Source organism: Rhinatrema bivittatum, chromosome 2, assembly GCF_901001135.1.
Source record: "Rhinatrema bivittatum chromosome 2, aRhiBiv1.1, whole genome shotgun sequence".
NCBI classification, from domain to species: Eukaryota; Metazoa; Chordata; class Amphibia; order Gymnophiona; family Rhinatrematidae; genus Rhinatrema; species Rhinatrema bivittatum.
In genome coordinates, this window is record NC_042616.1 from 451,290,207 (window position 1) to 452,270,794 (window position 980,588).

The 980,588-nt window shown below is 45.3% G+C and overlaps 3 protein-coding genes and 1 non-coding gene across 13 annotated transcripts; all 4 read left to right on the forward strand.

Moving 5' to 3' along the window:
* The first annotated feature begins 27,231 nt into the window (after positions 1–27,231).
* Positions 27,232–32,727, forward strand: LOC115083327. Its single transcript, XM_029587128.1, has 3 exons — positions 27,232–31,057; positions 31,367–31,535; positions 32,696–32,727. The coding sequence occupies exons 1-3, from the start codon at positions 28,100–28,102 to the stop codon at positions 32,725–32,727; spliced, it is 3,159 nt and encodes a 1,052-aa protein (XP_029442988.1). The 5' UTR covers positions 27,232–28,099.
* An 8,292-nt stretch (positions 32,728–41,019) lies between these two features.
* Positions 41,020–299,691, forward strand: TTC26 (tetratricopeptide repeat domain 26). Of its 2 annotated transcripts, XM_029590355.1 has the most exons (18): positions 41,020–41,425; positions 47,184–47,321; positions 61,756–61,848; positions 71,949–72,063; positions 83,917–83,966; positions 88,887–89,032; positions 89,341–89,512; positions 104,629–104,703; positions 128,778–128,880; positions 138,499–138,554; positions 179,880–179,933; positions 213,464–213,527; positions 233,148–233,236; positions 246,148–246,231; positions 253,772–253,841; positions 260,485–260,591; positions 280,179–280,312; positions 298,619–299,691. In XM_029590355.1, the coding sequence occupies exons 1-18, from the start codon at positions 41,423–41,425 to the stop codon at positions 298,728–298,730; spliced, it is 1,665 nt and encodes a 554-aa protein (XP_029446215.1). In that variant the 5' UTR covers positions 41,020–41,422; the 3' UTR covers positions 298,731–299,691. The 2 variants fall into 2 exon arrangements, with proteins under 2 accessions (XP_029446215.1, XP_029446216.1); XM_029590356.1 differs by lacking the exons at positions 41,020–41,425; positions 47,184–47,321 and having other exon boundaries at positions 61,756–61,870.
* An 18,305-nt stretch (positions 299,692–317,996) lies between these two features.
* UBN2 (ubinuclein 2) lies at positions 317,997–904,369 on the forward strand. Of its 9 annotated transcripts, none has more exons than XR_003854673.1 (17): positions 317,997–318,811; positions 356,557–356,649; positions 395,964–396,065; positions 416,351–416,488; positions 440,420–440,532; positions 461,674–462,154; positions 518,833–518,951; positions 571,850–571,963; positions 606,975–607,118; positions 691,948–691,998; positions 698,817–698,859; positions 740,665–742,275; positions 823,034–823,280; positions 853,325–853,414; positions 875,584–875,631; positions 889,240–893,462; positions 898,564–904,369. XR_003854673.1 is itself a non-coding variant. In XM_029590350.1 (16 exons), the coding sequence occupies exons 1-16, from the start codon at positions 318,335–318,337 to the stop codon at positions 889,287–889,289; spliced, it is 3,921 nt and encodes a 1,306-aa protein (XP_029446210.1). In that variant the 5' UTR covers positions 317,997–318,334; the 3' UTR covers positions 889,290–895,673. The 9 variants fall into 9 exon arrangements, 5 of the variants coding, with proteins under 5 accessions (XP_029446210.1, XP_029446213.1, XP_029446211.1 ...); XR_003854671.1 differs by having other exon boundaries at positions 898,215–904,368; XR_003854674.1 differs by having other exon boundaries at positions 889,240–889,690; positions 898,564–904,368.
* Positions 904,370–967,247: 62,878 nt separating this feature from the next.
* On the forward strand, positions 967,248–967,320 carry TRNAR-CCU. Its single transcript has one exon. It is a non-coding gene; the product is annotated as a tRNA-Arg (tRNA).
* Positions 967,321–980,588: the final 13,268 nt, after the last annotated feature.

Consider the following 980,588-nt stretch of genomic DNA (forward strand, 5'->3'; position numbering starts at 1 on the left):
AATAAAAAGTCATAATCAGACATTTCTTGGCGTCTAACCTACTTTGTTTGTCCTCATGGCCTTCTTAGATAGCCTACCCTCCTGCTTTGTAGGTATTCTGTAGAGCAGGAAAGCTGAATGGCTTCTATTGAGGAAAGGCGGTAGTGGCCCAAGGGTCGGGATACACCATGTGGAATCCACAGTACAGTCTGTATATTAGAAGTCAGTAGAGATACTCACAGTAGATGGCTCCTGGAGAGAGATAGAGACCTGAGGAGCAGGGCTAGTAAGAGTCAGGCAGGAAGGCCCTCCGAGGAGTAGATAGCCGGGAACACAAGAGAGCCCCCGAGGAGCGGGTACTCAGAGCATCCGGATGCCAAGACCAAGTCAGGAACAGGAAGTCCTTGAATGTGGAGAATTCAGCAAGACAGAACTGCTTGCTAACTCGAGGAAGGCAAGGGCTGGTCAGATTAAATACGCTAGCGGGTTGACGTCATCGGGTGGGGATGCCCTGAGGTTCCCGCCATGACGTGTTCAAATGAGGCCCTTGCGCCATGCGTCTAGGTAACTCCGGGTCCAAGATGGCGGTCGGCAGCGCCCATGCTGTCCCGGGAATGCAAGAGAGGTCGCCGGGGACTGGCAGAGACCACCATTCTTCCAAGACTTGATGGAGCAGGGAAAAAAGAGGTGAGCATGAGAGGCCGCAGTCATCTGCGACCGACAGGCGTAACAGTACCCCCATTCTTAGGGCCTTTCCCCGGGGATTTCGGCTTCCTAGGATGTGTCCTGTGGAACTGTTGGATCAACTCCTTGTCAAGGATGTTACATGCAGGCTCCCAACTATTTTCCTCAGGTCCAAATCCATCCCAGGAAATAAGATATTCCCATCATCTGCCGTGTTGTCTTACATCAAGGATGTCTTCTACTTGATATGTGATGTCTTCTTTGGCAGAGAGAATCTGGGGCTCTGGTGTTTCCTGGAGAACTTCGACAGGATGAGTGGCTTCAGAAGGGAGAGTGCATCTGCCCGGGTATTCTTATCCGCTGGACGATACTTCAGTAAGAAATCAAATCGATTAAAAAATAGGGACCAGCGCACTTGCCTATGGTTCAAGCTTGCCAATGTTTATGCTTTATCCTATTTTCTTCTGTTGGATCCTTCTTCCAATTTTTGAATGAAGATCTTTTGGCTAAAATAGCTTCTTTCACCTCCCCTTTTAACCATGCCGGTAATCGTTTTGCCTTCTTTCCACCTTTCTTAATGTGTGGAATACATCTGGACTGTGCTTCTAGAATGGTATTTTTTATTAACAATGACCACGCCTCTTGGACATTTTTTACTTTTGTAGCTGCTCCTTTCAGTTTTTTTCTAACAATTTTTCTCATTTTATCAAAGTTTCCCTTTTGAAAGTTTAGCACGAGAGCCCACTTAGAAATTTTGCGGGGAAATGGCGTCGGGTCTGAAAAATTGATGGACCTGCAGCATCGCACAAACCCGCATAGCTGAAGTACACCCCTGTTAAAGGATCAGAAGGGGAGTGCTGGATCAGGAGAGTTTTGAATTGAAGTCTCTGAAGCAGCAGTATTGCGAAACGCGCGTGTCGGACGATTAACCCCGACAGCTACAGAAGGGAAGTTCATTTGTTTTAAATATATACGCTTAAAAAAAACCAAAAAAATGTTTTTGAACATTGAAAATTAATACATTGGATGCTAGCTGATTCGGACCAATGATTAAAAGTGACCCAAATGAAGTGCATGAAATACAAGTTTTAACTTGTGAGCACTATGGGTGGTATGATGGTCCTTAAATTTACAGTCTAAATACATATAAGCATTGTTACATACAGCTTTATAAGTTGAAAAAATTTTTCAGTACCACGTCTCTTATTTAGGTAATTGAAGACTCCCATTATTACTGCACTACCAATTTGGTTAGCTTCCCTAATTTCTCTTATCATTTCACTGTCCATCTCACCATCTTGACCAGGTGGACGGTAGTATACCCCTATCACTATAGTCTTCCCCGACACACAAGGGATTTCTACCCATAAAGATTCAATTTTGTATTTAGTCTCATGCAGGATGTTTATCCTGTTGGACTCTATGCCATCCTGGACAAAAAGTGCCACACCTCTTCCTGGGTGCTCCTCTCTGTCATTGCGATATAATTTGTACCCCGGTATAGCACTGTCCCATTGGTTATCCTCTTTCCACCATGTCTCTGAGATGCCAATTAAGTCTATGTCATCATTCACTGCTATACATTCTAATTCTCCCATCTTACTTCTTAGACTTCTGGCATTAGCATACAAACATTTCAAAGTTTGTTTTTTGTTTGTATTTTCATTCTGCTTTTTAATTGATAGGGATAAGTTAGAATTTTTTAGCTCAGGTGAGTTTTTAGTTACAGGCACTTGAACTATTTTTCTAATTATTGGAACCTCACTGTTGGGATGCCCTAATTCTAATATATAATTAGTATCCTTTGAAGATACCTCTCTCCGAACCATGAGCTGCTGAGCGACTGTCGAATTTCCCCTTTGTTCTAGTTTAAAAGCTGCTCTATCTCCTTTTTAAAGGTTAGCGCCAGCAGTCTGGTTCCACCCTGGTTAAGGTGGAGCCCATCCCTTCGGAAGAGACTCCCCCTTCCCCAAAAGGTTCTCCAGTTCCTAACAAAACTGAGTCCCTCTTCCTTGCACCATCGTCTCATCGACGCATTGAGACTCCGGAGCTCTGCCTGCCTCTGGTGACCTGCGCGTGGAACAGGGAGCATTTCAGAGAATGCTACCCTGGAGGTTCTGGATTTAAGCTTTCTACCTAAGAGCCTAAATTTGGCTTCCAGAACCTCCCTCCCACATTTTCCTATGTCGTTGGTGCCCACATGTACCACGACAGGTTGCAGCGGTGCCAGTGGTGTTGGCACGCAAGGAGGTAGAACAATCAAGGCCAGTGGTGGAGTAAAAGGTGGAGCTGCCAAAGGGGCATGTGGAACAAGCCCATGGGGAGGCACTATCCAGGGTGGTGGTGCAGAAAATGCTGGTGGGTGCTGCATCCAGGGACCCATATAATGCTAGGGAGCATTCCATGGTGGAAGCAGCTGGCAGGGTAGCATCATAAGAAAAGCTTTTTTAAATATATCCGAAGCAAGAAACCTGTGAGGGAGTCGGTTGGACCATTAGATGACCGAAGGGTTAAAGGGGCTCTTTGGGAAGATAAGGCCATTGCAGAAAGACTAAATGAATTCTTTGCTTCCATGTTTACTAATGAGGATATTGGGGAGATATCAGTTCCGGAGAGGTTTTCAAGGGTGATGAGTCAGACAAACTAAACCAAATCACTATGAACCTAGAAGATGTAGTAAGCCAGACTGACAAGCTAAAGAGTAGCAAATCACCTGGACCGGATGGTATGCATCCTAGGGTACTGAAGGAACTAAAAAATGAAATTTCTTATCTATTAGTTAAAATTTATAACCTATCATTACAATCATCCATTGTACCTGAAGACTGGAGGGTGGCCAATGTAACCCCAATATTTAAAAAGGGCTCCAGGGGTGATCCGGGAAACTATAGACCAGTGAGCCTATCTTCAGTGCCGGGAAAAATAGTGGAAACTATTCTCAAGATCAAAATCGTAGAGCATATAGAAAGACATGGTTTAATGGAACACAGTCAACATGGATTTACCCAAGGGAAGTCTTGCCTAACAAATCTGCTTCATTTTTTTGAAGGGGTTAATAAACATGTGGATAAAGGTGAACCAGTAGATGTAGTGTATTTGGATTTTCAGAAGGCATTTGACAAAGTCCCTCTTGAGAGGCTTCTAAGAAAACTGAAAAGTCATGGGATAGGAGGCGATGTCCTTTCGTGGATTACAAACTGGTTAAAAGACAGGAAACAGAGAGTAGGATTAAATGGTCAATTTTCTCAGTGGAAAGGATAAACAGTGGAGTACCTTAGGGATCTGTTCTTGGATCAGGGATCTGTACTTGGACCGGTGCTTTTCAATATATATATATATATATATATATATATATATAAATGATCTGGAAAGGAAAACGAAGCGTGAGGTTATCAAATTTGCGGATGATACATTTTTCAGAGTAGTTAAATCACAAGCGGATTGTGATACATTACAGGAGGACCTTGGAAGACTGGAAGATTGGGCATCCAAATGGCAGATGAAATTTAATGTGTCCAAGTGCAAGGTGTTGCATAGAGGGAAAAATAGCCCTTGCAGAACTTACACAATGTTAGGTTCCATATTAGGAGCTACCACCCAGGAAAAAGATCTAGGCATCATAGTGGATATTACATTGAAATTGACAGCTCAGTGTGCTGCAGCAGTCAAAAAAGCAAACAGAATGTTAGGGATTATTAGGAAGGGAATGGTGAATAAAACAGAAAATATCATAATGCCTTTGTATTGCTCCATGGTGAGTCCGCACCTTAGGTACTGTGTACAGTTTTATTTATTTATTTATTTATTTGAGTTTTTTCTATACCGGCATTCGTGAAGGGGATCGCATCATGCCGGTTTACAATTAACAGGGTGTGACAACAGAGAATAATAATAACATTAACAGGTGCAAAAAGAAAAACATAGCAGTTACAATAAAACAGGGACGAGATATAACTTGGAATAGTGAAGCGGTGATAGTGGTTAACAGAGAATAAAGAAGCCTGCCAACATGGCAAAGTTATTGGTTACCTTGTTAGGTAATCAGCGTTGCTTAAGGAGAATTAGGGATTCGGATTGGTGTCTGGAAAGGCTTTCATAAATAACCAGGTTTTAAGTCTTTTTCTAAATGTTGGAAGACTGGGTTCCTGTCTCAGGTCAGGTGGGATGGAGTTCCACAAAGAAGGTCCGGCTGCGGAGAAAGCCCTGTCTCTGAGGGTTTTGTGTTTAAAGGTTTTGGAAGGAGGAACCTGTAGTGAATCTTTGTAGGACTCTCTGATCGGTCTGCTGGAGGTATGTTTTTTGAATGGGATTTGAAGGTTAAGCGGAGAGAGTTGATGGATAGCTTTGTGGATGATGGTAATAGACTTATATAGGATTCTATAGTGGACTGGCAGCCAGTGCAGATCTTTGAGAATAGGAGATATGTGGTCTCTTCTTTTTGTGTTGGTCAATATTCTGGCTGTCGTGTTCTGAACCATCTGGAGGGGTTTAGTGTGAGAAGACGGGAGGCCTAATAGAATGGAATTGCAATAATCTAACTTAGAGAAGATTATTGATTGCAGGATTGTTCTGTAGTCGTGTGAGTGGAAAAGTGGTTTGATTCTTTTTAAGACGTGGAGTTTATGAAAACAGTCCTTGGTGGTTTGATTAATAAAAGATTTTAGGTTTAATCGATTATCAATGACAGCTCCTAGGTCTCTTACTTGTGATGTTTGAAAGCCGGTTGGAGGATTTGAGGCGAAGTTACTGTTTTCGGTGGAAATAAGAAGAAGTTCGGTTTTTGATGAATTTAGGATTAGATTTAGGCTGGATAGGAGGTTATCAATTTTTAGAAGGCAGTTATCCCAGAATTTGATAGTTTTTGAGAGAGATTCTTTGATGGGGATGACGATCTGTACGTCATCCGCGTATAGGAAGTATTTGAGGTTCAGTTTAGTTAATAGTTGACATAGGGGGAGGAGGTAAATGTTAAAGAGGGTGGGAGAGAGGGAGGAGCCCTGGGGAACTCCTCGAGTGGAAGGAAAAAAATGAGATTCTTTATTGTGTATTTTGACCTTGTATCCTCTGTTTCCCAGGAATGATTTGAACCAGGTCAGATTTTGAATCAGTCAGTTCTGGTCACCGCATCTCAAAAAAGAATTAGTTGCACTGGAGAAGGTACAGATAAAGGCGACCAAAATGATAAAGGGGATGGAACAGCTCCCCTATGAGGAAGGGCTAAAGAGGTTAGGGCTGTTCAGCTTGGAGACGAGACGGCTGAGGGGGGATATGAAAGAGGACTTTAAAATCATGAGAGGTCTATAAGGGGTAGATGTAATTTTGTTATTTACACTTTAGGATAATAGAAGGACTAGGGGGGCACTCCATGAAGTTAGCAAGTAGCACATTTGAAACTCATTGGAGAAAATTATTTTTCACTCCAAGCACAATTAAGCTCTGGAATTTGTTGCCAGAGGATGTGGTTATTGTGGTTAGTGTAGCTGGGTTTAAAAAAGGTTTGGATAAGTTCTTGGAGGAGAAGTCCATTAACTGCTATTAATCACGTTGACTTAGGGAATAGCCTCTGCTATTAATTGCATCAGTAGCATGGGATCTTCTTAGTGTCTGGGTACTTGCCAGGTTCTTATAGCCTGGTTTGGCCTCTGTTGGAAACAGGATGCTGGGCTTGATGGACCCTTGTTGTTAACCAGTATGGCAATTTCTTATGCTCTTATTGATGGACCTTCGGGGTCTGACCCATTATGGCAACTTCTTATGTTCTTATGAACTTGAACACTGACAAGCAGTATCCCAAAAATCTAATTTCACAATGATAACAGTTTCTCAGAATTTATGTATGTTGAAATAGATGTAAATGTGTTATCAAAAGATGTGATCCTTGTGTCCATCACAAAGCAAATGGGCACGTGAACAGAAAGACTGTGGTCATATTATTTCATGGATTTATGTCTATCAGCAAAATAGTACTTCCTAATGTTACTCCTAATGTTAACCACTATGCATGTTCCATGGATCCTACTAAAGAACTGAGCAATTATGAATTGCCTGAGGAAGGCATCTCTCTGCATCCTACATTTAGATCAGGGAAATAAATGGAACAGATTTTTAAAGAGGAAGTAAAGATATACTATCAAGTTATATTGTACCCAATAAAACCAGTACATTATTAACTAATATACCATCCATTTACAATCAAGAAATGTTATAAAAAGTAAACTTCCTTTTGAATCCATTCTTCTCCATCTGACTCATAAACATCATAAAAACTAAAACAAAACATGTTGATTTAGATCTTTAGATGCTCTAGGAGAAGTCTGAGGCAGTATGGTGACCATGTTGCTCCAGGCCCAATATCTCCAGTGACCTGTTCAGAGAAAATTGATTTTATGAAGCATCTGGAGTCTGCATTCTGTCAGCTCGAACAGGAAAATCTGTGCTAATAAGCTGAAGACCTATTTGTCAGGAGAACTCCAGAGACTCTGCTTTATCACTGCAAGTGTGACTTCGGGCGAGCCACTGACTCTCTTGTGTTTCAACAAAATTACATCTACCCCTTATAGACCTCTCATGATTTTAAAGTCCTCTTTCATATCCCCCCTCAGCCGTCTCGTCTCCAAGCTGAACAGCCCTAACCTCTTTAGCCCTTCCTCATAGGGGAGCTGTTCCATCCCCTTTATCATTTTGGTCGCCTTTATCTGTACCTTCTCCAGTGCAACTATATCTTTTTTGAAATGCGGTGACCAGAACTGTACACAGTACCTAAGGTGTGGACTCACCATGGAGCAATACAAAGGCATTATGACATTTTCTGTTTTATTCACCATTCCCTTCCTAATAATCCCTAACATTCTGTTTGCTTTTTTGACTGCTGCAGCACACTGAGCTGTCGATTTCAATGTAATATCCACTATGATGCCTAGATCTTTTTCCTGGGTGGTAGCTCCTAATATGGAACCTAACATCGTGTAACTTCTGCAAGGGCTATTTTTCCCTCTATGCAACACCTTGCACTTGGACACATTAAATTTCATCTGCCATTTGGATGCCCAATCTTCCAGTCTTCCAAGGTCCTCCTGTAATGTATCACAATCCGCTTGTGATTTAACTACTCTGAAAAATGTATCATCCGCAAATTTGATAACCTCACGCTTCGTTTTCCTTTCCAGATCATATATATATATATATATATATATATATATATATATATATATATATATATATATTGAAAAGCACCGGTCCAAGTACAGATCCCTGATCCAAGAACAGATCCCTGAGGTACTCCACTGTTTATCCTTTCCACTGAGAAAATTGACCATTTAATCCTACTCTCTGTTTCCTGTCTTTTAACCAGTTTGTAATCCACGAAAGGACATCGCCTCCTATCCCATGACTTTTCAGTTTTCTTAGAAGCCTCTCATGAGGGACTTTGTCAAATGCCTTCTGAAAATCCAAATACACTACATCTTCTGGTTCACCTTTATCCACATGTTTATTAACCCCTTCAAAAAAATGAAGCAGATTTGTTAGGCAAGACTTCCCTTGGGTAAATCCATGTTGACTGTGTTCCATTAAACCATGTCTTTCTATATGCTCTACGATTTTGATCTTGAGAATAGTTTCCACTATTTTTCCCGGCACTGAAGACAGGCTCACTGGTCTATAGTTTCCCGGATCACCCCTGGAGCCCTTTTTAAATATTGGGGTTACATTGGCCACCCTCCAGTCTTCAGGTACAATGGATGATTGTAATGATAGGTTATAAATTTTAACTAATAGATAAGAAATTTCATTTTTTAGTTCCTTCAGTACCCTAGGATGCATACCATCCGGTCCAGGTGATTTGCTACTCTTTAGTTTGTCAGTCTGGCCTACTACATCTTCCAGGTTCATAGTGATTTGGTTTAGTTCGTCTGACTCATCACCCTTGAAAACCATCTCCGGAACTGATATCTCCCCAACATCCTCATTAGTAAACATGGAAGCAAAGAATTCATTTAGTCTTTCTGCAATGGCCTTATCTTCCCAAAGAGCCCCTTTAACCCTTCGGTCATCCAATGGTCCAACCGACTCCTTCACAGGTTTCTTGCTTCGGATATATTTAAAAAAGCTTTTCTTATGAGTTTTTGCCTCTATGGCCAACTTCATTTCAAATTCTCTCTTTGCCTGTCTTATTAATGTTTTACACTTAACTTGACAATGCTTATATTTTATCCTATTTTCTTCAGATGGATCCTTCTTCCAATTTTTGAAGGATTTTTTTTTTTGCTAAAATAGCCTCTTTCACCTCACCTTTTAACCAAGCTGGTAATCGTTTCTTCTTCCTTCCACCTTTCTTAATGTGTGGAATACATCTGGACTGCGTGTCTAGGATTGTATTTGTAAACAATTTCCATGCCTGTTGAACACTTTTAACCTTTGCAGCTGCACCTTTCAGTTTTTTTCTATTTTTCTCATTTTATCAAAGTTTCCCTTTTGAAAGTTTAGTGTTAGAGCTGTATGATCACTATTGCCAAGTTGCCCCACCACCGTTACATCTCTCAGCAAATCCTGCATTCCACTAAGAATTAAATCTAAAAAACTCCCTCTCTCGTTGGTTCCTGGCTAACAATGTAAACAATGTAAACATGAAGTAGTCATTTATTCCATCCAGGAACTTTATGTCTCTAGCATGTCCTGATGTTACATTTACCCAGTAAATATTGGGGTCATTGAAATATCCCATTATTACTGCACTGCCAAATTGGTTATCTTCCCTAATTTCTCTTGGAATTTCATCATCTGTCTGAACATTTTGTCCAGGTGGACGGTAGTATACTCCTATCAATATTCTCTTTCCCAACACATATGGGATTTCTACCCATATAGATTCTACTGAGCATTTAGGGGCCGATGCTATGAAAAATGTGCAGAGAAATTGTGTTCATTCAGAACGCATGCGGTTTAAAAGCACGCACAATTTTTCTCCGGCACCACGGATGCAATATTTAAATTAATCTGAAATAAAAAGCGCACGAAAAAGGCACACATTGTTCGAAATGGAGCATCCATAGTGCCATCGTTATTATTGCATCGAACGTTCAATATTGCATCGTGCGAGCGATCAGCCTGCGTCTATTTGTCAAAAAAAGGTTTGGCAATTGTAAGACAATTGTTGAAGTACAAAAAACGATATTTTAAGTAGAAAAGCATATTTGAAATTGACTTTGCTCCCTCACTGTGCCTGTGATGTCAGCAAGCAGGTCATAAGCCTATCTGCAAGCGCGTCATAATCCTATCAGCAGCATTGTATATAATTTGCTTCAATGAGGCAAACTCCTCCTTTGTGCTGAGTTCGATTGGACCTATACTGGCTACAGACTGGTGGTAACTGGTCCCTTGAATTCAAGCGACTTGAGCTTCATTTAATTTCTTCATTTCCTTCTTTTTGCAAAGGTAAGATCTGGTTGCTTTCTACTTGTATAAACACTTATTATATATATATATATTTTTTTTTTGGCATATATAGTAAATGTACGTCCTTGAATACAGCATTTGAGGATAGAGCGTGTAAGGATCAACATCCAAAAATGGGGCATCACAGAATCAATTATAATGGGCCCGCTATGCAAGGGTATTGAAAAAGTAGATAAGAATGTTTAAAGTGTCCGGGGGCTATCTAAACCTTTTTCGGTGTCTTTACATTACTGTTCCTGGAAACCGCTCGTTTACATTTTTTTTCATTTTTCTCAGCATGTAGTAACGATTTTTATCGATGTCCTATTCCTGGATGCCCGGCTCACATCCAGTAATCGAACATCCATAAAATTGTGTTCTGCCAATCAACATCTCATGCTTGAACGTTTATAATACTGGGAGCTGGGACGCAGGAACATTCCGATTTTGGAAATGCTTTATAAATGGAGGGCAGCCACGGCCTGGCACCGACATTCTTATCCACTTTTTGAATGTCCTTGCATTTGAGCCCCTGGAAATCGATATTGCGACATGTAGTTAAGAACATCTGTTAGCTTCTTAAAGGACACTCAATCCATGTACGCCAGTGATTCCATTTTTTGCCGTCATTAAAGTCCGCCTTTTTTATGCTTCTTCTAGGGTAGCAATGTGGGAGGCCTTTCTCTGTCTGTCTATGCTCTCTGGGGGGCCTGTGTTTCTTTGTTTTTCTGTCTGTCCATGCTCTCTGGGGGGCCTGTGTTTCTTTGTTTTTCTGTCTGCCCATGCTCTCTCGGAGGTCTTTCTCTCTCTGAATCTGTCCGATCTGTTTTCTCATGTATCATTGCTGTTCTTGAAATTGCCAGTAACTGGTATATAATACTTTTGTTTCCTGTCTCTGTTTTGGCAGCTAGCAACTTGAATGGAGAACAATGGTCAAAACGCTAGTGGTCAACTGGACAGACAGCAGAATGAAAGAAAACGAATCTTGCATCTGGATGATAGACAAGGAACTGTGCAGGAAGAGCAGGCAGGCCTCAGTAGTGTCCAGCCTCCACAGAAGTGTGTATGTGATGTGCACTTCTCTGATGCAGAGAAGGAGCAGCTCTGCCGGAGCATCTGTGAGAACTACAGGGCACTCTTTAAATCAAAGTGTTCGCAATCTAACAGAAAGCAAATCTAGGAGCGCATTGCACGAGAGGTCAGTCTCCAGGAGGTCAGGACCAGGAATGTCAAGCAGATTCAGCACCACTGGCGTGATACCCGCAGGGATGTGTTATAATTAGTGAGGTTTGGGTGGACCCTTGAACAATGTGGCAGCTGACCACGCCCACGGGGGGAAGTTCCGTGAGGGGCCACAGGTCAGGTTCAGCTCTGCACACATAAACACAGATATTTCTTTATTTAGACAGTTTGAGAAGCCACCAGAGGTGGCGGTAGTGAGTAGAAGATGTAGCCCGGCTGGGCTAGTATTCCTCAGGGTGCTGGAACAGCGGTTCCTCTGGTAGCAGTGCTGTAGTGGAGAGAACTGAGAAAGTGAGTACAAGAGAACATTCACAGAGTCCCAAGTATGGAGAAGCCCCAAGATAGGGAGAGCTGGCCCTCGATGAGCGAGTACCAGATCCCTGGGAGCAGAGAGACTCGGCAAAGTACTCACACAGCGGTTCCACGTAGGAGATGGCATTGGTGCTGGAACGGAGGCAGGCCCTCAAGGAGCGAGTACCTGGTTCCAGGGAGACAGCTCTGAGGAGTGGACGATAGTAGTACTCACTGATGGTGTCTGTAGCGAATTCTTCCAAGTAGAAGAGGAGATAGATGCAGGCAGCGGATCAGGGAACATGGGCCCTCGAGGAGCGAGTAACGGTTACCTGATAGCGACCTGAAAGAAGCAAAAGAGGCCCCTGAGGAGCGGGTATCCCATTAGCAGAAAGAGTACAATGGAAGTTGGAAAGGCAGAGTAGCTGGGTACAGAGAGCGAATCCCATCCGTAAGAATCACCCTTGCTAACTCAATGGCTAGCAATAAATTGTAGGCTTAAATATCCGGGCAGCGTGACGTCATCACAGGGGGACGCCCCTGAAGAACGCGCCAATGAGGAAATAAGAATGAGGGCCACGCGGCGCACGCGCCCTAAGGTACCTGTAGAACATGGCGGGAGGCATCGCTCAAGCCAGTCCGGGGATGCTGGAGAGGACGGCAGGCGGACGCCGTGGCAGCCAAGTGTCCGTGAAGAGCAGGAGGAGCCGCAAAAAAAGGAAAGGTAGGCGGATTGAAGCCGTCGGGAAGTGACAGTCGCAACAGGATGTGAAGGAGAAAGCTGGAAAAATTGTGGCATCACGAAAATGGACGGGTGGGGACTTGCTTGTACTCTGATATTGACCCCCCCTGGAGGAGCTGATCCTCTCCACACTGCACCCAGAGGCGCTGGATGGAGTGACTGCACCCGATGGCTATGATTCAGGGCGACCAGAAGGTACAATTTTTGAAATGACTACCATGTTTACATTGTTTTTTTCTTTTTTCTGTGCTTGGGCGACCAACATAACTAATTATTGACTGTTTTATCCATTCCTGCAGCAGGTAAAGAAAGTAAGTGCTTTCTTGTATTTGCACATACTTTCAAAGCCAAACTACACTGTATTTTATAAACTGTGCAGCAGCTCGCTGTACAGTTTATACAATGCTAAGTTAAATCTCTGAACATCCACTTATGTGTACAAATGCAGTACTACAAATAGGTTTGAAAGTTAGGCTCCCTATATATATATATGAGAACACCACCTCAGTTCTCTGTGACCAGCATCATGTTCCAAACCATTCTCAGTAGGAAAGCAATACTATTAGTCATTCTGCTGTATTTCAAACATATTTATTTATTGTATGCTGGCCTGAGATCCAGGCTTGTTAGAATAGATAAGATACAAGTGCATTGACAGATGATCTGCTCACTAACACAAGTCATTTACAGCTCTTCTCAACATCAGGGATTTCTTCCTTTTTCTTCTTCCTCCATTCCCACATCTCCTCATCTGAGTCCATCTTTTTTGGTCTGCTAAGAAGTCAACTACATATTCTAATTAACTGTTTAGCTTTCACCAAGCTTTCACCATTAAACCGAGACAACAGTTTATTCCTCCATGTTCTGTCTCAGTAATACATACATCTGCTACAAAATGACAAATAAACCACAATCATAGCAACAATTAGGCATGTGCATTCGTTTTAGCCAATTGAATAAAGTGGGATGAATGAGGCCATTTTCAGTTTATTTTGAATGGAATGAATTGAAAATAGCTTTTTCTGAAACTACCCTATAATTTTTGAGTATTTTTGGTTTGATTAAAAATAAAAGATTAACTGAGCCTCCTGGAGGCCTTCCCAACCCCCTTCCTATCCACATGAAAGCTTCGGAGCCCGAGACTACCCAGCTGGACTAAGTGTGGTCCAAGCCAGGGCCTTCTTGGGCTCTCCAAATCCCCTTCCCAATTCATAAAAATAAAACCCAGAGCCTGGATCTACTCAGCTGGGCAACTTTGAGCCCCTCCCACCCTCCATGGAAACATTTTCCAGGGCCAGGGTCTTCTTCTCTGGCTCCCACTTATCCCATTCCTTGGGGTCCTTAAGCTGCAAAGGGCAGGAGCAATCTTGGTGCATTGATGTTAGCTTTAAAAATGGCATCTGCATGGAGTGAGGTGCCAAAGTGATGTCACTTTAGCACCTGTTCCAGGTATGGCCAGTATCTCTCCACTGTAGCAGACGCCACTTTTAAATATATCATCGATGGGGTAGGATCACTCCTGTCCTTTGTAGCATAAGGTCCCCATGGAAGGGGATAAGTGGGGCCGGGGAGGAGGGGCACGACCCTAGCAAATATTTCAATGAGACACAGTGAGGCCCGGCCAGGTAGGCCCGAGCTCCAGGCTTTATTTTTACAAGGCTGGAGGAGGTTAGAGGAGTTTGGGAAGGCCCCAGATGGACTTTGGATTAGCCCAGCTGGGTAGGCCTGGGACCCAAGGCTTTCTTGTGGGTGGGAGGTGTGTCATAGGGCTCCAGGAGGGCTGTTTCATTATTTTTGTTTTGCAGGATGGGGGGGTTTGATATTAATGGGTCTTTTTTGGTTTGGAAAATGAAGCCAACTGAAAAAACATTAAACAAACAAAAAAATGACTGCCCCCCCCCCCAAAAAAAAAAACAAAACAATGAACCAAAACAAATTTTTTTTATGCACATCCCTAGAACTGTGTTTATGGAACATGCATGAACAAACAATCTTAAGCTTATAACGTTATCAGGAACTAAAATGTATATGTCACAGTGACCAGAGACATCTTGGTGCCATCCAACAAGTAAGTTTTTGCTGAAGGTTTTTGGCCTGGATTCCATTTCTGCATAATTTTATTAATTTTTCACTTATAATTGCAGTTACCCCTCTCAGACCTGCAGGGATTCTTACACTTTCCATCATTTTTGAGGTAAAACCTCCAGAACTAAATACGGTATTCCAGAAGTGACTGCACCTATGATCTATACAGAGGCATTACCTCCTTTTTACTGCTGATTATACCTCTCCTTATGCACCCAAGTATACTGGCTCTTGACACTGGCATATTGCAGCTTAGCTACCTTGAAATCATTACCCTGAGGTGTCTCTTCTGGTTAATGCATATCAGCTCTTCATCTTTCAATGCATACCACTCCTTCAGATTTCTGCCCTGAATGCATGACTGTACTTTTTTGCATTGAATCTTAACTATCAATCATTTGACCACATCTCAAGCTTTTATACATCACTTCTCATTTTTTAACTCCACCAGGAGTGTCCACTGTGTTGCAGATCTTTGTGTCTGTCATCTGAAAAAAAGACAAACGTTTCCTTCTAATCCCTCTACAATGTCACTCACAAAGATACTGAACAGATCTAGTCTCAGGAGTGATCCCTGAGGAACTACTCTACTTTCCTGTCTCTCCTCAGAATGAATTCCATTTATCACTCCCTTCTGTCATCTATCACTCAACCAGTTTCTAACCCAGTCCACCTCCTTGGAAACCACCCCGAGGCTGCTCAGTTTGGGGCAAATCTTTAAAGGTACGCGCGGGCACAGATTTGTTCACACAACCCGGCGCGAACAAATCGAAATTGGAGCGGCCTCGGAGGGAACTTTACTTCCGCCTACCCCACCTTCCCCTCCCTTCCCCTATCTAACCCACCCCCATCCCTACCTAAATCCCCCTCCTAACCTTTATCAAAGAAGTTACACCTGCCTCCGGGCAGGTGTAACTTGCGCGCGCCGGCTCTCCATCCCCCGGCACGGCGGCTGTGCCAGAGGCCTCGGTCCCACCCCTGGAACGCCCCCTTTTGCAAGCCCCGGGACTTACGCGCATCCCGGGGCTTGCACACGCCGCCAAGCCTATGCAAGATAGGATTGGCGCGCGCAGGGGCAGCTTGGGGCAGGTTTTCGGGGGTTACGAGTGTTTCTTACGCGCATACCCCTTTGAAAATCTGCCCCCTTATTAATGAGCCTCCTTTGAGGGATAGTATTAAAATTCAAATCTAAGTAAACATTTAAGGGCAGATTTTTAAAGCCCTGCGCTCGTAAATACTGGCCTTTACATGCACTGGGCGAATCCTCCAAGAGGCCCGGCTACGCGTGTAAAGGCCAGGACGCGCTCAAGTGCCGGGCTTCTTGGAAGGGGCAGGCTGGAGGGGGCAGGTCAGGCCCTGAAGTAACTTGGAAAAAAAAGGTTAAAACATTTAAAATGGGATTTTAGAGGGTGGGGAGGAGAGGGGAAGGGGAAGGGAGATTAGAGTGGGGGGTAGGAAAGTTCCCTCCCAGTCCACTCATAAATTGGAGCGGACGTGAACACAGTGAGTTCTATTATATAGGAATTGGTACTCGCTCCACGAGTACCGATTCCTATGTAATAGAACTATGTAATATCGGTACTCGCGCCTATGAAGACTGCCTTCTGTCCAAGACGTTATCGCAGGTATAGAGATCAAGAGTTATATTGGCAAGATTGCAGATAGGAACCGGTACTCGCTCCACGAGGGCCCATGTTCCTAGAATCTTATACAGCAATTGTGAGTTCATATTACAGACTGTTTGTGGGAACCGGTGCTCGCCTACGGCTCCTGTTCCTGAATGTACTGAAGACTCTCTGTGGCATAGAGACCATTGCAGACATCTACTATTGTGAGTGTACCATCTTGTATCCAGAATACCCTGTCTACTCACTACTTCTAGTCTCTTTCTACAGCTCAGCGACCCAGAGATTATATTCCAGTATTTAGAAGGACTTCAGCCTTGCCGGACACAGCGACTCACTACTGCCACCCCTGGTGGTCCAGCTTCTAGTCTAATAAAGAACTATTGTGTTTATCTCATATTCTAGCCTAGCCGGTGGTTCCTCTCAGGATCTCCTCCTGGGGGCGCTGTCATTTGCCATCGGCCCAGGGATTCACCATTTCCTCCAAGTGGTCATTCCTTTCACTATTGTCACCTTGTGGGAGCCAACCACTACAGACCACTGACTCCGCTCACGGAAGTATTATATAGACATCTTCTCCTCTTTCTCTGAGACTTGCCAGCAGCTTATATATATATACAGATTGCTACTCCGTAGCGGGGGGGGGCATGATAGATTGCTATCTCTGTAGCAAAGTACTATATACCTTTTGCCAGCTCCTCTTCCTTGGAGAGTTGATCCATAACAGATTGCTACTCCTTAGCAGATTGGTATCAGATTGCTACCTCCTTTCCTTACAGGAGCAACTAACAGCAGTTTGCTAACAGATCTACAGATGGCTAGCTCCTCCCCTCTGGAGGAGCAGGTCATGTCATATCGCTACTCCTTTCCCTTTCAGGAGAACAGCAGTACAGCTTGCCAACTCCGCCCTCCTGGCGGAGTGAGCGACAGCAGATTGCTAACTCCTCCCCTCTGGAGGAGGAGAGCATAACACACCAAGGTCAGACTAACCAGCCTGTATTTTGCAATCTCCTTTCTGTTACCACTTTGAACAGGAACAATATTCACTCTTCAGTGGCATGGGATCACGCTTGTCTCAAAAATCTATTGAGCAGATCGTTCAACAAAACTGCTAGAACCTCTCTGAACTCCTTTAATATGCTTGGATGCATTCTATCCGGTCACATGACTTTATCCATCATGTAAATGATGCGGCATCTACCTACTCCCATATGTACCCTTGGTAACCTACATTGGTCTTTTTCCATGCCCTTCTTCAGTTAACACTGAACAGAAGTGTTGGTTTTAGCATTTCTGCTTTTAGCTCCTCTCCTTCTACACCTTTTCCCTTTTCAATGCAATCCAATGACCATTGACTGTTATCTACAAAATATGGCCCTTGTCTGAGCTTTCAAATGTTGGGAAGTAAAAGTACTTCCTCTCTTCTTGTCAGCATTAGTCAGAAACCCTGGGATTTGTACTGTGTAAAGTTCACAAGGCCATTAATCAGAGCACAGCATAACGTTAGACAGATAAAGTGACCCAAGAGTAATCAGTGATACACAGTTTAGAAGAAATTGTCAATGTTATTAATAATGGGCCCGACAAAATACTTTGTAACCAGAAATTTTTAATATTCTTTATTATAATAAACAATCAGTAAAAATTGTACAATCTTTTACTAATTAAAATTTAAAAAAAAATAAAAGTCATGATACTGGGACATTCTCAGTAATAGACAAGAACAAGAAAAAGGACAGAATGGTAAAGAGCGAGTAATGCAGAATAACTCAGACCTATGGACATACTAGTTTTATTGTTGTTAGAGGTTTGCAAGTTGTTGGCAGGGTATTTTTTTTGCCAATATGTTTGGATCTGTGCTCTCTGGTGATCTAGCACTAAATTTCGATCTGTGACAATAGGCCTGCTGCACCCGATGCCTTATCGATATTATTTGCTTGCATAATGGAGAGGAACACGTGTCATGAGGTCACAAGAGAGGCCAGGGTCTCTCCTCTCTGCTCTAGAAGAAAACACAGACAGTGGAGGGGCTTTTTCTTGCCAACTTTTTATTTCAGAAACATTTAAAACATAAATTACAATGAGGATTTAGAGATACACATTGGGGGATATAATTAAAGAGCCCGCAGGACTGTAAAGAGATTTTCAAAGGGAAACGCCCTGCAGAGATTCTCTTTGAAAATGTGGCCAGCAGGGAACAGAGGCTTCTATATCAGCCGTAGTTTTGCACCATGCTCTTTTTTTATGCCAGAAGTAAAAGTACCTTTCCTTGGAACACAGTGCAGGTCTTTATCCACAGAGGGGGATGATTTTCAAACTTCTCATTTCCACGGGTAAATTATAGAGGTGCAGGCTGAAAAAAATGTTTATTTTGTCTTTCATTTCATTTATTTTTATTTCATTTTGCTTTGTTAATCCAAAATGAAATAAATAAAATGAAAATTAAAAGCCCGAAAAACAAAAGGAAAGGAAAAGCCATCCCCTCCTGCCCACCAAACCTGCAGAAATAAAGGGTCCCCTCCAGCCCCACCTGGCCAACCCCCATCTGTGGGCAGACCCCATCCCCAGTCCCTCCTGTCCTGCAATTCCAGGTTTTTAAAATGGCCACCAGGCAACCCGAAGCCAGTACCATTGCATTGTATGGCAGATTGTACAGCATAATGGTGCTGGCCTAGGATCGGCCAGTGGCACATTTTAAAAACCCACAGCTGCCTGACAGGAACAACTGGGTGTCGTTCCTGCCTGTGGAAGTCTGTGGATGGGGTAAGAAGGGGTGGGGAAAGGTCAGAGGAGTCCAGGGGAATGGAAGAGACCCCCTTTTTTTTTTTTTTTTTTTTTTTTTTTTAATAGCAGCAGCGGCAGCAACTTCAAAACAAAACAAAATGAAACAAAGTTCAATAGAAGATTATAAAATCATGAGCGGTGGGCACAAGTTCTCTATTGTTATTTATCCTTTCAGATAGTATTTAGGATTAGGGGACGCCCTTAGGAAACTAACTAGTAGCAGATTTAAACAAATTTAAGAAAATATTTTTAATGCTAATGCACAATTAAGTTTTGGAATTTGTTGCCACCCCATGGAATGGGAGCAGGGGATGGATTTCCTATTAGGATCTGCTTGGTACTTCCAAGTAACCCAGATTGGTTAGAGAAAGGATGCTGGGTTTGATGGACTATTGGTCTGACCCAGAATGGAACAAGGGCCCAAAACTTGTCCTCATATGTTGCCCTGCAATCACCCTGACTCCTTCCTCAACCTTTTTAAATTCCTATGTGACATTGCGCCCACCACCCATTTTAAGAGGCTTCAGTTACCATGCAGAGGCCCCCCTCCCAAAAAAAAAAAAGGCTATACTGCTACTTTCTAGTGCAACCTGTAGGACCTTAGTCTCACCCAGCTAACCAAGATTCCCATATACAAGCAGGGGCATTCTCTTGACCTAATTTTCCATTCTTCAAATAGAAAGCTTGATAATAAGAACACAATTTCAGTCATCCCCATCTGGTCGGACAAGCTAATCTAGGCCAGCATTCCAATTCCTATATAAATCCCTTTCACCCTCACACCTAAACCTCCTTCCAGAAACTTATCTGCAGTAACTAGCAAAAACTTAAGCAAACATCTCCACATACCTGCAACTATTACCATTAGAGATCAATACAAACTCTTAATTCAGCAATGGAATAATGAATTCTCTTCAGCCATTAAGACACTGGTCCCTCTCAAACAGAACCCCACCAGACACCCCCAGAAACTCCCCATGGTTCCAAAAAGTCTATATTGACTTATACAATAATCCTATCAACTCGAATGCAAAAACAAAGAATACTCCAAAAAATATAAATCAGCCATGTGACAAGCAATCTTCAGACAACTTGAACTAGCCATGAACCATCTGAGTAAACTTTACTGAGTAAACTGTACAGAAACTCTCCAAAGCTGAACCCCAATCACCCTCTGCTACCACAGAACATCACATAGCAGAACACTTTGCACAATTCTTCACAGAGAAAATTCAAACTATTCGATCCTCCTTGGATACCACCAGCTCTACTTTACCCACTCCAGCTATTGCCCCCCCCCCCACTCCAAACCTTGAACACACCAACGTAACTCCTGTCTGATATTTAAAAAGGGCTCCAGGGGCGATTCGGGAAACTTTAGACCAGTGAGCCTGACTTCAGTGCCAGGAAAAATAGTGGAAATAGTGGAAACTATTCTAAAGAACAAAATCACAGAGCATATAGAAAGTCATGGTTTAATGGAACACAGTCAGCAAGGGAAGTCTTGCCTCACAAATCTGCTACATTTTCTTGAAGGGGTTGATGAACATGTGGATAAAGTATATGGATTTTCAGAAGGCGTATGACAAAGTCCCTCATGAGAGGCTGCTAAGAAAACTAAAAATACATGGGATAGCAGGCGATGTCCTTTCATGGATTGCAAACTGGTTAAAAGACAAGAAACAGAGAATAGGATTAAATAGTCATTTTCTCATTGGAAAAAGGGAAACAGTGGAGTGCCTCATGGATCTGTACTTGGACCGGAATTTTCAATATGTTTATAAATGATCTGGAAAGGGATATGAGTAAGGTGATCAAATTTGCAGATGATACAAAATTATTCAGAGTATTTAAATACATGCAGATTGTTATAAATTGTAGGAGAAACTTGCAAGTCTGGAAGATTGGGTGTCCAAATGGCAGAAGAAATTTAATGTGGACACATGCAAAGTGATGCACATAGAGAAAAATAACCCATACTATAGATACATGATGTTAGGTTCTATATTAGGAGTCACCACCCGGGAAAAGGATCTAGGTGTCATAGTAGATAATACATTGAAATTGTCAGCTCAATGTTCTACGGTGGTCAAAAAAGAAACGGAATGTTAGAAATTATTATGAAGGGAATGATGAATAAAAAAACAGAGAATGTCATAATGCCTCTGTTTCACTCCATGGTGAGACCGCACCTTGAATACTGTGTACAATTCTGGTCACTACATCTCAAAAAAGATATAGTTGCACTGGAGAAGGTACAGAAAAGGGCAACCAAAATGATAAAGGGGATGGAATGGTTGCCAAAATGAGGAAGCGCTAAAGAGGTTAGGGCTGTTCAGCTTGGAGAAGAGACAGCTGAGGGGGGATATGATAGAGATCTATAAAATCATGAGAGGATTAGAATGGGTAAATGTGAATCTGTTATTTACTGTTTCAGATAATAGAAGGACTAGGGGACACTCCATGAAGATAACAAGTAGCACATTTAAAACAAACTGGAGAACATTCTTTCACTCAATGCACAACTAAGCTCTGGAATTCATTGCTGGAGGATGTGCTTACAGCAGTTAGTGTAGCTGGCTTTAAAAAGAGTTTGGATAAGTTACTGGAGAAATCCATAAACTACTATTAATCAAGTTGACTTAGGAGGTAATTTTCAAAGAGGTTACTCACATAAATGTAACATACTATCATAGCAATTTTCAAAAGCCATTTACTTGAGTAAAGTGCATTTAAGCGAGTAAATTCTATGCCCAATTCAATGGTGTATATTGTAGCAATTTTCAAAAGTTCACTTTCTTGGTAAAATGCATTTACATGTGTAAACCCCAATTTTAAGTGTGTAAATGCTTTTTAAAATTAGGCCCTTTGGGAATAGCCACTGCTATTATTGGCATTAGTAGCATGGGATCTATTTAATGTTTAAGTACTTGCCAGGTACTTGTAACCTGGATTGGTCACTGTTGGAAACAGGATGCTGAGCTTGATGGACCCTCGGTCTGACTCAGTATGGCAAAATTTTATGTTCTTTTTTCTTACGCTTTCCACTATCTGACTTTAAAACAACCACCCTGCTAACTGATTCAAGAATCAGTCAGTCCATGAACCTATTAAACCCTCCCCCCCAGATTCATCTGCAATCTGAAACACGACCGAGCCCCTGTCAATCAACTATAATGAATGCTATTCTAACCCAAAGCTCCCTTCGCCACTCACTCAGAAAGACAATTATCAAACCAATCCTGAAAAAACCTGACTATAACTGGAAAATAACTGACAACTATCACACAATTTCTAGCTATTTCTTCTTGTCCAAACTAGTGGTAAAAGTAGTTTACCTCCAACTCCTTGACTTCCTAGAGGAAATTAACATCCTACACCTATCTGGCATCAGAAAAGGCCATAGAACAGAGTAGGCCCTATTGGCTATCTCAAACATCATCCACCTTCATGCTGATTTAGGCAGCGACTCCCTCCTTGCCCTATTATATCAATGTACTGCCTTTGACACTGTTGATCACCAACTCCTGATTCAGCATTTAAGAGACATTGATATTGAAAACACTGCCCTTAAATGGTTTCAGTCATTTTTCTCTAATAGAATACAATCTATTACCTGGGCCTACAATCCCTCCAAACCCAGAGAGTTCACAAGTGGAGTGCCCCAGGAGCCAATCGTTTCTTCAGTCCTTGTCAGCATTTACTTTCGTCCTGTGACCTCATTCAATCCTTCCACATCGAATGCCACCTTTTTGTGGATACAAAAAAATAAATAACTGAATGAAATATGGCAACCATAAGTTACAATCATTGAATAGCCATATGTCAGGAACTACCTTATTTACCGTTTACAAGACCTCATAAGGTTTCGGGTAATAAAAAGAGCTATGATTAGAAAGTATTACAGGTATATGATTCACTTGCAGTGACATCAGCCAAGCTTTAGAAGAATCACAAATAAGTGATTTTTATTACCTCAAACCTTTTTGTGGATTACATTCAACTCAGCATTAAAACTGGATCCAACGAAACTTCTTTCATTACTCATCTCAATAACTGTCTTGTGAGGAGTCCAATGGCTTAGCGACCATAAACCCAAATTGAACCCCTCCAAATCAGAACTTTAGGGGGACTGAGTACAGTGACAGATATTGAGGTAGATAATATGATTCATCCTCTCTCTGTCATATATTCATCATGTAAAGACTTCAGAATTACCCCCATCAGTAACGAGGAAACAATTATTTATACATATTCTTAAAGCTTGGAGATGGGGGAGGACTATGAGAGTGTCGGTGTTTTTGCCAATTAGAGGACATGCAACTTTTCATCCAGAATTAGATGGGAAGTGTATGGCCTAAGTACGATTGGTCAAGTCTTAGTAGAGACAAGATAGGGAGTTTTGACATTTCAGGAATTAAGAGATAAATATAGCCTAAGTAATAAAGACATCTATGCATACTTACAGTTGTGTCACTATATTGACTCAGAATTAAAAGGAAATAAGGAATGTTTTTCAGCAGGTAATTTTGAAACAGATGTTATTCACCCAATTTTGAGTATTAGGATACTTTCTAAATTATATAGAAATATGCTGGGTGAATGGAGCTCAGATCCTCTTTCTGAATGAGCATCAATGTAGGTAAAAGAACATGGAACAAATCTACTCTTCTTTCACCTTTCATCCCTCCAAATCACATTAAATCTTCACTGATGGTAACTGTGTTGTTCATACGTATAACTGTACATGTAAAATTGCACTCAGAACCTACCCCACCCCACAAACCTCACCCCGAGTTACTAGTGCCCCATCCCACAGTGGTATAAATAGTTAACTTTTTTGTGGGCCTCTTCAGAGGCGCTCTCTCTCTTTCTCTCTCAACAGCAGGCCAATTACCCTAACCACACCCCTTTTTTATCATGGGCGCTATTTCTGCAATATTTATAGCAGTTTGATGAATCTAGGCCTATGTTTGTTGGATATTTTGGATGACTGATATATCAGAGGCAAATTTGCTAGTGTTTATAAGAAAGACAAGTTGCATGATAAAAAAAAGTGTATATTAATACAATGGATATCTGGTGATTCTCCTATCTTGGAAATATAGCATAACTGTAAGCAGGTTTAGGGGTCCAGGGGTCTGTCTGCTACAAACTGCCAGCTGCTCTCCCACCTTACTTGTGATCCTAAGTCAGGGAAAAGACAACATGTATTCTCCTCAGAAATAGACTTTTATTTATCAGATTTGGCAGGACATAGCATAGAAAATGACAACAATTCCTATCTCTAACATCCTGGCCACTAAGCACCAGTTTTCCCTAGAGAAAGTTCTGTATCATGGGTGGTAACAACGGAGCCGGTTGCGGCTAAAGAACATTAGTTAAATCCCCTGAAGAAGGCGGGAACAGACGCTGAAACATTGTCAATGTTGGGAGTTAAGCAGTGCGTACAATGCGGAGGGCAGCATTAAAAGACAAAGAAGATAAGTAGAAAAAAATTGAAAAAAGAAAAAAAATTGTCTTTTTGGGTAAAATATTGGAACACTGTGGTGTCGGTGAGAGATGTGCATTTTGCATAAAGGTTTTTAAAGCATGGTGATTAATACAGTATATGACTGATGCAAAAATTTGGGATAAAGCAAATGTAGTGTTTTTCACGTTTGAAATAACTCATGTTAAAAAAAACATTGGGAAACGGTAAATGAAGTGATCTCCTGTGCAGCATACACGAAACTGGTTGCAGCCCTTTGTGGGCAAGAGCCAGACAACTGTATTTGTTAACAGCACACTATTATCTGATACTAATTCCCACATGTTATAAAAAAGTTTACATTTATTGATAAACATTGATAAAAATTGGGTTCCTCACAAGTGTTAGTTTATTGTTGGTAACAAAACATGCCATGAACTTTAGCCTGCTTAATATGTTAATACTTAAGGATAACTTACTCACCCTGGTCCACACTTTAGGTGATACCTCTGTTCACCTCTGAAGCAGGCTCCGGCTGGAGAGCTGGAGAATGTGGGCAGGGGGAGAGACTTGCTTCCTGGGCTTGGTACTGGGAGAGCAGGCAGGCTGTGCAGGAAGGAGGCTAGCTTCTGGCTCTGCTGCTTGCCGGCTGTCTGAGCTGGTTCTCACCCTTCCTCGTCTATGACTCTGTATCACTCTCCACACCCGAGTCGGGGTCTCCTCTCGCTGATCACCTGGCCACACCTAGTCTTCTCTCTTTTCCATAGCAGGGAGTGCTGGTCTGCTTCTGGCCCCCCCTTTTGCTTTCAGGGATGCTTTGGCACAGGTTTCAGGGTCGCTCTCCGGATCCACTCTCTGGGTTTTCTCCCAGGGTTTGCTTTCAGGGTTTGTGACTCCTCTTCTTCTTCAGGGGGTCCATTGCTTGCCTTTTTTTCTTCTTCCTTGCCCCCCATCTTATTCTGTCCAGTTGATGAATATTGTGATGTGGTGCAGCCCGGCCGCAGGCAGGAGCTGCCAAGCCACCTTAAAAGCAACGCGAGTACCAAACCCAGACAGCAGGGGGCGCAGGGAAAGATGAGAAGAACTACGAATCCCAGGTTTCCTGAAACACCACCTGACTTGGGAGGAGAGCCTGAAGGTGAACAGGTGTTAGACATAGACCATGATGAGCTAGACACTGATGAGTTCATGGAAGTGGAGGAAGAGGGTGTGCCCACTTGGTGGGAATGGCCACAAAAGCCCAACTCTTGGGAGTCAGAGGAGGAAGAGATGGAGGTAGGTTCAGGGGGAGAAGAGTCCTCCAGTTCGTATATGGATACTGAGTAAGTTGGGGGAGGGGAAGTACACTCCTGAGGCTAAAGGGAAGGCCAGGGAGGAGGGCTCTAGAGGGGCCTGTTATGTTAGATCTGGTAATAAGCGCCAGGCATAAGAAACAAATGGTTACTCCCTAAGAGGCCTGCTGGTAAGAAAACCGGAGGGCTGGAAGGGGATGGGAGGAAGCCTCATGTACAGGTTTGTGTTATGTTATAAAGTGCTTGAAAGGAACTAGCGAGCTCTCTGTGTTGTCTTTGGGGATTGGGGAAGGGGTTCACCTACCCCCAATCCTGCTTGAAGGGAGCCTCGGAGCCCCGCCAAACCAGGGCCAGCGGAAGCACGGACCCAGGGATTTGCGTGAGTCGTCCAACTCTCGAGGCCTCATTCGCTGGGACGGAAGGTGGAAGGGCGATACCCGAGGCCCCAAGGACGGTGAGCCGTGACACATGGTGGCAGCAGTGGGATCCACGGAACTCGCTGCCCGGAGGACCGCGAAGGGGCAGTTGGATATACCCAGGCACTCATTAACCTGGGGGAAGGTAATAGTACCTCAGCAGCGCTAAAATAGACTGCCTGTGGGGGGGTGGGGAGACGTATCCTAAACCCTTGCAGGGGCGCTAAAAAAAAAAAAAAAAAAAAAAAAAAGAAAAAAAAAAAAAAAAAGAGGGTTTGTTTTTGGTTTTTGTTTTTCTCACTCTCTTCCCCTGGGGAGGGGGGGGCTAGAGTGTTGAGCGGCCGCACTTGGGTCTCGCTGTTGTTGTCTTCCAGAGATGGCGTCAGAGGAGGTATTAAAGTGGCTAACCGCACAGATGCAGCAGCAGCAGGAGGGCATGCAGCAACTGATGAAACATATGATGGAACAACAGCAGCAGCAGCAGCGACCACTTCTACAACTTCTGGAGGAGCAGCGGAAGGTCACGCAGCTATGGGCGGCCCAGCTTACCACAGGACCCTCAGGTACCTCCCCGCCAGTTCCAGGTGCTCGGGGGCTCGCATGGACTGAACCCCCCTTGAACATTCACCTAGAAAAGATGGGGCCTGGGGATGATCCTGAGGCCTTCCTCGTCACCTTTGAGAGGGTGGCTAGCGTGGCGGGTTGGCCCCGCGAACAGTGGACTGCCCGACTAGCACCCTGTTTAACGGGTGCAGCACAGGCCGCCTACAGGGCACTGGCCCCGGAACAAGCTGTCAATTATTCGGTCTTGAAGGCTGCTATATTGGACAGGCTGGGAGTAACCCAAGACTGGTATCGCCGGCAATTCCGGGCTACATGTTTTCAACCCATGGATCGCCCTCGGGCCCTAGCTCAGCATCTGAAGGACTTGGCATATAGGTGGCTGGAGCCCGAGGGTAAGACTGTAACAAAGATAATGGACATGATTATTGTAGAGCGATATATAGACGCGTTACCTGCCCAGATGAGGAGTTGGGTGGTGCGTCAGGGGGTAACTGGGCTCGAGAAGGCCATTGTGAATGCGGAGAGGTACTTAGAGGCTGAAGCCGCAGTGACCGTTAGCCCCACCCTAACAAAAATAAAAACCTCTAGGGAGTTAGCTCGAGAAAAGGGAGAAGGCTCGGGGGGGTCCTGTACCCGTACGAAGCCGATCCCTGAAGCCAGAGGGGGCGGCTCGTCCGCTCGAGGGGCCGGGTCGAGGCTGGGAAACCCCTAGGAGGTCAGGGACTCTCAAGTGCTTCCATTGTGGGGAACCGGGGCACTTCCAAAGGGAATGCCCTCATGGGACGGTGGGTTATGTGCAACCCCCGAGGTTGAGTGGGGAGGAGGTCTCCAGGGAACCGGCCCCCTATTTTCAATGGGTTAGGGTCAATGGGCATCGAGTGCAAGCCCTCCTAGACACCGGCACAAGTCAGTCCTTGATTTCGGGGAAAACTGCGGCGCAAGTGGGGGTGAAGGCATCGCAGGTCCCAAAGGGAGAAGCGCAGATACGTTGTGTACATGGGGATGTACGAAAGCATCCGGTGTATGAGGTCCTTTTACAGTGGGGCCCTTATGAAGATAGGTTGGAAGTCGCCCGGGCCGAAGCATTACCTGTACCCCTCCTATTGGGGCGCGACTGGAAGCCGCTCGCAGCGGTATTAACTGATAAACAAGCCCTGGTGACTACTAGAGCCCAGACCCAGGCGCAGGGCACCTCAGACGCTGAACCCGGGATCGGGGAGGTATTTCCTTTCGAGGAAGCGGGAGTAGTGGAGGAACCAGGGGCAGGTCGTAGACCCCGCGCGGAGAGAAAGAAGGAGAGGCGAGGGCAGGTAGACATATGGGAGGGAGAAGAGGAGCCCCGCACGGATCAGATAGTGGGGACATTGTTGGGACGGTTTCCCGAGTTCAGAGAGGAACAGCTCCAGGATCCGGCGCTTAAGGAGGCGTGGAAACAGGCAAAAAGGCCCACACCTCCTGTGACTAATAAAGGAAATACATTGTACCCTTATTTCATGGTGGAAAAAGGCTTACTCTATAGGGTAGAAGAAGGGCTGGTAGGGCAAGGTGCTCACAAACAGCTGTTGGTGCCCATGTGCTTTCAGAACGATGTCCTGGCCCTGGCCCATGAACATCCCCTGGCGGGCCATTTGGGCATACATAGTACTCTAGCTCGGCTGAAGAGGAGGTTCTTTTGGCCGGGCATATACAGGATTGTGAGGAAGTATTGTTCTTCATGCCCCAATTGCCAATTAGTCTCAACAAGAACCCCGGCTCGCACCCCACTGGTACCCCTGCCCACAGTACAGGCACCCATGGACCGCATAGCGGTCGACATGATTGGCCCATTAGAAAAGACCAAGAGGGGACACCAGTACATTCTGGTGGTTTTGGATTACGCCACTAGGTATCCCTGGGCCATCCCCTTGAGGTCCACAAGAGCCTCCGTGGTGGCACCCGCGCTAGTAAGCATCTTCTGCGAGTTCGGGTTTCCCAGGGAAGTCCTAACAGATCGAGGTACCAACTTTATGTCACGGGAATTGGCGGCCTTGTGGAACCAGTTTGGCATAAAGCATACACGCACCGCGGCGTATCATCCCCAGACAGATGGCTTGGTTGAACGATATAATCAAACTCTAAAAGCTATGATGCGGGCTTGTTTGGAGAGGGATTCTGGGGACTGGGACAGGCTTATCCCCTTCTTATTGTTCGCCTCACGGGAGGTACCCCAGGCCTCTACGGGGTTCTCCCCATTTGAGCTAATCTTTGGGAGACAACCCCGGGGTATGCTGGACGTCATTCAGGAGAAATGGAGTGGGGAAGAGGCAGAGCCCCAAGACGTAATAAGTTACGTAGCCGGCTTGAGGCAACATGCAGAGGTGGCTTTACGTATGGCTCGCGATAACTTACTGCAAGCTCAAGAGAAGCAGAAGCAGTACTATGACCGAGGAGCAAGGGAGCGCGAATTCCATGAAGGGGATCAAGTCTTGATACTGGTGCCCACGTCCCCCAATAAGCTCCTTGCCAAGTGGAAGGGCCCAGGGGTCATAGAAAAACGTTTGGGACCCCTGAACTATCGGGTCAGGGTGGGTCATAAACGCCCGCAGGTCTACCACGTCAATTTGCTCAAGCCATGGATAGAGAGGGAGAGTCTGTCAGCGGGTCGGGTGCCCGAGGATGAAGAGGAACTGGGACCCCAGGTGCGGGATCTGGGTCTTCAGGAGGGAGTAAACATAGGGGTGGACTTGACCCCCTTACAAAGGGCCCAAATGGAGAGGATAGTGAGCCGGGCGGGGGATGTGTTTTCCCCATTGCCGGGCCGTACAACACTTGTCACCCATAGCATATCAACCCAAATGGGGAAGGTGGTCAGAAGGAGGCCCTATCGGTTACCTGAGGCTATGCAGGCGGAAGTTACAAAGCAAGTAGAGGAGATGTTACAGTTAGGGGTTATTGAGGAATCTAGCAGCGCATGGTGTAGCCCCATAGTCCTGGTACCCAAGCCCGATGGGACCTTGCGCTTCTGCATAGATTTTAGGCTGGTAAATGCCATCTCTAGTTTTGATGCATACCCTATGCCCCGAGTAGACGAGCTAGTGGAAAGGCTGGGGACGGCTCACTATTTAACCACCCTAGACCTCACAAAAGGGTATTGGCAAATACCTTTAGATCGGGAGTCCCGGGAAAAAACAGCATTCGCCACCCCGGTGGGCCTATATCACTTCGTGCGCATGCCTTTTGGGTTGCAGGGCGCTGCTGCCAGCTGTCAGCGCCTTTTGAATATAGTGCTACGCCCACACCTGGATTATGCTGCGGCATACATGGACGATGTCATAATTCACTCCACTGATTGGGCCTCCCACCTCGTGAAAGTCCAAGCGGTGCTCCAGTCATTAAGGGAAGCGGGTTTGACGGTTAACCCGGCGAAATGTCGCCTGGCCCAAAGAGAGGTCAAGTACTTGGGGCATGTAGTGGGGAAGGGGGTGGTCAAACCCTTGCTAGACAAGATCCAGTGTATTCGGGACTACCCTAGGCCGGTGACGCAGAAGCAGTTGAGGGCCTTCCTAGGTCTGGTAGGCTATTACAGACGCTTTATTCCACGGTTCGCTGACCGGGCATGTCCCTTAAATGACATGCTAAGGAAGGGAACCCCGAATCAGTTGGGCTGGGCACAGCCCGCCGCCTCCGCGTTCGAGTACCTTAAGGGAGCCCTATGCCGGGATCCGGTATTGAAAGCCGTGGATTTTGCTCTGCCCTTCGTATTACAGACGGACGCATCAGGGACGGGATTAGGGGCCGTTCTCTCCCAAAGTGAATATGGGGACGAACACCCAGTACTGTACCTTAGCCGTCGGTTGCATGAGCATGAGCGCAAATACGCCACTATTGAAAAGGAATGCTTGGCAGTGAAGTGGGCGATCGATTCTCTGAAGTATTATTTGGCTGGCCGCCCCTTTATCCTTGTTACGGATCATGCCCCCTTGAAATGGCTCCATGTCATGAGGGACTCTAACGCACGTCTAACCAGATGGTACTTGGCGCTACAGCCGTATTGCTTTGAGGTTCGCCATAGGGCGGGCAAGGACCACGTCAATGCGGACTTTCTTTCCCGCCTGGGGGAGGGGGTGGGAACGCCTGTCACCAAGAGTTCCAGGGTTTTTTTAAGGGGGGGGGTGTGTGATGTGGTGCAGCCCGGCCGCAGGCAGGAGCTGCCAAGCCACCTTAAAAGCAACGCGAGTACCAAACCCAGACAGCAGGGGGCGCAGGGAAAGATGAGAAGAACTACGAATCCCAGGTTTCCTGAAACACCACCTGACTTGGGAGGAGAGCCTGAAGGTGAACAGGTGTTAGACATAGACCATGATGAGCTAGACACTGATGAGTTCATGGAAGTGGAGGAAGAGGGTGTGCCCACTTGGTGGGAATGGCCACAAAAGCCCAACTCTTGGGAGTCAGAGGAGGAAGAGATGGAGGTAGGTTCAGGGGGAGAAGAGTCCTCCAGTTCGTATATGGATACTGAGTAAGTTGGGGGAGGGGAAGTACACTCCTGAGGCTAAAGGGAAGGCCAGGGAGGAGGGCTCTAGAGGGGCCTGTTATGTTAGATCTGGTAATAAGCGCCAGGCATAAGAAACAAATGGTTACTCCCTAAGAGGCCTGCTGGTAAGAAAACCGGAGGGCTGGAAGGGGATGGGAGGAAGCCTCATGTACAGGTTTGTGTTATGTTATAAAGTGCTTGAAAGGAACTAGCGAGCTCTCTGTGTTGTCTTTGGGGATTGGGGAAGGGGTTCACCTACCCCCAATCCTGCTTGAAGGGAGCCTCGGAGCCCCGCCAAACCAGGGCCAGCGGAAGCACGGACCCAGGGATTTGCGTGAGTCGTCCAACTCTCGAGGCCTCGTTCGCTGGGACGGAAGGTGGAAGGGCGATACCCGAGGCCCCAAGGACGGTGAGCCGTGACAATATGCATAACCTTGTGTTGGTGGAGGGTCTTTTGCCGCATTGCAGTTCTTTTTTCCGCTTCCCTATTACTTCAGGAGGGGTCCTGCCACGTTGCAGGTCCTTTTCCCCTCCCATTCCTTCTGGGGGAGAACTGCCACAACTGTATGCCAAGCTGTGTGTCAGAGTGGTTTTTCTCTGTCTCAGGCTGCCCCACCCCTAAGGATGAGGGTCTTTCTGACCTCTGCTTACTTGCTAGTCCCTGACACTTCCTTAGGATCTAAAGTTGTTGCCTCTCTGTCTGCTTTATATTTGCACAGGAACTGACAAACAGGCACATTTGATAAGGTATCCTTCAGTGAATCAGGACAAGGCCTCTTCATTTTCCATAGCGACAATGTTTTAAAGTTCACCTGGGCAAAGTTCCTTCTCTTGCTGTGACAGTGCCTTTTTGGGGCCTGTCAGAATTTGGCCTGTACATGGCTATTATAATTCATAATTGGTCCATCAGAGGTAAACATGAGATATCTCCCTACATAACTATATGCACAATGGAAAGATTAACTGTGCTTAAAAGTACTATAAGAAAACGTAAAAAGTTTCTAAAAATGTGGGCTCCATACCTAAAATTGCTTTCTACTAGAATCTGCAACATGATTGTAAATGCTTTGAGTATATGAAGATCATCTTGGGGGGATAAAGGTGGGAATTAAGGGCTGAGGGTGACCTGGGATGTTCTTTTTGAGGAAGATCCATAATATTTAATTGTTAGAAATTTCACTCTGTATTATGTTAGTAATGTTTATAACTGGAGAATTGTATTTGTTAACTTTGCAAAGCCTTTTGCTCAATAAACAGATTTTTTTCTAAAAATGACTTAGCTAGCCATTCTATGTGGGATATACAATACATAAACATAGTTCATAATTCAAACTATATAACAAAATAAAATAAGACACATAATGCATAAAACAGAATTTAGTTGAAAGCTTGTATTTAAAGATGATGTTTAAACTCTTTTATATCTAAAACTGAAAGTATTTCCAGTGGAAGAGAATTCCACAACAGCAAAAGTACAAAAAAAAAAAAAAATAGCCCTAGCCCCGACTATTAAATATGTTTGAGTGTTACTTACATTTTCTAAATATGTTTCCACCCCTGCTTTCTTTTCTCTCAGGACTAGAGGAGAAGATGAATAAGAAAAAGTGAGACCAGAAAAACTGTGTGAGAAAAAGCAGAAACTTTCAGTAGAGACTACAAAGACGTTTTGGAATGTATGGGAAATTATTAAGCGGAAACAGGTGAAGAGGAGAAGTACCAAGTCAACCAGGGGTACCAGAAGGAAATGTAGAGTTAGGTCTTGGACAACTAGCAGAACTAAATAGCACCTTCAGAAAATTGATTTCTTTATAAAACAAACGATGGTAGATCTGAAACAGTTTTTCAGTTACCATCCAATTCAACCGCATAAACTGCCAAACTTAAAAAAATCCCAGGAATCTATTTTATAGAAAAGATGGTTTAAATCAAAAGTGACTTGCATACAATGCAGAAAAAATGCTCTTCTTTTTTCACTATTTGAATGGCTTATGGGACTTCAGGTGACCAAAGTTAATTCACATCAGAATGGGGTTTCACATTGTTTGACCCTAGACATGTTTATGAAAGAATAGCAGAACAGGAAGACGGTAGCCACCATAAAAGATGCATTGATGCTCAGCTGATGCTTGATTTCAGTCATGATTTTCATTCGCTACTTTTTAATAAACAAAAAAATGTGCATAACATCCAAGCAGAGAGAGAGAGGCAAATATTGCTTCAAATTTTAAAAGTGATCAAATTAACCGAAAAGCGTGGTTTGAGCTATCGGGGTTAAAAATGGAATGAAAAAGCAAAGCATCTGCTGCAGGAGAATCTGGACCAGGAAAACTTTGTAGAAATCTTTCTTGTGTTATCAGAATTTGATAGCACACTATGAAAAATTACAAAATCATCTAAAAGGAAACAAGTAACACTTGAACTGTAAATCATATAATTGAGATTATTTCAAATTTAATGAAAGAGTAATTGCCAAGGAGGTTCATGAATCTCAAATATTTTTGGTTGAAATAGATACAACACAGATTATGAGTGTGATCGACCAAATGAGTATAGCTTTTCAGTATATGATACCAGAACAAGCTCTCTAAAAATGATTGCTGTAATTCAGTGCACTTCTGCAACAGGGCAAACTCTAAAGGAAACAGTTTGCAAGAGGCTGGAATAAATGTTGAAAAAAGCCTTTGTGCTTCCAGCTCAATCAGAATCAGGCTCTGGTGCCAGTAGCCTTCATTCACAACTACTGGGGGAGGGGAGGATTTTCCCCTTCACTTTAATCTCGATCCCAATTTAGCCCAGCTAGGGCGGCAACAGTCCTTGGCCAGGAGCCACAGACCACCGCTAGACCATTAGGTACCTCTGTTAAGACAATGGCTATGACTGACTCTCTCCCCACCAGGGGCCATGAATTCTCTCGCCTCACCAATGGCTTAGCCTGGGGAGTAGCAGCCAGGCCTGGATACTGAACCCAGGTCTTCCACGTGGCAGTGCACAGCGCAGCCACTAGGCTGGACATTTTTTTTTTTTTTTTATTACCAGGACTCAAGCTGAAAAGGTTAACTACCTCCAGTTATTGTCAAGCTCCTTGGGTACGGTGTCATATGAACCCTTAAAATAACTTAAGGGCCTGGTTTACTAAGCTTCCCCCTCCACCCCAACCTTGGACATGGGATAGAAACAAAGCCTTAGTAAGTCAAGCCTTAAATAACCAAGGAATGAGAAAACAGGAACTGGAAGCAATGGAAAATCTTTGACTATCGGCCACCTTCAATTGGTGGCAAATATTTTTGGGCAAATAAAGTGGGCAGGAAGGTTCATGTAAAGCGCGTGTCACCAGCTATTTATGTGGCATAATATTACTATTGTAGATCTGCAGGGAACAGCTAACAGCATGATTATCCATAATAAGCTTGTTCTATTGATATTGTGAGCTGCTATCATATTGGCATTGACGTGCTCGCACAGGGCTTATGCTTATTCAGTTATAATCATTTACCAGCCCTTCTGCTGCCTCCCTTATCTGTCTGATAGTGTTATTCTGTCTTGAAACACTTGTTTTTTTCATATACTTTTTTATATGCATTTAAAATAAAATTTAAAAATGTTTAGCAAGCACTTTTAATCCTCTTCATCGCTGATTTTCAATGTGAGAAAACTGGTCTTGAATTGTAAATTCCATTTTCTGTTCTTCACATATACCAAACAATCTTCAGTCTTGCTGCTGTTTCTTGGGCTCACTTGCTTAGGTCTCACATTTTGGGTAATACTTTTTATTTGCAATGTTTCAGCAGACACTACTGCCTTCATCAGGGGCTTCTTAAATCTGTTAAAAAAAATGTATCAGTTTTTGAATTGTGGAATTCAAACGTTAAATAAACGTATTGAAATTGGATAACTGCCTCATTTCTTGAAAATGATGAACTTTCCCCCAGATGCTGCGTTACTCAGTTTAAAAGCCCTATTCTACCAATCTCTGCTAACCACGCCCCAATCTCTCGAGATTTATGGGATATCCTATTCTCTGTGTGTTAAAGAAATATATTTGTATTTAGCTTGAAAATCTGCTCTTTTGCAGATCAAAACCAATTATTTATAATGCACTAAGGTCATTATCAAGGAACCTTAATAAAATCTGTTCAGTCAATATCTTTATTAAAATCCCTGAGGGAGGATGGTATTCCAAGAATAAATGTATCTTTGTTTTTTCCGTATTAAAAAATTGGGAAAAATCCCCACTTTGGGATTGACCCTATGGTTATTCTAACAGTGAGAACTTCAAATCATCTTCACCATAAGTCCCTTGTTTCAATGTGCCACCAAGGCCCAAGGATGCTTCTGCCTTTGAACAGCATATACATCTAAGATGTCCCTGTATCCTCATTTTTAACCTTCATGTAGTTTTTCCAAAGTATAGAAGCTTGCAAGGGCACCAAATTACATAGATTACTCCTGTCAAGTCACATGTTTTTTGCCTTAATATAAAAGGATGATGATCAGGAAAAATTAAAACATCTCCATTATAAGATTTTTCACATACATTGCATTTTCCACATGGGAAACGTCCCCCTTTGTTTGATGTTACTTCTATCTGGATTTGTAAAGAAGAAGTAGATTTCACTATGCTGTCTCTAATGTTCCATAGTTTTTTTTTAAAGCAAACAAAGGTGATTCTTGAAATTCCGGGAGGAAACTTAAAATATTCCAATGTTGCTGGATACTTCTTTCAACTTTTCACGTCACCAGTGAGTGTGGCAAAATACAGACTAAACGAGAATCCTTTGACTAGGCTGAAGATTTAAAAGTAAATCTTGATTGACCTATCTTTCTCTCTTATATGCTCGATGGATATCCTCTCACTGAAAATTTGTTTCATCTCACATGCCTGCCTTTTATATTTCTGTGTTGAAGAACAAAGTTTCCTCAAGCACAAGAACCGTCCATATGGTAGATTCTGACGAAGATGGTGTGGATGACAACTACTAAAATATAAAAGCATATTGCAGGCCATCGGTTTTATAAAAATTGATAATTCAAAGCCTCTACTAGGGAAGATAATTTTGATGTCCAAAAAAGAGACTTCTTTATAACTAATCATGGATGTAAACTGTAAATTCTCCTCTCTTGAACTGAGCCAATCAAGAAACTGTTCTAAAGTGTTACAACTCCCAGACCACAATAACAGTATGTCATCTATAAAGCGCTTCCAAAGGTATACATCATCCTTATAGGGACTGTTTGTGATTCAGATTTCTTCAAGTATCCCCATGAAAAGGCTTGCTATATCTGGGGCTTTCATTATACCTATTGCCACCCGCTTATGGGTGAATTTTAAAAGCCCGGTGCGCACCAAAACCAGGAGATATGCAAGTATGTCTGGCTGGCACGTGTCGAGCAGATTTTAAAAGCTGCCCGTGTACGTGCATATCTCCCAGTACATGCACAAGTGAGAAAGCCCAAAAAAGGGTTGGGACATGGGCAATCCAGAGCTTTAACAAAGAACACATGTGTAAGTATTTATGCGCACAAGCACACGCTAGGGTCCCCATGTAACTTTACTACTGCTATGGATGGCATGCAAATAATAACATTTAAAAATGTAGGCTAGTCAGTGGGGTTTTAAGAGTTGGGGCTAACAGGGAGAAAGGGAGACTATTAAACTAGGGAGGTTGGGAAGTCCTATCCCTTAATTGGGCGAACTGGGAACAAACTGGGAAAACTCCCTATGGCGTTAGTGCGCATTTGCGTGCACATGCGCATGTCCATATAAAATTGTGTGCACATGAATGCATGTACATACTATTTTATACCAAATGCGTGTATGTTATAAAATGGCTGTGTCCTTTGGCACAGCCAGCATACATTTGAACGTGCGCCCACACAGCTGTTTCAAAGTTACCGTCTTAACCGCGCACATCTTTTAAAATCCGGGGTCAGCACGCGCAAGGCTGCGCAAAATTGGCAGCCTGCACACGCCGAGCCGCGCAGCCTGCCTCCGTTCCCTCCGAGGCCGCTCCAAAATCGGAGCTGCCTCGGAGGGAACTTTCTTTCTGGCACCCCCCACCTTCTCTTTCCTTCCTCTAACTAACCCGCCCCACGGCCCTAACTAATTCTCCCCCTACCTTTATTTCAAAAGTTACGCCTGCCCAAGGTCCGGGTGCTGGTCCGGAGGCCGCGTCCACGCCCCCCCGGAACGCCCCCTGATGACGCGCCGGTTGCGACATGCCCCTCAACACATCCCCCCCAAGAAAGCCCCGGGACTTACACGCGTCCCGGGGCTTGCGCAGGGGGTGGAAGGTGCAACCTTTCGAGGGTTACGTGCATATCTTATGTGCGTACCCCTTTGAAAATCTGCCCCTATATCTTTATCTTCTTGTAGCTGATAATGTGCTCTGCCCTTTGCATGAGAAAAAAAATCAAACTCTTTTTTTGTCATTCCCTAACAAAGAGACCTTTGAGGTCTTGCTAGGTTATGTTATTTCATGGTTTCATAAAAGGTGCAATAAACCTCATAAATGTCACCTGAATGACAGCTTGAAATCTCTTTTTAATTTAAACACTAAAAACAACAGTTACTGTGTCACAGGGAGAATTACTAAAGAAAAGGAAATGAGCATCAGGGTTAGAACAACAAGGAATCAGCTGCAGGAGCTGGCAAGCTGCTTTTTTATTAGTATTGATAACAATAATGATAATATTTTGGACTTATATAGCACAGTTTATCCAGGCAGATCTAGGAATTATAGTGGATCATACATTGAAATCATCAGCTCAGTGTGCTGCAGGAGTCAAAAAAGCAAACAGAATTTTATAATTTATTAGGAAGGGAATGGTGAATAAAACGGAAAATGTCATAATGCCTCTGTATTGCTCCATAGTGAGATTGCACCTTGAGTACTATGTACAATTCTGGTCACTGCATCTCAAAAAAGATATAGTTGCACTGGAGAAGGTACAGAGAAGGGCGACCAAAATGATAAGGGGAATGGAACAGCTCCCCTATGAGGAAAGACTAAAGAGGTTAGGACTTTTCAGCTTGGAGAAGAGACGGCTGAGGGGGGATATGATAGAGGTCTTTAAGATCATGAGAGTCTAGAATGGGTAGATGTGAATCGGTTATTTACTCTTTCAATTAATCAAAGGACTAGGGGGCACTCCATGATATTAACAAGTAGCACATTTAAAACTAATCAGAGAAAATTCTTTTTCAATCAACACAAAACTAATTTCTGGAATTTGTTGCCAGAGGATGTGGTTAGTGCAGTTAGTGTAGCTGTATTTAAAAAAGGTTGGATAAGTTCTTGGAGGAGACGTCCATTAACTGCTTGTTGCAACCGTTGCGGCCCGACAGCTTCACTCCGCCTACCTTTCTTTTTCTGTTACTCCTGCTCCCTGTGACGTCTGGCTACCACGGCGTCTGCCTGCCGTCCTCTCTGGCGTCCCCGGACCGACTTGGGCACTGCCTCCCGCCATGCTCCGCAGGTACCTTAGGGCACGCGCGCCGCGCAACCCTCATTCTTATTTCCTCTATGGCGCGAACCTCAGGGGTGTCCCCCTGTGATGAGGTCACGCTGCCCGGATATTTAAGCCTGTTGTTTATTTCTAGCCTTTGTGTTAGCAAGGGAATTCCTACGGATGGGATTCGCCCTCCGTACCCAGCTACTCTGCCTCCAACTTCTATGTGGACTCTTTGCTGTTAATGAGGTACCCGCTCCTCGGGGGCCTCTCTGCTTCTTTCAGGTAGCTATCAGGAACCGGTATGCGCTCCTCGAGGGCCCATGTTCCCTGACTCACTGCCTGTGTCCTTCTCCTCTTCTACTTGGAAGAATTCGCTACAGACACCATCAGTGAGTACTACTAATATCTACTTCTCAGAGCTGTTTCTCTGGAACCAGGTACTCGCTCCTCGAGGACCTGCCTCCGTTCCAGCACCAGTGCCATCTTCTACGGAGAACTGCTGCGTGAGTACTTGCCAACGAGTCTCTGCGCCCAGGGATCTGGTACTCGCTCCCCGAAGGCCAGCTCTCCCTATCTAGGGGCTTTTCCATACTGGGGACTCTGTGAATATCTCAGTGTACTCATTTCCTCAGTTCTTCTTCCTACAGCACTGCTACCGGAGAAGCTGCTGTTCTAGCACCCTGAGGAATACTAGCCCAGCCGGGCTCCATCTTTGACTCACTACCGCCACCTCTGGTGGTTTCACAAACTGTCTAATAAAAGATAAAATCTGTGTTTGTGTGTCCAGAGCTGAGCCTGACCTGTGGCCCCTCACGGGACTTCCCCCCGTGGGTGTGGTCAGCTGCCACAGTGTCCAAGGGTCCACCAAACCCTACAAAACATAACACTGCTATTAATCCAGTTGACTTAGAGAACGGCGTCTGCTATTGCTAGCAACAGTAGCATGGGATCTTCTTAGTGTTTGGTAATGGTTACTTGCCAGGTTCTTGTGGCCTGGATTGGCCGCTGTTGGAAAAAGGATGCTGGGCTTGATGGACCCTTGGTCTGGTCCAGTATGGCAATTTCTTAAGTCCTTAAGACCTCAGATGGGGCAAAAGATCCCCCACACCTACTAAACAGATTAAAATAGGAGTGTGGAAAAGAAAAGCACTACACAAAAGTTGGGGAAGCAAACTTTCGTACAGATGATGTCATTCATTTGTCAAAAGTTCAAAAGCACTCACTGAGTAAGGGAACATTTGCACATAGAAAATAAAGATTAAAATAAAAGATATAGGGGTATCAAAACACATATTATGCTATACCATATACTCATATTCCTCAATATCAATCATTTACCCCTTGGGGAATAATTTATTTTGCAGTTATCTCTACATAGAAAATGTTTCGCAGAGGCAGCGTTTGGGTAGGGTGAGTTGGGGAGTCACCCAGGGTGCCGTGGATTGCAAACTAGTTAAAAGACAGGAAATAGAGAATAGGATTAAATGGTCAGTTTTCTCAGTGGAGCGCCTCATGGATCTGTATTTGGACCAGTGCTTTTTAATATATTTATAAATGATATGGAAAGGGGAAGGATAAGTGAGGTGATCAGACTTGAAGATGACAGAGTAGTTAAATCACAAGTGGATAGTGATAAATTGCAGGAGAACTTTGCGTGACTGGAAGACTGGTGTCCAAATGGCAGATGAAATATAATGTGGACAAGTGCAAAGTGATGCATATAGGGAAAAATAACCCATGCTGTAATTACACGATATTAGGTTTCATGTTCATTGTTACCACCCAGAAAAAAAGATATTGGCGTCATAGTGAACAATACATTGAATTTGCAGACTCAGTGCGCTGCAGCGGTCAAAAAAGCAAATAGAATGTTAGGCATTATTAGGAAGGGAATGGCGAATTGCAGTCCTCGAGTTCTACAAACAGGCTAGGTTTTCAGGAAATCTACAATGAATATGCATGAGATAGATATGCATACCATGGAAGCAGCGCATCACAATCTTTCTCATGCATATTCATTGTAGATTTCCTGAAAACCTAGCCTGTTTGTGGCACTCGAGGACTGGAGTTCATCATCCCTACTATAGAACTATGCTTTCTTTCCCTCTTCCCACAGGAAGCTAATCTTCATGCACAAAAAAGGCTTCCTCCTTTAATCGCACTGCTTTCCTCTGTTTCCCTTTCTCACTTCCCAGGCAGGAGTTAGGTTAGGAGGCATCATCAGGTAAAGTGGGGAGATCAGCAGCTTCAGGTTCAGAGCCCCGTTGAGGGTAGAATCCAGCAAGTTCAGAGATGAAAATATAAAGCTGTTTAATCAAAAGGTGAGAGCAGCACGTTGGAGGTATGCTGGAAAAGCTCTCCCTCAACGTTGCTGCCCACACCTCCCCCTTTCTTCCGTACTCTGCAGCAACAGTCGCTTCTGCACCTGCCCTGCTTTTCCTGTCACCTCTGATTGGCTGCTCCCGAGGCGACATCATTCTGCGACTTCTGGTGGGCTGCCCGAGGCAAAGAAAAAGGCACGAGCAACATTAAGGGCTGCTAGCATGTAGCTACTCACTCTGCACATAAAAACATTTTTTCCCGCATAACGGGAAGAAAAGTAACCCAGCTGGGCGTGAAATAGCCCAATCTAGCAACTGTCAGCGACGTGGAACGGCGGGAAGTGACTCAAGTGACACGGCGAAGAGCGCGCGACGCGAGGGTTGATCCCTGGCGGGAGCTTCCGGTAGCGCAGCGGTTGTCAGGGGAACCGAGTGGCTGTGGCGCATGAGGTCGTGTTTGGGGGGTTTGGTAGCGGTTCTTAGTGAAGCGCTGAGCTGCCGCTCTGCTGCCGACGACTGAAGGCGCCAAGATGGTGAGTGTGCGTGCAGTTTTCTGAAATAACCCAATCATGCGAAACAAGCGGTTAAAGGTCTTTGCACGTTCTTGCTTATTTATCGTCAGCTTCCACTAGTACTCGCTTTCCACGTTCTCCATTGCAGGTCTTTCACTGCAGTATATTTCCATGAGACGGTGATGAAGGGGAGCTGCTCTGTCCCGTGCAGGGCAAGACCATCATAGCTGGTAGAAAAATTCATTTTTAAGACCTTTGTCTAAGACTTTATATAAAAAATAATAATCTCCATCAGCTTTTATGGTGGTATCTGGGTGGTATGTATTATTCCTCATCAAATAATACATAGAAATAGAATGTGAGATCAAACAATCCTAAGATATATTAAAAAAAATAGAATGGGATCAGAGACGAGGACTGCAGAATACATCCAGTCTTTTTAAATTACTACCCCCCTTGCTATGCTGTTGACATCCCTTACCTCAGATTATTTCAGACGTTTTTTTTTTCTCTTTTTTTTGTACTTACAAACCCTCGATGTTTATCCCATCATTGTTTAAACTCTGCTATTGTTTTTCTCTCCACCAACACACCTCAAAGGCCATTCCAGGTAACCATCACCCTTGTTATCAAGTAGTATTTTCTGATGTTTCTCCTGTGTCTGCCCCTCTGGAGCTACTTATTGTCATCCATTCCTCTAGAATAGGGGTGGCCAAACCTCTACACATTGGGGGCCACAAAACCAGAATGTACAGAGGCAGAAAGCCGCAATTCGTTTCATGAACTTGGGGGGGAGGCACTGGATGCCTCCTCTACACTCAAAAGAAAAGGCCAACTCTCTCACAGATTTCACATACATAGTCACTCTCTCTCAGACAGACAGAGAGAGACACACACAGTGTTACTCTCACACACACACAGACACAGTGTCTCTCACAGGGACACATACGCATTCTGCTGTTGTGCTGCTGCTCATGTTCTCACCCAGTGATTGATCCCCAGCCCCAGTACTGCCACATTATATAAAGTTCTTGCTTGATGCCAGACCTTCCACAGCCTGGAGCAGAACCCTCCTTTTTGGCACCCCCGCTCTCCAGGAGACTTGATGATGCCACACCCAGTTCATGCAACTCGCAATTCACCAGTTGACCACCCCTGCGATAGCAGAAAACCTCACAAATGCAGAACACAGGAAATACAAAATAGCGAGATCAAAAAGTACAAATAACTTGCTGACAAAAATTGAACTGGAAACTGCAACAAGCTCAACGGTATTATGTAGTTCAAGAATGGAAAAATAGAATCATCATGCCTTACAAAACTTCAAGCAGTGAGATCAGATGTATTCCACGCATTAAGTAAGTTGGAAGGAAGGCAAAATGTTACCAGCATAGTTAAAAAGTGAGGTGAAAGAGGCTATTTTAGCCAAAAAAAAATCCTTAAAAAATTGGAAGAAGGATCCATCTGAAGAAAATAAGAAAAAACATAAGCATTGTCAAGTTAAGTGTAAAACATTGATAAGGCAGGCTAAGAGAGAATTTGAAATTAATTTGGCTGTAGATGTAAAAACTCATAACAACAACTTTTAAAAATATATTCAAAGTAAGAAGCCAGTGAAGGAGTCGGTTGGACCGTTAGATGGCCAATGGTTTAAAGGGGCTCTTAGGGAAGATAAGACCATTGCAGAAAGAATAAATGAATTCTTTGCTTCTGTGTTTACTAATGAGGATGTTGGGGAGGTACCGGTTCTGGAGATGGTTTTTAAGAGTGATGAGCTAGATGAATAGAACCAAATCACTGTTAACCTGGAAGATGGAGTATGCCAGATTGACAAACTAAAGAGTAGCAAATCACCTGGACCGGATAGTATGCACCCCAGGGTTCTGAAGGAACAAAAAAATGAAGTTTCAGATCAGTTAGTTAAATTTTTTAACCTATCATTAAAATTATCCACTGTACCTGAAGAATGGAGGGTGGCCAAAGTAACCCCAATATTTAAAAAGGGCTCCAGGGGCGATCAAGGAAACTATAGACCAGTGAGCCTGACTTCAGTGCTGGGAAAAATAGTGGAAACTAGTCTAAAGATCAAAATCACAGAGCATATAGAAAGACATGGTTTAATGGAACACAGTCAGCATGGATTTACCCAAGGCAGGTCTTGCCTCAAAAATCTTCATTTTTTCAAGGGGTTAATAAACATGTGGCTCCGAAGGCCAGCAAATCTTCACAAGAGACCACTGTTCTGTTCGTAGGTGTCATGTAGAATGTCAAAGTGGCCCCTAACACCCTACACACTTACCTAATCCCCACCTCGAGTTACTAGGTGGGCCTAGGGATACAAATACCTGCCAATGGGCCATGATATTATGGCCAGTCTCTCTCTCTCTCTCCCCTTCAAATTGTCTGAAATAAGACTTACGGGACACATCGCAAATGGTCACGGCCGCTAATGCATTTGAAAGAGGTGTAGTTAAAATCTGCGTTATGGCTGTGCAATAGCTCTTTGCAGACAGGCTAACCCAGCCCACTCTCCGCCCCTAACTCCTCCTATTTTTAGAATTTGCATCGCACCATACGATAAACACGTTTTCGCATGCGTTAAGGGCTTATCGCATGCGTTAAAGGCCTATCGCATGCGAAAACGCCTTACCACATTTTGAAAAATGACCCCCTATGTTAGGTGTTATATTTCTCTTTCCATTTCTCCAGGTTCGCACTGCATGTAGAGTGGCTTTTTTGGTTTTCCATTCCAGTTTCTGTCTCCATATTTATAATTTGTGGTTTTTCTGTACTTGGTGAAGGTCAGTTCTGGGTGTGTGACCGAGGTGAGGTATTTTACTAGGATGTAGGCATTTGTATCAATCTTATTTGTTGTGTTTTCTCAATAGGATATGCATTAGTGGTAAATTACTGTCTTTTCATAAGGAAGGCTATTTTGCCTGGTAGTAAAAGGAGTTTGTTTTGCTTTTACTGGGATGTCATCAGAACCAGAATATCTTTTTTTTTTTGTATGGCGAGTTGTATGGGTAATGCCCTAGCTCTGGTCTGCACTTATTGCTGGGGGTTGAGGGGATTCCTGTGGATGCAGAGTGCATGTTTACATTTAGCCCCGTGATGGTCACATGTTCAGTGTGTCACGCATGTGAGAACCATCTGTCAGGTGTGTCCCGGCCAAAAAAAGGTTGAGAACCACTGGTCTAGAGCACACACTGATGCACTCTCTCCATGGGATTTCTTGATATCTTTCCTTATTCCTTAAACATTTCGATTCCTTGTGATTTCGGTAATGCCTCACACAAAAAGGAAAGCAAAGGTGAGAGATTCACTCACATCAATGCTGGTTCAAGATTCTAGACAACCCCGGATTGAGACGCTGTTCGCGGGGCCTATACAAGCTACACCGGTGGGAGGTGCCGCAGGAAACAGTGACGAGGAGCAGACGCCGAGTTTCCAGGCCAAAGATGCATCTCTCAGGCCCGGTGCGCCGTTAGCCTCACTGCCTCCATTCAAAATTACCGAAATTTTGGATAATAAAAACACCAAAAAGGTGGAGGAGGAAATCGATCTAGCCAGAAGCTTTGCCCCGAGAAAGAATGGTGAGATACCAATTCCTTCAGAGATCCTTAATATACAAGGCTCCGCGGGTCCTTTGGTGGATAAACAGCTTCACCACGTAGGCAATGGAAACTCCATGGAAACAGGAAGAGAAGATCCAGAGGTACGTGTGATTTGCAGCTCTCCTCTAGTTAGGCCTCAAACTATTACTTTGGACACTATTTGGTCTGTTTTAGTATCAATGGATAAAGCTATAAATTCATTAACAAGTATATTGAAAGAGAATACTGCTAGATCACAGAATTTGGAACCTAAAGTTCTTTCTGTAGATTCTTCAGTGAAAGATATGGATACAATGATTTCTCGAGTTGAATTTGTTCAGAGCACCCTTGTAAGATCAGAATCTCTCTGTTTGAATAAAATGGAGAGTTTAGAGAATGCAATGAGAAGACCTAATTTGAGAATACTGAATTTTCCGATCTTGAAATTGGTGCCACCAAGGGATTTATTTAAGAATTATCTGATGAATATATTGAAATTTCCAGAACAAGCTATACCAGCAATTACCAGAATATATTGTCTTCCAGCACCTAAAGAAGTGAAATTAGAGCAGCAATCTCAGGAGCAACTTCATACTTCTCTAAATATATCAGAAGTCTTGGATTTAACACAAGAGATAATTCCAACAAGAGCCACCCTCTTGGTCTCGTTTGCATTTATTTCAGAAAGAGACTCGGTGTTGAAATTATACTTTCATAATCAGTCCCAGTGTTTTCATGGACAGAAAATTTGGATATTTCCAGATATCGAAGAAATACTCTGGAGCGAAGAAGAAAGTTTTTGATGAAAGCTGAAGTAATCTCGAGGGGGGCTAAGTTTAACTTGAGTTATCCGTGTAAATGCCTGTTAATGTATCAAAATACTAAATATCTATTCACTGAACCTACCCAACTCGTACATATCTGGATTCGTACTCCTAAAGTGATAGTTCATGGGGGGCATGGCAATTGAAATGTAACTATGGGATACTAGACTGTAATTATGGTTAATTTTCTTGTTATGATTGATTGGCTTCTATACATCTTGATCTCCCCAATATTCGATATAATAGATACTTTTGCCTAAACCTTGATACAGATTTCTTAAATTGTATTATGTTCCTATACAATAATTGTATCTAACTTTTTCTTGAACAGTTGTGTTCTGTTTATATATGAAAATTTAATAAAAAAAAAAAGTGTGCTGCAAAACATTCTGAGACATTACATCAAACTGAATGTTATGTTACCTCTGGTACAATACTGCTTAAGGGGAACGTTAAAAACAGTACACAGATGATCTCCAGTCCTCCTCACTAACTTCAGACATTACAGTTGGTGGTTCCAGCCTTTAAACAAACATGTCTTACTGCAACCCGTGCTCATGCTTTCTCTTTTATAGGCCCTGTTTTATGGAGTGAGTTACTTAGTCAGTTGCATTCTATTTTGGATATAAAAACTTTCTGTAAGCAATTGAAGGCACACTATTTATGAAGCTTTTAGGATTGTCAATTCATGAATATTGATAATTTGATGTTTTTTTATGCACTGACTAATGTACGTGTGACTTATGATGCTTGTGTCATATTGTTAACTGCTTAGTACAGTATTTTTAGATCAAGTGGTCTTTAAATATTTTAAATAATAAACTTTTGCTTCCAAATCTTCAGAGTTGCTCAAAAATCCATTTTCTGGAAGGAGTTATTTAGTTGTTCCTGGCTTTCGAACTTACGTCCTGTTACATTGTTCTACCATTTGAAATTGGCCCTATTAGTACCAGATGAGATATATTTGTGCAGGAGGGGAAGATATGTAATAGGGGGAAAATTCCAGTGTTGTTGTGAATGAAGGCTCATGAGGCCAACATCCCAGCCCCAGTTTCATTTAAGCTGTAAGTACAAAGGAGCTGAATGAAACTGCCTGACCAAAAAAGTTTGAGCACAGTGATTTTAAGTAACTTGCTCAAAGTTACACAAGGAAATTGAACAAGAGTCTTGTGCTTCTCAGCTATATGCTCTAACCATGACACTGTTCAGATTCTCTCTGCAGCTCTATAGCTAAATCTTTGTGTCAAATATTTTTCTTTTTTTTGGATGGTTACATGGAGAGGAATGAATTCACTCTTCTTAGGGAACAGAAAGGCTTGGGAGTCCTGCTTACATTCTCATTTGTTTTTCTCTGTGCAGATGCTTTCAAGAGCAAAACCTGCTGTGGGTGGTGACCAGCAGCAGAGTGATAAACGCAAGAAAAAAGGCAAGAAGATACCAAAGCTAGAAGAGCTGCTGGTGCAAAGGGACTTTACTGGTGCCATCACTTTGTTGGAGGTAATAAGGAATGCATTAATAGAATACTGCTGCACAGGACAGGGAACAGGAACAGTTGGAAATCAAACTTAATACAATTGACAACAGAAAGTCAAGAAGTTATTTTCTCACTGCCAACCAATAGGGTTTGTATGCAAAAGAATACAGATTCCTGAAAATGAAGAATATGACAAATTCATTCACATACCCATTGCCAGTACATAGATAAATTGGAGCAAAAGGAAAGCATACGTAATGGAGACCCCGCATTCAGGTTAAGAGACCACCACCTATCATTGTCATGATTGTGAGTCCTTGGGCTGTGGCATGGTTGATGCAGCCTAGTAGGCGATCCTACGAGGCCCACGCTGACAGCTGGCGGACACACCCTTACAGGGACTGGAGCTAGGGCTTTACTTATACCAGCCCCATTCCCCGCAGGTTGAGCCTTTGGGTTCCATGGGCGAGTGTCCCTAAAGCGGCGGTCAGAGGGAGTCCAGATACAAGCAGTGGTCAGGACTGGTGACAAAGAAGCTGGGTCCAGGTATGAGCCGAGGTCAGGGCAGGTGGCATGCGAGAATTAATCATTGTCTAATGACTGAGGAGAGTACCAGGCAGCAGGCAAGAGAGTAGGCAAGGACCATAGCAGAAGGCAGTACCAGGTGGCAGGCAAGACAGAACCGGCATGACAGAACAGACAGGAGCAAGGAAAGGCACAATGGAAGGTAAAGAAGAAGGCAAGACAAGGCAAAAGACAAAGTAAGGAAACATGACGATAGAAACTAGCTCTGTTGATAAGGCAGGGGACTTGTTGCTGAGGTGAGGAGAGGAGCTAAGTGGCGCCCCTGTTAGCTTTCCCGCATTGGGGCCTGCAAAGATCGGCTTGGGCCAGGCCAGCAGAGCAGGGAGGCCAAAGCATGGCAGGATTCCAGCTGCGGTGATTTTATGGTGGCATGCAGGTTGAATGCAGCCGGTTGCAGGGCTGTCCTGCGACCAGCCAACCATTACAAATATCACCATTGCTAAATATGTTTTCCACTTTAACAAGGGTCCAAATTGCTTTATGAGCAATAAAAAATAAAGATTTCCTAGCGTGTAGCAGATGGACTCAGGATCAGTGGTATAGTGTATTCCTGATAGCAGTTGGAGACGGATCAGATTTCAATCTGACGTCAGCCCTAGTACATATACCCCTGCAGGAAGTGCAGCTCTTTAGTATTTTCCATCTCCATAGCAGTTAGGGACTCTATGCACGCTCGCACAGCGTTAGAGTAAATTTACCAAAGAAAACCAAAATAAGAAGAAATCTTACCTCTACAGACGAGCCCCGCTCTCCTGCGGTGACACCCATTGAGTCCTTCCCCCAGTTGAGAATTCCCGAGGTAATTTCCGCAATCCCTCGGAGGTAAGCCTCGGTCCAGCGGCCGACCCTCGGCGGGGACCTAGCCCCCGACAGTGAGGCTGAGAGGCAGCGGGTGCAACTTCGAGCGCGGTGGTGAAGGTATTTTCCCTCTCCCCCTGCAGCCGGAGACTGCCCAGAACGAGACCGGGAAGCACCGAGACAAGGTAAGGTAAAAATCTATTTAAAAGTCTCCGGTCTCCGAAGCTCGAGGAGTCACACAGGTCGCCAGCCGGCACCAGTGCCACCGGGTTGATCTGCCCTAGTAGGGCTAGACCCTGGTCAGATCCGAGGTTCCTCACCCGTGGAGACCCTCCAAGGTGGTCGCCATATTGTCCGTGTGGTCGCTGTCACCTTTTTGATTTGTTCGCCGCCCTGTCCGCTGTTCCGATCCATGCGCACAGAGGCGAGCAATGCGCACAAATACCTTGTGCGCACAACGTCGCGCACCCAAGTACCGTGCTCACAAGCGACGCGCATAGCCATGTGCTTACTATGCTGGGCGCATAACTTCGATCTGTGCGCGCACCAAACCTAAGCGCACAACTTCGACGCACCGGAGCGCACAACTGTACTTTATGCGCACAAGCCATGGCACCACCGGAAAAGAAACTCAAGGCTCAGGGCCTTTGCCCAGCATGCCACATTAGAGCTGCACAGCATGAGGAGACCACGGCCCTGCGTATACAGTGCGAAGAGGCCCTAGGAGATCCAACTCATGGCCCTCCCCAGCTGGTACCGGGTTCCAGCCTCTCAAACAGTACGCCGGACCTAGCATTGCACAGTGGGACTCCCCCTCAAACGGGGCTCCCCAGGGACACGGCGCCCCTTAGTCTAGACCCAGCATCTATCTCCGGGGTGGAATTCTTCAAAGGTCTGCATACCTTCATCCATATGCAACCAGGGCCTCCTATAATACGGTCACAAGCTCCACCAGAGAACCTCTACATCCTGGGACCCTCTATGCCCAGGGAAGTGAACCCACCGCCCAGGAGCCCCACCTTCGGTGACACGGACAACTCTGATGAGGATTCAGAACCCCTGGAGGAAGGGGAACTCCCTCCGGGGACAGAGCTTCACCAAGGACGAAGCTCTGACCCCGGACGAGCTTCCAGACTTGGTCACACACAGCTTAAAAGAGCTTGCTATCCCGGACACAAGTGCCTCAGGGGAACCCAAGACGAACCTCCTAATAGAGGGACTCCGTCAGACCTCCTGTCATTTCCCACTATTACAAGCTGTCCAGCAACTAATTGACCTGGAATGGGATGCCCCAGAAACTACATTCAAAGGGGGGCGGGCTCTGTCAGCCATGTACCCTCTGGACCCAGCCGCCAAAGATCTCCTGGCATGTCTGAAAGTGGATGCCATGGTCTGCGCGGTCTCGAAGCGCACTACTATTCCGGTGGAGGGAGGAGCAGCACTCAAGGATGCTCAAGACAGACGTCTGGAATCTATCCTCAAACAGTCCTTTGACGTCTCCTCTTTGTCTTTGCAGATCGCGGCCTGCTGTGCTGTGGTGACATGCGCCTGCTTATCACAGACCAGGAACAACACTCCCGGGGAGGCCCTGGAACCAGCAGTATCATTCCTCGCGGACGCCGCTTCTGATCTGGTGCGCACCGCAGCTAGAGGAGTGTCGTCCACCATGGTGGCCAGAAGACAACTCTGGCTCCGAAACTGGTCGGCCGACGCATCCTCCAAAACGAGACTCACAAGGATGTCTTTCAAGGGAACACTCCTGTTTGGAAGCGAACTAGAGAAACTAGCCAATAAATGGGGCGAGTCCCCACTGCCGCGGCTACCGGAGGACAGGAATAAGAGAAACCAGCGATCCTTCCCCCAAACCTCCAGGGGCAGAAGATCACAGCGCTTCAACCCATATAGAAGCACATATCAAGCAGCCTGCCCCGCAGGCCGAAGCCAGTCCTTTCGGAACAAGCACAACAAAAGGGGAGCCAGCTTGGGCCTAGGCCCCAGCCGCACCCCACATTGAAAATCAGCCGACTCGTCCAAAGAAAGAAGCCATAGGGGGCAGACTTACCCTGTTCTACCAAAGATGGGTCGAGATAACTTTGGACAAGTGGGTCCTAGCCATCATTCGAGAGGGATATTACCTGGATTTCCATCACCTCCCTCCGGACAAGTTTGTGGAATCCCCCTGCCACGACCCTTCCAAGAGGATGGCAGTGGAAGCTACACTGACCAGATTGCTAGCCTTAGAGGCTATAACACTGGTGCCTCCACAACAAATAAATACTGGACATTATTCCATCTATTTTATCGTCCCCAAGAAAGAAGGAACGTTCAGACCCATACTGGACCTCAAGGCGGTCAACCGTCACCTGAAGATTCCTCGCTTCCGCATGGAAACCCAACGCTCGGTAATAAGGGCGATACAACCGGGAGAGTTCCTTACATTCCTGGATCTGTCTGAAGCCTACCTACACATTCCGATCCATCAAGAGTATCAGTGTTTTCTACGCTTCTCGATCCTGGACCGTCACTACCAGTTCCGGGCACTACCATTCGGGTTAGCCACTGCACCCCGGACGTTCACCAAGATCATAGTGGTGGTGGCAGCAACACTGAGGAAGGAAGGAATCTGCGTGCACCCTTATCTAGACGATTGGCTGATCAGGGCGAAATCCCCAGAGGAAAGCCACCAGGCAACCAACAGAGTCAAAACTCTACTGGAAAGCCTTGGGTGGGTGGTCAACACAAACAAGAGCTGCCTGCAACCCTCCCAATCTCTATAATACTTGGGAGTCCGGTTCGACACCAAACAAGACAAGGTCATCCTGACACCGACAAGGAGATCAAAACTGAGGACACAGTTACGAACCCTATTGAGTGAACCTCGCCCCACAGCATGGGATTACCTACAAGTCCTCGGCCTAATAGCATCCAAACTGGAAGTAGTGCCATGGGCATGAGCTCACATGAGACCCCCTACAACACTCACTACTATCATGATGGAATCCACTGTCCCAGAACTACACCGTATGTCTTCAGCTCCCGGACAGAGTTCGGGCCCAACTACGATGGTGGCTACAAGAAGGCCATCTGAGCCAGGGAATGAGACTATCCTCACCAACCTGGATCCTGCTTACCACGGATGCCAGCCTACGAAGATGGGGAGAACACTGCCAGGAGCTAACTGCCCAAGGGCAATGGAACAAAGAAGAGTCGGGATGGAACATCAATCATCTAGAAGCCCGGGCAGTCAGATTAGCCTGCCTACGGTTCGGTCACTGACTCCGAGACAAAGCGGTCAGAGTAATGTCGGACAACGCCACAACAGTGGCCTACATCAACAGTCAGGGAGGAACCAGAAGCCAACAGGTGTCTCTGGAAATAGACCTTCTAATGTCATGGGCGGAAGCGAATATTCAGGAGATCTCAGCCATCCACATCACCAGGAAAGACAATGTCGCTGCGGATTACCTCAGCAGAAAAAGTCTAGACCCAGGAGAATGGAGCATTCCATTTGATAGTAAACCGTTGGGGAACATCAACCATGGACCTCCTGGCAAACCGGTCCAACGTCCAAGTGCCCAGTTTCTTCAGCTGCAGGCGGGAACTCCAGTCCCAGAGAATCAATATCCTGGTACAGACCTGGCCACAGGAGACTCTGTTATACTCCTTTCCGCTGTGGCCCATCCACAAGATAGAACACTACAGGGGACCAGTACTTCCAGTGGCCCCGGACTGGCCAAGAAGACCGTGGTACGCAGACATGCGAAGATTGCTGACAGGGAGCCCCCTTCCGCTACCTCCACACAGAGACCTGCTCCAACAGGTACTGATCCTCCACGAGGATCCAGCTTGATTCTCTCTTACGGTCTGGCCATTGAGAGGATTTGCCTGAGGAAGAGCGGATACTCGGGGACAGTAATTGACACTCTACTCCGAGCATGCAAGTTCTCCACATCGCTTACATACATAAGGATTTGGAGAGTATTTGAAGCCTGGTGCGAGGACCGCGACATCATACCACGCTCAGTCAAAATTCCTGCGATTTTGGAATTCCTGCAGAACGGCCTACAGAAGGGATTGTCTCTCAACTCCATCAAGGTACAGGTGGCCACGTTGTCATGCTACGGAACCAAGAGTGAGAGCGGCAGTACAGCCTCTCACCCGGATGTCTCCTGCTTTCTGAAAGGAGTCAAGCAGATCCGACCACCCCTAAAGTGGCCGGTGCCTCTTTGGAACCTCAACTTGGTCCTAGATTTCCTAGCAGGAACCTCCTTCAGACCTCTCCGCTGCCTGTCTCTCCGACTATTAACATTGAAGACAGTCTTCCTGCTGGCAGTCTGTTCGGCCCGTCGTATATCCGAGCTACAAGCACTGTCCTGCCGAGAGCCATTCCTCAGACTCACACTGGGAACCATCTAGTTACGCACAGTTCCGTCGTTCCTCCCCAAAGTGGTGTCTCACTTCCATCTCAACCAAACCATCTCGCTACCATCGCCAGATGAGCATAAGAATTCGGAAGAGACTCGAAGTCTACGCCATCTCAACGTCGGCAGACTCCTAATCCGGTACCTGGAAAGGTCGGAATCCGTACGAAAGACGGACCATCTATTCGTCCTTCATAGCGGGAAGAAGCAAGGGGAAGTGGCCTCGCAAGCAACCATAGCCCGCTGGATCAAAGAAGTCATCAAGGCGGCCTACGTAGAAGCAGGCAAGCCACCGCCTTTAAAAGTCAAGGCCCATTCTACTAGAGCCCAGGCAGTGTCCTGGGTGGAAACCAAGATTCTGTCACCTGCCGAGATCTGCAGGGCAGTGACATGGTCCTCCATCCACACCTTCTCCAGGTTTTACCGCTTGGATGTTCAGGCTCGGGAGGACACAGCATTTGCAAGGGCAGTACTAAGTGGGTCACGGGCAGCCTCCCACCCGGTTCGGGAATAGCTTTTATACATCCCATGGGTCCTGAGTCCATCTGCTACACGCTAGGAAATGGAGAAATTACTTACCTGATAATTTCGTTTTCCTTAGTGTAGACAGATGGGACTCAGCATCCCACCCACGGCTGCCGTTACTCATGGAATTCTCGGGTGACATCCCTGAGAGCGAGTGATTCACGGGTAAGCCATGCTTTCCTTCAGCTAGGACACCCATCCTACCGGGTGTCGACGTTTCTCGGTTGAGGGCACTGGCGGTCTCCAGCTATAACCAATTCAATCGGTTCAAATTAATTAAGTTAACCAAGTTATTAAGTTAATCAAGTTATTCAAATTATTCAGTCATACCTATATCCGCAGTGCTTTTCGAGGAGAATACTGAAGAGCTGCACTTCCTACAGGGTTATATGTACTAGGGCTGACGTCAGATTGAAATCTGATCCGTCTCCAACTGCTATCGGGAGTACACTATACCCATTGGTCTTGAGTCCATCTGTCTACACTAAGGAAAACGAAGTTATCAGGTAAGTAATTTCTCCATTGGGTAATGGAAGCAGAAGAAGATACCTGAATAGATTTACCTGAAATCTATGCTATGAGCTAGGGTCCAATTCAATATCTAGGTCTTTTTTCCCAAACCTGTTCTGTCTCAACACACCTAGATGGTATAGCAAATTTGGTGGCTTATCTCTGACAACCTATCCTGAGGAGTTCCCCCGGAGGTGCCCGAATGGACAGTGGTGACCACAGACGCCAGCCTTTCCGGTTGGGGAGCAGTGTGCCTGAGGAAGTCTGTGCGGGAGCAGTGGTCCCAGGAAGAATGCTGTGGTGGCTACACTCCTCTGATTGCGCAAAGCATCCACTAACCTCGCCTATGTGCACGTGTGGAGAATCTTTGAAACTTGGTGCGTGGACCGAGCGGTTGTGTCTACTGGGTCTTCGGTGTCGGATATGTTAGGTTTCTTACAATCAGGGCTCGCCAAGGGTTTCTCGTATAGTTCCCTGAGGGTTCAGGTGACAGCTTTCGGTTGTTCACGTGGTTCCATTCAGGGCGTGGCGTTGGCTGCTCACCCCAATGTGGCTCATTCTTAAAGGGGACAAAGCATTTACGCACTCCGGTCAGGCACCCTTGTCCTTCTTGGAATCTGAACTTGGTTCTCTCAGCTCTGTATACGGTGCCCTTTGAGCCTCTGAGTACAGCTACTATAATGGATCTCATGTTAAAGGTGATTTTACTTTTAGCTATCATGTCTGCTTGCAGGATATCGGAGCTCCAGGTTCTATCCTGTAGGGAGCAGTTTCTGAGAATTTCGGATTCGGGAGTGTCCTTGCGGATGGTTCCTTCCTTTCTGCTGAAGGTGGTATCTGCTTTTCACGTGATTCAGTCAGGGGAGCTTCCGTCGTTTCCCGTGTTAGACTGGTCGAACCCTGTCTCTAAAGACATAAGGAAGCTGGATGTTTGTCGAGCGTTGTTGCATTATCTGGAGATTACAAATGCGTTTCGTGTGACGGACCATCTGTTTGTGTTATGGGCTGGTCCGCAACGAGGAAATATGGCATCTAAAACTCCGATTTCTTGCTGGTTGAAAGAAGCCATAAGCTCGGCATATTTGCTGCGTGGTAAGCCAGTACAGTTGGGTCTTCGGGCTCATTCTACTCGTTTGCAAGCTGCTTCTTGGGTGGAACGTTAAATGGTCTCTCTGCAGGAGATCTGCAAGGCGGCGACTTGGAAGTCTTTGCATACCTTTGCCAACCGCTACAGACTGGATGTTCAGGCACCGGGTGAAGAAGGCTTTGGAGAAGCAGTGCTTTGAGCGGGCCTCTCCAGATCCCACCCCAGGTAAGAAAGCTCTGGTACATCCCAGGAGTCTGGACTGATCTGGGTACATACAGGGAAAAGAAAATTAGTTTCTTACTTGATAATTTTCATTCCTGTATTACCACGGATCAGTCCACGGTCCCGCCCGGGGAAGGCATGGAAGTACAGGAGAGTCCGCTCTGTTGTTAATTGATTTGCTTTCAGGTTTGCAGACTTTTGATTGGCTGTCCTCCAGTGGTTCTGCAGGTTCGGTTCCTATGGGGTTTAGAGAGCTGGTTATGTTTTTTGTCGAAGGATTATTGTACATAGTTAAAGCTTTTGAGAATTATTCTGCTTTGACATTGCGTAATATTGCCGGACTGTAGGAGGACCTACAAGGCCTTCCCTGTAGTTTGAGTCAACCTCTCCACAGCAACAAGGGTCCACAATTCTTACACACACAACAGCCAGAGCAGAAGAGGCACTCCATATTGAGCCCTGTGTATAGGAATTTTGTAAGCATCTTCAGTGTGACTCACCCTCAAGGATGGGGAAGGTTAATAGCAAAAAGAAAAGTATTGAAATATGACATAAAGATGAAAAGAAATTAGCTTCTTGTTTATTTTCTACTTTTTGCCCTTTGTTTTTCCATCGATAAACAGGCTGAATTGGCCATGCTGTCTGAGTGACGTCATCTGATGGCACGAAGGCGGAGTCATCGCTCCAAATTTGAAGAGCTTTTGCTCTTTTGAGCATGTGTGGCAGTTCCCACGAGATTTTCTGCTGTTAAATCTCCTTAGTTCCATTTTTTTCATGCTATGCATGTGGAGAACCATCTCTCTATTTTTCTATTCTCAATTCTTTTTCTTCACCTCAGCGAACCCCAAAGAGCATTTTTCAGTGCTAATATATCAAGGAAATCTTGGTTACAGATAGACATAATTATTGTTATTTCTGCCTGAGGCCTGTCCACAACCAAGCCAGTTGTCATGTCTGTGGAAGGATGACCCTGCATGCTCAGAGGCAGAGAGCCCAGAAGATTGCCCGACTGTGCAAAGAAGAATCCAGATCGTCAGTGTGGAAGAGTGGCTATAGACTTCCTCCTTAACTGGTGCTGGACTCCTTAAATCCCACAGAGGGAGAGAGCACTGTGGGCAGGACTCTGCTGGGGAGATTAAGAGGCCGAGCCCAGCTGAGATCAGTAGACTAAGGCCAGGTCTCCAGGAGAAGGCAGCTCCTGTGCAGCATTACTGTCCTAAGGTGAAATCTGTACCTGAATGCTTTTGGTATTAGTGTTTACTGCTGAAGGTAAGCAGTTCTGTAAACTTAATGTGCATTGTAAATAAAATCACTGAACACTAACCTGACTGCTGTTTACACTACCACAGCAGAAGAAGTGGAAATTTCCTCAGCATTGGAGAGTTATGCTCCTCTTCTGAGGAACCTAGAGGGCTGATCGACACAGTCCTCACCAGGATCAAAGGTACATCGCCCCAGCCCCCACAGAAGTGCTGCATCTGTGGGCCTTACAGAGAGGCCATATGTGTTGGCTACAACTATGTCTAAACAGAGTAAGGTTGTGGTGCATACAATTATGAAGCAGACTGTTACAAAATCCGGGCTGCTTGGAAGTCCAGCACATACTGCATCAAAGGGCAATGCTCCGAAGCACTCGATGCACGATGCATTGAAGATCGTCACTTCAAAATACATGGCGAAGGTTGCGCCGAGAATCTATACATAAAAACATGCAATGCAGGACATGACAAAGTGAGAGGCACTGAAGCATGCATCGCACCAAGACGCAATGTGACCAAGCATACGTCAAAGCAAGATGCCCCGAAACATAGGAAAATGGCGCATGAACCACCAAAGAAAGCCTCTCTCGAAGCACTGAAGAAGATGATGCACACGACACAAAAGCTTGCATCAAAATCATTTCAGAACGCTGCACATGGCTCAGAAGGTCAGGGGCAGGATAAAAAATTTGGTACTGCTCCAAAGGAGGCAAGACGGGAGAAATCCAAGCGCCAGGCGCTGCAACAGACATTAGAGGTTCCACAGGCTACTAAGAAGTCAAAGGACCATGAAAGGAGCACTGTTGCATTAGTCCTTTCAAGCCATGTGGGTCCAGAACTGGATACTTTTTCTAACCACGACTGGTCATCCCTGTCACCCGCTCAAGTACATTCCAGTGCTGCCTTAGACTCTTCACAGTGTGGAAAACAGGTCTTCTCTGGCCTCTGATCAGAGTTGCTTCAAAGACGAGAGGCTTCTCATCTTCAGGAAGAGCTCTACACCAGATGCAAAGATAACTGGCTGGAACCCTCATCTTTTCTTCCAATCTGGCTGTCACACCTCCAGGAACCTATATCCCCTCCCCCCTGATAGTCCAATATCTCCACCATCAGGATCTTCATCCTTATACTTGACCCAGAAAGAAAACATAGCCCACTTCCTTCACCCTGATCGGAAGTTCCATCAGACAACTCGCCAGTGAATTCACCAACCAGCTTAACAGGGATTCCATCTGACTTTCCTGAGGAACCTCCCAAGCACTCCTCTTGGTTTGAAGATCTCACTTATTCCAGACCCATGCTAGGAGGTGGTAGGCATCCTAAAGATTCTGGATATTCCAGCAGAGCCCATGGCTCTACCCTCACATGCTGTTTTAGATTCAGTTCTGATGAAAACATCCTTTTCTGGGTTACTGGTGGCACGGAAGCTAGACTTGAAGTTTCATCTAAAGAAATCCCCATGCTATGGTATAGTACAGTTACCTCATGCCTCTGTTGTGGTGGAGTATTTATTGAAGAAGGCTAAAAAATCTAGACTCCATTCAAATGCACCATCCAGCTTTGTTAAAATATGGGAGTATCCTCAAGAAGTCATTAGCTGGCTGGTAAAATCTAGGGGAAGTAGAAGAGCAATGTGCAAAACTAAAAAGAGATACTAATCTTTTTGTTAGGAAAGGAAAATAGAAAAAAAGGTTGCAGTTGAGTCCCAAGGAATGATCTAACAGGACCAGATTTGGAGGTACTGGGAAGCTCATAGTGGAGCATCATGGCCAGCGCTGGAGAAGGTGGCATGGGCTGCCCAGAGGGGAACAGTACCAAGTGTTCTCCTGGATGCAGTGCTGATTGGCCTGTGGGAGATACTACAGAGAGAGGTGCTGTCGAGTGCCCAGATGTCTGCATTGGGAAGAAGTGCAGAGGAATGAGAGTCTGAAGAATATGACCGAGTTACAAGAGAGCCCAGAGAAAATGGCCATGGAGACCCCAGCAAGAGCAGCTGCAGAGGAGCCAAGGCATGGCATTACAGAGGAGGCTCTCAAAGTAGTGCAAGAATTATAAAACTTAAGTGGTGGGTTTGCAGATGGAACTGAAAGCAGAGAAGCAGTTGAGCTACCAAGCAGAGAAGCAAGAGGGGAGAATATGCTGAGCTTCAAACCCATGCACAGAAGGTAGCTCTCAGTAAGAATAGGGCTCGAAAGAGGGAAGAGGCAGCCCAGCAGAAGTGTGCACAACTGACTGAAGCTTATGCCATGCTGACACAATGCTGGACCAACACAAAGCACACAAGTGTACAAGAACATAAGGAGAAAGTGGCAGTTATGGAGAAACAGGTGGCACAGGCACAAGAGATGATCAAAGGAAGATTGCAGCTCTGCATGCAGCCACGCAGAGACAAAACCAGGAGCTGGACACCATCCAGGAGTGCATCTGCCTCAAGTACACTCCTGTGGTGAGCGCCCAGGAGCAACAACAGTGTCTCCAAGCCACAGTGAAGAAGCTCAGGCTGCAACTAAGCGAGCAGAAGCGCTGCAGGATGAAGTAAAAAACAGTGAATGAGAAGCAATGGGAGAAAGAGATCGCAGGCTGAAACGTCCATGCAGGAGCAGGCACTCATGCACCAGGTGCAGGAACTGAGCAATACTCTGCAGCAACTGCAAGAAGAAAAAGCAGCACAGATGGATCATGTGCCTCAGGAAAAGTTTGATGCCATACAGCAGTCACTGAAAAGAGCCATCAAAAACCCGCAGAAAGAACCGCACGTGACAACAGCAGGGCATGCACACATGACGGAAGTGCTAAGACAGCAGAAACAGCAGAAGACCTTTGAATACGTGCGGCTGAAGGAGGCACTGGAGAGAGACACTGCTGCATCCCAGAACCACCTGGCAGAGAGGGTGACTGCTGTCCAGGCCAAGGCCAAGGGGCTAGGCTTATACCTAAGCCTACAGCGGAGGAAAATACTAAAGTCTTAGCAGGACTTTGAATCTGCTACACTAATAGATGCTGGTTAAAGAAGTTAGCTGCATGCCTGACCAAAGTGCTCCACTGAACCAGGAGCATCAAAATGAGATCATCAGGCAAGAAAGTTTAAACAACGCTACAGAGTTTCATCGAAACAAATTTAATGCCCTGCAAATTAAAGTCAAAAGGATTTCTAGAGAGAAGGAATCTCTGGAAAACAAGCTTGAGTATGCTGACGAGGAGAATACAGAAGTGATAGAACTTTAACAATTAAAGCTGAAGTTAGAACAGTAAAATGTAATGAAAAGGGTAAAAATCAGTCAAGTTGCTTAGAGCTTTCTCCTTGCAAGAGAGACTGAGATTGGAGCCCTATGCATTTAAGCACCATGGAAGTAAAAGAGAGAGCTTTGAAACGCTAGAGGTCCAAGTTAGAAAGTGCAGAAAAACAGTATCTAATAAACATAAGAAATGTTGTGAACAGACTGCAGGAGGCAGCACAAGTAAAATAAATAAACATACAAGGGAAGTTGAGGATTCTGACACTGAAAGAGAAACTTGAGGCACCAGATATACCAATAAAGAATGTGGGCACAGAAAAAGTTTCTCAGAGAAGCCCAACATCTGAGGTAGCCAGACTGCTACCAGAGCTAGAGGAGAAGCTTCTTTCGTTTTGAGAATATGTCTACTGAAAGTCAGTTCTACGATCCCTCGGTGAAAGAGCTCCAGATTTGGAAAGAGAATTGGGAGCTAAGAGGCTTCAGGAAAGAGAGAAAATTTGTGAGACAACTAGAAGAAAAATACAACATCACCTAAGAGAAGCCACAAAAGTCCTACTGGGGCAAAAGTGGAACTCAGAGCCCCAGAGAAACTCAAATAAAGGACTATGGTTTGACACTGGGCAAAGAGCACAGGGGGTGGTGATCATAGTACTATCTGGGGTAACCCTAATGTATGGGGTTAGTGTGACCCTAGAACTCTGACCCCAAGCCCAACGGGGTTGTATGGTACTTCCCTGTAGGGGATCCAGGGGGAGTAATAATGCTCGGATGGATGTGTCCAAGCTGAGGGGGTGGTATTTATTTATTTGTTGATTTTAATATACCGACATTCGTCGGAACATCATGCCGGTTTACATTGTAACAAAATAACAAGAGAGAGAAATACAATAAACAGGGAAGGGAAAGGGGGAGCAGTAAAGAAAGAGGAGAGAGGACAGCAGTAGGAAGGATAGGGAGAGAGAGAAATTTGATTGGAACATTTGAAGAAAATAAATTAACAATAGACAATATGTACAGGTGGGCTGGTAGGTACCAGACCAGTGATGGCAGTGACAGGGAGAGGTGGGTGGGGGGGATGGTAGGGTAGGCTTAAAGGAGGGTGAGGGGACACTAATAACAGAATTTAGGCGTCATTGCTTAGGGGGGAGAAACACCATATTTTGGAGTCTTTGGGGTGAAGAAAGGGGGAGAAAAGGTATGTGGCAGAGTGCCCTTGTTTTCCCTTTTGAACCTGTGTGGGACCAGGCCTTGAGCTTGGCCCACCTTAAATCCCATAGAGGGAGAAGGCTGTATGGGCAGGACCCTGCTGGGCAGGGAGAGCTCTGTGGGCAGGACCCTGCTATGATGTTATGCGTGTGAGCCCAGCTGAGATCAGGGCCCCACATCTCTAAGTAATGGTATTGGAAGTATACTGCAAGAAAGGCAGTCACTATTACTTATTTTCTGGTTTATGTTAATAAAAGCTAAAAACTGCATGAGAACAGGCTGGATTCAGTGTGGTTCCTGTTCCAGCCCACAAAATTTACTCAGCCGCCCTCACCCTCCCATCACATTCTATGTTTCTATGATAAAGTGAGCATCTGTGTTGTGCAAGTTCAACCCTTGAGGTGCTATGTGGTAGAAGGTCTTCTGCAACTCTGATGGGTTTCAAATGATGGGAGGGTAGGGCAGTTCCTGGAAATGGTAACATTTTGCTTTTGTTCTGAATTTCATATAATGATGCTATGGTAGATCCTTCATTCTGCAGATAGATTATTGCATAATGATGACAATTAAGACTGCAGTGGAATATCATGTTCTGTCCTTCCTTTTAGTTCAAACGCCAGCTCGGAGAAGGAGATGAGGACTCTGACCTCTGGATTGGATACTGTTCCTTTCATCTGGGGGATTACAAAAGATCAATGGAGGTAGTGAAAAATCCTATAACACGTAAGAATAAATTGGAGATGAATGTTTGTTTTTATTTGTTTGACTGTCAATTTTAGCTTCACAATACTGCCATAGCAGTTTGTGGTGTTTGAGATTTTTTGGCCAAGCAGTTTCCTCCTGCTTCTTTGGACTTCCAACCCAGTCAGACCTGACCTCTACTGGGACTATAGTTGTATGAACATTTATGCACAACAATTTTTAACCCTTTCCTGTCTAGCCCAGCCATCACAGGAACAGTCCTCTGGCTGAGAAACATGGACCATGATTCCTGCTACAGCCCAGCATAAGCGCGCTATTTCTTAGCATTCAGACAGGTTAATCCATACCAGTGGGTTATGCACCTCTACCAGCAGATGGAGATGGAGCAAAGCTGACGTCACAGTATATATACCCCTGCACTGACATCAGCCCGCCAGTATTCGCCGTCTCAAGCAGATAGTGGACGTGCATCTCCCTACTGGGGATTGCTTAAAAAAAAAAATGTGTAGAAGGAGAAAAGAAGAAGAAAATTAATTTGCTTTTCTATCCTATGGTCATACCTTATAGTCCCTCCCTCAGTCGAGTTTTCCTGAGGTGATATCTGTGGATCTCTTCCTCAGAAGAGTGCCTCGGTGCAGAGACTGGTTTTCTGGTGCGGACTTAGCTGTAGAGAGACAAACAGCTGAGAGGCTAGTGGGTTTAGGAAGCCAAGCATGGCAGTGAATACCTTTGCCCTCTCCCTCCACAGCCAGAGACCGACTCTGTACCGTGTTGGGATGGGCTGAGCTCAGGTATAGACTATATAGTCTTTACCGAATCAAGTAGTCCTGACACTATGGACTCCAACAAGCAAGCAAAATCTGCAGCCATCCCAATCACTGGAGTATCTCGGTGTTTGTTTTGACATGAAGCAAGGCAGAGTGTTCTTGCCGGAGATCCGCATTCAGAAACTGATGGCGCAGATGCGACTGAGAGAACAATACGCTCGATAGTGTGGTCTTTATACGGTGCTTGGGTTGATGGCAGCCACCCTAGAGGTGGTTCAGTGGGCAAGGGCGCATATCAGCGCACACTGCTTGCTTGTTGGAGTCCATAGTCTCAGGGCTACTCGATTTGGTTTCACTTACCGGTGGAGATCACCATCCGAACCCGTGGCTGTCAGCGGGTTTGAGAACAGACGCCGGCAAAATTGAGCGTCGGCTGTCAAACCCGCTGATAGCCGCCGCTCCTGTCAAAAAGGAGCCTCCTTTTACCGCGCCTGTGTGTTTGTTGTGGCAATTTGTTCTGTGTGTAGGGTTTCCAAACTGCAGGCCTTGTCTTGCCGGGAACGATTTCTGCGAGTGACTCCGGGGGTGATACAGCTGCAAACTGTTCAGTCTCTTTTGTCAGAGGTGGTCTCAGATTTTCACTTGAATCAATCAATTTCCCTGCCGACTTTGGACAGGAAGAGAAATGTGGATGAATATTGCCTGTTACGGTCCTTGGTTGTCAAGAGGCATGTCGTGAGGTGTTTGGAGGTTTCTAAACCTCTCAGGAAGATGGATTGGACCACGGGCAGCCTCCCACTCTGTACAGGAGCTTTGGTACATCCCACTGGTGTGGATTTAAGAGAGGAGAAATTACTACTTACCTAATAATTTCCTTTTCTTTAATGAGGACAGGTTAATCTACCTTCCTGCCCTTGGCTGCCGGATGGTGGTGATATTGTCCTCTTGAGTGGCTGCGTTTCCGGAAATTACTGGTAAGTGTCAGATCCAGTCCCTAGATTAGTGATGTAACACTTTGTCTGAGCTCAGTGTTTACCTGTTAATTGAGTGCTTGAATGGTTGTCTATTAATAGTTATGTTCATGTATTGTTTAGTTGTCCACAGTTGGCTTTTGCAGAGAATACTAGCGGGCTGATGTCCATGCAGGGATATATATACACAATGATTTCAGCTTTGCTCCATCTCTGTCTGCTGATAGAGGTACATAAGCCACTGGTGTGGATTAATCTGTCTTCATTCATGAAAAGGAAATTATAAGGTAAGTAGAAATTTCTCCTTAGGTAGCCAGTAAAAGACACTGTTGTTTGACTGCTGGCACTTCCTCCTTCCTGGATTTTAAAATAGCTTCCTCTATAGAATCTATAGCCCTGGTGAGTTGAAGGACCAGAAGCTGAGCTTGGAAATCCAATATGAGTTTCCTGTACTGCAGTGCATACCACCTGCCACCTCATAGTAACATAGTAATGATGACAAAGACCAACATCCAGTCTGCCCAGCAAGCTTCTTACTGGTGACTGGCTCAGTATAGTAATTGTCCTCTTTCCTTCCCTTCTTTCCTTCCTAGCTCAATCCGTGATCTGGTTCTCTCTTTCTCTTTCTCTAACTCAACTTCCAGCACTCTCTCCCCTTTAATTTGCCTCATGGATCCAGCAGAAACTAATCCTTTCAGAGACATCAGATCCAACAGCAGTATTCTTCTGACAGTCGAGCTGCTTTTGGAGCATATACACAGCCATGAGGACTCTGAAAGAACTGTAGTTAGCCTGTGTCTTCAGTCTTCTGCTCTGCTTTCACGGAAATGATCCACACAGGTGCCACAGTAGGGAGAATGAGGTAGGCCACCGCAGGGCTGTTACATGCTTGGGGTGTTTGTAGATCCCCCTCTTTTCCCATGGCTTTGGTAGTGAGCACAAGCAGTTTATAAGAGATCTGGGGAATGTTTCCCTGAGGTAGGTTTTACCATCCTACTCTCCAAATAGTCAATTTTCTAATACCTAAGAAACATCCTTTTAAGTTTTATTACCAAAAACAAAAAAATTACCCAATGTAATTCATCTGGGATGCCTTTCCAAGAAAGGAATTAGATATCAGAAAAAGAATAAATCAGCTAATTTAATTTAGAACATAAATCTTCATTGTGAGCCATACACAAGATGGCTTTTTCTGGTATCTCTCTTCTTGTCTATTTTCTATTTCAGTTTTGTTTGCCTCTTTCCTTCAATCAATTTTCATTCTTTTTTATCCTGCTACACCAGTCCAGACAAGTGGGTTATTTCCTCTTTCCAGCAGATGGAGACAGAACTCTAATACTTTATCTGTGACATCATTGCTATATTCGTATGGTGCAAAAACAGTTAAAGCCAGTATATTCTGCCTCTAGCACAGGGGTGGGCAAGTCCGGTCCTCGAGGGATATCATTAAGGATATCCTGAAAACCTGACTGGTTTGCAGCCCTCGAGGACCGGAATTGCCCACCCCTGCTCTAGCAGATGGTTGGACTTACTAGTGGTGCAGCAGGACTTTGAAGCTGGGTTTGCCTTCCCTTGGGGTTTGATTTTTGGCAATTACATATTAGTTTTGTCTGATTCTCTTTCAGTAGTCAATGGGCCAGGCATCAGAAATTAATTTCTGGATTATGAGCCATGTTGTGTTAGCTCCTCCTTGTTACAATCTATCCAGGGCCGGATTCAAACATACGTTCCAATCCCCCGTGGCTACAATTGGATGAGACGAGAACCCGCCCAATAGTCACCCTCAAATGTGAATAATACATATTCTGGTTCTTATTGGCCCATATACATTGATTACAACCATAGGCTGCCCATACAGAACCCCCTCAAATAGGATAAATCTGCCATCAGGGTCGCTCTGTATTTTAGTGAGTTTCAAAGGAAGATCCCTATGCATCAAAATACAGACCCCCCTGCTTTTGGAATTGTATTATTTATTTATTTATTTATTTATTTATTTATTTATTTAGAGTTTTTATATACCGGCAATCATGAAAACATATCTTGCTGGTTTACATAGAACGGGGGTGCAATAAATACATAGAACTAGAACTGTGGTGACAGAAGGTACAGTTACATTTAACAAGGGTAGTCGAACTTGGAGAAGGAAGAAGAGAGGAGAGGATAGAAGTGGTTAAACAATATACAATTTAAATATAGTATACAAAATAAATGTTATATACAAATGGCAAGGTGTTTTAGGAGTCATTGGATTGTGTCATTGGGTTGTGTCCGGAAAAGCTTGCTTGAATAACCAAGTCTTAAGTTTTTCCTAAAAGTTGGGAGGCAGGGTTCCTGTCTGAGGTCTGTAGGAATGGAATTCCACAGTAGAGGGCCAGCTGTGGAGGTGGCGCGATCTCTTAGAGTAATGTGTTTGGTCGTTTTCGCTGGGGGAACTAGGAGGGAGCCTCTATAGGCATCTCTGGTAGGTCTAGTAGAATTATGTACTTGGAGAGGGAATTGGAGATCGAGAGTGGTGAGTTGATGTATAGTTTTATAGGTGATGGTTATGGCTTTATACATGATGCGGAAGTATACGGGTAACCAGTGAAGCTCTTTCAGGACGGGGGAAATGTGGTCTCTTTTCCTTGCGCCTGTCAGAATACAGGCTGCTGAATTTTGAACCATCTGTAGTGGTTTGAGGTATGATGAAGGTAGACCTAGCAATAGGGAATTGCAGTAGTCCAGTTTCGAAAAAATGACTGCTTGGATGATCGTTCTGAAGTCCTGAGCGTGGAAAAGAGGTCTTATCCTTTTCAGGACCTGGAGTTTATAGAAGCAGTCTTTGGTTGTTTTGTTGATGTGAGCCTTGAAGTTTAGCCGGTTATCTATTATCACTCCTAGGTCTCTAGTTTGTGTGGTAGGAAGATTGGAAGGAAGAGTGCTGTTGTTGGTGTTGATTTCAGGCGAGATGAGAAGGATTTCAGTCTTGGAGGAATTTAAGATGAGGTGTAGGCTGTTGAGTAGTTGTTTGATTTTTTGGTGGCATGATTCCCAGTAGTCAAGAGTATTAGAGTATGTGTCTTTGATAGGGATGATGATTTGAATATCATCTGCGTATAGGAAAAACTTTAGATTGAGGTCGGTGAGAAGTTGGCATAGAGGAAGAAGGTAGATATTGAATAGAGTCGGAGATAATGAGGAACCTTGTGGGACTCCTATGGCAGAGTCAAATCTTGAGGATTCCTTGTTTTGGAGTTTAACTTTGTAACCTCTATTGTTGAGAGAGGTTTTAAACCAGGAAAGGACAGTGCCGCTGATTCCTATGGATGACAACTGGTTTAGGAGGATGGCGTGGTTGACCGTGTCGAACGCTGCAGATAGGTCTAGCAAGATCAATAGGAATGAGTTTCCTTTGTCGAGGCCCAATAGGATATGGTCTGTCAGAGAGATAAGGAGAGATTCTGTGCCTCGATTTTTTCGGAATCCGTGTTGTGGGGCGAAGAGGAGATTATTGTCTTCGATGTAGTTTGAAAGTTGAGAGTTGACTAGTTTTTCCATGATCTTGGCGATGAATGGGAGGTTAGCTATGGGGCGGAAGTTGTTAGGGTCCTTCGGGTCGAGGTTGGGTTTCTTTAGGAGTGGTGAGATTGAGGCCATTTTGAGATCATCTGGGAAGGATCCTTGGGCTAGAGAGCAGTTGATGATGTTTGTCAATGATGTGGCTATTGAGTCTGGAATAGATAGGAGTAGTTTGGTGGGGATGTGGTCTGCAGGATGAGACGAAGGTTTCATTCTTCTCAGGATGGTTTGTATCTCAGTGGAAGAGACAGGCTCAAAAGTGTTTAGGCTGGAGTGTATGAAGGTCGGGTGTTGATATGTCGGGAGGGCGTCAGTTGTATTGGAAGGCAGTTGAGTTAAAAGATTGTTGATTTTATTTTGGAAAAACTGGGCGAGTTCTTCAGCTTTGGATTGTGCCATGTTGCCGGGGATTTCTCGCAGTATGGTTTGGGTGAGGCTGGATACATAAGCGAAGAGGGCTTTAGCATCAAAGACCAGGTTGTGAATCTTAGATGCAAAATAATCTTTTTTTGATTTTGAGGTGAGGGCTTTGTATTGGTATAGTGTGGATTTGTATGATGAAATGGTGATATCACAAGGAGTTTTACGCCAAGTCGCTTCTTTCTTTCTTAAGCTTTGTTTTAGTTTTCTGAGTTCATTGATGAACCAAGGTTGTCTGTTGGAGGCATTGGTGTGAGATTTTTTTATAGTTGAAGGGCAGAGCTTGTTAGCTATATTTTCTGTTATATTGTTCCAGGAGCGAATGGCGGTGTTCGGGTCGGTGAGATCTAATAGAGGGAGCTGTGACTCCAGCAGGTTGTTAAGATCATCTGGGGAGCATCGCCTCCTGTATTGGAATGAAGGTGAAGGGATATTAGGAGTGTTGGTTTCTTTCAATGCGAAAGAGGTAGAGATGAGAGTGTGGTCCGACCATGGTACTTTTTTGATCTTCAAATTGGATGTAGTCGTAATGCCTTTGTTGCTGAAGATCAAATCCAGAGTGTGACCCGCTTTGTGAGTGGGTTCGTTGACTAATTGTTGGAATCCTATTGCTGAGAGTGCTGTGAGGAGGGTTACGCAGCTATTAGATGGTGAAGGATTGTCTATGTGCAGATTGAAATCTCCTAAGATGATTGCTGGAGAATCCAGGTCGATGAGTGTGGTGGTGATTTCGAGGATTGGGGAGACGTCTGCTTCTAGGAGCCCTGGGGGGGCATAGACAAGAAGGATTTGAAGATGTTGAGATGTGAAGAAACCGACTTCCAATTTTGTGTTAGAAGTGAATGGGTGTTGGGTGAAATTAAGGCTTTTTTTGGTAGCTAGAAGGATTCCACCTCCTCTTTTTTTTCAGTCTCGGGAGTGAGAAGAAGTCGTAGGTCAGCGTAGGGAGTTGGTTTATTAAAGCTGTATCTGAGGGCTTGAGCCAAGTTTCGGTTACAGCGCAAATGTCAGGCTTGGCGTCGGTGAGATAATCATTGAAAATTAGGGATTTTTTTGTTAGGGATTGAGCATTGAAGAGTGAGAGTGAAAAGAGGGTGAGACCTAAAAGCTGGGTGATTGGTGCAATCAGAATAGGGGTGAGTGTTTTTAAGTTGTTGTGAAGGGCTTGTCTGGTGGATGGTCTTTTAGGTGGGAGGCGGTGTTGCAAAGTTGGTATTGGAAGAGCTGGAGACATTATGGATGGTTAGCTGGCTGTCGTGGTGGGTAATGGGGGGCCGAAGGGGGAGGCTAGGATGAGGAGATAATTAGTTGGGTGGTTAGGGCTCTGGATGAACGCTGGTTGGCTGCTTGCTGGAAAAGTTCAGGATGAGCGCTGGATGGTTGTTTGCAGGATGAGCGCTAGCAGGTAGGGTGCAGGATGAGCGCTGGATGGTTGTTTGCGGGATGAGCGCTGGATGGTTGTTTGCAGGATGAGCGCTAGCAGGTAGGGTGCAGGATGAGCGCTGGATGGTTGTTTGCGGGATGAGCGCTGGATGGTTGTTTGCGGGATGAGCGCTGGATGGTTGTTTGCAGGATGAGCGCTAGCAGGTAGGGTGCAGGATGAGCGCTGGATGGTTGTTTGCGGGATGAGCGCTGGATGGTTGTTTGCGGGATGAGCGCTATCAGGAAGGGTGCAGGATAGGCGTTGGGTGAGCACTGGTATGGTGCTGGTGGGGGTACTGCTCGGGAAGAGCGAGGGGCGAACCGAAGGGGCGAAACAAAGGGGCAGGCCCCTTTGTCGCGCTCCTTCGTGCGATGCATAATACATAATAATGCATAATACACCTATCCCACCCACTTTCTTCTCAACTTCTTGTGCTCCTTGTCTGTCAAGTGGGTCTCCTGCAAGAGCGTTATTTGAGCAGCTCGCTTCTTGAGAAACTGAAAATGTGCCTCCTTTTTATGGGAGAAATAATGCCCCTGACATTCCAGGATACAATATGAGCTTTAAAGTCAGCCATTAAATGGTGCAAAAATAATATATCCAGCATCCAGAGCATATGTGCTGCACACCAACCACATTGTTGCGCCACTATATTAGTGAAAAGTGAGTAATGTGTCTTCTATTTTTAGTTTTGCAACAAAAACTCCTGATTTCCCAAAACAATACCCACTCCCAACTGACCACCCTTACCCGCAACTTTCCCTTGCACTTCGCAAAGAGACACCCCCCCCCCCACTCTTTCTTGAACTTTTAAACAGCATTCCCTCTTTCTCCATCTAAACCAATCCCAGTCCCTAAAGCTAATAGGCAGGAGCACCTTTAGGGCCGAAGCTGTACCACCTCTAAACATATATAGCCCCCTCCCAAACCCCTTCCCACCTTCATTGCCCAACTCTCACCCTGCCAATCCCTCCTTCCCCAATTTCCACCCCTTTTTTACATACCACAACCACACATGTGAACAAACCAAACACCTTCAAGGCCATTCATCAGCCTCCCTCCCCCCACACTACACATCCCTCCATTATCTGCATTCTGCCTTTCGCTAATCTATTAGTGCAGTAGGTGAGGGTTACGAGGACCATGCACAAGCAGAACATTTGCATTGCTCAAATGCCTCAGACCAAAAATATAACATTAGCCAAGAACCCAGAAGAAAACCTCATTTCAGATGCAATGTGAAAACGCCAGCCTTTTGGCTGATAATCCTCAGTGCCTTCTCTGCCACAATACAGACCTCCGATTCATCGCACTCAGCAATGCCAACGCTTTCTGTTCGCACTGCATGGCAACTGCAAGGCCTCCGCCGTCCATCGCGCCGTGAACTGTGAGAGTTCGAAGCATGCCGGGCCAATTCATAGTCACCGAACACTTATCCCACATGCACATAATTGAAATAGGCTTCAAAGTAAACCCTCCAAATCTCTCTCCTAATGACATCGCCTCGAGTTGAAACTGCCCCGAACCCTCCCCCGACTCCTTCCCTCCTACAAAGACCCATCAGGTCATGCAAATGCAATTATAATACTAGAAAAATAAAAAGGTAAGCAGAAAAAATGCAATAGACAAAACACAAAAGACCACAAAATAATAAAAGAAAAAGTCAGTGTTGAGGGATCACATGCTACTCCGCACATTGCCGCCGTTACTGCTGCAGAGTTCCACCACTCCCCACTCCAGCCATACTGCGCACTCAGTCCTCGTGGTGTTCTGGACTAGGCCTCAATAGTCTCGCTGCCCCCTTGTGTCCGTGCTTCAGCAGAGCCTCCCCAGCTCACTCTAAATAGCTCTGTGCCTTCATTGGAGATCCAGAGATTCTCGACTTGCTATTGATCATTACTTTGAGCTGAGCCAGGTAAAGCAGAGCGTATTGGAAACCTCTCTGCTGCAGCGTTTTTTTTAATTGCAGCATATCCAGCCCTCTTTTTCTGCACTGAGGCCGAGAAGTCCTGAAAGACCATCAGCCTTTGATTTTGGTAAAATATTTCTCCCTTTACTCTCGCTGCATTTATAATTTTTACTTTATCAGGGTAGATGTGCGTCTGCATGATTACTGTGCGTGGTTGACCTCCTGCTCCTGGTACTTTCTTGAGTTTCATCTTCCCACGTTTCATCTCGAGCCAGAGTATCTCAGGGAGCTAGCATTCGAAGAAAGAAATTGGCTCTAGCCTTCAGCTCCTTCCAGGAAGCCCACTAACCTGATATTCTGCCTGCGACCTCTATTTTCTAGGTCTCTTCTCAGTAAGTTCTGTGAACCTGCGCTCCAAGCCCTCCCTTTTGGTGGCTTGTCTCGGTCGTGGCTATTTCAATGTCATCCAATTGAGTTTTGACAGCTTCTGTATGCACAGTGTTTTCCTGCACCGAAGCTACTAACTCAGCCACTTTTTCTACAACTGCTGTCTTTCTGTTAATTGTAGTCGTCAGCTAAGTAGAGAAGGGGATTCAAATAGATCAGTGAGATGTTGAGTGGCCTACAGGAGTCCCCAATGCAGGTCAATCCTCATCCAAATGCCTGCTCCTCAGCCTATTCCTTGTTGCCCAAGACAGCTGTAGACCCACTTTTCAGTGATTTAAATGGCCGATCAGCCCACATAGAAGGCAAAGACTTTGAGGGTACATCATGTGACATCTTCCAAACACACTCTATTTAGCAGGAGTGCTCAAGAGGGCAATGGATTAGATGTTAGAAATGCGGGAGCTGCAGCAAGACACATCTGCCCTGTTCAGCACATCACATGACCTCCCCCTCCCCTTTACCTCTGTTAAACGTTTCTTTTGTTCTTTGACTCTCTCCTTCTCTCTCTTTCTTTTTCTCTTTCTTGCCTGTTCTGTGTGCATCTCTTTCTCTTCTTTGCCACAGATTCTGGATACGATGAGACTTGACTTGTGTGTTGCAGGAATATGAAGCTATTAGCAAACGTGAGGTATGCAATCCTGATGTCTGGGTGAACTTGGCCTGCACCTATTTCTTCCTGGGAATGTATAAGGAGGCAGAAGAGGCAGCCACTAAAGGTGAGAAACTGTTTGTATAACTGGCCCATTCTGTGTGTGCATCAGGGTTTCTGTTCTCAACAGACTACAGGTTGTCAGCAGCCAGGTTGATGTGAAATGCCCTGAGCCTATTGAGTGTACTGATTTCTTGCTATTCATTACACCAAATGCACCAAACAGTAAACAAGCAGGATAAGGTTAGACTTTAAGAATAAAGAAAAAAGGGACTGATCTCTGCTCCCTTGGCTTTCTGGAATTGGGAACATTGCAGAAGCAGCATTCACAACCCTTGGGAGGGAATCTGGTCATAATTACTCAGCAACAATTAACCAGCTGACTTCAGAGTCTACTTCTACCAGTCTCCAAAGGAAGCTGCAGCCTTTATTGCTTAGCTGAAGACTTCCAAGACTAGCTGGAGGATAACAAGGGGCAAATACACCAGTTAGCTGCATATGGAGAAGTGGAGGAGTAGCCCGCACCTTGTGATCTTGAGCAAATCAATTCACCCTCCATTGCCTCAGTTATAAACTTCTTTTGTGAGCTCTCTGGGGACCGAAAAATACCTACCTGTCTGTAATCTGATTTAAAGTGTTGAAAAGCAGAATATAAATAAATATGAAGGCTCGAGGTGGCCTGAAATGGACAATTAGAAACTGCTGGGCAATTAAAGATTTTTTGAAAAGCATGAAGAGTTTGCTTATGTGCTGTACACGTACATGCTGTGCATTTTTCAGGTTAGATAGTTTTTATCTCTAGGAGTATTATGTTTCATGAATTGTCTTTCCCTCTTCCATTCCCAGTTCTGGCTCTCATTCTCTGATGCAGCATGATTTCTACCAATTAATCTAGTGCCTAAACTAAAGTTTACAAAAACTGTGAAACATTTCCAGCCTTGGTGATTTTACATTTACAGGCTGACTGCAGAACCTAGACTGGAATTAGTTCTTGGCATATTGCCATCCTCTGCATTCCAATTAATTAATTAATTAATTAAGCAGTCTATCATCATCACTAATATTGCAATCAGAGGAGCTTCCAACAACAAGTAGAAAAGACACCATTCTGCCTTTTCCAGCACTGTTAGATTATTACTCATTTGTACAAAACCTCTGGACAGATTTGTGAAAACATACATCATAGTGTTGCATCCGTCGGTGCTAGACGGCTTCGCCCCATTTGCCTCACCTTATTCACGGCTCCTCTCGCTTACCTAGGAAAGATGGCTACTGCCGCGTCTTCAAGCCGACTGCTCTGGCGTCCCCAGAACGGCTATGGTGCAGCCTCCCGCCATGCTCCTCTCAGGTACCTACTAGGGTGCGCGCGCGCCACCCACGTCTTTATTCCAACCTTGGCGCGAACTTCGGGGGCGTTCCCACTTGCTGACGTCACGCCATCCGGGTATATAGCCTATTCTAATTTGCTAGCTCGTTGAGTTAGCAAGGACTCGAATCCGTTCCTGTCTACGCTACTCTGCCGCTTCTGTGCTGCTGCTGGAAGCTCTCTCTCTCTGCCCTTCGGGGTAACTGCTAACCTGGGTACCCACTCCTCGGGGGCCCTCTGCTTTATTTCAGGTGCCTTACAGGGAACAGGTACTCGCTCCTTGAGGGCCTGCTCTCCCTGCCTTGGTGCCTGCACGTCCTTCTACAAGCTGGTGGAATCGCATATCTACAGCAAACACCTAGTGAGTACTCTAACTCTCAGTCTATCTCATCCATAGTACTTCATTGCTGGGAAACCTGCTTCGGAACCTCCCAAGACCAACGGGGTGAGAGAGGCTCCCTCTGCCGAGGTCCCTGAGACTGCAACTACCAGACTGCCTCACTACTGCCACATCTGATGGTACTCTTCAAGCTGTATAATAAAGAACTGTGTTTGTGCATTCTGAGTCTAGCCTAGTACTGTGGCTCCTCACAGGGCTCCTCCCCGTGGGTGTGGTCATTTACCACAGTACCCAAGGATCCACCCAAACACCGCTCAACCATAACAGATTGCTAACTTCATGGATCCGGCTCAGCTCACTGCATTGCAGGCCATTCCAGACCTGGCCCAGCGAATCTCCGAACAGCAGAATGCGCTGGAGGGTTTGACCACTGCATTCAACCTACTGCACACACACATGAACTTACCTACTACCACAGGTAAAGAAGCTACACCGTCTGAAGTGACGGTCAAGACTATTGTACCTCTATCTGCTCCTACCCGCTTCTCGGGGGAAGTTTGAAGATGCAGAGGTTTCCTTAACCAGTGCTGCATGCACTTTTCCCTGAAGCCCAGCCATTTTCCCACAGCTTATGCCAAGACTACTTATATCTTGTCGTATCTAGACGGACGAGCATTGTCTTGGGCCTCCTCGCTGTGGGAGCACGAGGATCTGATTCTTCATGACCTTGAAGGATTCCTCAAACTGTTTAAATCGGTTTTCGATGACCCTGCCCAATATACCACTGCAGGATCTTCTTTGGTTCATCTGAAGCAAGGTAATAAACCATTAGCTGACTTTGCTATCGAATTCAAGACACTGGCATCTGAATTATCCTGGGACCCGAAATGCCTGAGGACCCTCTTCTTTGAAGAACTGAACTCTCATCTGAAGGATGAGCTCGCCGCTCATGAGATGCCTGAGACCTTGGCTGAACTAGTGAAGTTGGCAACAAGGATTGATCACCGACTTCGTGACAAGGTTCAAGAGACCAAGACTCCCAGAAGATCCTTCCAGGGTGAAGCACGAGTTAAGTCCATACCCAGGCCGGTTCCTTCGGTCCCAGATGCTGGCGAAGAAGAACATAAGAAATTGCCATGCTGGGTCACAGCCTATGCAATTAGGCCACAGCCATCTGATGTCCAAAGAGAGAAGAACACGGAAGAAATTGGGGCTGGTTTTTGTACTGTGGACAAGCTGGCCATACTGTTCAATCATGCCCTATATGTCCGGGAAACTAGCAGACCTAAGTCCTGCGGGAGGACTCTTCTTAGGTCGTACTGCTCCTTCTCCGCTCTCTCTCCCTGTATCCTTGATCTGCGGACCTTTAGAATACCAGACTCTTGCCCTAGTGGACTCGGACAGGAGGCAATTTCATTCTACAACATTTAGTGGAACACCTATGGATCCCCACTACCGCTATGAAGTCTCCACTACTTCTGTCGTCCATTCATGGAGATCCTTACCGGGTGAAGTAACCCAATTCACCGAACCAGTATGTCTACAGACCGGTGCTCTCCATTCAGAAACGATCTCCTCCTTTGTTTTAGAGAAGGCCATGCACCCTATAGTGCTGGGAATACCGTGGCTGCAGCAGCATATGCCTGAGTTCAATTGGGCTACACTGGAACTTTCACATTGGGGGTCCAGACTGCCATGGTAAATGCCTGATGGAGGTCGCTCCTATACCCTGCATGCCAACCACCCTAGTAATGCCGGGGTTGCCGCCTCAATGGAGGCTGTGGATGTACTACCGCCTCACAGACCCTATGACTGCGCTATTAATCTGAAGCCTAACACTGAACCACCCAAGTGATGGGTGTACCCTCACTCCGTGGCAGAGAATAAAACCATGTTTGAATATATTCAGGAAAATCTCCAAAAGGGCTTCATAAGACCCTCCAAGTCTCCTGCGGGCACAGGTTTCTTCTTTGTGGGGAAGAAGGACGGAACATTGCGTCCATGTATAGATTACAGGGTTCTCAACAAAATAACAGTGAAAGATCGCTACCCCCTGCCTCTGATCTCAGAGCTATTCGACAGACTACAGGGAGCCAAGATCTTCTCAAAGATTGATCTGAAAGGAGCCTACAACTTACTTCGCATTTGAGCTGGCGATGAGTGGAAAACGGCCTTCAACACCTGGGACGGTCACTTTGAATATTTAGTGATGCCCTTCGGCCTGTGCAATGCCCCAGCTGTCTTTCAAAATTTAATGAACGACATCTTCCTCGAATCCGTTCCTGTCTACGCTACTCTGCCGCTTCTTTGCTGCTGCTGGAAGCTCTCTCTCTCTGCCCTTCGGGGTAACTGCTAACCTGGGTACCCGCTCCTCGGGGGCCCTCTGCTTTATTTCAGGTGCCTTATAGTGAACAGGTACTCGCTCCTTGAGGGCCTGCTCTCCCTGCCTTGGTGCCTGCACGTCCTTCTACAAGCTGGTGGAATCGCATATCTACAGCAAAACCCTAGTGAGTACTCTAACTCTGTCTATCTCATCCACAGTACTTCCTTGCTGGGAAACCTGCTTCGGAACCTCCCAAGACCAACGGGGTGAGAGAGGCTCCCTCTGCCGAAGTTCCTGAGACTGCATCTACCAGAATGTTTCACTACTGCCACCTCTGGCAGTACTCTTCAAGCTGTATAATAAAGAACTAACTGTCAGGTCTATCCAGTAAAGTGCGGCCGCGTTTACCCCGCTCCTAACCCGCGTTCTACTCACTTTCCGGCCGCGTTAGCCTTTCCTGCGATCCACAACCCCCTTTAACCTACCCTTACCGCGTCCTAAAATCCCCGGGCAACCCCTTCAGCACTCGGCATGTATATTGCATGCAAACGAGCGAATTAGCTATTCCCTAGCATCCAGTAACCCGCGCCCCGACTATCGCTATTTTACCCTGCCGTTTTGCCGCGCGTTTAACCTGCTAACTTACTGCCTACCCTTACCCCTGCGTTAGAGGCAGGGGTAAGGGTAGGCGGCAAGCTTTCCCCCAGCCCCCGCTCACCTGCCCTGGCCGCGTCCATGGATGCTGGTCTCCGGGGCAGCCCCAGTCCTCTCCCCTCCTCCCGAAGCAAAAAAAAAAGCGAAAAAAAAAGTTGCAAGAGAGAGAGGGGAGAGGACGGGCAATCCTATGCTCGGCGACAGTGTAAAGCGACGAAGCGGCGAAGCGACTTACTTTTTGCAGCCCCCTCCAGACATCGTGGCTTCCCCCGTGCCAGTCCCCCATTCCCTTCCTCCCGAAGCAGGGCGCGAAAAGCAGCCTTGCTCCGGGAGGAGGGAAGAAGGGTCTGGCAGTGTAAAGCGGCGAAGCGACTTACTTTTTGCAGCCCCTCCGGACATCGGACGACCTCTCCTGACTCCAGCTGCTCGTGAAGATGGACGCCTGCACGGCCGCTGAAGACCTGACATCACATGCCGTGACGCCAAACGTCGTGACGTCACGTCTTCAGCGGCCGTGCAGGCGTCCATCTTCGCGAGCAGCTGGAGTCAGGAGAGGTCGTCCGATGTCCGGAGGGGGGTGCAAAAAGTAAGTCGCTTCGTACTGCCAATCCCTTCTTCCCTCCTCCCGGAGCAAGGCTGCTTTTCGCGCCCTGCTTCGGGAGGAGGGAAGAAGGGACTGGCAGTGTAAAGCGACCTCTCCTGCCTCCAGCTGCTCGTGAAGATGGACGCCTGCACGGCTGCTGAAGACGTGGCATCACGGCATGTGATGCCACGTCTTCAGCGGCCGTGCAGGCGTCCATCTTCGTGAGCAGCTGGAGGCAGGAGAGGTCGTCCGATGTCCGGAGGGGGGTGCAAAAAGTAAGTCGCTTCGTACTGCCAATCCCTTCTTCCCTCCTCCCGGAGCAAGGCTGCTTTTCGCGCCCTGCTTCGGGAGGAGGGGAGAGGAGACTGGCACGGGGGAAGCCACGATGTCCGGAGGGGAGCTGGCAATCCCGACTTCCTGGTATCTGTCAATTCAAATGACATTTGAAATGACAGATACCAGCGTGGCCGTGAATCGTTAGGCCCGCGCACCCAGGATACTGTATAGGCGCTCTATACAGTAAAATGGGTTGCGCGGGCCTAACGCTTCACGGTCGCTTCTTAGACGCAGCTTGCATTTGCAAGCTATTTGCATACAGGATCGAGCGGTAGGTGAGCTGCACTGTGCGTGCGGCAACCGCAGGTGTGCCGGGCACTAACGCAGCTCTTCCTACCGCTCGTTACTGGATAGACCTGTCTGTTTGTGTGTTCTGAGTCTAGCCTAGTACTGTGGCTCCTCACAGGGCTCCTCCCCGTGGGCATAGTCATCTGTCACAGTACCCAAGGATCCACTCAAACACCGCTCAACCATAACACATAGAGATTAAGAGAAAAACTGAAAGCAAAACTTCTTGCATCCTACTCTGTAAAAGAGAAAGATAAACCATTGAAAGAAAACAAAAACCATTCAAAGAAAATATAAATGACAGTCTGCGTCATATGTAGACTCACTACCAGAGGATTCGCAAAATTCCTATGACTCCTCGGATTATATGTCAGAAGTTCAGTCTCCTGATCCACCAACTCATACATCCCCAGAGGTGGGTAGAATCTCAACACTACTGGAGGAAACCACTTATCCAGCATTCCTACAGAGCCGTAGCCAGGCAATTTGGCACTTATGGCCAAGTGAAAAACTGCACCCTCACCTAGTACACAACACATGATACCACGAGTTGGGAGACTCTGTTAAATGTTTGTACAGCAATGCCCATGGCCAGTATCAGGGTATTAGGTGCCTTAAGAAAACTTCACAGCCTTGCACCCCCCACCCCATCACACTCTCCTCACATTAAAAATGATGCATTTATAATAGGTTTGACATGCAAAACAGCCTTCTGAGGTATAAATATCACTTACCTTATGTATATTCCACTAAACGTCTGAGAATGAAGTTGCCTCCTGCCCCTGAGTCCACCAGGGCAGGAATCTGAACCGTTACTGGTCCGTGGGTTAAGGAGCCTTCAAACAAGCTCGCTTTCCATATCCCCATGATCAAAAACCTCTATTCCAACCACAAAAACTCCTCCACCCCCACCACTCATCAGCACAAACGATTGATCTCCATCATGGCCTCACCCTTAACTCAACTCCTTGGGCTTTCTATATTCTCATTAACTCTCTTCAACGCCCAAGCCCTCACAAAAAAAACGCATTTATTTAATGACTATCTCTTGGATTCACAACCAGATATCTGTGTCATCACAGAGACCTGGTTGAAAGCCACAGGTATAACACGTATTAATCAACTACCCATTCAACTTTATAATGTATTCTCTATTCCTAGACTGAAAAAAAGAGGGGGGGACTGATCTTAGCAGCAAAAAAAGAGCTAAGATTAACCTTACAGAACACCAATCATTCTTCCAAACTTGAATGCGCTCTATTCAACTCTAAACAGCTCCAGATCTGCCTAATTTACGCCCCACCTGGTCTTCTAGAATCGGACCCTTCTCCCCTAGTAGAGGTCATTGCCAAATATATCAAATCCGAAATGCCAGCCATCATCATGGGAGATTTTAACCTCCACATTGACGTGACCCCCCCACTCCACCAACTGTGAAGCGCTGCTTTCGTCCCTCAAGGCCATGGGCTTCACACAAATTGTTAATAGTCCCACTCACAAAGCCGGCCATACATTGGATCTAATATTCATAAATTCAGGCCTCACTCAAATCTCTCCGCCTCTTTGCTCTCCTATCCCATGGTCAGACCACCGAATGATCACAACTGAGCTATTCATTAAGGAAAACCCAGCTCCCTCCTTATCCAAAACTACAATCCATTACAGGAACTCCTGCTCCTTGGAAGACCTCAGGTCTCAGCTATCGACAGAACTTGTCAATATTGATCTCTCGGATGCAGATGCTGCTTTCTCCTCTTGGTACAACATTACGAACAAAGTAGTAGATAAACTATGCCCTTTAAAAACCAAAGAATTAGATCCCTCCAGCAAGAACAAAAAACCCTGGTTTACACAGGAATTGAAAAAAATCAAACAAGAACTAAGACGCAGGGAACACTTATGGCGTAAGAGACCCTCCACTTCTACGCTAACCGAGTACAAAACCTTCATGCACAGCTACAGAAACACCATCCTTCGTACAAAAAAAGACTATTATGCTAGCAAAATTCACAGTTTCTTTTTTGACTCCAAAGCACTGTTCTCTATGTCACAGAGCTCATGAAACCTAACTCTCCAGTCATCCCTGACGACCAAGCCCAATCTAGGTGCTCAGAACTCGCACAATTCTTTGAAAATAAAATCCTTAAACTAATAGCCCCATTGACATCCTCAAACACAGGACCACCTTTACCTTATGTTTCCCACTTAGACCAGAAAGCAAACCTAGAAGCTTTCGAAACAACCACCTCTCTCGAAATTGAAGCTATTCTCAAAAAGATGAAGCCCTCCTCTCACCCGACGGACTCCATTCCCTCAAAATTACTACTCTCCATCCCGGAATCTATTTCCAAGCCTCTAGCAAAGATTATCAACTGCTTTCTAACACAAGGATCAGTACCAGACGTACTGAAACTCGCCACCCTTAAACTATTACTCAAGAAACCGAACTTGAACCCAATGGACCCGACCAATTTTCGCCCCATAGCCAACCTTCCTTTCGTCGCCAAACTCATGGAGAAAATAGTGAACAAACAACTCTCGGAATACCTAGAGGAACATAAGATTCTAGCTCCTGCCCAATTCGGTTTCCGCAAATCCCTCAACACGGAATCCCTCCTAATCTCCCTGACGGACAGTATCCTCACAGGCCTTGAAAAAAAGACCTCTTACCTGTTGGCACTACTCGATATATCCGCAGCTTTCGACACGGTGAAGCACTCCATCCTCATTAACCGCCTCTCAGACATCAGTATATCAGGAACAGCCCTGGATTGGTTCACGTCATTCCTCAACAATAGGAAATGCAAGGTTAGAATTAGCAACAAAGACTCACACCCCGTCAAAGCCACATTCGGAGTCCCTCAAGGATCCTCGCTCTTCCCCACCTTATTTAACATCTACCTCCTTCCCCTATGTCAACTTCTCACAAATCTAAAGGTTACTCATTTCATTTACGCGGACGATGTCCAGATCCTGATACCAGTCAAAGAATCAATCGCTAAAACACTCAACCTATGGAATAGCTGCCTACAGTCTATAAACACCCTCCTCACCAGCCTTAATTTAGTACTCAACACTTCAAAAACAGAACTTCTGCTCATCACTCAAGAGGACAACAATTACGCTCAGGTGATCCACAACCTCCCCTCACCCCAAATGACCTCCACCACACATGTAAGAGACCTCGGAGTAACTATTGACAACCGGCTGAATTTAAAAAGATTCGTCAGTAACACAACAAAGGAATGTTTTCATAAATTACTTATTTTAAAAAATTTGAAGCCTCTCCTTGATCTTCAGTTCTCCAAGCTATTTTATTCTCAAAAGTAGATTACTGCAACTCCCTCCTAGTCGGCCTTCCAGCTATCACTACCAAACCACTTCAAATGCTTCAGAATTCTGCAGCCAGGATCTTAACCAATACCAGCAGAGGAGACCACATCACTCCCATTTTTAAGAACTTACATTGGCTCCCCATTAAATTTAGAATTCTGTATAAAGTGCTAACTATGATCCACAAAACTATTCACTCCCAAACCTCACTCGAATTAACTTGCCCTCTTCGACATCATTCAGCTTCCAGACCAATTAGAACAATGTACCTAGGTACTCTTTATGTACCCCCCTGCTAAGTCGGCACTTAAGAAACGAGCCTTCTCGATAGCTGGTCCCATGCAATGGAATAATCTTCCCTGGAACCTCGCCTAGAACCCTGCCTGCGGACTTTCAAGAAAAAACTGAAGACTTGGCTCTTCACAAGAGCCTTTACTTAAAGTCTTTATTACCTAATACCATAGTATCGTTCTTATGTTTGGATGTTTTGCCTTCTCGAGGTTCTTTTTAACCCTTATTATGTATCCCAGGTTCAATGTATTCACTCATTTTTGTTTGCTGTAATTTCCAGTTGTTGGTTCTCTGTAAACCAAAGCGATATGTACTAGTACATGATCTTCGGTATATAAGTCTTTAAATAAATAATCAGTTGGTCCCAGGCTTTTTTTCCCCACATTTCCTTTCTCAGTCTTTTCCCAGTTCTTTTTACAGGGTCTCTTTTTTTTCTTTCTTTCTTCTCTCCCCACCTGTCTTCTTCCCTTCCTCCCTCAAACACACACTCAGACTCTCATTCTCAAACGCTATCTTTCTCTCACATGCATGGCTCTCACTTTCAAATGCTGTCTCTCTCACAAACACAGACTCTCACTCTCACATGGTCTCACAAACATACACACTGTCACACACACACATGTTCTCTCTATCTCTCAACATACATGCTCTCACACACACACTCCACAGGGCCTCAGCCTCTGGGCCTCCTCTTCTCAAGCTGCCATGAGATGGGATCTGCAGCAGCTCTGCCACAGACCCTGCTCTTCTTCTGCATGCGGACTGATGCTTCTCCTCCTTCCTGCCTGCATGGCTCTGGGGCCACACAGGCAGGAAGGAGAAGGAGCACCTGGAGGGTTAGGGGTCTCTTGTTTTCTTCGGGCCATTTTGGGATGAACTCTACCACTGCCCTGCTGATATTCCTACATGGGGGAATAAAAGCTTAGAGGGAACAGTGCTCCATATCCCCCCCACCCCAAGGTTGATCCTGGTCTCCGCCAGCAGTCAGTTTTTTCTTTTTGGCCTTGGATGGTCTTTGCTTTTTGTCCGTTAGCATATTGAGCTCTGTCAGTGCGGGTAGGGTAGAGGCCTCCTGATGACACCCCCTTCTAGCTGTCACCCGGGGCGGACCGCCCCCTTCCTCCCCCTTAGTATGCTACTGCCTAAGGGGCCATGGGGCCGCTAACAGCTATAAAAGTGAGTTGGGGTGTGTGTAAGTGAATGAGAGCGGGAGAAAATGTGTGTAAGTGACAGAGGGAGAGGGGTATGTGAGTGAGAGTAAAACAGTGTGTCTGTGAGCATGAGTCTATGAGCAGGAGAGAGAAGGAGAAAGTGTGGGTGAAAGAGGGAGAGATCATATGACTGAGAGAGTTTTAAATGAGTTCAAGCAGCTCCAAGGAGGACCCCTCTTCCCCCATTCAAGCAGCTCCAAGGCAGATACCCCTATCCCAGCCCCGATACAAAGGGGAGCCAATAAAGTGGCCCCAGGTTAAAAAAAAAAAAAAGAAGTTTGCCGACCTGTGCTCTACTATCCTGTAATTTACACCTTTATCCCGCTAAGATTTGGGGAACTGAATGTGATAGTCATTTCTATGGAACATAAAGTTATCACTGAGCTATTGGAGAAACGGATGTGGTAGAATTTCCCTGACACTTTTAGGCAGAGCACTGATTTCTCACCTCACTTTCAGGCCAATGCTCCCTTAACGTGCTGATCTACCTCTCTGGTGTGCCCAATGCAAAATGAAATGGGCTGCTGCGGTAAAAAGGAGACACTAGGGGAAATTGCACGCCCCTAGTGCCTCCTCGGCAAAGAGTACCCGGGAGTTGTGGCTGTAGAGTATCCCTTTTCCTAACCTGACCGATGGCACCCTTTTTTTTTTTCTTAATTTTTTTTTTTTTTGGGACATTCTAATTTTTTTAGTTCCTCCTCCAAAATTAACGCCTGCTTGGGGCAGGCGTTAATTTTGGTGAGTAAAAATGTGCGCGTCAGGCACATATTTTTTTTTTGGCATCAGGGGGAGTAGATAATAGCCTCTTCAACATGCATTTGAATGTGATGAACTCTATTACCTGCGCACGCGATTGGATGCATGTTTTGGACGAGCTAACCCCTGTTTTACATCGGGGGTTATGAATGGGCATCCAAAATGCGCGTTCAATCACGGGTTGAGCCGTGCACTACAGCCATCGCGCGGTATTGCATTGGCCTGTTTGCTTTGACATTTCAGTCATCCAAAACTGGTGATGGGTCTAACTTTTGTGCACAGTAAGTTTTGTTATATTCATAATTGTTACAAAGAATGGGTGCTGTATTGTATTATGCACAAAGAAACTTCTTCAGAGGAGGTATAGTGAGTGATTGTTTTTCCATTCTTTTTTTTTTTTTTTTTTTAACTATAAATTTGTGAATGTTTTTTCTTTTAGCTCCCAAAAGTCGCTTGCAGAATCGACTGCTCTTCCACTTGGCACACAAGGTATTGCTTTCTTGTAAAATACTTCGCAGTAATTTTTAGTTATGCAGTGTAGGGTTGCCAACAAAAGCAGTACAAAACGCTACAATATACACAACCTTTTACATGGTAAATGCATTCTTACTTGCATAAAAACATAGCTTGATTATTAAAGTCCTTACTGCAGGTAAAAGTGTGCAGGGAGGGAAAGTCCACATGGTTGATTACATTTTCAAATCACTGCTTGTACATTGCACCATGTACTTTGCTTGTACTTCAGTACAGGTGTAAAGTACTCGGGTATTTTGTACCCATGGGATGCACACCAGCTCCCATTTTCAAAGGGAAATTCCATAGGAATTTTCACTTTGAAAATGAGCTTGCACTATCTCTGGGACTGCAATCTACAAGGAGGGACTCTGTACTGAAAATCAAGGGACCATTTTTGTTTAACATCTGCCTTCTATTCCCCCCCCCCTATACCTTTCTCACCAACTGCATAAATGAGAACTGGAATATTTTCAATCATAAATATTAAGGGACCTATTTACTAAAGGGCGTTGGTTGTAACATAGGCGTTTAGCATGTGTTAATGCCTGCATTGCCACTTAAATATTAAAAAGTCATTAGCACACAATGGGTTTGTGATAATGATAATGTGCAGATATTTTCATTAATTTATCAAATATATAAATGACCTGCTAAAATTCAGAAGTCATGGAAAGCAACATTTATCCTAGATCTTGGGGGAAGTCAACAGTTGCTCAACAGCACATGGTTTGGAGGGAGGTATCTTCAAAGGATCCTAAAAAATCAGGGGAGTTAGAACATCCTGATAGAGAGATTCCAATAAAGGCAAAAGTAGCCCAGGTGCCTTTAAGTAAAGAGCAGATTGAGTTAAAAGATTACAAATTATCCTAGTCAACTGCTAAGAAAGTTGCATATTCAAATAAAAAAATACACCTTGAAATGTCTGTATGCAAATGCCAAAAGTCTAAAAAGTAAAATGGGTGCATTAGAATATATAGCTGCTAGTGAAGAGATGCACATAATTGGCATCTCAGAGACCTGGTGGAAGGAGGATACCTAATGGGACAGTGCTATTGCAATGACAGGGTGAATGAACTTGGTGGAGGGGAGGGGGCAGGTGGCGCTTTGTTAGAGATGGCATAGAATCAAACAGGATAAAGATCCTGCAGGAGAATAAATGCATTGTGGAATCTTTATGGATAGAAATTCTATGTGTGATGGGGAAGAGTATAGCGGTGGGGGTATACTACCACCCGCTCGGCCAAAATGAGAAGACAGGCCATGAAATGCTAATGGAAATTAGGGAAACTAACAAATTTGGCAGTCTAGTAATAAAGGGAGATTTCAATAGTACAAATATTGACATTTTGGAAAATGGGGTTAACCAATCTGGAGCCTAGGGGGTGCTCTGGGCTCCACTAGACACCAGGGAATTCTTTGAAAGGTAAAGTTTTATGTAACTTTTTGAATGCCTCTGCCTTTGCCAGTTTTGTCTCTTATCTGCGGGAGTATGCCAGCAGGCTGTTCAGATGAAACATTTTCTTCTGTTCAAACCATTTCTCTGATTTGTAGAAAAATGTCTACATTTGATATTATATCTTCAGTTTCCCCTGACCATGTCCATGAAACAATTCAGTGGCTTCAAATTCTGTCTCAAGTGCAAAAAAGATGATCATAAGATTTTTCATAAGTCTCTGGGACAAGGCCACAATAATTTGAGCTCCAATATCCATACAAGGATGTCGCCAAGAGTGATTTGGCCCTGAAAGATGGGGCTTGAAATTTCCTTGCTGGTGACATTAAAGTCAAACGTGGCCTTGACAGCCTGATACAAGGACCAGTTGGGGGCTTTCAAGAAGCAACACCAGAGAGCTGTGGAGAATGTTCAGCTACTATAAGGATGATTCTGTTGTGGTCATCAGCCATTTTTGAAGCTGAGCTAGATAAGAGAATCATTGGGGCCTTCAGTCAGCATGACAGAAGAGTTGAGGTTCTAGCATCATGTATGAAAGAAGATGTGGGAGAATGCCTCACACTATAGTTCCTTCCGGTATAAAGGTGGATATAAAGCACTGTATCCTGGCAGTTGAGGGATTCAACTAGCTTTAATTGCCGCAACAAAATATGGCAGTTGAATTTGCCCTCAAAAAAGCTAAGAAGTCCAATCTGTACATCTTAGTAACCCCTAGGTGAGATTGCAGACTCTAAAACGTTTTGGGAGAAGACATTGCCAGAGCACTATTCCACCCTGCATAGCTTCGTACCAGATCTATATAATGCAGTACTTGCATATAATGCAGGAATTTTCAGAGTTTCTTCCTCAAAATAGGCTGAGCATTATCGCCTAAAAGGAACTAGTAAGGCATGTGAAAACACATGACCTAAGATGTTTTTGAGATTGTATTAAGAGCCTCTGCCATGGTTATTAATGCCCATAGATTCTTATGGCTGTATACCTCAGGCCTTCATGATGATTTACAATAGGGACATGGCCCAAACGTATTATATGAAAACCATTCCTACAACACAACCTAGAAAAACATCCTCTTGTATATGCCATGCAGAGGTGGCAGTCTTGTAGATAAGTTGAAGGAAATGATAGAGTCTATGAAAGATCACCATTCCATAGTTCAAGCCGTATCCACTGCTACCTCCAAACTACTGTCAACATCTTAAAGCTTCATGGTAAGCCAGCTAGGAAGCAGTTTTTCCCTCCAAAGAAATGCATCACCATCATCATTTAATTATGACATACTTTCTACCAAGAGTTCAAAGTGAGTTACAATTAGTTAAATATTAATCACATACAATACATTAGATCAGAAAGTAAAAAAGCTTTTAGTTACAAACTCTGAAAAAGGGATATAATCAGGTGGGCTGTGCGCGAGCAACACGGATTTGAAAAAGCCACAAAATACGTGTGTATGTAGCCATGCGCACGTGAGGAATAAGGAGGCTGAAAAGGGGCGGGGCAGGGCCAAGACTTATGCATGTAACTACGAATTTTAAAACTGGAGACTGTGGTGCACGTCGGCTTGTTATCCATATAATTTTACTGCTGCTCCATATGAGAAGCAAGTCTGTAGATCTCGAGTTTTAGGGCTTACAGGACAGGGTAAGGGGTTTGGGTCAACTGGGGAGTATGCAGGATGAAGAACCAGAGGGGTCTGGAAGACCTCGATATTAACTGAACAAAGTAGTAGACTAAGGGGAAAAACTTGGTTGTCCCTCATGCAAGCATGTTTTAAAATTTGCTGACATATGCACGTAAAAGCCGACATAGTCCTACTCTCTCAGATAATAGAAGTTAGCAAGTAGCTCATTTAAAACAAATCAAAGAAAATTATTTTTATTCAGCACATAGTCAAGCTCTGGAATTCATTGCCAGAGGATGTGGTTACAGCAGTTAGTGTAACTGGTTTTAAAAAAGGTTTGGATAAGTTCATAGAGGAAAAATACATAAACTGCTATTACAGTAATGAATAAGCAGTAGTAGCTTGTGATGTATCTAATATTTGGGTACTTGCCAGGTACTTATGACTGGATTGGCCACTGTTGGAAATAGGATGCTGGGCTTGATGGACCTTTGGTCTGACCCAGTATGGCATTTCTTATGTTCTTATGAAGACCCACGCGTGCTAGCTATGTTCAAGTAATCTCTTAAAATTAAGAGCATACTTATGTGTAGTTGGTGCATTTTAAAACATATGCGTCTAAGTGCGCAAACAATTAAAAATTGTAGCATATCCTAGCTCGCGCCGATATGTGCGAGTATGGGTGCACGTGCGCTTGTTTTAAAATCTGAGGAAAAGAGGCTATAATAGATTAGAATCAGTGATTCACTTTGTAGCTGTGCTTTGTCAGGTAGAGTAGAGCAATTCTGTCAGTGAAAAGCGTTCTAGATGTCAGGGGTCTGAGGGTGATGGGGTTACCTGCATATAGTGTGTTACAGTAGTCCAGAATGGAGATGACAGTGGTGTAAATAGCAGTCATGAAGACAGCATTGTCCAGTAATGGTGAGAGGTGGAATAAAGCAGTTTTAATTATTGTGAGAATCTCCTCATTCTAGTATTTTTTTTTATATTCCATCTTTTGTGACACTTCAAAGCATATTACATTCAAGTACTGTAGGTATTTCCCTATCCCTAGGATATGGATCGAAATTTGTACCTGAGGGTGAAGTGGCAGAGGGATTTGAACCCTGATTTCACTAGTTCTCAGCCTGCTGCTGTAACCACTAGGCTACATAGAACCCTGAGCCCCATACTATTGCCCTGGCAAAACCAGAGGCAGAAAAAATTCAAGTGGAATGAGATAAGAATGACAAATGCTACTCAGGGAACACAAACAGCATGTGATTTACTATTGCATGTAACAAAGGACTATGCCAAAAATACAGAAAGGAAACGCAGCACACACACAACTATAACATAGAGGGATGAAGAAGGGAGCACCATAGATAGTTTCCTTTTGTTTATTAGCTTGCAGGCTCATACAATATACCTGCAGGCTCCATGACCATTTTAAAAATTACCTCTTTGTATTTTTAGTACCTTTTTTACATATTCTTTTAAGTAGTTCTTACCAAGAGCAAGTATATTGGCAACAGTGTTATTAATGACATCCAACATTGGATAAGATCGGTCAGTTTTGTCAAGAGTGCCATAAATGACACCACACACTATGTAAGCGAATTAGAAATGTATGTGAAACCATTTGTAATCTTTGTACTAGCCTTACATTTCCCAAGAGAGCCAGGGAATGAAATAAGCATTATTTGTTCTTTGAAATTGTATTGAACTTGTTTCTTCTACATATGTTATTCACATACCAGCTTAGACCCATTTCACCTGTGGCTCTATGAAATGATTCAGAGTCTTGGTGCAGCTTGTCTCTTTCTCTTTTCTTTCCTAGTTCAATGATGAGAAGAAGCTGATGAGTTATCACCAAAACCTACAGGACATTACAGATGATCAACTAAGTCTGGCATCCATCCACTATATGAGATCCCATTATCAAGAGGCCATTGAGATTTACAAGCGAATCCTGCAGGAAAACAGGTGTGCCCTCCCCCCGGCTTCTATTTTATTTTAAACTGTCTTTATACTGACAAAAGTCAAAACAAGAACACCATCTTAGGTCTTCTGGCTTGTATGTATTTAATCAAAGAAATGCATGCTTTTTTTGAATTATTTAGGCCGAGAGCATGGCATTCGTTCCATGATCTTTATAAAATTCATGCTGAGCTGTGAGTTAATCTCACAGTGTTTATTGTATATTGTTTCACAGTGTTTAGTGTGTATTGCCCCATGTTTGGTGTTAGTTTTTGGATATTGTATAAAGTTATTCATCTCTTCTCTCCTTACAGGGAGTTTATGGCGCTCAATGTGTATGTAGCCCTGTGTTACTACAAATTGGATTATTATGATGTCTCTCAGGAGGTGCTTGCTGTTTACCTTCAACAGATTCCTGATAGCACCATCGCCCTCAACCTCAAAGCCTGTAATCATTTCCGACTTTACAATGGCAAAGCAGCAGAGGTACTGAACATAGGTCTTTCCATTTTTAATGAATTTTGTTGCCTGATAGCATATTGTCTTGTTTCCTAGCATGTAGCCAGATATACTCAGGAACAATGGGTATTGTGCTCTCCTGATAGCAGATGGGAGACAGAGTCAGATTTCAAAGCTGACATCACCCTACATATACCGTGCAGCATGCTTAGCTCTTCAGTATTTCTCCGTCTCCATAGCAGATGCGGACACTATCCCAAAGAGAATAGTGTAACATTTACAACAAGAAAGAAGAAAGAAAATTTACCTCTTAAGAAGAGAGCCCTGCGTCTCCTGCGGTGAAACCTAAGGGTCCCTCCCACAGTTGAGACTTTCCTGAGGTGATTCTTGATATCCCTCAGAAGTGAGCCTTGGTCTGGCAGCCGATTCCTGGCGTGGACTTAGCCCCCAGGGTGGCTGAAAGGCAGTGGGTGAAGATATTCCCCTCTCCCCCAGCAGCTGGAAGACTGCCTGGCACGCGACCAGTAAGCGCCGACACCAGGTAAGGTAGAAACCTTTACTTTTAAGTCTCCAGTCTCCAAGACTCGAATAGCCGTACCGATCTTCCTCCCGACAAGGTTTAAAATCGGGTTGAGCAGCCCTCATTTGGCTGCCCTGATTTCGTGCGAGGGTCCACATATGTGGAGACCCTCCGGGGGGGGGGGGCGCCATCTTGCCATCGGGGTCGTCTGCGCCATTTCCCCCCATCGACTGACGGTACGTGCGGGGCAGGCCAGAGGGCCGAAGCGCCTAACTTGAGCGCGCCCCTAAAGGCACACGCTTAGCTGCGTGCACATCTGAGCTGTGCGCACAGTGGCACGCACAACTGTGCACAGAACTGTGCCACATGCACAACAGCACACAGATCGGAGTCGGGCCCACAAACTCCATAGCCCATGCGCACAACTAAGTGCATCCGCACGTATAACTCCACACATGGACGAGTTTGAAGCTCTACATGCGCACAAATAATGGCACCGCCATCTAAGAAGGCCAAGGGCACTTCCTTTGCCCAGCCTGCCACTTAAGAGCCGTGCAACCTGAATTGGAATCCCTCCTATGCCAACAGTATGAACAGGCTCAGGGGGAACCAAAACAAGACCCCCTGCAGCCAAGAGAGGGATCCGGAACCACTAATGATGGCACCCCGGACCTATGTATTTCCAACTCTGCACCCCCACAGGAAAGTACCTCTGGGGCTTCCACTACAACCCCTCCTGGGATCAACATGGACCCAGGAACTTTCTCCTGAGTGGAATTTTTAAAGGGCTGCAAACCTTTGTCCAGGCACAACCAGCTCCTGCTGTGCACCTGACTCAACCCCTGCCGGAAGCACAAGCCCTTCCCAGCACCTCCCGAGTTCCTCGAGACATGCCTCTCCTAATCAAGAGCCTCCCTGATGGGGATCCAGACACCTCAGAAGACGAAACTGACTCCCTGGAAGAAGGAGAAATTCCCCCAGGGATGGAGCCATACCGAACCATGCTCCGATTCTTCCACAAGGACGAATTACCAGCCCTCGTGTCCCACACTCTGAAGACACTGGGTCTTCCAGGCACGGATCCTATAACGGAACCAAAGAAGAACCCCATTTTGGTGTATCTTCGTAAGGCCTCATGCTACTTTCCTATGTTGGAGCCCATCAAGGAACTGATTGTCCTGGAATGGAATGCTCCAGAGGCCAGCTTCAAAGGGGGGGGGGGAGGTGAACGGGCCCTAGAAGCCCTATACCCGCAGGAACCCTCGGCTAAGGAACTTCTACGCTTCCCTAAAGTGGACGCTATGATCTGTGCAGTCTCAAAGTGCACTACAATCCCTGTGGAGGGAGGAGCAGCACTGAAGGACACCCAGGACAGAAGGCTGGAAGCCATTCTTAAGCAGTCCTTTGACGTATCAGCAATGATGCTGCAGATTGCTTCCTGCTGCGCATTGGTGGCATGTTCCTCTCCAGAGACACAACTATGCCCGGAGAAACGATGGAGCCTGCGGTCTCCTTCCTCGCCGATGCTACCTCAAATCTCGTGCGCACCTCAGCCAGGGGCGTTGCTGCGGCAGTAGCAGCCAGAAGACAACTATGGCTCCGGAATTGGTAAGCTGACGCGACATCCAAAGCGAACCTCACGAGAATGCCTTTTAAATTATCTCTCTTGTTCGGAAGCGAACTGGAGAAGCTAGCCCTCAAATGGGGCGAATCTCCAGTACCCCGACTACCTGAAGACAGGAACAAAAGAACATATCAGCGCTCCTCTCTCAGAAGAACTAAGGGCAGAGGATCGCAGCATTTTAGACCTTACAAGAACACACAGTCCCAGGCACCTCGCCCTTCAGGAAGGTCTTATTCCTTTCGGAAAAGACACATTAAGAGGGGAGCAGTCTCAGGGGCAGACTCTGGCCGTACCCCACAATGAGAAGACGCAGACCCATTCACAGGAAGAAGACAAAGGGGGCAGACTTGCCCTCTTCTACCAAAGATGGGTCGAGATAACATCGGACAAGTGGGTCCTAACTATCATTCGAGAGGGGTTCTCTCTGGAATTCCAAAGCATCCTTGCGGACAAATTTATGAGATCACCTTGCCACTCCCACTCCAAGAGACTGGCAGTGGAAACCACACTAGCAAGACTACTCAGCCTGAAGGCAATAGCCCTGGTGCCCACGCTTCAACAAAATACTGGCCACTATTCCATTTATTTTATTGTTCCCAAGAAAGAAGGAACATTCCGGCCCATCCTGGACCTCAAGGCAATCAACCGTTACCTGAATGTACCACACTTCCGCATGGAAACCCTACGCTCCGTCATAATGGCATTACAGCCGGGAGAATTCCTAACCTACCTGGACCTATCCGAAGCCTACCTTCACATCCCGGTCCGTCAGGACCACCAGCGCTTCCTGGGCTTTGCGATACTGGGCCATCATTACCAATTCCGGGTGCTACCCTTCGGACTAGCTACCGCCCCCAGAACCTTCACCAAAATTATGGTGGTAGTGGCGGCAGCACTGAGGAAAGGAGGAGTCCTGGTACATCCTTCTTTGGACGATTGGCTGATCAGGGCAAAGTCTCCGCAGGAGAGTCGCCACGCGACCACTAGAGTCAAGAATTTACAGGAACTCGGGTGGGTCATGAACTCAGCCAAGAGCTGTCTACAGCCCTCCCAATCACTAGAATACCTGGGAGTCTGGTTCGATACCTAATAGAACCAGGTCTGCCTCCCTCCTCCAAGGAGAAGGAAACTGATGGGTCAGTTGCAAAAACTGTTGACCTCTGTTCGCCTCAAGGTATGGGACTACCTTCAAGTCCTCGGCCTCATGACATCAACTCTGGAAGTCGTTCCGTGGGCAAGGGCCCATATGCAACCGCTACAATCTTCCCTACAGTCACGATGGAATCCAGCGTCCCAGAACTACTCAATTCGCCTACGGCTACCGACAGAGGTTCGGGACCAGCTTCAGTGGTGGCTACAGGAAGTCCACCTAAGCAGAGGAGTAAATCTATCCCCACTGAACTGGATCTTGCTCACCACGGACACGAGCCTGCGAGGGTGGGTAGCCCACTGTCAGAAACTGACAGCCCAGGGACAATGGAACAAGGAAGAGGGGGGATGGAACATAAACCGCCTGGAAGCTCGAGCAGTCAGACTAGCCTGCCTACGATTCAACCACAGACTCTGAGGCGAGTCTGTCAATCATGTCGGACAATGCGACAACCGTTGCCTATATCAACCGCCAGGGAGGAACCAAGAGCCAGCAGGTGTCTCTGGAAATAGACCCCCTCATGGCATGGGTGGAAATAAATCTGCAAGGGATTTTGGCCTCCACATCGCGGGAAAAGATAACATCTCAGCGGACTACCTCAGCAGGGAGAACCTAGATCCGGGGGAATGGTCACTGTCGGACATGGCCTTCCAGTTGATAGTAAATTGATGGGGTCCCCCAGTCATGGACCTACTGGCAACTCGTCTCAATGTCCAAGTCCCCAGGTTCTTCAGCCGCAGACGAGAACCACAATCTCAGGGAATCGACGCTCTCGTCCAGAACTGGCCAGAGAAAGACCTTCTGTACGTATTCCCACCCTGGCCACTACTGGGCAGGATCATCCACAAGGTAGAGCACCACAGGGGGCTAGTTCTACTAGTCGCCCCGGACTGGCCAAGAAGACCATGGTACGCGGACAAGCGAAGACTACTGGCGTGGAATCCTCTGCGTCTACCGCCACACAAGGACCTGCTTCAACAGGGACCGATCTCCCATGAAGACCCGGCTCGATTCTCTCTTACGGTATGGCCCTTGAGAGGACTAGCCTAAAGAAGCGCGGCTACTCAAAAACCGTGATTGACACCCTGCTCCGGACACGTAAGTTCTCCACATCCCTGTCCTACATACGGATCTGGAGAGTATTTGATGCCTGGTGTGAAGACTGCGGTCTCCTCCCAAGGACAGCCAAGATTCCCATGATCCTGGAATTCCTACAGGACGGCATGAAGAAGGGGTTGTCTCTCAACTCCCTCAAAGCCTAAGTTGCAGCACTGGTCTGCTTCAGGTCCAAAGGGGCCGGTATCAGACTGTCAATTCATCCTGATGTGTCTCGCTTCCTGAAAGGAGTTAAGCAACTCCGACCACCCCTACAATGGCCAGTGCTTCTATGGAACCTCAACCTAGTACTAGACTTCCTAGCAGGAGATTCCTTCAGACCAACACGCAGTCTGTCTCTACGTCTCCTGACCTTTAAAACAGCATTTTTGGTCGCAATATGCTCAGCTCGGCGCATCTCCGAACTTCAAGCACTATCCTGTCGGGAACCGATCCTCAGGTTCACCCCGGGCACCATACAGCTGCGGTCTTTTTCTTCATCAAGAAAAAAAGGATGGTGGTTTACGCCCTTGTATTGACTACAGATGGCTCAACGCCATAACCCACAAAGACCGGTACCCCCTGCCCCTTATCAGTGAGCTGTTTGACTGCCTTCAAGGGGCACAGATCCTCACCAAGTTGGATCTGAGGGGTGTGTACAATCTGGTACACATCCAACCTGAAGATATCTGGAAAACCGCATTCAACACGAGGGATGGTCACTATTTATTTATTTATTTATTTATTTAGAATATACCGTGATGCCCTTTGGGCTATGCAATGCCCCAGCGGTCTTTCAACGCCTTATGAATGAAATCCTCCAAGACCTCTTGTACTCATTTGTAGTCGTGTATCTTGACGACATCCTGATCTTTTCCAAAGACATTGAATCCCATCGAGATCATGTTCGGATTGTCCTCCAACGTCTAAGAGAAAATCACCTTTATGCCAAGTTAGAAAAGTGCCTCTTCGAGCGAAATCGCTTACCCTTCCTTGGGTACATCATATCTGATCGAGGTTTCTCCATGGATCCAGATAAAGTCCAGGGGATTCGAGAGTGGGCCTATGGGCCTTACAACGTTTCCTTGGCTTTACTAATTATTACAGGAGCTTCATTGCCAATTATTCTACCCTAGCTGCTCCACTCACCGCCATGACCAAGAAAAGGGCTAACACTTGTGTGTGGACACCCAAAGCACAAACAGCCTTTCAGACGCTAAAGGAAGCATTCTGTTCCGGTCCTTGTCTTCAGCATCCAGACCCAAGACACCCATTCGTCGTCGAAGTCGATGCCTCTGCACTTGGAGCAGGAGCCGTCTTAAGTCAGTTTTCTCCAAAGGGTAAATTGATACCTTGTTCATTCTACTCACACAAGTTCTCTCCTACAGAGCAGCACTACACCGTTGGTGACCAAGAACTTCTAGCTGTCAAGCTGGCGCTCCAAGAGTGGCGCCCCGGGTTGGAAGGGGCGCAACATAAATTTACCATTTTCACCGACCATAAGAATCTTGAGCACCTTTAAAGAAGCTCAGTTCTTGAATCCTAGACAAGCCCGATGGGCGCTCTTCTTTGAACGGTTCAATTTCGTTTTATGTTATCGCCCAAGAACCTCTGTGCTGATGAACTATCAAGTTCCTTCGAACTAGAGAATGTTCCTAATGTTCCCAGATACATCATAGATCCTGCCTGCGTATCCCTTGCCGTGACCACTACAATTCCAGTTGGGAAAAATGTCGTTCCACGTAGATAACATGAATGAGTTCTAAAATGGGCCCATGATTCCAAGTTGGCAGGACACCCGGGTCGGAGCAGGACCCTAGAGATGTTGCGGAGATATTACTGGTGGCCCAACATGGTGCAAGACTCTCGTAACTATGTAGATTCATGTCCCATCTGCGCCCAATAGAAGCCACCTACCGGACGGCCTTGGGGCCTACTCCAACCGCGTCCAGCATCTCAACGGACTTCATCATAGACCTGCCTCCGTCCCAGAACAATACGGTAATCTGGGTCATCATTGACCATTTTTCGAAAATGGGTCACTTCATTCCCATGCCGGAGCCTCCCATCGGCCCCAGAACTAGCCAAGTTGTTCCTGAAACACATTTTCCATCTCCATGGACACCCAAAGGAAATCATATCCGACCGAAGACCACAGTTTGCTGCCAGGTACTGGCGCTCTCTATGTAAAAAGTTTAACATTGCCTTGAATTTCACGTTGGCCTATCACCCACAGGCCAATGGTCAAGCTGAAAGGACCAACCGGACCTTGAAAACATTCCTTCGTTCCTACGTGAATGACCAGCAGGACAACTGGTCTGATCTGTTACCCTGGGCTGAGCTGTCGCAGAATACCCACGTCGCTGCTGCCACTGATGTATCTCCGTTCTCTGTGGTATTTGGACGACAAGCTCAGCTGCCACTTCCAGTTCCCCTGACTGTTCCTTCTCCAGCTGCGCAATTCATGGCCCACACCATTCGCCAGGTGTGGAATCAAGTCAAAGAACGCCTTACTGAGGCCGCTGAGTGCTCCAAGCACACTTCTGATGCCCATAGACGTCCTGCTCCACTCTTCTGTCCTGGTCAGAAGGTGTGTTACGCCCCCAACACATAAGGTTGAGACTCCCTTGTCATCGCCTGGCTCCCAAGTACATCGGCCCATTTCCAGTGTGTCGAAGAGTGGGAGCAGTGTCTTATCAACTTCAGCTTCCTCGTGCCATGGGCATCTACAACACATTTCATGTCTCCCTGTTGAAGCCTTTGGTTCTCTCCTGGCCCTCCCGTAGAGATCCTTCACCTCCGCGGATCTCTACCGAACCAGATTCGTCACTCTAGGTAAGAGAGGTCCTCAACGTCCGTCGGCATCAAGGCAGATGGGAATACCTCTTAGCCTGGGAGGGTTATGGGGCCAAGGAGAACTCATGGGAACCATCTCACAACATTCTTGATAAAGAGCTCCTCAGGACTTTCCATAGGACCTATCCTGAAAAGCCACGGCTGCGTAGAGGGAGGCCTAGAAGGTGGGGGGAGGGGGGGGTGCTGTTGCGTGCCCCGTCCACGCATGGGCCTGCTCACCTCGCTAGCTCCTCTGCAGGTCACGGGTTGGCTTCCCCAGCGGCAGCCGCGAGCTCCTCCCTTGTATCCATTACCATTTGTTTGAGCATAGCCCCTTGGAAGGCATTCACTATCTCTCTACTTCTCATAGATTCTGCAGAAGTGCTACATCTGTCTATATCCGGCAGATTCAAATCTCCAATGAGCAACACTTCTCCCTTCTTTCCAATCTATTCGATCTCTTCGATCAGATCTCTGTCCAGCTCTTCTGTCTGAATTGGAGGCCTATAGACCACACTGATGTAAATGGAAGCATCATCATCTTTTTTTAGGCTAGCCCATAATGCTTCTTCCCTACCCCACATCCCTTACATTTCAGTTTCTTGGATATTGCCTCTGACATAGTGCTACTCCTCCTCCTTTCCTGTCCTCTGTCCTTCCTTAATAACTTAACCAGGGATGCCTGTATCCCAGTCATGTGACTCTGTAAACCATGTTTCTGTAACAGCAGTGATGTCCAGATCTGCTTCCACCATTAAAGCCTGCAGGTCTGGGATTTTATTACCCAGACTAGGAGCGTTTGTGCTCATAGTTTTCCAGCTTCTCTTCAGGTTACTGCTCTTCTTGGACTTCTTTTGTGCCTTATTCAGCTGATGTTTGTTATCCCCTTCACCCATTTCTTTGAGATTTGGGGGGATGACATTCCAATTTCTTTCTGCCACACCATCCTCTAGTTTAATTGCCTCACGGCACAGGATTTGAATTCATCACTTAGGCTCTTTTTTCCTGCCACAGACAGATGTATGCTATTTTTGACATAGAGCCTTTTACTGTTCCATACTTGGCCCCAGCCCCTAATAGATCCAAAACTTTGTTCCTTACCCCAGGTTTTAAGCCATGCATTGTAGTTATCTATATGGCTTAGCCTCTCTTTCCCCATTCCATGAACAGGTAACACTTCTGAAAAAGCAATAGTATTTGCCATGTGACTAATCTGCTTCGTCGGAGTCTGGAAATCTCTCTGTACCACTTGGATGTTGTTTCTAGCAAGGTCGTTGGTTCCCAGATGGATGAAATATCAACTTCAGAGTCCTTACTTTCTTCTTTGATTGTATGGACTATCTGAATAGCATTTCTACCAGCTGATGATCCTGGAAGGCTTTTAACTATAGTGTTTCCCTCTGCAATTTCTCCTTCAAGAAAAGTCAGACAATTTGATGATATAGTGGACAAGGGTTAAGGAGTGCAGAAAATACTAGGTCAGATTAACCAATGATGTTTTCAAGATGGTATCGAAAGCCTCTGCCATAGGAATTGGTGTCCATAAACTCTCATGGCTACATGCTTCAAACTTGAGGTTAGATGTGCAACACAGGCTTTCTGATTTGCCCTGCAAGGTAGAAAATCTCTTTAGAGAAGTCAACAAAGTGGTGGCTCAAATTAAGGACCATTGTTTGATGCTTCAGACACTCTCTGCAACCACTTCTGACCCATCTGTCAGGAGTTATTTGAGTTGGGCATAGAGGAGACACTTCTATTCTCCAAAAGGGCATTATCCTCTGCCTCTTCCCCCAACCCTCTCGCTCCCAAAAATAACAGTGGCCGTGCTCTCATCCAAGTCAGTAGAGGACATGTAAACCACAGACAGTTTCTCAATCAGAACCTGGTTGGGTTTGAATGGATCCAGGAAAACATAGTAGGTGTTCCAGTATCAATTCTGGAAGATCTCTCTTTAGGTGGAAGGCAGATGTTTTATGTAAACTATTGGCCCACTATAATCTCGGACTGCTGGATTCTAAGCATAATATAAATGGATATGGACTTTGCCTACTAGAAATCCAAACAAATTGCTCACAATCGGGCCGATACAGTACAGTGCGCTCCGATGGAGTGCACTGTTAACCTGCCATTGGACACGCGTTTTCCCTTACCCCTTATTCAGTAAGGGGCGGAAAACGCGTGTCCAACCCGCCGAACCTAATAGCGCCCTCAACATGCAAATGCATGTTGATGGCCCTATTAGGTATTCGCGCGCAATTCAGTAAGTAAAATGTGTAGCCAAGCCGCACATTTCTTCGGGCACTGGGAAAGTGCACAGAAAAGCAGTAAAAACTGGTTTTCTGTGCACCCTCCGACTTAATATCATGGCGATATTAAGTCGGAGGTCCTGAAGGGTAAAAAAAAAAAAAAAAATTGAAGTCGGCCCGCAGCTGTCGGGTCAAAAACCGACGCTCAATTTTGCCGGCGTCCGATTTCCAAGCCTGTGGCTGTCAGCGGGCTCAAGAACTGATGCCGGCGAAATTGAGCGTCGGCTGTCAAACCCGATGACAGCCGCTGCTCCGGGCCAAAAGGAGGCGCTAGGGACGCGCTAGTGTCCCTAGCGCCTCCTTTTGCAGTAAGGAGGCGCTAGCAGATTCAGTAAAGTCTGCGGGAGAGCGGGGGAGCATTCCCCCGCTCTCCCGCAGACTTTACTGAATCTGCCTGAATGAAGGTAATTTTCAAAAAGATTTACATGGCGTAAAACTGGGTTTTATGCATGTAAATGGACTTTTGAAAATTGCTAGTTTTCATGCCAATTCACTCAGAGGATATCACTACGCCTTTCAGCATCAGGATCTACTACTTAAGGAACTCACCTCCCTTTTGGAGACAGACGGTTGAACCCATTCCACCAGGGGAAAAAGTGCATGGATTATATTCCTAGTAGTTAAGAACGTAAGAAATTGCCATGCTGGGTCAGACCAAGGGTCCATCAAGCCCAGCATCTTGTTTCCAACAGAGGCCAAACCAAGCCAGAAGAACCTGGCAATTACCCAAACACTAAGAAGATCCCATGCTACTGATACAATTAATAGCAGAGGCTATTCCCTAAGTAAACTTGATTAATAGCCATTAATGGGCTTCTCCTCCAAGAACTCATCCAAACCTTTTTTGCACTAACCACATCCTCTGGCAACAAATTCCAGAGCTTTATTGTGTGTTGAGTGAAAAATAATTTTCCCCGATTAGTCTTAAATGTGCTACTTGCTAACTTCATGGAATGCCCCCTGGTCCTTCTATTATTCGAAAGTGTAAATAACCGATTCACATCTACTCGTTCAAGACCTCTCATGATTTTAAACACCTCTATCATATCCCCCCTCAGCCGTCTTTTCTCCAAGCTGAACAGCCCTAATCTCTTCAGCCTTTCCTCATAGGGAAGCTGTACCATCCCCTTTATCATTTTGGTTGCCCTTCTCTGTACCTTCTCCATTGCAACTATATCTTTTTTGAGATGCGGCGACCAGAATTGTACACAGTATTCAAGGTGCGGTCTCACCATGGAGTGATATAGAGGCATTATGACATTTTCCGTTTTATTGACCATTCCCTTCCTAATAATTCCTAACATTCTGTTTGCTTTTTTGACTGCTGCAGCACACTGAGCCGATGATTTTAAAGTATTATCTACTATGATGCCTAGATCTTTTTCCTGGGTGGTAGCTCCTAATATGGAACCTAACATCGTGTAACTACAGCAAGGGTTATTTTTCCCTTATGCAACACCTTGCACTTGTCCACATTAAATTTCATCTGCCATTTGGATGCCCAATCTTCCAGTCTTGCAAGGTCTTCCTGTAATGTATCACAATCCGCTTGTGATTTAACTACTCTGAATAATTTTGTATCATCCGCAAATTTGATAAACTCACTCGCTGTATTCCTTTCCAGGTCATTTATATATATCTTGAAAAGCACCGATCCATGTACAGATCCCTGAGGCACTCCACTATTTACCCTTTTCCACTGAGAAAATTTACCATTTAATCCTACTCTCTGTTTCCTGTCTTTTAACCAGTTTCTTAACCCAAGGAAAACAGGAGGACTCTATCCCATCCTAGACCTGAAAGCTTTGAACAAATTCCTTGTAAAAGAAAAAGTTGCTTTCCCTGGACACTTTAATAGCCTTCCTTCAGAAAGGAGACTGGCTGTGTTCCTGGGATTTAAAAAAATGCTTACACCCACATAGAGATACTTCCTGTGACTTGCATGTATCTCAGAATTTTAATAGGAAAACACCCAGTATCACATACTGGCCTTCATCCTAGCATGGATTTAAGTTTATTTATATATTGCCTATGCAAATGCCCCAGGTGGCTAACAAACAGTATTCATAATAAAATAACAACACAAAATAACACTATGAATTACAAGTGATAAAATATAAATACATAAAACAATTCAATTGCATTAAAAATTAATTCTGGTAACAATGTATTTATTTCTCCTAGGACAAGCAGGATGGTAGTCCTCAAACATGGGTGACGACATCACTTGGAGCCTGATACGGAAAACTTATGTCAAAATTTCTAGAACTTTGACTAAGTATACTGAGCATGCCCAGCATGCCCTATACCATGCGTCCACATGGGGTCCCTCTTCAGTCTCTTTCCGCGGAGCTGTGAGCCTCACGTTTTGATTGAGTTCTAAACTTGGCTTTTTGCCTTGTGGAAAACGTCTTTATTCATGGTTTTTTCTCTTCTTTCCATCTCCAGGTCCCTCTCGGTGCCCTCCCGTAGTGTCCCCAGTCAGGGTTTTTGGCTATTCGCTAAGTTTTCTTTCGTGGTCAGTTTCCCCTGTGGTAGCGGTGCCTCGGTGCCTGCCAGCCATCGATGTTTCTCCCCATCATGGCCTCGTCCGGTTTTCGCCAATGCTCCCAGTGCCTGAGGAACATGTCCATCACTGATCCTCATGAGGTATATATCCTCTGCCTCGGGACATATTAAGTTGCTATTTGTGAGCCCAGATGACCCTTAAGGGACGTCGGCTTCAACTCGACAAGATGAATCCGCTCTTTGGGCCGAGGAAGTCCAGGCCATTGGCATTGGCATCGAAGCTGCTCCGATGGACACCATACCATTGGCATTAGCGGAACCATCGGTTCTGTTGAGGGTACTGGTGAATAGGGACACTGGAGACTGACTGTTGTTGATCTTCTTTAGGCAAAGGATGCCGGTTTTGTCATCTTCGACCTCGGCGCCGGGGAAGGACCAGGCCGAGCCTTGAGGGAAGACTAAGAAGCATCAGCACCGGTCCTCATTGATGCATGGTGCAGGGCATGGGGATGCACTGTGTTTTGCCGCAATGACCCATCCTCCATCCATGCCTGGGGTCTGTAACGGTTTTCACTAGTCCTGTTGCCAGTTGTCAATCCCTCTCGCGGGTCCAAGGAAGATCTAGCCACCCCCTTCCTCCTCCCAGTTGGTGTTGGGATTGGCAAAGTTCGAGGAGGAACTGGAGCACAGAGTCCAGCTGGTGGTGGAGCAGGCGCTGCAGAGCTTCGGTCCTGTGGTTCCGAAGGCACTGGAGCCGGTGCCATCCGTCCTTGTACCATTTCTAGAGAAGCTCAATGTGCTCATCAGTGCATTACCGACCTGGCTGGCTTCTTTTCCCAGGATGGCACCAATACCCAGAGGGGCACCGAGGCCTCCCCTTACTGATACATGGTTGTCGCTGGTTCTTACGAGGTGGAAGTTCCACTGGGGCCAGCAGAGGCACCGAGGCCTGTAGTCCCACATCCAGTTCCACTGGTGAATGAACCTCTGGTCATTGGCCGAGCACCCAGAGCCCCATCCCCTGTGGCATACAGTGAGAATGAGGGCCCCTATGACCACTGGGGAGGTAATCAGATGGAGTCCTCCTCCAAGGTCTTGGATGATCTCCCATCAAATCATTCTCCTTCAGATGAACGAAGAAGATCTCCATCTGAGGATGAACCTTGCAAAGGCGGAGGCCATCCCATTCCAGCTTTTGACAAAGGAAGATGCCAGGCACAAACTGCTTGAGATCCTCCAGTTCATGGACCCTCCTAAGGAGATCGTGATGGTCCTGGTATATGAGATCCTTAAGGGTTTGCTGCTGAGGATTTGGGAACACTCCCTCACAGTTCCTCCCATTAATAAGAATATGGATGGGGTTTACTTCGCCCAGAAGGCTGCTGGATTCGATAAGTGTTGGCTGCTTCACTAGTCTGTGGTGGTCAAATACGCTCTCAGCGCCCCAGGGGAAGGACCACAAAGCGATGGATGCTCTTGGGAAGAAGGTGTCCAGGGTGCCATACCTATTGCCCACATCGCTGCCTACCAGCTCTACATGAGCCAATACTCGCGGGACATCTGGAAGTAGATGCAGGAGATGGCTGAGCAGCTGCCTCAACAGCAGCAAGACACCCTAATATCGCTGGTGCACAAGGGTCTGGCGTGCGGGAAACACGAGGTTCATGCAACCTCCGATGTTTTCGAGATGGTATTGAGAATCTCTGCAGCAGGAATCAGTGGCTGCAGAATGTCATGGCTGCGGGCCAGGAACAGGAGAGGTACAGGAACAACTCGCTGACATGCCGTGTTCAGGAGAGAATCTTTTCGGAGATAGTGTGAGGGATGCTGTGGCCCAACTTAGGGACTATCACGAAACCCTTCAGCAACTCTCCATCAGTACTCCGGACCCACCTTCCTCTTCCAGGAGGCTGTTGAGACCTGGGCCAAGAAATTCTTTTGCTAAAGGAAGTATTATCCTCCACCTCTTCGCTCCCATCAACACGATCAAAACTCCTGTGGCTGTCCCAGGCAGCAGAGAGCTCCCAAATCCCAGCTGGCTCCTCAGTCGGGGATGGGGTTTTGACTGGGCCACAGGGAGCATAAGCCAGTCTCTCGTACCTGGGGCGATGGATCCTCTGGTCAGGGGCACGCTGCAGTTCTTTGCAAACCAGTGGCCCAGTGTAATCTCGGACCAGTGGTTTCTGTCCATTGTCCATCAAGGGTACCAAGGCATGATTTTAAAGACTGTTCCTGTTCCGACTCTGGAGATCCAAGGGGTAACTTGTCCTGACCTATGTCCATGTCCAGAGCTTGCCCGCTCCTCTTGTGGTCCATGACCAGCCATCCGGCTGAGTAGTGCGCACAGAGTACAGCGTGGTCTGTGACCAGCCTACGGGCTGCGTAGGGTGCCTGAGGGACCTTGCTCGCCTTGTCTCATCCCCTGTGTTCCAAGCTCCACGTCTTGTCTCCGGACTTCCAAGCTCCAGTCCCAGACTAGGCTTAGTCTTGCCTCAAGGGCACACATTCCTTGTCCCACTATAGGGAGCGCCCCCTAGAGCTCCCTTCCACCGCAGCGCAACAGTGATGTCAGTTTGCTCTATCTCCATCTGCTGGTAGAGGTACATAACCCACTTCTTCTGGATTCACCTAACTGTCATAAAGAAAAGGATGTTATCTGGTTAGTAGTAATTTCTCATTGTGCTCATAAGTTTGCATACCCCTTGCAGAATTTGCAAGATGTGTAGCATTTTAAGAAAGCATGAGTTATCAGACAAAACACGCCTGTTATTTTTAATTTGTTTCAAATTAAACTATTATGCATCATAGAATGAATACTCTTAGTTCTAGATGATGAGTTCTGATGGTTAAATATTGTGAAAACTATCAACTGGAAATGGAGCGAGACCAGATTGTTTTACATATACCATATTGATGTCTGATTACTATACATTTGAAATTTTCTCAGTTTAGTGTCAAACTTTTCAGTCACAAGCATTCTTTATAATAAGAATGCCCTGCTTCCTAAGTTTGTTTATTTCTATGTAGTTGTGCCTGTTGGGGCATAATTAAGTTCTTGTAGTCTAACTACTTTTGTAACTAATCATAATTTTTCTATTCATCTAGGCAGAGTTAAAGAGTTTGATGGACAATGCCTCATCTTCTTTCGAGTTTGCTAAGGAACTCATCAGACATAATCTTGTGAGTCATAAATCTGTCACCTAGAAGCTGTCATTGACACATTTTCTCCCTGGTTTAGTGTCACTGAGCTTGTTCTTGTCTTTTCTTTTCTATTCCTATCTTGCATGTCCTGATTCTTTCTCATTGTCTCACTTCATCACTCTGTCACCCATCTACTGTAAGTGGGTTTGAAGGAAAACACATAAGAGAGAAGATGAGTTTCTATTGCTGCTGAGCAGGCAGTCTTGCACAGTCAATGGAAAGAAAGGGGATGTGTTGGTGTTTACCAGTGAACTGCCAGCCTACTGTCAATTTGGATAGATCTGTGCCATAGTGGGGGTGGATAGAGAATGTGTGTAAAGGAGATAGTTAAAATGCTTCCCTGAAGATTTATATCATCAAATAGATTTGGAAGGTATGGAGAGAAGGAGGTCTGAATCTGTGGTTCTCAGCTTTTCATGACTCCACTACCAGATATGTTGTGTAGCTTCAGAGTCACACAAATTCATAATTCACAGCAAATATTTCAATACTTTCAGTATAATATGTGGACCTTTTTTCAATTCAGTATAATATGTGGACCTTTTTTCAATTGACATTTAACTGTTAATTAACAAGAACACATTTATTTATTTATTTATTTAAAATATTTATATGCCGTTTTACCAACACAAGGTTGACCAAAGCGGTTTACAATAATAAAAATCTAAGATAAAATAATATTAATTAAAACAAAAATAAACAAAAAAATAAAAAAAATACAATCAGTTCATGATCAATATACAATAACAAATAAAAATATATAATAAAATAGATAAAATACTATAAATAATTAACCTTATTTTAAACAAAACTAGAACAGATAGAAAACAAGATATGCAAACCTGACAGTCAAAATGGTAAGTATGCTCTTTGTCATACAACAGAAACACTCAAAATATAAATTGACTTCATAATTATTGTGAGAGATTTATTTATTTATTTATTTATTTATTTATTTATTTAAAGTCTCTTATATACTGATGTCCGTTCGCACATCGCATCGGTTCACATTAAACAAAAACTTTTGGGCAGAGCCCTTACATAAAACTGAAAAATATACAGGTAACTATAGGGAGGAGCCCTTACATATAACCAGCGAAGAACAAGAACCATGGGAAGGGTAATGGGTGGGGGGAAGGGTAAGGGGTTAGGGGGTCATGGGTATAATGCATAAACAGTGAACTGGAGAAACTATAAATTATATACAAAAACTAACAATAAATATTTTCAATAAAGTACAATGTACAAAATGGGGATATAGCGTATTCCGTATTCAGACCGCTTTCATAGACGTACATCACCAAAATAACAATAAAAGGGTATTTATGTAATGGGGGGTGTCATGGTGTAGGCCTGCTGAAAGAGCCAGGTTTTCAGTTTTTTCTTGAATATGGGTGTGTGTGTCTCCAGGCGAATATCATGAGGTAAGGAGTTCCAAATGGTGGGGCCTGCTAGAGAGAAGGCTCTGCTTATGGTGGAGGAAAGTTTGAATGATTTGATGGATTGGGCACTTAGTGTTCCTTGCAGAGCTGGGCGTGTAGGTCGGTTGGATGTGCGAGGAAGGAGTGGAGGGTTGATCCAATTGAGGTTGGAGTTTAGCAAACTTTTGTGGATGATGGAAAGTGCTTTATAGAGAATTCGTGATTGTATTGGGAGCCAGTGTAATTCGATCAGTATGGGAGTGATATGGTCCCTTTTTTTGGAGTTTGACAGTATACGAGCGGCGGCATTTTGTAATAACTGTAACGGCTTGGTGTGAGAAGCGGGGATGCCAAGGAGGAGTGCGTTGCAGTAGTCTATTTTGGATAGAATAATAGCCTGGAGAACTGTGCGGAAATCCGAGAAATGCAGCAGAGGTTTAAGTTTTTTTATTGTTTGCAGCTTAAAATAACATTCCTTTATGATGGAGTTAATATACGATTTAAAAGTAAGATGGTTATCAATAAGCACCATTATCAATAAGAGATTATCAATAAGAGATCACCATTATCAATAAGAGATCATTATTTCTGAAAGCTTCCATAAAGTAATACGTTTTTAACTCCTTCTTAAAGTCATTCCTGCTTGATATTTGCCTTAAGGAATTGGGTAGTGAGTTCCATAAAATAGGACCAGCCACAGAGAATGCTCTTTGTCTGATGCTGATGAATTCAAACCAAGTCTAGAGAAAGAGACATCAGTGCATTAGAACCAGTGGGGCTGAGAAAGCTGGAGGACACATTTCTTGCAGTGCTTTATTACCTTTTTCTGACAAATTGGAAAGAATGACAGAGCTGTGGTAGAGGGGGAGGGAGTGCCAGACAGCCCTAATTCACAATTGCTGATTTAATGGAAATGGTGATTTAAGGAATATTACACCGCCCTACGCACCTCACTTCTTCCCACATAAAAAAAAAAATGCCAGAAATAGCATATTTTAGGCATATAGACTATATGAAGAAAGTAGAAGACAATACAACCATGCTATTTGTTAATACTTAAAATATAATTCCCAGTACACTGGTTGTTCACAGTAACATTGCTGCAGCTTCTCCAGCCAAGTTGGCTCTGCAGGGAGAACTCCAAAGTTACAGTTGAAAAAGCAATTGCAGTTTCCCCCTCCCTTTCTCTGGCTCAGTATTGCAAGTTAAAAAAAAACCCGATGCTCAGTAATTCCAGTTAAAAAGCAACTGCAAGTTCTCTCTTCTTTTCCCTGGTTCAGTATTGCTCCTATATAAGTCCCTGCTGAGACCTCATTTGGAATACTGTATACAGTTCTGGAGGCATCTACAAAAGGATATAAACTGGTTAGAGTCGGTCCAGAAGGTGGCTACTAAAGTGGTCACTGGTCTTCCTTCTTTTTTTTTTTTTTTGTAATTAAAATTTTTGATTGAAGGTCAGCATGCAAGACAAGCAATAAAGTTTACAATTAAGAAATATGATACAGTGATTAACTTTCACTTTTATTTAAATCAATGAGACCCTGCCCCTCTTCCCCCCCCCCCCCCACCTGCAGCCAATACTAGCAAAGAAATGTTGCACTAATCACTTATTATAATACATTAATTCAATGGATAGCCCAGACATCCTGTAAAAGGTACAGTTTTCCAAAATGAAAGAGCGCTATCCATTATATGACATACAGAGTTACCCAGCTTATAATTGAATAGAGGAGAATAGTCTTGAAGTAAATGCACAAAGTCAGTTCGACCCAATTGATGATAATGATTATTCTGCTACATACCACCAAAATGCTTCTGCACCTGCACTACAAAAACAATAGAAAAGTGGGCTCATGTATAGAACAGAAAAAAATAGTGATAAGCAAAGCATGAAAGAGATTAGAAATTTCAAGAAAGAAGTGAACTATGCAAAACTAAGAGTGAGATCCCTCCCACTTAATAAAGGGTCCCCAAATTTTCTGGAACAACGGTTTATGTCGATGCCTGGCAGCAGTAATAGAAGCCATTCGACAGTAGAAGCGCACTCTTTGTTGTACCATCTGTAAGGATGGAACCGCAGGGCGTTTCCAATATAATGCAAGGTCACATCTAGCCACTATAAACATTTGTTGGCAGAATCATTGATGGTATTTCCCTAAAGAAGGCAAAGACACATTAAGTAAAATAAAACCCGCATCACACAGGTTAACAACTCCTAAAATCACCCCTAGCCATGTTGTCACCGCTACCCAAAATAATGAGACCTTCTTGCAACCCCACCAAATATGGAAAAAAGTGCCCACTTCACCACACGCTGTTCAGAGAGATTTCTAAAAGAAGGATACTTGCGATGCAATCTGTGCGGCGTAAGGTACCACCGCACAAGAAGTTTATAACAATTTTCTTGTAGTGTCGCAGAGATATGGAACATGTCTGCACTGACAGAAACACCTGATCCCACATTTCTGGTGAAAGCGTCCTCCCCAAATCAGCCTCCTAAGAAAAGAATATACTTTTGAAACCAAACCTCTTTTTTTTTTATCAACCTCGGCACAAAGCTGTCAAAAAGGGTTTTCCCTTGAGCCAAAAAGGAGGAGATCTCCAGAGATAGGAGGAAATGGCACATCTGGGAATAGACAAAAAGTCCAGCTTACCCAAATGATTCTTGGCAGTGAGATCTTCGCTGGACATAAGGGAACCCCAGACAACACATGCTCAAGTCATACAATTCTCCGAAGCTGCCATTCCTGAAAGGCTTTGTTAAGGTGCCTTGCTGGGAAGATCCTATTGTGAAAAATGTAGGAGGAGTAGAAATAATCTCTCCGCACAACTAACTGAGCCTTTCATTTGGACCACACTCGTAACATGGTATGTAGGGAAACGGGAAGATCCCCACACTGGTACCAGGTGTCTTGTGATTGCCATGCCATGCCGCGGGCATCCCCCCCACTATATGCTGTTCAAACTGAACTCACTGTTTAGTGGTAGTTATCCTATGTATGTCTAGAATTACTCTAAGTTGAGCAGCTGCATAGTACCAGGCCAGGTTAGGAACCCCAAACTCCCCCTAACCCTGGGCTGATACATAAGAAGATGCGAAACCCTCCTCCAAATAAAATCAAAGATCTTTTTCTGCCAGGTGCAAAGAATGGCAGAACTAATGAAAATTGGAAGAGTAATAAATAAATACAAGAAACGAGGAAGAACATTCATTTTTATAATAGCAATACGACCCAGCCATGAAAATTGTTCACTATCCCATCTAAGGAAATCTTTTGCCACAACCTTCACTAACGGGCGGTAGTTTAAAGCAAAAAGATCCCTGCATATCAGGACCAATCTGAATCCCTAAATATTTAATAGAGATATTAGCCCACTTAAAAGGAAAAGCAGTTTTCAATTGAAAAACTTCACCTTCCGCTTGAGTAACATTTAATATTTCGGATTTGTCTAGGTTGACTCTAAATCCAGAAACCGCACTGAAGAGTTTGAGTTCACTTGTAATGCCTCGCAGTAAAAGCAAGGGATTGGTTAAGGTGAATAAAATATTATTCACAGAGGGATATTTTAAGATTCATAGCCCCCCTCTGAATCCCAATAACCCCGTCAGAAGCCCGAATTCTAGAAGCAAAAGGTTCTAAAAATAAAGCAAAAAAGAGCAGGGATAAAGGACACCCCTGTCACGTTCCTTTCTCCACAGGAAATCTGCTACCATAGCCCCCCATTAACTTTAACACATGCCTGCAGATCATGGTATAGTTGTTTAATCCAGTTTAAAAAAAAAAAGGGCCAAATCGCATTTTCTCTAAGGTTTGAAAAAGAAATGGCCAATGGACCATGTCAAATGTTTTTTCGGCGTCAATGGATAGAGGTAAGAAAGGGATATTTTCCTTCATTAACCCACCATAAAATATCTGTAACTTTACGGACATTGTCCACCGCCATACGTTGGGGAACGAAACCCACCTGGTCCATGTGCAACAAACCTGAGAGAACCACATTTAATTGCCCCACCTGTTGTGAGTGAACTGTTTAGTAGACCCTTGGGCCGACCTGTGAGAGACTGGGGAGAGGTATACTATAGTCTCTGGTGAGTGACAGGTCGGGAGGCGGATACCAGGCAAGAGCTGGACGTGAGCTTCACCCTGGAAGCGGTATTCCCCCGGGAGGAGCCCGTAGGAGCCCAGCCGCTGGGACTTAGGTGATTCACCCTGGAAGCCGGTACTCCCCCGGGAGGAGCCCGTAGGAGCTCGGCCGCTGGGACTTAGGAGATCACGGAAGCTGGAGCTGGAGCAGGCAGGCAGGGATCAGGAGACAGGCAGGAACTGAAGCAGGACTGGCTACTGGAACCAGACAGGAGCTGAAGCAGGACTGGCTACTGGAACCAGACAGGAGCTGAAGCAGGACTGGCTACTGGAACCAGACAGGAACTGAAGCAGGACTGGCTACTGGAACCTGGAACCAAGCTGGAACTGAAGCAGAACAGGTTACTGCAAGCAAGCCAGACAAAAGCAAGACTTGGGCACAGAGCGAAACAAGTCTCAGGCAGGAACGGAGTTGCTAATGCAATAGCACACTCCGGGGCACGGAGCAACAGAGAACCGCAAGGAACCCTGTTGCAAAGCAAAGTCCTGGGCTCCGTGGAGGCCTTACATAGGCCGCGGCGTCTGATGTCATGGATAGGGCGGAGCTTCCAGTGGCAGGAAACGGCCTTCATAAGTGCGGATTGCGCGCGCGCCTAGGGAGAAGGCGTCCAGGCAGGGCTACTCGGCGGCGTCCCCCTCCCGGGGATGCCGCGAAACAGGCCGCAGACCCTTGGAGGCGGGCTGGGACCAAGGAGGTAAGGGCCTAGTCGCGGCTGCTGCGACTGGGACCGCAACAGTACCCCCCCTCTTACGCCCCTTCTTAGCAGGCCCGGGTTTACCTTGGTGGTCTTGATGGAAGGCTTTCAATAAGTCCTTATCAACAATGTTGTGGGCTGGCTCCCATGTGTTGTCCTCGGATCCACAACCTTCCCAGGCGATGAGGTACTCCCAGCGACGTTGATGGAATCTGGCATCTAGAACCTCCCGGACTTGGTAGGTAGTGTCTCCTGGCACGGAAGGATCTGCAGATTCAGGAGCTCGGGGATGGTATCTGGAGAGGATGAGAGGCTTCAAAAGCGATACATGGAAGACATTGTGCACATGCATCGAGGAGGGTAAGCGTAAGCAATAGGAAACGGCTCCTACACGCTCGGCAATGCGGAATGGTCCACAGAATCTGGGGGCGAGTCTGCGGGAAGGAATCCGAAGTTGTAAATTCTTTGTACTCAGCCAAACACGGTCCCCAGGGGGGTAGACTGGTGCTGGCTGACTGTGGCTGTCTGCCCATCTTTTGGCAGCAAGGGCAGCTCTTTGCATCTTCTTTTGGATAGACGTCCAGATGGCAAGTAGCTGGCGGGCAGAAAGTTGCACTGCTGGCAGTGCACTGGGTTCAGGCGAGGGCAAGGGCAGCCGAAGTTGCTTCCCATAGACAGCTAAAAAGGGAGAATTTCCTGTAGCGGAGTGTGTATGATTGTTGTATGAAAATTCCGCCCATGGGAGAAGTTTGGCCCAATCGTCTTGTCTTTCGTTTACAAAGGAGCGCAGGAAGGTATGCAGAGTCCGGTTCGTACGTTCAGTCTGCCCGTTACTCTGAGGGTGGAAGGCTGATGAGAGACTCAACTGGACCTTGAAGCGTTTACATAACGCCTTCAAGTAGCGGGCGGCGAATTGTGGTCCTCGGTCTGATACTATGTCCTGGGGAAGACCATGAAGTCGGAACACATGCTGAACAAATAAATTAACCAAATCGGGCGCTGAAGGTAATTTCGACAGGGGAACAAAATGTGCCATTTTGGAGAACCGGTCCACAACAACCCAGATGACCGTGTTCCCGTCAGATGCTGGGAGATCCACCACAAAATCTGTGGAGATGTGCGTCCAGGGCTCCACCGGGATAGGCAAGGGGTTGTAACAACCATCTAGGTTTCCCGCCAAGCGGTTTTTGCAATGCACAGGTGGGGCAGGAGTCGACGAAGAGACGAACATTTTGTCTTACCGTTGGCCACCAATAGTACCGGGTGAGGAGGTCTAGCATACCGGTACAGCCCGCATGCCCTCCAGTGAGGGATTCATGGGCCCATGCCAGCACGGCCCTACGAGAGCAGCGTGGGAGTACGATCTTTTCTTCGGAAGACACGGAGGTGGTGGCGAGACATACTTTCCTGAGATCCAAAATGTACTGGGGCGTCTCAGGGGTTTCCTCAGTCTCGGTGGACTGTGACAGGGCGTCTGCTCGCACATTTTTTGAGCCAGGGCGATATCGTAGAGTGAAGTCAAATCGGTCAAAAAACAAAGACCACCGGGCTTGTCTCGGGTTCAGGCGCTGGGCTTGGCGGAGGAAAGAGAGATTTTTATGATCCGTGTAAATGGTGAAGGGATGATTGGCTCCCTCCAACCACTGCCTCCATTCTTCTAGGGCGAGTTTCACGGCGAGCAGTTCTTTGTCGCCGACTCCGTAATTACTCTCAACCGGGGAGAACCTCCTAGAGTAAAAGGAACATGGGAGAAGCTGTCCAGTGTCGGAATGCTGGCTAAGCACCGCTTCAACAGCTACATTCGAGGCATCGACCTCAACCATGAACGGCCGACTGGGTTCAGGATGGCGGAGGCATGTGTCTTGTAAGAAGGCTCTTTTCAAATCTTCGAAGGCTTGGCAGGCTTGGGCAGGCCAGTCCACCGCATTGGCTCCCTTCCGGGTGAGCGCAGTCAGAGGAGCCACGATGCGAGAATAGCCGGGAATAAAATGCCTATAAAAGTTAGCAAAGCCGAGGAAACGTTGCAACGCCTTGAGACCCCTCGGCTACGGCCAGTTCCTAATTGCAGCGACTTTCTCCGGATCCATCTGGAAGCCGTCAGCCGAAACAATATACCCCAGGAACGGCAAAGAAGTCTTTTCAAAGCTGCATTTCTCAAGCTTAGCGTATAAGCTGTGCTCTCTGAGAATTTGGAACACCTGGCGAACATGCTGGTGGTGCGTAGGCAGGTCACGGGAGTAGATCAGGACGTCGTCAAGGTAGACAATCACACAGACAGGCGTGAGGAACTGCGGGCAGGGCTGTGCTTTGTCGTGCGTAATTCTCGTGCTCGCTGTTGCAGGCGGCGATCGATGCGGGCAGCCATGTCAATGAGGGCATTAAGATCTTCCGGGAGATCCCGGGCAGCAATCTCGTCCTTGATGCGCCCTGACAAGCCTTCCAAGAAGATGGCTTTAAGGCTATCGTCCTGCCAACCTACTTCCTGAGCAAGAGTTCTGAAATCCATTGCATAGTCCGCCAGGGAACGGGATCCTTGGCGAAGCTGTAGCAACTCTGACGTGGCTGAGGCCTGGCGGGCGGGTTCGTCAAAGGCTTGACGAAGTTGGTGACAAACTGCTGCAAGTCATCTAAGGAGGAGTCGTTACGCTCCCACAGGGGGGAGGCCCACACCAGGGCCTTTCCATCGAGCAGGGAGAGAATGTACGCTACTTTGACGGAGTCCGTAGGAAACTGCCGGGGCTTTATTTATTTATTTATTTATTTATTTATTTAACATTTTTATATACCGACCTTCATGAAAAAAATTCATATCAGATCAGTTTACATGTAACAAGGGGTAAAAAACTTAATCAACCATATAACAAGAGGCGAAAGATACATATAACAAGGAGGTATTAACTTGGAGGGCTAGGATAGCCGGAGATATAGGACAGCATAACTGAATAAATTAGATAATGCAATAATATAAAGAAGGGAGGCATAAATAATGCATAAACTTGGAGGGGCGTTTAGTTAGGAGTCAGTGTCCGGTCTGGTGGAGAAAATTGTTGGATATGCCAGTTAGGGGATGGCTTGGAGGAAGAGCCATGTCTTGAGTTTTTTTCGGAAGGTTAGAGGGCATGGTTCTAGTCTGAGGTCTGTGGGTATGTTGTTCCAGATGGCTGGGCCAGCTGTAGAAAAAGCTCGTTCTTTGGTGGATGATAGGCGAGTGGATTTCGTTGGGGGGGTTTGCAAGGTGCCTTTATATGCTTCTCTGATAGGTCTAGAAGATGAGTATAGTTTGAGAGGAATCTGGAGGTCTAGTTGTTGCTGATTATGAACGGTTTTGTGAATTATGGTGAGGGCCTTGTGTAATAATCTGTATTTTATTGGCAGCCAGTGAAGGTTCCGAAGTATGGGGGTGATGTGTGCTCCTCTGTTGGTATTGGTCAGGATTCTAGCTGCAGCGTTTTGAAACATCTGTAATGGTTTGATAGATGAGCTGGGGAGCCCGAGAAGGAGAGAGTTGCAGTAATCTGTTTTGGAGAAGAGCGTGGTTTGGAGCACGGTCCTGAAATCCTGGAAGTGAAGGAGGGATTTGAGCCTTTTCATGACTTGTAATTTATAAAAGCAATCCTTGGTAGTGTTATTGATGGATTTCTTGAGATTCAGATGGTTATCGATGATTACTCCTAGGTCCCTTACTTGCGTGATCTGGGTGTTGTAAGTTGGTGGATTGATTAAGGCCGAGTGGTTGGGGGAGATGTGTAGGAGTTCTATCTTGGTTGCATTGAGAACTAGATTCAAGCTGGTGAGCAGGCGGTTAATGGATTGGAGGCAGCTTTCCCAAAAGGCGAGGGACTTAGGGAGGGATTCTGTTATGGGAATCAGAATCTGCACGTCGTCTGCATAGAGGTAGTGTGTTAAATTTAGGTAAGTGAGCAATTGACAGAGGGGCAGGAGGTATATATTGAAAAGGGTGGGAGACAAGGAAGAGCCTTGTGGTACGCCTAGTGTTGATTTGACGTCTGAGGATTCATTGTTATTGATTTTTACTTTGAAGCTTCTGTTGCTGAGGAAGGAGTTAAACCATCTGTGGGCAGATCCTGTTAATCCGATTTCTGAAAGGCGATTTAGTAGGATGGAGTGGTTCACGGTGTCAAAGGCTGATGAAATGTCAAGGAGGACATTAGCGAGAAGCGCATGTAACACTGGTTCAAGAACCCACGGCAGATACTAGCATCTCCAGCGTAGTGAGCAGGCGGCGGCAGCTGAGTCACAGGTGAGGCTGCATCCTCGGTCTCGAACCCACAACAGGCGAAGAACGGGTATCGTGGGCATCCTTTTGGGCAGCCCATTGCCCAACGGATCCAGCCAGGACATCCAGGTATTGTTGTTGCTGTTGTAGCTGCAGAGCCAACCCAGGAAGATCCTGGGATCCTGGTACCTCGGCCGAGTCCATGGCCTTGCAATCTGTTGTGAGTGAACTGTTTAGTGGACCCTTGGGCCGACCTGTGAGAGACTAGGGAGAGGTGTACTATAGTCTGGTGAGTGACAGGTTTGGAGGCGGATACAAGGCAAGAGCTGGACGTGAGCTTCACCCTGGAAGCCGGTACTCCCCCGGGAGGAGCCCGTAGGAGCCCGGCCGCTGGGACTTAGGAGATCACGGAAGCTGGAGCTGGAGCAGGCAGGCAGGGATCAGGAGACAGGCAGGAACTGAAGCAGGCTAGGACTGAAGCAAGCAGGAACTGAAGCAGAACTGGCTAATGGGACCAGACAGGAGCTGAAGCAGGACTGGCTACTGGAACCAGACAGGAGCTGAAGCAGGACTGGCTACTGGAACCAGACAGGAGCTGAAGCAGGACTGGCTACTGGAACCAGACAGGAACTGAAGCAGGATTGGCTACTGGAACCTGGAACCAAGCTGGAACTGAAGCAGAACAGGTTACTGCAAGCAAGCCAGACAAAAGCAAGACTTGGGCACAGAGCGAAACAAGTCTCAGGCAGGAACGGAGTTGCTAATGCAATAGCACACTCCGGGGCACGGAGCAACAGAGAACCGCAAGGAACCCCGTTGCAAAGCAAAGTCCTGGGCTCCGCAGAGGCCTTACATAGGCCGCGGCGTCTGATGTCATGGATAGGGCGGAGCTTCCAGTGGCAGGAAATGGCCTTCATAAGCGCGGATTGCGCGCGCACCTAGGGAGAAGGCATCCAGGCAGGGCTTCTCGGCGGCATCCCCCTCCTGGGGATGCCGCGAAACAGGCCGCAGGCCCTCGGAGATGGGCCGGGACCAAGGAGGTAAGGGCCTAGTCGTGGCTGCCGTGACTGTGACCGCAACACCACCAACATTCTAGCAAGAATTTTAAGGTCTACATTAATTAGAGAGATTGGGTGATAGGACCTGCACAAAGTGGGATCCCTGCTTGGCTTAGCAATAATCGTGATCCCTTCAATATTTGAATGCTTTGGAAGAGAAGCTCCATCCCTAATACTATTGAAAAAAATTGTTAAAGGTACCACCAATATGGAAGAAAACTGTTTGTAGTAGCTTCCTGTAAAACCGTCTAGCCCTGGGGATTTCCCAGTTTTAAACGACTTAATTGCCTGTAAAACTTCTATCGAACTAATAGGCTCATCCAAATATTGCATTTGATTCTCTGATAAAAAAGGGAGTGACTCAGAGTCTAAGTACCTTGGAATAGTGGCATTATCAATGGCCCCATCCCTGCTATACAGGGAGGTATAAAATCAGAAAAGCATTCCTGTATAGCAAGAGAGGAAGTCACTATTTTATTTATTTATTTATTTATTTAAAAACATTTCTATACCATCGTTTAGTAATGTACCATCACAACGGTTTACAATTAGGCACGAAATAGGTTTGGTTTTTAAGTTATCCATAGTGTGCCAATATTTACGGTTACATAGTTCAATAATATACTCTAAAGGCCTGATTTTAAAAAGCATTTACTCGAGTAAAACAGGGTTTTACTCGAGTAAATGCACTTTACTTGAGTAAGTGGGCTTTTAAAAATTGCTATAATATATGCCATTGAATTGTCCATAGGATTTACTTGTGTAAGTGCACTTTACTCCAGTAAATGGCTTTTGAAAATTGCTACAATAGTAGTTACATTTACATTTTATTTATTTATTTATTTATTTATTTTAAATTTTTATATACCGGAATTCCTGTATGCAATACAAATCAGTCCGGTTTACAAGTAACGAAAGAGGTTGCCCTGGTCTGGGAAGTTAGACCTGGGTTTTTTTACATAGAACATGGAACAATAACAATAAACCATTGAACATTATTACAAGTAACATAGAATGTAACAATAGCATTTAACAGATTTAACCTTTTTTTACAAAGAACTTTAGAAGCGAATATGGTCTGCAGTAGACGGTTATATAAAGGTGAATAATGACTGTTAGAATTGCGAATAAGCAAGTACGGTATGAAAATTAAGTGGCAAGGTGTTGGTGACACCCTGCAATGGTTACATGTGTAACTCCTTTTGAAAATTACCCCCTAAATGAGAACTGGGTTGGGGTTACCATTTATATGATTGTTGGGATAATCATATATGTGTTTGCTGTTTTTAATTTAATATTTAATTATGAGTAAAATAATAAAATAATAAATTCCACTTTTTATATATGGATGACTTTCAGCTGTATTTATTCAGTGTCTTCACTGTGAAATGCGTTTTTGAAAAGCCAAGTTTTTAAGCTTTTTTTGAAGAGTTTTAATTCTTTCATTAGTCTTAGTTCAAGTGGTAATGTGTTCCATAATAATGGTCCTGCCAAGGATAGTGCTCTCTCTCTAACTTGGATCAATCTTGCTGTTTTGACTGAGGGTATGGTTAGCAGTGCTTTATTGGCCAACCTGAGATTTCTTTGAGGGACATGTAATCGTATGTTTTGCCATTAGCAACTTTTATTTTGGCAATGTGTTGTGGGTCCCGGCTGCGGCAGACCACGGCTGGCCCCCCTACCTTTCCGCGGCGAGCTGGCACTCCCCCCAGTCGGTGCGGTGTTCCCCACTATGGGGCCGACTGAGTGCGACCTTCCTCGCGGCTCGATCGCCGCTGCCCTGCTTCCTGTGGAGCTCTCCGTAGGCACGCACGCCCGGGAGGCTCCGCCTCTTAAAGGGGCCGCAGCGAGAAACTTCTGCCCGACCCCGACCGATGACGTCTGGACTGAGGGGTATTTAAATCCTGCTTCAGTCCCCAGTTCTTTGCCTTAGCAACATGTCGTCTCCTCGGAGTGCTAGTTGCTGCGTTCCTTCGCTTCCTGAGCCAGCACTTGTTCCAGTTCCTGATTCAGCTCCTGTTCCGGTTCCTGATCCAGCTCCTGTTCCGGTTCCTGAATCAGTTCCTGACCTTGCTCCTTCCTTCGTACTCCAGTTCCTGAGTTCCTCTTCGGCTTGATCACTTGGTACCGACCCCTGGCTTGTTCCTCGTCTTCGCTTGTCTGCTGCCTGTCTCGACCCCTGGCTTGGTTCCCTCATCTCTACTTGCCTGCTGCTTGCCCCGGATTCTCAGATCGGACTCTCGTTCTGCTTCTCTGCTGCCTGCCCAGAGCCGGATTCCTGACCTCGTCTTCATCTCTCTGCTCCTGCTTCGCCAAGGCAATCCGCACCTACGTCCTGCCAGCCCTGGGAGCCAAGGGCTCAACCTGCAGGGAATGAGGGCTGGTATAGGTGAAGCTCCAGCTGGGTTGACCTCACCTTCACCACCTACCGACGATGGGAACCACTGAGGGCCTTCCCTCTGTGGTGGTGCTAACGCTCGTCCCGGCTCAAGGGTCCACAACCATAACAGTTTGCTAAGGCCATGGACCCAGTGGACTTGTCCGGTCTTCAGGCCATCCCTGGCCTGGCTCAATGCTTGCAACAGCAGTGCCTAGATGTTCTGGCAGCCACCGTGGAGCGTCTGGCCAATCACTTGGACTCTCCTGCCACATCCGGGATCTTGGCTGCCCCGCCGGTGCCTCCCACGTCTTCTTCCCCACTGTTGCATCTACCAGCTCCACCCAGAATCGCCGGGGACCCCAAGCAATGCTGGGGGTTCTTGAATCATTGCTTCATGAGATTCTCCCTCCTACCGACTTAGTTCCCCACCGACCAGGTTAAGACCACTTTCTTCCTTTCCTTACTGGATGGGAGGGCCCTGGCCTGGGCCTCCCCATTATGGGATTGTGGAGACAACATACTGGGAGATCTGTCTTGGTTCGTCCAGACGTTCTGACAAGTCTTCGATGAGCCAGGATGCTAGTCCACAGCCACCTCGGAACTGCTCCATCTCCGCCAGAGTTCTCGTACTCTGGCCAAGTACACCGTGGAATTTCATACTTTAGCCTCCAAACTGGGCTGGCGGGCTGACAGCCTGTGGCGTATCTTCCTAGAGGGGCTGGCTTCCAGAATAAAAGATGAACTGGCAGCTCGAGAATTGCCTGAGGAGTTGGAAGCACTCAATGACCTGGCGGGCCGGATAGACTGGCACCTTCAGCAGCGCACGAAGGAGCTGAGACCTGGATGCCGAATGGTTCCTCTGGCCCCATCGTTCTCTCATCTGCTGACCTCCCCAGCCGCCGAGGCCCCCAGGGCCACGGCGAGGAGCCTATGCAGCTAGGCCGAAGCCATTTAAAGCATGAGGAGAAGCAATGGCGCAGGACTCTCGGACTCTGTCTGTATTGCGGCAAAAAGGGCCATCTACTAGCCCAGTGTCCAGAGTGTCCGGGAAACTCTCGGGCCTAGGTGTCTCGGGCGAGCTGACCCTAGGCTGTAATGACCATGCTTCCCAATGTACAGTACCAGTAACCCTTCAATTCTCCAGGGAATCCCTCACAACTCTGGCCTTGATAGACTCCGGAGCCGGAGGAAATTTCATCCTAGCCGAACTTGTCAAGCAGCTACAACTTCCGGTGCTCCCATGTAAACCTCCACTTCTGATCTTCTCTATCCACGGGGATCCTCTGCCTGGATGAATATCTTCCTGTACAGCCCCTGTGATCCTCTGGACTGGAGTACTCCACGAGGAAAAGATCTCCTTCCTGATTCTCGACAAGGCCATCCATCCGGTTGTGTTGAGTCTCCCGTGGCTGCGTAAGCACTCTCCTACCATCAACTGGAAGACCCTCCAGATTGCCACGTGGGGGGCTGAGTGCTTCTCCACTTACCTTCAGGATCTGCCTTGTCCACGGCTCCTGCTTGCTGTCACTACTCTGCCATTACCACCTCAGTGCGCAGAGTACGCGGACGTCTTTTCAAAGGAAAAAGCAGAGACGTTACCCGAGCACCACCCTTTTGACTGTGCAATCAATCTTCTTCCTGACACAGTTCCTCCCAGAGGCCGGGTATACCCATTGTCTTTTCCGGAAACCCAGGCGATGTCCCAATATATCAAGGAAAACCTACATCGGGGCTTCATTAGACCATCCACTTCCCCTGCAGGCACTGGATTCTTTTTTTGTAGCCAAAAAGGATGGCTCATTGAGGCCTTGTATTGATTATTAGGGTCTCAACTCCATCACTCTCCGGGACCGCTATCCTCTCCCCCTCATCCCTGAGCTCCTGGATCGCCTTCAGGGAGCCAAGGTCTTTACAAAATTGGACCTTCACGGGGCCTATAATTTGGTCCGAATCAAGCCTGGGGACGAATGCAAGACCGCCTTTAATATGCGTGATGGCCACTACGAGTACCTAGTGATGCCTTTCGGCTTATGCAACGCGCTGGTGGTCTTCCAAAACCTAATGAATGAAGTGTTTCGGGACATGCTCAACAAGTGTGTGATCATCTACCTTGACGACTTCCCGATCTACTCCAAAGACTTGAGTACCCATTGTGCTGAATTTTGCCAAGTCCTTCAGCGTCTTAGAGATAACCATTTATTCGCTAAATTGGAGAAATGTCTCTTAGAGCGGGAGTCATTACCCTTCTTAGGGTTTATTGTCTCCACAACAGGCTTCCGAATGGACCCGGACAAACTAGCCAAAATCCGGGAGTGGCCTCAACCTATGGAACTCTGCTCACTCCAATGATTCCTTGGCTTTGCCAACTTCTATAGGAACTTCATTCCACAGTACTCTCGCATCATGGCACCACTCACCGCCCTAACTAGAAAGGGTGCAGTCGCCAAATGGTGGTCCCCAGCAGCTGTTACAGCTTTTGAGGAACTTAAAAAGGCTTTTCTACAAGAACCTTGCATTCGCTACCCGGACCCTTCTTGTCCCTTTATTGTGGAGGTGGATGCCTCCGACATAGCTGTAGGGGCCGTACTCAGCCAACACTCACCCTAAGGAGCCCTGCTACCATGCTCCTTCTTCTCCCACAAATTCTCCCTGGCTGAGAGGAATTACGGAATTGGAGATAAGGAGCTCTTGGGCATAAAACTGGCATTCGAGGAATGGAGACAGTGATTGGAGGGGGTGCAACATCCCATTATGGTTTACACCGACCACAAAAACTTGGAATACCTTAGTAAAGCACAGTGTTTGAATCTACGCCAAGTCCGCTGGTCTCTCTTCTTTAGCCGATTCCACTTTACCCTATGCTACTGACCGGCCATAAAAAACGCCAGGGCGGACGCTCTGTTTAGACTCCACGATCCTGGGGATACTCTGGACCAACCCTGTTTCATTCTGGATCCTGCCTAGGTCATCCTGGCCGCCACTCACACAATATCCCAGGGGAAGACAGTAGTTCCACTCCGCCTTTGGCTCAAGGTCCTAGCTTGGGGCCATGATTCCCTCACTGCCGGACACCCAGGTAGAACTCGTACCATGGAGCTGGTTCTCACTACTACTGGTGGCCCCGCATGGCTCAAGATGTGGAAGCCTACATTAGCTCCTGCCCAACCTGTTCTTATGGTTTCGAGGTGTTTGAGTAGATTCTTGGGTACTGCGGAGATGACCACTCCCACGGGGAGGAGCCCCTTGAGGAACCGCAGTACTAGGCTAGACTCTATACACACAGACACAGCGAATTCGTGTTTATAATACAGCTTGGTGGTACTGCCCAGGGGGTGGCAGCAGTGAGGTAACCCAGTAGAGTAGTCCAGGGATCCTCGGCAGAGGAGACCCATCCCACACTCCAATGATGATAGGCTGCGCTGGGTAGAGGAGAGAGTCCCGGATGTAGACTTGCAGCACTGAAGCTGAAGGTGAGACAAGCTGACAAGGTTAGTTTACTCACTGAATAGATAGCTGTATTTGAGGAAGATCCGGGCAGGCAGAAGTAGTTGGTTTGCAGACACCAAGGCAGGGAGAGCAGGCCCTCGAGGAGCGAGTACCTGGTATCCCAGATAGGTACCTGAAAGAAAACATAGGGCCCCCGAGGAGCGGGTACCCAGGTTAGAGGAGAATGGCCCCAGAGGGCAGAGAGAACTTCCAGCGGCAGCAGGGAAGCAGCAGAGCAGCTTAGACCAGAGGCTAATCCAATCCTTGCTAACTCAAATTGTTAGCAAATGAAGGGCAGGCTAAATACCTGGATGGCGTGATGTCACTTGGAGGGGACACCCCCGAGGTTCCTGCCATGACGTGGATAAAGACGTGGGTGGCGTGCGCGCGCAACCTAGGAGGCCCTCAGGAAATCCATGGTGAACACAGTCGCCGTTGCCATTCCGGGGACGCCGGAGAGAGCGGCATGAAGACGCGGCAGCAGCCATCTTCCCAAGGCTTGAGGAGAGAGAAGGAAGAAAGGTGAGGCACAGAGGTCGAAGCCGTCTGAGACCGATGGACGGCAACACCTGTGCGCAACAAAAACCATTACCAGGCTGTCCTTGGGTCCTTCTTCAACCTCTCCCAACTCTGGATGAACCCTGGACGCACATCTCCACTGACTTTGTGGTGGATCTACCTCCCTCTCAGGGCAATCAAGTGATCTGGGTAATAGTGGACAGATTCTCTAAGATGGCACATTTTGTTCCTCTCCCCAAGTCACCTTCTATTTATTTATTTATTTTTATTTATTTAACGGCTTTTATATACCGACGAACGTTGGGAACATCTCATCGGTTTACATGGAACAAAAATTAGCAACAGGCTTTACAGGGAACACTTAACTAAAGAGGCATATAAACTTAGAAGAGTGATAAATTAGTAAACGTTGAGTAAACATATAGTCTGAAAATTGCATGGAGGTACAAAGAACATGCTATATACAAGAACACTATAAAGAACATGTTACATACAAATAATGTACTGGTGTTAGCTCGCAAGGGGGTTGAGATAGAGTATGTTGAGATAGTTGCGATGTAGTGCATTGCCAAGGGCTACTAAGGATAGCCTGATAAGATGTGAAATTGTGGTGAGGTAAAGGTAAAGATAATGTAAATGATGCTGAGAAGAATGCAAAGGAAAAGATATACTGACGGGGTCAAGGGAGGAGGAAGTAAAGGTAGGGTGTTATGCGGAAAGCAAGGGCTGGGGGAGACTGGGGTAGCAGAAGAGAGCGTGGACAGGTTGGTGTAGGAATGCTGGGGAGACTGTGGTAGGAGTAGAGTGAGCGGTCAGTTAGGTGTAAGAATGCTTGAAGAGCCATGTCTTAAGGTTTTGCCTGAATATTTTTGGACAAGTTTCTTGGCGGAGTGAGGCTGGTAGTTTGTTCCAGAGGTGAGGCTCTGCTAGGGAGATGGCTCTTTAATTTGTGGCACGAAGCTTAGTCTGCTTGGGTGAGGGGGTATGCAGTGTGGCCAGGTACTGTTTTCTAGTGGGTCTATTATTGTTATGAAAGGTGAAATGCTCTTTAAACCAGTGCATGTTTTGGTTGAGAAGGGATTTGTGTATTAGAGTGAGAGCTTTGTAGGTAATTCTAGATGCTACGGGTAACCAATGCAGATGTTTGCGTACAGGGGTTATGTGTTCATTTTTGTGGGTGTTGGTGAATATTCGGGCTGCTGCATTTTGGAGAAATTGAAGCGGTTGGATGGTCCTTTTAGGTAAGCCCAGAAGCATGGAGTTACAGTAATCAATTTTCGATAGGATGAGGGCTTGTAGTATGGTACGAAAATCATTGAGATGTAACAGAGGTTTGAGTATTTTTAGCGTGCACAATTTGAAGAAGCAGTCTTTCAGAGTATTATTGATAAATTTTTTGCAGCTAAGATGATTGTCAAGGGTGACGCCGAGGCTGCGTACGTGAGGAGGGAAGGTGATATTAGTGGTTGGAGCATTGTTCGCTGGTAGAGAAGGATTAATGTTGGGGGGTGAAATGAGGATGAGATCTGTTTTAGCGGTGTTGAGGGTGAGAAAGTTGTTAGATAGCAAGCTGCTGATGACAGAAAGGGCGGAACTGGTGTGAATGTTTCTTGGAATGTGCCTTGGAACTGGCGTGAATGTTCACGCAGCATGTTTTCCGCCTCCATGGACTGCCTCGACAATTCACCAGCAAAAGCAGAACAAGTCATGGAAATCATCAATTGACATCGTCTTCTGGGAAAAGACCAGCAGAACCCTCGAGATATCAGATCAGACCGGTATCTAGCCCACACCTCTCGGGGCATTCAACATCGCCTATGGGTGAGGACACACATGACTCCCAACTGCAGTCAGAAGAGGAATACGTGTAGATAACGTCACGTTCATTTTCCTCGTCATCACCAAAACAGGTGTTTTCGGATCTCTCGTCCACCTCTGAACACCGAGCTTCCGATATGGGGCCCCAGGAGCTGTTACAAAAGAAAAGAAAAATAACAGGGGACTTACGCCCCTGACAGTGTCTCTGGGGCTCCAGACTCTGATATTTTGCTTGCGGCGTTGTCACCTGCGGGTTCTACACGACCTTCGAAGCCACGTATGCTGCCGCAAACTCAGCTGGCTTTTTCACAACTATCGTCAGCTCTCTCTGGCTTCTTTGAGACATTACAGTCCACGTTCACTCTACCTCCCTATCCAATGGGTAGTGAGCCTGCATCACCGCAACCGCAGTCCTCACCGGAACATCCAGGGAAACCTTCACCAAGGGACCCTTCACCCCAACCAGTTGCCCACATCCCTCTCGTGCGGGAGTCGACTTTGTCTGGTGATCCCGACTCCCCTCAGACATCTCCGGGCACATCTACCGGATACCCATCAGACCCTCCCGAGGATCAGCCTGAGCCCTACTCTCCTCCAGAGGATTTGTCGTATCTAAAATTCTTAGAGAAGATGGGCTCAGTCCTTCATCTAAAAGTGCAAAAGGTCCCAGATCCCCGGGCGGAGACACTGGGTCTCCTGAAGATTTTTGGTTTGCCAGCTAAACCCACCTCGTTACCATCACACAAGGTGCTAGATTCAGTTCTGGAGAAGTCGTGGAAAACGCCATTTACCATCCCTTCAGTCTCCAGAAAGACTGATTTAAAATTCAGGATGAAGCACTCCACCGTTCTACTCCACGCTGCAGCTCCCACACTTGTCACTGGTATTGGAATCGGCCATACAACGGGCAAAGAAATCCAGATTGCATGCATCTATGCCCTGGGAAAGGAACATCGTTTCCTGGATGATTTCACGAAAAAGGCGTACCAGTCGGCATTGCTCTCTGCCAGAATACATCAATATCAGTTCTATATGGTACAGTATTTGTACGAATGCTTGCAAACCGTAAAGAACGGGCTCCCTACGACTGATCAGTCTGCAACAACAATTACCCAACCTATCCAAGACATGGAAGAGGGCAACCGGCACCTTCTGCGCACAGTATACGAGGCCTTCGAATCTTCTTCCCGGGCGTCAGCATCAGCCATAGCGGCTCGGAGAATGGCTTGGCTCCTTGCCAGCGAGATAAGGGAAGATGTGCACGACAAGTTAGTGAACTTGCCGTGCAAGGGCGATAACTTGTTTGGTGACCGCTTCCAAGAGAAGGTGGCCAACTTGAAAGAACAATCGGTGGTGGTTGTTTGTTGGCTTGTCCATGAAGAAAGCAAAGTTGATTAACTGTAACTAGTGTTCTCCATGGACAGCAAAATAAACTGCCACGCAGTCCCTCCCTCCTTCCTGGGAAGTTTACCTGACTTGAAAAAAGACTGAGACAGAATCGTGCTCGGAGACACTAGCACTGGAAGTCCCATGCATGCTCAGCAGCAAAAGTTGAACTTTCTGAGCTATGAAAGAAAAAAGACCCAACTTTGCGCAGTCAGATGATGTCACCCATTTTGAGTGAGTGACTGTTTTGTTGTCCATGGAGAACACCTGTTACAGGTAAGCAACTTTGCTTTATATTTTATATTAATCTTGCATTAGGACTTTTGCCCTAATAAACCTCTGATTCCATTGTGCATTACTCTTTTTATTCTGTAATCAAAACCATCACTAGTAGCTATTTAGATCAGCGAGTCTGTAACAAAATCAGTCTTGCAACTTAATAACTGCCCCTCATGTGTGTTAGGAATCCTCTTAATCCTCTGATGTAATGTATTTCCAAGTAGTAAATATATAACCTTTTGCATTTCACATATCGTAACTGTGAGAAGATGATATAGAACATGTACTAAATATTTTCCCACAGACACAAAATGAGAGAAAACCTTTAACACACAAACCCTTATGGGTGATGTAATGACAGTGAAGAAAAAGGAGTGGAGTTATGAATATTGGAATAGCCATAACTGTGAGCATCCTGATCTTTGTGCATTTATCTCAGAACCACAACATTATTCTAAGAAAGCTTTTGATAATAATATAATCTGCCCCCCCCCCCTTAATACCAGTGAAATAAATGTGTGTGTATACTGTATTTATTTGATCATAAGAATCACTTTAAAAGTGTGGCCTAATATTGCCCTGCATTTTGTGAGCAATTTTTGATAAGCCATCTAATGGTGATATACATGACTACTTTGCACCCATTTGACTTTAGGAAGATTTTCAAACAAACTACCTGGGTAATTTCTCAATGAAAATCCACCTAAAAGTTGCAGGGTACAAAAATAGCCACCATACCTTGTCCTTGCTATATCTGCAGTTCAAGTTAACCTTTAGAAAGTACACTTATATTTGAAAATTTAATATGTATGCACATTCCTCCTTTCTACACCTGCTGAAATGACCAATTTTTGAACAGCTGAATATAGCTGCTTAGTGAAACTGCTCAACTGTGGACAATAATTGAAACCCCTTGATCTAGCCAGCTAATTCCTTAACCAGCTAGATCATTTTGAAATTTTATTTTTTTTATGTTCGATGCCCCTCCTGCCACACGTCTCCAAACTGATCCCAGCATTAGCAGTAGCTATCAACCATGTGGATTCCTGGGTGAAGGAGGCAAGTGGTGGCTATAGACCCACCAGGGAACAGACTATCAGACAGGCATAACCAGTCGTGATTTTCTGACAAGTCGCCAACTTGGAACCTTTCTGAACTTGTTTCCTTTTCCCCATGGGGAAACAGTGGAAGGTGGAGACCGATGCTGGACCTCACCTGGGCATCTTTTTTTATTTAGAAAATTACCACTGTACACACTCCTGTGGGAAGAAGGCGTACAAGAGGGAGGTGTTCTGGACAGTGCATGTGGGCCCTGTCACAGTGTAAGAGGCAGGTCTTGGCAGATGCAGCCCCCACAAGCCCAATGCAGCAGATATACAATGTACTGGACTATATCGATGCACCAAGAGAAGTGGATCCTTTTTGAGTTATTCATTGAAATTTATTTTCCTAATTTTTTAATTTCAAAACCTTGATGTGTCTAATAGTCTGGTAAATATGATATATATGTGTGCATTTATGTATGTATAAGTATGTACATAGAGAGAGAAAGATAAATAACTGTATTGGAAAGAAAGAGAAAGTGATTGAACATACATTATGAGTGCCTGTTAGAGAACAGTTTTGTTTTTGCTGTTCATAAATGAGGTGTATCTATAACTACTAGTAGTTTTTCTTTGGAAGCAAAGACATACATGAAACATAGTGAATTGGAACCCATAGCACTGGATTTGTATTTTTCTTATCAAAGTGCACTAAATACTTGATTTCTAATGTTATGACATTTTTTGATTGTCCTGCCAGCCAGGTCTGGATTTAGGCATAGGCTGAAGGCACCAAATATGCAGGACAAAAAGGAGTGCCACTGTTCCCAGAAATTGCCTGATCCAGGCAGCCTTCTTCAAAAGGGATCCGCTTTGGCACTCTGGGACTTTGGTGGGGGTGGTAGTGGGAAAGAAATTTCTCCCCACACACACTTTCTGATTTCCAGCATCTCCCCTACTCCTCACTCTACCAGCCTGCCTATGAGTGCAAAATACTTAAATCCGGCCCTGCATCCAGCATGATCTCCTTGGCAGGGCTGTTTTATCTAGTGCAAGTTTTAGGTATGTTCTTTTGGGCTACATACTTTGTTCTGCACATAACATTGATAGCGATCTTGTAGGTGGGTCCTTAACCATTTTTTGCCTGCAAGGAATGAAATTAAAGACCAAATTTAATAGGGAATGGGAAGTCTCTAGCTTGAACCTCCTGCTACACCTCCATCACATGACTCCCTGGCCTTATGATCTTTATCTGCCATCATGTTCTATGATTCTGTTTGCACAGTGTGATTATTTTCACTTAATAATTTTGTGATTAGTGCAGGCCTAAATTGAGGGAAAGGCAACATAAGCAACTACAAAGAGTGCCAGTTTTTGAAAACTCCAAATACCTGGGCAAAGAAGACCCTGCTTGCTTTATAAACCATGGCACTCTGTTCCCCCTTCCTGCTCTTCAGTCCTGCCTATAGGCACCAAAATCTTAAATCCAGCCCTTCTGTCAACACACACAGATGGATCATCTTCAGAGTTTTGAAGCATACTTCTGGTAACTTCATTAAATGAGATGTATGTGTGTTTTTACACAGGTGGTGTTCCGAGGAGGAGAAGGTGCTTTGCAGGTTCTGCCTCCCTTGGTTGATGTTATACCAGAAGCCAGACTGAATCTTGTGATATACTATCTCCGCCAAGGCAAGGAATTTTTTTTCATCACTCTTCCACTTCCTATCACTTCCACGATCCTGAATTCATCTTGAATAAAGAATTTTTCCATCTTTAATTATAATGAAAGATCCCCTTCCGAAAGAAGCACTAATCTGCTTTGTCAGTGACTATTTATATTCCGTTTTGACTAATGCCCTCCCCCCCAATTGTAAAAATAAATAATAAATATCCCAGCCCCCAGCCCTTCTTCCCAGCTGACCCCCCTCCCACACTTAAAAATAGATCCTAAATCGGGGCCGGGTGCACCATTTTCCAAAATGGTGCTGATCTGACCTTGCCGCAGCGATGTGACTGGGGGTAAGGTTTGGGAATAAAACCAGGCCATGTGGGCAAAGTCCGATTCCCTGGCCCTTATCTCAGTCACATGGCTGGGGCAAGGTCAGGTCAGCACCATTTTGGAAAATGCCACCAACTGGGCCGAGTGTGAGGGTACACCTGGCGCCGATGCTGGAACTGTTTTTAGGTACCGAAGGCGTGTGTAAAGGAGTCAGGTAGGAAGGGGAGTGAAGGCTGGGACATTTTTTTTTCAATCAGGGGTGGCTGTTGCTGTCACTTGGGGGTGGGGTGATCGGGATCAGGGGCCAAGGCCAAATTTGACTTTTATGCTTTTAGGAAAGGGAAGGGGGAGTCGGGGGTCATTGCCACATGGGTCTTCTTTTATTTTTAATATTTTGGGGGAGTCGGGGCCATCTCGACTGCCCGCCCTGGGCACTGATCCCCGCTCAACCTCCTCATGTGGCCATGACTTTATTTAGGGGGGGGGGCCACGGCATTTAAGGCGGTGGCAGTCCCTTGAGAATGGGGATGCCATTGTGTTGAGGGGTGCTCAGTGTGTTCTTTTATTCCATGGTGTTTGGCTACAAGACAAAAGAATCCGCCATAAAGCTGTGATATTTTTTTCGGGTAAAGGGCCCTCAGTATCGTGCATCACCCTGCCCCGTTATAGTCAGACTTCTCCTGCAATTTTTTAGTGACAAAATATTAAAACTAAGAAACAAACTCCCAAAAAACAGCAAACAAGCAATCGTAATGCAAAAAAGAGATGTTAACATATGGTCCTCATTTATAGAAATATCAGAACAAGAAGTTGAATCAATGATAAAAAAATATAAACCCTGCTCTACACAAAATCGATACAATACCAACAACTGAGATAAAAAAGATTACCAATGTAGTAACCCCAACACTAACTAATATCATAAATCTATCCCTAACTGAAGGATTAATGCCAGATACACTAAAAGGGGCAATCATTTAAACCAATCATCAAAAAGAAAAACAGTGACCCACTAACCCTCATTAACTACTGCCCAGTCTCAAACCTCCCATTACTAGCTAAATTAATAGAGAAAACAATACAGAAACAGCTAGCTCAGGGGTCGGGAACCCATGGCTCGCGAGCCAGATATGGCTCTTTTGAGGGCTGCATCTGGCTCGCAGACAAGTTTTGCCACACTTTCCCACTGACCCAGCTGCTGCCTGGTCCTCCTCCGCCCGGGCTTAAAATGCTGTCAGCCCGGGCGGAACGCGGCAGGACAGCTGGAGTCAGCGGCACCGGCGTGCTCTCTTCTTCCCGCCCCCCCCCCCCCCCCCCCCCGCGGCCCGGAAGAGGAAGTGGAGAGTATCGGGTGCGTGCGCGGCAAGAAGAGGCCACGCTAGTGCGCTCGGCATCGGCCCGAAGAAAAGACTGCAGCGCGGCTCGGAGGAAAATGAAGAGCTTCAACCGCGGCCGATGGGACTCCGCCTCCGCGAGGGCTGAAAATGAAGAGGTTAGCGTTGGGAGGAGGCTGCTGCTGCCGCGAGTTCCCGGGGTGGGGGTGGGGGGGAGAGAGAGTGAATGAGCGAGCAAGCATGTGTGTTTGCTCGCTCATTCACTCTCTCTCTCCCCCACCCCGGGAACTCGCGGCAGCAGCAGCCTCCTCCCAATGCTAACCTCTTCATTTTCAGCCCTCGCGGAGGCGGAGTCCCATCGGCCGCGGTTGAAGCTCTTTATTTTCCTCCGAGCCGCGCTGCAGTCTTCTTTTCTTCGGGCCGATGCCGAGCGCACTAGCGTGGCCTCTTCTTGCCGAGCAGGCACCCGATACTCTCCACTTCCTCTTCCGGGCCGCGGGGGGCCTGTGTTTGTGTGTGTGTGAGTGAGTGAGAGATTGCATGTATGTGAATGATTGAGAGCCTGTATATGTAAAAGAGAGTATGTCTGTGATTGAGAGCCTGCCTGTGAGAGAGAGAGCATGAATGTAAGTTTACCATTGGGAACCTGTATGTGTAAGTTTGTGATTGAAAATCTGTTTGTGTGAAAGAGTATGTGTGTATGATTGAGATCCTTTGTGTGTGAGAGAAATCATGTGTATGTATGATTAAGAGCCTGTGTGTATAAGTAAGAGAGAGACCATGTGTGTCTGTGTGTGATTGAGAGCTGATTTAGGTGAGGGAGCATGTGAGTATGTGATTGAGAGCCTGTGTGTAAATGAGAGAAAGAGAGGACATGTTTGTAAGCATGTGAATGAGAGTCTGTGTGTGAGAGAAAAAGACAGCATGTATTTATGTGATTGAAAGCCTGTGTGTGTATGTGTAAGCGTGAAAAGATAGACAGCATGTGTGTAAATGTGTAATTAAGAGCCTATATAAGTGAGAGAGAAAAAACATGTGTATATGTGAGTACTGAGAGCATGTGTGTATAGATATGTCATTGAGAGCCAATGTGAGAGAGAGCGCTGGTATGTGACTGAGAGAGGAGAAGTTCCAAACAAACCACCCCACCTCCTGCTAATTCAGAACAATCTCAGGACACCTGGATATCAAACGTTCCCAGGTATGCAGAGCAAAAAAATGTTTGTATCCTTATTATTTTTCATTACTGGGTCTTTGTGTCTGCTATTTTGAAATATTTTGTTGGTATCTGGAAATGTTTTATATAGTTTTTAATTATTGGATATTCCACTCATCAGCTGTTTCGAAATATGTTCTTTTTGTTAGTACAGTTTTACTGCTGATGATTTTATATTTCTTGATTTGTTTTATAAAGATGGGTGATGTTTCTTTTTTCCTTTGTTACACTGCATACAAAGACTCTGGCTTGTTGCAGTTTCCAATTCAGTTTTTTCTGCATGCTTCTTGTTATGCGTTTTGGTCTCTTTATTCTATGTTAGGTGAGGGACAGCACGTGATTCAGTTGAGGTTTTCTGCTGGCGTGTAGTTTCTGTGTAGGACTCTATAGCAGCCTGACTTGGTCCGTTTTCCTAATCGGAGATGTATTGGTGTCTTAAGGCCTGGTGTAATATTTTCAGAGACTTATTGTACTTTAAAAGTGTGATCTTACATAAAATGCACACATTTACTTGTATTTAGTTTTAAACATATTGTATGGCTCTCATGGAATTACATTTTAAAATATGTGGCGTTTATGGCTCTCTCAGCCAAAAAGGTTCCTGACCCCTGAGCTAGCTGAACACCTAGACAATAATAACATACTGTACCCTTCACAACACGGCTTCCGAAAACACTACAGCACTGAGACATTACTTCTCTCACTAACAGACAACATACTAAGAGGTTTTGATAACAGTAAACATTACATCCTTATAATGCTCGACTTATCTGCAGCCTTTGATACAGTAAACCACAAAATACTACTAAAAAGACTTGAAGAAATTGGATTATGTGACAAAACAATAAACTGGTTCAGATTCTACCTAAACAACAGGTTCATTCAAGTCCAGATAAAAAACACATTATCAGAAAAATTTAAACTTGAAACAGGAGTACCTCAGGGTTCAGCGCTGTCTGCTACCCTCTTTAACAACTATATGCTACCCTTATGTCATTTGTTGGCAGGCCTAGGGATAATACATTACATTTACGCAGATGACATTCAATTAATTCTACCAATAGATGACACAATTGAAAAAACATTGTCTAGCTAACATGTACCTAGACATAATTAAACAACTACTAAACCAAATGGAACTGGTTATCAACATTGACAAAACTGAATTCCTTCACCTTGAGAGAAAACATACTGAAATCATTCAAACACCGATAACCCTAAGAAATAACAAAAAAATTGAGCTAGCTGAAAAAGTAAGGAATCTGGGAGTAATAATGGACCCAGAAATCAACCTGAAGCAACACATATCTATAAAAGTAAGAGAAGGCTATGCAAAATGTATGGTCCTCAGAAGATTGAAACCATTGCTCACACCTGCCCACTTTAGAACAGTATTGCAAATGCTTATCTGTTCCAGCACTGACTGCTGCAATGCACTCTTACTAGGACTCCCAAGCACATCGATAAGACCACTCCAGATACTTCAAAATACTGCAGCCAGAATACTGACGGGAAAAAAGAGGAGGGACCATATAACCGAAACTCTAGCAGACTTACATTGGTTACTCATCGAATACAGGATAAAATACAAGGCCTTATGCACCATACACAAACTAATATATGATAAAGAAGCAGACTGGCTAAACACAGCCTTACGAGTACACGTTCCACAAAAACGCTCAGCAAACAAAGCACTACTAACAATCCCTTCAGTAAAGTCAGCAAAATTAACCCACGTGAGAGAAAGGGCTTTATCATTGGCTGGGCCCATACTATGGAACATGATGCCCCCTGAACTCAGATTACAGAATAATCTCAAAACATTTAAGAAAAATTTAAAAACATGGCTCTTTAAAAAAGCCTTCACTAAAGAGTGTGGAGGGTAGAGAATGAAAGTACAGGGTAATGCAGATGAGAATGAATTTACTCAATCCTACATTTAAGAAGTAATATCTCAAAGAGATAGTAACTCAATAATATACCTGGACTTGACCAACATTACTCAAATAATGATTTTATTTATGAAATTGTAACCGAACTTTATTGGCACCTGTTAGAATGTACGATATCCTACATTTACTTACCTTGGTCTATGTGCCTATTTGTAAACCGTTGCAATGGTATATAACTTAGCGACGGTATAGAAAAGTTTTTAAATAAATAAAATAAATAAACAATAAAACATTGTGGCTTGATGCAGCTAGGGGTTAAATTGTACCTGAGGCAATGAAGGGTAAAGTGACTTGCCCAAGTTCAAAAGGAGCAGCATTGGGATTTGAACCTTGATTCATAGCCCACTGCTTTAACCACTAGGCTGCTCCTCCACTGTAAATATCAACTACTCTGTTCCTCTAATGAAACTTAGCAGAGAGCTTCCTCCTACAAAAGAGTGCAGGAGGATTCATTCTTCCCCAGACAGCCACACATATATACATCCAGAAGGAAATTATGTACCATATTTCATTCTCTGAATGTTTACTCTCCATTTATAAGCGATGATTTTATTTGAGCTATAAAATGTAGATGTAGAGCTGTGCTTTTTGGATTGGAAGGAAAACTGTTTCTCTGCAAATCTCCATGATGGATATCCTCTTTGCCTATTTTCTTTAGTCCGCGGGAGAGCGGGTGAACGCCCACTCTCCCAGCACGCGCACAGGCCACTCTCCTGTGCGCGCGATTCAGTATTCAAATTAGGGTCGGCGGTAAAAAGAGGCGCTAGGGACACTAGCGCATCCCTAGCGCCTCTTTTTGGATAGGAGCAGCGGCTGTCAGCGGGTTTGACAGCCGACGCTCAATTTTGCCGGCGTCGGTTCTCAAACCCGTTGACAGCCACGGGTTCGGAAACTGGACGCCAGCAAAATTGAGCGTCCGGTTTTCAAGCCGCGGGCCGACTTCCAATTTTTTTTTTTAACTTTTTTTAACTTTCTGGACCTCCGACTTAATATTGCCATGATATTAAGTGGGAGGGTTGCACAGAAAAGCAGTTTTTACTGCTTTTCTGTGCAGTTTCCCGGTGTCCGGAGAAATTAGCGCCTACCTTTGGGTAGGCGCTAATTTCTGAAAGTAAAATGTGCGGCTTGGCTGCACATTTTCCTTTCTGAATCGTGCGGGAATATCTAATAGGGCCATCAACATCAAAAAAAGAGGAGGCGGTCTGCTCTTAGCCGCAAAAAAGGGCTAGGCCTAACCTTACATCTCTCAAATGTCACATCTTCTCTGGAATTTGCCTTCTTTAAATCAAAGTTTCTTCAAATCGGTCTAATTTACGCTCCTCCAAGAACACTAGAAGCCAACCCTTCTCCCGTAATTGAACTCATCGCGAAACACTTCAATGCGGACAAACCTGCCATCCTGATGGGAGACTTTAATCTACACGTGGATGCCACGCCACTCTCTTCGAACTGCGAAACTCTACTCACCACACTCAGCCATTTGGGTTTCAAACAAATTGTTAACATTCCGACCCACAAAGCGGGCCACACTTTAGACCTCATTTTTATAAATGAGGGCATCTCGCTATCTGCCAACCCAACATGCTCTCCAGTCCCATGGTCGGGTCATCAGATCATTTCCACGGTCCTTGAGATTAAGGAACACCCTCCCCAGGCCTTCCCTAAAACATCGGTAACATTCAGGAAACCCTGCTCTAGAGAACTCTTCAGCACGCAGCTCACCAATGAACTAGCTCAACTCGACCTCTCTGACGCCAACACTGTGACCTCGTCCTGGTTCAACATCAACAGCAAAATAGCCCAAACGAACCTGCCCAACGATCACCAAAACCCTACAGCCGGATAGGGACAACAGGAAACCATGGTTCACACCTGAACTGAAGTCCCTCAAGCAGGATCTTAGAAGTAAAGAGCACAGTTGGTGTAAAAAACCCTCTTCTTCAACCTTAGCTGCTTACAAATCCCGCCTAAATGCCTACAGGAATGTCATCAACAGAACCAAGAAAGAATTCTTCGCAAAAAAGATCCATCATTTCATCTTTGATGCCAAAGCCCTGTTCTCCTATGTATCAGCCCTCACCAAACCGTCCACACCTCTCATTCCAGACGACAAAGCCACCAGTAAAGCCAAGGAACTGGCCAACTACTTTGAGAAAAAAATTGCCACCCTTATCGCGCCCCTCAAGGCACCCATTCCTCCGCCCCTGCCCACATTCTCCACTTGTCATCAACGAAACACATCACTAGCCTCATTCAAATCCACATCTTCTCTAGAAATAGAGAACATACTCAAGAAGCTTAAACCTTCTCACCCGGTAGACCATATTCCGTCCAACCTGCTTTTCACCATTCCAAATATCATCACTATGCCTATAACAGATGTCATAAACTGCTCCCTTGCTCAAGGGCTTGTTCCAGACCAACTCAAGGTTGCTATGCTTAAACCCCTATTAAAAAAACCTAACCTATCACCATCAGATTCAGCCAACTTCCGCCCCATAGCTAATCTGCCGATGATTGCCAAAATCATGGAAAAAATCGTGAACAAACAACTATCAGAATACCTCAAGGAAAATGATATTCTCGCCCCAACCCAATTTGGCTTCCGCAAGGCTCTTAACACTGAATCACTACTATCTTCTCTCTCGGACACCATCCTCCTAAATCTGGAAAAAGGCCAACCATATCTACGTGCTCTTCTGGATCTATCCGCAGCCTTCGACACCGTGAACCATTCTATCCTATTACAGCGACTGGCAGACATTGGCATCAAGGAAACTGCACTCAATTGGTTTAAATCCTTCCTTGAAAACAGGTTTTACAAGGTGAGGATCAACAATACAGAATCACACCCAGTCAGATCCGACCTGGGAGTCCCCCAGGGATCATCTCTCTCACCCATTCTATTCAACATCTACCTCCTCCCGCTCTGCCCTTTACTCGCCAACCTTAAGTTAACTCACTATCTCTATGCGGACAACATCCAGATCCTCATCCCCAATCACAGAGTCTCTCCACAAAACCTGATCTCATTGGAACAGCTGTCTTCTATCAATCAACCGACTTCTTACCAGCCTCAATCTCATCCTCAACACCAACAAGACAGAGATCCTCCTAATAACTCAGGACAACAACAATGTTCTTCTCAACACCCCAAGTTCCGACCAACTATCCAAAACAGCAGTGAGTCACGCAGCACATATGAGAGACCTTGGTGTTCTGCTCGACAACCAGCTGAACCTGAACAAATTCGTAAATAACACCTCCAAAGAATGCTTCTTCAAATTGCAGGTATTAAGGAAACTAAAACCATTCCTACATCTCCAATCAAATCAAGGGTATTAGCCCAGTTTTTCACATTGGGGACCAATAGTTGGATATCATCAGCATAAATGCAATATCGAACTCCAAGATTGTCCAAAAGTTTACATGCAGGGGATAAATGTTGAGTAAGATTGCAGATAAAGCCAAACCTTGTGGCATGCCCATATTCACTTGGAGCATTTGCAAAACTTGATTGCCCTGATGGACTTCATATTTCCTACCTTCTAAATATGAAGCAATCAAGAGAGGACAAGGTCTGATATCCTAAATCCTGTTAGATGTCTTAGCAGTATCCAATGATTTAGGTCAGCAGTAGCCAACTCTTCTGACCTAAATCAGGCCTGTTTGTGGCATGTTATCTACGGGGAGCCAGTATAAAGACTTTAATACTGGAGTAATGTGATTTCTAAGTTGAATTCCAGTAAGGATTAAGCAGTCCAGTAAGGATTGAGCAGGCCTGTTTTTGGCCTCCTTGAGAACCACAAACAGGCCTGGTTTTCAGAATATCCACAATAAATATGCATGAGATAGATTTGCATATAGTGGAGACGGTGCATGCAAATCTATCTGATACATATTCATTATCATGGTACTCGACTCACAGCTGGTGGCACCTCTCTTTTAGACCAGAAACTTTATAACTGACCAGGTTCTTAAAACCTATATTTTTTGTCCCCTCACTTAACATGACATTTATAAGGAAAACGTAAAATGAAAATAAAGTCCAGAGATATTACCCTCTGTTGCAAGGAAATAAATAATTTCTGTCTATGTTGAGTGGATCTGGCAACATCAGGCAAAACAAATATTTTAACCCCATGAAAAATACAAGATTTAGCACAGGTTCCGATACAAAAACCACCAATACGGTTGCACACGATTTAACATCCAGTAGAGAGTTCTGCAACATGGCTGTTAAATGTACATGATCTGTCATATTCCCCAATATCAGGTTATACTACCTTGTGCATCTACTTTTCTAGAAAAAAGAATACCCTAGAAATATCTGGAAGTAATTCCTCAGAGATTTTAAGTATTTCCTGAAAAGATTATCCTAAGAGATCAAGGGGAAATATATCTGATTTGGAAAAATTGAGAAATCTTAAATTTAGTCTTCTTGAATAATCATCAAAATATTCAAATTGATGATTAGACATTTCTTTAAAGACTACAATTATTATTTTTCATAAAAAAGTACCCAGATTAAAATAAGCTGCAAATTCAAAACAAAAGTTTGATGGTATTTTAGTTTTGAAAATTCAGAAAAATCTGCATGAGAAAAGTACCCACAGACTTTGTCCCAAACTACACAGTTTGAATATTGCCCCCAACATTTCAACTTGTGAATAAGTTGTTCCCTGTTTTAGTTTTTCTCCCTTCTCAGCTGTATTATATGCTGAGAGAATGAATGTGTCAACACACAGTTCACTGGTTAAGTGCTATTTGTTTCCTATGCTAACTCCTTCCTTTCTTGTGTTTTAGATGATATCCAAGAAGCTTATAACCTTATTAAAGACCTGGAACCTTCCACACCTCAGGTATGAAAAGATATCGGTTGCAGATTCTATATGATTGAATCAAATGGCCTTAAATCAAAAGTTCATGTTAAGTGGAAATATTTTCTGCTAGCAGACATTCTAGCATAAATTCTAGTAAAAATATCTACAGTACCTGAATGTAATCCGCTTTGAAGCTCTAGTTCTTCAATTTTCTGTAAAATTCTTAATTCTCTTTACTTCAAAGTTGCCTCGCTGCCTCAGCAGCCCTCAAACAGCACTTTTCAGTGCTATTTAAAAAAAAAAAAAAAAAAAAAAAAAAGAATTTTCTTCAAGATGTCCAGCAACAAAAAGCAAACTATGAGCGGCTTTAACAACTGTGTACTTAGTAGGAAAATATCCATTACAGATGGACATGATCTTTGTTTCTGCTGCCTTGGACCAAATCATGACTAGGCTAATTGTTACCATTGTGGCTGGATATCCCTGCTTTCTCAAAAGTCGAGGGCCTGGAAAATGGAGGACGTGCGTATGTATCTCAGAAGCCACAGTCTGTTCTCTTTCTGGAGTGCAGTCTCGACTACCTCCCTTTAGTGGAGCAAGCTGAATCATTGGGGTTGAGCAAGCATAAAAAAATTGAAGATTGCATCATAGAAAAAGAAGTGCTACGCAGCAGAGCCACTGGTGTAACTGGCGCCAAAAACACACAGCATCTCAGTATCACAGATTCACCCGACATAGAATTCTCTTGCACATTGGTGCCATTGATGCACTGTGCATCGGCACTGTTGACATACAACTTTGATGCATTGAGCCCGGAGCATGAAATGAATCGAGCCTCACCACTGTTAGCTCTTAGACCATTGGATTAGGCTGCTCCATCCTCCATGCATTGTACTACAGTACTTCCAATGCAGCTGTATGCTGACCTGCCCAGAGTTTTGCCAGGGGCAGAGTGGCACTGCCACCACCAATTACCAGAGCATTTACACCAATAAAGTTACTAGAGGAGGAGCTATGTCTGAAGATGCCAGACCCCATTTACTCTCTGGTAACTCTCACATCTAATAAGCCTCCAGCACAAATTCTGCAGAGCCCATAAGATATGCAAGATTCTATTCTAGTATCAGAAGAAAATGTTCCTCCACCCATGCCAGGACAGAGGGCACATCAGCCTGTTGACAATGGGCCAAAGATAAGGACAAGCAGCCAAAGATAAGGAGGGTACCTTCCAACCTCTCCTATCCAAAATATTAGATTTACTACCTTCAGAAGGAATCCCAGAATCTCCAATACAGAATGATACTCTGTTGGAACACCCGCAAAGTGGTTCTAGCCCACAATTTTACCTTGCAGCGAAGTCCAGCCAGTCAGAGAACATAAACTAGGATTATCCCCCTCCGAGGTGACCAAGGACCCTTCCTCAGTCATCTTTTTCATTTTTGGTGCCCTGGATTAGTGTTCCCTCATCACTAGGCTCCGAGGTGTTCCCTCACTACTAGGCTCAACATCAACAGGATTATTCGGAGTTCCCTCCGAGAGCTACACGATCCCAAACCTCCAGGAATCTCTAATTTTGAATTTATCATCACACACGTTATCTCCTTTACAGTTACAGATTTTGGAAAAAGGTTTCTCACAGGACAAGCAGGATGGTAGTCCTCACATGTGGGTGACATCATCTGATGGAACCAATCATGGAATACTTTTGTCAAAGTTTCTAGAACTTTGACTGGCACCCATTGGGCATGCCCAGCATGGCAACAACCCTACATCCAGCAGGGGTCTCCCTTCAGTCTCGTTTTTTCCATGCAGCTATAGCCATGTGGATTTTTGGAGCTCTTCACAGTTCCTGATTGGAATTTTTTCCTCAGGAAATTATCCTTAAAACTTGCAAAGGTTTATACCCCCTAGGGGTCTCCCTTCTTCGCCATCGAAACCCGAGTCGTATGATAAGTTTACCCCATTTTTCAGTCGATTCCCGGCGGGGACCTCTATGGGCCTTGTCGGCACCGACCGCGACTGGCCTAAAATTTTTCGATGGCCACGATGGCGACGGGTTTTCGTTGATGCCCTGACTGTCCGAGAACTAAGTCAATCACGGACCCTCATCTGGTCTGTGTCTTATGTCTCGGACTGTCGCACGACGTGGAGACATGTACCGATTGTGCCCAAATGACCCCGAAGGGCCGTAAGGCACAATTGGAAAAAATGGCACTGCTATTTCACCGCCCGTCTCCACAGGCGCCATCGACTCAATCCCCTGGCAAAGCATCGACGTCGATCCGAGGCTGAAGATTCACGATCGCTGTCTCAGTCCTCAGCGTCTCCGTCATCGATGCCGGAGCCGGGAAAAGTGGAGCGCCGAGAGAAGCACCAACACAAGCATCGAAGACCGGTGCCTTCCGCTTCCGCAACTTCGGTGTAACCATCGACTGAACCAACAAAGAAAAAGACCCGGGCCGAGGAGCGTCCCGTGCCCTCGAAGCCAGATGCATCGAGGCGTCCCACGCCTTCGGTGGAAAGAGCTACCGAGACTCCACCGGGACCGGTGGACCCTCCGGTATTGCCCGTGATGCTTCTCACTCCGGACCTGGGGCTCACCACCCCAGCTCTCCGAGAGGAATTGCACCGGATGGTTCAAGAGGCTGTGGTCCAGGCAATCAAAGGCCTCCTGTGACCACTGATGCCAGCATCGGTGCTTGTGCCGGAGCCGGCACCAATGCCTCCGGTGCTGCTGCCTCTCCTGGACAAGCTGAATTTACTCATCGGTGCCCTGCCAGGGGCACTGAGAAATCACCGTTACCCATGGTTCCATCGACTCCCATCCCGCTTTCATCGGGAGAAGAGGATGCGTCAATACCGGAACCCATCCTGGGACCGTCAGGAGTACCACCACCGAGGCCACTGGTGAAGTCAACAGACTCCCAGGACTCCACAGAAGTTCCACATCGAATCCCTTCTTTATAATGGAATTCAGCTGGTCTTGAAGCTGTTCTGGAAGCGACTCTCCAAACTCCTGTAGCTGTTTAAACAGGTTATGGTTGTACTGTGTCATATATAATTTATATGACGCAATACACGAGATAAGCATGGCCTCGTGAAATACCCTGTGGCCTAAAGCGTCGAAATTTCTGCTCCTTCCCAGGTGGCACCAAGGAATGGGACTTTGGACGCTTGGCCTTCTTTTGGGCGGACTCCACCACCACCAATTGATGAGCTAATTGCATCTTCTGGAACACCGGGGAAGGCTGGACTAGGTAAATAGTGTCCGTCTTCCGGTTCACTGGAGGAACCGATCCAGGATGTTCCCAGTTGCGCTGCATCAAATCCTGCAGCACCTCATGAACTGGGACGGACATGATGTCCTTTGGGGGATCCAGGAATTGCAGCACTTCCAGCATTTTATGTCAGCTGATTTATCATGGACATCATCACAAACTTCTTGGTCTCAACGAAACCATTTGGCATGAACTGATGGAAGATGATGAGGAGCGGCCCGTAGAATCAAAAAGCCTCGCAAATAGATTGAATAAGATGGCATATACACTCTTCCATATCTAGGGGTGGCTGTGGGTATCCAGAAATATATCACAATGGGAATCATAAAAAGCTGAACCCATATAAACCTACCCCACTAATTGCATCCCACAATGTACAATCTATCTTTTTAATTTTTTACACACACATTTTTATACACACAGATCATATATTTTAATATTATTTATTAGTTTATTGCATTTCCTCCTTTTGTAACAACGCACATATTTATTACAACAATATTATCATTAATTTATTACATTTCATGTTTATTACAAACATTTTTTAACATTCATAGTACATATCAATCTCAGCTAGAGTGGATATGTCAATATGATCAACTCATTGCAATTTAACACACATACAACAAATGGACATGTAATAACCCATAACCCCTATACATACAAACCACAATCATACTTCATTCATTCATAGTAAAAACCTTTATCCCATAAAATCTAGAGATGCTCGCATGTCTTCATCATGTCTTCATCATGAGTCCCTCTCAACCAGCTCAAAGCATCAGTCCATTAAACATCTACCCTATTATGCTTTTAAGCAGTCATACTTCCAGAGATGCCCCTTTTGGCAATTTTAGCTGTACCGAGTTCAGCCTCTGCTTCCACCACAACAACTTCTGGATCAGAGTCAACAGTGAACGACGCCAACTAAAAGCGACACAACAGATTCAGCCCAAACCTGGACCAAGTTTTTTTTACCATCCTCCAAATTCAGTACTTAATCTTTCCTGATAGGGGGGAGAATTCATCTTTACATGGAAGAATAGCACAAAATTGCCAAAGACCACTGGATTCTCAAGATTATAAAGTCTGGTTACTACTGGTGTTTCTCCCAGCTTTCCATGCTTCCTCATTGCTCACCCTTTAATCTAGTTCCCTTAGTGCAACTCTGCCTGGAGGTGGAGTCTCTCCTTACTCAGCAGGAAATAGAACTGATCCTGCCCAATCAGCACTGCCAAGGTTTCTAATTTCGCTATTTCCTGATCACCAAGAAATCCAGGGGGATACCTATGCTCAAATTTCCATCCATCTTTCCCATGGACATTATCTATGCTTTGTGATGGACCCTTCTCATTATCAGTACCAAGTACTCCCTTTTGTTCTCTCAGGAGCTCCAAGGACCTTTATCAAGTACCTAGCAGTAGTAGCAGTCATATGTATCTTCCCTTACCTGGTTGATTGTTTAGTGACCTTCCTACAGAAATTGATTCAGCTCCTACAGTCATTGGGATTCCTACAAAATTTTGAAAAATGGACCCTAATTCCATCTCAGAAAATCAAATTCACTGGGACATGGATAGACACGCTGCAAGAGAGAGCATTTCTTCCAATAGATTAAGCAAACACTCTCAGGTCTGTTGTTCATTGATTGCAAACGCCAAGGAAGTTCTAGATGATCTGGGCCTTGTAGCAGTGGCAGTTCATGTAGTATCACTAACCTGCCTCCACATGCAACTCCTATAGGAGGGCTTCCTCTCGCAGTGGGACCAGTTAATTCAGCCCTTGATGACCTTGTTGAATGTCTCTGGTGGTTAGACCTCTTCAAGAGGGGGCAACACTCTACTTCCTCAACAGGTGACATTAGTGATAGATGCCTCCACTGAGGGATGAGAAGCTCATTTGGGTCCCTTCCAAACTCGAGGGACTTGATTGTTAGCAGAAAGACAGTTTCAGATCAACCTTCTAGAACTGTAAGCAATCAGATATGCCTTAACTTTCATGTATCTTCTCGAGGGGAAGAGCATTCTCATTCAGACTGATAATCAAGTTGCCATGCTTTATATCAGCAAAGGAGACACAGGGTCATGGACATTCTGTCAAAGGTGAAAAAGATATGGGAATGGGCATGCAATCATCAAACTATTCTGCATGCATTCTACCTACTAGAGATTACCAACACATTAGCAGACCATCTGAGCAAGGTATTTCATCTACATGAATGTCCTATTAACAGTCAACAGACTGTTTGACCTCTGGGGACATCCCTCAGTCAACCTCTTCGTGTTGGAGGAAAACAGTAAAATGAAATCAGATCGGCTTAGGACTCTTTTATTCTCAGCAAGAGTGCAGATCTCATATAAGCTTTTCCATTGATTGCATTAAAGCCAGAACGATACAAAAAGTGCTCAGATCTTGGGCCCATCTGATTTTTATAGCACCAGCATGGCTCAGACAAGTGCAGTTCATGTATCTGATGCAACTATCCATCAATTCTCCAACTCAAGAGGAGGGATGTGTGTATCATCTGAACCTTCCCTCTCCCAACTTGACAGCTTAGATGTTGTGTGCTCACTGATCACCTCTTTCTCCTTACCCAGAGAAGTTAAGGACATACCCTCAACTAGTACAGCTTACAGCTTTAAATCTAAACAGATTTCCTGGTGTCAGCAAAGCTCCTTGGACCTGTTTCCATGTGAACCATAACAACTACTTCAACATTTGCTCTTTCTTTCTTCCTCAGGTCTCATCATCTCACCAGTGAGAGTATATCTCCGTGCCATAGTGACCTACCATATTGAGGGTAGGCCAATTTCCACTCATCCCTTGATATCAAGGTTCATGAAAGGTTTATAGCATACTAAATCTTCAGTTGTTAAACCATGTGTTCCATGGGACCTTAACGTGGTTCTGTAACAACTTATGAAGCCACTTTTGAACCACTGGAGTCAGCTTCTTTCAAAATTTCTTTCCACTATAGAGTGATACTTCATACCCATCCAAAGTTCCTACCAAAGGTGGTCTCAGCTTTTCATATTAACCAAGCCATTGAATTACTTACATTCTTTCCAAGGTCACATGCACATGAAGGTGAAACAGCCCTTCATTTTTTAGACTGTAAAACGTCATTGGCTTACTACCGGAAGAGAACTTAGCCACATCAACAGGGCTCGCAACTGTTCCTACAATCCTAACCAACTGGGCATAGCAGTTGCTAAACATACTTTGTCCAGTTTGCTAGAAGACTGTATTGTTCATTATTATGCCCTAGCAAGCCTCCACATTACAGATTCTATCAAAGCTACATCAATGGCTCATAAAAATATAAGACTTGCTATTCTGGGTCAGACCAAAGGTCCTTCAAGCCCAGTATCCTGTTTCCAGCAGGAGCCAAGCCAGGTCACAAGTACCTGGCAGGATCCCAAGGGGTAGAGAGATTCCAAGCTGCTTATCCCAAAAATAAGCAGTGGATTTCTGCAACTCTACCTTAATAATGGTTAATGGACTTTTCCTCCAGGAACATGTCCAAACCTTTTTTAAATGCTATACCAATAGTTTTCACCACATCCTCTGGCAACAAATTCCAGAGCTTAATTGTGTGTTAAGTAAAAAAATATTTTCTCATATTAGTTTTAAACGTATTACCTAGTAACTTCTTTATGTAGCCCTTGTTTGTTTGTACTTTTCGAAAGAGTAAACAAGTGATTAACATTTACTCATTCCATTCCACTCATTATGTTATAGACCTCTAACATATCTCCTCTCAGCTGCCTCTTCTCCAAGCTGAAGAGTCCTAACCTCTTTAGCCTTTCTTCATAGGGAAATTGTTCCATCACCATTATCATTTTGGTCGCCCTTCTCTGTACCTTTTCTAAATCTGCTATATCTTTTTTGAGATGATGTGACTAAAACTGCACACAATACTCACAAGATGAAGTCACACCATGGAGCAATACAGAGGCATTATGATATTCTCTGTTTTATTCTCCATTCCTTTCCTAATAATCCCTAAGTTTCTATTTGCTTTCTTGGCTGCTGCTGTACACTGAGCAGAAGATTTCAAAATATTTTCAACGATGACACCTAGATCCTTTTCCTGAGTGGTGACTCCTAATCTGGAACCTTGATTTTGTAGCCTTAATTTGGATTTCTTTTTCCTAAGTGCATCACTTTGCACTTGTCTACATTAAATTGTATTTTCCAGTTGCATGCCCAGTCTCCCAGTTTTCCAATGTCCTCTTGCAATTTTTCACAATCCTCTTGTGATTTGACAGCTTTGAATAATTTTGTGTCATCGGTAAATTTATCCCCCCTCACTTGTTATTCCCATTTCCAGGTCATTTATAAATATATTAAAAAGAGTGGTCCTAGAACAGATCCTTGGGCATTCTGCTATTCACCTTTTTCCATTGGGAAGATTTACCATTTAGCCCTACTCCCTGTTTTCTATCTTTTAACCAGTTGGCAATCCACAATAGGACACTACCCCCTATCTTATGGGTTTTTAATTTCCTAAGAAGTCTCTCATATGGGACTTTGTCAAATGCTTTCTAGAAATCCAGATGCACTGTATCAACTGGTTCACCTTTATTCATATGTTTATTTATACCCTCAAAAAAAACTGTAGCAAATTTGTGAGGCAAGACTTCCCTAGGCTAAATCCATGTTGGCTTTGTTCCATTAAACTATGTTTATTTATATGTTCAGCAATTTTGTTCTTTACAATAGTTTCTACCATTTTGCCTGGGTCAGATGTCAGACTCACTGGCCTGTAGTTTCCTGGATCACCTCTTGATCCCTTTTTAAAAACTGGCGTTACATTGGCAACCCTCCAGTTTTCAAGTACCAAAGCAGTTCATATTGAAGACATCTGCAAAGCTACATCTTGGTTGTCATTGCACACCTTCATGTCCCATTACTTGCTGGACAGTTTATCAAAAGGCAACAGTAAAGGTTGACAAGTAGTTTTGCATAGACTGTTCACCCAGTAGTTTATGCTCCACAGTGGGGTGCTGATTGCTTATTCAATAAATGCTCCCTACAATCTTCAGCGTAGGAGTCCATGAATGTCTTGCCTAATTAAGCCCTGCTTGTTGATGGAGAGAGCAAGTATGCATACCATAAAATGTATTCTCCGTAGACAGCAAGATGAATTAGCCATGCTAAATACCCTCTCACCTCCCTGAAGAGATGACTACTTAGCAAGACTTAGCTTTAAAATTGACTGAAGGGCTCACAATGCAATGCTCAAGTGGGAAGTAGGGATGTGCATTCGTGCTTCCATTTGTTTGATTAGTTTCACTGCATTTCGCGGTGAAGCGCATATCTAATGAATGGACAAATGGACACACAAAATGAATGGTGTGCACGTATGTGGGCGCCCATAGATATAAGCACACACTATTCATTTTGGGATAGATTTTCAGAGGGTTAAGCGCGTAACCCCCGAAAACCTACTCCAAACCCCCCCTACGCGCGCCGAGCCTATCTTGCATAGGCTTCCGGCGCGCGCAAAGCCCCGGGACGCGTGTAAGTCCTGGGGCTTTCCTGGGGGGGGGGGGGTGTGTTGCGACCGGCGCATCATCGGGGGGCGTGTTGGCGTGATGCGGCTGGCGCGTCATCCGGGGCAGGGCCGCGGGCGTGGTTCTGGCCCGGGGGCGTGGCCGTGGCCTCCGGACTAGCCCCTGGACAGGAATATGGTGCACCAGCAGCCGATCCGGCGCGCACAAGTTAAGCCTGCCTCGAGCAGGCGTAACTTTCGCAACAAAGGTAGGGGGGGGTGTAGATAGGGCCGGGGGTGGGGGGGGTTAGGTAGGGGAAGGTGGGGGGAGGCCGAAGGAAAGTTCCCTCCGAGGCCGCTCCGATTTCAGAGCGGCCTCGGAGGGAACGGAGGCAGGCTGCGTGGCTTGGCGCGCGCAGGCTGCCGATTTTTGGCAGCCTTGCGCGCGCCGACCCCGGATTTTTATGGATACGCGCAGCTACGCGCGTATCTATTGAAATCCCGCGTACTCTTGGCCGCGCCTGGTGTGCAAACAAAAATACGCGTGTGCACAACTTTAAAAATCTACCCCTTTGTGCGCTTATCGTACATTCGTTAGATACATGCTTAATGGTGAAATGAATTAAACGAATGAATGCATGAATGCACATCCCTAGTGGGAACTCCCACACATGCTAAGTAGAATAAAAGCTGTATGAGCTAAGAGAAAAGGGTACGTTTAGTGCCATCGGATGACAACACTCACATGTCATGGCTAATTCATCCTGCTATCTATGGAGAACACGGTTTACAATAAGCAAATTTGCTTCTTCATGCATATTAAGCTTTTTTAATGCACATTTTTGGGTTAGTACACATTTTTAAACTCATGCATTAACACAGGGGTGAGCAAACTGGGGGTCTTGAACAATTCTGAATGGGGCACACTGGTTGTTCAATCAAGGAAGAAAAAAAAAAGTCTATGCTATTGAGTCTTAGTAATGTGGAGGCACTATAAGCTCAAGAGGGAGGGAGCTGCCAGAATATAGTGACATTGTAAGCATGCCACAGCTTAGCCAAGCATCTCTTTTGGTGGACCAGGGAGAGGAGCTGCTTCTGATGTGGCGGGCCTGGGGGAGGAGAGATCCACTTATTCGTGGCAGAATTGGACATGGGAGTAGTCACTGCAGTATTCCACAATCCTGGAAGACCTGCCACCATAAGACCTCAGGGCAGGAGGAGTCCTGTGCTGCTGGGTCCCTACCCAGGGAGAGGGATTACAGCTATTGCCATTGGAGGAAAATAATTGTTGAGAAAGGGGAGGAAAATGAACAAAGAGGCCAGAGAGAATAAGAAGGTGAAGATGAGAGAGGCAGGAGGTGGGGAAGGGAGAATAAAGGCAACTATTAGTAAAAATTTGCAACCTATCATTAAAATCATCCATTGTACCTGAAATCTGGAGGATAGCAAATGTAACCCCAATATTTAAAAAGGGCTCCAGGTTAGCCTGACTTCAGTGCCAGGAAAAATAGTGGAAAGTGTTCTAAACATCAAAATCACAGAACATATAGAAAGACATGGTTTAATGGAACAAAGTCAGCATGGCTTTACCCAGGGCAAGTCTTGCCTCACAAATCTGCTTCACTTTTTTGAAGGAGTTAATAAACATGTCGATAAAGGTGAACCGGTAGATGTAGTATACTTGGATTTTCAGAAGGCGTTTGACAAAGTTCCTCATGAGTGGCTTCTAGGAAAAGTAAAAAGTCATGGGATAGGTGGCGATGTCCTTTCGTGGATTGAAAACTGGCTAAAAGACAGGAAACAGAAAGTAGAATTAAATGGACAATTTTCTCAGTGGAAGGGAGTGGGCAGTGGAGTGCCTCAGGGATCTGTATTGGGACCCTTACTTTTCAATATATTTATAAATGATCTGGAAAGAAATTCGACGAGTGAGATAATCAAATTTGCAGATGATACAAAATTGTTCAGAGTAGTTAAATCACAAGCAGATTGTGATAAATTACAGGAAGACCTTGTGAGACTGGAAAATTGGGCATCAAAATGGCAGATGAAATTTAATGTGGATAAATGCAAGGTGATGCATATAGGGAAAAATAACCCATGCTATAGTTACACAATGTTAGGTACCATATTAGGTGCTACAACCCAAGAAAAAGATGTAGGTGTCATAGTGGATAACACATTGAAATCATCGGTTCAGTGTGCTGCGGCAGTCAAAAAAGCAAACAATGTTGGGAATTATTAGAAAGGGAATGGTGAATAAAACGGAAAATGTCATAATGCCGCTGTATCGCTCCATGGTGAGACCGCACCTTGAATACTGTGTACAATTCTAGTTGCTGCATCTCAAAAAAGATATAATTGCGATGGAGAAGGTACAGAGAAGGGCTACCAAAATGATAAGGGGAATGGACAGCTCCCCTCTGAGGAAAGACTAAAGAGGTTAGGACTCTTCAGCTTGGAGAAGAGACGGCTGAGGGGGGATAAGATAGAGGTGTTTAAAATCATGAGAGGTCTAGAACGGGTGGATGTGAATTGGTTATTTACTCTTTCGGATAATATAAAGACTAGGGGGCACTCCATGAAGTTAGCATGTGGCACATTTAAATTTAAGCTTGATTAAATTTTCCAAAATCATGACATAACACTGTCATTCACAAAGTATGAGTATCTACAATTATCACTCTCCAACGGAAAGAGAAAAGAAACAAAGGAAAAAAGCAAATTCTTCTAAAATATCGTTCTTCCTTGTAAACACTCATATGTACAATGAAATTAGGAGGAATCAACCTCTCATTAGAGCAAAATCAAAGCAATATTTACTTTCATATATATACTGGTATCATAACCCCATTATCTCTATTATTTGCTGTTACCTTAGTCAGAAACTACTTCCCCCAACAAATTCTTAGCTTCTAAGAACTTTTTCAGATCTGAGGGTTCAAAATAGACATAGTTTACATTATTCAATTTTACCATATATTTACAGGGGTAACGAATTACCATCTGGGCCCCCACCTTATCTGCCGGTTGTTTTAAAGCCAAAAATTCTTTTCTTCTGCTTTGTGTTAATTTAGTTACATCTGGAAAAATGCATATTTGTTGATTATAATATTTCACCGATTTATTTCTCAGAAACAGTTTAAGGACCATGTCCCTATCTGATGGAAAAATAAATCTAACAAGGACTATTCCTCTCTTATATACTATTTCTTCATTTGATGACTCCAATAGTTCTGTGATATTCAATAATCCATGTTTTTGATCTTGCTGTTCCACTTGTTCTTTCTCTTTCCTTTTTCTTTCAGGTAAGAAATATATTTTTGCTAAAGGCAGGAGAGATTCTTTCGGTATTTTTAAAACTGTTCCCAGATATTGTTTGAATTGTTCTTGCACCGAAATTCCTCCCACCTGTGGAAAATTAATTACCCTCAAGTTCAAGTATCTCAGATCATTTTCAATTTTCTCCATTTTAATATGATTTTTTTAACTTTCCTTGTATTAACCCAGTCTGTATTTTCTCTATTTTTGAAATCCTCTGATCTAAGTCCTTCATTTGTATCTTCTGAATATCATTCTGTTGTTCTATATTCAACATTCTCTTGTTAACATCCGTAACCACATTTGTAAGAGTGGTAATAGACTTTTCCAAAGTCATTATAGCAGTCCAGACGTTATCGAGAGTAATTTTTGCTGGTCTTTCAAATTTTTGAGGAAGAGTAGGTTCAGACCCTATGATTCTGGCACTTACCACACTACTGTATTTGCCCTTTACCTTGTTTACAAGGTTCTACACCTCCTCCACCTTGTGTAGCCTTGTCCCCTTCTACAGAAACATTAGAATCACAAGAATCCAATACGGATATACCAACAAGGGGAGGTGAGGGGGTAACCGGCGCTCCCGGACTTAAAGATATTAGTGAGGCTGGTGATCCCTCTGTATGCTCACTCAAAGGGATCACAGAGACTACTACAACGGGAGTAACTTCTGGGGCTGAGCTAAAATACTTTTAAATTTTAAGCTGTGAAGGGGTTGCTGGGGAGGATGTAGTTGTTACCTCCCTCAGCTTCCCCTTTCGCTTTGTATGTGGCATTTCGATACACCAAAAGAAAAAATCTCAAGAAAATATAGAAAAGTATTAAACTCTAACCAGTAGCTTATAACGTTGATTCCTCCAGCAGAGGTTTCGGAGGGAAAAAAAGTAATATATTTCAGTCACTTACTTAAATGGTGGGTAGAATTAAATATGTGAAAGAAGTAATTGCAAGAGTTCCAGGCAAAGCCACGCGGCGCAGGGGGGACTGATTTTATCGTCCTTCTCACTGGCTCCGCCCTGTGACGTCAGACCTGGAAACTCTCTCCGTCGAGCAGGCTCTCTGCCCCGGTCCACCGTCGGGCAGTCTCTCTGCTCCGGTCCACCAGATTGAATTCGAGGTATCTTTTCCCTCCTCCGCCTCGGGTCTACGCCGCTGGGGGGACTGATTTTATCGTCCTTCTCACCGGCTCCGCCCTGTGACGTCAGACCCGGAAACTCTCTCCATCGAGCAGGCTCTCTGCCCCGGTTCACCGTCGGGCAGTCTCTCTGCTCCGGTCCACCAGATCGAATTCGAGGTATCTTTTCCCTCCTCCGCCTCGGGTCTACGCCGCAGGGGGGACTGATTTTATTGTCCTTCTCACCGGCTCCGCCCTGTGACGTCAGACCCGGAAACTCTCTCTGTCGAGCAGGCTCTCTGCTCCGGTCCACCAGATCGTATTCGAGGTATCTTTTTCCCTCCTCCTCCTCCTGCATGTGGCACATTTAAAACTAATCGGAGAAAGTTCTTTTTTACTCAACGCACAATTAAACTCTGGAATTTGTTGCCAGAGGATGTGGTTAATGCAGTTAGTATAGCTGTGTTTGAAAAAGGTTTGGATAAGTTCTTGGAGGAGAAGTCCATTACCTGCTATTAATTAAGTTGACTTAGAAAATAGCCACTGCTATTACTAGCAACGGTAACATGGAATAGACTTAGTTTTTGGGTACTTGCCAGGTACTTATGGCCTGGATTGGCCACTGTTGGAAACAGGATGCTGGGCTTGATAGACCCTTGGTCTGACCCAGTATGGCATGTTCTTAAGTGTAAAATACTTAAATAAGCAAATCAAAATATGAGAAAATAAAAAGATGAGCAAACTAAAAAAAATTTAAAACTCAAAAATAGGAAAAAGTTTTGAAAATGGTGCACTGGAGATTGAGTCAGAGGCAGGATTTGAGTCAGGCACCGCTCGTGGCAGGAAGTACCCCCATCTAGTCAGCTGAAGAGATCACGAGTCTACCTGGTGACAGTGCTGGAGTAGGCACAGGATTACCCGATAGGCAGGACATTGAGTTGGAGCTGTTACTGATGTTGGAGGCCGATGTGCATTGTCAGTGGGGCTGTGATTCGGTCAACTTGCCCAGTAAGGGTTCCACATAGAGGTTCTGAAACCTGTACTCATGGTGTCATCAGTCTAACGGAATACTGAATTTACATTTCATGGTCTCATCAATGAAATTTCCAGCAGCGCCAGTATCCGGGAAAGCCTAAATGTGTATCTTAGTGTCTCCAAGGGGGAAGCAAACAGGAATTAGCATCTGGAGAGAGATGCCAGAATGACCTGGGGTGGCCTTCCCTACCAACCCTAGGCCAGGAGTTTCCCGGTTTGACAGGAAGCTGGCCACAAAGTGCCCAGAGCCAACGCAGCACATGCACAGGTTGAGTTGTTGACAGTGCTGGCGTTCCTTAGGAGAGATCCGCAGACAATTTAACTGCATAGGTCCTTAGGAAGGCTCCCAAGGTTCTGGGGCCTGAGCCAGGGTTACTGGCACTGGAAGTTTGGAGCCAGGTGTACGGGGTGATACATCTTGCTCCTCTCCCTAGTCCACTCCCAAAACTGCAGGTCCAAGTGAATTGCCAGCCAGATAAGGTCTTCCAAGTTACTGGGGGGGGTTATCTCATTCAGCCAGGTCACCCTTAATGGATTTTGAAAATCCCTGCTGGAAGATCACAGTGACCCTGTCATCTCTCCACTGTAATTCAGAAGCCATTTTTCAGAAATGCACGGCATATTCCCCGACAGTGCGAGAACCTTGCCAAATCTGTAGGAGTTCTGAAGCAGCAGAGGCGGAGCAGCCTGGCTCGTTAAAAAGAAGACAAAACTCTCAGAATAAGCTGTCTAGATTTTCCAGCAAAGGATTCTCTTATTCCCAGAAAGGGGTCGCCCAGGCCAAGTCAAAACCCCTAACAGGGCAGGATGAATGTGACCTTGGTTTTATCTAGGGGAAGAATGCAGCCTGAAGGGTGAAGAGTATGCGGCACTGATTAATGAAATCTCTACACTCCTGAGGATCCTCATTGAAGCAAGGCAGAGGAGGTAGCCGAAGAACAGGCGTCACTGCAGGAGCAGGTGCAGGTGGTACTGCTAGGGTTGCGAAGGCGTCCATACAAACAGCAAGCCTTCCCAAGACTCCCATGACCTGGTCCAGGACCCCTTGCTGCTGAAGCTAGGTAGCCAACCCAGGAATGGCCTGCAATACTGCCAGATCCACCGGGTCTATGGCCTCGGCAATCTTTTAGATGAAGTGGACCCTTGGGCTGTAGTGTAACTGATTATAGCAGGTGGACATATACCAAGGCAGGATAATTGGATGTTGCCCCCATCGGTTGCAGACGGCTGCGCCCTCTCTGTCTCACCTCTTTTCTTTCTCTTTCCTCTCCTCTGGGCAAGATGGCTGCCTCCGCCTCTCTCCGCCGACCACTCCGGCGTCCCCGGACCAGCATGGACGATTGCGTTCGCCATTCTTACATGGAGGTCACTTAGGGTACGCACCGCCCTCTCTTTTGAATACGTCAAGGCGGGAACCTCGGGGGCATCCCCACTGCATGATGTCACTACCTCCGGGTACTTAGCCTCCGATCCAATCCAGCTACGAATTAGTAAGGATTCCGCTCCATCTAATTTAGACTTCTTCAGAGACACCCGCTCTGAATACTCGCTCCTACAAACCCTCCGGGGTTATGCTGGCTACACTAGGGCGTTCTAGGTACCCGCTCCTCAGGGGGCCTTATTCGCTCCTACCTACCCTCCGGGGTTTCGCTGTTCCAGCAAGGACGCTCAAGGCACCCACTCCTCAGGAGTCTTGCTTCGCTCCTATCTACGCTCCAGGTTTCCCAGCTCATCAGGATCCTAGGTATCCTTTCCCTGGGGCCTTGCCACACCCCTGCCTTCCTCCTGGGTTAACCTGCATCTACAGAGGATATCTTTGCTCTGGGCCTTGCATCATCTCTACCTCCGTTCTACGGAGACCATCTCTTCAGCAGCTACCAGCCTTCGTGAGTACATTCTCTCTGTCTCTCTGCCTTGTCTCACCACAGAATAGATTCTCGGCATCATACTACCGGATCTACCATCGCTGACTACGTCATCAATGACTGGGTTCTCGGCCTACCCCACTCCGCGGACCACTACCGGACCCTTCACTTCCAGCTTCTGGAGAGATCTTCTCTGCACTTGATACAACTCAGTGCCTGGACTGAAATATCATCAGAGACCTACTTTCACTGGCTGAGGAACGCAGCCCGCTTCTCGGGACTTGCCAACTGCTGTATAATAAAGCTTCTATTCTCTCTGTGGTCATTAGTGAAGAGTCAGCCTATTGCTGTGTTTTCCCCATGGGGCCCCTCTCCTTGGGAGGAGTCATCAATACAGCCAGGGGTCCACAAACTAGTCAAACTCACAACACTGGAGCTTCACATTTCCCAGCCGTCTGCACCTGTAGATTGAGTTTTTGGGTTCTGACAGTTAGCAAGTCTTTGGTGGGTCCCAGGGTTGTTGAAAAAATGAAAGTCAAAGTCCAAACAAGGGTTGGGCTGGCAACAGACAGCAAAACCAGTGGGCAGGCCAAGAGTCGAGGCAAGCAACATAATCCAGAAGGCAGGCAAGGGATCGAGGCAGGTAGCATTCAGCATATGATGGGTCCAAGCAAGGGGTTGAGTCCAGGCAGCAATCCAGAGAGGTCCAAGTACAAGCTAAGGTCAGAATCCAAATAAGCAAACCAATGACGTTAGCAGCTGCTACTTGCTCTTTTGTCACTCCACCTCAGTGAATTGAGAGTAGCTAATTATGTGTTTACCCGGTACCCCTTAGTTATAATACTTTCATTGAGTAGACTGATTCAGTTGTTGGTTATAAAATTGGCCGCAGCATTTATTTAAACATAACATAATAACTTTCGAAATACCCGCGCCGGCAGGGGGAGGGGTTCTCCTGCTGCCCGCCGCGTAGACCAAGCAAGGCAGCCAGACGATGCAGGGCCCCCCGCCATGTTCCCGAGCAAGGGGGCCCGTCGCCTCATGAACCTCCCGGCCCTCACGGCTACCCCGCCGTGGCGTGATGACCCCATCACCACCTGTAAGCCACCTGTAAGCCACCGGGTACCCGCCAAAACACGAGGTAGGGAAGTACCCTTGCCTCGTGTCCCCCACTACTGCAAAGCTGCGGCCATTTTTATGAGGCTAAAGTCTCAATGGCATCTTGCAACGTTGTATTGAAGATGTCATACCCTATATCTGAAAGATGGATGGAGTCAGGTCTGAAGAGACCTGGGGACATGTCGTCAGCCCACTGATGGCGTATCTGTAATCCTCCCAAATTTTGCAACCAGACCCCGATTTGCCTGTTAATTTTCTTCCTCCCCCGTCCCCACATCTTTGAAACTTTCCATTTTGGCCTGTGAATGATATCCGACCAGCACACCGTTGTAGCCGGGAATAATTGTAAGATGGCGGTAAGATCTCTTTTTGCACGCTGAATGAAGCATCGACCCGTACTAGCCAGTAAGTCATTGCCTCCTAAGTGAATTATTAAGATTGTAGGCGGTGCTCTGAGTTCTTGTAATTGTCGTAAGGAGGGCAATAATTGTTCCCATAACATTCCGGACTTGCCCATCCATTCGATGCGCCAACCTTTTGGTGCGAGACCCAAGTGAGGTCCGTAAGTTCGCTCGCTAGCTCTTTTTGCCGCCCATCGGACGTAAGAGTGCCCCACAATCCATGCAGTACGGTAACGGTCGTCTGAAAAAGAAAATGAAAGAATTAAAGATTGTTGTGAACTGTGTTAGCTCTGTCCAAGCGAACGTAAGAGTTCACTGCATTGGAACGCCAACGGCCAATTTTTTTGATGTCTTCGGTTTTTAGCCCTGCTAATGCCGCGCTTGTGGCTGCCCCAATACGGAACGAGTGGGTGGTGAACAGTTTAGGATCCATTTTAATCTGATGTATGGCAGCTCTTAGGATTGCGGAGAATTGGAACCTGGTGAGAGGCGTGCCATTTTCGTGTATTAACAGGTGAGCTCCACCGCTGGGACGGATTTGCAGGTACTTTCTCATGTTACGTATTGGACATGTACAGCAAGCAGGAACTTTGGTGAGCGAGGTGGTCATGCCCCGTCCTGCTTGGTCCGTCTTTGATTTGTGAATAGTCAGCGTGATTTTTGAAGGGGTGTAGATGATGTTTTTGAAAAGTAAACCGTTGGTTCCGCAGTCATCCTTGTTAGCAGCCACCAGTTCACTCACTCTGAAGGCACCAAAGAAGGCCAGGGTGAATGCTAGACGGAATAGGGTGGTTTCGAAAGGTGAAGAGCAGATTGCTGGCAACTGTGCCCATAACTTTGTGAGCATGGTGTGTGTGATGGGGTGCCTTCTGTCTGTGGTAGCGCTCTGTTTTCGTGCCCATCCCGCCATCATTTTTTTGAGAAGGAATGAATTGATGGGGTCGCCCCATCCACGAGCTTTTATGAAAAAGGACAGTCCGGCCAGAGATTTTTTTACGGTGAGTCTTGACGCACCCCGCGATTTTTCAGATGCTATGTAACTGGCTAATAAGTCCTCGTTTATTGGGCCTTGCTTCCAACCTCTGTCCTGTAGAAACTTGGCGACTACTTGGTAGCCTCTGCAATACGAGTTCCAAGTGGATGTAGCGAGGGAAGAACGTATTAAGTCGCGTGTTGTTCTAGGCCAATGTTCCATAATCGTGGTGGCAGAGGTGTTCCTTGTGCGTCCGCTGTTGGAACCTGCGCATGAAACAAAGGCCATTTAGCACGGGAAAGTGAATCCGCAGCGCCATTTTGTATACCTGGGACATGCCTAGCGCGTAGCGTGATGTTGTTGTGCAAGGCTTCTAACACTATTTCCCGAAGTAAATTGACCACCCTCGGGCATTTTGCCGATTGTGAATTTAATACGTGCACCACGGCCATGTTGTCAGACCAAAATATTATGTGCTTGTTTTTTAAAATGGAGCTCCAAAGAACCAGGGTCACCCAAATGGGAAAGAGTTCTAAAAATGTGATGTTCCTGGTCAAGCCTTGTGCTATCCATTCATCTGGCCATTTTTCGGCGCACCATGCATTTTGGCAAATTGCTCCGAAACCCCAGCCACCAGATGCGTCCGTGTGAATGTTTAAATCCACGTTGGATAATGGGGAGTCCTGCAGCATGGATATGCCGTTGTATTCGTTAAGGAAGGAGGCCCAAATATGGAAGTCAGCCCGGATATCCGCAGTCACTCGCAGGAAATGATGTGGTCTACGAAGTCCCCTGGTAGCCGCTGCAAGTCTCCTCATGAACGCCCTCCCCATGGGAATGACTCGGCACGCAAAGTTAAGGGAACCGAGAATAGATTGGGCGGCACGTAGTGTAATCTTCTTTGCAGTTGACACTTGTTGGATATTGATCCGTAGCGTGTTGATTTTGTTAGCTGGTAGTTTTGCAATCATCCGGGTAGAATCTATTTCAATTCCCAAGAAGGAGATAATAGTTGTGGGACCCTCTGTTTTTGTGGGAGAAAGGGGGACACCAAAATTCCGAGAAACGTTTCTGAACTCTGCTAGAAGATTGTAGCAGGAATTGGTATGGGCTGGTCCGACAAATAAAAAATCATCGAGGTAATGAGTAATATTATGTGAGGCGGTTTTTTGCTCAATAACCCAGTGGAGGAATGAGCTAAATAGTTCGAAATAAGCACATGATACCGAACACCCCATGGGCATACATTTGTCAAAGTAATAAAGGTGGTTAAATGTGAAACCCAGCAGAGGAAAACTGTCTGGGTGTACCGGGAGTAATCGGAAAGCCGATTCTATGTCCGCTTTTGCCATAAGGGCACCGTAACCGCAGGTGCGCACCAAGGTAATTGCGGAATCAAATGATGCGTATTGGACAGAACATTCGGCCTGCGGCAAATGATCGTTGACAGAACGACCTGGTGGAAAAGAAAGGTTCTGTATCAATCGATATTTTCCTTGCTCCTTTTTCGGGATAACAGCCAACGGGGATAGAAACATGTGTGGAAATGGTTGGTCCTGGAATGGACCTGCTATTCTACCGTGAGAGATCTCCTCCTGTAACTTGGATTGGACGATCTGTTTGTGTGTGGTTGTTGATCGTGCGTTCTTGGTGTGCAATTGTTCAATATTACCTATGAAGGGAATCCGGAAACCATGTTGGAAACCCTGCGCTATTTTTTGCGCCTTTTCCTGGTTTGGGTATATATCCAACCATGGAAGCATTGCCTGCAAACGAATGGGCGAGGTAGCTTTGTCAAAAAGGGGCACTGTTGTTAGTATTTGGCTTACTCCCTGCCGCTTGCTTCTTGGGGCATTTGGTGAAAGGGTGGGGCGCGGCACATCCCGTGCATATATGCTTGAACTTGCAGTCGGGAAAGGTACAGACTGTCTTATTGAATCTCCAGCATGTATTATCTTGTCCTTGCGTTCTTTGTCGGTATCGTCCCGGGGATGGTCGTCTTGCGAACCTGTTCCTAGAGGCATGCTCCGAGGATTTTCTGGTCATATTATTGATCCATAAACTCACGTCCTGGGTGCCCCAAGTCATGAATTTATTCTCCTCCATTTTGTCTCTGAATTGCTCATCGTAGTTGAGCCAGGACCAGCTGTCATGCTGTTGATAGGCACGCATAATATTTACTGCATAGCTCAACATGGGACCATATTGAGTGGGATCTGTATGTCCTACCACGCTGATCATGTGCATGAAAGACATGATCCAGTTTATGATAGTCTTCGGGATTTTGACCTCTTTAGATAAGGTTGCTGAACCAGCTCTTCTCTTCTTCCGGTCTCCGGGCTTGCGCCTCCCATGCAGTATGGCAAAGATGTCAATGTATTTGCGCTGCTTAATTTTCTTTCTTAATTTTTTGGGCACGCTTTCCCAAAGTTCAGACAAAGTGGTTAACGCTGGAGGACCTCTGGAATTTTCGTCCGTGTTGCTTGTGCGTGCAGGTATATCGCTGTCAGTAGAGGAGCCGGATGTGGAGGAGGAGGAAGATGTGGAGGTGCCTGAAGTGGAACTATGCCTGCGCTTGCGCTTGGACCTGCGTTTTGTTTGCTTGTGTGAGACCGCGCCTTGCGGCAAGTCTTGCTCTAGACCGCGTAACCCGCACGCGGCAACATCACGCTGCCGTGCATGCATCCCGCCCTCCTCATTCTGTAGCTGCTGATTAAAGTCGCACTCACCATTATAACACGGGTGTGGTCGTTGGTTTTTCTGAAAATTGGTGGAAGGTCTCCCTCCGTCAACTTGGTCATGCTGTGCGGAAACAGTATTGCCGTGGACGGGTAGGTGTAAACTCTTTGCCGTTAAGGAAGTATGAATGGGCGAAGGGTGCTTTGTCAATAAGTTGACGTGATCAAAGTGAGTGGTCTTATCTGTGTATTTTTCGTACCACCGAGGACGCTCGTATTGGGGAATAGTAGCCTTGGTCCATTTGTCATTGTAGTTTCGATCTGTTTGTGCATAAGGACCCGCAGCATCATTCTCAGGGTAATACATGAAATCATTCTCCGGGAAATACATGGGATTGCTGCCTCGACCCGCAGCCTCATTCTCAGGGTAATACATGGGATTGCTGTCTCTGTTATTTGAAGGCAAATCCCATGATATATCTCGTTCATGGTAAGTGGGAAAAGGCGTCTCTCTGTCGTAAAGTGTTGATATTCCGCGTGTCATGCCCCTTTCCTTGTTGATGGAAGAACTTTTGGTTCTGTTGTGAGGAGGATAATTATCCCATCTGGGTATTATGTTCCCGGAATCATCCATGGGCGTGTCGATACTTTGGAAACTGTCGTCGTGGATTCCCTCATACGGCAGAGGGGTGGTGTCCGGTGATACTTCTTGTGAAGGAATTGGTATGCCTGCGTCGGATATGAGAGAGGTGGATACGGTATCTGAAAGCGGGGAATTGGGTTTTTCTGGTGCAGGACGAAGAATTCCTCTAATGGTACGACTGCGACCTCTACTTCTTGTAACGGCTCTGCTTCTTCCCAAGCTTCTTGTGCAAATCGGGCTTCGCACTTTGGTCTGCAAATCTGTCGGTGTGGGTGATGGGTCCCGGCCAACAGAAGTCTTTTTCGCAGTTCCTCCTCTACGGCGGGTAGCCGAGATGTTTTTGCCGGATCTTCTAGGTGCCATTAGGAAAGAATGGGAATCCAGCTAGATTATGAAAATGGTAGAATAATGAAAAGATGACAAACCAGATAGCAAATGTTGCTTACCTGATGTAACAGGTGTTCTCACAGGACAGCAGGATGTTAGTCCTCACAAATGGGTGACATCGAGGATGGAGCCCTGTACGGAAAACTTTTCTGTCAAAGTTTCAACAAGCTTTGACTGACACTGGCACACTGGGTGCACTGAGCATGCCCAGCCTGCAATTATCCCTGTGAGCCACAGGTGTCTCCCTCAGTCTCGTCTTATAGCTAAAAAGCGCAAGCGAAACTAAAATAAAAGTATACAGACCCAACTCCGCGGGGTGGCGGGCGGGTTTCGTGAGGACTAACATCCTGCTGTCCTGTGAGAACACCTGTTACATCAGGTAAGCAACATTTGCTTTCTCACAGGACAAGCAGGATGGTAGTCCTCACAAATGGGTGAGTACCGAGCTGAGGATGCCCGGGAATGCACCAGATACACCGCAGATGCGCAAAGGCGTAACGACTGAGGTGGAAATGGGAACGGAGGGCATCCGCAACACCATAATGGGTTCGTGGAAGGATGTTGGGTAGTGAATTGAAAAAAGTAAGAGTAGGCGGACTGGCCAAACATGGAGCATGCCGGCTAGTCAAATGTAAGCAATAATAGGCTGCGAAGGTATGGAGAGGACTCCAGGCTGCAACCTGATAAAAAAGTACAAGCAGCAGTAACCAAAGGGAAGCTGTTAAGGCTAAGACGGACACAACAGTATGTGGATACCCACAGTGTTGTAGTGAAATGTCTGCTTGTTGGTAGGAAAGGAAATATAGACCACTTAATCAGAAGGATTAGGTCTGTGTGGCCACTGGAAGTAGCAGCTTGACCCTTGCATGAAGGAAAGAGTCAAGTGGAATTCACATGGAATGCAGTGCAATGTAGATAGAATGTAAGCGCAGCATTACTGTCCAGGAATGTGGAAAACCCAGTCTCTCCCTAGGGCGAGAGAGAGAGGTTAGGAAAAATTAATAGAGTATTTCCTGAGGAAAGGAGATACAACATCTACCTGAAAAGGATAGAAAGTTGAATGCGTAGAACTACTCAGTGGCAGAGGAACGGAGTCAGGTGAGTATGGAAAGAGTGCATAACTCACGGACCCTGCTGGCAGGAATGACATTAAGAGGGAAAGAAGTTCCCTTGCCAAACTGTGGAAGAGAGGAATGGAAAGGCTCAAACGTAGAATGTATGAGACTTATAAGGAGAATATATATGTTCATTCCGTGATTAGAGAAATAGAGGCGGCTTGATCAGTGGATAATCCATGGTAAGCCGACTCAGAGAGGATTACCGAAAACGGGAACCCAACTCCCAAAACGATACACCTCCTAAGAGAAAGGTGTATCTATGTGGAGGATGTCTGGAGAACAGAATCCGAGGGAGTAAGAAAAAATGGTGGAAAAGTAAAAGGGGTAATACCTCTTTTTTTTTTTTTTTTTTTTTGCGTCAGGAGGTAAAGCCTGCCATATTAAACGCTACCAGAACCTAAGAACATCAGTAAGTCTATGATTTGGGACTGACTGGTGAGGGAATAAAAGGTTACTGATATGATGGATTGAGAAGTATGGGAAGCATACTGATCTCAGTCAGGGAGTGGGGAAAAGAATACTGAACCCCATCCCAGTTCAACATTAGAAGAATGCTGGCTACGAGAGGCAGCAGAAGAGATATATTGAAGAGGCCTTTGATGGAAGAAAAGGCATCTAAGGGAACGCATAGGAAACATGTGTAGGGAGCAGAACCTGTGCATCGTATGGAATGATGCAGACGCAGAGGAAAGTTTAGTTAAACTCAGCGTTAAAAGATTTGCCCTGTACACATGTAATTGAGACCATTCGAGAGGATAGAACCTACGTGGAGAAGGTCAGATAGAGCGTTCATTAAATCTCTTAGATATGTGGCCCAAGGACGCATGAAGTGAACAAGGGCCAAGGGTAGAGCTGCGCAGCTGTCTAGCAGAGCAGCTAAGAGGTTGTGCGTGCTTATGAGTTGGAAAGCACATTGTCCCTATGCTGTCTGTCTGTATGCACAAAGAATTGTTGCAAAAGCAGTATTGGAAGGCATAAGGGCATAACTCATGGGTGCAACGTCCAGGAAGTTTATGAGAAACTATGCTGGAGTGCAATAGATGCATAATGGGTTGACAGCTTTCAGGAGAAACTTTATAACCCTAAGGAATTGCGAGCATGAGTCGAAGGAGACTAGGTCCTAGTTCGAACTGGGATAAGAATCAGGGACGAAAGCAATGAAACCACTTAGGTCCATTGAGTATAGAATGTCACTGAATATAACCCATAGCAGTTTTGAATTATGAGAAAAATGCATAGTGGGAAGAAACCCCATAGCCCAACCATGAAAAGTTGAAAGGTTGAGGTTATGGAAAATATGCGCAGGGACATATAACAATGTATCAGAATGTCTGTGCGCATGCTGGACAAGAGGGTCTTAAGACTGTGGTGTCCAGAAGTGTTACAGAAGGGATTTATGGCAGTGACAGTAATCCCAGTTAGAAAAAAGTGAGAGCTCCTTGCATGTACTGAAAGTGGTTAGCAGTAGTCTATGCAAGGAAAGTGAATGATGTTACACTCCGCAGAGAAAACAGCATTCACCAACAGTGATGCAAGAGACAGTTCACTTACCGAAGCTGGTGCCGGCGGCAGAGCTTGGGGTTGTAATGTTGACTCACCATAAAGCACATAGAAACATTAAAATAATGTACTTACTGCAGTATGGAGTGATGGTAACCAAAGATACCATTGTACCTGTGACGTCTAAAGAAAGTTGGATTTTCTTAGGTCCAGGATGTGCGGAGAGTAACTATTTTCTGTTAAAAGAAAGAATAGTGCAATTAAAAACTCCCCAACCCCCCTCCCTTCTCCCCTCTGCACTTCGTAGCGCCTGGGGGAGTGTACCGGGACTTTGGTACAAGGTGGGGTGGCCGCTCTGATATCTGACCAGATGGGAGACCAGGAGGTGTCCCAATGGAGGATATCATGTAGGCTCCTGCAGGTGTGTGAGCGGTAAGTGGTACCCGCATTTCTGTATGCTGTACAAGGAGACACTGAGACCTGTGGCCAGGCCTCAAGGTGGACTTGTACATGGGGCAATGGTTGCTGAATCTCATGTTTAGCAGATCAGCCAATGCAGCTGGACCTTGGTTGGGAGGGAACCAAGAGTCAGAGCATTGGTCGGCACAGGGACTTGTTACTGACAAGAGAAGAAGCCCTGCTGCAATCCCAAGAAGATAGAGGGGTTCTCCTGATATTGTGGCTAACATAGCTAACATAGTGATATGTGACACTAATACAGTTCTAAAAGGCACATGACCCAGAACTTTTCGAACCACGGTCCGAATGGGAGAACACAACTCTATGGGAATGCTGCCGAAGCGGGTACTTACCATCCGACGTGGATCGCCGCAAGACGAGCCGGTGAAGATTGTTGACCCCGACGGTCTCCGGAGTCCTCGAGGGTAAGGCCGGGGACGTAAACGTCCATCTCGCTCTGAAACCCGGTATGGTGGCACAGGTACAGAGGAGACAGGCCAGGCGTGAGTGGCGTTTAGACTGCTAAGTGTAACAGATGGCCATAGTCCCACACCACTTGACGGTGGGGCACGCCAGGAACAGAGGAGCCCTAACGGAACTCATGTTCCCTTCCCTCGTCACAGCGGCTCGATGTGTCGTGACGCCAATGCAGAAGCTGTCGGACCTGGATCCGGAAGTTCTGGATCACCAAGGACTGCCAAAACTGTAGGAACAGTGCTGATGGCAGTGGTGATGTCGCTCTGCCCGAGCGTTGTCCAGCCTGGAGAAGGATGGCACCGATGTGCTGGATGGCGTCAGCGGCGGACGATCACGATGTCGGCGATGACGGGTGCCACGGTGCTCGGCCCGGTCTTTCCCCAGCGCCGAGATGGAAGCCCTCGTCGTCCTGGAAGGCGATCGATGACGAACTGTCAGCACGCCTGCTCTGCTCCTGACACAATGGAGTGTCTTAAGCTAATACGGGGCTTAAAAAAGAACCCAAAGCGTGGAGCAATGTGAGGAGGCGAGGGTATTATGTGGCGGTGCTATGTCGGTATTGACGATATTGAAGGCAACCTAAGGGGCTTCGAGGATATCATCAAAATGGGTATGAAAAATCGTCGATGACTGGCCAGGAGAATGATGACAGTGACGGGCACTGACAGCAGTGGCATAGGTATCTTTGAAACGATGTGGAATCGAATAATCGAAAAACATTGCCGTTATTGAAAAAGATACCGGCATCGACTGAGTCGAAGTCGAATCAATAGGGCGTCAAGGACACCGAAGGAAAACGGAGGTGTCGAGGGCATCGATGCATGGAGGCGGGCATTTATGCCGTTTGTGGCATGGCCACGGGCATCAACTATAGGGCCACAGACGTTGACGGTATCGATTTGGACAGACTCAGATTTCCAAGTGTACATGGCATCGGTGCCCCAGACACGTGTGTCGGTGGCATCGATATGGACACGTATGGAATCGATGGCATGGATCTCCCAGTCGATGAATTCCATCCCGGCATCAACGCCAGTCCTGGAATCGGCATGGGCATCGATGCCAGCCATAAGGCTGGCATTGGCATCAACGCCCATCCACGGAATCGAGCCGGCATGGATACCCACCGATGGGACCCACCTGGGCATTGAATTTCACCGATGGGAGCAGCCTGGCATCGACTGCCCTCGATGGATGCATTCTAACATAGATACCCATGGATGAAACACCTGGGCATCGGTGTCCATCGATGCAAAAGGACCCGGCACCGATGCCATCGACGGACGGCCATCCGGCACCAATGCCATCGACGGACAAGCCATCCGGCACCGATGTCCATCGATGGGGACCATCCGGCACCGATGTCCACCGACGGGGACCATCCGGCATCGATGCCCACCGACGAATCGATGTGGCACCGATGCCCACCGATGGAAAAGGGCTGGACATCGGTGGGGAGGATGGGGCATCGATGGCATCCCCAAAAGGGGGGTGGCATCGATGAAGTGACCCTGGGATCGTTAAAAAGTGTCTCGGGCAGCGGTGGCGGCGACCCGAGTATGCATGGCAGTGACTAACAGCGTGTGCGTCAATGGCATGCATCCGGGTAGGGACGGCACCGAGGAAGCCCAAGGAAAAAAACAGTGCGTAGGAGGAAAAAGCCTGGTAGCACTGAAAAGCAAAAAACATGGATAAAGGCATCAGGGCACCGTGGGGGGAGGGGCGCTGATGACATATAAAAGCCCAGGGCGGTTTAGGAGGGTCCCGGTGTAGCGATAGGGTATCGACTGCGTGAGGGTACCAGGGAACGAAGGACTTGAAGCTACAGAAGTCCTAAAGTTAAGGAAAAAATCCCTACCCCACTAGCATAAGCAAGCAGAGTGTCACAGAGATACTTGCAAGCTGTTTAAAGCTAACTGAAAAATGGGGGAAGGGAAGGCTTCAGTCAGTTAACAGCCTTAAGATAGTGACAGGAACCGACCGAAAAATAAGAATTAGTACTCACCGAGCGTCGTAAAAATGTACGCGGAGGGAGACCTGTGCAGGGAAAAGTGTTTTTTGAAGTGAAAAGTTAAGTGTTTCCATGAGGTAATTAGTTAAAAAAACCTCACAGAGCTCCAACCGCTATGCTGACTGCAGAGCGGAAAAAAGAAGACTGAGGGAGACACCTGTGGCTCACAGGGATAATTGCAGGCTGGGCATGCTCAGTGCACCCAGTGTGCCAGTGTCAGTCAAAGCTTGTTGAAACTTTGACAGAAAAGTTTTCCGTACAGGGCTCCATCCTCGATGTCACCCATTTGTGAGGACTACCATCCTGCTTGTCCTGTGAGAAAATGTTTATATAAGCTTTCCCCCTTTTTTTTTTTTTTTTTTTAAGCAATAGTTGAGCCTTTGTCTACCTGTGAGCGAATCCGCAGGTGCACTGTACAATCAATCTGTGAAGGAAAATTGTAAAAAACCTGGGGGGAGAAAATTGGAAAGGTTATGTGAATAAACGTTGAATTTGTATTAATAATTTTTTTTTTTTTTTTTTTTTAAATATAGGGTAATATGTACCTGGCACATAATTTCTGACAAACAAACCATGAATAGTAAAATAATTTGTTGTCAATCTTTTTGATGTAAAAAAAAAAAAAAAAATTATATATATATATATTTCTTTTTTTTTTTTAAATATCCCACATATCTGGTCTCGAACCGTGGTCTCCTGGTTCATAGACTGTAGCTCTGACCAGTAGGCTATGATTGAATTGCTTAAGCAAGTGTTTCCAGCATGGCACTTGTTCTTTTCAATGAGGAAGAAAACGGAGAAAGAAAAAAAAAATATTAAAGAAACACTATTCCTGCGGCGTAACGGGCCCGCCAAGCCATCCACAGCAAAATTGATCCAGTTTTAATTTCAAAATTTTGGCGAAAAGGCTTCTTTCTTTCTTTTATTTTATTATTATTTATTTATTTATTTTTTTTTTTTTTTTTTTTTTTTTTTTAAACATAGTGGCCGGGGAATGCAGCGCCAAAACTTCTACGTCCCCAGTCCAAAAGGAAACTGACTCCACACAGGCCCGCAGCAGCGCCACATTTTGCAGACGGCATAAAAGTAAAATTTTTTAGGTCAGTGCCTTAGACCACGCAGCCAGGAATGGGCTGCCTATAGATGTTAGGAACGGGGGGGGGGGCCGCAAATAGGTCGCGAACTGCCCCCCCCCCCGAAGGCAAACGTCCGGTCCCTGCTGAAGGCCATGAAAGACCTGACCCCGCACCGGCTCGCAGCGCCGCATTCGCCCACTGCCCTGCTCCCCCAAACGGCCAGTCCCCGCTAGGGCCATGAAACACCTATCCCCTACACACGGAAAGCCTCCCCCCCCTCCCCGAAGGATAAAACACGTCGCTGACGGGACGCCAAGGGGCAAGGGCATTCTATGGAGACCAATGAGTGAGGGCGTATGCCAGAGCCCGCCCTCACTGAAAGTTTGTTCGGCTCTCCGCTTCATGTTGAGCTTTCCGAGCTCCGATAAGGGGACGTGTCTGGGGAAAAAGGAGCATCGCGTCCTGGACCGCGTTGGCGCGTGCTTAACCCGAGGGCGAGGAAAAACAGATAGGCGCGGCAAGATCCCGTGGATGAAACCCCCATCAGCGTGCCCTATCGCACGGGGCTAGCGGCGCGGCGAGAGGCCCAGGCTGTTCGAAGGGAACACGTGGCCATGTGCAAACGTGGCGAACAAGTTAATCGGATCGCGAAGGGGATCAGGAACGGTTCGCTATGATGCAGAGCGGGGGAACCAGGACGCCGGTAACCGTGGGGAAGAGGCAGCAAACTGAGAAACACAGCGGCGAAACGGAAAGGTAGCATAAATGGGTTTTTTTTTTTTTTTTTTATATATATATTTTCTGAAGGTAAAAATTTAAATTTAAAAAAGGGGAAACACCAACCGACCAACTGCAAGTGTATTCGCCGGCGAAGCTTGTTCGGTAATGCTTGCTGGTGCTTGTTCTCAGCTGCTGCTTGTTCTCGGCTGCCGATCCAAAAGGAACGCTCTCTGCTCTCGGCGGCCCATTTATGGGGCCGTTGACGTCATCATAGGGAGCCACAGTCGCACCCTAACCATCCCATGGTCGCCCCGCCTCCCCATCCCCGCCTAGCCCTCCCTGCGTGGTCGCTGCCGCTTTCGCTCGCGCGCTGCCGTCATGGGTGGGCCCGAGGTAGCAACCCGAGCCCACCTGGACAGATGAGTAATTCAGATAGACAGTAAGACAAGATAAGCAGGGCAATGGGAGACAACAGCAAGGCAGGGCAGGAAAGGAGCACTAACAAAGCATGAATTAAGATACAAGCAAGGAAGGGAGCGAAACAACAATAAGGAGCAAGACACGGACTAACCACACACACTGAGAGAAGATCTGAGGCATCCTTAAATGGAGAAGGTTGGCTGACATCATCCAGGTACACCGTAGAGAGTATCCCGCCATGACCCCTTTAAGAATCTGAGCGTGCTGCGCACACCTAGGAAGGGCTAAAATCTTGGCAGCGTCAGTGGGATGGACCGCTCTCAGCAGAATCAGCTGTCGGTTTTTTCCCTGCCGCATGAAGAAGCCGGCGAGGCTGAGGGTAAGTACAACAGCTCAAGGGGCAATGAATCATAACAAAGAGTAAAATTTTGCAGCCCTTGCCATAGCCCTCGAATTGCAGGAGACCAAGGATCTGATTATGAAGAAGCTGAAAAGGGCTTTGATGTTCAATGAGCTTGTTCTGACATCTGACACTGCAAATTAACTGGCAGTCTTATTTGGTTAAATACATGGACTTGCTGCTTTAGTTACTCTAAATTATTCTTCCTACTGTTGTCATGATTTTTTTTCTGAAATTTACAATTAACACAAACATCTTGTTTCAGAAACAGAGGTGTATTTAAAGTAATTACATTATCAATAAAAAGAGAATAAGGAAAAAAATATTTCCACATAAACCCCTGATTATTAAAGGAAATCGGGGGAGTCAAGAAAAAGAGTGGTCAATTAAGAAAGAAAATAGAGGCATAGAAGGAAGCTAACACCTCTATATATCAATAAACCAATACATTAAAAAATAATCTCTAAGTATGAGAGTCCAAAAAATCTTGAAGCTATAAAGGTTCAAAGAAAATATAATTGGCATTATGATACTGAATCAGACATTAACAAGGGTACCGTAAAATAAACTGTGCACCCTTTGATAATGCCTCAGGTCTCATGGTCAAGAATTTTTTTTCTCTGGTCTTGAGTCAATCGAGTTATATCAGGATATATCCACAGTTCTTGATTGAACTTGTTTTTCCATCGCCAAGATCCGATGATTAATGTCTAAGGAAATTTTTGTCAAAGAGGGAATAGAAGTCTCGAGAAACCAAAGTGTTCCATAGGGCATCCAGAGTTATAATTGGAGGCTTCAATAACAAAGGTTTCACAGCCACGGTTTCCTGGGCAATAACCCCTAGATTCAATGCATTAGCCTGCCCCAACATCTCAATGGGGGCCGGAATTGAGGCTTCCACCAGAGACCCACCAAACTAGACAATCCCACTAAAAAGGGACTCTTCTCTCCAACAGAGACAAAGTTTGTTGTGGCCAAAGGTAATACGGGGCTTCCGACTTCCACCTTGGGTGTCTGCTCTAATGCCAGTTTTGCCAGACTCACCTCTGGCGACATAGGCAAAGTTCTCCCAATGTTTCAATGGTTCCTGATGGGGAGGAGATGGTGTATTCAGCATGCTGGGGCTCAAGGAAATCTCCTCAGCCAGCGGGCTCGGCATTCGCTCCACAGCTCCTCCCTCAGCGGCACTTGCACCCGGCAAAGGAACCAGCATAGGCGTGAAGAACCACTCAATTCGGGGTTGGTGTAGAGCTGGTAAGGGAGAATTGGAAGAAATCGCCCTTACCTTAGCCTTCCTCTTGGTATGAGTCATGAAGATTAAGGAAAACAGTAAAAAGTAAATTCAGGGAGCAAGAATGTTCTTACACAGCTTCCTCAGATGGCAGCCCCTGTTATCATGATTTTGAAATACTTTGACTTTTTCTATTAAAACAGTTGTATGCCAGTCAGCAGTTGAAGCTTTCTGTCTTACTATTTCCTTTCACCATTGCTGCACTGGGTTTCTTTTCTGATCTAGGCGTCATAGTGGATAACACATTGAAATCGTCAGTTCAGTGTGCTGCGGCAGTCAAAAAAGCAAACAGAATGTTAGGAATTATTAGAAAGGGAATGGTGAATAAAACGGAAAATGTCATAATGCCTCTGTATTGCTCCATGGTAGACCGCACCTTGAATACTGTGTACAATTCTGGTCGCCGCACCTCAAAAAAAGATATAGTTGCGATGGAGAAGGTACAGAGAAGGGCAACCAAAATGATAAAGGGGATGGAACAGCTCCCCTATGAGGAAAGACAGAAGAGGTTAGGGCTGTTCAGCTTGGAGAAGAGACGGCTGAGGGGGGGATTTGATAGAGGTCTTTAAGATCATGAGAGGTCTTGAACGAGTAGATGTGACTTGGTTATTTACACTTTTGAATAATAGAAGGACTAGGGGGCATTCCATGAAGTTTGCAAGTAGCACATTTAAGACTAATCGGAGAAAATTCTTTTTCATTCAATGCACAATAAAGCTCTGGAATTTGTTGCCAGAGGTTGTGGTTAGTGCAGTTAGTGTAGCTGGGTTCAAAAAAGGTTTGGATAAGTTCTTGGAGGAGAAGTCCATTAACAGCTATTAATCAAGTTTACTTAGGGAATAGTCGCTGCTATTAATTGCATCAGTAGCATGGGATCTTCTTAGTGTTTGGGTAACTGCCAGGTTCTTGTGGCCTGGTTTGGCCTCTGTTGGATACAGGATGCTGGGCTTGATGGACCCTTGGTCTGACCCAGCATGGCAATTTCTTATGTTCTTATGTTCTTATTTTATTTTTTTAAAACTCTGCTAGGGGAGGACTGCTCTTGTGGACACTGGAAATTTATATCTAAAGATGTTCTGTTATAACACTTATTAATGTGTTGTTTGTGTAGTATATAATATGGTTTGCATAGGATATAAGTGTCTGGGATTCAGACTTTACTTCCAGAATGTTATATTTTTGGCGCGTTGCCTGATACGTTTGGTGTTTAGGATTTTATAGTTGAAGGAAATTTGTATGCGAGGTGGAAGCTGGTGACATCTTCCCTTATAAAATAAAAATGGAGTCTGTAAAGGTTTTATCTGAGTTGTAGGGAAGGGGTTGGGATTTGTGGTAAGGGGAAGTGGTGGGGAGATTTTTTTTGACACTTAGTACTAAGAAGTGCCAGTTCTTTTGGGTATTGTTCCTATGTACTTTTGCCTTATGCTGGGATACAGTGAGATTACATTGATTTTATTCTATTTTATAACACATCTCATGGAACATGTTGTTCAACTTTTATTATTACCAACATGGCACCCATGAAATTTCTATCTATAAACGTTAATGGGTTGAATTCTCCATATAAACGGAACATGCAGTTTAAGGAGGCAAACTGTTGTTTAAATGCTGATATATTATTTATTCAAGAAACTAATTGTTATGACCGTCAGTCGCAGATGACTGTGACCGCGTCTACTCATGTCCTGCACCGTCCTGCTTCCCTCTCTGGGCCTGCTTGCAGCGGGGGCTAGTCTCTGCCACCTCGTACCCCACGGTTCCTTGTGGTGGTCGGGACGCCGCCACCACCCAATGCCGACTCTGGGCCTTCCTAGGCACGCATGTGCGCCACTGGGCCCTCTTTTGAAGCTTCTACGGCAGGAACCTTGAGGGTGTCCCTGATTGATGTCATTGGATCAGGTTCTTATGCTCCACCTTCGGCCCCAGCTAACTGACTTGGCAACGAGCTCCTGTCTCCATTGGACCTATGGTGACACTACCGGGCCCTACTTGGAATCTGGACCCTGCCTGGTACCCGCTCCTCGGGGACCAGCATGCACGCTCTATGGAGACTTGGTCTCCTGGCTTCCCCTGTTCCTCGGGCTGGCCCTGCACCTTCCAGAAATCCTATCTTGCGGGCTCCCTGCTCCTCGGGGCTGCCTCTGGGAATGCCTTCACCACTTGGGAGTTCTATCTCTGTGCTTCCCCACTCCTCGTGGCAGTGCCTATGATCTATACAGAGACTGTCAGTGCTTCCCTGCTCCTCGGGGTAGTGCCTACGTTCTACACTTGGGACTGTCAGTGCTTCCCCACTCCTTGGGGTAGTGTCTACGTTCGATACCAGGGACCGTTACGCTTCCCTGCTCCTCAGGGCAGTACCCTTGATTCAACCACCTGTCACTACTGGCACCTCCCGCTCCTCGTGCTGGTCTACATCATCATCTGGAGACCTGACTCGGGCTTCCCTGCTCTGCGGGTTAGCCTACGTCATCGCATCACTACCTCCTTCGCTGCGCAGCTCCGCCCCTCGGGGTTGCCTCTACGGAATACCTCCTGCACGTCTTGTCTCGTGCTTCCCGCTCCACGGGCCTGCCTAGCGCCACCCACTTCGGAGGTCTCTGCTCAGGCACTGATCTCCAGCCTGCCTACTTACTGTGGGGATCCCTCCTTGCTGTGTCTCTTACCCTGCTTCTCGGGACCTCTCCACTCTTTCACCCAGAGCTCTCCGCTGTGCCTGACCTCGCCTCCTGACTGTGGGGCTCCTCCCCACAGGTGGTAACAACTCTCACCTCGGGCCAAGGGTTCACAAACCCACAAACCATTACTCTAATTTGTGAAAGAGAGATGAGAAGTTATTAACTTACAACAAAACTTTCCCTCAATTATTTAGCCTCTAATTCTATAAAAAAATAAATATGGAGGAATAGGCATTTTGATCCCCAGAAATATCTGTGTAGAGTTTAAGGTATTACACAGAGATTCAGATGGGAGATATATTGTGTTGCAAATGAGCACTATTTCTGGAGTTTATACCTTTATAAATATATATGGCCCAATGTTAGGAATTGTGGACCCTTGGCCCAAGGTGGGGTTGATGCTACCTGAAGGGTTGGGCCCCATAGGTCCCCACCGCCGGGAGGCGAGGCTGGCTGGGAACAGAGGCAAACTGGAACTTCGCCAGTACCGGCCCTCGTTCCCCACAGGTTGAGCCCTTGGGTGCTGGGGCCGGCTGGAATTAGGAGAACCTCTGTGTGGCTGGTCCCGGAGAGAGTAGATGACTGGATGCAAAGAGTGTCAGAGAGGTTAGGTACAGTCCAAGACTGGAGCACTCTCGGAGGGAGAAGGAGAGAGAGTCTTAAGGGTTGCAAGGCCACTGCAGCTCCGAAGAGAGTAGATCAGGACCATGTGGGAGTGGCCTCGAGATGAGGAGGTGCAGGTGCAGAGACTTTGGACTGTGGTATGTTGAATAGGGCTAGAGCGGGAAACCCGTTATAGCAGGTGCCAGGAGAGTAGCAGTGCAGAGATACTGCTCGAGACACGGCAATGCGGTGACAGGAATTTCTGAAGTGGAAGCGCTGGGGAGTGCCCTGAGGAGCGGGGGCACCGAGACATAGTCCGGTAGAGTTACAGCGCTGAGCCAGGTCTTGAAGAGAAAAGGCACTGGAACAAGATCCTCAATATAGAAGTGCCGTGGGAGTCCCGAGGAGCTGAGAACACTGTGGTAGGGACTCAAATGTAGAGGTGCTGAGCCAGGCCCCGAGGAATGGGAAGTGCTGCGGGAGAGTCCAGGTGAAGTAGCGCTGTGCCAGGCCCCAAGGAGTGGGAAGCGCTGAGAGAGTCCAGGTGAAGTAGCGCTGTGCCAGGCCCCGAGGAGCGGGTAGCGCTGAGAGTCCAGGTGAAGTAGCGCTGTGCCAGGCCCCGAGGAGCAGGAAGCGCTGAGACAGGAACCCGGGAGGAGACGCGCAGAGATCCGTAGCGCAGGAACTACAGGTCCATAGAGAAGGAACTGGCACTTATAGGGACCAAGGAACTTGATGCCAAGTCTGTTCGTGGTGGCTGGAGGTAAGGCTTACATTTCCTGGGCCTGTGATGTCATCAACTGGGGTCGAGCCTGAAGTTCCTGCCATTGGTCCTTTAAAGGGAAGACAGATGGCATGCTTGCCTAGGGAGGCCCAGGGTTGGAACGCTGGTCAGTGGTGTCCCAGCCGCCACGTGGAGCACAGGGAGCCAGGAGGAGTGCGTCTGCAGCGGCTGGCCACCGCTGCGAGTGTACCGGGGGTAGTGAGCCAAGCATGACATGACGTGAGTTGAGCCTGCTGCGGCCGGCGGCCATAAAACCCAAATTCAGACCATAATCAATGTTTTCAGTCTTTATCTGACATGCTTGTGATCACTATAGGAGGTCAGATAATAATTGGTAGAGATTTCAATATTACCTTGAATCCTTATATTGGTAACTCATTGGGTCAGAGTACATCTCTTGAACACTATTCCAGCTTGAAGAATATGATCACTAGGATGAGAGTGGTGAATATTTGAAGATTTTTCACACTACTGAAAAGATTATACCTTTTATTCTAGACCCTATAATTCCTGTTCTAGAATTTTATGTTTTTAATTAATAAGACTCTAGTCCCTAGTGCTTCAACTTCCATAGGGTCCATTACAAGGTCAGATCATGCACCTGTTCTATGTTATATAGATTTACAACAAAATGACACAGGGAGATGGCTTGGTATCAATGATGCTTTATTATAAGGTAAAGAATTGCGTGAAAAATTAACAGACATAATCAAGAAATATCTTGCTCTTAATGATGATGGCATCATCTTGGAGGTTATATTCTGGAAATGTCTTAAGGTTGTGGTTCATGGACATCTGATTTCGTGATCCAGCTATAAAAAGAAAGAAAAGGCTAAAAACAGGATAAAGTCTAGAAAATCAAATCAAGAGACTGGAAAATTCTCACAAACAGAGGGGCTGATGCAATAACGGCGCGTAGAAAGCAGGCACTGAACAGTCAGTGCCCACTCTCTTAACGCGCGCATGGTGCCCCAAAGGGGGGGGGGCGCCATGCAATATTTAAATTAAGGGGTCGCGCTAGGGCCGCTTGCATGACCTTAGCGACTCCTTCCTAGCACGACCCACCACGACTGCCTGTTTGCAGTAATGAAAACGGCCCCTAGTTTATCGGCCATTTTCATTACTGGCAGACCGCTGAGTTATGAAGACCAACACCAGTAAACTCTGTGTCTGTTTTCATAACCTGCTTGTCTGCCAGTAATGAAAACGGCCTAGTTTCGGCGGCCGTTTTCATTAGTGGTAGACAGACAGGCTATGAAAACTGATGCCGAGTTTACTGGCGTCGGTCTTCATAACTCTGCGGTCTGCCGAGTTATTTTATTTTTATACTTTAAAAAAGAAGTACAGAAAAGCAGTTTTTTCTGCTTTTCTGTACTTCTTTTCAATGCACTCAGCAGGCAGGCGTTAATATCTGAGCGATAAATGTGTGTCTCAGACGCACATTTATCTTTTTGCATTGGGAGTGAATGAGTAATAGGCTCATTCACATGCATTTGCATGTGATAAGCACTATCTCATTCACTCCACGTTAGGCGCGGGTAAAATAGGCGCTAATTCCCTTATTGCATTAGGAGGTTGATTAGTACCTATTTTACCCGTGTCTAACTTCTCGTTAAGAGTGCGCTCTGCATATTGCATTGGCCCCAGAGACAGGACACACAAAATTTACAAAAACTAATTGAAGCTAGACAGGATTTACAACAGCTTCATCTGAATGCGATATCACGTAGATCACTAAACAAAGATATTTTGAGAATGGGAAGGGAGTAAGGCAGGAAAATTGTTGGCTCAAGCTTTAAAAGCCCACATGATGCAGTGCCAAATTGTTAAAGTAAAAGATATATGATATATCTCATAAGAAAGAGATTTGCACAGTTTTATGAAGAATTATATAGTGCTGACTCTTCTATATCAATTTCAGAGATAGATAGTTATTTGGAAAGGGTAGATCTTCCAAGTATTGACAAAATAGAAACAAAGAGTTTTGAATAAAGAGATTACAGAAGCTGAAGTCTCTCCTGCTATAAAAGAATTGAAAACAGGCAAAGCTCCTGGTTTAGATGGTTATTCAAATACATTTTATAAAACCTTTACATCTTTGTTGGCACCTACTCTTACCCGGATGTATAATTTGTTACTGGGAAATCATAACTTAGCCCCCCTCTACAAATGTTGCTGGAATTACAGTTCTGCTGAAACCAGGGAAGGATGCCATGCTGTGGTTCATACTGTCCTATTTCTCTGATCAATATTGATCTTAAATTTTTAACAAAAATATTGGCTAGAAGGTTAGGAATTTTAGTACTTTATTTTGGTACTTAAAGATCAATCTGGGTTTATTCCTGGATGGATGGCTTCAGACAATGTTAGACAAGTGTTGGATTTAATTTGGTGGGCGAGATATCAAGCAACTCCTTCCATTTTGATGGCAGTAGATGCTGAAAAAGCCTTTGACATAGTGCATTGGGCTTTACTATTTCATGTTTTAGAGAAATTTGTGTTGGGAACTAATTTTATCTGTTAGATAAAAACTTTTATTACCAACCTGAAGCATGTTTAAAAATAGTGGTTATTCAGTATATTTTAAGGTAGGAAGGGGGACGTTATTGTAGTGATAGAACCATTTTCAAAGACAATTAGAAAGAATCCTGAGATCATGGGAGTTTCTGTGCAGGATGATCAATACAAAATCTCACTATTTGCTGATGATGTACTTTTTACTTTAGGTGACCCATGCACTCTTTGGAGATTTTAATTTTGGAATTAGAAAAATATGGGAGGGTACCAGGTTTTAAAATTAACTTAGACAAGTCTGAAATAATGGCAATTTAGCTGTCAGATATCGGGATATCTCAGTTGCAAAATAAGTTTTCCATTAAGTGAGCCAATAAACAAATTAAATACTTGGGAGTTTATTTAAGTAAAGAGAGAGAGAGGATCTTTTCAGTTGAATTATCCTCCCTTAATTCGTACTATCTTCAAAGATTTGGATATTTTGGAGTGACATAATCTTTCATGGTTTTGGATAAAGGCAACCATGAAAATGAATGGTCTACCTAGGTTGCTATTCCTATTCCAGACCTTGCCTATATCTCTGTCGGAGGCCTTTTTAAAACATTGCAATCCTACGTTTTCTGTTTCATATGGAGAAGGAGACCTAGGATAGCATGCCACATCTTATATTAATTAAAGTTATCTGGGGGGGTGCCTAATCTTAGAAAAATATTTTATTGCTGCTCACTTGAGAGCTGTGATAGTTTGGCACTCATTGGGAGATGGTAAACAGTGGGCAGCCATTGAACAAGGTATTGCTGAGGATGCTCCTATCCATTGGCAGTTTTAGTTGCCTAGTCATTGTAAGGTCACATTTCTCCTTATACTCAACATACTTTGCAAATTTGGGACAGATAGAAGGGTTTTGTCTTGGGAAACCATGTTTTTTCATGTGGAACTCCAATCCGCAATAATAAGGATTTTTTTTTTTTTACCTGGATTGGTTTTAGGGGTATTTAAGCGTTGGGAGAATATAGGTTTGGTGAATTTAGGACAGATTGAGGAGGATGTGGGAGTGATACAATTTGAAAAGGTGTGTGAAAAATTCAAACTATCACTAAAGGATCAAAATACTTATTTACAATTGTCTCATATACATTCCAACCACATTAGACAAGATATATCTAGAGGTAAATCTCTATTTGAAGATATGTGCCTCCAACCTAAGTGGCATAAGAAAATAATTTCTAAACCATACAGACACTTGTTGAGAGATTTAAAAGATAAACCTAAGCACATAATACCATAGGAAGAAGATATGGGACTTTCTATTGATGATACAGAATGGGATATTTGTTTTAGTTCTCTAAGACGAAGTTCAATTTCTTCACTCATGGTGGAAAATGGTTAAAAACTATTATACAGATGGTACTTAACACCAGAAAAACTCCACAAAATTTACCCAAATCTTTCAACAAACTGTTGGAGAGGTCGTGATGGTGTTGGTACAATGTTTCATGTATGGTGGACTGTGTAAAGGTTTCTATATTTTGGAATAAAGTTCTTCAATTTCTTTCTAATATTAAGAACTGTGCTTTTTCACGTAGATAAGCATCTGAATTAGCCATGCTGTCCGGGTATGTTTAACGTGCCACTAGGTGGCGGAGCTCTCTCTAAGTCTAGTAAAATCTTTCAGCTAGGAGCTCCCTCCTGCATGTTGCCAGTATTGCCTCAGGTTCCTCAGTCAATTTTTTTCCGAACGACTGTTAGGAGCTCCTCTCTCCTGAGAGAAACTGAAAATTGTGAGGAAAAAAAAAGTTTTCCTAAAGATCCTCAGTTTTTCTTTTCTTTTTTACCATTAGTTGTTTCTAAATATCAACAGTTGCTATTTACACAGATTGCTATAGCAGCATATTTGGTGATTCTTTCAAGCTGGAAACAACTATCTGTGTCATTAGTAGAACAGAAGTTGTATACATTGTTTTATCTAGGTTGGTTGACTGCAATCCATTTGGACACTGTGGAAAAATTCACAAAATTTGACAACCTTAAATTTATTGGATATAAATCCAATGACTGTGCTAGAGATGATCTAGCTATTGTTTTAACTTGGCTATTGGAGTTCTTTTTTATATATATACTTTCATTAATATTGGACATTATGCTTTCCGCACTCTTGGTACGAGCTATGGAGTAGATTTTAAAAAAGAGCGTGATCGTGTACTTTTGTTAGCGCAGCAGGCGCAAACAAAAGTACGCTGGATTTTATAAGATATGCGCATAGCCGCGCGTATCTTATAAAATCCTGGATTGGCGCGTGCAAGGCTGCCGATTTTGGGCAGCCTGTGTGCGCCGAGCCGCGCAGCCTGCCTCCGTTCCCTCCGAGGCCGCTCTGAAATCGGAGCGGCCTCGGAGGGAACTTTCTTTCGCCCTCCCCTCACCTTCCCCTCCCTTCCCCTACCTAACCCACCCCCCCGGCCCTATCTAAACCCCCCCTTACCTTTGTTCCTCGATTTACGCCTGCTAGAAGCAGACGTAAATCTACGCGCGCCAGCAGACTGCTGGCGCGCCGTCATCTGACCCGGGGGCTGGTCCGGAGGCCTCGACCACGACCCCAGGCCAGCGTCATGCCCCCAGTCCCGCCCCCGAAACGCTGCGTCATTCGGCCCCCGACACGCCCCCTTAAAAAAAACCCGGGACTTACCTGTGTCCCGGGGCTCTGTGCGCGCCGGCGCGCGTAAATCCGCCTGGATTTACGCGAGCAGGGCATTTAAAATCTGCCCGTATATGTAAAGTGGGGGTGGAGGGGAAAGTACGGATCATTATACGAGGGGTAAAATGTTTTTGATCTTTTGTTATAGTATTGTATACCATTGGTATTGTTATTGTCTATGGAGTCAATACATTTTAAATAAAAAAAAAAATTGATTTTCATCAATAACTTTGTTTAAAAAAAATGTTGTGATGTTACTATAATCCGTTTTGATTTTATTTAACCATATGTGATCTCTCCCTTTTACATACCATAGGAGTACATCCTAAAAGGGGTAGTGAATGCAGCTCTTGGACAAGAAATGGGTTCAGTGAGTATAACCTGGTTGTTGTAACTAACTCATACAATGTTGTAGTTTGGGTTTGGAGTTTTATATGGTGGTGGTAATAGAAATTAAAGTCCTTCTTTCTTCCCCTACAATGTCTCTTGTCATGAGAGATTCCTCATGTTGAGCTTCCACGGTTTTCCATTTTCTTCCATGAGCCCTTCCAAATAGCAGCCTCTTTTGGTAGATAGAGCAAGATTAATCTCCCTCTGAATAACTTCTGATATTTGCTTGTTACCAAGCTATCAGGCCGATACAGTAAAATCGCGGGAGAGTGGGCGAGCGCCTGCTCTCCCGGCGCACGCACAGGCCACTCTCATGTGCACTTCCCTAGGGCCTCTTTTTTGACGGAAGCGACGGCTGTCAGCGGGTTTGACAGCCGACGCTCAATTTTGCCAGCGTCTGTTCTTGAGCCCGCTGACAGCTACGGGTTCGGAAACCGGACGCCGGCAGAATTGAGCGTCCGGTTTTCGACCCATCAGCCTTGGGCCCATTTTAAATTTTTTTTATTTTTTTAAACTTTCTGGATCTCCGACTTATATCGCCTTTGGGTAGGTGCTAATTTCTGAAAGCAAAATGTGCGGCTTGGCTGCACATTTTGCTTTCTGAAACGCGCGGGAATAACGAATAGGGCCATCAACATGCATTTGCTATTAGGTTCAGGGAGGTTGGACGCGCGTTTTGGACGCGCTATTACCCTTTACTGAATAAGGGGTAAAGCTAGTGCGTCCAAAACCTTACGCACTATTACCCCTTACTGAATAAGGGGTAAAGCTAGCGCGTCCAAAACGTGCGTCCAAATGCCGGCTAACAGTGCGCTCCATCGGAGTGCACTGTACTGTATCGGCCCGTATGTGTTTTGCTATAAGAAAAGTATTTGTTGCAGTTATTCATCCCTTCAACTTGGTTGTGAGTAGTACTTCAGCTGCACACTCAACCCTAGCCAGCCTGAAGAATTTGAATATAGCAAGAACCAAGTTACTATAGATAGGAAAATCCCCATCCTCCATAGGATTACAGATGTGTTATATGAGGTTTTCTTTGCCCATTTTGTCAGAAGTCCATAGTATAGGTATAATTTTAGATTCAAATTTATCAGTGGTTCCCATGTGAAGAATGTGGCAAAATTTGCACTTTACAAGCTTAAAATGGTTAAGTCATTTAGATTGTTATTATCATCTGCTTTGTTTAGAATTGTGGTGCAAGCTCTTGTTCTGAGCCACATTGATTATTGTAATGGCATATTTATTGGGCTCCAAAAGAAATACAGAAAGCATAAAATTAAACACTTCAAAAGTGAAGAATTAAATACAGTATTGCACCCTAAGGCAATACAAAATGGGTGTCAGCAAGCCAGGACAACAGGACAATACCTCTTTACTCAAGAGGTAACCTGGTCCTCTCGATCATTCACCCATCAGTAACAATACATTTTTTTAGGAAAAACATTTTTTATATGACACTTAAATCTAAAAAACTTTTGTGATCACTCTCCCAGGAATATAAATCGTGTTAATTAGTCAAAATCAATTAGCAAGACCCAAAACAGGTAGAAACACTCAGAAACCCAGACGTCAACCAATGTTTCGTTGAACCTGCATTGGGGGGACTTATCTTTAGGCAGAAGTTGCTCGAAATGGATCTGATGATCTCCAGTAGTATAAGGACAGAGGGCTACCAGTTAAGATGTTTCAAACATTACAATTGATTCAATATGCAGCGGCAAGGATCATCATTAGAGAAGTAAGGTTCAACCATCTGACCGCAATATTAAGGGATCTCCATTGAAATTTCGATCACGCTTCAAATTAATAGTTACTTTACTCAAATTGTCCCACTCAGAAAATCAAAGCCTATTGGGAAACAAATTGCAGTGTTATGTTCCGATACACTCTGAAATCTGAAGATACGAAAATGTTAGCATTGCCTTCAAAGTGCGAATATCGCTCCCACTTTATATGTAAACGATCTTTCTCTTATGCTACCCCTGTAATGTGGAATTAGCTTCCAGTGCAATTAAGGAAAGAACATAATGTTAAAAAGTTTAGAAAAAGCCTGAAAGCCATACTGTTTCAGGATGCTTTTAATTAATCTTTATGTTTGGTCTGTAAATTGCATCTTATGAGTGTTTTAATTGTAACCCACCCTGAACAATTTTTTTGGAGGGGTGGGATATAAATTTTCATAAATAATTAAATAAATCAGACCCAGGTCTTCTGTTTATCAGTCCAGAGAGCTAAACTCTAGGACCCCCATTACTCTCTTATATTATCTATAAGTTTTATTTTGTAGGACATTTTCAAATACAATTACCAGTTCTGATGCCAAGGATATGAATTTGTTTAACAATCATCACAATATCCAAAGTTCAGATCATAAGCCCTGCATATAGAGTATACCTGTGTCATGCCCATGGAGTCAACGGAAGTAAAACCAGAATGCTTAGTTATAATATTTCACTGAAAGTGACAAGGAGGTTTGATTGTACTCCCAAATTTGCAGACATTCTTGAAACTTATCCAGACATGTGATTTACTTTCATTTCTTCCAGACAACTGATTGTGCATTTTTTTCTTTATTAAATGGCCTTTTTTCTTGGAGGGACAAGCAGAATGAATAACTATTCAAGCATTTCCACTGATTGTGAAAGCCTAGGAGACTTATGTGGGTATGCCACTTTCCAATCTAATTCCATTATAAGGGGTCATGGACTCTGGAGTAATCTTGAGAAATATTTCTTTACAGAGAGGATAGTGGATGCATGGAACAGCCTTCCAAGTGAAGGTGGTGGAGGCAAAAAATGGTATCTGAATTCAAGAATGGAGTGATGGGAGTTATAAGGGCTAGATAGATTGAATTGATGGGTAGACTAGATGGGCAGTATGGTCTTTTTCTGCCATCATGTTTATTATGTGCAGGACTTTCCACATAGCCACCACTGCACGGGCTTTCTCAATCATTTCTTTTTGTGTGGAGATATAAGAACATAAGAAATGCCATTCTAGGTCAGACCAAAGGTCTATCAAGTCCAGCTTCCTGTCTCTGACAGTAGCCAATCCAGGTCCCAAGTACCTGGCAGGTCCCAAAGAATATATTGAATCTTTCTCACTCATAACCAGGAATTTGCAGTGGTTTCCCCAAGGCTATATGACAAATAATGATTTTTGGACTTTTCCCTTGGGGGATGTTATTCTCAGTGTTAGTTGCTGATCGTTTTTTCAGTGTTTTTTTTCTGGTGATATGGGCTTCCTTTTAATTTAAATTTTTTTTTATTTATTTATTCTTGCATAATGTTTTAATTAATTTTCTAACAGAAAATAACAGAAACAAATACAAGAAGCACACAGGTAGCTATAGGCAGCCCTGAAGTGATACAATTCTAGTGTCAAATATCAACAAACAAACAACCTCCATCCCCCCCGCCCCCAAATCCCTAAGGAAGGAAGCAAATATCCAAAACATCTCATCTCGAGGACAAGGGAAACATTGGACCTAAAGAAGGTAGCACACATCAGTACTAAAGAGTTATAAAGACTCTCACAGGGAACCATTACTTGGTAGGGGTACATCTCTGTTCAATAATACGATGGATGTCCTTCGATAGACTGTTCAGAAAGGGTTGCCAGGTCTTGAGAAAGTGACGGAGATAAGAGGGAGGTTTCAATTTAACTGACTGTGATTCTAAACATCAGAATTCTACTTATTTGTTAGGCCACATAGCTTCCATAGGAGGATCCTCATCTACCCATTTTAACAAAAGATATTCTTTACCTACCATACAGCCTTTGTAAATAAACACCTTCCCCTCTTTTCCAAAGCCCTCCGCGTCAAGATCAATACCCAAGACACACATAGCAGCCAAACTGTCCAATGAATTATGCCACCAAACCCCCATAGTCTGGCAGATTGTCATTTTGGTACGGCAATTCTGGGAGACTTTCTCACAGCCCATGTACTAAAGTAATGTAACTGTATGCTCTGTATCTCTTGTTGATTGGTTAATTGTATATTCTACTTAGTTCATTGTAAACCGATTTGATTTGTATCAAGAAAGTCGGTATATAAAAGCCTTAATAAAATAAATAAATAAAATAAAAGTGGCACTATGGTGACAGCATTGTAAACCGTTCCCGTTATCTGTTATACCAGCTCGGAATGCTGGCTGGAGGGAGAAGATCAATCGGTGTAGCATTTTAAACTGTAATTCCCTGAGTGATACAGTCCAACCTTTTGTATAGAATATAGGAGCAGATAAAAATATCATCATCCACCAGGTCCAGTCCAATATCCACGCTCTACACAGCAGCTAAGGATGTAAAAGTGGCATAACTAGTAATGGAATGTAAAAATGTATACAGCCCAGACAAAGTATGCTTTTTCCAGGAGCACATCAAGTAAAACCATTGAGAGGCACCTGAAGTATACTGCTCCGACTGAAGGGGAAAAAATGAATTAATAAAACACTTAATCAGTATACCACAGCAGGTATACTAAATAATCTTGTGATCGTAGACTCAGACAACTAACACAATATTCAAAAGATTGCACTTGCTTTAAATGTAAATCAGTAAAAGGTAGCAGTAATGCCTTATGCTGCAGGTCAAGAACTCTATATTGTAGCAGAGATTCTGCAGGAATAAAATCAGGATTGCTCCTAAGTGGGATGAGATAGGATCGGTCCCATGTGAGATTTAATTGAGTTCTAAGAGCTCTCCATGCCAGCCGTGCAGCCATAACCCAGATAGAACTGGAAAGGTATGGCGGTAAATGAGAACCTGGCACATGTAGAATATACAATAAAGAAAGCGGAGCAACTATCACGGACTCCCAACGAAAAGTTCTGTTATACTCATGGCCCATGTTCCCCTGGCTGGGCCCTCTTCTGGCGCCATTCCCCAAGGCCGGAGGGCTTCCTTTGCTGCTGGCGCCGGCGCAGGTTTTCCCGCGTGCAGGACGCCGCCCCGGTTGACTCCCTGCCTTAGGCATGCACGTGCGCCTTCGACGAAGATTTAAAGGGCCCGCGGCGGGAAGATGCCGCCGGCCCTTCCCTCTGACGTCAGGGCTCTGCCCTTTAAAAACTCACTGCTGACGTCCCTCCAGCGACTTGGGAACAAGTTTGCTCTTGGTGTCCCTTGTGGTGCCATGCTCATTCCAGCATTCCTGTTCCTGTCTTCCCAATGCCTGTTCCTATCTTCCAAGTGCCTGTACCTGCCTTCCAGTCCCGTTCCAACTCCTGCTCCTTCTCCCTCGGATGGATATCCCTGGCTTTGACTTCGGACCGGAATTCACACCTCTTGCTCACCACCTTCCCTGGACTTTCGGATCAGACCGCATGCTTCTTGCTCGCCGCCTGCCCTGGACTTCCGGATCGGATTGCACGCCTCTTGCTCGCTACCAGCCCAGGACTTCGGATCGTCACCTGTCGAAGCTTCTTCACAGGGACCCACCTAAGTCCAGCCGTTCCCCGGAACCCAAGGGCTCAACCTGCGGGGAATGGGGTTGGTAGTGGTGAAGCCTCAGCCAATCGGCCCCTGTCGTCCGTCAGCCTCGCCTCATGACATTGCGAACCCGTGGAGGGTCTTCCTCCCAGGTGGTGTCAATCCCAACTCAGGCCAAGGGCCCACGACCCACGTCGAGGTCCCAACAAGTCAGAATATAAACTTACTCCTCCAATCCAGTCGCCAGCACACCACAGATTACAAGCAATATTGTAATACCTAAGATTAGGAAAGCCTCCACCCCTATCCCCTCTAGGGACCATCAGACCCTTCATCGACATCCTAGCACGTTTACCGCTCCAAATAAATTTAGACCAGACCTTCAGAAAAGCTGAAATAGTTTTGTTAGTAAGATGAAAGGGAATTATCTGTAAAACATAAAGTAGCTTAGGCAGGAGCATCATTTTTATGAGCACCATGCACCCCATAAAGGAAAATGAAAAATACATCCACTTCTCACATTTCTTCTGAAAATCCATCAGAAGCGGCTGAATATTCAAAGGATACCACAGTTTAGGATTCCTATGACGTTCAAGACCCAAATATTTGAGTCTATCCTGCTTCTAGCGTAAGGGAGATTCCAGCCATACACTGCAAATCTCCAGCTAGATTAAGAGCTTCCGATTTATCTAAATTCAGCTTTAACCCAGAAAAACTACCAAAGTCACCAAAAACAGTTAAAATATTAGACAACAATTCCCGAGCCCTGGGTAAAAATATCAGAATATCATCTGCAAAAAGAAGCACTTTAAGAAAAAGGGAATCCACTACCCCTCCTACCACTGCAACAACAGTGTTTAAGGTCAAGACAAGGGGTTCCAAGGACAAAATAAAAAGCGCGGGGGGGGGGGGGGGGGGGGATAAAGGACATCCTTGTCTCGTATCCCTCTGTATTTTATTTTTTATTTTATTTATATATATATCTGCATACCAGTTATACATGACACAGTATCAGAGAAATTTATGGAAGCAAATGGAAGAAATTACAAACTCTTTGCCTGAACAGCTTCAAGAACCTGCACAAGCCATAATACATAAAGGCCTGGAAGCAGGTAAACATGAAGTAAGAGCGGCCTACGACAGTTTCGACACTGCCTCCAGGACTGCAGCTGCAGGCATCGCTGCTCACAGATATGCATGGCTCAAGGCCTCCGACCTCAGGCCTGAGGTTCAGGAAAAACTTGTTGATCTTCCATGCTTGGGAGACAACCTATTTGGAGAAAAAGTACAAGAGGCAGTACAACAACTAAAGGATCACACGGAGACATTACGCCAACTGTCCCAAATGCCTCAGGATCCTTCCACACAGCCTCCTCGACGACTTCCCCGCAGAGAAACAAGGAGGCCTTACTACAGGCCACGCAGATACTACTCCCAAACATCTAGGGGTAGATCCACTAGGCCTCAACAGCAACGTGCCCAAACTAGACAACCCAGGGCACCTCGTACTCAACCTCCACCTCAGACAGGCCCCGCGACTGGGTTTTGAGATACTGCCCAGAGAACAAGCCACTCCTTTAAACCCTCACACACAACTTCCAGTGGGTGGAAGAGTATCCCATTTTTACACACACTGGCAAACAATAACAACAGACCAATGGGTGCTCTGTATAGTTGCTCAAGGTTACAAACTCAATTTCCTGTCAATTCCACCAGAATTTCCACCGAGAGTCTTCTCACAACAAGAATCTCAACTAATTCCTCTACAAGCAGAATTATCCACCCTTCTGAAAATCAGAGCAATACAGTTAGTGCCCCAATCTCAGAAGGGAAGAGGATTCTACTCCCGTTACTTTCTCATTCCAAAGAAAACAGGAGGCCTACGCCCCATCCTAGACCTAAGAAATCTCAACAAATTTCTAAAGAAAGAAAAATTCAGGATGGTTTCCCTAGGCACCATGCTTCCTCTTCTTCAAAAAGGAGATTGGCTTTGTTCTCTGGATCTTCAGGATGCTTATACTCACATCCCAATATACCCCCCTCATTGCAAGTACCTGCGCTTCATAGTGGGTCATCAACACTTCCAATACAGGGTACTCCCTTTCGGACTCGCCTCTGCACCCAGAGTGTTCACAAAATGTCTAGCAGTCATAGCAGCACATCTACGCAAACAAGGTGCTCATGTATTCCCATGCCTAGACAACTGGCTCATCAGAAGTCAGTCTCTACAAGGAGCTCTCGATTCTCTCAATCAAACAATTGCAACACTACATTCAGTGGGATTCCTGATCAATTATCAAAAATCCCATCTCACACCATTACAACTGCTTCAATTCATAGGAGCACAATTGAACACCAACCTTGCAAGAGCTTTTCTAACATAAGATCGGGCAGAAACAATCTCACTGCTAGCAACGTGGCTCAGCTCACAAACACAAGCAACAGCTCACCAGTTTCTAACTTTACTAGGCCACATGGCCTCTACAGTTCACGTCACACCCATGGCACGTCTAGCCATGAGAATAACACAATGGACTTTAAGATCACAATGGATCCAAGCCATTCAACCACTGCATACTCAAATTCAAGTAACCCACCAACTACGTTCTTCTCTGCTATGGTGGATGAGCAAGGACAATTTGTGCAAGGGCCTACCTTTTCAACAACCAGTTCCACAAATAACTGTAACTACAGATGCATCCACCTTGGGTTGGGGAGCTCACATAGACAATCTCCAAACACAAGGAACTTGGACAAAGCTCGAAGCAACATTTCAAATCAATTTCCTGGAACTTCGAGCTATACGTTATGCTCTACATGCCTTCAAGGACTGCCTTATGCACAAGACTGTTCTGATCCAAACGGACAACACAGTAGCCATGTGGTACATAAACAAACAAGGAGGGACAGGCTCGTACCTCCTTTGTCAAGAGGCAGCTCAGATATGGGGTTGGGCCCTGAACAACTCCATGTTTCTCAAGGCCACTTATCTGGCAGGCATTCACAATGTAGTGGCGGACAGACTCAGTCGTCAATTCCAACCACACGAATGGTCCCTGGATCCCTCAGTAGTGACCAGGATATTTCAACGTTGGGGACAGCCAACAGTAGACCTCTTTGCATCACATCTGAATCACAAAGTGGACAACTACTGTTTTCTATACAACCTGAACAACAGGCCAGCCAAGGACGCATTTGCTCGCCCTTGGAACTCAGGCCTACTCTACGCGTATCCTCCAATACCGCTCATAACCAAAACTCTAGTGAAGCTACAACAGGACAAGGGGACCATGATACTCATAGCCCCATCTTGGCCTTGACAAGTATGGTTTCCCACACTTCTAGACCTCTCAATCAGGGATCCAGTTCGGCTGGGAGTAGCTCCCACTCTCATAACTCAAGATCAGGGTCGGTTGCGCCATCCCAACCTCCAATCCCTATCCCTGACAGCTTGGATGTTGAAAGCTTGATCTTACAACCGCTCAATCTTTCATCCAATATATCTCAAGTGCTTATAGCTTCACGTAAACCTTCCACACGGAAGAACTATGCTTCCAAATGGAAGAGGTTCACTTTGTGGTGCAAGCAAAACAACCTCAATCCTTTCACTTGCCCTACAAATTCTTTACTAGACTACTTCAGAATCTGGTCTCCAGACTTCATCTGTAAGAGTACATTTAAGTGCAATTTCCGCTTACCATAATCAGGTAGCAGATGCACCTATCTCTACACAACCTCTTGTCAGCAGATTTATGAGAGGTTTAACTCACCTCAAACCACCAATTAGACATCCAGTCACACAATGGGATCTAAATTTGGTTTTATCAAGACTCATGCGTTCTCCTTTTGAGCCCATAGATTCCAGTGATCTAAAATTTCTTACATGGAACACTATCTTCCTCATAGCCATTACATCAGCTAGAAGGGTTAGTGAGTTACAAGCACTTGTCACATATGAACCTTACACTAAGTTCTTACATGACAGAGTGGTTCTCCGTACTCATCCTAAATTCCTCCCCAAGATAGTCACGGAATTCCACTTAAACCAATCTATAGTTTTACCCACATTCTTTCCAAGGCCTCACTCTCACCAAGGAGAAAGGGCCTTGCATACCTTGGATTGCAAGCGTGCTCTATCTTTCTACTTAAACTGCACTGCAACCCACAGGAAATCCAATCAACTCTTTGTTTCCTATGACCCAAACAAACCAGGTAAAGCAGTGGGTAAAAATACTCTATTCAACTGGCTAGCAGATTGCATACAATTTTGTTATGAAAAAGCAGGCCTTCCTCTCCAAGGGCGAGTAAAAGCACACTCAGTAAGAGCAATGTCAACTTCAGTAGCACACTATCGTTCAGTGCCAATACTTGACATGTGTAAAGCAGCAACATGGAGTTCTCTTCACACTTTTGCAGCTCATTACTGCTTGGACAAGCAAGGAAGACAAGATTCATCCTATGGACAATCTGTCCAAAAGAACTTGTTCCCAGTTTAATCCCAACTCCTTCTACATCCAAACTACTGTGATCTGTGGCTGACTCATATTAAGCAACAACGCTTCAGTAACACTTCACTACAAATTGACTCGGCCTTTAGCTTGCTAATCACCCATATGTGAGGACTACCATCCTGCTTGTCCTGGGATAAAGCAAAATTGCTTACCTTGTAATAGGTGTTATCCCAGGACAGCAGGATGTAGTCCTCACAGAACACACCCGCCTTCCCCGCGGAGTTGGGCCTCATACCTTTACTATTTTATTTTTGCTAATGCTTTTGCTACATACGAGACTGAAGAGAGACACCTGTGGCAGAGAATATCATAGCATGCTGGGCATGCTCAGTGCCCTCACAGGGCCAGTCAAAAGTTTCTAGAAACTTTGACAGAAAGCTTTCCCGCTCTAGGGCTCCGTCAATGACGTCACCCATATGTGAGGACTACATCCTGCTGTCCTGGGATAACACCTATTACAAGGTAAGCAATTTTGCTTTCCGCCGCTTCCCAATATACATTGGTCCAGTGAGGATCCCATGAGAACATCCATAAAATACTTCTTGAAAACAGCACATTAAAATGCAATTTAAAAAAACATTAAAACAAAACAAAAATCACATGATAATCTAAAAGTCAGTATCAAATAAAACCGTGCTCATCCATAAACTTTTATAAAATATAGTGGGCCAGATATTCAGCGCTGACTGTTTAAGTAACTTACCCCTAGATTACTCAAAATGCTATAATTTTGCATGGATAACGCCCGTGGTAAGAAAAAGGGGCATGTTTATGATAATTTTTTACTTACCACACCATGCGCTAACATAGTGCTTCGTGTAGGTAGTGTATCACAGAGTGCGTTAAAAGTTTTTGCACCCCACGATACTTGTACTTCACAAGCTGTGAAGTGCCCAGACAGACATTGAGAGAGAGAGAGACTCTTTAAAAGGCCTTTATAGTAGACAAGTATTTATATCACTATAGGAGGGCCAGCTAATAACTTGAGGTGAGGTTTTGGTGGTGGTTTAGGGTTTTGGGGCCAGTTTGACATGCAGAGTGAGATGTACGAACAGCACAGTACACCTTAGTGAAGATTTGACCATCATTTGGAGTGAAGAAAGTGTTGTGTCCGTCGGTCTTCGATGGCTTCGCCCCGCCTACCTCTCTCTACTCTCGGCACCTCCCACTCACCTTGGACTGATGGCCACCGTGGCATCTGCTTGCCGTTCTCTCCTGCGTCCCCGGACCGGCTTTGGTGCTCCCTCCCGCCATTCTCCTTCAAGGTACCTTTAGGGCACGCACGCACGCCTCCCTCATCTTTATTTCCACGTTGGCGCAAACCTCAGGGGCGTCCCCCTGTTTTGATGACACGACTCCAGGGTGTATCTGCCTACTACATTTGCTAACTCGTTGAGTTAGCAACGGAATTCGTACGGATGGGATTCGCTCTCCATTCCTAAGCTACTCTGCCACTCCAGCTCTAACTGGAAGTCTTACTACCCTTCGGGGTCACTAACGGCATACCCGCTCCTCGGGGGCCTCTCTGCTTCTTTCAGGTGCTATCAGGAAACCGGTACTCGCTCCTCGAGGGCCCATGCTCCCTGTGTCGCTGCCTGCAAACCTTTACCTTCTACTTGGAAGAACTAACTACAGTCACCATCAGTGAGTACAGAAAACATCTCTCTCTACAGTACCTCTTTGCCAGAATCAGGTACTCGCTCCTCGAGGGCCTGCCCTCTGATCCAGTGCTAGACCTCTCGTCTAGTGGAATCTCTGCTACTGCTAGTGAGTACAACGCTACCGAGTCTCTCTGCTCTAAGGGACCAGGTACTCGCTTCTCAAGGGCCTGCTTTCCCTGTCTCGGAGCTCTCCTATTCTACTTGGGACTCTGAATGCTAATTCTATTGTGTGCTCATAACTCTGTCTGTTTCCACTATAGCACTGCCGACAGAGGATCCGCTGTTCCAGCGTTCTGTGAGAGACGTGCCCAGCCGGGCTCTACAACCACTACTCACTACTGCCACCTCTGGTGGTTCCATATACTGTTTAATAAAAGATTCAAATCTGTGTTTGTCTGTCTGGAGTTTAGCCTGACACTGTGGTCCCTCACGGGACTGCCCCCCCGTGAGCGTGGTCAGCTGCCACAGTGTCCAAGGATCCACCCAAACACCAATAACCATAACAGAAAGTCTCTCAAAGATTAGATTTCTATAATATTCTCTCGCCCTAGGGAGAGAACTGACTTTTAGATTGTTACCATGGGTTTTTTGTTTTAATGTTTTTTTAAATTGTATTTTAATGTGCTGTTATAAAGTCTTTTTATGGGGAGGGAACTTCCCTACACCCCTGCCTAACCTTCCTCATTTTTCCCCTCTCCACTCTGACCCCTAATCCTCCCCCCCCAGCTATTTGATCTTCTTTTGTTTTAATACTTACTTCAACTTCCGAGTTGAAGTAACCTCCGTGTGCCAGCAGCCAGCCAGCATCTGGTACCCCGGGACAACAGTTAATGGTGCTATCTCGGCCCGCCCTCCCGCCCAGACCATGCCCCTGGCCCGCCCCTTTTGAGAGGCCCGGCACTTTGCCGCGTAACAAGAGTGTGCGCGTGGCCGGGCCCTTCAAAAAATGCGTGTGGTGCATGCAAGGCCTGGCCACACACATAAATGCTCATTTTTATGCACTTGGCCCTTTTAAAATTAGGCCTTTAGCCGAATAAGTCAACCCAGCTAAGTTCAGACCTGCTTTGGGGTATCTAAACTTAGAAGTATACTTATATGGCTAACTCCAGATATCGATAGTAAGGTGTATAAGTTATAAGTCCAACTCGCTCTGCCCCCGATTTGTCCACTGCATGCTCACTTTTTCTGTACATATATTTTAGCCATATAAGGGACTTGTACGTGTTGCGACTGCGACCTCTGCTGTTCACCTCTTTTCTCTCCGCTGCTTCTAGTCTGGGAAAGAAAGCCATCTCCGCTTCTCCATGCCAACCCTCATGGCGTTCCCGGGACGGCGTGGGCGCTCCTGGCAGGCATCTTACTTCCGGGGTAACCTAGGGCACGCGCACGTCTGGCCCCTTCTTGAGCACGTCATTGCGGGAACCTCGGGGGCATCCCCACCACATGACGTCACCCACTTCTACTACTTAAGCTCAGCTGACCTTCAGTACGAAGAGTTAGCAAGGATTCCAGTCCTGCTTTTTCCGCCATTCTGCGACTCTGGTAGCTGTTCCTGTCTGAGTGTTCTCGGTACCCGCTCCTCGGGGGCCTCACTCACTGCCTCTGCTCTCTTTCACTGAGTCCTGCATCATTCCTCGGGGCTATCCGCTCCTCGGAGGGCCTCTCTCACTGCCTCTGCTCTCTTTCACTGAGTCCTGCATCATTCCTTGGACGACCTGGCCCTGCTCCGTTCCAGGTCTTCTCAGTGTCTGGCTTCAATCTATTTCTTCAGTGCCGAGTGAGTACAGTGCCTGCTCTCCACCTGCCTCTACCTTCACTATGTGGATTCTTGCCCTGCGGACCACTACCAGATCTATACCATCTTGTGCAACTTGCAACCGACGTCCGGCCTACCCCGCGTTGCGGACCACTACCGGATATCGCCTGTACAGACACCAGCAAGAGAAGGTATTCTTCAGGGCACCCCGTGCTGCGGGTTACCACCGGCTCTCTATTTCCTTGTATACATCCATCTACTATCTCCGGCCTATCCTGCACTATGGTCTCTACCAGAGATATCCTACACAAGCACCACTGAGAGGAAGTATTTCCAGGACCATCCCATGCTGCGGGCTATCATCGGAAAAGACCTGTTTACTGGTCCTACATCTTGGACTAAGTTCATTACCCATCCCTCGGGTCACCATTGCAGTATAATAAAGTTATTTCTCTGTTGTCCATCATCACTGAGACTCTGCCTGTCATGGTGAGTCACCACAGGGCTCCTCCCTGTGGGTGGAGTCTACCCTTACCACGACTCAGGGGCCCACTGTCTAACTCTAGACACACAGAACATAACAGATTGCTAACTCCATGGACCCAGCTCAGCTCTCAGCCTTACAGGCCATCCCTGGCCTGGCCCAATGGATTTCAGAACAACAGAGGACTCTTGATACTTTGGCTGCCGCCTTTAATCAGCTGAATTCCAGACTGAGTGATTCTTATACCTCCAGCTTGAATGCATCATCTCCGGTGGTTACCGGATGGACTACAGTTCTTTTGCCAGCCCCTACTCGTTTCTCAGGAGATTCCCTGTTGTGTAGGGGCTTCCTAAATCAATGCTGTATGCATTTTTCTTTACAACCAGCGTACTTCCCTACAGCCGCTACCAAGACTACCTGTATTTTGTCCTTGTTGGATGGAAAAGCCCTGGCTTGGGCTTCGCCTCTGTGTGGAACGCAATGATCCAGTCCTTAAAGACTTGCCTGGGCTTCTGGCTCTTTTTAAGTCAGTTTTTGATGACCCCGCTTGCCAGTCCATTGCTAGTTCTGCACTCCTGAACTTACAACAAGGAGGAACCAAGCCACTCCCAGACTCCGTGATCGAATTCAAGACATTATTTTCCAAAGTCCTTTGGGATCCGGGTTGCCTGCGAGCAATATTTCTACGGGGGCTCAACCCCCGCATAAAAGATGAACTTGGAGTTACCTGATACCTTAGACTCCCTTATGGACCTCGCTGGGCATATAGACCATCGTATATGCGAATGCTCTCTTTAGGTAAAACCTCTTAAAAAGCAAGTATCCGGAGGAAACCATCCTTGGCCCATTTCGTCAACTCCGTTCCAGCCTTTATCTAATCCCTAAGAGGAAGATGAGCCAATGCAACTAGGCCCTAGCCACTTGACCGCCAAAGAGATGCTATCGCAAAAAGATGGGCCTCTGTATGTATTGCGGGAAGACCGGCCATGCAGTCCAAACTTGTCTTTTCTGTCTGGGAAACATGCAAGCCTAGGATCCACCGGAGGACTCTTCCTAGGTCTGACTGCTCCTTCTCCTCCACTGACCCTTCCTGTTTCCATCATCTCTGGGCCTCTCGAGTTTGCCACTCAAGCACTGGTCGATTAGAGTGCAGGTGGGAATTTTATTCTGAAGAGATTGGTAGAACACCTACAACTTCCTACTGAACCAGTACCTACATTGCTGCTCTTCTTGTCTATTCATGGTGAGCCGTTACCAGGAGAGGTTTCACTTACCACGCAGCCTATTTGCCAACGCACAGGATTCCTGCATACGGAAACCATTACGTTTCTGGTTCTGGAAAATGCCATCCATCCCATAGTACTTGGCATACCATGGTTACAAGACCACTCTCCCCAGTTCAACTGGTCCTCCATGGAACTGTCACAATGGGGGCCTGATTGCCATGACAGATGTCTAAAAAAAAATCACTCCACTGCCATGTATGGCGACCACTTCCTCACCTCTTGGGTTACCACCACAGTATGCTGCATTCCAAGACGTATTCTTAAGCAAGCTGTGGATGTACTGCCACCACATAGGCCGTTTGACTGTGCTATTAACCTAAAACCCGATTCTGAGCCACCCAGAGGAAGAGTTTTTCCACTCTCTGTATCTGAGACTGAGGCCAGGCCATGTCAGCCTACATCCAAGAAAATCTGCAGAAAGGATTTATTAGACCCTCTAAGTCTCAGCAGGCGCCGGATTCTTTTTTGTTGGCAAGAAGGATGGATCCCTTCACCCTTGCATTGACTACAGAGGGCTAAATGAAATTACCCTAATTTCTGAATTATTTGATCGGCTCCAGGGGGCGAAGCTTTTCACGGGGTTGGACCTGGGGGGCATCTACAACCTTGTCTGTATTCGAAAAGGGGATGAGTGGAAGGACGGCCTTTAATACCTGCGATGGCCACTTCGAATATTTGGTAATGCCTTTTGGCCTGTGCAACGCCCCGGCCATTTTTCAAAATATGATGAACAATATCTTGCGAGATCTGTTGTACCAGTGTGTTGTCGTATACTTAGACGATATCCTTATCTTCTCCCGGGATGCACAAACCCATGAAGCTGATGTCATCATGGTCTTACAGAGACTCCGGGACAACCATCTATATGCCAGACTTGAGAAGTGTGCTTTCCATAGCGAGTCTGTTCCGTTCCTTGGGTACATCATGTCCAGTAAAGGTTTTCAAATGGACCCTCAGAAAACTAAAAGCATACAAGATTGGCCTCAACCCACCGGAATTAAAGCTCTACGCCACTTTCTCGGCTTCACGAACTATTATTGCACCTTTATCAAGAATTACTCAACTTTAACCGCGCCTCTCACCGCTATGACTAAAATGGGGGCTGACCCTTCACATTGGTCTCCAGAGGCCATCTCTGCATTTCAAAAACTTAAGGAAGCCTTTCTGAAGAAGTCATGCTTACGCCACCCTGATCCACATTGGCCATTCATTGTGGAGGTCGACATCTCGGATGTCAGTGTGGGGGCCGTGCTTAGTCAGCACAGTGATGCTCATGTGCTGCACCCTTGCTCATTCTTCTCTAGACGCTTTTCGCCAGTAGAGAGAAACTACGGCATCGGCGATAAAGAATGGCTTGCTATCAAGCTCGCATTTGAGGAGTGGCGTCCCTGGCTAGAAGGGGCTCAACACCAGATAACCGTGTTCTCGGATCATAAGAACCTGGAATATCTCTGCTATGCTCAAAGGCTTAACAATCGCCAAGCTCAATGGTCACTGTTCTTCAACCGGTTCAATTTCCTGCTTAAATACCATCCAGTGGATAAGAATGTCCGGGCAGACGCTCTCTCACGCTCTTTTACTCCTGAGGATGTGCCAGATGAACCTCACCACATCATTGATCCTAAGAAGGTAATGCTGGCTGCTACCCATTCAGTTCCCATAGGCAAGACAGTGGTCCCCCAGACACTAAGGAAAAAGTTGTTGAATTGGGCTCACAATTCAAAGTTAGCAGTTCATCCAGGACAAGCCCGTACTCTCACTACTTTACAGCGGGTATTATTGGTGGCTGTCTATAAAGAAGGACGTTCAAACATACTTGGAGTCCTGCACTACAAAAGCTGCCTGCCAGCCATCCCTGGGGTCTTCTCCAACCGCTACCTATTCCGGATGAACCCTGGACTCACATTGCAACCGACTTTGTTGTCGACTTACCACTGTCCAATGGGAACAATACAATATGGGTCACTGTGGACCGCTTCTCAAAAATGGCACACTTTGTGGCCTTACCCGGACTGCCATCTGCCCCAGAACTGGCTAAACTATTTGTGCCAAACCAAATATATCAAAAGAATCACCACAAGTTTCAGCGATCCTCAATAATTAGACAAAAATCAAGAGAAGACTCTATCGCTGACAAAATGTTATAGTTTAAGATGACGTTTCTATGTGTCTTTGTCCATGTTATTTAAGGCTTTCGTGCACCTACACTCTGTGGAACAAATAATTTTCTATCAAACCCGTCTCTAAATTCAACAAATATATTTATGGAGAGGGAGGGAGGTTTCATATACAGTATAGGTGTCCCTGCACCAATGCTTAATTGGTTATAATCATTAACCAACCTCCTCCTCCGTAGTGGTTTTTTTTAAAACTAGAGAATTTTTTTTGTGACAGTCCCAATGGAACATCAGACTCTTCCGTGGTGCTGTGAACGTTGAAATTTATGTACGGAATAAACACTGTTCAAGCTGTCAAGCTTTGAAATAGATTTTAAAGAGGGTCCACATTCGACTTCCCGATTGTGTTGGTTAATAGTGTCTAACCTTTAATGATGATCCCGACATGAACCGTCCATGTTTCAGACGTTAGTCTTTCCTCAGGGGAATGTGCTGGCAATATGTAACCAACCTAGTGGGGTCCCAACTAGGGACCCCACTAGGTTGAGTCCCTAGTTGGGACCCCACTAGGTTGGTTAGCAAAGTCCACATGAGGTGGTAAACCCAAGTCAATAGACAAGAAGAATCATTGTGCGGAGAGGTTGGAGTGGACAGAATCCCATAGAAAGTCCAACCAGCTTTTTCCTGTCGTGTAGCCAGATGGACTCAGAACAAGTGGGTATAATGTGCTTGTGCTAGCAGTTGGAGACGGATCTGACGTCAGCATGGGTACATATACTCCCACAGGAAGTGAAGCTCTTCAGTAATTTCCGTCTCCAAAGCAGTTTGGAGAGCCTGCACGCTCGCTGAGCGTGTTTCCAATCTACTTTCTATTTTCTACTTTCTACTTACTACATTTCTACAGGAACATCGAGCCCCGCACTCCTGCGGTGATACCATTCGGTCCCTGCCCAAGTTGAGTTTCCCGAGGTGATTTCCGTGATCCCTTGGAGGTTTAGGCCTCGGTCCGGTGGCCGAATCGCGGCAGGGACCTAGCCCCCGAGCAAGAAGGGCTTGGGTCGGGCTGAGAGGCGCCTCGGTCCCGGCGTGGGCTTGGGAGGCAGCGGGTGCATTCCTCAAGCGCGGCGGTGAAGGTATTTCCCCTCTTCCTCCGCAGCTGGAGATCGCCCGGGTTTCAGCCGGGAAGCGCCGAGGATCAGGTAAGGCGCACTACTTTTACTTTTGGTCTCCGAAGTACGAGGATCAGCGGCGCTGCCTGTATGCGGCACGCCGCGGAGGTCGCCATTTTGTCGGCCCTGTTCAGGTATTGAGCGCCCATGATAGGCGCCTGTATCGTATTGAGCGCTTCTTATTGCCTTCCCCTGCCTCCGCTCAGGGACCTGCTACGTCAAGGTCCCATCCTTCACAAGGATCCATCTCAATTCTCTCTTATGGTCTGGCCATTGAGAGGGCTAGGCTGAAGAAAAGAGATTATTCGGAGCTGGTGATAGATACACTCCTCCGAGCTCGCAAGTTTTCCACATCCCTCACCTACGTAAGGATCTGGAGAGTATTTGAAGACTGGTGCGACACTCGCGGCACCAATCCGCATGCGACCACAATCCCTATTGTTTTGGATTTCCTGCAAGATGGACTTCAGAAGGGTCTCTCCCTCAGCTCCATCAAGGTTCAGGTGGCTGCGCTGTCTTGCTACGGTCCCAGGAGGGACGGCAAGACCATTGCCACGCACCCAAATGTTTCTCGCTTCCTGAAAGGAGTCAAGCACATTCGTCCGCCACTGAAGTGGCCAGTGCCTCTGTGGAACCTCAACATTGTTTTGGATTTCCTCGCGGGATCCACCTTTAGACCCTTTTGGGGCCTGTCTCTCCATTCGCTAACTTTGAAGATGGTATTCCTGCTGGCAGTGTGTTCAGCACGCCACATCTCAGAGCTACAAGCACTGTCCTGCCGTGATCCCTTTCTCAGAATCACTCCTGAGGCTATCCATCTTCGCACGGTTCCATCCTTCTTGCCTAAGATAGTCTCACAATTTCACCTCAACCAGACCATATCCTTGCCAACCACGGCAGGTTTGAAGAAATCTGAAGAAGGGCGTTTGCTACGCCATCTCGACATCGGCAGATTGCTGCCCAGATATCTGGACATGACAGACACAGTACGAAAGACTGACCATCTGTTCGTCCTTCACAGCAGGAAGAAACAAGGAGGAGCGGCCTCACGGCCCACCATCGCCCGCTGGATTAAAGAAGTCATCAGAGCGGCCTACGTAGAGGCCGGGAAGTCACCGCCTCTACAAGTCAAGGCTCATTCTACCAGAGCCCAAGCAGCATCTTGGGCAGAATCTAGGATGCTGTCGCCTGCAGACATATGTAAAGCGGCGACATGGTCCTCCCTCCATACCTTCTCCAGGTTTTACCGTCTGGATGTCCAGGCCAGGGAGGACACAGCATTTGCGAGGGCAGTCTTACACGGTCCTCAGGCAGCTTCCCGCCCAGTCCGGGAGTAAAGCTTTTGTACATCCCACTTGTTCTGAGTCCATCTGGCTACACGACAGGAAATGGTGAGATTACTTACCTGATAATCTCGTTTTCCTTAGTGTAGACAGATGGACTCAGCATCCCGCCCAGCTGCCAGTATACATTGGTTTCACCGATTCAAGGTAAGCCTTATCACTTCTTACATGAGTGCGTCCACTCTACCAGGTGTCGACGCCTTCCGGTTGGGAATGCTGGCGGTCTCCAGCTACTATCAGTCGGTCAGGGGAATCCTGTTTTCACTATTTCATTGATCGTCAGTACACATATATCCATAACAGCTTTTGCAAGGAAGATTACTGAAGAGCTTCACTTCCTGTGGGGGTATATGTACCCGTGCTGACGTCAGATCCGTCTCCAACTGCTAGCACGAGCACACTATACCCACTTGTTCTGAGTCCATCTGTCTACACTAAGGAAAACGAGATTATCAGGTAAGTAATCTCACCATTGGTTTCCTTTGATCAGGACAAGCTGGGAATCGCCATTGCCAAATAGGCGCTATCTAATTGGCTAGCAGATTGCATTTCCTTCTTTTATGCCCAGATGGGATTAATTTGTGTGGATAAATAAATAATATATAAATACCTGTGTATAATTTAACTCTAGTATTTATTATGAATCTTTTAATTTAATACACTTTCATAATCCAAAAATTCATTTTAAAACAACATCATCACGTCACTCATACCACATTCACACATGCACAATCACTTTACACAAGAAAATATTGCACCTAGTTCTAATACAACAGTTCACCTATTACCAACATATTAAAATACATCCATATATCATTTATCAAAAAATTATTATTACCATCAGATAGCACCAATTTTATGTATATATTACATTTATCATTTAATTAACAAATATCTTTCAGTTATTTATTATCTCCCTCTTAGTTCCCTTTCATGTTCTTTAGTTCCCTTTCATGTTCTTTAGAACATGAAAGGGAACTAAGAGGGAGATAATAAATAACTGAAAGATATTTGTTAATTAAATGATAAATGTAATATATACATAAAATTGGTGCTATCTGATGGTAATAATAATTTTTTGATAAATGATATATGGATGTATTTTAATATGTTGGTAATAGGTGAACTGTTGTATTAGAACTAGGTGCAATATTTTCTTGTGTAAAGTGATTGTGCATGTGTGAATGTGGTATGAGTGACGTGATGATGTTGTTTTAAAATGAATTTTTGGATTATGAAAGTGTATTAAATTAAAAGATTCATAATAAATACTAGAGTTAAATTATACACAGGTATTTATATATTATTTATTCATCAGAATTATACCTGTGGGTTACCCATATGGCATTAATTTGTGTGGGCCATGTCAAGGCTCATTCTGTATGAGCCATGGCAGCATTGGTAGCCCACTTGCAATCAGTCCCCATAGAGGAGATCTGCAAGGCTGTGACATGGAATTCCATCCACACATTCACATTGCACTACTGTTTCGATAAGGTTGGCCAATGTGAAAGCAGGTTTGGTCAGACTGTCCTCCGGAACTTGCTTGAGGTATAGAACCCAACTCTATTCTTACCTAGGGCCCATTGTTTTTGTTCAGGCTATTCCCCCCCCCCCCCCCCCACACACACACACACACACTTTTTAGGGTATATACCATTTTAAAAAGGCCTGTTGCCAACAAAAATATTGTTATTGTTGTGCCCGTTGGCACTGTTTTGTTGTCCCCTTTTTTGTTGGGAGTGCCATCTATAGCTAGGGATTCACCCATGTGTAAGGACTGCAGTGCTGCTTGTCCTTGAGAAAGTAGAGTTGCTTACCTGTAACAGGTGTTCTGCGAGGATATCAGTACTCATGAGAACCACCCACCTCCCAGTGGGTTTCCTTTCTTATGCTTATAGTTTCTTTTCTTATGCTTTATCATTAGACTGAAGGAGCCCTGTGTGCACACATGGTATAATGTATTCATGGACATGCAAAGTGAGGCTCAGTTAAAGTTCTAGAAACTTTGACAAACATTTTCTGTGCTGGGTTGCATCGGATGATGTCACCCATGTGTGAGGACTGACATTCTGCTGTCCTCAGAGAATACCTGTTACAGATAAGCAACTTTACTTTCCTTAGATTGCTCCAGTGTCTACACAATTTCACTCTCATCCCATGACCTCTCATTTTAAAGCCTCTTTTTTTATTGAAAGAAACCTGCCTCCTGTGCATTTATTCCTTCGAGTTATTTATGTCTCTATCATATCTCCCTTTTCTCTCCTTTCCTCCAGCAGATACATATTTAGATTTTGAACTGTCTTCTTATGATTTACGATGCTCACTGACCATTTTAGTAGCAATCCTCTGGACCAGCTGCATTTGATTTAAATCCTTTTGATGGTGTGATCTTTAGAATTGTATACAGTACTCCAAATGAGGTCTCACCAGAGATTTATACAAAGGCAGTACTGATTTTTTTTCCTCCTGGATATTATTCTCCCTGTGCACCCAGGCATCCTTCTGGCATTTGTCGCTGCTTTATCTATCTGTTTGACCACCTTAAGATCATTAGCAGATCCTGCTCTGGTTTTGTGTACAAAAGAACTTTATCCCAATGCTATATTGCTCTCTTGGGGTTTTACACGCCAAAGCAATGTCCTGCCCTTTTTTAGTATTAAATCTTAGCTGCCAAACTCTAGAGCATTCCTCAAACTTCACAAGGTCCCTCCTCATGTTTTCTCCACCTTTCAGTGTGTCTACTCTTTTGCAGATTTTGATATCATCTTCAGAAAGACAAACCTTTCCTCATAGTTCTTCCACAATATTGCTTATGAAAATAGCGAATAGAAATGGCCCAAGGAGTGGTGTCTGTGGCACACCACTGATAACCCTAATTTCCTTGGCTTGAACTCCATTTACCAATACCATTTGCTACCTCCCACTTAACAAGTTTTTAAACAAGTCTAGGATTCTTGGTCTGTTTATGCCTTGCCTGTAGAAACTGTGTTAAAGGCCTTGCTAAAATAAGAATACATTAATCTAACCCTTTCCTCTGATCTAACTCTCTGGTCACCTATTCAAAAATAATTGATTAGATTCATCTGACAAGTATGATCCGAGGCGGTATGGTAAAACCATACCGCCTCGGATCCTGTAATTCATTGGATTCCAGAAACGTCACTATTATTTGTTTTAGCAGTGATTCCATTAATTTACTCACTAAAATATCAGACTAACTAGCCAGTAGTTCCCAGGCTTCTCCTTACTTCTACTTTATGAAGAGGAACCACATCTGCCTGTTTCCAGACCTTGGGAACCACTCCTGACTCTAAAGAAGCATTGAAAAAATCAGACAGTGATGCTATCAGAGCTTCCCTATGGTTCCCTTAATTCTCCATGGACAAGTAGGACAAAGCCATCCACACAAGCAAAGGTGATGTCACCAACAGAGTCAATATGGGAAAAATTCATTCTTCTCAAAGCTCAGAAAGCATTAAGCCTTCTGAGCATTCATGGAAATTCCCATGCAGCCACCTCCCCACAAGCTCCTCAATCATGATTTTTCCATCAAGTTGAATGGATGCAAGTGCTTTTTTCTCCAGATGCTGATCAATTTTTGGGGGTTTGTCTATGTGTCATCTTTTATTTTTAGTTAATATTTGGTTTGGTTTTTTTTTTCTTTTGCTGCAAGCCTCTAAAAAAAAAAAAAAAAAAAAATTACCTTATCTCATTCAGGATGTCAGATAAAGAATCTCGATCAGGGGGAAAAATATTCAAACTTTGTATGAGTTTCAAATATAAAATGTCAAATCAAGACCTACATGAATTTTGTCTTAACCTTCTCATGATATATCCAACTGTTCTGTTTGTGGCCGTATTTCTCCAATAGACCAAATTAATAGAGAGTTCAAAGTTAAATATAGTTTTTCATTGCCTTCAGATAAATAAAAAATGTCTTTAGAGAGACCTTCATTGAAAGTCAAAATCCAAAGATCGAAGCTCTCATTTGTAGCATAAGGAGGCAAGGAAGAGGTCACCTTTGGTACTATCATCCTCAAAGAAGCACCACAAAGATTATTCATCAGTGCCATAGGCCCCGAAAAAACATTGTGTGGATCACCCATTGTCACCAAAAACTTCCTCAGTGCAGAGAATCATCAAAGCTCCATCAGCACAGACTGCACTTGAAGCATCGACACCATCATTATTGTCAACTTGGTTCTCATGGCATATAGAATACTGGCACCATAAACTCTCCTGGGCACAATAAATTCACCACTTCATATTTGCCAATTTTAGTGCCAGACTCAGATTTATAATAATTCAGAAATCACATCTAATAAATGCTGCCCTTTTGTCCAAAAGAATTGTCTAGAATTAATTCATTCATACATGAAGAACATTACTAATACTCCTTCAAATGAAATAGTACAATCTGTATTGGATTAATTTGTATCAGATTTACATATAAGATCTTAATCATTGCAGTATCAAAGTCAACTATCTCCTTCAACATGGGATGGATCATCTAGTGTTCATTTCAGATTCTGAAGAGGGGACTTTTTTGTTTCATCAGCTCCATTTCATTCTGTTTTAAGTTCTCTTGATTTCCCATTAGAGGCATCACCAGAACCAAAAAGGAGTAACACTCTGCCAAACATTTTGTCTTACCCATTGTTTATTCAAAAAAATGGCAGCTTCTATTCCATTTACTTTAGAAGATGAGAAGACAGCAACGAAAAATTTCCAGGTATAGTGCAATTCATTCAATCTAAACAAGCTATGGCTGTTGCAGTTTGATACTGCTGGAGAGATAGTGGACCCGTGGGCCGGCCTACCTAGGGAGACAGGGTAGGCCGGGGGGCGAAGCCACAAGCAGGAGGTGTTCACCCAGGAACCAGGGACCCCCCGGGAGGACCCCGTAGGGCACCGGGTCCTCGGGACTCGGAATTGAGACAGAAAGTCTAGGGGCTGAGATAGGTTTAGACCGGGACCAGAGCAAGCAAGAAGGATAGGAAGTCCAAGGTACCAGGAAGGCAGGGGACCGGCTGTACAGGACCGAGGGCCGGCTGAAGGCAGGGCAGAGGGAGGCTGTGGAGTCTGTAGCAAACCGGAGGCTGAAGCAGGCTGTAGGCTGAAGCGGAGTCGGTAGCAAACCGGAGGCTGAAGCAGGTAGCAAACCGGAGGCTGAAGCAGGCTGTAGGCTGAAGCGGAGTCGGTAGCAGGCCGGAGTCAGAGGCTGGCTGCAGGCTGAAGCGGAGTCAGAGGCAAACCGGAGTCGGAAGCAGGCAGCAGGCAGAAGCGGAGTCAGAGGCAAACCGGAGTCAGAGGCAGGCAGCAGGCAGAAGCGGAGTCAGAGGCAAACCGGAGGCAGGCAGCAGGCAGAAGCGGAGTCGGAAGCAGGCAACGTGGAGACCACCAGGAACGCAACTAAGAACAACTATGGAGTTGTGAACCTCGTTGCAAGGCGATGAGAGAGAGTTTGAGCGCCGGTTATATCGGGACTTGGGCGTGACGTCAGCAGCACGGGTGGGGCCAGGCTTCCGGGAGCTGAGCGCTCAAGACAGACGTCCTTGCGCGCGAGACTGAAGGGAAGCAGGCACGTAATGGCGGCCGCCACGTGGAGTGAGAGAAGCCCCCGGGGTCCGGAGCGGGCGGAATGCGGTGGTCCCTGAAGCGGAGGTAGGCGGGCTTGGGCCCTAACTGGAGGGAAGCGGTAGAGACCGCAACAATGGCTGTCCCAAAGCATAGTAGACTTCAAGATCTTTAATTAAAAATCTGGAATCAACCACTAAAAGTATCTCCAGTGGAAACAAAAATTGGTTTAAAATATAAATTACAGTAATGCCCAGGGCATGAACACACATAGCTACCACATGATTATATGGTTGTAAAAACAGCATTAAATAAAGTAAAAAGATCAAAATCTTTTTCTAAGGCACTTCCATGAAAGGATGTCAAACAGTTGGATATCCTAATTCCAAATATTTCCTAATTCCAAAGAAATCCGGAGGCCTTTTCCCAATTTTGGATTTGAGAAAATTGAACAAATATCTAAAAAGAAAAAAGTTCAAGATGAACTCACTAGGTACAATTCTACCTGTTCAATACTATATCTATTGTTTAATGTAACGCCTTACGGCGAAAGTTTTGTTCTTTGGAAACCGTCTTGATTTGATTTGTATATCGAGAAAGTCGGTATATAAAAACCCTAAATAAATAAATAAATAAATAAATTCTACCAAGTACAGAAGATGGAAATTAGATGATAAACCTAGATTGACAAGATACTTACATACACATACACTGGAAGCACAGAAAAGTATCTGTGTTATGTAGGGGATCAGAACCATTATAAATACTGCATTCTCCCTATAGTTCTCTCAGCAGCCCCAAGGGCTTTCAAAAAATGTCTTAACAGTTGTAACCACCTATATCTGAATAAACAATGTCTTTGTATCCCTTTACATAGACAGCTGGCTCATAGTGGGCCATTCTGCTGCACAAACTCATGCAGCAAAAAACTTCATGTTGCACATTTTCAGTTCTGTAGGATTTCTAATCTAATCTAATCTAAAACGTCCAGCCTGAAACCAACTCATCATCTGGAATTTATAGGGGTCTGTATATATACCAAACAAGGCAAAGTTTATCCACCATTACAAAGATTGGAAAATCTAGTACAATGAATCCACATTCTACAGAAACAGAAAAGTAACAGCCAGGTTCTTCATTAAACTGTTAAGCCAATTTGTAGCACAATGGGGCCATCCATAAATGACATCACACTATTTTGGCATGAAATGAACCTCCACCCCCCAACCCATCACACTTCATCTCAAATCTCCAAACCCCCTCAACTCAAAAGTGGTAATCTCCCTGTCGGAGCATGACATCATTTATGGACGGCCCCAATGCACAGGGCTACTCTAGTTTGCTTGTATATGAGAGACATCCAATGGTATTTGAAGCAGTGATGGAACCAAAAAGCTTATCCTTTGACTTTCAAAGTAAAAATTATGAAGTGACTTCTTCATTCATTACTTTATTATTTATTTGATTTATATTCCACTTTTAGGGCACTTGAAAGTGAATTACATTCAAGTACTATAGGAATTTCCCTGTCTCCAGAGGGCTCACAATTTGTACCTGAGGCAATGGAGGGTGAAGTGACTTGCCCAAGGTCACAAGGAGCGGCAGTAGGATTGGAAGTCTGGCTTCCCTGTTTCGCAGCCCGCTGCTTTAACCACTAAACTACTCCTCCACAATGGTGGACTCAACTATTCAGTTTTATGTGGTCAAAATTTCCAGGATACACATCCAGATCTAGTGTTGACAATATATTCTTCTAACCAGGCTTGGGGAGAAATCTTTCTATGTTAAGAGGGAACATGGATGCCACAATACAGGAAATGTCACATATATGTTCTGGATCTCAGAACAATATACAGTGCACTAAAGGTATTCAAAAGATGCATATCGAGTCAAATAGTTCAAGTACAGATAGGCAATTAAGTTGCTATGTATTATATAAACAAGCAAGTAGGCATGGGGTTGATGACTGTCTGCAAAGAAGGATGAGATATATGAAAATGGGCAATGGACAGGAAAATATATCTAAAAGCAACATATCTTCCAGAAAAGTTAAATATCTTAGTGGACAGCTTGAGGAGTTGTCTGGATCCTCATGGATGCCCTGTCTACTCAGACATTGTAGATCATTTTTTCAGCTATTGGGGAACACCAAAGATAGATCTTTTTGTATCATAAATGAACAAACTGTCCCTATTTTGTTCAAAGATACTGAACTAGCATGCACTAGCATTAGACGTGTTTCTGATTCCATGGAATATGGACCTGTTCTATGCATTCCTTTCAGTTCTATTAATTCCAAAAGTAATTTTCAAACTCAGAAGAGACAAAGAAAAAATAATTTGTCACTCTTTTCTGACCATGACAGATATGGTTTTCCTGGTTGCAGAGATTAGCAATAGCTCTTCTGATACATCTGGAAATATTTCCAACACGCATAACTCATTACAGCAGTTCCATGCTTCACCCAAATCTTCATTCTTTAGCACTCACATGGTGGATATTGAAAATAGATTAATTCAACAGTTGTTCCTTCCAGAAAACATGCAAACAAGTGATACTAGCTGCAAGAAAGCCATCTATGAGACGTTCTTATAATTTCAAATGGAAAAGATTTTCTATATGGTCTGCCAAATGTAAATTGGACCCTTTTAACTGTTAAGCATCTTTCTGATTTAGGGTTTGAGTCTCTCTGAATTAGGGCTAGAAGCTCATCCGGTCACAGTACTGTGCATAGACAGTAGTCCACATCATTCATCTAGGCAGAACAAAAGCCTTTCCACTCATGTTAGCGAATTGGGGTCGTCCGATCTCGTGAAGGTGCCGCGATTCTTCAGTCGGTAGTCCGAGAGTCAAAAAATTTCTGTGCTACCGTTCAGGTGTGGCCGTGGAGTAGGATATTGTAAGCCTTCCCACCAGGAATATAGATAGACAGCATCTTTCACAAGATTGCTATCCAGATTGCAGTCATACTTCTGATATCTACAGATTGGCTCTGGAGGCCGTGTTTGCTGATCTACAGAGGCTGCTAGTGGGCAGTGCCCCTCAGCCTGTTGTTCAGGACAGATCATTTGCTCCAGGGACACTTCTACTCAAAGATCTGGATCGATTTTGCCTTATGGTTTGGCCATTGAGAGAGTCTGGTTGCTGAAGTGTGGTTATTCGGCAGTGATTTCCACTTTGCTCTGGGCCGCAAGGTGTTCTATCTCTCTGGCTTATGTTTGCGTCAGGGACCTTCCAGGCCTGGGGTGAGGAGTGGGGTCCTCTCAGAGAGAAATTCATTTTCTTTTGGAATTTCCTGCTGAAAGGTTGGCTTAGAGGCTTGGTCTTTACCACCCTGAAGGTGCAGGTACTGACTCTCGCTTGTGCCAGAAGGCGAGTCTTAGTTGGACCAGAGGTGTCCTGGTTCTTGAAGGGAGTTAGCTAGTTTCAGCCTCCCTGTGGGCTGCGGTGCTGCTGCAGAACATTAATCTGATCTTGATTTTGGCAAGTCCAACCTTTCGTCCACTGTGTGGACGTTCCTTTCAGCTACTTACCTTTGCAGGCAGTTTTTGTCTCATGGCAATCTTTTCAGCACGTCTGGTTTCCAAGCTGCAAATTCTTCTTGCCATAAGCTGGCTTGTGCATAACTCCGAGGTGGTATAGCTTAAGGCTGTGCCTTCCTTCTTGCCAACAGTGGTTTTGGGAGTTTCATTTGACTCTCTCTATTCCCCTTCCCAAGCTGGAGGGGATTAGTGAAGAGAGTGGGTCTCTTTTTTTCTGTGCCTTGGATGTCAAGTGGCATTAGAATAGGTAGTTGTAGTTTTCTGGCTCTTTCAGGTAGTCTGATCGATTGTTTATACTTTATGATGGAGATAAACAAAGGGATCAGACAAAGCGGGCAGCTATAGCTCAGATGCCGACATTTCTTTCTCTAAGTAACTTAGAGCGCATTCCACTGGACTTCGGTGGAATCGTCTGCAGAGAGTTGGTTATTTTCTCCAGCTAAGATTTCTTGGGCAGCACAGGGATATTCCTTGCACTCCTTCCCAAGCATTGTTGCTTGGACATTCGAGCTCTGTAGGGCATAGCCTTCGTGTGTGTGATCTTGTCTGCACCGCAGGCAGCCTCCTGCCCTGTTTGGGAGTAGCTTTGGTACATCCCACTTGTATTGGCTGACCTGCCTGACTGCAGAGGAAGGAGAAATTACTACTTACCTGATAATTTCCTTTCCTCTAAGAAAGGCAGGTCAATCCATAACCTGCTCTCGGCTGCCTACTTGCTTTTCGTTCATCCTTTCTTGCAGATGATGCAGACTGTTATTCTGTTCATTCTTTGAAGGACTGGTAAGTGACATAACCAGCTCCTGAGATTAGTGCATGTTAATGCTTTTGGCTGAGCTCTGTGTAACCAATTGAGTGGAAACATGACTGGTTGACTGTTAATAATCATGTTCTCGTAAATCCAATTTGTCCACAGTTTGGCTTTTTCAGAGAATACTGGCGAGCTGATGTCAGGGTATGGCTATATATCCGTAACATCAGCTTTTACTCCTGTCTCCATCTGCTGGTAGAAGTGCATAACCCACTTGTGTGGATTGACCTGCCTTCCTTAGAGGAAAAGAATTATCAGGTAAGTAGTAATTTCTCCTTTCAGACAGTAAAATTGGCAAACAGTCTTAAAGAGTCTTTTTAAATAGAGCTTCAACTCCCATCATCCTCTTACTGAGTTGCAACAAACAAAAAATATATATATATAACGCTATTATTTGCAACCCTCAGCTAGGGAGTTCCCAATTGTGGGGATGGCTTTGTCCTGCTTGTCCACAGAGAAAGCAAAATTGCTTACCCATAACAGAAGTTCCCTTTGAACATAGGACAAACCATCCACACAATCTCATTCTTCTCTCCTGTAGCTGAAGCACAGCTAGGAGCGGGACTGAGGAGGCTTATGGGGCAATGGCAGCATGGGAATTTTTGCTCATGCTCATAAGGCTTAATGCTTTCCGAGCTTTAAGAAGAGCAAATTTTTACCATATTGGCTTTGTCGTTGATGTTATCTCATATGTGTGTTTTGTCATGCTGTTGGAAAACACCTGTTATAGATAGGTAATTTTTCTAAACCTTGGATGTTTCCCATCTGGCTTTATTGATTTATCTATTTTTAGTTTTGCTAGCTCTTTGTAAATACAGTCTTCTGAAAATTGTTTGAGATCTACCTTACTTCATTCCTTATTTGGGGCACTTTTCTGTGAACCTACTTCCAAGTCCTCCTTCAGTGAACATTGAACAGAAATATTTGTTAAGCCTGGGATCATTGTAAACAAACAAACTCAGATTAGTAGATAGAATATTGCATCTCCTTTTTCTATGCACAGGCAGGTCTGACTCTGGAAGGGCATCTCAAGGCTCATAATGTTAAAACCATGACTTATCAGTAGCCCATCATATAGATCATCTTCCATTGAGATATGCCAGGTTGCAATGTGGATTTCTGTACACACTTCCACATCTCTCTGTTTAGAGACTGACTGCTGATATGACTGTAAGTTTGGTCAATCTGTTCTCCAAGACCTTTTTGAGAGGTACAACTTAACTTCGCCCCACGTTGGGCCTCTTTTTATTTCAGGTTGTCTTCCTAAAAAAAAAAAAATGTACAAAATATTTGTAGAGATCTTTCCTCTTAAAAGCATGTTTACTGCCCATTGGCATCTAGTTGATTCTTGACTTGTCCCTTTTTTGTTGGAAAGCAACTCTTAACTAGGGAGCTCCAGTTGTGTGACTGATCATCTTGCTTGTCCCTCTGAGAAAACAGAGTTGATTACCTGTTATGGGTATTCTCCGTACACAACAGGATAATCAGCCACCCATAGCCTCCTGCCTCCCCTTCCGTTGGCTTCTCTCTTAAGCTATATATAAGACTGAAGAAGTCTTAGTATGTCCCAGTGATTTCATTAATGTCATAATGCCGCTGTACTGGGTGCAGTTCTGGGCACCACATCTCAAAAAGGATATAGTTGCACTAGAAAAGGTGCAGAGAAGACTGACCAAAATGATAAAGGGAATGGAAGGGCTCCCCTATGAGGAAAGGCTAAACATTTTCAGGCTGATCAGCTTGGAGGAGAGAAAGCTGAGGGGGGATATGATAGAGGTCTATAAAATATAAAATGGGTAAATGTGAAACAGTTATTTACTCCTTCAGGTAATACAAGGACTAGGGGCCTTCCATGAAATTAGCAAATAGCACATTTAAAACAAATTGGAGAAAATTCTTTCACTCAATCCACAATTAAGCTCTGGAATTTATTGCCAGAGGATGTGGTAAAGACAGTGTAGCTGGGTTTGAACAAACTCCTGGAGGAGAAATCCATAAATTGTTATTAATCAAGTTGTCTTAGGGAATAGCATTAATAGCATGGGAATTACAGTATTTAATGTTTGGGTACTTGCCAGGTACTTGTGTCCTGAATTGTCCACGTTGGAAACAAGATGCTGGGTCTGACCCAGTATGGCAACTTCTTATGTTCTTAAGTCTATGTGGTGGCGACAGCTGTGTAAGAAGTCCCAAACATGCCCAGAAAAGCCTTCTAGGCTTTTCCACACAGTTGTAGAAACACTCTATTTTTGTGCTCTTGGCGGATGTCACCCACTTGTGTGGCTGATTATCCTGCTACTTAGGGAGAACATCCATTAGTTGGTTTTATTTTGGCTATATATGACAAACCTAGCTTTCATCTGTACAATGGCCAAACACTTATCCATATTGTAATTTACATGACTACATGTCTGCATGGACTTTACCTCTCCTGTTTTTTCTAATGACACTTTGGAAACAGGACATTTTTCATATAGTTTGGTCCCAAAATTATATACAACCAGGCTTTTCTGTGCATGTTTGGAACTACTTACACAGCTTTTGCCACCACACAGACTTAAGAACATAAGAAGCTGTCATACTGGGTCAGACCGAGGGTCCATCAAGCCCAGCATCCTGTTTCCACCAGTAGTCAATCCAAGATACAAGTACCTGGCAAGTACCCAAACATTAAATACTGTAAATCCCATGCTGTTAATGCCGATAATAATCAGTGGCAATTCCCTAAGTCATCTTGATTAATAGCAGTTTATGGACTTCTCCAGGTGTTTGTCCAAAATTTTTTTAAACCCAGCTACTCTAACCACATCCTCTGGTAATGATTTCCAGAGTTTAATTGTATGTTGAGTGAAAAAGAATTTTCTCTGATTTATTTTAAATGTGCTACTTGCTAATTTCATGGACTATCCCTAGTCCTTGTATTATCTGAGAGAAAAAAATAACCCACCCTTCCCCCCAACAGCACACCTGATCCCTCTAACATCTCCCCTCTGCCTTCCTCTTCTCCCACTAGGATACTACCTCTCCTTGCCTGCATTCCTCTCTTCTTTCCCCCCACCAGCATACCCCCTGCCCCCTGTGCCCTTCCCCAACAGTCTATATCTCTCCTCTGCTTCCCCTATTCCCCACTAACATATCTGGTTCCCTTGTGTTCTCGTCTTCCTCCCTCTTCCCCTGCCATACCCAATTCCTCAGATTTTTTTTTTCTGGTTTGTCCCTGCTACAGTCACTTCTCTGTCCTGGCGATGATGCCAGAATGGTGATGTGAGCCACCAATCCCTGCTATAGTAGCGGTGTGGGTATGGTGGTGTGAGCCACACAGGAAACAAGATAATATGGCTTAAGTTTCTTTTTCCTGACTAGCCATTGTTACACGTCTCCATCCCACCCTATCTTTGCGCCTGTGTAGTACCACCCTTCCTAATGTAAAGACTGGGCGGGGGGACGGGGGGGGGGGACGACTTACCTCTGATGTGTGTGAGTTTTTTTCAAAATGGAAAAAAAAGTGAAACCTGTTCATGGACCAGAACAATGACCTTGGTGGGCTGGATTTGGCCCCTGCTGAAGAGCAAGTCCATAAATTAAAAAAAAAATTCTTACATGCCAGGAAAATGGTAAGATTGAGATTGAAGGAGGTGTTATGATTGGCTAGTGGCAGTAGAGGATTTGACAGGCAATGTCGAGGTGGCAGGTTTGAAAGTGATGGAGGTGGAGGATTTTGGTGGTAATTTTGAAGGGTTGAGGTCTGAGAAGATGACTTGGGGGTGTATTTGATTTTTTTTAATTCTCTCATCAGGCTATTTATCTGCTTGCCTTTTAGAGGGACCATGTAAAAATTGCACAGCAATTCTTCCAGCTGGTCGGAGGCTCAGCCAGTGAATGTGGTAAGTCAATAATCAATTAAATACCACTGATGTTTCAGAAGGACCATTATATATGATCCTTTTTATTTCCTTATAATTAGGGACCTTCATTTTCAGTTTTTATTTTTCTTGGGAATTTCAGTGTTATGGGGAAACAGTGGAAAAATGACTTTTCTGAGGATTTTTATCCTGCTTTTACAATAAAGTAATTTTTCCACTTTTTTTTATTATAAAAATAAAATTGAAATTCCTAGGAAATATAAAATAAAAACTGAAAACGAAGGTCCCTACTTGTGATATAACATTCAGTGAACCTTCATGTGTTAAAATGTTTTCTCCATATACAAGCAAGGACAAATTCTGCCACACAAGTCAGCACCAAGAGGGAAGTGCTCTCTCAGAGCTCAGAAAAATTAGGTCTTTCTGAACATGCATGGGAGTTGCCATACAGCCGCTCCATGCTAGTCTCCATGCTAGTCTCCTTAATCTGATTTCTTCTGCTGAAGCAAACAGATATGATTTTGCTCTCTGTGCAGCTTGCATTTTTCACATTTTTTTTTGTTACGTGTGCTAATTCTTTAGTTCTTGGTTATTTTTGTTCTTTTGAGTCTCAAAAAAAAAACCCCAACAACTTTTTTCCTGTTTTCAATGTCTGACAGAAGATCCTTCAAGCTCTGCCCTATCTGCAGACAATAGATGTCCTCTGCAGATTTGCTTGACATTGTGTCTACTGTTTGGGCCCCTTTCATGATAATAGCAATTCCCTGTACGTACCTGGATCAGTCCAGACCCTGGGTTATGTCACCAATCCAGCAGAGGGAGGCAGAGAAAACATTCTAATGACTCTGACGTATACCCTGGAGCACCACCTGCAGCCAATCAGTACTGACCAGTATTTCTCTGTCTCCCAGCAGAGGTGGACGTTCCTAACCCCTGCAGTCTGTGGTAGTTTGCATTTTTTAGTCAGGTAGTTTAAGAGTTAATTTTTTGCAGACTTTCTTTTTCTTTTGAAGACAGCCTGTTCTTTTCACTTAAATTATTTAAATAAATAAATAAATAAATAAAGGTTTTATTTTTCTTCACAGCCATTTCACTGCCTCCCAGGAGGTTGCCAAGTCCTGGGAGGACTATCCCTCCTGGTTTTTGAGGCTGCCGGAGTTGGGGAGGTTTTGAACCCAGCAACCACTCCTGGCAGAGGTGATACCGGGGGGCCCGGCTCACTCACCCTACTTGGAGCAGCTCCTGGAGGCCGTGGCGTTTCGGTCAGGTAAAAAATAAAAATAAAAATAATTTTTCACAGCTGAATCGTTGTTTACTTACCTTTTGGTGTTCGGTGGGCCCGTGCCTTTGTTTTTCGCTGCGGTTTCTTTTAGTTTTTCTTTTAGTTTTTTAGTGTATTTCATACTTTTTATTTTGCGCCATTTTTTCTTTATAATGCCGCGAGGCGTGGCCTGCCGCGCTTGTGGAGATGAGCGTGCGCGTCTCTCCAGGGAGAGTCTCTGTTCATCGTGTCTTCCTGGGGGGGAAGGCTCATCAAGTTTGCCGAAAACAAAAGGGACTCGGCCACTTTGCGCGGCCCCAAAACCTCGGCCCAGCTGCTCTCCTGCCCCGGACTCATTTCGCTGCAGTGCTGGAACTGAGGCACTCCTGTCTACTCTGAGAGTGGCAACACAACAAGCTATTCAGGGTGCTTATGACCCATTGCCGCAGCCGGCGGTCCCTGGGGGGGACAAGCCGCGTGAAACAGGGCCATATTTATCGGCTGAAAGCCTGGAGGAGATTTCAGATTCTTCTTCCTCTTCTCCTGCCTTTTCAGGGGATTTTCTTCATTTTCTTCACAAAGCTTACAAATCTAAGAAATTTCATAAGAGACATGAGTCTCTCATCTGAACAGAGGTTAAAGTCACGTTCCTCTAAAAGGGCTAGTTCCATGGATTTGGGAGTGGGATCAGCTCCGAAGCATCCCCTTCACCCGGGGTCCGGATCATACAATTTTTTCTTCTTCAGATGATTCTGAGCATGGCTCTTTACCTATCCCGGACAAGTCCTTGCTGGAGGGGGATTTAAATGAAGACCCTGCTTTGAGTATTAGTTCAGACCCTCATGTTGCGGATGGGGATGACTCCAAAGTAGTCCGCCTGTTTAGAAGAGAGGAACTTAGTCCCTTAATTCCAGCAATTTTACTGGAATTGGGTCTCGAGGCTCCAGTGAAGGATTCTCGGATGGGTGGCGTTGACCCAGTGTTGCTTGGCCTTAAAGTTCCCACAACATCATTTCCTTCTCATCTTTCTCTCACTGACCTTATATACCGGGAGTGGGATACTCCTGAGTTGGGGCTTAAGGTAGCACGAGCTATGGAAAAATTGTATCCATTACCCGAGGAAGCTTTGGAAATTTGAAAATTTCCTAAGGTGGATGCCGCTGTTTCAGCCGTCACTAAGAAAACAACTATTCCAGTAACTGGGGCTATGGCTCTTAAAGATCTTCAAGATCGTAAGCTGGAGGTTCAGCTTAAGCGAATTTTTGAGGTTTCTGCTCTTGGTGTGCGGGCGGCCATGTGTAGTAGCTTGGCTTTGCGAGCTGGACTAAGATGGGTCCAGGCTTTACAAAACAATTCTTCCCTCTCTGAAGAGGAAGTTGCTCAGGCTGGTAGACTGGAAGCTACAGTTGCTTATAGTGCAGATGCTTTATATGATCTCATTAGGACCCCGGCTCACTCTATCGTTGCTTCTGTATCGGCCCACAGACTTCTCTGGTTGAGGAATTGGTCCACAGACGCATCCTCCAAAGCTCAATTAGGGGCTTTACCCTTTAAGGGAAAATTATTATTTGGTAAGGAATTGGAAGATTTAATTTTGTCCCTAGGGGAAAATAAGATTCACAAATTGCCAGAGGACTGTCCTAGACCTAGAAGCTCTTTTTCATCTCGCTCTCATTTTCGGTCTAACAGAAGATTTCGTTCTTCTCATCCGTCGGCTCCTCCAGCTAAACAGTCTTCAGGTAGACAACAGAATTGGTCTCAGTCCTTTCGTGGCCGCCGCTTTGGTAGACCTGGAACTTCCCAAGTCTCAAGAGGCACAAAGTCTGTCCAATGAGATAAGGCCGGTCTTTTCTCCGGTTCCTGTCATAGGGGGCAGGATGTCTCTGTACGGAGAATGGGCCAGATGTACGTCGGATCAATGGGTTCTATCCAAGACTCGCTACAGCGTTTAAGCGACCTAGGGAGCTATAGTTCCAGTTCCAACATCGGAAAGGTCGTTATTCAATTTTCTTCGTCGTTCCCAAAAAGGAAGGAACCTTTCGTCCCATTCTCGATCTCAAAAGGGTCAACCATTGTCTAAGGATTCCATAGTTCCGGATGGAGACTCTTCAGTCTGTCATAGCTTCGGTTCACAGAGGAGAATTTCTAGCATCTCTCGACTTCACCGAAGCTTATCTTCATATCGGCATTCGATCCGATCATCAGAAGTTTCTCAAGTTTTTCATTCTAGGGCAACATTATCAATTCAGGGCTCTCCCGTTCGGATTAGCCACAGCTCCCAGAACATTTACCAAGATAATGATTGTGGTGGCCGCTCAACTCAGGAAGGAGGGCCTGTTGGTCCATCCGTACCTGGACGACTGGTTGATTCGAGCGAAGTCGGAATCTCTTTGTTATTATACAATCAACAGGGTAATCAGTGTTTTGCAGTCTCTAGGCTGGGTGATCAACGAAGACAAGAGTCACCTATTACCTTCCCAATCTCTGGAGTTTTTGGGTGCACGGTTCGACACTCTCTTCAAGGGATAGTGTTCCTTCCGGAGCATCGCCTTCTCAAGTTCAATCACAAATTTGAAACTTACAGTCTATTCCTATTTCTTGTGTGCGGGATTACTTGATAGTTTTAGGTTCAATGACCTCTACTCTGGAGTTGGTTCCCTGGGCCTTTGCGCACATGAGACCACTTCAGTCTGCATTGGTTTCACGTTGGAATCCGGTTTCGGAACTATACCACCTTCCCCTTCCTCTTACAGAGGCAGCTCATTCCAGCCTAGATTGGTGGTTACAGACAGCGAATCTGCAACAACGTGTACCGCTAGAGATTCCGGAATGGACTGTGGTCACTACCGATGCCAGTCTTTCAGGCTGGGGAGCAGTATGTCAGAATACATCTGTTCAGGGTTAGTGGTCCGAAGAGGAAGCGCAGTAGTCAATCAATCTTTTAGAGACCAGAACGGTTCGTTTAGCCTTAATCGCTCTTCAACCTCTCCTTTGTGGGAAGTCAGTATGGGTTCTTTCCGACAATGCGACCACTGTAGCGTACATCAACGGTCAGTGAGGAACCCGAAGCTTCCTGGTAGCTCAGGAAGCACAACAGCTGATCGCCTGGGCGATCAGCTGTTGTGCAACATCTGCTCAGCATCTGCAACATCTGTTCAGCATCGCAGCCTCACACATTGCCGGGGTGGACAACATTCAAGCCGACTTTCTCAGTCAGCATCATCTCGACCCAGGCGAGTGGGAACTGTGCGAGGAAGCCTATTAAATGATATGCAACAGATGGTCCACTCCAGCAATGGATCTCATGGCCACATTTCAGAATGCCAAAGCCCCTCTGTTCTTCAGCTGCAGGAGGGAAAGAGGAGCGGAAGGAGTAGAAGCTCTAGTACTTACTTGGCCAAGGGATGTTCTTCTCTACGTGTTCCCTCCCTGGCCTCTGATCGGCAAGGTTCTGCGTCGGATAGAAGTTCAACAAGTCGATGTTGTCTTAGTGGCTCCGGAGTGGCCACGCCATCCGTGGTTCGCGGACCTGGTCAGACTAGCACTGGACGGTCCCCTTCGATTTCGAGATTTTCCGTGCCTTCTGTCTCAGGGTCCGGTTTGTTTGGAAGAGGTCGAACGCTTCTCTCTAGCGGCATGGCTTATGAGAGGCGTCGGTTAAAGAATAAAGGTTATTCAGATGCTGTAGTGACTACTTTATTGCGTTCTAGAAAACCTTCTACATCTTTGGCTTATGCAAGGGTGTGGAAGGTTTTTTAATCTTGGTGTAATGAGCATCAAGTAGATCCAGTTCACTCTTCTGGATCCAATATTTTATCTTTTTTACAAGATGGATTAGCCAAGGGTTTGTCCTGTAGTTCCTTACGGGTACAAGTGGCAGCGCTTGGATGTTTTCGTGGTAAGGTTCAGGGATTATCCTTGGCTGCGCATCCGGATGTAGCGCGTTTTCTCAAAGGTGTGTAACATCTACGACCTCCATTTCGGAATCCTTGTCCTGCTTGGAGTTTGAATTTGGTTCTTAGGGCTCTGTGTTCGGCTGCCTTTGAACCCCTTAATCATGCGACTTTGAAGGATCTCACATTGAAGGGTTGAGAGCTCATTCTACTAGGTCACAGGCTTCCTCTTGGGCAGAATGTCAATTTGTTTCTCCTTAGGAGATTTGTAAAGCAGCGACATGGAAGTCGTTGCATACTTTTGCTCGTCATTACCGCTTGGATGTTCACGCTCCAAGTTCGGCAGCCTTCGGAGAGAGTGTTCTTCGAGCGGGACTCTCTGGGTCCCACCCTAATTGAATCAGCTCTGGTACATCCCAGGGTCTGGACTGATCCAGGTACGTACAGGGAAAGGAAAATTGGTTCTTACCTGCTAATTTTCATTCCTGTAGTACCATGGATCAGTCCAGACGCCCACCCTTTATGTCTGTGTATTATATTTATCTTTTTGGAGAGTCCGCTCGTTCACTGTTTGGGTGATTAAACCACCTTTTCATGCTGTCTATTTTTCTTAATATTTTCTTGTTTATTCCCAAGAATTTTTTGGGGGGATTCTGCTTCCATTTAGGATTTGTGAGTTGGAAATTCGTTCTCCTGTTTAGATAGCTACCGTATTTTTCGCTCCATAAGACGCACTTTTTTTCCCCCAAAGGTGGGGGGAAAATGTATGTGCGTCTTATGGAGCGAATATAAAAAAAAAACCAAACAAAAATCTAACAAACACCCCCCCCCCCCCCGACTCCCCCAAGACCTGCCGACTTAATTTCCTACAACCCCCCCCCCCCCCAAGACCTGACAAATTAATTTCCTGCAACCCCCCACCCTCCTGACCCCCCCAAGACCTGCCAAACGTCCCTGGTGGTCCAGCGGGGGTCCGGGAATGATCTCCTGGGCGTGGGCCGTCGGCTGCCAGTAAACAAAATGGCGCCGACGGCCCTATGCCCTCACTATGTCACTGAGACCGACCGCTGCTATTGGTCGGTCTCAGTGACATAGTGAGGGCATAGGGCCGTCGGCGCCATTTTGTTTACTGGCAGCCGACGGCCCTATGCCCTCACTATGTCACTGAGACCGATCGCTGCTATTGGTCGGTCTCAGTGACATAGTGAGGGCATAGGGCCGTCGGCTGCCAGTAAACAAAATGGCGCCGACGGCCCTATGCCCTCACTATGTCACTGAGACCGACCAATAGCAGCGGTCGGTCTCAGTGACATAGTGAGGGCATAGGGCCGTCGGCGCCATTTTGTTTACTGGCAGCCGACGGCTCACGCCCAGGAGATCGTTCCCGGACCGCTCCTGGACCCCCGCTGGACCACCAGGGACGTTTGGCAGGTCTTGGGGGGGTCAGGAGGGTGGGGGTTTGCAGGAAATTAATTCGGCAGGTCTTGGGGGGGTCAGGAGGGTGGGGGGTTGCAGGAAATTAATTCGGCAGGTCTTGGGGGGGTCAGGGGGGTGGAGGTTGTTAATTTAAAGGGTTGGGATGGGGGGGGGGTGGTTTTGGGGGTTCCCACAGAAAGAAAAATTTTCTGATCTGGGGAGTGGACCGAAATGGCCCTCCCCAGACCCGAAAACAAAATGGGGAGAAAAAAAAAAACTATGCACTCCCCTAATTTGCTCCATAAGACGCCCAGACGCAGAGCCGGTTTAGCACAATTTTTTTTTTTTAAAATTTTCCCCCTCTGAATCCTAGGTGCGTCTTATGGTCAGGTGCGTCTTATGGAGCGAAAAATACGGTAGTTAATATGTTAGTAGTTAAATTTCTGCTTTGATACTGGTCAATACTGATTGGCTGCAGGTGGTGCTCCAGGGTATACGTCAGAGTCATTAGAATGTTTTCGCTGCCTCCCTCTGCTGGATTGGTGATATAACCCAGGGTCTGGACTGATCCATGGTACTACAGGAACGAAAATTAGCAGGTAAGAACCAATTTTCCTTTGTGAGGCTTGTGGAAAGATGTTACCAAGAGTTCTTAAATTTCATGAATATAAGTTAAAATATGACACTCCTTCTCTGAAGAAAAGAGCCAAATCTTTAGACAGACCAGAACCTAAAAAAAAACCCAATAGAGATTTGTCTCCTAAGAGGAGTTAAGAAATTTTTACCTCCCAAGCCAGCCACCCATAGGTAAGAAAGGAGTTACCTTCGACACATAAGTTTCACCACTGCATAGACAAATCGCTGATGTGCAGGACATTAGAACTCATTTGCCACTGACTCCCTTCATCTCGGTGCAAAAAACTTCAGTGCCATCTACATCAACTTCATCAGTGCCAATACTTTTAGAGTCAACATCTTTTTTAGCACCAAAAATACTAAAGTCAGATTCTGCATCAATTCTTGATCCTGAATCTGACTTATCCTCCACAACTCATCACTGTAAAGAAAAGATCCATGCTTTAGTATAGAAGATATGGCTAGAGTTTGTGCATAGTTACATGAAAGAAATTATATCATCTATGTCTCAATCTTTGGAAAACCCAGTGTTTGAAATTACCTCTCAGATTGAATCACAATCTTCCATGTGTCCATATCAAAAGCCTTGAGATGTGCCTTTGAAGACACTCCAGTCACTAGTAACACAAAGTCTGTATCTCCACTTCATCTGAACATTGATTCAGAAAATGATTCACTCTCCTTTCATAGTGTGTTCTCCTAAGATTCATCCGATGATTCTCCAGGATTGCTTCCAGAATTGTTCTGTTACATTTGGCAGTCCGCAAACTGCTCCCATGACCCACTGCACTAACCTCCCCGGCTGGTTCGTCTCGATGCAACCCAATTCCTCTGGCTGTCCAAGCAGCAGGATGCCATTCTCTGATGCGGCAAGGTGCCACAGGCTCACTACGTGGCAGGACGCCGCAGGCCCCAACCTCCTACACTCTTCTTTAGGCGCACGCATGCCTGTCATCACTATATTTAAAAGGTCCAAGGTAGAAAAAGCCCCGCAGCACCTCCTGATGACCTCACACTCTCCTCCCTCCAGGTAAAGCCAATTTCACCTCAGCCCAAGAGTCCACAGATACAAGTTTACTGATGCATTGTGCTCCGTGGACTTGTCTTTGCTCCAAGCCATTGTTAGGATAGCCTGTAGGCTGCAGGACCAGCAGGGAGCTCTTGGTGACAGCGATGGCCGCCTTACCATGCAGCTGGAAGCCCTGACCACTCCTGCGGCCCCACCTCTGCCTATACTAGCGCCGCCACCTCCTTTAGTGCCCAGTTAGCCAGTCCCTCATCTTCCAGCTGCAGCCTGATATACTGGAGTTTTCTTAATCACTGCAGAATACACTTCTAGTTACAGGCTCCATTATTCCTAACCATCAAACTAAGACCGTGTACATCCTTTCGTTACTCAATGGAACAGCACTGGCCTGGGCTTCTCCCATCTGGGAGCAAGGGGATCCCATCTTGCTCAGCCTTCAACAGTTTGAGGAGCAGTTTCACATTGTCTTTGAGAAGGCAGGTTATGCAGCAGTAATGGCCTTGTTGCGTCCGTCGGTCTCAGACGGCTTCGACCTCTGTGCCTCACCTTTCTTCCTCTCTCTCCTCAAGCCTTGGGAAGATGGCTGCTGCCGCATCTTCCTGCCGCTCTCTCCGGCGTCTCCGGAACGGCGACAGTGTATGCAATGGATTTCCTAAGGGCCTCCTAGGGTGTGCGTGCGCACGCCACCCATATCTTTATCCATGTCATGGCGGGAACCTCGGGGGCGTCCCCTCTGAGTGATGTCACGACATCTGGGTATTTAGCCTGTCCTTCGTTTGCTAACAAACTGAGTTAGCAAGGATTCCCTGTACGTACCAGGATCAGTCCGGACTGCTGGGTTATGCCTCCCTTCCAGAGATGGAGTCAGAGAAAAGCTGAAAAGCACCTCCCATATAACCAGGGGTGCCACCTGTGATCCCTCAGTGTTTTCTCTGACTCCAGCAGATTGAGAGGCATAACCTGCGGTCCTGATCTCAAAATTCCTGAGGCTTTGCCCCATCAGGTTTGAATTTCTTAAAAGTAAAAAAGAATATATATATATATTTAGAACTTTTGACTGTATCATTTAAAAAAAAAAAAAAAAACAACCAAAAAAAAAAAACAGGGTATTGGTTTTCTGTTTCCTTCTGATCTTTTTCATAAGTTTTTTTTGCAGCAGCCAGCCAGGGGCAGGCAAGGCAGAGCATTGCCCTACAGCCAATTCCCGGAATAGTCACAGCAATAGCCCGGTGAGAAGAGGGGGAAGATTTACCGGTGAGCCGGTCACTCTCCCCCTCCCTCAGAGATGTTTTAATTCCTCTGTCATCCCCCCCTACCGTTGCCGTCTCCCGTGGGCTGAGTAGTTTAAAAAAAAAAAAAAGAATAAAAAGTAAATTCTGTTTTTAGCACTTTATTTATTTATTAGTTAGAGTCCTTACCTCAGCCGTGCCTGCCTACAGTCTCCCGGGTCTCCGGAGGGGGTGGAGCTTCCACCCGGCTGCCAGCGATGCCGAAGGGGATGGCGTGTAATTCTTGTGGAAAGCCAGGGCTCCGGCTCTCCCGCGAAGGCCTCTGCTCCCGGTGTCTCCCAGTGGGCAAGGGGCCTTTGCAACGACCAGATTCGGCGCAGGGGGCGGCCATTTCGCGGCGAAAAAAATCACGCAGCGCGCACAAGGCTGAGGGGTAGAGGCCTGGCTCGCTCCCGATTAGCGCGGGAGCGGCGGCCATCTTGTCGGTCTCAGACGGGGACGCTGATTTCTCTGAGGAGGGAGAGGATCTCCCTCCTCCTCTGTCCCCGCCGGCTCTAAGTCCGCACAGGCCGCAAGGTTTGTCTTCGGAAACAGCTCCTCCTCCATCCAATCCCCCGGGGGGGGGGGGGTGGCCCTTAAAGCGGCTGCACCCATTTTCTTCAAAATTTATTTTATTACTACGTAAGGCGTATATGGAGGCGGAGACTGTGGGATTCCCAGTCTCCTAGCCCAGCTAAGATCCCGAAGGATTCCATGGGCCAGGAAAAGGCGGATTCCCACTTCCCTTCCTTTAACCCGGGGGATAGGCTGCCTGACCCGGTGACCCTGGGGGATCCAGGGTCTCAGGATACATTCTCTCACGATATGGGCAATAAGGGGGACAATGCCACCCAGGTAGAGGGGGATGACCCCCAGGTCCTCTGTCTGTTCCGACGGGAAGAGCTGGATCCCTTGATCTTGCACGTACTTCAGGAACTGGAACTTCCGCTTTCACAGGAAACGTCAGATTTATCTATGGGAGATTCAGCTTTAGCGGGGCTTCGCGCCCCACCGCAGACTTTTCCTTTTCACCCGAAGCTGTTCCAGATTGTATCCCATGAGTGGGAGACCCTGGAGGCCTCTTTGAGGGTTACCAGAGCCATGGACAAACTATATCCACTTCCTAATGATTCGCTTGACCTCCTTAAAGTTCCGAAGGTAAATTTGGCGGTCACGGCTATAGCCAAGCATACTACTGTTCCGGTGACTGGAGGCACAGCGCTCAAAGACCTTCAGGATAGGAAGTTGGAAGTGTTGCTCAAGTGCATATTTGAAGTATCCGCCTTAGGGATATGGGCCGCAGTATGCAGTAGCCTTATGCAGCGAGCTTTGCTACGTTGGATTCAGCAAATTTTGACGGCCCAAGACTTTCCCCCAGGGGAGGCTGAACAGGTGGACCGTATGGAATCAGCAGTCGCCTATACGGCAGATGCCCTTTATGATCTTCTACGTACTTCAGCGCGCACTATGTCTTCCGCGGTGTCCGCATGGCATCTATTGTGGCTCCGCAACTGGTCCGCGGATGCCTCGTCTAAATCTCAACTGTGGTCCTTCCCTTTCCAGGGTAAGCTGTTGTTTGGTGATGTGCTGGAACAACTCATAAAAGCCTTGGGAGACAACAAGGTGTATAAGCTGCCAGAGGACAAACCCAGAGTGGCCCGCTCACCGGGTAGCTACAGAGGCCGTTTTAGGGGGTAGCGTTGTTTCCAGTCTGGTAGGGGTGCATCGGGCTACACCCCTAGGCAAACAGCTTCAAGAGCAGTCGTGGTTGTATTCCTTTTGGGGCAGGCGGCCTCAGCGTGCCGGGGCCCATGCCTTCGCACACAACAGCAAACCAGCACAATGAAGGGACGCCAGCCCATTCCTCCATACCGAAGATCGGGGGCCGACTATCACAGTTTCATGAGGAATGGGTCAAAATTACCTCAGACCAGTGGGTACTAGATATTATAAGTCGCGGTTACGCTTTGGATTTTGCTCGTCCCCTATGGGATCTCTTTCTAGTGTCTCCTTGCGGACCGCCCCAGAAGCAGCAAGTGGTCCTTCAGACCTTAGCTTGGTTGAATGTGCCAGTTTCTCGATCAGAACTTCGGACCGGTCGTTACTCCATTTATTTCGTGGTACCCAAGAATGATGGAACTTTTCGACCTATTTTGGACCTCAAACAGGTCAGCAAGGTACTGCGGGTACCTCGTTTTCATATGGAAATGTTGAGATCGGTCATTGCGGAGGTCCACAAAGGCGAGTTTTTGGCTTCTTTGGACCTGATGGAAGCTTACCTTCACATAGGAATCCAAGAACACCATCAGCGGTTTCTGAGATTCATGATCATGGATCAACACTATCAGTTTTGTGCCCTACCCTTTGGGCTGGCGACTGCACCCTGCGTGTTCACCAAGGTGCTGGTGGTGGTGGCAGTAAGCTTACGATGAGAAGGGATTCTAGTACATCCCTACTTGGACGACTGGCTCATTCGAGCGAAGTCGGAGGACCTCCTAAGGGCGGCGGTTTGTTCGGTTGTGTGTTGCCTGCGGTCACTGGGCTGGGTTGTCAATTATGCAAAGAGCCGGTTGATCCCAACCCAGGTGTTAGAATTTTTGGGGGCTCGATTCGATACGGTTGTAGGCAAAGTCTCCTTACCCCTCGATCGCATGGACAGGTTGAAGTCTCAGGTGCGGCGGCTGCTGTCGCTCCCCTCCCCAGTGGTCTGGGACCATTTACAGGTTCTTGGGTTTATGGCATCTACCCTGGAGCTGGTTCCTTGGGCTTTCGCGCATCTGAGACCGTTGCAGAGAGCATTGCTGTCTCGTTGGGATCCCAAGTCAGAAGAGTATCAGATCCCCTTGCCTCTGCTCGAACTTGCCAGATCCAGTCTGGACTGGTGGCTCACTCCGGATCACTTACTGCAAGGGGTAGACCTCGAGAGCCCTCAATGGGTAATTGTAACAACCGATGCCAGCCTCTCCGGTTGGGGGGGCAGTGTGCCAGTCGAGGTCAGCTCAGGGTCTTTGGACTCCGTTACAGGCAAAGTGGTCCATCAACAGGTTGGAGACCAGGGGGGTCCGACTAGCTCTGCAACACTTCTTACCAATGTTGCGCTGCAAAGCGGTGCAGATTCTCTCCGACAGTGCGACCATGGTGGCCTACATAAACAGACAAGGAGGCACTAAAAGTCGTCCCGTGGCCAACGAGGCCGACAAATTGATGAGCTGGGTGGAGCGTCACCTGGACCGGATTGCGGCGTCTCACATAGCCAGGGTCGACAACATTCAGGCGGACTTCCTCAGCCGACAGCAATTGGATCCCGGAGAATGGGAACTGTCGGAAGAAGCATTGCGAATGATCTCTAGATGATGAGGAACCCTCCCGCCTGGACTTGATGGCGACTTGTCTGAACGCAAAGGCAGCTCGTTTCTTCAGTCGCAGAAGGGACCACGGGTCTGAAGGAATGGATGCTCTGGTTCTTCCGTGGCCACCGCACATTCTCCTCTTTGTGTTTCCTCCATGGCCACTAATAGGAAAGATATTGCGTCGCATAGAGTCTCACCAGGGGCCGGTGATTCTAGTGGCTCTGGAGTGGCCACGAAGACCGTGGTTCACCGATCTGATCAATCTAGCGGTGGACGGTCCGATACGCTTCAGTCACCTATCCAACCTTCTAAGGCAGGGTCCAGTATTTTTAGATCAGGCCGATCGATTCTGTCTAGGGGCCTGGCTTATGAGAGGAGGCGGTTAAGAAAAAAGGGTTACTTGGAGGCAGTTATTTCTACTCTTCTGCATGCTAGGAAGACTTCTACTTCTATTACCTACATTCGGGTATGGAAAGTCTTTGATTCTTGGTGTCGCGGGTTGAACTTGTCCCCGCGACGGGCCACTATTGTTCACATCCTGTCATTCTTACAAGACGGCTTACGGAAGGGTTTGTCTTAGAGTTCGCTCAGAGTTCAGGTCTTGGCCTTGGGCAGCCTTCATGGTAAGGTTGATGGTATGTCCATTGCGGCACACCCGGACGTGATACGGTTTTTGAAGGAGGCCAAGCACTTGAAATCACCAGTGTGCACGGTTTGTCCATCCTGGAGTTTGAATTTGGTTCTTCGTTGCCTTTGCGGGCCACCGGGGCACTGCAAAGCCCAAATGGCATGACCAAATACTCAAAGTGTCTGTCACGAGTGTTAGATGTGGTTTTCCATTCATCGCCAGCCTTGTATACACCCGAGATCGAATTTTGAGAATATCTTGGCGCCCTATAGGCAATTAAAGAGTTTTGCTATTAGAGGCAGTGGATAATGGTCCTTCTTAGTAATGGCATTCAGGCCACGGTAGTCTATGCATGGCCTGAGAGATCTGTCTTTCTTTGCAACAAAGAACAACCCAGCCCCTGCTGGAGAAGAGGACAGGATGAATCCGTGTTGCAGATTTTCTTTAATACATGTCAACAATGGCTTGAGTTTCTGCAAGAAAGACAGGAGGGTAAATCCGGCCTTGCGGGGCATAGCTCCTGGAATAAGCTCTATGCCGCAATCATACATGCCATGAGGAGACAAGATCTCAGCACTCTTCTTTGAGAAGACATCCTTGTAGTCTGCATACTGGGAAGGAAGTCCCGTAGGTATGGAAGCCACTGGTACCGGACGGGGAGGTTCCACAGGTTCCAAGTAAGAATGTGTACATCTGTCATCTGAGTGGGCAAGTTGTAACGTGAACCAATCAAGGTGAGGCTGATGTTGGAGCCACAGCAGACCTTGTATGATGGGACGAATTGTTCTGGAGATCACGTGAAGACTGATCTTCTCTAAGTGCAAACGGCTGGTGCGTAAGGCTACAGGCACCATGGTCTGGGTATCCTAGCGTGGAAGTGGATCTCCGTAGACCGAGGAGATAACCAGCAGGGAAGTCATCTGGATCGTGGGAATCAGGAGTTGGTCAACCAGGTCTTGAAAAATGAAGTTTCCCCTGAGCCAGAATCCATAAAGGCCTGGGTAGAGAAACATGTGGAGTCCAGTTCCAGTGTGACCGGCAGGAGGAGTTGGGGAGTCGGTATGCTAAGGCCTATAGTCATCTCTCCAAAGGACCCTAGGCATTGAAATTTCCCAACATCTGTGGGCATTAGGCCAAGAGAAGGCCACGAGCTGCGCAGTAGAGACAGAGGCCTTGTTGTCTGTGCTGAGGCTTTCTTCTGGGGCCAAGTGGCAGTGTCCCAACTGCATCAGTTCCTCAGGAAGAGGAGGAGAATTTAAGTGTGTAGCAGCTGGAGGTGAGAGTGGTTATTGGAATTGGGGTGCCAGCGAGATACTCTTCAATGTCGGATGGGTCTCTTGAGCGCTTTGCTGTAGGCAACAGTCTATTTTGCTGGTTAGATCAATGAGTGCCTTTAGCGAGGTTTAAAGCTCCCGGGCGGCGAGCTAGTCTTTCATCCTCCCGGAGAGGTCTTCCAGGAAGATGATGACCAAGCTGTCCTCTTGCCAATTTAACTCAGAAGCCAGTGTGAAATTCCACCACATATTTGGCCAAGGTTTGGGAGCCTTGACAGAGGTGGAATAGATCAGAGGCCTGTTATGGTCTTGAGGTGTTGGAGTGGATTCTTGGGTACTGCGGTGATGGACACGCCCCATGAGGAGCCGCAGTACTAGGCTAGACTCTATACATGCAAACACAGAGAATTTGTATTTATTATACAGCTCAGTAAACACCGAAGAAAAGAAATCATTTAATCTTTCCGCTATGGCCTTATCTTCTCTAAGTGCACCTTTAACCCCTCGATCATCTATCGGTCCAACTGACTCCCTTACAGGCTTTCTGCTTCGGATATATTTAAAAACGTTTTTACTGTGAGTTTTTGCCTCTACGGCCAACTTCTTTTCAAATTCTATCTTAGACTTATCAATGTCTTACATTTAATTTGCCAACGTTTATGCATTATCCTATTTTCTTCTGTTGGATCCTTCTTCCAATTTTTGAATGCAGATCTTTTGGCTAAAATAGCTTCTTTCACCTCCCCTTTTAACCATGCTGGTAATCGTTTTACCTTCTTTCCACCTTTCTTAATGTGTGGAAAACATCTGGATTGTGCTTCTAGGATGGTATTTTTTAACCATGACCACGCTTCTTGCACACTTTTTACTTTTGTAGCTGCTCCTTTCAGTTTTTTTCTAACTATTTTTCTCATTTTATCAAAGTTTCTCTTTTGAAAGTTTAGCACGAGAGCCGTGGATTTGCTTACTGTCCCCCTTCCAGTCATTAAATCAAATTTGATCATATTATGATCACTATTGCCAAGCGGCCCCTCCACCATTACCTCTCACCAGTCCTGTGCTCCACTGAGAATTAGATCTAAAATTGCTCCCTCTCTCGTCTGTTCCTGAACCAATTGCTCCATAAAGCTATCATTTATTCCATCCAGGAACTTTATCTCTCTAGCGTGTCCCGATGATACATTTACCCAGTCAGTATTGGGGTAATTAATTAAAGTCTCCCATTATTACCGCGCTACCAATTTGGTTAGCTTCCCTAATTTCTCTTAGCATTTCACTGTCAGTCTCACCATCTTGACCAGGTGGATGGTAGTATACTCCTATCACTATAGTCTTCCCTGACACGCAAGGGATTTCTACCCATAAAGATTCAATTGTGCATTTAGTCTCGTGCAGGATGTTTATTCTGTTGGACTTTAAGCCATCCCAGACATAAAGCGCCACACTGCCTCCCGGGTGCTCCTCTCTGTCATTGCAATATAATTTGTACCCCGATATAGCACTGTCCCATTGGTTGTCCTCCTTCCACCATGTCTCTGAGATGCCAATTAAGTCTATGTCATCATTCACTGCTATACATTCTAATTCTCCCATCTTACTTCTTAGACTTCTGGCATTAGCATACAAACATTTCAAAGTTTGTTTTTTGTTTGTATTTTCATTCTGCTTTTTAATTGATAGGGTTAAGTTAGAATTTTTTTAGCTCAGGTGAGTTGTTAGTTACAGGCACTTGGACTACCTTTCTTATTATTGGAACCTCACTGTCGGGATGTCCTAATTCTAATGCATCATTAGTATCCTTTGACGATACCTCTCTCCGAACCATGCACTGCTGAGTGACTGTCGGCTTTCCCCTTTGTTCTAGTTTAAAAGCTGCTCTATCTCCTTTTTAAAGGTTAGCACCAGCATCTGGTTCCACCCTGGTTAAGGTGGAGTCCATCCCTTTGGAAGAGACTCCCCCTTCCCCAAAAGGTTCCCCAGTTCCTAACAAAACTGAATCCCTCTTCCTTGCACCATCGTCTCATCCACGCATTGAGACTCCGGAGCTCTGCCTGCCTCTGGTGACCTGCACGTGGAACAGGGAGCATTTCAGAGAATGCTACCCTGGAGGTTCTGGATTTAAGTTTTCTACCTAAGAGCCTAAATTTGGCTTCCAGAACCTCCCTCCCACATTTTCCTATGTCGTTGGTGCCCACATGTACCACGACAGCCGGCTCCTTCCCAGCACTGTCTAAAATCCTATCTAGGTGACGCGTGAGGTCCGCCACCTTCGCACCAGGTAGGCATGTTACCAGGTGATCCTCATGCCCACCAGCCACCCAGCTGTCTACATTTCTAATAATCGAATCACCAACTATGACAGCTGACCTAACCCTTCTCTCCTGGGCAGTAGGCCTTGGGGAGATATTCTCGGTACGAAAGGACAGTCCATCACCTGGAGAGCAGGTCCTTGCAACAGGATCCGTTCCTGCTACACCAGGTTGATGCTCTCCAATCATGAGACCGTCTTCCTCCAAGGCAGCACCAAGGCTGCCAGTCTGAAGTTGGGACTTGGCTACTATGTCCCTGAAGGTCTCATCTATATACCTCTCTGTCTGCCTCAGCTCCTCCAGGTCTGCCACTCTAGCCTCCAGAGATTGGACTCGTTCTCTGAGAGCCAGGAGCTCTTTGCATCGCATGCACATGTACAACTTTTCACCAGTGGGTAAAAAATCATACATTTATTTATTTATTTATTTATTTATTTATTTATTTAAGGGTTTTTATATACCGCAGTACGTAAAGAAATACATCACCGCGGTTTACATTTAACAATAACTTAGCAACAGGCTTTACATTGACATTATTAATAGGTATTAAATAAACTAAATTCCATATAACAGTTTTGACGGAAAACAGGCTGATCAGACTGTAGACCTCGATGCAAAAGACTCGATGCAAAAGACTCGATGCAAAAGACTGGGAAGCTCCCCTCTTGCTGCTGGACTGCTGCCTTCATCTCAATTTTGATCAGTTCCTAGTTAAGTTTTAGGTTGCTATGGGAGTAGGAATGTGTCTAATTAATGTCCTTTAAATGTATTAGTGAATTCACTATATGATTGGTAGTGGCCTATAGGGGTCTGATCAAACTCTCAATAAAGTTTTTGTTGGGTTTTTTTTTTCTGTGAAAGTGGTACCTGCCTATACATTAAAGGATAAGCTAGGGGTGGGCGGGCGAGGGTTGGGAAATACAAACAGTCTAACTTCAGTTAGTCAGCCAGAGTGTTAGTCAGTCAGCCAGAGAGACTCACTGCTCTCTTGATTAACAAATGTTGGTACCTATTCAAACCAAATCACACTACCTCAACACCTTTCCAAGGTGAGTAACTGAACTGAACGTTTCAACCTTTTTACTTAGGTATACACTGCTCCTAGCTTATGTCTAGCTTCTGGCTACATTTTGGGGGGGGGGGGGTGTTTGTGGTTTTTTTTAAAATACAAACACTCAGTTCTGCTTACTAGCTGCCTTACAGACTTTAAAAAAAAATAAACACGCTACCTACTGCTTACTAGCTGCCTTATTGACTGACTATTTAAAAATACAGTCTAACTTGTTTATTCACTGCCTTACTGACTATTAAAAGGACAAACACACTAAATAATATTCCCAAATAGTTAACTTTGCCCCAATACTTTTAAAAAGACAATGTCCCAAGCAAAAACTTACTGATTCCTTTCAGCCACCAGCAAGGTGATCCTCTCCTCTCAGTGCTCCCACTGGAATATGGGTTACTGAGCTCTTTCCTTTAGGAAATTGTCAACTATTCACTCTTATGATTTGGTTAAACGAGGATTGCCAGTGAAGAAATAAACAATTTCTATCTGGCTTTCGAACTGCATTATTTATTGCTACAATTCTTGCATTCAACTTCCAAATAAGATCAAAGCTCGTCAAATTCAAGCAACTGCAGCCTCTTTAGCTCACCTGTATTCTGCATCTGCCTGTTCAACCAGGTTGCATGTGCTTCTAAAAAAAAACAACAAAAAAACCCCACCATATTTTCATGCAACCCTCAGTTGGGGTGTTCCCATTTGTGTGGTAGAATTTATCCCTGCTTGTCCATTTAGAAAGCAAAGTTGCTTACCTGTAACGGCTTTTCTTTAGATGGTAGTACAAATCAGCTATACAATTCCTGCTGTCTGCAGAGAACATCTATTACAGATAAGCAACTTTGCTTATCACCATTGTCATAGCATTTGCATTTCAGCAGTCAACAGAATAAGGGTCAAATTTATTAACTGGGCAAAAAATTACAAAACACAGAAAACTATATTTTGCATGTGCAATAAATGTTTGCATGTGCACCAATTTTACAGTGCACACATGAAATTCTTTAAAATTACTGTGAATGAGGGAGAGTCAGTAAATAAGGTGACATAAATAAATGTTGAATTTAGGTATAGCATCAAAATAGTTTAAATTTAATTTATTTGTTGCCTCCCTCCTCATATCCAAGAATTGCACAAAGAAATCTGAAGTTATTTGGCAAATCATTTAGTCTGTGAAATTTTGAAACAGTGCATGCTTTGCCCAAGGCATAAATTTAGCACAATGCAAAAACTTGTGCACTCTATTTCTCAAATAGTTAAAAGTAGTTATTTTTCTTTTGTTGTTGAAAATAATTTTTATTCAGCAAATTGCACAATCCAGCTTTAAAACCATAATATAAACAAGTTAAAAGTAATTTCTTACTGTGTATAAAAAAGGAAATGTGCTGATCTCTACGGTATCACTGGAGTATCTGAGATCTTTTTTGCTTGGATATACTGACAGCAGGCCTATAGCTTTGGGTAGTGTATCTGCTGATGAAGAATACTGTAGTTAATGATTGTTTGTTCTCTGCTGTAGATACAATCCCCGGACGACAGTGCATGGCCTCCTGCTTCTTCCTGCTCAGGCAATTTGAAGATGTCCTGATTTACCTCAACTCAGTTAAGGTCAGTGGAGAGGTTGTATGTGCCTGTAATAGGAGAAGGTACCAGTTGCTTTGCTCATGGCCATGTAGCCCTCAGGATTAGCATGTCCAATATTTAGCCAGTAAGAGTTTTGTGTGTATTGTCAGACACACCACAGATGGGGGAAGCAGAAATAAGACTAAAAGGTGATTGCCATGAATTTATTTTGTTAAGAATAACACTAAATAAACTCTGTAATCACTTAGCATAGGAGGCTGTGAGTTTGTGAAGATTGTTTGTTTTAAAAACCAGCCCTACATTTTTATATTTTTGAATATGGTACAAATTTATTTCACTAGTGTATTATGACAGTGGGACCTAGGGCTTCAAATATCACTTCAGAAATGTCATGCCTGCACCACACTAGAAGTAAACACAGGAAGGGCAGTATTTTAAAGCAGTCACTGTTTCCAAAGGCACATCCTTTTATGATAAGTGATTACATTGTTCACTTGCAGTAATCTACAGCATGTTGTTTTCATCAGTAAGATAAGCATTGATTCATTCATTTGAATGAATCAATGCTCCAAATCCTATTACTATACACCCCTCCCAACAGCCTAAGTCAAAACCTCTCCACCCTCATTGAAACTATCTCCTCATAAATTAACATGGACCTACCAGCCATAATCTTGGGAGATTTCAACCTCTACATGGACTTATCCCCACTTCCTTCACAATGCAAACTTCTCCTCGACACCATGAACGCTATGGACTTCAAGCAAATCATTCACTCCCCAACACACAAATCTGGTCACACCCTTGATTTGATTTTCATCAACAGCAAAATCTCAACTACCAACAGCCCAACCACTACCACCAGCATTCCATGGTCCGACCATAAACTCATCCAGACCTCACTACTCATCAAGACCCACCAACCCACACCAAGCAACTCTAAAAAATACATCCACTTCCCAAAACCATGCTCCAGTGATGTAATTGCTGAATACCTCCCCAGCGCCCTAACCACTCTAGACCTCAAAGATCCTAACACCGCCATCAACTCTTGGATGGACATCAATGCAAAAATCGGCAAAACTCACTGCCCCATCATTTCCAAATTTATCCCCAACAGCAACACCCACAAAACTCCATGGTACACCCCTGAACTAAAAAATACCAAAAGACTCCTTCACCATGCTGAAAACACCTGGAGAAGACTTCCATCTCCTCATCATCTCGACAGATACAGAACACTCCTCTACATTTACAGAACCGACACTGACAAAGCCAAGCGTGAGTTCTACGGAAAAAAAATTCATCAACACAACCCCAGAGCACTATTTGATTTCGTCGCCAAACTGACACAACCCAACCAAATCACTCCATCCTCAGACGGCAACGCAAAGACCTGCGATGATCTTGCCCGTTTCTTCTCTGAGAAAATCACCAACCTCATAGCTCAAAAATCCTCTTGAAGTATACTGTGAGCTTTTGGTCCTGTAGATCTCGCAGGGCGGCACCACCCGTCACCGGAATGGTAGTCCTTTTTGTGACCACCGACACTGACACGTCCTCCTTGGGTACCTTAAGGAGATCTAGGTACTCTTCCGGGAGAGGGTAGAGCTTGTCCATAGCCCTGTCTACCCTCAGACTAGCCTCTGGAGAATCCCATTCTCTGGACAATTGTAGAAGACTAGGATGAAAAGGAAGTGCCTTTGCTGGTGGGTGCAGGCCGGCAAGGACGGGGTCCCCCTTCTTAGTCCCTGCACTGGTGCCTGGTAGATCCTGTGGAGCATCAATATCCAACTCCGCTAGGACATGGGGGATGAGGGGGTCTAACTCATCCCTCTGAAATAGGTGTAAGACCCTAGGGTCATCTCCTTCCATTTGAATCTAAGATGCAGGATTATCTTGGTCCAGATCAGGCAATGTAGGTAAAAGAGGAGCTTGAGGGGAAGGATCAGGGAGAACAGGATGGGGGACCACCCGAACACGGGAGGACCCCTGAGGGCCCCCTGTAATATCCAGAGGATCTTGCAATGTGATAACTTTGGGAGGAGGAGGATCCGGAGCTGGATCCTGCTGCTGGCTTAAACTGGCCAAATAAGCATTGTGCAGCAAAAGCACAAAATCAGCTGAAAAAAGTTGGAGGGAGTAGGTCCCAAGGGAGGAATGTCAGGCAGGCTTCCCGAAGTTGCCCCCTGATCCGGGGGGTTAATTGGAGTTAGAATCGGTGTGGAGGGAGAAAATCCGGGGTCTGAATCATCATTTGGCTGCATTGGAGCAGCTGGCTCTGAAAGCAAAATGGCCGCTGTTCCAGCGCTAGATGGAAGTGGGGCCGAACCCCCAGCGAGCATTCGCGCTTGCGAGGCGATGTGGAACGTCCGGCTAGCCTCGAGGGACCCTCTCCGCCTGGGAGGCATCTCGAACATATTCCTTCGCAGGAGAGCCGTGTCCCGGGCTCTCCACAGGCACTGCACTGCATCGCGAGGATCGCAGCATGGGGAAAAAGCAATAAAATCCCCGATCTGCAAGCCCTAATGGTGGAGGCGGACTTGGACGTTGTTGCTGTCATGGAAACGTGGTTTACAGAATCTCATGACAGGGATACGGCAATACCAGGCTATAACTTGTTAAGGAAGGACAGAGAGGATAGGAAAGGGGGAGGAGTGGCTCTTTATGTCAGAAACAATATCCAAGCATGTGAGCTGCAAGGAAGATGGGGCAATGAAGAAGCACTATGGGCCGACCTAAAAAAGATGGGACATCCATTTCTATTGGAGTGGTTTACAGGCCTCCAAAACAAAAGGAAGAGCTGGACAGAGATCTGGTTGAAGACATCCAAAAGATAGGAAAGAAGGGGGAAGTGGTGATCGTTGGAGACTTGAATATGCCAGATGTAGACTGGAGAATCTCATCTGCAGAATCTAATAATAGTAGAGAAATAGTGGATGCCCTGCAAGTAGCTTTGTTCAAACAAATGGTTTTGGAACCCACGAGAGAAGGAGCTGTACTCGACTTAGTGCTCACTAATGGAGATAATGTCTCTGATGTCCAGGTGGGCGCCCACCTCAGCACCAGCGATCATCAAACGGTATGGTTTAATATCACAAAAAGGATATGGAAAAGAAGCAGAAAGACCCAAGTTTTGCAGTTCAAAAACACGGACTTTGATGAAATGGGGAAGTATCTGGAGGAAGAACTAAAAGGCTGGGAGAACAAGAGAGATGTGGATCAACAGTGGACCAATCTAAAAGGAGCAATTACCAAGGCAACTAATCTATATGTTAGAAAAGTAAAGAAAAGCAAAAGAAAAATGAAGCCTATCTGGTTCTCAAGGAGGTGGCTGACAAAATAAAGGCTAAAAGAACAGCGTTCAAGAAATATAATAGATCCCAAAGGGAGGAGCATAAAAAAGAATATCTGGTAGAACTGAGGGAGACGAAGAAATTAATCAAGATGGCAAAAGGTCAAGCGGAAGAGAGGATTGCCAAGGAGGTAAAGAGAGGTGACAAAACATTTTTCAGATACATCAGTGAAAAGAGAAAAGTTCAAAGTGGTATAGTGAAATTGAAAGGTGGAAAGGATCAATGTGTAGAGAGAGATGAAGAAATGGCAGAAATATTAAACAAATACTTCAGTTCTGTGTTCACTAAAGAGGACCCTGGAGAAGGACCGTCAATAGTTAACAAGAAACTGGAGGGGAGTGGAGTAGATGTAACTCCATTTACAGTACAAAATGTATGGGAAGAGCTGGAGAAACTGAAAGCGGACAAAGCCATGGGGCCTGATGAAGTTCATCCCAGGATACTGAGAGAGCTCAGAGATGTGCTGGCGGGTTCGCTGTGTGACCTGTTCAATAGATCCCTAGAAATGGGAGTGGTGCCGAGGATTGGAGAAGAGCGGTGGTGGTCCCGCTTCACAAGAGTGGGAACAGAGAAGAGGCTGGTAACCTCAGACAAGTTAGCCTCACTTCAGTGGTGGGAAAAGTAATGGAGTCACTGTTGAAAGAGAGAATAGTGAACTATCTACAGTCTGGAGAATTGCTGGACCAGAGGCAGCATGGATTCACCAGGGGAAGATCCTGTCAGACAACTCTGACTTTTTTGACTGGGTAACCAATGAATTGGATCAAGGAAGAGCACTCAATGTCATTTTCTTGGATTTCAGCAAAGCTTTTGATACGGTCCCGCACAGGAGACTGGTGAATAAAATGAGAAGCTTAGGAGTGAGTGCCGAGGTGGTGGCCTGGATTGCAAACTAGTTGACGGACAGAAGACAATGTGTGATGGTAAATGGAACTCTCTCTCTGAAGAGAGAGCGGTGTTAAGCGGTGTACCGCAAGGATCGGTATTGGAACCGGTCCTGTTCAATATCTCTGTGAGCGACATTGCAGACGTGATAGAAGGTAAGGTTTGTCTTTTTGCAGACGACACTAAGATCTGCAACAGAGTGGACACGCCGTAAGGAGTGGAGAGAATGAGACGGGATTTAAGGAAGCTGGAAGAGTGGTCGAAGATATGGCAGCTGAGATTCAATGCCAAGAAGTGCAGAGTCATGCATATGGGGAGTGGAAATCCGAATGAACTGTATTCAATGGGGGGAGAAAGGCTGATGTGCACGGAGCTGGAGAGAGACCTTGGGGTGATAGTGTCTAATGATCTGGTCGGCGAAACAATGTGTCAAGGCAATAGCTAAAGCCAGAAGAATGCTGGGCTGCATAGAGAGAGGAATATCGAGTAAGAAAAGGGAAATGATTATCCCCTTGTACAGGTCCTTGGTGAGGCCTCACCTGGAATACTGTGTTCAGTTCTGGAGACCATATCTCCAAAGAGACAGAGACAAGATGGAGGCGGTCCAGAGAAGGCAACCAAAAAGGTGGAAGGTCTTCATCGAATGACTTATGAGGAGAGATTCTTCAATCTAAATATGTACACCCTGGAGGAAAGGAGGAGCAGATGTGATATGATACAGACTTTCAGATACTTGAAAGGTTTTAACGATCCAAAGACAACAAACCTTTTCCGTCGGGAAAAAATCAGCAGAACCAGGGGTCACGAGTTGAAGCTCCAGGGAGGAAGACTCAGAACCAATGTCAGGAAGTATTTCTTCACGGAGAGGGTGGTGGATGCCTGGAATGCCCTTCCGGAGGAAGTGGTGAAGACTAAAACTGTGAAGGACTTCAAAGGGGCGTGGGATAAACACTGTGGATCCATAAAGTCTAGAGGACGTGAATGAATGTGGAAAAAAGGATTTGCATTCACAAAAAAGCGGGGAGTAGCTTGCTTCTTACGGCGGTTGCTACCCCAAACCAAATAAGCCTGATACTTCACTTTCAATGCATATGCAGCATAGCTCTCTGCTTCTACGGCAGGGGAGAAAGTCTGATATTTCACTTTCAATGCATATCCAGCATAACTCTCTGCTTCAACGGCAGGGGAGAAAGTCTGATACTTCACTTTCAGTGCATATTCAGCATAGCTCTCTGCTTCAACAGCAGGGGAGAAAGTCTGATACTTCACTTTCAATGCATATCCAGCATAACTCTCTGCTTCAGCGGCAGGGGAGAAAGTCTGATACTTCACTTTCAGTGCATATTCAGCATAGCTCTCTGCTTCAACAGCAGGGGAGAAAGTCTGATATTTCACTTTCAATGCATATCCAGCATAACTCTCTGCTTCAACGGCAGGGGGAATGAAGAAAAGTAGATCTATATACAGACAACAACCAACAAGGACTGAATTACGTAGTCTGGGTAAACAAATAAGCATGGGTGTAGCTTGCTTATTGCGGCGGTTACTGCCCCTAACTAATTAAGCTAGATATTTCACTTAGATGCAGCTCCAACACTGCTCTCTGCATTAATGGTGGGGATGGAAGAGAAATAGAACCAAAAGGTTACTAAGAGCCAAGAGTAACAGATAAATATGAGAAAAAAAAACAGTGCGAAGCTTGCTGGGCAGACTGGAGGGGCCATTTGGTCTTCTTCTGCCATCATTTCTATGTTTCTATGTTAAGCCGAGCAGGTAAGCCAAAAACCACCCCCGAAGGCTGTGAGAGTGGGTAATAGGAAATAGAAACCTACGCTCAGAAAATACAACAACCTGAAAATTTTTTTTTTATATATAAGCAGAGGAATGTCGCCTCTCTACTAGTGCTGCCCCGAGGAACACGGCATCTCAGGGCAGCGTGTCGTTGTGAAGGGGGGGGGGAGAGGTTGGACCACCAACTTTTACCCCTGCAAAACAGCCAGACCTGTGAAAGAAAAGGCACAGAACTTACCACAAAAACCTAAAAATACTAAGTCACACTGCTGCCAGTTCTGCCTGCAAGTTTCAGAGTAACTGAGCACTAAGAAATCATTAACACTCTATTTTATTTTTTTTTAAACTTGATCCATCCAAATTAGAGAAACAAAAGTAGCAAGAAAGGAAAGAGAGGAGAAAACCTAATATTCTATCCTCTTAAAAACTTTTCTGGGGAACCGCAGGTTCTGCCACCTTCATCTGCTGGAGACAGAGAAATACTGACGGGACGCAGAGGGCGCTCCAGGTTATTAGTGAACACCCTTCGAGTTTTTCTCTGTCTCCATCTGCTGGAAGGGAGACACAACTCACTGTCTGGATTGATCCGGGTACGTACAGGGAATTGTATTTTTCGCTCTGGACTGTTTTTAAAAATGTTCTGTTCTAAGGAACATCTAGCATTTTCATTATTTTTTTAAATTTCTGTCACCTGCTATCAGGGCAACTGATTGTGCAAACAATGAGGAGGTTCTATGAGATCACAGTTTAAGCTTTATTTTCTGCAAACATAGCTGCATTTCTCACAGGACAAGCAGGATGGTAGTCCTCAAATATGGGTGACATCACAGGATGGAGCCCAATCACAGAACATTTTTGTCAAAGTTTCTAGAACTTTGACTGGCCCCTACTGGGCATGCCCAGCATGGCACCAACCCTGCAGCCAGCAGGGGTCCCCCTTCAGTCTTCTTTTTTCCGCACAGCAGTAGCCACGCGGCTAAGGAGCTCTGCAGAGATTCCTGACAAGAATTTTCCTCACGGAATTACTAAAATTGAATTTACCCCACGGGGGTCCCTCCTTCAATTTTTTCAAGCCACGGTACTCCAGTAAGTTTTTTACCCGTTTTCCGTCGATTACCGTCAAATTTGGCCCTCGCGGCCTACTGGCCATCGACCGTACCACGGCTCAATTTTTTCATGGCCATGGCATCGGGGTTACGCTGGTTCCCGGACTGTAATCGCACCATGTCCATCACAGACCCTCACAAAATCTGTGTAATGTGTCTCGGATGTGAGCACAATGTCCTAAGCTGTACCAAATGTGCCCTCATGACACTAAAAGGTCGCAAGGCTAGAATGGAGAAGATGGAACTTCTCTTCCTTGCTCAAACCTCGATGCCGTCTATTGCATCGACGTCGTCAGAACCGGCACTGTCAACTTTGCGCCAGCATCGACCTCCGGCCAGTGACCGTCCCGCATGGACGACTTCTTGGCCTTTGACACCCTCTACTTCCCCTCAGGATCGAGGGGATCGTAGAGATAAACATCACCACCGGCATCGAAAGTCTCGGACCATCGAGGGAGCAAAATCATCAACCTCGCCATTGTCCGAGCTGCCGTCGAAGAAACCCCGTCCAGAAAAGGCACCGACCTTTTCAGTGACCGAGTCACCGAGGCAACCCTCACCCGACAAGGTATCGGGAGCCGCGATTCCACGTTTAACGGTGGTCCCTCTGGCTATGCCTCTGCCTCCTTCTTCTGTTCCGGAGTCGGGGCTGCTTGCTCCAGGTCTCCGAGAAGAACTGGACCGGATGGTTCAGGAGGCCATCAACAAGGCGATGCATCGACTCCAGGTTCCTCCAGCGCCGACACCGGTACCGATTGCGGAACCGACCACCTACCCGATTCCAGCAGCGTTGGCACCGCTGCTCTCGAGGATGGAAGCGCTCATGGCCGCTTTTCCACCGATGGACCCTGGGTCACCGATGGCTCCAGTGCCCTCCCCGCTTGCTTTGTCATCGGGAGGCGCAACACCGTTCCACATCCCTCCATCGGGAGTTCTGCCGATGCCTCAGCCATCGATGCCGATACGTCCATCGGTGCCACCGATCCACCCATCGGTGCCGACACGTCCACCCATCGGCACTACCGAGCCATCCATCGATGCTCTTTATGCCTGCGCCGGTGCCTTCGATGCCTTCATCGGTGCCTCCAGTTATTCCTTCGAAGCCTCGACCAGGACCTTCAGGGATCCCACCGCCCCGTCCTCCTCTAGTCCCTAGAGGAGCAGGTGCTGATCCCTATGACACCTGGACTGATGATTCTTCACCAGACACGATGATTTGCCTTCACCACCTTCACCTACTGAAAGCAGAAAGCGTACTTCTCCAGAGGACCTTTCCTTTATAAATTTTGTGAAGGAGATGTCTGAATTGGTTCCCTTCCAATTGCAGACTGAACAAGGTGATAGGCATCAAATGATGGAGCTGTTACAATTCCTGGATGCTCCCAAGGAAATAACCTCCATCCCTATCCACCAGGTTCTTCTGGATCTCCTCAAAAAGAACTGGGAACATCCTGGCTCTGTTGCTCCAGTCCACAGGAAAGCTGACACCACCTATCTCGTTCAGTCAGCTCCAGGCTTTCGCAAACCTCAGTTGGATCACCAATCTGTGGTTGTCAAATCTGCCCAGAAAAGAGCAAGGAGATCAAAACCTCACACTTCCTTTCCCCCAGACAAGGAACAGAAATTTCTAGATGCCATTGGTCGCTGTGTCTTCCAGGGATCAATGCTCATCTCCAAAATTGCCTCTTATCAGCTTTTTATGACCCAATATAATAGGGTCTTATTTAAACAGATACAAGACTTAACAGACTCCCTGCCTCAGCAATTTCAAGAGCAACTCCAAACCCTAGTAAACAAGGGTTTTGAGGCAGGGAAGCATGAGATCAGATCATCTTACGATATCTTTGACTCTGCTACCAGGGTATCTGCAGCTGCTATCTCGGCAAGACGATGGGCCTGGCTCAAGTCTTCCGACCTTCGCCCTGAAGTACAAGACAGATTATCCGACCTGCCTTGTGTAGGAGATAATCTGTTTGGCGAGCAGATTCAATGAACAGTGGCGGAACTCAAGGACCATCATGAGACCCTAAGACAGCTCTCTTTGATGCCTTCTGAGTACTCTTCAAAATAGCCCTTGTGGAAGGTCTCTAAGAAGTCATTCTTTCACCCGAAGAAGTCCTACCTGCTACCAACTAGAACCCGTTCTACGAGACCGTTTCAAAAAGCTCAGTCTCATCAGACACGAAAACAAAAACCATAAGCAGCTCCTCAGCCGGGCCCTGCTTCCGGTTTTTGACTTCTGAATAGAGAGCAGCAGCCAGCTTCCATTGCCCCACATAGCAGTGGGAGGTCGATTGTGCCATTTCAACAACAGGTGGCACTCAATCACCTCAGACCAGTGGGTCCTAGCGATAATTGCTCAAGGTTATCATCTGAACTTTCTCTCCATTACACCAGACTCCCCACCTCTACCTCTACCTCTACGTGGATGTTCTCCACATCGGTACGTGGAGAACATCCGATCACTCCATCCTTCTGGAACAGGAGGTCTCCCTCCTCCTCCAGTCCAAGGCAATAGAACCAGTGCCCTACTCTCAGCATGGCCTAGGGTTCTATTCCCAGTATTTTCTAATCCCCAAAAAATCGGGAGGCGTTCGTCCAATTCTGGATCTACGTGCCCTCAACAAGTACCTCCAGCGAGAGAAGTTCAACATGGTAACCTTGGGCTCTCTTCTTCCTTTTCTACAAAGAGGAGACTGGCTCTGCTCTCTAGACCTCCAGGACGCATACACTCATGTCACGATAATTCCATCTCATCGCAAATACCTGAGGTTTCTAGAAGGCCCCAAGCACTATCAGTACCGAGTGCTTCCATTCGGCCTCGCGTCTGCACCATGAGTCTTCACAAAATTCGTAGTTGCAGCCTTCCTCAGGACTCAAGGTGTTCACGTCTACCCCTATCTAGATGATTGGTTAATCAGGGCTCCCACTCAGCAAGCTGCTCTGTCGTCCCTGCATCTTACTTTACACACTCTAATTTCACTCTGATTTCTCGTCAACTACGACAAATCCTACTTAGTCCCATCTCAAACCTTATCGTTCATTGGGGCAGACTTGGGCACCTTGCAGGCAAAGGCTTTTCTGCCTCGACAGCGAACTCTCACTCTCGTGTCTCTTGCACACCAGCTGCAGTCTCAGCACTCCACGACTGCACACCACTTTCTCATCCTCCTGGGACACATGTTGTCCTCAGTTCAGGTCACCCCAATGGTCCACTTGGCCATGAGAGTCATGCAGTGGATTCTAAGGTCACAATGGACTCAATCATTCAGCCCCTGTCGACCATTGTCCACGTAACCGAATCACTCTGTCAGTCTCTTGCCTGGTGGAGAAATCAGGTCAATCTCCTCCAAGGTTTGCCCTTCCAGGCTCCAGACCCTCAAATAACTCTTACCACCGATGCTTCCAACCTTGGTTGGGGAGCCCACGTGGCCGAACTGCAGACACAAGGATCTTGGTCTCCAGAGGAAGCCAAACACCAGATAAATTTCCTGGAGCTGCGAGCAATCATATATGCTCTCAGGGTATTTCAGGATCGCCTCTCCAACCAAGTCATCCTGATCCAGACGGACAACCAGGTGGCCATTTGGTATATCAACAAACAGGGAGGGATGGGCTCCTACCTTCTGTGTCAGGAAGCTGCGCAGATATGGGCAGAGGCCCTCTCCCACTCGATGTACCTCAGGGCCATCTACTTGCTGGGAGTGGACAATGTGTTGGCAGACAAGCTGAGTCACACCTTTCAACTGCACGAGTGGTCTCTCAACCCTCAGTAGCGAACTCGATTTTCCAACAATGGGGTTACCTCAAATAGACCTCTTTGCATCACCTCAAAATCGCAAAGTAGACAACTTCTGCTCTCTCACTCGCAGCCAACACTATCAGCCAAGAGACGCGTTCTCCCTATCATGGGCAACTGGTCTCCTATATGCATTCCCTCCACTTCCACTTCTCTCGAAGACTCTCGTGAAGTTACATCAGGACAAGGGAACCATGATCCTGATAGCACCCACTTGCCGGCCAAGTGTGGTTTCCAATACTTCAGGATCTCTCCATTCGCAGACACATTCCCTTGGGAAAGGACCCGCTTCTAATCACTCAAAACGACGGGTGCCTACGCCACCCTAATCTTCAAGCCTTGTCCCTGACGGCATGGATGTTGAAAGGTTAATCCTTCAGCCACTTAACCTTTCTGAACCAGTTTCCTGTGTCCTGATTGCTTCATGGAAGCCTTCCACGAGGAAATCGTATTCTTACAAATGGACCAGGTTCACGTCATGGTGCTCTTTTCAATCCCTTGACCCCTTTACCTGTCCAATCATGAAGTTTCTGGATTATCTCTGGCACTTGTCAGAGGCAGGTCTAAAAACTTCCTCCATCAGGATGGATGTCAGTGCGGTAGCCACTTTCCATAAAGGTGTCGGGGATGTTCCCATATCAGTACAACCCCTTGTAACATTTTTTGAAGGGCTTGCGTCACCTCAAGCCTCCTCTGCATCCTCTGGCCCCTTCTTTGGACCTCAGTCTAGTTTTGGGTCGGCTCATGAAACCACCATTCGAGCCTCTTCAATCCTGTGACCTTCGATATCTCACATGGAAAGTGATTTTCCTTTTGGCAATCACTTCCGCTCGCAGAGTTAGTGAATTACAGGCTCTAGTTACCTATCCGCCTTACACTAAACTTCTGCAGGACCGGGCAGTACTCCGCACTCACCCTACATTCTTACCTAAGGTAGTTTCGGAGTTTCATCTCAATCAGTCCATTATACTACCTACCTTTTTTCCCAGGCCCCATTCCAATCCAGGAGAGCAGGCTCTGCATACCCTTGACTGCAAACAGGCTCTAGCGTTCTACCTAGACCGTACAGCTGCCCACAGGAAAAGCACTCAACTGTTTGTCTCTTTCCATCCTCTCAAATTGGGGCAGCCTGTGGGTAAACAGACTCTCTCCTCCTGGTTGGCGGACTTCATATCCTTTTACTATCAGCAAGCAGGCATTCCACTTCAAGATGGGGTTAAAGCACACTCTGTGAGGGCCATGGTGACTTCAGTAGCACACCTATGCTCAGTGCCGCTTCCTGACATTTGCAGGGCTGCCACCTAGAGTTCTCTCCATACCTTTACAGCTCATTATTGCTTAGACAAAGCCGGAAGACAAGATTCTATCTTCGGCCACTCTGTCTTGCGCAACCTATTTACAACGTGATGTACCAACACCCTTCTGCCTGCCCACTGGGGTTCAGGATGCCCTCGCCCAAATTTCATCCCAGCCTAATGCCTTGCATGCCTGGGTACATTTGGTGCATACTCGGACATCGTCAGCTTGGTACTCACCCATATGTGAGGACTACCATCCTGCGTGTCCTCTGAGAAAGCAAATGTTGCTTACGTGTAACAGGTGTTCTCACAGGACAGCAGGATGTTAGTCCTCACGAAACCCGCCCGCCGCTCCGTGGTGTTGGGTTCGTAACATTTTCTTATTTTATTTTCGGCACTACTTGTAGCTTTTTAACAAGACTGAAGGGGGATCCCTGCTGGCTGCAGGGTTGGTGCCCTGCTGGGCATGCCCAGTAGGGGCCAGTCAAAGTTCTAGAAACTTTGACAAAAGTGTTCCATGACTGGGCTCCATCCTGTGATGTCACCCATATGTGAGGACTAGCATCCTGCTGTCCAGTGAGAACACCTGTTACAGGTAAGCAACATTTGCTTTCCTTATTCTGAAACTTCCCAGTCCTGAAGAGTCTATTGTTTTTGTTTGTTTTAGCTTGTTACAGAGTTGTGTGCTTTATTCATACAGAGCTATTTCTATAATGACGATACCTTTAACTTTAACTACGCCCAAGCCAAAGCTGCTGCTGGCAATTACAAAGAGGCAGAAGAGGTACGTGGCTGGTTCATCAAAACAGGTTTTTATTATTAGTTGTTATGTATACGGAGCAACTTTTACTTAGAGAAAAAAAAACCAAAATAAGGGGGTAAAATATCTTTCAGCTGTTTGGGGTCCCAGTAAGTCCAATAGCCTTCCAGTGGAGGTGGTAGAGACAAAAACAGTAACAAAATTCAAGAGAGCTTGGCATTGTACCAAGAAATAAATTGGACAGACTAAATGGACCTTATGAGCCTTTTCTGTCATCATGTTGCATATTTCTATGTCTGTTTCAGTACTAGAATATCATAAGTATTATAAAGTAAGGATAAGGAATACAAAAGTAGAAATTCAAGATACAGCTGCATGGCTTATCTTTAATATTTTTATTTTTCCTTTTAAGGGTGGTCAGCTGCTTCACAGCAGATTTCAGTGTGGTAGGTTAGGTCAGTTAGGAAGGGTTACATTACTGCGGGGTAGATTATACACACATACAGACCACAAAAATTCTGGTAATATGTGAGACATGCAAAATGCTCAACAAACAGGCAAAAAACTATTCTGGAGGAACAGGGGAAAAGAGCACTAGTATGAATGGTAAGGTATTAATTAAAAAATAAATGTGTATTAACTAATATATTACAGCAATTAAATAAAATGATCATCTTTAGATAACTAAATGTGACACAAAATTCACCTAACATATATCCATCTGTTCATGTATCCATATATTAATCACAAATAAACTTGTCCCTGCCTATTCACATCTTGTTTGATACAGACCAGCTCAGTATTGTAAAGTGGAATGGATGTTTACATGCTGAGAGAACAACAATTTTCCGAATGATATAATTTAACATTACCCACCTACACAGGAAAATTATTGTACTCTTAGCATGTAAACAGCATGTAAAATAGTTTTTTTGCCTATATATATATATATATACACACACACACACAATAGCTATATATATATATTTAACAGTACAGTCTATAACAGGGGTGGGCAATTAATTTTCCCATGGGGCCGCATGAGAAATTGGGATGGTTTTAGAGGGCCGGACTAATATAATTAACTCAGTTCTCAATAGCCCTACTTATGAAAAGACAGCAGTTTACCACCAATGTATGTCCTCTGAGAAAACACAACAAATAAGACCGATACAAACGCTTACATGCTAGCAAAATATCTCATCTCGGTAACAGACACAGAACCGACCTAACATACTCCCAGGATCTGTAGTAATGCACATAAACTAATCCGCACACAGTTACACCTGTATTATGGAATACACTCAAACAGGAGCAACCCTATCTATGAAAAGGCAACACTACAAATATTACATCAGACCCTAAACACCAATACACCTCTTATTAGGAAAACAGAACTAACAAGCAGCTATAGATCCCCAAACAGAAATAATTGTAAAACTATACTAATAAGCAGAATAAATGTTTCTAAACAGCTATGAACAGAATAACATCCAACAATTAAAAACTCATAAAAACTATTAAACATTCTCCAAACACCAATAAAATATTTCAAAAAAGCAGACATCACACAATTAAAATGGCAGTCAAGAAAAATAAACTTAAAGCCACCTTTACTTACCCCCTCCAGCAGCTCTCCTACTCCCCTTCCCTGCAGGCCATGGCACACACCAGAAGCAGCAGTAGAAGCTAAGCTCTATACTTATGGTCCTCTTCCTTAGTGCCCATGTCTCTCACACACACACCATACCAGTCATGCCCCCATGACCAGTTTCTGTCTCTCACACACCAATCATCTCCCAAACAGTCTTTGGCACACACACACCAGTCACCTTCCTGAACAGTTTCTCTCATGCCATACACACACACACACACACACACACACACACACAGGCTTCCCACTCCCGTGTTCTACTTGCATATATGGTCTTCTCACTCTCATAATCACTTTCTCTGTCTCTCACACACACACACACTCACTCACCAGTCTCTCACTCCCATGCTTGTTCTCTCCACATGCACAGGCTTCTCATTCCCAAAATCACTTTCTTTCTTTCTCTCTCTCACACACACACACACCAGTCTCTCACTCCCATGTTCTCTTTCAGATATACCGGCTTCTCCCTCCCATGATGTGTCTCACACATTCCCGGGTTTCTCACTCCCATGCTCACTCTTCACATGCACAGGCTTCTCATTCCCATAATAACTTTTTCTCTCTCTCTCTCACACACACACCAGTCACCTGATCTCACTCATGCATACACACACACACAGGCTTCCCACTCCCAAGTTCTCTTTCAGATATACAGGCTTCTTCCTCCCATGCTGTGTCTCACACACACCCAGGTTTCTCACTCTCATGCTCACTCTCTTCACATGCACAGGCTTCTCATTCCCATAATCACTTTCTCTCTGTTACACACACATACATACACACACACACACCAGTCTCTCACTCCCATGCTTGTTCTCTCCACACGCACAGGCTTCTCATTCCCATAATCACTTTCTTTCTCTCTCTCTCTCTCACACACACACACACACACACACACACACACACACACACACACACACACACACTCACCAGTCTCTCACTCCCATGTTCTCTTTCAGATATACAGGCTTCTCCCTCCCATGATGTGTCTCACACACCCAGGTTTCTCACTCCCATGCTCACTCTTCACATGCACAGGCTTCTCATTCCCATAATCACTTTATTTCTCTCTCTCTCTCACACACACACACACACCAGTCACCTGATCTCACTCATGCATACACACACACACAGGCTTCCCACTCCCAAGTTCTCTTTCAGATATACAGGCTTCTCCCTCCCATGCTGTCTCACACACACCCAGGTTTCTCACTCTCATGCTCACTCTCTTCACATGCACAGGCTTCTCATTCCCATAATCACTTTCTCTCTGTTACACACACACCAGTCTCTCTCATTTCCATGCTCACTCTCCACGTGCACAGGCTTCTCATTCCCTGAATCACATTCTCTCACATTCACACACACCAGTCTTTTTCTCTCACACACACAGTCACCTTACCAAGCAGTCTCTCTCTCTCTCATGCATGCACACTCACCCAGGTTTCTCACTCCCACAACTCCAGGCTTCTTATGCTCATGCTTTCCCACAAACCCAGACTTCTCACTTCCATGCTTTTTCTCTCACACACACACACATCAGTCACCTCCCTGACTAATGTCTCACACTCTCACATACACATCAGTCATCTCCCTGAGCAATCACTTTCATTGTCTCTCACATACACACACACATCAGCTCTCTGACCACTCAATCACACACAGGCTGGCTGGCTGCTTCTCACTCTCTCTTACTCACTTCCTCTTCCCCCTACATATGTCACGGAGTTTTTTGCCGGTCCGTGGCGCGCGCTCCCGGTCTCTCCCGCTGCCGTTGCCGCTGGGCTGTCAGCACGTTCAAGCCCAGTGGGAACGGCAGCGGTGTTGGAAGAAGCTGTGGCACCCGCGGCTGGGCCTTTTCTTCTTCCCGCGCCTGCCCCCCCTCCGTGACCCGAAACAGGAAGTGATACACGGAGCGGTGCGCGGGAAGGAGAAAGAGCCGTGCCGCGTCGGCTGCAGCATCGGTCCCCAAGCAATTGAACCAGCCGGCAATCGAGAAAGGAGTCAGCAGCATGAGCCCCCGCAGGCCAAGAAAGAAGAATCCCTTCGGCCGCGGGAGGCTCATGCTGCTGACTCTTCTCGATTGCCGGCTGGTTCAATTGCTCGGGGACCGATGCTGCAGCCGACGCGGCACGGCTCTTTCTCCTTCCCGCGCACCGCTCCCTGTATCACTTCCTGTTTCGGGTCACGGAGGGGGGGCAGGCGCGGGAAGAAGAAAAGGCCCAGCCGCGGGTGCCATAGCTTCTTCCAACACCGCTGCCGTTCCCACTGGGCTTGAACGTGCTGACAGCCCAGCGGCAACGGCAGCGGGAGAGACCGGGAGCGCGCGCTGCGGACCGGCAAAAAACTCCGTGACATATGTAGGAAAGAAACTCGAGCGAAGACACGCTGCCCGATTGGCCGGTGCTTGCCCAGCACCGGCCAATCGGACAGCGTGCCTTCGCTCGAGTCACTCCCTCCTCCCCCCCCCCCCCGGGACGCTGTAAAAAAAAAAACCAGTTCATTCTCCGCTCCCTCGCTCCCCGATTGGCCGGCCAATCGGGGAGCGAGGGAGCGGAGAATGAACTGCTGCCTTCCCTCTGCAAGGGAAGGCAGCAGTGCCTCATTCCCCGTCTGCTCTCAGCAGGGGGCGGGCCGGATTCAGGCCGTAGGCGGGCCGGATTCAGGCCGCGGGCCGCCCCTTGCCCAGGTCTGGTCTATAAAGACTTCAAAATTCAAGTGTGTGGATGATTCAGACATAAATTTTATACAAGTTAATACAGGAAAAACAGAAGATAGTGTGTAACTGCCATAAAGAAAACTGTATTTTAAGTTAGAAATGCACTACTGTTATAGTGCTCAGGTTACAAGATCTTCTGCCTGTAGAAGTAGTGCATACACCATCATTTGTCAGTCAATGAGGAAATTGGGTAATTTTATGAGCATATAGGATGTTAACAAATATAGGAGCGTATGCAAAAAACTGTGCTAAAAAGCTTAGTGAGTCTGTAAAATTTTATGTGCGCTACTTTGATTCTTTGGCTTTAGGCAATAAGTTTTGCCATATGCACATTACATTTGACACTATTATGAATGGTAACAAAATCAATTATTTGCATACCAGTGGTGTAGTCATAACTGATTTTTTGGGTGCGCACAAGTTTAACACGGGTGGGCTGTAGACATGCAAGTCTGAGACCTTCTAGTTGTATTCTTATTGATAAGTAATGCCCTATACTGCACCCTACAATGGCTTTGCAGCAGCCATTATGCATCATGCTTGAAACTTTAAAACATTCTACTTCAATTATTTCAAGCACTTACCAGAATTAAAAATTCTCCAAGGACAAGCAGGATGGAAGACCTCACATATGGGTGACATCATCAGATGGGGCCCGGCCGGCGATACGCAGTGCCACCTCACCGTCTGGCTCTCCCAGGGTCCTCGGGGTCGATTCCACCGATTCCTTCTGTACCCTCAATCCCGCTGGCACCATCGGATCCCTCGCCTGCCTCGCGGGCACGAGGCCCTCTGATGCCTCCGGTGCCTCCAAGGCCCAGGCCATGCACACCGATGGGTCTTCAGCCCATGCTCAACATGCTGCCAACCACACGTCCACGTGCGGTCCCTCTTCAGTCTCTTTTTGATAATTTGCTACTGCAAAGTGATTTTTCTTGGCCTTCCATGCATCGCCTGGGGTCCCTCACCCTTCTTGGGCTCCAGTAGATAAGTTTTTGATTCATCGCAGTCGATCACTGACTGGATTCCCCCCCCGGTACCCGGCACACCAAATTGTAATAGCGAATATTGGGGAACCCCCAGCCACCTTCTAATTTGGGTACCATTAATCTTCTTATGGATACCCTAGCCTCCAGCCATTCCACACAAATACATAATAGAGTTTGGAAGTCCTTAAGGAACAGCACCAGTGGCAACATTTGCAGTGGGTATAGCAGTTTAGGGATAAGAAACATTTTAAGCAGTGCTATTCATCCCATTAAAGATAAAGGAAAATTCTTCCAGCCCAACATGCAATTTTGAAATTATACTAGGTACATTCGTTGGATACCACTCCCTGGGATCTCTGAATATAATTACCCCTAAATACTTGATACAAGTTATCTCCCACCTCAGAGAGAAGGGTCCCCAGTTGTCATGTAAATGCCCCAAAATATCTAGTACTTGTGATTTTTCCAGGATTAGCTTAAGTCTGGAAAAAAAAAAACATATTCTTCAAAGATGTCTAATATCTTAGGAGGTAAACATTTAGCACGTGGTATGAATAAAAGAATATCATCCACAAACAAAAATGAGGGCAGAAGAGGGATACCTAAGTGAACAACCTGCTCCTGGAGTAACCCATTCACTCTCACCACCAGGGGTTCCATAGTTAAAATAAATTACAGAGGGGAGAGAGGGCACCCCTGTCTAGTCCCTTGGGACAACTGGAATGGTACGGAAAGAACATCATTAACCCATATCCTCGCCATCAGATTGCTGTAAAACACCTTAATCACTTGAGTTACAAACCCCAAGAAGCCAAATAACTCCAATGTACTGAGCAGGAAATCCCAGGAGACTCTGTCAAAGGCTTTCTCTGCATCAAATCCCACCAAGACAGGGTCTACAAAGGCGGCACGATTGCATAAATCCAGCAGTACCTGAAGCCGCCTTATATTGATGCTAGAGTGGGGACCCTTGACAAAGCCCGCCTGGAGCCCCTAGCTTTGGGCCACCTTATACCACTGAGTCTTCTTTTAGGGAGGGGTGTCTGAGGGGTGGGGGTACGGGGGCCACCCTAGACCACCAGGATCTAATTTGTATTGTAAAGGGGTATGGGGGAGGGGAGTGGTTGAGGAGGGCACCCGGGGGGTCTTTAGTTGGGGCAGGGAGAGGTTGGGGGAGGCACAGGGTATTCCTGTGCAATTTTAAAACTTTTTGCCTTGGCTCTGTCTCGATAAGCAGGGGTCCTCAGAGACCCCAGTGTATTTTTGACATTTCAAGGGGGGTTTTGGGCCATTTGGTCCTTTAAAATAATGGCAGTCCCATGCGAAGTGGGCTACTATTGCACATTTTTGCAGCCTTTGGCACATTCTTTTTTTATCACAGTTTTTCTGCAATAAAATATAAAGCGGTGATATCATTGCAATATTTTGATGGGGGGGGGGGGGGCACAATATCGCAGGACCACCCCCTCAATATTTTGACCCTCTTGCTTCAAGATAAATATTACAGCTTGAAATATCTCCCCCTTAGCTGGTTATAGTTGAAGATCAACTAAATAGCCAGCTAATTTTATCCCACCCCTGAACACTCTTGGAGTGCCTCTTTTTTATCCACTAAATTTTAGCTGGATAATGACTTATCTGGTAAAAGTTTAGCAAGATAAGTGGCTCAATATTAAAAAAATTGAAATGTAGCCAGATAACTTGTGAATTACCTGGATAAATGCCTTAGTATTAACACCCCCCCCCCCCCCCCCTTAGTATTACTGTATAAGAAAATAAGAGTCTCCTTGACTGGATACTAGTCACAAAACAAAAAAGATATTTGCCAGTAGATTGCTGTAAAAATCCTACTCCTTATGGGCTGAGCATGTACAGTAAGTATCTCTTGTGCCCAACAGCAGGAACAGTGATATAGACGTATACATCTGTTTTATTAGCATGAGGGAGATGGTTTAATTTGGCATAAAATGGATGCCCCAGCATTTTCAAAAGGACAGCTCTGAAGCCTTTTTATTTTTAACATTTTGTAAACAACATCCAGCGGAGGAGATTCTCACACAGCTGGATTTCTTGATAGGATGTGTTAGTTGTCCATTAAGAAAAGTTTAATCACATTTCTGTGCAGATATCAGATGGTGTGCTATAACAATCTTTCCCAGCTGTGCTATAGTGTAAACATCTTACCTCCTGTATTTCTAGGTATTCCTTCTGATCCAGAGTGAGAAGATCAAGAATGACTACACCTATCTCAGTTGGCTTGCTCGATGCTGTTAGTAACTAACTTGCCACATCCATATACCTGTAATTTACGTTAACCTTACTTCACCCTTCCTGAATTCTCAGGATGGGTTGTTATTTCTAAAAAATCAGATTACATTTTATGGAAATATGCCCCTTCAGTGATGGTAGTGCCAAATGCTCAATTTTAATATTAAGTATGTATTTGCAATTCATTACAGAATTGCTAATTTTACAAAATGAACAGTTTAATTCTAGATTTTTACCAGGCAATTTATAGAAGATAATTTTCAAAAGGTATTTCCACCAGTAAAACAGTGCATTCTTCAAGGACAAGCACATGGGTGACATCATCAGATGGAGCCCAATGCGGAAAATTTATGTCAAAGTTTCTAGAAATTTTGACTAGGCACACTGAGTATGCCCTATACCTATGTGTCCACATGGGGTCCCTCTTAATGTCTTTTTCCGTGGAGTGGTGAGCTTCTCGGTTTGATTGAGTTTAAAAAATTGTGGCTTTTTGCATTGTGGAAAAATTTGATTTTTGCGTTTTTTCACTATCTTTTTTCCTTCTGTCCATCGCCAGGTCCCTCTTGGTGTCTCCCCATAATGCACCCAGTCAGGGTTTTCGGCGTTCAGATACATTTAATTTAGCGGTTGGATCCCCCCAAGGTAGCGGTATCTCGGTGCCCATTGGCCATCGATCCCCACTGCCATGGTTCTGTCTTTTTTCCTTTTATTTCGCCCCATCATGGCTGCGTTTGGTTTCCGCTGATGTCCCCAGTGCCCGAGGACCATGTTGATCACCAATCCTCATGATGTTTGCATCCTCTTCTTGGGGGTATCACATGATGCCCGGAGTTGCCACTTGTGTGCCCAGATGACCCCGAAGGGACGGTGGCTTCGACTCGACAAGATGGATCACCTTTTGTGTCGAAGAAGTCCAAGCCATCGGCATCGAAGGACTTTGGAGCCACACCGATGGACACCATGCCATTGAGGTCGCCTGTGGACTGGGGTGCTGGAGAACAACCGTTGTCGATCTCCTCTGGGCTGAGAACACCGGGTTCATCATCCTTGAACTTGGCACCAGGGAAAGACCAGGCCAAGCAACGTGGGAAGACAAAGAAGCATCGGCACCCGGTCCCCATTGATGCATGGTGCCAGGCATGGGGACGCATCAGCTTTTGCCGCAATGAACCCTCCCATCAGGGGTAGGCTGCGGTTCTTTTTGAGCCTGTCCCAGCAGGGCAAAGAGGGCAGGGATTCTACTAGAATCGACCGCTTTGGCTGTTAAGAGGGCAGAGAGCTCCCTAAGTAGTACCCCTTGATGTGCTATTGGCACCCAAAATGGAAATGGGGGCAATTTGGTGGGACACCCAATAAGTTTAATTGGTACCCTTGACGGATGATGGATAAGACCCAATGGTCCGAGGTTATACTGGGCCACTGATCCGCAAAGAACCGCAGCCTGCCCCTGACGGGAGGGTCCATTGTCCCAGATTGGGGCAACTGGCTTATGCTCCCTATGGCTCAGTCAAAACCCTGTTCCCAGAATTGATTGAGGAGCTGGCTGGGGCTTGGGAGCTTCTCTGCAGCCTGGGATGGTCGCAGGGGGCACACCTTCACAGGCGGGGAATGCAATTTTTCCCATACATGGATGATTGGCTGATCAAGAGCACCTCTCAGGTAAGGGCTGATCGGTTCTTGTGCTTGACCATCCATGTGTTGTTGTCACTAGGGTTTGTCATCAACTACCTAAAGTCCAATCTTATCCCGTCACCTCTATTGGATTTCATAGGAGCCCTGCTAGACACAGCTCAGGCAACTTCCTTCTTGCCGCGGTCAAGGTGGTCACCTAAATGCCCATAGCAGCGGTGATTCAACAGAACCAGCAGGTTTCAGCTTGGCACATGTCGAGGCTATTGGGCCACATGACCGCAACTGTCCATATTACTCCCTTCGTCTAGTTAAAAATATCAAACATCTTCCTTATTGTTTTTTGGGACCATGTTACTCCCTTGGCACACTTACATATGTGCAGCACCCAATGCACCTGAGGTCGCAGTGGCGCCAGGCCACGCAGAACCTCTGGGCTCGCATCCAAGTCACTCCGCCTCTCCAGGACTCTTTGTCCTGGTGGCAGGCTCTCTCAAATTTGGAACGCAAAAATATCTTTCCAAAATCCCCCTACCCAAATTGTCCTAACCATGGATGCGTCCACCTTGGGGTGGGGAGCTCATGTAGAAGGGCTCCGCACCCAGGGCTAATGGTCCGCTCAAGAAGCACTGTGTCAAATCAACTTCCTGGAGATCTGGGAGGTCATGTACATGCTATGGGCTTTCAGAGATCGGCTGTCCAGCAAAATTGTCCTGATTCAGACAGACAACCAAGTTGCTATGTGGTATGTCAACAAACAGGGTCATACATCCTGTGCCAGGAAGTGGTCCAAATCTGGTCCTGGGCCCAGGCCCAGGCCCAGGCCCAAGGGATGGTACTCAGGGCCATGTATCTGGCAGGAACAGAGAATGTGCTAGTGGACAGACTGAGTCGTCCTTCAGACGCCACAAGTAGTCTGTGGACCCAGGGGGTGTTACGCTCTCCTCCTCCAGAGGGGAGGAGTTAGCAATCAGTTACGCTTTCCTCCTCCAGAGGGGAGGAGTTAGCAATCTGCTGTCGCTCACCCCGCCAGGAGGGCGGAGTTAGCAAGCTGTTCTGCTGTTCTCCTGAAAGGGGAAAGAGTAGTGATATGACATGACCTGCTCCTCCAGAGGGGAGGAGTTAGCTATCTGTAGATCTGTTAGCGAACTGCTGTTAGATGCTCCTGTAAGGAAAGGAGGTAGCAATCTGATACCGATCTGCTAAGGAGTAGCAATCTGTTATGGATCAACTCTACAAGGAAGAGGAGTTAGCAATCTTGTATAATGATACTCTTCTGAGGAGAGGAGCTAACAATAGGTATATTGTACTTCGCTACTGAGATAGCAATCTATCATGCCTCCGCTATGGAGTAGCAATCTGTATATATAAACTGCTGGCAAGTCTCAAGAAAGAGGAGTAGCTGTCTATATAATACTTCCGTGATCGGAGTTAGTGCTCTGTAGTGGTTGGCTCCCACAGGGTGACAATAGTGAAAGGAATGACCACATGGAGGAAATGGTGAATCCCTGGGCCGATGGCAGATGACAGCGCCCCCAGGAGGAGATCCTGAGAGGAACCACTGGCTAGGCTAGAATATGAGATAAACACAATAGTTCTTTATTAGACTGGAAGCTGGACCACCAGGGGTGGCAGTAGTGAGTCACTGTGTTCGCCAAGACTGAAGTCCTTCTAATACTGGAATATAATCTCTGGGTCGCTGAGCTGTAGAGAGAGACTAGAAGTAGTGAGTAGACAAGGTATACTGGATACAAGATGGTACACTCACAATAGTAGATGTCTGCAATGGTCTCTATGTCATAGAGAGTCTTCAGTACATTCAGGAACAGGAGCCGTAGGCGAGCACTGGTTCCCACAAACAGTCTGTAATATGAACTCACAATTGCTGTATATGAAATGGCTTCTAGAGTAGAAGAGAGTCTGTAAAAGATTCTAGGAACATGGGCCCTCATGATGCGAGTACCGGTTCCTATCTGCAATCTTGCCAATGTAACTCTAGATCTCTGTACCTGCAATAACGTCTTGGACGGAAAGGAGTCTTCAGAGCAATAGGAATGTTAGGCCCTCATGGAGCGAGTACCGATTCCTATGTAATTGAACTCACTGTGTTCACGTCTGCGATAGTTTCCAGCCAATGAGGAGTCTTCCGAGTGTTCTGGCAATCTGAAATCAAGAAGAGAGAGCAGAGCCCCCGTGGAGCGGGTACTACTGGTAAGTATGAAAAGGCCGAGCAGTGGAGAAGGATTCCCCTTGCTGACTCGGATCGTTGTTGCAAGTATCGTTGACTGCCAAAGCAAGTCCTGTTGGAGTTCCTTGCTAACTCGTTAGAAGTTAGCAAACAAAGACCTTTTAAAGTACAAATGGATGACGTTACTACGGGGGGACGCCCCTGAGTTTCGCGCCCTTGCTGGTACAAAGTCTGGAGCGCGCGCCCTTACGTCATCAGGAACATGGCGGATCCGTAGCGTCAGGCCAGCCCGGGGGAACCGGGGCCAAGAGGCGGAGAGAAGCCATGGCTGAATCTGTCCGTCAGAGCTGAAGGGAGTTGCATCCCAGGTAGAGAGGGTGGAGCGAGGGGTGAGAAGAGGCACAAATGCAAGAGGGGCTAGCGAACCGAATCTTCCGCCTCTGGGGAAGCGCAGATGTGGACTTGTTCATGTCCCCCTGCAACAGGAAGGTGGTTCAGTTTTGCTCCCTGTACAGGTCAGATGGTAAACCACCCTCGGATGCTTTTGCCTGACATTGGAGCAGGCAAAAGCTCCAATGTCAGGCAAATAAATAAATAAAATAAATAAATAGCCCCTCATTGGCCGAGACAGATTTGGTTTCCACTCCTTCAGGAGTTGTCCATCTGGAAACCAATCAGTCTGGGGACATCCCTGATCTCATCATGCAAGATCAGAGCAGGATGCAGCATCCCAACCTTCAGGTCCTGTCACTTACAGCCTGGATATTGAGAGGTTAATCCTGCAGCTGCTCGATCTTTCTGAAGAAGGCTCTTCGGTCCTGGTGGCTTCCAGAAAGCCTTCTACTAGAAAGTCCTACAGACTAAAGTGAAGAAGGTTTTCTGTGTGGTGTAAGCAGAAGGCCCTAGATCCGTTCTACTGCCCCACGCAAAAACTGCTTGACTGCCTTCTACACCTATCGGAAACTGGCTTGAAAACCAACTCCGTTAGAGTTCATCTCAGTGCAATTGGCACATACCACCAAGGTATAGATGGTACACCCATCTCTGTACAGCCAATAGTTGTACATTTTATGCGGGGCCTGCTTCAGTTGAAACCTCCCCTAAGGTCTCCCGCTATATCTTGGGACTTCATTGTGGTATTAGCTCAGCTGATGAAAGCTCCTTTTGAGCCCCTGCGACCTGAAGTACCTGACTTGGAAGGTTATATTTTTGGTGGCAGTTGCATTAGCGTGCAAAGTCAGCGTGCTCCAGACTTTAGTGACTTATCCACCTTATACTAAGTTTTATTATGATAGGGTGGTCTTGCGTAAGCACCCTAAGTTCCTGCCTAAGGGGGTGACAGATTTCCATCTTAACCAGTCAGTTGTCCTGCAAATATTATTCTTTCCCAGGGCCCATTCACACCAAGGCAAACAAGCCATATGGTTTGGACTGCAAGCAAGCCTTAGCTTTCCATCTGGAGTGGACAGAAGCCCGTAGACAGTCCACGCAACTTTTTTATTTCTTTTGATTGGCAATGGAAATGTCCAACCTATTCCTAACAGACACTACCCAATTGACTAGCAGACTGCACCTCCTTCTGTTATGCCCAGCAGGACTGCATCTTGGGGGTCATGTCAAGTCTAGGTCTGTCAGAGATATGGCAGCATCTATGTCCCACTTGCGAGCAGTTCCCATGGAATAGATCTGCAAGGCTGTGACGTGGAGTTTTCTCCACATATTCACATCCCATTACTGTCTGGATAGGAATGGCTGACACGACAGTAGGTTCGGCCAGTCTATCCTCCGGAACCTGTTTGAGGTGTAGAATCCAACTCTCCCAACTTAGGGCCCGTTTGTGTTCAGACTGTCTCCCTATCTGTTACCAATAGCACTGGTGGTGTTGAGCCTGTTGGCACCTGGTTAGGTGTCTTTTGGTCCCCTTTTTGTGTTGGGGAGCAGCCTGTAGCTAGGGATTCACCTATGTGTGAGGGCTACCATCCTGCTTGTCCTCGAGGAAAGCAGAGTTGCTTACCTGTAACAGGTGTTCTCTGAGGACAGCAGGATGTTTATCCTCACAAAACCTGCGCACCACCCTGCGGAGTTAGGTTTCTCTAATTTTTTATTTTATCATAATTCTATGTTTCGAGACTGAAGAAGGGCCCCGCGTAGACACGTAGTATAGGGCATGCTGGACATGTTCTGTGTGCTGAGTCAAAATTTGTAGAAACTGTGACATAAGTTTTCCGCATCTGGTTCCATCTGATGATGTCTCCCATGTGTGATGCCTAACATCCTGCTGTCCTTGGAGAACACCTGTTACAGGTAAGCAACTCTCCTATACCCACAGAAAAAATTGCCCATCCAATATGTAGCTAAACTTCTGTGCTTGTAACCTATGTGCACAGAGCTTTATCCAAACTGAGTGGAAGAGTTTGTTGGAGCAGAGTTAGAGAGGTGTTTTTACTTTGTGCATGATTGCATTTCTGTTTTCAAAAGTATGTGGGTACATTTTCCCATAACATTTCTGTGCAATTTTGTGCAAATAGTTTTAGAGGAATAACGTTCAGAAAGGAAAGAACATGGATATTTTTCCTTTCAAAATTGGTGTAACTTATGTATGTATTTGATTTAAAATGTAGGTACGCTGTTACAAAATTACCACCAAAATGTAAATTTTGAATTCATGTGGGGTGCAATTTATTAGCAAAGAGTTGTTTGCTGTAAGGAGGTGCTGTATTTAATATGTACTGAATAAAATAAGAGGGGATGGCAGATAAGTATTTATTAAATTGCCATTGAGCAGTGCATTTAGAATTTTCTTCTTTCCACTGAACTCTGGTTCTAGATATCATGAATAAGAAACCACGGCTGGCCTGGGAACTGTACCTGAAGATGGAGACCTCAGGCGAGTCCTTCAGCCTCCTGCAGCTCATAGCAAATGATTGCTATAAGGTGAGTTTCTTGAATGGTGTAAGTTGCTGAGGGTTGCTCTTAGTATAGCGAGTTACAGCTCATACTCTAATTACAGGCGCTGGCACTGTTGGCTTATTCAGGCTGCCATTTAAGTAGCATCTGATGTTTCAAAGGTATTGCTCACAGCCATCATACATGACCTCTTTATTTGTATTCCTAAAACCCTCTGCAGTTTCCTTCTCACTTAGAGGAAATGAGTATGTTGGGAGACAGAGGAAATGGAGCATATAGGGATAGAGATAGAGAAAACTTTTACCTGAGAATAGTATGAAGAGCTTATGGAGGGAGGAAAATGGGGAGGAGAAGCAAAGTGCTTGGTGGAGGGCAAGATGAAGAAACAGAAGCAGAGCACAAAGAAAAGAGCAAAAAAATAAAGCAGAAGAAAGAAAACCAAAAAGAAAGAAAAATCTATAGGAAGAAAACAGGCTGAAAACAATATTAATTGTCAGATATGCATAATAAAATAGTCTCCAGAAATTATGATATTAAAGCTATAGTTAATATATTGTACTTCTGGTGACTCTTGACCTTTTGGTTTAAGATGTCATCAGGAAAAAAAGAAATTAGAAGGACACTAAAAGGGACAGTTGCAATAGTCAGTTGGAGATAATATTGATGCCAAGACATCTATATGAAAATCAGCCTTTTCCAATATATGTTTCAGGCCATATACAAATCTTAGTTTAAAAAAGCCAGATATGAGGGAGTCACGTGATGTGCTGATCCTGAGCAGATGCGTTTGCCACTGGATCCTGGTGCTACCTCCGGTTTCTTGCTGAATTTGAAGGCAAATTGAACTCTTTCTAAATAAATTCTTCCAATAGTGTCAAGGCGTATGAACATCGATCAATATATGCAGAAATCCCCTTAGGGAATGCCCGCAAGACCGGTAAGATGGGAGAAAGAGAAACCGAAAGCGGGGGAGAAGATGGCCACCGGGTTGGACCACGCGATGTAGTGTGATATCAGTGAGTCAGCTAAGCGGTGAAGACAGCAGTTGCTAACCATCTTACCACTATAGTGGATCAACTAGCTGATTTGAAGTCAGCGATTGCTGAATTTGGTCCCCGGGTGGACACGCTGGAAGGCCGCATGACAGTCGTGGAGGATGATACTCTGTTGACCGCCAGAAAGCTGCAGGCCTTGGAAAAGCTGGTGTCTGCCCATGAGGAAATGACAGACGAATTAGAGAATCATTCCTGTTGGAACAATTTGCGTTTCTAGACTTCACTGAATCCATTGAAGAGCTTAAGTTGGCTGAGATTCTTGAGGAATGGTTGCCAAGAGAATTGGGAGTATTGGATTAGCTTGCACCAGTAATAACAGAGCGAGCACATTGTCTGGGCCCGAAAAAAGATGGTGACCAGAGGCCACGCATTGTCATAATTCGGTTTCTCAATTTTCAACAGAAGTAGCAAATTTGGCAAGTCTACCGAAAAATGGCCTCTTTGCAATACCAAAACAACTCTATAAGAATTTTTCAGGACTTTTCCTATAAACTGGCTACAGAACGGAAAGAATTTGTGCCGCTATGCACATGATTGGTGACCAAGCAAGTTAAATTCATCTCAATTGCCAGCGAAACTTAGGATTTGGCGTGAAGGGGTATCAGATGTGTTTGGCTCTGTCTCGGAAGCTAAGCATTTTGTGGACAGTTGGAGGTGACCTCTCAGCTGCTATGCTTTTTTCTTATCCTCGAACAGCTGGGTTACTATCCTAGTAATGCAGACACGATTGTTGTGTTCTTATGCTGAGGCCTGATCTCAGTGTTATTAACTCTGATAGTGGCTTTCTGGCAGTGCCTTCTAGTCACTACAGTTTGGAACTTCTGGTGGTGGCACCGAACCACTCACAATGTTGTCTCCCGCTCTCTAACTAGAGAGTATGTTCTCAGTTGGTTCTATTGGTTCAGGGGGGGGTGAGGGAGGCGGGAGGGGGGGGTGGGACTGGAAGTTTGGATAAATGCTGGGTATTACCTATGACAAGCATTTGTTTTTAGTGCGGAGTAGGTGCTCAGTGTTAGTCCCATGGGTCATTTGGTTTTAGAAATCGGATTCTGAAGAGGTTGGAGAGGGGACACTGTGGGATTGCATTGAGGGATTTACAACTCCTACCTATAGCAACACGCTGGTGGGTCTTCTCATGTTAATTTCTCTGAAACCATGAGTTCTTTAAAGAATATTATCATTTGGAATATTGTGGGCTTGGGCTCTCCAATTAAAAGAGAGAAAATTTTGACTCACATAGGTAGGCTGAAGGGAGAAATTGTATTTCTGCAGGATTCACATATGGTGAATGAAGAGGATGCTAAGCTACAGAATAAGAAAGGGCATATCAGGTTTTTTTTTCTCCTCAGGTTCCTCCAAACGTTGCAGGGTGGTGATTTTAATCCATAAGTGGGTCTCCTTTGTGCTTGATCAGAAATGATAGGATAAAGAGAGTAGACTGATAGCTGTCAAGGGAACTCTTTTTGGTAAATCGGCCTTTCTCCCAGGACAAGCAGGATGGTAGTCCTCACATATGGGTGACATCATCAGGATGAAGCCCAATCAAGGAACACTTTTGTCAAAGTTTCTAGAACTTTGACTGGCACACTGAGCATGCCCAGCATTTCACCAACCCTGTATCCAGCAGGGGTCCCCCCTCAGTCTCTTTTTTTTTCCACGCAGCAGTTGCCTTGCGGTTATCAGGAGCCCTATGAGATTTTTCCTCATGGAACTTTTCAAACTTTTGAAAAAATTTCTCCTACCCGGCGTTCCCCCTCATCTAACATCGACATTTGTTAGCATCAGTAAGTTTTACCTGCTTCGTTGCAGTCGGTATCCGACGGTACTCTCAGCGGTACCCGACGTCCACCGACCATGCACTGGGTTTATTTTTTCAAAAATGGCGACCAGCTTCAGGAAGTGTCCCGAGTGTCCGAGGACTAGGTCCATTACGGACCTGCACGATGTATGCATTTTATGCTTGGGGCCTTCCCATGACGTTCAACTGTGCACCAGTTGCGCCCAAATGACACCGAAGGGCCACCATGTCTGCTTAGAAGTATTTTGCCGATGCTTCTCTCGGTGCTCAGCGCAGTCCTTGTGCGGCACCGAAGATGAGGAAGTCTATGCTTTTGGAAGGGAAGACAGTGGTGATTGGCGGTCATCGGTGTCTCGATGGTGCTGAGAAGCGGATGGTGACTGAGTCGATGATGAGGATGTCTTCCGAGCCGGTGCACTTTTTGCTGGAGTAGACGGGGTCGAACGCTTAGATGAGAACAAGTGTTCCATTTTTTCCTCCGGTGCCAGCACCGACAAGGCATAGACATCGGCGTTAATGGAACCACCGACAAAGAAGTCCTGGGGAGAGGAGCCCCCATCCTTCTTTGGACCCGGGACACCGAGGCGATCCCCACCAGCAATGGTGCCGGGGGCCGAGATTCCACATACTACTGTGGACCCTCCGAATATGCCTCTGGAGCCTCCAACCCCGGAAGCTGTGTTACCTATACCAGCCTTCTGGGAGGAATTGAACCGGATGGTTCAAGAGGCAGTTCTCCAGGCGATTTAAAGGATTCCAGTCACCACTGGCACAGATTCCTATGCCGAGGCCCGACCCGATGCCTACTGTGTTGGCTCCATTACTGGAAAGATTAGACACCCTTGTCGGCGCTCTTCCACCGGTGCCCATACCCTCCAGGCCCATGATTCCCTCGATGCTGCCGATTCCTCTGCCGCCATCAACATCAATTCCTCTCTCATCAGACGATGAAGACCGTGACCCATTGATGCTGGACCTGATCCAGGGCCATCAGGTATTTTACCACCCCGACATCCATCAAAAGCACCAATATCATCGGTGTCTCCACCAGCCTTGGTACCGCCTCCACACTTTTCGATACCTCCATCGGTTCCTTCGGTGCCACCTCCTGAACCGGCTGGATTAGGACTTCTTCCACCATCAGAAGAACCACAGGGTGCAGGAGACCAGCCTTATGATCCTTGGACTGATGATTCCTCTGACTCCCAGGATTCTGAGGACATCCCATCAGAACCTTCATCTCCTAAAGAGAGACGGCACTTCCCTCCAGAGGACCTTTCCTTTGCAAGCTTTATAAAGGAAATGTCTGAAACCATTCCCTTTAAGCTGCAAACTGAAGAAGACGCCAGACACAGGATGCTGGAAGTTCTCCAATTCGTGGATGCCCCAAAAGAAGTCATGGCAATGCCAATTCACAAAGTCCTTCTTGACCTATTGCATCGTACCTGGGAACACCCAGCTACAGTTCCACCGGTGAATAGAAAAACTGATGCTACCTACCTAGTCCAGTCAGCTCCAGGTTTCCAAAAAACACAGCTCCCTCACCACTCCGTAGTGGTTGAATCAGCTCAGAAGCAAAGAGGTCCTGGCCTCATTTTTCTGCCCCGCCGGGCAAGGAGCAGAAATCTCTGAATACCTTTGGACGAAAAGTATTCCAAGGGTTTATGCTGATGGCACGTATAGCAGCCTACCAGCTATACATGACTCAGTACACTAGAAACCTGTGGAAGCAAGTGCAAGATTTTTCTGAAACCCTGCCAGAAGAATTTCAAGAGGGTCTAACTTCCATATTCCAGAAAGGCCTTGACACTGGAAAACACGCGGTGAGAGCTGCCTATGACATCTTTGACACCACCTCAAGAGTGTCCGCAGTAGGCATAAGTGCCAGACACTGGGCTTGGTTGAAAGCGTCAGACTTGTGACAAGAAGTCCAAGAAAGGTTGCCAGACCTCCCCTGCATGGGAGACAACTTATTTGGGGAGAAAATACAAGAAACAGTTGCACAACTCAAGGACCATCATGAGACTTTGCGTCAACTTTCTACTGTTCCCTCTGACTTTTCATCCACCACTAAAAAGCAGTTCAGAAGGGATCCCAAGAGGCTAACCTACTGTTAAAGACCTGCTCCCCCAGAGGGGAGGAGTTAGCAATCTATTATGAATCTGGCTGCTGGATACTCCCGTTGAAGGAGGAATTAGCAATCTGTTAGCGATCACCCCGCCAGGGGGTGGAGTAGCACTCTATTACAGATTTTGCTAAGGAGTAGCAATCTGTTAGTGCTTAGTTCTTGTAGACAGATGAGCCAGCAACCTGTATGATCCCCACGGGGCGATAGCTATCTGATATGGATCAGCTTCCGCAGAGAGAGGAGTAATGGTCTGATGTGGGTTGGCTCCCACAGAGCGGCAGATGATAATACCGCTCTATTAGTGTAAGGAGTAACACTTAGTAGAATAGCGAATCCCTGGGCTGATGGCAGATGGCAGCGCCCTCAAGTGGAGATCTTGAGAGGGACCACCGGCTAGGCTGGAGTATTGAGACAAACACAGATAGTTCTTTATTAGACTGGAAGTAGAACCACCAGAGGTGGCAGTAGTGAGTTGATATGCCTGGCAGGGCTGAAGTCCCTCTGATACTGGAACTACGATCTCTGAGCTGCTGAGCTGTAAGGAGAGACTAGGTAGTGAGTAGACAGGGTATGCTGGGCATAACCAGTGGTAGATGATACACTTACCAATTGTAGATATCCGTAATGTCTTCTTTATGCAACAGAGTGTCTTCAGTATTCAGGAACAGGAGCCACAGGCGAATACTGGTTCCTATAGGCAATCTTAAATAGAACTCACAAACTGTGTATGGGATGGCTTCTGGAATAGGAGAGAGGCTAGAAGAGATTTAGGAACATAGGCCCTCGTGGAGCGAGTACCGGTTCCTATCTGTTAAGCTGTAATAATAATCCATAAGATATAGGTATGCAATATCTTCTGAGGAAGAAGAGAGTATGAGAAAGGTTTTAGGAACATAGGCCCTCTTGGAGCGAGTACTGGTTCCTATCTGCAATGGTAACTCACAATCTCCGTACCTGCGATAACGTCTTAGACTGAAGGGAGCCTTAGCGATTAGGAACAAGGGCCCTCGTGGAGCAAGTACCAGTTCCTGTCTTGTAAAAGGACTCACTGTGTTCACGTCTGCGATCACCTTCAGGCAATAGGAGTCTTCTGAGTCTTCGGGAACGTAGGCCCCCGAGGAGCGAGTACCAGATCCCATCCAACAATCTGAAATCAAGAATAAAGAAAGCGGAGCCCCCGGGGAGCGGGTACTCCTGGTAAGTTTGAAAAGGCCGAGCAGTGGAGAAAGATTTCCCTTGCTGACTCGGATCGTTGTTGCAAGTAGCGTGGACTGCCAAAGCAAGTCCCGATGGAGTTCGTTGCTAACTCGCTTGTAGTTAACAAACAAAGACCTTTTAAATTGAAAACGGATGACGTCACTACGGGGGGAAGCCCCCGAGGTTCGCGCCCTTGCTGGTACAAAGTCTGGAGTGCGCGCCCTTATGTCATCAGGAACATGGCGGATCCGTAGCGTCAAGCCAGCCCGGGGATTCCGGGATCAAGAGGCGGAGAGAAGCCGCGGCTGCATCTGTCCATCTGAGCTGAAGGAAGTCGCCACAAAGATAGGGTGGAGTGAGGGCGAGAATAGGCACGAACGCAACAGTACCCCTCTTCAAAGGGTGGTCTCCTCTTCAGGTACCAGTTAAGTACCAGAGATCCGTGAGGTGGAACTGATGAGCATCTCTTATCCAATAGGTCTGAGGCTCCCAAAGATAGTTTCAGAGCCGAAGCCTTTTCAGGCAAACAAAGTTCAGTCTCTGTTCAAACATCCAAGGTCTCAAATTCTTGAATTCAAGTTCGAATAAACACGATGACAGGTAGATGATGAGATTTGAAGAATCTCGCAGAATGAATAATGAAGTCAGCAATGATATGGGCTGCCGTGGACATCACTGAGGTTTCAGTGGAAGTGGTGATGGAGATACTGGTCCATAATCCACTTCTAAGTCACTCTTCCACAAGATGCTGGAAGAGAGATGATGGCAATACCAGCAAAGCAATAGGCTGATGGATGGGGATATCTTCATCTTCAGAATCAGCAGTGCTGTAAACCTCCAGCATGACCTCCGAGCAACCAAACGTTAAGTCGATAGACAGAGATATCTTCTTCTTCCGAATCAAACAGTGCCATAGGCTTGTGGCACGACTTCCAAGTAAACCAATGAAGTTGATAGTGAGAAATCTTCTTCTTCGGAATCAACAGTGCCATAGGCTTGCGGGCACAACTTCCGAATAAACCAAATGTAAATGCTGGTAGCTAGAGATGTCTTCTTCTTTAGAACTGATGATGGCACCAGCAGAAAGTCAGGCTGGTAATGAGAGATATCCTTATCTTCTTTGGAATCAACAGTGCTGAAGTACTCAGCACGACTTCTGAGTGGGATTTAAGGACCATTCATGGGGATGAAAGGTCCAGCTTACATTGTCCGCCATTACATTGTCCACACCTGCCAGGTAGGTTGCTCTCAGTAGCATGGAATGGGAGAGAGCCCAGGCCCAGATCTGCGCTGCCTCCTGGCATAGCAGGTAAGAGCCTGTGCCTCCTTGTTTGTTGAGGTACCACATCGCTACCTAGTTGTCCATTTGAATTAGGATTACCTTGTTGGAGAGGCCTGGGCTCTCTCCCATTCCATGCTACTGAGAGCAACCTACCTGGCAGGTGTGGACAATGTAATGGCGGACAATGTAAGCCGGACCTTTCATCCCCACGAATGGTCCTTAAATCCCACTGTAGCAGACAAAATATTCCACCAGTGGGGCCGCCCGCACATAGACCTCTTTGCATCGATTCACAACCGCAAAGTGGACAATTTCTACTCTCTACACTGCAACCACCAGACACTGCCATGGGTTGCCTTCGCACACTCGTGGACAATAGATCTTCTATATGCCTACCCTCCACTTCCACTCATCAGCAAGACTATCGTGAAGTTGTGGCAGGACCGGGGCATAATGATCCTCATAGCCCCTCACTGACTGCGACAGGTTTGGTTTCCCATCCTACACGACCTATCAATCCGACAACCAATTCGCCTGGGCACAGATCCAACTCTGATAATGCAGAACAACGGGTTGTTACATCATCCAAACCACCACTCCCTGTCTCTGACGGCATGGATGTTGAAAGGTTGATACTACAATCCCTAAACCTTTCAGCCACTGTGTCCCAGGTACTCGTAGCTTCACGAAAGCCTTCTACTAGGAAATCTTATCGTTCTAAAGGAAAAGTTTTTCCTTGTGGTACACGACCAAGGAAATAGATCCTTGTTCCTGGACTACCTCTGGAACCTTTTGGAGTCCGATCTACAAACTTCCTCCATTCGAGTGCATGTCAGCACCATAGCAACTTACCACAAAGGCATAGGGGATGCTCCGATCTCGGCACAATCCCTTGGAGGCTTACTCCAACTGAAGCCTCCACTGCATCCTCTGGTTCTGGCTTGGGACCTCAATGTGGTACTAGCACGGCTCATGCAACCTCCGTTTGAGCCCCTACACTCCTATGAGCTACGTCATCTCACATGGAAAGTACTCTTCCTACTTGCTTTAACATCAGCTCGTAGAGTCAGTGAACTACAGGCGCTGGTAACTTACCCACCTTACACAAACTTTCTCCATGATCATGTGGTACTACGCATTCACCCTAAATTTCTACCAAAGGTAGTGTCTAATTTCCACTTAAATCAATCCATAATACTACCCACATTTTTTCCAAAACCCCATTCACACCCAGGTGAACAGTCTCTACATTCCTTGGACTGTAAACTTGCGCTCGCTTTTTATTTGGAATGCACTACAGCCCATAGGAAGTCCACCCAACAGTTTATTTCCTTCGATAAAACCAAACTGGGAGTTCCGGTGGGCAAACAGACCCTGTCCACCTGGTTGGCGGACTGTATTACCTTCTGCTACCAACAATCAGGCCTTCCGCTACAGGGACGCGTAAAAGCACATTCAGTAAGAGCTATGGCAACGTCAGTAGCGCACCTCCGTTCTGTACCTCTTGCTGACATCTGCAGAGCTGCCACATGGAGCTCTCTCCATACCTTTGCAGCTCATTACTGTCTCAACAAGGCTGGCAGGCAGGATTCCATCTTTGGCCAGTCTGTCCTGTGTAATTTGTTTCCAGTTTAATAACACAACTTCCTTCCTGCGACCCACTTCTGGCTACCCTCATACCCCAATCCAGCCCTGTTGTTGTGCCTGTTGCACGTCGTTGAGTGCTTTTGGTTCACTTACTCGGGTATCCTATAGCTCGCTATTCACCCATATATGAGGACTACCATCCTGCTTGTCATGGGAGAAAGCAGAGTTGCTTACCTGTAACAGGTGTTCTCCCAGGACAGCAGGATGTTAGTCCTCACGAAACCTGCCCGCCACCCCACGGAGTTGGGGTCGCTTATGTTTTCTTATTTTATTTTTTGCTGGTACATTTGCTACAAACGAGACTGAGGAGGGACCCCTGCTGGATGCAGGGTTGGTGGCACACTGGGCATGCTCAGTGTGCCAGTCAAAGTTCTAGAAACTTTGGCAAAAGTGTTCCGTGATTGGGCTCAATCCTGATGATGTCACCCATATGTGAGGACTAACATCCTGCTGTCCTGGGAGAACACCTGTTACAGGTAAGCAACTCTGCTTTCTAGCATCTGTTTATGCTTCCAACAAATGTGACTACAGTTTCTTTACCAACATAATCACATGTATTTCAAGCTTGAGCTCCAGTCCGTTGATTATTGGATGTGATTTTAACTGTATTTTTGACCCCCAGTTGGGTAAGTGCTCAGCATCAGTCTTACCTCGTTTGGGTCCAGGGAAGGGTATCCCCTTTATTTGTGAAGCATTTTCCTTGCTGGATGCCTGGCGAACACATCACCCTGAAGAAAGAGACTATACCCACTATACCAGAGCACACCCCACTAAATCCAGAATTGATTACATTCTAATTTCAGAATCACTTTTTAACAATCTCAATTCTGTGGAAATAGGGCAGTCAGTGATTTCGGACCATTGCCCGGTCCTCTGTTCTTTAGGGGCTCCCTCAAGGCATGATTCTCTTTTTTGAAATGGAGGATGCCAGAATGGCTCTGCATGGAGATTGACTTCCCGCAATTTTTGCAGGAGAAATTAAAGTTTTTCACGGAGGCCAATCAGCAGCATAGGGATGGACCCCACTTTGTTCTGGGAGACTGCAAAGGTGGTAATGAGGGGGGAAATTATTCAATATGTGTGTCTGAAAAGGAAACAGAGGAATCAATGAATTTTGGAATTGAGTAAAAAAATGGAATACTACAAGAATCAGTGAAGTAGAACAAATTCTGAAGAATGGAGACTTAGGTTCCGAGAGGTTCAGATATTTCTTAATGATCTCCTTCTTCAGAAAGCGGCTGGTACCCATTTTATCTACAAGCATAAATTGTTTCAACATGGCAACAAACCAGGGCGCCTGCTTGCCAACCTCACTAGGTCACATTCTCAATCTAAATATATCAGTCGAATTAAGAGACCCAATGGTTCATATGCCACCTCGACCCAGGATATAGGGGGTGTATTTCGGGATTTTTATCATGTGCTATATTGCAAGGAAATCCCTGATTTAGGGCGCCAAAATGTGTTTTTGAACGATTACAACTGCCCTGTTTATTGCCTACACAAGTCAATATTTTGCACAAATCAATTAGTACTTCAGAGGTTTCTTTAGTTATTAAGAGTTTGAAATTGCACAAATCTCCGGGTCCGGACAAACTGACCTCTTTATTTTATATTTGTGCTCTTTTTAATCATATGATCCAAACTCGTACAATTCTGGATTCTATGTCAATTGCAGCTATAACTATTCTGCCCAAGCCTAGGAGGGACCTAACGGATCCTGGGTCGTATAGACTAATCTCTATAAATCAGGACGTAAAAATTTATGCTAAGATCTTAGCTAAACAATTAAAGCATATTTTGCCAGATTTAATATCCCCAGAATAAATAGGCTTTGTATTTGGTCAGAAACCTCTTTCTAATATCCGACGGTTACTTTTACCCTTAGAAACATGTCAGGCTCGGAAAGTAGTGGACCCGTTACTGATCTGTTCTGATGCTTCAAAAGCCTTCAATAGGGTGGCCTGGGAATTCTTATTTAGCTCCTTAAAGGCTTTTGGATTTGAGGGCTCCTTCATACATGCTGTTCAGCTTCTTTACCAGACTCCTAAAGCTTTTATTTGCAATAATGATATCACCTCCTCTGTATTTAATCTAGGAAGAGGAACACGCCAAAGCTGTCCTCTTTCCCCCATTTTGTTTGTTTTATCTTTGGAGCCATTGGTGTGTAAAATCAAACAGGATATGGCTATAAATAAAGTTGCCCTGGGGTCCCATGAGTTAAAATTACTCCTTTTTGCGGATGATATGTTGATGGTCCTCTCAAATGCTCATGTTATTCTTCCATTACTTTTGAAACACTTCTCTGATTTTGGGGCCTTTTCAGGTTTAAAATGAAATCTTACTAAATCAGAAGCGATGGATATTGGTAATCATCTTCGTGACTCTTGGATTAATTTTCCATTAGCATAGGCGAAAGATACTGTTATGTATTTGGGGGTCAAAATTCATAAAAACCCAGCTTTATGAAACAATTGTAATATTATCCCTCTCTTATTAGCATTTCAGTCTAAATTGTTATGGGACCGGGCCACTCACCTCGGGGCCGGCCCGGCCCGTGCGACACTCTCTGCAGCCCCCTGGGCCTGTCCTGCTGCCTGCCACGGCGTCTCCACCGCGAGGGAGATGCCGCCGACTCCCATCGCTGGCCCCGCCCCCCAGGCGCGCGCGCGTAGGGACTCCTCTCTTAAAGGGGCCAGCGCGGGAAAACCAAGGACTGCCGGCAGATGACGTCAGACGCTGCAGGGTATATCACCCTGCAGCTCAGAGAAGATCTTCGCCTTGCAACAAGGTTCCTGGTCTCCGGTTTGTTGTTGCTGCATTCCTGGATTGCTCTTTGTTCCGACCCGGCTTGTCTCCTGACTCCCCTCCGCTTCATCCTTGGTTCTGGTTCTTCGGCCTGCTTCTGCTCCGCCCTCCTTGCTGGATTGATTCTTCTGGACACCGACCCCTGGACTGACTTTGGACCGCTCTCTGGACATTAACCCCTGGACTGGCTTTGGACCGCTCTCTGGACATTGACCCCTGGACTGGCTGCGGACCACTCTTTGGACTCAGACTCCTGGACCGGTTTTTGGATTTTCTTCAACTTCTCTACAGAGACTACCTACGACCTGCTGGAGGCGCCAGCCGTCTGGAACCTACGACCTACAGGAGGCGCCTGCATCCAGACCATCTTCAAACCTTCAGGGAGTCTCCTAAGTCTCAGCGGCCGTGTCCCTACGGGCTCCTTCTGGGGGGACTCCGGCTTCCAGGGTGAATCTCCAAAAGTCCCAGCGGCTGGACTCCTAAGGGCTCCTCCCGGGGGAGTGCCGGTCTCCAGGGTGAAGATTCTTCAATCACCAGGGTCCAGCGTCGTCCGTCCTCCCATTGGGTATCGAGTCCTTGGTCATATAGGACTCCACCGTAGTCCAGTATCTCAGCTTGCTCCGAGTCTCCGAACCGCCTCCTGGTTGGGACACTTGCTGTGGACCTCTACAGCACTCCATCCTCTGTCCCAACCGGCCCAAGGGTCCACGAACATAACATAAATTGTCCAGTTACAGGGTCATTTGGCTCTGGTCAAAATGATTTTGATACCTAAATGATTGTATTTACTGATGATGATGCTTCTTTTTCTGAAGAAGGAGGACATCTGTTTTCTTCAGAAAATTTGTTCACAATTTTTTTGGGGTGGTAAGAGGGCGCAGCTACGTTTTTGTGTTTTGATTTCTCCTAAAATAAAAGGAGTTTGCTAATATCAGATTCTATAATTTAGCTTGCCTAATCCAAATACTGGGGGATTGGTTAAAATTCCAGATTAATCACAACAACCTTATGTTTTTATTAGAACAGGTTACTAATATCTATCTCCGCTAAAGGTGAAACCAAAAATTCATGATATATGTGTATCCCAAAATAATTATAATCTCACCTAATTTTGTGTTCTTGTGAACTGTCCACATAATTATAAATAATTGATAAATAATTTAAAGAGAGACGAGGTAAGTTTCATATATATAGATGCATGCCTCCACGGCCTTGCTTCTTATTTTTCAGTGTAATCATTAACTTACCTCCCTCCCACTCTCTTTATTTTGTACTGTTTTTTGAAATAATTTTATTCAATATTTTATGTGATTCATTTTCTTTAAAAATTGTGTAATCTCCACCACGTTTGTTAGGTCTACCCGGTTTTTTGTAAAAGAGGCTTTTCTTTAAAGGCTTATCTTAGGTGGACTACCTCATGACCTAACCGGTGGGGAGAGATATCTTTTAAATCTCCAATCTGGAGAATTTCATATAGACGCCAGCTTTGTATTCTGTAAATGCCACTATAAAATTGATGACAAAGACTTATCTCCCAACACAGCCGTGTTTCGAAAAAGTGTTCTTTCTTCGTCAGGGGAGCATGTCCGTTCCTTCTTTTGCACTCTCGGATGCTGAAACTCCAAATGTAATAAATAAATAAAACTGCACTAACCACATCCTCTGGCAACAAATTCCAGAGTTTAATTGTGCGTTGAGTGAAAAAGAACTTTCTCCTATTAGTTTTAAATCTTCCAGGTACATTACCATTTTGTCAAAAGTGCTTCAGGGATCTTTACTTGGACCGGTGCTTTTCAATATATTCCTTTCCAGATCATTTATAAATATGACTAGTGAGGTTATCAAATTTGCAGATGATACAAAATTATTCAGAGTAGTTAAATCACAAGCGGATTGTGATACATTGCAGGAGGACCTTGCAAGACTGGAAGATTGGACATCCAAATGGCAGATGAAATTGAAGGTGGACAAGTGCAAGGTGTTGTGCATATAGGGAAAAATAACCCTTGCTGTAGTTACACAATGTTAGGTTCCATATTAGGAACTACCACCCAGGAAAAGATCTAGGCATCATAGTGGATAATACATTGAAATCTTCAGCTCAGTGTGCTGCAGCAGTCAAAAAAGCAAACAATGTTAGGAATTATTAGGAAGGGAATGGTGAAGAAAATGGAAAATGTCATAATGCCTCTGTATTGCTCCATGGTGAGACCATACCTTGAGTATTATGTACATTTCTGGTCACCGCATCTCAAAAAAGATATAGTTGCACTGGAGAAGGTACAGAGAAGGGCGACCAAAATGATAAAGGAGATGGAACAGGCCAATGCACTCCCCTGTGAGGAAAGGCTAAAGAGATTAGGGCTGTTCAGCTTGGAGAAGAGATGGCTGAGGGTGGATATGATAGAGGTCTTTAAAATCATGAGAGGTCTTGAATGAGTAGATGTGAATTGGTTATTTACACTTTCGGATAATATTTATTTTTATTTATTTATTTAAGGGTTTTTATAAACCGCGGCACGTTTGGAACATCACCTCGGTTTACAATAATACATAATGCAGCAACGAGCTTTACAAGAAACACGTGAAAGAGATAGCAAAAGCAACAGGCTTAACATTACAACTTCATGAGTTAACAGGAACTGCATAATGGATAAGGGTACAAAAATGTACAGAAGGGCTAGGGGGCACTCCATGAAGTTAGCAAGTAGCACATTTAAGACTAATCGGAGAAAATTCTTTTTCACTCAACGTACAATTAAGCTCTGGAATTTGTTGCCAGAGGATGTGGTTAGTGCAATTAATGTAGCTGAGTTCAAAAAGGGTTTGGATAAGTTCTTGGAGGAGAAGTCCGTTAACTGCTATTAATTAAATTGACTTAGGGAATGGCTCCTGCTATTACTGGCATCAGTAGCATGGGATCTTCTTAGTATTTGGATACTTGCCAGGTTCTTGTAACCTGGTTTGGCCTCTGTTGGAAACAAGATGCTGGGCTTGATGGACACCTTGGTCTGACCCAGCATGGCAATTTCTTATGTTCTTAAAATCCATATTTTTTAAATTCAGAACTCAGGTCTTCGTGTGATTTTTCTGTTTCTTATTCGTAGTATCAAACCATACTGTCTGATGATCACTGGGGCTCAGGTGGGTACCAGTCCAGACATTAGAGACATTATCCCCATTAGTGAGCACTAGGTCGAGTTCACACCTCCTTCGTTGGTTTCATTACCATTTGTTTGAGCAGAGCCCCTTGAAGTCCATCCACTATCTCTCTACTTCTTACAAATTCCACAGAAGGGATGCTTTAGTCTACATCTGGCAGATTAAAATCTCCAACAATCAATACTTCTCCCTTCTTTCCCACCTTTTAGATGTCTTTCACCAGTTCTCGATCCAGGTCTTCAATTTGGGTTGGAGATCACACCAGTGTAAATGGAAGAACCCATCTTGTTTTAGGATAGTCCCTAATGCTTCCTCCCTACACCACATCGCTTGCATTTCGATTGCAATGATATTGTTTTTGACATAAAATGCTACTCTTCCCCCTTTTCTGTCCTCTCTGTCCTTCCTTAATAAGTTATAGCCCGGGATGGCCATATCCCAGTTATGTGGCTCCATGAACCATGTCTCCATAATGACAACAGTGTCCAAGTCTGATTCCATCATTAGTGCCTGCAGATCTGGTATTTTGTTGCCCAGGCTACGAGCATTTGTGGTCATAACTTTACAGCTTTCTTCCCTTGGTTTGCTTATCTTCTTAGTCAAGTTTGCTTAAGTGTGGAATGTAGAGCTGATTGATTTTATTATCTGTTTTCACTTCCTGTATTGCTCAGGGGTGGCATTCCAATTTCGTTGGCCACCTTCTGCCACCCCCATCCTGTAGTTTTAAATGTCTAATGATATATGACCAGATTTTCTAACTTAGGATCTTCTTTCATGCCACTGTCAAATGTAGGCCATCCGGTATCACATGCTGTCTTTTGGCCTAGCAGTCCCATGTGTCTTCACCAAATGCTTTGCAATAATGGTGGCACACCTGTGAAAATGGAGTGCATGTATATTCCTACCTGAACAATTGACTAGTCAAGAGCTGATTACAAGCAGGTGCCATAGAATGGATGTGCATGACCTTCTGGGTGTTGGAGTTACTGGGGTTCATCATCAACTACCCCAAGTCCCACTTGAGCCTGTTCTCTCAATTGGAGTTTATCAGAGCTCTGCTAGACATGACTCAGGCAAGAGCCTTTCTTCTACAATAAAAGACTGTCCACAGTGGAAAGGAACAAGATGAGTCAGCAGATATCATCATGGGACATGCTAAGGATATTGGGCCTCATTGTATCAACTGTACATCCTATCTCCCTTGGCATATCTCCAAATAAGGAGAGCTCAATGGATCCTAACATCATATTGGCTGTAGGCACTCAGGATCTATGAGACAGCATCCATGTCTCACAACCACTCAGGGACACCCTTTCCTGGTGGTGGGACAATTCCAATCTGAACAGGAGCATACCCTTTCAAATTTCTCCAATTGAAACTGTCCTTACCAATGATATGTCCAACCTGGGTTGGGGAATTCATGTAGAGCTCATATAGAGAGACTCCACACCCAAGATCTTTGGTCTATTCAGGAAAAACTTTATCAGATAAACTTCTTGGAGCTGAGGGCAATTTGGTATACTCTAAAGGCTTTTAGAGATTGTTAGCCACATGAGCACCAATGATCATCAGAGATATGGTTTAATATTGCAACTAAGATACAGAGAAGTCACATGAAGACCCGAGTTCTGAATTTCAACAATATGGACTTTGACAAAATGGGGATGTACGTGGAAGAAGAACTGAAAGACTGGGAGAAAATGGGAGAGGTGAACAATAGTGAACCAAATTAAAAGGAGCTATTACAAAGGCAACAAATCTAAATGTTAGAAAAATAAACAAATGTACAAGCAAAAAGAAACTGATTTGGTTTTCAAAGAAGGTGGCTGAAAAAATAAAGGCAAAAAGAACAGCGTTCAGGAAATATATGGGATCCCAAAAAGAGGAACACATGGAAGAATACCTGGTCCAAATTCCACTATCCATTTGTGGAATTGGATCATCTCCCAAAAGATGGTTCTCAGGGCCACATATCTGACAAGTATGGAGAATGTCCTGTGGACCAGGTGGGGGTGGCAGTAGGGTTAGGAAACAAGATATTCCACACACTAGTGAGAGTGGCACTCTAGTGGTAGATCTGTTTGCATCCCCTCTGAACAGAAAGTTCTGTTTGTTCCAGGAAAAGGGTAAAGGACAAACTAGCTTCAGAAGCCTTTGCCCACTGGGGCAAGGGCCTGCTATATGCATATTCTCAAATAATGCTAGTCATGAAGATTCTGTTGAAGCTAAGAGAAAACTGGGGGTCTATGATTCTCATAGCTCCTTTTGGCCGAGACAAATTTGGTTCCCACTTCTCACGGAGATGTCCATCAGGGAACCAATCAGTTTGGGGAATTCCTTAGATCTCATCATTCAAAATCAGGGCAGGTAGTGTCATCCCAACATTAAATCCTTGGCTCTCACTGCCTAAATGTTGAGAGGCTGTCCTTGCAATCTCTTGATCAATCAGAGGATATGTCTTGAGTTCTTTTAGCTTCAAGAAAGGTTTACACTGGGAAGTCCTATAGATTGAAGTGGAGGATCTTTTCTTCTGCTCGACACAAAACTGCTTGATTACTTTCTTCGTTTATCCGTAGACCAACTCAGTAAGAGTTCACCTCAGTGCAACTGGCAAATGTCACCTGCATGTAGAAGTTAGACCCATTTCTGTACAGCCTTTGTTGTTTATATTATGTGGAACTTGCTTCATTTGAAGCCGCTCATCAGGCCTCCAACCATGTCTTGGAACCTCAGTGTGATTCTGTTCCAATTGATGAAAGGTCCCTTTGAGCCACTGCACTCCTGTGATCTGTAGAAGCTGACCTGGAAGGTCGTATTTTTGGTGGCAGTCACTTCAGCATGCAGGATGTGAGCTCCGGGCTCTAGTAACCTATCTACCTTATACCAAGTTTTAACATGATAGGGTGGTTCTGCATACCCATCCCAAGTTCCTGCTTAAAGTGGTATCAGAATTTCATTGTAAGCAGTCAATCGTCCTTCCAACATTTTTCCCAGGTCACAACTCCGCCAAGGTGAACAAGCACTGGACAGTTTGGACTACAACAGAGCCTTGGCCTTCTACCTGGAGTGGACTGAAGCCCATAGAAGGTCCATCCAGCTTTTTGTTTATTTTTATGCCAACAAATGAGGATTGCCTTAGTCAAACAGACAGTATCTAATTGGCTAGCAGATTGCATTTGTTATACCCAGGTGGGACTGAATCTGGTGGGCCATGTCAAGGCTGTCCAAGCCATAGCAGCATCTGTGGTTTTCCTAAGGTTGGCCTCTATGAAGGAGATCTGTAAGGTTGTGACATGGAGTTCTATCCACACATTCATCTCTCACTACTATTTACCCAGGGACTCCTAACGTGGCAGTAGGTTTGACCTGTCTGTCCTGCAGAATTTGTTTTAGGTGTAGAATCAACTCCCTTTTTGTGCCTGTTTTTGTTCCAGGCTACAGCTATTGAGAAAATGGTCAAAAGGCTTGTTGCTAACAAAAATTGTATATTATGCCCAATGGCATTTGTTGTTGCACCCCTTTCTTTTGTTTGGGGCAGTCTGTAGCTAGGGATTCCCCACATGTGAGGACTGTCTTCCTGCTTGTCCTTGAGAATGCAGAGTTGCTTACATATAAGAAGTGTTCTCCAAGGACAGCAGGATATCAGTCCTCGTGAAACCCACCCACCTCCCCTTGGAGTTGGTTTCTGCTTATCATGCTAATGAACAAGACAAGTGGTCCCTTCCTGGACATATGTGGTATATTGGCATGATGGGCATGCCCAGTGAGGCACAGCCAAAGATCTAGAAACTATGGCATAAAAGTTCTGAGCTGGGCTCCATCGGATGATGTCACCTATATGTGAGGACTGAAATCCTGCTCTCCTCAGAATACCTGTTACAGATAAGCAACTCTGCTTTGTTATTTCTGATTAAGTACAAGGAAATTGTGTACCCTAACTATTCTGTTGCATAAGCTAGGTAATAAGGATTTACTTTAAGAGCTATCCATGTTTTAAAAAATGCACATTTTTAAACTTTTCTCTTTCTTATAGACAGACCACAAAATTGCTTAATTATCACCAGTTCTCTGAGTTTCTGATTTTTTTTCTCCCACTACCAAAAAGAGACCAGCTAACATAGGGGCCGATGCAATTAAAATGCACTGAAAGCGGGCACTGAACACTCAGCGCCCACTTTCCTAACTCGCTCCCAGACACCCCTCCTGAGGGCGCCATGCAATATTTAAATTAGGGGTCTCATTGTCAAGGATGCGCTAGAGTCACTTGCGCCTCCTTGACAATGAACAGCCAGGGGTTCAGGAAACAGACACTTCTTAACTGAGCGTCCGTTTCCTGAACCCAACCGCAGGCACTTTTTTTAAACTTATTTTTATTTTTATTTATTTTAAGATTTTGTTCCTCCTACTTAATATCATGGACTGCTGTTTGTGTGTTAGATTCTTCCTTGCTTTGAAATTCAGACAGTGTCACAACCTAGTAACCATCTTATTTCTCCCCATCCCCTTCCTAATACTAACATTTTTTCTTCCTCTGCAGATGGGTCAGTTCTACTACTCGGCCAAGGCCTTTGACGTGCTAGAGAGACTAGACCCCAGTCCAGAGTACTGGGAAGGAAAACGGGGTGCCTGTGTCGGCATCTTTCAGATGATCTTAGCTGGTCGAGAACCCAAGTAAGTGTAACTCTCAAGAGTCTTTTGTGTATGCAAGCTTCTTGCACACAATTCCAGGCTACAACTTTTTTTTTTTATTTAAATTTTTATTAGGTTTATTCATTTAAAAAATGAAATAAATCAAGAATAATGGTAACCAAAGGGGAAAAAAGAAAGAAAAGAAGCAGTAACAAATACAAGTTACATATCCAATAAATCCATTGTAGCCCACATTATGGGGGGAAACATAGCCATGTCTAGATATTATTAGAACATAGAAGGAACAAACTCTGTTTTATTCTATCCAACAATACCTATCCCTAAGCCTTATTTTTTTTCAATCATGTTTTTGTTCATTTTCCAACAAGAACAAGTTATAACACTGTACAAATATCGAGTATTCATACATCTTTAACTAAATCATCAACTTATCTTATCTCCCCAATTCACCTTTCCCTTCCCCCTAATTTCCACCACTAAGAAGCAAGCAAGGAAATAATCTAACTTATCAAGCAAACCCATTAACCATATTATCAGTTCCACCGATCTTCAAGTTTAACCAAAGGGAATCCACTTCCACAAACTCAATCATAACTGCTTAAAACAGTCTCGTATAGGATCAGCTAGAGTATACCAATATCTTGCCAGATATTCATACACCTTTGTCAAGACTAATTTGACTTATTTATTGCAGACAGATATTCAAATTGCAGCAGCTTGGTTAGATGTGCCTTCCACTGAGCACTTGTTGGCACTTTCGAGGAGATCCAAAGAGCCAGAATAGTCTGAACAGCCAGTAAAAAGGAAGTGCTAACAAATGTCTTCTTATTTTCAGTTAAGATCTCCATTATATTGTCAAATAAACCCAGCAGACACACACAAGGCAACCTTGGAATAGACCAAGCTACCATCTGGCCCAACTCTGCCAGGATCTCCTCCCAGAACTTAGAAATCTTCACATATTCCCATAAACAATGGAAAAAGGAACCTTTTTTGTCCAGACATTTTAAACATTTGTCAGTATCACATAATTTGGCTGCATATAACCAGGTTCTAGGCATATATATACAGTGAATTAATTTATAACCTGTTTCGCTTGTTGATACATTTTCTGCCACAGAAATGTAATCTTGCAATATATTCAGAATCTCCATTATTCTATAGTTATCTCAGCCTGTTTTTTACATTTATCGTTTAAATCAGCCAATACTTTATCATTATGTATAGTTTGGATTACTTTATTGAGAGATGAGCAAGAATTACTCTTCCCCCTTTTTTGTAAATATTTCCTATTCATAAGCAAAAAAATGAAACAGATTTTTTCTTACATAATGATTGCACATAGTGCCAATCCTGCAGATATGCATAGAAATCTTTAGAGACAAGGTTAAAGTGTCTTGAAGATCCTTAAAGCTTTTAATGTTTGTATTTCCTAAGAACATTTGGGGCCAAATTTTAAAAGGTGCGTGTGGGCATATATTTATGTTATAAAGTCCAGGGTCGGCATGTGCAAGGGGGTGCACAATTGTGCAACTTGCGCATGCCGAGCCTTATAGCCTTCCTCCGTTCCCTCCAAGGCCGCTCCGAAATTGGAGCGGCCTCGGAGGGAACTTTCCTTCCGTCTCCCCCCACCTTCCCCTACCTAACTCGCCCCCCCAGCCCTACCTAGAACCCCACCTTACCTTTTTTGGGTAAGTTGTGCCTGCCTCCCGGCAGGCGTAGCTTACACACCGGCCAATGGCTGGCCATGATCCCAGGCACAGCGGCAAATGGCTGCTGTGCCTGGAGGTTCCGGCCACATCCCCCCCCCCCCCCCCCCCCCGCCCCTTTTTGCAAGCCCCGGGACTTGTCCGAGCCTTTTAAAATCTGCCCCTTGGTGTATTCCTATAATACCTTTGTTGCTTCATGTTTGGAACAACTTATCTAACCCCAGTAAAAACTGAGGGTTATCTCTCAAGGTCAAGAAAGGGTACAATACTCTGACTTACACAGCTTTTGTTTACATAAAAAACTCCATGCTTTTCTCCCCACCCGTATAAGTAAACTCTGTTTACAATTTAATGTCACTTCTGAACATTTTACTTGAATAATATTCCCTGGCCAATAAGGAAATAGCCATTCTTTTATGAAATCATTGGGGGAAAAAGAAACTTGTACCAGATAGCCAATCCTTTATATTCCTTAAAACACATGCTAGATTATAGTCTCTCCAATTTGAGCAACTCATTTCTCCTTGATTTTTGACCTTCATTAAGGTACTTACAGGAACCCTAGCTTTATGTGCTCCCCACAGGAATTTCCTCATATAACAATTAAGAATTAAGTCTGTTTTTTTTTCAACCATATTGGAAACTGTTGCATTACATAAAGCCATTTCAGCAATTCCATCATTTTTATCAAGTGAATTATCCGAGTCAGAGACAAGGGTAAGGAGAACCAGTTTTTCAGTTTCTGTTCCATATTCTTAAGAAACTGAAATGTTTGCCTCATACAATTTATCTGTTTCCTTTGAGAGTATAATCCCCACGTATCTCATCATCCGTTCTATCCATTTCAAGGGAAACATGCCCTTCCAGTTCCCTTTCAGATTACCACATATTTACAATGCCTCAGATTTGTCAACATTAATCTTCAGCCCTGAGAAATCCCCAAATGTATGATTTCTCAGGACTCCCTCCAAAGACTCCTGTGGGGATGACAGAAATACCAGAACATTGTCTGCAAAGGCCGCCACTGTAACTTCTTGGTTGCCTAATCTAAAACCTTTCGCAGAGGAGTCTGATGCTATCTTTTTTAACAGAGGATCAACCAAGAGGATGTATAGTAATGACGACAATGGACATCCCTGCCTGGTTCCACGATGTAATGGGAAACCATCCAAAATCTGACCATTAGCTATTATAGCAGATCTCAGTCTCTGATATAACAGATAAATTAAATTTTTATATTATCTCCCCCTGAAAACCATACCTCCCCAGGAATGAAAAAAAATATATTCCCATGACACTCTGTCGAAAGCTTTTTCCGAATCAAATCCAACCACCATTGTTGGACATCTTTTTTTTAATGCTTTTTTCCATTGCTATTATCAATTTGGACATATTTACACTAATTGAGCACCCCTTCTCAAAACCTATTTGATTTGAAGAGATAATTTAAGGAAATACTAGACTTAACCTGTCTGCCAGTACTTTTTGCAAAAGGTTTAGCTTCATAATTCAAAAGGGAAATGGGCCTATAGGAGGCAGGATTAGGTAGATCCTTCCCCAGTTTTTCTAAAATGGTAATATAACCCTTGTTATATTTCCCTCAGGAAATTTGTTTCTCCCAGGACAAGCAGGATGGTAGTCCTCACATATGGGTGACGTCACTGGACGGAGCCCTATCACGGAAAACTTTTCTGCCAAAGTTTCTAGAACTTTTGACTGGCACACTGAGCATGCCCAGCATGCTGTGATCCCTCGACCCACAGGGGTTTCCCTTCGGTCTTTTTTTCCACGCTGCAATTTACCTCACGGTTAGGAGCTCTGTGAGAATTCTCACACACATTTCCTCACGGAAGATATATTTAATTTACTTCAGAAATCATTCCCTCATAGGGGTCTCCCATCGGGAAAAAGTTTTTCCACTGTTCGGTGAGTAGAAATATTACTCCGGGTCGGTTCCCGCCGCCACTTTTTTCACTGCCCGCAGGCCATCGTCCAATTTTGGGCCTCTTCCCTGCCATTATGAAAACAGGTTTCCAAAACTGTCCGGAATGTCCCTGAACCATGTCGATTACCAACCCATACAGTGTCTGTGTGCCTCTACACCGGAAACAACCAAGGCGATCCCCACCGATATCGGTGTCGGGTACTGAGCCCCCACAGATCCCTGTGGAGCAGCCAGTAATGCCTAGCCTGCCACCCCCTGTAGCTATGCTATCAACACCAGCTTTCAGGGAGGAACTGGACGGTTTTATCCACCAGGAAGTACTCGATGCCCTCCGAGATCTACAGCCATCGGTGCCGGCCCCCATACCGACACCGGAGCCATTGATGTTTGCACCCTTGCTAACCAGGTTGTATACACTCATCGGTGCCCTTACAACACAACATAGAAACATAGAAACATAGAAATGACGGCAGAAGAAGACCAAACGGCCCATCCAGTCTGCCCAGCAAGCTTCACACATTTTTTTCTCTCATACTTATCTGTTTCTCTTAGCTCTTGGTTCTATTTCCCTTCCACCCCCACCATTGAAATATCTAGCTTGATTAGTTAGGGGTAGTAGGGGTAGTAACCGCCGCAATAAGCAAGCTACACCTATGCTTATTTGTTTTACCCAGACTATGTTATACAGTCCTTATTGGTTGTTTTTCTTCTCCCCTGCTGTTGAAGCAGGGAGCTATGCTGGAAATGCGTGATGTATCAGTCTTCTCCCATGCCGTTGAAGCAGAGAACTATGCTGTATATGCATTGAAGGTGAAGCATCAGGCTTATTTGGTTTGGGGTAGTAACCGCCGTAACAAGCCAGCTACTCCCCTCTTTGTGAGTGTAAATCCATTTTTCCACATTTCCTCTTGCTGTTGAAGCTTAGAGCGATGTTGGAGTCACAGTAAGCATGTGTATGTTTATTGAATAAGGGTATTGTCTCCAGGCAGTAGCCGTCATTCTGGCGCGTCACCCACTCTTCATTGGCGGCCTCTTGACTTTATGGATCCACAGTGTTTATCCCACGCCCCTTTGAAGTCCTTCACAGTTCTGGTCTTCACCACATCCTCCGGAAGGGCATTCTAGGCGTCCACCACCCTCTCCGTGAAGAAATACTTCCTGACATTGGTTCTGAATCTTCCTCCCTGGAGCTTCAAATCGTGACCCCTGGTTCTGCTGATTTTTTTCCTACGGAACAGGTTTGTCGTTGTCTTTGGATCATTAAAACCTTTCAAGTATCTGAAAGTCTGTATCATATCATCTCTGCTCCTCCTTTCCTCCAGGGTGTACATATTTAGATTCTTCAATCTCTCCTCGTACGTCATGCGATGAAGATCCTCCACCTTCCTGGTCGCCCTTCTCTGTACCGCTTCCATCTTGTCTTGGTCTTTTTGTAGATACGGTCTCCAGAATTGAACACAGTACTCCAGGTGAGGCCTCACTAAGGACCTGTACAAGGGAATAATCACTTCCCTTTTCTTACTCGATATTCCTCTCTCTATGCAGCCCAGCATTCTTCTGGCTTTTGCTATCGCCTTGTCGCATTGTTTCGCAGACTTCATATCATTAGACACTATCACCCCAAGGTCCCTCTCCTGCTCCGTGCACATCAGCTTTTCCCCCCCCATCGAATACAGTTCATTCGGATTACCACTCCCCATATGCATGACTTTGCACTTCTTGGCATTGAATCTGAGCTGCCATATCTTCGACCACTCTTCCAGTTTCCTTAGATCCCGTCTCATTCTCTCCACTCCTTCCGGTGTGTCCACTCTGTTGCTGATCTTCGTGTCATCCGCAAAAAGACAAACCTTACCTTCTATCCCGTCCGCAATGTCGCTCACAAAGATATTGAACAGGACCGGTCCCAACACCGATCCTTGCAGTACACCACTTAAAACCGCTCTCTCTTCAGAGAAGGTTCCATTTACCATCACACATTGTCTTCTGTCTGTCAGCCAATTTGCAATCCAGGTCACCACCTCGGCCCTCACTCCTAAGCTTCTCGTTTTATTCACCAGTCTCCTGTGCGGAACCGTATCAAAAGCTTTGCTGAAATCCAAGTATATGATATCAAGCGCTCTTCCTTGATCCAATTCCTTGGTTACCCAGTCAAAAAAATTAATCAGATTTGTCTGACAGGATCTTCCCCTGGTGAATCCATGTTGCCTCTGGTCCATCAATTCTCCGGACTGTAGATAGTTCACTATTCTCTCTTTCAGCAGTGACTCCATTACTTTTCCCACCACCGAAGTGAGGCTAACCGGTCTGTAGTTGCCAGCCTCCTCCCTGTTCCCACAACCCGGGCCACCGATGACAAAGCAACCCGTGCAGCCTCCGAAAGACACGATTCCCATTCCCAAGTCTTCAGATGACGAGGGCACGGATTCCAGCCCAATTTCACCGATGCCTCAACCGATGCCTGGTCCATCAGGGCTCTCGGGACCGAGATGACTTCGGTTCACATCGATGCCCCCGGTGCCACCGAAGCTGCCATCGATGCCACCACAACATCCATCGAAGCCATCAAAAGATCCATCAGTGCCAGTATGTCCTACACCGCCAGCTTTCTTCCCTCATTCAGGATCTCGACCAGAAACCTTCTCTGATACATGGTAAGATGTGGACACCGACACATCCATGGAGGATGTTTTGTCAGAACCATCTCTGCTGGAGGAAAGGAGAAAATCTCTCCCAGAAGATGTCTCCTTTGCCAATTTTGTTAGGGAGATGTAAGAGGCTATTCCCTTTGATCTCATTATAGAGGAAGATGCAAGGCACAAAACATTGGAAGTGCTCCAATTTGTTGATGCTCCAAAGGAAGTCGTAGCTATCCCAGTTCATGGAGTACTAGAGATCTACAGCATCATCTCTGGGAGCATCCCAGTTCTGTTCCTCCAGTAAATAAAAGAACAGATGCAACTTATCTTGTCCAGCACATACCTGGATTCCAAAAACTCAACTGCCACATCAGTCAGTGGTTGTTGAATCAGCACAAAAGAAATCCAGAAGACTTCGTCCACATTCCTCAACACCTCCTGGCAAAGATCAAAGATTCCTGGACATTTTAGGTCATAAAATGTTTCAAGGCTCTATGCTGCTGTCACAATAGCTGCATACCAACGCTACATGACACAGTACCAGAGGAACCTTTGGAAACAGGTTCAGGAAGTAGCCGACACTCATCCTCAGCCAACAGCAAGACAGTCTCAATGCCATATTACATAAAGGCCTTGAAGCTGGTAAACATGAAGTCCGTGCTGCGTATGATTCCTTCGAGACAGCTTCTCGTATGTCAGCAACAGGAATCAGTGCCAGGAGATGGGCCTGGTTAAAAGCCTCAGATCTAAGACCTGAAGTCCAGGATAGACTGGCTGATTTACCTTGCACCGGTGAAAACTTGTTCGGTGATAAAATACAAGTCACAGTGGCTCAATTGAAGGACCACAATGAGACCCTGCGCCAATTGTCAACGGTCATTACTGAGGCCCCCTTTTCTGCCAGAAGATCAACCAGAAGAGACCCTAAAAAGCCATTTTATCGCCAACACAGTTATTACCCACCTCCACCTCACGTGGGGACAACTAGACCATCTCAGAAAGGGTATCCTCGACAGCCTAAAGCATCCAGATCTCAGCCTCCTCCACAAACAAGCCAAGCATCTGGATTTTGAAACCTTTCCAAAGAACAGCAGCCTCTCCACAAATCCAGAACCATATCTACCAGTCAGAGGTCAAATCCATTGGTCTGTGGTCAACATTACCACAGACCAATGGGTTATTTCCATCTTAACCCAGGGATACCATCTAAACTTCCTCATGGTACCCCAGGATTCACCGCTCAATCCACTGTGGATTCAAAAAGATCACACAATTCTTTTAGAGTCAGAACTGTCAACCCTTCTGGGTGCCAAGGCCATGGAACCTGTTCCCCTAGCACAGCAGGGCAGAGAGTTCTACTCCCGCTATTTTCTCATTTCAAAGAAATCAGGCGGCCTCCGCCCCATCTTAGACCTCTGCAATCTCAACAAATTTCTACGAAAAGAAAAATTCAGGATGGTGTCCTTGGGCACCATACTTCCCATTCTACAAAAAGGAGATTGGCTCTGTTCTCTGGATTTTCAAGACGCTTACGCTCACATTCCAATATTCCCACATCACCACAAGTACCTGCACTTCCTAGTGGGACATCAACACTTTCAGTACCGGGTCCTGCCTTTCGGACTTGCCTCTTCACCCTGTGTATTTACAAAGTGCCTAGCAGTGGCTGTGGCCCATCCAAGCAAGAGTCACATACATGTCTTCCCTTACCTGGACGATTGGCTCCTCAAGAGCCAATCCAAACAAGGAGCTCTCGACACTCTCAAGCTCACTATAAATCTGCTACACTTGTTGGGATTTCTCATCAACTACCAAAAATCCCAACTGACTCCATCTCACCGCATGACTTTCATCGGAGCGGATTTGGATACCACAGTAGCCAGAGCCTTCCTACCCAACGACCGCGCAGACATACTCTCCAAACTAGCTGTATCACTGCGCACAAAGAACACAGTCTCAGCCCATCAATTCCTAACATTGCTAGGGCACATGGCTTCCACAGTCCACGTCACTCCTATGGCCAGGCTGGCCATGAGAATAACTCAATGGACTTTGAAATCTCAATGGCTCCAAGCCAATCAACCGCTTTCATCTCAGATTCAAATAACCCACCAGTTGAGATTAGATCAGAATCATGCATTCAGAAGTTTAAAAAACTACTTAAGACCTGGTTATTTGAACAGGCTTTTAATGACTCAATTGAGACTAGCCGTTAATTACTATATAGTTCAGCATTATTACTGCTATTTACGATACTGAGAAGTGTAGTTAGTAGATTGTAAAATAGGGAATTAGAAAAGATAGGTTAGTATCTGTTAGCTGGTGAAAAGGGCCAAATCAGAGATTAGTAAAATTTGTTTTAGTTAGCAAATTGAAAAATGTTAGTTCTTAAAAGGAAAGATATGTTTAGTATTAGTTTAGTATGGTTTTATTGTTATAGTATGTTTTAATTTGATTGATTTTATATTGTAATTATGATTTTATATTATTAGATTTCATTTATTGTAATTTTATTAGAGTTGTTTGTGCAATGTATATTTTTACTATTGTAAACCGACTTGATATCTTGTGAGGAAGGTCGGTATAAAAATGCCTAAATAAATAAAATAAATCTCTTCTCTGGTGGATGAACAAGAACACCTTGCTAACAGGTCTACCCTTCCAGCAACCAGTTCCGCAAGTAACTTTGACCACAGATGCATCTACCATGGGTTGGGGAGCACATGTGAGCAATCGTCAAACTCAGGGTACTTGGACAAAGCTCAAAGCAACTTTTCAGATCAATATCTTAGAGCTTCGAGCTATACGTTATGCTCTCTATGTATTCAAGGACTGACTTTCTCATACAAACAGACAACACAGTTGCCATGTGGTACCTGAACAAACAGGAAGGCACGGGCTCTTATCTCCTCTGCCAAGAAGCTGTGCAGATCTGGGACTGGGCCTTAACACATTCCATGTTTCTTCGGGCCACTTACCTGGCAGGTATACAGAACGTAGTAGTAGAATGCCTCAGCTGACAGTTACATCCCCACGAGTGGTCCCTGGATCCTGTGGTAACAACCAGAATTTTCCAAATCTGGGGTCAACCAACAATAGACCTCTTTACAACCGAACTGAATCACAAAGTGGACAGATTCTGCTCCCTGCACAGGCAGCAAAACAAATTAGCCATGGACGCCTTTGCTTGCCCCTGGAACTCAGGCCTCCTATACGCGTATCCCCCGATACCGCTGATAGCCAAAACTCTCATGAAGCTGCAACAGGACAAAGGGTCAATGATACTCATAGCCCCATATTGGCCTCGACAAGTGTGGTTTCCCATACTTCTCGACCTCTCGATCAGAGAACCAGTTCGCCTGGGCACAGCGCCCACTCTCATAACTCAGAACCAAGGCAAGTTATACCATCCAAACCTTCAAACTCTATCTCTCACAGCTTGGATGTTGAAAGCTTGATCCTCCAACCCCTCAACCTTTCAACTGATGTCTCTCAAGTGCTAGTAGCTTCACGAAAGCCTTCCACACGAAAATCCTATCGTTCTAAGTGGACTAGATTTACCATATGGTGCATGCAAAAAGGTATAGACCCTTTTTCCTGCCCCACTCCATCTTTATTAGACTATCTCTGGCACCTTTCAGACTCTGGTCTCCAGACCTCTTCGGTGAGGGTACACCTGAGTGCCATCTCAGCGTACCACAAGGGAGTAGGGGATGCCCCAGTAATAGCACAACCCCTTGTGAGTAGATTTATGAGAGGTCTTTTACAACTTAAGTCCCTTTTATGGCCACCAGTCACTGAATGGGACCTAAATGTAGTACTTACAAGACTCATGCGCTCCCCGTTTGAGCCTATAGATTCCTGCAATGTTAAATTTCTTACATGGAAAGTTCTCTTCCTAGTAGCCATTACATCTGCTCGAAGGGTTAGTGAGTTACAAGCACTTGTTACATACTCACCCTTTACCAGGTTCCTACATGACCGAGTAGTCCTCCGTACTCACCCTAAATTCCTTCCCAAGGTAGTTACTGATTTCCACTTGAATCAGTCTATATTCTTGACCACATTTTTCCCAAGGCCTCACTATCACCAGGGCGAGAAGGTTTTACACACTTTGGACTGTAAACGTGCACTTGCATTTTATCTAGACCGCACTGCACTCCATAGAAAATCCACACAACTCTTTGTTTCTTTTGATAAAAACAAACCAAGAGTTGCAGTGGGAAAACAAACTCTCTCCAATTGGCTAGCAGACTGTATTGAATTCTGCTATGACAAAGTTGGCCTTCCTCTCTAGGGACGAGTGAAGGCGCACTCAGTGAGAGCCATGGCAACCTCAATAGCACACAATCGTTCCGTACCAATTGCTGACATCTGTAAAGCTGCAACATGGACCTCTCTTCACATATTTGCAGCGCATTACTGCTTGGACAAGGAAGGAAGCCAAGATTCAGCCTTTGGCCAATCTGTCTTAAAGAACTTATTTCCAGTATAATCCCAACTCCTTCCACATCCAAACTGCTGTGATTTTCAGGCTGCTTAATTTTTTCCAACAGCACACGGCTTGTTGTGCCTGTTGCACAACTTGTGCTGTTGGTCTATTAAATATGAGTCAGCCTGTAGCTTGCTAATCACCCATATGTGAGACTACCATCCTGCTTGTCCTGGGAGAAACAGAGTTGCTTACCTGTAACAGGTGTTCTCCCAGGACAGCAGGATGTAGTCCTCACAAAACCCACCCGCCACCCCATGGAGTTGGGTCCAAAATGTTTTATTATTTTATTTTTCACTCGCACCTTTTGCTACAAACAAGACTGAAGGGAGACCCCTGTGGCTCGAGGGATCAAGGCATGCTGGGCATGCTCAGTGTGCCAGTCAAAAGTTCTAGAAACTTTGACAGAAAAGTTTTCCATGATAGGGCTCCGTCCAGTGACGTCACCCATATGTGAGGACTTCATCCTAATGTCCTGGGAGAATACCTGTTACAGGTAAGCAACTCTGCTTTCTCTCTTGGGCATCTAAGAAAAAAAAGCAAGTTTGCTTACTGTAAATGTTGTTTCCGTAGATAGCAGGATGAATTAGCCATGCTGTCATGGGAACTGCCAATCAGGGCCCGGGAGGCGGAGCTTATTAAGCAGAGTGTAGATTTTTTCAGTCTCTGCGGCTGTGCGTGTGTTCCCGCGCAGGAAAGTAACAGATTCTCCTCAGTCTGTATTTAAGCTTGAGCGTAGCTGATGAAAGTGCGACTACCAGGAGGAGGGAGGGCCCGCATGGCTAATTCATCCTGCTATCTACGGAAACACTGTTTACGGTAAGCAAACTTGCTTTTTCCCGTTGATAGCAGGGCTGAATTAGCCATGCTGTCATGGGAGTCCCAAGCTCCCAGTCACGCCTAATTAATCATGCACTGCGTGATGTCGACCTGTGTTAGTTGCAGGGTTTTTAAAAAGGCAATGTGTGCAGAAACGCCTATCCCAGCTTCGCATCCCCTGCTGACTGTTTGTCTATGCAGTAATGAGAAGTGAAGGTGTGAAGTGAGGACCAAGTGGCCGCCTTGCACATTTCTAAGATGTGCTATGGAGGTAGCCATGGCTCGAACCTGATGAGCTCATGGAAGTGAAGGGAGGCGTAAGTTTTGCTTCTTGTAGCAAAACTGAATACACTGTACAATCCAGCTGGAAATGGTTCTTTTAGCCACCGGCAACCCCGGGGCATTCGGGTTGAAGGAGACGAACAGCTGAAATACATGATTTATAGAGTGTGTTCATCGCTTGTAATATGCCAACGCTCGCTTACAGTCTAGCGTGTGTAACAAACGCTCCCTGTTGTTAGAATGAGGCTTTGGGAAAAAGGTTGGCAGCTCGATTGATTGATTGAGGTGGAATGCCGAAATTACCTTTGGAAGAAAGGTTGGATGAGGTTTGAGGATCACCTTATTGTGATAGAATTGTAGATATGGGTCATAGTGCACTAGTGCTTGTAGTTCACTAACCCTATATGCGGATGTTACTGCTACCAAAAAGACCACTTTCCAGGTGAGGTATTTTATATGTGCAGAATCCATTGGTTCGAAAGGTGGTAGCATTAGTTGTTCAAGTAGTACGTTAAGGTTCCATGGAACCGGTGGCTTAGCTACCGGTGGTCGAAGATGAATTAAACCCTTGATGAATCTGGATAACAAGGGATGTTCAGCAATGGAGTGATTATTAATCGGTCTGTGATATGCCGAAATCGTGCTGAGATGCACTCGGATAGATGATGTTGCTAACCCGGACAGGTACAGGGAATGGAGATAATCCATTAAAAGGGTTGGCGAACAGTCTATTGGTGGAATACCTTTTGCTGTACACCAGTTGGAGTAGTGCTTCCATTTAAAGGTATAACTTTGTCTGGTCGATGGCTTCCAGGATTCTAGAAGGATTGCTTGGGCTACTGCAGAGACCCCTTGTGCAGTTAATAGTGTCCGCTCAATCTCCATGCAGTCAGATGGAGGGAGGAATGGAGTGGATGAATGAGCACTCCCTGTTCCTGAAGTAGAAGATCTGGATGGTCTGGTAATCGAATTGGAGGTGCGATCGAAAGACGTAAGAGATAACTGTACCACTTTTGTCTGGACTAGGTTGGAGCAATGAGGATAAATTGGCTGTTGTCCAATATGCATTTTTGAATTGTCGTGGTGATTAGTGGAATCGGTGGAAAGGCATATAGGAGATTGGACGTCCACGGTATGAGGAAGGCGTCCTGAGCGAGTCGTAAGAGGCTTGGTCGAATCGAGCAGAACTGTGTAAGTTGTATGTTTGTTTCTGTGGCAAACAGATCTATCGTCGGAGTTCCCCAACGAGTGAAAATAGTCAGCACCACTTCTGGGTTGAGCGACCATTCGTGCTGGTGAAATATGCGACTTAATGTGTCCGCTCTGGTGTTTGCTACTCCCGGCAGGTAAGTTGCTTGTAAGTGTATGGAGTGTCTATGCATGGTGAAAGATCTGTAGGGCTTCCCTGCAGAGGGGCCATGAACCGGATCCGCCTTGCTTGTTTATGTAAAACATCTCCACCTGGTTGTCCGTGTATATCATGACCCTGCGACCTTGGAGATACTTCTGAAAGGTTTGTAGGGCATTGCGTATCGCTCTGAGCTCCAGGAGATTGATTTGTTCTGTTATTGACCAGAGGCCTTGGGTTTACCACAGATCGAGATGTGCTCCCCATCCCTTCCTTGATGCATCTGTGGTAAGGACTGCATTGTGTTGCGGAGGGCTGAATAAGGCTCCTTTGTCCAGTGTGCGTGGGAGAAGCCACCAGTCGATATCCTTTTTCATCTGAGCCGTCAATGTTATATGGTTCTCCAATGGATGTGAATACTGTTTCCATTGGCGTTTCAGACCCCACTGCAAGAGTCTCATGTGAAGTTTCATGTTTAGCACCGTAAAATTCGCTGCCATCATGTGACCCAAGGCTGTTAAAATGTTTCGAGCCATTGGACACTGCGTTTCCTGCAGGGATCGAAGCAGAGAATGCATTGCCAGTTTCCTGTCTTCCGGAAGGAATGCTCTGGTGCGAATGGTGTCCAGATGAGCTCCTATAAATTGCAGAACTTGCGTAGGTTGCAGGGTTGATTTTGGATAGTTGATGATCAACCCCAGTTCCTGGAGGCAATTGATTGCTCTGGCGAGATGATCCCTCAACAGGATTGGGTCCGAAGCTACTATTAACCAGTCGTCCAAGTATGGAAAGATCGTCATACCCTGTTGACGAAGGTGGGCCTTCACCACCACCATACATTTGGTGAACACCCTGGGTGCTGCCGAGAGGCCTTGTATTGGTAATGCTGTTGGTGGTATTGAAAACACAGGTATTGCCAAGAGGACTGATGGATTGGAATGTGTGTGTAGGCTTCCTTCAGATCTATGGAGCACATCCAGTCCTTGGGCTGTAATAGGGGAAGAATGGACTTCAGGGAAACCATCTTGACTTGTTCCCGAACTATCCATTTGTTCAAGTCCCGGAGGTCTAGAATAGGTCAGTAGCCCCCTGATTTCTTGGGAATTAGGAAATATGGGGAGTAGAAACCCTTGCAACGGCCCGCCCGAGGGATGTATCTGATAGCCCTTTGATGTCGAAGTAGGGCAATCTCTTGGGCGAGCTGGGGGTGTAGTGTTTTCGGTCCCCGAGTTGCTAGATGTGGAATTTGGGGCTTGGTTATAAACAGAAGTTGATATCCATTCTTCACTATTTCCAGAACCCACTGATCTGATGTTATGGCCTCCCAGGCGGCAAAGCAAGCGGTGATTCGTCCGGGAGGGGCTTCCGTCGGGGGAGGTGGTGGCCTGACACCTAAAAAGACTGTGAGTTTTTCGCTGGAGCCGCTGCTTGCTGCGGTTGTTGTCCGGCTGCTTTGGCGCCGGTTCTGGTTGCTTCGTGCACGGCGCCGGTCGTGGGGGTTTCAAGTACCAGTCATTGCATCTTAAATCTTGTTACTTTATACTATGTTTCATGTTTTGTTTTTATTATGTATGTTTTAATCTGTACACTGCATAGACTTTTGGATTTAAGGTTTATAAATTTGTAAATAAATAAACCTGACAGCTTGGATTTGGAGCGTTCAGAAATTGCAGACCTCGATTTGCCTAGAGAAATTGTAGACATATTAATCTCATCGAGAAAGCCATCAACTAGAAGAAATTATGCCTTCAAATGGAATAGATATTCCAAGTGGTGCCAATAGAATGCTTTGGACCAGTTTTCTTGCAGGCCCAAGCACTTGCTAAAGTACTCATTTTACCTTTCAATTCCGAGCTCACCACTTCTTTGATGGAAGTACATCTCAGTGCCATAGCAACTTCTTGTGCCCTGGTGGACAGTAAACTGATTTCTGCTCATTCTGTGATATCTAGATTCATGAAGGGCCTACATATCAAACCTCAGGTACAAAAGATGCTGGTTCCAAGGACTTGAATGTGTCCTCTCTCAAATGATGAAGTCTCCCTTTGAGCCACTAGAGTCAGCTTCACTTAAATTCTTGACATGAAAAGTACCATTCCTTGTAGAAGTGACATCAGCTAGAAAAGTCAAAAAACTTCAAGCTTTCGTCCATTAGCCACCATACATGCATTTCTTCCACAGGAGAATAGTTCTCTGTACTCACCCGAAATTCCCACTAAAGGTTGTATTGACTTTCTATATCAATCAATTGTATTGCCTACCTTCTTCTCATACACATGAAGGAGAAAAAAATCTTCATACATTGGACTGAAAAAGAATATTAGCCTAGTTCAAGAAACAAACCCAACCACATCACCAAACTTCTCAGCTGCTTGTGTCATATGAACTTAACAGGCTTGGCATATTGGTTGCCAAGCATACCTTGTCTAACTGGTTGGCTGAGTGCATTCAACACTGCTACACCTTGGTGACAGACTTGCAAGTTACAGACTTTGTAAAAGTTCATCAAGTGAGAGCTATGGCTTTTTCTGATATTCATCTTTGAGAAGCTGCTACCTGGTCATCAATTCACACATTTACATCCCATTATTGTCACCATAACATCTCAAGGACTGACAGAAAATTTGGACAAGCACTTTTGCATAATCCATTCTCACAGTAGTCCACTCTTCATGGTAAAGTCCAGCTTACTTACTAAGTAAATGCTCCACTATAACCGTCAGCTTGGGACTTTCCCACATGTAATGGCTAATTCAACCTGCTTATTGACAGAAACAGCATGTTTACTTACTGTGAACAGTGTTTTCCATAGATAGCAGGATGAATTAGCCATGGAATACCTGCCGCCGTCTCTGGAGAGTCAATTACATACAGGCCGATACAGTACAGTGCGTTCCGACGGAGCGCACTGTTAGCTGGCATTTGGACATGCTAGCTTTACCCCTTATTCAGTAAGGGGTAATAGCGCGGCCAAAACGCGCGGCCAACCCCCCCCTCCCCCCCCGAACCTAATAGCGCCCGCAACATGCAAATGCATGTTGATGGCCTATTAGGTATTCTCGCGCAATTCAGAAAGCAAAATGTGCAGCCAAGCCGCACATTTTGCTTTCAGAAATTAGCGCCTACCCAAAGGTAGGCGCTAATTTCTTTGGGCACCGGGAAAGTGCACAGAAAAGCAGTAAAAACTGCTTTTCTGTGCACCCTCCGAGTTAATATCATGGCGATATTAAGTCGGAGGTCCCGAAAGTTTAAAAAAGTAAAAAATAAAAAAAAATGTAAAATGGACCCGCAGTTGGCTGGTCAAAAACCGAACACTCAATTTTCCCGACGTCAGTTCTCGAGCCCGCTGACAGCCACGGGTTCAGAAACCGGACGCCGACAAAATTGAGCGTCGGCTGTCAAACCCGCTGACAGCCGCCACTTCCATCAAAAAAGAGGCGCTAGGGATGTGGTAGTGTCCCTAGCGCCTCTTTTTACTGCCGGACCTAATTTTTATAAATTAAAATATTGAATCGCGCGCACAGGAGAGCGGGCGCTCGCCCGCTCTCCCGCGTTTTTACTGTATCGGCCCAATAGCTAGAATTAGTTCATATCAACTGAGGCGGCTCATGGGATCTCCCGCACATGCTCAGTAGAGCTCAAAGCTCTATTAGCTAGGAGAGACAAGTCTGTTTGGTGCTGCTGGATGACATCACCCACTTATAATGGCTAATTCATCCTGCTATCTATGGAAAGCACCATTTACAATAAGCAAACTTGCTTTTTCAAATTTATGGGGTGAATTTTTAGTGTTGCTAGTTTTAAAAGGCCTCTATATGTGAGTAACATTGTAAAAGCCATAAATTACGTGCGTATGTTTGCAGGAGTGAATAAAAGAAAAGGGGGTGGAGTTAGGGCGTGTTGGGGACATTCCGAGGCGGGCCCAGCAGTTGTGCACATAAATCCATATTTTAAATCTGGCAGCCACAGTACGTGGCAGACGGTTAACTGCACATATTTGCTTCTGCTCCTGAGGAGATGTCAGTTTCAATGCTTTAATTTCAATGCCTTCTGCTCTATGTATATTCCTCCCGGTTTCTCCTCCCTGTTGATTGTATTTTTAGCCTAATAGTTACAGTGTGAACCGGTATGATATATGCTTACTAATACTGGTATATAAAAGTTTCAAATAAATAAATAAATAAATAAATGTCAGTCTGCACAAATCTCTGTTAAGGACCAATGGGTGAGGGGTCTGGGTCAAATTGGGGGAGGGGGCATGTAATGCAGGCTGAAAAACCAGAGGGGTCAGATGACCTTGAGATGGACTGGCAAAACTGGTGGACTAATTGCTAAAACTGGGAATGTCCTTCAAATGAGCATGTTTTAAAATCCATTTACCTGTGCGCATTAAAACTGACAAAGTCCTAAGGAAGATATACGAAGTACGTTTGTTTGAATAACAGCTTAGAATTACAAGCATATATAGGTGCGGCAGCTTATTTTAAATCATCTGCATGCATGATTTAAAATTTCAGCATCCGTCCATTATCGTGCCCATTTGCGCATGTATGGGCACCTACACACTGGTTTTAAAGTTTACCATAAAAAATCTACCTCATAGAAAGCAAATGTAAATGTTAGTGGGTACTTTGAACTCATGGCAAGTTTTCACTTTGAAAATAGGTGCAAAGCACAGATTAAAAAGTACCCATGGACTTTATCCTGATGCGGATTGAAAATTGCCCCGAGTTCCATGTGCCATTTATATGATTATTCTATATTTTGCTTGATATGTATTAACATATTATGTTTTATTTGTGGGACTTATCAATATATTTACTGTACATAGTCTTGGTCAGATTTGTAATCCAGAAAGGAGGTTTATAAAAGTGCTCTAGAGGTCAGATATGCTATTATGTTATGATTTCATAGATCTGCTTTTTTCTGGAAAAATGTCAAATGCACCATTTTAAACCGGCAATATTTATTTCTAGCAGTCTTGTAAATAATGCTGCAGTAAATTGTGGTGATCACTAGTACTGAAGTAAAGGAGTCAGTCATACAAATTTCATTTTAAACTGTTCAGTTCTTTTTCATGTTTTGTTTATCAGAGAGACCCTGCGGGAAGTGCTACACCTTCTGCGCAGCACTGGCAGTACCCAGGTGGAGTACATCATCCGCATCCTGAAGAAATGGGGCAAAGAGAACCGTGTGCCCGTCTGATCCTGGAGCCTTCTCAGAAGGGTGAATGCGGCTCACATCCTCTCAGCTGCAGAAAGTGCCACAGCTTTCACCTTGAAAGTCACATCTCAGAAGATTAAATGTGGGCTAATTGCAGGCAGCATTTAGTGCCTTAGCCTGGTGTAAGGCTGGAAACTGTCATATTACCAATTTCGGACTTTCAAATCTAATTATTATGCATCAAGGGATATTCAAGCAGTCAGATCATTTTAAAAACTTAACATTCCAACGCTTCTTGCATATGCTAACAAGAATTCTTAGTGCGTTTTTTAAATCTGTTTCTAAAACTCCAAAGATTTCCTTTAGCTGAATTATATAGTGCCTTCAAAGGCATTCAGGTACAGGGATCAAGATGACACAGCAATGCTTGTTCTATCTCAGATCCAAAGATGAATAAAAGCCCTCTAATTCCATTACAAGAAAGCCCAGGATGCCATTTAAATACAATTTAAATTTCTGAAAGGTTTCCTTTTTAAATTGTTCAACTTAGAAGCATTTCATTTCCCAGTGTTTGGTATATTATTAGGCTGGATCTTGGTTTTGTCCTATTTAAGTGTCCATTAATCTGATAAAATATATATATTTCTCTCTTGTGATTGTGTGTGAAGCAGGTACCTCAGACACAACACTAAATTAGTTTATTTCAACTTTTATATTTATGCTGTATTGTAACTGTGAGCTTCTGGCCAGGTTGCTATTATTAGTAACAAGGAAATAGAACCTTTTATGAAAAAAGCATCCTATGCATTCATAAAATACTATACTTTGATGTTTCTGATGTCAGAAACCAATAGTCAACTATAAAACATTCAAAAAATATAAATGAAATAAATGTTTTATAGAAAATATCTGCTTTATAGTCTGCCACAAAACAAATATAAATTATAGACTGATGAAAAAATAAAGTTTTTTATTCAAATAAAAATAAAATATCATATCTCAAGTTAAGAGTCAGATGGGTTTTGTGCCATTGTCAATCCTGACTTGTTTTGCAGTAAATCATCTGTTTTCCTCTGCTGTTTTGCCTCTGCAATTACATTTCTCAGATGGGTTAGGAATATAGCTTAGTGGTAATGCTGTGCAGTGCCATATGGAGGCTCTGGGTTCTATTTCCAAACCTTGGGCCAGTAGGGGTTTGAGATTTTACAGAGATAATCTCTCAATGGCAATATCTGGTGGCCAGACTTAACATCATTTTTAGCAAGGAGCTGGGGGAGCCACAGCTTGTAGCTCCTGACTGAGAACTGTCACAGTAATGGCTAAGCAGAGCTGGGAAGGGAGTATAAAATAGGGGAAAATCCTTGGGTAGTTGCAAATGAAGGCTCATGATATCAAAGATCCATTAGAGGCCAATTCTGATTTAGCTGAAAGCACAAATGAGTAAGAGAAAATAGGTGGGCCAGAAATAACAAAAAAAAAAAATTCTTTGACATGCATATCAATTGACTCACAATCAGGCCGATACAGAAAAACATGCGGAGAGCGGGCGAGCGCACAGGCCACTCTCCTGGGTGCGCGATTCAGGAGGGTGGCCCATGCAAATTAGGGCCTGCGGTAAAAGGAGGTGCTAGGGACACTAGCGCGTCCCTAGCGCCTCCTTTTTGACAGGAGCGGCGGCTGTCAGCGGGATTGACAGCTGACACTCAATTTTTCCAGCGTCGGTTCTCAAACCCGCTGACAGCCACGGGTTCGGAAAATGGACGCCGGCAAAATTGAGCGTCCGTCTTCCAACCCAGGCCAATTTAAATTTTTTTTTTTTAATTTTAACTTTTTTTTTTTTACTTTTGGAGCCTCCGACTTAACATCGCTATAATATTAAGTTGGAGGGTGTACAGAAAAGCAGTTTTTTCTGCTTTTCTGTACACTTCCCCGGTGCCGACCGAAATTAATGCCTACCTTTGGGTAGGCACTAATTTCTGAAAGTAAAATGTGCGGCTTGGCTGCACATTTTACTTTCTGTATTGCGCGGGAATAACTAATAGGGCCATCAACATGCATTTGCATGTTGCGGGCGCTATTAGTTTCGGGGGGGGGGTGGGGGTTGGACGCACGTTTTAGACACGCTATTACCCCATATTGAATAAGAGGTAAAGCTAGCGTGTCGAAAACGCGCATCCAAACCTGGGCTAACAGTGCGCTCCACCGGAGCGTAGAATTCCCCTCCTGCACAGAATTAGCATGTTTTGCTCAGAATTTGGAGAAAGGCCTGCAGGCCACGAGTGGAACCCATCCCACTCACGGCAGAAGAACTGGAAAGTTGGCGGGCCGCAAGTGTAGCCCATCCAGCTTGCGGCTGAAGATAGGGGAAGCAAGAATACCTGTGAGAGAGAGAAGTGTGGCACTATGCACATGAGGGTGAATGTGTGCCTGAGAGAGAGAGCCTGTGTGATTGTGTATGTGAGTGAGATAGTATTTATTTTCTGCTTTTTTCTTTTTTCCAGCTCTTCAAAACTGATTACATTCATGTACTGTAGGTATTTCCCTATCCCCAGAGGGCTTACAGTCTGTTTTGTACCTGAGGCAATGGAGGGTAAAGTGACTTGCCTAATGTCACAAGGAGTGACAATGGGATTTGAATCCTGATTTCCCTGGACCAAAACCTGCTGCTCTCTAACCACTAGAGAATAACCACTGCTATTACTGGCATCAGTAGCATGGGATCTACTTAGTGTTTTGGTTCTTGCCAGGTACTTGTAGCCTGGATTGGAAACAGGGTGCTGGGTTTGATGGACCCTTGGTCTGACCCAGTATGACAATTTTATATGTTCTTATGAAGGGCAAGGGATTCTTAGGGGAAGAGGGATGACATTTTGCTTGGAGGGCAGCTATGGATGGTTTTAGGGGTGATTCATGTTTAGAGGAAATCTGTAAAGGGGGAGTGGGTCTCGGCTGGAAAGCCTCTCGTGGGTGTTCAGCCAACACATATTGCATTTTGGATTACTGATGAGTAAAATAGCTGTGAAGATCATTTCGTTGAATGTTTTTGGGATTAATACTCCCATCAAGAGAACGAAGATTCTTTCTGCTCTTAAAAAATGGCAGCTGATATAATGTTCTTACAAGAGACCCACTTATGAAACATAAAAGCTTCAGAGTTGATGGGTAAGCTTTGCATCAACAAGTACTAAAACAGCTGGAATGGAGATTCTTGTCCGTAAAAATTTACCTTTGATAATGAAAAAAGAAATTAGAGATCCTAAAGTGTGATTTGAGACAGTATTGACAGAATTATATAGGAAACCAGTGGTTTTCTGCAATGTGTATGCCCCAAATAATTATATCATTCCTTTTTTGTTGAGCTTGTCCACCAGTTGCTTCCATACTTAGAGGATTTTCTTATTGTAGGGGGGGGGGGATTTTAATACAATGCTCGACCCGACTTTAGATAAATCCACCCAATCAAAGGGAATCAAGTACACAGAGGAAAAGGTATCCCATTCTTGACTTCAGAATTACGCTTGTTAGATGCATGGAGAGTGATTCACCCAGTGGAAAAATATTATACCCACTTGTCTAGAGTGCACGCTGCATTTTTGAGAATAGATTATTTACTGTCCTCTAGGAGTGAGCTTTCTAGCATAGAGAATGCAGGGATTTGGGAGATAAAAATTTCTGATTATGCCCCCATATGGGTTGAAATTGTTATGACCTGGAGAGATGTGAACCCTTGGGCCAAGGGGGAGTTGGTACCACCTGAGGAGATGGCTCCTCGGGTTCCTCCGTCGGGTGGCGAGGCGGAATCGAAGTAGGAGCTGGCCGGTTCTTTGCCGCTGGAAGCCCGCGGTCCCCCCCGGGAGGATCCCGTAGGGACCCGGGCTGCTGGGACTTGGGTGGACCTTTGAGAGGTCGAAGAGGTGCGGAATCGGTGCAAAGGCCAGCTAGATCTTCGCCACTGGAAGCCTGCGGGCCCCCCTGGGAGGAGGAGCCCATAGGGACCCGGGCCACTGGGACTTAGGTGGGCCCTTGAAGGTGGACGATCCTTCGAAGTAGTCCGAGGTCGAATACCAGAGAGTCGCCGCTTGCCAGTCCGAAGTCACACACCGAAGAATCACCGCTTGCCAGTCCGAAGTCACACACCGAAGAATCACCGCTTTCCAGTCCAAAGTCACACACCGAAGAATCACCGCTTTCCAGTCCAAAGTCACACACCGAAGAATCACCGCTTTCCAGTCCAAAGTCACACACCGAAGAATCACCGCTTGCCAGTCCGAAGTTACACACCGAAGAATCGTTCAAGTAGAAGAAGGAACCAGGAACCCAAGGCACCAGGAGACTCACCGAAGCGAGCAGACTCATTGCCAAGTCAAAGTGTGAGCAGAGGAAGTCTCCTTAATTACTTTCCTGTGCCTGGCCCATCAGGAGCAGGTGAAGGCAATTTAGGGAACGAGGCCCCTTTAAATCTGCTCAGGAAGCGCGGCCTCGCACCTAAGAGCAGAGCAGGCAGATCGTTCCCGGAAGTGCTAGCAGAGCGGCCCGATGCCGGGAGAGGAGACCTGGGGGACGTCTCTCCCGCCTGAAAACCCTGTGGGCCCGTGCCAGGGAGCGGGGGCGAGAGATGGGAGCAGGAGGCCGGCATAGCGCGCTTTCCCCACTGCTCCCGTGGCAGCAGCCCTGACGTCATGAGTGGAGGTGGGTTTGGCTGCGGCCGCCCGCGGTCTGAAACCATAACAGTACCCCCCTCTTTAGGACGCCTCCCCGGAGTTTTGGACGGATGGTCAGTGTGGAATTGAGCGAGAAGATTCCGACTTAGAATATTGGCAAGGGGTTCCCAGGCTAGCAAATATTCCCATCCCTTCCTATGTTTCCGAACGTCCAACACTTTTCGGACCTGATAGGTAGTGTCGTCTTCAGAAGCGACAGATTGGGGTGTTGGAGGCATGCTGGAAGGCCAGGACAGTACCAAGGGCTTCAAAAGTGAGACATGGAAGGTGTTATGGATTTTGAGCGATGGTGGTAGTTGAAGCTGACAGGACACTGCACCAATACGACGGAGGATGGGAAATAGCCCAATGAACAGAGGGGCATGTTGCGCCGATGGTAACTTTAGCCGGATGAATCATGCACTCAGCCATACCTTCTGACCGGGTCGCAGAGGAGGACAAGGTCTTCGGCGATCGGAATATTTCTTCGCCATTTGATTGGCTTTGAGCAGGGCGTGTCGGGTGGAGATCCAGAGTCAATGCAGTTCATCCGCGGAGAGTTGGGCCACCGGGGACGTCACGGTAATAGGAACAGGCAGTGGCGGTCGAGGTTGCTTCCCATAGACCAAATGGAATGGGGATAAACCGGTGGCAGTGGAAGGGTGCGAGTTGAGGGCGAACTCGGCCCACGGGAGCGGGTTTGCCCAGTCTTGTTTATTATTAATATAGATGTGAAGGAACTGCTTGAGCGTTTGATTTGTTCTCTCCGCCAGACCATTGGTTTGCGGGTGGTATGCGGATGTATAATCCAAGGTAACATCGAATTTCTGGCAGAGTGCTCGCCAGAACCTCGCAGTAAATTGGGGTCCTTGGTCGGACAGGATGCCTTTGGGTAATCCATGGAGCCTGAAAATATGTTGGACGAATAACTGGGCTAGCTGGGGTGCGGAAGGCAACCCTGGGAGTGGTACAAAATGTGCCATTGTGCTGAATTGGTTGACGACTACCCAGATGACGGTGTTGCCACAGGATGAAGGTAGGTTGACCACGAAATCCATCGAGATGTAAGTCCAGGGTTCGGTAGCACCGGCAGGAGCTGGAGTAAGCCTGGTGATGATTCTGGGGCTCTCTTGTGACGGGCACACGTGTGACATGATTCCATATATGATCGAACATCTTTATTGACCTTGGGCCACCAGTAGTATCGGCAAAGGGCGTGCAAGGTCCGATGTTGTCCTGGATGACCCGAACAGCAGGAGTTATGGGCCCAAGCCAGTACCTGTTTCCTCAAGTGAGGTGGTACAAAGGTCTTCCCATGGGGAATGGTCGTGGTAGCGGATAGCAGGACTCGTGAGGGTTTGATTATGAATTGGGAGGAGTCAGGAGTATCCGTAGTCTTGAAGACTCTAGACAGTGCGTCGGCCTTTAGGTTCTTGGCGGCCAGCCGATAACGTAGGACGAAATTGAATCTAGTAAAGAATAGTGCCCATCGAGCCTGTTGGGGGTTGAGGCGTTGTGCCCGATGCAGGTATTCTAGATTCTTATGGTCCATATAGACCGTGATCTAATGTTGGGCTCCTTCCAACCAAGGGCGCCAGTTTTTGAAGGACATTTTGATGGCCAGGAGCTCCTTATCCCCGATGGCGTAATTTCGTTCTACGGGGGAGAATTGTCGAGAGAGGAAGAAGCAAGGGTGTAAGGTGTGATGGGCTGAATTCTGACTAAGAACGGCTCCTACGCCTTCGGAGGATGCATCCACCTCAATAATGAATGGATGTTGAGGGTCAGGATGATGAAGGCATGGCTGGCGAAGGAACGCCTCTTTAAGACGGAGGAAGGCAGCCACAGCTCCGGGGGGCCAGTGCTTGGAGTCAGCGCCTTTCCGGGTTAAGGCAGTCAGGGGTGCGACAATAGAAGCGTAGATGGAGATAAATGAGCAGTAGTAATTAGCGAAACCCAAAAATCATTGAAGCGGTTTCAAGCCAGATAGATGGGGCCATTCTCAAATAGCCCTCAATTTCTGGGGATCCATGCTGAATCCCTTGCTGGGGACGATGTATCCCAAGAATGGGATAGCTTCACACTCGAAGAGGCACTTCTTGAGCTTGACGTAGAGTTGGTTTTCTCTTAATCGCTGCAGTACCTGGGTGACGTGTTGACAGTGAGCAGAGATGGTTTTGGAGAATATTAAGATATCATTGAGGTACATGACCACACAGCGGTATAGCAAGTCTCGGAATATTTCGTTCATGGTATTTTGGAATACTGCTGGGGCATTGCAGAGCACAAATGGCATCACTAGGTACTCGTAGTGGCCATCTCTGGTATTGAAGGCCATCTTCCATTTGTCCCCCTCTTTGATACGGGTCAGATTGTAGGCTCCCCTGAGATCCAATTTGGTAAAGATTCTAGCACCTTGAAGACGGTCAAAAAGCTCGGAGATTAGGGGACGTGGGTACCGGTCCTTAACTGTTATGGCATTCAGGTCCCGGTAGTTGATGCAAGGACGGAGGGTTCCGTCCTTCGCTACAAAGAAGAAGCCAGCCCCTGCTGGGGATGTTGATTTGCGGATGAATCCCCTATCCAGATTTTCCTTGATGTAGCGAGACATGGCTTAAGTCTCCGAGGGCGAAAGGGCATAGGTGCGTCCCCGAGGGGGTTCTGCGCTGGGAATGAGGTTAATGGCACAGTCAAATGGCCAATGAGGCGGGAGCGTCTCTGCCCTTCGCTTGGAAAAGACATCAGTGAAAGTTGCATAGGGCATCGGCAGGCCCTGGAGACTCGCGATGGTGGTCGAGCATTGCACTGGAACTACCGGTCGGAGACAAGTGCCTTGACAAGTTGGCCCCCATTGGGCCAGTTGTAAGGTTTTCCAGTCGAACTGGGGACAGTGTTTTTGAAGCCAGGGGAGCCCCAGGACAATGGGGTGTATAGAACATTCCAGAATGTGAAAGGAAATTCGTTCGACTCGTTGCCAAGTCAAAATGTGAGCGGAGGAAGTCTCCTTAAGTACTTTCCTGTGCCTGGCCCATCAGGAGTAGGTGAAGGCAATTTAGGGAACGAGGCCCCTTTAAATCTGCTCAGGAGGCGCGGCCTCGTGCCTAAGAGCAGAGCAGGCAGGCCGTTCCCAGACGTGCTAGCAGAGCGGCCCGATGCCGGGAGAGGAGACCCGGAGGGTGTCTCTCCCTCCTGAAAATCCCGCGGGCCCGTGCCAGGGAGTGGGGGTGAAAGATGGGAGCAGGAGGCCTTGCTTGGTGTTGAAATGAATTCCTAGATATTCCAAAGACTGTGAGGGTTTGAGACTGTTTCTGTCCAGGTTTATGACCCAACCGAGTTCCTGAAGCAAGGAGGTCACCCTGTTGGTCACTCGGAGGCTCTTCCACGGACTTCGCCCAGATCAACCAGTTATCCAAGTACAGGTGCACCAGGGTTCCCTCTTTTCTCAAAGCTGCTGCTACGACCACCATAATCTTGGAAAATGTTCTGGGGGTGGTGGTCAGGAAAAAGGGCAGTGCCTGCAACTGATAATGGTGACCCAGTACCGCAAAGCGTAAGAAACATTGATGTTCTTGCCGGATTTGAATATATAGGAACACGTCCAGGGAAGTTAAGAATTCTCCCGATTATTGTTACGATTCTGCTCGAGGGCCCCAATCACAAGCAGCCTCTCACCTCCCACCAGCCAACACTGCCATCCTTCCTTATAGCCTGTAGGCTGCCGACATCGCCGCTTGCCTTGCGGCAGGAATGCCTCTGCTGTGGTCTCCCCTCTGCGGCCTGGAGGTTGCTGTTGTCTTAGACCTTGCGCAGTCTGAGTGCCGCCGCCATCCTTGCTCCATAGCGGGCGGAGCCGCCGTAGACCTTGCCCTCCTTTGCGACAGGGAGCTGCTGACGTTTCAGCCTCTTCTTCGTGGCCTGTTGTCACTGGCGTTCTCTCCCGGCATGGCAAGGACGCCACTGCCGCTGTTCTTGACTCTAGCCTCTTCCTAGGCACCCAGGTTCAGCACAGGTCAGGGCCCCGAGTCTTCAGCTTGTTCGCTCGTGCTCGGATACGCCTCACCTGCCGCGGCACTTCTCCGGAGTTCCCCTCTGGGGCAGTGCCATGGCCCAAGGGCACACTCTCTCTCCCGAATTGGGACCGCTCCCTAGCGCTCCCGTAACAGATTGTGAAGGCAATGTGTCCAGTGAGCGTGTTCCTGTGACGGACCCATGTTTTGGACTTCCAGAATTTTTGACCCAAGATTTTTGTTAAAGTTTTTCCATGACTCCTTCGACCTTTTGGAGGCACCAGCCATTGTTTGTGATTTTGTTTTTCCTATGACCCACAGGAGGCACCTGCATCTGCTTGACTGCCAAAAACGTTTTTTGGGGAAGCATCCGTATTGCTTGGGTATATTTTTCAACTACCTGCAAGAGGTGCCTGCCCCCAGGTTCAATTGTTTTCACAGCTGCTTAAACTTCTGGTGCCTTCAGGATGTTATCATTATGTAGCTGAAAACTCCATGTCTCCTGTCTACAAGCATCATCCCCCTGCAAGGGGCATCTGCATTCCGTGGTTCCCAGTATCTACAGCCTATCGAGGCTCCTTGTTCTAGACGACCTGCAGGAGGCACCTGCACTTCAATTGCATTCAACCCTTTAGATGAGAACCTGGGTAGCTTTACTTCCAGTCATGTTGAACCACCAACCTAGTTTCTGTTTGTCGACATACAGCATTTCCAAGCTTCAACTGGCTTCCATGTGTTAGTCCTGCTTAACTTTCTTCCAGCATTCTGCAAGTGCTCGACTCATCCATTGTGTCATCCTTCATCAGCATCTGGACAAAACGGTCTTGCTGACATTTCTCCTGGATGTTCCTGGTCTCTATTATCCTGCTGAAGGGAATTCCTGTCCTTTGTGATGGCTTAATTGAGAGCCCGCCTACCCGAAGTCCTGAGAGATATCACACTTCCTCTCGCTCTGAGGACCAGCACCATCTCTCAGGGATCCTTACGCTTCAACACGTCTCGAGTATAAACCTGTCAGTGATGGGTTGGAGATGCTATTGCTGGTTGCTGTCTGGCCTCAGAAGAACCTTGAGCTCGCTTCATCAGCTTACTGAAGATACCTGTTCATCTTTGTCTCTTCTAGCATAACTACCTCCGGTATGGTTCTCGGTACTTCAGAAGATGCCTTGCTACCTTCTCTTCTATAGGCCATAATTAGACCATCCTCTCTTACTGAGATTCTGACCTGATAAATGGCACCTGGCAAATGTTTTCATCTGTCAAGACAACCCAAGGATCCTTATCGCCTTTAAAACCCAGAAGACCTTGAGTCTTAGCCTCTCCAAAGGGTTCGGCCTTCAAGACAAAACTACAAGGAAACCTGTGCTCTCACCAGTTCCTATTTTACTTCCAAGTAACATTTCGTCATCATGGGATTACCTCTAACAGTGAGTTTACCAGCGCCTATGTTAGAATATAGTTTGAATATCAGCAAAAGGACTTCCATGTTCAGCCCATTGCCAGAAAGTGAGATCCACTCTGGAAATAACCTCCTTACTCAGCCTATTACAATTGGAATACCGTAAGCAAAGGTTTCATGCTTGTCAGCTTGCCATTGAAATCTCTGTTCTGCTCTTGAATTACTATCTAGTGCCAAGAGCTACATATGTCTCCTTATGCTCAACTGAGCTTGGATAACCATTGGAATGTTTTCAGTTTCAAGAAATATCAAGTTCACCAGTACTCTCCAGTTCGCTGCCCAGACTCCTCGTCTACAGCCTTGGCTGCAATAGAATCCTTGGAGTTCAGCCTTTCCTAGGATCCTTCAATTCAATTTTAACTCTGTGGTTCTGCTCCTCATCATTCACCAGCTTCAGCCTTGGGAAAACTCAAGTATGGATTTCCATCAACTAATCTCTCTACCATTTCCAAGACGGTATATGGACGTTGCTCTTCCTACGACCGCGATTATCTTTATCCAAGTAAGAACCCAAGATGCAGTCCAGCTTTCCTGCGACTCAGTAAGATGTATAATCCGCGCTTTCAGTGATGTTCTGTGTATGTCCTCGTCTGAATCTTTAATTACCTCCATTCCATGTCTTCAGACTCAAATACCTTCATCGCTTCAGTCCCTCGCCAAGGAATTCCAGCTTCAGTTCTTGGACCCTCGATCTCCCCCTGATGGTATGGACGTTATACCTTCAACCCTTCCAAGCTGCAGAAAGGAAGCTTGAGGAGGGGGTGCTGTTACGATTCTGCTCGTGGGCCCCAACAGCGAGCAGCCTCTCACCTCCTACCAGCTGACGCTGCTGTCCTTCCTTGCGGCCCGGAGGCTGCCGACATCGCCGCTTGCCTCACGGCAGGAACGCCACTGTTGTGGTCTCCTCTCTGCGGCCTGGAGGCCGCTGTCGTCTCTGCGCCCTTACGCGCCCTGAGTGTCGCCGCCATCCTTACTCTGTGGCGGGTGGAACCGCCATCGACCTTGCCCTCCTTGGCAGCAGGGAGCCACCGACGTTTCAACCTCTTCTTCGCAGCCTGTTGCCACCAGCATTCTCTCCCAGTGCAGCAGGGACACTGCTGCTGCTATTCTTGACTCCAGATTCTTCCTAGGCACGTGGCTGCACCTCTCTTCAATATTTAAAGGGCCCATGGTGGGAAAAGTCCTGCGGCCCTGCTTGATGATGTCACCCGGTGTTTCCTCTTCAGCCCCTATAAAAGGGCTCCTCGCCAGTCCCTCGCCAGTCCCTTCGCAAAGAACCTGTCTGCTCCTGGATTCCTTGTCTCTTCTCATCTTTCCAGGAGATATCTGAGGTCCATCGCTTCTCCTTCAAGGTTTGCTGTTCTTCGTGGGAGTTCCCTTGCCTTCGTTCATGGTTCCTGGTCTCTCGTCGGATCCTGTGTCCTTGTTTGTCCTGTGCCTTGTCGTTCCAGTTCCCATCTCCAGATGTTCTAGTCTTCTCCAGTTCCTCTCTTCGGATGTCCTTGTCCTCGGATGTTCCAGTTGTTCTGTTCTGTTATGCTAGTCGGTCGCAGATGGCTGCGACCACTGTTGCTCAACTTTTGCTTGACTACACTGACTCCTCTGGGTTGACTCGCAGCCTCCGCCAGCTATCGCTGGCCTACACGCCCTGGTTCCCGGGCCCCCCTGGACGGAGCGGATGCTGCCGACCACCATCTTGCCCTTGGAGCCCCATAGGCTCGCGCGCTACTTGGCCAGTCTTATGCATGTCATGGCGGGAACCTCGGAGGTGTCCCCCTCGGATGACATCATTCTTCAAGAACTCTTAAACCGGCTGGCCCTGCCTACCTATGACTTGACAACGAGTTCCCTCATTGCTGAATCCGCTTCGCTCACTACAGGTTCTTGTTCCAGCTCCTGCTTCCGTGGCGCGAGAAGTTCCGAGTACCCGCTCCTCGGGGGCCCTTCCTGTCTGGCTATCCGCTCCTTGGAGGGCCATCTGCCTAGGACTTCTACCTGTCCCATTCCCCGGGGCCTTCTCTGGAACTTTCACTCTGCTACAGTGAGTACCCTGTTCTGCGGACCATTGCCATACCATTGCTACTGAGGAACCCTCATTGGTGTACCCCGCTCTGCGGACCAGTGCTGTACCATTGCTACTGAGGAACCCTCATCAGTGTACCCCGCTCTGCGGACCATTGCCATACCATTGCTACTGAGGAACCCTCATTGGTGTACCCCGCTCTGTGGACCATTGCTGTACCATTGCTACTGAGGAACCCTCATTGGTGTACCCCGCCCTGCGGACCATGGCTGTACCATCACTACTGAGGACCCTCACTCGTGTACCCTGCTCTGCGGACCATTGCCGTACCATTGCTACTGAGGACCCTCACCGGTGTACCCCGCTCTGCGGACCATTGCCATATCTTCTCTACTGAGGACCCTCACCAGTGTACCCCGCTCTCTGGACCATTGCCGTATCATCACTACAGAGGACTTCTCCGTGGTTATACCCCACTTCACAGACCCTGGGGCTTCCAGCGCCTGTGTATCTTTCTGCCACACTCCCCGCTCCGCGGGCAGTGTCACTCTCCTTCTCTAATAAAGGTTCAAGGACTCTAAAGCTAGTACTGACATCAGATCCCTGTGCTGGCGTTCCATGACTCCACCACCAGGGGTCACTCTCTCTAACTTCCTCTGCCTCTCATCTCTCTCTCCAGCACCAGTTGCTCTACACACCTCACAGCTGAGACCTCGCCTCCCGACGGTGAGGCTCACAGGGCTGCTCCCCATGGGTGGTTCCATCTCTCACCTCAGCCCAGGGCCCACATACCCACAAATACTAACAGGTTCCTGGCTCCAGTTCTACCAGTACTTCTGTTCCTGTGTCCAGTGGTCCCTGATCCCCTAGTTCCTGGCTCCGGGTTGCCAGCCTAGCCTCGCCCCCCGGATTCCGCCTCCAGATGACAATCCTGTGAGTAAATCGGTATCTGATCCGGTGTCCTGTTCCCGGTCATTGGAGTCCTGTTCTGGCTGGATCCTTCTTCAAGCGCTGCCTGGATTCCTCCTTCGTCCTGAGCTTTAGTCCTGCGCTTGTCCCACTCCACATGGTCCACGACCAGCATCTTCAGGTTGTGTAGAGCGCGCCGTGGGACAGGGTGCTCCTCGACCAGCCCACGGGGGGCTGTGTAGGGCGCTCTGAGGGGCAGTGCCTGCCTAAGTCTCCAAGTACCTCGCCTCGTCCAAGTCTCCAAATGTCTTGTCTTGTCCTAGCCTCCAAGTGCCTATGTCTCGTCTTTGTTCTAGAGTAATCGCCGGTCCTCGACCTCTGTCCAGTCTGTTGCCCCTGCCGTTCCCAGGCAGTGGGTCCAAAAGGGCTATCGAGTGGCCAGAGGGCTACCCCAGAGAACAGCATTGTGTTGTTGGGTCTCTTCTGGTGTGTTCGGGTTTGGCAGAGGTCAGGGCTCCGAGTCTTCAGCTTGTCCGCCCGTGCTCGGAGACGCCTCGCCTGCTGCGGTGGTATTTCTCCAGAGTTCCCCTCTGGGGCCGTGCCATGGCCCAAGGGAATACTCTCTCTACTGAATTGGAACTGCTCCCGCAACAATTATATGGCCATTATCATGGAGCGGTAGGGTTTCCATGCAGAAATGAATCACTTGTAGATGTCTGTTGATGCTCTTGAGGTCCAGGATGGGGTGAAAGGAACCTTCCTTCTTGGGTATGATGAAACATATGGATAATGGCCCATATTTTCCTGGGGTGCAGGTAATGGGATTATAGCCTTCATCCTGAGGAGCCTGAACAGGATAGTCTCCACTGACTGCTTCTTGTGCTGGGAGGGCCAAGGAAATACCATAAATATGTCCCAAGGAGTGCTGCGAAATTCCAGCGCATTTCCTTTTCATATGAATTCCAGTATCCATTTGTCCCAAGTGATCTCGACCCGCAATTGATAGAAGAGGACAGTCAACCCCCTAACTCCTCGTTCAGAGGGTGGGTCGGCAAAACTTCATTGGGGGGTTCGGGATGAACCTGAACCCGAGCCTGACCCTATCTTGGGCTGTTGACTCCGAAAGGACTGAGACCTCCCAAAGGACCAAAACTTCTGAAATGTCGAGTTTCTGTACGGGCGAAAGCGTTGGGAGCCCCTGGATCAATCTCTCAAGTGCGAGGGGTGCTGTAACTGCTTTCTCTTATCTTCTGGTAGCCGGGGCACTGGAGATTCGCCCATTTACTGGCCAGCTTTTCCAATTCGCTTCTGAAGAGGAGTAACCCTTTTAAAGGGCATCTTTGTGAGATTTGCCTTGGAGGTTGCATCTGCTGACCAATTTTTATTTATTTATTTGTTTATTCATGTGCTTTTATATACCGTTGTTTGGAGCTGGCCTTCACAACGGTTTACAGTTGAAACAACGATACATATAACTTTATGTAGGTGAAGCAATAATACATATAGTGTTTAAAAGATAAAATATAACGTTAACAAAATTTTAATCATTTAACAAAGAATTTAGCGAAAAAATATAACGTTTAACAAAGGTGTGGCATAGAAGAATTATATGATTACAAATTATGATACCCTCAGTATCACGCTGGATATCTAACTTCTATCAATAGGGAACTGGAAAATAAGATCCCCACACCACAGTACTTCCGATGAACAGAAGCAGAAGTTGGGGAAAGGATCTGTTCCAAAGCGTCCGCCCTTTTTAATAAATGGGTCTCCTAGCAAAAGATGACCTTTGCTCGCCCCTTTTTTGCCTCCTGAAAAAGTAATTTCCTCTTGGTTGGGGAATTAAGACCCTTTACATTAATAAGAGATTATGCATAGCCCTGCCATCTGATGATCAATAAGAGAGGTTGAGGCGTTTCCTCCCATGAGACACCACTCATGCGTAAACTGACAGGCACTCTACTTGAGTACACAACTTCCCAATTGATATTACACCTAGAAGTATATGTGATATCCGAACTCCACCTTAACGTACCCAAAAATCCCCCTCCCGTATTTCCCTCACAACAGGCCCGAATCCCTCCCATGTGGGCCTTCTCCTCCTACAGGACTGAAATTGCTGCTCCCGGCCTCTAACTCCGTTACCACCCAACCCAATCTTGAGTCTGTATATAAACAACAGAGAAAGGTAATGAGAACACTCCCCAACCAAAAGCTATAAATGGGGATAATCATGTGCAGATCACCCTTAAGTTGAAAACACCACTCCTATGGCAGCCACAAGCAAAAATGTAAAAGAGGAAGGAGAATCGTGGTTAGTCACTCAGGATTGTCGCTGAATGGGAGAGAGTCGCTTGAGTGCCATAGTAGACGCCTGCCTCCCTTCTCCACGCGTTGCCATCTGGGAGTGTCACTGCTTACACCAGGTCCAGAGTTATCTGTTGTCGCACGAGGCATACCAGCAGCTTGCAAGATGTCAGCTGCTTCCTCTGTAGTGGATACCCAGGAAGTTACTCCAGCAATGGTGAAACTCAGTCCGAATGGGAACATCCACCGGTATTTAATATTATTATTGCATAAGAGTGGTGTTAATGTGTTGAAGATCTCTCCTTCTGCGAAGGGTGGTTGGAGCTAAGTCCTGGTAGATCTCCACTTTGTGATTCTGCCATTATATAGGGCCAAACTTGTGAGACAGTATAGCAATGTGTAAGGCCGCTCCTCCCTCCACTGGAATGGTTGTTCGTTTGGAGATGGCACAGACCAGCACATTCACTTTAGGGAAATGCAAACGTTCTCTCACTGCCGGATCCAGTGGGTATAGAGCTTCTATACCCACTGGACCAATATACATGACCAATCCGAATCGCTTGTATGTTATATTTCAATAATGTAAAATGTTGTTTCTCATAATGTTCCATGCAATTTAATTTAATTTCATTAATTTTCTCCCAGTTCTCATTCCCTTGTTCTATGTAAGACATTCGTGTTATGTCATCCCAAAGTTAAATGTAAACCGAAGTGATTGATAACATTGTTACCAGAACCTCGGTATATAAAAAAATGTTAAATAAATAAATAATGCTTGTCCCCCCCTTTAAAGCTTGCTTCTGGGGCATCTCATTCCAGGTCAATCAACTCCTGGATGGCTTTCAGCACTGGAAAGTAGCAAAAGGCTTTCCATAGGGAAATCAGAATGGGATTCTTCTTTGGTTCTGTCATAGAGTTCACCCCAGGAACTCCCAGCATCTTCAGGGTTTGGGAAACCAGGGCCGGCAATTCGTCTCTATGGAAAAACTGTAACATGATCCGATATGGTTCTAAATCAGGGGGAATTTCCCCATCTTCCAAGGAATCTGGATCCTCTTCTTCGTCTGTACTGTCTCGGTCCCTGTCAGGGATACCCTTGGTAAGCCGATGTATGCCTCAAGGTCTGCCGATAGGACTGGAAGAGGGAGGGCTTACCGGCTGAGGTTCCGTCCGTACAGGTGCAAGTGAGGTAGCAGACTGCACCTGTACGAAGGCTTGAAGAGCTTGAAAGAATTCCACCCAAGAGAAGGTGGTCGGGTCCATGAGGTACTGGAGTAGGTGCCGCTAAATTTCCCTCTCCAATGGATAACCCAGTCCCGGGGTTACTCAGATCCGAGGTACTTCCGGTTAAGGCTGTGGATTGACCCATCCTCCGAATGGGAGGAGCTGGGCTTAGCAAAGTCCGGGGAGGCCAACTCTCCCTGGGCTTCCTCACAGTGCTGACATAAGCTAGAATCCAGGTCAGACTGTGCAGCACTAATTTGACAAGCAGTGCAGAGAGAAAGGCGCCTATGTTTCTTTGCTGCCAGAACCATTGGCGACAGTAACTGCATGTTCAGACGGCTTGCACTTAAAATTTTATGTGCACAGATTTCGGGTGCCTATGCGGGCTGCGGCGAGGCGCACACATAGCCCGTGCCCCCGGCTTTACTTGTATTCTGCACCTAATAACTTCTGCGAGTATGTATGTGCGCAGTATTATGCGTACAGCGCGTGCACAGAGCTGACACACATTGCACATACCAAAGCTCTTTGGTGGGCAATACAGGACACACAAAAACGCGTGGAAGATGGCATCGCTGTGGCCTACCACGCAGTGTGCCAACCAAGCCTAAAGCGGGGCCTAGCCCACCAGGAAGCTGCTGAACCCGCTCGGAAGCCCACTTCCCCTTACCCCAACGGGATCGGGAACGATGTTGATATGGCGCACCGAGTAAGGAATCTGGAAGAAGTCTTACTGAAACTCTTCCAATGTATTTGAATCAAGAAGAAATCCTCCTTTTTTTTTTTTTTACTTACCTGGGCTCAGCCCTTACTAGCTGAGTACAGAGATGGTCTCCAGCTGCGGGGGGGAGAGGGCTTTGGCCGTCACCGCCGCGCTCAGCTTCCTGCACCCACTACCTTTCAGCTGCTTCAGCAGCAAAATCTACACCGGGAACCGGTTACTGGACACCGGACCAAGGTACACCTTTGAGAGATCTCTGAAATCACCTCAGGAATTCTCATTTGGGGAGGGACCTTTAGGTATCACTGTAGGAGAGTGGGGCTCCATCATTTCTCCAATTTAAAAGTAGAATTTCTTCTTCCAAAAGGTACAGCAATCCCCATAGGGAAAGTATGTCCTCATCTGCTGGAGACAGAGAAATACTGAAGGGCTGAGGTCACTGCAGGGGTGTATCTACCTGACCCCATCTCCATTTGCTGGCAGGGGCACATAACCCATTGGTCCTGAGTCCATCTGGCTACATGCTAGGTAATATAAGATACCTTATAATAAAAAACAAAAGTTTTCTTTTACTGGCTGTTGGTATTTTGTGTTTATTAGCACCCACAAGGGGATAGCTTGCAAGCAGGCTACTTAACCTAATGCAACACTCAGTTGGATAGTGAGATGTTGCCAGTTTAGGGGCACTTGAGCAGGTGCAGGTGGGACTATGCAGGGTTTGGCAGGGCCCTCCAAGTGTCCACAGGGTTAACCCTGAGTGGGTGGTCATGAGAGTGCAAAGGTGTTATGGGACAATATGCACAAATCCTGTTTTATGCACATAAATCCCAGGTAAAGAACCCTGAACTCCAGATTCAGCCCCATGGACTTACAATAGCGTCCAAAACTTTACCTCTGACCAGGATTTAAATTTCCAGGGTTAAAAAAATGAGTTAAGTCTGAGCATCATTTTGCACTGAGGTATATAATAGCTTGCTTGTTTATTTATTTATTTATTTATTTCGAATTTTTCTATACCGACATTCTTGAACAAAGATATCAAATCATATCGGTTTACAATTGAACATAACTGTCGCGGCTATGGCGTTACATCGAACATAGAACATTGAGCAATAAACATAGAACAGGTCAACAGTTCAACAATAATATATAGTGAAATGCTTCATCATAGAGTAACATAATATATATAAATAGGGGAACAACAACTGGGGCGACTGTATGCGTAATATCAAAATACGTTTAATGAAGTGTCATTGTGCAGCTGCATAGTGGATAAGGCGTGGTGGTAGCATAGGGCATAAGGTAGCTATGAGAGTAAGACTGAGTGGTGGAGGGAAGGAGGAGAATGTAGGCAGGAAGGGAGTGAGGCATTAGAACAAGATTAACGGGATATGATGTGGGAGTAAAGGGTGATCAAGTCTCCTAAGATCCTTGAGGGTCGGGTGACTCCTTAAAGAGTATGGTACGGAAGAGATGGGTGCTCAAGTGTCTCCTTAAAGTCCTGATATGTCTTATGTCCTGAGGTTACCTTGATTAACATGGGATTTGCATGGACAATTGTTAATTTATTGAGATTTATGTTCTAAACTCTTTGTTAAATCGTTAGTAAAGTTCTTAGAACAAAAATGTGCATGCTCCTGTGCATTAACCCCACCCCAGCTAATCTGCACCAAATTTAGGGTGACCACAATTCAAAACTTTACATTAATGTGCATAATTGCTAAAAGGAGACATAGGGTAGGACTGAGAAAAGAATAACTAACTTTACACATTCACTTTTACCTTTGTGTAGCGGTAAGGAAATAGTTGAGTTGATAGGGACTGTGGCTTAATTTTTTTTTTTTTCGCAATATTAGAGCAGACGGCGTCCACATTACCAAGGAAACCAGGGTGATGTGTAACGCCATTTCCGTAGAATCCAACGTCATCTGACCGAGGGCACTCCGAGCACCAAAGACAAACAAGAAACGAGAGGGGACGCCACGACCCTGCGTGACGTGCCCTGTCCGCCTCAGTCGACCTTCCGCATGCGCGCCGGGGTGGCTTGTTTTTATTTATGTGGGCTGCAAGATGGCTGTAATGGCGACGAGCAGAACGTAAAAGGGGGAGAGGTCAGGGAAGCCGTGTAACCGGGGCGGCGGTGGGGGGAGGGGTGGAATCTGATTCTCACCCGCTCGGCGGGAGCGAAACAAGCTAAGCGAGAGGAAGTGAACCTAAAAGCGAACGGGAAGCGAAGAGAAAAGGCAGAAATAGCGGAGGAGGGTGTGAGAGAAAAGGAGCCGAGGAGGAGAGAATGGCGGAGCTGCGCAGGGTGCCGTTCGTTAGCCTGTCACCTGTGAAGCCACGCGAGGTCGCCGGCGGGGGTGGCTGTGGCAGCAGCAGCGGCGGCGGGCCGGCTCTGGAAAAGCGCGAGGCCGAGCAGCAACAGCGCGAGGAGCAGCAGCAGCAGCAGCACGAGTCTACTAGTCAATGGCCGCAGCCACCACAGCAACCCGAGGAGCAGCAGCAGCAGCGCGAGCCCGGTGGGCAACGGCCACAGCGAGAGGATCAGCAGCAACCCCACACGCAGCAGCCGCCGCAGCGCGAGCCAGGGGCTCGGAAGGCAGACGCGCCTCAAACGCAACGTGAGACGGTCCGGCTGGAGCTGTCCCTGAAAGACTCCACGGAGGAGAGCTGTGCTGAGTTCTGTTATCCTGACTTGCTGCTGTGCGGAGAACGAGGCTTGGCAGTGCTGCCTTTCTCCCAGACGCATCCGCCTTACCTGGCGCAGGTAGGTTAACTGACCCTACCTACCGTTGTTGGTAGTAGCGCTACTCCTAAAGAAACTTTGGGGAGAAGATGCGGGGTGTCCCGGGAGGAGCCGAGGCCTACTTTTCGGTTTCATTACACTTGGTGGCTCTGGGCCTTCCTCCCAGAATGCACCGGCGCAAACACTAATATTTGTAAAGTTTCTTTGCTGGTTCCGGGAGGAAGAGAAGTGCTCCAAATCCCGGCGTGCATGATGGGGGGGTGCTACTGGTACCTTTTGCTGCACTGCATATTTGCTCATTTTGATGTTTTAGGTTTCCTCTTATTTATGTTGTGTTGCTAATTATTACCAGTTCGATGTTCACACAATGCTGTGATCTTGTAGGCGTGGAGTATGCTTGAAAAAGGATGCCATGATCCTCTTTTGTTGGAGAAACATCTTTTGTACTTTCTTGTAATGCCCTGTTTTTGTTTGAGCGCTGCATGCATGTCCTTAAGGTTTTCAAGCGATAGAGCATGTCGAGATTTATTTTAAAAAGCTGTACAATAAACTCTTATTATGCGTTACAGTGATCAAATGTTTTAGACCACGGGCTTCCCTAAGGCCGAGGGACATCCCCGTTTTTTTCTTCAAAGTCAAGTAGATGGATAGATTTGAACCAGTCAGTGGATATCACTGTAGAACAGTATACCCCAACATTTTCAAGTCCATGGCACACTAATCTTCATGGAGCAGACAGAGAGGACTCATTGGGAGTTAAAAATTAAAAAAAAACAACTTGTGCATTTGGCACAGGCCCTGAAGCTGTGAGGGCTCAAAAAACCACATTATTTGAATTCTGATATCTTAAACATTTGCATGGAAATCTCAAATTAAACTTCACTCCATGGCTTAACTCTTCTGATTTCATAGAAGGAAATTTCCTCCTTGGTTCTTGTCCTGGTAATATCGGGGAAAATCCATACTTTTTGACCATGAAATAACAGATGTAAATTCCGAAGAAAAAATTTCAAAACTGAATTTCTCTCAGGTAGAAAGGCAAAAGTGATAGCAAAATTGCCCTTTTCTGAATACCCTTCTCTTGACACAACTCTAATATTTCTGACAAATCTGGAGTTGAATTTGATTCTGAGTTCTTAGGAATCCCTTTATCCGATATAGGAAGATAATAGGCCTTGGTTATAGCAGCGGTTGCTTCTGCTGGATATTTAAGAATTTGAGCCAAATAATTCTTTAAGTCTTTAGGAGAAAGAAGTTTAAGGAAAATTTAATACTCTCAAATTCAAAATTCTTAAGGTATTTTCCATATTTTCCAATTTTATTTTTAGTAAATTATAGCAGATTGAACTAATTTATGTTGTACTGTCTCCACAGTTGAAATTCTTGTTTCCAATGCACCTATTTTTATACCAATAAATCAATTTGACCTTCTGTAGCTAAGACACAACGATTAGTGTCCATAGATATAGCTGTTAAAGAGGTAATAGCATTCTCTACTCCTGGGGGAATTCTGCGCACAAAAACTGAAAATTCTGCAAACTTTATATTAGTCAAAATAACACAATTTACATGACAGTCTTTAACTACATTTTAAATTATTACAGAAAAAAGTTGTTACTTAAAGTTGCAGAAATTCCCTAGAAATTCACTGTAAGTATCCCTTCCACTCGCTCTCCCTACTCCCCTGGCCAGTTTGCCCTCTCAGGCCCCCAATATCTCACCCCTTCACCTCTAGGCTCAACCCCTTTCCACTCTATTGCCAGTCCCAGACTTTAGGCTCCCTCTGTCCCTCCCTCTCTCACACACATGCTCCCTTTCTCTAATACACATACACACCCTCATACAGGCTCCCTCACATACACAATCCCTTCACACAGGCTAGAACCCTCATATACACACAATCCCTTTTTCTCACACACATACACACTCCCCAGCCCCTCTCTCTCTTACTTCCCATGCTCTCTCACGCTCCCTCTCTGAAACCCACAAGCATCCCCCCCACTCCCCCTCTTACCAAACAAGCTGTCTCTCACCCTCTCCCACACCCCCTCTCCTCTCTCACACACATTCTCTCTCACCGGCATCCCCTTCCCCTCATATAGGCTCCCTCTCTCTGAAACCCACACTCAAGCATCCCCCCCACCTACCCTCTCTTACCTCCCATGCTCTCTCTCTCTCTCTCTCACCCTCCCCACCCCCCTCTTACCAACCATGCTCTCTGCCACCTTCCCCTCTCTCTCACACACACATTCCTTTTCACCGGCATGCGCTCCGTTCGCGGCGAAGATGAAGGCCAGGGCGCGCTGTTCACGGCACATGTGGGCCTTCAACTTCGCCGCGAACAGAGCACGTCCTGTGTGCTGCGGGACGCGCTCCATTCGCAGCATGCCAGGGTCTCCTCTGCTATTTTCTGCCTTGTTGCGATGCCCGCACTCTCGCAATGGCCACTGTCCGTGCGCATCCTCTTCTGGCGAGGGAGGAAATCAGCAAGGTGACAGTGGAAATCTGCGGGAAGAGGAAATTCTGCGCAAATTCTGCATACTGCACTAGCGCAGAATTCCCCCAGGAGTAATTCTCTAAGGAAACTAAAGAACTCCAGACTGAGTCCAAAGTTATCACTTTTGGCTTCTCAAGAATAGGTTTTAAACAATGGGCATACCTAGTTAGTCTCATCTCCTTCACTCCCAGACAAGTTTGAGGCCATGAGGGGACCTGGGGAATCTGTGGAATCTGTTACAAATGGATTCACCGAAGGTGAAACCACAATGGCATCCCTTCTTGTGTTCTGGATGATCTTCTCTCTTCCTTGTCCTGATTTCTGCAGGTAAATTAGAAATAGTTGTGAATGGAGGTGGTGGAGGGCACAGTCAGCTCGCTGGGGCTGAGTGATACAACTTCAGCCAGCAGAGCTGACGATTGCTCAGTGTCTGACTCCATAGCGGCTCTCCCCTCCGGCGTTGCAAGCAGGGGTGTTGCGAAGAAGGTCTCAATCAGGGGTTGAGAATGCTCGGGAATGGAAGAGGAGCTTGAAATCTCCCTCAGCCGAGCCTTCCTCTTTGTGTGAGGCATTTCTTTTGCAGGAGGCAAAGTTTAAAAGAAAAATCGGAGGAGCACTTCTTCAACGTGTAGTTCAGGCAGCAGCCATCTTGGTCCCAAATGCATATTTTAATTCAGGTGGGGGTGGGGACATCCCAACAGGCCATTATTTGCATAACTGGTGGCAGCCACTGCTGCTACTTAGCCAGATAAATACTGATTTATCCAGATAGCTGCCAGATAGCTGTCTGGCACAGTTCGCTGCTACTTGGTCAAATAAATACTGATTTATTCGGCTAACTGCTTATCTGGCTAAGGGGTGGTGGCGACAGCCGCTGTCCCCACTTACCTGGATAAGTCAGTACTTAACCAGTTAAGTGGTGACAAAGTAGCAAATCTGTTGGCACTTACCCAGAGTGTTCTTGACTTTTTTTTTTTTACATTTTCCCCCCATATTTTTAGTAGTGCTGGAAACATTTAGCTCTGACCCAGGAATTAAGCTTCCAGTGCTAAAAGAGGTGCACTGGTCAAATGCAGTCTCTCTGCATCAGGGAGTACTGCTTAATGCCCTCATTTGCATGGGATTTCCATGCAAGGATACTAAACAGTATTCCCATTTAGGGGTGCATGTTTTTGTACTCAAAACACCTTGCAGTAAGTTTTGTACAAGAAAATGTTTTTTCAAGTGCAAGCAAAAAGGTATGTTCAACATCAGTCTAAATGTAAGTCTCATCCAGTGATCAGTGTATACTTTCCCTGGTCTTGCTCATCCTGGGAATAAGAGAGACTGAAAGGATTCAAAAGAAGGTGACTCATGAGGGTGAACAAAAGAAGTTACTTTGTGCCATGTGTGCCTTGCACAAAATAATACTTGGCTATCTGTGTTCTGCATGCTGCCCATTAAATCCCACACAGGGCTCATTCTATAACTAGGAAGAGCCATATGTCTCTACAAATGCTCAAAAAGGAGCTGCATATTTAAGATCCACTTCTGGTGGCTCTTTTTGCTATGAGGTGCTGAGAACAGAGCCCTTGTGCTGGTCTGGATCTGAACATCATGCTGTGGTGACTTTTCTGTGGCACACTTGATCAGGTCTGAAGGCAAACTGGTTGGGAAAGGCTGATGTTTTCTTTTCCTCCAGTGAAAAACTGTTGTCCTATTAACACTCCTAACCTGAAGTGACTGGAGGAGTAATCCTCTGCGTCTTGGTTTTCTTTAATAATTAAAATGTATTCATGTTTTTAACTACATTTATTAACCGGGAAAAGGATACTTTAGTTTCTTCAGTGCTTAAGAATGAGTGTTTGATTAAATTATCTTCCTTTGTTATTCTAGTCATTGTGAAATGCTAAAAGTTTTGGAATGCTTATGATTTTATTAATTTTCTCCCCTATCCTTTTCACTGTAACCTCTGTTCTTGTGAAATGTAGATGCACAAAAAAATGACATGAAATTCTTACTGGGACAGAGCAAAATATCCTATTAACCATCCTGAACAGTTGTAAAGCAGCTAGTGAAAGAAATGGTGTGGGTTTGATAGATCTTGGTATTGAGCCATTTATGTGTCTGAGGAATTTTGCAGAATAGAAGCATATGTGGAGAAATGGTATCATTACAAATTATAGTTATCCAATGTCAATAATTAGGATAATTGGCCCATAGGAGTTAATGCTTATAAGCTGAGTGGATTAGTTAAGGCCTCCTCTCTGCAGTCCCCATCTCCCTTCCCAGCTGGTACTATGTGTAAACAATGGTAGCAGCTATATACTTGTAATCATTGCTTAAATTTGGTGCATGCTTTCTCATGCTGTTGTAGAAGTTGTGGATTGTTCATAACTGTATTTGCATAAAGTATTTTTAAAAAGGTTAAATGTTGGTAATGAATTTGCTTAGGACTTAATTCAACAAATACAGTGAACATTGATATGAAGAAAACATGTTTTCCTACTTTCTTAATGGGGACAGTCGCTTTTGACTTGTTCCACTGAAGGTTAATTGATCCAAGAGAAAAAGTTAGATTTAGATTATGCAGAAAAGTACCTCTTGGCAGAGAAAATGATGAATGTACTATCTTAGTACTTATTAGCTGATTTATTGTTGGGTACAGGTTGAAGAGATTTGCACAAGATCACAAGAAATTAATGATAGACCCAGCAATAGAATCCACAATCTGCTTAGTTTATTAATTTAAAATGTCTTATATTCCACTTATAGTGGACTAGCTATTCTTAGATTACAAAGAAACATATGCATCATTAAACACTCAAACATAAACAAGAATAGAAAAAACATTTAAACAAATAAAATACCACTAACTGGGATCTATAAAATATGGGTAAAATCTAATAAATCTTTAAGAAAAAGCCTGCTGAAAACTTACTTTTGAAAAATTCTTATAAAACAACCATTAAACTACACCATCTTTTGTGATATTACTAACCAAAGTAATTTAAATGTGAAAATTACAAAGCAAAGTGTGTGAGAATGGGTAATGAGTAAATACTAATTTTAAACAGCATAAAACCCTGCTTTAGACCTTGGAGAAAGCCTATATTTATTTATTTATTTATTTATTTATTTAACAGTTTTATATACCGAAATTCTTGTAATGGTTTACAAATCAGTTCGGTTTACATTGAACAGAAACAGTGCTTCGGTAAATGAAAGCAATTACATAGAACATTAACAGAGCTTCAAATGTGAACAATTACAAAGAACTAATAATAAAATATCTTATTAACCAACAAACAAGCAGAATAACATTTAACATTTGTACAGAAAACAGTGTCCCAGAGAGAGTAAATATAATACATCCGTGATCGCAGAGGCTTAGGTCTTGAACTAAGAAACAGCAAACTAGTGGTTGACGCTAAGGTATTGCACCAAGCTGAAATCATGGACAGAGGGGCATATAAGGGTGTCACTGTACAATATAATAAACGGCTAGTGGGGTGAGGATTAGGTAAGTGAACCGTAGTGAAGGCAACAGGAGCTAAGTAGAGGGGCAAAATCTGGACAAGAACTTTTTTGACTAAGGAGATAAAAATGAATAGGAAGGGTGTAAATACTGCTGGGGAACGGGAGGAATTTAATTCAGAGGATTATCTGAATGGGAAAAGGCCTGATTGAACAACCAGGTTTTGAGTCTTTTCTTAAAAGTAACCGGGCAGTGTTCTAGCCGTAGGTCTGGAGGGAGAGAATTCCAGTGTTTTGGACCAGACGCTGAGAGGGCTCTCAATCCTGAAGTTGTTTTTAGAAAGGGAACCTGGAGGGTGTCTTTATATGCTGCTCTTACCGGCCTGGATGGTAAGTGCAATCTGAGAGGGAATTTGAGATCCAAAGGTGTGATGTTGAAAATCGCTTTGTGGGTGATGGTTAGAACTTTGAACAGTATTCTGAAATTGATAGGGAGCCAGTGGAGGATCTTCAGAATGGGGGTGATGTGATCCCATTTTTTGGATCTGGTTAGAATCCTGGCAGCGGCATTTTGTACCATCTGTAATGGCTTGATAGTATTTGCAGGGAGGCCGATCAGAAGTGAGTTGCAGTAGTCTGTCTTAGAGAAAATGATTGCCTGAAGTACTGTACGGAAGTCGTGGAAGTGGAGGAGAGGTCTAAGTCGTTTTAAGACTTGGAGTTTGAAAAAGCAGTCCTTGGTGGTGTTATTGATGAAGCTTTTGAAGTTGAGTTGTTTATCCATGAGGACTCCTAAATTTCTGACTTCGGAGGAGAAACCCGAGAAAGAGGGAAGGGTTGCAGGAAGTGGGTTAAGCTGTGTGAAATTGCCGTCGTGCGAGATAAGTAGATATTCCGTCTTTTTTGTGTTCAGGATCAAGTTGAGGCTTGATAGAAGGTTGTTTATGGACTTGAGGCAGGTGTCCCAAAACTCGAGGGTTTTGCTTAATGATTTGGTAATTGGTAAGAGAATTTGTACGTCGTCTGCGTACAGATGGAAGATTAGATTAAGACTAGTGAGGAGATGGCAGAGAGGGAGGAGGTAGATATTGAAGAGGGTTGGGGATAGCGAGGAGCCCTGGGGAACTCCCAACGTAGAGCAGACCGGTAGGGATTCCTCTCTGTTGATTTTGACTTTGTAGGTCCTGTTCTGAAGGAATGACTTGAACCAGCTTAGGGCGGTGCCTTTGATGCCGATGTCTGATAGACGATCCAAAAGATGGGCGTGGTTCACAGTGTCAAAAGCCGCAGAAAGGTCGAGGAGAATGAGAAGACTTGGTTGTTTTTTATCCAGACTTGTGAGGATGGTGTCTGTAAGTGTGATTAAGAGTGTTTCTGTGTTGCGGGCTTTTCTGAACCCGAACTGATGTGGGGAGAGGATTTTGTTGTTGTTCAAGAATTCTGTGAGTTGCTGGTTTACTATTCTTTCCAATATTTTTGCGATGAGTGGGAGGTTTGCAATAGGGCGGAAGTTGGCTGGATCATCCGGGGAGAGATTTGGTTTTTTTAGCAGAGGTTTTAGGATAGCAAGTTTAAGAGGGTCTGGTACATGGCCCTGTGAGAGCGAACAATTGATGATTTTTGCAATATGCTTAGAAATAGTACTAGGAATGGAGAGAAGCAGGTTGGATGGGATTGCGTCCAGAGGGTGAGATGCAGGTTTGAGCTTTTTGAGAATTATTTCTATCTCCAATGAGGAAGTAGGTTCAAAGGTTTCCAGATTTGTAATTGGATGAGTGGTTGCAGTAATAGGGGTTGGAGGGGGAGGAGAATTGTTGCTCATGAACGGAGCTACGAGGTTTAGAATTTTCATTTTGAAGTAAGTAGCTAGTTCGGCTGCTTTGCTTGCGGCTTGATCATCTGGAACCGCAGTAGGTGATGGTTTGGTGAGCGAAGAAATAAGGGTAAATAACGCTTTTGGGTCGTAGATGAAATGATGGATTTTTTGAGAGTAGAAGTTTCTTTTGGTGCGGAGGATGGCGATCCTGTATTGATGCATAAGAGTTTTGTATGCCGTCAAGTTACTTGTCGAGGAAGGGTTTTTGCGCCAAAGGTGTTCTCTGCTTCTGAGTACTCTCTTGATAGATTTAAGTTCCGGTGTGTACCACGGTTTTCTGTTGTCCTTATTTGAATGAAGAGTTTTTATAGTTATTGGGCAGGTGAGGTCGGCCACTTTTGTCGTGATTTTGGACCAGGAATCAGTGGCCGAGACTGCATCAGTGAGGTCGAGAAGTTCTAACTCCGGAGTTAGGTGATTGATGAGTGTGTCAGGGTTACATAGCTTCCTATACTGGATTTTGGTCTTTTGAGACTGAGAAGTGATAGGATGATGATTTTTTAGAGTGGTGGAGATAAGTTTGTGATCGGACCAGGGGATAGGAGTACAGTGTGTGCCAGTTGAGGGGGAGAGGCTCTCATTTAAAAAGATCAGGTCCAAGGTGTGTCCTGCTTTGTGGGTAGGTTCGTTGATGATTTGTTTGAAGCCCATTCCACTCAATGAATTAAGAAGTGTGTCGCAGCTAGAAGACGGTGGGGACTCATCCACATGGAGGTTGAAATCTCCCAAAAGGATGGCAGGTTTGTCTGAATTAATATGTTTGGCTATGAGCTCTATTAACGGGGAAGGGTCTGACTCAAGGAAGCCGGGAGGCGCATATGTAAGGGCGATTTGTAGGTTGTTAGATTTGAAGATGGCGAGTTCCAGGGGGGGAGATGCATTTGCCCACTGAAGAGAAAGTCTAAATTTTCTGTTTGCTGCGAGAAGCAGACCTCCCCCTCTCTTCTTAGGTCTGGGAATAGAGAAGAAATTGTATGACGAAAGCGGAAGTTGGTTGATTAGGGCAATATCTTCCGTTTTTAACCAGGTCTCTGTGATGGCACATAGGTCAGGTTGGGACTCCAAGAGGTAGTCATGGAGAAGGTGAGTTTTTTTTGTGAGGGATTGAGCGTTTAATAGTGTTAGGGTGAAAAGAGAGAGACCTAGAAGTTGGTTCAGAGGTGATATCATGATTGGGGTTAATCTCTTTTGTAAGATTGATGGTGAGCGGGAGAAATTTGCTGAGTTGCTCCTGTTTTTGTGAATGATTGCTCCTGTTTTTGTGAATGATTGGGATGGTGAGAGAGATCATGGTTTGCCCGCAATGGAGGCCGGTGAGTGGGAAAGGTGTGGGTTGAAGCGGAAAATCTCAAACAAACAAAATATCGCAGGAGGAGTTAGTGTGGGAGAGGGCCGAAACATCAGATAATCTTTTCTGGATGTTATCTTAAGCCTTTTTACATGCTTTGTACTGATTTCTGTTTTATTTATTTTTTTGGAGGAGGGAGGAAATTGCTGCCTGCTTTATTACTATGTTCTGAATATGATCATTCTCAGGAATTTAGAGGCATTAAAGAATTTGAATATGAAGAGGTTCTATGAAACATCATTCTACATCTATTCTGTTCTTGCTGCATTCAGTGTTTGTTGATTTCCCTCATTTTTAATTCTTCTCCTGTCTAGATTAACCACTGCAGCAGATCCTTAGCCACAGGCTTCCTCTAGAACAGAGCTTTCCAAAGTGTGTGTCGGGACACATTAGTGTGTCGCCTGTAGTGTGGAGGTGTGTTGCCTGGTCCACAGGGCCGGCGGAAGCAGGGAACTATAGCAGGAAGATCGGCGGGCAGTGGTGGAGCTTACATCACCACGGCCCGAAGAAAAGGGTCACGTTCACTCCTCCTCCTTCCTGCCTGTGCAGCCCTGGAAGAAAAACGTTGCCGGAGCCGCGTGGGCAGGAAGGAGGAGGAGCATCTGCTGCGTACAGAAGAAGAGCAGCATTAATGGGCCGTTGCGGATCCCACGTCGCGACGGCCCGAGAAGAGGAGGAAACCCGATAGCAGGGCCGCTGCGGATCCCACGTCGCGGCAGCCCGAGAAGAGGAGGAAACCCGATAGCAGGGCCGCTGCGGATCCCATGTCACGGCCAGGGAAGATCAGGGCCTCTGAAGAGCCCATCCTTCGGCACCCCGTGCAGAGGGACAGCATGTGCCAGTGAGAGCCTGGGCTTGAGCAAGAGAGCATGTAGGAGTGAGAGAGCCTGTGTGTGTGAGAGTGAGACAGCATGTGCACGAGAGAGACAGTATGTATGTATGTATGAGAGAGAGGCATGTGAGAGTGAGAGCTGTGGATGTGTGAGATTGCATGTGAGTGAGAGCCTGTGTGTGTGAGAATGTGTGAGATAGCGTGTGAGAATGAGAACCTGATTGTGTGTTTGAGGGAAGACAGATGGAGAGAAAAGAAATAGAAAAAAAGACCCTGTAAAAGGAATTGGCAAAAAAACAAGAAAGGAAAGGTGGAAAAAAAAGCCTGTGACCAACCGATTAGAAAACTAAGATCAGACAGCAAAGGTAAAAAAAAAAATTACTTTTTAGTGATTGGCACATGTAATCTTTGGGAATGTGCAAGAGTAGCACTTTCTCTATGCCGATCTCACAATGTACGAGATCAGCATGGAGGAAGTGGAAGCCTGCAAATATTTATTATGAGATAGGTTGTATTGTGAAACATTTTATTTGTGTATATATTTAAGGAAACATACATAAATTGTTGAAATACATTTTGTTCGTTTAACCTTTTACTTTTGGTTTGCTGGTAGACTGAATTACTGTGTCACGAAATTGTTTGTCTAAAAAGTGTGTCACCAACATGAAAAGTTTGGAAAGCTCTGCTCTAGAACATTGCACTCATGCACCCTGAGTGTGGGCAGTAGTTATTGTACAATGACTGGAACTTTGCTCCCTTCCTCCCTTTGGGGGTTGTGAATGCTTCCTTCACAGCATCCCTTGCCTTGGATATCCCAAGAAGCAGAAACTGGGCTGAGGCATTGAACCCAGAACTTCTGCATAGCAGTGCCACTGAGTCATAGCTTTGGTTCCGGAACTAATTTCTGTGCATTTTTTTTTTAACATGTCAAAACTGTAGAAAAGCATTTTGTAAAATTCATTAATGGATAATTTTCAAACAGCCTCATAAGTTATAAACTATGCAGGCAGTTGTCACATACTTCATGCTAAGCAATTTTATTGTAACCTCGGATGTGCCTGTTGGTACAGGGAGGCAGTATAGAAATTTTAGCATAAAAATAACTACCCATGTTCCTTTTGAAAATTAGCAAGTGCGAAGTATGCATGTTAGGTATCTGTACTTTGTACCTGCTGTTTGTGGGGGTGAGCAATATAGTATGGGTACTATTCAAAACTGAAAGTCTATATATAGTTCATCTGCTAATTTAAGCATGTCCACAGGAACCATTCTCTTTAATGCTTAACAACATGAGATGTGCCATGCTGGGGCAGACCAAAGTCCGTTGAGCCCAGCATTCTGTCTCAGACAGTAGCTAGTCCAGGTTGCAAGTACCTGTCAGATCCCTAATAGTTGTTCTATTTCTTATTTCGCTTCTAGAGATATGTGCCAGCTTTGCTGTCTCTACCTGGCTAATAACTGTTTATGGACTTTTCCTTCAGGAATGTGACCAATCCTCTTTTGAACCCCTCTGTTAGTTGCCTTGACCATGTCCTTCGGCAACAGAGTCCATAGCATGATTGTGCGCAGAGTGAAAAAAACTCTTATGATTTGTTCTAAATCTGGTTGCTAGTTTCATGGAGTGTCCCCTAGTGGTGTTTTATTTATTTAAAATCTTTTCTATACCGTCGCTAAGTTATATACCATCGCAACGGTTTACATGTAGGCACATATTTAATGTAGGTAAAGGTGTACTATAGTACATTCTAACAGGTGCCGTCAAAGGTTCGGTTACAATATATCATTAGACAAAATAATTTTTAGAGAAGTGGGTCATGACCGAGTGTACTGAAAGTACTTTTACGGGTAAATTTATCATACGTAGTGTTATCAATATGCTAGTTGTGATGTGGGGTTCATAGACTACTCTACTGTGTTGTCCTAAGTACTGTGTGTCAGTGCTTATCTGCTTATTCCTGAATAATTTCTATTCTCCCGTCTCCTTGTAAAAATGCCTGTTTAAAAAGCCATGTTTTTAAACTTTTCTTAAATGCCTTGAGATCACTTTGTAATCTGATCTCTGGAGGCATTGTGTTCCAAATTGTGGGTCCTGCTAATAAGGCCCTTTTCCTCACTTGGGTTAGTCTTGCTTTTTTAACTGAAGGGATGGTTAGGAGTGCTTTATTTGCTGATCGAAGATTTCTGTGTGGGACGTGTACCCGTAATGCTGTGTTTAGCCAGTCTGATTTCTCATCATGAACTAGTTTATGGATGGTACATAGGGTTTTGTATTTAATTCTGTGTTCAATCGGTAACCAATGTAGTTCCGCTAGGGTTTCGGTTATGTGGTCCCTCCTCCTTTTTCCGGTTAATATTCTAGCTGCTGTGTTCTGAAGTATTTGAAGTGGTCTTAACGTAGTATTTGGTAGTCCTAGCAGCAGGGCATTACAGTAATCCGTGCTGGAGAAAATTAGTGCCTGTAGAATTGTTCGGAAATCATTTTGAGTTAGTAGTGGTTTTAGTTTTCTGAGAACCATGAGTTTTGCGTATCCTTCCTTTACTTTTAGTGATATGTGCTGTTTTAGATTGATTTCAGGGTCCATTATTATTCCAAGGTTACGTACTTTTCCAGCTAGTTCAATTTTCTGGTTGTCTTTGAGGATTATTGAGGTTTGGCTGATTTCAGTATTTTTACGTTCTAGGTGTAGAAATTCTGTTTTATCAATATTAATAACAAGTTCCATTTGTGTCAGTTGTTTTATAATCTTAGGTACATGTTAGCTAGATTTAATGTTTTCTCTATTGTGTCATCTATAGGTAGAATTAGTTGGATATCGTCAGCATAAATGTAATGTATAATTCCTAGTCCTGCCAGTAAGTGGCATAATGGCAGCATGTATATGTTAAAAAGGGTCGCAGACAGGGCTGATCCCTGCGGAACCCCTGTTTTGAGGTTGATTTTTTCTGATAATGTGTTATTGATCTGAACTTGGAAAAACCTATTTTTTAGATATGAGCTGAACCAGTTTAATGTTTTGCCTTGTAGTCCAATTTCTTCTAGTCTATTTAGTAGTATTTTGTGGTTAACTGTGTCGAAGGCTGCCGATAGGTCGAGCATTATTAGAATAGTGTTTACCGCTATCAAAGCCTCTTAGAATGTTATCTGTTAGAGAGAGGAGCAATGTCTCAGTGCTGTAGTGTTTTTGAAATCCGTGTTGCGATGGATACAGTATGTTGTCATCTAGGTGTTCAGCTAGCTGTTTCTGTACTGTTTTCTCAATTAGTTTAGCTAATAAGGGAAGATTTGATACTGGCCTGTAGTTATTCAGGATAAGGGGATCACTGTTTTTTTTTTCTTAATGATTGGTTTTATCATTGCTCCTTTCAGTATATCTGGCATTGTTCCTTCTTCAAGGGATAGGTTTATGATTTTAGTCAGTGTATGGGTGACTGTGTTAGCTGATTTCTTAAGTTCAATAGTTGGTATTGCGTCAATTTTGTGCGGGGCAGGGTTTACATGTTTTAGCATTTGTTCCACTTCCATTTCAGATATCTCAGTGAATGATGTCCATTGGTTGACATCTTTTTTGCATTTTGATTTCTTGGTTGGCAGCGTTTGGAAGTTTGTCTCTTAATTTAGTAATTTTGTCACTGAAAAATTTGGCAATCTCATTACATTTTGCTTCTGGTAGGTTTTGTGGTGATTCTTGCTTGTCACTGGTTAGGTTCGAAACTATTGAGAATAGTGTTCTTGGATTGTTCGCAAATTTTTCTATTTTATTGCTGAAATAGTCTTTCTTAGCATGGAAACACTACACTCAGTCATAAGGGTGGTACAACCGGGAGAATTCCTGACTTCACTGGATCTATCCGAAGCCTATCTACACATCCTGGTCTCCACGACCATCAGCGCTTCCTACGCTTCACGATACTGGACCATCATTACCAGTTCAGGGCACTTCCCTTCGGACTAGCTACTGCTCCTCGGACGTTTACCAAAATCATGGTGGTAGTGGCGGCGATGCTGAGGGAAAGAATGAATCCTCATACATCCGTATCTGGACGATTGGCTGATCAGGGCAAAATCTCCAGAGGAAATTCACCAGGCGACCAACAGAGTCAAGAATCTGTTGCAGAATTGCGGCTGTGTCGTCAACATAGCCAAGAGCTGCCTGCAGCCCTTCCAATCGCTAGAGTACCTGGGAGTCCGGTTCGACACCAAATAAGACAGGGTCGTTCTTCCCCCTTCAAGGAGAAGGAAACTGATTGGACCAGTTGCGAAAACTGTTGGACTATGCTTGTCCTAAGGTATGGGACTACCTCCAAGACCTCTGTCTCATAACATCAACCCTAGAAGTTGTCCCATGGGCAAGGGCCCACATGCGCCCACTACAACGTTCCCTACTGTCACGATGGAACCGAATGTCTCAGAACTACTCCATTCGCCTCCGGCTACTGGCAGAGGTTCGGACCCAGCTCCAATGGTGGCTACAGGAAGACCATCTGAGCAAGGGAGTAAGACTATCCCCACCGACTTGGATCTTGCTCACCACGGATGCGAGCCTGCAAGGGTGGTGAGCCCACTGCCAGGAACTGACAGTCCAGAGGCAAAGGGACAAGGAAGAGTCGGGATGGAACATAAACCGACTGGAAGCCTGAGAAGTCAGACTAGCCTGCCTACAGTTCAGTCACAGACTCCGGGGCGAATCTGTCAGTCATGTCAGACAACATGACTGACAGATTCTACCGCCAGGGAGGAACCAGAAGCCAACAGGTGTCCCTGGAAATAGACCCCCTAATGGTGTGGGCAGAAGCAAACCTGCAAGGGATCTCAGCCGCACACATTGCAGGAAAAGACAACGTCATTGCGGACTACCTCAGCAGAGAGAGTCTAGACTCAGGGGAATGGACACTGTTGACCACAGCCTTCTAGTTGATAGTAAACTGCTGGGAAACCCCAGCCTTGGATCTTCTGGCAACTCGGTCCAACGCCCAAGTTCTTCAGCTGCAGACGAGAACCGCAATCCAGGGAATCGACGCCCTTGTCCAGACCTGGCTACAGGAAGACCTGCTGTATGTCTTTCCCCCATGGCCACTACTGGGCGGGATCATCCGCAAGATAGAACACCACAGGGGGCTAGTACTTCTAGTGGCCCCGGACTGGCCAACAAGGCCATGGATTGCAGACATGCGAAGGCGTCTTGCGGGGAACCCTCTGTGCCTACCTCCACACAGGGACCTTCTCCGGCAAGGACCGATCCTCCACGAAGACCAACTCTATTCTCTCTTATGGTCTGGCCATTGAGAAGACTCGCCTGAAGAAGAGCATATATTCTAAGGCAGTAATTGACAACTTGCTCAGAGCACGCAAGTTCTCCACGTCTCTAACTTACATACAAATATGGAGAATATTCGAAGCCTGGTGCGAGGACCACGACATCCTTCCGCGAACAGTCAAAATCCCCATGATCCTGGAATTTCTGCAGGACGGCTTGAAGGGGTTGACTCTCAACTCCCTCAAGGTTCAGGTGGCCGCGCTGACCTGCTTCCGAGCCAAAGTGGACGGCATCAGTCTATCATCACATCCTGACGTTTCCCGCTTCCTGAGAGGGGTCAAGCAAATCCGACCATCACTAAAGTGACCAGTGCCCCTATGGAATCTCAACCTAGTACTAGCAGGAACTTCCTTCAGACCTACACGCTGTCTGTCGCTACGGCTCCTGACCTTGAAGACTGCATTCCTAGTGGCAATATGTTCAGCCCGTCGCATCTCCGAGCTTCACACTGGGATCCATACAGCTTCGCACTGTCTCCTCCTTCCTCCTGAAAGTGGTTTCTCATTTCCATCTAAACCAAACCATCTTGCTGCCATCTCCAGACAAACATAAGGACTCGAAAGACTCATGCCTTCTTTGCCATCTTAACGTCGGCAGACTCCTAGTCCGATACCTGGAAAGATCGGAATCTGTACGAAAGATGGACCACCTATTCTCCCTTCACAGCAGGAAGAAACAAGGGGAAGCGGCCTTGTGGGCAACCATAGCCCGCTGGATCAAAGAAGTAATCAAGGCGGCCTACATAGAGGCAGGGAAGCTTCCGCTTCTATAAGTCAAGGCCCATTCCACAAGGGCCCAGACAGTGTCCTGGGTAGAAACCAAGATGCTGTCACCCGAGATCTGTCGGGCGGCGACGTGGTCCTCCATTCACACCTTCTCGAGGTTCTACCGCCTGGATGTCCAGGCCCGGGAGGACATATCATTTGCAAGGGCAGTACTAAGTGGGCCACTGGCAGCCTCCCACCCAGTTTAGGAGTAGCTTTTGTACATCCCATTGGTCCTGAGTCCATCTGCTACATGCTAGGAAATGGAGAAATTACTTACTTGATAATTTCGTTTTCCTTAGTGTAGACAGATGGACTCAGCATCCCGCCCACGGCTGCTCCAAAATCTGGAAATCTCGGGTGACAATCCTTGAGAGCAAGACAAGCACGGGTAAGCCAGGTATTACCCCTAGTTCAGGACACCCATAGTTGCCGGGTGTCGGCGTTTTTTTTTGTTGAGTGCACTGGTGGTCTCCAATTGGAAATCAGTTTAGCCAGTCCAAGTTAGCCAAGTTATTAAAACACACATATATCCACAATTGCTTTTCGAGAAGAATATTGAAGAGCTAAGCTTCCTATACAGGTAGGCTGAATTCAGATTGAAATCGGACTCAGTCTCCCAACTGCTATCAGGGGTACACTATACCCATTGGTCCTGAGTCCATCTGTCTACACTAAGGAAAACGAAATTATCAACAGGCCGATACAGTAAGGACTCGTAAGGAAGAGTGCGCTAGTGCCGGACGCACCCTCGTTTGCTGCGCGCACAATTTGGTTCACATACCGCTCGATACAGTATTCAAATGAGACTCAAATGCAAGCGGTGTCCAAAGTGCGTCCATGAAGCGGTAGGGAGTGCGCAATCCATTTTACTGTATAGAGCGGTATACAGCGCCTATACAGTATCCTGGGTGCGTTGGTACCTGTCATTTCAAATGTCATTTGAAATGTCATTCCACCAGGAAATTGAATGGTTCTCCTACAGACCTGCCTTGAGCGCCCGGCTGGACGTCCAAGCCGGACGTCAGAGGTCGCAGCTTGGACGTCCAGCCTGGGCGCTCAAGGCAGGGAGAAGGCCCATGAACGTCTGTCTGCATTGAAACAAGTACCACACACTAGTTACTCACCAAAATACTCTTTCTTCATGTGCAGCACCAGCTCCTTCTCCAGTTCCAGGGACTGACCGCGGCGGGTCAGCGCAGTCTGCCTCAGGTTCACCCGGGGCCCTGTTGCGCGAGTCCGAGAAGCTGGAGTGAGGGCCAACGTGCCGCTGGTTGAAGCCCATGCCGATGCTGCTGTACTGGTTGCTGCTGGGCTTGCTGCCGCTGTCGTAGCTGGTCAGGGCGTGGCGTGTGTTCATGCACCTTCCCGCTGCCTTGAGCGCCCGCCTGGACGTCCAAGTTGGGCGCTCAAGGCAGCGGGAAGGTGCATGAACGCACGCCGTAACCTGAGCACCCGGCTGGACGTCCGAGGTCACAGCGTAGGGTGTGTAGGGATAGGGCCTGATACAGGAGCTTGTGCCCACTGCAAGTCAGCGGCGAAAAGGAGCCCAGACCCATGAGAAGGCCAGAGGAGCCCCCGGAAACGGTGTCCGTTCTTCCTTACGGAACCGAAGTACTCAGAGGTTAAGCACGGTGGTGCCAGGTTGGGTTACTTTTTTCCCCCTTGTGCGAGAAGCATTTTTTTGTGTGAATTGGGTTGGTTTGGGACTGGGCGGCTAAGTTCGCCACACTAACGCCAGGGTCAGGGTAGGCGGTAAATTTGCAGGTTAGACGTGGCAAAATAGCTGGTTAAAAAGGCGATAATCTGGGCGCACGTTACTGTATCGGAGGGAATAGCTAATCCGATCATTAACATAACATATATACATGCGGCGGGTGGAAAGGGATACGCGTCCATTTCAGTAAGCGGTAAGGACGTGTAAAACCGGATACTGAATCGCGGGTTAGACATACGTGTCCAAAATGTGCGTACAAAGCAGGTTAGAAACAGGGTAACCGTGGCCGCGCTTTACTGTATCGGCCTGCAAGTAAGTAATTTCTCTTATTACCTGTTCTACATCACTCATTATTTTATACATTTCATTCATATCCCCTCTGTCTCTTTTCTAAGCTAAAGAGCCCTAATCTGTTTAGCCTTTCTCTATAAGGGAGCTTTTTCAGTCCCTTTTATTTATTGTTATTTAGAGGATTTTATATACCGATGAACGTTGGGAACATCTCATCGGTTTACAAGAAACAATGTGTAGCAAACTGCACTTTACAGAGAAACTTGAACCAAATATACAATAAGGAACGAGAACATAATATTTCTAACAGATTCCTCAATTAAATTACAAATGTGCATCAGTTTAACAAAAGGAGGGGGAAATATGATACAATATAGAGGGAGAAGAAAGGAAGGAGATATTTACAAAAGAAAGGCATGGTTAGATAATTAGATAAAGAGTTAAATTACAATAAGTAGGATGCGTGAAGGGAATGCTGTTAAGCTATCACTTTTGTTGCCTTTCTCTGTACCTTTTCCATGTCCGCTATGTCTGTCTTGAGGTAGCGCGACTAGAACTGTGCACAATACTCGAGGTGTGGTCACACTATGGATCTCTACAAGGGTATTATGATATTCTCGGTTTTGTTCTGTTTCTTTCCAGATAATTCCTAACATTCTATTTGCCTTTTTGACTGCTATTATGCACTGAGCTGAAAATTTCAAAGTATTATCCATTGCTTTTAGCAGTACGTATGCATATGGAACACTCGCATACTTCTAGCAGCATTTGAAGAATTTTTCAGTCACCATTTTGTTTCAGTCACTAAGCGATGAAGAGACTGAGATGAAGTTTCCAGGTCCACCCCTTCCCCCTCCCCTGAAAACATGTAGCATCAATAATCTGAATGCGGGATAACCAAAAACAAAATGACTGACTAAAAAAAAAAAAAGAGGCAAATGCTTAGGGAAATTGTGCGCTCCCGGGGAACAGAACACAGAGCAGTTTGAGCTCCCTAGACTCATCAAAGCCATAAAGTTGAGCAATGCAAAACAAGGAAACCCCCCCCCCCCCCCCCCCTCCCACCTCTCACACAGCTTCAATCAATGTCACTGCTGATGGAGCCCTGATGGCGTGGCTCATTCCTCTCCCAACACTCCAGAGCCTCCAAACTTCCACTACTGCTGACTTGTACAAAGAAGGTCTTCCCCTCTATCCCAAGGAAGGTCTTCCCCTGATCAAGGAAGCTCGCTGCACATCAACTGGAGTTAAACAACTTTGATTTATTATTATAGACCACTTTTCAGTTTAGCAGGGTAAACAGACATATTGGAGCCCACATTGCTGTAGTGATTTGTCAATTGTGGCAAATCTGGTGTTCTTTGGTAGTACTGCAGAGAAATCAGGATAGAATGTAATGCGGAGTTGCTGACATTTAACCTCTCCCTTTTCTCTCGCAGCATTTAGAATTCTTACCTTGTTGGGGAATCAGTGCAACTGAAGGATCACAATGTGCGACCGTTCATCAGGACCCGGAGGTGGGGGGACAGCTAGTGCTCAGTGGGCTCGATCTGAATACCCCGATCAGTCCTCTAGGCCCAGAGCTTCTGGAATCCATAGAGCGAAAGTCCTTTGGATCAGCTCCCCACTTACCCTCAGGAAATCCCACCAGCTGCAGATTCTTATGCCTGCCACAGTTCTTGGTTATCTAGCTTTTCATTCATTGCAGCAAGCTTCTGCTCGGACATCTACCACCTGTCTCGCTCCGGTGAGGGACATCTTCTTCAAATCCTCTACACGTGCAACCGTCTCATCAGTGCGCATTGAGTTCTCGTTTGTCAATTCAACCAGAGCTGCTACTTTATTCTCCATTGTTTTTAACTCTGTGTGGATATTTGCAGTGAGTTTATCTGAATTTTTCTAACATCTGCAGGGTTTTAGTCATCTCGGAAGGGTGTCGACGGACAGGCCACTCAACCTCTGAGGTCTGCTTCCCCACACTAGCTCCTTTTGGTGGTCGCTGAATTTGTTTTTCCTGTGTTCTCGCCATATGGCAGGCAGAAATTGCTAAAGGGGTTCTTTGATCATCTTGGAACAAAGTAAGGTAGACTGGAAAATTTGCAGATAAAGTCTGGGGAGCATCGTTCACCCATTTCTGCCTTAGATGCAGTGCATCACGTGACACCCCCCCCCCCCCCCAGTTGACAATTTAAGGGTTATAATAGTCAGTTAAGGGATGAATGGACTCAATAGAAAAGTTTATTTTAACACATTAATGAAAGATGTTTTTCATATCATTTAATTCTTCCCATTTTACCAGTAATGAAGAGTACATTATAAAAACTATACTTTAGCCACAGAAAGTAGTTAATCTGTTCAGTAGATTAAGGTTTTTTTAATAGAAGGCAATTTCTTTAAAAATTGGATTCTGAGATTTGACTGAAATGAGAATTGTTTTCAATTGAACTAGTAATAAAGAAGAGAGGTCACATAGCTTTGAATGGTTTTTGTTTTTTTTTAAACATTGCTGCAGCAGCTGATATTCATTATTAGGAATAGCCAAAACATTGAATATGCAATTAATACTTCTCGGAGATGGTAGTCTCAAACATAATAGCAATATTTCTTAGCATTCAGTCAGATGAATCTAGAACAAGTGGGTTATGTACCTCTACCAGCAGATGGAGTCGGAGCAAACTGATGGTGGATGTGCATCTCCCTACTGGGATTGCTTCAATTTGAAAAATGAGAAATAAGGAAAGTAAATTTGCCCTACTCTCCTGTAGTGATACCAATTGATCCCTCCCACCAGTTGAAAATTCCCACCTCCAGTGGAGTTCAGGGGATGGGGGCAGCCTGGCGGCTTGAGCAGCCCTTGCAGCTAGGCCCCGCTCTAAGGCTAGTCTAGTTCACCGCTTGGTAGGCCACAGTGGCATTTTTGTGCGCCGCAGACTGCTCTCTTCAGTTTCCATCAGATTGTGCTTATGCGCCTAACTCTGCAACTGGTTGGGCGCATAAGTATGCCTACCAAGATGCACGTGCTTTTTTTTTTTTGTGCGCACTATCTGAGCGTTCTGGGGAACTCTGTTTGGGCACTTATATAGGCACAGTGTTGAGCTCCTAATACGTTTGGGTGCACTATTGTTAGATGCCTGTTAGAGTGCACTGGCTTCCTGATGGCGCCCATAGCGAAGAATCCCAAGTGCCTTGCTCTGTGTTGCTTGTCATATTCGGGCATCTCAGTCTAGTGTTTCCTCTAATTTGTGTCAGTGATGTTTGTAGGCTCAGGGAGAATTACCTCCGCCTGAATTTACTAAGCCTGGTTCTTCCCAGGTGGGTGTGGGAATGGACAAAGAGCTTCCAGAAGGGTCGCTTGCTTTTGGAGCTCCCCTAACTGGTTCGTCAGTGGGGAAGGTAGTTCAGTGGTACAGGATAGCTGCCCCCTGGTTTTGGCATGGATCCTTCTGCCTTTTCTTGGGTAGAATTTTATCAAGGACTGCACGCCTTCCTTTAGGCACAGTCGCTGGCCCTGGCTAATCTTACAAGTCAGGATTACAGGCGGTGAAATTCCACACGCCTGGTGCTATGGGTAAGCTTTGGGGTATGCCTGGAGCTTGTCTTCCTGATAGGGATCCAGATGCACGGATGATGACTGATCCTTACCACCTAGAGGATGGGGAAATTCCTTCCAGATTGGAGCTGTATAGAGCTATGTTGCTGTTCTTTCATAGTTGTTACCGGCTCTGATTTCCCAGACATTGAAGATGATGGGAGTACCTGGGGCTGAATCTGTTTGAGCCAAAGAAAGATCCCATTTCGATTTCCTTGTGTAAAGCCTAATGTTTCTTTCCTATTATGGAGGGATGCAAACAAAGAGATGCCGAAGGTTAATTAATAAAACAATATTCCATAAATGCCCGACTCTAGGCCTGAGTTTCACCTATTATGGAGGCCATTCAAGAATTGATCTTGAATGGTGCGCCCCGGAAGCTAAGTTTAAAAGGGGACGAGTCTTGGAAGGACTGTATACCCTGGATCCAGTTGCGAGAGAGTAATTGCGTTTTCTGAAAGTGGATGCGCTTGTATGCGCTGTTACCAAGCGGATGATTATTTCCTTAGAAGGGGGAGCACCTTGAAGGATACACAGGATAGGAGAATTGAGGCTGTCCTTAAGTAGGCCTTTGAAGCAATGGTAATGAATTTGCAGATAGCTTCCTGTTCCCTGGTGGCTTCTTCTTGTTTACTGCTCTCTCAGGAGATGGATGAATCTGGTGTAAATTCCAGGGCAGTGATGGAACCAGCATCCACGTTTTTGGCAGATGCAGGCTGCGATTTGGTCCGCACTTCGGCCAGAGGGGTGGCTTCGGTAATTGCGGCTAAGCATCAGCTATGGCTGAGAAATTACAACCAAGATTTCTAACCTTACAAAGCTGCTCTTTAAAGGACCATTCTTGTTTGGGAGTGAGCTGGAGAAAATGGCCAAGTGGAGTGAATCCCTGGTTTCTCGATTACCAGAGGATAAGAAACGGGTGTCGCGATCCTTCAGCACAAGAGGTCGTACTAAGTGTTTTCCGCAGATAATCATGTTGAATTAGCCATGATATCTCAGGATGTCCCTCTGGTCCTCTAGGTGGCGGAGTACCAAAGAGCACACAGAGTTGAGCTCTGTGTGCCTGCCTGTGTACGTCACCATGTGGCTTCTGCGTTGCAGGTTGCAGGCGGAGCTCTGTGTCTCTCACTGCTACATTGTTTGGAACTGCAGGAATTAACTTCTCGTAGGTTCAAACAGTGAAGTGAAGATGCCAAGACTGCCTGGGTTCAGATCTTGCCTGTGTGGCAAGATTGTCAATAACCAATGGACATATACTCTGTCTGCCTGGGGCCCCAACCATGACCAGGCCAACTGCAGGGACTGCGGACGCATGTCCCCGAGGGCACACAGAGAGAGCAGCGAAAAATTCAAAAGCTGAAGGAGGCAGCAGCAGGACCCCCAGACTGCACAGTCTGTCCAGGGATCTACCTAGTCCTCTCTGGGGCCCAGCCGGGAACCACTGAGAGTGAAGGAGCAGAGGGGCCTGCTCAGTAGGGCCCCATGGAAGCACGTCCTGGCCGCCTTGATGCATGGAACGTCCGAAGAGCAGCAACTCTATAGACCCAGGCAAGTTGCAGATGAAGCGCCTAGCGCATTAAAGCATCGACGCGAAGCAAAGCACCAGATTGACACACGTGCATTGAAGCAGGGCACCATGAGGAGAGAGCAAAGCGTCGAAACACGTCACTCGATGAAGCTACCCACTGATGTTCCAGCCCTCAGAGACACCATGCAGACCCCTCAGAACAAGGGAGGCCTGCAGACCACCAGGTCTCGCATGCAGCAGATATGGGTTCGTCATCTACAACCCAGCCATCATCTCTGTACAGAGACCCTGTCCCAGATTGGGTAGGTCTGTCAGATGTGGAGTTAGTCTGCTTGGGAGTCGATGGGATCATCTCAGTCGTCCAACTGTTGTCGACCTCAAGGCGAAAACAAAAGGGATCTCACCTAGAAGAACCTCCTATTATTCTAAATTCGTGGAGAAGGTGGGAAGTACCCCCCAACATCGAAACCAAGAAAGTGCTGGACTCTTGAGTGAAGGTTCTAGGTATCCTCAAGATTTTTGAGTCACCGGCGGAGCCCGACTGTGCTGCCTTCACATGAAGTTCTAGATGACTTTATGACCCAGGCATGGCTGCTATCCTTTTCAGGAGCGGCAACCTCGCACAAAACGGACCTGAAATTCAGGATATGGGGGGGGGGGTTGGGGGTTTCACCTTTTTACAGCATGGTGCAGCTTCCTCATATCTCTATCATGGTAGAATTGGCCATGAAGAAGGCAAAGAAACCCCAGCTGTGAACGCAAGTGCCCCCTCCTCCCCCCCCCCCCCAGATTCGACAGCCAAAAGACGGGAGGTTACAGCCTCCTCCTCCAGTGGATAGCGTAGAAATTGAGAGGACAGTTCTAACACACTTGGACTTTCCACGACCAATTCAGGATGTACTAATCTCCTCTAGGAAGCACTCAACTAGGAAGAGCTACCAAGCCAAGTGTGCCAAATACTTGAGGTGATGTGGAGAGCAGGGACTTTACCCCTTCTCATGCCCCCCAGAGCGCCTGCTATATTATCTTCATTCCTTATACCAAGCAGGCCTAGCGACGGCATTGGTCAGAGTGCATGTAAGTACGATTGCAGCTTACCACCTCCCTCAAGATGGCTCTCCAGTATCGTGCCACACCTCAGCAAGGAGGGTCAGTGAGCTTACAAGCATTAGTCCATTATTCACCATCCCTGGAGCTTTACCATGACAGTGTGACATTAAGGACTCACCCATCATTCCTTCCCAAAGTGGTGTTAGCCTTCCACCTTAATCAGGCAATCACGCTCCCGACTTTCTTTCCGAAGCCGCACTGATTGGAGGCAGAAAAACGGTTTCACGCACTGGACTGCAAACGTGCCCTAGCGTATTACTAATGACATACGCAGTCTAATTCCAGAGCTTCTCAACTATTTGTCTTTCAACCCGAATGTCCCTAGACTTCCCATCACCAAAAGGACATTATTATTGTGGATTTCCCAGTGCATCGGATTCTGTTATGATAAAAGAGCGGAAACCTTGTCTACCGCACCAAAGGCTCACCAGGTCAGCAATGGTAGTCACTTTGGCACACTTGTTTGAAGTGCCTATCCAGGACATATGCAAAGTTGCCATGTGGGCGTCATTACACACTTTCACGACACAGTACTGCCTCAATCAGCTAGCATCTGCAGATGCGGCAATAGGTTGAACCATTCTGCTGGTGGGAACAACAAAGGAGATTGTCCGCAAAGCGGTGCCAGGTTGAGCACACTTCCATGCAAGAACTGGCGTGGACTACATGTCACCTCCAACGCCAGGGAATGCTCAATCTTTCAGCTGGGGACCCCCCAGATATCATGGCTAATTCAACTTGCTTATCTGTGGAAAAAGGCAAGTTTGCTTAATGTAAATGTTTTTTTCCATGGATAGCAGGGTGAATTAGCTATGCTAACCCACCCACCTCCCCGGACGGTGCAATTGCAAGCTTAGATAACTGACTGAGGCAGGCTGGGAGCCACGTGGTGCTGCACACAGAGCTCAACTCTGTGTTCTTTGGAGCTCTGCCACCTAGAGGACCGGAGGGACGTCCCTAGATATCATGGCTAATTCACCCTGCTTTCCACGGAAAACAGTTTACGGTAAATAAACTTGCCTTTCAGATGTTTTCGACCCTACAGAGGAATGACTTTTCAGAGGACTCTACCTTTGGGTAGATCTCCGTCCTTTTTTTCCCAGGTAGCCCAGACAGGGTGCAGACTCAGGTTGAGGAGCACCTCTAAGACTTCAATGAAGGTGTGCTGACCCTTCTTAGGGAACAGGAGATAGGTCGCCTCTTTTTTTTTTTTTTTTTTTTAATCCGAGGTGAGTCGAGATCACGATAGACCAGTGGGTTCTGGAGGTGATAAGAGATGGCTATGCCCTGGAATTTTGCAGTGTTCCTCGGGGCATGTTCATGGTATCTTCCTGCAACTCTCCGTGGAAGAGACAGGTAGTGGAGTGTACATTGTGATTCCAGTGCCCATGTCTCAAATTATGGCCAATTCCATTTATTTTGTTGTGCCCAAGGAGGACTGCTTTTTTCGTCCCATCCTGGATCTCAAAGGAGTCAACTGTCATTTGCATGTGACTCGTTTTCACATGGAAACCTTGTGCTCAGTGATAATGACAGTACAGTCGGGGGATGACCTGACAACTCTGGACCTGCCACATGCGTACCTGCATTTAATAAACATGCATTTAATAAACATTTGGATTTTCAGAAGGCGTTAGACAAAGTCCCCCATGAAAGGCTTCTAAGAAAACTTAGTCATGGGATAGGAGGCGATGTCCTTTCGTGGATTACAAACTGATTAAAAGACAGGAGACAGAGTAGGATTAAATGGACAATTTTCTCAGTAGAAAAGCGGTACAACAGTGGAGTGCCTCAGGGATCTGTACTTGGACCAGTGCTTTTCAATATATATATATAATTGATCTGGAAAGGAATACGACAAGTGAGGTTATCAAATTTGCAAATGATACAAAATTATTCAGAGTAGTTAAATCTCAAGCGGATTGTGATAAATTGCAGGAGGACCTTGCGAGACTGGAAGATTGGGCATCCAAATGGCAGATGAAATTTAATGTGGACAAGTGCAGGGTGTTGCATATAGGGAAAAATAACCCATGCAGTAGTTACATGATGTTAGGTTCCATATTAGGAGCTACCACCCAGGAAAAAGATTTAGGCATCATTGTGGATAATACATTTAAAATCAACTCAGGGTGCCGTGGTGATCAAAAAAGCAAACAGAATCTTAGGAATTATTAGGAAGGGATTGGTGAATAAAACTGAAAATGTCATAATGCCTCTGTATCGCTCCATGGTGAGACCATACCTTGAATACTGTGTTCAGTTCTGGTCATCGCATCTCAAAAAAGATATAGTTGCACTGGCGAAGGTACAGAGAAGGGCGACCAAAATAAGGGGTATGGAACAGATCCCCTATGAGGAATGGCTAAAGAGGTTAGGGCTGGTCAGCTTGGAGAACAGACGGTTGAGGGGGGATATGATAGAGGACTTTAAAATCATGAGAGGTCTTGAACAAGTAGATGTGAATCAGTTATTTACACTTTCGGATAATAGGACTAAGGGGCACTCCATGAAGTTAGCAAGTAGCACATTTATGATTAATCGGAGAAAATTCTTTTTCACTCAACACACAAGCTCTAGAATTTGTTGCCAGAGGATGTGGTTAGTGCAATTAGTGTAGCTGGGTTTAAAAAAGGTTTGGATAAGTTCTTGTAGGGGAAGTCCATTAACTTCTATTAATCAAGTTGACTTAGGGAATGGTCTCTGCTATTACTGGCATCAGTAGCATGGGATCTTCTTAGTGTTTAGGTACTTGCCAGGTTCTTGTAGCCTGGTTTGGCCTCTGTTGGAAACAGGATGCTGGGCTTGATGGACCCTTGGTCTGACCCAGCATGGCAATTTATGTTCTTATGACAAGAGCATCAACAATTTTTGTATTGCAGTTTTGGGGCACCATTATCAGTACTGAGCGCTACCTTTTGGTTTGGCCACTATGCCCAGAACTTTTTCCAAGGTTATGCTGGAGGTGGTGTTGACGGAGTTGAGAATTGATGGGCTTCTGGTACACCCGTATTTGGGCGACTGGCTGATTCGGGCTAAGAGTCTGGAAGAGAGCCTTCCAGTCTTGTGCAAAGTGATCTCCTTGTTGCAGGAGCTAGGATGGATCGTGATCCTTCGGTTCCATCACCATCGATGCCGATACTTCCATCGATTCCGCCACCGATGCCCTCAGTGCCGCGCCCGATGCCTGAACCGATTCCACCGGTGACTGCATTGGTGCCATCTTCAGAATTCACGATTCTTCAACCACTGATGAATAAATTGGACACTTTACTCGATGCAATATCGAAGAAACTGAGAGACATCGATGAAGAACCTGTTCCAGGACCCTCTGAAGTTCCCAGGCCTCATCAGCCTCGGTCCCCCTTGCTTCCACCGATGCCAAAGGGGACACCGTTGGTGCCACAACCAGTGAGGTCCCCAAGAGATACAGGCACAGATACAGAGTTCTCAGAAGAGGACATACTATCTGAACCATCACCTCCTGAGGACCATAGGAAGTCTCCTCCGGAAGACTTATCTTTTTCAAACTTTAAGGACATGGCGGACACTATTCCTTTCCAGTTGCACGCAGAGGTGGATTCCAGGCAAAAGACACTGAAAGTTCTACAATTTGTAGACCCTCCCAAGGAGATTTTGGCGGTGCCAGTGCATGAGGTATTACAAGAACTCATGTACCAAATATGGGAACATCCAGGTTCACTGACAGCGGTAAACAAGAGGTCAGATGCCACCTACTTAGTCCAACCAATCCCTGGGTTTCAAAAGACCCAGCTACCTCACCAATCTGTGGTAGTGGAGTCGGCCCAGAAAAAAGCAAAAAGGTTAAAATCTCATGCCTCTACACCACCTGGAAAAGATAACAGATTCATGGACAACTTAGGACGTAAGGTTTTCCAAGGATCTATGTTGGTATCTCGGATTGCATCTTACCAACTTTTTATGAACCAGTATCAACGAAATCTTTGGAAACAAGTATAAGACCTAGTTCTCACACTTCCTGATCAATATCAGGAACCCTTTCATCAACTGGTGCATAAAGGCCTAGAAGCAGGCAAACATGAAGTTAGGGCGACTTACGACAGTTTTGAAACTGCATCATGTCTCTTTGCTTCAGGAATAACTGCTCGTAGATGGGCCTGGCTTAAGGCATCCGATCTCCGACCAGAAGTACAGGAGAGACTGGCCGAGCTAACCTGTTTGGCGACAAGGTTAAAGAAGCAGTTGCAACTATTAAAGACCACACTGAGACACTTAAACAACTCTCATTACTGCCTCAGGAGACACAACCCCCAGCCAGGAGACCTCCTAGAAGGGATATAAGGCGTCTTTACTACCGCCAACGCCGCTACTATCCCCCATGAAACCGAGCAAGACCATCTCGCCCAGCTCAGCGACCTCAGGCTAGGCAAAGGCCTGCCAGGCCTCAACCTCCTCCTCAGACTGCATCAACGTCGGGATTTTGAAAGAAAATCAGAGAGCAGCAACCAAACCCACCAATCCACTTCCACACCTGCCAGTAGGAGGTCGGGTAGCCTTTTTCCATCACACCTGGACCTCCATAACCACAGACCAATGGGTACTATCCATTACAGCTCATGGTTACCGATTGGACTTTCTCACTGTACGAAAAGAAACTCCACCAATCTCATCTTGGACAGTGAACCACCATTCCAAAATTCTACAAACAGAATTATCCACCCTTCTGAGAGCCAGGGCCATAGAACCAGTTCCCAGGCCTCGGCAGGGCAGAGGATTCTACTCCCGCTATTTCCTCATTCAACAAATTTCTCAAAAAAGAGAAATTCAGGATCGTATCGTTAGGCACCATGCTACCTCTCCTTCAAAGAGGGGATTGGCTCTGCTCTCTGGATCTTCAAGACGCCTATGCTCACATTCCCATCTTTCCTCCTCATCGCCAGTACTTGCGATTTTTGGTCGAAGGACAACATTTTCAGTACTGGGTGCTCCCATTCGGCCTAGCCTCAGCACCTCGAGTGTTCACAAAGTGTCTGGCAGTAGCAGTGGCACATCTTCACAAACAAAAGGTGCATGTATTCCCTTATCTAGACGATTGGCCATCAGGAGTCAAACACAAGAAGGAGCGCTCAATTCCCTCAAGCTCACAGTCCACTTGCTTCACTCCTTGGGATTTCTCATCAACTACCAGAAATCCCATTGCACACCATCTCACCTACTACAATTCATCGGTGCAGATTTAAACACCATCATAGCAAAAGCTTTTCTTCCAAGAGACTGTGCTCAAACACTCGTTCTCCTGGCACACTCTCTTTGAAATCAATCCCAAGTTACAGCTCATCAGTGCCTCACCCTACTCGGACACATGGCCTTCACAGTTCACGTCACTCCCATGGCCAGACTGACCATGCGACTATTGCAATGGACACTCAAAACTCAGTGGATTCAAGCCATTCAACCATTGTTCACTCTCATTCAGATAACGCAGGAACTGCGTTCCTCCATCCTCTGGTGGACATCAATGAACAACTTGCTCAAAGGTCTGCCTTTTCAGCATCCAATTCCGCAAGTGACACTAACTACAGATGCGTCCACCTTAGGCTGGGGAGCACACATTGGTCATCTGAAGACCCAAGGGACGTGGACAAAAACCGAAGCCTCTTTTCAAATAAACTTCCTAGAGTTTCTAGCTATACGTTATGCGCTACATGCGTTCAAGGACTGCCTTTCACACAAGACTGTGCTGATTCAGACAGACAACACAGTAGCCATGTGGTACATCAACAAACAAGGAGGAACAGGTTCCTACCTCCTTTGCCAAGAAGCAGCTCAGATTTGGGACTGGGCCCTAGCACACTCAATTCTTCTACGAGCCATTTACCTGGCAGGCATCCGCAACATAATAGCCGATCGCCTCAGTCGTCAGTTCCAACCACACGAGTGGTCCTTGGATCCAACGATAGCAACAAAGATCTTTCAACGCTGGGGTCAACCAACAATAGATCTCTTTGCATCCCATCTGAACTACAAAGTAAACAATTACTGCTCCCTGTTACAACAGGAGAACAACCTACCAAAGGACGCCTTTGCTCGCCATTGGAACTCAGGCCTGTTATATGCGTATCCACCGATACCACTCATAACCAAAACTCTAGTGAAGCTGCAACAGGACAAAGGGACCATGATACTCATAGCCCCATACTGGCCTCGACAAGTATGGTTTCCCACACTGCTAGACCTCTCAGTCCGGGATCCCATTCGTCTGGAAGTAGCTCCCACTCTCATAACTCAGGATCAGGGTCGGTTGCGCCATCCCAATCTTCAATCCCTATCCCTGACATGGATGTTGAAAGCTTGATCTTACAACCACTCAACCTTTCAACCACTATATCTCAAGTGCTGATAGCTTCACGTAAACCTTCCACTAGAAAGAATTATTCCTATAAATGGAAACTGTTTACTTTGTGGTGCACTCAGAAATCTTTAGATCCTTTCACTTGCCCCACTACCTCACTACTAGATTACCTGTACCATCTTTCAGACTCTGGTCTTCGGACTTCATCTGTAAGAGTTCACTTGAGTGCAATCTCTGCTTACCATAACAAGATGGGAGATGCACCTATCTCTACATAGCCTCTCGTCAGCAGATTTATGAAGGGTTTAACTCGCCTTTAAACCTCCAATTCATTCCCCTAGCATACAATGGGACCTAAACTTAGTATTATCCAGGCTCATGCATTCCCCATTCGAACCCATAGACACCTGTGACCTTAAATTTCTTACATGGAAAACTGTATTCCTCATAGCCATTACATCAGCTAGAAGAGTCAGTGAACTACAAGCACTTGTCACATACGAACCTTTTACAAAGTTCCTACATGACAGGGTGGTCCTCCGTACTCATCCAAAACTCCTTCCAAAAGTAGTCACGGAATTCCACCTGAACCAATCTATAGTTTTACCAACATTCTTTCCAAGACCTCACTCTCACCAGGGAGAAAGAGCCTTACATACCTTGGACTGGACTGTAAACATGCACTATCCTTCTACTTAAACTGCACTGCAGTCCAAAGGAAATCCAGTCAACTATTTGTATCTTATGATCCAAACAAACCAGGTAAAGCAGTGGGTAAACATACTTTGTCAAACTGGCTAGCAGACTGCATTCAGTTTTGTTATGAAAAAGCAGGCCTTACTCTTCAAGGGCGAGTAAAAGCACATTCAGAGAGCGATGTCAACCTCAGTAGCACACCTTCGCTCTGTACCTATTCTGGACATTTGTAAAGCAGCAACATGGAGTTCTCTTAACACCTTTGCAGCTCACTATTGTTTAGACAAAGAAGGAAGACAAGATTCAGCATATGGACAATCTGTCTTAAAGAACTTGTTTCCAGTGTAACCCCAACTCCTTCTACAGCCAACCTGCTGTGATCTTCGGCTGATTCATTTCAACAACAATACTTCACTGTTGCCTCAACACAAAATGACTCAGCCTCTAGCTTGCTAATCACCCATATGTGAGGACTAGCATCCTGCTTGTCCTGGGATAAAGCAAAATTGCTTACCTTGTAATAGGTGTTATCCCAGGACAGCAGGATGTAGTCCTCACGAAACCCACCCGCCACCCCGCAGAGTTGGGTCCGATACGTTTTATTATTTTATTTTTGGCTAACGCTAATTGCTACAAAACAGACTGAAGGGAGACCCCTGTGGCAGGGAATATCATGTCATGCTGGGCATGCTCAGTAGGCACTCTGGTGCCAGTCAAAAGTTTCATAGAAACTTTGAGAGAAGTTTTTCCATATATAGGGCCCCATTACTGATGTCACCCCATATGTGAGGACTACACCCTGCTGTCCTAGGATAACACCTATTACAAGGTAAGCAATTTTGCTGTTTTGAAGTAGGCAAGCATGATATCAGATCATCCTATGATATCTTTGATACTCCTACCAGAGTATCTGCAGCAGCTGTTTCGGCAAGAAGATGGGCCTGGCTCAAGTCTTCCGACCTTCGCCCTAAGGTGCAAGACAGGGTATCTGACCTACCCTGCGTAGGAGATAACCTATTTGGAGAACAGATTCAACGGACAGTGGCGGAACTTAAGGACCATCATGAGACTCTGACAGCTCTCTCTGATACCTTCTGACTACTCTTCAAAACAGCCCTTCTGAAAGGACTCTAAGAAGTCGTCCTTCCAGCCAAAGAAGTCCTACCCGCCACCAACCAGATCCCGTGCCACGAGACCTTTTCAAAAGGCCCAGTCTCGTCAGACACGGAAACAAAAGCCACAAGCAGCTCCTCAACCAGGTCCTGCTTCAGGTTTTTGACTTCCACCTAGAGAGCAGCAGCCAGCTACCATTGCCTCACATACCAGTGGGAGGCAGACTACCATTTCAACAACATATGGCACTCAATTACCTCAGACCAATGGGTACTGGCTATAATTGCCCAGGGTTACCATCTGATCTTTCTCTCCATGCCACCGGACTCCCCACCTCTGCCGACGTGGAGAACATCCGATCACTCCATCCTTCTGGAACAGGAGGTCTCCCTCCTTCTCCAATCCAAGGCAATAGAACCCATGCCCTACTCTCAGCACGGTCTAGGGTTCTATCCCAGTACTTTCTAATCCCCAAAAAATCGGGAGGCATTCCTCCTATTTTGGTCCTACTGGCCCTCAAGTACCTCCAGCAGGAGAAATTCAAGATGGTAACCTTTAAGCTCGCTTCTTCCTCTCCTACAAAGAGGAGACTGGCTCTGCTCTCTAGTCCTCCAGGATGCATACACTCATATTGAGATAACTCCATCTCATCGCAAATACCTAAGGTTTCTAGTAGGCCCAAAGCACTATCAGTATCGAGTGCTTCCATTCGGCATAGCCTCTGTGCCACAAGTCTTCATGAAATGCCTCGTGGTGGTTGCAGCCTTCCTAAGAACTCAGGGTGTTCACGTCTTCCCATACCTAGACGATTGGTTAGTCAGGGCTCCCACTCAGCAAGCTGCTCTGTTGTCCCTCAGTCTAACCTTACACACTCTAATTTCATTAGGATTTCTCGTTAACTATGACAAATCCTCTTTAGTCCCATCTCAAACCTTATTGTTCATTGGTGCAGACTTGGACACCTTGCAGGCAAAGGCTTTTCTGCCTCTATAATGAGCTCTCACTCTCGTGTCTCATGCACACCAGCTGCAGTCTCAGCACTCCGTGACTGCACGTCACTTTCTCATCCTCTTGGGACACATGGCGTCCTCAGTTCAGGTCACACCAATGGCCCGTTTGGCCATGAGAGTCATGCAGTGGACTCTAAGGTCTCAATGGACTCAAAGCATTCAGCCCCTGTCGACCATTGTTCACGTAATTGGCTCACTCCTTCAGTCTCTAGCCTGGTGGAAAAATCAGAGCAATCTCCACCACGGCTTGCCCTTTCAGGCTCCAGACCCTCAAATAACTCTCACCACCGATGCCTCCAACCTCAGCTGGGGAACCCATGTGGCCAATCTGCAGGCACAAGGATCTTGGTCTCCAGAGGAAGCCAAACACCAAATAAATTTCCTGGAGCTTCGAGCAATAAGATATGCTCTCAGGGCATTTCAGGATCACCTCTCAAATCAAGTTATCCTGATCCAGACGGACAACCAGGTGGCCATGTGGTACTTCAACAAACAGGGAGGCACAGGCTCCTTCCTTCTGTGTCAGGAAGCTGCACAGATATTGGGTGGAAGCTCTCTCCCATTCGATGTACCTCAGGGCCACCTGGTTACCGGGAGTGGACAATGTGTTGGCAGAGAAGCTGAGTCGCATCTTTCAACCACACGAGTGGTCTCTCAACCCTTCGGTAGCGAACTCCATCTTCCAACAATGGGGATTTCCTCAGACCTCTTTGCGTCTCCTCAAAACCGCAAAGTAGAGAACTTCTGCTCTCTCATTCGCAGCAAACACTCTCAGCCCAGAGACGCATTCTCCCTCTCGTGGACAACCGGTCTGCTCTATGCATTCCCTCCACTTCCTCTTCTCTCGAAGACTCTCGTGAAGTTACGTCAGGACAAGGGAACCATGATCCTGATAGCACCTCACTGGCCATGCCAAGTGTGGCTTCCAATACTGCAGGATCTCTCCATTTGCAGGCACAGTCCCATAGGAAAGGACCCGCTTTTGATCACTCAAAACGACGGGTACCTCCGCCATCCCAGTCTTCAAGCCTTGTCCCTGACTGTATGGATGTTGAAAGGTTAATCCTTCAGCCACTTAACCTTTCTGAACCAGTTTCCTGTGTCTTGATTGCTTCACGGAAGCCTTCCACGAGAAAAGCTTACTCTGACAAATAGAAAAGGTTCACGTCATGGTGCTCTTCTCAGTCCCTTGATCCTTTTTCCTGTCCAATCACGAAGTTTTTGGACTATCTCTGGCATTTATCAGTCAGGTCTAAAGACTACTTCTATCAGAATGCATGTCAGTGCGGTAGCAGTCTTCCATAAAGGTATCGGGGATGTTTCTATATCTGTACAACCCCTTGTAACACGTTTTTTGAAGGGCTTGCTTCACCTCAAGCCTCTACTGCGTCCTCCGGCCCCTTCTTGGGACCTTAACCTGGTTTTGGGTTGGCTCATGAAACCACCATTCGAGCCTCTTCACTCTTGTGAACTTAGATATCTCACATGGAAAGTGATTTTCCTTTTGGCAATCACTTCAGCTCACAGAGTTAGTGAATTACAGGCCCTAGTTACCTATCCGCCTTACACTAAACTTCTGCAGGACCGGGTGATACTCCGCACTCACCCTAAATTCTTACCTAAGGGAGTTTCGGATTTTCACCTCAATCCATCATACTACCTACCTTTTTTCCCAGGCCCCATTCCAATCCAGGAGAGCAGGCTCTGCATACCCTTGACTGTAAACAGGTTCTAGCATTCTATCTAGACCGTACAGCTGCCCACAGGACAAGCACTCAATTGTTCGTCTCTTTCCACCCTAACAAATTAGGGCAGCCTGTGGGTAAGCAGACTCTCTCTTCCTGGTTGGCGGCTGCATATTCTTTTGCTATCAGGAAGCGGGCATTCCATTTCAAGACCGTATTAAAGCACACTTTGTGAGGGCCATGGTGACTTCAATAGCACACCTGCGATTGGTGCTGCTTCCTGACATTTGCAGGGCTGCCACCTGGAGTTCTCTCCATACTTTTACAGCCCACTATTGCTTGGACAAAGCCGGAAGACAAGATTCAATCTTCGGCCAGTCTGTCCTTCGTAACCTGTTTACAACGTGACATACCAACACCCTTCTGCCTGCCCGGTGGGGTTCAGGATGCCCTCTACCAAATTCCATCCCAGTTGTTGTGCCTGTTGCACGCCTTTGGGTACATTTGGTGCATGCTCGGACATCCTCAGCTCGGTACTCACCCATATGTGAGGACTACCATTCTACTTGTACTTTGAGAAAGCAAATGTTGCTTACCTGTAACAGGTGTTCTCACAGGACAGCAGGATGTTAGTCCTCACGAAACCTGCCCGCCACCCCGCGGTGTTGGGTTCGTAACGTTTTATTTTATTTTTTGGCACTGCCTGTAGCTTTTAAATAAGACTAAAGGGGGACCCCTGCTGGCTGCAGGGTTAGTGCCATGCTGGGCATGCCCAGTAGGGGCCAGTCAAAGTTCTGGAAACTTTGACAAAAGTGTTCTGGGATTGGGCTCCATCCTGTGATGTCACACATGTGAGGACTAACATCCTGCTGTCCTGTGAGAACTCCTGTTACAGGTAAGCAACATTTGCTTTCCCTTGCTTCTAAAAATTATTAGCTAATGCTCTTGCTTTCTAGATATACAGAAGACTACTATCTGTTTCTTTCAGGTCATAGATTGCTGGCAGATTGCTCAGATTGGGTTGGAAGGAACTCAAGACATGACAGGGATGTGCTATGATGCAGTATGGGCAGCAGCTACAATGCCTACCCTATTGTGCTCCCATGAGGGACAGAAACAAATTAGTTGGGCAGGAGATATTTGGGCTTTTTGTTTAAAAAACAAATAAATAAATTCCTATCTAGAACCAGTGTTAAAGACCTATTAAGTCCGTGGAATCTGGGAAACCCACCTGGGTAGTGGCACGGCAAGGCAGTACTCCGAACAAGACTAGGATTGGTCTTCTGTCCAGCCGGCCCCTTCCCTCTCTGGTTGAGTTCTTGGGTTCTGGGGGGCTAGTAGGTCTCTGTGGGAGCAGTATATCATAGTGGTGAGTCCACATAGGTAAGGATTGGTACTTGGCAGGATCTGGAACTAGACAAGACAAGGGTGAAACAAGACAAGGACAGGATACTAGTACAAGCAAGACTGGATACTGAAACAGACAGCATAAGACCACAAGGCAGACTAGGGCAGGCATTAGACAAAGTAGACAAGGGAAACACCAAACAAAGAACATAGAAGCCCGAAGGCAGGGTACAAGAGAATAGGCCAAAGGCCTGAAGACAGGGAGCAAGGCAAAAGGCCTGTAGGTTGCAAGGCAAAATAAGAACAAGGGTCAGGTCATGGAGCCAGAAGTGATATTTTGAGAAGAAAAGGTTGTTATTGCAAGACAGGCTTATGTAGTGCTGGGACTTGGGTGTGGCAAGGGCAATGAGGAAGAGCTTGACAAGACTAATGATAAGGCATACTAAGGGCCTTTGGTGGGGAGGGTTCATGAATGCAGGATAAGGCTGCATAAGAGGCGAAATCCTAACAAGACCAGGCTTTGCACTATTAAACTGTAGGGATTGCTCGTCTTTATCGGAACTTAGTCACTTGCAACAGGATAATCTCAAAACTTGTTCTTACTTTATTCCCAAACCAGCAGCAAAAGAGTTAAGTCTTAACATGCATGTTCAGATGTTCCAAGTGTGCATGATCTATATGCCAGTTTAAGCCACACCCAGGCTAGAGTTCTTTGCAGTTACATGAGGAAGTCTGTGCTGGTAGTGAGCTTTTCTGTTTTGACAGCCTCAGAAAGAATTTGATTTATAGTAAAGTCCATTGTTACAGACTTGATTGAGCTGTTTGCATTTCTATCTTTTTACTTGGAGGGGAGTTCCTATTCACAGTCCTTGTAATTCAGCTATTTGTTTGCAGTCCCGTGCTCTGTTTCCTAGGTCTGCATGTCTTTTCTCTCTGAAATGGCTGCCACATTCTCCATCTTGTATAGTCCAAATGTGGTCTTATCACAATTTGAGGTTTCATAACACCATAGCATTAGTGCATCAATACTGTGTAAGCAGCAGTACTTTTTGAGCCATGGATGAGTGTTACTACAAGAAAGCTATGACATGTTCCTGTAGTTAGTTTCCAGGTTATTGGGCAGATTGTGAGAATAGTTTTTTTTATACTTTTTTCGTAAAATGACTCGTACTTAATTTTTGTATTGATTGTAGAAGTTGAGTTTATGGGTTTCTTTTAAAGAGGAATAAAACTTTTTTTTTTTCCTTGCTATCCTCAGAAAAAACCTCTTAACTCAGAAGATCCATTTAATGATGAGGTGCGAGAGAGGAAAGAGATGGAAATAGAGGCCAAGAAGTTTGAGGCAAAATATGTGAGTATACATTTATTTATTTATTTATTTATTTATTTATTTGAAAGCTTTTTACCAGTATTAGTGTGAAACATATCGGTTTACATTAAAACTGAAAGATAGAAAATTACATGGAACAGGGAGTGGGGTAACGGGGACTAAAGAGAGAAACTGCATAAATGATTATAGGATAGGCAGAAGGAAGAGGAAACAAATAAGCATAATAAGTAACATGATTATATCATAACATTAATACAGAGACTGATAACAAAGGTGGATCCTATATTGTCAAAACAGTAAATATAATGTTAATAAAGACTTTTAAATCTTTTAAATCTTTTATATTTATAATTTTACCCATAGAGAACACAGTGCTTCTTGAAATCAAAAGATTTTTAGCTTAACTTAAAAATCAATTAAAGGCACCAAACTGACCCGAAATTCAGAATATAAAAGATTTAAAAGATTTAAAAGTCTTTATTAACATTATATTTACTGTTTTGACAATATAGGATCCACCTTTGTTATCAGTCTCTGTATAAAATACTTTAATAGTTTTTCTCTTTTAATTCTAGTTTGAATGCCATTAAGAATTCACTGTTCCCCCCCGACGCAGCCGCGTTTGGCGAAACACGGGTCCGTGTCGGGGGACCCGGTGTTAAGTTAATTTTGCATCTTTGAGCAATGGAGTTGCCGACTTGACAAATAAAAACATTTGCATATTTAAAAAATTTTTTGATGCTTTGGGACTGATTTAATTTTTCTGTCTCTCCGTGGTGATTTACTTATATATCATAACATTAAAATGATTTAAAAAACAACCTAACAGCTTGGGGGTGATAGGATTAAGTGGTTATAGGTTATGGGTTTTGGGTAATAAATCGTAACAGAGAAATATCAATGAGAACACGGTAGGGTAGCAGGGTAAAGGATGGCATGTCAGGAAAGTGTCATAAAGAATAGATAGTGATAGGGGATGCATGAGGAGGGGCAGACCTCATAAAAAGACTAAAAGACCTCAAAGAGTACTAAAAAAAAAAATATACAGACCATCCCTCTTAATTGTCTGACAGCTGTGGGAGGAAAATAAGTGTATATAGGTCATAGAATGAATTTTTGTTATCTGGAAAAATTAATAGCAAAAATTACAAAATGCTTTAACAATTCCACAAGGCACAAGAATGATCATACTAACATGTTGTAGTTTCAGGGGCAATTTACCGACCAACCGGTAATGTGTTTCTTCCACCAGCATGGCCGCACATGCGCCATTTTTAAAGGGCTTCCAACCAATCCGGGACAGCCACGTATAGCGATCAAAAATCAGCGTCCAAGCTGTCATTATTTAAACCAAAAATTGATCTAAAATTATGGTGTACCATTCAATAGCAGTGTTTAAGCCTGCAGGATGAACGCTGTTAAGACAATAAATCCATCTTTGCTCATGAACATTTAATAAACTTTGTGGATCCACCCCCCCCCCTACAAGTAACTTGGATGTTATCTATGACCCGCCACTTCATATCCACAAATTGATGTGCATATTGTATGCAATGAGATACTATCGGAGCCTGTATTTTTGCTGTGCTGAAGCAGCTATGATGCTTGGTAAGTCGTGTACGTATTGGCCGCTTGGTTCTACCTATGTAATATTTATTGCAAGGGCAGATAATCATGTAAATTATATGAGAAGCAGTACAATCTGAGTAAGACTTTGCTATATGAATATTGCCTGTTTTGTCAGTCCAAGATGGTCCTGATAGGGTTTGTGCACACAGAGTATTTTTGGCAAGGCCAATGTCCCAACGGAAGATCGATTTGCTGAGTCAATTCGGGACATATAAGAAGATCCCTTAAATTTTTGCCTTGACTAAAGGCACTAGTCGGAAGTTCAGCAAAGATAGGATATACTTTTAAGACATGCCAATATTTGCATATGATTGCTGCTATGCATGCTGATTTTAACGAGTATCGTAACGTACATACTAGAGGATCTTGTTAAGAGTCAGTGGGTTTTTCCAGCAAAAGCCATTGTCCTTGAGCATTAGAGGCTCGTTTGAAAGCTTTTTTGATTGTGCTAGAAGGATATCCGCGATTGAGTAGTCAGGTTGATAAGCGTTGAGCTTGTATCAAAAATTCACTTTTGGTGGAACAAATGCGACTGAGGCGCAAGAATTGTCCTATTGCTAGACTGTTTTTTAAACTATATGGGTGACAACTTGAAAAATGTAGTAAGACATTTCTGTCTGGAGGTTTTTTGATTAATGAAGTTTTCAGGATATCTTCATGATGTGTAATCAAAATGTCCAAAAAATTAAATTTGTTGCGTATTGTATTGCATTGTAAAGTGTAGGTTGATGTCCAAAGAATTTAACCAATCCAAAAATTGATGTAAGCTAGATTCTTTGCCGTGCCAAAAGAAAAATGTCATCAATATAACTGTTCCAGTGAGAAATTTGACTGAAAATCGGTGCTGGGTAAATATGTTCTTCAAAATTTGCCATGTATCTACATTTAATTATAGGAGACTTTAACCCCATTTAGACAAAACACCAAGAGAACCTTAGCCTGTGAAATGTTTTTAAAAGCAATGGAGGCCCTGGGATGATCTCAATTTGTCTCGAAAGGCACTCATAAAACGGGTTACACTCTAGACCTAATATTCGCTACTACCAGTAATTGCCTAATTGATACTTTGCTCATGATATTGCCCTGGTCTGATTACCAATTAATAAAAGCGGCGATAGCCTTCACCAACCAAATCCATAATAGTATAGAGAATAAGCTTACTTTTACCTTTAGGAAAAAGCTAGAGATGGAAGTATTTGCTGAAGCAGTAGAAAATAAGCTCCATAAACTAAATCAAACCAATTCCACATCTGCAATTGATTCCTGGGATAAGATTGTCCATGACATAGCTGAATACCTTAGTCCTGTCCAGATGAAAACTATTAGTCGGGCTGATACAGTACAGTGGGCTCAGACGGAACGCACTGTTAACCCGCCATTGGACGCGCGTTTTCGACATGCTAGCGTTACACCTTATTCAGTAAGGGGCCGAAAACAAGCGTCCAACCCGCCGAACCTAATAGCACCCGCAACATGCAAATGCATGTTGATGACCCTATTAGGTATTCCTGCGCGATTCAGAAAACAAAATGTGCAGCCAAGCCGCACATTTTGCTTTCAGAAATTAGCGCCTACCTTTCTTTGGGCACCGGGTAAGTACACAGAAAAGCAGTAAAAACTGTTTTTCTGTACACCCTCCGACTTAATATCATGGCGAGGTCCCGAAAGTTTCGAAAAGTGAAAAAAAAAAATTGAAGTCGGCCCGCGGCTGTCGGGTTGAAAACCGGATGCTCAATTTTGCCGGCATCTGGTTTCCGAGCCCATGGCTGTCAGCGGGCTCGAGAACCAATGCCGGCAAAATTGAGCATTGGCTGTCAAACCCGCTGACAGCCGCCACTCCTTTTGCCTGTTTTTACCGCCGGGCCTCATTTGAATAGAGAATCGCGCACACAGGAGAGTGGCCTGTGCGCGCGCGTCGGGAGAGCGGGCGTTCGCCCGCTCTCCCGCGGACTTTAATGTATCGGCCCGAAAGAAAGGTGCAACTCCAAAAATAAGCCCTGGTACAATGATGAATTAAGAAGCATTAAACAGAATCTTAGAAAATTAGAGAAACAATGGCGGAAATGTTTGCTGAATCCCTAGGAAACTATAAATCTTTCCTTACAAAATACCGTAACTAACGAATAAGACAAAAAGATTACTGTGCTAAACAGATTCACAGGGTTATATTTAATTCTAAACAGCTCTTTGAGGTTATTACATATTTAATTAAAAGACCCAACATCTTCCATCTCGAGAAACTATAACTTCACAAAGGCCATTTATGCCACTGTACTCTTAGACAAAATCAGTAAGTTGAAAACACAATTCCCTACCTGTTCAACAAAAGCACCTGAAGATTTGAATGGCATGGTTAAGTGGTCCACATTAAACAAAGTTTCAAAACTGGAAATTAGTCAAATCATTACTAAAATTAAATCTGCCATTCACCCAGGTGACCCAATTCCAGAGTACATGGGGTTATCACTGACAATCACAACATTTAATTAACCTCTCTCTCTCAGAAGGAACTGTTCAAATGGGTTAAAACAAACTGTGATAAAGCCAATCCCAAAAAATAAGACTGGTATAACTGACGATTGGGATAACTATCACCCAATATCCAACCTGTCTTTTCTCACAAAAGTTCTTGAGAAAGCAGTGTTATCCCAGCTTGTAAATCACCTGGAAGATAAAAAAATATTCTCTCCCCAAATCAATTTGGATTTAGGAAATATCACTCAACTGAGACATTACTCTTCTCATTAATGGGCTTGGTTTTACAAGGGGCTTGATGCAGATGAATCTTATTTTCTTGTGCTAATTGACTTAACTGCCGCCTTTGACACTATGGACCATAACCTGTTATGCCATCAGATGAGAAACATTGGGATCAAAGGCAGGGTTCTCAGATGGTACTCTTCATTTCGATCAAACTGGGCAACCATATTTATCCCAGGACAAGCAGGATGCTAGTCCTCACATATGGGTGACATCACTGATGGAGCCCCAACACGGAAAACTTTGTCAAAGTTTCTAGAAACCTTTGACTGGCATCCTGAGCCCACTGAGCATGTCCAGCATGCCATGATCCCTCGAGCCACAGGGGTCTCCCTTCAGTTGTCTTTTTTTCCACGCTGCTGTTAGCCTACCGGTTATAGGAGCCCTATGTGGTGAATATTCACTACACAAAATAGTTTAAAAAATTCAGAAAAAATTTATTCCACCGTAGGGGCCTCCCTTTTTCCACCATCGGCAAGTGTTTAAAATTTTTTTCCGGTCGGTTCCGTTTCTATTAAACAGTCAGGTCATCGGCTGTCCGGCCTTCGTTATGGCTACCGGTTTTAAAAAGTGCCCGAAATTGCTCCCGCGCTATGTCCATAACGGACCCACACATCGAGTGTGTACTCTGTCTCGGCGAGAGACATGATGTTTCGACGTGCTCGAGATGTCGCCGAAAGGCAGAAGACTGCCCATGGAAAAAGTGGAACATCTATTCCATCTTCAACTGATGCAGTCTACCTCAACTTCGACACAATAGTCTCCGGCTGGAGCGATTAGAAAAGTTATCCTAAAAACTAGACATCTACCGGATGAAGCAGGTGATCGGCCTTCACCGACCCCTTCACAGTCATCGATAAAGTCTACATCTACCATCGAAAAAGTTGTCTAACATCAACAGAAACACCGGATGCCTCATGATCCTGAAATGGACTCAATAACCGGAGTTCCCTCGACAAGTATCGAATTGGCTCCGAAGAAACCTCGGAAAGAGGAGTCTGTGTCCTTCGAGGCCTTCGACTCCTAGGCGATCCCCACAGATATCTGTTTCGGGAACCGTGCCTCCACAAGGACCTGTGGAGATACCGGTATCGCCTTCACTGCCTCCCCCCATAGCTGCTCTGGTTTCACCAGCTATGAGGGTGGAACTGGATGGTTACATCCACCAGGCAGTTCGAGACGCACTCCGTGACATGCCTTCGATGTCAGCTCCGATAATGGTTCCACCATCGATGCCAGCTCCATTGCTGACACCGGTTCCACCCCGTCACCGGTTTAGATTCCGATACCGTCACAGTCCATCGCTGGTTCCGGTTCATCCACCAACACCATTACCCTCACCGACACAGATGCCTACACTAATGCAGGTGCCTGATATGTCCTTCTTGGCGCCAATATTAGCGAAGTTGGACACTCTCGGTGCCATTCCATTGTAACCACCCGATACCCCGACACCAAGACCGATAGAAGAAGAAGAAATAAAGGAAGTACCAATACCTGAACCTACTTCAGGTCCATCGGGAATCTTTTGTCCTCGGCCATTGTTTTCTCCACTATTTCCATCGAGGCCACCGGGGAAACCCTCGATGCCATCTTTTCCTCTTCCATCAACTCCTCCTTGGGATGAAACAAATACTGACTCTTCCTCGGAATAAGTCCTCTCAGAACCTTCTCCAGAGGAGGAGAGAAGGAAATCCCCTCCAGAGGACCTCTCTTTCCCGAATTTCATCTAAGACATGGCTGATACTATCCCTTTTCAGCTAGTATCTGAAGAAGATACTAGACAGAAAACTCTGGAAGTATTACAGTTTGTGGACCCAACTAAAGAAGTCCTGGCGATACCAGTTCACGAAGTTCTAGTGGACTTGGAACACAGGCTATGGGAGCATCCCTGCACCATACCACCTGTAAATAAACGGACTGATGCTACCTATCTAGTCCAGCATATTCCTGGCTTCCAGAAAACTCAACTACCTCACCAATCAGTAGTAGTAGAATCAGCTCAAAAGAGGTCTAAAAATTAAACCTCATTCATCAAATCCTCCCGGGAAGGATCACAGGTTTTTGGATACCATTGGCAGAAAAATGTTTCAAGGATCAATGCTAGTATCCAGAATTGCGTCCTACCAACTCTATATGACGCAATATCAGCGTAATCTGTGGAAATAAATTCAGGAGTTGTCGGAATCTCTCCCCCAACAATTTAAAGATTCCTTCAATAGCATTATCCATAAGGGCTTAGAAGCTTGGAAACATGAAGTTAGAGCAGCTTATGACAGCTTCGAGACTTCATCTAGAATGTCTGCCGCAGGCATTAAGTGCCCGCAGATGGGCCTGGCTCAAGGCCTCTGACCTGAGACCAGAAGTGCAAGAGAAGCTTGCTGATCTTCCTTGTGCAGGAGACAATCTCTTTGGAGATAAAGTACGTGAGGCAGTCTCCCAGCTGAAGGAACATTTGGAAACATTACGGCAACTTTCTTCTCCTCCGGAGTCCTAAACATCCACACGAAGACTTCCAAGGAAGGATTCAAAAAGGCCATATTATAGACCATGGAATTACCACAAGGCAGGAAGACCTTGTGAGACTGGAAAATTGGGCATCCAAATGGCAGATGAAATTTAATGTGGATAAGTGCAAGGTGATGCATATAGGGAAAAATAACCCATGCTATAATTACACAATGTTGGGTTCCATATTAGGTGCTACAACCCAAGAAAGAGATCTAGGCGTCATAGTGGATAACACATTGAAATCGTTGGTTCAGTGTGCTGCGGCAATCAAAAAAGCAAACAGAATGTTGGGAATTATTAGAAAGGGAATGGTGAATAAAATGGAAAATGTCATCATGCCTCTGTGTCTCTCCATGATGAGACTGCACCTTGAATACTGTGTACAATTCTGGTCGCTGCATCTCAAAAAAGATATAATTGTGATGGAGAAGGAACAGAGAAGGGCTACCAAAATAAGGGGAATGGAACAGCTCCCCTATGAGGAAAGACTAAAGAGGTTAGGACTTTTCAGCTTGGAGAAGAGACGGCTGAGGGGGGATATGATAGAGGTGTTTAAAATCATGAGAGGTCTAGAACGGGTAGATGTGAATCGGTTATTTACTCTTTCGGATAGTAGAAAGACTAGGGGGCACTCCATGAAGTTAGCATGGGGCACATTTAAAACTAATCGGAGAGGGTTATTTTTTACTCAACGCACAATTAAACTCTGGAATTTGTTGCCAGAGGATGGGTTTAGTGCAGTTGGTATAGCTGTGTTTAAAAAAGGATTGGATAAGTTCTTGGAGGAGAAGTCCATTACCTGCTATTAAGTTCACTTAGAGAATAGCCACTGCCATTAGCAATGGTAACATGGAATAGACTTAGTTTTTGGGTACTTGCCAGGTTCTTATGGCCTGGATTGGCCACTGTTGGAAACAGGATGCTGGGCTTGATGGACCCTTGGTCTGACCCAGTATGGCATTTTCTTTTGTTCTTATCCTGCTAACCGTGAAAGGTCATCAAGGCCAGCATGAAGATCGCAGACCCGACAACCAAGAGCACCTAGAGCTCAATCCCCTCCACAGACAGGCCCGGCTTCAGGATTTTGACATCTCACTAGAGAACAGAAGCCTAACTACCAATCCGACCCCAAATTTGCCAGTAGGTGGTCGGATCACTTTCTTCCATCACAATTGGTCGCACATCACTACAAACCAATGGTACTCTCGATAACATCTCAAGGGTACCACCTGGACCTCCTCACTGTACCAAACAATAATACACCCACCTAGTCTTGGACAGTGAAAAATCAATCCAAACTCTTACAAAAAGAATTATCCACCCTTCTGAAAGTCAGGGCTGTGGAACCAGTTCCCCAACCTCAGCAGGGCAGAGGATTCTACTCCCGTTATTTCCTCATTCCAAAGAAAACAGGAGGCCTATGTTTCATATTGGACCTCCGGAAGCTCAACAAATACCTACAAAAGGAAAAATTCAGAATGGTATCATTGGGCACCATGTTACCTCTACTTCAGAAAGGAGATTGACTCTGTTCTCTGGATATTCAAGACGCTTATGCTCACATACCTATATTCCCTCCTCATCGCAAGTATCTGCGATTCCTAGTGGGACGTCAACATTTACAGTACAAGGTGCTACCATTCGGTCTTGCCTCAGTACCTCGAGTGTTCACAAATTGCCTGGCAGTGGCAGCTGCCCACTTTCACAAGGAAGGCGTGCACGTTTTTCCTTATCTAGACGACTGACTAATTAGAAGCCAAACAAAACAAGGAGCGCTCAATTCTCTCAAGCTCATGATAAATCTACTCCATTCGTTGGGATTCCTAATCAACTACCAGAAATCCCACTTCACACCATCTCATCTGTTGCAATTCATCGGAGCAGAATTAAACACCATAATGTCAAAAGCTTTCCTCCAAAAAGATCGTGCACAGACACTCGCCTCGTTAGCAGGCTCTCTACGCGCACGGACGCAGGTGACAGCTCATCAATGTCTCATTCTTTTGGGTCACATGGCCTCCACAGTTCATGTCACTCCTATGGCCAGATTAGCCATGAGAGTCACTCAATGGACACTCAGAAGGCAGTGGATACAAGCCATTCAACCATTTGTCTCATCCAGTTCAAGTAATTCAACAACTATGGTCCTCGCTCCTATGGTGGACGAACGAGGACAACTTGCTCACAGGGCCTACCTTTCCAACAACCGATTCCGCAAGTGACTTTAACTACAGATGCATCCACCTTCGGGTGGGGAGCAAACATTGGACATCTGCAGACTCAAGGTACTTGGACAAAACTCGAAGCCATATTTCAGATAAATTTGCTAGAGCTTCGAGCTATAAGTTATGCGCTTCATGCGTTCAAGAACTGCCTTTCCCACAAGACTGTTCTGATACAAACAGACAACACAGTAGCCATGTGGTACATAAACAGGGAGGTACGGGCTCGTATCTCCTTTGTCAAGAAGCAGCACAAATTTGGAACTGGGCCCTAACACACTCAAATGTTTCTCCGGGCCACTTATCTAGCAGGCATTCACAACATAGTGACGGACCGCCTCAGTCGTCAGTTCCAACCCCATGAGTGGTCCCTGGATCCCGTAGTAGCGACCAGGATATTTCAGCGTTAGGGTCAACCAACAGTAGACCTCTTTGCATCACAACTGAATTACAAAGTAGACAAATTTTGATCCTTGCACAAGCAGAGAAGCCGCTTACCCAGGGACGCCTTTGCTCGCCACTGGAATTCAGGCCTTCTATACGCGTATCCCCCGATACCGCTAATACCCAAGACTCTAGTGAAGCTACGATAGGACAAAGGGTCCATGATACTAATAGCCCCATATTGGCCTCGACAAATATGGCTTCCAATACTCCTCGATCAGAGACCCAATTCGCCTGGGCACAGCACCCACTCTCATAACTCAGCATCAGGGCAGGTTGCATCATCCCAACCTTCAATCCCTATCCCTCACAGCATGGATGTTGAAAGCTTGATTCTGCAACCTCTCAATCTTTCAACTAATGTCTCTCAAGTGCTTGTAGCTTCACGCAAACCCTCCACATGAAAGAACTAAGTGGAAAAGGTTTACCATGTGGTGCACACAAAACGATATTGACCCTTTTTCCTGCACTACATCATCTTTATTAGACTATCTGTGGCACCTCTCAGACACTGGTCTCCAGACCTCATCTGTAAGGGTACACTTAAGTGAAATCTCAGCTTATCACAATACCGTCGGGGATGCACAGATATCAGTGCAACCCCTCATTAGTAGGTTTATGAGAGGTTTAATTCAACTTAAACCTCCACACCGACCACCAGTCACAGAATGGGACCTTAATGTAGTATTAACGAGGCTCATGCGTTCTCCTTTTGAACCCATGGATTCCTGTGATGTGATGTTAAATTTCTTACTTGGAAGACGATATTCTTAATAGCCATCACATCTGCTAGAAGGGTTAACGAGTTACAAGCACTTGTCACATACTCACCCTACACAAAATTCCTGCATGACCGAGTGGTACTCCGTACACACCCAAAATTTCTCCCCAAGGTAGTTACGGAATTCCACTTGAATCAATCCATTATCTTGCCTACTTTCTTCCCAAAACCACACTCACCAAGGAGGGGAGGGCTTTACACACCTTGGACTGTAAACGTGAGCTCGCATATTACTTAGATCGCCCTGCAGCCCATAGGAAATCTATCCAGCTCTTTGTATCTTTTGATAAAAACAAACCTGGAAAAGCTGTGGGCAAACAAACTGTCTAACTGACTTGCAGATTGTATAGAATTCTGTTATGAAAAAGCAGGCCTCCCTCTCCAAGGGCGAGTAAAGACTCACTCAGTAAGAGCAATGTCAACCTCAGTAGCACATTATCGTTCAGTGCCAATAACTGACATATGTAAAGCCGCAACATGGAGTTCTCTTCACACCTTTGCGGCTCACTACTGCCTGGACAAGGAAGGAAGACAGGATTCAGTCTACGGACAATCTGTCTTAAAGAACTTGTTTCCAGTATGATCCCAACTCCTTCCACATCCAACCTTCCGTGATTTCAGGCTGCCTCTTTTCTCCCAACAGTACACCAGTTGTTGTGCCTGTTGCACAAGTTGTACGCTGTTGGTCCAATACAAGGATGACTCAGCCTGTAGCTTGCTAATCACCCAAATTTTGAGGACTAGCATCCTGCTTGTCCTGGGATAAAACAAAATTGCTTACCTTATAATAGGTGTTATCCCAGGACAGCAGGATATATCCTCACGAAACCCACCCGCCACCCCTTGGAGTTGGGTCCAGTACGTTTTATTTTATTTTTGGCTAAAGCTTATTGCTACAAACGAGACTGAAGGGAGACCCCTGTGGCTCGAGGGATCATGGCATGCTCAGTGGGCTCAGGATGCCAGTCAAAAGTTTCTAGAAACTTTGACAAAGTTTTCCGTGATAGGGCTCCGTCAGTGACTTCACCCATATGTGAGGACTACATCCTGCTGTCTTGGGATAACACCTATTACAAGGTAAGCAATTTTGCTTTCTGATACTTTCCAGTGTGATATTGGTGTCACTCAAGGTTCAGCCCTCTCAGCAACACTATTCAATATTTACATGCTCCCACTATGTAAATTACTGACAAATCTAGGAATAACTTTCTTCTTGTATGCTGACATACAGTTTTACATCCCCCTTTCCAGATTATATGAAAATACAGCTTTGATACTCTGTACCTATATGAAAGCAATACAATAAGAATTTTCACAACTTAAACTAACATTTCCTAGCATGTAGCCAGATGGACTCAGAACAAGTGGGTATAGTGTGCTCGTGCTAGCAGTTGGAGACGGATCTGACGTCAGCACGGGTACATATACCCCCACAGGAAGTGAAGCAACTCAGTAATTTCAGTCTCCAAAGCAGTTTGGAGAGCCTGCACGCTCGCTGAGCGTGTTTTCCAATACTGCTTTCTACTTTCTACTTTCCAATTTTCTCAGAAGACGAGCCCCGCACTCCTGCGGTGATACCCTCGGGTCCCTCCCCCAGTTGAGTTTCCCGAGGTGATTTCCGTGGTCCCTCGGAGGTTTAGGCCTCGGTCCGGTGGCCGAATCGCAGCAGGGATCTAGCCCCCGAGTGAGAAGGGCTCGGGCGCGGCTGAGAGGCGCCTCTGTCCCGATCCGTTCGCGGTGAGGACTTAGCCCCAAGCGAGACGAGTTCGGCGGCTTAGAAGCAGCGGGTGCACTTCCTCGAAGCGCGGCAGTGAAGGTATTTCCCCTCTCCCCCCGCAGCCGGAGACCGCCCGGGTTACAGCCGGGAAGCGCCGAGGATCAGGTAAGGCGTACATCTCTTACTTTTGGTCTCCGAGGTACGAGGAGCGGCGGCGTTGCCTGCTTGCGGCACGCCGTGGAGGTCGCCATTTTGTCTGCCGTGTTCAGGTATTGAGCGCCCACAGATAGGCGCACAAGGATAGGCGCCTGTGGATAGGCACACAACGCAGCATATATATTGCTAAGCGTATGCATATTGATGAACGCATATTGTTGAGCGCATATTGTATATTGAGCGCATATTGCTGTACGCATATTGTATATTGAGCGCATATTGCTGTACGAATATTGTTTATTGTTGAGTGCATATTGCTTATTATTGAGCGCATATTGCGGTACGCATATTGCTGAACGCATATTATTGAGCGCATATTGTACATTATTGAGCGCATATTGTATATTTAGCGTATTTTGCTGAACGCATATTATTGAGCGCATATTGTTCTTGGGCTCATATTATTATTGAGCGCATATTGCTGACAGTATAAGCGCCGGCGCCCTGCATTCGCAAGACGCGATGGAACACTTAAATGCCCGGCGTCTCTAGAGGCGGCACCTCCTGATTCCGGCGTGAAAGCTCTTGGCCTGTGCTCAGCGTGCCAGCTTAGAGCCACGCAGAGCGAGGAGCCAGACTCCCTTTGTGCCCAATGTGAGGCGGCCGTGGGAGCCTCGGGCCAGGACCAGTCTCAACCGAGGTTTCCCGATAGTTCCCCAGGGGCCACCCCGGATCTAGTGGGCCGTCTCGATCAGCAAGGAATCCCGGGGAACCTGGTACCCCGACGGCTGGAAACCGCTTCCATTTCCTGGGTGGACTTATTTAAGGGGATCCATGCCTTTGTACAGATGCAGTCGGCTTCCCGTCCTGGACCTGCTGCTGCTCCGGCTGACCCTGCCCCCGGACCTTCTCGCCCTTATCGTGGGCACCTGCCTCCAGGCAGTCCGGCTCCTGCGGACCCTGATGTCTCGGAGGACGAGTCCGAACCCCCCCGAGGAGGGGGAACTTCCCTCGGGGATAGAGCCATATCGAACTATGAGGCGGTTCTTTCCCAAGGAAGATCTCTCCGACCTGGTCTCTCAGTGCCTGACGGGGTTGGCTATTCCAGGCCCCAGCACCATGGAGGCATCTACGCAGAACTCCCTGCTGGAAGGTCTTCGTCCCACAGCCCGCCATTTCCCCTTCCTGCAAGCGGCGCAACACCTGATAGATTTGGAGTGGAATGCGCCGGAGGCCTCGTTCAAAGGAGGTCGGGCCCTGTCCGGCATGTACCCCCTGGACCCGGCAATCAAGGATATGCTGGCGTGCCCTAAGGTGGACGCATTGGTTAGTGCTGTGGTCAAGCGCACTACCATTCCAATGGAGGGGGGGGCAGCCCTCAAGGAGGCTCATGACAGACGCCTGGACGCCATCCTGAAACAAACCTTTGAGGTGGCAGCTCTGTCTCTGCGAATCGCAACCTGCTGCACAGTGGTGACGCGTTCCTGTTTGTCACAGGTCCGGAACAATGCTCCGGCAGCGGACATGGAGTCAGCTCTCTCGTTCCTTACGGATGCCACCTCCGACCTAGTCCGTACAACAGCCAAGGGGGTCTCATCCTCAGTAGCAGCCAGGAGGCAGCTCTGGATTCGGAATTGATCAGCCGATGCTCCTTCTAAGACACGTCTCACTAGAATGCCGTTCAAGGGTTCTCTCCTGTTCGGCAGCGACATAGATAAACTGGCCAGCACATGGGGCGCCTCTCCAGTACCTCGACTGCCGGAAGACAAGTCTAAGAGGAACCAGCGCACCTTTCCGAGGCCCTCCAGAGGTAGAAGCTGCCAACACTTCACTCCCTATAGGAGTCGCTACCAGGCACCTCCTCCTCAGGCCAGGAACCAGTCCTTTCGGACCAAGCAGCGCAAGAGGGGAGCCGGCCCGGGTTCAGGTCCCGGCCGTGCCTCACAATAAGAATCAGCCGATCCATCCGGGGGACGGAGCCATAGGGGGCAGGTTAACCCTCTTCTACCCCAGATGGGTTGAGATTACGTCAGACCAGTGGGTCCTCGCCATCATCCGACAGGGCTATTATCGGGACTTCCATCACACCCCTCCGGACAGGTTTGTGGAGTCTCCGTGTCCAATCCACAAGAAGGCGGCATTAGAAGTTACCCTGGCGAGGCTCCTGTCCTTGAAAGCCATAATCCCAGTACCTGCATGGGAAATGGATGCTGGGCACTATTCCATTTATTTCATGGTACCCAAGAAAGAGGGCACTTTCCGGCCCGTATTGGACCTCAAGTCAGTCAACCGATACTTCAGGGTCCCGAGGTTTCGCATGGAAACTCTGCGCTCAGTCAAGACCGCAGTACAGCCAGGGGAGTTCCTCACGACCTTAGACTTGTCAGAAGCCTACCTGCATATCCCGATCCATCAGGATCATCAGCGCTACCTACGCTTCAAGGTTCTGGGACGACACTTCCAATTCCGGGCTTTGCCCTTCGGGTTAGCCACGGCACCGCGGACCTTCACCAAGGTGATCGTAGTGGTAGCAGCGGCGCTCAGATGGGAAGGAATCCTTGTCCATCCCTACCTAGACGATTGGCTGATCAGGGCGAAATCCCGAGAGGAGAGCCATCGGGCAACCTACAGAGTGATCTCCCTCCTGGAAAGCCTGGGATGGGTACTCAACCTAAACAAGAGCTGCCTACAGCCTTCCCAATTACTGGAATACCTGGGAGTCCAGTTCGACACCCAGGCAGACAGTCAGCCTCACCACCAAGAGAAGGTTAAAACTCCAGACGTGTCTACAGTCCTTGATGGGAGCCAGCCAGCCCATAGCTTGGGATTATCTGCAGGTTCTCGGTCTCATGGCATCCACCTTGGAAGTGGTACCCTGGGCGTGGGCCCATATGAGACCATTACAACGCTCCCTTCTCTCTCGATGGAGCCCACGCTTCCGGAATTACTCCGTGCATCTACCTCTACCAGCCAGAGCGCGGACCCAGCTACGGTGGTAGTTGCAGTCCGACCACATGAGCAGGGGGTCGAAGATGTCCTCTCCCATGTGGACTCTGCTCACCAAGGATGCCAGCCTGAGCGGATGGGGAGCACACTGCGAAGAGCTCACCGCCCAAGGGCGGTGGAGTAGAGAAGAGTCTGGGTGGAACATCAACCGTCTAGAGGCACGGGCAGTCCGGTTAGCCTGCCTGCAATTTGCTCACAGACTGCGGAACAGAGCAGTCAGTGATGTCCGACAACGCCACCACGGTGGCATACATCAACCGACAGGGCGGAACCAGAAGCCAACAGGTGTCCCTAGAGATAGCCCCCTGATGGCTTGGGCAGAGGCGAATCTCCAAGACATCTCCGCCATCCACATTGCCGGAAGGGACAACACCGCGGCAGACTTCCTCAGCCGGGAAAGCCTAAATCCGGGAGAATGGCAGCTGTCCCCCACAGCCTTCCAGATGATCGTGGATCAGTGGGGGACTCCGGACATGGACCTACTAGCGGACATGTCCAATGCTCAAGTACCCAGATAATTCAGGCGCAAGCGAGATCCGTTCTCTCACGGGATAGACGCCCTGGTTAAGCCGTGGCCTCCAGGGACCCTGCTATACGCCTTTCCTCCATGGCGCCTGCTGGGCGCCCTTATCCACAAGATTCAGAGGCACAGAGGCCTAGTTCTTCTAGTGGCACCAGACTGGCCAAGAAGACCCTGGTACGCGGACATGAGAAGACTATTGACAGGGGAGACTCTTCCCCTGCCTCCGCTCAGGGACCTGCTGCGTCAAGGTCCCATCCTTCACAAGGATCCAGCTCAATTCTCTCTTACGGTCTGGCCATTGAGAGGGCTAGAATAAAGAAAAGAGGTTACTCGGAGCCAGTGATAGATACACTCCTCCGAGCGCGCAAGTTTTCCACATCCCTCACCTACATAAGGATCTGGAGAGTATTTGAAGCCTGGTGCGACACTCATGGCACTAATCCACATGCGACTACTATCCCTATTGTTCTGGATTTCCTGCAGGATGGGCTTCAGAAGGGTCTCTCCCTAAGCTCCATCAAGGTTCAGGTGGCTGCGCTGTCTTGCTACGGTCCCAGGAGGGATGGCAAGACCATTGCCACGCACCCAGATGTTTCTCGCTTCCTGAAAGGAGTCAAGCACATTCGTCCGCCACTGAAGTGGCCAGTCCCCTGTGGAACCTCAACTTCGTTTTGGATTTCCTCGCGGGATCCACCTTCCTACCTCTTCGGGGCCTGTCTCTCCGTTCGCTAACTTTGAAGATGGTGTTCCTGCTGGCAGTGTGTTCAGCACGCCGCATCTCAGAGCTACAAGCGCTGTCCTGCCGTGACCCCTTTCTCAGAATCACTACTGAGGCTATCCATCTTCGCACGGTTCCCTCCTTTCTACCTAAAGTAGTCTCACAATTTCACCTCAACCAAACCATATCCTTGCCAACCACGGCGGGTTTGAAGAAATCAGAAGGGCATTTGCTACGCCATCTCGACATCGGCAAATTGCTGACCAGATACCTGGAAATGACAGAAGCAGTACGAAAGATGGACCATCTGTTCATCCTTCACAGCAGGAAGAAACAAGGAGAAGTGGCCTCACGGCCCACCATCGCCCGCTGGATCAAAGAAGTTATCAGAGCGGCCTACGTAGAGGCCGGGAAGTCACCGCCTCTACAGGTCAAGGCTCATTCTACCAGAGTGCAGGCGGCCTCTTGGGCAGAATCTAGGATGCTGTCGCCCGCGGAGATATGTAAGGCGGTGACATGGTCCTCCCTCCATACCTTTTCCAGATTTTACCGTCTGGATGTCCAGGCCAGGGAGGACACAGCATTTGCGAGGGCAGTCCTACGCGGTCCTCAGGCAGCCTCTCACCCAGTTCGGGAGTAGCTTTTGTACATCCCACTTGTTCTGAGTCCATCTGGCTTACACGCTAGGAAATGTTGAGATTACTTACCTGATAATCTCCTTTTCCTTAGTGTAGACAGGTGGACTCAGCATCCCACCCAGCTGCCGGTATACAGGGGTTTCACCGATTCAAGGTAAGCCTTATCACTTCTTACATGAATGCGTCCACTCTACCAGGTATCGACGTCTTCCGGTTGGGAACGCTGGCGGTCTCCAGCTACTATCAATCGGTCAGGGGAATCCTGTTTCACTAATTAATTGATCGGTCAGTACACCTATATCCATAACAGCTTTTGCAAGGAAGATTGCTTCACTTCCTGTGGGGGTATATGTACCCCTGCTGACGTCAGATCTGTCTCCAACTGCTAGCACGAGCACACTATACCCACTTGTTCTGAGTCCATCTGTCTACACTAAGGAAAAGGAGATTATCAGGTAAGTAATCTCAACATTATTACATAAATAGTTACCAACTTCCAGCACTCAAACAGTAACCACCTTACCTAAGAAAAGGCAACACGGAAAATATTACACCAGGCCTTAAAACTCCAATACTCCTCTTATTAGGAAAAAGGAACAAGCCAGGCTGCTATAGAGCCCTACACAAAAACTACATGCCAGCAGAATACCTCACCTCAGTCACATGTGCAGATCCTCACCTAACAAAGAATAAAGAGACCATAAAGCAGAGCTCCGGAATATCAATGCATGGTTGAGACGATGGTGCAAGGAAGAAGGATTTAGTTTTGTAAGTACTGGGGAACCTTTCAAAGGATACTAATGACACATTAGAATTAGGGCATCCCAACAGTAAGGTTCCAATAAGAAAAGTAGTCCAAGTGACTGTAATTTAAAAATTCACCTGAGCTAAAAGATTCCATTTTATCCCGATCAATTAAAAAGCAGGATGAAAATACAAACACAAAAACATACTTTGAAATGTTTCTGTGCTATCAGAAGTCTAAGTAGTAAGATGGGAGAATCTACCTTATAAATGGCCTGTGACCGACGGCCCGCAAATGCGCAGTAGAGCGCAGCTCTACTGCGCATGTGCGGGCAAGGATGTCGATCAGAAAAAAAAAAATGGCGGTGGGGCCGCAGGAGCGGGAGGAGAAGCAGCGGCGCCGCTGCTTCTCCTCCCCAGATCTGCCGGCAGATCTCGGGGGGGGGGGGGTGTCACTCCCGCGCCCCCCCACCGAGATCTGCCGGCAGATCTCGGGGGGGTGTCACTCCCGCGCCCCCCCCCACCGAGATCTGCCGGCAGATCTCGGGGGGGGGTGTCACTCCCGCGCCCCCCCCCCCCCGGGATCTGCCGGCAGGGGCGGGAGGAGTTAATGGAGCCGGGTGAGGGTTGCGGGAAGTCGCGCTTACGGCGCCGGGAGGAAATGGAGGTGGGTGAAGGGAGGGAGAGGGGGACTGAGTGAGTGGGAGGGAGGGAGGGAAAGGGGGACTCTGAGTGAGTGGGAGGGAGGGAGAGGGGGGACTGAGTGGGAGGGAGTGAGGGAGAGGGGGGACTGAGTGGGAGGAGAGGGAGGGTGGAGAGGAGTGGGTGGGGGAGGGGGGTGGTGAAGAGTGAGGGGAGAGAGAATGAGGGGGAGGTGAGAGACAGAGGGATGTAGCCCGTTTTAACGGGCTTTACGGCTTGTTAGAATATATAGCAGTGAATGATAAACACAAAAACAAGGAGAGGGAAAAATATATTCCCAATGAAAATGTTATGAAAAAATATTTTTTTCAAATTTTATATAAGGAGAACAGTATCATAGAATCAAAGTGCCTATCAGTTTCAATCCACTGTCTCCCACCCACATAGGGTCCCAGACAGTATCAGTTTTTATGGCACTATCCTGCATGAGACTAAACGTACAATCGAATCTTTATGAGAAGAACATAAGAAGATCATAAGAAAATGCCATACTGGGTCAGACCAAGGGTGCATCAAGCCCAGCATCCTGTTTCCAGCAGTGGCCAATCCAGGCCATAAGAACCTGGCAAGTACCCAAAAACTAAGTCTATTCCATGTTACCATTGCTAATGGCAGTGGCTATTCTCTAAGTGAACTTAATAGCAGGTAATGGACTTCTCCTCCAAGAACTTATCCAATTCTTTTTTAAACACAGCTATACTAACTGCACTAACCACATCCTCTGGCAATAAATTCCAGAGTTTAATTGTGCGTTGAGTAAAAAAGAACTTTCTCCAATTAGTTTTAAATGTGCCCCATGCTAACTTCATGGAGTGCCCCCTAGTCTTTCTACTATCCGAAAGAATAAATAACCGATTCACATCTACCCGTTCTAGACCTCTCATGATTTTAAACACCTCTATCATATCCCCCCTCAGTCGTCTCTTCTACAAGCTGAAAAGTCCTAACCTCTTTAGTCTTTCCTCATAGCGGAGCTGTTCCATTCCCCTTATCAATTTGGTAGCCCTTCTCTGTACCTTCTCCATCGCAATTATATCTTTTTTGAGATGCGGTGACCAGAATTGTACACAGTATTCAAGGTGCAGTCTCACCATGGAGCGATACAGAGGCATTATGACATTTTCCGTTTTATTCACCATTCCCTTTCTAATAATTCCCAACATTCTGTTTGCTTTTTTGACTGCCGCAGCACACTGTACAGACTATTTCAATGTGTTATCCACTATGACACCTAGATCTTTCTTGGGTTGTAGCACCTAATATGGAACCCAACATTGTGTAATTATAGCATGGGTTATTTTTCCCTATATGCATCACCTTGCACTTATCCACATTACATTTCATCTGCCATTTGGATGCCCAATTTTCCAGTCTCACAAGGTCTTCCTGCAATTTATCACAATCTGCTTGTGATTTAACTACTCTGAACAATTTTGTGTCATCTGCAAATTTGATTCTCACTCGTATTTCTTTCCAGATCATTTATAAATATATTGAAAAGTAAGGGTCCCAATACAGATCCCTGAGGCACTCCACTGTCCACTCCCTTCCACTGAGAAAATTGCCCATTTAATCCTACTCCCTTGTGTGTTGGGAAAGAGAATAGTGATAGGAGTATATTACCATCCACCTGACCAAAATGGTGAGATGGATAATGAAATGCTAAGAGAAATTGAGGAAGGTAACCAAACTGGTAGAGTAGTAATAATGGTAGATTTCAATTATCCCAATATTGACTGGGTAAGTGAAATATCAAGGCATGCTAGAGAGATAAAGTTCCTGGATGTAATAAATGACTGCTTCATGGATCAGTTGGTCCAGGAACCAAAGAAAGGGAGCTATTTTAGATTTAATTCTTAGTGGAATGCAGGATTTGGTGAGAGGTAACAGTGGTGGGGCCACTTCATTTCATTTAATAAAATTTATTAATCGCCTATCACTGTAAGGCCTAGGTGATGTACAAATTATACATACATAATAAAAGCAAACAAACAAAATACATAAACATACATATTGGCAATAATGATCATAACATGATCAAATTTAAACTAATAACTGGAAGGGGGACAATAAGTAAATCTACAGCTCTAACACTAAACTTTCAAAAGGGAAACTGAAAAAATGAGGAAAATAGGGGTGCACAGCTTTGTTTGACTCCTCCTTTGACCTGGAAAAAATAAGAACTCCTAGATTTCTTGTAAGTCAAAGTTTTCTTTATTGATCTTTTTCTCCCTGGAAGCCTCCATGAGCTAAGTTAGTTTTTAGTAGAAGTAGACTTTAAGAAGGCATTATCCCTATCTCGATTGCCTGATATACAGATTTCTCTTGTTTAAAGTAGGACTGTGCCCCATACAAAGAGAGAGGCTAGGGTTAGGGAGATTTTAACATCTCCAGAGCCCACAACAACTCAGCCACGGATTTCGTCCTCCTTCACGCCGACGCTGGGTACGAATCCGGGAGAGAGGGCTGCTGCGGAAGCAGAGTCTGAGCGGGAGTCTGCTCTGCTGGACGAGGCAATATCACTCAGCCCCGGAGTTCGTAGTAATCCCTCCCTGCCTCAACATGTGAGTTTGACTGGACTTGGAAGTTCCCTTGTTGGGACTGGGAGCCCTGATGATCTACCTTGTCAGACAGTGGAAGGTGTGAGGGGGGGGAGGGGACCAGGCTGTGGGGGGAGGAGGAGAGCCCAAATTTGGAGAATTTAATTATACCTCAAACTCTGACAGAGATCAGCCTTGGCTCACTCTGGACTGCGATAAATTAACTATAGCTTTCTCTAATGATTTTATCTCAGAATATTTTAAATGTTCAACAGCGTTTTACAAACTTGGAATATTCAGTAGCCTCAAATAAATTGAATATAGAAAAGTGTGAAAGCCGATTGGAAAAAGTAGATGTGTTTCAGCAAAAGTTAAAGCTGAATTGCTGAATGAAAAAAAGTTGGAATTCATGGAAAATTCCATAAAATACTTGAGTCTCCAGGTACTGAATTTCCCAATGGTTAAATTAATTTCTGCTAAAGAAATGTTTAATCAGTATTTAATAGAAATATTGAAGATGCAACAGCAAACTTTGCCAGTTTTTTCTAAAGTGTATTATTTACCAGTAAGATCTAGGGCTGATATTTCAGCTGGAGGGGAGATACCAGGAAGATCTGTCTGAAGTGTTGGAAATATCAGTAGATACTGAAGTTAAGATAAGGGCTACACTATGTGTTTCATTTGTGTTTACAACAGACCATTATGTAGTTTTGCTGTTATTTTTGGCACAAGGCTTGCAAATTTTCTATGGCCAGAAAATCTGAATTTATCCAGATTTGGCAAGGATAACCCAAGGTAGGAGAAAAAGGTTTCTGAGATTGAGACCAGATATAGAAGCTATTGGATCCAGATTTATGTTGAAGTTTCCTTGCAGATGCAAGATTAATTATTCAAATTATAAATATACTTTCTTTTTTTTAAGTTTCTCAGCTCCAAATGTTTTTGGACTCTTATACCCCAATTGCCACAGAGAATGGATAGAAGCAATAGAAAGAAGCCCAGTGATACCTCTGATTGTAATTGATATATGGGATGGTGAGATCCCCATTTTTCTAAAATAACAGCTTTCCTGTCGTGTAGCCAGATGGGCTCAGAACAAGTGGGTATAGTGTGCTCGTGCTAGCAGTTGGAGACGGATCTGACGTCAGCACGGGTACATATACCCCCACAGGAAGTGAAGCTCTTCAGTAATTTCCGTCTCCAAAGCAGTTTGGAGAGCCTGCACGCTCGCTGAGCATGTTTCCAATCTACTTCTACTTTTCTACTTCTAAAAGTTTACAGGAACATCGAGCCCCGCGCTCCTGCGGTGATACCACTGGTCCCTCCCCCAGTTGAGCTTCCCGGGGTGAGTTCCGTGCTCCCTCGGACGTTTAGGCCTCTGTCCGGTGGCCGAATCGCGGCAAGGACCAAGCCTGCGGGCTAAGAGGCGCCTCGGTCCCGGCGTGGACCTGGGAGGCAGCGGGTGCATTCCTCAAGCGAGGTGGTGACGGTACTTCCCCTCTCCCCCGCAGCCGGAGACCGCCCGGGTTCTAGCCGGGAAGCGCCGAGGATCAGGCAAGGTGCACAACTTTTACTTTTGGTCTCCGAAGTCGAGGATCGGCGGCGTTGCCTGTATGTGGCTCGCCGCGGTGGTCGCCATTTTGTTGACCCGGTTCAGGTATTGAGCGCCCATGATAGGCGCCTGTATTGAGCGCATACTGCTGACTGCATATTATTGAGCTCATATTTTGTTTAGCGTATATTGTTGACCGCATATTATTGAGCGCATATTTTGTTTAGCGTATATTGTTGACCGCATATTATTGAGCGCATATTTTGTTTAGCGTATAGTGCTGACCACATATTATTGAGCTCATGTTGTATTAAGCCTATATAGCTGCCGCTTAGCGTTGAGCGCGCCTATTGTTGAGCGCGCCTATTGTTTTGTGCGCCTATTACTTTAGCGCAATGGACCAATCGAATGCCCCGGTGTCCCAGGCGGCGGCGCCTCCTGAATCCGGTGTGAAAGCTCACGGCCTCTGCTCAGCATGCCAGCTCAGAGCCACGCACAGCGAGGAACCAGACTCCCTTTGTGCCCAATGTGAGGAGGCAGTAGGAGCCTCGGGCCAGGACCAGTCTTAACCAAGGTTTGTGGATAGTTCTCCAGGGGCCACCCCGGATCTCGCAGGCAGTCTCGAACAGCCGGGAATCCCGGGGGATCTGGTACCTAGGCGACTTGAGTCCACCTCCATTTCATGGGCGGATCTCTTTAAGGGGATCCATGCCTTTGTACAGATGCAATCAGCTTCCCGTTCAGGCCCTGCTGTTACAGGGGCTGCTGCTCCTGCTGCTCCTCCAGTGGACCCTGCCCCTGGACCTTCGCGCCCTTATCGTGCACCGCCTCCGGGCAGTCCGGTTCAGGCGGACCCTGATGTCTCGGAGACCGACTCAGAACCCTCCGAGGAGGAGGGAACTTCCCTCAGGGATGGAGCCATATCGAACCATGAGGCGGTTCTTTCCCAAGGAAGATCTCTCCGACCTAATATCTCAGTGCCTTGCGGAGTTGGATATTTCGGGGCCCAGCTCTGCGGTGCCACCTACACAGAACCCTCTGCTAGAAGGTCTTCGTCCTTCAGCTTGCCATTTTCCCTTCTTGCAAGCTGCACAGCAACTGATAGATCTGGAATGGGCTGCACCGGTGGCCTCATTCAAAGGGGGGCGGGGCCTGATAGGCATGACCCCCTGGATCTGGCTATCAAGGAGATGCTGGCGTGCCCTCAGGTGGATGCCTTAGTTAGCGCTGTGGTCAAGCGCACTACCATTCCAGTTGAGGGGGGGGGTGGCCCTCAAGGAGGCTCATGACAGGCGACTGGACGCCATCCTGAAACAGATATTTGAGGTGGCAGCTCTGTCTTTGCGAATCGCAACCTGCTGCACAGTGGTGACGCGCTCCTGTTTGTCACAGGTTAGGAACAATGCTCCGGCAGCGGACATGGAGTCCTCTCTCTCGTTCCTCACGGATGCCGCATCCGACCTAGTCCGTACAACAGCTAAGGGGATCTCATCTTCTGTGGCTGCCAGGAGGCAGCTCTGGATACGGAATTGGTCTGCTGATGCTCCTTCGAAGACGCGCCTCACCAGAATGCCCTTTAAGGGGTCTTTCCTGTTCGGCAGCGACCTTGATAAACTGGCCAGCACATGGGGTGCTTCTCCCATACCTCGACTGCCAGAAGACAGGTTCAAAAGGAACCAGCGCGCCTTTCCAAGGCCCTCCAGAGGCAGAAGTTCTCCACGCTTCAATCCCTATAGGGGTCGCTACCAGGCACCTCGTCCTCAGGCCAGGAACCAGTCCTTTCGGCCCAAGCAGCAGAAGAGAGGAGCCGGCTCGGGCTCAGGTCCCGGCCGCGCCTCCCAATGAGGTTCAGCCGATCCATCTGGGGGACGGGGCCATAGGGGGCAGGTTAACCCTCTTCTACCCCAGATGGGTCGAGATTACGTCGGACCAGTGGGTCCTCGCCATCATCCGAGAGGGTTACTTTCTGGACTTCCATCATCTCCTTCCGGACAGGTTTGTGGAATCCTCATGTCCGATCCACAAGAAGGCAGCATTGGAAGTTACCCTGGCGAGGCTCCTGTCCCTGAAAGCCATAGTCCCGGTACCTGCACGGGAAATGAATTCTGGGCATTATTCCATTTATTTCATGGTACCCAAGAAAGGGGGCACCTTTCGGCCCATCCTGGACCTCAAGTCCGTCAACCAATACTTTACGGGTCCCGAGGTTTCTCATGGAAACTCTACGCTCAGTCAAGAATGCAGTACAGCCAGGAGAATTCCTCACGGCCTTAGATCTATCAGAAGCCTACCTGCATATCCTGATTCATCAGCGCTACCTACGCTTCAAGGTGCTAGGACGCCACTTCCAGTTTCGGGCTTTGCCCTTCGGGCTGGCCACATCGCCGCGGACCTTCACCAAGGTGTTTGTAGTGGTAGCAGCGGCGCTCAGACGGGAAGGAATCCTTGTCCATCCCTACCTAGACAATTGGCTGATCAGGGCGAAATCGCGAGAGGAGAGCCATCAGGCAACCAACAGAGTGATCGCCCTTCTGGAAAGCCTGGGATGGGTTGTCAACCTCAGCAAGAGTTGCCTACAGCCTTCCCAATCTTTGGAATATCTGGGAGTCCAGTTCGACACCCAGGCAGACACAGTCAGTCTCACCACCAAGAGAAGATTAAAACTTCAGATGCGTCTCCGGTCCTTGATGGGAGCCAGTCGACCCACAGCTTGGGATTACTTGCAGGTTCTCGGTCTCATGGCATCCACCCTGGAACTGGTACCCTGGGCGAGGGCCCATATGAGACCTCTAAAACGCTCCCTGCTCTCTCGATGGAACCCCCGCTTCCGACATTACTCTATGCATCTACCTCTACCAGTCAGAGTGCGGACTCAGCTACGGTGGTGGTTGCAGTCCAACCACATGAGCAGGGGGTCCAAGATGTCCTCCCCCACATGGACTCTGCTCACCACAGATGCCAGCCTGAGCGGCTGGGGAGCACACTGCGAAGACCTCACAGCCCAAGGGCGGTGGAACAGGGAAGAGTCAGGGTGGAACACCAACCGGCTAGAGGCACGGGTAGTCCGGTTAGCCTGCCTGACATTTGCTCACAGACTGAGGAGCAGAGCAGTCAGAGTGATGTCAGACAACGCCACCACGGTGGCATACATCAACCGACAGGGCGGAACCAGAAGCCAACAGGTGTCCCTCGAGATAGCTCTGCTGATGGCTTGGGCAGAGGCGAATCTTCAGGTCATCTCCGCCGTCCACATTGCCGGAAGGGACAACACCACGGCAGACTTCCTCAGCAGAGAAAGCCTAAATCCGGGAGAGTGGCAGCTGTCCCCCACAGCTTTCCAGATGATTGTGGATCACTGGGGGATTCCGGACATGGACCTACTAGCAGACAGGTCCAATGCTCAAGTACCCAAATACTTCAGCCGCAGGCGAGATCCGTTCTCTCAGGGGATCGACGCCCTGGTTCAGCTGTGGCCTCCAGGGGCCCTGCTATACGCCTTTCCTCCATGGCCCCTGCTGGGTGCCCTTATCCACAAGATTCGGAAGTACCGGGGCCTAGTTCTTCTGGTGGCACCAGACTGGCCAAGAAGACCCTGGTACGCGGACATGAGAAGACTACTGGCAGGGGAGCCCCTTCCCCTGCCTCCGCTCAGGGACCTGCTCCGTCAAGGTCCCATCCTTCAAGAGGATCCGGCTCAATTCTCTCTTACGGTCTGGCCATTGAGAGGGCTAGACTGAAGAAGAGAGGTTACTCTGAGTCAGTGATAGACACACTCCTCCGAGCCCGCAAGTTCTCCACATCCCTCACCTACGTCAGGATTTGGAGAGTGTTTTGAAGCCTGGTGCGATACTCATAGCACCAATCCACATGCGGCTACCATCCCTATGGTTTTGAATTTCCTGCAGGATGGGCTTCAGAAGGGTCTCTCCCTCAGCTCCATCAAGGTTCAGGTGGCTGCGCTGTCTTGCTATGGTCCCAGGAGAGATGGCAAGACCATTGCCAACCCTCCAGATGTTTCTCGCTTCCTGAAAGGAGTCAAGCACATTCGTCCGCCACTGAAGTGGCCAGTGCCTTTGTGGAACCTCAATTTAGTTTTGGATTTCCTCGCGGGATCCACCTTCCGACCCCTCCGGGGCCTGTCTCTACGTTCTTTCACTTTGAAGATGGTGTTCTTGCTGGCTATATGTTCAGCACGCCGCATCTCGGAGCTACAAGCACTGTCTTGCTGGGATCCTTTTCTCAGACTCACTCCTGAGGCTACCCATCTTCGCACAGTTCCATCCTTCTTGCCTAAGGTAGTCTCACGATTTCACCTCAACCAGACCATATCCTTGCCAACTACGGCAGGCCTGAAGAAATCAGAAGAAGGGAGTTTGCTACGCCATCTCGACATTGGCAGATTGCTGCCCAGATATCTGGAAATGACAGAAACAATTCGAAAGACTGACCATCTGTTCGTCCTTCACAGCGGGAAGAAACAAGGAGAAGCGGCCTCTCGGCCCACCATCGCTCGCTGGATTAAAGAAGTCGTCAGAGCGGCCTACATGGAGGCCGGGAAGTCACCGCCTCTACAAGTCAAGGCTCATTCTACCAGAGCCCAAGCAGCATCTTGGGTGGAATCTAGGATGCTGTCGCCTGCAGAAATATGTAAAGCGGCGACGTGGTCCTCCCTCCATACCTTCTCCAGGTTCTACAGTCTGGATGTCCAGGCCAGGGAGGACACAGCATTTGCGAGGGCAGTATTACACTGTCCTCAGGCAGCCTTCCGCCCAGTCCGGGAGTAAAGCTTTTGTACATCCCACTTGTTCTGAGTCCATCTGGCTACACGACAGGAAATGGTGAGATTACTTACCTGATAATCCCGTTTTCCTTAGTGTAGACAGATGGACTCAGCATCCCGCCCAGCTGCCTGTAGTCATTGGTTTCATCGATTCAAGGTAAGCCTTATCACTTCTTACATGAGTGCGTCCACTCTACCAGGTGTCTACGCCTTCCGGTTGGGAATGCTGGCGGTCTCCAGCTACTATCAATCGGTCAGGGGAGTCCTGTTTTCACTATTTCTTTGGTCGTCAGTACACATATATCCATAACAGCTTTTGCAAGGAAGATTACTGAAGAGCTTCACTTCCTGTGGGGATATATGTACCCGTGCTGACGTCAGATCCGTCTCCAACTGCTAGCACGAGCACACTATACCCACTTGTTCTGAGTCCATCTGTCTACACTAAGGAAAACGAGATTATCAGGTAAGTAATCTCACTATTATTTTCTATTAGCTCGTAAAATATTACCTGTATTAGGCAGATATCTGATAAATATGGAAAAAGGTATTCTTGATAATTATATAATGCAAAATATCTGTTTTTCAATTATAATAAAGTTTTTTGAAAATGCAATAAATAAAAAATAATAAAAATGAGGAAAATAGTAAGAGAGAAAAACTGAAAAGTGCAGCTGCAAAGGTTAAGTGTTCAACAGGCATGGACATTGTTTAAAAATACAATCCTAGACGCGCAGTCTAGATGTATTCCACACATTAAGGAAGGCAAAATGATTACAAGCATGGTTAAAAGGTGAGGTGAAAGAGGCTATTTTAGCCAATGAAATATCCTTCAAAAATTGTAAGAAGGATCCATCTAAAGAAAATAGGATAAAGCATAAGCATTGTCATGTTACGTGTAAAACATTGATAAGACAGTCGAAGAGAGAATTTGAAATGAAGTTAGCCGTAGAGGCAAAAACTCATAATACATTTTTTAAATATATCTGAAGCAAGAAACCTATGAGGGAGTCGGACCATTATTTATTTATTTATCTATTTATTTATTTTTGGTTTTTAATATACCGATCTTCTTGTATTGGATGCAAATCAAACCGGTTTACAGTGAAACAATTCAACTTGCCTAAGAGCATTACATGAAACGAAGCGCATTAGATGACAGAGGGGTTAAAGGGGCTCTTAGGGAAGATAAGGCCATTGCAGAAAGTCTAAATGGATTCTTTGCTTCCGTGTTCACTAATGAAGATGTTGAGGAGATACCAGTTCCGGAGATGGTTTTCAGGGGTGTTGAGTCAGATGAACTGAACCAAGAAGATGTAGTAGGCCAGATTGGCAAACTAAAGAGTAGCAAATCTCCTGGACTAGATGGTATGCATCCTTGGGTACTGAAGGAACTAAAAAATGAGATTTCTGATCTATTAGATTACAAAGTTTAACTATCATTAAATTCATCCATTGTACCTGAAAACTTGAGGGTGGCCAATGTAGCCCCAATATTTAAAAAAGGCTCCAGGGGCGATCCGGGTAACTATAGACCAGTGAGCCTGTCTTCAATGCCGGGAAAAATAGTGGAAACTATTCTCAAGATCAAAATTGTAGAGCATATAGAAAGTCATGGTTTAATGGAACACAGTGAACATAGATTTACCCAAGAGAAGTCTTGTCTAACAAATCTGCTTCATTTTTTTGAAGGGGTTAATAAACATGTGGATAAAGGTGAACTGGTAGATGTAGTGTATTTGGATTTTCAGAAGGCGTTTGACAAAGTCCCTCATATAAAAATTAAAAATAAATAAATATGAGAGGCTTCTAAGAAAACTAAAAAGTCATGGTTCCCTGTACGTACAAGGATCAGTCCAGACTGTGGGTTATGCTCCCAGTCCAGCAGGTGGAGTCAGAAGCAAAAATTAGAGGGGGTTCTATATGACGTGACCCCCTGTGCCTCAATCCTCAGTATCTTCTGACTCCAGCAGGTGTGAGCAGGGGACTGTTCAGTCCCCAGCACAGCTTCTTTAGGTCTTTTCCTATTCTCTTGAGGGATCAAGAAATTTAAAAAAAAAAAAAAAAAAAGGGAAAGAGCTTCATAATTTTAATATTTTATTTGGCTAAAGCTTTTATTTCAGACTTTTGTCTGCTACTGACAGGACCTTGTTAGCTTACTGTTTCTGAACACCTTTCCTCTCTTATTCTCTCTTGGGGGAAGAAACTTTGGGGTAAGTGTTTTAATACTTTTTTTCTTTCAGAAACAGTGAATTTTACCTCTTGCCGTTTTTGGGCGGCACTGGAGGACAACTTTCTGACAAAAATTTTTTCCTGTCAGTTTCACCACCCTCCTCCCGAGTCCGTCGTGTCTTCCTACCCGCGGTCCCGCGACGCGCCATTCCGCGGGGCTGCTGCCTGCTGGGAGGCCCTTTCCCCGGCAGTGCTTGGGCTGGTAGGAAGAAGGAGGGTGTTTTTAGCGTTGTTCGCTATTTAATAGTACCTGTTTCAGGTCTCTGCCGCGCCGTTTGGTTCCTGCCTCCCTGAGGGAAGAAACTCCTCCCTCATGTTGCGTACTCCTTCTTGTGCTTCCTGCGGGCGTTTGGGCAGCTGCCTCTCTGCCGAGGGGCTGTGCTCCAATTGTACCCTCCCCAAGAAAGTTAGCACACCATCAGGGGAAGGCACAGGACACCACTTGGAGGACGGCACTTCTCGTCAGCGGCAGGCTCCGTTCCCGTTGAGCGCGGGAACGGCGGCCATTTTGTTTTCTGAGGGAGAAACCGGCGCTTCTGATTGTGAGGACACAGGGGATTCAGTTTCTCGTCCACCGGCCATTCTGACACCCACGGTCGGCTCAGAAGACCCATTTACGGTAGGGGAACCCCCGGGGGGGCTACCTACAGGACTACCAGGTTTTTCCCCGGAATTTGTAGTTTTAATGCACCGCGCCTTTTTACAGAGCTGCGGTCAGCCTATGGGTACGGCCGGGGGTCCTCCTCCTGCCAAGTTACCACGTTTGGATCCTTCATTAGGGGGACCTTCGGCACAGGGTGTGGCCCAAGTTACAAGTGCTACTCCACTGCCTAACAAGCCTCCCGTGGTTCTACCACGGAATTCTCCGGTTACTCCACAGGGAAATGTTCTACAGGATTTGGCAGGAGATGATCCTTCTCTTTCAGTTCAGCTGGAAGGGGACGATCCCCGAGTGCTTCGCATTTTTCAGCTGGAGGAATTGGAAGGTCTCATTCTACAGGAGATGGACATTGATCCTCCTCCGGACCCAACACCCTCAGACCCTAAAATTAAGAAGGGAGACCCTCTCCTGGCGGGCCTTCGACCCATGGCAAAGGCTTTCCCTACTCGCCCCAGTTTCTTACAACTGATTTCTAGAGAATGGGATACTCCAGAGGCCTCCCTCAGGGTCAGCAAAGCTATGGAAAAGTTATATCCTCTTCCTATGGATTTTCTAGACCTTTTAAAAGTACCGGCAGTAGATTCTGCGGTCTCTGCGGTGACTAAAAGCACCACTATCCCTGTAACGGGCGGTACAGCTCTGAGGGATCTGCAGGATAGGAAGTTGGAGGTTTTTCTTAAGAGAATTTTTGAGGTCTCGGCTCTCGGAGTGCGTGCGGCTATCTGCACTGCTCTTGCGCAGAGGGCTGGCTTACGTTGGATTCAACAACTACTCACCTCGCAGGATCTCCCTACTGCTGAAGCTCAACAGGCAGATAGGCTAGAGTCTGTGATAGCCTATGGTGCGGACGCACTTTATGACCTTCTTAGAGTTCTATCTCGGTCAATGGTTTCAGCTGTTTCGGCCCGCCGTCTTCTCTGGCTTTGCAACTGGTCGGCGGATTCCTCTTCCAAGACACGTCTGGGTTCTTTACCTTTTAAGGGAAAGTTCCTTTTTGGAGAGGATTTGGACCAGATAATCAAGTCCCTGAATGAGAATGCGGTGCATAAGCTTCCAGAGGACAGACCTCGTTCGACTAGGTCTTTTAGTTTTTCCAGAAACCGATCTCGGAACCAGCGTCGCGCTCGAACAGGCAACAGCCAGCTTCAAGGACTCCTTCTTATCGCTCTCAAGGCTGGAATCGGTCCTTTCGAGGTAGGCGAACGGGCAAAGAGGCTACAGCCTCTCGCTCAACCCCTAAACCATCACAATGATGCCAAATTAGCCCACGAGCTGACCCCGCGGGTGGGGGGCCGGCTCTCCCTCTTTTACAGGGAGTGGGCTCGCATCACGTCGGACCAGTGGGTTCTGGACATCCTAAGTCAAGGTTACGCATTGGATTTTGTCTACGCCCCCAGAGACAGATTTCTCTTCTCGCCTTGCGGTTCTCTCCACAAGCAGCAAGCCGTCCGTCAGACTCTTCAGCGTCTGCGGGCTTTAGGAGCGATAAGACCAGTGTCCGTCACCGAGCTGGGTCGAGGTCACTACTCCATTTATTTTGTGGTTCCCAAAAAGGAGGGATCTTTCCGACCCATTCTAGACCTCAAGACCGTCAACAGGGCACTCAGGGTATCTCGTTTCCGCATGGAAACGCTCAGGTCGGTGTTAGCAGCGGTCCATCGAGGAGAATTTCTTGCTTCTTTGGATTTAACGGAGGCGTACCTCCATATTCCGATCCATCCGGATTTTCAACGCTTTCTCCGCTTCAAAATCCTAGGGCAGCATTTCCAATTCAAGGCGCTACCTTTTGGTCTAGCCACAGCTCCTCGAGTTTTTACAAAGATTATGGTTGTAGTCGCAGCGGCCCTTCGTCGGGAAGGAATTCTGGTTCATCCATATCTCGACGACTGGCTTATTCGGGCAAAGTCCCGAAGACAGGGGATCCTTGCAGTGGACAGGGTAGTGTCCCTGCTTCAGTCCCTGGGCTGGATAATCAACTACGACAAAAGCCGTCTTACTCCATCTCAGTCGTTGGATTTTCTGGGCGCTCACTTCAACACGAGAGAGGGAAAAGTGTTCTTACGTCCAGAGCGAGCGCAGGCATTGAGAGAACAGGTCTCTCGTTTCTTGACTCTCCAAGTTCCAACAGCCTGGGATTATCTACAAGTACTGGGAACTATGGCCTCCACGATCGATCTAGTTCCATGGGCCTTTGCGCATCTTCGACCTCTACAGAAGGCTCTGCTATCCCGTTGGAAACCGACATCTCAAGAGTACAGTGCGGTTCTTCCAATTCCACCGGCAGCTCGACTCAGTCTCCTTTGGTGGTTGGATCCTCACAATCTGGCCCAGGGAGTATCCTTGGAGACACCGGATTGGTTAGTGGTCACCACGGATGCCAGCCTCACGGGTTGGGGGGCGGTATGCCAGTCGAGCTCCATTCAAGGAATTTGGACACACGAACAGAGTCAGTGGTCCATAAACCAGTTGGAGACGAGGGCCGTTCGCCTTGCCTTACAGGGATTCCTTCCTCTTGTTCGTCAGAGAGCAGTCAGGATTCTCTCGGACAATTCAACCACGGTATCTTACATCAACCGTCAGGGAGGCACGAGGAGTCCCCTGGTTGCGTGGGAAGCGGAAAGGCTAATGCAGTGGGCGGAACAACACTTGTCTCGGATAGCTGCCTCTCACATCGCAGGCATAGACAACGTTCAGGCGGATTTTCTCAGCCGACAACGTCTGGATCCGGGAGAGTGGGAGCTCTCCAGAGAGGCGATGATTCTCATAGAAGATCGTTGGGGTCCCCCCCATGTAGATCTCATGGCCACAGCCAAGAACACAAAGGCCACTCGTTTCTTCAGCCGCAGAAGAGAGCACGGGGCAGAAGGGGTAGATGCTCTGGTCCTCCCGTGGCCCAGACAGATTCTGCTGTATGTATTTCCCCCGTGGCCCCTAGTGGGACGGGTACTTTGTCGCATAGAAGTTCACCCAGGACCGGTAATTCTGGTAGCCCCGGAATGGCCAAGGAGACCATGGTTCGCGGACCTACTTCTTCTAGTTCGCGAACTCAGTCATCTTCCTCGTCTTCTCAAACAGGGTCCAATATTTTTAGAAGAGGCAGATCGCTTCTGTCTTGCGGCCTGGCTTTTGAGAGGCGCAAGTTGAGACATCAAGGATATCCTGAGGCGGTTATTTCCACTCTGTTGCGGTCTAGAAAGACTTCCACCTCGGTCACTTATATCAGAGTTTGGAAAGTTTTTGAGGATTGGTGTGTTGCTCGTGACATTGTACCGACTAATGCCTCGGTAGTTCAAGTCTTAGCTTTCCTTCAAGATGGCCTTGACATGGGTCTTGCATATAACTCCCTTAGGGTGCAAGTAGCAGCGTTGGGAGCGTTGTTGCAGACGGGAATGATTTCTCCACACTCTTCTCATCCAGATATACTCCGTTTTCTTAAGGGTGTGCGACAATTGAATCCTCCTTCCAGATCGCCATGTCCCTCTTGGAGTCTCAATTTGGTTCTCGAGGCTCTTGTAGGACCTCCTTTTGAGCCTTTACGCATGGCCACCATCAAAGACCTCACTCTAAAGTCTGTCTTTCTGGTAGCCATAAGTTCAGCTCGTCGTATTTCAGAACTCCAAGCTTTGTCTTGCCGAGAACCTTACCTCCGTATTTCAGAGGACGGTATTTCCCTAAGGAATGTTCCCTCTTTTCTTCCAAAAGTGGTTTCTTCTTTCCACTTGAATCAGTCGGTAGAACTCCCTTCTTTCTCCGTGTCTGATTCCAGACAACTACGTAGTCTGGATGTTAAAAGATGTCTCATGCAGTACTTGGAATCTACCAATGACTTTCGTCTCACGGATCATCTTTTTGTTCTATGGTCTGGCCCCAGGAAGGGTCAGATGGCTTCTAAGACAACCATTGCTCGATGGTTGAAAGGTGCGATTTCTGCTGCATACATAGGGAAAGGGCGCCAACCACCTCTGGGGGTTAAGGCACATTCCCTCCGGGCGCAGGCTGCGTCCTGGGCAGAAAGTTCTTTGGTGTCTGCTCAAGAAATTTGTAGAGCGGCCACCTGGAAATCTCTACATACTTTCTCTAGACACTATCGTTTAGATGTTCGGGCTCCGGGTTTCGGTTCCTTTGGAGATAGTGTCTTGAGAGCAGGGCTGGTATCGGCCCACCCGGAGTAGGGAAGCTTTGGTACATCCCACAGTCTGGACTGATCCTTGTACGTACAGGGAAAAGAAAATTATTCCTTACCTGCTAATTTTCGTTCCTGTAGTACTAAGGATCAGTCCAGACGCCCTCCCTAGAATTTAAGGGTTGTTTTTGGGATAAGCCTCTGCTCTTCACTCCTATCATTTCTACTGCTTCTTCTTCTTTCAAGCTCGTCCTGGGGTTTCAGGACTTTCTGTTCTTACACAGTTTCGGTTTGACAAGTTCCTTTTGTAGGTTGTTTGTTATTAGTTTAATCTTCGTTCATTATTGTTGAACAATTGTTATTCTTGATCCCTCCGTCTCTTCTCTTTGGCTTTTTAAGTCTAGTTACTGAGGATTGAGGCACAGGGGGTCACGTCATATAGAACCCCCTCTAATTTTTGCTTCTGACTCCACCTGCTGGACTGGGAGCATAACCCACAGTCTGGACTGATCCTTAGTACTACAGGAACGAAAATTAGCAGGTAAGGAATAATTTTCTTATAGGAGGCGATGTCCTTTCATGTATTACAAACTGGTTTGGGGACAGGAAGCAGAGATTGGGATTGAATGGTCAGTTTTCTTAGTGGAAAAAGGTGAGGAGTGGAGTGCTTCAGGGATCTGTACTTGGACCGGCGCTTTTCAATATATATTTATTTATTTAGAATTTTTATATACCGACATTCTTGATGATAAATATCAAATCATATCTGTTTCCATTGAAACAGAACAGTTGCAGCTATGGCGTTACATTGAAACAAGTCGACAAATCATTAAATAATAGGTGAATATAGAAAAAAATAATTATAGATAAGCAATTATAAATAAAACCATTATAGATAACAATTGATTATAAATAAACAGGTCGTAAAAAAAACGAATGACAACGAATGACAAATATAATGGGGCAGCAAAAACAGTGGAAAACAAGCGATACATAAAGTTAGGCGACTAATATATATTGTTGTGTGTAAGCTGAATAGAAAGGGCGTGGTGGGGTCCAGAGGAATCAGGTGGCCATGAGGAAGGAGAAGGTTGAGAAGCTCAGGCTGAAAGGTGGATTGAGATCTGGTTGAAGGATGGGGGAAAGGAAGAGCGAGGAGGATGGGGGGAAAAGGAAGAGCGAGGAGGGGGATGGATGAGTGGCATTAAATCAAAAATTAAATATATATTATATATATTATATTATATTATTATATATATATATTATATTATTATATATATATATTATATATATATATATATATATATATATATATATATAAAATCAGGAAAGGAATACGAGTGAGGTTATCAAATTTGCGGATGATACAAAATTATTCAGAGTAGTTAAATCACAAGCGGATTGTGATACATTACAGGAGGACCTTGCAAGACTGGAAGATTGGGCATCCAAATGGCAGACGAAATTTAATGTGGGCAAGTGCAAGGTGTTGCATATAGGGAAAAATAACCCTTGCTCTAGTTAGTGTTGGGTTCCATATTGGGAGCTACCACCCAGGAAAAAGATGTAGGCATCAATAGTGGATAATACTTTAAAATCGTTGGCTCAGTGTGCTGCAGCAGTCAAAAAAGCAAACAATGTTAGGAATTATTAGGAAGGGAATGGTTAATAAAACGGAAAATGTCATCATGCGTCTATATCGCTCCATGGTGAGAGGTCTTGAATGAGTAGATGTGAATCTGTTGTTTACACTTTTGAATAATAGGACTAGGGGGCATTTCATAAAGTTACAAGTAGCACATTTGACTAATCGGAGAAAATTCTTTTTCACTCGGTGCATAATAAAGCTCTGGAATTTGTTGCCAGAGGATGTGGTTAATGCAGTTAGTGTAGCTGGGTTCAAAAAAGGTTTGCATAAGTGCTTGGAGGAGAAGTCAATTAACTGTTATTAATCAAGTTTACTTAGGGAATAGCCACTGCTATTAATTGCATCAATAGCATGGGATCTTCTTAGTGTTTGGGTAATTGCCAGGTTCTTGTGGCCTAGTTTGACGTCTGTCGGAAACAGGATGCTGGGCTTGATGGACCCTTGGTCTGACCCAGCATGGCTATTTATTTATTTTATTTATTTATTTTTATTCTTTTTTATACTGAAGTATAGCTGAGTGCCTTCACCCCGGTTTACAGTGTAACAACTTCATACAATGTGAACAGGTTATAAATTATAACATAATACAAAAAAATAGATATAACATCTCGGCAAAAGCAGAGTATAACATGTTAGAATGAGACAATTTAAGGCTTAATTTAGAAGAAACTTATTAAAGAAGTATTAGAGTTCAAGATGAAAGTTGATATTGATATATATATATATTGATCATATCAGTCTGTGAATGATTGTCTAAACAACCATGTTTTTAGTTCTTTTTTGAATGTTTTGGAATCTTTGATGGAACTTAGGTATCCTGGGATAGAGTTCCATTCTATTGGTCCAGCTATAGAGAAGGCTCTATGTCTAGTAGAGGATAGTTTCGCAGATGAGAGAGGAGGAATGATTAGCTGTAATTTGTCAGAAGACCTTGAAGAGCGGGGTGATTTGTGAATTGCAATCATGTTGTCCAGAGATGAATTGTTGTCTTTGTAAATTTCGTTATGTAGAATGGTTAAGGATTTGTATTTAATTCTTTGTGAAATTGGTAGCCAGTGAAGGTTTTTTAGGGTTGGGGAGATGTGATCAAACTTCCTTTTGCCGGTGAGCACTCGTGCAGCAGCATTTTGAAGTAATTGTAGTGGTTTTAGGGAGGATTTAGGTAGTCCTAAGAAAATTGTGTTGCAATAATCTAGGCTTGAGAAAATGAGGGTTTGAAGAATTGTTCTGAAGTCATTCGGGTACAGTAATGGTTTGAGATGTTTGAGGATCTGGAGTTTATGAAAGCCTTCTCTCGTTTTTATAGCTATGCAATTCTTAAGACTCAGATCATAATCAATCCAGATGCCAAGATCCTTTATTGGATTCTTCATTTGAATGTTGGAGTTGTCTATTTGAATGTAGGGAATTTGAGAAGAATGAGTTGAGAAGTTTCTTTTTATTAAGATCCATTCGGTTTTGTTCATATTTAAGCATAGTTTTAGTTGGTTGAGAAAAATTTTGATTGAATTGAGGTATTTTACTGTGAGGTATATTGCTTCTTCAATGGTAGATGTTATGTTCTTATAGACTGCTTTTCGAACACACTAGGCGTAGTCTGCAGACATGGAAATATTTTCCTCTCTGTCTGGTAGGATTGCACTCTTTCAAATGCTATTGATGCCTAAGTGGCTCTATTTCTTTCAAACCTTACTTATCTATCTCACTAAACAAGAAACTCTTAAAGTAGAAAGAGAGTAAGTTTATTTATCTGGCAGGGTAGAGAGCCAAGAATTGCCTTGACTAAATTGAAAAGGGAGGGGAAGCAGGGAGGTCTTGGATTTGCTAATCTACTTTATTACAATATGGCATGCAGTCTTTGCCATATGGGAGACTGGATGCTGGGTACGTCCTTCTATACCCCTCTGAGCATAGAACAGGAATTGGCAAACCTCTATGATCTAACGAGTCTCCCATGAGATAGATCATAAACAATTCTATGCCTACCTTCAGGCTATGTGAAATCCTTAGACCCACAAGATTTAACCTGTGTCTTTCAGTCTGAGGTAGCTGAGATCTTTGAGTGGGATGATCCTAGTAGGCATTTTGTTACTTATTTTTACCAGAAAATACTGTTGAAATCCCCTCCTATAAACATGGTTAATATATTGGTGAGTTGGTTTCAGGAGTCACCACCTTTCCCATCGATCTATACACCAAATTTATCCCCAGGATTCGCTCAATCACTACCAATATAGGCCTTTGTGAGATTCAATATAAGTTTCTCATGTGCACCTATATCTCCCCAGAGTGAGCTGCTAAAATGAAAATTTCGAACACAGATCAGTGCCTCAAATGTAATGCTCCTAGTGGCACCTTGGGGCACCTATTTTGGACATGTCCGAGCATACAAAAGCTCTGGGGCCTTGTTCACCAAAGGAGATATGGACTTTTGTGACATATCCAAGATATCACAAAAGTCCATATCTCCTTTGAAGTAAAGGCCATGCTTTTTGAGGATCTGCGAAATGTCCAGTTTCCCAATCCACACCTCAGATTATTGATGCCCAAAGCCCTGCTTTTAGTTTAAAAAAAAAAAAAAAAAAAAATCCCGCAGCATTGGCGCTTGCCAGAAGCGCCCACTCTTACACATTTGAAAATTGCTCTACTCAATCTCTGTACTATGGAATTCTACATTGAAAAAGTAGATAATCAAGCGCAAACCATTTCTTGTATTCTGGCAGGCATATCTACAAACGTTGCTTCATAGAACGCGCAACTTTTATTTGAACTTTCTTACATGAAGGATACTTTATCTCTATGTACAGCCTATACTTTAATTCTCTCTTATGGCGACCAGCTGCAATTGTACCTGTGCTTGGGCAGGGGGGAGGAAGTGTTAGTTTTGTTCTTTTGGGGTTGATATGTATTATTTTCTGTTGATTCTGTCTGTGGAGGTGGGTGCGCAGAGTAACCGCCCCTCCCACATCTCTCCCTGAATGTAAAGGGTATTCATGGTAGTTTTTCAATGATATAATTTGAAGAATGTCACAAGACCTAAAAGGGAAGGTGGGAGATTCTCCTTTCTGTGTATTTTGACAAGAGCCTAGTTATTGAGCTTGGCTCTTACTCAATAGACATAATGCAACCTAGTAGCACAAGAATCTTAAGTTCTAGAGCTTTGATATACTTAACTGATCACACTAGTGCTACCTTTTGGAAAACAATTCTATGAATAAGTAATTATCCTAACAGTTTTTCTTTTACAGGGTGGAAAGAGCCACCGGCATCGGAAGGATCGGCTGCAAGACTTGATAGATATTGGTTATGGCTATGATGAGACAGACCCCTTTATTGATAACTCTGAGGCTGTAAGTACTCAGTTCTAAAATGTTATGGATTACTAACATAAGCAAAATGTTTGCAGTTAATTTTGCAGTGGAGTTCTTTGACATAGCAAGACAATGGAATATTTGCTTGAAAATGTTTTTTTTAAATATCTTCAAATTCTTGTTTCTGTAAAAATCGTAAAATCAAAATATGTCCTTGTCTTACTCATGTCAAGCAAATTCTGGTGCAGCAAACTTGGTGCCAAATTTTCAGCCTTTTATTAAATCTGGAAATACTTTAAACAAGTAGTATTGGTGTATGAAGGAGTAACAATATTTTGTATGTTACTTATAGCTTGTGCTTGGAGGATAAGCAGTATGCAGTGCATAATTCATATCATTGGGACACACTAGACAGATAACGTTCCTGGATGGAATAAATGATAGCTTTATTGAACAATTGGTTCAGGAACCGACGAGAGAGGGAGCAATTTTAGATCTAATTCTCAGTGGAGCACAGGACTTAGTGAGAGAGGTAACGGTGGTGGGGCCGCTTGGCAATAGTGATCATAATATGATCAAATTTGAATTAATGACTGGAAGAGGAACAGTATGCAAATCCACGGCTCTTGTGCTAAACTTTCAAAAGGGAAACTTTGATAAAATGAGAAAAATTGTTAGAAAAAAACTGAAAGGAGCAGCTACAAAAGTAAAAAATGTGCAAGAGATGTGGTAATTGTTAAAAAATACCATTTCCTAGCGTGTAGCCAGATGGACTCAGAACAAGTGGGTATAGTGTGCTCGTGCTAGCAGTTGGAGACTGATCTGACGTCAGCACGGGCACATATACCCCCACAGGAAGTGAAGCAACTCAGTAATTTCCGTCTCCAAAGCAGTTTGGAGCTCCTGCACGCTCACTGAGCGTGTTTTCCAAATCTACTTTCTACTTTTGACTTTTAAATTCTTGAGAAGATATCGACGAGCCCCGCACTCCCGAGGTGATTTCCGCGATCCCTCGGAGGTCTAGGCCTCGGTCTGGTGGCCGAATCGCGGCAGGGATCTAGCCCCTGAGCGAGAAGGGCTCGGGCCTGGCTGAGAGGCGCCTCGGTCCCGGCGTGGACTTAGCCCCGAGCGAGACGAGTTTGGTGGCTTAAAGGCAGCGGGTGCACCTCCTCGAGCGCGGCGGTGAAGGTATTTCCCCTCTCCCCCCGCAGCCGGAGACCGCCCGGGTTACAGCCGGGAAGCGCCGAGGATCAGGTAAGGAGTACATCTCTTACTTTTGGTCTCCGAGGTGCGAGGATCGGCGGCGTTGCCAGTAGGCGACACGCCGTGGAGGTCGCCATTTTCTCTGCCTTGTTAAGGTATTGAGCGCCCACGGATAGGTGCCTGTGGATAGGCGCACAACGCAGCATATACTTTACTAAGCGTATGTTATTGAGCGCATATTGTATATTCTTGCGCGCATACTGTATATTATAGAGCACATAGTGCTGAATGCATATTCTTGAGCGCATATTGTATATTTGAGCGCATATTGTGTATTATTGAGCGCATATTGCTGAACGCATATTCTTGAGCGCATATTATATATTTGAGCGCATATTGTACCTTATTGAGCGCATATTGCTGAACGCATATTATTAAGCGCATATTATTGGCATATCGTATAAGCCGGCGCCCTGCATTCACAAGACGCGATGGAACACTTGAACGCCCCGGCGTTTCCAGAGGCGGCACCTCCTGACTCCGGAGTGAAAGCTCTTGGCCTGTGCTCAGCGTGCCAGCTTAGAGTCACGCAGAGCGAGGAGCCAGACTCCCTTTGTGCCCAATGTGAGGAGGCCGTGGGAGCCTCTGGCCAGGACCAGTCTCAACCGAGGTTAACCGACAGTTCCCCAGGGGCCACCCCGGATTTAGCGGGGTGTCCTGAACAGCCAGGAATTCCGGGGAACTTGGTACCTCGACGGCTAGAGACCGCTTCCATTTCCTGGGTGGACTTATTTAAGGGGATTCACGCCTTTGTACAGATGCAGTCGGCTTCCCGTCCAGGCCCTGTTGCCCCAGCTGACCCTGTCCCCGGACCCTCTCGCCCTTATCGCGGGCACCTGCCTCCGGGCAGTCAGGCTCCTGCGGACCCTGATGTCTCGGAGGACGAGTCCAAACCCCCCGAGGAGGGGGAACTTCCCTCGGGGATAGAGCCATATCGAACTATGATGCGATTCTTTCCCAAGGAGGATCTCTCCGACCTGGTCTCTCAGTGCCTGACGGAGTTGGCTATTTCAGGCCCCAGCACCATGGAGGCATCTACGCAGAACCCCCTGCTGGAGGGTCTTCGTCCCACAGCCCGCCATTTCCCCTTCCTGCAAGCGGCACAACAGCTGATCGATTTGGAGTGGAATGCGCCGGAGGCCTCGTTCAAAGGGGGTCGGGCCCTGTCCGGCATGTACCCCCTGGTCCCGGCAATCAAGGATATGTTGGCGTGCCCTAAGGTGGACGCCTTGGTTAGCGCTGTGGTCAAGCGCACTACCATTCCAGTGGAGGGGGTGGGCGGCCCTCAAGGAGGCTCATGACCGCCTGGACGCCATCCTGAAACAAACCTTTGAGGTGGCAGCTCTGTCTCTGCGAATCGCAACCTGCTGCACAGTGGTAACGCGTTCCTGTTTGTCACAGGTCAGGAACAATGCTCCGGCAGCAGACATGGAGTCAGCTCTCTCGTTCCTTATGGATGCCGCCTCCGACCTAGTCCGCACGACAGCTAAGGGGGTCTCATCCTCCGTAGCAGCCAGGAGGCAGCTCTGGATACAGAATTGGTCAGCCAATGCTCCTTCTAAGACACGTCTCACTAGAATGCCATTCAAGGGTTCTCTCCTGTTCGGCAGCGACCTAGATAAACTGGCCAGCACATGGGGCGCCTCTCCAGTACCTCGACTGACTGACTGAAGACAGGTCCAAGAGGAACCAGCGCACCTTTCCGAGGCCCTCCTATAGGGAGTGAAGCGTTGGGAGCTTCTACCTCTGGAGTCGCTACCAGGCACCTCGTCCTCAGGCCAGGAACCAGTCCTTTCGGACCATGCAGCGCAAGAGGGGATCCGGCTCGGGTTCAGGTCCCGGCCACGCCTCACAATGAGAATCAGCCGATCCATCCGGGGGACGGAGCCATAGGGGGCAGGTTAACCCTCTTCTACCCCAGATGGGTCGAGATTACGTCGGACCAGTGGGTCCTCGCCATCATCAGAGAGGGCTATTATCTGGACTTCCATCACACCCCTCCGGACAGGTTTGTGGAGTCTCCGTGTCCAATCCACAAGAAGGCGGCATTAGAGGTTACCCTGGCGAGGCTCCTGTCCTTGAAAGCCATAATCCCAGTACCTGCATGGGAAACGGATTCTGGGCACTATTCCATTTATTTCATGGTACCCAAGAAAGAGGGCACTTTCCGACCCGTATTAGACCTCAAGTCAGTCAACCGATACTTAAGGGTCCCGAGGTTTCGCATGGAAACTCTGCACTCAGTCAAGACCGCAGTACAGCCAGGGGAGTTCCTCACGGCCTTAGACTTGTCGGAAGCCTACGTGCATAACCCGATCCATCAGGATCATCAGCGCTACCTATGCTTCAAGGTTCTGGGATGACACTTCCAATTCCGGGCTTTGCCCTTCGGGTTATCCACGGCGCCGCAGACCTTCACCAAGGTGATCGTAGTGGTAGCAGCGGCGCTCAGAAGGGAAGGAATCCTTGTCCATCCCTACCTAGACGATTGGCTGATCAGGGCAAAATCCCGAGAGGAGAGCCATCGGGTAACCAACAGTGATCTCCCTGCTGGAAAGCCTGGGATGGGTAGTCAACCTAAACAAGAGCTGCCTACAGCCTTCCCAATCACTGGAATACCTGGGAGTCCAGTTCGACACCCAGGCAGACAGTCAGCCTCACCACCAAGAGAAGGTTAAAACTCCAGACGCGTCTACGGTCCTTGATGGGAGCCAGCCGGCCCATATCTTGGGATTATCTGCAGGTTGTCGGTCTCATGGCATCCACCCTGGAAGTGGTACCCTGGGCGCGGGCATATACGAGACCACTACAACGCTCCCTCCTTTCTCGATGGAGCCCACGCTTCCGGAATTACTCCATGCATCTACCTCTACCAGCCAGAGTGCGGACCCAGCTATGGTGGTGGTTGCAGTCCGACCACACGAGCAGGGGGTCGAAGATGTCCTCCCCCACGTGGACTCTGATCACCACAGATGCCAGCCTGAGCGGATGGGGAGCACACTGCGAAGAGCTCACCGCCCAACGGTGATGGAACAGAGAAGAGTCAGGGTGGAACATCAACCGCCTAGAGGCACGGGCAGTCCGGTTAGCCTGCCTGCGATTTGCTCACAGACTGCGGAACAGAGCAGTCAGAGTGATGTCCGACAACGCCACCACGGTGGCATACATCAACCGACAGGGCGGAACCAGAAGCCAACAGGTGTCCCTAGAGATAGCCCCGCTGATGGCTTGGGCAGAGGTGAATCTCCAGGACATCTCCGCCGTCTACATTGCCGGAAGGGACAACACCAAGGAGCAATGCTTAACTCCAGGATAGTGTGTTACCAACTCTATATGATGCAATACCAGAGGAATCTCTGGAAACAAATGCAGCAGCTCACTGATTCCCTACCTCAGCAATATCAAGATGCAGTTCAGGGAATTGTCCATAAAGGACTAGAAGCTGGAAAACATGAGGTCCGTACTGCAGACGACAGCTTCGAAACATCTTCAAGGGTTGCAGCTTCGGGGATTAGTGCACGCCGTTGGGCCTGGTTAGAAGCCTCTGACCTCAGGCCTGAGGTACAGGATAAATTGGAGGACTTACCCTGCGTGGGCAACAACCTTTTTGGGTCGAAGGTTCAGGATGCAGTGGCCCAACTTAAAGAGCATACAGAAACACTGCGTCAGTTATCTGCTGTCCCACAAGACTCCTTCAGCATCCCGCCGTCAACCAAGAAAGTATACCAGAAAGCCATACTACAGGCCAAGGAGATATTATCCACCAGCACCTAAGGGTAGATCTTCCCGACCACAGCAAAGATCTCAGCCTAGAACTGCTAGGCCTCAACCACCAGCGCAAAGAGGTTTTTGAGACAACGCCAGAGAACAGAAACCATCTCCACAATCCCAACCCAAACGTACCAGTAGGAGGTCGAGACTCCTCCTATTACAACCATTGGTTACAGATAACAGACCAATGGGTACTCTCCATAATATCACGATGTTATCAACTCAATTTCCTGTCAATTCCAAAAGACTGTCCTCCAAAATCTCTTTGGATAAATAAAAACCACATCATTCTTTTGCAAGCAGAATTATCCACCCTTCTGAGAGCCAGAGCTGTAGAACCAGTACCCCGGCCTCAGCAGGGCAGAGGATTCTACGTCCGTTATTTCCTCATTCCAAAGAAAACAGGAGGCCTACGCCCCATCCTAGACCTCAGAAATCTCAACAAATTTCTATGGAAAGAGAAATTCAGGATGGTCTCTTTAGGTACCATGCTTCCCCTTCGGACAAGAGACTGGCTCTGTTCTCTGGATCTACAAGATGCTTACACTCACGTTCCATTTTTTATTGAGGTATAAACAGTAGTAATACATTTACCAAGAACATAATACAAATATAACACAACCTCAAAGGCATTTTTTGTTTTACCCCACATGTAAAATATTAACCATGAGAAATGTAGCAACACCCCTACCCCCCTCCCTTCCCCCACCCATCCCTAGGTACAGAGAATCTTAATCCATAAAATAAATTGTAATATACCCAGGCAACAGTCACAGTAGATTAGAGTATTAATGTATGTGAACAGTGTTAACACCTGCTTAGAGGCACTGATCGATGTAAAAGGGTTACGCAGCGATCAGTAACTATGTCCTGGTTACTCAATGGGCCCAAAAAGCAACACGGTAGGCAATCTAGAAAAGCCGTGAGCAGATGTAAGAGAGAAGATGCCAAAGAATGTCTTTTTCAAAATCTTTATTGGCAGGAGACGTATGCAAACAAAAAGCCCGATTCAGGCCGAGTTTCGCCACATTCCAGTGGCTGCCTCAGGGGCTTGCAAACCACTTTAGTCAAATTTGTAGCCAATTCGAAATATATTTCTACAGGTAATCAAACCTGAATCGCAGCAAGGCATATCTTAATGAAGAACAAGTAGCTTATATGTTGCAATATACAAATAAGCCATTAATGAGGCCATAGTGGCCCCCATGGCAGTGCCCTTGATCTGCTGGAAAAATTTATTCTCGAAACTAAAATAGTTTTGTGTGAGGGCAATGGATGCTAAATCCTTGAAGTTCTGATTTAATGTTGTCTGGTAGTGTGCATATTTTCTTACTTACGGGATTGGTTTGTTTTGTATTTACTTTTTTATCTTGTATATCTATATGTATGTGTGTGTGTATATATGTATATGTGTGTGTATATATGTATATATGTATGTGTGTATGTATATGTGTGTATATGTATATATGAAAATACAATTATTTGTTCAGTAATTAGACTGTAATTATTTTGATAAATAAGCTCACTTCCCTTATGTCCCCCTTTTTGATAACTAGTGAAGCTTCTGGTCCATCTCTGCTGGGAGTTGGCAAAAGATTGATTTCTTATTCAGACTGAGGATTTACAGTACCGGGGCACAGATCTTCTCTCTAGCTTACTTTCATCTGTGTCAGTCAATTGGGCTGGGAAAAAACTTTTACACTGAGTAGTTTCAAGGAGTCCTAAGCTAAAAAAAAACAGTTGCTTACCTGTAACAGGTGTTCTCTTAGGACAGCAGTATGTTAGTCCTCACACATCAGGGGGGTGACATTGGATGGAACCTGGCACAGAAAACTTATGTCAAAGTTTCTAGAATTTTGACCAGGCATACCGAGCATGCCCTATACTACACGTCCTTGTGGGGTTCCTCTTCAGTCTCGTAACATAGAATTACCATAAAAATAAACAAATGGGGAAACCCAACTCCATGGGGTGGTGGGTGAGTTTCATGAGGACTAACATCCTGCTGTCCTAGTAGAATACCTGTTAAGGTAAGCAACTCTGATTTCTCCTAGGACAAGCAGGTATGGTAGTCCTCACACATGGGTAAATCCCTAACTACAGGCTGCTCCCCAACACAAAAAGGGACCAACAAGCACCAACCAGGTGCCAACAGGCACAACAACCACAGTGCTGTTAGTAACAGAAGGGGAGGCAGCCTGAACCCAAACAGTGGGCAGGGGACTTGGGTTCTACACCCCAAAGAGATTCCAGAGGACAGACTGGCTGAACCCACTATCAGTTGGCCGTCCCTATCCAGACAGTAGTGAGATGTGATTGTGTGGAGCGAACTCCATGTCACAGCTTTGCAGATCTCCTCCACGGGAACTGCTGACAAGTGGGCCACAGACATTGCCATGGCTCTGATAGAATGAGCCCTGACATATGACTTCCAAGATGCAGTCCCACCTGGGCATATTAGAAGGAGATGCAATCTGCTAGCCAATTGGAAAGTGTCTGTTTGGCAGCGGCATATCCGAGTCTATTCCTGTCAAAAGAAATGAAAATTTGGGTGGACTGTCTATGGGTTTATCCCAGGACAAGCAGGATGCTAGTCCTCACATATGGGTGACGTCATTCACGGAGCCCTTAAGAGGGAAAAACTTCTGGCAAGTTTCTAGAAGCTTTTGGTTTGGCTGCCTGAGGCTACTGAGCATGCCCGGCATGCCATGATATTCCCTGCCACAGGGGTCTCACTCCAGTCTTCTTTTTTCCGCGCTGCTGATTGCATCGCGCTTTCTTTAGGAGCCTGTGATTTCCTCACAACTTACAAATAATTTCAAGTTTTTTCACCCTACCGGGTCTCATTCGGTTTGTCACCGGCTGGTGACAAACACCATAATTTTTTCTTCACGAAAAAGTCACCGATCGATCGACGGATGTCGACTGACAGAACTACAGGGTTCAAAAAATGTCCGGCCTGCAACCGGACTATGTCAATTACGGACCCGCACGTCGAGTGCGTTCGCTGCCTGGGAAAGGACCATGACATCGCTGCCTGTACCCAGTGCCAAGAGATGACGGCGAAAGGTAGGAAGCTGAGACACGAAAAGATGGCCCAAATTTTCCAGATTCAAACACCCCCATCACCGATAACTTCCTCCAAATCCTCGCCGGCCGGCGTTACAAAGAAGTTATTAATAACCAAACGCCACATCGAGGGATCGGGGGACGCCTCCTCGCCAACCCCATCCACTTCGTCGACAAAATCGGCGTCTGACATTCGTCCGCCACATAAGCACCGCAAACATCATACAGTTCCTCCACTTCCACCGCCAGAGGAACCGGTGCCTAAACGCCGAAAAAAGTCATCGACCATCGTTACAGAACCGCTGCCATCGACATCAGTATCCGACCTAACGGCTTTAATCAAGCAGATTGTCACGGATGCCTTCAGGGAGAATATACCGGCGTCATCGCCGATGCCGACCTCCGGGTCGATGCCGACTTTGCAGTCGATGCCGGCCATTGGGCCGATGCCGAAGGACCAGTCGATACCGACTACAGATTCGATGACACCATCGGGAACGATGGCGATGCCGATGTCGATGCCAACATCCATTTCTATGACCATACTTCCATCGACCTCGATGACGATGCCGATATCAACACCATCGGGACAAGAGAACTTCCCGGACTGCTCAGATATGTCACGGGCTACTCTTTCGATAGCCCCATCATCGATTCAGCTGCAGCCATCCATGGCATCGATGACCTCCGTATCCTCATTGATTCCTAGGCCAATTTCTTCATTAATTCCTATCTCCATACCAGCAGCTTCCACGGTAACACCTCACTATACAATAGCTTCAACGGAAGCTCCTGTACATAGTCTAACTTCTTCCTCAAAAAAGGCACCAGGGAAATCTAAACACTCTTCCAGACCTGTCCCTGACATCTCTTCTGACAGGAAGTTACATGCAATCCTCACGAAGCGATACCAAGATCTCTTGGCATCTTTGCCTGTGGGGCCTGACGAAGAAGCAGAAACAGAAAGAGAAAGGGAAGTAAGTGACACTTCACCTGACCCTCAAGATCCCTTGCAGGGCACATCTGGGATGTCCCCATCTAGGGTACAAACCTCGCATAAGTACCAGCCCATATCAGATACCTGGTCAGATACACAGTCTGAACATTCTTCGGAGGATTTCCTGTCGGACCATACTCCTCCTCAGGCAAAGAAACAATCCCCTCCTGAGGATTTATCCTTCTCGGCATTCATCCAAGAGATGTCAGAATCTATTCCCTTTCAACTACAAGCAGAAAAGGACGAAAGACAGCAAACATTGGAAATTCTACAGTTCGTAGATCCCCCAAAACATAATTTGGCTATCCCAGTACATGAGGTGTTGCTGCAACTCCAACAAAGAATCTGAGAACACCCTTGCACAACACCAGGAGTTAACAGAAGAGTGGACTCTACTTACTTAGTCCAAGCTGCACCAGGATTTGAAAGGACTCAGCTTCCTCACAACTCCCTAGTGGTGGAATCTGCACAGAAGAAGTCACGTAGATCCAAAACCCATGCCTCTATTCCTCCTGGGAAGGATAACAGGTTTCTGGATCTTATTGGCAGGAAGATTTACCAAGGGGCTATGCTAAATTCCAAAATTGCTGCTTACCAATTGTACATGACGCAGCACCAAAGAAATTTATGGAAGCAGATAGAAGAATTCATACCCTCACTGCCTCAATCTCAACAAGAGGCAGCTCAACAGATTGTCCAAAAGGGCTTTGATGCTGGAAAGCATGAGGTTCGTGCAGCATACGACGCCTTTGAGACCTCTGCTAGGACTGCAGCATCTGGAATATCTGCAAGAAGATGGGCCTGGCTAAAGGCTTCGGACTTGCGCCCAGAGGTTCAAGACAAATTGGTAGATTTGCCGTGTCAGGGTGACAATTTGTTCGGCACAAAAGTGCAAGACGCTGTTGCACAACTCAGAGATCACTCTGAAACTTTGAAACAGCTCTCCACTTTGTCACATGACGTATCATCTCATCCTCCACGAAGGCCGCCCCGTAGGGACACAAAGCGTCCATTCTACAGGCCACAGAGATATTATCCACAGAACACCAGACCACGGCCTGCGAGAACCCAACAGCGTCCTCAACAGCGACAGCAGCGAGCCGCACGGCCTCAGCCACCACCTCAAACAACTTCAACCTCTGGTTTTTGAAAACCATTCCAGAGAACACTGCCAACTACCAAACCTTCATCCACAGTTACCAGTTGGGGGAAGAATTTCCCAATTTTACACACAATGGGAAAACATTACAACAGATCAGGTAAGGCCTCCTGTTCCGCTCACCCCGATCGGGCTCCCTCGCCGATCGCCGGCCTTTCCCTCCAACTGTTTGACCTACCTGAAGAGCCGCGATCCTCCGCCTCCAGCCGTGCTGAAGCCCGCCGCTCACCCTGATCGGCCCCGAGCGGCCCCGACCCGAACCACGAGTCCTCGCGGCCAGCAGGCCCCGAACCGCCCACAGAAAACGTCGCGGCGGTGACGTCACAGGTGCGACCGGCCCGGCTTTTAAAATCGACACGCTCCCTGGCGTCGCGCGCCGGGCGTCGCGCGCACGAAGGAGCGCGACAAAGGGGCCTGCCCCTTTGTTTCGCCCCTTCGTGTCGCCCCGTGCTAAGCTCGAGCACCACCCCACATATCCTCCTAAATTGTGCCCAGAAGTCTCACCACAGCCAAGAACTCCCTGACAGAAGCCGCTGCTTATCACCCTGACAGAACCCTGACAGAAGCCGCCGCTTATCACCCTGACAGAAGCCGCCACTTATCACCTTGAGACAAGAATCCGTTCCAAGTGAACACCCTTACTAAAGTCAGACCAAAGCCCTTTCACAGCAAGCTTATCAGACGTAAGTGTGTCCCCGTCTGAACTATATGGCAACTTAATTTTACAGTACCTGCTTTTCCTAACCGAACGCATCCTAATGCCTGCCTACTATGTCTAACTGTAATTACTTTATTACACTGCATTACCCCAATCGATTGTTTTAAACTGTGATGTTGCTTTTCACCTGTTCAAATTGCATTAATCCAGTCTAATTCCTAGCTTGTTAAACCACATTAATCTGTTCATCTGTACTTACAGCGCATGCTCCTACATTGATCTGCTACCATTGCTTTAATCTGTCTAACCGCACTACGGTGCCAGCATCTCACAACCTGTCCTTCACCCCTATATACCTCCACTTGCCCATTACATAATAATGCCCCCACACACTTACTGCTATCCCCCCAATCACCCGCCCAGACACCCCCATAAACTAACCTTCCCCCCCTACAACCAACATAACCCTCAAAAAAGGCGGCTGATCTCTATTCCCATATCTCCCACCTCGCAAGCCCTCACCATTTCTCTCATTTCTCTGCTACTCATTAACGCCCAATCCCTAAAACAAAAAACACACCTTTTCCATGATATTCTAACTGACTCCAAACCAGAAATCTTTGCAGTAACTGAAACCTGGTTCAAACCCTGCGACACCCCTCTCATCAACCAACTACCCTCGGAAACCTATGACATTTTCTCCATCCCACGAAAAAAGAAAAGAGGAGGGGGCCTACTCCTCCTAGCAAAAAAAAGAACTCAAGCTCACCTCACATACCTGCAATATTCCCAACCAATATGAAGTAGGCCTTTTCAAGTCGCAATCACTACAAATTTGCCTTATATACACCCCCCCTGGGCTACTAGAAAAAGACCCCTCCCCCCTCATTGAACTCCTCACCGTCTCCCTCTCTCCCGACATCCCCACGATTCTCCTTGGCGACTTTAACCTGCATGTTGATTCCTCCCCACAATCCCCATCATGCGAAGCTTTCATTTCATCGTTAGACGCCATGGGCCTTACCCAAATTATCCACTCCCCTACCCACAAAGCAGGTCATACCCTTGACCTCATTTTCACCAATGCACTCATCAATGTCATCCGCCCCCCCACATGCCTCCCCGTCCCATGGTCCGACCACTCCATCATTAACACTACCCTCTCTCTACAAACCTCACCGACCTCCTCTCCCTCCCAGCCTAAATCTTTCCAATATCGTAAAACCTGCTCTATTGATACCCTTACTTCCGCCTGCTCCAACATCCCAAATCACCTTGACCTGGAGACAGCAGACCGGGCTATATCCTCCTGGACAGAAACAACACAGAAAATCGCCAACAATCTTTGCCCAATCATCCACAAAACAATCACACAAACCAAATCATCCAAAAAACCCTGGTACACCCAGACACTCAAAACCCAAAAAATCCAGCTTAGAGCAGCAGAAAGACACTGGCGCAACTTTCCCACTACCGCCACAAAAACTATCTATTACCAACTCATGCATGCTTATAGAAACGCCATTCAAACAACAAAAAAAGAATACTATGCCAAGAAAATTCACCACCTCCAATTCAACCCTAAAGCTTTATTCACTCTAGTTTCAAATCTCACCAAACCCAACGTGTCTGCAACCCAAGTCCCCTCCACACAAACCCGGTGCAATGAAATTGCCATGTTCTTTAAGGACAAAATTTCCAACATTACTGCTAAATTTACCCCCAACACCAAAAACTCCCCCCTCACCAGCTACATTACCCCTCCCACCCCTCTTACACCCACCATCCTCTCCTCTTTTGAACCCTCCTCATCTCTTGAAATAGAAAACATCTTAAAAAAAATGAGACCCACCTCCCACCCCTCAGAAACTATCCCCACTAAACTACTCCTCTCTATCCCCAAAACCATAGCCACCTCACTCTCCAAAATCGTTAACTGCTCCCTGGAACACGGCCTAGTACCTACCTCCCTGAAACAAGCCGTGGTCAAACCCATCTTAAAAAAACCCTCCCTTGACCCCTCCAACCTTTCCAACCTCCGTCCCATCTCCAACCTCCCCTTCCTCTCCAAAATCATTGAAAAACTAGTAAACTCCCGTCTCTCCGACTACCTCGAACAATCCAATATACTCCCACCATCACAATATGGCTTCCGTAAGCTCCTCAGCACTGAATCCCTACTCCTCTCCCTTACCGACACCATCATCAAAGGAATGGACGCTGGCAACTCCTATCTCCTTGCTATGCTTGATATCTCCGCTGCCTTTGACACTGTAGATCACAACATCCTCATCAACATACTCATTGGTATAGGAATATCAGGTACTGCTCTCTCCTGGGTAAAATCCTTCCTCCAAAACCGTACCTACACAGTCCTCACCGACAACTTCACCTCCCCCCCTATTAATCTCAACTGTGGCGTCCCCCAAGGATCCTCCCTCTCTTCCACATTGTTTAACATCTACATGCTCCCCCTTACTTACCTCCTCTCCAACCTTGGGATTACACACTTCATCTACGCAGATGATGTGCAGATCCTCATTCCTTTTACTAATTCTGCTTCCACTGCTCTCCAAAAATGGAACACTATTCTCGCCTCCATAAACCAACTCCTCACAGACATGCACCTAGCACTCAACCCGCAAAAAACTGAACTCCTCCTCATCTCCTCTAGACATGCCTCCACACCCTCCCCCTCCACCCTCCAACCCTCTAACTTTCTCTCTGATACAAGAAATCTAGGTGTCATACTTGACAACCAACTTACCTTCAAACCATTTATCAAATCCATCCTTAGCAGCTGCTACTTTAAATTACAAACCCTCAAAAAACTCAAACCCCTCCTCTACTTCTCGGACTTTCGTACAGTACTCCAATCTATAATCTTCTCAAAAATTGATTACTGTAACGCACTCCTACTGGGACTCCCTGCTACCTACATCAAACCTCTACAACTCCTTCAAAATGCTACCGCACGCATCCTCACCAATGCCAAAAAGAAAGACCATATCACTCCCACCCTCTGTAACCTCCACTGGCTTCCTATCCACTCACGAATTCTATACAAAACCCTCACCCTCATCCACAAAAGTATAATTAATGAACACTACAACTGGCTAAACCCACCCTTCGTACCTCCACAAGACCCACCCGCTCCTCCCTCCGTGGAACCCTTATCCCTCCCTCCACAAAATCCTCCAGACTCATCTCCACCACGAACAGAGCCCTCTCCCTCGCAGGCCCTCCCCTCTGGAACTCCATGCCTCTTGACCTACGCATTGAAACCTCCACACCCACCTTCAAAAAGAAACTCAAAACCTGGCTCTTCCTCCAAGCTTACCCCCAATCGTCTTCTTTACCTACTAACACCTTAACTTTACCTACTAACACCTTAACCCTACCACCTCCCCGTACTAACACCCCCTCCTCTGGACCTACCCCCACACCCTCTAATGACTTACAAACCCCACTCCTAACTTCTAGCACATAATATATGACACACAGCTCTACCGTTCCCATTTTCTCACCTGAATCTCTTATTTTCTACATGCCTATACAGTTTTGTATATAACCTATGTATATTTCAAGAATATAACCTATGTCAATTTGCCAATGTATATAGATGTCAATAATATAACCTATGTATACGTCAATAATCTCTCGACCCCTGTACATATTACTCCTTTTGTACCTGTACATATTACTCCTTTTGTACCTGTTTTTCACCCACCCACCCTCCCCCCCCCCGCCCCCTCCCCTGTCTCGACCACCCCTACCCCTCTTTCCACAAGTTTGCTAGTTATGCTCTGTTTCTGAGCTATGTTTTAAACACTGTTCCTTGTAAAGGCTCTGCCTACATATCTTTGTTTGTAAGTTATCTGTAAACCGGCACGATGTGCAAACGGTTGCCGGTATATAAAATTAAATAAATAAATAAATCAGTGGGTCTTATCAATAGTTCGTCAAGGTTACCAACTAGACTTCACATCTCCCCCTCAGGAGTTACCACCAATAAACTCCTATCTAGACAACAATCCTCAATTACAAGAAGAATTATCTGCTCTTCTGACAGCAAGAGCTGTGGAACATGTACCACACAATCAGAAGGGAAGAGGATTCTATTCCCGGTATTTCCTCATTCCAAAGAAAACCGGAGGCCTACGTCCCATTCTAGATCTCAGAAATCTCAACAAATTTCTCAGAAAAGAAAAATTCAGGATGGTATCATTAGGTATCATTAGGAACCATGCTTCCACTCATACAACAAGGAGATTGGCTTTGTTCTCTGGATCTTCAAGACGCATACACTCACGTTCCAATCTTCCCACCTCATCGCAAATACCTCAGATTCAAGGTGGGAAATCACCGTTTCCAATACAGAGTCTTGCCGTTCGGCCTAGCCTCAGCTCCACGAGTATTCACCAAATGCCTAGCTGTGGTGGCGGGACATTTGCACAAACAAGGTGTTCATGTGTTCCCTTATCTCGACGATTGGCTCATAAAAAGTCAGTCACAGCAAGGAGCAGTAACTTCTCTTCATTGCACAATACAGTTACTACACAAGTTGGGATTCCTCATCAATTATCAAAAATCCCACCTGCACCCATCTCATATATAGGTGCAGAATTAAACACAAACCTAGCACACGCTTTTCTTCCAAAGGACCGTGCACACACGCTGTCCCAGCTGGCGTACTATATATCAATTCAACCACAAGTGACAGCTCATCAGTTTCTAATCCTGCTAGGCCACATGGCTTCCACGGTTCACGTCACTCCTATGGCACGACTTGCCATGAGACTCACCCAATGGACTCTACGATCGCAATGGATCCAAGCCATTCAACCGCTATATTATCAAGTCAAGGTAACCCACCAACTTCGAGCCTCGCTACAATGGTGGACAATCAAGGACAATTTACGCAAGGGCCTACCCTTCCAAAAACCGATCCCTCAGATAACATTAACTACAGATGCGTCCACCTTGGGATGGGGAGCTCATCTACACACTCTTCAAACTCAAGGGACTTGGACAAAACTCGAAGCCACATATCAAATCAATTTTCTAGAACTTCGAGCTATACGTTATGCGCTGCATGCGTTCAAGGACTACCTTTCACACAAGACTGTGCTAATCCAAACAGACAATACAGTAGCCATGTGGTACATCAACAAACAGGGAGGTACGGGTTCGTATCTCCTCTGTCAGGAAGCAGCACAAATTTGGGACTGGGCCCTAGACCACTCAATGTTCCTGCAGGCCACTTATCTAGCAGGGATTCACAACGTTCTAGCAGACCGACTCAGTCGCCAGTTCCAGCCACACGAGTGGTCTCTGAATCCCTCCATTGCGACCAAGATCTTCCAACGGTGGGGACAACCATCAACAGATCTCTTCGCGTCGCATCTGAACCACAAGGTTCACGACTTCTGTTCTCTGCACAAACAGAAGAACCACCCAGCCAAGGACGCCTTTACTCGCCCTTGGAACTCAGGCCTACTATATGCATATCCTCCAATACCGCTTATCACCAAGACACTGGTGAAGCTTCAACAGGACAAGGGGACCATGATACTCATAGCCCCGTATTGGCCTCGACAAGTATGGTTTCCCACACTGCTAGACCTGTCAGTCAGGGATCCAATTCGCATGGGAGTAGCTCCCAATCTCATCACTCAGGATCAGGGTCGGTTGCGCCATCCCAACCTTCAATCCCTATCCCTGACAGCATGGATGTTGAAAGCTTAATCCTACAATCCCTTAATCTTTCAACTAATGTTTCTCAGGTACTTATAGCTTCCCGCAAACCTTCCACACGACGCAATTATTCTTACAAGTGGAAACGGTTCACTTTCTGGTGCAAGCAGAACCATATTGATCCTTTCACTTGCCCCACTACTTCTCTTTTGGACTATTTGTACCATCTTTCAGACTCTGGTCTTCAGACATCATCGATAAGGGTACATCTGAGCGCAATCTCCGCTTATCATAACAAGATAGGAGATGCACCTATATCCACACAACCTCTCGTCACAGTTTAAACCCAACTCCTTCTACATCCATCCTGCTGTATTCTTCGGCTGACTCATTCTTCAACAAACCATTCCGGATACCTGCATGGACAATGACTCAGCCTTTAGCTTGCTAATCACCCATATGTGAGGACTAGCATCCTGCTTGTCCTGGGATAAAGCAAAATTGCTTACCTTGTAATAGGTGTTATCCCAGGACAGCAGGATGTAGTCCTCACGGAACCCACCCGCCACCCCGCGGAGTTGGGCATCAGACTTTATTATTTTATTTTGCTAACGCTTATTGCTACATACAAGACTGGAGTGAGACCCCTGTGGCAGGGAATATCATGGCATGCCGGGCATGCTCAGTAGCCTCAGGCAGCCAAACCAAAAGCTTCTAGAAACTTGCCAGAAGTTTTTCCCGCTTAAGGGCTCCGTGAATGACGTCACCCATATGTGAGGACTACATCCTGCTGTCCTGGGATAACACCTATTACAAGGTAAGCAATTTTGCTTTCTGTCTGCTCCAGATAGAAGGCTAAGGCTCGGATGCAATCCAAACTATGCAGTGCTTATTCGCCTTGGTGCGATTGGGGCCTGGAAAAGAATGTTGGCAGGATGATTGACTAGTTAAGATGGAAATCTGTCACCACCTTAGATAGGAATTTAAGGTGCATACGCAAGACCACCCTGTCATGATAAAACTTGGTATAAGGTGGATAAGTCACTAAGGCCTGGAGCTCGCTGACCCTGCGTGCTGAAGTGACAGCTACCAAAAATATGATCTTCCAGTTCAGGTACTTTAGGTCACAGGTGTGCAGCGGCTCAAAAGGAGCTTTCTTCAGCTGAGCTAGTTCCATGTTGAGTCCCAAGACACCACGGGAGGCCTAGGTGGCGGGGGGGGGGGGGTTCCACAGAAGCAGGCCTGCATGAACTATAGGCTGTATAGAGATAGGCATACCATCTACACCATGGTGGTATGAAAGGTGCAGAAGGTACTCAAGCAGTTTTTGTGTGGGGCAGGAGAAAGGAACAGGGCCTTTTGCTCACACCACATGGAAAAACCTCTACTTCAGTGCCTCGGACTTTCTAGTGAAAGGCTTTCTAGAAGCCAGTAGGACCTGAGACACATCTTCGGAAACATCAAGCAGCTGCAGAATCGGCCTCTCAGTATCCAGCCCGTGAACGACAGGGCCTGGAGGTTGGGATTCCGCAGCCTGCCCTGATCTTGCGTGATGAGCTTTATAAGAAAGCACTTATCTTGTGACTTTATTGTACAGCTTATAATGGGCTCATGATGTCTTCATGTTATCGTATAAGCTTTTCAATTTCAAGTAATGTTTACATTCACTCTGACATTTAAACCGCGACCGCGGTTGTAGCAAGATTTACATCTACAGCAGGACATTTAAACCGTGACCACAGCTTTGACAAGATTTATACCTGCACTTGTTTAAACTGCAGCAAAAAATCTAAGTTCATGACATTGGTCAGAACAATTGATCTAAATTGTACGAAAAGAAATTGCAGTTAAACTTGAAGAAAGCAAACATTTAAGAATATTTTAATTAAAAAAAGATTGAGACATTACAGACCGGTGATTGATCCTACTGGCTAGATAATAAGAGAATACACAAACTCCTCTTTTTCGCCAGATCTGAGATCTGTGTCTCTTGATAAAAAATGAAAAAGGTTTAAAAAAGATAGAGATTAAAATTAACATTTTCATGAATATTTGCGTACCATAATTTAAATAAAGGTACTTTTAACAGATTAATCTTACATAACTGTAGACGGTTCTTACGGCTAGTTTTTGTGTACTCTTTGAATTAGAAACTAGCTGTTCCCTTGTTTCTTTGATCTTGACTTAGAAGAGACCTACAGGGGCCAGTCCCTGGCACCCCTTTCTGCTGGCGGCATTAATGGAGCAGATGGCCCTGCTGATTTTGATGGCTCAGTGTCTGTGTGGCTCTATGGCCCTTCAGCATTGATGCCACCGATGTCGATGGCTGTCGTTCCCACTCCAAAGAGCTTCTCCATCTTGTCGAGACGAGTGTGACATCCCTTCGGGGTCATTTGGTCGCACAAGCGGCACCCCCCGCCCCCCCGAATGTCGTGCGATGCCCGCAGACAGAGGGATTCACACATCGTTTTGCTGCGTAATCGACATAGTCCTCGGGCACTGAGGGCATCAACAAAAACCTGACGACGCCACAATAATGCGAACTGAAAAGGATGAAAACGGCAACAGAGGTGACAGGCGACATTCAAACACATAGCCTGCACTTCTACATCCACCCTCTCAGCAACTTGCTATATATATCCCTTCACCTGACCCCCATGTGCACACCACACACTCTACTATGTAACTTCACCCATCTTTCCTCCTACCAGACACAGCTCCACCCACAAATTCACATCTCTCACATTCCTACACTTGCACCTCTCCAATACTCACAATCCATGCGCTCATACCGACCATACCCACAACTAGAACATCCTGCCAATCCATGTACACACATCTCCCCCACACAACTCCACTCCATGTCTACCAAATCCTCCAAACACGTTACCACCGCAATCCACTCACACACCCTTTCTACAGATCTGTTGGAAAGCATTAAAGGAGCAATTTCTCTGTATGCTTTCCAGTGTTTCATTTTCCTTGCATAAGTTTGTCCTTAAAATGGCATATTTTTTAAAGTTAGCCCACTGTTCTACTTTAGCTTAAGATTCTGCCACCTGACTGTAAGGTACTTCACCCCACACCTACCCCTTCTTGATAAACTGACCCATCTGGAGTTGAGATGGCCATCTAGTATGACATTAGTACTATCCCTTTAAGAACCAGGTCAGGTATTGCCCTCTTCCTTGTGATTTTGATCAGTAAATACTTTTCAAGTTGACTTGAAATCAACATTCCATATTTGCTGGAAATATTTTCAGACATAAGTAATAGATGTGTATAATGCCATTGAATTAGCCTGTCTGACTATATATAGAATAGTAAATCAGAAAATTGTCTATCTTATATTTATTCACTCTAGTTGCTATTTTTATTCACTTTAATATCCTGGAACATATTAAAGGCATATATATATTGAAGTTTTCACATTTTTTCTTATTTCTTAGATTTAGAATTAGAGTTTATTTTTAAACAAATCTATAGTTAGGTAATTCCGAATATTAATTTGAAAAAACTCACCAGATGGCATGGACTGCTGCTTTTAGACAAGTTAGGCAGTTCATTTTTGGAAATTCTAGATGTGGTTTTATTGGACTGATTTTAGATGTTTTGAATATGTAGTTCAGCAAATATTTGGTGACATCTAATTTGTCATGATTTGGTCTTTAACTGCTTTGACTGAATTCTTCTTTCTCTTCCTCTTCTAGTATGATGAATTGGTTCCTGCCTCCCTCACAACAAAATATGGAGGGTTTTACATCAACACAGGAACTCTGCAGTTTCGTCAAGCATCTGACTCAGAGGATGAAGGATTTGCAGGGAACAAGAAGCACAAATCAGCCAAAGTGAGCAGGTTTAGAAACTATGGGGATGGAGAAGATAAACCATTCTGGGTTATATGGTTGTATTTACTTTGTTGGTCATGTCTGTCTGTTGCTACCAGATGGTGCCTCGAACAGTGAAAAGTGCAGTATGCAAAGACAATATACACAGTCTGCAAAGCATTGTTGCAAACACACCGGAACACGGGCACATGCATGCACATGCAGACAGAGACACACAGTCACATGAATCCACACCCTCAGGCATAGGTGCATGCACACAGGTGGTTGATGACCAGACAACCTGAGCAATGCCAGGGAATGTTGGCTAATATGCCCTGTCTGCAAAGCTTTGTTTCTCTCTCTCTCTCTCTCTCTCCCACACACAGGAACTGACAGGCATAGGCGCACACACAGGTTCTCACAAACTTGGCCTAGCATGCGCAAGCACGCACACTAGCTCGCATGCATGCACTCAAGGTAAGACAAGCACATTTGGAATCCCTAGGAACCTTCTATCCTGCCAACCTTTGGTTACGTTCTCTAGACCAGTGCTTCCCAACCTCTGGTCCGTGGACCCCTAAGGGTCTGCCAGACCATAACGGGGGGTCTGCAGAAAGTGAACTGTATCTGCTACCTTTTCTCTCCCCCTTATCCTCCTGAGAAGAAGGCCTGTGCTGTGAAAGAAGAGGCCTCACAGGCCACCGCTGCACCCCAGCCAGAGAAGACTGAAGGAGGCAGCAGGGCCATCGATGCATCAATCCTGTCAGCAGCTGAAGATTGAAAGAGGCTCATAGGCTGCCGGTGGCTGAAGATGGAAAGAGGCCCATAGCCCACCGGTGCATCTATTCTGTCTGCGGCTGAAGACTGAAAAATGTCGTGGGGCCTCCTCATCCCTACCTGCTGGCAACATAGGAGCGGCCATGGATACCCCTCTGCCTCCACAGACTTAAGGAAACAGAAGAGAGGCCCAGTTAAGAGTGAGGGTGTGAACACCTGTGTGTCTGCGAGAGGAGAAGACTGTGTGTGTGTCTGCGAGAGAAACTGAGGGACAGGCATGGTTAAAAATTGAGATGAAAGAGGCTATTTTAGCCAAAAAAAATCCTTCAAAAATTGGAAGAAGGATCCACCTGAAGAAAATGGGAAAAAGCATAAGCATTGTCAAGTTAAGTGTAAAACATTGATAAGGCAGGCTAAGAGAGAACTTGAAATGAAGTTGGCCATAGAGGCAAAAACTTATAATAAAAACCTTAAAAAAATATATATGAAGCAAGAAACCTTTGAGGGAGTTGGTTGGACCGTTAGAAGACCGAGGGATTAAAGGAGCTCTTAGGGAAGATTTTATTTATTTAGATTTGTATATTCCGCTTTTCGGCACTTCAGAGTGTACATCAAAGCAGATTACATTTAAGTACTATATAGGTACCTGAAAGTACCTATAGATAAGGCCATTGCAGAAAGACTAAATTAATTCTTTGCTTCTGTGTTTACTAATGAGGATGCTGGGGAGATACTGGTTCCAGAGATGGTTTTCAAGGGTGATGAGTCAGATGAACTGAACCAAATCACTGTGAATCTGGAAGATGTGGTAGGCCAGATTGACAAGATAGAGTAGCAAATAACCTGGACCGGATAGTATACACCAGCTGAAGGAAATAAAAAATGAAATTTCAGATCTATTAGTTAAAATTTGTAACCTATCATCCATTGTACCTGAAGACTGGAGGGTGGCCAATGTAACCCCAATATTTAAAAAGGGCTCCAAGGGCAATCCGGGAAACTATAGACCAGTGTGAGCCTGACTTCAGTGCTGGGAAAGCTAGTGAAAACTATTCTAAATATCAAAAGCACAGAGCACATAGAAAGACATGGTTTAATAGAACACAGCATGGATTTACCCAAGGCAAGTCTTGCCTCACAAATCTGCTTCATTTTTTTTGGAAGGGGTTAATAAAATTGTAGATAAAGGTAAGCCAGTAGATGTAGTGATTTGGATTTTCAGAAGGCATTTGACAAAGTCCCTCATGAGAGGCTTCTAAGGAACTAAAAAGTCATGGGATAGGAGGTGGTCTCCTTTCATGGATTACAAACTGGTTGAAAGACAGGAAACAGAGTAGGATTAAATGGTCAATTTTCTCAGTGGAAAAGAGTAAAAAGTGGAGTGCCTCAGGGATCTGTACTTGGACCTGTGCTTTTCATTCTATATAAATAAAAATGTAAAATAGTTTGGACATAATCGATAATCTCAAACTTCTGCACCAATTGCTTTCAAATTTGGACACAACCTTGCTTTCACGTTCGGCAAGGTACGTCACACGGTTACAGAGAAAAACATGTTTTTACATGTGTGTGGGGAAAACAGCAACATCTATTGGACATACATGCTATCTACCTTGGGAAATGAAGCTGCTGTACTGCGCATGCGTGGGCGGGAGCGCACGTCGGGCACAGCGGGACCAACGTGGCGCTGGGAGGAGCAGCAGTGGTGCACGTTGGGCACAGCGGGACCAACATGGCGCTGGGAGGAGCAGCAGCGGCGGACCGGCGGCGATATCGGGCGTGATGGTGTCGGGCGGCCGAACTTCGACACCTGGGAAGAGCTGCGGCGGCGGCTATTTGGGATAGCTCACGTGCACGACAGGGAGGGATCCTCGCTGACCTCGCATCTTCGGGAGCGGGCCGCGCAGAACCACACAAGAGGGAGAGGGCCGGGGGGGGGGGGGGGGGGATCAGCTGGGAGGGCATTGCAAGCGGGAGGGGATCTGAGTTAGGGAAGGAGATTCAGAGAGGGTGTGCTGTCACTGACGAAAGGGTAGGGAGTAGGTGGGGAGAGGTGACAGTGAGGGGAGGGAGAATGAAGGGGGCGGTGTCAGGGGAGAGACACAGAGGGGAGGGGATGAGTGTGAGGGTTGAGAGTTGGAGTGGGGACAGGGGAGGAAAGGGGGGGGGAGTGACCAAGAAGGAGGACGATGTGTGACTGAGGTATATGAGCAAGGGGGGGGGGGCAAAGAACCTGACTCTGCCACTGCAATGCGTGGCGGGCCACTGCTAGTATATTTATAAATGATCTGGAAAGGAATACGAGTGAGGCAATCAAATTTGCAGATGATACAAAATTATTCAGAGTAGTTAAATCACAAGCGGATTGTGATAAATTGCAGGAAGACCTTGCGAGACTGGAAGATTGGGCATCCAAATAGCAGATGAAATTTAATGTGGACAAGTGCAAGATGATGCATATAGGGAAAAAATAATCCACGCTGTAGTTACATGATGTCAGGTTCCATATTAGGAGCTACCACCCAGGAAAAAGATCTAGGCATCATAGTGGATAATACATTGAAATCAGCTCAGTATTCTGTAGCAGTAAAAAACCAAACAGAATGTTAGGAATTATTAGGAAGGGAATGGTGAATAAAACAGAAAATGTCATAATGCCTCTGTATCGATCCATGGTGAGACCGCACCTTGAATACTGTGTACATTTCTGGTCACCTCATCTCAAAGAATATATAGTTGCAATGGAAAAGGTACAGAGAAGAGCGACCAAAATGATGAAGGGGATGGAACAGCTCCCTTATAAGGAAAGGCTAAAGAGGTTAGGGCTGTTCAGCTTGGAGAAGAGACGGCTGAGGGGGGGATATGATAGAGGTCTTTAAAAGCATGGGAGGTCTAGAACAGGTAAATGTGAATCTGTTATTTACTTTTTCGGATAATAGAAGGACTAAGGGGCACTCCATGAAGTTAACAAATAGCACATTTAAAACTAATCAGAGAACATTATTTTTCACTCAGCGCACAATTAAGCTCTGGAATTTGTTACCAGAGAATGTGGTTAGTGCAGCTAGTGTAGCTGAGTGTGTGAGGGAGGGGGACCATGTGTGTATGCGCGCGAGTAAGGGGACTGTGTGTGTGTGTGTGTGTGTGTTGCATATGCAAGGGAGGGGGACCGTGAGCGTGAGAGGGACCCTGCCGTGCATATTGGTACTCCATTGTTCCTGATCCTCTGTGTGCCTTGCCCCTGCCTCTGCCTGCCTTGACCCTTGTTTCCTCTGACTGATATCTTGTGCTTGACCCTTGGTCTGTTATTTGACTCTGCCTGAATACTGCTTGTCTCACTCTCCCTGCATGCCTCTTGTCTGGACTTCTGCTTGGATCATGACTTTTTTGCCTGCATGCTGCCTGTCCTGACCATTGGTCTATTCCTGGACTTCCTTCCCTTACTGGGACCTTGCCTAAGTTGGCGGGTCCTTGAACTCAAGGGCTCTAACTGTGGAGAAAAGGGGATGGTAAAGGTAAAACCTAGACCCAGTTCCTGAGTTTCTGCCTATTGAGGGTATAAGCCTAGTGGATTCCCCTGCTAGGCTGTGTCGATCACACCTCAGTCCCAAGGCTTACCAGCTGTGATAGATTGCTTAGGCCATGAGCTCAGTGGACTCCTCAACAGCTCAGCTGAACTTCCTATAGCCTAGGATTCCTTTTATAGATCCCCCAGGTGGGACTAATGTAGCGCTGGTTGATATCACATCCTGCATGAGTATATAAGGAAGTTCCTTACAACTAGCCAGAACCTCAGCAACAGGTCTTCCTGCTCTGCAGTGCATATTGATACTCCATTGTTCCTGATCCTATGTATGCCTCCTGTGTACCTACTTCTTTCTTTGTCCCCTGCTCCTGTCTTTACCCTGCTCTTGCCTGCCTCTTCTCCTTGCCTCGACCCTTACTTCCTCACCTTGACCCTTACTTCCTTTTGGACTGATCTCTCCTGCTTGACCTTGGCATGTTATCTGACTCTGCCCAAATGCTGCCTGCCTTGACCTCTGCCTGGTATTCAAATCTGCCTACACACAGCCTGCCCCAACTCTTGCCTGGAGCATGATTTTTGCTTGCCCCGACTATTGTCCTGTTCCTGGACTTCCTTTGTTCTTTGGGACCTCGCCTAAGTCTTGCTCCCAAACCCAAGGGCTCAACCTGTGTCATACTTTTAGGAGTTCTTGCATTTCCCTATGCCATTTCTTTCCTACTTTCCTTTTTAAACATACCCCCCCCCCCCCCCCCCACACACACACACACACACGGACACTCAACACACTCTGCTATTCACATACATCGGCACTCTCACTGCACAAAAAACAGGAATGCTAAAATTTAAAAATTCCATCAATTGCACTTGAAAGTGCATTGTGACACTTACAATCCCCACAAAGACAAATATAATTGCAAATCCAGCCATACCATGAGAACACAGGCACCAGCATTTTTATATCGCACTGCTCCCCTTCCCCTTCCCATTCATATATTTATTTTTTTTTCAACATCTGCAAGCCAGTGGCCCACACAATTACATATGTGCTCACTGCTGGCACCTGGCTCTCACAGCACACCCCTCTTCCTCCCCCATCTAATGTGGGAAAGAGACAGACAGATAACAGAGGCCATCCAAGCTGATGTTAAGCTTTAAGAATAGGGCAGCATTAAGACTGATCTGCAGCAATTGCCGGGAAAAATAGTGATTCCTTACTGCAGAAGGCAAAGCAACCTGAGGGAAATTACACTCATCATGCAGTAAGCTTGGCATGACTAGCAGAGCAATACGCAAGGAAGAGCTGAGACTTTTTCTCAATTAAACATTTAATCAAACACCTACAATGAGAGCCCATTCAATCACATGCTGGTAAGCGACATCAGGCATATGTTACCTAAAAGGAGGAATAAAACTAAGATACTCAGCCATTGACAAATGCTGCAGCAACCAGACAGAAGCATTAATTAGATATATGCACACACAGGATGTCCTTCCTATGAGATCTCTTACCTCCCCGGGACAGTAAAGCCAGAAGCTTATAATATGCCTAGGCTTGCTCAGTTGTACCACTGATCACTACCGCAATAGAATCTTGCTATTTAAATACCAAGGTAACAAACCTGCAAACAGTAAAACTAATGAAACACAGCAAAGATTTCCTTCCAACTGCTGGTTTTCAAGACAAATGCTTAAATCAGATGGGTTACCTTACGTGGCAGGAGGAGGAGAGACAGTGGGCTGCCTGAGGGGGAGAACAAGGGTACAGAAAAGATCCTTCTCTCCACTCACCAAGCAGGGTTGCTGAGCAGGCAACTTCCTCACTCCCATAGCCACATCCTATCCCAAGCTGTTGTGGACTGAAATAAATGCTTAGAGCCATCAGCTTGAGGATGGAAATCCTTTTATTCAGAACAGCAAAAAAATAAAAGATATGTCTTATGGAGAGAGAGCAGCAGATTACCATGAAATGGAACAGGAAAAGCTCTCTCAAAGATTGCTCACTGATACCAGGATCTAAATACGTTGACACTTCTAACCTATACACCACTGTAAACATTTCTTTAACTGGTTACTATAAGGAAACATTTGAATTGGTTTGAAATGCATGGCCAGTAGACCATTATTTATATTGTGGGCATTTTACTGTGAGGGTCTCTGGAGTACAGTTTCGATTGGGCATATTAGGCTGTTATTGAGAACACCATAATATTGTTTTTTGTATGATTTGTACAAGGAATGTTCTAGTTTTGCTTTTTCTCCCAGGACAAGCAGGATGGTAGTCCTCACATGTGGGTGACGTCATCAGACGGAGCCCTGACATGGAAAACTTCTGTCACAATTTCTAGAACTTTTGACTTGCACACTGAGCAATCCCAGCATGCCATAATCCCTGTAGCCACAGGGGTCTCCCTTTAGTCTCTTTTTTTTTTTTTTTTCACGTAGATAAGCAGCTGAATTAGCCATGCTGTATGGGTACGTCCTCCGTGCCACTAGGTGGCGGAGCTCTCAAAGTCTATTAAAGACTTTTAGCTAGGTACTCCCTCCCTCCTGTATCCTGACAGGATTACCTCAGGCTCCTCAGTCTGAAATTTTCCGCGCAACAGAGTGCGCAGAGCTCTCTACTTCTCTGGAAAAATAAATAAAATAAACAGAAAACTTAAAGAATTCGACATCCATGGATGTCAACACAACAAAGAAGACAGATTAAAAAAAATTAAATTTTTTTTTTCTTCAGGAACTGCCCTGCTGAGTATGTGTTGACATCTCAGGGCATCCCCCTCCCCCATCCTTCCAGCTGATACCTACTTTATTCCAGTCTCCTCAGTGACCTCCCATTTTCCACGGCCTGGCTCAGAGTGGAGACGAGGGGAGGGACGTTCTCGCAGCCGCTGATCTACTCACCGGTCTGTTGAGCAAAACGGCGCTAGGATCCACGCCGGCGTCCACACTACGGCCAGGGCGCCAAGCACTCACTGTGAACGCCGATGGGCTGCCTGATTACACAGACAGAACTGTTAATAGCGCTGGAGTGCAGAAAAAACATCTGTTTGTGTGCAGAAGTGCCAAAGATAACATATGCACAGGAGAAGCCGGCGCATTGGCGCGCACGCCGTGAGTGCCGGCGCACCGAGGCATGCGCCGTATGTATTGGCGCACAGACGCCTGCACCGGAAGGCTGGAGCCATCGGTGAGTCAATTTGAGGGGCCCGGGGCGTGCGCTAGAAGACCGGATGCATCTAAGTGAGCCGGATGGCCCGACGCATGCTCCGGTGGGGCCTGGCGCATACATACACGACCGGTTACCGACGCTGGCTGACACAAATTCATTGCCTGGCACGCCAGGGAAATCAGCATGTGCGCCGTACACTGGAAGGCGCCCTGAGACATCCTTGCGCGCACCTGCACATATACCGGCTTCGGCCACCCGGAGCGGCCATCAGCATGAGTGTGAGATGCGCCGAGCACCGGCACAGAGACTAGGCACACCGAATACTGGTGAGGACACCGGGCAAACTAACACCAATGCAGATGCTGGATGCGCCGAACCCCGGCACGGGCGCTGTCCACACCAGGGCATGAACGCCAGTGCTGACTGCATGAATTCGGTTCTCCGGCACCACTAAAAACAAAACCCCTCAAAAACAAACAAATATATAGATAAATAAATGAACCCAGCGAGACCGCAGCACTAACATCAGTGCGCTAAGTCGTCCAAGTGCCGGGACTGCGTCACAACTACAACGCGCGTCCCAGCCAGCGCTAAAATCAATTCTGGGGGACTGGAGATTCAAAGATGAGTACACTCCCAATTTCCCCCGCCAGACTCACAAGGCGTCAGATATACTGGAACCCATACTTCCACTACCACCGGCATGTTCCATAGGGGTCAGTCAACAGACTGACAACCGCCACAGGTTAAGCCCTACCACAGCACTAACGTGGCCATCCTATAATTCTCTTTTCACACTAACGTTCCCTTTTCCACACATTCCATGCTGGTTAAAGGGACATTACAGGCGGCTTGTAACTCCTAGCTCCATTTCACGCCGTAGTAGGATACTAAGTCACTAGATGACTTCCAAAAAAATAAAAATAAAAAAGGATGAATTGAGCCATTCCTCGGAAGTACTCAATGCATATGATTTTGTTAGGGGATTTTAATCTTGCTTTTAATTGTGTTCACACTGATTCTCAAATTCAGTTATGTTTAGATATACTATCTTCTTTGGGTTGGTCTCAAACTTTTCACTCACCTACACATCGCTTAGGTAATACTATTGACATGGTCTTTATTCATAAAAATGCTAATCTTAGTTTAATTGAACCTCCAGCTATTAAACTAGTGTCTTGGTCAGATCATTCTTTGATCTGTTTTTCATTACATGGTTCGATAGATCACATCAGTATAGGAGAAGCCAGTAAAGGTTTTGAAAAAAGATCAGTTGTCGATATTTGTAAACTGAAGGAAGTTTTTGTCATTTTTCCAGATATGGTTGAACATGAGGATTTTAATTCTTATTTCGATAAGTGGATTTTACATCTTAGTTCCTCTATTGATGACGTAGCTCCTGTGAAGTACTATTCTTATCCTGATCACTGTAAAAGAGCTCATCGTCTCTGGAATAATGCATCATTGATTTTATCTCGGCAGCAATTATGAAAAAATGAACGTAAATGGTTGAAATGCTCTTCGTATGAAAACGCTAACTTATATCGATCCTCTTTGTTAAAATACCAATGTGAAACATTGGCAGCTAAGAAGGAGTATTATTCTAAAAAAAATACATGAGATCGGTGATAATTCTAGAGAATTATTTTCATTCGTACATAGATTAACAGAAAAGAAAAAAAGCTAATAACCTGGTTTTCTCTACACTCTCAGCTGATTCATTTGCCAGATATTTTTCAACTAAATTGGATAAAGTTCTTTCCATCTTTAAGGATATAGGACCTTGGTATTTGAATACGCCTTCTAGTACCTTGTCATCTAGTACTAAGCCATCTAGTCCTTTGTCATCTAGTACTATGCCATCTAGCTCTTCCTCTTCATGGATATAATTTGACTTGGTAGCTTCCACGGAATTGGCTAATTTAATTGCAAATTTGAACAACACCATGTGTCCCATTTTGAATATCTCTACAGTCACGTTTAGAGGTATTTTCGATGTTTTGAAAACCTCTATTACTCATGTTGTAAATTGTTCACTTAAATCAGGTATAATGCCTTCTCTTTTGAAATCTGCAGTTGTGAAACCTTTGCTTAAAAAACCTTCTTTAGATGCTAGCGATTTAGCCAATTATAGGCCTATCTCTTCACTTCCATTTCTCTCTAAAGTAATTGAAGGAATTGTTTTAAAACAGTTCACAAACTTTATAGAGAAGCATGAGATTTTGAGTCCACATCAATTTGGCTTTCGACGTGGTTTAAGCACAGAATTACTTTTGATTTCCTTAATTGACTCTATTAAACGTAGTTTAGATAGTGGACAACAGTTTATTTTGGTTTCATTGGATATAATGTCTGCTTTTGATTCGATTGACCATCAAATCTTGCTATTCTGTCTTCGTGAGTGCGGAATTGCTGGGTCAGTTTTGGCATGGTTTGAGAGTTATTTGTCTAATCGCTCTCAAATCATCAAATTTAACAATTCTTCTTCTGAGCTACAACAGGGAAAGACTGGGGTTCCACAGGGTTCTGCCCTTTCGGCGATGTTGTTCAATGTTTGTCTTGCTCCTATTGCTAAACTTTTGGCCATCATCACTGATGGGCATAAAATCTATGCAGACGATATCCAATTTTACATAAAAGTTCAGAAGTCTTGGTCTGAAACAATTGAGTTACTTTCTTTCTGCATGAATTCCATTATGCGTTGGTTAAAACATAAGCTTCTTCTGAATACTAGTAAAACATCTATGCCGTTGATTCATCGTCCCCATTCTCAACCTGTTTCCGACACTATATCATTTGAGAATTTTTCTTTTTCTCTCTCTAAGCCGATCAAGAGTTTGGGTTTTTTGACAGATTCAACTTTGTCATTTAAAGCACAGATTAGTTCTGTAATTAAAATAGGTTTCTTTAAGTTGAGGCTTTTAGCTGGATTACGACACTTATTGTATGAATCTGATTTTTTGATGGTCGTACGGGCCATCATTTTTCCACATATTGATTACTGTAACAGTCTTTATATTGGTTTACCTAAAAATTCAATTCGTTCTCTTCAACTTCTGATGAATTCAGCAGCTAGGTTAGTGTCATCTTCTAAGCGTTCTGACCGAATTACTCCAATTCTATGTAGACTTCAGTGGCTCCCTATGTTGGAGCGTATATTTTTCAAGATAGGAATGACAGTTTTTAAACTTCGTGTTTCATCTTCTGATTTTTGGTTTAATGCTTTACTTCGGATCCATAAGCCAGCCAGAACACTTAGGTCTTCACAACTAAATTTACTTGAGGTTCCTTCTGTGAGATTAGCCCATTTATATAGTACAAGAGAAACAGCCTTCTCCATAGCAGCACCTAATTGCTGGAATATGATTCCATTTGATCTTCGATCCATTGAAGATGTCAAGAAATTTAAAATTGCTTTCAAGGAATTTTTGCTCAATCGTGTGTACAATTGTTAAAGGAAATACTTGAATAAGTTAATGCGTATGGTTATGAATATTAGATAAGTTCTTTTTTTGTTTTTTGTTATTTAGTTTCTATGAAACTATTTTGTTTGTATATGTACTTTGTTTGTGTTGCTTTTATTATGTGTGTGTATTTTGTATATCGCCTAGGCCTAACAGTGTTAGGCGATTAATAAATTTTATAAATGAAATGAAAAATGAATTCCATACATCTAGTCTACATTGCATAGATCTTTGGATACTCTATGGGCTCTGAAACACAACAAACTCTGCAGATACCACTTTCTCTCCTCTGTACCATTCCATCGCGGAAGAATGAGGAACTTCCTAACTCCTGCCCTACGGCTTTGAGATCTCATCTAATACTTCAACAATGCCTTGGCAGTCAACCGTCTTAAATGGTGATATTCTATGGCCATAAGACGATCCAGGCATAGGATAGACTTCACCGTATAGTCTACCAAATGTTTTCTTTCCAACATCTGTTCACGTCCATCTATGTCACGACGTTCAATTTCAACCTCGGCCCGATGCCGAAGAAAAAAACAAACCTTACGATCATAATCCTCTGTCTCGCCAACGACTAGTCAACAACAAACATCACGTAAGCATGCTACGACGCCTCGCTAACCACAGAAAATAAAATAAATCCGCCATCTTTACATCAGGTATCAACTTCCATGATCAACTCCAAATTACACTTGTCACCTATCCAGGAACACATTCTGTAAGAACTAAAAAAATAAAATAAAAAAGGGAAAAGGGGAGCATATCCTCCCATATCCATCCACACTAGATCCCAGTGTTCCCCTCGTTTCCGGACGAACAGCTATCACTTCCACTACAAGGTCTTCCATTTGAGCTTGCCTTTGGCCCACCGGTTTTTCAGCAACTTCAGGGCAGTGGAGAAGGTGCACCCTCTGCAACAAGGGCTAAAAATATTCCCTATCTCAACAACTGCTCCCACTAGCCTCTGATTCACTACGATACAAATTCTTCTTGGACAGTCTAGGCCTACTGATTGCCTTCGGAAACTCGGGGCTGGAATCATTAAAAAAAAATAAATTTTTTTTTGTTTTTGCAACTCAAAAGGGGAGCCTACATCGCCACTATCCCAGACTGTACTCTTTCTACTTCACCCAAGACCTCGCTGTCCCCATACAATTTATAACTCTTTTCACAGTACCATACCACCTCGCCAAGTCCTACCTGTTCTAGGACACATGTAGGTAGCCACTACGTAGTTCTACATATGTGCCTACATATGCGCCTCTTACAATGAGTCTCGAGCACTCATTTCTTCATCCATTATCCACACCCTTTCCTTGCCAGCAACATAGACAAGGTCCTACAATGGTGTCTCCTCTCGTACGCACTATCAACAGGCTCGCCTTTTCGACCCTTCCACATCATGTGCCCCTCACCACAGATGCATCACCCAAGGAATGAGCAGCTCATTTGAAAACACAAGGTCTATGCACTTCGTGCGACCATACACTAAACATAAACCTTTAGAACCTCAAGGCGAAAACACGCCCTTCGAGTCTTCAGCGATTTCCCACAACAAATCCTAGTCAGGATTCCCACAGATAACTGTATCACAATGTTCTCTATACACCAGATACGGAAGTCAGGTTCATAGAACCTCTGCTACAACGTAGTTCTGATTCTGGGATGGGCCCCCCCAGAGTTCCATTGCTGACTTATCTTACCAAGATGCTCGATTCCAGAGTAACCAAACTCAGTGAAATTTTTTTGCCCCAACGAATGACTCATGACTCCAAGAGTAACTCAAGGACTTTCTTAGTTTGGGCTCTCCCTACAGTTGATCTCTTTGCAATAAGAGAACAATGGGATAATAGATGACATTTGCTTGGTTTATCCGAGCCAGTTAGACTCGCTCCAACCCCTTTTTCTCATCGATGGTCATGAATACTACTCTAGGCGTTCCCTCCAATACAGCTCATCTCTCGCAAACGCCAGAGATGCATACAAGACCAAGCGTCTCTACACCTGATCCTGCCCATAAGATCATGACAACCAAGGTATAGTTCCCTACTACACCTATGAATCCACAACCCAATTCCTGGGCAGACAGCCACAGCTTCTTCCCCAGAACAAGGGAACGCTACCACCTCCTCTTCACTCCTCACTGAGTGCAATTCTGATGAATCGCTTACCAGCACTTCCACATTTCTTCTGCATTCCAGACCCATACTTGTCATCAAAGATGCTGCCAACCAGCCTCAATTTCCAGACAAAGTACTTACGCTACACTTCCTAGTGTACATCAATGGGTCTCGACCTGTTTCCTTGCCGCCGGAACGGCTTGTCTCCTGTCTCCATCAGCTTACAGCAAGGACCTTGCTGCGTCATCGCTACCAATTCATTTAAGCGCTACAACATATTCTCACATTCATCTAAACGGACAGCCTATTTCATGTCCTTCCTTACTATCCAAATTCCTACCAGGAGTATTGCACCCACGTCCACCTTTGGCATACGCCACAGGGTACTGTTGGACATTAATATATATCTCAACAGGTTGATACTTTCGCCTGCACACCTTTGAATACTTGTTACATTCACTACCTCCCATAGGTGCCTTTTTTCTTGGTTTGTTTTCAATTCTGTAAGGAGAATAAGTAACTTCCATACATTTTTTCACCACCCTCTTTATCTTCAGTTTCACCACGACAAGGTGATCTTGCACACTAACTAGGAAATTCTGCCAACGCTTATTTCCAGTTTTTTCCACTTTACCAGACAGTCAACCTTACCACCATTTCATCCAAGGCCTTATGCAAATGCCAGTGTGTAAAGTCATGCACCTTGCATTACAACTGTGCGCTAGCATACCACAAAAAGGCGCACTCTTTCACCCAATTGACCTTCACACCTGTTTCTTTCGCTTTCTCTAAAGGCGTAATGGTATCCAGTGACAAAGAACTCTATCCTCAGGGATATCCAACTCCATGCAGTTAAACCTTAATACAACGTCACACACGCATTGCGACCCTGTGGACACATTGCGTGCGAGCAATAGCAGCCTCGATGACTTCCCCATCAAGTGTCTCCATGGACATCGATGCACCAATGACATGTTCATCGTTCCACTTTCACATCCCACCGCTGTTTCCACAGACAGAGGACGGATGATTCCCCTTTGGAACAGACTATCCTACAGAAGGGCACAATTGACAGACAAATACAACCTTCTTAGGAACAGTCCACCTCTGTTATCATATTGAGCAAAAAAAAAATAAATTTTTTTTTTCACAATACACAGAAATAACACGCACCTCTGCTCAATACATCAGCCCATAAAGCATGGCTAATTCAGCTGCTTATCTACGTGAAAAGAGCAAGTTTGCTTACCATAAACGGTGTTTTCCGTAGATAGCAGATGAATTAGCCATGCTGACCCGTCCGCCTCCCCGGACAGTTCTAGCACACCTACCTTGCTTTGATACTGACTGAGGAGCCTGAGGTAATCCTGTCAGGATACAGGAGGGAGGGAGTACCTAGCTAAAGGTCCTTAATAGACTTTTAGAGCTCCGCCACCAAGTGGCACGGTGGATGTACCCATACAGCATGGCTAATTCATCTGCTATCTACGGAAAACACCGTTTAGGGTAAGCAAACTTGCTCTTCCGTGCTGCAGTTTGCCTCATGGTTAGGAGCTCTGCGAACATTTTCTCACCACTTTTCCTCACGGAAAACCTTGAAGTTCCCTTCATAAAAAAGTTCCCTCATAGGGGTCTCCCATCGCGACACCTTTTCTTGACACTCGGTGAGTAATTTTCCACCGTCTCCGGTCGGTTCCTGCTACCTTGTCATCTGTTCCCGCAGGCCACCAACTGTTTCGCGGCCCCTTTTTTCACTATGGTGACGGGCTTCAGAAAATGTCCATAGTGCCCCCGCACTATATCCATTACTGACCCGCACGATGTTTGTGTGCTGTGCCTCGGCCCATCACACGATGTACCTCTGTGTCCTAGCTGCGCTCAAATGACCCTGAAGGGCAGGCGTGCCCGTTTGGACAAAATGGAGTCTCTTTTCAAAATAAAACTTATTCCATCAACTTCCACCCAGTCATCACCGGCAGGAACATCTTCCATCGACAAACCTTGCCGGGAGCAGCAAGGGGACAGTGACTGTCTGTCACAGACACCATCCAGGGCATTGGTAGCATCTTCCTCTGTGCCGGAAAAGGACCGGACCGAGCACCGAGGGAAACATAGTCAATGGCACAGACGCGCTTCCACACCTGGTGCCGGCACAGACATAAGAACATAAGAAAATGCCATACTGGGTCAGACCAAGGGTCCATCAAGCCCAGCATCCTGTTTCCAACAGTGGCCAATCCAGGCCATAAGAACCTAGCAAGTACCCAAAAATTAAGTCTATTCCATGTTACCATTGCTAATGGCAGTGGCTATTCTCTAAGTGAACTTAATAGCAGGTAATGGACTTCTCCTCCAAGAACTTATCCAATCCTTTTTTAAACACCGCTATACTAACTGCACTAACCACATCCTCTGGCAACAAATTCCAGAGTTTAATTGTGCGTTGAGTAAAAAAGAACTTTCTCCGATTAGATTTAAATGTGCCCCATGCTAACTTCATGGAGTGCCCCCTAGTCTTTCTACTATCCGAAAGAGTAAATAACCGATTCACATCTACCCGTTCTAGACCTCTCATAATTTCAAACATCTCTATCACATCCCCCCTCAGCCGTCTCTTCTCCAAGCTGAAAAGTCCTAACCTCTTTAGTCTTTCCTCATAGGGGAGCTGTTCCATTCCCCTTATTTTGGTAGCCCTTCTCTGTACCTTCTCCATCGCAATTATATCTTTTTTGAGATGCGGCGACCAGAATTGTACACAGTATTCAAGGTGCGGTCTCACCATGGAGCGATAGAGGCAGCATGACATTTTCCGTTTTATTCACCATTCCCTTTCTAATAATTCCCAACATTCTGTTTGCTTTTTTGACTGCCGCAGCACACTGAACCGATGATTTCAATGTGTTTTCCACTATGACGCCTAGATCTCTTTCTTGGGTTGCAGCACCTAATATGGAACCCAACATTGTGTAATTATAGCATGGGTTATTTTTCCCTGTATGCATCACCTTGCACTTATCCACATTAAATTTCATCTGCCATTTGGATGCCCAATTTTCCAGTCTCACAAGGTCTTCCTGCAATTTATCACAATCTGCTTGTGATTTAACTACTCTGAACAATTTTGTGTCATCTGCAAATTTGATTCTCACTCATCGTATTTCTTTCCAGATCATTTATAAATATATTGAAAAGTAAGGGTCCCAATACAGATCCCTGAGGCACTCCACTGTCCACTCCCTTCCACCGCATCTGCCTCAATGGCTATCGAGTCGGTTGCGAAGAGGACCCGGGGAGAGGAGCTTCCATCCTCCTCTCCACCTGAGACCCTGAGACGATCCCCACAGACACTGGTGCCGGGTACTGAGCCCCCACAGATTCCTGTGGAGGTGCTAGTAGCGCCTAGCCTGCCTCCCCCGTAGCTGCATTACCTATACCAGCTTCCAGGGAGGAGCTGGACATCCTTGTCCGCCAGGCGGTCCTCGATGCCTTCCAGAGCCTGCTTCCGCGCTCGATGCCGATCCCCATACCGGCACCAACACCAGAGCCATCTTTGTTTACACCGTTGCTCGACCACTTTGATACCCTCATCGATGCCCTTCCGACCCAGCTGGTGCCATTGGTACCAAGCCAACCTTCCAAACCTCCCGATTACCATTCTGGGGTCCTCGGAGGATGAGGACATGGACTCTAGTCCTTTTCCAGCTCCGCTTTCACAGATGCTGGAACCGGTTCCAGGTCCGTTGGGGCTCTCGGGATCGAAGTGCCCACAGTTCCCTTCGATGCCATAGATGCCGTCTAAGTCTCCATCGGTGCCCTTACATACTCCATCGAGGCCTCCATCGATGCCTGCAAGTCCTGGAGTATCAGACTTTTTCCCTCCCTCAGGTTCTCAACAGGAGACCCCTTATGATTCATAGGAGGACGTTGACACGGACACTTCCACAGAGGTTATATTCTCAGAGCCTTCTCCTCCAGAAGAAAGGAGACTGTCCCCTCCAGAAGACCTCTCCTTTGCTAATTTCATAAAAGAAATGTCTGAAACCATCCCTTTTGACCTGGTCACTGAAGAGGACACCTGTCAGAAGACGTTAGAAGTCTTTCAATTCGTAGATGCCTCCAAGGAAATTATGGCCATTCCAGTCCACGAAGTGCTCTTGGATCTGCAACATCGCCTATGGGAGAGCACCCTTGCACTGTCCCACCAGTTAATAAGAAAGGCAGATGCAACATATCTGGTCCAGCACACTCCAGGTTTTCAGAAGCCATACCTACCTCACCAATCAGTGGTAGTGGAATCGGCGCAGAAGAAGGATGGTCTAGGTAGGACAGTCTTCCAGGGCTCTATGTTAGTGTCACGCATAGCTGCCTATCAGTTATATATGACACAATATCGGAGGAATCTGTGGAAGCAAGTCCAGGGGATAGCAGACTCCCTCCCCCAACAGGAGAACCTCGCTGCCATTCTCCAAAAAGGCCTTGACACAGGGAAACATGAGGTCAGAGCTGCATATGATTCCTTTGAGATGGCTTCTCGTTTATCAGCAACAGGAATCAGAGCAAGAAGATGGGTCTGGCTTAAGGCCTCTGACTTAAGGCTGGAAGTCCATGATAAGCTCGCCAATCTCCCATGTACTGGAGATAATCTCTTTGGCGACAAGATACAGGACACAGTGGCTCAATTAAAGGATCACCACAAGACCCTGCGGAAACTCCCTCCTCTGCTCGAAAGACCACCACGAGAAGGAATCCCAGAAGACCCTTTTATCGCTCACGCAAGTACTACCCACCTACATCTCACGTGAGACCAGCCAGACTACCTCAAAGAGGACATCCATGTCAAGCCAAGGCTTCTAGATCTCAACCAGCCCCGCAAATGGGCCCAGCCTCTGGATTTTGAAACTTGTCCAGAGAACAGCAGCCACTCTCTCAATCCAAGACCAGACTTGCCTGTAGGAGGTCGGCTACACCCCTTCATAACCAACTGGCGCCGCATTACAACAGACCAATGGGTAATATCCATCATAACCCACGGATACCATCTAAATTTCCTCATGGTACCCCTGGATTCACCACCCAATCCACTGTGGATCCAAAGAGATCACACAAGCCTTCTAGAGTTAGAACTGTCCACCCTACTGAGCGCCAGGACTGTGGAAACCGTTCCCCTGACACAGCAGGGTAGAAGGTTCTACTCCTGCTACTTTCTATTTCCAAAGAAATCAGGCGGCCTCTGCCCCTTCCTAGACCTCCTCAATCTCAACAAATTTCTACATAAAGAAAAATTCAGGCTGGTATCCCTAGGCACCATGCTTCCCCTTCTACAACAAAGAGACTGGCTCTGTTCTCTGGATCTTCAAGACGCCTATGCGTACATTCCCATATTCCCCTATCACCGCAAATACCTGCGTTTTATAGTGGGGCATCAACATTTTCGGTACCGGGTTCTGCCTTTCGGACTTGCCTCTGCACCCCGTGTATTTACAAAATGCTTAGCAGTGGCTGCGGCCCATCTATGAAAAAAACAGTATACACATGTTTCCTTACCTGGATGACTGGCTAATCAAGAGCCAATCCAAGCAAGGAGCTCTCAATGCGCTGAAGCTCACTATCAATCTGCTACATTCGTTGGGGTTTCTCATCAGTTACCAGAAATCCCACCTGAATCCATCTTACCTCCTTACCTTTATCGGAGCAGATCTGGACACCACAGTCGCAAAGGCCTTCCTGCCCAACGACCACGCAGACACTCTCTCCAGACTAGCTCCATCTCTGCGCACAAAGAGAACAGCCTCAGCCCATCAATTCCTCTCATTGCTGGACCACATGGCTTCCACGGCCCATGTCACTCCTATGGCCAGGCTAGCCATGAGATAGATCTTCAGTTCAGTGTTCACTAAAGAAGACCCCGGAGAAGGACAGTTGCTAGTTAACAAGAAAATGGAGGGGAGTGGAATGGATGAAACTCCATTTACAGAAGAGAATGTATGGGAAGAGCTAGGAAAACTGAAAGTGGACAAAGCCATGGGGCCTGATGATGTTCATCCCAGGGTACTGAGGGAGCTCAGAGATGTACTGGCGGCTCCGCTGCATGACCTGTTCAATAGATCCCTGGAAACGGGAGTGGTACCGAGTGATTGGAGAAGAGCGGCGGTGGTCCCTCTTCACAAGAGTGGGAGCAGAGAGGAGGCTGGAAACTACAGGCCGGTTAGCCTCTCCTCTGTGGTGGGAAAAGTATTGGAGTTGCTGCTGAAGGAAAGAATAGTGAACTATCTACAATCAGCAGAATTGCTGGCCCAGAGGCAGCATGGTTTCGCCAAGGGAAGGTCCTGTCAGACGAATCTGATCGACTTTTATGATTGGATGACTATGGGAATTGGATCGAGGAAGAGCGCTCGATGACATCTACTTGGATTTTAGCAAAGCATTTGATACGGTCCCGCACAGGAGGCTTGTGAATAAAATGAGAAGCTTGGGAGTGAGTGCCAAGGTGGTGGCCTGGATAGCAAACTGGTTGAAGGACAGAAGATAATGTGTGATGGTAAATGGAACTTACTCGGAAGAGAGCGCTGTGATGAGCGGAGTGTCGCAAGGGTTGGTGTTGGGACTGGTCCTGTTCAATATCTATGTGAGCGACATCGCGGACGGAATAGAAGGTAAGGTTTGTCTATTTGCAGATGATACTAAGATCGGCAACAGAGTGGACATGTCGGAAGGAGTGGAGACAGGATTTAAGGAAACTGGAAGAGTGGTCTAAGATATATAGCAGCTGAGATTCAATGCCAAGAAGTGCAGAGTCATGCATATGGGGTGTGGAGATCCGAAAGAAATTTATTTGATTTGGGGGGGGGCTGATGTTCACGGAGCAGGAGAGAGACCTTGGGGTGATAGTGTCTAACGATCTGAAGTCGGCGAAACAATGTGACAAGGTGATTGCTAAAGCCAGAAGAATGCTGGGCTGCATAGAGAGGGGAATATCTATTAAGAAAAGGGAAGTGATTATCCCCTTGTACAGATCCCTGGTGAGGCCTCACCTAGAGTACTGTGCTCAGTTCTGGAGACTGTATCTCCGAAGGGACAGAGACAGGATGGAAGCGGTCCAGAGAAGGGCGACCAAAAAGGTGGATGGTTTTCATCAAATGACTTACGAGGAGAGATTGAAGAATCTAAATATGTATACCCTGGAAGAAAGGAACAGGGGTGATACTTTACAGACTTTCAGATACTTGAAAGGTTTTAATGATCCAAAGTCAATGACAAACCTTTTCCGTTGGAAAAAAATCAGCAGAACTAGGGATCACGACTTAAAACTCCTGGGGGAAAGACTCAGAACCAATGTCAGGAAGTATTTCTTCACGGAGAGGGTGGTGGATGCCTGGAACGCCCTTTAGAGGAAGTGGTGAAGACTAAAACTGTGAAGGATTTCAAAGGGGCGTGGGATAAACACTGCGGATCCATAAAGTCTAGAGGATGTGAATGAAGTGAAGAGCCATGGGGATGGCTTGCGGGAATGACAGATACTACCTGGTGATTAATACCCTTATTCAACAAACATACACACCGTTAATGCGACTCCAACATTGCTCTATGCTTCAACGGCAAGAGGAAATATGGAAAAGGGGATTTGCCATTCACAAATAAGAGGGGGAGTAGCTTGCTTGTTGCGGCGATTACGACCCCGAATCAGTTAAGCCGATACTTCAATTTGAATACATATCCAGGGTAGCTCACTGCTTTAACGGAAGGGGGAAATGAAGAAAAGAGGATTTATATCCAGACAACAACCAGCAAGGACTGAATTGCATAGGCTGGGAAAACAAATAAGCATGGGAGTAGCTTGCTTATTGCGGCGGTTACTACCCCTAATCAATTAAACTTGATACTTCACTTTGATGCAGATCCAGCACTGCTCTCTACATCCATGGCAGGGATGGAAGGAAATTAGAACCATAAAGTTACCAATAAGGGCCCTGAACTCAGCGGTCAGAGTAACAGATAAGTATGAGAAAAATAACTGTGAAAGCTTGCTGGACAGACTGAATGGGCCGTTTGGCCTTCTTCTGCCGTCACTTCTATGTTTCTATGAGAAAACTCAATGGACTTTGAAATCTCAGTGGCTACAAGCCACTCAACCTCTTTCATTCCTGATCCATTTCACCGACCAGCTGCATCTGTCACTTCTCTGGTGGACAAACAGAGCTAACTTGCTGACAGGGTCTACACTTTCAGCAACCAGTTTCTCAAGTGACCTTAACCACGGTCGCATCCAACTTAGGTTGGGGAGCTCATGTGAACAACCTTGAAACTCAAGGGACTTGGACACAACTCAAAGCAAAGTTTCAGATCAACTTCCTAGAGCTTCGAGCCATACGTTATGCTCTATATGCATTCAAGGACTACCTTTCACGCAAGACTGTTCTTATACAGACAACACAGTTGCAATGTGGTACTTGAACAAAAGGGAGAAACAGGCTCTTATCTCCTCTGCCAAGAAGCTGTGCAGATCTGGGCCTGGGCCCTTGCACACTCCATGCATCTCCGGGCCACTTATCTGGCAGCATATAGAATGTAGTAGCAAATCGCCTCAGTTGACATTTCCATCCCCACGATCCTGTGGTAACGAGCAAAATCTTCCAACTCTGGTGTCAACCAACAATCGACCTCTTTGCATCCCAACTGAATCACAAAGTGGATGGATTCTGCTCCCTGCACAGGCAACAAAACACGTTTAGCCATGGGCGCCATTGCTCGCCCCTGGAACACAGGCCTCCTATATGTGCATCCTTCGATACCACTGATAGCCAAAACTCTCATGAAACTACAACAGGACAAAGGGTCAGTGATGCTCATAGCCCCATATTGGCCTCGACAAGTGTGGTTTCCCATGCTTTTTGACCCCTCCATTCGATAACCAATTTGCCTGGGCACAGCACCCAACCTCATAACTCAGAACCAGGGTATGTTACGCTATCTGAACCTTCAGGCCCTATCCCTCACAGCCTGGATGTTGAAAGCCTGATCCTACAACCACTCAATCTTTAAACTAAGGTCTCTCAAGTGCTTGTAGCTTCACAAAAGTCTTCCACACGGAAATCCTACCTTTCTAAGTGGAATAGATTTACCTCGTGGTGCACTCAAAAAGGTGTCGACCCTTTTTCCTGCCCCACTCCATCTCTATTTGACTGTCTCTGACACCTTTCAGACTCTGGTCTCCAGACTTCCTTGGTAAGGGTACACCTCAGTGCTATCTCAGCATCCCACAAGGGAGTAGGGATGCCCCAGTAATGGCGCAACCCCTTGAGTCGATTTATGAGGGGCTTGCTGCAACTTAAGCCCCCTCTACGGCCACCAGTTGGACCTAAACGTAGTACTTACAAGACTCATGCGTTCCCCGTTTGAGCCTTTGCACTCCTGTGATGTTAAATTTCTTACATGGAAAGTTCTTTTCCTAGTAGCCATTACATCTGCTCGAAGAGTCAGTGAGTTACAAGCACTTGTCACATACTCACCCTATACAAGGTTCCTCCATGACTGAGTGGTCCTCTGTACTCTCTAAGTTCCTTCCCAAAGTGGTTACTGACTTTCACTTGAATCAGTCTATAGTCTTACCCACCTTTTTCCCAAGGCCTCACTCTCACCAGGGCGAGAGAGTTTTACACACCTTGGACTGTAAACGTGCACTTGCATTTTACCTAGATCGCACTGCAGTCCATAGGAAATCCACCCAATTCTTTGTTTCTTTTGATAAAAACAAACCCTGAGTTGCAGTGGGCAAACAAACTCTCTCCAACTGGCTAGCAGACTGTATCGAATTCTGCTATGAAAAAGCAGGCCTTCCTCTCCAGGGACGAGTGAAGGCGCACTCAGTAAGAGCCATGGCAACGTTAGTAGCACACTATCGTAAAACTGCAACATCGAGCTCTCTTCACACATTTGCAGCACATTATTGCCTGGACAAGGTAGGACATCAAGACTCTGCCTTTGGCCAGTCTGTCTTGAAGAACTTATTTCCAGTATAATCCCAACTCCTTCCACATCCATCTGCTGTGATTTTTCAGGCTGCCTCATTTTTCCCAACAGTACACCAGTTGTGCCTGTTGCACAAGTTGTAGGCTGCCAGTTCAAATAAATGAGTCATCCTGTAGCTTGCTAATCACCCACATGAGAGCACTACCATCCTGCTTGTCCTGGGAGAAAGCAGAGTTGCTTACCTGTAACAGGTGTTCTCCCAGAACAGCAGGATGTAGTCCTCACGAAACCCATCCGCCACCCCACGGAGTTGGATCCAAAATCATTTAATTTTATTTTTTCGCTCTCACCTCTTGCTACAAATGAGACTGAAGGGAGACACCTGTGGCTACAGAGATTATGGCATGCTGGGCATGCTGAGTGTGCCAGTCAAAAGTTCTAGAAACTTTGACAGAAGTTTTCCGAGATAGGGCTCAGTCTGATGATGTCACCCACATGTGAGGTCTACATCCTGCTGAACTGGGAGAACACCTGTTACAGGTAAGCAATTCTGCTATATCCATTGCTGAGGGTTGATGATGATTGGGGGGGGGGGGGGTTTCCTGTGGATACAAAGTGTACATTTACATTTAGCCTTCTGTTCAGTGTGTCATGCATGTGAGAACCATATATCAGGAGTATCCTGACAGAAAAAAGGTTGAGAACCACTGCTCTAGAATATACTTTTCCGGGTGTATTGATCAAAAAAAGGGCCCTGTTCTATCTTAAGTAAGGTGTAGATTTTCTAAGCATTTTCCCATAGACACAAAATGGGAGGGGGAAACCATTTATATAGTAACCTAAGTGCAAGAGAAGATGAATTGCTTTTCGGAGACAGGTGCTTTAGGTTAAAATTGATCTGGCTTTCTGGATTATCCTCCACAGGTATCCAAATTAAAAGAGGGAGAAGAACGTGCAATGAAGAAGAGAAAGCGGAAAGAGGAGGGAACAGAGAGAGAGAAAAAGCCTCGAAAAATGAAAGTTCCCAAGCAGCTCGGGTAATTGATAACACGCAAATATCTGCAAATATACACAAACTCAGTAGCATATTGTCTGTCCTCTACTGCTTACAGACAGCGGATAGGGCTTTCACCATGATATGTAGCACTATGGGGTAAATTTTCAAAGCCGAGCTGATTTTATAACGTATGCGGTGACACGCACTTGTTCCGATACCTGTGCACACATGCGTGCCTGATTTTGTATCGGCGCATGCTGGTGCCCACTCGGGGGGGGGGGGGGGGGGGAATTTTTTATTTTTGTATTTATTTTTTAACACAAGCGGTGACAGATCTGGCCTTTGCCCTATCCCCCTAACTAACTTTCCTCCCTTTTATCCTCTCCACCCCGACTCCCTAAACCCAACCTTACGATCCAATTTTTTTTTTTTGTTTAGAACTTATCTGTTCCTCCGAGCAGGAGTAAGTTCTGCGCACTGGCCGGCTGCCGGCGCATGCTTCAACAGGACAGTGCAAAATGGCCCCCCGCCAGGAACCCGCCCCTTTTCAAAACCCTGGCTCTTCTGCGTGTACCGGGAGATATGTACATGACCGGGCCATTTTGAAAATGCGCTCGGCGAGGCCACATGCGTATCTTTCGATTTCTATGCACAGGGTTTTGAAAATTTGCTTGTATATATAGAAAAGGGGGAAGGGGGTACCTGTAGGTGTTGAATCTGAATATTTTTGCAGAGCACTCCATTATCAAGGGAATGGAGGCAAGAGGTATTTTAATGGGGAAATGACAAAAATGGGCAGCATGGTCTCAGATATTATGTTGCCTTAAGGAGTCTGTGGAAGCAGTGGGAGCTGTAGGGAAGAATCACAAGGTTTTAAGACTTTTTTTTTTTATATGAAATTGCAAAGTTTCAGAGAGGCAGTATTAAAACCTTTTTTTGCTCTAAACTAAATACGTGAGCTAGATGGTCCTCACTGTTTTACCTTTTATTTAAGGTAATGTGATAGATGCAGCTCTTTTTTCTTGTAGAGCAAAAATAAGATTTGATTCAAAGTATTTGTTTTCTAAAGATAAGATGGATCTATGAGTCACACAGCTGGATGACATCTGATGGAGCCAACATGAAACATGTTTCTGGAGCTATCTAGGAAAAACCTGAAGGACTTTCTAGGCATGCATGGTAGTTCTATGTGCCTGCATTCACGTAGTGTGCCTCATTTCAGTGTAATTGACACATTTATTCTTCTGACTGCAATTAATTACTAAACTGTGCTAAAGTTATTTCTCCCTCTTTTCCAATTAGTCCTGCTTTTCCTATCCTGTAGTACAGTGCTGCTCAGACTGGTCCTTGATGTCTTCCCACATCTGCCAGTCAGATTTCCAGGAAACCCTTAATGAATATGCATGAGATATATGCAAAAATAACTAATGTGTTCAGGATTTCCTGAAAATCCTTCAGGGTGAAAGGGAAAAGCAAGAACTATGGAGCACCATTGTCTGAGTGTTAAGGTTGTTTTTGGTTTGTGGTTTTTTTTGCTTTTTCATGCCATTTTCAATGTTTTGTCAGGCTGCTTTTTTTTCTGTGATTTCTAGTGGGCTTTTCCAGCTACAGACCCCTTTTTTCTACTTGGGCCACCTTTTTAAAAAAAAAAGTCTTCATTTAATTTTTCTCTAGTTTTTCTGCCAGTGGCAAAAGATCCAGTGGTTTCAGGAGTTGTCTGGACTACAGCCAAAAGATAACCGTAACTGGGTGAGGATCATGTGTCCTAGTTAAACATCTATTGTAGGATATCACTGAGAGCCATTGAGCTCCTCCAGATAAAACTTTCGTATCCATGTTCTCACTGGAAGAAATGTTGTAGTAATGCAGGTCCGCTGAGTCACACTGAAGAAGTACAAGGACAATGAAGCTGCATGGGTCGCTGGAGTTTGGAAATGCTGAAGAAGGTATTGACTCCTTTGGGAGCACAAGATCTGTCTTGCTCCTTGGACCTATCTCAGGTCTTTGGCCTTAGATTTCTCCAAGCATTGGCTGTGTGTGCTTGAGCCTGAAGTTAAGGAGAAGTAACATGCTTGGTTTGTTGAAAGAGAAAGTACATTAGTACTAATCTACTTCATGCTTCAAGAGTATTGGAATTCTGGAATTGTGCTATTCTGTGTTCTAAGTGACTACACCTGGCAGGAAGTTCTACTTTCCCATTCAGTGCGTTCACTATGCTGGTTTCTGAGTATCCAATTTTGAACTGTCTGATCACCTTGAGACGCCCTGAATGAAGCCTCATCAACTTCGGTTCAACAGTCTTCAAGACAGTACTTCACAGACAAGTAGCAGAGATGGTGCTCAGCACATGAAGAGTGCCAGGGATAGGGTATCGATTGGTCCATTTCCTCTTTGTCGAATAATCCACCTACGGTTGCTTCTGCTGTGTGCTGAGCATCTTTGGACTTTAACAAGCTTCAAATAGAGAGGCTGATATTGGTACTGTGCTATAGTTGAACCGCTTCCTGGAGGGAAGCCTCTGAGGTACAGAGAAGGTCAACCAAAATGATAAAGGGATGGAACAATTCCTGTAAAAGAGAGACTAAAAAGGTTAGGTCTCTTCAGCTTGGAGACAAGATGGCTAAGGTGAGACATGATAGAGGTCTATAAAATAAGTGGAGTGGAACGAGTAAACAATCTGTTCACTTTTTCAAAGAGTTCAAAGACTAGGAGACGCAATGAAATTACTAAGTGATACATTTAAAACTAATAAGAGAAAATTTTTTTTTATGCAAGGCATAATCAAGCTCTGGAAGTCATTGCCAAAGGATATGGTGAAAGCTATTAGTGTAGCTGTGTTTAAAAAAATAAAAATAAAATAAAAATAAAGTTTCGACAAGCTTCTGAAGGAAAACTTTAAACCATTATTAAGATGGAGTTTGCAGAAATCCTCTGCATATCTCTGGAATAAGCAGCATGGAATCTATCTACCCTTTAGGATCCTGCCAGATAATTGTGACTGGATTGTCCACTTTTGGAAACAGGATATTAGGCTTAATGGACCTTTGGTCTGACCCAGTATGGCAAGTCTTATGTTATAAGTAGATTTGTGTTACCGTATTTTGCGGTCCATAAGACGCCCCTGACCATAGGACGCACCTAGGATTTTGAGGAGGAAAATAAGAAAAAAAAATTTTGTCCCCATGACGGGCTCTGAACGGAGCTCCCCCTGGAGCGAATGTAGCGTCTCTCCCTCTAGCGCCCCATCCCCCTCTTCCTCCTCCCAACTCAGCCCAATCAGCATGGCGCAGGACAAACATCCGAGGTTGTTTTCACTCACACAGTCCGCTGGCTCATGCCACTTGTCTTGTTTGCTGCAACCAGGAAGAAGCGGAGCCCAAAGCGCCCTCCCAATACACTAAATATAACAGACCTCACAAATCCTCCAGCTGCAGCAAGCAACTCCAGACTCAATACCTGGCGAAGCCAAGATAAAAGCCACTGCTGCAACAAGAGCGATCGCTGCGTGCGCTCAGCCACACGCTTGCACCTACAGACAGACACCACCGCCATAACAAAAGGGCCAGAGCAGCTTCCACAGCTCCGCGCCAGGACCCAGCCACAAGCATTCAAACAGAAACAGCAAAGAAGAAAACGAAATACTTGCGGAGCCGGCAGGAGGCACGCCCTCGACTAATAGCACAGAGAAGAAGCGGGGTAAGGGAAAGCCTGTGCTGAGCTGTAAATAAGAAGCAGCTGCATTCGCCCAGTGATTGTGAAGCGCCCGCCCTGCTCCGTGCGGAACCTGGGCTCAAATCAGCTTTCTCGCCTCCTCTCAGGCTGGCCCCGCACGAGCGCATCTAATTATTTTCAATCCGCTCGCGTCTGTTGAAACCGACCAATCAGAGCCCGCGACCGCCCGCCGGCAACCAAAGTCTGCGTGCTGCAGGAGGCCGGGGGCCGCGTGGAAGTGTCACCATGGACACGGCGCGGAGAACGCGCTCCCGGCCCGGGCCCTAAGGCGGGTGGGAAGGGGCAATGAGTCAGATGGCCTCCCGAGTGGACAGGGTAGATCGGCAGGCTTTGCCTCGTCGTGCCTCCACCCCTACACACACACACACACATGCTGCTTCTAGAGATACAGTATGAAATAAACCTCCCTCCATCTCGCTCCTCGGCACCCCCGGAAACAGCGGACCTGCAGGGAACTGTTTGAACTGGAGGGGCCGCAATAGCGCACACGGTTCAAACAGCTGATGTTTGACCTGCGCCATACTGATTGGGCTGAGTTGGGAAGAGGAAGAGGGGATCGCGTGTGAGAGGGAGAGACGCTGCATTCGCTCCATAAGACGCACAGACATTTTGCCCCCACTTTTGGGGGAAAATAAGTGCGTCTTATGGAGCGAAAAATACGGTATATTTTATTTTACAAGATTTATATTCCCCATTCTTTCAGATGTGTTCGTGGATTATGAAAATTGATACATAATAAAATTCCATTGGTGCCAAGAAACCTTCAACTCTATATCCATGAAACCCCAGAAGTAATATTTAGTTTACATTGACAGCACTTCTGAGCATTCATGCAAATTCCCTTATGGATCAAAGGAGATAGTTGTGTGCAAAAATTTAGGGATCCTGGTCAAACTGCACATTTCAAGCTTCTGCATATGACTAAGTTAAATATACTGTGCAAAAAAGTGATAACTTTAAATTTATTTACTTATGTATTTTTTGAATATGTAACTTAAAAATTCACTTTTTTCAACTAGTTACAAATGTGAAGCTGATTTTCTAACAGTTAAAAGGCAGCTTTCTGCAGATTTTAATTCATAATTTGCAGGGTTTTTTTTTTTTTGGTTTTTTTTTTTAAAGATTCAAAATAAAATGGTGAATATGGCACATGCAAAAGTTTGCATCTTTTCAATCAGTATTTTGTAACACCTACTTTGGCAGAAAAAACAGCTTCCAATTGTTTCCTGTTACTGGCTAAGCGTCTTTGTATTGTTGCATTTGGAATTTTTTCCCTTTCTTCCTGGCAGAACTCTTGTAGCTCAGAAATATTCGTAAGTCTCTTTGCATACACACTGCATATTTGAGATCTCCCTGAGGTTTTCAATAATAAAGTATGGGAATTATGAAGGCCATTTCAGAACTTTCATTTTTCTTTCCTGTAAATACTTCTTGGTTGATTTTGAGATGTTTTGGATCATTGTCTTGCTGAAATATCCAACTTTGTAGCATCTGTATCTTCACTGACTGTGGGACATGAGCTTCTAGAATATGTTGATAGTTGAATCCATTCTTCCTTCTACCTGCACAATATTTCCTGTGCTGCTGGTTGCCACACAAACCCAAAGCATAATAGATCACTCCTGTCCTTAGCAAATGGAAAAATGTTCTTTCCTTTACATAGTTCACCCTTTTTTCTCCAAACGAATCTTGTGTAGATGTGCTGTAACAGTTCAACTTTAGTTTCAGCAGTCCTCAAGATTTTTGTTTGCGTAATTTAGAAGATGTCTTTTGTGATGAGGTGATTAGCAAAGGTTTAAGAACATAAGAACTTGCCATACTGCGTCATATTGAGGGTCCATCAAGCCCAGTATCCTGTTTCTAACAGTGGCCAGTCCAAATAACAAGTACCTGGCAAGACCCTAAACAGGTAGATCTTATACTGCTATTGCACAGTGAGAAGTAGTGGCTATTCCCAAAGTCTACTTAGTTAATAACAGTATATTGACTTTTCCTCCAGGAGCTTGTCAAACCTTTTTACCTTAGCTACATCCTCTGGTAATGTATTCCAGAGCTTAAGTGTGCATTGAGTGCAAGAAGTTTTTCCAGTTTGTTTTGAATGTGCTACTTACTAACTTCATGGAGTGCCCACTATTCTTTTTATTTTTTGAAAGAGTAAATGACTGACTGATTTACGTTTACCCATTCTATTCCACTCGTGATTTTGTAGATGTCTGTTTAAATTTAATTATACCACTTGTAAAGCAAGTTAACCAAGCAGATGTACAAAATAAAATCTCCATAAAAATTCATAAAAACATAAGGCAAATTAACCAAGCAGATGCAGCAAATGACAAATACTAATCATAATAAATATACGAATACCTATAGCCCCTCCCCCGGGGGTCAAACCCACAGCAAATGAAAGAAACCAATGATATGGCTGAAAAATGCCGCAGCTTTATTAACAGCGAAACTGTAAAATCTACTCCTGGCACGAGCCAGATGGAAATCCCGGTGCCCACTGCTGGCCACCCGCTGTTTTTACCTAGCAAGGCAGCCTATAATGCCTGGCCCCTCCACCATGGTCTCCGAACATGGGGGCCACCTGGGCTGACCAAATCATCCCCACTGGCTTGTGCCACCTGCCATTGCCTCATGCCCCCCATCAAGCTGCAGACTTCGTCATATGAAAAAACATTTGAGGGCCTCCTGTATTGTGTTGTTAAAGAGGTCATAACCAATGTCTGACAAGTGCGTACGGTCAGAACAATAGTCCGTCGCATGGGTCGTCGGCCCAGTGATGCTTTATCTGTCGACCTCCTAGCTTATGCACCCATTGTCCAACTTGCTGGTTGATCTTTTTGCGGCCATGCTTCCATAGTCTGCTGTCATTCCATTTTAAGCGCTGAATAATGTCCGACCACATGAGTCATGCACTGGGGAACAAGGATGCTAACTCGCTTACATCTATCTTAATACGGCAAATTAACAGTATACAAGTATACAAGTCGTGAACACGATGTCATTGCCGCCCAGGTGTAATACGATGACGCTGGGCTTAGCCATTGTGTCCTTCTTGAAATGTGCCAACAGAAGGAGTTGATCCCAAGACATGGCTTTGTCGCCCATCCATATGATATGGACATCATGGGCAGTGAGCCCCAAGTGCACCCCATATGACCAAACACGAGCCCATTTCTCCACTCAGTGAACAAAGGAATGTCCGATGATCCAGACAATCCTTTGCCGTCGGGGCGACTCTGTATGAAGATATTGGAAATAAAATTAAACAAGTTATACATTTATGCCTGTTCAGTCCTGATATGTGTGTGCACAGCACCGGACCTCCACTGTCCAGTTCTTTGAATGGTATCAGTGTTCAACCCAGCCTGCGCCACGCAGGTGGCCACTCCTATTATAAATGAGTGTGTTCTGAATTAATTGGCGTTACGTCCTATGGCATTCAGTGCCCTGTTTAGGACGGCCAAAAACTGATATATTGTGAGGGGTAATTGATTGTCATGTATCAAAAGATACTTGCCACCCATGGGTCGTGAGGCCAGGAATTCCTGCAAGTTCTGTACCGGACATGTGACCAGTGAGAACGTGCGTTTCAAGCGTAACTTGCAACCCCGGGCTGTTTGATCTGTTTTTGATATTTGTATGATTAACTGAACCGAATCAACAGATAATTTGGTGTTTTGTATCAGTAAGCCATTAAAACCCGTGTCCTTTTTTGAAGCAGCCACCAGTTCACTAATGCGCAGTGTGCCGAAAAAGGCCAGGGAGAATGCAGCTCAGAAAAGTTTGACTTCATGTACGGAGTCATAGATGGAAGGTAATATCTACCATAATTGAATAAGCAGGCTATTTGTTATTGGGTGTCGGGTGTCACGTGCTGGCTCTAACTTCCTGGCCCACCCAGCCAACATTTTCCTAGCTAAAAAATCCTTTGTGGGGTCGCCCCAGCCCTGGGCCTTAGGAGAAGGAAAAACTAGCTATCTGCTTCACCACTGCCCCTCTAGAATTTTCCACTGTCTTTAGCCCAAGCTATATATTCTGTGATTAACCCTTCGCTTACAGGCCCATAGGCCCAACCACATTCCTTCAGAAACTTGGAAACGGCTGTGTAAGCTCTGCAGTAAGCCTTCCATGTAGCTGGGGCTACCAATCGCTGTAAGAGGTCTCGTGTGGTGGTACTCCAGTGTTCCACAAACGCTTGGGCACTGGTATTCCCTCCTTGTCTCCTCCGGGTACCTGTTTGTAAAACAGATTCCATTTAGCTCTTCATAACACATCAGTGATGCTGTTATGTATTCCGGGAACGTGGCGTACGCGTATGACTGCATTAATGTAGACTAGTGAGTCCCACCTCCTGTAGTAACTCTGCTACTTTGACACCTGGCAGGCAGTTGGTTTATGACCTGTACTACTGCCATATTGTCACACCAAAATTGTTGAATCAGATGGCCTGACGAAAAGGAAGTCATCTAAATAATGGACTATGTTCGTTGTACCAGCTTTCTGAGCGATGACCCAGTGAAGAAATGAGCTGACAAGTTCGAAGTACATGCATGGTACGGAGCACCCCATTGGCATACTTATCGAAGTAGTACTTGTTTTTAAAACGGAAGCCCAATAAAGGGAAACTGTCAGGATTGACAGGAAGCAAGCGGAATGCGGTCTCGATGCCAATCTTTGCCATGAGGGCTCCTTTTCCGCATTCTCATGTCGATGGCACTACTGAAGGAAGCATATTGTACCGTACACTCTTCTTCGGGCAGATGGTCATTCACTGAGGCACCACGTGGGAAAGACAAGTTTTGAATTAGCCAATACTTGCCAGGCTCCTTTTTTGGGAACATTCATAAGAAATAAAAATACATAATATAACTAGTATAACATGCAAATCAACTGGAAAACTACAACATGAGAAACACTGATATGCCTGCAAGAATAACCAAGCTTTTACTGCCTTTCTAAATTTCAAATTTCTTTTAGAATGGATTTCCAAAGATAAAAGTTCCAAAGAGTGGGGCTTGGTAGCTAAATGACTCTATTGTGGCTTCTAAACCTATTGCTGGCAGTAGTGGAAGAGCTAATAAGCCCATTTGCGAAGAATGGAGGGATCGTGAGGGCACGTAAGGGATCAACAACTTGGGAAGATAAAGAGGAAAATCACTATGTAAAGCTTGAAAAGTCAAACACAAAATCTTGAAACTAATCCGGTAACTGATAGGAAACCAATGAAACCTTTGCAATTCAGGAGAAATATGGTCATAGTTTTAAACCATAAATAAGAACATAAGAACATGCCATACTGGGTCAGATCAAGGGTCCATCAACCCAGCATCCTGTTTCCAACAGTGGCCAATCCAGGCCATAAGAACCTGGCAAGTACCCAAAAACTAAGTCTATTCCATGTTACCATTGCTAATGGCAGTGGCTATTCTCTAAGCGAACTTAATAGCAGGTAATGGACTTCTCCTCCAAGAACTTATCCAATCCTTTTTTAAACACAGCTATGCTAACTGCACTAACCACATCCTCTGGCAACAAATTCCAGAGTTTAATTGTGCGTTGAGTAAAAAAGAACTTTCTCCGATTAGTTTTAAATGTGCCCCATGCTAACTTCATGGAGTACCCCCTAGTCTTTCTACTATCTGAAAGAGTAAATAACAGACTCACATCTTCCCGTTCTAGACCTCTCATGATTTTAAACACCTCTATCATATCCCCCCTCAGTCGTCTCTTCTCCAAGCTGAAAAGTCCTAACCTCTTTAGTCTTTAGGTAATAAGAAATTACATGTAAAGAAAGGGAGCTAGAACTGAGGAGAGAAAGGGCTGGAGTAGCAAAGTTTTAAACCATAGATAAGAACATAAGAACATGCCATACTGGTTCAGACCAAGGGTCCATCAAGCCTAGCATCCTGTTTCCAACAGTGGCCAATCCAGGCCATAAGAACCTGGCAAGTACCCAAAAACTAAGTCTATTCCATGTTACCATTGCTAGTAATAGCAGTGGCTATTTTCTAAGTCAACTTAATAGCAGGTAATGGACTTTTCCTCCAAGAACTTATCCAATCCTTTTTTAAACACAGCTATGCTAACTGCACTAACCACATCCTCTGGCAACAAATTCCAGAGTTTAATTGTGCGTTGAGTAAAAAAGAACTTTCTCCGATTAGTTTTAAATGTGCCACATTCTAACTTCATGGAGTGCCCCCTAATCTTTCTAAGAGGGCACCGAGAAAATCACCGATCCCCATGGCTCCTTCGCCCATCCCACTTTCATCAGGAGAAGAGGTTGCGTCTAGGCCGGAGCCTGTTCCATGGCCTTCGGGAGTGCCCGCACCGAGGACACTGGTGAAGTCCCCGATGCCATCGGTGCCATTGCGCCCAGTACCGATAACAGACCTCGATTTATCGATGCCAGGTCCATAGATGCCGGCACAGATTCCCTTGATGCCAAGACCTCCTCCAGCTGGAGGAGTTCCAGGTTTTCCAATAAGACCACCGATGGATGCAGGGGATCAACCTTATGATCCATGGACAAGACGATTCATCTGAAACCCAGGGCTCAACTGAAGTCCCGTCGGAGCAGTCACCTCCAGAGGAAAGGTACATTTCTCCGCCAGAAAACCTCTTCTTTATTAGCTTTATCAAGGAGATGGCGGAGACTATTCCCTTCACACTGCAGACTGAGGAGGATTCCAGGCATTAAATGCTGGAAGTACTTCAGTTCCTAGATCCTCCAAAGGAAATCATGTCCATCCCAGTCCATGAGATTCTACAGGATTTGATGCAGCGAAATTGGGAGCATCCTGGAACGGTTCCTCCAGTGAACCGTAAGACGGACGCAGTCTACCTAGTCCAGCCTTCCCCGGGCTTCCAAAAGACACAATTGGCACATCAGTCGGTGGTGGTGGAGTCTGCCCAGAAGAGGGCCAAGCATCCAAAACCCCATTCCTTGGCACCGCCTGGGAAGGAGCAGAAGTTTCTTGACACTTTAGGCCGCAGGGGAAGGAGCAGAAGTTTCTTGACACTTTAGGCCGCAGGGTGTTTCACGGGGCTATGCTCATCTCGCATATTGCGTCATATCTGCTACATATGACTCAGTACAACCGAAACCTGTTTAAACAACTACAGGACTTTGGTGAGTCCCTCCCAGAGCAGTTTCAAGAACAGCTGAACTCCATCATTAAAAAAGGCTTTGACGCTGGAAAACATGAGGTTAGATTGGCGTATGATGTCTTCGATATGGCCTCCCGATTATCAGCGCTCGCCGTTGGGCTTGGCTGAAGTCCTCCGATTTTTGCCCGGAGGTGCAGGATCGTTTGGTTGATCTCCCATGCACAGGGGATAACCTCTTTGGTGAAAAAATCCAGGAGATGGTGGCCCAACTGAAGGACCACAATGAAACACTCCGTCAGCTCTCGGCCGCTCATGCTGAATTTTCGCTCCCTCCAAGTGCCCGTTCAGACGAGAAGCTAAACGAACAGCGTACAAAGCCCGGAGATATTATCCACCATCGACACGGGCTCACCCGTCCCGGCCATTCCAAAAGTCTGCACCACGCCAGCGACGGGCTCAAAAAAACTCAACCTCCAGCCCAGCCTACTCCTGCAACGGGATTTTGACTTCCAACTTGAGAGTGAAGATCATCCCCCTCTACCAAATCTGCCTGTTGGCGGCCGGCTATGCCACTTCTCCACCATGTGGCTAAAAATCACCACAGACCGGTGGGTACAGTCGGTCGTAGCTCAAGGCTACCATCTAAACTTCCTCTCTGTCCCGTCGGACAGTCCACCTCGGCTGGGGTAGACCTCATCCGACCACTGTCATCATCTGCAGGAAGAAATAACTTCCCTTCTGCAAGCGAATGCCATAGAACTGGTTCCTCTTTCCCAGAGGGGACTCAGATTCTACTCCCGATACTTTTTAATTCCAAAAAAGACAGGAGATATTTGCCTGATATTAGACCTTCAGGCTCTAAACAAACTTCTTCGGAGAGAGAAGTTTCGAATGGTAACCTTGGGCTCCTTATTTACACTTCTCCAACAGGGGGATGGGCTTTGCCCTCTAGACCTAAAAGACACATACATGCACATCGCAATTACCCCGTCTCACAGAAAATACCTCCGCTTCCTTGTTGGAGACAACATTTCCAGTACAGGGTCCTTCCATTCGGTCTTGCATCAGCCCCTCGTGTCTTCACGAAATGCCTGGCAGTAGTAGCCCCATACTTAAGAAGACTGGGCACTCATGTCTATCCTTACCTGGACGACTGGTTGCTGAGAGCCTTGTCATCGGAAGGAGTTCTTCACTCCCTCCACCTTACGGTGCGGCTACTACTATCATTGGGATTTCTAATCAGTTATCAGAAATCTCACCTGATTCCACCTCAGTTCCTCTCCTTTATCGGAGCGGATCTCGATACAATCCAAGCAAGGGCTTTTCTTCCCAGGGACCAAGCTCACACACTGGCGTCGTTGGCACGGGATATACAGTCTCATCAAACCACGACGGCTCATCTACTAGTCTTGCTGGGGCATATGGCGTCCTCGGTCCATGTTACCCCAGTGGCTTGTCTAGCCATGTGAGTAACACAGTGGACATTAAAGTCCCAGTGGTCACAGGCACATCATCCAATATCCAACATTGTCCACATCACCAGGCGACTTCATCTCTCACTGGCATGGTGGATCCTGGAGTCCCATCTACGTCAAGGTCTACCCTTTCAAGCTTTAAAACCTCAAATAATCTTAACGACCGATGCTTCCACTCTAGGTTGGGGAGCACATGTCAACAGCCTGCAGACTCAGGGAACCTGTTCGGCAGAGGAGTCTCAACATCAAATAAATTTTCTGGAGCTCCGAGCAATCAGATATGCTCTCTGTGTTTCGGGATTGTTTGTCCAACAAAACAATCCTGATCAAAACGGACAACCAGGTAGCAATGTGGTACGTCAACAAGCAGGGGGAACAGTGTCCTACCTCCTATGTCAGGAGGTAGCACAGATTTGGGTTTTTGCTCTATCTCAGGCCATGCTTCTCAGAGTGACCTACCTGGCAGGTGTGGACAATGTTCTAGCGGACAAACTCAGATGGGAATTCCAGCCCCACGAGTGGTCCCTCAATCCTGTAGTTGCGGACAGAATATTTCAGAAGTGGGGGCACCTGACCATCGACCTCTTCACGTCATTTCAGAATCAGAAGGTGGACAACTTCTGCTCTCTACATCGCAGTCACCAAGTTCCACCTCGGGATGCGTTTGCCCTGTCCTGGAAGGAAGGCCTCCTCTATGCCTTCCCACCACTTCCTCTCATCAGCAAGACACTCTTGAAGCTGCGCACGGACAAGGGTCTAATGTTTCTCATTGCCCCCTACTGGCCACTTTAGGCATGGTTTCCCATCCTTTGGGATCTCCCCGTGTGTCCGCAGATTCCCCTAGGCTCGGATCCGTCCCTGATATCTCAGAGGAACGGCCAATTGTGCCACCCCATCCTTCAGGACTTGTCACTGACAGCTTGGATATTGAAAGGTTGATCCTACAACCGCTCAATCTTTTGGACTCTGTATCCCAGGTCCTGGAAGCTTCACGAAAGCCTTCTACTAGAAGGTCTTATCATTCTAAATGGAAAAGATTTTCGTTGTGGTGCACTTCAAAGGAGTTAGATCCTTTTACCTGCCCCACAATTCAGTTTTTAGACTACCTGTGGCATCTCTGAGTCGGATTTAAAAACCTCTTCCATCAGAGTGCATGTCAGTGCAGTGGCCGCCTTCCATAAGGGTACGGGGGATGTCTCTATCTCGACACAAACCCTGGTGGTGCGCTTTATGAAGGGTTTGCTTCACCTGAAGCCCCCTCTCCGTCCACCAGCCCTGTCTTGGGACCTTAATGTTGTTTTAGCGCAGCTCAAGAAACCTCCGTTTGAGCCTCTGCATTCCTGCGAGTTGCGGCATATCACTTGGAAGGTCCTTTTCCTTCTGGCGTTAACGTCTGCTCACAGGATCAGTGAGCTACAGGCGCTGGTCACATATTCCCCTTACACGAAATTTCTACATGATCGAGTGATCCTTCGCACTCATCCTAAATTTCTACCAAAAGTGGTATCTGAGTTTCATTTAAAATCAATCCATAGTACTGCCTACTTTCTTTCCAAAACCCCACTCACTTCCTGCTGAGCGGGCTCTGCATTCCTTGGACTGCAAATGTGCGCTTGCCTTTTATTTGGAATGCACTGCAAGCCATAGGAAATCCACCCAGCTTTTTGCTTCCTTTGATAAGCTTAAGCTGGGACTCCTGGTCGGAAAGCAGACCCTGTCCTCCTGGCTGGCAGACTGTATTTCCTTCTGCTATCAACAAGCAGGCCTTCTGCTCCAGGAACGAGTTAAGGCGCACCCCATTAGAGCAATGGCAATGTCGGTTGCACACCTTCGTTCTGTACCTCTTATTGATATCTGTAAAGCTGCAACCTGGAGTTCTCGCCATACCTTTGCAGCCCACTACTGCATAGACAAAGCTGGTACACAAGATGTTATCTTTGGCCAGCTGTTCTACGCAATCTATTCTCAGCGTAATATCCAACTTCCTTCTGCATCCGCTGGGATATTCAGGCTGCCTGTTATCAAAAGAATCACCCCTGTTGTTGTGCCTGTTGCATGTCTTTGGGTATTTTTGGTACATGCGTGGGCATCCTCAGCTTGTTCACCCATATGTGAGGACTACCATCCTGCTTGGCTGTGAGAAAGCAGAGTTGCTTACCTGTACCAGGTGTTCTCACAGGACAGCAGGATGTTAGTCCTCACGAAACCCACCCGCCGCCCCGCGGAGTTGGGTACGCTTGCGATTTATTATGTTATTTTTCGCACGCTCTTTTTGCTATACATAAGACTGAAGGGAGACCCCTGCTGGATGCAGTGTTAGTGCCATGCTGGGCCTGCCCAATAGATGCCAGTCAAAGTTCTAGAAACTTTGACAAAAGTGTTCCTTGATTGGCTCCATCTAGATGATGTCACCTATATGTGAGGACTAACATCCTGCTGTCCTGTGAGAACACCTGTTACAGGTAAGCAACTCTGCTTTCCGGGACTTTAACATGGAATGTGCGCATAAGTATTTATGCTTACAAGCACATGCCACTGTCCCCTGCTGCATAACTTTACTACTGCTATGGATAGCATGTAAGTAATTTAAAAAAAAAAATCTAGACTGGTCAGCGGGGTTTTAAGGGTCAGTGCTAACAAGGGGGAAAGGAAGCCTATTAAAGTAGGGGGTTGGGAAGTCCTATTCTTTAAATGGGTGAACTGAGAATGATCTGCGAAAAATCCCTATGGCGTTGTCGTGTCTCTTATAAAGTTCCCTCATTTACACGGTAGAGGTTGCATTTATGCACACTTCCATACAAAATTGTACGCACATATATCCTATTTTATACCATACGCTATATGCTTATGTTTATAAAATGGCTGCGTCCTTTGGCATCAGCTGCATATGAGCATAACGTGTGTGCCCACGCGACTGTTTCAAAGTTACCGACCGTACCATGGAACATCAGCTTGTAGAGATTCATGCCCTAGCAACCTCATACTAAATTCAAACATAACAGGATGATGCAGTGCACCTATCCTATATTTCTGTCTACACTTACGTCAAACTTCCACCTTAATCAGTCAATCATCCTTTTAACATTTTCCTCAAGGCCACATGCCAATAAAAGTTGAATAAGCTTTTTGTGTGTTGGATTATAAGACTTGTCACTTTGTCTTTCTAACATTTTCCTTAGGGCCACATATCAATAAAGGATGAACAAGCCTTTCACACTTTGGCTTATAAGACAATTGTTGCCTTCTGTCTGCAGAGCCTTAGAAATTCCAGTCATCTTTTTGTTTTGCCTCAATATGTATGGAATTGCTGTTTTGAAAAGAACTCTAATTAGTTAGTAGAATCCATATGCTTCCTTGCATCCCAGCTAGTCTGACCTTAGTACAGAGCTTTCCAAACTTTTCATGTTGGTGACACACTTTTTAGACAAACATAATTTCGAGACACAGTAATTCAGTCTACTAGCAAACCAGAGGTTAAAGGTTAAACGAATGAAATGTATTTCGACAATTTATGTATGTTTCCTTAAATATATACATAACAAAATGTTTCATGACACAACCTATCTTGTGAAAACCTTTCATTTATATTAAAAATATATAATATTCCAAGATCAATGTTATAATTTGAGTAACAATAATAAAACAGTTATTGTGTTATTCAATTTACCTCTTTAATGAGATATATGAGCTTGATGGGATAAACGCAGCTTTTGAATATTTGGTGTTAATAAAGAAGTCCAAAGGGTCTTCTGCGTAATTTTAAAAAGCTGGCCAGTTTCACCCTATATAATTATTTGATAGCCTCTTTCAACTAATTCTATATGGCTATGAGAGTGAAGTCTGGAATTTATAGGAAGGGACAGAATGTCAATATAAATCCTGCACCTCCAGTTCTGTAACTCTGTGCATCCACTGAAATTCCCCCAAACAATGGAGCTTGGATGTTTCCCTTATAGCTCTTCATACTAAAAGATATTTTCAAATTCTGGTGTCACCTCACAGTAACAGCAGCACAAACACCTTCCACTGCCAGGCACATTGTGAACTAACACAAAACCTCGCAAAAAAGACACTCAAAATCTGTACTGCAATCCCATTGTAACATAACAGTAATAACACCAAAGACTCAAACAACAATAACCCTAGCTGTGAAAAAGCAAGGGTAAATATTACACTGGGTCCTAGAATACCAATACACCACCTACTGAGGAAACAAAACAAACCAGATTGCTATAGATACCTATGCTAGCAGAATCTCTCATCATGGTCACATGATGAGAGATTCAGAGCAGAGACAGACCCTCACTAAATACAGAATACAAAATAAAGGAGGACAAATTAGACAAAACTGAAATGGAACCCCAAGAAGCCAGACTCTGTGTATTAACAATGGAAAACAGAACCACCATTCCTCATAAAACAAATAAAATCAAGAAACATAAAGCATCAGTTATAATAGTAAAACCATACTAATAAAAGAATATTTTAAAACTACTAATAAATAGAATTTCTATTAATTAAAATCATTTACATTTTTTACAATTTCCCAAACACCAATAAAATGTTTCAAAACAGCACATATATCAAATAGCAACCAATAATTAAAACTAATAAGGATTTTAAAAAGCCCCTGCTGTCCATACATGGGAGCTCTTGATTTCCAGTCACCCTGATATTGTCAAGGATTAGGAGGTTATCCTCTCTCTCTCACATATACTCACATTTCCATTCTCTCTCACACATACACTGTCACATACATACATATTCATGCTCTTATACCCACCATAACCTCTCGCTCTCACAGACACTGACACACTCTCAGGCTCTAAGACACTCTCCTCCTCCACATACACACAAACTCTTACTCCCCTGGATTTTCTCATACACACTCATGCTCTCACTCTCTCTGGCTCCTCACATACACACAAACACACACACCCAGGCAAGCTCCCAGTCATTCTCTCACACTGAAACTGACCCCCAGGCAAGCTCTCATTCATTTTCACACCACTCCTCATCATCCCCCAGGCATGCACACATTCATGGTCTCACACACAGACCCCCAGGCAGGCACCAATTCATTGTCTCACACACACATACACCACACACAGGCAGGCACCTATTCTCACACATTCAAACCCCAGGAAGACACCCATACATTCTCATACACAGACACACCCTCAGGCAGGCACCCATTCATACACATGCACACACTAAAGGCAGACCCCCTCTCTTTCTTTTGCCAGCAACCTCTGAGCCTCTCGCATTCCTCTGCTGCCACTGTCACTGATGCCGCATGGCTATTGGGGAGGCGCTGATTGCTGCTATTGGCACTGAAGCCCATTCTGCTGCCTCCTCTGTGCAGGCCCCGTGGGTTTCCACTTCCTCCATGTTGATCTCGTACATTGTGAGATCCACATAGAGAAAGTGCTACTCTTGCACATTACCAAAGATTACATGTGCCAATCAGTAAAAAGTAATTTTTTTATTTTTATTTTTTACCTTTGCTGTCTGATCTTAGTTTTCTAATCGGTTGGTCAAGGCTTTTTTGTTCCACCTCCCCTTTATTTTTTTGCCAATTCCTTTCATATTGTCTTTTTTCTTTTTCTCTCCATCTATCTTCTTCCCTCAAACATAGTCAGGTTCTCATTCTCACATGTTTTCTTTCTCTCTCATACACACACAGGCTCTCACTCTCACATGCTCTCTCTCATTCAATCATTCATACACATTTTCTCTCTTGCACATGCTATCTGACTCTCACACACCCAGGCAGGCTCTCACTGTCACATGCTCTCTCTCATACAATCATTCATACACACAGGCTCTCACTGTCACATGCTGTTGTCTCTCTCACACACACAGGCTCTCACATGCTGTCTCTGCAAACATTCAGGTCCTCACTCCCACACAGTCTCTCAACTCTTCTCATATACACACTCTACGGGCCCTCAGCCTCTCTCTTACCTTTGGGCCTCCTCTTCACGGGTCGCTGCAGGATGGGCTCTGCAGCGGCCCTGATCTTCTCGGGCCAATCCGTGGTGGGGGACCCTGCTACCGGGCCGCCTCTCTTCTCAGCCCGCTGCAACAACGCTGCTCTCTTCTGCACGCGGTTGATACTCCTCCTCCTTCCTGCCCGTGCGGCTCCAGCAACATTTTTCTTCCGGGGTCGCGTGGGCAGGAAGGAGGAGGAGCACCTGCACGTTTAGACGTGACCTTTTTCTTCAGGTCGTGGTGACGTGAGCTCCACCACAGCCCTGCCGATCTTCCTGCTATGTGTCTCCCTCACAGCACAGCGATACTTCACTGCTCATCTGCCAGTGGAATGAGGTCCACCGGCGGCCGCATTGGCTCCCACTTGCCAGTGTGTCACATTCACCGGGCTTACGCGGCACACTGTAGGCGACACACTAAAGTGTCGCGACACACACTTTGGAAAGCTCTGCCTTAGGAGTATGTTCCAGGCTCATAATGTCAGAGGAATGGCTGCTTCGGTGTCCTTTCTGAGCTCTGCTTCTGTTGAGTATGCAATGCTGTGACATGGACTTTAGTCCACATGTTTATCTTATTGTTTCAATGCTGATTTTCTAGCATGACAAGTTTTGGGTAGTCAATTTTCCCAGGTATCTTAGATACTTAGAACCCAACTCTAGCCCCCATAAGGACCACTTTTTCATTTAGATTTGTCTTCCAAAGAGAGAGTTCTAACCTGCCAGAGTTCATACTACCCTGTTGGCAGATTGTTTCCCTTTCTCTGTTGAATACAGCCCTTAACTAGGGAGTCCTTGTGTGACTTACTGATTCACCTTGTCTTCAGACAAAATAAAATTGTGCATTTGTAATAGGCATTCTCTGAATACAGGAGAATCACCAGTCACATACAACAGTCTTCCTCCTCTGCTTGAGTTGGGCTTATTATCTGTGTTTTCCAAGTATGCTTTCAGACATGATCAGATGTGCCACGGAAAAGTCATCACTGCCTGATGCTCAGATCAGACCAGTATCTGGTCTCTGCTCTCAGCATCTTAAAACAAGTCACCAGGGGTAACTCTTAAACATGTAGGAGCTCTTTTCTGAGAGCATGTGTAATCTGCGTGCCTCTTCCTAGCTATAGTATGGTTCCTGGAGTGTAGTGATTAACGGGCAACTTGCACGCATAGTTATCTAGGCTCTCTTTGTATCATATACAGTGCACACAACAGCCTTCTTGAATCCTTCCAGCCTCTGTCTTATCCCCAGGCTGAGTGAGATGGGGAGAGTTTGCACTGAACTAGCTCTTCTTTTGACCATATTAGTCCTCTCTATGTCCGCATTGCCTGCTCCGTGGAAGTTGGTATGCCACACATTTCTATTATAGGTGTGCTTTGGACTTGAATAGATTGGGAAACACTGTATTAGCTTTAACAGAACTGAGGTACACTGGGTGAGTGCAGGGATGTTGGAGCTACCATATCAAACGGATCCAAATAAATGGTTAAACTGGTATCTATTTCATAAACATATTATTCAGCCATCAAACTTCAAATTTTGTGGGACCCTTACTCCTAGAGTCAGTGAAGGATGATAGACTCTTATTGTGGTATCGGGTCACTTTACTTTATTTTCATCAACTTTTCAATTTTTGTCTTTTTCATCATATTTGAGTAAAAATCCCAAAGTATACTGACGAACTTCAAGATGTAACGTGTCCTTAAAGGCTCTTATTGAGAAGCTATACTAGCCAGTCACAGTCCCAAATAATTTAAATAATGATACTCATCACAATTAGCGTCTCCATCTCAGTCCCATCACGCTAATTGTGATGAGTATCATTATTTAAATTATTTGGGACTGTGACTGACTAGTGTAACTTCTTATTAAGAGCCGTTAAGGACACGTTACATCTTGAAGTTCGTTAGCATACTTTGGGATTTTTATTCAAATATGATGAAAGACAAAAATTGAAAAGTTGATGAAAATAAAGTAAAGTGACCCGAAACCATAATAAGAGTCTGTCATCCTTCACTGACTCTAGGAGTAAGGGTCCCACAAAATTTGAAGTTTGGCTGAATAATATGTTTATGAAATAGATACCAGTTTAACAATTTATTTGGATCTGTTGGTTACTAACGAGGTTACTGGAATACACATTTTGTTTGTGGGTGTTTTGTGTGAATGATATCGGAGCTACCGTATCATACATGCCTAGATTGACCTTCAGGTTTTTTCCAGAATGCTCTAGAAATGTATTCTGTAGTGATGCCATTGGTTGAAATTGTTCGATACAGATATGCAGCCAAAAAACATTCTTTTGTGGTTCATTTTCTCTGGTTTGTTATTTTAAGTTCATTTTTTAAATTTGTTTAATTTTTTTTTTCTATTAGTGTATGCTATTTTGATTTTGTGAGCACTATATCAAGTTGCACTAATTTTAGTGTGCACTATAAAAAAAAAAATTGTGCACTAAAAAATGAAAACAAAAACAAATGCGCATCCCTATCATCCAGTTGTGTAGTTGTCATATTTTTTTCAGTAAACAACTATTACAGGTAAGCAACTTTGTTCTCTAAGTTGGTTAAATTTGCTAAATGTTATCCACATATCTAAATCGTCTATCACTTTGTGTTCTTCCGTTTCTGACTAGCAGTTATAAAAGTAGCACTTAGTACCTGGCAAACAGCAAACTGAGCCAAATAGCATTTAGAAGAAAACCTATCTATCAGCCAAAAAAGATAGATTGGGAGTGTCTATATAGCAGCTGGCCTGTATGTGAGAGAAAGCAAGGAAAATATTTGAAAGAGAATGGTGCTAAAGAGCTTTGGTTAATAAAGACATCATATTTGTGTTCATAGACTAAATACTGTAGTTTTTCCTTGCAGAGTAATGGCTTTTAATGTGCACAAATCGGAGAAGAAGAAGAAAAAACTATACAAGGATTCACTATCTCTTGCAGCCATGCTCAGGAAATTTCAGAAAGAAAAGGAAGCCTTGAAGAAAAAAGAAAACAGGCAAAACCCTCCAGTCGTAACTGTTATCACAACTACACAGAAACCTCCCTCAGCTCCTGGAAATGACATGGCTGACTTAAATCTTGGTTCTGATCCAGTTCTTTCCATCTTTGGGAGCACCAGTGAGCGAGAGTTATTTCAGGAGGCAGAAAGCACTTTGGAGATGCTAGCTGATATTGACTTTGACCAGTTTCTGGATGCTTCTAATGGCAGTCCTCTCTCAGAGCCAGGAGAGAATGGCAGTGCTATGCAGCCGAATAGTATATCTCAGGTCCTGATTCCTAAGCAGGTCCCTGCACTCCCAGAGGGTTTATCACCATCCCTTGAAAAGCGTGTTGGGGATCTCCGAACAGTAAGTGTTACTGAAGATGATGCTGATAAAACTTTCCAAGACAGTGTCTGGGTTGCTTGTTTTCTAAGGAGAGTTAAACCAGAACAGTAATTTCTTCATATGGCTCAGTGGTATCATTACATTATATATAAGCAAGATGAAGATGTTCCAGGTTGAATTCATGACTTGTGTCCGATCTTGGACAGTGGTCCACAGTTCTGTGGTTGGAGTTTCATTAAGCAAATCTCTTAAAGTGAGTTCATTTTGTAACCTGTGAATCCATGGGATGGAGGTCATCTTTGTGACTTAAGTTTCACAAATGAACACATTTCTCTGAGAATTAAGCAGTTCTGTTGAAAAGAGAATTAAACTATCAAATGTTCATGTTATTTCTGTGAAAATTTCAGGTTATACTTTGATGGTAAAGCACAACTCATTCATTAGAGGTAAATAGTTTTCTGAAAGTGGTAGTGTGTCTCTGGCAAACTTGTTCGCCATAGGAGATTCAAAGGTTACAAAAATGTAGAAAAATTAAGATTTATCTTCAAGTTTTATTATTAGTACCGAAATTCCCTATAGTAGGATAACATGCAGTATTGAAAAAAAAATTGGATTGATTCCTTTCTGACTGTGGTATTAGATTTTTCTCTTCAAATACCAAAATGGTTTTCCTCATTGTTCTAACCCCCCCAAACATGAAGAGGTTAAGGTATACTTTAAACCTTTTTTTTTTTTTGCCTTTCATTTTGGGAAACTTTGAAATGGAAATTTGTAACAGCCGTAGGGTTTCCTGTGTGTTCATTAGACAATTCTCTTGGGATTTGCTATAACTAGGGCTTTTGGCTTCTTGTGATGCTGTGGGAAGAGCTGCAAAGTCCAGTCCTTATTGTGAAATTCCCTGTTCTCTGCAGAATTGCTGGAGGAGACTGGGAGTCAGGCTGAAGCGCTGGCAGCAGCCTGTGCATTTTGCCTACTCCTCACCCCACACTGATCTGTTTAGCAGCAGGATGATGACAGCTGCAGTGCAGCACCCTGGTCAACATCCTCCTCGGCTGCTGGGGGAGGGGGATGGGACAACAGAATGGCTGGAGTGTTATAGTATGAATTATACAGCATTGGTGACTTCTGCTGTAGAAATTGACTCTGCGGCCATAGCTCAAGATGCTGCACTTTTGCTATCCTAATGCCAAGCCTAGATTGGAGAGGAAAGGGTATCATTCTGGAGTAGGACATCAAAGCGGGATAAAGACAGGAGATTGGCTGGAGATTAAAGAATGAGTAAGAGTGAGAGGATTGGAGGGAAGGAGTGATCAAATAAGGTATGGGAGAGTGGATGAGTAAGAAGTGATCTGCATTAGGAGGAGGTGTGTAATTGGATCTTTTCTTTCTCCCCCCCCTACCCCCACAATCACCCAATCTTTTCCTCCTTCTGCTGATAGTCCCACCCCCCCTTTCTCCCATCTTTCTGTTCCTCTCCTTTCATATTCCTTCTCCTCTTCCCTCCTTCAGGTCCTTTCCTATACCCCTATTTTCTATCCCCTTCCGAACACCAATCATTCAGATCCTTATTCCCCCCAAAAAGAACAAACAAAATTGACACATACCTAATATCAAAATTTATAACTTACTTTATAAAATATTAATAGGCAAATCTATACAAATCTGCAACATAATTGCCACAGTTTTAAGAATAAAGGTAAAAAAACAATTATATAAGGATTTAGCTTTTTATAGGACTAACTAATCACCTCATTTTTTTGTTGCTTGACATTTATTTCCACACATTCAAGTGTACCAATACAACAACTACACTATATCTGAAGAATTTCGGAAACTTTGCCACAAATTTTAATTCCTGCTTTTGAATCTGCCCATGACTGGGGTAGATTCAAAAGGAATTCCAGGGAATTAGTATGATGCTGCTATGTTGAATCAGTGCATCCTCAAACAAATGGGTAACTAAAAAGTCCTATACTTCAGCAATGAAGAAGTTCAGAAAAGCTAATAAATATAAATTTCTGCTAGCTGTATTTATATTGTAACTTTAAAAAGTATCTCCATGTTGGACAAGTTAAAATGGATAGATTTTATTTTTCAGAGACCAGTTCTAGAAACGCTGCCCCACAGCTGATGCTTTGCTTTTCAGTTTTATCTTAAACTTTAGAGAAGGTATCCTGCTTGGAGTTCAGATTTATCTACAGAACTGAACTTTCTTAAGCAAAATAAAAATTCTTAAATTGTGGAAATTGCAGATTCAAAATTATATTTTGCAGACTTATCTCATCAGTAGTTCAGAATGAGTTACATTTCAGTACTGTAGCTATTTCCCTGTCCCCAAAAGGCTTACAATCTAAGGGGCCGATGCAATATTAAATGCAGGAAGCGGGCGCTGACTTTTCAGCACCCGCTTTCTTAATATGTGCATGGTGCCTGCAAGGGGGCGCCATGCAATAAACAAATTAGGGGATCGTGCTAGCAAGGAGGCGCTAGGGTTGCTTGTTCGATCTTAGCGCCTCCTTGCTAATGCGACCTCGCGGTTACCGGCGGTGTGCTGGTTTATGAACACAGACGCCCAGTTTATCGGCGTCGGGTTTTCATAATACAGCCGGCCGGTTATGAAAACCGATGCCAAGCGTATCAGCGTTTGTCTTCAAAGCAGCTGGCAGAGGGTTTTTTCTTTTTTTTTTTTTAACTTTTAAAAAAAGTACAGAAAAGCAGTTTTCTGCTTTTCTGTACTTTTTTCAATGCGCTCAGCTATTAACGCCTGCTCCAGGCAGGCGTTAATAGCTGAGCGATAAATGTGCACCTGAGATGCACATTTTATTTTTTTGCATTTGGAGTGAATGAGTAATAGCCTCATTGACATGCATTTGCATGTGATGAGCGCAATCTCATTCACTCCGCATTGGACGCACGGTAAATAGGTGCTAATCCCCCTATTGCATTATGGGGTGGATTAGCGCCTATTTAACCTGCGTCGGACTGCGGGTTATACAGTGCACTCAGCTGAGCGGACTGTATTACATCGGCCCCTAAGGGCTGGATTTACTAAACATTTTTCCATAGACAGAATGGGAGAAAATTCTTAGTAGATCAGGTCCTAAGTTTGTACCTGAGGCAATGTAGGATGGAGCATCAGCAAAGTTTGAATCCTGACTTCCCTGGTTTTCATCCTACTACTGTAACTGGGTTTCTCCTCCACTCCAGTAAATTTGGCAGAGATTTGAAATGAACCTTATATAGATTGAAATATCAGTTTGATAAAATTGTGATTTCATTCTGAAAACATCTTGTTCAAAACCCCATGTGTTTTCCTATGGTTTTGTTTCCATGTGAACCATGCTTTGGTTTCCATGTAATGCATTGACATTATATTGCCAAACCTTAGCAGCAGTCCAAATGTGCAGATCAGTGTTTTCATCTCATTGAAGCTCTGCTAATAAGTAAGTATGTATAGAACTTAGTATATTTGCCTCATGGGCTAGTGCTCAGTATTTTTATTCTTTTAATATACATTGAAACATCTGCCTTACTTCACATCCTGCTCTGCTCAGCAGCCAGTCAGGTAACTTAGAGCAGCCTCAGCCTCTATTATTTCTATGATTGGCTTCTCTTACTCTGCTAGCCACGAGAGCCATTTACCACAGAGCACCAAGCTCTTGAAGCTACATGCCATAAATAAGGAATGTACAATGCTGATTCTTGAGAACCATAAACAGGCCTGTTTTTCTGGATAAACTAAATTTGAAAACTTACTTTGTTCTTAGATCAAATGCATACAGTTATGTCTGAATAGTCGTCATGGGTTTTTGAAAACTAATAATCATAACTCCATTGTCTGTGTTCCCTGGCTTGTCTCCCTTTCATGAAACCAAGACCAGAGATTGCAAATACCTCCTGTGCTCAAAAAAATGCAGATCAGAGCTGTGAAGCCCAGATGACTGCCTTTTCTGGCCCTGGCAATAGGTATTGTATTAAAATTGCTATCTCAGGCCTCCCTTCCCTGGGCAGTAAATATTGCTTGTAGTGTCTCCAGCTTTGGCCAGACCAAAACCCAGAATTTCAGGTTGAGGACCATGTTCTATGCATGGCAGCACATAAGATGGCCAAGTAATAATCTTGACAGTCTTTGAAAAGAATTAAATGCTAAAAGTAAGAAATGAGCAAAAGGAATAGGGTTCAATGAACACTAATAACCATAGAGAAGCACTATGTACTTCTAGTATTGTTTTAGAAATGAGTTGTGGTGTAAGTAGCTGCTGAGGGGTATTGCTTCATTTAACAGATGCATTTCAAAAAATGTATTAACTGAACACACACATGAAAAAGCCAAATATTGATTATGGGGCAATACGCAAATATTTTTAGGCAGGTAAAACATGGTTTGAAAATTGTCCTTTGCCACCTCCTCTCCCCAGGTAAGACTCGTGCTGTTTCACAGTGCACATAGTTATACCCATATAAAAAAGTGGATGAAGTTACATTGGGGGAGGGAAAATGCATTCAGTGGTTACTTTTTCAAATCATAGCATATACTTTCTGGTTTGGGTTTGAACCTGCTTCTACACAGGTTCAAACTGAAAGTATACAAAAGTACCTGCATTTTCAAATGGAAACTCCATTGAGAGTTTCCCTTGTGAAAATTTGCTTTCAGGCTGGCCCATAGGGGTTGCAAAATTGCCGCACTCAGTTCCATGTTAATACAGAAGAGGTAATAGGAGACAGAGCAGAAGAAAGGAAATAGTGATCCCCATCATAGTAGAAATTTCAAGTTGGGTAGGCATTATGCAGATTTATAGATAAGGTATCTGTTGTGGCATCCTGGGTAAATAGCTCTAATAAGGCTCTGGAAGAACTCAAAAGAGTTGATTAGAAGAGAGAGGTAAGGTTGTCAGCTTCGTAAATGTCACTCTGCATTTAAGTTTCAAAAAATTTAACTTGTCCCTCCTGTCACAGCCTTTGGGTGAAACACGGGGTCCGTGTTGGGGGACCCTAAAGAGAACCACTATGCTTGAGAATTGAGCAATAGAGTTGCTGTTTTGAATTAAAGAAACCTTGTTTTTCTACATAAAATCATTGTTTGGACCTTTCAATTCTTCCTGCATCTCCTTTGGTGTTTGATATTTAATATTTGGAGTGCATACTTTTGGCTCCAAGCCTTTGTGATTTTGGATTTATAATTATTTGTTTGTTTATTTATTATTACCGGCTTCAAAATGCCTGTTTACTTCAGTATTTGTAAGGCAAGATATCACAAAAAAAAATAAGATTTGTAAGGCAAGATATCACAAAAAAAAATAAGCTTTTACTTGGCAGATAAGATTATCTGCCAAGTAAAAGCTTCCTTGGGCTGGCATGGTGCGTAGTGGCAGTGCTGCACTCTTCCATGCAAAAGGGCCTTGGTTTGATCCTTGAGCCAGATCTTCTGCTCCAAACATCAGCCCATGGGTGGAGATGATGTGTAACTACAGCTCACAGGAATGAGAGGAGGCAGTAATGGTGTGAAGGGTGATGCTTGGTGCTTATTCAGGGTTCTGGAAGTAGCCTCAATGTGTGGGCCCTCCACTAAAGAATGGTTGCTAAAATGACTAGGTACTTGGGGAGAGGGGATATAAACAGGGGGAAAAATCCACAGGTAGTTGTGAGTGAGGGTTTATGGTACCAGATCCTAGCACTGGTTCTGACTTAGCTTTGAAGCCCAAAGCAGCAGGAAGAAACTGCTGGATCAAAAAGATAACCAGTATCAAATGTAAATTACTATCTAATCATTTTAGTCACATATACTATACAGGAGGAGACTAGTGACATGCTCTTAAGTGTTGTATTTTGACTGTTCAGGTTCACTATCTTTTTTTTTTTTTTTTTTTTGTAGTCTCACAAACATATCCTGTTTCTTGTTCAATATAGTTCTGTTAGAATTCAAATCTTAGTAGTAAAGGTGTAATTTTGGAGTAGGCAGGCAAAATGAGCTGCTCATTGGTTCTGATTTCTTCATGAAGAACTGAGTTAGGATTTTGTTTTAACAGTTTGAGAAAATAAAGAATGTCTTTTCCTTGGCCTAAGAAACCTAATATAGGCAATATCATGGCTGAACAAACCATCATGTTTGTCTAAGATGAGTTTATTGTTCAAAAGTCTATGTAGCCCAAGGAAATGTCAACAGTTCTGCCATTGTAAGAGGCACTATCCATAATGTGTGTTAAGTATGATAGACACCTTGACCAACTTTATTCACTTCCATCCGTATGACTGAATTGACTTCCATAGTGCTTAATGGCTTAACTCTATATTTGAAGCTTGGCCTGTTTTCCTAGCTTCGCTTTTTCTATATTACACACTCAGAAGAAAAAGAAAACTATAATAACTAGAGACATGCTTTTCTTTGAAACAAAATTTTGTTTTGAAAATGAAACGAAAGCAGATGAAAATTTGTGGTTTTTCATTTTTGTTTTCAAAAAACTGCCGCTGCCACCTCCCATTTCCCCCTTGTTCCCCTGTTGCTTATCCCATCCATTAGTCTAAGGAGCAGGAACAATCTACCTGTCCTGTTAGGTGTCCATTTCAAAATGATGCCAGCAGATCTAAGGCTAGTGCCATTTTATTGTGTGGAGGTATATCTGTACCTCTGGACAATAGGCCCTGAGTCTAGTGCCATTTTGAAACTGAGATCTGTGAGGCAGGAGCAACTAGGGATCATTCTTTTCCCTTATGCCCATGGATGGGGTATGTGATTGGGGGATATCCAGAGAAATCTGGAGGTGGGAGTGCTGTTGGGAACTTTGGTAGTGGGGAAGAAGTCACAGTAGACTTATATTTTCCCTCTTTATTTTAAACAAAATGAAAGAAAAGAACAGAAAAACAAAATGAAAAATTGTTCTCCTAGGACAGGCAGGAGGATGGTAGTCCTCACACATGGGTGATGTCATCAGATGGAGCCTGGCACGGAAAACTTATGTCAAAGTTCCTAGAAACATTGACTGGTACACTGAACATGCCCAGCTTGCCACTGTCCACGTAGGGTCCCTCTTCAGTCTTCTTTTCCATGCAGCTTTTGCGTTGTGATTGTGGAGCTGCTCTGTTCAGAGTTTTTTCCCTGTCATTTTTGCAATTTGTCTGCATCTGGTCCCTCTTATCCCTCGTCTATGCCTCTAAAGGGCGGTGTGGTAAGTCTCTCATTCTTAGCGGTCAATTCCCGGCAGTGTCACTCTTTGGCCACCGGTCATTGACCGCTCGCTGGCTGTTTATGGCGTCAAAGTTTGCAGATGCCCCCAGTACCCGTAGACCATGTCCATTACGGAGCCGCACGAGGATTGTATTCTCTGCCTGGGGGTGTCGCACGATGTCTGGGGGTATAGTTTTTGTGATCAAATGACCCCCAAGGGTCATTGGGCCTGTTTGGATAAGATGGAGAAGCCTTTTGGGTCCAAAAAGTCTGGTCCTTCGACTCTGTCATCAGGTGCATCGATGCCCAAGGGCCATGGGGAGCTGATGGATACAGATCCATCATAGTCTACTCCTCTTCCGGGGCCCCCTCTCTCTCTCTGTCTCTCTCTCGGGGCTGGAGATAGGCCATCATCAGTGTCATCGCACTCTAGGACATCGGGATCATCTCTATCCTTGTCGCCGGGGAAAGACTGGGCCAAGCACAGAGGGAAATTTCAGAAACAGCCATCTGTCACCTTTGACGCACAGAGCTCGGGTCGGCACCGGCGACCGCTGTGATGCCCCTGAAGCAACCCGTAGAGAGGAGGCATCGACCTCTATCGAATCCAGGAGTCCCAGAAGGTCCCCACAGATATCAGTGCCAGGCAACTAGCTCCCTTGGGGTTCTGAGGGATTTCTGGTGACATCTCTTCCTCTTCTCCATCCATCCTGTCTTCAGCAGATTTTCAAGAGGAGCTGGACTGCAGGGTGCAACTGGCGGTGCTCCGAGCCCTTCAGAGCATCAAGCTTGCCGGCTCCACAAGTGCCTCCTCCAGTGTCGGAACCCGCCCCTGCGATGTTGGCACTGCTGCTGGAGCGCCTCGCCGTCCGGCTGGCCATCCTACCAATGTAGCAGCTACTGGTGCCTGGGGGCCCCTCGATACCCCAGTGGCTACTGGGACCTCCTTCCTCTGGAGTGATCTCCATTGTGGGTTTGTCAGAGGAGGATGATGATGATGTTGCAGCCTGGGGCATCATCAGGGGCATTGGTACCATGCCCGGTGTTCCCTGGTCCCTCGAAGACGTCAGTGCCCTTGGTGCTGTTGCTGCCTTTAGTACCAAAACAGAGAGGCTTGGGCAGGAGCCCTTCACAAGGGTCCCCAGGGGACTTTAGTGAGGAGGATGCCCCGTAATATCCCAGGGGGGTTGATACCTCAGTCTTTTTCTGATGACTCAGGGGATCTTCTCTCGGACACGTCCTTTCCAGATGAGAGGCGCCAGTCCCCACTGGAGGATCTAACCTGTGTGGGCTATGGTGGAGGCCATTCCTATCCAGTTCCTGACGGAGGAGGATGCCAGTCATAAGATGCTGGAAGTTCTCTGTAGCAACGCAGGGAAAGAAGAGGCACGTCAGACAGGATTCTTATGGGGCCATCATCCTCTGATCATCATCTGATCTCCGTCTGAGGATGTTGTTTTTATTATATCAAGTTACAGAATTCCACAGCATCTACTATACAGTATATGATTGGTTAATACGTCCTACGTGCTGGTACATGTTGCCTGCATGCATGCCTACGTTGCTATGGCTACAATCTCTCATGCTGTGCCGGTTTCTATGTCAAACGATTATACTGTATCTAGGGCAAGGGGTTATTTGTACTAAGAGTAAAATCTGTAAAAACAAGAGCTTAAGAAATGCAGACTCTGTGTCTGTTCAGAACAAGATAAGCAAAATGCTGAGAATGTTTATGCAAACTCAGCAAGAAGTGTTAATGTAGGCCTTTCAGTGAGGAGTGCTAATGCAGGCCCTTCAGCCTCTGTGGTTTGCCAACAGAAGAGAAAAGGCTTGCATATCAACATCCCACCTTTTCTTTTTTTTTTTTTTTTTTAATTTAAAGGAAATCCTTACGTAGTGAATTAGGTAAAAGTATGTTAGTCAAATTGGGTAAGCAATGAATACAGCAACAGCAACATATTAAAATAACAATACAAAGTAATACAATGAGAATTGTCTTTCTGAGACCTGACAAGTCAGATGTTATGAAGTTGTGCATGTGTTCAGTAATGGTTACATTAAGGAAGGAGTGTATTCTGGACATGTTGTGATGCAGGATGAATGTGTGATTGCAATATGGATATTTCCCTATCTTGAGCCCTGTGATACTGTCATTAGTAATAATCCCAACAAAAAACAGCATTCTCTTGTATCCTACTATCCAAATGCATTACTGTGTAATTGACTGGTGAATTTATAAAGACGTTCTGTAAGTCCACGGGTAAGTAGTCCATCCTGATAGGTTAAAAAGAACTGCATGCATCAATAGTCCTTTTCTGGAATGGGTTGGCATATGCATGCAAACCCAGCAATCTGTTTGGTTCAATAGTTGTGATAAAGTCTGTGCGTCGGTAATGTACATATTGAATTGTCATAGTTCTTGTTCAGATATTGCCATGGCAGGAGGGAGAATGCAGAATAAGAAGATGCACATCACAATTGTCAATGAATTGGCATTCAAGCAAGAAAATGCAGCAAGCAAAACGTTCTCTGGAGAAGGCAAAAAGTTCTCTGGAGTTTTTTCAAGTCCCTGCTGTTCCAGGAGCTGTGTGGATTGGGGGTTGAGAAGACTCAGGGAGAAGTTTGAAATCGAATTCTGCAGTTCTTGGTGCTACGCCATCTCTCCACGGCTTAAGGAACCTTGAGGGAGAAAGCACAGTCCTCTTCCCCATGATAACAAGGGGGACAGGGTCATGCTAAACATAGTTAGATAACATTCTATACAAAACTAATGGTTGTGGATTGCTAATCCTGTTCCCTAAATAATTGTCCACAGCTGTGGCCTGATTGGAGTATGATATGTTTAAATGATTTAAGGTAAACAGTACTAGGGGCAATTCCTGCTTTTAGTTTGTGTTTGTCAAAGGCTGTCTTACTCCACGATAGCCTGTCAGTGAGTGGAGTGGTAAGGGATGCCAAATATGTGTTTGATGTTCCAATGTTGACAAAAATCAGTGAAGGAATGGCTGCTATAAGCAGGACCATTATCAGTTTTTAAAACAGAAGGCAATCCCATGACCGAAAAGGTTCTTATACAGTGATTAATAACATGCTTGGTGGCCTCCCCTTTTTTGGGGGGTGGCCCATAGAAAATACGAGAAAGTGTCAATGGTTACATGTAAAAATTTCCAAGGGGCAAAAGGAGAATAGTGAGTAACATCCATTTGCCAGATTTCATTAGCATGTAAGTGGCTCCTAATGTAAGCAATGTAAAGTTGGTGTGTGCAACCTTTGGAGGGCTGATTGTGGTGTCAGAAGGATAACAGGTTCTCATCTAAGCAAGAGAAACACATCTAGAGCAAAACTAATGCAAAGAGAAAATTAGGCAAAAAGTATCAACAGTGCAGTTCCTAATGATGGCTGCAGGATGTCCTCTGTGGCAAAGGCATGGAAAAGGCTTGAAGGGATGATTTCTGAAAATCAATGGTGTATTCCAGGGGTCGGGAACCCATGGCTCGCGAGCCAGATATGGCTCTTTTGAGGGCTGCATCTGGCTCGCAGACACGTGTCGCCATACTTCGCGGTTCCCCGCTGACCCAGCTGCTCCCCGGTCCTCCGTCGCCCGGGCTTAAAATGCTGTCAGCCCGGGCGGAACGCGGCAGGACAGCTGGAGTCAGCGGCACCGGCGTGCTCTCTTCTCCTCCCCCCCCCCCCCCCGCGGCCCGGAAGAGGAAGTGGAGAGCATCGGGTGCCTGCGCGGGAAGAAGAGACCACACTAGCGTGGTCTCTTCTTCCGCGCAGGCACCCGATGCTCACCACTTCCTCTTCCGGGCCGCGGGGGGGAGGAGAAGAGAGCACGCCGACTGGAGTCATCCGGGTGCCTGCGCGGGAGTCATCGGGTGTCAGCCGGGTGCCAGCGCTGGAGTCATCGGGTGCCTGCGCGGGTCTTCCCGCGCAGGCACCCGATGCTCTCCACTTCCTCTTCCGGGCCGCGGGAAGAGGAGAGCACGCCGGTGCTCTCTTCTTCCCGCGGCCCGGAAGAGGAAGTGGAGAGCATCGGGTGCCTGCGCGGGAAGAAGACTGCAGCGCGGCTCGGAGGAAAATGAAAATCTTCAACCGCGGCCGATGGGACTCCGCCTTCGCCTCCGCGAGGGCTGAAAATGAAGGAGGTTAGCGTTGGGAGGTGGCTGCTGCTGCCGCGAGTTCCGGGGGGGGGGGGGAGAGAGAGTGAATGAGCGAGCAAGCATGTGTGTTTGAGATCCTGTGTGTGTGAGTGAGAGATTGCATGTATGTGAATGATTGAGAGCCTGTATATGTGAAAGAGAGTATGTCTGTGATTGAGATCCTGCCTGTGAGAGAGAGAGCATGAATGTAAGTTTACCATTGGGAACCTGTATGTGTAAGTTTGTAATTGAAAACCTGTTTGTTTGAAAGAGTATGTGTGTATGATTGAGATCCTTTGTGTGTGAGAGAGATCATGTGTATGTATGATTAAGAGCCTGTGTGTATAAGTAAGAGAGAGATCATGTGTGTCTGTGTCTGATTGACAGCTGGTTTAGGTGATGGAGCATGTGAGTATGTGATTGAGAGCCTGTGTTTAAATGAGAGAGATAGACCATGTGTGTCTGTGTGTGATTGAGAGCTGATTTAGGTGAGGGAGCATGTGAGTATGTGATTGAGAGCCTGTGTGTAATTGAGAGAAAGAGAGGACATGTTTGTAAGCATGTGAATGAGAGTCTGTGTGTGAGAGAAAAAGACAGCATGTATTTATGTGATTGAAAGCCTGTGTGTGTGTAAGCGTGAAAAGATAGACAGCATGTGTGTAAATGTGTAATTAAGAGCCTATATAAGTGAGAGAGAAAAAACATTTGTATATGTGAGTGACTGAGAGCATGTGTGTATAGGTGTGTCATTGAGAGCCAGTGTGAGAGAGAGCGCTGGTATGTGACAGAGAGGAGAAAGTTCCAAGCAAACCACCCCACCTCCTGCTAATTCAGAACAATCTCAGGACACCTGGATATCAAACGTTCCCAGGTATGCAGAGCAAAAAAATTTTTGTATCCTTATTATTTTTCATTACTGGATCTTTGTGTCTGCTATTTTGAAATATTTTGTTGGTATCTGGAAATGTTTTATATGAGTTTTTTAATTATTGGATATTCCACTCATCAGCTGTTTCGAAATATGTTCTTTTTGTTAGTACAGTTTTACTGCTGATGATTTTATATTTCTTGATTTGTTTTATAAGGATGTGTGATGTTTCTTTTTTCCTTTGTTACACTGCATACAGAGACTCTGGCTTGTTGCAGTTTCCAATTCAGTTTTTGTCTGCATCCTTCTTGTTATGCGTTTTGGTCTCTTTATTCTATGTTAGGTGAGGGACAGCACGTGATTCAGGTGAGGTTTTCTGCTGGCGTGTAGTTTCTGTGTAGGACTCTATAGCAGCCTGACTTGGTCCGTTTTCCTAATAGGAGATGTATTGGTGTCTTAAGGCCTGGTGTAATATTTTCAGAGACTTATTGTACTTTAAAAGTGTGATCTTACATAAAATGCACACATTTACTTGTATTTAGTTTTAAACATATTGTATGGCTCTCATGGAATTACATTTTAAAATATGTGGCGTTTATGGCTCTCTCAGCCAAAAAGGTTCCTGACCCCTGGTGTATTCAGTCAAATCCAAATTAATTAATGAGAAGATTTCATCATGGCTATAACTCTACTATTCTAATCTTATATAATGTTTTCCCACTTTATTAAAAACAATGAAGAAACAACTTAAGTGTATAGACAATTACATAAAAAACATATATTTCACTCACAGCATGTTCAGGTGTCAGGACATACACATAGCACAAAAGACAGAAGGCAAACAATGAACACATATTCATCCATCCTTAGTGTATGCAGATGGACTCAGCATCCCGCCCGGCTGCCGGTATACATAAGGATTCACCGACTCACGGTAAGCCATGTTTTTCTTATAATAGGGCATCCACCCTGCCGGGTGTCGACGCCTTCTGGTTGAGAACACTGGCTGTCTCCAGCTACTATCAATCGGTCAGGGTAATCCTGTTCATTTAATCGATCGGTCAGCTACAGCTTTTGCAAGGAAGATTACTGAATTGCTGCACTTCCTGTGGGGGGGTATATGTACCTGTGCTGACATCAGATCCGTCTCCAACTGCTAGCACGAGCACACTATACCCACTTGTTTTGAGTCCATCTGCATACACTAAGGAAAAGGAGATTATCAGGTAAGTAATCTCAACATTATATCCTCAGTTGCATTGTAAACCGATGTGATATTTCAGATCGAATGTTGGTAAATAAAAACAAACAAATTAATAATTCCCAATAATTAAAATGAGTCAATCAAGAAAAATGAACTTAAAAAGCCACCTTTACTTACACTTTCTAGCAGTTCCTTTCCCTGGCAGGCCACAGCAGTAGCTGCTGAAGCTGTCCTCATCCTTAGGGACCACAAACAGTCTCTGTCACACACACGTCACCTCCCTGATCAGACATTCTCACACTCTCACTCTCTCACACGCGCGTCACCTCCCTGATCAGACATTCGCGCGCCCACACACACACACACACACACACACACACGCGCCACCTCCCTGATCAGACATTCGCGCACACACACTGGCCCCCACCGGCTTGGTCGGCGGCAGCTGGTAGCACTCTGATCTTTGTCCTCTGACTGTAGGTAGTACGCGACAACCTGCTGGTGCTTGATGACACCAGTTGAGAATCACTGATCTAATCTATGTGAAGATGTTCGAGCAAGAAAGGCCTGCTGTCATGTCTTGTACTGGAGGAAATCTCTTTGGAGAAAACATCAAGGAGGGCAGTGGAAGTCCTCAAAGATCACTTTTTGATAGTTTATATTCTCTTCAGTACCATCTCTGAGCCAACTTCCACCACTAGCAGTATTGGACTCAGGAACCTAAGACATTTTTTCCATCCAAGAAAGTATTACCAGAGTCTGATTCTCCCCAGGCTCAAGAGCTTCAGCCTTGCCATCACAGAGGTAGAGGCTCCAAGCCCCACTTGCTTACACAGTGAAAACCAGAAATGGGGCTGGAGTCCATAGCCAGTACTTTAGTTTTTGTTCGATAGTCAACCTGTTGGAGGGATGCTAAGGTTTTACATAAACTTTTAACCAATAACTTATGATAGCTGGGTCCTATGGAAAACATCAGAAGGCAGCAGATTACACTGTTGAAAATCCCTCCAAATTACTCATAGAGGAGAGCATTGACTTTCAGAATGTACCAGAAATTGGTACACTTGTAAATTTCCTCCCTTGTGTAAGCAAGATGGCCAACCTCTCCCACTGCAGCCTAGTAGAGCCAGGGCAGGGTTTTCTGTTATGTACTTCCTGATCCTAAAGAGAATGGGAGGATTATGTTCCATCCTATTTCTGAGGGCCTTGAATAAATAACTTATGAGAAGTTCTAAATACTTACTCTGGACACTTTATTACCACCTTTGAAATGGAGGAGACTGGCTGTGCTGTCTGGATCTAAAGGAAGTATATACCCTCAGACATTTTGGCACAGGAAGTATGTCAGATTTGTTGTCGGGGGCATATCACCTCCAATACTCTGTATTGGCTTTTGGTCTAGTATTAGCTCTGAGTATTTATGAAATGTCTGGCTGTCGTCATGGCATTTTTATGCAGACTGGAGTTGTGCCCCTACCTGAGCAAGTGCCTGGTTATGGGCAGTTCTTAGGCAGAGGCAAACTAACCCATGCACAACACTTTCTGGGTGCTGGAGTTACTAGGATTCATCATCAATTACTCCAAATTCAAAATCAGCCTTACACATCTCAATAGGAAGTTACCAAAGATGCTTCTAGACTGAACTCAAGCCATGGATTTTCCCCCTACCAGCAGAATTTCGAACTTGGTGTATACAGTAAAGGAAGTGGGGCAAAGTCAACAGATGTCCGACAGTCAAGGTCTGTCTGGACCTTGTTGAGGATACTGTGCCTTATAGCCTCAGTAGTCCATGTAATTCCCCCAGCATATGTATATGATTCCATATGAGACACCTGCTAGGTACTGAAGTCTAAGTGGAACCAAGCTACTTAGTTACAAGAACATATCATTATCCCAGGACAAGCAGGATGCTAGTCCTCACAAATGGGTGACGTCAGTGACGGAGCCCTAACGAGGGAAAAACGTCTGTCAAAGTTTCAGGAAAGCTTTGACTGGCAGCCTGGGGCTACTGAGCATGCCCGGCATGCCTTGATATTCTCTGCCACAGGGGTCTCACTCCAGTCTTCGTTTTTCCGTGCTGCCATAAGCATCGCGGTTATTGGAGCCCTGTGAGATTCCCTCTCATCTTTGAACTAAAAAATTCACTTAGAAATCTCAATTTACTCCCACATCGGGTCTCACTACTTTTCATTTGCCACCAGACAGTGACAGAAATAATATTCCATTTTTTCAAATTGGAAACTTTTTTCAGATACTCTCATCAACGGCCGTCGATTCCAGCATGGCCTCCGGGTTCAAGAAATGCCCTTCTTGTAACCGGACCATGTCGGTTACAGATCCGCATCTAGAATGCGTACTCTGGGAGAGAAGCATGACATCGCTTCATGCCCTCAATGCCAAGAAATGACCCCAAAGGGTCGAAAACTTAGATGTGAAAAAATGGCTAGTATTTTTCAGCTAGTCCTCTCACCATCGACATCGACAAAATCCACCCCAGTGGGTGGAACTAAAAAGCTTCTCCTAAAGAAGAAACATATCGAAGGTTCCAGGGATGCCACTTCACCGACCCCATCCATGTCATCAACAAGGTCAGTGATTGAACCTAGAATAAAGCATAAACATCGACGACATCGACCTTCAGAATCTTCATCTGTTCCGTCATCGACAGAACCGACGGCAAAGCATCAAAAAATTGCTGATACGGTACAGTCATCGATATCGGCATCGGTACCTGTCTCCGCTACATCGGACTTAACTGATCTCATCCAAAAAATAGTTATGGATGCCATCCAGAAACAACTTCCAGCACCAGTGCTGATGCCGGCAGTTTCGCCGATGCCGGCATCATAGCCGATGCCGGCAGTTTCGCCGATGCCGGCATCATAGCCGATGCCGGCAGTTTCGCCGATGCCGGCATCATAGCCGATGCCGGCAGGAACGCCGATGCCGGCATCGTCGATATCTCCGGTTACCTCAATGGAGACTCTCGAGCATGTCATCAACGGCATCAAAGGATACATAGATACAGATGCCACTGCAGCCCTTGATGACTTCAGCGATGCCGCATCCATCGTTCTCGATGCCTATCGTCATACCATCGATGCCAACCTTTTCTTTGTCATCGAGGCCGATTTTCTCGACTCCCATTTTTCATCAGGCATCGACCGTTCCATCGACGTCACAGTCGATGTCACTTTATACAACGGCACCTACTATATCGCTGTGTAAGAAATCAAGGTTTAAGTCATCGATTAAACAAAAATTGTCTGACTCAACAACCCAAACTTCCATCTTCACAGGAGAAGCAATTTTATTTATTTATTTATTTAAAATTTTTATATACCAACATTCATCCAGGATATCATATCGGTTCACATTGTAACATAAACAGGCGCCAGGCATGGCGCCTTACATTGAACGATTAAAACATGTAAACAAGGTATTAAAAGAGGGTTGGAGATAACATGGGAAAGTTTGCATTAAATTATAAGATTGCATGACATCTTAGCTAAGAGATTGCATGACATCTTAGCTAAGAGGTATCAGGATTTGATATCCTCTTTACCATGTGGTCCAGAAGAACAAGTGGAGGATTCTTCACAGGACGACCCCATCCCAGGACCCTCTAGAGTCGTTCCTCCTCCCAAGGTCGTACCTCCACAACAGATACCTCAATATGACACCTGGTCTGACACAGATTCAGATCCCTCCTCGGAGGACTTCATGTCGGACCCATCTCCACTCCCTGCTACAAAACAATCACCGCCGGAGGATCTGTCTTTTCCACTTTTTGTCCAAGAAATGGCAGATTCTATCCCTTTTCAGATACATACTGAACAAGATGGTACGGCAGCAGACCTTAGAGGTCCTTCAATTCGTGGACCCGCCGAAACACACTATGGCCATTCCAGTTCATGACATTCTTCTCCAACTGCAACAACGGCTCTGGGAACACCCATGTACCATTCCTACAGTTAATAAGAGGATAGAATCAACATATCTGGTACAGCCGACTGCTGGTTATCAGAAAACTCAACTACCCCCACCACTCTGTAGTGGTAGAGTTGGCACAGAAGAGATCCAGAAGGACAAGAGTTCATTCTTCGGCCCCTCCTAGAAAAGACAACAGATTTCTGGACCAGCTAGGCCGCAAAATCTTCCAGGGAGCAATGCTGAATTCAAAGATCTCAGCGTACCACTTGTACATGACACAGTACCAGAGGAACCTCTGGAAACAGATGGAAGACTTTATCCCTTCACTGCCCACTCAGTTTCAGGAAGCTTCATCTGCTATAATTAGCAAAGGATTAGATGCAGGGAAACACGAGGTGAGAGCGGCCTATGACAGCTATGAGACAGCTTCCCGAGAGGCTGCATCTGGCATAGCTGCAAGACGCTGGGCCTGGCTTAAGGCTTCTGACCTACGCCCAGAAGTCCAAGACAAACTAGTAGATTTACCCTGCCTTGGTGACAATCTATTTGGGTCTAAGGTGCAGGATGCAGTTTCCCAGCTACGTGATCATACGGAAACGTTACGTCAACTCTCCGCATTGCCCCATGAATCTGCTACGCATACCATGAGACGACCTCCACGCAGAGAGTCCAGACGTCCTTTCTATAGGCAGTGAAAATACTATCCCCCTGCCTCTAGACCACGACAGCCCAGGTCTCAGCAGAGACCTCAACAAAGGCAGCAAAGAGCGGCAAGAGCACCACCACCTTCACAAACTGGCCCTACTATCGGTTTTTGAAAGTGTACCCAGAGAACAAGGCCTTCATATCAATCCTCACTCAAACATCTATTTATTTATTTATTTTTAGTTTATATATACCGATGTTCCTGTATAATATACATATCACACCGGTTTACAAGGAAATACAACTGACGCCTCGAAGGGCAGTTTACATCGAAACATGATAAAAGATAACATAAAGGGGCAGGGGAACTTGGAGGAGGTTACAGTGATTAAAACATATCTAGTTACATAGCGATAGCGAAATGAACAGTAACTATTTACAGGAGGTAATGGTCGGTCTGAGTCTATGCAGATATTGTGTTATTCTGGTTCTTAGCTCTCCGGGAAAGCTTGTGCGAAAAACCAAGTCTTTAGCTTCTTTTTGAATGTTATGTGGCAGGGTTCGAGGCACAGGTCTGGAGGGAGCGAGTTCCAGAGAGTGGAGCCGGCTGTGGATAGTGCGCGTTTCCTCAGGGAGGTTTTCGCCGGCTGGGTGAGTAGCATATTTCTGTACGCACTTCTAGTTGGTCTCTTAGAGGTGTGTGGCTGAAGTTGATAAGTTAAATTGAGAGGAGATAGGTTATGTAGGGCCTTATGTATCATAATGGTTTTAAAATGAATTCTGTATTTGATTGGTAGCCAATGTAGGTGCTGGAGTATTGGGGTGATATGATCCCTTTTTTTGGTGTTTGTAAGAATTCTGGCCATAGCGTTCATGACCATCTGAAGTGGTTTGGTGGTGCTACCGGGAAGTCCAAGAAGGAGTGAGTTGCAGTAGTCCAATTTCGGTAGTATGATGGCTTGTAGAACCAGGCGGAAGTCTCTGTAGAGTAGTAGTGGTTTTAATTTTTTGAATACTTGCAGTTTAAAGAAGCACTCTTTTGTAGTGTTGTTTATGAACTTGTTGAGGCTGAGTTTGTTATCTAGGAGTACTCCTAGGTCTCTTACTTGTGGCGAAGAGATGTCTTTGGAGTTGATAGGAGATTGGCTAGAAGTAGAATTGATAGGTGGGACGTAATTTTCGGGAGCGATAAAGAGGATTTCAGTTTTGTTTGTGTTTAGAACCAGGTTGAGGCTGTCAAGTAGTTCATTTATTGATGATAAGCAGTTATTCCAGTATGACATGGTTTTGTGTAGAGATTCTGTTATGGGGATGAGTATTTGTATGTCATCCGCGTATAGGAAGTGAGTTAGTTTGAGATTGGTAAGAAGGTGACAGAGAGGCAGCAGGTAGATATTAAAAAGAGTGGGTGAGAGGGATGATCCTTGTGGTACGCCCATCTTGGATGCAATGGGGTGAGACTCTTTGTTATTTATTTTGACCTTATAAAACCTGTTTTCAAGAAACGATTTGAACCATCTTATAACTTGCTTAATTCATATACACTATGTAAATTTGTACATAATTCTTATCCTGAAAGCACCCTCTCCTGCTTTTGCCCTTCTCTCCAGTTAGAATTTGTTTAACCTATCTTTTTCTCTAACAGCCTAGTTCCACGTTCCCTGTTATAATGTAACTTTTGTTTGCTCTGTTAACTGGTTCCCCCTAGTTTATTGTAAACTGGTACGATAAGACCTGGTCTTGAGCATCGGTATATTAAAAAAAAGAATTTAAATAAATAAACGCTGTTCCTGTTATGCCAATGTCAACTAGACGCTGTAAAAGGCACGAGTGGTTCACGGTGTCGAACGCTGAGGAGAGATCCAGAAGTACGAGGAGGCAAGGTTGTCCTTTTTCCAGATTAAGGAGAATGGTGTCTGATAGTGAGGCTAATAGCGATTCGGTGTTCGGGGTCTTACGGAAACCGAATTGGTTTGTGGTAAGGATGTTGTTTTCGTCTAGGAATTCTGAAAGCTGTCTATTTACAATTTTCTCCATAACTTTGGCGATCATTGGAAGATTTTCTATAGGTCTGAAATTGGCTGGGTCTGTTGTGGAAAGGTTGGGTTTTTTGAGGAGAGGCTTGAGCATTGCCAGCTTGAGTTGGTTGGGGACATGGCCTTGAGCAAGTGAGCAGTTGATGTCTGCGACGGGTTTCGCAATGATATTAGGGATGGAGCTCAGCAGATTGGAAGGAATGTGATCTAATGGATGAGACTATGGTTTTATCTTCTTAAGGATGTTCTCTATTTCTAGAGTGGATGTTGGCTCAAAGGTATCGAGAGCTGTTGGGGTTGTGTTAAGTTGTTGTGTGGTTGTGTGCGCTGATTGAGCGCTGGAGATGATTGAGAAATTCGGAAGCGGCGATGTCCCCTTGAGGGGGGCGACAAGTGTGGAGATTTTCTTGTCAAAGAAGACTGCTAGTTGGTTAGCTTTGTTAGAGGCTTGTTCATCTGGTATGATGGGCATGGTTGGTTTCGTGAGGGCTGAAACATAAGAGAATAGAGCTCTTGAGTCGAAAATGAAGTGGTGTATCTTTTTGGAGAAAAATTCTTTCTTGGTAGGAGAATTTGGACAATCTGCCTCCCGGTAGGAGGCAGATTGTCCAAATTCTACGTCAATTGGACAACAATAACATCGGACCAGTGGGTCCTCTCCATCCTACGTTGAGGATACCAACTCAACTTCGTTTCAACCCCTACAGAATTTCCACCAAGCAATTCTCACCTCGACAAAAATCACATTCATCAACTTCAAATAGAATTATCCACCCTTCTGACATCCAGAGCCATCGAGCAGGTGCCCTGGATTCAGCGGGGCAGAGGCTTCTATTCCCGGTATTTCCTCATTCCAAAGAAAACAGGAGGTCTTCGGCCTATCCTAGACCTCAGAAATCTCAACAAATTTCTAAAGAAGGAAAAGTTCAGAATGGTTTCCTTAGGAACCATGCTTCCACTTCTTCAAAATGGGGATTGGCTGTGTTCTCTGGATCTCCAAGATGCTTACGCTCACATTCCAATTTTTCCTCCTCATCGCAAGTACCTATGCTTCATAGTAGGCCATCAGCATTTCCAGTACAGAGTTCTGCCATTCGGCCTGGCCTCTGCCCCCAGAGTGTTCACCAAATGCATGGCAGTAATATCAGCACACTTGCACAAACAAGGTGTCCATGTTTTTCCGTATCTAGACGACTGGCTCATAAGAAGTCAGTCTCAAGAAGAAACTCTTAACTTCTTTGAAGCACACAATTACTCTCCTTCACAACATGGGATTTCTCATCAATTATCAAAAGTCCCATCTTCCTCCGTCCCAGCTCCTTCAATTCATAGGAGCAGACTTAAATACCATCCTTGCAAAAGCCTTTCTTCCCTAGGATCGCGCAGAAACACTTTCTTGCCTGGCGAACTTGATTTCTTCAAGAACCACAGCCAAAGCTCGTCAGATTCTAACCTTATTAGGCCACATGGCCCTCCACAGTTCATGTCACTCCTCTAGCAAGACTAGCCATGCGAATCACTCAATGGACTTTAAAATCTCAATGGATCCAAGCCATTCAACCACTTCATTCTCTAATTCAAATCACACCCAAGCTACGCTCATCTCTGCTTTGGTGGATGAACAAGGACAATTTGCGCAATGGCCAAACCTTCCAGCAAACAGTTCCACAAATAACTTTAACTACAGATGAATCCACCTTGGGTTGGGGAGCTCACATAGACAATCTCCGCACCCAGGGTACTTGGACATAACTCGAAGCAACCTTTCAAATCAATTTCCTCGAGCTTCGAGCTGTACGCTATGCGCTACATGTCTTCAAAGACTGCCTTTCCAACAAGACTGTTTTGATCCAAACGGACAACACAATAGCCATGTGATACATCAACAAACAGGGAGGTACGGGCTCGTATCTCCTCTGCCAAGAAGCTGCACAGATTTGGGGTTGGGCCCTAACACACCCAATGTTTCTCCAGGCAACTTATTTGCCGGGTATACACAACACAGTAGCAGATCGACTCAGTCGTCAATTCCAACCACACGAGTGGTCTCTGGATCCCTCAGTAGCGACCAGGATCTTTCAGCGTTGGGGCCAACCGACAGTAGACCTCTTTGCATCACATCTGAATCACAAGGTGGACATTTTCTGTTCGCTACACAAACAGAACAATCAACCAGCCAAGAACGCCTTTGCTCGCCCTTGGAACTCAGGCCTACTATACGCGTATCCTCCGATACCGCTTATAACCAAAACTCTAGTGAAGCTACAACAGGACAAAGGGTCCATGATACTCATAGCCCCGTACTGGCCCCGACAAGTCTGGTTTCCCACACTTCTAAACCTCTCGATCAGTGAGCCAATTCGCCTGGGAGTAGCTCCCACTCTCATAACTCAGTATCAGGGTCGGTTGAGACATCCCAACCTTCAATCCCTATCCTTGACAGCATGGATGTTGAAAGCTTAATTTTAAAACCACTAAACCTTTCAACAAAAGTATCTCAAGTGCTTATAGCTTCACATAAACCTTCAACTCGGAAAAATTACTCTTCAAAATGGAAAAGGTTTACTTTGTGGTGCAGGCAAAGCAATATTGACCCCTTTTCCTGCTCCACCTCCTCTCTACTAGACTACTTATGTCACCTGTCAGACTCTGGTCTACAGACTTCATCTGTAAGAGTCCATTTAAGTGCGATCTCGGCTTACCATAATAAGATGGCAGATGCACCTATATCCACACAACCTCTCATCAGTAGGTTTATGAGAGGTTTAACTCAGCTCAAACCACCAATTCGACCACCAGTCACACAATGGGACCTGAATCTGGTCTTAACAGGACTCATGCTTTCCCCTTTCGAACCCATAGACTCCTGTGACATTAAATTTCTCACATGGAAGACTGTCTTCCTCATAGCCATTACCTCAGCTGGGAGGGTTAGTGAGCTACAAGCACTTGTCACATATGAACCTTATACAAAGTTCCTACATGACAGAGTGGTTCTCCGTACACATCCAAAATTCCTTCCCAAGGTAGTTACGGAATTCCACTTAAACCAATCCATAGTTTTACCCACATTCTTCCCAAAGCCTCATTCTCACCAAGGAGAACGGGCTTTACATACCTTGGACTGTAAACGTGCACTATCTTTCTATTTAAACCGCACTGCAGTCCACAGGAAATCCAATCCGCTTTTTGTTTCCTATGATACAAACAAACCGGGTAAAGCAGTGGGTAAACATACTCTATCCAATTGGCTAGCAGATTGCATACAGTTTTCCTATGAAAAAGCAGGCCTTCCGCTCCAAGGGCGAGTAAAGGCACATTCAGTAAGAGCAATGTCAACTTCAGTAGCACACTATCGTTCAATGCCAATCATTGACATATGTAAAGCAGCAACATGGAGTTCACTTCACACCTTTGCAGCTCATTACTGTTTGGACAAACAAGGACGACAAGATTCAGCCTATGGACAATCTGTCTTAAAGAACTTGTTTCCAGTATAATTCCAACTCCTTCCACGTCCAACCTGCTGTGTTCTTCGGCTGATTCATTTTCACCAACAATACTTCAGTGTTGCTTCACTACAAAATGACTCCGCCTCTAGCTTGCTAATCACCCATTTGTGAGGACTAGCATCCTGTTTGTCCTGGGATAAAGCAAAATTGCTTACCTTGTAATAGGTATTATCCCAGGACAGCAGGATGTAGTCCTCACGAAACCCACCCGCCACCCCGCGGAGTTGGAGATTATTCTCTTTTCTTATTTTCTTACTTTATTTTTGCTAAAGCTTATTGCTACATACGAGACTGGAGTGAGACCCCCTGTGGCAGAGAATATCATGGCATGCCGGGCATGCTCAGAAGCCCCAGGCTGCCAGTCGAAGCTTTCCAGAAACTTTGACAGAAGTTTTTCCCGCGTTAGGGCTCCGTCACTGACGTCACCCATTTGTGAGGACTACATCCTGCTGTCCTGGGATAACACCTATTACAAGGTAAGCAATTTTGCTGTGTGCCAAAGATGCTTGGAAATCCACTGTCCTGGTGGTGCTCCTAGTGGAGTCTGGTCAGGGGCGTGCTCTTCCAAATTCAGCAATATAGTTATTCTGACCATCGATGTACCCAGCTTGGGCTAGAGAGCTTTCATGAAAGGACTCCAGATTCAGGTCCCTGGACCCCTCAAGAGAAAACACTTTTACATAAACTGCCTGGAGTTAAGGGCAATACTTAGACACCTTAAAGGTGTCTAAGTATTGTTGTTCTGTTATTCTGGGTTTGAAAGAAGTCAGGTTGTGGAGCTGGGCTATTTCACATGAGATGGCCTTAGTGCCACCTACCAGGCAAGGAAAACTTTTTGACAGACAAGTTGAGTGCGAGTGGACCCCCACAAGGTGTTCCTGAATCAAAGCATGATGAACCGCATCCTTTCTTGGTGGAATGGTATTTGGATTAGAACAGAAAGGTAAGAAGATATGACGTCTCTGGTATGAACAGAAGCAAGAGAACGAGCTCCTCCAACTAGCTGATAAAACTGTGCGATATCCATGGCATCTCTACTGCTACATAGCCACATTTCATCTTGTATACCCCCAGGATGGGTGTCATGTCTGTGAGGAAGAAATCAATTGACTCAAAAGAACTCGTACACCAAATTAGAGTAAGGCCACGAGGCTGCCACGGAAAGCATGGCGGCAAGCGAGGAAACAGGGCTGGAAGGAGGTCTAGATCCCGCGTTCTCAATATCTGGACCCTATCTGCCTACTCAAGATGAGTTTCGTGAGTGATTTTGCGATCTGAGATAGGACATCCATACTCGTAAAGGAGATCACGGTGCTGATCACTGAATTGAAAGATGTATTCTCCGACCTAGGCTGCAGAGTAGACGAGACCGAGATGAGAATTGATTTGCATGCAGAAGAGCTCCAAGCAATGCGATCGGACTTAACATCCTCTAGATCTCATTTTGAACTCGTAGCTGCAAAACTTGAAGATCTGGAAAACTGGTCCTGCAAATGTAACCTGTGGTTTAGGGGAGTACCGGAGGCATCTGATTACTCTAATTGCCCGGCAGTGGTGAGGAGAATTTGCCAGCATCTAATCTGTCATGGTGGTATTAATAGCAAGGACCCTATAGGGCCCAGTGAGATAAAAATCAAGTGGGCACATTGCTCTTTGGGTCCTAAGAATAACTAGTAACCCCGGGACATAACTGCCTGCTTCCACTCCTTTATGACTAAAGAGCTTATCTTCAGTGCAGCAAGGAAACAAGCTACATGGCAATGGCAGGGACATTATGTCTCTGTGTTTGCGGATATATCTCCCATGACATAAAAACAAAAAGACAAGGATTCCGCAAGCTTACTGCGTTTGAAAGCAAGAGAACCTGTGGTACCAGTGGCTTCACCCATTCGTGTTTGGATTCACTATTCAAGGAACTTCGCGTCGTGTTAAAACACCGGAAGAAACCGCCTTGATTTTACAAACAGCTGGCCTTTCCAGTCCTTCTCTTCCTACAAGCCACAGATCTCCTGTTCAGATCTGAGAGGAGTTACCAAAATGGCAACAAGCTTCTAAAGGAGGCAGGTGGCTGAGGAGGAATTCTGCATCTTCTTCGCAGACTGGAACTTGATCAGCGGAACATTTCCTCTCAAGCTTAAATATCGGGGTTACCCGCTGTTCCATGTGATGTTTACGTCCATGGGGTCTTTCATTAAAGATTAATATTAAGAACATCAGCTATTTGCAAATTCTTAGAATGTGGCTCTTTATTAATCATATATTTCTTTGCAGAGCTATGTCATCTTGGTTTAAAGTTATTGCTGTATTATCATGTATTAAGATGTTTGCTTGATGATATAAAATTCCTCCCATGTTTTTATTAGATTTGTGGTTCTGGTATCACAAATCTGGGTGGGATCAGATTGTGGGGGGGGGGGGGGGGGTGAAGGGGGCGGGATTGTTTGTGGGTCTTTCTCCAATGCAGATATGAGTTACTGCCTTTTCAATATCCTGATCTCTGTGTTACAAAGGGTGGGGTAGGGGGAAATATGGATGGGCATATATTGTAGTTTTTGTTAATGGGTGTGAGGGTTGAGGGAGAGTACTCTCTTGGGTTGCTAAGCTTTTGGGATAGGCTATCCCACATAGTGGGAACAATTAGCTGGACTATATCATGATGTAACCATGACTTTGTTTAAAGTTATCTCGATTAATGTAAAGGGGCTAAACACCTTTAAGAAAAAATATAGCCTCTACAAAGAGTTAGACTTCAGGCAGCCATAGTGTACTTACAAGAAACCCATCTCAGATGGAGATACGAATCTCTGATGCGCTCCCAGAAATTCCCATATAGTTATTGGGCAGCATATTCATCGACTTCGAAATATGCTGCTGTGGGTATTTTGATAAGGAAAGATATTATCTTTGATTTTGATTCTTACTATTCAGACTCAGGAGGGAGATTTATAGTTCTCAACCTTCGTTTAGGGAGGAGAGCTGTATACCTTTGTTAATGTATTTGCTCCCAACTCTCAATACAGTTTTGTTTTTTTTATTCCTTGAGGTTGATAATACAAGAAATGGCCAGTGGGTGGTTAATTACAGGGGGAGATTTTAATATAATCTTAAACCCATTTTGGAAAGTTCCTCTTAACATAGCTCAGATTCTGGACCGTCGAGGAATGCCCTCAAGTTATTAATCTCTCAGGGGGATCTCATTGATATATGGCGTTCTACATACTCAAAATCTAAGGATTTATACCTTTTTTTTTTCTTGTCCGCATCAATCCTATTCTCTCAGATTTTTTTCAAGTTTCTAAAGGACTTAACAGAATTTCTAGGAACAAAATCGAGCCTATCACATGGTCCAATCACTCCTTGGTGTGGTTTACCATTACTTTCCTGAAATATAAGACATTGCTACTGGTGATTAAATGATTCGTTACAATTTTCTTTTACAGCTTAGAGGAGTTTTAAGAATTTCTAGATTTTAATGATACAGGAGACATAGCATCTACGGTGATTTGGGATTTTCTGAAAGCTTTTGCTCATGGCCGCCTGATAGCTTGGGCTGCGTATAAAGCATCAGAATGAAGAGGAACGAAAGGGGATAATAGCACAATTGTCTCAGTTGGAGTTTCTATTTAAACATGTGAGATCTCCTAATTACCAAAAGTTGGTGGAGTTGTGATCCCATCTAGAGAGATTAGATGCTAAGTCTATTGCAAACTCTTTGGATTTGACGCGGCAGGAGTTTTTTTGAAGGGGGGAACAAAGGGAATTTCCTAGCGTGTAGCAGATGGACTCAGGACCAATGGGTATAGTGTACTCCTGAGAGACTGAAGAGAAAAAATGGATTCGCGCAGACGCACAGAGTTAAAGACTCTGTCACTACTAGAGAGACGCTCCCAGAAAGCATGGCTAATTCAGCCTGCTAGCAACGGGAAAACGAAATTATCAGGTAAGTAATTTCTCCAATTGTTATTAAATAAGCTGAAGAAGAGACAGGTGCAAAACCATATTGTTAAAATCAAAAGTACCAATAGGGATATGCTGATGGAGAATAAAGATATCCACAATCGTTTTTTTACAATTCTATGCAAATTTATATCACCCAAATGATAATATAAATGCTGAAAACATAGATTCCTTCTTAGATCTTTTCTCTTTGCCAATTCTAGCAGAGTCAAGGAAGGGTATCTTAGAGAAGGATATTACGGAACTGGAGGTAATCTCAGCTATCAATTCTTTGAAATTAGGGAAGTCACCCGTATTAGATGGGTACACTTCGAGTTTCTGTAAGAAATATGTTAAGTTCCTGACACCACTACTAACTCGAATGTACCATATTTCTTTGATTGTAAGACAATTGCTAGTTTCAGTACCACCAAAAATTTAAAAAGCTTTGCTTAAAGAAAAAAAAAATTCTCTGAATCTTTTAAAGTTTTTTAGGAATTTTGTAGAAGTTTGAGTGATATTTCTATGAATAATTCTAAGAATAAAATGAAATTCACAAATATCGGTATCTCTATCAAATATTTTTAATATACGCTAATAGAATTCAATACAAAATCACTAGTGAAACACACTACTGTAAACAATGTCACAAAAACAATATGGTACAAAATTCTACCACAGGTATTTTACGGTATTACCATAGTAATTTTATCCTTCCAAATCCATATATGAGACAGATTAATCAGTCTGATTCTTTTAAGACCTCTTTATCTTCTTTATCCCATAATATATCGTCTTCTGAGTCATCGAGAGCATTGGTGATGCAACATTTTAAAAATGAATGCTGCCCTGTTCTTTCTTGGATTAGCTTCCAAGTTGTTGATACCCATTCTGCCTATTTTGATGCTGGTGCTCTCTTAATTTTTCTGGAAGGTGTCAGCGGAAGATTCAGTTAACAGCCAGGATTCATATTCCTTTCTCAAATAATCCTTAAATGGTTTGTGGACTGAAACGTTGAGTGGCTGTATTTGGATAGTCATGCCACCAGGAATCACAACCAAGTCACCAAGCTTTTGCACAATTTTATTTTTCAACTGGTCAGACAAATGACCCCTAAATGCATCAAGTACTAGGATGTTAGGTGGGTTAAAAAGACTTCCAGGACATCTATTCCACACAATACTTAGCCAGTCTTCCATAAACTCTGCCGACATCCATCCATTTTTTTTTTTTTTTTTTGTGCATGCACAATAACATCTTTGGGAAAAATTTCATTCTTCGGAATCCTTTTTCAATTTAAAATTAAACGTGATGGCAGTTTATACCAATCAGCGGTGATATGTAACATCACAGTGATAGGCTGTTTTTCGAAGCCAGTACTTATAATCTTGACTTCTTTAGTACCTTTAGCATTAACAGTGTAATTTTGAGGCATATCAAAGAAGACTGGTGTTTCATCAGCATTTCTAATTTGAACTCATTTTTTCACCTTAGTTTGATCACGTGTCGCTGAAAGTTAATCAGATTCTGTTCAAAGTCTGCAAGAATTTTTTGACAGATGTTCGGCGTCTTAATGATAACCCGCTATGATGAGGGACTTGGCGATTTCTACGGCTTTCAGTTGCATGACTTGTCAAGTGATGGGTAATCCTTTGGCGTGTCTGTTAGAAAACATATCACAGCTTCATCGACTTCTGGAAACCTTTCTTAGGCCCTGTAGAGCACTTGGTTACTGCTTTGCATAAGAATACAGAATTGCGATCATTTCTCCGACAAATATTTGCTTCACTAATGTCAAAATGTCGACTCGCAGCTCTGTTTCCATGTTCTTCTGCATACACAATAACTTTGTTTCAATGCGGCTTCATAGTGCAATCTTTTTGCCAACATTTGATGTGAAATGATTGATCAAAATGAAAGAAATTCAATTACCGGTACTCAACTTTATACATAAGGTGGTTTCAAACAACCGAAACTTCCTAACTGTATTTGTTGCTGAGCGAGCTCCACTATAATGAAATAACAGTGGCTCCACACTTGTAAAGCGCGCCATTTTATTCAACAGTGGAGCAAAGTGGAGCAATAACGGTAAAACTTGGAGGTGGGGTTTCCGCGTAAAAACAAATGTGTGATGCAGTTTACAAAGTGCGGAAAAATTCGGAAAAACTTGCGATTCTAAGACACGCCCTGTTTTTAGAGATGTTTATGTGGGGAAAAAAGGTGCTTCATAGAATCGAAGAAATACGGTATAACTCTGTAAGCTCAGAGGCTGCCCTAGCTTCCTTTTCAATTGTTGCAAGAATCACGATCTTGCCTAAACCGAGACGTGACCCTATGATCTATGGGTCATATCACCCTATATCATTGATTAACAGATTTAAAAATATTGGCTAAGATCTTAACTGATAGGCTTAATGGGTTTATAGCACAGATTATCCACACCGATCAAGCAGGATTTATCCCAGGGCATACAGCTGCTGATGTTCATAAAATTGTTGATATGTGGTGGGTGAAAAATGTAATATTCCTTCTTTATTCCTAACAGTGGATGCCGAAAAAGCTTTCAACTTAGTACATTGGCCTTTTTTATTCCGAATATTAGGTAAGATGAATTTTGGAGATCACTTCCTACAGTGGATATGCCAGTTATATTCTAATCCCACAGCTTGTATCAGGGTGAATGGTAGCTATACAGAACATTTCCGGTAGGCAGCGGTGCGAGGCAAAGATGCCCTTTATCCCATCTCTTATTCACTTTGTTCTTAGAGCTGTTTGCTATCAGAATTAGAGCTAATATGGCCATTAAGGGGATTTCCGTGGGGGATTTTTCTTCTAAATTATCTTTTTGCGGTTGATATCCTGTTTACTATAATGGAACCCTTACCATCCATGCCTGTGATTTCACAAGAATTAGAGGCCTTTAGCACAGTCTCTGGTTTCTGGATCAATTGGGATAAATCAGAAATTTTGAATATCATTGTCTCTAAATCTGTTGAACAGATTTTTCAGGGTAAATTTCCATTTAAATGGGCTACCCATAAGATAAAATATCTTGGAGTATATATAAGTAACGGAGGGCATCTTTTTTTTTTTCACCTTAATTACACTCCCTTATTAACTAAGATTTACAAAGGTTTTGAAGAATGGAATCGCTACCACATTTCCTGGCTTGGGAGAATAGCTTCCATTAAGATGAATAAATTGCCAAGGATTAATTATCTTTTTCAAACCCTTCCAATACTTGTCCCAGCTAAGGTGATGAAAAATTGGCAGAAAAATTGATGAGATTTGTTTGGCATGGGAAATTACCCAGAGTGCATGGGAGAACTTTATTTTTGCCAAGATCACGGGGAGGATTGGGATTGTCTAACCTGGGATGGTACTATGCAGCAGCCCATCTTAAGATGCTAGTTGATTAGCATCGTTCTCGGAATCCCAAACATTGGTCGGTGTTATCACAAAAGATTATAGGGGCTCTACCACTACCATCCCTAGTATGGCTACCCAATAACACGTGGGAATTACCATGAGATTTACCTCCCATAATTGCGATTTTGCTACAAGTATGGACCAGATGGCGAGCCGTACTGGTGGGCTCTAGAGATTACCATTTTAGCACATAATCTCTTTTACAATAAATATTTTGGGCCTGGTTTATTGAATCCTTCTTTTAGAGCTTGGGAATCCTTAGGGATCTCAAGGTTGGGAACATGTCTGGGGACTGAATGTTTGGTTTTTTTTAAGCTTTCCATCATTACAGGCATCCTATAAGCTTTCAGATATTGTTTTTCCCTTTTTGCAACTTCGACATTTTGTCTCAAGGGGTTTCTTAATTCAAATCTCTTTGTAAAAATGCAGATAAGATATCCAGGACACTCTTGAAGATCTATACAATCCTAAATTGTGATCTAGTCTGCAAGCTGACCTTTAAGACTTGGAAATCAGATCTGGGGTCCGAAATTTCACAGGTGCAATGGTCGCTTATCTTTAACTCAGTTGGTAAAGGTCTCATTTCTGCTAATATTATAGAAAACGGCTATAAAGTGTTATATCGTTGGTATATGACCCCAATACGTCTTAATAAAATATAGGCTCTTACTTTGAAGACTTGTTGGAAAGGTTGTTGGGCAGAGGGCACTTATCTACTTCTATGGTGGGAATGTCCATTTGTCCAAACATTTTGGAGGGAGATTTGTTGGATTGAGAGCATCCTGAAGATAACCTTATCCTTGTCACCACTAAATGCTCTGCTCAATGTTCCTTTCACTCAGGAAATTAAAAACATGAAGGCAGACTAGTGCAGCACACATGTATAGCAGCCAGATGTGAAATTGCAAGATTATGGCATGAACCAACGATACCTCGTTTAAGTGCTACTAAGACTAGATTAAAGAAGGTTTGTACCCTAAGCAGAATTACAGCCGTTAGACATAAAATATGTTTAAAAATGATTTAGGACTGTACTTCAAGCTCTTATATTTGCGAAAGTAGATTATTGTAATGCTTTGTTGTTGGGACTTCCCATCTCAACAATCCATCCTCTGCAGCTTTTGCAGAACTCGGCAGCCCGGCTCTTGACCGGGAGAAAAAAACAAGACCACATCATGCTTGTACTTAGAGAGCTTCATTGGCTCCCTATTTTCTATAGAATTCAGTTCAAATGTCTATCTTTGATTCATAAAGCTCTATATGGAGACAAAATAGAATGGTTAAACTCTGCTTTACACTTTCATACACCACAACAGAATCTACGTTCATCTATCAATTCCTTCACTGCGCACCTTAATTTTGTTCGAGACCGAGCATTTTCATTAGCTGGCCCAAAAATCTGGAACAGCTTACCTACCGAATTAAGATTGGAGTCACAGCATAACACGTTTAAGAAAAAGTTAAAAACGTGGCTATTTGAGCAGACCTTTTCTAACTAAGAGTCTTTCCTCTTACCCTTGCCTTTCCATCCCCCTTATACTTATAGTATAGTTTTAGTGAAGAGATTATGGTAATAATGTGTAGTAATGTTAGGTATTTTATTTTATATAGTGTGTTAGTGATTTTAAGATATTTATACTAGTTTTAACTGTTTTTGCTTTTAATATGTACACAGATATGATATCCTTTCTTGAATACCGGTATATAAAAGTGAATTAAATAAATAAGCGTTTGCAGCAATTTGAGAGTCTGGTCTACATATGCTGAATGGAAACGCTTGATAGTCGAATTCGTGATTGTTATCCCTTCCTCAGAATATTAATCTGGATATTTTAATATCATTCTTTCCTTGGGTGTGGGTTTCTTGTCTGCATTGGAGAAGGGGGTGGGGGGGTAGGAGGGTGGTTGGGTTTGAGGGGCTTGTCTCTGTTAATCCAGGAGAAGGGTGAAGATCTGTTGAGTTTATTTTTATCTGTTTTATCAGTACTGTCTGTTGTGTATGTAGCAGGAACAATATTGTTTGTTGTTTATCTCCCTTTCTTATGGGTGATTGGGACAAGGGGATTTGAAAATGTCAAATGTGGTGGTGTTCTCCACTTGATTGATGTATTCGTTGAAGACATTAATAAAACTTTAATTATTAAAAAAAAAAGCAAACAGAAAGGTAGGAGGATTCTGCTCCAGAAGATGGTCAGAAAGCAGATGATCACTAGATGCCTTCTCCTTGCATTGGGGAAAGGATCGCTTTATGCATATTATGCGATACCCCTGGTGTCAAACATCTTAATAAAACTCAGAAAAGACTGGGGGACTATGATTCTCATAGCTCCATCTTGGCTGAACCAATTTGGTTTCCAGTCCTCCAGGATGTATTCATCAGGAAAGCATTCTGGTTCCAAATGTTTCTAACTATATTGCAGGGCCAGGGAAACAACCTCCAAACTCTTGCTATCAAGGCTTTTGTTTGGTTTCTCCAACTGTTAGCTTCTGAGACACCTAAAAATAAAATGCCCCAAGAAAAATTAATCAGTGAATCTCCTCCTTGAGTCCCAGGGGCATGTGTGAGAAGATAAGTTTATTATTCTAGTGCTAGATTAAAGGAACAACCTGAAAATGCTCTGTGGCTAAGAGTAGACATGTAGGACAAATAGGTAATGAAACAGAACATTATAACTACACTAGACATGTGGGACAGAATGAGGGAAATGGGGATTCAGAGAGCAGCTGAAGGTGTGTGTCACTGAAATATTGCATTTTCAGGAAAGTATTGCAAAAACTATATTTACATAGTAATAGTAGATAAAGATTAAATGGTCCATCTAGTCTGCCAGAAATTTGCTTATGCTAACTGCTGCTCCGTGCAGGCTACCCTTACTACGTTCAGGTTACCCCCATGCAGAAATGTTACACTGTCCCTTTCTTCAACCCTTTAGGGATCTACAGTGTTTGTCCCATGCCCTTTTGAATTCATTAACTCTTCTTGTCTTCACCACCTCTTCTGGGAGGGCATTCCAGGCATCCACCACCCTCCCCATGAAGAAATATTTCCTAGTATTGGTTCTGAGTCAACCCCCCCAATAGAAATGGTTTGAAATTTGTGCATCATTTATACCTTCAAGTATCTGAAGGACTGTATCAATCTCCCCTGCACCTTCTCTTCTCCAGGGTATACATATTTATATCCTTCAGCCTCAGCTCGTATGGCTTCTGAAACAGACCCCCTCACACCTTTTTGGTCTCCTTTCTTTGGACAGTTTTCATCCAGTCCATACTTTTTGAGATACGGTCTCCAGAACTGAACACAGTATTCAGGTGAGGCCTGACCAAGGACCCTGTACAAGGGCATTATCACTTCCCTTTTCCTGCTGGTTGTACTTCTCTATGCGGCCCAGCATCTTTCTGGCTTTAGCTACCACCTTGTCATATTGCTTTGCTGCCTTCAACTCACCAGACACAATCACCCCATGGTCCCTTTCCTGGTCCGTGCACAATAGTCTTCCCGCCAAAAAAAAACACATACAGCTCTTTTTTGTATTACTTTTGTATTACCCCAGGTGCAGGACTCTGTACATCTTGACATGTGCAGGTTGATCCATATAACAGCATCCCATGTAGGGCCCCTTGTGTCTTCTTTCTGTGGAACCTGCAGTTTGATTCTAGTTTGTTTTTTTTTTTTTTTTCTACTGCAGCGTGACTTGCAGCAAAACAGCAGGAGCTGCTTCACATAGGGCTCAGCTGTTTTCATCCTCCTAATTCCCTTAGGTAGGTTTTTGTCTGTATTTTCATTATCTTTTAATTAACTGTGTGGTGCATCCTGTATCTGGGAATTGAAGCAGCATTGGTTGGGTTTTTGTTTCAAAAATGAGTCGTTTGATTTCAGCTGATGTCCCAAAAGGAGAAGGCAGTCAGCTGCTTCATGGATGTGTTTTGCTTCCCATGAGAATAGGTCGTGTCTATCATGGATCCCCCTGATAAATGTCTTTTCCCTGAGGGACAACCACAACACATCAAGCTGCTCATTTTGTGGGTTGTGACCATAGGAGCTCATGGTAAAGCTCTTCAGGACATCCACATGGAGGGACACACAAACTGCACTCATTGCTGCCGATGCATCATCAGGGATGCATTGATCCTTTCGATACCAAGCACCAAAAAGGACCTAGGTTGTAAACCAGTGTCTACCTCTTTCCTCCCAAAAAAACATGCAGGGTTCTGCTTCTTCAGTGCTGGCACTGCAGAGCTCACGTGGCATAAATTGAATAAAGGTAAAGAGGCATCAACATTGCTCTTAATTGTTAAACAGTTCTGGGAGTGGGGGTGTTCTGTTGTCTGCTTTGAAGCCCCTAGAGTGTTCCCATTGAGAGGAGAGCTCATCCTTGCAACACACAGGAGAATCTAATCAGTCTTTAGGGTTCTAGATGTCAGCCACAGATTTATATCTGGTGTCCCAGGTAGATATGTCTTCCCTTCTTCTCAGCCTCTTGGCATTGGCAGTTTGAAGAGGAGCTGGTTAGAAAGATCTGGGAGGCCCTGGAATGTAAAATATGAAACCATGCACTAGCATTGGTGTCTTTACAGAGACACTATTTGGTGTAAGGCAAACAGCCTTCTTCATCTAGACATCCTTACAGGTGGATTTTCAAAAGTGCGCATAAAAAGAGCACTGTGCGTGTAAAATAGCATATATGTGAGTAAATGGTATTTTAAAAATCTCACCAACAAAAAGCCTTTGAATTAATCCAGCTGGGAAAACAAAGAATGAAACTATTCCAAGATGGCACAATATTTACTTGTTTATAAAATTATTTGTAGGACCATCAGTGGACATTTTAGAGTTTTGTTGCACTTCAGTATGGCCTTCCTAGATATAGCTAAGTTCAACTGACTCTTTAAGAAATATTTGATGTATTTTTGTTGTGGACACTCCACACTAAAACACAGAAAGAAAAAAATCAACAAAATGGGATCTTATATATAACAGACATTGGTTTTTGCACTTATGGTCCTACAAATAATTTTATAAACAAATATTAAAGGAAAAAAATCTCAAAATGTGTAAATTGGGGTCCATGAATAAATTTACATGTGTAAAATAAAGGAGCGGACCAGGGGGCTTTCTGTGATTTTATTCTTTATAATATTAATTTCCACGATTTTTCCCAGCCCTGAAGTCACTCATGGTCTATACTTTCCTGGATCATCTCTGGAGCCCTTTTTAAATATCGTGTTTACATTGGCTTCCTTCCAGTCTCCAAGTACAATGGATGATTTTAATGATAGATTACAAATTAATTATCATAGGTTTGAAATTTCATTTTTGAGTTTTCAGAACCCTGGGATGTATACCGTCGGGTCCAGGTGATTTGCTACTCTTCAGTTTGTCAGTTTGACTGATTTCATTTTCTAGGTTTACTATGATTTGGTTCAGTTCAAATGAATCGTCACCCTTGAAAAATATCTCTGGAACTGGTATATCCTCAACATCCTCACCATAAACACCAAAGCAGAGAAATAATTTAGTCTTTCTGTGATAGCTTTATCTTCCCTAAGTACACGTTTAACCTCTCGATCATCTAACTGTCCAACTGACTCCCTCGCAGGATTCCTGCTTTGGAGATGTTTTAAAAAGTTTGAGTTTTGCTCTATGGCCAACTTCTTTCAAATTCTCTTTTAACCAATGCTTATGGTTTTTCCTATTTTCTTCAGATGAATCCTTCCAATTTTTAAAGGAAGATCTTTTGGCTAAAATAGCCTCATTCACCTTACCTTTTAACCATACTGGCAATTGTTTGGCCTTCCTTCCACCTTTTTTTAATGTATGGAATATATCTGGATTGTGCTACTAAGAGAGATATATTTTTTTTAATTTAATCTTTATTAAATTTTCACAAATGACTTACATAATGAAAACAAGAAAATATGTATATCAACATTAAAGCAACAAATATTTAGAAATCAATTACCATTATTTCTGTTACATATGCCATAATTGAGGGAGACTCAAATAAACATTATTATATAATCTTCATATATAATAATTACTACAATAATTCTTACATTCTGCTTTAATCAGATCAAGAAACAATATAAGAAGGAAGGTATACATTATTTTACTGGACATCATCCCTTGGTATTTCAGCTTGACTTTTATCGGACAAAAAAGTTTCTAAATGTGTAGGGTCCACAAATCCAAACCTCTTCCCTCTATAATTTACATGACATAAACACGGAAATTTTAAGAAAAATGTCGCACCTATTGGAAGTACTTTCTTCTAGCTTGTGTGGCCCTAGCCACATCCGGAAATATTTGCAATTTGTGACCACAAAATAATATATATTTTTAGATCTAAAACACTTCTTAAATTCTCCTTGTCCTGCTCGGCAATAAATGATATAAAGAGAATAGCTCTATTATTTATAATATCAATCGACGACTCTAAGAAAGTCAATACCCCCAAGGCAATTCTCCATTATCATTCTGGCTGCCAGTTTCTCTGGCAGTCTTTTTTTTTTTCCCAAGTAATAAATTTTTGGAATTTCCTCATCTTGATAAAACATCTTTCAAAAAATTTTTAACATCTCCCAAGGAGATAAAAACCGAGTGATTGGAAAATTTAGAATTCTCATATTTCTAGATCGTAACAGATTTTCTATATGTTCTATTTCCTTATGCATCATAATACTATCACGTATAAATATATTCTCCGAGTTCTGAATTAACTGGATCTTATTTGTCAAAACCAAAATATCTTTCTCCTGTTTATCCACCTTTTTTACTTAATCATCAATTAAACTCCTATTAACATTAATAGCACCTGAAACCCCCGTTACGTCCGCCTTGTCCGTCTTGGAACCTGAACTTAGTTCTGCGGGTGCTTAGTGGTCCACCTTTTGAGCCTCTTCGAGACTCCACTCTCAAGGACATCACTTTTAAGACTATCTTCCTGGTGGCGATCAGTTCGGCGCGGCGTATCGCGGAGCTTCAGGCATTATCCTGTCGGGAGCCGTACCTCAGTTTCACTGACGAAGGGGTCTCTTTGCGCACGGTTCCATCCTTTCTGCCTAAGGTAGTCTCGGCCTTTCACCTCAGTCAGTCGAATTACCTTCCTTTTCTGCGAGTGATCCTAGGGAGCCGCGCAAACTGGGCGTTAAGCAATGTCTGATGCGATATCTGGAGGTCACGAATGAGTTCCGTATCTCTGACCACCTCTTCGTGCTTTGGTCGGGTCCCAGGAAGGGTCACATGGCATCCAAGTCTTCCATCACCCGCTGGTTAAAGGGGGTGATCGCTGCCGCGTATCTTGGGGTCGGTAAGCAGCCTCCTCTGGGGGTTAAGGCCCATTCTCTCCGCGCGCAAGCTGCGTCTTGGGCGGAGAACAGCGCAGTGTCCTCTCAGGAGATCTGCAGAGCGGCAACTTGGAAATCGCTTCATACCTTTGCGAGACACTATCGCCTGGACGTTCAAGCGCCGTCAGGCGGTTCTTTCGGAGATAAGGTTATTCGAACAGGGCTCTCCACGGCCCGCCCATAGGAGGGAAGCTTGGGTACATCCCACCGTCTGGACTGATCCTGGTACGTACAGGGAAATAAGTTATTCCTTACCTGCTAATTTTCGTTCCTGTAGTACCTTGGATCAGTCCAGACACCCTCCCTTTGTCTTGGGGGTATTATCTCTGGTGGGTCACCTCTGCTCGACTATCCTCTCCTGTCACACTCTGCTCTCCCTGGTTCTCCAGGGTCTGTTTTTCAGCAGTTCTGTGTTTTGCAAGTTCTCTGTTGAGGTTTATACTTATAGTTCAATGACAGTTATCTCAGTGACTAGTTACTTGATCCCTCTGTTGTTTTTCAGCTTGGCTTTGCTAGGCTAGATACTGAAGATAGAGGCAAGGGTGGTGAGGTAATATAGGACCTCCCACAGAAGTCTTCTGTTCTGACTCCATCTGCTGGACGGGGGACATAACCCACCGTCTGGACTGATCCCTGGTACTACAGGAACGAAAATTAGCAGATAAGGAATAATTTTCATTTCCGTTTCTTGCCCATTAAAATATTACAGGAAAAGAGACTTTAGCCGGCTCCTTCACCGGTCTAAGTCGGTCCAAGCCGCGCGCCCCCTTTGGCGCACGTGGCTTAGGCGACGTGCTAGCGGCAGCGGGGCACTGCCCTTCTGCTGATCTCATGGTCGGAAGGGACATCCTCAGCTGACGTCAGGAAGCTGCGACTCGGGCTTGCCTGCAAAGTTCTTTTCTCAGGTTTGCCGGGTTACAAAAGTACAGGAAGACCAAACAAACCCCTCCCTTCTCTCAGGTCTTTCTCTCGGCATTGCCAGGTAACACACAGGGAGGGCAAATCCCTCCTCCCTTCTCCTTCGCTCACTCCCCCTAAGAGAGATTTTTTATCTTATTTTTACTAAGGTTTTCCAAAATTACAAACGAAAAAAGACAGTCAATGATCCTAGAGGACAAGTTTAACCATAGAGAAACATCAGACTAACTACATACACAAATCTGTGTTAAGCTATTGAAAGCAAAAGCGAAAACGAATACCATCACAGAGACATTTACAAATCTCCATAATAATCAAATACATTCATCATGGACCATAGTTAACAAGAAAACCTTGCATTTGTCATATTTATATAGCTGTAACTGACTCTAGAACTCTTCCCCCCCCCTCCCCTGTTCAAACAAGGCTCTGAGATGAAAACAATAAGGGCGTGACAGAATAAAGCAAACGTTTTGGTTAGAACGGGCTGTGCCATATCTGGGTATATTGCCATAGAAGGGATGAAAAAGACTAGGCTATAGGATGGCCTGTTTCTTGGTGAGGCTGTACGTTTCAATGCTGTGGTCAAGGGTCCGATAGATGGGGGAAATATCCAGAAACTTTCCCCAAACTCCCAACCATTTAGAGTATAGTGGAAACTATTCTCAAGATCAAAATCGTAGCGCATATAAGACATGATTTAATGGAACACAGTCAACATGGATTTACCCAAGGGAAGTCTTGCCTAACACATCTGCTTCATTTTTTTTGAAGGGGTTAATAAACATGTGGATAAAGGTGAACTGGCTGATGTAGAGTGTTTGGATTTTCAGAAGGCGTTTGATAATGTCCCTCATGAGAGGCTTCTAAGAAAACTAAAAAGTCATGGGATAGGAGGCGATGTTCTTTCGTGGATTACAAAATGGTTAAAAGATAAGAAACAGAGTAGGATTAAATGGTCAGTTTTCTCAGTGGAAAAGGGTAAACACTGGAGTGCCTCAGGGACCGGTGCTTTTCAATATATATATATATATATAAATGATCTGGAAAGGAATATGACGAGTGGGTTATCAAATTTGTGGATGATACAAAATTATTCAGAGTAGTTAAATCACAAGCGGACTGTGATACATTACAGGAGGACCTTGCAAGACTGGAAGATTGGGCATCCAAATGGCAGATGGAATTTAATGTGGACAAGTGCAAGGTGTTGCATATAGGGAAAAATAACCCTTGCTATAGTTACACAGTTAGGTTGCATATTAGGAGCTACCACCCAGGAAAAAGATCAAGGCATCATAGTGGATAATACTTTAAAATCGTCGGCTCAGTGTGCTGCAGCAGTCAAAAAAGCAAGCAGAATGTTAGAAATTATTAGGAAGGGAATGGTTAATAAAACTGAGAATGTCATAATGCCTCTATCGCTCCATGGTGAGACCACACCTTGAATACTGTGTACAATTCTGGTCGTCTCATCTCAAAAAAGATATAGTTGCAATGGAGAAGGTATAGAGAAGGGCAACCAAAATGATAAAGGGGATGGAACAGCTCCCCTATGAGGAAAGGCTGAAGAGGTTGGGGCTGTTCAGCTTGGAGAAGAGACGGCTGAGGGGGAATATGATAGAGGTCTTTAAGATCATGAGAGTTCTTGAACGAGTAGATGTGACTCGGTTATTTACACTTTCGAATAATAGAAGGACTAGGGGGCATTCTATGAAGTTAGCAAGTAGCACATTTAAGACTAATCGGAGAAAATTCTTTTTCACTCAGTGCACAGTAGAGCTCTGGAATTTGTTGCCAGAGGATGTGGTTGGTGCAGTTAGTGTAGCTGGGTTCAAAAAAGGTTTGGATAAGTTCTTGGAGGAGAAGTTCATTAACGGCTATTAATCAAGTTTACTTAGGGAATAGCCACTGCTATTAATTGCATCAGTAGCATGGGGTGATCTTAGTGTTTGGGTAATTGCCAGGTTCTTGTGGACTGGTTTGGCCTCTGTTGGAAACATGATGCTGGGCTTGATGGACACTTGGTCTGACCCAGCATGGCAAGTTCTTATGTTCCTTAGTAGCTAAATATTCAAAAGTAAGAACATAAGAAATTGCCATGCTGGATCAGACCAAGGGTCCATCAAGCCCAGCATTCCTTTTTCCAACAGAGGACAAACCAGGCCACAAGAACCTGGCAAGTACCCAAACACTAAGAAGATCCCATGCTACTGATGCCAGTAATAGCAGAGGCCATTCCCAAGTCAACTTAATTGCAGTTAATGGACTTCTTCTCCAAGAACTTATCCAAACCTTTTTTAATCCCAGCTATACTAACTGCACTAACCACTAGGGATGTGAATCGTTTTTGAACGATTAAAATTATCGTCAGATAATTTTAAAATCATCCTAAATCGTCAGAGTGCACGATACAATACAAATGCCCCCGATTTATCGTCATAAATCGCCCTAAATCGTTAAATAGGGCACGGGAATTATTTGGGGGAGGGCGGGAAAACCGGCACACCAAAAGAACCCCTAAACCCACCCCGACCCTTTAAAACCAATTCCTTACCCTCCCGAACCCCCCCCCCCCAAAATGTTATATTACCTGGTGGTCCAGTGGGGGGGTCCCGGCGCGATCTCCTGCTCTCGGGCCTTCGGCGCCATTTTGGCTGCCACTAATTAAAATGGCGCCGATGGCCCGATTTAAAAAAAAAACAAAAAAAACCCCCACCTGACCCTTTAAAATCGACCCCCCCCCCCAAACCTTTTTAAATTACCTGGTGGTCCAGGGGGGCTTCGGGGAGCGATTTCCCGTTCCTAGGCATCAGGCCAGCGCCATCTTTACTCATCAGCCCCTATCATACTATACTCTATAATAGGGGCTGATGATAAAGATGGCCGGCCATCCAAGTGCTCCTACCATGTGACAGGGGCCGGCCAATGGCACGGATACCCTGTCACATGGTAAGGGCAAAGGGGCATCGGCGCCATTTTTTTTTGAATCTGAAACGATTCCAATTCACATATCTTATCGATCAGATTCCCCCCCCTCCCCCAGCCGAACCTGATCGTTAAGACGACCTGGCACACGATTCACTTCTCTACTAACCACATCCTCTGGCAACAAATTCCAGAGCTTAATTGTGCGGTGAGTGAAAGAATTTTCTCTGATTATTCTTAACTTCATGGAGTACCCCCTAGTCCTTCTATTATCTGAAAGTGTAAATAACAGATTCACATCTGTTCATTCAAGACCCCTCATGATTTTAAAGATCTCTATCATCTCCTCCCTCAGCAGTCTCTTCTCCAAGCTGAACAGTGCTAACCTCTTCAGCTTTTCCTAAAAGGGAAGCTGTTCCATCCCCTTTATCATTTTGGTCGCCCTTCTCTGTACCTTCTCCATCTCAACTAATCTTTTTTTGATATGCGGCGACAAGAATTGTACAGAGTATTCAAGGTGTGGCCTCACCATAGAGCGATACAGAGGCAATAAAAAATTTTCTGTTTTATTAACCATTCCCTTCCTAATAATTCCTAACATTGTTTGCTTTTTTTGACTGCTGCAGCACACTGAGTTGATAATTTCAAAGTAAGGAGTTTGATCATCTGCTGGGACCATTGTAAATGTTGCAGGGTGCTGGAGCATATCCAATGCAAAGTGTAATTTTTTTTCCAATAAGTCCTGCTTTTTTGACAAAAAGGCTATGAGCTGGTGGAAGTGGAGTAGCCTGTGGGGAAAAGATACCAAAAAGCCAGAGGTCTGGGTCCATAGGAAGTGTGGTTTGGAGTATCTGGTTACATGTTCGTCTGATCTGCAACCAAAAGAGTAAAATATGGCACAAGATCAGAAAGCATGATTATAATCCCCTAGGCCTGTTTGGCATTTGGGGCAGATAGGGGAAGGAGTTAGCTTGGCTGCAAAGCTTTGTTCGGTGGTTGGTGAAAAAAAGCCGTAGAAACTTGTTTCTCTCTGAGAGCAATGTTGGTAGTGATGTGACAAATGGTAGTGAAACAGTACATAAAATTGGTGAAGGATAGCCCAGAAAGGGGTTTTTTGGTCCCATTTATCGTAAAGGGGTTGTAGGCAGTCCTTGTATCTGATTCCAGTTAGGTACTTCATAAAGAAAGCTGTGGATGGTCGATTCTTCGCCTTGCTAAAGAACATATCTTTTAGAGAGTAGAAAGCAGTGAGATTTTGGGAGGAGATTCAAGATCTGAAAGATGGGTTTCTTGGATACATGCTATAAGGGCCTTAGACTTATTTAAGTGCTGTAAGACCACCTTTCTCTTTATTAGGGAGCCCAACCTGTTAACATTCCAAGAAGTTACTGAATGGGGTTTTTCTGCATAAGGGGGAGGGTGTTAGGCTCACTTACTATTGCGAAAAAGATTCATAATGCATAATATAATTGAGTGTGGGGCCCCCTAGCCAGCCCCACACAGTATACGAAATGCACAGTATACACAGTATACATTAGTGAGATTTAGTTACATGGCCCTTCTCGGAAGCATGTGGAAGGAAACATACAGTCCTTTATTCGAGAGTTCACATGTAACAAAACCACACTGTGGAGAAATGACAACACTGGCACAGCTTGAAAAAGTACAAATTGCCCTACATAAAGCTCTAGCCTCGAGCCCTCTCCAGCCCATCCCCTACCCTTAAACTGAAACATTCCCCAAATACTATGGGGCATTAGGGGTAGTGTCAGACGCATATGAGTGCCCCACCACCGCGATGTATGAGAGATCTGGAAAATTAAAAAAAAAAAAAAAAAAATTATCAGCTATTAGTAAATAGACAGTAAGATGCCAAAGAGCGGACTGTAAGAGCATTCGGGTTTTATACAGTCAGGGAAAATTTCAGAGAGACCGCCGCTACAGTGGGAAAAATAAGAAGTTGTCACCTAGATTACTCATATTGACTGTTCGCCAGCTCGGTAGAGTGGTTCCTAAAAGCGGATGGTGAAACTTGCCTAGGTCGAGAAAGTCCAGCTGGTCAGAACCGGCCTCTCAAGTCAGAGACCAAGGTTGTACTTGGACTGAGTTGATCCGTAGCTAGCCTTTTCGACCGATCTCATTTATAACAGTGGGTACAGAAGATAAGAATTGTTGGGCGCTGTCTCTGACTGGTTTCCAGTAGCAGAATGTTAAGGCGCAGAAAGGCGTGCCGCTGTCGAGTTAAACAGTCTCCGTGGCAGCTAAAACTTGTCCCCGCATGGTTAAAGATAACTGATCAGGGGAACTCCGTGTGCCAGAAAAAGAACTTAGAGCCATCGGGTGCTCGCATATCCAATCAGGGACAGAGTCTGTGCAAAGGAGCATAGATCCCATCTTGTGAGAATAGACAATAGATAATGGCCATTGCGCACCCGAGGTAGAAGACAGGAGTCCGCTCCCTGATCCAACATACGTCTGCGGAGACAGGCACTCAGAGCAATCCCGGGGTAACAAGAAAAGAGAAATGCTTCGATGAGGTTAGAAGTTGCCTGAGTTTAAAAAAAAAAAACTTTTGGTAAAGCCGTCTGGGTGGCAACTTGTAAGACAGAAGTCCAAGATCTCATTGCCTTACGGTCAGCGTAAGATGACATCAGTATACATTTGCACCTCCTGAACTGAGTCAAAGATTTGGACTTGGCCAGCATTCCAGATCTTCAACTTGGCTGGGAATAATGATGCAAATTTAATTTGACGCTTTGAAAGTTGATCACAGAGAAGAGAGAAGTTTCTGCGAAGGGCAGTCACTCAAGCAGAATAATCTTGAAAAATACCTACAATTCCCAGAAGATATGTAAGATCTGAGAGTTTTCGGTAGGATTGTAATATTGCTTGCTTGTGGGCAAAATTGAGGATTTTAGTGATAATGATCTGATGCCTCAGCTCTGATTCTTTGCGGGACCCAGTCTGTGCGCACACTCTGTGGAGAAGAGCAAAGGGAGCTCAGAGAGACCCAGGATTTCAGGTAAACGTTTCAAGGAAGGAGCCTAAATTCCTCTCTTCTATGGTTTCCGGGATCCCCACGAATCTTAAATTGGAACATTGAGACCTGTTCTCTAGGTCATTGAGCTTGTTCGGCCAAGGTTTGTTCCAGTGCAGCTATTTTTGTTTTTACAGAGCTTGCCGTTGAATCATCCTTGAGAACTGAGATTTCCCGTCCATAGCAGGGCTGAATTAGCCATGCTGTTTGGGGAGTTTTCAGTTAGTACAGAGTTTTGAACTCTGTACGGCTGCGCGGTAAGTTTCCCGTGCGATTGCCTTGTTACCTCGGTCTCTTTTTTTCCGCGAGCAGTCTGCATGCGGTGCTTTTCTCCTCCTAGTGTCTGAAGAGATTTTTTCTCAAATTTTGTTTTCTTCTTTTCTTCTAAGCAGTGATGGCGCCTAAGCCATCAGGATTTAAGTACTGTCAGTGCTGTAAACTTATGTCCATTACAGATGGATATAATTACTGCTACATATGCCTGGGACTGGAACACGACCAAGACTCATGCCAGGACTGTGGTCGTATGTCCCCCAGGGCCCAAAGGAAGTGCGCAGAGAAAATTACGTGTTTAAAGATATCATAAGAACATAAGAAATTGCCATGCTGAGTCAGACCACGGGTCCATCAAGCCCAGCATCCTGTTTCCAACAGAGGCCAAACCAGGCCACTAGAACCTGGCAATTACCCAAAAATAAGAAGATCCCTTGCCACTTATGCAATTAATAGCAGTGGCTATTCCCTAAGGGGCGGATTTTAAAAGGCCTGCGCGCGTAAATCCGGACGGATTTACGCGCGCAGGGCCCTCGCGCGGTGGCAAGCCTAAAGCCCCCGGGCTTTGGAAAAGGGGTGGGGAGGGGGCATGGCACCGGCCCGGGGGCGTGGTCGAGGCCTCCGGGCCAGCCCCCGGGACCGGAACCCGGAGCGGGGCTGCCGGCTGGCGCGCGCAAAGTTACGCCTGCTGAAAGCAGGCGTAACTTTGCCGACAAAGGTAGGGGGGGGTTTAGATAGGGCCGGGGGGGGGGGTAAGGTGGGGGGAGGGCGAAGGAAAGTTCCCTCCGAGGCCGCTCCGAAATTGGAGCGGCCTCGGAGGGAACAGGCAGCGCGCGCTGGGCTCGGCGCGCGCAGGTTGCACAAATGTGCACCCCCTTGCGCGCGCCGACCCCGGATTTTATAAGATACGCGCGGCTACGCGCGTATCTTATAAAATCCAGCGTACTTTTGTTCGCGCCTGGTGCGTGAACAAAAGTACGCGATCGCGTATTTTTTTAAGATCTACCCCTAAGTAAGTTTGATTAATAGCCGTAAATGGACTTCTCCAAGAATTTATCCAAACCTTTTTTGAACCCAGCTACACTAACTGCACTAACCACATCCTCTGGCAACAAATTCCAGAGCTTTATTGTGCGTTGAGTGAAAAAGAATTTTCTCCGATTAGTCTAAAATGTGCTACTTGCTAACTTCATGGAATGCCCCCTGGTCCTATTATTCGAAAGTATAAATAACCGATTCACATCTACTCGTTCAAGACCTCTCATGATCTTATCCTCCACACAGTCTCCCACATGATCTTTTCCTCCACACAGTCTTCGCCGGAACCATTGAAGAGACTGAAGAAGACACTGTCTAAGAGGTCTGCTTCGCTAGAGGGTGCCTCGGCCAGATTGATCGTACCACCAGAGGCAGTGAAGGGATTTGAGGCCGCAACTCCTCTTTCACAAAAATCCCCTCATGAGCCGCTGGGTTTTCAGTTCACTGAACCCACTTGCTCCTCGACACAGAAAAAGTCAGGACACAAAATCAAATCGGCCAAAGCATTTGAATAACTGCGCATTGGCGCATAGCCCGGCGCATAATACATCGGTGCCCGATGCATTAGCACACAGCTACGCGCACAAGACATCGGCGCACAGCTGCATGCACGGCGCATCGGCGCGCACAAGAGCACATCTAAGCATACAGCGCTGATGCCACATGACGCATCAAAGCATCAGGACTCAAAACATGCGAAGCTATCGATTCAACCTCGAATTACGACGCACTTGACACCAGTCTTGACATAGTCTACACTGCTAAGTCAGGAATATCTTAAAAAGTCACAAAAAACTAAGCATATAACATCTTCAAAACATAGTGAGACAGATTCTGACCAGCATGTGGAACTAGTCTCTATCTCCTAGACACGGTATATCCACTAACTTATTGTGAACGTCCTCTCTAATTGCGCTCGCTCTCAACCACGCCATTCGTCTTGCTGCTATAGCTGTATCCGAAGACCTTGCAGAAGACTCAAAGGACTCATATACAGACCGAAGTAGATGGCGAAGCCCTTCTTCCATGTCTGTAAATGGTTGTGGTAGGGTATTATCAGAGGCTAAACATAAGGGATGTAATCTCTGAAGACATTCAAAAAAATACTGGATTACATAAAACCGATGGTGTTGAATTTTTATTGCTAAACCTCAAAAACAGCACCCAAATCTTCTGGGGTATTTGACAAAATGACAATCTAATATATAAACAAGCCCCCAGTGTATTTTAATTTTTTACCAAATATCAAAAATAATTCTTTGCTCACGATCAAGTCTTGATTTGTATGTTATTTTAAAAGGTAAACTGCAAAGTGTTGTGAGACCCCTGCACATTACCCAATACTTCAACGAAATTTTTGAAAAGGTAGAGGAAGGGTTTCATATATCGGTTTCTCAGCCCAACATAAGGTCTGTTAGATTTTCAAGTATAATCATCAACCAAACCTCCTCCACCTATGGGTTTTTTTTTAATTCTGTGCAAACCCTAGTGAAAACTGCAACACAATTTTTTTATCCCTTAAAACCAATTTTTCTTAAGTATTATTTATAAAATTCTAATACCCTCCTTCAATGTAATTTCAAAGTCCCGACTTATCTGACGATGTTAATCCACCCGACGTAGCTACGTTTCTGGTTCGCGCCGGAACCTTTCTTCAGGGGATATGTTCTTTTTAGAGCAGTCAGGTATACCGCGTTAGCTGAAAATCATCTGTCAAGGCAAAAGTTTTCCAGACGCCATACAGCGCTCTTTCTGTCAAGGCAAAAGTTTTCCAGACGCCATGCAGCGCTCTTAGTCTCTGCAAACCTCTCACCAACGATCCAAGCTTTTTAAGCTAGAGGCACAGATGATGTGATAACCAATCACAACCCACATCGCCGCGACGTCATCGCGTATTCATTCAAATTAAAGAGCCCCAATCAAGAGCCTCATTCATTCCCTGAGGGGCTTGCGTGTTCAAAGTGAAGATCCAAAACGCTTCACGTTTATTCAACAAACCTTCCCGATTCCCTCCTCTCGACGTGATGGGTATGTGATCTATAACTGTCCATTTCAAAGTACTGTACGAGTGTCCATGCTGTTCACAATGTGCAACAATTGGAGCAGATAAAGTGGACGTGTTTAATTTTGATTTATGCTCATTCAGCCTCACTCTTATTTTGCGGGTGGTCCTGCCAATATATAAACCTGGGCATGGGCAAATGAGTGCATAAACCACGTAGTCTGAGTTGCATGTTGTATTATATTTGCGGTGTATCAAATACCCTGTCACTGGTTCTTGCCAGCTTAAGCCTTCAATGCAGTTTATGCAATGAGAACATTGACCGCACTTATAATGTCCTCTAACTGGAACGTGAACTTTTGTGGCAAATTGAGCATGTACCAGCTTATCTCTGATGTTGGCGCCACGCGTAGTGACAATGAGCGGTGTCTCTTTAAAAATCTCATGGAGTGCTAATACATGCCAATGGCGTTGTATCGATGATGAAATTATATTTGTAGCCACTGACTGTTTTAAGACACAAACGAGTTGTGGACAATCTTTTGATGGTTTATACTGTAATAGACTTTGTCTATCAGAATATTTCGCCCTTTTATAGGCTTTTCTGATTGCTGATCTCGGATACCCACGTTCGAGGAATCGATCGCGCAAAATTGCTGCTTGAAGTTCAAAATCGCTTGTGGTAGAGCAGATACGCTTTGCGCGGAAAAACTGACTAGCAGGCAACCCGCATTTTGAAAGAGTGAGGGTGATGGCTGTGAAATTTTAATAAATTATTTTTATCCGTGGGTTTACGGTACATGGTGGTCCTGAATGTATGTTCTTCCAGACTAATAGAAACATCCAAAAAAGATATCTGTGATTCTGAGTATTGTATAGTGAATTTCAAGTGAGGATCTTGACTGTTAATCCAATCATGGAAACAAAGCAGTTGCTGTTGAGTGCCACTCCATACCAACAGAATGTCAAAAATTCAGTACAGCCAGGGGAGTTTCTCACATCCCTAGATCTGTCGGAAGCCTACTTGCATATCCCAATCCATCGGGGTCACCAGCGCAATTTACGCTTCAAAGTCCTGAACCAACACTTCCAGTTTCGAGCTTTACCCTTCGGGTTAGCCACCGCACCACGGTCCTTTACCAAGGTCATAGTAGTAGTGGCAGCGTCACTCAGGAAGGAATCCTCGTCCATCCCTACCTGGACGATTGGCTGATCAGGGCAAAGTCACCAGAGGAGAGCCACCAGGCAACCAACAGAGTTATAGCTCTTCTGGAAAGCCTAGGATGGGTAGTCAACACAAACAAGCGTTCCCTACAGCCTTCTCAGTCGCTGGAATACCTAGGAGTCCGATTCGACACCCAGGAGGACAAGGTCAGTCTGACCTCCAAGAGGAGATCAAAGCTCCGGAATCGTCTGCTGGCCCTGCTGAGCGCCACCCGGCCCATAGCTTGGGATTACCTACAGGTCCTCGGTCTTATGGCATCCACTCTGGAGGTGATACCATGGGTGCTGGCTTATGAGACCATTACAACGGTGGTGGTTGCAGCCCGGCCACATGAGCCGGGGGTCAAGAATGTCCTCCCCAACCTGGACCCTGCTCACGACAGATGCCAGCCTGAACGGATGGGGAGCACACTGCGAAGAACTCGCCGCCCAAGGGCGGTGGAACAGAGAAGAATCGGGGTGGAACATAAACCGACTAGAGGCACGGGCAGTCAGGCTAGCATGCCTGCGATTTGCCCATAGACTTCGAAACAGAGCAATCAGAGTGATGTCGGACAACGCCACCACAGTAGCATACATCAACCGACAGGGCGGAACCAGAAGCCAACAGGTATCCCTAGAAATAGCCCCCCTGATGACTTGGGCGGAAGCAAATCTCCAGGACATCTCCGCCATCCACATCGCCGGGAAGGACAACACCACGGCAGATTTCCTCAGCAGAGAAAGCCTAAACCCAGGGGAATGGCAGCTGTCTCCCACAGCTTTCCAGATGATTGTGGATCAGTGGGGGACGCCGGGCATGGACCTACTAGCGGACAGGTCCAACGCTCAAGTACCCAGGTATTTCAGCCGCAGGCGGGATCCTCTATCCCAGGGGATCGATGCCCTGGTACAGCCATGGCCTCAGGGGATCCGGCTATATGCTTTTCCTCCATGGCCCCTGCTGGGTGCCATTATACACAAGATTCAGCGGCACAGAGGACTAGTTCTTCTAGTGGCCCCGGACTGGCCAAGAAGACCCTGGTACACAGACATGAGAAGACTACTGGCAGGGAATCCACTGCCACTGCCTCCACACAGGGACCTGCTGCGGCAAGGTCCCATCCTCCACGAGGATCCAGCTCAATTCTCTCTTACGGTCTGGCCATTGAGAGGGCTAGACTGAAGAAAAGAGGGTACTCGGGGCCGGTAATAGATACACTCCTCCGAGCACGCAAGTTCTCCACATCACTAACATATATAAGGATCTGGAGAGTATTTGAAGCCTGGTGCGAATCTCACGGCACCAATCCACATGCCGCTAAACTCCCTATCATTTTGGATTTCCTGCAAGATGGACTTCAGAAGGGTTTGTCCTTGAGTTCCATCAAGGTTCAGGTGGCAGCGCTATCCTGCTACGGTCCCCGGAGTGACGGCAACAGCATTGCCACACACCCAGACGTTTCCCGTTTCCTGAAAGGAATCAAACACATTCGCCTGCCACTGAAGTGGCCAGTGCCCTTGTGGAACCTCAACCTAGTTTTGGAATTCCTAGCGGGACCTGCCTTCAGACCCCTTCGAGGCCTGTCCCTCTGACCTTGAAGATGGTGTTCCTGCTGGCCGTATGCTCAGCACGCCGCATCTCAGAGCTACAGGCGCTGTCCTGCCGTGATCCGTTTCTCTGCATCACTCCAGAGGCTATCCATCTTCGCACGGTTCCTTCCTTCTTACCCAAAGTAGTCTCACGCTTCCACCTCAACCAAACCATATCCTTGCCCACCACGGAAGGTTTGAAGAAGTCGGAAGAAGGTCGAATACTACGCCATCTCGACATCGGCCGGCTACTGTCCAGATACCTGGAAATTTCAGAAGCAGTGCGAAAGACGGACCACCTGTTCGTCCTTCACAGTGGGAAGAGCCAAGGGGAAGCGGCCTCACGGGCAACCATCGCCTGCTGGATCAAAGAAGTTATCAAGGCAGCCTATGTAGAGGCAGGAAAACCACCACCTCCACGGGTCAAGGCTCACTCTACCAGAGCGCAAGCGGCCTCTTGGGCAGAAACTAGGATGCTGTCACCTGCAGAGATATGTAAAGCGGCAACGTGGTCCTCCCTCCATACCTTCTCCAGATTCTACCGTCTGGACGTCCAGGCCAGGGAGGACACAGCATTTGCGAGGGCAATCCTGAACGGACCTCGGGCAGCCTCCCGCCCACTTGTTTTGAGTCCATCTGCTACACGCTAGGAAATGTAGAGATTACTTACCTGATAATCTCGTTTTCCTTAGTGTAGGCAGATGGACTCAGCATCCTGCCCGGCTGCCGGCATACATGGGGATTCACCGACTCACGGTAAGCCATGTTTTTTTTATAATAGGCCATCCACCCTGTCGGGTGGCGACGCCTTCCGGTTGAGAACACTGGTGGTCTCCAGCTACTATCAATCGGTCAGGGTAATCCTGTTTATTTAATCGATCGGTCAGTTGCACATATATCCATAAAGCTTTTGCAAGGAAGATTACTGAATTGCTGCACTTCCTGCGGGGGTATATGTACCCGTGCTGACGTCAGATCCGTCTCCAACTGCTAGCACGAGCACAGTATACCCACTTGTTTTGAGTCCATCTGCATACACTAAGGAAAACGAGATTATCAGGTAAGTAATCTCTACATTCGGGGTGCCAGCAGTCCTTTCGATGGGGTCGCCGGCCCGGAAGAGATTCGGGACATCTTGGTGCAGAAAGTAATAAAAAAAAAAAAAAAAAAAAAAAAAACCCAATGAAGCCACGAGCACCCATTCCGTTGTCGAAGCTGTTGGTGGCAGATTATTCAACTTTTACATGGAATGGGCAAGGATTACATCAGACCGCTGGGTCTTAGAAGTGATCAAAGATGGGTATGCACTGGAGTTCTCGTGCCCAGTCCGGGAGGTTTTTGTGGAGTCCCGAGTGGCTTCAAGTGTCAAGCGAGAGGCAGTCTGGGTGGCTCTACAAAGACTTCTCGAGCTCAAAGCTATTGTCCCAGTTCCGGAGGCTCAACAGGGACGAGGTTGGTACTCCGTGTACTTTGTGGTCCCCAAGAAGGAGGGCACCGTTTCGGCCCATCCTTGATATGCAGAAGGTGAACCATTGCCTTCGGGTTCCTCGCTTTCGTATGGAAACCCTGAGGACAGTGATGGCCGTGGTTCGAAAAGGGGAGTTTTCTCGCCTCTCTGGACCTCACGGAGGCGTATTTACACATTCCAATCCGGCTGAATGGTGGTGGTGGCAGCGGCCTTCCTTCGTCAGGAAGGAATCTTGGTCCACCCGTACCTGGACGACTGGTTGATTCGCGCGGTCTCAGGTGGACTGCGAGAGATCAGTGCACATGGTGATGTTCACATTGCGATCCCTAGGTTGGGTAATCAATGTGCAGAAGAGTCACTTGGAACCCACTCAGAAGTTGATTTATCTCGGAGCACAATTCAATACCTTGCTGGGCAAAGTGTTTCTAGTGGCGGACCGAATAGGGAAGTTGCAGGAACAAATACATTCTCTTCTTTGAAGGAACAATCCCACAGTGTGACATCATCTTCAGGTCCTGGGCTCCATGGCTTCAACCTTGGACTTTGTTCCTTGGGCAGTCGCTCACTTAAGACCTTTACAGCGTGCGCTTTTGTCTCGCTGGAACCCGGTGTCAGAGCAATTCCATCTACCAATACCTCCGGAATCCAGAGCCAGTCTGTCGTGGTGGCTGTCACTGGACAATCTGGACTGGGGTGTGGATTTGGACACTCCGAATTGGCTGATGATCTCCACCTATGCCAGCATCTCAGGTTGGGGGGCGGTGTGTGCAGACAGGTCCACCCAAGGGCTCTGGTCGGTGATGGAAAGATCCTGGTCCATAAACCAGCTCGAGACCAGGGCTGTATGTCTTGCCCTGCGGGCATTTCAATGGTGCGAGTCTTCTCGGACAATGCGACAATGGTGGCGTACATCAACCGGCAAGGCAGGACTCGAAGTCCCGCCGAAGCACTGGAGGCACATCTTCTGTTCACCTGGGCAGAGCGCCATCTCGAGGGCATTGCCGCATCCCATGTCGCGAGAGATGTGCAAGCCGATTATCTCAGCCGTCAGCAACTAGACCCAGGGGAATGGGAATTATCTCCCACGGCCTGGAATCTCATTTACACCAGATGGGGAACTCCTCAGCTGGATCTGATGGCAATGCAGGCGAAAGCAAAAACAGTTCATTTTTTTCAGCCATCGCAGAGAACAGGGCTCGGTGGGCATAGACGCTCTCGTGTGTCCTTGGCCCACGGGGATTCTGCTGTATACCTTCCCGCCCTGGCCCCTCATAGGACGGCTTCTCCGCATAGAGCGGCACCCGGGAAGAGTGATTCTGGTGGCACCGGAGTGGCCACATTGTCCGTGGTTCGCGGATTTGGTATGCTTGGCTCTAGAGGGTCCACTTCAGGGGCTCAATCAGGGGCCCATATTTTTGGATCTCTCGCGGCTTGGCTTTTGAGAGGCGATGTTTACGCTTGAGGGGTTATTCAGAACAAGTCATTTCCACCCTCTTACAGGTGAGATGTCCAACCACGCCTATGTGAGAGTTTGGAAGCTTTTTGAGACGTGGTGTCATCAGCGTTCCTGCGACCCTTTAGCGGTGCACGTTCCTCGGGTACTTGACTTTCTGCAACAGGGCCTCGCTAAGGGCTTGGCGTTCAATTCCCTTCCTGTACAAGTTGAAGCTCTAGGTGCCTTGGGAAACTTTGACGGCTGTTCGCTGGCAGCGCATCCGGATATTGCTCGTTTTCTTAAGGGGGTCAAACATTTGCGCCCTCCCATCCGTTCGGTGTGTCTGGATTGGAGTTTGAATTTAATCCTGCGAGTTCTATGTGGCGCTCCTTTCAAGCCTCTTCGTGGAGTTTCCCTGAAAGATCTGACTTTGAAAACGGTGTTTTTGATGGCTATTTGCTCGGCCCATCGTATCTGAGTTGCAGGCACTGTCTTGCTGGGATTCTTTTCTTTGGATTTACGACTATCGGGTATTATTATGTACGGTTCCTTCCTTTGTCCCTAAGGTGGTTTCAGCCTTTCACGTCAATCAAACTGTGGAGCTTCCGGGGTTCCCTAACTGATCCCGGGAGTCTTCTCAGAACAGAGACCTTCATCTTTTGGATGTGCGGCACACCTTATTGCATTATCTGGAGGTCACCGATGACTTCTGATGTTCTGATCATTTGTTTGTTCTCTTTGGTGGCCCAAAGAAAAGGGGGATAAAGGGTCAAAAGCGACCATATCTCAGTGGATTAAGGAGGCCATTTGCGAGGCATACATAGCACGAGGGCGTCAAGTACCTTTGGGTCTCAGAACTCATTTCACTAGGGCTCAGGCTACTCCTGGGCAGAGTGTCAGTTACTGTCGCCTCAGGAGATCTGTAGGGCGGCGGTGTGGTCATCTATTCACACTTTTACAAAACATTATCGATTGGACATTAAGGTTTCTAATGAACCGTCCTTTGGGGAGAGTGTACTTCGTACGGGTCTTTTGGGTTCCCGCCCAGTGTAGAATGGCTTAGGTACATCCCACTTTTCTGGACTGATCTGGGTATGTTCAGAAAATGAAAATTGGTTCTTACCTGCTAATTTTTGTTCCTGTAAAAGCACAGATCGGTCCAGAGGCCCACCCCTTTCTTCAGATACCGAAAGACTGTCTTGGTCAGAACCTGCTTAAGTTTTTTATTGTTGAAGCTCTTTTTTTGCAGACATGATTCATGGAGCAGTTGTTAGCAGTCTGGTTTTTTTGCCAGCAACGAAGTGGTAGTCCGGAAATTTGGTTGGGTGCTGCCCGTCGTTATTTAGTTCTGTTAGCATGGGCTTGGGTACAGGTCAATAATGAGTGACTGCAGGTGGCACTCTCGTTATGTAGCAGTGACCAAAGTTCTAATTGTTCTCTGACTCCACCTGCTGGTAGGGATACACAACCTACTTTTCTGGACTGATCTGGGGTATTACAGGAATGAAAATTAGTAGGTAAGAACCAATTTTCATGTATTTTGACCAATATAAAGTTTGCAGAATTTTGTTTTTGTGCATAGAATTTGAAATTTTTTTGTGCAGAATTCCCCTTGGAGTACTGTGTGGATTATTGCAAAAGACATTAGAGGAGCTGGGTATTTGATTAAGTTGGTTTTGTAAGAATGAGAGGAGGAAGACAAATGAAATGACCTATTAGTGGAGGTGATGGAGGCTAGCACTGTGACAGATTTTAGTCGTGCTCCACACTGATATTTTTATATTTTTATTTAAGGTTTTTCTTTACCGACATTAGTCAGGGACATAATGCCGGTTTACATCGAAACAAGGGTAAAAGCGTAGAAAAATCAGTTACAAAAAACAAGGGCGCAGGAAACTGGGAAATGCGAACGTAATATACATAAAAGTATATAGGAAAGGCATAAGTAAGATATTTTAAAACTAATACGGTGGCATATACCAGAAGCATATAACAGTAGAAACATGTAGGATAGTTGTGGGAGGAAAGTTGAGAAGACAGGTGGAAGACATGGGGGAAGGATTTGCATATGGAAATGTATTCGCTCATTTACCAAGAGTAATAGAAAACCAGAGCAAGAATCTCAACTGGGCAAACTAGTGGGGCCAATTGGGCTTTATCTGCCAACATTTACTTTGTTACTATGTAAAAACATGCTTCCTATTTAAACCCAATGAACAAGGTGTGCTTTTGCCTCTTTGGTCCTACTGTAGCATCTTATCAAACCCCATGCTAGCCTTCCCCCTATTGACATGGTGGAATGCTTTTTCTAAGTTGACATTTTAATTTTTGTTATGGTACAGGTTGATGATGTACCTAGAATCTTTAACTCATTGTATACACCTGCATCTGTTATAAACATTCATACTGGTGATCATCTAATTAGGAAACAAGCTGTGTTTTCAGATTAAAAACTCTCACCATTTTGGTATGTTTCAGAATCCTTTGGTTGGCAGAACATTGATCTGGCAAAATAAAATCCTGTAAGCATTTAATAGCATTGCCTTCTGAACAGTCACTAAAGGATCCTCTAATATGTTTCCTTCTCTAGGATGATCGCTTGAGAGAACCTTTGCAGAAGTTAAAGTTGGCTGTTAGTACTGTCATGCCAGATCAGTTGTCCAGATATCAGGATGATTGCCAGGCCCACAACCAAGCCAAGAATGCCAAGTATGTTTTAAATTTTATACTTTAAATTATTTTGATAGTCCTCCAGCTTTTTCTTATTTACACCTTCATGTTACTTTACCTTTTTTGTGTACACACTGGCTTGCAAAACTATTAGACTCCCAAAAAAGTCAGCAGATTTGTGTGGATTACAAATGACACTTACACAGATTATTCCAGACAGTATGTTTGTTGCAAACCAGTATGCTCTTAAAGTAAACTTTCAAAGTCACAAATTTCTCTGCATTTTTTGTAAAATAAAATTAAAAACTGAAAAATGCTGCTTGCATAAGTATTTCAACCCCTTCAGACTAGTAATTGGTAGAACCGCCTTTTCCTGTAATAACAGCTTTGTCTATTGGGGTATGTTTCTATCAGTTTGCACACTGGGAGTGATTTTTGCCCATTCTTCTTGGCAGATTTGTTCCAGATTATTCAAATTGGATAACGCTTATGGACTGCAATTTTCAAATAGTGCCACAAATTCTCTATTGGAATGAGATCTGGACTTTGACTTGGCCATTGTAGAATATTCAATGTTTCTTTTTGTTCAACTGCTCCTGTGTCGCTTTGGTCTTGTGATTGGGATCATTGTTCTGCTGAAAGATGAACTTATTCCCAAGTTATAGTTTTTAGCAGGTTGTCATTCAGTATTTCCCTGTATGTTGCACCATCTATCCATCTTACAATTTAAACAAGACGCTTATACCCCACTGAGGAAAAGCATCCCCACAATATAATGCTGCCACCCCCAAACTTTGCTGTTGGAATTGTTTGCTTAGGAATAGGCAGTGTTAGGTTTGCCCACACACAGTGTTTTGAATTTTGGCCATAAAGCTCCATTTTTGTTTTGACCACAAAACCTTATCCCACATTTTAGCTGGGTCACTGATGCTTTCTGGAAAACTCCAGACATGCTTTGATGAGGTTTTTCTTAATGCTTCTTTCTAGCCACCCTCCCATGTAGGCCAGTTTGTATGCAGAGCAATTGATATGGTTGACATCTGTACCTCCACTACAGTCTCAGCCAATGAACTCCAGCTCCTTCAAAGTAATTGTTGGCTCCTCTTTGGCTTCCCTCCTTGCTCTGGTACTGAGTTTTGAGGGACCGCCTTGTCTAGGCAGTGTCTAGGTGGTATGTTGCAGTTTCCATTTCCTCACAATTGATCCAGCAGTGCTCACTAGAGTATCCATGCACTTGTATATTGTTTTATACCTTTTTCCTATTTTGTGCATGTCTGTAACTTTATCTTTAATTTCCTTAGAATGCTGTTGGGCCTTCATTTCACAGCTTTGCTTCAGATTCACAGTCTAACTGTACTGGAATTAGGGGGTCTTTTATCAAAAAAGCTGACTTTTTTTTAATGATTCATATGTAGAGGCCAATTGTAACTAAAATATCGGGAATCGGTATCAGAAAATTCAGTGCTTCAATCTCCTGGGCTCTTGCCCGCAAAGGGCTACAACCCCTCTCATCTAAACACACTTTGTATAATGTCATTTACTTCATCCCGTTTGTTGTATTTTTTTCTTTTGTGTCATAAGTGAAATCTACTCTGTGTTACCCTTTAAAATACCCTAATTGAATTACTCTTGATACAACTTATCTTTTTGTTACTATTTCTGATGTCGCCATCTATGTTGCTGTTTCTTGTTGTTGCCTGTCCGACATTGACAATGTTTCAGCGTGCAATTCACGCCTGCTTCAGGGGACTTATCGTTGTTCCTACAATAGAAATCACTTTATTTACCGTACCTCATTAATCTTAAAGAAAATTTAAATTTTAAAACTGGCTACTTACAAGGGACTTACATTGTAGCTGATCCCAGCTTAACCCAGCAACTCACACAGGTTCAAAAAAATGGCGCTCAGACACTATCACTCGCCTTTACCGGAAATCAGGTACTTATACATTTCTCAGGGCTAGCAAATCAGCCAATCCAAACGAGCTTACATATAAACGGACCAGTCTACTTCTTTGTTAAGCCCTGCAGGAGAGACTGTATTCAATTTAAAAATCCATCTCTGCTCATGTTGCAGGAGTCTCAAATTTATATTGCCTCCACGTTCATCCTGCTCAACAACTTCTAAAACTGTGCAAAATAAGCTCTCAAAGGAGTGAACTTGTTCTATGTAATGTTGAACTAATGGCACTTCTATCTTGTTCCGTTTAAGCACACTCATGTTCAATCAATTGCCTTGTAGTTTTCCCTATATACAGGAGACCACAGGGACACCATATTGCATAGACAACATTCTTTGACATGCAGGAGGTTTTTGCAATCGGCTTATATCTCTTCAATTTACTTAAAGGGATATTAATATTAGAATGTGCTTGTGGGCACATGACGCAAGATTCACATGGAAAATGACCCACTCCTTCTACAGATCTTTCTGTTCTTTCTTTAAAAAAAGAATGCACAACTTGGTCCTTTATGTTGGTACCCCGTTTAAATGCTATTAAGGGTTGTTCCTTAAATACTGTATAGTCTTGCAGCACATTCCAATGTTTCCTAATACTTTGAACCACTTCATGGACTCCTATAGAGAACGGCAGAACGCATGTTAACTTACTTGACTGCTCTTTCTGCTTCGGTGTTAATAGCAATTCTCTACTGGTCTGCCAATATTTTGGCAAACAGCTTTTGGCCAAAGGTCAATGATGAAATGGGATGATAAGACGCTGGATAAGTCTATTTCCTAGGTTTCTCGAAGGACAAGCAGGATGGTAGTCCTCAAATATGGGTGACATCAGATAGTGCCCAGATGCGAAAAACGTATGTCAAAGTTTCTAGAACTTTGATAAGTCACACTGAGCATGTTCTGCATGCCCTATATCACAGTCCATGTGGGGTTCCTCTCCAGTCTCTCTCTGCAGTTTCGGCACACCAAGGAGCCACACCGATGGACACAGAGCCATCAACATCGAGAGGGGCGATTCCATTGATGTTGCTGGCGATCAGGGGCGTGGGAGACCGACAATCGTCCATCTCCTCCAGGTTGAGAATATCTGTCTGATTCCTCATCATTGGCCTCAGCACCGGGGAAGGCCCGGGTCGAGCATAGAGGGAAACCGAAGAAGCATCGGCATCAGTCCCCATTGATGCACAGGGATGCAGTGGCTTGTGCCGTGATGCCCCCGAAGCGACTCCCATGGCAAGGAGAGCCAATCCTCCATTGGTGCTGGGGTCCACGAAGGTCTCTACCGGTTCTGATGCTAGTTACCTATCCTCCTCAAGTATCCAAAGATCTGGCTACCCTTGCTTCCTCCCGGTTGATCTTGGCATAGGCAACATTCAAGGAGGAGCTGGAGCGTCAATTCTAGCTAATGATGGACCCGGCGTTGCAGGATTTCGGTCCTGTAGCATCAGCGGCACTGGACTTGGTGCCGCCCATCTTCCTCCTGCTTCTGGAGAAGCACAACGTGCTCATCGGAGTGTTACCTACCCAGTTGGTGTCTGTTTTGGAACAGCATCAAAGAAACATAAGAAATGACAGAAGAAAAGGACCAAATGGTCCATCCAGTCTGCCCAGCAAGATTATAGTTGCATCTGCTATGCCATACAAGTTACCCCTTTGCTTAGTTTCCCAAATTGTCAGTCAGGGCCTTTGTTGGTTGCTGTCTTGAGTCCAATTCCCTGTTACCTCTTGCTGTTGAAGCAGAGAGCAATGTTGGGGTTGCATCAAAAGTATCAGATATGTTGGTTAAAGATAGTAACCACCACACCAGCAAGTTACCCCCAAGTTTATTTGTTCTCCCCCCCCCCCCCATGCTTATTTGTTTTCCCAGACCGCAAAATCCAGTGTCCTTGTTGGTTGCTGCCTAAATCTAATTCCTCTTTTCCCCCTGCATAAAAGCAGAGAGCAATAATGGAGTTGCATCAACAGTATGAAGGCTTATTGGTTAAGGGTAGTAACCGCCACACCAGCAAGTTACCCCCATGCTCATTTTTTTCATTTCCATCCTTTAGTGTTTGGGGACCCACTGTGTTAATCCCATGCCCTCTTGAAATCTTTCACAGTTTTTCTCTTCACCTCCTCCTCTGGAAGGGCATTCCAGGCATCCACCACCCTCTCCATGAAAAAATATTTCCTCTTGTTGGTTCTGAGTCATCCTCCCTGGAGTTTCATTAAGTGACACTTAGTTCTACTGATTTCTTTCTAACAGAAAAGATTTGTCAATTGTGCATCATTAAAACCTTTCAGGTATCTGGTCTGTATCATATCTCCCCTGCACCTCCTCTTCTCCAGGGTATACATATTTAGGGCCTTCAACCTCTTCTCAGTCATTTGATGGAGACCCCCACCATTTTTGTCACCCTTCTCTGGACTGCCTCCATCCTGTCTATGTCCCTTTTGAGATACAGTCTCTAGAAATGAACACAATACTCCAGGTGAGGGGACTGTCACTTCCTTTTCAATACTGGTTATTCCTCTCACTATGCAGCCCAGCATTCTTCTGGCTTTAGCTATCGCCTTGTCACATTGCTTCGCCTTCTTCGGATCACAAGACACTATCACCCCAAAGTCCCTCTCTTGCTCCGTGCACAACAGCCCTTCGCCCTCCAAGACGTACAGCTCTCTTGAATTACCACACCCCAGATGCATGACTCTGCACTTTTTGGCATTGAATCCCAACTGCCATGTCTTTGAGTTAAAGCTGGGTAACGAGGTCTCCCCCCTACCAGTACGGTGGCTGTCGCTGGTTTCTCCGAGGAGGAAGCTCCACAGAGGCTGGCGGAGATGCCAAGGCCTGCCGCCCCCCTGTCCAGTTCTATCAGTGCCTGCGCCTCTGGATATGGGCTGAGCACCTAGGAACCTATCTTCTGTTGCCTTCAGTGAGGATGAGGAATCCTATGACCCCTTGGAAGGTGAGGTTTGAGTCCCTGCTCCGACTTCCTCCCTTCAGACTATTCTTTAGAGGCGCGAAGGAAGTCTCTCTGAGGACTTGTCCTTCTCTGAGTTTGTGAGGTGATGGCGGAAGCCATCCCTTTTCAGCTATTGATGGAGTAGGATGCCAGGCATGAAATGCTTGAGATCCTTCAGTTCATGGAGCCTCCTAAGGAGATTATAGCGGTTCCAGTACACGAGATCCTTAAGGAGTTGCTGCTGAAGATATGGGAACACCCCCTCACAGTGTCTCCTGTCAATAAGAAGGCTGCCGGATTCAATAAGCATCAGCTGCTCCACCACTTGGTGGTTGAATCTGCCCTCAGGGCACCCCCCCCCCACCCCCGAGGAATGACCATAGAACAATGGCTGGCTCTTGGTAGGAAAGCATTTCAAGGCGCCAGCCTTATTGCCTACATTACCGCCTACCAGCTCTATATGAGCCAGTACTTGTGGGACATCTGGAAGCAGGTGCAGGAGATAGCTGAGTGGCTGCCTCAACAGCAGGACACCATCAAGTCACTGGTGCATAAGGGCCTGGAGTGTGGAAAACATGAGGTCCGTGCAACCTACAATATTTGAGATGGCATCGAGAGTCTCTGCAACAGGAATCAGTGCCCACAGAATGGCATGACTGCGGGCTTCGAATCTCCAACCAGAGGTACACGAATGACTCGCTGACATGCCTTGTGCTGTAGAGAATCTCTTCGAAGATAGGGTGAGGGATGCTGTGATCCAGCTTCGGACCACCATGAGACCCTCCAACAACTGTCTCCCAGTACTCTGGATCCATCTTCCTCCTCCAGGAGGCCGGCAAGCCCGGAGCCTTTCTTTTGCCAAAGGAAGTACCTCTACCTCCTTGCTCCCATCAACACCATCAGGGCTCTAGCGGCCGTCCCAGGCAGCAGAGAGCCCCCATGCCCCAACTGACTTCTCACTGAACTCCAGGGACAGGGTTTTGACTAGGCTGGTAGGAAGCGTAAGCCGTTGCCCATACCCAGGATGATTGAATCTCCGGTTGGGGGAAGGCTACGGTTCTGTGCGAACAAGTGGCCCAGGATAACCTTGGACCCCCAGAGGCTTCTGTCCATCGGTCAGGGGTACCAAATGAAAGTATTGCTTGTCTCGCAACATTGCCCTCCGTGCCCGTTTTGGGGCCCCTTGACACATTAGGAGGTTCTACTAGTGGAGCTCTCCTCCCTCTTAACAGCCAGAGTGGGCGAGCCCATACCACCTGGGCAAAGAGGAGGTGGATTTTACTCCTGGTATTTCCTGATTCCAAAGAGAACAGAAGGACTCATTACCATCCTAGTGCTAAGGGCCTTGAACAAGTTTCTCAAAAAAGAAAAGTTATATGTTGTTTTTCCTGGGCACCTTGATCCCCTTTTACAAAAAGGGGACTAGTTATGGTCCCTCGACCTAAAGGATGCATACACTCATATCAAGATCTTCCCTAGTCGCAGGAAGTATCTCCGATTTGTTGAAGGAAAACACTTCCAGTACCGGGTGTTGCCATTTGGGCTCGCGTTAGCCCCACTGGTCTTCACAAAATGCCTACCCGTGGTAACGGCGCACCTTTGCAGGCTGGTTGTGCATGTTTTCCCATATCTAGACGATTGACTGGTCAAGAGCACATATTGGTCAGGGGCCACCATGTCCATGCGCTTGACCATCTAGGTATTGGAGTTACTTGGGTTAGTTTTCAACTACCCAAAGTCCCATCTTATCTCATCACTTAGATTGGACTTCATAGGAGCCCTGCTAGACAAGGCTCAGGCCAAGGCCTTCCTGCCTCGCCATAGGGCCATCACCTTGACAACCATCGAGGCAGAGATCCAGCAGGTGTCAGCATAGCACATGTTGAGGTTGTTGGGCCATATGGCTGCAGTCATCCATGTCACTCCCTTGGCATGTTTACCTTCTGAGGATCCCAGTGGACCTTGAGGTCACAGTGCCAGCAGGCCACTCCAGAGCCTCCAGGATTGCATCCAAGTCATCTTGTCTCTTCGAGACTCATTGTCCTGGTAGCAGGTACTTTCAAATCTGAATCAGGGAATTTAGTTTTGAAGCCCCCCTACCCAAACTGTCGTAACCACGGATGCATTTACTTGGGGTGGGGAGATCATGTAGATGGTCTCTTGCCAATCAATTTCCTGGAACTTCAGGCCATCAGGTATGTACCATGGGCTTTCAGAGATCGGCTGTCCACCAAAGTTGTCCTGATCCACACCGACAATCAAGTAGCTATGTGATATGTCAACAAGCAGGGAGGCATGGGATTGTACCTCCTGTCAGGAAGCGGTCCAGATCTGGTTGTCCATTCGGAGACCAATGAGTCTGGGGTCTTCCCAGATTTCATCAAGCAAGATCAGGGTAGGCTGTGGCATTCTAACCTCCAGGCCCTGTCACTCACAGCCTGGATGTTGAGATGTTAATCCTGCAGCCACTTGATCTTTCAGAGGATGTGTCTCGGGTCGTAGTGGCTTCTAGAAAGCCTTCCACTAGAAACTCCTATGGACTAAAGTGGAGGAGGTTTTCCATGTGGTGTGAGCAGAAGTCCCTAGGTCCATTCCCCTGCCCCACACAAAACTGCTTGATTACCTCCTACACTTATATGAAGCTGGCTTAAAGACTAGCTCTGTTAGAGTTTATCTCAGTGCAGTTGGCGCATACTACCAAGGTGTAGATGGTACACCCATCTCTGTACAGCCTATAGCTGTACGTTTAATGCAGTGCCTGCTTCAGTTGAAGCCTCCCCTAAGGCCTCCCACTGTCTTGGGACTTCAACGTGGTATTAGCTTAACTGATGAAAGCTCATTTTGAGCAACTGCCCACCTGTGACCTAAAGTTACCTGACCTGGAAGGTCATGTTTTTGGTGACTGTCACTTCAGCATGCAGGGTCAACGAGCTTCAGGCCTTAGTGACTTATCCACCTTATACTATGTTTTATCATGTCAGGATTGTCTTGTGTATGCACCCTAAGTTCCTGTCTAAGGTGGTAACGGATTTCTATCTTGACCAGTCTATCGTTCTGCCAATCTTCTTTCTCAGGCCCCATTCTCCCCAAGGCGAATAAGCACTGCATTGTTTGGACTGCAAGAGATCCTTAGCCTTCTATCTGGAGCAGACAGAAGCCCATAGCCCACCCAACCTTTTATTTCTTTTGATAAGAATAGGTTGGGTGTTGCCATTGCCAAACAGACACTATCCAATTGGCTAGCAGATTGCATCTCCTGTTATGCCCAGACGGGACTGCATCTTGGGAGTCATGTCAAGGCTCATTCTATCAGAGCCATGGCAGCATCTTCAAGGCAATGTGGAGTTCTCACCCCCATGTTCACATCTTAATACTGTCTGGATAGGTATGGCCGATGCGACAGTAGATTCGGGCAGTCTGTCCTTTGAAACCTTTTTGAAGTGTAGAACCCAACTCTCCCGCCTAGGGCCCATTATTTGGGCTCAGACACCTAGTTGTGTGTCTGTTGGTCCCCTTTTATATTGTGGCACAGCCTGTAACTGGGGATTCACCCATGTGTGATGACTGCCATTATGCTTGTCCTCAGAGAAAGTAGAGTTGCTTTCCTGTAACAGGTGCCCTCAGAGGACAGTAGGATATTAGTCCTCACAAAACCCGCCTGCTGCCCTTCGGAGTTGGGTTTCTCCTATTTTTTATTTTGATTATAATTCTATGTTACATAACTGGAGAGGGACTCCATGTAGACACATGGTATAGGGCATGCTGGGCATGCTCAGTGTGCCTAGTCAAAGTTCTAGAAACTTTAACATATTTGATGCATTTGGGCTCAATCTGATGTTACCCATGTGCTGTCTTGGGAGAATACCTGTTACAGGTAAGCAACTCAGCTTTGGTTTACAGTAATCTGTGCTACATTGGAGCTTTGAGAGTATTCTCTCTCTCCCCCCCCCCCCCCCCCCCCCCAAATCAATTAGGCCTTAGTATACTAAACACAGCAGGGCTACCAAATCAGAAATTTGTAAAACTCTGCATTATAGCCATCTGGACCAGCAGCTTTTGAGTTTAGCTTTTTTGATACCTTCTGAGATCTCTGTGCTAATTGGTCTGTTCAGCCAGTTTAATTGTTCCATGAATTTAGGGAGTCTTATTTCTTTTCAGAAAATTCCTACGTTTCTGGACTCATCCTCCAGAAGTGTATAAATCTTTGTAAAAGGTCTCGAATTTTAAGTATTACTTTGTTAGAATTTGTCAATGTCCCTATTTTAGTCTGCAGAGTAGAGATAAACTTAGGGCAGAATTTCTTAATCATATTTGTTATTAGCTTAAGTTTTATTATTATATTGATATGATATAATTATAGTAAACTATACATTTTTTGGCCCTCTGTATTAGCGAGTTCAGCACCACCCATATTGCCAGATACGTTTTTCTATTTTCTTTTGTGTTAGAAAACAACATAGATTTTCTAGTTGTATGAAGCTGGCATTCTGATGCCAATAACTGTTTATCAATATTTCTCCTCCTCTTAAGATAAGATGTCCCTTCTTAGGACTGCCTTAGCAGTATACCAAAACAGTGTGGTATTTTCTTTATGTATGCCATTATGACTCTTGGATTCCAGCCATTTCGTTCTCAATCTTGAAACTGGGTCTATTGTCAGGTAATATGGAAATCGCCATATGCACACTCCTCTGTGAGCTAATTGAATCCAGATCGGAGCATAATCTGAAATCAAAATGTCATCTGTTTCTGTGTCCTGTTGAGAAAATACTTTTGGAAAATTGGAAATAGTCTATTCTAGAGAAGGTCAATTGTCCCCTCGATAAATGAGTAAACTTCTTCTCTAAGCGATGAATTGTTCTCCAGGCGTCTTATTAAATTCAATCCCTCCACCAAGAAAACAATCCCCTTACTGGAATTACTCTTATTTCCTAGCATGTAGTCAAATGGACTCAGGACCAATGGGTTATGTGCTCCCCTGCTAGCAGGTAGAGACTGAGTAAGGTTTCAAAGCTGACATCACCCTAGATATACTCCTGCAGTGACCTCAGCCTTTCAGTATCTGTCTGTCTCCTAGCAGATGTGGGCGCTATCCCCACACCAACAGCGGTGTTTAGCGGGATTGCAGCACTAGTTCGAAGGAGAAATTTACCTTTAAATTGAAAGGAATATCGAGCCCTGCTCTCCTGCAGTGATACCTAAAGGGTCACTCCCCCAGTTCAGAATTCCTGAGGAGATTTCTGAGATCCCTCAGAGGTGTGCCTTGGTCCAGAAGCTGGCTCCCGGCATGTACTTTACTGCTGAAGCAGTGGATGCAGGAAGCTGAGCACTTGAGAGGCAGTAGCCAGTTAAATGCACAAGCTACAGAAGTTTTGGTCCCGGCGGCAAAGAAGGTCAGACGACACTTCCTTTGCACTGCTTGCCATATTAGGGCTGCACAACCTGACCTGGAATCCTGCCTGTATCAGCACTGTGAGGAGGCAGAGGGAGGGCTGGACTCTCAGAACTTTTTCCAAGTCCGGCCCATCTCAGTCGGAGGACGGGTCAGCCACGATCTTGTCTGGCAACACTCCAGGGCTGCAGCCTCCCTGGGAGAGGGCAGTTCAGCGGCGCTTACCCCGGTCCCTACTAGGCCAAATATGGACCCAGAGGCCTTCTCTTAGTTGGAATTTTTCCAGGGCTTCCTAGCCTTTGTTCAGGCACAGTCCGCCCCTGCCCGGGCGGAGCCCCAGCTGGGAAGGCCTCACCCTCTCAGCCCTGTCAGCAGGCCTCGGGATATGCCTCGCCTCACCAAGGGTATCACTGACAGGGACCCAGACACCATGGACGATGACAAGGATTTACTGGAGTACGGGGAAATCCCTCCAGGCCCGGAGCCATACTGGACCATGCTTCAATTTTTCTTCAGAGATGAATTACCGGCCCTAGTCTCCCACAACCTGAAGACTGTTGGAGTTCCGGGCACGGACCCTATGTCGGAACCAAAGAAGAACCCCATCCTAGTGTCTCTACAGAAAGTCTCTTGCTATTTCCTGATGCTGGAAGCCATCCAGGAGTTGACTGACCTGGAATGGGATGCCCTGGAGGCAAGTTTTTTTTAAAGGAGGTCGGGCCTTGGATGCCTTGTCCCTCTGGACCCCAGTGGTCAAGGAACGCCTGTGTTTCCCGAAAGTGGACACCCTGGTCTGCGCCGTCTCAAAGCAAACTATCAAGGAGCGGCCTGGAAGGATGCTCACGATGGGCGACTGGAATCCATCCTTAAACAAGCCTTTGACATGACAGCAATAACACTGCAGATCACTTCCAGTTGTGCTCTGGTGGTTCGCTCATGTCTGCTTCTCTCAAGAGAGGCAGATAGCTCAGGGGTGCACGCCAAAGAGGCTATTGAATCTGCCGCGGCTTTCCTGGCAGATGCAAGCTTGGACCTGGTGTGTACCTCGGCCAGAGGAGTAGTCTCAGTGGTGGCGACCAGAAGACAGCTGTGGTTGTAAAATTGGTCAGCGGATGCAGCTTTTAAGGCAAACCTCACCAAGATGCCCTTTAAGGGTTCCCTCCAATTTGAAAGCGAATTGGAGAAGCTAGCCAGTCAGTGGGGTGAATCTCCAGTGCCCCGACTACCGGAAGATAAGAGAGGTCACAGCACCCCTCACCCATGAGGGGTCGGACCATTAGCTCCCAGTGCTTCCGCCCCTACAGAAACTCGTCATTTCAGTCATCTCGGCCCACGGGAAGGTCTGTCCATTCAGAACAGACAACCAAAGAGCAACAGGCTTGGGCTGAGATTCGACCCGAACTCCCCAATGAAGTTGGGCCGACCCATCCACGGGACGAGGAGATAGAAGAGGGATAATCTGCACCCTATCATCGGTGGGTTGAGATCATGTCAGACAAATGGGTGCTGGACATCATACGAGTAGGTTATGATCTGGAAGTTTGTAGTGTTCCTCTGGACAGGTTCATGATGTCACCGTTGCCTCTCCCAGCACAGGAAACTGGCAGTGGAATGCACACTGATAAGGCTTCTCAGTCTGAAGGCTATAACTCCAGTACCTACACCCCAAGTAAATACGGGGCTTTATCAATCTATTTCATATTACCCCAGAAAGAGTGTTCTTTCCGACCCATCCTGGACCTCACTAGCATCAACAGTTCAGTTCCGCATGGAAACTCTTCGCTCCGTCATAATGGCAGTGAAACCAGGAGAGTTCTTAACCTCCCTGGACCTCTCGGAGGCCTACCTTAATATTCCAATCCAGCAAGACCACCAGCGTTCTCTGTGCTTTGGGGTACTGGGCTGCCATTACCAGTTCTGGGCATTGCCCTTCGGCCTGGCAACCACCCCCAGAACATTCTCCAAAATTATGGTGGCTGTGGCGGTGGCACTGAGGAAAGAAAGGATCCTGGTGCACCCTTACTTGGACGACTGGCTGATCCGGACAAAGTTGTTGGAGGAGAGCCTCCACGTGACCAGCAGGGTCAGCGCTCTCCTACAGGAACTCGGTTGGGTCGTGAACATGGACAAGAGCAACCTCAAACTCTCCCAGTCCTTAGAGTACCTGGGAATCCGATTCGACACCAAGCAGGACAAGGTCTTCCTCCCTCCCTCAAGGAGAAGGAAACTGGACCAAGTGCGTCGGTTGACAAACATAATACGCCCCAGGGTGTGGGACTATCTCCAGGTCCTTGGCCTCTAGGCATCAATCCTGGAAGTAGTACCATGGGCAAGGGCACACATGCGGCCTCTCCAACATGCCCTACTGTCACGCTGGAATCCACTGTCTCAAGACTACTCTATTCTCCACCTACCGATGAAAGTATGCTCTCTGCTCCAGTGGTGGCTACAGGAAGTTCACCTAAGCAAGGATGTAAGCATCTCCCCACCAAGCTGGATGGTCCTCGTACGTGAGCCTCCAAGGGTGGGGAGCTCACTGTCAGGAGCTATCAACCCAGGGGTGATGGATTGACGAAGAGGCGAGCTGGAACATAAACCTCCTGGAAGCACAGGCTCTCAGATTAGGATACCTGCAGTTCAGCCACAGGCTCCAGGGGCAAGCAATCCGCGTGATGTCTGACAATGCAACAACGGTTGCCTGCATCAACTGCCAGGGAGGAACCAAAAGCCACAAAGTGTCTCCGGAGATAGAACCCCTTATGGAATGGGCAGAGTTGAACCTACAAAGGTTCTCAGTCTCCCACATTCTCTATCACATTCTCTATCACAGGACCCTCCATCTGGAACGCCATGCCTCCGGACCTCAGGCAGGAAACCTGTCTACTAACTTTTAAAAAGAAACTAAAGACATGGCTATTCTGCCGAGCCTTCCCAGATACTAGCTCTACAGTCTGATTTAGAATCATCATATCACTTATGTAAATAATCAAACGCTAATTTTGCTCACAACTTATCATGAGGTTTGGCCTCTGCCTCCATCCCATACTCCATTGTATATAGTAATTTATTGTATATAATAATTTATCTTTCGTTCTCCCCCTCTTTTTTTCCTTCTCGCAGTTAAGGCAACCTTGTTATAATGTAACTTTTATGCTCCTTCTAAATGTCTCTTGTTGAATTGTTGGTTATAGTTCTGCTTAGTTCGATGTAAACCGAGTTGATTTGATCTGTATCAAGAAAGTCGGCATAAAAAAGCCTTAAATAAATAAATAAATTGTGGGAAAAGACAGCGTCAGACCAGACTTTCTCAGCAGGGAAAGCCTGGATCGGGAGGAATGGATGTCGATCAGAGCCTTCCAACTCCTAGTAGATTGCTGAGGCCTCCCATCCATCGATCTACTGGCTACATCTCACAATCAGAAAGTTCCTCGATTCTTCAGTCGCAGATGAGATCAGTGCTTCCAAGAGATTGTCTTCATCCAGACCTGGCCACAGAAGGACTTACTGTATGCCTTCCCTCCGTGGCCTCTACTGGGCAAGATCATCTGCAAGATTGAACACCACAGATAATTAGTCCTTCTGCTAGCCCCAGATTAGCCCAGATGCCCGTGGTATACAGACATGCAGAGGCTTTTCGTGGAAAGTCCCCTTTGCCTCCCCCCGCACAGAGACCTTCTCCAGCAAGTTCCGATTCTTCATGAAGATCCAACTCTATTCTCTCACGGTCTGGCCCTTGAGAGGGCTTGCCTGATGAAGCATGGATATTCGGTGGCCATGATCGCCACATTGCTCCGCACTTGGAAATTCTCAGCATCCCTGGCGTACGTATGGACCTGGAGATTATTTGAGGCCTGGTACAAGGAGTGCGGGGTGCCCCCACAAAGGTCCAAAATCCCCATGATTCTGGAATTTTTACATAATGGCCTGAACAAAGGATTGTTCCTCAACTCCCTGAAAATCCAGGTGGTAGCCCTCTCCTGCTTCAGGGTCGAGGTGAACAGAACCTGCCTGTCGGCGCATCCGGACTTGGCCCATTTCCTAAAAGGGGTTAAACAACTCCAGCCACCCTTAAAGTGTCCAGTCCTCCTATGGAACCTCAATCTAGTATTGGACTTTCTAGCAGGGCCTTCCTTCAGACCATTGTGCAGTCTGTCGCTACGCCTATTAACATTAGACTGTGTTCTTGGTGGCGATCTACTTGGCTTGTTGCATCTCTGAACTCCAGGAACAGTACAGCTTTGCACCGTCCCCTCCTTTTTACCAAAGGTAGTCTTGGATTTTCACCAACTAATCCATCTCCTTACCTTCCCCGGATAGACGCAAGGACTAGGAAGACTACCTCCTTCTTCGCATCTAAACTTCGGTAGACTATTAGTGCAGTATCTGGAACGCTCAGAACCGGTGCGCAAGACAGATTGCTTGTTCTTCACGAGGGAAAGAAATAGGGCAAAGCGGCTTTGTGAGCTACCATAGCATGCTGGATCAAGGAAGTAATCCAAGGGAGCTTACGTAGAGGCAGGGAAGCCTTTACCCCTCCAGGTCAAAGCTCATTCTACCAGGGCCCAGGCAGTATCCTGGGTGGAAGCTAAGCTACTGTCTCCCGTTGACATCTGTCAAGCAGTGACATGGTCCTCCTTACACAACGTCTCCAGGTTCTACCTCCTGGACGTCCAGGCCTGAGAGGACGTAGCCTTTGTGAGGGTGGTGCTAACCAGACAGCGGGCAGCCTCCTGCCCTGTTCGGGAGTAGCTTTTGTACATCTCATTGGTCCTGAGTCCATCTGGCTATACACTAGAAAATGAAGAAATTACTTACCTAATAATTTTGTTTTCCTTAGTGTAGACAGATGGACTCAGTATCCCGCCCATAGCTGCCCATGAACGGTACCAAGAAATTGCCCATGAGGTGAATCTTGATCCCATGAGATTGCAGATGAGCCATCGCCCTATCCCCAGATCAAGGCATCTATAGTGTTGCTGGGATCCAGCTTTTTTGTATTTGAGTACAGTTGTGGTCTCCAGTTTTTTTCAAGTATTAAGTTATATCGGGGGCGCTCTTGAGCAGCGACCAAGATGGCCGCTTGAGCCTGCACCTCCGTTGGATCATATCTCGTTTAAGGGGACAAGGCCTGAAATCACTGGGTTTTGGTTTGTTTGTTTTTTAACTCTTTCCTACTCCACCTCCTTCCACAAGATAGATGGCATCGAATAAGGCAGGTAAGATTGAGGCTGCTTTCGCCGCTTCATCAGGCTCCAATAGAACGAAACCGGACCCGCCGTCCCCTGATAAGGCCCCTCTGTCGAAAATAATGGCATCTGCAGATATAGTTCTCATGGAACTTAAACAACTTAAGGACTTGATTCAAGTCGTCAAGTCAAGTTACCACCCTCAGAGCCATGGGTTTTAAACAAATCATAGACAAACCTACACACAAAGCTGGACACACACTGGACCTCCTTTTCATTAACTCCGGTATATCATATTCTTCTCCCCCTGACTGCACCCCAGTCCCATGGTCAGATCATGTACTGGTATCCACCACGCTGACAATTAAAACACGCTCTAAACAACCACAACCCCACTCCACCATCCACTTCCGGAAATCATGCCCTTCTGAGACCCTTACCGAACACTTATCCAAAGAATTCTCAAACTTGGACACAACCAACCCCAATGCAGCCATACTGTCTTGGCAGAACATCACGGAGGGTATAGCCAATAAACTATGCCCAGCAGCAATAAGACCAATCAACCCAGATCAGAAAGAAAAACAACCTTGGTTCTCTCCAGAACTTAAAAAATCTAAACGAGACCTTAGACTTAAGGAACGCCAATGGCGCAAAGCACCCAGCTCCACTACCTTATCCATCTACAAAGACCACCTCCACCGATATAGAAACCTCATACTACGAACTAAAAAAATCTTCTTCGCCAGCAGAATCCATGATTTTTAATTTGACGCAAAGGCTCTCTTCACATATGTCTCCCAACTTACGAAAACCAATGCCCCGGCTATACCAGAGGAAGAGGCACAAAGCAAAGCAGAAGAACTTGCTCTTTTCTTTCAAAAAAAAATAGCAAACACCCTAGCACTGCTGCCCTCCAACACCTCCACTCAACAGATTACTACTGCCACACCGACCATCACCGGAGCCAAATTTGATACCTTCGAACCCATCTCATCCAAGGAGATCGAATCCCTCCTAAAGAAACTGAAACCATCCAGCCACCCATCAGATAATATACCTACAAAACTCCTCCTTCGTATCCCAGACATTATTTCCAGTCCCTTGGCAGACATCATAAATTGCACCTTATCTCAAGGAATATATCCTGACTCACTTAAATCTGCATCACTCAAACCTCTTCTGAAGAAACCCAACCTAGACACACAAGATCTCTCTAACTTCCGCCCAATCTCCAACCTTCCTTTTGTTGCTAAAATCACGGAGAAATTGGTCAATTCCCAACTCTCAGATTTCCTTGACGAACACAATATTCTCTATCCTACTCAGTACGGGTTTCGCAAATCCTACAGCACAGAAACCCTACTCCTCTCCCTTACGGATCACATCATCTTAGGCCTAGACAAAGGTCAAGCATTTCTTTTAGCCCTCCTTGACATCTCGGCAGCATTCGACACGGTGAATCACTCTACTTTAAGCCGTCTCTCTGACATCGATATTTCAGGCTCCGTACACAGATGGTTCAATTCGTTCTTAAGCAACCGAACCTACAAAGTCAAAATCAACAACAAAGAATCTTCCAGCATTAAATCTTCAGTAGGAGTTCTCCTCCTTATCCCCCACCCTATTTAACATCTACCTCCTCCCCCTCTGTCAACTACTTACCAATCTAAGATTAACACATTATCTCTACGCAGACGATGTTCAGATCTTAATCCCCATAAGAGTCACTCTCAAAGACTCTCTTATACTGGGAAAATTGCCTTCAATCCATCAACCAACTCCTCAACAATCTGAATCTAGTCCTAAATGCGTCCAAGACTGAACTGCTCATTATTTCAACTGACCATTCCGACTCCTCGCTTCAGCCCCCTCCCACAACCCAAATCTCTCATGCTAGAGACCTCGGAGTAATCCTTGACAATCGTTTAAATTTAAAGAAATCCATTAACAACACGACAAAGGACGGCTTCTACAAATTGCAAGTCCTAAAAAGGCTCAAACCCCTTGTTTTTCCAAGACTTCAGGACAGTCCTCCAAACCACACTCTTTGCCAAGATCGACTACTGCAACACATTCCTTCTGGGGCTTCCACTCTCCTCCACAAAACCATTACAGATGCTCCAGAATGCAGCAGCTAGAGTCTTGACTAATACAAACCGCAGAGATCACATCTCCCCCCATCTTAAGGAACCTACATTGGCTACCAATAAACTACAGAATCTTACACAAATCCCTCACCATAATCCACAAAACGATCCACAAACAACACCCGTTGGACCTCCAGATCCCCCTCAAATTCCACTCCTCATCCAGACCCATCAGAGAATCATACAAAGGATCGCTCCAAGTGCCTCCTAACAAAACCTCATGCCACACCGCCACCAAAGAACGAGCATTCTCGATAGTAGGACCCACTATCTGGAACAATTTACCGCCAGACCTCAGACAGGAACCATGCTTACAAACATTTCGAAAAAAAACTCAAAACCTGGCTATTTCGCCAAGCTTTCCCATAATCTCTCCACTTTAGGAACTCTACTTCTCGAGCCTACCTGGCAACATACGTAGTGAAACCCTTTTAATTTATATTGGTTATCTCTCTGTCCTTCTCTTTCTTCTATTCCCAAGTTTGATCTCCTTGTTAAATGTAACTTTTTGCCGCCTCTGAATGTTTTTACTGTTAAACAGTTGATAAGATTGTTTACCCCTAGTTCCATGTAAACCGATTTGATATGACACCAGTCATGAAGGTCGGTATATAAAAAGAATTAAATAAATAAAATAAATAAACATAGAAGCTACTACAGCTATAAGGGGTGATTTGCAACATATGTCCACATGGCTAGATGCGTTTCAAAACCGAATTGACGACGTTGAATCGCAAGTGGTGTCGCTGATTGCAACCGCGCCTGTTCCGCGCCTAGCCCAGGACCTGGATAAATTACAACAGGCCATCGACAACTTATCTAACAGAAACCGGAGGAATTATATCAGAATATTGGGAATCCCAGAAGGAGCGGAGGGATCGGACATCATTCAATTCCTCATACAACTGCTTCCCACTTGTTTACGGATCACTTTCGATTACCCCTTCGAAATTGAGAGGGCGCACAGGATTCCCTCTCGTCCCTTACTGAATTTGAAATATTCTAGACCTCTCATCTTTAAGGTCCTCCGCTACCCACAAGTTTTGCAAATTTTCTCCGCTGCCCGGGCACAAGCCCCAATCAACTATCAGGGGCATAATCTCCTTTTTGTGCCTGATTTGGCGAAATCAACAGCGGACAAAAAGGCTTTTTTGGTGCTGATGCCCAGGCTTCAAATGCTAGGAGCAAAATATGGTCTCATGTATCCAGCAACAAATGAGTTACCTGCCATAACCAAACCAAATTATTCCAGGAACCGAAGGACTTAGATGCTTTTCTTTGCTCCTTTGAAAACTCAGTCTATGGTTACTTGAGATGCTACATCATTAGACTGACTCACTAAACATTGGTTTTGCGCTATTAAGCACCATCGTTTAGACTGCTTCAGGAACTTTGTTGAATTCCTCTCCTTCTCATTCCGTTTTTTTTCTATCACTAATTTGCTCCTTGCTTTCAGAATGGCAGGAGATGGATATCGAGCAATAGACTCCTTGAATAAGTTTGTCATCTTTGCTAAGATTCTATATAGCTAATGTTGTTCTCAATTTTCATCCCTATATAATTAACCTAAAATCGTTATTGCAATAGCTTTCTCTCCCTACAAGATCCTCCTTTAAGTCCTACTGATGGAGATGCGGTCTCGGAGGCCTATGGTCCGCCTAGAGGCCTGTTACTTTTTTTTAATTTTTTTTTTTTTTTTTTATTTAAGGCTTTTTTATACCGAAGATCATGTACAAGTACATATCGCTTCGGTTTACAGAGAACCAACAATAGGAAATTACAGCAAACAGTATGAACGAAGATCGAACATGGATTACATGAAAGGAATAAGGGGAACTTCGAGAGAGACAAACACGAATACTTATTTTTCTTACATAGGCATTGCCTTGTAAAGTGAAGGCTACTACATAGCCCTATGGTATTTGTTTCTTTTCTTCCCTATTCTAAGGTTTTTTTTTCTCTCTCCCTCTTGGCTCTTCTCTTCTATCTTTTTTTCTCGCTCTCTCTTCATTCTAGTACTATTGCTTATGCTTCTGACCCTAACATACGAGACACCTATGGTTGACTGTCACACAGAATGTAATTTGCTGGATCACTTATGGCTTCTCAAATCACATCACTTAATTTCATATCTCTGAATGTTAATGGCTTTTCACACCCTATCAAACGGAGGAAGATTCTAACTTGCAGTCTCTTCATCCGGACATTGTGCTGTTACAAGAAACCCATCTGTTGCTTTCTGAATTGCTTAAGCTGAAGCAGCAGTGGGTGGGCCAGGTTTACTTTAGCCTGGCTGTCCACAAAAAGAGAAGTCTGCTATTTTAATTCAGAAACACCTGGATGCCAATGTGACACATCAATTGGCTGACACGGATGGTCGATGGAATCTCATTCAAGTTACTATTCATCAGGAGTGCTTTACGATTCTTAACCTTTATGCGTCCACGACGGATGATCCTCTTTTCTTCAATGATACTTTTGCGCATCTACTTGCCATGGACTTCTCTTCAATGATCATAGGGGGTGACTTCATTCAACCTTTGCATCCATTCTTGGATAGAAAATCAGCAGCTCGGATAACCTTCTCTAAGGCTTGCAAAGCACTAAACCATCTGATGTCTTCTTTTGGGCTGTCAGATCCGTGGAGATTACTGAAACCTGAGGATCGGGATTATACCTTCTATTCGTCACCACATGCATCATATTCTCGCATTGACTATTTTTTTAATCTCAAATGGTTAGTTCCTCAAAATCTCTCAGCTGAAATTGCTCCCGTCTTGATCTCTGATCATGCAGCGGTAAAGATAACATAAGAGTTACAATCTTCTATTTCTGTAGACTGTCAGTGGCGTTTCAATACCACATTGGTTTCTGATTCGGACTTTCTGGACTTGATGAGTACTAAAATCTCAGAATATTTTGAATTCAATGCGATTCCAGATTCATTTGAAGCCTCAGTTTGGGCAGCCTTCAAAGCCACGATTCGGGGAGAGATTATTAGCTATACTTCTTTCAAAAGGAAACAGAAGGTTGCCTTAGCGGATCTACACCAAAAAGTAGCAGCACTTGAGCAGCAGCATATAGCTCGTCCTCATAAGTCTACCCTGGACGCTTTGCTGAAAGCTAAATTTTTCTATAATAAATTAAGCGCTACTGTATACCTTCATGTATCCCGCTCTAAAGCAGTCTACTATGCTTCCAATAATAAATGTGGACACTTACTAGCTTCATATTTGAAGAAATGTCAGGATAAGAAAAAGATATTAAAAGTATATTCATCCTCCAAACAACCATTGACTACAGATAAGGAGATTCTACAGGCATTCCGAGACTTTTACCACTCCTTATATCAGTCCGAAGTCATCTCTCCAGAGACGGCAATTCAATCGTTCTTCTCTACTATTTCACACCCTTTACTTTCAGCAGAGCAATCTGATGCCTTGGATAAGCCAATTACACAAATGGAAATCCATAAAGCAGTTACTGCGCTCTCTTCTGGCAAAGTACCTGGACCAGATGGGTCTACCAGTGGACTTCTACAAAGCATTTCAAAAAGATCTTGTTCCATATATGCTTACATATTTTTCAGCTGCCTCTCTACAGCCTGCTCTTTTCCCCACCTTTTCTGAAGCTTATGTAGTGGTTCTTTCAAAGCCAGGTAGGGATGAGACCAACATTGGTAACTACAGACCCATTTCGCTTTTAAACTGACTATAAGATTTTCACCAAAGTGATAGTGTCCCGCCTAGCCTCCGCTTTGTTACCCTTAATCCATCCAGATCAGTCTGGTTTTATTAAGCATCGTCTTATTGCTAATTTCACTAGACTCTTCTTATGTGTACATGAGACGACCCTTACTCAAACTCACTCTGTGATAGCTGTATCACTAGATGCGGAAAAGGCCTTCGACAGGGTCGAATGGCCTTTCCTCTTTTCTATCTTGCATCAATTTGGCTTCTGTCCTAAATTCATTTCCTGGATTCGCCTACTATATTATTCTCCTATTGCATATCTTTATATTAACAATCAAATTTCACCTTCCTTTTCCTTACATAGAGGAAAGCGCCAAGGCTGTCCTCTTTCCCCTCTCCTTTTTAATCTGGCTTTGGAACCATTACTCCTTGCCATTCGGCAAGACAAGCGGATTGAAGGGGTACAGTTAGGTTCAGAAGAGTTTAAACTATCTGCATATACAGATGATGTGCTTCTTTTTCTCTGTAATCCTGATACTTCCCTTCCTCATTTATTAGATTTGATTGAGTCCTACTCGTCGGTCTCTGGTTATAAAATTAATTGGCATAAAACTGAACTACTTCCCTTAAACTATTTCGGTTCTCTGGTAGATCTCTCCCACTCTCCTATACAGAAAGTACCTCACGGTCTCAAATATTGGGGAATTACATTTTATTCAGATCCGCACCAAACTATTAGTAATGCCGAATCTCAAATATTGCAAACCCTGAGACATCTCACCTTACAATGGTCTCCTCTTCATCTCACGTGGTGGGGTAGATTAGACACTATTAAAATGGTTTTGGCCTCTAAGATTACCTATATTCTTTCTATGCTACCGATTTTTTTTCCCCAATGATTTTTATAGACACATAGATAATCTTTTAACACGATTCCTGTGGAATCACAAGGCCCCCAGGATAGCACTTTCCAAATTAAAGAGGATAAAATCTGATGGCTGGGTTTATTTTCCTGACTTTTATTCTTACCATCAGGCCTTTATTCTCCAACAAGCGTATCATCATTATTCCCTCGCATAAAGTCTGGGTGACTTTACTGCAGTTGAGTCACACATTTTTGCTCCATACCCACTTACCTGTTTGCCTGGTATGGGAACATTGCCACAGCATACCTCCAGTCCTATTTTGAGGGCACTTCATAGGGCATGCAAGGAATTTGAATCTGTTCGTCCGCCTGACTGTAGCCCTTGGCATCTCTCTTGCATGGCACCCATATGGCATAACCCCTCTTTAAAAATCGGACAGCACTCTATAAATTGGCCCTGCTGGAAGTCCAAAAATATCTGGCACCTGACTGACATAACAGAAGGTTCAGTTATATTCCCCTTTTCCACGATGCAGGAAAAATGGGAACTATCCTCTTCTCATTTTTATAAATGGCTCCAAATGCGGAGCCTTCTTGTCTCTAAGGCCTTTTCTAAATTTCAGTTGTCCAACACCCCATTTTTTGATGCAAGTATATCAGGATTATGGAAATAAGGGGCATTTAGCATCTCGCTTGTATAAACTTGTCCGGTCACATCATTCTCTTGCTTTGCGCAAGGGTATGATGTCAGCTTGGGAGAAAGACTTGGAGGTTAATTTGGATGACTCTACATGGAAACACTTGTGGTTAGTCTCCACCCGAATTTCATTATCCTCCACCATTACACAGACTTCCTATTTCTTATTGCACAGGGCTGCCTGGACCCCTTGGAAGCTCCATAGAGTGGGACTTCTCTCATCCCATAACTGTTGGTTCTGTAATGCCACCTTGGAACATAAGATATTTCTCTGTCCCAATGTTAACTTGTATTGGCATCACCTTTGGGAGACCGTGGCTCGGATACTTCCTATTGCCCGACCACCCACTTATTCCCTGGTAATTTTGAGAGGGGGTGCCCATCTCTCAATATCTCCCTGCCTCATAAAAAAATTACTGGATTTTCTGATGAATGTGGTATTGCACAACATTTTGTCCAATTGGAAGAGAAGTGATCTGCTCTCCTACCACCTTTGGTGGAATTCTGTATGTATGTATTATAAGTATGAAAAAGTTATGGCCATCAAATTTAATAGGCTAGCCCAATGGGCCTTGGTGTGGAAGCCGTTAGAATACATCAATACATTATCATAAATGATGGGTTAACCTTAGAGTCTTGGTATTAGATGTCATATTTCTCTTTTTCCGCTTATTCTCCTCCTGTCTGAAATCTTTATTTCTTCTTTCTTCTACTCTCTCCTCTTATTTCTTTGTTTGTCTCACAAGGGTTCATTTTTTTTTTAAGTTTAAATTTCTTTATTTTTTAGTAAAAGATAGATAACATAAGAAACTGCAAATTGGATCCAAGAAATGTATCATATCATGTAAAACATACTTCGATATTCAGAACATGAAATTAACATCCATTAAACATGATATATCAAAGCAAACAATTAAAGCGATCCAAGCTCTCATTGATATATTAAGGAGAAAAGGTGAAAAAGAAGAAAGGAAGAATAAGGTAGAGGAAGAGCGAAGAAAGAAAGATGAGAGAGAGAGATTACTAGATGTCAAAAGACAAGAAGGCATAGTGTCAATTTACAAGGCACTTTGCGGTAAGGATAGTACATAGTCATCTAACAGCTTCCACACTTGAGCCCAGGTAGCTAGTCTATTGTATTTAATAGTCATAATTTTTTCGTATTTACTATAAAGACATACGGAGTTCCACCAAAGATGATATGAAAGCAGGTCATTACGTTTCCAGTTTGACATAATATTGTGGAGAGCTACCGTGAGTAAAAAGTCCAGTAATTTCCGTTGAGGTAAGGAGAGATCTAGTAATGGGTTCGCTCCTTTAAAAAAAAAACCATTGCATAAGTAAGAGGTTGAGTGGAAAAAATGGATGATATAGTTTGCCAAATTTGCATCCAGAAAGCATGGACAAAGGAGCAAGAAAAAATCATGTGTTGTAAGGTAGCCTTAGGCGTGAGACAGGTCCAACAACAATGAGAGGTAAGTATGCCTGCCCTGTGTAATTTCCAGGGAGTCCATGCAGCTCTATGCAGAATAAAAAAGGATTGTGTCAAGCTGAATGATAATGAAATACGTGTTGATATGGACCATAAATGATTCCATACTGGAGTCGTTATGAGAGCATTGATATCAGCGGACCAGGCAGAATCCAATGGATGGATTTTAGTGAGATTAAGGACCTGTATTAGAAGTTTATAGATTCTGGAGGCTAAGTGTCCTTTTGTTCCGTGGTCCTGGTAAATGCTGAGAAGAAAAGGACACTTATTATGCCACTTATCTGATATGGAGTGGGAAAAAAAGAATGCTCCGTAATTGTAGCCAATAATATAACTGGTTGACTGGTAAGTCAAATTTCTCTTGTAGTGCAGAAAAGGATAGCAATTGGGTATTATCCCTGACAGAGGATAGAAACCAGATACCTTTTGCATACCATATAGGCCAATTAAGAGTATGGCTTCCAGCTTTCAATAGCAGATTGTGCCACAAAGGAACCATGTTAGAGTTGTTCCAGGTACATTCACCAGCTGGACATAGAGTTAAAATTTACATATACTTTATGCAAGGAACGCAAAATAGAATTGGACGCGTGTTGACGGAGTAATTTCATCCCAGGGAAACAGGAAGTTGGGTATGGTGCAAGTATACTACGTTCTATGCTTAACCATCGAGGTTGTTCCCAAAGATCTCTCTGTGTCAAAATGATGATACGCTTGTTGTAATATGAAAGCTTGGTGATATGCAAAAAAATCAGGAAAATTGACCCCCTCCCTCAATTTTTGTCCTCTTTAACTTAAGTAAGCCGATACGAGGAACCTTATTACACCATAAGAATTTGGTAAGTAATCTGTCAATATGTTTGTAGAAGTCCGCAGTAAAAAGTATAGGGAGCATGGAAAGAATGTTACCTTAGGTGCAATAATCATTTTAATGGTTTCCAACAGTCTCCACCAGGTTAAATGTAGAGGGGACCACTTGAGTGCCAAATCCCGAATAGTAAGTAGAATGTGGGACTCTGCATAGCTCAAAGTAACTTGTGGGTCGGAGAAAAATTTGATCCCTAGGTATTTGAGACCTTGAAGAACCTTTTGAATCGGAGACTGAGAGGGATCCACTAGAGAACCAAGATAGTTCAAAGGAAGAAGTTCAGTTTTATTCCAATTGATTTTATATCCAGATATAGAAGACTAAGATGCTATTAAGTCTAACAAATGAGGAAGAGAGGAATTCGGATTGAGAAGGAATAACAATACATCATTAGCATATGCAGAGAGTTTAAACACATCAGGGCCGATAGTCAACCCCTCAATAGTTGGATCTTGCCTAATGGCAATGAGTAGTGGTTCCAAAGCTAGGTTAAATAGAAGAGGGGAGAGAGGGCAGCCCTGGCGGGTACCTCTGTGTAATGAAAAAGGGGGTGATCTCTGATTATTTATATAGAGGAAAGCTGACGGGGAGGGATACAATTGTATCCAGGAGAGGAATATGGGACCAAATCCAAAACTACGTAAGGTGGAAAAAAGAAAAGGCCATTCAACCCGGTCGAAGGCCTTTTCCACGTCAAGGGCTACCGCAACAACCGGAGTATGGAGTGATATGGCAGTCACATGTATATGGAAAAAAAGACGGGTATTATTTGCAATCAACCGGTGTTTTTTAAAACCTGATTGGTCAGGGTGAATCAGAGATGTCATAATCGAGGACAACCTAGTGGCAAAAATTTTAGTAAAAATCTTGTAGTCTGTATTTGAGAGAGATTGGACGGTAATTATCAATATAAGATTCATCTCTGCCTGGCTTTGGAAGTACCACTATACATGCTTCAGAAAAAGAAAAAAGATCAGGTTGTAAAGGAGCCGCCGAGTAATAGGCGAGTAAATGCGGAACCAGTTCCTTCTGAAAAGTTCGGAAGAAGTCCGTAGTGAACCCATCTGGTCCAAGTGCCTTTCCAACAGAGAGAGGCGATGGCTTTGGTAATTTCCATAGTTGATATAGGTTCATCGAGTCATGCCATTTGTTCCGACGTTAAAGAAAGATGAGAGATGGTGAAAAAGAACTTGGTTGTATCGGCATCAGATGAGATGAGTTCAGATTGATATGTTATCATAGAAATCTCGGAAAGCTTGCAAAACATCTGCATCCGTGGTCAGTGGTTGATTGGTTTGAGAGTTTGAGAGTAAACTTTGACCACTCTCTTTTTATCCGCTCTTTCTTCAAATAATGGTGAATAAAACGGAAAATGTCATAATGCCTCTATCGCTCCATGGTGAGACCACACTTTGAATACTATGTACAATTCTGGTCACCACATCACAAAAAAGATATAGTTGCGATGGAAAAGGTACAGAGAAGGGCGACCAAAATGATTCATTTTCTAGTAATTCCCAACATTCTGTTTGCTTTTTTGATTGCCGCAGCATACTGAACCGACGAGTTCATTGTGTTATCCACTATGACGCCTAGATCTTTCTTGGGTGGTAGCTCCTAATTATGGAACCTAACATTGTGTAACTATAGCATGGGTTATTTTTCCCTATATGCATCACCTTGCAATTATCCACATTAAATTTCATCTGCCATTTTGATGTCCAATTTTCCAGTCTCGAAAGGTCTTACTGCAATTTATCATAATCTGCTTGTGATTTACCTACTCTGATTAATTTTGTACCATCTGCAAATTTGATTACCTCACTCGTATTTCTTTCCAGATCATTTATAAATATATTGAAAAGTACAGGTCCCAATACAGATGCCTGAGGCAATCCACTGCCCACTTCCTTTCACTGAGAAAATTGTCCATTTAATCCTCCTGTTTCCTGTCTTTTAGCCAGTTTGTAATCCATGAAAGGACGTCGCCACCTATCCCATGACTTTTTACTTTGACAAACTTCCTCATGAGAGGATTCTAGGAAAACGCCTTGGGAAAATCCAAATACACTACATCTACAGTTCACCTTTATCCACTGTAAATCGGTTATTTACTCTCTCAGATAATAGAAGGACTAGGGAGCACTCCATAAAGTTAGCAGGTAGCTCATTAAAAACAAATAGAGGAGGAACATCTAGCCAGTGTTACGCCTTCGGGACCTCTCATTCATCCTGCCATGGTAACACTAGACATTTTGTGGGAAATGATGGCTGGGATGTTATCAAATATTAAAGGGTTGGAAGGAAAAATGGATGTAATAAGTACTAGGAATCAACAAGATTTCCTTCAAACACAAAAGCAAATTAAAGATTCCATGGATAGGATTAAAGGTCTTGAAGAACGGGAGAAAAAAGTTCAAGAATTTAATGTGGCTATGGTTAAGGATAGAATCTCTCAAAAATAATGCCAAGCGATTAAATTTAAGATTTCTTAACTTCCCCAGAATAGTTGGGGAAATACCGTTAATCACTGTTAAAAAGTTTCTAATAGAAATGCTTGGCTTTGTCGGATGAATCTCCAGTGGTGAATAAATATTTCCTACCTAAACCCAGGATCTTAAATAATAGATCAGAAATGATGTTTCAGGGAGATCTTACACATTTTTTTTTAGAAGATTCTACTGCACAAGTTATTGACTGGGGAACTTTATTAGTAACTTTTTCTTCTATAAATGATATCAAATAATGAAAAAGTATTTCAATAAATATCCCATTATGTATCTGGGAAATGCTGTTAACATATTCCCAGATTTAGCAATATCCACACAGGTAAGGCAGAAAGCTTTCTTGGCTTTCCTCCAAGAAGTAATCTCAATAGGTTTCTCATTTACGCTGCATTTTACATGTAAATGTTTGATTAAGAAACAAGATGACTTGTATATTTTCTTTATACCCGACCAGCTAAAACGTTTTCTTGAACAAAGAAGGTTACCAACCTATTCCCCAGTGTCTAGTCAGTAAATTTAAATTTTAGTGCAGGTTCTACGTTAAAAGCCTTTACTTTTGTACTAAGAACATAAGAAATTGCCATGCTGGGTCAGACCAAGGGTCCAACAAGCCCAGCATCCTGTTTCCAACAGAGGCCAAACCAGGCCACAAGAACCTGACAATTATCCAAACACCAAGAAGACTCCATGCTACTGATGCAATTAATGTATTCACTGTTCATCAACCAACCTCTTCCCTTCAATAATAATTCTATAACATATACCAATACAAGGGATGCTTGTGTCCTGGTATTACTTATGTACGGTGGCTATTGTTCAAGGACAGCCAATTTTATGGGTGTCCTTCTTTTTAGCCCCGTCTATTAATCTTTATTATCCAAAATTCAATGTAGATTTTCTATTTTGTCTTTTACTTTTTTATCTAAAAAGATCCCCTTATCTCCCCGTTTTATGAGGCGACCCGCTACTTGTTTGTCAATACTTATCAGGACATCCGTCTCAATTGCTTCTCGCGGGGATCGCGTCTGCCTGCCCGACATGGGCCATGTTTCGGCACTCTTGTGCCTGCTTCAGGGGCTACTTGTGGACGGCGCAGAAGGCGCCGTCCACGAGTAGGAACATTATCAACATGACACTGGAGAACTAACAGATATCGAGTACCTGTTTAGGACACAGCACAACCCCCCCCGTAGCCCCTGAAGCAGGCACAAGAGTGCCGAAACATGGCCCATGTCGGGCAGGCAGACGCGATCCCCGCGAGAAGCAATTGAGACGGATGTCCTGATAAGTATTGACAAACAAGTAGCGGGTCGCCTCATAAAACGGGGAGATAAGGGGATCTTTTTAGATAAAAAAGTAAAAGACAAAATAGAAAATCTACATTGAATTTTGGATAATAAAGATTAATAGACGGGGCTAAAAAGAAGGACACCCATAAAATTGGCTGTCCTTGAACAATAGCCACCGTACATAAGTAATACCAGGACACAAGCATCCCTTGTATTGGTATATGTTATAGACTGATGCAATTAATAGCAGTGGCTATTCCCTAAGTAAACTTGAATAATAGCAGTTAATGGACTTCTCCTCCAAGATCTTATCCAAACCTTTTTTGAACCCAACTGCACTAACCACATCCTCTGGCAACAAATTCCAGAGCTTAATTGTGCATTGAGTGAAAAAGAATTTTCTCCGATTAGTCTTAAATGTGCTACTTGCTAACTTCATAGAATGCCCCCTAGTCCTTCTATTATCCGAAAGTGTAAATAACCAATTCACATCTACTCATTCATGACCTCTCGTGATCTTAAAGACCTCTATCATATCCCCCCTCAGCCATCTCTTCTCCAAGCTGAACAGCCCTAACCTCTTCAGCCTTTCCTCATAGGGAAGCTGTTCCATCTATTAAGGTTACAAATTCTCCCTAGATTTCTGCCACCATGCAGTATGCTCTCATTTTGTTTGATATTATTAATGGTAGTGGTATTAAGAGAAAATGTTGTAAAATTATATTTTGCCAATAATTTGATATAATAATTACCAATCCATGCTTTTTCGATTGCAAACTATTCACTAAGGGGCGGATTTTAAAACCCCTGCGCGCGCCTATTTTGCATAGGCCGCCGGCGCGTGTAAAGCCCGGGATGCGTGTAAGTCCTGGGGCTTTCGAAACTGGGAGGGAGGGGGTGTGTCCGGGGGCGTTCCCGAAACAACGCGGCGTTTCGGGGGCAGGCCCGGGGGCGTGGCGCCGGCCTGGGGGCATGGTCGAGGCCTCCGGACCACGCCCCCGGGACCGGAGGACGGAGCGGGGCTGCCGGCGACGCGCGCAAAGTTACGCCTGCTGAAAGCAGGCGTAACTTTGCCGACAAAGGTAAGGGGGCGGTTTAGATAGGGCTGGGGGGGGGGTTAGGGAGGGGAAGGTGGGGGGGAAGGTGGGGGGAGGGCGAAGAAAAGTTCCCTCCGAGGCCGCTCCGATTTCGGAGCGGCCTCGGAGGGAACAGGCAGGCCGCGCTGGGCTCGGCGCGCACAGGTTGCACAAATGTGCACCCCCTTGCGTGCGCCGACCCTGGATTTTATAAGATACCGGCGCGCGTTATTGTTTTAAAATCCGCCCCAATGTTTGTATTTTTTGAAAATTATAAATAAAGAATTAAAAACAAATAGAAGAAAATTCGTTTTACTCAGTGCATAGTTAATCTCCGGAATTCATTGCCAGAGGCCATTTTATAATATAAGCGCGCATGTTATAAAATAGTCTGGCTGCTCGCACTTGTACACCAAATTTTAAGTGAGTGCACACGTGCATACTAATTCCGCTTTCTACCGCATAAGTCGGGGCATTTTAAAAAGATGGCGCTGACACCACTGCCAGTTAAACCAGTTCATCCCCAGTTCACTCAGTTAAGGGATAGGTCCTACAAAACCCCCTTCATGCACCCCAGTTAACCCTGACCTTGAAACCCCACAGATCTGCCTATTTTTCTTTATTTTATAACTTACATCTCCTCCATAGCAGAAGTAAACTAACACAGCAGTGGATCTGGGCACACGCCCAGGCGCATAAGTATTAATGCGCACATCTTTGGTTCACACCCCGAAACCCCCATGTCCTGCCTAGACCATGTCCCTTTATGAAAACTTTGGAGATGTGCAAACTGCAAGAGATACAAACATATCTGGGCAGCTTTTAAAATCCGCTCAGTGCAGGCGACCCCAACTTATTCGTGCATTCCCTATTGAATGCACACGCCGGGCTTTTAAAATTCACCTTTCAAGTAGCAAAGATGGAATTTTATAGACTGAAACTTCTTAATCCTTTGAGAAGAATTTTATCAGTTGAGAATTTTGGTATTATTGTTTAGTCTTTGGTTTTAAGCTACCTAATTTATTGTAATTCCATATATTTGGGATTGCCAGGAAAACTGATAAAGATTCTTCAGCTAGTACAGAATGCAGCAGTTAGGATTATTTTTAATTTGCCTTGGAGGGTATCGATTAAACCATTTATGCAAAAGCTCCATTGGCTACCTATAAGTTATAGAATACAAATTAAAATACTATTACATTTAAAACTGTACATACAGAGCTGTATGATTTGATGAAAAAAAACTGCGAGTTATGTGCGGGCTCATACACTATGTTCTTTGGGTCAGGAATTGGTCTGTTCCATCTGTGTATAAGCATTGTTTCTCACAGGACAAGCAGGATGGTAGTCCTCACGTATGGGTGACGACATCAGGATGGAGCCCAATCACGGAACACTTTTATCAAAGTTTGTAGAACTTTGACTGGCACCTACTGGGCATGCCCAGCATGGCATCCAGCACCTACTGGGCATGCCCAGCATGGCATCCAGCAGGGGTCCCCCTTCAGTCTCTTTTTTTTTCCACGCAGCAGTAGCCATGCAGGTTATGGATCTCTCTAGAGACTCCTGACAAGAATTTTCCTCTCAGAACTTCTTTCATAATTTACCCTTGTTTGCGGTCGATTCCCATCGAGTTTTCCCTTTAGGGCCTACCGGCCATGGACCGCACCACAGTTAAATTTTTATCGAAGCCATGGCGTCTGGTTTTCGTCGGTGCCCCGACTGTCCTCGGACAATGTCCATCACAGACCCATATAGGGTTTGTGTATTATATTTGGGGTCCGACCATGATGTCCTAACTTGCACCCAATGTGCCCAAATGACACCGAAAGGCCGTAAGGCCCGCTCAGAGAAGATGGAGTTTCTTTTTCAGTCAAAACCTCTACTCCATCGACCGCTTCGACATCGTCTGAGCCAGTGCCATCGACCTCTCGCCAGCAGCGGGACACTGGTGCTGCCCAACTGGCATCGACTAATCCGAAGGTGTCGACTTCTTCCTCATCGCCTCAGGAGAAGGACCGAGGAGAACATCGGGAAAAAAGTAGACACAGTCATCGGAAGGCTCAGTCCGCTGATCCAGGCAAGCCCTTGGCATTGGCATTGACAGAGCCACAGACAACAAAATCCCATCCTCCTCTGCGACCGGATCACCAAGGTGTTCCCTACCTTCATTGGTGCAGGGAGCCGCAACTCCACTTTCACCGGTGGACCCTCCAGCTACGCCAGTATTGCCTCCCACTCAGGAGCTGGGGTTACATGCCCCAGGCTTCTGTGAGGAATTGGATCCAAGAGGCCATTGGTAAAGCATTACAGGGCTTCCAACCTCCATCTGCGCCGACACCGATGCCAGCCCCAGTCACCAACCCGATACCCACAGTGCTCGCACCGCTACTAGGCAGACTGGATGTGCTGATTGGTACTCTTCCACCGGTGAAACTGAGGATTACCGGTATGTCCACCACCTTCCATGCCTATACCCTTTGTCGTCAGAAGACGAAGAAACACTGATACAGATACCGCAGTCTGGGATCTTGCCACTGACTCACCCTTCGATGTCACCAGTTCCATCGGTGCCTATTCTGCCATCGATACTGCATCGTCCTCAATTGGTGCCACCATCAATGCTGTCTGTGCTACCTCCAATGCCGTCGATGGCTAGGCCTGATCCTTCAGGAATAGCACCATTACTCCCCTCTGGAGATCCTATGGGAGGTGGTGATCAACCTTATGATCCATGGACCAATGATTCTTCCCAGGATTCTGAGGATCTACCTTCAGAGCCATCTCCCCCTGAGGAGAGAAGATGTTCTCCTCCAGAGGACGTGTCCTTTACTAATTTTATAAAAGAAAGGTCTGAAACCATACCATTCCAAATTCAGACAGAAGAGGCTTCCAGACATAAAAAGCCGGAAGTACTGCAGTTCGTAGATGCACCCAAGGAGATCATGTCCATACCTGTTCATGAAGTTCTCCAGGACTTGCTGAAAAGAAATTGGGAGCATCCAGGCTCTGTGCCACCGGTAAATCGGAAAATGGATGCCACCTACCTGGTACAGACAGCCCCTGGCTTCCAAAAACCACAGCTGGATCACCATTCTGTGATTGTGGAGTCAGCCCAGAAAAAAGCAAGATGATCTAAACCTCGTTCTTCCATTCTTCCAGGAAAAGAACAGAGGTCCCTCGATGCATTTGGCTGTCGTGTTTTCCATGTATCTATGCTTATTTCTCGCATTGCTTCCTACCAGTTATACATGACCCAGTATAACAGAGACCTGTTCAAGAAGATTCAGGATATCTCTGAAACTTTACCCGAACAGCTTCAGGATCAGCTGAATGCCCTAGCTCAGAAGGGTCTAGATGCTGGCAAGCAGGAGGTCCACGCTGCCTATGATATTTTTGACACTGCCTCTAGGGTGTCTGCAGCAGGAATTGGTGCATGATGGTAGGCCTGGCTAAAGTCCTCTGACTTGAGACCAGAGGTACAGGACCGATTGACCTGCCCTATGCTGGAGATAATCTCTTCAGGGTCAAAATTCAAGTGACTGACACAGCTCAAAGACCACCACGAGATGTTGTGCCAGTTTTCGTCCGTCCCTAGAGGACATTCCGAAGAGACTCTAAGCGGCCGTCCTTCAAGCCACGGAGATGATATCCTCCTAAATCTCAGGGTCGCCCCTCCAGACCTTATCAAAAAGGTCAAGCCAGACAATCCCGGCCTCAGAAGACTCAGCCAGCCCCCCTCCACCAGGCCCAGCTGCTGGATTTTGACTCCTTGCTGGAGAGCATAAGCCAACCTCCTCTACCGTTTGTGCCCGTCGGCGGTCAGTTGTGCCACTTCACCAACATATGGCACACGATCACTTCGGATCAGTGGGATTTTGCTGTACCGACCCAAGGCTTCCACCTCAACTTCCTGTCCGTACAAGCAGACTCCCCACCTCTGCCGACGTGGGGATCATCCGACCACTCCTCTCTTCTGGAAGAGGAGGTTTCAACCCTCCTGAAATCCCGGGCAATAGAACCAGTGCCCCTCTCCCAGCAAGGGCAGGGATTCTATTCCAGGTATTTCCTCATCCCAAAAAAGTTGGGGCATTCGTCCAATACTGACCTGCATGCCTTAAACAAAGAGAAAAGTTCAGGATGGTGACCTTGGGTTCTCTACTGCCTCTTCTACAAAGAGGAGCTTGGCTTTGCTCTCTAGATCTGCAGGACGTGTATACACACATCTCAATCACTCTGTCTCACCACAAATTCCTTCGATTCCTGGTTGGCCCCTAACACTTTCAGTACCGGGTACTACCGTTCAGCCTAGCATCCACTCCTCGAGTCTTTACCAAGTGCCTCGTAGTGGTTGCGGCCTACCTGAGATGTCAAGGCGTCTGTCTACCCTTATCTTGACGATTGGCTGATAAGGGCTCCGACTCAAAGGGATGCACTAGTCTCCTTACGTCTAACTCTCCATACGTTGCTGTCTCTCGGGTTTCTGATCAACTTCCCCAAGTCCAACCTAGTTCCATTTCAAACCCTATCCTTCATAGGAGCCGACTTGAACACAGTGCAGGCAAAAGCATTCCTCCCTCAGGTCGAGCTCGTACTCTCATATCCCTCGCACAATGCCTCCAGAATTGGCGTTATTCCACAGCTCGTCATTTCCTCATTTTGATGGGTCAAATGGTGTCCTCTGTACGTGTCACTCCAATGACATGCCTCGCCATGAGAGTCATGCAGTGGACTCTGAAGTCCCAGTGGACTCAGGCTTACCATCCAATGACCAGCATTGTCCACGTTACCAAGAAGCTCCGCCTGTCGCTGGCCTGGTGGATGCAGTTCTCCAACCTCCTTCAAGGTCTTCCCTTTCAGGTTCCAGAGCCTCAAGTTATCCTGACGACAGATGCCTCCAATCTAGGTTGGGGTGCTCATGCCAATGGACTACAGACTCCGGGTCCCTAGTCTCCAGAGGAAGCCAAACATCAGATAAATTTCCTAGAACTTCAAGGGATCAGATATGCCCTCAGTCTTTCAGGATTGCCTCTCAAACAAGACCATCCTGATTCAAACCGACAACCAGGTAGCAATGTGGTACATCAACAAGCAAGGGGGAACGGCTCCTACCTTCTGTGTCAGGAAGCTGCACAGATATGAGCATGGGCTCTTTCCCACTTGATGTACCTCAGAGCGACCTACTTGGTGGGCATGGACAATGTTCTAGAGGACCAGCTGAGTCTAACCTTCTATCCGCAGGAATGGTCTCTCAACCCTACGATAGCAGACACAATCTTCCAACGTTGGGGGTATCCATACATAGACCTCTTTGCGTCCATCCACAACCACAAAGTAGAGAACATCTTCTCCCTCACTTGCAGCTGCCACTCACAGCCAAGGGATGCTTTCGCCCTCTCATGGTCCAGTGATCTCCTTTACGCGTACTTTCCACTTCCACTCATATCAAAGACTCTCGTGAAGTTACGAAGGGACAAGGGCTTAATGATTCTGATAGCCCCTCACTGGCCACGCCAAGTCTGGTTTCCAATCCTTAGGGACCTATCAGTTCGCTGGCACATCCTTCTAGGAAAGGATCCGCTTCTGATAACACAGAACAACGGGTGCCTGCGCCACCTCAATTTCCAGGCCCTGTCGCTGACAGCCTGGATATTGAAAGGTTAATACTTCAACCCCTTAACCTTTCAGAGTCGGTATCCCGAGTCCTGGTAGCTTCACGAAAACCTTCCACGAGACTGTCTTCCACAAGACGGTCTTTTCTAAGTGGAAAAGGTTTACAGTCTGGTGCACGTCCTTGTCCATAGACCCCTTCACTCTTTCCACCGTGAAGTTTCTGGACTTTCTCTGGCATCTGTCAGAATCCGTCCTGAAAACTTCTTCTATAAGAGTGCATGTCAGTGCGGTAGCCGCTTTCCACAACGGCGTGGGAGATGTCTCTATTTCGACACAACCCCTAATCACACGCTTCATGAGAGGTTTGCTCCACCTGAAACCTCCACTGCTTGGGACCTTATCATAGTCTTAATACGGTTCATGAAACCTCCGTTTGAGCCTCTTCACTCCTGAGATCTCTGCTATCTTACTTGGAAAGTGATTTTCCTTCTCGCTATCACATCCACTCGCAGAGTTAGTGAATTACAAGCATTAGTTACCTACCCGCCTTACACTAAAATTTTTACCAAAGGTAGTGTTGGATTTTCATCTTAATCAATCTATCATCTTACCTACTTTCTTTCCAAGGCCCCATTCAAACCCAGGAGAAAAGGCTCTACATTCCCTTGAATGCAAATGTGCCCTAGCCTTTTATCTAGAGTGCACGTCAGCCCACAGGAAGTCCACTCAATTATTTGTTTCTTTCAATAACATCAAATTGGGAAATCCAGTGGAAAAGCAGACCCTTTCCTCCTGGTTAACGGACTGTATCTCCTTTTGCTACCAGCAAGCAGGCATTCCACTACAAGACCATGTGAAAGCACACACTGTTAGGGCCGTGGCAACCTCAGTGGCACACCTTCGTTCGGTCCTATAGGATTGCATGGGGACCTGGATTATTTAAAATTCAGAAAATTGCTTAAAGCAGAATTGCATCAGAAAGCATTTGGCAAGGGGAGAGTCTTGAAGCACAGTAGTGACAGTAGAAGTGCAATGATGTTTTATAATATGATTTTATATTGTATTTGTTATATTGTATTTGTTTTATATGTTATGTTTTTGTTTATAAGTATATGAATGTATTTTATCCATGTTGAACATTTTGAGAATTTGCAGAGTAAACGTTAGTTTAAATAAATAAATAAATAAAATAAAACTTTTGCTGCCTCAAAATGGTTGAACTGCTTTCGTAACAAGCTGAAGTACCTCGCAGAATGTTATCCCTGCTTTTATCCGAATACAGGGTGCCACACATAGAGGAACTGCATAAGTTTCTCAGAAACTGCAGTAGATCCTCCTCCTGTGGTGCAGGAGGAATAAGTTTAGCAGGAGCTCCTCAAGAATTCCCCTATGGGCCTAAATAGAAGCCCATGGGGTTGGGTGTTATAATCACCCTGCATTGAGCCACAGTCTGCATTGAAGAAATTCTGTCAGTGCTGTTCACCTCAGTGCGTATGCCACATGGTGCACTGTTGGATGTTCAAAGTGCACCAATGGATGCACTTAGATACATTTTAAAAGTGTTGCATGTGCATGAACACACTATTTTATAACCTACGTGCACAATCCATTGCTCCTTGTTAGGCGAGAGAGAGAGATTGAGAGAGAGAACCTCTTTTTAGGATTCAGTCTCGTACTCTATATATGGATCATTGTAAGGGGGCCCTTTGATTCGAGATAATTTTTTGGGAGGTGGGTTTGTGTTAGGGGGCTGATACACACATATTCAGAGGTATCCATTGTAAAATTGACCTTATTAAAGAATTTTTGACTTTATAAGTGATGAAAAGTAGTTGATTTATACACTGCAGTCTACAGGATGCATCAAGACACTTGATGCAAAGGAAGCATTGAGGCACTGGGGGCAGCTGTACGCAGCCCACTCCAAGGCCAGCTACTGAAGGGCTTACCTTATATACACTCTCTAATTACCAGAGCCCTCATTCCTTCTAGATTGATAGTGGAAGGCTTCTGATTAAAGACTCCAGCTCCAGCATGTTTCCTATTGTCACTTGCCTCCAAAAAAGAAAGGAAAAGAGAAACTCCTGTTGAGGTGCAAAAAGCTATCCTTGGCCTCAGAGTTTGTTCCGCTACCTATGCCAGGTTGGTAGAGTGTCAGTAGCTCAACCAAGCTGTAAGTCTAGTGAGAAATTTCTTTGCCTTGTCATTTAAAGAGTCAGAAAGATTGATCCAGGTGCTGCTCTTCAGAATTGCTGCAGTGATCCCTCAGATTGGAGTTCTGATATCACCCATCCAGGAGTGTACACTGTCTTGGCAGACCTACACAAATGCTATGGCAAGACATGACTCTTTTGATTGACAATCAATATGAATACATTAGGGCTGCCACATCTCTTTGTAGTTAGGTTTATTATGTGTTTACTTTGTCTACTACTGTAAATGGCACCTATTGATCTCTTATCGCTATGTTGCCTAACTAGGCCTAAGTAGTTTCTATTACACACTGACCCAGACAGAGGACCAGTGAGTAAAAGAAAGATAGTGTAGCTGGATTTAAAAAAGATTTGGATAAGTTCTTGGAGGAAAAGTCCATAAACTGCTATTAATCAAGATGACTTAGGGAATAACCACTGCTATTACTGGCATTAGTAGCATGGGATCTACTTAATGTTTTAGGTACTTGTAACCTGGATTGGCTACCATTGGAAACAGGATGCTGGGCTTGATGGACCCTTGGTCTGATCAGTATGGCAACTTCTTATGTTCTTATGTTCAGATGTGACAAACCAAAACCACTCTGCTGGGCTCTCTTCGGTACAACAGGAAGGACAAGATGATGGCTAACAAGCAACATAGCATTGAATGACACTTTGCAGAAGCTAGTTGCCAGCTCATGTGATGTCCCCGGCATGTGCAGGGGAAACATGGGGGGATCCTCAGGTAGATCTGGAAGAAGGTCAGCTGGGGTGCCATAACATAGAGCAAGATTATGAAAGATACAGCAGAGAAGCACTATCTCTACTACTCTGGGTGGGGCATACATGAAAGCTTCCCCCATTTTGTCCAAATAGTGAAATCTACTTTTGAGAACTCCAAGGGTGCATTCAGTGACGCAGTGGGTAGAAAATAAGGCCTCATTGTATGTTGTCTCAGCTGGTGTGTTGGGAATAGTGACAGGTGTGAGAAGCCAGGTCCTGCAACCACATCCCAAATCTCCTGCAGCAAAGGGAGAATGGCTGCATCACTGACACTACTGTGACTTTGTTATATTGCTGCCAACCCACATCATGCTATTACATAGTAGAAGCTAAGATATAGCTTGTCTAGAATGGGTAGATATGAATTGGTTATTTACTCTTTTGGATAATAGAAGGACTAGGGGGCACTCCATGAAGTTGGCAAGTAGCACATTTAAAACTAATCGGAGAAAAATCTTTTTCACTCAACACACAATTAAGCTCTGGAACTTTTTGCCAGAGGATATGGTTAGTGCAGTTAGCGTAGCTTGGTTTAAAAAAGGTTTGGATAAGTTCTTGGAGGAGAAGTCCATTAACTGCTATTAATCAAGTTGACTTAGGGAATGGCCTCTGCTATTACTAGCATCAGTAGCATGGACTCTATTTAATGTTTGGGTACTTGCCAGGTTCTTGTAACCTGGTTTGGCCACTGTTGGAAACAGGATGCTGGGCTTGATGGACCCTTGGTCTAACCCAGTATGGAGATTTCTTATGTTCCTATAATATGTTTATGGCAGTTATTGTAACTGGGTTTAAAAAAGGCTTGGATAAGTTCCTAGAGGAAAAATCCATAAATTGCTATGAATCAGTAAGGAATAGTAGCTTGATTTGTTTTTAATGTTTTGGTACATGCCAGGCAGGTACTTGTGACTTGGATTAGCCACTGTTGGGAACAGGATGCTGGGCTTGATGGACCCTTGATCTGACCCAGTATGGCATATCTTTTGTTATGTAAAAATGAAAATCTTCTGCAAAATTCATGCCGATGGAGGTGGATAAGAAGCAAAGGTGACCTGAGAGAGGAAAATCGTCATATTTCTCTCACTGCACCACATGATCTCTACTTCAGTAAATTAAGGACTCTGATTTATGCATTGCTACTCCTTTAGCAGCCTTAACTAACTTCAACAAAATTAAAATTTGAGTGCCACATGTATGATTTTTTACCTGTTGGTGAGAGATTGTATGTGTTTACCATGCAAAGAGCTCCTGGCTCAAAAAGAATGAGTCCAATCTCTGGAGGCTAGAGTAGCAGACCTGAAGGAGCTGAGACAGGCAGGTATATAGAGGAGACCTTCAGGGACATAGTAGCCAAGTCCCAACTCCAGTCTGGCAGCGCTGGTGCAGACTTGGTGGAGGAAGGTCATCTGGTTGGAGAGCATCACCCTGGTGTAGTAGAAGTGATCCTGTAGTAAGGACCTGCTCTCCAGTTGATGCATTGGCCTCTCGTACAAAGGGCAAGTTTCCCAGGGCTAGTGCCCAGGAGGGAAGAGTGAGGTCGGCAGTCATAGTTGATGGTTATTAGGAATTTATATAGCTGGGTGGCTGGTGGACTTGAGGATCGCCTGGTAACTTGTCTGCCTGGTGTGAAGGTGGTGGACCTCACACATCACCTAGATAGGATTTTAGACAATGCTGGGGGAGGAGCAGGCTGTCATGGTACATGTGGGCACCAATGGCATAGGAAGGTGTGAGAGAAATTCTGAAAGCCAAATTTAGGCTTTTAGGTAGAAAGTTGAAATACAGAACCTTAAGGGTAGCATTCTTTGAAATGCTCCCTGTTCCACGTGCAGGTCCCTAGGGGCAGACAGAGCTCAAAAGTCTCAATGCATGGATGAGATGATAGTACAGGGAAGAGGGATTCAGTTTTGTAAATAACTGGCCAGCCTTTTGGGGAAGGGGGAGTCTTTTCCTAAAGGAAGGGGATCTACCTTAACCAGGGTGGAACCAGGCTGTTGGCGTTAACCTTTTAAAAAAAAAAAAAAAAAGTGATAGAGCAGCTTTTAAACTAGAACAAGGGGGAAAGTAGACAGTCGTTCTGCAGTGCATGGTTCAGAGGCAGGTATCTTTGAAAGATACTAATGAAACAGGAGAGTTAGGGCATCCTAACAGAGAGGTTCTAATAAAAGCAAAAGAGTAAAGAACCACCTGAGTTAAGATTCCAAATTATCCCTGTCAGCTGAAAAGCAGGTTGTTACTACAAACATAACATACTTTGAAATGGCTGTATGTTAGTCAGAAATCTAAGAAGTAAGATAGTGTATAGCATTGAATGAAGAGGTAGACATAATTGGCATATCAGAGACTTGGTGGAAGGAGAATAACCAATGGGACTGTGCTACACCAGGGTACAAATTAACCAAAATGATAGGGTGGATCAACTTGGTGGTGGGGTGGCACTTTGTTTGAAATGGCATAAAGTCCAACAGGATAAAAATCCTGAAAGAGATTAATGCATAGTAGAATCTTTATGGGTAGAAATCCCATGTGTGTTGGGGAAGAGTATAGTGATAGAAGTATATTACTGTCCACCTGGCCAAAATAAGATGGATGATTTATTTATTTATTTATTTAAATACTTTTCTATACCGAAGATCATGTACAAGTACATATCGGTTCGGTTTACAGTGAACCAACAGTTGGAAATTACATCAAACAATAAGAACATAATTTAAACCTTGTACAGCCAACAATAAGAACATAATTAACAAAATTGTACTAGAGTAGAACTGTAGTTGAACAAGCATAACGAGTGGAATATAGGGATGATGAAATGCTATGAGATATAAGGGAAGTGATATGCTATGAGATATAACGAGTGGAATATAGGGATGATGAAATGCTATGAGATATAAGGGAAGCTCATCAATTTGGCATTTCAGTAATAATGGGAGATTTCAGTTACATTTACGCTGTCAATATTGGGGTAACATCAGGATATGCTAGAGATGTAAAGTTCCTGGATGAAATAAATGACTGCTTCATGGAGCAATTGTTTCAGGAATCTACCAGAGAGGGAGCTATTTTAGATCTAATTCTTAGTGGAATGCAGGATTTGGTGAGAGGTAAGGTGGTGGGGCCGCTTGGCAATAGTGATCATAACGTTCAAATTTGAATTAATGACTGATAGGGAACAATAAGTAAATCTACAGCTCTACCACTAAACTGTCAATAGGGAGACTTTGATAAAATGAGGAAGACAGAAGAAACCTGAAAGGTGCAGCTACAAGGTTGAGTGTACAACAGGCATGGTCATTGTTTAGAAATACCATCTTAGAAGCACTGTCCAGATGTTCTCCACACACTAAGAAAGATGGAAGAAAGGCTAATCGACTAGCACCTTGATTAAAAGGTGATGTGAAAGACGCTGTTTTCTCCCAGGACAAGCAAGATGAGTGACATCAGATGGAGCCCTGTCATGGAACACTTTTGTCAAAGTTTCTAGAACTTTGACTGGCACACTGAGCAGCCCACCATGCCACCAACCCTGTGGCCACATGGGGTCCCCCTTCAGTCTCGTTTTTTTCCGTGGAGCTGTTGCCTCGCGGTTTGTGGAGCTCTGAGAACTTTTTTCCCTCACAATTTTCTTACAGAAAAATGTCAAGTTTTTCTTCAGGTTTTTCCCCACTCCGGGGTCCCCCAGCGCGAACAGATTCCTCTGGCACTCGGTAGGTCTGTTTTCGTATTTTTTTTGCGGTCTGTTTGCGAGCGTCTACCTCCCGATGGCCGACGGCCACTGACCGCATGCTGGCCTTTTTGCAATGGTTAATACCAATAATCTTTTTATCATGCCAGCTTTGATGTTTTTTGAAAGGTCTATAAATATTTTAGAATTTTTAAGATTCAATATTTGTTTTCAATGAATTTATACATTTAATTTACAGACCTTTTGTTGCACAGTCTTTCTTAAGACTTGGATTGTCATCATAACACGACTCAAGTAGAGGTAAAGACCATAAATTTAATTGTTCTCATTTTCACACTTATATGCTGTGTCATAATTCATATTTACACCACATTTTCATGTTACCATTTTAATTGTGTGTTTCAGTTATGTTCTTATTATTATTTTTTATTATTTACAAGTATGTGTTATTGTATGTTGTAGCCCCTGATGTAGCCCCATTGTAAGAGGGCGAAACTCGGCCAGAGTTGGGCATTGTTCATATATTCGTGTTACTACCCAATAAAGGAAATCATTTGGACATCTGGCTGCTAATCCTGTTTTGTCGCCCTTTTTGCAATGGTGACTGGTTTTCGGAAGTGCCCTGAGTGTCCTTGGACTATGTCCATCACGGATCCACACGATGTTTGTCCTGTGTCTCGGGCCTTCCCACGATGTCTGGTGTCTCAGCTGTGCTCAGATGACCCCCAAAGGCCGACGTGCCCGCCTGGACAATATGGAGCACTTGTTTGGTTCCAAGCAATCCGCTCCATCGACTCCTGTGGTAGGTAAGTCAAGTCGCGGGGATCGGTCTGACTTGGGACCTTCACCCTTGGCGCTCTGCCGCGATGATCAAGGGGCACGAGATCGCCCCTCACCGGCAACGGAGCGTACAAAAGCTTTTGGGGGTCATTATCCTCTGTGCCAGGGAAGGACTGGGCCAAGCACCGACGCTCTTTCCCTTCTGGTGCTGGCATCTACATCGGAGCGGCCTCAGCTGAACCCTCTCCGAAGAGACCCCGTGGAGAGGAGGCCCTGCCCTCCTCCAAGCCCAGGAATCCAAGGCATTCCCCACCAATATCAGTGCCGGTTACCGAGCCTCCACGGACCCCTAGCCTGCCGCCGCCTCCCGGGTTGGTACTTTCCGCAGCTGCATTTAGAGAGGAGTTGGACCACGTGGTCCAGCAGGCAGTGCTAAATGCCTTTCAGGGCCTCCAGCAGCCACCGAAGCCGGCCCCTATATCGGCAACGGAACCGGCACCCTCCATGCTAGCGCCCCTACTGGAAATGTTGGACGTGCTGCTCGGTACCTAGCCGGTGCCGGGGGCCCCCCCGTTGCCTCCCCCAACTCAATCCCGATTCCTGGATCCTCAGAGGATGAAGAGGCAGCGCCGAGACAGTCTCAACGAGCGGCACCACTGATGCCGGATCCCGTTCCTGGGCCCTCGACCTCCAGGTACCCTCAATGCCGGCGCAACCGCTATCTATTCCACTTTGCCGACCATCTGTGCCTGTGCCCCGCACTTTGGTTCCAGGGTTTGATGGTGAGGAGGAAGCCCCCTACGATCCGTGGGGAGACATGTCTTCCAACCACTCTTTGGAGACCTCCAAGAACATTCTGTTGGAACTTTTTCCCCCCCAGACGAGAGAAGGCACTCGCCTCCCGAAGACTTATCCTTCGCGTTTTGTGCGAGCCATGGCGAAAACCATTCCCTTTCAGCTTTTGACTGAAAAGAACACCCACCACAAGATGTTAGAGGTCCTCCAATTTGTGGATGTCTCTAAAGAGGTGATGGCCATCCCTGTACATGATGTCCTCTTAGACCTTCTCTACCAGCTCTGGGAAAACTCGAGTTTTGTGGCTCCAGTCAACAGAAAGACTGACGCCACTTATCTAGTACAACAGGCCTTAGGCTTCCAAAAGAGCCAGTTGCCACACTAGTCAATGGTAGTAGAATCAGCCCAGAAGAAAGCCAAGAGGTCCCGGCCACTCTCCTCTGTACCACCTGGAAAGGGTAGCAAATTAACTGGGCCAGATGGTATTCACCCCAGGGTTTTGAAAGAACTCAAAAATGAATTTTCAGATCTATTACTAGTAATTTGTAACCTATTGTTAAAATTTAATTGTACCTATAAACTGGAAGGTGGCCAATGTAACACCAATAATTAAAAAGGGCTCCAGTGGTGATCCAGGAAACTATAGACCAGTGAGCCTAACTTCAGTGCCAGGAAAAATTGTGGAAACTATTCTAAAGAAGAAATTCACTGAACATATATATAGACATGGTTTAATAGGACACAGCCAGCATGGATATACCCAAGGGAAATTTTGCCTCACAAATCTGCCACTTTTTTTTTTTTTAAGGGGTTAATAGACATGTGGATAAAGGTGAGCCAGTAGATGTAGTATATTTGAATTTTCAGAAAGCATTTGACAGAGTCCCCCATGAGAAGCTTCTAAGAAAATTAAAAAATCATGGGATAAGTAGCAATGTCCTTGTGTCTGCAGCCCTCTCAAGCCATTCTGCTCTGTCTTCAGCTGCAGGCAGGTTGGGCTCTGCTCGCAGCCCTTCTGGACTTTCAGATCTTTGCCGCAAGCGGAATGGGCTCCACTTGCAGCCCGCCAGAACTTTTGACCAAATTCTGCACAAAAAACAGGAATTCTGTGCAGGAGGGGAATTCTGTACAAATTCTGTGCTCTGCAGTCACACAGAATATCCCCAGGAGTAAAGGGGGTGAAGTCTTTTACAAGGCACTGTAAATGTTCTCTAATTATATTTTAGTAGTAGTTAAAAGCTCATCTAAAGATGGGGAAATATTGTAAAGTGTAGGAAGTGCGTAATTGAGATATGTGGTGCTAGTGAATTACTTGCAAACTCAACTGCCAAAACTGTTCTGATAAATACATATACACCAATGTTCCTCGAAGAACTGTAAATCCTTTAATGATTTGAATGTCTCAATCTCAATTAACTTTATATACTTTTATTTCTTGCAAAATATCTTCAAAATATACATCTCTTCTCAACAATATTTATCACTGTATGTTATGTTAAATATTTAATCCTATATTCATCAGTTACATTTAATATTGCCTTTACTTTCTTGTTAACCTTTTACTTTTTTTTGATGCTGCAGTGTTTCGGCAGACCAACTGCCTGCATCAGGGGAACATCATTTTGTAAAGAAATATGGTATGGTATACTCATTTCTAAACATTATGAAGGCAATTAATTATAACAGCACACAAACAATCATTACTCACTAAATTTCTCTTCAGGGTCTAGCTCACTTCTGCCTAGCGGTGTGGAACATTTGTCAACATCCTCTTTGTTTCTTTAAACCTTACCCCACCAATCACAACACATGTTTCTCAGATGCACTACCAAATCTATTCAATTCAAAATTAAAACCAGCTCTTTCTATCTTTAAATTTTAGCACATCAAAGAAACAGGAAGTAAAAAAAAAATAACCAACTTCCTTTTTTTAAGTCCCTAGGGGCCATTATATTCCACCGAAAAATATCTCTGCTCTTTGTAACAAAAATCTATTCGAGTCCCCACCCCTTTGGTTTCTCTAGGTTGCAGGTTGACTAGACACGGGAAAAGGTTAACAAAAGTAGTGGATGTTAAATTAAACTGATGAATATAGGGTTAAATATTTGTTTAGAGTAACATGCGGAGATAAATATTGAGAAGTAATGTATGTTTTGAAGATACTATTTTGAGAGAAATAAAAGTACATAAAGTTGTTAATTGAGATTTTTGTGACATTCAGATCTATAAATGATTTGCTGTTCTGCAAGGTACATTGGTAGAGAGTGAATGACAATTCAAGGAGGGTGGAGCTGGAGAGTACAGTGAGAAGGTGGAGCACAATTTCCATATGTGGTAATAGAGTGGATTGGACAATACAGAATGGGATGGAGCTGAAGAGTACAGGGAGGGGAGGAGGTGGCACTCAATTTGCATACCGCAGAGGGCAACTTTCCTCTTCATTATAGTTAGAACAGTAATTTTTTATCATATTGCCTTGGAGGTTTTCTCAACTGGAGGAAAGTGGGAAACTTAGAGAAATCACTTGGAGAGCATAAGGTAGGTTGAATTGTAGGCTTGGTTATTCTTATTTTTCAGAAGTTGACACCTGAACCCTGTAATTTAGACTGGTGTGGAGAAGTTACAGAATAGGAAGTGATAGGAGTAAGCCAAAATTTCAAAGCTGATATAATTAATATTTCTTATCGTAGACTGTATAATGCCCTGAATTGATTGATATAAGATAGCTGCCTGCCCCGACAGTGATGCCAACTGTGTATATTCCTTGGGAAAAATAAGCTGTCAGGCATGGTTTTATTTCTTCATAGATCTATGGATAGGCTTATATATCTATGAATCTTATGATCAGGGATCAAATTTTGCATGGTGGTCATGACTTGGAAAGAAACTCTTGGTGCTTTCTTAACAAAAATATGTCTAGATGTATTGTAACAGTAAAGCAAGCATGTTTTGAAGACCCTGTATGATTAAAAGATCAATAGAGCCATGTTCTCAGATGTTTGCTTTATCTAAATGGAAGGTTTTAATCCAGTTGTGAATTTTGATTTACAGTTAACTTGCCTGTAAAATTCCATACCAATCTTTGTGATAAATTGCAATTTCCCTGTACGTACCAGGATCATTCCAGACGGTGGGTTATGTCCCCCGTCCAGCAGATGGAGTCAGAACAAAAACTCTCAGGGGAGGTCCCATATAACCACGCCTCCCCTGCCTCAATTCTCAGTATAGTTCTGACTCCAGCAGATGTGAGCAGGGGACACTGAGGTCCCCAGCATTTGGCCTTAGAGTCTTAAACTTTCTATTATTTCTTTCTGAGGGATCAAGTCTATTAAAGAGAATATCAATTTAGAGATTCTTCTCTTTATAGAGTTACAGCCAGGAATGAGGTCCTTTCCTCAGTGAACTGTGATTTGCTGACAGGCTGTTTTCTTCTTTCTGCTTTCCTGCCTCCCCCCCCCCCCCCCCCCCCCCCCCCCCGTTCGTTCCCTTTCAGGGCTGGAGGTAAGTGTTTTTTTCTATTTATATCAGAACGCCGAGGGAGTCTTCGTGACAGGGCGCTCAGGGCCAAGGGAGCACATCGGTGGGGCCGATCCCTCCCCTCCTGCCCGTGTTGTTTTGAACCCACCCCACCTTTTCTGGTGTGAGCAGTCTCCCGGCCCGCGGCCCCACGACGTCATATTCCCCGGGGTTGCTTGCTGTCGGGAGGGGTCATTCCCCAATGGTTTCCCGGGCCGGTGGGTGGTGAACAGGGTCGGGCCCGCGGTCCCGCCGTTTTTGCTGGCGGCCTGTATCGGCGCGAATGGCCCCTCCCCCCTCGCTCTCTCCTCACAGAGCCAACGGCACACGAGCGGACGGCGACGGTGAGCAAGGAAATCCCCTGCTCCGCGAAGGGCGTTCATGATGTCTCCGGGAGGTGAGGACAGCCCCGCCCCGGGGGAGACCGAGCAGCCACAGGACCGCGTGGGCAGAAAGAGGCAGGCCCTGTTTTCGCCGAGCGCGGGAACGGCGGCCATTTGGTACCCGGATACAAACGTAGGTCTCTCAGAGGAAGATACGGAGGCTCAACTTTCTGCCACCCTGCCTTTCCCTGGCGCCGGAGTTCAGCATGGGAATCAGCTTCGTGGGTACTTGGACAGTTTTTTCTCACCCGAGTTTATAGTCCTTATGCACAGGGCTTTCGTGCATAGCAGGGAACCTCTACTAGGAGGGGGGGACCCTCCTCTGGCTAAGCGACCGTGCCCGGCCCCCTCCTTGGGGGGTCTTTTTCCCCAGTTTAGCGTTCCACTCTCTGCGGGGAGTCCGGGAACGTCGCGGACATCCCCTGTCATTCCACCAGCGCCGCATCCAGCAGGGGGAGGAGGAGGAGATCCTCTCCTAGATCAGCTCACCGAAGACCCCTCCTTGACAGCTCAGGTCAAGGGAGATGATCCCAGAGTCCTACGTATTTTTCAGGCGGGGGAATTAGAGGAGCTCATACCCCACATCCTGCAGGAGATGGATATTGATCCTCCTCCGGATCCGGTGGCCCCAGATCCGAATGTCAAGAAGGGGGATCCGCTACTTGCGGGCCTTCGGCCGCTGGCAAAGGCCTTTCCCACCCATCACAATATTCTACAACTAATTGCCCGAGAGTGGGACACCCCAGAGGCCAATCTCAGGGTGGGTAGAGCCATGGAGAAACTGTATCCTCTGCCAACGGATTTCTTGGAGCTGCTCAGAGTTCCCGCAGTGGATTCGGCGGTGTCAGCGGTGACAAAGCACATGACCATCCCCGTCACCGGGGGGACAGCCTTGAAGGATCTTCAGGATAGGAAGTTAGAAGTGTTCCTGAAGCGGGTGTTCGAGGTCTCCGCCCTGGGCATGCGGGCGGCTATTTGCAGTTCGCTAGCTCAGCGTGCAGGGCTTAGGTGGGTGCAACAGCTGCTCACGTCTCAGAACCTTCCAGATGCCGAGGCCCAGCAGGCGGACAGGTTGGAGGCCGTGGTCGCATATGGAGCGGATGCCCTATATGATCTTATCAGAGTTCAAGCACGAGCCATGGTGGCAGCGGTGTCTGCGCGCCATCTACTTTGGTTAAGGAACTGGTCAGCGGATGCTTCCTCCAAGACCCGACTGGGGTCTCTCCCTTTCAAGGGCAAATTCCTGTTTGGGGAAGACCTGGATCAGATCATTAAGACACTCAACGAAAATGCGGTTCACAAGTTACCGGAGGACCGACCGCACTCTTACAGATCGTTCAGTACTAGCAGGAACCGGTATCGCAATCAACGTAAGGCTCGCCCTTCGAGGCAACAGCCGCCTCAGGCTCCTTCATCGCGCTCGCATACTTGGAATCGGTCCTTTCGAGGTCGTCTGCCCGGTAAGGATGGCCACAGTACGGGCATCTCCACGAAGTCATTGCAGTGATGCCAGGAGGACCCACAGGACGATTCCCCGGCTGGGGGGTCGACTTTCGCTCTTCTACGAGGCGTGGGTCCAAATAACCTCAGACCAATGGGTCCTAAGTATTCTAAGATAAGGCTACGTGTTGGATTTTGTATACACGCCACCAGACAGGTTTCTCTTCTCTCCCTGCGGGTCCCTCATAAAACGCCAGGCTGTACGACAGACCCTGGATAGTCTCCGAGCTTTGGGAGCCATAGTGCCGGTACCGGCCTCCGAGTTGGGACGGGGCCACTATTCCATTTACTTCGTAGTGCCCAAGAAGGAAAGGACCTTCCGACCCATTTTGGATCTCAAGACCGTCAACCATACTCTCAGGGTCCCTCGTTTCTGCATGGAAACGCTCCGCTCGGTACTGGCGGCGGTACCTCCGGGGGAGTTTTTGGCCTTGTTGGATCTTACGGAAGCATACCCACATATTCCGATCCATCAGTCTCACCAACGGTATCTCCATTTCAAGATCTTGGGTCAGCATTTCCAGTTCCGGGCGCTACCGTTTGGGTTGGCCACGGCCCCACGGGTTTTCACGAAGATCATGGTGGTAGTGGCGGCTGTGCTCAGGAGGGAAGGCATCCTGGTACATCCTTACCTGGACGATTGGCTCATCAGGGCAAAGTCGCAGGCACAGGGGATTCAGGCGGTCGACAGGGTAATCCAGCTCCTCCAAACTCTGGGGTGGATCATCAACTTTGCAAAGAGCAGGCTACATCCATCTCAGACACTGGATTTTCTGGGAGCTCATTTCGACACGAGAACAGCCATGGTTTTTCTCAGCGCAGAGAGAGCGCAAGCCCTAGGTGAGTAGATCCTCGCGTAGGGCTTGCGTGGGACTATCTTCAGGTTCTGGGAACCATGGCCTCCACCATCGACCTAGTTCCGTGTGCCTTTGCCCACCTTCGTCCCCTTCAGAGAGCATTGCTTTCCCGTTGGAAGCCGGTGTCCCGGGATTATCAGGCGGTCCTTCCAGTTCCAGACTTTGCAAGGCACAGTCTCGACTGGTGGTTGGATCCCCATCGGCTGGCACAAGGAGTGTCCCTGGAGCCTCCAGACTGGATGATAGTGACCACAGACGCCAGTCTATCCGGCTGGGGAGCGGTCTGCCAGGACGCCTCGATTCAGGGCCAGTGGTCGGAGGAACAGTCGACCTGGCCCATCAACAGGTTGGAGGCCAGGGCCGTTCGGCTCGCTCTTCAGGGATTCCTACACTTGGTGCACCACCGGGCAGTCCGTGTACTGTCGGACAACGCCACCACGGTGGCAGACATCAACCGGCAGGGGGGCACAAGGAGTCGGCTGGTGTCGTTGGAGATAGACAGGCCGATGGAATGGGCGGAGCTCCACCTTCTGCGTCTGGCAGCTTCCCACATAGCGGGAGTCTACAACGTTCAGGCGGACTTCCTCAGCCGGCAGCACTTGGATCCAGGAGAGTGGGAACTCTCGGAAGAGGCAATGAGGCTGATAGTCAAGCGCTGGGGAACTCCGCATTTGGATCTCATGGCAACGTCCAGGAATGCAAAGGCCGCTCGCTTCTTCAGTCGAAGAAGGGAGCACGGAGCGGAAGGAGTCGACGCGCTGGTACTTCCATGGCCACGACAGTGTCTACTGTATGTCTTCCCACCGTGGCCACTGGTGGGAAAGGTTATTCGAAGAATAGAAGCTCATCAGGGTCCAGTGATACTCGTGGCCCCGGAATGGCCCCGGCGGCCATGGTTCGCGGATCTTCTCCAGTTAGCGGTGGGCGACCCGCTCCATCTCGGTCACCTGCCACGACTCCTGCGTCAGGGTCCAATATTTTTTCCAGCGGCAGATCACTTCTGTCTTGCGGCCTGGCTTTTGAAAGGTGCAAGCTGAGGCGTCGCAGTTACCCTGAGTCTGTCATATCCACTCTGCTACGGGCGCGCAAGACGTCCACATCGGTTACGTATGTTCGGGTGTGGAAGGTTTTTGAGGAGTGGTGCGGTTCGAAAGCCATTCCGGCACCACAGGCTTCGGTGGCACAGATTCTTTCTTTTCTACAGGCGGGCCTGAAATTGGGTCTGGCCTATAATTCTCTCCGAGTTCGGGTGGCGGCTCTGGGAGCCTTCCTGCAGAGTTCAGACGGAAACCTTCTGTCCTCCCATCCGGATATCCTGCATTTTCTGAAGGGGGTGAGGCACCTGAAGCCCCCAATTCGTCCACCCTGTCCATCTTGGAACTTGAATCTGGTGCTCCGGGCCCTCTGCAGTTCACCTTTTGAACCGTCGCGTTCCGCCACCATCAAGGATGTTACTCTCAAGACAGTCTTCCTGATGGCAATCAGCTCAGCAAGACGGATTTCGGAGTTACAGGCTCTCTCCTGCCGAGAGCCATACCTCCACTTTTTGCCGGGTGGCGTTTCTTTGCACACGGTTCCTTCATTCTTACCTAAGGTAGTCTCGGGGTTCCATATCAAGCAGTCTGTGGAACTCCCATCCTTTTCCTCTACGGAGTCGGGTGATCTGCACAAGCTAGATGTATGACGCGTTTTGATGCACTACCTGGAGATTACTAATGAGTTCAGGCTCTCCGATCATTTGTTTGTCCTTTGGTCGGGACCACGGAGAGGGTGTATGGCCTCGAAGCAGTCCATTGATCGCTGGTTGAAGGGAGCGATTATGGCGGCATATCTAGGTACAGGTAAGTCTCCACCGTTGGTGCTCAAGGCGCATTCTCTCCGTGCCCAGGCAACTTCCTGGGCTGAGGTTTCCTCCGTGCCAGTTCAGGAAATCTGTAGGGCGGCCACTTGGAAGTCAATTCACACTTTTACGAGGCATTATCACCTGGATGTCCGGGCGCCTTCTGACGGTCATCTGGGAGACATGGTCATTCGGGCAGGGCTGTCCATGGCCCACCCATGATGGGAAAGCTTTGGTACATCCCACCGTCTGGAATGATCCTGGTACGTACAGCGAAATGAAAATTATTCCTTACCTGCTAATTTTCATTCCTGTAGTAACATGGATCATTCCAGACACCCTCCCTAGGCTTGGGGGTTGTTTGTTGTGGGACATCCCTGCTTACCTGTCTCTAACACCTTTATTTTCTGTACTTCTTGTACTGCGGGTCTGTTCTTCCGCGCAGTACTGTTTGCAAGGTTCACCGTTTACGGTCAGTTAATTCCAAAACTAGTTTCTGGGCACTTTGGCCCGGAGGTGTTTCTGTTCGTTAACTTGATCCCTCTGTTCTTCTCATCTCTTCTCTTGTGGCTTTGATAGTCTGTTTATTGAGAATTGAGGCAGGGGAGGCGTGGTTATATGGGACTTCCCCTGAGAATTTTTGTTCTGACTCCATCTGCTGGATGGGGGACATAACCCACCGTCTGGAATGATCCATGGTACTACAGGAACGAAAATTAGCAGGTAAGGAATAATTTTCATATATAATTTAGCACAGCCTTGTGAACAGGGTTATATTTGAAATAGTTTTTCAACCAACGAGAGGAATGAGTGTATGGGACTGAGTTCTTTCAGTTACATACATGGTATAATTTCTTTGGTTTGTATTTAGGCTGCAGGCTGATGAGGAACGGGAAAAGAATGGATCTGAGGATGATGATGATGAGAAACCGGGCAAGAGAGTCATGGGACCAAGAAAGAAATTCTGTTGGGATGAAACGGTCAGGTATGTAATGTAACCATCTTATGAAGTATGCCAGAAAGTGTTGCAATTATATGCTTTTACTTGCCTTATCCCTTTTTCATTCTACATCTTTAAACCACCTTGCCAGAAGACTAAGGGGGTAGTTGGGCACTACCTCAAAGTACCACTCTGGCCAACAAGGCTCACCAAGGCAGTCACAATTGCCTTCCCTCCCACCTCAAACCTGAGCATATCACCTTTGTGGCATGCCCAGGCTTGAACAGCCACAAAAGATGGAGAAACTGAGTTTCTCCCAGGACAAGCAGGATGGTAGTCCTCACATGTGGGTGACGTTACTGGATGAAGCCCTATCATGGCAAACTTTTCTGTCAAAGTTTCTAGAACTTTTGACTGGCACACTGAGCATACCCAGCATTCCATGATCCCTGCAGCCACGGGGGGGTCTCCCTTCAGTCTTTTTTTTCAGTGCTGCAGTTTGCCTTGCAGTTAGGAACTCTGTGAGAATTCTCACACACATTTTTTCACGGAAAAATCCTAAAATTTACTTTAGAAAAAGATTCCGTCATGGGGTCTCCCATCGGGATATTTTTTCCCATCGTTCGGTGAGTAAAAATCACTATTCCCGGTCGATTCCCGCTCTCATCTTTTTCCGTGTCCGCAGGCCGTCGACCGTTTTCGGGACCTCAACCTTTGTCATTATGGCAACAGGTTTCAGAAAATGTCCGGAGGGCCCCAACCATGCCAATCACCGACCCGCACGATGTCTGTGTGCTGTGCCTCGGCTCATCACACGATGTGCCTAACTGCCCAAGTTGTGCCCAGATGACTCCGAAGGGTAGGCAGGCTCGCCTCGACAAGATGGAGAGACTATTCAAAATCAAGTTGACTCCATCGACGTCCACCCAATCGTCACCGGCAGGAATATCGAAAAAATTAGTTATCGAACCTCGCCAGGAGCACCAGGGCAGCGGTGACCGTTACCAACTCCGTCTAAGGCATCTACATAATCTACCTCTGTGCTGAGGAAACACCGGACTGAGCACGGAGGGAAACAGATGCGAGTCGACTCCCGGTGCCGGTACCAACACAGCATCAGCCTCAGTGGTTATCGAGCCGATTGCGAAGAGGACATGGGTAGAGGAGCCTTCAACTCCCCCCTCTACCCGAGAACCCAAGGCGATCCCCACCGATATCCGGTTTAAGTAGGACTGTGATGTGTGCAGCATTAAAGTCTTTTGGAAAGTGACCACTACATAGGGCCTCATGAAATGAAGCCTGTAGCGGGACTATAATGAAATCTTTTAAGATTTTATAATCGTAGGAAAATCATCCGGTCCTGGGGCTTTACCGGATTTACTAGATGAGATAACATTGATTTCAAAGGCCTGTATGGGCCTATTAAGAACATAAGAAATTGCCATGCTGGGTCAGACCAAGGGTCCATCAAGCCCAGCATCCTGTTTCCAACAGAGGCCAATCCAGGCCACAAGAACCTGGCAATTACCCAAACACTAAGAAGATCCCATGCTACTGATGCAATTAATAGCAGTGGCTATTCCCTAAATAAACTTGATTAATAGCAGTTAATGGACTTCTCCAAGAACTTATCCAAACCTTTTTTGAACCCAGCTACACTAGCTGCACTTAACCACATCCTCTGGCAACAAATTCAAGTTGAGTATCTGAGATACTAGGCAAGCAGAGTCTTTGAAAAAAGCTCTCTTCTGGAGCCACCGCCTGGTCTGACTGTGGTATATAGATGTTCATAAAAGGAAGAAACACAAAACTAAATAAAATGATTTTAGAGTTGGAGGCCAAACTGAAACTAGCCAAAGACCAAATGATTCGGAATTTGTCTGTGGCCCCTAGATCTGAGTATTTCTCTACCCTTAATACCTTGAATATGTGTGTTCACCAAAAGGACACAACATCGGTGCTCAGAGAATTGTAACCTATTTTTCTGTTTTGGTAACAAAATGGGTAAACTGCTTGCTAATGCTGTATGAATATCAAAAGGGAAGACCTTTATAGAAATATTAAGGACCCCTCAAGGGGACTGAGATATCAAACGCTCTGCTATGTGTCCATGAAGGAGAAAGAGCCCTTCAGACTTTTGATTATAAAAGTGATTTCATCTGGTATAAGAAAAGAGCTGTCACGTCACCAGGCTTCTCATTTATTGGTTACATGGAACATTGATGTCAGTCACCTTTTGTACATTCTCCATCAGGTTAGGAATGTGTTCAGCACTGCTACCTCTAGCAGGATTGCAGATAATAGACTAGGATGAACCTCCTTATCTCAGAGCTCTGGTTTCTGTTGCTCATCTTAGGATAGTTCCCTTCAAGTATATTTGCAAAGCTGAAGTTTGGTCACAAGTTCACACATTAATGTCCCAATACTGACTGAACAACCTCTCAAGGACTGGCAGTAACTTGGAGCAAGCAGTTTTGCATAACTTGTTCTCACAGTAGTCAACTCTCCATGGAGGAATCTGGGTTGCTTACTCACAGGCCGATACAGTAAGGAGCAGTAGGAAGAGCTGCATTAGTGCCGGGCGCACCCGCGGTTGCTGTACGCACAGTCCAGCTCACCTACCGCTCGATACTGTATTTAAATAGCTTGCAAATGCAAGCCGCGTCCAAGAAGCATCCGTGAAGCGTTAGGCCCGCGCAACTCATTTTACTATATAGAGCGCTATACAGTATCCTGGGTGCGCTGGCCTAACGCTTCATGGACACGCTGGTATCTGTCATTTCAAATGACATTTGAAATGACAGGTACCAGGAAGTGGACGGTTCTCCTACGCTCGGGATTGCCAGTCCTGTCTCCCCTCCTCCTGAAGCAAGGCGCAGGGAGGGGGGGAGAGAGGACTGGTGAAACGACAAAGTGTAAAGCAACGAAGCGACTTACTTTTCTTGCAGCCCTCCTCCAGAGACGGACATCGGCGGAGACGGACCGCGGCTCCCCTGCCTCCCGGGGGGCAGCCGGCAGCGAAAGCGGCCCCGCCGGCGAAGATGGATGCCTGCACGGGCGAAAGCGGCCCTGTGCATGCAATTTGACCGCTCAAGACGTGACGTCACGTGCCATGACGCCAAACGTCGTGACGTCACGCCTTGAGCGGCCCAATTGCACGCACAGGGGCCGCTTTCGCCCGTGCAGGCATCCATCTTCGCCGGCAGCTGCCTCCGGGAGGCAGGGGAGCCGTGGTCCGTCTCCGCCGATGTCAGTCTCCGGAGGAGGGCTGCAAGAAAAGTAAGTGGCTTCGTTGCTACTTTTTTTTTTTTTTCGCTTAACCTTTTAAGTGAAACTTAGATTTTGCTTTCTTCACTATCATTTTCTATGTTGAGAAATATGCTTCTTGCTTTAGAGAACTCTTTGCTACCCATTATAAGAGAAATAGTAGGTGTTGTTGAGACAGACGGGAATTTGATACTGCAATATGCTTTGGACCATTAATTTATCAAACATGGAAACTGAAAAAAAGCAAACATGAAAATCTGCTAATTGTAGCAGCTCGTTTTGGAATAGTCGCTTTTTCGATTTTTTTTTCGCTTTTTCGCTTTTTCCCGCTTTCGTTGCTTCGGGAGGAGGGGAGAGAGGACTGGGGCTGCCGCGGAGACCAGCACCCATGGTCGCGGCCAGGGCAGGTGAGCGGGGGCTGGGGTAAGGGTAGGCGGTAAGTTAGCAGGTTAAACGCGCGACAAAACAGCAGGGTAAAAAAGCGATAGTCGGGGCACGTGTTACTGTATGGGAGGGAATAGCTAATTCGATCATTTACATCTAATATACATGCCGCGGGCGGAAGGGGTTACCCGGTGATTTAAAGAGGCGGTAAGAATGGGTTAAAGGGAATAGTGTATCGCGGGTTGGACTAACATGGCCGAAAAGTGAGTAGAAAGTGGGTTAGGAGCAGGGTAACCGCGGCCGCACTTTACTGTATTGACCTGTCAGTAATTGTTCCGCTGCAACCTTCAGCATGGGACTCCCCACAGACCATGGCTAATTTAGCTTGCTTATCAACAGAAAAAAAACAAGTTTGCTGCTCATTAATGGTGTTTTCCGTAGATAGCAGGCTGAATTAGACATGAGATGCCCGCCCACCTCCCTGGAGAGTTGACTACTTAGCTACTATATATGTTTATTTATGATATAAAATGAAGAGGCTCTTGAGGCAATGCCTGCGTGGGAACTCTCACACATGCTCAGTAGAGCTCAAAGCTCTACTAGCTCAGAGTGACAAGTTTGTTTGGTGCCACTAGATGACGTCACCCACATATCATGGTTAGTTCATCCTGTTGTTTACAGAAAATATTATTTATGGCAAGAAAACTTTCTTTCGCTTGAATACACTGATATTTGAATCTTCCGCATTTGCAATTTGACTATGCTTTGTTTTTATACTGCCACACCGCAAGACATTTGGGATACAACTAGAGTATACATAACTTAAGCTTAGTTCACTTAAGATCTCAAGCATACAGGAGAAATTAAAGGCTTTATGACATCTTTATGTAAATAGCCTATTTTATCCTTTTGTGTTTCCTTTTTCTTATTGTAACTATCTGAATCACCGTTGACCTAGCAGTTGAAAAATCTGACATCCCATAGACCATGCTGCCTTTTGTTCAAAAGGCAAGCATTTCCAATAATCACGAATCTTGTAGGCAGCAGTAACAAAGGTTATAGCAATTGGTCATTGCATTTTCTGCTCATATTGGCATCAGTTCTTGAATCTGCTCATTCTTCATTATGGCATGTTATTTTTTTTTAATTAATGCATCCTACCTTTTTTGGTATAAGTTGGCACAGGCTTTTCTCGCATGGATGGCAGAAAATAAAGATGAAAACCTTAAAAGAGTAGCTTAAAGGATTAAGAGGACAAAGGAGAGGAAAAACCAAACAGGAATTAAGAGTCAAGGCAGGGAATGACATTTTAAAAATTTTTGCATGGCTATAGCACAGGTAATTATATAAAGTACCTATCTAAGAGGCCAATGTAATAAGGCTTGCTAAAGTTAACACAGGTTTTTACTCCTGTTTTAGCACATAATTTTCCTTGATAAGTTAACTCATATTTAACAGGGGTTTAAACTCCTAAAAAATGTTTACTAAAACAGAAGTAAAATTGGTGTGGGTGCATGCAAATCCAATGTAAAAGGCATTAGCTATTCTCTATTAATGGGCAGACATTTTATAGCATGTTTTCTTAATGCTGAAAATTTAATTCCTGGATCAGAGCAGGAGTTAAATTTGACTCGCATTTCTGGTGGCCATGTACTATTGCTGTGCCCAGTTGGTAATGTCTTGCTGCTTCTATCACACTGGGCACAGCAATAGAATAACTTTTGCTATCAGAAATACGTGTTTTCTTTATCTTGGACCCATGGGTTTAATTTCCAGCATAAACTCTCAGGGCAGGCATCTTACAGCGCTGTGCATCCCAACTTTGGCGTACTGTTTAACTGTAGATGCCCCCAGGGAACTTAAGCCTGGTTCATCTAACTATAGGTGCCCACTTCAGAGAATTTATGCCTGGGGACATTGCACGATGTCCGGAGGTGCCACCTTTGCGACCAGATGACTCCAAAGGGATATTGCGCTCGCCTCGACAAGATGGAGAAGCTCTTTGGGGCGAGAAAATCTAAGCCATTGGTGACATGGATGCCAAAGGAGCAGGGAGCCATACTGATGGACATCGAGCCATTGACATCGGCGTAGCCATCTGCTCCAGATAGGGATGCCAGAGACCAGCATCGGTCGGTGTCCAGGTTGAGGATATCGGGTTAGTCGTCTACGACCTCAGCACCGGGGAAGGAAAGGGCTGAGCACAAAGGGAAGCTGAGGAAGCATCGGCACTGGTCAGCATTGATGCACAGTACCTGGGTCGATGCCGGTGCTTGCACTGATGCCCCCGAAGTGACCCCGCGGCGAGGAGTGCCTATCCTCCATCAATGCCGGGAGCCTGTGATGGTCTCCACTGGTTCTAGTATCAATCGCTGATCCACCTCTGAGTTCTGAGGAAGACCTGGCCACCCCTCCTGCCTTCCAGTCCATTTTGGCATCTGCAGCATAAGAACATAAGAAATTGCCATGCTGGGTCAGACCAAGGGTCCATCAAGCCCAGCATCCTGTTTCCAACAGAGGCCAAAGCAGGCCACAAGAACCTGGCAATTACCCAAACACCAAGAAGATCCCATGCTACTGATGCAATTAATAGCAGTGGCTATTCCCTAAGTAAACTTGATTAATAGCAGTTAATGGACTTCTCTTCCAAAAACTTATCCAAACCTTTTTTGAACCCAGCTACACTAACTGCACTAACCACATCCTCTGGCAACAAATTTCAGAGCTTTATTGTGCGTTGAGTGAGAGAGAATTTTCTCTGATTAGTCTTAAATGTGCTACTTGCTAACTTCATGGAATGCCCCCTAGTCCTTCTATTATTCGAAAGTGTAAATAACCGAGTCACATCTACTCGTTCAAGACCTCTCATGATCTTAAAGACCTCTATTATATCCCCCCTCAGCCGTCTCTTCTCCAAGCTGAAAAGCCCTAACCTCTTCAGCCTTTCCTCATAGGGGAGCTGTTCCATCCCCTTTATCATTTTGGTTGCCCTTCTCTGTACCTTCTCCATTGCAACTATATCTTTTTTGAGATACGGCGACCAGAATTGTACACAGTATTCAAGGTGTGGTCTCACCATGGAGCGATATAGAGGCATTATGACATTTTCCATTTTATTAACCATTCCCTTCCTAATAATTCCTAACATTCTATTTGCTTTTTTGATTGCTGCAGCACACTGAGCCGACGATTTCAATGTATTATCTACTATGACGCCTAGATCTCTTTCTTGGGTGGTAGCTCCTAATATGGAACCTAACATCGTGTAACTACAGCAAGGCTTATTTTTCCCTATATGCAACACCTTGCACTTGTCCACATTAAATTTCATCTGCCATTTGGATGCTCAATCTTCCAGTCTTGCAAGGTCCTCCTGTAATGTATCACAGTCTGCTTGTGATTTAACTACTCTGAACAATTTTGTATCATCCGCAAATTTGATAACCTCACTCATCGTATTCCTTTCCAGATCATTTATATATTTATTGAAAAGTACTGGTCCAAGTACAGATCCCTGAGGCACTCCACTGTTTACTCTTTTCCACTGAGAAAATTGACCATTTAGTCCTACTCTGTTTCCTGTCTTTTAACCAGTTTGTCATCCACGAAAGGACATCGCCTCCTATCCCATGACTTTTTAGTTTTCGTAGAAGCCTCTCATGAGGGACTTTGTCAAACACCTTCTGAAAATCCAAATACACTACATCTACCGGTTCACCTTTATCCACATGTTTATTAACCCCTTCAAAAAAATGAAGCAGGTTTGTTAGGCAAAACTTCCCTTGGGTAAATCCGTGTTGACTGTGTTCCATTAAATCATGTCTTTCTATATGCTCTACAATTTTGATCTTGAGGATAGTTTCCACTATTTTTCCCGGCACTGAAATTAGGCTCACTGGTCTATAGTTACTTTTGAAGAGGAGCTAGAGTGCAGAGTTCAGCTGGTTGTTGATTGGGCGCTGCAGGGCATTGAGCACGTGGCACCGATGCCCACGCTCTCCCTGTTGGAACTGCTGCTGGAGTGCTTGATGTGCCTATTGGGGTATTACCAACCCAACTGGTGCTGGTTCTTGGGGGGGCCGTCGAATCCCAGCTGATACCGATGCTCCCTCACCCCAGTGTGGTGGTGGTCGTTGCCGGTTCATCTGAGGGGGAAGCTCCAGTGAGGCCAGCACTGACACCGCGGCCTGCAGCCCCCATCCAGCTTTGCTGGGGCCAGCACCAATGCCACAGGTGCCTAGACTCCTGGATGAAGCACCCAGTGCACCGTCCCCTGTGGATTACAGTGAGGATGAGGCCCCATATGACCTCAGGGAGATGGATACTGCCGAATCCTTCTCAGAGAGCTTGGAAGGTCTCCCCTCAGAACCATCTCCTCCGGAGGAACGAAGGAGGTAACCACCTGAAGACCTGACCTTCGCAGGTTTTGTGAGGGCAGTGGCGGAGGCCATCCCATTTCAGTTGATTACTGAGGAGGATGCCAGGCACAAGATGCTGAAAATCCTCCAGTTTGTGGAGGCTCCTAAAGAGATCGTGATGGACCCGGTACATGATATCTTTAAGGAATTGCTGTTGAGGATTTGGGAGCACCCCTCACAGTTTCTCTGAACAGGAAAGTGGATGGGTTTTACCTAGTCCAACAGGCTACCAGATTCGAAACTGGCACACTAATCGGCAGTGGTCGAATTTATTTATTTATTTTTATATACCGGTGTTCGATTTTACACATCGGTTTACATTCCAACAAAAAATGCAGGAAATCAAGCATTTCCTTTGTCAATACATTGAACAATAATAAACATGGAAATTGTTAACAAGGGAGATAAAAACATGGGAAAGGTTAACATTAAGAGTTGCACGAAGGGGTGCACAAAGGGGAGTGCCCCTTTGTTGCGCCCTTTCGGCGTGCGACGCACAGCGCGCAGCACCTGCTGGCTTGGTGCCTTTCAACAGTCCAGCTCAGTTTGTGATGAAGTCGGGGGAGGGGGCGGGTCTCTCAATCATGGCTTTCCTCACAGCATTCTCCTCTCAGCTTCAAAGGTAGTTTTTTTCAATTGTTTTGTCTTTTTTTTTTTTTACCTTGGATGTTACAAGGTGTTCAGCACTGGTGGGTAGCCCTCCCCTTCATTAGCGCCTGCTGGCTTGGTGCCTTTCAACGGTCCAGCTCTGTTTGTGATGACGTCGGGGGAGGGGGCGGGTCTCTCAATCTTGGCTTTCCCCACAGCATTCTCTTCTCTGCTTTAAAGGTAGTTTTTTTTCAATATTTTTGTCTTTTTTTTTACCTTGGATGTTACATTTTCAAGAAGGCCAGACTCTATCAGACCAATGCCTCGGCACCCCTGGGGAAGGATCACAGGGGCGATAGATGCTCTTGGGAAGAAGGTGTTTCAGGTTGCAATGCTCATTGCCCGCATAGTCTCGTACCAGCTCCATATGAGCAAATACTCTTGCAACCTCTGGAAGCAGGTGCAAGAGGTAGCAGAGCGACTGCCTCAGTAGCAGCAAGACAGCTTTCTTTCGCTGGTGTGTCAGGGCTTGGAGTGTGAAAAACACGAGGTTCATTCCATCTACGATGTTTTCAAGATGGCAGTGAGTCTCTGCAGTGGGAATTGGCGCCTGCAGGATGGCATGGCTGTGGGCCTCTAATCTCCGACCGGAGGTGCAGGAAAGACTAGCTGACTTGCTGTACACAGGAGAGAATCTCTTCAGAGACAGGGTAAGGGACATGGTGGACCAGTAACGGGACCACCAAGAGACCCTCCATCATCTCTCTGCCAGCACTCTGACCCGCCCTCCTCAGCCAGGAGGTCTACGAGGTAGAGTCAGAGGAGGTCTTTCTACCACCAGAGGAAGTACTATCCTCTGAACTCCTGCGGCCAACCCAGGCAAGCAACGAGTTCCTAAGCCCCAACTGGCGCCCCAGCCAAAACTCGGAATGGGGAGCATATGCAAGCTACCCGTACTGAGACGCTGGACTCCCCGGTCAGGCGTAGGCTAGGTTCTTTGCAAATCGGTGGCCTAGTGTAACTTCAGACCATTGGGTTCTGTCCATTGATTGTCCGTCAAGGGGTATCTATTGAGTGTCTTGCCAGATTTTCCTCTGTGCTGTTTTGGGAGCCATTAGTACATCAGCCCAGGAAGCATAATGCCAAATCAACTTCCTGGAGCTTCGGGTGATCAGGTATGATATCCAAACAGGCAACCAAGTAGCAATGTATGACAACAAGGAGGGAGGCACAGGGTCATACTTCCTATGTCAGGAAATAGTCCAGATCTGGTCATGAGCTCTGTCCCATGGGATGGTGCTCTGGGACATGTATCTGGTCAGAACGGAGTATGTGGTAGTAGACAGACTGAGTCGAGCCCTCAGACCCCACGATTGTTCCCTGTACCAGGGGGTTGTGAACCGGCTCTTCCACTTCTGGGTAAGCCCAGATATGGATTTGTTCACATCAGCTGCAACAGGAAAGTGACTCAGTTCTGCTTCCCATACAGGTCAGGCAGCAAACCTGCCTCGGATGATTTGCTGCCATTGGGTCAAGGGTATTCTGTATGCGTATCCTCTGATTCTGTTGATGACGAAGACTCTCCTGAAGCTTCGAGAGGATAAGAGGGACTGTGATCTTCATAGCTCCTCATTAGCCGAGGCAGGTCTGGTTTCCACTCCTTCGGGAGCTGTCCTTTCGGAATCCGATCAGTCTGGGGACTTCCCCAGATCTCATAATGCAAGATCAGGGCAGGCTGGGGCATCCCAACCTTGGCAATAATGATTATAACTATCAAATTTGAACTAATGACTGGAAGAGGGACTATGTAAATCTATAGATCTAACACTAAATTTTCAAAAGGGAAATTTGGAAAAAGTGAGGGAAATAGAAAAAAACTGAAAGGAGCAGGTACAAAGGTTAAAAGTGTACAACAGGCATGGACATTGTTTAAAAATACAATCTTATTTATTTATTTAGAGTTTTTCTATACCGGCATTCATGATAAAAATCACATCATGGTGGTTTACAGTTAACAGGGGGTATAAAATGAAATTAAAACTGTAACAAGTGAAGAGAAACGCTGAAGTTACAATAAAACAAGGAGTACAGATCAGATGTATTCCACGCATTAAGAAAGGTGGAAGGAAGGGAAATCTATTATCATAGTTAAAAGGTGAGGTAAAAGAGGCTATTTTAGCCAAAAAAAATCCTTCAAAAATTGGAAGAAGGGTACATCTCACCTTTATCCACATGTTTTACACCCTCAAAAAATGTAGCAGATTTTGAGGCAAGTCTTTCGTTGGCTAAATCTATGTTGGCTTGGTCCCATTAAACTATACTTTTCTATATGTTCAGCACTTTTGTTTGATAGTTTCTACCATTTTGCCTAGCACGGACATCAGACTCACTGGTCTGTAGTTTCCTGGATCATTTCTTGATCCTTTAAAAAAAAATAAAAATAAAAAATTGTTACATTGGCAACTCTCCAGGCTTCAGGTACCATAGACGATGTTAATGATAGCTTACAAATTTCCAGTAGCAGGTCTGCAATTTCATTTCTCAGCATTCTGGGATGTATACCATTGGTCCAGGTGATTTGCTACTCTTTAGTTTATCAATTTGCCCTAGTACATCTTTGAGGTTCACTGTGATTTGTTTCATTTCCTCTGAATCATCACCTTGAATATCATTTCTGGCATGGATATCTCTCATTTCATCTTAAAAGAATACTGAAGCAAAGAATTGATTTAGTCTCTGCTATGGCCTTGTCATCCCTAAGTGCAGCTTTTACCCCTTGATCATCTAATGGTCCAACTGACTTCCTCCTGACTTTTTACCTCAAATGTACCTAAAAGGTTTTTGAGATCTTGCTTCCACAGCAAACTTCTTTTCAAATTCTCTCTTTGCCTCCCTTATCAGTGCTTTGCATCTAACTTGCTAGTGCTTATGCTGTTTCCTCTTTTCTTCATTCAGATCCCTTTTTCATTTAGCTATTATAGTCTCTCTCATCTCACCTTTTATCCATGCTGGTAGTCATTTAGACTTCCACCTTTTCTAATGCATGGAATACATTTGGTCTGGGCTTTCAAGATTGTATTTTTAAACAATGTCCATGCCTGATCTAAACTCTTAACCTTTGTAGTTGCTCCTTTCAGTTTTTTCCTAACCATTTTTCCTCATTTTATCATAGTTACCTTTTTCAAAGTTAAATGCTGGCACGGAAGATTTCTTTAGTGCCCTCCCTCCAGTTAAGTCATATTTGATCACTATTGCCAAGTGACTCCAACACTGTTAACCTCACAGTTGCTCTAAGGACTAGGTCTAAAATAGTTTCCCCTCTTGTTGGTTCTTGTACAAGTTGCATCATGAAGCAGTCATTTATTTCAACTAGGAACTTTACCTGTCAAGAATGTCCTGATGTGACATATGCCCAGTCAATACTGGGGTAATTGAAATTTCCTGGCGTGTAGCCAGATGGACTCAGTACAAATGAGGTTCCACAAAGGTACAGGCCACTGAAGTGGCCTGTACCTTTGTGGAAACCTCATTTGTGCTGAGTCCATCTGTCTACACTAAGGAAAAGGGGATTATCAGGTAGTAATCCCAACATTACCCTTTATTGTGTTACTGATTTTATTAGCTTCCCTAATTTCTTTTAGTATTTCATTGTTTGCTCATTTTGGCCAGAGAGATGATAAATATCCCCCCACTGTTTTGTTCTCCTTTTCACCTGGAATTTATATCCATAAAGATTCAGCATTGAGTTTTGTTTCCTGCAGAATTTTTGTCCGGTTTCTCTGTGCTCTCCTTTCACATATAGTGCCAATTTGATCCAAACTGTAATTTCAATATAATTTGTACCCTGGTATCAGTGTCCCATTGGTTATCCTCCTACCATCAGCTCTCTGAGATGCCAATTATATTTACCTTTCCATCCAGTGCTATACACTCTAACTTTCACATCTTATTTTTTTAGGCTTCTAGCATGTGTATACAGACATTTCAAAGGTTTTTTTTTATTTATATTAAGAGCCTGCTCATCAGTTGGCAAGATCCATTTTGGCATTTATTGCAACCTCTCTACTGGGATGCCCTAATTTCCATGTTCTCTTAGTATCCTTCAAAGGTACATTGTTCCGAACCATGCGCTTCTGAGCAGCTATTGGCTTTCCCCCATCTAGTTTAAAAGCAGCGCTATCTCTTTTTTAAAGGTTAGCGCCAAAGGTTTGGTTCCACTCTGGTTAAGGTGGAGCCCATCCTTTCGGAAAAGGCCCCCACCCTACCCAAAATGTTGCCCAGTTCCTAACAAATTAAAACCCTCTTCTCTGGAACATTGTCTCATCCATGCATTGAGACTCCAGAGCTCTGCCTGCCTCTGGGGGTCCTGCATGTGGAACGGGGAGCACTTCTGAGACTGCTACTCTGGTGGTTCTGGATTTCAACTTTCTACCTACATTTATAAATTTGGTTTCTAAAACCTCCCTCCTACACTTTTTCCTATGTCATTGATACCTATATCTACCAAGACAGCCAGCTCCTCCTCAGCACCATCTAAAATCCTATCTGTGATGCGTGAGGTCCACCACCTTCACACCAGGCAGGCAAGTTACCAAGTGATGCTTATGTCCAGCAGCCACTCAGCTAACAACCTTCCTAATAATTGAATCACCAACTACAACAGCTGTCCTAACCCTTCCCTCATGGGCATGTGTCCCTGGCAACCTATCCTCTGTGCATGAGGATACTACATCACTTTAAAGGCAGGTTCTAGCCTACAGGATTGCTTCCTGCCTCATCAAGATGATGCTTTTCTTCCAGGTTGGATTTGAACCACCAGCTTTGTGGATATCCATACTTTAATAGGCCTTTGCTGTCATTGAATTAGCTCAATTGCATTCCCTGAATTTTACAGGAACAGGTTAAGCAAGCGATCTATAGAGCTGCAACATTGGCACAGTTGAGCATACTCTGTTGTTCAAAGGATTCCCATATTCATGTCCAAGCAATCATCCTATGGCTCCTTTCTCCAATCCTCATCTTGCAAGCAAAATATGTTTGAAGGTACAGCCTTCTTTGCTAGTCATGATACAAACTTTGTTAGGGTCTACTAGGTGCAATGAGTCACACAAATGGCTATCAAGTCTTAATTTCAGGCAATTTTATTCTGTAGCCAATGTGTCAGATCTTGGAGGTGAGGGTTGTCTGCTTCCAGGCTGGGATCTCCCCAAATTCCAGTCGTCCTAGTTGAGGAGCAACTAGGAGGACTCCTAGTTGAGGAGCAACTAGGAGGCAGAGAAGCCAGAGCTCTGATTTAGGCCTCCTTTCAGACCCATCTGCTGAGCCAGCTGTGAATCATTATCTGACATTTTTTTTCATTTTCTTTATTATAAAGATAGCAAAGACTATCTTGTTGATATGCAAATATTAGAAAATCCTAGGGTACCACTTCTAGATTCCTGAAACATCTCGATGTACTAAGGATATGGTGGCAGTGCAAACTTTCCTTTCAAATTCAGTGATGAGAATGTGGAAGTACCCTTTCATATTGCATTTGACAAATAAGTTAGACACAAGGGGAAAGATGGCTGTCTGTGCAGTTGGGTTGTTTTTGCTTTTGCCTATATTTATTTGAGACTTGTATTATGCACATTCCACAGTTCAAGGTGGATTCCATAAAACATGCATAAATAGTGGCCCATCCAGTCAGCCCAGATTGATATTTTCTTTCTGACTTTCTACCACTTGGGTAGGGACCTTCATTTATGGGTTGAGTGCGCAATCTTAGAACCTTGGGCCCAGCCGTAACAGATTCAGAATGTTGTGATAGCAGCAAGAAAACAATCCACAAGATGTAGCTACTCTTTTCACTGTCAATGATATTCTAACTAGTGTATTTTGTTTCAACATTGATCCATTTATGTGTGAACCACAGCAACTATTGTCGTACATCCATTTTTTATCGCAATCTGGACTCCCTATAGTATCAGTGCATGTGCAGCTTATTCCTCAGAAAACAGGGTATCAATGTCCAAGCATCTGCTTATTTCCAGATTTATGAAGGGCCTTTTATAAATATATCCATCAATTTGTAAACTTTAGGTACCCTGGGACCTTAATTTGGTTCTCTCAGAACTGATGCAATCACTCTTTGAGCCTCTAGGTTGTATCTCTCTCAAATATCTAACATGGAAGGTCATTGTCTTGGTAGCAGTCATTTCTATGTGACATATGAGTGAACTTCAAGTTCTAATTTACTACTCTCGATACATACAATTCTTCCATAATAAGGTAGTACTGAGAACACATCCCAAATTCTTACTGAAAGTGGTATCCATGTTCTATTTGAAACAGTCAATTGTACTACCTACTTTCTTTCCATGTTCTCATGCTCATGATGCAGAAAAAGCACTGCATAAGAACTCTGGCTTACTATAAACGACGCTCGCAGTCACATAGAAAATCATCTGAACTGTTCATATCATATGATCCGAACAGACTGGGCCTCGCCATAACTAAAAGGAGCTTATCTTTTAATTCTTTTATTGTATTTATTTATTTTTATAATTTTACATGATTATATGATTGGGGTTTTTTTGTTATTGTATAATTATAAACCATTACGATTGAATACAGAGTGATGGTATAGAAATTCAATAAATAGCAAATTATCCAACTGGATTACAAGTTGCATTCAGCATTGTTATACTGCAACTGAGCTCAATCTCTCCAACCAGATCAGAGCTCACCAGGTTAGAGCAGCAGTTTCCTCAATTGTACATCTCAGGGAAATACCCATTGAGGATATTTGTAAAGCTGCTACCTGGTCATCTGTGCATACATTCATATCACATACTGCCTAGATAGTCCAGCGACTTCAGACACTGTGGTGGAACAGGCAGTATTGCACCATGAACTACAAAGATAGCTTCCTCTCCACAGTTTAGTCTGGGTTTATCAGTAAATGCTCTGCTGCAGCTCTCAGCTTGGGAGTCTCCACAGTTCATGGCTAATTCAGCCCTGCTTATCAACAGAAAAAACAAGTTTGCTTACCATAAATAGTGTTTCCAGTAGATAGCAGAATGAATTAGCCATGAAATTCCTACCCTCTTTCTTGGAGAGTAGACTATGCTCCTACTAAGCTTTGACACAGACTGAGGATACTCTGAGGCAACACCTGTGCAGAAACTCCCACATATGCTCAAAGTTCAAAGCTCTTCTAGCTTGGAGAGGAACTTAATTTCAGTGTTGCTGTATGACTGATTTATCCTGTCATCTGCGGAAAACATAGTTTACGGTAAGCAAACTTTCTTTTCCCAGGAATTTATCAGGGATTATTATGACATGAAAAAAAAAGGATAAAATCAGTGGGAAAACTCATTTTTTTCCAGGTAAATATTGGGAGTTCATTTTGATAGATAGAAGCCAGGACTATATAAAAATATATATTAAACTGATTTTCCTCTCCCTCCACCTACTCTGCAGCATCCCCATCTTTATCCACATCCCTTACCTAGCATGTCCCTCTTTCTTCCCTCCCCAACCAAGAATCTCTATGTATGTTCTTTTGTACATTGCCTAGTGCTATTGCATTAGTAATTTAAGAAGTTTTAATAAACATAGAAATGATGGCAGAAAAAGACCAATTGGCCCATCCAGTCTGCCCAGCAAGCTCCCACACTTATTTTCCCATGCGTATCTGTTTCACTAACCACCAATTTCAGGGCCCTTGTTGGTAACTGTTTGATTCAAGTTTCCTGCCATCCCCTGCCATTGATGCAGAGAGTAATGTTGGAGTTGCATCAACGGTGAGCATAAGGCTTAATGGTTAAGGATAGTAACCGCTGCATCAAGCAAATTACCCTAATGCTTGTTTACCCAGACTACACAGATCAATGCCTTGTTGGGTGTTGTCTGAATGTAAATCCTGTTTTCCACATTTCCCCCTGTCATTGAAGCAGAGAGCAATGCTGTATATGCATTCAAAGTGATGTATCAGGTTTAATTGGTTTAGGGTAGTAACCGCCGTAATAAGCAAGCTACCCCCACGCTTATTTGTTTACCCAGATTGTGACGTTCAGTCCTTGTTGGTTGTCATCTGAATGCAAATCCTCTTTTCCACATTTCCCCTTGCCGTTGAAGCAGAGAGCAATGTTGGAGTTGCATTAACCGTGCGAAGGCTTATTGAGTAAGGGTAGTGATCACCAGGTAGTAGCCTCCACTTCAGTAATCCACCCCCATGGCTCTTCTCTTCATTCACATCCTCTAGCCTTTATGGATCCACAGTGTTTATCCCATGCCCCTTTGAAATCCTTCACAATTTTAGTTTTCACCACTTCCTCCGGAAGGGCATTCCAGGCATCCACCACCCTCTCAGTGAAGAAATACTTCCTGACATTGGTTCTGAGTCTTGCTCCCCGGAGGTTCAAATCGTGACCCCTAGTTCTACTGATTTTTTTTCCAACGTAAAAGGTTTGTTGTTGACCATGGATCATTAAAACCTTTCAAGTATCTGAAAGTCTGTATCATATCACTCCTGCTCCTCCTTTCCTCCAGGGTGTACATATTTAGGTTCTTCAGTCTCTTCTCATAAGTCATTTTATGAAGACCATCCACCTTTTTGGTCGTCCTTCTCTGGACCGCCTCCATCTTGTCTCTGTCCCTTTGGAGATACGGTCTCCAGAACTGAACACAGTACTCCAGGTGAGGCCTCACCAAGGCCCTGTTCGAGGGGAACATCACTTCCTTTCTCTTACTATATATTCCTCTCTCTATGCAGCCCAGCATTCTTCTGGCTTTAGCTATCGCCTTGTCACATTGTTTCGCCCACTTTAGATCGTTAAGACACTATCACCCCAAGGTCTCTCTCCTGCTCTGTGCACAGCCCTTCTCCCTCCATCGAATACAACAGTTCTTTCGGATTTCCACATCCCATATGCATGAATCTGCTCTTCTTGGCATTGAATCTCAGCTGCCATACAGTTAACACTTAGTCAAGGTTGTTCTCAGGGCCCTGTATCTGCAATTGAGTTGCAAAAGACCCTCCCCCAGATTGGCTTGCTAAGTTAAACTTATTACTTAGCTGGTCACAAGCTTTAGATCTTCCTGTCTCCTGGCTGATCACAGCAGACTAAGGACCTGATAGACCCCTGCTAGGCTCAGTCTCCCACCCCCCAAGCTAATTACAGCAAGACACTTTCTGGAATCTTTTTCTTTTGCTTAAATGAACCCCACAGCAAATGTATGCACCAATATCAATATCTAGACAAAGAGAGAGATTTTAGTGGCATCTATTTCCAAATAAAGATAGAGATATTAGTGACAGCAGTATCTAATTAAATCTAGAGGGGGTTTTTTTTTTTTTTTTTTACTTACATAAACCCCCACAACAAATTAATACATCAATGTTAATATCTAGAAAAAGATTATAATAGCACTTCCCAGACAACAATATAATATATCTCAGAAGCCCTCTAGAATAAGTATAAATTAATAAACAGTTTTTCCTTAGCTGGTCACAAGCTTTAGTTCTTCCTGGCTGATCATAGGATAAAATAAAGATAAAAGCAAAGGCACTACTTACTAGTGGTGGCAACAAGCTTCTCCTCCCGCCTACTTCTTTGACAGTATGCTTGCTGTGGCCCCCATGCTCTGCAGCACTGCAGTTTTGCTTTTGTTTGGGGCCAGGGAGGCTGCCAAGAAGTACTTCTAGTGAGGGGCCTGCTTCAAATGCTGCATTGGTGGCATCATACAGCAGGCACTTTGGCTGCTTTGAGGGAGGGAAGTGGGACCAGAAATGCTGCATTGGTGGGATTGAAGGGCAGGTAGTTTCGCTGGGGAAGGAGAGGGCAGGACTTGAAACACAGCACACACTTTGGCCTGCATTGGCTTTAGCAGTGTTGGGAGACCTTGAAACACTGCATCTGCAGCTTTGGAGCTTCTCTTTAATCAGCCGAAAATTAGGTTAAAAATCTGTTTTAAAAAAAAATTCACCTTTTGGAAAAATATGGGAATTTATTGTTGAAAATTGTTTTAAATTGAAAATGAAGGATCCTCTGCGTGGATAGATAAGCATGCAAATTCTGTTACCTAAACTAACACCGGTAATCTACCCCGGAGTCCTTACCCAGGCTTGCAACCCTCCTCCCACCACCCTCCACAGCTGTTTCAAATATATTGCCTTTTTCCATATCTTCTGCTACTATACTCTGTCCCTGACCCATATGTTCTTAAAATGTCAGTTCTGGTTTTAACTACTACTCCTGGTACGCTGTTTCAGGCATCAGTTCTTTTGTCTTGGGAAGATTTTTTTTTGTATATTAACTGATTCTTAAAAGTGAATTTAAGAGATGCATGCACACAAAATAGATGTGCGTGCAAGTAACGCTTAATCGCACTAATGCTATTTTATAAACCTCACACATACTAGCACAAGTAAGATGTGTGAATTAACTGTGCTTGCGTTAAAAAAAAAAAAAAAAAAAAAGGGGGGGGGGTTCAGGGACAGAACCAACATTTATGTGCATAAATCGTGATTTATTTTTTTTTTTAAATCTGTGAACGCTGCACACGTAGGGCTGTTACCTGCGTATATTTACTTCTGCTAATTATCAGGTGTTCTGCTAATTATCAGGTGTACCCTGTTCATTGTTATTTATCCAGGTTATCCCACCCTGTTCATTGTATAACAAGACTTGTCTCTGTTATGTTTGCTGTTATAATGTAAACCGAAGTGATAATCTTGTTAATTGAACCTCGGTATATAAAAGTTATAAATAAATAATAAGTCAGGATAAAACTCTTTATAATCAAAAACTGACTGGATAAGGGGTCTAGGTAAACTGGGAGGTATGCAGGCTGAAGAACTAGAGGGGTCTTGATGACCTAGTGATAGACTGGGCAGACTGGTGGACTAATTGGTAAAACTGGTGATTTTTCACATGCGCTTGTTATAAAATGTGCTCACTTGCATGTGTAAAAGTTGACCAGTCCTAAGAAAATACACAAAAAATGTTTCCTTGTGTAACTGCTTAAAATTAGGAGCACACATATGCACTTTAGGTGTATTTTATATAATATATGCACATTTGTATGGATGTTATAAAATTCAAACACGTGTGCATGCGCATGCTCATTTTAAAGTTTCTGTCTTAATGTATTTATGATTCTTACAGGACAAGCAGGATGGTAGTCCTCACATATGGGTGACATCACAGGATGGAGCCCAATCACAGAACACTTTTGTCAAAATTTCTAGAACTTTGACTGGCACCTATTGGGCATGGCACTAACCCTGCAGCCAGCAGGGGTCCCCCTTCAGTCTTCTTTTTTCCGTGCAGCAGTAGCCATGCGGTTAAGGAGCTCCACAGAGATTCCTGACAAGAATTTTCCTCACAGAATTACTACAACTTTTCTTACCCCACAGGGGTCCCTCCTTCAATTTTTTCAAGCCGTGGTACTCCGGTAAGTTTTCTACCTGTTTCGGTCGATTCCTGTCGAGTTTGGCCCTCAAGGCCTACTGGCCGTCGACCGTACCGCGGCTCAAATGTTTTCATGGCCATGGCGTTGGGGGTTCCGTTGGTGCCCAGACTGCAATCACGTCATGTCCATAACAGACCCTCATAAGGTCTGTGTAATGCGTCTTGGATGTGAGCACGATGTCCTGACCTGCACCAAATGTGCCTTAATGACACCAAAAGGTCACAAGGCCAGAATGGAGAAGATGGAACTTCTCTTCCGTGCTCAAACTCTGACGCCATCCTTTGCATCGACATTGTCAGAACCGGCACCATCAACTTTGTGCCAGTATCGACTGGTGACCATCCGGCATCGACTTCTCTGCCTTCAACCACCTCTACTCCCCCTCAGGACTGAGGGGATCGTAAAGAGAAGCATCGCCACCGACATCGGAAATCTCGGACCATTGAGGGAGCGAAATCATCGCCTCGCCATCGTCCGAGCCGCCGTCGAAGAAACCCCGTCCAGAAAAGGTACCGACCTTTTCGGCGACCAAGCCACCGAGGCAAACCTCACCCGAAAGGGGATTGGGAGCCGCAACTCCGCCTTTAATGGTGGTCCCTCCGGCTATGCCTCTGCCTCCTTCTTCTGTTCCGGAGACGGGGCTGCTTGCTCTCCAGGACTCCGAGAAGAAATGGACCGGCTGGTTCAGGAGGCCTTCGACAAGGCGATGCATAAACTCCAAGTTCCTCCGACACCGGTACCGATCGTGGAACCGACCACTGACCCGATTTCCAGCAGCGTTGGCATCACTGCTGTCGAGGATGGAAGCGCTCATTGCTGCTTTTCCACCGAAGGATCCCGGGTCACAGATGGCTCCGGTGCCCTCTCCGCTTACCTTGTTATCGGGAGGAGAAACACCGTTCTGCATCCCTCCATCGGGAGTCCTACCGATACCTCAGCCATCGATGTTGATACTTCCATTGATGCTGATGCGTCCGGTGCCACCGATCCATTCATCGATGCCCTCTGCCTGCACCGGTGCCTTCGATGCCTTCATCGGTGCCTCCAATTATTCCTTTGATTCCTTCGGAGCCTAGACCAGGACCTTCAGGGATTCCAGTGTCCCATCCCCCTCTGGCTCCTAGAGGGGCAGGTGCTGATCCCTACAAAACCTGGGCCGATGACACTGATAACCTGCCTTCACCACCTTCTCCTACTGAAAGCAGAAAGCATTCTCCTCCAAAGGACCTTTCCTTCAAAAACTTTGTGAAGGAGATGTCTGAATTGGTTCCCTTCCAATTACAGACCGAACAAGATGACAGGCATCAAATGATGGAGCTATTGCAATTCCTGGATGCTCCCAAGGAAATAATCTCCATCCCTATCCACCAAGTTCTTCTAGATCTCCTCAAAAAGAACTGGGAACACCCTGGCTCTGTTGCTCCAGTCAACAGGAAGGCTGACACCACTTATTTGGTACAGTCAGCCCCAGGTTTTCAAAAACCTCAATTGGATCACCAATCTGTGGTGGTAGAATCTGCCCAAAAGAGGGCAAAGAGATCAAAACCCCACACTTCTTTTCCCCCAGGCAATGAGCAAAAATTTCTAGATGCCATTGGTCGCCGGGTCTTCCAGGGCTCAATGCTCATCTCCCGAATCGCCTCTTATCAGCTCTATATGACCCAATACAGCAGGGTCTTATTTAAGCAGATGCAAGGCTTGACAGACTCCCTGCCTCAGCAATTTCAAGATCAGCTCCAAACCCTAGTAAACAAGGGTTTTGAGGCGGGTAAGCATGAGATTAGATTATCTTACGATATCTTTGACACTGCTACCAGGGTATCTGCAGTCGCTATCTCGGCAAGAAGATGGGCCTGGCTCAAGTCTTCGGACCTTCGCCCTAAAGTGCAGGACAGATTATCCGACCTGCCCTGTGTAGGAGACAATCAGTTTGGCGAGCAGATTCAACGAACGGTGGCAGAACTCAAGGACCATCATGAGACCTTGAGACATCTCTTTCTGATGCCTTCTGAGTACTCCTCAAAACAGCCTTTCTGAAAAGACACTAAGAAGTCCTTCTTCCATCCGACGAAGTCCCACCCACCACCGGCTAGACCTTGCTGTACGAGACCATTTCAAAAAGCCCAGTCTAGTCAGATACAAAAACAAAAGCCACAAGCAGCTCCTCAGCCGGTCCCTGGTTCCGGTTTTTAACTCCTGCATAGAGAGCAGCAGCCAGCTTCCACTGCCTCACATACCAGTGGGAAGTCGATTGAGTGCCACCTGTTGTTGAAATGACACAATCACCTCAGACCAGTGGGTCCTAGCGATAATCGTTCAAGGTTATCATCTCAGCTTTCTCTCCATCCCACCAGACTCCCCACCTCTACCAATGTGGAGAGCATCCGATCACTCCATCCTTCTGGAACAGGAGGTCTCCCTCCTTCTCCAGTCCCAGGCAATAGAACAAGTACCCTACTCTCAGCACGGCCTAGGGTTCTATTCCCGGTACTTCCTAATCCCCCAAAAATCGGGAGGCGTTCGTCCAATTCTGGATCTACATGCCCTCAACAAGTACCTTCATCGAGAAAAGTTCAAAATGGTAACCTTGGGTTCTCTTCTTCCTCTTCTACAAAGAGGAGACTGGCTCTGCTCTCTAGACCTCCAGGACGCATACACTCATATTGTGATAACTCCATCTCATCGCAAATACCTGAGATTTCTGGTAGGCCCCAAGCACTATCAGTACAGAGTGCTTCCATTCGGCCTCGCGTCTGCACCACGAGTCTTCACAAAATGTCTCGTAGTAGTTGCAGCCTTCCTCAGGACTCAAGGTGTTCACGTCTACCCCTATCTAGATGATTGATTGATCAGGGCCCCCACTCAGCAAACTGCTCTGTCGTCCCTACATCTTACCTTACACACTCTGATTTCCCTAGGATTTCTCATCAACTATGACAAATCCTACTTAGACACATCTCAAACCTTATCGTTCATAGGGGCAGACTTGGACACCTTGTAGGCAAAAGCTTTTCTACCTCGACAACGAGCTCTCACTCTCGTCTCTCTCGCACACCAGCTGCAGTCTCAGAGCTACACGACTGCAAGCCGCTTTCTCATCCTACTGGGACACATGGCGTCCTCAGTTCAGGTCACCCCAATGGCCCGCCTAGCCATGAGAGTCATGCAGTGGACTCTAAGGTCACAATGGACTCAATGCATTCAGCCCCTGTCGACCATTGTCCACGTCACCGACTCACTCCATCAGTCTCTCGCCTGGTGGAAAAATCAGATCAATCTCCACGGCTTGCATTTCCAGGCTCCAGACCCTCAAATAACTTTCACCACCGATGCTTCCAACCTCGGCTGGGGAGCCCACGTGGCCAATCTGCAGACACAAGGAACTTGGTCTCCAGAGGAAGCCAAACACCAAATCAATTTCCTGGAGCTTCGAGCAATTAGAAGTATTTCAGGATAGCCTTTCCAACCAAGTCATCCTGATTCAGACAGACAACCAGGTGGCCATGTGGTACATCAACAAACAGGGAGGCAAGGGCTCCTACCCCTGTGTCAGGAAGCTGCGCAGATATGGGAGGAGGCCCTCTCCCACTCGTTGTACCTCAGGGCCACCTACTTGCCGGGAGTGGACAATGTGTTGGCAGACAAGCTAAGTCGCACCTTTCAACCGCACAAGTGGTCTCTCGGCCCCTCAATAGCGGACTCGATCTTCCAACAATGGGGTTACCCTCAAATAGATCTCTTTGCGTCACCTCGAAACTGCAAAGTAGAGAACGTCTGCTCTCTCACTCGCAGCCAACACTATCAGCCAAGAGATGCGTTCTCCCTCTCATGGGCAACTGGTCTCCTATATGCATTCCCTCCACTTCCACTTCTCTCAAAGACTCTCGTGAAGTTATGTCAGGACAAGGGAGCCATGATCCTGATAGCACCTCACTGGCCACGCCAAGTGTGGTTTCCAATACTTCAGGATCTCTCCATTCGCAGGCACATTACCTTGGGAAAGGACCCGCTTCTGATCACTTAAAACGACGGGTGCCTACGCCACCCCAATCGTCAAGCCTTGTCCCTGACGGCCTGGATGTTGAAAGGTTAATCCTTCAGCCACTTAACCTTTCTGAATCAGTATCCCGTGTCCTGATTGCTTCACAGAAGCCTTCCACGAGAAAATCCTACCTTTACAAATGGAACAGGTTTCAGACACGGTGCTCTTCTCAATCCCTTGACCCTTTTACCTGTCCAATCACGAAGTTTCTGGACTATCTCTGGTACTTGTCGGAGTCAGGTCTAAAAATTTCCTCTGAGTATTTCAGGATCGCCTCTTCAACCAAGTCATCCTGATTCAGATGGACAACCAGGTGGCTATGTGGTACATCAACAAACAGGAGGCACGGGCTCCTATCTCCTGTGTCAGGAAGCTGCGCAGATATGGGAGGAGGCCCTCTCCCACTCGTCGTACCTCAGGGCCACCTACTTGCCGGGAGTGGACAATGTGTTGGCAGACAAGCTAAGTCGCATCTTTCAACCGCACGAGTGGCCGGGGATGTTGGGGATGTTCCCATATCAGTACAACCCCTTGTAACACGTTTTCTGAAGGGCTTGCTTCACCTCAAGCCTCCACTGTGTCCTCCGGCCCCTTCTTGGGACCTCAACCTGGTTTTGGCTCAGCTCATGAAACCACCATTCAAGCCTCTACAATCCTGTGAACTTCGCTATCTCACATGGAAAGTGATCTTCCTTTTGGCAATCACTTCGGCTCGCAGAGTTACAGGCCGAAACAGTAAGGAGCGGTAGGAAGATCTGTGTTAGTGCCGGGCGCACCCGCGTTTGCCGCACGCACAGTCCGGCTCACCTACCGCTCGATACTGTATTTAAATAGCTTGCAAATGGAAGCCACTTCCAAGAAGCGCCCATGAAGCGTTAGGCCCGCGCAACCCATTTTACTGTATAGGCGCTTTATAAAGCGCCTCTTCCTAGCGTGTAGCAGATGGACTCAAACAAGTGGGTATAGTGTGCTTGTGCTAGCAGTTGGAGACGGATCTGACATCAGCACGGGTACATATACCCCTGCAGGAAGTGCAGCAATTCAGTAATTTCCGTCTCCAAAGCAGTTTGGAGCTACCACACGCTCGCTGAGCGTTTCTTTTTCCAAATTCTAAATTCTTAACAGAAACCTACCTGAAGACGAGCCCCGCACTCCTGCGGTGATACCATTCGGTCCCTCCCCCAGTTGAGTTTCCCGAGGTGATTTCCGTGGTCCCTCGGAGGTGAGTGCCTCGGTCCGTTGGCCGGTTCGCGGCAGGGACCTAGCCCCCGAGTGAGAAGGGCTTGGGCGCGGCCTAGAGGCAGCCTCGGTCCCGGCGTGGACTTGGCCCCCGAGCGAGACGAATTCGGGCGCGGCCTAGAGGCAGCGGGTGCACCTCCTCGAGCGCGGCGGTGACGGTAATCACCCTCTCCCCCCCGCAGCCGGAAACTGCCCGGGTTGCAGCCAGGAAGCGCTGAAGACAAGGTAAGGCGTACATCTTTACTTGTTGGTCACCGAGGAGTAGCAGTCTGCCTACGTGGCAGCCCGCCACAGAGGTCGCCATTCGCCTGGTTTGGTTTGCAATACGCACGTGTTGATAGGCGCATGTTTCTAAGCACATACTATTAGTCGCCAGTTGCTAAGCGCATACTGTTAGGCGCCCGCCGCTAAGCGCATACTATTAGTCGCTAGTTGCTAAGCGCATACTGTTAGGCGCCCGCCGCTAAGCGCATAGGCGCCAGTTGCTAAGCGCACGCTGAGAGACACACGTTGATATGCGCCCGTTGATAGGCGCACGTTCATACGCACAAGTTGATAGGCGCACGTTCATACGCACAAGTTGCTAAGCGCACGTTACTATGCGCCCGTCACTAGGCGCATGTTGATAAGCGCCTGTTCATAATAAGCGCCCGTTCATAGGCGCCAGTGGATAGGCGCACGTTCGGCGCACATCTTTCGCGCATATTACAAAGCGCAGAGTCTAGCTGGGTTAATAGACAAGATGGAGCGTAAGAGAGCCCATGCGTCAGCGGAGCCGGCACCTCCTGAATCAGGCATAAGCCTCTGCTCTGCATGCAACCTCAGAGCCACACAGAGCGAGGAAGCAGACTGCCTATGTGCCCAATGTGAAGAGGCCTTGGGAGCTCCAGGCCAGCACCGGTCGCAACCCAGCGTACTTGCCAGTTCCTCAGGAACACCCCGGACCTAGCAGGCAGCGGGGAGCTGCCAGGGAACCCGAGAGACCTGGTGCCCCTATGGCCAGATTCGGCCTCCCTTTCCTGGGTGGAATTAATTAAGGGGATTCATGCCTTTGTCACAATGCAGCCTGCGCCCCGACCGGGTCCATATGTACCGGATGACCCGGCCCCTGGACCCTCAAGGCCTAGGCACAGCTGTTCGCCACCCGGAAGCCCCACTTATGGGGATACAGATTTCCCTGAGGAAGACGAAGAGCCCCCCGAGGAGGGAGAATTTCCCTCGGGGATCGAACCATACCGAACCATGAGGCGCTTCTTTCTGAAAGAGGATCTTCCAGGCCTGATTTCTCAATGCCTGTCGGAACTGGCCCTTCCGGGCCATGACACCCCGGGGGAACCGAGAATGAACCCCCCCTGTTAGAGGACCTGTATCAAATGACTCACCATTTTCCCCTCTTACAAGCAGCACAGCAGCTAATCGATCTGAAATGGAATGCGCCGGAGGCCTCATTCATAGGGGGTCGGGCCTTGGCTGGCATGAACCCCTTAGATCCAGCAGCTAAAGAAATGCTGGCATGCCCTCAGGTTGACGCCATAGTAAGCGCAATTGTGAAGCGCACCACCATTCCAGTGGAAGGGGGGACGGCCGTCAAGGATACACATGACCGGCGCATGGACGCCATTTTGAAACAAGCCTTTGAGGTGGCAGCCATGTCCCTATGAATTGCGACCTCCTGCACCGTGGTGACGCGTTCCTGTTTATCACAGGCCAGGAACAACACCCCGGGAGAAGAGATGGAATCAGCTCTGTCGTTTCTCACTGACACAGCCTCCGATCTAGTCCGTACAGCAGCCAAGGGAGTATCATCCGCAGTGGCAGCCAGGAGGCAGCTCTGGCTACGTAATTGGTCGGCCGAATCCTCTTCCAAGACACGTCTCACGAAAATGCCCTTTAAGGGATCCCTCCTGTTCGGCAGTGACCTTGAGAAACTGGCCAATAAATGGGGTGCTTCTCCATTACCCCGTCTACCAGAAGACAGGCCAAGGAGGAGCCAGCGCCCATTTCCTAGACCATCCAGAGGTAGAAACTCGCAGCGCTTCAACCCATATAGGACTTGCTACCAAGCACCTCGTCCACAGGCCAGGAATCAGTCCTTTCGGACTAAGCGCAACAAGAGGGTGACCGCCGCGGGTTCGGGTCCCGGCCGCACCCCACAATGACAATCAGCCGACCCATCCGGGGGTAGCAGCCATAGGGAGCAGGCTATCCCTCTTCTACCGCAGGTGGGTCGAGATTACCTCGGACCAGTGGGTCCTCGCCATCATCCGAGAAGGGTACTACCTGGACTTTCTTCGGCTCCCACTGGACAAGTTTGTGGAATCTCCTTGTTCACCCCTCAAGAGGGCGGCACTAGAAGTTACCTTGCAAAGGCTCCTGTCCCTAAAGGCCATAATCCCAGTGCCTACAGGGGAGATACATTCTGGGCATTATTCCATTTATTTCATAGTGCCCAAGAAGGAGGACACTTTCAGGCCCGTCCTGGACCACAAGTCAGTCAACCGACACCTACGAGTCCCCAGCTTTCGCATGGAAACTCTGCGGTCTGTCAAAATTCAGTACAGCCAGGGGAGTTTCTCACATCCCTAGATCTGTCGGAAGCCTACTTGCATATCCCAATTCATCGGGATCACCAGCGCTATTTACGCTTCCAAGTCCTGAATCAACACTTCCAGTTCCGAGCTTTACCCTTCGGGTTAGCCACCGCACCACGAACCTTTACCAAGGTCATAGTAGTAGTGGCAGCGTCCCTCAGGAATGAAGGAATTCTCGTCCATCCCTACCTGGACGATTGGCTGATCAGGGCAAAGTCCCTGGAGGAGAGCCACCAGGCAACCAACAGAGTTATATCTCTTCTGGAAAGCCTAGGATGGGTAGTAAACCTGAACAAGAGTTCCCTACAGCCTTCTCAGTCGCTGGAATACCTAGGAGTCCGATTCGACAGCCAGGAAGACGAGGTCAATTTGACCTCCAAGAGAAGAGCAAAGCTCCGGAATCGTCTGCAAGCCCTGCTGAGCGCCACCCGGCCCACAGCTTGGGATTACTTACAGGTCCTTGGCCTTATGGCATCCATGCTGGAGGTGATACCATGGGCGCGGGCTCATATGAGACCGTTACAACGCGCCCTCCTATCTCGGTGGAGCCCACGATCACAGAACTACACCACACACCTACCTCTACCAGCCAGAGTGCGGAATCAGATACGGTAGTGGTTGCAGCCCGGCCACATGAGCCGGGGGTCAAGAATGTCCTCCCCAGCCTGGATCCTGCTCACTACAGATGCCAGCCTGAACGGATGGGGAGCACACTGCGAAGAACTCACCGTCCAAGGGCGGTGGAACAGAGAAGAGTCGGGGTGGAACATAAACAGACTAGAGGCACGGGCAGTCAGGCTAGCGTGCCTGCGATTTGCACACAGACTTCGCAACAGAGCGGTCAGAGTGATGTCAGACAACGCCACCACGGTGGCATACATCAACCAACAGGGCGGAACCAGAAGCCAACAGGTATCCCTAGAAATAGCCCCCCTGATGACTTGGGGCGGAAGCAAATCTCCAGGACATCTCCGCCGTTCACATTGCCGGGAAGGACAACGCCACGGCAGACTTCCTCAGCAGAGAAAGCCTAATCCAGGGGAATGGCAGCTGTCGCTCACAGTTTTCCAGATGATTGTGGATCTGTGGGGGACGCCGGGCATGGACCTACTGGCAGACAGGTCCAACGCTCAAGTACCCGGATATTTCAGCCGCAGGCGGGATCCGCTGTCCCAGGGGATTGATGCCCTGGTACAGCCATGGCCGCAGGGGATCCTGTTATATGCCTTTCCTCCATGGCCCATGCTGGGCGCCATCGTACACAAGATTCAGCGGCACAGAGGCCTGGTTCTTCTAGTGGCCCCGGACTGGCCAAGAAGACCCTGGTACGCAGACATGAGAAGACTACTGGCAGGGAATCAATTTCCCCTGCCTCCACACAGGGACCTGCTGCAGCAAGGTCCCATCCTCCACGAGGATCCAGCTCAATTCTCTCTTACGGTCTGGCCATTGAGAGGGCTAGACTGAAGAAAAGAGGATACTCGGGGCCGGTAATAGATACACTCCTCCGAGCACGCAAGTTCTCCACATCATTAACATATATAAGGATCTGGAGTGTATTTGAAGCCTGGTGCGAAACTCACAGCACCAATCCACATGCCGCAAAGATGCCTATCATTTTGGATTTCCTACAAGATGGACTTCAGAAGGGTCTGTCCCTCAATTCCATCAAAGTCCAAGCAGCAGCGCTATCCTGCTACGGTCCCCGGAGTGACGGCAACAGCATTGCCACACACCCAGACGTTTCCAGTTTCCTGAAAGGAGTCAAACACATTCGCCCGCCACTAAAGTGGCCAGTACCCCTGTGGAACCTCAACCTAGTTTTTGAGTTTCTAGCGGGACACGCCTTCAGACCCCTTCGAGGCCTGTCCCTTCGTTTGTTAACTTTGAAGATGGTATTCCTGCTGGCTGTATGCTCAGCACGCCGCATCTCAGAGCTACAAGCACTGTCCTGCCGTGATGAGTTTCTCAGAATCACTCCAGAGGCTATCCATCTTCGCATGGTTCCTTCCTTCTTACCCAAAGTGGTCTCAAACTTCCACCTCAACCAAACCATATCCTTGCCTACCACGGACGGTTTGAAGAAGTTGGAAGAAGGTCGAATACTACGCCATCTCGACATCGGCAGGCTACTGTCTAGATACCTGGAAATGTCAGAAGCAGTATGAAAGACGGGACCACCTGTTCGTCCTTCACAGCGGGAAGAAGCAAGGGGAAGCGGCCTCACGGGCAACCATCGCCCGCTGGATCAAAGAAGTTATCAAGGCAGCCTACGTAGAAGCAGGGAAACCACCGCCTCTACAGGTCAAGGCTCACTCTACCAGAGCGCAAGCAGCCTCTTGGGCAGAAACTAGAATGCTGTCGCCTGCAGAGATATGTAAAGCGGCGACGTGGTCCTCCCTCCATACCTTCTCCAGGTTCTATCGTCTGGACGTCCAGGCCAGGGAGGACACAGCATTTGCGAGGGCAATCCTGAACGGACCTCGGGCAGCCTCCCGCCCAGTCCGGGAGTAGCTTTTGTACATCCCACTTGTTTTGAGTCCATCTGCTACACGCTAGGAAATGTTGAGATTACTTACCTGATAATCTCCTTTTCCTTAGTGTATGCAGATGGACTCAGCATCCCGCCCGGCTGCCGGTATACATGGGAATTCACCGACTCACGATAAGCCATGTTTTTTCTTATAATAGGGCATCCACCCTGCCGGGTGTCGACGCCTTCCGGTTGAGAACACTGGCGGTGTCCAGCTACTATCAATCTGTCAGGGTAATCCTGTTCATTTAATCGATCAGTCAGCTACAGCTTTTGCAAGGAAGATTACTGAATTGCTGCACTTCCTGTGGGGGTATATGTACCCATGCTGACGTCAGATCCGTCTCCAACTGCTAGCACGAGCACACTATACCTACTTGTTTTGAGTCCATCTGCATACACTAAGGAAAAGGAGATTATCAGGTAAGTAATCTCAACAATACAGTATCCTGGGTGCGCTGGTACCTGTCATTTCAAATGACATTTGAAATGACAGGCACCAGGAAGTGGATCCCAACTTTAACCAAAGAAAACCTAAAATCCCCTCCTCCCGAAGCAACTCGACATGTAAAATATGTAAAACCTAAAACCCCCTCCTCCCGAAGCGATTCGACATGTAAAATATGTGAATAAGTGTAACCAACTTACTTTTTGTTTCTTTTTCAGCCCTTTCAGCCTTCTCTGCCGTCCTCCGGAGGGGGCAGCAGGCGGGGGCAGCCGGCGGCGAAAGCGGCTTCCAGCAGCCCCCGCTGGCGAAGACGGACGAAGGCACGCCCATAGTGCACGGGCGCTCAAGCCAATGAAAGCACATGGACGGGCGTGCGTGACGTACACCGTGACGTCACGCACGCGCGTTCATGTGCTTTCATTGGCTTGAGCACCCAATTTGGGCGCTCAAGCTAATGGCTAGAGCCAGCGAAGCGCATGATGTCATGGCATACGCTTCGCTGGCAGCGAAGTGTAAGCCGTGACGTCATGCACTTCGCTGGCTAGAGCGCCCAAATTGGGCGCTCAAGCCAATAAAAGCACATGAACGCGCATGCGTGACGTCACGGCGTACGTCACGCGCGCCTGTCCATGTGCTTTCATTGGCTTGAGCGCCCGTGCACTATGGGCGTGCGTTCGTCCGTCTTCGCCAGCGGGGGCTGCTGGAAGCCGCTTTCGCCGCCGGCTGCCCCCGCCGGCAGAGAAGGCTGAAAGGGCTGAAAAAGAAACAAAAAGTAAGTTGGTTACACTTATTCACATATTTTACATGTCGAGTCGCTTCGGGAGAGGGGGTTTTAGGTTTTACATATTTTACATGTCGAGTTGCTTCGGGAGGAGGGGATTTTAGGTTTTTAGGTTTTCTTTTGGAGGAAAGTTTGCCGTCTACCCTTACCCCTGCCTCTAACGCAGGGGTAGGGGTAGGCGGTAAATTAGCAGGTTAAACGCGCAGCTAAACTGCAGGTTAAAAAGGCGATAGTCAGGGCGCGCGTTACTGAATGGGGGGGGGAATAGCTAATCCGATCGTTTATATCTCATATACATGCCGCGGGCGGAAGGGGTTACTCGTTGATTTAAAGAGGTGGTAAGAATGGGTTAAAGGGGATAGTGAATCGCGGGTTGGACTAACTCGGCCAAATTGTGAGTAGAAGGCGGGTTAGAAGCAGGGTAACCGCGGCCGCACTTCACTGTATTGACCTGAGTGTGAGTTACAGGCCCTAGTTACCTATCCGCCTTACACTAAAGTTCTGCAGGACCGGGCAGTACTTTGCACTCACCCTAAGTTTTTGCCTAAGGTAGTATCAGAGTTTCATCTTAATCAATCCATTATACTACCTACCTTTTTTCCCAGGTCCCGTTCCAATCCAGGAGAACAGGCTCTGCATACCCTTGACTGCAAACGTACTCTAGCGTTCTACCTAGATCATACAGCTGCCCACAGGAAAAGCACTCAATTGTTTGTCTCTTTCCATTCCATTAAATTGGGGCAGCCTGTGGGTAAGCAGACTCTCTCCTCCTGGTTAGCGGACTGCATATCCTTTTGCTATCAGCAAGCAGGCATTCCACTTCAGGACCGTGTTAAAGCACACTCTGTGAGGGCCATGGCGACTTCAGTAGCACACCTACGCTCTGTGCCGCTTCCTGACATTTGTAGGGCTGCCACCTGGAGTTCTCTCCATACCTTTACAGCCCACTGTTGCTTGGATAAGGCCGGAAGACAAGATTCCATCTTCGGCCAATCTATCCTGCGTAACCTATTCACAACTTGAAATACCAACACCCTTCTGCCTGCCCAGTAGGATTCAGGATGCCCTCAGCCAAACTTCACCCCAGTTCTAGTGCCTTGCACACCTGTGTACATTTGGTGCATACTCGGACATCCTCAGATCGGTACTCACCCATATGTGAGGACTACCATCCTGCTTGTCCTGTGAGAAAGCAAATGTTGCTTACCTGTAACAAGTGTTCTCACAGGACAGCAGGATGTTAGTCCTCACGAAACCCGCCCGCCACCCCGAGGTGTTGGGTTCGTTACGTTTCTTATTTTATTTTTCGGCACTTCCTGTAGCTTTTAAACAAGACTGAAGGTGGACCCCTGCTGGCTGCAGGGTTAGTGCCATGCTGGGCATGCCCAGTAGGTGTCAGTCAAAGTTCTAGAAACTTTGACAAAAGTGTTCTGTGATTGGGCTCCATCCTGTGATGTCACCCATATGTGAGGACTAACATCCTGCTGTCCTGTGAGAACACCTGTTACAGGTAAGCAACATTTCCTATACTTTTTCTATTCTCCCCCTCTCTTCCAGTGAAATAGCAAGTGAAGATTTTTTTATTTATTTATTTATTTGTAGAGTTTTATATACCGTTATTCGGTAGAGCCATCATAACGGTTTACAAAATATGCAATTAACATTCAATAAAATGCAATTATCATAGTAGTTGGGAACAGAAGATTTTTGTGAATAATATGCATTTTTCTTAGTAGATGATTAACAGTAGAGTGAGGAGTAATGTATAATTCTTTGATTTTTTTTTTTTCTGGATGGATATTTATCCTCTTTCTTGGATGGATTTTCTGATATATTTTTAAATATATTTTCTGATACCCTATTTTAAAAAAGGGTAACAAAAAGCATGTCCAGTACGTTCCAGGTTTTACTCACTAGTAGCTCTTGCATTAGTGTATGAAAGATGGAATTGACTCTCAGGGCCAAGAATTCTATTACCAGCTATTTGCATACTGTTTAAGCTAAAGTACACTGTATGCCCTTCAGGACATATAGTGAGAATTCACCAAATAAAGTGTGAAATACTTTATTTGGCCTGTGATACATTTGAGTTGGCATCGAGGGTTTCTGTCATGGCCATAGATTCCCAGTGGGTTTTTAGACGGGTTGTTTTTATAAACCTTTGATTCTTTGTAACTTCAGACATCTGAGATGTAAGGATTTTCAGGGAAGGATATAGATTAAGTAATTTGGAGGGCTTTCAAAAATTTAACTGCCTTAGGACCTTCTGAGCTGGGAAATCTTTCCTCTTAGAAGTCTATATGGTCACTGTCTCATGGCTGAAAGAGGGTAGGAGTTTCCAAGAAAATGAGGGGATTTAGGTCTATCCTAGACCCTGAGGATCCTGAACCTTTGAAGAGCAGTTCAGAATATTTTCCCTGATCATTATCCTTCCCCATTCGCTCTCCTTCACCCGCTCGAGGGCTCCTGTAGTGTTTTGGGCATATCAATGAGGTTTTAAGCTAGCTGATGAAAGCCTCTCTTGATAATCTTGATTCTTTTGCACAGTAAATTACCTATCTGTAACTGTAGTTACACAACCCTCCCTCTCTTTTTTGATCTTTTGCTTTCTTCCTATTTGATTTGAAATGCTAATTGTTAAACTGACTGAGAGGGCTAGCACTGTATACTGAGACTCAGCAAACTGGGGTTTAACATATCACAGGGACTATATTATCAGTCTTTGGGAGGGGAGAGAAATGGTACTGTTGGAGAAGGAGGAAGGGATGGTGGAAGAAGGGAGGGAGTTGGTATTTCAGTAGAAAATGTGTAGATCAATTGTTCGGGGGGGGGGGGGGGGGAGGGAAGGAGTGTCATAAAAAAAAATTTTCACCCATGTCAACATTTGCCCTAGAGCCAGTCATGACTACATGTACCGAATGTCTCTTTGCCAATGATCTTATTTTAATTAATAATAAAATATGATGGTAGTCTTGGAAAATTGTTTTGTTTTAATAAATTCTGTTATATATATATTTTAAAATTTCCAAGATCACAGTGGCAACATATGATGTATATTAAACTTCAAAGCTCATTTTAGCTGATTCATATGAATCACCAGTGTTTGTTTTTTAAAGGACTTAGTGTTTGAATCTGAATTTTAGTGTCCATAATGTATATTCAGAACTTTTGCAGAGTTCATAGAGAAATCAAATTAAGAGCCTTCACTTTGAAATGAGTAGCATCTGGTTTTGTCACTTGAATAGTCTGTTAATATTTAATGTTCTTATTTTTAATGGAATGCTGCCTTTTATTTCTCTGGATAGGGCTTTGCTGTGCAACCTTGTCACAATTAAGCTGCGATGTTATGAATTAGAGCCAAGTAAAAGCCATTCAGTTGAAGATTATCTGAAGGCATTCCTGGAGACAGAAGTTAAACCCCTCTGGCCCAAGGGCTGGATGCAAGCGAGGTAAGATATATTGTAATCATGAAAATGCTGTGAAAACCTAACAGCACAAGAACCAAGTGCAAGCTGAGGAAGCACAAGTATTTCATGTGCTATTTGTAGGTTCCATAGTCAGTAATTTTTTTTTTTATTCATTACGTCATTTATGTTGTAATAAAGAAATGATGAAGAAAATAGCAAATGATTACATTAGTGTCTTACAAGGAAGAGTAGTAGAATCATGGGATTGATATATAGATAGATGCATGCATACATACATACACACACTTATAGACATACATACATATCCTTCACTATTCAGTTCTAATTTAAGTCTGATCTAGATCAATACTGACTTAAGAAATTCTTTCACCTTTTAAATGAGTTGATGATGTGAAGTGTTAGGAAAAGAGCATTCAATAAAGACTTCTATCACAGGTTTTCTCAGTCTCAAGAGCATGCTGATAGCAGAAGTGGCATCTGCTGGTGGGTAAGCAGGATGTGCAAGAATTGGTTATCTGTGGAGTGTGTGTTTAAAGTTGATTCTCCTAGGACAAGCAAGATGGTAGCCCTCACATGGGTAACATCAGATGGAGCATGGCACAGAAAACTTATGTCAGAGTTTCTAGAACTTTGGGTATGTTGAGCATGCCCTACCACGGGACCACGTGGGGTTCCTTCTTCAGTCTTTTTTCTGCTGAGTTTTTGCCTCGTGTTTGTTTAAAAAAAAAAAAGTATTGGAAAATTTCCTAGCATGTAGCAGATGGACTCAGGACCAATGGGTATAGTGTGCTCTTGATAGCTATTGGAGACTGAGTCAGATTTCAATCTGACGTCAGCACTACATATACCCGTGCAGGAAGCCCTGCTCTTCAGTATTTCTCCGTCTCCTTAACAGTTCAGGACTATACACACACTTGCACAGCGTTAGAAAATCCAAACCAAATCTTAGCTCTACAGAGGAGCCCCGCTCTCCTGCGGTGATACCTAAGGGTGCCTCCCCCAGTTGAGAATTCCTGAGGTGATTTCCGAGATCCCTCCGAGGTAAGCCTTGGTCCAGTAGCCGGCTCCTGGCGTGGACCTAGCCTCCAGGAACGGGAGTAGCTGGGAGGCAGCGGGTGCAATACTGAGCTCGGCAGTGAAGGTAATCTCCCTCTCCCCCTGCAAAAGTATCCGAGGCTTGGATAGCCGCACAGATCGTCCTTCCTGCGTCTGTTCAATCGGGTTGAGCAACCCCGTCCGGCGCGAGGGTCCTCCCTCGTGGAGACTCTCCGGGGGGGAGGGGGGACCATCTTGCCCGCGTGGTCGCTGGCGCCATTTCGCCCCCTTGATTGCCATATTGTCCACACAACTGAGCCGTGCACATAGTGGCATGCTCAACGGGGCCGGACGGACAAATAGGCCCGTGCGCACATCTACCGACCTGCACGCACATCTTTTGAATCCCACGCGCACAGCGTTGGTGCTCCCGGAGCGCACAACTAAGCCTCCCGGCGCGTGCATATACGCGCACAGACAAGTTTTGAATGACTCCATGCACACAAATCATGGCACCACTGGCCAAGAAAGCCAAGGGGCAAGCCCTCTGCCCAGCCTGCCACCTGAGAGCTGTGCAACACAAAGTGGCTACTGCCCTGTGCCTACAGTGCGAAGTGGCTCTGGGGGAACCGGGACAAGGCCCTCCTCTGCCAGTAGAGGAACCCGGCTCCACCAACTATAGTACCCCGCACCTCTCTATCCCCGGCTCTGCCCCTCCTCAGTCGGGCCCCTCGGGGAACGCTGCTGGGATCAATATAGACCCAGGAACCTTTTCCTGGGTGGAATTCTACAGCCACAGGCTCCACCAGAGGACCAAATTCCAGGCCCCTCTCGGCCTCCCCGAGACATGCCTTCTCCGGAGAAAAACCTCCCCTTAGGGGACACGGACTCCTTGGAGGAAGAGCCAGATTCCCTGGAGGAAGGGGAAATCCCTCCGGGAATGGAACCATACTGAACCATGATGCGTTTCTTCTCCAAAGACAAGTTCTCAGACCTCGTGTCTCTGAGCCTGAAGACACTGGCCATCCCAGGCACAAGCACCGCAGTGGAGCCAAAGACGAACCCTGTTTTGGTCTGGCTCCGTCAGGCCTCACGCCATTTCCCAATACTGCAGGCCGTACAACAACTGATTGACCTGGAATGGAATGCTCCGAAGACCAGCTTCAAAGGAGGGCGGGCCCTAGAAGCCATATACCCCTTGGAACCCTCAGCCAATGAACTCCTGGAGTTCCCCATATTGGACGCCATGTTTTGCGCTGTCACAAAGCGCACTACCATTCCAGTTGAAGGAGGAACGGCACTCAAGGATGCCCAAGACAGACGTCTGGAATCCATCCTTAAACAGTCATTCGACGTTTCAGCTGTGTCACTGCAGATTGCTGCCTGCTGTGCCGTGGTGACATGCGCCTGATTGTCACTTGCCAGGAATGCCACCACGCCCATCAAAACACTAGAGCCAGCAATATCCTTCCTCACGGATGCGACCTCCGACCTGGTGCGCACCTCAGCCAGGAGAGAATCATCCTTTGTGGCAGCCAGAAGGCAACTCTGGCTCAGAAGCTGGTCAGCTGATGCGACTTCCAAGTTGAAACTCATGAGAATGCCCTTTAAAGGAGCCCTCCTGTTCGGAAGCAAACTGAAGGAGTTAGCCGACAAATGGGGCGAATCCCCAGTACCTCGGTTACCGGAGGACAAAAACAAAAGAAGCCAATGCCCCTCTCCCCGAACATCTAAGGGCAGAGGATCACAGCGTTTTAGACCATACAAAAATACATAACAAGCCCCTCGCCCCGCAGGCAGGGGCCAGTCCTTTCGGAACAAACACAGCAAGAGGGGAGCCGGCCCAGGCCCCAGCCGCACCCCACAATGAGAATCAACAGACCCATCTACAGGAAGAAGCCATAGGGGGCAGGCTTGCCCTATTCTACCAAAGATGGGTCGAGATAATGTCGGACAACTGGATCCTAACCATCATTCAAGAGGGATACTATGTGGACTCCCACAGCATCCCTCCAGACAAATTTGTGAAATCACCGTGCCACTCCCTCTCCAAGAGGACAGCGGTGGGAGCCACACTGACAAAATTACTCGCCCTAAAGGCAATAACACCGATGCCCACGCACCAACAAAATTCTGGACACTATTCCATCTACTTTATCGTCCCCAAGAAAGAGGGCACGTTCCGGCCCATCCTAGATCCTCAAGTCCGTCCATCGCTACCTGAGGGTACCACGCTTCTGCATGGAAACCCTATGCTCAGTCATAAGGACGGTACAGCCGGGAGAATTTCTGGCCTCTCTCGATCTGTCAGAAGCCTGTCTCTACATCCCTGTCCATCACAATCATCAGCGGTTCCTACACTGCACAATCCTGGACCATCACTACCAGTTCCGGGCGCTACCCTTCGAGCTAGCTACAGCCCCTCAGTCATTCACGAAAATCATGGTGGTAGTGGCGGCGACACGGAGGAAAGAAGGAAACCTCGTACATCCGTATCTGGACAATTGGCTGATCAGGGCAGAATCTCCAGAGGAAAGTCATCAGGCGACCACCTGAGTCAAGGATCTACTGCAGAATCTCGGGTGGGTTGTCAACACACCAAGAGCTGCCTGCAGCCCTCCCAATCACTAGAATTCCTGGGAGTCCAGTTCGACACCAAACAAGACAAGGTCGTTCTTCCCCCTACAAGGAGAAGTAAACTGGACCAGTTGCGAAAACTGCTGATGTTCTCGCCCCAAGGTGTGGGATTACCTCCAAGCGTTCGGCCTCATGACATCAACCCTGGATGTCTTCCCATGGGCAAGAGCCCACATGCGACCTCTACAACGTTCCCTACTGTCACAATGGAACCTGATGTCCCAGGACTATGCCGTTCACTTCTAGCTACCGGCGGAGGCGCTGACCCAGCTCCAATGGTGGCTACAAGAAGACCATCTGAGCAAGGGAGTAAAGCGATCCCCACAGACCTGAGTTTTGCTCACCATGTATGTGAGCCTACGAGAGTGGACAGCCCACTGCCAGGAACTGACTGCCCAGGGGCAATGGGACAAGGAAGAGTCGGGATGGAACATCAACCAACTAGAAGCACGGGCAATCAAACTAGCATGCCTACAATTAAGTCTCAGACTCCGGGGCGAATCTGTCAGTCATGTCAGACAACCCCACAACAGTTGCCTACATCAACCGATAGGGAAGAACCAGAAGCCAACAGGTGTCCCTGGAAATAGACCCCCCCCCCCCCCCCCAATGGCGTGGGCGGAAGCAAACCTACAAGAGATCTCAGCCGCCCACATCACGGGAAAAGACATCGTCACTGCGGATTACCTCAGCAGAAAGAGTCTAGACCCAGGGGAATGGATGCTGTCGACCACAGCCTTCCAGTTGATAGTAAACCGCTGGGGAACACCAGCCGTGGATCTTCTGGCAACCTGGTCCCACACCCAAGTTCCCAAGTTCTTCAGCTGCAGATGAGAACCACAATCCCAGGGGATCGACGCCCTTGTCCAGACTTGGCCACAGGAAGACCGGCTGTACGCCTTTCCTCCATGGCCACTACTGGGCGTGATCATCCGCAAGATAGAACACCACAGGGGGCTAGTATTTCTAGTGACCCCGGACTGGCCAAGAAGGTCGTGGTACACAGACATGCGAAGACTTCTGGCGGGGAACCTCCTGTGTCTACCTCCACACGGGGACCTGCTCCAGCAAAGACCGATCCTCCACGAAGACCCAACTTGAGTCTCTTTTACGGTCTGGCCATTGAGAGGACTTACCTGAAGAAGAGCGGATACTTGTGAGCAATGATTGATACCTTGCTCCGAGCACGCAAGTTTTCCACATCTTTAACTTACATACAAACATGGAGAATATTCGAAGCCTGGTGTGAAGACCATGACATCCTTCCGCGGACAGTCAAAATTCCCATGATCCTGGAATTTCTGCAGGATGGCTTGAGAAAGAGGTTGTCTCTCAACTCCATCAAGGTTCAACTGGCCGCGCTGGCCTGCTTCAGAGCCAAAGTGGATGGCATCAGTCTATCTTCCCATCCAGACGTCTCCCGCTTCCTGAGAGGGGTCAAGCAAAAACGACCACCACTAAAGTGGCTGGTACCCTATGGAATCTCAATCTAGTACTCAACTTCCTAGCAGGAGCTTCTTTCAGACCTACACTTGGTCTGTCCCTACGGCTCCTGACCTTGAAGGACTGCATTCCTAGGGGCAATATGTTCAGCCCATCGCATCTCCAAACTTCAAGCACTATTCTGTCAGGAACCGTTCCTCAGATTCACACCGGGACCCATACAGCTACGCACTCTCCCCTCCTTCCTTCCAAAGGTAGTTTCTCATTTCCATCTAAACCAAACCATCTTGCTGCCATCTCCAGATGAGCATAAGGACTCTGAAGACTCATGCCTTCTATGCCATCTTAACGTCGGCAGACTTCTAGTCCGATACCTGGAAGGATCGGAAGCCATACGAAAGACAGACCACCCGTTTGCCCTTCACAGCAGGAAGAAACAAGGGGAAGCAGCCTCGTGGACAATCATAGCCCGCTGGATCAAAAGTAATCAAGGCGGCCTACATAGAGGCAGGCAAGCCTCCACCTCTACAAGTCAAGGCCCATTCCACAAGGGCCCAGGCAGTGTCCTGGGCAGAAACCAAGATGCTGTCACCCACCAAGATCTGTCGGACAGCGACGTGGTCTCCCATTCACACCTTCTCGAGGTTCTACCGCCTGGATGTTCAGACCAGGTAGGACATAGCTTTCGCAAGGATTGTACTAAGTGGGCCACGGGCAGCCTCCCACCCGGTTTGGGAGTAGCTTTTGTACATCCCATTTGTCCTGAGTCCATCTGCCTCAAGCTAGGAAATGGAGAAATTACTTACCTGATAATTTCGTTTTCCTTAGTGTAGACAGATGGACTCAGTATCCCACCCATGGCTGCCCCAAAATCCGGAAACTTCGGGTGACAATCCTCGAGAGCAAGACAAACACGGGTAAGCCAGACTTTACCCCTAGTTAAGACACCCATAATTGCAGGGTGTCGGAGTTTCTCGGTTGAGTGCACTGGTGATCTCCAGCTAGAAATCACGACAACCAGTTCGTTAATCAAGTTATTCATGTTACTCAAGTTGATCGAGTTAAGCAAGTTAATCAAGTTATTCAAACACACATATATCCACAATTGCTTTTCGAGGAGAATTCTGAAGAGCAGAGCTTCTTGCACAGGTATATGTAGTGCTGACGACAGATTGAAATCTGACAGTCTCCAACTGCTATCAGGAGGAGTACACTATACCCATTGGTCCTGAGTCCATCTGTCTACACTAAGGAAAACAAAATTATCAGATAAGTAATTTCTCCAATTTCCACCGATTGGTTTCAGATTTTTCCCACATGCAGGTTGCTCTCAGTCCCATTATTCTAGACAGGTTTTTCAGCGGCTTGGTCAGTTTTCTTTCACTTCCGTTCCCCCTTGGCGGTGCCTTGGTTCCCACCATCGATCGCCCATTGTCGTTTTTCGACCCTTCAGTTCATATCGTCATGGCCTCGTCGGGTTTTCATCGGTGCTCTCAGTGCTGCCTGAAGACCACGTCCATCACTGACCCAAACAATGTGTGCATCCTCTACCTGGGGGCATCGCACAACGTCCTGAGGTGCCACTTGTGCGACCAAATGACATCAAAGGGGTGTTGCACTCGCATTGAGAAGATGGAGAAGCTCTTTGGGGTGAGAAATTCCAAGCCATCGGCATCTGTCTTCGACGCCATGAAGCCACACCGATGGACACCGAGCCATAGACATCGGCGGGGCTGTCCGCTCTGTCAATACCACCGGCGGATAGGGGTGCCGGGGACTGGCCCCTGTCAGTCTCTTCCAGGTCCAGGACATTGGGGGGTGGTTCTTCGATGCATGGTGTGGGGCTCTGTTTGCTGTTGGCCCCCAAAGCACCCCGCGGCAGGAAGTACCTATCCTCCATCAATGCCGGGGGTCCGCAACAGTCTCAATCGGTCCTGGTGTCAGTCACCGATCCATCTCAGGGCTCAGAGGAGGACCTGGCTACTACACCTGTCTCCCAGTCTGTTTTGGCATTGGCAACTTTTGAGGCGGAGTTGGAGCACAGGGTCTAGCTGGCGGTCCATCAGACACAGCCGGGCATAGAGCCAGTGGCACCAACAGCACTGGTGCCAAATCTCTCCCTGTGGGAAGCACTGCTGGAGTGTCTCGATGTGCTCATTGGAGTGTTACCAACCCAGCTGGTGCTGGTTCCCAGGGGGCCATTGATGCCCAGCGGGGCACCGATGCTCTTCCCCGTCCAGTGCACTGATCATTGCCGGTTCCTCAGATGAAGAGGAAGCTCTGTTGAGGCCAGTGTGGACACTGCAGCTTGAAGCCCCCTTGTCCAGCTTTGCTGGAGCTGGCACTGGTACCACTGGTGCCTAAGGCTCTGCATGAAGGCTGAGCATCTAGGGCTCCATCCCCTGTGGACTACAGTGAGGATGAGGCCCCGTATGGCCCCTGGGAGGAGGACCCTGCAGAAGAGGTCACGGAGGGTCTCCCCTCAGAACCATCTCCTCCTGAGAACCTGACCTTTGCAGGTTTTCTACAGGTGATGGCTGAGGCCATCCCGTTTTAGCTGATGATGGAGGATGATGCAAGACCCAAGATGCTGGAAATCCTCCAGTTTGTGGAGGCTCCTAAAGAGATCATGGCGGTCCCAGTGCACAGGATCTTTAGGAATTGCTGTTGAGGATTTTGGAGCACCCCCTCAAGGTACCTCCTGTATAAAGGAAGGCGATGGGGTTTACCTCATCCAACAGGCTACCGGATTTTAAACGCGTTAGCTGGCACACCAATCAGCAGTGGTCAAATCCGCTCTCAAGAAAGCCAGACGTTCTCGGACCCATGCCTTGGCACCCCTGGGGAAGGATCACAGAACACTGGACATGTTTAGGAGGAAGGTCTTGCAGGGGCTGATGCTTGTCCACATTGCTTCCTACCAGCTCTATATGATCCAGTACTCTCGCAACCTCTGACAGCAGGTGCAGGAGGCGACCAAGCGGCTGCCTCAACAGCAGCAAAACGCCTTTCTTTCGCTGATGTGTCAGGGTCTGGAGAGCAGAAAGCACAAGGTGCATTCCACCTATGATGTTTTCGAAATGGCAGCAAAAATCTGTGGAATGAGAATTGGCACCCGCAGGATGGCATGGCTGCTGGCCTCTGATCTCCAAACAGAGGTCCAGGAAAGACTCTGCCCTGCCATGTACTAGAGAGAACATAACATAAGATATGCCATACTGGGTCAGACCATGGGTCCATCAAGCCCAGTATCCTGTTTCCAACACTGGCCAATCCAAGTCACAAGTACCTGGTAAGTACCTAAACATTAGATAAAACACAAGCTGCTGTTGCTTATTAATTACCGTAATAGCCGTTTATGGATGTTTCCTCTAGGAACTTATCCAAATCTTTTTTAATCCCAGTTACACTAAGAGCTGTAACCACATCCTCTGGCAATTAATTCCAGAGCTTAACTATGCACTGAGTGTAAAAGATTTTTCTTTGATTTGTTTTAAATGAGCTACTTGCTAACTTCATGGAGTGCCCTCTAGTCCTTTTATCTGAGAGAGTAAATAACCGATTTACATTAACTTGTTTAAGTCCTTTCATGATTTTATAGGCTTCCATCATATCCCCCCTCAGTCATATCTTCTCCAAACTGAACAGCCCTAACTTCTTTAGCCTTTCCTCATAGGGCAGCCGTTCCATGCCCCTTATCATTTTGGTCACCCTTCTCTGCACTTTCTCCAGTGCAGCTATATCCTTTTTGAGATGCAGTGACCAGGATTGCACACAGTATTCAATGTGCAGTCTCCCCATGAAGCGATACAGAGGTATTATAACATCCATCTTTTTATTTGCCATTCCCTTCCTAATAATTCCTAACATTCTGTTTGCTTTTTTGATTGCCACAGCACACTGAGCTGACAATTTCAATGTATTATCCACTATGACACCCAGATCTCTATCCTGGGTGGTAACTCCTAAGATAGAACCTAATATTGTGTAACTACAGCAAGGGTTATTTTTACCAATATGCATCACTTTGCACTTGTCTATGTTTGGGCTTCCAAATGGTAGATTAAATCTATCTTCCAGTCTCTTAAGGTCCTCCTGCAATTATCCTGATCTTGCCAATATATTAACTTGATTGCTACTGCAGGCCATTGTTAAAGGGGGTTAAAATAAAGTCCCTGAAATTTATTAAGGTTTTCTAAATTTCATAGAGTCCCTGCTTCTTACACAACTTTGAAATAACTTTAACAACTCAACATTCCTCTTCAGTCAGACCAATCCAGACACATGGGGTATGCTCATCAACCAGCAAATAGAGACAGACTAACAGGTTTGCTGACATTTCTTATAGGTTCCCTTGCTGACCTCTGCCTGCCAGTATTATGTCTCTAGCAAAAGGTAGGCAAGCATCCTGTGCTTTGAGCTAAGGCATGGTTAAGCACCTCCTGAGGTGAAAGCTTCATACTTCCGATTGAGCATAGCGCTGTGCCAGCAGACGTCCAGATTCTTGAAATAGTTTAACTGTTCAGCTGTTTTTGTCCCATTGCCCCCTCCCCCCCCCCCCCCCCATTATCCTTTTCAAGTGAGTTTGTCTTTTTTCTTAGTTTACTTGTTTAAGGGTTTAAAAAAAAAAAAAAAGGCAAGCAATAGAAGTCTTGAGCAGGAGCAGTTTGACCAGAGCCAATTCTGGTATCTAGGCATATGATTATAGTTGCTCCATTAGAGCGCAGGAGAACGTGTGCACTGTGCTTGGTGTGTGGGTTGCTGCAAAAGAAGGCAGGGGGAGGTTCCATGTGCGATGGGTGTACAGAGGATAATAAGAATAGGGAGCAGATATAAATTGTCCTAGTGGGCCTGCATTGGCAAGGCAGTTGGTCCAGCCTGTTCCTGCTAGTGTACTTTCTACTGCAGTGGAAACAGTAGCTATTTTGAAACTGCAGCTGGGGATGCAGACCAAGGACTTCCTAGGTTGGTTCTCATGGGACAGGAGGCTGAAGCAAATTCCTCCATAGCTATGTTTGCAGCTGCATTTAAATGGCCAGCTTCCTCTTTCTCTGACTCAGTTCCCTCTTCTGCCTGGGCCTTGATTTCTGTAGAATTTTTAAATGCTTGCACCAGGCATTTCATATGGAACAGAACTCTACTCTAGGACCTTCTCCTGTGTTGCCTCCCTCTCCCAAGGGGTGGGGGTGGATAGAATGGAAAAGTGAAAAGTTCTCCGATATTAGGGTCATAGGATAGCTAGAAGAAGGGGAGTTATCCCCCAGTAAGGAAGTTGGTCCTTCTCTGGTTAGACTGTTTCACAGGGATGAACTGTCTGGCTTGCTTTCTCATTCCTTATATATACTTAATATTGCTGAAGAAAAGATTGAGGTGGGTCCTGAGGCTTCAGAAAACACTCCAGATCTTTTCCTTTACAAAGATTGGTCAAGGATCTGGTTGATCTGGATTGGGATTCACTAGAGGACAACTTTAAAGTGGACGGGCACTAATGAAGATATACCCCCTTTCTTCCCATGAAATGAAAAAACTAAGATTCTCTAAAGTGGACACATTGGTATGTGCTGTCCCTTGAAGGGTTGCGCAGCTTTCAAGTATGCACAGGACAGAAAAATAGAAGCAGTACTTAAGCAAGCCTTTGAGGCTTCGAGTAAGGCTCTTCAAGAGGCAGTGTGTAGTTGTACTGTGACAAGCGCGCATTTGTACCTGTCACAGCAAATTCAGGAAAGTACATTGGATGGTACTGGGGCAGTCCTTGATGAGGCATCTCAGGTGCAACTGGGGGCAGCCTCTTTGGCAGATTCTTTCCTTTCCACAACAAACCAAAAACCATATCCAGACTGTCAATGTACAATGACAAAAATCCCAACGGGAACAGTCTCTTACAGTGTCTCAAAAGTATTCCTTTAACAAAATGTTATTATTTATCAAAAAATTAGAAATCCAAGTTAACAACCCAATGTTGCTTTTAACAATTATCTGAATTTTAAAAGAACATACAACATTAATACAATGTGGGTATAACCCCTCCAAGAATACACACACACTGTCATATCACATGTTGAAGCTGTTGGGCCACATGGCCGCAACTGTCCATGTTACTCCCTTGGCACGCTTACACATGCACAGAGCCCAGTGGACCCTGAGGTCGCGGTGACGCCAGTCCACGCAGAGCCTCTGGGCTAGCATCAGAGTCACTCTGACTCTACGGGACTCTTTGTCCTGGTAGCAGGTTCTCTCCAATTTGGAACGGGGAATATCTTTCCAAAATCCCCTTATCCAAATTGTCCTAACTACAGATATGTCCACCCTGGGTTGGGGAGCTCATTTAGAGGGGCTCTGCACCGAAGGCATGTGGTCTGCTCAGGAAGGTATGGTGTCAAATCAACTTCTTGGAGCTGCAGGCACTATGGGCTTTCAGAGATCGGCTGTCCAACAAAATTGTCTCAATGCAGACAACCAGGTTGCAATGTATGTCAACAAGCAGAGAGGCACAGGGTCGTACCTCCCTCCTGTGTCGAGAAGCGGTCCAGATCTGGTCCTGGGGCTTGTCCCATGGGATGATATGTAGGATGTTGTATCTGGCTGGAACAGAGAATGTGGTAGCAGACAGACTGAGTCACACCTGCAGACCCCACGAGAGTTCTCTGGACCAGGGGCTGTCGAACCAGATCTTCCACCTCTGGGGAAACTCTGAGGTGGACTTGTTTGCATCACCCTGCAACAGGAAGGAAACTCTGTTCTGCTCCCTGTGCAGGTCAGTCGGCAAACCAGCCATTAGACGTCTTTGCCCGACATTGGGACAGGGGTTTTCTGTGCACATATCCTCAGATTCCTCTAGTCACAAAGACACTCTTGAAGCTTCATGAGGACCGAGGGATTATGATTTAATGTCCCAGAGTCCACGAAGATTCAGCTTGATTTTGTTTTAAGAGTTGTCCCTTCAGAGGTCTCATTTAATTAAGAGCTTTTCTCAGGAAGCTGTGCAAACTCTTGCATTCTAGGAAACATTTTACTACTATGGCATAGGTGAGAGTTTGGTGCATCTTTAAGGATTGGTGCACTAATAAGAATTGGGTGATGCTTTTGTGAAAATATATTTCTGACCACTTGGTGTCCCTCTTGATCTGTGTTTAATCTGTTTTACAAAAATGATACATTTTAAGTTTTAAAAATACTTTCATTTTTCTCTGAAGAAGTTTATTGAATGAGTGCCTACTGCTGATTATGGCAAGATTTCAAAAACCTACTGCCTTCATAGGTTAAAAATAATCAGAAAAAGTATGACTCTGAAACCCTAATTTTTCTAACAGTGTTTAAGAACATATGTAAATAAAGGTCAACAAAGAAAATAAATATATAAGGTGAATCCTTTTTATTGGACTAACTTTCTACATATGGAGGGTAATTTTCAGTAGTGTGCATGTTGGTATATATAGGCATAAGAGAGTGTACACAAAGTTCTGCCTGTATTGTGTAAACTGTGACAGGAGCAACACAGTTTAGTAGTAAAGATACAGTATATTTTATAAAGTACACATCTGTTTCATTAAGTGTACCTTTTTTTAATGCAAGAGCTGCATCATTTCTATACATATTTTACAAAAGTATGTGTGCATTTTGTGTATGAAATAATTGTAACACATGCTGTAATTACCACAGTTTTCGTGTGGTGGCAGGTATTTTTTAAAGGATGCACGTACTTTTAACAACAGTTTGGCAACACCTCTAGTTGTTCATCTAGATCTTTCAGCACCACTATGACCTCCCCCCACCACTTAATTCATACCTCCAACCCTAAAACTGCAGATAGTGATCATCAGATGGTATGGTTCGATTATAGCAGCCAGGATAAGCTCTTGGAGGAGAAGTCCATTACCTGCTATTAATCAAGTTGACTTAGAAAATAGTCACCGCTATTACTAGCATCAGTAGCATGGGATCTTCTTAGTGTTTGGGTAATTGCCAGGTTCTTGTGGCCTGATTTGGCCGCTGTTGGAAACAGGATGCTGGGCTTGATGGACCCTTGGTCTCACCTAGTATGGCAATTTCTTATGTTCTTACTTGCTAAAAGATTTCTGACAAGGAAGGCTTTGGTGCCATGTGTCCTACAGTTCTTGCAGGAAGGCTTAGATAAAGGTTTGGCTCTAAATGCATTCAAAGTACATGTAGCGGCAATTACACACTTAAGAGTTTGTGTTTTGCATGGACCTCTGTCCTCCCATCTGGATGTATCATGTTTTCGAAAGGGAGTAAAGCACATAAGGATCACCTTTAAGAAATCTGGTTCCTTGAAATTTGAACTTGGTTGTGACCTACTTGACAAGGCCACCCTTTGAATCTTTGAAGATTTTGATTAAATATCTCACACATAAGACTGTATTCCTGGCAGCTGTGTTCTACTAGGCAGATTTCTGACTTGCAGGAGTTTTCTGCAGGGAACCCTTTTTGTTGCTTTCAAACAAATTAAAGATTTGCACAATTCCTTCCATTCTTCTGAAAGTTGTTTCACCCTTTCCTCTTAAATGGTGTCTTCCTTCCATAGGGATTTATGTGAAGCTGCGTATTCTAACTTTCATTTGGACAAAGAGGAAGTCTCTTGTGATACTTGAAAGTCATAAATATTTTCAGAAAATCTGATTTTGTTTGTTTTTGTCTGGAGAACCAAGGAGAGGCGAAGAGGCTCATAAACCTATGTTGATGTGTTGGATAATTGATGTGATTGAAGCAGCCTACGTAGATAAGAGGCTTTCATTGCCCAGGACTTTAAGGCCACTCTCCACTTGATCCCTAGCAAATTTGTGGGTGGCACCTCAGTTGGTGGAAATTTTGTAAAGCGATGACCTGGACTTTTTTGCATTCATTCTCAAAGCATCTGCTTGATATTTGATTTAATGGGACACAGCCAGCCTCACAAATGTGCTACTTTTTTTGAAAGTGTGAATAAATGTGGACAAATGTGAACCGGTAGTTGTGGTGTATTTGTATTTTCATAGTAGTTAAATCACAAGCAGATTGTGATAAATTGCAGGAGGACCTTGTGAGACTGGAAGATTGGGCATCCAAGTGTAGTTGAAATTTAATGTGGACAAGTGCAAGGTGATACATATAGGGAAAAATTTACCTTTGCTGTAGTTGCACAATATTAACTTCGATATAAGGAGCTACCACCCAGGAAAGAGATGTGCTGTGACAGTCAAAAAGGAATTATTAGGAAGGGAATGGGGAATAAAACAGTGGATGTTATAATGCCTCTATCTCTCCATTGTGAGACCACATCTTGAATATTGTGTGCAGTTCTGATAGTCTCATCTCAAAAAAAGATATAGTTGCACTGTAGAAAGTACAGAGAAGGGCAACTAAAATGATAAAGGGCATGGAATGGCTCCCCTATGAGGAAAGGCTAAAGAGGTTAGGGCTGTTCAGCTTTGAGAAGAGAGCTTTAGGGGGATATGAAAGGACTTGAACAGCTAAATTTGAATCGGTTATTTACTCTTACAGATAATTGACTAAGGGTCACTTCTTGAAGTTAGCAAGTAGCACATTTAAAACAAATTGGAGAAAGTTCTTTTTAACTCATCACACAATTAAGCTCTGGAATTCATTGCCAGAGGGTGTGGTTAAAGCAGTTAGTGTAGCTGGGTTTAAAAAAGGTTTGGATAAGCTCCTGGAGGAAAATTCCATAAACTGCTATTAATAAAGAATAGCCACTGCTTTTAACAGTATTAGTAGCTTGGGATCTATTTAATGTTTAGGTATTGTGACTTGGATTGGCCACTGTTGGAAACAAGATACTAGGCTTGATGGACCCTTGGTCTGATCCAGTATGGCATATCTTATGATCTTATGTTCTCAGAAGAAACTTCTTTCGGATCAGAGATTTTGAGCAGTTTGGCAGAATCCTGCCCACTTGAGAAGTAGCTTTAGTGCATCCATGTGTCTGGTCTGGTTGGATGAAGGAAAAGAAATTTGTTCTTAACTGTTGATTTCTTCTCCTTGAGTCCAGTCAGACACTCCCTGTTCTGCCAAACATGAGTATCTGGTGTTGCATATTTCAGGAAGAATTAATAGTTGTAGTGTTAACCTTGCTCTGTGGTAAGTTTCAAAGTTAAGTCTGTTATAGAATCTATGTTCTGTGATTCTTGTTCTATCTGTATTCTCCTGGAAGCCCCCGGTTGGGGGGGGGAGGGGAGTTGGTGAATTTCTTCTTAGCTTGTAATAGGACATAACTGGCAGACTGAAGTCTGCACAGGAGCCTATAAGGAATGAGATCAGCAAATCTGCTAGGCTCTGTCCCCCATCTGCTGGTTTTTTAACATAACCCATGCATTTAGACTGGTCTGGCTGGACTCAAGGAAAGAAAATAATCAGGTAAGAACACATTTCTCCTTAAAATACAGATATAATCCAGCAGCAGCATGTGGGCTAAATTAGTTTCTTTGCACTGAGTGTCTTATGGATGATGATGTATCTGTTGGTGAGAGGCTAATTGTGTGCATCTGGTAGAAAAAAGCTCCTGGATCTCAAAAAATGAGCCCAAACTCTGGAGGCTAGAGTAGTAGACCTGGAATAGCTGAGGCAGACAGTGGAATACAGAGACCACCTGAGGCATAATGACACAGTTCCACCACCAGTCTGGAAGCCCCTAAGCTGCTTTGGATAAGCCAGTTCACCTGGAAGGAGAGCATTACCTTGGTGTGGCAGGAAGTGATTCTGCAGCTAGGATCTGCCCTCACACCAAGAATATGCTTCTAGAGCAGGGGTGGGCAATTAATTTTCCCATGGGGCCGCATGAGAAATTGGGATGGTTTTAGAGGGCCGGACTAATATAATTAACTCAGTTCTCAATAGCCCTACTTATGAAAAGACAGCAGTTTACCACCTATGCATGTCCTCTGAGAAAACACAACAAATAAGACCGATACAAACGCTTACATGCTAGCAAAATATCTCATCTCGGTAACAGACACAGAACCGACCTAACATACTCCCAGGATCTGTAGTAATGCACATAAACTAATCCACACACAGTTACACCTGTATTATGGAATACAAAACAGGAGCAACCCTATCTATGAAAAGGCAACACCACAAATATTAAATCAGGTCCTAAAAACCAATACACCTCTTATTAGGAAAACAGAATAGCAAGCAGCTATAGATCCCCACACAGAAATAATTGTAAAACTATACTAATAAGCAGAATAAATGTTTCAAAACAGCTATGAACAGAATAACATCCAACAATTAAAAACTCATAAAAACTATTAAACATTCTCCAAACACCAATAAAATATTTCAAAAAAGCAGACATCACACAATTAAAATGGCAGTCAAGAAAAATAAACTTAAAGCCATCTTTACTTACCCCCTCCAGCAGCTCTCCTACTCCCCTTCCCTGCAGGCCGTGGCACACACCAGAAGCAGCAGTAGAAGCTAAGCTCTATACTTATGATCCTCTTCCTTAGTGCCCATGTCTCTCACACACACACCATACCAGTCATGCCCCCATGACCAGTTTCTGTCTCTCACACACCAATCATCTCCCAAACAGTCTTTGGCACACGCACCAGTCACCTTCCTGAACAGTTTCTCTCATGCCATACACACACACACAGAGGCTTCCCACTCCCGTGTTCTTCTTACATATATGGGCTTCTCACTCTCATAATCACTTTCTCTGTCTCACACACACACACACCCACACATACACTCACCAGTCTCTCACTCCCATGCTTGTTCTCTCCACATGCACAGGCTTCTCATTCCCATAATCACTTTCTTTCTCTCTCTCTCTCTGTCACACACACACACTCACCAGTCTCTCACTCCCATGTTCTCTTTCAGATATACAGGCTTCTCCCTCCCATGATGTGTCTCACACACACCCAGGTTTCTCACTCCCATGCTCTCTCTTCACATGCACAGGCTTCTCATTCCCATAATCACTTTATTTCTCTCTCTCTCTCTCTCTCTCTCACACACACACACACCAGTCACCTGATCTCACTCATGCATACACACACACACAGGCTTCCCACTCCCAAGTTCTCTTTCAGATATACAGGCTTCTCCCTCCCATGCTGTCTCACACACACCCAGGTTTCTCACTCTCATGCTCACTCTCTTCACATGCACAGGCTTCTCATTCCCATAATCACTTTCTCTCTGTTACACACCAGTCTCTCTCTCATTTCCATGCTCGCTCTCCACTGCACAGGCTTCTCATTCTCTGAATCACATTCTTTCTCTCACATTCACACACACCAGTCTTTCTCTCACACACACAGTCACCTTACCAACCAGTCTCTCACTCTCATGCATGCACACACACACACACACAGGCTTCTCACTCTCATGCTCACTCTCTTCACATGCACAGGCTTCTCATTCCCATAATCACTTTCTCTCTGTTACACACACACCAGTCTCTCTCATTTCCATGCTCACTCTCCACATGCACAGGCTTCTCATTCCCTGAATCACATTCTCTCACATTCACACACACACCAGTCTTTTTCTCTCACACACACCGTCACCTTACCAAGCAGTCTCTCTCTCTCATGCATGCACACTCACCCAGGTTTCTCACTCCCACAACACCAGGCTTCTTACGCTCATGCTTTCCCACATACCCAGACTTCTCACTTCCATGCTTTTTCTCTCTCACACACACACACATCAGTCACCTCCCTGACTAATGTCTCACACTCTCACATACACATCAGTCATCTCCCTGAGCAATCACTTTCATTGTCTCTCACATACACACATCAGCTCTCTGACCAGTCAATCACACACAGGCTGGCTGGCTGCTTCTCTCTCTTTCTCACTTCCTCTCCCCCCCACCGGAGCACAAATGGGAGCTGCAGCAGCCCCCGAAGGCCAAGAAAGAAGAATCCCATCGGCCGCGGGAGGCTCATGCTGCTGACTCCTTTCTCGATTACTGGCTGCTTCAATTGCTCGGGGACCGACGCTGCAGCCGACGCGGCACGGCTCTTTCTCCTTCCCGCGCACCGCTCCGTGTATCACTTCCTGTTCCGGGTCACGGGAGGGGGGGTGCAGGCGCGGGAAGAAGAAAAGGCCAGCCGCGGGTACCACAGCTTCTAACACTGCTGCCGTTCCCACTGGGCTTGAACGTGCTGACAGCCCAGCGGCAGCGGGAGAGACCGGGAGCGCGCGCCGCGGACCGGCAAAAAACTCCCGCGGACCGGTGGTTGGGGGCCCCTGAAAAAGACCACGAAAGGCGGAACTGGTAGGTAGGTAGGAAAGAAACTCGAGCGAAGACACGCTGCCCGATTGGCCGGTGCTGGGCAAGCCTTGCCCAGCACCGGCCAATCGGGCAGCGTGTCTTCGCTCGAGTCACTCCCTCCCCCCCCCCCACCGAACGCTGTAAAAAAAAACAGTTCATTCTCCGCTCCCTCGCTCCCCGATTGGCCGGCCAATCGGGGAGCGAGGGAGCAGAGAATGAGGCACGCTGCCTTCCCTTGAGGGAAGGCAGCGTGCCTCATTCTCCGTCTGCTCTCAGCAGTGGGCGGGCCGGTCACAGACCGTAGGCGGGCCGGATTCAGCCCGCGGGCCGCCCCTTGCCCAGGTCTGTTCTAGAGGCATGTGCCCTGGAGGGAAGGATTAGGACTACTGATGTAGTTGGTGAGTCAGTCATTAGGAATGTAGATAGCTGGGGGCTGGTGGGCATAAGAATGGCTTGGAAACTTGGCTGCATGATGTGAAGGCAACAGACCTCTCACCCCTCTCCTAGATAGGATTTTAAAGAGTACAGGAGAGGAGCTGACTGTCCTGATACATGTAAATAATGACATAGGAAGGTATGGGAGGAAGTTCTTGAAGCCAAATTCAGTATTTTAGATAGAAAATGAAATCCAGAACCGTCAGGGTTGCAATCTCAGAAAAGCTCCCCATTCCATATGCAGGATTGAAAAGGTAGGTTGAATTCTGGAGTCTCAGTATATGGATAAATTGATGATGGAGGGAAGAGAGCTCTAGAATTTTTAGGAAATGAACATTTTGAGGAAGGGAGAGCTTATTCCAATAGGATGTGATCCACCGTGACCTAGGTCGAACTTGGCTACTGGCGCTAATATTTTGAAAAGGAGAGAGTAGCTGTTAAACTAGATCAGAGGGGAAAGCTGACAGTCACTCGGAGCACATGGTTTAGAGAATATCTTTTAAGAATACTAGAATAGTGATGTTAGAATATCCTGATAGGTTATGATAAAGGCTGAAGTAGCCCAAGTGGAATTAAAGAACAGAAAAATATGAAAGAATCCAAATTACCTGTATCAAATGCTGATAAACAGGTTGTGAATAAAAATACAAATAAAAAAACTTACTTGAAATTTATTTAGTTTTAATGCCAGAAGTCTTAAAAATTTAGTTTGGAGAGTTAGAATGTTTAGCATTTAATGAAAATATAGGAATAATGAGCATCTTGGAGACCGTTGGCAGCAGGATCATCAATGGGAGTGATAGTGTATAAATTTAATTTAAAAAAAACAAAAAAACAGGGCAGATTGAATTGGTGGAAGAATGGTGAAGAATCAAGCTGGATAAAAGTCCTGCAGGAAACAATGCACATCTTTATGGATAGACATTCTATGTGTGACAGTGAAGAATATAGCAGTAGATGTACCATCCTGTCCGCCTGGCCAGAATGAAGAATTGGGCCGTGAAGTGGCAACAAAAATTAGAAGGGCAAATAAAATTGGCGGCATAGTAATGGAGATTTCAAGTTCACTGTATTGATTGCAACATTGCCTTATCAGGACCTGCTAGGGAGGATAATTTCTGGATGCGTAAATGACTGCTTCATGGAGCAGCTGATCCTGAAGTCAATGAGAAGGGGAGCTATTTTAGACCTTGTTCTCAGTGGTTTTGTGCTGGAGGTGGATCCTTGGGCGTGGAGGTGGGGTTGACACAACCTGCAGGCAAGGGCCTATGAGTCCCCACCATCAGTAGGTGGAGTGGGCTGAAGCTAGAGGCCACTGGAGCTTCATCTTTACCAGTCCACGTTCCCCTCGGGTTGAACCTTTGGGTGCCGGGGCCGGCAGGACTTAGGCGGGACCTCGAGATTGGACGTCAATGGCAGGTAGTTCAGCCCAGAGACAGCAGCCAGAAGCTGGCGTAGTATTATCCTGGACTGGTCCCAGTACAGGAACCCAAGCACCAAGGAACGAGGATTGACTGAAGGTGCTTGAGCAGAGAAAGGCCAGAGCCTTAGGAATCCAAGTCCAGAGGATAGGGACAGAGGCGTCACTGTCGAACTTGAATGATAACTGGTGGCAATTGGAAGGTGTAGCAAGCAACATAGAATTCTGGACACAAAGGAGTCTATAGCGTAGTCCTCCGTAGCAGTGGTCAAGGCACAGAGAAGGCAGGTGTGGTCAGGCATAGCAATGGTCAAGTCACAAAGGAGGCAGGTGTAGTCAGGCGTAGCAGTGGTCAGGCTTGGAAAAGGCAGGCAAGGTCGGACGTAGCAGAATTCTGCACCAGGAGATCAGTCAAAGTACAGACGAGACGAACGAGGACACAGGAACTTGTAGAGACACTCAGGAACATGGAACGAGGAAACAGAGAGACAATGAGTACTCAGAACCAAACAGGGAACCGAGGAGACCTGTTGCAAAGGCAACACTTCAGTGCGAGGCCTGAGCATTTATACGCTGAAGGATCTAACGTCAGTATCCGGGTCTGCGGCCAGGTTCCCGCCGCGGGCCCTTTAAAAGGTTTACTAATGCGCGTGCCTAGGGAGGGGCGCGGCGCTGCTGGCGGCGTCTCTCCACGAACCACGCGGAGAGGCCCGACAGATGGAGGTATCCTGGCTGGAAATCCCAAGAAGTGGAGCAGGGCCGGAGGTGCTGGTGGGAGCCCGAGGACGGAGCCAGCGGCCCATTGCCGCAAGCAACAGGGAGCTGGAGTCTGGAGGTTGCTTAGAAAGGTGAGAGGGCCGCATAGCAGGGATGCCGCGGTCAGCGAGCGTAACAAGTGGAATGCAAAACCTGGTACAAGGGATAACTGGCAATGTTGTTTTACAATAGTAATCATAAATCAGTTAAATTTGACAATCACTGGAGGGAAGGACATTAAGGTAAAGTACTGCAGAAGTACTTTATAAAATTAAAAAAAAAAAAAACCAACCTACAGTAAAATGAGGAAATTAGAAAAATAACTGAAAAAGAGTGGTTACAAAGTTTAGAAGTTTGCATGAGGCATGGATATTGCTTAAAAATACCATATTAGGAACCCAAATAAAATGTACTATGCATTTAAAAAGGTCAAAGGAAGACCAGACTGCCAGTATGGTTAAATGGTAAGGTGAAAAAAGCAGTGAACTTCAGGAGAGTAGAGCTGCCTGCTTGCCCTTGACTGATTTTTTTATTTTTTTATTTTTATGTGAAGAACTTATAGTCCGCCTATTTCCAATTTGTTTGCTGAGATTGTGCAATAGTTGATTCCTCACTACTTGAGCTGTTTAGCCCTGCCCACCTGACACCACTTCTCAGTTCGAGCCTACAATAACACCCGGTAGGCTGACCCAAGGCACGCCTCTTCTACATAATTCTTCCTACCTATCTTAACTCCTAGCCCAACCTGTGCCCTTTCTCTAAATAATTGTTTTAAATTGTTTTGTAGTATGTTTTTGCGTATTTATTATGTATCTTGCTACCTGTAAACCGTTTTGACTAGCTTTATGTTGTAAAAGCAGTATATAAACCTTTTTAAATAAATAAATCTGATACCAGCAGTGTGTTGCCCCAAATATGTTCACCTATTTGAGAGCTCCTTCAAGAGCCAGGTGAAAGTCTGTAGTAAGCTAGGATAACTGTTTCTATTAGACTGGATTGTAGGTTAAATGGATCAGTTTGCTCTGAGAGATCAGATTAGAAATTAGTTTGTATTTTCTATTCCAGTTTTGATGGGATATAGCAATTATAATATGTATTTATAGTTGTATGCATGTGTAAGCACCCCTGTTTAAATTGTAATTTTTTTTTTTAATTTTATGTTTATTAAATTTTTCAATTTTACAAAGGATATTACACAGTTTGTAAACATAACACATCTTCTCAAGACAAGTTATAGCAAAATTTACTTACATACATTCTGTGAACAACCTAAGAAATCGTTAGTAGTAATTGCAGAGCCTGGTTAATAATACAGAGCAGTTCTTTTTCAAGAAATATAACCTTATAGAAATATGAGCCAAAAATCTATAATTCCCCATTTGCTAAGGTAGTCTACGGGGTCAGGAATCAAGGAACACACGCAATTGTTCAGGTTGATTAAAAACATATCGCATGTTCTGATGTATTATGATACATTGGCAAGGAAAACGCAAAATGAATTTATCACCTCGCGTTACTACTTTATCCCTCAATGTTAGAAATTCTTTCCTCCTTAATTGTGTATTGTAAGCTACATCTGGGAACACTCTAATTGGTTGACCATGAAAATTAGCATTTTGATCCCTAAAATACAATCTGAGGATAGCATCCCTCTGAGAAATATCTGCAAATGAAACAATTAGAGTAGATCGAGTATTTATCTGCAAATCAGAAGATTTTTCCAAAAGTTCTGATATATCTATATCTTCATTCTGTTCCACCTGCTCTTTTACTTGCGATTTTACGTTATCTTTCTGAGTTATCTACCTTATAAATGGGCCATGACCGGCCCGCAAATGCGCAGTAGAGCGCAGCTCTACTGCGCATGTGCGGGCAAGGACGTCGGTCTTAGCCAGCGTCAAAAAAAAACAAAAACATGGCGGCGGTGTCGGGGGGGCAGCGGTGGCGGCGGCGGCGGTGTCGGGGGGCGGCGGCGTCCGGTGGCGGTGGCGGCAAATGACGACGAGGAGCGGCGGCCAGTAGCGAGGGAGGGAGGAGAGAGAGGGAGGGAGGGACGAACTGAGGGAGGGAGGGACTGAGTGGGGGGAGGGAGGGACTGAGTGAGTGAGAGGGAGGGAGGGACTGAGTGAGTGAGAGGGAGGGAGGGACTGAGTGAGAGGGAGGGAGGGACTGAGTGGGAGGGAGGGAGTGGGAGGGAGGTAGGGGGTGGGGAAGAGTGAGAATGAGGGAGAGGTGAGAGACAGGGATGTGAGTAAGTGGAAGGGTTAGAAGTTGTGGAGCAGAGAAAAAGGGAGTGGAGGAGGGCTGAGGGAGATGGGATTGAGAGAGGGTGGGGAGTGACTGAGGGAAGGGGAGGGAGGTGAGAGTGAGGGGAAGGAGGCAGTGGGAGACAGAGAGTGAGTAAGACTGAGGGGTGGGAAGGGGGAATGAGGGAGAAAAAGTGTAGGAGGGTGCTGTGTTAGAAAATGGACCGAAAACAAAAATGTAATGTAGCCCGTTGTGACGGGCTTAACGGCTTGTATAATATATCCTAGATATTGTTGGGATTGTCAAATCTGTAAATTTTAAGATTTTTTAGATAACTTTTAAAAAGTTCTCGAGGTGAAAGTAAATGAGTTTTTGGAAAATTCAAGATTCTCAAATTTACCCTCCGAATCTGATTTTCAAGTTGTTCTAATTTATCAGTATGAATTTTTTCAGATTTAATTAAATTCAATTGTACTTTTTCTAATTCACCAGTTTTATTTCCCAAATTTTCTACTACTCCATCCAATTTTTCAATTTTAACTTGTAGCACTTTGTTATTACTCAAAGTTTCTTGAACTAAGGAAGTCAGATCATTAATAGATTTTTGCATGGTAAATAACATATTACCTATTCCTTCCAATGTAAAATTAGTAGGTGCAATTACTGCTACATTTAACATCAGTCCTTCTTTATTCCCTTCTACCCCTTCCTCCTTAGCAGACATTTCGGTACTAGGTTCCCTCTCTTGATCTTTTATAACCAAAAAGTCAGATTTCATCTGGGGGAAGTGTGTGTCCTTCACCCCTTTCTGATCAATCAAAGAAGAGACCAAGTTCGGGTTGGGTTCCTCGAAAATAAAATCTCCACCACCTTTTCCCGATGGTGGTTCCGGCGTTAATGGGGCATTAGGGCTTAAAGATGTCTCATATGCCAGGGAATTCAGTCCCTGCTCCTGGGCTAAAATTCCAGCGGCATCCTCTCCTGGTGTTAATTCGAAGGCTCTCACAAAAAGATCAGAGATACGTGGCTGATTTTCATTAAAGACTGGAGTAGAAGTCACTGTTTTCCCCTTCCTCTTGGTGTGTGGCATCACCAAGATAGGTTGGGGTCAACATATAAAGTAAAATAAACCAAGAACCTTTAGGTGTTGTGATCCTTTTGAATCATGTTCCCATTAATCCAGGTTCCGTTGATTGCCAAACTGTTTAATAAAATGCTCCTCGAACCCCGGTCGAATCCCGGCGAAGCCCGGCAAAGCCGCGCACGTCTTGGCAGCGCGCCGTTCAGACGCCGCTGTTGTAGGTGTCTGGCAGGCTCCGCCCTCCGACGTCAGAGCCCGGAAGGGAAGCAGGAATTGAGCTGGCAGAGTCTCCTCCGCTCAAGAAACAGTGAATAAAGATTATTACAGCAGGTAAGGTACCTCCAAACAGCGGACTGCTGCTACCCTTGACAAGAAAGTTCAGCAATCAAATTGTAATTTTTAATGAATCTAAGTGAACAAAAGCTGACAATCTCTACATGTTACAAAGTTAAAACATGTCATCTATCTGCAAATTTTAATACAAAATTACTATTTGTTTGCTAATTTTAACAGATTGAAAAAAAAAGTGAATGACATTTGCAAAAGTTTGGACAGTCAGTACTTTGTAGCGCCTCCTTTGGCAGAAATAGCAGCTTCCAAATGTTTCCTGTAGCCAAATAAGAATCTTTCTTTCCTTGCCTTTGAAATGTTTTTCCACTCTTCTTGTAGAACTCTAGCTCAAACATATTCTTAGATCTTGCATGCACTTCCCACAGATTTTCACTAATCAAGTATGGGGACTGTGATGGACATTCTAAAACTCTTCTTTCCTTTAAGTACTTTATGGTTGATTTTGAGGCATATTTCAGATCATTGTTTGGCTGAAATACCCAACCTCTTTTCAGCTTCAATTTCTTCACTGACTGTGGAACATTAGCTTTCTTCTGAAAACTTCCATACAACGTTTACTGTGGACCTGTGAACTACTACTCAAGTGTCAGCTAAACTTTTCAGCAGGTCATCTGTAGTGATCTTTGGGTTCTATTTTGAAAATCTAATCAGTTTTTCTCCTTAAAATGCAGAAAGCAGTTTACCAGCAGAGATTTTTCTTAATATTCCATATCTTTCCTTGACTTAAACATTTCTTAATGTTTCTTACAGATGAAACTGCCAGATGGAAGCATTTGGCGATGTTTTTATTATAGCCTTCCCATGCTAATGTCTCTCCTCTGGGTTTTCTTGGTTCTTTAATCAATGCCTGTTCTGTTAATAAGACATTTATATAGATTTTGATCACAGATAGTGGTCTTGATTTTTAAGCAGCCACTGAAGCCTGGTTAGCTTATTCTGATTTGGCTATTCATATTATGCCCTTAAGCATTGTTTTATGAATTTGATCCAAGACCAAAGAAAGGGGGGGGGGGGGGGGGAGAGGTGTGGTGGTTTTTTTTTGGGTTTTTTTTCCACATGTTTCAGGTCAGTCTATTACCTGTACACAAAGTACATGTTGAATGTTTGTTGGAAAAAATACATAAGAACCCATACTGGGTCAGACCAAGGGTCCATCAAGCCCAGCATCCTGTTTCCAACAGTGGACAATCCAAGTCACATACGGAAACCCACTGCCCCCCCCCCCCCCATACCCTTTGTCCTGCTGCTGCACTCCCCTCCTATCTCCCAAACTGCAGAGCCCACCCCCACTCTTCCGGGATCTGCCTTAGATTGGAGTAAATTAATGGCACTCGGGTCATTTCTGCTCCTTATTAATGCGAGCGAAGCTGGGGAGTTGGGGGGGGGGAGGTAGTTCTCTCTCAGTCTGCAGCAGTTTATTAATATCTCTGTATTGCCACTTTTGTTTTTGCAGTTCTGCTCTTCATTGCACTGGTGCTTTTATTTTGTTGCTGTTTTCTTGTCTCCTGCAGCAAGAAGAAAGAGGGAGACAAGACAGATATTAATAAACTGCTGCAGATGGAGAGAGAACCACCTCCCCCCCAGCTCCGCTCGCATTACTAAGGAGCAGAAATGACCCGAGTGCCGTTAATTTACTCCAATCTAAGGCAGATCCTTGGGCGTGGGGATGGGCTCTGCAGTTTGGGAGATAGGAGGGGAGTGTGAATATTTCTTTTCAGCACAGGTTTCCCGGATAACAGTTCAAGCCGAGGACTGCACCCTGCACAGGGCAGGTGCTGCCTGTAGCTCTCTTCTCCCTCTACCCTGCTCTATGCTTAGCAGAGGGGAGATGGTGGGGCAGGGTGAAAGGCTAGTTGGAGGGACTAAACTGGATGATTTGGCTCCTTTTAATTGCAGGGCAGGACGAAGGTCCCCCTTTTTTAACCCTTGCCCCCCCCCCCCCCAAAAATAACATGGGAGTGTTTCTCCAAATGCGAGTCGCTTGGTCACCTTGGCTGGTATGTAGTTTGTAGGCAAGGGGCAAATGCAAGTAATGTATGCCACAGGCTAGCATATATTAATCTCTTGCAGCTACTCTTGGCAAGAATGGTCCCTGTAGGCACCTCCTGCCTACATCTCTTCACATTCACAAGCTGGGTAGGGATAGCTCAGGAAGGGGCAGTTCTATAATGAGGCAGGATGGGGCAGAATTTTGAGGCAGCAAAAAAATACCCCTCTCAGAATGCCGCTGTGGCATCTGCCTCACATTGCCTACCCCTGCCGCAGCTGCCTCACACTCATACCTAGGAACTCTCCATATTTGGCCTGGAGACTTTGGAATTCTGAACTAATTGCTGGGTCTCCATGCCAACACCCAAAAACTCTGGGTGCCCTACTGCAGAAGGCCGGAAGAGAGAGGGCCTGGAGCAGTGCACGCTCGAATAACGAGGAGCATCAGCACCCGTGCCACTGGAAGAAAACACGAAGCTCGGTGCTGTGCAGCAAGAAAGACGAGCAGGAGCGTCACTGTCCTCTGTGAGAAACAAGCAACTGAAGACGCAGAAGGAGGAGCAACAGTGTTTGGCCGCGCACCAAAAATAAAACAAGGACAGAACAGGCTGACGCTACTGGAGGAGGAGGACATGGAGCGCATGTCCCATGGGCCTGGGGAAAGAGGAGGCTCCTGTGGCTAATGAGAATTGAGGTGAGAAGACAATGAGTGCATGTGTGTATGGAAGAGGGAGAGAAGTGAATGGAGTTAGGTGTATGTGGAAAAGGGAGAGAGGAGGGGCAGGGGGGGGCCCTCTTATTCTTGCTTCAGGCGGCAGATTGCCTTGAGCTGCCCCTGATTTGAGGATAGTAGTAGTTTAAGCATTGTAATATCTGACTAACTACTGTAACCTATTTTGTCTGGGTCTACTTGAGAAATATTTAGTTCACCTTCAGTTTATCCAAAATACTGCTACTAAATTGGGGGCCTGAAAATGTCTGAGTGAGGCCACCAATGAAGGAATTAGTTTTCTTTATTTTTATGCAGCCATGCTGGAAATTGTATCTGTGCATTGAGCAGGATCAGTCAAGTCATTTTTGTTTTAAAAATTGAGCCATTTGATTTTGCATTTGCTATTTTTCGTCCAATAGCCATTAAATCAAAGACCACCAGCAGCTTCTCTAAGTTCCCCATTTGCAGCCTCCTCATGCCTGTCATAAACTCACTTGACAGCTATATGCTGTGTCTTGGGTGTGACTACATTGTCTTGGGATGTTCCACATGTGGGAAGATAACTCCTAGAGGCTATCTAATCTAGTTGGATCTCATGGAAAAGTTCTTTGGCTTAGATAAGTCCAAGCCATCGACATCAAAAGGCCCAGGAGTTGCACTGGATGCTGGTGCTGCATCAGTGTTAAAAAAATAAATAAATAAAAAATATAGAATTTTATCAGCATTGATCACTGATAGAAGTGAGGGGGACAGAGCATCCTCAAGTTCCTCCCACCTGAAAAAAGTGAGAGATTCTACTTTGAAACCAGCACCAAAGGACACCAGTGAAGTGTATCGAGCCAAGGCAAAGAAATCCCATCATTGGTCCCAGTGAAAATAGTGATGAGATCAATGAGGTATTGTCAGTAGCCATACATCCTTACAAGATTCCCGGCATAAGAAGCCACTCACCTTAGAGAGAATCGGAAATGTGACCTCCTCCAAGGGCCCAAATCACAGCCTCTGTTACACCTCAAGTGACTGAAGAAGATGTGACTTCTCCTCCTGCCTCCCATAATATATTGGCATCACCATGTTTTGAGGAGGAGCTGAACAGGGAAGATCCAGGAAATGGAGTGTCAACATTCTCTATTTCCTGCATCGGTATCAATATTGATGCAGATTGACAACCAATCCTGGAAGTGCACTGGCAGAAATGCTATCAATGCCGATAACGTGGATGGATATCAGTATGAATGGCACCCGTATCATTTTCTGTCTTCATTGGGAGAAGCTTCCCATGATGCACAAGGATGTATCAGTCCTATAGTCACTGCTACTGCTACTGCCAGCTCATGTCCTTTCACCAGTGTTGGCAGAAAAGACGTGTACCCTCAGGCCACATCAGTAATACAGTCTTTGGATTCTGAGTCTGAGCATTCCTAGGTGTATGATTATGGATCTGAGGATTTGAACAGGAAGAGTCCACAGGTCTCCCCTCCAACCCCTCTCCTTAACAGGAAAGCAAGAGGTCTCTACCTAAGGACATCTCTTCAGATTTTGTAAGTGAAATGTCTAAGGACATTACATTTAATGTGGAGAAGGTGACAGATCCCAGAGTTCAAATGTTGGATATTCTTCAATTTCTCAATTCCCCTAAGGAAATTGTAGTAGTGCCTGTCTACTATATCCATAAGGAAGCACATATGAGAATGTGGAAGACGCACCCTCTCCCCTCACCCCCAGTCTGTGAAACCAGTTAACAAAAAGGCAGATGTGATGTATCTAAAAAGTTCCTAGATTGAACAGACAATGACTTCTGCTCCAATTTATGGTGGTCACATCAGCTCTTAAGAAAGCTAAGTGGTCCAAGACACATTCCTTAGTGTCCCTGGGAAAGAGGTTTATATTCTTGACACTCTTGGGAGAAAATGCATAAATCCCACATAGCATCCTATCAGATCTTTGAGTCAGTATTTGCGAAACATTCTGAAGAAAGTTAGGACCCTCTTGTATGATCTTCCTCAAAAGCCATCTGATGACCTAAGAGCACTAGTGGACAAGGTTCAAGAGCTTGGAAAACACTTGGTACATTCAAGCTATGATGATTTCAAAACTGCATTAAGAGCCTCTGTCTTCAGAATTGGTACTCATAGTCTGTCATGGCTGCGAGCTTCGGACCTGAGAACAGATATGCAAAACAGGCTTGCTGACACGTCCTATGAGAGACGGTCTCTTTGAAGATAAGATCAAGGAAGTCGTGGATCAAATAAGACCATGTGTCCATGCTTCAGACACTCTATAATCACTTCTGACGTGCCATCCATGTCAAACACATCTTTCTCCAAAGATGCATTATTTTCTGCCCTCCTTGTTTCTGTTAACAGGCTTCACTCTTGCCCCAGAAACCACAGACTGCTCCTCAACCAAAACCCATGATAGGGCTTTGACTGGATCCAGGAGGAGACAGCTTGTATCCCAGTGTCCATTCCGGAGAAACTCCCTATCGGGGAAGGCCAAGTTTTTATGAAAATAGTTATCTTAATGTAGCTGCAGACAGCTGGGTGTTCTCCATCATTTGCAATGGATATAGACTTCATCTACTGGAAAATCCACCAAGAGTCTATCATTATGCCTGTCTACATCAGGATCTACTTCCAAAGGAGCTCTTCTGCCTCTGAGACCAAAGCAGTCAAATCCTTCCTTCCCACCAGGGAAAAAGGACGGGGATTTTACTCCTTGCAAGTTTTTTCTGATTCCAAAAAAAAATGGAAGAACTGTCCCAGAACTAATAGTCTTGAACAAGTATTTTAATTTAAAAAAAAAAAAAAAAAGTTCAAATGATTTCCCTGGGTACCTTACTTCCCTTTCATCAAAAAGGAGACTGAATAAGCTCCCTATGTTTTAAGGATGTTATACCACATTCGATGCATCACGAGTCATAGGAAATAGGGGAAGCATTACTTTCCAGTACCCATATCCTGCCCTTCAACCTAGTGTCCTCACCACAAGTACCCACAAAATGTCTAGCAGTCATGGTAGTGCATTTTTGCCTACAGAGGGTGCATGTTTTTCAGCATCTGGACAATTGTCTGGTCAAGATTACTTCTCAGAGGCAAACAAATAATGCACAAAATTAAGTAATGTAGTTGCTAAGGTTTGTCATAAATTTATCCCAAATTCCATCCGAGTCTGTTGCCTTTACTGGAATTCATAGGACCTCTGTTAGACATAACTCTGGCAAAGGCCTTTCTCTCACAAGAAAGGGTCATCATTCTGATGTCCTCTGTGGAAATGTCAGTAAATAGCTTAAATTGTTTTGAGGATGTTGGGCCTAATGGCATCAACAGTACATGTAACAGCCTTGACATGTCTGCATGAGACAAACCCAATGGACCCTAAGAGCATAGAGGCCACTCAAAAGATCTTTGCAATAGCAGCTAAGTCACCTAACAGCTCAAGGACTCACTTCCCTGGTGACTGATCAATCAAATCTCACTAAAGGAATTCCCTTCCAAATTCCTCTCATACAAATTGTCCTCACCTCTGATGCATCCAACCTCGAATGGCGAGGTCTTGTAGACGGCCTCTACACCAAAGACCTTTGATCTGTTCAGGAAAAACATTGGATACATTTTCGGGAGCTAAGGGCAATTCTGAGTGCACTATAGGCTTTCAGAGATTGATTAAACAGTCATCCTAGTCAAGCAACCAACTAAGTAGTTGTGTGCTACCTAAACAAGCAGAGAGGAAAAGGATTGTAACGCCTGTGTTAGAATGTGAAACCAGGCCATCTTGCAAGGAGTGATCCTGAGCCACATACTTGCCAAGCAAGGAGAATATCCAAGGAGACATACAATAGATGCCTGGAACCACATGAGAAGCCTTGGACAGAAGTAGAAAACAAGATATTCCATGAGTGGGAAACATCTGACATGGATCACTTTGCATGTCCTCTGAGCAAAACAACCCTTGTCTCAAACAATACTGCGAGTCCAAGGACAAACTTGCCTTTGCCTTTTCCCTCTAAATTGGGGGGTGGTTTTTCTGTGTGCATATCCTCCAATTCCTCTAGTACCAACTTAGATTGTAAGCCCTCTGGGAAAGGTAAATACCTACAGTACCTGAATATGAACATAAGAAATTGCCATGCTGGGTCAGACCAAGGGTCCATCAAGCCCAGCATCCTGTTTCCAACAGAGGCCAAACCAGGCCACAAGAACCTGGCAATTACCCAAACACTAAGAAGATCCCATGCTACTGATGCAATTAATAGCAGTGGCTATTCCCTAAGTAAACTTGATTAATAGCTGTTAATGGACTTCTCCTCCAAGAACTTATCGAAACCTTTTTTGAACCCAGCTACACTAACTGCACTAACCACCTCCTCTGGCAACAAATTCCAGAGCTTTATTGTGCGTTGAGTGAAAGAATTTTCTCTGACTAGTCTTAAATGTGCTATTTGCTAACTTCATGGAATGCCCCCTAGTCCTTCTGTTATTCGAAAGTGTAAATAACTGAGTCACATCTACTCGTTCAAGACCTCTCGTGATCTTAAAGACCTCTATCATATCCCCCCTCAGCCGTCTCTTCTCCAAGCTGAACAGCCCTAACCTCTTCAGCCTTTCCTCATAGGGGAGCTGTTCCATCCCCTTTATCATTTTGGTTGCCCTTCTCTGTACCGTCTCCATTGCAACTATATCTTTTTTGAGATGCGGCGACCAGAATTGTACACAGTATTCAAGGTGCGATCTCACCATGGAGCGATATGGAGGCATTATGATATTTTCCGTTCTTTAAACCATTCCCTTCCTAACAATTCCTAACATTGTTTGCTTTTTTGACTGCTGCAGCACACTGAGCCGACGATTTTAAAGTATTATCCACTATGATGCCTAGATCTTTTTCCTGGGTGGTAGCTCCTAATATGAAACCTAACATCGTGTAACTACAGCAAGGGTTATTTTTCCCTATATGCAACACCTTGCACTTGTCCACATTAAATTTCATCTGCCATGTGGATGCCCAATCTTCCAGTCTTGCAAGGTCCTCCTCCTGTAATGTATCACAGTCTGCTTGTGATTTAACTACTCTGAATAATTTTGTATCATCCGCAAATTTGATAACCTCACTCCTCGTATTCCTTTCCAGATCATTTATATATATATATATATATATATATATATAAATGTTTTATGTACAATATGTTTTATATGTTTTATGTACAATGTTTTATATTGTACATAAAACAATATATGTTTTATGTACAATATATGTTTTATATATATATATATATATATAATATGTTTTATGTACAACGCAATTGCGGATTCTTGTTCTATGTACACTGACGTGATATCTCTGAGCGGCGGTATATAAAAACCAATAAATAAAATAAATAAATTATATATATGTGTATATGTATATATATTGAAAAGAACTGGTCCAAGTACAGATCCCTGAGGCACTCTATTGTTTACCCTTTTCCATTGAGAAAATTGACCATTTAATCCTACTCTCTGTTTCCTGTCTTTTAACCAGTTTGTAATCCACGAAAGGACATCGCCTCCTATCCCATTACTTTTTAGTTTTCATAGAAGCCTCTCATGAGGGACTTTGTCAATTGCGTTCTGAAAATCCAAATAACACTACATCTACCAGTTCACCTTTATCCACATGTTTATTAACCCCTTCAAAAAAATGAAGCAGATTTGTTAGGCAAGACTTCCCTTGGGTAAATCCATGTTGACTATGTTCCATTAAATCATGTCTTTCTGTATGCTCTACGATTTTAATCTTTCCACTATTTTTCCCGGCACTGAAGTCAGGCTCACTGGTCTAGTTACCCGGATCGCCTCTGGAGCCTTTTTAAAATATTGGGGTTACATTGGCCACCCTCCAGTCTTCAGGTACAATGGATGATTTTTAATGGTAAGAAAATAAGATTTTAATGGTAAGAACATAAGAAAATGCCATACTGGGTCAGACCAAGGGTCCATCAAGCCCAGCATCCTGTTTCCAACAGTGGCCAATCCAGGCCATAAGAACCTGGCAAGTACCCAAAAACTAAGTCTATTCCATGTTACCATTGCTAATGTCAGTGGCTATTCTCTAAGTGAACTTAATAGCAGGTAATGGACTTCTCCTCCAAGAACTTATCCAATCCTTTTTTAAACACAGCTATAGTAACTGCACTGACCACATCCTCTGGTAACAAATTCCAGAGTTTAATTGTGCGTTGAGTAAAAAAGAACTTTCTCCGATTAGTTTTAAATGTGCCCCCTAGTCTTTCTACTATCCAAAAGAGTAAATAACAGATTCACATCTACCCGTTCTAGACCTCTCATGATTTTAAACACCTCTATCATATCCCCCCTCAGTCATCTCTTCTCCAAGCTGAAAAGTCCTAACCTCTTTAGTCTTTCTCGTAGGGAAGTTGTTCCATTCCCCTTATCATTTTACTAATTTTACAAATTTTAACTAATAGATCAGAAATTTCATTTTTGAGTTCCTTCAGTACCCTAGGATGAATACTATCCGGTCCAGGTGATTTGCTACTCTTTAGTTCGTCAATCTGGCCTACTCACAGTGATTTCATTCAGTTCGTCTGACTCATCACCGCTGAAAACCATCTCCGGAACTGCTATTTCCCCAACATCCTCATTAGTAAACACGTAAGCAAAGAATTAATTTGTTTTATCCTATTTTCTTCGGATGGATCCTTCTTCCAATTTTTGAAGGATTTTTTTTTGGCTAAAATAGCCTCTTTCACCTCACTTTTTAACCATGACGGTAATCGTTTTGCCTTCCTTCCACCTTTCTTAATGCACGGAATACATATGGACTGCACCTCTAGGATTGTATTTTTAAACAACGTCCAAGCCTGTTGAACACTTTTAACCTTTGCAGCTGCACCTTTGTTTTTTTCTATTTTCCTCATTTTATCAAAGTTTCCTTTTTGAAAGTTTAGTGTTACAGCTACAGATTTACTTATTGTCCCCCTTCCAGTTATTAGTTTAAATTTGATCATGTTATGATCACTGTTCCCAAGTGGCCCCACCACAGTTACCTCCGCTTTGAAGTACTGAAAAAAGTGCGAAAAGCAGAATCTAAAAAAAATCTAGTGACAAATTTTCTTGAAACTCAGAAGATATGGTTGACTAATGATTCTCATAGCCACCTATTGGCTGAGACAGGTTTGTTTCCCCCTTCTTTAGAACTTGTCCATCAGGGATCCAACTCAGCTGAGGAATTCTCCCACACTCATCGCACTGAATCAGGTCCCTAATCCTTATATCCTGAATGTTCTTTATTCCCTGAATCTTCTGGATGAAGTGTCCCTGGTGTTTCTGGTTTCTAGAAAAGACTACACTAAAAAGACATGGTTCTTTCCTTCCGTTGTGAGGGAAAGGTCCTAGATCCTTTCTTGTTCCACTCAGAAAACTACATGAATGCCTTCTACATCTGAGTTTGGTCCTATATTAATTCTGTTAGGCTTCACCTCATGTACATGGTACTTATCACCACTATGTATAAGCCTATCTCTGTACAGCCTTTAGTTGTCAAATTTCATGCAAGGCTTGCTTTTATTAAAACATCCCATAAAACCTCTAAGCTTGTCTTGGGTCCTCAGCATGGTACTATCACAGTTAATAAAAGCTCCCTTTGAGCCATTAGATTCCTGTGAGTTGATATGCCTAACCTGGAAGGCCATATTTTTGGTGACTGTTATTTTGGCAGGCAGAATCAGTAAGCTAGCTCCAGGTCCTAATGACTTGCCTCTTTATATAAAGGTTTTCTTCATAATAAAGTGAGTCTGTGCTCGCATCTCACATTCCTTCCTGAGACAGTGTCAGATTTCCACCTTAACGAGTCAATCATCCTTCCATTATTTTTTCCTAAGCCACATGTCCACAAAGGTGAAACATGCCTTACATAGTTTGGACTGAATGAGAACGTTAGCCTTTTATCTGGAACAGACTGAAGCCCATAGAAAGTCTACCCAGCTTTTTATTGCTTTTGACCCAAATAGACCTGGGATTGCTATAGCCAAACACAAATTTCATCTTTCTGTTATACCCAGGTAGGCTTGACTCTAGAAGGACATGTCAAGGCTTATGGTGTTAGAGCCATGGCAGCCTCACTGTCCCATCTAAGATTATCCTCCATGAAAGAGGTCTGCAAAGATGTTACATGAAGTTTAATGCACACATTCATATCTTATTTAGAAGGGACTCCTGACTTGAGAGTAGGGTTGGTCAATCTGTCCTGAAAGGTTAGAGGTTTAAAATCCATCTTCATCCCCTCAAAGCCCATTTTTTTACTTTCCACGTTGCCTTCTAAAAAAAAAAAAATAATAATAAAAATTTCTTGAAAATGGCCTGTTACCAGAAAAAACATTGTTGTACCTGTTCGTACTCTTCATGTTATAGTTTCCCCTTTTTTTATTAAACATGCGAGGATTGCATACCTTAGCAATTGTTTTATGAGGATAGCAGTATGTAAGTCCTTACAAAACCCACCTGCCTCCCCTAGGAATTGTTTTCTTTTATTTAGCTTAATTAAAGAGCTGAGAGGGTCACTGCATGATGCAGGACAATCATGCACATGCTCAGTAGAGTTTCTGAAAGCTTTAGAAGCTGTGAAGTCGAGGCTTCTGACTAGAGATTTGTTTGACTACCCCCACCTGTGAGGACTTACTTCCTGCATGCCCTCAGAAACATCTGTTATATGTATAAAATAATAAATGGAGTGGGATGAGTAAACATTAATCAGTTGTTTACTCTTTCAAAGAGTACAAAGACTAGAGTACACAAAGTTACTAGGTGGTAAATTTTAAAACTAATAAGATAACATATATTTTTTTTAATCAACGAATAATTAAACTCTGGAATTTGTTGCCAGAGGATGTGGTAAAAGCTGTTAGTTTAGGTGTGTTTAAAAAAGGTTTGAACAGTTTCCTGGAGGAAAAGTCCATAAACCATTATTAAGGTGATGTTGCAGAAATCCACTGCTTATCTCTGTGATAAGCAGCATGGAATCTATCTACACCTTGGGATCCTGCCAAATACTTGTGACCTGGATTGGTCACTGGGAAACAGAATACTGAGCTTGATAGACTTTTGGTCTGATCCAGTATGGCAAGTGTTATGTTCTTAGGTTACAAATAGCTAGTTACTTATCATTGAAAAAGTCACAGTACCTGAAGACTGGAGTGTGGCCAATGTTTCACCCGTTTTTATAAAGGACTCCCAGGATCTGGGAAACTATAGGACCAGCAAGCCTATCCGTACCAGTCAAAATGGTAGAAATCCTTCTTAAAAACAAATTGCTGGTCATATGGTTGCACTTGGCCTGATGGAAGTGCCAGCATGAATTTAGTGAAGTCTTGCCTTACCAATTTCCTATATTTTATTGAAGGTGTTAATATGTAGATGAAGATGAACCGGTTGATTATAGTGTATCTGGATTTTCAGAAAGCATTTTAAGTTTCTCATACGATTCTTCATGAAATTCAAAAGTCATGGGATAGGAGTTGATGCTTTCTTGTGGCTTGGTAACTGGTTAAGAGAAAGAAAACAGAATAAGACTAAATTATCAGTTTTTTCGTGGAGCAAGGTAAATAATGGATTGCTCCAGGGATCTGTACTGGACTGATGCTGTTTAACATATTCTTAAATGATCTGGCAAAGGGAGCAACGAGCGAGATGATCAAATTTGCAGATGACAAAAAAATTATTCCAAATAGTTTAAACATAAGTGGATTGTGGGGAACTGCAGAAGGACCTTGTGAAACTGGGGAAATTGGCATCTAAGTGACAGATAATGTGGACAAGTGTAAAGTGATGCACATAGGGGGAAAACTCCTAACTATAGGGATATAATGCTGGGTTCTGTATTAGGAGTCACTACCTTGTGAAAGATCTTGGAATCATTGTGGACAAATGTTGGCATCTTCAGCTCAGTGTGCAGTGGCGGTCAAAATAAAAACCCAGAATGTTAGCAATGATTCAGGATGGAATGAAGAATATCATAATATATCTGTATCAATCCATGTGTGACTACAACTTGAGTATTGTATGCAGTTCTGGTCTCCCCATCTCAAAAAGATAGAAAGGAACTAGAAAAGCTAGAGAGAGGCAACAAAAATAATAAAGGGGATGGAATGGCTTCCCTGTGAAGAAAGGCTAAACAGCTTGTAGAAGAGGCAACTGAGAGAGGATTTGATAGAGATTTATAAAATTATGAATAGGGTGGAACAGGTAAATATGGAATGGTTATTTACCCTTTCCAATAGAACTAACATTAGCAGATATTCCTTGAGGCTAACAGCTGATTTAAAACAAATCACAGAAAGTATTTTTTTCACTGAATGCACAATTTGTTGCCAGTGGTTGTGGTCAAAGCCTCTAGCATAACTATGTTTGAGTCTAAGTAGTTTGATAAGTTTTGAAGAAAGTGGTGGAACAGCAGTTAGAATTTCTGTTCAATAACATGGTTTTGGACTCAGTTTAGGAAAACATTTAATATGGAAACTTTGCTGATGTCTTTATTGGATGATTTATATTGCACGAGCGACTGTGAACAGAGCAGCTATTGTATTCTTCAAGCTCTCTGCTGCATTTAATATGGTCAGTCATCAGTTACTTGTAGATCGTCTAGTGGCTGGGGATTTTTTTTTTTTTTTTTTCATTTTTGCAGGACCGTTGGCAGTAAATATTCAGGACCAACATAAAATATGCCATACTGGGTCAGAACAAGAGTCCATCAAGCCCAGCATCCTGTCTCCAACAGCGACCAATCCAAGTCACAAGTACCTGGCAAGTACCCAAACATTAAATAGATCCCATGCTACTAATGTCGGCAACAAGCAATGGCTATTCCCTATTGATTAATAGAAGTTTAGGGACTTCTCCAGGAACTTATCCAACCATTTTTAAACTCGTCTACACTAACTGCCTTAACCACATCCTCTGGCAATGAATTCCAGAGCTTAATTGTGCGTTGAGTGAAAGTATTTTATCAGATTTGTTTTAAATGTTACTTGCTAACATCATAATGGCCTTTTCTCATAGGGGAGCCATTCCATGTCCTTTATCATTTTAGTCGCCCTTCATTGTATTTTCTCCAGTGCAACTATCTCTTTTTTTGAGATACAGTGACCAGAATTGCACATGGTGTTCAAGGTGCAATCTAACCATGGAGTGATAGAGGCATTATGACATCGTCCATTTTATTTGCCATTCCCTTCCTAATAACTCCTAATATTGTTTGCTTTTTTGACTGCCACAGAACACTGAACAAACGATTTCAATGTAATATAAACTATGACGCCCAGATCTTTTTCCTGGGTGGTAACTTCTAATATGGAACTTAACATTGTATAATTAAAGCATAGGTTCTTTTTCTCTATATGCATCACATTGCACTTGTCTACATTATATTTCATCTGCCATATGGGCACCCAATCTTCCAGTCTCGCAGGGTCATCTTGTAAGTAATCACAATACGCTTTTGACTTAACTAGTCTGAATAATTTTGGGTCATCTGCAAATTTGATCACCTCACTAATCATACCCATTTCCAAATCATTTATAAATATATTAAAATGCACTAGTCCAAGTATAAATCCCTGAGCCACGCCACTGTATACCTTTTTCCCCTGTGAAAACTGACCATTTAATCATCCTGTTTCCTGTCTTTTAACGAGTTTGCAGTCCATAAAAGGATGTCTCCTGCTTTCCCTTGACTTTTTAGTTTTCTTAGCAGCCTCTCATGAGGGACTTTGTCAAATGCCTTGTGAATATCCAGATACACCACATCTATTGATTTGCCTTTATCCACATGTTTGTTCACCCCTTCAAAAATAGCAGATTTGTGAGGTAAGACTTCCCTTGTGTAAATCCATGCTGGCTTTGTCCCATTAAATCATGTCTGTCTGTGTTCTGTGATTTTATTCCTTAATAGTTTCCATGATTTTTCCCTGCACTGAAGTCAGGCTCACCAGTCTATAGTTTCCTGGATCATCTCTGGAGCCTTTTTTATATATCAGGGTTTCATTGGCGACCTTCCAATCTTCCAGTACAACAGATGATTTTAAAGATTACAAATTACTTGTAATAGGTCTAAAATTTCATTTTTGAGTTCTTTCAGAACCCCGGGGTGAATACCATCCAGTCCAGGTGATTTGCTGCTCTCCATTTTGTCAGTCTGGCCTACTACATCTTCCAGGTTCACATGTTTTGGGTTAGTTCCTGCGAATTGTCACCCTTGAAAACTGTCTCCAGTATCTCCCCAACATCTTCCTCTGTAAACAGTGAAGCAAAGAATTCATTTAGTGTGTCCATGATGGCCTTATCTTCCCTAAGTGCCCCTTTAACCCCTTGATCATCTAACAGTCCAACTCCCTTGCAGGCTTCCTGCTTCGGATATATTTTAAAAAGTTTTTATTATGAGTTTTTGCAATTATGGACAACTTCTTTCAAATTCTCTTTTAGCTTGTCTTATCAATGTTTTACATTTAACATGCCAGTGCTTATTATGCTTTTTCCTGTTTTCTTCAGATGGATCCTTCCAAAGTTTGAAGGACTTTTTTTTTACTAAAATAGCCTATTTCACCTTAGCTTTTAACCATACCAGCAATCATTTGGTCTTCCTTCCACCTTTCGTAATGCGTGGAATACTTCTGGACTGCGTGTTTTTTGTTTTGTTTTGTTTTTTTTATGTCCTTGCCTGTTGTACACTTAACCTTTGTAGCTGCACCTTTCAGTTTTTTCTAACTATTTTTCTCATTTTATCAGTTTACCTTGTGAAAGTATAGTGCTAGAGTCATGGATTTACTTATTGTCTCCCTTCCAGTCATTAATTCAAATTTGATCAGGTTATGATCACTATTGCTAAGTGGCCCCATCATCATTACCTCTCTCACCAAATCCTCCACTCCACTAAAAATTAGATCTAAAATAGCTCCCTCTGTTGTTGGCTCCTGAACCAATTGCTCCATAAAGCTTGTCATTTATTCCATTCAAGATGTTACATTTATCCAGTCAGTATTGGGGTAATTGAAATCTGCCATTATTACTCCACTACCAATTTGATTAGCATCTCTAATTCTCTTAGCATTTCATCATCCGTCTCCTCATTTTGGCCAGATGGACAGTAGTATCCTCCTATCACTATAGTCTTCCCCAACACACATTGGATTTCTACCCATAAATTTTCTATTGTGCATTTAGTCTCTTGCAGGATCCTTATCCTGTTGGACTCTATGACATCCCGGACATAAAGCCACCCCCCAGCCCCACCCCAGAGGAGTTGCTCCTAGTCATTGCGATATAATTTGTACTCTAGTATGGCACTATCCCATTGGTTCTCATCCTTTCACCATGTCTCTGAGATGCCAAATAAGTCACTCTCCCATTTTACTGCTTACACTTCTGGCATTGGCATATAGGCATTTCAAAGTGTGTTTTTTGTTTGTATTAACAGACTGCTTTTCAGTTGACAGGGATAATTTGGAATCTTTTAGCTCAGGTGATTCTTTACTTATAGGCATATGGACCAAGCTGTTTCAGATCCCTGGAGTTTTCAGTGTGTGGTGCTACAGGGATCAATCTTGTCTCCCCATCTTTTTAACATCTACATTGCCCCCCTATGCAAGTTCATGAGTTGACCAGAATTGAAGTTCCATTGTTATGGGACGATGGCCAGATCTTTCCCCAAGCAGATACCAATATGATACTGCCTTTGTAGAGATCATTTATGAGACCTTTTCTGGAGTCTTGTATCCAGTTCTGGAAGCTATATCTCCAAAATGATATTGAGATAGTAGAGGCAGTCTAGAGAAGGCAACCAATAATTGGAGAGTCTGCATCATAAGCTCTATGTAATGAGATATAAAGGAATTATTAGGAAGGGAATGGTTAATAAAACAGAAAATGTCATAATGCCTCTATTTCACTCCATGGTGAAGACCACACCTTGAATTCTGTGTACAATTCTGGTTGTCACATCTAAAAAAAAGATATAGTTGCGATGGACAAGGTACAGAGAAGGGCAACCAAAATGATAAAGGGGATGGAACAGCTCCCTATGAGGAAAGGCTGAAGAGGTTAGGGCTGTTCAGCTTGGAGAAGAGACAGTTGAGGGGGATATGATAGTTTTTAAAATCATGAGAGGTCTTGAATGAGTAGATGGGAATCGGTTATTTACACTTTTGAATAATAGAAGGACTAGGGAGCATTCCATGAAGTTAGCAAGTAGCACATTTAAGACTAATTGGAGAAAATTCTTTCACTCAACGCATAATAAAGCTCTGGAATTTGTTGCCAGAGGATGTGGTTAGTGCAGTTAGTGTAGCTGGGTTCAAAAACGGTTTGGATAAGTTCTTGGAGAAGTCCATTATCTGCTATTAATCAAGTTTACTTAGGGAATAGCCACTGCTATTAATTGCATCAGTAGCATGGGATCTTCTTAGTGTTAGGGTAAATTGCCAGGTTCTTGTGGCCTTGTTTGGCCTCTGTTGGAAACAGGATGCTGGGCTTGATGGACCCTTGGTCTGACCCAGCATGGCAATTTCTTATGTTTTTAGTACTGATGGGATGGAAGATCTGTTCATGATTAATCAGAGCTTACAAGTAGTAGTGACAGGAGCTGGCGCATAAGATTGAAACGGAACACTAGTAAGTCTGAAGTATTATTAAGTAAAATTGGCCTTCTTGCAAATTTTCATATTAACTTGAACGGGTCACAGATTCCACTTCAGTCCAAAATCTAGGAGTTTGATTAGACCAGGATTTAATATATGGTGAACAGATTTCTGCAGTTATTCAGTCCTTTCTTGATTGCATCCTTATTTATCTACTGCTAATTTGAGAACAATGGTCCAAGCTTTAGTCATCTCGTGGCTAGACTGTTGTAATTCTGTGTATGTTGGCTGCCTTTAGTCTGTTAGGAGACATCAGATGATAGAAAACATTGCTGCCAGGTTGGTTGAAGTTGAATGAGCGTATCTCTGTGATCTTAAAGCAGGGTTGCATTGGCTACCCATTGAGGCACGATGTTAAGTTTAAGCTTCTTTCAGAGGACAAACAGGATGGCAATCTTCACAAGTAGGTTACATCATCCGATGGTGTTCAGCCCAGAACTTGAATGTCAGTTTCTAAATCTATACTCAATGGGTATGCACAGCATGCCATTATGCCTACACATCCACATGGGGGCTACTTCAGTTTTTGCTTTTTTACAGAGCTGACCAGTTGCAGTTCCCCACTTTCTTGTTCATGGGGTTTTTTTTCTGGCTTATTTTAGGCTGGATTCATTTGTTCCATGAGCCTGCAGTCTATTTTGTATTCCTTCTAGTGGTGTAGATTTTTTGATTGTTTTCTAAGGTGTTTTTTTTTTTGTCCTTGCATCCAAATGGTGCACTGGCCTATTTCACTGAATGGTGAGCTCCTATTCATAGTGAGGAGGGAGAGGGAGAAGAGAAGCTTCCTTGAGGCACAAGAGCAGACAAGTGCTCCCCACTCTGGAGCTTTGCCTACGAGTTGAGCACCATCTGGGTCTACACCACTAGCGTATGAGTGGCTTTAACTCAGAAAACTTCTGGGGGTATGGCTACAGATCTGGAGATGTCTCTGAAAAAAGGAATAAACAGATCTCTTCGCCATCAGAGAGAAGGAAATCTCCAGAGGACTTCTTCTTTGCCAAATTTATCCAGAGAATGGCGGAGGCCATTCTTTTTCTTTTGTTGAAGGAGGATGAGACCAGAAAGATGTTGGATATCCTCCAGTTTGTGGAGCTTCCTAAGGAAATCACAGCAGTCCCAGTTCACAAGATCCTTCAAGAGGTGTAGATGAGGCTGTGGGAAATCCCTCTCTCTGGCTCCTGTTAAATAGGAAGGTGGAAGCGATTTATCTAGTCAAGAAGATTCCCAGATTTAAAAAGACAGCTAGTGCACCAATATTTGGTGATTGAATCCACTCTCAATAGAGCCAAGAGGACTAGAACCTATTCTTTGGTGCCCCTGGTGAAGGATTCCAGAACCTTGGATGCTTTGGGGAGCAAGGTGTTTCAGGGATGCCCACATAGCCTCCTACCAGCTCTTTATGGGCCCTTATATATGGTACTGCTGAAGCAAATGCTGGAGGGGGCCAAGCAGTTTCCGTTGAAGGAGTGCAGCGACCTTCAGTCACTAGTGGAGAAGGAAATTAAGTATGGTAAACTATAGTCCAGTTGACTTTTGATGTTTTCAAGACTGAATAGAGTATCTCTCTACCGGGGATTAATACTTGCAGACTTGCCTGGCTGTAGTCCATCAGCCTGAGGTCCAACTTGAAGACCTGAGAAATTATATCTGAATTTCTCTAATGTTCTGGTTTGGTAGTCTGATCCCACACCTCTCACTCTTTCTCTGTGGGAATCTTTCAATTATGTTTCTACCATTGAAGTCGAGCAGATCATTTCTAATATCGATGTTATGAGACCTTCCTGCAGCTCTCTCTCCCACTGTTACCAAACTGGTCAATCTTTCCCTTGAAGAAAGTTTGGTCCCTGACTCTCTTTAAAAAAAAAAAAAAAAAAAAACTGCAGTTAGTCCTCTTTTAAAGAAATACAATGTAGATAGCCCGTGTCCTAATAATGACTGACTTATTTCATCTCTGCCCTTTTAAGCTAAAGTTAAGAACATAAGAAATTGCCATGCTGGGTCAGACCAAGGGTCCATCAAGCCCAGCATCCTGTTTCCAACAGAGGCCAAAACCAGGCCACAAGAACCTGGCAATTACCCAAACACTAAGAAGAACCCATGCTACTGATGCAATTAATAGCAGTGGCTATTCCCTAAGTATAATTGATTAATAGCCATTAATGGACTTCTCCTCCAAGAACTTATCCAAACCTTTTTTGAACCCAGCTACACTAACTGCACTAACCACCTCCTCTGGCAACAAATTCCAGAGCTTTATTGTGTGTTGAGTGAAAAAGAATTTTCTCCGATTAGTCTTAAATGTGTTACTTGCTAACTTCATGGAATGCCCCCTAGTCCTTCTATTATTCGAAAGTGTAAATAACCGAGTCACATCTACTCGTTCAAGACCTCTCAAGATCTTAAAGACCTCTATCATATCCCCCCTCAGCAGTCTCTTCTCCAAGCTTGAACAGCCCTAACCTCTTCAGCCTTTCCTCATAGGGGAGCTGTTCCATCCCCTTTATCATTTTGGTTGCCCTTCTCTGTACCTTCTCCATCGCAACTATATCTTTGAGATGCGGCGACCAGAATTGTACACAGTATTCGAGGTGCGATCTCACCATGGAGCGATATGGAGGCATTATGACATTTTCCGTTCTATTAGCGATTCCCTTCCTAATAATTCCTAACATTCTATTTGCTTTTTTGACTGCTGCAGTACACTGAGTCGACGATTTTAAAGTATTATCCACTATGATGCCTAGATCTTTTTCCTGGGTGGTAGCTCCTAATATGGAACCTAACATCATGTAACTACAGCAAGGGTTATTTTTCCCTATATGCAACACCTTGCACTTGTCCACATTAAATTTCATCTGCCATTTGGATGCCCAGTCTTCCAGTCTTGCAAGGTCCTCCTGTAATGTATCACAGTCTGCTTGTGATTTAACTACTCTGAATAATTTTGTATCATCCGCAGATTTGATAACCTCACTCGTCGTATTCCTTTCCAGATCATTTATATATATATTGAAAAGCACCGGTCCAAGTACAGATCCCTGAGGCACTCCACTGTTTACCCTTTTCCACTGAGAAAATTGACCATTTAATCCTACTCTCTGTTTCCTGTCTTTTAACCAGTTTGTAATCCACGAAAGGACATCGCCTCCTATCCCATGACTTTTTAGTTTTCGTAGAAGCCTCTCATAAGGGACTTTGTCAAACGCCTTCTGAAAATCCAAATACACTACATCTACCGGTACACCTTTATCCACATGTTTATTAACCCCTTCAAAAAAAATGAAGCAGATTTGTTAGGCAAGACTTCCCTTGGGTAAATCCATGTTGACTGTGTCCCATTAAATCATGTCTTTCTATATGCTCTACGATTTTGATCTTGAGAATAGTTTCCACTATTTTTCCCGGCACTGAAGTCAGGCTCACAGGTCTATAGTTACCCGGATCGCCCCTGGAGCCTTTTTTAAATATTTGGGTTACATTGGCCACCCTCCAGTCTTCAAGTACAATGGATGATTTTAATGATAGGTTACAAATTTTAACTAATAGATCAGAAATTTCATTTTTTAGTTCCTTCAGAACCCTAGGATGCATACCATCCGGTCCAGGTGATTTGCTACTCTTTAGTTTGTCAATCTGGCCTACTACATCTTCCAGGTTTACAGTGATTTCGTTCAGTTCGTCTGAGTCATCACCCCTGAAAACCATCTCTGAAACTGGTATCTCCCCAACATCCTCATTCGTAAACACGGAGGCAAAGAATTCATTTAGTCTTTCTGCAATGGCCTTATCTTCCCTAAGAGCCCCTTTAAACCCTCTGTCATCTAATGGTCCAACAGACTCCCTCACCGGTTTCTTGCTTTGGATATATTTTAAAAAGTTTTTATTATGAGTTTTTGCCTCTATGGCCAACTTCATTTCAAATTCTCTCTTTGCCAGTCTTATCAATGTTTTACACTTACCTTGACAATGCTTATGTTTTATCCTATTTTCTTCAGATGGATCCTTCTTCCAATTTTTGAAGGATGTTTTTTTGGCTAAAATAGCCTCTTTCACCTCACCTTTTAACCATGATGGTAATCATTTTGCCTTCCTTCCACCTTTCTTAATGCGCGGAATACATATGGACTACGCCTCTAGGATTGTATTTTTAAAATATGTCCAAGCCTGTTGAACACTTTTAACCTTTTGCAACTGCACCTTTCAGGTTTTTTTCTAACTATTTTCCTCATTTTATCAAAGTTTCCCTTTTTAAAATTTAGTGTTAGAGCTGCAGATTTACTTATTGTCCCCCTTCCAGTTATTAGTTTAAATTTGATCATGTTATGATCACTGTTGCCAAGTGGCCCCACCACTGTTACTTCTTTCACCAAATCTTGCGTTCCACTAAGAATTAAATCTAAAATAGCTCCCTCTCTTGTTGGTTCCTGAACCAATTGCTCCATGAAGCAATCATTTATTACATCCAGGAACTTTGTCTCTAGCAAGTCCTGATGTTATATTTACCCAGTCAATATTGGGGTAATTGAAATCTGATAATCCACAGAAGCAAACCTTGCACATAAGCAAGTACTCAGGAACACTGGTGCAGGGAAAAGTTCAATTCCATCCAATAATCAAAGTGTGTTTTATTGTTGAAAGTTACAGGAAATTCAATACGGCAATTCCATTCAAGGTAGCAATGAGTAATTTAAAGTCCCCCGACACGGTCCCGTGTTTCGCGGTAGCTGCATTGGGAGGGACCAGATAACAATTTTTAATCTATAATATAACAATAAACAAATGTAAGTAATGGAAAACGGTGGCTGCTAAACAGAGTCTACAAGTGTAGTCACATACCTTTTTATCATGAACTCAGGAGCGCAAGTGCCCTCAAACTTTGACAGCCATTTAAAGAGCAAAAAGGCGCGAGAGGGAACTCTCGTGAGATGCTGTTACTGGCAGGACAACACATGTGAAAAGAATAACATATTAACAACACCCTCAATAAAACTCTCAATAAAATAAATGCCATTCTATGTCACGGTTTTCAACCTTTCCTCACGCCGTTTATCCTCTTCTGAGCTTCAGTTACTGCATAGGGGTCTATCCTTTGTCCCTATGAATAAAGGGGACTTATTTGACCTCCAGGTACATCTGCACCGGTTTTTTCGGCGATTGAAACTTAAGCTGTTTTTTGAGGATTTTCCACCAGCCTCCGATATGTCAGTGGTACATCCGAAATCTAAATGGACTCCTCCGGGGATAGGTGATGTGACTTTGGGAGCCTTTGAACGTCTTGTGTGTAAGGATGTCTCTGCCATCTGTTCACAGAAACAGTACATCAGATACAATCTCTCTAAGGATGAAGCTCATGCTCTCGGAGATCTCTCTAAAAATCTGTCTATTGTCATAAAACCAGCTGACAAGGGGGGTGGAATAGTGGTTCAAGATAGATCTGATTATGAGGCTGAGGCGTTAAGACAACTTGGTGATTCCTCCTTTTTATATCCCGTTACCTCTGGACCCGACTGACTCACCACTTCAGGATATTAAACATCTTGTTCAGTTTGCCTTGGATGCCCACATTATAACTAATAAAGAGGCCAGATTCTTGATCACCGCTCACCCTATCATGCCCTTATTCTATACTCTCCCAAAGGTCCATAAATCTTTGGTTCGACCCCCGGGCCGTCCTATTGTGTCCGGTATTGGATCCTTGCTTGAACCTCTGTCCCAGTTTGTGGACGTTTTTCTCAAACCATTGATACCCAGTATTCGATCTTACGTAAGGGACTCCTCCCATCTGATGTCTATTTTGTCACAACTAGAGGTTACCCAGCCTATCACGTTCTTAATTACTTTAGATGTAGCTTCCCTTTACTCAAACATACCGCAAAGTGAGGCTCTTTTAGTCATTGAAAAATCTTTGAACACACGCCCATTACCACACAGTTACCACATCTTTTCTGGTTCAATTAGCAGAAATTGCATTGACTAAAAATTTCTTTCAATTTCAGGATAAAATTTACCAACAGGTTAAGGGGACCGCAATGGGGGCCACGATGGCCCCCAGCCTCGCCTGTCTATACATGGATGATTATGAAACATCACACATTTACCCCTCGGACTGGTCTCAATTCATCCATGTATGGCTACGCTATATAGATGATGTCTTTATAGTTTGGACGGGTTCCGATATCCAGTTTTTTATGTTCCTTGGTTGGGTTAACTCACTCAATTCTCACATTCAATTTGACTTCAGCATTCACCCTACCCAGATAGCTTTTTTAGACATTTCTATCACTTGGACAGTTGATCATTTTGAGACCACCCTGTTCCGCAAAAAGACCGACCGGAACACCCTGCTCTCCTATAATAGTTGTCATCCCAGGGCACTCCGAGACAACATACCCACGGGGCAATTTCTAAGACTCCGTCGTCTATGCTCTACTCGCACTGAATTCCTCCATCAAGCCCAAAGTATGTTTACTCGCTTTGTAGAAAGGGGATATCCATTGAGGGTAATTAAAAAGGCATTTAAACGTGCCTTATACACACATCGGGAATGGCTGTTTACATATCCTTCAGTCTCTGATGACATTACTCATAACTGTATCCTTCCTTTCTCTATTGTAGGGAGAACCATAGTAAATATGATAAAACAACATTGGTCAGCCCTATCTCTTACAGACCTTCTCCATGGCCCCCTGCGTTTCACATTTAGAAGGGGCATAAATTTACGGGACCGGCTAGTACACACATTACTATCCCCTACTCATAATCAACCTAGTTTGACCGGTCATCACGTACCCTGTGGTCACTGCACTATGTGCAGTCACTCAGAGTCGGCGACAGAATTTATACATCCCCGGACGGGACGTGTGTTCAAATTGTACTCCCCGTCAGACTGCACCACTAGAGGAGTAATCTATGTTGTGAAATGTCCCTGCTCCCTGTTATACATCGGTAAGACTACACGTATGATTAAAACACGTATTATTGAGCACTGTTCCAACATTAGGTCCTCTAGAATAGATGAGCCTTTAGTATCACATTGGCTCCAGTCTGGTCATTCCATCGCTGCTCTCTCCTTCCTGGTGTTAGAGGTGGTCCCGCGCCCCCCTCGGGGAGGAGATTTCGCCGGTATACTTGGTCGGAGGGAGCAACGATGGATCTTCACTCTTGACACAGTTTTCCCTAAAGGTCTCAACAAAGACATAGAATGGCATTTATTTTATTGAGAGTTTTATTGAGGGTGTTAATGTTATTCTTTTCACATGTGTTGTCCTGCCAGTAACAGCATCTCGCGAGAGTTCCCTCTCGCGCCTTTTTGCTCTTTAAATGGCTGTCAAAGTTTGAGGGCACTTGCGCTCCTGAGTTCATGATAAAAAGGTATGTGACTACACTTGTAGACTCTGTTTAGCAGCCACCGTGTTCCATTACTTACATTTGTTTATTGTTATATTATAGATTAAAAATTATCTGGCCCCTCCCGATGCAGCTACCGCGAAACACGGGACCGTGTCGGGGGACTTTAAATTACTCATTGCTACCTTGAATGGAGTTGCCGTATTGAATTTCCTGTAACTTTCAACAATAAAAAACACTTTGATTATTGGATGGAATTGAACTTTTCCCTGCACCAGTGTTCCTGGGTAATTGAAATCTCCCATTATTATTGCACTGCCAAATTGGTTTGCTTCCCTGATTTCTTTTAGCATTTCATCATCTGTCTGACCATTTTGTCCAGGTGGACAGTAGTATACTCCTATCACTATACTCTTACCCAACACACATGGGATTTCTACCCATATAGATTCTACTGAGCATTTACTCTCTTGTATGATCTTTATCCTGTTGGACTCTATACCCTCCCGGACATAAAGTGCCACACCCCCACCAAGTTGATCCTCCCTATCATTGCAATATAATTTGTACCCTGATATAGCACTGTCCCATTGGTTATCCTCCTTCCACCGTTAGCACCATTTTGGAAAACGCGGTGCTAAAACAACTTACAGACCATCTTGACTAACATGAACTCTTGGATATGCACCAATTTGGTTTCAGCTGAGCCTTGAACACTGAATCCTCTCTATTGTTCTTCACTGATACATTAAAAAGAGGAATTGATAATGGCCATAACTTTCTTCTTGTTTCATTGGACATATCTTCAGCTTTCAATATGGTCGATCACAATATTCTTCTCTACTGTCTTCGTGAATGTGGTGTGGGTGGGAGTGTTCTCAAATTGTTTCCATCTTATCTTTCAAATCGTTCACAATTCATTAAATTTAAGAATGAAGTATCTTCTATTTCCCTAATTAGAACAGATGTTCTACAAAGTTCTTCTCTTTCTGCTGTGCTTTTTAATATCTACCTTGCTCCTATCTATAAAATTCTTTCCAATCTTTCCTACTGCTACAAACTCTATGCCGATGACATTCATTTCATGTTACAATTATATTCCACCTGGCAAAACACTGAACATCTGATTTTTCACCATTAAATCTTGGCTACATTTATTTATTTATTTATTTATAACTTTTATATACTGACATTCAAATGACTATCACATCGGTTCACATACAACTGGGAAGCCAAAAAACTAGTAGGGAGAAAGGAAGGATAAAGTTACAATTAACAGGGGATCATAAGGAACGGGGAGAGAATGCGGAACGGTCTAAGGGACCAAGAGAGAGTAATAGCAGGAAGGATACAGCAAACTTACAACTTTGTTGAGATAGCAACTATATTACATAATATATTTACAAAAACTGTATGACAGTCAAAAGCCCTAGTGGTTGCAGCAAATTGTTGTGACAATGTATAATATTTGGGTTTACCAGAGATGGCTATAGGAAAGTTAGGTGGGTAAACGGTTAAATAGATGGAGTTATGGAAACTGGTAGGAGTGCAGAGACTAGGATGGGATTAAGTGAATGCTTGTTTGAATAACCAGGTTTTTAACTTTTTTTTAAAGGTGTTCGGACAGTGTTCCAAGCGTAGGTCTGGTGGCATCGAGTTCCATAACGTAGGACCTGCAATGGAGAGAGCACATTCTCGGGTGGAAGTGAACTGGGCAGATTTGTGTGAGGGGGCAGTAAGAGTCCCTAGGTAGGCGGATCTGGTAGGCCTGTTGGAGATATGAAACTGGAGAGAGTCATTAAGCCAGTGAATCTCATTATTGTGTAGGGTTTTGTGGATGATAGGCTTTTATGAAGGATTCTAGCTGGGTTAGGAAGCCAGTGGAGGTCTCTGAGGATTGGTGTGATATGGTCTGATCTACGGGAGTTGGTAAGAATTCTAGCTGCCGCATTTTGCAGCATCTGCAAAGGTCTGGTGGTGGACGCAGGCAATCCTAAAAGGGTATTGCAGAAGTCGATTTTTGAAAATAAAGTAGTTTGGAGGACAGTACGGAAGTCGTTATGGTGTAAAAGGGGTCTTAATTTTTTCAGGATGTGTAATTTGTAAAAGCAGTCTCTTGTAATGTTGGTTATGTGTTTTTGGAGATTGAGGTGGTCATCCAAGGTGACCCCCAGGTCTCTGACATGTTGTGAGAAGGAGTGAGTTGGAAGCGGAGGAGTGGGAGGGTGGCGGGCAGGAGAAATGTAGAGTAGTTCAGTTTTCGAGGAATTAAGGGCGAGGTTAAGGTTGGTGAGAAGGCTATTGATTGAGGATAGGCATTTATCCCATAATTTAAGGGCATTTGTTACAGAATCGGTGATAGGAAGAAGTATCTGGACATCATCCGCATATACATAGTGTGTGAGTCCAAGATCTGCAAGTAATTGGCATAGGGGTAATACGTAAATGTTAAAGAGGGTAGGGGAGAGGGAAGAGCCTTGGGGAACACCATGTGATAACTTGACCGAATTAGATTCATGATTGCCTATTTTGACTTTGTAGAAGCGGTTGTCTGAGGAGGACAACTAGTTCAGGGCTGAGTCTGCAATACCGATATCTGAAAGGCGATTGATAAGGAGATTATGGTTGACGGTATCAAAGGCCGCAGAAATGTCAAGCAAGGCCAGGATGTAAGATTGACCTTTATCTAACCCTTTGAGAATTGTCGGTAAGAGATATTAGCAAGGTTTCAGTATTGAAGAATTTTCGAAAGCCGAATTGAGAGGGGAAAAGCAAGTTGTGACTATCGAGATGTTCTATAAGCTGGGCGTTAACTACTCTTTCCATGAGTTTAGATATGAATGAAAGATTGGATATCGGTCGGTAGTTGGCTGGGACTGCAGGGTCCAAGTTAGGTTTCTTTAGAATGGGTTTGAGGGTGGCTTTTTTCAGTTCATCAGGGACCTTACCTAGGGTGAGGGATCAATTAATAATTTCGGAGATAGGTTTAGCTATGGCGTCTGGAATAGCAAGGAGCGATTTTGTGGGGATGGAATCTTTGGGGTGGAGGGAGGGTTTCATTTTCTTTAGAAGACTAGTTATCTCTGCGGCAGAGGTGAGTTCGAATGAGATGAGTGTTACAGGATGATTTTTGGGTGGTAAGGGGGAGGGGGGCGTTGTGGGGAATTTCGAGATAATATTGGTGATTTTGGTGTGGAAATAGTTAGCTAATTCCATACACTTGTTTTTGGCGTCTGTATCTGAGAAAGGGGGAGGTGTTGAATTTGTGAGAGAGGATACATACTTAAAAAGGGCTTTGGCATCATATTGGTAGTTGTGGATTTTCTGAGCATAGTAGTCTCTTTTTGTTTTCCAAATGGAGGTTCTGTAGGTGTGGAGGGTGTGTTTGTAGGAAGCCTGGAGAGCTGGGGAGGGGTTCTTACGCCATTTCTTTTCCTTGACCCGTAATTGGAGTTTAAAGGCTTTGAGTTCAGGGGTGAACCAAGGCTTCTTTGGGTTTGAAGGTGTTATTTCTTTGGTGATAATGGGGCAATTTTCATCAGCAATTTGTTTAGTGATGTTCTTCCAGGAGCTGTAGGCCATGTTCTCGTTAGTGAGATCTAGATTCTGTAGGTTCTTTGAGAGCTAGGGACAGATCCTCTAGGGAACAAGACTTCCTATATTGTATAATATTGTTTTGTTTGTTAGAGGTAACCATTTTGTTTGTAGAGAGGGTCGTTTTTATGAGTGCATGGTCGGACCATGGTATGGAGGTGCAGATGGGAGGTGAAGTTGTGAGGAGGTGAGAGTTTGTGAAAATCAGGTCGAGGGTTTGACCAGCTTTGTGGGTAGGACTGGAGACAATTTGAGTGAAGCCCATGGCTGACATAGAAGTTAGGAAGGCCTCGCATGATGGTGGTAATGGGATGCTGTCAACATGTAGATTGAAGTCTCCCATGATGATAGCGGGGATGTCTGTCTATCCGATCTGCAATGAATTTGATGAGTGGTGATGCGTTAGCATTGAGGAGGCCAGGAGGAGTGTAGACAAGGCATATTTGAAGCTGTGGAGATATGAGAAGGCCGACTTCGAACTTGTGAGCAATGTTAACTTCCTGAGGGATCAGCTTTAATTCTTTCATTGTAGCTAATAGGAGGCCTCTTTTTTTGGGTCTGGGGATGGAATATATATCATAAGAGTTGGAGAGGAGTTGATTCAAGAGTACAATATCTGTCTGAGTAAGCCATGTTTCTATGATAGCACAGATGTCGGGCTGGGAGTCTTGGAGTAGGTCATTCAGGATTGGGAATTTTTTTGTTAACGATTGTGAGTTGGAGGAGAATGGATAACGTGGTGAGGCAGAGTAGTTGTGTTAATGGAGTGATCAAAATGGGGACCAGAGATCTGAGGCTTGAAGCGGGGGGGTAGGTGTGAAAATTTGGTTACGGACCAATGTCCGAGGGTTGAGGATGGGGTAGTAAGACATGTTGAGGGGAGGGTAGTGAGTAGTCAGAGTGTTTGGTAGTATGGCCGTGGATATAAGAGGTCGGTAGGATGGGGTAGGTGGTGGAGGTTGGGAGGAATGCAAGAGAGAAACGAGTGCGTAAAGAAAGTTTGCACTGTAGGAGCCTAAGACCTAGGGGATAGTGGGATACAGGGTGGACCGAGGGGGGAATGTCTAAAACTGAATTTCTCACTATTAATAGTCCATATACTACTGTCTCCGATAAGACCATTCATTTAGATACTTCATTTCCAATCAAAGATCATGTTAAGTCTAGGAGTCTTGCTGGACTCCACTTTAACTTTTCATCCTCATATCAAATCGGTTGTTAAACTGGGTTTCTTTAAATTATATGTCCTCATAGGTCTTAAGCTACTCCATTCATCTGAATTTCGCACTAAGTTCCAAGCCACTATTTTCCCAATTATTGATTACTGCAGCAATCTCCTATTAGGCCTTCCTTACACCACATTACATCCACTGCAACTACTTATAAACTCTGCTTCTCGTGTCATTGCAGACTTAAGGCCATTTGATCACATCACTCCTATACTGATTGATCTCATTGACTCTCAGTGAGCGGATCAAATACAAAACTTGTATGACTATCTTCAAACTCATTAGCGTCCACTCTTGTCCTTGGTCCAGTGCTATACTGAAAATATATCAACCATCCAGAAGCTTACGTTCTTTGCAAAGAGATTTTCTAGACATTCTATCTCCAAAGGTTCTGCGCCTTCAGATTACCAGGGAATGCGTCTTTTCAGTTGCTGGCCCAGCTCTCTGGAATTCTTTCCATAGAGCTTTGATAATGTGAGTCTTTAAAAACTTTCGGAGGCCTTTTAAAAACTTTCCTTTTTAAGTCTTCATATTGTTGATTGCTTTTAGCTTTTACTTATCGTAGTGTCTTTTGAATTTTAATGTAGATATGTTTTTGTTTTATTATTTTTTATGTATGTTCCCTACTGTATATCACTTAGACCTATTGCAGCGTTAAGTGATTAGGAAATTTGAATAAATGTAAAATGTAAGACTGACACATGCTGGAAAGAATTTCTTTGGAGGTAGGGTTAAGGAAGCAGTGGTACAGATCCGTGAACACACTGCAATGCTTCAGCAGTTCTCCACACCCACTCTTAACCTGTCCTTTTCTGGTAGGAGGTATCTGAGAATGGGGCCGAAGAGACTCTTCTTTCAACTGAGGAAGTGTTATCCTCCAACCCCTCGGTCTGATGCACCCAAGGCAGCAGAGAGCCCCTAAGCCACAGCCAGCACCTATGCTGGAGAACCTTTCTATCGGAGGCCTCAGAGGCCCAAATAGAGAGTGCTTCTTTTGATGTCCACTGCCTTACCTCCCAATGTTCCAGTCTTTCCAACTGTTTGTGTGTCTGTTACACGGGATGAAATATTGTCCCCTGCTCTTCCACTTAAGTTATGGGTAGGCCTCAAAAAGCAATTAGATAGAAAACATGACCTCATGGCGCAACACCCAGTGAATTTTCAGTTAATTTTTATGCAGAGTGCTTCTGTGTCTTCTGCCTTGATGGCCTGCATGTCTGTGCAGGTTGAAACTAAACTTTTCAACAGCATCTGTTGGAGCCAAAAAAGCAGCATTGAACGACCGGCACAGCTCCACGTATCCTTCACAGAAGTTATTTAACTTTTGAGAGAGAAACATCCCTTATGGTACTACTTCAAGTTACATCAAAGCGCTCACCTCAGAAAAGATAAATTTGTTCTCACTTTCCTCCCTTTCTTCAATCTGACTTGGAATCTATTCACTCATAACAGATGGATTATACATACAAAGAAATGGACTCTGCTATTGAAGGCTACCCCAGTTTACCTTCAGACCCATCACCAACTCCAGCTGGGACATCTTCACCACTAAAAGAGCTTCTTTTGGTTTTTATTAAGAGAATGTCACAGGTGAATCTAGAGTGCCAATGCTTGGTATTTCAAAGTATCTTAACATCCCTACAGATTCAGTAGCCGTTCAGATTCATAAGATACTGCGAAAACTTTAAATGAAAATCTGGGAAACCCTGTTCACTACACACTACTGGATAAAAAGCAAAACACCAAATATCCAAGTCTAAACATCTCCAGAGATGCAGCATTAAAATTAAAAAAAAAAAAAAAAAAGTCTTAAAAAATAAAAAATTTTTAACTCCTCCAGGCAAAGATCCAGAAGCATTGAATTTTGATAGAAAGCTTTCTCAAAATACTATGCTATCTTCTCACATATCTTCATACCAGCTATTTATAGTTAAGAATAAGCATTCACTTATTGAGAACCTACAAACCTTTTCAAACTGCCTTCAGATAAATGAGAAGATTTTTCTGTCTTATTAGGAGGTAAATGTGGGAAATACCTTGAACGCTCCGCATAGGATGGTTTTGATACAGCAGCCAGATTTTCAGCCTTAGCATAGAGATCCGTAGAATGGCCTGGCTTTAAAAAAGATCCATAGAATGGCCTGGCTTTAAAAAAGTTTCATGTTTAAAATTTTTTATTGAATAAAATGCATTTTCCTAGCGTGTAGCCAGATGGACTCAGAACAAATGGGTATAGTGTGCTCGTGCTAGCAGTTAGAGACGGATCTGACGTCGGCGCGGGTACATATACCCCCACAGGAAGTGTAGCAACTCAGTAATTTCCGTCTCCAAAGAGTTTGGAGAGCCTGCACGCTCGCAGAGCGTGTTTTCCAATACTACTTTCTATTTTCTACTTTCTATATTCTACTTACTAAATTTCTACAGGAACATCGAGCCCCGCGCTCCTGCGGTGATACCCTCGGGTCCCTCCCCCAGTTGAGTTTCCCGGGGTGATTTCCGCGATCCCTCGGAGGTCTAGGCCTCGGTCCGGTGGCCGAATCGTGGCAGGGATCTAGCCCCTGAGCGAGAAGGGCTCGGGTCGGGCTGAGAGGCGCCTCGGTCCCGGCGTGGACCTAGAGGCAGCGGGTGCATTGCCTCAAGTGTGGCGGTGAAGGTATTTCCCCTCTCCCCCCGCAGCCGGAGACCGCCCGGGTTCCAACCAGGAAACGCCGAGGATCAGGTAAGGCGTACATCTCTTACTTTTGGTCTCCGAGGTACGAGGGTCGGCGGCATTGCCTGTATGCAGCACGCCGTGGAAGTCGCCATTTTGTCGCCCTTGGTCAGGTATTGAGTGCCCATGATAGGTGCCTGTATATGATTCAGCGCATATTGTATATCATTGAGCGTATATTGCTGACCGCATACTAATGAGCGCATATTGGATATCATTGAGCGTATATTGCTGACCGCATACTAATGAGCGCATATTGGATATCATTGAGCGTATATTGCTGACCGCATACTAATGAGCGCATATTGGATATCATTGAGCGTATATTGCTGACCGCATACTAATGAGCGCATATTGTATTGACCGTATATTGCTGCCGCATATTATTGAGCGCCTGTTGTATTAAGCGCATATTGCTGCCGCATATTATTGAGCGCCTGTTGTATTAAGCACATATTGCTGCCGCATATTATTGAGCGCATATTGTATTGGGCGTATATTCTTCAGCCCTACATTCGCAAGCCGCGATGGAACATCCGAACGCCCCAGCGTCTCCTGCGGCGGCGCCTCCTGATTCCGGCATAAAAGCTCTCGGCCTCTGCTCAGCATGCCAGCTTAGAGCCACGCACAGTGAAGAGCCAGACTCTCTTTGGGCCCAATGTGAGGAGGCAGTGGGAGCCTCGGGCCAGGACCAGTCTCAACCGAGGTTTGCCGACAGTTCCCCAGGAGCCACCCCGGATCTAGCGGGCAGTCTCGACCAACCTGGGATCCCGGGGGACCTGGTACCCCGACGACTAGAGACCGCTTCCATTTCCTGGGTGGATCTCTTTAAGGGGATCCATGCCTTTGTACAGATGCAATCAGCTTCTCGTCCAGGCCCTGCTGCTACGGCCCCAGCTGATCCTGCCCCTGGACCTTCGCGTTCTTATCGTGGGCACCCGCCTCCGAGCAGTCCGGTTCAGGCGGACCCTGATGTCTCGGAGGACGAGTCCGAACCCCCTGAGGAGGGGGAACTTCCCTCGGGGATTGAGCCATACCGAACCATGAGGCGGTTCTTTCCCAAAGAAGATCTCTCCGACCTGGTATCTCAGTGCGTGGCGGAGTTGGCTATTACAGGTCCCAGCACTACGGTGCCCTCTACGCAGAACCCTCTACTGGAAGGTCTTCGTCCTACAGCCTGCCATTTTCCCTTCTTGCAAGCAGCACAGCAACTGATAGATTTGGAATGGGCTGCACCAGCGGCCTCATTCAAAGGGGGTCGGGCCCTGACAGGCATGTACCCCCTGGAACCGGCAATCAAGGAGATGCTGGCGTGCCCTCAGGTGGACGCCTTAGTTAGCGCTGTGGTCAAGCGCACTACCATTCCAGTTGAAGGGGGGACAGCCCTCAAGGAGCCTCATGACTGACGACTGGACGCCATCCTGAAACAGACCTTTGAGGTGGCAGCTCTATCTTTGCGGATCGCAACCTGCTGCACAGTGGTGACGCGTACCTGTTTGTCACAGGTTAGGAACAATGCTCCGGCAACAGACATGGAGTCAGCTCTCTCGTTCCTCACGGATGCCGCATCCGACCTAGTCCGTACGACAGCAAAGGGGGTCTCATCCTGCGTAGCTGCCACGAGGCAGCTCTGGATACGGAATTGGTCAGCCGATGCTCCTTCGAAGACACGCCTCATCAGAATGCCCTGTAGGGGGTTCTTTCCTGTTCGGCAGTGACCTTGATAAACTGGCCAGCACAAGGGGCGCCTCTCCAGTACCTCGACTGCCGGAAGATAGGTTCAAAAGGAACCAGTGCGCCTTTCCGAGGCCCTCCAGAGGTAGAAGCTCCCAGCGCTTCACTCCCTATAGGAGTCACTACCAGGCACCTCATCCTCAGGCCAGGAACCAGTCCTTTCGGACCAAGCAACATAAGAGGGGAGCCGGCTCGGATTCACGGCCCGGCCGCGCCTCCCAATGAGAATCAGCCGATCCATCAGGGGGACGGAGCCATAGGGGGCAGGTTAACCCTCTTCTACCCCAGATGGGTCGAGATTACGTCGGATCAGTGGGTCCTCACCATCATCCGAGAGGGGTATTATCTGGACTTCCATCACCTCCCTCCGGACAGGTTTGTGGAATCTCCGTGTCCAATCCACAAGAAGGCAGCATTGGAAGCTACCCTGGCGAGGCTCCTGTCTTTGAAAGCCATAATCCCAGTACCTGCATGGGAAATGGATTCTGGGCATTATTCCATTTATTTCATGGTACCCAAGAAAGAGGGCATTTTCCGGCCCGTACTGGACCTCAAGTCAGTCAATCGATACTGAAGGGTCCCGAGGTTTCGCATGGAAACTCTGCGCTCAGTCAAGACCGCAGTACAGCCAGGAGAATTCCTCACGGCCTTAGACTTGTCAGAAGCCTACCTGCATATCCCGATCCATCCGGATCATCAGCGCTACCTACGCTTCAAGGTTCTGGGACGCCACTTCCAATTCCAGGCTCTGCCCTTCGGGTTAGCCACGGCGCTGCGGACCTTCACCAAGGTGGTCGTAGTGGTAGCAGCGGCGCTCAGACGGGAAGGAATCCTTGTCCATCCCTACCTAGACGATTGGCTGATCAGGGCGAAATCACGAGAGGAGAGCCATCGGGCAACCAACAAAGTGATCGCCCTTCTGGAAAGCCTGGGATGGGTAGTCAACCTCAGCAAGAGTTGCCTACAGCCTTCCCAATCACTGGAATACCTGGGAGTCCAGTTCGATACCCAGGCAGACAAAGTCAGTCTCACTACCAAAAGAAGGTTAAAACTTTAGACGCGTCTCCGGTCCTTGATGGGAGCCAGTCGGCCCATAGCTTGGGACTATCTGCAGGTTCTCGGCCTCATGGCATCCACCCTGGAAGTGGTACCCTGGGCAAGGGCCCCATATGAGACCTCTACAACGCTCCCTGCTCTCTCGCTGGAGCCCCCGCTTCCGGAATTATTCCGTGCATCTACCTCTGCCAGCCAGAGTGCGGACCCAGTTACGGTGGTGGTTGCAGTCCAACCACACGAGCAGGGGGTCGAGGATGTCCTCCCCCACGTGGATTCTGCTCACCACAGATGCCAGCCTGAACGGATGGGGAGCACACTGCGAAGAACTCACCGCACAAGGGCGGTGGGACAGAGAAGAGTCAGGGTGGAACATCAACCGTCTAGAGGCATGGGCAGTCCAGTTGGCCTGCCTGAAATTTGCTCACAGACCGCGGAACCGGGCAGTCAGAGTGATGTCTGACAACGCCACCACGGTGGCATACATCAACCGTCAGGGCGGAACCAGAAGCCGACAGGTATCCCTAGAGATAGCCCTGCTGATGGCTTGGGCAGAGGCGAATCTTCAGGACATCTCCGCTGTCCACATTGCTGGGAAGGACAACACCACAGCAGACTTCCTCAGCAGAGAAAGCCTAAATCCGGGGGAATGGCAGCTGTCGCCCATGGCCTTCCAGATGATTGTGGATCAGTGGGGGATTCCGGACATGGACTTACTAGTGGACAGGTCCAATGCTCAAGTACCCAGATACTTCAGCCGCAAGTGAGATCCGTTCTCTCACGGGATCGACGCCCTGGTTCAGCCATGGCCTCCAGGGACTCTGCTATACGCTTTTCCTCCGTGGCCTCTGCTGGGCGCCCTTATCCACAAGATTCAGAAGCACCGGGGCCTAGTTCTTCTAGTGGCACCAGGCTGGCCAAGAAGACCCTGGTACGCGGACATGAGAAGACTACTGGCAGGGGAGCCCCTTCCCCTTCCTCCTCTCAGGGACCTGCTTCGTCAAGGTCCCATCCTCCACGAGGATCCGGCTCAATTCTCTCTTACGGTCTGGCCATTGAGAGGGCTAGGCTGAGGAAAAGAGGTTACTCGGAGCCGGTGATAGATACTCTCCTCCGAGCTCGCAAGTTTTCCACATCCCTCACCTACGTAAGGATCTAGAGAGTATTTGAAGCCTGGTGCGACACTCATGGCACCAATCCACATGCGACCACTATCCCTATTGTTCTGGATTTCCTGCAGGATGGGCTTCAGAAGGGTCTCTCCCTAAGCTCCATCAAGGTTCAGGTGGCTGCGCTGTCCTGCTACGGTCCCAGGAGGGATGGCAAGACCATTGCCACGCATCCAGATGTTTCTCGCTTCCTGAAAGGAGTTCAGCACATTCGTCCGCCACTGAAGTGGCCAGTGCCCCTGTGGAACCTCAACCTAGTTTGGGATTTCCTCGCGGGATCCACCTTCAGACCCCTTCGGGGCCTGTCTCTCCGTTCGTGGTGTTTCTGCTGGCAGTGTGTTCAGCACGCCGTATCTCAGAGCTACAAGCGCTGTCCTGCCATGATCCCTTTCTCAGAATCACTCCTGAGGCTATCCATCTTCGCACGGTTCCCTCCTTTCTACCTGAAGTAGTTTCACAATTTCACCTCAACCAAACCATATCCTTGCCTAACACGGCGGGTTTGAAGAAATCAGAAGAAGGGCGTTTACTACGCCATCTCGACATCGGCAGATTGCTGCCCAGATATCTGGAAATGACAGAAGAAGTACGAAAGACGGACCGTCTGTTCGTCCTGCACAGCGGGAAGAAACAAGGAGAAGCGGCCTCTCGGCCCACCATCGCCCGCTGGATTAAAGAAGTTATCAGAGCGGCTTACGTAGAGGCCGGGAGGTCACCGCCTCTACAAGTCAAGGCTCATTCTACCAGAGCCCAAGCAGCATCTTGGGCAGAATCCAGGATGCTGTCGCCTGCAGAAATATGTAAAGCGGCGACATGGTCCTCCCTCCATACTTTCTCCAGGTTCTACTGTCTGGATGTTCAGGCTAGGGAGGACACAGCATTTGCGAGGGCGGTCCTACGCGGTCCTCAGGCAGCCTCCCGCCCAGGCTGGGAGTAAAGCTTTTGTACATCCCATTTGTTCTGAGTCCATCTGGCTACACGCTAGGAAATGTTGAGATTACTTACCTGATAATCTCATTTTCCTTAGTGTAGACAGATGGACGCAGCATCCCGCCCGGCTGCCGGTATACATGGGTTTCACCGATTCCAGGTAGGCCATGTCATTTTCTTACATAAGAGCGTCCCCTTTGCCAGGTGTCGACGCCTTCCGGTTGTGAATGCTGGTGGTCTCCAGCTCCTATCAATAGGTCAGGGGAATCCTGTTTCACTAATTCATTGATCGTCAGTACACATACATCCATAACAGCTTTTGCAAGGAAGATTACTGAGTTGCTACACTTCCTGTGGGGGTATATGTACCCGTGCTGACGTCAGATCCGTCTCCAACTGCTAGCACGAGCACACTATACCCATTTGTTCTGAGTCCATCTGTCTACACTAAGGAAAAGGAGATTATCAGGTAAGTAATCTCAAAAATAGAGCAAACAAGTAATTGGTATATACTGGTTTCTTATTTGCACCAATCACACAACATATGCAGTAACTGTTACTTAGTTACATTTCTGCTCCCTCCCCCTCCCCAGGTAACAAAATGAAGATGAATACAGTTATACGAAATATATTTCCCTAACTTCCCCACATCTAAAGTAAACTTTTTAACTAAAAAAAAAGTCAAACAATCCTTCCAAGTGCAGTAGTTCTTATGCACTGCAGAGGTAATGCAACAAGACAGTCACAACATTTCCATAATCTCTACCTTATCTCCCAATCCTCCCCCCAAAGAAAACCCAACCCGAAGACCTTAACCTCTTCTTCTACCCCACCCCTAAAGCTGAGAGCCAAAAACCTAGCATCACAGATGATACAAAACATTCATAAAACAAACAAACCTGCAAACACTATGATTCTAATCCATATCAGTAGTCAAGGAATGCTGTTCAAAATTAGATTCCTCACTCTGGAGGCAAGAGTCTGAATATATTTCTCCCAAGTCTCAAAAAATATGTTGACGCTTAAAAGTCTCAGTGAATACCATATTGTTCATTTGCATCATGTCATGCAAAAGGTTGCAGCTAAGAACAAAGATCCCGCAGAAAACTGCCCCACAATAAAATCTCAAAATTCAAATAGGGAACAGAAAAATCATAGAAACATAGAAATGACGGCAGAAGAAGACCAAATGGCCCATCAAGTCTGCCCAGCAAGCTACGCACTTTATCCATTTTTTTTCCCTTTTTCTCTCTCCCACCTGTTACTATTGGCTTCCAGTACCCTCCAGCCCTAATTCCCCTCCACCCAATTTAGAGAGCAGCTTTGAATCTGCATCCAAGTGACATCCAGCTCAATTGGGGGTAGCAACCGCTGCAACAAGCAGGCCACCCCCTTGCCCCATACTCTTACCCACCCCTGTTTTTATTTTTTTGTTTTGTTTTTTTTTTGGAAATAGCAGCCCTCCATCCTTCCGCTCCGTGAAGGTGGAACACCAACTACTGGCCACTGGCATCCCGCTCCGTGAACGCTGCTGTGTCTACTGCCGCTCCGTGCAGTGTTTGAATGCCGCTGTGGCTACTGCCGCTCCATGCAGTGTTTGAATGCCGCTGTGGCTACTGCCGCTCCGTGCAGTGTTTGAATGTCTCCACTTTATTCACGCCCTCTAGACTTGATGGATCCACAGTGTTTATCCCATGCCCCTTTGAAGTCGTTCACAGTTTTAGACTTCACCACTTCCTCCTGAAGGGCATTCCAGGCATCCACCACCCTTTCCGTGAAGAAATACTTCCTGATATTGGTTCTTAGTCTTCCTCCCTGGAGCCTCAGCTCGTGACCTCTGGTTCGCTGATTTTTTTCTGATGGAAAAGGTTTGTTGATGTCTTTGGATCATTAAAGTTTTTCAAGTATCTGAAAGTCTGAATCATATCACCCCTGCTCCTCCTTTCCTCCAGGGAGTACATATTTAGATTCTTCAATCTCTCCTCATAAGTCATTTGATGAAGACCTTCCACCTTTTTGGTCGCCCTTCTCTGGACCGCCTCCATCTTGTCTCTGTCTCTTCGGAGATTCGGTCTCCAGAACTGAACACAATACTCCAGGTGAGGTCTCACCAAGGACCTGTACAAGGGGATAATCACTTCCCTTTTCTTACTCGATATTCCTCTCTCTATGCATCCCAGCATTCTTCTGGCTTTTGCTATCGCCTTGTCGCATTGTTTCGCAGACTTCATATCATTAGACACTATCACCCCAAGGTCCATCTCCTGCTCCGTGCACATCAGCCTTTCCCCCCCCATCGAATATAGTTCATTCGGATTTCCACTCCCCATATGCATGACTTTGCACTTCTTGGCATTGAATCTCAGCTGCCATATCTTCGACCACTCTTCCAGTTTCCTTAAATCCCGTCTCATTCTCTCCACTCCTTCCGGCGTGTCCACTCTGTTGCAGATCTTAGTGTCGTCCGCAAAAAGACAAACCTTACCTTCTATCCCGTCCGCAATGTCGCTCACAAAGATATTGAACAGGACCAGTCCCAACACCGATCCTTGCGGTACACCACTTAAAACCTCTCTCTCTTCAGAGAAAGTTCCATTTACCATCACGCATTGTTTTCTGTCCGTCAACCAGTTTTCAATCCAGGTCACCACCTCAGCACTCACTCCTAAGCTTCTCGTTTTATTCACCAGTCTCCTGTGCGGAACCGTATCAAAAGCTTTGCTGAAATCCAAGTAGATGACATCGAGCGCTCTTCCTTGATCCAATTCCTTGGTTACCCAGTCAAAAAAGTCAATCAGATTTGTCTGACAGGATCTTCCCCTGGTGAATCCATGCTGCCTCTGGTCCATCAATTCTCCCGACTGTAGATAGTTCACTATTCTCTCTTTCAACAGTGACTCCATTACTTTTCCCACCACCGAAGTGAGACTAACCGGTCTGTAGTTACCAGCCTCCTCTCTGTTCCCACTCTTGTGAAGCGGGACCACCACCGCTCTTCTCCAATCACTCGGCACCACTCCCGTTTCTAGGGATCTATTGAACAGGTCGCACAGCGGTCCCGCCAGCACATCTCTGAGCTCCCTCAGTATCCTTGGATGAATCCCATCAGGCCCCATGGCTTTGTCCACTTTTAGATTCTTAAGCTCTTCCCATACATTATCTACTGTATATGGATTTTCCTCTGTTCCGCTTCCCTCCAGTTTCTTGTTGTGTAGAGATGGTCCTTCTCCTGGGTCTTCTTTAGTGAACACAGAGCTGAAGTATTCGTTTAATATTTCTGCCATTTCTTCGTCTCTCTCCACACATTGAGAGACGAAGAAATGGCAGAAATATTAAACGAATCATATGTAATACACGGCAAAGTTATTTAATAATATATAAGGATGTCAGCAAGCCAGGAATAAGTGTAAGACCTTATGGGTGGTCTTACACTTCTCCCACAAGTGTAAAAACATGCCCATGGTCTCTCTCCAAGTCATCAAGATAGCTTTTTTTCCAAGCACCCAGGTTTTCCTAGTAAATAAGATTTCCTTCCTTTGTTATTTAAGAGCAGAAAGGATCTGCTCAAAAAGGGTTGCCAGAGGCATCAGTGATATCTTGTAACCCAGTATCTTTGATATGTAATGGATCACCTTAGTCCAAACATTTTGAGTATGTGAGCATGACCAAAAAATATGGGTCAAGGTACCAATATTTGTCTTGCATTTACAACATAACTTTGTAATGGATATTCTGGTCTTAAAGGCCTGGGATTAGAATATATAAGCTCGATGCAAAAGATTGTTGTAATTCCCTTATAGACATGTTGCCAGTTAAATCCTTGATGTGTTTAAAGCATTATCCCAGGACAAGCAGGATGCTAGTCCTCACATATGGGTGACGTCACCGGAGCCCTAGTGCAGGAAAACTTTCTGTCAAAGTTTCTAGAAACTTTTGACTGGCCCTGTGAGGCCACTGAGCATGCCCAGCATGCCATGATATTCTCTGCCACAGGTGTCTCTCTTCAGTCTTCGTTTTTCTGCGCTGCTACAGGCATCGCGGGACAGGAGCCATTGCGAGATTTTCACAACATTCTCTGACTGAAAAGTCATAGTTTTTTCAATATTCTCTCTCATACAAGTCTCTCGGGGTTTCCTTTCACCGGCTGGTGAGTACCTCTATCTCGATTTCTCATCTTTGGAAAAAATATTTCTCACGAGTTCCCATTCTCTTTCGACTGTCGTCTATAACGAACAATGGCTACGGGCTTCAAAAAATGCCCCATAGGTAACAGAACCATGTCTATCACCGACCCACATCTTGAATGTGTACTCTGTCTCGGTGAAAAGCACGACATGAATACTTGTCCTAAATGCGCTGAGATGACTGCGAAAAGGCGAAAGGCTAGACAGGAAAAAATGGAACATCCAACTGCAACTGATTCCTTCCCCTTCAAAATCATTGAAGTCGTCTGGATGGATGGATCGGGTGATCATCCGTCCTTGCCATCGTCCACAGCATCGATGAAGTCGACCGACCAACTTAAATTAAAGCATCGGCATCGTCGACCCAAGAGAAATCGACAGCAAAGCGGCCATGGACCAAGGAAATAACGGTCCCCTCAACGCCTGGGCGTTTGCCTCCATCGATGCCAGATCCTTTGCAGACATCTGCACAGGCTGCATCATCGCAGCCTCCGCCACCGCTTACAACTGCTCTGGTTCCATCAGTTGTACAGCCGGAATTGTCTGATCTCATCAGACAAGCAGTCATTTAGGCTTTAAAGGATCAAACACCTCCAGCGATCCCGCCGATGCCACCAGCATCGATGCCGGTGTCCTTGATGGCACCAAGGACAACCAAGGAGTCGATCACTACGACACTGAGACTCATCATGTCATCGACGTCCATCTTCGCCCAGATACCATCGGGCTCTTCGATGCTGATCTTGATTCCAACGACGTCGAAGTCTTCAAGAACACTTCTACCGACGACTACATCGATGACAACTACTATATCATATCATTGAGGCAACCATCATCTGAGCCTCCTGAAATTCAGGATCTCGCATTCTATCGACATCTTTTACAAAGATATCAAAATGTCATCGACAACCTGCCAACAACAAAGCCTCAGGACACTTCACATTTGTTTTCTTCCGATGATCCACAACCAGGCCCTTCAGGCCTTCATTACCCTCCAAGATCTTTCCCAAGGTCTCCTTATAGAGATGTCCCAGACGACTCTTGGGATGACCAGCAGTCTGTTACGTCTTCTGAGGGATTCATGTCTGAACCTTCACCTCCAGACCAGAGAAAAAAATCACCTCCAGAAGATTTATCTTTCTCAACATTTATACAGGACATGACTGACTCCATTCCCTTCAAGCTAACAGCAGAACAAGATACTAGGCAACAAACTCTAGAAGTTCTACAGTTTGTAGACCTGCCTAAACAAGTGTTGGCTATTCCAATCCATGAGGTTCTCTTGGATCTTCAACGCCGCATCTGGGAGCATCCATCTTCTGTCCCCGCAGTAAATAAGCGTGTGGACACAACCTATTTAGTGCAGACAGCTCCGGGATATCAGAAACAACTACTACCACACCAATCTGTGGTAGTAGAGTCTGCACAGAAAAAGTCTAAACGTACCCACCCACATTCATCAACTCCACCTGGTAAAGACCATAGGTTTCTCGATTCATTAGGCAGAAAAGTGTATCAAAGTGCCATCATGAACACAAAAATCTCTGCTTACCAATTGTATATAACACAATATCAGAGGAACCTATGGAAGCAAATGGAAGAAATTATTACTTCGCCTACGCAATTCCAGGAACCAGCACAGGCCATAGTCAACAAAGGCCTAGAAGCTGGAAAGCATGAGGTGAGGGCGGTCTATGACAACTTTGAGACGGCTTCCAGAGCAGCAGCAGCTGGAATCACCGCCCGTAGATGGGCATAGCTTAAGGCCTCTGACCTCAGGCCTGAGGTCCAAGAAAAACTTGTGGACCTACCATGTCTTGGAGACAATTTATTTGGAGAAAAGGTCCAAGAAGCAGTACAACAGCTTAAAGACCATACAGAGACTTTACGTCAACTGTCTCAAATACCTCAAGATCCCTCTACACAACTATCTCGTCGCCTACCTCGTAGAGAAATCAGGCGTTCTTACTATAGGCCAAGAAGACACTACCCCCAAACTTCTAGGGGTAGGTCAACTAGACCACAACAACGGTCCCAGGCCAGACAGCCTAGGCCTACCCGCCCGCAGCCTCCTGCACAGACAGGCCCAGCGTCGGGCTTTTGAAATACAGGCCAGAGAACAAGTCCATCCCCTAAATCCTCGACCAGCCCTGCCAGTGGAAGGAAGAGTATCCTATTTTCACACACATTGGCTAAACATAACATTAGACCAATGGGTACTCTCCATAGTCTCTCAAGGTTACAAACTAAATTTCCTCTCAATTCCTCCAGAATCTCCACCAAGTTTCTTCCCACAACAAAAATCTCAACTAATTCAATTACAAGTAGAATTATCCATCCTTCTGAGAGCCAGGGCTGTACAGCCAGTGCCCCAGACTCAGTAGGGCAGAGGATTCTACTCCCGGGATTTCCTCATTCCAGAGAAAACTGGAGGCCTACATCCCATCCTAGACCTCAGAAATCTCAACAAATTTCTGAAAAAAGAAAAATTTAGGATGGTTTCTCTAGGCACCATGCTTCCACTACTTCAAACAGGAGATTGGCTTTGTTCTCTGGAACTTCAAGACGCTTACGCTCATATTCCCATATTCCCTCCTCATCGCAAATATCTGCGTTTCATGGTGGGCCATCAACATTTCCAATACAGAGTTCTGCCATTCGGACTGGCATCTGCTCCCAGAGTCTTCACCAAATGTCTGGCAGCAATAGCAGGACACTTGCACAAGGAAAGTGTCCATGTTTTCCCATATCTGGACGACTGGCTCATCAGGAGTCAATCTCAGCAAGGAGCTCTCACTTCTCTGACTCGAACAATTGCCCTACTTCACTCCATGGGATTTCTCATCAATTATCAAAAATCCCATTTCACTCCAACTCACCTGCTTCAATTCATAGGAGCAGAATTGAACACCAATCTAGCAAAGGCCATTCTACCCGTAGATCGGGCAAAGACACTTACTCTACTAGCAAGATCAATTTACTTACAGAAACAAACGACAGCTCGTCAGTGTCTTACTTTACTAGGGCATATGGCCTCCACAGTTCATGTCACTCCTATGGCACGGCTCGCCATGAGAGTTACCCATTGGACTTTAAGATCACAGTGGATCCAAGCCATTCAACCACTACATTATCCAATTCAAGTGACCCACCATCTTCTCTACTTTGGTGGACAAACATGGACAACTTGCGCAAAGGCCTACCTTTTCAACAACCAGTCCCACAGATAACTTTAACTACAGATGCATCCACCTTGGGTTGGGGAGCTCACATAGACAATCTCCAAACACAAGGGACTTGGACAAACCTCGAAGCAACATTTCAAATAAATTTCCTAGAGTTTCGAGCTATACGCTATGCGCTACATGCGTTCAAGGACTGCCTTTCACACAAGACTGTTGTAATCCAAACGGACAACACAGTAGTCATGTGGTACATCAACAAACAGGGAGGTACGGGCTCATATCTCCTTTGTCAAGAAGCTGCACAGATTTGGGCCTGGGCCCTATCACACTCAATGTTTGTCCGGGCCACTTATCTGGCAGGCATTCAAAATGTACTAGCGGATCGCCTCAGTCGTCAATTCCAAGCACACGAATGGTCCCTGGATCCCTCAGTAGCGACCAGGATCTTTCAACATTGGGGTCAACTGACAATAGGCCTCTTTGCGTCACATCTGAATCACAAAGTGGACATATTCTGTTCTCTTCACAAACAGAAGAACCAGCCAGCCAAGGACGCCTTTGCTCGTCCTTGGAACTCAGGCCTTCTATACGCATATCCTCCAATACTGCTCATAACCAAAACTCTAGTGAAGCTACAATAGGACAAGGGGTCCATGATACTCATAGCCCCATATTGGCCTCGACAAGTATGGTTTCCCACACTCCTAGTCCTCTCAGTCAGGGATCCAATTTGTCTGGGAGTAGCTCCCACTCTCATAACTCAGGATCAGGGTCTGTTGCGCCATCCCAACCTTCAATCCCTATCCCTGACAGCATGGATGTTGAAATCTTGATCTTACAGCCACTCAGTCTTTCAACCAATGTATCTCAAGTGCTTCTAGCTTCACGTAAACCTTCCACACGTAAGAACTATTCTTTGAAATGGAAACTGTTTGCTTTGTGGTCTAGGCAGAAAAAAAATGACCCTTTTGTTTGCCCCACTACTTCTCTACTAGAGCCCTCCCTGTTCATTGTAATTTCTACCTTTAAAGTTACATTGTAAACCGGTATGATGTATGCATACTAATACCGGTATATAAAAGTTTTTAAATAAATAAATAAATACTTATACCACCTTTCAGACTCTGGTCTCCAGACTTCGTCCGTAAGGGTACATTTAAGTGCAATCTCAGCCTACTATAACAAGGTGGGAGATGCACCTATTTCCACACAACCTCTTGTCAGTAGGTTTATGAGAGGTTTAACGCATCTAAAACCACCAATTCGGCCACCAGTCATAGAATGGGACCTGAATCTGGTCTTAACAAGGCTCATGCGTTCCCGTTTTGAACCCATAGATTAATTGATTTTAAATGAAGACTATCTTCCTCATAGCCATTACATCAGCTAGAAGGGTTAGTGAGTTACAAGCACTTGTCACGTACTCACAACTCATCGGTGTTGGGACCGGTCCTTTTCAATATCTTTGTGAGCGACATTGCGGAAGGGATAGAAGGTAAGGTATGTCTTTTTGCGGATGACACTAAGATCTGCAACAGAGTGGACACGCCGGAAGGAGTGAAGAGAATGAGACTGGATTTAAGGAAGATGGAAGAGTGGTCGATGATATGGCAGCTGACATTCAATGCCAAGAAGTGCAGAGTCATGCATATGGGGAGTGGAAATCCGAATGAACTGTATTCGATGGGGGGAGAAAGGCTGATGTGCACGGAGCAGGAGAGAGACCTTGGGGTGATGGTGTCTAATGATCTGAAGTCGGCGAAACAATGTGACAAGGCGATAGCTAAAGCCAGAAGAATGCTGGGCTGCATAGAGAGAGGAATATCGAGTAAGAAAAGGGAAGTGATTATCCCCTTGTACAGGTCCTTGGTGAGACCTCACCTGGAGTATTGTGTTCAGTTCTGGAGACCGAATCTCCGAAGAGACAGAGACAAGATGGAGGCGGTCCAGAGAAGGGCGACCAAAAAGGTGGAAGGTCTTCATCAAATGACTTATGAGGAGAGATTGAAGAATCTAAATATGTACACCCTGGAGGAAAGGAGGAGCAGAGGTGATATGATACAGACTTTCAGATACTTGAAAGGTTTTAATGATCCAAAGATAACGACAAACCTTTTCCGTAGGAAAAAAATCAGCAGAACCAGGCGTCACGATTTGAAGCTCCAGGGAGGAAGATTCAGAACCAATGTCAGGAAGTATTTCTTCACGGAGAGGGTGGTGGATGCCTGGAATGCCCTTCCGGAGGAAGTGGTGAAGACCAGAACTGTGAAGGACTTCAAAGGGGCGTGGGATAAACACTGTGGATCCATAAAATCAAGAGGCCGTCAATAAAGAGTGGGTGGCTCGCCAGAATGACGGCTACTGCCTGGACATAATACCCTTATTCAATAAACATACACATGGTTACTGTGACTCCAGCATCGCTCTAAGCTACAACAGCAAGAGGAAAGGTGGAAAAAAGGATTCGCACTCACAAAGCGGGGAGTAGCTGGCTTGTTATGGCGGTTACTACCCCAAACCAAATAAGCCTGATACTTCACTTTCAATGCATATCCAGCATAGCTCTCTGCTTCAACGGCAGGGGAGAAGAAAAACTGATACTTCACGCATATCCAGCATAGCTCTCTGCTTCAACGGCAGGGGAGAAGAAAAACTGATACTTCACGCATATCAAGCATAGCTCTCTGCTTCAACGGCAGGGGAGAAGAAAAACTGATACTTCACGCATATCCAGCATAGCTCTCTGCTTCAACGGCAGGGGAGAAGAAAAACTGATACTTCACGCATATCCAGCATAGCTCCCTGCTTCAACGGCAGGGGAGAAGAAAAACTGATACTTCACGCATATCCAGCATAGCTCCCTGCTTCAACGGCAGGGGAGAAGAAAAAAGGATTCGCACTCACAAAGCGGGGAGTAGCTGGCTTGTTGCGGCGGTTACTACCCCAAGCCAAATGGGCCTGATGCTTCACTTTCAATGCATTTCTGGCATAGCTCTCTGCTTCAACGGCAGGGGAGAAGAAAAACTGATACTTCACGCATATCCAGCATAGCTCTCTGCTTCAACGGCAGGGGAGAAGAAAAACAACCAATAAGGGCTGAATAACATAGTCTGGGTAAAACAAATAAGCATGGGTGTAGCTTGCTTATTGCGGCGGTTACTTCCCCTACTACCCCTAACTAATCAAGCTTGATATTTCACTTGGATGCAGCTCCATCACTGCTCTCTACATTAATGGTGGGGGGTGGAAGGGAAATAGAACCAAAGAGCTAAGAGAAACAGATAAGTATGAGAAAAAATGTGTGAAGCTTGCTGGGCAGACTGGATGGGCCGTTTGGTCTTCTTCTGCTGTCATTTCTATGTTTCTATGACAGAATGGTTCTCCATACACATCCAAAATTCCTTCCCAAAATAGTTACAGAATTCCACTTGAACCAGTCCATAGTTTCACCCACATTCTTTCCAAGGCCTCATTCCCATCCAGGAGAAAACAGCCTTACATACCTTGGACTGGAAGCGTGCACAAGCATTTTATATAAACCGCACTGCAGTCCACAGAAAATCCACTCAACTTTTTGTATCTTATGATCCAAACAAACCAGGAAAAGCAGTGGGTAAACATACTATATCCAATTGGCTAGCAGATTGCATACAGTTTTGCTATGAAAAAGCAGACCTTCCTCTCCAAGAGCGAGTAAAGGCGCATTTAGTAAGAGCAATGTCAACCTCAGTAGCACACTATCGTTCAGTGCCACTCCTTGACATATGTAAAGCAGCAACATGGAGTTCTCTTCACACCTTTGCAGCTCATTACTGTTTGGACAAACAAGGATGACAAGATTCAGCATATGGACAATCTGTCTTAAAGAACTTGTTTCCAGTTTAATCCCAACTCCTTCTACATCCAGTCTGCTGCCTCATTTTCAACAACAATACTTCACTGTTGCTTCACTACAAAATGACTCAGCCTCTAGCTTGCTAATCACCCATATGTGAGGACTAGCATCCTGCTTGTCCTGGGATAAAGCAAAATTGCTTACCTTGTAATAGGTGTTATCCCAGGACAGCAGGATGTAGTCCTCACGAAACCCGCACGCCACCCCTTGGAGTTGGGTCTCATATTTTATTTTATTTTTGCTAAAGCTTATTGCTACATACGAGACTGAAGAGAGACACCTGCGGCAGAGAATATCATGGCATGCTGGGCATGTTCAGTGGCCTCACAGGGCCAGTCAAACGTTTCTAGAAACTTTGACAGAAAGTTTTCCCGCACTACGGCTCCAGTGACGTCACCCATATGTGAGGACTACATCCTGCTGTCCTGGGATAACACCTATTACAAGGTAAGCAATTTTGCTAAACCTTAAAACTCACTCTGTAATTGCAAATCCGCTTTCTCAGGACCAACGATTTCCAATAGTTTCAAAATGCATCGCAGGGTTAAGTTTCTGCACTGCTTTTCATAACTTGGACATTAATAGTTCAGGCCAAAAAAAATATTCCATATCTTTAATCAAGTCCTCCAAAGGCAGTGTCACTATATGTTTCAATTGAAGATAGAATAGACGTCGGACAAATCATATTTCTTTCAAAGCCAACTAGGCATTATTTTCCTATCCTCATCCAACACATGCTACAGGTGTGTGGTGACTTTTGCAGCCCACCGTTTAGAGTCTATAGAATCACTACCAGGAGTAAAATCTAGATTTCCAGGAATAGGTAGCAACTGTGAGGACTGAGGAGATCTTTTTAAGAGCTGTGTCAATCAAAGCCATGCCTGCTTGATAAGTGAAATTAGGATACTTTTGGACCAACTTTTCGGTAATTTCCATAATGGGGCATGTAAAATATATTTCAAATCAAGAGGTGCAGTTATTGTTTTGTCCCCTTCTACATTTATAAATGCAGATTTGTCATATAACCAATCGTAAAATTCTCAGCAAGCGGGCAAAATTGTACACTTCCAGATAAGAAATTTCTAAGCCTCTGTGATCCCAATCAGTTTTCAAACTTGCCCAAGGAATTCATGATTTCCTCCTATGCCATATAAAATTAATAAGCATACAGTCTAGATTATTTAAGTCGCTTTTTGATAAACGGATTGGCAAGTTTTATAAGAAATAAATCCATCTAGAATAATATTACCATTTTAAAAAGGTTAATGTGACCAACAATAGACAAAAGCAATCCCCTCCAAGCATAAAATGTTTTCTTAGTATGATCTAACAACTGAGTGACATTAAGACCATGTAATTTGTCTGGATTGTTTGAAATTTATAACCCTAGAGATTTAAAATTATTAGTAGCCTATTTCAAAGGGAAGTTGTCACACCAACTTTCTTGAACTGAAATGGGAAACCCTAATGCCTCAGATTTATCTCTTTAGTTTAAACTCTGAAAATTTCCCAAACCATTCAAAAACAAGTAACAAAGCTTCAAGAGATGGTTGTAGCGTGGTAAGAAACACCAAAATGTCATCAGCAAAAACTACATATTTAAATATATGTGCATCCAACTGTAATTCCCTTATTTCTCTAGCCTCTTAGATAGTATAAAGCAAAGACTCTAGAGATAAAACAATAACTGGGACAAAGGGTAACCTTGTTGAGAGCCTCGCTTTATGCTAAAAACCTCTGAACGGGTTCCATCATTAGTTTCCAGAAATCTGCGAGGGAATGCTGGATTGCTTGAAATTCTGATGTGACCAAGAGCCCAGAGTTCAAAGACCTTGGTTGTGAGCTCCCTAACCTACAAGCGATGCATCTGTAGTAGGATAGGCTAATTCAGTGGTATCTGAAAGGATGTACCAATTGTTAAATTCACCTTTGATAGCCACCAGAATAAGGAGTTTTTGAATTTTTTGGTTACCTGCATCTTGTAATGGGAATTTTGGGAACACTGATTCCATTGGGATCTTAATATCCTTGGGATACTCATCAGAAAACTGGCCATAGGAACAATATGAACTGTGGACGTCATGCAGCCCAGTATCCTGAGGACATTGCGAGCTGTGGTTACTTGGTTTTGAGCCCTGGCTTTCCTGGTTCTTGGTCTATTGCTCTAACCACTAGCCCACTCCAAAGAATGTTATTTGAGGCCACTGATTCGCAAAACTAGTTTCCCTCCTATGGGGATGTCTTTTTGCACTGAGATTGGGACACTGGGCCAAGGTATGTGGAAGGAGCCAAAAATTATACAGATTAAGATGTTAAGTCCAGAATTTCTGATCTTTTGTCATGTGGCTGAGATCTGAGAATGATAATGCAACTATGGAAAATAGTGCTTTTAATGACAAAAGAGCTGTTCTTTTTGGGTAGTAGTCTGGAACCTTTTGGTAGTAGCAGGTAGGTGTGAGGTTGCTACAGTGTATTTGTAATGTGGAACAGTGCCTCCTTAACTTTGATGCAAAACAAATTATCACCTATGCAAAGGACAAGCTAAACAGTTATGCACATTTTCCCTTAAATCTGATGCTTGGATTACATGGTGCTGAGAGAGAGGTGGAATGTAGTTTTCCTCTCTCGATCCCCCCTCCTCCTTCAATCTACCCCCATCTGCAAGCATTTTTGGCTGAGACTTCAACTGCTTGTGGGAGGAAACAATATTGGACATCCCTTGGTTTTAGTCTGGGTATGTCGGCCTGGCTAGTGAAAAAGGACAAAGAACAGGAGAAGTGTAGGCCAGTGAGTCCAAGATAGCAGATGGATGCACCGGTTCAAAGCTAGAATTTAACAAAGCAGTGGCAATTGCAGATCTTAAGTTAGTGGTCATGGAAGCTCTAGAACCTGAACTAAAAAAAGACCGTGGATAAATTGGATGAGGTTTCAGCGATGCTTTCAGGGTACGAGCAGCGGATTGCGGAAACAGAGCAAAGACCTTCAGATACATGGGATGGTCTGCATTCTACTAAGATGGAGATGTTGGCTTAAACGACAGCTTTGAATAAAAAAGAAGAGTGGCTGGAGAATCTGGAAAATATATCCCACTGCAATCTCCATTTTATTGGCCTGCCAGAGTCACTGGTGGATTGCAAGTTGTCAGGACGTTTGGAGACATGGCTACCACCCAGAGAGCAGGGCCCTGACTGTACATGGATATCTGCGGATTGAGCGAACCCACTGCTTAGGCCCCCCGAAGGGAAAATGTGTGGTGATTGCCTGGGTGTTCAACTTTGCTTATAAAGTGGAGATACAACAAGCAATTCAATTTGCTAAACAACTGACTTATAATGGGAAGAAGATATTGATTTTCCAGGACAACTTGATGAAATTATCAACGCAAAGAAAAGATTTTGCGCTGCTCTGTTCCAAATTGTTCTTTTTAGGCATCCAATCTGCACAACTATATCCAGCTAAACTCAATTATGCACAGAGAGGGAATAAAGTGGTTTACACAGGCTGTTGAGGCGAATACATTTGAGTCAGTAGTGGCTGAAGTGAAAAATCATTAGAGCCCACAGAATCATCTGGGTCATGAAGGTGACAGATTCTTGTGTGACATTTTTATAACAAGCGATGGAATGTTACTCGGTTGCCCAGAAAGTGTCAGCTCTGTGGATTTCTTTGTTCTGACAGTGGCTACTGATGGTAGCTGATGTGGAAAATAAACCAATTAAACTGCTCCTGTTTGTACTTCAGACCTGCATACTTCTTGGTTTTTTTTCTTTTTATTCATCTTAACTCCAGTGATGTTTAAAGAGCTGGAATTTTGTATTGTGCCATGAGATATTAACCGGAAATCCTGGATTAGCCAGCAGCTTTGTTTTGTGATACTAGCAATCTTGTCTAATGGAAGAGATTGGTTTGGGAAATAATCCATTAAGCTTTGGTATTTGCTTTGAAGCAGGGCAGTTTTATGTTGCTTGGAGTTACATTTATGCGGTTGGAATGGGTGACGTGACAATATTTCCTTGCTAAACTAGTTCAGCCTGTGGCTAGAAGGTTCGCTGGTTAAGATTAACTTTCAAACAGTGGTCACATATGCTAACTGAATTGTTATGTTATTGTTCACTAAATCATCAATATTGATGAATGAGTATTTTACTGCTATAGAAAGGACATACATTGGGCTCTAGATAGTCAGTGCTCAGGGGGTGGGTGGGGGAAGGGTTTTAAGGCCTTAGCATTAAATGTGATCTCACATTTAAATTTGGTTGATAGTAGGAAAGAGCTGGGAGGGTTCGAAGAGGATGGGGATGGGAAGGGGATTTGTATTTTGTTGGCATCTCAGATGGCAGGTATGGGTACTGAAGATTTTAATCTGCAATCTCAGATGGACTTTGAAGGGGAGGTATTGAGTAAGGGTCTATGTTGGGAGGACCCATGCTCACAAATAAGGATGATGATGTTAACTGTGAAATTATTCTGACATAATGTCTTAACAATACTTTCAGATGATGTTAAAATATTGTCTTGGAATGTATGTGGTATAAACTCAGCGATTAAGAGATCTAAGATTCCTGGCTACCCTCTTCTATTCTGGAGCTGGGACTGCTTGCTCCAGGTCTCCGAGAAGAACTGGACCGAATGGTTCAGGAGGCCATCGACAAGACGATGCAACGACTTCAGGTTCCTCTGACTCCGGCACCGCTTGCGGAACTGATCATCGACCCAATTCCGGCAGCGCTGGCACCGCTGCTTTCAAGGATGGAAGCGTTTATGGCTGCTCTTCCACTGATGGATCCCAGGTCTCCGATGGCTCCGGTACCCTCCCCACTTAGTGTCATCAGGAGGAGAAACACCGTTCTGCATCCCTCCATCAGGAGTTCTACCTCAGCCATCAATGCCGATACATCCCTCATCACCGACCCAACCATCTGTGCCGATACGTCCATTGGCGCCACCGAGCCATCCATCGATGCCCTCAATGCCTGCACCAGTGCCTTCGATGCCGTCATCAGTGCCTCCGATAATTCCTCCGATTCCTTCGGAGCCTAGACCAGGACCTTCAGGTATTCCACCACTCTGTCCCCCTCTAGTTCCTAGAGGGACTCGTGCTGATCCTTATGATACATGGGCTGATGATTCCTTGACAGACACCGATGATTAATTCACCACTTTCAGCCACTGAACGTAGGAAGCGTTCTCCTCCAGAGGACCTTTCCTTCATAAACTTTGTGAAGGAAATGTCTGAATTGGTTCCCTTCCAATTACAGACTGAACAGGATGATAGGCACCAGATGATGGAGTTGCTCCAATTCCTGGATGCTCCCAAGGTAATCACCTCTATTCCCATCCATCAGGACCTTCTGGATCTCCTTAAGAAGAACTGGGAACATCCTGGCTCCATTGCTCCAGTACACAGGAAAGCTGACACTACCTATTTGGTGCAGTCAGCTCCAGGTTTTCAGAAATCACAAATGGATCACCACTCTGTCATGGTGGAGTCTGCACAGAAGAGAGCGAAGAGGTCAAAGCCTCACTCTTCTGTTCCCCCTGGCAAGGGACAGAAGTTTCTAGATACCATTGGTCGCCGAGTCTTCCAAGGGTCCATGCTCATCTCCCGAATTGCTGCCTATCACTTTAAATGACCCACTATAACAGGGTCATTTTTAAGCAGATACAGGACTTTTCGGACTCCCTGCCTCAGCAATTTCAAGAACAATTACAGACCCTAGTAAACAAGGGGTTTGAGGCAGGCAAACATGAGATCAGAACATCTTATGACATCTTTGATACTTCTACTAGAGTTTCTGCAGCTGCTATTTCGGCGAGACAGTGGGCCTGGCTCAAGTCCTCTGACCTTCGCCCAGAAGTACAAGACAGGTTATCCGACCTGCCTTGTGTCGGAGATAATCTGTTTGGCGAACAGATTCAACGGACGGTGGCGGAACGTAAGGACCATCATGAGACTTAAGACAGCTCTCTGATGCCTTCCGACTTCTCTTCAAAACAGCCCTTCAGAAAGGACTCTAAGAACTCCTTCCGCCCGAAGAAGTCTTACCCACCACCAACCAGATCTCATGCTTCGAGACCTTATCAAAAACCGCAGTCTCGTCAAACACATAAACAAAAGCCACAAGCAGCTTCTCAACCAGGACCTGCTTCAGGTTTTTTACTTCCACCAAGAGAGCAGCAGCCAGATTCCTCTGCCTCACATACCAGTGGGAGGTCGATTGTGCCACTTCCACAACACATGGCACTCAATCACCTCCAACCAATGGGTATTGGTAATAATTGCTCAGGGTTACCATCTGATCTTTCTCTCTGTGCCACCGGACTCCCCACCTCTACCGATGTGGAGAACATCCGATCACTCCATTCTTCTGGATCAAGAGGTCTCCCTCCTTCTCAAGTCCAAAGCAATAGAACCCGTACCATACTCTCAGCACGGCCTAGGGTTCTATTCCTGGTACTTTCTAATCCCTAAAAAATCAGGAGGCGTCCGTCCTATTCTGGACCTATGTGCCCTCAACAAGTACCTACAGTGAGAAAAGTTCAAGATGGTCACCTTGGGCTCGCTTCTACCTCTTCTACAAAGAGGAGACTGGCTCTGCTCTCTGGACCTCCAGGACGCATACACCCATATTGCAATAACTCCAGCTCATCGCAAATACCTGAGGTTTCTAGTAGGCCCCAAGCACTAGCAATATGGAGTGCTTCCATTCGGCCTAGCTCTGCGCCACGAGTCTTTACAAAATGCCTCGTAGTTGTCGCAGCCTTCCTCCGAACCCAAGGTGTTCATGTCTATCCCTACCTGGATGATTGGTTAATCAGGGCTCCCACTCAGCAAGCTGCTCTGTCGTCCCTCAATCTAACCTTTCACACTCAAATTTCATTAGGATTTCTAGTCAATTACGACAAATCCTACTTAGTCCCATCTCAAACCTTGTCGTTCATTGGGGCAGACTTGGGCACCTTACAGGCAAAAGCTTTCCTGCCTCAACAACGGGCACTGACTCTTGCGTCACTTGCTCACCAGCTGCAGTCTCAGCACTCCGCGACTGCATGCCAATTTCTTGTCCTTCTGGGACACATGGCGTCCTCGGTCCATGTCATGCCAAGCAGGCCGCTTGGCCATGAGACTCATGCTCTGGAATCTGAGGTCTCAATGGAGTTAATCCATTCAGCCCCTGTCGACCGTTGTCCACGTCACCGACTTACTCTGTCTCTCGCCTGGTGGAAAAATCAGATCAAACTCCTCCAGGGCTTGCCCTTCCAGGCTCCAGACCCTCAAAGCACTCTCACCACCGACGCTTCCAACGTCGGTTGGGGAGCCCACGTGGCCGATCTGCAGACACAAGGATCTTGGTCTCCAGAGGAAGTCAAACACCAAATAAATTTCCTGGAACTTCGAGCAATCAGATATGCTCTCAGGGCATTTCAGGTTCGCCTCTCAAATCAAGTCATCCTGATTCAGATGGACAACCAGGTGGCCTTGTGGAACATCAACAAGCAGGGAGGCACGGGTTCCTTCCTTCTGTGTCAGGAAGCTGCGCAGATTTGGGAGGAAGCTCTCCCATTTGATGTACCTCAGGGCCACCTGGTTGCCGGGAGTGGACAATGTGCTGGCAGGCAAGCTGAGTCGCGTCTTTCAACCACACGAGTGGTCTCTCAACCCCTCGGTAGCGAACTCCATCTTCCAACAATGGGGATATCCTCGGATATACCTCTTTGCATCCCCACAAAACCGCAAAGTGGTGAACTACAGCGCTCTCATTCGCAGCAAACTCTCTCAACCCAGAGACGCATTCTCCCTCTCATGGGCAACTGGTCTGCTCTACGCATTCCCTCCAATTCCTCTTCTCTCGAAGACTCTCGTGAAGTTACGTCAGGACAAGGGAACCATGATCCTGACGTGAAGTGTGGTGTCCAATACTTCAGGATCTCTCCATCCGCAGGCACATTCCCTTGGGAAAGGACCCGCTTCTGATTATGCAAAACGACGGGTGCCTGCGCCACCCCAGTCTGCAAGCCTTGTCCCTGACGGCATGAATGTTGAAAGGTTAATCCTTCGGCCACTTAACCTTTATGAACCAGTTTCCCGTGTCTTGATTGCTTCACGGAAGCCTTCCACAAGAAAAGCTTACTCTTACAAATGGAAAAGGTTCACGTCATGGTGCTCTTCTCAGTCCCTTGACCCCTTTTCCTGTCCAATCCTGAAGTTTCTGGAATATCTCTGGCATTTATCAGTCAGGTCTTAAGACTTCTTCCATCAGAATGCATGTCAGTGTGGCAGCCACCTTCCATAAAGGTGTCGGAGATGTCCCTACATCAGTACAACCCCTTGTAACATGTTTTTTGAAGGGCTTGCTCCACATCAAGCCTCCACTATGTCCTCCGGCCCCTTCTTGGGACCTTAATCTGCTTCTGGGTCGGCTCATGAAACCATCATTCAAGCCTCTTCACTCTTGTGAACTTCGATATCTCACAAAGTGATTTTCCTTTTGGCAATCACTTCAGCTCACAGAGTTAGTGAATTGCAGGCTCTAGTTACTTATCCGCCTTACACTAAACTTCTGCAGGACTGGGCGGTACTCTACACTCATCCGAAATTCTTACCTAAGGTAGTTTCGGATTTTCATCTCAATCAATCCATCATACTATCTACCTTTTTTCCCAGGCCCCATGCCAATCCAGGAGAACAGGCTCTGCATACCCTTGACTGTAAACGGGCTCTAGCATTCTACCTAGACCGTACAGATGCCCACAGGGAAAGCACTCAATTGTTCGTCTATTCCCACCCTAACAAATTGGGGAAGCCTGTGGGTAAGCAGACTCTCTCCTCCTGGTTGGAGGACTGCATATCCTTCTGCTATCAGCAAGCAGGCATTCCATTTCAAGACCGTGTTAAAGCACACTCTGTGAGGGCCATGGCGACTTCAGTAGCACCCCTACGATCAGTGCCGCTTCCTGACATTTGCAGGGCTGCCACCTGGAGTTCTCGCCACATCTTTGCAGCCCACTATTGCTTGGACAAAGCCGGAAGATAAGATTCCATCTTCGGCCAGTCTGTCCTTCGTAATCTCTTTACAATGTGACGTACCAACACGCTTCCGCCTGCCCGGTAGGGTTTAGGATGCCCTCTACCAAATTCCACCCCAGTTGTGCCTGTTGCACGCCTTTGGGTACATTTGGTGCATGTTCGGACATCCTCAGCTCTGTACTCACCCATATGTGAGGACTACTATCCTGCTTGTCCTGTGAGAAAGCAAATGTTGCTTACCTGTAACAGGTGTTCTCAAAGGACAACAGGATGTTAGTCCTTACGAAACCCGCTCGCCACCCTGCAGTGTTGGGTTCGTAACTTTTATTATTTTATTTTTCGGCACTGCCTGTAGCTTTTAAATAAGACTGATGGGGGACCCCTGCTGGCTGCAGGGTTAGTGCCATGCTGGGCATGCCCAGTAGGGCCAGTCAAAGTTCCTGAAACTTTGACAGAAGTTTTCCGTGATTGGGCTCCATCTTGATGATGTCACCCATATGTGAGGACTAACATCCTGCTGTCCTGTGAGAACACCTGTTACAGGTAAGCAACATTTGCTATTCTTTTACATCAATAGAATGAACGATGTATAACAGGTTACCCAACTGTTTATTTCTCTAGACTCTAGCAGATCTGGAGTGATGGCCATAAAATGTACAATTACTTCTTGGATTTTAGATTATCTCCTTTTGCTGTGTAAAAAAAAACAAAAAAAAAAGTGCTTATTTCTAGAAGACCATGTTGATGCACATATAATGTAAGAGCAATGTTAGAGTCTATAGATAATCTTGGCTGTACCAGGGGTGGATTCCCGATGACGGACCGGCCTGGGGATTCGCCGCCCCAGCCGGCCCCGGAGATTCCATGTGGTCTGCCGAGCGCGGCTCTGTCACAGCCGCGCTCGGCAGACATAGAAACATAGAAACATAGAAATGACGGCAGAAGAAGACCAAATGGCCCATCCAGTCTGCCCAGCAAGCTTCCCTCATTTCTTCTCCCATACTTATCTGTTTCTCTTAGCTCTTGGTTCTAATTCCCTTCCACCCCCGCCATTAATGTAGAGAGCGGTGATGGAGCTGCATCCAAGTGAAATATCTAGCTTGATTAGTTAGAGGTAGTAGGGGTAGTAACCGCCACAATAAGCAAGCTACACCCATGCTTATTTGTTTTTACCCAGATTATGTTATACAGCCCTTATTGGTTGTTTATCTTCTCCCCTGCCGTTGAAGCAGGGAGCTATGCTGGATATGCGTGAGGTATCAGTTTTTTCTTCTCCCCTGCCGTTGAAGCAGAGAGCTATGCTGGATATGCATCGAAAGTGAAGTATTAGGCACATTTGGTTTGGGGTAGTAACCGCCGTAACAGCCAGCTACTCCCCGCTTTGTGAGTGTGAATCCTTTTTTCTTCTCCCCTGCCGTTGAAGTTATGCTGGATATGCGTGAAGTATCAGTTTTTCTTTTCCCCTGCCGTTGAAGCAGAGAGCTATGCTGGAAATTCGTGATGTATCAGTCTTTCTCCCATGCCGTTGAAGCAGAGAGCCATGCTGGATATGCGTCGAGAGTGAAGTATCAGGTACATTTGGTTTGGGGTAGTAACCGCCCGAACAAGCCAGCTACTCCCCGCTTTGTGAGTGCGAACCCTTTTTTCTTCTCCCCTGCCGTTTTAAGCAGAGAGCTCTGCTGGATGTGTGAAGTAACAGTTTTTCTTTTCCCCTGCTGTTGAAGCAGAGAACTATGCTGGATATGCATTGAAAGTGAAGTATAAGAATGGAGTGATCAAGCTAGTTGAAAGGCATCAGGAATAGAGGAAGGTGAGGTAGTAATTTGGATATTTGGTTTGGGGTAGTAACCGCCGTAACAAAGCCAGCTACTCCCGTCTTTGTGAGTGCAAATCCTTTTTTCCACATTTCCTCTTGCTGTTGAAGCTTAGAGTGATGTTGGACCACGTGACTAGCGCGACCGGCCCACCGGGGGATGCCCGATCCCCCCAATAGGCCAATCCGCCCCTGGGCTGTACCTACACTGAAGAAATATTGTAGAGCAACTACATAGAATTCAAGCCATATTTCTACTTCGTGCAACTGCTTAGATGCTGACTCTTACCAGGATAGTACATTTTTGGTCAGTTAATACTAAGGAGTCTTTTTACTAATTAAACTTTTTTTTTAATTCTTTTCTGCCAGAACCCAGTTATTCAAGTTGTCTCAAAGATAATACAGAGATGGGACTTCAAAACAACCCTTAGGCTTGGGAATTCTCACATGTGGGACTGATTCATTCTGCTTGTCCATAAAGAAAACAAAGTTGCTTATCTGTAACTGGTGTTCTCCATGGACAGCTGGATAGTCAGTTGCACACACCCTCTCGCCTATCTCAACATAATAATGTCCGTCCATCTCAAATCAGATATCATCACTCAAATGTGTGGCAGATTATCCTGCTGTCCATAGAGAATGCCAGTTAACAGGTATGCAACTTTGTTGTGTTCTTTTCTTTATGTGCAATACCTACTTTTTGTTTTGATTTTTCTGTTGCTAGGAGTCACTCCTAGAGTTCTTGGAAGTTCACTTGTGGTTTCTTGGATGAGAAAGGAAGAGTACAGCATAGTTTTATGGGTTGTTGGTTTTTTGGGGGGGGGGGGGGGGGGTTTACACTGAAGCATATTGAAAGGAATCAGACATGTAATGCTGGATGTTGGAATTCTATTCTTCATCCATTTATTCTAGTCTCACAGTGTATTGTTTGTTTCCAGGATGCTTTTTAAGGAGAGTCGGAGTGCTCACAGCCATCTCACTGCTGCTTCGTGAGTACACAGCTGCAACTTTATATGTTTCGAGTTAATATTTGCTTGTCTGGAGGATGGCTAAAGGTCTGTCCTTGGAGATTTAAAAAACTGAAATGCTGTTTGGAGGTGTAGGCTTTTGTCCCTGGCTTTGTTCATAATAAATAAGCCTGAGAGTTCAGTTCTTGTGCCTTAAAAGCTTGTTTACACTCAGTGCTTTCATGGTGCCGAAGTATTGTAAGACTTACTGTATTCTTAATGCCAACACTGCAGAGCCATACAGAGAAAAGTTTAAGGTGCATCATCACATCAGATTAACTAGTGATGTATTGCTCTTTATCAGATAATGTAAGTGTTTACAAAACAAGGTTTACTATTATGCAGCTAGATCTCATGGTTTGGGTATTTTTGTTTGGGTGTTTGTCCCGTGACCTTGACTGATGAGAAAGATGAGGGCTTGATATTGATAGGGATTGGTCTTCAGACTTACCCCTATACCTGAATTAGCCATGCTGTCATGGGAACTGTCAATCAGGGCCCGGGAGGCGGAGCTTCCTAAGTAGAGGTCAGAGCTTTGCTCTCTGCGGCTGCGCGTGTGTTCCCGCGCAGGAAAACAGAATCTCTTCAGTCTGTTTTTTCCGCGTGCGGGAACGCACACGGAGCTTGTCTCCTCAGTTTGGTTTTTCAACTGAAGTTATGTCGAAGAAACAGCCCAAGGCTGTCAGGATTCAAGCCGTGCCATTGCGGCAAGATCATGGCCATCACATGATCTGTGTTATCTCTGCCTGGGACCCGATCATGACTAGGCCACATGCGAGCACTGCGGCCGCATGTCGCCCAGGGCCCAGCAATAGCGAGCTGAAAAGATTGAAAGCCTCAGGAGCAACACTTGGGAGTTCATTTGCCCCTCCATCTGAGGTCCATTCATCACCGGGACCTTCAAAAAATCAGGCCCCAACGGTAAGGAGAACGTCATCGCTGGATCCTTCCACCTCTAGGCCTGGAGAGTGAATGCGACCCAAAGGTACCCTTAAGGGTAGGGACCCCCACAGGTCAAGACCCATCAGGATAAACCAGAGTCGGAGCGGGGATTGCACCCGGAAAGTATGATGCAAAGTGGGGACCATCAAACCACGTCGAAGTCCAAGCATCGGCAAAGTGAGCTGCTGAAGATGGCGCACCCGGCGCCGAAGATGGCGCCAGGGGCGGCAACGCCAATGCAATCGCAGATTTCGGCGCCAATATCGAAGCACGTCACAGAACAGGCACACAAACGAATGCCGCTGACACAGGGTATAATGTAATCGGCGCACAAGGCGTCCCCATCTGCTCAAAAGGCTGGGACCAGCCTTCCTACGAAAGGCAGGACTACCCCGGCAGGAAGCCATGTATCCCGACACTCGTCGCCAGATACAATTCACAGGAGGCATAGGGGTGAGTCTGAAGACCAATCCCTATCAATATCAAGCCCTCATCTTTCTCATCAGTCAAGTTCATCCTATGGACAGCGGGCACCGGGGGGCCATTTCTTATTCGGAAGATGAATGGGTCAACATTGCCTCCCTCTCTTCTTCTTCCTCGTCACCCTCACAGGTCTTCTCTGACCTCTCATCTGTATCCAGAACCCGTGCTTTCAGCCATGTTCTACAAGAACTATTAGCGAAAAAGAGAGAGGTCACAGTGAACATACTCCTACAGAAAAGACAGTCTGGAGCCCCAGACTCGAACATATTATTAGCGGCAGTGTCACCGCCAGGAGCTACTTGACCGCATATACCATCACAGACCCAGCAGGCTTTCTCTCAATTGTCTGAAGCACTCTCAGGATTTTTCGAAACACTCCAATCCACGTTTACTTTACCTCAGTCACCTTCACCTAGTTCTCCAGGGACACCACAACCCACGAGAGAACCATCCCCGGAACCTACGATATCTCCTCAATCGCTCAGGCCTCAGTCATCTGCACAGAGGCCTCCTTCGCCCTTGGACCCTGACTCACCTCAATCATCGCCACGTACATCCACAGGGTATCCGTCAGACCCGCCAGAAGATCCACCAGAACCTTATTCCCCACCTGAGGACTTGTCCTACCCAAAATTATTGGACAAAATGGGGTCCATTCTACCCTTAGATGTTCAGAAGCTCCCAGACCCAAGAGCAGAAACATTGGGGTTATTAAAGATTTTTGATGTACCAGATGGAACCCACTTCCTTACCTCCTCATGAAGTGCTAAACAAGGTATTGGAGAAATCATGGGAAACACCATTTACAATTCCCCCAGTCTCCAGAAAGACTGATTTAAAATGAGTCACCATACTACTCGCTGCCACAACTACCTCACTCATCGATAGTGGTGGAGTCTGCCATGCAGCGCGCAAAAAAATCTAAGCTGCATGCATCTACAACGCCAGGGAGAGATCACCGCTATCTGGATGATTTTGCGAAGAAAGCATTCCAAGCTGCTATGCTTTCCGCTCGTATCCAGCAGCATCAGTTTTAAATGGTGCAATACTTATACGAGCGTATACAAGCAATGAAAGGAATGCTCACCACCGCTGCAGCGCCTATTCCACAGCCAATCCAGGACATGGAAGAGGGTATTAAACACCTACTCCGCACAGTCTATGAAGCTTTTGAAACCTCTTCCAGAGCTTCGGCATCAGCCATAGCGGCTCGACGGATGGCATGGCTCCTGGCGAGCGTGATCCATGAAGACGTGCACGATAAGTTGGCCAACTTGCCGTGCAAAGGCGATAATTTTTTTGGAGATCACTTCCAAGAAACGGTAGCCAATTTAAAAGAACAGTCTGTGGCAGTGCAACCTTTAACTACGCCATCTGCTTACTCTGGCCCATGGCGTTATTTCGCTGCTTCTCGCCGACAATTTCATCGTCTGCTATTTAGACAGTATCCACCGTATAGACCTCCAGAATACCAACCATATCAGCGAACACAGCAACAACCACCGCAGAACAGGAGAGGAAGGCCAAGAACCCAACGACCGCAGGGACAGCAGCCGCAGCCTCGACCAAGCCAACCCAGTCTTTTTTTAGGGATTCAGCTACCACCACCACAACCAGCCCCACCAGGAAGGATAACGTCCCACTTCCCGCCGTGGGAAGCAATAACAACCGATCGTTGGGTATTAGACATCGTTCAGAAGAGCTAGCAGCTCCAATTCTCAAACCAACCCTCACTTCCTCATCTCACAGTACAGGAAGCCAAGGTATTACAACCCCAACTAGGGGAAGAGATTGCATCACTACGGCGCCAACGGGCAATTCGAATCATCCCGCATGGTGCCCGGAACAAAGGCTTCTACTCGCCATATTTCCTAATTCCCAAGAAATCCGGTGGCCTTCAACCAATTCTGGATGTCCGCGAGTTGAACAAATGCCAGGTCAAGGAGAAATTCAAGATGGTATCCCTAAAATCCATTCTACCCCTACTTCAACCCAACGACTGGATGTGCTCAATAGATCTGAAGAATGCTTATACCTACATTCCTATCCACCCATCTTCCTGGTGGTACCTGTGCTTCTGATACAGGGATCAGCACTATCAATACAATGTCCTCCCGTTTGGCCTATCGGCGGCCCCAGAGTTTTCACGAAGTGCATGGTAGTGGTGGCATCCTTTCGGCAGCGGGGCATGCGAATCTTCCCATACCTCGAAGATTGGCTTCTAGTGGCATCGACTCCCACAACGCTCATTGAACATCTTCAACAGATTATCTAGTGCTTGCACAGATTGGGGCTAGTAATCAACTACCAGAAGTCCACCTTGAACCCAACACAAGTTCTTCAGTTCATAGGAGCTCATTTGGACACCACACGGAGCAGAGCATTCCTACCGGAGGACAGAAAGTTGGAGATGCAGCATCTCTTGCGCTCCCTCAAGCTTACGCAGAGACCTTCAGTGCGCCAAATACTCACAGTATTGGGACACATGGCAGCAGCCATTTTCACTTTACCCAACACCAGGTTACATATGCGTCTCCTGCAGTGGGGTTTAAAACGGCAGTGGAAACAACACTCACAACGTTTAATGAAACGTCTAGTGCTCACTTCAGAAATGATGAAAGATATAGATTGGTGGCTCAACAAGACAACACTGACCAAGGGTGCATTGTTCAGTATTCCCCCACACAACACGGTGCTTACCACCAATGCCTCTCGCAAGGGCTGGGGAGCGCATCTAGACCTCTGGCAAACACAGGGACTGTGGTTTCGCCAGGAGGAGAATCTACAGATCAATTTGCTGGAATTCAGGGCAATACGAAATGCCTTACAAGCCTTCCTCCCTCACAAGGTCGCAGAGTCATGGTGTACACGGACAATCAGGTAGCAGTGTTCTACATAAACAAGCAAGGAGGGTCTGGTTCTTGGTCCCTCTGCAGAGAGACGCTTCTCATCTTTGATCACGCAAACCATCACTCGATCCACCTGCAAGCATCATACCTACCGGGAGTTATCAATACCCGGGCGGACAGGTTAAGCCGGACATTCCACCCTCACGAATGGTCACTCAACTAGCAAGTGGCTCAAGAGATATTTGCCAGGTGGGGAGAACAAACAATGGACCTCTTCGCTACAGAGGCCAACGTACAGGTTCCCCGCTTCTGTTCAGTATGGACCAGTCAGCGAAGGACAGCGCAAGATGCCTTCCTCGTACCTTGGATGGAGAAGCTAATGTACGCCTTTCCACCCATACCTCTCATTACAAGGACAATACAGAAATGCATAGCGAATGCAGTTCAACTGATACTAATAGCACTGGCTTGGCCCAGACAGCCATAGTACATCTACCTACTACATCGCTTCTTTGAAGAGCCAATCAGATTACCAAATCGACTGGATCTTTTAGCACAGGAAGGGGGAACCCTTCTCCATCCAGTGCACTCATCCCTTCAGTTAATAGCATGGAGATTGAGCGGATCCTCCTGGCAGAACAGAGCATCTCCATCGCAGCACAGGAAATCATTTTGGAATCCAGGAAACCATCCACTAGAAGGAATTACAGTTTTAAATGGAAACATTACTCCACTTGGTGCACGTCCAAGGGTTTTCAACCATTGGATTGTTCACCTGAATCACTTCTTGACTACCTCCATATGGTATATACGTCCGGCCTAGCAACTTCTTCAATCAGAGTTCACCTAAGTGCCATTACGGCGTATCATAGACCACACCGCGGTCAACCGATATCAACTCATCCTTTGATATCTCGATTTCTCAAAGGTCTCTCCCACCTTAGACCACCTATCTCCAAGTTACCGGTACCGTGGAACCTCAACCTAGTCTTGGAACAACTCATGCTATGCCCATTCGAACCGATGGACTCAGCCCACATAAAGTACCTCACGTGGAATGTTGTCTTCCTCATAGCGGTAACCTCAGCACGCAGTTAGCAAACTTTAAGCCTTAGTCCATATCTACAGTTTTTTATCATCACAAGGCAGTTCTTCAAACTCATCCTTCCTTTCTCCCGAAAGTGGTTTCACAGTTCCACTTGAACCAATCGATAGAACTACCAACATTTTTCCCTAAACCACATCACAATGACAGGGAACATTTATTACATACATTGGACACTAAAAGAGCGTTGGCCTACTACAAGGAAAGGACACAATTAGATTCCCGATCATCGCAATTGGTCGTATCATTCAACCCAAATGCACCAGGCCTTCCAGTATCCAAACGAACCATCTCCAGCTGGATTGCACAATGTATTCAATTTTGCTATCAAAAACAAAAATTGACCCTGTCTTCCCAACCCAAATGCTCATCAGGTCAGAGCAGTAGCCACCTCAATAGCGCATCTGAGACATGTACAACCCGTAGACATTTGCAAGGCGGCTACATGATCCTCCCTGCACATGTTCACGTCCCACTACTGCTTGGATCAGCAAACATCTGACGACGCCAAACTAGGGCGATCAGTTCTGCAATCTGTACCATCATGACCTGGTCGACTACCACCATAAACAGATCATGCGTAACACATAAGTGCATAAGGGATATAGCGTGATCGGGAGCTTAGGACTCCCATGACAGCATGGCTAATTCAGCCCTGCTATCAACAGGAAAAAGCAAGTTTGCTTACCGTAAACGGTGTTTCCGTAGATAGCAGGATGAATTAGCCATGCTGACCCTTCCACCTCCCTGGATAGTCGACCTACCGTACTTGTTCCCACAATGCTTAACTACAGACTGAGGAGATTCTGTTTTCCTGCACGGGAACACCCATGCAGCCGCAGAGAGCAAAGCCCTGACCTCTACTTAGGAAGCTCTGCCTCCTGGGCCCTGATTGACAGTTCCCATAACAGCTTGGCTAATTCATCCTGCTATCTATAGAAACACCGTTTACAGTAAGCAAACTTGCTTTTATTTCCAAATGCTTTCTAAAATTCTACCAAAAAAAAACCTTGCATGTAACTAATTTGCAAAATTAAAAATAAAACAAATATGGTTGGGTGTTGTGCTCCATTTATTTACCTAATATTAAAAAAAGGAGGCTGATATGCCATGTTTTGTACACAAAGTGTCTCCTACACCCCATTTGATAAATTTAGTGAACTTTGGTTCAGTAATTTGTTATGTAAGAGTCTGAAAAAAAAGCACTGTTCTTAAAAATATGGAAGATTTCACATCTTATCTTATGGGGAAAAGTCAAAATACAAAGCTACAGGTAAAATCCCTAGGATGTTGAAATGTAGAAGACTGCTTTAAGGGAAGATTTAGATTTTTTTTTTTACTTCCAAAATTGGTGATTTATTTAAACTTTAGATGGGTTCCGTTCAATTTTCATTCGTGTTTCCTTTTGTCTTCATTTTTAGAGCAAAGAAGAAAGTTATACTGGCACCTAAACCTAAAGTGAAGGCAAGTATTTCTCTGAAAAACTGGCAGGAAAGACCTTTATCACATTTCTTTAGAAAAAAGTCTTTAAAGCATAGTTCTTGTGTACATATTTGCAACAGTGAAAAATGATTGCTTACCCTCTTTAAATATATACATATTTACTTCATCTAACAAGAATTTCCACCCAAAACTAAAGGAGCTTACGTTCAGGGATGCGCATGCACTCCATAGTCCAGGCATAATCATGGCTCTGAAATAAAGCATACCGAAAAAAAGAACTATTACAATGTCCACTATTATAAATCACTATCAAAAAGGAATTTCTTAGCATGTAGCAGATGGACTCATTACAAATGGGTATAGTGTGCTCCTGCCAGCAGTTGGAGACGGATCTGACATCAGCACGTGGTACATATACCCCTGAAGGAAGTGTAGGCGCTCAGTAATTTCCGTCTCCAAAGCAGTTTGGAGCTACCTCACGCTCGCTGAGCATTTTTCCAAATTACAACGACTGAATTCATAGAAGTCCTACCTGAAGACGAGCCCCGCACTCCTGCGGTGATACCATCGGGTCCCTCCCCAGTTGAGTTTCCCGAGGTGATTTCCGTGGTCCCTCGGAGGTACGAGCCTCGGTCCGGTGGCCGAATCGCGGCAGGAACCTAGCCCCTGAGTGAGAAGGGCTCGGGCGCGGCATAGAGGCAGCCTCGGTCCCGATCCGTTCGCGGTGAGGACTTGGCCCCTGAGCGAGACGAGTTCGGGCGCGGCCTAGAGGCAGCGGGTGCACTTCCTCGAGCGCGGCGGTGACGGTAATTACAGTCTCCCTCCGCAGACGGAGACCGCCCGGGTCGCAGCCGGGAAGCGCCGAAGATCAGGTAAGGCGTACATCTTTACTTTGCTGGTCTCCGAGGAAGCGAGGATTAGCGGGGTCTGCCTGCATGGCAGGCCGCCTAGGAGGTCGCCATTTTGCCTGCCTGCTCGCCGTCACCATCTGCCCTGGTTCGCCGCCTCGCCCTAGCACTCAGACCGGACTCAGCCACAGGCAACGGGCGTGTATGTTAGGCGCCCGAAAATAATTGGGCGCACATTGATGATTGATAGGCGCACGCTGCTAAGCACACGTTGCTAGGCGCACGTTCATCGGCGCACGTTGATAGGCGCGCCTCCAGAATCAGGCATAAGAGCTCTAGGCCTCTGCTCAGCATGCCACCTCAGAGCCACACTGAGCGAGGAAGCAGACTCCCTATGTGCCCAATGTGAGGAGGCCCTGGGAGTTCCAGGCCAGGGCCAGTCCCAGCCCAGCGTAATTGCTAGTTCCTCAGGGAACACACCGGACCTAGCAGGCCGCGGTGAGCAGCCAGGGAACCCTAGAGACCTGGTGCCCCTAAGGCTAGAACCTGCTTCGCTCTCATGGGTGGAATTATTCAAGGGGATTCACGCCTTTGTCAAGATGCAGTGTGATCCCCGAACAGACTCGTACGTACCAGATGACCCTACCCCTGGACCCTCAAGACCTAGGCACGGCCACCCGGAAGCCCCACTTATGGTGATTCAGATTGCTCTGTGGAAGAATAAGAGCTCCCCGAGGAGGGAGAACTTCCCTCGGGGATAGAGCTGTATCGAACCATGAGACGCTTCTTTCTTAAGGAGGGATCTCCCAGACCTGGTCTCTCAATGCCTGTCGGAGCTGGCTATCCCGGGCCACGGCACCCCAGGGGAACCTAGAATGAACCCTCTGCTGGAAGGCCTTCGTCAAACGGCCCACCACTTCCCCCTCCTACAAGCAGCACAGCAGCTAATCGGATCTCGAGGTGGAATAGCGCCGGAGGCCTCATTCAAAGGGGGTCGGGCCTTGTCTGGCATGTACCCACTGGACCCGGCAACCAAGGAGCTGCTGGCATGCCCCAAGGTAATTGCCATAGTTTGTGCAATTGTGAAGCACACCACCATTCCGGTGGAGGGAGGGGCGGCCCTCAAGGATGCACATGACCGGCACATGGACAACCATCTGAAACAAGCCTTTGAGGTGGCAGCCATGTCCCTACGAATTGCGACCATGCTGCAGGCCCGTGGTGACGCGTTCCTGTTTATCACAAGCCAGGAACAACACTCCGGGAGAAGAAATGGAGATCAGCCCTCTCGTTCCTCACTGACGCTGCCTCCGACCTAGTCCAGTACGGCAGCCAAGGGAGTTGTCATCCTCAGTGGGCAGCCAGGAGACAGCTCTGGTCTAGAAATTGGTCAGCCGACTCCTCCTCCAAGACGTGCCTTACCAGGAATGCCCTTTAAGGGATCCCTCCTGTTCGGCAGCGACCTCGAGAAACTGGCCTAACAAATGGGGGCGCCTCTCCATTGCCCCGTCTACCAGAAGACAAGTCAAGGAGGAACCAGCGCCCTTTTCCTAGGCCATCCAGAGGTAGAGCTCTCAATTGCTTCAACCCTTACAAGACTCGCTTCCAAGCACCTCGTTCTCAGACCAGGAACCAGTCCTTTTCGGACCAGACACAGCAAGCGGGGAACCGCTTGGGTTCGGGTCCCAGCCGCACCCCACAATGAGAATCAGCCGACCCATCTGGGGGACGAAGCCATAGGGGGGCAGGCTAACCCTATTCTACCGCAGGTGGGGTCGAGATTACTTTCGGACCAGTGGGTCCTAGCCCATTGTCCGGGAAGGGTATTACCTGACTTCATTCACCTCCCTCCGGACAAGTTTGTGGAGTCTCCTGTCCGCCCCTCAAGAGGGCGGTGCTGTGGAAGCTACCTTGGGAAGGCTCCTGTCCCTAAAAGCCATAATCCCAGTGCCTGCATGGGAGATAAATTCTGGGCCTTACTCCATTTATGTCATCGTGCCAAGAAGGGGGGGGCACCTTCAGACCCGTCCTGGACCTCAAGTCGGTCAAACCGGCACTTAAGGGTCCCAGGATTTCGCATGGAAACTCTGCGGTCAGTCCGAAGTGCCATTCAGCCAGGGAGTACTCACATCCCTGGATCTGTCAGAAGCTTACTTGCATATCCCAATCCATCGGGATCATCAGCGCTACTTACGCTTCAAAGTCCTGGGGCAACACTTTCAGTTCCCGCTCTACCCTTCGGGTTAGCCACCCCGCGCCACGGACCTTTACCAAGGTAATAGTAGTGGTGGCGGCATCAATCAGGAAGGAAGGAATTCTTCGTCCATCCCTACCTAGACAATTGGCTGATCAGGGCAAAGTCACCGGAGGAGAGCCACCGGGCAACCAACAGAGTAATATCTCTTCTGGAAAGCCTAGGATGGGTAGTCAACACAAACAAGAGTTCCCTACAGCCTTCGCAGTTGCTGGAATACCTTGGAGTCCGATTCGACACCCAGGGAGACAGTCAGCCTGACTTCCAAGAGCAAATTAAAACTCCGGAATCGTTTGCAGACTTTGCTGAGCGCCACCCGGCCCACAGCTTGGGATTACCTACAGGTCTCGGCCTAATGGCCTCCACTCTGGAAGTGGTACCATGGGCGCGGGCTCATATGAGACCGATACAGCGCGCCCTTCTATCTCGGTGGAGCCCATGATTACAGAACTACACCATGCATCTACCTCTACCGGTCAGAGTACGGCATCAGTTACGGTGGTGGCTGCAGCCCGGCCACATGAGCCGGGGGTCAAAAATGTCCTCTCTAACCTGGACCTGCTCACTACAGATGCCAGCCTGAGCGGCTGGGGAGCACACTGCGAAGAACTAACCATCCAAGGGCGGTAGAAACAGAGAAGAGTCGGGGGGTGGAACATCAACCGACTAGAGGCACGGGCAGTCAGGTTAGCATGCCTGCGATTTGCCACAGACTTCGCAACAGAGCAGAGTGATGTCGGAAAATGCCACCACTGTGGCATACATCAACAGACAGGGCGGAACCAGCAGCCGACAGGTATCCTTAGAAATAGCCCCCCTGATGGCTTGGGCGGAAGCAAATCTCCAGGACATCTCCGCCGTCCACATCGCCGGGAAGGACAACGCCACGGCAGACTTCCTCAGCAGAGAAAGCCTAAACCCGGGGGAATGGCAGCTGTCGTCCACGGCCTTCCAGATGATCACAGATCAGTGGGGACGCCAGGCATGGACCTACTAGCGGACAGGTCCAACGCTCAAGTACCCAGATATTTCAGTCGCAGGCGAGATCCTCTATCCCAGGGGATCGACGCCCTGGTACAGCCATGGCCTCAGGGGATCCTGCTATATGCCTTTCCCCCATGGCCCCTGCTGGGTGCCATTATACACAAGATTCAGCGGCACAGAGGCCTAGTTCTTCTGGTGGCCCCGGACTGGCCAAGAAGACCCTGGTACGCAGACATGAGAAGACTACTGGCAGGGGATCCTCTACCCCTGCCTCCTCACAGGGACCTGCTGCGGCAAGGTCCCATCCTCCACGAGGATCTAGCTCAATTCTCTCTTACGGTCTGGCCATTGAGAGGGCTAGACTGAAGAAAAGGGGATACTCGGGGCCGGTAATAGATACACTCCTCCGTGCACGCAAGTTCTCCACATCACTAACTTATATAAGGATCTGGAGAGTATTTGAAGCCTGGTGCGAAACTCGCAGCATCAATCCACATGCCGCTAAAATCCCCATCATTTTGGATTTCCTGCTCCAGAAGGGTCTGTCCCTCAATTCAATCAAGGTTCAGGTGGCAGCGCTATCCTGCTACGGCCCCAGGAGTGACAGCAAAAGCATTGCCACACACCCAGACGTTTCACGTTTCCTGAAAGGAGTCAAACACATTCGCCCGCCACTGAAGTGGCCAGTGCCCCTGTGGAACCTCAACCAGTTTTGGAATTTCTAGCAGGACCTGCCTTCAGACCCCTCCGAGGCCTGTCCCTCCGTTTGTTAACCTTGAAGATTGTGTTCTTGCTGGCCGTGTGTTCAGCACGCCGCATCTCAGAGCTACAAGCACTGTCCTGCCGCGATCCGTTTCTCAGGAGCCACCCCAGGGGCTATCCATCTTCGCACGGTTCCTTCCTTCTTACCCAAGGTAGTCTCGCACTTCCACCTCAACCAAACCATATCCTTGCCAACCACGGAAGGTTTGAAGAAGTCAGATGAAGGTCGAATACTGCGCCATCTCGACATCGGCAGGCTGCTGTCCAGATATCTGGAAATGTCGGAAACATTACGAAAGACGGACCACCTATTCGTCCTTCACAGTGGGAAGAGGCAAGGTGAAGCGGCCTCACGGGCGACTATTGCCCACCGAATCAAAGAAGTTATCAAGGCGGCCTACATAGAAGCGGGAAAACCACCACCTCTACAGGTCAAGGCTCACTCTACCAGAGCACAAGCGGCCTCCTGGGCAGAAACTAGGATGCTGTCGCCTGCAGAGATATGTAAAGCGGCAACGTGGTCCTCCATCCATACCTTCTCCAGATTCTACTGTCTTGGACGTCCAGGCCAGGGAGGACACAGCATTTGCAAGGGCAATCCTAAACGGACCTCGGGCAGCCTCCCACCCATTCCGGGAGTAGCTTTTGTACATCCCATTTGTAATGAGTCCATCTGCTACATGCTAGGAAATGGAGAGATTACTTACCTGATAATCTCGTTTTCCTTAGTGTAGGCAGATGGACTCAGCATCCTGCCCGGCTGCTGATATATATATATATAGGGATTCACCGTTTCAAGGTGAGCTATGTTTCCTTACATTGGGCATCCACCCTGCCGGGTGTTGACGCCTTCCGGTTGAGAACACTGGCGGTCTCCAGCTACTGTCAATCGGTCAGGTTAATCATGTTCAGTTATTGATTGGTCAGTCACACATATATCCATAAAGCTTTTGCAAGGAAGATTACTGAGCGCCTGCACTTCCTGCAGGGGTATACGTACCACGTGCTGACGTCAGATCCGTCTCCAACTGCTAGCACGAGCACACTATACCCATTTGTAATGAGTCCATCTGCCTACACTAAGGAAAACGAGATTATCAGGTAAGTAATCTCTCCAATGTTGTTTGAGAAATCTTCTATTAAATGCCACTCCCAAAGATTTTTATTAACAATTTTTTAGACGCTTATTTATTAAATCTATAGCCGCATCATCAAGCCTGACAGCGTGCTCCCAGTGTATTCAAAGCGGGGGCCGCCCGGACCTCTAATCATCTGCGGCAGGAATTTTCTATTTTTACTTTTTTTTATCATTTCTTCATTTGTATCATGTAATTTTGAAAACAGTTCAATTGTCTAAAAAGTATCATCGCTTTCAAAAGAGTGAGACTTTTGAAAGCGATGATACTTTTTAGACAATTGAACTGTTTTCAAAATTACATGATAAAAATGAAGAAATGATAAAAAAAAAAAAGTAAAAATAGAAAATTCCTGCCGCAGATGATTAGAGGTCTGGGCGGCCCCCGCTTTGAATACACTGGGAGCACGCTGTCAGGCTTAATGATGCGGCTATAGATTTAATAAATAAGCGTCTAAAAAATTGCTGATAAAAATCTTTGGGAGTGGCATTTAATAGAAGATTTCCCAAACAACATTTCCTTTTTGATTCTGAAATAAAGCATCCCATCAGAATTCGTGTGTCGTCCTGGACATGTCCTCAAAATTTGGTTTGAATAGGGCGCCAAACACATACTCACACAACACTGACTTTATTTTATTTTATTTATTTAAAATCTTTATATACTGTCATTCTGTATTTTTCTCCTATGTATTTTTTAGCCTACTTTCTGAAGGAAAAGAACAATCTTTTTTGTTTTTCTTTTTTATTGTTCCATTTTTTCTGCACATTGAGAAAAACATAACATAACATCATAGATAGCAGATAAGGACCAATTTGGCTATTCAGTCAGCTTAGATTTTTTCCTATCTGTTCTGTACCACTTGAAGTAGATATATATATAAATTCCCATATTAAATCCAACAGCAGCACCCCCATTTCCCCAATGTCTTTTACACAATTGTACAGCCCTTTTCCTACTACTGCCCTTTATATGCTGGCCTCCACCACCACCTTCATTTCCTTAGACCAGCACCTTCACTAATAAGCTATTTCAAGCTGCCTTGTTTTCCTTTTTGATTCTTAAAAATTCCATTCTTAATCCAACATTCAGGCCTCTTCCCATGTCTTATCACCAAGCTTTGCAATAATTCAATCAGCCACCTGAATTACTGTGATTGTTTTGTGAAACAACTGCAACCCCCCTTCCTCCGCATACTTTATTGTCATGCTCAATGATACTAAGTTTATAACCATAGTGACTCCATGAAGGTTATCCTAGACTTCTAAAAGCTTGATGCATTCATACTGTCAGTTCCTTTTTTACTTTCTAAAGTTCCATATAACTGAACAAATGCTCAAGCCCTTTTCTTCATTTCTTCTACTTGCTCAAGCATATTTTAATTCTGGCACTGGTTGGTTGCTACTACATTTTGCCAATAAGCTATACTCCATGAGCAAGCAGAACAGATTAGCCACACAAGTGGATGACCTCATCCGACGACACCGGCCTGGACATAGTCTCTCCTAGAACTCAGAAAGTGGCCTTTCTGAGCAAATGCAGATATTCCTGCACAAAGATTTTTTTTTCTCTTTTATCTCTTTCCTTTCCCATGAGATTTTTTTGAACTTTTGGGTTTTGTTTTGTTTTTTGTATCAAGTCAGTCCAGTTTTTCTTTGAGTCTCCTTTCAAAAAAAATTGAACTTTTATTTTTTAGGGGAGAAATTTGTTATATTCTAGTCATGTCAGGGAAATAACATTCAAGTCATATAAGAAGCATAATCACAAGGTGGCTATGGCAGATTTCCACAAGGTCTGCTTGAGGTGCTTAAGCACTACTCATGACACTTCAAACTGCAAGATTTGTTCCAGTCATTCTTTACCATTCTCCAGGGTTGCTACCATATCTTTACCCAGAAACAAAAAAGGAGGGACACTCCACCAGAGATCTTTTATACCCAGCTTTTAATAGAAAATAACAGATGTAAATCTGTTTTCAATTGGAGAAGAGCAGGAAATATCTGAGGAATTCTCCAAGGTGTTAACATATATCAAGGCCCAGAAACAACCCTTGGCAGTTCTGGGGCATAAGGTCTTGAGAGATCTTCAGACGTAGCTATGGAATTCTCCTCTTTCGGTGAATCTAGTAGTGAGGAGGATGTATCTAAAATGCAAAGATAGAAACTGCCCAGATCATGACAGGATCCAGCTTCCTCAAGACAAAGTAATATTGGAGTCAGATCATCACAAAAAAAAAAAAATCCAGGATTCACTCAATTGACCTGGTAAACAAATTCAGGCTCTTAGACAATATGGTCAAAAAATTATATAAGGCATTTGTGCTACAGAATAGGTTACCTGCCCAGCAACTTCAGATAACTCAATATCTGTAGAAAATAAAGGGTGATTATATCTCTTCCTACTGAACTTCAAGAAAATTGCCAGTCATACTTCAAAGAAGTGGAGGAATGTTCAAAATGTCTTAAGTCCATCTATGACAACTTTGACACATCCTCCAGAGCTTCAGCGGTCTCTATAGCAGCCAGAAGATCAGCATAGCTCCAAGCCTCTAGCTTTAAGGCAGGATGGGCATAAAAGACTGGCAGATTCTCCTTGCACAGATGACAGCCTCTTTGGAAATAAAGTAAGATGATCAGTATCAAAAAGGGACAGTGTATAACTCTTCAGGGTCTGACCACAGCTACAACCAATCTTTCTGCATCTCAGAGGAAGTTCCAGTCCTACATGAAACAATATTACTACCCCCATAGATGCTATTCTCATTACTATTACTAGAAGCAGCACCAGCAACCTTGGCAACAGTTACAACAGCCATAAGCTAGGCCACATACAAGAGACAAGCTTCAACCCAAATCAACCCAGTGCATCTCTCAAAAACAGCCACAGAGTTTTTGACTATAATCTCCTTCCAGTGAGAGGAAGGCTTCAATTTATATCACAAAGGATCAGTGGGTTCTCAATATTATTCAAAAAGGGTACAGATTAAACTTAGTCTCTCCCATTGATACCTCCATCTTAGTCACATTGCATTCCAAGAGATCAGCTGGTGGTAAGAGATATTGTCCCTACTAACTTTTTATGCAGTAGAACGAGTTCTCTCATCAAAAATAGGCAAGGGTTTTTACTCAAGGTATTTCCTCATTCCCAAGAAGTCGGGGAGATTCCATCCTTACCTGAATTTGAGAGCATTAAACCAATTCCTCAAACAGGAGAATTTCAAGATGAATTCATTAGCAACCATCCTTCCTGTTTTGGACATAAACAACTGGTTGACCACTTTGGATCTCAAGGGTGCTTGTATTCATTTTTCTGTTCATCCAGATCATTGAAAATACCTCAGATTTACAGTACAGGGTGGCCATTATCAATACAAGGTTCAGCCTTTCAAACTTTCAGCAGCCTGAAGAGTCTTCACAAAATGTCTAGTGGCGGTTGCAGCTCATCCAGACCTAGGTTTAGGAATCTGTCTGGTATGCCAAATTTTGAAGGTGCCAAGTATGCAGACCAAAAAGGAGCCTACTTCTGCTGCCTTTTGGGCCATGTGCCAACACAGCTTCAAATGGGTATTGCTAGGACATTCTGCCTGTGGGCGACAAAATCTTAAATCCAGCCTTAGGGACAAGATCTTAGTATTTCCATGCTTAGTCAATTGGTTAATATTGAGCAGATCCTACAAAGAGGCCAAAGTTTCCACAACCTTCATATTTTGTGCACTCCTTTCTCTAGGATTTGTCCTCAATTACAAACAATCCCATCTAACTCTTTCTCAGTATCTAGAATTCATAGAAGCATCTCTGGATACACAGGTGAGGAAAACTTCTCTATCTATGCAAAGAATCTCCAATCTGTTCTTGCTTGTACAATCTACTCTCATTCAGAAGATGATATTGGTAGGGAAATTTGGAAGGTACGGTACATGTGACCCTATTTATATACCTTTTCATGAGCATACTATAGTGGCATTTAAAACTGTTTTGGAATCAACATTCTCAACCTCTGTCTTACAAGATACTAGTAACCCTTCCTCTCTTCCATTCTCTATGTTGGTGGAATCATCCACCATGTTTTTCACTCTAACAGATCTTAGCCACAGATGCATCCAGTCGAGCCTGGGGAACACACTTGAGCCAAAGATATTCTATATTTTATAATTCTGCCTTTCAGCCACTTTAAAGCAAATCACATTTAGCTACACACAAATATTTTAGAAATAAAAACTGTAAAAGCACTAGTAGCTTTCGAAAGACTTTTAATATACCTTCATTCCAAATGAAGATCACAACGGTTTAGAAAAGTAACATTCATATCAACACAACAGGGATTAATATAGATCTACATATATTGTTAATTTCTGAAACATGTTAACTAAGGTCTAGGACAGTAGTTTACATCTCTCATTACTTGTTGTTCATTCTTCTAATATTATCTGTGTCCTTGATATTGTATTTTTCTGCATGATGATATTTAAGTTAGATCATATGCATTTTGAAGAGCCAAGTTTTCAGCTCACATTTGAAACTTACTTTCTGATATCAAATGTAATGTGTCAGGTAGAGAATTCCACAACTTTGGGCCCGCTATGGAAAGCATTGTCTATTTGCATTGGATGTATACTCTGCATTGTAGTCCTTTGTTTTGCATTTTTGTTGCTTGCTGCGGTGTGTATGGTTGAAGTGTCATGCCTGTTAGACCAGGGTTTATGGCGTGGATGATATTAAAAATGAGTGTTAATACTTTATGATAGATTCTGGATTGTATTGGCAGCCAGTCCAATGCTATCAGCGAGGGGGTGATGTAGTCAAATTTCCTTGTCCCTAATAAGACTTGCTGAGTCATTTTGTAATTGTAATAGTCCTGAAGGTAGGCCTAGTAATAGAGAATTGCAGTAATCTATGTTTGAGCATATTAGTACTTGTAAAACCGTGCGGAAGTCCTCTAATGTTAGTAAAGATTTCAACCGATGTAATATTCACAGTTTGGCATATCCTGTTTTAATTAATTTGCTTGTGCTTTTTCATTGTAAAGTTCTCATCAATCTATATTTCTAGGTCCCGTTCTTGATATGAGGGTGTGATGTGAAAATTACTCAGGTCTAGTGGCGGTGGTTTAACTATAATGGAGTTTCTCCTTAACTAGATTCAAACAATGTAGCTATCTACTATATAAACAAGAATAGGATCTTGTCCACTATGTCAAGAATCCACCAAAATATGGAATGGGGTGATAAAAAGATCCACCTCTGCTCCACGTGTTTTTGAGGGAAATCCAGTGTTCTGGTGGATACTCTGAACCAGTGGGTCCCAACCCTGTCCTGGGGACCCCCCAGCCAGTCAGGTTTTCAGAATATCCACACTGAATATGCATGAGAGAAAATTTGCATGCTCTGCCAGGACAGGCTTGGGAACCACTGCTCTAAGCTAACTTGCAGCCTCACGAATGGTCACTACAAAATATTTTTTATCAGTGGGGAGTTCCCCCAGATAGATCTCTTTGCAACTTCCTTCAATCACAAACTTCCAGTCTTCTGGGCCTTGGAGTTGGATACTTTTAGCAATCTCCTGGTCAGGGGGCCTAGTCTATGTATTTCCCCAAAATAATTCTAAAATTGACAGGACAGAGCCCGAATGATTTTAATAGACTCTTTCTGGCCATGCAAGCTATGGTTTCCTTGGCTCCAAAGACTAGTCGGTTGTTCAGCACATATGACTTCCTATTTGTATATTCTCCCAGGACAAGCAGGATGGTAGTTCACACAAATGGATGACGTCAAAGTTTTGTCAAAGTTTCTAGAACTTTGACTGGCACACTGAGCATGCCCAGCATGCCATAATCCCTGTGGCCACAGGGGTCTCCCTTCAGTCTCTTTTTTTTCCACGCAGTTTGCCTTGCGATTTAGGAGCTCTTTGAGATTTTTCTCACCTTTTTTCCTCATGGAAAATCTTGAAATTTACTTCTTTAAAGTTCCCTAACAGAGGTCTCCCATCGCGCTCCGTTCCCTCCGACAGTCGGTGAGTACTTTTCCCGTGTCTCCGCTCTGTTCCTGCCGCCTTACCATCCAGTTCCCGCCAGGAGCAGCAGGGAGACGGTGACCATCATCACCGACGCCATCCAGGACATCGGTAGCGTCATCCTCGGTGCCGGGGAAAGACCGGACCGAGCACCGAGGGAAGCATCGCCACCGGCACAGATGCAATTCTGCTCCTGGTGCTGGCACCAACATCAAAGCGGCATCGATGGCCATCAAGCTGCCCGGGGAGAGGAGCCCCCATCCTCCTTTGCACCCGAGACCCCGAGTTGTTCCCCACCAAAATTGGTGCCGGGTAACGAGCCTCCGCAAATTCGTGTGGAAGAGCCAGTAACACCTAACCTGCCTCCCCCTGTAGCTGCGCTATCCACACCAGCTTTCAGGGAGGAACTGGACATCCTTGTCCGCTAGGCAGTCCTCGATGCCTTCTGAAACCTGCAACCGCCATACCGGCACCGACCCTGGAACCATCGATGTTTGCACCGTTGCTGGACCGACTCAATCGGTGCTTTCCTGACTCAGCCTGTTCCATTAGCACGAGTCGGCCATAGAGACCTCCGCAGCTCCCGATACCTATTTCGGGCTCCTCTGAGGAAGATGACACAATTTCTAGTCCAGCTTCAGGTCCATCGATGCCAGAACTGCTTCCAGGTCCATAGGGGCTCTCGGGACCTAAACATCCACCATTTCCCTCGATGCCGTCGATTCCATCGATGACAGTATACCCTCTATTGAAGCCATCGAGGCCTCCATCGATGCCCATGCGCCCTGGAATGTTGAACATTTTGCCGCGGCTCACCTGCCTCTCTGCCGGTCATCCCGACCTCGTCGGCGCCGCCCCGCCTGGGACCCAAGCCCCGCCGACCAGCGCAGCCCCAGCCTCTGCCTCTCAGCACCCCGAATCGCCAGCACAGCGATCCGACCACGTGGGACCCGCTCCACCAATAGGAGGCCTGAAGCAGAGCACAGGAACTGACGCCGAAAGAAAATAAATAAAAAAAGGTAAGCCCTTTAAATCGGGGCTCCTTGTTCCGGCCAGCCCTTTGCCGCGGCTCACCTGCCTCTCTGCCGGTCATCCCGACCTCGTCGGCGCCGCCCTGCCTGGGACCCAAGCCCCGCCGACCAGCGCAGCCCCAGCCTCTGCCTCTCAGCACCCCGAATCGCCAGCACAGCGATCCGACCACGTGGGACCCGCTCCACCAATAGGAGGCCTGAAGCAGAGCACAGGAACTGACGCCGAAAGAAAATAAATAAAAAAAAAAGGTAAGCCCTTTAAATCGGGGCTCCTTGTTCCGGCCAGCCCTTTGCCGCGGCTCACCTGCCTCTCTGCCGGTCATCCCGACCTCGTCGGCGCCGCCCCGCCTGGGACCCAAGCCCCGCCGACCAGCGCAGCACCAGCCTCTCAGCCAATCAGAAGGCATCTATAGATCCTTTAAATTTAAGCCATTCCTGGTGGCGTCGCACGCCAGGCGTCGCGCGCCCAAAGGAGCGCGACCTAAGGGGCCTGCCCCTTAGCGCGCCCCTTGGAGAGCCCCAGGCCCAGGTCCAACTCTATACGCAGAAGCCATTCAACTATCCAGGTGCCATCATCAACTCTTCCACGTATGGTGATACGCCACACTAACCTTAATCATTTTAGGGAGCATAGTTAGTACCCTTGTTACTAACCCACTGCTTAAGTCCTAGAGACCTCCAGAAGTGGAGCTCTACCACCACTTGATCAAACAACCACCCACACCTACGGAGGACAGAGCACTCCTCCAATCAATCCAACAAGCTTACAAACATCCTTTCAGCAATCATCCAAACCGCCTTTCATTCAGACAGACACCTTCCTTCATCCGTCCACAGACATCTCTCTTATTCATACAGACTCTCACCAGTCGTATCCAACCTCTTTCATCATGTTCACATACAACATCCCAATCATTTACAGCCAGAGGAGAATCTCCTTACCTATCTCCACAAACGTCTTACAAAAAAGAATTATTCCAATCATGACGTCACCTTTGAACCAACTTCTAGGCCTCACGCTACTCTCAGTAACCCTCCTCAATGCACAATCTTTAACTAAAAAGACACACATCCTCAATGATTACCTCCTGGACTCCAACCCAGACATCTGTGCCATCACAGAAACCTGGTTAAAAAACTCGGACATTGCCTTAACCAACCAACTACCTATCCAGTTATATGACATCTTCACCTTCCATAGACACAAAAAAAGAGGAGGCGGACTTCTTCTAGCCTCCAAGAAAGAACTCAGACTGACCGCTCACACCATCAAGACTGAATCCAAATTGGAACTAGGACTAGTCAAGTCAAAACTGCTACAAATTTTGTTAGTCTACGCTCCTCCAGGAGTTTTAGAAACCGACCCTTCACCCTTCATAGAATCCATAGCAAAACATATTAACTTAGACCTACCAACAATGATTATGGGTGATTTCAACCTCCATACAGACGCTATTCCGCGATCTGCGAACTGCGAAGCCTTCCTCACCACCCTCACTGCAATGGGATTCTCTCAGACTATCAACAGCCCCACACACAAAGCTGGTCATATCCTGGATTTAATATTCATTAACTCTAAATTCACATGCACGGTAGATCCCACATGTACCCCTATCCCTTGGTCAGATCATTTCTTGATAGAATCTTCCTTCTCCACATACAAACAGACTCACACCTCTCCGCACCTTTCCACCATTCAATTCAGGAAATCATGTCCATCAGATATACTCAGCGAGCAGCTCTCCAAGGAACTCTCCAACCTGGACCTATCTAATCCCGAATCAGCCCTATCTTCCTTGCAAAAAATTACTGAAGCAGTCGCAAACAAATGGTGCCCAATAACCTCCAAAACAATCAATCCTAAAAAAAAGGGGAATCAACCCTGGTTCAGCACCGAACTAAAACAGATGAAACAGGACTTACGCCATAAAGAAAATAGATGGCGAAAAACCCCCAACTCAACTACCCTTTCAGCATACAAGGGTTTCTTACATCGCTATAGGACCTGCATACTACAAAAAAAAAAAGGAATACTACGCCAACAAAATACACCACTACCAGTACGACGCCCAGGCCCTATTTGCTTACGTAACACAAATAACTAAATCAACCCCGCCACCTATTCCAGACGAACAAGCTCTATCCAAGGCTAATGAACTCGCCTCATTTTTCCAACTGAAGATTCTAAATACTCTCGCCCTCCTTCCTCCTAATACAACACCTCTCAAATCAGATGAGAATCTCAATTCCTTCTTTAAACCTAAGTTGGACAGCTTCGAATTAATCTCCACCAAAGAGATTGAATCCCTTCTAAAAAGACAGAAACCATCTAGTCATCCAGCTGATAATATCCCATCAAGACTCCTGCTTCTAATCCCAAACACAATCTCAGGACCTCTAACAAATATCATTAACAGCCTTCTAACTCAAGGAAGAGCTACCCAGACAGCCTAAAAACCACTTCTCTTAAGCCCCTCCTCAAGAAACACAATCTAGACCCTAATGTACTAGCCAACTTTAGACCCATCTCCAATCTACCATTCATTGCCAAACTTACAGAGAAACTGGTAAACACCCAGCTTTCAGAATATCTAGAGGACCATAAGATCCTATACCCTTCGCAATATGGCTTCCGGAAATCACGCAACACGGAGACCCTCCTCATTTCGCTTACAGACCATATTATAATGGGGTTAGACAAAGGACATTCCTTCTTATTAGTTCTGTTAGACATTTCGGCGGCATTTGACACAGTCAACCACACCATCCTTCTGGATCGCCTGGAGGATATCGGCATCTCCGGATCAGCCCACAATTGGTTCAGGTCCTTCCTTAGCAATAGGACTTTCAAAGTCAAAATCAATAACAAGGAGTCACCTCTAACAAAATCTTCCCTTGGCGTACCACAAGGATCCTCCTTATCTCCAACCCTCTTTAATATATACCTCCTCCCCCTCTGCCAATTACTGACAGACCTCAACCTAATTCACTATCTGTACGCAGATGTACAGATTCTAATCCCAATAACAGAATCCATCTCTAAAGCTCTCACTTACTGGAATAACTGCCTTCTATCCATTACTAATCTACTCAACAACTTAAACTTGGTCCTCAATGCCTCAAAGACAGAGCTTCTCCTCATCTCTTCAAATGAAAACAATCTTCCTCCAACTTCACCACACAATGCTCACTTCACCTGTACGCACGTTAGAGACCTTGGGGCAATAATAGACAATCGTCTAAACCTTAAAAAAATGGTCAACACAACTACCAAAGACAGCTTCTTCAGACTACAGGTTTTGAAACGACTAAGACCACTCCTATTTTTTCAAGACTTCAGGACTGTCCTCCAGGCTCTTCTGTTCGCCAAAATAGATTACTGCAGTGCCCTCTTTCTAGGCCTCCCCAAATCCACCACCAAACCACTGCAGATGTTACAAAATGCGGCAGCGAGACTGCTGACCAACACCAGCCGCGGTGAACACATCTCACCCATCCTCAGAAATCTACATTGGTTACCAGTAAATTTCAGAATCCTGTACAAATCTATTACCCCTAATACATAAACCATTCATCAGCAACTCCAACTCGACCTGGAAATCCCTTTCAAACTCCACTCCTCTAACAGACCAACAAGAGATATCCACAAAGGCACTCTGAAATTTCCCCCGACTAAAGCCACACGCCTCGCTACGACCAAAGACAGAGCTTTTTCAATAGCAGGCCCATCTATCTGGAATAACATCCCAGCAAATCTCAGATTGGAACCCTGCCTCTTAACCTTCAGAAAAAGACTAAAGACGTGGCTCTTTCACCAAGCCTTTCCCAGATCCACCGGATAATCACTAGTTTGAGCCACACTTCTACAAGGTCTTTTGACACACACTTCCTCCTGAACAATGGACCACTGGCACCTCCAGGTTAAAGCATATGCTCTAACCCGTTAATTTATTCGTATCACGTTATATTTATTCTACCTGCCTTTATCTTCCTTCCAGCTTGTCTTTAAGCCTCCAAGTTTTTTCCATTCCTTGTTGATTGTAACTTTGACTTATTCCTTTTTCCTTTGTTATCTATTATTAACCAGAATTGTTACCTTAGTTTTCCCTTGTTAAAATGTAAACCGATCCGATATGGTTATCTACTATGAAGGTCGGTATAAAAAACTGTTAAATAAATAAATAAATAACATTCTTCCTCCTTCAAGAACTCCGTATGACCCATGAGAGGATATGATCACAGATACATCTACATCAGAGGACTTGCTCTCAGAGCCTTCTCCTCCAGAGGAAAGACGGCGGACTCCTCCCAAAGACCTTTCTTTTGCCAACTTTATCAAGGAAATGACCGAAACCATCCCCTTCAACCTAGTGACGGAAGAGGACACCAGTCACACAAGACCTTGGAGGTTCTGCAGTTTGTTGATGCCCTCAAGGAAATTATGGCCATTCCAGTGCATGAAGTCCTGTTGGATCTCCTACACAGCTTATGGGAGCATCCTGGCACTGTTCCACCAGTCAACAGGAAAACAAATGCAACATACCTAGTGCAACATGCCCCAGGCTTTCAGAAACCACAACTGCCTCATCAATCTGTTGTGGTGGAATCCGCACAGAAGAAAGCTAAACAATTACGTCCGCATTCTTCAGCTCCCCCTGGTAAGGACCAGAAGTTCCTAGATGGACTGGGTCGAAAGATCTTCCAAGGCTCCATGTTGGTATCCCGAATAGCCGCCTACCAACTGTATATGACTCAGTACTAGAGAAACCTTTGGAAGCAAGTCCAAGATTTCACGGACTGCCATTATCCAGAAGGGGTTTGAAGCAGGGAAGCATGAGATAAGAGCGGCATGGGACTCCTTCGAGACTGCTTCCCGGTTGTCAGCAACAGGAATCAGTGCGAGAAGATGGGCCTGGCTGAAAGCTTCTGATTTGAGACCTGAGGTCCAAGATAAGCTTGCTGATCTCCCATGCACTGGAGACAATCTCTTTAGAGATAAAATACAGGACGCAGCGGCTCAGTTGAAGGACCACCATAAGACTCTACGTCAATTGTCTACATTCACTACGGACACTCCCTCCTCATCCCACAAAAGCATGAGAAGGGACCCCAGAAGACCATTCTACCGCTCATGCAAATACTATCCTCCTGTCGAGCGAGACCAGCCAGAGCCCCTCAGAGGGGACATACATGCCAGCCCAAAGCACCTGGAGCACAACCAGCCCCACAAGCTGGTCAGCCTCCAGATTTTGATGCGGTACCAGAGAACAGCTGCCAATCGTCAACGAACCCAAACCCAGAAATACCCATAGGAGGCCGATTGCGCCCACTTCCAACACAAACTGGCGCCTCATAACAGATCAATGGGTAATATCTATCATAGCCCAGGGATACCATTTTTAACTCCTCTACAGTACCCCCGGACTCTCCACCCAATCCACTGCGGGCCCAAAAAGACCACACATTGCTTCTAGAGTCAGAACTTTCCACTCTTCTGTCAATCAGGGCTTTGAAAGTCGTCCCCCTGACACAGAGAGGCAGAGGGTTCTACTCACACTATTTTCTGATTCCAAAAAAATTGGGCGGTCTCTGCCCCATCCTAGACCTCCGCAATCTTAACAAATTTCTTCAAAAAGAAAATTTCAGGATGGTGTCTATCAGCACCATGCTTCCCCTACTACAACAAGGAGATTGGCTCTGTTCTCTGGACCTTCAGGACGCCTACGCACATATCGCCATATTCCCACATCACCGCAAATACCTGCGCTTCATAGTGAGTCACAAACATTTTCAATACCGAGTTCTGTCATTGTCTGTCCTCAGCACCTCAAGGTTTTACAAAATGCCTAGCAGTGGCTGCCGCACATCTACGCAGAAACACCATCCATGTGTTTCCTTACCTGGGCGACTGGCTAATAAAGAGCTGATCCAAGCAAGGAGCTCTCAACTCTCTAAAGCTCACTACAAATCTTCTACACTCACTAGGATTTCTGATCAATAACCAGAAATCCCACTTGGATCCATCTCACCTCCTTACCTTCATTGGAGCAGATTTGGACACCAGTCGCAAAGGCCTTCCTGTCCAATGACCATGCAGACATACTCTCCAAACAGACTACATCTCTGGGCACATACAAAACAGCCTCAGCACGTCAATTCCTCACATTGTTGGACCACGTGGCTTCCACGGTCCACGTCAATCCTATGGCCAGGCTAGCCATGAGAATAACTCAATGGACTTTGAAATCTCAGTGACTCCAAGCCACTCAACCTCTTTCATCCCTGATCCATGTAACAGACCAGCTGCGTCTCACTTCTCTGGTGGACAAACAGAGCCAACTTGCTGACAGGTCTACACTTCCAGCAACCAGTTCAAGGGGAGTTCATGTGAACAACCTTCAAACTCAAGTTAATTGGACCCAACTCGAAGCAAAGTTTCAAATCAACTTCCTAGAGCTTCGAGTCATACATTATGCTTTATATGCGTTCAAGGACTGCCTTTCGCACAAGACTATTCTCGTACAGACAGACAATACAGTTGCAATGTAGTATTTGAACAAACAGGGAGGAACAGGCTCTTATCTGCTCTGCGAAGAAGCTGCGCAGATCTGGGCCTGGGCCCTTGCACACTCCATGCATCTCAGGGCCACTTATCTGGCAGGCATACAGAACATGGTAGCAGATTGCCTCAGTCTGTTTCCATCCCCACGAGTGGTCTCTGAATCCATGTGTAGCGAGCAAAATCTTCCAACGCTGGGGTCAACCAACCATCGACCTCTTTGCATCCGAACTGAATTACAAAGTGGACAGGTTCTGCTCCCTGCACAGGCAACAAAACACGTTAGCCATGGACACCTTCGCTCGCCCTTGGAACTCAGGCCTCCTATACGCGTATCCTCCGATACCACTAATAGCCAAAACTCTCGTGAAGCTACAAAGGGACAAGGGATCAATGATACTCATAGCCCCGTACTGGCCTCGACAAGGGATCAATGATACTCATAGCCTCGTACTGGCCTCGACAAGTATGGTTTCCCAATCTTCTCAACATCTCGATCCGAGAACCCATTCACCTGGGCACAGCACCCAATCTCATAACTCAAAACCACGGTATGTTACACCACCCGAACCTTCAGACCCTATCCCTCACAGCCTGGATGTTGAAAGCCTGATCTACAACCGCTCAATCTTTCAACAAGGGTTTCTCAAGTGCTTGTAGCTTCAAGAAGGCCTTCCACATGGAAATCGTATCTTTCTAAGTGGAATAGATTTACCATGTGGTACACGCAAAAAAAAAAAAGTATCGACCCCCTTTTCCTGCCCCACTCCATCTCTATTAGACTATCTCTGGCACCTTTCAGACTCTGGTCTCCAGACTTCCTCGATCCGGTTACACCTCTGTGCCATCTCAGCGTACCACAAGGGCATAGGGGATTCCCCAATAACAGCACAACCCCTTGTGAGTCGGTTTATGAGGGGCCTATGAGGTTTTCTAAGCTTATCGCCCAAGGTCTTCTGGGAGATGTATTTTCCCATGGTAGTTCTTTCCTCCTAGACCAATCGTTAAACGTACCTTCCCTCTTAAAGTACCTTCTCTGTTTCCCTTTTTGTTCTTTGGGAAACAATTGTGGTGATTGCCATGGCACCTCATCTCACTATTGATGGCAGCTCTTATACAGCAACCCCTTGTCTTCTCCCCTCCATTCTGTTCAGCACACTGACATCACCCGAATCCTTTTTCCCCTTTACTGCATAGCTCAATATACTCTCACCTGCCTGGCACCCTTTCTCTCCAACCCACCTAGCTTCCTGGCTCCAAACCCCACATCTACCCAGCATTCATTCCCTTCTTTCTTGTGGTGCTGTGCCTTAAAAGCAGATGGGTGATACCTGGAGATTTCCAGGTTTTGCCGTGCCCATCCAAAATTGTGGTTCCTTAGGTGACTATCTGGTTCACCTGATGGAAGAGCCAACCCTGCTCAGAGCAAATTCCCATTTATCACTACCCTCTTATCTGTCACTTAACCAGTTTATAATCCAGTCTACTATCTTGGGCCACCTCAAAGCTGCTCATTGTATTTATGGTCCTTCTGTGTGGGACTGTATCAAAAACTTTGCTGAAATCCAAGTACACCACATGCATATAAGAACATAAGACTTGCCATACTGGGTTAGTCCAAAGGTCCATCAAGCCCAGTATCATTTTCCCAACAGTGGCCAATCCAGGACACAAGTACTTGGCAGGATCTCAACAGGTAGATAGATACCATCCTGCTTATAGCAGGGATAAGAAGTGGATTTCTGCAACTAACCTGTGAGGGAGTCGATTGGACTGTTAGATGACCAAGGGGTTAAAGGAGCTCTTAGGCAAAATAAGGCCATTGCAAAAAGACTAAATGAATTCTTTGCTTCTGTGTTTACTAATGAGGATGTTGGGAAGATACCAGTTCCGGAGATGGGTTTCAAGGGTGATGAGATAGATGAACTTAAATAAATCACTGTAAACCTGGAAGATGTAGTAGGCCAGATTGACAGACTAAAGAGTAGCAAATCACCTGGACTGGATGGATAGCACCCCAGGGTTCTGAAGGAACTCAAAAATGAAATTTCAGATCTGTTAGTTAAAATTTGTATACTATCATTAAAATTATTCATTATACCTGAAGACTGGAGGGTTGGCCAGTGTAACTCCAATATTTAAAACGGGCGCCAGGGGTGATCCAGGTAACTATAGACTGGTGATTCTGACTTCAGTGCCGGGAAAAATAGTGGAAACTATTCTAAAGATCAAAATCACAGAGCATACAGAAAGACATGGTTTAATGGAACACAGTCAGCATGGATTTACACAAGGGAAATCTTGCCTCACAAATCTGCTTCATGTTTTTGAAGGGGCAAAAAAATGTGGATAAAGGTGAACAGGTAGATATAGTGTGTTTGGATTTTCAGAAGTCATTTGACAAAGTCCCTCATGAGAGGCTTCTAAGGAAACTAAAAAGTCATGGGATAGGAGGCTGTGTCCTTTCGTGGATTACAAACTGGTTGAAAGACAGGCAAAAGGGTAGGATTAAATGGTCAGTTTTCTCACTGGAAAAGGGTAGAGAGTGGAGTGCCTCAGGGATCTGTACTTGGACCAGTGCTTTTTAATATTTTTATAAATGATCTGGAAAGGAATACAAGTGTGGTAATCCAAATTTGCAGCTGATACAAAATTATTTAGAGTAGTAAAATCACAAGCGGATTGTGAGAAATTGCAAGACTGGAAGATTGGGCATCCAAATGGCAGATGAAATTTAATGTGGACAAGTGCAAGGTGATGCATATAGGGCAAAATAACCCATGCTTGTGTAGTTACACAATGTTAGGATCCATATTAGGAGCTACCACCCAGGAAAGAGATCTAGACATAGTGGATAATACAGTGACATCATCGGCTCAGTTAAGTTGTGGTAGTCAAAAAAAGTAAACAATGTTAGGAATTATTAGGAAAGGAATGGTGAATAAAACTGTATAGCTCTATGGTGAGAGACTGCACCTTGAGTACTGATTACAATTCTGGTCACCACTTCTCAAAAAAGATATAGCTGCACTAGAGAAGGTACAGCGAAGGGATCAAAATGATAAAGGGAATGGAAAAGCTAAACTGGTTAGGGCTATTCAGCTTGGAGAAAAGACAGCTGAGGGGGGATATGATAGAGATCTATAAAATCATGAGAGATCTAGAACAGTGATTTTCAACCTTTTTTGAGCCGCGGCACACTTTTTTCACTTAAAAAATCCCGGGGCACACCACCAACCAAAATGGCACAAAATGACACTAAAACAGTACATATTATACATATGTTTAAAAATATAGATTCTAAATGTATCTATACTCATTCAGTGTGAAACCTGGGCCTGTTTCGATGAACACAAAAGGGATATCCTGGCAGGAATGGTGGAAAGACACACACGAAGCTCTTCCTCAACAGTTCTCAGTCTCTCCCTGTTTTTAGTTTTTATGGCAGTCAAGCTTGAGAAGCCCAGCTCACATAGATATGTGGTTGAAAATGGGAGCAATGTCAAAATAGCTTTGTTGGCCAGAATGGGGAACTCCTTGGCAACAGATAACCAAAAACTGTCTAAAGGAAGATCAGCAAACTTTAGCTTTAAACCGCGATCTTGCTTCAGTTCAATGAGTTCCTCTTGCTCCTTTAAAGTCATGTCCTTTCCAGCAACGGATAATGAACTGTATGGGTCCCTAACCCAGTCAAGGCATTCTGTGAAGGCTGAAGAGAAATAAAACGACAAATTTCTCCTCAAGAGTTTTCAAATGTCTGCCAATCACCTCGCACATTGCAGCAGTGTTGCCATCATGCAGTTTCTCGGTGAGCGGGAACATCTGAAGGTTGCCACCCTGAACATGTTGTTGCCAGAGCTGCACCTTTAAACGGAATCCGTTCATTTTATCAGTGCTTGTAAGCAGGTTTTCATTTCGGCCTTGCATCCGTGTGTTCAGTTCATTCAGATATTGAAATATATCAGCCAGGTATGCCAGCTTTGTACACCACTCATCACTTGCAAGCAGCTTTGAAAAATCGGACCTCTCGTTTGTCAGAAATATTTTAAGTTCCTCTCGCAACTCATACACACGGGCCAGCACTTTGCCGCGTGACAGCCACCGGACCTCCGTGTGGAGCAATAAGATTTTATGTTCCGCTTCCATTTCTGTACACAAAGACGCAAATAAGCGACATCGCAAAGGTCGCATCTTCACAAAGTTCACTATGCGCACAACATCATCCAACACAGGAACTAGATCTGCTGGTAAGGTCTTTGCAACGAGGGCCTCACGGTGCAAGAAACAGTGGGTAACAAGAACATCTGGGTTTCTTTCTTTAACCCTACTTACAAAGCCTTTGATGCGCCCGACCATGGCTGCGGCTCCATCAGTGCAGACACCTGTGCAGTTTTCCCATGTAAGCCCACTTTTATCAAGATATTCCGATGTGACCTGGAATATTACCTCTCCTGTTGATTTTTCTGGCAGTGCCTTGCAAAATAGGAAGTTTTCTCTAATGGCTTCTCCATCCACAAAACGCACATTGGCCAACAGCTGACAATGTCCACTGATATCCGTCGACTCATCAAGTTGCAAGGCAAATTTCTTACTGATGCGCACCTTTTCCAAAACAACTGTTTCAATGTCAGCAGACATGTCATCAATCCGTCTGGAAATTGTGTTATCAGAGAGAGGCACTTTAGCTATCTCTTTGGCTGCGTCAGGGCCAAGCATCTCATTTACAATAGCTTTACAAGCTGGTAGTATTAATGTTTCTGCCACAGTGTGAGACTTTTTTGATTTAGCTATGAGTTCAGCAACAAGGTAGCTAGCTTTGAGGGCTCTCTCATTTACCTGTGTGCTTTTTCTCAAAAAAGTTGCTTCTTTCTCATTGTTTGTACGTAAGCGTACAAAATACTCCATCGGCTTGTTTTGAACGGAAGAGTGTTTCGTTTGGAGATGGCGTTTAAGCTTGCTTGGCACCATGGCGCTATTGGATAGCTTCTCACCACACACCAAGCACAGTGGTGTTGGTGCTGTCGCATCCCCAGTGAAAGTAAATCCAAATGAAAGATAGCTTTCACTGTATTGCCTTGAGCTCACCGTCTTGTCTTTTTTCTTTTGTCGACCTCTCATACTAGGGCCTTCATCTAGGTCAGAATTGTGTCCAGGGTCCTGTTCGGCATTTGCCTTTTCCATTCTCAAATACTTCTCCATCACTGCTGAGATAGTGTGCGCAGCCACACACTAAAATAGAAAAGTATTACATTATCTGCCACACTTAAAGGACCTCTGCCAAGCATATACTGCAATATAAAGGGGTACAATGAGAAATACTATGGTCATGAGGCCCAGAGTACAAGTACCAGCTCGGTGATGTCATTAAGTCGCGCGAGCGTTCAAAGCTCGCGCATGTGTTATTGTACACGGCTCCTACACTGTAGGAAGCGTGACTGCGCATCGTAGGGCAGGGGTCAGGAACCTTTTTGGCTGAGAGAGCCATAAACGCCACATATTTTAAAATGTAATTCCATGAGAGCCATATAATATGTTTAAAACTAAATATAAGTAAATGTGTGCATTTTATGTAAGATCACACTTTTAAAGTACAATAAGTCTCTGAAAATATTACACCAGGCCTTAAGACACCAATACATCTCCTATTAGGAAAACGGACCAAGTCAGGCTGCTATAGAGTCCTACACAGAAACTACACGCCAGCAGAAAACCTCACCTGAATCACGTGCTGTCCCTCACCTAACATAGAATAAAGAGACCAAAACGCATAACAAGAAGCATACAGAAAAAAATGAATTGGAAACTGCAACAAGCCAGAGTCTCTGTATGCAGTGTAACAAAGGAAAAAAGAAACATCACCCATCCTTATAAAACAAATCAAGAAATATAAAATCATCAGCAGTAAAACTGTACTAACAAAAAGAACATATTTCGAAACAGCTAATGAGTGGAATATCCAATAATTAAAAACACATATAAAACATTTCCAGATACCAACAAAATATTTCAAAATAGCAGACACAAAGACCCAGTAATGAAAAATAATAAGGATACAAAAATTATTTTGCTCTGCATACCTGGGAACGTTTGATATCCAGGTGTCCTGAGATTGTTCTGAATTAGCAGGAGGTGGGGTGGTTTGCTTGGAACTTTCTCCTCTCTCAGTCACATACCAGCGCTCTCTCTCACACTGGCTCTCAATGACACACCTATACACACATGCTCTCAGTACTCACATATACACATGTTTTTTCTCACTCACTTATATAGGCTCTTAATTACACATTTACACACATGCTGTCTATCTTTTCACGCTTACACACACACACAGGCTTTCAATCACATAAATACATGCTGTCTTTTTCTCTCACACACAGACTCTCATTCACATGCTTACAAACATGTCCTCTCTTTCTCTCATTTACACAAAGGCTCTCAATCACATACTCACATGCTCCATCACCTAAACCAGCTCTCAATCACACACAGACACACATGGTCTCTCTCTCTCATTTAAACACAGGCTCTCAATCACATACTCACATGCTCCATCACCTAAACCAGCTCTCAATCACACACAGACACACATGGTCTCTCTCTCTCATTTAAACACAGGCTCTCAATCACATACTCACATGCTCCATCACCTAAACCAGCTCTCAATCACACACAGACACACATGATCTCTCTCTTACTTATACACACAGGCTCTTAATCATACATACACATGATTTCTCTCACACACAAAGGATCTCAATCATACACACATACTCTTTCACACAAACAGGTTTTCAATCACAAACTTACACATACAGGTTCCCAATGGTAAACTTACATTCATGCTCTCTCTCTCTCTCACAGGCAGGCTCTCAATCACAGACATACTCTCTTTCACATGTACAGGCTCTTAATCATTCACATACATGCAATCTCTCACTCTCACACACACACACACACACACAGAGGCCCCCCCGCGGCCCGGAAGAGGAAGTGAAGAGTATCGGGTGCCTGCGCGGCAAGAAGAGGCCACGCTAGTGCGCTCAGCATCGGCCCGAAGAAAAGAAGACTGCAGCGCGGCTCGGAGGAAAATGAAGAGGTTCAACCGCGTCTCTCTCCCCCACCCCGGAAACTCGCGAGCAGCAGCAGCAGCCTCCTCCCAACGCTCACCTCTTCATTTTCAGCCCTCGCGGAGGCGGAGTCCCATCGGCCGCGGTTGAACCTCTTCATTTTCCTCCGAGCCGCGCTGCAGTCTTCTTTTCTTCGGGCCGATGCCGAGCGCACTAGCGTGGCCTCTTCTTGCCGCGCAGGCACCCGATACTCTTCACTTCCTCTTCCGGGCCGGGAGGGGGGGGCGAAGAGAGCACGCCGGTGCCGCTGACTCCAGCTATCCTGCCGCGTTCCGCCCGGGCTGACAGCATTTTAAGCCCGGGCGGAGGAGGACCGGGGAGCAGCTGGGTCAGTGGGAAAGTGTGGCGACTGTCTGCGAGCCAGATGCAGCCCTCAAAAGAGCCATGGGTTCCCGACCCCTGTCGTAGGGGAACAAAACACAGGGGGCACTATAGTTTGGGGAACTTTCCCCGCAGCACACCCGACCATGTGTCGCGGCACACTAGTGTACCGTGGCACACTGGTTGAAAATCACTGATCTAGAACAGGTATATGTGAATCGCTTATTTACTCTTTCGGATAATAGAAGGACTAGGGGGCACTCCATGAAGTTAGCAAGTAGCACATTTAAGACTAATCGGAGAAAAGTCTTTTTCACTCATTGCACTGTTAAGCTCTGGAATTTGTTGCCAGAGGATATGTGGTTAGGGCAGTTAGTGTGGCTGGATTTAAAAAAAGGTTTGGATAAGTTCTTGGAGGAGAAGTCCATTAACTGCTATTAATCAAGTTGACTTAGGGAATAGCGACTGCTATTGCTGGCATTAGAAGGATGGGTTCTTGCCAGGTTCTTGTATCCTGGATTGGCTACTGTTGGAAACAGGATGCTGGGCTTCATGGACCCTTGATCTGACCCAGTATGGTCCTTTGGAGAATAGGAATATCTGCCATACTTTGAAAAGGGCAGCTGGTTGGTTGTTCTGTACTTTGAACAGTCATGGTGACGGTTAAAATAACTATTTTAAATGTAGACAGGATCCACCCGCTGGTAAAGCATAAAAAGCTGCTGAACATGTTTAAAAGGTTATATTCTTATATTACAGGCGACAACCTGACTGACGAAGAGCATGACAAATTAAAACGCAAGTGGGTGGGCCAATGCATATACTCCTCTTTTTCTAATAGAAAGAGGGGAGTTGCAGTCCTCATAATAAGCAGATACCTTTTCAGGTTGAGCATCAGTTCCAAGATATAGAAGGAAGATATGTCATTGTTGTGGGTATGCTGTATCAACATAAGGTGGTCCTGTGCAATCTGTGTGCACCCAATGTATATTAACATGACTTTTATTTGAACCTAGTAGGCAAACTGTTAAATTTCCTGGAATATAAGCTTGTGGTTGGAGGGGGATTTCAACATTGTTGCAGATCGGAAGAATGACTGTAGTCTTCCTAAGGGCCCTAATCAAGGGAATGAGGGGCTGGGTATAAAGCAAAATTGCTTACCTTGTAATAGGTGTTATCCCAGGACAGCAGGATGTAGTCCTCACATATGGGTGACAGTAAACTTTCCCTAGGCGGGAAAGTTTACTGTCAAAGTTTCTAGAAACTTTTGACTGGCACTGTGGTGCCCCACTGAGCATGCCCAGCATGCCATGATATTCTCTGCCACAGGTGTCACTGTTCAGTCTCGTATGTAGCAATAAGCTTTGCAAAAATAAAATAATAAAAATATGAGGCCCAACTCCGCGGGGTGGCGGGTGGGTTCTGTGAGGACTACATCTTGCTGTCCTGGGTTAACACCTATTACAAGGTAAGCAATTTTGCTTTATCCCAGGACAAGCAGGATGCTAGTCCTCACATATGGGTGATTAGCGAGCTAGAGGCTGAGTCATTTTGTAGTGAAGCAATACTGAAGTATTGTTTTTGATAATGAGGCAGCCGAAGATTACAGCAGGTTGGATGTAGAAGGAGTTGGGATTAAACTGGAAACAAGTTCTTAAAGACAGATTGTCCATAGGCTGAATTTTTTCCTCCTTCTTTGTCCAAACAGTAATGAGCTGCAAAGGTGTGAAGAGAACTCCATGTTGCTGCTTTACAGATGTCAAGGATTGGCACTGAACGATAGTGTGCTACTGTGGTTGACATTGCTCTTAGTGAATGTGCCTTTACTCGCCCTTGGAGAGGAAGGCCTGCTTTTTCATAGCAAAACTGTATGCAATCTGCTAGCCAGTTGGATAGAGTATGCTTACCCACTGCTTTACCCGGTTTGTTTGGATCATAAGAGACAAAGAGTTGATTGGATTTCCTGTGGACTGCAGTGCGGTTTAGATAGAAAGATAATGCACGCTTACAGTCCAAAGTATGTAAAGCTGTTTCTCCTTGGTGAGAATGAGGCCTTGGGAAGAATGTGGGTAAAACTATAGATTGATTCAAGTGGAATTCCGTAACTACCTTGGGAAGGAATTTTGGATATGTACGGAGGACCACCCTATCATTTAAGAATTTTGTGTAGGGTGGGTATGTTACGAGTGCTTGTAACTCACTAATCCTTCTAGCTGATGTAATGGCTTTGAGGAAGATAGTTTTCCATGTGAGAAATTTTAAGTCACAGGAGTCTATGGGTTTGAAAGGAGAACGCATGAGTCTTGTTAAAACCAGATTCAGGTCCCATTCTGTGACTGGTGGCCTAATTGGTGGTTTAAGTTGAGTTAAACCTCTCATAAACCTACTTACAAGAGGTTGAGTGGAGATTGGTGCATCTTTTACCCTGTTATGGTAAGCTGAGATTGCACTGAGATGTACTCTTACTGATGAAGTCTGGAGGCCAGAGTTTGAAAGATGATATAAATAGTCTAGTTAGAGTATTTGTGGGGCAGGAGAAAGGGTCAATGTTCTTTTTCGTGCACCACAAAGTAAATCTTTTCCATTTTGAAGAATAGTTCTTTCTTGTGGAAGGTTTACGTGAAGCTATAAGTACTTGAGATATATTGGCTGAAAGATTGAGTGGTTGTAAAATCAAGCTTTCAACATCCATGCTGTTAGATAGGGATTGAAGGTTGGGATGACGCAACTGACCCTGATTCTGAGTTATGAGATTGGGATCTACTCCCAGGCGAATTGGATCCCTGACTGAGAGGTCTAGAAGTGTGGGGAACCATACTTGTCGAGGCCAATACGGGGCTATGAGTATCATGGACCCCTTGTCCTGTTGTAGCTTCACTAGAGTTTTGGTTATGAGCGGTATTGGAGGATACGCTTATAGTAGGCCTGAGTTCCAAGGGCGAGCAAAGGCGTCCTTGGCTGGCTGGTTGTTCTGTTTGTGCAGAGAATAGAACTTGTTCACTTTGTAATTCAGATGTGATGCAAAGAGGTCTATTGTTGGTTGACCCCATGTTTGAAATATTTTGGTCGCTACTGAGTGATTTAGTGACCATTTGTGTGGTTGGATTTGATGACTGAGTCGATCTGCCACTACATTTTGAATGCCTGCTAGGTAAGTGGCCCGAAGAAGGATAGAGTGGTTCAGGGCCCAGTCCCAGATTTGTGCAGCTTCTTGACAAAGGAGATACGAGCCCGTACCTCCCTGTTTGTTGATGTACCACATGGCTACTGTGTTGTCCGTTTGGATGAGAACAGTCTTGTGTGAAAGGCAGTCCTTGAATGCATGCAGAGCATAGCGTATAGCTCGAAGCTCCAAGAAATTGATCTGAAATGTTCTTCGAATGTTGTCCAAGTGCCTTGTGTTTGGAGATTGTTTATGTGAGCTCCCCAACCCAAGGTGGATGCATCTGTAGTTAACGTTATCTGTGGGACTGGTTGTTGAAAAGGTAGGCCTTTGCACAAATTTTCCTTGTTTATCCACCAAAGAAGCGAGGAACGTAGTTGGTGGGTTACTTGAATTGAGGAATGTAGTGGTTGAATGGCTTGGATCCATTGTGATTTTAGAGTCCATTGAGTTACTCTCATTGCTAGTCTTGCAAGAGGTGTAACCTGTACTGTAGAGGCCATGTGGCCTAGCAGAGTTAGAAATTGATGAGCTGTTGCTTGATTCCTTGAGTGAATCGAGTTTGCCAACAGGGATAATGTTTCTGCTCGATCCACAGGTAGAAAGGCCTTTGCAAGGACTGTGTTTAGTTCTGCTCCTATGAAGTGGAGTATCTGAGAGGGTATGAGATGGGATTTTTGATAATTGATTAGAAAACCCATAGAGTGAAGTAGAGCAATTGTTCGGTTGAGAGAATTTAGTGCTCCCTGGCGAGATTGACTTCTGATGAGCCAGTCGTCTAGATATGGGAAAACATGAACACTTTCCTTGCGTAAGTGTGCTGCTATTACTGCCAGACATTTGGTGAATACTCTGGGAGCAGATGCCAGTCCGAATGGCAGTACTCTGTATTGGAAATGCTGTTGACCTACTATGAAGCGCAGATATTTTCGATGAGGAGGGAATATTAGGATGTGAGTGTAAGCATCCTGTAGATCCAGAGAACAAAGCCAATCTCCTGTTTGAAGAAGTGGAAGCATGGTGCCTAGAGAAATCATCCTGAACTTTTCTTTTTTTAGAAATTTGTTGAGATTTCTGAGGTCTAGGATGGGACGTAGGCCTCCAATTTTCTTTGGAATGAGGAAATATCTGGAGTAGAATCCTCTGCCCTGCTGTGTCCAGGGCACTGGTTGAATGGCCCTGGCTCTCAGAAGGGTGGATAATTTTATGTGTAGTTGACTTAGTTGAGAATTTTGATTTGGACAGGCAGTTGGTGGAAATTCTGGAGGAATTGAGAGGAAATTTAGTTTGTAACCATGGGCAATGATAGAGAGTACCCATTGGTCTGTTATTTGCCAGTGTGTGTAAAAATGTGATACTCTTCCCCCCACTGGCAGGTGTATTTGAGGATTTACAGGTATGGCTTGTTCTCTGGTTTGATTTTCAAAACCCCGCCGCTGGACCTAACTGAGGTGGAGGTTGTGTGCGAGGAGCTCTAGGTTGCCTAGTTTGGGAGCGTTGTTGTTGAGGCCTAGTAGATCTTCCCCTGGATGTTTGAGAGTAGTATCTACGAGGCCTGTAGTAAGAACGTTTTGGATCCCTGCGGGGTAAACGTCGTTGTGGCTGTGCTGATGTATCCTGAGGCATTTGGGACAGCTGACGTAATGTCTCAGTGTGGGTCCTTTAGTTGTTGGACTGCTTCCTGGACCTTGTCACCAAATAAATTGTCTTCCAAACATGGCAGATCCACTAGTTTTTTCCTGGACCTCAGGCCTGAGATCCGAGGCCTTGAGCCATGCATACCTTCGAGCAGTAATCCCAGCAGCTGCAGTCCTGGAGGCAGTGTCAAAGCTATCATAAGCTGCTCTGACCTCATGCTTTCCTGCTTCCAGGCCTTTGGTCACTATGGCCTGTGCTGATTCTTGACACTGTGCAGGTAATGAGTTTATGAATTGCTCCATCTGCTTCCATAAATCTCTCTGATACTGTGTCATATACAGCTGGTATGCAGAGATTCTTGAATTCAGGATTGCTGCCTGATACACCTTTTTTCCTAATGTATCCAGGAAACGGTGGTCTTTACCTGGGGGAGTTGAAGAGTGAGGACGGACATGTCTTGACTTTTTCTGGGCAGATTCAACTACCACTGAATTATGTGGTAATTTGCCTTTTGGAACCCAGGTGCTGTCTGTACTAGATAAGTGGAATCCACTCTGTTTACTGCTGGAACTGTAGAAGGGTGCTCCCAGATTCTGTGTTGTAGATCTAAGAGCACTTCATGAATTGGGATAGCCAAAACTTGTTTGGGAGGATCTACAAATTGTAAGACTTCTAGAGTGTGTTGTCTAGTGTCTTGTTCAGTAGTTAGTTTAAAAGGTATGGTATCTGCCATGTCTTGTATAAAACTAGAGAAGGATAAGTCTTCTGGTGGGGACTTTTTTCAAGGTTCTGGTGGAGAGGGTTCTGACAAAGTCCTCAGAAGATGTATGTGTGTCTTGACTATCCCAGGAGTCCTTATCGTCATCCCTGTGAGGGGATCTTGTGATGGACTTGGACGGTAAATGTAATCCTGATGGACCTGGTAATGGGTCATCGATGGGAGGTACTGGGAGTGTTTGTCAGGTTGTTTTGGTAAAGTGTCGATGACATCTTGATACCGTTGTAACAGATGGTGGAAGAAAGCTAGATCCTGAATTTCTGGCTCTTCCTGTGGTGGATGGGTCGACGGAATAGTTATCTGAATCGACGTCGAAGGTGGTCGTGTCGGTGTCAGACCTGATGTCTGCTAAGTCACCGGTATCGACGTCGAAGAGGTCGATGGCAGGTTTGCGAATATCGATGTGGACGTCGTTATCATTTTGGGCGTCGACATCGAGTCTCCTTTAGTCCTCTGTGTGAAGGTCGACACCGGCATCGGTGGTCTCACCGGCATCGGCAAATTTGCCGGCATCAATGCAGGGAGCATCGGCATCGACGAGCCCGTCGGAATTAGATGTTCCATGAAGGCCTTGGATACCGCGTGTCTGATGAGCTCAGACAATTCCGGCGTTACAGCTGATGGTACCAGAGCAGTTGTAAGCGGTGGCAGAGGCTGAGGTGTAAGATCCGGTGCAGAGCCCTGCAGAGGATCAGGAACCGAAGACTGAGGAGTAGGCCCAGGCACCGGAGTTTCCTCAGACCGTGGCCGCTTTGCCATCGAGGATTCCTGGGGATCAGTTTCAGTTATCGATGGTCATCTGTCGATGCCTGTGTTTTGATTTTTGAGGATCGATGGATTTCGACGATGGTGACGACGGATCCACCGACGGCCCCGGGCGAGGTTTTTTAAGTAATAAACGTTTAGACGTTCCGGTCGGGGACGACTTCGATGACACCGACTGAGATGGAATAAGTTGAAGCTGGAAAAGATGCTCCATTTTTTCAAGCCGAGTTTTACGACTTTTCGGAGTCATCTCGGCACATTGTGGGCAATTATTTACCTCATGTTTCTCCCCGAGGCATAGCACACATTCGAGGTGTGGGTTGGTAATCGACATTTTCCGAGCGCATACAGGACATTTTTTAAAACCTGTAGCCATGTTTCTTATCGACAGCCGTCGAAAGAAGGGGAATTCAAGAGAAGTGAAACTGCCTTTAAAAAAGGAAAAATGAGACAGAGGTACTCACCAGCCGGTGAAGAAAATTAACCCCTCGATCTGTGACAGAGAATATCAATTTTTATTCGACTTTTTCAGTCAAAAAGTTTGTGTTGAGAAGAATCTCAACGGCTTCTATCCCGCGATGCGGACAGCAGCGCGGAAAGACGAAGACTGAACAGTGACACCTGTGGCAGAGAATATCATGGCATGCTGGGCATGCTCAGTGGGGCACCACAGTGCCAGTCAAAAGTTTCTAGAAACTTTGACAGTAAACTTTCCCGCCTAGGGCTCCGTTGCTGATGTCACCCATATGTGAGGACTAGCATCCTGCTTGTCCTGGGATAAACTATATGTGCAAAGAATTGGGTCTTTGTACATTTGAAGGGTCCTTCACCCAGGGAAACAGGATTATACTTCTTATTCTAATCCTTACAAATCCTACTCCAGACTGGATTATCTTTTAATGTCTGAAGAGGATGTTTTCTACGGTGAGTACAATATCTACTCCTAACCACGCACCAGTTTCAATGAGACTAGAATTTGGTGTCTCTCGGCATTCCCCATTCTCGTAGCGGATGAATCCAGAGCTTAACTTGATGGAATCCTTTCATGGGTATCTAAAAGAAAGATGGGAGGATTATATGCAGACCAATTCTAATCCTGGCATGCGAGCTTGGGGCAAGATGGCGGCGTGACATGCTGTGTGAACGCTGAGCTCCTGTTTCTGCAATAAGATTTTTGGTAACAATGCCTGCAAAAAGGGAAAGCTGCGTGTCTTTCCTTCGGACCCAGAGCTAACGACTCAGCGCCTGATAACATCTTACGCACCTGTGAAGGAGCTTGAAACGTGAGGTGAAACCCCCGCTGCTGGAACAAGCGGTGGAGCGCTTGTCTCGCTGGGGGAAATCACGCTCAGCCCCCCGGATCCTCGTAAGCCCGTGGTAGCAGCTCTCCCTGACCTCTCTCAGGCAGTTGAGTCACTGAGCTCCGAAGTGACTCAGGCAGACCCGACGAAAGGATGCCAGAGAGATGGAGCAACTGTGACTCCGATACAGAGCTCTGAAGAGCAGGAAACACCAGGGACAGAGGGTCTGGCTTCAGTCCCCCCAGAGTCAACACCTACCCGGGAGAAGGAGGAGGAAGCTTCGGAGAGATCGGCTGCTAGAGCTGGGAGGAACTTGCTGGCTGGAATTTCACCTGTGCTGAAAGTGGGTGAGTTTATCCAGCGTCCCCGCTTCCAAATGCCATTAAAGCCAGAGACAATCACGCTGGATGCTATATGGGACCTAGTGACTATATTAGGGAATGTTGTGAGTGAAATTAATGATAAAATGGATATTTTTGCTCAGAAGATAGACTCACATGATGTACAGATAGAAGAATTAAAGCCGCAAATGGAGACGGTGGAAGCAGAGTTGGTGAGGAATCAGGAATATAAGGCCAAGATGGTGAAAGAGTTCAGCGCTGTATCACGCAGGCTGGAACATTTGGAAAACCACTCGAGACACTTGAACTTAAGATTTATAAATTCCCCTAAGATTGTGGGAGAACTTCCTTATGTTTCATTGAGAAAATATTTCTTGGAGGTTTTGAAATTTCAGGAGGGAGAAATCCCTTCAGTTAATAAGCTTTTTTATTTACCTGTTTCTGCTAAAAACCGAGAAATTTCTCAAAATATCGCTGCTAAAGGGAACCTTACACAATTTTTAGAAGACTCAACTTCTGAATTTTATGAATGTGCTACGTTAATGGTATCATTTATTACTGAGAGGGATGTCAGTGAAACTATGAAAAGATACTTTAAGAATATGGCAGTGCCCTTCAGGGGTACACAGATTCGTATATATCCAGATTTTGCCCCAGTAACACAGGAGAAGAGACGAGAATTTTTAGTGCTAAGAGCCCAAGTAGTCTCTTTGGGGTTTTCATTTGTGTTAAAATATCCCTGTAAGTGTGTAATTAAGTCTTCAACAGAATGCTTTATTTTCTTCTATCCTGAACAACTAAAATTTTTCCTTAATGCTAGGAGGGTAGTCATAACTCCCTCTAATAATTAGCACTAGAGTGGATCATGTAGTAATAAGCTCCTGTGACACGTTAAGCCCTACGTTAAGGATGTTTCTAAATTTTAGTCTCCAATTATTTTTCTGCCCTCGGGTCAGTTTCTTTAGGGGAAATGCAATTGTTCTGTTAATCAGATGAAGTGAAATTATTGCCTTCTCTCTTTTTTTTTTTCTCTCTCTTGTTATGTACTGAACTTGCATATCCATTTTCTTCTAGTAAGATGATGTCTTGCTGTAATGTTAAATTAGAAAAATAAAATTAAAAAAAAAAGACAAAAAAAAAAAAAGATCAGTTCTAATCCTGAAATCTCAGCATCTCTTCTCTGGGAGGCTGGTAAATCAGTTATGCGGGGCCACATAATTGCATATGTGGCGCAGATAATTAGAATTCAAAATGTTATTTTAAACCTGACCAAAAGTTTGAAGTCCACCCAATCCCAACATATGGCTGACCTGTCCGAGCTAACCAAAAATAAAGTAGATCAAGCTTGTGCTGCCCTAAACCACCTCTTACATCAGAGGGGCTGTGAAGTCTCTTCAGTTCTTTCAATATCAGCTATACAGATTTGGTCACAAGCCAAGCAAGCTTTTGGCAAACTTGGTGCATATTAGAGGGCCCAGATTTTGATATCGGGTATTAGAGATAGTACTGGGGGACATACACACTCATTCTTAGATATTACAGAAAGCTTTTTGGAATATTATTAAGATCTCTCCAGAAAGAAAAGGAAATGAATGTCAAGGCCCAAGAGAACCTTTTTTTTTTTTTAAAGAGTTCCTGTGGCCTAAACTTTCTCAAGAGCTGGAGGGGAAACTAAATGCACTGATCCGAGATGGGGGAGATTTTTTTCAGTAATTCGGAGTCTTAAGCTCAGAAAAGCAGCAGGAATTGACTGCCTTGGGACAGAATTTTATAAAATGTTAAGATTCCTATTGCTCTCTGTGATGAATAAGTTCTACAATGGGCTTGTAACTTCAGACACTCTGCCATCCAGCATGAATCAGAGATTGTTTTACCTAAAAAAGGTAAGGACCCCTTAGAGGAGGGATCTTACTGTCTCATCTCACTAATACAGATTTGAAAATTTTAGCTGCAGTGTTGAGACAGACATATAGAATAAATAAAATTCTCCCTCAAATGATACACATCGATCCAACAGGGTTTGTGAAAGGTTGCCATGGAGTAAAGAAAATGCGATGATTAATTGCAGCACTTTGCCAAAAGACTAGTTTGGAAGCACTTATTCTTAGTTTAGACGCAGAAAAAGTGTTTGATTCTTTATCGTGGGATTTTATGTTCTGGGTACGCGCACAGTATGGTTTCTCAGGAAGGATTCTTGGATAGTTGAAAACAATGTGTAGCATCCCCAGATCCTGCATTCTCATAAATTGTTCTTTGTCAGAGCCCTTTGATTTGTGGTACGGAGTTCAAGGGTGTCCTCTTTCCCCTCTTCTATTCATTTTAGCAATAGAATCATTAGCAATAAATCTTAGACCAGATACAGTGTTTAAAACATCTTTCATTTAGAAAGCACTTAATGAAAATTTCTGTGTTGCTGACAACATCTTGCTGTGTGTTGACCAGCCTAAAAGCATACCCCAAATTATAGGACTATTCTCACAATTTCAATAGGTAGCAGGACTAAAAATCAATTTCACTAAGTCTGAGGTTCTGGCATTCGATCTGAAATTTGCTGAATCCTGAGAGGGTCCTTTCCCTCTCACATGGGCACAGAGTAAAAGTAAATTCTTGGGCGTCAAGATTTACATTCTCTATATGACTTGAACATCAGAGAAGCAATCACCTATGTATAGGTGCAATTGTGGGCATGGTAGTCTCTTCCTTTATCTCTATTGGGCAGGTGTGAGCTCCTGAAGATGGTGATCATTCCAAAAATCCTATATAATTTAAAAATGCTTTCATGCTGGCTTACTCAATGAAATCTTAACCTGTTGAAGTCTGCATTTCTAACCTTTATATGGAATGGTAAATGTGCACAGATAAGCCATGCTAAACTTATGTGAAATAATGAAGTGGGAGGAATTGACTTCCTATATCTAAGATACTACAGTGCAGCATGTCAACTGCATTTTGTAGGTGAGTGATGATAAAGGGGATGGATTGGCTCGCCTATGAGGAAAGGCTAGGGCTTTCAGCTTGGGGAAGAGATGGCTGAGGGAGTCTATAAAATCATGAGAGGGCTAGAACAGGAAAATATAAATCGGTTATTTACTGTTTCGGATAATAGGACTAGGGGGCAGTCCATGAAGTTAGCAAGTAGTACATTTAAAACTAATCAATGCACAATTAAGCTCTGGAATTTGTTGCCAGAGGATGTGGTTAGTGCAGTTAGTGTAACTGGGTTTAAAAAGGTTTGGATAAGTTCTTGGAGGAGAAGTCCATCAACTGCTATTGATCAAGCTGACTTAGGGAATAGCCACTGCTATTGCTGGCATTAGTAGCATGGGATCTACTTGGTGTTTGTGTGCTTGCCAGTTACTTGTAACCTGGATTGGCCACTGATGGAAACAGGATGCTGGGCTTGATGGACCCTTGGACTGACCCAGTGTGGCAACTTCTTATGTTCTTACGATAAATATGCATACTGAGAGGCAGGTTTAATTGACAACATGCTGTTACCTTGGTCTCCACTGTATTTGATTCAAACTACAGACAGAGAACTGCATAAAATATCTCTGAATGTCTGTTACTTCCTTGCATGTGAGCATGATGATGGCTCAGGAAACTTTGGAGTTTTCAGGCAAATAGCTCACTTTTGTGCCCATTGATTGGAAATCATTTTTTTTCCAGGGACAGAATATGTTTCTACTTTCAAGGATGGTCAGACTTGGTAATAAAATATATTATGTATTTGTACGAAGAGGATAAGCCAATTGGTCTTTCTTTGCTGTGCTTTTCCAGACCTACCAAGTTCCTACCAAGATGGGCAAAAACGCCTACAAGACCTCATTACCTTACCTCTCAGTGCCTATTGAAGCACGGCCTTAGAGAGGATTTCCAATAACTCCATGTTGAAGTATTTTAAACTACTTAATTCTGTTACTGACTCTAGCCCATGGGAAATGAAATTTAGCTACTTCATCATGCCTTCATAGATAATGTCAAGAGGTGCCAAATGCACCTAGCTCCATTCCCTATGTGTATAAAATGTCAAGCAGCAAATGTAACTTTAAATACGTCACTTTCTGCAATGCAAAACATTTGATGCTTTTTGGGGCAAAGTGTTGGCATCTATTCAACAATTCACTGGTCTAATGATTCCAAGAACTGGTAAAGCATTATTGCTTGAAGATATTGGAGTAGAAAAGGAAGTAGGAAAGTTTGAATAGTTGGCCCTGTTGCTGGCATGCAAATGTATCTGATCCTTTTGGATAGGAGAGGCAGTGCCTACACTGAACACCTGACTTTTTTTAAATGGTTCAGATGATGCAGATGGAATAGCTGGATAGATACTAAGTCAGCCAAGCACAAGGTTGCTGAAACATACCAGGCTGCATGAGAAATCTTTTTTGGACACGTGTCCTCAAACATCAGTAGTGGTTTATTGTCTACGGTTATTCCACTAAATGGTGTTGATGTTAAAAGTTCATTAAAGGGAGGGAGCAATTTATTTTGTTTGCTTGTACTATAGCATTTCCCAAGCTTTAAATATTACTTATGTATGTACTCTGTTTATGGGGCTATTATGGAAGAAGGTAGGAAGTGGTAGGGTAGAGGGGAATGTGAGCTAAGAGGGTTTCTAGGAAATGGGGTTTCTAGGAAATGGGGGATGAATGTGAATGAATGGATATTAATGTAGTGTGCTTGTTTTTGGAAGAATGTAGGATGGAAAAGTAAAGAAGGAAAATGAGTGGAAGAGGGGTTATGCGATCTATGCAAATTTCGGAAATGGGAATCACTGTGTTTACTATGATAAAAGGGGTGGGAAGTTACTGGTTTGTATATAGTTTTGTTGAATTCATTGTCCATGGAATTTTTGTGAATGTTTTTGCTAATGCCATGTACTCTATATGTATGGCTACCTCTTTCAATCAAAAATATTTTGCAACAAAAAAATGTATATTCCCCATTTTGAAGTTCCAAGTCTAGTATTGCACCCTCCCTAATGGATTCCTTACCATTTCCCTGAGGAGTTCACCTTAAAAATATTCTGTAATGTTTGTAAATATTTGCATCATCTTAATACTAGCCAATTTCAGTTAAGTTCTGTCACTTGATGAGCGTAAACATATCATCTGGATGGGGCACTCAGTGATATGTACAGTTACCTCATTTTCAAGGTACAATAACACTTCCCTCCTGTCCTGTACAGTCTTTCATCTCATAAATATTTCTGTAGTAGTGCAAAAACCACCAATATTTTCTCTCAATGAAATCAAGTAAACACTTTAAATGTACATTAAAGGACCTTCATAATTTAGGGCTTCAGGTCACTCTCGTGAGCATCTCATGATGCTTATAGTGTGTGTTTAAGGCCAAATCTAATCATAGGCATGAGTCATGTCTTTTTGGTTGTTTGTTGCATATAAAAATGTGGAAAATAATTCAAAAGTACTTATCTTTCCTTTTTGTAAATGTTTCCCAACATGGTCCATGTTTCAGAAATACTTTTGCTGCACTGGGGGGGACCACAAGAGAAACTTTCTTCTTTGCAGTACTTCAGGCTGTTTCTTCAAACAATGCGTTTGCTTCCAACCACATTTTATTATGTATATATGTGTTTATTTACAAACACTTCTATTCTGCAATTTCCTTAAATCAATCCAGTGCGGATTACAAGGATACATTCAAACAAACATCATAAGGCAACAATAAAACATTTATTATATAAGAAAATAAAACAGAACAAGTTCTAAAATCACCGCCTCATCCAAAAGCTGCTTCAAAAAGTCCTAACACCCCTCCTAAATAATTTTAAATCCTGTTGTTCACAGAGTCCTTCTGGCAAGTTGTTCCTCTCAGATACTGCTGCAGTGGAAAAGACCCTTGCTTTTTTCTGTACCCATTTATACTTGTTAGCTGACTGAATAGCCAGCAAGCAAGTACCCTCTAATCTTAGAGCCCGCTTTGGTAAATACCACTCAATGAGATCTCTGAGCACAAGGAGATACACAGAGCCACCATATTAAAAAAATTTGGTTTACACCAGTGGAACATACACATATGTAAAGAAATGATTTGTTGACCAGTTAGAGTGCTCCCAGTAATATAAAATAAATCTCAAATTGAGTACTAGTCTACTTCTAAATTTAATCCAGCAGAATGTATTGTCTAAAGTGTAAATCCAAAATTGTTCCCAGATGTTCAATAAAAAAAAAATTCTCTGTCTACACACCTCCATCCATAACTTGCAGCTGGTACTTGGTCTGTAATTGCATCCAGCAGTCGCAGTAGCTAATGTTGAGCAATAGATGTCTTCAGTTTATTTGTATTGATGCAGTTCCTGTATTCATTGAGTCTAATTCGAACTGGTCTTCTGGTGTGTCCAATATGTTAAATTAAAGGGACAAATTATCACTTAGACTACCCAAGCTAAAGAGCCATGCTGTCCATCAAATCTGTTCAGACTACAAATGTTGCCCCAGTAATGTAAGCAATTTATAATTTACTTGTTAATTCAGGTAATATCATTGGTAGCTCATTCTGTACTGACCTGATAAAGTATGGCTCTTGTAAGCTCATCACAAATGTATTAAGTTGGTCTAATTAAATAACATCTGTAACTTATTTAACTTTTGCTTATATATATCCAAATAGATTAACACTATAATCACACTATTTTCTTTTACTGTAATTTACAAAATGATAGGCAACAGTATGTTAGTTTTACAAAGTGAATGCATTAATAAGGAGCTACTTTATATGTGCCTATGGATATAGGGTATTGCATAGAATGACACACAAAGATTGAAATATTTTTTTTTCTACTAGGAATCCAGTCCAAAGAAGGAACAGAGAACCTCAACACCCTCGGTGACTTTGATCCGTATTCCTGCCTCAAACTCCATTACTCCCACAACTTCTGCACCCAGCTCCAACAGTACACCAGGCCCTGAGACGATCTGTGTGGATGATTCGCTTGATGAGGACCTATCATTTAACCCACCCTCACTGGATTCTGTTTCCGAGGCTTTAGCTGTTATTAATAATGGATCCAAGGGCCCTTCAGTCAGCTCCAGCCTTGACACACCTACATCTAGACCTCGGACCACACTGAGAGAAGAAAAGCTTGCCACCATCATGAGCAAACTGCCTCTCTCTACACCGAAAAAGGAACAGTCTCCTACACCACATTCATCAAGTCTCATTGCTGGTCACACAGGGCTCATACCAAAGAAACCCCAGGACTTGGCAGCACAGGTTGCTATCACTTCAGGCCTCATAGCAGGATCTTCTATTCAAAACCCAAAAGTTTCCTTGGAGCCCTTGCCAGCCAAGCTACTTCAGCAAGGATTGCAAAGATCATTACAGGCTCAAGTCTCCTCCACTTCTTCACAGTCACAAGCAGCAGCAGCATCATCACAAATTAAGTCCTCATCACAGACCCATATTTCCTCTTCTTCATCACAGTCACACATGACAAAAGTGCAACAGACTTCTGTACAACAGAACTATGTGTCGCCCTTGCAAGCAACCATTAGCAAGTCACACACCAACCCAGTAGTGAGGCTAACAAGCAGCCCTCAGCTCTCCTCTTCATCTGCTATTCTAAAAACTCCAGAGAAGCAACCGGTATATCATCATGTCTCCTCTTCTTCCTCTACCGGAAGTAGCTCTCAGGCGTCTCATTCACTGGTCTCACGGACATCAAGTCCTTCTACCTCTAGTAACTATTTAGCAAAGGGCATGGGATCCCAGGTATCCTCCACAGGCTTCAAGCCTCCTTATTCCGTGATTCCATCTACTAAGTCCACTATTTCTCCCAGTTCTTCCAATTCTAGTATATCAGTTGCCCAAAGCAGTTCCCACCATAAACCAACCAGTGGAGTAAATATAAACCGGCAGTCTCCTACAATGAGTTTGTCATCTGGCCGTACATCAGGTATTCAAACAGTGAAAAATCTTCAGCCTTCTCATAAACTGACCAGTTCATCTACTAAACTAGCCAGTCCTTCCCCAAAGCAGGCCAACTCTTCTACTAAACTGATCACCCCTCCCCCAAAACTTGCCAGCCCTGCTCCTAAATTGGCTACCCCTCCTTCCAGAATAGCTAGTTCTTCACCTAAACTGGTAACTTCTTCCCCCAAAATAACCAGTTCTCCCAAACTGGTCACCCCCTCTGCCAAGCTTCCCAACCCTTCACCTAAACTTAGTAGCCAATCTTCCAAGCTGTCTAGCTCTTCTGGAACTGTCAACAAGAACAACTTAAGTGGAGTTGGTTTGAGTGTATCTGGTAATAGGGGCAACCTTATCTCAAGTGGAAATAGGACTAGCCTTCCTGGGGGAACAGGAAATGGAACACAGGGTGCTACAAAACCGCTATCTACTCCGCACAGACCATCGTCTGCCTCAGGGTCTCCATCTGCAGCAGCCATTGTTCAGGTATGTATATGATAAACATATTTATATGATGCCTTTCTCAGGTATATATTTGAAGATGTTTCAGTTATCAGACATTTTATACATTGTGTGGTTAGAATACGGAAATTATCCGTAACTTATATATATTATATACCTGTAGGATGTTTCAGGGAAGTGTTTGATTATTTGACTGTGAACTTAATATCACTAGCTGAATTAAACTTGACATTTGACATTGAACATTTTTATTTCCATTTCTGTAACCAATGTTGCAAGAAAAATGCTCAAGGCAGCATAAATATGTAACAAGTAAAGTACATTATCCCAGGACAAGCAGGATGCTAGTCCTCACATATGGGTGACGTCACCGGAGCCCTAGTGCGGGAAAACTTTCTGTCAAAGTTTCTAGAAACTTTTGACTGGCCCTGTGAAGCCACTGAGCATGCCCAGCATGCCATGATATTCTCTGCCACAGGTGTCTCTCTTCAGTCTTCGCTTTTCCGTGCTGCTACAGGCATCGCAGGACAGGAGCCGTTGCAAGTTTTTCACAACATTCTCTGACTGAAAAGTTATAGTTTTTCGAATATTCTCTCTCATAGAGGTCTCTCGGTGTTTCCTTTCACCGGCTGGGGAGTTACCTCGGTCTCTATTTCTCATCTTTGGAACTTTTTTTTTTTTCTCACAAATTCCATTCTCTTTCGACGGCCGTCAATAACAAAATGGCTACGGGCTTCAAAAAATGCCCTATATGTAACAGAACCATGTTGATCACCGACCCACATCTTGAATGTGTCCTCTGTCTCGGTGAAAAGCACGACGTGAATACTTGTCCTAATGCGCTGAGATGACGGCGAAAGGGCGGAAGGCTAGACAGAAAAAAATGGAACATTTCCTAGCGTGTAGCAGATGGACTCAAAACAAGTGGGTATAGTGTGCTCGTGCTAGCAGTTGGAGACGGATCTGACGTCAGCCACGTGGTATCATATTACCCCCCCGCAGGAAGTACAGCAATTCAGTAATTTCAGTCTCCAAAGCAGTTTGGAGCTAACCCTCACGCTCGCTAAGCGTTTTCCAAATTCTAACGACTAAATTCTTAGAAGAAACCTACTGAAGACGAGCCCCGCACTCCTGCGGTGATACCATTCGGTCCCCTCCCCTAGTTGAGTTTCCGAGGTTGATTTCCGTGGTCCCTCGGAGGTAAGACCTCGGTCTGGTGGCGGGTTCGCGGCAGGGACCTAGCCCCCAAGTGAGAAGGGCTCAGGTGCGGCATAAGAGGCAGCCTCGTTCCCCGGCGTGGACTTGGTCCCTGAGCGAGACGAGTTCGGGCACAACCTAGAGGCAGCGGTGCACCTCCTCGAGCGCGGCGGTAGACGGTACTTAGCCTCTCCCCCCCGCAGCCGGAGACCGCCCGGGTCGCAGCCGGGAAGCGCCGAAGACAAGGTAAGGCGTACATCTTTACTTGTTGGTCTCCGAGGAAGTGAGGAGTATCAGAGTCTGCCTACGTTGGCAACCCGCCAAAGGGGTTGCCATTTGCCTGCCTGCTCGCCGTCCGCCTTCTGCCCTGGTTCGTCACCGCAGCCATAGGCGCATGTTGCCAAGCGCACATTGATAGGCGCCCGTTGCTAAGCGCACGTTGATAGGCGCCCGTTGCTAAGCGCACGTTGATAGGCGCCCGGTGCTTAGCGCACGCTGATAGGCGCCCGGTGCTGAGCGCACGTTCATAGCCGCCCGTTGATAAGCGCACGTTGCTAAGCGCCCGTTCATAGGCGCCTGCTGATAGGCGCACGTTCATAGGCGTCCGCTGATAGGCGTACAGTCATAGGCGCAAGTTCCTAGGTGCCAGTTGATAGGAGCACGTTGATGAGCGCACGTTCCTAGGCGCACGTTGATAGGCGCACGTGGATAAGCGCATATTGGTAGGCGCACATCTTTCGCGCACATTACAAAGCGCAGACTCTAGCTGAATTAACAGACGAGATGGAGCGTAAGAGAGCCCATGCGTCAGCGGAGCCGGCACCTCCAGTATCAGGCATAAGCCTCTGCTCTGCATGCAACCTCAGAGCCACACAGAGCGAGGAAGCAGACTCCCTATGTGCCCAATGTGAAGAGGCGCTGGGAGTTCCAGGCCAGGACCGGTCGCAGCCCAGCGTACTTCCCAGTTCCTCAGGGAACACCCTGGACCTAGCAGGCAGCGGTGAGCTGCCAGGGAACCCGAGAGACCTGGTCTGGTACCCCTAAGGCCCGATCCTGCTTCGCTCTCCTGGGTGGAATTATTCAAGGGGATTCATGCCTTTGTCACAATGCAGTCTGCTCTCCGAACGGGTCCATACGTACCGGATGACCCGGCCCCTGGACCCTCAAGGCCTAGGCACGGCCACTCGCCACCCAGAACCCCCACTTATGGGGATTCAGATTGCCCTGAGGAAGACAACGAGCCCCCCGAGGAGGGAGAACTTCCCTCGGGGATTGAACCATATCGGACCATGAGCCTCTTCTTTCTGAAAGAGGATCTCCCAGGCCTGATCTCTCAATGCCTGTCTGAACTGGCTCTCCCGGGCCATGACACCCCAGGGGAACCTAGAATGAACCCCCTGTTAGAGGGCCTGCGCCAAATGGCTCACCATTTTCCCTTCCTACAAGCAGCACAGCAGCTAATCGATCTGGAATGGAATGCGCCGGAGGCCTCATTCAAAGGGGGTTGGGCCTTGTCTGGCATGTACCCCTTAGACCCGGCAACTAAGGAGATGCTGGCGTGCCCTCAAGTAGACGCCATAGTTAGCACAATTGTGAAGCGCACCACCATTCCGGTGGAAGGGGGGACGGCCCTCAAGTACGCCATGCTGAAGCAAGCCTTTGAGGTGGCAGCCATGTCCCTACGAATTGCGACCTGCTGCACCGTGGTGACTCGTTCCTGTTTATCACAGGCTAGGAACAACACCCCGGGAGAAGAGATGGAATCAGCTCTCTCGTTCCTCACTGACGCTGCCTCCGACCTAGTCCGTACGGCAGCCAAGGGAGTGTCATCCTCAGTGGCAGCCAGGAGACAGCTCTGGCTACGTAATTGGTCGGCCGACTCCTCCTCCAAGACACGTCTCACAAGATTGCCCTTTAAGGGATCCCTCCTGTTCGACAGTGACCTCGAGAAACTGGCCAATAAATGGGGCGCCTCTCCATTACCCCGTCCACCAGAAGACAGGCCAAGGAGGAGCCAGCGCCCTTTTCCTAGACCATCCAGAGGTAGAAACTCTCAGCGCTTCAACCCTTACAGGGCTCGCTACCAAGCACCTCGTTCTCAGGCCAGGAACCAGTCCTTTCGGACTAAGCACAACAAGAGGAGAACCGGCTCGGGCTCTGGTCCCGGCCGCACCCCACAATGACAATCAGCCGACCCATCCGGGGGTAGCAGCCATAGGGGGCAGGCTAACCCTCTTCTACCGCAGGTGGGTCGAGATTACCTCGGACCAGTGGGTCCTCGCCATCATCCGAGAAGGGTATTACCTGGACTTTCTTCGGCTCCCGCCGGACAAGTTTGTGGAATCTCCGTGTTCACCCCTCAAGAGGGCGGCACTAGAAGTTACCTTGCAGAGGCTCCTATCCCTAAAGCCATAATCCCAGTGCCTGCATGGAAGAAAATTCTGGGCATTATTCCATTTATTTCATAGTACCCAAGAAGGAGGGCACTTTCAGGCCCGTCCTGGACCTCAAGTCAGTCAACCGACACCTATGGGTCCCCAGCTTTCACATGGAAACCCTGCGGTCTGTCAAGAATGCAGTACAGCCAGGGGAGTTTCTCACATCCCTAGATCTGTCGGAAGCCTACTTGCATATCCCAATCCATCGGGATCACCAGCGCTATTTACGCTTCAAAGTCCTGAATCAACACTTCCAGTTCCCAGCTTTACCCTTCAGGTTAGCCACCGCGCCGCGAACCTTTACCAAGGTCATAGTAGTAGTGGCGACGTCACTCAGGAAGGAAGGAATCCTCGTCCATCCCTACCTGGACGATTGGCTGATCAGGGCAAAGTCCCCGGAGCAGAGCCACCAGGCAACCAACAGAGTTATATCTCTTCTGGAAAGCCTAGGATGGGTAGTAAACTTGAACAAGAGTTCCCTACAGCCTGCTCAGTCGCTGGAATACCTAGGAGTCCAATTCGACACCCAGGAAGACAAGGTCAGCCTGACCGCCAAGAGGAGAGCAAAGTTCCGGAATCGTCTGCAGGCCCTGCTGAGCACCACCCGGCCCACAGCTTGGGATTACCTACAGGTCCTTGGCCTTATGGCATCCATGCTGGAGGGGATACCATGGGCGCGGGCTCATATGAGACCATTACAATGCGCCCTCCTATCTCGGTGGAGCCCACAATCACAGAACTACACCGTACACCTACCTCTACCAGCCAGAGTGCGGAATCAGATACGGTGGTGATTGCAGCCCGGCCACATGAGCCGGGGGTCAAGAATATCCTCCCCAACCTGGACCCTGCTCTCACTACAGATGCTAGCCTGAACGGATGGGGAGCACACTGCGAAGAACTCACCGCCCAAGGGCGGTGGAACAGAGAAGAGTCGGGGTGGAACGTCAACCGACTAGAGGCACGGGCAATCAGGCTAGCGTGCCTGCGATTTGCCCACAGACTTCGAAACAGAGCGGTCAGAGTGATGTCGGACAACGCCACCACGGTGGCATGCATCAACCGACAGGGCGGAACCAGAAGCCAACATATATCCCTAGAAATAGCCCCCCTGATGACTTGGGCGGAAGCAAATCTCCAGGACATCTCCGCCGTCCACATCGCCAGGAAGGACAACACCACGGCAGACTTCCTCAGCAGAGAAAGCCTAAATCCGGGGGAATGGCAGCTGTCGCCCACAGCTTTCCAGATGATTGTGGATCAATGGGGGACCCCGGGCATGGACCTACTAGCGGACAGGTCCAACGCTCAAGTACCCAGATATTTCAGCCGCAGGCGGGATCCACTATCCCAGGGGATCGATGCCCTGGTACAGCCATGGCCTCAGGGGATCCTACTATATACCTTTCCTCCATGGCCCCTGCTGGGCGCCATTATACACAAGATTCAGTGGCACAGATGCCCAGTTCTTCTAGTGGCCCCGGACTGACCAAGAAGACCCTGGTACGCAGACATGAGAAGACTATTGGCAGGGACTCCATTTCCCCTGCCTCCACACAGGGACCTGCTGCGTCAAGGTCCCATCCTCCACGAGGATCCAGCTCAATTCTCTCTTACGGTCTGGCCATTGAGAGGGCTAGACTGAAGAAAAGAGGATACTCTGGGCCGGTAATAGATACACTCCTCCGAGCACGCAAGTTCTCCACATCACTAACATATATAAGGATCTGGAGAGTATTTGAAGCCTGGTGAGAAACTCACAGCACCGATCCACATGCCGCTAAAATCCCTATCATTTTGGATTTCCTGCAATATGGCCTTCAGAAGGGTCTGTCCCTCAATTCCATCAAGGTTCAAGTGGCAGCGCTATCCTGCTACGTTCCCCGGAGTGACGGCAACAGCATCGCCACACACCCAGACGTTTCACGTTTCCTGAAAGGAGTCAAACACATAGTCCATAGTCAACAAAGGCCTAGAAGCCGGAAAGCATGAGGTGAGAGCGGTCTATAACAACTTTGAAACGGCTTCCAGAGCAGCAGCAGCTGGAATCACTGCCCGTAGATGGGCATGGCTTAAGGCCTCGGACCTCAGGCCTGAGGTCCAAGAAAAACTTGTGGACCTACCATGTCTCAGAGACAATTTGTTTGGAGAAAAGGTCCAAGAAACAGTACAACAGCTTAAAAACCATACAGAGACTTTACGTCAACTGTCTCAAATACCACAAGACCCTTCTACACAACCTTCTCGTCGCTTACCTCGAAGAGAAATCAGACGCTCTTACTATAGGCCAAGAAGACACTACCCCCAAACTTCTAGGGGTAGGTCAACTAAACCACAACAACGGTCCCAGGCCAGACAGCCTAGGCCTACCTGCCCGCAACCTCCTGCACAGACAGGCCCAGTGGCGGGCTTTTGAAATACAGGCCAGAGAACAAGTCCATCCCCTAAATCCTCGACCAGACCTGCCAGTGGGAGGAAGAGTATCCTATTTTCACACACATTGGCTAAACATAACATCAGACCAATGGGTACTCTCCATAGTCTCTCGAGGTTACAAACTAAATTTCCTCTCAATTCCTCCAGAATCTCCACCAACTTACTTCCCACAACAAAATTCTCAACTAATTCAATTACAAGTAGAATTATCCATCCTTCTGAGAACCAGGGCTGTACAGCTAGTGCCCCGGACTCAGCAGGGCAGAGGATTCTACTCCCGGTATTTCCTCTTCAAAAAGAAAACCAGATGCCTACGTCCCATACTAGACCTCAGAAATCTCAACAAATTTCTGAAAAAAGAAAAATTCAGGATGGTTTCTCTAGGCACCATGCTTCCACTAATTCATACAGGAGATTGGCTTTGTTCTCTGGATCTTCAAGATGCTTACGCTCATATTCCCATATTCCCTCCTCATCAAAAATATCTGCGCTTCATGGTGGGCCATCAACATTTCCAATACAGAGTTCTGCCATTCGGACTGGCGACTGCTCCCAGAGTCTTCACCAAATGTCTGGCAGCAATAGCAGGACACGTGCACAAGGAAAATGTCCATGTTTTCCCATATCTGGACGACTGACTCATCGGGAGTCAATCTCAGCAAGGAGCTCTCACTTCTCTGACTCGAACAATTGCCCTACTTCACTCCATGGGATTTCTCATCAATTATCAAAAATCCCATCTCACTCCAACTCACCTGCTTCAATTCATAGGAGCAGAATTGAACACCAATCTTGCAAAGGCCATTCTACCTGTAGATCGAGCAAAGACACTTACTCTACTAGCAAGATCCATTTACTTACAGAAACAAATGACAGCTCGTCAGTGTCTAACTTTACTAGGGCATATGGCCTCCACAGTTCATGTCACTCCTATGGCACGGCTCGCCATGAGAGTTTCCCAATGGACTTTAAGATCACAATGGATCCGAGCCATTCAACCACTACATTATCCAATTCAAGTGACTCACCAACTAAGATCATCTCTACTTTGGTGGACAAACATGGACAACTTGCGCAAAGGCCTACCTTTTCAGCAACCAGTTCCACAGATAACTCTAACTACAGATGCATCCACCTTGGGTTGGGGAGCTCACATAGACAATCTCCAAACACAAGGGACTTGGACAAACCTCGAAGCAACATTTCAAAAAATTTTCCTAGATCTTCGAGCTATATGTTATGTGCTACATGATTCAAGGACTGCCTTTCACACAAGACTGTTGTAATCCAAACGGACAACACAGTAGCCATGTGGTACATCAACAGACAGGGAGGTACGGGCTCATATCTCCTTTGTCAAGAAGCTGCACAGATTTGGGCCTGGGCCCTATCACACTCAGTGTTTCTCCGGGCCACTTATCTGGCAGGCATTCAAAATGTACTAGCAGATCGCCTCAGTCATCAATTCCAACCACACGAATGGTCCCTGGATCCCTCAGCAGCGACCAGGATCTTTCAATGTTGGGGTCAACCAACAATAGACCTCTTTGCGTCACATCTGAATCACAAAGTGGACATATTCTGTTCTCTACACAAACAGAAGAACCAGCCAGCCAAGGACGCCTTTGCTCGTCCTTGGAACTCAGGCCTTCTATACGCATATCCTCCAATACCGCTCATAACCAAAACTCTAGTGAAGCTACAACAGTACAAAGGGGTCCATGATACTCATAGCCCCATATTGGCCTCGACAAGTATGATTTCCCACACTTCTAGACCTCTGTCAGGGATCCAATTCGTCTGGGAGTAGCTCCCACTTTCATACTCAGGATCAGGGTCGGTTTGCGCCATCCCAACCTTCAGTCCCTATCTCTGACAGCATGGATGTTGAAAGCTTGATCTTACAGCCACTCAATCTTTCCACCAACGTGTATCAAGTGCTTCTAGCTTCCCGTAAGCCTTCCACACGTAAGAACTATTCTCTGAAATGGAAACGATTTACACTCTGGTGTAGGCAGAAAAAAATTGAGCCTTTTGCTTGCCCCACTACTTCTCTACTAGAGTACTTATACCACCTTTCAGACTCTGGTCTCCAGACTTCATCTGTAAGAGTACATTTAAGTGCAATCTCAGCCTACCATAACAAGGTAGGAGATGCGCCTATTTCCACACAACCTCTTGTCAGTAGGTTTATGAGAGGTTTAATGCATCTAAAACCACCAATTTGACCACCAGTCATAGAATGGGACCTGAATCTGTTCTTAACAAGACTCATGCGTTCCCCTTTTGAACCCATAGATTCATGTGATTTTAAATTTCTCACATGGAAGACTATCTTCCTCATAGCCATTACATCAGCTAGAAGGGTTAGTGAGTTACAAGCACTTGTCACATACTCGCCCTATACAAAGTTCCTACATGACAGAGTGGTTCTCCGTACTCATCCAAAATTCCTTCTCAAGATAGTTACGGAATTCCACCTGAACCAGTTCATAGTTTTACCCACATTCTTTCCAAGGCCCCATTCCCATCCAGGAGAAACAGCCTTACATAACTTGGACTGTAGGCGTGCACTAGCATTTTATATAAACCGCACTGCAGTCCACAGAAAATCCACTCAACTTTTTGTATCTTATGATCCAAACAAACCAAGAAAGGCAGTGGGTAAACATACTATATCCAATTGGCTAGCAGATTGCATACAGTTTTGCTCTCTAGGGGCGAGTAAAGGCACATTCAGTGAGGGCAATGTCAACCTCAGTAGCACACTATCGTTCAGTGCCAATCCTTGACATATGTAAAGCAGCAACATGGAGTTCTGTTCACACTTCTGCAGCTCATTATTGTTTGGACAAGCAAGGACGACAAGATTCAGCATATGGACAATCTGTCTTAAAGAACTTGTTTCCAGTTTAATCCCAACTCCTTCTACATCCAATCTACTGTGATCTTCGGCTGACTTATTTTCAACAACAATACTTCAGTGCTACTTCACTACAAAATGACTCAGCCTTTAGCTTGCTAATCACCCATATGTGAGGACTAGCATCCTGCTTGTCCTGGGATAAAGCAAAATTGCTTACCTTGTAATAGGTGTTATCCCAGGACAGCAGGATGTAGTCCTCACGAAACCCGCCCGCCACCCTGCGGAGTTGGGTCTCATTCCTTTTATTATTTTATTTTTTGCTAAAGCTTATTGCTATATACGAGACTGAAGAGAGACACCTGTGGCAGAGAATATCATGGCATGCTGGGGCATGCTCAGTGGCCTCACAGGGCCAGTCAAAAGTTTCTAGAAACTTTGACAGAAAGTTTTCCCGCACTAGGGCTCTGTTGGTGACGTCACCCATATGTGAGGACTACATCCTGCTGTCCTGGGATAACACCTATTACAAGGCAAGCAATTTTGCTATATTAAAAAAAAAATTTGACCCATATACAGCAAAAAAACAATACAATACATAACAAAAAACAAGAATAAACATCTTAAATTAATCCTTAAAATTGAGCAAAAAAATAATAAAAAATCAGAAACCTCATCCTCTAGTAAGATAAAAACACTAAAACCTATGTAAATGTAACACTCTGCTGCCAAAGAGAAAATACCCATACAATCATCAGATTAAAATGGAATGGAGAAAATAAAACAGATCAATCAGTGGTGATAATTAAAAGCTGGTGTAAACCACCAGGTCTTGAATAACCTGCTAAACCTGATAATTCTCTTCAACATGTATTTATTTAAGCATAGCATTCCAGAACTGAGGAACAGCACAAGAAAAAGCCTTTTGGCACATCCTTTGTTGTGTAATTTCTGCTGTGGAAGGAACGCAAAGGGAAGCCTCTGTATCCGATTTAAAGGACATAGAGAGAGTATGCCACAAGATATTCTTTTAAATGTAATGGCTCTCAGTTTCTTACTTCTAAAAGCTTCTGTTAAAATCTTAATGTACATGGAAGGAAATTGGTAGCCAGTGAAACTCCTTAAGAGTAAGATTGATATGGTCTCTATATTTCAAACCAGCCAATAAATGTGTGGAGGCATTTTGAATTAACTGAAGCCTCATAATAATTTTCAATGGGAGTCCCACAGATAGTGCATACAATAATCCTGCCAGGTCACCATTGCCAAATCTTGCTAGGTTAAATATGGGCAGAGCGCCAAAATAAGTGAAGTTGGGCAAAAGAAGTCTGGCATATAACGAAATCTAAGGTTCCATACTCCAGTAAAAAAACAATAATGCCCAATAAATGGACCTGAGTACTGAAAGGTAATAGTGTGCTATTGGAGAGACTTGGTGGGAATGAGTTGAGTAGATATTATTGTATGTTGTATTATTGCTTTTTATGTTTTAATTCACTTTGTATTCCTGGGAAAATTGGAATATGAAGTTTAAATAGCTTGGGAAGATATTTTTTAACCCATAAGATTTCAGTCTTTGAAGGGTTTAATTTTAATGTATTCAATTTCATCCAAGCTGAAATTTTGGTTTTATTACAGTTTTGACCAAATGAGGTATAAAATTGCACATCAGCATAAATGTGAAAATGTATATCTTTTGTAAATGAATTTACCCAGCAGCTGCATAAAAATGGTACATAAAACAGATCCTTAAGAGGCACCACAATTTAGTGGCCAGGAGAAAGATGGGTAATTACCCAATGTAACTGTTCTCTCACTTTAAAAAGACTCAAACCATTTTAGACCTCTAAACTCAATGCCTATGCCTTTCAATCGGCGTAGCACAGAGGTAGGCAACTCCAGTCTTAGAGTGCCAGAAATAAGTTGGGTTTTCAGGATATTCACAATGAATGTACATTAGAGATTTGTATACAGTACTTCCATTATATGCAAATATATCTCATGCATATTCTTATGGATATCCTGAAACCAGATCTGTTTGTGGCTGCTGGACTAGAATTGCTTATCCCTGGCTAGCACAATCTTATGGTTTACTATTTCAGACTTGAAGTTAAATCTCCATCAATGAATCATTGCCTTTATGTAGATTTTGGCACAGATCATCAATTAAAGCCAGCAATTGCTAATTTATAATTTCAGTTGGAGAGCACAACCTGTTCAATAATTTTTCCCAAAAAAAGTTCACTAGATATGAGTCCTAAATTATCTAGGATATTTGGATCATGTAAAGATTTTTTAATAAGAGGGTAAACTATCCTTTCTTTTAATAACATTTGGCATTAATCTTTCCCTTAGTGATATATTTTCTGATTTCATTATTTCAACAAGCCAACTTTATCAAATTTTGGAATCCATGAATGACACAGATCAAGAGGGCAGATAGTTGATTCCATCTTAGAATTGTTTAAACTAGACTCATTTGATCAAATGACTGCAAGATTGAGAGACCTCTTAAAACTAATCCTGCTTCTGGCTGAATATAATTAGCAATATCTAAATCTGTATGAATGCGAGTTATCTTAGTGAAAAATCTTGCAAAGTTATTTGTCAAGTGTCATTTCATGATTCTGAAAAGCTCCGTAAGATATTTTCTTGAAGATTATGTGGAACTCAATTACTATAAACTCAGCTATATCAAAATCAAAGAAAATTATTGGACATCCTCCTATTCCTGGCACTAAAGTTAATCCTTTATAATTGGAAACACATTGGTCATATATCATATTAATGAACCAGCATGTTGGAATTTAGTACATGTAACACTAGTTTTCCTAGCGTGTAGCAGATGGACTCAGGACCAATGGGTATAGTGTACTCCTGTTAGCAGTTGGAGACGGATGAGATTTCAATCTGACATCAGCCCCTAGTACATATACCCCTGCAGGAAGTGCAGCTCCTCAGTATTTTCCATCTCCATAGCAGTTAGGGACTATCTGCACGCTCTCAGAGCGTTAGACCAAAATTAAAGAACAAAACCCGAAATTTAAAGAAGGAACCTACCTGAAGACGAGCCCCGCTCTCCTGCGGTGATACCCTCGGGTCCTTCCCCCAGTTGAGTTTCCCGAGGTGATTTCCGTGGTCCCTCGGAGGTGAGCCTCGGTCCGGCGGCCGATTCGCAGCAGGGACCTAGCCCCCGAAGCCTCGGGCACGGCGTAGAGGCAGCGGGTGCACCCTCGAGAGCGGCGGTGAAGGTATTTGCCCTCTCCCCCCGCAGCCAGAGACCGCCCGGAACGAAACCGGGGAGCGCCGAAGACAAGGTAAGGTAAAAATCTTCTCTTCATCCGGTCTCCGAGGATCGAGGAGGATCGCAGGTCACCGATCGAGACCAGCGCCACCGGGTTGATCCGCCCTAGCAGGGCCAGGCCCCGGTTGTTTCCAAGGGTCTACCCACGTGGAGACCCGCCGTGGAGGTCGCCATATTGCCCGCATGCTCGCCGCCGCCATCTTGGCCCTATTCACCGCGCCGCCCGCCGTTCGATCCAAGCGCACAAATCGAGCTAAATGCACAAAATCCTTATGCGCATAAACTTAGGCGCACATAAACCCTTATGCGCATAAGTTGCGCGCACAGAACAAAGCGCATATCTACGGCTAGGCGCACATCTGCGTGCACATCTCAGGCGCACTGGAGCGCACAAGAACTTACGCGCCCACAGACATGGCACCTCCAGAGCCAGGAATAAAGCTCAAGGCCTCTGCCCAGCATGCCACATCAGAGCCGCACAGAGCAAGGAGGCTGACGCCCAGACGCACACTATGAGGAGAGCCTCGGGAGATCCAGGTCAGGGCCTGTCCCAACCAGGGCCCAGCGCTAGCTCCTCAAAGGGGCACCCTGGACCTAGCAGGCCCCAGTGAGTCCGCCCCACAGTCGGGGACCCCCAGAGAACCGGCGCTCCTCAACTTAGACCCAGCATCGAGCTCTTGGGTGGAGTTGTTCAAGGGGATTCACGCCTTTGTTAAAATGCAGCCTGAACCCCGGGCGGAACAGCCACATGCGACACTGGAGGACCCTCATGCCCCAGGACCATCGAGGCCTTGGCACAGGTTCACACTATCCAGAAGCCCCACCTACGGGGACACGGATCTCTCCGAAGAAGAAGTCGAGCCCCTGGAGGAGGGGGAAATCCCCCCCCTCGGGGACAGAGCCACACCGAACCATGAGACACTTCTTCGCAAAGGATGAGCTCCCAGACCTGGTATCCCAATGCTTAACGGAGCTCACTATTCCGGGCCAAGGTACCTCGGGGGAACCTAGTATGGACCCCCTGCTGGAGGGCTTTCATCAGACGTCGCGCCACTTTCCTCTCTAACAGGCGGCACAACAGCTAATTGACCTGGAGTGGAAGACTCCGGAGTCCTCACCGAGCCTTGTCAGCCATGTACCCCCTGGACCCAGCAACCAAGGAGCTCCTGGCGTGCCCTAGAGTGGATGCCATAGTCTGCGCGATCGCTAAGCGCACTACCATCCCAGTGGAGGGAGGAGTGGCGCTCAAGGATGCACATGACCGGCACCTGGAAGCTATACTCAAGCAGTCATTCGAAGTTGCAGCCCTGTCCTTACAGATTGCGGCCTGCTGCACCGTGGTGACATGTACCTGCTTATCACAAGCCAGGAACAACACCCCGGGAGAAGACATGGAATCAGCACTATCTTTTCTCACTGACGCGGCTTCCGATCTAGTGCGCACAGCGGCCAGAGGAGTCTCGTCCACAGTGGCAGCCAGGAGACAAGACTGACTTCGAAATTGGTCGGCTGACGCCTCTTACAAGACAAGCCTCACGAGGATGCCCTTCAAAGGATCCCTCCTGTTCGTCAGCGAACTAGAGAAACTGGCCAACAAATGGGGCGACTCCCCATTACCATGCATGCCGGAAGACAAAACAAAGAAACCAGCGTCCCTTCCCCAGGTCCACCAGGGGCAGAATTTCACAGCGCTTCAACCCTTACAAGAGCAACTATCAAGCGTCCCGCCCTATGGGCAGGAACCAGCCCTTGCGGAACAAGCGCACCAAGAGGGGAACCAGCTGGGGTACAGGCCCCGGCTGCACCCCACAATGAGAATCAGCCGACCCATCCAAGGGAAGAAGCCATAGGGGGCAGACTAGTCCTATTCTACGCAGATGGGTCGAGATAACTTCGGACAAGTTCGTGGAATACCCTGCCATGACCCCCTCAAGAGGGCGGCAGTGGAAGCTACACTGAACAGGCTTCTGGCCCTCGAGGCCATAACCCCGGTACCTACACGGGAAATAAATACTGGACATTACTCCATTTTCTTTATTGTACCCAAGAAACAGGGTACATTCAGGCCCATCCTGGACCTCAAGTCGGTCAACCGCCACCTAAGGATCCCCCGCTTCCACATGGAAACCCTACGATCCGTCATATGGGCAATACAACCAGGGGGAGGCCTACTTACACATCCCAATTCATCAAGAACACCAGTGCTTCCTACGCTTCAAGGTCCTGAATCGTCACCATCAGTTCTGGGCACTACCCTTTGGGTCAGCCACTGCACCCCGGACGTTCACCAAGGTGATAGTGGTGGTGGCGGCAACACTCAGGAAGGAATCCTCGTTCATCCCTACCTGGACGATTGGCTGATCAGGGCAAAGTCACCGGAGGAAAGCCACCAAGCAACCAGCAGAGTCATAACACTACTGGAAAGCCTAGGATGGGTGGTCAACACAGACAAAAGCTCCCTACAGCCCTCACAGTCGCTGGAATACCTAGGAGTCCAATTCGATACCAAGGGAGACAAGGTCAGCCTGACCCCCACGAGGAGATCAAAGCTGCGGAACCGGCTTCAGACCTTACTGAGCTTCCCTCGTCCCACAGCATGGGATTACCTGCAAGCCTCGGGCTGATGGCATCCACGCTGGAAGTGGTGCCATGGGCGCGAGCCCACATGAGGCCCCTACAACGCTCACTTCTATTGCGGCGGAGTCCACGATCCCAGAACTACACTGTACGTCTACCACTCCAGGCAGAGTCCGGACCCAGCTACGGTGGTGGCTGCAGAACAGCCACACGAGCCGGAGATCAAGACTATCCTCCCCAACCTGGACCCTGCTCACCACAGATGCCAGTCTACATGGGTGGGGAGCACACTGCGAAGAGTTAACCGGCCAAGGGCAGTGGAACGCAGAAGAAGCGGGATGGAACATCAACCGCCTAGAAGCGTGGGCAGTCAGATTAGCCTGCCTGCGGTTCACCCACACATTTCGAGACAAAACGGTCAGAGTTATGTCGGACAACGCCACGACGGTGGCCTACATCAACCGACAGGGAGGAACCAGAAGCCAACAGGTGTCCCTAGAAATAGACCACCTGATGGCGTGGGCGGAAGCAAACCTCCAGGAGATCCCCGCCGTCCACATCGCCGGGAAAGAAAATATCACGGCAGACTTCCTCAGCAGGGAAAGTCTAAACCTAGGAGAATGGAAGCTGTCGTCCACAGCCTTCAAGATGATAGTGAATCGGTGGGAGACCCCAGACATGGACCTTCTAGCAAGCAGATCCAACGCTCAAATACCAAATACTTTAGCCGCAGGCGGGATCCACAGTCCCAGGGGATCAAGGCCCTGGTACAGTCCTGGCCACCGGGGACCCTGCTATACGCCTTCCCACCGGGGCCCTTGATGGATGCAATCATTCACAAGATACAGCGACACAGGGGACTAGTTCTTCTGGTGGCCCCGGATTGGCCAAGAAGACCCTGGTACGCAGACCTGAGAAGACTACTGACAGGGAATTCACTACCCCTGCCTTCACACAGAGGCCTGCTCCAACAAGGCCCGATTCTTCATGAGGACCCAGCTCAATGCTCTCTTATGGTCTGGCCATTGAGAGGGCCCGCCTGAGAGAGAGCGGATTCTCAGGGGCAGTAATAGATACTCTCCTCTGAGCACGCAAGTTCTCCACATCTCTAAAGTACATAACGATCTGGAGAGTTTTTGAGGCCTGGTGCGAAGACCACAACATCAAGCCACGCTCCTCTAAAGTTCCCGTGATTCTGGAATTCTTACAGAATGGACTACAGAAGGGTCTGTCCCTCAACTCCAACAAGGTACAGGTGGCAGCATTGTCATGCTACGGCTCCAGGAGCGAGGGCGACAGCACAGGCTCGCACCCAGATATATCACGCTTCCTGAAAGGAGTCAAACACATTCGTCCACCCCTAAAGTGGCCAGTACCTCTGTGGAACCTTATCCTTGTCTTGGAGTTCCTAGCGGAATCCGCCTTCAGACCCCTCCGAGGCCTGTCCCCGTCTATTAACTTAAAGACGGTGTTCTTGCTGGCCGGTGTTCGGCCCGCCACATCTCGGAACTACAAGCACTGTCCTGCCGTGAGCCATTCTTCAGACTCACCCCGGGATCCATCCAACTACGCACAGTGCCCTCCTTCCACCCCAAAGTGGTCTCACACTTCCACCTTAACCAAACCATCTCACTTCCAACTCTGGACGGCTTGAAGAATTCGGAAGAAGCCCGTAGTCTACACTACCTCGCCATTGGCAGACTCCTATCCAGATACCTGGAAAGGTCGGAACCAGTACGAAAGATGGACCACCTTTTCGTCCTTCACAGCGGAAAGAGACAATGGGAAGCGTCCTCGCGGGCAACCATTGCCCGCTGGATCAAAGAAGTCATCAAGGCGACCTACGTAGAAGCGGGAAAGCCACCACCTCTAGAGGTCAAAAACCATTCTACCAGAGCCCAGGTGGTGTCCTGGGCAGAAACTAGAATACTGTCACCTGCCGAGATCTGCAGGGCGACAACGTGGTCCTCCATCCATACCCTCTCCAGATTCTACCGTCTGGATGTGCAGGCTCAGGAGGACACGGCATTTGCAAGGGCAATCCTAAGTGGGCCACGGGCAGCCTCCCACCCGGTTCGGGAGTAGCTTTTATACATCCCATTGGTCCTGAGTCCATCTGCTACACGCTAGGAAATGGAGAAATTACTTGCCTGATAATTTCGTTTTCCTTAGTGTAGACAGATGGACTCAGCATCCCACCCTTGGCTGCCGTTATGCATGGTTTTCAATGAAATACGGGCAATCCATGTTTTAACTTACCTAGAGCATCCACCCTGCCGGGTGTCGACGCTTTCCGGTTGAGTACACTGGCGGTCGCCAGCTATAGTCAATCAACCAGTTCAAGTTAATCAAGTTTTAAACGTTATTAACAAGTTAATTAAGTTAACCATATGATGAAGTTAATCAATGTCAGTCTCACATATATCCACAATGCTTTTCAAGGAAGAATACTGAAGAGCTGCACTTCCTGCAGGGTTATATGTACTAGGGACTGACGTCAGATTGAAATCTGATCCGTCTCCAACTGCTAACAGGAGTACACTATAGCCATTGGTCCTGAGTCCATCTGTCTACACTAAGGAAAACGAAATTATCAGGTAAGTAATTTCTCCAATGAGGCTGTAACGACAAGTAAACATAACAGAATAAGATTCTTAGTCAGTAAATTCATGAAAACTTAATAGTTTGAATTCAGACTATAGTGCATGTTCATTTTTAATTTTGTTTCTATTTAATGTCTCTATTTAATACAATGAAAAAGAAAAAGCAATACTGGCTTGTCATATAAACATGAAAAGAAAAATACCAATAAACCAGACAAAATCCAGCCTACATATATAGTGGAGCTCTACGTTATAAGCAATATACAGTATAAGGAAAAATAACTATGAGAAATGAAGAGCTAAAAACTTATTTAGCCAGTATTTCTTTTATTTATTTTTTATTTGAATGTTTTTTTTATACCGAAGTTTGGTGTCAGCCTTCACTCCGGTTTACAATTATAACAACGATTTACATTAAAATATCAGAGAAACAATAAACATGAAATAACATTGGAAATTGCTTGATAACATTGCTAACAGAAGAACATTGAGTAACATTAAAGGTTGTTTGCTAAGTTTGGTAGTATTTTATGGGCAGTTTAGTTAAAAGCGATAGTTAAGTAGGTTTAGGAATACGTTGAGGGTGATATACAGGTGGTGGGTTGTTGGTTACAATGGGGATGGAATGTTGTAAGTTAGGGTTGAAGTGTAGGGAGAGTTATTAGGTGACTGGTTGTCTAGCGGAGCTTATTGTCTTTACGAGGGTATTGTCATCTTGATTGGTTTATCCTATCCCATCCTTGTAGGCTTGTTTGAAAAGCCAAGTTTTGAGTAGCTTTTTGAACATTTCTGAATTGCTTTGTAGTCTTAGACTAACAGGTAGGGTATTCCAGAGATGTGATCCAGCTATTGAGAATGCTCTTTTTCTTACAGTGGTAAGTCTGGCGGTTGTGACTGATGGGTTCTCTAGTAGTGTTTTGTTTGTTGATCTGGTATTACGTTGGGTGTAGAGTTTTTGTATTATGGTGCTAAGGCAGTCATAGTCATTGTTGTGAATTGAGTTGTGAATGATTGATAGTACTTTGAATTCAATTCTTTTTTCTACAGGGAGCCAGTGTAGTTCTTTTAAGACAGGGGAGATATGGTCTGTTTTTTAATGACCTGTGAGGATTCGGGCAGTGGCGGGTTTGTAGTATTTGTAGGGGACATAAGGTTGCTTTGGGAAGTCCTGTCATGAGCGAGTTGCAATAGTCGATGCTTGAGAATATCAGGGATTGCAGAATGGTTCTGAATTCTGATTGGGTTAGTAGTGGTTTGAGGTGTTTGAGAATTGATAGCTTGCAGAAGCCTTTTTTTATTTTCATTGCAATGTGTTTTTTAAGGTTGAGTTCTGGGTCTATCCAAATTCCAAGATCTTTCACGTTTTCTTTTAGCTTGATGAGGTGGTTGTCTGAGTATGGAATGATTCTGGTGGCCTCCTGAGTTGCTTCTTTCAATTAGCATACATTCAGTTTTGTCCGTATTAAGACATAATTTCATTTGATTTAGAAGGTTTTTTATATCATTAATGAGCGTGGCTGTGAGTTTCAATGCGTTCTCTATGGTGTTTGTTACTGGAATGATCAGCTGTATGTCAGCGTACAAGAAGTAAGTGACGCTGAGATTTGAAAGAAGTTGACATAGTGGTAGTAGGTATATGTTGAATAGAATTGCCGATAACGCGGATCCTTGAGGGACTCCGGTTTCTAGTGGGATGGATTTGGAGGTGTGGTTGTTGTGTACTTTGTATGCTCTGTTTTGGAGGAAGGAAGTGAACCAATCTAGAGTTTTCCTGGCTAGGCCGATTTCAGATAATCTGGAGATTAGGCTTTTGTGTTCGACAGTGTCGAAGGCAGCAGATAGATCAAGCAGGATGAGGATGTATCATTGACCATTGTCAAAGCCCCTTAAGATAGTGTTTGATAGATTGAGGAGTAAGGTTTCGGTGCTGTAATTTTTTTTGAATCCGTGTTTGGTGGGGTATAGGATGTTTGCGTCAAGATGGTTGTTGAGTTGTTTAAGGGCGGCCTTTTCTGTTAACTTGGCGAGGAATGAGACGTTTGATATTGGGCGGTAGTTATTTAACTCGTTAGGATCGAGGTTTTTTTATTTTATGATGGGTTTTATGGTGGCTACTTTTAGTTTGTCTGGTAGTTCCCCTTCTTCTAGTAAACTCACAAACAGTAGTAAGACCCCACATTAGTAAACCTACTTTTATCTAAAATGTTTTCAAATGCAAAGGATCCAGAAATATAAACTTGTTTTGGAAGGTAATTATACATTTGCAAGGGAATTTAAGATAAGGGGCTTCAATATCCAACACGTTTTGCTTCAGTAACAAAAATTGTTTCCTATGTGCCTGAGGCACAGGAAACATCTGGGAAAACCTGGTTCCCTTGACCACAAAAGAAAATGTTCTTTTTCTGAAAATATTTTTGAAAAATTTAATTTCTATCTTGCTCAGCATAAGAAAAAACAAGGTAGCCCTCATAGGAGCTATATCTGTATGAAGAGTCCAAAAACGTAGTCAACCCTGAGCTCTCCACAAAAACAGAATTCTGTTTCCCTCCAATGGGATACACTTCTATCTGGTAAAGAAAATATTTTAGACAGTATTGGCATTTTATCCTCATCAATAGCCAAGATCTCAACAAGAAACATCTTAAATATTTCAAATGACATTAATCTAGTAAATGGAAAATTCAGAAAACACAAATTTTTAGCTCTGTTATCCAATGATTCCAGTAGGTTATGAGCAGTCCCAATATTCTATAAAGATGTACTTGGGGATTAAGAGCTGCTACTAATCTTTCGAGCTCTTCCAAACACTTCTCAGGTTTTTCCAATTGAGAATTAGTAATCAAAAGAAAAATTACTAAATTAAGAAACTGAGTTAAATTCTTATCCATTTTAATTGACATTCTCTAAACGTCTGTTAGCAACACATTTGAGGGTTCAGGATTATCGCCTGCCTCAACCGAAAATGGAGAAATAGATTAAAACAAAGGAGCTGTCATAGACAAGGATTCCATAACAGGTATAGTAGAGTACAGCTTCAGGGGGTAAAACTCTGGCTTCCATACCAGTCCCCTTTCCCATCAAGGAGGACATAGGACCAAATTGGTCTAAATTCTCATATTGCCCTTCTCCCTTGGGAGGTGTACCTAGTGGTTGAGGTGGTGGCTGGCTAGTGTTCAGAATAAGGGATACTCCCAAAACGGTGATGCCCCCATCAGTCACTTACAAGCTGTTCCTCAAGTTGCTGGTTATGAACATCCACAGACCCTCCAGTCACCCCATGCGCTGGAGAGAAAATCATCACTTTACTTTTCCTTTTCCTCCCCATTTACATGTGGGGTGCACCCCATTAGCTGCATGTCACAACATCTGAGATTAGAGCAGGGGCTCCTGATGATGGCTTCACTTCCTAGCGCATCTGGAGGAGTAAAGGAGACGGCTTACCACTCAGTTGACCAACTCAGGGCAAGCGTAACAGCCAACGGTGTGGGCTCAGCTCATTCTCAAATCTCTCCTGCAACTTCTCTGTAGTGCGTGTTGATTTACAAGTGGTTAGGTTTTGTTGACTGCGAGGTGGTAATTTTTTCTTTAATTGGATTATCACTTTTTTATTCCTTTTTACTGATGATGACTTGTTTCAAACTTTAATAAAATTGTGAACATAAAAAATGCTCCCTAGGTGGATTTTGAGATATAGAAAGAGACTTTGAAAAATAGGCCTTCTTAGATAAATTATCTGAATTGTAGGCATTTAAATGCACTTAGTTTATTTTGTCTACTACACTGAATGATTTACACCCAGCTCATTCCATTATTTGTAGATTATCCATAACCATGAAGTAGCTTTTACACTATCAGTAAAGCATATTCTTATAGGGGCAATTTTATCAACATTTCCAAATTACCGATTTGTTTAGCCCGACTGAACTTTACCCTACTTGTGCTAGTTATAATTCTGAAAAAGAGCCAATTTTAGTCAGGCTAAACCTTCCTCCCCTAAATGTCTCCTTTTCTCTCTTACCTTATATATATATATTTTTAGGAAGAGAAAGACGTATTCAGAATTAGTTGTTTTAATTCTTTATTAGTAACAATATGAAAATTATTTCAAGTAAGTTATAATCATTTCTTTTATAAGTATAATTTTTATAATAATCATACTCTTGTGCTTAGCTATAAGTATTATTAAAAAGTACAAAAGCAATATCCCAAAATCAGTTCTCTTATTGTTTAGCCTGGGGAGAAGGTAAGGAGTGCCTCTTAATAACGTAGTCACATGCCTCAGCAAATATGCTAGCCTTCTCCAAAATTGTCAAGCTTTCTGTACCTCCTCATATACCTGAATTTTACAATATCATTGTGTGTAATAAATCCTTGCTCCATGATGCCAGGATACATATTTTTCCTGTGTCTCATTACTCGTTTACTCCCACCCTTACATCCTGATACTGGAAAAGGACACGCTGAACCTGGTGGACCCCATGGACCGCACCGTCCTGCACTCACAGCCCATCGTCAGCATCCATGTGTGGGGAGTGGGCCGGGACAATGGCCGAGACTTTGCTTATGTAGCAAGAGACAAAGATACAAGAATTTTGAAATGTGACACCCAAGCAAAAAGCCATTGCTACGAGTCTTCACGAAATCTGTTCTAAGGCAGCAATGGAAATCTTGTCAGAGAGGGAGCACCTGGTGAGCTTAAATATTTCCTTTTGGAATGCTTACCTGCAAGCCCCGACGTCATTGGGAGGGGCCGAGGAGACGCCATAAGAGCGGCGTCAGCGTGCCACCTGATTGCAGCAATTGCCCCCCCCCCCCCCCCCCCCCCCCCCCCCCCGGTTTGTCCGTCCTTCCAGTTTTTCCACTAGTTCTCTTGTTTCCTAAGATATTTTTTATTATTCAGTTCCTTGTTCCCTGTAAAGCCTGTTGCTAATTTTGTTACTTGTAAACCGACGAGATGTTCCCAACATATGTCGGTACATAAAAGCTATTAAATAAATCCTTCTTGATTATATTTTTATCATATATTTTCCAGTTTCCCCTTTTTCCCTTTGTACAGTAATACAAAAGTTCACAGTGAACTATAAATGCCATTGTGTGTTGGCATGCATATATTTTATTTCTCCAATCCCTTACATCAACTACGTCAGCATCTGCCTCCCCCTTTGGAATTCTCACTTCTGTCTTGTCAAAAAGAAATCATCAGTTGGGGTCCTGCACCGGGCCCTCTGCATAGATAAGTTCCTGCCTTTTTTTTTTTTGCCATGCCACACAAAGTGAACAGTGTGTATTGCTTGTCACTTCTGTTTTTCCTTGCTACCCACAAGTTTCTTTTGCACATACATCTCAAAATAGTGTGCAGAAAACAGTCACCAGGGTAGAAAGTTAACTGTCTCCAAGGTTCAGGCTGTCCAGGTGTATCTAGATATTCATCTTCACAATTCCCTCTTGATGAATCCGAAAACATATTGAAGGATTCATCACAAAAGGTGAGTGGCAAGCAGGGTTCTTCAGCAGAAAGAAAAAACAGGTGAGAAAAAATTGTGGAAAAGCAGAAATGCAGGGTAGAAGGTACAAAGGGCATAATCAAGAGGAATGTAAATTTAAATATGTAGGCTGGCGACGAGGAGCAATGGTAACATAATTAGAGACGTGTAGTTGGATCAGGAGCATATCAGACTCAGGCTTGAGTGGAACAGTAGGAGGCTCCAAATCTAGGTCTTGCATGCGCAAAGAGATCTGCTGTGCAGAAGAATCTTGCAAAATCATTACTTTAGAAGAAAAAGAAATACATACTCGAGTAAAACAAGCTAAAGAAGAAACAATAGAACAGAGAGGAGGCAAGATGGCGGCATAGGCGGTCGCACACTCCTGAGCTCCGGTATCGCAGAAGTTTTCATGCAAAAATGCCAGCTAAACGGAAAGGCAAGCTCCGTTCCTACCCTTATGAAGCGGAGTTGATGGCAGCACAGCGATTGATCACCTCGTATGCGACAGCTAAGGTGTTTGAGACGGGAGGAGCAGGCTCCATTGAGGGAACCTTCGAGGAAGCGTCGGTTTCCCCGGGAGAAGTCACCTTAAGCCCCCCGGATCCTCGCAAGCCCGATATTGTGTTTCCTCCTGAACGCCTGACGACAGCTGAGGCGCAGACCCACGAGGCCAATGCGATTGGCTCAGCAGAGGGGGGTCAGAGGGCGGAAGACGCCGAGCTTCAGCAGCGGGAACCCGTGGACTCTGGAACAACAGGGGCAGAAAATTATTTTTCGATGCCCCCAGTATCTACCCCGACTCGGGAGGGGCACACTGAGGCCCTGGATGGAGCAACGGCGTCGACTACACCAGGAGGAATCAGACTGGATGGAATATCTCCGGTTTTAAAAACGGTGAGTCAATGTCTAGACCCCGTTTTTCAATGCCTGTAAAGCCAGATAATATCACTCTGGAAACAATATGGGACATTATGGCGGCGCTAGTAAAATCGATCAGCGGGTTCCAGGATAATTTGGAGGTAGTAGAAAATAAATTGGAGGAATGTGAAAACCAATTGGGCGAAATAACGCCAAAATTGATAGCGGTTGAAGCTGAGGTAAAAAAAAAACCAAGAGTGCAACTTGAAGATTATAAAGGATATAAATCTGGTTTCAAAGAGATTGGAGCACTTAGAAACTTCTCAAGACACCTAAATTTAAGATTCCTGAACTTTCCTAAATAATGGAGAGCTTCCCTACATCACATTGAAGAAGTATTTTGTTGAAACTTTAAAATTTCAAGAAGGGGAAGTCCCACCAGTGAATAAATTGCAATTTTTTGTCTATTTCAAATAAAAATAGAAATGCTCCGTCGTTGAATGTAAATGAAGGGAACTTGACTAGGTTTCTAGAGGACTCAGCAATGGAATACTATGAGACTGCAACACTTATGGTATCGTTTATTACAGAAAAAGATTTATCTGAAAACCATGAAACGTTACTTCAAAAATATAGAATTACAATTTAAGGGGACACAAGTACGTGTCTTCCCAGATTACGCCCCTGTTACTCAGAACAGGAGGCGTGAGTTTCTTGCTTTAAAACCTCAAGTTCTTGCTCTAGGTTTTTCATATATTTTAAAATATCCTTGTAAATGTATGGTAAAATCTGCAACAGATACGTTTGCCTTCCAATATCCTGAGCAACTGAGATCCTTTTTTAAATGCACGGAGAGTAATTAATATTACCAATCCATAATTAACATCTACGAGGATCATAAAGTAGTAAATACCTTTTTCTATGTTAGGCCAATACATGCATTTGTATGTTTATCTTGCAAATATCTTCCTTTATATTTCGTTCTCCTCTCCGATGTTACGTGTGGGATACAAATGTAGAAAATGAATGTTTGTGAAAAATTTCTTGCCTCGAGTAATGGAGGGTTAATTAAGATTATTGTATTCCTTTTCTTTTTTCTGTAAGTAAGTGATGGCTTGCTGTAAATTTTGAAAATTAAAAATAAAATTAAAAAAAAAAAAGAAGAAACAATAATAGCAAGTAAAATATATATAATAGTTTTCCAAATTCTATCTAAAGAGCCAAACCAAGTAAGGAAATGAGAAAACCAGTGAGAAACAGGTTCAGGATTTTTCACAACAGTGAGTTCAGCCATCAAATGTGCAGCATTCACAGTAATCTGAGTAGTGTCATTCAGATATAAGCAACATTGGTCATAGATGACACCACAAACACCCCCCTGAGAAAGCAGAAGGTAATCAAGAGCCACGCGGTATAATTCTGAAGTGAGAGCTTTAAAAGCAAGTTCATATTTATAGGCCATAACTTCTAACTTTGCCTGTAAACAAGTCTTACCAGAAAAGAAAATATCAGCAACTCCAGAAGTAGCAAGGGGGAGGGGTAAAGTGTAAAATAGACATGCCCCCCTTCAGTCGAGGGAGTAGTGTGATTAAACCAAGAAAAAGCATGGTGAAGATCAGATTGTTCAGATTGTGGAAGAGAACATTTAGAATGAGGAAACCAATGATAAGAATGAGTAATATCAGAAATATTATTATGAATTTTTACCCAGTTAGCGGATAATTCTTTATATAAAATAAAATATTGGCCCAGAAGGGCAACAACACCCTGAGGAGCAAAGCCTTTAGTAGCATCAAGGTAATCAGCAAAGAAAGAGCGGAGATAACCAGAAAAAGGAACAGGTGCATGAGAGAGACTACCAGTGACATTAACTAGGGCACTTTTACAATGGGACTTCTGGAGTATGTGTATGTCAGGTGGAGATTCCGATGAACTGAAGTCTCGCACTTTCCAACAAAAATCCTGCTTAACAGTTCCATTTTTAGTCATCCAGCCAAAATAATTCAGTCCAGGTACATGAGGCAGATGAGTTACCTAGGTAAGGCCAGTTCTCCAATTAGAAAAACAGAGAAAAGCAGTTGAGGTAGAACGTACTTAGTGAGTCTTTGTAAGCGATAGGGAACTGTTAGCCCAAGTTAAGTAAGAAAAGGAGTAATGAAGAGTAGAATTAGAATATGGGGGATACCAAGCAATAGAATTGACAACTAATTGAGAAAGAGACAACGGATGGACAAAATAAAAACTCATCCCAGCAGTAAAAGATGGAGGCCTAAGCATGCATACCTAGCAATCAGAAACATAGAAAGTCCTAATAAGATCTGTCGCATACTGAATGACAGAATTTTCATGCAATAATGGAGAAACTAAAGGAATTGGGAAAAAGAAATAAACAGGGTACATTATGTAACATTTAACTGGAAGAAATAAAACTAATTTGGAAAATTAAAATTAAATAAAACAATTGTAATAACTCTTCAAAATTGTAAAGTGAAAATAAGTCTCTGTATCAGAGAACAAAAAGTCACTGTTTGTGGACACACAATGCAGGGCACAGGTCAGAAAGATGAGTCCAAAAAGCCTCTTCTGCGAGAAGAGCAGCTGTAGGTGTAGCAACTTCAATATGGAATGGACTAGTGTACACAGGAATCTTTCCAGGTTTTTAATGTAAAGTTTTTATGATAAACCAGATCACTGTCGTGAAACTTGTATACAGATGGCGCTAGTTAACTGGCAGTCATGTGTTGTGTATCTGTAAATTTCTAACAAAAACAGACAGATCATCAGGTAAACAGGTCACAGGCAAAGAATTGCCAGTATTCAAGGGTAAAATGCAATGACCAGCACAGAGTTCAAAAGGAGTTAATTTACAGCTGGCAGAGCTTGCAGCCAAGTTTGTTCAATGGAGGACATAAGTTGACACAATTTTGTCTTAAGAACCCCATTACAGCGCTCCACCAGATCATTACATGTAGGAGAATATACACTAACATATGTCCAATCCAAATAAAAACAGGACTTTAAAGTAGTGAGCACTTCATTACGGAAATGAGAACCAGAGAAAAAAGCAAGAGGCACATTGTTTTGTGACTGACAAGCAGCTGCAGCTCAACCAAAAGATTTGTGGTGAACATATATAGATCAATAGGCAATTGTAGATCTAAAAGTGAAAGGAACAGTGCATCTAATTAAAAAAAAAAAAAAAAGCAGTAGTTTATCAATAATTTATCTAATTCAGTTAAAATAGAGCATTACTCACAGGATTTCCTTTCAGGTGCCATCGGAGAGAAATAATGCCGGAATCCATAAGCAACAAAAGTTAAGCAGACCTAACAGCCCTGCAACTATTTTACAGTGTGTGGGGAAGCAAGGTCATTAAGTTCTTTATGCAATGTACACTGTAATTTTTTTTATGCAGTTCCAGAGTGTAACCAAGAAAAGAGACTTCCATTTGGTAAATTTGTGCCTTTATAGGGTTAACTTTGTATCCTTCTTGAGCCAGATGTGGCAATAAATCATTAATGAAATGTAAGCATAACTCGGGAATAACCAAATCATTTAAAGCATGTAAATCATGAACAATACACCAATGCATATCAGACTTGGGAACAGGGTACAAAGGGGTATTAAAAGGAGAATCACCTAATTCAATAATGCCATGTTTCAGAAGGTTCTACATCTCAGGTGCAATAGCCTGAGCACTAAGGGAGTACTGTGCTTTTTTTAGGACCATCAAAAAGTGATTTGGGAATTCTACGCATTTAACTGATTTTATTTTACCAAAAGGTTCAGCTAGAAGAATACAAAAAAGTGGCACTGACAGTTTCAGTTCCCCAGCAAACTGAGCATGGGTTTAAAATAAAAACAGACTGGCAGTATTCATATGCTGTTGCTCAAATGACCTTTCTCTAGGACAGTGGTTCTCAACCTTTTTCCCATCATGACACACCTGGCAGACCACGTTCACGTGTGACACACCGCTCATTACAATTTACGGCAGAAATAAAAAATAAAGGCTCAGTATTATTTTTATTGTTAAGAATGACACAAGGAAAAGATACGAATTCTGTCTGAACAGAAATTGCATAAATAGTAAACATCCCACACAAAACGGCACCAATTTTCAGCACTTAAACAGTAACCACCTTACCTAAGAAAAGGCAACACTGAAAATATTACACCAGGCCTTAAGACACCAATACATCTTTTATTAGGAAAACGGACCAAGTCAGGCTGCTATAGAGCCCTACACAATAAACTACACGCCAACACAAAACCTCACCTGAATCACATGTGCTGACCCTCACCTAACAAAGAATAAAGAGACCAAAAAGCAACAACTAGAAGCATGCAGACAAAAATTGAATTGGAAACCGCAACAAGCTATGTATGCACTGTAACAAAGGAAAAAAAAGAAACATCACCCATCCTTATAAAACAAATCAAGAAATATAAAATCAGTAGTAGTAAAACCATACTAACAAAAAGAACAGATTATTTCAAAAAAGCTGATGAATGAATATCCAGTAATTAAAAACTCATATAAAAAATTTCTAGATACCAATAAAATATTTTAAAATAGCAGACACACAGACCCAGTAATGAAAAAAGATAAAAAACATGTTTTTGCTCTGCATACCTGGGAACGTTTGATATCCAGGTGTCCTGAGATTGTTTTGAATTAGCAGGAGGAGGGATGGTTTGCTTGCAACTTTCTCCTCTCAATCGCTCACATATACACATGCTTTTTCTCTCTCACTTATATAAGCTCTTAATTACATTTTTACACACATGCTGTCTATCTTTTCACAGTCTTTCAATCACACAGATACATCTGTCTTTTTCGCTCACACACAGACTCTCATTCACATGCTTACAAACATGCTCTTTCTCTCATTTATACACAGGCTCTCAATCACATACTCACATGCTCCCTCACCACACACATACTCTCTTTCACATATACAGGCTCTCATTCATTAACTCACTCTCCCCCCCCCCTCCCCTGAACTAGCAGCAGCCTCCTCCCAACCCTAAAGGCAGCAGCAGCCTCCTTCATTTTCAGTCCTCGCTGAGAAAGGAATCCCATCGGCCGCGAGGGTTGACCTGTTCCTCATTTTACTCCAGGCCGCGCTGCTCATCCTTCAGGCCCCGCCTCTCTTCTCTTCTTCGGGCCAATGCTGAGCGCACTAGCATGGTCTCTTCTTCCCGTGCACGCACCCGCTGCTCACCCTCTTCCGGGGCGTGGGAAGAAGAGAGCATGCTGGTGCCGCTGACTCCAGCTGTCCTGCCGCATTCCACCCGGGCTATCAGCATTTTAAGCCCGGGCGGAGGACCTATTTCGCTTGGGTAGGAGGAGCAGCTGGATCAGAGGGGGACCGGGAAGTGTGGCGACACACTGGTGTGTCGCAACACACCGGTAGAGAATCACTGCTCTAGGAAATGGTATTTGAGGAGCTAACAAAATAATAAGTTCTTTAATAGTAACTATCGCTTCAGGACTCAAATTTTTTTGGGCTGGGTTAGAAATCTGGACATATTCAGTTGTCAGGGTTTAAATCTGACAGGCTTACTTACCCATCTTCCTGCTGTTTTATTTTTTTTTATGATGACATTGTGTAACAGGACCTGGGGTTTTTTTTGGTTTTTTTTGGGGGGGGGATCGTTTTTTTTTCTTTAACTTGTGAAAAGTAAAGATAGGATCTTATGCTAGTGAAACCACCTGCAACTACTAAAACTATTTCTGTAGACTGCCAGTCTTCCTCCTCTGTTTCTTTCTTCTCCTTTCTTCTTTCAGCTCTACTGAGTCCTCCCTCTTTTTTCCTTTCCCATGCAGGGAAATAGGTGGGCCTGCGCCTACTGGCCAGAGCCCACAGTTAACAGACGCGCTGGGCCCCTGTGACACGACAATATGAGGGGGGGGATAGGAGAGGCGGCGCACGGCGAAGCAGAGGGTGCGCTGGCGTGCCAGAATTAAGCGCCACGGGCGCGCCCCCCCCCTCCCCGAGCCACGCGAGTGAATGACGTGGTGCCATGGCCCCGCCCCGGGCTATGGCTCATAGAGGGAGCAACTGCATCGCAGGATGATGATTTCACAGGCCCTTTAAAAGGCCGCGACGGAAGTGAGGCGATCCCTTTTGGATCGCGCCGAAGAAAAGGCAGGATCGTGGCGAGATCACGGCGAGTAGGAGGCAGGACTGCAGCAAAGAAGAGCACGCAGAGAGCAGCTGCATTCTGGCAGTGACCACGCAGCCAAAGAAAAGCAGCATGTGGGCCACCAGATTGGAGTCAGTTCATGTGACAGCAAAGACCCGGAGGATAAACAGAAATCGCAAGTACAGCTTAGTGGCAACAAAGTTTAAAAAAAGAAAAAAAAAATTGTAAATCCCCTGCATATTCAGGCCTCCCCCGGGGCTGTAAGAGCAGGTGGGAGGAGGGAGTCCACATCCCCAGGCAGGCAGGGTATCATCCTAGCCCACTAGGGCCCGCCAAAGGGGAAGGGGGGACACATTTGCAGGGCACTCAGGCAGCACCTTATATTAAAAAAAAAAAAAAAAGGGGGGGACACGCTAAGGCAGTGGGCTCTGGTGAGGAGGAAGTAAGGCCCTGAAGTGGCTAGATAAAAAAAAATAATATATAAGTGCATATATAACAAGGGAAAATGACTTAACGCCCCCCCCCCTTTTTTCCCCCGTATAAATAAAGGGGGAGAACAGTAAGAGCAAAAAATAAATATAATAAAAAAAATAAAACCGGTAAGGAATAGAGGTATAGCCTAGTGATGAGAGCAGCGGGCTTCGAACCAGGCATACCTTGGGGCAAGTCACGTTACCTTGAAGTTTGAGCACATAGCCTTGGGGGAGGTTAATATAGGTGCTACCCCCTGGTTTCCAGACTACCTATAACATAAACAATATGTCATCTGGTCCAGACAGCAATATTCCAGCGAGAGTCAAGATGGAGGCCGAACAAACAGGATGAAAACTCCAATCAGGGCGTTCCACAGTTGCCAGGCACAAAAACACCAAAAAAGGACAAAGCAGCGAGACCATGCCGACAGCAGGACAAGAGAGTGTATGTGGCAGAAAGAGAACGAGCGGAGAGTTGTAGAAGTCGTGGAGGACGTAGACCGACTCGAGAGGGGTCAGAGCAACATGACGCTGATACGAGGGAACCGCAAGCAAGTGATGCAGTGCCAGCAGTCAGCACAGTTACTGAGACAAGAGTGGAAGAGGTCATGGTGTTAGGGCCGCAGCAGCATACCTCTGAGAGGGTGATGGCAACAGACACATCACACCAGAGCACTCTCAGAGCCACATAGCCGCAGGCCAACCGGGGTGAGTATCAAAGGCTTAACAGAACATAAGACCATGCCATACTGGGTCAGACCAAGGGTCCATCAAGCCCAGCATCCTGTTTCCAACAGTGGCCAATCCAGGCCATTAGACCTGGCAAGTACCCAAAAACTAAGTCTATTTCATGTTACTGTTGCTAGTAATAGCAGTGGCTATTTTCTAAGTCAACTTAATTAATAGCAGGTAATGGACTTCTCCAAGAACTTATCCAATCCTTTTTTAAACACAGCTATACTAGCTGCACTAACCACATCCTCTGGCAACAAATTCCAGAGTTTAATTGTGCGTTGAGTGAAAAAGAACTTTCTCCGATTCGTTTTTAAATGTGCCACATACTAACTTCATGGAGTTGCCCCCTAGTTCTTTCTATTATCCGAAAGAGGAAAATAACCGATTCACATTTACCCGTTCTAGACCTCTCATGATTTGAAACACCTCTATCATATCCCCCCTCAGCCAACTGTTCTCCAAGCTGAAAGTCCTAACGGAGGTGAGGAGAGAAAGAGGCTCAAGTGTGGGAAGCTGCCCGAGTCCAGTATTGCCTAATTCGAGGCAATTTTGAAGCTAAAAGACCTTTTCCTGGATCGGAGTGGGGAGCCCCGGAGCGAGTGGGCGGACCCGGTGACATCATCAGCAGGAGCCCCGGGACAGCATAAAATCAGGGCCCTGCCACGTTTGAACTGAGGTGAGGAGAGAGAGAGGCTCAAATGTGGGAAGCTGCCCGAGTCCAGTATTGCCTAATTCGAGGCAATTTTGAAGCTAAAAGATACTTTTCCTGGATCGGAGTGGGGAGCCCCGGGAGCGAGTGGGCGGACCCGGTGACATCATCAGCAGGAGCCCCGGGACAGCATAAAATCAGGGCCTGCCACGTTTGAACTGAGGTGAGGGAGAGAGAGAGGGCTCAAGTGTGGGAAGTGCCCGAGTCCAGTATTGCTAATTCGAGGCAATTTTGAAGCTAAAAGACTTTTTCCTGGATCGGAGTGGGGAGCCCCGGAGCGCGTGGGCGGAACCCGGTGACATCATCAGCAGGAGCCCCGGGGACAGCATAAAATCAGGGCCCTGCCACGTTTGAACTGAGGTGAGGAGAGAGAGAGGCTCAAGTGTGGGAAGCTGCCCGAGTCCAGTATTGCCTAATTCGAGGCAATTTTGAAGCTAAAAGATCTTTTCCTGGATCGGAGTGGAGAGCCCCGGAGCGAGTGGGCGGACCCGGTGACATCATCAGCAGGAGCCCCGGGACAGCATAAAATCAGGGCCCTGCGGCGCGCAGCCACTGGCGCGCGCCAAAGGGGCGCGCCCCTGGGCGCGAAATTATGGGTAAGAAACGAAAGAGTAAAAATTATGCTTCCTCTCCTGCAGCTCCTTCGTCTACGATAATTGGACCCATGGACTCTCATATAGTTCAATATGTTGGAGCCCATGATAGGGGGAATACTGGGGGAAATTCTATTTAGAAGTAACCCCTCAGCCCTAGGTCCACGCAACTCCCTTGCAACCAGCGGAAGGTATACAATGGCTGAGTTTAGTTGCAGGACCCTCTGGATGTAATATCCCCATATCGAATCAGAATGGGGATATCCCAGAGTAGAATACACATTCTCTTCAAAGAGTATTGGGTAGCGAGGCTGCTGCTAGTAGAAGTAATGTCCAGTTGCCATCATTAATTCCTGATGTTGGAAATGGAGAAGATGAGAATAATGCTGAACCTGAAAATGTAACTCTATTGGATGTGTGGAAATTGTCTGTGAAAATAGACAAGAAAATGACCAGATCAATAATCTAATATTCATACATTCTCTGTAGAAACAAGAGCAAAATTGGAGGACTGATAGGATTTGGAACAAGCAGTAGCAAATTTGAGCCCTTTAGTAAATAATCTTCAGGCCCATTAATGTATCTTCCCATTAAAGATAAGTTGATACTGCACAATAGAATTGAGTTAATGGAAAATGAGCTGAGATCTCTTAATCTTAGATTATTGAATTTTCCTTTTTCAAGATTGATGTCAGCTGAGGAATTATATAAGAAATATGCAGTTGAAGTGTTATCGTTTGAAATAGAGAAAATCCCTATGGACTTCTAAAATGTTTTATTTGCCTAGGAGTAAAACGATCCAAGTGCAGGAGGGGGGATTGGATATTTTGCAAAGTCCAGGAGTCTCTACTTTTTTAGAAGACTCCTTGGATAGAATTGAGTCGAGAGCAACTTTGTTAATTACATTTTCTTTAAAAAAGAGAAAGACCAGTTCTTTGTAAAATATTTTCAAACAAGGATATAGCTTTTGTGGGCAAACGTTACAAGTTTTTCCAGATGTTTCCCGAGCTACACAAGCTCGTAGGAAACAGTTTTTGTCTTTGAAGAAACAGGCTCTGGAAATAGGAGCCAGCTCTTCTTAAAATTTCCCTGCAAGTGCCAAATAATGCACCAAAATAATAATTTGTTTTCTTAGACCCTGCTCACTTGGAATGTTTTTTAAGGGATAAATCCTAATCTTAATGGCTGTAAGGGAAATAGGTTGTATAAGAAATTAGATACACTGTGAGCAATATTTCTAATCACCTCCTAGATGTGGACTGTTAATTATGAAAATTATGTTAAGGAAAAAATTTTTCTGTTATATTACTTGTTTTTCCTGTTTTTATAACATTTTCTTTGGTAAATGTCATAACTCAATAAATATTAAATAAAATAAAAAAAAAAGAAAAGTCCTAACCTCTTTAGTCTTTCCTCATAGGGGAGCTGTTTTCATTCCCTTTATCATTTTGGTCGCCCTTCTCTGTACCTTCTCCATCGCAACTATATCTTTTTTGAGATGCAGGGACCAGAATTGTACACAGTATTCAAGGTGCAGTCTCACCATAGAGTGATAGAGGCATTTTGACATTTTCCGTTTTATTCACCATTCCCTTTCTAATAATTCCCAACATTCTGTTTGCTTTTTTGACTGCCGCAGCACACTGAACCAATGATTTCAATGTGTATCCACTATGATCCTAGATCATAATATGGAACCTAACATTGTGTAACTATAGCATGGGTTATTTTTCCCTATATGCATCACCTTGCACTTATCCACATTAAATTTCATCTGCCATTTCAATGCCCAATTTTCCAGTCTCACAAGGTCTTCCTGCAATTTCACAATCTGCTTGTGATTTAACTACTCTGAACAATTTTGTATCATCTGCAAATTTGCTTACCTCACTTGTCATATTTCTTTCCCGATCATTTATAAATATATTGAAAAGTATGGATCCCAATACAGATCCCTGAGGCACTCCACTGCCCACTCCCTTCCACTGAGAAAATTGTCCATTTAATCCTACTCTGTTTCCTGTCTTTTAGCCAGTTTGTAATCCACAAAAGGACACCGCCACCTATCCCATGACTTTTTACTTTTCCTAGAAGCCTCTCATGAGGAACTTTGTCAGACGCCTTCTGAAATCCAAATACACTACATCTATTGGTTCACCTTTATCTACATGTTTATTAACTCCTTCAAAAAAGTGAAGCAAATTTGTGAGGCAAGACTTGCCATGCTTACTTTGTTCCATTAAACCATGTTTTTCTATGTTCTGTGATTTTGATATTTAGAACACTTTCCACTATTTTTCCTGGCATTGAAGTCAGGCTAACTGGTCTTTAGTCTCCGGGATCGCCCCTGGAGCCCTTTTAAAATATTGGGGTTACATTAGCCACCCCCCAGTCTTCAGGTACAATGGATGATTTTAATGATCGCTTACAAATTTTTACTAATAGGTCTGAAATTTCATTTTTTAGTTCCTTCAGAACCCTGGGGTGTATACCATCCGGTCCAGGTGATTTACTACTCTTCAGTTTGTCAGTCAGGCCTACCACATCTTCCAGGTTCACTGTGATTTGGTTGTCCATCTGAATCATTACCCATGAAAACCTTCAGTATGGGTACTCCCCAACATCCTCTTCAGTAAACACCGAAGCGCAAGTACAGGACAAGTTCCAGCTCGGACAGTTTTTCTTCCACATTATCATCAGACTCCGCAAGCAGCAATGACTAGCAAACGGCAACCAAGGCAGCAGACAAGGAGTCCAGGGCCCACCCGCACTTACCACTTTATCTGAACTATGGGAGGGAGTGCCCAAACAAATGCAAAAGAGAATCCGAAAAAGAAATACAGCAGAGATGGGTACCGTACCCGCTACTCAGTGAGACATACACTCCTTCAGGTGGGATACAAGGACAACCCGGATACAACAGTCAGACGTACCCTACATGGAAGAACCGGACAACGATAATTGGTATCCAAGAGCGTCATGGGGACACAGTGCTCACGGCCCATTCCCAGGATGAAATCAACAAGGGAGGCCATGGGATTGCGGGCCGTATGGAGGAATAAGTAGCCAATACTTCTATCAGCCACCTTGGATGGTCCTGGCCCAGCACTACCACAAGGAGCATTTGCTAATCAAGAAGGGAGGGCAGGTGCAGCGAGCAGCACCGTTGGACAACGAAAATGGATCAAGGACACTGGAAAGTAAGTAACGAAAGAGGCATATCGAAAGCCCATACTAGCTCTCCCTTCATCATCTGTGGGAGCGAAACACAGAAGAAAGACCAACACCAGCCAAGTAGAACAACCACCACAGACAGGAGACAGCATGCTGGTGAGTGTGGGGATAAGGTAGGGGGGGAGCAGGCAGAAGACGGCCTCCGCAGGTGCGGAAACCAGCAAGGTGTCGGTGGAAAAAAAGCACAAGGCGAAGCACAAGTGCTGGACAAGTTCCAGCTCGGACAGTTCTTCCACATCATCATCAGACTCCACAAGCAGCAGTGACCAGCAAACGGCAACCAAGGCAGCGGACAAGGAGTCCAGGGCCCACCTGCGCTTACCACCTTATCAGAACTATGGGAGGGAGTGCCCAAACAAATGCGAAAGAGTATCCGAAAAGAAAATACATAGATATATTTAGTATTCTGCATGAGCGACGCAAGATCAGAAGACAGGAAGAAATTAAAGGAGGGTCCGACATCATTGGAAAAAAGATGAGAGTTCCAAAGAACATCGTGAACTGGATACAAGTTTTCCTGTACATGACAAGTGTGGTGGGACAATCGAGACCCTTCACAATACGGACCCATGTTAAGCTACACAGTCAACATCCTGCAAGCGTACCAAGAGCACGAGGGTTGGGCCTAGCACAACTATGACAAAACATTCCAGGACAAAATGAAGAGAAATCTGTTCATGGCATGGGAAACGCAGGATGTCAGCCTATGGATACAGCAGATGATGCGTAAAACAGCGGAGCAAGGAATACGTTCAAGAAACACGAGAAGGTCATCTCCCAGTATGCATTCAGCAAGGCAAACACAGTCACAGGATAACGCATGCTGACGATATAACAAAACAGCATGCACTTTCCAAGACTGCAAATTTAAGCACGTCTGTTCAGCACGCGCAGCTCCACACCCACTGACAAAATGCCCCAAAAGACTGGCAACAGGGAGTAAGGCTAAAGCAATCTGAGACTCGGCAGTTTGAAAAAGCGCCTTCACCCATCAACCTGGAGAAAATGAGATCATGGCTGGAATTATACCAAGTGTTAGCGGCATTGCGAAACAACACAACACTGCGAGCTAGGCATGTGCCAGGGATATGTAATGGCGCTGCGGATGCTTTATCTCGTGCTAAATGGCATTTGTTTCATAAGCAGGTACCAGCAGCGGACGAAGCGGGGACAACTATGCCAGCAAACCTATGGAGAATTGGTCTGCAACCACCTTTGAGTTAGTACGCAGATCAGTCGCACCATCTACATGAATAACATACTGCTGGGGCTATGATTATGTGACTATCTTCCTGAGAGAGAACGGATGGAGGCAAGGCTCAGTCAACGAATTGATTGTCAAATACGTCCCAACGGCAAAGGAAAATGGTGTATCAAGGAACGCCGTAATTAAACACTTGGTGGGACTGTCATTCTTTTTTTAAGGCACGAGGGTGGGGTGACCCCACTAAGTCCTTCATTCTGAAGAAGATGACAGGATGGGCAAGAAACATTGGTCCTACCAGTGACATCAGACATCCCATTAGGCACAGCATGTTGAGGACTTTCTGGACAATTTCATTATCAATTTGTTCATCGGAGTTTGAAACGGAGCAATTTTGTCTGGCCGTCTCACTCGCATTCTTTGGAGCATTGCGAGTGAGCGAATTGGCCACCGCCAACAAGGAGGGCTCTGGAGCTAGGGGATTACTTCGGAATTATGTGATGTGGACGCCAGAGACATTAACTATCACAATACACAAGTCCAAAGCGGATCAAGATGGAAGAGGAGCCACACTGTCACTTAAACGGGTTGCAGGGTGTGACACTTGTCTGATAAGTAATACAAAGAAGTATTTAGCACTGCGACCAGATGGGGGAGTATACCTGCTGATTCATGCGGACGGTACACCATTAACCAGATACCAATTTGCAGCAGTGCTGAAAGCATCAGTTAAAAAAATGAATTTGGGGACACACAAATTCACCACGCACTTCCAGAATTGGTGCGGCGCAAGCTGGGCTTCAAACGGCCACAGTAAGGAGAATTGGATGATGGTGATCCAATGTGGTCAATACCTATGTCCATTTAGACAAAGTGACTACAGCTAACCAAAATTCTTGATTATATCTTACAGATCAGCAACGAGTTCAGCGCATAGCATGGATCATTGGTCACTCATATATGTTGGGATGCTAAGAGAGCAAATGGATGACCCTATGGACAGCACTTAGGACTGGCATCACAAGGATGGGTCATATGGATGGGAACAGTTATTGCCCCTACTACGGCGCCTGAGGGATTCAAGGGCTGCTCCGGATGTAGTAGTAATACATCTTGGGGGGCAATGACCTGTGTTCATCAACATGCAAGCGCCTGATAAAGAAGGCAAAAAGTGACCTGGCCAGGATAGCCAACTTATACCCGAATGTCGCGCTATTCTGGTCGGACATTACCCCACGGCCCAAGTGGAAGGAATCAAAATTATGGAGTTGGGGGTCGAAAGAAAATCAGCCGTCAGATCGGGTTATGGACACAAAAGAGAAGTAGCCAACAGATAAGACACCAGTGGGCCAATGATATGTGTCCAGACCTGACGGTGTGCACCTGTCGGATGTGGGTTATGACATATTTAATAACGAGATACAGGATGCCATGGAGGCATGGCATGACAAACACAAAGGACAAAGGCCACAGCTTATTAATTAGTTGGGGGGGGACACAAGGCAAGGGTCCTCCCCCGATTAGTGCCGGGGGAGGCGCAAAATGGTGGGGGCGCAGAAGGCGCCGATGGTTGGGGCCCCCTTGCTCAGGGACAAGGCGGGGGGCCCATGGAGTAATGCTGCCTTGCTTGGTTCCTATGGCAAGCAGCGGTGGAGACATCTTACTGGCTTGGGTACCCAGGGAAGTTTGTCATGATATGTTAAAATAAAAGCTGCGGCCTTATTCTACCAACGCCAGTTTCTGTGTTTTCCATTTTATAAAAGTGAATGCGTAAATGTTGTTTAAGGTACGGGAAGGTAGGGTCGACAGCCACATGGATTAGAGTGGCGGCTGCTAGCGTTAACTGCCTCCAGTTCAAGCTGCTCTGATCACCCTGCCTTTCATTGTCTAAAACTTCCTGGAAATATTCGTCGGAATCTGCAATATCATACGCCTGCAGAGCTCCTGAAGCATAAATCCAGCCTTTTGAATTTACTTCCTCTGGAACAACAGCTGTGAAAGATTTACAAACAACTGGACTCACAGAGGTCTCTAATTTATTAAGAACTACAGGTATATATATCTCTGTAACCCCCTCCTTGAGAGGAACATCCTTATTTATCCCCTTATCTTCAGCTATTATAGCTCTCCTTTCTTGCTCTCTACTCCATAAATCAAAAAACTGCAAATGTTTAGTAAGTTTATCCCCTTTCTTATTTTCCTGCAAAATTTGCAACAGATTAAACAAATCAGATGGTATAAAACTCCTTTTCCATGGCCATGTCAGAAAGGGATTCTTTTTACCTATCTTATACCATTTCTCAGAAAACTGAATTGCCTCCTTCTGCAGCAGCGAATTATTGTCACATTATTTCTAAAGATGTTGTCATTCTGCTATAACTTCCCCTATCTGCACTGCTTACAACTTACTTTCAGCTCGATACAGTAAAGTGGGGCCACGGTTACCCCGCTCCTAACCTGCTTTTCTACTCACTTTCCGGCCGCGTTAGCCCTTCCTGCGATACACTATCCCCTTTAACCCATCCTTACTGCCTCTTTAAATCCCCGGGTAACCCCTTCTGCAACGGCATGTATATCAGATGTAAACGATCGAATTAGCTATTCCCTCCCATACAGTAACGCGCGCCCCCAACTATCGCTATTTTACCCTGCCATTTTGCCCCGCGTTTAACCTGCTAACTTACCGCCTTACCCTTACCCCTGCGTTAGAGGCAGGGGTAATGGTAGACGGCAAACTTTCCCCCCAAAAGGAAACCCTCTAAAAACCTAAAATCCCCTCCTCCCGAAGCGACTCGACATTACTTTCTGTTGTTTTCTTACCTTTTGTTGCTTTTCAGCCCCTTCCCTTCTCTGCCGCCCTCCGGAGGGGGCAGCCGGCGGCGAAAGTGGGCTCGCAGCGGTCGCCCCCACGCAGGTCCCAGTTCTCCTGGCTCGGCAACAGCAGTACAACAGCTAGGGCTCCATCGGCTTGCAGCGTTCACCCCCCCCCCCCCCCCCCCCCGCAGGTCCCGGTTCTCCTGGCGGCGTGAAGTGAGAGCCCACTGTTCTGTGCCCTCTCCGGCACAAGCGAAGCGTTCTTTCGTGGCCGGAGCGCCCGTTGATTTGGGCGCTCCGGCCAATGAAAGCACATAGACGGGCGTGCTTTCATTGGCCGGAGCGCCCAAATCTACGGGCGCTCCGGCCAACGAAAGAACGCTTCGCTCGTGCCGGAGAGGGCACAGAACAGTGGGCTCTCATGTCACGCCGAGCCAGGAGAACCGGGACCTGCACCGGGGGGGGGGCGGGGAGGAACGCTGCAAGCCGGATGGAGCCCTAGCTGTTGTACTGCTGTTGCCAAGCCAGGAGAACCAAGACCTGCGCGGGGGGGACCGCTGCGAGCCGCTTTCGCTGCCGGCTGCCCCCTCTGGAGGGCGGCAGAGAGGGAAGGGGCTGAAAAGCAACAAAAGGTAAGTTGGCACATGTCGAGCCGCTTCGGGAGGAGGGGATTTTCGGTTTTCCTGGGTTAAAGTTGGGATCCACTTCCTGGTGCCTGTCATTTCAAATGTCATTTGAAATGACAGGTACCAGCGCACCCAGGATACTGTATAGGCGCTGTATTAAGCGCCTATACAGTAAAATGGGTTGCGCGGGCCTAACGCTTTGCCTAACGCTTTGCATACGCGGCTTGCATTTGCAAGCAATTTAAATAGAGTATCGAGCGGTATGTGATCAGAACAGTGTGTGGGGCAAACGAGGGTGCGCCCGGCACTGCCGCACTCTTTCTAACGCGGCCTTACTGTATCGACCCGTTTGTATATATACACTTACATATGGTTATGTAGTACAAATCCCCTATAAACAATTTATTTACAACAAAATGACAAGACAGACACTCACATAGTCACACAGATAGAAAATTCTTACAATGACTTTTTTCTCAGCTGATATCCCTTTGTTTATGTAAACTAGCTTATCTCAGCAAAATCAGCATTTCCTGATCATTAGAACAAAACCAAACTACAAAGAATGATTGCAGCCAGCACAAATTATCCTTTGTAAACAATGAGCAATACTTGTGTCTTAAAGACCATGTGCTCTCCTGTTTTCAAGTCCCTGTTCGGGTGCCAGTTATTTAGCCCGACTGAATTTACCCTACTTGTGCTAATTATAATTCTGGAAAAGAGCCAATTTTAGTCAGGTTAAACCTTCCTCCCCCAAATTTCTCCTTTTCTCTCTTACCTTATATATATTTTTAGGAAGAGAAAGACTTGTATTCAGGATTAGTTATTATAATTCTTTATTAGTAACTATGAAAATTATTACAAGTAAATTGAAATCATTTCTTTTATAGGTATAATTTTTATAATCATAATCTTGTGCTCAGCTATAAGTAGTATTAAAAAGTACACTTCAGAATCCATAGAGGAGCTTGCAGCTACATTTTCTGATAGATCACCGAAATTCTCTGTGAAGAATTTGGGATGTTCTTTACTCCGATCTTCTAAAAATACTATTTTGCCCTTATGACATGGAATAGTGTAATATAGAGAAAAATTAATTATAGCATGGTCTGATAAGGACAAAGGAGTTAGATACTAATTACTAATGCTTATCTCAGGTCTGTATCAAAAGAAAAAAAACTAGGTTTAAAGAATGACGCACTATATGGGTACGATCTCTTATGATCTCTGAAAAAAACCAGGTTAGTCATTGCCAAAAAAAAAAATAACCTCTCATACTGGGACCAGATGAAGAAGCCCAAAATAAATCCACCGAACTGGCAATTTTCTTCGAGAGGGAAATCAACAACTTACTCACCCCACTGACCACATTAAACAAGCAGCCCCTCCCCTCTACAACCCTCCCCCAGCTATCTATAAACCCTTATTTGAATCCTTCGAACTCGTATCTTCCCTGGAAATCGAATCCTTACTCAAGAACATGAAGCCTTCTTCCCACCCCTCCGACCCCCTACTCACTAAACTCTTACTTACCATACCAAACACCATAGCCAAGCCCTTGGCAGATATTATAAACTGCTCCCTCTCCCAAGGAACTGTTCCCGACTCCTTGAAACTTGCTTCACTCAAACCTCTACTAAAGAAACCCAACCTGGATCCAGCTAATTCCACAAACTTTCATACCATTGCCAATTTACCATTTATCGCCAAGCTAATGGAAAAATTAGTCAACAACCAACTTTCAGAATACCTAGATTTCCACAACATTCTTTACCCTTCCCAGTTCGGATTCCGGAAACGCCTAAACACGAAATCCCTCCTGATCTCACTAACAGACAACATCTTAATGGGCCTAGACAAAGGCCATTCCTATCTATTGGCTCTACTAGACATTTCAGCAGCTTTTGACACCGTGAACCATTCAATCCTCATCAACCAACTTACAGACATCGGCATCTCTGGCACAGCCCTCAACTGGTTTAAATCCTTCCTCAACAATAGGAACTACAAGGTCAGAATAAGCAACAAGGAATCCCTCCCCATATCCTCCACTCATTGAGTACCACAGGGATAGTCTCTCTCCCCTACACTGTTTAATATTTATCTGCTACCCCTATGTCAGCTCCTCACAAGTCTTAACCTGATACACTTCATTTATGCTGACGACGTGCAGATCTTGATCCCCATCACTGATCCTATTTCCGAAACCCTCAACTTCTGAAACAGCTGCCTTCACTCCATCAACCTTCTCCTCTCCAGCCTCAGCCTCGTCCTCAACACTTCCAAAACGGAGCTCCTCATCATCTCTCCCAATGACTGCAACCCACTCGTCAGCAACCTCTCCATACCTTCAGTGAACCATGTGGGAGACCTCTGTGCTATTCTAGACACCCAAATGAACTTCAAAAAATTCATAAACACCACAAAAGAATGCTTCTATAAGCTTCACGTACTAAAACAGCTCAGACCCCTCCTCCACTTTTATGATTATCGCTCAGTCCTACAGGCCATACTGTTTTCAAAAATTGATTACTGCAACTCTTTACTCCTCGGCCTTCCTGCCTCCACAACAAAACCACTACAGATGCTCCAGAATGCCGCAGCTAGGATACTCACCAATTCAAGGCGAAGAGACCACATCACTCCTATCCTCAAAAATTTACACTGGCTTCCGATCAACTTCAGAATCCTGTATAAATCACTAACCATTATACACAAAACCATCCACCTCCAATCCACACTCCAACTCAAAATTCCGCTCAACATTCACTCTTCTACAAGACCAAAACGGCATATAAAGGAGCTATACACGCTCCCCCTACCAAATCCACACTTCACTCCTCCATTCGGAAACGTGCATTTTCCACCGCCGGTCCCACTCAATGGAATTCACTACCACATGAACTTCGCCTGGAACAATGCCCATTCTCCTTCAGAAAAAACTGAAAGCCTGGCTTTTCAAACAAGCCTTCCCTTGATTGGTTACACCTCAAATAAGGATCGTAAAAAATCTTCATTTATATTTTCCAGTCAGAACTACACTGATCCTTTAATAACCCTCATTATTCTTGCTGCTCTCGTGATCTAAACCTGTAATTATGCAATCCACCCCGCTAGATCCTCAGCCCTCTGTGCCCCCTTCGATCTCTTATCCCTCCCCCTCCTTATCCCTCTGCCCCCCCCGATCCAACTTAACTGCCGTTTTCTAGTCACCACCCTGTATAGATATAATGCATAGATTGTCTATACTACATACATATAATGTATAGAGGTATAGATTGTCGTCCATTTCATTTCTTCTCATCGCCCTGCATAGATTTAATCACCCCTCGAAGAACTGTTTGAGTGCCATCCAGGTCTCATACCAAGTTACGATTTAAATTGCTGCTTGTTTACTATTGCTTGTTGTTTATCACTGCTTGTTGCTTACTCTATCTTAGCGCCATGTTAAGCTAATTTTAAATTTTACTATCTTAATTTTAACTATCTTAATTGTCCTGAATTTCATCACCCTGCTTTTTGTAACTTCCGCCTATATCGCTGGTTATCCCTTTGTTTCGCTGTAAACCGGTACAATAAGACATGTCTTGAGTATCGGTATATCAAAAATAATTAAATAAATAAATAAATTTTATATTGCTGATTCCACCAACTCAGTGATGAACATTGGTTTCTGGGGACTGGAGATGAGTATACCAATTTTTTATGAGGGAGGAGTTTGCCTATACTCAGAAACCAGTAAGTTGTCTAAATAGCAATTTATTTATTTATTTATTTGCTTTAACAGGAACGGTGATATATAAAATGACTTCTTCCCCCCTACTCTCAAGTCTGGAATAATGAAAAAGAATAAAGCCAGGATGGGTAGGTTTAGGAAACAAATTTGTAAAACTGTTACTAAATCAGCCTCCTCTAACTAGGTTTAATTAATACATAAAACATCTCTATGATCATCTAAACTCATAAATCTGGAAAATTATGTCTTCGAACATCCATTTAGTAGTCTGTTTTAGTCAGCAAGGCACTAACAAGAGAGCTATTTTTATTTGTTATATGGGGAAAATAGCATGGGGATTGTAAAGAAATTGCCCTACTACCCCTCCTTAATCTGTGTGGGACCAGGTTAGATGCCTGATCTACTTTAAAACCCATAGAGAGAAAGTTCCATGGGTAGGATCCTGCTGGGCAGAATAAGAGGTGGAACCCAGTTAGGAACATGAGGCCCCACATCACCAGGAAAAGCCAACTCCTGAACCCTCTCTGGTAAAAGCCAAGATGAGTACACTGCTAGAAGTTAGGAAGTCTACTGATATTTGTATGCGGATTATTGCAATAAAGTTGAAAGTTGCATGAAGAGAGACTGGAGTGCTTGCTTCTTGCAGCCTATGTAGTTTTGCTCGGCTATCTCAATTTCTCTCTGAAATTGCCTACGATTAACATGGTGTCAGGAATTGCCCTATTTCCCCATTCCAATTAGGACATATCTGATACCTTATTTGAACAGCACATCTAGAAGCCAAAAAAAAAAAATTAAATTCTAAACTACCTCTGATACTTTCTAAGTAGCATGACCCTTTGGTGGCAACTCACTATCCTCAGCAGGGTGTCTTAAAGTCCATGCTGGCAATGTCCTCACTGGGGAAAGGGTCAAATATGCTGAAACTTCCAAGCTGTTCACAGCATCTGCTTGGAAGAAGGGGAGCAATAGCAGAACAGATGGCATTGCTCAGGAGAATTCAACTTTTCTTGAATGACATTGTCTTAAAAACTCATTCATTCTTTAGTCCTATCTACTATTGATTATTGCAATTTATTATATTTGGGCCTCCCAAATAACACCATGAGAGCCTTGAGAATCATAGAAAGCATACCAATTCATTTTCATATTATGCCCTGTCTAATGAAGCATCTTTGGCTCCCTGTGATGTGGCAGGTAAAATTCAAAACGCTAATGCTAGTATATAAAGGAATGAAAGCATTGCTCTGCATAGGATGAATACTGCTTTAAAGTTGTATTGTTCATCAAGAACCCTTCACTCGGGGTCCCAATTGAATTTGGACATTCCCTCTTTCAAGCTTGTGCATTTGGAAGAATCAAGGGAATATCTTTTATGTTCAAAGGCCAACACTTCAGAAAATATTATCTCAGCATCTAAAAAATGTAGTGTTATCATTTAGAAAGATGTTGAAGGCCTTTTTATTTGCACAAGCCTATAACTTAGAGCAATGACTGATATTTATGGATTTAGTTAAAAACAAATTGACTTTAAAAATTATTTTTTATTGTATTTGTTTGGTTTTATTTTTTTGATTTATGTTTATAATCTATTATGGATATCTTTTGTAAATCACCTAGGTTTGTTGAAAGGCGATACATAAATAAGTGGCAGGTCAGTCTGTTTCCCCACTGCTGCATTGCAATTGCAGTAATATGTAGCATTTTAAACAAGTTAATTACCTTTCACTGCCCAGCTAAAAATACAAGAAATGTATTTATAGTCATGAACATTACAAAACAATTTGTAGTATCTTATAGCGTATCGCCACTTTCCAACCTCTAGTCAGCAGCTTATGCTGGTACCCCCTAAACTAGAGGCCCTGCGGCCATCCTGCCATAGGAGTGAACATATCCAGACCTGTACTGGACAAGGGAAGCAGCTCCCCAGTCTGGACCTACCCCACATGCAGGAAGGAAAGTGGCTTCTGGCTGTTGAAAACTTGATTCTTCTGTGGAGGACGGATAGCAAACAATCACCTTCCAGACCAAAGAACAAACAGTTAACATTCTGTGAATTGTCACCTGACTCTGTATGGGAAGAATTGGGACTGTAAAAGATTACATTGAAACAATGTAATCTGTACAAATGAGTCCAAGTCTACATCTTAACTCCCTGCTTATTGTGCTGGTCATATCTGCACATTTCCTAGCGTGTAGCAGATGGACTCAAAACAAGTGGGTATAGTGTGCTCATGCTAGCAGTTGGAGACTGATCTGACGTCAGCACGGGTACATATACCCCCGCAGGAAGTGCAGCAATTCAGTAATTTCCGTCTCCAAAGCAGTTTGGAGCTACCTCACGCTCGCTGAGCGTTTTTCCAAATTCTAACGACTAAATTCATAGAAGAAACCTACCTGAAGACGAGCCCCGCACTCCTGCGGTGATACCATTCGGTCCCTCCCCCAGTTGAGTTTCCCGAGGCGATTTCCGTGGTCCCTCGGAGGTAAGAGCCTCGGTCCGGTGGCCGGCTCGCGGCAGGGACCTAGCCCCCGAGTGAGAAGGGCTCGGGCGCGGCTTAGAGGCAGCCTCGGTCCCGGCACGAACTTGGCCCCCGAGCGAGACAAGTTCGGGTGCGGCCTAGAGGCAGCGGGTGCACTTCCTCGAGCGCGGCGGTGACGGTAATCACCCTCTCCCCCCGCAGCCGGAGACTGCCCGGGTCGCAGCCGGGAAGCGCCGAAGACAAGGTAAGGCGTACATCTTTACTTGTTGGTCTCCGAGGCAGCGAGAATTAGCGGAGTCTGCCTACGTGGCAACCTGCCAAGGAAGTCGCCATTTTGCCTGCCTGCTCGCCATCACCTTTTGCCCTGGCTCGTCACCGCGCTCAGGCCATGGCATATATGTTAGGCGCCCGAAAATACTTGGGCACATATTCGATAGAGGCATGCATTGAAGTCACCTGGATTCATGTTGAACAGCGCACGCACGTTGCTACGGGCATGTTGCTAAGTGCACGTTGATAGGCGCCCGTTGCTAAGCGCACGTTGATAGGCGCCCGTTGCTAAGCGCACGTTGATAGGCGCCCGTTGCTAAGCGCACGTTGATAGGCGCCCGTTGCTAAGCGCATGCTGATAGGCGCCCGTTAAGCGCACGTTGATAAGCGCCTGTTCATAGGCGCACGTTCATAGAGCCAGCCGATAAGCGCATGTTGATACGCGCACGTGGATAAGCGCATATTGGTAGGCGCACATCTTTCGCGCATATTACAAAGCGCAGATGCCAGCTGGGGGGAGATAAGACGAGATGGGAGCGTAAGAGAGCCCATGCGTCAGCAGAGCCGGCACCTCCAGACTCAGGCATAAGAGCTCTAAGCCTCTGCTCAGCATGCAACCTCAGAGCTACACAGAGCGAGGAAGCAGACTCCCAATGTGCCCAATGTGAAGAGGCCCTGGGAGTTCCAGGCCAGGACCGGTCGCAGCCCAGCGTACTTGCCAGTTCCTCAAGGAACACCCCAGACCTAGCAGGCCACGGTGAGCAGCCAGGGAACCCGAGAGACCTGGTGCCCCTAAGGCCAGATCCTGCTTCGCTCTCCTGGGTGGAATTGTTCAAGGGGATTCATGCCTTTGTCTCAATGCAGTCTGCTCCCCGAACGGGTCCATACGTACCGGATGACCCAGCCCCTGGACCCTCAAGGCCTAGGCACGGCCACTCGCCACCCGGAAGCCCCACTTATGGGGATTCAGATTGTTCTGAGGAAGACTACGAGCCCCCTGAGGAGGGAGAACTGCCCTCGGGGATTGAACCATATTGGACCATGAGGCGCTTCTTTCTGAAAGAGGATCTCCCAGGCCTGGTCTCTCAATGCCTGTCGGAACTGGATATCCCGGGCCATGACACCCCAGGGGAACCTAGAATGAATCCCCTGTTAGAGGGCCTGCGCCAAACGGCTCACCATTTTCCCCTCCTACAAGCACCACACAGCAGCTAATCGATTTGGAATGGAATGCTCCGGAGGCCTCATTCAAAGGGGGTCGGGCCTTGTCTGGCATGTACCCCTTAGACCCAGCAACCAAGGAGCTGCTGGCATGTCCCAAGGTAGACGCCATAGTTAGCGCAATTGTGAAGCGCACCACCATTCCGGTGGAGGGGGGGCGGCCCTCAAGGATACATATGACCGGCTCATGGACGCCATTCTGAAACAAGCCTTTGAGGTGGCAGCCATGTCCCTACGAATTGCGACCTGCTGCACCATGGTGACGCGTTCCTGTTTATCACAGACTAGGAGCAACACCCCGGGAGAAGAGATGGAATCAGCGCTCTCGTTCCTCACTGACGCAGCCTCCGACCTAGTCCGTACGCAGCCAAGGGAGTGTCATCCTCAGAGGCAGCCAGGAGACAGCTCTGGCTACGTAGTTGGTCGGCCGACTCCTCCTCCAAGACACGTCTCACGAGAATGCCCTTTAAGGGATCCCTCCTGTTCGGCAGTGACCTCGAGAAACTGGCCAATAAATGGGGCACCTCTCCATTACCCCGTCTCCCAGAAGACAGGTCAAGGAGGAGCCAGCGCCCCTTTCCTAGGCCATCCAGAGGTAGAAACTCTCAGCGCTTCAACCCTTACAGGGCTCGCTACCAAGCACCTCGTTCTCAGGCCAGGAACCAGTCCTTTCGGACTAAGCACAACAAGAGGAGAACCGGCTCTGGTTCCGGTCCCGGCCGCACCCCACAATGACAATCAGCCGACCCATCCGGGGGTAGCAGCCATAGGGGGCAGGCTAACCCTCTTCTACCGCAGGTGGATCGAGATTACCTCGGACCAGTGGATCCTCGCCATCATCCGAGAAGGGTATTACCTGGACTTTCTTCGGCTCCCGCCAGACAGGTTTGTAGAATCTCCTTGTTCACCCCTCAAGAGGGCGGCACTAGAAGTTACCTTGCGGAGGCTCCTGTCCCTAAAAGCCATAATCCCAGTGCCTGCAGGGGAGATACATTCTGGGGATTATTCCATTTATTTCATAGTACCCAAGAAGGAGGGCACTTCCAGTTCCCAGCTTTACCCTTTGGGTTAGCCACCGCGCCGTGCACCTTTACCAAGGTCATAGTAGTAGTGGCGGCGTCCCTCAGGAAGGAAGGAATCCTCGTCCATCCCTACCTGGACAATTGGCTGATCAGGGCGAAGTCACCGGAGGAGAGCCACCAGGCAACCAACAGAGTTATAGCTCTTCTGGAAAGCCTAGGATGGGTAGTAAACTTGAACAAGAGTTCCCTACACAGCCTTCTCAGTCGCTGGAATACCTAGGAGTCCGATTCGACACCCAGGAAGACAAGGTCAGTCTGACCGCCCAAGAGGAGAGCAAAGCTCTGAAATCGTCTGCAGGCCCTGCTGAGCGCCACCCGGTCCACAGCTTGGGATTACCTACAGGTCCTCGGCCTTATGGCATCCACTCTGGAGGTGATACCATGGGCCCGGGCTCATATGAGACCATTACAACGCGCCCTCCTATCTCGGTGGAGCCACGATCACAGAACTACACCGTACACCTACCTCTACCAGCCAGAGTGCGGAAATCAGATACGGTGGTGGTTGCAGCCAGGCCACATGAGCCGGGGGTCAAGAATGTCCTCCCCAACCTGGACCCTGCTCACTATAGATGCCAGCCTGAACAGATGGGGAGCACACTGCGAAGAAACTCACTGCCCAAGGGCGGTGGAACAGAGAAGAGTCGGGGTGGAACATCAACAGACTAGAGGCACGGGCAGTCAGGATAGCATGCCTGCGATTTGCCCACAGACTCCGAAACAGAGTGGTCAGAGTGATGTCGGACAACGCCACCACAGTAGCATACATCAACCGACAGGGCGGAACCAGAAGCCAACAGGTATCCCTAGAACTAGCCCCCCTGATGTCTTGGGCGGAAGCAAATCTACAGGACATCTCCGCCGTCCACATCGCCAGGAAGGACAACACCACGGCAGACTTCCTCAGCAGAGAAAGCCTAAATCCGGGGGAATGGCAGCTGTCGCCCACAGCTTTCCAGATGATTGTGGATCAGTGGGGGATGCCAGGCATGGACCTACTAGCGGTCAGGTCCAACGCTCAAGTACCCCAGATATTTCAGCCGCAGGCGGGGATCCTCTATCCCAGGGGATCGATGCCCTGGTCCAGCCATGGCCTCAGGGGATCCTGCTAAGTGCCTTTCCTCCATGGCTCCTGCTGGGCGCCATTATACACAAGATTCAGCGGCATAGAGGCCTAGTTCTTCTAGTGGCCCTGCACTGGCCAAGAAGACCCCTGGTACGCAGACATGAGAAGACTACTGGCAGGGAATCCATTTCCCCTGCCTCCACACGGGTACCTGCTGCGGCAAGGTCCCATCCTCCACGAGGATCCAGCTCAGTTCTCTCTTACGGTCTGGCCATTGAGAGGGCTAGACTGAAGAAAAGAGGATACTCAGGGCCGGTAATAGATACACTCCTCCGAGCACGCAAGTTCTCCACATCACTAACATATAATAACATAACATATAATATAACCAGCAAAAGGGACCACATTACTCCCATCTTAAAAAACCTTCACTGGCTCCCTATCAAACATAGAATCCTTTATAAAACCCTTTCAATAATCCACAAATCATCAATAACTCTACTCCAATTGACCTCACCATTCCTTTACAGCCTCACACCCTCCTCCTGCCCAACTAGACTAGCCCAGAGAGACACCCTAAAGGCCCATTCTCTCAAAACATCACTAAGTCGAAGAACTCTTTCCATCGCTGGTCCTAAACTTTGGAACTCTCTCCCACCAGACCTTAGAATTGTACAATCAGCACCTACTTTTAAAAAGAGACTCAAGACCTGGTTGTTTAACCAAGCATTTCCTTAACCCCAACAACCAAGCTCTTTACCTCATCACTATCGACACCAGCCGCGACATAGTCAGTACCAGCAATTATACCAGCATTTATACTCATTTTCTTTAAAATTTATTGTATTTAAATTGTATTTAAATTATAATTCCCATGTTCATTTTAATTTATTATTTATCCAAGTTCATCCTACCTTGTTCATTGTAAGACATTATTCTATATATTGTCAAGTTATTTGTTGCAATGTAAACCGAAGTGAATAGTATCTGTTACCAGAACGTCAGTATATAAAACTGTCAAATAAATAAAATAAATATATAAGGATCTGGAGAGTATTTGAAGCCTGATGCGAAATTCACGGCACCAATCCACATGCCGCTAAGATCCCTATCATTTTGGATTTCCTGCAAGATGGACTTCAGAAGGGTCTGTCCCTCAATTCCATCAAGGTTCAAGTGGCAGCGCTATCCTGCTACGGTCCCCGGAGTGACGGCAACAGCATTGCCACACACCCAGACGTTTCACGTTTCCTGAAAGGAGTCAAACACATTCGCCCGCCACTGAAGTGGCAAGTGCCCCTGTGGAACCTCAACCTAGTTTTGGAATTTCTAGCGGGACCCGCCTTCGGACCCCTTCGAGGCCTGTCCCTCTGTTTGTTAACCTTGAAGATGGTGTTCCTGCTGGCCATATGCTCAGCACGCCGCATCTCAGAGCTGCAAGCGCTGTCCTGCCGTGATCCGTTTCTCAGAATCACTCCAGAGGCTATCCATCTTCGCACGGTTCCTTCCTTCTTACCCAAAGTAGTCTCACACTTCCACCTCAACCAAACCATATCCTTGCCTACTACGGAAGGTTTGAAGAACTTGGAAGAAGGTTGAATACTACGCCATCTCGATATCAGCAGGCTGCTGTCCAGATACCTGGAAATGTCAGAAGCAGTACGAAAGACGGACCACCTGTTCGTCCTTCACAGCGGGAAGAAGCAAGGGGAAGCAGCCTCACGGGCAACCATCGCCCACTGGATCAAAGAAGTTATCAAGGCAGCCTATGTAGAAGCAGGAAAACCACCACCTCTACGGGTCAAACGCTCACTCTACCAGAGCTCAAGCGGCCTCTTGGGCAGAAAACTAGGATGCTGTCGCTTGCAGAGATATGTAAAGTGGTGACGTGGTCCTCCCTCCATACCTTCTCCAGATTCTACCGTCTGGACGTCCAGGCCAGGGAGGACACAGCATTTGCGAGGGCAATCCTGAACGGACCTCGGGCAGCCTCCCACCCAGTCTGGGAGTAGCTTTGTACATCCCACTTGTTTTGAGTCCATCTGCTACACGCTGGGAAATGTAGAGATTACTTACCTGATAATCTCGTTTCCTTAGTGTATGCAGATGGACTCAGCATCCCACCCGGCTGCCGGTATACATGGGGATTCACCGACTCACGGTAAGCCATGTTTTCTTATATAGGGCATCCACCCTGCCGGGTGTCGACGCCTTCCGGTTGAGAACACTGGCGGTCCTCCAGCTACTATCAATCGGTCAGGGTAATCCTGTTCATTTAAATCGATTGGTCAGTTACACATATATCCATAAAGCTTTTGCAAGGAAGATTACTGAATTGCCTGCACTTCCTGCGGGAGTATATGTACCCGTGCTGACGTCAGATCCGTTTCCAACTGCTAGCACGAGCACACTATACCCACTTGCTTTGAGTCCATCTGCATACACTAAGGAAAACGAGATTATCAGTAAGTAATCTCTACATTCTTATGTACAAACATAATTATGTATGTAATGTTTATCTATCTCAGTTTCTTAAAATAATATATCCTTGCATGCTTCCACTGAAGAGTGCCTGAGTCATTTCTGCTTCACTGTGTTTTTCCTGGAGGGTTATAGGGGTCTCCACTTCACACATCCAGTAACAGAAATAAATCCAACTTATTAGGCCTGTGGACCTGGAAAATTCAAGTTGCACTGATTCAAGTTGCATTAATCCAGGGAAGCAGAGCTAATACAAGCTTGAAGCTAGCTGCAGAGAATTAGCACCCTGTTAAGTAACCACAAAGGCACTGTGAGTAGAACAAACAAGAGCAATTGACAGCATGGGCTTCCAGCATAGACTTCAAAGCATCACATATAAATGCATGCAGTTATCAGATATGGAAGTGATGCTGACTAAATATAAATTATGCGATGTGATTTGCAAGGACAGACCTACTGAAAAATGCAGAAGTCTGGAATGACAGAAATATGCATGTAAAAAGTATAATTGTTCTTCTTATTGACAATCTTACATGCACATCACTGGGGTGTATCACTGTGAAACAGATCTGAGAAAGCCTTAAAGATTGCATGAGAGGTTTAATGGCAAATAGCAAACTTTCTGCTTTGCAAATTATATAGTCTAAGACTGAGAGAGTCCTATGTAATGCTGGAACATTAATACATGTTTAGAAATTAGAGACCAAGATGCATATAGGAGATATTGAAAAATGATTGTGTCTGCAATATTACTGTGAAGTTTGCCTGATCCTGTGATGTCCTGATAAACACACTAGAAATGAGACCAGAAGGTGAACTACCATTGGACTATGAAAGGAAGACTCCTAGATAATTTATCCACAGAAACAGATTAAAGGAGTCAAAGTAATCAATGGCAGCTCTGCTTTGGGGAGGGAAAGAGACACAGTATCTTCTTTTTAACTCTTTAATTATAGTTTTCATTTATGCAAGACAAATATTTATACAATGGGAACATGGACGTCTCAAAGAAAAATATTAATATATGAAAACATTTTTCTAAAGGATAATCATTAAATGAGAACCACAAAACTTGTTACAACAAAAAGAGAGATTAGTGGGCAAAATACAGAAAACACCAGGAAAAATAAAGAATATAGTCTTTAACACCAAATGTACCCAAAATTATAGTGCGACTAACTAGGGTAGCATAACAGCAGGGCAGGCGATTTCTTGGCATCTAGGAAGGACCTTAATATTGGGACAAAAAAAAAAGTAATTTGTATATTTAACAATGCATCTGCAAGGATACCATAAAAGAAAAGAACTGCCAATAGCTATAGTTTCTTGACTCAAAGCGAGAACCATGTCTTCTATCTTAGTAGAATGAGAAATGTCAGGAAAAATTGTAACTGCTTGACTATAAAACAAGGAATTATGAAAATATACTTCACAATTTTCCCTTATCATATTCAAAAACATCAGAAACAATTAAAGTACAACATTCAATCACTTCAGGTCCAGAATATTCAAGAAAAACAGACAAGTTGAATGGGTCTCCTCCCACTGAGGACTGACTAGGCCTAGGAGCAGTAGGACAAGATGAAGTAGGGAGAAAAGAAGCTTTATTAATGGAAGGAACTTGGTTTTCAGGAAAAAGATACTATTCCAGGAAATATTTCTTCAAAACTGTAATAGGAAATTTCCTCATTATAATTAAGGAAGTTAAAAACCAATCTTAATTTGAAATGTCTTTTCCAATTTTCAATGGCTTCAATTCTCCATGATAAATAAAGCCTGCCTTTAGAGACAGAGGCTCAAAAGCACAATAATCCTTGATATGACTCCACAAGGATTGGATTTTAATATCCATACAAGATATGTTCCTCCTGTTTAACTGACAACGCGCCTAGAAAAAGAAGATTGGCCCACCTGGATAGATGGCAAAGGGAGACTCCAGCAACAGAGTCTCCCAGCAACAGTGCTGACTGTAGATGCACTCTAGCAAAGGAAGTCAATACATCTGCCGATATCCGCGGCACTCTGTCCCTGGCAGCACAGCAACTCCTCTCCACTCCAGCGGCATACTCACACTAGTCCCCTCTGCCTTTGCCTCAGTGAGATCATCTGAAACGAGGATGGCTCACATCTTATCAGACTCTCTCGGGCCAGCATTAAGCACACATTGAGGGGGGGCTGAGGGACACAAACTTCCTGACAAATGCAACACTATCTTGTGCAGCTCACAATGGGGAAATCCCCTCCCCCCCCCCACCAGAAGAGGTGGCTCCAGAGGTCATGTAAGTAATTATAAGTTACTAATTGTCCTGGTTTAAGGAATAGAGAGAAAAACCCTCACCTTTCCTTTTTGGAGAATTAGTAAGGAAATCAAGGAAGGACAGAGAGAAATCTGAAATGTCCTCTCCAAGTGCCCACCATCATGCCCTCGAGACGCAGTATTTTCAAATTGCCTCTGCAAGAAGAGGTAAGCTTGTGCACGGTGCAGCCCAGGAAAAACAAATATACCTACACAGAATGGGGTGCAACGAGTGAGTGGTCACAAGCCAAACCAAGAAATCTCTGCAGAAAGTAAGGACATTTAAAAAAATTGTCATGTAGCCAAAGGAAGCAGGGGCGGATTGGCCTATTGGGGGATCGGGCATGCCCCGGTAGGCCAGTCTAGCTGGTCACGTGGTCTTCCCCAACTCGCTCCTGCCTAATTTTAGAATTGCAGCGGCTCAACAATTAGGTAGCCGTCGAGCATGGTGCAAAACTGTAAGTCGACACCGGCAGAAATTTGTAACCGCTCTTGCACAAAACCCCTGCCCCTTCAGGTGTGGTGACCTATCCCTCTACCTCAAAATGCCCAGCACAGCAAACAAGTGGATTCACATGCAGCGAGCAACAGAAGACCTGCGGCCATGGGCAGGTCGTTACTGAGCGATGTTGCGCTGGCGAGGTTAAGCAGTCAAATGGAAGATGAAGGGGGGGGAGGGAAAGAAGAGCGGCAGAGGGGAGGGGTGAGGGTGATTCAAATGGGAGGGAAAGAAAGGGAGTGAGAGGGAAGCGAATGGGTTGAGTGGGTCGAGGGGTATGAGAGGGAAGGAAGTGGAGGTGAGAGAAGGTGGGGTGAGTGACAAAGGGAAGGAAAGAAGGTGTGAATGATAGGAAAGAAGGGGAGTGAGTGAGAGGAAAAGGGGGGTGTGGAGATGGGAGTTCAAAAGAGATGTGAAAGAGGGAAAAGAAGGGGGTAATTGAGTGGGGATTCAAAAGGGACTCTTTCATATCCCTTTTTGAACTCCCATTTCACCCCCACTCACACTGAGGGCACCGTGTGGCTGTTTCGCAGTGACGAGCAGCACGAGCAGGATAGCTGCACAGGAGCAACGCCCCGCCCCCCCCTCCCTCCCAAAGTACCCCTGCAGGAAGTGAGACACGATTCATTTGCATGCCGCTGGGGCAGAAAGAGTACATCCCACACCAGAGGTGCTCAGTGCTGGCGGGGAGGCCAGGTTCCAACTTTGGAGCAGCCCCAATGCTTGTTTGGCAGACGGGACCTGGCCTCCCCACCAGCACTTGAGCGCCTCTAGTGTCGGGACACTCCAAAGAAGAGCCACTGAGGGTAGGGCCAGACCCCAGCCAGCAAAAGAAAACCATGGGATGGGAAACATGACCCAAATAAGAGAGAAAGTAGTGAAGGAAGTCAATGAGAGGGTTGGGGGAATGAGGGGTGAGTGGAGGGAGAGAAAAGAAGATCCGTGCGTCTGTGGTGCTCTCTCCTCCCAGCAGACAGGCAACCTAGGAAGAGGAAGAACATTGGATGAGATTGGGGGGGGGGGGGGGTAGGAAAGGGAAAGAGGGCATAGGTGAGTAGGGGAGACAGAATTAGGCCTCGCATTACTGGGGGCACACAGCAGCAGTGATAGAAGAGAGGGGAGGCCTGGTGGGGCCATCACAGCCAAAGTAAGGAAGGAGATGGAGAAAGAGAGGGCTGGTAGCCAAGAAATAAAGCCCATCCAGCTGGTAGTGGAAGGAAGGTGAGAGACCCTGTGTGAGTGTGTGTGAATAAGAGTGCATGAGAGAGTGCCATATTTGTGAGTAGGAGAAGAAGGGAGTGCTTAAGAGAGAGCATGTGGGTGAGTAGGAGAGGGAATGCATGAAAGAGTGAGAGGAAAGGAGAGAGCATGAGTGAGAGCATGCCCATGTTAGAGTGTGTGCGTATGAGAGAGACCATGATAATCTCCAGGTGTATGGAGAGTGAGGAATATAGTTAATCTTTATTAGTTTTAATTATTGGATGTTATTTGATGGGTCTGCAGTTTGAAATATTTTATTGGTGTTTGGGAAATTTTAAAAAATGTTTAATTATCAGATGTTCTGTTTGTCACCTGTTTTAAAAATATTTATTTTTTATTAGTATAGTTTTACTGTTTTGTTTTATATTTCTTGATTTTATTGTTTGTTTTTATAAAGAATGGTAATATTTCAATGTTTCCATTGTTGCACTACATACAGTGTCTGTCTTGTTGCAGTTTCCTTTTCAGTTTTTGTCTGCAGGTTTCTATTTATGCTTCATGGTCTCTCTTTATTCTGTATTTGGTGAAGATCTGTCTGCACACTGCTACTGTGTAGGGATCTATAGCAGCTTGGCTTGTTCCTTTTCCTAATAGCAGGTGAATTGGTGTTTTAGGGCCTGGTGTAATAATTGCTGTATTGCCTTTTTCATAGGATGGCAAACACTGTTTACTGTTTGAAGGCTGACAATTAGTGCTGTTTTGGTATAGGAGGTTTACTATATTGTAATTCATTTACCTTATGGCTCTGTAAGGTCAAGCCCCACCGAAAATGTATTACAGTAGGCCTAAAACCATATGAATTCCAAGTGTCTTTTTTGAAACATTTTTTGGCTGCATGTAAATATATACATGTTTTTGTAAGTGATGTTTTCCTCAGAAGACTCTACTTTGATGTCCTTTTTCATGTAACACTGTTAATACATAATTTTTAATTGTGTATGGGAAGGGCTGGGGTTGAGGGAACAAGGCTGTAAGGATTCCACTAGGGCACCACCACACCTTTCCCCCTCCCACTTCCACGGTGCACAGATGCTGCTGGGGAAACATGGGAGATAGGGTGGTAGGGTTCTTGAGAGTGTGGCTGGGTTGTCAGATTCCTAGAAATATTATAACTGACTTTATCTGCCACTCCTCTGGGAACGTGCTGGTTGAGGGTTGGCGGGAGCTGGCCAGTCGGGGACACTTTTGCTGGTGCTGGCCTTACAATTTTGTCCCATGCCTGATCTCAGCCCTGCCTAATTGAAGAACTGTGCGGTTCGCAGGTATGGAGCATGGGACTGGGAAATTTCTTTATGCTTATTAATTTTAAGGTCTCCATGTGTGTGGCCTATATATGTAAATTATATATATATATAAATTATAATGTGTTTGTAATTGGGCACCCTTGGGCCAGTATGGAGAAAAATCCCCCAGACCAATATTTTCCCACAATCCACCCCTGAAAGGAAGTTAAGACTGTGAGCAGCAGTTTTGATGCTGAAATAGGACTGAATTGCTTTGGAACTGCATTTTTAAACTACGAGAGAAGTAGTATAGCAGACTGGCATATTGATTCAGGAGCAACAAGCTACATAAGCTGTAAATATTTTTTTGCAGACATTGACTACAGAGTGAAAGATAGTGTATCTGGCAGGTGGAAATATATTTCTGTGATGGAGAAAGGAGGGTGACAGGTTACATGTGCCACCACTACTGGGCACAAACACAGCATATTCATGAAAAACGTGCTGTATGTACCAGACCTGAAGAGAAGCTTACTAACAGTGAAATTACTGACAAGCAAGGGCTTCACTGTTCTCTTCTGCAAGAATATATGCATGATTAAGAAGGGGTAGGCAGGAGGTATGAGTGGCAACTTGTACAAAATCACCTGCACAGATGAAGCAGCAGCCCAGTGTCCACACCAGAACTGTATACACACATGGCACAGATGCTTAAATACAATAAATGACTTAAACAGATAGATACACAATAAGCAGCCAAATGTCCAATCTGTATTAATTTATTGTGTAGAGACAAATATGTGCAAATGAGCCCGACTCTAGCCGAGTTTCGCCCTCCTTCAATAGGGCTGCATCAGGGGTATTTGCATATATCAATTCTATATCTTCATCAATTTATGTATATAAATTATGAACAAATTGAAACACTAAGCTTAGTGTTTCAATTTGTTTTGGAAAGAGACCAGACCGATTGCATACATTTCAATACTCGGAGCGCTACGTTCGGTATTGTTCATAATTTATATACATAAATTGATGAAGGTATAGAATTGATATATGCAAATACCCCTGATGCAGCCCTATTGAAGGAGGGTGAAACTCGGCTAGAGTCGGGCTCATTTGCACATATTTGTCTCTACACAATAAATTAATACAGATTGGACATTTGGCTGCTTATTGTGTATCTCTGCTCTCACGGCTTTATTAAGCAGCTTTCCTTGCTGTTTTGTCAGTCCCAGTTTGAACAGATAGATGACAGCAGATTTAAATATCTCCCCTTGCACAGACACTGACATGCATATACTGTCTGAAAGGCAAAGCAACACATGCACTACTGCCAGAAACAAGCCACAGCAGAGCAAGTTTACCACTGGGGAGCTAATCCACAGTTTCTGTGTGGACTAATGAAGACAATGATCCATTCTGGAAACAGATATTTCCTGACCGTCATTGATTTACTCCAGGTACATAAACTTACCTCCTGAGATGCAAAAGTGAAACAATGGAGGGGCTCAGAGTATGTGGCAAGCAACAAGTTCTAATGTAAACCTAGAGCCAAACATATGGACAGCAAAAGATACTACGTGAATAGAGTGACTGAAGTGTACTGTAGCCAATAAGGAATCGAGCAGTAGACCACAGTGCTTATGTTCCTGATCAGAACAGTGTATCCAAGAGAAAAAGCTGCACACCAATGAAGATGTTAAGGAGCATACTGCTGTACATCAACCTTCCTGACAAGTTCTGGGGAGAGAGGCATTGAAGATTACGAACTATCTGCAGAATATGCTGCCAACAAGGGTGAATGAGGTTTTCTGCCATGCCAAAATATGGCATGGCAGAAAACTTTGCATGAGTCTCTTGAGGGTATTCAATTGCAAGGTCTATATACATGTCTAGAATGGAAAGTGCTTCAAGATGGCGGATAGAGCTGCAAAGGGCACACTGTTGGGATACAGCAAACATGATCGGGGGTACAGAATACCATTCCCTGGGACAGACTAGGTAACAGTAATTTGGAGTGTACACGTTGAGGCACCCTTTCTAAATGTCATGACTCCTATAAGCCCTGAGCAGATCATTCAGGTGGAGCTACAGAACAACCAGATGTCGCTGCAGATGAAACCAGACAAGACTTTGGAACAATCAGCTGAGACAAAGGAGGAGTCTTTAGACATTCTGGATGACACTGAAGAGGAGGAACCCAAAGAGGAATCTGTACTTCAGAGGTCTTTCCACACAACAAAGGGTATACCAGCTCGCAGATTCTCATACAGAAACCCGTCCAAGGAATACTAGAGTCCTGAACCTGGGAGAAAGTCAAAAGATCACCCAGACGTGAGACTAGGAAATGGAGGAGAGTGGCATAAGAAATAAGACTTTCTTCATGAGGGGTCAGTGTGGACATTTGAGTATTTCCACTAGAGATCACCACAGGGACGTTCTGGAGAGGACAAATATCTAGAATTGACCATTCAGCCATCAAGAAGGGAAGATGGAGGACGGATAAGATCAGACAGCAAGAAATTAACATTTCGTGGCCCAGTCACCTGACTCTCATGGCAAGAAATGATATAACTTGTACTAGTGAGTCCATCTTCCTCCCTGCTTATTGTGCTGTCATACCAGCACAATCACTATGTATAGAACCATGAAACCGTGTATGTATGTTTTTTTTATCCCAGTTCCCCATGTGCATGCTGTCATTTTTATTTCACAGTAAGTGTTCTGAACCTGAGAAACTAGATTGGGCCAGACCAGTGCCAGAAAGAGGAAAATCCGATTGTGCTAGAGAGTGCTAATGGTGACACTAATGGCAAATTTGTATTTCTGTGAAGCTGTGTTTGACCTGAGGTGTTGCACCCCTTTCCATACCCTGATGTGATAGTAAGGTTTTGTCTGATACCCATCTGGACTGGACATGTGTACTCTGAGAACTAGAAGCCTAGCAGAAAGACATATTGCAGATTATTGTAGAGAATCTGAGACTCAGGGGGTTAGAGGAAGAGTGAGGCCTAGAGAGATGGACCCTTGGGACTGTATAGCGCTGATTCTGGCAGAGTTAAGAGATATAAGGGCTGACTTTTCTAAAAATCTCTTTGCTGTAAATATCTCACCTGTTTAAATGAGAAGCTGAAGGTAAGCTTCCTAGAATGGAGGAATTGGAACAACACGTGTCCGATTTAAGACTGGAAGACTGCTGCCACTACTTTTCTGCAGCAACAAATAACGGCCTTGCAAGAAAAAGTAGTTCATCTTGAGGGCATGTCCAGGCTTGTTGGGGTGCTGGAAAAACTTGAAGGTACAAATATTCTCCCCTTTTTAGAGCATCTGCTGAAAGTGGTACTAACTCTGTGAGACTTGAAAGGGAGTTAGAACCACTAACTTGAAAGCAGTTCTGCATGGTCAAGCTATCAGTTTTACCAGTCATATTAAATGCACACAGCTGCTTAAGGAAAGATCCTTAGAGAGGAAATTGAAAGAGTTGGAGGATAAGCATAAACGCACCTGCTCTAAAAAGATGTGGAAGCAACTTCAGAACTGCAGACAGGAGCTAGAGATCCTACAGGTAGGTCAGATTGAGAAAGCCTTTTGGATTTTGCGCCAGAAATTTTATGAACATGGGAACAAAACTGGCAAACTGTTAGCCAGTTTTGTTGCAGAAGAAATTGTGAGGCAATTTGATTACTGGTATTTCGATGAAGGATGGGCGAGTTTCTCATATTTTACACTTGATCAGTGCAACTCTTAAATCTTTTTACTCTGCTTTATGTTCTGGGGTGTCCCACAATCCTCAAGTGATATAGGCTCTGATGTTCAGAATGAGAAACTGTGGGTTCCAATATTGTGTACTGAAATGCAGAATATTGTGCAATATCTCCATAATAGTAAATGTCCTGGTCCTCATGGCTTTCATTTGGACTTCTATAAAAAAAAAAAATAATTCTCCCCATAGATTAACAGATGCTACTATAATCCTTATCTATTAAAGGATAGGGATGTGCTAGATCCTGGGTTCTATCAACCCATATCGCTTCTAAACATGTGAAAATTATAGCTAAATTGCTACAGTTTAGGCTGGAGTGGATTATGGAGTTATTTATCCATAAGGATCAGACTGAGTTTATCAAAGGTTGTTTGTCCACAGCTAATATGAGAAGAGCTCTTAATATATTTCTGGCCAGATGATCCAAGGTCCCAGGCCTTCTCATTTCATTGAAAAGGCTTTTGATAGGCTAGATTGGTCTTTCATGTTCACAACACTCAAGTCCTATTGCTTAGATCCAGGTTTCTAGGACTACATCAAAGTATTGTATACTTAACCCACTGCTCAGATACTAACCAGTAGGTCCCTTTCTGGATCCGTTGGCATTCACTTGGGAACCAGACAAGGGTGTCTTCTATCCCCTCTACTTTTCGATTTGGTCATAGAGCTCTTTTTTTTTTAAATTCTTTATCACTTTTCTAATACAATGTATCATAAAGTATAAAGGAAACATGTTAACATACATTAAAGAAATAAAGTTACTTCACTTTAACAATTTTAAGAAAATTAACTTCTAATGTAGTAAACAATTCTCATTATAAACTAGAAACTGGAAGACAACTTTCGAGGACAATATAGGAAACAAAATCATATTTATTATACTGCTTAACCTGAGAAGGACACTGTTTATTTATTAATATTCCCCTGAAGTTACAGGATGTCCTAGGGAGCATTGGAATCCAAATAAAGCCTTAATTGCTCTGGGGAAAAAGTATAAATGTATCAGCTTCTTTCTTGATAATACACTTGCAGGGGTATCGAAGTAGAAAAGTAGCCCCTTTTGTCTTTCCTGGGTTATTTTTTAAATATCCGGAAACATTCGGACCTTACTGCCATGAAACAGCGTTTTTAAATACAATATCATTAATCTGCTAATATCCTGTTCTGTTATCAATTAAACTAAAAGTGTGGAAAAGTCAATAATTTCTGGCAGAGGATTCAAGAAAATTAGTCGGGTTTTGAAGATCAATAGGGGGAGTCGCCTGTTCATTCAATCGATTTTGCACTGGAAGGAAATAAACCTTATTTATTAAAGGAAATCAAGATTCAGGTAACAGAAGAACTTCAGCAAGGTATCTTTTAAACGTTGTAATTGGTATTTCCCCCATTATTCTAGGAAAGTTAATTAATCTTAAATTAAGACTGTTCCAGTTCTCCAACAATTCAAGCCTTCTAGAGAGAGCAGCTGTATCTTGTATTGTAGCCACATTAAATTCTTTTAGTTGTGATATATCCGTTTCTACCTTTCCTACAGTTGTTTGAAGCTGAACATGAGTGTTTTCTTGAATTAGAATTTTTAGGGTTCACTTGTAAGGCAAAAGAGTCCAACTTGGTGTTACATTCCCGGACTGCTAGGGTTAACCCCACAGACAATTCCCATAATGTTTCAAGGGTAACGACCGCTGGCCTTACCAGAGCTTCAGGTCGAACACCTGATGCCAGGGGGCTCGGTTCGTGGGTAGATGTTGAAACTGCTGGTTCAGCGTGGGTTAACACTTCTCTCCACTTCCTGGTTCCTCAAGACTCACCGTCTCTTCTCCCAGCAAGCCTGCATCTGTGACTTCCATCAGTCCGCGCCCTCTGCTGAGCGTCCGGGGTTGTAATTTCTCTGGCTGCCGGTGGATGTGTATCGGGGGGGGGGGGGCTGAGGGAAACCTCGGTCCCTGGCGAAATAACCTCTCCTCCAGGCATTTTCGCAGTGGGATTCACCCCCTCGCTTTGTACAGCTCCCTGGGCAAGGAAGGTCATAATAAGACTGCTCTGACAATTGGGTAGGTATTGAGGGGAAAACCCTCACCTTCCCTTTTCGCTTCGGCGACATTGTAGGACGGCATCTTGCCTCCAGCTCCGGACGGTCATAGAGGTCTTAGTGCAAATCATTCATTCAGATGCTGAAATTACAGGATTTCATGTCAGTGGGATATCATAAAATATATGCAGATGATGTTTTATTTCTCACCAACACTAGAAAATCTGCTCTAAAGTTTTTTGTAAGTGCTAGATAAATATAGCGAGATGTCAGGATATAAGGTTAACTATCAAAAATCTTAACTGTTTTATATTGTGGGAAGGGAGACACCTTTATCCCTGCCTGCCTGTCTCATGTCACAGTAGCTCCTGATGGATTCAGATACTTAGGGATATTCCTCTCAAAAAATTGGGCTGATCTCTACAAAACTAATTGTTTTTTTATTTATTTAAACATAAGAACATAAGAAATTGCCATGCTGGGTCAGACCAAGGGTCCATCAAGCCCAGCATCCTGTTTCCAACAGAGGCCAAAACCAGGCCACAAGAACCTGGCAATTACCCAAACACTAAGAAGATCCCATGCTACTGATGCAATTAATAGCAGTGGCTATTCCCTAAGTAAAATTGATTAATAGCCATTAATGGACTTCCCCTCCAAGAACTTATCCAAACCTTTTTTGAACCCAGCTACACTAACTGCACTAACCACATCCTCTGGCAACAAATTCCAGAGCTTTATTGTGCGTTGAGTGAAAAAAGTTTGCTATACCGACATTCGTTAGATACATCATATCTGTTTACATTAAAAACATAACAGTAGCAAGAAAATGCTTTACAAAAAACACAGTGATATTATGTTCCTGTGCTCCATAGTTTTGAGAAGGAATCTAGAACTGGGAAAACATATTATTGTCCTGGGCTGGTAGGATATGGGTCGTGAAAATTAATATCTTACCCAGATTAATCTATTTATTCTAGCACCTCCTAGTCACACTTCCTATAAACTTTTTTGCTAACCTCAATGGGATTCTCACATTTCATTTGGCATAAGCACTCTCCATGGGTAAAATTGGGCACACTATGGCAGACTAAGCTGGGAGGTAGTATGGCACTGCCCAATTTATTAGGCTATTAGTGGGCTTCCCGACTAGCCTGCTTGAAGGCTTGATTGAATAGAGATTGAGCAACTGTGGCTCTCCTTGGAGGCTGGAGCAGTTGAGGGATTTCACTTGCCCTTATTACTATTTCTACCATCAGTTTCGGTGCAGGTGCAAAGGGTTCTTAGATCATGTCCCTTTGTTGGACATACAATCAAGTTGTGGAAAACACTTACAAAGCTTATGGGTATCTCAGTGGGGTATTTTTCACTGCTAACTTTGCTCAAAGGCAACCCTGATGTATCTAAAATTACTTTTTATTCAGAAATGAGACTGGTGGGAAGCAGGGCTTCAGTTTCTAGGACATTTTTGGGATGAAAGGGCTGGCTCTCTTTTGAATCACTAAAGAAAGTTTGGCCTTCAGGAGGTGTCCCGGGAAGTTTATAACAAGATCAAAATTAAGCTTCTCAAGATGGAAGGAAAAGTCGTGATTAGGAAGAAATCATGGAGGGTAAAGCAGGTTTTATTAATAACTGAGGAAATCTTTTAAGATCTCCCCTTTATATAGGGGAGATCATTTTGATGCATGAGGAGAAAGAACCTCGATGTCCTTAATCACACAGTGGAAGAAGGACCTCTAGCTGAGTCTTAGTAATGAGGATTGGAAAAGAATTTGGAAAGCCATAAAGTTTCAGTATGCAGTAGTCGTATGAAACTTAATAAGCTGGTGCACAGGGCATATAGATAGCCTCTTTATTTTAATTTTTTTCACCTTCCTTCTCTAAACTCTGCTGTAGGGTCTGTAGGAAAGAAGGTTACTACCTGCATGTTTGGTCCTATGTTTTTGTTAGAACTTTCTGAAGTAAAGTAGAGCTTAGAATCTGACATTTTGGCTTCCTCCGGAGATGTCTTCTGGGGCTTCCTCCGGAGATATCTTCTGGGGCTATGGAAAGATGTTACTCTTAACACCTTCCAATGCTTCACCATTGCAGTGCACTGGAAGTCTATACCCTTGATTTCCCATTGGCGCAAACAGGTACATGAGAGAGTGCTGATCGAGAAACTGACTTTTATGTTGCACAAGAAGATGGAAATATATGATAAAAAAATTGGGATAAATACTGGGAATATTGGGTGGCCTTTCTGATGTCCATATAACAGTTTGAAGTCCCTTTCAAATGCTTCTAACCTGTATCTTTCACAAAAAAAATGGAAGTATGTTTAGTAACTCTTCCTGTGCTAATATTTTCTTACACCAAAATTGTGTTCTTTTATTGAGCTGTATCACTTGTCTATGGGCTTGTTAAAGCATTTAAAGAAAAAAGAATCATCCAAAAAGAGAGGTGAACGACAGGAAGGGAGAGAGCTGGACGAATAGAGAAGGTAAGAGGTAGGGAGAAAAGAAGATGGACTGGAAAAAGGGGCAAGTGATGGAGAGAGCTGCAAGAGGGTGTAAGGGAAATGAAAAGCTGTTACAGCCACTAACATAACTACCAGGAAGCATATGTGGAAAAAAGATACCAACCAGTGGTGGTGATACTGTACTATTTATTATAACCCTGGTGTATAGGTAAAGCCAGTGTCTTTCTATACCAGCTACAAGATGAACAGGTTCTCTCTAATCCAAAATCAGCTGGTTCCTCACTTTAGCCAGAAGTGAAGGAAACAGAAATGCAGTTGTCCAGTGAATCGTCTGTTTCTACAGATGCAGCTGTTCTGTTTTGCTTTCCTTACACACATTATTATAGCTCTTTGTCCATGCCAAGCAAGAGGTTTTTTAATCTTTAAAATTAGCAGTAGTGACCCTTTGATCCCTCATTTGGCTAAGCTGATACAGGAACTGGTTATCTCTTGTAGAAAAGAAGGGGAGAAATATCTGTAGGCATGTGTGAGAGAACCATCTCTTGCTTGAGAATATACTGTTCTTGAGTTAGTCGAGTCACTTGTTAGCATGCTAGAGGGAGTATCATTTTGCAAGTGGGGATTAGATCTCCATGCTCCACACCAAATGTCCTTGAAGTAATGGCAGTCTTCTGTGAGAAAGTAACTAACTGCCTTCATGATGTTATCCAGACGTATTTCTGCAAACATCTGCAAAGCTGGAAAGAGGCTGAAAATCCTTAAACTAAATGGCTAGGCCTCACTACTAATGCTAAGCTGATGTCCATCCCAGTTCTTTACTAACTCTAGCAGAGCTAGAAGAGTGCAATTTGAGTGGGAAAAGAAAAAGTTGTAAAGCAGACTTGAAAAAACTGGACGCATGATCAACAGTTTGAAAAACCAACTACAAAGTATAAAATCATGCATTTGGGGCACAAAAATCTACCAACAATATACCATTTAGACAAGATCTGGAAACAGTTAAGTAAGAGAAATCTAGAAATCATTTGTTCTAAAGGTAGCCAGTCAATGTAATAAAGCTAATAGTACACTTGATTGTATAAGTAGGGAGGTATCAGGAAAAATGAGGAAATATTGCCTTGGTATATAGGATACTAATGAGATCCCACCTTTACTGTGTTCAGTTCAGGAGGTTGTACCTTCATACAGGCTAAGACAGTGAAAATGGTTTAGAGTAGAGTGACAAAAATTATTAAAGGTCTGCAACAAAAACCCTACAAAGAAAGGCTTCAGACTTTGAAAATGTGTTCAGTAGAAGAAAAGAGAAAGCTTTGATATATCCCAGGAAAGGGATATTTTGTATAAAAATTATTTAAAGGACAAGGGGTCATTATATGAAATTGAAGAGGAAGGTTCATAGTAAACAGTTCTTTTTTTTTTTAACTGAGAGAGATGCCTGAAATAACCAATATTCTACCAAAAGAGGTGGTAGGAATAAAAATGTGATAAAATTCAAGCACTTTTGGGACAGATAGAGGACATTGGTAAAAAAAAACAAAAAAAACTGGGTTGAGCGGTTGCAGTGTTCCATTCATATCCTTCACTCCCTTGAGAGCAGAGGCAAGGGAAGAGGTGATAAGGAGAAGACAGAGGGCTGATTAATGAAACATGATATAGGTACCAATAGACTACAGCCTTCTAGAAATTAACCGGTTTGATGCAGGCAGGTTGGTGGTAGTCAGGTACTGTCCAGCAAAGCTATTTATTCAGGCAACACCCTCACTAGGTTAATAGTTGTTTAGATTATTGCAAAGCTTGGTGATAAGACATTGGAGGGCTTAAGTTTAGGATTAAGTATGGTGTCTTGTATGCTTATGTACTCAAGAAAGAGAACAGAAAAACTGGCTTGGATAAAAAAAAAAAAAGAGATTCTACAGGCTGTTGAGTTTGTATGTATCTAGCCTGTAGCTTTCTGGGCACGTTATATGAGGTCACTTTGAGAAAACGCATTGTTGACCGGTATATATACAGCAGGATCTTATTTTTTTGTTGTTAGTGGTTTCCTGGCTGATTTGGATTCTTTCATCTATAGAGTTCATATGTATGTCAGCTGGAATGGATTCTTAGCAGTGTGGACGAGAATAACTGGGCAGACTGGATGGGTCAAATGGACTTTTTCTGCCGTCATTTATTATGTTACTATAAAAGGAGATCGGAGAGAGATGAAGTGTGAAGTAAAAATGTGGTGGTGGGCAGCTCAAGAAGGTTGGAGAGAAGTAATAAAGATAGACACCAGTGAGAATGCTAGAAAAGACAGGCAAATCAAAAGGAAAAAAATGAGAAAAAGGAGTCGGAAGACAGACAAGGTTATGGTTAACTTTATTTATATTCTGCCCCTATCTGGGGTGGCTCACAACCGTACATACATAATACATTAAAAATACAGCAGACTAAAAACACATGGATTAATACAGCATAGTAAAACCATATAAAAGGCATATCAAGCCTCACAATAAAAACAATATGATAATCACATCAAAATCAAAAGCAGTTCAGCGAAAGTACAATAATTGAAATTAAAAAAAAATTATGTTAAAAAAGAAGATAAGATATCTTTAATAAAACACCTGCTAAAAGAGGATTTTAAAAGTTTCTTAAAAGCTATCAGGCAGATTATAGATCTCGCCCTACCGGGTAAGCTATTCCAAAAATCTGGGCCTGCATCTGAAAATGCCGATTTTTGAATTTCAGATGAACCTGCTTAATGGAAGGTACCTTTAGCAAAGCTCTCTGAAGAGTATAAGGATCTCGAAGGGCAATAAGGCTTCAGCATTGTCAAATCCATGGTGTTGCTACATGAGTTCTTAGCTTGTAGACCAAGCAGGCCATCTTAAATTTAATTCTGGAAGCAATAGGTAACCAATGCAAGCTAACCAAAACCGGAGTTATATGATCTCTAATTGGGCAGTTAGATGTGAGGCAGGCAGCAGCATTCTATAAAAGCTGCAGAGACTTGATAGCACAAGCAGGGAGACCTAAAAACAAACAAGGGGAGAGTAGCAAAGTAAGAAATATATAGATATCTTCAGTTTCAAATGATTTTAAAGTAGTAGTATATTATGGTAAATTCTATTTTTCAGTAAAATTGTATATAATTGACAAATGACACTGACTGACTTACTTTGGTTAGCTTTATCTCCCCCACCTACATTTTATCAAAATTGATTTTGATATTTTTTTGGATGTTGGGCACTGGCAACTTGTATATTTTTGGTGGTGCAATAACTGAATGAAAGAAGACACAAAAGATGGAAGGATAGAAAAGGTGGCAGAGAGGGTATTGGAGTAGACAAGAAGATGGAAGGGTGGGATTAAATATAAAGTGAAAGAAGAGACTGAGTGACTGGAAGGGGAGCATAGAGGGGAAATTAGGTAGGAAGCTGGCCTTTTTCTTTAATCTTATTTGCAGGGTGGCCCTAATAAGATTCTATGCCATTGTCCATTTGGCCAGGCACGGCCAAGTTAATACAGTTGGCTCCTAGATTTGAGCAAAATTTCAGCAGCCTTGAATTAAACTGTTTACATGCAGTTAGTCTATTTCTTTTTCTACCCTAAAAGTTGATCCCTCTGTTTATTTCACCACTGTATATGGAAGTTTGTTCTACTATAATTGCTCTTTGAAGAATTTAGAATTTCACTTCTCATGAAAAAATCTTTAATATAATTGGTTGTGAATAATGCAGTTGGATTAATTTGGACAGTTTTAATAACACAGTAGAGCACCCTTTTATGGAGCATCATTGGTAACAGGTTTGTTCCAGAAAATAGTTTTTTATGGATTATCACTTTTTCTGGATAGTGGAACATATGAAACCAGATAACAGAACAGGGGCTGGAGCCCATGACATTTTTTGATCAGTGGGAGTTTTAAGATAAAAGAACTTCAGATACAAGGTGCTGTACTGTTTCACTGGTTTGTTAGCTAGAGGGATCTAATGTGCATGGGATTGCTTTTGCAACTTTTCAGTCTTGAAAACCCCATGACAGAATGAGTCCTATTTCTAAAGTGCAGCATTTGATGCAAAGCCAGAGAAATAGCACAGAACTATTTCATATGAGTCTCACTGGCAAGATTCATTTTGAACTCTTAACCAGGAAGCACCTTACAGTAACAGTAGCCATAGTCTGCAGTGCATACATAAAAGGGGAAATGAAAGGTAAACCAGCAAAAGACTAACAAGTGACTCAGTTCTTTTTGTTTTAAAGCTGGCAAAAGTAGAGCATTCTATATGGCCAGCAGGAGCAAGTTCCATAGAAAAGGGGCAAGAAGTGAGAGAGATCAAAATAGTAACTAGAACAAACGGGAAAGCAGACAGCTCAGCAGCGCATGGTTCGGAGAGAGGTATCTTCAAAGGATACTAATGATGCATTAAAATTAGGGTATCCCGACAGTGAGGTTCCAATAATAAGAAAAGTAGTCCAAGTGCCTGTAACTAAAAACTCACCTGAGCTAAAAAAAAAATCTAACTTATCCCTATCAATTAAAAAGCAGAATGAAAATACAAACAAAAAACAAACTTTGAAATGTTTGTATGCTAATGCCAGAAGTCTGAAGTAAGATGGGAGAATTAGAATGCATAGCAGTGAATGATGACATAGACTTAATTGGCATCTCAGAGACATGGTGGAAGGAGGACAACCAATGGGACAGTGCTATACTGGGGTACAAATTATATCCTAATGACAGAGGAGCACCCGGGAGGCGGTGTGGCGCTTTATGTCCGGGATGGCATAGAGTCCAATAGGGTAAACTTCCTGCATGAGACTAAATGCAAAATTGAATATTTATGGGTAGAAATCCCTTGTGAGTCGGAGAAGAGATTAGTGATAGGAGTATACTACCGTCCACCTGGTCAAGATGGTGAGACAGACAGTGAAATGCTAAGAGAAATTAGGGAAGCTAACCAATTCGTAGTGCGGTACTAATGGGAGACTTCAATTACCTCATATAAATACGTTGTGAAGCTACAATTTCTCCTTCAATGTGCTGTATATTATTAATGTAAATTAATTTATATAAAGGACCATCATAAAACCCACGGTATACTAGCTGTTTTAGCTTTATGTATTAACCGCTACGGGTCATTTTTAATCATCGGTCCAAGTCCTTTTATTAATAATTATACTTTTTCATTTTTTCATTTATTACTTTTTTTGTTTTGAATTTTTCTTAAAATTAATGTAGAACCGATACGTCCCTTAGGTGACAACGCTGCTGCGCTTCAGAAAATCCAGTTCTTTTGATGGCGCTGCCGCACTTCAGAGAATTAATTTACTCAAGGGACAGTTGTTCAACGAGTCCAGTCCGACGTACGTTTCGCAAAGCTGCTTCAGGGACTGCAACCAACATGGATTCTCCTATACAAGTCACTGAGACATGAAAATCATCATGTCCTCATGGCTATTTCTATTCAAACCTTGCCGCCTATTCCTCTTGTCGGCGGATCTGGAGGTCTGCTAGATGGAGAGCCCCCCCCCCCCAATGATCCATGGGAAGATGCCGCCGCCTCTGATCATTCTTCACAAGCTTCGGAAGAACTTCTCTCAGAGCCTTCACCCCCAGAAGAAAGGTGATGCTCACCTCCTGAAGACCTCTTCTTTGCCAGTTTTGTCAGAGATATGTCTGAAACCATTCCATTTAAACTGTTAACGGAAGAGAACGCTAGGCACAAAATGCTAAGGTCCTGCAGTTTGTGGATGCCCCAAAAGAGGTAATGACAATCCCAGTGCATGAGGTTCTCCTCGATCTCTTGCACCACCTCTGGGAACACCCAGGTACAGTGCCTCCGGTCAACAAAAAGGCTGACACAAACTACCTAGTACAGCAAGCCTTGGTGTTTCAAAAGAGCCAATTACCCCACCAATCTAGTTGTGGAATCAGCCCAGAGGAAGCTAGAAGGACCCATCCTCACTCCTCCGCCCCTTCTGGAAAAGATAGGAAGGCATTAGACGCCTTAGGCCGCAGGGTCTTTCTAGGGTCCATGTTAATCGCTCGCATAGCAGCGTACCAACTTTACATGACCCAATACAATAGAAATCTTTCCAAACAAGTCCAGGGATTTTCAGAAACCCTGCCACAACAGGTCCAGGAGGGCTTAGCCTCCATCCTTCAGAAAGGCTTGGAAGCTGGAATGCATGAGGTCAGAGCGGCCTATGACTCTTTCGAGACAGCATCCAGAGTCTCAGCATTGGGCATTAGTGCCAGACGTTGGGCCTAGCTCACGGCCTCTGACCTGCATCCAGAGGTGCAGGACAAATTGGCTGATCTCCCCTATACAAGAGAGAATCTTTTTGGGGACAAGATAAAGGATACTGTGGCCCAGCTTAAGGACCATCACAAAACCTTACGTCAACGTTCCACTGCCACCTTGGATGCCCCTTCTGCAACCCGTAAGGGCTCGCTTAGGGACACCAGGAAACAATTCTACCGGCCACGAAATATTACCCTCCTACATCCCGCCCTCGCACGACCCAGCACTCTCAGAGCTCAGCCTCATCAACAAGAGGGCTCCTAGACCTCAGCCAGCTCCCCAAGCGGAACCTGCAGAAGGTTTTTGACTCTCATCCACTGAGCAGCAGCCACGCCCCCTTGATCACCAATTCACCGGTGGGAGGTCGCCTGAGTCACTTTGTAGTCAATTGGCGCCTGATTACCACCGACCATTGGGTGGTGGTAATCATCATCCACGGTTACCACCTAAATATCCTCTCTGTGCCCTCAGACTTCCCGCCTGCCCCGGCATAGAGCCTGAACAATCACACAGCACTCCTCTAGTCAGAACTCTCGGCCCTACTGACAGCCAGAGCCGAGGAACCGGTTCTCAAGCCTCAGTGGCGAAAAAGAGGTTCTACTCTCGTTATTTTCTTTTCCCAAAGAAAACCGGAGGCCTCCACCCTATCCTCGATCTTCGGGCTTTAAACAGATTCCTCCGCAAGGAGCACTTCAGGATGCTATGCTTGGGCACTGTGCTCCCACTTGTTCATCAAGGACATTGGCTCTGCTCGCTGGATATACAAGACGCTTACTCCCACATCGCGATTTTTCCTCCCCATCGAAAATATCTGCGATTTTTGGTGGGACAGCAGCATTTCCAGTAGAGTGCTAGCATTCGGCACCCCGAGTGTTCACCAAGTGTTTGGCAGTCGTAGCAGCTCAGTTGAGATGCAAGGGTGTCCATGTCTTCCCATAGCTGGACGATTGGCTTCTCAAAACCCCTTCCAGAGAAGGAGCCCTACACTCCCTCCACCTGACAATATGACTGCTTCAGTCACTGGGGTTTCTGATAAATTTTCCAAAATCCCACTTGACCCCATTCCATCAACTTTTCTTCTTCGGAGCAGATCTAGACCCCACCGTGGCCAAAGTGTTCCTCCCCAGCGAACGCACAACCATATTATCCAAATTGGCCACCTTCATCCGCCGACAGCAGACAGCCTCCGCTCGCCTGCTCCTCAAGTTATTGGGACATATGGCATCAACAGTCCATGTCACCCCAATGGCTCACCTAGCCATGAGGGTCACGCAATAGACTCTAAAGTCCCAGTGGACTCAAGCCACTCAGGAGCTCTCAACGGTTGTTCAGATAACCAACCAGCTTCGACTATCCCTCGCTTGGTGGACACACAAGACCATCTTACGAAAAGGCCTTACCTTCCAGCCAGTAGCTGCTCAGGTGAGCTTAACTATGGATGCCTCCATCCTGGACTGGGGAGCCCATGTCAATGGCATGCAAACTAAAGGGCTGTGGTCCAGAGTCAAAGTGCCCTGCCAGATCAATTTCCTGGAACTCCGAGCGATGTGGTAGGCCCTATACGCATTCCAGGACTGCTTGTCCAACAAGGTCATTTTGATTCAGATGGACGACCAGGTAGCCATGTAGTACCTGAACAAGCAGGGGGGCATGGGCTGTTACCTGCTCTGCTGAGAGGCGGCGCAGATTTGGGCCTGGGCCCTGTCGCATTCCATGCTCCTGCGAACCACCTACCTGACAGGCACAGAGAACGTGATGGCAGACTGCCTCAGCTGGACTTTCCAACCCCACGAGTGGTCCCTACATCCCTCTGTAGCCAACAGGATCTTCCACCGGTGGGGTCAGCCGGACATCGATCTCTTTGCATCCTATTGCAACCGCAAAGTGGAACGATATTGCTCCCTACACAGGGACCAAAGGACACCAGCTCGGGATGCCTTCGCCCACTCCTGGAGTATGGGTCTGTTATATGCATACCCTCCGATACTGCTCAACAGCAAGACTCTCGTGAAGCTACAGGACCCGAGGCTCAATGATCCTCATAGCCCCACACTTGCCGAGACAAGTCTAGTTTCCCATACTCTGCGACCTCTCTGTCCAGGAGCCCATTCGCCTAGGCACAGCCCCCAACCTCATCACACAGGATCAGGGCAAACTGCGCCATCCAAACCTCCAGTCCCTGTCCCTGTCAGCCTGGAAGTTGAAAGGTTAGTTCTACGATCCCTCGACCTTTCTAATAATGTCTCACAGGTCCTCGTAGCTTCACGAAAGCCTTCTACGCGGAAGTCTTATCGGTCAAAGTGGAAACTATTCTCATGGTGCACACAGAAAGGTCTTGATCCCTTCTCCTTCCCCACACCAAAGCTCCTGGACTACCTCTGGCACCTCTCGGAGTCTGGTCTCCAAACTACCTCTGTCTGGGTGCACCTGAGTGCCATAGCGGCTTACCATCAAGGAGTAGGGGATGCTTCAGTAACAACACAACCCCTGGTAGGCCGCTTCATGAGAGGCTTACTACAGCTAAAGCCTCCACTACGTCCCCCTGTTGTGGCCTGGGACCTCAATGTTGTGCTGGTGTGGCTCATGCGACCTCCGTTTGAGCCCCTGCATTCCTGTGAGCTAAAACACCTCACATGGAAAGTCCTTTTCCTGGTGGTGATCACATCCACTCAGAGTCAGTAAGCTGCAGGCCCTCGTGACCTGTCCGCCATACCCAAGGTTCCTTCATGACAAGGTGGTACTGCGCACTTGCCCTAAGTTTTTGCCGAAGGTAGTGATTGACTTCCACCTAAATCAGTCCATTAGACTGCCCACCTTTTTCCCCGAGACCAAACTCTCATTCGGGTGAGAGGGCTCTGCATTCCTTGGACTGTAAGCATGCGCTTGCTTTTTATTTAGACCACATCACAGCCTATAGGCAGTCCAACCCTTCGTCTCCTTTCATAAGAATAGACTAGGGATTGCGGTGGGCAAGTAGACTCTACCTGGTTGGCGGACTGTATTGCTTTCTGCTACCAGCAAGCAGGCCTTCCGCCCGAGGGACGAGTAAAGGCGTACTCTGTATGGGCCATGTCAACGTCAGTAGTATACTTTCGATCAGTGCCTATTGCCGACATTTGCAGGGCTGCGACGTGGTGCTCCCTCCACACCTTCGCAGCCCATTACTGTCTGGACCAGAATGGTCGACAAGACAGCGTCTTTGGCCAGTCTGTCCTACGTAATTTGTTTCCAGTGTAGGAACCCAACTCTTCCTACCTAGGGCCCAGTGTGAGTTTTCAGTCTGCCCATTGTTGCCAACAACACCCCAGTTGGCAACAGTGGGGTGCTGTTGGCACATGGTTAGGTGCTGGTTGGCCTAGGTTGTTTCGGGAGCAGCCTGTAGCTTGCTATTCACCCATCTGTGAGGACTACCATCCTGCTTGTCCTGGGAGAAAGCAGAGTTGCTTACCTGAAACAGGTGTTCTCCCAGGACAGCAGGATGGTAGTCCTCACAAAACCCAGCTGCCACACCGCGGAGTTGGGTTCGCTTTCGTTTTCTTATTTTATTTTTCACTCATACTTTGCTATAAAACGAGACTGAAGGGGGACCCCGTGTGGCCACGGTTAATGGCATGCTCACTGTGTTAGTCAATGTTCTAGAAACTTTGACAAAAGTGTTCCATGACGGGGCTCCATCTGATGATGTCACCCATCTGTGAGGACTAACATCCTGCTGTCCTGGGAGAACACCTGTTACAGGTAAGCAACTCTGCTTTCTAGGTGGATATTGAGGTTGCTTAGAAGGTGGACAGATGTGAGGAAAAAATTCAGTGTATTAAAGGAGGAGCTTAATGGGCCAAGAGGGCAATAGAAGAAAAACCACCAAGTTGAGAAGGAAGAGAAACATAAGCTTAGATGTTCAAAAGAGGAGTAGTAAACAGGCCAGAGGGAGAGAACATAGCTAGGACCAAGAAATAGAGATGAGGAGACCAACATCACATCCATGGTGTGAAGGGAGTTTAAGGAGAAAACACCTCAAAGGACCGGCTCCAAAGATCTGGCCTGGTCCACCTTAAGCCTGATTCAACAGGGAATCCTGGACTTGGGTAGAGATACTGGGAAAGGAGTATTAACTAGCTAGTACCAGAGAGTGAGGGGAGGCCCCGAGGAGAGAAGGAAGCCTTTGTTTTGTTGAACTGAGAAGAATAGCAGAGCCTTTTTTTGTTCTGGTCACAAAGAAGTTTATGAAAGATTTTGCCAGGGTTCAGCCTAAAGTCTGTTGTCTGGCTATACCAAGGCTGCTGACATTGCCACACATGGCCAGATTGTCCCAGAGTGTTGATAAAAAGAGAGAGACAAAAGAGTATTTAGTGACGAAGATAGTATGAGGTGGAAGCCTGTAAACTAGCAGATCAGATGATATAACAGATGAGGACAAACGTAGTTAAGCATTCCAGAGAGCAAGGATAAATATGGAGTTTCAGGTCTTGTCACCTTTCTCCCTCAGCTTAAAATGAAGGGAAGAGTGGCATATTGGTTAGAGCAGGAGGCTGAGAATCAAAAAGCCAGGATTCAAATTCTGCTGGTGCTTCATGTGACAATGACCAAGTCACTTCATCCTTTGTTTCAGATAAAAACTTAGATTGTAAGCCCTCTGGGGGTAGGGAAATACTTATAGTAACTGAATGTAACTCATCTTAAACTGACAAGGCATGAGCTAAATTAAAATAAATTAATCCCTCAGAATTGAAAATAAAAAGTGCTAATGCAGTAACTGACCAGAAAATATTTAAAATTTTGGGGGGAAAAAAAGCAAGGACAAAATTTTTCCTGCTGCACACAATTTTGCAGACAGTAACATTTATTTAAGTAACGTGGGGTGGAAGGGTCGTTAGATTAGCAGAGATTGGAAATAAGGTTATGCATGTTAGCCATGTTGATTAGAGACACAAAATTGAAAAGGAGAAAATATGGACAGGAGTTCAGTGAGAGTCAGACATGATTAAAGGAAACTCCTCCTGTTGGAGGAAGTGAAGTCACTAACCTGAATGACTGCCTAAATGCTTTGCTCCCCACATTGACTGATAGATCCCCGAGTTGCTCAGCCTTTAATACCTCCTTGAAATCAATGTCTGAAGACTCTTCTGTGATGATGGCATGACGACAAATAAAAAGAAGTCTGTCAGCTTGTGGCAGTTCTCTTATTCCTGGAGTGGTGAGCTATTAAGAGGCCAACAATTTAGTAGAGCCAGTGGTTCATGATGTGCACAAAGTCAGCGATAGCAAAAGTGAAGGCTCTGAGACAGGTACAGTTGATGTTCCCTCCTGACAAGCCCAGATTTGGGCATAGGGAAACATAGGCAATTGCCTAGGGTGCCAGATTTTGAAGGCACCAAATATTCAGACCAAAGAGAAGCCAACTTCTGTTTGCTACAGTGCCATGTGCCAGCACAGCTTCAAAGGGGCACCCATTGCCATGTCAGTGCCTATGGGTGCCTTAAATCCAGCCCAGCCTCATGAGTTGAGTTTAAGGCCTGGTTTCATGATTTGAGAGCAGACATGATGGGGGATTAAGAAAGAGCTACTGGACACTGTATCCAAGCTGCACAGTGACTTGATGAATATAAGGAGAAGACTGGGGAGATGGAAACCAGAATTGAAGAGCAGGCTGTGTTGCTCGGGCAAGCACTGAAGTCCATAGAGGAGCTAGAAGAGATGCACATATGGCGTTTCATGACTAACTTGAGGATATTGAAAATCAAACAAGGTGCTATAACTTGCACTTCTGGGGTATTTCGGAGACCCCTGAATATTTAGATTCTGCCCAGGTTGTAATTAATATCAGTAAGGCTATCCTGGCAGGAGGCTCAGGCCCCAATCCGGAATCAGAAATTGTGATCAAGAGGGTGCATAGAACTCCTGGGGTCCCTCGGGGAGATGCTCTGTGGGATATAATTGCCTTTTCTCACAACTTTCCCATCAAAGAACAAGTCTCGCAGGCTTGGAAGCTGGGCTTTCTTGACTAAGATGGTCATACAGTGAAACTTTATAATGCTCTGTTTCCCATTACCATTGATAAGAGGAAAGAAATGAGAGAGATGGAAACTTTGCTGCTGGAGGAGAAAATAAGATATCAGTGGTGGTTCCTCTTTGGGTTAATATCTCCCATCAGTGATGTTGCTTCCAGGATTAAAACAAGTGAACAAACAGCAACAATACTTTGTACTACAAGCATCGGTGTTCATTTGGCTAAGGAATCCAAGGCAGGGTCATTCTAAATGGCAAAGGATGACAAAAGGAAGTAAACAACTCAAGGAATTCTGACGGGTCTGCTTTGGCTAGAGCCACAGACTTGGCTTAGCTCCTGTTTTTATATTGGTTATTTCATTTTAGTTCTCTGTGGCTAACTTGCGGAGCTCGTGTATCTGACCATTAGAGATCCCGTTCATTTAGATTGTTTGGGACGTTTGGACTACACATTGTTTTTACATTTTCTCTTTAATGCTTTGATCTCATTGTTGCCCCCATTTCTTCAGAGATTGGGATCTGGCAATTGTGTTTATTGGTTATTTATATATTATATGGTGGTATTCAGTGTGGTGACACCATTCCTCATGTAGGAGGCAATCTGCTTTGAGGCTTGCAGATCAGGGTTAGGAGGAGGAGGGAGGGGACGGGTTTGGGAGCCGAGGGAGGGACTTGGGTGGGTTCTCTTTAATGGTGGAGTAATACTGAAATTTTTTTTTCTCATCATGGGATGCAGGATAGTCTCTCTTAATGTTAAGAAGTTGAATTCCCCTTTTAAAAATCAAATGCTGTTTAGAGGCTAAATTTTGTAGACTGATTCTATTCATAGAAGAAACCCACCTGAAGAACAGACAAGAGACTCTTATTTTCATCAGTAACCTACTGTATTTCTTGCCTGCGGCACTTTCTGTAATAAATATGGGGGGTTAGAATGTTGATATCTACAATTTTAGTACTGAGATGAGAGGTACGTAGAGATGTAGAAGGCAGATTTATTGTCAAAAGGTTTGTCGACACTGAAACATTCTATTGTCAGTCTATATATCCTAACTCAAATCAAGGGGAATTCGTTTGGGTATCACAAGATGTGCTATTGGAGAGTCCTTATGGACATGTTATGAGATGGAATTTTAATGTTACTAGGGCTTCTTCTCTTGACTCTACTTCTCGGGCAGGTGCTATTCCCAAATCAGAGTTCAGTTGAGAAGGTTAATGGATAGGTGGAGTTTGGACATATGGAGGTTGTTTTACCCTTCTGAACATGATTATACTTTTTTCTCTAAATCCTACAGTTCCTATTCCAGGATAGATTTTTTTTTGCTTGATAAAACTTTGGTGTCAGGAACTGTAGAAACTGGCATAGGTTCCATCTGACTATGTACAAGTGTGGGTAGACCTCCAGTTGTTTAGGAAAGATAGAGGCAAATGCTTTTGAGAACTAATGCATTATAGATTTATCTACATTTCAATAATAGAGGAAGTTAATCTAGCACTCCCGGGGAACTATCTCAAGGCAATTGTCAGAGGTAAGCTTATATCCTTGGCTACCTATAAAGAAAAGGAAAAAATTAGTACTTCTCTAGTCAATATTGTTAAGAGATTGGAGAACCTCCATAAATGTTGTTCTGATCCCAAGGCTTTGTCAGAGCTTGAGTCAGCCAGACACAAGCTGCATTTATTTTCCATTGAGGAAGTCTCCCATCATCTTGATCTATCCAGGCAGACATACTTTGAATTGGGTAACAAGGCTGGCAGACTGTTAGCCCAAAAATTGAAGAGCAGGTTCTCACAGAATCAAATAATTAAGATTAAAACTAGAGGTGGGGTTTTTGTGCTAGGTAATGAAACCACGAGGCAACTGCTGCACGGAAAAAAAAGAGACTGAAGGGGGGACCCCTGGTGGCCACAGGGTTAGTGGCATGCTGGGCATGCTTAGTGTGCCAGTCAAAGTTCTAGAAACTTTGACAAAAGGGTTCCGTGATAGGGCTCCATCTGATGTCACCCTTGTGTGAGGACTAACATCCTGCTATTCTGGGAGAACACCTGTTACAGGTAAGCAACTCTGCTTTCTTCTTAGTTTGCTGCAAATTTATAATTTTGTACAAAGGAAAACAGTATCTACATTTTGAGGAATAACACTTTAAGGCAGGAGACCATACATGTAAGACCTCAATGTTGCATGTTGATTTCTGATAGTATTGATTGCTTGTATACAGTGATTTGAGTGCAAAAATGGCACCACCAAGAACCTAAACAATCTGTAAATCTTGTAATTTTGTACTTTAAAAGGATCTTTTTTTTTCTGAACAGACCACAGCTGGAGCATCTTTACTGGCAAATACATCACCTCTAACCCTCATGACATCACCGCTGTCTGTAACTAGTCAAAATGTAACTTCAGCACCATTGACTCCTTTTGGGATGCTGGGTGGGCTGGTTCCTGTGACTGTGCCATTCCAGTTTCCATTGGAGTTGCTTGGCTTTGGAACGGATACAGCCGGAGTAACAACATCTTCAGGATCTACCTCAGCGGCTTTCCATCACAGCCTAACACAGAGTAAGTGTCCTCTCTATTACAGTTTGACTCTAATTCTGGTCCTTTCCTCACCCAACATTTTTAAACTTGAAGTATGAACATATTTTTATTTATTTAGTTTGAAGTGTCACTTTCATGTCACAGTAAACACCTCTCACATTTTTGCTGTAGAAAAAAAAAAAAAGAACAAAGGATACTTTGGGACAGAGACATGGGGATCTCAAAATAATCTAGTTAAAATAATACTCTGACCCTTTCTTAAAGCTTCCCTTTTTCCTTTTATTCCAGGGAAAATTTGGAAATTTATTGTGGGGCAATAGATGATTTCATGTCTCAGACTGAAAGTGATTATATATGGGATATCTCCTGATTCATTTTTCATCTTTGTTTTCTTCCACTCCAAATTTCCTGAAATGTTACTTTCCTTTATTATTCTGTGCCCAATGTGGTCTTTCCGGGAGCTGTACTGTGCCCTATGTTATTTACACCTGCATTCTAATACCTTAGGAGCCAATTTTCTGCAAGATCTAGCCAGCTAAATAGAGATTTAGTCAACTAGATCATAAGATGAAAAGATCACCCTACAGAATGGATACATTTTGCCAGCTAGATTCACTAGCCAGCCAAAAAATGGACAATCCACAAACATTCTCAGGCAGGGCTCTTGAATTAGCTTATTCTCCTAGGAGAAGAAGGATGGTAGTCCTCACATGTGGGTGACATCATCCGATGGAGCCCAGCATGGAAACTTTTGGCAAGATCCCCCTTCAATCTCTTCTTTTCCAAGGTGCAGTTGGTGGAGCTCCACATTTTTTTCAAAATTTCTCTCGAATCCTTCGAGTTCCTTCTCAACCTGGTACGGTAGGTTATTTTCAATTTTTGCTCAATCTTGAGGTCGATTCCCTCCTCCCAGTGCCCGTTGGCCATCGACCGCATGCCAGTTCTTTCATGGCTTCGACTGGTTTTCGTCGGTACCCCCAGTGCCTGCGGACTATGACAATTATGGACCCACGTGAGGTTTGCATCCTCTCCCTGGGAGCCTTGCACAATGTGTCATGGATCAGATGAGACCCAAGGGGCGTTGTGCACACCTCGACAAAATGAAGAAACTTTTCGGGACCCCGAAATCCTCCACTCCTGTGTCTGTTGCTTCGACGGTCAAGGATTGCAGGGAGCCGTCCTTGTCTCTGACTCTTGCAGACCCTTTCATCTCCACCCCCAAGAATCGAGGAGAAGGAGATCGATCCACAGTGGTCTCTCCTCTCCCCCAGACCTCAGGTTCATCGACCTCCTCGGCACCGGGGAAAGACCGGGCTGAGCATCATAAGCATTCCTGGAAGCACCGGCACCGGTTACCATCCTGACACGGTTCCAGAGCGGCATCGGCAGCTGCCATTGAAGCGACACCGGCCATTGGAGCCCCATACTCCGGTGCCCCCAGTAGCCAGAGGCATTCCCCACCGATACCGGTGCTGGGCGCCGTGCACCTCAGGGGACTGAAGGATGAGCCGGTGGTGATGCCTCGTCCCCCTCCATCAGTCCTGACTATTCAGGACTTTTAGGAGGAGTTGGACCGCAGAGTGCAGTCTGCAGTGCTGAAGGCGCTGCAAGGTGTGAGATACCAGTGCCAGTGACCCTCCATACCCAGTGCCCAAGCTTCTGCCATCAATTCCAGCACCCTTGCTAGAGCGTCTGGACAGCCTTCTTGGTGCCCTACCAAGTCAACTGATGCCCGAGGAGCCATCAATGCCCCGCCGGCCACTGATGTCCTCCACCGGGAGCGATCTTGATTCTCGGGTCCAAGGAGGAGGATGAAGCTTCTGGGACAGGGCGTCCTCGCCCACGGTTCCCCGAGCCACTACTGGGCCCTTCCAGCTTACCGCGGCCGATGACACCCCTCGATGCCGGGGGGGTCCATCAGTGCCATCTGTACCCCTGCTCCCCTCGATGCCCCTCACAGCTCTCGGCGCCCGGGCCCAAGTGAGGAACAGGGTCCCTATGACCCTTGGGGTGATGACTCCACAGACTCGCCCTCAGAGAACTCCTACGGACCCACTCTCAGAGCCTTCGCCCCCAGTGAAGCGGCACTGGTCACTGGCGGAGGACCTGTCGTTTGTGGAGTTTGTTAGAGCTATGGCTGAGGCCATCTCCTTTAAGCTCCTTATGGAGGAGGATGCATGCCACAAGATGCTGAAGGTTCTCCAGTTTTTTGATGCTCCTAAAGATCACAACATTTTTAAAGAACTCCTCCTTGGCACGTGGGAGCTCCCCATTTCTGTCTTCCCAGTAAACAGAAAGGCCGATGCCACCTACCTTTGTTCAGCAGACCCTGGGGTTCGAAAAGAGGCAGCTTCCCCACCAGTCAGTGGTAGTGAAGTCCACCCTGAAGAAGGCCCGGTGCTCCCGTACCTATGTCCTCCGGGACGTGATTATAAGGAACTTGTCGTCATCGGGAGAAAGATCTTCCAAGGTGCCATGCTGGTCGCCCGCATTGCGGCTTACCAACTTTACATGACCCAATATAACCACAATCTCTGAAAGCGAGTCTAAGATTTTGCGGAGGGTCTTCCCCAGCAGCAGCAGGAAGCGCTTGCCGCCATTGCCTCACTGGGTCTGGAAGCAGGGAAACATGAGGTGCGATCCAGCTACGATGTTTTTGAAACTGCTGCCCACTTAGCCTCGTAGGCTATACCGACATTAAAGTAACCATCATATCAGTTTACATAATAACAAAAGGTAGAAAATACAAATAACAGGGGGAGGGGCGGGGAGAACTAAGAAACCGGGGGTCGGAAGGAGGGGACCCCAACAATTAAAGAGAAGGAGCGAAGCGAGAGGAATGGTAACACATGGTTAAGTAAGGTGCAAGAGTACAAAATATATCATGACGCCCTCCAGCAGCTGTCTGCTAGTCCCTCAGAGGGACCATCTTTGGCCAGGAAATTCTCCAGGCCAGGCTCTCGCAAGCCCTTCTTCCGGCAGCAAAAGTATTACCCTCCGGCCGCCCAGACTCGCACACCCCAGACCAGTTCTAGGGTTCGCCTCCACCAGCAGCGGGCCTCCAGACCCCAACCGACCTCCCAGCAAACACTGGCTACAGGCTTTTGGCTGGCGGCGAGGGGGAAAAAGTCAGTTGGCAGTTCCCCTGGCATTCGATCCACCAGTCAGTGACAGGCTTCTCAGCTTCACCAGGCGCTGGGAGGAGATTGTCAGACCACTGGGTCCTTTCCATCATACGCCAGGGGTACCGTCTGCACTTCAGCCGGCTCCTGGAAACTTCTCCCTCATGTCCATCGTGGGGTTCATCCGCCCACTTGGTCATTCTTCAACAAGAACTCTCTGCCCTTCTTTCAGCGGGCACCGTTGCTTGTGGGTTGCTTGTGGGTTTTTCTTTGCAGCCTTACAAATTTTCCTGGCAGTTGTCAGAAATCTTTCTGATCATGGCTTGGTATTAACAGAACCCATAATTTTCCACTTATTGATCAGAGTTTGAACAGTAGTGATTGACATTTTCTCACAGGACAAGCAGGATGGTAGTCCTCACATATGGGTGACATCATCAGGATGTAGCCCAATCATGGAACACTCTTGTCAAAGTTTCTAGAACTTTGGCACCTACTGGGCATGCCCAGCATAGCACCAACCCTGCATCCAGCAGGGGTCGCCTTCAGTCTTCTTTTTTCCGCTCAGCAGTAGCCATGCGGCTTAAGGAGCTCTCTTCAGATTCCTGACAGGAATTTTCCTCACAGAACGTCTCTCAAAATTTTCAAAAATGTTTACCCCGTAGGGGTCCTCTATCGATATCTATACTCCACGGTTGAAAGGTAAGGCTTTACCTTAGTTGTGGTCAATTCCCATCAAGTTATTCCTTCAGGGCCTACCGGCCATCGACCGCACAGTGGCTAAATATTTATTTTTTATTTTATTTAAAAGTTTTTTATATACCGACATTCATCAGTGATATCACATCGGTTCACAGTGTAACGCAAACAGACGCCTGGGATGGCGCATTACATCGAACAAATAACGTCGAACAAATATAACATGTTAACAAGAGAGTAATTGAGGGGGGGGGAGATATAAACAAAATTAGCAAGTATATACAATATGTACAGTAATGGGAGCTAACATATAATATAAGATTTAGTCAAAATATAAGGTGAGGGGGGATGAAGGGAGGGGAGTAGGGAGGGAAAGGAGAGGGAGGTAGCGCGGTGGAGAGAGATAGGGGAAGTTTAGGTGTATGCTTTCATGAAAAGACACGTCTTAAGCTTCCGCTTGAAAGTTTTTAGGCATTCTTCTTGCCGTAGTTCGACTGGCATTGTGTTCCAGAGAGTTGGCCCGGCGATCGATAGCGCACGGGCTCTCGTGGAAGTTAGTTTGTAGAGTTTGGGAGAGGGGGTAGGCATGGTGGCGAGATGAAGATGTCTAGTGGGCTTATTAGATTGGTGGAATCGGAAGGAATCATTAAACCAGTTCATTTCAGGATTGTATAAGGCCTTGTGGACGAGAGAGAGGGCCTTATATTGGATGCGGGATGCTATTGGGAGCCAATGCAGGTCTTTTAAAACAGGTGTGATATGGTCATGTCTGCGTGAGTTGGTCAAAATCCGGGCTGTAGTGTTTTGCAATATTTGGATGGGGTGGATGGCGTTGTTCGGTAGGCCGAGGAGAGAATTACAGTAGTCGGTTTTGGCGAAGATGGTGGTTTGTAGTACTGTATGGAAGTCGGGGGGATGTAGTAAGGGTTTAAGTTTTTTTAAGGTGTGAAGTTTAAAGAAGCCGTCTTTTAGTATGTTACTGATGAATTTCTTCAGCGTGAAGTGACCATCGAGGATGATTCCCAGATCCCGGACTTGTTGGGCAAATGGGATATGAGAAAGAGGGGGAGGTTCGGTAGGTTTTGGGGTGAGATGAACATGATTTCAGTTTTAGTGGTGTTAAGAGCTAAGTGGATGGAAGATAGGAGATTGTTTATGGATTGGAGAGTGTCATTCCAGATATCCATGGTTTTCGAAAGAGATTCAGTGATGGGTATGAGCAACTGAACGTCATCAGCGTAAACATAATGAGGGAGGTTGAGACTAGAAAGGAGGTAACAGAGGGGTAAGATGTAGATATCGAAAAGGGTAGAGGAAAGGGATGAACCTTGTGGGACACCTTGATTGAGGGGAATGGCCTTGGATACGTGGTTTCCCTAGCTGGATTTTGAATTTTCTGTTACTGAGGTAGGAATTGAACCAGTTGTGGGCAACACCTGTAATGCCAATTTCAGTTAACCGCTGTAGGAGAATGGAGTGGCTGATGGTGTCAAATGCGGAAGAAATGTCGAGAAAGGCAAGAATATAGGATTGTCCCTTCTCGAATCCTTTAAGTATATGGTCTGACAGGGAGAGTAAAAGAGTCTCAGTACTATGGGATTTCCGGAAACCGTACTGAGCGGGGGCAAGGATATGGTTATCCTCGAGGTATTCTGTAAGTTGTTTGTCGAAGTCATGGCGACAGGTTTTCGTCGGTGCCCAGACTGTTCTCGGACAGTATCCCTGACTGACCTGCATAGGGGCTATGTTTTATGTTTGGGGTCCGACCATGATGTCCAGACTTGCGCCAAATGTGCCCAAATGACACCGTAGAACCACAAGGCTCGTTTAGAGAAAATGGAGTTTCTCTTTCAGCCTAAAGCCCCCAGCTCCATCGACAGCTTCGACCTCGTCTGAGCCGGTTCCATCGACCTCTCATCAGCACCAGGATACTGCTGCTGCCCGACCGGCGTTGACGATTCCAAGGGTGTGTCTCACCTCCTTGCTTCCTCAAGAAAAGGACCGAGGAGATCATCATGAAAAACATCAACACAGTCATCGTAAGGCTCAGTCCGCCGTTGCAGGCAAGCCCTCATTATCGATGTCGACAGAGCCACAGACAAAGAAGCCCCGTCCAGAAAAGGCCCCATCCTCTTCTGTGACCGGGTCACTGAGGCGTTCCCCACCTTCAGTGGTGCAGGGATCTGCGATTCCACCTTCACCGGTGGACCCTCCGGCTACGCCAGTGCTGCCTCCTACTCCAGAGCCGGGGTTACTCGCCCCAGGTCTCTGCGAGGAATTGAATCGGATGATCCAAGAGGCCATTGGAAAAGCACTTCAGGGCTTCCAACCTCCATCGACGCCGGTGCTGGTTCCCGTGTTTGCACCTCTACTGGGTAGACTGGATGCGTTGATCGATGCCCTTCCACCGATGGCACTGAGAGCACCTGTGGATCCAGTACCTTCTACTCCGATTCTATTATCGGATGAAGACGAAACACCGATACCCATTTCACCGTCTGGGATCTTACCACCGACTCGTCCATCGATGTCACTGGTTCCGTCGGTGCCTCCATCGATGCCATCGGTTCTACTTCCGATGCCATCGATGCCTAAGCCTGGTCCTTCGGGATTAACACCGTTCCTCCCTTCTATGGGAGCTGGTGACCAGCCTTATGATCCTTGGACCGATGTTACTTCCCAGGATACCAATGATCTGCCTTCAGAGCCCTCTCCCCCAGATGACATTCTCCACCAGAAGATCTGTCTTTTATTAATTTCATCAAGGAAATGTCTGAAACCATTCCATTTCAACTTCAGACAGAAGAGGACTCTAGGCACAAGATTCTGGAAGTACTCCAGTTTCTTGTTGCTCCTAAGGAGATAATATCTATACCTATTCATGAAATCCTGATTGACCTCCTAAAGAGAAACTGGGAACACCCAGGTTCAGTTCCATCTGTCAACCGTAAGACAGATGCAACTTACCTCGTACAGCCAGCTCCTGGATTTCAAAATTCACAGCTGGATCATCACTCTGTGGTTGTTGAATCAGCTCAGAAAAAGGCATGACGTTCAAAACCTCATTCCTCCATACCTCCAGGGAAGGAACAAAAAACCCTGGATGCTTTTGGCGGGCGTGTCTTCCATGGCTCAATGCTGATATCTTGCATTGCCTCTTACCAGTTATACATGAACACAGTATAACAGAGACCTTTTTAAAAGGATCCAGGATTTTTCTGATTCTTTACCAGAACAACTCCAGAGTCAACTTTTTGCTCTGGCTCAAAAAGGCCTGGATGCTGGAAGTCACGAGGTACGCGCTGCATATGATATTTTTGACAATGCCTCTAGAGTGTCTGCAGCGGGTATTAGTGCAAGGAGATGGGCTTGGCTCAAATCCTCAGACTTAAGACCAGAAGTGCAAGACAAGTTAGCTGATCTACCCTGTGTAGGCGGTGAAAAAATCCGAGAGACTGTGACGCAGCTGAAGGACCATCATGAAACGCGCCAGCTTTCTTCTGTGTCGTCTGAGTTTCCATCCGCCCCAAAGAGAACTTTTAGGCGTGACTCTAAACCGCCGGCCTACAAGCCAAGAAAATTCTATCCTCCGGCTTCTAGAGGACATCCTTCCAGACCTTACCAAAAGGGACAGCCCAGACAGTCTCGTCCTCAAGTCTCAGCCAGCCTCTCAGCCTGGGCCAGCGTCAGGGTTTTGACTCCTTCCTAGAGTGTAAGCCAAATTCCTCTTCCATCCATACCAGTCGGCGGTCGGCTCTGCCACTTCAACAACATTTGGCATACAGTCACCACAGACCAGTGGGTGCTGGTGGTAGTCACTCAGGGTTACCACCTAAATTTCCTGACTGTTCCACCGGATTCCCCACCTCGGCTGACATGGGGGACTTCCAACCACTCTCTCTTGCTCGACCAGGAGATTTCAATCCTCCTCAAAATCCGAGCAATAGAACCAGTGCCCCTCTCCCAACAGGGGCAAGGGTTTTACTCCAGGTATTTTCTGATACCAAAAAAGTCAGGTGGCATACATCCGATACTGGACCTTTGCACCCTAAACAAATTTTTGCAGAAAAAAAAATTCAAAATGGTAATCTTGGCCGCTCTACTTCCTCTTCTACAAAGAGGAGATTGGCTATTCTCTCTAGATCTCCAAGACGCTTACATATACATTTCCATAACTCCTTCTCATCGCAAATTCCTGTGATTCCTGGTCGGCCCTCATCACTTCCAGTACCGTGTACTACTATTCGGCCTAGCGTCCGCTCCACGAGTATTCACCAAGTGCCTGGTGGTGGTCGCAGCCTTTCTCAGGAATCAGGGGGTGCATGTCTACCCTTATCTCGACGATTGGTTGATAAGGGCTCCGACTCAGCAAGTTGCCATTAGCCTCTCTGCGTCTCACTATCCATACCCTGATCTCCTTAGGGTTTCTAATCAACTATCCCAAATCCAAGATAGTTCCATCCCAAACCCTTTCCTTTATAGGGGCCGACCTAAACACAATACAGGCGAAAGCCTTCCTCCCCCAGGATCGCGCTTTCACCATAACCTCTCTGGCGCATCACATGCAGACTCGAGCATCTTCAACTGTTCGTCATGTCCTCATACTGCTGGGTCACATGGCGTCCTCGGTGCATGTCACTCCAATGGCTCGCCTTGCCATGAGAGTCATGCAGTGGACCCTAAAATCCCAGTGGATTCAAGCTTGTCAGCCAATGTCCAGCATTGTCCAGGTTACCAAACAGCTCCGTCTGTCTCTAGCTTGGTGGATGCACCACTCCAATCTCATTCAAGGCCTTCCATTTCAGGCTCCAGAACCTCAAATTGTCTTAACAGACGCATCCAACCTAGGGTGGGGTGCACATGTAGACCTGCAGACTCAGGGAGCCTGGTCTCCAGAGGAAGCCAGACACCAGATAAATTTCCTGGAGCTATGGGCGATCAGATATGCCCTCAAGGCCTTTCAGGACTGCCTATCAAACAAAGCCATCCTGATTCAAGCCGACAATCAGGTTGCGATGTGGTACATCAACAAACAAGGGGGAACGGACTCCTACCTCCTGTGTCAGGAAGCTGCACAGATATGGGCATGGGCCCTTTTCCACTCGATGTGCCTCAAAGCAACCTACTTGCCAGGAGTGGACAATCTCTTGGCGGACAAGCTGAGCCGCACTTTTTTCATCCATACGAGTGGTCTCTCAACCCCCACGGTGGCGGACTCGATATTCCAACGTTGGGGCTACCCTCGCATAGACCTCTTTTATGTTCAAACAATTTTTATTGAGAAAAAGCAAATATTCTTCATCCAGGCTGTGGGGACACTTCCACAGCCCAGAAACATTGTAACAATGAAAGTAGTCTGTAGCTCATTAAGGACCTCTCTATATCCCCCCATCCCCCCCCCCTTGGATTCCTGTCAGTGTCCTTTGGTGAGAGTGGGTATTCAAATGCCAGCCACATTCCCCCGGAAGTCTTCGGGGACATTCTGCACCAAATGAACCAACAGGTGAAAGTCTTCCTTCAATCGTTCAAAATCAGACTCTGTGCTTGATGAGATAGTGATTGTATGTAAACATCCCAGATGTTCAGAAATTTCCGGCGGTGCAGTGGTGACGATCTCGAGGCCGAAGATTCCATCTCCAGCAGCTTATGAAGAGCATTTCTCCACATCCAATAAGAGGGGAGCGTCAAAGCACCGCCACTGAAGTAGAATCAATCTTTTCCCCACCTGACAGGCTTTGAAGAAAAGCAAGCGAGAGTCACTTCCCCCTAATCGCAGAGCATGGAACAGAGCCAAACAACAAAGCTGACTGAGAAAATGGACCCTGGATATCTATTAAGTCCTCCAAATAGTGGACCTTCTTGGACCAAAATATGCAAATCTTTGGACAGCTCCAAAAAGCGTGAGACAAACTGCAGGCTTCAGCCAAACATTTCTCACATTAGTCTGAGGTTCGTAGCTGTGCTTTAAATAACATATGGGGTGATAAATAAGCCCTCCAGATAAATTTATATTGCATTTCCCGCAAGTTCATACTACTGGACATTCTGGGGATCAAACCAAAACTGCACTTCAGCACAGCCGGAGTCACCCTGAATATTCCGTCCTGATTCCATCTCTCCACCACCATCACCGCAAGTTCATCAACCCCTATATATTGAAGTCCCTTATGTAACCCAGCCAATGTCACTTTGGTTGTTTTTTCCAACTGTAGCAACTTATTCACTGCCTCAAAGGCTGATGGGACCTTACTGTTTACCGGCAGCGAATGCACATAATGTTGCAATTGTAAATATGAAAAGATCTGGTTTTGGTCTTATATCCCATAAATATCCCGAAGTTGTGGAGAAGGAGAGAAGCTTCCCCCTCACCATCCAGCACATGCCCCAACATTGTGTACCCTGCAGTGCCCAGGAGCGAAACGCTGTTGATATGGGACCCTGGCATAAAGTGCCTGTTCCCCTGCAGTGGGAGAAGGTGCACCGTAAGAGAGGGAATGCCCAAATGTGTGCACAGTTTCCGCCATGCACGCTTAATAAGTTCGAGTATGCTGCTATTTCGTAGCGTGTCAGGAAGCTGTGTGGTCGGCACAAGCAGAACAAATTTAAGATCCAAAGGTGCCACCATCGTTTGGTCAGCCTTGGATGGGTTTGTATGTTGACGAGCCCAATAACCACCCCCTGACAATACGTAAATTACTCTCTAAGTTGTATAAGCCCAGATCGGGGACCACCATGCCCCCACCTCCCACGTAACCATTTCAAAGCAATGCGGGGAGGTTTACCCCTCCAAAAAAAACCTACGAAGCATCGTGTCCAAAACTGGCAAATCCTTCTGCTCGAGGAGGAGGGGTAGGGTTTGAAGCACGAACAACCACTTGGGAATTAACACCATCTTAAACAGGTTAATTCGGCCCCCCCAGTGAAAGTGCTAGTTCCCGCCATCCCTGAAGTTTGTCTTTCATGTGGAGCATCATGGGTGGTACATTTAAAGTGTATAAATTCGTCGGGTCAGAGAACACCAAGATCTCCAAGTACTGGATATGACCATGTGCCCAGCGAAGTGGGAATGATCCCTGCCACCCACTCCGAACAGTCAGGCCGATACAGTAAAGCGCGGCCGTGGTTACCCGGTTTTTAACCCGCTTTGGATGCGTAAGGCGTACCCGCGATTCAGTATTGGCTTTTATGCGTCCTTACCACTTGCCGAAAAGGACGCGTATCCCTTTCCACCCGCCGCATGTATATGATATGTTAATGATCGAATTAGCTATTCCCTCCGATACAGTAACGTGCGCCCAAATTATCGCCCTGTAACCAGCTTATTACCACCGCGGTCTTTAACCTGAAATATTTACTGCCTACCCTGTCCCTGGCGTTAGTGTGGTGCTCAGTCAGCTTCGTACCGGACAGCGCCATGGACAACATGTATATACTGGCTCTGGCGATATTTTTCATTCGGTTGAGAAGCAGAATGAGAAATGCTTGATTGAGAAATGCTCAGCAGATTGGAGAGGCGAATAGGGGAGCCCAGCAGCAAGGAGAACCCATCCAACTGGAGAACCCAGCAGCAAAAAACGGAGAACCCAGCTGCAAGACTGGAGGAGGTATGTGTTCTGTTTCGGTTCAACTGTACCATCCATCTCTGGGCGTCTTTGAAGCTCTGGACATGGACGCCTCTACGGACACCGGAGAGATGGGCGTCCGCTAGGCGTCTACTAGGCGTCCTGAGGCTCCGGGGTCCAGTGGAGACATGGACGCCTCTACGGACGCCCATATGGAGCCTTCCTCCTGCGTCTAGAATAAGGCTGTAGTAGACGCTGAAATAACGCATAGCTGAGTTGAGAATACAAACTTGAGAATACACGTGTTGGAGATCCATGTATGTACTGTTAAATAATTTTTATGTGCTGCCAGTCAAACTGTACACCAGAGAATCCACAGTGTGGCATATCCATGTATGTACTGGGTAACTTTTTCTATTTGCCTTGCTATTAAATCTATATGTGCACCTGAGAATCCAGTGTTTCATATCCATGTATGTGTTGTTAAACGATTTATGTGTGTTCATCTATTAATTTGAATTTCGTGTGTTTGCCTCTGTTGTATTCCATGCAGGCAGAGCACCGTGCCATCAGCAGGCCAGGCCATCAGCGGGCATCCATGAACGGAAGCCCCGCTGCCTTGAGCGCCCGGCCGGAAGGGTTGCAGCTTGGATGTCCAGCCAGGCGCTCAAGGCAGCGGGGCCTACAGGCGGGAAGGTCCATGAACGGACGCCGCGACCTCGGACGTCCAAGGTCGTGGCGTCCGTTCATGGACCTTCCCCACCTGTATCCGGGCTTCCATGATCAGAGGCACCGCTGCCTTGAGCGCCCGGCCGGACGGCCAAGCCGCGACCTTGGACGTCCGGCCGGGCACTCAAGGTAGCGGGGCCTCCGATCATGGACGCCCGCTGATGGCCTGGCCTGCCGATGGCACGCTGATGGCCTGGGCCTGCCGATGGCACAGTGCTCTGCCTGCAGCGGGGTCTGTTGAAAAGAACCATCCATTTACCTGGTGGAATGACATTTCAAATGACATTTGAAATGACAGGTACCAACGCACCCTGGATACTGTATAGGCGCTGCATACCGCTCTATACAGTAAAATGAATTGCGACGCCTAGCGCTTCATTGACGCGCTTTGGACGCCGCTTGGATTTGCGTCTAATTTGAATACTGAATCGAGCGGTATGTGAACTAAAATATGAGCGCGGCAAACGAGCAGGCGCCCGGCACTGCCGCACTGTTTCTTACGCGTCCTTACTGTATCGGCCCGTTTGTCGGGAAAGCTCAATAATTCGGATTTCTCCCAGTTGATTTGCAGACCAGAGAAAACCCCGAAAGCCTGAAATAAACGAAGGGCAGATGGCAGCGAACGGGCCGGTGTAGTGAGAAATAGCAAGATATCATCCGCAAACGCGGCATATTAACACTGACTCATGGAACTTAATACCCCTGATATCAGGGGTAGCCTGAATATGAGCCAACAAAGGCTCCAGTGTTAAAAGGAAGAGCAGGGGGGACAGGGGACATCCCTGCCTTGTGCCTCTATATATGAAAAAAGGCGAAGGCTGGGCATTGTTTGAAATAATGGATGCCGTTGGGGTGGAGTATAACAAGCGAACGGTATTTAAAAAAAAAAACCCTCAAGCCCCAAAAGTCGTAAAAGAAACATATAGCTCCATTCAACCTGATCGAAGGCTTTTTCAGTGTCTAAACTGGCCACCAAAAAGGGGTCCCCCACCTGCCTACATAGCGCCATTGCCGAAGTTACAAGACGAATGTAAGGGCATAGCGACCCCGAACAAATCCCACCTGTCCAGGCTTTATCAACGTGGGCAAGACCTGTGCCAACCTATCTGCCAGAATTTTTGCCAACAATTTCTGGTCCACATTCAAAAGGGAGATGGGGCGATAAGAGGCCGGGGGACAAGGGGTCCCTCCCCAGTTTAGAGATTAGTGTAATATGAGCAAAGTTCGTGTGAGCCGGGTATTCACCTTTCTGAGTTAGGTCATGAAAAACCAAAGACAGCAGGCCCCCCAGGTCAGCAGAGAGAGTTTTATAAAACTCCGCAGTGAACCCATCCGGGCCTGGGGCCTTAAGCCTGGGTGCCAGATGGATAGCGCGCAGAACTTCTTGAGTAGTAATGGGTTCCTGCAGACGAGCTATTTGGTCTGAAGTTAAACTGGGAAGCATCACGCTAGAGAGGAAATGATCCGCCGCTGGCATCTGATCACCATCTGAGGAATACAAGGCCGAGTAAAATTGGTGAAAAATATCCAAAAATGTGGTCGAGGCAAGGGTCCCCGCTGGACTCCACAAAGCGGCAACAAGTTAGCCATCAATTTCCCCGCCTTATTGCCATGTTGGAACAGGCGGTACTGATAATATAGCACGCTCTTTTTTGCTCTTTGATGAAGCAAGGTATTCAGCGCCACTTGGGCCGTGAGCATATCCTCCCAGGCGGCCGTCGAGTGAACCTGGAGAAAAGCTCGCTTATCCCTGTGGAACTGGGCTGTCAGGGCCAACAATCGTTTGTCCAACATTTTCCGGTGGTGAGACAAAAAGGAGATAATATCCCCATGAATGACTGCTTTACCCGCATACCAAAATAATATCTGGTCAGAGACATGTTCCCTATTGAGATGAGAATATTCCACCCACCTGGCCTTAAATTCCTGAAAACGAGTGTCCTCTGCCAAAAAATATGGGTATCGCCACATTCTAGCCGATGAGGGGGCCGTAGACCAAGCCAAGTCCACCAAAATGGGTGCATGATCTGAAATGCTAAGTTCCTCAATTTGGGCATCCAGCACTTTGGTGAAGGCATGATCACTAATGAAAAAGTAATCTAAACGCAATGAGGAAGCATGTGCCTGCGAAAGGTGAGTGAAGTCAACTTCTGTAGGATGAAGTGTCCTCCACACATCCACCAGATGTAGGGATCTTTCGAAAAAGGTAATACCTTTACTAGACACACGCGTGGAATGTTCTGCGTGCGAGGAATCTAGAGCTGGATCCCGTACCGCATTAAAGTCGCCCCCCGTTATGATAGTCTGGTCCAAATAGGGCACCAGCTGACCATAGACTTCCCTGAAAAAGGCTGGTGTGTAACTATTTGGGGCATACACATTACACAGCACCAGTGGACTATTATACAATTCCGTGATCAATATAACGTACCTCCCCCGTGGGTCTCTGTTCTCTTAGAATGTTAAGGGGAAGATTCTTATGTATGAGTATGGCCACTCCTGCTGATTTGGATGTGGCAGATGCATAGTGGACTGCTCCTACCCATCCCTGTTTCAGTTTGAGATGTTCCTGGTCTGAAAGGTGTGTTCCCTGAAGGAAGGCTATGTCTGTGTGCTTTTTCCGCAGGAGTGTGTTAATTTTCGTTTGTTTGATCGGGGAATGAGTTCCACAGACATTCCATGAAACTATCTGAGGTCTAGAGCCCACCATTATCCAGGAGGATCAACCAAAACTGAATGCTTACATTCCCAACAAGAGACGGGGACGCCCTCCCAGTGCATGATTCTCCAGATCTTCCAACTTAGCACCCTGTTTTTCTACGATGTTCTTCAAGGCCACGATGTCGGCCTGGGCTACGTGGAGGCCATCTTAATTATCGGACACACGCGTCTCAACGTCAGCGAGCCTCCGTTCAAACCCCGCCAGCCCAGCCGATGCCTCTGCAAGCTGTTCTGATAATTTTTTTAATTCTGGGGACAGGGCTGCGATGACCACTGCCGTCATGTCTGCAAGTGCCATCGGGTGGGAGGCCGTTCCTTCAGCCTACCCTACCTCCTCCTCCGCCACCGATTCCTCAGCCTTCACCTTCTCTTTTTCTCTCTCTTTTTTCGTGCTCCTGGACGCCATCTGCTTCTCTCTGAGGCCCAAAAGTTTGCTACAACAGCAGGGGGTTTACCAGTGAGAAATTTAAATAGTTGGGAGAGTCAGGATGGGGTTGGATGGGGATGTCAAACCTGGAGCATGGAGCTCACATCAACTCCCTTCAAAGCGTCACGTGATCTCGCATAGACCTCTTTGCGTCGGTTCACAACCACAAAGTAGACAACTTCTGCTCTCTCTTTTGCAGTCATCACTCGCAACCAAGAGATGCCTTCGCCCTCTCCTAGGCCAGCGGTCTCCTTTGTGTACCCTCCACTTCCTCTCATTTCAAAGACTCTCGTGAAGCTACGGAAGGACAGGGGCTTAATGATTCTGATAGCTCCCCACTGGCCACACCAGGTGTGATTTCCAAACCTCCAGGACCTATCAGTACGCCGGCACATTCCCCTGGGGAAAGATCCCCTTCTGATAACTCAGAATGACTGGTACCTGCACCACCCCAACCTCCAGGCTCTATCTCTTGACGGCCTGGATGTTGAAAAGTTAATTCTCCAGCCTCTTAACCTTTCAGAGTTGGTATCCCGAGTCCTGGTGGCTTCACGAAAGCCTTCAACGAAAAGGTCTTATCGCTCTAAATGGGAAGAGGTTTACGGTCTGGTGCACTTCCATGTCCATAGACCCCTTCACTTGTTCCACTGCGAGGTTCCTGGACTATCTCTGGCACCTGTCAGAGTTAGGCCTGAAAACTTCCTCTATAGGGGTGGATGTCGGTGCAGTGTCTGAGTACCATAAGGGTATAGGAAATGTCTCCATTTCGACACAACCCTTAGTATCAAGTTTCATGAGGCTTGCTCCATTTAAAACCTCCACTGCGCCCTCTGGCCCCTGCTTGGGACCTTAACGTAGTGTTGGGACGGCTTATGAAACCTCCGTTTGAGCCTCTCCACTCTTGTGATCTTCACTATCTCACCTGCAAGGTAGTTTTTCTTCTCGCGATCACATCCGCTCGCAGTTAGTGAATTACAGGCATTAGTTACCTACCCCCCTTACACTAAAATTCTGCATGACACGGTAGTGCTCCGTGCCCACCCTAAATTTTTACCAAAGCTAGTATCGGAATTTCACATTAATCAATCCATTATCCTACCTACCTTTTTTCCCAGGCCCCATTCTAATCCAGGGGAACAGGCTCTGCATTCCTTAGACTGCAAGCGTGCTCTATCTTCTATCTAGACTGCATGTCAGCCCACAGGAAATCCACTCAATTGTTTGTTTCGTTCGATACCATGAAAATTAGAAATCCTGTGAGAAAGCAAACCCTCTCCTCCTGGTTGGTGGACTGTTTCTCTTTTTGCTACCAGCAAGCAGGCATTCCACTCCAAGACCATGTGAAAGCGCACACTATCAGGGCCATGGAGACATCAGTAGCGCACCTCTGTTCGGTGCCACTTTGTGGCATATGCAAGGCTGCTACCTGGAGTTCTCTCCATACATTCGCAGCTCATTATTGCTTAGATAACGCTGGCAGACAAGATTCCATCTTCGGCCAGTCTGTTCTACTGGCCGAAGATGGAATCTTGTCTATTACACGTCTTTGAGTGCATTTGGTGCTTCGCTCAGGCATCCTCAGGTTGGTAGTACCATCCTGCTTGTCCTGTGAGAAAGCAGAGTTGCTTACCTGTAACAGGTGTTCTCACAGCACAGCAGGATGTTAGTCCTCACGAAACCTGCCCGCCACCCCGTGGAGTTGGGTTCGTTTACATTTTCTTATTCTATTTTTTCGCACACACTTTTGCTATATTACGAGACTGAAGGGGGACCCCTGCTGGATGCTGGGTTGGTGCTATGCTGGGCATGCCCAGTAGGTGCCAGTCAAAGTTCTAGAAACTTTGACAAAAGTGTTCTGTGATTGGGCTCCATCCTGAAGATGTCACCCATATGTGAGGACTAACATCCTGCTGTCCTGAGAGAACATCTGTTACAGGTAAGTAACTCTGCTTTCAAATCTTTGAATATCATTTTATATTCTTTTCCTGATTCATAAAGTTGAATTATGTTTGCTCGCAAATCCTTTGACAGTTCTTTTGCTTTCCCCATGCTTTAGTAACCACCAAAGTCAGTGCAGCCCTGGATGAAATGCACAAGGGTTTCTCAAGAGCTAAGAAACTCATTGAATATTTATACACAGACACTAATTACGATCAAATAAGGGTACAGGTGTGGATACCTACCTTTCATTGCCTTCTCAACCTATGTGTTAACTTGAGTGTATTTTTATCAGCCCAAACATTCAAGGATATGTAAACTTGACAGGACATTTTACTATTTTCTTTATTGCTATGGTTTGTTTAATGATTGTGCTATTCTGTGATGCATAATAGTTTAATTTGAAACACATTAAAAATAAGATGTTTTGTCTGATCACTCATGTTTTCTTAAAATACACATATTACAAATTCTGCTAGTGGTATATAAACTTATGAGCACAACTGTATATGCACTCTAGAATTAATACAATTCTAAAGGTATAACTATATATTCTCCGTGGACAAGCAGAACAATAATCGGCCATGCAAGTGAATGAACTACAGCTAGTGATTCCATCACTCCCTCATGCTAAACTTTCGTCCACCAGAAACAGAGCCATTTCTATCATCGGCCCAAAACTTTGGAACTCCTTACCTCAGTTCCTCACCTCCCAAGAAAACCCAAAATCTTTCAAGAAAGAACTAAAAGCCTGGCTCCTCTGCCAATCTCATACTGACAGCCTGCACAACAATCTCAAAACTTAATCCCACAGCTTCCCATATTCTGTCATTTATTCCCCCCTCTGTCTAATCATCCTGTTTCCTACAGATATCTAAGTATATTTTTTCATTATACTTGAACTCAGTCTATTTAATGTACCTATCCTTTGGTACATCTTATCTGCTATGCTCAATGTGTTTATCCTTTGGGATATCTTGCTCTGTTCTTATGTTTGACATGACAATTCTCAGATTGTTAATTGTTGTCTTCTCTTCAATGTCTTCAATTAGTTTTATGTAACATGTTATAATCTGTAAACCGGAGTGAAGGCTACTCTGCTCTACCTCGGTATATAAAAAAATGCTAAATAAATAAATAAATAAATAAATAAATTAAAAAATAAATAAATAAATGAACCATGGTGGTGCTGAGTCAGAAAAAGCTCATTGAACTCAGAAAAGTTTTTTGAGCATGTGCATGCGGGTATTCCTGTACAGCTACCATTGCACAAGTCTCTTCAGTCTTTTTTTTTTTCTATTTGTGCGAAAGGACACATTTTGCTCTCTGGCTGGTTTTTTCCTTTTTATTTCTGCTTCTCTTAATGGAGCATTTTTGGTTTCCACAAATTTCCAAATAAAAAAATAGTTTACTTGTAGTAGTAGAATATTGACCCTTTTCAACCCTCTTCATGATGGTGGACAGTAAACCAGGCTTTAAAAAATGCCTTCACTACAACATGACCTTTTCCAATAAACATGGCTGTTGTGTTCACTGTTTAGGTCCTTCGCATGATGTATTAAACTGCCTGTCTGTGCCCAAATAACTCTCAGGGCCAGAAGATCTAGAAGATTTACATTAACAGAATTCTTAAGTTTGCCTCAAGTCTCCAAATAGACTAAAAGGAAACCATTGCCAAACTCAAAAAGGCAAGAGTCCTAAACAGTTATAAACCATTTAAAAAACAGTTGAAGGCATATCTGTTTTAATGTTTCGTTTTAATATGTAAGCAAGTGTTTTACTGCTTATTATTCTATGTTTTATCCCAGGACAAGCAGGATGCTAGTCCTCACATATGGGTGACATCGGTAATGGAGCCCTATGTACGGAAAAACTTCTTTAAAAGTTTCCATGAAACTTTTGACTGGCACCAGAGTGCCTACTGAGCATGCCCAGCATGCCATGATATTCCCTGCCACAGGGGTCTCCCTTCAGTCTTCTTTTTTCCGCGAAGCAAGTAGCATCGCGGCATAATTGGAGTCCTGTGGTGAATTCACCACTTTAGAAAAGTTTAACTTTTCGGGAAAAAAATCAAACCCACCGCAAGGGTTTCCCTTCGTTTACACCGCGGTAACTTTTTTTCCCTTCGGTTTCCGGCCGGTACCGATATTTTTTGGTCATCGCCGTCGACGGCTGTCCGGCAAAATGGCCTCCGGGTTCAAAAAATGCCCGAACTGTGCGCGGAATATGTCAATAACCGACCCGCACTTGGAATGTGTTCTTTGCCTAGGCAAAGATCACAATGTACAATCGTGTACCTTATGTGCGGAGATGACCTCAATAGGCCGTCGTCTCCGCGTTGAAAAAATGGAGCAATTGTTTAATATACAATTGCTTCCGAAGGCATCAACTTCGGTTCAGTCATCGCCATCGGGATCCGTCCGACAGGTACTACTGAAGAAACGTCGTCCAGAGGCAGGAGACGCTTCTACGCCTTCACCGTCAGTATCATCGAAGGCGTCCACTTCTGGGAGTGAAAAACAGAAGGAAAAACATCGTCACCAGCATCGACGACGCCTAGCACCGATGACCGAAGACCCATCGACAGGTACGGCCTCACCCGCAAAGATACCTCGGACGAGTGCGGAGGCTTCGAGGCCTACTGATCCAGGACGATCCCCACCGATATCGGTGCCGGGTTCCGTACCTCCTCAGGGCTCTGAGGGGGTATCGGCATCGCCATCACCGCCTCCCTCCATAGCTGCTCTGGTATCACCAGCTATGAGAGTGGAACTTGACACATATATACGTCAAGCGGTGCACCAGGCTCTGCGCAATGCGATTCCGCCACAGCCATCGACACTTCCATCGATTCCGATGCCAAGAGAACCATCGCCATTGAAGCCACCGGCACCGACGATGCCATGGGAACCGCTCCCGATGCCTACCCCAGTACCCTCACCGGTGCCACCGGTGACTATACCAATGCCAACAGAGGATGTCTCGATGCTACATCCATTTATCACAAAATTAGACACTCTCCTGGATATCTTATCAAACAAAACACCAGAAGAGCCTATTCCAGGCCCTTCTGGAATACCAAGACCTCCAAGGCCTCATTCTCCTCTTCTGCCATCAAGGCCTAAGGAACCTTTGATAGTGCCAGTCACTCACCACACTCCACGGGATATGGCTACTGACACAAGTTCAGAATATTCTTCAGATGGAGATATTTTTTCAGAACCCTCTCTCCACCTGACGACCACAGGAAGTCACCTCCTGAGGACCTTTCCTTTACAAATTTTGTAAAGGATATGGCTGATACCATCCCCTTTCAACTACAAACGGAGGTAGATGCAAGGCAGAAAACATTGGAGGTTCTGCAATTTGTAGATCCTCCTAAAGAAATGTTAGCAGTACCTGTCCATGAAGTTTTTCAAGACCTTCAGTACAGGATATGGGAACACCCAGGATCAGTTTCAGCAGTCAATAAAAGATCAGAGGCAACTTATTTGGTACAACCTATCCCAGGTTTTCAAAAATCACAGTTGCCACACCAGTCAGTCATGGTAGAATCCGCCCAGAAGGAGAAACGACTAAAATCCCATTCATCTACACCACCTGGGAAGGAAAGTAGATTTCTGGATAATCTAGGACGCAAGGTTTTTCAAGGTTCCATGCTGGTATCCAAAATAACATCATACCAGCTATATATGAACCAATATCAAAGGAACCTCTGGAAGCAGGTTCAAGACCTAGCTCGCTCTCTCCCTGAGCAGTTTCAAGAGCCATTCCAGAATATCGTCCATAAAGGCCTCGAATCAGGAAAACATGAGGTCAGAGCTACTTATGACTGCTTTGAGACTGCAGCACGACTTTCTGCCTCAGGCATAGCTGCACGCAGATGGGCATGGCTAAAGGCCTCTGATCTTCATCCAGAGGTTCAAGAATGGTTGGCTGATCTTCCTTGCTTGGGGGACAACCTTTTTGGAGAGAAGGTCAAAGAAGCTGTGGCGACTATGAAAGACCACACAGAAACACTAAAGCAATTATCCTTAATACCTCCGGATACTCAACCTTCCACAAGGAGGATTCCAAAGCATGATACCAGACGTCCATATTACCGTCCACGCAGGTATTACCCCCCAGCAAGTAGACCCAGAACAGCCCGCCCACCTCAACGCCAACAACCTAGGCAGAGGCCTGCAAGGGCACAACCACCACCACAAACTGCCACTACATCTGGTTTTTGAAACAATTCAGAGAGCAGCGGCCTTATCAACCCATTTCCACACATACCAGTAGGGGGTCGAATAACATACTTCCAAAGCATTTGAGCCTCCATCACCAACGACCAGTGGGTGTTATCCATCACAGCTCACGGTTACAGACTAGATTTTCTTACTGTTCCACAAGAAAACCCACCACTTCCATCTTGGACAGTAAATCAACATTCCATAATTCTTCAAACAGAATTATCCACCCTTCTGAGAGCCAGGGCCATAGAACCAGTTCCTGGACCTCAAAAGGGCAGGGGATTCTACTCCCGGTATTTCCTAATTCCAAAGAAAACAGGAGGCCTTCGACACATTCTAGACCTCAGAAATCTCAACAAAATTCTCAAAAAAGAAAAATTCAGGATGGTGTCCTTAGGCACCATTCTACCTCTTCTTCAAAGGGGAGATTGTCTCTGCTCTCTGGATCTTCAAGATGCCTACGCTCATATTCCCATCTTTCCTCCTCATCGCCAGTACTTGCGATTTCTGGTAAAGGATCAACACTTTCAATACAGAGTGCTGCCATTCGGCCTTGCATCAGCCCCACGAGTATTCACAAAGTGCATGGCTGTAGCAGTGGCACACCTCCACAAACAGAGAGTGCATGTGTTCCCTTATCTGGACGATTGGCTCATCAAGAGTCAAACAAAAGAAGGAGCTCTCACGTCTCTCAAGCTCACTGTCCATGTGCTTCACTCCTTGGGATTTCTCATCAACTACCAGAAATCCCATCTGTCACCAACTCATCTTATACAGTTCATAGGTGCAGAGCTAAATACTGCAATAGCAAAAGCTTTTCTTCCAAGAGACCGTGCTCAAACACTTGTCATCTTGACTCACACTCTTCGAAATCAGTTCCAGGTAACAGCTCACCAGTGCCTCATTCTTCTAGGGCACATGGCTTCCACAGTTCACGTAACTCCCATGGCCAGATTGACCATGCGACTACTGCAATGGACACTCAAAGCACAGTGGATACAGGCCACTCAACCAATGTCCACTCCCATTCATATCACACCAGAGCTCAGATCTGCACTCATCTGGTGGACATCAATGAACAACCTGCTCAAAGGCCTACCTTTCCAGCAACCAGTTCCACAAGTAACCTTGACTACAGATGCATCCACCTTAGGGTGAGGAGCACACATTGGTCATCTCAAGACACAGGGCAAGTGGACAAACCTCGAAGCCTCTTTTCAAATAAACTTCCTGGAGCTTCGAGCTATGCGCTGCATGCATTCAAGGACTGCCTATCACACAAGACTGTTCTGATCAAAACGGACAACACAGTAGCCATGTGGTACATCAACAAACAAGGGGGGACAGGTTCTTATCTCCTTTGTCAAGAAGCAGCACAAATTTGGGACTGGGCCCTGACACACTCAATTCTTCTTCGGGCCACTTACCTAGCAGGCATCCACAACATAGTAGCAGATCGCCTCAGTCGTCAGTTCCAACCGCACGAATGGTCCTCGGATCCAGCAATAGCATCCAAGATCTTCCAACGCTGGGGTCAACCGACGATAGATCTCTTTGCATCCCATCTCAACTACAAAGTGATCAATTACTGCTCTCTACTCCGACAGCAGAACAGCCTACCAAAGGACGCATTTGCTCGCCATTGGAATTCAAGCCTATTATATGCGTATCCACCGATACCACTCATAACCAAAACACTAGTGAAGCTACAACAGGACAAGGGACTATGATACTCATAGCCCCATATTGGCCTCGACAAGTATGGTTCCCCACACTGCTAGATCTCTGTCAGGGATCCAATTCGCCTGGGAGTAGCTCCCAATCTCATATCTCAGGAGCAGGGTCAGTTGCGCCATCCCAACCTTCAATCCCTGTCCCTAACAGCATGGATGTTGAAAGCTTGATCTTACAACCTCTCAACCTTCCATCCTCTATATCTCAAGTACTTATAGCTGCACGTAAACCTTCCACTAGAAAGAATTATTCCTACAAATGGAAACGGTTTACATTGTGGTGCACTCAGAAAGATTTAGATCCTTTCACTTGCCCCACTACCTCGCTACTAGATTACCTTTACCATCTCTCAGACTCTGGTCTTAAGACGTCATCTGTAAGGGTACACTTAAGTGCAATCTCAGCTTACCATAACAAGCTGGGAGACGCACCTATCTCCACACAGCCTCTCGTCAGTAAATTCATGAGAGGCCTAACTCACATTAAACCTCCAGTTCATTCCCCAAGCATTCAATGGGACCTGAACGTAGTATTAACTAGGCTTATGCGTTCTCCATTTGAACCCATAAATACCTGTGACCTTAAATACCTTACTTGGAAAACGGTATTTCTCATAGCCATTACATCAGCTAGAAGGGTTAGCGAACTACAAGCGCTAGTCACATACGAACCTTTTACAAAGTTCCTACATGACAGGGTAGTCCTCCGTACACATCCAAAATTCCTTCCTAAGGTTGTCACGGAATTTCATTTGAACCAATCAATAGTTTTACCAACATTCTTTCCTAGGCCTCATTCCCATCAAGGTGAAAGAGCCTTACACACTTTGGACTGTAAGCGTGCGTTATCCTTCTATTTAAACCGCACAACAGCCCAAAGAAAATCCAGTCAGCTGTTTGTATCCTATGATCCAAACAAACCAGGTAAAGCAGTGGGTAAGCATACTCTGTCAAACTGGTTAGCAGATTGCATACAATTTTGTTATGAAAAAGCAGGCCTTACTCTTCAAGGGCGAGTAAAAGCACACTCAGTAAGAGCAATGTCAACTTCAGTAGCACACCTTCGCTCTGTGCCTATTCTGGACATTTGTAAAGCAGCAACATGGAGTTCTCTTCACACTTTTGCAGCTCACTACTGTTTAGACAAAGAAGGAAGACAAGATTCAGCCTATGGACAATCCGTCTTAAAGAACTTGTTTCCAGTATAATCCCAACTCCTACATCCAACCTGCTGTAATCTTCGGCTGATTCATCTCAACAACAATACTTCATTGTTGCTTCACTACAAAATGACTCGGCCTCTAGCTTGCTAATCACCCATATGTGAGGACTAGCATCCTGCTTGTCCTGGGATAAAGCAAAATTGCTTACCTTGTAATAGGTGTTATCCCAGGACAGCAGGATGTAGTCCTCACGAAACCCACCCGCCACCCCGCGGGTGGGTTTAGACTGCATAGTATCAGAATTTCAACCAATCAATCATAACACGATTACCAAAATATTAACCAAATCAAAACCTTCGAATAGCCCATTTAATGCCTGCCCTGGTTACGTACTCAAGAACATAAAAGACCAGATTGCCCCGTCTATAGCAAATATAGTTAATGCTTCCCTGATTCAGGGATTCGTTCCAAAAGAACTCAAACAAACATCAGTTCTTCCAATTCCAAAAAAGAAAAATCATGATCCTTCGGACCTTACCAATTATCGACCTGTTGCTACCTTAACTTCCATTGCAAAAATACTGGAATCAGTCGTACTGCATCAAGTCTCTGAATAAATTGAAGAAAACAACATTTTCCACAATAATCAACATGGTTTCAGAAAAGGTCATAGCACGGAGTCACTATTAATTTCATCTTTTGACACGATCCTGAGGGGTTTCGACGCAAACACAAATTACATATTAGTACTACTTGATAAATCAGCAGCGTTCGATACTCTCAGTCACAATATTCTGTTAGACAACTTATCTCAAATTGGTATTACTGGTTCAGCATTACATTGGTTTTCATCATTCATCTCAAACCGTCCACAAAGAATTTCCATGGGTAAGTACAAATCAGACTGGTACACAACCAAAACAGGTGTACCCCAGGGATCATCGCTCTCCGCTTTATTGTTTAACATTTACCTTCTACCACTGTGCCGCCTCCTAACAGGACTGAATTTATACTTCAAAATTTACGCAGACGATATCCAATTCATAATTCCATTCACTGAATCCTGGTCAAAAACATTCTCCTTGTTACAATTATATCTATCCACAATAAAAACTTGGTTATCTCACAACAGACTAAAACTAAATACCAATAAAACAGAACTGATTTATTTATCAACAATACCTGACTCACCATAACAACCACCCCAGTCTTTTACATTTGAAAAACAAAAAATCCTGATCAAACCACACGCAAAAAACTTAGGAGTAATCATAGATTCCAGGTTATCTCTATCCAAAAATATATCTGACATAGTGAAAAAATCATTTTTCAAAATATATATGCTGAAAAAAATAAAACCATTACTGCTACCAAATGATTTTCGCCTTGTAACTCAATCCTTGATACTGACTACATTAGACTACTGCAATGCATTATATCTCGGTCTACCGCAATCATCAATACAACCATTGCAACTAGTGCAAAATGCAACTGCAAGAATGCTATGTAACGCCTCACACAGAGACCATATCACACCGCTATTATATCACTTGCACTGGCTTCCAGTGACATTCCGGATCTCTTACAAAATTTTGACCACAATCCACAACCTGTTATATAACCCCAATTCAATCTGGCTCTGTTCACTATTGAGACTATATAAACCAAACAGACAACTTAGATCAATAAACAAATGCATGTTGGAAATACCCACAGTAAAAGTTGCAAGCCTAGCTCTAACCAGAAAACGAGCATTTTCAATTGCAGGCCCTACAATGTGGAACTCTATCCCGGAGTATATTCGACTAACAGAAAATCGTAATGATTTCAAAAAAGCTCTGAAAACTTACTTATTCACCTGTGCCTATAACATAACAAAATGAACATAACAACTCTGTTTTCAAACCCTTAAGCATTATGGAATATACAGTTGTAAATGAATGTAAACTATGTAATTTTATAGTATTTTACTGTATGTCAAATATGTGTGTTTTATGATGTAAACCGCTAAGATGGATAGATACATACCCCTAGTGCGGTATATAAAAACTTTTAAATAAATAAATAAATTATTTTATTTTTGGCTAATGCTAATTGCTACAAAACAAGACTGAAGGGAGACCCCTGTGGCAGGGAATATCATGGCATGCTGGGCATGCTCAGTAGGCACTCTGGTGCCAGTCAAAAGTTTCATGGAAACTTTTAAAGAAGTTTTTCCGTACATAGGGCTCCATTACCGATGTCACCCATATGTGAGGACTACATCCTGCTGTCCTGGGATAACACCTATTACAAGGTAAGCAATTTTGCTTTATGTTCTATTGTACCCCACTCAGGAGATTCTTTTTATGAGCAGCCTATAAATGGCTGTAAAATAAATAATAAAATGTTACGACTCAGAAGTCTCAGCATAAGTGCCATTCGCCCTCCAGTAAAGTGGAAGAAAAGTTGCACTCTCTAGTGTCAAAATATTTGGGAGCCAGGACAGGCCCTGTTGGTGTAAACACATCAGTGCACAGAAAAATGCCTTCAATGCCATCACTCTGAGGCATAGAGACTTTGCTGGTGCTATGCACAGGTAAAGGTACCATAACAACATCTCAGTGTTGATAGTCTGATATTGGTGTTGAGCTGATGAATTAGTTCATTCTGAATCATCTTTGGGCAAACTTTCTATGCCAATTCTAGCTCCAGAGGCAGATAGTTTTCTGCTGGAATTACCCATGCCAAACAAGAACATAATTTCTTTGTGAGAAAAATGTGACTTGACTTCATCAAAAACTATTTTACTAACATATCAGACTCTCCGCAACCTCTATCCTAACTAGAACTGATGTCTCACATTTTGGAGTCCATGGTCCCAAAATCTGAAACTCAATTCACTATACCCCCTTATCATCCCAGACCAGAACTGATACTTTTGTTTCATCCTGCTGCATCAATCCAGATCAGTCCATACAAGTGAGTTTTATCCCCCAGCAGCAGAGGGAGGTAGAGCACACTGAATAATTCTGTGACATCATCACCACTACTTAGAGGTGGTAGCAGAGAGAAATCTAGTATTCTCTGCCTCTAGCAGATAGCAGGAACCAGTGGTGGTGTGACTGTAAAGTAGCTGTGCAGCTCACTGGACTCATTCAGATCAGATGTTCATCGCCAAAGCACGAGTTTCTCAGGTATACCCTGACCTGTACCATGCTGGCAATATTGGTGTGGGCAAATTGCAAGAACTTACCGGGAAGGCACTGAGCAGGCAAGCACTAGCAGCAGCAGACCGAGCCAGAGAAAGCAGAAGCAATGCAGCAGAGCACAGACAAACTTCACACTCAAAAAAAAAAAAAAATGGCACCAAGGAGGCTGTATTGCACATGCAGCGGTGCACACTGACCAACCAGTCTATCGGAAGGCAGGCTGCTGCAGTGGCAATGACTGGTTGGTTGGTGGATTGAGCTAGTCACAAGAAGAACAGGGGGGGGGACTCAAGGGGAGGATCAAAAGCTGCAGGCTTCAGCACAGGACGGGGAGGGTTTGTCCAAACAATTGGAAACCATATCAAGAGGCAAAGGAAGACCACTTCACAGGGAGGATCTTGTGGCACAGTGATTGAGAAGGTCATATGTTTTCATGCAACCCTTAGCTTGGGTGTCTGTATATGGCTGCTTACTGTCCTGCTTGTCCACAGATAAAGGAAATTTACTTACCTAATAGGTGTTCTCCATGGACTGCAGGACAAATCAGCCACTCATTCCCATCCTCTGCTCCATAAAGCTCAAGGTTAGGCTTGCTACAAAAACTGGGAAGACTCGTACAGTGGTGGCTTTTGGGGATCATCCAACTTGGATTTTCTGAACTCTGAGATAACTTTTTCCATCTCAGCACCATCAAATGATGTCATCCACTTAATGTCACTGATTCATTCTACTATCTACAGAAAACACCTGGTACACGTAAGCAATTTTGCTTTCCAGATGTATACACAAGAAGTAGCAATTGTCATTCTCTTTCAATTAAAAATGTTACTGCTCAAGTCATTTTTTTTTAATTTTTTAAACCTCTCCTGTACCTGTGGGAACAGCTATGTTTGGAACAGTGTCAGATAACATCACATAGTATTATATCTGATCAGTTCATGCAGTAGGTATTGTGATTCGTGACACCAGAATCATTACAAACCAGTTGGATGCAGTGAGTGAACCTATTTGTAATATCATTGCCAAAATGGTTGCTACTCGAACTATATGTGAATTTAGAAAATAAGTGCTTAGTAACATTTATAAGTGTTACACAGGGTATTATTACTTTTCAAGAATGCATGTGCAATTCTGTACATAAATCATAATTGCTGTTTAACTACCAAATGAATTAGTTGAAAAGCTTTTTGCAAGAAGTACTTTAAAATAATTTGAGGAATCAGGCAATCTGGCTGATGAGCAGTCTGTCCAAACATCTGTAGGGATAGTGTGTTTAGGGGGTCTGTTTACCAAAAAGCATTTATTTTTATTTATCTTCTTATTTTATTACATGCTCTACCACTGGAGTTCCAAACACATACCAGTAAAAAGAAAAAATGGAACAAGCACTAGAAATTAATAAATGCATAAATATACACAGTAAAACAAAATAAGATCATGCTATCCTTCACCCCACTCCAACAACAAGCCTACTCAAAGCTCTTGAAAAAATTGCCCAAAAGCCAGCATCTATTTATTTCTTTAACATCTCTTCTCTATGCTTTCAACAATTCATTAGGAAAAAAAAGTCATTCCTTCAGTTTTTCCAGAATATCAAATATCTTAATTCAACCCATATTCCACTAATAGTGCATTCCAAAGGCAAGGTGCACCTCTGCAAGTCCAGGAAAAGACAAGGACTTCATGGGATATCTACTTGGGAGTTGATCATCCTAAAGCCTAGAGTTAAGCATGACATGCTCTTTCTTGATGTTGCTTTTCATAATAAACTTTCTCAGATATTTTTTGGTAATTAATGTATGGTTAATTAACAGCATGAAATTCACTTTAGAGCCATCAACTGCCAGAAAACTTCCTCAGCCATTCTTATTGTGTAATTGGGCCCCAGAAAGTTAGCTTCATACTTAGAAAGTGATGCAGCAAGATGCCACTCTTGGGATGTGAATTACTCTTCCCCCATCCTTGTGAATAAAACAAACCATGATGGATTCCAATCCATCACAACACTTTTCACTTCTCCATGAGAATGAATTTACTACTCAATCCTACATTTAAGAAGTAATATCTCAAAGAGATAGTAACTCAATATATACCTGGACTTGACCACATTACTCAAATAATGATTTAATTATGAAATTGTAACCGACTTTATGGCACCTGTTAGAATGTACGATATCCTAGATTACTAACCTTAGTCTATGTGCCTATTTGTAAACCGTTGCGATGGTATATATACTTAGCGATGGTATAGAAAGTTTTTAAATAAATAAATATTCCTTTTGACGTTGGCGGCAGTAGAGCAATTATTTGTAATTATGGTAGTACCCTGTTGCTTGGTTATTGCTTTGTTTGCTTACTTTATGGGCATAGGCTTACTGTTTTTTCTTTTGTGGTCACTTGCCAATCTGATTTTCAGGTATGAAACTTCAACAGTGGGGATATTTTCATCAAACTAAGGGTTCTAAGCATTGTTGTTTGCTTTGATGCATTTCATTTGTGTTGAGTCTGTAATTCTTGCTTTGCTATCTTTCTTCCTCCTGTATAGATCTACTGAAGGGTTTACAGACAAGCTCTCAACACACAGCCACTCTCCCTCATTCCCCTCTTCCTGCTCACTTGCAGCAAGCATACACAGGTAAGGGGTACCAGTTCCTTTCCTACTGCTTTCTCCTGGGTGGCTTTCCTGGAAAGGACGCAACATACTGGTCCCTCTTTGCAAGGATTTTCTGGGAACATTGTGATCTAAGAGCTGTACTGCTTGATTGTTAAAATGAGAGAAATTTAGTATATCCTGCTAGAGGATGTGGAAAATACTGAGGCAGCTCAGCTGAATTTGATGAGAGCAGACAGATATGAATGATTTCAAATAACCTTGATCAACTGCTGCTAATCAGGGTGTAAATAGGAATAAAAAAACATTTGGATGTCTATATGCAATAATAGAAGTCTAAAGAAATAAGTTCAGAGTTGGAGAATATAGGGAGGACTAATGAACATTGAATACCAACAGCCAGTAAGAGAAAACTAAATCTTGAGCTTTTATTATAAGAACATAAGATATCTTATAAGGAGCAGTGCAGGTTACATGTAGAGTAAACCCCAGCTCAGACAGGCCGATTCTGTAAAGTGCCCTCAGCCGTGTGCACTGTTTAACAGGGGTTTGGCCGTGTGTTTTCGATGGGCAATTATTACCCCTTATACTGAAAGGGGATTAGCGCCTCGAAAATACGCAGCTAAACCCCCTGAAAACTAATACTGCTCATCACATGCAAATGCATGTTGATGAGGCTATTAGTCACCCCGATTCAAAAATTAAAATGTGCGGCGAATCCATTTTACGCTCATAAATTAACACCCAAGGGCAGGCATTAATTTGAGTAACCCAAAAAAGTGTATAGAAAAGCAGAAAAAACTGCTTTTCTATACACTCTGACTTAATATCCTAGCAATATTAAGTCAGAGGAACCAAAATGTAAAAAAAAATTTTTTTAAATGTGCTGGCCAGTCTGGTTAGGGGAACGGACGCTCAATTTTACCAGCGTCCGTTTTCCGAACCAATCACTGTCAGCGGGTTCGGAAAGCCGATGTTCGTATAATTGAGCATCGGTTTCCTGAATCCGCTGACAGAGCCACCTCTCCTGAGCCAAGGAGGCGTTAGGGGCATATAATCGCCCCTAATGCCTCCTTTTAGTGTGACCCCTCATTTAAATATAGGATTGCGCCCAGAAGAGGTAGCTGGGCGCACGTCGGGAGAGCGTGTGCTCAACATGGAGCGCCTGTTCTCCCGCGATCTTTACAGAATCGGCCTATTTGTTCCCAAGCCATTAGAGTGAGTTAAAAGTCACTGCCACTAAACTTACCAATGGGCTAGTTTGCATAACACTTTCCAACTGGTTGGTAGTATTTTATTTCATATATGCTGATAAGGCTGGATTCTTGTAAGCTATATGACTCTTGTCAGTTGAGCCCAGAAGGCAGAAACAAAACTTAATGCTAACCTTTGATATACTGACTAATCTTTGGCATACTTTTAGCATTTCAACAAACTTGGCTTGTGTTATTAATTTTCTATTTCTTTACTGCTACCAACTAGTCTGTCTTCACAGAAAACCCTCTCAAAGCACCCTTACAATCCCGTATTTGAATGGAGATCAGAAAGTTCAGTAGCAAAAGGAAGGGGTGTTCATATTATTGTAAAAAAAATACAAAACTCATGGCAGACTTATGGTAGGAATTTATCACCTATTAATAGCCATTGCATAAAACCATAAGAAGGTTCATGTAACTGCAATAATAATTATGTATGTCAGTTTCTTTCCTAAATCTCCAAACCATATTGGGTGTCAATACCTAGGAAATCCCAATTTTATTTTATTGGGTAAGCTGCAGTTTGTTGGAGTAGAAAATATTTGGAAAATTAACATAATGACTGCTTCAGATGGAAAATATAAAACAGCTTTGGGCTATTAGAACACAAAGTGATAATAATTATTGCAGTTGGGCCTAATAAGAGAGGCATCTTATTCCTCTTTGTCCGTCGTATCCATATGTCAACACATGACACACAAAGCTGCAATATGAAATATTGACATTGAGAATCATTTGGAGTTCTAAATTCAACATGGTCTCCACTAGATGGAAGGGGTCAAGAAATAGCCAATGGTATTTTTGTCCACATTGCATTCATAACCAAAAATTTAGTTAAAAAAAAGTGGCTCAGTGTGTAGTTAGATTAACATATTTGTGGAAAGTGGATAGGCCTTGAGTATTAGTTACATACAGAGAATAATTCACAAAAATGTCATGGTGCGGCCTAAACCAGTGTTCAGGGTATCAGGATAAGGAGAAGGATTATTATGCCTGAACACAAATCTGGGGACCTACTCCCAGTGTCATTCCTCACCATAATTATTCGTCTGTGTCTAGGCCTAGTCCGGGGTTGCAGACTTTAATATGTGAAGCATGGATTCAGGCTTTCTTTTCCTTTCACAGCTGTCAGTGTTGTGAGCAGAACTTGATAAGGTCTCTCCCAGCATGGTTCTAAGATGTTCACTCGGGAAAGTTTCAGATTACATAGAACCATAAAAATGATGGCTGAAAAAGACCAAATGGACCATCCAGTCTGCCCAGCAAGCTTCCTATGGTGATAACTGCCACTCCATGCAGTTATCCCCTAGCTTTATGATAACCCATAAAAACTACAGCTAGCAACATTTTTTTTACTAGGTGATGAGCTTGAAAACTCAGTGTTGCTAGTCGTGCGTTGCTTACGGAATTAGCCGTAGAAGCAAGCCTGTTCTTTTTCCCTTATGTCGGTATATCAGTACACCAGATCGTAGAAGTTGGTGCAATCTTGGTTGTTGTCTGAATCCAATTCCCCTTTTCCCCCTGCTGTCGAAGTAGGGAGCAATGTTGCATTTGCATTAAAAGCATCAAAGCATATTGGTTAAGGGAGTAATCGTCTTTGCTTCTGCTAAGAGTAGTAATGCCATTCTCACAGGACAAGCAAGATGGTAGTCCTCACATATGGGTGACATCATAGGATGGAGCCCTGTATGGAAAACTTTTCTGTCAAAGTTTCTACAAAGCTTTGACTGATACTGGCACACTGAGGGCACTGAGCATGCTCAACCTCCAATTATCCCTGTGAGCCACAGGTGTCTCCCTCAGTCTTCTTTTTTCCGCTCTGCAGTAAGCATAGCAGTTAGGAGCTCTGTGAGAAATTCTAATACTTTTTCCTCACTGAAACACTTAAACTTTTACTTCACAAACACTTTCCCTGCACGGGTCGCCCTTCACTTACATTTATTCGATGCTCGGTGAGTACTATGCCCTGTTTTTTCTGTCTGTTCCTGTCACCTCCCTGGCCTGCCAACCGACTGCGGCCTTTCTTCTCCCTATCCTGGCCTGCCAACCGACTGCGGCCTTTCTTCTCCCTATGTTTTCAGTTAGCCACACATAGCCCGCGAGTGTCCCTCTGTGACACTCTGCCTGGTTATTAGTGCTAGTGGGACAGGGACTTCCACGGTTTCCATTGCTGCCAGGGCCCCTGTCGATTCAGGTCCTTTGATTTCCTCGGTACCCTCGCGCAGTCGATGCCCCCATCGCTCCGTCGGTACCCCCTTTAGACTGTCCTGGATTCTTTGATTCCATCGGTACCCCTCCCCCCGCGGTACACTGATGCCATTGGTCCCTGCATCGTTTCTATCAGTGCCATCCATGTTTTCCTAGCGTGTAGCAGATGGACTCAAAACAAGTGGGTATAGTGTGCTCGTGCTAGCAGTTGGAGACGGATCTGACGTCAGCACGGGTACATATACCCCCGCAGCAATTCAGTAATTTCCGTCTCCAAAGCAGTTTGGAGCTCCTTCACGCTCGCTGAGCGTTCTTCCATGCAGCCGGGAAGCGCCGAAGACAAGGAAAGGCGTATAATAAGGATCTGGAGAGTATTTGAAGCTTGGTGCAAAGCTCATAGCACCAATCCACATGCCGCTGAGATTCCTATCATTTTGGACTTCCTGCAAGATGGTCTTCAGAAGGGTCTGTCCCTCAATTCCATCAAGGTCCAAGTGGCAGCACTTTCCTGCTACGGTCCACGGAGTGACGGCAGTAGCATCGCCACACACCCAGACGTTTCACGTTTCCTGAAAGGAGTCAAACACATTCGTCCGCCACTGAAGTGGCCCATACCTCTGTGGAACCTCAACCTAGTATTGGACTTTCTAGCGGGACACGCCTTCCATCCACTTCAAGGCCTGTCCCTCTGTTTGTTAACCTTGAAGATGGTGTTCCTGCTGGCTGTTTGCTCCGCACGCCGTGTCTCCGAGCTACAAGCACTGTCCTGCCGTGATCTGTTTCTCTGAATCACGCCAGAAGCCATCCATCTTCGCACAGTTCCTTCCTTCTTACCCAAAGTTGTCTCGCACTTCCACCTCAACCAAACCATCTCTTTACCTACCACAGACGGTTTGAAGAAGTCAGAAGAAGGTCGCGTTCTATGCCATCTCGACATAGGCAGGCTACTGCCCAGATACCTGGAAGTGTCCGAAGCAATACGAAAGACGGACCATCTGTTCGTTCTACACAGCGAGAAGAAGCAAGGGGAAGCGGCCTCAAGGGCAACTATCGCCCACTGGGTCAAAGAAGTTATCAAGGCAGCCTACGTAGACGCGGGTAAACCACCACCTCTACAGGTCAAGGCTCACTCTACCAGAGCGCAAGCGGCCTCTTGGGCAGAAACGCGGATGCTGTCGCCTGCTGAGATCTGTAAGGCGGCGACGTGGTCCTCCCTCCATACCTTTTCCAGATTCTACCGTCTGGATGTCCAGGCCAGGGAGGACACAGCATTTGCGAGGGCAATCCTACACGGACCTCGGGCAGCCTCCCACCCAGTCCAGGAGTAGCTTTTGTACATCCCACTTGTTTTGAGTCCATCTGCTACACGCTAGGAAATGTAGAGATTACTTATCTGATAATCTCGTTTTCCTTAGTGTATGCAGATGGACTCAGCATCCCGCCCAGCTGCCTGTATACATTGGATTTCACAGGCTCAAGGTAAGCCATGTTTTACTACATAGGGCATCCACCCTGCCGAGTGTCGACGCCTTCCAGTTGAGAATCCTGGTGATCTCCAGCTACCATCAACCGGTCAGGGTAATCCTGTGTAATTAATCGATCGATCAGTACTCATATAGCTATAACAGCTTTGCAAGGAAGATTACTGAATTGCTTCACTTCCTGTGGGGGTATATGTACCCGTGCTGACGTCAGATCCGTCTCCAACTGCTAGCACGAGCACACTATACCCACTTGTTTTAAGTCCATCTGCATACACTAAGGAAAACGAGATTATCAGGTAAGTAATCTCTACATTTTCATCCATGGCACTGATCTTTTCCTTGGGTTTCATCGGTGCCATTGTTGCCCGGATGGATGCCATCGACACACACTTTTCTCATCGGTGCTATCCATGCCCGGGTCGATGCTGTCATCCAGGGCACTTCCATCGATGCCAGGATCATTTCCATCAATACCATTGTCCATGGCATCGATGCCCAGGTCAATTCCATCAATGGCATCCATGCCAGGGTCGATTCCATCGTTGCCCAGGTCGGTGACATCGATGTCTGGGTCGCTTCCATCGGTGGCATCGATGCCCAGGTCGGTGGCATCTGTGCCAGGGTCAGTGCCGTCTATGCTGATGTCAATTCCATCGATGGCATCCATGCCAACATCGATTCCATTGGTGCCCATGTCGGGGCCATCGATGCCCTCAACGCCCACGTCGTTTCCATCGGTGTCTTCAACATTCCTATCAATGCAGTCATCAACTCCGTCTGCCAGTATCATTTTTCCGATGCCAACGATGTTTTTTTGATGCCACATCGTTTCAATAGATACCTATGTCGATGCCGTCAGTGCTTCCGTCACTGTCATCATTGCTTTGCCCGGGTCATTGACATTTTTTCATATATATTTTTGATGATACCCTCGAGGCCGCTTTGGCTGCCATAGACACCATCAATACCGACATAACACCTCCACGTAATACCCTCACCTAAACGCAGTTCTCCATGCTTTGGGTTCTTATTAAAGCCCCGTATTAGCCTACGACACTACATAGTACCAGGAGCAGTGCAGGCATGCTGACAGTCCGTCATCAGTCGCCATCCAAGACAGCAAGGGCATCCATCTCGGCGCTGGGAAAAGACCGGGCCGAGCACTGTGGTACGCATCGTCACCGACACGGTGACCGTCCACCACCGACGCCATCCAGCACATGGGTGTTATCCTTCTCGGTGCTCGAACGGCCGGGCCAAGCAACATCACCACTGCCATCGCCACTGTTCCGCACAGTGCTGGCAGTCCTTGGTGCTCCAGAAACACCGGAACAAGTTCCGAAGAATTCTGAACTGGCATCACGAGACATCGAGCAGCTGTGACGAAGGCCGAGTTCACAAGCCAAAGATGGCTCCCCTTTTCCCGAGGCGTGCCCCACCGATATCGGTGCGGGATTGTGGCCCTCCACAAAATTACTGTGGTAGCGCCAGCCACGCTCAGCCTGTCTCCTCTATACTTGCGCCACCATACCCCAGGCATCAGAGTTGAGACTGACGTCTACGTCCGACAGGCTACCCCTCGTAGACTCCTGAAATCCACAGAGCCAGCATTCTTCACTGGCTCGTCCTTCGGCGATCCAAGTCGGATGGTAAGTACCCACTTTTGCGGCATTTCCATTGAGATGTGTTCTCTAATTCGGGCCACATGGTTCAAAAAGTTCTAGGTCATGTACCTTCCAAGAACCGTATTAATGTCACATATCGCTATGTCAGCCACAATACCAAGAGATCCCCTTCTATCATTTCTGTGGGATTGCATCAGGACATCCTCCCATTTCAGCAACGGGGCTCTGTACTGATTAATACTCTGGCTTCTGGTTCCTAATTCAGAACCAAAGTTCCAGATGCATTCGCTGATCTGCTAAACACGAGATCCAGCAAATACTACCTCAAGTGCAGTCGAAGCCTGACGACAGGTCTCGATGTCTCCTTGTACAGCACACAGAAATGCGGGTAAGACTTTACCGCTCACGCTTCCGTGGGAGGTTACATGATATCCAGATTACATCAGCCCCTCCAGTTGGACACCTCCTGATCTCCCAACTGTCTGGATATCAGAGCGGCCACCCCACTTTGTACCAAGGTTCCCAGTACACTCCCCCAGATGCTACAAAGCGCAGGAGGGGGAGGGAGTTTTAATTACACTATTCTTTCTTTCAACAGAAAGTAGTTACTCTCCGCCCATCCTGTTGTTGCATCCATCGCTGCTCGACGCCCTCACTCCGCCCTCTCTACCTCTGTGGCGACTCCCTCCGGGTCTGATAGATGGTTTGCTGCCGCGGCGTCTCCATGCCGTCTCCCTCTGGCGTCCCCGGACCGGCTCAACGCTGCGGATCCGCCATGTTGCCTGATGATGTAGGGCGCACACACTCCGAATGATGTACCAGCAAGGGTGCGAACCTCGGGGGCATCCCCCTGAGTTGATGTCATCCGCTTCCAATATAAAAGGTCTCAACATTCGCTAACAGATTGTTAGCAAGGACAAGAATACGGACTTGCTACAGATTCATCCAAGCTACTCTGCCTCCTCGGACTTACCAGGGGTACCCGCTCCTCGGGGGCCTTGCTCTCTTTTATTTATTTCAGATTGCAGATAGGAACCGATACTCGCTCCTCGAGGGCCCATGTTCCTGGACACTCTGAAGATTCTCTACTGCCTGGAAGCTATCGCAGATACAGACATTTGTGAGTTACCATTGCTCTCTCAGAGCTTTCCTTGGAACCAGATACTCGCTCCTTGAGGGCCTAACCCTTTCCAGCTACTGAGCTTCTTTAAGATCTTATGTGAGATTTGTCATCTGATTCTGGCTATGAACACAGCCTACCCTGTCTACTCACTATCTAAAGTTTCTCTACAGCTCAGCAACCCTGGGATCGCTGTTCCAGTACCTGAAGGACTTCAGCCCTGCCGGGCATATCAGCTCATTACTGCCACCTCTGGTGGTTCTACTAACCTGTCTAATAAAAGAACTATCTGGGTCTGTCTCCATACATAGCCTAGCCGGTGGTCCCTCTCAGCATATCCTCCTGGGGGTGCTGTCATCTGCCATCGGCCCAAGGATTCACCTATCTACATTCCTCTACAGCTGAGTGTCCTCTCCAAGCACTCCGCTGGTACGGATTGCTACTCCTTCCTCATCAGGAGTTTTCAGCAACAGATTCATAACAGATTGCTACTCCGCAGTCTAAACTCTAACAGATTATCTACTCCCTCTATAGGAGCTGAGCATATCAGATTGCTAACTCCACCTACGGAGCATAACAGAATACTAACTCTTCCTGGAGTTCCATATCAGATTGCTAACTCCTCCTTCCACAGGAGCAGATTCATAACAAGATTGCTAACTCCTCCCCCAACAGGAGTATCCAGAATAGGAAACATAACACCTGGACCTCAGAAATACCAACTTTCTTCCAAAGGCACAGGTAAAATGGAATCTCTAGTTACCATTCCTCCATACCGCAGTAAGTACATTACCTCTAATCTTTCTATGTGCTTCATGGTAAGTCAACAATATTACAGTCCCAGGCTCTGCGGTTGCACCAGCTTCGGCAACTGGGGTATTTCATTGAATCACTATCGGTGACTGCTGTTTCTCACAGGACAAGCAGGATGGTTGTCCTCACAAATGGGGTGACATCGAGGATGGAGCCCACCACGGAAAACTTCTGTCAAAGTTTAAACAGAACTTTGACTGGCCCCTACTGGGCATGCCCAGCAAGGCACTGACCCTGCAGCCAGCAGGGGTCTCCCTTCAGTCTTCTTTTTTCCGCGCAGCAGTTGCCACGCGGTGAAAGGAGCTTTCTAACCACGTTCCTGACAGGAATTTGGAAGTTAATTTCCTAAGAAAATTTGCCCCTCAGGGGTCTCCCTTCGACAAATTTTTAGTCATCTTACGGAACCTGGTAAGTTTTTGCCTTTTTTCCATCGACTACCGTCGAATTTGGCCCTTGAGGCCTGTTGGCACTTACCGATCCCCAGCCTAAATTTTGGCTTCAGGCCATGGCAACGGGGTTCCGCCGTTGTCCGGATTGTACCCGGACTATGTCCATCACAGACCCCCACAGGGTTTGTGTGATGTGTTTGGGTAGTGAGCATGATGTCCTGACTTGCACCAAATGTGCCTTAATGACACCCAAGGGTCGCAAAGCCAGGATGGAGAAGATGGGGCTCCTCTTCCATGCACCCACCCCAACGCCATCGATAGCATCGACGTCATCGGAACCGGCACCGTCGAAGTTGTACCATCATCGTCAACCCTCCGGTGACCGTCCGCCATCGATCGCTTCTCGGCCGTCGACTCCCGTCCCTTCCCCGGATGGGCGAGGGGATCGGAAGGAAAAGCACCGCTATCGACGGCACAATCTCGGCCTGTCGAGGATCCACAGCCATCGACCTCTGCTCAAGCCGAGCCACCGACAAAGAAGCCGCGAACAGACCGGACACCCTCCACGTCTCGTTCGCAGCATCGAGGAAACCCTCACCCTCCCGGGGTGCGGGGGCCGTGATCCCACCGGCTACGGTGGTCCCCTCCGGCCCTGCCTCAGCCTACCCTCTCCCGTCGAGCCGGGTATGGTTACCCCTGGTCTCCGGGCAGAACTGGACCGGCTGGTCCAGGAGGCCATCGAGAAAGCGATGAAGAAATTGCAACCTCCATCGGCACCGTCTCCGGCACCGGTTCCAGTGCCGCCCCCAGCACCGACCACCGCACCGGCTTCGCCACCGAGGAGGGAACCGAACCACCGAGCCGTTGATACAAGCGCTAGCACCGCTACTGAGCCGCATGGAGGCGCTCATGACGGCCCTTCATCGGTGATTCCAGTGCCATCGACAACACCACCGTCTCCCGACTGATTTTCATCGGCAGGAGAACACCGTTCCGGATTCCCCCTTCCGGGTGGTTCCATCGGTGCCTTCTGGTATATCTCCACCGATATATCCTTCAGGTTCCATCCATTCCACGCCAGGCACCGATTCCATCGACAGCACCGAAGCCATCGATGCCATTTCTGGTTCCACTACGGCCACCGATTCCACCTCGGTTTCCATCGATGCCTTAGAGCCTCAGCCAGGTCCATCAGGGTTAACAAACCCCACTTGATCCCTACGTACCTGGGGTGATGATGATGATACATCTTCTGACACGGATTTGCCTTCGCCCTCCATCTCCTACAGAGAGTAGAAAAAGATCTCCTCCTGAGGATCTATCTTTCAAGTAACTTGGGAAAGAGATGTCAGAAGTTGTACCTTTCAACTACAATCTGAAGCTGATGACAGACACCAGATGATGGAACTCCTTCAATTTCTGGATGCTCCAAAAATCATCGCTTCCATCCCTATACACCAGGTGTTTTTGGATCTGCTCAAGAAAAACTGGGAATCTCCTTCATCAGTGTCCCCAGTTAACAAAAAAGCTGACTCCACCTACCTTGTTCAGTCAGCACCAGGTTTCCAAAAACCTCAACTGGATCATCGCTCTGTTGTGGTTGAGTCGCGCAGAAGAAGGCCAAGCGTCTTAAGCCACACTCTTCTACCCCACCTACCAGGGACAACAAGTTCCTAGATAGTGTTGGACGGAAAGTCTATCATGGAGCTATGTTGATTTCACGCATAGCTTCATATCAACTTTATATGACTCAGTACAACAGAGCCATCCTTAAGCAGATGCAAGACTATGCTGACACGTTACCAGACCAATACCAACCGCAGCTTCAAGCCCTTCTTCACAAGGGATTTGAGGCAGGGAAGCACGAGATTAGGACTGCCTAACGACATATTCGATGCTTCCACAAAAGTTTCAGCCACAGCCATCTCAGCCAGACGTTGGGCTGGTTAAAATCATCCAACCTTTGCCCAGAGGTTTCAGGATCGTCTTGCTGATTTACCCTGCTTAGGCGATAATTTGTTTGGAGAGCAATTCAGCAGATTGTGGCGGAGTTGAAAGACCACCATGAGACGTTGAAACAACTCTCATCTGTCCCACCTGAGCTGACCTCCAAGCAACCGCAAAGAAAGACTCTAAGAAGTCATTCTTTCGACCACGCCGTTATTACCCTCCATCGGCCAGGCCTCGTCCAGCTCGATCCTCTACTAGGCCTCAGCCGCGTCAGCCTAGGAAACAAAGGCCTACTGTAGCCCCTCCTCCTGGGCCTGCGGCTGGCCTTTGACTTCCCTGTAGGGAACACATGCCAAACCCCTCTTCCGGACATCCCTGTAGGAGGTCGGACTGTACCATTTTCTACAACCTTGGTTGCAGATCACCTCAGATCAGTGGGTGCTAACAATTATCGCACAGGGTTACCACCTCAACTTCATAACTCTTCGGCAGACTCCCCGCCTCTTCAAGCGTGGAGTCTATCCACCCATTTGGCTCAATTACAACAGGAAGTATCCCTTCTTCTGCAATCAAATGCTATAGAACCCGTTCCCTCCCTCTCAACGAGGCAAGGGATTCTATTCCAGATACTTCCTAATACCAAAGAAATCAGGGGGACTACGTCCCATTTTGGACCTTCGAGCCCTCAACAAATACCTTCAAAAAGAGAAGTTCAAAATGGTAACCCTAGGCGCGCTGCTCCCTCTGCTACAAAGAGGGGATTGGCTGTGCTCTCTCGACCTCAAGGACGCTTATACCCACATTGCGATCACACAATCCCATCGCAAATATCTGCGGTTTCTAGTTGGCCACGACCATTATCAATACCGTGTCCTCCCTTTCGGTCTGGCTTCTGCCCCACGAGTCTTTACCAAATGTCTCGTAGTGGTAGCAGCATTCCTCAGGAAGGAAGGTGTCCACGTCTACCCATACCTGGACGATTGGCTAATCAGGGCCTCCACCCAACAGATAGCTCAATCCTCCCTAAAATTGACAATTCAAACACTCCTTTCCTTAGGGTTTCTCGTCAATTACGAGAAATCTTGCTTAGTCCCGTCTCAAACCTATCCTTCATTGGGGCAGACTTGGACACCTTACAGGCAAAGGCTTACCTTCCTCTTCAGAGGGTCCACACCCTAATGTCCCTGGCTCGCCAGCTCCAGTCTCAGAACACTGCCACGGCTCGCCAGTTCCTCATTCTCCTAGGGCACATTGCATCCTCGGTTCAAGTCACTCCCATGACCCGACTAGCCATGAGAGTAACACAATGGACTCTACGACACCAATGGATTCAAGCTTTTCAGCCTCTGTCCTCCATAGTCACAGTCACACAAGCGCTGCGCCTATCCTTAACCTGGTGGACGACTCAGGTCAACCTCCTTCAGGGCTTACCCTTTCTTCCACCGGATCCGCAAGTAATCCTAACCACCGACGCTTCTCACATCGGTTGGGGAGCCCATGTGGACGACTTTCAAACCCAAGGATTATGGTCCAAAGAGGAAGCCGAACACCAGATCAATTTCCTGGAACTTCGAGCAATCCGCTATGCGCTCCGCACTTTCAAAGATCATCTCTTTCATCAGATAATCTTAATCCAGACGGACAACCAAGTGGCCATGTGGTACATAAATAAGCAGGGGAGGCACAGGCTCCTTCCTTCTGTGTCAGGAAGCTGCGCATATCTGGCGGAAGCCCTCTCCCACTCCATGTACCTCAGGGCCACTTACCTGCCGGGAGTAGACAATGTATTGGCAGACAGCTGAGCCGTGTCTTCCAACCGCACGAGTGGGTCACTCGATCCTCTGGTAGCGACCTCTCTGTTTCACAAGTGGGGTTCTCCCGCATAGACCTCTTTGCGTCCCCTCAGAACCACAAAGTGGACGATTACTGCTCTCCTCATTCGGAGCCAGCTCTCCTCCTCGGCCGAGGGATGCATTCTCCCTCAGGTGGACAACCGGTCTGCTCTATTGCATTCCCTCCACTTCCTCTTGTGTCAAAGACTCTCGTGAAGCTACGCCAGGACAGGAGGAACCATGATCCTGATAGCACCTTACTGGCCACGCCAAGTATGGTTTCCAATACTCCAGGATCTCTCCATCCGCAGGCACATTCCTCTGGGAAAGGACCCGCATCTGCTCACTCAAAACGACGGATGCCTCCTCCATCCCAACCTCCAAGCCTTGTCCCTGACGGCATGGGATGTTGAAAGGTTAGTCCTTCACCTTTCAACCTTTCAGATTCCGTTTCTCGGGTCCTGATAGCTTCACGAAAGCCTTCCACAAGAAAGTCTTACTCATACAAATGGAAAGGTACACATCATGGTGCACTTCTCAGTCCCTTGATCCCCTTTCCTGTCCAATCTCCAAATTCTTGGACTATTTATGGCATCTCTCTGAATCAGGTCTTAAAACCTCTTCTATCAGAATGCATGTCAGTGCGGTAGCCGCCTTCCATAAAGGTGTACAGGGTGTCCCTATTTCAGTACAACCCCTAGTAACACGTTTTCTTAAAGGCTTGCTCCATCTGAAGCCACCCTTACGTCCTCCGGCCCCATCTTGGGACCTTAACCTGGTTCTTGGTCGTCTAATGAAACTCCTTTCGAACCTCTGCACTCCTGTGAGTTAAACTATCTCACATGGAAAGTGTTATTCCTTTTGGCTATCACTTCAGCTCGCAGGGTTAGTGAATTGCAGGCCCTAGTTACCTATCCGCCTTACACTAAGCTCCTGCAGGACCGGGCGGTACTCCGCACTCACCCTAATTTTTACCTAAGGTAGTTTTCTGAGTTTCATATTAATCAATCCATCATACTACCTATCTTTTTTCCAGGCCCCACTCCAACTCCGGGGAACAGACTCTGCATACCCTAGACTGCAAACGAGCTCTAGCTTTTTATCTAGACCGTACAGTTGCTCACAGGAAGAGCACTCAATTATTGTCTCTTTCATCCTAACAAGTTAGGACATCCTGTGGGTAAGCAGGCTCTTTCCTCCTGGTTGGCGGACTGCATTTCTTTTTGCTATCAGCAAGCTGGCATTCCCTTTCAAGACCGTGTGAAAGCACACTCTGTGAGGGCCATGGCGACGTCAGTGGCACACCTTCGATCGGTGCCGCTTCCTGACATCTGCAGGGCTGCAACCTGGAGTTCTCTCCATACCTTTGCAGCCCACTATTGTTTGGACAAAGCCTGGAAGACAGGACTCCATCTTCGGCCAATCTGTCTTGCGTAACCTTTTTCCAACGTGATGTACCAACACCCTTCCACCTTCCCGGTAGGGGTGCGGATGCCCTTTTCCAAAATTTTTTCCTCAGTTGTTGTGCCTGCTGCACACCGTTGGGTACATTTGGTGCAAAGTCGGGACATCCTCAGCTCGGTACTCACCCATTTGTGAGGACAACCATCCTGCTTGTCCTGTGAGAAAGCAAATGTTGCTTACCTGATGTACAGGTGTTCTCACAGGACAGCAGGATGTTAGTCCTCACGAACACCCACCCGCCTCCCCGCGGTGTTTGGGTTCGTTTTATTTTTACTTTCTAGGCACTGCCTGTAGCTTTGAAAATCAGACTGAAGGGAGACCCCTGCTGGCTGCAGGGTCAGTGCCTTGCTGGGCATGCCCAGTTAGGGGCCAGTCAAAGTTCTGTTTAAACTTTGACAGAGGTTTCCGTGGTGGGCTCCATCCTCGATGTCACCCATTTGTGAGGACTAACATCCTGCTGTCCTGTGAGAACACCTGTTACATCAGGTAAGCAACCTTTGCTTTCTCTACGGAGTGCAACATATTCATGCTTTCCTTGCATGGACAGCTGCATAACCACAGTCAGTCCACACAACGAGTTCTAACTTCTTCATGACTCACTATAAATTTACTATCTGGGATTACTGTCACTGCCATAAATCCCTTATACAACACTTCTGGACACCACAGTCACAATGACCTTCCTGCCCAGCATCCGCGCAGACATTCTAATAAATTCCTACATGTCCCTGCGCGCATATTCCATAACCTCAGCCCCTCAATTCTTCATTGTCGGGCTATGGGGTTTTTTCACTATGCACTTTCCTCATAGATCCAAAACTGCTATGGGTTAGATTCAGTGAAATTCCATTATCAGTGGGTCTAAGCTTTTTAACCTCTTTCGTCCTTCATCTATATTGCAGATCTAGAACCAAAACCTAGTCTGATCCTGCTCATGCTCGCATTTACTCAGGGTTGTAAGTTTGACCTAAAATCTTCTCATCCCAATATGCGTCTATTCCGCTCCAGGCACAGTTTCACATGAACTTCCTGGAACTTGTAGCCATGAGTTATACCCTTATGCCTTCCAATACTGCCTCTGCAACAAATCTTTGTGCATACAGTCAGACAGCCTAGGGAGAATGTGCTTTCCAACACACAAGCACGCACAACTTCTTAGCTGCTCTGCAAGGAAGCTGCGCAGCTCTACCCTTGGCCCTTGCTCACTCTATGCATCCTCAGGCCACGTATCTAAGAGACTTACTGAACGCAATAACAGACCTTCTCCATATAGATTCCATCCTCTCGAATGGTCTCGGACTACATGTGTGGCGAGAAAAATCTTCTAGTGCTGAGGTCAACCGAACTTGCCCTCTGCGTCCGAATCGAACCATATGGTGAACAGATTCTACTCCCTACACATGTTTCCAGTGCGTTCCCATAGACGCCTTTCTTCCATCAAGGGCCTCTTAAATGTCTCTTCCACTGCCTCTCATAGCCAGCACTCTTCTAATGCTGAACCAGGATGGGGTTCACTGTTCCTCAGACCCACGTCCTGGCCGAGCCAGTATGCTTCCCATACTTCTCAATCTATCACACCAGTAACCAATTCGCCTTCTCACCAGTCAGTCACAAATCGTAGACTCATTGATGTTCTCAGGTACTGGAAGCATCACAAAACCTTCCTCACATAAATCCTACCATTCAAAATGGCATGATTTACCACATGACGCATACAAAAGGGTATTACCCTTTTTCTTTTTTCTACACCACTCTTTTCTCTTGCTCCCTTGGATTCTGCTCCCCAGACATCCTCCACATAGGTACATCTCTGTTCCAATTGGTGTATCGTTTGGGAGTGGGGATACCCGATTAACGGTAAACCCTTTCTGAGTCAGCTTACCATGGATTATCCACTGATCAAGCCGCCTCTATTTTCACTAGTCACGGAATGAAACCTATATTTCGTGCTTATAAGTCTCATACGTTCTCCGTTTGAGCCTTTCATTCCTCTCATTTCACAGTTTGGCATGGGAAATTCTTTCCCACATAAATGTCATTTCTGCCAGCAGGGTCAGTGACTGACTCACCTTGTTACATACTCATCCGACGCTGCGTTCCTCCGTGACCGAGTGGTTTTACGTATTCAACTTCATATCCTTCTTAAGGTAGACGTTGCATCTCACCTTACTCAGAATATACTATGCCCATTTTTCCCAACACCTCTCTCTCACCAAAGCGAGAGGGTTTTTCCACTCCTTGGACAGTAATAGTGCACTTGCATTCTATCTAGATCGCACTACACTCCATAGGAATTCCACCTAACTCCTTCTGTGGCAAGAGTCAAGCTGCGAGTTCCAGTGGGCAAACAGATCTATTCTTCCTAATTGATGGTCTGTATCTTTTCCTACCAATAAGCAGGCATTTCATTTCAACACTGTGTAACCACACTCTGTTGCGTCCGTCCCAGCCTCAATAGCTTCCCCTTGGCCACTGCTGCTTGTACATATTTATCAGGCTGCAACCTGGAGCTCTCTCCATACCTTCGCAGCCCATTATTGCTTAGATACTACTAGCCGGCATGCTCCATGTTTGGCCAGTCCGTCTACTCTTATTCTTTTCGGTTTAACTACCCAACATCCTTCCACCAACCCGTTACGGGTTTCAGGATGCCCTCCGTTCCAAATTCCAACCCCCGTCATTGCGCCTTTTTTCCAGTCTTGGGTGCATTTGGTGCACTCTCGGGCATCCTCAGCTCAGTACTCACCCATATGTGAGGACTACCATCCTGCTTGTCCTGAGAGAAAGCAAGTGTTGCTTACCTGTAACAGGTGTTCTCACAAGACAGCAGGATGTTAGTCCTCACGAAACCCACCCACCACCCCGCGGAGTTGGGTCTGTATACATTTTCACTTTTATTTAATTTCGCTTGCGCTTTTAGCTATAAGACGAGACTGAGGGAGACACCTGTGGTTCACAGGGATAATTGCAGGCTGAGCATACTCAGTGTGCCAGTGTCAGTCAAAGCTTTATAGAAACTTTGACAGAAATATTTTCCGTACAGGGCTCCATCCTGTGATGTCGCCCATATGTGAGGACTAACATCCTGCTGTCCTGTGAACACCTGTTACAGGTAAGCAACACTTGCTTATCAGCAAGTTACCTCCCTGCACATTTCTCATTTCTGTCCTCTAGCCTTTAGAGATCCACAGTGTTTATCCCATGCCCTTTTGAATTTTGACTGTTTTAGTCTTCACCATCTCCTCCAGAAGGGCATTCCAGGCATCTACCACCCTCTCCATGAAGAAATATTTCTCCAAAAACCAGCAGGATGGTAGTTCTCACACATGGGTGACATCATCAGATGGAGCCTGATGCAGAAAACTTATGTCAAAGTTGACTAGGACACTGAGCATGCCAGGTGTGACCTATACCATGCGACCATGCGGGGTCCCTCTTCAGTCTCTCTTTTTTTTTTCCCACTGAGCTGTGAGCCTCGTGGTTTGATTAAGCTCTAAAATCTTGGCTTTTTGCGTGGTGGAAAACTTGTTTTTTGTGTTTTTAGCATTCATTTTCTTCTGGTCCGTCGCTGGGTCCCTCTCTGTGCCTCCCCATAGTGTCCCTAGTCATGGTTTTTGGTGTTTTAGGTAAGTTTCTTTTCTTTTCTATTCTTCCCGTGGTGGCGGTGCATTGATGCCCGCTGCCATTGTTCCATCCGTCCTTCCTTTTCTTTCGCCCCATCATGGCCACATCCTATTTTCACCAATGCCCCCAGTGCCATAGGACCATGTCTATCACCAGTCCCTCATGATGTTTGCATCCTGTGCCTGGGGGGCATCGCATGACATCCGGGGTTGCCGCTTACACGCCCAAATGACCCCGAAGGGTTGTCATCTTCAACTCGACAAGGCGGATCAGCTCTTTGGGTCGAAGAAGTCCAAACCATCAGCAACGAAGGATCTCTGAGCTACATCACTGGACACCATGCCATAGACATCAGCAGGACAGTCAGTTCCGCTGAGGTCACCAGTGGATAAGGGCACCGGAGGCCATCCAGATCCGAGGATGCCAGGTTCATCGACCTCAGCACCAAGGAAGAACCGGGCCAAACACTGAGGGAAGCCTAAATAGCATCGGCACTGGTTCCTGTCAATACACTGGTGCCGGGCACGGGGAATGCACTGGCTTTTGCCACAATGGCCACGAAGCGACCCTGTAGCGAGGAATGCCCATCCTCCATCAATGCTTGGGGTCCGCGATGGTCTCCACTGGTCCTGGTGCCAGTCGCCAATCCCCCTCGTGGGTCCAAGGAAGATCTGGCTTCCCCTCCTTCCTCCCAGTCAGTGTTGGCATTGGCAATGTTCAAGGAGGAGCTGGAACTTCGAGTCCAGCTGGTGGTGGAACAGGCACTGCAGGGCTTTGGTCCTGTGGCACCAACAGAGCCGTTGCTGTCCATCCTCATACCGCTTCTGGAGAAGCTTGATGTGCTTATCGGTGCATAGGCGATCCAGCTAATGTCTGTTCCTGGGACGGCACTGGTGCCCAGCAGGGCACCAAGGCCTCTCCCTACCAATATGGTGGTCATTGCCAGTTCCTCCAAGGAGGAAGCTCCGCTGAGGCTGGTGGAGATGCTGAGGCCTTTAGTCCCCCATCCAGTTCCATCGGTGTTTGTGCACTTCGACCAAGCACTTAGGGCCCCATCCCCTGTGGCATACGTGAGGATGGTGAATGACTATGATGCCCTGGAGGGATGATCAAACGGAGTCTTCCGAGGACTCGAATGGTCTGTCAGATCCTTCTCCGGAGGATGAGTGAAGGAGATCTCCACCAGAGGATCTAACCTTCGCAGGTTTTGTGAGGTGATGGTGGAGGCCATCCCACTTTAGCTTTTGATTGAAGAGGATGCCAGGCACAAAATGTTTGAGATCCTCCAGTTCATGGAGCTTCCTAAAGAGATAATGGCAGTCCAGGTGCACAAGATCTTTAAGGCATTGCATCTGAGGATTTGGGAACACCCCTCACAGTGCCTCCTGTTAATAAAAGAAGGTGGATGGGGTTTACCTCTTCCAGAAGTCTTCCGGATTCAATAAACATCAGCTGCCTCACCAGTCTGTGGTGGTCGAATCTGCCCTCGAGGGCCAAACATGTTCGGACCCATTCCTTGGCACCCCCAGGGAAGGACCACAGAGCGATGGATGCTCTTGGGAGGAAGGTATTCCAAGGTGCCATGCTTATTGCCTGCATCGCGGATTACAAGCTCTATATGAGCCAATACTCTCAGGAAGTGGCTGAGCAGCTGCCTCAGCAGCAAGACACCCTCATGTCACTGGTGTGCAAGGGTCTGTGCAACCTACAATGTTTTTGAGACGGCATTAAGGGTCTCTGCAGCGAGAATTGGTGCCCGCAGAATGGCATGGCTGCAAGCCTCTATCTCCAACCAGAAGTACAGGAACGACTCGCTGATGTGCCATGTACTGGAGAGAATCTCTTCAGAGATAGGCTGAGGGATGCTGTGGCCCAACTCCGGGACTATCATGAAACCCTCCAATAACTCTTTGCCCCGGCCGGGGCCCAGGAAGTCTTTCTTCCACCAAAGGAAGTACTATCCTCTGCCCCCTCGATCCCGTCAACACCATCAGAGCTCCCACGGCCATCCCAGGCAACAGAGAGCTCCCAAGCCTCAGTCAGCTCCTCAGTCAACTTCAGTGACGGGGTTTTCACTGGGCCGTAGAGAGGGTAAGCGAGTTGCCTGTACCCGGGATGATGGACCCTTTGGTCGGGGGCAGGCTGAAGTTCTTTGCGAACCAGTGGCCCAGTGTAATCTGACCAGTGGGTTTTGGCTGTCGCCCGCTAGGGATACCAATTAATATATTGGATGTCCCCGCCAAGTTGCCCAAATTGGGGGCGGGTAGTGATCAGGAGGTACTACAAATGAGGCTCTCCTCCCTCTTAGCCTGAGCGATCGAGCCCGTACCACTAGGGCAAAGAGGGTGGGGATTCTATTCCAGGTACTTCCAGATTCCAAAGAGAACAGTATGACTCCATCCCATGCTAGACCTGAGGCCCTTGAACAAGTTTCTAAAAAAGAAAAGTTCAAGATGGTTTCCCTGGGCACCTTGATCTCCCTTTTGCAAAAAGGGGACTAGCTATGCTCCCTCAATCTAAAGGACGTATACACTCATATCGAGATCTTCCCCAGTCACAGGAAGTATCTCCGATTTGTGGTGGGAAAAGAGTACTTCCAATACAGAGTGTTGCCATTCGGGCTCACGTCCACCCCACAGGTCTTCACAGAATGTCTGGCCTTGGTGGCGGCACACCTCTGCACACTGGAAGTGTATTTTTTCCTGTATCTGGACAACTGGCTGTTCAAGAGCACCTCTCAGGCAGGGGCCATCAGGTCCATGCGCTTGACCATTCTGGTGTTGGAGTCACGAGAGTTCGTTCTCAACTATCCAGAGTCCCATCTCAGTTCATCATTCTCAATTGGACTTCATCAGAGCCCTGCTAGACACAGATCAGGTCAAGGTCTTTCTGCTGCACCAGAGGGCCGTCGCCGTGGTGAACATTGTGGGAGAAGTTCAACAGAGCCAGCAGGTATCAGCCTGACACCTGTTGAAACTGTTGGGCCACATAGCCGCAACCATCCATGTCACTCCCTTGGCACGCTTACACATGCGCAGAGCACAATGGACCTAAGGTCACAGTGGCATCAAACCACTTAGAACCTCCAGGATTGCATCTGAGTCACCCCATTTCTCAGGGACTCCTTGTCCTGGTGGTGGGTATTTTCCAGTCTGGAATGGGGGATTTCCTTTCAGAGTCTCCCTATTCAAATTATGTTAACCACAGATGCATCCACCCTGAGGTGGAAAGCTCAAGTGGATGGGCTTGGCACCCAGGGTCTATGGTCCACTCAGGAACGTTCTTGTCAAATAAACTTCCTGGAGCTCCGGGCGATCAGGTACATGCTGTGGGCTTTCAGAGATCAGCTATCCAACAAAGTTGTCTTGATCCAGACCGATAACCAAGTAGCCATGTGATATGTCAACAAGCATGGAGGATTGGAATCATACCTCCTATGTCAGGAAGCAGTCCAGAACTGGTTGTGGGCCCTGTCCCACGGGATTGTGCTCAGGGCCATGTTCCTGGCCAGGACAGAGAACATGATAGCGGACAGGCTGAGTCGAGCCTTCAGACCCCACAAATGGTCCCTGGACCAGGGGGTAGCAAATCGGATATTCCACCTCTGGGGAAACCCAAACATAGATCTGTTCACATCCCTCTGCAACAGGAAGGTACCTCTGTTCTGCTCCGTGACCAGGGCACCCAGCAAACCAGCTTCAGATGTCTGGCAATCTGTTGAGGGACTTTGGTACCTGATGAAATGTTATGTTAGGTGCACATTATACAATTTTGTATAAATTTTATTGTCCGTGGTCCAGATCTTATGAAGCATTTCTCTCTTCAGTCACATCTGCCATTTCATCAAAAGGTTAAAGGGATTAGGGTGGCATTGGATAGCCATACATCATCAAAAAGGTTTACAATTATCTCTTGCAAGTAATAACATCTTGTGTAGTAAAAATGATAGTTATGTATATGAAACCGTTTGACAGCATAGGCATTTTTTTATATTAGTATGGACTGCACATTTAACAGTTCAAAAGTATATAACAAAAGAAATAGTGAAGTCCAGGAGGAACTATAAATGTGAAATAAAATACTGGAGTAATTAAAACAAAAAATAGAAAGCATTATACTTATGTAAAGTTCAGTGTATTTGTCCATTTCCCAATAATTTTTTATGCCATATAAAATCAGATTTAAGCCTCTAGAAAATTTTTTGTATGTCACTTCAACTCTGAACAATATGTATATTGCAGAATATAGGATCTAATAAAATAAAAAAGAAATATTAACAACTGAATGCCTCCTTATCCATATAATTATTGAAATTACATTAAAATTAGTTTCTCACCAATTAGTGGTGCCAAATGTTGTTCAACCTTGGTAATGAATACTAAAATGTATTTTAACACAGTAATAAATGATATTCTCTGATACTTTCAGTTCATTTGGAAATTGGAGGACTAATAGCAACAATTGCAGATATTAAAAGTATGTACAAAAATTATATAACATGAAAATCAATGTTTGTCATCAATAAGATGTTTTGACAGTTAATCTTTGTGGAGTAATACTATAAGACAAAAGTGACATTAAGACAATTAAAATAACGGATTCAATTTAGTCAAAATTTAGCTGGAAAAAGAACATTGTTACCAATAAACTCAATAACTTGTGGGACACGTGATGCATTGCATGGAGTAGGATGTAATTTCTTGTGCTACCTCCTGCTACAGCTTTTAACTACCCACCGTGACTGTCCTGCGAGAGATCTGACTAGCCTTCATTTTGGAGACTGTTTCTGCGGTATGTCTACTCATCTCGCTAAGCAAAAACAAAAGGGCAAAGAGAAATCTCAACCTGGGGTTGGCAAAATGATGGATGCCACACCAGCCTCTGATGCTCCCTGTTTGCCGGGATCAGCGATCGCCGAGCTGCAAACAGCGGTGGTCACCAGCTTAGAACTGGAATTCAAAAAGATTTTCAATAAGCTAGACTCGGTCTGTGAGCGAATGACCTCCTATGATACCCGTTTTGGGGATGTGGAGCAGAGGATTTCCAACCATCACGATGCAATTATGGCTGCCACTGCAGGGCTCACAGATTTACAATTGGCATTGCAAAAGCAAGAGGATCGCTTGGAGGATTTGAAAAAATCGTTCAAGGCGCAATAATCTCAGGTTTGTGGGTCTGCCTGAGTCTTTACCTGAATCCAATTTGGCTACTTTTTTGGAACTGTAGCTGTTATCCAATCTGAGCCTTTGCGTGAGGGCCTCTGTGCATGGAGTGGGCCCATAGATTGAGAGCATGGCGTGACCTCTCAGAGAGACCTTGTGTTATCGCTCGTATCTTGGACTTTGCCCACAAAACTAAGATCTTACAGGTGCTGAGAGCAGGGAAGAAACTCACCTACGAAGATGACTTGGCCAAGCTGTCTGCTCTCAGATGGGAATTCTCCCCTGCCTGCATGTGCCAGCATAAATTGGGTCTGCGACCCGTGCTTATGTATCCTGCCCGGCTTCAGGTACAATTACCGGAGGGAGCTCAGTGGTTTAATTCGGCAGCAGAAGCAATAAAACTAGCTGACCGCCTGGAAAGCGAGAGGGACGCTTCCTCAGCCCATTGAGGATTCTGTTTTTACATTTTCTCCCAGATAATCAGTTTTTTCTATGCAGCCAGTTTTCTTCTTCTCTTCAGACGTTCCTGGTCTGATTTTTTTTTTTTTTTTTGTCTTGATGGCCTCTTGTTTGGACTGTCGAGGTGTTTTGCACTGATTGCCTGGCTTCTACAGTAACGTGGATGTTGCCTGATCCTGGCTGGCCTCTGTACCAGGAACACAAAGTCGTCCTGCTTCAATGGGACTTAGTAGAGTCTCTTTCTAATTTGGGAGTTGAGGGGCATGAAGTTTTTTTTTTGTTTTCATTTCTTCCATCATAGGGTAGCTAGTTTTTGGATTTCATGTTCAAGGAGAGCTGGGGGGTAGCTTTGGTAGGGTAGGAGGTGTTTGGCTTTTTGGGTGACCTATTTTTTGGTGATTATTAGGGGGTTTGGGGGGATCTGGGTGGAGTAAAGGTGGGTGTTTTATGGTTTTCTTCACCTGACTCTTTTACGGGGCAAACCTGATTGATGCACTTCTGAGTAAGGTTATTTTGGTTACGGTGGACTCCTTAGCTGGGGAGGTGTCTACTTTTGACTGTCACTTTTTTTTTTTGCTTAAGATCTTTTCCTTTGTTCACATATCCTTATGGGTAAATCAGATTTAAAATTAATGTCTTGGAATGTCTGTGGTATTGGCACTCCCATCAAGTGCCACAAAGTTCTTACAGCTTTGAAAAAACAATCAGCAGACATAGGGTTCCTACAAGAAACTCATCTGACTGATATTGAACATGCAAAACTTGGGCATGACTGGGTGGGGCGGGTCTTTTATGCATCTGCTTCTATTAGATCTGCGGGTGTTGCAATTCTAGTGCATAAAGCTGTAATGTTAAAGATTCTTCAGGAAGTTAAGGATCTGCAAGGTCGTTATGTCATCTTGGTGGTGGAGATGGGGGAGAACCTGGTGGTTACCCTATGTAATCTCTATGCTCCGAATACTTTTAATCACATGTTTTCCTTCAGCTTATCAGAAATTAGTGTCCATTTATTTGGGAGGGCTCTCTAATTATAGGGGGTGTTCCCTATACGTACCAGGATCAGTCCAGACAGTGGGTTACGCCCTCTGTCCAGCAGATGGAGTCTGAGCAAAAACTTCCGGGGGAGGTCCTACATAGTGTCCCCTCCCCTGCCTCTACCGTCAGTAATGCTCTGACTCCAGCAGATGCGAGCAGGGGACTCAGGGTTTCCCAGCTCTGTAGCTTACCTTTTCTAGCCTCTGTTGCAGAGGGATCAAGCCTTAAAAAAAAAAAAAAAAGAGGGGGAAGTGAGTGTCAGGGGACTTGTGGGCACGGCTCTGTCAGCGCCTCAGGGTAAGTGCCTTGTTCTTTTTTTCTTTCCCCCCCCCCCCCTCTCTTCTCCCCCACCCTGTGCTAGCCGACGACGAGCCAGGCCCCGGGGTGCATATCGGTAGGGTCGATCCCTCCCCCCGGGCCCAGTTTCTACGGTTCCTCCCCCCCGCGGAGTGAAGGAACCCTCCCGACCCGCGGCCCCGCGAAGCCGTTTTTCCCCGGGGCCGCCAGCTTCCGGGAGGTAAGATTCCCCAGAAGCAACTTGGGTCGGTGGGGGGCGGGGTATTCCGGCCTCCGCACTCCCGTCGATGATGCAGCACCCCGGCCCCCTGTGAGGCCACAGGCCGTTCAGGCAGAGCGCCGACCCCGAGTCACGCAGGCTCTGGCTATTCTTCCGACGGTGAAGCCAGCCCCCGAAGCCCCAGGTGCGTCCCAGCCTAAAACGGCAGGCCCCATTCCCCCGCGGTCCGGGAACGGCGGCCATTTTGGTTCCGGGTCCGGACGCCGAGCACTCAGCAGAGGAAGCCGGAGATGCCGGGGGGGCCCTTTGGCCGTCTCCAACCCCGGGGGGTCGCATCAGGCACCATTGGGCACCTGGGGAACCTGCCGGGGAGTGGCCCAGCAGCCTTCCCAGCCTTTTTTGCCTGAATCCGTGCTCCTAATGCACCAGGCCTTCCTGCAGGGCAGAGGGGGGGTGCGGGCCCTCCTCCTCCTCCTAAGCTACCCCGCTTGGACACCGCTGGCGGGGGCAGACCCCTCCAGGCTGGAACGTCATTCCCCGCTGAGGAACCAGGGCCCTCCTGGGACCTTCCTGCGGGCCAGGCGGGGCCCTGTCCCTTGGTAGTTGACGTTCTCCAGGACCCGGAGGAGGATGACCCCTTTTTGACCTCTCAGTTACAAGGCGACGACCCGCGGGGTTCTCCGTATTTTCCAGGCCGGGGAACTGGACGATCTCATTCCCCACATCCTGCAAGAGTTGGACATCGACCCTCCTCCCAAGCCAGTGGACCCCAACCCAGGCACCAATGAAAGGGGTCTCTCTCTTGGCAGGCCTGCGGCCTCCCTCCAGGGCTTTTCCCATCCATCACACGATCTTGCAGCTCATTTCCAGAGAATGGGATTCGCCCGAATGCAACCTAAGGGTGGTAGAGCCATGGAAAAGTTTGTACCCCCTTCCGTCTGACTTCTTGGAGCTGCTCAAGGTTCCCGCGGTAGATTCCGCTGTCTCGGCAGTCACGAAGCGTACTACCATTCCCGTCACGGGGGGACAGCCTTGAAGGATATTCAAGACAGAAAACTGGAGGTATACTTAAAGAGGATCTTCGAGGTCTCTGCATTGGGGATGCGGGCTGCAATCTGCAGCTCTCTGGCACAGCGTGCGGGGCTCCGCTGGGTCCAACAGCTCCTTACTTCCCAGTTGCTGCCTGAGGAGGAGGGTCAGCAAGCGGATCGGTTGGAGGCCATAGTCGCCTACGGCGCGGACGCCCTGTACGATCTCCTACGGGTTCTAGCGCGCTCAATGGCGGCGGCCGTGTCGGCGCAGCGGCTCCTGTGGTTAAGAAGCTGGGCAGCCGATGCCCCCTCCAAGACTCGCCTGAGTTCCCTTCCCTTCAGGGGTAGGTATCTCTTTGGGGGAAGGCTTGGATCAGATTATCAGATCCCTCAACGAAAATGCGGTCCATAAGCTTCCGGAGGATCGCCCTCGCTCGGCTAGACCATTTTATTCTCCCAGGAGTAGGCAGCAGAACCAACGTCTGTCCCGGCCCCCGAGGCAGCAACCCCCCAGGCCGCCATCCGCTCGATCGCAAGCTTGGAAACCGGTCCTTTCGTGGACGCCGCCCTGGCAGGGACGGCCGGGTTTGGGACCCCCCCCAAGTCCTCCCAATGACGCCAGGAGGACCCTCGAGTCAACTCCCCGCATGTGGGGTCGGCTTGCTCTCTTCTACGAAGAGTGGGTCCAAATCACGTCGGATCAATGGGTCCTAGATATCCTAAAAACATGGCTACGCCTTGGATTGGTACAGGCCCCCGAGGCAGGTTTCCTGTTTTCCCTGGCCGGGTCCCGGTCTCAAGCAGAAGGCCGTCAGACAGACCTTTGACCGGCTATTAACCTTGGGCGCAATAGTGCAGGTCACGGCCTCCGAGCTCGGTCAGGGCCATTATTCCCTTTACTTTGTTGTTCCCAAGAAAGAGGGGAAGTTCCGACCGATCCTGGATCTCAGGGTCCCCCGGTTCCGTATGGAGACCCTTCGTTCGGTGCTGGCCGCGGTACACCCCAGGCGAATTCCTGGCCTCTCTGGATCTTACGGAAGCATATCTTCACATTCCCATTCATCAGGCTTACCAGCGCTACCTGCGCTTCAAGGTCCTGGGACAGCATTTTCAATTCCGAGCCTTGCCTTTTGGTCTTGCCACAGCCCCTCGGGTATTTACCAAGGTCATGGTGGTCGTGGCGGTGGCTCTCCGCAAGGAAGGAATCCTTGTGCATCTCTACCTGGACGACTGGCTCATTCGCGCGAAATCCCGAGGTCGGGGCCTTCAAGCAGTGGACAGGGTGGTTCAGTTCCTCCGCTCTCTAGGGTGGATCGTGAATATTCCCAAGAGCAAGCTGGTGCCGTCCCAGTCCCTGGACTTCCTGGGAGCTCATTTCGATACAAGGAAGGCGATGGCCTTTTTTACGGCCAGAGAGAGCACAGGCACTTCGAGAACAGATTCTCACCTTATGAAGCTCACAACGCCCACGGCTTGGGACTACCTACACGTGTTGGGCACCATGACCTCCACCGTCGATCTCGTTCCATGGGCTTTCGCTCACCTACGTCCTCTGCAGAGGTCGCTGCTGTCCAGATGGAAGCCGGTGTCCCGGGACTACCAGGCGGTCCTGCCGATCCCGAGAACAGCGTTGCTCAGCCTCCACTGGTGGCTGGATCCTCAGCACCTTGCACGGGGTATATCTCTGGAGGCCCCGGACTGGGTAATAATAACCACGGGTGCCAGCCTCTCCGGTTGGGGAGCGGTCTGTCAGCACAGCTCGATCCAGGGCAGTTGGTTGCAAGAACAAACACAGTGGCCCATCAACCGTCTGGAGACCAGGGCGGTCCATCTGGCCCTGCGGGGGTTCCTTCATCTGGTTCACCAGCGAGCGATCAGGATTCTTTCCGACAATGCGACCACGGTTGCCTACATCAACCGGCAGGGGGGCACGAGAAGCCGGCTCGTGTCCCTGGAGGCCAACAAACTGATGAAATGGGCGGAGATTCACCTAGAGCACCTAGCGGCTTCCCACATCGCGGGCACAGACAACGTTCAGGCGGACTTTCTCAGCCACCAGCACTTGGATCCCGGAGAGTGGGAACTCTCAGAAGAAGCCATGGAGCTCATAGTCCAGCGCTGGGGGATTCCACGCATGGACCTGATGGCAACCGCCAACAACACCAAGGCAGTCCGTTTCTTCAGTCGCAGAAGGGAGCACGGCGCGGAGGGCGTCGATGCGCTGGTCCTCCCATGGCCGCTCCAAGGACTTCTGTATGTCTTCCCACCATGGCCACTAGTGGGAAAGGTCATCAGAAGGGTGGAGGTGCATCCAGGCTCAGTAATCCTGGTAGCGCCAGAGTGGCCTCGCCGGCCATGGTTCGCGGATCTGCTCCATCTGACGCTGGAGGGACCACTTCGCCTCAGTCACCTGCCGCGTCTACTTCGGCAGGGGCCAATATTTTTCGAGGGGGCAGATCGCTTCTGTCTTGCGGCATGGCTTTTGAGAGGCACACGCTGAGACGTCGTGGGTATCCTGAGTCCGTCATCTCTACCCTCCTACGGGCGCACAAGACGTCCACCTCGGTCATGTACGTACGGATCTGGAAGATCTTTGAGAAGTGGTGCGCCTCCCACGATATCCAAGCAACTCAGGCCTCGATGGCTCAGATTCTTTCTTTTCTCCAAGCTGGCTTAGACTTAGGGCTGGCGTTTAATTCGCTCCGGGTGCAGGTGGCGGCCCTGGGCGCTTTCTTTCAGGAAGGTAATAATACTTTGCTGTCTTCTCACCCGGATATCGTTTGTTTCTTAAAGGGGGTTAGGCATTTGAAGCCCCTGCTCCGGCCTCCATGCCCATCGTGGAACCTGAACTTGGTCCTCCGAGCTCTCTGCGGCCCTCCCTTTGAACCCTTACATTCAGCCACGATCAGGGATGTGACACTCAAGACAGTCTTCCTGGTAGCAATCAGCTCGGCGCGGAGGATTTCAGAGCTGCAGGCTCTTTCATGTCGAGAACCATATCTCCGGTTCACAGCGGACGGGGTCTCTATCCACACTGTACCCTCCTTCCTACCCAAGGTGGTCTCGGATTTTCACCTCAACCAGTCCCTGGACCTGCCCTCATTTCCTTCAGCTGGGTCAGGGGACCTGCATAAGCTAGACGTCCGGAGATGCCTCATGTATTACCTAGAGCTTACAAATGATTTCCGCCTATCGGACCACCTGTTTGTCCTTTGATCCGGCCCAAGAAGAGGCTGCAGGGCTTCCAAGCAGTCCATAGCCCGCTGGCTGAAGGGTGCGATTGCAGCAGCTTATATTGGGCGGGGTAAACCTCCATTGTCTGTCAAAGCCCATTCGCTGCGGGCTCAAGCGACTTCTTGGGCGGAGGGGACGTCGCTTTCGACCCAGGAGATATGCAGGGCGGCCACCTGGAAGTCGCTCCATACTTTTGCAAAACACTATCGCCTGGACGTGTGGGCCCCTGCGGGCGATCTCTTTGGGGACAGGGTTATTCGCGCAGGGCTATCCTCTGCCCCACCCATGAGGGGGAAGCTTTGGTTACATCCCACTGTCTGGACTGATCCTGCGTACGTACAGGGAAATGAAAATTATTCCTTACCTCGTTAATTTCATTCTGTAGTACCATGGATCAGTCCAGACCCCTCCGGGTGACTGGGGTTGGGAAGTGGGGACATTTCCTTTTGGTTGATCTTAGCTGCCCGGCTTTTGGCCGCTTGGGCTCTTGGCGGTCCGCTCTACCTACAAGTCTTCTCGGTCCAGCCAGGGCCCGCCGGTCATGCTTACGGTTGGCCCCCTCAACCATCTTGCATTTAAGTGCTATGCTTGATCCTCTGGATGGTCTCTTACGGGCTTTGCTAGTCTAGTTACTGACGGTAGAGGCAGGGGAGGGGACACTATGTAGGACCTCCCCCGGAAGTTTTGCTCAGACTCCATCTGCTGGACAGAGGGCGTAACCCACTGTCTGGACTGATCCATGGTTCTACAGGAACGAAATTGACGAGGTAAAGGAATAATTTTCATATATTAACATCGTGGCGGACCCTGACTTGGACAGATCGAGCTTTATGAGGGGTACACATTTGGGTACCAAGAAAGGTATTCCTTTTTGTTATCTGAATTACAACTCGTGGATTCCTGGCGTATCTTTCGTCCTATGGAGAAGATTTACGCATTTGTCCAGGGCTCTACTCCACTTTGTCAAGGATAGATTATTTTTTGTGCTCTAGACATGAGTATTGGGAATATAAAATTCTCCAATCATGCCCCTATATTTCTCACTTTAAATGGTCTGACAGGTAGACCACCTCACTTGTCTTGGAAATTTCCCTATTATTTGGCCACAGACATTGCTTTTCAAGAATACTTGCAATGCTGTTGGGCAAATTTTGAGGTCTCTCTGATTTATCTTGGTATACTGCTAAGACGATATTGCAGGGGGACTTAACTTTGTATTTAGCTTGGAGATGGAAATCTATTGAAAAGTAACTGGTGGCTTTAGATCTTAAATTGAGAAAATGTAAAGCAGCGTTGCTGGCATCTATTAGTTTGGGGGAAATAATTGCGGCATTCGGTCAGCGAAGTCTTTGAAGGCCCCGGGCCGGACTGCTTCTTCGCCTAACTGTATAAAATTTTGGTGGTTGATAATCCCCATTTACTAGTCAATACTTTTGATGCATTGATCAAAGAGGGACACTTCCTACTGAAGAGAACAAAGCGATTATTCCAGTTATTCCTAAACCTGGTAAGGATCCTTCTTCTTTTGCGCCTTATCAACCTATCTCTTTGCTTAACTTTGACCAGAATTTATTGTCAAAAATCCTGGCTGACAGATTAGCATTGATTTTGCCAGCCTATATTGGGCCGGGGCAAGTAGGCTTTGTTAGAGGGTGATATGCGTCAGTGAATGTCCGCAAGTTGTTACCTGCCATTTCACTCTGTACCAGTAAAACTTTGCCTTTTATGGTAGATAGCTTTCATGCAGAGAAAGCATTTGACAGGGTGGAATGGCAGTACCTCTTTACAGTGTTGCAACATATGAAGCTGGATGGATTTTTTCGCGCTGGAATTCATTTATTATATAGAAATCCTCTAGCCACTATTACGTTAATGAAGAAATTTCTCTGGCCTTTGCAGTCCATAGGGGCACGAGGCAGAGCTGCCTGCTTTTGCCTCTATTTCTTCTTGTCTTAGAGCCTTTGTTGGTGGTACTCCAGCTTTCGGGTGGGATTCAGAGAGTGGCATTGTGCTCCTTTCTTTTTAAGTATGTGCTTTTGTGGACAATCTTTTAGTTTTTTTGCAGGATCCCTTAATTTTTGTCTCATTTTTTACAGTGTTTCAGTCCTTTGGGGAATTCTTCGGATTCAAGCTAAATCAGGACAAGTCAGAGGCTCTGGTCTTTCCAGACTCGATTAGGGAGCGGTGGATTGGACATTTTCCTTTAAAGTGGGCAATTGGTTCTTTCCATTATTTGGGAATACTTATAACGTTGAACCTAGCTCAACTTTATGCTCTCAGTATTACACCATTGCTTACTGTTATGCAAGTTAAATTGGCAGTGTGGCAGAATCTACTATTGTCCCTGGGTGGGAAAATTAGTCTCTTTAGGGTGATTTTGTGTCCCAGATGGCTTTATTTGTTGTAAACTGTGCCCCTTTTTGTTAAGGCGTCTTGATCTTCAAGCTTGGATAAATTATTTCTTTTGATTTCTTTGGGCAGGTAAGAAGCCCCAGAATAGCTCTCTAGGTTAAAACAGCCATGGCTGAGGGGGGTGGGGGTTGGGTCTCCCGACTTTAGCAGACTATAATTTGCATGTCGTTTATGCAAGGTCCAGGATTGGGTGTATGATGGATCTGTCTGCGCTCTTATTGAGTTCGATAGGGCGGCTTTACATAATTTGGATCTTTCTTTATTCCAGGCATCCCCACATAATCTTCCTCCTGGTCTTGCTAAGTATTGGCTGTTGTCTCCCTTGCGCTGAGCATGGAGAGCTCTAATGAGGAAGTTACATTTATCAGCCTCCTGTACTTCTTTTTTGCCCTTTCAGCCGGGTTCACAAACTAGGGTTTTTTTTATTCTGGAAAGCTCAAGGTATTACACAACTTCAGCAGGTGTTGTCCATTGATGGGTCTGTCCTCTTATTTAACACTTAACAGATGCAATTTGGGTTGCAGGCCCAAGATTTTTTTCTTTTAAATGCAATTATGTCACTATATCCACACTTTGCCTGCCAAGGACCTTGCTTTAACTGTGGCACATAAAGTAGACTTTTTTCATATAGTACAGAGGAAGTTTTCTTTATCTCAGATTAAAAAGGAAATACAGACTTTAACCCCAGATGTTGGGGTTATGTCTCTTTTGAATCGATGGGGGGCTGCAATTGTCTGCTCAGAATATACTCGCCTGTTTTAAAATGTTGAATACTGTCTCCTAATGGCTGTCTACATGAAATCAATCCAGCAGGTGTGTTGCGACAAGGTAGAAAAGGTCCCAAAAATAAATTTTCAATCAATTAAATAGAGAAACATGAATTCCAAGTGGTGAAATATTTATTGAAACATTAGTCCCCCGACATGGAACCGTGTTTCGCTAGGACTGCATCAGGAGGGACAAGTAACATATAATATAACATCATTGGCAATACAACATCGGGTTGATGTGATGCCTATCATGAAACTCGGTATAACAAAAACAATAAATAAATAAATAAATAAATAACATTGAAAGGAATCTCTGCAGAAACAAAAACAAAAGGAAGTAAAAATAGTGAAAGCCCACAAGGTTGGCGGTGTAGGCTAAAGCGCTCAGCCTAGAGAAATAATATTCCTGGAGATAAAATGAGATAAAGAAAAGTATGGTAAGGCAAATATGAGTGACCAGCGAATAATACCAGTAGAAAACAAAGGCTAAAACAAAAATGTCTTGTGTGTCCTAGATGCCACAGAGTGTGGAAGATGCTAACACCAAGGAGGTACATGAAACAAATCACCTAGTAATGAATGCAGGCGATGAACAAACAGACAGTAAAATATTTTTCCTTTGAAACAACCGAGTAACTAGTCAAGTGTTTGCAGCTTAAGGGTGGGGACCAAAGATAAAATCAGCAAAAATAAGACCAGTGGTAAAGTTGGTGAATTTGAAACAGAGATAAAACGTGGTAAAAACTTATAGATGATTGCAGAGGACTTACAGGGCTATCAAAAGCATCCAAGACCAGATTAATGTGGAATGGAAACTGGAATAAAAAAGACAGACTAAATGCATCAAAAGAAAAAAGGAAATATTTAGAATATGCAACACCAGGTATGTAGGCGAAAACAAATAAATGCTGTCACAGGCGAATGAGAGTAATGTAAAAAAAAACCAGTGGTGTGAGTCATGACAAACGAAGGATTTACAAACCTTCCTCTCCCTCTTAGGAAACAGGCGTGTTCCAAGCTGTTCAAGAAACCATTAAAAACCCATATACTTAAAATGGGCTTTTACTGAGCAATGCAGATCCATTTACCATCGAACACAATTAGGATCTATCATGACAGCATTATCCTGGCAGTTGTAATTTATGTTCTTAGTTTTATTTTAATTTGTATTATTGTTGATAATTCTTGTTTCTTATATTTTAAATTATGAATGTTTACTTGGAAGCCGCCCTAGAACATAGGATGGTGCGGCATATAAATTTAAGTAAATAAATAACTAAAAATAAATATACCCATGTTCATTTGACTAGAGCTCCAGTTATTTTTTGGGTTAAAAAACTTTAGCTTCAACATTAGAAAGATGTGAAGCTATAATAGGTCTCTACATACATTTTCCAAACATCTAGAGAGACACATTTTTTCAGATGCCTCCTTTAGAAGAAGACTTCTGCCAGCAACTGTAATCTTTTATTTCTTGAGTCTTATAGAACTGACAGAGAAAATCTCATGACCTGGACTATTTTATGAAATATACAAGTAGGAATTGGTTTTCTTGGTGTTCCATCGTACTCACCCCGATATCCTCTCAGAAGATTGAGGATTATGAGATTTTTCTGGTATCAATATAAATTAGGTAACTTGTTAAAGTAGAATTTGTGATTGTGAAAGAGATTCAAGGAGGCATGTTTCTTTCCACATTATAGTAATTACTTTTATTTTTTGGGATTCTAGTCATTGTGTAAACTATTTAGTGGATGACCTAGTCTTCAAAAAAAAAAATTCTTCTTTATTCTAGTGTCTGTTGCTCTCCTACCCAAGACTGCATTCCCAGGTGGCACTAGTGTTCCTCACTGGCCTGAGGGATTCCTCCTCTGAGATGTACCATTGGTTTTACACATTGCCCATCAGAGGTTGCCACAGCAACAGTGATCTTCCCTCCTTCCCTTAGCCTGAGTGCACTACCACCTCCTTACGGCGGAGCCCAATTGATTCCCAGTGAACAAAAAATCTGAACTTGGATACCCTGTATCACAATGCTCTGGCCTGAGCTATACTTCTATCCATTGTCCTTTGCTTTAATAAGTATTGTAAAGCTTTCATGAGCATTGTAGGTAGTCATGACTGAGTCAGTGGGGCCAGATGTACAGATGTCATATGATAGGTTTTTGCTGTCTTCTTTCTGCTTGTTTGCCAGGAAGGTACAACTCAGAAGCTGAGCTATTGTGGTAGAACTCTGAGCAATACAAGTACTAGATGCAAAATTTCCCTTAAAGTTCACTGGTAATCAATATGGAAGCAATTTTCAAAACTGGGGACATAGATGCAAAGCCTGTGGGTACTTTACCTGTGGACTTTGCACCAGTTTTTGAAAGGAATGTATGCATATACTTTCCTTTTAAAAATTACTCCAGGAAAAAGTACCCTTGAAAATAAAATGTTGATTTGAAAATGTAATCTATATGCATTGTGTCCCGTTCTCCCCCCCCCCCCCCCCCCCCATACACACACACCCTAAACGCACCTCCTGGACTACTACTTTTTTACTTGATTGAAAATGTGTAGCGTTGATGCCTATGTGTATTTTTAGCTGGGTAAATGGGTTATGGAAATTACTTTTCTCAAGAATAAAGATCAGTCTGCCACAATATGCCCTTCCACAGACATTTATTTGGTTTTCTGGTTTCTGTGAATTTTGCTGATTTGCTTTTAGAATCTTGTCATTTGACCACTATAAAACCTATACTTTATTTTTGACAGCTTTTCTCTTATTAAACATGGTTTGGTAATAAAGCAATTTGATTTGCTGATGTAAATTTCACTTGGTATGATAATTAATACAGCTTTCCCAGTAGAATATATGACTAATAAGGCTGTAGTAATATTTTGGTGTTATGATCATGATTCATTTGTTAGAACTTTTTGATGCCATTACTAGCTTTCTATGTACTACACATTTTCCTCATTAATATGCTCTATACTACATTGAGAGCCTCTGAAATTTGTAAAGAGCAAAGCATTTATGGTTAAATGGGTTCATACAGTGGCTCAGTCTTGCTATTAAAGACTTTCATTTGAATTCTTTGTGGTGATTTTGGACAGTACTACTCATTTATTTGTAAATTGCCTTGAGCTTAGATTTGGAAAAGTGAATAATAAAATCCAAATCCAGAATTTGCAGTCATTTTGTGCTATAAGGTTGTATATGAAAAACCCTGACCACTAATTGTTTGTTCAAGCTCCATTCCAGTATAATGCAGTAGAATTATTGAGAGATTCCAATAGACAAACTCTATGTAAACAAGTTGCAATCTGCTGAAAAATTCTGGCCACACTATTTTGTCAGTGCTTGATAACACATTTCAATTGTGTTAATCTCAAAGTTAAATACATTGCAGCTAAAACATTTGAATATATTCTATAGCTGATTTTATTCTCTTGCTTTTTATTTTCTCTTAACCTACCAGAAGGAGGCCAAAGTAAAGGAGATGCTAAGCTACAACGGAAATCCCAGTGACTTCCATGCAAACAAAAGGAGAGTGCAGCAGTTCTGACTGATAGTCCCATGGAATCTGCCCAGAGTGTGGATAAAAGGTCACAGCGCTGCTGTTTGTCAATGTTTACATACTCTGATCCCAAGCACTGTGGCGAGAGGAAACATATACTTGATCAAAACAAGAGGAGGCAGCAATGAAGAGGATGGAGGTCTCACATGGAATCAAGGCCCCCCACCTGCTACGGCGGTGGTTTAATCTGTTGTGAAGAGGTGCAAGGCTAATGAAATGCCAAGCTGGCTTTAAGACAGAGTTGTCAAATCCCACAGCAGCACAAGTCAGTTTTTGAGATGGGGCTAATAATTAAAATAGACTCATTTGTTAGAATGTTCACTCCAGTAATGAGTTGCTTACTACAAAACAGGTGAATTTTGATCCATAAAAATGATTGTCATTCTACCAAAAGGCATTAATGTTCATTACCCAGAAATTATCAAGACTGTACGTTTAGAACATAAAGTCAAAACATGAACTTTCAAACTTGTCACACAACAGCAAACCTCAATTTTCTCTGCAAATTTTGGCCTGAAATTCAAATGTAGTGGGATACTATGCAGTACATCCTGTTAGCTTTGCAGTTGACACATGTTGCTTCAGGTCCTTGTTTTGGAGAGTGACTTGATTCACTGGAGGGATGCTCTGAGTCTATATTAGGGCAAGTTGTATCTATTCCTGCTATTCTGTTAACTTTAGCCTGGTAGGACTATAACTGGTCCTCATAATATGCTGCAGAATCAGTCCCTTGTTGGACTGTTGAACCTGAACTTTTATTTTCAGAGCAGATGAGAAAATATTCCACAGAGCACACACATACTTTGTAATATAGTAATGTGCCATACATTCTTTCTATCTTCTGGCCTTCCCATTGCCTTACACACCCTGTGAAAGGGGTACTGTGGATCATGCTGTATAGCATAAATAGGAGACTTTTCAATGCCTTATAAGGCATAGGAGAAGAATACTTCCTGACTACATCATAGTAAAAGGATTTGTAATTTTTTTTAATATTAGTGCTCAATCATTTAATTTTTAAAGTAAAATCTAATAAATTTTACTTAATCCTTGGTGCCCATGTTGTCAGATCTTCATAGCATCAAGACCTGTCGCTGGCGATGGGTGTGGCTGGTGCCAGAGGATTTGTTGTTATTTACCATATTGGATATAAGGGCTTATGGTGAAAAGATGATTGAAGAAATTACTAAACTCATGTTGTCAGTGCTGCCTGCACTTTTGGAGCTGTGAAAAGAAATGCAAAACCTTGCAAATACTCTATTCCTTTTTTTGTGTGCGTGTTATTCACTTCTGTTTTACTTTGCTTTCTTTGTTGAAATCTAATATTGGCCCTGCCTCTAGCAGCTCTGCTCTGTTCTCTGATCTTACTCTTTTGATAGTCTTTGAGATCAGTTCCTCTGAACTCCTAGCTGCAGCTGACTCAAAAGGAATTCTAGTTGAATACAAAGTGCAGGGAAATTAATGGTGTAGAATTATCAAACCAATTTGAAAAGAGGGTAGTACATGAAATATAAGTGGTAGATTTTACTCAGGAGAATCCATTTCATATGGATAGTGGGTCATGAAGATTAAGATTGAAACTGCATCAGGAGAACATTGTGAAACTCACAGTGCCTTCCTTTACATGTGTCCTACTAGTCATGTCAGTCTCATTCTTTTATGAAAATTTCTAGTTTCCAATTCCTTTAGCAAATATAGATCTTACACGTCTTTAGTATTCTTGAGAAAACTTACTTTATCACATATATCATGTCAAACCTCAGGGAGCAACAATCCTGTGTTCTGACTGGTTATTGTAGCAGGCATAATCTACCAAGAATACCAGCTATAACTGTAAAAAACTTGTTATTCTTGTGGCACAATGGGTACCACCAGCAACTGTTGGCATAAAGGACTTGTCCAGGCCGTACAATGGAAAGGTTGCATCTATTCTGATGAATTACATGTTGTGTAAAAAAAAAAAAAAATCATAAGTTAGTTCATAGTTAATAGTTTTGAAAATGGTTGAGAAAAATCAAGTATTGTGATTTCTCAGAGCATGATGTGACCATGCATAGAAAGCCTTTGGTGTGCAGTGCACTAATCAATGACAGGGTAGTTTTAACAGTGATTGAAATGTCAGTGGCGCTTAAATGTGATTACAAATTGTTCAGTGAAATATACACAGAAAAGGATTTAAAGTTAATATTTTTAAGTTTAAAAGCAAATCAGAGAGGGTGTGGACCTGGTCATTTGCAATAGTATTCTCAGGGCACCCATTAAAGGGTATGGTGCACATTACAGTTGTTGAAAACACAAGGCCAAATACTTGGGAAATGTGTCAAAATCCTTTCATATTTGAGTGGTAATGCGTATATATAGGTACTGACAATATGCTGGTTTGTATGTTTATATTTATATAGCAAGAGAAACTTCTATACCCACACACACTAACATAAAACCTGTGTACATGGCCAGCCCTGGGGCTTATGTTGTAGTACTACAGAACTCTGGAACCAGAAGGGCCCTGGCTCCATTGCAGAGATGTCGCTGTTACTGTGGTGGCACCTGCTGGTAGAAGAGCAACACTGAGGCATTTATACTTGGAGGACATTTCCCTTTCAGCCACATGGGCAAGATGACTGGAGGATGGTTAATAGGAAAGTTTGGGGTAAAAAATACATGTATTTCCCTAACCAAAGCACCACATAAGGCAATCAAGAAAATATAGACACAGACCTTAGTTTCAAAACTGTTTCATTAAATTATGTCAGAAATCAAAACTTTACTTCTATATGAATAAAAGAATAAAGGCAAAAGAGTCGTCATTAAACTAGCATACTTCCAGTGACATGATACGAAAGCACAGTAATCACTTACCCATCTCCAAACTGCCATATATATATATATTTTTTTTTTTTTTTTTTTACAAGATCAAGCTGTTCCCCATCCCCTACATTGTTCTCTCTTTGAACTCCCCTCTTCCCTAACAGCAGTTGGATGGAAGTTTTCTCTGAAATTAATCCTCTGTTCCACTGTATAGCTAACAAGCTATCACTATTTTCCCATTCACTCTGTGGCATGCTTGAGTCCTACTGGTCCTATCAGCAGAATCAAACTCAAGTCCACTGAATCACAACATACTGTGCTACGTAACATGAGCCACAGGGCAGGTCTGACCAAACTCTTTTTTTATAGATAACTATATGCACTATTATCAGTAGGTATAGATATATATAAAACTACAAGGATTTAACTGTATACCGGTATACTGTTTTCATTTAAAAGCTCTTGGTCATGTAAAGATACCTAAAGTCTGAAAAGTGGGTTGATTACTCTATTTTTTTTCTATCATGTTCAACTGAGCAAGCAAGCTTGAATGATGACCCTTTCCTCCATTCTTTTATATATATATATATATATATATATATATATATAAATAGTTAAGTTTTATTTACTACTCAGATCTTGAACTTCCAAAACATTTAAAAATCTATCTTCACATTTTCTTTCTTTGTTAAAATAATACATACATTGTAGTATAGCTATAATGAAAATAGTCAGTTTTTATTGACTGGATAGGTTTGGAAGCAATAGTTATCAAGAACAGTGGTTCAGTATAAACACACTTACCCTCTATTGGCCCCACATGACATACAGTGGATAGTGTTTGGTTTCAGGCTAGTGAGGGTGGTACTGTCTATTGATACAACCCACGAACCTGGAACCAGGGTCAAATTAAGGCGTGGGCCAACCTATAAGGGGTGCTAAATAACAGTTTACAGGGGCCCACCTACATGTCTTGGTCTGATCCTGTCTGGAACTGAGGATCGTTTTGGAACCTTTGACTAATTTAACAGCTGCAAGTTCTGAGGTTTAGCACCTCTTTCAGAACAGTTCCTCATCAAAACTGTTTTTGGAATAGGTAGAAAGAAATGGCTCTTACTTTTAACACTTATGTTTTTTAGTCTACTTTCCAAATGAAAAATATTAGGCTTTGGATATCACTGTTTATATGAGTGTCCCCTAATAACTTTTATGTTTGGTGTACTATCCCTTACCAAATTTTCAGGACACATCGGTGAATCCAAGAACATCTAGACAGGGATCCACTTGTGTGTACGCACATGCTCATGACCCAGAAAGTAAGCTCCCTTAATTCTGCATGGAACTTCTTATATATACAAAAATATACATATGGACACACATAAAATAGCATACTGTCTGTAATAATTCATTGAACATAGATTAGCTCTGAAATAATGCAGGTGAAGTAAGCAGCATTAATATATATTATATTGGGCCTTTTGCCAGATAATTATACTAATCTGCACTGTATGAAATCACTACAGAAATTGTGAAAAACAGTAAAAAAAAAAAAAATAATAATAATAATAATCTCTAGCTATTTCATCTACACATGGAGTAATGCAGCTGGTTAATTATTACCCTATGAGTGTGACAGTAACCACTGTGTTTTGAGGCCTGTTTCTTTCTACCAACTATTTCACAGCAGCAATAAGACTTACCAAGCTGTGAGTCTGTTGGTTTTACTTCCCTAGAGATGTAGGCTATTCGACATACTTTCACCAGAATCATTCAATAAATAGTATTAAGACATGACAGGAAGTGCTTTAACTGGTAATTACAATGTGCCTCTGGTGTACTGTGAAGTATAAGACCAAAGATAAACCATCCCAAGCATCTAGGAAGTTTTGTATTATCCGAACAATAGCACATCTTGGGATGTCTTAGTGACAATGTAAATTTTTTCTTGAGTACAAAGGTTTAAAATATCACTTCAGTACTTTTACCTGACCATTTCAACAGGCATATAATATCACAAAGTAGCTTCATTACACTTTCACATAACTTTTAAACATTGTGCCTGAATCGGGGAGCACAATATGGCAATCTTTTTATTTTGGTTATTGATAGCAAGCTGTTTCCGTGAGAGCTTCACCCCTGCCGTGCCCCTTTTCATTGTGTATGATGAAAGATTCTGTGAAGGTCTGATTATTTCGATCTCTCCTCCTTCCGTTGTACTGTATAACAAAGGAGGAGACGGACTGCATGAATTTGTTTGGAATCAGTATACCTGTAGCCACACTATTATTTTTGTCATATCTGCATCTAAACTGGAAAAGATAACTTCCTTTGCAATTAAAAGTTAAAGGCAAATTAACTTCCTTTCTAACTTACAAAGCATTTTTAAGATGTCCAAAGAGCTGATATTGGCAGTATCTAATATAGCAGTTTTGTGACTGATGATCTTTGTTCAGACATAGGCTCACTGTCTAATGCAATATTCTGTTTAAGCTGGAATTTTTTAATCAGCAAAAATTGTGCTAAGTGATTGATTAATGCTGCTGAATAGTGCCATGCATTTTGCTGGGAAAAAAAAAACATTTCTGAGAGGTTACTGATAGAACAGCCTCTTCACCTTTTTCCAGCAGCAGTTCAAATTAGTGATTAATCATAGTATTCCCACCTTTTAATTGTCTGCATGCTGATTTGATTTTCGTTTCTGTTCACAGCAAAGTATGAAATAGGGGAAGATTAAAATGTGTATGGTTTTAATGCTTCGCCATAACTTATTTTCAAGACTTAGCAATCAGGTTTTCCCACTAGCATTTTGCATACATCCTGATCATATCAGCTAGTTGGAAAATCTGACAAGCTCAAATAAATAAGCTCATATCACTGTAGCTAGTTTTAAAGCAACCAGTGGAAAGCATCTTCAGCTAGTTAATGATGATCTGTGGCTCAAACATAAACTTTCCTAAAGATGGCATTGTTACATACAGTGTAATATCCACAAACTTCCAGTGCACTTTCAGGACAAGGTGGTATTAAAAAAAAAAAAAAAAAATGAAGTGAAGCATTTCAAATTGTATAACTTAGTGAAACTTGTATGTTGTGTGACCCCCTTACAATGTATACAGGAGGACCCAGAATAACATGATTTTAGCCAGTTACATATTGTGCAGCATAAGTTGAAAGTCAGTAGCTGCTGCTGCTGCCAATATAAGAGTAAGCATGTTAGACCAGTGAAAGTTTTCCATTGGCCAGCCAAAGCCACTGGTAGGGAGAAGAGTTGGGTAGGCCAGAGCTGCCACTACCTACTACAGCAACATCTGTTCTATTCTCTTCATACCCCTCCCTGGCCTGCAGGGAGCAGGACTTAATTGCTAATGTTGCTGCTTCCTCCTCTGCTGGTTTCATTCTGCAGTCTGAGCCATGCAGACAAGGTGGGTCTTGCGAATACAGGACTCTATATAGTTCATACTGCAGAGGGAAGCCAGCAAAGGACCGAAAAAAAAAAAAGCAGCAGGTAAGCATTAAGCACTGATTTATACCAGTTGGAGAAGATCATAGTGGTACAAGATACAGATGATTGAGCCGGGGTTGTGAGATAAATGACTCAGTGGGGTGGGGGGAGGGAGAAAGCAAAAGGGATGATGCCAGGGAGAGTGGGGGAAGAGGGATGTGAAGGTGATGTTGCCGGCGAAGACAGATGAGGATGTGCCTTGATACAAAAAAATGTTGGAAATCACTGTTAGACAACAGAACTGTAAAGCTGAGCAAGGGCTAGGGAGAGAAGGTGGTAATGTCAGAGTGGTGTAGGGAGCAGGTAGGGAAGAACACATGAGAGTATGCTATGATGAAATGAATGCAGTTATAGGCGTGCCATGACAAAAAAAAGTTTGGGAATCACTATTAGCAGAAGTATGAAGCCGAATAGTTTTGCCCTCAGTCATTCTGACATAAATCTTATACAATAAGATATATCACTTGTAGCATCTATTAAGTAAAGAATCATATAAAAATCAGAATCTGAATTGTGAGTATTTTAAGGAATTTAAAAAAAAATATTTGCCAAATCAAATGCCTCCCACAATCATGCAATAAAAGTGATAGTTACCATTGCTCAGCATGGAAACACAGAGTACATTGAATAAACTTCCTTCATTTAGCCAAGCCAGTGAGCTCATAGACTCCTAGTGCATTGATTAAGCAATAACCCCTGACGAAAAGGGTATTGACGAGCAATTAATGCCTTGTGTGTGTTAGCTGAAAGCAGAATACTTTTGACATAAATTAGGCCCTTGCTGATTAAATGAGATGGAATTATGGCTATTGAAATGTAAAATATCTTTACAAACGCAGAGTAGTAAACTCAAACATTCCAAATAAGTTTGTGAAGCAGAGTGCTTGGAATCAAACGGAATATTTTGTTTAGATATTCTAGGCAGATGGAGAAGCCTGATTGAGAGAACATGGCAGACATTCCATTGCAGCACAAGAGCTTTGGAAATCCAATTATTGGGAAAATGATGCAAACTTCAAGCAGGCACTCTTTATCTTTTATACTTGGAGATTTTTACTTTTTGTTCAGGGAAACCATTGCCTTTTAGTAACCACTTTTCCTCTGTTCAGATTAGATAGAAATAGAAACTTTCACTTTGAAATTTCAGCTTCCCTTTAGGATTCAAATATGCTGAGCTTTTCCTATACAATTTCAATTATCTTCAGTATTCAGATGCAATAAAATTGCTGCTTGTTTGTTCCAGGTACTGGGACTGACCTGAGAAAATTGAGTAAAGCCCTCTACCATCAGCCACCAAAAAGAGAGAGAAAGCAAGCAATAATGTTAACCAATGTCTAAACTGGAGCTTCAGTAAACACTCACATTAATACCTTCTGAGCTTTTGGGCAACCTGACGTAGTTTCATGATATGTTGTATAGAGAGAGTAGTAGAAGAAGAGGATGAATAGGTCCCATAAGACACTGAAACTTTAGAGCAGTGTTTCCCATCCTGTGTACCATGGCACCATCAGACTCATACAGGTGTGCCATGGAAAAGTTACCATTGCCTGAACTCTGCTCTCAGCGCCTCACAGCAACAAAAGTCACCAGTGATGGCTCTTAAACACGTACAAGTTCCTTTCTGAGAACATGTGTAATCATGCATGCCGCTTCTTTGTAGCTATGGCATGGTAATTAATGCAAGGGGGCATGGATAGCTGGGCCCAGCTTTGTAGCGCACATTTCCAGATAGCATCTCCTCATCTTCCCCTTCCTGAGCTGCCTCCTCCGAGTCCTTCCAACCCTCCTGAGTGTTGGGTGCAGCAGCAGTGGAGATCTGGCTGAGCCAGCTGTACAGACAACACACCTTTCACTTCTGCACTAGTAAATAGAGAGGGAGTTGGTCTACTGTGATGGGTTCATTTTTATCTCTGACACTCTCTCCTTTTGAATTTGGAAGGGAGACTGGTGAAACTTCTTTCAATGCTTCTCTAATTGTACTTTTGGTGATTATAAATCCTCTCCATGCCTGCACTACTTGTCCCGTGGAGTTTAGTGTGCCACAACACTTTTGTTAATGTATGTGTGCCATGGGCTTGAAAAGGTTGGGAGACACTGCTTTAGAGTTCATAAAGTGCAGGCAAGATTAACTCCAGTCTATAGAGTTGGTTATCAGTTAAATATCTTTTGATTAATGCCTCTGGAAATGTTTGGGGCAGTCTATTTAGAGAATATCCAGTTTCAGTTTTGTCTTCTGCATTCATTTTTATTTTATTTAGCTCTCATTTGTCAAAAATATGTAAAATGTATGCATTTGAGTCATCTATTCATCTAAATTCTTCATTCATAGTGACTTTTATAATCTGTGGAAATAAATGTGGTGGCAAGGTTTATGATTTCAGAAAACTGAAGAGCAATGTAGTTAGAGAATAAAACTAGGCATCAGAGGGCCACAGCCTCACCTCTGCTTCCTCAGTGGTTTAGATTTTGAGAAAGCAAGGTGTAAAACCTTTTTTTATCTCCATTGATCCAGTATGTAAAAACATACTTAAGTCATGCATTTTTTCTTTCTCTCTTAAACCCTCAGGTAGTATCCAAGCATTGAAATCAATTGCAAGGCCATCAACTGCAGAGTTGGCAGCATGACTATTTCAGGCATTCATGTGTTTAGGTGAAAGGTGCTTTACAAATACAAATTTTATCTTTGGATGAAAATAAGCAAAAGGATAAATAAGTTGTGATTGATATATTTCCATGCAGATGACCTCATGAATAAAGAGCAGAGAGAATAATATAAAGAAAAATGGAAGTTATATTTGGGCAATATATTATAATTTAGTATTTTCTAAAGTTTGTATATCTTGAAAATGAGCCTGCTTTGTCAATTAAGTCAAGAGTGTATGCTGTGGGTTTGACACCTGTCTGTTTTTTTGTAGCCAGTCCAAATCGAGATCTGTTTGGATCTTGTGGCACTGCTGTGAATGAGGCAGATGCCCACTGCTTTAGCTCTCTGCTGTTCCAAGGACACTTGAAGTGAAGTTATGGCAAGATCTACCACCATCCAAGCTGCCTTCAGCACAGCAACATCCACCTGGCGGGAGGCACAGGGGGGGGGGGGGGGGGGCATCTCTTAAGGACTCTGATCTACTTTATCACATTTGCTGCTACATTCATCAAATAAACTTGGCTGTATTTATTAGAGGTTTTAATCTAGTTTACAGTTTTTTGGGGAAAGGTTTTGTTTTGTTTTGGGGGGTTGCTTGTGACATATGATGGATTTGGATTTTTTGTTGAGTCAGCATGCAAAGTGCAGGCATCCCTTCTCTGTGGAGGATTTGAGAGGCACCAACCTGCAAGTCAGCAACCAGACTTATCAAACAGGGCTCCATTATATCCCTTTGGTATGGGCTTTATCCAAAGGGAGATCCTGCTCAAGTAACTGAAGCAGAAGGTAAATGGGTTATTAACACATTTTATGCAGTTTTATTTTGTATCAAAAGGGAAAACTGCATTACATAATTGGTGGATTCAAAGCAGTCATTAACTCTGGTAGTTGTCGTCTTGTTACATCTCCACCGCTGAGTTTCTTGCCTTTTCTCCTTTAATTTAAGTGCCTTTTTTCAACCCTAGTAAAATGTTCTCATAACAGATCCCAATATTCTGGCTGGTTTCTGTATTTGTCAGGGAACTTGAGAGGATAGGAGAGGCGTCTTAAATTTTATATATATATTGTTATGCGCTTTTGGGCAAGTAACTCCCTCAAGCATATAACTCAGGACTAGCTACTGTACAGAAGTACATGGCTAATCTTGAACATAGTCATACAATCCTATTGTTCATGCTGTTCTTCACAAAAACCTCTTCCTTTCTTCCCCACATGGTTTGTTTAACCTGGTAGTGCCTAATAGATTTTTTGCTTATTTACATAAGGTTCTATAGTATTTTTCACAAGAGCTCATGTTTCTTACTAAATTTCTAGTGACATTTTAAAAATAATCCAACTACTTGGCCGGTTCCTGTCAAAGAAACCAAAGTGTTGCATACTGTTGACTTTTTTTTTAATACTGTATGGACACTAATACAGAATAAAAAACTGATGTCAGATCTAGGTATGCAACAGTTTGTTCTATTATAACAACACTAGGTTATAAATAAGCTTCTAAAAAGTACTGGCAGAACATTATGTGGCAGTTGACACCTAACTGAAATTATTGCAGGATTCAGGTCTACATACTGTTATGCCTATTCTGTGCTTAAAGCTACGTTTAAACTTCTGAATCCTGTTTCATGGTAGATATGTTACAGGAAGTGTTTTTGTCTATAGATGCCCTAGCAACACCACCCTGAGGGATCTAATAACCTGTAATGTATGATAATGTATGTTATTTACTGTGGCTCCCATTATTGGCAGTGGGGCCTATATATGTCTATAATACCCTTGACTGCTGATTGTCTAAAGTGTTTTTTCTGTGGCTACCAGGGGGTCACTGTGACCCCTGTAATGCATGTTATTTGGATGGTATGTGCATTCTGCCACCACTACATGTGCTTGGACACTCAAATGCATGCTCTCAAAGGAAACTTGGCCCAGCACAGCAAAGCCACACAGGTACATGAACACTGCAGTCATGGATTTGCTGTCTTGACAGGACACACACTGTCAGTGATTTCTGAGCTGCATACCAGCCACAGGAACAAGTGCCATTCGGGAAAACATGCATCCCTACTCAGTGCACAGTCCTGGTTTGAGACTGCATAATAGAAGAAAAAAAATGCCGATAAGTTGGAAAGATAGTGGCCATACATCCTCTGTTGAATATTCAGTGAATTGCAGCTACTTTACGAATGACATGTTAGTGTGCATAACAGGTTAATAAATTAGGTTTAGGCTCATGCAGCACTCTCATTTCTTGGCATTTCAGCAGGGTCAGACCTGGTCAGTACCTGGATGGGAGGCCAGCTGGAAAGATCAAGCACTGTGTGCTGCAGAAAGCCACAGCAAGTCAATGTCACAGTTGCATGGGAGGCCATAATTATCAAAGTCTGTGAAAAACATATGTTACTGCCCTCTATAGAAGACTTCATTTTAGAATGTCAAGCTTATTGTATGTACACAGATGACATCGGGGATCTTATTTAAGCTCCTTATGCCAGAAATCCTAAGGAGTCTGTTGTCGCAGTTTATCTTAGTGTAATGCTAATGAGTAAAGCAACATAAAATTTGTTTGCACAGTATATGCACCTCATTTATGTTGCATAAAAATTTTACATTTTACTTATTCATTTCTTTAAATCCAGAAAGACCATGTTTTGATTTTCTAGCAAAACTACAGTTGTAGAAATGTTACACTCTGAACTCTAAATTCAAATAGAACATTTCAGACATTACTTGCATTGTGATCATTTTCTCAAAAGACAAACTGGGCGAGCTAGAAGAACATTTCAGACATCACTTGCATTGTGGTGATTTTCTCAAAAGAAAAAACTGGGCGAGCTAGAACTGGTGGTATGACCTTGAGGAATGTAAACAAACAAAAATATGATCTTATTACTGTCTCACCTGATAAATCACTGCAGTAAACTAGTTCAGGATGGGGCAATAGGTTGGGTACTAGAACACATCTTCCTGCTTCATTTTGCTGGGCTAGAACAGTGTATAAATCAAAAACAAGTAATTTTTAACCAGTAAACTGGTTAGATGTAACCAGCACGGCTGCAAAGGCAATGAAAGGGCATCATTTTTCTCAAGCTGATTTTCCACAACGGCCCAGTTTCAACAGCTTGCAAAGTAAATTTGCACTATGCATATTTAATTTTAGTGCAAATCAGTAGCACTTTTAAGAGGGCATGTAAGAGAATTAATTGTTGCAAAGCCCTGAACTGAGCCCTTCTCCCACAAGTCTAAAACACCCCAAATTTTGCACATACATTCTGGGTTTGGATGCTGCGTAAGCATTTGCATGTGTTTTTTGGTCTATTTATCTATAAACAGGGAGAGGGAGGAATTTTAACCAAAAAGAAACAAAACTATAAAAAAGAAAAGTATACTGATTTGTGCTCACAGCTAGTCACATGGCTTTGTATCCACAAGTAGACCATAGCTGAATATTTTTTATTCTCCAGAAAAGAGAATAAATAACTATGCAAATATTTCTTTTTTATACATTTCCACTTTCCCAGTGTTGTATAACTTCTTCCCTCTCCCATTAAATCATAAAGTATCCAGAGAAAGCAAGGCATAGACTTTGTGAATTTGTTCGAAATCAAAAAAGGTAATAAGTTCACTTGAAGTAAATAAACTAGCAAGGAGAACAAGCATAAACCCTTTCACTGATGCAGAGTGAAACAGAAAGTGTATGTACATGTGTGGGAGAAGGTGAGGGACAGAAGCAGTTTGGCCACTTTTAAGCGCTACTGAACTTTTCTATGATACTTAGAGTTGTCCCAGAGAGACTCTATTTTATGTCAGCAGTTGTAAATTGGCAAAAGAAGACACCAGCAAAACTCATTTTACTTTTGTTTTTCCAGGTGTGGTGGTGAGATGATTTTGTGCGTAAGGAAGACTTTAGTGCAACATAAAGCAAGTAGCAGCAGAGGTATGCATAATTCAAAATCAAATTAGCTAGGGCTTACTCTGCCAAAGAGGCAGAGCAGTGCACCTTAGAAGTGTAATATAGAAGAGCAAGGTGAACTTAGGCTGTCTACCAGGGCCAAACAAACTTTATTACTAAGAGATTTGTGAGAGACGCAGTAGAATTGGGAGTTAAGGTGAAAACGATTTGAGCCTTATAAGAAGAGGCAATTTTTCTTCTATTTGGACCTCAATTTCTTGCTTTCTATAGGCAGAAATAAAGATCAACAACAAAAATAAAGGTATATTTTTTATTGTACTGACTAAATACATTTTTGACTAGCTTTCAGAGGTTACACTCCTTTCATCAGATTTTGATGAAAGGAATATAACTCCCAAAAGCTAGTGAATACATTTTTTTTTATTAAATTTATTAAATTAGACCAGTAAAAAGGTAGCCACTTATTTTATTTCTGTTGACCTTTACTTCCATGCATGCATATAAGTGAACAAACACTGCAACCATACTGCTTTTATAGATACAGTTCCACTGGAAAACTGCTTACCATGCCTATAGTGAGAGCACACATGAGAAGTATACTTGTGTGTTGATAATATAAATCAATAATTTGCCTTCACCACCTGAAGCCTTCATGTGTAAGACGGTCTCATGCCAGTTTCTGCCTCATATGCACAGCATTTGCTTTGCAGTCCTTTTATCAAAAAGATGTGTATGCAGGAGATCGTGTTCTCTACTCTGAGGGCCATTTAGAAAATAACTCCCTCATTCCTACATTTGCCCTTCTTCCCCTCACCACTACCCTTAACTTTTTTTTTTTTAATTTCCATCCACATGCACTTTTGCTATATTTTCAAGGTTTACATTAGATATTTAGGTAATGCCTCTTCTTCATGAACAAACAGGACTAAATCTAGCTGCACAATGGGTTTATGACAGCCCCTACATGCTCTGAGCTCAGAAAGTGAAAAGATTTTCTGAATATGCACATGAGTTTCCACACACATCTCCTTAGTCTTTCTTCTTCTGCTGCCACGGTGACATGTATTCTCTCTTCACCAGACATTTTTGCATGTTTTTCTTTAAAATTATCATTGTTTTCTCAGTATATACTTTGTGAATTTTTGTCAAGTCTCCTAAAATAATTGAATTAGATTTTCTTTCTAAATAACTTTTCAAGTCTGGAAAACCACCTTTCAAACTGCACAAAAAAATGCCATCACAAGATGGCCACCGTGGATCTACACAAGGTAAATGCCTGAGGAAATAGCATGTATACAGCTGTGAGGCATGTCCTGGAATGTCACATAGAGCTCTGAGATAGCAGTTGAAATTATTTCCTGAGCCTTCTTTCCCTTAGGTAATTCATATGCGGGGACCATAGCCTAAAAAGAAAGGCCGAAGTCAGCAAGGTGCATATGCAAGGAAGCATCATCTTCCTCTTCCTCTCACACTCATTGGGAAAGAAGTCATCCCCATTGGTGCATAAGTCCTCCCATAAATCCTCAGAGTCCAGGAAATCTTCCATGGTGTAAAAAATATTTGCACCATCTTCTGGCATCACTCTGCTGCTGATAGCTATGCCATCTTAAGTCAGCAGTGAGATTTGCACTGAACATGTTGGAGCTGCACTCTGCACCATCCAAAACAATGCCAAAGCCTGTTCCATCTTTGTTGGTGCTGAGATTGACCCCATTGATGTCTACGCTGACAAGATCTGAGTTGAAGACGGTGGAGTCATCAGCTCTTGCACCCGAGTTGGATACTACTTCTATCACTTTTCCAAGGATAGCCTGCATTTTCTCTAAAAGATGTGGCATAATTTCATAAGTCACTATGTGACAAAAATGCCATTACCTTCACAGCAATATACTCCATTTCTGGAGAAATTAACAAAAATGTCTAAGATTCATCGCAACATATAGAAACACAGAAATTATGGCAGAAAAGGAACAAATGGTCCATCCAATCTACCCAGTAAGCTTATGGTAGCATCTGCTGCACCATACAAATCACCCCCATATTTAGTTTCCCAGACCAGAAAAGTCAGGGTTCTTGTTGGTTGCTGTCTGAGTCCAGTTCTCTGTTACCTCTTACCATTGAAGCAGAGAGCAATGTTGGAGTTGCATCAAAAGTATCAGGCTTATGGTTAAGGGTAGTAACAACCGCATCAGCGAGTTACCCCCATGCTTATTTGTTTTCCCAGACTGTAAAATTCAGTGTCCTTGTTAGTTGCTGTCTGAATCTAATCCCCCTTTTCCGCTTTTCCCCCTGCTGTTAAAGCAGAAAGAAATAATGAAATTGCATCAACAGTATGAAGGTTTCTTGGTTAAGGGTAGTAACTGCCACACTAGCAAGTTACCCCCATGCACTCTTCTTCATTTCCATCCTCTAGCCTTTAGGGATCCACAGTGTTTCCCATGCCCCTTTGATATCTTTCACTGTTTTTGTCTTCACTTCCTCCTCCAGAAGGGCATTCCAGGCATCCACCACCCTCTCTATGAAGAAATATTTCCTGACTTTGCTTCTGAGTCATCCTTGGAGATTCATTATGTAACCCTAGTTCTACTGATTTCTTTCCAATGGAAAAAGTGTGTCAATTGTGCATCATTAAAACCTTTCAGGTATCTGAAGGTCTGTATTATATCTTCCCTGCACCTCCTCTCCTCCAGGGTATATATATTTTGGTTGCCCTTCTCTGAACCGCCTTCATCCTGTGTCTGTCCCTTTTGAGCTATGGTCTCCAGAACTGAGTACAGTACTCCAGGTGAGTCCTCACCAAGGACCTGTACAAAGGGATTAACACCTTTTTCTTACTGGTTATTCCCCTCTGTGCAGCAGCTCAGCATTCTTCTGGCTTTAGCTATCGCCTTGTCACATTGCTTTGCCATCTTCAGATCACTAGACATTATCACCCCAAGGTCCCTCTCTTGCTCCATGCACAACAGCCATTCACCCCCCCCCCCCCCCATTTCATACAGCTGTTTTGGATTATTGCACCCCAGATGCATGATTCTGCACTTATTGGCACTGAATTCCAGCTGCCATATCTTCAGCCACTGTTAAAGCTTCATTAAATCACATCTAATTCTCTATACTCCTTCTGGCGTGTCCACTCTATTGCACATCTTAGTATCATCCACAAATAGACTAACTTTACCTTCTATCCCTTCCACAATGTCGCTCACAAAGATATTGAACAGAACTGGTCCTAATGCCGATCCTTGTGGCACTGTGCTTAACAATGTTCCCTCTTCAGAGTAGGGTTCCATTTACCATTGCACGCTGTCTTCTATCCGTCAACCAGTTTGTAATCCAGGCCACCACTTCGGCACTCACTCCCAAGCTTCTCATTTTATTTACAAGTCTCCTATGTGGGACCATATCAAAAGCTTTGCTGAAATCCAAGTAAATCACATCGTGCACTCTTCCTCGATCCAATTCCCTAGTCACCCAATCAAAAAAGTCAATCAGATTTGTCTGATAGGGCCTTCCCCTGGTGAATCCATGCTGCCTCGGGTCCAGCAATCCTCCTGACTGTAGATAGTTCTCTATCCTTTCCTTCAGCAGAGTCTCAAGGCTTCTGGCTTCTGAGAAACTAGTGCACACTTTTTGCTCAGGAAAAAATCTCTTTGGAAACAGAGTAAACACAATTAAGGAGAATTATACAAGTCTCTAAACTTTTAACCACAGCAACTATAGATCAAACAACATCACAAAGTACCAACCTTACAAGAGGCAATATTACTATGCACATAGTTATTACACACCGTACCCATATCAGAGACCCCACTTCCAGCCTCAGCAGCAGCAACAACAACCCCCACTGAGGCAGCATTCTAGAGCCAGACCTCAGACTAAAGCACTACAACAGTCTGTACAGAAACAAGCACATGGTCTTTGACTACAGTGAACTTCCAGTGGGGGGAAGACTTCAGCATTTTTTTCTATCGATAGGCTCTGAGTATCTTACAGACTGTTTACAAATTAAACTTAGAGATCCGTCGTCCTGTGAACGTCTACATTCCTCTGAGTATACCTAGGAATCAGATATACATGATAAAACAAAAGGTACAATCTCTCCTTTCTTCTCATGCGATAGAACTGGTTCCAGCAATAGAGAGAGAAAAGATTTTATTTAAGATATTTCCTAATCCCTAAGAAAATAGGTCTTCACCCAATTCTAGATTTGAGAAAATTAAACAGGTTCCTAAAGCATGAAATATTCAAAATGAATAGTATCCATTCTCCCACTTATGGACCACAACAATTGGTTGACTGACTTGGAGCTCAAAGAGGCCTACTCTCAAATCTGCATTCATCGAGATTACAAAAAAAATTAAGATTCACACTAAAAAATGATCATTACTAATACAAAGTCATTCCTTTTGGGGTCTCAACAGCACCAAATGTATTTACAAAATGTCTAGTAGTGGCAGCTAATCTGTGGAAAAATAATGTATTGGCCAATCTTCTAAGTATGGAAAAACTAATATTAAGAAAATCTTTTGAAGAAGCCAGATCTTTCATGTTGCTAACAGTCCACATTCCTCTCTCCCTGGGATTTGTCCTCAACTACAAGAAATCTCAGATGATCCCTTCTCATTCTCTGGAGTTTATTGGAACACATCAAGATAATCAAGCAAGGCTGTCATACCCAGTCAAAGAATGTACCACCTGTTTTTGCTCATTAATTCATTTCACAGACATAGTCTCTGCAAGAAAATTCTTGGAACTACTAGGTCACATGGCAGCAACAATACATGTAACATCATATACACAGCTTCATGTAAGGATACCACAGTGGCATCTCAAGTGTTATTTGAACCATCATGTTCAACCTGTGTTTATCCATGCCCTTTTGAATTCCATTACAATTCTTGTCTTCTGGGAGGGCATTCCATGCATCTACCACCCTTTCAATGTTGTGAAATATTTTTTCAAAAGCGTGGGATAAACACAGAGGATCCCTAGTGGCTAAAGGATAGAGATGAAGAAAAGAGGTGATCCTTGTTAACTAGGGTAACCTATACAGAATACAGTTATTACCCTAAAGAAAAAAAATATAAACGGCAGACTGGATGGCCACTTGGGTCTTTTTCTGATGTCATCTACTAAACGTTCCTGGCTTAAAAACCCCACCCCTCAAAAAGCATCCATTTTCAAATCCTCCCTACATCTTTGCAGACTGGCCACCCTGAAAGCTAAACATGACTTCTATGCCTTAAGAATACATGACTACAAATACAACCCTAAAGCCCTCTTCACATACGTGTCCACCCTCACCAAGCATACACCTCCCCCCATTCCTGACAGTGAAGCCAGTAGCAAATGTGAAGAACTGGCGCGCTACTTTCACAATACAATTGCAAATATCCTCCTCAGATTTCCCTCTAACCCCCATTCGCTCCCTGTAACCACAAGCGCTACCTCAACAGTTGCCTCCTTCAATACCCTGGAACTCGTCTCGTCCACAGAAATTGCATCAATCCTTAAAAAGATCAAACCTGCAACTCACACTTCAGATACCATCCCAACCAAAGCCCTCCTCACCATACCTGACACCATCTCCAAATCCATTGCTGACACCATTAATTGCTCCCTCTCCTCAGGCATCGTCCCCGATTCACTCAAGCATGCTGTGGTTAAACCACTACTCCAAAAACCCTCACTAGACCTTAAGGACCCCGCCAACTTTCGCCCTATTTCCAATCTCCCACTTATCTCAAAAGTCATGGAAAAGGTTGTCAACTCGCAGATAACAGACTTCCTTGAAACCAACAACCTACTGCACTCCTCCCAATTCGGCTTCCGCATATATCTCAATACGGAGACCCTCCTTCTCTCTTTAACCGACCACCTCATCAGAGGAATGGACCAAGGTCACAGCTACATCCTTGCCCTGCTGGACATTTGGCAGCCTTAGATACAATAAATCACAATGCCCTCCTCTCCAGCCTATCCAGCATTGGCCTCTCAGGCCCAGCCCTCAAGTGGTTTTCCTCCTATCTCGACAACAGGCAATTCACTGTGAAGATAGGCAATGCTGAGTCCACCTACTACGCTCTGTCCCAGGGAGGCCCCCAGGGCTCCTCCCTTTCTTCGACCCTCTTTAATATCTACCTCACCCCTCTCTGCCAACTCCTTTCTGGACTCAAACTCAAATTTTTTCTTTATGCTGATGACGTGCAAATCATCATACCTATTCAAGGCTCTCTATCCAACGCCCTTGAATTCTGGGGAAGTTGTCTTGCAGCCATCAATACCTTACTCACCAAGCTCCATCTGGCTTTAAACACTTCCAGAACAGAACTGCTCCTCATATCCCAACATCTTCCTATTAAACCCTCACTCGCAAATGACCCCGCCTACAAGACCCTTCACGCACAGCACTGTGCCAGAAACCTTGGGGTTCAGATTGACCAGCAATTGAACCTCAAAAAACACATCAATGCTATCCTTAAAGAGGGATTCTACAAACTAAATGTCATGAAAAAACTGAAACCGCTCTTTCATGCCAGTGACTTCCGCACTGTCATCCAGGCCACACTAGTGTCCAAAATGGATTACTGCAATTCCCTCTTCCTAGGCTTACCCTAAGCTTCCATAAAACCCCTCCAAATGCTGCAGAATGCAGTAGCCAGAACTATCTCCAACGCACATAAATATGATCACATCTCCCCTATCCTTAAGGACTTGCACTGGCTCCCCATACCATTTCGTATCCTCTATAAAACCCTCACCACTATTCACAAAGCCATATATGCACATAATTCCAATTGGCTTGACGAGCCCTTCCGCCTCACATGCCCTAATCGACCCACCAGGACCTCTAACAAAGGGACCCTCCATGTGCCCTCATTAAAGAAAGCACACCTCACATCCACGAGGGATCGGGCGTTCTCCATTGCTGGCCCCATGCACTGGAACTCACTCCCAACCTACCTCAGGCTAGAACCATGCATCATAAAATTCAGATCCTAACTAAAGACCTGGCTTTTCAAACAAGCCTTCCCCCAAAACCCTTAACAGCCCCCCTCAGCAACTCCCCCTGTGCTTTATAATGTTTGAATTGCCATTGCACTTGTTCTCAAGGTTTCTCAAATTTGCCTGTTGTTTTTGCCCCTGCGCCTTCCTTTCTTTCCTATTGGTTTAATTGCATCCCCTCCCCTTCCCCTGTTTTTTGTAAATTTCCGCTCTTTAGTTTCAATGTAAACCGATATGATGTTTTTTACTAATATCGGTATAGAAGACTCTTTAAATAAATAAATAAATAAATAAATAAATAAATGTTACTATGGATCTCTTTGTAGCTTCTTTCAACTACAAACTTCAGATCTATTGCTCCAGGAGACCAAATCCGAAAGCCTTAGCATCAGATGCCATGACAATTTCATGGCTGGAAAGCCTGCTGTATGTTTTTTTTCTGATACTCCTAATCGCCGAAACAATTCTGAAGATGAGACAAGACCTGGATAACCTTTAGCTCCATTCTGGCCATGCCAAGTTTGGTTTCCTTGGCTACAAAGTCAGTCAGTCAATCCACTTGCCACATCAAAAACTGTCTATTCCATGTTACCGTTGCTAGTAATAGCAGTGGCAATTTTCTAAGTCTGCTATTAATTAAGTTGACTTAGAAAATAGCCACTGCTATTTCTAGCAACAGTAACAAGGAATAGACTTAGTTTTTGGGTACTTGCCAGGTTCTTATGGCCTGGATTGGCCACAGTTGGAAACAGGATGCTGGGCTTGATGTACCCTTGGTCTGACCCAGCATGGCATGTTCTTATGTTCTTAATTAACTCAGTATAACATTCACTTCTTCACTTCAACCTTCACTCTAGCTCTAACAGCCTAGATAGTGAGCACATGCCCTTTTCTGCAGAAATTAAAGCAGTGCTGTAGCAGCAAGAAAGTCTTCAACAAGACATTCTTACAGCTTCAAATGAAAAAGATTCAATATGTTGTAACTCAAAATCAAAACCCATTTATTTGTGGCCATTCTACGTTACTTCAATTCTTTCTCCACCTTTCAGACTCAAGATTAAAGTGTAATTCAGAGTACATTTAAGTGCTATTGCAGTGTACCATGAACTGGCAGAAGGATTGCCAGTATCATGACTTCCACTAATAGAAAACTTCATAAAAGGCCTCAACAGTTTTTGCACTCCAATAAAGGAATATACAGAGTAATGGGATCATAATTTGGTCTTTCAAATAAAAAGTAATGTTATGAATTCACCTAAAATTCATGCCAGAAGTGGTGTCTCAATTCCACTTAAATCAATCCAAGTCTTAACTATTTTCTTTCTGAAACCTCATTCTAGTAAAGCGGAATAAACATTGTGCTTTTGACTATAGAAGAGCCATGCTGTTTAATCTGGAAAGAACGAGACCTCTCAGGAAAGCATCTGTTATTCATCTCACTTGATTCAAATAAATAAGGTTAACCCATCAGAAAACAAAACCTGTCATTGGTTGTTGGATTGTATATTCTGCTATAAATCAATTGGAGTACAACTTCTGAAAATAATTAGAACTCATCAGATTAGGGCATCTGCAGCTTCAGTGGTTTTTCCCCAATCAGTTTCCCTATAAGATATCTGCAAAGCAGCAATGCAGTCTTCACTCCACACCTTTTCCAACACTGTTATCATGAAGAAACATTTTGAAAGGACAGTATCTTTAGGCAGGCAATTCTAAAACATCTATTTAAATAGCTACTTCAGTTCTCCCATCTTCTAATATTCTCCAGCTTGTTTAATGATATATATCTACATACCAGCCAACATTTCAAAGTTAAGCAGGCCTTAGCTTGGGATCCCCACATTTGTAGGCAGTGACGGATTTAGGGTTTTGCCACCCCCTAGGCACTATTGGTGCTGTCGCCCACTTCTTCCCCCCACCTCAGGCTGGACAATAGGGAACAAAAGGTCTAAGGCACAGTCCCCTAGTTTCCTGTGGCAGCTCAAGGGTAGATCCTGTGGCATAAATTTAAAAAAATTCTGAAGCAAATTGGCAAACATTTCAATCTTTTATATTATATTATAAAAATAAAGTAGTTTTACACTGTAATGTAGTAATGATGGCAGAAAAAGACCAAATGGTCCATCCAGTCTGCCCAGCAAGTTTCTTATGATAGTTACTGCTGCTCCTTGCTGGTTACCCCCAAGCCATATGTTAAGGTTAGTAATATTTACAATCAAAACCAAGCAGCTGTCAAACCCATAAAATTGCTAGGAACATATTTTACAGGGTGAGCAGCCTTCCTGATAATTCAGACAATGCTGCTTGAATGCACTTTGCTTTTGACTTGGCCGTAGAAACTGTCCTGTGCTTTATCCTTAATGTCTTCCTTTTCAGTACGCTGGATCATAAAAATTGGGGCCCAACATTGGCTGTCATCTGAATCCAATTCCCCTTTTTCTGTTGCTGAAGCAAAGAGTGATATTGCAGTTGTATCACAAGCATGTCCCTACCATGCTTCAGAACTGCTCCTCTTTGTATCCCTTATTGAACCACCCACCCAATATGATATACACAGATAAACTTGGCACCAATCACTTCTCTTTCATACATACAAGCACTGCCCCCTACTCTTGTTCCCCTATCTCATACAAAGACATACACCCCCCAGCCAATCCCCTTCTCATCTCCCAGTCTCTTTTCCCATCCTCCAATGATCTTGGCTAATCTCCCCAAAATGATCCCCCTTTGCTTTGTCTGCTGCAGACTCTCCTGTTTACTGTATCCTGTCGGGCCTGGATCAGGAAATAGGGCTGCACTCTGCTGAGTGAGTTCAACACAGTTGAAAAACAGAAATCATCAGCTAGCCTGCTGCCCCCACATTTCTGCTGCCCTAGGCACAGGCCTAGTGTGCCTATTGACAAATCCATGCCTGTTTATGGGACTCCATTTTGTACTGCTTGTCCACAGAGAAAGTGAAGTTGCTTACCTCAACAGGTATTCTCTATAGACAGCAGGACAAATCAGCCACATACCCTCCACTCCATAGAGTTGATATTCAGCTAGTGAAAAGATTGAGGAGACTTACATGGGGATGGTGCATGGAAATTCCCGCACATGCTCAGAAATGTTTTTCCTTTCTGAGCTGAGAGTGTACGTTTGGCTGGTGTCAGTTGACATCACCAATTTCTGTGGCTAATTTGTCATGTTGTCTACAGAGAACACTTCCTACAGATAAGCAACTTTGCTTGCTTTCAAGATTTTTTGGTATGTTTATATTTTATTTATAGTATAAAAAAGGGCTGGCCCTTTGGCTCAGGCTGTGTAGCAGAAATGATCCAGGACAAAATCCCCAGTCAAGGTCGCTTGGCTCTGAGCATGCAAAAGAGGTGGTGTGCCTGAAGAAGACTGCTGCTGCTATTGTGACAGCCCCTGCCAGCCAACAAGTTATAATGAGAAGGTACACCACCTGCCTTCAGATCAGCAAGGGTCGATGAGGCTGCTTTGCCAAAAAAAAAACTGGAGAAAAATAAAAAATTGAATATTTTAATGCAATTTATTATTTTAAAACAAGCACTTAAAAACTGTTATAAGAACTTGATAAAGCAATTGGCCATGGCCTCCAGCTGAAAATATAAGCTCAAAATATACACAGTTTTAGTGTATGCATTGGACTGGAAAAATCTAATCTCAAAAATCTTGTACGTACCAGTCTCCCTCCCCATGCACACACACACACACACACATATGTGAGTTTGCAAAATGAATTATAAAGCTGAGGGAGCTAGAAAATACTTTTATCTCATGACTTCTTCTTCTTATGACTTGATCTCATGCACAAATTCTAGTCTACAAGACTTCTGTATGATCCTTGGATCCTGTGATACTTCACTCTCTCATACCAGGGAGATGATGCATGGTCATTACTAGACTCTGGTTTGTGATGAGATGCTTTTGAGAGTGGTTTATATTCTGTTACTGTTTGACAGATTTGTCTGGAATGTTGCAAGCTTAGGGCTGATATAATAAGGTGCCCTTGATAGAGTGCAGTTTAACCTGCAGTTGTGTGCACAATGTTGTGCAGGAAACATGGTTTATATCCATAAGTACATGTTTTTATGCATGATTACCATTTTTTATGCATATTTATTTATTTATTTATTTGAGATTTTTATATACCGACATTAGTGTGCAAACATCATTCACATTGTAACTAAAAGATGGAAAGTACAAAGAACAGGGGGAGGGGGGAAGGGAGAACAAGTAATTGCAGGAGGAAAGTTGCAGAAAAAAGCAAATAGCAACGGTGGTAACTTTATACAAGGGAGTAACTTATATACAAAGAGCTTATAGGAATGTATGAGAGGTGCATCGCAAGGTTAAAGTAGTGACTTGTGTCAGAGATGTGTGCAAGCGTGTATTGAGGGTGGAGATGGGAGGCTGAGGACACGGTCTATTCTGGGTAGGCTTGTCGGAAGAGCCAAGTCTTTAGTTTCTTTTTAAAGTTAGAGTAGCATGGTTCGAGTCTGAGCAAGGTCTGGAGGGAGTTCCATTGCCTAAGGCCTGCGATGGAGATTGCGCGATCCCTTGTGGAAGAGAGGTGGGCTTTTTAAGGGAGGGTACTGTGAGGGTTCCTTTGTTGATGGCCCTAGTGGGCCGGTCAGAGCATGTGAGGTGAAAGGGTTCATCTAGCCAGTTTGAGTTATAGCAGTAGATGGATTTATGAATTATGGGTAGAGTTTTAAAGAGGATGCGGGATGGGATAGGGAGCCAGTGGAGGTCTTTGAGGATGGGAGTGATGTGATCGGATTTCCGTGTTTGTAGTGACCCTAGCTACAGCATTCTAGAACATTTATAGGGGTTTAATGGTAGAGGAGGGGAGTCCAAGGAGAAGGGAGTTACAGTAATCAAGCTTTGAAGATATTTTTGGGTTAGTGAGCTTTTTTTTTAATTCCCAGTGCATTAGCATACCAATAGCTTCCTGCATAGGCAGTTATTTTTTCAGTACACAATTATAACATACAGCTTATTACATTGGCTTCTTATGGTCTCCTAAGTGACATAGGCCTTTGGACTGTTTACACAGAAACATAGTAATGACTGCAGAAAAAGACCAAAATGGTCCATCTAGTCTGCCCAGCAAGCTTCCCAAGGTAGTAACTGCTGCTCTGTGCAGGTTACCCCCAAGCTTTTTTATTTATTCCCATCCTCTAGCCTTTAGGGATCCACAATGTTTATGAAATGTCTGCTATAAGCAGGGGCGGATTGGCCTATTGGGGGATCAGGCATCCCCCGGTGGGTTGGTCTCGCTAGTCACATGGTCTGCCGAGCGCGGCCGTGACACGTGGTATCTCCTGGGCGGCGAATCCCCGGGCCGGTCTTCATCGGGAATCCGCCACTGGCTACAAGACTTCCTTGCTGAGTGTACTAGCCATAAGAACTTTGTAAAATTGAAACATTCTGATAGACGTGTGTTTTTTCTTAGTTTCCAAGTTAGAAGGCTGCCTGGTTTACTGGTTAAAATCATTTTTAGTTCAGCAAAAACAAAGCACAAAACCAATTTCAATGCAACAGTATCAAGTTGAAAACAAAAGTAGAAAGAACAACTGAGTGTTTTAAACATAAGTAAACATTTGTCATGTGCAAAATTTTAAAAAGGTGAAAAAGTCAGTCATGTCTCTTACAATCAGTCCCAAAACACTCTACCAAACAAGCATCTTTTTAGATAATTATCCCTGTTTTAAAACAAAACCCAAATTCAAAATCAGCAAAAGTCACCTTGCTGAAATATCATATTTTTAAAAAGTTTTATCTTCCTGCAAAAAGAAATACAGTATTTTTAGCCCAGTATCCACAATGTACAATGTTTTCTCAACCTAGCTTGATGTTGTATTTTCCTTATTTTTAATTGTTCACCGTTGTGAAGGCCTTGCTAATGTAACGGTATAGAAAAACTATAAACTATAGAGAGTCCATCAAGCTAGGTTGAGAGAACATTGTACAAATCTCATCTTTGGGTAAGTTTCCTCATTCTGAAGGACATCAAATCTTCACAAGAGTGCACTGTTCTGTTCGTACGTCTCACTCTGAATGTCAAAGTGGCCCCTAACCCTACGCTAATACCTAAACCTCACCTCGAGTAACTAGGTGGCCTCATATAGAGGTATAAATACTTAACTACTAGTAGGGCCTTATAGCTAGTGTCTGTGTGTGTCTCTCTCTCTCTCTCTTTCTCTCTCTCATTATAGGTAGGAATTACAATTGTGGCACTTACCGTACTCTTTGCATAGATATTACCGCAGAGTGCGATAACTTTTCGCACTCTGCGGTAATATCTATGCAAAGAGCTAAGATAGTGCACTTTGTGATAAATAAGTTATTACCATAAAACACGCCCCTCTTCCTATTGCATGTGATAGTTTGATGAATCTAGCCCTCAGTTTGCTATAAGGAAACCAATTCATTAATCTCAGGAAGGGAAGAGTATATTATGATGTCAATGAGCATTTTTAAACCTGCCTTGCCATTGGTTAGTTGTCATAACCATATGAAAATTTCTATACTAGAAAATGAAACTAGACAACATAAAATGTTTACACATCTTATTTACCTCCAGTAGCATTTAAATAAAAAGTAATTTTACTTTCATGCAAACACAATTTTAGCGTGTTGAAAACTATATGGGATGGAACATTTTTTTTGTTTCTTTTCACTAAATATGGCCCATGGTGGTATTTACTTTTACTATTTGTTTTAAATCTATCAAGTGGATTATAAATGTTTTAATAAAGTCATTGTTTATCACACACCTTTCCAACAAGAGAATTCAAGGTGTGTTACAGGAATAATTGCACAATAGATGACAGTATAACTACACATTTATTTTCAGTAGGCAAAATGTATAAGATAAAATAATTTGTTGCAATGTCATATTTTTAATAGGGATATGATTTAAAAAGGTATTCTGGTAAGCACTTTTGGATATTGATCATAAGAGCATGATTTTGACACTTTACCTTTTAAGCAATTTTGAACACTATAAATATTGTTTTAAATAATTCTATATATTGCCCTCATGGTTACTGTACTATCAAAATAGGAAGCAATGTGTGCATCTCAAGATGCTCTCTTGTGGGCTGATGTCATTTTAAAAAAATAGCTGTTCTCAAATGGTTTATTTTTACTAAAAGAAATCAGTCAATTTAATCACTCAACTAGTCTGGTATTATCCATACTCAGACCAGCTTTGCAGCTTTTTCAAGTTTATTATTTACCACGGAAGTAGCCTTGCATATCTATGGACACATCTATGTTGTCCTTGCTCATGACGTGATCACAACACTTAGTAATGACCATGAAGTCTTCTTATAGCTAATGTGTGTTCTTCATAAAAACAATCATGAAGGGAAATTTAGATCTTAAGAAAATTTTGTTGAATGGAAAAATTCCACTGCAGCCCACCCTGGAACAGTTCATTGCTCATGCCACTGTACTGGGAGAGGGGGGGTGGAAGTGGAAAGTGCATCAGTCGTGCCAGCAAGATGATTAGGAAAGTATCTCCCAATTCTTTATAAAAGGTTAAAAAAAAAAAGGCATTGCTTGCATATTTTTATGGCTCTTGGACTCCAGATCAAGTTGCATCTGCACTATGGGGCTTTTATTTGTGGAGAGATGTTTGTGCATATTTCTGTCATCTCCTTTGCCCCTATCAAAGCAAGAATGTCTGTTCAAACTATCCAGACCATCATTCTCTAAACCCCAGTTGGAGATTGCCTTTGGTTAAGTTAATGTTACTGTTAAATGATGCATGAATTTGAACCCACCACTCCCATTCCTTTTTTAATTTTTTATGCACTTACCAAGCTAAAAGCAAATATGCTAGTGGTCTCTTATTTGGTAGTATGCAGCACTATCATCATACAGAGCTCTGTAAATGTCATTCTTAAGGCATTACTGTAAAAGGGTCTGACCTGGAAATCTTAGGTCATATGTAACTTTTAGAAAGGTTTAATTTCAGCAGTCTAACTTTTACCTCTGAAAGGGGGAAAACTAAAAGACAGTATTCAGGGAACCCAAAGCCCTGCCTGTTAAAGAGTTTCAGAAATATGGTATATTTGGCTTTGGCCTTTTTTTGTTGATATCAGCATAGTTAAATGTAAGAAATTTCAAATATTTCAATAATTGTCCTCTATCTGCCTGTCCCACAAGATCATGCACACAAGATCATCTGGGGGATTTCTTTCTTTTTGTGGAGGGGTACTTTATTTGCCAGCCTACCACTGCAAGTTTAAAGAATTCTGTTGACAGATGTTTAAAGAGAAAATAACTTCTGCTCACAGTGAAGAACCAGAGTAAGAAAGCAAATTTTCTATAATTGGCATCATTACTTCTGGTGAATGCTTCATTCCCATTTGATATAAGCACAAATGTCTTCCCAGATAATAGAATATCAAAGAGTTGTCCAACTGCAGTCTGAAATGAGCCACTTGACTGATCCTGCTTTACTCTGGTTCCTTTATTTACTGTGTAGAGTCAAAAAGCTTATTTATTCGTAGCAAGTTAGTATCACAGATGGTATTATCCTTCATTAGAGCTACTGACTGTTTAGTGTAGAATCATAAACAAAAGGGAAGTAGCAACAATTAGAGATGACCCTGAACCTTTGATCTGATGTAGAGGAGCTCCTTGTGCCAAAGCACAGAGTGGCTCATACCAGATATTGAAAAGGGTTTCCAAGTACAACCTTTTTCAAAAAGTCAAGATGCTGCTGCTTTGGTCTATTTCACTCAAACGGATACTGCTTCATCAAAGGCAAGGCCACTCTCACACCTCTGGAAGAGGACATAATGGAAGGTTTCTCTTTAAAAATGGACCTAAATACATGATAAAGGTTTAATTTTGTAATAATCTCAGGACCTTAACGAATGTAGCAATTAGTGTCTTAAAAAATAAATTCTGTACTGTAACCAGCCATGGGTTCTGTAAATACATCTGTCACCATTTTTGTATTATTTAGTTGAAAAAGTAAGGTTTCTGCTAGAGGACCAGTATTCAGGTTAATTTAAAACTGTAAACTGAATGAGAAGGTAGAAGTTCAGGATGTGGAAGCTTTCACTTGTTAGTGAACATTTCTAGATCTTGTCTATCCCAAATGACGTGCTCTGTCAAAAGCTCCTTGCTTCCAAAAGTATCCCCAAGTCTAGCATGGCCTCAGACAGGGAATCACTCTCTAACTTCAGTCAGAGATGGGTATATGCACATATTTCCAAAGGACCTCTACAGCTATTCATGAACTGAAACAGTGTTCTGACTGTCTTTTTTGAAATGGAATACCTCTCATTGCGTGGGGTAAAGGAGATGTTCCTTCTCATATAGCTCCCAGAAATGCCCTGTCCCAGAGCAGAAACCTTATTTCATCTATTGTACATACTATCTACCCATCATTTTGGCAAAAAAACTCTTTACATGACTGTATTCTGTTGTATTTTCCTTTCATATGTGTTAAGTGTCTGTGCTGTATTAAATAAAGAGGAATGTAAATATTAGCACTTTGGTGTTTTAGTATGTATATTTCAAAAATACAACTAGTCCTGGAGGCTTAGAGGCCAAACTAGGGGAGTTAAGAGATCCAGTGAGGAAAACTGCCTCCACTGCTTCTGAAAAGCTGCTACTCTTACCCAGGCACCCAGTGGCATATTTGTACTTCCAGCTGCCCTTGGGTATGTGGACAGCTGGCTTCCTCACCCTACCCCATAAAATGGTGCAATGCCACAGCTGTTGATAACAGAACGGTTCTGCAGTGCTTATAACAGTTACCAGCCAAGTGAACAGAGGTGCGAACAAGCCTGATGTGCTACCACCCCATGACCTTTTCATGGGTCAGCTTTTCTGCTTTTAGTCATTCATTCACCTTTCAAATTGTTCTACTAATTTGGCAATGTCCCTGAGCTACAAAAAAAAAAAAAAAACTGTCCTCTCTGAACTTTTGCTTTGTTTAAATTGTAGCACATTTTGTTTGCTCAGTCCCTCCAAGCTATGGAGCTGTTATGGTTCTTCCTCAGTCTGCACAGTGTACTTGCAATATGCCCAGCTCTATATTCTCATTCTTGTTTCTCCAATAGAAGCTTATGTTCCAGAAAACAAAGTAAAGCTGGTTAAAAACTGAAAGAATCTAAGAAATGCACCAATTTAAATTAAATTGTCAAACTTTCATGTTAGGGACCTTCATTTTCAGTTTTTATTTTATTTTCCTGGGAATTTCATTGTTATAAGAAAACGTCAGTGGTATAACACACACAAGAAACAATTGTGAAAAAGTCCTGGGGAGAGAGACTGAAATGCAAGCCCTATTACCGGCAATTTTGGTGCTCACAGGTCCCTGCCACTGAGTGCTGTCCGGCGGCATGTGGGAGAGAGACAGATGCAGGCCCAGACCCTACCACTGCAATTTTGGCACTCAGGTTCCTGCCACTAAGTGGCATCATCTGGCTGAGCTTCTGTTAAACAATGCTGTCCAGCATGCCCATTCTGGTGGGGTTTTTTTTTGCTCTGGATACTCCTCTTTATTTGGTCTCAAACTTTCAAACACCATGGGAAAGAAAAATAAAGGCATTGTCAAGTTTCTTCCATCTGTTTATGGCATTTCCCTACCTTCTACTCAGGCGACATTGGACATTTTCAATTTCACAGAACTTAACAAAATAGGGTAAAATGAACTTGGGGCTTTGTGTCCCGTTCTCCAAGACAGTCTTGTCTCTTTGAGCCTTGGTGGTTTCATTCCCCCGCAGGTCTCATCTCTACATGTTGGCAGTCATTGAGGCGAACTAGTTCTGGCTGGAGATGCCATACTGAGTTCTCAATCAGATGGGGAGGGATGCTGCTATTGCTCATAACTCTGATGCCAGCTTGAGTGATGGAGAGGCCACTGTGGAGACAAATAGGCCTGCAGAAATTACTCTGGAATCCCTCTGGGTAGCAGTTTCTAATATGGAGAAGTCAGTTTCTAATAGAGTGGACTCTGTTTTAAACTCACTGGCTAGTGTCTCCAAACAAGTTCAGGCACATAGTGTATTGATCAACAATCAAGAACTTAGTTATCAATCTCTACATGAAAATGAGAAAATAACTTACCTGATAATTTCCTTTTCCTTAATCTAGACAGATGGGTCCAGGACAAGTAGCTTATGCACCTCTACCAACAGATGGAGTTGGAGCAAACTGACGTCACAGCATATATATGCCCTCAGCAACATCAGCCTGCCAGTATTTTCTTCTAAAGCAACTGTGGACGACTAGCAGAAATTTGATTAAAAACAGATAACCATTTCAATACTCAGCCATCATGAAACACTGAGCTCAGACAAGAAATACATTAACAATAGTCTAGGGACTGGAGTAATTCTTACCAGTAATCCCTGGAACACGTAGCCACACAGGAGGACTATAACACAATCATACAGCAGCCAAGGGCGGGAAGCTGAACCCACCCATCTGTCTAGATTGAGGAAAAGGAAATTAGCTAAGTAGTAATTTCTCATTTCCTAGCACCTAGATAGATGGATTCAGGACCAGTGGGATGTACCAAAGCTACTCCCAAATAGGGTGGGAGGCTTCCTGCAGTCCAGTCAAAACCGCACATGCAAAGGCTGTATCCTCCCGGGCCTGCATATCCAGACGATAATACCTGGAAAAGATGTGTAAAGAGGACCACGTCATAGTTCGGTAAATGTCAACGGGAGACAATCTAACCTCCACCCATGACATTACCTGAGCCCTAATGGAATGAGCCCTAACCTGAGTAGGCAATAGCTAGCTTTTCAGCGGCCACATATATGGTCGTTACTACCTCTTTAATCCAGCAAGCTATTGTAGCTTGCTGGATTAAGGAGCCAGCTCACCCTGTTTACTTCCACCATGAAGGGCAAACAGACAATATTAGAAACCTCCAGATAACCTCAGGACATGTGTTTTGACATCCAAGGGACACAGCAGGTGATATTCCTCCGCATCTTTTTCCTTATCCAGAGACAGCAAGGAAATTGACTGATTCAAGTGAAAATCTGAGACCACTTTAAGCAAGAAAAGGAACAGTACACAGTTGAATCACTCCTGGAGTCACCCGAAGGAACGGTTCCCAACAAGACCCGGCCTGCAGCTCGGAAATTCAACGAGCAGAACATATCGCCACCAGGAGCACCATTTTCAAGATAAGTAAGCGCAAGAAAAGGGAGCACGTTGGTTGAAGCGTAGGACTAGCCAAAACCAGATTAAGGCCACAGGGTACCAGCAACCTTAAAAATGTTTCACTCCCCTCAAGAAATGGGCCACATCAGGATGAGATAAGGATTCACCATTCACCTGACCCCTGAAACAGGCAAGAGCCTGTACCTTCAAAATATTAAGGCCCAACCCTTTATTCAATCCATCCTGCAAAAATTCCAGAATGAGCGGGATCCTAACTGAATGAGGAAACACTCCTCGATCCTCACACCAAGCCTCAAACACTCGCCAAACCCAAACATAGGGTAAGGAAGTGGAGAATGTTTGTGTTCATAACAAGGTGGCAATCACTGCAGTAGAATATCCACATTTCAACAAGTGAGCCTTCTCAAGGCCATACTGTAAGAAAAATCCTTATTGGATCTTTGTGAAGGACAGGCTCCTGCTGCAACAGATTCCTGTATGCCAGAAGACGAAGTAGGAGTCTTTGCAGATCTGTATATCATGTTCTCCTAGGACAAACAGGATGGTAGTCCTCACATGTGGGTGACATCATCCGATGGAGCCCAGCACGGAAAACTTTTGTCAAGCCCTGCATGCCACTATCCTCACGTCCACACGAGTCCGCCTTCAGTCTCTCTTTTTCCGCGGTGCAATTGCAGTTAGTGGATCTCTGCTTCTTGGGTTTTTTTGTGTATAATTCAGATATTTTTCCTGTTCCATTATCAGGTCCCCATTTACAGTCAGTGCCTCCTTGGCATGATAGGTTAAAAAACATTTTTTCCTACTTATTCACAGTCAATTCCAGGCATCCCACTTCCTGATGGCCACCAGTTTTTAACTGCACGTTGGGTATTTTCATGGCATCTAGCTTTCGTTGGTGCCCCCAGTGCCCACAGACCATGTCTATAACGGATCCACATGAGGTTTCTATCCTCTACCTGGGGGCTTCGCATGATGTCTGAGGGTGTCAGCTGTGTGACCAGATGACCCCCAAGGACTGTCACAAGCGTGCCTTGACAAGATGGGGAAACTTTTTGATTCCCAAAAAGTCTGCTCCTTCCTCACCCACGTCGGAATCATCGACACCAAGGGGTCGAGGGAAGCCCCTCGACACACTCCCTCCCACTACACCTCCTACTGCATCTTCAAAACATTGAGGGAACGGGGATTGGTCCTCCCTGATCTCACCGGTTTCCAGGACATCAGGATCCTCAGCTTCCTTGGCACTGGGGAAAGACCGGGCCGAGCACTGTGGGAGATCCTGCAAGCATCGATATTGGTCACAGTCTGCACACGGCTCCAGTTCCGGGTCAGTATCGGTGGCTACCATACCACAAGCGAAGTGACCCCCGTGGCTCAGAGGTCACATCCTCCAATATACCCGGGAGTCCTAGGCGTTCCCCACCAATATCGGTGCTGGGCACCGTGCCTCCTCAGAACCGAGGAAGAGCTAGTAACGCCTTATCCCGCTCCTCAAGTCCTGACCTCACAGGACTTTCAGGAGGAGTTGGACCGCAGGATGCAGAGGCTCCGGTCCCCTTGCTGGTGCCGGAGCCTCTGCCATCTATCTTGACACCTCTGCTCAAGCTTCTGGACATCCTTCTCAGCACCCTCCTGACACAACCGGTGCCCAAGGAACCTTCTGTTCCCCATTGGCCTATGATGCCCCCCTCGGGAGCGATCCCTATCATTGCGTCCTCCAAGGAGGAAAACGCGTCCGGCACCATGTTCCCAAGGCCTTGGTTCACTGAGCCTTTGCCCGGGCCCTCTGGCCTCCCACGGTCCTCTGTTCCCCTGCTGCCCTGTGCATGATAAACTTGCTAATTTATCATGCACATCCTCTCTTATTGCACTAGAATGGAGCCAAGCTAGATGTCTGGCTGCTATAGAAGCTGCTGAGAATCTGGCTGAAGTATCGAACCCCTCATAAGTTCTGAGAAGGTAACATAAGCCCTCTTGTAAGTCTGCAAGCAGCTGAGGTGTTCCCGCATCTCCTTGTTGCTGTGAGATAAAGGATATTAGGTTTTGAATGCATTCATACAAATATTGCGTTATATAAAATTGATGTTGGTGAATTCGAGCCTTGAGCATGGAATTCTGAAAAATCCTCCTGCCGAATTCTAGCAACTTGCCATCTTTTCCAGGAGGTGTATTGAAATGCAGCCTTGTTTTCTTTGTCTTTTTCCTCGTGGATTCTACCACAACAGAGGCATGCAGAATTTGAACCATGCTGTAGTGGGTGTATTTTTGCATTTTATATTTGAGATCTAACTTCCTGGACATTATGACCAGAGACTACCACGCCCTATTCACTTACTGAGTTCAGATTCTGGCAAGGAGATCAGCTCCATTGGTGATTCCTCTTCTATTTCCTAATCAGACATCTGTAATAAGGGATTGAGTGAATGTGATATCACCATTCCTCCTGATGGTGACAGATCTGGTCGTACAATAAACTTTGAAAGCACTTCAATGTTTAATGAGACTCCGTTGTCTGATGTGGGACTAGGTGAAATCTTTGTGCATTTGGAAGATTGAATTGGCATCGGTAAGTTAAGTTTTGCCGACTGTTTGCTGGACCTCTTTATTGCAGCGTTGGGTGCCAATTTCTTCAGTGCTCCAATGTGCCTTGATGTTTTCAGAGTGGTGTGAACTGTTGGCGCCTTCCCATGCGCCGATCTCTCCAGTGCTTCTATCTGTGCCAATGTCTCTGGCGCCGAGTTGTGCACAGAAGTCCCCAGTGCATTTATGTGCACCAATGCCTTTGACACACCGCTGTACACGTTTGTTTTAATAGGTGATTTGGATCCGAGCAAGGAGTAGCATCTTGCTCGATCTGGATATGAAGTCTTTGGTCCTGGAGGAAGACTGCATGAATCTTCCATCTGTTGGAGACTGAGCATAAGATCCAGACTTTTCTTGTTTTAGTCGAAGGATCTTTGCTTTTCGGTGGTGTTGAGCTGTGTGAGACATTCTCCCGTGTTGCTCACAGATCATGATCGGGACCGAGGCATAAATAGCAGTATTTGTGATTTTTACACATTGAGAAAATTTAAAACCCGATTTGGACATTTTAACTTTCTTCTCTTCTTTTTTTTTTTTTTTTTTACTGAGAAGAAAGTAGAGAGAATTGCTCCATTCGTCCATGCAGAGCACGGAAAAAATGAAACTGAGAACGCTCGATACACGCGGGAAGGGACCATGCAGCCGCAGACAAAAGATTTTTCGAGCTTAGAGAGAAAGCTCCGCCCCGTGACAATCAGATGACGTCACCCAGACAGACAGCATGGCTAAATAAGCCTGCTTATTGATGGAAAAATCAAGTATTAAAATTGTGCTGAGGTTTTTCTTTATTCTTAATATTTTTCATTGATATTTTGCCCCATGTTGTGGATCATGTATTTGGTAAATGGTGGTATTGCTTTAACTATACAATTTTTTATTTATGTTGCTTGACCACCTTTGCTAAAGTATTTCTGTAATTCAGGTTTCTCCTAGGATGGTAATCCGATGCCGGACTCCATCATGAGATGGAGTCCGGCACAGAAAACTTCTGTCAGAGTTTCTAGAACTTTGACTGATACATTGAGCATGCCCAGCATCTATGTGGCCACACAGGATCCCCCTTCAGTCTGTCGCTTTCTGCAGTGCAGTTGCCTCGCAATGTATAGCTCTGCTCTGTCTTCAGAGTTTGTTTTTCTTGTGATTTTTTTTCACAGCCTTCACGTGGGTCCTCCTTCCCTGGATTTCCCCCTAGTCAGTGGGGTGGTGTGTTAAGTTTTACCTTCTTTGCGGTTGGTTCGAGGGGGGGGGGGGTTGACATCTGTGTCTGCCCTGCACCCGTCGGCTCGAGGCATGGCCTCCTCTGGTTTCCAGCGATGCCCCCAGTGCCTGTGGACCATGTCTTTGACTAATCCACATGAAGTCTGTATTATTTGCCTGGGGGCATCACATGATGGCCGGGGTTGCCATTTTTGCAACCAGATGATCCCAAGGATTGTCAGGTGTGGTTAGATAAAATGGAGAAATTTTTTGGCCCCAAGAAGTCAGGGCCCTCCATACCGACATCCGGCACATTGACGCCATGTGTCGAGGGGAACCTATGGACACAACCCTCGGTGTTCACCCCCACTCAGGCTCCCCCTCTGAAGAGGTGCACCGGAGATCGACCATTGTCTGTAACCTCCCGTTCCAGGACATCAGATTCTTTGCCCTCCTCTGCACCAGGGAAAGACCAGGCCAAGCACCAGACATTGAGGAAGCACCATCACTGGTGGCCATCTGGGCATGGCTCGGATTCCAGAACAGTACCAGCATCAACCATGTTGCCCCTGAAGTGGCCCCACGAAGACCAGGCTTCACCCTTGGTTGAACCTGGGAGTCTGAGGTGCTCCCCACCGATTCTCATGTCTGTGCCGGGCACTGGTTCCCCCCCCCCTCATTTCGAGGGCAATCTGGTGGCACCTGCTCCTCTTCCACCACCTGCCCTGTCCACAGCAGCCTTCAAGGAGGAGCTGGATTGTAGGGTCAGTTGGCGGTGCTCTGAGCCCTCTGGTATCAAGCTTCAGGCCCCTTCGGAGCCTTCACCAATGCCGTAACCCACTCTCTTGATCCTAGCACTGCTGGAACGCCTTGATGCATTACTCTGTGCCCTCCCTACGCAGCTGGTGCCCGGGGGTTCCTCAGTTCCCCAGCGGCCATCATTGCCTTCCCCTCGGGGGCTATACCTATTGCTGGTTCCTCTGAGGAGGAAAGCTTGGTGTCGTTGGTGCCCTCGGTACCCCCAGTACTTCCGGGGCCCAGACCGCGGGCAGTTAGCACGGGTCCCCTGCTCACCTCTTCTGGGGATCTCAGTGAGAAGGAAGCCCTATATGACCCATGGGGAGACAATACTTCAGATGTTTCCTCAGATGTCCTCTCGGAACCGTTATCCCCCAGAGGAACGGCACCGGTCTCCTCCAGAGGACTTGACCTTTGCCAGTTTCGTGTACACCATGGCGGAGTCTATTCCATTTCACCTCCTCGCGGAAGAGGATGCTAGGCACCACATACTGGAGGTGCTCCAGTTTGTGGATGCACCAAAGGAGGTGGTAGCTGTTCCCATGCATGAAAACTTCAAGGAGTTACTCCTGCGTATTTGGGAACATCCTGTTTCCGTGTCTCCAGTAAACAGGAAGGCTGATGCTGTCTACCTCAATTGGAAGTCCCTTGGGTTTGAATGGTGTCAACTCCCCCACCAGTTGGTGGTAGTGGAATCTGCCCTCAGAAAGGCAAAGCAGTCCCGAACCCATGCATCCGCGCCTCCAGGCCAGGACCATAGAGAATGGGACGAACTGGGTAGTAAGGTGTTCCGGGGGCAAAATTAATTGCCCGTATTGCCTCTTACCAGTTATATATGGCCCAATAGTTCCAGAACCTCTGGAAGAATGTTCAAGAATTGACAGAATGCCTCCCTTAACAGCAGCAGGATGTGTTCCTAGCGCTCATCTAGCAGAGATCTGATTGTGGTAACCACGAGGTGCGTTCCACGTATGACATTTTGAGACATCAGCCCGAGTGCCCGCAGTGGGCATTGGAGCCCTCTGAATGGCCTGGCTCAGAGCCTCTGATCTCCGGCCAGAGGTTCAGGAGAAACTTGCGGACCTCCTCTATACAGGGGATAACCTTTTTGGCGATAGGTCCAAGATGCTGTGGCTCAGCTACAGGATCATCATGAGACCCTACAGCATCTTTCCGCTAGCACCTCAGATCCCCCCTCCTCGGCTAGAAGGTCAGCAAGGCAAGGGGCCATACGCTCTTTTTACCTTCAGAGGAAATATTATCCTCAGTCTCCCGCAGGTGTTTTCAGCAGGTGATCTCTAGAGGCCGCTCCAAGCAGCCTCTGACTCCTAGACCCCAGCCAGCGCCTCAGCCGAGCCCTGCTATGGGGTTTTGACTGGCGGAGAGGGAGCGCGAGTCCAGTCACTCGGATCCGGATCCACCAGTAAGAGGCCGCCTGTGCCTCTTTCTGAATCACTGATTAGCAATCACTTTGGATTGGTGGGTCCTATCCATCGTTCACCAAGGGTATCATAAACTTTGTGAATGCACCCGGGGAAACTCCCCTGTGCCCCTTTTGGGGTCAGTCTCCCCATCAGGAGATCCTGTTGTCCGAGCTCTCTGCCCTCATTCATTCCAGGGTGGTCGAGCTAGTTCTGCGGCAACAGGGAATGGGGTTTTACTCCCAATATTTCCTGGTCCCCAAGAGGACCGGAGAACTCCATCCCATTCTGGACCTGAGGACTCTAAATCATTTTTTCAAATGAGAGAAGTTCAAGATGGTCTCCATCGGCACTCTGATCCCTCTCAGAGAGAAGGGACTGGCTTTGCTCCCTCGATCTCAAGGACACGTATGCGCACATCGAGATCTCCCTCAGTCACCGGAGATATCTTCGCTTCCTGTTGGGCTCCAGGCATTTTCATTACAGGGTGCTGCCGTTTGGCCTCTCCTTGGTGCTGCGTGTCTTCACCAAATGCCTAGCATCAGTAGCAGTGCACCTGTGCTGTCTAGGGGCGCAAGTGTTCCCTTACTTAGATGACTGGCTCATCAAGAGCAGCTCTCAACAGGGATCACTTTGGTCTCTGCGCTTAACCATTCAGGTGTTTGAGTCTCTCGGGTTCATCAACTACCCAAAATCACATCCGACTCCATCCCTGCGCCTGGATTTCATCGGTGCCCACCTGAACATGGTGGAGAGCAAGGCCTCTCTCCCTCGCGACCGAGCGCTCATCTTGGTGGATTTGGCAAGCTTGATGCGTCGGAGCCCGTGGGTTACTGCCTGTCTTATTCTCCACCTTCTGGGCCACATGGTGGCTACGGTCCATGTCACTCCCTTTGCCCGCTTACACATGTGCAGGGCACAGTGGACCCTTCGGTCCCAGTAGCGGCAAGCCTCCCAGGACCTCAATGTGCGTATATGTGTCACCCTGATGCTCCAGATTTCCTTGTCCTGGTGAGAGGACCTAACCAATCTGGAACGGGGGGGGGTTCATTTTCTGTCCCCCTCCTTCCAAATTATCCTCACCACCGATGCATCCATGTTGGGGGTGTGGTGCCCACGGAGAAGGTCTCCACATCGAGAGCCTGTGGTCAGCTCAGGAGGCTCAGTACCAGATCCAACTTCCTGAAGCTCCGAGCGATCCGTTACAGCCTGTGGGCGTTCCGGGATCACTTGGTGTCCAAATTGGTCCTCATTCAGACTGACAATCATGTAGCGATGTGGTACATCAATAAACAGGGAGACATGGGATCGTTCCTCTGATGCCAGGAGGCGGTTCAGATTTGGTCCTGGACCCGCACTCAGAACGTTTCTTCGAGCTGTGTACCTAGTGTGGACAGAGAATATAGTGACAAACCAGTTCAGTTGGGCTTTTCGGCCCCACAAGTGGTCTCTGGACCTGGCAGTGGTAAACATGGTCTTCCGTCTGTGGGGAACCCTAGATATGAATCTGTTTCCCTCCCTCTGCAACAACAAAGTGGAGTCCTTTTGCTCCCTCTACGGAAGGATGGCAAACCAGCCTCAGATGCCATTGCCCGCCATTGGGGCAAGGGGCTTCTGTATGCATCATATCCACTTCCACTGGTGCTGAAGATGCTCCTGAAGATCCGGCAGGACGGGTGAATCATGATCCTCATAGCTCCCTGTTGGCTGCGTCAGGTTTGGTTTGCACTCTTGCAGGGCCTCTCGGTACTTGTGAGGATAGGCACTTTTCCTTTCAGTTCCTTAAATTCTCATAGTACAGGCACAAAGCCTTTGCCAAGAAGTTTGTCCTTTAAAGACATTTATTTATATCCAGTGATTGGTAACTTATCACTTGTGATTTTTTGAGTGTTTACTCATTGTGTGATTTTTGTTGGGAGGAAGATTTTACCCACTTTCTCTACCCCACAATAAGAAGAGAGAAAAGCTGAGCTTTTTACTAAGTTATCCAAGTGTCCCTAAGTCTGAGGGATTCTGTTGCCCATCTAGCAATTAGTTGAAGGAGGAATAGATACCCAGTTGGTAACCATATTCAGGAAAGAGAAGGAACTGAGCCACCAAACTGATGCTTCCTGAAAACCAACAGCTAAGCAGGTGCTTATAAGGTACAACACAGGAGAGGAGAAAATTGGAGGTTTCAAGATCCAGAAGTTGGTCTCAGGTATTTTGAATGGGATTCCAAATTGGATAAGAGGACCCCTTTTATAAATTGCCCAGGGCAGCTTCATAGCCCAATCAAGAAGAAAGAAGGGACCCTGAGGGAGAGATTAAGGGATGCAGATTCAAAGATTTACTGACTTCAGTCGTATGACGGATATTACCAGAGAAATTTGTATCAAGTGCAATATTTTCCCTATTGCCTCATTTCTTCAGTATAACAAACCTACTGCCTTGGGCCTTAGAGGTGTATCCTTCTCCCTAATGGAAAACCTGCTGACAGAGTGAGTCCAGTACTTAGCCCCAGTACCGAGAGTGCACCCCATCACCTGAGAGCCCATGTCAGGGCTATACTTGTTTGCGCTATGAAAAATCATTTCATTTAAATACTTGAGTTAACCTGCAAATGGCATGCTGATAACATTTTCAATTTGTTTAATAGCCCGAAGGTCAAGGGAGTCTCGGGCATCACTCAATAGCAACACCTATCAGCCATTCTCAGGATCCATGTTAGCCAGGTTCAGAAAGGAGGTGCAGTTTGTGGCCTGTCCCCAGCCAAGGATTGTCACTGCAATGGCAGGGCTGAGTTGGAAGTGAGGATGTAAAAAAAATATGGGGGCGGGGAGACATACAAGTAGTTGCAAATGAAGGTTCATATGTTCATAGCCCAACAGAGACTGATTCCAATTGAAGTGAAATCTCAAAAGGCACAGGAAGAAACTGCCATGTAAAGCATGTTTGCTTACTGTAAATGGTGTTTTCCTTAGCAGGATGAATTAGCCTTTATATGCAGGTGACATCAACCAGCAGCACCAAATAACTTGTTTTTCCAAGCTGTAGAGCTTTGAGCTCTACTGAGCTTTTGTGGGAGTTCCTCCATAGCCTCCTCAGTAACAAAGCTGAACTTAACTACATAGTCTACTCTCCAGGGAGGTGGGTGGGTATCCCATGGCTAATTCATCCTGCTATCTACAGAAAACACCATTTTCAGACAGCAAACATGCTTTTTCCGTCAATAAGCAGGCTGAATTAGCCATTAGGTGTGAGGAGTCCTAAGCTGACGGTTGCAGCAGAGCGATTACTAAATAAGCATCCTGGACTCCACCATGGAGAGTGGACTACAATGAGAACAGATTTCACAAAACTGCTCTTGGCACTAGATGGAAAATCTTTTCCATTTGAAGGTGTAGCTTTTCCAGGTTGAAAACTGTCTAGAGGAAATTATGTCCTCAATGGCAAATAAAGTTTTGCCTTCACTGTGCATTCAGCATCCATGCAGTGAGGTTGAGGGCTGTGAGATTGGGATGAAAGATTATCCTGTCATTTTGGGTTAGACGAGCAGGATCTGACCCCAGAGATATGCGAGGACTGCTGGAAAGCTTGACAATATATACATACCAAATTTCTGGGCTATGCCAGTGCTATGAGGATCAGGTGGGCTCGATCTCTGAGAACTTTCTGTATTGTCTTGGCAATGAATGGTATTGGTGGACAGGCATACATGAGACTTTGGCCCCAATCAAGAAGGAAAGCAGTTTGTGCTAGCCTTAGATTGCTTGGAAGAATGGAAGTTTTGTGTTTTGCTGCGATGCAAACAGGTTCACCATTGATAGACCCCAGAAGTCAAACAATTCATTCGCTATGTACTGCTGAAGAGACCATTCATGAGGTTGAAACACTGCTAAGGATGATCTGCTAGAATACTGGAAACACCTAGGTAAGTTGCTTGGAGAGCTGCTTGATGGTGTTCCTCCATGTTTGTTACCATAGAACATGGAAACTTGATTGTCAGTGTGAATCAGGATACTCTTTTTGCAGAGGAAATGCATTAATGTGGTGAGAGCATGTCATATTGCTCTTAGCTCCAGGAGATTGATCTGAAAGAGAGATACTTGCAAAGATGAGAGTCCCTGGGTATGGAATTGTCCTACATGGGCTCTTCAACCTTTGGTTGAGGCATCTGTTATAAGGATAAGCTTATGACACAATTGGAGTACAGCATTTTTCTGGAGTACATGTGGATGCAACCACCATTGCAGATCTTTTACTATTGGTGGTGTGATTTGTATTAGTGAAGATAGCAGTTGAGTGAGTCAACCCCACAGCGATCTCAGACCCCCACTGATAGTAATGTATGTGAAGATGAGTCAGTGGAACCATGTGGATGGCCGCTGCCATATAACCAAGCAGTACAAGGAGTCTTCTGGCAGTGGACCACTGATAAGCAAGCTGTACCTGAACTAGTGGGATCATGGTTGACCTCTGATCTGTGGATAGGAATGCTTTTTGAAGTAAGGAATCTATGCTGGCTCCTATGACCTGAAGATTCTGTGTGGGTTCCAGTTTGGACTTTTTGAAGTTGATGAAAAACCTATGCTCTGAAAAAGACATATTTCAACATCCAGAGAATGAAGGATGGCTTATCTTGAATTTGCTGTGATCAGCCAGTTGTTTGGGTATGGGAAAACCTGAATGCCCTGGCACTGCTACTACTGCAAAGCATTTAGTAAAGACTCCGGGGGCAAAGGAGAAGCCAAATGGAAGGACGTTTTATTGGTAGTGGGACAAAAGTACTTGGAACTGTGTAGGTAACACAATTGGGCAGGGTGGATTTGAATATGAGTATCTGCATCTTCGATGTCGAGGGGACACATATCCATTCGCTGTGTTTAATGAAAGATAGAATTGTGCTGGCAACAAACCAGTTCTATCAGAGAAGTTGTCTATGAAAAACTTGCTGACCTCCTATGCTTGGGAGACAGCCTTGGGAGACACTCTTCAAGTGATGAATGGAAATACATGCAGAGAGCATTGCTGTCTGGAATGTTCTTTTGCTGAAATTGGCTAGAAGTTTAGAATCTTTCCTCAATGGGGAGCTGTAATAAATGTCTTTTTTTGCTTTCTTCATTGCTGATTCCACTACAATGGATTGATGTGGAAGATTTGGCATAGTACATCCTGGAGAGTGTTGGATTTGAACTTGAGTTCCAGCTTTCTAGAAGAGGGGAGGCAAGATATAGGCATTTCCCATAGTTTTAAGAGTAGGGCTTTAAGACTGTCATGAACTGGTAAGGCAACAGGTTCTGCCAATGTATCCAGAATTTTTAAGAGACCAAAGAGTTTGGTCCATGGGTATTTCTCTTTACAGACATGAATACACAGTGCTACTCAAACTTTTCAATAAATTTGGAATAGGTGAGTTCTTCCGGGGAACAAGAATGCTTCACAAGATGTGGCAAAGGGTCTGATGGCATTCCAGTTGACTCTTCATCTGAGTCTGGGGGTAGTGGTGGCTTAGCCAGAACTCCAAGGATGAAGGAAGGGAAGAAAGACTGTCCTCTGGTGGAGATTTCAGAGGAGCAGCCTGGTCCATTGCCTAAGAATGAATTGTGTCTGCTGCAATCGAGTATGTCAATGAAGATCCTCTTAACATAAGATTCTGATGATGAAAACACATCCAAAGGTGAGTCTGGGACTCCAGACTGAGGAACTGCCAAAACGAGAATGGGAAAGAAAGGTTGGAGTATTCCATCTGTCTCTCTTTTGCAAGGGAGGTAAATAAATTTCTTACCTACCCTGTGGCCTGGTCATAGGACTGCAGTGTCCTTTGGCTGGGGTTAGTGGAGGAACATCATTTTCTGAGAACAGGACTGGTTCCTGCATTGCAATATGTGGTGGATTCAAGGACAGCGGTATTATTGAATAGAAGGGATCTGGTGTTTTTAATCAAAGACCTTTGACTACCATCCTTGGGGTATTAGCTGTCTAACCAATGGAGGAGGTAAGGGCACTCTTATACCTTGATCTGAAGATCTCGGATAGCTGGAATATTTTTGTGTAGGTAATCCTCTCAGGATTTTGAGCTCCTTCTGGGCTGCAGAGTTGAAGGACCAGGAACATCGTGGAACAGAATATGAGTGGAATGCTTTGAGGCATGCATCGGGTATACCGGGATATGACATGGAGAATACATTGCCATATCAAAATAAAATGCACCAAATGTGGCATGACTTGCGTTGGCACATTGTTCATGGTGGTAGTGTGCACTGATGACTCTTGCGTCAGGGCAGCATCCATATGATGCAGCTGAGTATCATGCATCAGAAGTATCAATGTGTCTTGCGAAAAGTGAGTCAACTGCATCTGGTGCATAGATTGCTTTGGGTGCATTGAGATTATGTTCTTCAAATGCATCAGAACACTTCAATGCAGTACAGGTGGATGCATCAGTGTTTTGATGCTACGAAGCACCATGCTGGGAAGAGGCCTGTGCTGGGAGCATCAAAAAAGAACAGCCCAAAGCTGTCTGCACGAACACACCTTGTTTATATTTCAGCGGTGCAGAGAAAGCCAGCTTGAGGGAGTGATGCTGCTTGTGTGTCAATCAGAAAGCTATAAAGTGGCAATTTTATAAATATATCACATTAATTACAATCTAATATGCTTTAGTGACATATAAGGTTATTTGAAGAAATTTCTTATCAATATTCCAAAAATCTTTATTCAAATACAAAACATTGAAAAAATCTTTCTTTCATCAAGAACACACACAAATAATTCAGGAACACTATTTTTAACATACAATACATATAAAACCATCATTCATACAACATTCATACATATTAAAACAAATTTTAAACATTTTTCTCTTAGATATTTTTTTAAGGTTCTCTCTCTTTCAAGCCTCCCTCATAATACTCCAACCATGTTTCACTCGAAAAGCTTCTTCAGGGGAGCATAGTCACACAAAATTGATGTTCCCGAATGTTTCTAACAAATATTCACACATTTCTTCATCATCAACCTGATTTCAAAATTTCAGGTATGTGCATGGAGTAACCACAGATCTTCAATTTATACTTCTACCAAATCACCACCGTATAAAAACATCTCCCGTCTTTTGTACGTCTATTTCACTTCACCTCTCAGCTGTTTCAATCAAGGCAACCATGCCGATTCCCAAGCTGACTTTAAAGGCCAAGGAACCGAAACCAGTCAAATCGGTTAACTCATCCAACCCCCAGCTCACCAGCGCAAAGAAATACTCCACATTCTTCTCTGTCTGTTGCACACCTCACAATACATGTAATATACCATCTGGAGCAGGTATTAGAGGAATTTATGCATCAGCCAGATTTCTGGAAGGAAGTGTTGATGCTTGTGAAATGCTTAAAAGAGCAAGTACAGAAAAGGTTGACACCTCATGCAAAGGGATTGCTAAATGTTAGCCACTATGTTAGCCGCTATGAGTGACCCACATGTGAAAGGCAATTTTGCTCTCAAGTGCAATGCTCTTACATACTGGAAAAATAAGTTGATTACAATGGTTGAAAAGATGTCAAAGAGGGATGACGAATTAGAATCTGTCTCCAACTCCATCCTGCTCAACTGCTTCCACCAGCTGCTCCCCTCTCATGACACCCCATCCTCCTCCCAAATTTCATCAATTGAATCCCATGTACCAGGCAAGAGTATCACTTCATGGCAGAATTGTGAGTGGTGCTGCTAACCAGCAGCAATACGTGCAAGAGAAGCTTTCAGAAATTCATAAGAAGAGTTTTCTGACTGAGCCAGTTCAGAGCATGGACTCAGATCCCCTGAGATATTGGGCAGAGAAAGCTTCAATGTGGCCTGATCTTGCCATAGTAGCACAGCACTTTCTTTTCTGCCCACCAACCAGTGTGCAAAGTCAAAGAGTATTTTCAATGACAGGGAACATTGTGAATCCACACCGTGCACGTTTGTCTCCAGACTTAGTAGAGCAATTGGTTTTCATCAAAATGAACTTTCCACTGCTTGGGAATCCGAACATTCCCTGTGACTGGGAGGAGGAGTGAGCCTCTTGTCTAGGCCCGGGATGCAAGGTCGGTTGGGGACACAGAAGGACGGAGCGTTCATCATGTCTTGTGACTCCTGGACTGGCTTCTTCATGAAGCTCCATCCTGCTGCGTCCCCGACACTGCCCATTGGGGTGCACTATAGCCTGCCAGCAGTCAGCGCTGCCTCCTGTCCAGGCCTGAGATGCAAGGTCAAGAGCTGGAAAAGAGCCTTTGCTCTGTGCAGCTGTGCTCCCAGCACCGCCCACTGGGGCACCCGGCAGTGCCACTACCACCACACTGCTGCTGCTGCTGCTGCTGCTGCCTCTTGTGGCCCCCAGGAGAAGCCAGTCTGGGAGTCACAAGACATGAATGCTCCATCCTACTGCGTCCCAGCCGTGTTCCTTCCTCTGCCTTCCCCAGCGTCCACCTCCTTTCCCCCAGAGTCTGAGTCTTTTCCAAAACAAAATAATTGTGTGAATGAAATATGAAAGAATTTCAGGCCAATGCAATAAAGTAAGTGCAAAGGCCTTCAGAAATAATAATAAAAAAGAAATAGAAAAAGAAAAACTGAGCCCCCAGCAGTTGTGTATTTCTGAAGAATTTTTTTTCATGATTCTGCGTTCTCTTACTCCTACTTTAGTATCCCAAACATTACATTTGCGCTTTAAATGACTGCCTTGGTCATGAATAGCTTGAGTGCAGTGCACAATATTGCATTGGCCAGTTTGAAAGATGTGTGAATGGTCAGTAGCCATGGTTGAAGCCTTGACGTTGGCGCTACTGCTCACAAGTATACAACTTGTGCTAATTCAACCAGACTGAATGTTTATAAATGTGTGTGACTGAGTGCCATACTAAAAAACACTGAAATTTGTTGGATTATAATAGGTACATATCTGCTTTCTGTAAATTTAGTACCATACTACTTAATTTAGTAATAATAATGAAGAATAAGTTAAATAACTTGTTTTAATAGTATAGTAATAAATAAATACAGAAAGACATCTATGAACGTAATCAAACACACTGGGCAGTTGTCACATTAGAACAATTCTGAGTCCACTAATATTTCTAAAATTAAACAAACTTTATATATATATAACATTAAAAAAAAAAAAAGGCGGTTTAGCCCCGGTCAGGGCTAAATTACATGCTCATTGTTGGACCATTTCACCCTTTTCCAAGGTCATGTGGAGAGGAGAGTGGCAGCCCGGGAGGAGGATCATGCTCTAGAGCAGAGGGCACTGGCATCTCCTCCTCAAATGGCGACCTGAGAATTAGAGGGATAAAGGAAAAAGAATAACATTGATTAATAATTACCAACATGCCCAAGTTTTGCCTTGACCTACTAAGTTATTTTTTATGCAACAAAAAAGGATTGGATAAGTTCTTGGAGGAGAAAAAGGATTGGATAAGTTCTTGGAGGAGAAGTCCATTACCTGCTATTAAGTTCACTTAGAGAATAGCCACTGCCATTAGTCCATTACCTGCTATTAAGTTCACTTAGAGAATAGCCACTGCCATTAGCAATGGTTACATGGAATAGACTTAGTTTTTGGGTACTTGCCAGGATCTTATGGCCTGGATTGGCCACTGTTGGAAACAGGATGCTGGGCTTGATGGACCCTTGGTCTGACCCAGTATGGCATTTTCTTATGTTCTTATGTAGTAATAAAAAAATACTTTAGTTATCTTTCAATGTGGCATTCAAAATCCCAAATACCACCATTTCAAAATTATAAATATTAATACCACAGATAACTTTCTTTCGTTTGTAGTCTAGTTACTAAGTATAGTATAGGGTAAGGGTGGTACACTACTACTATTTCTGTTCTTCTAAAATATATTTATTTTAAATTATTACTGTCCTTATAACTTTATATAACTCACTCTATGCTGCTACTACTACTACTACTGCTGCTGCTACTACTACTACTACTTATACTCTATTCAATTTTTAAATACAAAATATAAATAATAATTCATTTTATTTATTTCAGTGCTTTTATATACCGAGGTTTAGCAGTTAGCCTTCACCCCGGTTTACAGTAGAACAACTTATTACATCATTAATATTAATAATATGACCAACATTATTATCTCTCACCTTTCTTCTTGAGATCTTTGATCTCACGAGGGTAAGAGGCTCGCTGGCAGGAACTCCTCCTGGAGAGAGGCCAAGGCAAGAGACTCCCTTTGCAGGTTAGGCCTGCTGCCTGGGCGAGTGTAAAGATTCTCCTCATCCAGGAGGATTAGCCGGGCTAGGAGGTCTACATCAGCCTGAGTAAAGCGGGGCTTCCTGGACATGAATTTGGCAGCTGCCACCTTGGAGGAGGACAGTGGGGGGGGGGGGGGGGGGGGGGGAGTTGGACTCCCTCTCCCTGTTGGACTCCCTGTCCCTGTCACGTTCCATCCTACCATGAAAAAATAAAAAAGAAGATGAAAAAAAAGTATGTGCTTTGGTTTAGGTCAGCTGCTGTTCAGAAGCTCACACCTTAATGCAGGGAGGAAGCTGTTTCATCCATCACCGTTCTCCCCCCACACCCACACACCATTCACTGGCTGGTATATGGGGGAGGGGAGGGGGGGTGAAGGGCCAGGCAGTCCTCCATCTCTGAAGGACAGCTGTCTGTTCAGAAGCTCATACACTAATGCAGGGAGAGAGCTGTCTCACCCTTCACCATCCTCCCCCCCATCTCACCCACTCACCATTCACTGGCTGGGACATGGGGGAGGGAAGGGGCCAGGCAGGCCCCCCCCCCCCCCCCCGTCTCTGAAGGACAGCTGTCTATTCAGAAGCTCACACTAATGCAGGGAGGGAGCTGTCTCACCCTTCACCATCCTCCCCCCCCCCCACCCACACACCATTCACTGGCTGGGACATGGGGGAGGGGAGGGGGGAGGGGCCAGGCAGTCCCCCCCGTCTCTGAAGGACAGGTGTCTGTTCAGAAGCTTGAATGCAGGGGGCTGTCTCACCCATCACGTCCCTCCCCCCCACACACACCTACACACCATTCACTGGCTGGTATATGGGGGAGGGGAGGGGGGTGAAGGGCCAGGCAGTCCCCCGTCTCTGAAGGTCAGCTGTCTGCTCAGAAGCTCCTATACTAATGCAGGGAGGGAGCTGTCTCACCCTTCTCATCCTCCCCCCATCTCACCCACACACCATTCACTGGCTGGGTCATGGGGGAGGGGAGAGGGGTGAAGGGCCAGGCAGTTCTCCCCCCCCCCTCCCGTATCTGAAGGACAGCTGTCTGTTCAGAAGCTCACACTAATGCAGGGAGGGAGCTGTCTCCCCCTTCACCATCCTCCCCCCCTCACCCACACATCATTCACTGGCTGAGACAGGGGGAGGGGTAAAGGGCCAGGCAGCTCCCCCATCGCTGAAGGACAGCTGTCTGTTCAGAAGCTCAAATGCAGGGGGCTGGCTCACCCATCACGTCCCTCCCCCATACCCCCACACACCATTCAGTGGGGAGGAGATGAAGGGCCAGGTAGGTATATGGGAGGGGGAGAGGAGGAGGATGGGCCACGCAGAGAAAACTGGTGAGAAAACTGTGGCCAGGTTTCCAGTTTCTGTGTTAAACTTTTTTTTTTTTTTCACTAGAGTAGCATAAAATAAAATGAAGTACTTTGGGCTAGATTTTAAAAGCCCTGTGCGCTGGCGCACCTATTTTGCATAGGTCACCGGTGTGTGCAAAGCCCCGGGACGCGCATAAGTCGCAGGGCTTCGTAAAAGGGGCGGGAGGGGGTGTGTCTGGGGGGGTGGTCTGGGGCGGGTTCGGGGGCAGGCCGGGAGGGCGGTCCCGAGTCCCCCGACACTGCAGCCTGTGCCGGAGGATGCCGAGGCGGTGCGCGCAAGTTACGCCTGCTTCAAGCAGGCAAAACTTGCACAACAAAGGTAGGGGGGATTTAGGTAGGGCTGGGGGGTGGGGTAGATAGGGGAAGGTGGGGGAACATGGAAGGAAAGTTCCCTCGGAGGGAACGGAGGCAGGCTGCGCGGCTCGGCGCACACAGGCCGCCAATTTTGCACAACCTTGCGCACGCCGACCCCGGATTTTATAAGATATGCGCGGCTACGCGCATATCTTATAAAATCCAGCGTACTTTTGTTCGCGTGCGCGTACTTATTTAAGGTCTACCTCATAGTGTATTAAACTTTTTTTCCTCTAATATAACTTTACATAAATAAAATGAAATAAAGTAATTGTCTTCATTTAATATTTATGCTACTTTAGTGAAACAAAACATTTAATACAGAAACTTGCAACCTGAGCGTCAAAACATTAATATACTATAGAAAAACTAAAAAAAAAAAAAAAAAGAAAGCTTATACTAGTACTTATATTTACAGTGGTTAAATTTATACAATGCAGATTCGCAGAATGCAGTGCACTGTCCTCCTGTCTCTAGTAGCTCGTGCTAGTCGTCTCTGCTGATTACTGCATGGTGAAGTAGCAAAATGGCTGTGGGGAACGCCATTGAGCATGCGCGGGATAGTGTACCCTAACTCACCATTAGTGCGCACTAACTCGCCGATGCAGAACCATATCTCTAGCTAATGAACCCTTTCTGAATTGTTACTTTTAAATCTTTAAGTAACATTTTTCAGTAGTGCGCACTAATGGGCCTTACTGCGCACTACCGCTCTCGCAGTAGTGCGCACTAACTCGTCGGTAGTGTGCAGTAAGGCCCGATAGTGCGCACTAATGCGCTTCGTGAAAAATCGCCGAAAAAGTTTACAAGCCGCGGGAAATATGAAATTTCCCGCGGTTCCACGATAACGAAAGCAGAAACGATTCAGGCATCCAATTCACATCTCTAATGTATACACCAGGGGAAGGTCCTGTTAGACAAATCTGATTAATTTTTTTTTTATTATCGACCCGCACAGGAGGTTTTTGTGAATAAAATGAGAAGCTTGGGAGTGAGTGCCAAGGTGGTGGCGTGTATTACAACTGGTTGACTGATAGATGTAATGGCAAATGGAAATTACATTGAAGAGAGAACCATGTTATGTGGAGGGCCATAAGGATTGGTTTTGGACCGGTTTGGTTTGAATATCTTGGTGAGCAACATTGTACAAGGGATAGAAGGTAAAGTTTGTCTATTTCCTGTTGATACTAAGATCTGCAACAGGGTGGGCACGGAGTAGAGAGAATGAAAAGTGATTTAAGGAAGCTTGAAGAGTGGTCAAACATTTGGCAGCCCAGAGTCAATGCCAAGAAATGTGTATTATGTTATTTTGTTTAATAATTATACGTTTTATTGTACCCAGCCCTGAAATTTTACGAAGGGTAGGTAATAAATAATTTTAAATAAAATAAATAAAGTTCAGAGTAATCCAAAAGAGCTATATATGATGGAGGGTGAAAGACTGTGCATGAACGAAGAGAGGGATCTTGGGGTAATAGTGTCTGGCAATGTGACAAGGCAATAGCTAAAGCCAGAAGAATGCTGGGCTGCATAAAGAGGAATAACCAGCAGGAAAACGGATGTGATAAGGCCTTGTACAGGTCCTTGGTGAGGCCTGACCTGGAATACTGTATTCAGTGCTGGAGACTGTATCTCAAAAAGGATAGGATGGAGGCGGCCCAAAGAAGGGCAACCAAAATGGTGTGGAGTCTCTATCGGAAGACTTATGAGGAGAGGCTGAAGGATCTAAATATGTATACTCTGGAAGAGAGGAAGTACAGGGGAGATATGATACAGACCTTCGGATACCTGAAAGGTTTTAATGATGCACAAACCTTTTCCATTAGAAAGGAAACAGTAGAACTAGGGGTCATGAAATGAAATTTCACGGGGAATGATTCAGAAACATCATCAAGAAATATTTCTTCACAGAGAGGGTAGTTGATGCCTTCAAGAGGAGGTGGTGAAGTCAAAAACAGACAAAGAATTCAAAGAGGCATGGGATAAACACTGTTGATCCCTAAAGGCTAGAGGACGGAAATGAAGAAAAGGGTGTATGGGAATAATCTGCATGGTGCAGCAGTTACTACCCTTAACAGAAGGCATGGGGAATACTACTCTTAACTAATAAGCCTTGATGCTTTTGACCCACCAACAACATCACACTCCACTTCAACAGCAGGGGGGGGGAAGGGGGAATTGGATTCAGACAATAACCAATGTTGGCCCCAAGTTTTATGGTCTAGGGGTATCAACACACAAACATAAGGGAAAAAGCCCAGGACTGCTTCTATGGCCAAATCCAAAAGCAAAGCACGTCAAGCAGTATTATCTGAATTTTCAAAAAGGCACCTCACTCAGTAAAAATGTTGCTAGCAGTAATTTTTTATGAGTTTTACAGTTGCTTGGGTTTGATTGTAAATATCACTACCCTTATCATAATGCTTGGGGTTAACTGCATGGAGCAGCAGTTACTACGCTTAAGAGAAACATAGGAGTAACCTGCATGGCATGGCAGATACTACCATAAGAAGCTTGCTGGGCAGACTAGATGGACCATTGGTACTTTTCTGCCATTATTACTTTACTATATTATGTTGTATGTGTATGGAATTGTCTCTCCATTTCACTGATAAAGCCTGCGAAGGACAGGTCCTCAGAAGGGGACTTATCAGACCCTTCTCCTCCACCAGATTGAAATAAGTTATTTCTATCTGGTGGAGGAGAAGGGTCTGAAAAGAGACCTATGGATATCTCTTCAGAGACCTCCACTGGGTCCTAGCGGTACCCCCATAAATAATGAAAACCTGACTCACTGCATTTAGCAAGGGAGGATTCTCTCTGTCCTCAGCTGAAGAGTCATGGGCCGGTGTAATTGGCTGTGGGGGGCCTAGGCCCTGAAGAGTTTTAACATCTCAAGGGAAACTTCCTCCCCTGAGGAGCCAGAAATCAGCATCAGGCCAGCAGACACACTGACCCCCATGCCCCTCCAAGCATCAACAACCGGATAGGCATTGACACCAGCAAAACATTGGAGGGAGTCAAGCAGTGACTTCAGTTACTTCAGTGCCTGTCTCAGTACTCTTGATGCCTCAGTACAAGACCTTGCAGTGTATTTTCCATGGGCTACTGGATCTATTTCTCCAGTTCCTCCTCGAAAATGGGACAGTGCTATACCGGGGTACAATGGGACAGTGCTATACCGGGGTACAAATTATATCGCAATGACAGAGAGGAGCAGTCGGGAGGAGGTGTGGCGCTTTATGTCCGGGATGGCATAGAGTCCAACAGGATAAACATCCTGCATGAGACTAAATATAAAATTGAATCTTTATGGGTAGAAATCCCTTGTGTATCAGGGAAGACTACAGTGATAGGGGTATACTACCGTCCACCTGGTCAAGATGGTGAGATGGACAGTGAAATGCTAAGAGAAATTAGGGAAGCTAACCAAATTGGTAGTGCAGTAATAATGGGAGACTTCAATTACCCCAATATAGACTGGGTAAATGTATCATCGGGTCACGCCACAATTGGGAGGTGAAAGAAGCTATTTTAGCCAAAAGATCTTCATTCAAAAATTGGAAGAAGGATCCAACAGAAGAAAATAGGATAAAGCATAAACATTGGCAAGTTAAATGTAAGACATTGATAAGACAGGCTAAGAGAGAATTTGAAAAGAAGTTGGCTGTAGAGGCAAAAACTCACAGTAAAAACTTTTTTAAATATATCCGAAGCAGAAAGCCTGTGAGGGAATCAGTTGGACCGTTAGATGATCAAGGGGTTAAAGGGGCACTTAGAGAAGATAAGGCCATCGCGGAAAGATTAAATGATTTCTTTGCTTCGGTGTTTACTGAAGAGGATGTTGGGGAGGTACCCGTAATAGAGAAGGTTTTCATGGGTAATGATTCAGATGGACTGAATCAAATCACGGTGAACCTAGAAGATGTGGTAGGCCTGATTGACAAACTGAAGAGTAGTAAATCACCTGGACCGGATGGTATACACCCCAGAGTTCTGAAGGAACTAAAAAATGAAATTTCAGACCTATTAGTAAAAATTTGTAACTTATCATTAAAATCATCCATTGTACCTGAAGACTGGAGGATAGCAAATGTAACCCCAATATTTAAAAAGGGCTCCAGGGGCGATCCGGGAAACTACAGACCGGTTAGCCTGACTTCAGTGCCAGGAAAAATAGTGGAAAGTGTTCTAAACATCAAAATCACAGAACATATAGAAAGACATGGTTTAATGGAACAAAGTCAGCATGGCTTTACCCAGGGCAAGTCTTGCCTCACAAATCTGCTTCACTTTTTTGAAGGAGTTAATAAACATGTGGATAAAGGTGAACCGGTAGATATAGTATACTTGGATTTTCAGAAGGCGTTTGACAAAGTTCCTCATGATAGGCTTCTAGGAAAAGTAAAAAGTCATGGGATAGGTGGCGATGTCCTTTCGTGGATTGCAAACTGGCTAAAAGACAGGAAACAGAGAGTAGGATTAAATGGGCAATTTTCTCAGTGGAAGGGAGTGGACAGTGGAGTGCCTCAGGGATCTGTATTGGGACCCTTACTGTTCAATATATTTATAAATGATCTGGAAAGAAATACGACGAGTGAGATAATCAAATTTGCAGATGACACAAAATTGTTCAGAGTAGTTAAATCACAAGCAGATTGTGATAAATTGCAGGAAGACCTTGTGAGACTGGAAAATTGGGCATCCAAATGGCAGATGAAATTTAATGTGGATAAGTGCAAGGTGATGCATATAGGGAAAAATAACCCATGCTATAATTACACGATGTTGGGTTCCATATTAGGTGCTACAACCCAAGAAAGAGATCTAGGTGTCATAGTGGATAACACATTGAAATCGTCGGTTCAGTGTGCTGCGGCAGTCAAAAAAGCAAACAGAATGTTGGGAATTATTAGAAAAGGAATGATGAATAAAACGGAAAATGTCATAATGCCTCTGTATCGCTCCATGGTGAGACCGCACCTTGAATACTGTGTACAATTCTGGTCGCCGCATCTCAAAAAAGATATAATTGCGATGGAGAAGGTACAGAGAAGGGCTACCAAAATGATAAGGGGAATGGAACAACTCCCCTATGAGGAAAGACTAAAGAGGTTAGGACTTTTCAGCTTGGAGAAGAGACGACTGAGGGGGGATATGATAGAGGTGTTTAAAATCATGAGAGGTCTAGAACGGGTAGATGTGAATCGGTTATTTACTCTTTCGGATAGTAGAAAGACTAGGGGGCACTCCATGAAGTTAGCATGGGGCACATTTAAAACTAATCGGAGAAAGTTCTTTTTTACTCAACGCACAATTAAACTCTGGAATTTGTTGCCAGAGAATGTGGTTCGTGCAGTTAGTATAGCTGTGTTTAGAAAAGGATTGGATAAGTTCTTGGAGGAGAAGTCCATTACCTGCTATTAAGTTCACTTAGAGAATAGCCACTGCCATTAGCAATGGTTACATGGAATAGACTTAGTTTTTGGGTACTTGCCAGGTTCTTATGGCCTGGATTGGCCACTGTTGGAAACAGGATGCTGGGCTTGATGGACCCTTGGTCTGACCCAGTATGGCATTTTCTTATGTTCTTATGATGTCAACACTGACTGGGAGGCAGGCGTTATGACCACATCCTCTTCGGAATTGAGAGGAGGATTGGTGGCAGACACTGAGACTTGTGGAGACTGACACCAGGTCCCTAGCATGTGTAAAGAATAAGCTCTCCTCACTGCAGGATTGCTTAGGGGGGTTCTCAGCAGGTGCATCAATGGGGACTGATGCCAGTGCTTCTTCAGCTTCCCTGTATGCTCAAAGCCGAGGTATAACCCAACACCTTCTTTGAACAGGAGGAGTCAGACGATGGTCAATCTGTGGGTTCCCTACCAGTCACCAAGATTGATGGAACAGATGGCTTCCCTGATATCAATGGCCCTCATATCATAGATACAGCTCTGGGGTCCTTCAATGTCTCTGCTAATAGATCAGTTTTCCAGTGCCCGAACAGACATTCCATGAGATCCAAACAGAACCATTCTTTTGGGGTAACTTCTCCGCACTTGTGGCACCCCTGGACATCATGTGATACCCCCAAGCACAGGGCACCACTGGAACCTGCTAGACAAACAAAAGGGACATAAAATCAAACTCGATGGAGGCAGAGGGTCAATGGCCAGTAGGCACCAATGACTCCACCACCCTAGGGAACGACAGCAAACAGAAACTTTGAAAAATGCTGAAAAACCTTATTAGGGAATTACAGAGGAAGAGGCAGCAAGATACAATGGTAAGCAGCCAAAAACTAAAGGAAACATAAAATCTGTACCAAACAAACTTCAGAAAGAGGCTCAAAGCATGACCTACGGCCTCTAGAAAAAGAAACTGAAGGAATCCTTTGTAGACACGTGGCATAATAGCAAGCCGTGGCTCTTCCCAGTGAGGCTCAGTCAAAGTTCTAGAAACTTTGACATAGTTTTTCCATGTTGGGCTTCATCAGATGATGTCACTCGTGTGAGGGCTGCCATCCTGCTTGACCTCTGAGAATTTTGTCATCCTAAAATCAGTAACATCAATCCCTTAGCCTAGCCACTGTAATCAATGGGAACTGCTAATGCTCTCCCCGTTATATGAGTACTAGTGGTAAGGGTGGGAGGTAATTTATGAGACATACTGCTCTTTATTTACCTTGTGCTCAACAGGTCTAAAGCAAGTGAGACTTTCCTACCAAGATGATGTGGATCAATAAATAAACACTTAGAGCATATTTGTAGCATTCTATTAAATGCTACAAATAATATAAGGCATAGCTTATGGAGAGAGAGAGAGAGAGAGAGTGCTATGCAAAGCACTGGTATAAAACGTTCTGAAATGATTTTACTGATAAAACATTATATAGAATTTACACTTGTACATTTCCATTCCCTAAACTAGGTTACACAGTTGTCACAATTTCTATGATTGTGTTTTTACTATAAACAATCTGGACACATGTTAATTTGCTCTCGCTCTGCATGTAAATTAATCCTAACTTTGTATGGAAATGTTATCTTTGAGCCTGCAACTAGCTACAGTGCTGGCTTGACCTTCTAAATATAACTTCTGTAACACTGTGGCCCAGTACTTTTCAGCTAATACTGCATTTTTCCCTTTCTGTGTCATCTACCTGTCTAGCAAAAACAAAGCACAAAACTGAAGCAAAAATCCTATAAAATATTTATGAATAATTATAAAGCTACTTATGATCAAAAATAAAAAGAAAACTTAGGAGAACAATAATTTATTTATTTATCGTGTTTATATACCGTCCGGTTTCGCCATCACAACGGTTTACAAAGTTACGATGTTTAACAGTGTTTCCAAAAGGTTCATATGGTTGCTAACATAGAAGATATCATTTTTTATGAACTTGGTTTGTAGGTTAATCTAAACATATTACAGATCTGAGTAATAATCACATCTTTTCTTGGGTCCATCAGTTTGCCTAGTGTTAATAGGAGGGGAGTGGTGTTTTAAAGTCAGTGGGTGAGTTGGTAGGCTTTAGTAAACATCCATGTTTTTAGCTCTTTTTTGAAAATTTTTAAGTTTTCTTGCATTCTGAGTTTGATTGGGAGGGTGTTCCAGAGTTTGGGGCTTCCTAGTGAAATTGCTCTCTTTTGAGTTGAGGTGAGTTGTTTAGACCGAGTAGGTGGGATCTTTAATAGTCCTTTATTTGCTGATCTGAGGTTTCTGTTTGGAGCATGCAATTTTATGGATGAACTTAGCCAGTTTGTTTGTTTTTCATATATTATTTTATGTAGTATGGATAGTATTTTGAATTTGATCCTAAATTTTATTGGGAGCCAGTGTAGTGATATAAGTGTAGGAGTAATGTGATCATGTTTTTTAGATTCAGTGAGTATTCTTGCAGTTGCGTTTTGTAGGATTTGGAGTGGTTGGATGAGTTACAGTAGTCCAGGTTGGAGAAGATGAGTAGTTGAAGGACTGATCTGAAGTCGTTGGGGGAGAGGAAAGGTTTTAATTGACATAATGTTAGGAGTTTGTGATATCCGTCTTTGATTTTAGTTGTGATGTGGTTCTTGAAGGAAAGTTCCTTGTCAATTATGACTCCAAGGTTGCGTGCATGATTGGCTGGAGAGATAGCCACTTTTTGGTTTATTAGGTTGAGTGGTGGTAGTTGTTGAGGAGTGTTGCTCTTTCTATCCAGTATGATTATTTCAGTCTTATCGAAGTTTAGTATGAGTTTCATGTTGGTTAGTAGTTGCTTTATTTTGTTTAGGTAAGTGGCTGTTTTTTTATAGGTTTTTTCCAATGAGTTGTTTATTGGGATTAATATTTGAATGTCATCTGCGTATATGAAGTGGGTCAGGTTAAGGTTTTGAGAGGAGGTGGCAAATCGGAAGCAGATAAATATTGAAGAGTGTTGCTGATAGCGCGGAGCCTTGGGGGACTCCGATGTCTAGATTTATTTTTTTTTAAGGGTGTCGTTGATCCATACTTGGTATGTTCTTTGTGATAGATATGATGTGAACCATTGTAGGGTTTTATCTTTTGCATCAATTTCTGATAGTTGTTCAATCATGATAGAGTGATTTACCATGTCAAAGGCTCCTGATAGGTCGAGTAGGACTAGAAGGTAGCTGTGGCCGTTTTCAAAACCTTTCAGTATGGTGTCATTTAATGATAGTTGTAATGTCTCCATGTTCAGTTGTTTCCTGAAGCCAAATTGTGTGGGTAGTAGGATGTTATTTTCTTCAAGGTGGTCGCTGAGATGTGAGTGGATGATTTTCACAATGATTTTGGCAATGAAGGGTAGGTTTGATATGGGTCGGTAGTTCAGTGGGTTTTCTGGATCAAGGTTGTTCTTTTTCAGTATGGGTTTGATAATTGCTGATTTTAAGCATTCTGGGTAGTTTCCTTCAGTGAGGGATAAGTTTACGATGTCAGTTAGTATTTTAGTTATTGATGGTTCGATATCTTTGATGGCGTCAATGGGGTCAATAGGGTGTTTAGCTGGGTTCATTTTTTTTTTTATGATCGTTTGGATTTCCAGTGATGATGCTGTTTCAAAGTTGGGCCAACTTAATGTTTGAAAGATCTGTATTTTCTGGTCTTGTGAGTTGTTGTTGAGGTTGTTATTTATGAGGTTTTTGATTTTTTCATTAAAGAAATCTGCGAAGTCGTTACTTGTGATCTCGGATGTTGAAGATAACTGGTCATCATTGAATGATTTGGTTAGGCTTTTTATGATATTGAAAAGCATCTTTGGGTTATGTTAGTATTTGTTTATTTTATTTGAGTAGAAGTCTTTTTTTTGTTTTGTGGATGAGTTTTTTGTATTCTGCTAGTTGTGCTCTGTATGTGTTAACTACTGTGGTTGTTTTATTGTTGTTCCTCCAAGTTTTCTCTTTTTTTCTGAGTTCACGTTTGACTGATCTGATGTTGTCATGGTACCATTGGTTCTGATGTTTTGGGTTTTTTATTGTTTTCTTTATCATGGGGATTAACTTATCTGCTACTGTTTTAGTGATAGTGAGCCAGGAAGAAGTTGCATTCTCTGCATTTGATAGGTCTATGTTTGTTAGTTCTGTTTGTAAATTTTCTTGAAGTGTTTCGAGGCGAAAAGTTGGTCTGTATGAGAAGGATTTAGGTGGGTTTTTTATTGTAGTAAATTTACGGTTTGAATATAAATTTGCGTGGATTATAGAGTGGTCCGACCAGGATATCTTCGTGATCTTTGTTTGGTGGTTAGTCCATATGTCAGTATTTATGAAGACAAGGTCAAGTGTGTGACCTGCTTTGTGCGTTAGGCCATTGATGATTTGACTAAGGCCTAGTGATGAGAGTGCGTCAATGATTGAGGAACGAGTGGGGGATGGTATCGATATGTATGTTGAAGTCACCTAAGATGATTATGGGTTTGTTGATAGATAATTTTGTCAAGAAGAATTCAATAAGTGGTGAGCGGTTCCAATCCAGAGTATTTGGGGGGGGGGGGGGGCAGTATATCTGACAGATTTGTAGTTTTGTTGAGTCAAATAGTGCAATTTCCAGTGGTGTGTAGTTGTTAGTTGGGAGTAATTTCATCTGTAGGTTTTTTTTGATGAGTAGCATTAGGCCTCCGCCTTTCATTTTTGGTCTGGGGATTGAGAAGGTTCTGTAGAAAGGGTTGTTGAGTTGGTTGATTAGTACTGTCTGTGTTTTTTATCCATGTTTCCGTGATTGCTATGAAGTCCGGCTTGTCATATTGAAGTAAGTCGTTGATGGGTATTTTCTTTATTATGGATTGTGCAATAAATAGCATGAATGATAGTGCTAAGTAGCTGCTGTATGTTTTTGTAGTGTTGTGAGTTAAGGTAGAGTGTTGTTATTTGTGGTTTTTCTTTGTTTTCCTGCTTGTGTCGTTCTGGTTAATATCTAAGTTCAGGTCATTTCTGTGGTTCTTGCTGTAGTCAGGGGGTTGAGGGTTTGTCATTTCTTGGGTAGTTTGGAAGGAAAGTTGTATTTTAAGGTTTGTAGTGCTTATTAGTGCTAGCACTAAGGCTTGCACTAAGGGGTGCACAAAGCGGAGTGCCCCTTTGTCGCGCCCCTTCGGCGTGCGACACACGGTACGCAACTTTTGGTGGTCATGTCCGAGTTAACAGTACGCCACTTGAGGTGATGACATTGGGGGGGGTAGGCCTCCCAATCGCGGACGTCATGCCTCTCGTAGGTTTTTAAATTTTTTTTTCAGGCTCTTGCCTTCTTTTCTTTTCTCTTCTTTTCTTTGTAGGCGCCTGGTGCTGGGCCTCCTCGCGGCTCGGGTGCTGGTGGTCGCGTCCGAGCCAACGGTCCGCCGCTTGAGGTGATGACGTCGGGGGGGGGCGGGCCTCCCGATCGCGGACATCGCACCTCTCATAGGTTTATTTTTTATTTTTTTCAGGCTCTTCCCTTAAAATAAATAAATTAATTAATTAAATTAAAACTAAAATTAAATAAAATTTAAATAAAATGTCTTGTGTGACATATAAAAAAATTTCACTACCTCTTCACCACTCTTTATCACAAGACATGCCTGCAATAGGGGCTCTGGATACCCATACCAAAGACTTCTAATTAAAAAATGAACTGATGTGTGCTGAAATATTTTAACAATATTAGCTAATGATCATTTGGTAACTTGTGGGAAAAGGGGGCTGTTCAAGGCCACTCACCCCATATACTTGGGTTATGCTACAGGGTTCTGTTTCACTTGAGCATCCTCCCTCATCTCTGTTGGCATGATTGGGTGGGGTGAGCAATTTGGACAAGCAGATCAAAGGTTTGTTCTACATGTTTACGATTAGTTTTTATTTAAAAAATATATCCAGTAGGTAGTGTAGCACATAGTAATACTTTGCAAAAGAATGTTAGAAAATTCAGCTGCTTTAATTGAGCCCTGGTGTTTTTCATAATAAAAAGTCATGATCAAGTTCATTTGCTGTTGGCAGAACCAGACGCTGTTCAGAGCTAGCCTATCTCAGCATGGCTGTCCATGGCTGGGGATCATAGAGAGTGTAGGGCGGAAAGGCTTGCTTCAGGCTAGGATATAATGACAGCTGGATTCTTGGGCACTCACCACTTTGTGATCATTAATTAAAAAAAAAACAAAAAACCCCAAAACAAGAGCTGCTCAGCTAATTCCAGTAAGATCCCAACTTTTCACAGAAATACACATACCCTCAAGCAAGACCTGGGAATAATTCTGGACTGTATCTCCTAGCATGCCCTAGGAATGCACCAAGAGCACACTGTGAGTATTCTGTTAACTAGGCTGCGTGTACTACTGCAGTGTTAGCAGATATCAGCTAAACTTATAGTCTAAAGTCACTTCAAACCTAGCCATATTTTTTTAAATGAAAGTCAATCACATTTTTTGATCAGTATGTGGCTTCACACATGGCAATGATTGCTAGGGACACAGCAGCTGAAAGAAAAGAAAGGGTTTTGAGTACAAACCAGTAAAGAAAAATTTTGAAAAACTGCAGTAAGTGCATGTGTAGTGTGCGTAAAAGTCCATATTTCTTTGAAACTAAGGACCTGTGGCTGTGTGAGAACATCAAGCTGCCTAGCATTCAGTTAGAGAAGGCGCAGATTGTGAAGCCGAGAGTAGTGGTAAGCACTGTGGAAAGTAGAGCCTGTGTCCTTTGCTCTTAATTCAATGAGCTGCTTGAGGAGTGCTGATGCCTCTGAAACAGATAAGAACAGGAGTAAAAATCAGGAGCACAGCTCACTGAAGACCTAACAAAAGCTTCAATGGGTTGTAAGCCTCATGCTTTCAATACTTTCATTTCACCTGGGACCAGCTGAAGTGCAGACACAATGGAACTAGGAGTGGTTCAAGGAGGAGAAAAATTTTCAGGATGTAACAAACCTAGGACTTAAGCAGGGGAAAAGATGTTTAAGAAGTTTTGTGAATTCAGATAAACAACCACTTCCCTGATTGTAGATTTCTTTATGTCATAGAAGATTTCAGCATTGTTGTTACTTTCTGTATCCTTCACAACTCTGGTTAGGTGTCAGGTTACTTCTTTGGCTTGAAAAGTGAGCTGGGGAGTGAAATCAATTCACAGATAGGGGACTTGAACTGCAAAAGGCACACAAATGTGAAATATTTAATTCTACTGGCTGTAGCTTTTTGGTAAATTGACCGATTCACCATAGAAAAGAGAGATTTCCAGTGAGAGGACCCAGACTTATATGGACTGTCCAGCCCTTGCTCTTTTTATGGTTACTTAAGGGCCAATACAGTAAAAACCACGGGAGAGCTGGCGCTCCGAGGCAAGCGCCCACTCTCCCAACGCATGCCCAGGCCACTTTCCTGGGCGCGCGATCGAGTATTTAAATGAGGGCCTGCGGTAAAAGGCGGCGCTAGGGACAGAAGCCACGGCTGTCAGCGGGTTTGACAGCCGACACTCAATTTTACCGGCGTCGGTTGTCGAACCCGCTGACAGCTACGGGTTCAGAAAACGGACGCTGGCTAAATTGAAAGTCTGTCTTCCAACCCGCGGGCAGATTTTAAATTTTTTTTTTTTAATTAAAAAAATTATTTTTTAATTTTGGGGCCTCCGACTTAATATCGCTATGATATTAAGTCGGAGGGTGTACAGAAAAGCAGTTTTTTCTGCTTTTCTGTAGACTTTCCCTGTGCCGGCCGAAATTAACTTCTGCCTTTGGGCAGGCGTTAAAATGTGCGGCTTCACTGCACATTTTACTTTCTGTATCGCGTGGGAATAACTAATAGGCCCATCAACATGCATTTGCATGTTGCTGGCGCTATTAGTTTGGGGGGGGGGGGGATGTGGTTTGGCCGCGTTTTTTCCCCTTACTGTATAAGGGGTAAAAGTAGCGCGTCGAAAACGTGCGGCCAAACCGGAGCTAAAGGTGTGCTCAGCCGAACGCACCATACTGAATCGGTCCGTTAATTTGGCTCCACAAAGCATTCCAGAATATGGATCTAAAAATAAGAGGGCAGGGTTGGAATACTCTAAGAATAAAAATAAAACAAACCCTCTAAACTGTAACTTATAAACTCAAAATGAATTCCTGGATGTGCATTTGGTAGCCATTCGTTCATGTGTTTTGCCATTAAACACTTACCTCAAAGTAAGCACGTCTGTGAGTTACATGCATAAGCACAGGTGCGCATACTTTGAGGTACGCACAGAGGCTGAGAGTGCACCCAAGGAACATAATCCAGGAATATGGATGTGTATTCGGTGGCCATTTGTTCATTTGTTTCACCATTACGTGCGTACCTCAAAGTATGCGCGCCTGTGCTTATGCGTGTAACTCATGGACATGCTTACTTTGAGGTAAGTGTTTAACGGCAAAACACATCCATATTCCTGGATTACGTTCCTTGGGTACACTCTCAGCCCCATGCAAAGGAAAGCCAGCCATTGCTCTAATAATTATGCTTGTTGGTCTTACAAGCAGCTAACCCGTGACCTGTCCCTTTACAGAGTAGCAGTTTGCTTTTCAAGTTAAAGAAAACTGCAGTAATACTCAACTTGCATGTGAGTGTTGAGTATTGAAGAAACTAGAAAGCATGTCAGAGGCCATGTATTATAGCCTCTTGATGGTCCCCACAAAGAAAATCTGATGTGCTTTTCAAGAAACCCACCTTTCTATCAATAAACCAGAGCAAATACAGTGCATGTTTCAAACTTTTCCTGTAGGTAAACAGCTGTACATATAAAAATAGAAATTCAAATAACACTATTTTAAAATATCTGTATGCAAATGCAAGAAGTCTTAAAATTAAGACTGGAGAGAGAATAAATGGCACTAAAGAAAGATATAGACATAACAGACATTTCAGAGACCAGGTGGAAAGTGGATAACCAATAGACACTGATACCAGGATGTAACATATATTGACATGATAGAGCAGATAAAATTAGTGAAGGAGTGGCATTATTGTTAAGGATGGCATTGAGTTAAGAAGGATAAAAGTTTTGCAGGAAACAAACTGCACTCTGGAATCCTTACGGATGGAAATTCCACAGGAAAAAAGGGAAGATTATAGTAGTGGGAATATACATTACTGCCCTTCTGGCCAGGATGAGGAAACAGTCTGCAAAATACTAACAGAGTAGGTAGTAAAATGGACAACATAATAATAATGGGAAACTTCAAACACCCTGGTGTGATTATGGAGGTCAAGTTCCTAGATGCCATCAACAGTTGGTCATAGAACCAACCAGAGGGGGAACTATATTAGATCTAATTTTCAGTGGAATGCAGGACTTGGTGCAAGAGATAAAGTGGTGGATCTGCTTGGCAACAGTAATTGTAATCATGTTTGAAATAAATCACTGGAGGGCAAATACTAAGAAACTACTGCATCAGTATTTAATTATAAAAGGAGAGACTATGATAAAATGAGGAAATTAGTTAGGAAAAAAAGTGAAAGAAGCAATCTGCAAAATAGTTTTGAATCATTAAAACAGCAATGGATTGTAAGAAATGCAGAAGGATCTTGAGTCTAGACAACTGTTACGTAATGTGCAGGGAAAAATAATCCCAACTATAGGTTCATGATGCTGGGCTCCATGTGTATGGGCCCTGGAGTTGTAGGCCTAGAAGTCTGGCAAACAACCCCAAGTTAAAATGTTACCTGAATTATTATTGTCAGAGCACAAAAATGAATTTCATTTTCAATTGTTACCTCATTTGAACTCCGCTGACATCTTGCCACTAGTTTGTTTCATAAAATCCTTCGTAGTACATAAATTTTATTATTTGCTTAGCACTTTTAACTAAACTGCATCAAAGATGTAAATTTTATTGTAGAGGAGATACATTCTGTCCAGTTTAAGCAGAAATAAGGGTCAACAAACAATTTGTAGGTGATACCCATTTTAATTATTTATTTTAATTTAAAAGTTTTTATATACCACACAATGGGGTAGGGGTCTATCTGTCTAGCCGGTTTACAAAGTAAAAACATACATAATAGTTACAATACATCATAAAATACAAATACATTACATTACTGAGTTGTGCTAATAGGACTAATTAAAGCTAGTTGCATATGTATGAAGTTAACACAGTGAAAAGATATCACAGTAGTGTTTTTCAATCTTTTGCATACCAGGAACTGGATAGCTATTTTCCTTAAATTACTTACGGGCCGATACAGTAAAGTCTGCGGGAGAGCGGGCGAACGCACCAGCCACTCGCCGGTGCGCGCGATTCAGTATTTAAATTAGGTCCGGCGGTAGATCCGGGTAAAAGGAGGCGCTAGGGGCACTAGTGCGTCCCTAGCGCCTCCTTTTTGAAAGGAGCGGCGTCTGTCAGCGGGTTTGACAGCCGACGCTCAATTTTGCCGGCGTCGGTTCTCGAGCCCGCTGATAGCCACGGGCTCGGAAACCGGACGCCAGCAAAATTGAGCGTCCGGTTTTCGGCCCGACAGCCGCGGGCCGAATTCAATTATTTTTTTTTTACTTTTTTTTACTCTTCAGGACCTCCGACTTAATATTGCTATGATATTAAGTCGGAGGGTGCACAGAAAAGCAGTTTTTACTGCTTTTCTGTGCATTTTCCCAGTGCCGGAAGAAATTAGTGCCGACCTTTGGGTCGGCGCTAATTTCTTAAAGTAAAATGTGTGGCTTGGCTGCACATTTTACTTTCTGTATCCCGCGCACATACCTAATAGGGCCATCAACATGCATTTGCATGTTGAGGGCGCTATTAGGTGCCGCGGGTTGGACGCGCGTTTTCCTCCCCTTACTGAATAAGGGGTAAGGGAAAACGCGCGTCCAATGGCGCCCTGTACTGTATCGGCCTGTTAGAGTGGTTGCAGCACTGATGAGAAGGGGTGGATAAGGGTTTCCACATAAGTAAAGCATAGGGGAGATAGGGAGGATATACTCCCTCCCTGGTATTTCATCTCATAGAATAAATATTGCTCTAGCTTGTCTGTGTCATTGTAAGGAGGTAATGACCCCTATTAAGAAATTGTTTTCTTAAAAAATAAGTTGTATTCCTAAAAAAAATTAAAAAACCCTTTCTTACTCTTGCCCAACCAGCCACTCATATTGTCCTTACAAAAGAAAACAAATACCTCCATACTTCCGCCAAGCCAGCCACCAATTGATCATTGTAAAAAAAAAAAAACAACAAAAAACCCTCCCTCATTCTTTCCTCCCCCATCCGTCCAAGATCCAATCACCCATCTGCAATAAATCAGTCACTTTCTCACCCTTCCCCTCACCGCCCGCTCCACTACACAACTCATAACCAAGCTGCTCACGGTGAAAAATTAATGTTCTCTTCAGCAGCTGTTTCTTAGCAGGCTTTCCATATTACCAATAAACTAACAATAAGTGCACCTTCCAAAAACGCTTTTTTTTGCCTTTAGAACGCCAGTACCAGTGTTATTCTGCCTTCCAAAAGCAAGAGCATTTCTCCAGACGTGGAGGCCTACCACCTCCCTTTGTTAATTCAAAAAAAGTTAAAATAATATCGAATTACAACATACCCCTGCTTATTTTAAAGGATTCGGCACGTGAAAGTAGTATTCTACGTTAGCGACCAAGCTCTAGGAGATTAAATGTGAGTGGCCTCCCCGAGAACCAATGAGCAAGCCCGGGCTTCCGTTCCCCTTGCACCCGCAGCACTAAGCGCCCACTTACAGAGATGGGTTCATTCCGTTATGGTAAAAAAAAGGGGGCACCGATTTACTCCCACGAGGACCCAGCGCTCCGAGCAGCTCCCGATCCCGCTGCTTTCCTGTTTTCGGTGCTCTCCCCATTCTTCCAGCAAAGCATCTTGAAACCTATGTCCGACCGGCTTCAGTCAGTTGCCCCATCTCTGCCCTCCCCATTAGCCTTCCAGCACCACGGCGCACACATTGGCAGGAAATAAATAAATATATATATATATATATTGCTATTTGCAATAAAGCTAATTATATATTTCTTGCCACCCTTTAATAATTTTAAGTGAGCCAGTCGTTGTTTCAAAACACAAGCTTTGCTTGCTCCCTATAGCCAAGAAACATTGCGAAGCAAGACAGAAGACAGGAGCAGCCCATAAGGTGCGCCTGTCACCTCGGGCCCGGGAGCAGCGGTTTCATTACTGCGGGCTCTCGCCTACAGACAGCCTGTTTCGGCGACTTGTTGGTGCGCGTGCGCAGTAGTTGGCTAGCTAGCAGGGTTGCCAGGTTTTCATGAAAGAACAAGCACTTTTTTCCAAAAAAACAAGCCCAAAAAAAGCCCAAAACACGTGAAATTGAAACACCAATGTCTGTGAGTCGCATAGATGACAAAGGAGCTTAGCTTTTTGCATGTTTCTCTGTTTTAGCATGTTGCAGAAGGTCTGCATGATGTGCACGAATGTCACACTTGCAAAGTTTGCACGTAGCCTTATTCTCATTGCTGAAAACAGGCTGAATCCATGCTTTTAGTTCACGTTCCTCTTCCCATGCTTTGCAGTACTTTACTGTATTTAGCCCAGTTCTTTACTGTAGCCATAGTAGATCAAAACCATCTAGTAGTGTAGCAGCCAAGGACGGAAACAGTAGGTATAGACTGGCTTTCTTACAGAGATGATCTTCTGCAGGGAGAAGAAACGAAAGAGAAAAAAAAAAGGCAGAATTAGAGGAAAGCAAAAGTGGTGTAGAAAAATAGCATTACAAGTTTCCATGTCACACTTTTTTTACCTGTAGTCAGCAGGTATGGACAAGCTTTCTTTTTGTCAAAATAAGGGTTTTGTTTTTTTTTATAAAAGGTGATCAGCTACAGGGAAGAAATGAGAAAAAAAAAATAGATGAAATCAAGTGGAGTAGAACAAACTGGAGAAATTACTTACCTGATAATTTCGTTTTCCTTAGTGTAGACAGATGGACTCAGGACCAATGGGTATAGTGTACTCCTGATAGCAGCTGGAGACGGATCAGATTTCAATCTGACGTCAGCCCCTAGTACAGTGATGGCTAACCTTTTGCGCTCTGTGTCAAAATTCATAAAAAGACAGAGCATAACTCGGGTGGTGTGTCACTTCTAGAAAAATCCATAATTTTGTGATATTTGTAGCTCTAATAAAACGGAAAATGTCATAATGCCTCTGTATCACTCCATGGTGAGACCGCACCTTGAATACTGTGTACAATTCTGGTTGCCGCATCTCAAAAAAGATATAATTGCGATGGAGAAGGTACAGAGAAGGGCTACCAAAATGATAAGGGGAATGGAACAACTCCCCTATGAGGAAAGACTAAAGAGGTTAGGACTTTTCAGCTTGGAGAAGAGACGACTGAGGGGGGATATGATAGAGGTGTTTAAAATCATGAGAGGTCTAGAACGGGTAGATGTGAATTGATTATTTACTCTTTCGGATAGTAGAAAGACTAGGGGGCACTCCATGAAGTTAGCATGGGGCACATTTAAAACTAATCGGAGAAAGTTCTTTTTTACTCAACGCACAATTAAACTCTGGAATTTGTTGCCAGAGAATGTGGTTAGTGCAGTTAGTATAGCTGTGTTTAAAAAAGGATTGGATAAGTTCTTGGAGGAGAAGTCCATTACCTGCTATTAAGTTCACTTAGAGAATAGCCACTACCATTAGCAATGGTTACAAGGAATAGACTTAGTTTTTGGGTACTTGCCAGGTTCTTATGGCCTGGATTGGCCACTGTTGGAAACAGGATGCTGGGCTTGATGGACCCTTGTTCTGACCCAGTATGGCATTTTCTTATGTTCTTATGTTCTAATATTAATAAGTTATAATTTTAATATATGTTCTGTATTTATTAATAAAGCAAAAACAAATAATTATTTGCCTTACCTGCTTAGTGACTTTTTTCTGCTGAATTTCATTGGCTAAATCTTCAATTAAAACACTCTCTCCCCCTCCACCAAACTCTCACTCCCCTGGATTTTCTCATACACACTCATGATCTCACACTCACTGGCTCCCTCAACCCCAGGCAGGCTCCCAGTCACTCACACCACTCCCGCTCCATCCTCCAGGCAGGCACCAATTCATTCTCATGCAGGCACCCATGCATTCACACACACATACACCCCCATGCAGAGTCCCATTCATTCACATGCACACACTAAAGGCAGACCCCCCTCTCTTTTGCCAGCAACCTCAGAACCTCTCTCATTCCTCTGCTGCCACTGTCACTGCTGCCGCATGGCTATTGGGGAGGTGCCGATTGCTGCTACTGACACTGATGCCCATTCTGCTGCCTCCTCTGTGCAGGCCCCGTGGGCTTCCATTTTCTCCATGCTGATCTCGTACATTGTGAGATCCGCATAGAGAAAGTGCTATTCTTGCACATTCCCAAAGATTACATGTGCCAATCACTAAAAGTAATTTATTTTGTTTTTTTACCTTTGCTGTCTGATCTTCATTTTCTAATTGGTTGGTCACAGGCTTTTTTTCCCCCCACCTTTCCTTCTTATTTTTTTTTGCCAATTCCTTTTATATTGTCTTTTTTTCTGTTTCTTTTCTCTCCATCTTCTTCCCTCAAACACACAGGTTCTCATTCTCACATGCTCTTCTCTCTCTCATACACACACACAGGCTCTCACTGGCACATGCTGTCTGACTCACACACACAGGCTCTCTCTCACTCCCACATGCTGTCTCTGCAAACATTCAAGTCCTCACTCTCACACACAATCTCTCAACTCATCTCATACACGCACACACACACACCCTCTACAGACCCTCAGCCTCTCTCTCACCTCTGGGACTCCTCTTCGCGGGTAGTCACAGGATGGGCTCTGCAGCAGCCCTGCTACCAGGCCTCTTCCTCTTCTCGGGCCGCTGCGACTTGGGATTCGCGGCTGCCCGTAAACGCAAGTGTTGCTCCTCTTCTGCACACGCCGATGCTTCACCTCCTTCCAGCCCACGTGGCTCCGGCAACGTTTAGTTCCGGGGCTGCACAGGCAGGAAGGAGGAGGAACATCAGCGCGTTTAAACGTGATCTTTTTCTTCGGGCCGTGGCCCTGCCTATCTGCCTGTCGCTGCGCCCGGGGGCATTACTAAAAAACTAGTTTTAAAGGCTCGGCGCAGCCGATTAAAAAAAAATTCCCGATAGTCCACGAAAGGCTGCGTGTGTCAGCAAAAAATCTCGGTGTCACCTCTGACACGCATGTCATAGGTTAGCCATCACTGCCCTAGTACACATACCCCTGCAGGAAGTGCAGCTCCTCAGTATTCTTCCTTGAAAAGCATTGTGGATATATAATGTGACTGACTGACTGACTGATTAACTTCATATTATGGTTAAACTTAACTAACTTGTTAGAACGTTTAAACTCGATTAAACTTGATTAACTTGAACTGATTGGTTGACTATAGCTGGAGACCGCCAGTGTACTCAACCGGAAAGCGTCGACACCGGGCAGGGTGGACGTCTTAGGTAAATAAAGACATGGCTTACCCGTAACTCATTGGCACAGTGCCTCAGGGCAGCCCAGGGTGGGATGCTGAGTCCATCTGTCTACACTAAGGAAAACGAAATTATCAGGTAAGTAATTTCTCCATTTCCTAGCGTGTAGCAGATGGACTCAGGACCAATGGGATGTATAAAAGCTACTCCCGAATCGGGTGGGAGGCTGCCCGGGGTCCACTTAGAATTGTCCTTGCAAATGCCGTGTCCTCCTGAGCCTGTACGTCCAGACGGTAGAATCTGGAGAAAGTGTGGATAGAGGACCACGTTGCCGCTCTGCAGATGTCCGCAGGTGACAGCATTCTAGTCTCTGCCCAGGACACCGCCTAGGCTCTGGTTGAATGGGCCTTGACTTGTAGAGGTGGTGGTTTTCCTGCTTCTACATAGGCCGCCTTAATGACTTCTTTGATCCAGCGGACAATGGTTGTCCGCAAGGCCGCTTCCCCTTGCCTCTTTCCGCTGTGAAGGACAAAAAGGTGGTCTGTCTTTCGTACCGGTTCCGACCTTTCCAAATATCTGGCTAGGAGTCTGCCGATGTCGAGGTGACGTAGGCTACGGTCTTTTCCCGAGTTCTTCACGCCGTTCATCGTTGGTAGTGCGATGGTTTGATTGAGGTGGAAGTGTGAGACCACTTTAGGGAGGAAGGAGGGAACTGTGCGTAGTTGGATGAACCCCGGGGTGAATCTGAAGAACGGTTCACGGCAGGACAGTGCTTGTAGCTCCGAGATGCGGCGGGCCGAACACACGGCCAGCAAGAACACTGTCTTTAAGGTTAACAGACGGAGAGATAGGCCTCGGAGGGGTCTGAAAGCGGATCCCGCTAGGAACTCCAAGACGAGGTTGAGGTTCCACAGAGGTACCGTCCATCTTAGAGGTGGGCGAATGTGTTTGACTCCTTTCAGGAAGCGTGATACATCCGGGTACGAGGCTATGCTGTTGCCCTCGCTCCTGGAGCCATAGCATGACAATGCTGCTATCTGTACCTTGATGGAATTGAGGGACAGACACTGCTGTAGCCCATTCTGTAAGAATTCCAGGATCACGGGAACTCTGGAGGGGCGTGGTTTGATGTTGTGGTCTTCGCACCAGGCCTTGAAGACTCTCCAAATCCTTATGTACGTTAGAGATGTGGAGAACTTGCGTGCTCGGAGGAGAGTATCTATTACTGCCTCCGAGTATCCGCTCTTCCTCAGTCGAGCCCTCTCAATGGCCAGACCGTAAGCGAGAATTGAGTCGGGTCCTCGTGAAGGATCGGGCCTTGTTGGAGCAGGTCTCTGTGCGGCGGCAGGGGTAGTGGGTTCCCTGCCAGCAGTCTTCTCATGTCTGCGTACCAGGTCTTCTTGGCCAAACCGGGGCCACCAGGAGAACTAGTCCCCTGTGTCGCTGTATCTTGTGAATGATTGCGCCCAGCAAGGGCCACGGCGGGAAGGCGTATAGAAGGGTCCCCGGAGGCCAGGGCATCGATCCCCTGGGACTGCGGGTCCCGTCTGCAGCTGAAGTATCTGGGTACTTGAGCATTGGATCTGCTTGCCAGAAGGTCCATGTTTGGGATCCCCCACCGATTCACTATCATTTGGAAGGCTGTGGATGACAGTTTCCATTCTCCTAGGTTTAGACTTTCTCTGCTGAGGAAGTCTGCCGCGATGTTGTCTTTCCCGGCAATGTGGACGGCCGAGATCTCCTGAAGATTTGCTTCCACCCACGCCATCAGGAGGTCTATTTCTAGGGACACCTGTTGGCTTCTGGTTCCGCCCTGTCGGTTGATGTAGGCCACCGTCGTGGCGTCGTCCGACATCAGTCAGACCGCTTTGCCTCGAAGTCTGTGGGCAAACCGCAGACAGGCTAATCTGGCTGCCCACGCTTCTAGGTGGTTGATGTTCCATCTCGCCTCTTCTGCGTTCCACTGCCCTTGGGTGGTCAGCTCTTCGCAGTGTGCTCCCCATCCGTGTAGGCTGGCATCTGTGGTGAGCAGGGTCCAGGTTGGGGAGGATAGGCTTGATCCCCAGCTCAGGTGGCTGTTCTGCAGCCACCACCGTAGCTGGGTCCAGACGCTGCCCGGGAGTGGAAGGCGTACGGTGTAGTTCTGGGACCGTGGACTCCACCGCGTTAGAAGTGAGCGCTGTAGAGGTCTCATTTGTGCTCGCGCCCATGGCACTACTTCCAGCGTGGACGCCATCAGTCCGAGGACTTGCAGGTAATCCCATGCTGTGGGACGAGGAACGCTCAGCAAGGTCTGAAGCCGGCCCCGCAGCTTTGACCTCCTCGAGGGGGTCAGGCTGACCTTGTCTTCCTTGGTGTCGAATTGGACGCCTAGGTATTCCAGCGACTGTGCGGGCTGTAGGGAGCTTTTGTTTATGTTGACTACCCATCCTAGGCTTTCCAGTAGTGCTATGACTCTGCTGGTTGCTTGGTGGCTTTCCTCCGGTGACTTCGCCCTGATCAGCCAATTATCCAGGTAGGGATGAACGAGGATTCCTTCCTTCCTGAGTGTTGCCGCCACTATTACTATTACCTTGGTGAACGTCCGGGGTGCTGTGGCTAACCCGAAGGGTAGTGCCCGGAACTGATAGTGACGATTCAGGACCTTGAAGTGTAGGAAGCGCTGGTGTTCCTGATGCATTGGGATGTGTAAGTAGGCCTCCGACAGATCCAGGGATGTGAGGAACTCTCCTGGTTGTATTGCCCGTATGACGGATCGTAAGGTTTCCATGCGGAAGCGGGGAACCCTTAGGTGGCGGTTGACCGACTTGAGGTCCAGGATGGGCCTGAATATGCCCTCTTTCTTGGGTACGATGAAGTAAATGGAGTAATGTCCAGTATTCATTTCCCGTATAGGCACTGGGGTTATGGCCTCGAGGGTCAGAAGCCTGTTCAGTGTAGCTTCCACTGCCGCCCTCTTGAGGGGGTCGTGGCAGGGAGATTCCACGAATTTGTCGGGGGAAGTTCGAATGAAGTCCAGGTAGTACCCCTCCCGGATGATGGCCAGGACCCATTTGTCCGTAGTTATCTCGACCCATATGCGGTAGAATAAGGCTAGTCTGCCCCTATAGCATCTTCCCTTGGATGGGTCGGCTGATTCTCATTGTGGGGTGCGGCCGGAGCCTGCACCCGCACTGGTTCCTCTCTTGGTGTGCTTGTTCCGAAAGGACTGGCTCCTGCTCGTAGGGGGGGTGCTCGATAGTTGCTTTTGAAAGGGTTGAAGCGCTGTGAGCTTCTGCCTCTGGCGGATCTGTGGAAGGGACGCCTGTTTCTCTTCGTCTTGTCTTCCGGCAGGCGCGGTAATGGGGAGTCACCCCATTTGTTGGCCAGTTTCTCTAGTTCGCTGCCGAAGAGGAGGGATCCTTTGAAGGGCATCTTTGATAGACTCGTCTTGGAAGAGGCGTCTGCCGACCAATTTCGGAGCCAGAGCTGTCTTCTGGCTGCCACAGTGGACGAGACTCCTCTGGCTGTTGTACGCACTAGATCGGAAGCCGCGTCGGTGAGAAAGGACAAAGTTGATTCCATGTCCTCTCCCGGGGTGCTGTTCCTGGCTTGAGATAGGCAGGCACGCGTCACCACGGTGCAGCAGGCCGCAATCTGAAGGGACAGAGCTGCAACCTCGAATGACTGCTTTAGCAAGGCTTCTAGGCGCCGGTCATGAGCGTCCTTGAGCGCCGCTCCTCCCTCCACTGGGATGGTAGTGCGCTTAGCGACCGCGCAGACCATGGCGTCCACGCTAGGGCACGCCAGGAGTTCTTTGGTCGCTGGGTCCAGGGGATACATGGCCGACAATGCTCGACCCCCTTTGAATGAGGACTCTGGAGCATTCCACTCTAGGTCAATTAGCTGTTGTGCCGCCTGTAAGAGAGGAAAATAGCGAGACGTCTGACGAAGGCCCTCCAGCAGGGGGTTCATTCTAGGTTCCATGAGGGCCCTTGGCCCGGGATAGCGAGTTCCGTTAGACATTGGGATACTAGGTCCGGGAGCTCATCCTTTGTGAAGAAGCGTCTCATGGTTCGGTGTGGCTCTGTCCCCGGGGGGAGTTCCCCTTCTTCCAGGGGCTCAATTTCCTCTTCAGAGTGGTCTGTGTCCTCGTAGGCGGAACTTCTGGACGGTGTGGACCTGTGCCTAGGCCTAGAGGGTCCTGGGGCATGAGGGTCCTCCGGAGGCGCCTGTGGCTGGACCTCCCGGGGTTCAGTTTGCATCCTGACAAAGGCGTGAATCCCCTTGAACAGCTCCACCCACGATATCGAAGCTGGGTCTAAGTTGAGGGGCGCTGGTTCTCTGGGAGTCCCCGAGTGTGGGGTGGACTCCCTGGGGCCTGCTAGGTCCGGGGTGCCCCCTGAAGAGCTAGCATTGGGCCCTGGCTGGAATGGCCCTGGCCTGGATCTCCCAGGGCCTCCTCCAATGTACGGACAGGGCGTCGGCCTCCTCGCTCTGTGCGGCTCTGACGTGGCATGCTTGGCAGAGGCCTTGCGCTTTTATGCCCGACTCTGGAGCTGCCATGACTGTGGCCGTGTGAGCTCTTGTGCGCTCCAGTGCGCCTCAGATATGCGCTGAGATGTGCGCCTAGCCGCAGATATGCGCCTTGTTCCGTGCGCGCAACTTATGCTCGTGAGGTATTATGTGCGCCTAAGTTTATGCGCACAAGGGACTTGTGCGCTCGAGTTGAACGGCGAGGCGGGTCAAGATGGCGACCTCCTCGGAGGGTCTCCACGTGGGTAGACCCTCGGGAACAGCCGGGGCCTAGCCCTGCTAGGGTGGATCAACCCAGCGGCACTGGCTCCGATCAGCAGCCTGTGCTCCTCTTCGATCCTCGGAGACTGTTTACATAGAAGATTTCTACCTTACCTTGTCTTCAGTGCTTCCCGGTTTCGTCCCGGGCGGTCTCCGGCTGCGGGGGTAGAGGGCAAATACCTTCATCGCCGCGCTCGAGGAATGCACCCGCTGCCTCTCAACCGTGCCCGAAATCAGGGGCTAAGTCCCTGCTGAGATTTGGCCACCGGACCGAGGCTCACCTCTGAGGGACCATGGAAATCACCTCAGGAATTTCAACTGGGGGAGGGACCCGAGGGTATCACCGCAGGAGAGCGGGGCTAGTCTTCAGGTAAACTTTTCTTCTTAAATTTGGGTTTTTCCTTGAATTTTGGTTTTAACGCTCAGAGAGCATGCAGATAGTCCCTAACTGCTTTGGAGACGGAAAATACTGAGGAGCTGCACTTCCTGCAGGGGTATATGTACTAGGGGCTGACGTCAGATTGAAATCTGATCTGTCTCCAACTACTAACAGGAGTACACTATACCCATTGGTCCTGAGACCATATGCTACACGCTAGGAACTAAAAGATACCAACCCCTCACACTTATTCCCCTCTCCGAGCACATCCCTGGCCCCCCACACACTCACTCATTCCCCTCGCCCCACCCCCCTCCGAGCACATCCCTGGCCCCCACACACTCACTCATTCCCCTCTCCGAGCACATCCCTGGCCCCCCACACACTCACTCATTCCCCCCTCCGAGCACATCCCTGGCCCCCCACACACTCACTCATTCCCCTCTCCGGGCACATCCCTGGCCCCCCACACACTCACTCATTCCCCTCTCCGGGCACATCCCTGGCCCCCCACACACTCACTCATTCCCCTCTCCGAGCACATCCCTGGCCCCCCACACACTCACTCATTCCCCTCTCCGAGCACATCCCTGGCCCCCCACACACTCACTCATTCCCCTCTCCGGGCACATCCCTGGCCCCCCACACACTCACTCATTCCCCTCGCCCCACCCCCCTCCGAGCACATCCCTGGCCCCCACACACTCACTCATTCCCCTCTCCGAGCACATCCCTGGCCCCCCACACACTCACTCATTCCCCTCTCCGAGCACATCCCTGGCCCCCCACACACTCACTCATTCCCCTCTCCGAGCACATCCCTGGCCCCCCACACACTCACTCATTCCCCTCTCTGAGCACATCCCTGGCCCCCCCCCACTCACTCCCCTCTCCCCACCCCCCTCCCAGCACATCTCTGGCCCCCACACTCTCACTCATTCATTCCCCTCTCCCCACCCCCCTCCCAGCACATCTCTGGCCCCCACACTCTCATTCATTCCCCTCTCCTCACCCCCCCTCCCAGCACATCTCTGGCCCCCACACTCTCACTCATTCATTCCCCTCTCCCCACCCCCCCTCCCAGCACATCCCTGGCCCCCACACTCTCATTCATTCCCCTCTCCCCACCCCCCTCCGAGCACATCCCTGGCCCCCACACTCTCATTTCCCCCTCCCAACATACTAATTCCTCCCCTCCTGATACCTGGCTGTAGCTGCACAGTCTGAAGATTCCTTTGCTGTTGCCCTCCAATGCCCTGCTGCTGGCCTTCCCGTTCCAGGTCTGCCAACAAAAACGTGCTCCAGAGGTATCCATCAACAAGGCTTGCAGCTCACTCTTTGAATCCTGCTCTGATTGGCTTACTGCTGCAATATAGGGATAGGGTGTGCCGGATATGGACAGGCTTCATCGCAGCAGCAGCAGCCAATCACTGTAACATCAGAGCACAAGTCCCGCCCAACAAGCCCAAAAAACCGCGACTGGCAGAAAAAATAGCCCAATTAAAAGCAACCCGCGAATCGGAAAAAAAAAACGCGAATGACTAGGAAAAGAAGCCCAATCTCGCGGTAAATAAGCGAGGTTGGCAACACTGCTAGCTAGCCCTTCCATTTCCCCATAATCTTCTCTGTATCCGCGCCAGACGAAAGTGGGAGGAGAACAGAATGGAGGAAGTCGTGACTCGTGGTCGATAACACGGTGAAAAAAAAAATCCCCTGTAAATCTAAAAAGCTGTTGGAAACAGTGACTGGCTATATCAGTTGGTAAATCGACATCACACATCAGACAAATACAGCGCAAGTAATATAACCATGTTACGATAAAATTGATCCTCATACACGATTTATTGATATATAAATAGTCTTATATAGAGAAATTTTGCGTGTAAGCCCCAGTGGCCTAATGGATAAGGCATTGGCCTCCTAAGCCAGGGATTGTGGGTTCGAGTCCCATCTGGGGTGGGTGAATGTTTTTCCTGTTCAAAAAAATTTTAATAGTCTATTGACATAAAATAAAGTACATGATTGTATTATTAGTAAATTTTATTGCAAACAATATTTCATAAACTACATAAATCCTAATTAATATTTATAGACCAAAAATGTGCAGCTAATATGTCATTATAAATAGTCCTAGGCCACAATTTTTTAAGACACATTTCTGTTTGGATGAAGAAGTGTTTAGAAACATGATGGCAGAAAAAGACCATTGGGCTCATCTAGTCTGCCCATCCACTCAATTAATTTAGCTTTATAATTTCCATCACTTCTTCAGAGATCCCCTGTATTTATCCCATGCTTTTTTTTATTCAGATACTGTTTTTATCTCTTCAACCTCCACTGGGAGCCTGTTTCACACATCTGTAAAGAAATATTTCCTAAGATTACTCCTGAGTCTATAACCCCTTTCACACTCATCCCATGACCCCTCGTTCTAGAGCCTCCTTTTCGTTGAAAGAGGCCTACCTCCTGTGCATGGAAACCTTTGAGATATTTAAATGTTTCTGTCATATTTTCCCTATCTCATCTTTCCTCTAGGGTGTACATATTTAGATCTTTAAGTCTGTCCCCATATGCTTTAGAACGAAAACCACCAACCATTTCACCTTCACTACTGTAACTTTCCCTTGGATTTTTGCATCCTAAATGCATTACTTTGCATTTTCTAACATTAAATCTTAGCTGCCAGATCTTAGACCATTCCTCGAGCTTCGCAAGATCCCTCCTCATGTTTTCCACACCTTCATGGCTGTCCACCCTGTTACAGATTTTGGTATCATTGGCAAAAAGACAAATCTTTCCCAACATCCATTACCAGTCCATCCATTATGTCACTCACAAAAATGTTGAAAAGAAAACATCCAAGGACTGATCCCTGAATAACGTCCCCCTCCTTCAAGTGAATTCCATTTACCTCTGCCCTTTGTCACCCACCACTCAGCCAGTTTTTAACCCAATCAGTCACTCTAGGTCTTATACAAAGAGCGTTCAATTTATTTATGTCTCCTATGTGAAACCATGTTAAAGGCTTTACTGAAATCCAAGTATACTACATTTAACACTCTCCCTTGATCCAGCTCTCTGGTCACCCAATCAAAGAAATTGATCAGATTATTCTGACAAGATATAATTCTGGTAAAGTAATGCTATCTTGGATCATGCAAACCACTGGCTTTCAAAATCTGTTTTACCAATGATTCCATTAATTTGTTCGCTACAGAGATCAGACTAACTGGTCTGTAGTTTTCAACCTCTTCCTTACTACCATTTTTATGAAAAGGAACCACTTATGCCTGGGTCCAGTCCTCCATAATTACTCCCAACTGTAAAGAAGCATTGAAAAGGTCCTGCCAGCGAAATTGCCAGGACATCTCTAAGTTCTCTTAGTACCCTTAAGTCACAGTGTGTGAGTCCCTGGGCTGCAGCGGATTTGGTGCCACCCCACTTGAGGAGCATGGCGGGGGTCCAAGCCAGCAGCAAATTGGCTGAGAATGAGAAGCAGCTTCACCTAGATCAGCCTCTTCCTCCATAGGTTGAGCCTTTGGGTTCTGAGACCTGCAGAGTTTAGGAGAATGTCCACAGCTAGATGAGCAATCCAAGGTACACGGTAGGCAGTGGTCGAGCAGTGACAGTATCCAGGCAGAAGGTCAAAGCAGGTGGTGGTCAAGCGATGTTGGTTTCCAGGCAGATGATCTAGGGAGGCGGCAGTCAAGCGGTATCAGTATGCAGGCAGATGGTCTAAGTTAGGCAACAAATAGCAGGCAGAGGAGAATGAGGAAGAAGGGAAGATAAGTCTGGGACAGAGGGCAGGATCAGGAGGCAAGACAAGGCAGGGCAGAGGAGCACAACTGGAACTGGAACAGGATAAAGGTAAGGCAGAAGACTGGAACAAGTCTAAGAGCAAGGCAGGATCGATGGCAAGGCAGAAAAACAGCGAACACCAGCTGAAGGTAGGAGGACCTGTTACTGAGGCATTGAGTTATGGTTGCGGTGGTGTTTAAATTCCCCAGGCATGTGATGTCATCAGGGCATGTCGAGAAGCTTTTCCCACCAGCAGCTTTTTAAATTGGCGAAGAGAGCACACGTGCCTCGAAGGGGCTATGCCGGCGTGGGACACTGGCATCAATGGTGCATCATCCAAAGCCTGGGCTTGTCCTGGAGGTAAGTTGCACCAGCTGTGAAACGGACACTACAGACTGCACGATGGATGTATTCCATCCGGCCCCATCATCTTATCTACTTGAGTTTAGTTAGTTCCTCACAGACACACTGTTCTAAAAATCAATTGAGGTTTACCTCACTTCCAATCTTGTTTGTGTTCATTTTATGAATTTCTGCTCCAGGACCTTCTACAGTGAACATCAAGCAGAAATATTTGTTAATCAATTTTGCTTTTCTTTATCAGCTTCTACATATTGCTCCCTTTCATCTCATGTCACTATTGTTCTTCCTTCTATCACTAGCATATCTATAAAAAGTCTTGTCCCCCCATTTTACAATATTCACTATTTTCTCTTCTATTTGAATTTTTGCATTCCTGATTACTTTCCCAGCTTCTCATAATTTTTCCAGATATTGTCGCTGTCTTCCTCTTTCTTCATCCTAAATCTAATCCTACTCAAAACGTTGACTCTAACCCTAACTCTAGCATGAATGCTAACCCTGTCCCTAGGCCTAACTCTATCCCTTATTATAATGCTCATTGTTACCCTAAATCTAGTCCTAACCCTAACTATTAGCCAAACCCTATCGCTAATCTTAAATGTAACCTTAATACCAGGAACGGCTCAAGGCAATCTGCCACATGAGGCGAGGGATGAGATGGCGCCCCCCCCCCCCCCCCCTCACCCTGCCCCCTCACTCCACTCTCTGCTCACCCTGCCCCCTCTCGCTCTGCCCCTGCTCACCCCACCCCCGTCGACCTGGTCTCTGGCAGCAGCAGCGTTGGCATTTCTCCTCTCTTCGGTTGCCGCCGGCCTGGCCTCTGGCAGCAGCGGCATCCCTCTTCCACTCCGCCGGCCTGGCCTCCATACATGACGACGGTCTTCCTCCTCCCTTCAGCTGCTGCTTGCCTGGCCTCTGGCAGCAGCAGCCCACAGCAGCGATCCTCCTCTTTAATGCTGCTGCCGTCCTGGGTCGGCAGCTGCAGCAGGAGCAGGAAGACACTACAGTGGTGTTCTGAGAGGGGTATTTTTTGCCACCTCAAAATTCTGCCACCTGAAGCAACCACCTCACCCTGCCTCGTTATGGAACTGCCCCTGCTTAACACTAACCCTAACACGAAACCTAGCCCTAGACCGAAGCCAAACCCTTACTCTAACTATAACCATAATCCTAAATTTAACATGAAACTAAGCTCTAACACAAATCCTGTTTTCCCTTTTCATAGGCCTAGTTCTAACACTATCCCTTACTCTATACCCAGCCCTAACCTTAATACTAAACCTAACCCTAATCGCAACCCTAACCTTAACCCTAAACCTAGCCTTAACCTTAACCATAACCCTAACAATAACCCTGACCCTAATTCTAGTCCTAACCCAAAATCCTTTCCCTAACACTAACACTAGCACTAACCCTATGTCTTTGCCCTAACTCCAATCTTTGCCTAGTCCTAACCCTAACTTTACCCCAACCCTAAACTTATCCCTATCCCGATCCCTAACTATAATTCTAAACCTAGCCCTAACTCTAAATCTAAACCTAACCCTAACCCTATATCTCCTTTGTACCTGCAAATTATTTGGATTCCTCTTTTTTTGGAGTCCATAGATGACTTATTTAAATCCAATGTAATTAAAAAAAAAACTGCCCTTGTCCAGAATACACAAGGGATTATATCAATTTGCTCCACAGATGAGTCTTGAGATTTTGCTCAGTCAATGGAAGAGAGATGGCAACATCACAATTACAGAATTAATGCTGAGGTCTTGTTTTAAATGCCTGAAGGAACTATCCTCTAACTTATACATTAGAGAACTGCAATATAAATTCCTGAGAAGGGCATATATCTCACAAGCCCAAGCATATAGAGCAGGATTCTCTCATAAGGATCTGTGTGTGCATTGTGGCGTAGGAGTGGGCATGATTTTGCATGCTTTTTGGTCTTGTTCAAGTGCCCAGGTGTTGTGGGCCAGGATATCTAGTTATATCGCAGAAATTATAGGCTTTGACATACCAGAAGCTATTTTATTTGAGCAATTTCCCCCATCATATTTCAAGACAAGGGGAGATGGCTTGTTTGTTTGAAAAGTTTGTAAGATAGGCAAGAGACTTATCCTTTCAAACTGAAGGGGTGAAAATGCACCCTCCTTTTGGCAATGACGAAACTTGCTACATGACATGATGCAATTGGAACATATAACCTCCAAATACACTTTCATCACTGGAATTTGTTTCTGGCAGTTTGGGAGGAGTACAATCAGACATTGGCACCTAGAATGCGAAGTTTAATTATTAATAGTGGACCCTGACTTCATATAGGAAATAAATGCTTATATCTCAAAAATGGATACTGCAAAAACGGTTTTGAGATGGAGGGAATTTAAAGATCTGGGGACTTTTGGAGGTAGGGGGGAGGGTATATGCGATATCTAGAGGAATCCTTTTATATTATGATAAGTAGGGTGAAGGTATGGGGGGGTAGATGGGGAAAGTAGGGGAGAAAATGTTGGAAAATTGAAATATATGCTTGCAATTACCTTCAAGGTTCACAAGAAACATGGTACCTGAAGGATATATGTATTAATGTTTATTTTTAGCAGCTAATAAAAGAGATAAAACATTAAATAAATGGATATTCTGAAATGAATGCAAACTCATTTCTTTCATGAGTGTCTGAAATGAATGGACTGGATCCCATAAATTAATCAAATCCTATTCATCCCATTTGTTTTGTTTTCTATTCATTTCTATGGGTCATTGAAGTCTATGGGCCATAGAAATCAATGTAGAGCAGGTGTCAGTTAGTAATTGTAACTATACAACAAATTAGCATCCAGTCCTCCCAATGAGTAATGTGTGAGGCTGTGAGCTGTTGTCAAGAAGATACAGCACAGAGAAAACATATCACAATGATCCAGCCTATCACTACACTCTGGATCCAGTGGCGCTGATTTTGAAAACTGAGCATGAGATATACTGTGCATTTCCTTTGTAGACATTGTCTTGAGAGGACGCTGTTATCCTTAATACCTCCTTAGGAGACTTGCTCCCACATGCCTACTTACCATACTCCTAAAGCCATCATTTATTTATCTATTTATTTTAACGTTTTTCTATACCGTCGTTCAGAAGGGTATCGTCACAATAGTTTACAGTAAGGCACATAAAAATGATGCTAAAATATATCAAATTACACAGGTGCCATTAAGATTCGGTAATATTAATTGGTAAGTGTGATAAATCATGTCCATTTCTCATTGTTTCAGTTTTGGATATGAGATTAGCTTTATCATTGTACTTTTATCCTTTATTGATGAACGAAAAAAAATGAAGATTAAACTAAAATAACACATAACCAAAATCAATATGTGTGTAGTTTTTATGTGTGTGGATGTTCAATTGTTTGTACCTTGCATTTCCCTGGGTACTATTATCCCTTCTCTTTTTTATAAGCTTGTTTAAAGAGCCAGGGTTTTACATTTTTTCTAAAGGTTTTGCTGTCACTTTGTAATCTTAACTCCAAGGGCATGGTGTTCTATAGTATGGGTCCTGCCAAGGAGAGTGCTCTTTCTCTTACTTGCGTTAGTCTTGCTGTTTTGATTGATGGAATAGTTAGGAGTGCTTTGTTGGCTGATCTCAGGTTTCTGTTCGGGTCGTGTATGTGAAGGGCTGTGTTCAACCATTCTGCTTTTTCGATATGTATTAATTTATGTATGGTGCATAGTGTTTTGTACTGAATTCTTTGCTCATTGGGTAGCCAGTGTAACTCCGCCAGGGTTTCTGTGATGTGGGCTCTTTTGCTTTTACAGGTCAAGATTCTAGTAGCTGTGTTTTGTAAAATTTGTAGTGGTCTTAGTGAAGTGTATGGTAGACCTAATAGAAGGGCGTTACAGTAATCAGTACTTGCAAAAATCAAAGCTTGCAGTACTGATTGAAAGTTGGCAGTTGTTAGAAGTGGTTTAAGTCTTCTAAGCACCATGAGTTTGGCATATCCTTCCTTTACTTTTAAAGATATATGTTGTTTTAAGCTTAGTTCTGTGTCAATTATTACTCCTAGGTTCTGTACTTTTTCTGCTAATTCTATTTTTTGGTTATTTTTTAGTATAATTGTGTTTTGAATGATCTCAATATTTTTTCATTCTAAATTTATAAATTCTGTTTTCTCTATATTAATTACTAATTCCATTTGGTTTATTAGTTGTTTGATGATATCTAGATACATGTTAGTTAAGTTTAATGTTTTTTCAATTGTGTTGTCAATGGGTAGTATTAATTGAATATTGTCAGCGTATATATAATGTGTGATGCCCAGGCCAGCCAGCAGGTGACATAACGGTAAGAGATATATGTTGAAGAGCGTGGCCAATAGGGCTGAATCCTGTGGTACTCCTGTTTGAAGGTTTATCTTTTCTGACATTACGTCTTTGATTTGTACTTGGAAATATCTGTTGCTTAGATATGATCTAAACCATTTGATAGTTTGTTACTTAATCCTATTTCTTCTAGTCTATTTAAAAGTATGTCATGATTTACGGTATAAAAGGCTGCTGATAGGTCTAGCATTACAAGAATGTAATGTTTACCACTGTCGAAACCTCTCATGATGTTATCTGTTAGCGCAAGCAGTAGTGTCTCTGTGCTAAAGTGTTTTCGAAAGTCATGTTGTGATGGATACAGAATATTATTGCTATCTAAGTGTTCCGCTAGTTGCTTTTGTATAGTTTTTTCTATTAATTTTGCAATTAGGGGTAGGTTTGATACTGGTCTGTAATTGCTCAGGTTAAGCTGGTCACTGTTTTTCTTCTTTAAAATTGGTTTTAATATTGCCCCTTTTAGTGTCTCTGGCATGGTTCCTTCCTCTAAGGATAGATGTCAGGGATACTGTGTTTGCTACTTTTTTTAATGTCTATGGTTGGTATTGTGTCATTTGCATGTGGGGCGGGATTTAGGTTTTTTTTAGCATCAATTCGATTTCTAGTTCCAATGTCTCATTGAATGTCGTCCATTGTTTAACATCTCTTTTTTTCATTTTAATTTCTTGTTTCGTTGTATTTGGAATTTTTGGTTTTAGGTTCTTCATTTTGTCATTGAAAAATTTGGCTATTTCATTGCATCTATTTACTGGTAGGTTTTGTGGAGAGTCAGAGTTGTCATTGGTTAGGTTTCTTACTATGGTAAATAAGGTTCTTGGGTTGTTTGCATATTTCTCTATTTTAATGCTGTAGTACTGTTTCTTTGTATTGAGAGTTACTTGTTTATAGTAGACTAGGTGCTTTCTGTATTTAGTTAGGTTTTCGGTTGTTGTCTGTTATAAATCTGCTGCTCGGAGTTAGCAATCTGTTATTGAGTTCCTCCTGTAGAGGGAGGAGTAAGCAAACTGTTATGGATCTCCTCCCAGAGAGGGCAGAGTTAGCAATCTGTTATCAATCTCTTGCTGCGAGGAGTAGCAATCTGTAGAAACTGCTCCCCAAGAGGCGGAGTTAGAATTTGTAATCAATCATCCCGCCAAGGGGAGGAGTTGGCAATCTATTATAAGTCCGCCAGGGAGTTAGCAATCTGTTATGGATCACCCTGCCAAGGGGAAGAGCTAACAATTGTAATACTCCATAGGCGGAGTTAATGATCTGTGATGGGTTGGCCTCCCACAGAGTGGCAGTTGTATAATACCGCTCTAGTAGTGTAAGGAATGAACCCTTAAGGTAAACTGGTGAATCCCTGGGCCGATGGCAGATGACAGCTCCCCCAGGAGGATATCCTGAGAGGGACCACCGGCTAGGCTGGAGTATGGAGACAAACACAGATAGTTCTTTATTAGACAGGAAGTAGAACCACCAGAGGTGGCAGTAGTGAGCTGATGTGCCCTGCCGGGCACATCAGCTCACTACTGCCACCTCTGGTGGTTCTACTTCCAGATACTGGAATTGCAATCTCTGGGTTGCTGAGCTGTAGAAAGAGACTATAGGTAGTGAGTAGCCAGGGTATGCTGGATACATAACCAGTAGTAGATGATACACTCACAATTGTAGATATCTGTAATGGCTTCTATGCAACAGAGAGTCTTCAGTATATTCGGGAACAGGAGCCGTAGGCAAGTACTGGTTCCTATATGCAGTCTGGAATGAGAACTCACAATATCTGTGTATGAGATAGCTTCTAGAATAGAAGAGAGTCTTTGAAGGGTTTTAGGAACATAGGCCCTCGTGGAGCGAGTACCGGTTCCTATCTGCAATCTATAATAGTAAGTCACAAGATATAGGTATATGATAGCTTCAGATATAGAAGAGAGTTGAGAAAGGATTTAGGAACATGGGCCCTCGTGGAGCGAGTACCAGTTCCTATCTGTAATAGAACTCACTGTGTTCACGTCTGTGATCGCTTCCAGGTAGTAAGGAGTCTTCTGAGCATTCAGGGATGTAGGCCCTCAAGGAGCGAGTACCGGATCCTGTCTTAGCAATCTGAAATCATGAAGAGAGAGCGGGGCCCCCGAGGAGCGGGTACCCCTAGGTAAGTATGTGGAGGCAGAGCAGCGGAGAAAGAATTCCCCTTGCTAACTCGATTCATAGTTGCAAGCAAAGACCTTTTAAGGTGGAAGAGGATGACATCACTACGGGGGGACACCCCCGAGGTTCGCGCCCTTGCTGGTACAAACTCTGGAGCACGCGTGCCCTTACGTCATCAGGAACATGTCGGATCTGCAGCATCAGGCCAGCCCGGGGATTCCAGGGAGAAGTGGCGAGGAGAAGCCGCGGCAGCATCTGTCCGTCAGACCCGAAGGGAGTCGCCACTAAGGTAGAAAGGGTGGAACGAGGGTGAGAACAGGCACAAACACAACATTGTCATAGGGGAATTGCTGCCTCAAGCCTACCTGCCATACCCCTAATATCACCATAGGGGATCTTGCTGCCACATGCCTACCTGCCATACCCCTAATATCACCACAGGGGACTTGCTGCCACATGTATACAGGTTTCTACTACCACAGCACCTATTCTATAGTTCTTTCCTAGCGTGTAGCAGATGGACTTGGGACCAATGGGTATAGTGTGCTCCTGATAGCAGTTGGAGCGGAGTCAGATTTCAATCTGACGTCAGCACTACATATACCCATGCACGAGGCTCTGATCCTCAGTTTTTTTCCGTCTCCATAGCAGTTCGGGACTTCACACAAGCTTGCACAGCATTAGAAAACCAAACTCCAAATTTAAAGAAGAAACAAAGAAAAATTTACCTCCAAAACGAGCCCTGTTCTCCTGCGGTGATACCTAAGGGTCCCTCCCCCAGTCGAGATTTCCTGAGGTGATTTCCGAGATCCCTCGGAGGTAAGCCTCGGTCCGGTAGCCTACCCGGCTTGGACTTAGCACCCTGAAAAGAGAGTGGCTGAGAGGCAGCGGGTGCAGAACTGAGCACGGCGGTGAAGGTAATTCCCTCTCTCCCCGCAGCCGGAGACCGCCCAGCAGAGGACCGGGAAGCGCCGAGACAAGGTAAGGTAGAAAACGTTTTCTAAGTCTCCGGTCTCTGAGGCTCGGACAGCCACACAGATCGTCCCTCTGGCATCTGTTCATTCGGGTTCAGCAGCCCTGTCTGGGCTAGACCCCGATCGGCAAGAGGGTCCTCCCACGTAGAGACCCCCTGGGGGGACTGCCATCTTATCGCGTGGTCGCCGGCGCCTTCCCCCCCCCGGTCGCCGCATCGTCCGCACAACCGAGCCGTGCGCACAGCGGACAGCCCGGCGCACAAAGTACTTGTGCGCATAGCGGCGCGCGCATCTAAGCTTTGCGCACAGCGACGTGCACATCAGGGCCGGGCGCACAGCGGCACGCTCAGGGGTGCCAAGTGCACAGCTAGGCCCGCGCGCACAGCCACACGCGCATCTCCTTCCCTACGTGCACAACGTAGGCGCACCCGGAGCGCATAACCAGGCCTCCCGGCACATGCACCTGTACAGGATACACGTGCAAATCATGGCACCGCCGGCCAAGACAGTTAAAGGTCCTGTCCTCTGCCCGGCATGCCACCTGAGTGCGGTACAGCCCGAGGTGACCTCCACCCTGTGCCTGCTATGTGAAGAAGCTCGGGGGGAGCTGAGACAAGGTCCCCCTCAGCCTGTAGAGGACTCCGGATCCACCAGCAAGACAACCCCAGACCTCTCTATTCCCGACTCGGCCTCTCCACAGTGGGGTCCCTCGGGGAACGCCTTCGGACCCAATGCGGTCTCAGGCAACTTCACCTGGGCGGGATTCTTCGCTCAGCTGCAATCCTACATCCACGCACAGGCAGGGCCATCAGCGGCACAACCACAAACCCCGCCAGTGGTCCAGAACCTCGCAGGCCCCTCCCGGCCTCCACCAGATGAGCCTCCCCTGGACAAATACCTCCCCCTAGGGGACACAGATGATTCGGAGGAGGAATCAGAACCCCTGGAAGAGGGGGAACTCCCTCCAGGAACGGAACCGTATCGCACCATGATGCGCTTCTTCCCAAAAGACGAATTATCAGATCTTGTAGCCACAAGACTGAAGGCATTGGCCATCCCGGACACATGCAACACAGCAGAGTCCAAGGCGAGCCCCTTCCTGGCTGGGCTCCACCAGACCTCATGCCATTTCCCTATGCTACAGGCCATACAACAGCTGATCGACCTGGAATGGGATGCTCCAGAGGCCACCTTTAAGGGAGGTCGAGCCCTAGAAGCTCTCTACCCCTTGGACCCTGCTACGAAGGAACTCCTGAGGTTTCCCAAGGTTGACGCTCTGGTCTGCGACACCACAAAGCGCACTACCATACTTCACTCAAGGATGCCAATGACAGACGGCAGGAATCCATCCTCAAGCAGATGGCAGGAATTCATCCTCAAGCAGTCTTACGATGTATCAGCTATTACCTTACAGATCGCTGCTTGCTGCACCGTGGTATCTTGCACCTGCCTGGCTATGGCAAGGATGCAACTATGCCAATCAAGGCATTAGATCCGGCAATATCATTCCTCACGGATGCGACCTCAGACCTGGTACGCACCTCAGCCAGGAGCCTCTCGTCCATAGTGGCAGCCAGAAGACAGCTCTGGCTCCGAAGCTGGTCAGCCGACACGACCTCTAAGATGAGGCTCACGAGAATGCCCTTTAGAGGAACACTCCTATTCAGAAGCGACCTGGACAAATTAGCCGACAAATGGGGCGAGTCTACTGGAGGACAGGAACAAGAGGAACCAACGTCCCTCTCCCCGGGCACCCAAGGGCAGAGGATCCCAGCTTTATAGACCATACAAAAACACTTACCAAGCCCCCTGCCGGCAAGGGGCAGTCCTTTCAGAACAGACACAACAAAAGAGGAGCAGGCTCGGGACCAGGCCCCAGCTGCAACACGCAATGAGAATCAGCAAACGCATCCATAGGAAGAGTCATAGGGGGCAGGCTTGCCCTATTGTACAAAAGATGGGTTGAAATAATGTCAGACAATTGGATCCTATCCATCATCCGAGAGGGATACTACCTGGACTTCCACAGCATCCCCCCGGACAAGTTTGTGATTTCTCCGTGCCATGACCCCTCCAAGAGGAAGGGAAACAACAAAAGGGATGCCACAAAGAAGCCTTTTTCAATTCTTTATTGGTGGAGACGTGAAAAACTGCCTGACTCTGGCCGAGTTTCGCCACATAAAGTGGCTGCCTCAGGGGCTATAAAAAGACATATATGTCAAATCATTAAATCATAAATACATAGAAAATCATAAAATTATTAAAAAACAGACAAATTACCTTAAATATCAATAGATCAAAAATAAATAATAAAAGTATAAATAAAAACAAACAAACTCAATCACATAAATATTACACTTATAAAAACATAAAAAAACAGAATAAAAGTGACAATGGGATTAAAATAAGCATGTAAGCAACATCAATCTAAAATTGGAGGGTACCTGCAAAGTGAAGTCAGGAAAAATATATAGAGTATATCTTACTTATAAACACATAAATTAATGAATAATATAACTTTTTATTTGGTTCGGGTTCTGGAACTGGTTCCGTGTTCTGGTTCTGGATTCGGTTTCAGTTTCTGGTTCTGGTTTCGGTTTCTGCTTGTGGTTCGGGTTCTGGTTCTGGGTTCTGGTTCTGGCTCTGGTTTCTGTTTTGGTTTCTGGTTCTGGATCGGGTTCGGCTTCTGGTTCTGGGTTCTTGTTCTGTTTCTGGTTTCAGTTTCTGGTTCTGGGTTCTTGTTCTTGTTCTGTTCTGGTTTCGGTTTTGGGTTCTGGTTTTGGTTTCAGTTCTGGTTCTATTTCTGGTTTTCAGGTTCTGGTTCAGGTTTCGCTTTCCGGTTTGGGTTCTGGGTTCTGGTTTTGGTTCTGGTTTCATGTTCTGATTCTCGTTCTGGTTTGGGTTCTGGTTCTGGGTTCTGGTTCTGGGTTCTGGTTTCAGTTTCTGGTTCAGGTTTTGGTTCTGGTTTCTGGATCCGGGTTCTGGAACTGGTTCCTGGTTCTGGTTCTGGTTTCGGTTTCTGGTTCTGGTTCTGGTTCCGGTTTCGGGTTCTGGTTTCAGTTTCTGGTTCGGCTTCTGGGTTCTGGTTTCGGTTCCAAGTTCTGGAACTGGTTTCGGGTTCTGGCTCTGGTTTCGGGTTCTCGTTCTGGTTTCGGTTTCTGGTTCAGGTTTTGGTTCCGGGTTCTGTTCCTGGTTCTGGTTTCTGGTTTTGGTTCTGGTTTCGGTTTCTGGTTCTGGTTCAGGTTTCATTTTCTGGTTCTGGTTTTGTTATCTGTTTCTTGTTCTGGTTCCGGGTTCTGGTTTTGGTTTCTGGTTCCGGGGTCTGCTTCCAGGTTCCGGGTTCTGGTTCTTTTTCTGGTTTTGGTTTTGGTTTCTGGTTCCGGTTTCATTTTCTGGTTATGGTTTTGGTTTCTGGTCCTGGTTTTGTTATCGGTTTCTTGTTCTGGTTCTGGTTCTGGTTGCGGGTTCTGGTTCTGGTTCTTTTTCTGGTTTCGGTTTCGAGTTCTGGTTTCGGTTTCTGGTTCTGGTTCCATTTTTGGGTTCGGGTTCGGGTTTCTGGTTCTCGTTTTGGTTTCTGATTCTGGTTCTGGTT

Bases quoted from the DNA above. Each gene is read 5' to 3' on its own strand.
- LOC115083327 (XM_029587128.1), top strand. From the start codon at position 28,100: ATGGTGGAAAAAGGCTTACTCTATAGGGTAGAAGAAGGGCTGGTAGGG. The intron at 31,058-31,366 runs GTAGGTTCAGGG...GGATTGGGGAAG, and splicing joins CAGAGGAGGAAGAGATGGAG to GGGTTCACCTACCCCCAATC. The intron at 31,536-32,695 runs GTGACAATATGC...CTTTTCTCTCAG, and splicing joins GGCCCCAAGGACGGTGAGCC to GACTAGAGGAGAAGATGAAT.
- TTC26 (XM_029590355.1), top strand. The intron at 89,513-104,628 runs GTACTGAACATA...CTATTCATCTAG, and splicing joins ACAATGGCAAAGCAGCAGAG to GCAGAGTTAAAGAGTTTGAT. The intron at 104,704-128,777 runs GTGAGTCATAAA...GTTTTTACACAG, and splicing joins AACTCATCAGACATAATCTT to GTGGTGTTCCGAGGAGGAGA.
- UBN2 (XM_029590350.1), top strand. From the start codon at position 318,335: ATGGCGGAGCTGCGCAGGGTGCCGTTCGTTAGCCTGTCACCTGTGAAG. The intron at 853,415-875,583 runs GTAAGGGGTACC...TGATACTTTCAG, and splicing joins CTTGCAGCAAGCATACACAG to TTCATTTGGAAATTGGAGGA. The intron at 875,632-889,239 runs GTATGTACAAAA...TTAACCTACCAG, and splicing joins AACAATTGCAGATATTAAAA to AAGGAGGCCAAAGTAAAGGA.